At 39.7% G+C, this 1,153,433-nt stretch overlaps 9 protein-coding genes, 2 long non-coding RNA genes and 2 pseudogenes across 42 annotated transcripts in view; 6 read left to right on the top strand and 7 right to left on the bottom strand.

Annotated features, from left to right (window-relative positions):
- The window catches only part of SPIRE1 (spire type actin nucleation factor 1), a 200,823-nt gene extending 155,809 nt beyond the window's left edge, over positions 1–45,014 (bottom strand). For all 5 annotated transcript variants that reach the window (XM_019433832.2, XM_019433836.2, XM_019433833.2 and 2 more), the window contains exons 1-2: positions 44,525–45,014; positions 22,159–22,193 (exon numbers count right to left, since the gene is read on the bottom strand). In XM_019433832.2, the coding sequence (XP_019289377.1) occupies positions 22,159–22,193; positions 44,525–44,846 (357 nt within the window). In that variant the 5' untranslated portion in view covers positions 44,847–45,014. The remainder of the gene's footprint in view (positions 1–22,158; positions 22,194–44,524) is intronic.
- A 13,739-nt stretch (positions 45,015–58,753) lies between these two features.
- CEP76 (centrosomal protein 76) lies at positions 58,754–81,682 on the bottom strand. Of its 3 annotated transcripts, none has more exons than XM_053902358.1 (12): positions 81,222–81,682; positions 80,001–80,156; positions 78,747–78,828; positions 77,909–78,133; positions 76,468–76,653; positions 74,975–75,072; positions 74,022–74,150; positions 69,236–69,424; positions 65,836–66,002; positions 64,346–64,679; positions 61,350–61,567; positions 58,754–60,943 (listed from the first exon to the last, which is right to left on the bottom strand). In XM_053902358.1, exons 1-12 carry the CDS (start codon positions 81,282–81,284, stop codon positions 60,805–60,807), a joined length of 1,986 nt encoding a protein of 661 aa, XP_053758333.1. In that variant the 5' UTR covers positions 81,285–81,682; the 3' UTR covers positions 58,754–60,804. The 3 variants fall into 3 exon arrangements, with proteins under 3 accessions (XP_053758333.1, XP_053758334.1, XP_053758335.1); XM_053902359.1 differs by lacking the exon at positions 81,222–81,682 and adding an exon at positions 80,727–81,130; XM_053902360.1 differs by lacking the exon at positions 69,236–69,424.
- Positions 81,683–81,730: 48 nt separating this feature from the next.
- Positions 81,731–102,024, top strand: PSMG2 (proteasome assembly chaperone 2). Of its 2 annotated transcripts, none has more exons than XM_019433855.2 (7): positions 81,731–81,928; positions 85,469–85,640; positions 89,228–89,286; positions 92,143–92,261; positions 93,117–93,290; positions 100,762–100,882; positions 101,723–102,024. In XM_019433855.2, exons 1-7 carry the CDS (start codon positions 81,872–81,874, stop codon positions 101,813–101,815), a joined length of 795 nt encoding a protein of 264 aa, XP_019289400.1. In that variant the 5' UTR covers positions 81,731–81,871; the 3' UTR covers positions 101,816–102,024. The 2 variants fall into 2 exon arrangements, with proteins under 2 accessions (XP_019289400.1, XP_019289399.1); XM_019433854.2 differs by having other exon boundaries at positions 81,734–81,928; positions 101,717–102,024.
- A 56,225-nt stretch (positions 102,025–158,249) lies between these two features.
- PTPN2 (protein tyrosine phosphatase non-receptor type 2) lies at positions 158,250–243,223 on the bottom strand. Of its 4 annotated transcripts, XM_019433879.2 has the most exons (11): positions 243,005–243,223; positions 220,187–220,277; positions 196,738–196,838; positions 191,210–191,308; positions 186,996–187,133; positions 179,168–179,377; positions 177,442–177,594; positions 170,657–170,838; positions 166,184–166,285; positions 165,296–165,388; positions 158,250–158,619 (listed from the first exon to the last, which is right to left on the bottom strand). In XM_019433879.2, the coding sequence occupies exons 1-10, from the start codon at positions 243,071–243,073 to the stop codon at positions 165,337–165,339; spliced, it is 1,197 nt and encodes a 398-aa protein (XP_019289424.1). In that variant the 5' UTR covers positions 243,074–243,223; the 3' UTR covers positions 158,250–158,619; positions 165,296–165,336. The 4 variants fall into 4 exon arrangements, with proteins under 4 accessions (XP_019289424.1, XP_019289425.1, XP_019289427.1 ...); XM_019433880.2 differs by lacking the exon at positions 165,296–165,388 and having other exon boundaries at positions 243,005–243,219; XM_019433882.2 differs by lacking the exons at positions 158,250–158,619; positions 165,296–165,388 and having other exon boundaries at positions 165,853–166,285.
- Positions 243,224–324,897: 81,674 nt separating this feature from the next.
- LOC109257613 (uncharacterized) lies at positions 324,898–326,080 on the bottom strand (annotated as a pseudogene).
- Positions 326,081–336,249: 10,169 nt separating this feature from the next.
- Positions 336,250–369,372, top strand: SEH1L (SEH1 like nucleoporin). 2 transcript variants are annotated; one of them, XM_019433892.2, is made up of 9 exons: positions 336,250–336,477; positions 341,801–341,851; positions 344,197–344,343; positions 351,246–351,457; positions 358,989–359,087; positions 363,486–363,626; positions 364,355–364,512; positions 365,831–365,981; positions 368,699–369,372. In XM_019433892.2, the coding sequence occupies exons 1-9, from the start codon at positions 336,367–336,369 to the stop codon at positions 368,892–368,894; spliced, it is 1,266 nt and encodes a 421-aa protein (XP_019289437.1). In that variant the 5' UTR covers positions 336,250–336,366; the 3' UTR covers positions 368,895–369,372. The 2 variants fall into 2 exon arrangements, with proteins under 2 accessions (XP_019289437.1, XP_019289438.1); XM_019433893.2 differs by lacking the exon at positions 368,699–369,372 and adding an exon at positions 367,055–367,537 and having other exon boundaries at positions 336,251–336,477.
- A 4,153-nt stretch (positions 369,373–373,525) lies between these two features.
- On the top strand, positions 373,526–504,873 carry CEP192 (centrosomal protein 192). 2 transcript variants are annotated; one of them, XM_019433885.2, is made up of 46 exons: positions 373,526–374,148; positions 374,806–374,977; positions 380,669–380,836; positions 381,556–381,681; positions 389,351–389,526; positions 392,699–392,751; positions 395,941–396,061; positions 404,407–404,555; positions 405,698–405,842; positions 407,084–407,217; positions 420,772–421,132; positions 421,587–421,730; positions 428,602–428,666; positions 429,319–429,528; positions 431,523–431,649; positions 433,283–433,401; positions 439,367–440,189; positions 440,284–440,410; positions 448,709–448,877; positions 450,994–451,915; positions 453,113–453,261; positions 455,093–455,323; positions 459,215–459,340; positions 459,533–459,676; positions 459,798–459,861; positions 460,486–460,625; positions 460,724–460,816; positions 461,324–461,442; positions 462,354–462,530; positions 467,304–467,394; positions 467,542–467,718; positions 473,636–473,896; positions 474,143–474,258; positions 476,025–476,134; positions 478,774–478,924; positions 483,859–484,037; positions 484,649–484,772; positions 486,536–486,641; positions 487,075–487,282; positions 489,960–490,039; positions 490,980–491,075; positions 495,436–495,555; positions 496,003–496,124; positions 498,712–498,838; positions 499,290–499,348; positions 504,426–504,873. In XM_019433885.2, exons 3-46 carry the CDS (start codon positions 380,673–380,675, stop codon positions 504,565–504,567), a joined length of 7,647 nt encoding a protein of 2,548 aa, XP_019289430.2. In that variant the 5' UTR covers positions 373,526–374,148; positions 374,806–374,977; positions 380,669–380,672; the 3' UTR covers positions 504,568–504,873. The 2 variants fall into 2 exon arrangements, with proteins under 2 accessions (XP_019289430.2, XP_019289428.2); XM_019433883.2 differs by having other exon boundaries at positions 373,528–374,148; positions 498,709–498,838.
- A 36,131-nt stretch (positions 504,874–541,004) lies between these two features.
- On the top strand, positions 541,005–541,599 carry LOC109257623 (transcription elongation factor A protein-like 3; annotated as a pseudogene).
- A 57,704-nt stretch (positions 541,600–599,303) lies between these two features.
- On the bottom strand, positions 599,304–618,499 carry LOC109257616 (uncharacterized). Of its 2 annotated transcripts, none has more exons than XR_008422204.1 (4): positions 618,416–618,499; positions 606,590–606,666; positions 601,995–602,167; positions 599,304–601,710 (listed from the first exon to the last, which is right to left on the bottom strand). It is a non-coding gene; the product is annotated as an uncharacterized LOC109257616 (long non-coding RNA). The 2 variants fall into 2 exon arrangements; XR_002076056.2 differs by having other exon boundaries at positions 602,089–602,167.
- LDLRAD4 (low density lipoprotein receptor class A domain containing 4) lies at positions 617,030–1,064,606 on the top strand. 16 transcript variants are annotated; one of them, XM_053902349.1, is made up of 7 exons: positions 617,030–617,049; positions 673,571–673,660; positions 801,645–802,116; positions 859,282–859,422; positions 1,035,661–1,035,815; positions 1,055,688–1,055,741; positions 1,057,267–1,064,606. In XM_053902349.1, the coding sequence occupies exons 3-7, from the start codon at positions 802,077–802,079 to the stop codon at positions 1,057,795–1,057,797; spliced, it is 921 nt and encodes a 306-aa protein (XP_053758324.1). In that variant the 5' UTR covers positions 617,030–617,049; positions 673,571–673,660; positions 801,645–802,076; the 3' UTR covers positions 1,057,798–1,064,606. The 16 variants fall into 16 exon arrangements, with proteins under 16 accessions (XP_053758324.1, XP_053758328.1, XP_053758322.1 ...); XM_053902347.1 differs by lacking the exon at positions 617,030–617,049 and adding an exon at positions 617,104–617,706 and having other exon boundaries at positions 673,574–673,660; XM_053902354.1 differs by lacking the exon at positions 617,030–617,049 and adding an exon at positions 617,104–617,706 and having other exon boundaries at positions 801,645–801,762.
- Positions 913,030–918,611, bottom strand: LOC128777059 (uncharacterized). Its single transcript, XR_008422205.1, has 3 exons — positions 918,508–918,611; positions 916,574–916,759; positions 913,030–915,166 (listed from the first exon to the last, which is right to left on the bottom strand). It is a non-coding gene; the product is annotated as an uncharacterized LOC128777059 (long non-coding RNA).
- An 11,748-nt stretch (positions 1,064,607–1,076,354) lies between the features above and the next one.
- FAM210A (family with sequence similarity 210 member A) lies at positions 1,076,355–1,105,341 on the bottom strand. Of its 4 annotated transcripts, XM_053902342.1 has the most exons (6): positions 1,105,093–1,105,341; positions 1,102,873–1,103,032; positions 1,101,110–1,101,185; positions 1,088,083–1,088,569; positions 1,082,619–1,082,730; positions 1,076,355–1,078,575 (listed from the first exon to the last, which is right to left on the bottom strand). In XM_053902342.1, the coding sequence occupies exons 4-6, from the start codon at positions 1,088,535–1,088,537 to the stop codon at positions 1,078,342–1,078,344; spliced, it is 801 nt and encodes a 266-aa protein (XP_053758317.1). In that variant the 5' UTR covers positions 1,088,538–1,088,569; positions 1,101,110–1,101,185; positions 1,102,873–1,103,032; positions 1,105,093–1,105,341; the 3' UTR covers positions 1,076,355–1,078,341. The 4 variants fall into 4 exon arrangements, with proteins under 4 accessions (XP_053758317.1, XP_019289422.2, XP_053758316.1 ...); XM_019433877.2 differs by lacking the exon at positions 1,102,873–1,103,032; XM_053902341.1 differs by lacking the exon at positions 1,101,110–1,101,185 and having other exon boundaries at positions 1,105,093–1,105,340.
- A 74-nt stretch (positions 1,105,342–1,105,415) lies between these two features.
- On the top strand, positions 1,105,416–1,140,960 carry RNMT (RNA guanine-7 methyltransferase). The gene is made up of 11 exons (XM_019433873.2): positions 1,105,416–1,105,506; positions 1,108,078–1,108,532; positions 1,110,166–1,110,301; positions 1,113,308–1,113,433; positions 1,115,939–1,116,054; positions 1,117,752–1,117,933; positions 1,118,488–1,118,652; positions 1,122,383–1,122,500; positions 1,131,235–1,131,336; positions 1,132,705–1,132,738; positions 1,136,353–1,140,960. Exons 2-11 carry the CDS (start codon positions 1,108,116–1,108,118, stop codon positions 1,136,388–1,136,390), a joined length of 1,434 nt encoding a protein of 477 aa, XP_019289418.1. The 5' UTR covers positions 1,105,416–1,105,506; positions 1,108,078–1,108,115; the 3' UTR covers positions 1,136,391–1,140,960.
- Positions 1,140,961–1,153,433: the final 12,473 nt, after the last annotated feature.

Here is a 1,153,433-nt window from a genome sequence, read left to right as displayed (position 1 = left end):
AAATATTCATAAGGAATTAAGTGAAAAGGACATGTAATATATTTTACACAAACACACATCACTGGAATAGTATACACCATAATTCCATATCCATTATCAGGGATTGGTCCAAAAACAGGCAAGTTATAGTATTTGAGTCAATTAGAGACAAAAAAAGATTTGCTTGGAAGACTTCTGGAAGTGATGGTCTTGAATGGATAAATCTGAGTAAAGGATATACAGGACTTCTTTAAACTGTTCTTGAGACTTTATTGTATGTTTAAAAGTATGTCAAAATGAAACCTTCTAAAAAGTTTAAAGTGACTTAAATAGCAAGGGTATTTATGGGCTCAATGAGAAAGCATGCCGCCCTGATCGTTATAGGCAAGCACCTACAACCTCAGGAGGAACCAGCATTAGGATGAAGCTCACACTGTGGGCTGTAGAGCAGAAAGACAGACAGAACCTAGGCATTTCATAAGATTGCTGAGCTGCTACATAAAGCCCATCCTAAAAAGCCCACCCCTCTGGACTTCTAGCTTTGGAGTCAATAAACATCCTTAAAATTTAAGTCAGCTTAAATTTTCTGGAACTTTTCATTTCAATATAATTAACATTCCACCTCATTTGTTTTACATCCCCCCCTCGCATGCTAGCGCTCTCTTGTGCGCTCGCTCTCTCTCTCTCTCTCTCTCTCTGTGTCACACACACACACACACACACACACATACACACACACACAATCTTTGGAAACCACCTGAGAGAAAATTACATACATCACGCTCATCTCTTCTCCAAATATTAGTGTTTTTTTTTTAAAAAATAAGGACATGGCTTAGGTGACCATAGTACAATTATCAAAATCAGAAAATTTAACATTGATCAATCTAATCCACAGTCTATAGTCAAATTTCACAAACTGTCCCCAAAATATGTCCTTTGTGGCTATTTTTCCTAACCCAGGGTCACTCACTGCATGTGTTGTCGTATCTCTTTAGTCTCCTTTAATCTAGTAAGTTCCTTGGCCTTTGTCTTCCATGACACTGACACTTTTGAAGAGTACAGGCCAGGTTTTTGGACTGCTTCATGCTTCCCTGGGTTCTACATACTTGGCAGGAATATCTGCATATTCCTTCTGAGTCCTGAATTGTGAATTCCTTCTGAATTGTATCAGAAGTGATACTGTGTCCCTTTCAGTGCAATAGGAGGCACATGATGTTGGTTTGTCCTAATACTAGTGATGTTAACTTTGATCATCATAGCAGACAGATTCTAAGGTGCCCCTGTGATTGCCCCCTCCTGATGTTCATGCCCTGTGTGACCCCTCCCTGAGTGGGGACAGAACCTGTGACTTGCTTCTAACCACCAGAATACAGTAAAGGTGACAGGGTGTTTTACAAGTATGGGGTTATGTTACCTAAGATGTAGATTCTGCCCTGCTGGAGCTTCCTCTCCCTTGCTGACTATGAGGATGCCAGTGGCCATGCTGGGGAACCCACATGGCAAGGAACCGCAGACAGCCTCAAGGAATTGAGGGCATCCTCTAGCCAACAGCCAGCAGGAAAATTAGGCTGTCAGTCCTACAATGGCAAGGACCTAAATGAGGCCAACAAGCACATGAGTAGGAAGTAGGCCTTCTGCCAAGTGGAGCCTCCAGGTAACCCGGTCCTCACTGACACCTGGATTAAAGTCTTACTGGACCCTGAGCAGAGGACCAGCAAAGCTATGCCCAAACTTCTGACTCACAGAAACTGATATAATCAATGTGTGACTGTTTTAAGTGGCTAAACTTAAGAAGGTTCTGCCAGATTAGTCCAGTGTATTATTTTTCCCTTTGAAATCAATATCTAAGTTCTGGGGAGCTCCTCTGAAACTATGTCAACATCATAGTCCTCATCAAATTTTCATCAGCTAGTCTTAATAACCACTGATGATTTTTGCCTAAACGAATTATTACTATGATATTTAGAAAACGATGCCTTCTACCCATCATTTCTTCCACATTTATTAGTTAGCAATCTAGTATAAAGAAGAATTTTCCCACCTCCATTTTTTAAACTCATGAATTATTTTATTCTGTACAGAATTAATCCATTGTCAATATTTATTCTTATGTTCAAGTATTCCTAGATTTGGCCAGTGGTAGCTTCTTCAAACTAACTCCTGAGTCCTTGTGACAAATCCTGTGTTGTTGTGTTTTTTTTTTTTTAACATATTGAGGTATAATTTACTTACCATAAAATTCACCTAATTAAAGTGTACAATTTAGTCATTTTTTTTTTGTAAATTTACAAAACTGCACAAACATCACCACAAACTTTCAAATGCTGATTTTGTTACCACTCCAAAAACAAACTTCATGTCCATTTGCAGTCATTCCCCTTCCAACTCCCAGCTCCAAGAAACCACCCATCTATTTTCTGTTTCTATAGATTTCCTTTTCTGGACATTTCCTGCAGATAAAATCACATAAAATGTGGTCTTTGCGGTCTGGATCTTGTTCAAGTAGCATGTTTTTAAGGCTCATCCATGTTGTGGCATATGTTAAGTACTTTGTTCCTTTTTACTGGCAAATAGTTGCCCACTGTATGAATGAGAATGTGTACTCAATGTTCTGTGTACTTCCTTGGTTCCTGGCCTACCAAGATGCCCTGGGCTCATCCTGTACTTCCTGCCCCAGTCCTAGAATCAGCCATTTCTCCAAGGAACATGGCTACTTGTACTGGGGAAGTCTATTTAGAAACCAAGATCTGGATAGCTAGGTGTGCTTGATGCTACAGGGGTGGGTGGCCCTGCTGCCTCCAGACCCTTGAGCAACGTGTACGTATGTTTCTATAAACACACACACGGATATACATACATATAGACAAGAAAAGTTGAGCTACTTTTTGCTGCTTGCAGTTGAAAACATCCTAAATGATACAGACAGCAACATCAAAGATGAGATAATAATCCCTTCCTTTCTCTGGTTAGGAAGGAAACAGCAGTGAAAAACAGATTAGACGTTTAGTTTCATTCTGTTTCATAACTCTTGATACATATCCCTGAAAAGGCTTTCTTGAGCCTTTTGGCAGAGAAATCTTTTCCAAGCAATGATCCCAAATGCTTGATGTTAAATTTTTATTTTTTTACTTCTCTCTCTAGAATTTTGCATACTAGGTACAAAACTGTTTCTATTAAGATACCCCATATCCCACCCTAACTCCTATCAATTCATATAATCCCTATCAATTCATTCTTAGTGAATAGTTAGTAAAGGGTAACTTCTCAGTCATGTTTTACTGTGACTTCACTCTTTGAGACTGTCATTCCACAAATACACTCCAAGTAAATGGAAAATTTTTAAATATTTTTGAGACACAGCCATGCTCAAAAGAAGATGAGCATTTCCATGGACCTGGAACAGAACAGAAAACAATAAAAGTCTGCATCTATGGTCTCCTGATTTCTGTATCCAGAAGCAGCCAGGAGTTAGGGACTTGTGCACAGCTGGAGACACAGAATCAGGTAAGGCTGGGGGAAATCTGTCCTGCCATGAAATAAGGCTGATGAAAACGGCAAGTACCATGTAGCCTACAATTTGTAGTAAGGGCACTGCTCAGCGACTGAATCTATGATATCTCAAACATCGCTGTAGGATAAGCGCTCCAAGCCACCAGTATAAGCCAGGAATAGAAGAACATCAATGCCCTAGTTATGCATAAAGTCTTTCCATGGGCATCGGGAGTTCAAAAACCCATTGACATTGTAGGTAAACATGTTACTATATTTGCGTGTTTTCTTTTGGGGAATATTCCATACTCTTCATCAGATTTTCTTTTTCTGTTTTTGTTTTTCATCATAGACCCCTATACAGTAAAGGACCACTGCGCAGTACACGTGTGAGGTAACACATTGTAAACCACATGATAGCCTCCAGAGTCTGCAGGATAGTATGTTTAGTTCCGTCAGTTACTTCTTCAAATGTTTGACTGTCAAACAGTTTGTGAGCATTTAGGAACACAGTAGAAACTAAGTCTCTGCTCACCTATCAGCGGGGAAAGGGCTGAGCCAGAGTAAAGTATTTTCTGAACAAAGCCAGAGCAGATCACGTCACTGCTCAAGTCTCCCGTAGCTGCACACCCATGTTCATAGCAGTACTATGCACAAGAGCCAAAGGGGGGAAGTAACTCATGTGACTACTAACACATGAATGGATAAACAAAATATAGTATACACGCGCAGTGTAATATTATTCAACCTTAACAAGGAAGGAAATTCTGACACACACTGTAAATTAGTCTGAAGGTCATTATGCTAAGTGGAACAAGCCAGTCACAAAAAGATAAATAGGATCCCACTTATATGTGGGATCTAGAGTAGTCAAATTCACAGAGACAGAAAACAGAATGGTGGATGCCAGGAGCTGGGGGATGGTGGGTGGGGAGTTGTTTAACGGGAATAGAGCTCAGTTTTGCAAGATGAAAAGGTTCTAGAGATCTGCTGTACAACAACATGAATAGTAGTATTTAACACTACTGAGCTGTACACTTGAAAATGGTTAAGATGATAAATTTTATGTTTAGGGAGGGGGTAGGGGAAAAGAAAGGGGCATTTATATGCCTACCTAGCTCAGGGCTACTCTCCTGGTCTAGCTTGTTTCCAGGGCTGCTCGCCTTACTAAAACAAGAAAATTATTTTCTCCCTTTAATTACCTGATTTTTATAATTAACAATCTAATGTTCCCTTTTATTAGTACTATATACATAATTAAAAGGCTGACTTACCCTCACACCTGCTGAACAATAGAATAAAACATGATTTTGTTAGGACATGCAACTTGCTTTTTACTTAGCTCAAGGTAAACAAATTTCAGAAACTAGTTCAATTATCTTAGCAGTCACCTGATATAAGAACAGCACTGGATCTGACAGCTCCACTACCATACTGTAACTGTGACTCATGAAGTGGCTTCCACAAGAGTAAATTTCCGAGTTTCTAATTGCCTGAGTAACTTGTGACAATCACAAGGTCCTGTTTCTTGAAAATGGATTGTGCTAATTCAACAATATTCATGGAAAGGCTTTAAAAGCAATAGCAGTTCATCTTTTTAGAACAGGCTGTAACAGCTAACTTGCCCTTACATCCTATATTTCTTTCAAGTCACCTTCAATAGATGTTTCCCAGCTCAACCTGATTTCACTTTTCTCTCCTAGCTGAAAACTGAGATCCCTAAAGAGACTAAATGTTATGAGAATCAGCTACCTGTGGTTCTTGAATTGTGGCCAGGCCCTAAGGCAATGAGCACAGCTCTGGCTCCCCCACCCCTCATCTAGCTCAGTCATGAGACTGGACTTGGGTCTGGATGGCCGAATGGAACAGACTGCTACAGAGTCACTCGTGACCAGTAACAAAGCAAAATGTGTGTTTCCCGTTTTTGAGTTTTTCACCTCACTGCACCCTCCACCCCCCACCCCCCGACAAATACGCCCATGATGTCTCTTTTATTGTTTTCATATTACAAAAGCAAAACATACTCATTATAAATCCTAGAAAATACAAGCAATGTAAAAGAACATAAATCCCAGGGACAGTCACTGTTAACAGTTTACTGTATTCGTCCTGTGCGTATTTTTTAATAAATATTGGAGCATTTGGTACCTCCTGAATCCATTCCATTGTGCCCTCCAAATATGGTCCCCTGTATCTTCATCTTCTCTGAATGATCCCTTCACCTTCTTGCTCTCACCTAAATCTAAGTCTCCCCAGAGGGCAACATTGGTCCTGGCTGTTCTTTCTTTGATAATTCTCAACCCTGGGACTGAAATTGGGGAAGATGTTCTTGCTTCCCCCAGATGTTTCCTCACACATTCTCCCTCTCTCCCTCCCTCCTCCTCAAAGCTCTCCAGGTTTGCCGCTTATATCACCAGTCCATATACATATACCTACTCTCCCTCCCTGTTGCTGTCATTTATAAAGCCTCCAGTTATCCCATCATAGCTCGATTTTAGCTTCCAGTTTCCTGTCAGTCTCTTCTCTTAATTCTTGGGTGATGTTAAATGACCCTCCCGACACCAGAGCCTCTCACTTCTGTGAACTCCACTCCTGTAATGTTTCCTCCACCTGACCTTAGGCGCTCCCTATCACAGTAATATCCCACACTCCCTCACCAGCAGTAACCGAAACGTTTCCATCACTTCAATTTCAAGGGTCCCTCTCTTTGACAACCTCCCCTAGCTTTCTGACTCAATCCTTCTAGTATCTGACTCTAATACTCTTTCAACCCCACCAGGACCTACAATCCATTGATCCTATGTTCTTTCTACTCTCCCTCACCATTACCCTCATATTCCAACTTCTCCTTAAGAAGGTTAAATTCCAAGGTCCATCATTATAATGATAAATCTTTCTGTTCCTTGCCTTCCTAGAATCTATGCAGTATACTTGAGAATATACATCTATTCTTTACTGTCAGCTAGCTAAGACCCTCACCATGATGTCCTTACTCCCCACTAAGCCTCCTGGATTTTTGTTAAAGATAATTCAAGACCAACACTTCTTTGATCCCTTCAAGTTTCTCATTTTTCAAACATGTCTTTTCCTTCTTCTCCCTACTCCTTTTACTTAAGTGTGACTGGGAGCACTTCAAGAGTGACTAGCCCAGAGAAGTGAAGTAAAATACACACCAGAAAGACTTCAGCATGAACTAAAATAAAACAGTTCATTAAGAATTTTCATTTTTTTTAAGTTTATTTATTTTGAGAGAGATAGAGTGCAGGGGAGGGGCAGAGACAGACAGAGGGAGAGAATCCTAAGCAGGCTCCATGCTGTCAGCACAAAGCCCATCACAGGGCTGGATCCCATGACCATGATCCCAGGATCATGACCTGAGCCAAAATCAAGAATCTGATGCTCAACCAACAGAGCGACCCAGGCGCCCCAATAATTTATACACTGATCACATGTTGATATAATGTTTTAGATATACTAGTTTAAATAAAATATATTGTCAAAATTAATTCCTTTCTCCCTGAAAGAATTTCTTTCCTTGGTTTTTGTTTTAATAACAGGAGGCTGGGAAAGAAGATGGGGGGATACTACATGCAATTAAAAGCAGAAACTAAACAAAATTTCTGTAATGCTTTGAAATTACTACTTTGATCTTCACATGAAATTGAAATTTTTAAGATGACATTTTTCAAAGACATATATATAATAATAAAATACACTTAAGTGGCATTAAAACACAACATTATCAGGGCACTTGGGTGGTTCAGTTGGTTAAGTGTCTGACTCTTGATTTCGGCTCAGGTCATGATCTCACAGTTCATGAGTTCAAGCTCTGTGTTGGGCTCTGTGCTCTCAGCTTGGGATTCTGTCTCTCCCTCTCTCTCTGCCCTTCCTGAGTGGGCATTCTCTCTCATTCTCTCAAAATAAATAAACTTAAAAAAAATACAACTTTACCACAATCTGTAAAAGTTCAGCAAGCTGTAACTTAATGATTCGTGCCTTTTCTCAGTGCCCTATACTTCAATAAAGTATTTACACCCATAATGTTAACATATGCACACCAAATGATATATGTTTAAGTAATCTTGCTTTGTTTGCTTCCTAAAATGTTACCGGAGTGAAATAAAGTACCCTCTTCCTTTCATCTCCTGCTTAAGAAGTCAGAGTTCAGTAACAGATCATTTAAATACTGCTCCTTCCCAAAGGAATCTCCTTAGCAACATTTTACAGCTTGTCATGGGTTACAGAACTCTCTCCATCTCCCATTCTTTTTTTTTTTTTCCCCTCCATCTCCCATTCTTAACCAGACCTGTCTCCCTTCCAGAACAAAGAAATTTAAAACAGGAAACATAACTAGCTCTTTGAGTAGATATTTTAAAGTTTCGCAATCTCCTTCAATTCTTTTGCCAGCTCCTTCTCCCTAAGCATTCTGTTCTCCTCCTATCCCTTCCCTGCCCAAAGTCAAGTCAAGTCTGGTAAGATGGCCTCTCCTCTAATGCTACCTGGTAGTCCTTATTCAAGGCCATACATACTGGCCCAAACCATGAAATCCCAAGCCCATGTCACAAATACAGATTGTTGATCTGTTTTTAATTATTCCATTTCATTCTTTAACTTTTCTTTTAATTTAAAAAAAATTTTTTTTAACATTTATTTATTTTTGAGACAGAGAGAGAGACAGAGGATGAACGGGGGAGGGGCAGAGAGAGAGGGAGACACAGAATCAGAAGCAGGCTCCAGGCTCTGAGCCGTCAGCCCAGAGCCCGATGCAGGGCTCGAACTCACGGACCGCGAGATCGTGACCTGAGCTAAAGTCGGACGCTTAACTGACTGAGCCACCCAGGTGCCCCACTTTTCTTTTAATTTTAGAGAGAGATTGTGTGAGCAGGGGAGAGGGACAAAGTAAGAGAAAGAAAATCTTAAGTAGGCTTCACACTTAGCGCACAGCCCAATGACCCTGGAATCACGACCTGAGCCAAAATCAAGGTCGGATGCTCAGCCAACTCAGCCACTCAGGTATCCCTTCAATTTCTTTCTTGTGTAAGCTACAGAGCAGTAATAGATCAGTATATTTGAAAATAGTAAGAAAAGCATCAAATCATATAAATGATTATCTTGCTCTTTTTTATTAGCTTGGTATTATCACCTAATTTTATTACCTATGCATAAGGAAAAAATAAAATTCCAAGTTTAATAAACCAAAATGTATATAAATAACAGTTTAAGGAAATTGGTATTATTGCCTCTAGAGTAAAAAGGGAATATTTGTGTCCAAAACATATGCCAAATTAGAGCCAGTGCCCAGAGTCTTTCGTTTTATGCCCTACTCAAAAAGGTATCTTTTTCTCCTATCTCTTCTTCCTGGGATAGACAGTGAAAAACGGAGGCAGCCATGGAAGTAAAAGGAAGGAGCTCATCTCACATCAAAAAAAAAAAAAAAAAAAAAAAAAAAAAAAAAGAATTGAGATTCACATTCATATAATCAACATGATCACCAATGCAAAATGAAGAGGCTGTACATCATGATCTTTCTAATATGACTTCAATTACTTATAAGATATAATGAAGGGAGACACATTATCCTATTCCCAATCATCTACTCTCACCCACTACCAGCTTCTGTCCCATACCCACTCACTACCCAAGGAGAGTTTTACTTTTGCCAGCCCAGATTCTAAGCTGTCCACAGTATAGAATGGAGACTAGCAAGAAGACACAGGATCAATGTCAAGGAAAAGAAGACAGGAATGGGGCAAGGAAAAGGACATCCCCTCTGTGATTCTGGACTCTTCATTTGGAGTGGAGAATCTTGGTATTAGCTGATGTGGAAAGAACAAAAGGCAGAGAGAAGAGAAAATGACAGAACTCCAGGAAAAGTGGGGTGGGTTGGGTGGCTTTGTTTGAGGGTAGGAGTAAGAGGAGAGTTCCAAAGTAGCTACATGGGATGAGGAAATTAAAACAAAAAATTTTTTTAATGTTTATTTATTTTAAGAGAGAGAGAGCACATGCATGCAAGTGGGAAAGGGCAGAGAGAGAATCCCAAGGAGGCTCAACACTGTCAGCACAGAGCACGACAAGGGGCTTGATCTCATGTATAGTGAGATCATGACCTGAACCAAAATCAAGAGTTGGACGCTTCACTGACTGAGCCACCCAGGCCCCCTGGAAAAAAAAAAAAGAAATTTAAGGAAATTTTGATAATTTTGTGGTGTTGTAACCTATAAGATAAATCCACTACAATATCCTTTGAGAGATACGTTTTAAATACTTCTGATTGCTACAACTGTGTTTCTTTGCTACTCTGTTGTAGTTAGTGGGCAAATGTTTGAATTCAAAAACTATGGGAAGAAGCGAGTGAAACTGGCAAGAAGCGAGTGAAACTATGGCTTGATCAAACAAGCTCACGTTCTGATCTCTTATTCTGTTATGTTGTATCATGTGCTACTTTTTGTTAAGATTACTAATAAATCAACAATTCTTTTTAAAAAAATATTTTATAAAAGCAGTACTCTAGCAACATATCAATTCTTGAGGACAGCACTGCATTCCCTACGCTTAGCACGGAGTCTAAATGGTAAGTGCTTGACAAATGATGTCCGAATTAAGTCAAGTTTTACTATTTGTACCCATAATTCCTCCTCCCTTTCACAACTCTTTTCATTTACCTAAGATCTCTATTTATCCATGAGAATTTCCCCCCAGATAATAAATTCAAATGAAAGAGCAAGGGGCTTATTAATTACCCACAAGTGCAACAGCCACAATCTGCAAAACTGTCAAAGAACTTTTCTGTTGAAGAAAAATAAGCAGTCATGTCAGATAAAACCTCTATGACTAAAAACATGAGCGTTCAACAAGTAAAGTCAGTCACAACTCCTAGTTTGAAAGCCATCTATGCCTTTTAACTTTATATTCTAGAAAGTACTCTTGCAATAAAGTTGATATTCTACAAATAAAATGATCCTCAGGGGAAACCAAACACAGGCCCAATTTCAGTTACAATGGACCAAACTGAAGTCTGTTTCAACACACATAAAATTTACATATCTACTTGAAATATAAATTATATAAATATTGTCCCAAAAGTCTCTGATTTAACATTCAAACATTTAAGTATTCTCTCATAAAATTGATTTGAAATAAATTTTTAAATACCCTCCAACACTGAGTTCCATAAAAACAATTTTTAAAAAGGAAAGAGCAAAAAAGATGAAGTGAAAGGTATCCAAATTAGAAATGAAGAAAAAAAGCGATCTCTAGTCACAAGATGACATGATCTTACACATAGAAAATCCAAGGGCATATACTAAAAAACTACTAAAACTAATGAATGAGTTCAGCAAGGTTGTAGACACAAGCTCATTATACAAAAATCAACTGTACTTTTATTTTTAAAGTTTATTCATTTATATTGAGAGAGAGAGAGGGAAGGAGGACAGGGGAAGGAACAGAGAGAGAGAGGGGGAAAGAGAGAGAGAATCCCAAGCAGGCTCCACTTTGTCAGCACAGAGCTCCAATACGGGGCTCAAACTTGTGAACCATGAGATCATGACCTGAGCTGAAAACAAAAGCCAGATGCTCAACTGACTGAGCCACCCAGGCACCCCTCTACTTTACTTCTAAATACTTGCAATGAACAATCCAAAAATGAAATTAAGATAACAATTCCATTTATATTAGCATCAAAAAGAATAAAATACTTATGAATATATTTAACAGTGTAAACGTAAAACTTATGCTCTGAAAACTACAAAATATCATTGAAAAAAACTGAAGAACATCTAAATAAATGGGAAGACACCCTGTATTCATGGATTGGAAGGTTTAGCACCATTAAGAGGCAGTACTACCCAAAGCCATCTAAAGATACAACACTATCCATATGAGAATCCCAGCTAGCTTCCTTGTAGAATTTACAAGCTGATTCTAAAGCTCATATAAAAATGCAAGGCACCCAGAAGAATCAAAATAATCTTGAAAAAGAACAAGTCTGGGGGACTCACACTTCTGGATCTCAAATCTTACTACCAAGAAGTGGAAATCGATTAAGACAGCATGGTGCTGGCAGGACAATATAGAACTGAGAATCCAGAAATAAACCCACAGATCTATGGTCAACTGATTTTTGACAAGGGTGCCAAGACTATTCAATGAGGAAAAGAATAGTCTCTTCAAGAAATGGTGTCAGGACAACTGCATATCGACACGTAAAAGAATGATGTTGGTCCCTTATTCACTTCATATTAAAAAAATAATTGGAAAATGGATCAAAGACCGTCAAAGTATAAGAGGCAAAACTATGAAACTCTTAGAAGAAAACATAGAGGTAAATGCTCATGATCTTGCTTTTGGCAACAGACTCCTAAGATACCAAAACAACAAGCAACAAAAGAAAAAACAGACACATTAAAACTGCATCAAAATTAAAAACTTTTGGGGCGCCTGGGTGGCTCAGTCGGTTGAGCGTCCGACTTCGGCTCAGGTCATGATCTTGCGGTCTGTGAGTTCAAGCCCCGCATCAGGCTCGGTCTGTGAGTTCAAGCCCCGCATCAGGCTCGTGCTGACAGTTCAGAGCCTGGAGCCTGTTTCAGATTCTGTGTCTCCCTCTCTCTCTCTGACCCTCCCCCGTTCATGCTGTCTCTCCCTGTCTCAGAAATAAATAAACGTTAAAAAAAAATTTTTTTTTAAAAATTAAAAACTTTTGTGCTTTAAAGTATACCATCAAGAAATGAAAAGAAAGCCCAAAGAATGGGGGAAAATATTTGTAAATCATGTATCTGATAAGGGACTTGTATGTAGAATATATAAGAACTACCACAACTCAACAATAAAGAGCCCAATTTAAAAAGGCAAAGATGAACAGAAAAATGTACAAATAGCCAATAACCATGAAAACATGCTCAACATCATTAATCATCAGGAAAACACGCAAATCAGAACCAAAACAGATGCCATTTTACACCTACCAGGATGGCTAGAATCAAAAAGGCAGATAACAACAGGTACCAGTGAGGATGTGGAGAAACCCAAACCCTCAGATACTGCTGGTAGGAAAGTCAAATGATGGAGCTACTTTGGTAAACAGTTTGGCAATTCCTCAAAGGTTTAAAACATGGAGCTACCAGTTGACCCAACAATTCTACCCGTAGGTATACAACCAAGAGAAATAAAAACTTACATCCACACAAAACCTTACACAGGAACCTTTATAGGAGCATTATTCATAATGGCCAAAAGGTGGAAGTGATTCAAATGTCCATCCACTAATGAATGGGTAAACAAAATATGGCACATCCATATAGTTGAATATTTAGCAGTAAAAAGGAATGAAGTACTGATATACACTATAACACAGATAAATCTTGAAAACATTGTGCTAAGTGAAAGTCAGGCACAAAAGACCACATATCACATAATTCACTTATATGGAATATCCAGAATAGGCAAATCCATAGACATGGGAAGTAAATTAGTTGTTGTTTGGGGTAGTGTAAGGGTACTAGGGAATGGTGGATGATAGCTAAAGGTACTGGATTTTCAGAGGTGACACAAATGTTTTAAAAGTGAGTGTTGTGATGGTTGCATACCTCCGTGAATATACCAAAAACCAATGAATACACACTATAAACGGGTGACTTATATCTGTGAATGATATCTTGATAAAGCTCTCACTTGATAAAGCCCATCATCAAAAGACATTAGGGAACTGTCACAACACCAAGTAAAGTACCTAATTTTACTGATAATGGGTTTTTTTACACTGTTTTTTTTTAACATTTTTATTTATGAGACAGAGAGAGAGAGCATGAACAGGGGAGGGTCAGAGAAAGAGGGAGACACAGAATCTGAAACAGCCCTCAGGCTCTGAGCTGTCAGCACAGAGCCCGATGCAGGGCTTGAACCCACAGACCGCGAGATCATGACCTGAGCCGAAGTCGGAAGCTTAACCGACTGAGCCACCCAGGCACCCCTTTACACTGTGTTTTATAGTATCTGCCAAATACAGTAAAAATCTCTACCAAATGGAGGGATGATGTCAAGAGACACCATCTTGAACAATGGAAGCTCTCCTAGTCAGCCTCTCTCTGACTATCCATCTCACATTCCCCAGTCATTCTAGATTACACTGACTGGGCTCCATGACTACTACTAGCCATGAATGGACAAGCTACTCTTTAGGTCATCAGTGCATTTTTGCCCCCTACCAGGTGAGCCATATGTTTACCTTAAACACGCTTATGCTTAAATTTTGTCTGCAAGGTTTGTTCCCAAACCCATGTATGCAACAGCTCTTATGTGATTACAGTAACAATTTAATGAAATGATACATAAACTGATGAAATATGAATATATAAATATGCAAAAAATATAAGCAAACAGCAAATAAAGAATACACATCAAAAGAATAACCCTAAAAATTAGAAGAAAATTTCAGACAAAAATGTTTCTTCTCTTGAAGAGAAACTGAACCTATGTCTAATCTTCAATATGGTCTATAAGATCCAACACCACATTGTCTTCCCTACATTTCCTACAACTCTCCCTAACATTCTCTATGCTTCAGACAGCCTGGTGTTCTGTCAGTTTTAAAAACAGTTTGATCTCTTAAGAGTTCTCACTGTGATTCCCTTCCGCGTGGAAAGTTCTACCCACATATCTAAAACTTTCCCTCTGTCTGGCTAACTCCTTAAAGCCAAGTTTGTCTTTTATGCAAAGATACATGTATCTCTGAAAGCAGTACACAATAGATGCTCAATGATTAAGTCAACTTTGTTATATAAATATGGGAAGATGTCTAAAAGAATAAACAGCCATTACCAGTAGATGGTAGGGTATGAAGTGTTTATTACTTTCGTCTTCATATCTTTCTGCAATGTTCTAATTTTTAAAGTGAATATATAACATTTCTACAAAGAATAAAGGTACTTTGAAAAAGGCAATAAAGGGGAGCCTGTGTGGCTCAGTCAGTTGAGCATCTGACTTTGGCTTAGGTCATGATCTCGCAGTTCGTGGGTTCGAGCCCTGCATCAGGCTCTGTGCTAACAGCTCAGAGCCTAGAGCCTGCTTTGGACTCTGTCTCCTTCTCTCTCTGCCCCTCCCCTGCTCATTCATATTCTCTCTCTCACTCTCTCACTCTCTCTCTCTCTCTCTCTCTCAAAAAAGCAAACATTAAATAAAAGAAAAAAAAAAGCAATAAAAAAATCTAGCCCCTTCCCACCTTGATCTATCAGCATTGTAGTCTCTGTGCTGAAAAATACTGTTTTATTTTATTAAAAATTTAAACTTTTCATTAAGGCAGATTGATATGGCTCCCTGATAAGGCAAATTATAATGAAAACCTTCTACTCTATTATCAAAGTACTTACAGGTGCTTCAGATTCCTATAGTGTAAACTTTCTACTCAGTCAAGAATACTATGTTTACTCTCGATAATCTGAGCTATTCTGAAATCCTCTGCCAGACATACATATATAATTGTTATTGGTCTTCAAATATAGTAAAAACTATACAAAGGAATACTACCTGTACAAATTTTGTATCCTATGGTCAAACCACGTATTTAAGACATCTATGACTACAACACAGAAAGACATTTTGGTAATAAATGTTATGAGAAGAGGGAGGGTAGAGGGGAAAGAGAGGCAGGAAGAAAGAAAGGCAAGGAAGGTGGGTGAAATGAATTTCAAATATAACAAGTAACTAACATAACATGCCAGTCTCTATCTGATGACACATGTAATCCAAATGAGATTATCTATTTATCACACCATTAAACCTCACTACTAACCTCTACTAATATTCATACTCAGAAGCAACAACTCAAAGGTAGACACAATTTACTCTGCAGACACACAAGCCAATTTCCAAACCATTTAAGTTGAAGTCAGCCAAAAGGCCATGTAAATTCAGGCATGTTTGGGGTTTTTAATCCAAAAGCACAGCAAGTAGAGTGTGAGCAGCCTTCCCATTTCTTTTGGTCTACTGACCAAGGAGAAAATGCTATTGTTACCTGCAGTTAATGGAGCTTATTCTTCCAATCCTTTTATAGAACATATATCATTATTTTAACTTCTTGTCATGCAATTCCATTTATAAAACCTTAAAGTAAGGTTTAAAATCCACTGAAAGAACAGATCTGACAGTAATTGTCTTTTTGTTTCTGCTTTAAGATTTAATTAGTTTGGTATCAAATACTAACCTCACAATCATTTAAACAAGCTCATTATGCAGCTGTAGTTATGCACAAATGCAAATATTTTCATAAAAATATTACAGCTGATCCTTGAATAACATGGGTTTGAACTGCATGGGTCCACTTATACTGTGATTTTTCAGTTAAATACAGTACAATACTGTAAATGTATTTCTCCTCCTTATGATTTTCTTAATAACATTTTATGTAACTTACTTTATTGGAATAAGAGCATACAACATAAAAAGGATCTGTTGGTAAGGTTATTAGTAGTTAACTTTTTGGGGAGTCAAAGTTGCTCAAGGGTTAACTGAACATACTTCTTCAACTTACATTTTTAAGTTACTTTTGAAGTTAACTAAGGGCTATCAAATGTCAATTAAAAGAGGTATTACTCATCCCACGGTCACCATGGGTCTGCATGAACCAGAGATGAAATCAAAGGGCAGTGGGCTGATTTAGCTAAACACAAAATGGGCAACTCTTTTTTTTTTTTAATTTTTTTTTTTAACGTTTATTTATTTTTGAGACAGAGACAGAGCATGAACGAGGGAGGGTCAGAGAGAGGGAGACACAGAATCAGAAACAGGCTCCAGGCTCTGAGCTGTCAGCACAGAGCCCAATGCGGGGCTCGAACCCACAGACCACGAGATCGTGACCTGAGCTGAAGTCGGACGCTTAACCGACTGAGCCACCCAGGCGCCCCAACAAAATGGGCAACTTTTAAATGTTATACTCTGTGTTAAAGCAGCAAACTCCCACATACTACCTTTGGCAGTTTATTTTAGGCTGCTCAGGAAACATAAAAAATTTTCATATAATCCTGTTTGTGTCAAAAACTGTATGTAATCAAAATGGAGTAAGTCCAAGGCACTAACTCTGATATATTTGGGCTCCCCCACAAAGCAGACTAATTCTAGTTAGTCTGGTTTCCCAGGAGGTTCAAATATAGAGAACAATTCTTGAGTCATTCTGAGTAAGTTAGAATCAGACTACTTCACAAATTACTACACTACAGAACTCTATGTTCGTCTAACCAACAGGGTTGAAGGTTCAGGGACTGCAACCATTCCTTTGCCCAGTTTACATCGAGCAAGAACACAGTCCCAGTTTACGTGGGGCAGGAACACAGTCCCTGGCTACACAACACCAGGAATTGTAGTCACAGGTAAAAGACACATACAGAATAAGGAGACACAGCCATTTCACTGTCCCGAATGGGGCACTAAACTAATTGCCAGCATTATGTAGATGCCTTACACTGCAGATAAATAAAGGCTGGATAAAGACAAACAAATTTAAGGCAAAGGGAAGTGGTTCTGCAACACACTGGCTCTATGGCCTTGGGCAAGTTACTTAACCTCTTTATACCTCAGCTCTCATTTCTAAAATTTGTTTTTAAGTTAGTTAAGAGGATAAAATTAATGTCTACAGCAGTACTTAGCATACAGTTAGCTCTAAAGTATTTTTTTTTAAGATTCAATGTGGGAATGAGACAGAATAAGTATTTATGTACAGTATATATCAACTCTATTCCTAAGATGTGAACATGAATCTTTTATAGTTTCCCACAGTAAAGATTACATTTTCCTGCTACACTACGATTTTTATAAACTAGCTTTATCAAGATTAAAGTACTGGCAAAACTTTATATAATGTTTTAACCTATTCCACTTAAAGCAGCTAATCTACCAAGGGAACAAGAGGATTGTTCTAGTTATTCATTTAACCTTCTTCCCTGCTAAAGGGAAAGGGCCTCAGTGCTTCATAGTTAGTGGTGGTTAATAGCAAACAGGGATGTGATAAAATTTGGAAAGCTGAAAACAACAATAAAAATGCCTCAATTAAAATACTTGAAAAATTCAAATCCTTTATGTTTTAGCATTAAGTGCTTAGCAATTTTCTTCAAATATAAAAGTACAACCCACAAAATTATTTAAATAATGGCAGTAGGAAAAACTTGTAAAATGGGTAAAAGCTCCCTCAAACTGTGGAACATAACTGCCTCTTAGTACCCACAGGAACAGGTCAGTCATCAAGAGTTTATAAATGACCAGGCTGAGCTGTGAGCACTTCTAGAGAGGGAGAAGCAGGGGTAATGTACTGTTGAAATTATATGCCCTTCTCAAAATGAAAGGACAAAATACAGATCAGTGGTTGACAGAGGCAGGGAGTGGGGGAGGTGAGGGAATGACCACCAAGAGCCACTGGAGGAGTTTGGGGAATGACAGAACTTGATCGTGGAGTTGGTTAGCACAACTTAATGTTTCTCAAAACTCAAAGAACTATAACTGAAAAGGGTAAGTTTTACTGTATGCAAATTATACCTTCAAAAAATGGAAAAGAGTTACAGGAAAAAATTAAATTGCCTATTAAAGTAAAAAACTTTGCAATGTCTTTTAAAACAAACTATATGAAGGCATTTGGGTGGCTCAGTTGGTTAAGTGTCTGACTTCAGCTCAGATCATGATCTCATGGTTTGTAAGTTTGAGCCTCACATTGGGCTCTCTGCTGTCAGTACAGAGCCTGTTTCAGATCCCCTGTCCCCTTCTCTCTGCCCCCTCCCCCACTCGTGCACACACTCTCTCTCTCTCAAAAATAAATAAAACATTAAAAAAAATAAAACAAACTATATGAAAGATTTCCCTTAATGAGTTCAAATACTGGAAAACACTAGTATAATCAAGTACACTCAAGAAATTTTCCAAACAGTGAGAAATAAGGTACAATACTTGATCTTTTAGAAACATTAAGCTATACTGAGGTACAAGATCACATGAAAGTTGACTGAACGCCTACTTATGGCCTCCTTGCTTTCTCTAACTCACACTTTTGTTTGGTTTTTCTGAATACAGGAAAAGTATTAAAAAGAGAATTGTAAGTAAAACTAGAAAACAATTCATAATATGATTTCCATATACTACAAAACCTACTAAAATAATATAGTTGAACACTTCGAGTTATACGTCCTGATGATGTAAAGGGATTCTGCTTTCCCTAGCAGTCACTGGAGGGTCCTAGTAGTCCATGAGCCTTGCTCAGGAAGATGACTTTCTCTGTCCCAGGAAACTATACACCTCCCAAGCTACATTCATTAAGCCAGGCTTTATGCTAAACTCTGTATTCACCCATCTCTCAGATGAGGAATCTTGAGGCCGAGAAGTGAAGGGAAAGGGTGGAGCCAGAGCTGGGCCCAAGCACAAACACCCAACATATGGGCTCCTGGGGCGTGAACCTGCACTGCAATGTGGAGCAAGCAACGTGCTACTCCACCTTATCCAGGGCCCTTCACAGTTCCACTCGCCTACAACTTGTTAGCAGCCCTTACTTTGGTCTGCACTTAATGCCAGAGCGTGATGAGCATTTCCTCTCAACAGAAGACCAATGAAAGGGCAAAAGAGGCTCTAGCAATCACCGTTCTGATCCAGGATAACCTCATTCTCAGAAATGACCCTGTCATCTCACGGACAGAAAAGACTGGCCAAAATCCTTATTATCAAGGATTCCCTCAATTTCCCATGGTCTTCCTCAAGACTGTGGTTTTACTGCTCTCAGCCTTCAATTCTATTTCTCAGGAAAAAATACCCACTATAACCACACCGCAGAGCCCGGCAGCTCTCAGACTGTGACCCTTTTACACTCTAAAAACTACTGAGGAATCCAAGGAGCTTTTGTGTATGTGAGCCATAATCTACCAATATCTCCTGTATCAGAAATTAAAACTGAGAAATTTTTTAATCACTTAAATCACTGAAAAATATTAAATATGTTAATATAAGTAACATTTTATGGGGGAAAAACTCTATTTTCAAAAAAAAATAATGAGATACTGTTTTACATTTTTATAAAACTATTGAAGGTCATGCTTAATAAAAGCTGGCTAGATCTTGCCTCTGCTTCTGAGGTGTGGTATGTCATAGGTGGCCAAGGAAAATACCACTGTATCCTCGAGAGAATCAAAGTAAATAAAAGGGCTGGTAATGTCTTAGTATTACTTCAAAAATAGCTGGATCTTGAAAGGGTGTCAGGAACACACACCCCCACCCCCAAGTCCTCCCACCACACTTGGAGAACCATCAGTCTAGTCAAGCCAAATGTAGTCCTACATCTAGTTACAGCATATATCCACTCTCTAACTTGGATTCCAGCCTATTCCCTCCTGCTTCCTTACCACCACGACCCCCCACCTCCTCAAGTACCATCATTCCTAAAAAACAAAACTTCCTACTTAAGCTGTACCCTCTTTCTTTCAAGCCACCAAACTTCTTGAAACAGTTCCCATTGCCTCTACTGTTCCTTCATTTTATTATTTTAATAAATAAAGTAATACGTTAAGACATTCTCATTTTAAAAAATTCAAACAATATAGATAAATCCCCACCCACAATTCCAGTCTCTTTGCCAGAGGAAGCAACCACTGTTACCCCTAGAAAATACCCCAAGTCTATTTTGTAAACTAAATAAATCAGATTGATCTTATTTTCTTGTTATTTTTCCCTCTTTATTTTTATTTATTTATTTATTTATTTTTTATTTATTTTTGGGACAGAGAGAGACAGAGCATGAACGGGGGAGGGTCAGAGAGAGAGGGAGACACAGAATCGGAAACAGGCTCCAGGCTCCGAGCCATCAGCCCAGAGCCTGACGCGGGGCTCGAACTCACGGACCGCGAGATCGTCGCGGGGCTCGAACTCACGGACCGCGAGATCGTGACCTGGCTGAAGTCGGACGCTTAACCGACTGCGCCACCCAGGCGCCCCTTTCCCTCTTTAAATGATTATTAAAAATCCTGAATGAGAGTTCTGTTTAGATTCCAGTGTTTCTGGTTACCCAAGGTGTAGGTCAAAGAATAAGTGCTACTAATTAGGAGACAACGGAGATAAAATGAGTGATGTTCCTATACAAAACGAGTACTAAACAAAATGCTACAACCATTCAGATTTTATGGCAATACAACATAGTAAGACAGAATAATGAGACTTTGACATCTTGACATATATAGTGTCTTCAGGGTTTATATAACATTTTCACATATATTTGCTCTTTAAAATTTCACAACCCATGAAGTTAATAGGAATTATGATTAACATTTTACAGATAAGATAGCCAAAGTTCTGGGAGAAAAAAATTACTGCTCAAAATTACATACCTAGAAAGACGCACACCAGAAACCACAGAGAGAAATTTTATCTTCTGACTCCAATCAAGCCCCACTTCTTTGTATTACTCAAAAATTCTCACAATAAAAAAAAATTTTTTATTACATTCTTGCCTATTTTTTGAGCTAATTTGGAAAAAAATGATCTCTACTCCCAAAGCTGAAGACACAAAAATAAACCATACGGGCATCTGAGTCAGTCAGTTAAGCATCTGACTCTTGATTTAAGCTCAGGTCATGATCTCACAGTTGGTGAGTTTGAGCCCCGAACTGGGCTCTCTACTCATGGCACAGAGCCTGCTTGGGATTCTGTCTCTCCCTCTTTCTCTGCCCCTCCTCCGCTCACACTTTCTCTCAAAATAAACATTTTAAAAAATAGTAACTTCTGAATGCAAAAAAAAATTATTTTTGCTTCTTTATTATACAATACAATCCCTTAGAAAGCTTGCATTTTACTTAAAATAACAGTTGAAATTTACTAAAACCTACAACAGTAGACAGGTTATCAAATTAAAAAAAAATAACTTCCTAAATCCTTTATTTAGTCATTGCCATTAATAAATACCCAAGATTCCTAATGTAAAGATGTACAGTTCCTAAAAAGAACACCACATATACATACTTCATGGATGCTACCCTTATATTTCAGTGTTACCCTTGAAATTCCTGCAAGGAACACAGGGAATCACATGGAAATTCCTTAAAATTCACAGTCAGAATTTTGAACTAAATTATTAAAAAGTACTAAATCTGTTTATACAAATAACAAAGCATTTAATTCATTATTAATCTTACTAGAATACTGTTTCCAAGCCCCTGTTTTTTTCCTACACCAAGACAGGTCCAGAGGATTCCAACACATTTAAATGATTATGACACATCAGATTGGATTATGAAAAAAAGTGAACTTAAACTATTTCTTATTAAGGGCTCTGAATCTTAGTATCTCAATTTTGCAAATAATAACATGGGAAAATTTTAAAACCATGATTAAGCTAATCTTTTTAACACACCCTAGACTTTTAAAAATATGGGCAAGGAGGGGGCGCCTGGCTGGCTTAGTCAGTGGAGCATGCAACTCTTGATCTCGGGGTTGTGAGTTTTAGCCCCACATTGAGTGTGGAGATTACTTAAAAATAAAATCTTTTAAAAATATATAAATAAACAATATAACTGATTTTTCTCCACATTTTACTCTTCTTAAATGTAAAAGATATACACCTGCTGTCAACATATCCTTGTTAGAAGGCCAAAAATCCATAATGATAGTTCAATACTTAAGTTAGTCTAAAGAACTGCAAACCTGCTTTACTAGCAAATTTTTGAACATTTCTCTTACCTCTGTCTCTGTACAATGTGAGTATCCCAATTTACCTGTAATAAAAATACAAAAAGTTACTTTCAAAGGATTTTAGCTTTTTCATACTGATAAAAATATCTCAGTTACTCTGGCATGGCTTCATTATATCTATGAAAAGCTATGCAAATAAAAGATGCTAGAATGACCAAACATTGTAGAAAGTCCTGCTTAGGGATTTGTTTAAATAGGACCAAAACAAAATAATAGAAAGATGGGAAGAATATATTCAATTATAATAAGATCTAAAACACACACACATATTTAATATGCATATATACAAGTTAATGAAAGTAAAATAAAAATATTTTTATCAAAATCTTAATTTATTTTAAAGATATCTTAAAATACATTAAAGGTATTTAAAAGGTACCTTTTAAAATCCTCTAAAATACCTTCAAAAAATCTTTAAAGACTCTTGGGCTTCTTTCCAAACATATATTCCAGTTTACAGGCACACTGATCATTTCAATAAAAGCATAAATGTCTTAAACTAATAGTTTCTTTAATACATGATGGTTGTTTTTCTTTGATTAATGATTAGACAAAACCACATAATTAACTTAGTAATTTTTCCAATAGAGGATCACCTAATCAATAACTAGAATTGAACAATATTTGGCTGCAGCAACATTTTCTCTTCATCACTGAGACTGAACACCAAGAAACATGTAAAATTGTATATTTATTTCAATTTGGATGAATAAAACATACTTTTTCAATAAAAAACACCTATCTTAAAGATCACTTATTAAGTAGTTTTAACAAAAAGAACAGGTTACACATTTATATTGGGTACTAAAAAATGTAATTTCCCCAGTCCACACATCTTAAATTTCACTGTCCTCACTTCAAACATACATTAATCTCTACCTCCTTTCCTCCAATAACATTATCCTTCCCCCTAACTGCTTCCTCTCTCCAGGCTATGACCCCCACACCTAGCCCTAACCCACAGTGGTTGTTCCTTCAGTCTGTGTTTTTTCTTCAATGCTTAATGAGAATTTATACACCTTAGAGTTTATGATATCACACACACACACACACACACACACACACAAAACATAATGTTTTTTATGTGCCTCCTGACTCTTAAAATGAAAAAACTGAAACCCACAATTTCTGATGACCTAATAATCCTAATGTGAAATACTGGCTGAAATTGAGACCAGAAGATAAGTGACCACAGGTTCTGTGAATTAAAAATGATTTACGAGCAATAAATAAAGATTACATGAACATACAGATCAAATGGGTTTGATATATAAAGGTTTTACCAATTTGACAATAAACTTCATATATTGAAAAAAAAAATATATATATATAAAGGTTTTATATACTATGGTTTGATAAATACATAACTGTTATTTATATATTCATGTATTGTTACATGAAACTGTATAATATAGAATTTTACATATATTATACAGTTTTACGTATGTGTATATGACTGCTCAGAACATCAGTGCTTTTGGTAGATTAATTATCCTTGACTCCTACAGAAAGGGTGATTAACTTAACCTAGCAAAGTATTGTGAACAGGAGCAGCTCAAAGAAAGGCACAGACTACCTCTCAACAAACATTTAGAGTGTCTATTCCATAGAAGGAATAGGGGAGGGAAGGGGAGGGGAGGGGAGGGGAGGGAAGGGGAGGGAAGGGAAGGAGGGGGAAATACAGTGTTAAGACAACTATAACAGAGAACAAACTCTTTGAAAGTACATGGAAGTACATCTTCAGTATGACAGATTCTTAAGGTAAAGAGAATTGCAAAGAAATCTACAATTTTACGTAGAAGGTTTGTTGTTGGTAGTATAGTTGGTAAAAATTTTTGAAACTATTTTGTATGTGTTGTAGCACTGAGCAAATAAATACAGTGATACTGCTGGGAATTATGAACTGAGGGAGAAGGAGCATACACTCCTAACGTGTGGGAAGGAGAGGAAGAGCCTGTGGTGGTAAACTGGCATTAGAGGTATTATCTAACTTCAAAAAAAACATACTCCTTAGCTTCTCTTCCAAAAGAGGGAGAAGCAATAGTACCCCATTTTGCAAGAGCACACCTAGCCCATTCTCCCTCAAAGGAACCAGGACTTGGGATTGGCTGACTCCACAGATGGGACAGAGAAATTACAAGATAAACTGGAACATCTTTTTGCACCAGAAAGTAATGAAGTACTCAAAGAATGACAGAGTGATGTCACAAGGACTTGTGAGTCCTATGAAATAAGATTTTTTTCAATGACCTCTATTATAAAACTGAAAATTATTTCCTATTTTTGTGAGAGTGCACAACCACTTCTGTTTATTCAATATGACCCAGTGACTAAATCATGCAACTACAGAAATGTGGTTAACTACGAAATGCTTGACCACCTACACTATTCTGCCATCCAAATCCCTACCCAGACTCTGACCCAGGAATCAGAAAAATCCTAATTACATGACAGCAGAGCTAAAAGGAACCTTGGAAATGATCTTGCCCAATCCATTCATTTTACCAATGAGTAATCTGAGCCTGAGGAGTCAAATGACTTGCACAAAATGACAGAGCTAAGAGTAGACTCTAAGGCTCCTGAACTTTGTCATGACCTGTCCTCCATTCCCACTTGCAGTGGCCACTGGGGTTAGGATAGGGGATTGCAGAGCTGCTATCCCAGCTACCTACCAATTATAATACTGTATCTGGGGAAATGGGAAAATGTATTCCTCAATTTAACAGTTGGAAACTGCTAGAGTAGCAACTAAGAAATTTTCATTTGACAACTTTTGAGTCCTCTGTCAAAGGTCAACCACCTGTTTTCCAAAACTAAACCTAAGGAATCCCTCTAAAACCTAGAATCATATAACTTCACTTTCTACAAGTACAGTAAACTAAGCTGATGGTAGGCCTAACCAAGGTTTCAGATTATTAAATGCAGTGAATTCTTTCTTTCAACAATTAAAGTTCTAACAACTTTATTATTATTAGGTTAATTAAAAGGCTAGATTAACTATCTGATGATGTAAAATAAAAGGAAATATCTGAAATGATACTTAAACATTAAGTTTCAAAATATTCCAACATTATCATCGTACTTATACTCTAAGAAGAGGGATGATATGCATAGCAAGCCAAAACTTCAGCTCACTGTTTTCCAAAAGGAATGAGCATTTTAATAATGCTGGAAGAATCAAGGCTGAATTTTTTTAGGTCCTTCTTTTTAACTGATTCTGAAATATCCGATCTGCTCTTAAGATTTACTAGACAAGTTCCTTCATGTCCTAGGAAATGGAAAAATCAATCTTCCTATAAACTGACATAAAATGGCTTTAAGAAACAAACGAGCCCTAATGTAAAATGCCTGTCATAAAGAAATCCTCAACTAATACAATGCAAACATTTTAAATCCTAAATGTTAGTAATCAGACGCTTCCATTCAACAAGTCTACTCAATGTTACCAGAAAGAGCATTTTGGTGAACAAACCTTAGAAGACCACTCTGGTCTTAGAAGACCACGCCTGGGTGGCTCAGTTGGTTAAGCATCCTACTCATAATTTCAGCTCAGGTCACTATTTCATGATTTGGGAGATCAAGCCCAGCATCGGGCCCTGTGCTGACAGCTTGGAGCCTGCTTGGGATTCTTTCTCTTCCTCTCTCTCTCTCTGCCTGTCCCCCGCCCCCACACACATGCATACCCTATCAAAATAAATAACTAAACATTAGAAAAAAAAAAAAGACCACTCATAGTCTTGGCTGTTCAGATTTAGGCCTAACATAGCACACTCTCTGAAATGTCCTCACCTCAGTGGAATCACAAAATTTGATGAACCACACAACTACACGGTGGAAATTAAGGTACAGTTTCAGAAAAAATTCAAGATGTTCATGTAGATGAATAATACTTGTAAGCTAGTAGAAACCTCAGTGTGCAGCTGAATTGTCTGTCACACAGCCATGTTATGAATATGATTCAAATTAGCTGAATAAGAAGAAGGCACACAATGCCCACCAAAAAGACACAGGGCCCCTATAATCTTTATGATAAATAAATAGCTCTCAGAATTATTCTCCAAATTTTCCCATGGGACCAAATGTGGGCAATGTTTGGGTCCATCTGTGAAAGTATGTTCTTTTTTTCATGCTGAAACTGAGCATCAGTATCAATAGATAAACATTGATACTCCTGTCAGCTTGCCTCTGCCCCCTCATTCATTGAATAAATATTTGCTAACACCTACTAAGTACTAAAATACTGATGATATAGCAGCAAACAAGCCACACATAGTCCTTGCTCCCTTTTTGAAAGACAGGGAATGCATGAGGAAGGGATAGGGCTTACGTTCAGTGAACACAGACCCAAAGAAACAAAATAACTACAACTGGTAATAAATGCTATTAAGGACAGAAAAGGGAGAGAGAGAAAATAACAGAAATGATCCAATTTGCAGTGGTCAGACAAGATATTTAAATAGAGATCATGATGTTGGGTAGCGTCTAACTACAGGGTTGACAGAAAAACCTGTTCTAGATCCAAGAGCCAGCCTGTGGTACAGCCCTGGAAGTGTTTGGGGGGGGGGGGGGGGGGGAGCATAAAATGCATTTAGAAAGACAGGCAGGGGTAGATCACACAGGCCTTTCAGGACAGTGTAAGGAGTTTAGATTTGATTTTAAGGACAATGGGAAGCTACTGGAGGAGATTAAGCAAGGGCATGAGCTGATTCAAGGTGGGTTTCCCGGTTGGTCCTGCTCTGTGGAGGGTCAAGGTGAAAGCATGAAGGAGGAGGGGTGGCAAACAGGGGTGGAGCTGGGGGAAAGCAATGAGCCCAGGTGGTGGCAGTGACCAGGAAGCAGAGAATTAAGATATAATTTAGAAGCAGAATTAACAGGATTTGCTAATGGATTGTACTGGGAATGGAGCAGGGTGAGAAGGGAAGAATGATACCCTGGACAAGCCATATTTTCAGGAACAGCATTCTCAAAGACTTGATTCAAACCAATCAACATCAAGCTTAAGTTCTCAATACCCTCAAATACCCTGAGGGCACCTAGCTGGTTCAGTCAGAAGAGCATGCAACTTTTGGTCTCGGAGTCATGAGTTTCAGCCCCATGTTGGGTGTAGAAATTACTTCAATAAATAAAAATAAACTTAAAAAAAAACCAGAACTCATACTCTGTAAGAGACAAGTATATTAGGTACACTTTTGGGACAATTTTTATATGAAAACTAGAGAAAAAGTACAACTTTGAACAGTTAGACCAAAATTTAATAATAAAATAATCCCTACAGCCTAACCACACCTGAGTTTCTTAAACATCATGGCCGTTAAAGGCTCAGAATCCACGACCAGATGTTTCAGTGTCAAAAGTTATGACACTGAAACTGTACAATCATTAGCTTATACCTATGTCCCCCAACAAAAATTTTTTGCCAAGTTACATTTATAGTGAAAAAAGATCTATACACTTGACACAAGAAACAGTCATATAAAGGATCTTTTATTTGTTAAATGATCAAATCATTATCCACTATGCCATACAATCTCACTAGTATAGCTACTGAAAGATTAACAGGAATTTAGAATTTAGATATGGGAGAAAATTGGTATACTTGCTAACCAAACAAAGATTGTGTGTTCATCAAGCTCCTCTTCTTGGCCTGGCTGTCAGGAAGAATGAAATAAAATCTGATGTTCCACTACCACAAAAGCCCTGTGCTACAGCCTTTTCTTCTTCACACCTGTTGATAATTACCCTTTCTCTTAGCTGCCTTGGGAAGGCAGTGTGGCAGAATAACAAGAGCAAGCCTTTACACTTGGACAGTCCTAAGTTCAAATCTCACTTCCATACTTACTAATAGTGTGATGTAATTTTAAAATGTTTGTGTATTTATTTTTGAAAGAGAGAGAGGGAATGCATGGGGGAAGGACAGAGAGAGAGGGAAACAAAAAGAAGCCCAAGCAGGCTTCACACTGTCAACATAGAGCCTGACACAGGGCTCAGACCCATAAACCTTGAGTTCATGACCTGACCCAAAATCAAGAGTTGGATGCTTAACCAACTGAGCCACCCAGGTGCCCCTGTGATGTAACTTTAAAGTAAAATATTTGCAGGGTTTTCCACCTTCTCATCTATTAAAAAAAAAAAAAAAAAAAAAAAGGAATAGTATCTACCTCACGGGCTTACATGAAAATTAAATGGAAAAAAAATGTTTTGAGGGGCTCTGCACAATGCCTACTGCAGGAGCTCAGCAACTGGTAGCTAAGCTTACCACTATTAACCCTGTGGAAAGATGAGAAATGTAAATACATTAAAATAGAGTCCTAAGAAAAACAGAGCAAAATGCTTACTAGGATTACAACCATGTAAAAGAGGTTATCGATTTTGAAATAAAAAAGTAGCTAAATCACATGAAAAAATACTATAAAATTCAACTCATTTTTATACTTCTTGTATAGATCTTTAAAAGCTACTACCTTTCACTCCATACCTCTCCGCAGAGGTTCCTAACACATAGCTTCCCCCCAATTCCTTATGTGGTGGTGTCCAGGATGATGACACTCAAATGGTCAACAACAGCTGGAGCTCAGCAATGGCTCAGGAGGAGGTGGTGGGGAGTGAATTGTCATTAGGTATTACTCAAAACTGGGGGCGCCTGGGTGGCTCAGTTGGTTAAGCATCTGATTTCGGCTCAGGTCATAATCTCACGGTCTGTGGGTTCAAGCCCCGTGTCAAGCTCTGTGCTGACAGCTCAGAGCCTGGAGCCTGCTTCAGATTCTGTGTCTCCCTCTCTCAGATCTGACCCTCCCCCGGTCACGCCCTGTCTCCCTCTCTCTCTCTTTCAAAAATAAATAAACATTAAAAAAAAACCAAAAACCTGAAAATAAGAAAGCCTGAAATGGCAATCTCTATAATCAACCCATAAATAAAAATACCGTAAAGTCCCCAGAACTTACTACTTTACATGGCAAGGTGATTCTGAAGCTATGACTAAGTTAAGGCTCTAGAGATGGCGAGATTATGCTGGACCATCCAGGCAGGACCAATGTAACAAAGAGCTTTATGAGAGACAGGAGAGTCCAAGAAGGAGCTGTGATGACAGAAGCAAAGACTGAAACCATGTGAATGCAGGAAGGGGGACACAGGCAAAGGAATATGGAAAGTCTCTAGAAGTTGGAAGAGGCAAGGACCAGATTCTCCGCTGCAGCCTCCAGAAGAAATATAGCCCTGAAAATACCTTGATTTTAGCACACAAGACCATTTTCAGACTTCTGACCTCCAGAACTGTAAGCTAATTTTGTGTTGTTTTAAGCTACGAAATTAGCGATGACTTCTTACAGGAAATGAATACACAGACCATGAAAAAGTCAAAGCAATATTACATGCTCTCACCATCTCAAACCCGATCCCAGGCTACCCTGTGTACAGGAGAATCCCATGCAGAATGTTCCAGAGTCAGAACTCGCCCACTGAGCACAAGGTAATGGAGTACAGTGGTTAAGAGCAAGGGCTCCAGGCCAGACTCTTGGGGCTTGAATCCCAGGTGGGCTGCTGGCTAAGTTTAAGGCCTCTATACTTTAGTCTCCCATTTAGAAGGCAGAGGCTAAGACGAGTACCTATCTCCTGGAGTTGTTGTCAAGATCAAAAGTAATAATCCAACTAAACTGCTTAGCCGACTGAAGGTCTCATAGTAAACACTTAATATGAGCTTAATATGAGCCATTTAAGTCTTTGACCTTCTCTCCAAGGAGGAAATAAGCTGAAAGACTCGTCTTCCAAACCCAAAAAACTGTAAGTCAACAGACCACTGGGTCCCTCAGATCCCTAGGTATAATTTAACGGGCCCTCTCCTGTGCCTTGGCCTGTAAGTTCGAGGGGTCTCCCGTGTGTCTACACACTGTGTCGGCCCAAAGAGAACGCAGCTGAGCTTTCATAAATGTATTAAACTTTTCTGAAATGTGACTCACAGGAAGGAGTTCAGTCCTCGCCCTCTCACCAACTCTCTCCTCCCTGTCTCCTCAGGGTAGCGTAAGCGGTTGCCTTTTACTGCCAGTGCATGCCCTTGGCAGTCTTATCTTGCCTCTCAAGTGCTCCTTCCAAGACTGGCAGCACTCTATGAATGATTCTAGTTACTATAATTTTTCATCTCCCTACACTGAACATCTCTGGTTGAAAACTTCACTTAGATATTCTACTTTTATAAGACATCAACCTCAAGGGAAATGCTATGACCAGTGGAACTACTCTGAACACCTCTGCCAGAAATGCATTAAAGCCAAAGGCATCCATCCAAACTATCCGGAACATTTCTAGAAATACATGCCATTCAAACCAACCCCTGCAATGCTCTTTTAAACTCTAAGAAAATAAATTATTGTTAATGAAATATCTCATTAATACTTAAAATTAATCCAAAGCATTCGCTTTATGTAGTTGAAACACATTGTAAATGCCAGTGTAAAACCTTCATTTTTACAGCTGAGGAGGCTCAAGCTCTAGAGATAAATGATTCATTGAAGGTCAAGGAACTGTGACCAGTTACTCAGGCTGCTGGCCCACTAGTCGTCCTACAGTCTCCCCTGGCTCAGTAAGGGAGAGCCTGGGAAGCAATGGATGCCTAAAGGTGAAGCACAGAGTCCACACTAGTGGAGAATACTAAAAACAAACTTTCTAAGTATCACTTTGGTTTATTTGTTCACTGATCATGACTAATAAATGCAGATAGAGAAAAAAATATGCTGTTAATGTGAGCTGTTAATGTGAGCCTTATGCCCTCTTAATAGGACAAAGAATCCCTTGACTAATCAATATGAACAATACATTTAATCACACTTTGTAGAACTTAAAGCATAATCTTACTATTTTAAAGAAGTGTAGAAGCATAAAGGCATCACATGTTTGCTTCTGTAACACGATGTTGCTCTTAGAGATAACTGACTTTGATCCTGGTCAGGAATAAAACCTCTAATCTTAATACCACTTATGGAAAAAATGTCACCCATCTCTTCATTCATAGACAGTGTCTATGTCTATGACAGTGACAGGCCCTTCCAGAACCTGACTCTCCTTTCTTGAGAACTTCTAACTCCTATCTGTAGACTCTGCCCTAAGCCAGGCTCTGTGACCTTTCATGTCAGTCATCTTTGCCATAAATCTCAACTTTATCTTAATTCTGAAATATGGGCTTCTGCTTTATTTTTGAGGCCCACTCTTTACTTTGTATCCTAGATCCCATAATAAAACCCCTTATCTTTAAAAAAACAAAAACAAAAACAAAAACAAAAAACCTTGGCTTATTATTGCCAGTCACTTTCCTAGGGATTATACTCTAGCCCTTGGACCTCACATCAGTGACTAAAACCAACTACCAGACTTTCCCAGCATAGGCCACTTACTGGCTCTTATCTGTATCACTGTCTACCTTTTCTGGCTCTGCTTGCTCATGAGATGAGCAAGTCCTGCAAATGGATTTCGTGGGGCCTGGCTGGTGGAACGAACACCCCTGATTGTCGTCCATCCATGAAGGTAGGCCTCACCATCATCATGGCCACCCTCCAATCTAGGAGTAAGTTTGGTCCAGACCCCACACCCTCCCAACCTGTTCTAGAGTGACCAAAATTGATCTTGTTCTAAAAAGAAAGTTTTAAAAATGTTTTAATTATTAGAGTGTGATTTTTCTTTCTATTCAGCAACCTTAATTAACTAAACTTTATTTCATCTCATTGAACAAAAATCATTAAAGGTCAAGTATTTTCCACTAAAAAATAATTTCAGCATGTTTCCACCAAAACTCAAGTATTATCTTTGTGTATTTTACGTATACAAAATTTATATAGCAAAAAGGTTTAATCTTTTGTGCCAACTCAAACTGGATGGTAATGACAGTCTTACCATCTTCAGAAGAGTTGTGAGGGCAAGTACAGGGTGGAAGGTGTCCATAGCCATTAGCAAGGTTTGCCATGGGAACAGACAGGAGTGACAATACAGAAGCCACATTCCTGACACTCCTGTGTTAGAGGACGGGATGATGGAAGTTGTGTTTCTTTTTGTAAACAGTGTGGATTTGGATTAAAATTTTCCCTGCCGATATTAATTCAAGCATTAGGGGTGCCTGAGTGGCTCACTCAGTTGGTTAAGTGTCCAACTCTCGATCTCAGGTCAGGTCATGATCTCATGGTTCACTGACAAGGTGGGACCTGCTTGGAATTCTCTTCCTCTCTCCCTTTCCCTCTGCCCATCCCCAACTCAAGTGCGTGCCCTCTCTCTCTCTCTCAAAATAAACTTTTAAAAAAATAAAGTATGTTTTAAAAAAAAAGTTAATTGCTTAAATTTCATGAGGCTTCAGAAGAAATCCACTGAGATCACAGCATACTATCACCTTATTCAAGAATAAAGAAGACTTGGAGGGGAACCTCCCCAAGCTAAATTATAAAAAAAGGACTACTACCAAGTGCCAGTTCCAAACATTCCTGTATTTCCTGTCAACTAAAGAATTCTGGTTTTCATGCATTTCATAAGCATTTCATAAGTGCATTCCACTTAGAATCTCCTCTCCCACCCTGGCATCATGTATGAGACCATACTAGCCAACAGAAACCTTGTCAAAGAGGTATCTTCAGGTACTTCTATTCGCAAACGCAAGCTCCTGTAGTTATACTGCCATAACTACCACCCATGTTCACTTACCCAAACATGTTATGATATAAGCTTCAGAGCTGAGAATTAAAACCACACCTTCTACTGCCTACTCCTGTATCTTCCGTGTTACCATGCAACATTAAAGAGTTGATCTGCAGAGGAACTTCGTAGGAATAAATATGACTCCACAGGAAAAATATTTTTTCCAGGCCAATTTAGTTTCTAACAAGTCATTATCTTCCCACCCTATGCTGCCTCTCCTGCTTTCCCAGCAGCCAAGTACCCAGGTGGGAAGTCTGAGAGCATTCCAAGATTCCTTCCTCTTTCTCACCCCCACATCAAACACTAAAGGGCCTGCCGGGGTGCCTGGGTAGCTCAGTTGGTTAAGCCTCCCACTCTTGATTTGGGCTCAGGTCATGATCTCTCAGTTGGTGAGTCCCACATGGGGCTCTGCGTTGACTGCATGGAGTCTGCTTGGGATTCTTGGTCTCCCTCTCTCTCTGGCCCTCCCCTGCTTGTACACTCTCTCAAAAATAAATAAACTTAAAAAAAACAAAAACAAAAACAAAAAATACTAAAGGGCCACGTCCTGTACTATTTCCTAGATTGCTCTCAATCAGACTCTTTCTCCCCGAGGTCTGCCCTTGTTCAGACCTCCATCATACCATAAATACTCCCAACTGGTTAGGCAACTTAAAGGTTACTAGGATCTAATGATAGTATGAAATGCCTGCTGGTGTCTCTGCCCTTGTTTTTAGCCAATTCAATCCATCTTCTACAAAACTCCCATCGTTACCTATCCAAAAAGAGTAATCTGCTTACATCATTTTCCTGCTTAAAATCCTTATATGGCTCTCTATTGCCTATACAGGCTAACATACAAACTCAACAGTGCAGCACAAAAACGTCCTTCATAACCTGATCCCAGCCAACATACCTTTCTAGTCTGTCTCATTCTCCACCACACCCCCACACATCCCATGCTCCAGGCACAGTGGACGCCCACTGCAAGGAAGACAAACAGGTTCAACTTCACGTGCCAACTCCAAATAAGTGGTAGTGTCTGCCTGAAGCAAAGCTGAGAACTCCGAAGCTGCTTATAAATTTAGCAGCAAAAATGCAATGACTGATTAAACAGTGTCTGCTTTTGGTATGGGGAAGTGGGTGTCAGCACAAATGCCATTCTACAATTTACGTACTACTGTTCTTTGAATAGTTCTTCCACATTTCTAAACCTTGTACTTGCTGTTGCTTCTGCCTAAGTGTCCTCCCTTTATCCCACTGCTCATCCTTCAAGGCCTCCAGAAAATTGGTCTCCTCTATGAAGTCTGCCTTACATCACACCAGCACAGTCACCCTCTCCCTTAAGCTCACACAGTTTTCTGTACATGTCTCTATCACTTTAGAATTACTGTAACTGTACTGTGTTAGTTTATGCACCTGTGATCTTCTTGAAGGTATGGGTGCACTTCATTCTTCTTTGTATCTTTAAACCTGGTACAGTACACTTAGAAGGCACTCAAACACTGGTGAAATGAATAAATGAAATCGTGGGATGGGCGATTCTTCTAACATGATATTATCGCTAAAATCCAGGAAGATATGGCCAAGCCCAGAACCAGACAACCTGTGGTGACTGACAGTGGCATTCTACCACTATTCATCACCTATCTTTCTATATATCTTTATCTCTGAAAAATATAAGATATGAGAGAAGTATACTGGGTAGAAACTTGGCTTCCAATTAGACTGGGCCATGAATGGAAAATATGAGGAAAAAAGACAACAGACCCAAATTTTTAAAAATACATTAGCCCAAGTAGCATAAAAAGATCTGAGAGTCAGTTTTCAGAAGTTACATATGGACCAGCAAATCCTGCTATTATTAGTGATATAGCCTTTCCGTAAACATGACACTCATCAAATCCTGATGAAATTCATACTAATGTCCCAGATTGGTTTTAATTCTTAAAATTTGGGAGTGGCATCAGGGAAATGTAAATCAAAACTACGATGAGGTGTCACCTCATAGAAAATGATTAAAATCAACAACACAAGAAACAACAAGTGTTGGTGAAGATGTAGAGAAAAAGGGACAATTGTGCACTGTTGGTGGGAATGCAAACTGGTACAGCCACTATGGAAAACACCTCAAAAAGGTAAATATAGAACTACCCTACTACTACAAAAACACTAATTGAAAAGGATACACGTACCCCCTATGTTTATAGCAGCATTATTTACGATAGACAAGATATGGAAGCAGCCCAGTGTCCCATCAATTGATGAATAAGGAAAAAGTGTTACAAACACACAATGAAATATTATTCAGCCATAAAAAAGAATGAAATCTTGCCATCTGCAATGACATGGATGGAGAGAGAGTATTATGCTAAGTGAAATAAGCCAATCAGAGAAAGACAAATACCATATGACTTTACTCATGTGTGGAACTTAAGAAACAAAGCAAATGAGGAAAGGGGGGAAAAAAGAGAGAGAAACAGAGACACATAAACAAAGAAACAAACTTAATTACAGAGAACAAATGGATAGTTCCAGAGGGCAGGTGCTTGGGGGTATGCATTAAATAGGTGATAGGAATTAAGGAGTACACTTGTGATGAGCACTGGGTAATATATGGAATTGCTGAATCACTATATTGTACACCTGAAACTAATATAACACTATGTTAACTAACTGGAATTAAAACAAGAACTTTTTAAAAAATTAAAATTAGGGATGCCTGGGTGGCTCAGTCAGTTAAGCATCCAACTTTGGTTGCTCAGGTCATGATCTCATGGTTCATGGGTTCGAGCCCCGTGTTGGGCTCTGTGCTGACAGCTCAGAGCCTGGAGCCTGCTTCAGATTCTGTGTCTCCCTCTATCTGACCCTCTCCCGTTTGTGTTCTGTCTCTCTTTCTCAAAAATAAGTAAACATTAAATTTTTTAAATAAAAAATTAAAATTAAAGGTGCATGTGGGCGGCTTGGTCGATTAAGTGTCCAACTTTGGCTCTCAGGTCATGATCTCACAATTCATGAGCTCAAGCCCCGCATCGGGTTCTCTGAAGTAGCACAGAGCCCGCTTCAGATCCTCTGTCCCCCTCTCTCTCTGCCCCTACCCCACTTGTGCTCTCTCTTTCTCTCTCTCAAAAATAAATAAGAACATTAAGACAATCTTTTAATAAAATTAAAAAACAAAATGTTTGTGAGATGCAATCATTTTGGAAAAAAACTTTTGGCAGTACCTATTAACACTGAAAATACCCAACTACTATGAACTAGCAATTCTACCTTTAGGTATATACTCAACACAAATGCTATATTCGTTCACCCAAAGATCTGCTTAATAATGTCCACAACAGCATTTTCCATAATTTCCAATAGCTCAATATCCAAATGTAGGATCCAAAAAATCAAACAACCATGGATAAATTATAGTATATTAATACAAGGGGGTATGATACTAAAATGTGAATGAACTACAACTATATGCAACAATACAGATCAATCTCAGAAAGCTCAGAGAAAAAAACTCACGCATTAGGCTGTATAATACTAGCTGATTCTGTACACATAGGTTCAAATATATGCAAAACTTATGGTGTTATAATTCATGACAGTGGTGACTCTTGGGGTGGTTGCTGACTCAAAGGGTATACAGACAGGTCTGCTGGGATGTTAATAACGTCCTGTTCCTTGACCTGTATTCTGATTACACAGTGTATTCACATTGTGAAAATTCATCATTTATAATTTATGCACTTTTCTGTGAGTTATACCTTAATGAAAATTCGCTTTTAAAATAAAGACAAAATAGAGATATTTACAAATAGCAAAAACTGAGTGAATTTAATAGTAACAGACTTGCACTAAAGTAAATACTAAAGGAATTCTTCAAACAGAAGGGAAATGATCCCAGAAGAAAGTATAGTAATGCAGGAAGAACTACAGAGCATGGGAATGGCAAATACGTGAAAAAATCTAAATGAATATTAAATTGCACAAAAATGATGTCATATTTTAAATCTATGATAAACTAAAATACATGTCAACAATCATAAAACAACAAAAAGAGATCAACGAAGTTAGGATGTTCTAAGATCTCTGCACTGTCTGGAGAATAATACAGCAAGTAGTTTATATGACATTTTAATAAAAATTCAATAATGCATGTTTGGTTAAGATATTTTATGAGCATATCACAAGAATATATTTTATCCACACCCTATACTCCAGAGCAGTAATGCAAATGCATGTTTACAAAATGGACAACTATTTCAAATGTGATCAATCACCAACATTCTGCATGGTTCTACTGCAGCCTCAGGGACAGCTAGCCCTGAGTATCCATAACTACTTGTAACAGGAAGGCCAATGATGACAAGATTTGTCCCAAACCAGTTCTTGACCACCCACATACTCCAGTCACTCCATACTGGACCCCAGGCCACATTTCACTGACCTCCCCTCAGCTCCAGTATATCCAAGTTGATATCCCAATCAGGCTCCCCTGGCTTTAGTCCCCAGGTATCTTTCCCTTCGGGTAAACAGCGTGTACAGACTGCTCTCTCTCAACCTCTGTATTCAACTTGGCTCTGTGGTATTCATTACATAACTGCGGAAAAGATGTGGTAGGCATGCCAGTAAAAGCGAGATACCAGAAAGAGATACCTCACAAATCTAACAAAGTTTGAACACCAAAAAGAACTATGCCTTATGCTATTTGAATTCTTCTATATTTAAAACAAAACAACACCAGCATCAGCAATCATACCCCGTGCTGAGCTCCTTAGAGGTATGTCTGATTGTAGGGCCAGGACAAAATACATACACATCATAAACCTTAAAGTATCTTGTAGCACCAGAAAGTAAAGATGTGCTCAAAAACACAAAAGGATGGCTGCATGTCAAAGGGACACAGGAGCCAACATGAAGGAGCTTCCAATGGCTACAGCTGGAACAATTTGAGCAACAAAATAACATGGTAATGAATAACGAAGTATAAAATATACATGATTCCAGAATGATATAAATACATAAATGGGGGGGAAAGGGACAAATCTTCCTTACAGAAGAAGTCCAAATAATATTAAGTAGTAACAAAATATAAAATTATATTAAAATTAAGTAATATAAAATTAAGTAGTAATAACAATATTAATTCACCCCTCCAGGAAGAGGCCCCCTTCTCGAATGCAGGCTAGACTTAGTGACTCCTTTCCAAAGAACAGATTGTAGAAAAGGTAACTCTTTAGTGGAGAAACCCAGCAAGTAAGTGCATATCCCCAGTGGTGTCGTGTCAATATTGTATGCCTCCATCCTACGTGATGAGAGGAGCCCCTTTCCCTATGTGGTAATAATTCTTTGCCCAAACACATAACCCCAGTCTAGTCAGGAAAACATTAGGCAAACGTAAATGGAAGGATAGCCTGCAAAACCCCTGACCAGTACTCCTCAAGACTGTCAACTCAGGGGAAACCAGGAAAGTCTAAGAAACCACAACAGACCAGAAGTATTCCATACTGTATTATGGAATAATACAGTATTCCATATTATACAGGAAAAAGGCCATTAACAGAAAAACTAGGGAAATCCAAGTGAAGTATGGAGTTTAATTAAAGCAATGTGCCAGCGCTGGCTTCTTAGTTTTGACAAACAGCACAGTAGAAGATGGTAACATTAAGAGAACTGGGTAAGAAGTACACAGGAATTCTCTGTGCTATCTTTCAAACTTTTCTGTATATCTAAAATTATCTCAAAATAAAAAGCTTATTGGGACACCTGGGTGGCTCAGTCAGTTAAGCCTCCGACTTCGGCTCGGGTCACGATCTTGCAGTTTACAAGTTCAAGCCCCGCATCGGGCTCAGTGTTGACAGCTCAGAGCCTAGAGCCTGCTTCAGATTCTGTGTCTCCTTCTCTCTCTGCCCCTCTCTCTCTCTCAAAAATAAATAAACATTTTAAAAAATGTTTATAAAAAACCCACTATTTTTGGTAATAGGCAATGTTTTCCTCAGAGTTTTAAACAAATATCTAGAAGATTGTTTCTCTTTTTTCTACTTAGCCAACAGGAAGCAAGCGGGAAACATAATATGGCTCAGATGACACTATCATGAAAGCAGGATGGGAACTGTTGCTATTTTACAGAATTTGTGATGCGGGAAAGTGATTCTGACCTTAGAAATAAAACAGGCAGAGCGTGACTCGTCATCTCTCACCAACATATAGTCCTTGGTAGATCAATGGTTGTTTTCTTCTAAAGATGAGTCATAATTCTTGGTGAGGCTAATGGCTTTCCAAAAGAACCTTAACTTACTTAAGTACCCATATCTGTATATAACCAAACTCTTTCCACTGTTTTCCTCTGCAGAAGGCAGAAACACAGATACAAACCACAAACGCACTATTGCACAATTTCTGCCAAAAATGTCCGTGGCTACTCTCACATAATGCAACACAACTAGAAGTATGTTGGAGGGTAAACTGGAGTCAAAAGTGACAGCAATGTTACTGATTATGGCTAAAATATCTTAATTTTGTAAATGACTACCTGAACATATCACTGAAGCCCCACCCAGGGGCCTAGAAGAGGCTTGTGTAAATAAGTGGGCTCAGGGTTGAAGCTGCACTAGCTTCGTGGTAAACTTTCCACTGTGTTTATGTTTTATCTTCTCTTCTTCAATGTCTAAAACAATTTATTTTTATATCGCTCACTGCTTACACAATAGCAGGAACTCAATTCATGTTTTTAAAATTTAATTACCCAACATATTTGGACATACTGTTCAAATGGAATAATCCTTACCTATTACTGTGCCTGATAAGACATTTCACCAACCCCTAATACCATCATTCACCCCCAAACTCTACCCTGGACACATGCACATAAATCTCAAAAGTTCCTTCCATTTAATGATCAGGATGTGAACACTCAAGAATTATACCAAGAATGAACAAGAATTAATCTTTTAAAATATGGTTTCACTATTTTAACCTTCTCCACAACTATTCGGTCTCTCTTTAAAATCAAATAGTATATTATTCCAAGACCAATTCTCCCACCAAATTAGCATGAAACTTGCTGAGAAGTTGACGGATCATGTCCTCTTTTCAAAGTCCAAACAAAGCCTGAATGTTTCCTATACCAAGGGATGCCGTTATTAGTATGCACGCAGGTTTTCATTGTTCCTCAAAGGAAAACCTATTACCAATCTAAGATTATTTTAAATCAAGATGTGGTCATTTTAAATGTTCTTTATACATCTACCATTATAGATACATCAAAGATTTTGAAACCAAAATCTGAAATGTTTTTTTTTGTCAGATGAGTATTTAAGGACTAAGAGGCTGCTGAGAGATCATGCAATGGATCTAAGCTCTAATACTGCTGTTATTAATAATTCTTTGTGGCATCCCAGGAAAAAAAAAAGTTTCAATCTTTCAAAGATCTGAAATATAACCTAAATTCCATCAATGACTCTTACTAAATATGTACAGTAAAATGTGTTCGAAATGCCAGTTAGGTACACTGGTGACAAAGAGCAGGCTCTATATGTAGACCCTAAGTGTCTTTAACTCATTTGACAGAGGTGTGAAAGCAAAAACTTCATCAAACTGTTACCAGACAATAAGGTCTTACTATGGCTACAAGTACATAAACATTGGGTAAAATAAAAATGTTAAGTTATCCACCTAAGAAGAATCATAAGCCCTCTTGATTCTAAGCAAGTTTCCTTCTATCATCACAGAAATAACTTCATAAAATATACTAATTCATGATTTAATCATTTTCACTCTTAAGACATCCTTTAAAGAACTAATATTTTCTTCTTCTTTAATTTATCTCCTTCAGTCCTTTATCACACTGCTTTCATGGCCATGTTAGTATATGGCACTAGATTATATCTGAATGCTAAATAAAATTGCCTATTCCTTTTTTTTTTTTCCGTATTGGTCTCATTTCCGTGTCTCCCACATCTTTCATCATTTTCCTATTTCTTTTATAAAGTATTTCTAATTTAATTCAAACTGATTGTGAACATTCTGGATGTATCAACACTGTTAAAAGTAAAAAAGAACTAAAATCAATTACTACTATATTCAACCCCAAAACAAGTTCAGAAAGCATGTGAGCAACATGCATCCCACGCATCTATGGGATTAAGAGGAGCAATACTACTGATAGGGAACCAATACCACTTGTTCATTCATTCAACAGCAGAGGGAACAGTGGCCAGCTGAAAGACTCACTCACTGGAGGATAACCGCGAGAATCCGATTCTCCACTCTGAACACAACCCTGCGTACCACTCATCATCTGCTAGACCAATAGTTCTCAACAGATCACTTTGCCCTCCCAGGGGACATTTAGACATGTCCAGAGACATTTTTCATTGTTATGACTTGGGGGAGGGGATGGATAGTTAGTGGCATCCAGTGGGTAGAGATCACGGATGCTGCTGTACATCCTATACAGGCACAGGGAAGCCCCATACCGAACTATTCATCCAAAAATGTCAATGGTGCTGAGACTGAGAAACCCTGACCCAAACATTTGTCCCAATTCTGAGTAAAAATGCAGAATTGCAGGACCAGAGGCACCATGGTGGTGTGAAAGGACACAGAATTAGGGGAAAAAGGAAACTAAAACTTACTGAGTATCTGCTACATACTAAGCCTTGCTGTTGTCATTTTACACGCGTCATCTCACTTAAACACTCTCTCGTGAAAAAGTCATCTATTCTCATTTTACAGATGACAAGGCTGGACTCAGGGTGACTATATATGCAGAACTTGAGTGTCTTTAACTCATTAATTAAGGGAGGTTAAGGAAGTTACTCAAGGTTACTCAGCTAGGAAGGGGAGGAATCATGACCCAAATTCAAACCAAATCTGTTTCTAAGCCTAGAGGTTGAAAGACCTGGATTTTATTCAAAGTTACCAGTATGAATTTAAGCAAGTCCCTTAATTTCCCTAAACCTCCATTTGGAAATAAATCAATGGGTAAATGTATGAAAATATAAATGCTGTTGATTGCCAACAACATACATGGTAAATGCCCTACAATGAAAAAGTACTTCTTAGAATTGAAGTGTCATGATTACCATTTTTCCTTAAAAACAATTTATACATGTGCACAGTATAAGTTATCATTAATTTTTAAGAATCAAGATTAAGTGCTCAGTTGTACCTTCTGTAGCCATGCAACTACTCTTAAATCCTAGGAGTAAATAAATATAAACAACATTTTGGTATGAACTTCCTAAAGATTTTTAATCAGTCAACCCTAAAATGCTCAAGATTGTATCAACAACTTTGGTTGGGCTCTCTCCACAACTGGTAGCAGAAATCATGAGCAGAACTAAGGAAGAAGATGGGGTGCCTGTGTAGTGCAGTTAAGCATCTGACTATTGACTGATCTCAGTTCAAGTCATGATTTGCTGTTTGTGGGTTCAAGCCCTGCATCAGGTTCTGCGCTGATGGCTTGGAGCCTGCTTGGGATTGGGATTCTCTCTCTCTCTCTCTCTCTCTCCATGTCCCTCCCCCCCTCATTCCCTCTCTCTCTCTCAAAATAAACTTTAAAAATTAAAAAAAAAAAAAAAAAAGAACTAAGGAACAACACAAAATGTTTATAAATCCATTGCCGCTACTGCAGGGAAACTACTATTCTCTCCGTGAAAAGAGTATTACATTGAGGTCAAGATGTTATCACTCATAGGAATGATGCAAAATAATAACGATAATTCATTTTAACTACCACCAGAATACACCCTTGTCTTTGACAAGTAAACTACTGTAGGTCCATAAACATAACATAAACCACACTCTTCTGGGATCAAGTTCAAGAGAAAGATAATGTAAACTGCTGTTTGTTCCTTCCAGAAGACACCAGTACCAAATGCTACTTCTAAAAGGGGGTTGCAGGGCACCTGGGTGGCTCAGTTAAGGGTGTGATGTCTGACTCCAGCTCAAAGGTCATGATCTACTGGCTTATGGGTTCGAGCCCCTTGTCAGGCTCTGTGGTGACAGCTCAGAGCCTGGAGCCTGCTTCAGATTCTGTCTCCCTCTCTCTCTGCCCCTTCCCTGCTTGCGCTCTCTCTCAAAAATAAATAAACATTAAAAAAATAATAATAAAATAAAACGGGGTCGCACCCAACATTATTTTCCTTAGAAATGCCAGATTCCAAGGCATGGCTTTGCTGTATTTTATAATAAATTTATCTTTTAATATATTAATACACTGTAAGTAAATTATAATCCCGAGTATTTTCCACTAATGTTAAGTCAAAACTTAAAAACAATAAACACATCAAATAAACTAAAAACTATTTGAAATAAAATAATTTCTAAAGAATTATAAAGACTCAATTTAAATAAATAAAAGTTCTAAAATGTGTTTACCACACACACACACAACACACACACACACACACACACAAATTAATGTATTAATGTTCTGGTGGAATTGAAAGAATTGTTATCTATAACCTTGAACGTTTTTTATTTTAAATAAGGATTTGCATTAAATGTCATTTTACTAACTACTTATGAATTACATCTTTCACCGTTAGCATTTTGATACTTTCATCAACTTTCTAAAAGTGAGGGCAGATTATTTCTCTATGTTCTTAACATACTTGCCTCTCAAAAGACTGAATTACATTAAAACTGACATGAAAAACCTATTATCAATCCCTTCATCACCATCACCAAATCTGAGTAAGCCCTAGCTACATATTAACGTGTAGGTGATAATCTTGAAGAATTTACACCAGACAATGACCTAACCAAAATCCATTTTCTGTTTATCTGAAATCCTGTCAACGTTTGACTCGACAAACCTGTTTTTTCATCACAAGAAATTCTAATACGCAGGTAAATAGCAGTTGTTTTATAATTTTCAGGAGCTAGATAGAAATCATTATTTAATCTCCTTCCATCTCTCCCAATATAACAAAATTCTCCTCGGGGCTTTTTATATTTCCTAACCAAAGGAATTTGTTGCCAAATTAAAAAAATACTATTAGCTGACTATTCATTCTGAAAGGTGTAATTTTCCTGACAGCAGAATTAAGTATCCTTGGTGAGATCTCACGTGAACCTTTCATAGCACCTATCACACCATAAATGCAACCCCAGTAAATAGCCCTGGCATGTAAGTATGTATACATAGCTTATCACGAAAAGGACCCAACCCATTCCATTTCCCAAACAAGACGCGGGCAGCTGTCCTATGACAGTGTGTACAATTACCAGCACCCTGGGCAGGTCGGATGGCCCAGCCGGAGTGGGGAGGGCGGCGCAGGCCCGCCCAGACACCCTCTTCACAGCCCCTCTTTGTGCCGCTACCCGCCCCCCACCCCCTGCTCTGACCTACGTGGGGCGCCGCTCCACCACAGCGCCAGCACCACCCTCCCCCGCCGGCCCCAGGCCCGGCTCCTCCCGGTCTCCCTTGGGAGGTGGGGGGTCGCGGGGCGGAAGAGCCGGGCCCAGGAACTGCGAGGGAAAAGGGGGGGGGGCACAGCGGGGATCCTCCTGTGGGAGGTAAGGGTCGCGGAGAGGGGGCAGGGCCCAGGGACTGCGAGGGAAAAGAGGGGCCGAGGAGGGGTCCTCTCGTTGCCGGGGGGGGGGGGGGGGGGGGGGGGTCGCGGGGCGGAAGGACCAGGCCGGGGACTGCGAGGGAAAGAGGGTCGCGGCGGGGATTCTCCGCGGGGGCGCAGGTCGGCGGCCTCACCCGCAGCGGGGGGCGGCTCTCCCGCGTCGCCGGGCGCCAGGGTGACGGCGCCGTCCCTCCAGACACGGATCTGCGCGGCTGAGCGCACGCGGTGGCGGGGCTGGCGGCGGCCGGCGTCCGCGGCACGCAGGGAGCCGCAGCACTGGTAGCACACGGCCCACGCCTGCTCCTCGTTGATGGGCTGGTTGTAGAGCCTCAGTATCTCCTCCAAGCTCAGCGCGTCCGGCGGGCCGCCCGCCGCCTCGGGGTCCGGCGGCCCCTCGCCACCCGCCGGCTCCGCCCGGGGCTCCCCGCCGCCCGCCGGGCCCGCCGGCTGAGCCATCCCGCGGGTCGGCGCTGCGCTCGGCCGCCGCGCCTTGTGCCGGCGTCTCTTCAGGTCCGGAGCATCGTCTCGGCGCGCCGCCGCCTCCTCATCCCCGGAACCGCCCCGCCCAACCTGGCCGCGCGCGCCGCCGCGGGGGACCAGGCAGGGAACGGGGCTAGGGCCCGGCGGCCGTGGGCGAGCGGAGCGCGGCGAGGACGCCGCGGCCGTCCTGACCAGGCCGCCGCCGCCGCCGCCGCCGGCAGCCCGTAGCGACGCGATGGCGTCCGCCGGCCCCGCCCCGCGCCCGTCGCGCGCTCAGTGCCCGGGCTGCGGAGCCGCCCCTCTAGGGGTCCGCACGACTGGGAGCTGCGGCGCGCGCTCCGCCGCCGCGCTCCGCCGCCGCGCTGATCATTCCGACCGCAGCCAGCCCCGCCAAGCGGACAGGCCGCTGGCGCTGGATCCCCCTGAAATTGGCTCGCCGGAAGTCTAATTAGGAACTCGAACCCAGACTGGAGCGAATTCCTAATGAAGGTCTGTTGAACTGCTGCGGCACCGGCTCCCAGGCCGCCTCGCCTGCCCCCATCCACCGCAGGACCCCTCCCGCAGGGCGCTGATCCCGCGCCTCCTTCAAGCCTGCACGCGGTTTCTCTTGACCAGCCGACTTCGTACTGCGCCCGGCCTCACCCCTTCGTCATGTCCCGGACCCGCCCTTGCTCTTTCTGGAGTAGCTGTCGCCATCAATATACCGTATAATTTATTTAGATGTATTGTTTATTGACTAGGTCCTCCCATGTTCATTGTTAAGTCCCATGAGGATGGAGGCCTTTTATGGGTTTTGCTCACTGACTTCCCCCAAGCGCGTAGATCAGGGCCTGGGGTATAAACATTTTGTAAATAATTTGTAGACATTAATTTCGGCATCCTTCCGGATTCATTTTGTAACATTTCTAAAACTCCTCACTAAGTCTCCAATGATCACACCCATCATAGTGCAATTAACCCAGTAGATTCAGGCGATGTGGAATTGATATCACAGTGGCAAAATTGAACTGAGGGCAATTAGCCATAGAATTAAAGAAAGAAATACTGTACTCCCGAGGGCCTTGCTGAATTCATTAAGTTATGCAATAAAACATAAGTCTTAGATAAAACAATCACTCATTGGTAAATGAGTTTACTTGGTAACATTCCACTCTGAGGCTAGTCCTGTGTCAGAACTTGACAGAGTTGAAAGCATCAACCAGGTAAGAAATGTATACTAACTACCAATAAAACTTTTAAGGCAGTTTGTGATATTAGATCTCACACTCTTAACAACTGCATCTTGCAGTAGAAATTACAGAGGTCTATTATTTATGCTTAAGATACCACATAGAGTAGTAGTGGGGAGAAGAGAGAAAATCAAAAGGATATTTTAAAAAAGAGTAAGGAATTAAAAGAGAGGGGAGAAAAAAGCTTCACCCTAGTCACCTTATTATAATTTCACTACAACAGATAACAAAACCCCCCTTAAGTAACATCACTTAATCATAGGTTCATAATTCCATTTGCAAAAATGTGCTATGTGTGCCAATGCCCTGAGAAGAAAGGTCTAATTCCTTATATAGATGTGGAAACAAAACCCCTTGATTTAAAAATGGGAGAACATTCCCAAAATTTGACATTTAAAATGTTTAGATCCTGTGTGAATTTTGAAAATAGAGGGCTTTAAAACAGTCCCGACAATGCAGAAAACTAAATGGTCTACTTTTATGGACACCACCACCATCTCCTGGCTGTATAAGATATTGCTGTCCTGTTTCACTCTGATAGCTACAGCCAACCAAGATCAATTACATTTTTGTTATCTTTACTCCCCCCACAAAAGACAATTTAAGTGAATTAATGAATTGAATCCATGAGCCAGTCACTTACTACTCCTGGCATAGGGCAATAAATAAATCTCCAAGTAAAGGTTAACAGTGAAGGGAAGAAGGGACTGGAAGTGAGAGAAAAATCCAAATTTTACCTCAAATGTTAATATTAAAAGATGTGTTCTTTAAAATGACTCCACAACAGGATTTTTTATCCTTTCCTAAGTGATAATTTTTAAGCATACAAATACATTTTGGTCACAGGAAGATTACATAAAATAGGTGTTGTGTGTGTGTTTTCTTTTTCCAGATACAAAATCATGACTGATATACTGTATTTCAAGTAACTTTCTGGCCTTTGTGAGTTTATATGGAATTAAGTTGAGGCAAGATGACAAGTAGAATGTTGTTTGATGTATGCAGGAAAAAAGGATAAATCTCCAAAATCTTAGCGATCTTCTATTATAAATCTCTTCATTATATAACCTGAACACTTGACACATTTTTGTACAAAGACAGTATACTTCTACTTTTTATATGATTTTCAGAACCCTTTGAATTTTGATAAGCCCCACGTCCATCATCACATTCTGAGAAGGTGACAGCTGACAACTCAAAGACTATCAGAGGTCCATATATTCTCAGGGCTGAGGCAGTACTGTGGAATGATTTGGCACCTTCCCATTTTCTCATTTTCAATTCAAATTCAAAGATTCAGGTACCTTCTTGTAGAGTATATTTTGTTCCAATTTCTGTCACTGATTTTATTTTTTTATTCTTGGCTTCACCACTTTAAAAAAATTGCTCTATGTAGTTAAAATGTCTGAACAATTCAAATCAACACGTAAATGGCTCTTTCAAAGTGCTGTGAGATCTGTGAAAAATAGTGGCATGTATTACTCTGAATATGATTTTAGTTTTCATTGATTTTGTTGCTGCATTTACTAAAAATCGAATTCTTGAAATTTTTAATCTTATATTTACTTATCATTTTTGCAGGATAAATGTACTTCATGCTTCACACTCTGGACATGCTGGGTGAGCTGCTATGAGTCTTTCAGGGAGCACAATCTGCCTGTGCAGCCCAAGCTTAATCCAGTCACTCCCAGACAACTGCTCCTAAGAGGCACATTCACCTGGAAAAGTGCACCAAAAAGGAAAAAATAGAACAGCATATTTTTTTCAGTGTTTATAACCTAAATTTTCATTGCCCACAATTATACTACTTTATAATCTTAAAAGTGAACATTTTATACTTTCAAAGTGCTTTCTTCAGTTACACAACTTGAAGGTCAGATATTATTATCCTTATCTTACAGAAGATAAAATATAGGACTAGTAAATGAAAGAGATGGGACTGGAATCCAGGCCTCCTGACCAGCTCAGCTCTTTCTGCTACTTACATTGTCTCTCTACATTGGCACAGAGCAAGAAAAAAGTCCTCACACTTCATTCCTCACTCCACCAAGCATGAGTAGTAAATAAAAAGCAGATGTTTTGAATTTGTACATCCCACTATGATCAACTAAACTTTTGCTATTTCAAACACTTTCAAAGAATAATGTGATACCCCATCTCCCTCCATTTGTTCTGGCATTAAGTTTCACCATAGCGGTCATCTCCCGATAGTAATTATCTTCAAGGTGATCTATAATGACTCCATCCCCATCAGAGAATTGCAGATTATCACTCCTCTAAGGAGGCTAATTCCATCAACAATCCTAAGTGCAGTTTGAAATGTGCGTCTTGTAATTTTGGTAATTAAACTGAATATCAACCCAAAATCTTTAAAATTAGTCATGAAAACTAGCATGTGACCTTATACAGAGAACCAAAAGTATATAGACCAGATAAGAATACAACAAAATTGGTTTCTTCTGGTCTGTACTTGTAAAAGAATTAACTTTTTTCCCCAATGCCAAAGATAAATGTTCATTGAGAAACATTTAGAAAATTCCCATGAATACCCTTTTCCTAAGTTGTATTCTAAACCAGTTGTTTGCCACAACATATTCATTCCATAGCATCTAATTTATTCATAAATTTACCTATCCTACTTTGATGAGATCAAGTTACATACCCACTGATAAAAACTGAGGAGAAGTAGAGGAATGAGGTAAAATATCTCAACAGTAGCATATCAGTATGTTCATGAAGGATTTGGGGAAATACTCGGTCAAACAATAGTCATGTTTCACCTTATTAATGTGATTCTCCTTTGAAACAATTACTTTTAAACCAACAAGGAAAGATGGTCTTCTGATTCTGATAGTTAAGTGGAATCATTAGCTTCAATTAGTAAAGAAGATTTGATTTGGAAAAGACCTCATAGATCTAAATCTTAGCACAACCCATTATTTTACTTATAAAAATTTGAGTCTGCAGAGGTTAAGTGACTTACCGCAAATTACTGACAGTTGCCAAAAGTAAATATACTTCAAATATACTTCCTTTAACATAAGGTTTTTAGATCCTGTTTTTTACCCATATTACCTTACCTCTCATCAGAGTTCAAGTTAGGATAAGCAGTAGCTTATTTCTCAATTCCAATGGAAAATTGAAAAGAACACAAGGCACAAAAATATCTTTATTTGATAGCAAAATTTTAATGTTCGACAACACTTGCTTGAAAATAGTAGAGTTCTCAATAAAACTTTTAAGAAACCAGAGTTTTAGGTTGTGTAAGTTAAAGAGAAATAATCCATTTTCAGACTGAAGTCATACTCTGTTGTTGTTTTTTTCATTGTGAAAATGAAGTCATACTGATGAGGTAAAGCTAAAATATTTTTTCAAACCTCTACATTTAATTTTTGCTGAACATTATACAAAAAAAAAAAAAAAGTCCCTTTCTTATTGTTCAAAAGATTGTCTTTTTTCCCTAGTGTGCAGGTAGAAGTCTGGAGCTGCTCTTGGCCCTAGCATATTCTATATGACTCTGTGAAAGGCTCATTTCTCTTCCAAGCTTAATATGTAACTAGCACAAAATATGGCTTACCTTTAATTCAATTAAATAAGCAATGAATTAAGCCTTGCTTTGGTAATTTTTGTGGACAGGTATAGGTAGGGCAGGACTCCTTATATTTTAGCAGTGCTTTTCCCCAAACTATTTTCTTAACCTGAATTCTTGTGTCCTCTTGATCCTTTCTTAATAGCCATTAATGGAGTACAATGTCTTTCTTTCTCTTATTTGCTATGCATGTTCATTCCTCATGAGAACTGGAAGTATAAACCTGGTTCCTACTTTTTGTCTAGTAATCATAATCCTTTCTAAGAGATGTTAGAAAAACATCATTGACATTAAAATTCATAAAGATATGACTCCTAGATCTCAACCTAAAACTATGACAATATTTTAAACAAACTTCCTAACACTTTGCTAAGTAATTATCATTTTTCAAGTGCAATACTGTCATGATGCCATTTGCCATTTTCAGTTTTAACTAAATTATATAGTATTCATTTTTTTCTTTGTAGCAGAAGCAATTTTTATGTTGTAGGATTATAAATATTGGGCCAACTTTCCTCAGCTAAAACAGAGCACTAGAGCAAGCACCAAGATAATTTAGGCCAACTGTTCACAACTTTTATTCTGACCTAACACATAAGATAGAGGACATTCGTTTATACAACATTTCTACAAGCATATCCAGGAATATTTCACATTCTCAGCCACCTATCTATATACCTCCACTTATTTCTCTCCCACAGAGGAAAGCTTATCATTATGCGAAAATGAACATGACATCATTAAAAGCCCAATGGTGTAGCGTTAACCCCTTGAATTTGTCTTGTAAAGTAAATTAATACATTAATACTTAAAACTCTTTCAAAGCACCTAAAAATGTGTAAAATAACTAAGAGTTTATGAAGTAACATATAGAAGTCTATTAAAAGATCACAAGAGATTATCTAATGCAAAGCCGTAAGTAACCTTGCCATTAAGTTTACCTGTGCAGTTTACGACACAAAAAGTAGCATTTTTCAGTGATTGACCAAATGACAAGAACCTCTTTTACATATATTTAAGAAAAAATATACTATATAAAGACATATTTCAAAAAGACTTCGGGTAATTCTGAAAATGTCTTTGAAAAAGAACCTAATATTGCCATAGAAATTTGCAAAGAAGTAACCTTTGAATTAATTTCTTCTACTATATTTAAAACAACTGCTACTGGTAATGTATAAGCTATTTAACCGATTCTTACTATCAGGTTTATTAAGAACTGAAGATTCCAACCTAACATCTTTGAACTAATCCAAAGACACTAGTTTTAGTAATATATTGCCAGAAAAAATTAATCAAGTTTCATTCAAAACATTATTTATAACTTTAGTTTAAAAAATTCCATATATCACTGGAATTAAGGTAGTATAAAACTAAAGTTGATTCTCATAAGTTAAGATGTATATGAGAAACCCTAGAGCAACTATCAAAAAATAAATAAAAATATAATGACAAAACGGTTAAAGACATTTAAATGCTGCATTAGAAAATATTCACTTAATGCAAAAGCAAGCAGTAAAGGGGAAATAAAGGAATAAAAAAGGCATGAAACACAAAACAAAAAGTTAAATGGCAGACATTAAACCCAGCTATACCAATAAGAACATTAAATGTGAATGGATTTAACAATCCAGACAAAAGGCAGAGACTGTCAGATTGGGGAAAAAAATAAGATTTGACTATACACCATATACAAGGGATACACTTTAAACTGCAAGATATGAATTGATTAAAAGTTAAAGGATAGAAGAAGATATAATCATGTAAACAGCAACCACAAGAAAGTTATACTAATATCAGAAAAAGTAGACTTTAAAACAAAAATATTATTAGAGACAAAAAGGGACATTTTAAAAAGGACATATGCACATGACAATTACAATCATATATATCAAAGCACCAAAATATATCAAACAAAACCTGAAAGGAATGTAGGGAGAAATAAACAACTCAGCAGCAATAGTTGGAGGACTTTAGGGACACTTGGGTGGCTCAGTTGGTTAAGCATCCAACTCTTAATTTCACCACAAGTCATGATCTCATGGTTTGTGAGTTCGAGCGCCACATCAAACTGTTAGTGCTGAGCCTGCTTGGGATTCTCTCTCTCCCTCTCTCTCAAAATAAATAAATTAAAAAAAAAATAGTTGGAAGATTTCAGTACTCTTCTTTCATTAATGACTGAACAACTAGAATAAACCATTAATGGATACATAAACAAGGATATATTTGAACACTATAAACAACCAGACCTAACAGACATCTCTAGAACACTCCACCCAGCAACAGAATATACTTTTTTTCTTAATGCACATGTGAACATTCTCCAGGATAAATATGTTAAGCCACAAAACAAACCTCAATAAATGTAAGAGGATAGAAATAATACAAAGTATGTCCCCTGGCCACAATAGAATGAAATTAGAAATCAATAGCAGGAGAAAAAAAATTGGTTAACTCACAAACATATGGAAATTAACACACTCCTAAACAGCCAATGGGTCAAAGAAGAAATCGAAAGAGATATCAGAAAATACTTTGATATGGATGAAAATGGAAAAAAAAAAAAAAACATACCAAAATTAATGAGATGCATATGAAGGAGTGCTTACAGGAAAATTTATAGCTGTAAATGACTATATTAAGAAGAACTCAAATCAATAACTTAACCTTCTACATTAAGATACCAGAAAAAGAAGTACAACTAAACCTAAAGCAAGAAGGACAGAAATAATAAAGATCAGGGTAGAAATGAATGAAAAAGGAATAGAAAAACAACAAAGAAAAATCAGTGACACCAAACCCTAGTTCTTTGTTATGATCAACAAAATTGGAAAAAAAAAGAGAGAAGACTCCCATTAGTAGGATCAGAAATGAAAGAGGGGGCCGCCTGGGTGTCTCAGTAGGTTGGGCATCCGACTTCAGCTCAGGTCATGATCTCACTGTCCATAGGTTCAAGCCCCGCATCAGACTCTGTGCTGACAGCTCGGAGCCTGGAGCCTGCTTCGGATTCTGGGTCTCCCTCTCTCTCTGCCCCTCCCCCGCTCAAGCTCTGTCTCTGTCTCTCTCAAAAATAAATAAACATTAAAAAAAAATTTTTTTTAAAGAAATGAAAGAGAATCATCACCACTAGCCTTATAAATATAAAAAGGATTATGAAGAAATACCATGAACACCAAAATTAGATAACTTAGATGAAATGGATAAATTCCTATAAAGACACACAAACTATCAAAACTGCCTCAAGAAGAAACAGACAATCTGGATAGACCTATAACAAGTGAAGCAATTGAGTTTGCAATCAAAAAACTACTCACAAAGCCCAGGACCAGATGGTTTCTGAATTCTACCAATTAAAGTGAAAACTGAATCAACTTTGCACAAACTCTTCCAAAAAACAGAAGTGAGGAACACTTCCCAATTCATTTTATGAGACCAGGATTATCCTGATATCAAAATCAGACAAAAGATATTACAAGAAAAGTAAATTACAAACCAGTATCTCTTATGAATACAGATCAAAAAAATCCTCATCAAAATACTAGCAAACTGAACACACAGCAGCATTTAAAAAGAATTATACACCATGACCAAGTACAATTTATCCTAGAATTTCAAAGTTGGTTTAACATTTGAAAATCAAGTCATGTACTACATTATATCAATAAATAAGAAACAAAAATCACATGATCATCTCATTAGATGTAGAAAGAGCATCTGACAAAAATCCAACACCCTTTCATAATAAAAATAAAAACAACTAGGAGTTAGATGGGAACTTCCTCAACCTGATGAAGGGTATCTATGAAAAGTTAACATCATAGTTAATGGTGAGTTATTTCTCCCTAACATCATGAACGAGACAAGAATATCTCCTCTCATCACGTCTCTTCAACACTGTGTTGGAGGTACTAGCCAGAGCAATTAGGTAAATGAATGAATGAACGAATCAATGAATAAATGTCATCTAGGTTGGAAATGTAGAAGTAAAACTACTTCTATTTGCAGGTGTCATAATCGTGTATAAAGAAAATCCTAGGGAATCCACTAAAAAACTATTGGAATTACTAAATGAGGTCAGCAAGCTTGCACGATACAAGATGAATCTACAAAAATCAATTATATTTTTAATCACTTGCAATGAACAATCAAACATGAAACTAAGAAAACATTTACAATAGCCATCAAAAAGATAAAATGGGAATAAATTTAACAAAAGTACAAAACTTATACTCTGAAAACTACAAAACATTGTTGAGAAAAATTAAAGATTTAAAATAAATGGGAAAACAAGCCATGCTCATAAATCAAAAGACTTAACATTGTTAAGATGGCTATACTCCTCAAGGGGCACCTGGCTGGCTCACTTCGTAAAACATGCAACTCTTGATCTCAGGATTGTGAGTTAAAGTCCCATGTTGGGGCTTTTAGGGAGAAAAAAATACCAATACTGCCCAAAGCGATCCACAAATTCAAGGCAATCCCTCTTATAATTCTGGTGTCTGATCTTGCCATTTTCAATGATGTAGATGGAGCTAGAATATATTATGCTAAGTGAAATAAGTCAGTCAGAGAAAGACAAATACCATGATTTCATTCATATGTGGAATTTAAGAATCAAAACAGATTAACATATGGGAAGAGGGTGGGAAGAGAAGAGAGGGAAACAAGCCACAAAAGACTTAATGACAGAGAACAAACTAAGGGGTTGACAGAGGGAGGGAGGTAGGGAGATGGGCTAGATGAGTGATGAGCACTAAGGAGGGCACTTATGATAAGCATTGGGTGTTGTATGTAAGTGATGGATGAATCACTGAATTCTACTCCTGAAACAAACAAACTTCTGGTTGTTTTATAGAAACTGACAAGCTGATTCCAAAATTCATATGGAATTGCAAGGGACTCAGAATAGCCAAAACAATCTTGAAAAAGAACAAAGTGGAGGACTCTCACACTTTCCAAATTCATTTTCTTTAAAAAAAATTTTTTTTTATGTTTTTATTTTTGAGAGAGAGACAGAGTGTGAGTGGGAGAGGGGCAAGAGAGAGAGAGGGAGACACAGAATCTGAAGCAGGATCCAGGCTCTGAGCTGTCAACACAGAGCTCGACACAGGGCTCAAACACATGAACCGTCAGATCATGCCCTGAGCCGAAGTCGGACGCTTAACCAACTAAGCCACCCATGCACTCATTTTCTTTTGAATTAAGCGCTACACCCAACATGGGGCTTGAAGTCACAACCCCAAGATCAAGAGTCACATGCTCCACCAACTGAGCCAGCCAGGCACCCCTCATACTTCCCAATTTCAAAACATACAACAAAGCAATGATAGATGATCAAAATGTGTTAGAGGAACAATAAAAAGAGTGGCACAATAACAATAGAGAATCATGACTCTCTATTCCTACATCTTTTGTCAACTAACAAGGTTGTCAAGATCATTCAATGGGGATACAATAGTCTTTTCAACAAACGGTGATGAAATACCTCAATATTTATATGCAAAAGAATGAAGAATGTTACCTGACAACATACACAAAACTTCACTGAAAAGGGATCAAAGACCTAAGAGCTAACACCATAAAACTCTTAGAAGAAAACGGGTAAATCTTCATCATCTTAGATTTGGCAATGGATTCTTAGATATGACAATAAAAGCAAGAGCAACAACAACAAAACAGACAAATTGGCCTTTGTCAAATTAATAACTTTAGTACTTCAAAGATACAATCAAGAAGACAACCCATAGAATGGAAGAAAACATAGATCATACTATCTGATAGGAGACTTGTATTTAAAATATATAAAAGACGCTTACAACTCAATAATAAAAAGACAACCCTACTTAAAAATGGGCAATGGATCTAAATAGACATTTCTTCAGGGAAGATATACAAATGGCCAACAAACACGTGAAAAAAAAAATGCTCAGCATCATTAGAGATCAGGGAAACGTAAATAAAAACCACAGGGAGATACCACTTCACACACCCTAGGATGACTAGAATCAGAAAGTCAGGTAATAACAAGGTGTTGGCAAGAATGTGAAGAAATCAGAACCTTCATCCACTGCTGGTGGGATTGGAAAGTGGTGCAGTTGCTTTGGAAATCTATTTGGCATTTCACTAAAATGTTAATTATTATATTAACCCAGCAATTCCTCTCATAGGTATATATATATACTCAAAAGAAATGAAGACACATGCCCACACAAAACCCTGGACATGAATGTTTATAGCAGCATTATTTAGCCAAAAGATGGAAACCACCAAAATGTCTATTGATTGACAAATAGATACACAAATATGATGTAACTATGCAAGGGAAAATTTGCCCAAAAAAGGAATGACATAATGATACATGCTACAACATGGATAAATCTTATACATTATGCTAAGTGAAAGAAGCCAGTCACAAAAGACCATATATGATTCCATTCATAAGAAAATCCAGAATAGGGAAATCTACATAGAAAGTAGATTACTGGTTGTTTATGGCTAGGAGGCAAAGAGGGGAGATAGAGTAATAGTTAAAGGGTACAGTGTTTCTTTTTGAGGTGGTAAAATGTTCTAAAATTGATTGATGATGGTTGCACATCTCTCTGACTGTATGCAAACCCTGAACTATATACTTTTTTTGAATTACATACTTTAAAATGGTTAATTGTATAGTAGGCAAATTATATTAATAAAGCTGTTAAAAATTAGTGATAAAATCTGTTTGCTTATGTTCAAACCAAATAGATTTAACTTCTGACAATCATCTTACAGTTTTGTACTACCATTGCTCCCATTCCCTCACTGGACACTTTGTACAAGGAAAAGATTTTGTAAAAGTTCAGTAACAAGTAGCCAGTTAAGCAACTAATTTGTAAATAAATGGATTTCAGAATTAAAACAGACTGAATAGGACTGAAATATTTTCTAGATGCATGTTAGTGGGCACTACTCTTATATATCAGTTTACTGAATCTCTTAAGTATACAAATAGTTGAATTCTACACCACAAGGAATCTCAAGCAGCTCACTGCCCCTCTAAGGGCTTCAGCTTCCCTAGGCCAGACTCCCTGAAGGGCAATTCTGGCCTCATCTGTCACTGACCTGATACCCCAAATATCACCGCAATTTTTTATAGGTTATGTGATAAGTATCATAAAGACTGGTGCCTTCCATGTCCCTGTCTTGGGTAGAACCACTAAAATGAAAATTTTCCATACTATGTGGGTTACTTGGTCATATCCAGAAATGCCATCCCCAGAGGAAAAAAAAACTCACATTGTACAGAGATATAGCAAAAAGAAGCAAACTCAAAGTCAGAACTTGGCTCTAGAACTGATCTATTAGAAATATTATCTTTAGACAGGGAACTTCACTTCTCTAGATCTCCATTTCATTACTATATAAATTAAGTGGACTAGAAGACCTAAGATTCTGTTCAAGTCCAAAATCCTGTAATTCAAAACCGTGAAATATTAAATCACATGTAAAAATAGCATAAGTATAATGGTAGTTAAAACTGTATAGATGCAAAACCAAAAAAAAAAAAAAAAAAATAGCTACCTTCAAAAACACTAGGAAACATCTGTTTTTGGAGTATTAGTACAAGTCTAAATTCCATAGAATCAGAGAAAGAAATCTTTCCTGAGAGTATATGTGAACTAACAACCAGCTAATAACCTCCTCTACCTTCCCTTCTAGTATCCATGACTATTTCAACACTGGTGTCATGTAGTGAATTCACAAACCAAATAAAGGTCCAATGTAATTACAAGGACTATGCCAACCAAATCTCAGAAGAAAATATTAAACATTTAATACCCACACTTAAATGCATTGATGACTGTAAGTGAACTTGTGTTTTAAATGTAGAATATGCTACAAACAATATAGAATATGCTATAAACAATAAACAATAGGTTCTTCAAAATTAGATGGCTTCCAGTTTATATGTTTGACTATTTTGTTTTTAATATTTTATAAAGGCTTTGGCTAATCTCAAATTATTTTTCAACTGCCAACAGCTTGAAAACAATGCTACTTTTTCATTGGCTTAAAAGTTAAGAGCACGTTAAAAAAGGGGCGCCTGGGTGGCTCAGTCAGTTAAGCGTCTGACTTCAGCTCAGGCCATGATCTCACTGCTTGAGTTCGAGCCCTGCATCAGGCTCTGTGCTGACAGCTCGGAGCCTGGAGCCTGCTTCAGATTCTGTGGCTCCCTCTCTCTCTCTCTCTCTCTCTCTCTCTCTCTGCCCCTCCCCCACTCACACTCTGTGTCCCTCAAAAAATAAATATTAAAAAAAAAAAAAGCATGTTAAAAAAACAGATCATCTAATTCCTGTACTTATCTCCATTAAATAGAAAGTATGAAATTATTATCTGAACTGTAGTCTAACCTTAACTATGTTCCTGTTTAGTACAGCATGAAATCAGAAGTATAAATGGGTTAGTTTAAACAATCGATGGTTTGTAACTAATGTATTCTGATGGTCAGCTATATGGTATAGAATAGTACTTTAATAGCAACAGTCTTTTCAAATATAAAGGCTACTTTTTTTGGTTCAAACCTTGTCTTTGTTAAAAAGTAGAAAACTGGGTTTCAAATACGTGTACTTTCCAGAACTGCCAGGTTGTCAATGTGTTTTTGCAGATATCAAAAAATGTATACCTCAATACAAGAAAAAATTTAACAGCACTTGGAGTGTTCACTTGGTTGGAACTAAATTTAATAACTTTTATTCAACAGGTTCATGCTAGAGTAATGAACTTTCTAGGTTTCTGAAAATCTTCTACTAAATAAATACACCTATGTATTATACACACACACACATATATATGTATAGGGAACTGTACTAGCATACATATTGTCTAAAAGAACATATTAAAGACATTATATAAAAAATGTTACATTTTTAATAGGAAAACAACCTTTATGACAGCTAAATAGACAAGATATATTTAATTTTTAAAAAGAAAAATTGTTAGTAATAAGAGTAGAATTCTAGTGATAAATGCACTGAAATAATCTTTTGAAATAAACCACCTTTACAGAAAATTATTAATGCCAGCCTCTATTAAAGTGCATAAAAAGGAAATTTATTTCAGAATTTATACCAAAGGTGCATTATGGATACATGTGTTACTCTGGTACAGTAAGGCAGGAAGCCCAGCCTCAATGATAATATAGCCTTCATCCTAACATAGTCTGCCTCTTAGTATGTGCCTCATAAATAGTTTGTTCCAAAAGGTGAAAATTACAAGCGATTTTCTCTATTGATAGCTTTATGAGTAATTTTGACAACAGAATAAAAAAGTCTTAATTCTTATTTTTCTAATTCTCTAAAGTCATGTCAGTCTCACAAGAAATATCTGATTATTGTTTTCAAAGAAAATTGAGAAGAGGGATATTTTCAGACTTTTTAAGCAAGCTAAATCATAAATACCATATATAAAAATAAAAGGTAAATTTTAGGCTATCTCTAGATTTTAATTTTTTTAAAAAACATTAAATCATTTTATTTGCAATGGTGAGGTAAAGTGATGAAAAGAAAAACTTGCACAGGTGCTTTCTTAAGAAGACCAATGGATAAAGCAACTGAATCAAGAACTGTGCACAGAGGTGCTGAATGGACAGTCATAGCTACCACATCATGCAGTTTATTACAAAAAGTGAAACTGCTATAGCTTTTTTAATGTTCACTGTTGCTCTCTTAAAACGTTGCTCAATTTTAGGGGCACCTGGGTGGCTCAGTTAAGCATCTAACTTCGGTTCAGATCATGATCTTGCAGTTGATGAGTTCAAGCCCCACGTTGGGCTCTGTGCTGACAGCTCAGAGCCTAGAGCCTGCTTTGGATCCTGTGTCTCCCTCTCTCTCTGCCCCTCCCCTGCTTGCACTGTCTCTATCTCTCAAAAATAAATAAACATTAAAAAAAACTTATATATAAAAAAAGGCTTGCTCGATTTTAAAACAAGTATCAGAAGGAAGTCCCTTACATATGCTTATTTTTCAGTGGCCTCACATAATGATTCTTCCATTTAGAGTAGTTACATATACACTGATGTTTTTATCACAATGAAAAAAGGGAAGAAAGAAAAACAAATGTAGGTTCATAAGATGGAATCCATGAAGAGGCTAATAATGGATCCTTTGACTACAGAAAATCAGCAACAGACTGCAAATATTAATTATAGAAAACAAGGGCACCTGGGTGGCTCAGTTGGTTAAGTGTCCGACTTTGGCTCAGGTCATGATCTCAGAGATCATGAGTTTGAGCCCTGCGTCGGGCTCTGTGCTAACAACTCAGAGCCTGGAGCCTGCTTGTTCTCTGCCCTCCCTCTCTCTGCCCCTCCCCTGCTTGCACTCTGTCTCTTAAAAAAATAAATTAAAAAAAATTAATTATAGAAAATACTTTATCAGTATCATAAAAAAAGAGTATGATAAATTTTTTCTAAAATACTCAATTCATTTTTATGATGATTCAATCAAATACTTATAAATTATTCATGTACTTTTCTGTGAGTTTTTTTTATTATTAATATTTATGTTTTCGGGTATTAGTTTTTCCTGCTCTTGCATCAAAGTCCTCCCATAAATCCCTGGAAAGTCACAAATATCCCTATAGCCATGGGTAAACCACTGAAGTGATAATTCATCAAGATGTATTTTCACCTAATAAATAAATCTGTTGTGAGGTTAATTTCTATTTATATAAAATAATCCCATTTAAGCTATGAAAAATAATGTTCCATATTGACTTTACTATGGCTCAAACCCTCAGACAAATAAATATCTCTCTGATTGCCTGTTAATGCAAAGAAAACTGGGTAAATTTTATATTCATATTTAAACTACTGAATACCTGTAAACAAAGTAGCATTTATTAAAATAAAATAAACACTTAATTTATACTAAATTCCACTCAGATTTATACAAGTTTTTCATTCTTAATTTTTAAATACATACATGATTTTTTTCAAACATTTTCAGTCAGGTATATACAATAGTAAAATATGACATCCAAGCCAGAATGTGATTTTTAAAATAATGAACCTCTAAACAGCTAGTAATGTACAATGTGTAAAATTCCAATAAAACACAGGTATATTCTTACAGAAATGTTAGTCCTATAATACTGAGCGATATTTACAAGCAAACATGATCCAAACAGCACATGCAGATTCAGGGTAAGTAAACACTCGGACACGAACTGCCAGTCGCACCTGGTCTCCACGGCAACAGATTATTTCTTCACAGAAAGGAGACCTACAGAAGAAAGAAGATTTATTCAATTAAGAAGTGAACATAGGTTTTACTTTTTTCCAAGTAAGTCAGCATTTAAAATAATTTTTAAAAATCCTGTCTCTGCTACCAACAGCCCTGTAATTTTGGTTAAGCTATCCGAATTATAGAACATTTCCTCACAGTGTATAAATTTAAAAAATTACACTAGAAAAGATCAGAAATCTTCAACTAATATTGCACCAAAATCAATGGGAAAATTATCCAACTACCTAGAGCTACATTTCAGACTCACAATCTGTGGCAAGGAAAAGAAATCATTATAGAATTTCATTATGTGATTCTAAAATCATTCCTAAAAAACCAGACTAACAGATTGCTGAAACTGCTAAGCCAATAATAACATTTATGAATTCGAAAATTCATTCACCGAAGACATGTGGCAAATGCACGCCTTGCATTTCTATATACAAAATGTATTGGGAACCCTTTAAATGTGTGACCATCAGGTACAGCCCTCCTTATGGCATCTTGAAATTCTTCATTGCCCGCAGATATACTTGTTGTACGCTCAAATTCATAAGAAGCCAAAGCTGGTGATAAGAGATAGGAAAGCTGGTCTTCCCAAACAGTGGTGAGACCAAGATCCTATAGCAATCAAAAGACAAAAGAAAAAAAGAAAAGGTGAAATACACTATTTTAGAAACCAATTGTTAATTGTTGACTATTTTAACATATGCCAAGAGAAAATTCTTAAAACCTGTCATAATTTTTTAAACTTTCTAGTAACTATTATAAAGACACATGCAAATAAAAAATAAAAGGAACTATAGGCATCTGGTTTTACTTCTTAGAGGAAAAAAATGTTTTTTAAGTTTATTTATTTTGAGAGAGAGAGAGAGAGACAGAGAGAGAGAGACAGAGAGAGAGAGAGAGAGAGAGAGACAGGGCAGAGAGAGAATCTCAAGCAGGATCCATGCTGTCAGCGCAGAGCCTGACAAGGGGCTCAATCTCACAACCACGAGATCATGACCTGAGGTGAAATCAAGAGTCAGATACGCTTAACTGACTGAGCTCCCCAGGTACCCCCAACAAAAAATTTTCAATACAATAGTCTTAGTAAAGGCTCCAAAATCCTATACTTCCTTAATATCCACTAGAAAAGACCATGTGGAATAGTCCTACTATGAAAAACATGGTATCACTGAATTTTGAGATCACATTTTATTTGACTTTAAATAATACGATTGAATCTGCTTAATTTGAGAGCTCCAACATAAATTTAACTGTAGTAGGGGAGAAAAATCAACAAATGAATTGCACGTATAAACTCAAGTATTAATTGAGCATTAACTCTTAAAAAAAACACTAACTTTTATACTGTAAAGAAATAAAAAGATGAAAAAGACATGCTATAGGCCCTCAGGGAGTTTAAAACATGTTTCTATGGAATGTTGAAGGCAATTATGATTTCATTTATATACATCAGAGAAACTACAGATATTCAGACACATGACATTTTAAAAACACTGTTATAAACATAAAAAACTTCTCAAAATTCTAAATATTTTGATATAATAAATCTCTAGCATTTCTTGATTTTGCATTCAAGGTTTTTACTGGTTCCAAGTGACTTCAAAGGTCCAGTATCATCCATCTATTTCCAGCAGCAAAAGCAAATCTCACTTGCTGATTTACAGGCACTACTAACTTAGTGATCAACACTGGTATCTAGCTCAGTTTTTTGTTTTTTTTTTTTAATTTTTTAAACTTTTTGGAGGGGGTGCCTGGATGGCTCAGTTGGCTAAGTGTCTGATTCTTGGTTTCGGCTCAGGTCGTGATCCCAAAGTTGTGGGATCGAGCCCTGGGTCAGGGCTGTCTGTGCAGAGACTGCTTGGGATTCTCTTTACCTCTCTCTGCCTCTCCCCTGCTCACGTGCATGCGCTCTCTCTCAAAATAAATCAAATAAACTTAAAGAAAATAATAACAAAGAATAATTTTTTTAAGCTTACTTATTTTGAGACAGAGACCATGCAAGCAGGGAAGGGACTGAGAGAGGAACAGACAGAATCCCAAGCAGGCTCTGCACTGTCAGTACAGAGCCCGAGGTGGGTGGTGAACTGTGAGATCGTGACCTGAGCTGAGATCAAGAGTCAGACGCTTAACCAACCAAGCCACTCAGGCACCCCTGTTTTCTTTCTCTATTCAAATTCTTATAATGTAATAAAATACTGGTTTTGTTTGTAAACAAAACCTAAGAAAATTAAAAGGCAGTATGAGTGATGGAGGGAAAGGGGCAGTAATGAGGGGCTCTCATTCCCAGCGGTATAGTGAACTAGATCCTTGAGCAACCTATTGCTGAGAACTACAAATGCCAGACTAAATATTTTCCAAAATACTTTTAAATGCTTTGATGAATTAGCAAGTAAGTATGGCAGATTTTAGAGGCCAAAGCTAATAGTAACTGGAGCCCAGAACACATATCTATCAGTTTGTCTTTGATGGCCTCAAGAAACACAGAAAACAGGATTCATCAAAAGGTGAATTAGAAATAAATTTTCTGAGATTCTAGTCCTTTATCAGTTATATGTGTTGCAAATAACTTTTCCTATTCCAGTACTGCTCTTTTCAGCCTCTGACTGGTTTATTTTAATGAACAAAAATTCTTAAAATACACTAATCTTTTATGATTAATGCTTTTTATGTCTTCTTTAATGTACTTTACAAAAGAAATCAAAATGGCTAATAAAGAGGTTTGACCTCATAAGTAATCAGGAAAATGCAAATTAAAGCTAGAAGGATGTAATTTTACATCTACCTAAGTTAGTGTAATAGGAAGAAAAAAAACAAACAAAACTAACCTGGAAAAAATGAAAATAAAAAATTATAACCCAATATTTTCAATAGAGAATAATACGAATAAGTACTTCACAAAAAAGAAATAAAAACAGTAGTATTTAACAAAATCTGAACTAGTTCTCCACTCTTTATTTCTAGAAGGAAATAATAAATTTTAAAAGTATTGGTGGAGTGCTAGGTGGCTCAGTCGGTTAAGTGACTTGATTTCAGCTCAGGTCAAGAACTCTCGGTCTCACGGTTCCTGAGATAAAGTCCAGCATCAGGGCTGTGCACTGACAGCATGGAGCCTGCTTGGGATTCCATCTCTCTCAAAATAAACTTAAAAAGAAAAAACAGTACAAGTATTGGTATATTTGGAAATTTCTGAGTCTCAGAACTTAACTCTCTTGACTCTCAAAACTATAAGCTTCTTAAGGGCAGGAACTCTGCTGCCCTTTGCTTTGTTAAATTTGCTTTGTTCAGGTATAAAAGTGACTGTACTATCCCACCTGCACCCCTCCCAAAATTGTTAAATACATAAACAACTGACAAAAAATGCATGAAACTACTAAGTTCAGTATTAATTACCTTTCTGTGTTCTGACACTAGTAGCCTTAGCTGCATTTCTATTTCATTACTTGTTACGGAAGCATCAATTGTAGATGCACATAGAGGGGGAAAGGGAGGAAGGGATGTTGTAGCTCCTGGGGCACACACAGATTTGATTGCTTCTTCACTCATGGGTTTCCATTTGGATTCATCATTCAAATCAAACACACATATTTCTACTGAGTCAGAGGGCTGACAATTTCCCAGGAACATCTGATGATTGAAAACACAACCAATTGTTCGATATGGGTACAATGGCTTGGGCTGTTCAGCAACTGGAGATTCATCAGGATTGACAGGTTTGTGGATATACCTAAAAGAAGTAAATCATAATTTTATATAATAAGAACTTAAAAATTAAGAAGGCAGCATCTTATTGAGAAAGAAAATTATTTGAACACTTAAGGCCATAACTATTTCCCAAGACTAGAGTTTAATATTTGTTTTTCCTTCTTATATTTCTACATTTACTCTATCTACAGTAATTGTATGGCACACACTATGATATAAAAATCAACTCCACTCGGGGGGCACTTGGTGGCTCAGTTGGCTAAGCATTTGACTTTGGCTCAGGTCATGATTTCACGGTTCGTAGGTTCCAGCCTCGCATCAGGCTCTGTGCTGACAGCTCAGAGCCTGGAGCTTGCTTCAGATTCTGTGTGTCCCTCTCTCTCTGCCCCTTCCCCACTCCTGCTCTGTCTCTTTCTCTCAAAAATAAATAATAAACATTAAAAAAAATTTTTTTAATCAACTCTACTTTAACATGAGAATATATTCTATGTATAATCATTAAGATCAAAAACATTCATCTCAGATAATACAATTAAAATAATTTAGCTACATATTATTAGGCATAACTAACCAAAATGATTATCAACCAGGGAAAAATTCAGAAAAAGAAGAAGATGGCCCAGGGCTGAGCCTTTAAGAACTCCAACATTTAAAGACAAGATAAAGGAAAATTGAGAATAGCCAGACAGGAATAATGAAAACTGAAAGTACTATGGGGAAGTTAAGGAAAGAAATGATCCTAGCAAGGAGGGAGCACTGAACTCTAAAAAATATGATGACAGAAAAACTAAAAAAAAAGTATACAGTGGATTTACCAATGTGGAGTTGGTGACATCAAATTTTCAAAAGAAATCATGATTTACAACCTGAGCTTATTTTTAGGCTTGGAGAAAAACATCAGAAAAAGAGTATCCCAATTACACAATTGAAAGTAAAATGTAATTTTTTTTTTTTTTTTTAACCAAAATCATGTTGGTAAAGAATATTCTAGGTATATGAATTTTCTTCAAATTTAACAGCTTTTTAACTATAGTAATTTTTTACATAGTCATCAAAAAGGATCCAATAATAAAAATTATCGGTATAGGCCTTTGGGTACCACCAATATAAACAAAGAACTTATAATTTAAAACATATGCATCTTCATTTTAATATCCTTGTAAGCTGAGTTGACAAACCTGTGTCCCGTTAAACTCTCCCAAAAAGTGACAGTTCCATCAGTTCCACAGGTCATAACCCATGCATGAGGTATTCCTTTTGCCTTAGTCCCAACACACACAAAGGCTTCTAATCCATATCCAAGAAGAAGACTGCACAGAAGATTAGCATGATCTTCACAGTCACCCTAGAAAATGAAATGAATTTAAGTATTTATTCCTTCACATTGTTTCCTCATCAAATATTCAAATACGAAATTATAATAAAAGGGAATATTAATTTTTTCACTTTTAATCCTAAGTCTAGTGTTAAGCTGAAACAATGGTGGGGGGGACAAAATATACTAATTTTAGAAGACCCTAAATTATTTTACACAGTCAGTGCTCACAAACCTGATAGTCATAACATGTATACTTTAAGAGAGGGCTTTCAGGGGTGCCTGCCTGGGTGGCTCAGCAGGTTAAGCGTCTGACTTCAGCTCAGGTCATGATCTCATGGTTCATGGTTCAGAAGTCTGAGCCCCACATTGGGCTCTGTGCTGACAGTTCAGAGCCTGAAGCCCACTTTGGATTCTGTGTCTCCCTCTCTCTTTGTCCCTCCCCTGCTCGCCCTCTGTCTCTCTAAAATAAATAAACACTAAAAAAATTTTTTTTTTAAAAAAGAGAGCATTCATATCAAAAGTTTATAAAAACTCATAAAACATAGATAGAAATGCAGCAACATTTTAAAGATGATTAGCTAAAGGACATGAACAGACAAGATGACAAATGATACACTGAGAAATGTAAATACATGGGAAAATACTCAAAACAATGAGTTACAGTATCCATATGTAATCATCTTAAGGCAATAAATACTAGGAAAAATGAGAGAACAAAATGCCAACAGTGGCAATAATTATGGTAGATTATATATAATTTTCCCTTCTATTTTCTAAATTTTCTTTGACAATGTTTTATTACTTTCAAATCTTAAAAATGTTATGAAAACCACAAAAATAGAATATATCTTATATTCTATAAAAAAATCAAAATATTAAACAGTAAGGATGCAATTATATTAAGATATGTATTTAAGTGTAGGACTGTGGGTAATTAACATACAAAAGCAAAAATAACAAGTTCAGGGTTAGCATGGGGGATGATTTCTTTCCCCCCAAATTTTGTATTAGTGGCTCTGCACTGATTTTTTTTTTAATGTTTATTTATTTTTTGAAAGAGAGAGAGAGAGAGAGAGAGAGACAGAGTGTAAGTGGGGGAGGGGCAGAGAGAGAGAGAGGGAGACACAGAATCCAAAGCAGGCTCCAGGCTCCGAGTGTCAGCACAGAGCCTAACGTGGGGCTTGAACTCACAAGCTGTGAGATCATGACCTGAGCCGAAGTCAGCGGCTCAACCAACTGAGCCACCCAGGTGCCCGTGCACTGCTGTTTTTTTTATTAACTATACTAAAACCAATAGCATTTTAAAATCATTAATTGACTTTTGAAAAATATAATATCCAACCTTTTACACCCAATTTCTATACTGAGATTTTATAGTTTAAAAATTTCAAAGGAAAAATAATAATCCCAAAGATATTCAATGAAAAATTTACTCACAAGAACATCAAAAAATTGGAAGCAAGCCTACTGTAGCCAAGAGAAACAATTCCTACAATGGCAAAATAGTTAAGTAGATTTTGTATGTCAACTAAAGAAAACCTTATACGAACAACCATTTTAAAATGGAGATCATAAAAATTATAGCAACACATGGAAAAATGTTCATAGCATGATGTTAAATTATAAAGTAGGGCACAAAATTTTATTTATATCTCAATTATAATTATAGAAAGAATGATAAATACACAGGAAAAAAATATAAAAATACAAGAAGAAATGAAAAACCGGCAATAGAATTATATGTGAAATTGCACCTTTACTCTTGTAATGCTGCTATTTGTGCAAGAATAACTTTTTCAATAATTTTCAAGATTCTAATTTTAAGATATTCTTTCTCTTTAAACAAACTAAGGTGAACATAATAGTGAATCAAAGGGATGATTATTTGCTTTGCAAAAGCATTTTTTACATAATAATTTTAAATATGTACCATTCCTACTATATTTGAAGTTAAAAAGCTAAAATCCATAAACACAACTTTTGGAAACCACAGCTTGAGAATAAATCAAAATATTTTTTTTTATAATGTTTAAGTTTTCAATTGTTTTTAAGGTAAAATCCTTCTGACAAATCAATCTCTATTCTAAATAGGTTCTACTGGATAAGCTTTGCCTTGTGAATGAATACTCATACTATTTATACAACATCAAACTAAACAAAATTATTTCAAAACAATAAAGAAATTTCTTTTCTTCTGTTTTGGTAGAACTGGAATGCTAAAGGTGCTCTTATTTTTATATTATCAAAATTTTTAGAACACAGATTAGGAAATATCACACACAATCTATAAAATTAGTTTACTGAAATCAATTCATTTAACATCAATAAACTTACATAATTTTTTTTTTTTTTAATTTATTTATTTTTGGGACAGAGAGAGACAGAGCATGAACGGGGGAGGGGCAGAGAGAGAGGGAGACACAGAATCGGAAACAGGCTCCAGGCTCCGAGCCGTCAGCCCAGAGCCCGACGCGGGGCTCGAACTCACGGACCGCGAGATCGTGACCTGGCTGAAGTCGGAGGCTTAACCGACTGCGCCACCCAGGCGCCCCCATAATTTTTTAAAATAAAAATCAACAATGTGTCTTTTTAAAAAAAAATTGTAATGTTTACTTTTGAGAAAGAGAGAGAAAGAGAGAGACACACAGCATGAGTGGGGGAGGGGCAGAGAGAGAGGAAGACACAGAATCAGAAGCAAGCCCCAGGCTCCATGCTGTCAGAACAGAGCCCAACGTCAGATTTGAACCCATGAACTGCGAGATCATGACCTGAGATGAACTCAGACGCTCAACTGACTAAGCCACACAGAAGCCCCTACACAATTCTTAAATATATACTTATATTTGAAACTAAACACAATACCATGCAATCCAAGACTTTTTTCCATATTCACTTTGTACTGCCATTTTCTCTTTTAAAAAAATGTATCATCTAAGTAGATTTTAACACATGAATAGTACTAGAAAGACCGCTGTTCTGGTCCCAGCGCCATCTCTAATTCACTGTTTAATTTACCTCTATATCTTAATTTCTGACACTATACTACTTGTCTCTACCTCACAAAAATCATATTACACTAAATAAGAAGCTATACAAGAAAATAAAGATGCCAAGGTTTTTCTTTATGTATTGAAAACAAAAGATTCTGACTAGTTCAAACGGACAATATATCCATTTTTCTAAGTTAATTATTTTCAAATGCAATAAATTCACATAACGAAGATGTACTGGTTTTCAATTCTATTACATATGTAGGATACCTTGTTTCTACAGAGAAAGGCCAGCAGAGTGCACCACTGTTCCTGTTTACCTCCTCCTCCAATAACCGGGGCTCTTTCATAACCAAGGACATTAACAAATCTTGCTGCTTGCCTTGGAGTATCCAAAAGCCTCCCAGCTCGAAGTGGTTTAATATAGGAACAGACTGGTCTATTTATCCCATTTTCATCCTGGGGGAAGAGAGGAAAACACTGTAATGACAGATTAATCATCCCCAATTTTAACACTTTCTTAGAACATATTAATGTGGGATAAAAGAATTCTGGACACCACCACTTATTGAATGCTGTGCATGTAATTTTTCTTTTAGTCCTCTTAACATCTCTTACTGTTTTCATTTTATAAATTAAGAAACTGAAGCTACAGGTGTTATGGAATAGAGCTGGGATTTAAACCCTGAGCTGTCTGACTCCAAAGCTTGTGACAATAAGAACTTGAACTCTCGTGATTCAGCAATCTCACTACTGGATATATATCTGAAGCAACTGAAATCAGTATCTCAAAGAGATATCTGCACATCCATGTTCATTGCAGCATCACTCACAATATCCAAGGTATGGAAACAACTGAAATTTCCTTTAATGGATGAATTAGTAAAGAAAATGTGATATTACATATACAACAGAGTATCGTTCAGCTATAAAAAAGGAGATCCTGCTATTTATGACAACATGGACATATCTGAAGAGTATTATGCCAAATGAAATAAGCCAAACAGAGAAAGACAAATCTTGTATGGTGGTTGTCACTTACATGTAGAACCTTAAAACAAAACAAAACAAAACAAATCAAAGGTTCATTTCAAGAAATAGAGAATAGAATGGTTGGGAAGAGGGAGGGATAGGGGAGATGTAGGCTAAAGGGTACAAATTTTTAGTTACAAGAAGAGTAAGTTCTGACGATCTAATGTACAGCATGATGAGTAGTTAATACAGTAAACTTGAACGTTGCTGAGAATAGACCTTGAGCATCCTCACTGCACAAAAGAAGAGTTAACTATGTGAGGTGATGGATATGTTCATTATCTTAATTTTGGTAGTAATTCCACAACATATATGTATATCAAGTCATTATGTCATGCACTTTAAATATATACAATTATATGCGTCAAGTATCCTTCAATAAAACTAAAAAAAAAAAAAAAAAAAAGAACTCCTCTGAAAACAGAATAGGCAAGTGGGCAGGGGATGGAGAGGGGCTCTAAGCCAAACTATTCTTTCATATTATCATACAGAATTTAATACTATGTATTCAAGCAATAGCTTTTCTGATTTACTGACACAACAACAAATTATCATAGCTCATTTTGTTTGTTTCCATTACACTTGGAGATCCACAGGAAACAATAATTTGTTAACCATGTCAACAAAGCAGAGTTTTGAAAATCGTTTTAGAAAAACATCTTACATTTCAAATACAGAATATATCCTAGGAGTTGAGCTAAAGAGCTAGAGTGCATACAAAAGTCTCTGATGACTGTCTACCACTATGCTTTTAGAGTTAATATTATAAAAGCCCACATTTCCCTTACTTCTTGATTACTGAGATGACAAAGTCAAAGGTCTACTTTCTATTCCAAATTCAAAGACAGCACTCTCTATTATGGCAAGGCTCCTCAGAAATAAGACCTAACTCAGCCAACAGAAACATCATCTGTTCGAATTATCGGAACTATAGATGTCTTTTCTACACCACAAAAACATCACTTCTCCAATATAATCTCATACTTTAGCAATAAAAAAAAAATCCTATCATTTTAATTTAATTATAATGAGAAAGTCCATGAATTCTTATATGATACAGAGCAAAATGTTATGATTTCACTCACAAGTATGGTCCTCAACTCTAAAAGGCACTGATTTTTTTCCCTGTCCTCTCCCACCCCACTGTACCGCCTGGCTCAAACACATCCATGGTAGTCTCTAAGTCTCCATCTCCCCCATGCTATCTTAGGAATCAGAAAGAGACAGAATGAAGGGATCAGTTGAAACAAAACAAAACCTCAAATAGAATGAAGAACCAAAGACAGATAAGGAAAATAAGGAAGAGAGACAGGAAAAGGAAGGAGATTTAAGCATAGGGTATTTCAAGGTACTCATTTTTTTTTTAATGTTTATTTATTTTGAGAGAGAGAACAAGCATGCACGTGGGGGTGGGGGGGGCACAGAGAGTGGAGACAGAGAGACAGAGAATCCTAAGCAGGCTCTGTACTGTCAGCACAGAGCCCCACATGGGACTCAATCCCACAAACCCTGAGATCATGACCTGAGCCAAAACTAAGAGTCTGACTCTCAACTAAATGAGCCACCCAGGCACCCCACAAGGTACTCATTTTTAAAACAGAAAATCATGACTCTAATTTTAGAGACAAGTAGAAAACTACTTGGATTTCTTTTACGTTAACTCATTAACTCAGTATTATTGTTAATCTAGTGTAGTATGAGAATATTAAGTCCTGAAATCACAATCTCAACATTAAAAAGATAATCTCAATCCTCAAGTGATTTATAACATTTTCCTAAAATTTAATGGCCTCAAAGATCAACTTCTATAACTTTTTAAAAATTTCTTGCACTAGAAAATTTAAAAGCTATGATTAAGTGAATTACTATTGTACTGTAGCAAAACAAGCAAGGGAGGGAGAAAAAGTACAATGATTATTAAATGTAATGACTCTGAGGATTCCACAGATGTTTGGTTAGGATAAAGGTAATTAACTGAGTAAGCCATTTAGTCCTATTCTTACAACTCCACTAATAGGGAAGGCATGAGCACCTAAAAAGTGGATGCATTTGCCCTAAATCAATCATCAATAGTAGCAGCTTAGAATACAAATATATCCTATGTTTCATTACAGCAATATTTCCTATAAATGTCCCCATAAACTAAATGTCTTGAAAATTTCAATATTTCAGCTTCTAAACCTGCACTGTCCACTAAGAATTAAGAATTTCCACTAAGAATGCCACCAACCCTATGTGGCTATTTAAATTTTAATTAAAATTAAGTAAGATTTAAAATTCAGTTCTTTATTGCATCGACCACATTCTGCATGCTCAATAGCACAATGGCTACCATACTGGACAGCAGAGAACATTTCCATCACTCCAGAAGGATAGTACTGTTATAAACTATTTCTTCTTGTGTCTGAAAGCAATGGAAATTCATTTTCAGACCATGTATGATTTAATATTATATATTATGTTATATATAAATATAATTTAATTATATTATATAATAATATTCTTTTGTTTAAAACTATAGTTTTTGTGATTGGATTGACTGCCTTAAGTAACTGGTGCTCCTTAATTTCCTATCTAATCAAATATAGAAAGCAGCAGCAAAAAACACTTCTGGGGAATAGCAGTAAGATAAACAGTTTATTTACTCTCTCTATATAGAGAGAGGTGGTCCCATCAAACTAAAAAAGCACTAGGCAAAAGTGCAACTTAATAAAGTCTCCAAGACTGAGTTGCTGTTTGATCTTAGGAAAGATTCTTCATTCCTTTATCCCTTATACTGCTTATTTTTACAAAAGTGGCAATGCCTGACAAATTGACAGTCTCATATGGTTACCATGAAACTAATGACCTACGTGGTTCAAATATTCTTACAATGAATTTTAAGAGATGAGAACTTGTTTAAGTAATATTTTCTGCATGAAAATCCCCATTCCCTGATTTGCTTAACTGCATATCTCAACCTCTTCCTCCTCCTCTTTCATTTGTCATTTCTTTGATCCACTTCCTCACCCACCCAGTCTTCTGGTCCCAGATTCCACATGGCAATGAATCTCACCTCAGACTAAATAGACAGTAAAGAGCCAGTTATATTTTGACTGGTTTCTCTCCACCCCATCCTGACGTCACTGCCACCTCACCTGCCCAAACAATGTACAGACAATGCGATCAGAAAGTGAGAAACCTTTTCCCTCATTTCCACCACTCATCAACTAGGCTTTCCCATTCCTAAGCTCCTCATCTAGAAATTGAACCACTCTTAGCCCATCCCAGGGTAAAGCTAGACAAATGCACAGGATTTGAGATATGTTACTCAAAATAACACCATACTATACTCATATAAAAGCATCTATAAAACACTGAATACATATAAAACATTTGAATGGTTCCTCAGAATTACACAAATTAAGGATCTGATCATAAATTTTATGCTGATTTGTTAATGAGAGAAAATGGACATGGGATACAAGAAAAAAGAGGCAGAGATATATAATTGAAATGATGCAGTTAAATATGACTAGTCACTGGCTCAGATGTATTGGCTAAATAGAATTATTATATGTAACACTGTCTTTAAAAAAATACCCTAACAACATATATGTCTAAGCATATATGCCCAAAGCCCCAATTCTGCACATGAAAACTAATACCACAAAGTATCCTAGTAGTTAATCATTTAGTACTAAGTATCAGTCAGGGACACACTCCAAGTTAAACAAAATGGGTTTTCATCTGTTTTAAATCAAATACATTAAAAAAGGTTTTAAAAAGGAATTGAAAATGAAAACCAAATTAAAACAAAGATTATGTTATGTTATTCACCTACTTAGTAAAAGAGAGTATCACAAAATCAGCATTCTATTTTTACAAATAAACTTCCATTTGTCTGGAATAAATACATTTTACAAATTCAACTTTATACATATATGAAATTTACATACATGAAATTTACATATATATGAAATTTACATATACAACAGTAAATCTCAAATACAGATGTGAACCTTTCCCAGTGCAATTTACAAACCTGTGCAAAAATCTTAACCAGCCGGGAGTTGTGTGAGGGTCGAATCTGCAAATATTCTCTCCACCACTGCTTAGCATATACAAGAAATAATCGTTCTTTCTCTGCAGTTTTCTGACGTTCCAAAGCAAGCTTGAAATTTAAAAAATATATTTTTTCAATTTCTATTTCTTCTCCTTAATTAAATACTGTAACAATTCTACATACTGCTCCCCATCTCTACCACTACCCTAATCTAAACCACCATCATCGTCATCATTTGTAAGAGCCCCTGACTTCCCAGTTTAATTTTTCTTTGAGAGAGAGCATGTGAATGTGCACATACACACACGTGTGTGTACCAGCTGGGAGGGGTAGAGAGAGAAAGAGAGAGAATTCCAAGTCAGTGTAGAGCCGACGCGGGGCTCCATCTCAAGTATGAGATGACCTGAGCCAAAACCAAGAGTTGGCACTCAACTGAGCCACCCAGAAGCCCCTGACTTCCCTGTTTCTGCATACCCTGTCTACAATCTGGTCTACATATATTAGTCAGTGATCTTTTTTCTCCCAAGACAAACATTTTTTAATAATCATATTGTCATTCTCTTGCTTAAAACTAATAAATGGGGGCGCATGGGTGGCGCAGTTGGTTAAGCGTCCGACTTCAGCCAGGTCACGATCTCGCGGTCCGTGAGTTCGAGCCCCGCGTCAGGCTCTGGGCTGATGGCTCGGAGCCTGGAGCCTGTTTCCGATTCTGTGTCTCCCTCTCTCTCTGCCCCTCCCCCGTTCATGCTCTGTCTCTCTCTGTCCCAAAAATAAATAAAAAAAAACAAACAAACAAACAAAAAAAAACGTTGAAAAAAAAATAAATAAAACTAATAGATGATAATTTTCTAAGAAAGCACTGTCTAGGATCAACAGGTAAATATACAACTACGAAAACAAATACACAAAGAAAGAAATTCAGAATTATTTACCTGTGTGTTCACTACTTCTTGAGATAATGTTTGATTGAGTGGTGGGTACATCTCAAGTTTTATATTTAAAATTCCCACAGAAACTTTTGATTCTGTGCCTATAAATATAAATATTTAGAACTTCAGAGGTTTCAAGACTATGTATACTTAGTCAACCAAAGTCCAACCAAAATAATTTTAAGAATTTTGTGTTTCCACTTACATGAAATAGGTAATATTCAACATCACCTTTAATATTCATATTATTTGAGCCAGATCAAATTAGTTTTTATTTTTCACAAAGGCCTTTATCTAATTATAAGATTACCTATTTTCTGACCTTCCTAATCACATTTTAAGGGACTTTTGGGATCTAAGTGATTTGGGATTCTTAATTTTTAATCTCATTAAATGTATGCCAACCACATTTACATTAAAAACAAAGTCAAAACAACTGTTAAAATCTCTCTCAGAAAATATTTATACTCTTTGTCATCCAAAGTAATTCCCATTTATTTCTTCCCATTTTTCATATCACATGTGAGTACAAATTTTCAATCCTTGCTTGGATTTAAGGAATCAGAAAACAAATACACTTTATACCAGAACTATTTACTATTTCACTGGTGAATCACTTGTTTCTTGGTCATTATTATGATAATCATGTTAGGCCTATATTTGAAGACAAATAATGGGTATCTCTTTTGAAAATAAATATCCCACATAAATTTTTTTCCCCTACTTTCTATTTAAGGAAAAACACATTCTGGGTCTGACTTACCAAAATCTAAAGTACTAAAGCTATACTGTCCACAAGCCAGGTTTGATTCTGTGACTTAGTTTCAATACCAAACTAATTCCCTTACAGGTTATGCATAAAATACTGGCAGTTTCATTTTGTTTTTCACTGTTATTAGCAAATACAGTATGTATTACACATCAAGAAGTACGAAAGAGTCCAAGGAGACAATGGTAAGACAGGTACCACCTCTGTCCTCAAAGAGTACTATTCACTCACTGATCCTGTCAATGAGCAAGTTAACACCTCTTTGAGTCCCACATTCCCACATGTAATCGGATGGAAGAATATCAACTCCACATCTGAATTACTGCTGTAGGAAGACACTAGTACTAATGGGGATGCACTGAACATTGGAGTGTGCTGAACTATAAGATTTTTGCGTATGCATACATGCATGTGTGTGAAATATCTTAATTTTCTTTACAGCCTTACATATTATCAGATCGATATGGAGAGGAGAAAAAAGCTATCAAAATTTGTCTATTCATTTCCCATAAAAATTTTTTTCCTTAAGACAAGGTCAGATTGACTGTGAAGTTCTATAGTCATAGCACACTTCAAGACATTTCCTAAGACTATAATACTGGAGTCCAACTGTAATTCTAATGAAATTTTTACATGTTTCCTTCTTGGGTTATAAAGGCATTCAGAAAACATAAAGTGTATTTACAAACAAACTGGTTACAAAAAGGTAAGTGATTAGTTATCATACCTACACCCATAAGTTCCACAGTAAGACTGGTCACTCCATTTTCTGAGCCCAAAACTGATCGCCATTCAAGAAAATAGGATGCTACTAAAGTAGTCTCACCAAATATGTCTGTTTTGATTAGCACCATATGAACTGGATCGCTTATTGATAACATTGTTGTTGAATCAGCCATTCTAGTTCCATCACCTGGCAACATAAACCAAACAAATGCACCACATTACATATTCCATTATGGTCAACGTAGAACAGTTCTATTGCAAAGAATACTAATAATAAGCTTACATAAAACCAAATGAAATAATTCAGTAATGCCTCAGAAAGTATGCAACAAATTATAAAAAAAGTACTATCCCAAATTTGTCACTAACTTTTGAGAAAACTAGAATAATTGTGATGAGTCATCTAGTTACTCAATGCATATCAGAGTTTTTCATCCCTAAGAGATAAGTCTGTTCTTTAAAAGTACTTAACTAGGGACGCCTGGGTGGCTCAGTTAGTTGAGCGTCCAACTCTTGATATCAGTTTGGGTCATGATCTCTCGGTTCATGAATTTGCGGCCCACATCAAGCTCTGCATTCACAGCACAGAGCCTGCTTGGGATTCTGTCTGCCTTTCTCTCTGCCCCACCCCTGTGTGCACACACACACCCTCTCTCAAAAATAAATAAGATAAACTTAAAAAAAAATAAAAAGCACTTAACTAAAATCTACCATAATAAAAAGCCTTCAAATATGTCAACATTAACCCCTAAACTACCTTTATCCCTAAACCTCCAGAAATAATCACTGTATTATCTACACAAAACTGAAAGATTGGCACCTTGGAGCCAGCATGTGAAGCCATTAACAGCCTAATTAAGGCAACATTTTTCACGAGGGGAAAAAAATTTTTTTCGTAGTATATTAACCATCTTAGGTAATCTAAAATTCTAAAGGTATAATTCTGTAACTTTGCTAAGTTTGCTAACCAAAACATAAAATACATTTACAGAAGCTATGTAAAATAATTATAAGAATCAACTATCACAACTTTAAAATTATGAGAATTATAGATTCCCATCTAAACTTTTTTTATTTTTGAAAGTTATATAACATCATAAATCTAGCCATCTTTTATAAATGAGTAGAATCATGACTCATCCTCCAATATATCCTCAGCACTTGCCTAGTATTGTATAATGCACCGAATAGGCATTTAAGTGTTTATTACAAAAGAAGCAACCATTAAAGCAGTAAAAAAATAATCTTCAAGGAAAACTAAGTAGAAAATAAAGTAAGAAGGCAGGTGGAAGTAGATTTTATAAAAAAGAGGGGAGAAAAAAACACCTAGGGAGATTTACTCATTTTAAATCTCTCATTACAGCAAAAGTCTTATGGTTGTTCTGCAATAAAACCTAACAAAGATTTACTCAATTAAATGACAAGTTATTATTGCTTCTTACCCAAGCTTTCTCTGTGTACTTCAAGTAAAAAGCCATCATGAAAATCTGGTTCACAGGCACATGGAACAGGTTTAGAACGAAAACGTTGGTTTCGAAAATGTAAACATAAAGTAAAGGTTGAACAAACTTGTCCCGGTAAAGGCTCAGGTTCTTGTAGATGTTCCAAGAAAGCTTTTCCACCCAAAACCTGAAGGTAAAGATACCTCCGTGTTGGATCAATATTAGCTGTAAAGTGTAGCAATATATATGAGGAAACTGCCAAATAACTTAAGGAATGTGATCAAGACAATAGGAAATAATAACTTGACAGAAATAAAATCAAAGACTAAATAAAAAAAAGTAACACATTTACTGTATACCAGGACCATTTGCAACCAGGGAAGAATAGATACATAATAAAATATTTTTATCTGAGTTTATATGCTGGCTACTCTCTCCCAGCTAGAAAGGAGTCAGAGCCAATGCTTAAGAAATCTACTTTTTAGTTGCTTATCCAACACTCCTTCACCTCCACAAACTCAGACAAATATCAGCTCAGCAAGTATACTTATTAAGTAATTACCATTAAAAGACTGTACAGTGTTTATAAAATACATTATTAAAACATGAGCAACAGGTGATCCTGTTTTTGCTTCCACTCTGCTACATGTTAAATCTTCTGACATAATACACACTTCATGCAAAACAGAATCTAAGTTTTTTTGGATGATTAATCATAAAAATATTAGTATTTCATTCCAGAAAGAAAAAATGTTTTCTATCAAATACCAAACACTACAGCACATCAATATGTAGTACTATCCAAAATGAAATCAATGTTAAAAAGAAATACACATACTTTTTTTTAACAAGGTTGATTGTCTATCAGTGAAACAAACAGGTTGTTTTGGAGAGGAAGGGAGTTCTTGATCAACACTGTCCTAGAAAGGCAGAAAAAAATGAAAACAAATTAGAAAACAAAAAATATAACTAAGCAAGGGAATGGCAACAATGGAACTAAGTAAATAGTATAAAGCCCCCTCAAGGAAACTTTTCCCAGCCTAATTAAATAATTACATAATTAAAATAGTGAAAAGTCTGCAAAAAAGGTGGTGTTACTGGTCACTCCTAAAGTTTGATAAGTAATTAAACAGCCTTCAACCAATGTCCACAGAATGCTAAAAACAAATTCTTAAACAAGGGTAAACTTTTTCTAAACCTAACATTTGCCTTATGATTCCACCATGAACTAATTTTAACAAGGAAATGACATTCACATAGCAGAAGCTGTTACTGGGTCAATTTTTAAACAAATGGGTTAATAAACCTCAAAAACCAAAAAAAGAGGCTGTATTAAAAAATTATTCCCTGATGTATTATGCAGTCCATCCAATTTTTACATTATAATACCCAGATATTGAGGTCACAGTTTCTCATTATTGCCTCATTTTCAAAAGGCCTACTTACTAATTTGTGCACTGAGAGACTATCATCCCATTACTGACCTATTTGTATGAAGAGATTTGAAGGTTCTTACGCAATCATTTTTTTAAAGAAATTGATAATTTGTTAATCACAGACAATGGAGTTCCAAAAGAATGTATTAAAAAAATATGCCTAATCAAAAACGTTATAGAACAATACTAGTGAAAAAGAACTAGGTTATGGTGACCTAATTTAACTAAAATATGTATACTTAAAGTTACAGAACTAGAGAATAACAACAGAAAATTCTGTAGAGAGAGCAATATGGTATGTAACTCCAATCTCACTGATACATAATCCTACTTGCTACTTTTCAAGGGTAGAGTTAGCTTATATTTGAAGTAAAGATAGTATTAGGTAAAATGATCTTATTCATTTTTTTAACATTTTATTTCATTTATTTAATGTTTTAAAATTTAAAGATTTTACTTTTTAAGAAATCTCTATACCCAATGTGAGACTCCAAACCACAAGAGTTGCATGCTCTACCGACTGAGCCAGCCAGCCACTCCCAAATTGTCTCATTTTAAAGTGGTTTTCCTAAAAAGAGGCCCCAAATATGGACCCTATAAGTGGCATTAAGCATGAGAACATACTCTCAAAATCTTTTCCCTAAAAGATTACTCACAGTAACAAAATTAAGTTCTTTCATCACATCATCAATGATTCCCCGACGTCTAAGGGCTTTGATCAAATCTTCAGTTGATAACTGTTGTTGATCAGGTGCCAATTCTTCCCGTATTGTCTCAGCAAGGATTTCTCTTATTCTGCCATGGACATCCATCTACGTAGAAAACTTGAATTACCATTTACATTACAAAGTCATCAAACATTGCCAATCAGCTAATTTCTTTCTAAAACACCCAAAGGAAAAAAAAATGATGGGAGAGTAGATAGATAAAATTCAGGAAGGCTTCTCAAGATAATAGTAAATGTAAAATTGTTACCAGAATTCAATAAGAATAAAGGTTAAGATTTTTAAAAGGAAGAAAACCAAAAAAAAATTTAGGATGTTTTTTTTTTTTTAGTACAAATTCTAGGAATAATTTCTGCTGGTTATCTGCTACCTTTGTTATCAGTTCCCCACAAATAACACTCAACCAAAGCAGACCTTTTGAAAGAGAATTGTTGTATAATCAAAAGAATACAAACCTGGAGAAGCTCAAAGTCTGCTTATTAGACGTGACCCTGAGTTAACTTATTCACCCTTTATGAATCTGGAAAAAAATAATGCCCTGCCAAGACCATATTGTGAGGCTTAGCCAAAAAATGCTGAACACTGAGCAGAAAGCCTGGCAAGTGTACAATAAACCGTAGCTTTTATTATTTCAGATTACTGCATTCAGTTGAGCACCTCAACAATGTTCTCCTTGAGCTTCGAAACATCACAAACGCTTTTCGTTGCAAGTCCTTCAGTAACTTCCCTTTCATGACTTCTTTAAGAATTGCTAATTTAGTTCAACTTGAAAGACACAAGTTTCACCCTTAAAGTAATTCCAATTCCAGACCTCTAAATATACACATGCTCCAAACAAAACTTGTACTCGATCTGATCTCCAGAAACCGCGGGATGAATGCTTCGTTCTCACAGCTGTGCTATCACTCTCCCACGTTCCGTCACCTCAAACTCACTAGCACTTGCCGGCATTGTTGTCTTTCGGCGAGGCTAGAGAGCGGCCCCGGCTGGACACCCGGAGACGGCCCAGCCGTGCTCTGCGCCCTAGAGCCTGCGCTCGTGTCCCCGGCAAACAGGCGCCGCCGTCGGTCGGGCCTCGGGATGCCAGGTCGGGCGCTCAGGACCAAAGGCGGGCGGAGAGGCCCGGTCTCGCCCGGCGCCCGCGGCCCTCACCTTGCTCAGCTGCTGGTGGATGAGCTGCTTCAGCTCCGAGGCTTTCTCCGGAGGCAGCGACATGCTGGGGCCAGCGCCTCACCGCGCTTCTCCCCGCCTCGGGCGCTCCCCGGCCAGCCCCAGAGTGCCAGACGCGGCTGAGCAGAGCCGGCGCGACCGCCGGCCTCGCGTAGCTCCCGGGGGGCGCGACGCCGCGTCAGGCCGGGCTGGGAGGGAGCCGAGGCGGCGGCTGCGGCGGCGGCTGCGGCTGCGACTCTCAACTGTTGCTTTCAAACGGCGCGGACTACCAAGCCTCGGGCTGCCCCCAGCCCTGCCTGACCACCTCCACCTGCCGCTCCCCTCCCTCGGGGTCGCCACCCAGCAACCTCAGCGCTCCCCATCGCCCTGCCCTGCCGGGGTCTCCGCAGGCGCTGCCGACCCCCATCTCTTCCCCACTCGCGGGCCCCTTCCGCACTGCGGACCGGCAGTTAGCTGGACGGGCCCTTCAGGACCCCACGCCGAGCGACTCGACGGCCCCGCCCCGCCCCCGTCGCTAGGGGCTCTGGGGACTCCAGCGCGCGGACGCCGAGCGGCGCTCGCGGTTTCGCGCACGCGTCGCCTGCGTTTCCTCTAGGTCAGTGCTCGCCCAGTCCTTCCATTTCGGTGCGACCATGTTTGTTCCCTGCGGAGATTCTGTCCCCGACCTCGCTGGCTTCACCTTCCTAATGGTGAGTCCCCGCTTTCTCGAGGTCTGCCTGCTTGGCTTGGGGTGCTGTCTGTCGGGAGGCGCCTGCGGAGGCGCCTCGAGGTCTTTCACTCGCCCTGGGACAGAAGGCGGTGCTTGCTTAAAACGGGGAGGTTGTCGCTGGAGTCCGGGCTGCAGAAAGAATCTTTGTTGGCGCTATCACCAAACGTTTCTGAGACTAGAGTTTGTAGTCTTAACTGTAAAACGTAATGTGTTTGATTATTATTGGTAACGTTGTACATAGGTTGTGCGGGCCATCTTCTTTTCGTTGTATCCTAGAAAATCTTTTTTTCCAGCTAGTAACAGAGCCTTTCTTAAGCTGGCAGGGCTTTGTCATTAACTAGATAACTACAGAAAAGGAAACCTTGCCAGTACCTAACACACGGTTTTATTGCTCCTAAAATTGCCCATATTCAGTCACTGTTTCAATAAACAGTCTATTAGAATAAGATTATGTCCTTGTCCTCAAGGAGTGTCCAGTTTAGTTGGAAACACACGTAAATCAATAAGGGCAATAAATGCTAGGATAGCACTTTGTAAAGGGCACAGAAGAACCCTAGGATTTGTTGGGAGGGGGAGGGACACAGGGACCCGTTTAAAAAAAAAAAAAAAGCTTCATATGTGGAATCTGGAAAAAAAAACCCCAACTTTATAGATAAAGAGAACAGGTTGGTGGTTGCTAGAGGCAGATGAGAATGAGAGCTGCTTGGATGAAATAGATGAAGGTAGTCAAAAGGTACAACTCTACAGTTATAAATAAGTCCTGGGGATGTAATGTACAGCATGGTGACTGTAATTAATAGTACCCTAGTGTATATTTGAAATTTGCTAAGAGAGTAGATCTTAAAAGTTCTCATTACAAGGGGTGCCTGGGCAGCTCAGTTAACTCTGACTTCGGCTTAGGTCATGATCTCACAGTTTGTGAGTTCAAGCCCCACATCTGGCTCTGTGCTGACAGCTCAGAGCCTGGAGCCTGCTTTGGATTCTGTGTGTGTGTCTCTCTCTGTCTTAAAAATAAATAAAACATTAAAACATTCTTTCAAAAAGTTCTCATTACAAGAAAAATTTGTAACTGATTGATGTTAAGTAAACATTGTGGTAATCATTTCACAATATGTGTGTGTGTGTGTGTGTGTGTGTATATATATATATATATATATATATATATATATATATATATCAGCTGATATATGTTTATACCTGAAACTGATACACTGTTATATGTCAGTTATATCTTAATTTTTTATTTTTATTTTTTTCAACGTTTTTTATTTATTTTTGGGACAGAGAGAGACAGAGCATGAACGGGGGAGGGGCAGAGAGAGAGGGAGACACAGAATCGGAAACAGGCTCCAGGCTCCGAGCCATCAGCCCAGAGCCTGACGCAGGGCTCGAACTCACGGACCGCGAGATCGTGACCTGGCTGAAGTCGGACGCTTAACCGACTGCGCCACCCAGGCGCCCCAATTATCTTAATTTTTTAAATGATGATAATCACTTTTGGGCAATTCTCACCTTAACGCATGCAAGAAATATCAGTGAATGCTAAAATTTGTGTGTGATGATGTACTGTTGAAGGAAATTTTGTAGTATTTCATAGTATCTCTCTGAAAAATATTTGTTAATCACAAAAGAGAAAAGCATCCTTCCAGGAGATATCTGGCAGAAAAAAAAAAAAAAAAAGATTCGTGGGGGAAGTAATGTCTAAGAGATTATTGGTGGTAACCTTGACCGTTATCAGTAAAGTGGCAAAGGGAGGGAAGCCATATTGGAGTGGGCTGAATAAGTGGAAGAAGAGATAGAGAATATATGTATGTATTTGTTCATTAATTCAGAGATAAAGTGCCTGAATGCTTGTGCTTTAGTGGACAGCTGTTGGGAATTTTGGTTATGGAGAGACACCAAGAAGTGAGGTGGTAGCTAGGGGAGTATGTAGGATCAAGGGAGGGTATTTTAGAAGGAAAGATTATAGCATATATATATGTATATATACACATACTGATGAGAAGAATACAATAGTGAGGAAAGTGTAGATGATACAGGAGAGAAAGGGTCTAAACTAAGTAGCAGAATCCTTGGGAAGGGTAAGGGAATTACAGAAGATAACCAGGAGATTAGTAGATGAGAGCAATGAGAAGTGAGAGACCACTCTGAGGGACCCAGAAAAATAAGAGGAAATGGAGATGGGGGAAGCAATTGCTAGAAGAATGCAAAGGAAGGGCTATATTAAAGAGATAAGTAGAATCAATAAAAATTAGCCATGTATTATAAGTAGTTGGTAGGAGAAAAGGAAGAAGTTTTTTAGTTTAGGTAATTGAGTAATTGTTTGTCTTTTGAAATACAAAACATGAGGACACGTTTGGGCAACAGTTTAGTTTTGTACATGTTGAATGTGCATTGCCTATGAGAGAATCATGGGGAGATATCCATTAGTCTCTGGAGTTGAGATAAACGTTCTGGGCGATAGGTAGAGGTTTGGCAGTTGTACTGTTTGAAGTCATGGGGGTAAATATGTGTGTGTGTTCAACGTAAAAAGAAGCTGACTCTAACCTTTATGCACTAACAAAGCAAAGGGAAAGATGACCCAAGAAGCCTTTATACTTGCTTTCCCACTGCGTGAAGTTTTTTTTTCCCCTGGTCTTCGTATGGCTGTCTTCCTTAAGTCTCCCAGGTCTATAGTTGAATGGTCACCTAAAGTCTTTCCTTGATCACCTGTTTAAAATTGCAACCAAACACATATACGCTCTCACTTAATTTTTCTCCATAGCACTTACCTCTGTATATAGGCATATCTCAAAGATATTGTGGGTTTGGTTTCAGATCACAGCAATAAAGTGAATATCACAATAAAGCCAGTCAGATGAATTTTTTGGTTTCCCAGTGGATGTGAAAATTATGTTTATATTATAATGTATTAAGTTTGCATTATGTCTAAAAAGACAATGTACGTACCTTAATTTTAAAATATGTTATTGCTAAAGAATGCTGGCCATCATCTGAGCTTTTGGTGAGTCATAATCACCATAGATCAAATGATAACAAATATAATAATAATGAAAAAGTTTGAAATATTGAGAGAATTACCAAAATGTGACAAACACAAAGTGAACAAATGCTGTTGGAAAAATGGTGCCGAAAGACCTGCTTGAGGCTGGGTTGCCACAGACATTCAAGTGCCATAAAATAAAGTACGCCTGTATTTCACTATTTTATTATATTTACTCCCTTACTAGAATGAGAGTTCCACGAGGCAGGAATTTTTATCCGTTTGTCTTCCTGCATTCCTAGTGCTTAGAGCAATGATTGGCACATAGTCGGTTTTCAATAAGGTGTTAAACCAATAGTCTCCAAAGTAGAGGAAGCCCCTGCTGACACCTTGTTGAAGCTAATGCAAAGAGTCCATGTTTGGTTCTGATGCACCTGAGCATAACCATTCAGATGTAGTCCTGTGATTATTGTCTTCTGTCTAAGCTTTTAAAAGTGCTGCTAATTTTGATTTCTTAATGAACATTTTTTATTTCAGCCAGCAGTGTCTGTTGGAAATGTTGGCCAGCTTGCAATAGATTTGATTATTTCTACACTGAATATGTGTAAGATTGGTTACTTCTATACTGATTGTCTTGTGCCAATGGTTGGAAACAATCCATATGCAACTGCAGAAGAAAATTCAACAGAACTCAGTATAAATGCTGAAGGTATGTAAGGTTTTGCATGTTTTATTCTCTTACAAGGAAGAGTTGTTTTAAATCAGAAATAGATTCAATGGATATTGTTTTATAGCATATATTTATTTAGTGCCAGTTTTGTGCAGTATTTATGACCTGGTCATATTGTCCTGTTGTCCTATTGTACATCATGGTTTTAGTTCTTAGTCTTTTCTAAATGGCAGCTCCTAAGATGACTGTACTTATATTTTTTACTAGAATTTGAGATTTCCTTTTTTTTTTTTTTTAACATAAAGGTTTTTTGTCCTTCTTTTATCCTCAGTTTTAATTTCTGATCTTTCTGGCAAGTATAAGCACCACTAATACTAGAGAAAGGGGTAAAGAGAATTCCACCGAGCTCAGTCCTGTATGTTTAACATGTGCTACCTTACGTAGGCCTCATTGTTATCCTCTCATGTTATTATAGAATCCATAATAATATAATATTGATAAGGCTCAGAGAATTGAGTTGCCTAATACTACTAATAGGCATAGGCTTTTACCATGCCATAAATCTCCATAATTCCTCATTGCACTGTCATGTTTGTTTTAATTGGGGAACACAGTTGACATTGCCGTGACCACTGTGTTTATAATACAGAACTGCTCTGAGTGAGTGGGGGAAAGCTATTGATCATGAGGCACGGGAGCACCCACTTGCTTCATTTGATGACGGGGTGCTCTGTTGGCTTCTCACTGTTCTGTTTACCATAAGACTGAATTCAGCTATTGCCTTAAAGGATAAAGTACTAGAAATAGTAGAACTAGAATTTATATACTTCCACTAATGATAACAACTATCATTTTATATGAGCTGAGCACTGTGTGCATTTACATGTATTAATCCATTTAATCCTCACAACTACTCTATAGGTAGTCTTATAGATGAGGAAACCATTGTACAAAGAAGTTAAGGTCACATGACTAATAATTGGTGTACCTGAGTTTCTAATCAAGGCTCTGGCCCCTGAGACCTGTTTCTTAAGCACCACACCACCCTGATGGACCTTCACACTAGTGGAAGACCCACTGGCTTTTCTCTGACACAAACTCAAAACAAGTCAATTGGCTATGTCCTTTAATCTACTTTATCTATTTTTAAGATGAGGTATTTTGAAATAAATTATAGATATCATGACATTCCACCTCTAAATATGTAAGTATTTGTCTTTTTAAAGAACTTTTCTTTATAGCTAAAATACTATCACATTTAACAAAATTAGTAATTTCTTAATATCTTAACTATACCCTATCCATATTCAGACTGTTCCAGTTTACCCCAAAATGTCCTTCAAAGTTAGTTTGTCTAAACCAAGACCCACTAGGGGCACCTGGGTGGCTCTGTTGGTTAAGCACAGAGCCTGGAGCCTGTTTTGAATTCTGTGTCTCCCTACTGCCCCCCACTCACACACTCTCTTTCTCTCTTTCAAAAATAAATAAACATTAAAAATAATAATAAAAAAATAAACTAAGACCCACCATAGTACTTCTGATTGTTATGCCTCCGAAATTTTTTACTGTAGAGCAGTCTCTTTTTTTTTTTATCCCTTCATGAAACTAATTTATTGAGGAAACAACTAGATCCATTGTCCTATTGAATGTCCTATCTTCTGCATATGTCTTATAACTTCCTTTAGTGTCATTTATCTTGGTCCCCTAGTGTCTGTATTTTCTGTAACTTCGTAGATCTAAAGCCTTGATTAGATAAAAGCTACATATTTTATACCAGAAAACATGAAAGGTGATGTTGCTTTTGTATTGTATCACCTCAGAAGAGAAAAGTAATGGGAAGCAGGATCTTAAAAAAGATTTTCCTGATACACTGATGATGAATATGAGTGCTAATATTGTAGGAGGTGGTATAACATTTTGCTCACTCCCTACAGATGTATCCTCTTCCCATTAAGTCTGTTGAATTGCACTAAATGTGCACATCAGAGATAGATTACAGGCCTAAGTGGCCCATGTTTTAGTCCCTTTCCCCTAAATTTGTGCTCTTTTCCCTAATTCCTAAATTTCTGCTCTTACCTCCTTTGTCCTGAAAATACCTGGAGGTCATTAGGCTTGCTGCTGCAGCATAGCCCCTAGTCACTACCCCGGTCCAAGGAGACACTCCCCAAAAGAGCGATAGCTGGAGAGACATGATCTGCCAAAGGATTTACTGGAGTCTGGGTTATTTGTAAATTATTTTACAGTAACTAAAATTTTACTCTTTAGCACAGTGGCCTAATCATGCCTCTAAGAAACGCCATATTTTGTCCTTGGTTCTCATTCTCAGAGGTGAGGTTGGGCAGGGACATGTTAAGCGTCGGTACAGTAGGCCCCCTTGTAGAATGTGAGTGAAGGTTATGGATCCTTTTCCTTGAAGAAGAGCACACACCTTGACTCAGAAAATTTTACATATTATCTTGCATGTTATCTTTCAAAAACTTCTAAAGAACACAAATGTACCTATTCCAGGGATTTTATTATATAGGTAACATTCTCTTGCATTTTATTCCTTCTCTAAATCCCAATGAGTGTTGCTCTTCTCCAGAGAGAAGAGGGGAGAATAACTTTTTTTTTTTTAAAGAGAGAGAGAGAGCAGGGGCGCCTGGGTGGCTCAGTTGGTTAAGCGTCCGACTTAGGCTCAGGTCGTGGTCTTACGGTCCGTGAGTTTGAGCCCTGTGTCAGGCTCTGCTGATAGCTGAGAGCCTGGAGCCTGCTTCAGATTCTTTGTCTCCCTTTCTCTTTGCCTTTCCCCTGTTCTCACTCTGTCTCTCTTTCTTTTTCTCAAAAATAAATAAACATTAAAAAAAAAAAACATGTGTGAGGGATAGGGGCAGAGGGAGAGAGAGAATCCTAAGCAGGCTCCCACTCAGCACAGAGCCTGACACGGGGTTCGATCTTACAACCCTGGGATCATGACCAGAGCCAAAATCAAGAGTTGGATACTCAACCAACTAAGCCACCCAAGTGCCCCTTTTTGTTTTTTGTTTGTTTGTTTTTAGCTAAGAACATTCTTTTTTTTTTTTTATGTTTTATTTATTTTTTTGAGAGTTGTGCAGGTTGGGGGGAGGGGGGGTGGGCAGAGAGAGAGAGAAGGATAGAGGATCCGAAGCAGGCTCTGCACTGACAGGCTGACAGCAGAGAGCCCGATGTGGGGCTCGAACTCACAAACTGTGAGATCGTGACCTGAGCCAAAGTAAGACACTCAACCAGCTGAGCCACCCAGGCACCCCTTAAATAAAAACATTCTTAAGAATGATTTCATGTGTCATAACACCAGAAGTTTCCGGGGAATTCTTCCCTGATTCTACAATCACAGTCAGAAGAAATATAATTTTATATTTTCTTAACAGTTAACCTTTCAGAAATGAATCTGTTATATAGAATAAAGCCCACAGGTGCATTTTAAGGTACTTCTAAAATGTTCTATTTTAACTGAATAATATAGTTCATATGTTTTATATTTAATTATTGAAAATATTAGGTATAAAAGTTCTTACAATTCAATTTTAGTTTTTATGTTAGTAATTTCACTTGTATAACTCCATCATTTTAACTCTCATGATTTCATTTTCTTTTTGTCTTTGTAGTATATTCATTGCCTTCAAAGAAGCTAGTGGCTCTTCAGTTAAGATCCATTTTTATTAAGGTTAGTATATTTGTCTTTTTAAGTTGATTGAAGTGAAATATAATGAGAAAATACTAAGTATTAAGAATTAAGATTCAAAACTCAGTTCTGCTCTTTTTACTGTATGTACAGTTAAGAAAAGTCTGATTCTATAGAGAACCAATCTTAGAATAGGTGTTACCATCATTTACTGATTGATTATATTGAAAGGAAATGAGGCATACTGTTTGGATCTTATATATTCCCAATTTAGGTAACATGGGTGAAAACATTTAAACAAATGAATATTTTGGATTTAGTCCATTTGTATTACATTTCAACCAGTGACATCTACATATAAATTATGTACATGTCAAAATAAATTCTGAATCTAACTTCTTTCCTCTTCCACCACTACCACTCTTGTCCAAATCACTGCCTTCTCTCCTACCCCTAATTCTATTCTTGCTCTGCCCACATCCATAAATACCTAGTTGTCTGCAGATAGCACCACCAGTTATCCTTTAAACCTAAATCAAATCCATCACTTCTCTTTTCAGACCCTCTGGTGGCTTCCTGTTTTCATCCCAGTGAACTCCCAGCCCTTACTCTGACTTATTAGGCTCTACCTCTGTGCTGGTATGGTAGCCACTGTCCACATGTAGCTATTTAAATTTTGATTCATAAACTAAAATAAAATTAAAAATTCAGTTCCTCCTTCACACTAGCCACATTTGAAGTTCTCCATAGCCATGTGTGGCAAGCAGCTGCCATAAAGAGCACTTCCATTATCACAGAGAGTTCTCTTGGACAGCTGCTTTACTTAATCGAACTTAGAGCCATTCCTGTTTGCTCATTACTGGTTTCCCTCTTTCATTAACCCTGCTTTAGCCACACTGGTCTCCCTGTGTTGTTCAGACAGATTAAGCTCACTCCCATCTCAGAGTCTTTACATTATTTTCTCTGCCTGGAATACTTTTCTTCTAGATACCTAAATGGTTTACTTTCTTCAGTCCTTGCTTAAATGCTACCTCATCAGAAAGGCCTCCCCTGACTACCCTATTGTCTTATCCTGGGGTGGTTTTCTTCACAATTCATCACTACTTAGAGTATCATATATTTGTTTATTATCTACCTCTAATATAAAGTAAGTATTCTGAGAGAAGTGACAGTGTATCACTCACTGTCATATCCCCAGCTTCTAGAAAAGTATGTAGCATGTAGAGGAGCTCTTAGTAAATGTTGGTTGAGTCGATTAAGGTACCATCTGTTAAGAAGGTCAGAAAATTATCAGCTTTCTGTTGCCTCTCCCACATACTCCATCTTAGTTATATTATTATGTAAATGGAATCTCATGGCATGTACTTTATGTCTAGCTTCCTTTACTCAACATTCTGTTAGTGAGGTCCATCCATGTAGTTCGAAGGAGAGGTAGTTTGTTCATTCTCACCTCTATGTGGGATTCTGTTGTATAAATAAACCATAATTTATCCATTGTACTTTTAATGGAATGTTAGATTTTTTTTCTAGTTTGAGACAACTGTGAATAGTGCTATGATTATTTTAATATTCATATTAGATTCACTCTTTACTTTCTTTAGTTAACAATACCATACCCAAAGTTTTGCTGTGAGAGTTGCTAATATTTTTCCGTTATGCTATGTGGCTTTTTCTGTTCTCTTCCTAATACCAGTGTAAGTTCAAGAATTAAGAAAGACAAACATGTCTAAATGAAATTTTTGGTAGATGGGAATAGTGATTTCAAAATAGCTAACATTTATTGAGCATTGATTCTTCACACCAATATGGCTGTGAGTACTTTATATATATATTACTCTACATAAGCATCTCGACAGTGTGACAAAGCAGGTATTAACATTATCCTCATTTGTAAAATGAGATTTCAGAAAACTGAAACAGTTTTTTAATTTAATCAGGCTGTACCATCTCCCTAGTTGAAGAGCTAGCTATTTCTTATCTGCATTTTAAATTTTATTGAATAATTATTTAATAGCGGTCTGTGAGAAGAATTTCCATAAAGTAATTTTCCCCCCAAAATTGTATAACCCACTTCCCAGATTAACCAACTGTTAATATCTTGCCATACCTGCTTAATTCTCTCTCTCTGCATGTGCATGCAGTTTCCTTCTGCCAAATAATCCAAAAGTAGGCTGGTGATGTTATGATATTTTACCCATAAATAGTTCAGCATGTATCTCTCCTTCATGACATTCTCCTTCACAACCACAGCAGCATTATCACACCTAAGAAAATCAGCTCTTAATGAATTATTCAGTAGTATCATAAGACATATTCAAATTTCCCCAATTGTCCCCAAAATATTCTTCAGTTTTGGAACCTTCAATCAAGGTTCACATGTTACATTTGGCTATAACATCTTTTTAGTTGTTAGCCTTTGACATAGAAGTGGCCTCCTCTTTCTGCTCTTCATAGTATTCACTCTTCGAGGATTCATGCCAGATGTTCAGCATCCTAGATTCACCTAATCATTTCCTGATCAGATTCAGGTCAGAAATTTCTAGCAAGAAGATCTCATAGATGACCATGTGATAGTTTTTATAGATGACCATGTGATAGTTTTTAAGTAACGATAGATTAAGTAGAGAACTGGGAAATTTTCCTTTGTCCATCAGCATAGAATTTTTTTGAAACTAGATTTCTTGTGATTTATTTCTTAATTGTAAAGCTACAATAAACAATTCATTGCTCTTCGTCTCTCACCTTCAGTTTAAGGACAGAAAGTGGAAGTAAAAATAATTATAATTTTAATACATGAATTATCACATAAAGCTAATAAAATATTTTATATAATACTCTTATTATATGCTAAGATCTAACTTTTAGACTTTCTTTTTATTCTTTCAACGGTATACGAAGTATAAATCAAAGCCATTCTGTGAAAAACTGCTTTCCTGGGTGAAAAGTAGTAACTGTGCCAAAGTTATTGTTCTTTCAAGCAGTCATTCATATCACCGTAATGACCTACAGCTTCGCAGGTATGTTTTTGCCTTTGAAAAGTTTTGTTTTGATTTATGCAATATTATGATGGTGTCTCTATTAAAAAGCTAAAATAAATTTTAAAAGTTATGTATATTTTTATCTCCCCTCTCTGGAATTTAGAAAGATGATAAAGTCAGGAGATAGGAGGGAGTATGGTTAGTAGTGTTATGGTTGAGGCAGAAGGAAGGCTTTGGTGTAAAGATATAGATTGTTCTGGAACTGTGCTTCGGTTGTTTGGTATGGTGTGTGGTGACATTACAGAGCTGAGCTGGTAAAGAGAAAGAGGAGAGATTCATTGGATGATTTTTGGAAAATTGGATTCGTATTTCTAGTTATTCAGTCATTGCAGAAATCCAGTTGCCTCTAAGTATAAATCAGGTATGTCACACTGAATTCCTAAATATAAGGCAAAGTATCCAAGAGATAGAAATATAAACTATTTCATTATCATTTCCGCACCTATAAAATCATGATGAAAAGCATTAGCCAAGACTAACCTTTCAAAAGTGGAGCTAATTTCTAGGAATCTCAAAATAAACATACAATTCTAGGAATCTCACAAAAGTCCTCTTGGCCAGAAGGGAGCATAGCTTGTGGGAAATTGATTATCTTCATGCTGACCTTGCCTTAGTTTAAGTTGGCCTGGGTCCTTATGCTCTCTCCTAAGTGTGTAAATAGCAAGCCAGAGCAATATTTTTATATGCTATTCTTCCGTAGACTGCTGAAACTTGTGCTTTGCTTTTGCAACAAAATACACATGGAACAAATAATATTTGCTAAAAGAACTGATACTTGCCTTAATGTTCAAATTTATTATGTTTTTAAAAACTGAATTATATTATTGCTTCTAGTACTCCCTTCAGATACCTGCTTACACCTTTCTTGCAAAAAACTGTTCAAAATAAAATAAAGAGCCTGAACTGGGAAGAAATGGAAAAAAGCCCATGCATTCCTGAAATAGATGATTCTGAGTTTTGTATCCGTATTCCTGGAGGAGGTATCACAAAAACACTCTATGATGAAGGGTGAGTTTGTCTGTTTGTTCATTTGTTCCCCCACCTTATTTAAAAATGAAAGTAGGAAGGGCTGGCTCAGGCCATAGAATGTGTGACTCTTTGATCTCTGGGGTCACCAGTTCAAGGCTCACATTGGGTGTGGAGCCTACTTAAAAATAATGAAAGTAAGATAAGTGGGAGAGTGTGTTGGATTACTTATCAGAACTTTGAGAATATGTTTGTATATTTACACATCACATAATTTAAGTGTGGTAAAATATATGTAACATTAAATTTAACCATTTTTAAGTGTACAATTAAGTGGCATTAATGCATTTACGGTGTTGTATATCCATCACCATCTATCCACTTTCAGAACTTTGTCATCGTTCTAAACAGAGAGTCTGTACTCATTAAATAATAACTCCTACTTATTTCTGCAAAGCCCATACTAATATCCTCACTTTCATTTCTCATTTTAGTAATTTGAGTTTTCTTTTATTCTTAGTCAATTTTGTTGATCTTTTCAAATAACTACTTTTGGTTTTATTGATTTTCTCTATTGTTTTTCTGTTTTCTATTTATCTCCACTCTAATCTTCATTATTCCCTTTCTTCTGGTAACTCCAGGTTTAGTTTCCCTTTCTTATTATAGTTCCTAAGATGTAAACTTAGGTCATCAATCTAAGAAATTTCTTCTTTTTAAATATATGCGTTTACAGCTGAAACTTTTCCTCATACTCTACTTTAGCTGCAACTCTTAAATTCAGCACGTTGTTTTCATTTTCTTTCTCCTGTATTTTTCTGATTTCCCATGTGATTTCTTCTTTGTATTAATTTCCATATATTTGTGAATTTTCTGGTTTTCCTTCTGTTGTTGAGTCCTAGTGTCATTCTACTATGATTGAAAAAGACACTTTGTATGATTTTCATCTTTTTAATTTATCAAGTCTTATTTTGTGCCCTACCAAAGGTCTGTCCTGGAGAATGTTTCATGTGCACCCAAGAAAAATGTGTATTCTGCTTGTGTTGAGTGGGATGTTCTGTATACATCTGTTAGGTTTAATGGGTGTATGGTGTTGTGTAAGTCCCTCTATTTCATTATGAATCAGTCCGTTTGTTCTATTATTGAATGTGGGGTGTTGAAGTCTCCCAACTGTTATTGTAGCCCTGTGTCTAATTCTCCCTTCAATTCTATGTCTGCTTATATATTTTGGGGCTCTTGTTTTGTGAATATATCTTTGTATTTACCACATCTTCTTGGTGAATTGGCCCTTTTATTCAATACATAATGGCTTTCTTCATCTCTTATAACAGTTTTTGATATTTTGTCTGATATTTTTACAGCCACCCTGCTCTCTTTTGGTTACTATTTGTGTGGAATATCTTTTTCCATCTTTTCATTTTCAAACTATGTGTGTCCTTATATTCAAAGTGAGTCTCTTATAGACGGTAAATAGATCATTTTTTTAATCCATTCTGCTAGTCTATGTCGTTTGATTAGAAAGTTTAATCCATTTGCATTAAAAGTAATTACTAATGAAGGACTTGTTATTCTGTTCTTTGTTTTCTGTATGTCTTATACCTTTTTTGTTCTTCATTTACTGCTTTACTACCACCTTTTTTATAGGGACATCTTTTGATTCTCTTCATATTTCCTTTTGTGTATATTCTAGAGATACTTGCTTTATGGTTTCCATGGTGAGTGCATGTAACATTCTTAAGTTATAACAGTCTGAGTTGATACTAACTTCAGTTGCATATAAAAATTACTACTGGTCACACTATCTCCCCCCAACCCATTATAATATTGTCACAAATTACATCTTTATATATTATATGCCCAATAACAGATTTATAGTTATTTTTGTGCATTTTTCTTTTAAATTCTCTGCAGTCACTCTTGATTGATCTTTGAGAATCACTAACAGTTAGCAGGCAAGTGAAAAATAAAGGAGGAAACTAGAAAGAGATCTTTTTTTCTTTAAGCCCCTTTTTGTAAATTGACTTTTATGACTTATATGATGGCCCAATCTGCCATCAGATTTGTAGACACTTACACTATCCCCATTTTTGCTTGCCTTATCCCTTAGCTTCCTGTTTCATATGACCTAAGGCTAAGTTTAGGGCTAACCAGTAGGCCTTGCTGTATGCTTCAACTCCCTCTGACTTTTCCTCCTTGCTAGGAGTTGATGTGCCTGGTGGGTTCATGGAAAACAGAGCCAACGGTGTTTAGAAGGTGGCTTCTACTGCTAGTCTACTCTCTGCTCTCCCATGAGGAGACATGAATAAGGAGCACCACTTGTGCTGTCAGTGGTGGCTTTAGAGAAGTGGGCAGAGCTAACCTTAGAAAAAAATTATGTCCCCATTACCATTGCTGCAAGTCCACCAAAAATCTGCCTCCTTCCTTAACATAATAAATTTCAAGAGTATAATCCTAGCCTTGCAAAGTAGAATGACTGGTTTGCTTGCTCTGAAATCTGCATTGTGATTTCTGTATGACCTGAAGAAGTCATAATAGTAACATAAGTAGTAGTCATGGTGTTAGCAAATTATGTGCGTGGTACTTTCTGTGCACCTTACATGTATTAAATTATTTAATTCTCATACTGACCTTATAGATATGTGCTATTAACTACATGTTATAAACAAAAAAATTGAAGGGCTGCAAGGTTAAATAACTGCTAAAAGCCATATGAGTAACATGTGGCAGAGCCAAGATTCAAACGTAGGCATCCGGCCCCAAATTCTGCACTTTTAACCACTTCACTCTAGAGCTAGCAGTCATGGTCCAGGATCATAGTGAGCTTTATTCTTTGTCTAAAAGTTGAACCTATTCTTGTTATTTGTAATTATTTATGCCCCTGCTTCTTTCTGAAATATCTAAGACTTCTGTCAGAAAGGATACAGGCATTTCAGCTTGTTTTCCTAATACACCTTGTTTTGTCCGTCTCTGGCCATACTTGTGTACCATTCCAGCTTTCTCTTTTTCCCTTAAAACCTGCTCATTTCTTTTCACTTTTCTTTTTTTCCAGTCTGTCACCCATTCATGTTTTTACTTCTTTTCCTGTCTAGCTTATTGCTCATCATATAAAATATCACTTCAACTATTCTTTTACCACAGCCTGGAAGCCATGGCTACGTAATCATTCTCTGGCCTGCCCTGCAAACCACCAGCTTTCAGTCCTTCTTTTGCTTCATTCAGGCCATATCATTTGTAGCCTAGACTGCTGTTAGTCTGATTGGGGTGTCATAGCAAAATAAAATCAGCAGGGTGGCTTAAACCACAAAAATTAATTTGCTCACAGTTCTAGAGGCTAGACGTCTGAGATTGGGGAGCCAGCATGGTTGAGTTCTGGTGAAGGCCCTCTTCCTAGCTTGCAAATGGCTGCCTTCTGGCCGTATCTTCAGATAGCAGAGACCTCTGATTCCTTCTCTCCTTACAGAGCCACAGTGCTGTCAGATTAGGGCCCTACCCTTATGACTTGGTTTACTCTCAATTACCTGTGCAGGTCCCATCTCCAGATAGAATTGCATTGGGGGTTAGGGCTTCAGCATATGAGTTTTGGAGGGGTGTGAGTTTAGTCTGTAGCTGCTGCCATCAAGATCTCTTGATTGATTCCCCCGCCTCCTTCATTATAACTCTGTTTAATCCATCTTCAGTATTGGTAAAATCAACCTTCTGAAATTCAGAACTGGGGCACCTGGGTGGTTCAGTCAGTTAAGTCTCTAGCTTTGGCTCAGGTGATGATAACACAGTTCGTGAGTTCGAGCCCTACGTCAGGCTCTGTGCTGACAGCTCAGAGCCTGGAGACTGCTTCAGATTTTGTATCTCCCTCTCTCTCTGACCCCCCCCCCCCCCCCCCGGGTTCACACTCTGTCTCTCTCTCAAAAATAAACATTAAAAAAAACCTGAAAAATAAAATTAAATTCAGAACTGATCACAACATTCCCAGAGTAAAATCCATCAGCAGTGGGGCGCCTGGGTGGTTTAGTCGGTTAAGCATCTGACTTCAGCTCAGGTCATAATCTCACAGTTTGTGAGTTCAGGCCTCGTGTTGGGCTCTGTGCTGACAGTTCGGAGCCTGGAGCCTGCTTCAGGTTCTGTGTCTCCCTCTCTCTGACCCTCCCCCATTCATGCTCTTTCTCTGTCTCAAAAATAAACATTAAAAAAATTTTTTTTTAAATCCATCAGCAGTTTTACTTGCTTTGTGCAGAATCTGGTTCATATTTCTTAATGTGTCATATAAGGCCCTGCAGGATCTCCTTGCCTGGCTCATTCCTTGGTGCCCTGGACTCCAGCTAAACTACTAGCAGTCACGGTTTCCTAAAAGCTGTCTCATTCTTCCTTGCCTTGTCCCATGTACTTTCTCCTATTGTCTCCCTTGCAAAAACCAACCAGTTTCTAAGAGTCACCTCGTACAGCACTCCTCTGTGTCCTTACATGCTTCTCCCTTCTGCACAAGGAATTTACTACTCTCTTTGTATTCCCACAGCTCTCTGCGCCTTCACCCTGACTGCTTAGTTCTTTACAAATTAGCCTCCTCCTTTTGCTCCACTCAGTGTTAGAGTAATGATCTCAGACTTGCCATCTTGCCATAAGCAACTGGAAATTGGACAGAATTAATGAAACAACTGTTTTTCAGACTTGGACACCAGGCAGCACATAGTTGTGATCCCTGAGAGAAGGCAAATAAAGTCCTACAATTGCCCCCAACTTTCTGCTTGGAGATATTTTCTGGACTACAACACAGGGAGGGGGAGGGAACCTGAGCAGACCAGTCTTGCTGAGTTGAGGAGACAGATATCAGCATTGGGGAATGCTAGGACACTCGGAAAGTACAAGGCAGAGAACCATAGAAGGACTATTCAGAAGAGCTGTAGGGGTCTCTCTGAGTCTTTGAAGTCTAAGCCACACATGTGTAGGGTAAAATTCTGTGAGACCAAAGAATAACTTCTGGGTAGTTGTAAACTTGCCCACACAGTTAGCAACGATAGCAAAATATTATAAAAGTTAGACAAGTCATCATAGAATATTTGGAAAATATAGAATAGTCCAAAGAAACAATATTTATAATACTCAGTTCTGGGGTGCCTGGGTGGCTCAGTTGGTTAAGTGTCCAACTCTTGATTTCAGGCTCAGGTCATAATCTCACAGTTGTGATGAGATTGAACCCTGCATCAGTCTTCGTGCTGGGCATGGAGCCTGCTTAAGATTCTCTTTCTCTCTCTCTTTCTCTCTTTCTCTCTCTCTTTCTCTCTTTCTTTCTCTCTTTCTCTCTCTTTCTCCGCACCCCCCCGCCCCTCCCCCGTTGCATGCGCACATGCTCTTTCTCTCCCTGTCTCTCCCCACCCCCCCATATATGTGTATATATATATATACACGTATATATACATATATATGTGTGTGTGTGTGTGTATATATAACGTATCAGAAGTAACTACCATTACTAATTTTTCATTTGTTCTCTTCCCAACTCCTTTAAAAATATATCTGAATTAAATGTACATATCTGCAATATATACCATGTCTACCTTTATAACTTTAGAGTTCATCCTGTTTAAAAATGTTTCTCACAAAATCAATTTTCTTTTAATTTTCTAACACACATCTTTTATTCTCTTATAATCAAACCCTTGTTCAATGTTCAGTGTAATTATACATTCACTGCAATAAAGAATTTTTGAAATTGAAAAAAAACTCATCATAGAGCTTATATAATTTTGAATCCTTTTTTTCTTCCTCAGTGCACATCATGAATATTTGCTAAATTTTTTGTAACATATATATTTTGCCTTCCCATTATGAGAACAAATATATATTCTGATCTCTGGAAAAAATAATATTAGTTACTCTAATAATAAGGGGTGGCAGTGGTGTGGCTGACCTGAAATCCCATATATTTGATGGGAATAGAAGTGCATTTATAATTTAATAATGGATGTGTCTAGGTTTTTAATGTCACAAAGTAATAAAATTAGTCATTCTCCACTTTTCATTTTTAGAGAAGTCCAGAGGATGGTATTAAAACTATTATGTTACTCTTTGTGTTACAAACTAGTAGTGGAGGCACTGTAAATTCAAGACCATACTTCTTCATTTTTTAAGGTCGAGCTTTGAAAATGAAGGCACAGCCAGGGAGGCTAGCTAGCCTCCTCTAGGCAGGATCCATTTCTAAGGAATGTGTAGGATCTGGAATCTTCTGAGTCATCACAGCTCACAGTGCTTCCATACAAAGCTTGAGAGCCTCTGTGATATTTGAGAACTACATACGGAGATGATGTAATTTGCTAACAACTTCCAATTTCTAATATTTAGAGACTGAGATGCTATGTTAGCCTCTCCTAGTACATCTGAGACTTCTGAACCTCCCTATCAGAGTCTTCTCCACATCTGATATCCCCTGCTTAGGAGCTCAACTCACTTTATTTCTGAACCTCTCTATCAGTCATGTGCTCTTAAGTTTTAGCATCGTATTTTTCTCATAGTTTTTGATTTTAGTGTATTAGAAAATATCTTTGCTTTTGTTGGCAAACAGGAAGCTTTTTGCATTGATTTACCTCCATCTCATTACTAGCTTGAGACGTTTTTAGCAAATAGGAGACTGTTTTGGAGTCAGAAAGACTCAGGTTCAAGTCCCATGTCTGCCACTTCCCAGATACAGAACGTTGAGCATGTTAAATATGTTTCAAGCCCTTTAAACTTCAGTTACTTCATCATACTGGCTAACACATACATAGTATTGACTATGTATTGAGCATTGTGTTAACCACTTTCCTCTACTGCCTCCTTTACATGTCCCAACAACCTGTGAGGTAAGTTCTGCTGTGTTCCCTCTTTTACATATGAGACACACTGAAGCTCTGATTAAGTAACTTGCCTGACATGTCTGGTAAGTAGCAGAGCTAGAATTTGAATCCAGGCATTCTGTCTGTGTTCCCATTATTCCAAACTGATTCATTTATAAAATGGAAATAATTATAACTTCCTCAAGGATTGCTGAGGGATTGAATTATAAAATACGCAGACAGTCCTTAGCACATAATAAATCACACAGTAGATAGAATCTGTAAGAAATAGCAATAAGTTTTTTTCCCTTTATTCTATTCCACACTTTTCCTTCACTGCTTTAGATTATTAATAACAAGGGTATTATTTTCTTTCAGTCTCTTTGCTATGGTGCTTCTGAAAATCACGGTCTTCTACAGCAGATCTGGAGAGTAGATCAGAACATTTTTCAGTGGGGATGTTTTTTCATGCAGCCCTGTGTGATACACAAATTTACATATGCCCATGGTGGGCATTAATTACATGGCTTCCAGTTCTATCCCCACAAATACCATACATCTGGGGCAAGGGGGATAAATAAGTGATCTTATTAGGTGGCATCTTCTCCTTGCCTAAAACCTGGCAGATCGTCTTAGCTATAAAAACAGACACACTGGAATCCGGGTCTTATATCAGTAGAAGAATACTTAATTTTTCTCTGTATTTATTATAGCTGTTCTAAAGAAATTCCAATGGTGGTTCTGCTGAAATTTGTGTCAGAAGGAGACAATATCCCAGATGCTCTAGGTCTTGTTGAATATCTTAATGAATGGCTTCAGATAATCAAACCATGTGTAAGTTTTACTACATTTAAGCCTCTGATTTCTCCAGTTATGTATTTGTAAACTTGTATTTTATATTCTATATAAGTAGGCCAAATAAGTGAAAATTTGATACATCTTTATGTAAAATTTAGTTTAGCTCAGCTTTTGAAAAGATAAGAGAGCATTTAACCAACCAGTTATCTACAGTTGTTTCATTAAAGCTGATTTTCCAAAAAAGGAAAACTTTTAAGTACTTCATGGTATTAATTGGTCACATTGCATTAATCATACCAGACATAGTTTTACAAGAATAAACAAATTTCTTTCAAATTCAGGATTTTTTTTTTTCAGGAAAGCAAAAGATATTTATGTAAGCAATACTGTAACTATTAAATACATATTATAATTAAAATACTTTTCTCTGTTATAAGAGCATTACGCCCAGGGAAATCAGTTAGCCTTTAGGCATAATAGAAGCACCATAAGGCTGCTTTATATGATAGGTACTGTTTTTTAATTCATGCTTTTGCTAGGAACAAATTGATACAAATCACACAGCACTGATTTTTTTTTATTTTTTTACCTCAGTTCCCTTCAAATTTGATTTTACTGGATGGACTTCACCCATAGCCTTTCTGGCATATCTTTATGATTTGGAACTTAAGGAAATCTATCTTCAGTTAATATAGAGACATGGAAATTTATTCCTTTGTTTTTACTTACAGTGAAACACAACTAAAAGTGTCAAAGTCAAAAAGAGCAGAAACAAAAGAAACTAGAGAAGGGGTCTTATGCTACTTAAATGTGAAAAGGGGATTTGGTGGTAAAGTTGAAGGATTAAACTTTTTTTTTTTTTTTTTTCATTTACAGTGTGATGACCCCACAGCATCTGCCTTGCAGTGGAAAATGCCAAGTTCATGGAGATTACTCTTTGGCAGTGGTCTTCCTCCTGCGCTTTTTTGATCTGTTTTCAGTTTTAGAACTTATGTCTCAAGGTACTTATTACCAACACAGCTGTTAAACAAATATTATCTGAGAATGTATTAGGAAATAAATCTTTTCACAGAAAATCTCAAAAAAAAATGGATTAACAAAAAGTTGTTTTGCCATGCATTTCAGTATTTACAACAAATGTAAATTTTGTACAATAAAATATTTCCTAAGTAACTTTATTTGAAATGTGTCCTTTTATTTTTTTAAGTTTATTTTGAGAGAGAGAAAGCAAGCAAGCATGAATAGGGGAGGGGCAGAGAGAGAAGGAGAAAGAGAATCCCAAGCAGGCTCTCCTGCCAGCACAGAACCTGATGTGGGGGCTTGAACTCATGAACCCATGAGATCTCGACCTAAGCCAAAATCTGGAGCTGGACACTTAACCAACTGAGCCACCTAGGGGCCCCTCTTTTGTTTTTTATTAACTCAGACTTCTGTATTAGTTTCCCATTTCTGCTATAATAAATTACCACAAACCTAGTGGCTTAAAACAGTACAATTTATTATCTGGTAATTCTAGAAGTCAGAGGAATCCAAAATTAGTCCTCACTGGGCTAAAATCAAATCTCCAGGAACCAATACCAAGAAAATGGGAATCTATTGATTACATGACAAAGAATTGAAATTAATTGTCTTAAGGAAGCACAATGATCTACCAAAGAGCACAGACAACTAAATGAAATCAAGACAACAATGCGTGAACAAAAAGAATATCGAAGAGAAACTGAAAACAAAAAACCATATGGAGTTCTAAAAAATTTTTCACGGGAGTTCAACAGCAGATTTGATCAAGCAGAGAAAAGAATCAGCAATTCTGACCATTGAAATTATCAGATCAGAAGAATAAAAACAAAAGTGGAGCAAGCCTAAGGGACCTATAAAATAGCATAAAATGGACAAATATATGCATTATGAGAGTTCCAGAAGGAGAAAAGAGAAAGGGACAAAAATTAGAAGAAGTAAAGACTGAAAACTGCCCTGATCTGAGGAAGGAAATGGACATCCACATTTGAGAAGCTCAAAGAACTCCAGATAGAATGAACCTAAATAGCCCCACTCCCAAGACACTTTATAGGGAAAAATAAAACTGTCAAAAGTCAAAGACAAAAGAATCTTGAAAGTTGCAGGAGAAAAATGACTCATCACATGTGAGCCCCCACAAGATAATGAGTGGGTATCTCAGCAGAAAACTTAGACACCAGAAGGGAGTGGCTGAGAGATGTTAGCAACATGAAAACATACAGAAATATAAAACTCTGGTAAAAGTAAATGGCCAAATACAGAATCCTATATTGCTGTGATGGTGGTCTGTAAAGTACTTTTAGCTCTGGTATAGACTTTAGAAGACAAAAACATTAAAAATTACTATAGGGGCACCTGGGTGGCTCAGCTGAGTGTCCAACTTTGGCTCAGGTCACAACCTCCATGGTTTGTGAGTTCGAGCCCTGCGTTGGGCTCTGTGTTGACAGCTCGGAGCCTGGAGCTTGCTTTGGATTCTGTGTCTCCCTCTCTCTTCTCTGCCCCTCCCCTACTTGCACTCTGTCTCTTTCTGTCTAAATGTTAAAAAAAATTTTAAGGGGTGCCTGGGTGGCTCAGTTGGTTGAGTGTCCAACTTTGGCTCAGGTCACAATCTCCATGGTTTGTGAGTTCGAGCCCCACGTCGGGCTCTGTGCTGACAGCTTAGAGCCTGGAGCCTGCTTTGGATTCTGTGTCTCCCTCTCTGCCCCTAACCCACTCGCATTCTGTCTTTGTCTCTCTCAAAAATAAACATTAAAAAAATAACAAATTTGAAAAAAATTACTATATCTAAAACTATATTAATAGATAAATATATAAAGATATAACTTGTGAATCAAAAAGGGGGTGGAAAGATGTAAAAGAATACAGTTTTTGTATATGATTAAAGTTAGGTTACCCGCATAAAATGGATTGTTACAACTGTAAAATGTCTTATGTAAGTCCTGCAGTAACCACAAAGAAAATGTTACCAAACCCAATTTCAGCTGCCTGTTGCCTGAAAGATCACCCAACAGAGGAGTTTTTATTAGAAAGGATTTGAGCTTTATTCAGGAGGCTGGCAACCTGGGGAGAAGGTGGACTCTTATTCAAAAGCCAACTCTGGAGTTTCTGCCTGGCCCAGGGAGATTAAAAGGGGTTTAGGGTAGTTAATCAGCAGAGACCTCAGCATCCTGCAACATGTATTGATTGTATGCAGACTCAGTGCCAACTACAAACATCTCAGTGCAAGGGGGTTGTGCGAGGGGATGTTGTTTTGTGATGTGTGAGAGTGCTCTGTTCTTTTTGCAAAGGAGGGCAAAGTCTACAGATACACAAAGGGAAGTCAGTAAAATCATTTGTGTGACCTAAAAGAAAAACATCTTGCTAAAAAAAAAAAAAATGGGCGCCTGGGTGGCTCAGTCGGTTGGGCGGCCGACTTCGGCTCAGGTCATGATCTCGTGGTCCATGAGTTCGAGCCCCGTGTCGGGCTCTGTGCTGACAGCTCAGAGCCTGGAGCCTGTTTCAGATTCTGTGTCTCCCTCTCTCTGACCCTCCCCTGTTCATGCTCTGTCTCTCTCTGTCTCAAAAAAATAAATGTGTTAAAAAAAAATTAAAAAAAAAAAATGGTAGGCTAATTAGAAAGCTGAGATGGCTTCAAATAGACTTGCTGGCCTCTGTGGCCTGGAAACATACTTGTTCTTCACTCCCCAAGGCCAGTGGTCTGCAAATCTCAAAGTAAATTAGTTCTGTTACAGATCAAGGGCCTTAGGCTAGCAAGTAAGGAGTGTGTTAACTTGAAGCAAGTTAACCCTTAAGACTGGCTGGACTACTCTTACAAGAACACCCATAGAAGATACACAAAAGAAAACAGGGAGGGGCGGGAGGAATCAAAGCATGTCAACACAAAAACATAAGTGAAACACAAAGTTAAGAGGAAAAGAGGGACAAGAAGAAAAACCAAAATGGCAATAGTAAGTGCTATGGATCTTCCAAATGTTTGTGTCCCCCAAAATTCATATGTTGCAATTCTAATGGCCAAATGCGGGTCATTAAATAGGTGGCCTTTGGGAGGTACTTAGGTGATAGAGTAGAGCCCTCATGAATGGGATTAGTGCCCTTATAAAAGAGACCGCAGAGAACTAGCTAGCCCCTTACACCATGTGAAGACACAGTGAGAAGGCACAATGAGGAAGCTGAATCTCACCAGACACCAAATCTGCCAATGCCATGATCTTGGAGTTCCCACTTTCTAGAACTATGTATGAGAAATAAATATTGTTTACAAGCCACTTAGTTTATGGTGTTGTATAGCAGCCTAAACTAAGTCCTCTCCTATTAGTAATTACTTTAAACAGATTTAAGTCCCCAGCTTTTGTTTTGTTTCTATCCTTTCAGTTAGACTGGCTGAATGGATAGAAAAAGCAAAAACCCCAACATGCATTTACGTGCTGTCTATAAGACACCTTAGATGTAGAGACACATGTAGGCTAAAAATACAAAGATGGAGAAAGGTGTTCAGTGCAAAGGGTAACCAAAAGAGAGTAGCGTGGCTATACTAATACCAGACGAAATAGACTTTAAGTCAAAACTGTCACTAGAGATAAAGACTAAGATAAAAGGGTTGATACACCAGGAAGATACAATTATATATGCACCTAACGTTAAAGCATCCAAATATACGAAGCATTGACAGAATTGAAGAGAGAAATAAACAAGGATACAGTAACAATAGGCGATTTCTTTTTTTTTTTTTTAATGTTCATTTATTTTGAGAGAGCATATGAGCAGGGAGGTGCAGAAAGAGAATCCCAAACAGGCTCTGCGCTGGCAGCAAAGAAGACAGGGCTCGAATTCACGAACTGTGAGATCATGACCTGAGCCAAAACCAACAGTCAGATGCTTAACTGACTGAGCCACCAAGGGGCCCCAACAATAGGTGATTTTAAACCTTCACTTTCAATAATGAATAGAACAACCAGACAACCAGACAGAAGATAACTAAGGAAACAGGAACACACTATAGACCAGTTGGACCGAAAAGACTGAACACTCCACCCAACAGCAGCAGAATACACATTCTTCTCAAGCCAACATAGAACATTCTCCAGGACAGAGCACATGTTAGGCCACAAAAAGTCAACAAATTTAAGAATATTGAAATCATATTAAGTATTTTTTCTGACTAATACGGAATGAAACTAGAAATCAGTAACTGTAGGAAAACCAGAAAATTTATAAATAAGTGGAAATTAACACACTCTTGAACAACCAATGGGTCAAAGAATAACTCACAAGTGAAGCTAGAAAATATCTTAAGACAAATGAAAATGAAAGCACAACATACCGAAAACTTATGGGATGCAGCAAAAGCAGTACTAAGAGAGGTTTATAGCAGTAAATACATTAAAATAGAAGAAACTTTTCAAATCAACAACCTAACTTCATACATTAAGGAACTAGGAAAAGAAGAACAATTTAAATCCAAAGTTAGCAATATATATATATATTAGAGAAGAAATAAGTAAAGTAGAAAAAATAGGAAAAAAATCAGTGAAACTAAGAATTGGTCACTTTTTAAAACTTATTTACTGTTTATTTTTGACAGAGAGAGCATGAATGGGGGAGAGGCAGAGAGAGAAGGGACACAGAATCCGAAGCAGGCTCTAGGCTCTGAGCTGTCAGCACAAAGCCTGACTCGGCTCAAACTCACAAACTATGAGATCATGACCGGAGCTGAAGTCAGACACTTAACTGACTGAGCCACCCAGGTGCCCTGAATTGGTTACTTTTTTAAAGTAAACTCTGCACCCAACATGGGGTTCAAACTCATGACCCTGAGATAAAGCGTCACATGCTCTACCTACTCAGCCAGCTAGCTACTTAAAGAATTGGGTTTTTTGAAAAGACCAACAAAATTACAGACCTTTAGCTAGACAAAGAAAAAAGAGAAGACTCAACTAAAATCAGAGATGAAAGAGAAATTACAACTGATGCCACAGAAAATATGTTATAAAAGACTACTATGAACAATTATATGCCAACAGATTGGATAACCTAAAAGAAATGGATAAATTCCTAGAAACAATCTAGTAAGACTCAATCATGAAGAAAGAGAAATCCAAACAGACCTATAACTAGTAAGGTTTAATTAATGATCAGTTACTAATCAATAATCAATTACCAATTCACTCAAACCACCTCCCCCCCCCCCAACAAAGAAAAGTCCAGGACCAGATGGCTTCATTAGAGTATTTTACCAAATATTTAAAGAATTAACACCAATCCTTCTCGAACCCCACCCAAAAATTGAAGAGGAGGGAAAACTTTCTAACACATTTTATGAGTCCAACATTTACTTGGCTACCAAAACCAAAGATCCAACAAAATGCAGATCAATATTCCTGATGAATATCAATGCAAAACTCTTCAACAGAATGCTAGTAAAACAAATCAACAGCACTTTAAAAGGACTATACACCACAAACAAGTAAGATTTATCCCTGGAATGCAAGAACAATTCAACATAACAAAATAAATGTAACATTAGGGGGGCCTGGGTGGCTCAGTGGGTTGAGCATCAATCCAAGGGAAAGAAAGGAAAAGATATCCAATTGTAAAGAGGGAAGTAAAGATATTTGTTAGCAGATGACACGATTTTACATGTAGAAAACCCAAAAGATTACACACAAAAACTGTTCAATGAATTCAGCAAATTTGCAGATTATAAAACCAACTCTCAAAAATCAGCTGCACTTCTATACACTAACAATGAACAATCTGAAAAGGAAATTAGGAAAACAATCCTATTTACAATAGTATCAAAAAGAATAAAATACTAATAAACTTTTGTTGTTGTTGTTGTTAGAGAGTGTGGGAATGGGGGAGGAAGAGAATCCCAAACAAGCTCTGCACTGTCAGCACAGAGCGTAATGTGGGGCTCAAACTCACAAACCATGAGATGATGACCCAAGCTGAACTGAGTTGGGCTTTAATCAACTGAGCCACCCAGGTGCCCCTAATAAACTTTTTTTAAAGTAGGTTCCATGCCCAGCGTGCAGCCCAACATAGGTCTTGAACTCACAACCTTGAGATCAATACCTGAGCTGAGATCAAGAGTCAGACACTCAACTATCAAAATGTCCATAATATCCAAACCAATCTTCAGATTCAGTGCAATCTGTATAAAAATCCCAGTGGATTTCTTGGGGGGAAAAATCCCAAAATTTATATTGGATCTCAAGGGACCTCAAAAAACCAAAACAATCTTGAGAAAGAAGAACAAAGTAGGCAATCTCACACTTCATGATTTCAAACCATCTTACAAAGCTACGATAATCAAAACAGAATGGTACTGTCACAAAGAGCCCAGAAATAAAGACACACATTTATGACCAAATGATTGTCAGTGAGGGTGCCAGGACTACATACTGGGGAAACTATAGTCTCTCCAACAAACGGTGTTGGAAAAACTGGCTATCCACATGCAAAAGGACAAGGATGGACCCTTACCTAGTACCATATGCAAAAATTAACTTAAAATGGATGAAAGAACTAAACCTAAGACCTGAAACTATAACACTCTTAGAAAAAAAACGTTGGGGAAAACGTTTATGACATTGTAATGGGAAATGATTTCTTGGATATGACTCAAAAACACAAGCAGCAAAAGCAAAAATAGACAAATGTGACTATATCAAGCTTAAAAACTACTGTGCAACAGAGGTGCCTGTGTGGCTCAGTTAAGTGACTCTTGATTTCAGCTCAGGTCATTGTGAGATCAAGGTTTGTGACCAAAGGACTTCAATAGGCATGTTTCCAAAGAAGATATACAAATAGCTAACAAGTTTATGAAAAGATACTCAATGTCTCTAAATATCAGGGAAATGCATATCAAAAACACAATGAGATATTACCTCACATCCATTAGGATGGCCACATTAAAAAAAAAAAAAATCCTACACACCAGAAAATAACATGTTTTGGTGAGGGTGTGCACTATTGGTGGGATTCTAAATGGTGCAGCCACTATGGAAAACAGTATGGAAGTTCCTAAAAATATTAAAAATAGAATTACTATATGATTCATTAATTTCACTTCTGGGTACATATCTAAAAAAAAGTTGAAAACAGGATCTCGAAGAGATATTTGCTTACGCATGTTCACTGCAGCAATAGTCACAATATCCAAGATGTGGAAGCAACCTAAATGTCCATGGATGGAAGAATGGATGAAGAAAATGTGGTCTACACATACAATGGAATATTACTCAACCTTTAAAAAGAAGGGACTTCCATCATACGCTACAACATGGATGAATCTTGAGCACATGATGCTAAGTGAAATAAGCTAATCACACGAAGACAAATACTGCATGATTCCACTTATATGAGGTATCTAAAGTAACCAAACTCATACAAACAGAAAGCAGAATGGGGGTTTCCAGGGCCTGGGGAAAGGGAAAATCAAGGAGTTGTTCATTCGGTGTAGAGTTGCAGTCCTGCCAGATGAAAAAGTTTAAAGATCTGCTGTACAACAATGGTCATATAGGTAACAAGCCTATACTGTCTACTTAGATATTGTTAACAAGGTAAATTTGTGTTATGTGTTTTTTGCCACAATAAAGTTTATAGGAAGAAGAACAGAGTTTTTAGGGAAAATTAAAAATAATAATTACCAAAAAGGTATAGAGTATAACAAGTGTACATACACACCCAACTTTTTAAAATAAAATATTAAGACTAATCCCCCCCCAAAAAGGTGGAGAGCCACAGAAGCTTTGCAACTCTAATTAAAAATGCTTGTTTTTTTTAATAATTTTTTTTTACATTTTTATTTTATTTTTGAGAGACAGAGCACAAGTGGGGGAAGAGCAGAGAGAGAATGAGACACAGAATCAGAAGCAGGCTCCAGGCTCTGAGCTGTCAGCACAGAGCCCGATGCGGGGCTCGAACTCACAAACTGTGAGATCATGACCTGAGCCGAAGTCGGGCGGTTAACCGACTGAGCCACCCAGGCGCCCCAAAAATGCTTCTTTTTAACCTAAGGTTTTCCATTTCTAGTGTATTAATTTTCTTATCTTTCTTCTCACCTGTATCAGAGAGATATTTACATGACATCTCTGGTGATGAGTTTTTATGTGGTCTAAAGAAGTCGAGAGGCAGAGGAAAGCTCAGAAGGTGTGCTACCAGGCTTCATGGGGACCGCAAGCTGAGATCTGCACTGTCCCCTTAGACCCAGTGACAACCTGAAGCAACCCTCTGGTGTTCACCGTGGAGAGCCCACTGCATGCAAACTCAGCCTGGCAGAGCTCAGCCCGCTGGCCTCCGCTCCTCCAGCTGACTACCTGCCTTGCTGCGGGCCCTGTTTCTGCTTCACACTCCTCCAATTCCGGTGACCCACATGCTGGCTCCCCAAGAGAAGCAACGGTGACCAGGCCCCTCCTGTCCAGTCCGGCACAAGCCTGGAAGCCTCTCCCAGGCCTTTGGCCCAGGTGCCACCTCACAGGCCATCAGCTGTGTAGTGACAAGTGTACAAATGGTGACCAGGGAGGCAGGATACTGGCAGGCCCATGGGGCCTTCAGCTCCTAGGGCAATTCTCTGTGCTTATGCCAAAATTCATCTTTATTCCTTTTCAGAAGGTAAATCAGGAGAAATAAAATCCTTGAAACTCAAAACTATACTGAAAATAATGTGGTGGACATTGAGCTTTCTCCCCTCCTCCCCTTTTTGGGGAGTTATTTTCAGTTCCCTGTGGCAGGTGTAAAGGTAAAAATACGCATATATTATAGAAACAGGGAGGAGATGACCTGAAAACAGCCTGGCTGGGCTGCGCTGAGGAAGTGATGTCCAAGTTGAGTGGAAGTTAATCCTACAGACAGAGGGAAGGGGAGGCCACACCCCCAGAGAGAAGAGCTCACACAAAGGCAGTGAGGCAGGAAACAGACATCCGGGCAGCGGGTAGTGTCAGTGGCCTGAGTCTCTCACCACCTACTCTCCACTCTGTGCTTTATCTTTGTGTGCCAGCGCCTAACACCTAGTGGCCACTCAGCCAATGTTTGTTGAGTGAATAAACAATTGTATATGCAGGATTTTTTATCTGGGAGAGCTCAGTGAAAATTCGCACTAAGCAGAATGTACTGGGTGTATTGGGGACTCATTGTCATCACACATGTGTTCTCTTTCAATACTGTGGTAATCGGATTAGAAACCAAAGCAGCTAAATTGCTCTGTATGTTAGAGGAGAAACAAGAACCTGGTGGTGAAGGATGAGGAGAGGATTCTGGGAGGGACAGATGAAAAGCTTTGTGGTACTGCAGCAGAGATCAGGCTGAGACAGTGGGTACAACAGAAATATCTGAATTAGACCTTTTTTTCCAGGCTTAGTACCTTGGACACAGGTACATTCATTAACTCTTCTCTCCCCTGGCCGCTGTGTGGCTGTGCTAACAAACTTTAGTAGTCTTTGGTTTTCCAGTTCCAAATTGTAGCTTCACTTGACACAGACCTTTCGTTGTCAAACAATCCAAATACTTCTGAAACGTCTAGATTTGGTACTGATGCTACTGATGCTCCCAGGATTTTGAAAGTAAAGAGTAGATGTGTGGAGATGATGCTATTAGAAATGAATTGGGGCCCCAGCAATACCCCCCACCCCACTTCTATTCTGGGGTCACTGCTGGTCATGTAGCGACAGCACCAGTGCCGGAGGGATTTGCCCTGCTTGCCTGGAAAGCGCGGTAGGCGATGCTTTCTGGCCATGATGAAATTCCACCTGTGCCAGGCCACTGGTGCCAGATGCACACAATGGAAACACAACAGAGGAAAAATCCATTCTGAGCCTCTCCACCTCAAGAGAGAAGTCCTGTGCACACACCAAAACAGACGTGACAGAAGCAAAGTAAGGAGAACTAAATTTACGTCCTTGGTCCAGGCTTACTAAAAATACATTCATTTTGGGGCTCCTGGGTGGCTCAGTCAGTTAAGTGTCCGACTTCAGTTCAGCTCATGATCTCATAGTTTGTGACTTCAAGCCCCGCATCAGGCTCTGTGCTGACAGCTCAGAGCCTGGAGCCTGCTTCAGTTTCTGTGTCTCCCTCTCTCTCTGCCCCTCCTCCTCTCACACTCCATCTCTCTCTCTCTCTCTCGCTCAAAAATAGATAAACCTTGAAAAAATAATAAAAATAAAAATATACACTAATTTCAGTTGTCCTGAGTGTATAACCTAGAGAATAAAAGCACCTAGCTGTCCAATAGACACAAGGATTAGGTTAAAGAGGACACAGTTTCTTAGATATCACTATCACATGAAACTTCAGTTTTCTAAACCTGGATTCAAATAACCAGAATATCTACACTTCAATTTTAGGAGAAAGACAAAAGAAACAGCTATCAGAGATTTAGTTAAACAAAAACTCCCAGGATCTGTCCTGGAGTTTGTATAGGAATGGCTCAAGGTCCAGACCTTCCACATTTGCTCAGTTTCCCTGTGAAGAGAACTGAAGATTGCACAGATGGCTGTCTCCTAGGAGAGGACTGCATTCTTACAAACAAAATCTCATTACATTCAGTATATTCTATTTAATTACACAAGAAAGGTTTTAGAAATTTCTTAAAAACCAGAGAAATCTCAGGAATAAGAGTTAGGAATAAAAACACTAACCAAAATAGCTTATTCATCAAATAGATCATCTATTTGGCCTTTTATTGCACCATCAATTCCTCCATCAATTTCCTCCTACCCACCCCCCACCCCCGAAAGGGATCATCAGGGGCTCTAAACTATCTAGTCTGTCTCTTTAATTTTATAATTTACATGTCATAAAATTACCATTTAAAATATATAATTCAGTGTTTTTCAGTATATTTATTGACTTATTTTTTTCAAATTTTCAAATTTCTTTTATTAGAGAACATTTTTAGTTTTTATTTATTTTTTGTCCTGGCATAATTTTTTTTTAATTTAGTTTATTTTTTAAATTTACATCCAAGTTAGTTAGCATTTAGTGCAACAATGATTTCAGGAGTAGATTCCTTAATGCCCCTTACCCATTTGGTCCATCCTCCCTCCCACAACCCCTCTAGTAACCCTCTGTTTGTTCTCCATACTTAAGAGTCTTTTATGTTTTGTCCCCCTCCTGTTTTTATATTATTTTTGCTTCCCTTCCCTTATGTTCAACTCTTTTGTATCTTAAAGTCCTCATAGGAGTGAAGTCATATGATATTTGTCTTTCTCTCACTAATTTCGCTTCGCATAATACCCTCTAGTTCCATCCATGTTGCTGCAAATGGCATGATTTCATTCTTTCTCATTGCCATGTAGTATTCCATTGTATATATAAATCACATCTTCTTTATCCATTCATCCATCGATGGACATTTGGGCTCTTTTCATACTTTGGCTGTTGTGATAGTGCTGCTATAAACATTGGGGTGCATGTGCCCCTTCGAAACAGCATACCTGTATCCCTTGGATAAATACCTAGTAGTGCAATTGCTGGGTTGTAGGGTAGTTCTATTTTTAGGTTTTTGAGGAACCTCCATACTGTTTTCCAGAGTGGATGCAACAGTTTGCATTCCCACCAGCAGTGCAAAAGTGATACTCTTTCTCCGCATCCTCGCCAATATCTGTTGCTGCCTAAGTGGTTAATGTTAGCCATTCTTTCAGTATATTTAAAGAGTTGTTTAGCCCTCAATTTCACGACCTTTTTTTTTTTTATCCCCCAAAGAATCTCCTTACTCATGTTAATGAATTTTTTTTAGCAGTTAGAAAAGATCTCTCCCCTTCTCCAACCCCTGGCAACAACTAATCTACTCTCTGTTTCCATGGATTTGCCTCTTCTGAACATTTCATATAAATGGATTCATAGAATATGTGGCCTTTTGTGTCTGGTTTCTTTCACTTAGCATAATGTCTTCAAGGTTCATCCATGTTTTAGCACATATTAGTACATCATTCCTTTTTACTGCCAAATAATATTCTATATATGGATTATACCATGATTTCTTTATCCATTCATTAGTTGATGGACATTCAAGTTGTTCTACTTTTTGACAATTACAAATAATGCTGCTATGAACATCTGTGTACAAAATCTTACATGGACATATGCTTTCATTTGTTTTACATACTGTATTTGTCTGATTTCTCTAGAAAAACAGAATACATATGTAAATATATATGTATTAGTTTGATATGTAAATATATATGTATTAATCTGATGCATACATAAGTATATATGTATATCTGATATACTATAAGGAATTGGCAATTGACTCACATAGAGAGTCTCTAAGAAGCCCAAGATAGTCAGGTCTGAAGGCAGGAGAAGATAGATGAAGATTGATGTTCCAGCTCAAAGACAGTCTGGCAGAGTGAAGTCTCCCTTACTAAGTTTTTCTCTTCTATTCAGGCCTTCAACTGACTGGATGGAGGCCCATCCACATTGGGAAGGGCGATTTGCTTTATTCAGACTACCAATTTGAATATTAATTTCATCCAGATACTCCTTCGCAGACATACCCAGAATACTGTTGAAGCTAGTATCTGGGCACCTCATGGCCCAGTGAAATTGACACATAAAATTAACCATCACAGATATACACCTTAGGATTGGGATTGCTCCATCACAGGGTCGGAGGGTAACTCTTTGAACTTTTTTGAAAAACTGTCAAACTGTTTTCCATAGTGGCTGCACCGTTTTACGTGATCTCCAGCAAGGTATGAGGGTTCCACTTTCTTCACATCCTTTCCATGGCCACCCTGGTGGATGTGAATTGGTACCTCACTGTGGTTCATTTGCACTTCGTTAATGACCAATAATGTTGAGCATCTATGCATGTGCTTATTAGCCATTAGTATATCTTTGGAGAAATGTCTATTCAGATCCTATGCCCATTTTTTAATTCAGGTATTTATCTTTATATTAGTAAACTTTAAAATTCTGGGTAATAGACTTTTATCAGATATTTGATTTGCAAGTATTTTCTCCCATTCTATGGGTTGTCTTTTTTACTTTCTTGATAGAGTCCTTTGATGCACTAAAGTTTTTAATCTAAAATGGATCTTTAAGGGGTGCCTGGGTGGCTCATTCGATTGAGCATCTGACTTCGGCTCAGGTCATGATCTTGTGGTTTGTGAGTTCAAGCCTCGCGTCGGGCTCTAGCTTGGAGCCTGGAGTCTGCTTCGGATTCTGTGTCTCCCTCTCTGTCTCTGCCTCTCCTCTGCTTGTGCTCTGTTTCTCTCTGTCTCTCAAAAATGAATAAATGTAAAAATAAATAAATAAATACATAAATACATAAATAAATAAAATGGATCTTTAAATTGAGCAATATAAGCTCCCTCCTCCTCTCCCCTACAGAATCTTGAGTCATATCCACATTGCATTAATATGAGTACATTTTTTTTTATCTTTACACCATAAGAAAATAAGTCTCTTTGAATTCACAGAAATCTAGAGGCTTGGGCTTCCCCACACCACAGTACTGGAGTTGGAGGAAGTTTAAATCAGCTTATGGACCAAGGGCCCCAGCTCTCATTTGGGTTATACCACTATTAAGGACATCTTGGTTACTATGCTTTATTGCAATATTGGTTACTACTTTTATTGCAATTAACACACTAGGTTAGCAATACTTTGGGTAAAATAGACTTTTGTGGTTCAACTTGAGACTATATTTACAGCACTATCTATGGTGAAGTGTTTTTTTGAGTTCTAAACAACCACATGGTAGAAACACACAATCCACAAACAAGTTGGGAACTACCTGCATATGATTTCATGACTTATTTCAGTCTTACAACTTGGTAGATTTTGAGTACTAAATTTCCATCTCTTGCAATATGTATTTATTCTTAGGGAATAAACTCTTACCTAAAAGCAGAGATTGAATAACTTGGCAAAAATTGTTGAAACAAGATCTTTTTCATTGAAAGAAGACATTTTTATGTACTTAATATTTACCAGCTTTTAAAACTTCCTACTGATAAATAGAATATTTTCCTAACTTTTAGAAAATACAAGAGCATAAAGAATAAAATAGGTATCATCTATAATCCTTATAGCCAAAATGAAAAGCTGTTGACCTTCTGATGTAATTCTACCCATATATGTATATACATAAATGTATGAAATTTTAAAATGGGAGGGCGCCTGGGTAGCTCAGTCAATTGAGCATCTGACCCTTCACTTGATATTAGCCAAAAGGCTGAGAAGTGATGAGCATCTAACTCTTGATTTCGGCTCTGGTCATGATCCCAGGGTGTGAGATCAAGCCCCATGTCGGGTTCTGCACTGGACGTGGAGTCTGCTTGAGATTCTCTCTCTCTCTCTCTCTCTCTCTCTCTGCCCCTTCCCCCTCTGCTCTTTCTCCCTCTCTCAAAATAAAATACGTTTTTAAATTGAGATTGTATTGTATACAGAATTTTGTATCTTTTAAAAACAATTCTCTAATTATATAAGTGATGAATACCCTTTCACTATAAAAAATATAAAGAATACAGATGGAAGGAAAATGCTTCCTCAGTTCAACCTTCCTGTCAAGCCCCCTCCTCTCCAGAAAGACCACCATGTAGGTTTGTCCTGTATCCTCTCAGACTTCCTGTGTATTCCCATTATGCAGGAATTCAGTAGGTCTAGCTTTCTATTAAAACATCCAGTAGAGGGAACCGTTAGACTGTTTTCTCCTTTGACATGTAAATTATACCTCCTTCCGATTTACAAAAACCTAAGCATCTTGGATGTCATTTAAACAATGCAGAATGGTACATCGATTTAAAAGTATGTTATTTCTACTGACTAGTTTCTAACTTAAATAAAAAATTTAAATCTTATTTTCTCCCTTCAACTATCTTGTTGGTTTGTTTTTGCTTCCTTGGACCTTGAAATTATGTGGTTTTTTGAGGATACTTCTACTGGGTAAATTTATGAGGGAAAAAAATCCTTGCTGTTTGTAGAACTGTAGTTGTCTTTTTTTTTCCCCTCTGAGAAGAAGATAAGTCAGATACAATAAAAAAAAATAGGTGAAGATGAAACTTAATGTGACAGTAAGTAATTCCATTCAAAATCCTAAATAGATTAGAATAATTGAATAGTCTCTTCATTTAGATACTCTGAAAATGGTTTATTCCAAAATGATAAATTCTGTGTATGTATTTCAGTAATACTTTATGTAAATAATATTCATATTTTTAATTCCACAGCAGTTCTCAAGAGAACCAGATAAAACCTGTGAGTATATTCGGTCTATTGTGCTGATGCTGTGGTGGTTTTGTTCTGATAGCCTTTGTTGATTTGCATTTTAACTAAAATACCCTGAAAATGGTGGTTAGGCAATGAGGTGTCCTAGTTATGAGAACTCTCCAAGTAATGGACTCTCCTTCAAATGCCAACACTTTTCATGTTTAACCATTGGAAGGAAACGTTTCCAATGAGTATTCTATGGTTCACCCAGCTTTCTAAATAGAGGATAGTGAACCTAAGTGTTATTATTGTTGACTATGTTATATTTTTAATCCCTGTGCAATTGTCTCTGTGAACCTTGATTCGTTTTTCTCTCCTAGCCAGCTAGGCGTATCTTCCTAGTGCTGGTACATATCATATGATTAATAAATGTTTGATGGAAAGAAAAAAAGAATGATGGGAGTGTCCTTCTACTGTCATTTTGTGTGTAATTAACACTCCCTGCCTCAGCCACTCATACTGTGTCCCCTACCATGATTCTTTCACCCCTCCCTGACCCTTGCACATCTAATCTGCTGTGTACAAAAATAAAATAGGCAAGCCTATTTCTTAAAACTGTAGTACATAACAGTGAATTAACAGCCAGTGGAGCTCAGAATGAAAGCCTGAGGAACCTGGCTTTGGAGCTGTGTGTCAGCCACTACCCTCTCTAAAACACTGATTCATCCTTCTGAAATAGGTGGCCCAAGACTGAAGCATTTTGTGAAATCCATATGTAATTTATCTACAGACGTGTTATAAACAAGATGTCTTTGGAACAATGAAAACTTAAAAATAAATGAAATTGGAGATTTGTTAAACGTAAAGTTGGGACATTTATAACATCCTTAAAAATGGTCTTAGACAATAGTTCACAGTGACCAACATGTAGAAATCAATGGAAATCTGTTGGAAATGATGTATGTATGAGTGTCTATTTTATCATTTACCTTGAAATTAAAAAAAAAAATTCAATGTTTATTTTTGAGAGAGAGAGACAGAGCATGAGTGAGGGAGGGGCAGAGAGAGAAGGAGACACAGAATCCAAAACAGGCTCCAAGCTCTGAGCTGTTAGCACAGAACCCAACATGGGGCTCCAACCCACTAACCATGAGATCATGAACTGGGCTGAAGTCAAACACTTAACAGACTGAGCTACCCAGACCCTCATTTATCTTGAATTTTTAAAATTTCGTTTAACATTTTTATTCAGTTTTTGAGAGGCAGAGAGAGAGACAAAGTGTAAGCAGGGAGAGGCAGAGAGAGAGAGAGAGATGGAGACAGAGAATCTGAAGCAGGCTCTGAGCTGTCAGCACAGAGCCCAATACAGGACTCAAACCCATCAACTGCTAAATCATGACCTGAGCCGAAGGCGGCTGCTTAACCCACTGAACCACCCAGGTGCCCCTCATTTACCTTGAATTTTGATGCATCCATATATATTTCTTTAACCACAAAAACATGTTATGGAAGAATAATGACTTGAAAAAAATGTTCACTTAACCATATGGTTAAATCAAATGGATTACAAAACACTCCTTATCATATAATCTCAATTTAGGGGGAGGAAAAATATGTACACTATGGCAAAAAGTTGGGGTAGCTATTAACCAAAATGTTAGCAGCAGTTATTTAAGGCTGATGTTTCATATTTTTCTATTTGTTTACCCACAAAACTTAAACTTTCTAGGGTTAACATACTGTTTTTTGAAGTAAAGGGGAGAAATGTTACATCCCAGAATACTTTGCTTTGGAGAACTTTAGTGCCTGAGCCATAGGGGGCGCCCTCAACAGCAGACACACAAGTCCAACCACCACCCACAAAGGAACCAGGTTCTTAAAGGTAGCAGGTTGCTGAAATCAACTTGATATTCTCCTTTCAATATTGCCACTAAATGGCAGGAGTTACTTGTGCTTTCCATACTTGCTTTTGAGCCAGACTATAGTGTCCTCATATTCAGAAGAAGGCAACATTTTCCAAATTTAGTCTAAAGGAATTGATATTTCATGGGAACAAAACAGGCCAATTTCAATTAAAGTGATAATAATTTAGGAGAAAAATCTGGAGTTAATGAGGTTGCCCAGGAAACAGGTTGTGATGTAATCATAAATTTACTTACTATCTTTGGTAAAATGACTCCAAGAAGAGAGTATAAAGCCAGAGGTACAGTAACTAGAACATGCTTTGTGCGTGTTTTTACTTATGAATAAATCATGTCAGATAATTTGCATTGTGAATAGGGTTTAGAACAGCTGATGTTTATCAATATATATTTGAAATGATAGAGATTTTTTTAAACTTCAATATTTAATATCTTCAGTACCATGGCTTAAAATTCCATCATGCTGCTGGTTCTTAAATTTATATTTCCAGCTCAGCTTCTCCCCTGAACTCAAGATGTAAACATCTAACTGCCTACTTAGCATGCCAAATTCATGGGCATGTAGGAGATATCTGGACTTCACTATGTTTAAAACCAAACTGCTGCCGTCCTGGTCAAGCCAATTCCTTATTCTTTCCTACCCCCACTAAGGTTTTTCAGTTCCTTCAGTTGCTCAGGCAAAAATCCCAGGGACCCTTCCTGTCTGTTGCATTTCACAAATGCACAATCTGTCAGCAATCCCTGTAGGCTCCCCTTTCACCATATCTACAACTTACCATGTTTCACCATCTTCACCATCACCTGCTGAGAGCCACCATCATCTCTAGAAGAATTGTCTCTTTGTCTCACCTCACCAGTCTGTCCTGCAAACTCTTTTTGGGGATCCCCAAAGGCTAAACCCCTGGAAAGGAGTGGGCAATGGAGCCTGCAGATGTGGTCCTGTCAGAGTGGTCCTATGGGAGGGAGAAGGGTGGACAGAGGACCCCAGGCACTAACAGACACAGGGGGCTGGTGACTTCATACTTGAAGAGGATAACTTGACCCATCGTGTGGAATTTTCAACTTACAAAGTAGTGTAGGAGAGGAAAAACAATTTTCCCTCTACCCTTCTAGGTTCTTGGCTGAGGAATGCTCCTCCCAATAATAAAATATGGATTAACAAGACAAAAATAAACAATTTAAATTCTGTATGAACATATGTGCATACAAGAGCACCACCTTGTATACCTTTAAGACAAAGAAACAATAAATTTGTGAAGAATTGACAATCCAAAAGGGTTTGGGCTAGGAGTATTAATATGATGATGATGTCACAAGTTCTCTGTATACAGTCTTCTTTGCCTTAAACTCTCTGTCTCTGGTGATAAGGAGGGATTCTACCCTCCTGGTACAGGAAGATTATCTTTCACAAAAAAGATTTATCTTCTGCTTTCAGGGGGGCAAAGGAGGATCAGAGTATCCTTTGTGCACCAGCTGTTTCTTAAGTTTGTTTATTTCAAAATAATCCATTTGCCAAAGTTACATATACCATATGCCAATATTTTGAAATGACATTCTGAACCTGTACAGTATCATTGTTGGTCAATCTCTTATCATATTAGTTATTTCTAAAACTTAAACAGTGCTATACATTTGAGGGGTACAACATAATTTTCCATTTAAAATTATGTTGGGTAGCTAGTAACATTACTGGTCACATTTGAGGCATTTAAATATACTGTGGCACCAGGGAAAGGGGAGAGAAGTTGGTGGAGAGAGGTGGGCTCAGTACCCAGTGATGATAAGGGAATGAGTGGAGGCAGCTTTCTTACAAATTCATACTAGGGTGGCAAAGGGACCTGCCAAGGAAGGAAACATGGTTCACATTCATGACTTCCATTTCCAGGACTGGAAAAACAAATGTACATCCCATGGATGGCAATGAGCAGACTGCATCTTTGTGTAGGCAGATTGTTCTTATTTAAAATAAGTCATATCTAGGCACCTGGCTGGCTCAGTTCGTTGAGTGTCCAACTTCAGCTCAGGTCATGATCTCACAGTTCCAGAGTTTGAGCCCTGCATCAGGCTCTGTGCTGACAGCTCAGAGCCTGGAGCTGTTTCAGATTCTGTGTCTCCCTTTCTCTCTGCTCCTTCCCCGCTCAACGCTGTCTCTCTCTCTCTCTCTCTCTCTCTCTCTCTCTCTCAAAAATAAACATTTTTTTAAGTTAAAATAAGTGATGTCTTGGCACCTGAGTGGCTCAGTTGGTTGAGCATCTGACTCTTGATTTTGGCCCATGTCTTGATCCCAGGATTGTTGTGAGATCAAGCCTCACATTGGGCTCTGTGCTGAGTGTGAAGCCTGCTTAAGATTCTCCTCTGCTCCTCTCCTACTCACTCTCTAAATAAATAAATAAATAAAGTCATGTATGCTTTCATGTGAGCATGTGTGTGCACACACTTAAGATGATACACTTAACGCTTAGTATTCAGGCATGTTTTATTTTCTTTTTTAAAAAGTTTTTGTTTTAATTTCAGTTATGTATTTTAACATACAGTGTTATGTTAGTTTCAGGTGTACAATATAATGATTCAACACTTCCACACATCACCCAGTGCTCATCATGACAAAGTCCTTAATCCCCATCACCTATTTCACCCAACCCCCCCCCTTCCTTTTGGTAACCATCAGTTTGTTCTCTATAGCTAAGAGTCTGTTTCTTGGTTTCTCTCTCTCTCTCTCTCTCTTTCCCTCTGCTCATTTGTTTTGTTTCTTAAATTCCAAATAAAACTAAAATCATATGGTATTTTTCTTTCTCTGACTTATTTAGCTTAGCATAATACTCTCTAGCTCCATCCATGTCATTGCAAATGGCAAGATTTCATTCCTTTTTAGGACTGAATAACATTCTATCATATATATATATATATATATATATATATATACACACCACATCTTCTTTATCCATTCATCTATTGATGGATAGTTGGGACTTCTTCCATAATTTGACTATTGCATATAATGCTGCTATAAACATAAGTATGCATATATCACTTTGAATTAGTATTTTTGTATTTTTTGTTAAATGCCCAGTAGTGCAATTACTAGGTGGGAGGGTAGTTCTGTTTCTAACTTTTTGAGAAACCTCCATGTTGTTTTCCACAGTAGCTGCACAGTTTGCATTCCCACCAACAGTGCACAAGGATTCCTATTTCTCCACATCCTTGTTAACACCTGTTGTTTCTTGTGGTTTTGATTTTAGCCATTCTGACAGGTATGAAGTGATATCTAATTGTAGTTTTGATTTGCATTTCCCTGATGATGAATGATGTTGAGCATCTTTCCACGTGTCTGTTAGCCATCTGGATACCTTCTTTGGAGAAATGTCTGTTCAACATGTCTTCTTCTCATTTTTTAAATTGGATTATTTGTTTTGGAGGTGTTGACTTGTATCAGTTCTTTATGTATTTTGGGTAGTCACCCTTTATTAAGGATATGTCATTTGCAAATCTCTTCTCCCATTTGGTAGGTTGCTTTTTAGTTTTTATGACTGTTTCTTTTGTTGTACAGAAAATTTTAACTTTGATGTAGTCCCAATAGTTTAGTTTTGTTTTTATTTCTCTTGTCTCAGGAAACATATAAATGTTGTTATAGCTGATGTCAGAAAAATTACTGCCTGTGTACTGCCTCTTCTAGGATTTTTATGGCTTCAGGTTTCACATTTAGGTCTTTAATCCATTTTGAATTTATTTTTGTGTATGGTGAAAGAAATGGTCCAGTTTCATCCTTTTGCATGTAGCTGACCAATTTTTCCAACACCATTTGTTGAAGAGATTGTCTTTTTCCCATTGTATATTCTTTCCTCCTTTGTCAAAAAGCTTTTTAAATGTTTACTTATTTTTGAGAGGGGGGAGACAGCATGAGCAGGAGAGGGGCAGAGAGAGAGGGGCACAGAGGATCCAAAGCAGGCTCTGTGCTGATAGCAGTGAGCCAGCAAACCTGATGGCTCAAGCTCACAAACCATGAGATTATGACCTGAGCCAAAGTTGGACGCTCAACCAACTGAGTCACTCAGGCACCCTGTCAAAGATTAATTGACCATATAATCATGGGTTTATTTCTGGGTTTTCTATTCTGGTTCATTGATCTTTGTGTCTATTTTTGTGCCAGTACCATACTGTTTGATCACAATAACTTTCTAGTATAACTTGAAGTCTGGAATTGTGAGAACTCCAACTTTGAGGTTTGTTTGTTTGTTTGTTTGTTTCCAAGATTGTTTTGACTATTTGGGATCTTTTGGGATTCCATACACATTTTAGGATTGTTTGTTCCAATTCTGTGAAAAATGCTGTTGGTATTTTGATAGGGCTGTATTAAATCAGTAGATTGCTTTGGGGAGTATAGACATTTTAACAATATTTATTCTTCTAATCCATAAGCATGGAATGTCTTTCCATTTATTTGTATCTTCCTCAATTTCCTTCATCAGTGTTTTACAATGTTCAGAGTACAGTCTTTTACCTCTTTGGTTAGGTTTATTCCTAGGTATTTTATTAGTTGTTGTGCAATTGTGAATGGTATTGTTTTCTTAATTCCTTTTCTGCTGCTCCACTATTAGTGTATAGAAATGCAACAGATTTGGAACACCTGGGTGGCTCAGTCAGTTAAACATATGATTTCAGCTCAGGTCATGATCTCAACCGTTCACGAGTTCGAGCTCCATGTTGGGCTCTGCTGACAGCTCAGAGCCTGGAGCCTGCTTCACATTCTGTGTCTCCCTCCCTCTCTGCCCCTCCCTTGTTCACACTCTGTGTCTCTCTCTCAAAGATAAATAAACATTAAAAGAGAAAGAGAAAAATGCAACAGATTTCTGTATGTTGATTTTATATCCTGCCACTTTACTGAATTCATGTATCAATTCTAGTAGTTTTTTTGGTGGAATTTTTAGGGTTTTCTTTATATAATATCTTGTCATCTGCATATAGTGGAAGTTTTACTTCTTCTTTACCAATTTGGATGCGTTTTGTTTCTTTTTGTTGTCTGACTGCTGTGGCTGGGACTTCCAGAACTATGTTGAATAAAAGTAATGAGAGTGGACATCCTTGCCTTGTTCTTGACCTTAGGGGAAAAGCTCTCAGTTTTTCCCCACTGAGTGTGATGTTCACTGTGGGTTTTTCATATATGGCTTTTATTGTGTTGAGTTATGTCCCCTCTAAACCTACTTTGTTGAGGATTTTTTTTTTATCATGAATGGATGTTGTACTTTGTCAAATGTTTTTTCTGCATCTATTGAAATGATCATGTGGTTTTAATTTTTTTTTCTTGTTGATGTGATGTATCATGTCGACTGATTTGTGAATATTGCACTACACTTGCATCCCAGGGATAAATCCCACTGGATCATGGTGAATGATTTTTTAATATATTGTTGGATTCTGTTTGTTAGTGTTTTGTTGAGGATTTTTGCATCTGTGCTTATCAGAGATATTGGCCTGTAGCTCTCCTTTTTTGTGGTGTCTTTATCTGGTTTTGGTACAGAGTAATGCTGGCCTCATAGAATTAATTTGGAAGTTTTCTTTCCTCTTCTATTTTTTGGAATAGCTTAACTCTTCTTTAAATATTTGACAGAATTTTCCTGGGAAGACTACTGGTTCTGGACTTTTGTTTGTTGGGAGTTTTGGGTTTTTTTTAATGTTTATTTATTTATTTATTTATTTATTGGGTGGGGGCGGGTTTCAGAGAGAAAGGGAGAGAGAGAATTCCAAGTGGGCTCTGTGCTGATAGCACAGGGTTGGTTGCAGGGCTCAATTGCACAAAGTGTGAAATCATGACCTGAGCTGAAACCAAGAGTCAGACACTCAACCATCTGAGCCACCCAGGTGCTCCATGTTGGGAGTTTTGTTTTGTTTTTGTTTTTTTTTTTAATGATTAAATTTCATTGTTGGCAATTGGTCTGTTCAAATTTTCTATTTCTTCTTTCTTCAGTTTTGGTAGGTCATATGTTTCTCGGAATTTAGCATTTAAGCATTTTAAAAAATTTCTTTAAGAGAGACAGAGACAGCACAGGTGAGGGGCAGAGAGAGAAGGAGAGAGAGAGAATCCCAAGCAGGCTCCGTCCGTGCTATCAGTGCAGAGCCCGATGTGGGGCAGCAACCGTGAGATCATGATCTGAGCTGAGATGAATAGTTAGGCACTTAATTAACTGAGCCACCCAAGTGCCCCTAGCATTTAGGCATGTTTTAAGGCTTTTTTATACAGTGCTGAATGATCAGTTTTCCCAACTAAATTCAACATGCTGAGTGACAATTCACTGAATATTTATTTGGAGGAAGATAATTAGTGGCTTCTGAATAGAAGCCAACACTGTGATCTCTTCCAACTCCTACTCCTTCCCACCCACAGCATGGTTTCCCACTTCCCTTCCAGTGTAAAATGATTCCTCCCAACATTGCTGTGACCAGCATTTTCCCAACCAAACCACTGTTTTCTCTGTCATGGCTTTTTTTTTTTTTTTTTTTTTTTTTTTAAGTCAGACAGTTGAGTTTCATAGAGAGAAATTCATTCTTACTTTTTAATATCTCACTTTTCAGTATTTGACATTTTGAACATTTTTAGTCTTGAGACAAATTTGAAAATAGTAATTACTCAGTAAATATTTATTGAGCACCCACTATGTGCCAGGCACTGTTCTAGCCCCCCTTGGGAAACTAACATTCTAGATCGGCCATAAGTAAGAAGCATAGGAAAAATGTACCCTGCGTAACATGTTGAAAGGTAGTTAAGTGCTATGAAAAAAAGTACATTCGTCTGGGAAACAGTCACCATTGCCAGATCATTTTTTTATGTTCCTGTCTCAGAAATATCTAATGCTTCCTTCAGTGTGTCACCCAAGCCTTTCTGTCTGTTCCCAGCCTACTCTCCCACCTCATTTGGTCCTGGGCCATCTATAAAAACTCAGGCTTGGGTCCTCACTGTCTCCTACTGCCCTCCCAACTCCAAGCATTTGTTTGGATTGTCTCTTGAGTCTTGGAATGTGTATGGATGTGGTCTATAAAAAATGGTGGTCCACTCCCTAAAGTGTTTGGGACCGCTGCAGCACACATGCTTAGCCCATTGACCTTTGAACTTCCTGGTGTTTATTGTCTGTCCCTGACATTCATGCCCCTAATCAAGGGTGCTTCCTTGAATTGCTACTTAATGATTACTGAACCGTGTGTACAGATTATCTCCCTGTGTAGATTATCCACTCCTGGGGGGCAGGAATCATCCTTAGGATTTAACTCAACTGCTTTCTATGTATATAATAGGTCCTTAGAAAAATTCCTGTTGGTGAATAAATGAAGGATAAACCATGTAAGTGGAGACATTTGTATACAACTTCTGAGTTGATGGACCAGACCTCCTTCCCTACTCCCCGAGGATGAAAACAAGGAAAAACAAGTGCTGATTTTGTCATTCTGTCTGCCAAACACCAGTTTTCAGTCTTTGCGCAATTGCTTATAAAACTGATTTGACACAAGACATGGTATTTCCAAGCCACTTATATTTTCTAGGATTACTCTCTGAAAGTATTCTGTAAAGGATTTTTGGTTGCTTGCTTCTAAAATTCCAGCTAACGTATGGCCTGCTTGGTTGTTAAGTAATTAGAGTCTCATTCAGTCAAGTCCCTGTCTTGGCTGCAAACAAGTCTCACTGAATTCAGTTCACCTTGCACAGCCATACCCAGTGCCATAATAAGAAACTCTGGGGGTACCGGGGTGGCTCAGTCGGTTGAGCATTTGACTTCTGCTAAGGTCATGATCTCCCTGTTCATGGGTTCAAGCCCCCTGTCGGGCTCTGTGCTGACAGCTTAGAGCTTGGAGCTTGGAGCCTGCTTTGGATTCTGTGTGTGTGTCTCTGCCCCTTCCCGACTCATGCTCTGTCTCTCTCTCTCAAGAATAATAAATAAACATTAACAAAATTAAAAAAAAAAGAAACTCTGAATGCTGTCATTACAATTCAGAACTTGAGAAGCCTTTTTTCAAGAGGCAGTAAATGTCAACATCTTTGAGGACATTTCTTCCAGGAATTGTTTTCAGTGACTGTGCACGCAAAGGATGAAGAGGCGAGACCACAAAAGGTGGTCCGTGTCTTGGCAAAGTCAGCAGCCTGCTCCGGGAGATGTGGGGTTTGCATGAGAAAAACCCAGCCACACCATAGGTTTTATTAACAGTACCCTCTTGAAACTGCTCTGAATTTAAACACACAGGCTGAAAATAATTAAAGCACCAATTGATGAGCTTTTAAAAAAATGGTTAAAAACGATCATTTGGAAGCCCCTGGGACAAATGGTGTCAAATGTCAAAGAGGAGTACAGTGGTCAGCTCAATACTCTAAGTACAGACAAACTCAGGGCTGTTGCAAATGATGCATGGAATCTTTGAGACTTTGGATAAAACCTGCAAACAAGGCCATGTCCAGTGAAATCATGAAGAGACAGAGCTGTCCTCGGAGGCCCCTATTTCCATGTCTGATCTGTCATCCTTTTTTCCTGGAACCTCTTAACTTCTTCACCTTCTAGCTCTCAGGAAAATGCAAGATATAGACTATGGTTTTACATAGAGTTATTGGTTTTTGCAAGAGAGGTTGGAGACAGGTCTTTGGGGTAAAACATGAAACCTTGACCTTGGGAGCTCAGGGAAAGGCCTCATGAGAATGGCCTCACACTTCATGGGTGGAAGGTGAACTGTACAGCTGCACTATGTCAGCGAGTGCTTCCCTGATTGGGCTTTGGGTTTTTCTTCCCCTTTACCCTCAGAGCACTGGATTTGGGCCTCCAGCCATAAGAGATGTGTCTCACTGTCTGAACTCTTCCAAATGCTTCCTTCCAGTGGGGTGCTCCCAGTCACAGTGGGGTCTGACAGAACAGAGAACCAGAGCCCATACTCACGTATAGGTGTTTGGAAGAACAAGAGCCTAATGGAATTGACCATCAATTGCGAATTAAGACAAATATTTGAAAATGGTTAGCCAACCATGTAATAGCTTACATTTTAAAAAAGTGAAGCCCCATAATTCTGCCCTGAGTTTCACTAAAAAAAAAATGTATTTGGCCCACTGCTAGGGACATGTGGTATTCCCAGACTAAAACAAGTCCAAGATGGAGCTCTGTAAGAGGAACAATTGCCTAGTTTTGCTCACCCACCTTGTGTTCCAGAACCACAGGAAAATAGAGACCACATGTCAAATCCACACAGAGGGATTCTTTAACTTAGGAATGAATACATAGAACAAGGAGATTTGTTAAGAATGGTTGACTCAAAATTCAAGAACGACATTGCATGTAGTTTCCTGTATCTTCATTTTAGAACGTGTGTGTGTGTGTAGTGTAGCATGGTATAGTACAATAAGGTAGAGTGTAGTATAAATGTGACTTTTTGCTTGTGAATGACAAAGCCTCAAAATGGCATAAAGAGCATAAAAGGAACATTTTTTAAAACTTAGTAATAGTAGAGAGAAGCAGAGTCTGTTGCTTCAAACACACTGTCACCTGGGCTTGGTGCCTGTCCATTTCTTAACCCTGCTGTGTTGGACTCACTCTTGCAGATCCTTTCCGGGGAACGTCCCAGCAACTCCAGGCTTACACCCTCCAGTCTTAGGACCAGGGCACATGCTTCTCTTCTCCAAGGGGCCTGCTCAACCTGGGAATTCAGGCCATATCCTGCACCAGTGACCACATCTGGGATAGGCCAGGAAGTCCACTTGAGTGATAGGAAGTGGTGGCAATCAACCCCACCAAAATGCATGCACTGAGTGTGCATGAGGAAGATAAAGGAGTCATACCAGAGAGAAGTGGTAAGATGCTGAATCGGCAAAGATAGCCGGGCCCCACTAAGAGGCATTCTAGATCCGTTCCTGGGATTTCTGCCTCTCCTGGATGAGGACACATGCAGCATTGGCCACCTGGTAACCTCAGCGGGCCTTGGCCTCAGGGTGAGTCAAAGCTGCGGACAGGGACACAGGACCAATCTAGGGCCCCAGGTATTTTTTTTTTTTTTGCTTAGTTTCTTGATGCCTTTATTAGTCTTCTAGGATTTCTCATGATGCCACAGAAGATACATTAAAAATTGGGAAGTAAAAGTTCATGATGGATCATAGCAGGTAAATTCAATAGCATGTGTTCAGTCTTCACTCTTAATAAGACAAAAAAATAAGTTTTGTCTTATTTAATTTCTAGAAATGTATTCTACTGCCCTTTGTATTTCCTAGATTTTGAAAATAAATATAAATCTAGAATTAACCAACCTCTAATCTGTGGCTCTGCAATCTGGTTCTCTCATTCCTTTTTTTTTTTTTTAATATGAAATTTATTTTCAAATTGGTTTCCATACAACACCCAGTGTGCTCATCCCAACAGGTTCCCTCCTCAATGCCCATCACCCACCCTTCCCTCCCTCCAACCCCCCCCCCCCCCCATCAACGGAGAACGCTGAGGAAAGTAGGGCGCCATGTATTAAGACACGGTTATAATTAACTTGGATCCTGCCCTACTTCTGGACCCTTCTGTGAGATATAGTTCTCTTATTATTTAAGCAAGTCTGTGTCAAGTTTGTTGCTCACAGTCAAAAACATCCTAACCGACAGATTTATATTCTGAAAGATGAAAGACAAAAGGCACATTGATTTTTAAAAAACGATATCTTTTGACCCAGTTAAACATCTGGCTCTTGACTTCAGCTCAGGTCATGATCTCACGATTTGTGAGTTCAAGCCCCATGTTGGGCTCTGAGCTGGAAGTGCAGCGCCTGCTTGGGATTCTTTCTCTCTCCCTCTCTCTCTGCCCCTCCCCAGCTTATGTGCTCTGTTTCTCTCTCTCTCTCAAAATAAGTAAATAAACTTAATAAAAAAAGAAAAAGAAAAAGAAATTAAGAAGTGATATCTTTGTTATATCACAAGTTTTATGAACCTGAATACTGAGCTGTGTCTCCTACATGACAGTTTGTTTTGGTATACTTTGTAAATTCTCCTGCTTTACCTCAGCTCATTAACGGAAAACATTTAGAGCAATCTGGGACTCTGAAAACAACTTTATGAATATCTGAAATAATTCAATCAAAAGTTAAAAGCCATATTGGGGTGCCTGGGTGGCTCAGTCGGTTAAGCATATGACTTTGGCTCAGGTCATGATCTAGCAATCCGTGAGTTCGAGTCCCACGTCAGGCCTGAGCTGATAGCCTTAAGCCTGGAGCCTGCTTTGGATTCTATGTCTTCCTCTCTCTCTGCCCCACCCCACCCTTGTGCTCTCTCTCTCTCAAAAATACATAAATGTTAAAAGTCAAAAGCCATATGGACATTTTTTCAATGGGGAGATCAGTTCATACACCTGAAATGAACAATTTAGCATCATCAACTGTGGAAAAAACAGGTATCGTGTGTAGTAATTAGAATGCAATATGAAGTATACAGCATCACTCATGAAGACTTGTCAAAAGTATTTAACCTGAATTTAAGTAACCTTTTAGATCTAATATGAAATCTAATATATGGGAAACATAGGCGATAGAGGAGTAAGTTAAACACCACCATGAGGAAATAGATGAATCTAAAAGGTGGGATATTTTACAGGACAATAGTTGTATTAGTTAGGGTGCCATAACAAGATACCACAGACTGAGGGCCTTAACAGACATTTATTTTCTCCCAGCTCTGGAGGCTGGAGGTCCAAGGTCAAAGTGCCAGCAGTGTAGATTTCTGGTGAGGCCTCTCTTCCTGACTCAAAGACAGGTACCTTCTTGCTGTGCCCTCATATGGCCTTTCCTGTGTGTGTGTGTGTGAGGGGAGAGAAAGAGAGATGTTTCATGCTTCTTCCTCTTCTTATAAGAACACCAGTCCCATCAAATCAGGGCCCCACATTCATGACTTCATTTTACCTTAATTAGCCCCTAAAGCCCCTACCTACCTCCAGATATAACTAGGGAGTCAACATATGACTTTGGGGGAGACACAATTCAGTCCATTCAACATTCGTTGTTCAGTCTCTCCAACAAGTCAATAACATTAACAAACAAAAAAGGTAAGGGGGCCTTACCTAGGAAAAACACCTAGAGATATAACAGCCAAATGCAATGTGTGGTCCTTGATTGGATCCTAGATTAAACAAATCAGTTATAAAAGATACTTTGGGGACAAAATAGAAGAAATTTAAATTTTTAATTCTTTTTTTTTTTTTTTAATTTTTAAGTTTGTTTATTTGAGGGAGAGACCAAAAGCATGAGTTGGGGAGGGGACAGGGAGAGACAAGAGAGCAAGAATCCCAAGCAGGCTCTGCACTGTCAGTGGAGAGCCCAATGCAGAGCTTGAACTCACGAAATGTTGAGATCATGACCTGACCTGAGCTCAAGTCTGACACTTAACAGACTAAGCCACCTAGGTGCCTCCACTAAAGTTGAAGAAATGTTAATATGGATGGGATGTTAGATGGCATTAAGGAATTCTTAATCTTGTTAGATATTATAATCGTGTGTGGGATGTTTTCTGCATTTTTTCAGAATTGTATAATAAAGCATTTAAAAGGACATGCACGATTTATGTAATTTATTTCACAATACTTTACAAACAACAGACACAGCAAATATGGGAAAAATATTTTTTTTATTTTTTAAAACATTTAATTTTTTTTTTTATTTTTGGAGAGAGAGAGCACGTGCAAGCAGAGGAAAGGGGCAGAGGGAGAAAAAGAGAATCTTAAGCAGGCTCCACACCCAGCATGGAGTCTGGTGAGGGACTCAATCCCACGACCCTGGGACCCTGGGATCATGACCTGACCCAAAATCAAGAGTAGGACACTCAATCAACTGAGTCACCCAGGTGCCCCAGGAAACATTATTCTTAAATCTAGTTGATGGGCATATATTTATATAATTCTCTCTATTTTCTCTGTATTCAAAATTTTTATAAGTTAAAAAAATACACACAATTATTTTAAAAAATAATGTCCTTATAAAATGCTACTGTATCATTTCTATATGAAATTCTGCTAAAATTAAAAGGTGCCTTATATAGTTCTATTAATACTTTTACAATTAAAAAACAGACATTACACATTTGTTTTCTAGAGCTGCTGAAACACATTATCGCAAACTAGAGGACTTAAAATAACTGAAATGTATTCCCTCATAGCTCTGGGGGCAGAAGTTCAAAATCAAGGTGTGAGTGAGGTCATGCTCTCTCTTAAGGCTCTAGAGAAGGCTCTTCCCCTGCTTTTTCCAGTCTGTGGTTGTGGCCTGCAGTCCTTGGTGTTCCTCAGTGTCTAGAGTCATCATTCCAATCTCTGTCTCTGTCATCACATGGCCCTTACCCTGTGTGTCTGTGTCTCTGTCTTTTCTCCTCTTTTTTATAAGGACACCAGTCATACTGGATTAAGGGCCCACCTATTCCAGTATGACTTCCCCTCACTTAACTAATAACACCCCCAGTGACCCTACGTCTAATTAAGGTTCTGGCAAGAACATGATTTTGGGTGGACACTATTCAACCCCCAGTACTCATTACCTCAGAGGCTCTGCAAATCCATCTGGACATATTTGGCCAGGTTATCCCAGTAGGCTATTCCTGGATGTATTTAAAGTTCCTGAAGGAACTTTAAAGTTGCTCCCCAGAAGTATTGAAATAAGATGTAAACTGATGGCTTAATATAGGACCAGAGATAATAGGTTCCCGATTTGCATCAGGGGTACCATGAGGATAATCTCTGAATACCCTTCTTTACCTCTTCATGTCAGTATTTTATTTTGATTTGTATTTAATTTTTTTTTGTTTCCCTTTGTTTTTATTTATTTATTTAATTTTATTTTTTTAAATTTACATCCAAATTAGCATATAGTGCAACAATGATTTCAGGAGTAGATTTCTTTAGTGCCCCTTACCCATTTAGCCCATCCCCCCTCCCACAACCCCTTCCATAACCCTCAGTTTGTTCTCCATATTTATGAGTCTCTTCTGTTTTGTCCCCCTCCCTGTTTTTATATTATTTTTGTTTCCCTTCCCTTATGTTCATCTGTTTTTTCTCTTAAAGTCCTCCTATGAGTGAAGTCATATGATTTTTGTCTTTCTCTGACTGACTAATTTCACTTAGCATAATACTCTCCAGTTCCGTCCACGTAATTGCAAATGGCAAGATTTCATTCTTTTTGATTCCGAGTAATATTCCATTGTGTGTATGTATATATACATATATATGTATGTATATATACACCACATCTTCTTTATCCATTCATCCATCGATGAACATTTGGGCTCTTTCCATACTTTGGCTATTGTTGATAGAGCTGCTATAAACATGGGGGTGTATGTGTCCCTTCAAAACAGCACACCTGCATCCTGTGGATAAATGCCTAGTAGTGCAATTACTGGGTTGTAGGGTAGTTCTATTTTTAGTTTTTTGAGGAAGCTCCATGCTGTTTTCCAGAGTGGCTGCACCAGCTTGCATTCCCACCAACAATGCAAAAGAGATCCTCTTTCTCTGCATCCTCGCCAGCATCTGTTGTTGCCTGAGTTGTTTATAATGTTAGCCATTCTGACAAGTGTAAGGTGGTATCTCATTGTGGTTTTGATTTGTATTTCCCTGATGATGAGGGACGTTGAGCATTTTTTCATGTGTCACTTGGCCATCTATCTGGATATCTTCTTTGGAGAAGTGTCTATTCATGTCTTTTGCCCATTTATTCACTGGATTATTTGTTTTTTGGATGTTGAGTTTTAAGTTCTTTATAGATTTTGGATACTAACCCTTTATCTGATATGTCATTTGCAAATGTCATTCTGTCGGTTGCCTTTTAGTTTTGCTGATTGTTTCCTTCACTGTGCAGAGGCTTTTTATTTTGATGAGGTCCCAGTAGTTCATTTTTGCTTGTTTCCCTTGCCTCCGGAGACGTGTTGAGTAAGAAGTTGCTGCGGCCAAGATCAAAGAGGTTTTTGCGGGGCGCCTGGGTGGCGCAGTCGGTTAAGCGTCCGACTTCAGCCAGGTCACGATCTCGCGGTCCGTGAGTTCGAGCCCCGCGTCGGGCTCTGGGCTGATGGCTCAGAGCCTGGAGCCTGTTTCCGATTCTGTGTCTCCCTCTCTCTCTGTCCCTCCCCCGTTCATGCTCTGTCTCTCTCTGTCCCAAAAATAAATAAACGTTGAAAAAAAAAAAAAAAAAAGAGGTTTTTGCCTGCTTTCTCCTCAAGGATTTTGATGGCTTCCTGTCTTACATTTAGGTCTTTCATCCATTTTGAGTTTATTTTTGTGTATGGTGTAAGAAAGTGGTCCAGGTTCATTCTTCTGCATGTCGCTGTCCAGTTTTCCCAGCACCACTTACTGAAGAGACTGTCTTTATTCCATTGGATATTCTTTGCTACTTTGTCAAAGATTAGTTGGCCATACGTTTGTGGGTCCATTTCTGGGTTCTCAGTGTTTTATTTTTTAACAATGTTTTTAACGTTTATTTTTTTGAGAGAGAGAGAAAAAAGAGCAAGCATGAGTGGGGGAGGGGCACGGGGGGTGGGCAGGTTCAGAGGATCCAAAGCAGGCTCTGTGCTGACACCAGAGAGCCTGATATGGGGCTCAAACTCATGAGCCGTGAGATCATGACCTGAGCCCAAGTCACACACTTAACTGACTAAGCCACCCAGGCACCACATCAGTGTTTTAAAACAAGAAAGTTCTGGGGAGCCTGGGTGGTTCAGTTGGTGAAACGTCTGACTTCAGCTCAGGTCATGATCTCAGGGTTCATGACTTGGAGCCCCACATCAAGCTCTCTACTGTCAGCACAGAGTCTGCTATGGATCCTCTGTCCTTCTCTCTCTGCCCCTCCCCCATTCATGCTTTCTTGCTTTCTCCCTCTGTCTCTCAAAAATGAATTAACATTAAAAAAAAAACAAGAAAGTTTAGAGATTTTTATAACTTTTAAAATATAAAGTATTTTGGTTTTACAATTTATTTGCTTAACTGCTTGGAAAGAAGTTAATATCGTGTCACCCCCCGAACCTGGTAAGAGAGAGTACAAATTACACAGATATTTGGTTTTAGGATGAGGAAAAATGTGTCCAATTGTGAACTAAATATGAAATGGTTTGTTCTCAAATACACAAATGTACTCCGTGAAATAAGACTGCATGAGTCTATTCTTAGGTCATTATAATTAGAAGATTCTTTCCCTGGAATTTGTGTTTGTCACTGAGTTTCTCAGTTATTTATTTTATAGCAGATTTATAAGGTCCAGGAATCCTACTTAATGCAAAGGATTATCTCTGGTTCCATTTAAGTCAAACAAAATTGAATAATAACATGGATACACTATCAGAAGTGTATATATTTATTAGCAATGTTCCCACCTTTCCTCACCTCACCCTCCTGATGAGTTCCTCTCAATACAGGAAACCATTGCTAACATTTTGAGGTCTGTCCTTGAAAACCTTTAACAGGAATATATAAAATGACTTCTATGTTTCTCAGTATGAGTGAATGTGTGTGCTTCTTATTTGTTTATACAAAAATTGAATTATATCATATGAATTTTGGAACAATTTGTTATTCTTCATAACTAAGCAATATGTCATGAACACTGTCCCTTGTCAATATATAGTATTCCATTATTCATATATAACAGTTTATTTAATCCAAGCCCCTTTTGATGCACACTTGTCTCCAATTTTGGAAAGCCTCCTTTTAGTCGAGAGTTCTCAGCTGACAATGACCTTTCATTAGCAGTAGCTGTAGTTCAATCTCTTTAAAGGAATCTGGAAAAATAAGATTGGCATGGAGCAGTCAAGGACTTAGGTAAAGGAACATTTAAAACTTTGTTTTTCCCTCCTCAATTTTATCATTGACACTAAAATTAACAATATATTCAAGAGGAAAAAGCAAAAGGGACTTATGATTTCTGGCCCAGCATGTAAGGAGCTTGAAAGTTGTCACTGTGTTCTAATAAGTAAAAAGTTGAACAAACTGAAAAAGTAACTCTTCTTAGATCCATCATAGAAGTAGGGTCACACTGCAAACCTCTGCTCTCAAAAATAGGCAGATAAAGAGAATCACAAGTTAACAAAACAGAATCCCAAGTGCAGAAACCCCTGGCGGAACAAATGCCAAGGTAGGAAAACCTCAATTATAACTGAAAACCTGCTGGAGGCTCACTGTGGGCTAGTCTGAGAGTTAAACACTTCAGGGGGAGTCATAGGGAGGGGCCTTTTGTTAGCTTTACCTCCAGAAGTTCTACCAGTATCTTCTTGTTTCTAACAGAGGGAAGGGAAAAGTAATCATTTTTAAATTCACCAGAGCACTCCATTCTTCTTAACAAAATCTGTTCTCAGGAGAAACTATTTGCCAGAGCCAAAGCTGCTGGGGTTTTATCAGAGCTTAAACTACCTGGGAGAAAGGAAATATCCAATTTCAGTCCACTGTAGCCACCCAGTTCTGGGTAAAGTGGTAGAGGTGGAGGTGTAGGAATAAGAAGTACTTGGGAAGATCAGTCCAGGGACATAAGTCCATTTAAAGACTGAGACACAGGGGCGCCTGCGTGGCTCAGTCTGTTAAGCATCAGATGTCGGCTCAAGTCATGCATGATCTCGTGAGTTCGAGCCCCACATCAGGCTCTGTGCTAACAGCTCAGAGCCTGGAGCCTGCTTCTGATTTTGTGTCTCCATCTCTCCCTGCCCCTCCCCACTCATGCTCTCTTTCTCCTTCAAAACTAAACATTAAAAAAAAAAAAAGACTGAGAAACAATTATAAGTCTACAGAATGCTTTCCCTCTCCCCACACCTTACCACCACATTACTAAAGACCTACTGGTAGCAGTTATTTTTACTTGGTACACATATATTACTATAAAGAAAAAATTAGAAGACATATTGATGGCAAAAAACACAATTTGAAGTTTATAGCAGCATTATCAACAATAATCAAATTATGGAAAGAGCCCAAAGGTCTATTGACTGATGACTGGATAAAGAAGATGTGGAATACTACTCAGTGATGAAAAAGGATGAAATGTTGCCATTTGCAACAATGTGGATGGAACTGGAGGGTATTAGGCTAAATGAAATAAGTCAGTCAGAAAAATACAGATATCCTATGTTTTCACTCATATGTGGAATTTGAGAAACCTAACAGAAGACCATAGAGGAAGGGAAGGAAAAATAAGTTACAAACAGAGAGAGGCAAATCATAAGAGACTCTTAAATGCAGAGAACAAAGAGGGTTGATGGGGGTGGGGAGGCAGGGAAAAGGTGTAATAAGCACTGAGGAGGGCACTTGTTGGGATGAGCACTGGGTGCTGTATGTAAAGTGATGAATCACGGGAATCTACTCCCAAAGCCAGGACTACACTGTATACACTGTATGTTAGCTAATTTTTTAATAAATTATTTAAAACAACAATTTGAAGAGACAAAGAAAGCATTAGAAGCAGATATGGCAAGTATATTTGAATTATCAGACTAGGAATTTAAAACAACTCTAGGGGTGCCTGAGTAGCCCAGTTGGTTGAGCGTCTGGCTCTTGATTTTGGCTCAGGTCATGAAGGATCGTAGGATGGAGTCCTGTGTTGGGCTCCATTCTTAAGATTCTCTCACTCTCACTCTCCCTCTGCCCCTTCTTCCACACTCTCTAAAATAATAATTAAAAAAACCCAACTGTAATTAATATAATAAGGGCCCTAATGGAAAAAGTAGAATGCATCCAAGAACAGATGGGCAATATAAGTAGTGTTGAAAATTCTAAGAAAAACCCCAAAAGAAACTAAAGACCAACAACACTGTAAGCAAAATGAAGAATTCTTTTCATGAGCTCATTAGTAGACTAGAAACTGCTGAGGGAAGAATCTCCAAGCTCATGAATATGTCAATAGAAACCTCCCAAACTGAAAAGCAAAGAGAAAAAATGACTGGAAAAAAAAAGCCCAACAAAACAGAACAGAATTTCCAATAACTGTGGGATGACTAGAAAAGGTGTAACATAGGCATAATGGGAATACCAGAAGGAAAAAAATAGAGAATGGACCAGAAAAATACAATTTAAGCAATAATTTCCCCCAAATTAATGTTAGATACCAAACTATAGATCCAGGAATCTCAGAAAACACCAAGTATGACAAATGCCCAAACAAATAAAAAAAAAAAGAACAAAATCCCCCACTATACCTAGGCATATCATTTTCAAACTAGAGAAAATCAAAGATAAAGAGAAGATCCCTGGGGCACCTGGTTGGCTCAGTCAGTTAAGTGTCCTACTCTTGATTATGGCTCAGGTCATGATCTCACAGTTTGTGGGATCGAGCCCCACATCCGGCTGCACACTGTCAGTGCAGAGCCTGCTTGGGATTCTCTCTCTTCCTCTCTCTCTGCCCCTCCCCTACTCACTCTCTTTCTCTCTCTCTTCTTCTCTCTCTCTCTCTCTCTCTCTCAAAATAAATAAATAAACTTTAAAAAGAAAAAGAAAATCCTTAAAGAACCCAGAGGAGGAAAAACACCTTACTTATAAAGAAGCAAGTATAAGAATTACATATGATGTCGCCTTAGAAAGCACACAAACATGAAGAGGGTGGAATGAAATATTTAAAGTATTGAGAGAAAAAAGTCTACCTATTAGAATTCTGTGACCTGTTAAATTATCCTTCAAAAGTGAAGGGGAGGGGTTCCTGGGTGGCTCAGTAGGTTAAGCGTCCAATTCTTGATTTTGGCTTGGGTCATGATCTCACAATTCATCAGATTGAGCCCTGCATCAGGCTCTGCACTGATAGCAAGCAGCCTGCTTGGGATTCTCTCCCTCTCTCTCTGCCCCTCCTTTGCGCTCTCTCTCTCTCTCTCTAAATAAACATTTTTTAAGTGAAGGGGAAAAGGATTCTGGAAAGATGGTGGAGTAGGAAGCACCAGGAATCTTTCTCCCTATGCAGACAGCAATTGCACTGGTAAAACATGTCTGATGTAACTGTTCTGGAACTCTAGATCGTATTGAAGGCTTGAAACTTCCACTGGAAGACTTGAATGGTAAATTGTGTTTAATTTCAGTCAATTTCAGCTCTTAGCACAATAACAGCTACTCATGCCCCAACATGTAGCAGGCAGCCATGCACATGTTCCAGGAGCAGCTTGCAGAGTGTGTGGGAACCAAGGGGGTGAAAAAAAATCCAAATATCAATGATCTGTGCTCTGATTTATGAGTGCTCAGAGAGCCCTATGAGGGGCTTGAACTCACAAACGATGAAATCATGACCTGAACCAAAGTTAGATGCTTAATCGACTGAGCCACCCAGGTGCCCCTATGATTGCTTTTTCTGATGCACACTCAACAACATTATTGTTGTAAGTGAAACTCAGGTGATTTAATAGGCCAGTGGATTTTCCCTGCTTCAGTTTTATTCTTTTCTCACTTTTGGGAGCCAGACATTAAAGACTAGGACAATCAGAAGCAGCTTCATATTTGGGGGGAGTTGGAAAGTCACTATGTGCCAAGAGAAAATGCAGGCTCAGAATAGACCTGAAAAGACACTAATTTACACTTCAGTCTTGTCCTTGATATATAGAGAGCTGATAATAATAAACAAAGAGGAAGAAGAAGGAGGAAGAGAAGGAGGAGGAGGGGGGAAGAGGGGGAGGAGGAGAAGAAGAAGAAGAAGAAGAAGAAGAAGGGGAGGAGGAGGAAGAAGAGGAAGGAGAAAGTGAGAGAAAAAAAGAAAGAGGAGGAAGAGGGGGAAGAGGAAAGGAAAATAATGGAAAGAAAATTAAAACCCTGGGGAAAGGGGGAAAATCTGATATCCAGAATTATCATTACTAGACTCAAATGTCCAAGTGTTCAACAAAAAATGACAAGGCATATAGAAAGTATGGCCAAAACAAACAAACAAACAAACAAACAAACAAACAAATAAACAGACAAAACTGTCCCTTAGAAAGAGCTGATGGCAGATCTACTATACAAAGACTTTAAAACAATTATCTTAGGAGCATCTTGTTGGTTCAGTCAGAAAAGTGTGGAATTCTTGATCTCAGGGTTGTGGGTTCATGCCCCACATTGGGGTAGATATTACTTAAAAAAGTAAACTTAAAAAAATTATCCTAAAGAAGCCAATAAACTAGAGGAAGTTGTGGAGAAAATCAAGGAAATGACATATGGACAAAATGGAAATAATCAATGAAGAAATAGAAAGCCTAGAAAATAAACAAAAAAAAATTCTGGAGCTGAAAAGCACAGTTACTGAAATGAAGAACTCACTAGAAGGATTCAAAGACATATTTGAGCAGGCAGAAGAAACAATCAGTGAATTTGAAGATTGGAAAATTAAAATTATTGGGTCTGAGTAACAGAAAGAAAAAAATTGATGAAAAATGACTAGAGCCTAAAGGACTTGTGGGATGCCATCAAGTGGGACAGCACACACATTACAGGAGTCTCAGAAGAAGAGAGAGAAAAGGGCAGTGGGAATATTTGAAGAAATAATTGTCAAAAATTTCCTAAATTGGATGAAAGACATGAATATAAACATCCATGAAGCTCAACAAACTCCAAGTAAGATGAACTCAAAGAGATGCACAAGACACATTATAATTAAAGCGTTGAAAGGCAAAAAACAAATTTGAAAGTGGCAAGAGAGAAGCAAATTGTCACATACAAAGGGCCCTTAATAAGATTTTCAGTAGATTTTTTTATCAGAAACTTTGGATGCCAGAAGACAGTGGACTGATATACATAAGGCACTAAAAAGAAAAAAAAAAGTCAACAAGTCAACAAAGTCTTGTAATACTATCCTTGTAAATAGTCTTGTAAAACTATCCTTCAAAAGTGAGGGAGAAATGAAGACATTCCTAGATAAACCAAGCTGAGGGAATTCATTACCACCAGATATTCCTTGGAAGAAATATTGACCACAAAAAAAGCTACAGAACACACACACACACACACACACACACACACACACACACAAGAGAAGGAAATTAAAACATTCTACTACTAAAAAATCAATAAACATGAAAGAAGACAGTCATGCAGAAAATGAGCAATGAAAACCTATATGACATATAGAAAACAAATGACACGATGACAGAAGTAAGTACCTTCTTCACAAGAATTAATTTAGGCGTGCCTGGGTGGCTTAGTCAGTTGAGCATTGGACTCTTGATTTCAACTCAGGTTGTGATCTTGCAGTCATGAGATTGAACCCTGCATCAGACTCTGTGCTGAGAGCATGGAGCCTGTTTAGGACTCTCTCTCTCCCTCTCTCTCTGTCCCTCCCCTGCTCTCTCTCTCTCTCTCTCTCTCTCAATAAATAAATAAACTTAAAAAAATATTTTAAATATAAATGGGTTAAATGCTCTAATCAAAAGACACAGATTGGCAGAATGATCTAAATATAGGCTGTCTACAAGATATACTTTATTTTAATTTTTTCTTGAGTGAGAGAGAGAAGCTGCAAGTGAGCAAAGGGCAGAGAGAGGAGAGAGAATCCTACAAGAGTCAGAGAGAGAGAGAGAGAGAGACAGAGAGACAGAGAGACAGAGAGACAGAGAAAGAGAAGTGGGGTTCACCTGAAGCAGGGCTCGTGTTTACCCGAAGTGGGGCTTGTGCTCACCCAAAGCAGAGCTTGAGCTCACCTGATGTGGGACTCAAACTCACAATCAAATCATGACCTGAGGCAAAGTCAGATGCTTAACTGACTGAGCCACCCAGGTGCCCCTATAAGAGATACTTTAGATCCAAAAATACAAATAAGTTGTAGGTGAAAGAATGGAAAAAGATATTCCAAGTAAGTAATAATTAAAAGACAGCAGGGGTGGCTATACTAATATCAGACAGCATAGACTTTAAATTTTAAAAGCTTACAAGAGACAAAGGACATTATACATTGATTAAAGCTTCAATACAGCAAGAAGATAAAACAATTATAAACAATTACAGACTTAATGACAGACCATCAAAATAGGTGAAACAAAAATTAATATTTGAAGGCAAAAATACACAGTTCTAAAATAATTGTTGTAAACTTCAATATTCCATTCTCAATGGATAGAACAACCAGACATGAAATAAGAAAACAGAGGACTTAACACAGTAAAACAACTAGGTCTAACAGACATATGCAGAACACTCTATCCAACAAGAACAACAGAATACATATTCATCTCAAGGGCACATCAGACATTTTCCAGGATAGATCATTTGTTGTGTCACAAATTAAGTCTCAATGGATTTAAAAAGACAGATAATATACATAGTATCTTGTCTGATCACAGTGGGATAAAGTTAGAAATCAATTACAGGAAGGAAATTGGAAAGTTCACAAATTGTGGAATTTAAACAACACATTTTAAACAACCAATAGATCAAAGAATACATCACAAGAGAATTTAGAAAGTAAATAGAAATAAATGAAAACATAACATAACATGTCACAACTAATGGGACACAATGAAAGCAGTGCCAAGGGGGAAATTTATTGCTCTGAATGCTTGCATTAAAAAAGAAGAAAGATCTCAAATGAGCAAATGTATTCAGGTAATAGACAAAGAAAATTAAACCAAAAGCTACCAGAAGAAAGAAGGAAATAATAAAGATTCGAGCAGAGATAAACAAAGTTGAGAATAAAAACAACTGAGAAAATCAGTGAAACTGCACATTGGTTCTTCTAAAAGATCAACAAAATTGACAAACCTTTAGCTAGATGGACTAAGAAAAGAAGACTCAAATCACTAAAGTAAGAAAAGAAAGTGGGGACATTAATGCCAATTCTAAAAAATAAAAGGGATTATAAGAGAGTACTATGAACAATTGTATGCCATCAAATTGTTTAACCTAGGTGAAATGACAAAACCTGTCAGACTAAATCCGAGGAGATAGAAAATCTTAATAGAAATAGATGTGTAACTAGTAAGGAGATAGAATCAGTAATTACGAATCTCCTAATTAGAAAAAAACACACGAAACAAACAAACAAACAAACAAACAAACAAACAAAAACAAACCCTGGATTTAATGGCTTCACTGGTGAATTTTACCAAACATTAAAGAAGAACTAACTTCAGTCTTTCTCTAACTTTTACAAAAAATTAAACAGAAGGGAACAACTTCCTAATTCATTCTATGAAGTAAGCATTATCCTGCACTGAAGCCAGAAAACACACTCCAAAAAAACCTAAAGACCAATATCCCTTATGAACATTGATGAAAATGTTATGAAAATCCTCAACAAAATACAAAATAGCAAACAGAATTCAGCAACATATTAAAAGGATTATATACCATGAAAAATAGGATTTTCTTTCTTGGAACGTAAGGATGGTTCAACATAAGAAAATCAATCGATGTAATACATCATATTAGCAGAACAAAGAACAAAAACCACACGATCATCTCAATTGACGCAGTAAAAGCATTTAACAAAATTCAGCACCCTCTCATGACTAAAATACTCAACAAACTAAGAATAGAAGGAAAATACCTCAATTAATAAAAGCCATATATGAAAAACCCACAGCAAACATCATACTCAATAATAAAAGACTAAAATCTTTTTCTCTAAGAGCAGGCACAAGGCAAGCACATTAACTTTCACCACTTCTATTTAATAAAGTAGTGGACGTTCTAGCCAGAGCAATTAGTTAAGAAAAAGAAATGAGGGGCTTCTGGGTGGCTCAGTCGGTTAAGCGTCAGACTTTGGTTCAGGTCATGATCTCACTTATGATTTGTGGGTTCAAGCCCCATGTCAGGCTCTGTGCAGACAGCTCGGAGCCTGAAGCCTGCTTCAGATTCTAGGTCTTCCTCTCTCTCTTCTCCCCCACTGCTTGCATGCTCTCTCTCTCTCTCAAAAATAAATAAACATTAAAAAACATTTTTTAAATGAAAATGGTATTTGAAGTCAGGAGAAGTCAGGAGATGATATGCAGTTGATATTCATAGAAGATTAGGACTGTCATCTTTCCATCAAGGAAAACCTTTTCTTCTGTGCTTGGAAGCTCTGTAAAACTGTCTCGCAACTTCATCTAAGCTAAAAAATAGTTTATAGCTCTTTTTTGGGGGGGTATGCTAATTTCCTCCTCAAATTTAGATGGAGCTAGAGATGTTATTATTGGTCTTTTTAATAAGCTACAAAAATTATATTAAATTACAAAAGAACAGAAGATACCAGATCATTCTTCTTTCTGATAGCACTGTACTCAAGAATGTGTGTTGGTAAAACGAATTGCACATTGTCCTTTTGTGTCCCCCCAGATCCACCCTGTGCAGATGCAGCTGGTAATAGCATGTGGCTGCCCTTCTCTGTCCTCTGTGCTCTCCCTGAAGATGGAAAGAAGCATCACCTTGGTTGCAGCATATAAATCTCTAGCCCAATGTCACATCACCAAAACAATAAAAGATATCAGAAACCTATTAGTGCAGTATAGAAAGACCAGGCCTCCAAATGCACAAATATAGATTGATACCAATGAGAAAGAATAATGAAAAAATAAAACACCATGAAATGTTAAGAAACAGCCTCAGTGTCAATAATTCTGAGGCAAGGCATCAGGATAGATAATATCTTTCCTTTGAAAAATCTGCTTGACATCCTACAAAGATTTTATTAGTTTTCCTTTTAAATGCCTGTGTCTGCCACCACAGCGTATATCTGGTATAAAAATATTTCTGTGAAATGGTATTTTATCAGAGTTACCACTGCTGTCCCTTTCCTCTCATTATCTTTACACCCTAGCCAAGTCTTTAAAATAATCCGGTCTAAAACTTCTACTGCTTCAAATTTCTTGAAAATGGGTGGGGTCAGGGGGAAGGACCCTACAGACTTCCTTAAAGAAGGGAAATCTGAACTGAATTCCCAGTTTGGCTCCAGTTGCAACCTGAGTGACTACAAGGCATGTTCTCTGTGAATGCATGCTTTAGCTTTTTGGTATCACCTCCCATGCGTTACTTCCCAACTGGAGTTCCCCTCAGTGTAAAGGGTCTGAATCAGCCACTAAAATGTAGCTTAAAATTCTTCATGAAATTTCACATATTTAATAGAAAAAGGTCAAACCCAGAATTACTCCCACCAGCAAAATATTTTGGTCAGGAAGAAGTTGTCATTATAAAAGTAACACAGGCTAGCTGCAAAAATTTCAAACAGAAAAGATGTGTAGAAACAAAAGGGATAAAGCCCAATTCTATCTTAGTCCCCAGGCTTACATTTTGGAGTGATTCTTTCCAGCTGTGTGTGTGCGAGCAAGCAACATGATACTCTTACTACACCCACTGTTATTGAATTTTCTCTTTTGAATTCACAATATGTCGTGGACATCTTCCATGTCATTTTTAGCAGATCTTTTGAAGTATTATTTAATGGTGCAGATGTTACTTTTTATGCAATACATGGCCGTGGTAAAATAGAAATATAAGTATATATTTAAAATATAAATATTAATATGCTTAAAAAATATATATGTAACAGTACCAAAAGCTGTATTTCACCCCTACCTTCTCAGGCTGCTAGTTCTTCCGTCGTGCTATTTGAGTTTTTTTCTTGGTGGATCCAACCAAAGACACTGCTACTGCTATGTAGATATGAACTGACGCCCCCCCTCCCGCCCTTCCCATCCTTCTGCAAGTCACAAGGTGACCTTCTCCCCTTTCAGTCAGACATATCCAAACCCAACTTCAGTCTCAGGAAGGATTGTCCTGAGAGGAATACAACAAGAGAGGGCCCGTGCTTAATGTTGGACTTAAAATCTAGGTTATGTAGGCTCCTGAAACCCACAGAGTCATCATGAAAGCAAATGTTTTGCTAATAAGAGTTGGGCTTCTTTAAAAAAATAAAATAAAATCGAGTAGTAACCTACCGATAGTGAAGTACACAAATCTGAACTTTACAGTTTGGTTAATTTTTAAATATGTCAACTTCTGTGTAACCTTCTCCAAAGTTAAGATAGGAAATATTCCCAGACATCTAGAAAGGAGTCAGGCTTTTGAGAAAGGAATAGAGGTTTGAGTGCCAAAATGCTAAGAACCCAAAGGGATTAAAGCAGAGTTTATACATTCAAATGTCTTCAAAAAGAGATAAAATGTTCTAGGAGAAAACATTTGTCTCCCAGGAGACACCCTGCATCCCATTAGAGCCAAGAATGGGGTGTTGCGGACTGAATTGTGCCCCCCTCCCCAAATTCACATGTTGAAGCCCTAACTCCAATGTGACTGTTTTTGGATACAGGGCCTTTAAGGAGGTACTTAAGGTTAGACGAGGTCATTAGAGTGGGGCCCTAATCCAACAGGGCTGGTGTCTTTGCAAAAAGAGGGAGATTCCGGACAGCTTGCTCTATCTATGCACGGGCGCCCAAGAAAAGGTCATGTGAGGACACAAATAGAAGGCAGAAGTCTCCATGTCACCAAGAGAGTTCTAGCCAGAAAGTGAATTTGTGGGCACCTTGATCATGAGCTATCCTCCAAAACTGCGAGAAAATAAATGTCTGTTGGCTTTTCTGCCAACCATCTGTGGCTTGTTTTGCAATACTATGGGCAAGGGACAATAGAAACCCCAGAGAGAGTCTGAGAGATAAGAGGCCTGGGCCCTCTTTTCAGGGTACAGCCTGGGGGACTGCCAGCCCCCCAGATGTCCCTGGTATCACAGGACATGGCAGCAGAGCAGATGTAACAGGCAGCAGTAGGAGGTGGCCCCCTGAGCCTCCCTCCCCATCCTCAAGCTTCCTGAAAGGCTGAAAGAGGGCTGCAGGGGCCTCAGGACTGTGGTTCCAGACAATGCGCCCCAGGCTGCACAAACCGAAGCCCATGCAGGAGATGTGCCAGGACCACAGTCCCACCCTTCCCCACCCTCTGTGCCAAGATGCAGGTGAGAACTTGGATGCCTCTGCAGAGAGAAGGAGGGATAGAACCTCGGGTTTGCACCTTCACCTGCCTCCACTGACCACATTTACCTGAAAGAGAGTACTTTGCTCTTCTGCTTATCAAGCAGATCGAACACTCAAGGAAAAATTAGGTTCAGTTACAGGAAAATATTAACAGTTCTCTAAACCTAAGTTGTGACCTGTGAAATGTGTCCTAACAACAAAACCAATTATGTGGATGTGGTTTATGCATGTATATGTGCATGTGTGCGTGTGTGTGTGCATACACCTTTATATATCCCTGACCTACCTATCTGCAGTTTTTCTAGTTTACAAGTCTTTTAGATTTGGTTTCTGGGAAACCCAAGATAGGGGCCAGTTACTAGACCATTAAAAGCTGAATATCTTCTTTCCCTGCAGATTCCAGGACCATTAGGGCAAGGACTATTTAACAGGAGAGTCACTAAGACAAACTGTACCGCACACCAGAATACTATTCCTTCCCCCCAGAATTGGATTAGCTTTAATTGAAGGCAGCACGACTTGCAAATTCATAATGCCAGTGTTAGCAGTTTGGGGAAGAACTTGATGGTAAATACCATTGCAAGGAAGGATTCAGAATAAGTTCTTTCCATTCTCTCTAGAGAGTGGTCTATTTCAGCAGTTTTGCTGATCTGGTTCCAGAAATCCTTTGTGATATCTAATCCTAGTATACAAATATTAGCAATGTGGTGGCTTTGGAATATGTCCAATTTTGCTAGGCTGAACTACATTTCCCAGAATTCACCTCCCTGTACACTTCCAGTTAAGGTGGCCATAAGAGACTTACGGGAGATTTGGAGGGTAGACTTGAAGCAGTAGGCATTATGTGGCTTGTACACATTGCCACCTACTAGTGGGCTCAACTTGCGGGTATGGGAAAGCAGTGGGCTGCACTGTTCACCTTCCCTGAACCAAGCTCTGGGTCATGGTTGGATGTCAGCTTTGTGACAAATGGCACCAGCTTCTCCTGCAGGACACCCATACCACTAGAGGCTGACAGAGCTGTCACAGCTTCCAGCCCACCTTCACGGGTCCAGCTTGTGCTTCTGAGTTCCCACTTGTCCTTGCTTTCCACACTTTATAACATTTTATAACCATGGCCCACCCGTGAACCTCAGGTTTTAGCTGCAGGTGCTGAGACAACAGCTTTAAAGAGCCTGTTTAACTGGCTTCCCCAAGGTACAAGAGGCCAAATCCCTTGATAGTTTCATTTATGCCTACATATACCCATACCTCCCAGTGGTTCTGCTTCTCGAATTGATCCCTGACTGATAACAGAATCTGGTACTGGAAGTGGGGTGCTTCCAGAGGAATAGAATCTTGTTTTTAAAATTTTTAAAAATGTTTATTTACTTTTGAGAGAGAGAGACAGGGTGTGAGCAGGGGAGGGGCAGAGAGAAAGGGAGACACAGAATCTGAAGCAGGCTCCAGGCTCCGAGCTGTCAGCACAGAGCCTGACGCCAGGCTCGACTCACAAACTGAGATCATGACCTGAGCCAGTCAGTTGCTTAACCAACTGAGTCACCCAGGTGCCCCAAAGAATGGAATCTTAAAGCTGAATTCTCTCAATTGATTCTGGGCTTTCTGAATTTGGTTGTCTGGTCTAATTAGATTTAAGGATATTAATGACTCTATTTCCAGTGGTAACAGGGACACTGACAGTCTGTGGCATGCTCTGGCAAAACAGTTTACTCAAATTATCATTTGTAGATACACGAATTCAGATAGATACCTAGAAAAGGCAAGGCTCTAGATGACCAAGCACTTGCTGCCACAGATGACATTAGTAAAAATAAACACTATAATAAAGCTATTGGTTTGTTTCTAAGTGTGCTGGAGAACTTGGGAAGAAAGAGAATAAGAATCTTAAGGCTTTAAATTCCCAGCTCAAAGTCCACACAAGGAATCTGAACATTTCTATGGCTGCTCAAAACAAAACCCTAACCACAGGGAAGGCTAAGGTTTCTTTTTCTTTTCTTCTTCTACTTTTTTAATGCTTACTTATTTGAGAGAGAGAGAGAGAGAGAGAGAGAGAGAGAGAGAGAGAGAGAGAGAGAGAATCCCAAGAAGGCTCTGCGCTGATAGAGCAGATGTGGTGCTTGATATCATGAACTGTGAGATCATGACTTGAGCCGATATCGAGAGTCAGACACTTAACAAAATGAGCCACCCAGGTCCCCTAGGGAAGGCTAAGATTTCTGAAAAGCACACCCAAGTCTAACCTAAGCACGGCTGAATTACAACATGGATTGAATTGCCTCCCAGGATCTCTTGTGTTAACACGAGTTAACTGACTAGAAAGGATGCAGACAATTGGAATGGGGCCATATGGCAGGTCTACTGCATCAGACAAAGAACAACATTTCCTAGAATCTCCCTCTCTGTACAGCTCCAGTTTGGAGGTTGCCAAGGACAGAAACATCCACAAAGTTGTGAGTGTGGAAGTGAATATCCCAAACACAAGCAAATTAATATTAAGAATTGCTCAAGATACTTTAGTAACATAAAAAAATTCAGTGGGAATAATTTCTTTTGACTCATATAGCTTACAAAAATGATGTCTGGGTCCTACAAGTACCAATTCATAAAAGACACTGGCACATTTTGATAATATTATTGCATTGTTATGTTTATCATCCATTCTTCCATACATACCATACCCTGCACCCAATCCTGGCTGGAGTAGTGGTATCCTTGAAGTTTCTATTAGAGAAAGTACAGGTCATAGAAAACTCAATACAGAAACATGAAGCCTTACATGGACAAAATGGTGCCATGTCCATTCTTCCAATGTTGCATTCTAGAATTATTACTTGAGCACTACAGGTGAAATGTAAAGACACTGTGTCCTGTGCTACATGGACCCAGAAACGCACTGAGTGATTGTTCCCCAAACCAAACACATTTACCAGGCATTCAGCTTCCTGCTTGGATGTCAGCAGAAAAGGGCAATGGATTTATTTTTAATGCCTATACTAGGTTGTGTGTGGGTGGCTGAACTCCCATTTATACAGAGCAGCAATATACCCAGCTGAAATATTTAGACTTCCTTGCAACTAAGTGCGTGCATGTGGACAAATTTTGGCAAAGGAGGTGAGAGTGGAATGCCAACTTCAGGAGAGCCTGCTTAACGGAAGCTGAGCCAGGGGGGCTATTGCTCTCCTGGAATGTGAATGTGATAACTGGAGTTCCAGCAGCTATCTTGGACTTCAGATAACATTGAGAATAAGACCCATGCATGGTGGAGTAGAGAAACAGATAGCATGTGGCTCCCTGAGTTGCCCAACCAGTCCTGAACTACATGAGCTTGAATTTCTATCCTATAAAGGCCATTCTTTTATCCAATCTGTGCATACTAGCCACAATATTTAACTGGTATACTTTGTGACCCTGAGGGATTTCCATGTTCCAGGTGAACTAACTGCATTGGGGCTGTTATGGATAATGGGACAGGCCAAATCCATTCTACTGTCACCTCCACAAATGGCCACTGGCCATTTGGGGTGAGAAGGGGTGAGGTTATGAGAATTTGGTCTCCTCTCAGGGAGCAGCTGACAACTCCATCTGGAAGCTCATTATTCTGAGAAGTAACACATCCAAACCTGATTCCATTTCTCCTCACTTGGCAGCAGGGGATTGCATTATCCCCCATCTCATTTTACTTCCTGCTGTCATGGCTCTTTCAGCCCACTGTCAGTGCCTAGACAGGCACTGTAAGCTGCTTCCAAGGCTAGAAATGGCAGCATGGCTTGGCTGGGTGCTCCGGGATGATGGTCTCCCAAGGCTCAGTGAGCCTCCCTGGTCACAAGGGCTCTCTCTGCACCTGCTCCTCTCTCCTAACCTCTAAGAGGTGCCATGGCCCCTCTAGTTCCATTTCCTCCAGTGCTTTGGTTTGTTCCCTTCACCAGGTACTCGTTTTTCCTTTACCCCAACTTTACACATTCTTACCAATGAACACCAATAATTTGTCCTCCTCCAAGACAAATGATTTCCTCTTTGCTCCACAGGGTCCATAACATTCTTCCATATCTGTAATAGTCTGTATATAGCCACACTTAATATATCTTTTAAAATTTCTATCTCTCTGTAGAAAGAAGTCCAGCTCTGCATTTTAAATCTAGGTGACAGATAAAAACTTAATTGTAGAATTCACTCAGTTTGAATAGATCAATATAAATGTTTGGTAGAAAGTAGTAGAATTGGGCGGGGGGAAAGGGGAGAGGGAAGCAAACCACAAGAGACTCTTAATGACAGAGAACAAACTGAGGGTTGACAGAGGGAGGTGGGTGGGTGATGGGGTAGATGGGTGATGGGTACTAAAGAGGGCACTTGCTGTGATGAGCACTGGGTGTTGTAGTGATGAATCACTGAATTCTATTTCTGAAACAAATGTTGCACAGTATGTTAACTAAAATCTAAGTTAAAATAAAGTAGAATCTCTGGACTGCATTACAACAATGTTTTATTCATCTCTTCCTCAGATTAAAAGCCCTGGACTCAAGCAAAGTTTCCATAAAACGCAAAATATGCACCTTGCTTTCCAACCCCAACACTTCTAGTTTATTACCATCCTTTTCTATCTAACTTGTCTATGTTATGGATAAAAAGCAATCTCAAAGTATCAGTGGCTTAACATTACAGTTCATTTCTCACTCTCATTACACGTCCCCTGAAGGCAAGGAATTCCGTTTGATATTATCACTTTTAGGGACTCAGGCTTGCAGTTTCTGCCATCTTTTAACTAAACTATCAGAACACCTGGCCTCAGTTGCCTGGGCAGGGGAAGGGCTGGGAGAATTGCACGTGGGCTTTCCCCACCTCACTTCTTTTTCACATCTCACAGTCAGAACTAGTCACATGCCCAATGCAGCTGCAGGGGTGGGGCCGGGGAACGGAAATTCGAAGAGTAAACAGAATATTTGGTAAGGAGTAAAGGTCCCCATCCCTGCCATAAGTTCTACATAGAACTAGACTGAAATCAGATTTAACACTTAAATGGAATCATCTTACAGTCATTTGAATTAAGAATATTTAATTTTCAGGGACTCATGGACGGCTCAGTCAGTTAAGCATCTGACTTCAGCTCAGGTCCTAATCTCATGGTTAATGAGTTCAAGCCCCGGATCCAGCTCACTGTTGTCAGAGCTCAGCCACTTTGGATCCTCTGTTCCCCTCTCTCTCTCTGCCCCTCCCTTGCTTGTGCACTCTCTCTCTCTCTCTCAAAAATAAACATTAAAAAAATTTTTTTAAAGAATTTTTAGTTTTCTACTTAGAAGCTGTTATTTTTCAGGCATAATATTAGTTTTTATTCCTTGTTTTAATAATCTTTTTTTTTTTTTTTGGCTCGCTCTTTTAACATGCACAACTTACAGAGCTTAGGACAGATCTTTCCAATCTTACCTGTAACAACAGCAAGACTGATTCACACAGGTCAATGTAATTACTAAAGGAATCTGATTTCTTTTCCCCTCCTTGCAATTTCCTTCTGTACCCCACGGCACATTTCTCCCCACAAGACATGAAAAGTTACCACATTTCTCAGCTTCATTCTCTCCTCCACACCTAAAATGGTAGTTATTCAATTTCTGCTTGGAATGCCACTGCATGGCAGTCAGAGGGGGTGTCCCTGGGACCTCTCTGATCCCACTGACTGATCAACTTTTGGCGGTGGGACCTTAAGTATTCCTACAGCCTCGATCACGAGAAGCTTGGAATTGTGCTGTGCGCTGGGCTGCCTTGCTGTTATCTCGGTTTCCTTAAGCTGTTCACTGGGCCAGGCAATCTGAAGTACTCATCAGTGGGTGAATTTTGCTGTATGGTTTGCTCTTAATGAGTCCCTCAACCACCCACATGTCTCATGCCACATACCATCAGGTCTCCACCTGGGAAGAGTCAAGTCGCTGCTCACTTCTTGGGTTTCTGAAAATGCCATCCAAAGTACAATCGTGGTGGTGGGGTTTTCACATCAATCTCATTTTGACAGTAGCTGCAGCATTTCAAGTGGGTTAAGAACTGCTGGGCAGAGACCCCTCCAAAGACCCAGCAGGTTACATTAAATTTCCGATTCAATTAAGATAAACTTTTATCAAAAGTAAGGTGATCACCACAGGGCAGTGGCAGATATAGTTTATTTTAGAGGAGCTTCCCTTAAACGCCAGAACCCTCAGGAGTTATGTGCCTGTGAGTCTCAAAGACCACAGGGCAGTGTCTCATCAGGTCTGACAGCTTTGATTGTTGCCTTGCCACTGCTCTCTCCAAACTGGGGGCTTCTACTGCCATTCCAAAGAACAGACAGGAGCAATCTGAGCACTTTTCTTTAACCTAATGCCATCACAAATTGGTCTCTCCAGTTCTTGAGCCAAACTTCTTGTGAGGCCCTATCCTTATCCAAGGAGAGTAACAGAATGTGCCAGCATCCCTGAATAATAACTCTGCTTCTGATTTCCCAAGTCTGAAAAGCCCTCTTCTCCACATCTAAGTAGGTACCTCTGTTCATCATGGCACTTTAACACTAGTTTTAACTGCATATTTGCTTATTTACATGCTTACTGTTTAGCTCTCCCACAAGACTGTAGTCGACCACAACCATGTTCTCCCCCGATCACTGAATACGAAAGCCCTAGTACAGTGCTTACCACATAAGCGTTCAATAAATATTCATTCAACAAATGAATGAGCAAGGAATATTCCACTAATTCCAAATAGTTTGGCATAGCACCTGCTTAGGGTGCCCATTAAGAACAGGCAGGCACGCCTAAAGCATAAGCAACAAAAGCAAAAATAAACAGGTGGGACTGCATCAAACTAAAAAGCTTCTGCACAGCAAAAGAAATCATCAGCCAACTGAAAAGACCATCTACAAAGTGGGAAAAAGATTTGCAAACTATGTATCTGATAAAGGGTTAATATCCAAGCTATATAAAGAACTCACACACCTCAACAGCAAAAGAATCCAAATAATCCAATTAAAAAATGGACAAAGGACCTGAACATTTTTCCAAAGAAGATATACAAATGACCAACAGGTACATGAAGATACTCATCGCAAGTCACTAAGGAAATGCAAATTAAAACCACTGCGGTATCACCTCATGCTTGTTAGAATGGCCATGACCAAAGAGACAAGAGGATGGACGTGGAGAAAGGGAACCCTGGTGCACTCTTGGTGGGAATGTAAATTGGTGCAGCCACTATGGAAAACATTATGGAGGCTCCTCAAAAAATTAACAATAGAACTACTTGTCATCTAGCAATTTCACTGCTGGGGGGATATATCCAAAAATAAACACTAACTCAAAAAGGCATCTGCACTCCCATATTCATAGCATTATTTACAATAACTAAAACATGGAAACCTAAGTGTTCACCAATGGAAGAATGGATAAGAATGATGTGGTATGTGTGGAATATTATTCATTCATAGAAACAAAACAAAACAAAAAAAACAGTAACAGGAAATCCTACCGTTCGTGGCATGGATGGACCTTGAAGGCATTTTGCTAAGTGAGAGAAGTAGAGAAAACCCAAATACTGTACAATGTCACTTAATATGTGGAGTCCACTTACACGTGTAAACCAAACAGCAAACTCAGAGAAAAAGAGACCCAACTTGTGGTTACTAGAGGTGGATGGTGTGGGGAGGGAGAAGTGAGAAAAGGCACAAATTTCCAGTCACATGTATTAGGGATGTAATGTACAACATGATGACTAGACTTAACACTGTTGTGTGATACGTATGAAAGTTGTTGAGAGAGTAGATCCTGAGTTTTCAGCACAAGGAAAATTTATTTTGTTTATTGTATCTATATGAGAAGGTGGATATTAACTAAACCTACTTAGGGATCATTTCACAATATATGCAAATCAAACCATCATGCGGTACACCTTACACTTACAGAGTGATGCGTGTCAATTATTTTTCAGTAAAACTGGGGAAAAACAAAAAACAACAAAAAAAGGAGGATAGGAAACAGCCAAAAGATGAAGTGGTGTACGCAGCATGCTGGGGCCTTGGGATTTAAAATGAAGGCAAATTTTTCTAAGGTGCCATTAGATCATCTTAAGAAGGGTGACACTCAGATCTTTAAGTCACTCGGGGAGGCTGTGCAGACTGGATTGGCACAAACAGGCATGCCACAGGAGGCACGAGAGTCTACTGCTGTGTTCCCCATCTGTAATGAAAGTTTAAAGAAAAATTAACAGAACTTTGTGACCGACTGGATGTAGAGCCTAAGTAGAGGAACTTACAATGAATCTCCAGTTTCTGGTGGGTGGCACCAAATGAACTAGAAAATACAGGAGGAAGGTAGCATTCAGTATTGGAGTTTAAGAAATTTATGCCATTACCATTTATGGAATTGGGTACATGGTTTATAACTCAGAGCTGACATTGGAGCAGGAGTGGAAGAAGTTGCATATAATCAGCACAGAGGAATCAGATAAAGACTTGGGCAAAGATGAGATCATTCAAGGTTAAGTGTGTTAAAATTAAAATCCAAGGCCCAAAGATGGAGTCCTAGAGTCAGAAGAGAAACAGAATGAAAAGACAACCTACTAAATGAGAGAAAATATTTGCAAACCATGTACCTGATAAAGGGTAGTCTCCAAAATATATAAGGAACGCCTACAATATCAGAAAAAACTAACAAACCAGTTGAAAGGCAAAGAATAGACATTTCTCCACAGAAGACATATGCATGACCCACAGGTGTAAGAAAAAATGCTCAACTCCACTAATCATCAGGGAAATGCAAACATACACACACACACACACACGATATCACCTTATACCTGTCAGAATGGTATTATCAAAAACAAGACAAAATGTGTTGAAAATGTGGAGAAATTAGAACCCTTGTGCTCTGACAGTGAGAATGCAAAATGGTGCAGCTGCTATGGAGAATGGAGGTTCCTTCAAAAATTAAAAATCCAACTACCATGTGATCCAGCAATCCCACTCCTGGGTATCTATCCAAAAGAACTGAAATCAAGGTTTTGAGGAAATATTAGCCCTCCCATGTTCACTGCAGCACTCACTATTCATGACAGTCAAGATGTGGAAACAACCCAATAGTCCATCAACAGATGAATGGATAAAGAAAATGTGGCATATACAGGTGACTCTTGAACAACACAGGTTTGAACTGTGTGGATCCACGTATTAGTGGATATTCTTCAAAATATATTACAAATATTTTTTGGAGATTTGCAACAATTTGAAAAAACTCACAAATGGACTGTGTTGCCGAGATACATCAAATGTTAATGTTTCTAATACTGTATTATGAATATGACTCTAATGCAATATGCCATAAAAATTTTATAACAGTTCATTCATTTCTGTAATGTTAGGCTATCTTGCAACAATCATATTGATTACACCAAGCCACTGTGAAATAACTGTACTGATCACATTAGGTTACCATAACGCAATCATATTGCTGCTTGTTATCAACACATGAAATCATTATTCCTATAAAGAAACATTAATTTCTTTTCCACATTATCTTTTCATTTTTCATCTAGTGTTAGTAATATGTATCACATCTACAGTTTTTTGAATCATGTAAGACAATACTGATACAGGTTCTGACAGACAATTTCATCTTACACAGAACATAAACTCATGGTAACAATATAGTATAGTACTTGAAATGTATTTTCCTTATGATTCTAACATTTTCTTTTCTCTAGCTTACTTTATTGTATGAGTAGTACAGAACACAAGTGCGAGATATGTGTTAACTGTTTATGTTATTGGTAAACCTTCCAGTCAACAGTAGGCTTTTAGTAATTAGGTTCTGGGGGAGTCAAAAGTTATAAACAGATTTTCCTGTGGGGGTTAGCACTCCTAATCCATGTTGTTCAAGGGTGAACTGTATATATACAATGGAATACTATTCAGCCTTATAAAGGGAAATTCTGCAGTATGCAAAAACATGGATAAACCTTGAGAGCATTATGCTAAGTAAAACAAGCTAGTCACAGAAAACCAAATACTGCATGACTCCACTACATAAAGTACCTAAAATAGTCTAATTCATAGTATCAAAGAGTGGAATGGTGATTGCCAGTGGTGGGGGTTGGGGGCCAGGAGGAAGTGGGAATTATATTCAACAAGCATAAAACTTCAGTTAAGCAAAATGAAAAAGCTCTAGAGATCTATCAAACATTGTAACTACAGTCAACATAATTTACACTTAGAAATTTGTTAAGAGGGTAGATCTCATGTTAAGTGTTCTTACCACAATAAAACAAGAGTCAGGCAGAAAGACAGGTAAAGAAAGCAGAGAGGTCTCGTTGAGTCTAAGGAGAAAGTTTCAAAGAAGGAGTTCTTAATATTGCTGTCAAGAAGTCATATAAGGTAAGAATTGAAGAGTTAACTATATTTGGCTATAATACGAGCTAAGATGACTTTTCTGAGGCATTTCTGTAGTGATACAAGACAAAGACACTCTTGGGGTAAAGAGTATACGGGTAATGAGGAAATAGAAGTAGTTAGTTGAGTGTGGATGACCTTCAAGAACTTCGTTGACACAAAAGATGGATTATCCTGGGTGGCTCAGCCGGCTAAGCATCCGACTCCTCGATGTCAGTGCAGAGCCTGCTTGGGATTCTCTCTCTCCCTCTCATCCCCTCCCCAGCTCGCACACAGGCGTGCGTGCTCTCTCTCAAAATAAGTATTTTTTTAAAAAGGAGGATTATCCTCCTGCACTACTTTATGGTATAATGAATTTTTCATGCATTCTTTATGAAAGATTTACTAGGGATCAAGAATTTGCTTACTCCCAAAATAAACCAGAAACACTGGAAAGCAAGGCAAAATGAACATAAGGAGAGTCATTACATTTTTAAAAGATGAAACAGATGTATTCAATAAACAGTATTATAAAAATTTCACAGTTGGCAAAACAAAACCAATTATGAGTTTGTTATACTGTTAAGGTGATACTCACATGACACACAGGCTTGTGTGTGTCTAGACAAGAAGAATATCACCAATAACCTGACAACTGACTGCACACACAGCCCAAACACATCGCCTGGTTGGGAAATTCGATGGTAAAGAAGCCAAAAGCTTCTCACTCAAGAGGGAACCCTTGGTCTTTTTATAACAGGAAGTGTTTGAGGAACACACAACATCCAACACAAGAGTAACACAATGATTTTAAAAACTGCATTGAGTTGCTACACTTACTTAAAAATAATTTAATACCATAATCCATATTAATATTTTTTCCAAGTAACAAAAGGAGTATTATAACTTTTCTTCTGTGCTTTCATCTAACCTATTCTGACAGGAAGACTACTTGAGAGGTAACTAAAGAAAATTTTTAAAAGCAAGTGACCAACATTTTGAACCGATTTCAATTTAAACGTCGATTATGAGTTATAAAAAAGTGAGAGTAAACTCTTAAGGAAACATTCATTATCTAAAGCAGTGCTATCCTAAGATAAGGCACACAAACCAACATAGTCTATTTAATAAAAATATTTAATGCTGCCAAAAAGTATAAAAATACAGTAGGAATGGCAGTACAATACAAAGTAGTCTCTCCTAATTTATTTCTTTTACATCTTTCTACATTTCATACACACATTAAAAAAACTTAACAATACATCAAATTAGAGGGTTCTGCAAAGTCTTCTGCTGGTGGTGCTCTTCTTTCCCTGGATGTAAAGTTTACTCTGTAAACAGACAAATGTGAGGCAATCTACAGGTTTATCAAGCCTCACTTTAGTTTCCGGAGTGGGCTTCAGGTCTTGCTTTGCACATCAATGGTTCAAAATTTATAGCTGCAGAATATTCTCAAGTCATGAATATTTAGGTGTCTGTCAATCTTGGCCTAAAACATAAAATAAGAAGTCATCTATTCAATTCAGATTTACCAAACACACAGACATACATAGACACACACAAACATAAAAGGACTAACAATGAACTAAAAAAGCAACTAAAAAACATTCTAACGTATCACATTCAACCACACTAAGTGCTTCACTGTTATCTTGGTAAATCTGCTTATGTGCTCGATTTTCAAACAGAATTGGTGGTGTGAGGGAGACTCATGTTAAAGCACCGTAACTCATACGGCTTTATCAAGAATTACTAACTATGAATTTCTCAGGTCATCCTGCATTACTCAAGAAATGACCTCCATGTGAAATACTGACAGACAGACGGGTTTAAAAAAAATGTACCCACAACAGTTTAGCAAGATTATATGGTATGTGCTAGACTTACCAATACTTTGGAATTCAATGCAAAAGTCTAATCCAATTTGGACCTCCACTGTATCATACTGCTAAAAATATTATGAACGTAAGGTCTGAACATAAAGTTGGCTTATATCTTTAAGTCACGGACTGTTAGCAGCATGCTTTTTTGTCCTGAAGGATAACACTAATGATTATAGCAATACAGAACCGAAGTGACATCATTTAGGTTACTACCAATATAAAAGAAAACACAGACATAAAATAATTGACATATTGTATTTTAATGTCAAAAAGTAAAGATTAATGAGAGTTTAAACAAGCAACAGACAGATGAAATAACTATTTTAAGGGCAGTTTTTGATGGTATTTCACAATATTTGCAAGTAACTGAACTCTGGAGGTAAATGTTATTTCCATTCTTCCCCTGACTTCCTTCGCTATGACACACACAAAAAACCCCCAAATCTAAATACATACTTATTATTGTCTCCATATGTATAAATAGGAATATAAACCATACCCACACATTCTCCCATAACGTTTAGTCAAAAACTTTCAAATACTACAAACTGGGCTTTTTTCCTAATGACCGACTCTTCCTACTGAAGAATAACAATACCAAGCACCTGGTCTTCTGAATACCCCATTTCTCTTGATTGTCCAGCACAGAGAAATGTCAAGTCACCAAGAAACATTCTCATTAGGTGTCTGTGAGTCACAAAACCTACTACGGATGCTTACTGCTGGGTTCTGCTGAGCCCTCAACCAAAGCAGACATAGTAAGGAAAAGTGCTTCTTACGGACTCTGATTGCTGTAAAAAACATATTTATTTCCCATGCATTGAGAAAATCTGCCCATCAAAACAAAGCAATTTAATCCACTCAATCAAAGTGAATGAAATAATGGTTTGCTTTAGAGAATATTCTGGTGTTCCAGTATTTCTCTGGTTCAGTGGCAGTTCAACCTGTTTTCACAAAAATGTTTGGAGGGAAAAACTTCGATTTGTTTCACTCAAAAAACAAGAAGAGGGTTACTTTGTTTTTTAACAAGTGGTTGTCTAATTCTTTCCACTTAAGTATTTGAATATTCCATAAAAAACAAAGTCATAATAGAAGCAGAGTGAGGTGTGGAGCTACTGGAATTTCACAGACAGGAGTCTGAGTTTCAGCTGTCATGTACTAGCTGTGCAACTGTGGGCAAGTTACTTATTCGCCTCTGACTTACTTTTGTTATCTTAAAATAGGGTAATGTATGTAGAAGAGGTGTTAGGCAGGTTAAATTTAGATTATGCAGTTAAGCTGACTGGCAGAACTGCAGGTGTCCAATAACACATTGCCGTCTTCCCCAGCAGTGTTAAAGATTCACCTACCAATGGCAAACTATTACTTGTAACGACTAAAAGAATTTGACAGCATTTTTAAAAATTCATTTTTTTCTTTGTAAATATTATTCTGGGGGATAGGAAAAGTCAGATGGAATCATTGGCAGTGTTAACTATTTTAAAAGAATGTATTTGTTTGCAGGACTGAGAAGACGGGCTTTATTTTAGGAAAAAATATGTTCACTTGAATCACTTCTTGCTGCTTTAACAAGTCAAAGGTAAAATGGGTTCAAACAAATCAAGTGGAATTAGCCGTGCGTGCTGCAAGCTTTCTGTGGAGAAAGCGCCTGTGCACACTGTCCAGTGTCATTCTGGAACAGGGCCAGATTTACAGACTGAGCATGATCTTCCCAAGCTGGCTCCATACCTGAAGTAACAGAAAGTCAAGCTGCATCCGAAGTATTTTTTGCCACCAGATATTCACACTATTTTTTACTGAAAAGAATCACAAAACCTTTTGTAAAGGTGAGCAAAGAAAGCATTGCCTTATAGAGAAAACAAACATATCTAGTCTCCCTTTCCTGAATTCACCAAACTCAAAATAACTTCGGTTTTTTTTATAGTGGTAATTTGAAATACCGACACCATCACGTCTACAAAAATCTATGTCAAATTAGAGCAACAATAAAGAATTGATGCTTTTAAAAAATGGTCTCTATAAAGAAAAAAACCTTCCATGCAACTCTTATATACTATAAATACTATGTATATAATATATACTATATATAATACACTATGTATATAACAGGTACTATATATATATGTATATATATATATACATATATATACATATACACATACACATATATTAATACTACCTAATGAAAAACCACAGTACTAAAGTAGACTCTGTAATATCGCCACTATATCCTGTAATTCCTATATTCCGCTCTACATTATGAAACCAAAATAGAAGGAGTTCAAAAGATTGAACTTTGCAGTCTCCCAGTGGACTACCCAGAGACGGTCAGAGCTCTTTAAAATTTTTCACTGTCAGGTTGTTACTGATAAAGACGAAGCCTTTCATACCAAGTAAAAGCTTCTCATCTGAGTCACTGCTTCCACTTGGCAATGCCCTGTGATGGAATAAATGACAGTGAGGAAAACATTTTCCCCAAAGAAGTTTCCAAAATTTAATGGCTATTTCTCTGAAGAATGCTGAGGAAAAGCACTTGTGCAGAATTGCTGTTGCTGGAGCAATCTGAATGTGGTAAATATTGAGAAAATGCTTGCTGATGAGGGAAAAATGAGATGGCTAAACTCATAACCATTTTCCTAGAAGTTTGTTCTTTAGAACACTACCCATGGAAGTGAGTGGCTTAAAATTCCCAAATTAAAAGCTTAAATTCTCAGGTCTGGAGGGACAATGAAATGGCCATCTCATGGCGAGGACATGGAAGTAGCTGAAAGCATGCAGTATCTGGACTGGGGAGGCCCAGGCAGAGCAGGCACTGTGCAGCTCACACAACCCGAGTCTCTTCCCACCGAAGCAAGTCAGCACTTATGCATCACAGACCTGATGGAACAAGAGAGAGCTGAAGTTCTAACATATTCACTCTTGTAGGAGCTATGGATGACGTCATCCTGAAATAGTGCTTTGAAGATAAGTATTAAATAAATGGAATCAAATCTAAACAAATGAACTAGGGAAAGAGATGAAAGAAACAGGTCAACTCCAGAATAAATCATTCAAGGAATGACCAAGACCCACATATTAAGTCAGTAGAACTTAGTTTGGTTATATGGAAGAATATTACCTTCAAAATATTATTCGTAAGATTTTGTGCCCCTATCCTCTAAATAATTAGTCAAGGCCAAATGAAAGGTTTCTTAAAATAAGAGAGACTTTATTATTAGCTATTGATGTAGAAAGGAGAACACAGAACAGACACTTCTGCACTTAGTTTCAGACCAGATCACTGCACCAAGGTCTGACCTCAGCACCCCCCCACCATTGGAGTGCAACAGATTTCGGACATCCAAGCCCTTAATCCTTATTCCCCACTCCCCTGCCAAACCCACATGGACTGCTGGACAAAAAAAAACAAAAAAACAAAAAAACAAACAGATGTTTACAGAAGGTGTGATTCCTCAACTCCTGCCTGAACATAGGAAGAAGTGGATGACATACATAATGGCATTAGGCTTATAAGAGACTATATTAAGAAAAACCTCTGTTAGGTTTTGTGTCTGAAAGTAAAAACCAAGGCAGACCAAATTTTAAAATCTGTACAATAACCAGGCAGGCACACTGGGGATGTAGGTACTTGCTGAAATAGAATATACAAAGGTTAATGACAGTATTTCTAATATAATCAGGTTCTGGCCTGTGTCTATTTACATAGAATCTAGTCAGATATTTTTCTAAGAGGGAAATGACTTGTAGGAGGTAAGTCTTTCTTTGAGAATGATCGATTCTAATCTACAGAGCCTGATTCAATGACTGCAGCATAAAAGAACCTAGCAATGTTAAGTCTCAGGTTGATTATGGCTTAATAACAACACTTACTTCAAAAGCGTATTGTAAGGATTTAATAGGATAATCTATAAAAGTGCATATTAGCACAGTGCCTGGTACATAGTAAATGATCAATAAATGGTAGCAGTTTATTGGTACCAATCAATAAATGGTACCAATACTTTGAACTGACACTGAAAACAAAGGACTTGATATAAAAAGTGGAGGCTGCTCCATTCCATAAACTACTTTTTAAACCAATATGTATTTTTTGATTCATACCATCAATTCTAGTGTATTTAAAATGAAAGGGACAAAAGCGCAAATATACATAAAATTAACTTAAGAGTTATAATTACTTCTCGTAACATACCTGTTAAGCAGAGATATTAAAAAAATAAACAAAAAAAAAAAATCAATGCTTTTTTACTTCCTCTTTTTTGTTCATTCCTTTTGGTAGAAATATATCAATGCAGTCAGCATTAATTTGAAGACAGAAGAGGAAAAGGACAGAGCACATATATAAAATATATCCTAAACATGAAGAATGGTCTTTATATTGATCTAAAGTTCTCTATACACTTTCACATGTTACTTTTTTTTTAATCCTCTAAGGATTCAGGAAAAGGTATTATTTTTATTTTATATACAGATAAACTAAAAATGGAGAACTGCTTTTACATGTTATATATAAGCAAGCATAGATAAAAATTGCTAATAGGCCAGCATAAAATACTTAGCTACACTTGGAAACAAATACGTGACCAGTTGGTATAGCCAGAGAAGACAGCATTAAATCAAAGACAGCTGTCAGTTTATCGGCAGGGACAGATATGAACACAAATGCACTATATATTAATGTAGATATCCTTTCTTAAAAATGATAAAGCCTCTGGCTTTTTAAAAAACCTTTTTTTCGTCCTTAACCTATTCCAAAAATAATACTACCTCATTAAAGTCAAACTATACAACTGACTTTTAAAATCTGTTATAATTAGAAAATATTAGGAGACACAAATTTTGTAAAATGTAAAACCTACCGCGGATTGCTAACTTTGTCGTCTGGCTGTTACCCGAGAAGGCAGGAGCCCGGTCTGTGTCCTTCCCTCTGACTAGCACACCGCTTTCAATAAAGGGGCCAGGATGATGACCCTGGGCACCACAGCACATGTATTTTTAATAATTAGTACATGGAACCCACCAAAAATATTATTACTGGTAAAAACTCAACACACTATCCTTCAGGATCTGCTTGAGAGGAAAGATGACTAACCCCTGCAGAAGTTTATCAACAAATGTTTACTACACTGAACATGACTGTTAAGATATATGACAAAAAACACCACTCAGAAGGAAAGAAAGCAGACAAAAAGCAAAGCTAAAATCCAGAATCCAGGGAAGCACATTTACCCTGCAAAGGGGCATCATTATCAGGATTTGTTTTTTGTAAGAAGTTTTTACCTTTTTGTTTAAGGCAAGGCTACTTTCAATTGGAGACTCAGTATGATCTACCCATATTTTACTTGCAGAGTAATATACTGCATTTTAGCAAATATAAACCAAGGCAAATTAGAAAGGTTTTAAACCAATAATGACGGGTCCCGGTACCTGAACACAGGTTTAATGCAGACAGACATAAAAAAAAAAAAGTCCCTCTTACCTCCTCTCCATTTAAAGGTTACGGGGCACAGTAATACTGAATTAGGACACAGGCACAAGTTACGTAAATCTTATTTAATATGTAGTACCACCTACATCCTGCTTTCAGACTTTCAGCATAATTTAACACATTCAAAAAACTACTCAAATCAATTCAAAATACCTATCTATACCAATGGTTTTCAAACTGTTTTTAAGATTTTAACTGTCCCCTTAAAATAATTAAACCTCATGCAGCGATCTTATGTAGTATATAAAATAGATAAAGCAGAGATGCTCTGGTTGAAAGTAAAGGCTGGTAGCTTGGAGTCCTTCCAACCACCTCGGGGCGACCCTTCAAAAATCCAATAAGCGTAGTTCGAAAACCAGTGAAGTAATGTGACTTTATTATATCAGTAATTAAATTTGTAACAACTATTTAAAGTTTAAGCTAAACAAGTTAAACACTGAATGGAATGTTGGGATATGAAGAAGGCTAGCACTCAAATGAGCAGTTAAATTCACCAGACAATATGCTTTAAAGATACCCATTAAGAAGTTAAAGGGACAAGGTCAGATTTGTACATCATCATACTATTTATTGAAGTAGAAAGAACTTGAAAAAATTTTACTTCAAAACTTCAGTATAGTAAACTGAAACTGTGGATAATAAAATGCTGCTCCTTATTTTTATTTCCTAAAGCATCATTTACCCCAACTATAAATTAGGGTAATTACATTGAAATGTTCATGAAAAATAAACAGTATCCATCATGGGCTTTACAGAAACCAATTTCTTTACAAAGTCTTGAGACCAAATGTTACCTGACTATGCCAGTAAGGAGAATTTTCCTTCAAAGATATTTTTAGGGAAAATTTTTGTTTCTTTGTTTGTTTTTCTTTTTAAATTTGGGAAAACTGTAAAACATAAAAGAAATGCAAATATATAGTAAAAAGTGCTTATTTAAAGTTAGTTCTAACTGCTCATATCAAACTTCTCTTTAGGAAAATGTATCCAGTACAATTGAATCAACATACAATTTATTTTTTTATGGTAACAGATTTTGCATATTGAGCTTTTAAAAAGTACATTTAACTACAAAAGTAAGATTAAATACTTATAAAATATATTTACCCTGAAATGATTAAGAATATAAAATGTTGATGCCCATGTCAACAGTACATTATACATTACACGCATTATTTAAAGGTCATTTTCTTTCCAGTAATAATGTAGATAAAACCACAATATTTATTGCTTGTTATCAAGTGCAGGTTAAAATCCAGATAGCCTCCAAAAACAAATCTTTGTTTTGAGGATTTCTCAATCTGGTCAGGTGAAATATTACACTGAACATGTACGAATACAGTTGGAAAATGTACCAGTTTTCAACAAGCATTCAAGTCTTTATTTCAGATAGCTGTTTACAGTTTGGGGACAGTGTCCTGAGATGTTGGGCTGGGGACTGAATATATCACTTGTCTGGTTGGTGTCTATTCTACCGCACCATTTCTGGGGTGTGAGGAGTTTGCTAACAGACAAACCCTTGTGACTAACGCAACACTGTCAGCTATTAGTGCGGGAGCTTGCGGGGCAGAACTGTTATTTATAGGACATTCTGCTGAAACAACAGTGTCCAGCCAACAAAAGCGCCCACCAAAATGACTGACACAAACCCCATCTTAGTGAGAATAGGTTGCCAATATAACCACCTTTTCCTTTTTCGTTCAGTCTCATTTAGCCTCTGTTTCATCTGCTGCACCTTCTGAGCCGTGTTAGCTTTTCTGTCCTCTCGAATACGTTTCCGTAGAACGCTAGAATACATAAAAACAAATGAAAGGAAGTGCATGGTAAGACTTAATTACTCTAATGCAGAGGACCTAAGCCCAAATACCCACCTCCCAAGCCCCACATTTTTAAACTCGTTAAAACACTAGAATGAAAAAGGGGAGGATTTTCAATATTCTAAGTGGTCCAGAGATGTACTCTAATAATTCAACAATTTCTGGTACAATTTTCTATTAATAAATACTTTTGGCAGGACCTGAAAATAAGTATGGTGCTCTCTTTTGTTGAAATGTGAGCTGGAGGCTGTCAGCTTGTTTTCTTCCTAAGCAGCTGGAAGAGGTGAGGGATAAGAGTCCCTGGCATCTAAGCCACTTTTGTCTTTACGTGATTTTCCACAAAGGCCACTCATAAAAGCTATCTGCTTCATACTTCCATGAAGATGCCACCATGGGATGCCTACCTATCTGTTTGTGAGAATACATTGCTTATTTCACACTTATTTCTAGCATCCATCTTCCTATTCAATACAGAATGTCTGTTCCAATGGAAGCTCTCTGACTCCCAAGACACACAGTCCTAGGGCACTGTAAAGAAGAATGGCTAATGGCAACATGTACATTACTATATCTTGCCTTTAAAAAAATTTCACAAACTCCATCTCCTCTTTTCATTTATTTCCTATAATACAGCAAAAACCTAACCAGTTTCCTTGCCTCTGAATTAAACATTATTGCCACAGTAAGTGTTCTTAAGTCCAGCTCTCTAGTTGTGTAGCTTGATTACAAATTTTGAATGCCTTGTCAGTCTACTACATTAAGAGCCAACTTCCCCCCTCCCCCCAGCTGAAATGTTTAACCTGAATCTAATAATGAGAAACAATCAGAGGAATCAAGATTGTGGGGTGTTCTAGAAGGCAACTGGTATAGCAGCTGCAAAGATGTCAAGGTCAGGCAAGGGAAAAAAAAGTGGTGGTGAAAAGTTCCAGATTAATGGAGACTAAAGACTAACATCAATCAAATACAATCCATGATCCTTGATTAAATCTTAAATTATTTCTTTAAATAGCTACAGAGACTGGGATCATGAAAATATTCCAAAATTAGATTATAATGATGGCTTCACAACTCTATAATAAGGTGGATCTTTTAGACTACTAGAGAAATTTGAATATACACTATATATTAGATTATTTTAACAATGTTCTTTTCAATTCTGTTCTTCCATTTCTCCCTCCACTCGACCCCTAGAATCCCTCTATTCTTACCTTACAGCATTTAATTTACAGTAAATAAGTCATGTTGCTAATTTTGGATCTTGTTTTACTCCCTAAATATGTTGGCAACTTGAGGCTCTATTTTGCTTATCTCTGTGTGCCCTTTGAATTTTAATGTCTTCCTCACTTTACCTATTATACACCTGGGTATCTTTGGCAGTCTGAACTCTGCTGTAATGACTTGCAAAAATTATTACCTGAATTTAAAATTCATTATTAACAAATATGTGTGTACCTTCCAGTGAAAAGAAATTAAGTTGTATTCAAGTGCAGGTGAAACATATATAAAATATGTAAAAGATTACACGTACTTTCTCCTGCCGGAAGCATGAGGCCAAACAACCAGGGTGCAATTCAGATAGAATCTTTAATAGATTATTTCATTTAAAAATTTCATTGCAATATAGAAGATAATTATAATTTTTATCTAGTGTTGATATTTACCATATAACTCCAATATGAGTTCACTGTTACATGATTATGTAATTAGTGCTTTAAATATTATGTAAGAGTTTAAGAGGTTTTCTTTTTTTTTCTTTTTCTTTTTTTTTTTTTTTGAGAGAGAGAGAGGGAGGGAGACAGCAAGTCGGGGAGGGGCAGAGTGAGGGGGAGAGAGAGAACCCCAATAGGGTCAGAGCCCAACACAGGGCTCGAACCCACGAACCATGAGATCATGACCTGGGCTGGAAGTCGGATGCTTAACCAACTGAGCCACCCAGGCACCCCATGAGGATTTTTTAAAGAGGATTTTTATGATATTTAGAGAAACTGGTTGTGGTTTTGGTTGGGTTGAAAACAGAATTCTTTCCCATGTAGAATAATGGAATAGAGGCTCTTGCTTTCCAAAAATGTACTATATGTTTTCAGGAATGGAACGAAAACAAGTACCAAGAGATGACATTACTTAATTTAAGAATGCAATTTGAGAGAAATAAGAACTATTCTCTATTTGTGAATCTTTATTTACTTAGTTGGGCCTAAGGAAATTATGCCCATGTAATAACCTTCCCAGGTCTAAACAATTCTATGACTCAAAAGCCACAAATCGGTAGGGAACGGTTCCCGTGGGCCCTTGCCTTCGGAAGGCCACATGGAATTCCTTACAGTGGCACCCACAGCAGGCTACTACCAATACATGTCCTGACAGGCATACTTCATGCTATGCAAACACAAAGGAGAAGGGATCCAAGTAACCTGACTTTTCATTTATCCAAACTGTTCTCCACTCAGTGACCTGGGTTTATGGGTTACACTATAATTGAGAACACTGGCTTTTAAACTTTAACAGCAAGAAATATCTTACGGTCATCACATCAAAGTAGCCTCACACATAAATACACTTATACATGCACAATATATATGCCAATGTATAGAATTACTATATTATGTAAAGATGTTAAAATACTTAGCTATTATCTGTGATACTCTGATCTATTTTATCCTCTAATTTAAACTCTAATTTCTATTTTATTGTATTCTATTATTTAAAAAATGCTTTTTGTATAACTCACTAAATTATTTCATGACTATAGGAATGTGACCTTCATTATGAAAAAACTGACTTGAAGGATATTTAATAATGAAAATGAAAGAAAAAGTATCGTGTTCTATTCCCTTGAAACTGAAATTCCTTCAATAAGATCTTGATTTATTTTATTAGCCTCCCTAATGCAAAGCTATAAGATCAGTATTAAAATTTATTAGGATTGAACAATACAATTTTTCATGGCAATCTTTCTTTTATGCCCTTTCACTTTTCTACAACCTTGCTCTCAGTCTTCTCTGTTCACAATCCTTACTTTCCTACTGGGGCCCTGCCTCTGCTTTCAAGCCCGACCTGGTCTGCTCTATCCTGGGGGTGGGGGGAGCAAACAACCTATGTATGCACACACCACTTCCCCTGCCCCCAATAAAACCACCTCCGCAATCACTCTGTAACTCCTGAGTGGTTTTCCTCTTTAGGAAAGATTAAAAATCAACACTTTTGGAATACTAAGGATACCGATTCAATCATCAAGCCTGTGTTCCATTTAATTCTGCACATGGTACTAGCCAAAACAACAACATTAGGAACCTGAGAATCTTATTACCGATAAAGACAATTTAAAACAATTTTTATCTCTTGGTTTAAAAGTATTCTAATTAAAGTGAAAGAAGGAATAAATAAGCAACTTCATGCTTTAACTTTAGTTTAAAACCACTAGAGCCATAAATAAGGAGTAACACTGCTAAGTCACTAAACTCTTCAGTACAATACATAATAACACATATGTATTTATTGTCATGTTACCTGTCATAGGATTTCAGGTAATTTTTATACTGGTGAAATACAGAAGTGAAGCTACTGTAATGTATAGGAGAACAGAAGTGAAGCTACTGTAATGTATAGGAGAAATTTTCATGGTGCCCCAAAATTCCAGTGTTAACAAACAGGACTACAACATGCAATTTTCCACAAAAAGCTATTTGACAAAAAGAAGAGAGAGAACATCACTGACAGATGAAGAGAGGAAATGAATGAGCTCTTTCACTCATACCTGAGGATACCAGCTTCCTAACTGGTGAGAGATAATCAGAGCCTTAGAAATGGAAATGCTTAAAAACTGAAATCGTTTACAGATTCCTATGGCTTCAAAACTCAGAAAGTATAAAAGGGCATTTTGTGTAATTTTTTTTTTTTTAAAAGACTCTTCCCCTTCCAATAATGGAATGATGCTTAAATATTCATTTAACTATTTTATCATTTCATTAAAGGCATATTATCAATTCCATTACAACCATAAATATGAACACGAAAACTTGTACAAATGTTAGGTATTCGTACAACTTATTTTCTATATACTGTACGTTTTAGCATCTAATTATATTAACTTTATAGCACTCAAGTTAGTATTGAGTTAAGCCATTTTCCAACTGGTTTCTATCAGTACTGGCCTCATAATAGGGCAAAAGCGCTTTTGAGATCAACAATGTCATCATATACTACTCAAATACCCTTAGGTAATAAGTAAGTGAATAGCTACATTAATTCAATAAACAAAAGTCCTATATTAGTTCATATCCACTGAATTTATTAAAATAAAAAAGTCTCATCTTTTTAAGCATACTATTGCCATCAGCTTACCTCTCGCTGTTCTCCTCCATGGTATCCTGCATTTTAGAGGATAGTCCTGTGTATCTGTCACCTGTCAGTTTTTCTTCTTCTAGGCCTATCCTATTTCCATTGTATTTTTCAGTCATTATTTTGGTTGGTGAATGATCAAAAGCAGGACATAAGTCTTCCTTAGAGAGTTCTTTCCACCGTTTCTAGGTAGGGAAGAGAAATGAGAAACAAATGCAAATACTAAAATTGTGGTTTTCTTTAAATAAGAAGGATATATGAATTGAAATTCTAGATTCAACTTAAGAAAACCCTGTGATGCTGACAAACAAAAAAAAAGGCATTTTACCAAAACCTCTTGTAGATGGGTAAGTTCAAAATTAAAAAATAATATAGCATTTAATATTTATATACATCACTATATAGTTGAATCTTAATGAAATTTAGTGGACTTTAACCTATTTAAGATAAACCATACCAGGACCTCACCAAACTATGAGTCATAGGAAGATTTTAGCCAAAGCCGGATTCTGCTGGACTCCTAACCCACAGGTATGTTATCACTGGAAACAGTGACCAAGATGGCATTTGAATGTGATCTAGCATGTCCTAGTTCCTTGCCACAGTCTGGTCTGGTGGAGAAACAACAGTGAGATCTCCAGGCAGGTCTCTCTGATGCCAGAGGACTTTAATTTGGTTTTTTCCTACCACATATGCTAGCAGATTCAGGTAGCAAGCCCATCACCAGGCTAGAGAAAACTCTGCTAGCATGCTTGGACTTTATAGAGGAGGTGGGATTTAGACCAAGATGAAGAGAAATTCCATTTCCTTCATCTGTCAAACAGGCTGTCATCACCTGTTGTGATTAATGAGACATAACATGCCTAGCACCATGTCTGGCAAATGTTATGATTCCTTTGCCCTCAATGTCACCATCCCTTGTAAGAGAGGAAGAGGTACAAAGTGTACCTGAGCACCTGGAAGATGAAGGCAGTGACAAAGTGCTAGCCAGAGAGGGAGAAGACAAGCATAACCTTGGCATGGGAACACCTCAAGTCCTTCAAGGGCTGGGAACACAACAATCCATCTCTCTGACAATGACAAGACTAGAAAAGGTGGCAGCAAGAGCCAATGGTTTGGATGATCTGTGACTCTGAAACTGGTGCAAAATGACCTGGTATGGACAGGGGTGGCCCTCTTAGAAGATCCTATCACAGAAGCATGGAGTCTGGAATCTAATGAATAAGAGATTCTGTAACTTACTGCCTGAGGATTTTAATGTTCTTGAATAGAGATGTAACACTGTAATTTATACTAGTCTGGAACGTAGTGAAACAATCTTTCCCTGGAGTTGCTTTGGTTAAAAAACTGCATGGTTAAAAACAATGCTTATATATTCAGATTAAAAAAAAAAAATCCCTGGAAAATTCACTGATACACTGATAAATTAGTTTCGAACTTGTTTCACTACCCTACAACAGAGGACTTAAAAAGGAAAAAGGCATTTTACCACATTCCACCTTTCCCATATATAGCTATTTTATTGCGATGCATAATTAATGTGTCTCTTTTTAAAAGTAATTTACAAAACACTTAGAGAATGTAAAATTTTGTAATTTGCTACATTTGGAGGACAGGGTGTAATACAGTATGGTACAATCTGACTAAGCAGATGAAGAACATGTGGAGCTTGGCCCTGAGAGATGAGGCCAGAAAGACATCAATGAAAGAAGTCTCTGAACTTATGTGAGAAATAATGGAATGGAACCAACCTCTCCTAAGCAAGGACCTCATAGGATGTGATGTAAACCACATCCAGAAAGAACATTCTGCCAATATTTGAGAAACAGTTGTAATGAAACGTAAGAGTAAGATGTGTTTTTTAAAGTTTATTTATTTATTTATTTATTTTGAGACAGAAACAGCATGAGTAGGGAAGGGAGGGAGGAAGGGAGGGAGAGGGAGAGAGAGAGAGAGAGAGAGAGAGAGAGAGAGAGAGAGAGAGAATCCCAAGCAGGCTCCGTCTGCACTGCCAGTGTAGAGCCCAACTCGAGGCTCGAACCCACAAAGCCATGAGATCATGGCCTGAGCCAAAACCAAGAGTGGGATGCTTAACTGGCTGAGCCACCCAGGTGCTCCAAGAGTAAGATGTTTTCACTTCAGATGACTATGTCAGGTTTCTTTCTTCCCTGTTTTACATTTTTGTTACTCAGCCCAGACAGCATTTTGTATATTGAAGATGCATGTGGGGAAACTTCTCAAGCACTTACTATACCCACACTGACCTAAAACTTCAACTGCACCAGCTCTTAATCCTCAGAAGAACCTCAGGAGGGAGGTGCTACCTCTGCTATGATTATCCCCTTTTACAGATGAGATGGGCTGAAAGAACAGAAGTAATTTGCCCAGGTTATGCAGCTAATGAACAGCAGGCCCAGATTTTAATGCTATAATCCCTGATTAACTGTACCTGTGAAAAGCTCATCAATTTCAGATACCACATAGTTTAAGAAAGTACCCAATAAAAATGTGAAATTGTCTCCAGAATTTAGGCTGTTCAAAAAAAATTTTTTTTTTAATTTCAATTCTTCACTGGGTCCTAGTTATAACAACTTGGCCTTATACTTGGACAAAACTCAACAATGTCAATAAACAAAACAATGACAAAAATCAAGTCTTACTGGACCATTTCCCAGAATATGCAACAAATTTCAGAATCTGTCAACATGAAAAGGATTCAGCAAAAGGGATGGGAGTGGAGGAAAGGAGGTATTTAATGCTAGTGAATTTTTAAAGAAAATGTCATTTTGCCATGTCTCTGGGCAGCAAACTCACTCAACTTTGCCTTCCCTGTGACCCACAAGCAAGCAGGCAGTCCAGAATCATCTGCCTAGGCTTGTCACTGCTGACTGGTGAAGCCAAGGAATCAATACTGCCTTCAGCTACTTCATTCAAGCTCTCATCTGAAGGCCTGGAGGACAGCTTATCTGGACTGAGAGTTTCTCATCTCCCTTTCTAATTCTACACTCATACTGAACGAAACCCCACACATCACGTGCTGCCTGCACATCACCCTGCACAGTGCCTGCAACCCCACCCTACCCAACTTTCACTGAAGAAAGTCACTCGAAGGAGCAGTTAAACTTGATCTTACAAGATCTTAATCTTACAAGATTAATTCTGAATTGCCAATCTGGATATTTTACTCTGTGAAGTTTGCTGTCACCATGGATACCGGGAGTGTGCTAATATGTGGTAATACCAGTAACTACAATGTGTTTTTATGCCCAGCCATGTTCCAAGAAAGATGTACGGTAAATGATATGTTTTTAGAGACAACTAGAACTTACCTGTATTTATCTACGTAGGTCAAGGTCATTGGAAATTCCCAATGATTACAATTATGTAGCATGTATTTATTGATTTCAGAAACAATCACCTTTGATGTGTATATTAACAGCTCTCCTTTCTCCTGACAGGTTCTAAATCACTTTATATCCACATATGTCAAAAACCTTCATAGGGACACTAACATAAAATTGTATCCAATAATGAAAATACCACTCACACAATACAAATCTAAATTAAGACTGAAGGTGAAGACAGATATCCCTTTTAGGAACAAATAACAGAGACTAAGAAATATGGTTTGGGTGCTGCTGAACGGACAGTTCTCTGGGGGGACACAGGTTCAGGAAGTATCACCCTCCCACACCCCTGGCCACCATGCTCACATAGAAAGAAGCTTCCTTCTTCTTATAAATATTAACTTTCCCTAAAATTCAGAGGTAAAGAGGAGGAGGTAGGCATATGGAGAGAAAGAAGAGTCATCTTATAAATTGGCTATCATATCCTTGTATGTCAAAAGAGACAATTTCATGGGCTACAGTTATATTCATGCAGTTTGGGGTTTCTACATTAACTTTAGATCTTATAATTTAGGATTTCGGGGAACTTTCCTTTTCTTAGATTTTTATTCTAAGCTAAGGTTCTAGAACAGCACTGTCCAGTGAAATATAATATAGTGACATTTACAATTTTCAAATGTCTAGCAGCTGTGTTAAAAAAAGATGAATTTTAGCTATGTTTTATTTAACCCAATATAAAAAACACTGTCATTTGAACATACAATCAATATTTTAAAGTGTTTTTTTTTTTTTTTTTTAATTTACTTTGAGAGACAGAGAGCAAGGGAGGGACAGAGAGAGGGAGACAGAGAGAATCCCAAGCAGGCTCCACACTGTCAGTGCGGAGCCCAATACAGGGCTCAAACTCATGAACCGTGAGTTCATGACCATAGCCAAAATCTAGAGTCAGACAACAAACTGAGTCACCCAGGTGCCCTAGATATATAATCAATATTTTTTAAATTATTGAGATATTTTATACTTTTTCTCCCTGTATTTAATCTTCAAAATCTGGTATGTATTTTACACTTTAAGCAGATCTTGATTCCAACTAGCCATAATTCAAGTACTCAGTAACACATGTGGTTAATGGCTACAGTATTATAGCAAAGTTCCAGGAGGAGAAAAATATCTATGTAAGATAAACCCATACATATTTACTCATTAAAATACAGATACTCATTATAATTAAAAAAATTACAGCACATATAAATTATAGGAGCCTTAAGATCATTTCTGTGGAAACTGACCCCTCCAAATGGGTAATAGGCTTTTTTGATCCTTAGTACCTGAAAAATACAGAGACATTTCCAATGTCTTCCTGAAGAAGGGGCAGAGAATGCCTTGGGTTTGTATGAAGTGCTAATGAAGCCAAAAGGAGATTCTGATGGCTACACCGTACCATATAAATTGAGACAGAAAAAACTCTCCCACGTCACAAACTACACTGTCATAATAATAAAGTCCACAAAAAGTATGTTCATAAAATTCATCTCTGTAGTGAAAAAGATTCTCAAAGTAAGTGTGTATATTTTCTGAAACTAAAGAAACTTGAAAAAATTTTAAAGTGGAGGGAGAGATACTATCCAAAGGATGGCACACTTTCCCTGCAATTAGTGTGTTAAGAACATCCAGGAGATGAGCAGTGAAACAACTAGGGAACATACAAGTCTGTGAAAAAAGTCTGGTATAACCACTTAACTTTTTTAAACTCCAGATTTAAACTGGAGAGTTCACTGGGATATAAAAGACATTTTCCTAATGGAAGAAGGGTCTCATGCTTTGTGGGCTAAGCTAAGCTACATACTACCTTGTGGACTGATGCAATATTTCTCTTTATTAAAGAGTATTCTTTAATGCTATATAAATATTTGAAAAAAAACCTTTTAAATGAACTTTATTTTTTTCTTTCTTCATTTTAAAGTTTTTATTTTAATTCCAGTTAACATACATTGTTATATTAGTTTTATGTACACCATTTAGTAATTCAACAATTTCATACATCACTCTGTGCTCATCAACACAAGTGCACTTCCTAATCCCCATCACCTATTTAACCCACCTCCCCACCCACTTCCCTTCTGGTAACCATCAGTTTGTTCTCTACAGTTAAGTCTCTTGGTTTGCCTCTTACTTTATTTCCCTTTGCTTGTTTTGTTTCTTAAATTCCACATATGAACGAAATCATATGGTAATTATCTTTGTCTCTGATTTCGCTTAGTATTATACTCTCTAGCTCCATTCATGATGTTGCAAATGGCAAGATTTTAATAAAACTCTAAATTTTTTTTTAACGTTTATTTATTTTTGAGACAGAGAGAGACACAGCATGAACAGGGGAGGGTCAGAGAGAGAGAGGGAGGCACAGAATCTGAAACAGGCTCCAGGCTCTGAGCTGTCAGCACACAGCCTGACGTGGGGCTTGAACTCATGAACCGTGAGATCATGACCTGAGCCGAAGTCAGACACTTAACCAACTGAGCCACCCAGGCGCCCCATGATTTTAATAAAACTTTAAAATCTCACCGATAATAGTTTGTCTTGAATAGTTACAATTATACTAATGATGAGAAGAGTTAGCTGAGGAACAGAACTGCTTAAGAATATTTTAATGTCTCTGAAATCTACACGACACCTAACTTATATTTAATTCCATTATGACAGATGGCCTGATCTGAGTTATAAAAGGCGGTTTATTCAGAATATTCCTGTCTTGGCTAGTAATCACAGATATGAAAGACCCAGTATATGTGTTCATAAGAGAAACATAAAGAGATTTTATCGACTTATGTTCAATACTATGTGATCAGATCAGACAAGAAATGGGGGTCTGTTGTTATTTCTGTTTCTATTTTACATTTTATGTTAGTACATTACACAGATTTCTGATATCAGTCTTTGAACATAGTCTTTGCAAATGTGGAATAAAAATATCTTCATGAGAGTACAGCCAGCAACCCAGAGAAACATAACTTTGTACTAGAATTTCATTATGTCTGCCATAAGTACTCAAGTTGCTCACTGTTATAAAATTAAGTATTTATTACATGAATTATTCTATAATCACAGGTCAGGTTTTTAATGAGCTGAAAGTACGAACAATTTCTGGTTTATTTTAATACTTAAATGCTTATACCCTCCTTACATAAACATTTCGCTTTCTTTAATGAAATCTTATTCCCACTGGGGCTTTTGAGTAACAGGAAGGATTTAACATGAGGCTGAGGTATGTATGAGGCAATAAGCTTAAACTTTAGTTTTAAGACAGCCAGCTGGATTTACCACGTGAATGTAAATATGCTTTTTGGAAGGAAGGGAGAAAATATGTGCTTAAATGGAGTGCAGTTATTTGATGCTAATCATATATAATACACAGGTATTTTTTCCCCTAAAAAAATTTACCTGTATATTTGAATCTCCCTTTATAAATTTTGCTCCTTCTATTATAGTCATATATGAGAATCTGAGTTGGTCTGGTGTCTGAATAAGTCCCATTCGATATTTTCTCATATTCAGTAACAGTTGTTTAATGTTAATATCATCTCCTTTTTCCATCTGCAAGAAAGGTAAAAATTATTCAAGCCTTCTGTTGTTAGGGTCTAGGGAAAAGAAGCAATACAGGATAGCTGCTAAGCGCTTTACAATGAGCAGTGTGTGTCCCCCAAGAACAAGAAGTTACCACTGCAACTGTAACTCTTTCTGTACAAAACAGGCACCCCAATCCACCATCACCCCCACACCTCAACTGTTCAAGCAGTAGGTGGAAGCCTTTAGCTGATATACAATTGATTCCAAACCAATCACAGTAATCTCATTCAGTCTGGCCAGTGTTTGCCTAAGGAAGGATTTATGGCCAGTTCTGGCTTAATGTAAAGATAAACCCACGAGATTAGTGCTCTTCTTTTTTTCTTAAAGGTCTTGGCAGAAGTAATTTTTTTTGCCCAGTGCCCTTCTGCCTTCATGTCTGTGTCCAGTAGCCACCTAGAGATGGTGGAGAAGACAGAAAGAGCCTAGATGCACTATGACACTGTTGAGCCGCCCCACCAGCCCTGGACTATAGATCTGGTGTTATAACCACCGTACTCCTCACCACAAATGAAAAACAAAAAGTGGAAGTTATGTTTGGCAGGGAATAGGCACAAACACACAATCCAGTTTTTAATATTCACCATTAACTGAATAGATACCAGAGTTTTTAAACATGTCAAAGTTCACTTTAATGTAACACTCTGGCTTTTTTTTAAACATCTTTTTAAAAAAAATTTATTTTATTTTTAAATCAAGTATGCTCTATGCCCAACATGGGGCTTGAACTCATGACCCTCAAGATTAAGAGTTGCATGCTCTATTGACTGAGCTAGCCAGTAACAATTGGTTACATGTAACAATTGTTACATGAATTGCCATATAACAATTCAGTTTTTGATTGAAGTATATTACATATAGGCAGAGTGGTAAAGTAATACGGTAGGTGTATTAAGACTCAACTATTCTTATACTCTAGAGGTGCTCTGTATCCAAGTAAGGAAAAATGGACATTTAAAAAATGTCCTGTATCCAGGCTGGGGCTGGGAATGGGGTGGTGAGAAAGAATACAGCCCTTGGGGGCACATATCGGAGTCTCAGGGGAATAACAATACTAACATCTATTTGTATCTCACAAAATACCAGAGACTCTTCAGAGTACTCTAAATGTATTAATTCATTTAATTCTCACAACACCCCCGTGAGGAAAAGTGTCATTATCCTTAGTTTGTAAATAAGGAAACTCAGGCAAGAGAAATGAAGTGCTTGTCTGTGGAGGCAGGAATTCAATATTACGTATCAATTTATATTTGAGAAACAAAGAGGGAGGAGGCTTATTGTTTTTGTAATATAAAGCTACCAGGAAAAAAACAAACAAAAAAAAGTCTTCTGGGAGATCTCTAGAATCACCTTGGACACAGGACCAGCACTCTCACAAATAAGAGGCAGTTCAAAGGTATAAATGAGGTTTGTTTAGGTTTTTCTGAAAGAAGGCAGAAGTTTGAAAATCACAGTTCTGGGATAGTGGTATTAGAGCTTACTTCTGCCAGTGGAAACCGTAAAAATTAAACAAGACTAAAATTAGATCATAAGAAGCACTTACCAGAACAAGACAGGTATCTACTAGAGAAAAGGTGCCTGACCGCCCAATGCCTGCACTACAGTGGATCACTGCAGGCCCATGTTCAGGATTCAGGGAACCAGATTCTCTCACTTTAAATAAGAAATTGAGAAATGAAGCTGGTGATTCAGGGACTCCAAAATCTGGCCAGGTAGTATAATGAAAGTGAGATATTGTTCTGGTTTCACCACTCTACAAAGTGAAAATCAAGGGGGGAAAAGTTAGTTCTAATTTCTTAAAAAAACAAAAAACAACAACAAAAAAAAACTATTTCAGAGAGATTATGTATTTTGTGTAATGCTTTTAATCCTTATGGACTTTTGTACCATGATTTTTCATTTGGTTTCTGATAATCACTCACACAAGTTTGGAGTTCTTTAGGAGAATCTGGAATTTATTAATAATAGCTAACATTTCTAAAACATTATTTCGCAGGCATGTTCTAAGCTTTTTATGTATTCAACTCATACAACAATCCTATTAAAACTCATTTTCTAGATGAGAAAACCGAGGCCAAAGGTTAAGCAATTTACCCAAGGTTACAGATTTAGAAAACAGCAGACCAGAATCGGAAGCAGTAGTCTGGGTTCTTAGCCACTAACCTGAACCATACATGTTGCCAGTATTTTAATTCATATATCATGGGTTTTTTTCTTCTATTAAAAAAAAAATTCTACCAGTATAATTTTACATTCTTTAGTGGTTTCCTTTTTAAGCACTCCCAAGATTTTTCAGATATAATTTTTCTCATTATACAAGTCATCTTGTAGATTGTGCTACCCAGGCTCAGAGAAGCAACTCAAGAATTAATTTAAAGAAACAATCTTCACATTTTTTATTGAAATTGCTCTTCTAATTGCTGCTTTTCCCCATGGCAATAATTTCCAATCCTAAAACTGTTTATATGACTTTGTGATGTGCTAAAATGGTTTACCAATATGCTAAATGCTTCCTGTCTCTTAAAGCCTGCCTGGCATTCACTATCACTTCCTGGATATTCCTGATGAGCTTTATTTCTGACTAACTCATTATGAAAATGTTCCTAAGCTTCTGCCAGCTGCTTTTGCCCCAAGGAGCACTTCGGTGCCTTCTCGTCTTCATTTCTGTAAACGAAGCAGTAACCCTCAAGCATGTCTCTGCACAATTTCTCAGTTTCATTATAGGACGTTTTTGGAGGGAGAAGCCATATAAGCAACATTTTAAAAAGTTATTTTTAATGGTTAAGAGCTAAAGATTATTATTACAGCATTGTGCTTTTGGTACCAGTTTTCAAAATTAAGGTTAACTTTCATTTTTTAGAAAATAAATTTTCCTTTTTTTTTTTTTTTTTAAGTAGAGATTAAGACTCCCAAATCCCAGATTTGGTTATATGAGGTATAACACTGATAAAATACATGCAGAAACTTTTTAATTTCAAATTATATACTTTTAGCGATTGATTTTTCTTAACATTCGGCTTTCACAATTCCAAAGATACTCTGATCCATAGGTTCTCAATATACTGAAGGTACTAGATGATTTCTCTATTATTAATTAAAGTGATCATTGGGATTACTAGATTTCAAATCATTTCCTTTTAAATTCCAAAGTAAGCATGGTAAGTGAAAGAAGCCAAACTCTAAAGGCTATATACTATATAATCCTATTGATATGACAGTATGGAAAAAGCAAAATTATAGGGATAGAAACCAGCTCAGTGGTTGCCAGCAGCTGGGAGTGGGGTGAGGCTGACTGTACACAGGCAACCTGGGAAAATTTGTAAGACTCACAGGGGGAAGGTGATGGAGCTGCTCTGTACTTTGATGGGGGAGGGGTGTTATACAATTGAATGCATTGTCAAAACTCAGAACTGTACACTGAAAAGACTGTATCTTACTATATATTTAAAAAAAGGGAATTAAATTTACTTTATTAAAAATGATATTTAAAACATTCCAAATTAAGAAGGCTAAACTTCAGTTTCCTCTTACAAAGCCATAAATGGACATGTAACAACACAACACCAACAGAGGAATGGGCTAAAGTGGCTGGTCTCTGGCTGGCCCAGAGCCATAGAGAACTCAGTCACATTTTACTTTAAATGGGGTCTAAGATTTCAGTGGGAGTGTTTAACCCCTTTTCTCCCCTGACAACTGCCCTGCTGTGGTCATCTGCCACTATGCAGTGCTGACAATAACACAGCAGGGCCAGACTTGATCCATATGAGCTCCAAGCAGGTCCTGTGTGGACCTGCTGCAGCGCCCAGGTCTCGGAGGGGTGGCACCAGAACCCCGCTCTCCTGCGAGCCGTGCTCTGCAGGGTGTGACTCAGTGTTCCCAAGTGGTTGTATGCTCACTTATTGCATCACCTCCTGGCTCAAAACCTATAGTTAACCCACAATCCTGAGCAACTGCTTCCTTTTTCTCTGCTTGTATGATTTTGGCTCAAGACTAGCAGTCTCTTGATTTTTTTCAAATTCAGGTCATGCTGTCTGGGATACTCAAAGTCGGTTTCCAGAAATGTTCACGACTGTTTGTATGATGCAGTCTTCCCACTAATAGGTTTTTGAGAATCAGTCTTTTTCTTTCCCCTAACAGGACCAAATTAAAGAACTTCTTGAGAAGTTTAGTTTTATTAACGTGCCCCTACTGAAACAAGATTCAAAATCACAGTTCACAAAAATCATACAGTTCCCAACGGACCACTTCATGAAGCAGTAAGATCCATATGTTTAGTACTGAGATAAAAAAAGGAATGTTTATATGCTTGATTAGATCTCTTTTCCCTCCTCTTCATGCTGGAAAAAAAATGAGAGGAGGGAAAAAAGGGTAGCCAAAGACTAGAGAGCTAAAACAAAATTCATCTTTATTCCAAACAAGCTCTACACGTAGACTTAACAATTTTTGACAAACTCCTTATTTCAAAACTAGTGGAAGCAGCCTTTTCTTCTCCCAGGTTACCAAATCACATCAGTCCTCCTGTGCTGCCCAGGTGGCGTCTTCCATTCCCTCCCACTGTTGACCTCACACCCCACACATACCTGGTTGCAACCGCAATTAGGTGGCTGCCCCCATCTGCATCCCCATGTGCACGTGCCTGCCAAACCTTCTTTGTAAAATGCTGTGTTATGTATACCACACTGCAAAAATGCCAGTGGTTCATTGCTCTTTTTAAGACAAAATCTTATTTGCAGTTGTTGAAGGAGAAGTCTATCCTTGAAGGATATCTAATTCATTATATATGGAAGCCAGGAAGATAATCTATGAATGGAGTAGGTATAAGACAATGGGAAACAGTCAGCTATGGCAATTTAAGTGTATGCTACCTAAAGTGATTCAAATTCAAGTTTAACTATTATTTTATACAGATAAATAAAATTGTGAATTTTCCATTTATATTTCTATTATAAAGAAATCTATATAGCTCTTTGGTCCTAGGCCCAATTATTTTCACACTTCAGGTATTTACAGAAGTACCAAGATAATATTCCCAGAAGACTTTCATTAGCCCAATACTGTCATCTGTAAATGGTTACAAACAGTACTTACCTTATAAGGCTATTGTGAGGAATAAATGAAACATTAAATGTAAAGTACCCAACTTATGCCTGGACATGGTAAATGCTTAACAGATACCTTTTCTGAAATAATTATACCAATTGCTTCTATTGTAGCTCCTAAAAAGCTCCTATCAATTGTAAGCCTCTCCACATTTCCAATGTTTTGGAAATATTTACTTAATACTTCCTCTACATGAAGGGGTAGCGAAGTTTGGGAACCTTATCTCCTAAATGCAGATTTTTTTTTTCAGATTTTTTTTTTTAATCAAATCTGTATCTCACTGTAAGTGCCTTAGTTCAGTCCCTCATCAATTTTTGCCACGATCATTGTACAATCTGTATTAAAGATTTAGTTACTGCAATTCATTTTGAAAGATGAACAGAACTCACTAGATCAGGAGGAGAGTGACAGAAACAGGTAGGCATGGGACTTGCATTCTAAGCAGAGAGAAAAGCAATACACAGAGGTGCGGGCCCCCAACCAACAACCTGTTTGAGAACAAACCCTGAGTGCCTGAAGGAGATGGAGGTGGACAAGTAGGAAGGACCAGGCTGTGCTGGGCCCTGGACTTCTGCATTGTCCACAGAAGGATTTTTAAATTTTTTTTTTTTTTTAACGTTTATTCATTTCTGAGAGACAGGGTGTGAACAGGGGAGGGGCAGAGAGAGGGAGGGAGACACAGAATATGAAGCAGGCTCCAGGCTCTGAATTATCAGCACAGAGCCCAATGCGGGGCTTGAACCCACGAACTAGGAGATCCTGACCTGAGACGAAGTCAGACGCATAACTGATTAAGCCACCTAAGCGCCCCTGCAACAGAAGGATTTTTTAAGAGCAAGGTGGAAGGATCATGACTGTGTTTTAGAATACCACATACTCAGTGCAATGGCAGAGGGGAGCACAAAGTTAACAGGTAAGGACTATCCATAGGGAGCTGAGAACCTTGTTATGGAGTCAAAGTAAATACCTATACTATAAGATGTGTAGTGTAAATTATGGAGAGAAGTGTAAGAAGATCATAGCTGTCAGGAATGAATGTGTCAGAGATAAGTTGAGAAAGACCTAAGTAAGGAATGGGCCACAAGGTGGTACTGAAGGATGTGCAGGATATAAATAGGCAGAGAAGAGAAGGTAACATTCCAGGTGGGATAAATTGTTTAAACTATTCTGAATCAAATCCCAGCTGAGCATCACAATAATTAGGCACTCATCCTGTTTTGGGCAACTCTACAGGGACAGAGAAATAGAAGGCAGCCAGCATTACAATAGTATTCCTGGAACTTGATAAACATAAAGCTGGCCAAAAATATTATGGAAAATAGTGAAGGGCTACTGAAAAGAAAATCCTGAAAGACAAATAAGCACTCTAGATGACCTTATATTTTAAAAGCCCTATGGGGCGCCTGGGTGGCGCAGTCGGTTGAGCGTCCGACTTCAGCCAGGTCACGATCTCACGGTCCGTGAGTTCGAGCCCCGCGTCAGGCTCTGGGCTGATGGCTCGGAGCCTGGAGCCTGTTTCCGATTCTGTGTCTCCCTCTCTCTCTGCCCCTCCCCCGTTCGTGCTCTGTCTCTCTCTGTCCCAAAAATAAAAATAAATAAATAAATAAATAAATAAATAAATAAAAATTAAAAAAAAAAAATAAATAAATAAAAGCCCTGCAAAAGCTCCTCCGTAGCTTAAGCCACGGGGCCACTTTAAAAGCAAAGATGGAATCTCTTCATTCAGGGGCAAAAGTTCAGACTCAGCTCTGATGAAGACACTGGGAAGTGTCACTGGCGTGCAGCTTTACTGCTCTCTTAGACCAGAGGCCTCTAAAAAAGCAGGGTCTGCACAGACAATAGCCCTGGCCTCAGACCTGTTAATACATACAAGTCAGACTCCTTTAGAAGCAAACTGGTTCTCTGCAGCTCAGGGTGAGGTGGGTGACCACTCACCTACTGCACTATCACCTTTCTCTCTCTTTTGGTATTTGTCTCCCTCAACTTGTTCTGGTCAACTGCCCTTGCTCCTGCAGTCCTTCCCAACTCAATAATATTACAAAAGAAACAGATACACACAACTAAAGCTAATAATTATGACTCTTGCATGGAGTCTTAGGCCTATTAACAGCATTAATTCACTTGACCCTTACAGCAACCCTGAGGTACGTGCGTCCTTATCCTCATTCTGTAGATGAGAAACTGAGGCATAGAGGGTAAACAGTGGGACCAATCATACAGCCAGGATTGGCAGAGTTGGAATTTAAACTCAGACCATCTGGTTCCAGAACTGAAATACCTAGTTAAATGCAATTTTGCTTCTCACTGAAATGCTACTTTATTCTTCTAACATTCCTAGCTCTTACTAAAGATTGTAAAGTAGAATGTAAACATAATATTGCTATTAATTATGGTGGACTCTGAACCAGGCCAATAAGAAATCTCACAGTTGCTAGCAACTAAAACACAGTTTTGGCCAATGGTTGGCCAGTTCACATGCGGGCCTCAAATCCAGAAAGATGCTTCAAAACCAAGTGTTTTCCTTTACTTTGACAATTCATACTTTTTTCAAAAGACTTAGCCCCATATCATTACAAGTCAGGAGATTTGGATTTGAGTTCTAGAGCCTGTCACTTATTAGCTGAGTAATCTATTTATGGAAAAAAATCCTATAACCTAATGGATTTTACGTTTTTAAAAAATACATGAAATACAGAGATATTAAGAATATTTACTCTATCAAATCATAGGAAGAATATGGGTCAAGTGATATATATGTAAAAGTGCTTTGCAAAATGATAAAATACAAAAGTCATTCTATTTTATCATGTTAATCAACTCTTAATTAGGATAGGTTTCAGAAACAGGGAAAAATATCTATGACCCTCTCCATCCAAATTAATTTTAATGCCAAAGCAGATGAGGTACTTGGGATAAATACCAAGAGAAGATGATTCAGAGAACTATGAGAAGTTTATGGAAAAGCAGTTCTGTTTCTGGGAATAAGCACTGCACAAACAGTTATTGATGTATCTCAGGGCAACTTAAGACATACGTAAATGGAATAGCTGGTGCAAAATAACTACAGTAAGGGAAATTTATAAATAAATCTAAGCCTTGTAATTCCCAACCCTGAGACTTCTTAGATAACCTAAGAGATCACATGAAAAGCTTAGTTATGGATGTCATGGGCAGTTGGGAGTGGGCCCTAAGCACACTGTGTGCACCTGTGCTTAGAGTGGGCAGCAAAAAACAGAGGGGTTCCAAGAGATCAACTATACAAAGTATTTCTACATAACTAAAAGTGTGTGTATTTGTGGTGTGTGTGTGCACGCGCGTGTGTGCATGCACGTGTGCACTTTATATATCCCTTCTCTATAAAGCTTTTTTTGGACAATGATCACATATTAATCACTTAATTCAGTTAATGGTTAACTGAAACAGATGTATTCCTGAAATTATTTTTTGGCAGCATTTTCCTATTTTCTAGTTTCCCTAGCTCCTAAGAGCATCTCAGAATCACTCTCATTTCATATTTTCCAGTTATCCCAATTACAACACAAGACAGGTAGATGGTAAAAGGGGGGAGAAACGTCCTGATCCCCAGCTTAACAGCAGCAGGTTCACAATCCACCATGTACACATATCTCAACCAAAAAATAAGGAACAATTCTTATATTTCTGGAAAAGATCCAAATAAATGTTCTTGAGACCATATGCTAAACTTATTTCACCATTTCCCTCAAATTTCTCTGTGGTGAATCATTCCAATGAACAACATTCCAGTAAGTTATTTTCTTGAATAGCCTGCTACTCTTGTAAGTACCAAGTGCCATGGTGTTTACTGGGCACCTATTCTGCATCAGGTGCTTTGCATACACCGCTTCATTTGATTGCCAAAACAGCCCTGAAAGGGAGCTATTACAATCTCCACTTTACAGATGAGGGAAGTTGAGAAACAGGTCCCAAGGACATTTAAACTCAACAGCAGAGCTGGGATTTGAATCCAGGGTGGCCTCATTCTAAAGCTCTCTCCCTCTCAATCCCCAAGAAATTTTAATAAATTATCTTCAATCCTCATATATCAAGCTGAACTTTAAAATTCTTAACTTCTAGGTTTTCTCAAGAGTCCTCAGAGAGCTACCATAAATATGAAACATAACGATTATGATTATATAGTATTATAGACAATATCGAAATGTATGTGCAGCCCCAAGCTTCAAATCTAATGACAAAGAATAATTCAGAAAATCAACACATAAGGTCCAATCTTTTGGGATGAAAAGTCTTACATTGATATTTTCTAACTGCAGTAGATGTACTGTATAATATGACTTCACATCTTCTGACAAGAACTTCACACTGAATCCTGTTTCTTTAAATAGCATCTCTCGGTCATCTTTTGTTGGCCAGTACTGTGCACATTTAACCTAAATTTAAGAATATGTATATATTAGTTCATAGACATGATGAAATCATAAAAAGCTGGGAAAGGAAGACAAACCACACACATTCATGCTATATTTTTTTCAAGTACCCAAATCTATGAACAATTACACTATGTTTGATGCTTAATGTATTTTAAGAAGATTGACATTTTTATAAAAGCAGGTTTGCACAATGTTCCTGTAACTTATACTAAAAAAGCCATAAACAGGTAGGTATGTTCATAAAATAAAAATGAATCCGTCACTTCTAAAGCATGGTAATCTACAGTTTAACATCATATTGGTATTCACTTCACATTTCTAAAAGTATCAACCTCTTGTAAGAATCTTTTTTCAAACAGTATTGAAAAGGCTTTATTTTACAAGTATTTTCTAAAAATACCCATGAATCTGCTACTAAATACTACTTATTCTGGAAATAACATTGTATATTTACTTACTAAAATTAAGTCAGAGAAGCAAATCAGAAGATAAGCTCCCTCTACCTAGAGTTGTTACATTGTGGCAGAACTACTGATATGGAATTCCTATTTGTGACAATAAAAGCATCTCCCCCAAAGCCAAATTTTGAGGGCACCAGACTGAGGCAAGGTGAGATAAAGAGCCACTTCATTAGGAAGAATGCACCAGAAAAACAACCTTATAAAATAGGGCCACTTCTCCCTGTCCAGATCACAAACGACTACAAATCACAAACAGTAACAATACCTCCAAACAAATGAATACTATGAGCTGGTACTTCCAAAGGTGCTAAAAGACATTTTAAATATGATACAAGAAGTGAAAAGAGAGTAAATGAGAATGAGAACAACTCAGAAATGATGTGACAGGAGACATAAAAAAAAAATTAGGAATCAAAGAACATATCAATTCTGAAATGAAGACTAAATTGAAAGGCAAAGAGGTGTGAATAAATGCTGCAGATACTGTCTTTGGAGAAAAAGATGAGGAAAGGGGGCACCTGGGTGGCTCAGTCGGTTAAGCGTCCGACTTCAGCTCAGGTCAAGATCTCGCGGTCCATGAGTCCGTGAGTTCGAGCCCCGCGTCGGGCTCTGGGCTGATGGCTCAGAGCCTGGAGCCTGCCTCCGATTCTGTGTCTCCCTCTCTCTCTGCCCTCCCCCGTTCATGCTCTGTCTCTCTCTGTCTCAAAAATAAATAAATGTTAAAAAAAAAAAAAAAAAAAAAAAAGATGAGGAAAGGAGGACATTTCTGAAATAAAAAAGAAATGAAGAAAGAGACATAGGATTTGAGAGAAAGTGACAAATATGAAGATAAGCAAAGAAAACCTAACATGCGTAATTGGAGGACCCAAAGAAGAACATCAAAGCAAGCAAACAGAAAATACTTACAGGTATAATCAATACATTTTTCTTTAAAAATCATATACTGAAAGACCACACTACACACTTGGAAAAATCTGAACCAGAATGACCAACACAAAGACATATTTTGGTAAAATTAATGGAGTTTGAAGAAAAAAAATTACTTTGAGTAACCTAGATAAAAAAAACAAAAACAAAAAAAACCATGTGACTTATAAAGGAAATAAAATACGATGTTCAATTTACTTTGGCAGTAATTTGCTATGCCAGGAGGAAATGGAGTAATAATGTATTTAAGTTGCTCAAAGAAAAGCAAATGTGAGCCAAGATTTTATATCCTGCCAAAGTGACTTTTAAGCTTGAGACAGCAGATAAACTGTCATTGACAGGTAAGAAATCAGGAACTCTAATGCCCATGAGTCCTTCCTTAGGATCCACTAGAGAATGAGCTATCGACAGGACAACTGGAGAGACATCAACAACACTGGCAATGAATATCAAATATATATTTACACGTAGAACTAAGAGCTTAAAAGGGATATGAAAGAGACTATAGTATGTTATATACTCTGAAAACGTAGGTAAAATACAACTTAAAAATAGAAGAAGATGGAAAAAATTTTAAACTTTTTTAGTAATTACTTTGGTATTGGAGTTGATACCCTAATTATGAGTATTTTTGGTGTGTAATATGGAACAAAGGTAAAGAGTCATTATAAGATATTCTTTATCCGTAGTGTCTTTGAGGAAGAGGGTTCATAGTATGGAAAAAGGAGATAACAGATACGAGGTAGAAAGGGTTAAGCCAACCCCTACAGTTCTAAATTTGAATCAGAAGTATCAGTATGAACCCTTGAAGTATGTTATCTAACACACAAACATATTTTTTTCTAGCTCTCTTCACTGAAAAGCTCTAAAAACAATGACCAGTCCAACATCAAACATCCCTATTTTTACTGCCACCTTGAAATACCATTGCCCATTAAAAGGAAACCAAGGCTCCTTAGAGACATGGTTGACTCTATGAAGAAGAGGTTAACATAAGCTTCAACAAGTAGTCATTCCAGATATTAAGAAAATTATTAAAGATTCTTTGGTTTTGACTCTTAGGTTTCTGCCTCAGAGCCCAACTTGAAGAGATTTCTGCCAATCAGTGGAGGGATAATTAGAATACTAATAAGGATAATAACTGCAATGGAGTGAAATGAATCAAGTATGTGTGAATCTACGAGTTCATAATAATTGATCCCCTCCAGTGCCTGCCCCACACCAAAAAAAACCTACCTGGTTACCTGTTGAGGACACTAGGAAATGAACTCTATTTTGAAAACTGCTTTTCCTATATAAGAGTGGTCAACTAACAAGAATGGAAGTTTCTCTTTATAGAAGTATTCCAACAAAAATTCAAGAAGGAATGATAAAATTGAAATACCACTATTTCATAACCCCTAATTAATTAAGGAACTAAGTAAGCCCTGACCAGCAATGACCGCTAACACCATAAAAAGACATTATGGGACTCTTCACAAAGTAATACCACCCATGAAATAATCTTCCCCAAAATAATTAAATCTGAATCTTATTATCTAGATCCAAGCACTATAGATACGATTTCTAATTTCCATGGGCATTTTTCTTTTATTATTTAGTAATTATACTCCAAAAAGAGAGATGAGACTTATAAATCATCTAGTTTGCAATGCTGCTCAAACTGTTCAAACAATGTCATCATCACTTAATTTTTAAGTCACACTGAAAACCATGAAAAAGCCACCATAAAAAACTATGCTGACATTGCTGGACATTCTGGTATGTCAGTGCCATTTCAGATTAGAAAGAGAGTAGAATAATTTGTATCACCATTAAAAGCCACCAACTATGAATTTAGAAGAAAAGTAAGAATCAGGCATCTGAAGAAGTAGAACAGTCCAAGATCTTAAGGCTGGAAGAGATCTTATAGACAATACTTTCCAATTTGCTTCTTTGACAGAAAAGGAACCTAAAGCTACAAAAGTTAAAGACTTAACTAATTATTAATACTTGTTTAGACTGCACCTAAAGTTTTAATAAATTTATACACTTCCATACTGATACATGTAAATTTACATGTCTCGTGGCCTAAGAGCCAATTAAAATTTATCAAGATTAAAAAAAAACCAACCCTGTGACTTTAATCTTTAATAAAATTTTCACGATTTTGATAATACTAAATTATAAACTTTTAAAAATTTATTTATTTTGAGAAAGTGTGTGAGCAGGGGAGTGAGGGGCAGAGAGAGAAGGAGGGAGAGAGAGAGAGAGAGAAACAGAGAGAGAGAGAGAGAATATTCCAAGCAGGCTGTGGAGCCTGAACCCACAAACTGTAAGATCATGACCTGAGCTGAAATTAAGAGTCAGACACTTAACTGAATGAGCTACCCAGGAGCCCCAATAAATTATAAAAATTCTAATAAAGCCTAGGGATTCCAAAGATCTATGTATCACTACTGGTCAATATTTGTTTCATGACATTTACATCTTGGAGGGTAGTGGTGTGCAATTGCTACCTAAATGCTTACAGCAAGAAAGGAAAAGGTTATACTAGAGTTCTTCTGGTCAGAAACAGACTGACCTCTAGGCTTCAGCAATTCAAAGCCAAACTAATGAATGAATCAATATCCCAAAACAAATATGAAAACATTTATAAGCTAATGATACAGGGAGTAAGCCAAGTTGTAAATATTAAGTATTACTTACCGATTCCTTCTCCACAACTCGGTTTAGCATGACAACTGCCTTGGTCTTTTGCTGCCAAACCATGAGCCAGAAATGGCAACCTGTATTAGGAAGTGGACCCTGTAAGAACAGGCAAGAAAAAGTAGGTAAGAGAAAGGAGATGGAACAAGGCTCAAAGAAAATTCCTTCAAGTATGTTTCTGGTTTGAAACAGTTTATTGGATCATAATAAGTAAATCATAACTTTAAATCCACTTGATTTAAAAAACAGGTCTGTACTAGTTGTTTGTAAGTGATCAAAACGGACTTTTATTTACTTAGGCAGAAAAGGAATTTTTTAGGCTATCAGATGACTTTTGGTGTTGAGGGCTGGAGAGCCAGGCTTTGGTGGGAACCAACGTCCAGGCAAGATTCTGCTCAAAGCAGTCAGCTTGGTACAGTGCTCCTGACACTGGCACTCCTTATCACCTTGCTTTGCTGGCATCGCCATACTAAGGTGGCTGTAGCATTTACGCATAACCTATAAATAAACCAAAGTTAAAATCACAGGCAGGAGTATCTGACTAGTTCAGTCTAGCTGCAAAGGAAATTTCTGTCCCCTTCAGCTTTCATATTAGGAAAAGAGGCCCTGACTGTCATGGATCATGGCAGTCTTACAAAAGAAGAAATCTGTGCCATCACTAGCCAACCAACCACCCCAAGTTAACTGGCAAAAGATTTCCAGAAAAAGCAGAAATCTCAAAGTACCTGAACCACTACAAAGCTGCTAATCTACAAAAACCACAGCATGTACAACCTCAATAGCAGACTTAAAAGGGGCAATGGTTCATATTACAATATTGTCATGGGGGAAAAAAATCAAATCACTTCCAATTATCTTCACATTTTGCTTAATGGTAGCATAGGGCAGAAGAAAGGGCAAATAAGAGATGAAAAGGCCATGGCCAAATTGGAACTAATTTTAAAGGTGAAAATGAATGAGGTTCTACTGCAGCTAATAAGTCAGCATGCGTCCCTTTCACAGGGCAGAGTGACAGGCAGCATCAGGGGCTGGAGGCCAGGTGTTCTGGAACATCAGCTTCCCATGTCAAACAAGACGATTCAAGTGGTTCAAGGCTGAAAGCATCTTTTAGGCAGTTGTATTCCCTAGTATATAGCAGATGCTCTGAAATATTATTTGAATTAATAAACTCTAAGCTTCTAAATTATAAAAAGGTTGGAAATCTCAGAATACTGAGAAACTGCAACCAAATGTTCGAAGATACTGTTGTCCTCAATGTACATTATCTATTACTTGATCTACTTCTAAAACAAAGTGTAAAAATAAAAAAGAGCAATGAGAAAATCCCCACTAAAATTAATGCCCTTTCTTTCATCTAAAGAAATGGATCTATCAATTCACCAGAGAAGTCACTCCTTAGTGTATACACACACAAAAAAACAAAACACACTCCACTGGTGGCTCAAAAGGGAGGGGGGTGGGTTTATCGCTCAGTTTTCCCACCTACAAGCAATACTATCAATTTTTTTAAAGTCTTTTTTTTTTTTTAAAGTTTATTTATTTGAGAGACAGAGACAGCGTCTGCAGGGCCTGAACTCACAAAACCATGAGATCATGACCTGAGCCAAAACCAAGAGTCAGACACTTAAGAAACTGAGCCACCCAGGTGCCCCAATACTATCAATTTTTTCCTGCAAAATGGAGATTTAAACCAAGGACTGGTATGTATGTGTATGTGTGTGTGTGTGTGTGTGTATATATATATATATATATATATATATATATATATATATATATATTTTAATTGCAAAATAAATCCTTTTTCAGAGGAAAAAGATGATAAAAATAATAAGCTACAAAGGACAATCAGAACAGCTGAGGTTTTATTAAACATATAGCATCTCTAGTTTTCTCTGTCCTTTAAAATATTCCCAGCCTTCAAAGAGCTTACTAAGTAAAAAGGCAAGAAGTCCTTGTCCTACTAACTGAAAAATATCAAGTGCCATAAGAGTAAGGGGTAAACCATCAGATCTTCAGGAGTAGGAAGGATGCTACAGCAGGGCCTTAAAAATGACGAGGGCACTGATACAGGGAGGCATCATGGAAGGATGGGGAGTAAGGGTGCATTCCAAGCAGAAGGCAAGGCACATGCAAGTTCAGGGCAAATGTGGGACAGACAAAGCAATCAATGAGGATGAAGTGGAAGTATGGAAGTGTGTACGAAACCAGAGTGAATACAGGAAACAGTCACCAAAGTTTTTAAGAAGTGGTATGATCAGATTTGTATGTTACAAAAGTAATTCTGGTGGCATTGTTAAAGATGGATTAGGATGGGAGGGACTGGTGGCAAGGAAACAAGTTAAAAAGCTATTGCATTAGGATTCAGTACATGATGAGGACAGCTTTAGCCCAGGTGAGAAAAACAGGAAGAGAGATGGCTTGATTAAAAAAGAGAGGGGCACCTGGGTGGCTCAGTCAGGTGAGCATCCGACTTCGACTCAGATCATGATCTTGCTGTCTTTGAGTTTGAGCCCCACATCAGGCTCTGTGCTGACAGCTCAGAGCCTGGAGTCTGCTTCAGATTCTATGTCTTCCTCTCTCTCTGCCCCTCCCCAACTCATGCTCTGTCTCTCTCTCTCTCAAAAATAAATAAACTTAAAAAAATATCCAGTAAAGACCTAGAAAATATAGGGTGGAAATTCAGAAAAGAATAAAAAACTGAAAACAGCCTTCTGACTCTGTCAGGACATGCAGAGCAGTCCAACAGGACAGGATGCTTAAACACAATCAGGTATTTTCTTTATTGTTATGGACTTTATAATATTTTATATTTATATAAATGTTTATATTCTAATATTTTAATAAATATACTTATAATCTAATATTTTATAATTATTATCATTATTACTGCTACAAATAAAAAAGTAATAAGAAATGCCACAACAAATAATCACTGGAGGGCTTACCATAGTACCAGGCACTATAAGAATTTTGCTCAACATCGTTCCATAGATAATATAGATATATTTATATATCAATAATATAGATACATATACAAGCTTGGAGAGTTAGGTAGCTTGTCCAAGGTCACACAGCAATTTTATTATGCTAGTAGAGCTGAATGATTAAGAGCATGACCCATAGTGTCAATGGGGCTTCAAATTCTGGCTTCAGCTCACTTCCCGTATGACCTTGGTAAAGTTGTTTAATGTTCCTGGTCTCTTTAGATGATTCCTCATGCATAAAATCAGGGTGATGACAGTATTTACCAGAGACAGTTAGCCTGAGCCTTAAATCATACAAAACATAAAGTACAGAACAATGTTACAAAATTCCTAGCTCTTATTAATCTTATCTCCCACTACAATGTAAAGTTCATAATGGCATTTTTACTTAAGTCTATTTTATTTAATGCCTACCACACAGTAGGTACTCAATAAATCTTTGTTAGATGGATGAATACCCAGTGAAGCAGTGGGACCAGGATTTGGGCATAGATACTATGAATCCAGAGTCTACATTCTCTTAAGATACGAAGGTTGAACATATGGTTCCAGAGAGTCTGAAGCCTTGAGTGTAAACTGAAAAGGGGAAAAAACTCCTAAATCAGAATCCTGAGAAACACCTACAGAATTTGGACTACAATAAGAAGAACCAATAAATGAGACTGGGAAAATGGGAGAAAGGGAGAAAGGGAGAAAGGGAGAAAGAGAAAGAGAGGGTTGTGATAAGGGATCTAGAGTAATTATTCTTTTCTATTTCTGAACATTATAGCTTTTTCAAATAGAAAATAAACAAATTCTAAAAATGAGTTTATCAAAAATGTCATGAATGCGGGGTGTGCCTGGGTGGCTCAGTCGGTTGGGCATCCAACTTCGGCTCCGGTCATGATCTTGTGGTTTGTGAGTTCAAGCCCCATTTCAGGTTCTGTGCTGACAGCTCAGAGCCTGGAGCCTGCTTCAGATTCTGTGTCTCCCCCTCTTTCTGCCCCTCCCCTGCTCACGCTCTGTGTCTCTCTGTCTGTCAATAATAAATGTTAAAAAAAATTAATTAAAAATGTCACGAATGCTCATAAAAAATGCCAAATATTACAAAAAGGCAGGAAATGACAAATTAAACTCTATGTATTCCTAATTCTTAGAAATAACCAATATTAATGGTATATGTATAATTTATTTAGCCAGTCCCTCACAAATTATTTCTGTCCTATTCTTTCTGGTCCGGTACTATTAAAATTAAGTTTCAATAAACACCCTCACATGTATCTTTATGTCTATACATATGTAACCACTGAGTATTATAAACTTTTAAATCTCTGCTGTTCTGACTGGTGAAAAGTGGTTATTAAATGTATATTCCCTCATGACTAGAAAAATTGAGTATCTTTTCATATGTATATTGTCTACCTTTATATTTTTCTTTGAACTATGAATTTATGTTCTTTGCCAGTTTTTTTTTTTTTTTTTTTTAACTTAGATTGTTTCTCTTTCTCTTTTTTGACATACAGGAGCATTTTACTTTAAGTAAAATTATTTTCATTTCCTGCCAACTAGAAATAGTCTAATCTTTTTACTATATGAAACTGTTTTCTCTGTTTTGTTTTTAATGTTTATTTACTTTTAGGAGGGGTAATCAGAGGAGTGACAGAGAGAAAAGACGAGAGAATCCCAAGCAGGCTCTGCACTGTCAGGACAGAGCCCAATGCAGGGCTTGCTCTCATAAACCATGAGATCATGACCTGAGCCGAAATCAAGAGTCAGACACTTAACTGAATGAGCCACCAAGCCACCCATTTTCTCTTTCAATAATAGGTTATTCTGATCTACATTTTTAAAAACCTCAAATATTATGAACATACAGCTTATACTTAAAATTTAAAAATCAGTAACTGGGGGATATAGCAGTATTGTTCATTAAGTCTCTGTCCTTTGATAAAGGGAAGCTGGTGTAGATAAACCAAAATAATTTTTATTATCTAAGAATGGAAGAGTAGTAGTGCTAGAATATGGGTGTGGCCAATGTGCCAAGAAGCAATCAGGCAGAATGCCAAAGGGAACCGTTACGTTCTCTGGCTTCCAAGCCAGTATTCTGGGCACCTGGTCTTACCACCCTCACTCCAAACAAAGGGCAGATACCCATCAAAGGCATGTTCAAACTCTCTGAAACTGTATGTCAGAGAAGTGGGTCAAGAAGGGCTTTCAAAGGGCCTCTGGTTATGATACAAGTTATGTGAAGAGAACTTAACAAAGCATTAACAAACGCTTTGTATCAATATAAAGCAAGGAAGATAATTTGCCTGAAAAGAATTGGCCTAAATCATTTCATTAAAACATTTTCCTTCTTGGAATGTGCAACATTAAAAATTACTTTCATGTTCACATACAAACCTGCAAAACATTAAAATGTCTACACTCTACTATGTAACAACAGAAAAAACAAACAGCATCTCATTTCCAAAAGAAGTAAAGACATACTTTTAGCTATGTTTCAAAGCATACCAACCACAATAACTGCATTGCCAGGCATCTGCTCAACACCACATCACTTGCCTGTGTTAAGATGTAACTCCTTTTCGCCTCTTCTATGTCAACTAAACTGGCATTAATATAATCATTTTCAGCATTTTGCAGTTTAACACGACTGTGATCATCTGAAATAGAGAATGACAAACCATAATTGTCATTTCAAACTTCTCATTTTTATTGATATTAATGTTCTAGGTATTATTAATAAAATGATAGAAGAAACAAAGCAAAGAAAAATAACAGCACCACAAAAGAGTTGAATCAAGTCCTAAATTATTCCTCTTTTTGGAAGGAAGTATAAAAATGAAATCTTTTTGTTTGTTACTGTGGTATTGGAAATGCTTTTGTTTGTACTTGATTAGCTATTGTAACTAGAAAAACTGACCAAAGAGTAAAATATGGTGAAAGGAATAAAGCACCTACCTTCCCAAAAGTAAAAGAATCATTTAGAGTCTTGGGGTCTAAGAACTGATAGGTCTACCTACAAAACAAACAAACAAACAAACAAAAAACAACAAAAATGCCAAAAAAACCGCAACTGGCCTCAAATAGAGGAGACTTGATTTCCATGGTAACTACATTTGCTTCATTCCTCAACAGATCTGCATTCAACTATATTTACATAATTTTTAGTATTTAACTATATTTAAATTAAGTGCTAAAAATATTTAAATACAGAGAGAATATTCTAATTTTTTTTCAGTAGGCCCCATGCCCAACATGGGGCTCAGACTCATGACCCTGAGATTGAGACACATGCTGTACTGACTGAGCCAGTCAGGCGCTCCAGAATATTCTAATTCTTTACAAGACAACTAAAGACGCCTCATTACTTAGACTGTGTTATAGCACAATAAACATATCTAGTTTAGACATATTTCTAGCTTTTAAAAGTAAAAATTTCACCATCTACAACAATATGGACGACCTAGAGGGTATTACACTAATTGAAATAAGTCAGGCAAAAAAAAAAAAAAAAAAAAAGGAAGACTGTATGACATCACTTATACATGGAATCTAAAAAATTAACAAATCAAAAAAAATAGAAACAGACTCATAAATACAGAGAACAGGGGCACACAGGTGGCTCAGTTGGTTTATCATCTGACTCTTGATTTCAGCTCAAGTCATGGGATCAAGCCCTGTGTCGGGCTCCACCCTGCGTATGGAGCCTGCTTAAGATTTTCTCCTTCCCTCTCCCCCTTTTCTCCCTCCCTCTCTAAAAAAAAAAAAAAAAAATTCAAAATTCAAAAATTCAAAATAATAAAATAAATAAAATGAATAAATACTGAGAACAAACTGGTGGTTGTCAGAGAAAGGAGGGTGGGAAGATGAGTGAAACAGATGACGGGGATTAAGAGTTACAAACTTCCAGTTATAAAGTAAGTCAGTCACAGGGATGAAAGGTACAGCATAGGGAATACAGCCAATAATATTGTAAAAACTTTCTCTGGTGACAAATGGTAATTACACTGATTGTGGTGAGCATTTTATAATGCATATAAAATTTATATATAAACATATAAATGCTGAATCACTATATTGTACACCTGAAGCTAGTATAATATCGTATGTCCACTATACTTCAATTAAAAAAAGAAAAAGCAGGCCTCAAAATTAAGGAAATGTATTTACAACATATACAACCAAAGAAGGATTAAGATACGAAGAGTACTTACAAATCAATAAGAAAATGACAGAGACCCCATTTTAAAAGATGAACAAGGACAATACACAAGAGACTAATAAATATGAAAAAAAAATTAATCTCACTATTAATCAAAATATAAAAATTAAATTGAAGAGATAATTTCTTTTTTAATTAAAAATTTTTGTAAAGTTTATTTTTCCAAAACCTTTTTGAAGTGCTGTCCAGGCCATGGCTAGCCCCTTAGTAAGCACTAGATGAGACTATACAAGAACTTTCAGATGTCTGGTTTATAGGTATAAACTCTTACAAATCCAAGGTTTCTGTTTCTGTGAATGAAACCAATGGATATACCCAGAGATAAGCACAGTCTAACAGTAACACACACACACACACACACACAAAAGGGGAAATAACAAATTTCCAAAATGCCTAATAACAGGTAAATTACAGTATATATGAAAGATGCACTACTTTAATGGAGCCCTTAAAAATCATGCTTTGGTGGGGGGGGAGTAAAAATCTCACAGATTTAGAAATTATGCTGATTTAAAAATGTGGACTACAAAACTTTACCTTGTATCATTTCTTTAATGTTTATTTATTTTTGAGAGGAGGCAGAATGGGGCAGAGAGAGAGGGAGACAAAGATCCTAAGAAGGCTCTGTACTGACAGCAGAGAGCCCAAAGCGGGGCTTGAAATCACCAACAGTGAGATCATGACCTGAGCCAATGAAGTCGGACGCTTAACATTAAACGTTGGACGCTTCTTGGACAGAGCCACCCAGGCACCCCAACCTTGTAGCATTTTGATGGAAACGGAGAAGGTTTCTCAGGGACAGAAGGCATGTACATACAACAGAATTAACACTGGCTTAGTATCCTAAACATACAACTCTTAGAAGAATATAACTGAATTATAAACTGAACAGATGTTTGATGTTTAACTCTGGAGAATACATTCAATTTAAGCTGCTCCCCTGAAGGAAATCTATACTAAATGTCCTTTTTCTCCCCACTTTTAAACTAAAAAAACTGTTCACATGATCTCCATACGAAAGAAAATGTTAAATAGCTACAGTTTCACACATCAATTTATCTGAACTGTTTCTCCTGGACTGAACCCAAGACCTCTGTAAATATTACATGTCATTTGCCAACAGGAAAAAAACTAAGATCTTGTTATAGTAAATCACTTATACTAGTGTTCTCGGAAAGATGATGTCAGCAAGCACTTTTTTTTAAAAAACACTTTTTTTTAACAGCTTAATCACCCTTTAACTGTTAAATTATGTGAGATGGTAAAAAGGTCAGCTATCTAATTAGCAAAATAAAGACCATACATCTCCTGTATAACATGTATCAGGAGATGTATGCTTTTAGAATGCTACACAATCCCTAAAATTCACATTCCACTAAAATATAATACCAAAGGAATGTATTTCCTCATGTTGTAATCACAGAAAACACAAACCCTAAAGGTTAATCATATCTATTGCACAAGTGAAAAAAGCAATTTGGCCAACAGAAGCAAGAATCCATAACAACTGGGAAGATTCCTTCCCAGGAACCTCCAGGAATTCAGTTATCTTGCAGGTTGCCTTCTGGGACCCTTCCACAGTTATGGAGGAAATAAGCCCAGAGAAAGACCTCTGGCAGATTGTTTTTAAGAGTTCTGCCATCCTCCCCTCAGAACCTTGAACTAGAATTCAGTTATTTTCCCTTCAGCTTCAAAATCTATACCAGCTGTCATTCCAATACATGGAAAACACTGAATCACACAAGGGTAAAAGCACAGATACATTCCCTGGAGCCCTGGGGTCTAACCAATAGGTGTTACCTGAAGGACACCCAGTGTCCTGCACAATCTGGCCCCGAACAGTGGCCCTACTTCCCTCTAACATTTATTTATATAATCAACAAAAGCAAAAGAACACTGAATTTTCTCAGGAAAAAAAGTTTTTAATTTTTCTAGATTAAGACTAAAAAAGAAAGGTAATCCTTAAGGAAAACTCTATAGCTATTTAGAAGTGGCTACAAATGTTCCCTGAACCTATATTTTCTCCTCAGGACTAATTACAAACAAAACTCTCAAATTCACCTACATTATTAGAAATTTATTTATTTATTTACTTACTTATTTATTTATGTATATGAAGTTTATTGTCAAATTGGTTTCCATACAACACCCAGTGCTCATCCCAAAAGGTGCCCTCCTCAATACCCATCACTCACCCTCCCCTCCCTCCCAACCCCCATCAACCCTCAGTTTGTTCTCAGTTTTTAAGAGTCTCTTATGCTTTGGCTCTCTTCCACTCTAACCTCTTTTTTTTTTTTTTTTTTCTTCCCCTCCCCCATGGGTTTCTGTTAAGTTTCTCAGGATCCACATAAGAGTGAACACATATGGTATCTGTCTTTCTCTGTATGGCTTATTTCACTTAGCATCACACTCTCCAGTTCCATCCACGTTGCTACAAAGGGCCATATTTCATTCTTTCTCATTGCCACGTAGTACTCCATTGTGTATATAAACCACAATTTCTTTATCCATTCATCAGTTGATGGACATTTAGGCTCTTTCCATAATTTGGCCATTGTTGAGAGTGCTGCTATAAACATTGGGGTACAAGTGCCCCTATGCATCAGTACTCCTGTATCCCTTGGGTAAATTCCTAGCAGTGCTACTGCTGGGTCATAGGGTAGGTCTATTTTTAATTTTTTGAGGAACCTCCACACTGTTTTCCAGAGTGGATGCACCAATTTGCATTCCCACCAACAGTGCAAGAGGGTTCCCGTTTCTCCACATCCTCTCCAGCATCTATAGTCTCCTGATTTGTTCATTTTGGCCACTCTGACTGGCGTGAGGTGATATCTGAGTGTGGTTTTGATTTGTATTTCCCTGATAAGGAGCAACGTTGAGCGTCTTTTCATGTGCCTGTTGGCCATCCGGATGTCTTCTTTAGAGAAGTGTCTATTCATGTTTTCTGCCCATTTCTTCACTGGATTATTTGTTATTCGGGTGTGGAGTTTGGTGAGCTCTTTATAGATTTTGGATACTAGCCCTTTGTCCGATATGTCATTTGCAAATATCTTTTCCCATTCCGTTGGTTGCCTTTTAGTTTTGTTGGTTGTTTTCTTTGCTGTGCAGAAGCTTTTTATCTTCATAAGGTCCCAGTAGTTCATTTTTGCTTTTAATTTCCCTTGCCTTTGGGGATGTGTCAAGTAAGAGATTGCTACGGCTGAGGTCAGAGAGGTCTTTTCCTGCTTTCTCCTCTAGGGTTTTGATGGTTTCCTGTCTCACATTCAGGTCCTTTATCCATTTTGAGTTTATTTTTGTGAATGGTGTGAGAAAGTGGTCTAGTTTCAATCTTCTGCATGTTGCTGTCCAGTTCTCCCAGCACCATTTGTTAAAGAGACTGTCTTTTTTCCATTGGATGTTCTTTCCTGCTTTGTCAAAGGTTAGTTGGCCATACGTTTGTGGGTCTAGTTCTGGGGTTTCTATTCTATTCCATTGGTCTATGTGTCTGTTTTTGTGCCATAGAAATTTATTTTAATTCTTCTTTTCTATTAAGAAGATTAATAAAACTTTAAAGTGTATTTAACTTTTTGATTTCAAAGGAAACAAAAGCAAGACAGTTTCTAGTGTTAAATAAAACATCATGTTAAAACTATCTACAAAGATAGTAACTATACAGAACATTTCAGGAAGTGAAACTATCACAGCCTTTTTATGAGAAATTGTGACTTTATGATTTCTGTAACAATTATAACAGGCAATGCCTCTTCCCCAACTCAGAATCACTTCATGTATGGTTTAAAATATCTGTGAGAGTGGACACAGGTCCCCTCACAACCTGGGAGTCAAATGTCCCCTTTCTCTGCCCTGTTATTATCAGTCAGCCCCAAATCTGTCAAGTGTTCATTCCAAACCAAACTTCGGACTTCTGAATTAGTACAAAAATGCAAAAACAAAAACACCAGAAAGTTAAGTGCTTTCTCCTCTCCTAGAGTTTATTCTGCCCAGAAACCTCTGAAATGCGATTATCAAATAGACGGAGTCCTCTAACACCTGGGCTCTAAGTAATAAGCCCTAAAGCCCACAGTATTATTATCATCATTCTAGGTAAATATATGGTTATCTCCCTCTTTCTTATTTTTTAAAAAATTCAGCAAAGGGAGAAAAATGAAGACAGTTCAAAGTACATTGCAAGAGATACCAACTAGCAATCAAACCATGCTTCATAGGAAATCTTATTTCTCAACATCTAATAACACCAAAAGCTGAACTATCAAGAACATATCCTTTTTTTTTTTTTTTTTTAATGGGGGCATCATCTGCTCTTAATTCTTCTCACCAAGAGAATAAAGAAATGCAATATCCAATAGAATTGCAGCTTGTAAACTGGATAAAAATTAAGCAAACATCTGATGAAGATTCCCTTCACCTCCCACCCTCAAACAGTATGTTTTCCGAGAAATGGTTTCATCTGTCAAGAAATGACGCTCTAGCTGTGGCCTGAGCTGACAATACAGATTAGCTTCCTCTTTCACTAATGTCATAATAAGCCTTTTTTTTTTTTTTTTTTTAACACCGCTTCACTGGTTCACCTTTTATCATAATTGTAAAAAGATCTTCTTTTGGAAAGTTGGAAAGTTGGAAAGTCTTCCAGGTCAAACAAGAAAATGGATTTACATCCATCATAACTATCCTCCCTAGGTTACACCAAGGTAGAGATAAGCAATCACTATCATCAACTGGGCAAGAAGACCATGTCTCCATTAGTAAGTACAGCATTGAAAGATGTTCCCCATTGATTCTCCTGTTCTCAACCAGGAGGAAACTGTTAAGTTTTCAAATACTGATGTCTATATTCATATGTTACCTCCCTGCAAGAATGCAAAGCACTTCAGGGCACCTGGGTGGCTGAGCCGTTAAGTGTCTGACTTTGGCTCAGGTCATGATCTCGCCATCTGTATGTTCGAGTGCTGAATTGGGCTCTGTGCTGACAGTTCAGAGCCTTGAGCTTCTTTGGATTCTGTCTCCCTCTCTCTCTGTCCCTCCCCTGCTTGCACTCTCTCTCTCTCTCTCTCTCTCAAAAATTAATAAACATTTTATAGACACGTCAACCATCTTCGACTCTATAAGTTAAATACCTGAGACAAAAATATAATTTTCTCTCATGAATCAAGCAATGAGCCAAAAAAAAAGCTAGAACTAAAATCCAAGTCATCATAAGCGCTAATGAAGAAACACATACAAGAGTTTAACATTTCAATTGTTTCCTCTGAAAATAAAACTCAATTTGACGAATAGTTCCTTTACTGACAACATAACCAACTAGGACCGCTATATAGGATTTAGTGCCTATATGTGTCAGTTATTGTATGACACATCTTACCGCATTACTTCTCTCAGTCCTCACAACCCTATGAAGTTGACATTATCATGCTCATTTTACTGACACTCAGGGAGTCAAGTCATAACTACACACACTAGAGGAGCACAAGAGGAGATTCAAACTAGGTCTGTAACTTGAGGGACTACATAATTCCCACACTACATTATCTCTGAAACGTCCAAGTTGGCTCCTTTACCACCCTTTTCACACACCCTAAGTTCTTCCTCCATCGCCTTTCACTGTTCTTCACATCAGGTACAATTTCTGTCTCATCTCTGTCACACAAATCTCACTTCCATGAAGATCCAGCCTATGAATGACCTTCTCTAAATAGCCCGTTTAAGGGAACCCTCACCATGAAGTTCTGTTCTTCACATTTAATACCCTCAACAACTTTTATGCAATTTTCATTCAACAAATATATTTTAGGAGCCAGGCAACAGCGACATAAAGATAACAATAATTTGTTTAAAGCTTTTTAAAAGAAAAAAATTCTATTAAGTAGTAATTCCTACCACTATCTTAATTGCACTGTGTTGTGTGAAGAAAGCTGACCAACTGATGCCTAAGGAAGCCAAGTGAGATGAGCAGGCTTTGCTACATAGAGGAAGAAGGAGCACACACACACAAAAGGAATAAAAAGGTATGGTGTATCATGGACTGGCAAATTCAAAAAGGCTGAAGAACTGGGTAGCCAAAAGAGATCCCAAAACATGTTAAGGCCAGACTCTGAAGGGTCTTGTGTGCTGCACTCCAGGCACAGGTTACCTTAATAAAGCTCTTTAAAGGACTGACACAAGCACATTTGATTTCAAGAAAATAACGACGAGCACTCTAGAGGATAGACTGGAACAAGAAGACAAGTTAACACACTGACGCACTAACAATTTAATCAAGAGACGATGAGTACAGAGCCAAACAGCGGCAGGAGCAAAGAGAGTTACAATGAAACACATCCCAGTGCACACCACCACCAACTTGCCAACCAAGTAAATAAATACATGTTGTTCCAGTAGGTCCCATCTTTTTGAAACAATAGGGTAACTGTCTGAGACTTCCAACTCATTCAAACTATCAAGATTTCAAGTTTCTACGCTCGCTAGGGCAAGGTCATTGATTAAATTTGACTTCCACACATCTCCAAATCTAAAAACAGGTCTTTAATCTACCCCTAAACGTCTCTGCAATGGAAAGAATGCCTGAGAAGTATCCTTTAAAAATGTGTACAATACATTAATATACTCTGGAACACAGATATCCTTCCTCTTTAATAGTGTGTATAAAATAAGACATACGAAACTTTAGTTTAATATTATCAGTCAACACCTCAACCGTCTCCTTGAAACTCATAATTGCCTCTTCAAGAAGAGAGAGAGCATGGAGAGTAGAGGGAGTTGGCAGAAAGTACTTTCCTTACATCCAAAAGTCCATGGGACACCACAGAAACAATACAGACCAAATATTTAGTAAATCCTTCCGCATTCCAGGCACAGCTCTCGGCACTCAGGACCCATCCATACTCTTGTGGAGCTCACCTTCTCAGAAAAGGAAATAACAGCCAAAACAACTAAGTAAATGATATGTTATACAGCACAAATGCTATGGGGGGAAAATGCAAAGTGAAGGGGAACATCATGCTGGGGAGTAGGAGCAGGATAGGTTACAATTCTAAATAGGGGGGAAGGTTGGCCTCATTAAGACAGTGACATTTTAGCAAAGACTTGGAGGAGGTCAATCATATGGATATTTTGGTTAAGAGTGTTCCAAGCACAGAGCAGAGTTAATGCCTTAAGGTGGGTATGTGCCCAACATGTCTGAGGGACACAAATAATGGAGCTTGAGCCCAATGAACAAAGGGTAGAGAAACAGCCTGCAAGTTAGGTTCAGAAAGTTAAGAAAATCTGTACTGATTTATTAGTCACACCTCCTAAATTCAACTCAGAGAAAAAGTTTCTACTTCCATCTTCTTAGTGTCTACCCAGTACAGCGCCATAACAATTTAGGTTGGCAAGTGTTCAAGCATTGTTTATACACTGAATTCCAGAAAATTTTCATATTTAAATTGTTAAACTACGGTAGAATTTTGTTAGAATGACAAATCACTATTAAACCATTGTGAAACCTATGCGGGAGATGAGGTTATGTTAATTGACTTGGAGAGTAACCTAATTCAGTAAAAAGGTTAGAGCTCAGACACCTCCAGAACTTTTCAGCATAGGCATCTGGAACTCTGTGGCGCAGATGAAAGACCATCTACGGGGTCTAAAGATGTAGATTCTGATGTGTGTCCTGGCTCTACCAACCTACATGACCACAGACACAGCTGTGATTTCACAGTTGTGAAAAGAATAACCTGCTACTTCAGAAACATTATCAGCATCCAACTTAGTTACTACACCCTGTGATAACAGCCACATCACTAGTCTCAGTTTTCTTGTAAGATGAAATGGCTGGACTAGACAAATCCTTCTTGATTATTTTTACCGACTGACCCTAATATATTCCAAGTATCCATTACAAAACTCCTTGGAAAGTCCTATTTTTAAAACTTATAGGAACTTAAAATTTCTACTTCATTATGCATCTGTATTTTAATATATAAGCAATCACACCTTCCCTTCCCACGTTCCAAGTATAACCGATGGTCCTAGAAGATGTGCCACATTTCCCCAGGACATTAAGTTCCCTCCCTGTACATTTTTGCTCCTTCTTCCAGTCCCCAGTGTAAGTACTCTATAGGTGAACTGTCCAAGTGATGAGCCATGACTACAGTGGGGGTTCTCTCCTAGAAGGCTACCATTATGATAAGATTTTGATCCACTCAGAAATTGGGGCAGCAGCAGTGCCCAGACCTCCAGCCATCTGTGGCCTTCTGTTAGGGTTAACCTCTGTGTAGCCTGAGACCCTGTTATGTTCATTATGTATTCCCACTGCCTAGCACAGTACCCTTACCCAGTACCCAAATCAAGAAGCCATCAAATTCAGAAACCTGGAAAGATGCTGGTATAATCCAGACTGTAATCCAATTTCTCGTTTTATGGGCACAGATTTGTGTGGTGTGTACAGTTCTATGCTATTTTATCACACGTGAAGACTGTGTAACCACTACCACAATCAAGATACAGACAGTCCTGTTCCATTACCACAAAGATCCTCTGTGCAATCCCTTCACAGTCATAACTCCCCACCAACCCCATCCCTAACGCATTAGTCTGTTCTTTATAATTTTATCATTTCAAGAATGCTGTAAAAATGGAATCATATAATATGTAACCTTTGAGATTGGATTTTTTGACTCAGCATGAGTCTTCTGAGATCTATCCAACTTGTTGCATGTTATCAATAGGTCATTTCTTTTTATTGCTGAGTAGTATGCCATGGTATGAATATACTAGTTTGTTAACCACTCACCTGTTGAAGGACATTTTGGCTGTTTCCAATTTGGAGCTATTACAAATAAAATTGCTATGCACCTTCACACACACATTTCTGTATGGACATAATGTTGCAATTCTCTAGGATAAATGCCCAGGAGTGCAATGGCTGGGTTGTATAAGGTATGTTTAGTTTAAGAAACTGCCAAGCTATTTTCCAAAGTGGCTACACATTTTACATTCTCACTAGCTTTATATGAGATCCAGTTTCTCTACATTCTTAGAGTATTGTGGCTTCATTATTTTATCTGTTCAGTGGGTGTGTAGTGATCTCTCACTCTCACCACCATTGGTTTAATTTTCATTTCCGTAATGGTTAATGATGTTTTTAATATGCTTATATGCTTACCTGACATCTGTGTTCATAATCTTTTGGCCATTTCCTAATTGGACTTTTTTTGTTTTACTCGTTAGTCTTTTACTGTTGAATTTTGAGAGATCTTTTTATTTTCTAGGTCTGAGTTCTTTGTGGCTTATAAGTATTTTCTCCCAGTCTGTCCTTGTCTTTTCAACCTCAATTCCCTAACAGGGTCTTTAGCAGAGCAAAAGCTTTTAATTCTGGTTTAGTCCAATTTCCTGATTTTTTTCTTTCATGGACAGTGCTTTTGGTGTCACATTAAGAACTCTTCCTCTAGCCTTAGGTCCTGAATTCTCTCCTGTTTCTTCTAAAAGTTTTATACTTTACATTGAAGTCTATGATCCACTTTAATTTTTGTATAAGGAATATTAGGTTGAGATGGCGGGGGGCTGCTGTGGATGTCCACAATTGCTCTAGTACTGACTGTAGAAAAGATCATCCTTCTTCCATTAAATTTCTTTGCACCTCTGTCAAAAATCAATTCACTATACTTGCACGAGTCCATTTCTAGGTTCCCTGTTCTGTTTTCCAGTCTATGTTTCTATTCCTCTGCCAATATTACATCATCTTGATACCACAGTTAATACAGTAAGTCTTAAAATCAGGCAGAATGATTCTTCCTCACCTTCTTCTCCCTTTCTGAAATTGTTTTAGTTATTTTAGTTCCTTTGCCTTTTCACATACATTAAGAGTAAGCTTGTTTGTATCTACAAGAAATCTTTCTGAGACTTTGATAGGAATTGTGTCAAACCTACAGAAAAATCTGGGGACAACTGACATCTTTACTACATTGAGAGTTCCAATCCGTGAACATGGTAGGTTTCTCTATTTAGATCATCTTTGATTTCTTTTATCATGTTTTGTTGTTTTCAATAGACAGGCCCTATACATGTTTTGTTAGATTTATTCCAAAATATTTCATTTTTTAAGAGCAAATGCAAATGACCTTATATTTTTAATCCTGTTTTCCTTGTGTCCATTGTTAGTATGTAGAAAGATAATTTTAAAAAAATTTAATGTTTACTTATTTTTTAGAGAGAGACAGAGCACAAGTGGGGGAGGGGCAGAGAGACAGGGAGACACAGAATCTGAAGCAGGCTCCAGGCTCTGAGCTGTCAGCACAGAGCCCAATGCAGGGCTCGAACCCACCAACTGTAAGGGTTAGTGTAGGGCTAACCTGTAGCCTTGAGAAGTAACAGCTTTGTTTTGACACTGTAGGTTAAGAGATAACAGCCTTGTCCTATCAATCAAGGGAACAAAAAAGTTCAAGGAAAATCAACTGGATTGGTGATTGATTGGATTGGGGCAAGGGCATGTTGAGAACTTTGAAAAAGTGGTGCCAGAGACAGGGTCAAGGATGTCAACTGGTTGTGGCTTAACGGCAGAAGGTCTGAACTGTTTCCACCCCCATCTGGGAACTATTTCTTTGTTCTGTTCCCAGGTGATGATAAGACAAAGTGGTCGGCTATAAAAACTCTGTACCCCGGCTGTTCGAGGCTGCACTCTGATGAAGAGTGTCGGTGCGATGGGTCGGCCTTGCCTCTCGTTGCAATAAACTTTGCTGTGACTGTCACTGGTGCCTGTAGCATTCTGTTTCAGGAGTCGTGTGGACACAACACAACCACGAGATCATGACACGAGATCATGCGAGTCAGACGCTTAACTGACTGAGCCACCCGGGTGCCCCAGGAAGATAATTTTTATATGCTGCTCTTATACATAGCAACCTAGTTTAACTCACTTATTAGTTCTAGGAGGTTCTTGGGATTTTCTATGTAGACTATCATGTCTAGACTATCTGCAAATAGAGGCAGTTTTATTTCTTTCTTTCAAATGTGTATGCCTTTTATTTCCTTTTCTTGCCTTCACGTGTTGACTTGGATTCAGTATCCTCCCCTTTAAATAATCTTTAAAAAATTTTTCAGTTGAAATAATTTCAAAACTTACAGAAAAATGCCAAAAAAAATACAAAGAATTTTTTTCCCTAAATCATGACAGCAAGTGCAAGCATGATACCTGATTATCCCTGAACATTTCTGTGTGTATTTTCTGCAAAGGACTCAATTCTACTTAACCACAGTACAACCATCAAAATCATAAAATTAACAATGATACTTTACTAACTCAGACCCCATTCAAGTTTCACCAAATGTCCTAATATCTTTTCTTTTTTTAAACTTCTTTATTGGAATCTTTCAATAATCATGTGGTACTTAAGGGAATATACATTTTTTTTTGAGAGAGAGAGCACGTGCGTGCACGCACACATGCAAGCAGGGAAGGGGCTGAAGGGTAGGGAGGGGCGAGAATCGTAAGCAGGCTCTTCGCCCAGCACAGAGCCCAAGGCAGGGCTCAATCCCACAATCTTGAGATCATGACCTAAGCCAAAATCAAGAGTCGGACACTTAACTGACTGAGCCACCCAGGCACCGTTTCCCACTCTCCCATAATACCTGTTAAACAAAAGGATCCAATACATGATCACATGTTACATTTAGATGTCATATTTCTTTAGTCTCTAAACTGGAACCATTCCTCAGTCTTCCCTGGGAAGGGTTTTATTTTATAACCCTTTGAAGACTACAGAGTGTCAATCCATTGGAGTAGTCTGGTATTTTCCCATGGATGAGTTTAGATAATATACATTTGGCAAGTTCAGCACAGAATGATGTTCTGTACTCACTGCATTCCATAGGGGAAGTTCAGGATTTCAATGTGATGTGTACCATAATTGGTCATGATCACCTGTTTAAGGTTGGTGTCTGCCAGATTTCTCCACCGCACACTTACTATCCTCCTCCTGTATTAATAAGTATTTTGTATAAGGGCACTTTAAGACTATGTAAATATTTTGTTCCTCATCAAAGTTTTACCCACCAAGTTTAGCATTTATTTCAACATTACTTGACATCCTACACTAAGGTAGATCTTTCCTTTCTCCCCATTTATTCATATTACTGATAGAAGTACAAACTCATGGATTCCTATTTTATTCAGTAGGTTATAATCATTATTTATTTCAATGCTCCAATCACTCCCAAGTTTGGCCCATGGGCTTCAAGCTGGCTTCAATATCCGTTTGACACAGCCTCATCATTTCTTGAGCATACTTAACCTTCTGCGACTATAAGACATTCCAGGCTACTTTTTTTTTTAATGTTTATTTATTTATTTTGAGAGAACAAGAGAGTGTACGAGCATAAGTGGGGGAGAGGCAGAAAGAGAGGGAGAGAGAGAATCCCAAGCCGGCTCTGTGCCAAAAGCACAGCCTCATCACAAGGCTTGATCTCCCAAACCACGAGATCATGACCTGAGCCAACATCAAGAATCGGGAGCTTAACTGACTGAGCCACACCACTGAAACACTAATTCTAATCTAACATCATAGGGCTCACTTCACCTTCCCTCAACTCTTCAAATATGCCCCCCCAAGATGCCCTCCCTTACCTACATGCCTTCCACATGTGGGTCCCCGACCCCAAGGGCTTTTAGACTGAATTATTCACAGGAGAGAGGGGAGGCTTAATGATGTCTTTAACACCTTTTGTATCTTCCCTATTAAAGATAACAGAAACTATAATTTTTTAAATATCAATAATGCCCTAATTGAAATAAAAATAAATGCAAAGTAATTTATATGTTAATATATGTAGATAGTTGAATAGAAATACACCAGAAGAAAAAAGCCCCCACAAATTTCCATAATGTCTCCTAGGAGATGGCAAGCATCCTTGTTAAATGTCACTGCTCTACAGAGTAAACGCAATAAATAAAATTATAAGGCAGTAAGATTAGAGCCAGAATACAGAAATAAAGTGCTATAGAAGCAAACTAGTAACTTTCAGTAGGTACCTCTCAGAGGAGTGATACCTATGTCTTGAAGACTGAACAAAACTTTACTGGGGGATAGGTAGTCCAATTTAAAAAAAAAAAAAAAAAAAAAAAAGGCTGCACCTGTTAAGGAATCAACAGTGTAAGAGGAGAGAATGGCAAATGGGGGAAGAAAGTGAGGAAGGGATGAGGAATGGGGCAAAAAGTGAAGCATACAAGAGATGTTTCAAAATTATCTAACCAACCCTCTACAATTTATTCACAAATGCTCTTTAGAATGTCTCTAATGAGAAGTCCACACTCTGAATAAATACCTACAATAATGAGAGTGCACTAGTTCATATGGTTCGTTTGTATGTTTAAATAGTAGCTTTACAGGGCAAGAAAGATCCTGCATATTCTGACCTGAAATTCACTAACTGTGCTATTCACTTGTGAACCTCAGTTCTCTTGTTTGAGCTTAATACAGGATAATGAATTCCTTTTGTCATTTGAAGTTCAAGTATCTGAAGTCAGCTATCATGTTGTTCATTAAAGTTTTCTTTCCCCACCTAATCAATTCTAGCTTCTTCACCAAGAGTTCTAATTCTTATACCTTGGGTCCCCTCCAGTGCAGTGACCTGTAGAAATAAATTATTAAAAGTCCAAAATAGCTTTGATTTTGCCGTAAGATCAAAGATTAAAAACAACAACAACAACAGAACAAAATTAAAGACAGAACCAAAGGCCAAAGTCCTAACAAAGAATGAGAAAAGAATGAAGAGAAGCTGACAACAGAATGGATTTTGAGAACACGAAGTGCATTACATCTTTATTTTTGAACTTCAGATGGGATAAGGAAGAATACTGACAAATATTTACATAAGAGTTACTATAAAACTTAAGTATATCTATACTTGCTCTGATTACTATTATACAACAGTTTTTATTTAAATCTGCTAAGGAAGATGATAAGCATATCCCTGTCAGATATAAAGACCTATTTTAATAACTCAAATATCTGCTGTCTTATAATTCTGAGACTATCAAAATGGTTCCTTGTAATTCTTTGATATATCTGTGCTTCTGGATTACCAAGAAAACAGTATCATCTATAATTTTGATGGTTTTGAAACATGTCCACAATTCTTTGGTTAATTCTTCCACCTAAATGGCGGAGTTTCAGTCCTCTCCCCTTGAACCTGAATGGCCACTAATGAACACAATGTGATGGAAGTGGAGTGACTTCTAAGTCTAGGTGGCACAAGGCAATGCAGTTTCTAGCTGGCTCCCTCTGAACACTCACTCCTGAAACCTGGCTACTGTTTGCGAGGAAGTCCAGGTCATATGGACATGCCACCTGTAGGTGTGCCGGCTAACAGCCCACAACTGAGCGAGGAAGGCCTCAAGGGGACTCCAGCCCCAGCTACCATCAGCATGAAAGACCCTGAGCAAGAATCTCCTGAGTCCATATATTTGTATATATGATAACTGATTGCTATTGTTTTAAGCCACTGTTTTGGGGTGGTTTGTTATGGCATCAGATAAAATGACAGCTTTGTTTCTGTCTTAATTTTTTTTTTCCCCCAATCTGCATGCCTTTCCTTTCTTATTCTTCTTTCTGTAGTGACTAGGACTAAAGCACAATGTTAAGCAGAAGCGGTAATAGTGGGCATCCTTGTCTTGTTCTTCATTTTTTAAAAAATGTTTCTAACGTGTTATCATTTAGACTTATGTTATATTAAGTTACAGAAGTTCTCCCTCCCGGTCTAATTTGCTATGTGTTTTGTTTTTAATCATGAGCAAGAACTGACTTTAAAAAATCTTTCTGCACCTACTGAAATGTTCATATGACTTTTTCTCCCTTACCTAGTTACTGTGGTGAACCAACATTTTAAAGATTTTCTAATGTTAAGCCACCCGTATCTTCCTAAAATAAACTTACAGACTCTGCTGTATTCAGTTTGCTAATCTTTACATCTATATTCATGAGGGAGATATGCCTGTAACTTTTAGTCTTCTTACTAACTTTTCTGGTTTGGATATCAAAGTTCTATAATGAGCTCACAGAAAGAACTGGGGCACATTCTTTGCACATTAATTTTTATCCTTCTGTTGTAATACATTTAAGACAACATATTTTCTTTGTATTACTATTTTGCTGCTTTATTAAAGTTTTATATTTTATATAGTTTTATATAAACATTGTATATATTGTTCACTTTTTATTTACATATTTTACACATTATTCACTTTTAAGCATTTTAAAGTTTCCATTATGATTTCTCCTTGACACATGAATTACTTGGAAATCTTTAAATCTCCAAATTTATATGATTTTTTATCCTTTTATTAATAATCTATAATTTAATTGCATTCTGGTCAAAGAACATGGCCTGTAAGACAGCAATTTTTAAATTGTTAAGATTTACTTTACAGCCTAGTCAATGGTCCATTTTTTATAAATATTCCAAAGTCCTAGAAGAAAATGGACATAAGGTTTTACATATTTTTCTTATTAAATTAAGCTTAATTGCGTGGTTAAATCTTCTATTTCTTTACTTATATTTCATCTTATTAAGAAGCCCATGAATATGGACTTGTCAGTTTCTTCCTATAATTCTATTCTTTTTTGCTTAATCGATCTTGAGGTTATTTTATTAAGTGAATACAAATCTCATAGCTAATACTGGCATTTGCATTCAGAGTAGCTATGCCATTTGGTGAGTTGTTTTGTTTTGTTTTGTTTTGTTTTGTTTTGTTTTGGAGGTGGGGGGCACAGGAATTCTGCAAGTTTTCCTTACTTCCTCCCCACCTAGTAACTTTTTAAAAAGTAAATTTATTGAGAATCTTCTTGTTTTGTAGCAGTAAGGGACTATGGACTATCTAACCTGCCACACTATCAGAATCATAACTCTTTGTGTTACTTTCCTTTAAAAACTGACAGTTTCACATGGATGAACCTTGAGGATATTATGCTAAGTGAAATAAGCTGGTCACAAAAAGACAAATATTACATGATTCTATTTATATGAGGAATTTAAAGTAATCAAACTGTTATAAACAAAAAGTAGAATGGTGGTTGCCAGGGGCTGAAGGGAGAGAAAATTGATGTTGTTCAACGGGTACAGAGTTTCAGTCATGCAAGATGAAAAGATGGGTTGTACAATGTGCATATGGTTAACAGTACTGCAGCATACACCTAAAAATTGTTAAGAGGGTCAATTTATGTTATATGTTCTTTTTTACCACAATTAAAAAAAAAACAAAACAAAAAAAAACTGCTTCAGAGCCAGTGAAAACAGGTGACAGTTAGACCAAATACAGGATTTACAGAATTTCTACCTGTAAAGCAGAGAGTAAGAAACTTTTAAAATTTAGCAGTAGTCTCTAAAAGTATAAATATAATTCTTCAAGTGATTATTACAATCTTTTACTCTCTTCTAAACCAACCAAGCTCTTGCCTCTTTCACAACTGTCTCACAGTTAATGGAGACAATAGAGGCATCTTTTGGTTGTGGCAATTATAGGAAGATTATGGACTTCTTCAAATTCTATTTCAAAATATCCCTGTTTGAATACAGTTCTCATATTCACACCTCCAAATGTAGTTTCTATATGTCAGTCTGAGGACTGGTGCCAAGCTGGGTATATAAGAATCACATAAGGAGGAGACTGTTTAAAAACACAGATTTCCAGACCTACTGAATCAAAACCTAGAAAAATCTGGGACTCATAAAAAAATAATTTATGTTCAGTTCCCCTTTATTTAGCTGGTTACTATGTATTTTTTAAAAATTTTTTTTAATGTTTATTTTTGAGAGAGAGAGAAAGAGAAAGACAGTGCAAGTGGGGGAAGGGCAGAGAGAGAGGGAGACACAAAATCTGAAGCAGGCTCCAGGCTCTGAGCTATTAGCACAGAGCCCGATGCGGGGCTCAAACTCACAAACCATGAGATCACTGACCTGAGCTGAAGTCGGACGCTTAGCCAACTAAACCACCCAGGCACTCCACCATGTATTCTCTTAAAAGCCATCCCTAACTCCTCAGGCACAGCTCCACCAATACACAGTACTAGCTCATGATACATAAAGCACAACAGGTCTGTATCTCCCACTAGACTATGAATTATCAGAGGGCATGGTACACATATTCATGGTATTCTCAGCGCAAGCATATTGTCAGTAGCTGGTTTTCAATACATGTTTTCTGAACCAAATCAACAACTGTCAAGTATTATGTATGGAAATACATTTTTAAATGATACAGTGACTATCAATCAGGTAAGGTACATCCACATCATCTTGAGAGTGTTTAAAAAATACACATTCCTGGGCCTGTCTAGATTTAGTGAGAGTCACCACCTTCATGACCTCCTCCACTGTGTGAGAATAACATCCAGGGGGAAGTGGTTGTAGATAATTAGAAGAAGATTTTGACTGTTGTGGGTTAGAAAGAGGAGGATGTTCCAAAAAAGTAATGATACCAGAAACTGGTCACACTGGGGGATGCCTGGCTGGCTCAGTTGGTGGAGAATGTGATGCCTGATCCAGGGGTTGTGAGTTCAAGCTCCACAATGGGTATACAGATTACTTAAAAATAAAATCTAAAGGGGCGCCTGGGTGGCTCAGTCGGTTAAGCCACTAAGTCGGTCCGACTTCGGCTCAGGTCATGACCTCACGGTCCGTGAGTTCGAGCCCCGCATCGGGCTCTGTGCTGACGGCTCAGAGCCTGGAGCCTGCTTCAGATTCTGTGTCTCCCTCTCTCTCTGACCCTCCCCCATTCATGCTCTGTCTCTCTCTGTCTCAAAAATAAATAAACATTAAAAAAAAATAAATTAAAAAAAATAAAATAAAATCTAAAAAAAAAAAAAACCCAAAAACCAAAAAACCCACACATTGTGAAAATGGAATTATAATTATTTAGTTATCAAGTAGATATGGGACCTGAATGGGAAAGGAGTCTGAGTTTCTAGCTGTAGTAAATGTGCCAACAGTGGCACCATTTATGGATGGGGAAAAAAGCAGGTCTCAGGGCTGGGACCAATGGACTGTGTGGGAGGAATGCTAGCTCAGTATCTGGACATATTGAGTCTGAGGCAGCTACAGGACATCCACACAGAGATGAGTGCCTTGCATAAATGGGTTTAGGGCTGAGAGGAGAGACCTAGGCTGAAGATGAGATTTAGGGTGATAAGCAGAAAGATGGTAACAAACCCACAGAATGAGACCACTCATACATATAAGTGTTAAGAGTGAGAAGGAGGGAGAGACAGAGACAGAACCCTGAAGAAGACAAAGTCAACCGAGGAAGGTAAGCTCTGAAATGGGTGACTAGCCAGAGAAGTAACAGCAAAATTAGAAAAAATATGGTTTTAGGGAAGGAAGGCAGAGTCAACATTATCAAAAGTCACAGAGGGATAAGAAAAGAAACCATTGGAAAGTCCCTCACTGCATTTCAAAACTAGAAAGCTTGAAAATGGTACTTCAGAATAAAGGTTTCAGTGGGGAGGTTGGGGCAGAACCATGGGCCGAAGAATGCATAGGTGATGAGGATGGAGAGGCAAATAGTATGGTGTCTTCTTTTGAGACTCTGTGCACACAGGCGTGCACGTGCTTATGTCCACACAGGTAATAGGACAAGTGGGGCCGAGATGAGAGAAGAGGGTTGAAATGAGAAGAGGCTGAAGCACATTTACAGAATAAGGAAGAGGAGCTGTGAGAAAAAGGTTGAAGACACAATTAAGAGTGGTAATGACAGAGAATGAGGTCCCCGAGGAGGAATGAGGCATTGGGATACAAACCTAGGATCAGAGCAGGGAGGTTCTTCTCCTGGGACTTAAGATGAGTGCAGAGAGATGTTAACTTTCCAGGTGGTGGAAGCTGAAGAGTTATTTCCTGATTTTTAAAATGTTTCTCTGCAGGACTGAAGGCAGATCACATTCTGAGAGTAGTGGGCATGAAGGTGGGTTGAGAGCCGGCTTCCTCTGGGACAAGCCAGAGCGGAGGAGCAGTGGGAATGACAACGGTGTGTAGGAGGACAGTGAGGCACCCCAGGTCCAATCAGTGCCCAAGCTTACCCAAGTGCACACATGAACCCAACGATAGCTTACAGAAGCTGAATGACAAACTACTTGAGGCAAAGTTTCACGGGGTTAGAGAGAATTACAGACCCACAGAGATTATTTTTCCAACATATTAGAACAATAAGAAAGTCATTAAGTAATAAGTAAGGTGGGGAAGGAAGTAATGTACTACAATAGGTGAAAAAATCAAGGAACTAAAGATCCTGGTGAAGTCAAGGGCTAAGAAGACAGAAAGTAGCCGTCAAGATAGCGGCGTTTAAGATTTCAGGTTGTGAGCTGAGAGGTCCAGAACTGTAAGTCTACGGCATTACATGGTTCCTTCCCAGAGACACGACGCCATCCAGGCACAAAGAAAGAGGTACTGAGAGGAGAGGGCAAAGAGGAAGACAGTGAACGGCGTCCTCAGCATTCAAGGCTTTGGCAAACATGTGAGAGGAGGCTGCGACATGGGGACTGTGAAGTCGGGACAGATCCAAGGGCAGCAGTGTGATGTGTCTGGATGGCGTGCGTCTCAGAGCAGATCATTTTAATATGCAAGTTGGAGAGTAATGGCTTGGACTAGGAAGTTCTGTGGTTACAGGGGAAGCAAGAACAAATAGCCTCTACCTAAGAAAGACAGAAAGGTAGTTTACTCAAGGGAAAGCCAGGCTTCTACAAGGAGAAGATGCAGGGACAGGGTTCACTGAGTGGCATGCCCATAGCAGAGTGCAGCTTTGGAGACCACTATATATATAGAGAGTGGCCAGAAAGACAGCAGGGGGCATGGGGCCACACCTCCTCTGAGGAAGAAACACCTGTCCCTAATACTAGGTACCCATACAAGGCGAATGGCTCTCTTCCTGAGAAGACATACAGAAAAAAGAGCCCAAGCCAGTGAGGATGGAGGCAGGGTTACTAAGTACACTTGGTAAAAACCAAGCTCTCCTTGCAGCCTTCAACTTGACCTGTCCAACAGGTAGTTGGGTAAATAAGTCTAACATTTAAGAGACAAATCACAACCATTTCATTGACTTGTATACTCGAGAGGAATTTAAGTTACAAATGTCTTACTTTTAAGCATCTCAGTTCCAATTTTTACCAATTCCTCTATTTAGATCAATTTGATCAAACTAATCAGGGAATTCAAACATCAATTATCATATCCAGTGACTGCAATTACAACAGATTTATGTAAAAAAACAAGGGCAACTAGGGACTTGGAATAGGAGGAAGGGAGCAAGGTGGCTGGCGCCACAAAAGGGAGGGATCTTGTGGTGGGGCTGGTCCACTGGTCTGTGCCCAGACTGTGATCCCACACTCTACCGTGTAACAGAGCCACAGAGAACTGAACACAGCCACAAATAAGTGCAGGTAAAACTGGGGAGATCTGAATGGGTTGCATCCACATGGATTTCCTGGTTGTAGTTATGTAAGAGGTTACCACTGGGGAAAACCAGGCGAAGATACCCTTGTGCTATTTCTCACAACTGCATGCAAATCTACAATTATCAAAACAAGAAGTTTGGTTTTTTGTTTTTTTCTTTTTTTAAATTAAAGCAAAGTGTACACCTGGAACACAGGGTCTTCAAAGTCATGGTAAACACTGGAGATTAGTGTCTCTAGCTCAAGGATATTCAACCAGAAATTTGAAGAGGGTGAAGGAGCACCTAAATGTTACAACCACTGCCCACAACCCCATTCCCTGCACACACACCCACACCATATGGAAAGAGAAACCTAGTATTTAATAAGTAATTGATAACAGACATGAAATATTTTAACAGATTAGTCCATCTGATTTGTCCAAAATTAGCTAACATACTTTTCATGGAAATGTACTTGGTTGACAGAAGGAAAAACATTGTTCATGGAAGAAATAAAGTATGGACTTTCCCCCCAGTAATTAGATTTTCAATGGAATGTCCATACCCTTCTAACAAGGAATACAACATACATAAGGGTATATAATCTGCGACCTTGAATAGAGTGAGATTATTCAGTCTATACAGGAGGACTCAGCACACTAACACCGAACCATCATTGCATGTACATGAGTGGGTACATCAGAATCCAAATGGTCAACCACAAGGGAACCGTTACACAAAAGAATGGCACATCCAAAGCCACTATTAAAGCCACTAAAAGATTTAATATAGGAAAATGTTTATAATGTATTGCTATGTGGGAAAAGAGCTACAATCAATATGTGAAGGATTCTAATTTTAAATTTAAAAGAATGTGTATATATGTTTGTTCAGAAAAAATACAAAAAGAATATAAACCCAAAAGTTTTTATTTGTTTTTAAATTATGGGTTTTTTTCCTTTACATATTTCTGTTTTAAAAGTTTTCTGCAATGAGTACATACAACTTTTATAATTTGGGGAAAAAAGCAAACTATACGGATAAATATTTTAAGTAAAACTTATAAAGCCTATGGAATAATAGGAAAAGGAAGTATGTTTATGAATACACATACACACATATATGACTACAATTATTTTAAAGAAAGGAAATTATGCATAAGAAAAACAGATTAGTAGAAAGTACACCAAAGTAACGGTGGCTGTGTTTGAAGGATGAGTTATGAGCAGTTTTCCTTCCTTCTATTCTAGACCTTGAAATTTTTCCTTAAAGAACGTTTATTATGTTAATATGCAAAAAAAACCCACTGTATTTATCAACCCTATCCCAAACTTTTTCACCGCAACCTGCCTAAAACAAACCAACATACACGTGCACACAAAACCACAAATACTTACATGGGCTTACATCTCTGTATCTGTTTCGATTTCTGTTTTCTGGAAACTTGGCCACTCTATGAGGATAGTCATGGGACTCATTGCGAATTTCCTTAAAATAACAAAAATATATTTTAATATTCCTCTTAAATTGTATATAGCAAAACAGATACCTTCCCAGCCAGTATAAAGTAACATTTATTGAACACTTATGATATGCCAAGTACAACACAAAGCACGTTGCCTACGTTATCTATTTCAGTTCTGACAACACTGGTAGGAACAGTTATCCCTGTGAGGGATGACAGACTCTGAGAGATAAAACAATCTGTCAAAGGTCACAAAACCAGTAAGTGGCTGGACAACAAATGTCGTTCAGGCACCAAAGTCTCTGCTCTTGATGAATTTATATATTGCCATGCAATATCCAACCCCTACAAGTAACCTTAAACACGTTATGTAATACAGAACTAATGCAATGGAGGTATCTAGGCTAAACACATCACACTCAGATTTCTGACTAAACTCTCAATAATACCCATCTCTATTTTGGAGTTTCTACCTTAAAACTTTAATCTGTTTCTTCATCTTGGGCACCTGGGTGGCTCAGTTAAGCAGCTGACTTTGGCTCAGGTCATGATCTTATGGTTTGTGGGTTTGAGCCCCGTGTCAGGCTCTGCTGACAGTTCAGAGCCTGGACCCTGCTTCAGATTTTGTGTCTCCCTCTGTCTTGCCCCTCCCCTGCTCACACTCTATCTCTCAAAAATAAATAAACATTAAAAATTAAAAAAAAAACAAAAAACCTTTAATCTATTTCTTCATCCTTATGCCACTTTACTGTTGAGTCCAGAAATATCCTCAAATTTTATTTCTAGAGCCATAAGTGCTTAGCAACCACCACTAGGCCAGAAGCTCATTTTAGGACCCTTACAGTTTTCTGTGTTCTACAATGGAAGAAATTCTGTGAGGACACAGCTGCGCTAGGCACTCAGCTATTTGGTGTATCACCCAATTTGTTTTTTCACCCAAATAGAATACGTTTTTCTGAGAATTCTGGTAAAAAGTGAGGGGCAGCTGGGTGGTTCAGTCGGTTAAGTATGCTGACGGCTCAGAGCCTGGATCCTGCCTCAGATTCTGTGCCTCCCTCTCTGTCCCTCTCCCACTCACACTCTGTCTCTCTCTCTCTCTCTCTCTCTCAAAAATAAACATTAAAAAATTGTTTTAAAGTGTGCATTAACAGCAAAAATTAATTGGGTCTTTGGTCACACTATTACATGTGAGAAAAAGCATTTTAAGTTAGGCACCAGATAATTTTATAAATTAAGCATAAATAAATTATTGAAGTCACTTAGCAAATGACCTTACTGTGGGTTCCACACCCTCTTATATGCCACCAGCCTCAGAACAGGTAACTTTATAGTTCGTATTTTCACCCACTGAGCCTTCTAAGATGCAAAGAGTAGTGAAACACAGGCCACCTGTCAGTGGGAGGAAATCTCAGTCACACTGTGTGTGCAGAGAATGTATGTTGGTTTGGCTACTTTGGAAAATGCAATCTGCCACACACACACACACACACACCACAATTGCTTCTACGGACTTTTAATGCTTCTCTCTCATCCAGCAATCTTGCTGAGCTCTCTATTATTTTGTAGTGACTCTGAATTTCTCAATATAACCAAATAGTGATCATTCTGTCTCTTCCCTATATTTCATATTTCTTATTTATTCACACCTCTTATTTCCCTTACTTATCTAATTTCATTGGCTAGGACTGCCTAATCAATATCAAATAGACATACTTTTCCCCCTGATTTGTAAACAACTGCCTCTAAGGTTTAACCACTAAACATAACATTTGCTTTGGGTTTCTGATCGATATACCCTTTTCAAATTAAGATGGTTCTCTTCAACTTCTAGTCAACTAAACATTTTTTTATCATGAATGGGTGTTGAATTGTATTCAATGTGTTCCCTACATTTATGGAAGTGATCATATAGCTTTTCTCCTTTACTCTGGTAATGTGCTAAATTACAATTAACAGATTTTCACTTAGTAATATGACCTCAAGTTTCCTCTATGTCTTTTCATGGCTTGATAGCTCACTTCTCTTTAGTGCAGAATAATATTCCACTGTTATTCTGGATGTACCATCATTATTTAATTTAAAATGTAAGCACCTATGTTTTTAAGTTAAACTGACCTCTAATTTTCTATTTGCATGTTATTTATTCAGTTTTAGTACCAAAATTACACAATCTCATATAAGAAGTTGGATAGAGGTGTGCCTGGGTGGCTCAGCTGGCTGAGCATCTGACTTCAGCTCAGGTCATGATCTTGCAGTCTGTGGGTCCAGGCCCTGCATCAGGCTCTGTGCTGACAGCTTGGAGCCTGGAGCCTGCTTAGGATTCTGTGTCTCCCTCTCTATCTACCCCTCCCCACTTGCACTCTGTCTCTCTCTAAAAAATAAACATTAAAAAAAAAAAAAAGTTGGCTAGAAATACCACCTTTCAAAAAAAAAAAAAGAAATACTACCTTTCAGTTTCAAATACTTTTCCATGAACGCATTAACAAATAATTGTAATTAGCTGAAAAGATGAAAAAGTGTCAACTATTTCCACACATTAATTATAAACATTCTTAAACATTAAGTAATAAATTTTATATGTAAAATTAAACAGTCAGGTCTCAGCTTATATTTATTTGCATAATCTGAAACACTTTATAGAGTTGAAACACTACAAAGTACAAATAATTTCATATTGCAAGTTAGTAAGATAAAAAATATTAATATGAAATAATACTAAAACATATGGTTTTGTTAATAGCTCTTCTGTATCAACTGTAGAGACACAAATTGGTGAGAATAAAAAATTCCGAAACACTATGCAGATAAGAGTGAAGAAGCATTCTCATACATGACTGACAGAACGTACACAGATACAATGTTTGAGAATGATTTAATAAGATCATAAATTTGATTCACCCTCCTTACCCTCTAGGAGGGTTTTATATCACACAGCCACACAGGTATGTGTGAAGATGTACACTCAAGGATGTGCACTGTACATAACAGTGAAAAATTAGCAAGAATGTTAAGTGTCCTTCAGGAGTGAACTGGGGAGATAAATCACAATGCACCAACGCAGCAGAATACATGGGAATCAGGAAAAAGGACACCAAGTGCTACAGTGATATGACAGGATTTCAAAGATACACTGTGTAGTGAAAGAAAGTACAAAAGAATAGGCTCTCATGGGGGGAGGCAGCACTCCACTCAAACATATATATGCCTGAGAATACACTGAATACTTCTAGAAGAAGATGAGAAATTAGTAACTTCCAGGGAGGAAAAGTGAACATCTAGGGAAGGGTACAGATTTATGTAACTAAAGAGTTGTTTTAATAATGAAAGCTATCAAACAAAAATATATATCACATTCATGTTACCATCAGTGAAATTAAACATTTATTGCCACTTTTGAGTATCTCATTCAAATCTTTTTAGAAAAGGAATAAAACACATCATTGCAGCATTATTTACAATAGCCAAGATGTGGAAAGAACTTAAACGTCCATTGATAGATGAAAGGATAAAGAAGATGCGAAATATATGTAAATAAAACAATGGACTACTACTCAGCCATAAACAAGAATGAAACCTTGCCATTTGTTACAGCATAGATAGACCTTGAGGTATGCTAAATGAAATAAGTCACAGGAGAAAGACAAATACTGTATGAGTCACTCACATGCAAAATCTAAAAACAAAACAAAACAAAATAAAAACCTCACAGATAGAGAGCAAACTAGAGGTTACCTATGTGGAAGGGGGTTTAAGGGTGGGTGAAATGGATGAAGGAGGCCAACTGCATGGTGATGGATGGTAACTAGTCTTGTGGTGGTAATCACTTTGTCATGTACGCAGATGTCAAACAGTAAAGTTGTACACCTGAAACTTACATAATTAAAAAAAGAAAACCCCATAAATCAGATATAGCTAAAGGCTTTACCCCTACCCTGCCCCTCTTTCTTTCCAAAGTAACCTGTCCTTTTAACTCCTTTTTATTGGGCACTTTTTGTGCCATTTGGGTTTTAAACCATATATTTATATATTCTTGAGTTCATATATTACTTTAAAATAAACTAAAATTCTAATAAATACTAGTATAATATCAGTTCTAATGCTATATAGTTTTAAAATCAGATTGAAAAGTTGTTGCAATACACAGAATGGGAGAAAAATCATTGCAAATCATGTATCTGATAAGGGATTGCTATCCGGATTATATCAAGAACTTCTTCAATTAAGAAAAAAAAATTTTTTATTGGGCACAGAGGGTCCCTCCATTACATGAGCCCTTCTTCAATGCTTGTGTTATACATATAAACCTATTTTCCGGGGGCACCTGGGTGGCTCAGTCAGTTATGATCTTGCTCAGGTCATGATCTTTAGCTTCGTGGGCTCAAGTCCCATGTCGGGCTCTGTGATGACAGCTCAGAGCCTGAAGCCTGCTTCAGATTCTGTGTCTCGCTCTCTCTGCCCCTCCCCTACTTGCTCCCACTCGCGCTCTCTCTCAAAAATAAAACATTAAAAAAAATTTAAACCTATTTTCCACAATTAAGTTTATCTGTCAGTTTCTGATTCCAATTTTTAGCCTAAAGAAACACACTTATTTGTGTACACTGTGACAAATCATTACTGATGTTACAAAAAAAAAAACAAAAAAAAAAAAACAACTAAATAGATGGAGCCCCAAGTATAGAGGTAGGGAAGAAATTTTAATTTACAAAACACCATAAAACAGCCAAGTTCTTGGGTTAAGAAATATATTCATAACAAATACATTCTATTTTCTCAGTTAATTAAAATAAAAAACCACATAACTCTTACAGGGTCCATTCTCTCATTTCCAATGTTATTATTTGTTCTTCTTTACCTTTCTTTAATTTCAGTGCATTTAGGAAGACTAGAACCCCTAATACTTCTTTTTTTTTCACCATGCCAGACTAGAGTCGACTCAACACAGAACCTATCCAATACTTAAAAAAGCAGCTCCAGAGGTACATACTAGTCGCCTATCCCAATATCCATTCTTTTTTACTCAAAGTTCCTAATTTTACTTTCCAACTTACAGTTAGCCCAACTAAAAACCTGTATTTCCCAGTCTCCAATACAGGTAAGAATAGTCATGCGACACAGTTCCAGCCAGAGAACAAGCAGAAATTGCTGGGCTGGGTTGCAGATAAAAAGGGCTCTGCTGACCTGTGTCCTTCTCACGTCTGCCTGCCCTGGGTACTGGTTTTGCCACTAGGGGTCAGGGGTGGAAATGGGCAGGAGATATCCTGCGCCAACAAGGTAAAAAGCACATTCTTTTTTTTTCAATTCTTATAATAACTTTATTCTTTTAAGAGAAAAATCTTTAGCATAGTACTTGGGACTATTTATAGCACTAAATAACTGTTCAGCAGCTTAAATGCGAACACTACCTACTGCTCTGGTAGGATCCATTTTTTTTTCTTTAATACAATTTTTTAAATTTTACTTTTTTTTTTTTAATTTACATCCAAATTAGTTAGCATATAGTACAACAATGATTTCAGGAGTAGATTCCTTAATGCCCCTTACCCATTTAGCCCATCCCCCCACCCACAACCCCTCTAGTAACCCTCTGTTCTCCATATTTAAGAGTCTCTTATGTTTTGTCCCCCTCCCTGTTTTTGTTTCCCTTCCCTTATGTTGATCTGTTCTCTGTCTTAAAGTCCTCATATGTGTGAACTCATATGATATTTGTCTTCTCTGACCAACTTATTTCGCTTAGCATAATACCCTCCGGTTCCATCCACGCAGTTGCAAATGGCAAGATTTCATTCTTTCTGATTCTGAGTAATACTTCATTGTATATATATATCCCACATCTTCTTTATCCATTCATCCATCGATGGACATTTAGGCTCTTTCCATACTTTGGCTATTGTTGACAGTGCTACTATAAACAGGGTGCATATGTCCCTTCGAAACAGCACACCTGTATCCCTTGGATAAATACCTAGTAGTACAATTGCTGGGTCATAGGGTAGTTCTATTTTTAATCTTTTGAAGAACCTCCATAATGTTTTCCAGAGTGGCTGCACCAGTTTGCATTCCCACCAGCAGTGCAAAAGAGATCCTCTTTCTCCACATCCTTGCCAACATTTGTTGTTGCCTGAGTTGTTAATGTAAGCCATTCTGACAGGTGTAAGGTGGTGTCATTGTGGTTTTGATTTGTATTTCCCTGGTGATGAATGATGTTGAGCATTTTTTCATGTGTCGGTTGGCCATCTGGATGTCTTCTTTGGAGAAGTATCTATTCATGTCTTTTGCCCATTTCTTCACTGGATTATTTGTTTTTTGGGTGTTGAGTTTGATAAGTTCTTTACAGATTTTGGATACTAACCCTTTATCTGATATGTCATTTGCAAATATCTTCTCCCATTATGTCGGGTGCCTTTTAGTTTCACTGACTGTTTCCTTCACTGTGCAGCTTTTCATAGTTCATTTTTGCTTTTGTTTCCCTTGCCTCCAGAGATGTGTTGAGTAAGAAGTTGCTGCAGCCGAGGTCAAAGAGGTTTTTGTCTGCTTTCTCCTCAAGGATTTTGATGGCATCCTGTCTTACGTTTAGGTCTTTCATCCATTTTGAGTTTATTTTTGTGTATGGTGTAAGAAAGTGGTCCAGGTTCATTCTTCTGCATGTCGCTGTCCAGTTTTCCGAGCACCACTTGCTTAAGTGACTGTCTTTATTCCATTGGGTATTCTTTCCTGCTTTGTCAAAGATTAGTTGGCCATACGTTTGCGGGCCCATTTCTGGGTTCTCTATTCTGTTCCATTGATCTGAGTGTCTGTTTTTGTGCCAGTACCATATTATCTTGATGATTACAGTTTTGTAATATATCTTGAAGTCCGGGATTATGATGCCTCCAGCTTTGGTTTTCTTTTTCAGGATTGCTTTGGCTATTAGGGGTCTTTTCTGGTTCCATACAAATTTTAGGATTGTTTGTTCTAGCTCTGTGAAGAATGCTGGTGTTATTTTGATAGGGATTGCACTGAATACGTAGATTGCTTCAGGTAGTATTGACATTTTACCAGTGTATGTTCCTCCAATCCAAGAGCATGGAATACTTTTCTTTCTTGTGTGTGTGTCTTCTTCAATTTCTTTTATAAGCTTTCTATAGTTTTCAGTGTATAGATCTTCGCCTCTTTGGTTAGGTTTATTCCTAGGTATTTTAAGGTTTTTGGTGCAACTGTAAAACCCAACACATTTCCTAAGTATATTCTTAAGTATTCAAAAAATTTTGCTTAATTTTAACTGATCTCAATATGACTACACTTTTTTTTTGTCCTTTAATCAATGAGGATGAATTCTATAGTGTTACTATATAGTGTTACTATAGTAACACTATATAACTATGTAACACTATATAACACTATATATAGTGTTACTAATTCTTTATATCCCCAGAATAAATTTGGGAATGGTGTTTTATACTTTATCTCTACATAATATCTGTCAATGACACATTAGTTTTAGGGCTATAGTCATAGGTAAAATTGAACTATTTGGAAGGGGAGAGGAAATGCTTACTCATTCATTTCTACCTTTCCTGTGTATTCAATCTGCCCTTCTAAAGCTTTGTTTCATTTTATCATTCTTCTAGATTGAATAAAATACTTAGCTCATTAATACTTTTTTGTTTTTCTTAAAGACTGTCCAAACTTCTAAACTTCAAATCCTCTAAGTTTAGAATAGTGTCATCTCATTATTTGCTAGAGTCTTTAATGGCAGTCTTGATTTATTCTTTCACCCAGAAACGATTAGCTGTTTTCTATGTTATGCTTCCTTATTTCCTTTTCCCCGTTTTTTTCTGTATTAATCACGTTTTCTTTGTTCCTCTTTACTTCCAGTAATTTAGAAGTAAAAGCACCATTCCTATTTTACCAGGAATTAGTCTTAAAATTTTGCAAAAGCATGTTTGGACTTATATATTTCTACTAATGTGAAAATATCTATTAATAAATCCCTACTGGTAAATACATAGTACAATTACTATAGGTTTCACTTCTCTCTTCCTACAGCTCAATCCCCCAAATCTTCTTGAAATAAGCTAGAACTTTGGATCCATATTTTTTAACATGTGCAGTTATTTTCACAAATATTTATCATTTAAGTAAGGTTTACAACTATAATTATAACTATTTAGCGTTAACTCTAGATTGTATTTGGCTTCACTGCCCAAACCTACTTTCTACACCTATTCCATTTCTCTCAGCTCTTGGGTGACATTTCTCCATTATCTTCTGGCATCCAATGTCAGAGTGCATTTGTCTGATGCAAATGTCATTGGTTCTTCTCTAAAGATTACTTGTTTTTCTACCTTGCAGGGCTTTTTCTTTATCCTGAATACTTAGAAAAGTCATCAGGATGCATGCAGAAATTCATGCAGGTTTTCCTGCTTTTTAAATATATTCCTGGTGAAGACTTTCTGGTCCCCTTTGATCTTGAAATTCAAGGCTTTCTTCAGCTCAGAGGTATTCTTCCATTATTTCTTTGGTCATTGTATCACCTCAGGGTCTTTCTTTCAGAACTGCCTATCACAAAGATTTGAGACCTTTATGTGTTTTAAATGCTTTCTCAGAATATTCAGTTTAAAAATCTTTTTCCCAAATGCAGAGATTTTTGTCAAGCTAACTTGGTATTTTGCACTATTTTGCTAGTGAGTCTTAAATTTTTTAAGTCTATTAATTTATTTTGAGAAAGAGAGCTCGTGCACATAAGCAGGGGAGGGGCAGAGAGAGAGAGAGAGAGAGAGAGAGAGAGATGGAGAGAGAATTCCAAGCAGGCTTCTCAGTGCAGAGCCTGACACAGGGCTCAGTCTCACAAACTGAGATCATGACCTCTAAGAGTCCACGAACCAGTCAGGGCCACACAGGCACCCCGTTGAGTCTCTGAGGAGCTGAATTTTTCATATGCCTAACATTTGTTCATCTTCAAAGAAAACGTAGGCATCAGCTCTTACCCAAGTTTTTGTGGATGCTTACATTGTTTACTATCAAAACCCCTCAGTTTCGGAATTGGAGGAAGGTGGTCAAAAGATACAAACTTCCAGTTAACAAGATAAATAAGTACCAGGGAGGTAATACAACATGGTAACTATTGCTAACACTGCTGTGTGATACAGAGAAATGTTGACAGTAAATCCTAAAAGTTCTCATCACAAGAAAATTTTCTCCTTCCTTTCTTTTCTTTTGATTGGATTTATACAAGAAGATGGATGTTAGTTGAACCTACTGTAATCATTTTGCAATACATGTAAATCAAACCATCATGCTGTACACCTTAAATGTATAGTGATTTCTCAATAAAAATGAAAAAAAAATCGTCTGTCTCAAATATATGGGTAGGACCCTTCTCTCATGTCAAATAATAATGTAGATTTTTTTCTTATCACTGTATTTTGGTCATTTCAATGATAAATAAGAACAACAACAAAAAGCCTCTACTGAATGAGATTAAGAACCTGGAAAATTATGTCCACTTATCATTATCTATCACTATTCTTACTGTCAATGTTTACTGCTATTTGTACAACTGTATCTAATGACTTTCTCTTTTTTTATAATCAAACTTGAGAATTTTCATGAGACTATCAAGGAGCCAGTCTAATAAGTACCATAAGAAAAGTATGCTCACATTTAAAATAAACAGAGGGTTGTCTGGGTGGCTCAGTCGATTAAGCATCCAACTTCGGCTCAGGTCATGATCTCCTGGTTCATGAGTTCAAGCCCCGTGTCAGATTCTGTATCTCCCTCTCTCTCTGCCCCTCCCCTGCTTGCATTCTGTCTCTCTCAAAAATAAACTAAAAAAAGAATACACAAATAAATAAAATAAACACAGAAAGCGGATTTATTTTCACCTGGGGGAGTGAAGATCACAGTGCATGAGTAAACCTGAACAATGACCAGGAGTATGCCACGTAAACAAGTAGGGAATGACATGTCTAAGTAGAAAAAACAGCTTGTGCAAAGTCACAAAGATGTGAAGGTACATAAAACATAAATGAAAGCATGAATAACTGGTATCTTACAAGAAGTATAAGCAACACAAAACCTGTGGTGCTTAAGAGAGGAAAATACAAGAAATGGGGATGAACAAGTGCAGAGAGATCAGATTATACAGGCATTTGCTCAGGCTTCATTCACCCAATACACACATATAGGAATTTCGCAAATTACAAAGATGGCAAATGGGGGGAAGAGGAAGGAGAGAGGTATAGGATACTCAACAAACAGTATCATAAAAGCAGGCAGTTATTTAGGAGGAAAAATGGTCAGAAACAAGACACGGATTCCCACTTTTATTACTTTTTTTTTTTTAATTTATTTTTCAAATATTTTATTTTTAAGTAATCTTTGACACCCAACACGGAGCTCAAACTAATAAACCCCCAGATCAAGAGTTGCATACTCTATCAACTGAGCCAGCCAGGTGCCCTCCCACCCCACGCCCCCATTTTCACCACTTCTATTCAACACAGTACTGAAGTTCTAGCCAGAGCAACTGGGCAATAATAAAATAAAATAAATAGGCATCCAAATTGGAAAGAAAACTGTTAAACTACCTTTATTCACAAATGACATGATGTTTTATGTAGAAAATCCTAAAGAGCCCACACAAAAAAGCCTGTTAGAGCTAATAAACAAATTCAGCAAAGCTGCAAAACACAAAATCAACACACAAAAATCAGTTGTATTTCTATACAGTAGCAATGAATTCAAAGAGGAAATTAAGAAAATAATCCCATTTACAACAGAATCAAAATAAAATACTTAGCAATAAATGTAACCAGAAAGATGAAAGACTTGTATACTAAAAAATACAAAACACAGCTGAAATTAAAGGCAACCTAAATAAATACAAAAACATCCTATATTCATGGATTGGAAGATTTAAACACTAAGATGACAAAATGACCCAAAGTGATACACTAATTTAATGTAATCGCTATCAAAATACCAGCAACAATTTTTGCACAAATGAAAAACGTCATCCCAATATTCATATGGAATTTCACAGGACCCTGAAGAGTCGAAACAATCTTGAAAAAGAGTAACAAAGTTGGAGGACACACATTTCCCAATTACAAAACTTACTGCAAAGCTATAGTAATCAAATCAATGTGGTATAACACAAAGTCACAGAGATCAATGGAACAGGATATAGAATTCAGAAATAAACCCTCAGATCTTGATTTTCAACAAGCAGGCCAAAATCATTCAGTGTGGAAAGGAAAATCTCTCAACAAATGGTTCTGGGAAAAATGGATATCCACAAGCAAAACAATGAAACTGGACCATTACCATATGCAAAAGTTAACTAAAACAGATCAAAGACCTAATGTAAGAGCTAACTCTACAAAACTCTTAGAAGAAAACACAGGGATTGAAAATCTTCATAATCATGGATATGGTAATAGTTTCTTAAATCGTGATACCAAAAGCACACGGTGACAAAAAAATACATAGGACTTCATCAAAATTAAAGGCTTTTGAACATCAAGTAACAATATACACTTAAAAGGAAACACATATTGGGAGAAAATATTTGCATATCATATATCTGATAAGGGATTAATAACCACAATATACAAAGAACTCCTACCATTGAACAAGAGGACAAACAACATAAAAATAGGCAGACGCTTATTAGAATCGCCAAAATCTGGAACACTGACACCACCAAATGCTGACAAGGACATAAAACACAGTAACTCATTCACTGTTGGTGATAATACAAAATGATACAGCCATTTTTTTTTTTTCTTCTTCCAAGATTTCATTTAAATTCAAGTTAGTTAACATATAGTGCAGTATTGGCTTCAGGGACAGAATTCATTGATACATCACTTATATATAACACCCAGTGCTCATCACAACAAGCACCCTCTTTAACACCCATCACTCATCTAGCTCATCCTTCCACCCCCATCTACCTCCCCTCCAGTGACCCTCAGTTTGTTCTCTATAGTTAAGAGTCTCTTATGATTTATTTCCCTCTGTTTTTATCTTACTTTTCCTTCCTTTCCCTTATGTTCATGTTTTGTTTCTTAAATACCACATTATGAGTGAAATCATATGGTATTTTTCTCAGACTTATTTCACTTAGCATAATACACTCTAGTTCCAACCACGTCATTACAAATGGCAAAATTTCATTCTTTTGATGGCTGAGTAATATTCCATTGTGTATGTGTGTGTACACACACACACACACACACACACACACCTTCTTTATCCATTCATGAGTCAATGGACATTTGGGCTCTTTCCATAATTTGGCTATTGTTGATAGTGCTGCTATAAACACTGGGGTACATGTGCCCCTTAAAATCAGTATTTTTTTATACTTTGAATTAATACCTAGTAGTGCAATTGCTGGGCCATAGGGTAGTTCTGTTTTTAACTTTTTGAGGAACCTCCACACTGTTTTCCAGAGTGGCTACACCAGTTTGCATTCCCACCAATAGGGTACAGTCCTAAAAAAGTTTGGCTGTTTTGGCCTACAAAACTAAACAGACTCTTACCATATGATCCAGCAACTGCACTCCTTGGTATTTACCCAAAGAAGTAAAAAATTTACATATACACAAAAACCTGATGTTTATAGCAGCTTTATTCATAACTGCCAAAACTTGGAAGCAACCAAGATGCCCCTCAGCAGGTGAGGAATAAACAAACTATGGTACATCCAGACAAATGAATAGTATTCAGTGTTCAAAAGAAATGAACTATCGGGGCGCCTGGGTGGCTCAACTGGTTAAGCATCCAACTTCGGCTCAGGTCATGATCTCACAGTTTGTGAGTTCGAGCCCTGCGTCAGGCTCTGTGCTGACAGCTCAGAGCCTGGAGCCTGTTTTGGATTCTGTGTCTCCCTCTCTCTCTGTGCCTCCCCTGCTTATGCTTTCTCTCTCAAAAATAAACAAACATTTTTTAAAAATTAAAAAAAAAAAAGAAATGAACTATCAAGCCATGAAGACACATAGGAACCTTAAACGCATATTACTAAGTGAAAGAAGCCAATCTGAAAAAGCTACTTACTACAGGATTCCAACCATATGACATTTTGGAAAAGGCAAAACTATGCAGACAGTAAAAGAAATCAATGTGGTTGCTGGGGTTGGGAAAGGGAGGTAGGAATGAATAGGGAGAGCACAGGCTTTTTATGTATGATGCCATAATGCTGGATTCAAATACATTTGTTTAAACCCACAGAATGTACACCATCAAAAATGAACCCCAAGGTAAACTATGGACTTTGGATGATTATGATACATCAATGTAGGCTCATCAATTATAATAAACATACCACTCTGGCGAGGGATTTTGATAAAGGGAAGGATATACATGTGTGGGGGCAGGAAGTATGTGAGACATTTCTGTATCTTCCCCTCAATTTTCCTGTGAACCTAGAACTGCTCTTAAAAAATGAAGTCTTAGGGGGAAAAAAAAGTGAAGGACTTGAATAGACATTTTTCCAAAGTTTTACAATCAGTCAATAAACACATTTAAAAGATAGTCAACATGCTTAGTCATTACGGAAATGCAATCTAAACCATTTCATACCTACTAGCATGACTATAATTTTAAAAATGGAAAATAACAAGTGTTTGTGAGGATATGAAGAAATCAGAATCCTCAAACACTGCTAGAGGGAATGTAAAATGTTGCAGCCACTAAGGAAAACAGTTCACAGTTACTCAAAAAGCTAAGCACAGAATTACCATATTATCCAGCAACTCCACTTCTAGGTCCAAATCCAAAACAATTAAAAATAAGGACTCCAATGGATATCTGCACAGCCATGTTCACAGCAGCATTATTCACAGTCAAAAGGTGGAAACACCCTAAATGTCCATTAACAGATGAATGGAGAAACAAAATGTGGTATATACATACAAAAAGATATTAGTCAGCCATAAAAAGGAATGAAGTTGGTAACAGGATACAGCATAGTTCCACCTTGACAATATTATGCTAAGTGAAATGCCAGACACAAAGGAAAAACATTGTGTGATTTCACTTGCATGAGGTCTCTAGAATAGGCAAATTCACAGATAGAAAGTAGAGCAGAAGTTAACAGGAGGAGGGGGAAATAGGGAGTTATTGCTTAATGGGTACAGAGTTTCTATTTGGGGTGCTGAAAGGGTTTTGGAAACAGCGGTGATGGTTGCACAACAATATAAATGGAATCGATGACACTGAATTGTACACTTAAAAATGGCTAAAATGGCACATTTTATTATATATTTTCCCCCACAAAAAAAAATTTAATTGGATGGCTACCTTAGATAGACAAGGTCTTTCTAAGTCATGGCACAAAAACCTAGAAAGGCTCATAAATCTGATTTTGCAAACACGTAAGTTTTCTACATGGAAAAATACCATAAACAAAGTCAAAGGTAACTGATAGGTTGAAAAGTATTTGCAATATATGACAAAAGCTTAACTTCCTCAATGTGTAAAGATCTCCAACATATCAAAAAAAGAAAGGAAATACAAGTGGCTTAGAAAGAAAGAAAGAAAGAAAGAAAGAAAGAAAGAAAGAAAGAAAGAAAGAAAAAAGTGGGGCACCTGGGTGGCTCAGTCAGTTAAGCATCCAACTTCATTCAGCTCAACTCATGATCTGTCTCACAGCTTGTGAGTTCAAGCCCTGCATTGGGCCCTGTGCTGACAGCTCAGAGCCTGGAGCCTGCTTCAGATTCTGTGTCTCCTTCTCTTTCTGCCCCTCTGCTCACACTCTCTCAAAAATAAATAAACATTAAAAAAAATTTTTTAGGGGCGCCTGGGTGTCTCAGTTGGTGGGTTAAGCGTCTAACTTTGGCTCAGATCATGATCTCATGGTTCATGGTTTCAAGCCCCACATTGGGTTCTGTGTTGACAGCTCGGAGCCCGGAGCCTGCTTTGTGGATTCTGTCTCCCTCTCTCTCTGCCCCTCCCCTACCTGTGCTCTGTCTCTGTCTCTCAAAAACGAATAAACATTAAAATCAAAAAATTGAAAAAGAGGCAAGCTAGAAAGGCTAGTGGACAACTGTGACTGTCTGAATTTCCACAATTGCAGACAGGCATCAGTACTACAGAACATATATCAGAGGCAAACCTAGTTATAACTTCCAGTTATATATTCTCTATTGGGGCACCATTCCCAAGAGTGCTCTCCCTTAAAGCAGTGGTCCTTACCTATTGTCATAGAGATCCATGTGAGAATGTGACAAAAGCTATGGAATCACCTAGAAATGAAATACTCAGGTACACTCACACATACAGTTTCAGGGGACTTGGAAATCACTTTCCAGTCTAATCCATGGATCCTAGATACTGTGTTAAAGGCCTCCAATCCCCAAAATGACCCCACCTATTATAACACATTCCACTCCCTCCTTGCTATGAAAAATTTAAATGACTCCCTCTGTTCCATTAATCTCAAGTAGATCTTAAGGAGAAAGCAATGTAAGCAGTCACACTGACAAATTGGGGTAACACAGAAATGAGAATCATAAGGACAGGATTCAGGGTTGCCTGGGTGGCTCAGTCAGTTGAGCATCTGACTTCGGTTCAGGTCATGATCTCACGGTTTGTGGGTTCAAGCCCCACGTTGGTCTCTGTGCTGACAGCTCGGAGCCTGAAGCCTGCTTTGGATTCTGTGTCTCCTTCTCTCTGTGCCCTTCCCCCACTTATGCTCTGTCTCTTTCTATCAAAAATAAATAAATGTAAAAAAAGAAATTTTTTTAAATAAACAACAACAAAAAAAAATAAGGACAGGATTTGGATCCCATCTGTATCACCACTGGATATGGTAACCTTACATAAATCATAACCTCATGTTGGACGGGTGTCTCCTCAGCTGTGAATGAGGGAGCTGGAATAAACCAAGGTGCTGACTTTTTTTTTTTTAAGATTTTATTTTTAAGTAATCTCTACACACAATGTGGGGCTCCAACTCACAGCCCTGAGATCAAGAGTCATATGCTCCACTGACTGAGCCAGCCTAGTGCCCCAAGGTGCTGACATTTTAAAAGGAAACAGTATTATTTTGTTTAGTGACTACTGGGCATCTAACATCTCAGAACTACAGGCTAATGGTGGGGAAACAAAAACAAAGCATTCCTTAAGGAGCTAACAGACAATTCTAAAACGATGTGATTTATACTCCAATAAAAGAACATAGAGGGTTCAGGAATCAGAGAAGGAACATATAGCTTTGCCTAAAGAGACCACAGTCTAGTCTTAAAGAGGTTTCCTAGATAGATAAGGTAGGCACAGAACATATCCAACATGTGCAGACTCCAAGGTGTGAGAAAACAGGCTATTTTCAAGGAAATTCAAGGAATCTGATACAGCAAGAGCACATGCAACGATGTGAAACCCCAAACCCTAAGATTAAACAACTGCAGGGCAATGTGTAGTACACAATGCAAAGGAAAGTGTTTTAGAGTAAGCAGGCTTTGTTTTTTACCCTATGACTACCTACTATAAATACTAGAAGACTTCCCTTGATACCTTACTTCCAAAACGTAGTTGACACCCAAGTAGTAAAAAACTGCTCTTGGGGCGCCTGGGTGGTTCAGTAGACTGAGCATTAGGCTCAGGTCATGGGGTTTGAGCTCCGCATAGAGCTAGCCGCTGTCAGCGCAGAGCCTGCTTTGGATCTTCTGTTGACCCTCTCTCCGCCCCTTCCCCACTTGCTAGCGCGCACACTCTCTCTCTCTCTCTCTCAAACAATAAATACATTAAAAACAAAAACAAAAAAAACCCCACAACCTGCTCTTACTGACAATATTTGAACTACAAATTTCTTTTTTTTAATGTTTATTTATTAGGGCAGGGGTGGGGGTGGGGAGAGAGTGTATGTGCACACACGCAAGCGGGGAAGAGGCAGAAAGAGGGAGACAGAGGATCCAAAGCAGGTTGTGCGCTAAACAGCTGAAAGCCAGATGCAGGCCTCGAACTTACCAACCGTTGAGATCATGACCTGAACTGAAGTTGGACGCTTAACTGAGCCACCCAGGCATCCTGAACTACAAATTCCTAATAAAGAAAAATGACCAGTTAAGAGTTCCATGGTTCCTAAAACTCTGATTAGTCAACCAAATTCTTTCTGAGCTACCATTTACTAGAAACATTATTCCATGGCTTACATTTTTTGTTTTTTTGCTATTTCCCTACAGTTGTACTCCCTTCCCTGAAAGCTCACAAAACTCCATTCTTTCTCTGCCCCTCTCATGCCCCAGCCTGATTCAGACAGCAATCAGCAGTGACTAAAAGCAAAAAAGCAATCATGAACATTTCTCAAAAAGCGAGAGTTAACCTCAGACTACATTCATGTCATTAGTTTGTCAGACCAAATTAGATTTTTCTAGCAATCTCACTACTGCTAGTTGTGCCCTTTCAAGGCCAGTTCTTCAACCTGTGTGCTCTTACTCCCATCAGCACCTGCTTTCCAAGGTTTCTGGCTCCAACAGTAATTCCTTCTATTTTTCAACCTCCAACCTCTCTCTTTAGGCTTATCCTTCCCCCCACCCCAACATGTAAACATATCAAGTCACCCTTCTCTGGTAAGAAGTCATTATTCAACAATATTTACCATGTACCTACTAGGTGCCTGATGCTGTGCAAGGCACTGGCACTGCCTGCATGAAGCTCTGATGAGGTAGTGAAAAAGATAAATTCATAGTCTGTTTGGCTCTGACACAAAATCTCCTATTATCAAAAGCTGTGTTATAAAACCAACTTTTCAAACTGGGTGAAAAAAAGTAAGGGGCTGAAGAGTTTCAGACTCAAATAATAAATTCACTGTTCCTGCAAGACTTTCAAGAAGGTGTAGAGTAAAAATTCTCATACCACTAAGCAAGTCCAATTTCTAGTTACATCTACTTTTTGCTCAAGAGCAAAGCTTTTCTTGGGGCACCTGCATGGCTCGGTTGGTTAAGCAGCTGACTTGATCTCGACTCAGTTCATGATCTTGCAGTTCATGAGTTCAAGCTCCACACCAGGCTCTGTGCTGATGGTACAGAGCCTGCTTGGGATTCTTTCTCTCCTTCTCTCTGCCTCTCCCCTGCTTATGCTCTCCATCTCTCTCAAAACAAATAAACATTTAAAAAGTCAAAAACAAACAAACAAAAAAAAAACAGCAAAGCTTTTCTTTTCCTAATCCAGTTAGCACTGCCAAAACAAAAAACAAAAAACACCACACACACAAAAACAACAAAAAACCTAACACAAATATCACCCAGTCTTGTGATAATCAAAGCAGAGAGCCCACTTAAACACTTTTCCCTACTCAAGTTAACAGTGGTTTGCTTAATGCAAATCTGTGTGCCCTAAATAATCTGCTGCTGCATTGCATCCAACACATTGCTATGAAAGGGGAAGTCATGTGATGCTATGGAGTATGTAACAGGGGATTATATCCTGCATGGGAGGGTCAGGAAGGCACCCCCTAAGGAAGTGAGACTTCAGGGATGAGTAGGAGGCAGTTAAGCAAAAGTGCGGGGGAAAAAGGGGAGAAGTTGTGCTAAGGCAAAGACAGCTACAATTATGAAGGCCCTCAGGGGAGAATGGTCATGCACTTTTCAAGGAACAGAACCCAGGGGAAAAGAGGGAAGAGAGTCATATGGGCAGGCAGGCCACGTGGTCTTGCAAGCCACAGAAGGATCTGAATTTTACATTATGAGCAATGGGAAACCACTGAAGGTTTTCAGTAGAGAAGGGACATAAATGTGCTTCATTTTAGCTACCTTCCCCACTCCATTGGTCAAGCTGAGCTTATTTAAAAAAACAGTCTAGGGGCGCCTGGGTGGCTCAGTTGGTTAAGCGGCCGACTTCGGCTCAGGTCATGATCTCGTGGTCCGTGAGTTTGAGCCCCGCGTCGGGCTCTGTGCTGACAGCTCAGAGCCTGGAGCCTGTTTCAGATTCTGTGTCTCCCTCTCTCTGACCCTCCCCCGTTCATGCTTTGTCTCTCTCTGTCTCAAAAATAAATAAACATAAAAAAAATTTTTTTTTTTAAATAATAAAAAAAAAATTAAAAAAAAAATTAAAAAACAGTCTACACTTGCTTGGTTGTACTTCCCACCTTCTCTTCTCAATGCTCAGCATCTGACTTCTGTACTCCACTGAAATTGCTCTCTTTAAAGGTATCTGTTGGGGCTCCTGGGTGGCTCAGTCAGTTAAGCGTCCCACTTTGGCTCAGGTCATGATCTCACGGTTCATGGATTCAAGCCTCGAGCCGGGCTCTGTGCTGACAGCTCAGAGACTGGAGCCTGCTTCAGATTCTGTGTCTTCCTCTCTCTCTGTCCATCCCCTGCTCACACTCTGTCTCTCTCTAAAATATGAATAAACATTAAAAAAAAAACTTTTTTAATTAAGAAAGAAAAGGTATCTATTGATCATCCAGTCCTTAAGTCAAAAGGCCCTTTCAGTTTTGACTTTGTGCCATCTGCTGCATGTGGCCCTCCTGACCAACAACTTCCTTCACACCCACCATTGGTTGTCTCCCAACTTCCATGGCTATTCCTCTCCACTCTTTTTAGCAAGCTCCTCTTTCTTTACCTATGCCGTTAATTGTTGTTGGTGGTCAAGATTTCTGTTGTTGGCCTTCAGCATTTCCAAACTCTCCCTATTTTCCCTGGAGGATCTCATCCACATCTAGGACCTCAAAGACCACCTATGTGCTCATGATTTCCAAAATGCTATTTACAGCTCAGGCCTCTCCTGAACTCCAAATTGATATATTAAACTATTTCCTTCCATTTTGATGTCTCACAGGTATCTCAAACTGAATTGAACAATTTCAAGACCAAATACATCTATCCCCTTCCCACTTCAAATGTGTATCCCCCCTTCCTTCATTCCTCCTGCCACTGCCTTAGTTCAGGAGGTCAACATTTCTCTTCAGGTTTATTTCAAGAGACTAACTCTCTGTGCTACTTGCCTACAGTTAGCCCCATCCATCACACTAGTAGAATGATCTTACTAATTTGTTGGTAGTCCTCATGGGATTTTATGATCTGTGCCTTTGTACACATTCCTTCCTTCTCTGGAGCACTAATTCTTTTCCCCTCCTTTATTCTCTACACCTGGCCAACTTGTCCTTCAAGACTTTGGTAAGGTCATCCCTTCTCCAGGAAGCATCACCAGAATTCCCAGGTGCACCCCTCTGGGTGACTAGGCAGCAGCCTGTGCTTAACACTAGCTTTTGCATTTCTTACTTTTTTATGTTTTCATCTTCTTACCTATTTACTACTCTATGGCAGGGTGGATCCTTGAGGCTGGGACTCAGTCTAATGCTGACACATAATAGATGTGTTATGAGTAAATGAGTGAAAATGGGGAATTGCAATGAGGCCCTCAAAAGAACAAGTCCTAGAATGTGAGCTCCTCAAGAGAAGGAACTCTGCTGCATTCTCTGTTGAATCTCCAAGGCCCAAAGCTAGGGACTGGCACACAACTGATGCTCAATACATTTGTAGTGTGGCTGAATGGATATTCTAGAGTCAAAGGAAAATCTCTTCCTATACTTGCTTTCCATTACTAACTTTCTTGGTTCGTGACCTATGTTTACTGTAATAGCATGTATATTGCATGATTTCTTTTTTTTTAAATTTTTTAAAATGTTTATTTATTTTTGAGACAGAGACAGACAGAGCATGAACAGGGGGAGGGTCAGAGAGAGAGGGAGACACAGAATCCGAAGCAGGCTCCAGGCTCCGAGCTGTCAGCCCAGGAGCCTGACGCGGGGCTCGAACCCACCGACTACGAGATCACAACCTGAGTCAGAGTCAGACGCTTAACCGACTGAGCCACCCAGGCGCCCCCCCCCTTTTTTTTTTAAATTTTTTTTTAATGTTTATTTATTTCTGAGACACAGACAGACAGAGCATGAACAGGGGGAGGGTCAGAGAGAGAGGGTATATTGCATGATTTCTACTGACCAAACGAGTGCTCTTCTTCTTCCATTAGGAAAAAATAATAAAAGCAATGAACAACCCACTAAAGGATTCTTTGGCATGAGTCCATGGAAGGGTTTCCTGAACTCCTTGAAACTAAATGTGAAATTTTCAGTGGATGTAAGAAAGTACATTTTTCTGGTGAGAGGGATTACAGTTTTCATTAAATTTTCAAAGATATTAACGATACCCCCCCATCCCCCCCCCAAATCAAACTGTCTAACCAAAATGTTAAGCTGAATTAAGCTGCAGCATTCACCTTTCTCTTCTCAAAGCTGAATTCTGATATACTGCTAGCAACTTGGAAACAGGAGCTTCTATTTAAACAAATGTAACTGGAGAAGAGACAGCTGGCAGGCTCTCACATAAAGATTCCTACTAGAATTTGCATTTAAAATGTTCTATAAATGGTAAAGCCCTTACCAACATTCTTAAAAGTTAGTACTCTATTCTAACATACTCTATACTCCTGTGAATCAGGGTATTTATTACACATCCTGATAGTGTGTTCAAGAAGAAAATGTTACATTCTAATCATAATGACCAAGGAAACACTTTTTACTGTCATTTAACTAAATGAAATGGGGAAAAACCCAGGATCATCCAAACTTAACAGGAAAACTTTTTTTTTTTTTTTAATGTAAAAAGAGTGAACCGAGCAGCAGGAGCAGCAGCATTTAACTCACCAACCACTCAATTCAATCTTGGGAATAATATGCTAATAATTAAACAGTACAGAACAAGCATCCTATTTGAATTAAAGGGTTCTCTAGTTGATCTAGCTAGTCACAAAAGAATTCAACTACATGATTCCATTCAGATGAGTTTAACAACAAGCAAGATTACTGTATGGTGGTAAGAAATCAGAACAGTAGTCTTTGGGATGGAAGAAGGGCATGACAGCACCTTCGAGGTAATGGAAAAGCTCTTTATTTTGACTTGGGGCTTGCACAGGTATATACATTTAGAAAACTCGCTTAATTCCATGTATAAAATCTGTGTATTTTACTGTACGTTAACTATTCCTCAGTAAAGAAAATTTAAAAGAGAACATCCTTATTCTTTCTTTTAACTAACACAACCAAACCCTATTCTCGTGTCTGGAAGCTGTTTGTGGAGGAAGACCCACGCGCTGAAGACACTGCGCTCTCTGAAAACACGATGACTGCTGATTCGCCGGGAGCTTCCGCCACCACTACGGTTAGGCACTGCCATTTCGAGAGGCCCCGGAGTCACCCACAATAACGGGGGCAAGAGCCGGCCGCGCCTTTGGAAATGGGTGCCGCGGCCCGCCTCCGCCCGCGCGGCCACAGAACACCTGGCCAGCGAAAAAGGTGTCCATGGGCAGAGCCTGGCACCGGAGCGTGCGAGCGACCGCGAGGCTGCCGCCGGCTCCCCGCCGCCCGCCCGCGCCCCCAGCCCAAGCCTCGCCAGGCTCCTCACGGCCCCCAGCAGCTTCTCGGATCGCCCACGGGTCTCACCGGTACTCCCCAGCCTCCCGGGGTCCCCCCTCCCCCGGCCGCGGAGCCCGTCCTAGCCCGCCACCAGGTGCCGCTGTGGAGCCGCCTTCGAGAACCGACTTTGCGCTTGCGCTCACGAAGAACACCCCCCCCCCCCCCCATCTAAAGTCATTTTTTGCCAAAGGGATCAGAGACTCAGTCGGCGCACGCGCGCCCCTGACGCGGCCCGCGCTCCGCCACTTCCGCCCGGAGCAGAAGGCGGGGGAGGCGGGAGGGAACCGGCGGGCGCGAGCCTGGGTCCTCGGCGGAGGACTGCGGCTGCTGCGCGAGCCCGTGACTCACCAAGTACAGCTGCTGCCAGCGATTCTCAGCATCCAACTCCTCAAACTCCCGCTCGACGGTGGCAGACATGGCGGCGGGAGCAAGCTGGCGCGAGCAGAGCCTGCGCCGGCGGAGAGGCTCAGGCCCCGCACGATCCGGGGAGAACGCTGGCGCTGCGGCGCATGCGCGCTCGGCACCCCGCCCCGCCCCCACGCCGGGCCCGGCCGGCCGCGGGGAAAGTACCTGGAGCGTCGGACGTCAGCGCGCCGACTCGCGCCTCCCGGAATCGGACGGCGGCGGGGCGGGGCGCCCTGGGGAGGCGTGGCCCATAGGGCGCCCAGGTGGAGGGGGCGGGGCCAAGGGGACCACCCTGAGGCTGTTGTCGGGAAGTTGGGCGGAAGGTGACCCGCTCTCAGGACTTGTGCTCACCGGCCCAGGGGAGGAGAAGCAGTACCGCGAATTTCCCAGGAATGGAGCGGGCCAACAAAATCCCTTGGGAAGACCTCCTTACTTATTGCTGTCCCATTTCTCTTTTTCTCTTTCTCCTAATTTTGTTTTTAATGCGATATTGTCATTTTATTTTAAACGTCATCTAGGTCAGTTTAGCAGCCTGTGTCCAATTTTGAAACAAATTTCTCAGCTCTCACAGAGAGTATAAACCAGCCCTGATGCCAGCTCTTGTATACCTGAGGGGTTTGTGCCAAATAAGCCACTATAGCAAAAGGAGAGGCAGCCTCTCCCGGGGTTAGGAAGAATACAGGTGGTTAAGTAAACGTGACACGATTAAAAATTAATGTTACCTATAAAAAGGACAAGTCCTCTATTACAGCCCAAACATGCTGGTTATGGAAATCATCTCTTTTCAGGTTAAGGTAATTCATTGTTGGTAAATTCTAAATGCTTATAGTATCTTGTTATATCATCATAAAAAATGTGAAGGGTTAGAAAAATTTTAGCTATGCTAATATTGAAGTTTAAATTTTAATTAAAATTAAATGAAATGACAAAGACTCACACCTTGACCAAATTCTATACAGGTTCCTCTGAGTACTTTTTCAACTAGGCCTTGGCTTTTGGACTTTGTGTTTCTCTGCATTGTCTAATTTTAGCAAGAATCTTACTAAGCCGATTTATCCAGAATCCCCCATTCTGAATATCTGTTCACCCTGGACATTTAATCAGGTTCCTCATCTTCCACTATCCCCCAGGTGATGTCTGATCACCCTGGCCTGCCTTCAGCAAGAATCCTATTAAGTTAGTCAGAATGTAGATTGTTTTTTGTGTTAAAAACAAGACAACAGTCCTAAAATGGAGTTGCTTCTTAAGCCCCCTGTCACCAAACCTACCCTTAATTACTGTTTTAGCTCTCTCACAAATGGGATCTTAAATGAGTCAATTAGGAGTCACCTGATCAGCACTAGTTAGGTAATCTGCCTAATAGACCGCTGCCATCCTCTGAAGGAAAGTAACTTTGCAGTAAGCAATCTCCTTTTCTGCTTAGTAATTTGTTCCTGCCCCCTCTGCCTCTAAAAGTTTTTCGATTTGTACAGCTCCTCAGTTTATCTACTGGATTGGATGCTGTCCCATTCAAAGTTGATTTCAATCTCTCCACCACTGCATAACCCATTGCAGTAGTCCCTATACCTATTGCAATAGTCCCCCTCACTTTGAATAAAGTCTTCCTACCTCACCATTTTCAACAAATCTCATGAATATTTTTTTTTCTTTCACAGAAGTTAAGAATTCAGTTCCTCAGTTGCACTAGCCACATTTCAAATGCTCAATAGCCATAGGTACCTAGTAGCTAATGTATCACAGAGCACGAATATCATCAAAGTTCTATGAGACAGAACTGCCTGAAAGGATTAAAATACATGGGGCAAAAAAAAAAAAGAGTCCTTATATACATTGTGAAAATTTTTATCAGTAAAGACTACGCTGTGGGAAGTAGAAGAAATCATAGTAACAGAAAATTAAGCAGACAGCCAGCCTTTCTCCTTACATCGTGTAATTTACAAATAAATACATGAAACCTCCCTCCAGAAATATCCCACAATCTAATGGTCCTGGTTTCTAAGGTTCTGTCACTGAAACCGATTATTTATGTTAAAGACATGGTATCTCCCAAGATTGTTGAGAGGGAAAAAGTTTTCCTTCTACCCTTCCAGTTTCTTTGGCCGGTTCTAATAATCAATATAAAACAGATTAACAAGAGAATAACAAGTTGGTTACCTGCATATGGGAGCCCCATAAGGCCATGAAACTCAAAGACAAACCTGGCAATTGAGGCTTATATGCCATCTTAAGCTAAGGAATGGGATAGAGGTCAAGGGCTTCAGAGAGGAGAAGGGTGATTCACAGAACAATTAGAAAAGCAGAGAAGATATTTGGTAATTAGATGTTTATCCTGCCGTATGGGAAAAAAGTTATCGCTTGGTAAACTTCTCTTTCTGAGCCAAGCCCCCTATCTAAATTCTTTTAGGTAGTTTAAGGAGAGGTAAAAATTTTTCTTGAGTCTGCTGGGTTTTAAGTGCCTTCAGCCGAAAACAGTCCACGTGCCAAAGTGGCACATTTTGGGGAAACTTGTCCTTTTTTGTTTTTAAGTTTATTTATTTATTTTGAGAGAGAAAGCACAAGCAGGGGAGGGGCAGAGAGAGAAAATCCTAAGCAGGCTCTGTACTGTCAGCACAGAGCCTGACTCAGGGCTTGAATTCATGAGCCATGAGATCATGACCTAAGCCAAAATCAAGAGTTGGACACGTAACTGACTGAGCCACCCAGGTGCCCTTGGGGAGACTTGTTCTGAACCCCTTCACTCGTACCTTTGAAACTTTCCCAAGAAGTTTCACAGTCCAGAAGTTAAGCTGGTTGATTACTCCAGCTCAGTGAACCAGGCTCTTAGTCTTGAGAATAGGCCAGTTCAGTTAAACAGTTGTGTCTCATTTCAGGGGTGCCTGGGTGGCTTAGTCAGTTAAGCCTCAACTTCGCCTCAGGTTATGATCTCACAGTTCATGAGTTCAAGCCTTGTATCGGGCTCTGTGCTCACAGCTCAGAGCCTGGAGTCTGCTTTGGATTCTGTGTCTCTGTCTCTCTCTGCCCCTCCCCTGCTCATGCTCGCTCTCTCTCTCTCTCTCTCTCTCTCTCTCAAAAAAATAAACAACAACAACAACAAAACCCCAGTTGGGTATCATTTCAAAAAACAGTGATTGAGGTGGGCTCCAAATATTAGGTCTATGGTACAAGCAATCACGTATTTAATAAGAGCCATTTGGGGGGGGGGGGCAGGGGGGGGGGGGACAAAGGTTCATAATTGGAGCAGATTATAATCCCAGTTTCTGAATTCTGAAGGCAGCCAGACAAGACTTCTCGATGTCCAGCTTGAAGCATCTTTGGATGGAGTGAGGGCAGGCAGTAACAATCTGATAGATTTTTCTGATTTGCAGTTTGAATGTCTCTGGTGGTCTTTCTGAATGGCGTGCACAGCGGTGGGCATGAAGATTATCTGTACATTACTGGCTGTGGTGATTTATCTGAAGTTTATATCAAGTTGTCTAGCTTTGGCTTGCATGGGTTCAGGAATAGGACAGTTTTAATTCTCAATGATTCCAAGTCAGAAGAGTGAGAGAAAATTGGAAATGTCAGTTTGAAGAGTTCTAGGTGAATTTTGGAGTAAATTAGAAGAATTCAGTCTAGTCCAGTTTATAGGTAGAAAACAAAATCTCGAAGACAATTAACAGCACTAGAATTTATATCCACAAAAGTATATTACTGAAACATAGTTTTTCCCTGTACAATTGCTCTCATTTTGATCAAAGATAATCACAGCAAGACTAATTCATCTGCAAACCAAATCTAGTTTCAATAAAGTTGGCCTGATTATTTACATAAGTACGTCAAGGATAGTAATTGACCACTAGGCTCTTTTAAATCTACTTGGCTGGACCTTTTCATAAAGAATCTACGATTGAATTTTTAAAAGCCTCTTGAGGCTAAGAAGCCGCACCAAGGACTTGCCATAAGACTTTGCCTGCAATACTTAGAGATTTAGATAAATTCTCCTCTTGTCAAGGTCCCCAAAATATCCTGAAGTTCCTGTGCTTGCCCTGAAGCGACTTTTCTTACCTAGTAAGGCTTCTGGGAACCCTGTAAGCTGGTACCAGGCCAATTTTTACAATAGGCTTTATTGGCTCCATAAGGTCAACGTTAGCTCCTTAAAGCTTCTGGTTGCATCTAAGTCTATTTATAGCTCTCTCAAATACAATATTTAGTTAAACCCTTGGTATTTTAACCACTGTTTGCAATTGTGTCCTGTTACAAGGAGAATAGATTCTTATTGAACTTATGTCAATAACTATATTGCCATGAAAATAAGAATACTCATTAAGAGTTTCTGAATTCTGGAGGGATCCAGTAGGGAGAAAAAATAGAAAATTTTCAGCTCTACTTACAAGGAGATAATTTACCAAATTTCTTTTTTTGTTTGTTTATTTATATACTTAGAGAGAGAAAGTGAGCAGGGGAGGGCAGAGAGAGGGGGGGAAAGAAAGAATCCCAGAAGGCTCCGCACTTCCAGTGCAGAGTCTGGATGCGGGACTCGAACTCACAAATTGTGAGATCATGACCTGAGCAAAAGTCAAGAGTCTGATGCTTAATCTACTGAGCCATCCAACTTACCAAATTTCTGTAAGTCATAGTTAGCTTGACAGGAAAGATTTCTTATATCTGAACAATAAAAATTTTAAAAACAGCAAGATTTCCTTTTTTTTTCCTTAAAGTTTGTCTGTTTATTTTTAAGAAATCTCTACGTTCAACATGGGGTTCAAACTCATGACCCTGAGATCAAGAATCTCATGCTCTTCTGACTGAGCCAGACAGGCACCCCAAGAATTAGCAATATTTTAAACAAAAACTCATAAATAATTATAATTATCCTCCTTAGATCATGTAGTCCCATGTAATTAATAATTATTTTATTTGAATGCAGGTTTTTTTCTTTGCCATTAGTTCTGGAAATTCTTACCCAGTTCAGTTTTATGACCTTAAAATTACCAGAAACCTGTGTTAGTCAAAATCCTTTCCACGAATCTCTTTGAAGATGAAACACATTTGCAAAAGCATCAGAGTAAAACAACAACTGTCTATAAATACCAAAAAACTTAAAAATGCCATGGTTAAAGATATGATGAGAGTTCATTATAATGTAATTGACAAGGGAATTGGGTTGTTTTTATGACATACATCTTAAGAGAGTAACTAAACTATGACTATACTAGGACATAATAGAATTTTAAGAATTTTATACAATATCTAGAACTCTTGTATTCATAATATTTGCCCATACAATATAACTTAAGAAAGTTTATCATCATTTATTTGACAATGCTTCCCATGTAATTTAACATACCACATAAGCTTAATTAGTTTAATATCTCTCTTTTATAAAAAGAGGTAAATCCTTTGAGATGTTCCAGGGATCCTCTGGAATATCTTATATCTCAAAGTTAGTTCTAAGTCAAAAAGCCATTTTTTAAAAAATGTTTTTTATGTTTATGTATTTTGGAGAGACAGAGACAGAGTGTGAGTGGGGAAGGGGCAGGGAGAGAGGGAGACACAGAATCCAAAGCAGGCTCCAAGCTCTGAGCTGTCAGCACACAGCCTGATGCAGGGCTAGAACTCATGGACTGTGAGATCATGACCTGAGCAGAAGTGGGACGCTTAACCGACTGAGCCACCCAGGTGACTGAAAAAGCCTTTGTTTAGAATTTGTATTATGAGAAATTTGTCAAAAATATCAAAAGGTTTGAACATTTGATTAAATAGGATCATAGGCCAATATGAAATAATACTTATCTATTTAACCAAAGTGACAATAAACATTTTAAAGGCAAATACAGAAGATTACATAGTTGTTAGCAAAACCTAGCTCTTATAATATGGCGAAGATTGAGTTTTCTTAAGTAATCAGAGACCTAATTAAGACAAAACAAAGGACATTTTGATAAAACACAGAAATTTTGTTCTCTAGGTAGATTACTTTAAGAGCAAAGAAAATCCTGTTGCACCCGGGTGGCTCAGTCGGTTAGGCAGCCAACTCTTGATTTCAGTTCAGGTCATGATCTCGTGGTTGGAGAGATCAAGCCCTGTGTTAGCTCTGTGCTGACAGCATGGATCCTGCTTGGGATTCTCTCTCTCCCTCTCTCTCTCTGTCCCTCTCCTGCTCACACACTCTTTCTCAAAATAAAAGTGTTTTTTTTTTTTGTTTTTTTTTAAGAGCAAAGAAAATCCTTTCACAATCTTTTATTATCAAGAGCAGGGGCACCTAAGTGGCTCAGTCAGTCAGGCATCTGACTCTTGATTTTAGCTCAGGTCTTGATCTCACAGTTCATGAGATAAAAGCCCCAAGCTGGGCTCTGCGCGGACAGTGCAGAGCCTGCTTGGGATTCTCTCTCCTTCTCCCTCTGCCCATTTTCTGCTCCCTCTCTCTCCTCAAATAAATAAACTTAAAAAAAAAAAAAAGCAAACCAATAGTACAAGAAATGTTTGTCCTTTTAACAGAGAGAAAACCAAATTTTAATTGTGCACCAGCTTACTTTTGATATTAAAACTTGTCCACTTAATTAAATTTATTCAATCCTAGACAGTCCTGACTATACAAAACAAAACAAAAAATCCTTTCCAAAGATTCCTTTTCTACAAATCTTTTACAACACACACTTAATATTCCTTGCACACTAAGATGTTTCCCTTATTATTTCCAGCATCATTAATTAATATGGGAAACAAAGGCAAAAGAAAAAATTAAATTTCCTTACAACTTACAACCCATTGACAAGTCCTTGAAACAAGAAGAATGACATTCCTCTAGGATCTCAACTGCCTCCATGACGACACTTTGCTAAGGGCAAAAGGCAATCTTAGCCCAACCCCTTACCCCAAGATCCTGTAAGTCTACTTTAACATATAAAAATTCCTTTGAAAACTTCCTTTATCTCTACCCCCCAAATATATGTTAGCAATCATCCTCCAAGCATATGGCCCACTGATAGGCATCTGAAGGGTCTCATGCCTGAGGTTTTACTAGACAGTTATAAGTGACCTTTTCCTAACAACAGCTAGCCCCCTCAGGATCCTGCAAAATTTTGCTGCCAGAATTCCTTAGAGACTTATGCTGTCCCTAACCCCCTCCCAATTTGAAAGTATATAATCAGTCACCCTTCACAAGCCCAGTGCAGCTCTTTCTGCCCATGGGTTCTGTCCCTGTGCTTTAATAAAACCACCTTTTTGCACTAATGACATCTCAAGAATTCTTTCTTGGCTGTTGGCTCCAAACCCCAACATTTTCCACATCATTAGTCCCATATATTAATTAGAATTCTTAGCCTTTAGAAACCTTAATTCCTAGTAAAAACTAAAAAGTAAGCAATTGTGAAATGTGTCATACCACCACTCTTTACATTGGCAAATTTATTAATCCATTTCATAATTTCTAGAAGCATAGGCTTCTTCACAGTATGATCGTTCAATGTGACACATATTTACCAACAGATCCAAATATCTTTATTTTCTTTAATGGTGTTTTTAAAAACCCACAAAATTCAGGGCACCTGGGTGTATCAGTCAGGCATCTAACTCTTGATTTTGGCTCAGGTTGCGAACTCAGGGTCTGTGGGATTGAGTCGTGAGTTGGGCTCTGCACTGGCAGTGCAGAACCTGCTTGGGATTTTCTCTCTCTCTCTCTCTCTCCCTGCCCCTCCCCCATTCATTCTCTCTCTCTCTCTTTCTGTCTCTCTCTCTCTGTCTCTCTCTCTGTCAAAAATAAATAAACATTTTTTTTTTTTTAACCCCACAGGGGCGCCTGGGTGGCTCAGTCCATTAAGCATTCAACTTCAGCTCAGGTTATGATCTTAGGGCTCTCTGCTGTCATCGCTGATCCAGCTTCAGATCTTCTGCCCCCTCTCTCTCTGCCCCTCCCCCCTTGTTCTCTCTCTGTCTCTCTGTCTCTCTCAAAAATAAATACACTTAAAAAAAAAAACCCACATGGGGTGCCTCGGTGGCTCAGTGGGTTGAGCATCCAACTCTTGGTTTCGGCTCGGGTCATAATCTCACAGTTTGTGTGTTCGAGCCCTGTGTTGGGCTCTGTGACATCAGGGAGCCTTCTTGGGATTCTCTCTCTCTCTTTCTCTCTCTGCCTCTCCCCCACTTGCTCTCAATCGCTCTATCTCAGAATAAATAAACATAAAAAAATTCTAAAACCCACAAAATTCAACTGAGTAAATTTGAATATGTAATTGGCAAAATTCATGAATCAAGCAGAATCCCATCTAGCAAATGGAAAGGAGTTCTGTGGAGCTGAACAAAATGGAAGGCTTTCATAGGCAGAAGAGCTAGTAATAAATGTTCAATATTTTTTTCTTATTTGTAAATTATCTAGATATTTAATGATTATCCATCATCTAATTCAGCTTAGCAAAACTCTAAGGTTTTAAGTTACCAAAATGATTTGAGGTAAGTATTTAAGTAAACATACCTTAGAACATAAATATTGTGACAAGTTCATTCATAAATTTTTATCTTACTTACATCTTATTTAATTCACTTTTTCTTAACAACTATGTTTAGATTAGTCATAAAATTTCATGCAATGTTAAACAGCTAGCCATCATCTTAAGTTATCTTTTCTTGCTGAAAAATTCTGTAACAGAGATAATTTGAGCTTATTTGACCTTTAGTAAACTTAGGTGGAATAAAAATACTATATTTAATACTAAAGACCTGTCTGTATTAATTAAACCAACAAACTTAAACTAGCTTCTATTTTACTTAAAATTATCCTAGATCACAAAAATTAAAAAACATTTGGGTTAATTTCTATTATATTTCTGAGATTTAGAAACGCTTAATTTAGAAAGGATTAATTTTAAGCCAATTAAATAGAGCTCTTTTATAAATTAATTTTAACAATACATTCAGAGGCAGAAAAATATCACACATCTAAATATACACACATAGCAATACACAGACGTATGGATAGACACAGAGATTTTGTAGTTACTAACATTTGTGGAGAAGATTTTTCCTATGCCCAATTTCCTATACTTCCTCTCTCCTCTTTTTTTTCCCCCTTGCGATGAGAAACTTCTCCCTAAAGTTTGCATTTCGAAGAAAGGCTCTTTGGTTATAAAGAAAATGGGAGTAGAAAATCTTCACCACAGGGGCTCCTGGGTGGCTCAGTTGGTTAAGTGTCCAACTTCGGCTCAGGTCATGATCTCACAGTTTGTGAATTCAAGCCCTGCATCAGGCTCTGTGCTCACAGCTCAGAGCCTGGAGCCTGCTTTGGATTCTGTGTCTCCCTCTCTCTCTGCCCCTCCCCTGTGCTCTCTCTCTCTCAAAACTAAATAAACATTAAAAAAAATTTTTTAAAGAAAAAAAGAAAAGAAAATCTTCATCACAAAGGTACAGAGAAAGTACCCAAGATCCTCCAATAAAAATGTTGGTTTCCTGAGGACAATACTTATAAGCCTTTTGAGATAAAGAAGGGAGGTTTGGGGATTGGTAAAAGGGAAAGATTGACATTGAATTGTTTCGGGGGTCATGTTTCTAGTTTTGCAAGGATTTGTAAAATAAGGACAGCTGTTTTCAATCCCCAAGGAATTGGGTTGCAACATCAGTGACATCATAGACTGATCTACCCATCCAACTACATTATCTTGAATTTGCTACTTTCCCCCTGGGTACATACTTTTACTTTAGCTTAGGAGAGAAGGTCTTTAAAATTTTCTATCAGGCTCTGAGTAGCAGCTTCCAATCTGGCCAACTTTTGACTACAGAGCTACATTAAAAATTTTTTTTTATTTTAAATATCTTGTCAGTTTTCAGCCAGGACAAATAGCATTTTCAGGGTTTAATGCAATGTGCCTTTGTGAAGTCTGCATAAAATGTTTTAACAGAGGCCTTTCTGAGTGTGCAATTCAACCTTGAATTGATTCACCTTAGGGGAAAAGTCTATCAGTCCTTGAATATTGATCCTCAGCTAATCATTTGTAGGAAGGCCTAGAAGAAATTCTGATCATCTGTTTCCTCTGGAGGGGTATGTTCCAGAGGGTTACGTGGCTAGTCTGATAACTACAATATAATCATGGATGGGAAGACTACCCCTTAGAAGCCAAACAAGATCCTTCTGAGTGGGTTTGTAAATAGCCATTAATTCTTTTTAATTCCTTTTAAATTCAGTGGGATCCTCTAAAAGTGGGGAGAAAGGGGCTTTATAATTTAAAGAATCTGCTGCTGTCCAGGGGACATTAATTCTTTGGGGGGCGAGAGTCTAGGAAATATCTGCTAAGATCATTGCATAGGAAGACCTGAAGCTGGGAGAAGCTAATTACAGAACCCCACAAAGCAAGCATTACTGCCAGTCCCAGGTGCTTCTGCTAAATTCACTTCCTGACTTTCAGCTTGTACACAAGTAACCTGTATACCTGGACCTGGAGATCAGGCCAGAGTGCTCTCTGTAAATCTTGTAGGGAAAAGGAAGTTAAAACAGGCAGTGAGGCTGGATTGTGAGAAGACATTTATGTTGGTTTTAATTTTTGTTGTAAGTCTAACTTCTGTTCTTTCATCTTGTTAAGGGAGTCCCCAAGGCTAATCTTTATATTTTTGTGTGTCCCCTATTTAATTTGGCCCTTTTATAGGTACCAATAGGACAGTTGTGTCAGTTTAGTTTTTGTTTTTTTAATTCTTTTTAATTAATTAATTTTGAGAGAGAGAGAGAGTGAGTGAGGGGAAAGGGCAGAGAGAGAGAGTCCCAAGCGGGCTCCAAGCTGTCAGAGCAGAGCCCGATGAGGGACTCAATCCCACGAACTGTGAGATCATGACCTGATCTGAAACCAAGTATCAGACCCTTAAATGACTGAGCCACTCAAGCTCTCCAAGGCAGTTGTTTAGGATGAGAGTTCTCTAATTTTTTTTTTGTCTTTCAGATATAGCCAATTCAAAGGATCCATTGTCTGGCCACTGACAAGCAGGATCTCATTAATCTCAATAGCAACTCAAACCAATAAGCCTTTTTTGGCTTGACCAAGGATGCAAGAGGCACTACAAAAGACATAACCCTCACAAGATCTAGAAAATTCACTCCCAGACTTAGACTGAGAAAGCAAAGGACTTAATTGCACAGGTAGTAAGGATAGTGTAGTGAAAACAGTGTCTCCAGTTTTCCACAAGAATGTAAGACACCTCCAGTCACCCTGCCAATTTGTGACACCAGGCAGGTACTACTGGAATGGCACTAATGAGATAATGAAGGTTGAGACAGAAAAAAGACCACCTTACATGCTGGGACCCTTTATAACAATGTCCCCTAAGAGCTGGCATAGTCAAAGAGAGCATAGCTTGTGACTTCATGTCTGGAAAACCCAGTCTATTCAACTGGCCACCAAGATGTGGTACCCTTGTAAGTGCACCTTCCAGCTGACAGAGACCAGAGAGAATATTCTCACTGGTCAAAAAGTCAAGCTCTTAGGACATAGAATAAGACAACAAGAAAAAGCTCATCTGGTTTTTACTTAGGGGACCCACAGTAAAGTTTGTCTAGTCTAGTGAGAACCGTGAACTCACCAGTCTATGAGTCTGACTTGAACAGCAGGTTTATAGGGCATATGCCTGTGGTCTGCCCTATGGTTTTTCCTCCCTAAGACAAACAACACAATGGACAGAGACAAAGGAAAACAGCAACCATCTTTGGGTGGGAAAGGATCAGTAAAACCAGGAGTACTCATAGCAAATCTTTAGCAGGGTTGCTATACCCAAGGAAATAGTTCCACAAATATTTTCTCTTGCTAATCTAAATTTAGAAAAATAAAAAAGATTCTCACCACTCTCACTTCCACCTGACCCTGAAGGTAGAGATCCAGGAGACTAATGTGGTAGGAATTTTTATCCTCTCTGGCACTTGTCAGAGGCCCCAGGATCTCTCTGCTGTGGCAGTGAGCTGTGTCCAGCCAGCAAAATATCCTGCCAGCTGTACCAACTGTCGGGGAGGGAAAAAATTTTATTATGCCCTTATAGGTTCTTTGGCTGGTCTAATAATCAAGTTAACATGAAACAGATTGACAGGAAAAAACCAAATTTGATTACATACTTTTGGGAGATCCACAATATGAAACTCACAGACCAGCCTGGCAATTGAGGTTTATATGCCATCTTGAGCTAAAGAATGGGATAGGGGTCTGGGCTCCAAAGGGGAGGAGGTGATTCAGAGGATGATAAAAAGAGCAGACGTTTGGTAATTCAATGTTTGTCCTGCCAGACAGATAAAAAAGTTGTCTCTTGGGGATAGTTTTCTTTCTGGACCATGCCCCCTACCCAAATTATTTTAGGGAGTTTAAGGGAGAGGTAAAAGTTTTTCTTGAGTCTGCTGGGTATTGAGTGCCTTCAGCTGAAAATAGTGCATAGCCAAAATGGCACATTTTGGGGAGGCTTGTTCTGAACCTCTTCACCATTAACCAGCTCATCAGGTTGCTTTCCAATCTGAAAATATATGCTGTTCTATAAGGAAAGGAAACACATTTGCCCACTTAAATCAACTCATTTTCTTCAAGGTTGGCAATATTGGGGTATTTCTACAAAAGGAAGAGCATCTTGATCTAAAAGCAACAATTCTGTCACCAGATTTTTACCACCCTTTTGGAACTCACTTGTCAACCTCCCTAGTTGGGGAAGTAGTGCTTGCTCCTCTGATAGTCAGCCCATGTTGCCGAGAGCAGCTAATGTTCTAAGGCAGTAGATCTCACTAGCATTATCAACTGTGAGCTTGTTAGAAGTGCAAATTTCAAGCGCCAGCCCAGCCTACTGAATCAAAATATCTGGTGATGGAGTCCAGGAAGTTGTTTTAACAAGCTCTCCAGGAGACTCTTACACATGTTGAAGTTTGAAAACTATTGCTCTAGAAGAATAGGTGTACAAGGCTTTCCTAAAGCTCAGAGATGAAAAGAAAACAAGAGAGTAACTTGTTTCTAGATATTCTGTGTACAGAGTATGGCTTGTTCTCTGGCATATAATGCCCAAGTCAACCAGGTCTTACCTTGCCAATTCCAGGGACTGCACCTAGATCTTTGCCCAGTCTAAAGTTGAGATCAGAAGTTTTCAAGATTCGGGGTACCTGGATGGCTCAGTCAGTTGAGCATCTGACTCTTGATTTTGGCTCAGGTCAAGATCTCAGGATCCTGAGATTGAGCCCCAAGTCACACTCAGCTCAGAGTACAGAGCCTGCTTGATATTCTTTTTCTCTCTCTCCCCCTCGGCCCCTCCCAGCTGTTGTGCAGGTACTCTCTCTCAAAATAAATAAATAAAATGTTTTAAAAATGCCATTCTTTAAGAAAAAAAGAAGTTTCCAAGATTTTTAAGTAAGTTAACTAAGTATCCTTAGCTTCTAAATTGTTGAAGTCTCCTTGACAGTAGCTATACTTTTATGTACATAGTTTTATATATTTAAGAAAATACACAGTGAACAAAATCTGTTAACTTAAAAATTCTTTTTAAAATAAATTTCAATTGGGATACCTGGGTGGTTCAGTCGGTTGAGCGTCCAACTTTCACTCAGGTCATGATCTTGCAATTCATGAGTTCAAGCCCGGTGTCAGACTGTGGGCTGACAGCTCAGAGCCTGGAGCCTGCTTCAGAGTCTGTGTCTCCCTCTCTCTCTGCCCCTCCCCTGCTCGCGCTCTGTCTCTCTCAAAAATAAATAAACATTAAAAATTTTTTAAATAAATTTTCATTTAAAAAAGCAGCCACGTGTATTTTCAAATCTATCAATCTATTTATTCATTTTACAGATAATGTTTGACGGATTGTATACTTGAACCCATAGTAATGTCTTGCCCCCTTCAGCTTCTGCTGCCACAGATTGGGAACCACTGGCCTAGACCAAAAGAAATGAAGCATAACAAGAATTTAGAGTCCCTTCTTTTACTGGACTAAGGCCTACCTTCTGAATTTCAGTTTCCTCTCTAAGAAGTTCCTCTTCCTCCAATTAACATAAGAAATTTATACCCCCTTCAGGGCAAATGTGCCTACTACCTTTAGTAGGGACAAACATATCAAAATATAACTCAAAAATTTATTGTCTGTACAGAAGATATACATTTACAGAACTGGGCAGACATTTGTTGTGTTGCATAGTTTCCAGTGAGAATGGAACTTCAATTTAGTGTGTATATATATTCGTATATTTTTAAATGTTTAGTTATTTTTGAGAGATAAAGAGAGCGCAAGTGGGGGAGGTGCAGAGAGACAGGGGACAGAAGATCCAAAGTGGGCTCTGCACTGACAGCAGAGAGTCCAATGTGGGGCTCGAACTCACAAACTTTGAGATGAAGACCGGAGCTGAAGTCAGACACTTAACCAACTGAGCCACGCAGATGCCCCCTACATACATATTTTTACAATAAAACATTTATCAGAAAAATTTTTTAAGTCCAGAATGGAGTCACTTGTGCTAGGCTCTATGTCAGTAGACCAAGACCTCACACCTGACCTACTTACAGTTTCAGCTTCTCGCAGGAATGTAACCTCTAACCAACCAATCTGGAATCACCTGGTCAGCATTAGTGAGGTAACTCACTTGGTAGACCCCTTCCCCAATAGGGAGGTGAGCTTGTCTGAAACAATCTACTCTGTTAGAATAACTTCCTTGCCATGTCTTCTTCTGCCTATAAAAGTCTAACATTCTGTACAGCTCCTCGGAGCTCCTTTCTCCTTGCTAGATGGGATACTGCCCAATTCATGGGTTGTTGAATATAGCCAATTGGATCTTCAAATTTACTCAGTTGAATTTCATCTTTTAACAAAATATATATATGGGAGTAGACACAAGTCATAAGTGTGTAACTTGTGAGTTTTTTCACAGTGAACACAGCTGTATACCGACACTCAGGTTAGGAGCAGGAACTCTAGCTGTCCTCCAGAAACTCCCTCTCACCCCGTCCTAGATACCGCATTCACCCTGGGTAACCAGCACACTGCCCTTTAACAACGCTGGTTAGTTTTACTCTTTTTGTACTTTATTATACAGAGAATACTTTTTGGTGTCTAATTTCTTTGGCTCAACATGTTTGTGAGATTCTTCCATATTGTTGCATGTAGAAATAGTTCATTCATTCCCATTGCTAAAAAGTTTTCAATTGTTTGATTATTCCACAATGTATTTATTTATTCTAAATTTGGTTGTTTTCAGTTTGGGGTTATCATGAAGACTACTGTTATGAATATTCTTGTACTTATCTTTTGGTGGATATATACACTCATTTCTCTTGGGCATATATCTAGGAGTAGGGTGATGGATCATAGTGTATGTGCGTGTTCAAGTTTACTATATATTGTAGAACAGATTTCTGAGTGGTTTTGCTCCCCTCAGATTGGACATGGGACAATGGTGCCCACCATTATCACTTATGTTCAATGTTTTATAGCCATAACAACAACAGAGAAAAATTAAGAAATGGTACAATGAATGCAAAATATGGAACGAAGTTAATATTACTACGGCCAATATATTATACAAACAGAAAATCCAAAGTAATCTACAACCAAACTATTAGATTAATAAGTGAATTTAGCAATGTCACCGAATACAAAGTCAATATTTACAAAAATAAAATTGTAATTTTATCTGATAACAAACAAATAGAAAATAAAAATTTTTATAATATAAATCATTTGGGAGAATATTTAACAGAATAGCAAAACTTCTAGGCCGAAAACCACAAACTACTACTGAGAGAAACAAAAGAACTACATAAACGGAAGGATATATGATGCTCATGGCTTGAAAACTTTAGTGTTATAAAGTTACCAATGCTTCCCAAAGTGAGTATGGATTCAGTGTAATCTTAGTTAAAATCCTGCCAGATCTTATTTGGTGGTGTTAAAAGAAAACTTTCTACAGATGATTTACTGATCTAGTAGGCTTTTTTTCAGCAATTCATGACATGGGTAGTACCCACTCTAGAACATAGAGAGGTGCTCTGAAGAGCCATACAGGTGAAAGATTTGTATAGACAAAAGTGAGCAAAATACTTTTTTTTTTTTACACTTATTATTTTTTAAAATCTGGTGCAAAAGGAAATTATACTGGGCATTTGCTGATTGGTTAAAGTGGAGTTATTTTCCTTGTATGGAGCAAAGAGAAGTCTTGGCTCTGGATCAGACAACTTGCGCTGAGTGGGCAAGTACTAACTGCTTGACCTAGGCCTTCCTATTCTGGGAGAGCCAAGGAGAGAAACTTGGGTGAGTTCTGTGGAGCTCAGCAGGAGCAAGTCCATTTTAGGACTAGGCTGGACACTTCCATAGCATAAATTGACTAGCTGAATCTAACATTTATATAAAAATGCCAGGGGCCAAAAATAGCCAAAATAATCTTAAGGAAGAGGAAACTAGAGGTTTTTCTCTGCCAGATATTAATACATACTCTAAAACTACAATAATTAAAACAGTGCAAAGATAGACAAATAGAATGAAACAGAATAGAATCCAGAAACAAACTGTAGGTTCCAAGAGTAGACAAGAAGAAGAATGGATCTGAAGAACTTCATCCCCCCAGATATCAATATCTATTATAAAGACAGTGTGATATTAATGCAAGGGTTGACAAGCTGACCAGTAGAACTAAATACAAAGTCCAAAAACGGGCTCACGCATACACAGTTGTGTGTGTGTGTGTGTGCGCGCGCCTCATAGAGGCAGACACTGGTACAATGGGGGAAATGATGGTGTCTTCAAATGGTGCTGGTTCCAAAAAAGTATATACTATATGTTTCCATTTATATGAAGTTCAAACATAGGCAGCAGACATTTAAATAAAGATGATATAAAGTTTGAGAAGAGACAACAGAATAGTGTTTACCAATGGGGCAACAATGGTGTGATGGGGATGTTGATTGTGAAGGAGCATGAGAGTACTTTCTGGGATCTGGAAATATTCTATATATTAATCTGGGTTATACATAATATACACATATTTGTGTATCTGTGTATAAAAATTTATTGAACTTTACATTTAAGATTTTTGTACTTTATTGTATGTATGTTAACCTTAATAAAAATTTAAAATTTTAAATAAATAAAAGTAAGTGATGCTTTCATTTTCTTTGGGTAAATACCCAGTAGTGGAATTATTGGTTCATATGGTATTTCTATTTTTAACTTTTTGAGGAACTTCCTTACTGTTTTCCACAGTGGCTGTACTGATTTATTTACATACCCCCCAACAGTACATGAGGGTTCCTTTTTCTCCACATCCTCACCAGCACATGTCATTCTTGTTTTGTGTTTGTGTGTGTGTGTGTGTGTGTGTGTGTGTGTGTGTGTGTGTGTTTTGAGATGATATATACGTCTCTCTGTTTATTGCAGCATTACTTACAATAGCCAAGTTATGGAAGCAGCCAAGTGTCCCTTGATAGATGAATGGATAAAGAAAATGTAAGATATATATATAATGAAATATTACTCAGCCATAAAAAGGATGTGATCTTGGGGTGCCTGGGTGGCTCAGTTGGTTGGGCATCTGACTTTGGCTCAGGTCATGATCTCACAGTTTGTAAGTTCGAGCCCCACATTGGGCTCTTGCTGACAGCTCAGAGCCTGGATCCTGCTTTAGATTCTGTGTCTCCCTCTCTCTCTCTGCCTTTCCCCTGCTCACACACACACTCTCTCTCTCTCAAAACTAAATAAACATTTTTAAAAATTAAAAAAAAAGGATGTAATCTTGTCACTTGTGACAACATGGATGGACCTAGAAGGTTTTATGCTAAATGCAGTAAGTCAGGCAGAGAAAGACAAATACCATTTGATTCCACTTATATGTGTAATCTAATCAAACAAAACAAATGAATAAACACATAGCAGAATCAGACCTATATATACAGAGAACAAACTGATGGTTGCCAGAGGGGAGCAGGGTCAAGGAATGGGAAAAATGGGTGCAGTGGAATGGGAGATACAGGCGTTCAGTTATGGAATGAACAAGTCAGGGGAAGAAAAGGCACAGCATAGGAAATATACTGAATGGTATTATAATACCATTGTATGGTGATAGGTGGTAACTATGCTTGTGGAAACACGGCATAATTTATAGAGTTGTTGAATCACTATGTTGTATATTGAAACTAATGTAACATAGTATATCGACTATACTCAAATTTTTAAGAGTAAATGGTGCAGTTATTTAGAAATAAAAATAGCACACAGGATCTCACATGATATTTAACAGGCTTATGACATCTAGTGAATATAGCAAGAGACTATACACAGTTCCAAAGCCACACAATGCACCTAGATTTTCTCAAATTGCCAGTATCAATAAGGTATAGATATGAAGCTCAAGGGATTGAGATGAGAATTCACCCATTCCATATTCTGGAGCCATATACTATACCTGCTGCCTGAGTTTGTACCAAATACAATCAATATATCTAACAAAAATGCTAATACTTACTCAGCTTTATGTACCACCTCCAAAATGGCTTTGGTAAAAGCCCAAATAAGTTATAGCTTCAAAGAAACAACAGGTGTTGGCAAGGATGTGGAGAAAGGGGAGCCCTCTTGCACTGTTGGTGGGAATGCAAACTGGTGCAGCCACTTTGGAAAACAATAGGGAGGATCCTCAAGAAGTTAAAAATAGAACTACCCTACGTCCCAGCAATTGCACTACTAGATATTTACCCAAAGTATACAAAAATACTAACTCAAAGGATGAGTGCACCCCAATGTTTATTGCAGCATTATTTGCAATAGTTAAATTATTGAAACAGCCCGTGTCCATCGATAGATGAATAGATAAAGATGTGGCATCTATATACAATGGAATATTATTCAGCCATAAAAAGAATGAAATCTTGCCATTTGCAACGATGTGGATGGAACTAGGGAGTATCATGCTAAGTGAAGTAAGTCAGTCAGAGAAAGACAAATACCATATTTCACTCATATGTGGAATTTAAGAAACCAAACAAACAGCAAAGGGGAAAAAAGGGAGAGGCAAATCAAGAAACAGACTCTTGCCCCCTAGCTGCCATCTTGTGTCCCCATGTGTATGCAACTAATCTCAGCTGGTCCACCTAAGCCCCCTTGAGCACCAACCCTAGTCCTCTGCATGGTCTCATTTCCACTCCAACAAAATGAAAGAAACTATCATGAACCAGGAGAAACTTGCCAAACTGCAAGCACCAGTGCATATTGGTGGGAAAGGAACTGCTGGCCGAAAGAAGGTGGTTCATAGAATGGCTACACAGATGATAAAAAAAACTTTCAGTTCTCCTTAAAGAATCTGTGGACGGAAAAGCACCACCCTTCAGGGGTGCCTGGGTGGCTCAGTCAGTTGAGCATCTGAGTCCAGCTCAGATCATGATCTCCTGGCCTGTGAGTTCCAGATCCACGTTGGGCTCTGTGCTGACAGCTCAGAGCCTGGAGCCTGCTTCAGATTCTGTCTCTCTGTCTCTCTTTCTCTCTCTCTCTCAAAAATAAATAAAAACAGTTTTTTAAAAAAAGAAAAAAGCACCACTTGAGAGAGAATGATGATGATGAAGTTCCAGATCTTGTGGAGAATTTTGATGAAGCTTCCAAGAATGAAGCAAACTGAACTGAATCAACTTCTGAAGAAGATAAAACTTGGAGAGTTACTGGGAGCTGCTATTTTATATCATGATTGCTTTTTAAAATTTTGTTCATGGATCTGATACAATCTAGATCTCTAATATTTTTAAGCCCTAGCTCCTTGGACACTGTAACTCTTTTCTGTTTTTGCTTATTCACAATTCTTCTTTGCAGCTAATTAACCTGAAAAGCCTGGGGATACAGTTTAAAACAAGGTTAATGAAGTTCTTTGCCTAGAGAAAAGAGAAGGGAAGGGGAGGGGAGGGGAGGGGAGGGGAGGGGAGGGGAGGGGAGGGGAGGAGAGGAGAGGAGAGGAGAGGAGAGGAGAGGAGAGGAGAGGAGAGGAGAGGAGAGGAGAGGAGAGGAGAGGAGAGGAGAGGAGAGGAGAGGAGAGGAGAGGAGAGGAGAGGAGAGGAGAGGAGAGGAGAGAAAAGAGAAGAGAAAACAGACTTTTAATTATAGAGAACTGATGATTACCAGAGGGGAGGGAGGCAGGGGGAGGATTAAATAGGCGATGAAGATTGAGTGCACTTGTGATGAGCACCAGGGGTTGTATGGAGGTGTTGAATCACTATACTGTACACCTGAAACTAATATTACACTGTATGTTCACTAACTGGAACTTAAATAAAAACTTTAAAAATTTTTCAAAACTAACTACATAGCTGAACTACACAGCATAAGTGGTAGACTTCCAAATGAACTTTCATGATATTTGAGTATGCTGGTTATCAACTTACTGCCTTTAAGCTCCAAAGTCTCTCTTCTGGTCTTCTCTGTGAAAATAGATCTGGGCTCTTTAAACATTTTCCCTCTGCCAGCTGACACAATGTTAAATTTTATTGAGATCAGTAAAGAGACATTGCAAGAGAAAAGGATTTGCTTCCTGGCTCCCGTGTGCTTTCTCAGCAGTCTTCTACAGCTCAGGAGGCTTCTCCAGCACTAAGCCTGCAGCATCCTGTTCCTTGGGTGGTTTTGTAGCAGAGTGCCTTCCATGAGACATCTCACATGAACAGCTTTCCTGTGCATCCTAGACAGCTATTTCCAGCAGTGAAATCAGTGTAGTGGGTTGAATGGTGGCCTTCCGAAAATATGTCTCCTCCAAACCTGTGAGTGTGGCCCTGTGCAGAGAAAGGATCTTTGTGGATATACGAGTCTCGAGACGAGGTCCTTCCAGATTACCTGGATAGGGCCTAAATCCAATGACAAGTGTCCTTACAAGGGCAGAGAGATATTTGATGGGGCGCCTGGGTGGCTCAGTTGGTTAAGTGTCCAACTCTTGATTTCAGCTCAGGTCATGATCTCATGGTGCCTGAGATCAAGCCCCATGTAGGGTTCCATGCTGACAATGTGGAGCCTGCTTGGGATTCTCTGCATCCCTCTCTCTCTGCCCCTCCCCTGCTCACTCTCTCTCTCTCTCTAAATAAATAAATAAAACATTTTTTGAAAAGCAGGATAGAGAGATATTGAGACAGGAAGCAGCAATGTGAAGGTGGAGATGGAGATTGGAGCGATGGAACCACAGGAACACCTGCAGCCACCAGAAGCTGGCAGAGGCAAGGTAAGAGTCCCTCCTGGTGCCTTCAGAGGGAGCACAGCCCAGCAGAAACCTTGATTTCTGACTTCTGGCCTCCAGAACTGGAAAAGAATGAATTGCTGTTGTCTTAAGCCACCAAGGTTGTGGTGATTTATTATGGCAGCTGGCTTGTGCAGGATTTCCAGCAAGTTCCCCTGCTGCAGTGCAGCACCATAGGGACTTCTCTGCCATTCAGTATATCAGGGGCATGACTCCTCAAGGAGGTCTGGCTCTCAGCCCCAAAAGGGTGTCTGTGGTAGGAGGTGAATAGAGGCAGGTGGTGCTTTTTCTTGGACACGATCTCAGCTAGAGGAGGAGATGGCTGTTTCTTATACCTACTACTCTTATATTTAGAGTTTCATGTACTTTTTCTAGTAAATCCCTTGTTTCTCCAACATCCTGTTATAGTTAATAAATCTTTACATTAAATTTTCTTTGTTCAAATTATTGTGTGATTTCTCTCTTCTGATTAGACCCAGACTGATACTCTGAGAAATAAGAAGACTCAAAAAATTATGTTTCCTAATTTAACTTCTTGAATGAAGAAAAAGGTACACTTTCTTCTTGATAATTGGATATAACATTTAATTTCTTAATGAATGAATGAATGAATGAAGAATGATACACATATCTATGGAATTCACCTACCCTGCCTTACGTGCTGCCTACCCTAATGAATAATCATGTCAAAAAGGAGGGGAAAAAACATAAAATAAATGAGGCTAGGTCATTGAATAAGCATACGGAAAAATTAATCTTGACCTTCTACTGCAGACCATTCACAATGAGCAATTCTGATAGACTAGAGACCTAAACATGGAAGATAAAATAATAAAGCCTTGAGGAAAAAAAAGACCTATAAAAAGACACAGAAAGCGCTAAATGTAACAAAGACAAAAATATAAATTGAGCTACTTTAGATTAAGAACTTCTGTTCAGCAAAAGACAGTATTAAGAAAGGGAAATGGTGAGCCACAGACTGGAGAAGTGTTGCAATGGATAGATCTAACAGATGACTCACGTCCAGAATGCATAAAGAATGGATACAAATCAGTATGTAAAAGACAACTCAATATGAAAATGGGCAAGAGATCTGAATAGGCATTTTGTGAAAAGGATATTCAGATGGTCAATACAAATTTGAAAAGGTCACTAGAGAATGCAGTGTCAATCTGCAGACAAAATTCCTCATCCCCACCAGAATGGTGAGAGCAGGAGTGACCACAGTCCTTCTACCCTGCTGAATAAGTACATTTGGACTGGGAGGAAGTAAGGTTCTAGCAAGTCGAGCCACACTGAACCATTCCAGAGGACAAAAGGTGGCATGAAAATCTGTTAAAAGAGAAGTCGCCTGAGGGGAATAAATATGTAACTTGCCACATCATTTTGCCTTGAGCAATCTTGGAAGGAAGTATAAATAATGGGTGAGGAAGGCAAAAACTAGGTAATGGTGACCAGGATTCTAAAATGATTCACTTTTAATACTTTATTACAACCATATTCTCTTGTAAGTGTCAGATGGTTCTTTTTTCTTTTTTAAGTTTGTTTGTTTGTTTGTTTGTTTGTTTATTTATTTATTTATTTATTTATTTTGAGAGAGAGCATGCATGCAAGTGGGGAAGGGCCAGGGAGAGAGAAGAGAGGGAGAGAGAGAAACCCAAGCTGGCTCCACACCACCAGTGCAGAACCTGATGCAGGGCTCACGAACAGCAAGATATGACTTGAGCTGAAGTTGGACACTTAACTCACTGAGCCACCCAGGCACCCCTGTGCCAGATGGTTCTTAAATCTCCTCAATTCTTGAAATTTAGGACGTATCCATTGATGTCCTAGGAAGAAATAGTTGGTACACTCAAAAGGGTAATTAAAGAGTGTTGAAGAACAAGACAATTCACAAAGTTGTGACCAATATTAAAGGAAATCAGTAAAGTAGGGTGACACACTTTAGGTTAGCAATAGTGGAGAAATCTTAGCATGTATGGGTCTGAAGGTACAAAGGAAGGGAGCAGTTACCAAACCCAGACAGTGGCCAGGAGAGGGCTGCCAGATGGGCACAGTGACCTTCTTTAGAAGAACACAGCCGCCACAATCCAATGACTTCAGCAGGAAGACACACCGTATTAGTCTCCTATTGCTGCTGTAACAAGTTACCACAAACTTTGTGGATTAAAACAAATTTATTTATATTAAAGTTTTACCAGTATAAATTCAAGGTATTGGTGGAGGCTCAAGGAGAAAAATCTGCTCCTTGGCTCTTCCAGCTTCTAAAGGCTTCCCACATCATTCCAGCAATGGCAGCACTCTAACCTCAGCACACATTGTCACATTGGCTCTTGTATTCTGCCGTTTCACTAACCTCTTTCATCTTTCAAGGCTCCTTGTGTTTTCATGGGACACACCCAGGTCATCTCCCCATCTTGAGATCTTTAACTTAACCACATCTGCAAAGTCCTTTTTGCCTGGTGTTGGAGATTAGGACATGGACATTTGCAGGGGACCATCATTCTCTCTGCTACACATACCCTTTCTCTCTCCTGCCCCTGATATCCTGCTGGTGTCTCTCACTGCTGAGAAACAGGTAGCCAGAGGCAAGGAAGCCACTGATGTGCATAGAAGTCAACCTCTGGGGCACACAAGAAGGAGAGAAGGGTGGAGTACAGATCTGTAGTTGCAAATGCCAACTATCAGGCACAAAGGCAATTAAGGATTTTATACATACTGGGGGCACCTGGGTGGCTCTGTCAGTTAAACATTCAGCTTCAACTCGGGTCATGATCTCACTGTTCCTAGTTTCAACCCCCACATGAGGCTCTGCTCTCAGAGCAGAGCCTGCTTTGGATCCTCTAACTCCCTCTCCCTTTGCCCCTTCCCCACTCAAGCTCTCTCTCTCTCTCTCTCTGTCTGTCTCAAAAATAAAAATAAACATTAAAAAAAGGATTTATACATACTGACAAGTAACCTCTTTGTTCTGATTAAGAATGTAGGGGCACCTGAGTGACTCTGTAGGTTAAGCATCCAACTTTGGTCGTGATCAAGTTCAAGCCCCTCGTGGGGCTCTGCGCTGATAGCTTGGAGCCTAGAGTCTGCTTCAGATTCTGTGTCTCCCTCTCTCTCTTTGCCCCTCCCCCACTTGTGCATGTCCGCACTCTCTCTCTCTCTCATTCTCTCAAATAAATAAACAAACATTAAAAAAAAGAAACTAATATATGTGCAGCTGATCGGACCAGAGATAGATGCCAAACTCCAGCTGATCCAATTAGAACCTCTCCCAAAAATTTAGCACTGAGCCTATCAGTTTGTCTCAGTAGGTTAATGGAATGAAAATACTACACCATTATTTCACCATTAAGGCCAAAGAAGCAGAGGAAGCATGTATCTATGAAGAATGAGGGGCTCCTGGGTGGCTGAGTGGGTTAAGCATCCGACTTTCAGTTTCTCCTCAGGTCATGATCTCATGGGCTCTTGAGTTCAAGCTTGGGATTCTCTCTCTCCCTCTCTCTCTGCTCCTGCCCCGTTCACACTGTCTCTGTCTCTCTCAAAATAAATAAATAATGGGCATTGAAGAGGGCATCTTTTGGGATGAGCACTGGGTGTTGTATGGAAACTAATTTGACAATAAATTTCTTATAATAAAAAAAATTGCAAATAAATAAATAAACTTAAAAAAAAAAAAAAACGAATGGCATACCCTTGTAGAAGGGAGCAGAGATTTTGAAACTCTCAATCAGTGTTAGAGTTAGAATGTATTTTCAGACATGCCAAAATATATGCATATATGTTATATATAAAAATTAAAAATGATCCAATTATCTACAGAAAAATATTAATGTCAGAGAAAGGAAATAGCTTCTTTTCCTGCATTCTCTATCCCAGCTAATGGCTCATTCAAGTCACAAAACCGGAAGTTATCTCCAATATCTCACTGTCCTTTATCTTCTGTTTTTAATGGGTCACTTGGTTCAGTTGATTCTTGCTTTCTAAGAAATCTCCCAAATCTATCTATACTCTACTCTCTACCTTATTCTGTTACTATCTTTGTTCAGGTTTCATCATTTTCCTGTTTGTCTCCTGTCCTATCCAATTATATGACATTTCATTTGGATATCCTGAGTGCCAGCCTAGTTCCTGGAATATAATAGATGCAGAATATATGTGGTTGAGAGAATGACTGAAAGAATCTTTGTTGGACATTTAGATCGTTTCTAATTTTCCTATCATATAAAAATACCGTAGTATCTGTTTTGGATCTAACTAGTTCCTCTTTTTATAAGGACTATTTCTCTTAGATAAACACCAAGAATGAGAATTATTGGCAAAAAAAAAAAAAGTATTGCTACTATCTCCATTTAGATTTTCCCAGAAGCAAGCCCTGCAGTGGAGATTTGAGTATAAGACTGCCATGTGGGAGGGGATGCCAGGAAACACTGGCAAGAGAATGTGGAAGGGAGGCAAGGCAAGGATGGAAGCTAATAAAGGGTTTGCTAACAACCAGTTACCACCATAGGCAACTGGATCTCAGTCCCACTGGGGAACTCCGAGAGGAAGTATGGAGCATACTGTTGAATTATTCAAACTGAAGGGCAAGGAAGCTGGGGTATTATCCACTACCTACTCCCCAATTTGAAGAATGCTTCTAGAGGTTATTAGGCCTCTGGCACTTCTAGTTTGATCTGTGTGAGCTAAGTATGTTCCTGCTATAGACTGAATGTGTCCCCACTAAATTCATATGTTGAAATCTTAACCCCCAAGGTGATGGTATTAGGAGATGGCAACTTTGGGAGTGATTAGCCCATGATGTGGATCCCTCAAGAATGGGATTAGTGCCCTCATAAAAGAGATCGCCGAAAGCCCTCTTGCTCCTTTTCCACCATGTGAGGACACAACGAGAAGACAGAAGATAGCCATCTATGAACCAGAAAGCTGTCTCCTCCCAGACATTAAAGCTGCTGACACCATGATCTTGGACTTCCCAGCCTCCAGAACTGTGAGAAATAAACGTTGTTTAAACCATTCAGACTATGATATTTTTGTTAAAGCAGCCTAAATAGACTAAGACAGTGCCCATGGCTAGAATATCTTTAAGCAGAAAATAGCCTTTGAGAGTGGAGGTGAATGTTGAGAGGTTATGGGCAGGGCACCTAGAGCATCTACTAAGGTGTTTTTACAGCTTTTGAAATGCATTGCTAGGGTACCTGGGTGGCTCAGTCATTAAGTATCTGACTCTGGCTCAGGTCATGATCTCATGAGTTTGGGTTCTACATTGGGTGAACTCGAGCCCCACTTCAGGTGAGTATGAGCCTTGCTTTGGGTGAGTCCCACTTCTCTCTCTCTCTCTCTCTCCCTCTCCCCCCCTCCCTCTCTCTCTCCCTCTCTCTATTTGTCTCTCTTGTGGGATTCTCTCTTTCTCTCTCTCTCTGCCCCTTACTCACTTGCACCCTCTCTTTCTCACTCAACAAAAAAAAAAAAAAAAAAAAAAAAGAAGAAGAAGAAGAAGACAAGAAAAGAAAAAGAAACACACTGCTAAATTGCTTTATGAAAGAATAGAACCAACATATACTACAGGTAGAAATCTAAAATCATACAAGTTTACCCACATCCTTACTAACATTAGTAATCATAATTCCTTTTAGCAAACTTAGATATTTGAGTGCATTATGTTGTTTTCCTTTTGCCTTCTTTTTATCTATAATTCTCCCACTTCCTACTATTTTATGCCTGTGTATAAATTGGGCTGCTTCTTTTTTTTTTTAAATATATGAAGTTTATTGTCAAATTGGTTTCCATACAACACCCAGTGTTCATCCCAACAGGTGGCCTCCTCCATACCCATCACCCACCCTACCCTCCCTCCCACCCCCCATCAGCCCTCAGTTTGTTCTCAGTTTTTAAGAGTCTCTTATGCTTTGGCTCTCTCTAAATTGGGCTGCTTCTAAAGGGAGTTACAACTAGGGGCACCTGAGTGGCTCAGTCAGTTGTCTGTCCAATTCCTGGTTTCAGCTCAAGTCATGATCTCATGTTCTGTGATTTCAAGCCCCACATTGGGCTCTGTGCTGACAGTGCAGAGCCTGCTTGGGATTCTCACTCCCCCCTTACTCTCTGCCCTCCCCCACTCATGCTCTCTCTCACTCTCTCAAAAAAGTAAATAAACTTAAAAAAAATAAGGTGAGTTACAACTAAATTAATATAAAATCACAAAGAATTAGTGCTTGTTGCAAAAACACTTTTACTCCTAAGTGGGACAGAAACTCTAGACAGTTTTAATTAATATTTTTATTAGAAAAATTCAAGTGAAATATATTCTTGCTATCGGATATACATTCAAATGCCCGAATCTTAGTCAGTTGCACTCAGCATCATAGCAGTGTGAATTCTATCTCTGAACACGTTTTACTTCCTGATGCTGTAGCATGGCAGACCCTAAAGAACCCACTATTCATCCAAACATGCATAACTCAGAATTGCAGGGAAGTTAGCACCAGTGGGACCACCCTTGACGAATGATGATCTCTTCTTTCATCCTTCAGGCACACAATTCTGAATATGTTTCTTAAGGTTTCTTATGAGATGCAGGTAGGAAAGGGCACCATCTGTCCCTAGAGATGGCCAATATGATAGGGCGTTTTCCTCCTACTAGCTGTTTCTCCTTACCTGTTCCACTCCCCCATTCTACACCATCGCTCTTTAGAAGCACTTTTGCAGGTAATGCACCTGCACATAAGCCCTTGTCTCAGACTCTGCTTTCAGGGTATTCAGACTAACTCAGAAGTTGCTATAGATAGCAGACTCTCTGGATGGGATTTTGGAGCTGTGTTACACAGCAAGAAGGAACCCATTGCTGGAGGTAAGCGCATGCAGTAACATCACAATTGCTAAGGATCTGACCTGTGGTGGCTTGGGCTGAGGTGCAGGTGGAAGGTGAAACAGTGGATATGTGGTAGTCCTAGCATCTAAATGGTATTGAGGCAAGGGTTAATTTTAAAGATTTTGGCCTTTTCAAATGCTTTGGAAGCCTTGAACAAAGTAAAAGACAGGTTTTGGTCACCGTCTATCAAGTTGAGTCAGGTTATAGAAGCAAGGGGGCCTGATGGCAGTGTTCAAGGTGACAGCTTCTTAGTCACAGATTGTGTTGAATGAAAATCAGGCACAAAACCTTGTTATGAGGAAAACAGAGGGGCACCTGGGTGGCTCAGTCGGTTAAGCCTCCGACTTCAGTTCAGGTCATGATCTCACAGTTCGTGGGCTCGAGCCCCATGTCGGGCTCTGGGCTGACAGCTCAGAGCCTGGAGCCTGCTTCCAATTCTGTGTCTCCCACTCTGCCCCTCCCCTGCTCATGCTCTGTCTCTCAAAAATAAATAAATGTTAAAAATTAAAAAAAAAGGAAAACAGAGATGCAAAGGAGATTAAATGCATAGCCATAAAAGATCTCTTCACCAAAATCAAACCATTAGGATCATTGGATGGATAAGCCTGGGAATTTTGCAACTCTAGTGTCTTTTGGACCCTGCAGGCACCAGATGTACACCCTCATTCTTGCTAGCCTTATTAAAGACCTCACCTGAAGAGGTGTCCAAAATGATGCTTCCATGTCTCAAGATTTACCCTTGCCACCACTCATTACCTCTTGACTGATAATCAGGGTGCACTCTCAGCACAGCTTGAGTGGGGGAAAACAATTCATTCTCCAAGAAGAAAGTATATACAATCAAAAGAATTGTAAGACCTGGCCAATATGGACAAATAAGAAGAAGAAGAAAATGGGCAACTGTGAAGATGTTGCATGAAGGAGAAGGCAAATATAAAGATGTGTAGAAGAGGATTTATTGATATAGGAACACACTCCAATGATTTAGAAGCCCTAGTGAAAGCACCTGAATCCACTCTGATTCACTGCTGAGATAGCTTCTTGAAACATGGACAGGATCATGACCTACAATGAATGAGGTGAAGATGTTTGAATTTCCTGGGCAGAGTTCTAGAAAAATTCAGGGAGGTTGGATGTTAGAATGGATTCACTACGTGAAAGCCAAGAGTTCAGCATCCTGACCATGTTCCTTAGGAGAACTCAGAAGAGACACTCTTCACAAAGCACAAAGACAACACTGGTGAGGGAGGCATGGGCATCTTTGAGAAGCAGGTAGGGTGTGAGCTGACCTGGGGGAGATACTGCCAATGGGCTGCCAAGCATCAGTGTGCATGGTGGGATTCTGAACTAGTAGAGGGGAGGCACAGCACAAGGAGGATGAAATTACTGTAATGGGCAGCAAAGCCAGAATGGCAATTGGAGTGCAGAGATCAGTAGTGATGACTAATAAATCATGGAGCTCTGTCCCAATAGGTGAGCTAGAATGAATATACCAGCCAACTAAGGTGTATTTTGACATGGATAATTTTAAAAAAGAAAAAATGGAGTATTAGAAAGATGAAGTTTGAAATTAACCACAGTAATGGAAAATCACAATCCCTTAGTCAATTTCCAAATCTAAATCAATCCACAGACGTAAAACCACATTGATTGAAGGGAAGGCTGCCAGTTCTCCTTGATTAAGGACTCTGCAACACTGCTAAAAGCAGAAATGATAAATATTACCTCAATCATTCCCCCAAGGAAATCTAGAGCCATATAATAGCACAATGGTGCCTAAGGAAATGGGTAGAAAATTTGGGTTGACACAGATACCACAGGACCTGAAATACCATTATGTCCCTCCAGTTTGAGTTGGGGCTTATGAAGGGCTGATGATACATGCAGCTTGATTCAAGTACACCCTACAATGGATCCACTGGGTCCATGGACCAGCCTGGTGGTTGCTCTCCCAGTTCCTACATGTGTAATAGGAATACTTAGTAATTTGCAGAACGCTTTCAATGATTTCTTGACATGTAGAATAAGAGACAAAGAGAAAAATTACTGAAACTGCCCCAAACCAGCCAAAGTAAAAATTAGAAGCAATCCTAGGAAGAATTACAGAATTAGCACCACTATTAGCACCTCGAGAGACTTCGAGGATGTAGTGTGGTGGTCCCCATCAATTTACCTGACTGGCCCTTACAAAACTCAGGTGGATCATGGTAGACAAGGGTGGACGACTTCAAACTTAACAGTGTAGTAGCCCCAATTACAGGTGCTATACTCCATGTAGTATGGACTGAACAATCAACACAGTTTCCAGAACTTGTTATGTGGCTATTGAGCTGTTAGTATTCTTCTTCTCAATATCCGTTACAGAAAATAATCAAAAGTAATTAGCTTTTACTTGGAATGAACAACAATACACATTCACTATTGCCCTGGGACTCTACTTTCTGCTACATTGTAGTCCGCTGGGATCTTGATCTGTTTGGCATCTGTGGAATATCAGACTGGCTCACTATTACAGCTGTTCATTCCAAGTAAAAACTAACTCACTTTTTAAAGGTTTTTATTTATTTATTTATTCATTTATTTATTGAGAGAGACAGAGAGAGAGAGAGAGACAGAGAGAGAGAGAGAGAGTGCATATGCACACAGGCAGAGAGAGAGGAACAGAGAGAAAGAATCCCAAGCAGGCTCTGCACTGTGCAGAGCCCAACACAGGGCTTGAACTCACGAACCTTAAGATTATGATCTGAGCTAAAGTCAGACACTTAACCAACTGAGCCACCTAAGCACCCCAAAAGCTAGATACTTTTGATCCTCTTTACTGATGGCCTCTTTGTTTACATAGGTGGTCTTTGGAACATGAGAATCATTCGTGTATGTTTTCTTGGGGCCCCATTTGAAATTAGGGCATCAGTTTAATTTTGTAATTGGTAATATTTAATTCTTAAAATTTAGATTAAATAAAATATGACACAATGTTAATATTTGTTCATTCCAGGTGGTAGCTTTGGGGGTATCTGACTTTTTTTTCCCTTTTGGTATTTATTTTTTTTTCTATTATGGTAAAATACATAAAATTGAAAAAAATTAAATTAAAAAAACTAAATTTTAAAAAACTAGAAGCTTAAAAAAACACAAAACTTACCCCTTCAATGTGTACAATTCAGAGATGTAATTCTCAATGTTATACAACCAATACCACTATTTCCAGACTTTTTCATTGCCATGGCTGAAAAACCCATACTTAGATTATATTTAAATATTTTTTAAATTATAGGGGTGCTTCAGTAGTTCAGTCAGTTAAGCATCTGACTCTTGACTTTGGCTTAAGTCATGATCTCACAGTTCATGAGATTGAGCCCTGTGTTGGGCTCTGCACTGACAGTGCAGAGCCTGCTTGGGTTTCTCTATTTCCCTCTTTCTCTACCTCTTCCCTATCCATTCTCTCTCTCTCTCTCTCTCTCTCTCTCTCAATAAATAAATAAATAAATAAATAAATAAATAAAATTTTAAAAATTTAAAAACAATTTTAAAAACTAAAACCATAGGGGCGCCTGGGTGGCGAAGTCGGTTAAGCGTCTGACTTCAGCCAGGTCACGATCTTGTGGTCCGTGAGTTCGAGCCCCGCGTCAGGCTCTGGGCTGATGGCTCGGAGCCTGGAGCCTGTTTCCGATTCTGTGTCTCCCTCTCTCTCTGCCCCTCCCCCGTTCATGCTATGTCTCTCTCTGTCCCAAAAATAAATAAAAAAACGTTGAAAAAAAAATTAAAAAAAATAATAATAAAAATAAAAACTAAAACCAGAACAGAATTTTTCTTCAGGGGTGTTAACAGGGTGGCAATCATGATCATGCAATGCTCAGCAGAGAAGTGCAGTGGGCAAGGACACCACAGTGTGGACCTGCATGATCTTCACCATCTGACTCACAATGACTACCTGTAATCTGAGCCCTTGAATGAATTCCCTCTTCTTCCCATCCCATGGCTACTCCATCCATCCATTGTTTCCTCTGGGAGTTCTTTCCTGTTCCTTAAGACTGAACTGTATTTCCTCCTTTGTTGAGAACAGTGCAGGTGTTATCTCGTAGCATCTATCACTCTATCATAAATTCCTGCTCATTCATCTCATCTCCTAGATTGTCAGCTTCTTAAGGACAGAGACTATGTGGAATCCATCTTTACGGCTCCCGCGCAGCACAGTTCCCAGCCCTGAGGACATGCTTCATTCATTTCTGCTGCATCCCATAGATTCTTGGACAAGACGGTGTGCTGGAAAGGGAATCTATGCTGCCAGAAGGCATAGTGGAGATGCCAGTAGGAAATATTCAACACAACCACCTACTGGAAATTGTATTGCTTTATGCTGATTCTCAGGAAAGGAAAGTAAACTCACTTCTTTTTTTTCTTTTTTTTTTTTTTGAGTAGACTTCATGCCCAGCATGTAGCCCAACTCAGGGCTTGAACTCATGACTCTGAGATCAAGACCTGAGCTGAGATCAAGAGTCAGACGCTTAACTGACTAAGCCACCCAGGCACCCCAAACTCAATTTTAATTAAAAATGTAACAGTTGATCTTCAGGTGTCATTTTCATTTTAACAGTTCCATTTAAATGTCTCACTACAATTGATTTAATCAATCCTCTATTGTTGGACATTTAGATTGTTCCAACTTTTCACTATTATAAATAAGAGTAAAATAAAAAGCATTTTGACGCATGTTGCCAAATTTCCCTCTAGAGAAACTATACTAATTCGCTTCCCATCAGAAGTGTGCTCTGTGTGACTGAGGCACATTAGCCTGGAAATATGAATATATTTCCTCCAACTGTGTCTTTTCTAGATCCCTTCAGGTTGTAATAACTGTACTCCTAGCATGTGATCTCTTTCAATGATTACCCACTGTGCTTGCCACACCAGGGGGGATGAGGGCCCAACCAGAGGTGCCCATGGACTGACTGAGCAGCTCATCCTGAAGGACTTAAGACTGACCAGATAAAACAAGACATCATAACATTGATTGGGTACAAGAGAGAACATCAACTTGAAGGTCTTATTGGGGTCTGATAGCAAAGGTTACACAAGCCCTCAGAAGAGCTGACATATGGACTGGTGTCTGCAGAGGGCCCAAAGTTACAACTTTGTGTACTGGAAGGGGTGCATACGGTAAAGATACCTACTGCCAGCCCTGCTTCCCTCAGGTGCTGTTGATTGACTGCAGTCAGAATCCAATCTAGATGGGCCATGTGGGTCCACACACACAGACTAGTAGCAACTCAGAGCCCTGAACTTGCCATGTGCCAAAGGTGATTGAGAGTTACCAAAACCAATGTGTTAGCACCACGGTGGTGACCCAATCTCTCAGAATCTGTGAAAGAAACACTATACCAGTAAAAGGTTGTGATCTACTCATGATCCTTCAGGAACTTCCTTGGCCATAAGGCCTGAAACTACCCCATCAAAAGAGAGTCCTCAGTCTCACTCCCTACCTTCCACTCCTGGCTAGATCACTGTCAGGGGGAACAGAGAGTCAGGATGCACCCTAAAGGAGAGAAATGGGTTCCAAGCTTCTGAGGTATCTGGTCTGGGACCAGAGTGGCCACCCAGAGAGCCTAGCCTCAGAGGGAGACAGAAAATATTGAGAAAGGCAGTACACAGCAGACTTCTGGCCCTAAATTCCAAGAACATCACCCACAGCAATGACTGAACGATTGCTTTTGCAGTATATTCACAGAGAGTGAAGATTATTTTTGTTGTCACTGTGGGTGGTAAGTGTAATATCAGTATCAAGCAAATGTGGAAAGTCTTATGCCCTCCAGCCAGGGGCACCCCAGTGCTCGTTAGCCAGATTGTTGGCAAATGTACAGGAGTGGTTTATAGAATAAAGGAGGGAAAGTATGGGAACACATAGTTCTCATCAACTAAAAATAACTTTTCATGCTTATTTATTTATTTTTTTTTAGTAATACTCTTTCAGCTATAAATGTGCTTTGTAGGCTATTGGATCCTCTACTCTCCTTAGCTAAGCTCAGAGACTAACTTTTGTTAAAGTGTTATTGCAAGGCAGGCTAATGTTTTCATAGAGCTTGCCAAAATAGATAGGAATGACTTTAAAAAAAAAAACAGTTCCAGGAAATATGTAATGACTTTTTTTAAACAAAGAACTCAGATTCTGGTTTTGTGAAAAACTCTGTATTGATGCCCCCTATAACATTTTTGGGATCTTTAAAAGCAGAAATAATAGTTTAATTAACAAAAATGTGTGTTTTGAAGGACTGTTTGTGGAGTTGTTGAAATTTTTTAAAATGAATTTTTGGCCTTTTATAGGCTGGTAAGGTTTTTTCTATGTATTATGAGAGTGAATAATAATTGTTTCTTCATTGTACAGACCTTAAACATAATAAAAATTTTAGTCTTTAACCATCCTGTATTCTTTTTTTTTATGTTTATTTATTAATTTTGAGAGAGAGAGGTAGGGGCTGAGAGAGAGGGAGAGAGAGAATCCCAAGCAGGCTCCATCCTGACAGCACAGAATCCAACGTGGGGCTTGATCCCATGAACAGTGAGATCATAACCTGAGCTGAAATCAAGAGTCAGATGCCTCACTGACTGAGCCCTCTGGGGGGCCCCTACCATATTGTGTTCTTTATTTAGGCTCTAGCCTCAGCTCTCCCATGAAAACTTAACATAAGCAGTTCTGCCCTTTTGATTTTCTTCCATGGAAAATAGAAGAGAAGAAGGAAAAGGAAGGAGGGAGGAAAGAAAGAAGGGGGAGGGGCACCTGGGTGGCTCAGTCGGTTGAGCATCCGACTTCAGCTCAGGTCATGATCTCGCAGCTCGTGAGTTCGAGCCCCCCGTCGGGCTCTGTGCTGACAGCTCAGAGCCTGGAGCCTGTTTCAGATTCTGTGTCTCCCTCTCCCTCTCTCTCTGTCCCAACCCACTCGCATTCTGTCTCTGTCTCTCTCTCTCAAAAAAAAAAAAAAAAATTAAAAAAATTTTAAATAAAAAAAAGAAAGAAAGAAGGGGGGGAGAGAGAGAGAGAGAAGGAGAGAGAGAGAGGGAGGTACAGAGGGGGGAGGGAGGGAGGAAAGAAAGAAAGAGAGAGGCAAAATAGAACCTTCTGGATTCACAGTTAATGAACCATCAATCTAATGACACCCACGTTATGATGTGTTTGAAGGCCATTACCAGCAGATGTCCCTTCAACCTGAATTCTCAGCAATGACCCCTTAATAAGACTGCTTGTTGTATTTCTCTCTGGTCCACATGACTAGGTTGTTTGGGGGCAGGCAGGAATTGATGAGAATTATTTTGGAAAACTGACTTCTCTCAATCAGACATAGCTTTTCCGGAGCAGAGTATTTTCAGAGCATTTACTGGCAGCATAACATAGATGATATCACAGAAGTAATTCCCGCACTGCTGAGCTGCCTAATTCCCCAGTTAAACACTGCTCTGATGTCAACAGCCTCACGGCCAAGAAGACTGCCAAAGTCATGTTGCTTTTAAAAAGACTTCTTACCACCCCAGGGATGCCACTTTCCACTAATATTAATTTCAAATAATAAGTTATTCTTTTTCCTAATCAATATTTGATTTATTTTAGATATACAGATTTAGACATACTTTAGTTGGTGGTAGAGATGTGAAATTTTTAAACAAAATGTAAAAATTTCAAATGATTGAGCCTGATCCTATCACTACACCAACAACATGCAGAGTGAGGGATATGAAAAAACATGAATTTGTAGATTTGCATGTTTGCTACACCTTTGTCCCAGGTAATACATTATGTAAAAATATGGAAGAATCAAGGATATTGGCATTTTGAGGCACCTGGGTGTCTCAGTCAGTTAAGCATCTGACTTTGGCTCAGGTCATGATCTCACGGTCTGTGGGTTTGAGCCCCAAGTGGGGCTCTGTGATGACTGCTTGGAGCCTGGAGCCTGCTTCGGATTCTGTGTCTCCCTCTCTCTCTGCCCCTCCTCTGCTCGTGCTCGGTCTCTCTCTTGCTCTCTCAAAAATGAATAAACATTTAAAAAAAGAAAAGAATATTGGCATTTTGTAGGAATGCAGATTCCCTGACAACAGAAAGACATCTAACAAGATATCTAATCCTCTTAAATGTCTAGCCCCAAGTTTCAACATCTGTAAGATATAAAATGACATTTTTGTAGATAACCTCTGTGGTCCTTATTATTCTAAGAATCCATAGTTTCATCCCTTGCTTGAGCAAAGGAGATAATTTAGTGGCCAAGATAGACCCTCACTACTAATAACCGTCTTGTTCACATTATGTTGTAACTCAACCCGGAGATGGGTGAGTATCTTGTCTGAGAAGATACTCTATTACAAGGTTGAAGGGTACCAGTTCAGTTTCAGCTAATCAACTTCCAGAAAGGATCATATACATGTCTTCATCAATCATAGAACAGAAGGCTTCCATGGCTGGAATTTTAAGGAGGAGTTAATGTGGGGACTATTTTCAGAGCTGCGGGCAGGGTTCAGGGCACCCACAAGGGATATTGAGGTACCCAGGGCTAGTAATAGCAGAAGATTGTGTTACAGGAACCCAGTGAGACTTGGCCCCATCCATGGCACAGCCCACAAGGCTGGGACTGACACTTTTCACCCAGGGAGAACCAATACACCAGCTCAGCTAAAGCCAGTCAGGTATTCTTTCTCAAGAAATTGAACTCAGTAGCCAGAGATCAAGCCAGTCATATGACATAAGACCCTCCAGCTCTAAGCTCCAGTGGAACTGCAGGCAGTCAGTAAAAGCTATGTGAAAGCAGAAATTAAGAGCATCACAGAGGAGTCTGGTCTGAAGAGAGAAGGGGATAGATACAGAAGATGTAGGAATTAAAGCCCAGGTAGCCCCAGAAACATAGACAGAGAGATGGCCTCTCTAATATCTTTAAATCCCCAGTGCAGCCCAGCTAAGTTCATTTCAGTCCTTAGTCATCAATGACTCACAGCACTTAACACCATTTGGTTACCCTGGCCTGGAGCAACTCAAATTTTCCTGAGACACCATTAAGTATTCAACTAGTTTGTAACCACTGTAGCATAGTCCACTTCATGAAATAAACAAACCATAGTTTATTTATAAATCTCCCCATTTCCAGCATTTTGCATTATAAACATCCTTGTAATCTGAATACATATATCATTTTTTTTTTCTAGAGATAAATTCCAAGAAATAGAATTGCTGGGCTATCTCGATAGTTTGATGTATATTGTTTATTGCCTTTGGTTCGGCTAATTTATACTTGGCAAACAGTGCATGGCAACCCCTATTTCAACCTATCTAAATACTGTCATTTTATCTTTTCACATATGCCAATATGTTAGGTTGAAAACAAGTATTTCATTGTTAATTTTTATTTTATTGATTGAACTTTTTCTCAAATATTGATGGGCACTTATATTTGTGTGTGTGTGTGTGTGTGTGTGTGTGTGTGTATCTTGAGTTTATGACCTTTGCTTACTTTCCACTGCTGTAGTCAATTTTTCTTATTGATTTGTAAGAGACTTGAATTAACCACCCATTACCTGTTACCATGCTTAAATATTTTTCTGGTTTATTGTTTGATTTTAAAATTCTGTTTGTGGTTTTTGAACACATAGAAATCTTGCAAATTTTCTCCTGAAGAGATGGTCCCTCTTCCTCTATAGGCATTGTCATGTCTGGATTTAGTGCCTAGAAATGTAGCCATGTTGTGATTTTGAGAACATCTGAGGACGGGGCACCTGGGTGGCTCAGCCAGTTGAGCATCTGACTTTGGCTCATGTCATGATCTCACAGTTCATGAGCCCGAGACCCTCATTGGGCTCTGTGCTGACAGCTCAGAGCCTGGAGCCTGCTTCAGATTCTGTGTCTCCCTCTCTCTCTGTCCCTCCCCCACCTGTGCTTTCTCTCTCTCTCTCTCTCTCTCTCTCAAGAATAAATAAACCAACAACAACAAAAAAGAATAAATAAACCAATTTGACAATAAATTTCATATTAAAAAAAGAATAAATAAACATTAAAAAAAATTAACAGAACATCTGAAGCCATATGCTTGTCCTTTAAGGCAGACAGCATGGAAAGAAACCTCAGGCCTGGCTAACATTGCTAAGTAGCTCGATCAATCAAGGTAAAATCCAGTTACCTCTTGAGTTTTTGTAATGTGAAATAAAACATTTCATTTAATCTAAAACACCACTGATTGTAAGATACAACATTATTTTATGTGCCACTAAGAAAAGAAAATGCTGCCAATTAAACCACAACAGCCATCAGTGAGAAGAATTGTCCTGATTTCAGAGATTTTAAAATGTAAAAGCCTGGATTTTAGAGTTGATTTCACATGATCACACATTTCTTCAAGTCAAATGAGTCAAGATATTTCTGTTACTTGCAGTTGTAAGTATCATATCTAATACATCCAAAAACTTCTCTACTTCTCACAGGTGTACTAGCGTATGTACATGAAGACATATGACAAGAAAATTCACAAAACATTATTTGTAGAAGAAAAATACTGACAAAAATTAAATGTAAATCATTGGGAACAGATTACATAAATTACGGAAAAACACGTAATGAATACTGAGCATACATTTAAAAAATAAAGAAGAGGGGTGCCTGGGTGGCTCAGTGGGTTAAGTGTCCGACTTTCAGCTCAGGTCATGACCTCACAGTTTGTGAGTTTGAGCCTCGTGTCAGGCTCTGTGCTGACAGCTCAGAGCCTGGAGCCTGCTTCAGATTCTGTGTCTCCCTCTCTCTCTGACCCTCTCCCACTCACACTCTGTCTCTGTCTGTCTCTCAGAATAAACATTAAAAAAATTAAAAAATAAATAAAAAATGAAGAAGAAAAGCCAAATGTTGTGGAGAACAACTTTCTAAGATTTATTATGAAGTGAAAATATAAGCATGCTTTATGTGTTTGGAGAAGTGTGTATGGTATGCTACTATATTTTTGATATATATTTGAATATATGTGTATACTTAATACACACACATATACAGACACACATATATTTGTTAATCATATCTTTGCTTCAAATGGTACTGAAGAACTAGTAAACATAGTTGCTTCTTAGGGAAAAACCCCAGGAGCTGGGAGATTAGGAAGGGAGAACTTTTTCTTATACACACCTTTCTGCTATTTGATTTTCAAAATATAAGCATGAGTTTTTATACAAAATTACATATATTAATGACAGAAACTCTTCCTCATGCCAGGAATATATAATATTTTTATTTTGTGATATTATACTTTCCTGGTTTTCTTCCAGTTTCAATACTATTCTTTTTCAATCTATAAATCCCCTCAAGGCCAGTTTGGGGCCCTGTTTTCATCTCTGTCTATGCTTAACCCCTTAGTGATTTCATTTAAATGCATGTCTTTAAATATTATTTATACTACTAAAATACTATTTTAAAGAGATTTAATCATTTTTCTTTTTCTTTTTATTTATATTCAAATTAGTTAACATACAGTGTACTCTTGGCTTCAGGAGTAGAACCCCATGATTCATCTCTTACATATGACATCCAGTGCTCATCCCAAAAAGTGCCCTCCTTAAAGCCCATCACCCATTTAACCCATCCTTCTACCCACTCACCATCTACAGCAACCCTCAGTTTGTTCTCTGTATTTAAGAGTCTCTTATGGTTTGCCTTGCTCTGTGTTTTTATCTTATTTTTCCTTCCCTTCCCCTATGTTCATCTGTTGAGTTTCTCAAATTCCACAAATGAGTGAAATCATATATCTGCTTTTCTCTAACTGACTTATTTCACGTAGCATGATACCCTCCAGTTCCATGCACACTATTGCAAAGGGCAAGATTTCATTCTTTTTCATCACTGAGTAGTATTCCATTGTATATATATACCACATCTTCTTTATCCATTCACCAGTTGATTAACATTTGGACTCTTTTCATAATTTGGCTATTGTTGATAGCACTGCTATAAACATTGGGGTGCGTGTGCCCCTTCAAATCAACATTTTATTATCCTTTCGATAAATTCCATAGTGCAATTGCTGGGTCATGGGGTAGTTCTATTTTTAATTTTTTGAGGAATCTCCATACTGTTTTCCAGAGTGGCTGCACCAGTTTGCATTCCCATAAAGAGTGCAAAAGGGTTCCCCTTTCTCCATATCCTCACCAATATCTGTTGTTTCCCAAGTTGTTAATTTTAGTCATTCTGACCAGTGTGAGGTGGTATCTCATTGTGGTTTTGATTTGTATTTCCCTAATGATTAATGATGTTGAGCATCTTCTCATGTGTTTGTTTGCCATCTGGATGTCTTTTTTGGAAAAGTGTCTGTTCATGTCTCCTTCCCATTTCTTCACTGGATTATTTGTTTTTTGGGTGTTGAGTGTGGTGAGTTCTTTATAGTTTTTGGATACTAACTCTTTATCAGACATGTCATTTGCAAATATCTTCTCTCATTTCATTGGTTGCCTTTTAGTTTTGTTGATTGTTTCTTTGGCTGTGCAGAAGCTTTTTATTTTGATAAGGTCCCAATAGTTCATTTTTGCTTTTATTTCCCTTGCCTCCAGAGACATGTCAAGTAAGAAATTGCTGTGGCCAAGGTCAAAGAGGTTGCTGCCTGTTTTCTTCTCTAGGGTTTTGAGGTTTCCTGCCTCACATTTAGGTCTTTCATACATTTTGAATTTATTTTTGTGTATGGTGTAAGCAGTCCACTTTCATTCGTCTGCATGTTGCTGTCCAGTTCTCCCAGCACCGTTTGCTAAAGAGACTGTCTTTTTTCCATTGGATACTCCTTCCTGCTTTGTTGAAGATTAGTTGGTCATATATTTGTAGGTCCATTTCTGGTTTCTCTATTCTATTCCATTGATCTATGTGTCTATTTTTGTGCCAATACCATACTGTCTTGATGATTACAGCTTTGTAATACAGGTTAAAGTCTGGGATTGTGGTGCCTCCAGCTTTGGTTTTCTTTTTCTTTTTATTTTTTTTTAATGTTTATTTATTTTTGGGAGAGAAACAGAGGGTGAACAGGGGAGGAGCAGAGAGAGAGGGAGACACAAAACCTGAAGCAAGCTCCAGGCTCTGAGCTGTCAGCACAGAGCCTGATGCGGGGTTGGAACTCACAGACCGCGAGATCATGACCTGAGCTGTAGTTGGACACTCAACCGACTGAGCCACCCAGGTGCCCCTGGTTTTCTTTTTTGACATTACTTTGGCTGTTCGTGGTCTTTTGTGGTTCCACACAAATTTTAAGATTGTTTGTTCTAGCTCTATGAAGAATGCTGGTGTTATTTTGATAGGGATTGCCTTGAATGTGTAGATTGCTTTGTGTAGTATTGACATTTTAACAATACTTGTTCTTCCAATCCATGAGCATGGAATGTTTTTCCATTCCTTTGTGTCTTTTTCAATTTCTTTCATAAGCTTTCTATAGTTTTCAGCGTACAGATCTTTTATCTCTTTGGTTAAGTTTATTCCTAGGTGTTTTATGGTTTTTGCTGCAATTGTAAATGGGATCAATTCCTTGATATCTTTTTCTGTTGCTTCATTATTGGTGTATGGAAATGCAGCTGATTTCTGTACATTGATTTTATATCCTGCGACTTTGCTGAATTCATGTATCAGCTCTAGCAGTTTTTTGGTGGTGTCTTTCCGTTTTTCTGTGTAGAGTAACAGGGCATCTGCGAAGAGTGAAAGTTTGACTTCTTTGCCAATTTGGATGCTTTTTTTTGTTTTTCATCTGATTGCTGAAGCTGGTATTTCCAATACTATGTTGAACAACAGTGGTAAAAGTGGACATCCCTGTCGTGTTCTTGATCTCAGGGGGAGGCTCTCAGTTTTTCCCCATTGAAGCTGATATTAGCTGTGGGCCTTTCATATATGGATTTTATGATGTTAAGGTATGTTCCTTCTATCCTGACTTTCTTGAGGGTTTTTATTAAGAAACGATGCCGTATTTTGTCAAATGCTTTTTCTGCATCTATTGACAGCATCATATGGCTCTTATCCTTTCTTCTCTTAATGTGGTGTATCACATTGATTGATTTGTGAATATTGAACCATCCCTGCATCCATGTTCATCAGGGATTTTGGCCTGTAATTTTCCTTTTTAGTGGGGTCTTTGTCTGGTTTTGGAATCAAGGTAATGCTGGCTTTATAGAATGAGTTTGGAAGCTTTTCTTCCATTTCTATTTTTTTAGAACAGTTTGAGAAGAATAACTATTAGCTCTGCTTTAAGTATCTGGTAGAATTTCCTAGGGAAGCCTTCTGTCCCAGGACTCTTATTTGTTGGAAGGTTTTTGATAACCGATTCAATTTCTTTGTTGATTATGGATCTGTTCAAATTTTCTATTTCTTCATGTTTGAGTTTTGGTAGTGTGTGAGTGTCCAGGAATTTGTCCATTTCTTCCAGGTTTTCCAGTTTGTTGGCATATAATTTTTCATAGCATTCTTTTATAATTGTTTGTATTTCTGTGGTATTGGTTGTGATATCTCCTCTTTCACTCATGATTTTATCTATTTAGGTCCTCTCTCTTCTCTTTTTTAGAAGTCTGGATAGAGATTTATCAATTTTCTTTATTCTTTCAAAAAACCAGCTCTTAGTTTCATTGATCTGGTCTACTGGGTTTTTTTGGATTCTTTATTGTTTGTTTCTGCTCTAATCTGTATTATTTCCCTTCTGCTACTGGCTTTGGGCTTATTTTCTGCTCTTTTTTCCTTTAAAATTTTTTTAACATTTTATTTATTTTTGAGAGACAGAGACAGAGTGCAAGTCTGTCTTGCACTTGCAGAGGGGCAGAGAGCAAGGGAGACACAGAATCTAAAGCAGGTTCCAGGCTCTGAGCTGTCAGCACAGAGCCTGACATAGGGCTTGAACCCATGAACTGTGAGATCATGGCCTGAGCCAAAAACCAGATGCTTAACTGACTGATCCACCCAGGCACCCCTTTCTGCTCCTTTTCTAGCTCCTTAGATGTAAGGTTAGGTTGTGTATTTGGGACCTTTCTTGCTTCTTCAGATAGGCCTGAATTGTAATGTATTTTCCTCTTAGCACTGCCTTTACTGCATCCCAAAGGAATTGGATTGTTGTGTTTTCATTTTCATTTGCTTCCATGTACTTTTTAACTTCTCCTTAATTTCTTTGTTAACCCGTTCATTCTTTAGTAGGATGTTCTTTAACCTCCATGTATTTGGGGACTTTCCAAATTTTTTCTTGTGGTTGATTTCAATTTTCATAGCATTGTGATCTGAAAATATGCATGGTATGATATCAATCTTTTTGTACCTGTTGAGGGCTGTTTTGTGACCTATTTTATGTTATGTGATCTATTTTAGAGAATGTTCCATGTGCCCTCAAGAAGAATGTGTATTCTGCCGCTTTACGATAAAATGTTCTTAATATATGTTAACCCCATCTGGGCTAATGTGTCATTCAGAACCATTTTTTCCTTGTTGATTTTCTGCCTACATTATATGTCCATTGCTGTAAGTGTAGCATTAAAGTCTCCTACAATTATGGTATTATTATCCAAAAGTTTGCTTATGTTTGTGATTAATTGATTTATATATTTGGTGTCCATGTTCAGGCCATAAATAATTACAATTGTTAGCTCTTCTTGGTGGATAGACCCCTTAATCATGATATAATGCCCTCCTTCATCTCTTGTTACAGTTTTTGTTTTAAAATCTAGTTTGTCTGATATACGTATGGCAACTCCAGCTTTCTTTTGACGTCATTAGCATGATAGTTGGTTCTCCATTTGTTCACTTTCAATCTGCAGGTGTCCTTGGATCCAAAATGAGTCTCTTATAGGCAACATGTAGATGGATCTTGTTTTTCTATCCATTCTGATACCCTATGTCTTTTGATAGGGGCATTTAGTCCATTTACATTCAAAGTGATTATTGAAAGATGGAGTTAGTACCATTGTGTTATCTGTAAATTTCATGTTTATTGTGGTGTTCTCTCATTCTTTGTAGTTTTTGCTTTGAGTCTTTCCACTCACAGAGTCTCCCTTAGGATCTCTTGCAGGGCTGGTTTAGTGGTCACAAACTCCTTTAGTTTTTGTTTGTCTGGGAGTCTTTATCTCTTCTTCTATTCTGAATGACAGCCTTGCTGGATAAAGGATTCTTGGCTGCATATTTTTCTTATTGAGCACTCTGAATATTTCCTGCCACTCTCTTTTGGCCTGCCAAATTTCAGTGCACAGGTCTGCTACTAAGCTTATGTGTCTACCCTTGTAGGTTAAGGACCTTTTGTCCATGGCTGCTTTCAGAATTCTCTCTTTGTATTTTGCCAGTTTCACCATGATATTTCATGATGTTGACCTGTTTTTGTTGATTTTGAAGGGATTTCTCTTTGCCTCTTGGACTTGGATTCCTATTTCCTTCCCCAGATTAGGAAAGTTCTCAGCTATAATTTGTTCAAATAAACTTTCTGCCTCTCTCTCACTCTCTTCTTCTGAGACTCCTATAATATGGATATTGTTTCATTTCATGGAATCACTTAATTCTCTAAATCTCCCCTTATGATCTAGTAATTTCCTTTGCCTCTTTTTTTCAGCTTCATTATTTTCCATAATTTTATCTTCTATTTCTCCTCTGCTTCTTCCATCTTCACTGTCACTATATCTAGTTTATTTTGCATCTCAGTTATAGCATTTCTAAATTCATCATGACTAGTTCTTAGGTCTTTGATCTCTGCAGCAAGAGTTTCTCTGGTGTTTCTATGCTTTTTTCAAGCCCAGTTATTAGTCTTATGACAGTTATTATAGTGTTTATTTTTTTAATGTTTATTTTTTATTGAGACAGAGAGAGACAGAGACAGAGCACAAGTGGGAGAGGGACAGCGAGAGAGAGGGAGACACAGAATCCAAAGCAGGCTCCAGGCTCTGAGCTGTCAGCACAGAGCCCAACGTGGGGCTAAAACCCACAAACTGTGAGATCATGACCTAAGCTAAAGTTGGACACCCAATTGACTGAGCCACCCAGGCACCCCATTACTGTCATTCTAAATTATTGCTCAGATATATTGTTTATATCTGTTTTGAGCAATTCTCTGGCTGTGGTTTTTTCTTACCTTTCTTTTGGGGAGAATTCCTCCATTTTGTCATTTTGGCTAAGTTTCTGTCTTTTTCATGTTTTAAAAGCTTGTTACATGTCCTGCACCTGAGAGTACTACTATATAAAAAAGGGGTCATACACTGTCCAGGACCTGGCACTCTAGGAAGTGTTTTTGGTGCATGTTGCATTTTGGCTGTTCTATCCCACTGGTTAGTCTTATGCAGAGCTTCTCCTTGCTTGTAGTGGTGGAGTGTCTGGACCTTCAACCAGGTGTGCTTTGATTTGTTTGTTAAAGTAACTTTGGGGAAAAAAAAAAAAGAAAGGTGGAGAAAGCCTGATCCCATAAAAAAAAGAAAAATGAAATTGGTGAAAAGAAAACTAAAGAGAGAATCAAAAAACTATAAGGCTAATTCCAGAGAAAGAGAAAGGAAAATGAAGAAGAAGAAAGAGAAAAGATGGAAAAAGAATAGAATAAAATGCCTGATTACAAATATATATATATATGTATATATAAAATATATCGTAATTATATATTATACAATTATACAAATAATATGTATATATATAAATATATATGAATACATATATTATATAAAAATATATAATATATATAAAATAAGAATGACCAAAAACAAATCAGAAACTATGAGCCTGATTCCAAAAGAAAAAAAGAAGAGGGAGGATAGAAAAGAAAAGAGAGGAAAAAAAAGGAAACAATTGTCTCTTGGTGCCTGGGACTCATGACTGTGCTGGTCTGGAGGAGAAGCCAGCTGCCTGGGGTCAGTCAGTCTTGCTCCTGTAGGTGAGCAGTTGCCAGGCATGGAGGAGCAGGGTTTGGTGTAAGCGGGTCTCACCTCCATGGGGGCCGCTGTGCTACTCTCCGAAGTCCCACGTGTTGTTATTGGGGGGAATATGGCGACATCCCAATCTCTACTTCCTGGACTGGGTATCTCAACCCATGCTGTTCAGGCACCCCTCAAGGAATAGTGAGGGCAGTCAACTTGCCCTGCTCCACAGTTTTCCTGCACATTCTGGGAACTTGGCTGGGATTCAAAACCCTAAGTCTTAAAGGACCCAGCTCGGTGCTGCTCCTTTCCCCGTTTTCAGAGTACAGTCTTTCCACTCTGCTATAAAAGGCCTTTGGCTGGCATCAAAGTCTGTCCTTGGGGAGGGAATAAACCCTATTCTGAATGTATTCTGGTAAAGGGACCGTTCTCTTCCAGTGCGCCCCTGAGGTTGCTACACTGCGCTGTGTACTCCGGGGCCAGCTCCCTCTAACCCAGGAATGCTCGCCTTGTCTCCCAGCTCCTCTCCGGAGAAAGTCACGCACTCCTGAGACCTCGAGTTTCAGCTCCAAAGCCTGTTTGTAAAAAAGAAACTGGAACTCTCAGTATTTCTTGTTCCCCAGTCCATGGACCAGAAAGGATTTCCTCTTGTGCGATGTCAATGCCACACTAACAGCCCACTCTCCTTCTTTCCCATTGTCTCTCCACAGAAAGTGTTCTCTCTCCTCTGTGCCTATGTCATTCTCTCTCCCCCAATTCAAATACACCCACCTTGATCCTGCCAAGCTGTCTCCCTTCAACTGTAGAAATCATTCTGCCACTCTGCAGATTAATTTCCTGCATTTTCCAAGTGATCTGGCCTCAATACAATTGTGTTTGAGGGGCAAGGAAAATCCTGGTCCCCCAAATTCTCCACCATCTTAATCCTATTTTTTTCTTTAATTTTATTTATATACTTTGAAAGGGAGAGAGAGAAAGCATGAGTAGGGGAGGGGCAGAGAGAGAGGAGAGAGCAAGAATTGGGCAGCACAGAGCCCAATGCAGGTCTCAAACTCACAAACCAGTAAGATCAGGATCTGAGCCAAAGTCAGACACTTAACCAGCTGAGCCACCCAGGTGCCCCTACTAAAATACTGCTTATCACTTAAATAATATCTATACTATGCAATCAAGTTTCTATCTCCTACAACTGCCCTCTCTTTTGGACTTCAGACTCAAATATCCAACTGTCTCATTGACATTTCCATCCAGTTATCCAAAAGGCATCTCAAACTTAACATGTCTGAATCAAATGGAATGCTTTGAGCTCCGTGTAATATAACTTGGATTCCAGGATTTGTTGGAAAAGTCCTGTGGTAGATTGTAGACCAGCAGTTGTTCAACGAACAGCATGACTTCACTCTTAGCACTGCCCTCCTGTGAGGCTTCATCCTCAAGCTGGATTCAAGATGATTGCCACAGTACCAGCCTCACTTCTACCTATTATGGCATCCAGAGGAAGAAGAGACATTATTTTTTGGTGGATTGCTCTTTAAAAAGAATAATCTTTGTTCTCATAAAGCCCCATGAAATCCCTCACTTAAACCCATTCCTAAACCTTCCCTCTGGCCAATGGAATGCCTTACAATGATTGGCTTAGGCCAACTCCTTAATTAGTCAATAACCAGGAGAGATAAAATTACCTTTAGACCAAATAGGCCAACTCTGGAGAAGAAGGTGAAGCCAGCTTTTCCTAAATCTCTTGGGTATATGAAAAACTGGTAAGTAAAATGGTGCTGGGAGAACTGGACAGCAACATGCAGAAGATTGAAACTAGACCACTTTCTCACACCATTCACAAAAATAAACTCAAAATGGATAAAGGACCTGAATGCGAGACAGGAAACCATCAAAACCCTAGAGGAGAAAGCAGGAAAAGACCTCTCTGACCTCAGCCGTAGCAATTTCTTACTTGACACATCCCCAAAGGCAAGGGAATTAAAAGCAAAAATGAACTACTGGGACCTTATGAAGATAAAAGGCTTCTGCACAGCAAAGAAGACAACCAACAAAACTAAAAGGCAACCAATGGAATGGGAAAAGATATTTGCAAATGACGAAGGGCTAGTATCCAAAATCTATAAAGAGCTCACCAAACTCCACACCCGAATAACAAATAACCCAGTGAAGAAATGGGCAGAAAACATGAATAGACACTTCTCTAAAGAAGACATCCGGATGGCCAACAGGCACATGAAAAGATGCTCAACGTCGCTCCTCATCGGGGAAATGCAAATCAAAACCACACTCAGATATCACCTCACGCCAGTCAGAGTGGCCAAAATGAACAAATCAGGAGACTATAGATGCTGGAGAGGATGTGGAGAAACGGGAACCCTCTTGCACTGTTGGTGGGAAGGCAAATTGGTGCATCCACTCTGGAAAACAGTGTGGAGGTTCCTCAAAAAATTAAAAATAGACCTACCCTATGACCCAGCAGTAGCACTGCTAGGAATTTACCCAAGGGATACAGGAGTACTGATGCATAGGGGCACTTGTACCCCAATGTTTATAGCAGCACTCTCAACAATAGCCAAATTATGGAAAGAGCCTAAATGTCCATCAACTGATGAATGGATAAAGAAATTGTGGTTTATATACACAATGGAGTACTACGTGGCAATGAGAAAGAATGAAATATGGCCCTTTGTAGCAACGTGGATGGAACTGGAGAGTGTTATGCTAAGTGAAATAAGTCATACAGAGAAAGACAGATACCATATGGTTTCACTCTTAGGTGGATTCTGAGAAACTTAACAGAAACCCATGGGGGAAGGGGAAGGAAAAAAAAAAAAAAGGTTAGAGTGGGAGAGAGCCAAAGCATAAGAGACTCTTAAAAACTGAGAACGGTGGCGCCTGGGTGGCTCAGTCGGTTAAGCGGCTGACTTCGGCTCAGGTCATGATCTCACGGTCTGTGAGTTCGAGCCCCGCGTCGGGCTCTGTGCTGACAGCTCAGAGCCTGGAGCCCGTTTCAGATTCTGTGTCTCCCTCTCTCTCTGACCCTCCCCTGCTCATGCTCTGTCTCTGTCTCAAAAATAAATAAATGTAAAAAAAAAAAATTAAAAAAAAAACTGAGAACAAACTGAGGGTTGATGGGGGGTGGGAGGGAAGGGAGAGTGGGTGATGGGTATAGAGGAGGGCACCTTTTGGGATGAGCACTGGGTGTTGTATGGAAACCAATTTGACAATAAATTTCATATATTGAAAAAAAAGCTGGTAAGTACATGAAAGAAAATCAGAATATTATTAGGCAGGGTGAAATGGACACTGACCAGAAAAGTCAACAATGTCCAAATGAGATTTTTTTTTTTTAATTCCCCCCTCCCAATCAATTTCTTCTTAGTTCTCACAACCTTAATAAATGGCACTGCCATAATCACAACTATCTAGGACAAAACTCTAGGAGTCATATTTCATTCTTCCAGTTATCCACCTATTACTGACATACATTTTATTTCTATTTTATCTCATAAAAGCCATGATATATTGTTATTATTTTTCCTTAAGCAGTAAATTGATTTTTGAATAAATTAAGGAAAGAGAAAAATATATTTTATGTTTTACACATTTCTTTACTATTTTCTAGCACTCTTCATGTCTTTGTATAGATCTGGGTTTCCATCTGATATAATTTCCCTTCAGCTTTTGCTTAATTGAAAATATCTTTATTGTACCTAGGTTTTTTGAAGGATATTCTTAACTGCATATGGAATTCTAAGTTGACAGGCTTTTTTTTTTTTTCTTTCTGTACTTTAAGAATGTCATCTGAGGGAGCCTCGGTGACTCAGTTGCTCAGGTGTCTGACTCTTGATTTAGGCTCAGGTTCATGGGTTCAAGCCCTGCGTCTGGCTCTGTGCACTGACAGTGCAGAGTCTGCTTGGGATTCTCTCTCTCCCTCTCTCTCTCTCTACCCCTCCTGTGCATGTTCTCTCTCTCTCTCAAAATAAATAAACCTAAAAAATAAAAATGTCATCTCATTGTCTTTAGCTTACCTTATTTCCAATGAGAACTCAGCTATCATTTTTGTCATTGTTCTCATGTAATCTGTCTTTTTTTCTCTGGCCACTCTCAAGATTTTCTCTTTATCTTTGGCTTTCAGCAATTAGACTATGATGTGTCTAGGTGTGGTTTTATTTATATTTTTTTCTGCTGGGGTTGTTTGTGTTTTTGAATCTATGCTCAATGTTTATTACCAAAATTGAGAGATTTATAACCACTATTTATTCAAAATATTTTCTGGCCCATTCTTTTTTTCTCCCTTTCTGGGACACCAATTACATGTATGTTGGACTGATCAATATTGTCCCAGAGGTAGCTGATGATCTTTTTATTTACTTATTTTTTTCAATTGTATTCTCTCTCTTGCTTCAGCCTGAATAATTTCTAATGAATTCAAGTTCACTGAATCTTTCTTCTGTTGTATCAACCTGATGTTAAATGTACCCAGTGAATTTTAAATTTATGTATACATATCTATATCTATATCTATATAGATAGATATACATAGAATAAAATTTAAATAGAATTTCCATTTGGTTTTTTAAAGGTTTCTATTTCCCTTTTGAAACACACATCTCTTCATATATATAACATATATATATATATGTATATATATATATATATTATATGTGTGTGTCAATCTTTTAACATATTTATCATAGTTTTTTTTTAAGTTCTTGTTTGCTAATTCCAATAATGAGTTATCTGTGGATCTGCTTCTATTGACTATCCTTTCTATTGATTATGGGTCATATTTTCTTTTTTCTTCATGTGCATCCTTTTTGTTTGTTTTATTCTTTACATAGTGCAAAAAAGAACAGTGGAGACTAAAGTATAGATTTTGTGTTTGTATTTAGTTTATTTCCAAAAAAAAAAATACAAGTAATTTCCTTTGTCTGGTACTTAAGGTGGGGAACTGATCATTTATAATTCTCATAGAGCTGGATTGAGTTGGTGTTGGGCCACAACTTCAATTAGACTGAGCTTATGTGTGATTGTCTTAGCCCTAATATTCTATATAGCAGTTACCTTTTTGATATTCTCAGCCTTTCATATGGAAGGAGTTGGACTGCAACTTTAGGGTTTTTTTTTAATTTTTGTTTTGTTTTGTGTTTTAGAAAGAGAGAGAGAGAGAGAGAGAGAGAGAACACAAGTAGGGGAGAGGGGCAGAAAGGGAGAGAGAGAATCTTAAGCAGTCTCCAACTCAGCATGGAGCCCAACATGGGGCTTGATCCCACCACCCTGGGATCATGACCTGAGCTGAAATTGGATTCTCAATTGACTGAGTCACCCAATGACTTTAGGTTTTTGTTGTTGTTGTTGTTGTTTATCTATTTAGGGTTTTTTTTTATGTTTATTTATTTTTGAGAGAGAGAGAGACAGAGAGAGACAAAGCTCCAGTTGGGGAAGGGCAGAGAGAGAGGCAAACAGAATCTGAAGCAGGCTGCAGGCTCTGAGCTGTCAGCACAGACCCCAAGGCAGGGCTCAATCTCACAAACCGTGAGATCATGACCTGAGCTGAAGTTGGACACTTAACCGACTGAGCCACCCAGGTGCAACTTTAGGTATTTTTGATTCACCTTTGGATTAGATTCCATCAGGATATCAGAATCCAAAAGCTCTGAGGAATGCACGGGACTATTTGATTATTCTCTGCTTACCAGCTCCTCTTCCACTACCCCTTTTCAAAATGTGGAGGCAAGATGGGGGATTATTCAGCCAAGTGTTTTTGCATGGGCATTTGCTTTGTACTTCTAGATTCTAATCAATCCTGCTAATCCTCACTTTCATCTAAGGCTTAGCCAGTCCCTCCTCTTTAAGTCTTAATTGATTGCAGGCTTGTTACTCCTGCCCATTCGTGCTTGCCTCCAGATATGAAAGCTGGTGCAACTCTATTCACCTGTAAAGGTCTCCTGTGGGAAATAGGTTTAAGAATTCTCTAGCTTACACCAACGGGTTAATAAGGTTTAGGGCAGAAAACTACAGCAGGGTGAAAGCACCCAAGTCTAGTCATTAAGTAAAATAAATCATAGGGCAGAAAGCCGCCACAAGGCTGGGCAGAAAGCTGCCATAGGGCAGGGCGAAAGAGTCTAAGGTTAGCTAGCAAGAGTGACTATAGGTTGTTATCCTTAAAGCTGCATGCTCCATCAATCTTAAACTTTAGAGATGCAAAAAAACATTACCATCTGGCACCAGTATATCATTGTGCTTTGTTCACAACATCAGACCCCACTTCCCCCCCACACTCTTTCCTTCTTACACAAACAAGTTAATGGCTACTATCTGATCGTTTTCTTCTGCAAGTTCATCAAATATGTAAGATCTTGAGAGCTCAATAAATATGGAGAGAAACCCCTGTTCGGGGCTCTTAGCCTCTCTCATTTTCATTTTTGCATCCTCTCTCTTGCTGGACAAGAGAGAAATCCAAACTCAAGGTGCGACAGTTTCCTTTCTCTTTAAATTCATTTAATTGAAGCTTATTTCCCCCACTATTTATTAGGTCTATAGAAATGTATGATTATTATTTTATTCAGGTTTTTCTTGTTATTATGAGAGGGAAGAATTTTCATTCTCACATCCTAACGGGAATCAGACTTTAGGATATCTTAAATTTCCTTGATTCTTATCTTTACTCCTCATACCCAACTTCTCTGCAAATTCTGACAGCTACATCAGCAATATGAATTCTGAATCCATCCACTATGCTGTCTCCAGTGATTCTACTGAAGTTAGCATCACTCATGTGCGTTACTGGAGTAGCCTACTAACTCATCTCCATGCTGTATTCTTGATAACCTCTATATTCCATTCTCCAAAGAGAAACCAGAATGCTCATTTAAATGAAAAATCAGATTCTCTTTCTCAAAATCAATCAGTTGTTTTTATTTTATCTGGACTAAAATCCAAATTCCTTATCACCACCCACAGTTCTCTACAACATGTGAATATTGCTTACTTCTTGCATCTCATACCACACTTTTTCTTACTGACCAAACATCCACCCACACTGATTTCCTTACTTTCCTATCACACCCCAAGATCTGTTTTTCTTTTTGCTTCCCACTTACTGGCCTTTGCATTGTTATTACTTGCCAGGAAAGTTCTCACAACTTTTGGCTGTCAGATATGCTCTTCACTGATCCTGTCTGCATTGCATGGTACCCAAATCTGCAAACACATTTCCTGAGATCCCCTTGCCTACTAGGTTTTGGCTAGGTTCCACCAAAGAAAGGCACTACCAGAGGTTAAACAGTAGCAGGAGGGGAGTGATTATGGCATTCCCCTCACCTCTCTGTGAAGAAATATCTTCAGTAGTGATTGCATCTTCTCTGTGGTTCCAGCTCTGCCTGGCAGCTCCTGCCATGGTTATGGTAACACTACCTCCTTTGTATTACTTCCATAGTACTAGGAGTGGATTCCCTTCCTGCTCATCTCTGGGTTGTCTTACCACATCCTTTTTTTTTTTTTAAGTTTATTTATTCATTTTGAGAGAGAGAGAGAGGGAGAGAGAGAGAGAACAAGCAGGGGAAGAGCAGAGAAAGAAGGAGAGGGAGGGTCCCAAGCAGGCCTGTCAGCACGGAGCCTGACTCAGCAGCAGGGCCAATCCCAGAACTGTGAGATCATGACTTGAGTGAAAACAGTGGGATGCTTAACTGACCTAACCACTCAGATGCCCCACCACACCTTGTAGACTTAAGTCTTCCAACACCCATATTAAGTGACTTGTATTTAGCTACCTGTTGTAATTGTTTTGTTTTGGTTTTATTTCTGATGTAATTTGGCTGATGTGTTTAGCTATATGTTATCACTCAATTCTGAGCTCACATAATATCTCTTCAAAAAACTATTCCCTGACAATCCTATGTATAATAGTATCCTAGTAACTCTCATAATATCACCCTTTTTACTTCATTGCCCGTCTTCTCCCAATAGAACACAGACTTTAAGAGAGTACAGACCTCATTAGTCTTATTTAGTTCTGTCTCCCTGTGTCTAGAATGGTGTCTAAAACACAGTAGCACCTCAATAAATATTTGTGGAATAAATGAAAAACAATTTCTAGTACCTTTACAATTTTAAACTTCATGTTTACATTTTAATTCATCTTAAATTTATTTTTGTATGATGTATAGATATAATTTTTGTGTTATATAGCCATTAGCATAAACCCATTTATTAAAAAAGTATTCCTTTGGGGTGCCTGGGTGGCTCAGTCGATTAAGCACCCAACTCTTGATGTCAGCTCAGGTCTTGATCTCAGGGTCCTGATCTCAGGGTTGTGAGTTCAAGCCCTGCATTGGACTCCATGCTGAGTGTGGAGCCTACTTTAAAAAAAAAAAAAAAAGCCCCATATTGAAAAACTATACCTTCTGCCCTGTTTCATACTGTATTACCCTTTATATACTGTATCTTTATATATATTGCGCTTATATGTGTTACTAGACTTTCTAATCTGTTTCATTGTTCAACCCATGAAAGCAATACAATATTTAATATATTGTAATACATTGTAGTAACTGGTGGGCCAAAATCTCCCCTCTTTCTAAAAAAATTGTAGCAAAAATATATCATTTTTATTGATCTAGATGTACTTGAATATAAAATTTAGAGGCCCACAAACATCTTACTGGTGTTTGTTGAAACTGTTTTAAATATATGGATTATTCTGAGGGAAAAATGACTTTATAGTATTGACTCTTCCCATATAGAAAAACAGTATTTCTTGCCATTTTTTTTCAAATCACTTATGTATAGTAGAGCACTTTAGTGAAATTTTAGAATTCTTCTTATATAAATCCTGCATAATTTTTCTTCTTAATATTAACAGCAAATATTTATTGAGCTCTGACCATGTGTCAGGAACTGTTTTAACTACTTTAAATGTATTAATATAATTTAATGTGCATAATCATATAGATATTTACATCTACTACCATTATTCCTAAATAATTTATATTTTTGTTTTTATGTTGAATGGAATGATTTTCTTTTGCATTTTCTAACACTTTATCTCTGTCTGTCTGTCTATCTCTCTCTCCCTATATATATATATATATATATATATATATATATGAAAGCTATTGATTTTTATAGATATATTTTGTAACTGGGGCATGTCTGGTTCTTTAAAAAAAGAGTTAAAGAAATTACCAGTTTAACATGCACTTGAGAATGCTGCTCTATGATAGATAACATATGATTATGCACATCCACATTCACATAAAAATTTTATTATACTTTATTTAAATATTTGTCATTAATTATATTTAACAATTAGAATTACTACCATCTAAGAAGATCCCATTCTGTGACAAACACTATGCTTGACACTTTATATATATGATCTCTTTGAATCCTTGGCACAACATTCTATAGTAGGAATTATTATACCCATTTTACAGATGAGAAAACTGAGGCTCAGAGAAAATAAATAGTTTCCCCAAGTTCACATATTTTTATTTGCTGCTTTAAATAAATAAACAGTTGTTATAACAACTGTTTTCATTTTTATTTTTTATTTTTATTTACATGTTTATTTTTTAAATATTATTTTATTTTTGAGAAAGAAAGAAACAGTGTGAGTGGAGGAGAGGGGCAGAGGAAGAGAGAGAGAGAGATAAAGAGAGAGAGAGAGAGAGAGAGAGAAAGAATCCCAAACAGGCTCCACATTCAATGAGGAGCTTGGCAGTGGGGCTCAATCCATGACCTTGGAATCATGACCTGAGCAGAAATCAAGAGTTGGATGCCCAACCAACTGAGCCACTCAGGCATCCTTGTTTACATTTTAAAAAGTGAATTATATAAAAGTATAATTAGATTTTGTAGTAAAAGATGAAAATAAATGAGAAGAGTAAAAAATGGTATAAATTTCAGTAGCACTGCACTCTTAAATTTTTTATTTTGGAGTGAGGGTCTTTATCTCTTTGTGTAATTTTACTATAGTTTGAGGCATGGAGGTGTGATGTTGTCTGATTCTATACCCCTATGAATGTTTTGTTTGATTCTCAAAAAGCTTTAATTTCTCAGTGTAGTGAGAAAAAAAATTTCAAAAGAAAATTATGTATAATAAAGATACCTAGAAGTACTGAACCAAAGAGGGGAAAGACCTGTACTCTGAAACTATAAAACATTGATGAAAGAAATTGAAAATGACACAAAGAAATGGAAATATATTCCATACTCATGGATTGGAAGAACAAATATTATTAAAATGTCCATATTAGCAAGGCAATCTGCAGATTTAATAAATCCCTATCAAAATACCAACCTCATTTTTCACAGAACTAGAACAAAACATCCTGATATTTATATGGAGCCACAAAAGACCCCAAATAGCCAAAGCAACTTTGAAAAAGAAAAACAAAGCTGGAAGTATCACAACTCCAGACTTCAAGTTTTACTAGAAAGCTGTAGTAAACAAAAAAGTATGGTGCTGGCACAAAAATAGATAATAGATCAATAGAACCAAATAGGGAGCCCAGAAATAAACCCTCAATTATATGCAATTAATCTTCTACAAAGGAGGAAAGAATATCCAATGGGAAAAAGACAAGCAAATGGTGTTGGGAAAACTAGTCAGCTACATGCAAAAGAATGAAACTGGACCACTTTCTTACACCATACACAAAAATATACTCAAAATAGGTTAAAGACCAGGGTACCTGGGTGGCTCAGTTGGTTCAGCCATGGACTCTTGATTTCGGTTTAGGTCATGATCTCATGGTTTGTGAGTTCAAGCCTGCCATTAGGCTCTTTGCTGTTAGCATGGAAGCTGCTTGGGATTCTCTCTCCCTCCCTCTCTCTCTGTCCCTCCCCCATGTACGCACACTCTTTTCCTCTCTCTCTCTAAATAAATAAATGTTATCTAACTAACTAAATAAATAGGTAAAGACCTAAAACCATAAAAATCAGGAAGAGACCACAAGCAATAATTTATCTTATATGGGCCACAGAAACATTTTTCTAGGTATGTCTCCTGAGGCAAGGGAAATAGAAGCAAAAATAAATTATTGAGCCCACATCAAAATAAGAAGCTTCTGTACAGTGAAGGAATCAACAAAACTGAAAGGAATCCGGAATGGGAGAAGATATTTGCAAATGACATATCTGATAAAGGGTTAGTATCTAAAATATATAAAGAACTTATAAAACTCAAGATCCAAAAAAACCAAATAATCTAATTTAAAAGTGGGCAGAAGACATGAACAGACATTTCTCCAAAAGAGACATAAAGATGGCCAATAGACACATGAAAAGATGTTCGACATCAGGGAAATGCAAATCAAAACCATGAGATATCACCTCACACCTGTTAGAATGGCTAAAATTTAAAAAAGACAAGAAACAACAAATGTTAGTGAGGCTATTGAGGAAAAGGAACCCTCTTGTACTGTTGGTGGAAATATGAACTGATGCAGCCTCTGTGGAAAACAGTATGAAGATTCTTCAAAAAGTTAAAAATAGAACTACCCTACAATCCAGTAATCACACTACTGGGTATTTACTCAAACAATACAAAAACACTGATTCAAAAAGATATATGCACCTCTACATTTATAGCAACATTACTTACAATAGCCAAATTATGAAAGCAGCCCAAGTGTTCATTGACAGATGCACAAAGAAGATGTGTTATACATCTATAACAGAATATTACTCAACCATAAAAAAGACTGAAATCCTGCCATTTGCAACAACATGGATGGAACTACAGAGTATTATGCTAAGTGAAATAAGTCAGTCAAAGGGAGACAAATACCATATGATTTCACTCATATGTGGAATTTAAGAAAAAAACAAATGAGCAAAGGGTTAAAAGAGAGAGAGAGGCAAATCAAGAAACCCAGACTCTTAACCATAGAGAACAAACTAATGGTTACCAGAGGGGAAGTGGGGTGGGGGTGGGGGGGGGAGGGTGTTAAATAGATGATGGGGATTAAAGGGTGCACTTGTGATGAGCACCAAGTGATGTATGGAAGTGTTGAATCACTATATTTTACACCTGACACTAATATAACACTGTATGTTAACTATACTGGAATTTAAAATTAAATTTAGTTTTAAACAAGAAAGAAAATTATGTGGATCACTCCCCAGCCCCCAAAGTATTTGCCCTTACTTTTAAGGTCTACTTTAAGCTGCACAAAGGCTTTACTTCAAGCTATCTCATACACTTTACCTTTCTCCTTAATTTATTTTGCTCAATTTGAATTAACTCACTAAAACCATTATCAATGCCACCATTAAGTTCTGCTACTCTCTTGAACCTGTCAACACTCAGACTGAAATTATGACAATGCTGTGAGGTTATTCTGTTTCTGGTACACATTGCTTGGTGTTTCTCTTTCTCTCTCCATCTAATCCAACACTTGTAGAAATTTTCATTTCTTTCTTGCTTATAATGGAATATCTAACTCCCATTTTTCATTGCATGCCAGGCATGTAACTAAAAAAATGTCTTTTTCCTTCTGCTTGGAAATTATAATCTCTTATGATTTACATACCTTTATGATAGTCTCAACTCAAAATTGCCCTTATATTAGAAAAAAGCATAACACTACTAATCGCCAAGGAAATGCAGATCATAACTATAATGAGACATTATCTCAAACCATTAGGGTGGTTATTATATTAAAAAACAGAAAACAAGTATTAGCAACGATGTGGAGAAATTGGAACACTTTTGCACTGTTGGTGGCAATGTAATATGGTATAGCTACTATGGGAAACAGTATGGAGGTTTCTCCTCAGAAAATTAAAAATAATATTACCATATGACCCAGAAATTCCACTTCTGGGTATATACTTACAAGAATCAAAAGCAGGGTCTTGAATAGGTATTTGTGCACCCGTATTCATAGCAGCATTATCCCCAACACTAAAACATGGAAGCACCCCAAGTGCCCATCAACCAATGAATGGATTATCAAAATGTGGCAAACTCACACAAGTAATATTATTCAGTCTTAAGGAAGGAAATTCTGCAATATGCTATAATATGGATGAATCTGGAGGACATAACACTGAGTGAAATAAGCCAGTCACAAAGAGTCAAATACTGTATAATTCCACTTGCATGAAATACCTAAGCAGTCAAAATAAAAAAGACAGAAGGTGTAATTGTGGTTGCCAGGGTCTGGGGAGGAGGGGAGAATGGGCAGTTGTTGTTTAATGGGTATAGAGTTTCAGATTTACAAGATGAAAAGAGTATGGGGTTGGACAGTGGTGATAGCTGCAGAAGAATATGAATGTATTTAAAACCACTGAATTATTACCTTAAAAATGGTTAAGATAAGCAAGCAGAGTGTGGCAGTCGAAGCACACTGGGCCCATAACCTAGAGGTTGATGGATCAAAAAACAGTTAAGATGGTAAATGTTGTTATGTGTATTTTAAAACAATAGAAATAAAAAAAAAAAGAATTAGAGTCCATCAGTATATGACTGAGTTAAAAGTTAAAGTTATTTGACTTTATGTAGATACATAGCAAAGGTTGATTTTACTGAATTCAGGCAGGCCATTTGGTATGAATAGAAAACCTGAATCTAGTCAATGATATTTCCAATATACCTTTGTTGATGTGAGAAATAGTCCATCAATCCAATCAAAAGAGGGATGCAGAGACTCTGAGCACAGTGAAGTGAGACTTTAATCAATGTTCTTGAAAGAGTGGGTGTCTGATGGACAGGCACACTTGAGGGCAGTTACAGTGGACAATTTATCTCCTAGTGTGCAAGTCCCTCTCCTGGTTCCTTATTGGCTGGGTAGTACAGATGTTACAGCCTTACCTGGATGTCGCCTATGCCCATGTAAGGCCAAAAAGTAGTCTGATTGGAACAAATTACATTCCCTGAGGTGATGCAGAGAATTTCAGTCCCTCCTCCCTTTGTTCTTTGGCACAGGCTCATTGGAAATCCTGTGAAAATAAGCCTGCAAAATGGAGAGAGAAAGAAGAACCAGGAAGTGAAGTGTCTAAAGGTTTGGAACTCTATTGTGTGTGTGTGTGGGGGGGGGGGGGATCGTATGTATTTCCAATAGGTTGTAAACCTACTGTTAACTAGACAGCACAGCTTTTATTTGGTATTTCTGAAAATGCATCATCTCCTTTACTTCTCACAGTTGAGAAAGAGTTAATAGCCTTCAGCATGATAAATGCTTGTAAAATTTATTAGGTTCAGATAAATAACTTTTAACTCCTTGGTTTTGGAAATTCACACACACATTATTAATAGAGAGAAAGGACAATGCCTATGGTTTTGTAAAATGTTACATTAATGAATCATTATTAGAAAAAAGAATCATTATTTTATTAATTTACTGGCTTTTCATAAAAGCTCCTGAGATCACTCAGACTCCTTCATAATGAAAGAGGTGTTGTGTCCCTCATTCCCACTTGCAAGCGTTGTGCCAAACTAAATGTTAAGAAGAACCGTAAAGAAAAGTTTCACTGCCAAACCACAAACTGCGCTCTGAAAGTGCAAAACAGCAAAGAAGTAAAAAGTCAAACAAAAACAAACAAGCCTGGGGCTCTATGAAGCCAGAATAAACCGCAAACCAAAGAAAAACACTTTCCTTTCCATGGCCTCAGTATCACCATAGTGGAGGAGTGTCGTGAGCAGGGATGTTTGGGTGGAGGCAGCTGCCATCCTGAGGCCTCAACCCCATCATTTCCCCTCTCGGTGGATGCTAAATGAGGACAGAGTATATGCATGGTTTTGAGTGGTCTCTGTTGCCTCTCCTCTCCACATTGGCACCCAGAGAGTCTTCCTGTTGGCTGCAGCGATCTTTGTATTGTCGAGAAAGATCATCCAAAGTAACTAACTCCTCAAGCAACTTTGCCAAATCACATTCATGAGGCACTTGATGCATAACAAGCTTATTATTTTCCAAGTGGGTAGCATTGATTAGGAAAGGAGGAAGAGACTCCATTTGTACCATCAACTTGCCCCTTTTAGACTAATCTCTTAAACATTTTAACAGCAAAATAGGCAGGTATTTACCAAAAAGCTCCTATAAGCACGTGAAATTCCAAATTTTAGCTGCTTAAGAAAAATATATTTAACCACGGGACACTTCCATGAAAATATAAATATTTTGTTTTAATGACTAGTTTGCATCATGGAAAGGAATGAAGTTTGGCATTAAACAGCTTGGGATCATATTCAAAGATCTATAATAAATTTTCCTCTAATGAGAAACAGTTTGTCAACAGCTTAGTAAAGAAGCATTCATTGAAAAAAACACACATCTAGAAAATAAATTTTAAAAAATTCTGATTCATTATTCAGGAAATATAAACTGTTCTTTTAGCTACAGTAGGGTCTGAGTAACTCAAAAAGTAATAGGGACCTAAAATGAGATCTCAAGAAACATCACACAGTCTAGAAAACAGGTGGGATATTTCAACTGTAGTCGAGAACAAACTTCCAGGTGTTTGGTGAAATATTTATCAACTATTTAAAACATTTATCAAATATTTCAATCAAATGTTTACCAAATATTTCATACATTCATATCAAATATTTATAAAATATTTTAAACATATTTATCAAACATTTGGCATGCCTACTTGGATTAAAGCACCTTACTCAATCAAAGTTATCGTTTTACTGCCCTAATGGTCCAATGTCCATACTCATATCTTCACTCATCCCTCAAAAGTGATAGATGAGGTCATGGTGGGGCCGGGTCAATGCAAACCCATGTCCAAGCGCAGAGAAGTAACAGAAGTCGTTCCCACTGTTCAGACAAGTGGTCCATTCAATTACATTTGCATATGCACAGCAATATTGTTATTGAAAACTGCTAAATTGCTAGCATTCTATTCTCTTTTGTGGAAAGAAGATAAATAAAAGCCTTGTCTTTCTCTTAAATTGCGGATGGTCTGGCATCAAGTAAATCAAACACATATGAAACAACATGAGGAGAAACTACAGATCAATGTAGAAACAACTGGCAAATAATAGAATGGAAATTCAGGAGGATCATAAATCTTTAGAATGAGAAAATAGATGGTCCAGTTGCTTTATTTTGCAGGAAAGCCAACTGAGACCCAGAAAGGGCCAACATGTAACAGCCAGATCTCAAACTCCTAGAGATACATAAATGGATGCAACAAGGTGGAAGAACAAGTTATTTAAAAAAAAATTTTTTTCGGGGCGCCTGGGTGGCTCAGTTGGCTGAGCATCTGACATTGGCTCAGGTCATGATCTCACAGTTTGTGAGTTGGAGCCCTGTGTCAGGCTATGTGCTGTTAGCTCAGAGCCTGGAGCCTGCTTCATATTCTGTGTCTTCCTCCCTCTCTCTGCCCCTCCCCCACTCGTGCCATGTCTCTGTCTCTCAAAAATAAATAAACATTAAAAAATTAAAAAAAATTTTTTTTTAATGTTTATTTATTTTTTAGAGAGAGAAAGAGTGTGAGCAAGGGAGGGGCACAGTGAGAGGGAAACACATAATCTGAAGCCAGCCTTGGGCTCAGAGCCCTACATGGGGCTTGATCTCGCAACTGTGAGATCATGACCTCAGCTGAGGTTGGATGCTTAAATGACTGATCCACCCAGGCGCCCCACGGAGTAACAAGTTATTTTGACAGATAGTGTCACCAGCTAGACCCCAAGACCAGCCCTTTAGCGCCTGGCTGCTTATACCCACTGACCTTTGTCCCACATTTTTCCTTAAACTCTTTTTCTAGTTTATCTCTTAACTCAGGCAAAAGACCCAAAGGGCATAACTTCCGGTGGTGGAAACTGAAACTACTCCTCAAACAATAACAACTGCCCACATGAAGAGCTCTGGTGGCCCAGACCACCCAGACCAATTTGAATTCAACCCCCGACTCATGCCTGTGTGGACCATGGACTGACCAATTTATAATATTAAATTCTTCACCCAAGGAGGAACCTCAGCCTCAGTTACATAATATACTGTGTATGTATAGGCATGTTTCCTTCAGGTGCATGCGTGATCTATGCCCACCCTTACATAAGGTGACAAGGTTTCCCTATCTAAATATTCATCCTAATTCTAAATAAAAGGAACCCATTCACTCTCTCTGAGGGAGTCAGAGCTTTGGAAATCATTGCCTTTGATCTCCTTATTTGCTGCAAATAAAGTTTTCTTTATGGGACAGCTCAACGTAGTGTAATTTCTATCTGTGACTCACCAACAAGCAAACTCTTGTTAGTTTGGTTACAGTAACACCAAGAAGTCTTTGGGTAACAGTGAGACCTAAACACATGGTCTACAGGAGGGAGGAGAACAAAGTAGTTAGATGGTCTCTCTAAGAAGTGAACAGGAATTTCACAAACAAAACTTTAATTTTAGAATAGTTTTAGATTTGCAAAATAATTGGGAGGATAGTGCAAAAAGTTCCCACGTACCACATACCCAGCTTTTCCTCTATTATCAATATCCTACATTTGTATTGTGCATTTGTCACAACTAATGAGCCAATATTGACCCATTATTATTAGGGTCCATACTTTACTCAGATTTCTTCAGTTTCATTAAAAAAAAAAATTCAACTGAGTGAACTCTGAAAATCTTATTGGCTTTATTCAGTGATTTACGAATCAGGCACTGTCCCACCTCGAAGACAGAAAGGAGCTCAGAAGAGCTGAACAAAATGGAGACTACTATAGACAGAAGGGGGCAGGGGCAAGGAAGAAGATTACCTCATGTTTCTTTGGGGGTCAAAAATGGTCTGTCAGATGGGTTACCTCACTAGTACTGATCAAGTGATTCCAGATTGACTGCTTACAGGTTACATTCCTGGGAAAGGTTGAAACTGTAATTAGGTCAGATATTAAGTCTTGGTTTGCTGATGTGGGGTTTAGCACAAGCGATTCCATTTTGGGCCTATTGTATCTTTTTTTAAATAACAACTTTTATCTATTATCATTTTTCCTATCCAGGAAACTACATTCCATTTGGTCCTCATGTCTCCTTAGGTTCCTTGGCTGTGAAAATTTCTCAGAGTTTATGTGCTTTTGATGATCTTAACAGTTTTGAGGGATACTTATCAGGTATTCTGTAGAATATCCCTCTGGAGGTTTATCTGACATATTTCTCATGAGTAGACTGGGGTTATGTGTTGGGTGGGGAGGGAAGACCACAGAGACCGTCTCATCACATCATAACAAGGCAACATGCTGTCAACGTGACTTATCATTGTTGATGTTGACTTTGATCACCTGGCTGAGGCCCTGTTTGTCAGGGTTTTCTGCTATTTAATTACTCTTTTTCCTCCTGGATATACGTACTCTTTAAAGAAGTCACCATGTACAGCCCACAGTTAAGGATTGGAAAGTGATGCTCCACCTTCACCTACATACATTATGTGGAATTCTGCATGGGAGGGCTGTCTATTCTTTCTCATTTATTTTTCAATTGTTTATTTTTGTTTGTTTGTTTTGAGAGAGAGTGAGAGAGTGAGCATGAGTGGGGGAGGGGCAGAGGGAGAGAGAATCTCATTGGGCTTGATCTCATGACCATGGGATCATAATCTGAGCCATAATCAAGAGTCAGGTGCTTGGGGCACCTGGGTGGCTCTGTTGGTTAAGCATCTGACTTCCGCTCAGGTCGTAATCTCACAGTTTGTGAGTTCAAGCCCCACATCGGCTCTCTGCTGTCAGCACAGAGCCTGCTCAGGATCCTCTGTTCCCTTCTCTCTCTGCCCTTACCCCGTTTGGTGCTCTCTCTCTCAATCTCTCTCAAAAATAAATAAGCATTAAAAAAGAAATGCTTAACAGACTGAGCCACCCAGGTGCCCCCAATTGTTTATTAATATTGGTTTAGATGCATGGATTTTATACTTTGGGTTATAATCTAATACTACTTTATTTGCTTAGTTGCTCAAATTGTTCCAGTGTTGGCCATGGGAGTTCTTTCACTTAGCTATTGTGTCCTTTAAACTGATACTAGAAACCAAGCGGTGCGTACTATATGTGCTTATTGCTACTGGGCAGTTGTTGCCCCCACGTGACAGAACAAGGAAATATATGTCTGTTTGCTAATATCTAGAAATATTTCTATGTGTAACCATTTGTACCTATATTAAACTAACAAGGAGTTCATACTGGTGTCTCCAACTCTAATTCATTATCATATGGATCATTGTAGCTTTTCTCTTTTTCTTATCTGTGACCTCCTATGTCAATGGTGAGAAACCTGTTTACCCCCATATATCATGCATTTACTAAATTGTTCAATATAAGTGTAGCAGTTTCAGAATTGTTAACCCCTACCCCTTGAAAGGAATTAAAAAAAATTTTTTTTAACATTTATTCATTTTTGAGAGACAGAGAGAGACAGAGCATGAGTGGGGAAGGGGCAGGGAAGAGACGCAGAATCTGAAACAGGCTCCAGGCTCTGAGCTGTCAGAACAGAGCCTGACGTGGGGCTCGAACTCACAAACTGCGAGATCCTGACCTGAGCCAAAGTCAGACACTCAACTGACTGCTCCACCCAGGTGCCCCGAAGGAATTTTGAGGTAGAGTAGAGCAACTAGAGAAAGGAGAGAAGGTTGGGGAAGACCCAAAGAGGCCATCAGTATGGTGGAAGTTGTAAGTGGGCAGTAAGGAACCAGAAAAAAATTTCTGGTGACAGAATGCCAGATTTATAAGAGAAAAGAGTTCTTTAACAAATGTGGAGAGTTGTACAATCTCACTTACAAATAGAGATATGTAGAGTTAAGCAATAAGGCCATTGTTATTTATCCCATGGGGAAAAATAAAAAACTTGATAATATCCCAGTATTGTCTGGTGACATGAGGATGCTGTTGGGGAAGTTGTGAACTGATAATCTGTCAGTGCTATCACTTACGGTTTACATGCTCTTTGACCCAGCAATTTCACAGTAATCTACTTTGCTGCCCTGTGTGTAATAGCAACAAACTGGAACTAAATGTCCATCAATAGGAGACTGGTTAAAAAGCCTGTCACATAGTAAATGCTCACTAAATGTTTATTGAATGAATGAATGCATATGCAAATTTATAAAATGAAACCCGTATAGCAGCATATTTATATATATATATATATATATATATATATATATATACACACACACACATGCACACCTATATACATGTATATAAAGAGGGCCAAGATAAAATGATGAGTGAAAAAAACAAATCACAAAATAATCTTATTTATAATAGGAGCCAATTTTTGGAAATAATGTTTGTATATGCATAACAAATTTCTGGGAGGATACATAAAAAACAATTCTGGCTATTTCTGGAGAGTAGAAATGGTAGAGGAGAAAGTGCTAAAGAACTATTTACCTTTGCCTTCATTGTTTGAATTTTTAAATGAGGAGTGTTTATTACATTTACAACAAAAAGAACAAATGATCTCATTTCTAGGTCACTTCCTTTGTGTTTATATGGCAATTTCTGTTGCTATTTAAACTGTTCATGTGAAGGTTCGACAAAGAACAGGTCCACTATTCAATTTTAAGTGGTATTTCTATGATGTAAATGTCCTCCATAACTCCAAACCTTCGTTAAACTTTGACACTCGTTTAAATGCTTTGTGTGTATTTATTTTAGGGAAATCAAAGAAAAAGGGTTATGATTTAATCAACATAGCAAAAGGAACACACCAAAGGAGTGGGTGTAAGAGAGGTTGAGAATCCAATGGAGCAAGAAACTTGGAAATAAGGTGACTAGAAGAAATGTTTGCTTCTGGGGAACACTGAGACATGTAGGAAGCTTCCAGGTTAGATGTATCAGCCATCCTAAAAGGGGTCTTTGTTGGAGCTATATTTTATTTACATCTGAAAGAAAGAATGAGCCAAGTTGAGACTTAGGTTGCAAATTAAAAACCACATGCTGTGCTTTGGGCCACAGTAGAGATGTGCACCAAGGCTTCTGGGAGCACCCAGGAGTGTGCGGCTGGCACCTCTGTCCATATAGCTAGGAAAACTTCACAAAGGACAAGGTGTCAAGACTGAATCATATAAAGGGAATAAGGAAGTTTGGTAGAAGAAGGGGTGTTAGGGGAACACTTCAGGAATAGGAAAAATCACGTGGTGGTAGACATTAATAGTGCCCACTGACTTCTGGTGACTGTACTTCCTGGCAACCTTGTAGTTAACCAGTGGACCAATTCTGTCCAATGGGCCATGAAAGAAAGTGATGTGTGTCAGTTGCAGACTGAAGCAGTGAAAAGTCCCCGTAGGGCCCTCCAGCTTTCTCTTGTCTTGCTGAGGTTGCCTGGAAGCCGTGTATTGATGTGACAGAGCCACGGGATGTAAGTGGATGGAATTCCTGAGTCCCTACATGGGAAAGAGCTGTCCTGGAGAGCCGAGGAAGACTGAATAAGCAAAAAATATATACTGTAGTATTCATCCACGGATATTGCAGTTAAAGTGTGACTGCAGCATAACCCTGATTAATAGACATGTGCTATCTTTCCAGGCTTTGCCTCCTCATTGTATGATACACAGCCAAAGCTGCTTTGTGTGGATCAGACCACTCCTATGGTGTGATCTTTGCTACAGTTTCTGTTGCGTCCAAAGTTCTGTAGGTTCCCACCTATTTTCTAAGTCATATCCTCCAGCCTCCTGTTCATTCTGTGAGCCCCAATATCTCTCCAATAAATCTTCCCCATGTTTGAGATTGCAACAAAGAAATCTGATGGATATGTATATTAAATGTGGTAAAAACAAATTCACTGTATACCAGATTTCATTTACAGCAAGCAGTACTATTTTTCAGTTCCAGTGTAATAATAAAGGTATCGCTTTTGAATTAGTTTGGTTATTTGCTGGTATACCAAATCTCACTTCATCCCATAAGTAGTTTGGAAATAAAATGAAATCTCCTCACTTCATATGGATGTCAGAATGGAGCTCAGTAATTAGGAAGGCTTCTGGAAGATCAGAGGCTTCAACGAAGAGAGAGGTCCCAAATATTTTACAACATGAATATATGTACACCAATGACAGCAAGTACAATGCACGAGGTTGCTGGTAGACCTATTGATTTAGTTGTTAGTGGAGCAGCCAAGTAGGACAACAAACAAAGAAAGTTGCAGAGACACAGAGGTCAAAGGCAAGTGGAGGAGAATTCTTTTCCGTGTGGCTTAGGACATAAGTAAGTATGTCCTAGGAAACCCAACAGATGGTGCTATTCAAAATCGGGCCTGAAGAAGAGAAATGGCAGGGGAAATAATTACTTGCAATAGCATTACACTCCACAAAATACTGTCATCTAAGTTATCTGTATTTAATCTTCAAAGTAACCTTATGAGGTATGCATTTATCACGCCATTTTGAAAATGCAGAAGTAAGCCTCAGTCAAGGGAATGTATTCCTTTTTGTCTGGAAGGTCCAAAAAATAGACCCTAGGGCAAAGGCTAAGTCCTTTCTTTTATTAAGGACTGCACTTCTGACAAATAGTAGTATAGGCCCAGAGGAACCAAACAGGAGGAAGAGGAGTCAGTCTGAGATCATGGTTTTTGAGGTGGCACTGCTGAGTGCAGGCATGGTCTGTGGGACAGTCCTAGGAGCTACTGTACAGCTGACTGTAGGAACAGCCAGGGGAAGCAAATATTCACCAGTTCCTGTATCCTGTTGGATGGAACTTTACCTTACAGGGAGTTAACGCCCCATGCTTCCAATGCCCCATGCACTTTCTGTGCATGTGTGAGCACTCTTTCCACGCCTCCTTATCAACTGAGAGCCCTGGGCAAGATGCAAGAGGGACAGACAAGGGCAAAGTGCTATAAGGGTGCATCTGCAGGAGCTCAGCTGGAACCATGTGCAGCTGATCCCTGCAGAGGCACCTGGAACCAGAGACAAGCATGTGGAGAAGACCAGAGGTGTCTGGCAGCTATTGAACTGGAGCTGAAGTTTGTTCCTGGTCTTCTGTAATGTGCAGAGAACGGGTGAGTATGCAAAAGTAAAGGAGGTGGCAGCTCAGTTAAATCCTAGGCCATAGATAGCTCAAGAAGGCTTGTTTAGCTCATGAGAATCCCAGGATTAGCTTTGGTATGATGCAGGACTTTCCATTAGTCTTGAAGTCACTGTCCTACAGTCAGAAACTGTATAAATTGTTTACATATATGAGTGCAAAAAAAAAATTTAGCATGAAATAATATACAAAGTTGACTTTCATTCATTTATGATTTGAACAAATACACTTGCCAAATGTATTAATCATACCTTCTAGACAAAACTACAATGTAGGTACTATGAGTAATGAAAAACTTCAGCAGAAATTGCCTTCATGTTTCCCAGGGATGGGAAAATTGTTTCTAGGTGGGAGTTCCTGATTCCAAACCTCTTATCTGGAAGTAAACGTCCATGGAGGAGAAAAATATTCCTTCTCACTCCTATCTTCTACCCATAGTATAAATAGGGCTCCCACATTAAAAAACACTCTTGATGTAATGTGAGAAGTGGAATCAATATGCCAATGGATGAATCACAAAAATACATGTAGACTGAGGTTTATTTTTGAATTGAATTTCATTGCTATTGCAGATTATTCAATGGATATTGAGTTATTATTAGCAAGTTCTATCAGTTGCCTGGAAAACATCCATCACCAGGCAGAACAGCCACTAACCGGCAGAAATAGATGCTGTGCAGAAGAATCCATTACGTTCTCCCACATCACTGGAGAAAAATGACTATATGGTAATTCATTGCAAAGGCCTGCACTCTACAAGGACTTTATAAATAACAATGTCAGCATATCCATTCATCACATATAGTGGCCAATATGTATTTTTCATGCAATTTTCTAAGAATTAGAATTTACTCAGAAAAATATCTGTCATTTATTTTGGTTGGCATTCTAGTTCATAAGCATGAAAACCAATGACTTAATTTGAATTTACTTGCCCCTCTTACCATCACCTAAAGCATTATTAAATGAAACTAAATGATATGCTCCTCTTCATCTCTAAGTGGAACTTCACATTCAATTTATTTTAAAACATTTAGCAAAGCAACATCACTTTCGGAAAACACTTAATAATTGCCTGGCAAGTTATTCTCTGATGGCCCAGTATTATTCTTGTCATAGTCAGGAGCATCTTGACGCAGGAAAACCTCAGGGGACTGAATAAGCAACGGCCTCCCTGCTGTAAGGTTGGGCCTGAGGGAAAGAAGCCCAGATTCCTAACTCTCTCCACAAACTGAGACATTAAATTAGCTCAGTCTAGCCATCCTGGCTCTCCATCTGCTCCCGTCTCTCTGCTCCACACAGAGCCTGTCCCTGCAGCATAGAAACAGGCACAGGGAGGCAGATGGGGAGCAGGGCACCAGCTGCAGGTGCATCCTGGGTTTCAGTATTGCCTGCAAACCTGTGCTCAGTGCGACATCCCTGGTTCTACACAGAGGCTGCTTGCACTTCTGCATCCCCAGCCTAGAGGAGATATTAAAAACATGGAAGGGCCAGGACAGCAAGGGCACTGACAAACAGAACAGATGTGCATCACCAGGCTGAACTGGGGCTTCCCAGCTAATGGTCAACCCTGCTCGAACCTGCAACATGCCTCCTTAGCCCTCCATTTGCCTGGCCCCCAGACGACGTTTCTAGGTACAACAGAGTACCAGAACACTTCAGAGGACATAGCCTTGGGAAAGAAATATGAGAGCAGTGTTCTAATTTGGACAAATAACAAGGTTGGAAGAGCCTCAAGGAAGATGGCAGAAGAAAAAAGAAAGGACAGAGAAAGGAGACAAAAAAGAGACAAGGGGGCATCTGGATGGCTCAGTCAGTTGAGGGGCTGACTCTCGATTTCGACTCAGGTCATGATCCCAGAGCCCGATGCAGGGCTCCACACTGGGCATGGAGCCTACTCTCTCTCTCTCTCTCTCTCTCTCTCTCTCTCTCTCTCTCTCCCTCCCTCTCACTTTCTCCCCATCTGCCCCTCTCCTCTGCTCATGCTCTCTCTCTCTCTCAAATAAAATAAAATAAAATAAAATAAAATAAAATAAAATAAAATAAAATAAAAAAGACAAGGACACACACACACAGCCCACTGACACACACTGGTGGGACAGGCCCTCAGGGGGTCCCAGGATCTGGTTGAGGTCCTGCCAGGTAGCTGGGAGTTGGTCTCTGCCTCCCCTGGCCAGCAGTGACAGGCAGGAAGAGCTGGATTCTTCTGCACATCTGCAGCTGGCAGGCACAGTCTCTGGGAGTGGTCAGGAGGGGTGAAGAGGGGGTAAGACCCCCTCAGAGCATCCAAGGGTGTGCTTCCCATTCCTGACAACATTGTCTTCTGCGAGGGGGTTTTAGCTGGCAATAGCATGTCCCCAGGAGGATTCTGAGGAGAACCGTCACATCCAGCTGGGAGTACGCCACATTATTTCTTCCTCTGTGTAGACTTTTCAGTGTGGAAACGTTTCTGTGGCCTTTGCTTTTAGAGAAACCTAATGCCTTTTTACTTTGCATCTTTTTGTCAATTTTGTGTGTTGTGACACCAATACACATGTTTACACATTTGAAGGTAGATTCCAGAATAATGTAATCTACAGGCCATGACAGTACCCTACTCCATGCCAGAAAACACATTTTCTCCATCATTTCTTATTTCCTCCAGTTGGGAATCAGGCCTACTCACTGCCAGAGCTCTTGACAAAGGTTAGGATAAGATGTTTTCTGGCACTACAACCTTCTTATCACCTGCAGTTTCTTCTGCTGTTTTCCCCTACTTGATCCTGGGAAAGGAGGAGCAGTCTACAGAAAACTAATTAGTTTGGCTGATTAGTGAGGCTTACCCTTAGAGTGTGTACCTGGCAGAAAGCCAACTTCTACATGATTTTTGTTCAGAGGTCAGCAGTGCATGATGATGACTACTGAAAATGGAGCCCTGTGGCTAGTTGATTCACTAAAACAGTGTGATGTAGCCCTTGGCCATTCAGAGTGTGGCCCATGGGTCAGTATCAGTATCACCTGGATGCTCATCCATCCAAAATATAAAAACTTGGCCCCCACCAGACCTACTGAGTCAAAATCTGCATTTTAACAGACCCTCCAGGGTATGTAGATTCAAGTTTGACAAGCTCCTGTGTAGGTGTAAGGCCCTGGGCTTGGACTTGGAATTTTTTTTTTAATATTTTTTTTAATGTTTTATTTTTGAGAGAGAGACAGACAGACAGACAGACAGAGCTTGAGTGGGAAGGTGCAGAGAGAGAGGGAGACACAGAATCTGAAGCAGGCTCCGGGCTCTGAGCTGTCAGCACAGAGCCTGACCAGGGGCCTGAACCCACGAACCGCAAGATCATGACCTGAGCTGAAGTCAGATACTTAACCAACTGAGCCAACCAGGTGCCCCTAGACTTGGAAAATTTGACTTCTTGTGACAGCCCTAAGTTTTTCCAATTGTGTGGTCTCTGAGGCTAAGCTTCTTTATCCACAAACTGGGGATGATTGTCCTTTCCACTCCTTCCTCACAAGATTGTGATAAGTTTATCTAACATAAATATGTAAAAGCACTTGTAAACCGTACATCACTCTGACCAAAGCACCATGATAATAAGGTTATGCTGCTTTTAATGTGGATTCAATGTTAACTAAACTTATTGGGACCATTTCACAACATATATACCAAATCATTATGTTGTATACCTCAAACTTGTACAATGTTATATGTCAATTATATCTCAATAAAACTGGGGGAAATTAAATTGAATTTTAATTTTAAAAAATTCGTAATAAAATAACATAAAAATGAGTTACCTCAAACATGGATTCAATTCCTGTGTTGATCTATTAGCTAGATCTGTGTGTTGTCACAGGCTTAAACAGTTGCCATGCAGACACGAGCCTCAATACCCCCCCAAAACAGGTATGAGAGTGAGCTGGTTTAGTACTACTGAATAGTTGACATATCCAGTGCCAATCTCAGTCTTGAAACTGCATTTGGAAAACCTGCAATGCTAGACTCTGTGTTACTGCCAGCCAACACTGCTCTCCCTACATCTCCTTCCTCCTATTCCCTTCCCTTATTAACCGGGGACAATCTGAAGGACAAGGAGTTAACAAAACAAATACACAGTGGAGATATTATTTTTGAGGTATTCCTTATATATGTAGAATATTATAGCCATCCCCTCCTCCCACACTGGTCTTTTATACAGGGCACAGTATTTACTGGTGACTTGAAAAACTTGCCTAAAATAGAATATTGAATATAAGTATGAGAAATTTTATTTCAATTTTTTAAAGATTTTTTTTAAGTAATCTCTACAACCAGGGTGGGGCTTGAACTCACAACCCCCAGATCAGAAGTCGCAAGCTCTTCTGACTGAGCCAGCCAGGCACCCCCTGAGTATGAGAAATTTTAAAAGGAAAGCCTGATAGTGTCCTGAAGATGCCATAATCCATGCATGCGGTGTCAGTTACCATATTAATGGTTCTGCATTTGATCTCCTTTAGTTATTGTACTCTTCATGGTTCTATTAATAACTCTACTTTAGAAGTAAGAAAATGAGGTACACAAGCTATGAAGTGACTGGTAAAGTGATTAAACAAAGAGGCCATTAGACTGGGGTAACTCTAATGCCTTGGCAGCCCAAATAAAGAAACCAAAACCAAAGCCTGTGTCAATGTACTCTGATCCGAGAGAATGAAACTTCAGAAAAACCAATCACAGACAGACAACTGGCTTTCTCAAATAGGGCCACCTCTTAAGCTTCAGCCAATCAAATTGTTTCCTTGCTTTGCTTCAGTGTCTTCTCTGTAAAAACCTTTCCCTTGGCTCCTCCTGTGGAGCACTCATACCCCCATTGGCTTGGTGCTGCCACATTTAGATTCATGTACAAACTGCTGAAAATTTTAATGTGCCTCATTTTCTCTTTTAACATGACTCACCAAAGTTCATGTGGCAGGCAACTGTTTAAGCCACGTCAACACCAGGCAGTGCTGATTCCAAACCCTGCATGGTGAACCCAATTTTGCCCTCCAAAGAAAAAAAGGAAATAAGTACTAGTCAGTGGTCTCGACCTTGGTTGCATCTTAGAATCACACTAAGGTCACATAGACTAGGAAAAACTGTTCATGGTTTATTTATCTGACAAAAGCATTATATCCAGAATATACAAAGAATTCTCACAAATGAATAATAAAAAGACAAACAATCTAGTGTCTAAAAATAGTCAAAAGACTTGAACAGATGCTTTACAAAAGTAGACACATGAATGGCCAAAAAGCACATGGAAAGGTGTTCAACATCATTCGTAACAAAAGGATTGAAAATAAGATGACCATGAGATGCCCTTTCACACCCACCAGAGTGGCTACCATCAAAAAGAAAAAAAACAAATGTTGGCAAATATGTAGAGCAACTGAAACTCTCATGTGTAGCCGTTGATTGGGTGTGTAAACTAATACAACCACATCGAAGAGCTTTGGCAAAATGTGGAAATAAAGTAAAAAACACATTTACTCTTCAACCTAGCAATTCTATCTGACATAATGACAGAAATGGACAGAAATGAATGGTTTCCCAAAAAAGACTTCTCCAAGAATGCTCATTGTAGCATCATTCCAGTTATCCAGTATGACTAAAAAACCACCCCAAAGTTAATGGCATAAAACCACCATTTTTCATACTCAGAATCTACGGTCAGGACTGAGGAAGGACACAGTAGAGAAGCTTCTTTCTGCCCCACCATGGCCATTTCCAGATGGCTTGTTCACTCATATCTCACCTCTGGGCTGGGATGGTTGAAGTCTGGACTTAGCTGGGACTTTCAGCAACAGTGTCTACAATAGCCTTTTAGCATGGTGAGCTCAGGGTAGTCAGACTTCTTCCACGGCAGCTCAGGGCTCTAAGGCAGGTATTTCCAGAGAACTTCCCAGCTTTGGGGAGTTGCATGGCCTTTTATATTATAGCCTCAGAAATAATGTAAAGTTTATATTAGTCTGCTAGGGTTGCCATAACCCTAGCGTTGCCAAATACCGCAGGCTTAAACAAGAGACATTTATTTTCTCATAGTTCTGGAGGCTGGAAAGTCTAAGATTAAGGGTTGGTGTTTGGTTAGGCCTCTCTTCCTGGCTTGCAGATGGCCACCTTCTCACTGTGTCCTCACATGGCCTTTCTTCTGTGTGTATGCAGGGAGAGAGAACCCTGGCCTCTTTTCCTTTTTTTTTTTTATTTTTTTAAATGTTTATTTATATTTGAGAGAGAGGCAGAGACAGAGAGAGGCAGAGACAGAGTGAGCAGGGGAGGGGCAGAAAGAGAGGGAGACACAGAATCTGAAGCAGGTTCCAGGCTCTGAGCTGTCAGCACAGAGCCTGATGCAGGGCTCAAACTCACGTACCTGTGTGAGAACCATGTGAGATCATGACCTGAGCCACAGTGAGACACTTCACCAACTGAGCTACCCAGGTGCCTCCTCTTTTCCTGTTTTTACAGGGACACCAGCCCTATCAGGTTAGGGTCTTGGTCTTTTGACCTTATTTAACCTTAATTGCTCCCTACAGGCCCCATCTCCAAATTTAGTCATACTGGGGGGTTAGGGTTCAACATAGGACTTTTAGGGCCACAGTTCAGTCCAGAACAGTGTCTTTTACACTATTCCCTACTAGTTGAAGCAGTCACAAGCCTACACAGCTTTAGCAGCAAGAGGTAAGAAGACCATTTTCGATGAAGGAGTGGCAAAAATTTTGTTGCCATGTTTTAAAATCACTACGTAGCCTTACTCATAACAACCCACAACTGTAAACAACAGTAAAATCCAACAGCCTCCAAATGGATAAATTACAATATATTCATATAACCAAATACTAATCAGCAATAAAAAGTAATATACAAGCACATGGATGAATATCAAAAACGTTATTTTGAAGAAGCCAGACCCAGGCAAGTTCTGGCAAAAGTCACCTATAGTAATAGAAGTCACAAAGTGGTTCCCTATTGGAGGTGGAGGGTGGTCAGAATTCACTGCAAAGGGGCATGTAACTTTCTCTTGCAGTAGAAATGTCTTGTATATTATTTTGGGCAGTGGTTACATAGGTATATACAACTGTGGAAACTCTTTGAACTGAACACCTAAGATATGGACATTTATTGTCATGTGGACTATTTCTCTAATAATAATAATAATAATAATAATAATAATAATAAAAATGCTGTTTGGGTGCTACTCCCAGAGATTCTGATTCAATTATTCTGGGGTGTATCCTGGGTAAAAGGAGCTTCAAAAGGTTGCCACATGGGGCGTCTGGGTGGCCCAGTTGGTTAAGTGTCCAACTTTGGCTCAGGTCATTATCTCACAGTTCATGAGCTCAAGCCCCACATTGGGCTCTGTGCTGAGAGCTCAGAGCCTGGAGCCTGCTTTGGATTCTGTCTCCCTCTCTCTCTGCATCTCCCCCACTCACACTCTATCTCTCTCAAAAATAAGTAAACATTAAAAAAAAAAAAAGTTTTGCCATGTGATTCCAATATGAAGCATAGGTTGAGGCCCTCAGCACCAGGCCAAATTCCTTGGTGAGGGAAGAAGCCTATGTGATAATCAAGAACCCTGTGCTTGCTGTGTATATAGCAACTGCCGCTATAACAAATGACAACAAATTTAGTAGCTTAAAACAACCTGAGTTTACATCTCTTGCTGTTCTTGATGTCAGTAGGCTCAAAATGAGCCTTAAGAGGCTAAAATCTGGGCTATGCTCCTCCTGGAAGCTCCAGAAGGGACATGTCCCTTGCCCCTTGCAGCCTCTAGAGACTGTCCGCATTCTTTGGCTTGAATCCTTTTCCCATCACATCACCTTTTCCTGTGACGCTGGTCCTCCTGCATCCCACCCACGTAAGCCAGGGTCATCTCTGTCTCCTGACCCTTAACTTAATCACATATGCCCAGTTTCTTTACCATGTGAAGTAACCTATTCATGGGTCCCGGGGATTAAGATGTGGGCATATCTGGGGGGCACTGTTCAAAATGCGATTATTTAGGGGGACTTGGCTGGTTCAGCATGCAGTTCTTGATCTCGGGGTCATGAGTTTGAGTCCACATTGGGGATAGAGATTACTTAAAAATGTTTTTTTTCTTGGAGCACCTGGGTTGCTCAGTCAGTTAAGTGTCCAACTCTTAGTTTCAGCTCGGGTCATGGATCTCAGGGTTTCGTGGGTTTGAGCCCCGCGTCAGGCTCTTCCGTGATGACAGTTCAGAGCCTGCTTGGGATTCTCTGTCTCCCCCTCTCTTGCCCCTCTGCCACTCACGCTGTCTCTCTCAAAATAAATGAATAGGGGCACCTGGGTGGCTCAGTCGGTTGAGCGTCCGACTTCGACTCAGGTCACGATCTCATGGTCTGTGGGTTCGAGCCCCGCGCCCGGCTCTGTGCTGACTGCTCAGAGCCTAGAGCCTGCTTCCGACCCTGTGTCTCCCTCTCTCTCTGCCTCTCCCCCATTCTCACTTTGTCTCACTCTGTCTCTCAAAAATAAATAAATGTAAAAAATATATAAACTTAAAAAAATTTTTTTCTTTAAATGCAGTTTTTTCAGATGTCAGAGTGAGAACTAACTCCTCACCTAGAATGTTGGAACCCAAAGGGCTGAGGAACATCCCACAGCCATCACAAACTACTTTTTCAAAGTGACCTGCAAAAATTTTCCTTTATCTCTCTTTGACTATATAGCATTGCATGGCAGCTGTCCCAGATAAGCAGGCCCTGGGGTAGTGATCGCATTAGCAGAAAACTCAATTTCCTTTCTCAGGTCCCAAGACAACAAGCCCCATTAAGATGTGAGAATGGGAACAAAAGAAGAGTAACTGCCCTCTATTGTGAAGGAAGAAGAAGTGCAAACATGAGTCAAAGTGCAGTGAGGAATATTTGTAGAGGCATATATTCCCGCCTATACTGTGATGGTAGGTTTGTAGAAAGCTGATTTTGAGAACCATGTATGATAGTAGAACCAATTGTGAGACATTGTCTCTCTCTCTCTCTCTCTCTGTCTTTCTCTCTCTCTCTGTTTCCTCACAAATATTTTTGAGGGCTTGCCATGTGCCAGGTGACAAATGTTCCAAAAGAAGCTGTTCTTCCTTGCCCGCTTTCATTCTTCCAGTTTCCTCTGGAGGCATGAGCATTCCTAAGACACCACTCTTCTCTGCTGGTGGAGCACTCATAGCTCACTCCTGCCTAGAGGATGAAGACCAGGGTCTCTGTCTGGCACTTGGGGGCACTTGTCCTGCCTATGCAACATTCTCCCCAGCACTCACAAAATGAACTTTGCACTCCAGCAGAACCAACCTAAATAGAGATACTTAACTCTTTTTTTATTTTGTCACTCAAAGTCTTGACACAAAACATCATAAAGGATTCTTCCTGCATGTTTCAGTTGAGGATACTAAGGCTGCTGGATTCTGCCACAGTATCATGTGACCGTTTCCAGACACCCACAGTGCATGGTGCCTAATCCCTCATCCTGCTCAAGGCCACTACCTCCCACCTGGTCACCCCAGCCATACCAGGCACACCAGACCAATCTCTCCTTGCCCAAACTCCTGAGACCTGTCTATTCTATTTGATCCCCAGTCAAAAGACAAACATCCAGGGGGTCAAACGTGTCATGTTAGGAGAGGGTTGGAGCACTGAAACCTATACATAAAGGCTTGACGAGTCCTAGGAGCTCAGTCAAGAAACTCTTAGAGGGGCACCTGGTGGCTCCGTCGGTTGAGCTTTTGACTCTTGATTTCAGCTCAGGGTATGGTCCCAGGGTCATGGGATCGAGGGTCCTGTACTTTTACTCCTAATTTTACTCTTGTCTTTTTAATATATGATATTAACTATGGTAGGAAGTACAGATCCCAGGGAAGTGACCATGGGAAATTTGTGCTTCCATTATACCTATGATCACAGGCATCCTTGCCCTGAAACACAGACCTTTGCTGGCAGTTCAATCCAACTGCCCTGTGAACCCTTTGAAGGAAAGAGATTGAATCCTTCATCCCAGCCTCAAATTGCTTGCACACTGGGAGATAGAGGCTAGAATAGCAAGGGTTTCTCTCTAAAACCTAACCAGTGTACCAGAAACAGTCTCCATTCTCACGAAGCCTTTGTTGGACCTACATAGGAAGGTGGCCCTCCTGGGCTCTTACCATCTTCCTCTGCCTTTCTTAGTGTGGCTCCTGCCTCTATTGGAGCTGCAAATGCATCACCTTTTCTCTCTTCTTCTGCCCAAATCAGAAAGGAAAATGTGTCCCCCGGCTCTCTGCATCTGGTTTAGATCAGCTCCCCGTTCCAAATGTCAGGAGCAAAGCACCAAAGATCTCTTCTCCATAACCCATTGGAGGGAGATAAGAGGGAGAATGCCACCTTCTCCAGTCCTCAGGAGGGGAACACCACGGAAGGCCACATACCCAGGCTGGTCTCCTTCCCTTCCAAGATCACAGTCTTTTACCCCTGAGGACCGACAACAGTGCTCAGAACCCATCTTCTCATTTCTAGAGGTGCACCTCTTTCTCCATCAAATCTTCCAGTGGAAAAGGACCTCCCTCACCCTCTGCAATCCTCCTTTCACAAGATGATTCTCCATGGGTCTCTCATTTTCTGCATGTCCTTCGAGCAAGGCACTGGCTTCTCTGCCCTGGATTATCTTTTCAAGAAAGTTTGTATGGCACACCTGGGTGGTTCAGTCAGTTAAGCATCTGACTCTTGGTTTCAGCTCAGGTCATGATCTCATGGTTTGTGAATTTGAGCCCCAAGTTGGACTCTGCAGCTGGCAGAGTGGAGCCTGCTAGGGATTCTCTCTCTCTCCCTCTTTCTCTGCTCCTACCCCACTAGCACCATCTGTCTCTCTCAAAATAAATAAATAAACTAAAAAAAAAAAAAAAAAAAAAAAGAACATTTGTATAGTGAACAGACCTTCTCCAGAGCAAAGGCCAGTTTGCTTGCACCAGGAGTAGATAGAGTGTCTTCCTCAGGAACAAAAGGGTAGGTGGGTTTGCTGCCCATTACCACATATTCAGAGTCCTTACACTCAGAGGTCCTTCTGAATTGCAATCACTTTAGTGTGCTGGTGTCATCTGGGTTGGTCATGTTGGAGCTCAGGAAAATGATGCAAGAAAGTGTGTGCTGGGGTATTTCTTTTGTCATGAGTAGTCCTGCCAGCCTCCACGAGACTGGGACAGCCTCACCTGTTTGCTTGCAAGTAGGGTGAAATCTCAGACCCGTTCCAGGTGTGGACAATTCCTAGTGTTGGATTCAGGGTAAATTGCCCCTCCACCCCAAACCCAGGCCTCTAGCCTATTCTGTCAAGGCCTCTGAGTCCTCAGCACTTCACATTGATTGAGTCAATTAGCACTGAATTTAAGAATGTAAAGATTTCATTTCTAGTTTTATGATATGTTGTCTTCTCTGTTATAGATGCTGGAAAATTTTGGACATTGCAGTTACAAGGCATTCCTAAATTCTATCTACGTAAGATGTTCTAGTGCCACCTACAGGCCACTGTCTAATGAGGAATTCTAGATCACACAAGTGGCCCAATTCTGCAGTCTGTCCACAATGCCCACAATGGAGGGACCTATGCAAAGCAGAAATGAATCGCACAAATATAATGTGGAGCAAAAGAAGCTAGATAGAAGAAGGATGTATTGTGCCATTTATAGCAAGTGCAAAACCAAGTGAAACTAAGTGTGTCACAGTTTTCCAGAGAAACAGAACAAATAGAATATATATATTACTTAAATTCCTACAATCTCCCTTATACAAAATAATATATAATAATTTATATAAATTAAATCCATATATGTTCAGGGAGATGAGAGGGAGAATGCCAATATTTATATTTAGGGATTTATTTTGAGGAATTGGCTCATGTGATTGTGAGGGCTGGCAAGTCTGAAATCTGTAGGTCATGCTGGCAGGCTGGAAACTCAGGCAGGATTTCTGTGTTACAGTCTTAAGGCAGATTTTCTTCTTTTCCCCTGTGAAATCTCAGTCTTTGATGGTAAGCTTTTCAACTGAATAGATGAGACCCATCTCTATCATCAAGGGTAATTTTTACTTAAAGTCAAGTGATTATAGACATTAATCACATCTACAAAGTACCTTTATGGCAACATCTAGACTGGTATTTGACTGTACAACTAGGTACTATAGTCTGGCCACATAAAATTAACCACTACAGTCAATGCCTTGTCAACTTGGTACCTATAATCATTTCCTTAAGCCATAACTATTTTCCAAATAAAGACAGTAACAAGGTCATAATTCTATCTAGCATGATACAACTATCCTGCATGCAACTGAAAAGTGCACCAATCCTTTCCCTAGGAGAGGATGCCAAGTCCTTGAGTGACGTTTACTTTTCTCCTTAAATATTGTGATATAAAAGTCTAAATACTATAATGTAAAGTTAATACATCTTATGTTACATAATAAGGGAATAAGAGGGGAAGAAGACAAAGATATTTTACCACGCACACACACACATACACACACTCACACACATTTGTAACAAAATAAGAAAAAAATATTTATTATAATCACCATCTCCATTTCTGTAACTGATCATGTGGTCATAGTTTTTATTTATAACTACCTTCTTCCACTGCTTATTCTGTATTTCCTTTGCCTTTAGCAAGCGTCTCAGTTGGTCATTATTCTTTACCTGGTGCGGTAACCCAAACCTTCATTCCTGCCATTAGTAGTCCTGCCTGAATTGGGTTGTTGAAATTTTCCATTGATCTAATGGATCTAATGTGATAATACTAAGAGACACCCAAAGGGATCTCCAGTATTCCAGACATGTTCTTCCTTACCTCCACTATAGAAGAGTAGCAGCCCAATTTCCCCTTAGTAGTCATGACCAATCACCCCAGTCAGCATAGTAACCCCTTCTCTGCTGAGTCAGAGACAAGAGGAGCCTACAGTGGCCAGATAATAGTTTTAATTTCCAATTCAATGGAGCCATTTTTGTGTCTGTGTGTGGAAGCACTCCTCCCTTTAAAACTAAGATTTCTAGATTAGAAGGAAATAAGCATTTTGCTAATGGGTCACTAGGCAAAAGCCAGTGGTACCCCTCTCATTCCCACTTCTGGATTCCTGGTTATGGGAAAAACAGCACCATATATTAGATACTGATTCAGAGCAATACAGCCTCCTAGACAACATGCCTCAGCCCTGCAAGGTATTGCTGTCGAGCTCACCACCTAGTCATTCACTGTAACTGAGTCTTCAAAGGCCATTCTACCATTCTATCATGACTACTGCGTCTGGATATTGGATATAGTAAGATCAGCTAATCCCATGAGCATAAGCTTATTGCCACACTTCATTCACTATTAAGTGAATTCCTTGATCAGAAGCAATGCTGTGTGAAGTATCATTATGATGAAGAAGACATTCTGTAAGTTCACAGATGGTAGTTTGGGCAGAAGCACTGCATGCAGGGAAGGCAAATCCATATCCAGAGTGTCTCTTCCAGTGAGAATGAAACACTGACTCTTCCATGATGGAAGTGGTCCATTGTAATCAGTTTATCACTAGATAGTTGGCTGATCACCCAGGGGAATGGTGCCAAACTGGGGGCTCAATGTTGGCCTCAGCTGTTGGCAGATTGGGCATTCAGCAGTGGCTATAGTCAGGTCAACCTTGGTGAGTGGAAATCCACATTGATAAGCCCCTACATAACCTCCATCCTGGCCACCATAGCCATATTCATGAGTCCACTGGGCAATAACAGGTTGGTTGAGACAAGAGGCTAACTGGTGTCCACAGAACATGCCATCCTATCCATAAGAATATTAAAATCCTTCTCTGCTGAGGTCACCCTTTGGTGAACATTCACAGGGGACACAAATATCCTCATGATTTATTTTCCCACTCAGAAAGATCTATCCACACATCTCTTCCCTAAGTTTCCTTGTCACCAATTTTCCAATAATGTTCCTTCCAAATCCCTGACCATCAAGTCACAGATTATGAATTGTTATACAATTTTATTTCTGGCCATTTCTCTTTTCAAGCAAAATGAACAACCAGGTGTACTACTGAAATTTCTGCATACTGGGAGGATTTCCCTTCATCACTGCCCTTCAGGGATGTCCCAGAAAGGGGTGGTAGTGCTGTGGCAGTCTGCTTTTGGTTAGTGCCTGCATAATAGGCAAAACCTCTGTGTACATGATCCCAAGTTTTGTCTTCCTCAGTCAACTGGTTATAGGCAACTCTCCATGAGTCCATAGGTGGTAGTTGCAACAGAGAAGGTAGTATAGCAAGAGTGGGAGCCAAGGGCCCTACTCAAATGTAGTAACTTTTTGGGTCACTCAGTAAACAGGCCAGAGTAGCAGACCCAAATAAAGAATACATTGCCTCCAAAGTCCAAAAAGGCCCATTGCATGTTGTATCTCTTTTTTGGTTGTAGGAGGACATGGATGCAACAATGTATCCTTCACCTTATAAGAGAAAACTGCATATGTCTGACGCCACTGGACCCTATAAATTTCTCTAAGGTGCAAGTCCCCTGAATTTTTGTCATATTTATTTCCTATCCTCTGACACAAAATATCTTACCAATAAATCTAGAGTAGTTGCTGCTTCTCACGCACTAGGTCCAATCAACATAATGTCATCAATGTAATAGATGAATGTAGTATCTTATGGGAGAGAGAAGCAATCAAGATCCCTTGTGAACTCAAATTTTCCAAGATAAACATGTTTCCAACATCAGGAATCCTTCCTATGTAAATTTTGGCAAGACAGTTGAAACATAGTGCATATAGGAAATGTAGTTTGGTTAGGAAAATCTCAAAATAAGATATTTGGTTAGTTTTACTGCATTTTAATTGTTATAGCCAATAACTACAGATTATAATGAAGTTACTTTATTTAATTTTTTAATGTTTATTTATTTTTGAGAGAAAGAGATAGAGGGAGAGAGAGAGTGAACAGAGGAGGGGCAGAGAGAGAGGGAGTCAAAGAATCTGAAGCAGGCTCCAGGCTCTGAGCTGTCAGCACAGAACCTGACATGGCGCTTGAACTCACCAAATGCGAGATTATGACCTGAGTGGAAGTCGGAGGCTTAAACGACCGAACCACCCAGGTGCCCCATAAAGTTACTTTACTTAAAAAAATATCTGTGGGGGCGCCTAGCTGGCTCAGTTCGTTAAGCCTCGGACTTCCGTTCAGGTGATGATCTCACAGTTTGTGGGTCCGAGCCCTGTCACCTTGATGGTGGCACTAATCTCTGCAATCCCAGGAATACAATATTGCTTTTGGTGTACTATTTCCCTACGTAGAGGCAGTTCTAGTGGCTTCCACTTATACTCCCTCTACTGGTCAGAAAACCTAAGTGAAGATTCTGCCAGTTGTTGAGTATGTCTATCCCAATTATGTATTCCAGAACTGAGGAAATAACCACAGGATGGGTTGGGGGACCCCACTGGACCCACTGTGAGATGAACTTTAGCTAAAACTCCTGTGGTCTACCTGATCTTCATAAGCCCCTACTCTAAATGGTAGACCACAGTGATATTTTGGGTCTCCTGGAATTGGTGTTAGTTCAGAGCTAGTGTTTAGTAATTCCTGAAAAGTCTAATTATTTCTTTTGCCCAACACATAAACACTATGGTCAAAGGCTCTAGGTCCCTGAGCAAGGCTGAGAGAAATAGTAACTGTACATATTTTTGACAGCCTAGCATAGTCCTTCCTCAAGTGGATCTGCCCTCCCCTTTAATTCAAGGGTTTTTGGGTCTGTAAACTGGGTCAAGTCAGGAATTCATTGAAAGATTGTGCCTCTTGGTTTTATGACACAAGTTAGGATTTTTTTGTGCGTGACCTAGGACTCTTCCATTTTTAGAGAACAAGTAAGAATTTGATAGACTGCCTATCTATTTTCTTCCAGAGACACCATGATCAACTAGCCAATCCCATAGGTCTCTGTCAATAAAACTATTCTGATTACTGCTTTGAATTTGTTGTCTGTTGTGGTAACTAATTCCACTTTGTCTTTGGCAATTATTCTGATATCCTAGAATTCAATTATTACCATTGCATTTAAGGATCCCAGTTTAGAGGCAGCAGTTCCTAATCTTCCTTCCTTCCTCTCTCCCTCCCTCCCTCCCATCCTCCCTTCCTTCCTTTCTTTCTTTATTTTTTGTTTGAATTCCAGTTAGTTAATATACGTGTTATATTAGTTTCAAGTGTACAATACACTTCCATACACTTCCATACACCACCCAGTGCTCATCACAAGTCACTCCTTAATACCCATCACCTATTTAACCCAACCCTCTGCTCTCCTCCCCTCTGGTAACCATCAGGTTGTTCTCAACAGTTAGGAGTGTGTGTTTCTTGGTTTGCCTCTCTCTTTTTTCCCTTATGATCGTTTGTTTTGTTTTTTAATTTCCACATAAAAGTAAAATCTTATGGTATTTGTCTTTCTCTGACTGACTTATTTTGCTTAGCATAATGCTCTCTAACCTCATCCATGTCATTGCAAATGGCAAGATTTCATTCATTTTGAGCTCTTCCCTTAAGTTGGCTATAGTTGATAATGCTGTTATAAATGCCAGGGTGCATGTATCCCTTTGAATTAGTATTTTTGTATCCTCTGGGTAAATACCTAGTAGTGCAATTGCTGGATCCTAGGGTAGTTCTATTTTTAACTTTTTGAGGAACCTCCATACTGTTTTCCAGAGTGGCTGCACCAGTTTGCATTCCCACCAGCAGTGCAAAAGACATCCTCTTTCTCTGCATCCTCACCAACATCTGTTGTTGCCTGAGTTGTTAATTTTAGCCATTCTGACTAGTTTGAGGTGGTATCTCATTGTGGTTTTAATTTGATGAGTGATGTTGAGCATTTTTCTTCATGTAACTGTTAGCCATCTGGATGTCTTCTTTGAAGAAGTGTCTATTCATGTCTTTCGCCTATTTCTTCACTGGATTATTTGTTTTTTGGGTGTTGAGTTTGGTAAGTTCTTTACAGATTTTGGATACTAACCCTTTATCTGATATGTCGTTTGCAAATATCTTCTCCCATTATGTCGGTTGCCTTTTAGTTTTGCTGATTGTTTCCTTCGCTGTGCAGAAGCTTTTTTATTTTGATGAGGTCACAATAGTCCATTTTTGCTTTTGTTTCCCTTGCCTCTGGAGATGTGTTGAGTAAGAAATTGCTGCAGCCCAGGTCAAAGAGGTTTTTGCCTGCTTTCTCCTCTAGGATTTTGATGGCTTCCTGTCTTACATTGAGGTCCTTCATCCATTTTGAGTTTATTTTTGTGTATGGTGTAAGAAAGTGGTCCAGGTTCATTTTTCTGCATGTCGCTGTCCAATTTTTCCAGCACCATTTGCTGAAGGGACTGTCTTTATTCCATTGGATATTCTTTCCTGCTTTGTCAAAGATTAGTTGGCCATACATTTGTGGGCCCATTTCTGAGTTTTCTATTCTGTTCCATTGATCTGAGTGTCTGTTCTTGTGCCAGTACCATATTGTCTTGATGATTACAGCTTTGTAATACATCTTGAAGTCCGGGATTGTGATGCCTCCAGCTTTGGTTTTCTTTTTCAGGATTGCTTTGGCTATTCAGGGTCATTTCTGGTTCCATACAGATTTTAGGATTGTTTGTTCTAGCTCTGTGAAGAATGCTGGTGTTATTTTGATAGGGATTGCACTGAATATGTAGATTGATTTGGATAGTATCAACATTTTAACAATATATATTCTTCCAATCCAAGAGCATGGAATATTTTTCCTTTTTTTGTGTGTATCTTCTTCAATTTCTTTCATAAGCTTTCTATAGTTTTCAGTGTATAGATTTTTCACTTCTTTGGTTAGGTTTATTCCTAGGTATTTTATGGTTTTTGGTGCAGAGGGTAATTTCTTTTACTTTAATTCAAGTGATTACAGATGTTAATCACACCTACAAAATACCTTCACAGCAACATCCAGTGTTTGAACAAACAACTGGGCACCATAACTTAGGCAAGTTGACATATAAAGTTACCCATCACACTAACTTATGCCATTAGAAATGAGGATAGTGGTTACCATTGGGTCAGGGATATAATGCCCAGAAGGGTGCATAAGGAGGGCTTCTGCTGGTCTTGTACTGTTTCTTGATCCAATTATGGTTGCATGGATGTGTTCACTTTGGAAAATTCAGCAAGCTGTTCACTTACAATTATGTGTACATTTTGGAATGTATGTTTTACTTCATTAAAAAAGAGTAAAATGTTAAGAAAAAAAGAAATAAGATAAAAACAATGGAAACAAGAAAAAAAGCATTACATCAATTATGGAGCTTTTTTAATTATAAGAAATTACCAGATGTGGGACACCTGGGTGGCTCAGTCAGTCAAGTGTTGGATTCTTAATTTCGGCTCAGGTCATGATCTCCAGGTCATGAGATCAACCTCCATGTTGGGCTCCATGTGGAGCATGGAGCCTGCTTAAGATTCTTTCCCTCTCTCCTTCTACCAATCATGCTCTGTCTCTCTAAGGAAAATAAAATAAAAACTTAAAAAATTAAAAAAAATTTTTTAATTTAAAAAATTAAGAAATTACCAGATGTAATAAATATCTCAGTGAAATGATTGATTTTTAAAGAAAACTAATGATCAAAATTGACTTGGAAATGTGAAAAATCTAAAGACACCAATAGTTTTTTAAAAATTTAAGGCAATTAAAATCAACAGCTCCCTCACTACCAAAGGTATCAGGCCTGTACAATTTTGTGAGTGTCATCTATAAGACCTTTGTATAATAGTAATTCCTATGTTACTTTTTAAAAGTTTATTTATTTATATATTTTGAGAAGGGGGAGGTGTGAGCAGGGAGGGGAGGGGCAGAGAGAGAGAATTTCAAGCAGGTTCTGCACTGTCAGCATGGAGCCCAATGCGGGGCTTGAACTCATGAACTGCAAGATCATGACCTGAGCGAAACTAAGAGTCACATGCTTAACTGACTGAACCACCTAGGCATCCCAGTTCCTATGTTATTTAAACTAGTCCAGAGCAGAAAAATATGAAAGCTTCCTTATTGTTGGTTAATACAATTTAGAGACCATAAAAGGACAAGAACACCATGCATGTGTGCATGCAAAGTACACACAAACTATCTGCCTATATTCCTTTTAAATACAGAGTCAAAAATCCTAAATTAAATATTAGTGAATTACCAGCCATGCATTAGAAACATAATGGCTCGGCATTAGGAAATTTATCAATGTACTAATCAGAAAAGATGATAAAACACTAATTCCTAATGAAGATTCCTCAGAAGCTTGAAATAGAAATTCATTCTTTAAAGAAATTCTACCACATTAAGAACAGTTTCATTTACATTAGAAACAAGTTATGTATGACCATAGCTATTATTCAACAGTATGTTAGAATTAGCATTGGATTTATTATCCTATCCTTTCTTTCCATAATACAGGAAACTGAAACCTCTGTTAGTTTCCCCAGACTCTTCACCAACTCTCCCTAGTCAGGTTCTTCCTACTAGAGACACTGGTAGGAGATTGGAATGCGAGAGAAAGGAAGAAGGCTTTTTTTCCTTTTCTGTGGAGGCATCTCAGATGCTTGCAGAAAAGGTACAAGATGGTGGCAAAGGGCAAGGGTGGCTTCCTGCTTAGGAGTGGGATTTTAACGGAAATAGTAGGAGCAGCACCCTGCTCTGGCTCCTGCAGTTGGGGCAGCGGCTCCAGGAACCTCTGCTGTGCAGGGCTTGTGGCCCTCGCTCCTTTGGCTGTGGCTACCGTTCGACACCTGCAGAGTCATCTGGAGAGTTAGCTCCAGGCTTCCTGCCTGTTGTTGATGTTCCAACATCAGCAGCCTGAGGGGCAGTGATGTCAGGCTCTATTTTCTCTTTCACTCTTCCTGCCCTATGGGTGGGATTAGATTCCTGCAGTTATTAATCTCTAGGTAACCACACGTTTTTCCTTTTTGCTCTTAATTTATGCTTCCAATGTATTTATAACCAGTTTTCTGTGTTGAATTCTCTGTTTCAAATAATTTGAATGGATACTGTTTTCGTGATTAAATACTTACTGACACAAAGTATCTATAACTCAATATTTGTAGCTGGTGTGATTTTTTTTTAACCTATATACCCAAGAGATTCAATGTAGAAGCTAAATGAGCTAAGAATGCAATAAGGGATCAAATACAAAATAAACATACAAAATTTAATAGCTCTCTTATAAACAATATAGATAAAGAGTCTGCCCCCCCCCAAAGAGCCCATTCACAACAGTATAAGAAATTGTTAAAAGATTTAATAAACCTAACAAGAAATGCGTACAATTATATGAAGAAAATCTTTAGAACTATAGTGCAGCACATATAATTAAACTTATATGAATGAAGAAATAAAGCATGTCTATGGTGATCTTCACATGTTGGTACATTAGCAGGGGGATGGTTAAATAAACCACAATTCATCCATATTTTGGAATGCATAGGTTACAAGACTGAAGGAATGAACTGGGCCCATGTAGAAAGATATCCAAGACATATTGGATATTTTTTAAAAAGCAAAAATCGGTATAGTATTTGTAAATTTATTTTCAAAAACCCAAACAAACTTTCTCATGCTTGGTACTCATATATGTTTTATGTTCTGTAAATCCATAGAAAATGGGTAACACAGTAATAATCATATTCTTTGGGCAGGGAGATTAGACTGTGGGGTGAAAGGAAACTTTAACTTTTTATTCTATATATTCTTGTATTTTCAAACATTCTTACAGCAAATAGTCTTGATAATTATGTAACTTTAAGAAATGGCCAAGAGTAAGAAGATAAGTCACAAAATGGGAGAAAATATTTGCAAAAGACACATCTGATAAAGGATTGTTATCCAAACATACAAAGAACTTTAAAACTCAGAAATAAAACAAAAACCTGGTAAAAAAGAAGAGGGCAAAAGACTTGAGCAGACACCTCATCAAAGAGGATATCAAATGAACATAAGAAAAGATGCTCCATATCATATGCCATCAGGGAAATGGAAATTAAAAGAATAATGAGATACCACTACACACCTATTAAAATGATGAAATCCAAAACACAACACCAAATACTGGTGACGATGTGGAGTAACAGCAACTCTCACTCATTGCTCGTAGGAACACAAAATAGTACAGCCAGTCTGGAAGACAGTTTGGTGGTTTCTTACAAAACTAAACATACTCTTACCATATGATACCTAAATCACAGTATTTGGTGTATATATACCCAAAGAGTTGAAAATTTATGTCCACACAAAACCTGCACATGGATATTTATAGCAGCTTTATTCATAATTGCCAAAACTTGAAAGCAACCAAGATGTCCTTCAATAGGTGAATGGATTGATAAACTGTGGTACATCCAGACAATGGAATATTATTCAGTACTTCAACTATACTTCCAAAAGAAAAAAGTCATCTATACATCAATTAAAAAATATTATTCAGTGCTAAAAAAAAAAAAAAAAAAAGAGCTATCAAGCCCTGAAAAGACATGGAAGAATCTTAAATGTACATTACTAAGTGAAAAAAGCTGATCTGAAAAAGCTATATACTTAATGATTTCAACTTTATGACGTTCTGGAAAAGGCAAAAATTTGGTGACAGTTGAAAGATCAGTAGATGTCAGGGTTGTGGAGAGGGTGGGATGAATTTGCAGATCACAGAGAATCTGTAAAACAGTGAAACTCTTCTGTACAATACTATAATGGTGGGCATATGTCACTATGCATTTGTCAAAACCCATAGAATGTGTAACACCCAGAGTGAACCCCAAGGTAAACTATGGACTTTGGTTGATAGTGGTGAGTCAACATAGGCTCATCAATTCTAATAATTGTACCACTGGGGGAGGTGGTGGGGGAGACTGTGTGTGGGGAGAGGAGGCATGTATATGAGAACTCTATGTATTTTCTGCTCAATTTTACCATGAACCTAAAACTGGTCTAATAAAAGTCCTGAAAAAGAAAATCCCCTGTACTTCACTTATGCAACTCTCCACCTGGATAATCTTGGCAAATATTGATCTGTTTAAAATGTTTTTTATTTATTTTCAACTTTTATTTATTTTTATTTTTTAATGTTTATTTTTGAGAGGATGCAGGTGCACATGTGCAAGTGGGGGAGGGGCAAGAAAGAGGGGGACAGAGGATCCGAGGTGGGGCAGCAGAAAACTCAATGTGGGGCTTGAACCCATATAATCCGAGATCATGACCTGAACCAAAGTCAGATGCTTAACTGAGTCACCCAGGCGCCCCTGTTTGAAATTTTTTAATTTTAAAAATATTGTTAAAAAGTTTTAGAGCTATTGGTGGCACCTGGCTTAGTTGGAAAAGCATACAACTCTTGATCTCAGGGCTGAGTTTTGAGCCTCATGTTTGGTGTAGAGATTACTTAAACCTTAAGAAAAAAGTTTTAGAGTTTTATAAATTGATTGGACTTTTATAGATAGTAGGTAATTTTTTAAAGAAATGAGTGTTTTCGACCTTAAAGCAGTTACATTTGTTATTAGTAATCATACATGCAACTCACAGATGTGGAACCTATTAAAGTACCAGTAACATCTCAATTTGTAGTGGGGAAAAAAAGGCAAGTGAAGAAAAATCCAGAAAGGCTAAGTCATTTCTCCACCTGCCTCTGCATGTTTCTGTGCAATCCATCAGGGGACAGCTCGGATTAATTATTTTGAAAACTTTCTAGCTTTCTAATCACACCATGCCCTACATGCTTGTCAATTCTGGCCAGAATCAAAAATATAAACCCTTTCTACAGGCTCATTTAAAAACATTTTTTTTTTCTCTTTTCATTCCCCCAACCTAATATTCTGGTTTCCCATCCTAACTTTACCACTAAGCCCTCTGGAATGCCTGATAAACAAAATACCCTAAATCAGTAAACTGAACACAGGTATCCTTTGCTTTTTGAAAGTTGATGTTACACCACTTTGCTTTTACGCAAGACCTACATTAGTACCCGCTTTTGCTAACAGAAAAAAAATCTAAAGCGGTTTTTCACTTTTCAGAAAGCGGTGAAGAGCAAAACTATCAGTGTTCATTTTGCAGCTGGCTGTTTTAGAAGTGGCATTAAAGGTGAGCATCAGTGGCGCTGCCAAGCTCCTTCCCTAGGAATTACACAGCATCTGAGCGTCAAGCAGCCAGACCTGTGAACTGTGCCTGTGAGCATTTGTGCCTTATGCTGACTTGTGTATCCATTAACAAGATGTGTGGTAAGGTATCAGAAAAGCCTATGTCACTTATTGAGTCTGGGAACTCTCAAAAAAAAACCTTCCATGTACATTTATGGTAATTGGTTCTTCCCTTCATGCCATTTCAGCTTAGAAAAGGTTTCATTGGAATGCACTATTTTCAGCTAGGCAAGGGAAATTTGCATCTCTCTACTTCCTGGGTTTGACAGAATCTTTGATTTGAGGGCTCTTCTTCACTGGCCTCTTCTCAGGTTTTTTTTTTTGTTGTTGTTGTTGTTGTTGTTGTTGTTGTTTTCTCTTGTTTGACTTATTTCTTTATTGGGAACTCTGGCTGCAGGTTCCCCAGTCTTTCAGTTCATTTCGGATCCTGCCATCATTTTCCTAGATGACTTCAACTTTCTAGTTTCTTCATGAATATACATTCATGAAGAATTTTTTTTTTTTTTTTTTTTTTGAGAGAGAGAGAGAGACAGGCAGAGAAAGAGACAGAATCCTAAGCAAGCTCCAAGTCCAGCCGGAACCCAATGGCCCAACTGTGGGGATCCATCCCACAACCCTGAGATCAGGACCTGAGCCAAAAGCAAGAGTCCAATGCTTACTCCACTGAGCCACCCAGGCTCCCCTCTTTATGAAGAACTTTCTAATTTCTAGTATCTCACTGCCCACATCTTGATTCTTGACACTACCAAGCCTGTTCTACCTGTGAAATCTTTAAACATTTTGACTTCGGATCCTTCCCTTTTCTGTCCCTCACACCTGCTCTTCCACCTCCATAACCCCCCAGTTTTTCCCTGTCAATCCTATTCCCCCGGTCTTTACTTTTCGGCTGAGCCTGTACTCCTCTGGTGACTCTCCACCCTTCATTGTTCCTTAGTTGTCCCAGCAAATTTCCTTTTCTTCTCCACTTCTTCCGAGCACTCAGCCCTTGTTTAAGGGCGGTGGGGAATGACGCTGACCAATACTGACTCAGGGCCCAGGACTGTAGATGGTGTTTCTAATTTTCTTACTTTTCCCAATTATCATACTTCAACAATGAATTCCTTTAATTTTCATTACAGCTAAGGAAAGGCCACTCTCTCCTAAGCCCTTGCCGCGGTTAGACTCTTTCAGGAAACGCAGGCGCAGTCGTCCTCGCCCTGGCCTCGCGGGGCATGACGGGCAAAGGGGTGGGGCACGGCGCTGGGGCGCGGGTGGCTCGCGCTGTGCGCGCCCCGGCGGCGGCGTGGTCCTGGTGGGCTGCGGTCCGCGCGCTGCCGCGGCCGCCCTCTTCGGAGGTGGGAGGGGCAGACGGAGCAGGCGCGGGCCCGGCGGAAGCCATGTTTGTGGCGCGCAGTATTGCGGCGGACCATAAGGATCTCATCCATGATGTCTCTTTCGACTTCCACGGGCGACGAATGGCTACCTGCTCCAGTGACCAGAGCGTCAAGGTGCGCGCGGAGCTTTTGGGTGGGGCCGAGCCCAGAAGGAGGGGGAGTGGGGACTTGCATGACCCGCTGTTAGAGCGGAGGGAACGGCGCGTGGAAAGGGGACTACCGCGGATTTTGAGGCACGCCGCTGGACACGAGGTCTGGAGCCCAAGGAGTGTGGGCGGCTGGGCTGCTCCGCCGTGCTTGCCCCAGTATCGTGGGGGTCACAGACGCTCCCCCGCTCTCACTCTGCTCTGCGCTTGCGCGGGGGGGAGGGCGGGCAGGCGTCTTAGCCACGTGCGCGCTCCCGCCAGTGGGGCCCTGGGCATCACGCGGGTTCTAACTCCTGCAGGTTTGGGTCATTGTGGGCGAGAGCTAGAGATTCGGCTTAGTCTGCGAGAAGGGTTTGTCAGACTGCGCGGGTGGGGGAGTACTTGTCCTGTTACCACACCGGTTCAGCCAGAGGCCTTTGCCTCGCCACCTGTAATGCAGTCGGTTCAACGTGTTGTCTCAAGTGCTGTGATGAGCTTGTTGCTCATCTTGAGATTGTTCTCTCCTTGCGTTCATATGGGAAACAAATCCATTTATATCCAGTGAAGTTCTCTACTTGCTATTAAAGAAATGGAGTGCTTGTTTCATAAAGTTCATGTAAATGTCTGCACTACTTTGACCAGAATTTTCTGTGATAAGAGGATGGTCTTTGGGATTTAAGAACTTTAGAGATTATTATAGCGTTAACGACAATAGACTTGCAGATGAAAGCTGGAGTTCGGATTATTTGCATTTTCGACAACTCCAAAATAACTGAAAATCTGAAGGATAGTTTTTATTACTTGCCTTTCACATGAGTCAAGTTTGATACCAGTGATCCCTCAATGATGAATTACAGCTGGTGTTCCCTTTCGAAAAAGTGGTGTCACCAAATACATGGAATAACTATAGCGTTCTAATTCCTAAAAGGTTTAAAATCACTTAATTTTTTTTTTTTTTTTTTTATTGTGGTAAGCTAACCATCTTTAGATCTACATTACAGTTCAGTGGCCTTAAGCATAACATTCATGTTGTGCAGCCGTCACCACTATACATCTCTGGAACTTTTTCATCATTCTAAAGTAAAACTCTACTCAATAACTCCTTTTTCTACCCTGCCCCAGTCCCTGGTCACTTCTAATACTGTTCCTTTTTTTTTTTTTTTTTTTTGTTTAACGTTTACTTACTTATTTTGAGAGAGAGAACAAGTGGGAGAGGAGCAGAGAGAGAGAGAGAGAGAGAGAGAGAGAGAGAGAAAGAATCCCAAGCAGGCTCCATGCTCAGCATAGAACTGGACATGGGGATCGATCTCATGACCCCTGAGAGCATGACTTGGGCCGAAATTAAGAGTCAGAAGCCCAACTGCCTGAGCCACCCAGGTGCCCCCTAATACTCTTTCTTTATAAATTTGACTATGCTGGGTATCTCATATAAATGTAACCATATAATATTTGCCCTTTTGTGTTTGGTTCATTTCACTTACCATGATGTTTTCAAGGTTCATCCATATTTGTAGTATGTATTGTAATTTCATTAAGATTGAATGATAATTTTGTTGTATGTGTACACATTTTCTTTAGACATTCATCTATCCACCTGTTGTTGAATATTGCAGTAATTAATGTCTGTTAACTGAATAGGTCATAGATTTTTTTTCCTCATCCACTTGTTACTGAATCTCTAAATCTTTCCGTTTGTAGGTTTTGTTTGTTGGAAGTAGTATTGCAATGGAAATCTTCATTACTTTAAGCTTTTTGTGTTTTGAATGATTTCCTTAGCCTAATTCAAGTAGAGAAATTAGTGAATATTTTAAAAGCTTTTGTGAATAATTGGCAGATTGTCTTTTTGAAGGTTATACAATTTTACAGTTAAAGTACTGATTTGATAGGATAATTGTCCATGTCAGGAATTACTAACATTTTTTCTCTAATTTTTAAAATTGTGGTAAGATACACGTAAAATTTACTGTCATAACCATATTTAAGTGTTTATAGTTCAGTGGTATTAAGTACATTCATATCTGTGCAATCATCACCACCATCTATCTACAGAACTTTTTCATTTTGCAAAATTGAAACTTTGTACCCATTAAATTATAACTTCCCATTCTCCCTGTCCTCACACCCTAGCTACTACCCCCATTGTACTTTCTGTCTATGAATTTGACTAGGTACCTCATATAAGTGGAGTCCTACAGTATTTGTCCTTTTTGTGACTGGATTATTTCACTTAGCATAGTGTCTTTGAAGTTTGCACATGTTGGAGCATGTGCTGGAATTTTCTTCCTTTTTAAGGTTGAATATTACATTATATGTATTGTAAATAACACATTTTGCTTAACATTTATCTGTCAGTGGACTTGGGTTGCTCCTATGTTTTTTGCTGTTGTGGATAATTCTGCTATAAATATGGGTATGCACATACCTCTTGGAGAACCTGCTTTCAACTCTTTTGGGTATATACCCAGAAATGGAATTGCTGGATCATGTGGTAATTCTATTTTTAGTTTTTTGAGGAGTTTATCATTTCATTTTTTAAAAGGTTAAAATGTTGTCTTGTTATAATCTATATTTTTTGTTGATAGTAAGATTAAGTATTTTGCTTTTGTTTGTTACATAAACAGTTGGTCCTCATTATTAGCCAATTGTGTATTTGTGAGTTCACCTACTCTTTACAATTTATTTGTGACCCCAAAATCAATATTCTCAGTTATTTGCTTGACATGAGCAGAGTAGCAAAAAATTGGAGTTGCCCGGTGTGCATGTTCCCAACTGAGGTTAAACAGGGTGACACTGCTTTCTATTTTATTTTGTTTTATTTTATTTACTTATTTTAAATTTATATCCAAGTTAGCATGTAGTGTAATAATGAATAATGATTTCAGGAGTAGATTCCAGTGATTCATCCCCTATGTATAACACCCAGTGCTCATCCCAACAAGTGTCTTCCTTAATGCCCCTTACCCATTTAGCCCATCCCCCCCTCCCACAATCCCTCCAGCAACCGTGTTTGTTCCCTACATTTATTTTTTTTATTTTTTTTTTTTAAATTTTTTTTTTCAACGTTTTTATTTATTTTTGGGACAGAGAGAGACAGAGCATGAACGGGGGAGGGGCAGAGAGAGAGGGAGACACAGAATCGGAAACAGGCTCCAGGCTCCGAGCCATCAGCCCAGAGCCTGACGCGGGGCTCGAACTCACGGACCGCGAGATCGTGACCTGGCTGAAGTCAGACGCTTAACCGACTGCGCCACCCAGGCGCCCCTGTTCCCTACATTTAAGAGTCTCTTATGTTTTGATCCCCTCCCTGTTTTTATGTTATTTTTGCTTCCCTTCCCTTCTGTTCATCTTAAATACCTCATATGTGTGAAGTCATATGATAGTTGTCTTTCTCTAATTTCACTTAGCATAATACCCTCTAGCTCCATCCACATAGTTGCAAATGGCAAGACTTCATTCATTTTGATTTCCGTGTGGTACTCCATTGTGTGTGTGTGTGTGTGTGTGTGTGTGTGTGTGTTATACACCACATCTTCTTTATCCATTCATCCATTGATGGACATTTGGGCTCTTTCCATACTTTGGCTATTGTTGATAACACTGCTGTAAACATTGGGGTGCATGTGCCTCTTTGAAACGGCATACCTGTATCCCTTGGATAAATACCTAGTAGTGTTATTGCTGGGTTGTAGGGTAGTTCCATTTTTTATTTTTGAGTAACCTTCATACTGTTTTCCAGAGTGGCTGCACCAGTTTGCATTCCCACCAGCAGTGCAAAAGAGATCCTCTTTCTTTGCATCCTTGCCAACATCTGATGTTGCCAGAGTTATTCATTTTAGTTATTCTGACTGGTGTGAGGTGGTATCTCATTGTGGTTTTAATTTGTATTTCCCTGATGATGAGCGATATTGAGTTTTTCATGTGTCTGTTAGTCATCTGGATGTCTTCTTTGAAGAAGTGTCTGTTCATGTCTTTTACCCATTTCTTCACTGGATTATTTGTTTTTTGGGTGTTGAGTTTGAGAAGTTCTTTATAAATTTTGGATACTAACCCTTTATCTGATATGTCGTTTGCAAATATCTTCTCCCATTCCGTCAGTTGCCTTTTAGTTTTGCTGATTGTTTCCTTTGCTGTGCAGAAGTTTTTATTTTGATGAGGTCCCAATAGTTCATTTTTGCTTTGGTTTCCCTTGCCTCTGGAGACATGTTGAATAAGAAGTTGCTGCAGTGACACTTTTATTTGGACTCTCATACTGTAAACAAGTCTTTTGTTTTTTTGAAAGAGAGAGAGGGAGAGAGAGAATCCCAAGCAGGCTCTGCACTGTCAGCGCAGAGCCTGATGTAGCACTTGAGCTTGTGAACTATGAGATCATAACCTGAGCCAAAATCCAGAGTTAGGAGGTTAACTGACTGAGCCACCCAGGGGCCCCACAAGTGTCCTTATCATTGTCTATTTTGTGCCACATTTTTCACATTTTTGTTTTTTTGTTGGTGATTTCACTGTCTAAAATTGTCCCCAAGTATATATAGTGCTGAAGGGGTGCCTAGTGATCTTAGGTGCAAGAAGGCTGTAATATGCCCTGCAGAGAAAATATGTGTGTTAGGAAAGTTTCACTCTGCCATGAGTTGCTGCTGGCTCTGATTTCAGTGTTAATGAATCAATAATATCCACTAAAGAAGTGTCTTTAAATAGATACATACATGAAACGAGATTATGTATTGATTAGTTGACAAATATTTCCCCTGAGAGCAGTGGTTTAGTATTTACTGGTTCAGTGTTCACAGCAACATTGTAGAACACAACTACTACGATAACAAGACTTGATTGTAACTGTAGTTGTCTCTGTTACCTATGAGAGCACAGATTCCTTGACCCCCTCCTGCTCAGCCTGGTGCCTGGCACTCTGCAGGTCCTTTTATTTTAATGTTTGTTTATTTAGAGAGAGAAAAAGAGAGAGAGAGCATGAGCAGGGGAGGAACAGAGAGAGGAGAGACAGAATCCCAAGCAGGCTCCTCACAGTCAGTGAAGAGCCAGATGTGGGGCTCGATCTGATGAACCGTGAGATCATGACCTGAGCCAAAATCAAGAGTTGGATGCTTAACTGACCGAGCCACCCAGGCGCCCCCCCCCCCCCGCCCCCCCCTCAGGTTCTTAATAAACATCTGAATGAATGAATGAATGAATGAATGTTTACTTACTGGTTGTATTATTTTGTGAATTTATGTTCATTTCTTTTGCCTTAATACTGATTCACTCTTTATGTTTGTCATGTTTATAGGAATATTTTGCATAAAATATGTCTTATTTTCTTACAGGTCTGGGATAAAAGTGAAAATGGGGATTGGCATTGTACTGCTAGTTGGAAGGTTAGTATTTTTAGTGATTTTAAAAAAAAAAATTGAGATGGTTACTATTTATTTGGTAGCGTCAGTGACTTGCTATTCTTCTGGAGAGAATTATAAAATGTATACTTTTCCTAAAATATTTTGATTTTAACTGCTAAAGTATCAAAAATATACTTCAGAAAATTTGAGAGTAGGAAAACGTACAATTTCATAGCATTCTAACATAACTATTTTTAGTGTTTTAGTATTTATTACTTATCTGTTCTTTTGCATATTTTTAATAGTTGTGATATTTTGTACAATTTCTGTTTTCAGCTTTATTCAGGTAGAATTTTACATACCGCTAGAGTCATCAGTTTTAAACGTGTAGTTCAACGAATTTTAGTAAATTTCTATGTACACTTGCATGGCCCTGAAACTTCCCTTGTGGCTGTTTGGGGTCAATTCCCATTCTGTACCCAGGCCCTAGGCAACCACTGAAGTGTTTTCTGTCTCTGTAGTTTTACTTTTTCTAGACATTTCATATAAATGGAATTCTACAGTATGTAGTTATTTGTGTCTAGCTACTTTCCCTTTTCTTTGAGGTTCATTCATGTTGTGAATTCAGTAGTTTGATCCTTCATACACAATACAACGGCGTTTACTACATTCACAATTTTGGTACAACTACCGCCTTTACCCATTTCCAAAACTATCACTCTAAAAAAGAAATCTCCATTTCTTGCCTTTTAATTTAACAACATATTTCATAAATATTTTGGTATGTTTTTAAAGCTTGTTTAAAAACATAAATGTAGCAGTAAAACATGAATATACCAATAAATATACCCTGTTTTTGTTCAACTTGTGATAGCTGGTATAAGTTGTTTCCTTTTTATTGTGATGAACATCTCTTTGTAATCTTTAGTTTTTAGGTAGGTTGTGCTTTACTGGCAATCTAATATTTAACAGAGTCTCACTGGTCTTGTGTATTCTTTAACTAGTAGCTTATATAAATAATAATTAAAAGTGAAACAAAAAAGACCAGACCAAAAAAAGGATAAAAAATAAGAGTGCAAAGTTTACCTTTGAATGACATATTTACCATGTGGAAGTTACACGATTATGAAAGTGTTCTGAGATTATTAAGTGTGAAAGTGTTAGATATACAGAAGCATGAAACAAATTTTATAAACATAATTGGTGGACTGATGCTTGTTGTTATACTGTATTTTTACTGGAAAGAACAAACAAAATTCTGTCCATGTGAAATTCTTTCTTTCTTTCTTTCTTTCTTTCTTTCTTTCTTTCTTTCTTTCTTTCTTTCTTTCAGAGAGAGAGAAAGAAAGAAGTGGGGCTCACCTGGGCTCGTGTTTTACCTGAAGTGGGGCTCAAGCTCACCTGATGTGGGACTTGAACTCATGAACCATGAGATCATGACCTGAGCCAAACAAAGTCAGATGCTTAATGACTGAGCCACCCAGGCCATAGGTTTTTTTTGTTTTTTTTTTTTGTTTTTTTTTTTTTAAGTTTATTTATTTATTGTGAGAGAGAGAGAAGAGAGGAGAGGAGAGAGTGGGGGAGGGGTAGAGAGAGAATCTCAGGCAGGCTCCATGCTGTCCTCCCAGCTCGATGTGGGCTTGATCTCATGAACCTCAAGATCCTGACCTGAGCTGAAATTAAGAGTTGGACACTTAAGAGACTGAGCCACCCAGGTGCTCCGATGTGAAATGCTTTGAGACCTTTCTGTTTTTTTCCTTTTGTCAACACGAGTGTTTAAGAATAGTAATTTGACATTTTTCAAATAATAAAGGTAACGCTACCGAGCTTTAAATTATTTTTTCAGAATACAAGGATTTGGGCTTCTCTGTATTTTATCACTCGTTGCCTCACTTCCTAGAATAGTCTACTTGTCTAACCAGGTATCAGAGTCATTTAAGCATTTTACTGCTGTAGTTTCTATATATTGTTAGGCTTTTGAAGCAGACAGTTTTGGTTAGTCTTATTTATTTTATTAGATGGCTGTTTCCTGTAGAGAGAATTTGCAAGTAAAAAAAATGGTGGACTGGTAGATCTTTTTTTTAAAGCTTGATAAGGCTAAACTCTGAAGCAGGTCTCTGTTAGTACTGGAAGAGGTCAACTTTATCCAGCTGGATTTTTCTTTATTAGTAAAATGTTAGAAGGACTTGACTCCAGAAGGGCCATAATCCTAAGTAGAGAATATCTTCTAAAAGTTAAAAATTTTCAGAACTTAATTTTTTATTTAAATGTAAAATTGAATAGCATTCTGCTCTTATTGAAGACATCTGTGTTGTTTCCTCAAGTAAAACTTTGTGTGAAATATGAGTAAAGTCAATTTTTGTTTTTTTTTTTAAATAATTCCTCAGACACATAGTGGATCTGTGTGGCGTGTGACATGGGCCCATCCTGAATTTGGACAGGTTTTGGCTTCTTGTTCTTTTGACCGAACAGCTGCTGTGTGGGAAGAAATAGTAGGAGAATCAAATGATAAACTGCGAGGACAGAGTCATTGGGTGAGACATTTGTTGGTTTTGGGGGTTTTGGGGAGGAGGGTGCATGATCTCCAAGGAATATCAGTCTTTCCAAGAATACTTCAGGCACTTGATAAGATGTTATCACTCTTCTCTGTGTTCACCAGTTCTATTTTTCCTCTTCCATGTTTTTCTTCTACTTGTTTATTTAATTTTGTCTTGGGCCTGAAGTGGTACTCAGGAACACTCATGGCATTGTTTAATGATAACTTTCATGATAAATCTGCAGTATTTGCATTGTCCTAGAGTGAGTGCACTCTAAAAATCCATTAAAATATTGTTTTTTCTCCTTTGTGGTTACCTTTGCTTTCTTATAAAATATGCTCTTTATCTGGTTCTGCTATTCTCTGCTCTTCCCTGATTGGATGTTTGATTTTAAGAGTCTCATGCTCTACCGACTGAGCTAGCCGGGCATGGATGTTTGATTTTAAATAAGAGTATAATGTGTGTACTAGTCAAGTTCCATGTCTGTAAAGTGAGGGAATTGAAGTAGATTACCTTTAAGACCCATTCCAATGTTTTTTCTTTTTTTCTTTATTTCTTTAATAGATAATTAGGCACAAGGTATAAATGAATGTATACAGTGACAATTTCCTCCCCTTTAGTGACACAGTTGGCTCCCTAGAGTCAACCACTATCATGTTTTTTGTGTATTTTTCTGGATATATTCTCTGCCTTTATAAGGACATAAATAACAGTGTTTCCTTCTCTGTTTACCAGTCCTATCCACCTTCCTCTCAACATTAATGCTTGCATGTTATCAATACTACTCTTTTTTTCTGCTGCGTATTATAAATTGTGGTAGGGTATACGTAACAATATTTATCGTGGTAACTTAAGTGTACAATTCAGTGGCATTAATTGCATTCACAGTGCTGCGTACACATCACCAATATCTGTATATAAACTTAATTTTTCCCAACATAAGTCAGTACCATTGAATAGTACCTCCTCTTTCCATTCCCCAACCCCTGGTAACCTCTGTTCTACTTTCTGTCTCTAGGAATTTGACTGCTCTAGGTACCTCATATAAATGGAATCATAGAATATTTGTCCTTCTGTATCTGGCTTGATTCACTAAGCAGAAGGTCCATCCATATTGTTGCAAAGGTCAATTTCATTCCTGTTATGGCTGAATAACATTCCATTGTGTGTATATGACACATTTGGTGTATCCATTTATCTGTAGATTGATAGTTGGGTTGTTCCTACCTCTTAGCTATTGTAAAAAATGCTGTAACCAAACTCAAGGGATTTGCCACTTGGGGTGCATCAAATTCAACACAACCCAAGAAAGTGTTGAAAGCAAAAACCTGTTTATTATTTGTTACAAGGAGACAAAGAGAAAGCTCCCAAAGCACTGTCTCCTTGTGGAGTTAGGAAGGTTTTATCCAGTGTATTGGGGACAGGGGCAGGGAGCTTGCATAAACACTTGAGTTGCACATGCCTGGGATGTCAACATGCTAGTGTGTACATCAGTGTTCAAAAAATGGTGGAAAACTCCGCCCATAGGAGATCTTAATATAAGGAGCTAAAAGTAGTTTCAGGATAACTTGGGGGCTTCTCTGCTTGTCCTCAGGTCTAGTCCAGCTCACACTGGATCACGTAAGGGGCTATCAGTATCAGGTAAGACACCTAGTTGGGTGTCTCCTTGGTTAGAACTGTTGGTTCCCCAAAACAAAATATATTCCCTGCTTTTATCCCTTTCTCTCTTCCCTTCTGCTGATAGCTTTCAGCCTTCTTACTTGATTAACTTCTTGTTGCATCCTAGCTAGCATTGCTACTATGAAATTTGTTATGTAGATATTTGTCTGAAGTCTTGCCTTTAATATTTTTGAGTATGTGCCTAGGAGTAGAATTGCTGGCTCATGTGGTAGTTCTGTGTTTTAACTTTTGGAAACTGCTAAATTATTTTCAGAATGACTGTACCATTTTTCACTCCTACCAACAATGCAGGAGTGTTCCAGTTTTTCCACATCCTTGCCAATGTTTGCTATCTTTTTTATTTTTCCATTATAGCTATCCTAGTGGGTGTGAAATGGCATCTCCTTTTTTTTTTTTTTTTTTAATTTTATTTAATTCCAAGTTAGTTAAGATGTAGTCGAATAATGGTTTCAGGAGTAGAATTTAGTAATTCATCACTTACATGTAGCACCCACTGCTCATCCCCAAAAGTGCTCTCCTTAATACCCATCACCCATTTAGTCCATCCCCCCATCCACCTCTCCTCCAGCAGCCCTCAGTTTGTTCTATGTATTTAAGAGTCTCTTACATTTGCTTTCTCTGTTTTTATCTTATTTTTCTTCCCTTTCCCTATGTTCATCTGTTTTGTTTATTAAATTCCATTTTTTTTTGCATTTCCCTAATGGTTAATGATGTTGAACACATTTTTATGTGTTAATTGGTTATTTGTATATCTTCTTGCAATGTCTTGATGTATAAGAAATTTATTTTTCATGTATATTTGGTTTTTCTAACTCAGTTCCTGAGTTACAACTCCCAGAACCCTTGGAATTTCCTAAGTGTACAGAGTGATAAAGGTATCTTTTATTATGTTAATGAGGTGACTTTGGGAAAGTGCCTAAGGTTGGGGTCTGGTTGCCAGTGAAGCCAACCTTGTGATTAGAGGGCTAGAACTTTCTGTGTCACCCTCAGCCTCTGGGGAGGTAAGAGAGGCTGGAAGTTGAATCGCTTGCCATTGGCTAATGTGTTAATCAGTCATGTCCTTGTAATGAATGAAATCTCCATAAAAACCCCAGAGAACATGGTTCAGAGAGTTTTGGGGTTGGTGAACTTGTGGAAATGTGGGGAGAGTGGTTAGCCTGGAGAGGGCATAGAAGCTTCTTACCCTTTCCCCATACCTTGCTCTATGCATCTCTCCCATCAGGCTGTTCCTGAGTTCTATCCTTTGATAATAAATTGGTAATCTATTAAGGGAAATGTCTGAGGTTTGAGAGCTGCTTAGGTGTCCGAAGTGGGGGCAGTCTTGCACGATTGAACTCTTAATCTATGGAATCTGATGCTGTTTCTGGGTAGATGGAGTCAGAATTGAGTTGAATTCTTGGACAGCTTTACTGCTGAGAATTGTGTGTGTGTGTTGGGGGGGGGGTTCTCCCCCAACCCCCGAACTGGAATTGTTACCAGAATTCTTTACTTCTTTAGGGAAATGTCTTTTCAAGTCCTTTGACCATTTAAAACAATTTTTTTTTTTTTTCTGTTGAGTGGTAGTTCTTTATATTCTGGATATTAATCCCTTTTCAGATATATGATTTGCAAATATTTTCTCCCATTCTGTGAGTTGCCTTCTCTCTCTCGACAGTCACCTTGGATGTACAAAATGAAGTCCAGTTAATTTTTTTCTTTTGTTTGCTGTGTTTTTGTTTCTTGTGTCATATTCAAGAAATCATTGTCAAGTCCAATGCCATAAAGACTTTCCCCAAAGTTTTATATTAAGAGAATTATAATTTTTAGCTCTTACATTTAGTTCTTTTGTTCATTTTTACTTAAGTTTTGTATATGGTGTAAGGTAAGGGTACAACTTCATTCATTCTCTCCGCCCCCCCCCCCCCCCCGCCCTTCTTTTTTAAAGTAATCTCTACCCCCAACGTGGGGCTCAAACTCATGACCCTGAGATCAAGAGTCACATGCTATACCAACTGAGCTTTCCAGGCTCCCCCAACTTCATTCTTTTATATGTTAATATCCAGTTTTCCCAGTATCTTTTATTGGAATGACTGCCCCATTGCCCTTTGTAGTGGCCTCTTTTAGACAACAGGCTTACGCAATGGATCGTAAAAAGCAAGGCAGAAGGGCCCACAGTAACCCCCTGGGTGAATATAAACAGGCCCATTAGGCAGCCTACCTCAAAGTGTTCATAGGCCCTAACTAACCAATGGGCCACTTACAACCAGGCACAGTTACCAAAAAAGGGAAAGTTCCATATGTCCCCATACCTCCTTTACCTTCCTCCTTTAAATGCAGCCCCCACCTGCTGCCTCATAGCAGACAGCCTGTGCTTTGCTCTCCTCTCCCTAACTCCCTTGTGTTCTATTCGATAAACTTCTATCTCCTTTGTTCTGCCTCAGGTGAATCCTTTCACTGCCCTTGCCTCCAGCTTCCACCCTTTAGGGTTGCCCCACATTTAGGGGCCCCCATCTGATCAGGAGAGACACCACACCCTTTCCCATTTGAGTGGTCTTGCATCCTCATTGAAACTCAATTGACCATATATAGAGGGTTTATTTCTGGACTCTATTCTGTCCCATTGCTGTATGGGTTTCCTTAATGGCAATACCATAGTCTTCTAGTTACTCTAGATTTGTAGCTTGCATGCTATAAATTTTTTGAAAAAATTTATTTATTTAAGTAATTTCTATACCCAGTGTGGCGCTTGAACTCATGACCCCAAGATTAAGAGTCACACACTCTACCAACTGAGCCAGCCAGGTGCCCCTACAGTTTTTTTTTTTCATTAAAAAAATTTTTTTTTAATGTTTTATTTATTTTTGAGAGAGAGAGAGACAGAGCATGAGCAGGGAAGGGCAGAAAGAGAGAGAGACACAGAATCTGAAGCAGGCTCCAGGCACTGAGCTGTAAGCACAGAGCCCCATGTGGGGCTCTAAACCCATAAACTCTGAGATCATGACCTGAACCGAAGTCAGACACAAAACTGACTGAGACACTCAGGTGTCCTGTTTTAAAATTTGTTTTGAAGTTTATTTTGAGAGACAGAGAGTGGGAGTGAGGGAGGGGGAGAGAGAGTGAGAGAGAGAATCCCAAGCAGGATCCTCACTGTCAGCATGTAGCCGGATGTAGGGCTCGAACTCATGAACCGTGAGATCATGACTTGAGCTGAGAGTCTGATGCTTAACCGACTGAGCCACCCAGGCGCCCCGCCCCTACAATTTTTTTTTTAATGTTAGGAGGGGCTGGTCTTATGTTTGGCCTAGGCCCTCCCTAAGGCAAACAACTGTTTAAGGGGAGGAGAGAAGAGAAATTTATACTAGGGATTTTTCTAGCAGTCAGTCTGAGATGGGTCAGTATCTGTGGTGGGTTGGCTTGAGGAGTAAGTAGTAGCATAGGGTTTTTACTTGAACTTAGTTAAAGATATAGGTTTCCCCTGTTATATGAAAGTAGAGCATTCTTAAGAGAACTTTTCTAAGCTGAAATGGCATAAAGTGGAGAAGCAGTTACCGCTAACTTACATGGAAAAAATTTTGAGCATTCCCAGAACCAAAAAATAACTTCTCTTAGGCTTTTCTGATACCTTAGGATACACTTTGCTAATGGATGCATAACATAAATTGAGATAAAGCACAGATGCTCAAAGACAGTTCAAAGCTATGTCAGTTTGATGGTGAGATACTGTGTAGTTCCCAAGGAAGGAGCTGGTGGTGGTGCTATTGTTGAAGCTGAGGGTGCTTCAGGTAGTGGCTTGCAAAACAGATGTTGAAAGCTGTTTTCACTTTTTGCAAAAGCAAAAATGCTCTTCAGATTTCTTTTGGTTAGCGAGAAAAGGTACTAATTAGGTCTTTTGCAAAAGCAAAGTGGCATAACACAAACCTTTGAAGAGCAGGGGATATCTGTATACTCATTTGTATTTAGTTAAACAAATTGTAATACAAGTGTAAATTGTATTTAGTCATTGATCATTCACTATTTCAGCGGTTGTATTGGTATTGGTTATTCAGTGGTGTTTGTATACAAGAGTTTGCAAAGATACAATCTTTGGGGTTTATGTGATATTCTTTTAATATTGAGACTCCTTAAAATGTATTTTAGTAACCATAGACACTAAAGTGCTGATTTCTCCATTTTGTTGATATTGTCTGTCAGAAATCTAGATGTTAGAAAGTAGCTTGTACATACCATATTGGAATTCTGTAATTATCACAATGCCAGCTTTGTACCATTCCCTTGGTCTCTAATAAATGCCTTCTTTTAAAAGTGGATAGTGGTGATCCACACAGGGCTAACTGGCATTTATGCTTGAAAGATGGAAGTTGCAGGTCTTCCATCTTACTGTTAAAAAATCTTAATTCATTTAATTTACTGCTTGCAGCATACTTGGTGAGACAAAGCTACCTATGTGAAAATTTGAACATTTTCTGGTTCAGTGACTGGTCTGCTTAAGGGAGAGTACCTACTTTTAATAAAGTTAGACTTTCTAAGGTCAACTTTTTTCTACCTTAAAGGGAATAATTAAATTTTTTTTTATACATTAAAAAAATTTTGTTTTAATTTTTTTTTTTAATGTTTATTTTTGAGAGACAGAGAGAGAGGGTGTGAGTGGGGAAGGGGCAGAGAGAGAGGGAGACACAGCATCCAAGGCAGACTCCAGGCCCTGGGCTGTTAAGACAAAGCCCAGGGTAGGTCTTGAACCCATGAACCGTGAGATCATGACCTGAGCTGAAGTCAGACGCTTACTGACTGAGTCACCTAGGCATCCCCCCCCCCCCAATTTTTTTTAACGTTTATTTATTTTTGAGAGAGAGAGAGAGAGAGAGAGAGAGAGACAGAGCGTGAATGGGGGAGGGGCAGAAAGAGAGGGAAACACAGAATTTGAAGCAGGCTCCAGGCTTTGAGTTGTCACCACAGAGTCTGATGCGGGGCTCAGACTCACAAACTGTGAAATCATGACCTGAGTTGAAGTTGGATACTTAACTGGCTGAGCCACACAGGCACCCTGGCAATAATTAATTATAGGTCACTCTTACTGCTGGCTGTGTATGTGGTATTTTGCTGTGGAGGAAATTGAGGCCTAAGTGATTTTTAAATAACTTTTTCAAGGGTTACATACCTAGTAAAATAGTGTGATTTCAGAGTCTATGTTCTTTCCACTGTACGATCCTTTATTTTGTATATAAATAATTTTTTTTTTTCAGGTTAAGAGGACAACTCTAGTGGATAGCAGAACATCCGTTACCGATGTGAAATTTGCTCCTAAGCATATGGGTCTTATGTTAGCAACCTGTTCGGCAGATGGTATAGTAAGAATATATGAGGCACCAGATGTTATGAATCTCAGCCAGTGGTCTCTGCAGCATGAGATTTCATGTAAGCTAAGCTGTAGTTGTATTTCTTGGAACCCTTCAAGGTAAGCTACACAGAAAACCTGATAATGTAATCCTAGTAAAACAAATTTCATAATTTTTAAACTAAGCATTTGATGGCTTAATTTCCTTAAAATGTTTTTCTTAAGTAGTTATGTTTATTATTAAAAAAAAAATTGTGTAGAATAAAAATTCTCCCTAATCTACCCTGCACCCTTCATGTCTCTTGTCCCCTATTTTTATTCCACATAAGAAGCCAACCATTGTAAATATTTTGGTGTGTACCTTCTGGCTTTTCCCATGTAAATACACAGAAATATTTAATGTGTGTATAAACATACAAATATATGCCAGTATGCACATATCATGTAAAGGTAGATCCAAAACACACAGATACATATAGACATACATTCTGGTTACTTGAAATTTGCCTTTTTCATTTACAAATACATTGTGTCTGTTTTCCCATGTATTAGTATAATTAATCCTACCTTATTTATTTATTAATTTTTTAAATGTTTATTCACTTTTTATTTTTGAGAGAGTGAGCTAGAGAAAGACAGAGCATGAATGGGGTAGGAGCAGAGAGAGAGGGAGACATGGAATCAGAAGCACACTCCAGGCTCTGAGCTGTCAGCACAGAGCCTGATGTAGGGCTCGAACTCGTGAATTGTGAGATCATGACCTGAGCCAAAATCTGACACTTAACAGACTGAGTCGCCCAGGCACCCCAGTCCTACCTTATTTTTTTAATTGCTGTATAGAGCATGACTCTGACTAGATCATAGTTGGTTTTAATTAAACTATTTTTAAAAATTAAAAGAAAAACGAATCACTTGGTAAAGAAAAAATTTCAAATAATACAGAGGAGTATAAAATGAAAGGTAAAAAGTTCCTCTACCCTCTAAAAATGCTAATAGTTCTGATTTTATTTATTTATTTATTTATTAAGTAGGCCCCATGCTCAGCGTGGGGCTTGAACTCCCAACTCTGAGGTCAAGAGTCGGATGCCCTACTGACTGAGCTACGTGCCCCTAATAGTTCTTATTTTAGATTTTAATTCTGATAGTTGCTATTATATTTTTTTTAATTTTAAAATTTTTTAAAGGATTTTGTTTTTAAGTAATCTCTACACTCAACATGAGGCTCAAACCCCCAATCCTGAGATCAAGAGCTGCTTGCTCAACCAACTGAGCCAGCCAGGTGCCCCAGTTGCTATTATATTTTTAAATGATTTACTTATGCCTTTGATTCTGCTATGTTAGCTTTATACAGTATTTATAGTCACTGTATGAAAGATGAATTTATCATTTAGCACATTTATAAAGCTTTCCACTTCTCAAGGTATGACTAGAGAGAGATCTTTTTTTTTTTTTTTTTTAATGTTTTATTTTTGAGAGAGAGAGACAGAGTGTGAGCGGGAATGGGGCAGAGAGAGAGGGAGATACAGAATCTGAAGCAGGCTCCAGGCTCTGAGCTGTCAGCAGAGAGCCCTACTCGGGTCTCGAATTCATGAGCTGTGAGATCACGACCTGAGCTGAAGTTGGATGCTTAACTGACTGAGCCATCCAGGTGCCCCTGATAACCTTTTTGTTCTTTTAAGATTTTATTTTTCTACAGCTAGTGTGGGGCTCAAACTTAACAACCCTGAGACCAAGAGTCACATGTTCCACAGACTGAGCCAGCCGGGTGCCCCGATAGAGATCTTATTTGTGGAAATGTTGATGGTTTTTTAATTATGTTTGTAATTATCATAATTTCAAATGATATATATCCATTTTTCTACTGAGCGATTTATCAATTTTTAGATTGTATATGGACTCACATTTTTTTAAAAAGGAAATTAGCTTATTTTGTTTCTACCTCCCATTCACCTTTCTATTTTGTTACGTTGCTTATAAAACTGGTAAAATGTACATTTATATTTACATTCTGTAAAAATTTAATACATATACAAATATTTAAAAATAATTTTTTTTTAATGTTTATTTATTTTTGAGAGAGAGCGTGAGCAAGGGCGGGTGGGGGGGCATGGGGTGCAGAGACAGAGGGAGAGAACACAGAAGTGGGCTCCAGGCTCTATGCTGTTGGCACAGAGCCCTACTCAGGGCTTGAACTCACGAACTGTTGAGATCATGACCTGAGCTGAAGTTGGACGCTTAACTGACAGAGCCACCCAGGCACCCCAACATAAGTATTTGTCTTTCACCACAAGTTGATTCTAAAAGTTAAGTAACAGCCAAATTTACATTATTAGACTGTAAATATTCGTTATAGATGCAAATCTAATCTTTTTCTTGAAAATTATTGTTCATGCAGAATATCTGGTGTTAACTTTTGTTTTGTTTTTTTTTTCTGATTTTACTTTTTATTTTTAAAAATTTACATCCAAATTAGCATATAGTGCAACAGTGATCTCAGGAGTAGATTCCTTAAGTGCCCCTTACCCATTTAGCCCATCCCCCCTTCCACAAACCCTCCGGTAACCCTCAGTTTGTTCTCCATATTTATGAGTCTTTCCTGTTTTGTCCCCCTCCCTGTTTTTATATTATTTTTGTTTCCCTTTCCTTATGTTCATCTGTTTTGTCTCTTAAAGTCCTCATATGAGTGAAGTCATATGATTTTTGTCTTTCTCTAATTTCACTTAGCATAATACCCTCCAGTTCCATCCACGTAGTTGCAAATGGTAAGATTTCATTTGTTTTGATTGCCGAGTAATACTCCATTGTATATATATCCCACATCTTCTTTATCCATTCATCCATCGATGGACATTTAGGCTCTTTCCATACTTTGGCTATTGTTGATAGTGCTGCTATAAACATGGGGGTGCATATGTCCCTTCGAAACAGCTCCCCTGTGTCCTGTGGATAAATGCCTAGTAGTGCAATTGCTGGGTTGTAGGGTAGTTCTATTTTTAGTTTTTTGAGGAACCTCCATACTGTTTTCCAGAGTGGCTGCAGCAGCTTGTGGTGTTAACTTCTGATGGATGCTCTGTTTTCTTTCTTGAGTCTTCTGGGTTATACTTGGCTGTCACAATTTTCATATCACATGTTGTCTTTAGATTTTTTTTTTTATTTTGGTGACTGATACACCTCTTAAAGTATATTTTTTTTCATACGGATGGATGGCAAACCTCTTTGAATTCTGACATACCAGAAAACGTCTTAATTTTACCCCATGGTTAATTGTAGTTTGGCTAGTTTTAGAGTTCTAAGTTCAAAATGTAAGAATTTTGAAGATAGTGTCCTTGAGAATCTTTTTAATTTAAGTGTTAATGAGAAGTCTGAGGTCAGTCTAATGCTGGTTCTTTTGTAGGTAGCCTGTTCTTTCTGGAAGTTTTCAGGATTTTTGTCTTAACTACTTTGAGCTCTGTTGCATGTGTATTCTCCTAGTTTGTGGTTTGTCATTTTGACACTGTGATGACTTTTGATGGTAGGAAGTTCTGAATTTTATTGTATTATTATAAATTTTTGAGGCTTCTTTCTTTTGAGAGAGAGCGTGAATGGGAGAGAGGAGCAGAGGGAGAGAAAGAGAATCTTAATCAGGCTCTGCGCTCAGCATGTAGCCTGATGTAGTGCTTTGTCTCAATGACCATGAGATCATGACTTGAGCCGACATCAGGAGTTGAACATTTAACTGACTGAGCCACCCAGAAGCCCCTAGAGAGTTCTGAGTTTTAATGTAACCACGTGTATCAGTCTTTCCTTTATTGTTCTAGTGCTTTTTGTGTTTTACTTGAGGGATTTGTCACCACCTTAAGGTTTTCAAGTGTATTCTGAATGGATTTTGGTTTTGCTTTTCACATTTAGGTCATTATACCTCCTGGAATTGCATTGTGTGATTTGAGGTAGCAGAATTCTAAAATGTATCCAGGATGTTTCTAGGTATTTTTTTACAGTTTTTATGAGGCAAATTTTCATATCTACCAAAAATGATAATACAATGGGCAGACCCTTCACGTATTCATCACCCAGCTGCAATAACTCAAAGCTAGTCTTTTTTTCATCTGTATATGACTTCCCACTGTCCCTCTTCTCCCAATAAAAAACTGGATTATTTTGAAGTAAACCCAGACATATACTATTAGGTGTTGGTCTTTTTTGATTCATCCTGCTTGCCATTTAGTGCTGCCTTTCAAAATGAAGATTCTTGTCTAATTGGAAATTTCTTATGATTTTTAAAAAATTTCCTACGATTCTTTGATAATTTTCTTATGTTGTCTCTGTTCTGCCTTTACGGAACTCATCTTTGAATATTCTTGGATTTACTCTCCCATTTCTTTAAAATGGTTTGGAGATTTACTACTCTGTCATCAAGATCTCCTGCTAGTTCTCTGGGTATCCAGTCGGTTTTTGTTACATGGATATGATATTTCTTTGAGGGTTGTAATTAAAATTTGTGTTTCTTTCTTGAATTACAGTAGGTCTCCTTATTTGCAATAGTTATGTTCTGTAAAGCTCAGTGAACACTGAATGAACCGAACCGTTGCTCCTGTAACCAGAGCACTGTTGCATGTGTATTCTCCTAGTTTGTGGTTTGTCATTTTGACACTGTGATGACTTTTGACGGTAGGAAGTTCTGAATTTTATTTCATTATAAATAATAATAAATTTAGGGTTCTCAAATGGAACAGGTTCAGCCACTGGCTGCTAGTAAATCCAGAGGCAGAGAAATGAGTGGTGATGGAACAACAGAGTAATTTATATTAGTGAGGCCCACACCGGGAAGACAGTGGACTAGTGTCACAAAGGCTGTCTCCAAAATGCTGAAAATACTTCAGGTTTATATAAAGAAAATATGGGATAAAGGTCATTGGGTATGTTTAGCTGTTCAGTAAAGGTCAGGTTAGTCACTGTGTTGAGGTCATTCACTTTGGTCTTGCTGTAGCAGGGCAGCTGTTACTGCCTGAGGGGATAGTTTTGGTTCTCATTATACGATGCTTTTCAGGCTGGGTCTTTTGCCTGAGTTAAGAGATAAGTTGGAAAAAAAAAAATCAGAAAGTACAGACTGAGGTCCAAATGGAGGCAGTTAAGGGGACAAGTGTGTCTTTCACTCCTTTGAGAGATATAGGATTGGTTTCCCATGAGCCTTTGATCACATTTTTGTCAAGTGATAAATACTTAACCTTGTTTTATGAGTGTTTGTGTTCAAAGATACCTTTTTAAGCATATGTTGCTGGTTTGTTAACATTGAAGTCCGCCAACAGCATTAAAACTCAGGCCTTGGGGCGCCTGGGTGGCTTGGTCGGTTAAGCGTCCGACTTCGGCTCAGGTCATGATCTCGCGGCCCGTGAGTTCGAGCCCCGCATCGGGCTCTGTGCTGACCGCTCCGAGCCTGGAGCCTGTTTCAGATTCTGTGTCTCCCTCTCTCTCTCTGCCCCTCCCCTGTTCATGTTCTGTCTCTCTGTCTCAAAAATAAATAAACGTTAAAAAAAAAACTCAGGCCTTAACAAAGCTTATCTAACACAGTATTTCCTCCATGAGGCACATTGTATAGTCTTCTTGCTAAGCATAGAAACTAGACTGCACTTCAGTACTACCCATGGGGGCCATTTTAAGTAGTGAAATCACCAACACAAAGCACAAAAATATGAAAAGCATGGTGGTGAATAGAAGGCAACACTTGTTTTCAGCATGAGAGCTGAAATAAGGAGGCAGAACCTTATCTTGTTCGGTCTCAGTATGGACTGCGTGGGTCAAATGACTCAAATTTTTTGCAGAGCTGCTCTAGGCATGTTTATGGGTGACCACGAAAGTCCCAAATGTTGAATTTGGGGGGGGGGTTACAAACAAATTTTAGTAAGTAGGCCAGTTTATAAATAAAGAACCTGCAAATAATGAGAATCAGCTATATCTACTTTCTCAAAGATCCATTTGTATATCTTGGTCTTTATTTTCATGCTTTTTGTTTTCCTTGTGTGTTAGTCTTTGCTTATCTATTTGTAGTTATGAACAAGAGACTATTATGCCTAGTAGAGAAAACAGGTATTGGTATTTTTCTTCTGCTAGGTGCTCTGTTTTCTTAGTAGGTCACTCTCTTACCTAGGGGTTGGCTGAGTTTCATCTTAGGTGGAGTGTGTTGGCAGGATTTCCTTGTAGGGAGTATAGGCCAAGGGAACTGAGGAAAACAGGCTGGGGTACCCCCAATTGCCAAAGTCAGGAGGACTTGACTTTTGGGATGGAGCACCTTAATGTGTTTTGTTCCTTCTGTTCCTCTCCCTGCCAGTTTTGGAGTGCTGTTTTATTTCAGGGTCTCTTTCCTGTTAAGTTTTGATCATCTCACTTATCCTTCCTCAGACTCTCTTTAGCTAGAGCCCAGTTGGCTGCCAGCTAAGGGGTCTTCTGATTGCAGTTCTTTAAATGAATCATTTCATGATTGTCTCCTTACTCATTCCTGTTCTTTGCATGTATTGAGGAGGCTGGAGTTTGTGGAATTTCTTCCTTACTGATACTGATAGAGCTCTTTTCTTGTCCCCCTTGCATGTCTTCTTTCTTTCTGCTTCCTGTCTTCCTGGAATTCCTTTAAATTTCTTGATTTCTGATGGCACATTGATATCTAGGACTATTATGATGGTGTTATTCTTTCATCATTTCCATGGAATCTTAGGAGGGAGGGGAAGGAGATGTAGGTGATCAATCTACTTTTTTTTTAATTGCCACATTCTGTTTTCACCTTTATGAAGTTGGCAGATGACAGTGTCAAGGTCAGATGTTAAACAAGGGGTAATGTTCACAGAGATATTACTTAATTTGGGTGAGGGAGGCAAAGGAAATCAATATTGAGGTAATTAGGTATAGAAATGAAGAAAATAATGTAACCTGGAGTTTATTTCACTAGAGTTCATTATCTTATTACTTCTCTTGCCTTTTTAAAAATGAATCTAGAGAAGAGAATGACATGTGGGTAGCATGCTTTCTTGAGGTGTGGTCTTTTTCTACTTTTTCTCCTTTTATCAGGATTTCTTATTTATTTATTTATTTATTTATTTATTTATTTATTTATTTATTTATTTTTAAGTTTATTTATTTTGAGAGAAAGGGCCCGTGCGGGGCTCTATCCCACAAACCTTGAGGTCATGACTTGAGCCTACTGAGCCATCTAGGAGTCCCCAGGGTTTCTTCTTTTTGTACAAAGCACTTAAAATCTTTTTGTCATGAATTGGTCACTGTAGGGTTGCTTTTTATTCCATAGTGAATGACCAAATCTTTCAGGAAGAAAAATTCTAAGACCTCTTGGCTGTCGCCTTTTTAAAAAAATTTTTTTTGTTTGTTTTTTTGGCTTTTTTTTTTTTTTTTAATCTACTGAATTCTTGAAACCTTTTCTTTTGGGAAAAGAGCTACTTTTTCTGTCAGCAAGAGGGGCAAGAGGATGGTATTATCTGTCCCCACCTTGAGCATTCTCAAGGACACACCCTCCCAAGGTGTGACTGTGTCAGATACATGGTGGGGATCTAGTCACAGTAGTGGCATGCTTACATGTGGGTTGTAGAGCTACTTGATGCCAGGTTTTTCTAATTCTTTGAATTAGATGTATATTAACTTATGTAAAATAGTTTTTACTCTTCATTTCTAGCTCTCGTGCTCATTCCCCCATGATAGCTGTAGGAAGTGATGACAGTAGTCCAAATGCAATGGCCAAGGTTCAGATTTTTGAATATAATGAAAACACCAGGTTAGTACTATTTGGTCTTAATTATTGTTCTTAATTGCACTTTGATTTTTTAAAATGTTATTTCTTTATTCACTGAATTATGCATCATTCATTACATATTTACTAATTTCATAGGCTATGCCAAGTTCTGTGCCAGGCTACCATAATATAAAATTGAATGGTATAGAGGAAAAGGTGACTGATTTCATAATATGTACTATCTTGCAGAGAAACAAAAAGAGTAAAAAATGGTGATGAATTTTATCAACTGGGAGAATCAGGATGTTAAGGGCTTACTACACCTTGGGAGAGGGGGCCAGGAAGGTTCACTCCAGACAAAACTTACAGGATGAGTGAAAAGTAAAGTGTTAAAGAGGGGAAAACATTCCAAATGGAGAAAACTACATGTGATAAGGTACATGAACAAGAGAAAACCAGTATATTTTTATTGTAGTTGAAATGTAATAGGCAAAAGGGAGTGTGTGAGAAATATGCAAGGCTTATATCTGCACGACCTAGTGTTTTGTGTTTAGATTTTATGGGTGATATGAAGCCATTGAAAGAGTTTTAAGTTGGGGAATAATAGGGTTGGATGGTAGTTAAACTCTTCCATAGGTGTGAAAAGTATTTTAGAGGGCAACATGAGTGGATTCAGTGATTGGGTGCTGTTATAACAGTCTAGGTGGGAGATTATAGTGGCTTTGGCATAGAGTAGTGACAAATGGGGATGGAGAGAAGTGGACAGTGAGAATAATTTAAGAAATGGTATCAATAGAATCTGATGACTAGATTTAGAAGGTGAAGAAAGGGGGATCTGTTGAGATGATTTTCAAGGTTCTGGCTTAATAATTCAATGGGTGGTATGTAATTTCTTAAAATAAGGACATCTGGAAACAGGACACATTTGGGTAGAGTATAGCAGCATGTGAAGTAAAGTCTATTTTGGGTCATGTTGAGATACCTGCAGTACTTCTGAGAGCTGTAAGCTGTGTGTCAGAGGTGTTCTCAGATCTTGTAGGAGAAAAGAGCACCCATCAGTTGATCAGGTAGGCTTCACATGTGCTAGGTAACAAGCACATGGGTCTAAGAGTCAGATACTGGGTAGGGCCAGAAGTGGAAGAGAAGAAAGAACTACAGTTGTCCCCCTTATCCATAGGGGATACATTCTAAGACCCCTAGTAGCTGCCTAAAATCTCTAATAGTACCAAATTCTGTGTCATCTGTGTTTTTTTTCTATACATACATACTTACGATAAAGTTTATAAGTTAGAGTATTAGATTAACAATAGCTAATGATAAAATAGAAGAATTATAACAATACACTGTAATAAAAGTTCTGTGATTGCAGCCTCTCTCTTAAAATATCTTTTTGTGCTGTATTCACTTCCTGTGACCATGAGAGACGATAAAATGTGTATGTGATGAGATGAGATAAAATGCCTATGTGAGTGATGTAGGCATGCTGACCTTCTGACGGTAAATCAGGGGCATCATCTTCTGGATGTAAATTTGATTGTGGGTAACAAACCGTGGAAAGCGAGACTGTGGCTAGTAGGGGGACCAGTATATTTTAATTCCTGTGGGCTCTGAATTTCAGAATGTTACTAGGAGTTTTGAGGGGTTCTTACTCCAGCCCTCTACTTCCCAGATTGTTGATTTCTTCAGAGAGACTGTTTACAACAGTGCTGTCCAGTAGAACTTGCTGCACTGATGCAAATGCCCCGTACTTGTGCTAGCTAATGCAGTGGCCACCAGCCACATGCCACTGTTGAAGCTTGAATGTGGCTACTATAGCTGAAGAACTGCATTTGTTCATTTTTATTAATTTAAATTAAAATAGGCACATGTGGCTAGTGACTGGAGTATTGGCCAGCACAGTTCTAGAATATAGGAACCTTCCTTTAGAACTTTTTGAGGCTTTATAGCCTTGTAAGCTATTAAAGCTATGAACCACATCACTAGCACTTGTTAAAGAGGCTTTATGAAGAGTTAATACTGTTAAAGTGATTTCTTTCAACCTTAGCTGAACAGAATGAATTTGGAGGCATAAATCTAAAACTTTGAATGTGGGACCATTTCTAAAACGTAGGAGAATGAAACTGCTTCATAAATAATATTTGAGTAAAGGGATAAATAACTTGCAAGTTAATTCTGAAAGAATATACAGGGCAGATAGAAAGTACCTAAAACTTAAAAGAATTCAGTGATAAAGATAATCCAAAGTTGTGTATAAGTCTCTTAGCAGAATAAATCTAGATTAGGGGCTGGATTCCCTGTATTTGCCCTGTAACAAGGAGCCTGGCAGTGGAACAGTTCCGGGGTTAAGTGGCTCACTTGGTGCAGTGATGACATCAGAGGTTTTGGTATTTTCCTTAGTCATCCTTAGTGTGTTGGTGACAGCTCCCTCTTAGGATCACAAGAGCATTTCCAGGTTTCACATGCAGATACAAAGAAGGGCATTGGCTTTTATGTATCTTTTTGTATGAGGGAGAGAAGAAAAAGTTTTCTCGAAGTACCTTAGCAAGCTTTTTCATTGGGTCCCACTGACCAGAATTGGGTCGCTCACTGTGCTTTAGCTGCAAGGGAGTAGACAGCAAGTGCCAGGCATTTTCTGCATCTAGAATGGCCAGGAAGTGGCATTGGGAAGGTAACTGTGTCTGTGTGTGAGTGTATGTGGGATTGATTTAGGAAGTTACCAGACCTTTTAAGATCAGCCATTTTGGGGATGGTCCTTGTCTGTTTCTTTGAAGTAAGAGTTGTTCAAAGGTTGTTATACAGATTGAACATGTTATGTAGAGGCTATGTGATAGTGGAGTATGTAGCATCCAGTTATGAATACCTAACTGAGCTTTCTATAAGTGATAGTAGTAGTAATAGTAATAGTAGTAACAAATAGAAAACATTTGTCGAATTTACCAGTATTGGATATATTTATTTCTATTGGTGAATGAAAATATTAAGACAGACCTAGTCTAGATAATAGTACAAGTGCCAATATTTATACAGGTTATATGGAATTTTCACATACATTATAAAATTTGAATTCTAACAATCACCTTATGAGGAGGGTAGGTAGCTTTTATATTATCACCATTTTACGAATGAAGAAACAGATCAACAAAGTAAAATGACTTGTCTAGGATCCAACACAGGAGTTATGACCAGACAGTAGAAGCAGCAAGGGTGTGGATTAGATTACTCAGGATGATCATGTAGGGGAAGACGAGGTCAAGGAGCCTTGAGGCATGTGCTAGCTTGGAGACATTTGGGGAAAATGTTGGCATGAAAAGAAGGCCAAGCATAGATTTGTTGGGAACACCAGTATATTAGAGGAGGGTAGTGAAAAGGTAAGAGAGGTACCTCTCTCTGACTCCCTCTGTTACATACAGGGTTCTGTGCTTCATTTCTGTCCCTGATATTGAACTTACAATGGAGAAAAACAATAGAAAATTCTTATCTGTTGTCTCCTTCATTATCTTCTCCGTTTGCACATGTAGAAATAGAATTGTAAGGATGAAACAGATTTCAGTATAGTGCCCTTTATTACCATTAGAAGAACTCAGTTCCTCCTGTTATCAAATTCATTTTCCAATTTATACTCAAATACTTAGGAAATTCAATTACCCTTTTCTTGAAAATAGATATTAATGGCTAATAAATCAGCATCTCATTTTTTTTTTTAAGTTTATTTATTTTGAGAGAGAGAGAACGTGGGCAAGCAGGGGAGGGGCAGAGAGAGAGGAGAAATAATCCTAAGCAGGCTCCTCATTATCAGTGCAGAGCCCAATGTGGGGCTCAGTCTCACGAACTGCGAGATCATGACCTGAGCTGAGATTAAGAGTCAGCACCTTAACTGACTGAGCCACCCAGGTGCCCCAGCATCTCATTCTAATTAAAGTTTTGTTAAACTGTTCTAAGCTAAACTTACAAAATCAAAGAACAAAACCTGGGGGCTTTATATTAATTTTCCAGGGCTGCCATAACAAATCACTACAAACAAAACAATTTATTCTCACAGTTCTGGAGGCCAGAAATCTAAAGTCAAGGTGTGGTCAGCACCATGCTGCTTCCACAATTCTTCCTTGTTTCTTAAGGCTTCTAGTGGCTTCAGGAGGTCCTTGGTGTCTGGCTGCATAATTCCAATCTCTCCCTGTTTTCACATGGCTTTCTTCTCTGTATCTCCTTTTCTGTCTTTTATAAGGATGGTCCAGGATGATCTTGTCCTGAGATCCTTAGTTGTATACACAAAGACCCTTTTTCTAAATTAGGTCACATTCAGTTTCTGGGGGTTAGGCCTTGGTCATACTATATATATATACTGCAGAGGTAAACACTGTTTCATTGTGAACAATGTAAAAAACGTGGATTTTTAAAAATTTTAATTTCTGAAAATTTTAACATAAGTTGTTTTTTTATTAGGAAATATGCAAAAGCTGAAACCCTCATGACAGTCACAGATCCTGTCCATGATATTGCCTTTGCTCCAAACTTGGGAAGGTCTTTCCACATTCTAGCCATAGCAACCAAAGATGTGAGAATTTTTACATTAAAGCCTGTGAGGTGAGGTTTTGAAGCAATTACTGATTTAAAAATGGTCTTAACTCATGATTATTTTCATTTGTGGAAGAGAATGAAGAGGCAACTGTGATCTGAAGAATGGATTCTTTAATGAACATTTTATCTATAAATATATGAGTTTTGGGGATGGGGAATTGAATAAAGATAGGAGATTTATATTTTCTTAATTGCATTTTATTTAGGCTACTACGATGAATTGGATCCTCTGAATATAATTGGTACTGTGTAAATGTTTGAACAAATGCGAGGTGTCAGGTAACTTAGGGACAATTAAATTAGCTCAGAAATTCTTGTGAATAATGTATTCAGGCTTTAATTTTGGAATTGTGAATTTCAGTTCCTTTTTTTCTTCCTTCTCCCCTTCTATTCTTCCCTTCCTACTGCTTTCCTTTTAAAATTAATTGTTATGTATTTTATTCCTCAACTGTGTTTGGGTGAATAAAGCCTCTTTTGTTGTTCCTTTCTTCCATGAAATAATCACTGAATAATTTTTATGTGGTAGGATCATGCCAGGTGCTGGAGAATCAAATGAAAGTGACATGGCCCAGCTCTCAATGAGTTAAGGTGGGGGAGTATGGGAGGGAACGTGGTAGTTTTAGATATGAACATAATTATAAAATAATATGGTAAGTGTATGTATTTTTTTTATTTAGAACCATGTGTGTAAAATCTTTTCTCAGCATTTCTCAGGAAAATCTTTTTATTAATAGGAAAGAACTTACCTCCTCTGGTGGACCAACAAAATTTGAAATCCATATAGTGGCTCAGTTTGATAATCATAATTCCCAGGTCTGGCGAGTGAGTTGGAATATAACAGGAACAGTGTTAGCATCTTCAGGAGATGATGGCTGTGTAAGATTATGGAAAGGTAAGGTTTTAATGAACGGATTGTTGCTCTATGTTGCTACTTAAGAATTTTCATTTAGAAATGTAAACTCGGAAATATTTTGGAAAAAATGATCTTTCTACAGTTATTTTCAAATTAATGTCTTATATTTGTGTTATTTTGAACCTCTATCAGTCTACCTAGTTCATGGCAGTTAATGACACTTGAATTGTGTTTTAAGTTTCCATGTGGATCTCCTTTTAAAACTAAAAGTAATTGTAACAGAATATGCAGTATCTCCAAAAGGTACCGTTTGCTATGTGTGTAACTTGTGTGACTGCTCTACAAACACAGGATAGAGGTATAGACATCTCTTATTAAATAATTGCTCTAGCTAACCAGCCCTTAATAGGAGAAAATCCAGTATCATCTCCACCTCTTCTCTGCAACTCTCGAAAGTTGAAGAATCTTCTGGCCACTGATTCTGAAAGTTTCTTGTAAATGGCATGCTGAGTGAGAATTCGGTCTAGTAACTCGATGCTAGCTGTGGTTGCTGTAGCATGGTCTACATTTTTCCTTGGACGTTTATCTACTGGGTGGAGGTGTCCTTGGTCCTTGTCCCACTCTAGTCAGTGGCATCCCATATAACCTATAGCTTAGCTCATGTACCCTGAGTAGTTACTGTTTCTCAAAATGCAATTTGGCTGAGTCTCCCATGGTCAGTTTTAGGCTGTGGCAGAACCAGCCCAGACCTCCCTTTTCCTCAGTATCATTTGCTGTCAAGGGCTTTGCTTCTCTTTCTTGCCCCTGGTCTTTAGTCAGGACCATCCAGCTTCACTCCAGCAGGCTCCCTAACTTGGGTTTCCTGGGCTAAGGGTCTCCAGTGACCTATTTTGTATTAGAAGAATTAGGCCATGTTGGGTTAGCTACTCAAACCCCAAAGGGGTCCGTCTCTGAGGACATTAAGTACCCACATGACTTACACTTGCATAACCAAGAAGACAGCTCCATAACCCTACATATACAAGTAATCGAAATTCATTATCATGAAATGAAAAATTTATTTTGATATTAAAGTTAATGTGGTAGCTTAGAGAATTGTCTCTGTTAATATTTGTCTTGTAAGGAAAGGAAATGGTAGAAACTTTGTTTTTTAAATTAGTAATTTTTCTAAAACTTTAAAAAATAATTGGTAAAATTGAGATACGTATTTCATTTAAAAGATGTCTTTAACATTTATCTTGAGAGATATGTAGTCCTCTTTTGTTTTTTTCATTGTAGTTTAAGAATTTGAACACAGATTTGTGTCCTTGAACAAAGCTATTAGCCATGTTAATGTATTTGACCATTTTCCTTTCAGCTAATTATATGGACAATTGGAAGTGTACTGGTATTTTGAAAGGTAATGGGAGCCCTGTCACTGGGAATTCTCAGCAGGGAAACTCAAATCCTTCCCTAGGTTCAAATATCCCAAATCTTCAAAATTCATTAAATGGATCTTCTTCTGGCAGGTAGGCTGTTTTTGTGGGAAAACTAGAAATTATCTCCTTTTTAAAATCATTCTGATAGCCAGACTAAAGGTGTGTAATTTCATGGATTTTTAAGATTGAATAAAGAAATTCATACACAATTATAATACTAGAAAAAATTCACTTTGTTAGCTCTGTATTTAGCTTACATAGTCATAATATTTATTAGGTAGATTGTTAAGCCATTAAACAAACTAAATTATATTCTGAAATTTAGTGGTCCGTCAGAAATGTTTATAACTTAAAGATTTTACTTTGCTTCTCAAGTAAGATGAAGAGCAAATCTGGGATAATGCTGAGGATTTTAGTCCTAGATGAGCATTAGTATGTTAGTGGTAGTAGTGTAGCCTTTGAATTAGGTCAAGCTGAAATTTTCAATAAAATACATTAAGCCTTTGTAGATGAGAGTGAGTTAAATGTGTTTTGTGGGTGTTGGGTGTGTGTGTGGGTGTGTTTAAACCTTTAATGGAGATTGTAAGAGAAAATGGTAAATTGTGATTTCTTGATTTTTAGAATTTTTAATATATTTTAGATTCTTGTTTATCTTGACAAACAATGTGATCTGAAGAGTCATCCTTTGTTTTCATATTCAGATTTCAAATATGTGAATTTTTAAGATCAGCTTATTTTAATATGCCTTTGTGAATAATTTGGAATACGATTCAGGAAACTTCAAAGCATGGTCCTTATTAACAAACTGTCCTGTGGTTATTCTGTTGTCATCTTAGAATTCTATTTAAAATTTCTTCAACTATTTTTATAATGTTAAATTTTTATTTAAAAAGTCCTGTTCGATTTTGAGATTTAAGTATTTGCATGTAAACAATTTCAGGTTACCACAGAAGAGATCAGATTATAAAAATGATTTCATGAAACAAAGGATACTACTGTTAATTTAAAAAAAAAAATCTGATTTTTGGTTGCTGCCTGTACTGTGTATATTCTTTTGTAAAGAGCTTTGAAGTTTTGATCTGTATTCTTATTGTGCCAATAACCGTGTGTGTTAGATCTGTGATGCATTTTCCCTTCTCCATTTGTATTATGTCCTTTAACAGAAAGCACAGCTGAGTACCAGCTAACTGGAGTAACTTTGCTGTTTTGCTGCTTGTTGCATGCACACAGGAATGGAAAGCGAGCTCCTTTTCCCCTTCCCCAGCGCCGTTTGACCTCTCCCAAGATACACCAGCAGCCTGCTTACTACTAAACGCAATCCAAAAGGCCTTTAAAAATACCGTGTATATCATTTTTTTTTGTACTAGCCAGTTTATTGACACTATTTGAAACTTTTGAAATATAAATGGAGAGGCTTTTTGTTGAGACATTGTCACCAAAACAATTTTTTGAAATGTTCCCGAAACTAACATGGGTTTAAAATTAAAAGGATTGTTACTATCCTTGTAAGTAGTTGGGAGGAGGGAAAATACCACTTTATTCCATTTGGAGAATATAGGCTTATTTCTTTTGTTTTCTAAAACAGCGAAAATTATGAATTTTTATAATTTTAATTTGAAGATTGAATAAATATTTTTCATAAAGATTGTTTTGAGTGCTAATCTGTTTATTACCTTTTGTAGAATTGGCTTATACGTGATATTATTTAATACAACTCTGTCATTTCTTTGTAATATTTAAAAAATATTAGTAAAGGAGTGAGAGAAGTAGTAGTGAAATGAAAGTAATTTGACTGTACAGTTTGTGGCCAAATTAAACATATGGTATTGCTTCATTTATAATATGGTAGTAAAATGAAAACATCTTTGTAAGTTTTCAATTCATATTCACTAAAGAGCTAAATGTTTCTAATATGTGCTTGTATATTTTTTATGGTGTAATTCCATGGCTTAAGTTTTCCTTCAAGTCAAAATTTGGAAACATACTATAAGAGGAGCAGTTAAAAATTTGCTGAAATTGTGCATGCACATTAACCTCCACATTCCAAGCCTCAGGATTTTAATTTAGTTGGCTGCTTCATTTAGTTCATATTCTTTAGAACTTTGACCTTGATGACAAAGCTCTAAGTCTTTGTTTGCTAATGTGCTTAAGTATTACGGGTAAGTTATAAAATGGCAAAAGAATAACAATAGGACATATTCTTTGAGCTCTTTTACTTATCAAAATTTTGTACTATTTAAAGTTTTTGCAGAAAAGCAGCTAAGTGTTTTCAAAGATTGTATTTCTTCAGAAGTATATTGCAATAGCTGGCCATACTTTGTGAAAGTATATTTGGATTGGTTCTCAGTGTCCTGTATGCACTACAAAACATGTGCCTGCTGCTACTACAAACGAAGCATTGCTTAAAATAAAAAGCTTATTAGATTTGTAAATTTCCAGGATCGCATCAAATATGTTTCTGAAAGATTAGAAAATGTTTTAAATTATAAAATGTCTTTTTTTGTAACATTCATACTGATAATTTTTTTTAACATTTTAAGTTTAACAGATTGTATTTCTTTCTTTCAAGTTTCTATACTTGCTTAAGCAAGCTTGATTTGAGTAAGGGTCTTGATTTTTGCGATTATGTTCTGTTAGTTTTGGCATGAATATACTAAAGCTTTTTTTTTCCAGCATGTGTTTTCTCCTCTTTGGTTCTCTTTGTATTTACTACTTTTCTCTTTTTCTTCTGTTTTTTTTTTCTTTTTTTTTTTTTTCTGTTGTTTTTGTTTTGTTTTGGTGTTTTGTTCCTGTCTTCATTGTTTCAGGTATTTCTTTCCCCCTCTGGATTCCCCACGGGCTGGATCGAGATGGTCCAGTTATGCCCAGCTCCTTCCTCCTCCTCCTCCTCCTCTGGTAGAGCACTCTTGCGATGCTGACACTGCCAACCTCCAGTATCCTCACCCTCGCAGACGATCTCTCTCTCGGCCTCTTAATCCCTTACCTGAGAATGAAGGGGTTTAAAACACTGATTTAACACTTAAAGGCCTTATTCAAGTGCTTGTAAATGCTTTCATTCCTGGCTGCTTTTTGTTTTTCTTCATTTTCTTTCAGAAGATTTTTCTAAGTTAGGGTCCGTCTTGCATGTATTACAACCAGAACACAGTGTTTGGAACCTAAATGTGTTTGTGCTTCTGCATCAAAGGAACATTTGCCTCACTGGTTGATAACCTTTGATGAAATGCGATAAGTACAAGTAACGTGAACTATGAGATTTACAGTAGCTGATTTCACTTTCAAAGTGCCTATTCGTTTTATCTTGAACTGTTATGGTGTTAATTTTCTTATGGTTTGTCATTCTGGTTAATGTGAAAGCATATCATAGAGTTCACTTTGCCTTTGAGACATATTAAGAAATGTTTTAAAATTTACAGTCTAATGTTGGATCTGACTAGTTTGTAAAATAAATCATTCCTGTGTATAAAGCAGCAAAACATAATAATGGACTCTGGTTTTTTTTTTTTGAAAGGAAATTGCCTTTTACTACTTGGAATTACTGTTTAAAGCTTTTGTAATTATTCTCCAAGTAGATTATTTAATAAAATATATTTTAAAAGATATGAATCTGTTGCCTTATGAAAACAGAATGAACAGCTGGCCCTTGAACAACATGGGTTTGAACTGCACTCATCCACTTATACATAGATTTTTTTCAGTAAATGCAGCATGGTACTATAAATGTAGTTTCTCTTCCTTATGATTTTCTTAATAGCATTTTTTTTCTCTAGCTTACTTTACATGTATAACATACAAAATAGGTGGTAATTGACTGCTTATGTTACTGGTAAAGCTTCTAGTCAACAGTAGGCTATTAAGTAGTCCAAGGTTAGAGTCAGATTTTTGACTGTGGGCACATTGGCACCATCTAACCCCTGAGTTGTTTAAGGGTCAACTATATTCTATTTGTTAGACGGTAAAGCTTATATCTCCTTATACAATGTTGAAAAAAAAATCCAAACAATCAAAAAATTGGAGGTAAGCATGACATTTATTTAAAAAGGTAGGACGTTAGTATGTAGACTAACACCTACAACTGACGGATGTTGACTTCCAATCTAATTGCACATTATTTTATTTTTTTTATTATTTTTTTTCAATATATGAAATTTATTGTCACATTGGTTTCCATACAACACCCAGTGCTCATCCCAAAAGGTGCCCTCCTCAATAGCCATCACCCACCCTCCCCTCCCTCCCACCCCCCATCAACCCTCAGTTTGTTCTCAGTTTTTAAGAGTCTCTTATGCTTTGGCTCTCTCCCACTCTAACCTCTTTTTTTTTTTTTCCTTCCCCTCCCCCATGGGTTTCTGTTAAGTTTCTCAGGATCCACATAAGAGTGAAAACATATGGTATCTGTCTTTCTCTGTATGGCTTATTTCACCTAGCATCACACTCTCCAGTTCCATCCACATTGCTACATAGGGCCATATTTCGTTCTTTCTCATCACCATGTAGTACTCCATTGTGTATATAAACCACAATTTCTTTATCCATTCATCAGTTGATGGACATTTAGGCTCTTTCCATAATTTGGCTATTGTTGAGAGTGCTGCTATAAACATTGGGGTACAAGTGCCCCTATGCATCAGTACTCCTGTATCCCTTGGGTAAATTCCTAGCAGTGCTACTGCTGGGTCATAGGGTAGGTCTATTTTTAATTTTCTGAGGAATCTCCACACTGTTTTCCAGAGCAGCTGCACCAATTTGCATTCCCACCAATAGTGCAAGAGGGTTCCTGTTTCTCCACATCCTCTCCAGCATCTATAGTCTCCTGATTTGTTCATTTTGGCCACTCTGACTGGCGTGAGGTGATATCTGAGTGTGGTTTTGGTTTGTATTTCCCTGATGAGGAGTGGCGTTGAGCATGTTTTCATGTGCCTGTTGGCCATCCGGATGTCTTCTTTAGAGAAGTGTCTATTCATGTTTTCTGCCCATTTGTTCACTGGGTTATTTGTTATTCGGGTGTGGAGTTTGGTGAGCTTTTTATAGATTTTGGATACTAGCCCTTTGTCCGATATGTCATTTGCAAATATCTTTTCCCATTCTGTTGGTTGCCTTTTAGTTTTGTTGGTTGTTTCCTTTGCTGTAATTGCACCTTATTTTAATGCTTTTAAAATTTGAAATCAGAAAGTACTTGACAATAATTATGGTAAAATGATTAAAACTATAGAACTAGTAATGTTTCTTTTGTTCAGTTTTCTCAAGAATTACCAAGTATTTAAGTCTCTTTAGGACTTGAGAAGGTTGTAATTTGAAAAGTATTTCATATGTGTCTCAATCACATATATAATTGTTAAAATCGTATAATTTATAACCTAATTTTCAAAGGCATCTTTCCTATGAGTAGCCTCATACATTTGATGCTTCTTAACCTGCAAAGGATAAAGAACTGATAAGAGATTAATTTTAACTTAAGGAACATTTGAACTTCCTTGTGACTAATCATTAAAATCTTTTGTCTGTCAAGTTAGCATTTTAGCATTCCAACGTATGAAGAAAAGTCTTTTCCAAATCTCAGAGGTCTTCTGTTAAAGGACTTGTTTTAGACTTGTTGGCTTGTTTAGGTTCAAAGCAAGGGGTCTCACTTAAGACTGAATCTAGCTCAGAATTAATAATCGACACCTTTGAGATTTTAATCATTGTAGAGGTGCTTAGGGTTAGAATGGGATAATGAAGTGAGATTATCCAATTTAGTGAATATTGAACATCTTCTGTGTGCAAGAGACTGTGCTATAAAACACTGGGGTATGTAAAAAATAGAGAAGGTATTTACAGAATTTACAGAAGGTAGTGAGGATTCAGTTTCATTATAAATGTTGAAACACAAAGTGATTTATTTGAGCTGGCCAGGTTTGGAAACAATGTGGGATTTCAACAGATGGGGTAGTTGAAGCAGAGGAGGGTTGGATTTCCAAGGTGATGGCCCAGAGATGAAAGATGACAGGGCTGTGTTCGGGCAACAGGATATTAGTCTGATGTAAGGTTTATTTGGGGGAGCTGGTGGGAGATTAATCTAGAATCAAACTTTGTGGTAACATTGTAGGCGGCTTCAGATATCCGTGGCTGAGGTTTGCCACTTAAAGCAGTTGGTAAAGGGGATCTATGGGAGATGACTGCCTTTTCTTAACTGGGTAGATATCACGTCTCATTCCCTGGGAGGCATTCATCTCTAGCCCGGGACTTCTGCAAGCTCTACCCAATGTCTAAGAAGATTTGAAATTTACTGGGAGTTTTATGCCTCCTTTTCAGTTGGCAAGTAAGTTTGGCTAACACTAATGTTTTTTGAGTGCTTCCATGTGCCAGTGCTCTTCTAGATACTTTATGTGAATTTATTAATCCTTAGAACAAACCTCTGAGGGAAGTGCTCTAATTATCCCCATTTTACAGGTGAAGAAATAGGCAGATTAGAGCTATTTGCCCAAGGCTGCACAGCTAGGAAGTGAGAGCTAGGATTGAGATTTAGGTTATCTGGCATAAGTCTGTGTTCTCTCTCTTGCTTGCAGATACTTTGGATTATAGATCCTTGTCACTAGAGTCCCACTAGGTTGCTGGGTGTTGGGAGAGCTTGATCGCTTGATTTTTATGGAGGAAAAGGACATTTATGGAGTTGGGTACAAGGGGTGTAGGGTAAATGAATAGACATACATTCCAGCAGTTCACCTCCAGTTATGTGATCATGGTGTAGACAGTTCAGCTACTTTGTGAAACAAGGATGGCTCATTACACACTCAAGTAGCATCCTTTCAGCTCTAAAGCTAATAGGTTTATTTTTCAGGATTCAGAAAATTTCCTCCACTTATCTTTGTTCATTGAGTGTGGACAAGGGTAGAATAGGAGTAGTAATTACAGTTTGCAAATGCCAAGGCTTGAAGGTTTCAAGAAAAATGCCAGGAGAATTGCAGAGACATCAATTGAGTTTGACAGGAGGCTAGTTCTGATAAAATAAGTATGGGATAAATGACATTAAGGTGTGAAAGTGGAGGCAGTTTAAAGGTGGGAGAGACAGAATGGTCTTAAGGTGATAAAACAATCCAGCAACAGGTGAGTTGGTTTTGGTTTTGGGTGGAGAGGGGCAGATTTCTAAAGGTAGAAAAGAACCAGTAGAGAAGGTATACGGGAATGTTAGTTGAGCAGTATTTTAAAGGACGTAGAAAAGTAAAGTGATCAAAGAAACATGTCATTCCCCAACAGGCTAAAATTAGGAGTAAGGATTGTTAAACTCAATTTTGTGTTTTTCATTCTCTACTCCCAAGTGTGCCGGTGCATCTTAAACATTCAGTAACTGTTGCATGAATGAAGTTAAAGAGTTAGCTTTGGAAAAGCAGGACTCTTTCTCAGACTATGGAAGAAATTTTGAGGTAAAGGAAAGTGAAAGGCATGAAATCGAATTATCTCTATGGGTTCAGTAAAGTAGTAGTTAAAGCATTGGGCTAAGCAGAAGTCAGTGTGGCCCTAAGGAGAACAGGAAAACGTGGGAATTAGGGAGGAATTTTATCTCCCCTCTTTCCACCCCGGACCATCCTTACTCCGTCACAGAGAGGCGATTAGATGTAGCGAACTATCGTGAAGCTTGGATCCTGAGACATGATTTCGTAATGAAGCTTTATTGCAGTGTATAACATAAGGCAAATCACGACACATTTCAGCGTCTGCCAAGCAGTGATAGAAAAGATCTGCATCTGATCTTGTAAAGACCAAAAGTGACAACAGTACTGAACTCAAGATAGTATTAGCTAATTTGTTCACCAGAAATACTGCTTTGAGTGTAAGGTGATGGTGTTTTGGGGTCCCAGACTCCATACGGTAAGCTTTTTTTTCCCTCCAAGTTGGCCAAGACTTTCATCGCGTTGCTTTCGCTTCAGCTATAGCGGGAAGGACTTTCGCGGGGCGGTGAGCCTTTCGCAACACTCCACTCCTCCGGACCTGCGGCGCGCCGCATCCTCGCTTCAAATTCAGGGACTAGTTGTACTCGCCCAATCACCGGCCTCTTGCTCGCCCCGTCCCTTCTCGCCGTCCAATCCAAGGCCGGCTCTGAGTCCCCGCCCCGTGGCTCGTGCCGCGAACGGACGTAAACCTGAGGGCGCGCTGTACGGCCAGTCCGGGCGGCCTCGGGTGCGGGGGGATATGCGCAGGCGCATTTGCAGTGCCACCGGGACGTCCCCTCCCTCTGGACCTTTCCGGCCAACTCTCGGCTCCCGACCCTGGAGTCGCGGGCTTGGTGAGGAGGGGTCCACTGTGTCTTGACTGTGGTTTGGCAGGGGGCAGATGAATCCACCTTCGGCAGGCATTTTGGTTGCCGAACTGATAGGGCAGTGTCGGTTGGGCCGGGGTAGGGCGCGGGGCTCAGGCTCCGGGCCCGGGACTACGGGGCGCTGGCTGGAGCCCGGCGGTCATGTTCCGTCGGCCCCTTTGCATTCAGCCCCGCCGCCACGCCGAATTCTGCTCAGTGAGTTTAATTGGGCGCCTCCGAGAGATTTGCCTTGAAAGAAACGGGTTTTGATTTTGGGGATCACATCTTTGTGTTCCCCACCTTCCACATGGTGACTTCCAGGGACCAATGCGCTTTGCTCTGGAGTTTCTTGTTGGAAAGTGCCCTTGACTGGAGGTGTTTGCTTCGTGTGTGTCGTGACCGGCGACTCTGTTTCTCCTTTTCATCCAAGACTGACCCACGAAGTAATGTTGTTAAGTAAATGTAGAGGTGTCCGCCAGTGTCACCCGATTTTTCACATTTTGTTTTGGTTTCTGCTAGGCCGCGTTCACATTTACTCCCAGTACCTTTCCTACATTCCTTGATCTGATTTCTCTATGAAGAAAAAAAAACATGAAAGGAGACAGTGTTTAATATCCCTATACTTTTGATGTCTCTTAATTTCAGAGTCTGTTTAGTAAAACATGAGGTCCTTTTCAAGGCAGTCGTTTGGAGGACAGCTGTTTTTATGAAAGTATCTCCGTTTGCTGTTACCATTTTGAGGTCATTCGACTGGAGTTTTTACTGTTCCAAAAATCAATTTTTTCACCGAATTTCAGTTTTGTGATCAAAGTTTACGGTAAGCTTTGAAAAGTAATATATTAAATGCATACCTGATTACAGATTGTTTCTTAGAACACCAAGAAAAAATGATGAATGTTAGGGAAGCTTGACAGCATATGGTTTTGAATGTTTAAATTATACGTGTAGACTTCCAATTAATGATTTACGTAAATGAATTTTTATGTACCCAGAAATGTAATTAAAGCCATTAAATATTAGTAAACTGAAATGTGATACTCAAATGTGAAATTCCTGCTTTAAGGAAATAGCAAGAGAAATCCCAAAGATAGCTACATAGTTAAGATATAGTAAAAGGAAAAGTAATGTTATGTTGTGTTCACTTTTAGGTGATGGAAGAGGGGTGGGTAATGCAATATAGAGGGAATTTAGGGAATTTTTCCTTCTGGGAAAATTTAGGTGTGTAGTATATCCATGGATGGTTTAGAACAGGTGTAATCCTTTCTGGAAACGAGAGACTAGATATTAGATTACATCTCAAGGAATCTTCCCCTGGCTTGTATTACCACTGCTCCCATAGCAAAGCTGTATCCCAGCACTTAACACTGTCATAATTAATAGGGATCATAGTTGATCATAATTGATAGGAACTGTCAGCTCCCTGAGGGGAGCAGCTTCATTTTTGCATTCCCAGTGATAAGTAGAGGGTGTTTCATTGTTTGCATTTGATAATGATTGTTGCATGAATGATCTTTGCTTAGTATCTGAATTTTGTTGGATTTGACTCTAAATAAGGATAAATCCTCAAAGAATTTGGTATATATTTTAATGTGGTTTACATATGTGTAAATGAATGAATAACAGTGATTACAAGGTTGGATGTGGGAAGGCTACTTGGAAGTCTTGTGCAATAGTTTAGATTAAAAGATGATAGGTGGCAGATGTTGGGAATATAGAAGTGGATCTTAGCTCCAGAGATCTATTTGGAGTTAGAAATCTATTTGGAGTTAGAAGCATTGGAGTTTTATAACTAATTGAGAGAACAAGAATAGGGATAATATAGGTAAAATTAAAGATAATAGGAAGAGTGGGTGGAGGAAAGGTAATGAGTTTAGTTTTATATTTGTTAACTTTGCAGCACTTAAGAGCCAGTTAGGGGTAAAGTAGATGTCAAAGAGCTATTTGGAAATAGGAGTTTAGAGCTCAGGATAGAGAGGTCTGGGCTGAAGGTGATTTCAAAATGAGGAAGATGGCATTAGTGCAGAGGAAAAGATTACTCTGGGGCAGACTTGCCTGGCTGTGAATCCTCTGATCCTATTTGTGCTTTGTGGCCTGGAAAATTCTCATAATTCCCTTTCTTGGCTTCAGTTTTTTCAGTAGTAGGAATAATGACTATGTTGCAGATTTGATGCAGGGATTAGAGAAATGTATATAAAGTAGTTGGTGCATTATCTGGTAATAGAGTAGACACTGTATGTCAGCTAGATAGCTAGGGGTTATAGATTATTTCTTTCAACTCATTTTTTGTTCCAGTTCATATTCCTAACTCTGTATAAGTTACTGAGTATATATGGGTGAATGAGATTGACGTGTCCCTAAGAAACTGATATCCTAAAATCAAAGATGTTATCAGTCATTCATTCATAAATATGTGCTAGGCATTATTATAGGTGTTAGGTAAGAGTGATGGACGGATAGGCAAGGTTCATGCTCTCAGGGAAAAATATTTTTAGTGGGGGAAGAAAAATACAAAAATAGTGATGAGTGCTGGAAGAAGTTAAAACAGTTGTGAGAGACTGTGGGGCTACACTTGATTAATGATGAGGGATCACTTCTCTTACAATGGGACATTTAAATTAAGGTGAATGTTAGGAAGGAGCTAGCTTGTGCAAAGATCTAGTGGAGTATTCTAGGCCCCAAGGCAGGGATGAGCTTGGGTGTTATAGCAACAGAGACACCAGTATGTGGTGAGTGAGCCTCAGGACTGGAGGGTGGGGTGGCTCCCTGAAAATTTCGATAGGGGTGTGGTACCTGGTTTGTATTTAATGGTCCCTTTGGTTGCCATGTGGAGACTTAGCTGTAGGGTGGTAAGAATAGAAGTGTGGAGACTGGTTGGGAGCCTTTTCAGTAGAGGAGAGTGGTGATAGCAGACATAGAAACATGTAGAAAGATATAGACCTGTTTTGCCCTCAGGAATGGGCTCCACCAGTGGATGTGTTTTATTTGGCAGCGGTGTTTCTTACCGAATTGAAATGTGTTCAAGTGGGGTCTGTAACTTCTAGTTGACCTCCACTTGGAGTCCTATTGTCTGATAGTATTTGTGCCTAAAAGCATTTGAGTTTGAGTTCCCTACCTAAGGGTCTAAGATGTACATTGCATAACCTAAGCTCTGAGATCGGAATTCTGGGTATCCCTACCATGTAAGAAACAGAGAAAGATGTCAAGTGACATACAGAAGTTGTAATTTGGATTCTTCTAAGACACTTGGCTGTGAAGAGGAGGTGAGAAGGTGGTGGCAGAAAGTACTAATATGGGATGGTTTTGCACATGTGTATAGAAATCAAGAAAAGAAAATAGAAATACTGAAGAAAGGAGAATACTCGGGCATGATCTGTGAGAATGGTGCTTATATAATAGTTGGTGATAAATTTGCTATGAATTGACATAGTATGAAGACATTCGTTCATTCAACAACTTTATTCAGGATCTACTCTAGGCAAGGCACTGCTTTAGATAGAAATTCAGTGGTAAAGTAGGCCAAGTCCTTGCCCTCATGGAGCTTACATTCTAATATGGAGAAAAAACAGTTAAACAGGTAAATTATATAGCATGCTGGATGGTGGTCAGCACCACAGAAAAAAGAAAGGAGGGCAAGACAATTGGCATTGATGAGGAAGATTGGTGAGGAAGACCAGGTAAGGTAAGTGGACTTTTACCCAAAGACTTGAAAGAAGTAAAGGAGCAAAATGTGAGGCCATCTAGGGTTTCATTGTGCTGGGTGGAGGTTAGAGCCAGGGCACAGGCCCTGAGGCTGGAGCCCTGGTGAATTGTTGGGACAGCAGGAAGGTTAGGATGGTGAGGATGGAGTGAGCAAGGGAGAAGAGTGGTAGGAGTTGAGATAAGATTATTCAGCCCCTTGTTAGCCATTATAAATATTGATTTTTAGTCTGAATGAGTTGGGAAACCAGTGGAGGGTTTGAGTTAAGGAGTAACAGAATTTGACTTATTTTATATGGATAATTTTAGTGTGTGGGGAATAGACCAGGGGAGGAAGAGTGGAGGTGTGGAGATAGTTGGAAGGCTTTTGTATTATCTGGGCAGGAGGTGGTGGTGGCCTGACCAAGGTGGTGGCAGTGGGAGTAGTGAGAAATGATAGGTTCTGGTTAGGGATTTTTGCTTAGGGATTGCATTTAAGGTGGGGTGTGTGTGTGTGTGTGTGTGTGTGTGTGTGTGTGTGTTGGGGGCAGTGGTTAGTAATCCCTAAGATTTCTGATTTGAGCACCAGGAGAATGGAGTTGTAATTTTCTTTCTGGGGAAGCCTCAGAGCAGGCCTTCTTGAGGGGGCTGCAATGAGATGGAATCAAGATTCAGATGTAGGTGCCTTTAAGACTAGACAGTAGGTAGTTGCGTATCTGAGGTTCAGGGGAGAGGCCCGGCTGGAGATATAAATTTCATATTGTATTTAAAACTTTGAAACTGAGGGCAATCACCCAGAGAGGTTGGGTAGGTGGAAGATATCTAGGAGCAAGCCCTGGAGACTTCACTGTGTGGAAGTCCAGGAGATAAGGAGGAATCAGCCAAGGAGAAGGAAAAGCAGCTGGTTAGGTTGGAGAGCCCAGACAGCTATGTCTTGGAAGCCAGTGAAGAAAGTATTTCTATGAGGAAGGAGTACAATCCCATATTGGCAGGTCAAAGAAGACGGGACTGAAAATTGACCATGGGATTATTGGAGCTCGGTGGTGATGTTGACAAGCGTTTTGATGGGGTGAGCCAGTTTGCAGCGGGTTTAGGAAATGGCAAGGGTGAAATCGGATGCCAGTAATGATTCCTTTTGGAGGAGTATGTGGTAAAGGGAGTGCAGATGCAAGTGGTGGCAGCTGCAGGGGGACAATCAGGTATGAGGTAGGGGAAAGCTTTTTTAAAAGATGGGGAACTAACATGCTGGTGGGAACTGACAGAATATTTGATGATGTTTGGGAGGAGGTTTTTTAAAAGATGGGGATCTAACAGCATGCTGGTGGGAATCAACAGAATATTTGATGATGTTTAGGAGGCGGGCCAGTTGCTGGAGTGGTTGTCGCTGCATTGGTGATAGGGGTGGGATCAAGTGCAGGTGGTGGAGAGGTGAGCTTCCAACAGGAGCATGGATATTTCACAGATAAATTTTATACCTCTCTAATGAGTTATGAATGTTTTCTACTTTATAGAGTAGTTAAGTTAGCCCATATCACCTAAAAGCTATACTTTAATGTGTTTGTCATTGGCCCCAGCACAGTCCATCGTTATCTTCTATCTCACCAGTTGTGGTAGCTCTTTGAATATCCTTCCAGGCATTAAGCCCTCTGCCTTCCTCTGCCATAGGCTGCCAGGATCAGTCCTTCCCTGGGCTGCAGAATACATACCATACTTCCTAATACACCATTTAAGGCTTTCAGAGTCTGACTCCATGGTTTCATTCACCATGTTCTTTTGTACACCCATTCCCAAAACACATTGGAGCACTTGGCTATTGCCAACATACACTTAGAGTGGAATTTGGAGTCAGACCTGGGTTTGAATTTTACTAATTGTCCAACCTTGGGTAAATTTAGCTAATTTAGACTCATTGTGTTTTCTTCATTCATAAAATGGGATAAATGAGTTAAGGTAGTAGGTATGCAATAAATCTTAATTCTCTTTACCCATTGCTATTGTTTGTCATCTTTAAAAGCCCCCTCATCTCATACTTTGCCTATAAAAGTTCTGCTAATTCTTCAAGGTATAGGGCTAGTACTCTCGTTTATTGAGGCTTTCCTGATTTAATTTTTTACTGAATTCCTGCACCCCTTACATGATAAATACTCTGAACCATTTTTGAGATTAAATCTCCTGAGTACTGTGATCAGGGTCAAGTAGAACCAGTGGCCAATGTTGGTTGAAGGCTCTCAGTAGTACAGATTCTGTGCTAGTGTTTTCGAGTTAGTCCTTTGTAGACCACTTTCACCATTTTTGCCTTGTCCATGTGCGAGGTATACTTTATTTAACATATTTTTATTTGAATGGACTCCCTTTTTAAACTAACATTTCCTCATCCTTGATAATAATCTCTGAAATCAGGGGCTAGATTTTTCTGGTTCAATTTTTTTCTGTTCCATGTTAGAATCGATACTTAACCAGTAGACATGTAAGTACTCCTGAAATCATCTGTATGCTCCTGCAGGGTGTGTCTTCTTTGCTTCTTTACTAAATAAGTGTGGCAATTGATACTCCTTGTTATAGCAAATATGAGTAAATTAAGCTGTGTTGTATTTTGTTACTATGTTAATTATAAAAAGATAGTTTGACATTTATAGTCTCAGCTAAGAAGTAGCAAAGTACTCTGAGAATTACTTTACCTCCAAATGCTTGCTAATCATATCTCTTCGTGGTGTTCCAAACAAATGATTTTTTCCCTTAAGATTTATCAGTTTTCTAAGATTTATGAGACTTTTAGTCATTTCAAAAAGTTTTATAGTAGTATTTGATTTATAAAAATCTTTTATTATTGCAGTGAGATGGAAGATTTTCGAGGTATAGCTGAAGAGTCCTTTCCAAGCTTTTTAACCAATTCATTACTTGGTAATAGTGAGATTTTGGAAAATGTCACTCTTTCTTCAAATCTTGGCTTACCTGTTGCTGTTTCAACACTTGCTAGAAATAGATCCATGACTGATAACAGGTAAGAATTGTTTGAAAAGACGATTTTTTGTTAAGGTTTAAAACGCCTGTAATATATTGATACTTCTGTAAAAATGTCTCAGCCATGCTTGAGCTTTTGCTTTATGTATACTATATATACATAAATATATCACGTGTTTATATCTATTATATATATTCATATATATATAATTGTTATAAAAAATTTATTGTATGTTTCCCTAGACCATTGTGTTCATCACTAGTGGATGGGTGGATTTGGAACTGAGCACCAGGGACCTTTTGGTCTACTAATCCATTTTTCTGTTCATAGTGTTTTGGGTTTATATTAGTTCAGCCTTACTGGTAGCTGGTAATTTGAGTTGTATCTCCATATGTGCTGTGTACAGTTCATCCATCTTATAGGATGTGTAAAGTTTGCCCATACTTAAATATCTTAACTACTTTCCTTAAACATTTGGAAAGAAGCATTGTCTTTACCTTTGGAATGAAGGGGTTGAGTTAACTCTCTAAAAACTTTAAGCTTTAAGATTTCGGTGACTCTTTTGTTTAGTACAGACAGACCTCATTGTTGATGCACAGATATTCAGAGCTTTTTATATGAGATGATGATTTTGAACACCAGAGGCCCTATTTGTTTTCATCCCCCCTCAGTTGGTTATAGTCATATAGCCCTATGTCATGGTGAATTTTAAATGTGCATAATTTAATTATTAACAAAAACATTTTGTGTGCATATAGGTATTCTGATATCCAGGCATCTTATTTAGCAGAAAGGAGGTTTTCAGTTCCATCGGAGTCATCTCCCAGTAGCCAGAGTGAAGCTGAATCAAGAGAGAAGTTACACCTTAGCTTCCAGGATGATGAGTAAGTTCATACCTTCATTTTGTTTTTTCCGTCTTAAAAGCAGGTCTCATTCTGTGTAAAATGAAAGTGTGCTCTGTCTCTGAGTAAGTCTTTAAGAGTTTTCTTTGTATAATTTTAATCACAAACATTTTTAGTCTTTCCAAACAACTTTTCTCATTCCAAAAGTAATATATGCTCATTAAAAAAAGTAGAAAATACAGAATTATAAGGAAGACAATAAGTCTATAATCTTACTAACTAGACTGTTTTCTGTGCACCTATACATATGTATATTAAATTGTTTCACACATACAGGATTAAACTGTACATACTATTTTTAACTTTTAAAAATTAATATGCTCTTGTTTCAATTATAATTAATGTATGTATATGTCATGTTAATGGCTGCACCATGTGAGGCATTTAGATTATTGAGATTTTGCTATTATAAATTTACTGAATTTTATTTATACATTTGCACATCTAGTAGGTTATTTTATTCAGATAAATTCCTAGGATTGAAATTGCTGAGTTAATATTTAATTTAAAGACCGTTACAAATCACCACATTGCTCTTTAGAAGATTTGTACCACTTTATACTCCCACTAAAAGATGTACATGAGAATGCCTACTTCTCTGAGCCCTCTCCAACATTTGGTGGTATTATTTTTAATCCTTGATTTTAGAAGTAAAAAAATTTGTACACATGCATAAATGCATAGAAGAAAATCTGGAAGGCTATAAACCAAAATGTAAATGGTAGTTATCTCTTGATGGTGGTATTACAGGCATTCTTAAAGTTTGCTGTGTTTGAATTCATAATGGAGTATTTATGGAATTGAACATACTTTAATGTTTATTCATTACTTATATTTTTGTTGTGAATTGCCTCTTGGTAACATTTGGATATAAGTGCTTTCTATATATTAAAAATGTTAACTCTTTGTATACTTATTCATTCCATGTGTATTTTTGACCAAGTGCCTACTGTGTGTCAGGTACTTCTCTAAGTACTTAGGAAATACCAGTGAACAAAACTGACATTAAACAAAAAGACATTAAAATATACAGTTTTATAGTATATTTGAAGGGAAAAGTACTAGAAAAAAGTAGAACATGATAAGGAGTGTAATTGGGTAGGCTGAAGGGAGTGATCAGTGGCGGTCTCATTGAGGAGGTGTAAGATATGAGCAGAGACTTGAAGGGGGTAATTGGTCATGTAGACATCAGGAGGAAGAGGATTTCAGGTGGAGGCTGCATCAGTGTAAAGGCCCTAAGCTAGGAGCATACCTAGGTTCAGTCAGCAGGAAGGAAGCAGCTGTGGGGTGAGCAAGGGTTTTGAGAGAGATGGAAACCTTTAGAGGGTTTTGTTTTAAAAGGTTCACTCTGGCTACTGTGGGGTGAATACACTGTTTGGACGCAAGTCTGGAAGCAGGAAGACCACTTAGGAGGTTGGATTATCAAGGGCGTGAGGTAGATGAAGAGAAGAGCACCAGGGCCTCATGTCGGGGCACTTCAACGTTAAGGTGGAGAGAGGAGGAATAGACATGAAGACTAATAATTACTGGCCTGAGGTAGGAAGAAAGCAGTATCTCAGAAGTCACATAAAGAACATATGTGAAAGAAGCGAGAGGGGTCCAATTGTGTCCAAAAAACTGAGGACTAGGAAATGACCCTTGGAATTAGCATAGGTTAGGTCGTAGGTAGCCCTGTCAGGTGGCTTCGGTGGAAACAGGAGGAGGCACACTAGTGTCAGAGGTTAGTTTTGGAGATGGTATGTTTTGCTGCAAAAGTCAGCCAAAATGCAGGGCTGTGATAGCTGGTGAGTATAGTAGGTCAAGAGAAGTTATTTCTCTTTTTTATGGTGGGAGAAGTTATTGCAAGTTTACATGGAGATAGGAATGATCTGGAAAAGGAAAGTCTGATTATATAAAAAGAAAAGAGAATTACCAGAGCAATGCCTTTACATAAATAAGAGTGGACGGGATCTAACATGCCATGGAGGAAATGACGAGAGAGGTAGGACCGTGGATAGTTCCTCTGTATTACAGGTGGGAAAGCAGTATGTGTGGGTACATGTGGTGGTAGGAATTTGAATGTTGTCTTTTCGGTGCTTGGGGTCTCTTAGTGCAGGAGGAGGCATGGTCATCAACATAGGGTGGAGGAGGAGGAGTAGAGAGATGTAAACGGTCACGGGAGTGTGGGAGTGTGAACAGAGAGGGAAATAGTGGGATTGTCAGACAGCATCAGGAGTCCCACCAGGGTCATGGTAATGAATTTAATGTGATTGTGGTGTTTTCCCCAACCACATTCAGCTGCAGGGATGCTGGCAAAGTGTGAGGGGAGAGTTGGGTTTGACTAGGCTTGTAGTTTGATGAAAGCAGTGAAGGATAAGGAAGTTGAGGATGTGTGATGATTGGTTATGAGATTTAGGTTAAGGAAGAGGAAAGGATAGCAGAAGGGTGAGGGAGTGTGAGATGTGGTGGTATGAATGAATTGGGGGCTTGGGTTGTGTCAGAACATTATAGAGTTGAGGTCCTAAGGCAGATGACATGAGGGGTTGTAGGACTCCAGGCCTAGAGACTTCAGCAAAGGTGATCTGGAAGTTGTACCGAGAGGACATGTTGATGGAGACACACATTCCATCTCTACACCCAGTGATTCCAAGGCTGTGGGAGAGATGACAGTTCTCATTTGCCAGTGTTTAGGGCAGGCAGTGTCCTCACAGGACATCCAGGTTTTCCCTAAAGCGTGAGGTGAAAGGGGTGTTCACAGGAGGAGTTCAGGAATAACAAGATTTGGCTGATCCAGCACTGTACCTTGAAGGCACAGTAGAAGGGTTTGTTGGGGAGGATTGGTGGGGGAGAATGTGCTTGTGGATCTTTGAATGAAGTTAGCCCCACTGAACTGATGTTGGTGATGAGATAGTGGATATGAGGAGAAGGGAGGAGAGTATCAGTAGTAGCCTCTTGATTCTTTGATGTGGGCCAGGAGATCTGGGAAGTGGTCTTGTTGATCCCTGTTAATGGAAGATAGGAGACCTGGTGAGATGGAGTTCTAGGTACAGTGTACTGGCCTCATTCTAGACTTTCGATGGGTGGAGGTGAGTGCTTTGGGGCTATTCCTTGCCTCCATTGAGTAGTCTGAAGATCTGGGTTGTTGTCTGAGAGCCAGACTTCTATGTCTGCTGTGATGGTGCTCCACAGGCTGCAGAGCTATGCATTTCACCCATGTGAAGGATGGCTTCTGTGCCTCCTTCTGGGGGAGGGTGGAATTTATGTCTTAAAAATATCTTTATTCTAACTTTGGAATTAATGAATATTTTACCTGAGGATAAGATTTAAAGATGAAAATAACTTTTCAGAATATTTTGAAGGCATAGCTACATAGTATGAGAAGCCTGATGTCATTTTGATCCTTGACCTTTGGTGTCTGAACTTTTTTCTTTCTGGAAACTCCTAGAATCCTCTCTCAGTCTGTGGTGGGTGATTTTTGTACTCATCCCCCCCCTCCCCCCACCAAATTCTAATTGGCATCGTCCAGAAATTTGTGTGCTTTAGTTCTAGATAATTATTACTTTGGTAATTTTCTATGTTTCTTTCTTTTTTACTGTTTGGATTGCCTGGGTTGATCTATTTCCATTATTTTTTCCTTTGTTTGTTTTTGTTTGTCTCAGTGCAAACAATGTTCTAGATAAGTTCCCAGTTTTTTTCCAACCCTTCAATTAAATCATTTGGCAGTCATAATTTTGAGAGCTCTTTTTTCTGGTCTTCCCCCCCCACCCCCCTTTAAGTTTATTTATTTATTTTGAGAGAGAGTGAGAGAGAGAGAGCAGGAGAGGGGCAGAGAGAGATTCCCAAGCAGGCCTCGCGCTGCCAGTGAAGAGTCCAACATGGGGCTTGAACCAACAAGCCATGAGATCATGACCTGAGTGGAAATCCAGAGTCAGACGCTTTGCCCGCTGAGCCACCGAGGTGCCCTAGTCTTCCATTTTTTATAACTCCTTTTTGTGGATGTAATGGCTACTTGAACATTTTCTGAGAATACTAATTGGGATTTTTCAAAGTTCTATAAATTATTCCTTGTCTCTGAGGTTGTTTAGTTTGTTCATCTTTATTTTTATCTCTCAAGCTGCTCCTTCTCCTGAATCTGATTTATGGCTGCCTTCTTGATTGCTAGTATGGGCTAGTGGGTATCCAGGTCTCATTTCCGTTAGGTCTTCGTGCAAGCTAGGCAGTGCTCCTGGCTGGCTTCACTTTGGGGCGAGCAGGCCCCAAAGACTCAGGTGAGTCGTCCGTTTATGCCAGGTGTTTAACACTGCTGTCACCACTATAGTTTCATTCTGCACAGGCGTTTCATATGCCTTGTGTGGAGAAGTGCCATCCTAGGTGTGTGGTGTCATGTTGACACTGTTGTTTTGTTTGGTTGGGGAGCAGGAGTGGAAAACTGCCCAGCACAGGCATCTGGTAGACTTTCAGTCAACCCCTCCCTCCAGACTCCCTCCTGCCCTCCTTCCTCCTTCCTCCTGTAGTCAGGAAACATTTCTGCAGCTCTTCCTGGCAGATTTGTTTTCTGCTTCTGGGCCCTTTTGTTCTTGTTCTGGACCACAGCTTTCTTTCTCCTGCGTACCCCATCTGCTTTTCAGATTCGAGAATCTGACGTAAGCTTGGGCTAAGACTGGTGGCTCTCATTCAGATTGCTTTACTTTTATAGATGTTCTTACTGTCGTTTTCATGCACTCCTAGAAGTTACTCTTGCCACTTTTACTTGAAACTTATTTGACTTAATTTGAAGAATTTTAATGGGCAAGTGATAGCCCATTAGTTTTGAGGAAGTAGATTTGGGGGGAGGTGGGTAACTGGCTCTGTTATAAAGTTCTAACGGTCACACTACAGTTGACCCTTGAACTGCATGGGTCTACTTATATGCAGATTATTTTTTATAAATATAGTACTATACGTGTATTTTCTCTTCCTTATAATTTTCTAAATAACATTTTTTTCTCTAGCTTTATTATAAGAATACAATATATAATACATATACAAAGTATGTGTTAATTGACTGTGTATGTTTTTTCTACATCAACAATAGTAAGTAGTTAAGTTTTGGGGGAGGCAAAAGTTAGACACAGATTTTCAACTGTGCAGGAAGTTGGTGCCCCTAACCCTTATCTTGTTTAAGGGCCAAGTGTGTATGCTCTTCTTAGAGTGGGGGCCTTTAAAATATGAAATGAATCTGAATGTCATGACTTCTTTTTTATTTATTTCATGTAACCAACTTGCCTTCCCTACCACCTTTCTATTTTTAATTTTTTTTTAATTCTTGGGAAAATGAGAGCGTGAGCGAGGGAGGGGAAGAGAGATAGGGGGACAGAAGATCTGAAGTGGGCTCTATGCTGACAGCAGAGAGCCTGATGTGGGGCTTGAACTCACCAACTGTGAGATCATGACCTGAGCCGAGGTCAGATGCTTAACCAACTGAGCCTCCCAGGTGCCCCCACCTTTTTTTATTTTTAAAAAGTCACATAGAGATCTTTATTGTCTTTTTTCTCTTTCATATGCTCATTTTATTTATTTGAAATATAATTGACACATAACATTATATTAGGTGTACAATGTAATGATTAGATGTTTGTATGTGTTGTGAAACGATTACCACAATAAGTCTAGTTAATATCTATCACCTTACATAATTACAGAAAATTTTTTTCTTGTGATGAGGACTTTTAAGATTTACTCTCTTAACAATTCCAGATATGCAATATAGTATTATTACTGATAATCACCATGCTATATGTTATATCTCCGTGACTTATTTTATATCTGGAAGTTTATACCTTTTGACTCCCTTCACCCATTTCTCCTACCCCCAGTCCCCACCTCTGGGATACATTAATCTGTTCTCTGTATCTATGAGCTTAGTTTTCTGTTTTCATTTTTATTTTCTGCATATAAATGAGATTATGTGGTATTTGTCTTTCTGTGTCTTAATAACCATAACACCGTTAAAGTCCATCCATGTTGTTACAAATGGCAAGATTTCCTTTTTTATGGCTGAACAATATTCCATTATGTATATATTATCACTTTTTCTTTATTCACCCATGTGTTGATGTACACTTAGGTTGTTTCCATCTTGGCTGTTGTATATAATGCTGCATTGAACATGGGGATGCCATATATCTTTTTGAGTTAGTGTTTTAGTTTTCTTTGGATAAATACCCTGAAAGTGGGATTGCTGAATCATACGGTAGATCTATTTGTAATTTTTGAAGAACCTCTGTACTGTTTTCCATATTGGGTGCACCAACTTACATTCCCAGTTTACATTCCTACTACCACTGTACATCTGCACCAATGCCTGTTATTTCTTGTTTTTGTTTTTTTTTTTAATAATAGTTACTATAACAAGTGTTAGGTGATACCTCATTGTGGTTCTGATTTGCATTTCCCTGATGATTAGTTGATGTTAAACATCTTTTCATGTACCTGTTGGTCATCTGTGTGTCTTCTTTGGAAAATACTTTTTCAGATATGACCATTTTTTAATTGTATTGTTTGGGTTTTTGTTTTTTGTTTTTTGTGTTTTGTGGTTTTTTTTCTGTTGTTTGTTTTTTGTTATTGAGTTGTATGAGTTCTTTATACATTTTGGATATTAACCACTTATCAGATATGATTTGCAGATATTTTCTTCCATTCAGTAGATTGCCTTTTCATTCTGTTGGATTCCTTTGCTCTGCACCCCCACCTCTTTTTCTCTCTTCTATATCTTACAACTTTGTATCCATTTATAGTCTTTTCACCTACCCCTATCCTCTCTTTTACTCAGCTCCTGTTTGGGGTAAAACTTTCCTTTATCTACTTATGAATGCACTTTTGGATTGAACTAATGGTAATGGCTTTCTGTGTATTACAGCCTCAATAAAGAGATGGAACACCTGGGAGGTGAATTAGAGTTGGGAGTTGCGTCAGGCACAGGGGGTTAGCACTTGGAATAGAGAAGAACTATCTTCATTTCATCCATCCTGGCCAGATTATAGCCTGACCCTAAGATATCAGTTTGTCAGATGATGAATTTATTGCATTTAGAGGCCTTTTTCTAAAAAGTTCATTGCTACCCTTCCTCTTGCTGGTGGAAGGCTGTGGTGAATTGCATCGGACCCAAGAAGTTTTGTAGGAGATTGGGAGGAAAAAATTGCCTTTAAGGAAAAATACTGTCATCCATATATAAAACAATAGAAATACAAAGATGGGGACCAAGCCAGTGGCAGGGGCTAAAAGTAATGTAAAGCATTTAGTAATTCAGAGAATCAGTTTTTTGGCAAATATATCAGTATTGTTTAAGTCTGTCTTGTTTTTAGAAAGCTGAGTTTTTCTCTAGATGTGATAGATTCAGAGATATTTGAGAAAGAAAACACCCCCATTTTATAACGTGCAAGGCAGAATAGCAATAAGATGCTATATTTGATTTTGGTAGATTGTGTATCTCTGGACCCCAAATGGTGGTGCAGTCCCCAGGGCACCTACAGTGGAACCAGTAATAGTTTCTGGCTGGTCCTAGAAATTTTTCTTTTCACTGTATCCATTTTTTCATTTTGGGAGATTAAATACATAACTGATTAATGACTGTTTTATTGATTTACCCAAGGTAACTAACATTTCATCATCATTCTGTTCCCTAATGAAAAAGTTGTATCTCTAAGAAAAAGAACCATATAGAAAGTCAGCATTTGTCAGATGCTGTTCTCGAAGAGTCTGATTTGCAGAGAAATATAGCAAGAACAGAAGAGGAGCAGGCTAAAACTGCAGAATCCTTTCAGAGCCAAAATCATTTTGATAGGATTTCACCACTGGAACAAGTGCAAGGTACTGAACATTTAGAAATTACTTCTTAACGTATGTATTTCAATTTCCTTTCTCATTTGTCTTATCTTTGGTATTTATCTTAAGCTGTGATACGGAAACTGAAAACACTTATGGCTTGGCGTTGACCTATTAATATTTTTATAGGAAAAGGTCTTTTAATCTCTTAATTATTGTTGCTGATTAAGCTGAAAGCTCCTTTCCTTAGGAAGTCATGCTGTCAGATGGTTGCAGCACCCTTTGTGCAAGACACACTTTTCACATTTCCTGCTCCAATTAATTAAAAAAAAATTTTTTTAACATTTATTTATTATTGAGAGACAGAGAGAGACAGACTGTGAGCAGGGGAGGGGCAGAGAGAGAGGGACACAGAATCTGAAGCAGGCTCTAGGCTCTGAGCTGTCAGCACAGAGCCCGACGTGGGGCTCGAACTCACGAACTCACGAATCATGACCTGAGCCAAAGTCGGACGCTTAACCGACTGAGCTACCCAGGCGCCCCTGCTCCAATTAATTTATATTTTTACCAGTAGTCATTTTTGTTCCTAAACTTATTTTTATATACATTGGTGAATTATAAATTCTAAAAGATTATTATTTCTTTTTTTTTTTTTAATTTTTTTAAATGTTTTTATTTATTTTTGAGACAGAGAGAGGCAGAGCATGAGCAGGGAAGGGGCAGAGAGAGAGGGAGACACAGAATCTGAAGCAGGGTCCAGGCTCTGCGCTGTCAGCACAGAGCCCGATGCGGGGCTCGAACCCACGGACTGTGAGATCATGACCTGAGCCAAAGCCGGACGCTTAACTGACTGAGCCACCCAGGGGCCCCGAAAAGATTATTATTTCTAAGAAAACCAAGTTTAACACTTTGGAGTCATTTGAACAATTGTTTTCAAATTGAATCTGGGAAAGAAACTACAAAAATGTGGGGAAGATTGTAAAATAAATAACTTACAGACTGCTGCTTTCAGATTGCTTTTAAGTACTCTTTGTTCTCTTTCATCAGAGAAATTAAAGCTAGATATTTTAAACTATGTATTGTAGGCTTATGTAGTTAAGATAGCATGTAACTCCAAATGGTTCAGTACGTCAAAGGCCTTGCTTGAGCCTATATTTTACAATTGATGAATGAATGCATTTTTATGTTTGTGTTAAATTCTTTTTTTTTAATGTTTATTTTGTTATTTTTGAGAGGGTAGGGAAGAGGGGCAAAGAGAGGAAGACAGAGGATCCAAAGTGGGCTCTATGCTGGCATCAGAGAGCCTGGTACAGGGCTTGAACTCATGAGATCATGACCTGAGTCGAAGTCAGATGTTTAACCAGTTGAGCCTCCCAGATGCCCCTGTTTATGTTAAAAATCTTGAGATGTTTGTATTTCCCTTGATGAAAAGTGTCAAATATTTATGAATGTAGTGAGAATGATATTAACTCCTCATACTCATACTCATAAGCAATAAAAGAGAAAATTAATAAATTGGACTTCATTGAAATTGAAACCTTTTGTGTCTCAAAAGACTTATTAAGACTGTGAAAAGGCAACACAAGGATGGAAGACAATGTTTGCAAATCATATATATGATAAGGGATATATAAATAAGTCTTACAATTCAATAAAAAAATAAACAACCCATACTGTAAAATGGGCAAAGGATTTCGATAGACATTTGTCTAAAGAAGTTGTACAAATGGCCAATAAACACATGAAAAGATGCATAACATCTTAGTCATCAGGTAAATGCAAATCAAAACCACAAGATAATTACTATGCACCTACTAGAATAGCTATAATCAAAAAGTTGGAAACAGCAAGTGTTGGTGAGGATATGGAGAAATTGAAACTCTCCTCCTTTGCTGGTAGGTATGTAAAATGGTGCAGTTGCTGTGAAAGTAGTTTGACAGTTCTTTAAAACATTAAACATAGCACTACCGTATAAGCCAGCAGTTCCAGTCCTAGGTGTATACCTGAGAGAAATGAAAACATGTCCACGCAAAAGCTTGTACATGAATGTTCATAGCAGCATTAATGACAGTAGCCAAAAAGTAGAAACACCTCAAATCTCCATCAACTGCTGAATGGATAGACAAAATGTAGTGTGTCCATATAGTGAAGGGTTATTGAGCCATAAAAAGCAGTGAAGTATTGATATGTACTGTAACATGGATGAACTTTGAAAACATTAGGCTAAGTGAAGGAAGACAGATACAAAAGGCCACATGTTATAAGAGATTCTGTTCATCCACAGGTACATCTGTAGATACCAAATAGACAAATCAATAGAGACAGAAAGTTGATTAGTGGTTGCCAGGGCCAGGGAAGGGGAGAATGGGGAGTGAGTGCTACTGGTACAGTATTTGTTTCTGGAATGGTAAAAATATTATGGCATTAGAGAGTGCTAATGGTTGCACAGCCTTGTGAATATACTAAAAACTGCTGAATTGTACACTTTAGAAAGGTGATTTCATGGTGTGCAAATTTTATTTCTGTTAAAAAAATCTCCTATACTTATCCCACAATCTAGTATAAGATTTATTCATACTTGCTTTATTTCTTCTGTTTTTTTATTACCTTTTTTCCTGATATTTTAACATTCCAAATGTCATTTTTTTCCTACATATTTTAGTGTGCATCTCTCAAAATACAGATACTTTCTTATATAACCACAATGCTATTAACACTGCTAACAGACTTGACAGTTCTTTTATTATATAGTACTCTAGTCTATATTCATTTGCTAATTTTCCAGGTTGGTTTGCTTGAATTGGTGTCCAAGGAAGATTACCTTATGTTGTGGTATATTTGTTGTTGTGTCTCTTTAGTCAGTGCCTGTTGACTAGATCAGTCACCCTGTAGATTTTCCATATGCTTAGTCATGCTGTCATTTTTCTTGTTTCTCTGTTCCTGTATCCTCTGTAAAGCAAAAGTTTGCTTAAAAGGCTTGATTAGATTCATGCTCAAGTTTTTTTTTGGCATATGTATAATTTTTTATACTTCCCCACCCTGACAGTGTTTTAATTTAACTGATCAAATGATAAGTTCCTATACCATCATTTAAAAGTGCTCTATTCTCCTTAAAGGGAAAAAAATGTTTAGTTCATTAATTTGCTATGTTTAGGAATTGTTGGGTATTTAGTTGATAAAATAATTTGGTCTCAGTTATTTTTGTTTTCTCCAACAGACTCGCCTGTTGATTTTTGTTTACAATCATGGACGAATAATAAGGAGAACAAGGTAATCGTTTACCATGTTATCAATTTTTGGAGTGTTACTGGGAGAGTAAAAGTTCCTATTTCACATGTGTAAGTGCTAAATAGTAGTGATATTAGAGGTCTCTTACTTGTAAGTAGTAGAAAGCCATGTTACTCCTTCAAGTAACTAGGAACTGAGTATTGCTGGTCCAGAGCCTCATGTGTTATCAGGATTTCACCTCTGCTCTGCTTCACTCCTTGCTGGCTCTCTCTGCAATGATGGCTCTGGGAAGGTAAGGGTTTCTCTCTCTCTCTCTCTCTCAAGTTTATTCATTTAAATTTTGTTTTATTTTTGAGGCAGGAGGGTGGGAGGGATGGGCAGAGAGAGGGAGACAGAGGATCCGAAGCGGGTTCCACACTGCCAGCAGTGAGTCCAATGTGGGGCTCAAACTCACGAAGCATGAGATTATGACCTGAGCTGAAGTTGGACAGTCAACCAACTGAGCCACCCAAGCACCCCTCACTTTTTTTAAAATGAGCAAGAGCACAGGAGGGGCAGAGAGAGACAGGGACAGAGGATCCAAAGCAGGCTCTGCACTGATAGCAGCAAGTCTAGTGCAGGGCTCAAACTCATGAACCACGAGATCATGACCTGAGCTGAAGTTGGATGCTCAACCAACTGAGCCACACAGGCGCCCCAAGTTTATTTTTGAGAGACAGAGAGAGAGAGCGAGAGAGCGCACACACATGCACAAGCAGGGGAGAGACAGAGAGAGGGAGAGAGAATCCCAAGCAGGCTCTGCACTGTCAGCACAGAGCCTGATGTAGGGCTCAAACTCATGAACTGTGAGATCTTGACTTGAGCCAAAATCAAGAGTTGGACGCTTAGGATCCGTAACCAACTGAGCCACCCAGATTCCACCCCCCCCCCCACCCCCCTGCTTCATTCTTAACATTCATGATCAAAAAAGACCATGATCTTTCTTTAAGGGTGAGTTAAAAAAGAAAAAGACGAGTTCTAATGAGATCAATTGGGTCATATGTTCTCCTTTTTGTAAATCACTGTGCCAAGGGGTTAGATTGGAATAAAACACTCTGTTGAGCCTGGACTTATGTCCACTTCTGTGTGTGTGTGTATGTGTGTGTGTGTGTGTGTGTGTGTGTGTGCATGTGCATGCACACACACATATGTATGTACATATGCCTCAGTGTCTATATATATGCACAGAGTGGAGTGTGGCTGACTACCCCACCAGGTCCATGTGATGTAGAAAGAGATGCGCTCCTCAAAGGAAGGGGCACTAAGCAGAGAAACAGTTCCAAGTCCAACATAAATGGTTAGCAGGGATTTCGGGTTTGGAGTCTCATATTTATGAGTTTTTTTTTTTTTAATATATAATATAAACAAAAAGTTCTAAAGAGTTACTTCTCTGTGCTATGTACGGGTTGGCAATCTGTGGCTTATTGTCCAAATCCAATCTGCCTGTTTCTGTAGTTTGTTGGAACACAGCCATGCCCATTTGTTTCTGTATTATTTAGGGCTGCTTTGTGCTACAACAGCTGAGTTGAGAAGTTGTGATAGAGACTGTAAGGCTGATAAAACCTGAAATACTTTGCTAGCCGACTCTTTACGGAAAATGTTTGTCAAACCCTGCTCTATATATTTGCTCCTTATATATAAATAACTACTAATAACTTTCAAATTTGAGAGATGCTTTTTTGAGGAAGTTCAGGTGTAGTCAAATTGAAATTAAGTCAGAAAGCATGATTTCCTGAACATTTAGAAGACATGGTTTCTAAAGGGAGAGACCATAACTTTTCTTTTCTTTCTTTCTTTTTTTTTTTTTTTTAATGTTTCTTTCTTTATTTTTTGAGAGAGAGAGATCGAGAGACACAGAATCTGAAGCAGGCTCCAGGCTCTGGGCTGTCTCAGCACAGAGCCCGACATGGGGCTTGAACTCATGAACTGTGAGATCATGAGCTGAGCCAAAATTGGACACTTAACTGACTGAGCCACTCAGGTGCCCCTATAACTTTTCTTTATGATAGGAAATTTATTATTTTTAGGATTGTTGAAGAATTGACTTCCTAAAAGTATTAGAAATCATTGATGGTAAGAGAAGGACCATAAAACTGGAAAGCAGCAAAACAAGTATAGAAACATAAGATACTTGCTAAAAAGGAGATGATGAAGTGAGAGCAGGAGGAAAATAAATATATTAGAAAATGTAGACCAGAGGGAACTACTAATACATTTGATTTGTGTGTGCGGGGGAGGGAGTGGTGAGAATAAGCTCCTTTTTATTTTTAATTGAAGTGTGGTTGATATACAGTGTTATATTAGTTTCAGGTATACAGCGTAGCAGTTCAACAATTCTGTGCCTATAAATGCTCCCCACCAGAAGTGTAGTTATCCTCTGTCACCATCCAAAGTTATAACAATATTATTGACTGTATTCTCTCTGTGGTACTCGTCATCTCTGTGACATATTTGTTTTATAAGTGGAATTTTGGACTGCTTACTCAACTGTTTCACTCATCCTTCTACTCTCTCCCCTCCAGGAACCACCAGTTTGTTCCTGTGTTTGAGTCTGTTTTTTGTTTGTTCATTTGTGTTTTTTTTAGATTCCACATCTTTAGATTTATATGAGCATAATTCAGCACTGTTCTCTGCAAGTATGCAATTGCACAGAGAGGCCAAGTTTTTATCTTAAAAATTGCTATGCATTTTGCAATCTAATTTTAAAGATGGTATTGTCTGATACATATTTAATATGATTGTGAAATAAAATTGATACTTAGAAGGCAACATCAACTTTTATTCTGGACTTTGAATGCCCTTAGCAAACTGCTGTGTGCCCTTAGGGTTATGTGGTTCTTGGGTTGAGGAACAGAAAAATCTGTGGTTCCAATGTAAGCTGTGGAATCCAAAGCAAGCCTTGTGTTCAAATTCATCTGGGTATTTGTATACTGACTAGAATATTAGGTCCTCGAGCATCGTTCACACAATTTAAGACGTTAAATTTTAACAGTGTCTCATTGGGTGGACCAGGGAAGGAAGATGGCATGGGGGCAGGAAGAAAGTTATTGATTCATAATAAAACAGCTAGCCCTTATTACCTAAATTGTGAATTACACAGAGTGAGCACATTGGCGGTCTTTTTTGTAACCTTGTGCTGTGGTCTTCAAAGAAATGAGTTTGCTTCTCTTACTTGCATTTTATTTCTTACAGATTGTTGTTCCTCATGCTGGAAAGAAATTTGAAGACAAGAATCCAAACAATGACTTAAGCTACACTAGTTTATTAGAAAATGAGAAACTTATGTCACTGGCAAGCTTGGATGATTCTTCTGGTACTGTAAAGTGACTTGTGTTTTCCTAGTCCTTACCTTGCTGCTCCATGTCTTTCTACTTCTTTGTTTCAGTAGTCATTGCCAGCTTTTTGTTTCTTTGCCTTCTTCTTTATCTCCTCCATACCTATACTCAAATGGTCACTTCTGTTGAGTGATGGGATTTTTCAAAACTTATTTATTATGAATCCTGGTATGATTTACCTCATTCCTCAGTTTACTATCATTAGAGACCAGAGTATAAAGCACTATGTTAAGAAACTGGGGGAACAATGAAATATTTAGCCTCTGCTCTCTGAAAGTTTTGCCAAGTGAGAACAGATGCACAGCCAACCTCTGACTACATCAGATGTGTGTTAACAGTACAAATTGTACGGGAATTGTAGGAGGGTAACAAATTAGTTCTGATATTGAGGAAGGTAGCTGTGAAGCCTTATTAAAAGGGGATGTAGGTGGGGTGCCTGGGTGGCTCAGTCGGTTGAGCATCTGACTTTGGCTTAGGTCATGATCTCACAGTTCGTGAGTTTGAGCCCTGCTTTGGGCTCTGTGCTCACAGAGCTGAGCCTGGAGCCTGCTTTGGATTCTGTCTCCCTCTCTCTCTGCTGCACCCCTGTTCACACTCACTCTTTCTCCCTCTCAAAAATAAATAAATATTAAAAAATCAAAAAAAAGAAAAAAAAGAAAAGGATGCAGGGCGCTTGGGTGGCTCAGTCAGTTGAACGTCTGACTTGCACAGAGCCTGCATTGGATTTTCTGTCTCCCTCTCTTGCTGTCCCTTCCTTGTGCACGTGCATGCATACTCATTCTCTGTCTCAAAATAAAGAAACATTAAAAAAAGTTTTTTAAAAAGGGTGATGCAGTTTTTCCTCTTTCTTGAAAAGACCTGTGATAGGCCTAACATGGATCTGGGAAGAGAAGTATATTTCAGGAAGCTGGAATAGCTTCTTGTAAAGGCCCTAAGGTAGGGGCATTTTAGACCATGTTTGGAGACTAGCCAAACTCTTGTGATTTTGTGTGGCAGGTTTACAGCACTTGTAGGAGGCTAAATTGGGGAACAAACTCAGACAGGTAGGAAGGGACCAAATTATTCATGGCTTTGAAGGTCAGGCTGATGAACTAACTGATTGGGATAAATACAAATTATAAATTAAGGACAGGTTTTGCTGCCACAATTTTTAGATATTTTGGATTATGGAATTGTGAATAAGGAATCATAGATTGAATTTATATAGATCTTTGTTTTAGTAGGCTAGATTTTTATGTATGTATTTATTTATTTTTGATTTTTTCTTTTTCTTCTGTTTCAAGTTTTTATTTAAATTCTAGTTAGTTATCCTATAGTGTAATATTGGTTTCAGGAATAGAATTTAGTGGTTCATCACTAACACCCAGTGCTCATCCCAACAAGTACCCTCCTTAATGCCCATCACCCTAGCCCTTCTCCTCTCCCTCCATCAACGCTTAGTTCTCTATGGGTAAGAGTCTCTTATGGTTTGCTCCCCACTCTTTTTTCCCCCCTCTTCCCCTATGTTCATCTGTTCTGTTTTTTAAATTCCACATATGAATGAAATCATTTAGTATTTGTCTTTCTCTGATAGACTTGTTTCACTTAATATGATAGACTCTAGTTCCATCCACATCATTGTGAATGGCAAGATTTCATTCTTCTTAATGGCTGTGTAATATTCCTGTGTGTGTGAACTGCATCTTCTTTATCCATTCACCTATCCGTAGACACTTTGGCTGCTTCCATAATTTGGTTGTTGCAAATAATGAGGCAATAAACAGGGATGCATGTCTCCCTTTGGATTAGTGTTTTTGTATTTTTTGGGTAAATACCCAGTAGTGTGATTATTGGATCAAAGGGTAGTTCTGTTTTTAATTTTTTGAGGAACCTGCATACTGTTTTCCACAGTGGCTGCAGTGCAGTTTGCACTGGGTTCTTTTCTCTCTATATCCTTGCCGACACTTGTTGTCTCTTGTGTGTTTGATTTTAGCCATTCTGACAAGTATGAGGTCATATATCTCATTGTGGTTTTGATTTGCATTTACCTGATGATGAATGATGTTGAGCATCTTTTCATGTGTCTGTTGACCATCTGTATGTCTTCTTTATAGAAATGTGTGTTCATGTCTTCTGCCCATTTTTAAAAATTGGATTGTTTTTTTGGTTGTGTATTACTTCTATATATATTTTGGATACCAACCCTTTTTCAGATATTTTGTTGATTGTTTCCTTTGCTGTTCAGAAGCCTTTTATGCTGATGTAGTCTCAATAGTTTATTTTTTATTTTATTTTCCTTGCCTGAGGAGACCACATCTAATAAGTTGTTATGGTCAGTGTCAGAGACATAACCCACCGTGCTCTCTTCTAGGATTTTTATGGTTTCAGGTCTCACATTTAGGACCCTGGTGTAAGAAAGTGGTCCAGTTTCATTGTTTTGCATGTTGCTGTCTAGTTTTCTTAACACCATTTATTGAAGAGACTTGTCTTTTTCCCATTGCATATTCTTGCCGCCTTTGTCGAAGATTAATTGACCATATAATTGTGGGTTTACTTCTGGGCTGTCTGTTCTTTTTCGTTTGCTTGTTTTTTAAGTTCATTTATTTTGAGAGAGAGAGAGCGAGCGAGCACATGAGCAGGGGAGAGGCAGAGAGAGAGAGAGGGAGAGAGTGAATCCTAAGCAGGCTCCATGCTGTCAGCACAGAGCCCTACATGCTCTAACCCATGAACTGTGAGATCATGAAGAGCCGAAATCAGGAGTTGGACATTTAACTGACTGAGCCACCCAGGTGCCCTCTGCGCTTTCTATTCTGTTCTCTTGATCTATGTGTTTGTTTTTGTGCCAGTACCATACTGTTTTGATTACTATAGCTTTGTTGTGAATCTTGAAACCTGGGATTGTGATACATCCAGTTTTATTGTATTTTTTAAGTAGGCTCCACACCCACTGTGGCCCTTGAACTTATTAGGACTCTGAGATAAAGAGTCATATGCTCTACCAACTAAGACAACCAGGTGCCCCCAGTTTTGTTATTCTTTTTCAAGATTGCTTTTGCTATTGAGGGGCTTTTGTGGTTCCATACAAATTTTAGGACTATTTTTTCTTGTTCTGTGAACAATAACTATTGGTATTTTGATAGGGATTACATTAAATCTGTAGATTGCTTTTGGTAGTATGCACATAGTATTTGTTCTTCTAGTCCATGAGTTTAGAAGATCTTTCCATTTGTGTCTTTAGTTTCTTTCACCAGTGTTTTACAGTTTTGAGAGTGCAAATCTTTCACCTCTTTGGCTAAGTTTATTCCCAGGTATTTTATTATTTTTGGTGCAGTTGTAAATGGGGTTATTAATTTCTCTTTTCGCTACTTCTTTATTAGCGTATAGAAATGCAATTGATTTCTGTATATCAGTGTTGTATTCTGTAGCCTTACTAAATTCATTTATCAGTTCTGATAGTTTTTTGGTGGGGTCTTTAGGGTATTCTACATATGATATCATGTCATCTGCAAATAGTGAAAGTTTTACTTCTTCCTTACCAATTTGGATTCCTTTTATTTCTTTTTGTTGTCCGATTGGTGTGGTTAGGACATCCAGTCATATGTTGAATAAAAGTGGTGAGAGTGGACATTTTGTCTTGTTCCTGACCTTAGAAGCTTTCATTAGTTTTCCCCCACTGAGTATGATGGTTGCTATGAGCTTCTCATATATGGCCTTCATTATGTTGAGGTATGTTCCCTGTAAACCTACATTGTGGAGGGTTTTTATCGTAAATGGATACTGTACTTTATCAAATGCTTTTTCTGCATCTATTGAAATGATCATGTGGTTTTTATCCTTTCTTGTTAGTGTGATGTATCATGTTGATTGATTTATGAATATCAAACATCCTTGCATTCCAGGAATAAATTCCACTTGATTGTGGTGAAATATTGTTCTAAATATATTATTGGACCCAGTTTGCTAATATGAGGATTTTTGTGTCTCTGTTCATCAGAGATATTGGCCTGTAGTTCTCTTTTTTTTTTTTTTTTTTTTTTTTATAGTGTCTTTATCTGATTTTGGTATCAGGGTAATGATAGAATGAATTTGGAAACTTTCTTTTTTCTTTTATTTTTTGGAGTAATTTGAGAAGAATAGATACTAACTATTATTTAAATGTTTGATAGAATTCATAGCTGTCTGGTCCTAGACTTTGGTTGGGAGTTTTTTGATTACTGATTCAATTTCATTGCTGGTAATTGGTATGTTCAGTATTTTTATTTTTTCCTCATTTACTTTTGGGAGGTTATATGTTTCTATGAGTTTATCCATTTCTTCTAGGTTGTCCAGTTTGTTGGCATATGACTTTTCATAATACTCTTTTATAATCCCTTATATTTCTGTGGTGTTGGTTGTTATTTTTCCTCTTTCATTCCTGATTTGTTTGAGTCCATTCTCTCTTTTTTTATGAGTCCTGCTAAAGATTTATCAATTTTGTTGATCTTTTCAAAGAACCAGCTCCTGGTTTCATCCATCTGTTCTATTTTTTTAGTTTCTCTTTTATTTATTCCTGCTCTAATCTTTATTACTTCCTTCCTTTTACCTTCTTCAGATAGGTCTGTATTGTTATAAACTTCCTTCTTAGAACAGCTTTTGCTGCATCCCAAAGATTTTGGAGTGTTGTATTCCCATTTTCATTTGTTAGTGTATTTTTGGATTTCTTCTTTGATATCTTTATTGAACCATTCATTGCTTAGTAGCATGTTATTTTTGTTATACATGTTATACATGTTATACATGTTATACATGTTAACATGTTATACATGTTATAACCTCCATGTATTTTTGTTCTTTCCAGATATTTTCTTATGTTTGATTTCTAGTTTCATAGCATGTGGTTAGAAAAGATGCATGGTATAACTTCAGTCTTTTTGAATTTGTTGAGACTTGTTTTGTGGTCTAATATGTAATCTGTTTTGGAGAATGTGTGCTTGCAAAGAATGTGTATTCTGCTGTTTTAGGGTGGAATGTTCCGAATATATCTATTAGATCATCTGGTCCAGTGTATCTTTTAGAGTCACTGTTTCTTTGGTGATTTTCTGTTGGATGATGTGCCCATTGCTGTAAGTGGTGTGTTAAAGTCCCCTACTATTATTGTGTTACTGTTGCTTGCTTCCTGTATGTTTATTTTCAGCTGCTTAATGTATTTGGGTCCTCCCATGGTAGATGCATATATATTTCTAATTGTTATATCTTCTTGTTGGGTTGTCCCCTTTATGTTTACATAGTGTCCTTCTTTTTCTCTTTTTACAGTCTTTGTTTTGTCCCAGGTAAGTATTGCCACCCTGGCTTTCTTTTCACTTCCATTTGCTTAAGAATTGCTTCTTCCCTTCACTTTCAATCTGCATGTTTCTTTAAGTCTGAAATGAGTCTCTTAAAGGCAGCATATAGATGGGTCTTACATTTTTTATCTACTCCATCACTTTTTGTGTCTTTTGGAATGTTTAGTCCATCTACATTCAAAGTAATTATTGATAGGTATGTACTTATTGCCATTTTGTTACTTGTTTTATGTCTGTTTATGTAGTTCTTCTCTGTTCTTTCTCTTGCTGTCTCCTCTCATGGTTTGCTGTCTTTCTTTAGTGATGTATTTGGATTCCTTTCTTTTCATTATTTCAGTATCTATTATTGATTTTTGATTTGTGGTTACTATTAGGTTTGTATATAATATTTTCTGCATATAGCAATCTATTATTTTAATAGCCACTTAAGTTTTAACCCATTCTTTACTCCTTTTCCCTCCACATTTTAGGTATATGGTGTCCTGCTTTGCATCCTTTTGTTTTGTGAGTCACTTGACAAATTCTTATAGATACACTTATTTTTACTGCTTTTGTGCTACGTGCTTTTCTTACTCCTATATATAACTCTTTCCACTCAGAGTTACCTTTAACATTTCTCGTAGGGCTGGTTTACTGGTCTTGAGTTCCTTTAAGTTTTGTTTGGGAAACTGTATCTCTCTCTCTCTATTCTAAATGATAGCCTTGTTGGATAGAGTATTCTTGGCTGCACGTGTTTTCCTTTCAGCACACTGAATATATCATGCCAGTCCCTCTGGCCTGCAAAATCCTGCTGAAAAATCTGCTGATAGTTTTATAGGGTTTCTCTTGTATGGAACTGTATGGAACTTGTATGGAACTGTTTTCTTATCTCCTGCTGCTTTTAGAATTGTCTCTTTATCACTGCTTTTTGCCATTTTAGTTGCTATGTGTCTTGGTGTGGACTTCCTTGAGTTGATTTTGTTGGGGGCTCTCTGTGCCTTCTGGATTTGGATTTCTGTTTTCTTCCCCAGATTCAGGATGTGTTGAGCCATTATGTCTTCAAATAAATTTTCTTCCCCCCTTTCTCTCTCTTTTCCTTCTCTCTCTTCTTTCTCTTCTCCTTCCCTATAATGCAAATGTCATTATGTTTGATGGTGTTCCTGAGTTCTATAAGTCTATTTTCACTTTATTATTATTATTTTTTCTCTCTTAACGTTCAGCTTGTTTTCCATCCCTTTGCCTTCCAGGTTGCTAATTTGTTCCTCTGCTTCACCTAGTCTATTTATTCCATCTAGTGTATTTTAAATTTTAGTTATTGAGTTGTTCATCTCTGAATGGTTCTTTTTTATGTTTTCTGTTTCCTTGTTAAGTGTCTCACTGATGTCCTCCACTCTTTTCCCTAGTCCTTTGTGTATCTTCTTTTTTTAAAGTTTCATTTATTTATTTTGCGAGAGGACAAGAGAAAACACGAGTGTGGGAGGGGCAGAGAGAGAGAATCCCAAGCAGGCTCCATGCTGTTAGTGCAGAGCCTGATGCAGGGCTCAAGCTCACAAACTGTGAGATATATGACCTGAGCTGAAATCAAGAGTCGGTCATTAAACCAACTGAGCCACCCAGATGCCCCTAGTGCATATATTTATGACCATTACTTTAAATTCTCAGTAGGAATATTACTTATCTCCCTTTTGCTTGGGTCTTTGCTGTGATTTCGTCCTGTTCTTTCACTTAGGACATATTACTCTGTCTTGTCATTTCATTTAACTCTCTGTGTCTGTTTCTATGTGGTTCAACAGTCAGCTACATCTCTTGCTCTTGAAAGTAGTGGCCTTATGAAGAAGAGGTCATTAGTGTGTTACAGTGCAGTGTCCCCTGTTCACCAGAACCTGCCACTTAGGGGCATCTCCTGTGTGTGTTGTGTGTATCCTGCTGTTGTGGTCAAGCCACTTTTGCCTTCAGTGCAGTCATCTGCAGAGTTTCTCTTTGTCTGTTTTGGGCGGGGTTTATTCCCCATATTGTAATGGGCCACTCTGCACTGCCTTGGGCTTGAGTTGAGTCAGAATAGGCATTTGCCAGAGCTGTGGTAGCATCAAACTGCAAGGTGCTTTCCCTGTATTGTCCTCTGAGAAGCTTTTGTTGGTGGGTAGGTCTGCAGTCAGATCAGCTGTCTGCCCTCAGCCCACTGTCAGGACCACAATCTGACTGGTGTGTGTGGTTTTCTTTCTCCTTTCCTGGGGCAGGAGTCACTTTGGAGTGGTGCTGGCCCCTATCAGGGCTGCTTGCATACTGCCAGACTTGTGGCACTACTTTGGGTGGGCTCTGGCAAAAGTGTATTGGAAGAGGTGTGTCCACAGGAGAATGCGGGGCGCACTGTTAGCATCTTCACCCCACTGGTCCCCACAGGTGTTTGTGTATTTAAGCTGTGGAGCAGGGAAGGGAAATGGCACCTGTCAGCTCCTTTTTTTTCTGGAGAAGTGTCCCGATGATCCCTGCCTGCCTAGCAAATGCACCGGAATTAGTTCCCACATTTCCCTCCACATACCGTTTCAAACTGCTGCTTCTGTGTTGTGTCTCTGCAGGGCTGTTTGTTGTGCTGTCACTTAAAAGGCAGGGACTCCGTTTCCTCTTGCCCTCCTGACTCTGCTAGAGCAGAGCCTGCTGATTTTTAAAGTTCCAGGTGTTATGCCCTAGTGATTGTTAAGAACCTGTGAAATCCCTCTGCACCCTTGGAGTCCCTCCCTTTTGCAGACTATCCCATGGGTTCATTTAGCTCCTGACCATGTCTCTGCCCTTCCTACCCTCTTTGATGTGGCTTCTTCTCCACATTTAGCTGTGGAGTGTTTGTTACGCCAGTCTTCGGATCCTTTTCTGGGTTATTCACACTGATGTGGGTGTTATCTAGTTGTATCCATGTAACTAGTTGAACTTAGGGTCCTCCTACTCTGCCTTCTTCCTCAGAAGTCTTTATCAACCTTTTTGATTAAATATTATTTATAGTTCAGTCAGTACCTTAAAAAATTTCCTATTTTTTTCCATTTTACCGATAGATGACGATATTGATGATGAAGAGTTTTATGATGAACATTTGGAGGCTTATTTTGAGCAACTGGCTATTCCAGGAATGATATATGAAGACCTAGAAGGACAAGAACGTCCAGAAAAAGATTTTAAATTACCTGCAAATGATCCATTTCAGGTATGTTCCAGTCTTACGGTTTTTCAGAAATTTGACTTTAGGAAACTGTTACGGGTCTCTTTAGATATTACTATAAAACACAAAATTTGGTTTTCTTTGGTTTCTGTTTTTCTGGATAGAAAGTTATGAGAAATACCTTGCCCATCCTTTCCTGCTTCTTACTTTTTCTTCATCTACAGAAAAATGGAAGAATATTACAATGAACATGTATGTGTATTCCCCTTATCCAGATCAACCAGTTGTTAACATTTGGCCATCTTTACATTTTCTTTATCCCTCCATGAATACTTTTTTCCTGTATCATTTGAGAGGCATGTACAGATATTTTGACATGGCACCCCAATACTTTGACATTTATCTCCTGCAAATAAAGATATTTTCCTGCATAATCTCAATTCTGTTATCTAATTTTGATACAGTAATACAAATGGATATATCATCCGTATTCATTTACATTTACCCAGTTGCCTCTAAAATGCCCTTTACTTTTATTGTTTTTGAATCAGGATTTAATCAACGATTACAGTTGCTTTTGGTTGTCATGTTTCTTTAGTATTTTGATTTGTAGTTCTTCCATGTCATTAAAGTTATGTAAAATCTAGGCCTTTTTTGTAAAATGACTCGTAAACTAGGTATGTCTGATTGCTTTTCCTCCTACTGATTAAACATTTTGACAATTCAAATTAAGCATGTTCATGTGAACAGGTTAAGATTAAACATAAGGATATTGTGTGCTTCTCCTTGTATTACATCAGGAGACATGGGAGTCTCTTTGTCCAACTCTTAGTGATGTTGTGTTTGATAATCTTGGTTAATGTGGTGTTGGCTAGCTGTCTCTTTGTGTAAGTGCCTTTCTTTGCTCCTTTGTTATCAAGAAATAATCTGGGGATGACACATTGAGGCCCTGTGAGCTTTCTATTCCCCAAGAACCTTTTGCCAACTGGATTTAGTATTATTGCTGAGGCCTCCTAGAAACAATTATTCCTGTGGTGGTTATACTGGTGACGTTTCCAGTTCCTTCTATGTTATTAATTACCTGGCATCCTTTTGTCAAGAAGTCATTCTCTGCTTCTCATCTTTTTCCCCTAAAAAAGTTTTTTTTTCATTAAAAAAATAATACAACTAAGTTATTTTTTAAACAGGCAAATGAAAATGGTAGCTTGAACTATAAATCTCAATCAGAAAATAACAGCTCTCTGACTTCCCATGGCTCACACTCTTCAGGAAATTCTGAAACAATCCACAAAGAGTCTGAAGAAGGCCATGTTGTTTGTGTGCCTGGGATCAGTAAGTATTAAAATACAACTCCATTGTTCTTAAATTGTGTTTGACTTTGCCTTTTTTCCAAGGAATTCATTTCTTTGGTATAGTGTAACCTGTATTAATCATTGCATTCCTTCAGATTTTTAAATAGTCTAAAACTTTCAAAAGAGTTTTTAATAATACCTAAGTACATTAGTATTATTAGGAATACTGCAATATGAATTATGGAAAGAGCCTAAATTTCCATCAACTGATGAATGGATAAAGAAGATGTGATTTATATATTCAATGGAATACTACTTGGCAATGAGAAAGAATGAAATCCTGCCATTTGAAGCAATGTGGATAGAACTAGAGAGTATTATGCTAAGTGAAATAAGTCAGTCAGAGAAAGATACCATATGTTTTCATTCATATGTGGAACTTGAGAAACTTAACAGAACACCATGGGGGAAGGGAAGGGGAAAAAATAGTTACAAACAGAGAGGGAGGGAGGGAAACCATAAGAGACTTTTAAATACAGAGAACAAACAGGTGGGGGGCGGGGCAGAGGTGGGGGACAGGGGAAAATGAGTGATGGGCATTGAGGAGGGCACTTGGGGTGAGCACTGGGTGTTGTATGTGAGCAATGAATCACGGGAATCTACCCCCAAAACCGAGAGCTATATACACTGTATACACTGAATGCTAGCTAACTTGACAATAAATTATATTAAAAAAAAAAAAAGGAAATACTGCAGTATGAAGGGCACCTGGGTGGCTCAGTTGGTTAAGTCTTTGACTCTTAATCTTGGCTCAGGTCATGATCTCATGGTTTGTGAGTTCGAGCCCCGTGTGAGACTCCATGCTGTTCGCGTGGAGCCTGCTTGGGATTCTCTCTCTCTCCCTCTCTCACTGCCCTTCCCCACTCGCATTCACACACGCTCCCTCACTCTCTCAAAATAAATAAATTTAAAAAGGTACTGTAGTGTATATTGCTTGCATTGGTTCCTACAAATGAGTGTGTTTTATTCAAACATTTGAGAATTAGAAATGAATTCTCTGTGTGGTAGCAGTTTGTCATTTACTGTTGCCTTCTATTGATGGTTACCTTCTCTTATATGCAAATTTCTATATTTATCATATGATTTCTAAGTCCTGTGATTTGTCATATGGTTGCTAAGTGTTAGGTTTACATGAAATAATTTAAATAGCAAGAAGCAGTTATTATATTAGATTACTGAAACTTTGACCTTGCTCCATTAATTTCTTTTCTTGTTTTTCAGGTAAATTTATAGATACTGGAGATAGTAGAAGGCATGTAGATGGTGTGTTATCATTTTCTTCTAGTACTCAGAGAACTGAGCAAGAGAAAGAAAGGGCAGACAGTTTGAAGGGTATTATGTCACATCATGGCAGAGTAAGTTTATATGCATTTTCTTTAAGTTTTCTACGAAAGGGATAAAAAATCTTTTGTATGGTATCAATTTTTTTCAAAGCAACAACTGTTGACTTCTGGAAAATGTAGAAACAAGTATTAAAAAATTTCCCTGCTTGGGGCACCTGGGTGGCTCAGTTGGTTAAACGCCTGACTTTGGCTCAGATCATGATCTTGTAGTATGTGGGTTTGAGCCCTGCGTCGGGCTCTGTGCTGACAGCTACAGCTCAGAGCCTGGAGCCTGCTTTCCGATTCTGTGTCTCCCTTTCTCTCTGACCCTTCCCTGCTAATGCGCGCGCTCTCTCTCTCTCTCTCAAAAGTAAACAATAAAGAAATTTAAAAAAATTTCCCTACTGATAATGTTTCTGTGTGTGTGTTTGTATGTATCTTTGAGATCACTAAGATTATGTTAAATGTACAATTACATACATTTTCTTAAATTTAAGTATTCATTGACTTGCATTTAGATCACTCATTTGAAAAGTTCTTTAGCTTGGTGTCAAAACAAAAAAGCAAACCATTCATCTTGCTCAAACATATTTGTTTTTCATTTTATTGTTTTCTGTTTGTTAATGGTAACCCATTACTCCTACACTTGAAATTTGGTAGTCATTTCTGGCTCTTAGCAATTCTTTGTCCCCTTTTTAATGTATGCCTCAGGATTGTTTGATGATTTTTAATTTGGAGGGAGTGTGTGTATTGATATATGTAGAGACAGTTATTTATCCTCATAGTAATCCTTTGATTAAGGTGGTAAGTGATAATGGGATTGTTGTTTTTAAAGCTCAGAAAACCTAATTTCTGTCAGTGTGTTCTAAGGACTGTGTCTTAAGGTTTATTGTTTCTTATTTATTCTCTTTACCACTATTCAAATTCAAGATGCTTACTACCTCATGTCTGATTTATTGTGCCATCTATAGTATTTTTACTTTCTTTTATTAAATTAAAAAAATGTTCTTTTATGTTTATTTTGAGAGAGCGAGTGAGTGCACAAGTGGGGGAGGGGCAGAGAATGGGGGAAGAGAGAGAATCCTAAGCAGGCTCCACGCTGTCAGTGCAGGGCCTGAAGTGGGGCTTGATCTCATGACTGTGAGATCGTGACCTGAACTGAAATCAAGAGTTGGATGCTTAACCAATTTAGCCACCCAGGCGCCCTGCCATCTACAGTATTTTTCCCATTCCGTTACATTTGTCAATACCAGGTTAATCTTGTTACAAAGGTTTTTAATGTGTATGATTGTATGCATGTGTACATATGTACATATGTATATGTATATATACTACATAAAATATTCTTTGTGTCTCAGTGTTTCAAATTAATAATCCTTAAAATGCTTTATAATCTGGCCCCATGTTAATCTTCTTTTCTCATGTATGTTTCTTCTATACATCTGTTCCTATTTTGTTTTCTCCCTTTCTTCCCTAATCCAGATAATGATCATCTTTCCAGTCTTTTAAGTTTTATTTTTTAAATATTTTTTTAATGTTTGAGAGAGAGAGAGCATGCGTGAGTGAGAGGTGAAGGGGCAGAAAGAGAGGGAGACAGAGAATCTGAAGCAGACTCTGCACACCCAGTGCAGAACCCAACGCAGGGCTCAAACCCATGAACCATGAGATCGTGACTGAGCCAAAGATGGAAGCTTAACAGACTGAGCCACCCAGGAGCCCCAGTCTTTCCAACCTTTTATGAAGTCCTTGGTTACTTTTCAGTAACTCTGGACTACATTTATTTTTCTGAATTCTCATTACAGTGATTGTATTGTACAATGTAGTGCTTTATTGTGTATAGGAACATTTTACTTATGCAGAATTTGCCTCTTCAGCAGCTTCAAGAATTTCTTACTCATCCAAGGAGTTAAGAACAGTTAACTGTACAGTTAAGTACAAACATGATAGAAAGCCCCTTGCCTCAGGTAACCCAGAACAAGTGTTCAGAATCAGTGGGTTTTCCTGCTATGGATGCTTTGTCATATGTATAGTCATCTGACAGTATGGAGTTATGATTCTAATATATCTGGTTAACAGTCCAGCTCTCATCTGATTAGAGGTAGCCAATGAAAAAAGGGAGAGAGCATCTATTCATCTTGATTTTGTCAAAAAGTGATATTTGATAAATTTTACGAGTATGTCTATCCATGCCATTTAATTGTAGGCTAAGGAACTTGTCCTGTTATAGTAAGTATTTCTCTTATTAGCAATTATTTGTCATTAAAAACAATATTTTTAGTTTTAATATTGTTGAATATTCACAAATTTCTTGGCAACAGGTATGGTGCTTGATGTTGTAGGTCATATAAAGATAATCTCCTTTCCTGAAACATAGTAGGAAAGTAAAGGAAATCCATGGATAACTATAAAATAAAGCAAAATCCTGGTTGTTGAATCTCATCATACCTTTGAAGAAAGTCCCCAAGTTCTCATTGAATTACATTCTAAAAGTTTTAAGTTTCAGAGTTTTTCTAAGTAAAAACATAGTTTCTGATACTCTATTTCCAATCTTTCTAAAAAGATTTAATCACTCTTGGTATATAGAACTGCAACTGATTTCTGTATATTGATTTTATATCCTGTGACTTTGCTGAATTCATGTATCAGTTCTAGTAGTTTTTTGGTGGAGTCTTTCCGGTTTTCCATGTAGAATATCAGGTCATCTGCAAAAAGTGAGTTTGACCTCTTTGCCAATTTGGATGCCTTTTATTCCTTTTTTGTCTGATTGCTGAGACTAGGACTTCCAACACTATGTTAAACAACAGTGGTGAGAGTGGACATCCCTGTCGTGTTTCTTTTTTTTTTTATTTTTATTTTTTTTAATTTTTTTTTTTTTAATTTTTTTTTCAACGTTTTTATTTATTTTTGGGACAGAGAGAGACAGAGCATGAACGGGGGAGGGGCAGAGAGAGAGGGAGACACAGAATCGGAAACAGGCTCCAGGCTCCGAGCCATCAGCCCAGAGCCCAACGCGGGGCTCGAACTCACGGACCGCGAGATCGTGACCTGGCTGAAGTCGGACACCCAACCGACTGCGGCACCCAGGCGCCCCCCCTGTCGTGTTTCTGATCTCAGGGGGAAGGCTCTCAGTTTTTTCCCATTGAGGCTGATATTAGCTGTGGGCCTTTCATATATGGATTTTATGATGTTAAGGTATGTTCCTTCTATCCCGACTTTCTTGAGGGTTTTTATTAAGAAAGGATGCTGTATTTTCTGCTTTTTCTGTATCTATTGATAGGATCATAGGATCATATGGTTCTTATCCTTCTACTGATGTTAGCTAACTTGGCAATAAATTATATTAAAAAAATAAATATTAAAAAAATATTAAAAAATAAAGGATTTAATCACAAGATAGCCAGATTCTGGTGGAGCATTCAGGTACTATGAATGTGAAGCCCTGAAGTCTTCAGTAGTGGTTTAAGGAGGGTGTTGAATGTAGAGAGATGGTGAGGGCTGGCCTCTGGTCACAGAGAATCCACTGTGGAATGAGCACTTCCATTAAAGCTTTGTTGCTTGGGAGCGCCTGGGTGGCTCACTTGGTGAAGCATCTGGCTTCAGTTAAGCGTCTGGCTTTGGCTCAGGTTACGATCTCGTGGTTTGTGAGTCCGAGCCCTGCATCCGACTCTGTGCTGACAGCTTGGAGCTTGGAACCTGCTTCTGATTCTGTCTCCCTCTCTCTCTGTCCCTACCCCGCTCACGCTTGCTCTCTCTCTCTCTCTCAAAAATAAATAAACATTAAAAAAAAAAACCTTTGTTGCTTGGATGGGGGGAGGGGGAATTCCTGCTTGTGGGTCAGTCATAAAGTGTGTTACATTATTTCATGAGATGTCTTCTTTTTCCCATGTCTTAAGGTCATGCAGTTTGTGTTACCATGAGGTGACCATTTTCTGTCCTTTTGAGGGCAAGATTAGCAGCCCATTTTCCTTAAAGGCATTTAAAGAGCTCATAAATACAAGCTACTATCTTAAGTAAATTTTTTCCCTTTTTGTTGTAATATTGCTGTATATAAGGAATAGACTTTGCCCCCCACTAAAGTATAGCTTGCCCTTGAACAATGTGGGGTTTTAAGGGCACCAACTCCCTGCACAGTAAAAAATACACATGATAACTTTTAAGGTCCCAAAATTTAAGTACTAATAGCTTACTATTGACTGGAAGCCTTACTGATAACATAAAGAGTGATAAACATATTTTGTATGTTACATATGTTATATACTGTATTTTTACAATAAAGGTAGAGAAAAAGTTATTAAGGAAATCATAAGAGAAAATACATTTACAGTTCTGTACTGTTTCAAAAAATCCACATGTAAGTGGTAAAAAAAACTTCTTCAGCTTTTGTTTATCTGGGAATGTCTTAAATTTTTCCTCATTTTTAAAGGACAGTTTTACCAAATGTAAGATTCTTGGTTGACAAGTTTTTTTTCCCCTCCCAGTACTTTGAATGTATCAGCCTATTGCCTTTTGGCCTGAAGGTTTTCTGATGGGAAATTTGCTGGTTATCTTACTGAAGAATCCTTGCATGTGACAAGTAGCTTCTCTTGCAGTTTTCCAGATTCTCTTTTTGACAGTTTGATTATAATGTCTTGGTATGGGTTTCTTCAGATTTATCCTACTTGGAGTTTGTTGAACTTTTTTCAGTGTTTATAATCCTGTCTTTAATCAAATGTCGGAAGTTTTCAGCTATAGTTTCCTGTTTTTCTCTTTCCTGTGCTTTTTTCAGAAAGTGCTGTTGGTCCCCAATGTGTTGATGGTATCCCATGGGTCCCTCAGACTCTGTTTACTTTTTCTGAAGCTTAGTAATTTCAGTTGTCCTATCTTCAGTTGTCCTCTCTACACATCTGCACAACCTCTCTAGTGAATTTTTCACTTTAGTTATTGTACCTTCCAGTTCCAGAATTTCTTTTTGGCTCCTCTGTATTATTATCTTTTTATTGATGTGCATTTTGTGTATAGATCATTTTCTTGTTTGTCCACATCTTCTTTAGCTCTTTGAGCATCTTCAAGACAGTTGTTTCAGTCTAGTCTGACATACAGGTTTTCTCATGCAAGTTCTCTGTTGATTTATTTTTCTCCTCTGAATGAACCATACTTTCCTGTTTATTTGTATGCTGTGTGATCTTTTTTTTGTTTGAAACTGTACATTTGAATCTTATGTGATAATGCTGGAAATCACATTCTCTCTTTTCTCTATGGTTTGTTCTTTATTTAATTTTTATACAGTGTGTCTGTACTGGGATCAGTATATAGTGAAAGCTAGAGGTTTTACAGGTCTTTTCTGAGCCTGTATTTTTTCCTGGGCATGTGCAGCAGCTCTCTTAATTTTCTCCATATATGGTTGTTTTTGATAGTCAAAGAAATAGGTAGGACTCCTATAAATATGCTGGTGTTCACTTTAGCTGGTGGGGGTTTAATCACTGGTGAGCGGGCTCTGTGCCTGCAGCTCTGCAGTGAGAAGCAGCAGTCTGCCATCAGAACACAGAAACCTGATAATTGGAGACAAAATCCTTATTGTTTCTCTGGCTCCAGCAAACCATACTAAAAACAGGGGTTGCACTTCCCACAGTTGTCTGCCTTGGGGTTCAGGGTGGGTAGCCACAATCATTCTAAAGTCTGAAGTTACTGACATTATTTGCAGTTTACCAGCCAAGCTTTTCTCTGGTAGCTGTAATTGTTCAAATAGATTCCAGAATTCCACAATAGTTACTTCATTTTTTTTTCTTCAAAATAGTTACTTCTGAGGTTTTTGCCAGTCCAGTCCAGTCCTTGTCTAGGTGGAAAGACAGATTCCTGGTGCTTTCTCTTCTGCCATCTTTTTTGATGTTACTCTTCGTTCTTTCCTTTCCTTCCTTCCTTCCTTCCTTCCTTCCTTCCTTCCTTCCTTCCTTTCTTCTTTCTTTCTTTCAGAGCGTGTGCACATGTGCATGCAGGGAAGGTGCAGAGGGAGAGAGAATCTTAAGCAGGCTCCACACATAGTGTGGAGCCTGATGCAGGGCTTGATCTCACGACCTTGAGATCATGACCTGAGCTGGAATCAAGAGACAGATGCTTAACCAACTGAGCCACCTAGTTGCCCCTTTATTTTTTATTTCTAACTTTATGGGCTTTTATAATCAGTATTTGGTCTGAAAAATCTAACCTTTCTAAATGTTTTGGATAAAGGTATATTTATATGTGTATTTCATGGACATAAGAAAAATGAAAACTAAAAGCTCTTTTTTGAGGAATGTTTAGTTTTAAAAAGCTATTAGGCTATTTAGTGTATTAATCAGTTTCTCTATGATCACTTTTATTTTTATGTAGTAGATGTATCAATTCCAGAAAAGATAAATCAAAGTCTCCAATTTTAATTGAATTTTTTCCTTTATGTACTTCTCTCCAATATTTATTGCATATAAGATTATAGATTTTATAACCTATTATAACCTATTTGATAAGAGTGTACCTTTTTTAGTAATTCTGTCCTTTTATCCTGTTACTGCTTCTAATCTTAAATTGTCCTTTGTATATTAGTATTGATACCTTTGCTTTTTCTATATTTTGTGTATGCTTGTTATCTTTTCCATCCCTTTTACATTTTTCTTTATCGTTTGTTTAGAGAGCTTTTTATATATAGCATGTAGCTAGGTTTACTTTTTTAATGTACTCTGGCGGTCTTTTTTTTTTTTTAAATTTTTTTTTTTAAGTTTATTTATTTTTGACAGAGACAGAGTGCCAGCATGAGCTGGGGAAGGGCAGAGAGAGAGGGAGACACAGAATCCGAAGCAGGTTCCAGGCTCTGAGCTGTCAGCACAGAGCCCAATGCAGGGCTTGAACTCATGAACCGTGAGATCATGACCTGGGCCGAAGTCGGATGCTTAACCAACTGAGCTACCCAGGTGCCCCAAAACTCTGGTAGTCTATTTTTTAATGAGCTAGTTAATCCTTTAACACTTACTGTAATTATTGATATTCTTGATTTTATTCTTACATTTACTTCATTTAATATTTATTTTATCATTTTCAAAAATTTTATTGCATTATTTATCTCTGCTCTCCCCTTCACTTCTTCCCATCTTTCCTCTTTATACATTTGGCCTTTCTTTGCATTTTCATTGATTCTCAGATCCACATTTTTCATATTTTAACACTTCTGAAATCAATATGTTTCTTACACTTACTAGTATGTCATAGCTTAGTGTTCTCTTTCTTAGTGGCACATACAGTAATGGTAAATCTTTAAATCAATGGTTAGATTCTATGAGGGATGCTGTTTTTCCCTTATTTGGAGGGCATTCATATATTTTTCAGCCATTATTTGAGATGGTATCACCACCAGAGTGCTTTGTTGCCTGTTTGTTTCCCTTGGATGCCAATAAGGTAGGACTTTGAAATACTTTAATTACCTCCTTTCAAAACCCCACCTCCTAAGAGAACTTTGGATTGCTTTTACTTTTTCTTTTCTTGTCACATTTCCTAACTCTTAAGTTTTGCTGAGAGAGTTACGCTGTCAAAATATTAACAAAAACCAATTTTGTGTTTAGGTTTGAAAACTGTCAAAGCAGCTGCATTTGTGCTTGTATTGTTTATTATCAGATCACAGCAAGGGAGCTGTTCTGCTGCATAGGGAACTCTGACTTGGAAACAAGTCATTATGAAATAGTGTAGTACCAGGCATGTATGTGAGTTGACAGGGTGGCTGTCTGAGACCCCATGCCGCTGCCCTATTGAGCCCAGGCAGGATTCTGACATAGAGGCTGCCAGTCAAAATCCCACAGCCCAAGAAGCTACCTGGTCCCTGACTCCGACCCCGTACTTTGGTCAGACTGCCTCTCTTCCCATCCAACCCTCTCTCCCCCCACCCCAACCTCTCCTCAGAGCCCCACACCCTAGGTGAGTCCTAGGTCCCTTCTCACTTCACACACAATGCCTAGCTGCCACCTTTGCCCTGTTGGCTCCTCAGCCAAGCACAAAAAGGGTTCAGGTGCATTTCATCAGATGGTGCAGTGATTCTGGAGACTATCATTTGGCTGCGTTCCTACTTCAAGACTGTTTTAAGTAGCTTTCCTGAGGGGATAGGTAGTTTCCAACATTCTGACATTTCTTTTTTTTTTTCTTTTTTTAAAATTGAAGTAGAAATACAAGATTATATTGATTTCAGGTGTACAACATAGTGATTTGACAATTATATGTGTCGTGAAATGCTCACCTTATAAGTGTAGTTACCATCTGTCACCATACAAAGTTTTTACAATATTATTGACTGTATTTCCTATGTAGTACTTTTATCCCTGTGACTTATTTAATTACTGGAAGTCTGTATCTCTTATTTAAAAAAAAAAATTTTTTTTTTTGACGTTTTATTTATTTTTGAGACAGGGAGAGACAGAGCATGAACAGGGGAGGGTCAGAGAGAGGGAGACACAGAATCTGAAACAGGCTCCAGGCTCTGAGCTGTCAGCACAGAGCCCGATGTGGGGCTCAAACTTCCAGAACACGAGATCATGACCTGAGCCGAAGTCGGCCGTTCAACCGACTGAGCCACCCAGGCGCCCCAAGGAAGTCTGTATCTCTTAAACCCCTTCACCTTTTTTACCCATCATCCCTCTACCCCTCTGGCAATTACCTGTTTTTTTTCTCTGTATTTATGAGTCTGTTTCTGTTTTGTTTATTCATTTGTTTTGTTTTTTAGACTCCACAAAGAAGTGAAATCATACAGTATTTGTTTTTTTCTGACTTATTTTACTTAGCATAGTGCTCTCTAGGTCCATTCATGTTGTCACAAATGGCAAAATCTTTTCTATAGCTGAGTGATATTCCTGTGTGTGTGTGTGTGTGTGTGTGTGTGTGTGTACTACATGTTCATTATCCATTTATCTATTGATGCACACCTAAGTTGCTTCTGTATCTTGGCTATTGTAAATAATGCTGCAGTAAACATGGAGGGTGCATGTATCTTTTTGAATTAGTATTTTCATTTTCTTTGAATAAATGCCCAACAGTGGGATTACCAGATCATATGGTATTTCTATTTTTAATTTTTTGAGGAACTTCCATACTATTTTCCATAGGGGCTATACCAATTTACATTCGCACCAACAGTGCACAACATCCACATCCTTGCCAACACTTGCTTCTTGTGTTTTATATTTTAGCCATTCTGACAGGTGTGAGGTGATATCTCCTCATGGTTTTGATCTGCATTTCCCTGATAATGAATCATGTTAAGCATCTTTTCATGTGTCTGTGGGCCATTTGTATGTCTTCTTTGTAGAAATATCTGTTCATGTCTTCTTCCCATTTTTCCATTGGATTGTTTGAGATTTTTTGAGTGTTGAGTTTTAGGAGTTCTTATATATTTTGGATATTAACCCCTAATTGGATATATGACTTATTTATATCTTCACCCATTCAGTAGGTTCCCTTTTCATTTTGTTGATTGTTTCCTTCACTGTGCAAAAGCTGTTTAGTGTCATGTAGTTCTAATTGCTTACTTTTCTTTTGATTCCTTTGCCTGAGGAAACAGATCCAGAAGAATATTGTGAAGGCTGATATCTAAGAGATTATTGCTTATGTTTTCCTCTAGAAATTTTATGGTTTCAGGTACATTTAGGTCTTCAATTCATTTTGAGTTTATTTTTGTATATAGTGAAAGAAAGTGGTCCAGTTTCATTCTTTTGCATGTAGCTGTCCAGTTTTTTCAACACTGTTTATTGAAGAGATTGTTGTTCTCCAATGTATATTCTTTCCTCTTTTGTCATAGATTAATTGACCATATAAGCATGGGCTTATTTGTAGACTCTGTTCTGTTCCACTGATCTCTGTGTCTGTTTTTGTGCCTGTACCATAACTTTTTTTTTTTTTTTTTAGAGAACATGTGCATGTGAGCATGAGCAGGGAGGGAGGGGCAGAGGGAGAGAGAGAATCTTAAGCAAGCTCCACACCCAGCACAGAGCCCGAAATGGGGTCAGTCTCATGACTGTGAGATCATGACATGAGCCAAAATCAAGCATCAGATGCTTAACTGACTGAGCTGCCCCTTGTAACTATTTTTTTTTTTTTTTAGCATTAACTGTTTTGATTACTATAGCTTTGTAGTATAGTTTGAAATCTGGGATGGTGATACCTCCAGCTTTGTTCTTCTGTCTCAACATTGCTTTGGTTATTTGGGGACTTTTATGTTCCATACAAATTTTAGGATTATTTTTTCTAGTTCTGTAAAAAATATTATTGGTATTTTGATAGGTATTGCATTAAATGTGTAAATTGCTTTGAGTAGTATGGACATTTTAACAATATTCTTCCAGTCCATGAATATAGTTTACCTTCTATTTATTTATTTGGATCATCTTTCTTTTCTTTCTTTTTTCTTTTTTTTTTTATTTTAGAGAGAAAGTGTGAGTGGGGGAGAAGGGCAGAGGGAAAGAGAGAGAGAGAGAGACTGAGAGCAAGAGAGAGAGAGAGAGGGAGGGAGAAAATCTTAAGCAGGCTTCATACCGAGCATGGAGCCTGATGCAGGACTTGATCCCATGACTCTGGGATCACGACCCGAACCAAAATCAAGAATTGGACATTCAGCTTACTGAGCTACCTGGCACCCCTCTTTCATTGGTATCTTATAAGTTTTCAAAGTATAGATCTTTCACTTCCTTGCTTAAATTTATTCCTAGATATTTTATTCTTTCTGATGATATTGTAAATAGGATTTTAAAAACTTTCTCTTTCTGCTACTTATCATTATTAGTACTGAAACAGAACCAATTTCTGTATATTAATTTTGTATCCTGCAACTTCACTAAATTTATTAGTTTTAATAGTTTTTGGTGGAATCCTTAGAGCTTTCTATCCATAGTATTATGTCATGTGAAAATAGTGACAGTTTTGTTTCCTTTTCAATCTGGATGCCTTTTGTTCCATTTCTTGTCTGATTACTGGGCTAGGACTTCTAATACTGTGTTGAATAAAAGTGGTAAGAGTGGACATCCTTGTCTTTTTCCTGATCTTTGAGGAAAAGCTTTTAAGCTTTTCACTACTGAGTATGATTTAGTTGGGGGTTTATTATATATCATGTTCGAGTATGTTCCCTCTAAACCCACTTTGTTGAGAGTTTTTATCATGAGTAGATATTGAATTATGTCAAATACTTTTTCTGCATCTGTTGAGATAATTGTATGATTTTTATCCTTCATTCTGTTAATGTGGTGTATCATGTTGATTGATTTATGAATATTCAGCCATCCTTGCATACCTGGAATAAATTACATCTGATTGTAATAAATGTGTTGTTGAATTTGGCTTGCTAATATTTTGTTAAGGATTTTTGTATCTATGTTTATCAGGGATATGAGTCTACAGTTTTGGTGTCAGGTTAATGCTGGTTTTGTGGAATGAACTTGGAAGCATTCCTTCTTCTAGTTTTTGAAAGAGTTTGGGAAGAATGGGTGTTAACTCTTCTTTAAGAGAATTTATCAGTGAAGCTATCTAGTCCTAGATATTTGCTTGTGGGGAATTTTTTGATTACTGACTAATTTGTTGCTAGTAATCAGTCTGTTTAGATTTTCTATTTCTTCCTGATTCAGTTGGAAGATGTTTCTAGAAATTAATTCATTTCTTCCAGGTTGTCCAGTTTGTTGGATTATAATTTTTCATAGTATTCTCTTATAATCCTTTGTATTTCTGTGGTGTCAGTTGTAACTGCTTTCATTTCTGATTTTATTTATTTGAGTTCTTTCTCTTTTATCTTGATAAGCCTGGCTAAAGGTTTATCAGTTTTCTTTATCTTTTGAGAACCAACTCAGTTTCATTGATACTATCTATTGTTTTTTTTAATTTCTGTTTCATTCTGGTTCTTTTTTACTCTTTGCTAGTATTCTATATGAAAAATAGTTATGTCTTTAAATGGCATTTCTTTGTCTCGTCTTTTTTTTCTGTTGTAATATTCATATTTTAAGTATTGTTTTTATAAGCTTTCTATGTTAAAGAGATATTTTGATCCTTATGCATTTTATGTATTTATTTACTCATTTGCCAAACAATAGAAATTTATTTTCTCACATTTCTAGAGAATTCAGAGATTAAGGTTTCAGTGGGGTTGGTTTCTCCTTGTGCTTCTCTCCTTGCCTTATAGATGTACTTTTTCTCCCTGTGTCTTCAAGATGGTCTTCCCTCTCCCAGTCCTTATGCATTTTTAGACTTTTATGTTTGTATTAGTTTCCTAGGGCTGCTGGAACCTTAGCCTGCAACAAGAGAAATGTAGTCTCACATTCTAGAGGCCCAAAATTGGAAATCAGGGTATTGGAAGGGATAAGCTCCCTCCAAAGGCTCCTCTTCTTGCCTCTTCCAGCAGCTAATGGCTCCTGGTTTTCTTTGCTTGTGGCAGCATCACTTGAATATTTGCCTTCCTCTTTACATGGCCTTTCTCTCAGTGTCTCTGTATCCTGCTAAAATCTTTTTTCTCTTATAAGGACACCGCTCACTGGGTTAAAGGCCCATTCTAACTCCAGGATGGTCTTATTTCAAGATCCTTAATTTAACTTAATCTGCAAAGACCCAGATTCCAAATAAGGTTACAATTTATGGGACCTGGGGTTAAGGCTGGGAAATTTTTAACCCAGGAGAGTGTTATACTTAGATGTTATCCACTAAAGACTTTAAAACTATTCATCTCTATTTTCTCCTAGCACTTTTGCATCTAAATGTTTAAGCCGTCTGGAATTTATTTTGATATAAGGTAGGATGTAAGTTTATTTTTTGTAAGACATTTTTGGAAGATCACCCAGTTAGTAAGTGCTGGCAGTAGGATTTAAACCTATGACTTTATTTCAAAGTCAGCATCTTTTCTTTTATGTAGAACTACCTGCTTTTAGTATTTTAACTTCAAAAAACTTGTGAGGTTGTTTTTGTCATCATACATCTCATGACAGAAAAGACTGCTCTTACAGGTTTTATTGGCACTTGAAATTACAGTGGTAGCTGGATTTCTAAAAGTATTGTAGGCATTTGGGCTCTTTTTCAGCAGTTGTTATTCTAGGAAAGAATAAGAAATGCCATTTGGGAAAGTATGTCAGAGAGCATGGTTTTGAGGCGCTGGCTTAATTTGCCTTGTCTGATGCAGTTGTTATTTGGCACCTCATGGGCATCTGTAGTATATGCTATTTTACTCCTGTTAAAAGATATTAGTACACCTGTTTTCAAGGGATGTTACTCATATTAATTTTATGAGTCTGGTCACATTAATGGGCTTGCCATGCTTTTAGAGAGTTTTAGTGGTAATTATAAGAGTTGAAACTGATATTTCTAATGTCCTGTAATATAATGAACATGTTGAGCTCACTTTTGGTATCTGAATCTGTTGATAGACGTTTGCAATGACCACGGCATGAATTTTGGTTTTGGTATATTGCTTAAAATTGGTTCATACGTAGTCTAATAGAATACAGTGAACACTATATAGTCTGATGCTTTACATAATAACCATTTACATCTACTACGTAATTTTTTCCCATAAAGTTTGGAATGAGTCATGAAAAACAAAACTTATGGCTGCTTTGTTATTCATTTTTAAAGGAGAGCGTAAGAGAAGAAGTTCCTGTGAAGACTATCGGGGCTACTAATGCGAAATTTAACCCTGTTTATTTTCATGACACAAATGCCAGTGAAGGTGATTTTGATGTAATGGACCCTTTAAAGCTGGAGGCCAGGTCTCTTCATCAAAATAAGCACTTGGCATCTGGTTCAAAAACAGTTTTACCTATGGATAGATGTTTAGACACGGAGACTCCTAAAGTGTCCATTCAAAAATATACGGACAGAGCATCTTTGAAGCCTGTTAGTGACAATGAAATTAATTCCACTGATACTCTTCAGTCACCAACAAGTGAAAGAAGGACATGTGAATGTTACAAGTCCACTGAAAAGAGTAAAGAGCGTAAGTAGGTTTTATTTTTCTTCAAATTTTTATTTAAATTCTAGTTAGTTAACGTATAGTGTAGTAAGAAGGCTTAAAAAAATAAAGATGTATAAAATGTTTATACAATAGAGTATATTTTCAAGGGGAACTTGCCTAATCTTTCATATTAAAATATTTAAGTGTTTTATGGATTAAAAATTATATCTTTACTTACAGATCTGGTAGACATACACTATTTTAAGTCTTAGTTTTCTTTTTCTTTTTCCCTCATTCTCCATTATAGATTTCTCCTGGGGTTAAGGTCAGCTTTTCCACCATTGGAGGACTTTTGTGGGAATGGATTCTTTTTTTAAACTAGTTTTGGGTAGATTTCAATACTGTTGATACCTAAGATAAGTCAACTAAGTAAAATTATTTCAGAATATTGTATCATTTTGTTGCATATGTCATTGTATATTTTTGGATTTTTTAGAAATAGATCTGCCACAGAGTGTGGTCTATCAAAATGAAGAGGGCAGATGGGTCACTGACCTTGCATATTATACATCTTTTAATAAGGAACAAGTTTTAAATATGGCTCTAACTGATGAGATGAATGAAGACTTCAGATCTGGTTGTAAGTGTATTGATAACCACCTTATTATCCCATTTTCATTGTTTTTAATGGTGTTCTGAGATTACTCTGTATATATTGGTTGGCCACATCAAATCATTTTTGGACTATACATTTGAACCCTGAACAATGTGAGGAATAAGGGGTGCCAGCTCCTTGCGTCATTGAAAATCTGTGTATAACTTTTGACTTTCCAAAATCTTAACTACCAGCAGCCTACTGGTTACCAAAAGCCTTAAGTGATAACATTGTCTATTAACATATATTTTGTGTGTTACATGTATTATATACTGTTTTCTTATAATAAGATAAGCTAGAGAAAAGAAAATGTTAATAAGAAAATCATAAGAGGGCACCTGGGTGGCTCAGTCAGTTGAGCGTCCGACTTCCACTCAGGTCACGATCTCACGGTTCATGAGTTCGAGCCCCACAGTGGGCTAGCTGCTGTTAGCCTGTTAGTGTATAGCCCACTTTGGATCCTCCTTTCCCCTCTCTCTGTCCCTCCCCCACTTGCACGCTCTCAAAAATAAATAAACATTTTCAAAAGATATTTAAAAAAAAGAAAAAAAATCATAAGGAAAACACATTTATAGCACTGTACTTTCTATATTGAAAAAAAAAATCTGTGTGTAAGTGGACCTGTGCAGTTCAAACCTATGTTGTGCAATGGTCAACTGTAATACTGAGCTTTTCAGCTGTTTTTATAGGAACAAAGGCTTGAGTTAGTGCTAACCATTGCAGAATGAGCTGAGCCTTTTCTTTAAGCAAGGACAGTGAGTCAGACTATCATTCTTTTACATCAGTTTAGAACCTTCATATGACAGAGTTGGAAGGGACCTTAGGGTTACATTCTCACTTTTTTTTTTCCTTAAAGATTTTTTTAAGTAATCTCTACACTCAACATGGGGCTTGAACTTTTAACTCCCAGATCAAGAGTCATATGGTCTACCAAGTGAGTCAGCTGGGTGCCCCAGTTTACATTCTCACTTTTTTAATTTTTATTTTTAACGTTATTTGAGAGAGGGAGGGAGAGAGAGAGAGAAAGAGAGAATCCCAAGCAGGCTCCATGCTGTCAGCACAGAGCTTGACTTGGGGTTTGAATTCATAAACCATGAGATCATGACCTAAACTGAAATTGAGAGTCAGATGCTTAACTGACTGAGCCACCCAGGCACCCCTACATTCTCACTTTTAAAATCCTGTCTTGAACAAAAGAAATATTTTGATAAGTGAACAGTTGCAAAATCCATTTTAGAGTAAAACGTAAGAAATGTAGAAATGATGGGAGAAAGGTGACAGAAAAGATAAATCTCAAAGGATGAGAGCATTAGGAATATCAGCTAGGTTTCTTGATTAGCAGAATCTCTGACCATGCAAGGAAAAACCGAGTTAGGTCTGTAGTACATATGACACATGGCATTTTGAGCCTTAGGTTATGGAGATGCTCTGCCACTGAGGCCTCCAGTGCCTGAGCACCTCTAAACCTGCCATGAGGAAAGGCATTCAGTGGCCTGTCAAGCCTGTTCTTATATATTTATTTATCTATCTATCTATCCATCCATCCATCCATCCATACATACATAATACATACTTTAGAGTGTGCATGCATGAGCCCAGGAGAGAGGCAGAGGGAGAGTGAGAGAGAATCCCAAGCAGGCTCCACGCTCAGCACAGAGCCTGACGTAGTGACTTGATCCATGACCCTGGGATCATGACCTGAGCCAAAATCAAGAGTCAGATGCTCAACCAAATGAGTCACCTAGGCTCCCCAAGCCTAGTCTTATTTTTTATAGCCTCAGAACATGCCACAGGAAGAAGTTATTCTAACTGGTGCTTGTACTAAGCTCCTCTTAAACTTCTAATGATGGGAATGGTGGAGATAAATAAGGCATTTTTCCAGCCTTTAAGCAATTGTTCATCAGTCAAGAGGGATAAGACAAGAATGTAAAACAACAGTCAGTATCATAAGAAACACAAACTAAATGGTTTTGGAGTTTAGAGCAGAAAAAACTTTTGTGTGTGAGTGGGTGAGAGGGATTTCATATAGGAGGTGGCTTTTGAGGTAAGAGTTTGAAGAGGTAGATGTTTGAGGGCATGAGATATTCCAAATGGATAGAAAACCTAATGAAAGACAATGAAATGAGGAAGTCTGGGTATGTTTTGAGACTGGCAGATAGTCTAATGTAGCTAGCATTTATGACAAGATATAGGAAGGGGAGAGTAATAAAAGGTGAAGAGGTGAAGCTAGAAAGGTATAAAGCAGGGCCAGGGAGTGGGTTGAGCTTTGACTACCATGTTGGAGTTGAGGCTTGTGTGGTAAGCAGTAGGTAGCCACTGAAGACTTGATTATCCAACTACCTTTGTGAGTCATCTTCTGGTACTGATGGACAGTTGAGTGGGAGATTCCTTAGGATGTTGTAGAAATCTAGGTGTCACAGAATGAAAAGCAAACAGCTGGTGAAAGACCTGGCAATAAAATGGTTAGGATTTGGTGACTGGATTTCAGGACATAGTAGGAAGGCAAGAAAAGATTGAAGTTTGTGGTCTGAGTTATTTGGGAAAATGGCAATACCATGAACTGAGATGGGAAAATCAGAAGAGATTGTAGAATTTTGGATAATTGTGGTTTGTGGTGGAGATATTCGGTAGTTGGAAGTATAAACCAGGAATTGGAAGTTAAGTTACAGCTAAAGCTTGCTCAATGACATCTTGATTTAGGAAGAACAAGGGGGTACAGACTGGATAGTGGATAGTTGTACAGCATGGAGCCCAGTGTGGGGCTAGAACTCACGAACTATGAGATCATGACCTGAGCCGAAATCAAGAGTTGGAGGCTTCACTGACTGAGCCACCCAGGCGCCCCTAAAATAAATTCTTTAATTCCAAGACATAGAAAAGCATATAAAATATTCTGACATTTGCATCACTTAGAAAGTGAGTGGTCATGGAATTCTCATGTGCAACTGGTGGGAATGTAAAGTGATAGAACCATTTCGGAAACTTGTCTAGCAGGAGCTTTTGGAGGTGAACTTTATGAACTTCATACTTGAGGATCCAGTAATTCTGCACCAGAGTTATATATCCAGTGTACAGGTATATGGTTAACCAAAAGATCTACACTGAAATATTCATAGCAGCATTATATGTTTATCTCCAAATTAGAAACTCCCTAATTCTCATTAATGATAGAATGGATTGTGTTTATTCATACATTGGAGTGCTATGTAGCAATGGGAATAAGTGATGTGTAGCTACTTGCAGCAACATGCATGAATTTCATACGTATGTAGGATGAAATAAGGCAGACTAAGGATACCTGCTATGTAGATCTATTTGTATATATTTTAAATGTACCCTGCCCTGTGGAGTAAGGATAGTAGTTACCCTTGGATGGGCATGTAGTGATGAGAAGGAAGCTCGAGGGGCCTTTTGGGGTGCTAGTAGAGTTCTCTTTCTTCGTCTGGGGTACTGATCTGGCTATACAGTTGTGTTTATTGAGTTGTACACTTATATATACTTTTCATATGTATATTGTGCTTTGGTGAATAGTTTTTAAAAATTAGTGATCAAACTGAGAAAAAATATTTGCTATTCATGTTACAGATTAAGGCCCATTTTCCTAGTAGTAAATAGTTCTAACAAACAATAAGAAAAAGACTAGCTACTCAATGTAGAATTGGGCAAAGGTTGTAAACAAAATTTATGGAAAATGAAATGAAAATGGTTGTTAAATATTCCAAAAAAGTTCACGGAACTTACTCATGGAAAGAAATGCAGAGTAAAACCACTCCATGATACTATTTTTCAGTTATTTCATTGACAGTGATCTAAAAATTTGGTACTATAACTATGTTGGCAACAGTGTGAAGAAAACAGGTATTATAGTACTTTAATAGGCACAGCATGTAGGTAGAGCAGTATTACAGCATCTAACAAAGTTACAAATGTACATACCAAACAGTTCTTTTGGGAACTTATTCTTCAATTATACTTGCAGAAATGGTATGTGATGTATGTGCAAGGTTATTACTTATACATTGTTTATAATCACAAAAGGTTGGAAGCAATGTGGATGTACAAAACAGGACTAACTAAATAAGGTACATCCATATAAGGAAATACATTGTGGTCATTAAAAAAATGGAAAAGGGCTCTTTAGGTGCTAGTATGGAGTAATCACTAAAATAAATTCTTTTTTTTTTTAAGTTTATTTATTTTTGAGGGAGCGAGCACGCACGGGGGTACAGAGACAGAGCGGGAGGTGGAATCCCAAGCAGGCTTTATCTACACTGTCAGCACGGAGCCCAGTGTGGGGCTAGAACTCTTGAACTATGAGATCATGACCTGAGCTGAAATCAAGAGTTAGTGCTTAACTGACTGGTGCCCCTAAAATAAATTCTTTAATTCCCAGACATAGAAAAGCACATAAAATATTCTGAAATTTGTGTAAAAAGGTGGAAGAAGGGAGGACACACATATTTGTAAATACATAAAATGGAAAGATTTTTTAAAAAGAAAGAAATGGATTGCAAGAATCCCTAGCTACTTGAACTCAAAAAGCAAATAGAGGGGCGTCTGGGTGGCTCAGTCGGTTAAGCGTCTGACTTCGGCTCAGGTCATGATCTCACGGTTCGTGAGTTCGAGCCCCACATCGGGCTCTGTGCTGACAGCTCAGAGCCTGGAGCCTGTTTTGGATTCTGTGTCTCCCTCTGTCTCTGCCCTTCCCCTGTTAATGCTCTGTCTCTCTCTGTCTCAAAAATAAATAAACGTTAAAAAAAAAAAAAAGCAAATAGATTCAAATCAGGATATCAGGAGCATTTTATCTATTGATTGCTTCTGGAGGTGTGGGATATGGGGTCAGGGATGAGGGGGAGACTTTTCAGTGTTGTATTCCCTTTTATGTCTTTGGTTAACTTCTGAAAACTCTTGTACACATGTGTACCTTTGCATTTTGAACTGTGTGGGTACGTTACTATTAAAGGAAAACTAAAATAAAAGAGATGTTTAACGAAGCCATCCTTGTGGTTCGGGAATAAACAATAATGAGCAGGTTGGAAAGGATAAGTAGCATGGATGGTAAAGAAATGGAGAAAATGATTATGGAAAACTATGGAAAAAAGTTTGATGGAAGGGAAGAAAGGATGAACTGGGTCAGGAAATCAGGGTCAGGGGAGCTGAATGCAGTGGAAGCATTTTTATAAGAAAGAGGAAGGGAATTTTGAAAATGTAAGAGGAGATATAATTCAGAAGAGGAAGGTGGGACCAAGGCGTAATTTCATAATGTCAGAATCATTTGAAACGAAAATTTATCTACTTAACAAACTTTATTCAGGAAGTTTACTTAAGAGATACGACTCCCTCTGCCCCATTTCTGTCTTACCCCTCTCTGACAGCTCCATGCATCTGATTCACTACATCACTTCAGCTTATGGCCTAGGATTTAAACATGGCCTGAGGCCTGTGATATATGTGCTGCTTCAAATTTTAGCAACTAACGTATTCAGGAGATATTTGAAAGGACTGGTTGAGATTTGGCAAAGAATTGGGCATAGAGTCTTATAAAAAATGAAGTTTTTTCATAATTGCTGACTGATTTGTGATGAGCATTCAAGGTAATGGTACTGTAGATTTTTCTTTAATTGAAGAATCTCTTAAAGTACAGGGAAAAAGTACTTAGGGATATGATAAACAGCTTTTGGAACTGTTTACTTAATGATTTAAAGAACATTCAGTATTTACCTCATTGAAGTAAATTGTTTTTCTGGGTTACCTTCATTAGGCCTGATTTCCTACTTTCCCTTCTTTGGCTGTTACATTTGGTTGACTGATACTTTTATGTTTTAAGGCAATGGTTTTTAACTTATTTGGAGTCATGGGCCCTACAGAGAATCTTCATAGAAAAACTTTTATGTGAAAGATTATATTTTTCATGTGATTTTGAGAGTTTCATGGTTGTCTTCATACCCATTCATAGACTGATAAGTTAAGGATGTGTTTTATAAAAAATGATGGGCTCACAAGGTAAAGGATGAACACTGTCCTAACAAGTAAGGATCTGAGCTATCTCTCATGTTCTTCTTTTCCTGATTGGAAATATTCTCCTGTTTCTATTTTCATTTGGTCTCTCAAGGTATTAATGTTGAACTGTCGGGTTTCCAAAAGGGCAGTTTGGATCTGATTAGCCCCTGATAGATAATGAGAGAGGGGGACATCTCTGTTGTTTGGGCCATGGTGGACACTTCTGGATTGCATGCACCCTTCCCATTTCAGCCATTCTCCTGAAGTACCAGGCAGAGGCCCAGCCTGGGCAGCAGGCAGGCAGAGAGCTTTGAGGGCAGATGTTGGGTGACCACTTGTTTCCAACTGTTCAGGCTGTGGGGTTTGCTGGGATGCGGAACTTTCCAGTCTAAAACTGAGACAGTCCTGGGCAAACAGGTGGTTGGGCACCCCAGCCCACCTCTTCACAATAAATTTAGAGAGTGGCTTGACGTCGTGATGGTTCAGATAAAATTTCACAGGTATTCATGGGCAGGTACCTTAAATCAGGTGTGCCAAAATCTTCAAAGGCTAAAGTTAATGTGAATCTTCTACAAATAAAAAGCTTACATTGTAAAGCCCCTTTGGTTAATTAAGTTAGGGCAAGTTAGTAACTGATAAAAACACTAACGGTAGAATGTTCATTACCAAAACTTAGAGAATCACAGACTTACATACTTAATACAGATGCATCAGTTGCCTGATGAAAGCTTTCATATACTTTTTTTTCAAATTTATTTCTGTATTTCATCTTCCTAACTAGATAAGTTTTATTTATCTGTTGGTATTTAATTAGGCATTAGTATAATTTAATTATATAAACTGATTCTCTTTTAAGCTGAAGCATTGGATTTGATTGCACAAGATGAAGAGGAATTTAATAAAGAGCATCAATTTATGCAGGTTTGTATTTTATTGGCATTAACCAAAGTTTAAAATATACCTGTATTCTTTCTGGATAGATACATAGTTTTATAGAATTGTATCTTATTTGCTCATGTTTAGACAATTTCTGCTCTTTCCTTCATACCCTCAATTATTAATTGAAAAAGAACTGACATACTAAGTGTTTAATTCACTTAAAATCACCCTAATAGGCTTCAAAGATCTCTCTATAGTTTTTAACCATGTTTTTTTTAAAAAAATTTTTTTTTACATTTGTTTATTTTTGAGAGACAGAGACAGAACACAAGTGGGGGAGGGGCAGAGATAGAAGGAGACACAGAATCCGAAGCAGGCTCCAGGCTCTGAGCTGTCAGCACAGAGCACGATGTGGGGCTCGAACTCATGAACCGTGAGCTCATGACCTGAGCTGAAGCTGGATGCTCAACCAACTGAGCCACCCAGGCGCCCCTTAACCATGTTTCAAAATGAAGTAATGCTATGTAAAGAAATTAAGCTGCTTTATTTATTAGCTGCTTGAGCTTGAGGTTTGTCCAAATTTTTAAAAAATTAAAATGCTTAAATTTTCTTAGTTAAATTTTTTTATTTTTGCATGTTAGAAAAACAGAAACCTTGCTGGGGAAATAAAATGAAACAATAACTTTCTCCCTAGGAAGAAAATATAGATGCCCAAAACACTTCAGCTGCACTAGGGGATACGTCTTGGGGAACTTCAATTAATTACAGTTTGTTGAGAAAATCACTTAGCACATCAGATTTGGACAAAGATGATGCCAGTTATTTACGCCTGTCTTTAGGAGAGTTCTTTGCTCAAAGATCTGAAGCTCTTGGTTGCCTTGGTGGTGGTTACAATGTGAAAAGAGTAAGTATGATACGTGCTACAAGTGGTTGAATTCACCAGACCTTATACTTGGAATGGTATGATGGTATTAGCTACAGCATAGTATCTTTACAGCAGGGATAGAATAGGGACATGTTAGGACTGTGGTAGATAGGTTAGGTTTTATAGTCGGTCAGACCCTGACTCCGGTCCTAGTTCTACCTTTTAACTAATTCTGTGACACGGAACAATTTATTTAACTCCTCTATGTCTTACTTTTCTAGTTTTTAAAATCCAGTGCTATTTTATAGGGTTTCATAAGAATTAAGTGTGATGGGACACACAAGGCAGTTAGCACCAAGATTAACTTGGAGTAAGTATTCAATACCTGGTAGTTGATGCTGCTGTTGTTACATCATTAGTTGATGGGAAGAAATCGAGGATTGATATTTTCTTTAACCTCTTATCTGAAAACATGTTTTGAAATATAGGAATGTTTTTGTTTAATAAGTGGCAATACATGTAAAAATTTGAAAATGCAACAGTGGTAATTTCTATGAAGGATGCTAAGGAGAAGGAGTTGCTATAGCTGTGGTGGTCAGGGGTGGCCCCTGAGGAGATGTTACTGAGCTGGGACCTAAATGATGGGAAGGAGGCAGCTGCCAAAAGATATGGAGGCAGAGTGTTCCAAGCAAGGGGAGACCCTCTATGTGAAGGCTTGGAAGTAGGAACTAGAAGTGGCCTGTGGAGGATCAGAAAGCACAACAGTGGAGCTAATGTGAATGGGGGAGGGGGGTGGGGTGATTGAATGGTAGAAATTGGGCCAGATCATGTGGGATCCTTGTAGGACTTGGGTGCATCTGAAATGAACTGGGAAGAAGTGCTTAGAAGCAGGGAGCAACTTTGTCATGGTGCCAGCCTCATCTCCATGTGTGAAATGATGCTATTATATATGGAGCCTGGGTGGAGAGGGTCAGTGAACCAAAAAGGAGGAAGAGGCTTAGCACGTGGGAAGAGATACGGTGAAGGCCGGGGTCTAGAATGATAATAGGGACACAAAAAAATCAAGGATTCAAGATTTCTTTTGGAGGTAGAGTCAAAAGGCTTGATAAATTCCGTATAGGGAGTTGGGTTATTGGAAGGAGTGGTTATTAAAACTGGATTTCACTAACAGTATAATTTGAAATAATAGCCATGGTATTAGAACTCAAAGTTGAATTACAGAACTTAAATTTGAAACTGAACTGTGGGTCCTGTCTGTGTAGTGAATTAAAAAATGAAAATAAATGCTTTAGAGAGACAGGATTAACATCCTGCCTGGATCGATTTTTTACATTAGGGGAGAAGTTGAAGAGTTAATGAATTCCTTCTTACTAAATAAAGCACCAGGTCATGGAAAAATAGATCTATCATTTGGAGTTTCTGTTTTCATTTTAGTTATGAAATGTTACTTGCATTCAGGTTGTTGGATCAAGGGAAGAAATTCCCAGGTAAAGATCAGTGGAAAATTGAGTGCATTTAATGAATTTACATTTCAGTTCTATCACGTGAAAGTTCTATAATAAAGACAAGTGGGAATTCCCGGCTCATTAACTGCTAAGAACATACCTAATCTTAACAAAGATTTTCAAGGACGTAGTGTATAAAATAAATATCCTTATACTGTAAGTTCCAGGAAGGCAGGAAATTTTGTCTTTTTTTCTCATTGACATGTCACCCTATGATTAATAGTGCTTGACACAGTAGGTGCTCAATAATAATTACTGAAGGAACGAAATGTCATTTCTAGGTTGTTTGAAGTTGGATTTCTTAATAAGAGCGACTTATTTGACATATTAGTTTTGATGATTGAAGATGGCACTAAGGAAATAAAACTAGACTTTTAAATTTTATCTCTAGTAATTTAAGTTTAAATGAAAAGAACAGAATTATTTTGTTGAATTCATTTAGTTAGGTTACCCATAATAAAATAAAATAGTCTAGAATTTCTCAAAGTAGTTGAAATTAAGGAAATAATTCACATGTTTATTTTGTAGCCATCATTTGGTTATTTTATTAGATCACCAGAGAAGAGAGAACCTGTTGCTCTCTTAAGAAAATCTGATGTATCAAGAAGTAATTTGGAAAAAGAAACGGCTCATGTTAACCATGATGTATTTTCAGGTAATGGATTAAATGAAGGAGTTTTTAGTGACCTTTTTTTTTTAACCTATAAATTAGTGGTTGTGTGATCATATTCTTTATGAGTGAAAATGTATACATCACCTTGGATTTTGTCACTATTAGTCACAGATTTTATCCTTCTATCACCCCACATTGCCTTTTTTATTTATTTTATTTATTTTGTTTAATGTGTGTTTATTTTTGAGAGACAGAGGCTGGAGAAGAGTAGAGTGAGGGAGACAGAGGATCTGAAGCAGGCTCTGCATTGACAGCAGAGAGCCTGATGCAGGACTCGACCCTACGAACTGCGAGATCATGACCTGAGCCAAAGTCAGACTCTCGATTGACTAAGCCACCCAGGTGCCCCCCCCCCGCCCCGCCACATTGCCATTTTAATCAAAAGTGAAAACAAGTCAGCCAAAACCCACCTAAACCCTTTTGTAAAAAACCCAAAGTAAATAAAATATAATCTGTTCAAATGGGCTAGTTAAATTGGCCTATTAAACTACTGAGTTAAAAAAAAAAAATGGGGGCGCCTGGGTGGCGCAGTCGGTTAAGCGTCCGACTTCAGCCAGGTCACGATCTCACGGTCCGTGAGTTCGAGCCCCGCGTCAGGCTCTGAGCTGATGGCTCGGAGCCTGGAGCCTGTTTCCGATTCTGTGTCTCCCTCTCTCTCTGCCCCTCCCCCGTTCATGCTCTGTCTCTCTCTGTCCCAAAAATAAAAAAACGTTGGAAAAAAAAAAAAAAAGAAAGAAAAAAAAATGAACTACTTAGTTAATGAACTGTAGCTATCATATTCAGGTAGACTTTTGGTTAAAAAGCTGTTTGAGATTTGGGGGTGCTTGGATGGCTCTGTCAGTTAAGTGTCTGACTTCAGCTCAGGTCATGATCTCACGGTTCCTGGGTTCTGGCCACATGTCGGGCTCTGTACCAACAGCTCAGAGCTTGGAGCCTGCTTTGGATTCTGTGTCTCCCTCTCTGCCCCTACCCCACTCACACTCTGTCTCTATCTCCCTCTCTCTCTCTCAAAAATAAATAAACATTAAAAAATTTTTTTTAAAAAGCTATTTGAGATTTGGACTATGATAGTCTCTAAGTATGATTAATATCCATGATATATATTTAAAATCAGACTTTCTTGGTTAACATACAATTATCAAACAGCTACTTTTTGCTAGGGTGGTGCCTGGTGCTAACATCATATAAAATTGTACAAAATACGCTCCAGTCCTTAAAGAGCCTGTCTTCCAATAGAGGAGTTGGGATAAAGAGGCTGTATATATAATTAGTTGATTTTCTATTATTGTAAGGAATACGCATTTTTAAATTCAGCTTATTATATATTTGTGAAATATTTAATTAATTGAAATATTAATTGAGTTTGTCAGTATTTGCAAAGGAGAGATTGAAATCCACGATCTTCAAAGTTTAAAGTTGGCAGAAGCAAATTAACAATGCCCTGGTCCTTTGTCTTAGCGACTATACATTTAAACAGTTTTTGTGAAGATGACTGATGTTGAGGTACAAAGACTTCTTCCTTGGCGGTTAATCATGTTGAGTGGTCCTTATCCCACAGATTATTTTTGTGAGATAGTATATAGATGTAAGTTGAATTATTGTGTATTTTCTACAGGAGACCTAAAAGCACAGCTAAGTGAAGAATCAGTTACACTTCAGGCTGAAGAACTGGAGAGTATTTCACAAGTGGATGAAAGTGATGTGACATTAATGGCCAGTAACAGCAAAATAGAGGTATCTTAAGCATTCCATGGAGGAAAACTAAAACCACATTGTCATAGTTCTTGTGTAAGATCAACATAAGGTCACATGAGAAAAATACATGCAGTACAACATGGTTGGGGTTTTTTGGATTCAGTTTTATTATAAATGTCCTTTGATGTTTAATAGCATTTTAATCAATGTATAATAAATATACATGCTACATACCTACATACCTACTAAACATAATAAACATACATAAATTTGTTTATAAAGCAAACTGAGAGTCAATGAGTTATCACAATTTACACACCTTTGTACATTCCAGATCAAAAAAAAGAACATTGCTAGTAGCCCAGAAACCATTTTTATGCCCCTTCTGAATGCTACTCCTCTTATCTTGACTCTAACACTGTATTAATTTTGCCTGTTTTTGAACTTTATGTACAAGAAATCATATAGCATGTATTCTTTTTCTTTGATTTTTTTTTTCACTTGTGTTTGCTAGATGCAACTATGTTGTTAAGTATTAATAGAAGCTTATTTTCATTACTATATAGTATTCAGTTGTTATGTTCATTAGACATGTCAGACATTTGGGGTCTATCTTATGTCAATATGATACTGTTAAAATACTGTGGCTTTATAAGTTTTGGATAAGTCCTCTCTTCTCTTACTTTTCTTTTAAAAGTATTTTGGCTGTTGGCCCTTTGCATTTCCATATATATTTTAAAATCAGATTGTCACCTTCAGTAGACCAACCAACCAGCAACACTATTGGACTTTTAATTATGGTTGTGTTTTATCTTAGAACAGTCCAATTTACATCTTTATAATACTAAATCTTCTAATTCATGAAAATTATATATTGTTCCACTTAGGTTTTAATTTTTCTCTGTATTTTATGACTTGTATGTGTGTGTGTGCGCAGAGATTTTTGCACATCTTTTGTTAAATTTCTTGCTAACTTATTGAAATAATACTTTTTTTGAAACAAACAATATTTTAATATTATCTTTCTTTTTTTTTTTTAATATATGAAATTTATTGTCAAATTGGTTTCCATACAACACCCAGTGCTCATCCCAAAAGGTGCCCTCCTCAATACCCATCCCCCACCCTCCCCTCCCTCCCACCCCCCATCAACCCTCAGTTTGTTCTCAGTTTTTAACAGTCTCTTATGCTTTGGCTCTCTTCCACTCTAACCTCTTTTTTTTTTTTTTTTTCCTTCCCCTCCCCCATGGGTTTCTGTTAAGTTTCTCAGGATCCACATAAGAGTGAAACCATATGGTATCTGTCTTTCTCTGTATGGCTTATTTTAATATTATCTTTCTTAACTCCATTCTTCCTTTTTGTAGCTAAACAGAAATACATGTTATGTATATATATATATAATTTTTTTTCTATGTATGCAGTTTTATCATCTAAGAATAACAACAATTTTGTTCCTTTCTGGTTTTGATACCTTCATTTCTTTGACTAGCTAACCTGACTACACCTCAAAATTGTGTTGAAGAGAAGTGCTGATGTTGGGGTTTCCTGACAGGGTGGGAAAGCTCTTCAGTATTTTATTTGTAAATTGGAAATGTGCTGTAGGGTCTTTTTTTTTTTTTTTTATCATTGATTTTTAAAGTTCCCTTCTAATATTTGTCTCCTAGTTTGTTTTTAACTTGTAAAGAGGTTGAATCTTGTCAAATGCTTTTTTGTATCTATCAAGGTAAACATAAGCTTTTTTTTTTTCTGGTAATGTGGTGAATTACATTAAATAGTTTTTTAATATTATACCGTTCTTCTACACTTGGAATAAACTTTACTTGGGTTATGATCCACTGTCTTTTATAGATCACTTGGATTTGGTTGGCTAATGGTCTATTTAGAATTTTGCATCTGTGAGAGAATGCCTTTTTGGTTTTGGTATCAAGGTTTTGATGGTCTCATTTTTTCTCTTTTTCCAGAAGAGTGTAAGATTGATGCTATTAGATTTTGGTAGAATACATTGGTGAGATCCTCTGAGTCTGGAGTTTTCATTAATACTTTTTAATTGCTGATTCAATTTCTTTAATAGTTATAAGACTATTCTGATGTTTAAAACTTGTGTCCATTTCTGGGTGCATGGGTGGCTCGAGTTGGTTAAACGTCCAATTCTTTGTTTCAGCTCAGGTCATGATCTCACAGTTTGTGGGTTTGAGCCCTGCTTCGGGCTCCACTATGACAGCTGCTTGGGATTTTTCTCTCCCTCTCTCTGCTCCTCCCTGTTCTCATTCTCTCTCTCTCTCAAAATAAATAAACCTAAGAAAATTGTGTCCATTTTAATAAAATTTAGTTTCCTAGGAGTTTTAACCTTTCATCTAAACTTGAGAGGCACCTGGGTGGCTCAGTCAGTTAAGCGTCCGACTATTGGTTTCAGCTCAGGTCACGATCTCACATTTCTTGAGTTCGAGCCCCACATTGGGCTCCATGCTGATAGTGCTGAATCTGCTTGGGATTCTCTCTCTGTCTCTCTCTCTGCCCCTCCCCTGCTGTCTCTCTCTGTGTCTCTCTCAAAATGAATAAATTAAAAAAAAATTTTTTTAATTAAATAAATAAACTTGAAAATATATCACTCCATAATATCCTCTTGTGATTGTTTAATACGTTAGGTTCTTAAGTGATGTCTTCTTTGTTATATATTGGTTCTTTTGCCTCTCTCTTTTTTCCCTTAGTAATTCTTACCAGATATTTCTTGATTTTATTAACTCACTAATTTTATTCTCTTTCTGTTCATAGTTTTTGGTCTTTGTTTCCTTCCTCATATTCTCTGTGGATTTAATTTGTTGTTTTTTTAACTTCTGGAAATGAATACTTAGCCTAATTTTTCTGCTTTTCCTACATAAACATCTGATGATCTAAATTTCCCTGAGAGCTGGGATTTTGTTGCATCCCATTCTATTTTTTTTATCACGTTTTGATATGTCATACTGTCTTTATTAGTCCGTTTAATGTATTTTCTAATTTCTCTGGTCCATTGGTTTTTTCAAGTGTATCGCTTAGTTTCCAAACATTTGAGGATTTTCCTAATTTTAAAATATTGATTATAGGCCTGGTTGTACAGTAGTCAGAGAAATTTGGGTTTTAGTCCTTTGAAATTTATTGAGACATGTTCAATTTTTGAAAATACTTTCTATGCACATGACAGGAATGCCTGTGGTGTGATCTTTGGTTGCTCTCTTCTGTATATTTTATTTAGGTGAAATTTACAAAATCATGGTGATCAAATGTATCCTTAAAATTATTGTGCTTGTTCTTTCAGTTACTTAGATATTATAAAATTTCACCCTATTATTATGGATTTGTCTGTTATTCATTATGACTCTGGCAGTATTTGCTTGACAAATTTCGAGGCTATGTTTTTAGGTATGTACAAATTAGAATTGTTTCTGGTGAATCGAACCTTCTGTCATTGTGCATGACTGCCTTTGTCTTTAGTTATGCATTATGCTTTAAGCCTAATCTGATATTAATATAGGTAATACCAGCTTTCTTTCTTTAGTGTTTAATTATTTAGTGTTTGCATATTATATCTTTTTTATTTTGCTTTTTAACCTTCTATATCTTCATATTTTAGATGTGTCTCTTAAAAGTACATAGAATTGGGTTTTATTTTTCAACCAGTTTCACAGTCATTCTTTCTTTCTTACATTTAATGGAATTACCAATATATAGGCATTTAATTCTGGTCTTTTTATTCACTTTCATTCTTTTTTTTGGTATATTCTTGTGGATTTTTTAGAAGTATTTTTTTATATTACTCCAGTTTCCTCCCTTTATTAAGTTGGTGATTGTATATTCTTTTCCTGTTATTTTAGTAATTACCTAAGAAATTATAACCTGTTTTCTTTGATTACTAATGTTTAATAAAAATTGAAATTTGTTCTTTTTCTTACCTCTTAGTTAACAGGACCAAAAAACACTGTTTATTCCACTTCAGTCTTACAAGTTACTATTGTTTTATATTTTAAATCTCTATATAAACCCTATAAGCCATTTGATGAAGGTTGTGGTGACTGCTATTATATATAAAACCAATATGCATCTCTGACTTTCCATCTGAGATTTTATTTTGCTTGAAGAATATCCTTATAATTTCTTTTAATAAGGGTCTACTGGTAATGGATTCTGTTTTTATCTCTAAAAAATATCTTTATTTCACCTTTATTCTTAAAGCATATTTTTGTTTAGTATAGACTTCTATGTTAAAAGCAACTTTTAGCAATTTGAATATATTATTTCACATTTCATTCTTATTGCTAACTTTATTAAAGATAATATATCTTACCTCTGCCTTCTTTAAACATTTTTATCTTTGGTTTTTAATCTGTTTTGCTGGGATGTGCTTAGATACCTTTTGTTTTATCCTGTTTGGGGTTTGTAGGCCTTCTTGAATCTTGGGTTGTTGACTTTCATAAGTTTTAGAAAATTTGCAGCCGGTTTATCTTCAAATAAACTTTTTGTTCTATTTCTCTCCTTTTTCTTTTGAGAGTTCAGGTACAGGTATGTTAGACTTTCTCAGAGTATCCCTTTTTCCTGTTCTCTCTGTTCTATTGTGTATTTTCTGTTACTTTCTCTTTTATGGTTCATTCTGAATATTTTTTCAGACTTCTAAGTCTCATTCTTTTTTCACTTAAGTCCAAGTTGTTGTTAAATCTATCTACTGGGTTCTTAATTTGTTATTGTATTTTTCAACTATATAATCTAATGTGTATTTAGTTCTTTATAATTTCTAGTCCTCTGTGTTCTCAGTATTGTCTTTTATTTCCTTAAGTATAATTTTAGATCTTATGTTTTAGATTTAGATGTGTTTTAGATTCTGATAACTCCATTTTCTGTATATCCCCCATGGGTCTGTGTCTCTGGGATTTGGGTCACTTTATCTTGGAACATCATGTGTCATTCATTGATGGAGGGGTGTATTTTTACAGGAAAAGTTATTGAAATAATTTGAGGCCATGGGAGTTATAATCTTCTAGACAGGGTTTATGTTTGCTTCTGACATGAATGAGGAATGCTAGCAATCTCAGATCATTTTAGTCTAGTTACTGAGTTTGAACTGATTGGAGCCTGGCCCTCAGTCCTTATGAGAACCAGTCTAATTTTGGTTTCCCTTTTCTCTAGGGTGTAGTCATTTGTGGTCTCATACTAAAGCATGGATGTTTTACAGGGCTACACCCTCCCCCTCATTATTGGTCGACAGTGAACTCTTTTTATACCCTCACCACCATAAGAACAGCTTTGCTGAGCTGCTTCTTAAAGTCGTGTCCACAGCCTTTTCTTGAAACAGTAGATCCCCATAGGGAAGAGCATCCTCATTACTGGCTTCACCTCTCTGGGATTGTTGCTTCTTTTGGATTCTGACCCCATCGTTTTTGTTTCTTTTTTAGCTCTCCAGTGCCTTCTAAGAGAAGCTTCTGGATATGCTCTCCAGTTCTAATTGTTCTCAGCCAGAGTTGGTTTCCATCATTTAGTCTGCTATTATTGGAGATAGAAGTCTTAACTTGCATTTTTGTATTAAATACATCTGTGTTTTTTGCTGTTAGTTCCATTTCCATTGTTTGCCCATGGTTCCTATTTGTGTCTTCTTAATAAGTAATTCCAATGGTTGAATGAAATTGCCAAGAATTATGCTTGGAATCACAATGGCTCAGTGATTTCTCAATCTCAGTATCTTAATTTTTTTGTTTTAAATTACTGTCTGGTTCAGTTTTAACATCTTTTTAGCATCTCTTTAACTCCTGAAGATTTTTTTTTTTTTTTGGACAATTGATAATCTAATTTTGTGGGTAAACCAGGACTCCGTAAGTAAAGTTGATAGTAGCTGTCTTTTTAAGTTATGGTATTAATTGGTATTACCATTAATTTCTTGTTGCTATTAAATCTTATGTAATGTCTAAAGATTAAATTAATATGTACATGTTCATGGAAAGGAGGTAAATTTATCTGATGTGAATTTTCTCATTTCTAGGACACTTCCTTCATGAGTAGCAAACCCCAAAGATACAAAAGCAAGCCACCTACTGGTGGTGATTCTGTACTTAGGATAAGCACCATTGCTTCAGCCATTGCAGATGCATCAGTGAGTACTGATCCTTCCCAACTTGCTGCCATGATCAAGGCACTTTCAAATAAAACCAGAGAGAAGACTTTACAGGAAGACGATAAACAAAAGGACTATTCCATTGTGTCTCAGTTTGTGCCTAATGATACAGAAAAAAGTAATGGATCCAGCATGTTTGATATGGAGAAATACCTTAAAAAAACAGAAGTTAGTAGGTGTGAAGGTGGGCTGGAAAACTTTTCAAGAGCTGGTGTGTCTGATATTTGGGATTTATCTTTACCAAAAGAACAGACTACACAAGATATCCATACAGTGGACTTAGATGCTGCTAATATAAGGGAACCAGAAAAAAATACAGCATGTACTTTTTATGGTGAAAATGGAGAGCACAAGAATCAAGAATCATTTAGAGCAAGCTCTCCAAATTCAATTCTTACAAATAGAAAAGAGAGTGAAAGTGCAATAGTTGATGTGAAGACATACCCTATTGATAACAAATTACCAGATATTGGCAATCACAAAACAGCCACCTCAGTATGCACTCCAATACCTAATAATTATTCCTTAGTAAAGAACCCCAGAGTAGCATCCGTTTGGATGTCAGAAGAGTGTGAAGAAATACAAAATAATAGAGAAAATCAGAGCCAAAATGAGTATCTTAGTGAAGGAAGCAACAGTGAAAAACATGTGACTTTTGGAAAACATTCCATAATTGCGCCTAAAAATGTTGGTAAGTGTCGAAGTAATTGGTCACATTTCCAAAATTGCACACAAGTGGTGTATTTTGTTGTTGTTCTCATTGGAAAATAACACCTTTCTGGTAGATTTGAAAAATCACTCTCCTGAGCATGGTGAACACAGCTCAGAGGACGACCAGGAAAGCTTCAGACCTTCCTCCTCTCCACTGAGTCATTCTTCTCCTAGTGAAATATCTGGAACAAGTTTATCAGGGTAGGTGCTTACCTTTTGTTTTTCTTTTTCTTTAATAAAAATATATGTTCAGTATAAGAAAATTAGAAAAAGTGTGAAGAAGAAAAATAATCATTTATAGGTTCATTTCTCAGAGGTAAGTATTGTAAATACTTGTGAATTTGTTTCAAGCCATTTTTCTGTGTAAATTCTTATTCACTTATTATGATGATTCTTTGTATATTTAAGAGGAAATTAGTATGGATTGGATTAGGAATGGATTATTTGATGGCTCTGGTGGATAGTGGTAGATACTACAATATTTTACTGTGTTTTGCCAGTTAATTGTATTGTTTGTTTGCCATTTTAATGATACAGAGATGAACAACCTTGCCCTTGATTTTTTTTTTTTTCTGTGTTTTGACTGATTTCTTAAGGATAGATCTCTAGAAGAGAAATTACCAGGTCAGGAAATTATTAGTGAATTATTTTCTGAATAGGTCTTAAAGACTTGCATTCTCACCATCAGTCATGGTAAGAGTATCCATTTCACTGTTTTCTTATCAGCATTAAAATTTTTTTTTTTTTTAGTGTTTATTCATTTTTTGATAGACAGAGCGCGAGTGGGGGAGGGGTAGAGAGAGAGGGAGACACAGAATCCAAAGCAAGCTCCAGGCTCTGAACTGTCAGCACAGAACCTGAGTGGGGCTCGAACTCACAGACCGTGAGATCATGACCTCAGCTGAAGTCAGACGCGCAACCAACTGAGCCACCCAGGTGCCCCTTATTATCAGCATTAAATAGCTTAAAGTTTTGGATATTTTTTTTTTATCTTGTAGTGTTAATTTGATTTTTTAATACTAATGAGATTGGCAAATAATTTTTCAAGGGTTAGAAGAAGAATCATAGTATTTCATAGGTTTTAACTCAAGCCAATTTAACCATCAAGTTTTAAGAACATTTTGAAATGTAATTTTTTTAGGGGTGCCTGGGTAGCTCAGTTGGGTAAGCATCCAACTTTGGCTCAGGTCACGATCTCACAATTCATGGGTTCGAGCCCTGCATCTAGGCTCTGTACTGACAGGTCAGAGCCTGGAACCTGCTTCGGATTTTGTGTCTCCTTCTCTCTTTGCCCTCCCCTCTGCCGCCCCCACTTGTGCTCTGTCTGTCTGTCTGTCTGTCTCTCTCTCTCAAAACAAATAAACATTTAAAAAAATTTTTTTTAATAAATAAAATGCAATTTTTTTAAAGTGCCATAATTTGCATTATATACATATATAAGTATATGTGTATGTATAATTTTTGAAGAATGTAAATTTACTGCTTTGTGAAATGTATGTATATGTAGTTATGTGTAGATGCACTCCTGCGCCTCTGTATATTTCCCTTCATTACTGTGTTCCTTGTCTGCCTAGTTCCCCAATGCCTTCACCAGGGAGCTGCTGTTTTTAGTTTCTTAGGTATCTAGAGTTTCTTTATGCATTCATAACCAAATATGAATATATATTCTTGTTGGCATCACTTTTTATACTCAATATAGGGTCCTTTACACACTCCTCAATGTTTTGCTATACAAGGTTACTTTTGTTATACAAGCCTCGTCTGTATTATAGTCATTTTGTTCATGTGAAATAGATACATGTGAAATAGATATATGTAGGATACATGCCCATAAATGAGATTATTGAATCAAAGAGTATTTGCATTCATGTTCATATTTAAATTAGTACAACCACTCCATAGAGATTGTATTGCTTTAATTTTCCCACCAACAGTTTGAGAGCCTGTTTTCCCACAGCCTCATCAGCAGAATGTTTATAAAACTTTTTGATGGTTGATATTTTGATAGGTGAAAAAAACAGTGTTTCAACATGACTTTAATTCATATGTTTTAGGAGTGATGGTGAGCATCTTTTCCTCTACATATGTGTTTCCATGAATAGATACTTTGTAGATACAAAGTATCTGATAGATACTGTAGATACAAAGTATCTCTTCATGTTTGTTGCTCATTTTTCTGATGATTTTTAGTCTTTTTTGTCTCCAATTGTAGGGGCCTTTGATGGTCCCTCCAATTAGGGGCCCTGTATTAGGGAGATGAATAGCCCTTTGTGATATTAGTTATAGTTCCTAGTCTTAAGAAGTTTTTTATTTCAGGGTGCTTGGGTGGCTCAGGTGGTTAAGCCTCTGACTCTTGGTTTCGGTTCAGGTCATGATCTCACAGTTCATGGGTTCGAGCCCCACATCAGGCTCTGTGCTGACAGCAAGGAGCCTGCTTGGGATTCTCTCTCTCCCTCTCTTTCTGGCCCTCCCACACTCATGCTAAAAAAAAAAAAAAAAAATACTTTTTTTAAAAAAGAAGGTTTTTTTTGTTTTGTTTTGTTTTTTTTTTACTTTGCTTGCATTTTCTGCCATATAGTAAGTTTACTATTAAATTTATACATTTTGCCTTTTATGGCTTTATGAAAGATCTTTTATATGTTTCTCTATGGAAAGATGTTAATAAACAGCAATTGAAAGATGTTAATAAACAGAAAAACTTGCCTAAACAGTAAAATTATAAAAATTTTCAATATTTAAAAAAATTTTTTTGAGTGTTTATTTACTTAGAGAGAGAGCAAGTAGGGCAGGAACAGAGAGAGGGAGACACAGAATCCGAAGCAGGCTCTGAGCTGTCAGCACAGAGACTGACATGGAGCTCGAACTCACGAGCCCTGAGATCATGACCTGAACCAAAGTTGGACACTCAGCTGACTGAGCCTCCCAGGCACCCCAGAAATTTTCAATATTTTGGAACAGGTTGAAATTGTATCTAATTTCAAAGTTAACTATTAAGTGTTTCTCTAACTGCCATTGAAGTTTTGCATACTCATCTGTAACGGTATGGGTAAGCTAGAGCTTAATATCAGTGGAGGGCTTAATGATTTCCAGTTTCAGTTATTCATATATAAGTTCATCTTGCAATACTTTTTCATATACACAGCCACCTCTTATTTAATGGTTCACGTTTACAAAACATTAGAAGTCTCCAGCCCAACCATATTTGAAGGTCATCTGGCCCTGACTTGTCATGATTGATGTCATCCACCGATTTTTCTCCTACATCTCCTCCCTGATATTTGTAAAGTTATCGAGTATTTATCTTTGTATCATTAAATACGCTCTGCTTCTGACACTTGTTTTAACGGCTTTTAAATGATGTTCTTTGAGTTCCAGCTGTGTTAGTTTCCCATAGCTGCCATAACAGTGTCACCAACTGGGTGGTTTAACACAACACAAAGGTATTGTCTCATACTCTGTAGATGGGAATTTCAGGGCCATGTTGTCTCTGAAGCTTTTGGGGGAGGGGGGTGCTTGGCTGGCTCAGCTGGTATAGCGTACAACTCTTCTTATTTTTAGTTTTATTTTTAAAAAAATTTTTTTAATGTTTATTTATTGTTGACACAATGTGAGAGACAGGGAGGGGGGTGCTTGGCTGGCTCAGCTGGTGTAGTGTGCAACTCTTTATTTTGTTTTATTAAAAAAAATTTTTTTTAATGTTTATTTTTGAGACCATGTGAGAGAGTGCAAGCAGCAGAGGGGCAGACAGAGGGAGAAACAGAATCTGAAGTGGGTTCCAGGCTCTGAGCTGTCAGCCCAGAGCCTGATGTGGGGCTTGAACTCACAAACCGTGAGATCATGACCTGAGCCGAAGACGGACACTTAACCAGCTGAGCCACTCAGGCGCTCCATATAGTGTGCAACTCTTGATCTCGGGCTTGTGAATTCCAGCCCCACATTGGGTGTAGAGATTACTTAAAAATAAAGAAGTCCTTAAACTGAGGCTTTTAGGGGAGGATCCTTCCTTACCTCTTCCAGCTTAGGGTAGTCCTGGGTGTCCACTGGCTTGTAGATGAATTACTCTAATCTCTGCCTCTGTATTCACATGGCTGTCTTGTGTCTTTTTGTCCAGAGTTCTCTCTTACAAGGACACCATTCACATTGGATTGAGGGCCCAGCCTACTCCACTATAACCTTATTTTAATTACTTACATCTGTAGTGCCCCCATTTCCAACCAAGGTCACATTCTGAAGTACTGGGTGTTAAGACTTTAACATACATTTTTTGGGGAAACAGCTCAACCCATAATAGTGTTTGTGACCAATGAGACAATTAGAGAATTTATTCTCATGTTCTTTCCCTTTCCACTTTTTTCTTTTTAGGTACGTAGTTTCTCTGTTGGCATTTCATTTACATTTTGATTCATCACTGTATCCTACACTTGTTTAGTTTTTATTCTGTATTTAAATATATTCATTTTTAGCCATTAGGTGTTTCCTCTCTTGACTGAAGTATGTTCTGTGGTAATTTGCTCAGAGGACGGAGGGAACAATACTCCCTAGGCTCTTTTATGTTCCATAGTTAAACCTGTGTCTTTTGTAATGGAAGCATGGTGTGGCTCTGTTTAAAATCTTTGGCTTATGCTTTCCTCCTTAAGATTTTTGTAGGGATTGCTTTACTGTCGCTGTAGAATGTAGGAGGGAAATCTGAGTCATCCCAATTCTTTCTGTCTCAGAATTGACTTGATCTTTTTGTAAGCTTATGCCAAAGATGCCTTATCTTTCAAGTCTAGTTTAATTTTAGTAGGCTCTATCTCTATGTTGACTCTTCGTGGTTACTTTGTCCCATCACACGGTATACCATTCAGTATGTGGATTCAAGCATTTAAGGAAGGGAAAATTTTTTTGAATTACTTGTTAAAGTACGATCCTGCTCCATCACCTTACTGCCCCCAGGGCTCTAGAGATTCCTGTGTGGGATCTATTTTGCTTGACATCTGCATTTATTTTCTCTTTAATCATTTGTTTAAGAACTTACTATTTTGGAAAAATTATAGATCCACAGGAGGTTACAAAGATACTGTAGAAGGATTCCCATGTCCCCTTCACCAAGTTTCCCCTAGTGGTTACATTTCTTATAATTATAGCATGGTGTCACCACCAGTGAATGTATGGGTAGAATTCAATGTCATTTTATCACAGGTATGAATTCATGTAACAACCACCACCACAATGAAAGGTACAGAACTTCACCACCACCACCATGATCTGCCTGTTTCTTAATTTCTGTTTCATCTTGTTTGCATTTCACATGTTTGATCTCTGCATTCCTTACAATGTTTTCTGCAATGTCTCTTCCCTCTGTGTACTTTTCCAATTTCATCTTGTTTTCTGTGGTTTTGATATTTTTAAATTGTATGTGAAGGCATTTAATGAAAGCTATCAGTATAAAGACTTACATTTTTTCCTTCAGAGTACCCTTGGTCAGACACAAAATGCTGGCTGGACCCACCCAATTTTTCTTGTGCTCCTAAAAAAATATACTTCTCTATTATGTGTAGGAAATATATTTAGGGAGATACTAAAGTTTTTCATGAAGTTGGTATATGTTCAGATATTTTGAATGAGGGTATCATGTTTACCTTTCTAAAGTGATCATGGAATTGGTAAGCTTACGCCACATGGGTAAGCTAGCCAGTTACCTGCACCCTCACCTGTTAGCCTGGGACAAAACAACAGGCCTTAATGAGAAAAGGCCAATTTAGAAGTGGGTGAATGCTCTGAATTAACATTGCTGGAGAAAATGCAAGGAGAGTGATGGTGTGTTGCTGAGTTGCTCAGCATACGTGTTTTGCTGCCATCGCCACCAAAGTAAATACTGGTTGAGATCTCTCGATCAGTCTGTGACATGAAATTAATCCATGAATCATTTTGGGTGCGGTTTAGCCTACTAACAAGCTTATTGTCCAAGTTTTGGCCCACTCCTAACCCAATTTTAGGATTTAACAGTATGCGTTGTTGTATTATATTTTTACTGATATATAATTAACATGTAGTAAAATACACAGATCATAAAGATTTCGGTCAGTGGATTTCTGACACTTACGTACACTTATTTAAATACCCCCTGCCCGCCGGAGTGCCTGAGTGGCTTAGTCGGTTGAGCGTCCAACTCTTGATTTCTGCTCTGGCCATGATCCCAGCGTTGTGGGATCAAGCCCTGTGTCAGATTCCGCGCTGAGCATGGTGCCTGTGTGGGATTCTCTCTCTCTCCCTCTGCCCCTCTCTCTTACTTGTGTGCTCGCTCTAATAAAAATTAAAAAAAAAATAAATACCACCTTCTAAAAGAGATAGCACATTTACATCCCCACCCCCCGCCCCCGCCCCATTAACAATCCTTTACCTTTTTCAAGTCAATTCTCCTCCTCCTTCCCTGGCCCCACCCTAGCATTCACTTTCTGTTCCATATTACCATAGTTTAGTTTTGTCTGTTCTTGCATTTTATTTCAGTGGAATCATACATTTTTCTGTGTCTAGCTTCCTCCGCTTAACATGTTTTTGAGATTGATCCTGTGGTTGCCTGTACCAGTAGCTCCTTGTGCTCATGGCTGCATAGCACTCCATCACATTACTATGACCGTGCCGTGTATCTGTTCCCCTGTTGCACAACATGTGTTTTTGTTCCAGCCTTGTTCCTAGCTCTGTTTTAGGTTCCTACTACAGCCTTCTTCTCTCTTTTTTCCCTCCTCAACTTCAAATGCCTATATCAGTCTCAGTTGATTTTCCTGGGTTATCCTAACCTCTGCATACATAATTCTTTCTTTCTTCGAGTTCTATTTTCTGTTACCTTTGATTGTTGATTGTGTTCCATCTATTCTCCTTCCTTTTGAGAACCCTGGTTTCCCATTAGTGGACACTGTCTTCTCTGGTCATCTATGACTGTTTTCTTTTTCCTAATTTTCATTTTTTTATACATTCACTCTGTATGATGGTGTAGCTGCTCAAGTGTTTACACTCTGCATCGTTGATTTTCTCTAGTATCAATTATGCTTTTTGTTCCTACATAGACTAATTTTGTGTACATTTACTTTTATTGAAGTCATCCTTTTCTATTATGATAAAATGAGTGTGATTTTTTTTTTGAGTGGGATATTGTTATTCTTTTTCTCTAGTTTCTGCCATCTTGTATTCCTCTAAGTGTTTTTTTTTTTTAAACTCATGGTTTACTATTGGTCAAAATTTTCATCTGTCCAGTGGCAACATTTTTTTGGTGAGTGTACTTTTTCTGATAAGTTTTGCTATTCATTAGCATTCCTGTTAGCTGATCTTCCACCTACTTTCCAGCAGGTTCATAGGACTGATTTAGACCTTCTAATTCCAGAACCACCTTTGTGTCTCCATATGGCTAGCTCCTTGGCAGTTTTGGGATTCCTTTGAAGTTTGACATCTCAACTGAAATTTCTCTCTTTATTTCCATGCATTCTTACAGTTCACTTGTCATTACTTGAAGTAATACACCCAAAGTACATTTGTTCCTTTCCTTTTTTTAATAAGTTTTTAAAAATTTATTTATTTATTTTGAGAGAGAGCACACATGAACAAGTGCGTGAGCAGAGGGGAGACACAGAGAGAGAGAGGGAATCCAAGAAGGCTCCACAATGTCAGCACAGAGCCCCATGCAGGGCTCGAGCTCACAAACCATGATATCATGACGTGAGCTGAAATAAAGAGTTGGACACTTATCTGACTGAGCCACCCAAGCATCCCTCTAATCTTTTTTTTTTTTTAATGTAATGAACATCTTTCTGAGTCAAAGGATAGTACTCAACAGCATGATTTAAAATGGCTGCACAGTGTTTTATTGTGTGTTTGTGCCGTAATTTCTATAGCCTAATTTCTCCTATATGATTAGGATTTCTTGCTTTATTAAAGGATGACATACCCTTTTGACAAAGTCTTTATAAATAGCATTGATTTTTTTTCCTTAGGATTAATTCCTAGGTGTAGAATGTCTGAGTCAAAATGATATGCATTGCTTTTTTTTTGATATGCATTGCTTAATTGCTCAGCCAAAGGTTGTTTCACTTCATATTCCGCTCAGCGGTGGATACCATTTCTTTGCACTTATATATGTGATTCTTTTTTTCATCTGTACTCTTTGAGGGCAGGAATTTTTGAACACTCTGCTCCTTGCTTTATATCAGGTATTCAATAAATGTTTATCAAATAAATGACTAGCATTGTTCTGTGACTGTATATGAAGTTTGTTAATGAAAATGCCACAACCCTTTTTCTTACAATAGTTTACCAAGTACTTTATTCAATAGGGATATGATTTATAATTTTAGATAGTTAAGGTAAAAAAAAAAAGAATCCATGATTGAGTTATTATATATGGCAGCTAGAGCAGAGACTATAGATTAACAAACTTGTAGGCAAGCAGAAATGACTTTTTGTCAGTCTAGATAATGTTAAATAAGGGAATGGAAAACTCTAATCATGAGATATTCTCCCTTTTAGGTGTGCTTCAGAGTCTTCTGGTTCAGCAGCTCATCAGAAGCTTCCCTGTGAGAGTGAGTTGTCTCAGTTGGTGTGTCCACAAGCTAGTGTGAGTAGGCTGACTTATGTGTCTGAACAAGAGAGCACCCGTCCCACTCTAGCCTCAGATCATTGCCTTGAGGACTGCAAGGTGGGCAGCATTTCTGTTATTTCTTCATTAAAGCTTATGCTTTAAAGTATTACTGATTTGGGAGTCAGACTGAAATTTAGGCCTATGTAATTTCTGTTGCTGTTTTACCTTTAGGGTGTGTGTGTGTGTGTGTGTGTGTGTGTGTGTGTGTGTGTGTGTTTTGATCAAACAGCTACTCATGTTGAGTAGGCACTAGATGTACACAAGTATTTTAGTATCTGCCCTCTAAAAGCTTCTAGTCTGTTGGGGGACACTTACCAGGTATACTGTAATGAAGTACACTGTGATCCACCTAGGTATGCTGTGGGATTCAGAAGGAGGTAACTACAAATCTGACTGGACTTGGTGATGGTTCAACAAAGGTTTATGGGAGGGATAAATAATGTATTGAAACCATATTTTGCAGAATTACTTGGCAGGGAGGAAGCAGACGAATGAGGGAAGATATGGAGTTGTACAATAGAAGGCTGCAGTGAGTCATTCATGGGGATGGGGAGAGGCCAAACCATGAAGAGTCTTGGATGTAAAATTTGGGAGTTTGAAGGCTCTTAAGCAGGACACTGACATGACCTGTATTAATTTTTTAAAAGCTCATTAGAACCAGGAGGATTTGACACCAGACTGCTGTAGTCAGTCAGGCAAGAGACGCTGTGGGCTTGGATTAAGCTAGTGGCAGTGACGATAGGAGAGAAGCAGGTAGATCTGAGGGATTTATGTGGGAGAAACTAGATTTTATTATCTGTGTGTGTGTGTGTGTGTGTGTGTGTGTGTGTTGTGAATATGATAGTATTCAGTTTTTTAATGAGCTGAATGAATATAACTATTGCTTGCAATACAGTCCTCCTCCACTAACCCATTACTAAATATATCCACTAAAGTTACTATATATATGATGTCATGTTGGGCAAATCCTTGAAAGCTGTCATTTTGATGGTGCTGTTAAATGTTGGGTCTTTATGTACTTAGTATAATACAGGCTGAATTATGGAGTTAGATGGGCTCTCCTCTGCTACTTTCTGAGATAGACTGTAGCTTCCTCTTTCTTCATCTGTAAGGAGAGACAGTGATGTGAAAACAGGGCTTGGCACCAAGAAGTCACCACTGAATACATACTGGCTGTTATTTATTTTTATTGATTTGATTGGTTGATGATATCTGGCAAATAACCTGGTCTTTGTTTATTAATGTCTCTATCTGTTTGGTGTAAGAAAAATTTCCAAACCGAGTGCCAAGAATAGTCAGTGAGGGTTAAGTGCATCTTAACTTGTACGTAAATTCCAGTTGGTTGACCCTGCAGAGATGTAGATGTCACTCCTATGGTGATGCATTATCATGAAATGAATATATGAACATTAACTGCGGCTGTTACTTCTTATTTAAGAAAACAGAACCACATAATCTTAGACATCAGAAAAGAGTGCTCATAGAAATCAGCATGGAGGTGCCTCGGTGGTTCAGTCTGTTCAGAGTCTGACTCTTGATTTCAGCTCAGGGTGTGATCTTGCAGTTCATGGGATTGAGCCCTGTGTTGGGCTCTGCACTGACAGTGCTGAACTGAATATGCTTGGGGATTCTCTCTTCCTCTCTCTCTGCCCCTCCCCAGCTTGTGCATGCACACGCTCTCTCTCTGTCTTTCTCAATAAATAAAAAAGAGATTAGCATCTTCAAGCATAACAGCAGTATAGACAAACAATGGGGTGGGAGAGCCTGTGAGTTACATTGATTATTTCTGAACTCATGTCGATATCACTTGAAAGCTTGGTCACCCCCAACTCCTGTGTTATTAATTTACTTAGATTTTAATTGTACTTTTTATTGTAGTTCCAGGAAAACAATCCCTTAAATTTAACGAAAGTACTTGTCTCTGGTCCTTTATCTGTGTAAATTTGTCAGAGATGTAATTGGTATATATCTCTTTAGTCTCCTCATAATGATTTCTGTGAAACAACTGTACACTTTTCTAACTTTTAATCTTGCATTTCACAGCTGTAAAAAGTTGGCCTTTTTTTTTTCAGAGTTAATGTCATGTAGGTCTTTTTTTATTTGAGATTATATCAGCATGGTTTGAATTTGTAACAGTTTGTGGATTATTTAACATTTTATTTGTCACACACAGAGTGATGTCACCAGTGAATTGAGTACCACAATTATTCAAGCCAGTCCAGTTCCATCAGAGGAACAGGCTGTGGAAAAACTGACAGAAAAAGGTTCATTTCAAAGTAGAAGTAAAGGAGCACTATCGTATATTATCCAAAAAGACTCCGATACAGGCAATGTGGCAGAAATGACTTCTCTGAGTAGCAAACCTGAAGATGCAAAACCTTACTTTAGGTTGAGTAAAGATCTTTCCTCCAAGAGTGGAGATCTATCGGAAGCCAGTGCAGTCGGGTTGACCTCTCACCCCACTGAATTGGACCAGATGGGCCTGGCTCTACTGAGCAAGACAGGTCTCGCCCGCCCAGCCATGTCAGCGATGCCACACCTCCCTGTGTCACGTCAGGCTTCTGTGAACGAAAGTGAAAGAGTATCCTCAGAAGATCCGCTAACTGCCAGCAATGCAGTAGGTGGCCAGATTCCTCATCGGATGGCCCCTGGAAACGAGGGCGCCCCTATTCCCAGCACCATGGCTCGTGGCTCTGCTCCTGAGATGCAGAACGTGCCCACTGCACTTCCTACACTCTTGACTCAACATTCTTTTACCACGGCTCCCTTTGCCCAGCACTATTTAGGAACACTGTCTTCAGCTGGAAATGTTGTTTTGCCTCAGTGCCATGCTGGCAGCGCCACTGTCTGTGGATTTTCGGGAAGCTGTCCTTATTCTGCTGTTGCAGGAGAGCATGTTCAGAACTCTGTGGCCATGGGAATTTGTCTAGGGCAAAATACCAGCTCTGGATTGATGGGTACCTCTTCCCTTTATAACCCATATTCTAATGCCTTAAATCAGAATCTTCTAAGTACGGCAAAACCTTTTCCCGTGCAGTCCGTTGGTACAAACTGTGGAATTGAACCATGGGATTCAGGAATGCTGTCAGGATTTGGTAAGATGTTTTTCCTCTGTTACTGCTAATTGTCGCTTGCTGTTATTGAAAAATTGTGTTTTCTCAAACGAGGCCACAAAACTAGTTTGTTTCAGGGAGATACTGGTTGGCCTGAATTTCTCTTAAGTTTTATTCTTTGTTCTCAATTGAAATCACAGACCATGATATATTTCTGTGCAAGGGTCTCCAACATGGCTTTAGAAAAGCATGAACACTTAATGCAGGTGAAACTCCTGATGTCTTTGTCTTCCTGTCTTTCTTGTGCTCTGCACTTGGATTTCTGTAATTGCTTCAACAAGGAACTGTCCAGTTCAGGATTGGCTCTCTGGAGGAGTGAGTCTCCTTCCACTTAAAAAAATTTTTTTTAATGTTTATTTATTTTTGACAGAGAGGGAGACAGAGTGTGAGTGGGGAGGGGCAGAGAGAGAGGGAGACACAGAATCCGAAGAAGGCTTCAGGCTCTGAACTGTCAGCACAGAGCCCCACGTGGGGTTTGAACTCACAAACCACGAGATCATGACCTGAGCCAAAGTCAGACACCCAACTGACTGAGCTACCCAGGTGCCCCTCCTTCCACTTTTTAAAGTCTTTTGGGGGATAACAGTTGTGGTGAGAGACAGTATCCTTCCACTTTTGTCTGCAGTGGCTGAACTGCTCCTGGATTCTTTTGCTAGAGATGGTCACTCTAAGCAGAGTTGGGTGTTGTGTGTTCCCTGACATCATACACACGGCCACTGGAGTGCTGTCTTTTCTACCCCCCTGTTCTTCTCAAGGAAATTCCAAAGTTACTACATAAGGATAGTGAAAAGATTTGGTCTTATTAAAACTGAGAAGATGTATAAATCTTGAAAGTTCGAGCCCTGTGTTGTTTCTTACTAGGTTAGGTAGTGGCTTATATTTGTGGCAGAAAAAAGGAAGAGATTACTAATAGGCAGTACATTGAAGAGTTGATTCGCTGTAAATTGTGGGTTTGATCAGTTGTACTTGTTCTTCCTGAGCTGGATACAGCAAGCAAAAATTGTTGGCCTGGGCTGAGGCTTATACAATGTCAAGGACTCCTAAAGACCCAGTGCACTTCATCCTGTAGCTCTTAGGTGTAAATAGGTAGTCTTACATAAAAATTTCCATTTAACTAATTGTTCTTTTAATCAGATGTTTGATATCACTTGCATTTGACTACCCTCTATCTTTACCCAGGGAAAGTCAGAGTACCTGAGGAGTTGAAGTTTCCTCATGCTTGCTGTGTTGGCATTGCTTCCCAGACCCACCTTAGTGTACTTAACCCAACTGACCGCTGGCTACAGGTCAGCATTGGGGTTCTCACTGTTAGTGTTAATGGTGAAAAGGTAAGCTTTCTGTGTCTTTCTCCTGTCACTTAGCAATTGCATTTTGATTAATGTTAGATTTCTCCTTTCTCTAGTATTTCCTTTTATACTTGGGAGTCTGTCCTCCCCCACCTTGTATGCCTTCACAGAATCATTGAAATGGTATGTGAAAGAATAACATTGTGTCTTTTTCTTAGCACCTCCTTTTCTTGTAGTACTGCATTGAGAAGTGAAATGTGATTGTGGTTCTCTGTTTCTATCAGTTATTTATTTATCATTATATTTCATTGTTATTTATTCATAAAACCATGCGAATATGCTTTAAGTGCTATTTAAACCACCAAAAACTTGGATTTCTGCTATTTGTTGGTTTTGTTAAATGTGATTGAATATAAGTTACTATCATTTATCAAAAAACAAGTTATTCTTGGGACCTATATCTTCATTCAATAAGTGGAATCTTTTTGACTAATTTATCTGATCATTTTTTTTTTTTTTAGAAACATTTTTACTGTTTATTTATTTATTTACTTTTTTGAGAGAGACAGAGTGTGAGTGGGAGAGGGCAGAGAGAGGCAGACACAGAATCTGGAGCAGGCTCTAGGCTCTGAGCTGTCTGCCCAGAGCCCGACATGGGGCTCGAACCCGCGAACTGCGAGATCACGACCTGAGCCGAAGTCAGATGCTTAACCGACTGAGCCGCCCAGGCGCCCCTATCTGATCATGTTTTTACATGATCTTTTGAAATACCTGGAAATACAATTTTAACATTAACTCTTAACAGCAAGGGTCTCTCACATGATCAGTTAGAGGTGGTAAAGTACAATACTCTAAATCTCCTTTCATGATTACAATGATGTAGACATGATTGAGCAGGAAAGGTGGGAAATGTGGTCAGCAGCTCCTATTTTGGAATGCCCTGGTTTTGCGACTGACACTTGCAGATGAGCATTGGTGGATGAGTTTACTTTCTCTCTTACCTCCTGGTAAGATTTACCTGGCAAAATAAGATTGTGTCTAGGGGCGCCTGGGTGGCTCAGTCAGTTAAGTGTCTGACTTTGGCTCAGGTCATGATCTCATGATTCGTGGGTTTGAGCCCTGCGTTGGACTCTGTGCTGACAGCTCAGAGCCTGTAGCCTGCTTCTGATTCTGTGTTTCGCTCTCTCTCTGCCCCTCCCCTGCTCATGTGCGCGCGCTCTCTCTCTCTCTCTCTCTCTCTCTCTCAAAAATAAATACACATTGAAAAAAAAAAAAAGATTGTCTCTAGTCTCCCTCTTCCCTTTTCCTAGCCTTTCCTCTCTGATCCTGAGGTTGGATGGAAAGCATGTGATAGCAGGAAAGTGTTAAGGGTGGGAGGTAAGCTTGGAGGCCCTTTTAGGGGCATGTAGGAAGTAGTGTTGCCTCTGGATGCGGGAATAGAAAAGAATGCCCTCATGTATAGTGAGGAGGGAGGGTTTGGAATGAGTCATAATCATGGACTGAGTAGCCTGATCAGGACCTTGGAAGTCAGTCTAATGTCCCTGATCACACAAAAACCAGTCCTGGGTGATGTGCAGGGCACCAGAGTGCTGCCTTTTCCAGGGGCTCTTTCATTGGAAATGAGGGTATAGATAAGCTGTGTTTGCTTTAAAACAGACTAGGGGACACACAGTCAACTTATCTTCATAAGTCTTCATAATTTTGACTAATTGTACTTTATCGATAATGGGTTATAAGGCTTAGATATTTTGAAAGGTAAATTTCTAGATTTGGTAGTTTGAGAAGAAAAGGATCTTAAACTAGTTGATTTCTGATTCTTGATTTTCAATGTGAAACCATTTCTTAACGAACTGTGTGGCACTTTTTTTTAAAGGTGGATCTTTCAGCATATCCTTGTTTAGTTTTCAAGAATAAAGTCATCATGAGACCTCATGCCACAGAAGAGATAAAAGTACTTTTCATACCATCTGATCCTGGGATTTTCAGATGTATATTCAGTGTTGCTTGTTGGCCATTTTCAGCAGATGCTGAGACCATAGCACAAGCAGAAGCCTTGGCAAGCAGAGTCGTTCTCACAGCTGTTGCTGAGATGCCTGTGATTGAGGTAACTACTTGTAAGCAAGTCTTTGTCATGCCTGGCATTTGAATGAAGCCTGTTTAACCCTTAAGAGGTAATATTTGGGAGAAATGAATATGTGGGTAAATATGCCACAAAGTTACTTTCAAGCTACCATTAGTTCTTAATTAGCTTCTTACTTTAGAATTTAAAATTATTTCTGTTGGGGCTCCTGGGTGACTCAGTTGGTTGGGTGTCCAACTTTGGTTCAGGTCATGATCACACAGTTCGTGAGTTCAAGCCCTGTGTTGGGCTCTCTGCTGTCAGCATCTGCTTCAGATCCTCTCTCTCCCTCTCTCTCTGCCCCTCCCCTGCTTTCTTTCCTCTCTCTCACTCTCTCTCTCTCTCTCAAAAATAAACATTAATGGAGCATCTGGGTGGCTCAGTCGGTGAAGCGTTTGACTCTTGGTTTCGGCTCAGGTTATGAGTTCATGGCTTCGTGGGTTGTAACACTGCATCAGGCTCTGCACTGGCAGTGGGGAGCCTGCTTGGGATTCTATCTTCCCGTCTCTCTGCCCCTCCCCATTTGTGCTGTCTCTGTCTCTCAATATAAATAAATAACTTAAAAAAAAGTAAACATTAAAAAAAATTACTGGGGCACCCGGGTGGCTCAGTCGATTAAGTGTCCAACTTCTGCTTAGATCATGATCTCACGGTTCACGAGTTTGAGCCCTGCGTCAGGCTCTGTGCTGACAGCTCAGAGCCTGGAGCCTGCTTCAGATTCTGTGTCTCCCTCTCTCTCTGTCCCTCCCCTGCTTACATTCTGTCTCTCTTTCCTAAAAATAAACATTTAAAAAAATAAAAAAAAATAATTTCTATTGTTTTATGGAAATTCAGCTCTACTTGCTGGATGTGGGTGTTAGTTTGGGACGTTCTGAAAAGTCACCAGACATATTGGGTTGTTTGTTTTAAAAGCGACTAAGAAATGTAATGAGATCAGTGATTTTCCCTGGTGGTATGTAAACGTTGGATGTTATATATTAACCTTTTAAATACCACTTTAAGAAAGAATACAGGAAGTGGTTACGTAGGGGACATCTTGAATATATGTGTATAGGGAAAATAACTGCCTTATGTTACATGAATGAGTGTTTCAGCTTGGAATAACTTTCAGTAACCACATCACATACGGATTTAAAAAGTGTTTCAATATCAGTTTGGATGCACATGAAGACTAAGCTTCATGGATGCTGGAAGACAGCTTAGACAGTGTCTCTAGTGATGAAGAAGCCACCAGTGTTGACGATCTTGCCAGTGTTTGAGTACAGTTGTTTTCTGCCTAGAATACTTCTCCCACACACCGCATACTCTCTCACTGTTGGTGGAATGGCAGTCCCCACCTATTCCCTCATCCCTGCATGCCCACCTCCCTTTGCCCACTTTACTTTTCTGCTTAGCATTTTTAGCATTGTCATACTAAATATTTACCTGTTTATTGTCTGATCCTCTTTGCTCCCACTAGAGTGTGAGCTCTGTGGGGGCCAGGACATGTGTCTCTTTTGTTCACTTCCAAAATAGTGCTTGGCATATAGTAAGGGCTCAAGTAATAGTTGTTTGAACTATCAATTCAAATAGAAAGTGGAAATAGCAATATTTCTAAATATATGTGGTTTCTGAAACATTGTATTACATTCGTGTCGACCAAAACCAATGACTATAGTCAGTTAGCTATTTCATCCATATCATTAAAGATTTATGTAGTAAGTCTGGCCAAGGAAGACTTTTTGATCTTGGAGAAATTGGATTGTTACGCATTTTAAAGTACATTTATAGTTTCCAAATGTTTTGGGAATGTTCCAGCAGCCTCTCCCCATTGCATGCCCCATGTTGGAGTCAGAATATGGGTTGGCGAGGGGAAGAAGGAAAGAGATTCTGTAGTTTAGCATGAGTTCAATCTATGTTAATGTTTCTTGTGTGCTTGAAAAGAATGACTCTAATTTCTCTTAGGTGCAGAATTCTTTTACATGTCCTTTAGCTCTACTTTGTTACTGTCTTCTGTATCGTTATTAACATTTCTGTGTGTTTAGTCTTTTTGTCTTTAAGAGAAGTTTTGTGGATTTGTCTGTTTCTCCTTATAATTCTATTGATTTTTGTCTTGGGTATTCTGAGCTCTGTTATGTGTGTTTAGACTCAAGATAATTTTATCTTCTAAGTGAAATTGTTCCTTTTTGAAGTTACAATTCTCTTGCATCTGCATTAGTTTGGAAGTTACACATTTCTGTTCCCTTCTTATTCAAATTGGTTACTGAAGTCTAAAATTAATCAGGAGCCCAAACAACACAAAAAGCTATAGTCATTTTAATGTTGATCTTTTCCTTCCGTCATATCTTTGACTACTATTTTAATCCCAAATGGTTTTAAAACCGTAACATTAAATGTTTTTTAACAGATTGCTCATGCTATTTTACTTTTTATTTTTATTTTTTTTGCTCACCATTATTTCTTGAATCTTTTGTTTTTACCTTTTTCATGGACTCTATTATCTGTATTTAAAGTGTACTTATTTTATAGTTAATTTCAGATTATTTCTAGTTCTTCAGGTGCTAATTTTTCTGCTAGCTTTGCTAGGTCTCCCTGATTACTTTCTTCATGAGGTTTCTAATTTTTTTTTAATGTTTATATTTATTTTTGAGACAGAGTGAGACAGATGAGTGGGGGAGGGCAGAGAGAGAGGGAGACACAGAATCTGAAGCAGGCTCCAGGCCCTGAGCTGTCAGCACAGAGCCCGATGGAGGGCTCAAACTCATGACTCGGGAGATCATGACCTGACTCAAAGTTGGACGCTCAACCGATTGAGCCACCCAGGCTCCCCAAGGTTTTTAATTTTTTAATTGACTTAAAAAATTCTTTCAATGTGAGCTCACATCATTAAGGCTGCTCTTCGCTGTAGTAATTCCATGTGTCCTGGTTTTTGAGTGTCCATAGAGAGCACTTTGTACAACTGCTTGGGGCATGAAGGGTTGTACTGATTTTCAGCTTGGAGCTTTCATATCTAGTGTGGCATAGGCCTAGAGTTTTACTTTCTTGCAAATGGTCTTCTGACACCCACCCATTGCTGGACAAGCTTCCCAGTTACCTCCTCAGACATATAAACAGGTTTTCTAGTTTCCTTTTCATAAAAGGCACTTCTTTCAATTTCTGCACTTGATGCGGGGAGCTCAGATTCCATTCTAGCCTTGCCCTGCCCACAGCAAGCTCAGGGTCATACTTTCTGTGGTTAGGAGGGTGGTGAAGCTCAACCACCTTGGAAGTGGCTCGATCCCAGACCTTCATGGGCTACCATGGAAGTCAGTTCCCATTTGCCAGTCTGTTTTTGATTTCCCATTATATTTGGCCAGGCTGAAGAAATTTATGTGTGTGTTAAATATTATCCAGCATTTCTACATGTGTGTGTGTGAGAGGTCTGTGTTAAGTTGTTCCTAGGCACACATTTTAAACTTTTGATATGCCTATTTTGGTATCATTTTAAACATTTTTAGTTTTGCCCGAAATTGGACTAAATCTGAAAATTCCAACATATATTTTGAAGGGAATTGAGAAGTTAAAATTATAATAATAGAGTTCATAGTAACTCATTGAAGGGAGGCTTGTATCTTTTATAAAATTGTCAGTTTGTCTTAAGATCTAACAGTCTTTTCAAAGTAGCAACAGCAAACATATTACTTTATTCTGTAGTACATTTGCATACATAGACTACCTCAGAAAATGAATTTAACATTTATTTTTGTAGAAAATAGCAATTGTAAAATGGCCTGGGGATATTTAGGTAGGTTTACATTTAATGCTGACTATTTGTAACTGGAAAAAGCAGTGATATGAATGTAAGCTGTGATATTAATATATGACTTTTTATAAATTAGTCTTTTCTTTCATAATTAGGTAGAAACAGAAAAAAAAGATGTTCTTGATTTTGGTGACTTGACTTATGGAGGCTGGAAAGCTTTGCCATTAAAATTGATAAACAAGACTCATGCCACTGTGCCAATCAGACTTGTTATTAATGCTGTAAGTATTAATGTACAGTAAGAAACTTTACAGAACACATTGATTTGGAATTCTAGGTACCGCTAATATCATTCTTGGTTCATTTTTCTTATGGAAGTAAATTTTTTGGTAACGATTCGGTCAACAAATTTAACATCACATGAACATTGCACTGTTGGCTTTACTGAGACTGATTCTTCTATTTCTGAACAGAATGCCATAGCCTGGCGCTGCTTCACATTTTCCAAGGCACCCATCCATGCTTCTTTGAAAGCAGCTCCGTATGCTGACATGATTGCTCAGCTGGCAGCTCCTTCTGTGGTCAACCACATGATGCCTGCCAGTTATGACGGACAGGTAAGCTGGGTGGATTGAAGGAACTGGCTTCAAATTAAAGAGGGAGTTAAGTTTCCAAACCAATTATCTTTCATTAAGATTTACATCTTAATGCTAAATTAAATTTTATTTTATTTTACAGGATCCAGAATTTCTGATAATTTGGGTTCTTTTCCATAGTCCAAAGAAACGGATCACTTCTTCAGGTATTCATGTTTATGTTTTTGGGGGAATTGCTCTTCTCTGTAGCAAAATAAACTACAAAGTTGAGGCATGTTTCTTCTATCAGTGAATGTGAATACTTTGAGGAATTTGTGAAATATGTTATGTTGTTTTAAAAATGGGGCAGAGAGTGTGCTGTTTTGGCTCAAATCCATGTAATTGTGGTTAACCCCAGCAAGTACCACTGAAAACCTTTTGGGATCTTTTTTGTACACTGATTTTATCACATCTACCAGTTGGATGTTTTCTTTCTTTTTCTCTTTTCTCCTCCACTAATTTCTATTCCTCTTCAAAGAGGAATTCTTCAAAAAATCATTTTGCTGGGGCTCCTGGGTGGTTCAGTTGGTTAAGCATCTGACTCTTGGTTGCAGCTTAGGTCATGATCTCATGGTTTGTGAGTTTAGGCCCCACATCGGGCTCTGCACTGACTGCTTGGGATTCTCTGTCTCTGTCTCTGTCTCTCTCTCTCTCTCAAAATAAATAAACTTAAAAAAAATCATTTTGCTTAGGATTTCTTGGGATCCCTGAGGGCATAGTGTTGGACCACATACAACATTTAGACTTAAATAATTCTCTGGTGTCTGAACTAAAAGAATGAGCTTTTGTAGAGATTTTAGGCTCAGCAGAAGAGTTCTTGGCAAGAGTCGATATAGAAGTTGATAGCCCAAACCCTACCCCAGTCATTAAAAGTATTGGTCTTCAAGCAAGAACAGGAATAGCTAGGATACATGCTCCAAAAGACTTACAGGTACCCTAAATTCTTTTCTTTGCCATGATTTTATGTTCAGGTTGATTTCATTCTAATTGTGACATTATTTAAGATGTTGGTTTTACTCCATTCTCTAGACTATGCACCTGTTTGCCAGTTTGGCTTCCTCAGCAAAGCAGCACTTACCTTTGAAAAATGCAGGGAATATTGATGTTTACTTAGATATCAAGGTAAGAATTTGTGTAAGAGCACTATGACATAGTATTTCCTTAGTCTGTGAGACTCTGAGTATCTTCTGACATTGTGAACATGGCTGAGCTGCCCCAGAGATCAAACAGAGTGCTTAAAATCTGAGGATTATACCAGTAGGAAATAGATGATAGGACACTTTAACATCTGATGTTTTATATGTAAGAACCAAGTTCTAGATTAATTCCTGAAAAATGTGTATGTTATCCTGTGGATAGGTGGAATTGGAGGAGAGTGATCATATATGTAGACATTTCTGAGAGGTGTGGATGGGTAAGAGGGTGTTAGTGATAGGAAATAGGAATGGGAGTTTAACTTCTTTGTGGAAAGAGAAAGTGCCCTTTCCAAGAGAATAAGACAAAGTGGGATAGTGACAGACAAGGCAGAAGGGAAAAATAACCTGTCAGAGTAAATGAAAAATGAGAGTAACTGAGTAAAAGCCACATTTGCATAAGTCAGTATTTAGTTATAATTGTATAAATATTTAGATCCCAGACCAAGGAAGTCACTTTTCAGTGGATCCAGAGAATCTATTCCTTAAACCTGGAGAAGAACATGAAGTTATAGTTACATTTACTCCAAAGGATCCCAAAGCCTGTGAGGAAAGGTAATATAAAATTATTTATAATGACCAGTTTGTACTCTTTTCTGAAAATAGCCACTTATTTAGATGTGCTTCGTTCCACAGTCTGAATGATCTAGGACATGTTTCATCTCATCTAATAGATAGTATAGCTCTGTTTAACTTCTGTTAGCCTCAGATTTTCTTCTTTTTGTGTACTAAAACTCTCCTTTTAAACCAATTGACTAGAAATTAAGAAATGACTATTTTTAAATATATTCTGACAAAAGTAAATAATAAAATGTCAATCTTGATGTTTCTCATTAACTTTCTCTCTCTCTCCAAGGAAACCATCACCAGTTGTTGGTAGTTTAAGATGCTTCCCCCTGCTCCCACACCCCCTCCCCCATTTCTCCAGGCTTATGACTTTTTGGCACCTAAATCATAAGTGAATATTACCTGATAGTGGTCGGAGCATCATTGTCATTAGTATTTGAATTTGCTTGGTAAACAGAGCTTAGAAGCACACACTGCTGAGACACATGTGCCCTGTCCCCTGCCTGGGTTATGGAATGCCTTAGTGTGCTCAGTCTGCTACTGTGACCTTTCAGAGGAGAGCTGGCCTGCACAAATGTGAACACTTGTGCCTGGAACAGCTGCCCCCAACTTCATTGAGTTACCTCTTTCATCTGAGAAGCTTTCCTCAACTGTTCCCAAACTCCTCATAAATAGTAGTCGGTAGTATTCCCGTGACCCCATGAACTTCCCTTGTCCCATTGTGTAGATGGTATTGTGACAGTCTTTCCTTGTCGATATTCCTCTGGAATATAAGCTGTAAGTGTGGGAATGTCATTGTATCCTCAGCACCCAGTTCAGTCTCTTGGACAAAGGAAGCCTGTGGGAAATAGTTGCCAATAGAATTGTGGACATTCAACTTAGATGGTTTTCTTTGTTAGGATCTTGAAAATATTCGTGCAGCCATTTGGACCACAGTATGAAGTGATGTTAAAAGGTGAAGTAGTTTCTTCAGGAAATAAACCTCTAATACCTGGATCTTGCTGCTCAGATGTTCCATCAATTTTGTCCAACAAGCAGTTTCTGGCCTGGGGGGGTGTCCCTCTTGGTAGAATACAGTAAGTATGCATGTAGCAGCTCCTGAGCACAAAGATTCTGCTGTCATCACCTAGCATTGTTTTCCACTCTGATAATTATGACCATGTTAATATTTTTAGAGTTGAATAAAGTTATCCTATGTTCTGTAATCTTCCTATTATGAATTCCGATGTTTTAATTAAAATTTTCACCTCTGGGGCACCTGGGTGGCTTGGTCAGTTGGGCGTCTGACTTCGGCCTTGCGGTTTGTAGGTTTGAACCTTGTGTCGGGCTCTGGGCTAACAGCTCAGAGCCTGGAGCCTGCTTCGGATTCTGTGTCTCCTCCTCTCTCTGCTCATGCTCATGCTCTGTCTGTCTGTGTCTTTCAATAATAAATAAACGTTAAAAAAAAAAAAAAGTGGTTTTTTTTTTAAATTTCACCTCTGCAATCCAAAAAAAATAGGTTTCAATTTTCTTAAGCTCTTTGGTGGATTCTCTGCTGATTATCAGATTTAGGCACTTAAGAGTTTGTTTGTTCCTTCTCTGGAAAGCCCTATGGAAAGGTAGGAAGAAAAAATAATCAGAGACCTTGCATTCTTCAGGAGTTTACAAAGTAGTAGAATATGAATACTTTGTACCATAAAGAGTAAAAGGGGTCTCTAATAGACCAGATCTGTTCTGTCATGGTTTAATGTGAATTATATCTTGAATCTTATTTTTATGTGCACTTTGATTATACACTATGAATATGAACTTTGAGTTAATTGGCATATAATATATAGTATAGTAATATTTTTCCTTTCATAAGCTTAGCAACATAGCTAAATACTTCTAATTAATAACCTAGGCAATTATTAAAGCTCAGTGTTTCTTCTTCCATATTTTGCATTTTTGTGTTTGACCTAAATGTTTTACCCACACATTTCTATGGTACCTGAGAGATAAGAAACTTCTGGCTGAATCTGTACTATAGGTGTGAAGAATTACTTTTTAAAATTATAGTTTTGTTAGTGCAAAAAAGATCTAATTGAACTTCCTTACTTTATAGAGTTCATACATCTGCTTAACCATCCAAGTAGTCAGTCATATGTACCTTGTCTTGTTGCAAAGGCAGCTTTCAAAAAGATATAGTAAGGTAAAAACTTGAGGGCCGACTGCTGTGGGATGATGAGATATGGTAATCATAAAGGTCATGCCCGAAGGCTCACCTGCAGAAGGCTCACGCTTTGCACTCGCCTTGATGTGGGTCTTATGCTTGGTTCTGACTCTAACCCCATCATCCTGAGATAAGTCACAGTGTTCCGAGGTTAAGAACAAACCAGTTACTGTGTGAGAGAGGATAGCTGTTCCTGCTGTAGACTTTAGACAGATGTTTCTTGCAGGGGTCCTTTCAAAGAGAAATCCATACAGCATGCCAAGTCTCAAAGTAAAACTACTTCATAGTAAATGCTCCCATCAGGATGCTCCCTCTTTGAGGTGCTTCATTCAGGTCTGGATGTGTCACACCTGAAGACCCAGCTGAAGATGTTTTCTGGGTGCTGAGGCAGGTGGTGGCTTGAATGAGACAGCTTAGGCACTTAGAAGAATGGTGGGCTGCATGTTCTTTAGGGAGCTCTCAGTAAAGATTCTCTCAGCTAGACTTTTGAAAAGTCCTGATTGGCAGGGAGTGTGAGGTATTGTGCCCTTTTCAGTAGCTCCTGTGTTGTTGGTTATGTCATCTGGTTTTTGCAGACAGCCGAGATGGAATACACGTTGAAAGGAAGGGCGGAACAAGGGCATGTGCCTGTATGGAAGAATTTTCTGGTTCTATACAGTTGAATCTGAACAGTGTATACCAGACTTTTCCTCAAAACATTAGTGGTCTGCTCCACTACACATACAAATAGTGATTTGAGATTTTGAAGTTCTGTGCCATGGAATGTGGTCAAAATAACATAGCTGTTCAGCTCAGCCATCAATGTCTAAGGTAAAAGGAAGATCACTTTCCAATATGCCCTAGCAATCATAGTCATTATTACAGTGCAGACTCTGGCAAGCGTCAGCTACTGAGTGTTCCTGTTGATACACCGCTTATTCTATAACTGCTCTTTCCTTTAAGACAAAGGCAGAAGAGAGCTCATTAAGGGCCATCAGCATCCTTGTATTGTTCCTGACAGAATTCCCTGTCTTGTGATAAAATTTGCAACAGATGATTAATAGAGTAGAGATGGCTGCTCTTAAAATCTAGCTGTTCCAGATGCCATAACATCTTGAAATCTTAGAGCTCATCTGAAACAAAATTAATGTGTGTTAAACTTTTTTTTTAATCAGAAATTAGTTAAGTTGAAAATGGGGGTACTATCTTGTGCGTGCTTCAGTGGCATTTTTCCCTGGCCCTCGCCTAAGTGAAAGGCATTCAGGCCGTCCTCCTTTATTTCTTGCTTCACTTCTTCATGGAGATTCATGGAGTGCCTTCTGATCCAACAGATCTAAGTGTAAGCCCCATGCCAGTACAGGGAAGTGACCTGAAAACTGTTCTATCCCTGTTTATGGTTGGTTAGATACCTTAACTCAGCCTGGAGGAGCTCGCCACTTCTGTGAGAAGGACCTTAGTCTGTGGATGCTGTGACACATGATGTCTCGAAGTGGACTTGTTGAAAGCAATAGATCCGTAGGTACCATGCTAATGTATGTACAGTATTTAGCGCAGCGCCTGCCTAGGGAAACGATGGACTTCTGTTTCTGTAGTGCCCTTACTTCCATTGTAGTGTCCTACATAGATGATTTTTCCCACCCCAAATATCTCCTGCTACTCTTTTATAAGGATGTTGCAGCATGGTTAATGATACAGAGGTGTATTGTCTGCTTAGAAAGAGATCATCCTATTTTCTCTCCCTAAGAAATGTCCTAGGAGGCATTCAGAGGCTGTGACCCAGTGGGTGCTAGGAGAGGACCCAGAAACAGAGGGCAAGGGGATCCTGGTGTTCTTTTGATGTGGTACTTGCCTGCTGCCTGCCTTTGTGGAAGAAGGTGCTTGTTGCAAAAGGGAGATTTGAAGTGAGCTCTTCTTCCAGAGGAAAGAGGAAATAATTCATATATAATTTCAGGGAGAGTGTTCTCATTGAGTCATTGATTTTGCCTCAGTTACAGATAGAAATGATAGTTAATAAATTATATTTTCTAAGGGTAAAGTGGTCCAAAGTGGTATTTCATTCCAGATTGATGTTTTTTAATTTTTGAAGTTCTGCATTTTTCCATATATTCATTCATTTATTCTGATTTCTCTCTCATAAGTCTGCACATGTACTTTGGCTATTTGTTTGTTAGGATTTAGTATTTCTTAATTATTATTTTGTGTGGACTGTATATAATAAAGGTGTTAACCCTTTTTACTTTGTATAGTTCTTTTTTGAAACTAGAAACTGAGCCCCCCTCCCTCTACTTGATTACTACTTGCAAATGATAGCTACATTTCCTTAAAAATAGATAAAAATAAAAGGTTTTAAAGATTTTTGTTGTTGTTGTTAGGTTTTCCCAGTGTTCTTTGAATGCTTTCCTCAGGTCTTAGATTTAAATTTTTAAAATATATATTTATTTTGAGAGAGAGAGCGCGTGCACGTGCATGAGCAGGGGAGGGGCAGAAAGAGAGAGAATCCCAAGCAGGCTCCACACTGTCAGCACAGAGCCTAATGCAGAGCTTGAATTCATGAACCATAACATCATGACCTGAACTGAAATCAGGAGTTGGCTGCTTAACCGCCTGAGCCACCCAGGCATCCCTAAAAATTGTTTTAATGTTTACTTATTTATTTTTAGAGAGATATTGAGCACGCAAGCAGTGGAGGGGCAGAGAGAGAGGGAAAGAGAGAATCCCCCGTAGCACGGGGCTCCATCTCACGAATCATGAGGTCATGACCTGAGCCGAAACCAAGGGTCAGATGCTTAACCAACTGAGCCACCCAAGCGCCCCTGTAGGTCTTGGATTTTATTCTGAGGTTGAGCTCAGCAGCCTTTCCCCTTCATCCCAAGGTGGACAAGACATAGGCCACAGTTTAAATAATTTAACTGCCAATCTTCAAAATTTGAGTAAAATGGAGATGTACTCATGTGTTCACTGTTCTCCAATGAAGAGAAGATTTGTATATTTTCACAGATTAAAGGATTTTTTTTTAACCACCAGCTAGCTAGTATTCTTAAGTCTCTTCTACTTGCATATTGTAACTTTTTATTTATTTTTATTTTTTTGCATATTGTAACTTTTTAAAAATATGGTTAATTCAATATAGTGTTTAAATAACTAGTTTGTGCAAATGAGGTTCTTAGAGTGAAAAATCCAAGCAATGTGCCTGAGAGTGGTATTGACTTAGAAACTTAATTTGTTATCTGGCTTTTTGTTGTTTTATAAGACAGGTAAGACTTTATATGTATATGCATATGCGTATGTATATATACATATACATATATGTATATGCATATGCATATATATGTGTATGTATATATACATATGCATATGTATATATATATACACACACACATACACACATACTATATGTATAAATATAGTATAAATAATGAAGTTGGCTAGGCAGCTATAATAGGAGAGCATTTAAACCAAAAACTTGCTCTGACACGGTGAGTCTTGAATGTATGTTTTCAGAAATGGAGGAATGTGTGTTTTCAGGACTGTGGAGACACCTTTGCAGGCTACTAATAAAGTGGCATATGCAATCCAGTCCATCTCTAAACATTGCAGTTAGTTTTAATTGATTTTGTTTTCATGGTTGTAGCAACATCCATGGAGTAAAACCACATTTATAATGTGTTCTTGTTTCTAGGCTTCAGAAGCTAGCTTTAAGAAATAATTGTACATCTACAACCCAGCATCTGCGACTGCTCATTAGAGGACAAGACCAGGACTGCTTTCAGGTTTGTAGTGTGCATGATGCTATTTCATGTTCTTTCAAAGCACTTACATGTGCAGACCATTATGTGTGCTTCATCTTTGAAGCTTTGGTTTGGTGGTAGTTTTGTCTTCTTGCTTTTTTGTATGTAGTGATTGTTTTTAAATTGTAGCTTCAGCACACTTTTGGTTCAGAAGAGCGACTGACCAGTAACTGTGAGATTAGAATGCGTCCAAAGGAAGACATTTACATCTCTGTGTTATTTGCTCCTACTCGATTATCTTGTATGTTGGCTAAACTAGAAATTAAACAACTGGGAATTCGATCACAACCAGGCATTAAGTTCACGGTAAGATGATTTTATTGCTTTTTGTCCTCCCATGGAGTTTCTGACATGTTGTAAATATTTGTTTAATATTGGTAATTATATATCCTCTGCTTTTTATAAGTCAAAATAGGGGATTGCCTTGCTTTACAAACAAGTTAGGGAGTAATTATGTACTTTGTACAAGTGTCATGTGATAAAAATAGCTTCCATAGTATTCTATAGGAAACATTCTCTTCTCACACCTTTAAGTTTCATTTCAGTTTGAGAATTTTGAAATGTACCCAGTTTTACAGGAACACATTTTTTTGGTAAATCTGGATCAAACTGTTTAAGATACTGACTTTCCAAGTAAATTGTATTCTTTCAATTCAGCAAAATACCTATTGATACCATTTACTAGATTCTGTTCCAGAACTAGGGCTAAAGACAAGAGCTTCTATTTTATTTATTTGTTTAATTTTCAGTTAGTTTACAGTGCAATATTGATTTTAGGAGTAGAATTCAGTGATTCATCACTTACATACAACACCCAGTGCTCGTCACACCCATTTTGCCCGTTTCCCACCCACCTCCCTCCATCAACCCATAGTTTTTTCTCTATCATTAAGAGTCTCTCGTGTTTTGTTTCCTTCTCTTCTGACAAGAGCTTTTACAGTTTTGTTTCTTCCCAACGTAATTTTTAAAAAGGATTTCAACTCATTTCTTTAGATATATTTAAAGCAGTAAGAGATAAAGGTCGTAAATCATTGAAAAAAGGAGAGGACAGGGTCGTCAGATGAACCCCAAGCTCCATAAAAGTGCACACCTTAAATCTTCACAGTTTTGGCTGTAATCCCACAGTTTGGGGACTAAAACTTTGGTCCATTTTCTATAATCAGAGGGAATGTGATGAGTTGCAAGATTAAAAATACCTAAACGTGTTTTTTTAAACAATAGATATTTATGGCAAATTTAGCTTTTTTTTGATGCTGAAACTTGACATATTCTCTGTGGAGCTCTTTACTTGCCCACCACAATTTTGTGGTGGACAAAATTGTTTAAACATGTAAGTGATCGGGCGCCTGGCTGGCTCAGTCAGTAGAGCATGCAACTCCAGATCTCAGGGTTATGAGTTTTAGCCCCATGTTTTCAGGGTAGATTTTATTTAATTAAAAAAAAAAAAAAAGAGATATAAGTGGTCATCTTTAGGAAAGAACATCCTTATATGTGAGCCCAGGACACAATGCCAAAGTACCACATATCCTGATGATCTGGCTTCAAGTTAGAATCAAATGGTTTGTGGAGAAGACTAAATGGGCTATATCTTTCAGACTATCCTGAACCTATTTCTTTTTTTTTCTTTTTTTTCTTTTTTGAGAGAGTGTACGCACTTGCACATGAGTGGGGGAGGGGCAGAATCCCAAGCAGGCTCTGCACTGCCAGTGGGGCTTGAACCCATAAACTGCAAGATCAAGAATTGGACGCTTAACCAATGCGCCACCCAGGTGTCACCTTTTTTTAAAAAAAAAAAAGTGTTTATTTATTTTGAGATAGATGGGCAGAAAGAGAGGGAGAGAGAATCCAAAGCGGGCTCTGTGATGCCAGAGCAGAGCCTGCCTTGGGGCTCAAACCCACAAACCATGAGGTCCTGACCTGAGCTGAAATCAAGAGGTGGACACTTAACTGACTAAACCACCCAGGCACCCCTATCCTGAATATATTTCTATTAGTTTCAGGTTTACTAGCCAAGATGGTAAGGTTATTTTTAAGTAAGAATTTCTGGAGAGCTAGTAATTCCCTGGTGGTTTAGGGCAAGACCATTTGATTTGATAGTCACCAGCAGAAGTTCAAGCTGACCTTCTTAAGACAAAGTAGGATCCTAGTGGGAGTCCTGCCTATGTAGATGCCACTTGTCCTCTCAGAGGTGGGCTGAACAGGGACCAGAAGTGCACAGATATGACCTTTATCTCACAGGAAGACTTTGCCTACTAGCACTGGTGTACATTTGTGGAGATAAGGAGCCTAGCACAGTGGTGGAAGAGCACTTAACTCTAGTGATGAGAGACTGGGAACAGCCACTGTTCTTCACACTCACCCTGGATCAGTCTCTACTCAACTTGTGCTTCACTCACTTACTGTCCTGGTTTGGTTCTGAGGAGCAAGTGAAATTATGCTTTGTGTACTATATAGCACAGTGGGACTGCAATAAAAATATATTTATTGCATTCTGAGTATATGCCAGGCATTTCTCTCTCTCTCTCTCTCTCTCTCTCTCTCTCTCTCTCTTTTTTTAACATTTATTTATTTTTGAAATAGAGAGGGAGACATAGCACGAGCAGGGGGAAGGGCAGAGAGAGAGGGAGACACAGAATCCAAAGCAGGCTCCAGGCTCCAAGCTCTCAGCACAAAGCCTGAGGTGGGGCTCAAACTCCTGGACCACAAGATCATGACCTGAACTGAAGTCGACCACTTAACAGACTGAGCTACCCAGGTGCCCCTGCCAAGCACTACTCTTAATCATCACCACACGAATTACCATACTTTATCTTCAAAACGACTGTCTGTCATACCATTCTTCATTTTACACATACGGAAACAGACCTAGAGAGATACTTGCCATGGTCATATTTCTTACATGGCAGTAAATCATCCAGGATGGGTTCAGATTCAGACTACTGGACTACAAAGCCCATTTTTATCTATTGTGCAGGCTCTAGGTGTGCATACTGCCTCTGTTTTCCAGTCCTGTAGAGCAGCAGTTCTCAACCAGAGGCTGTTTTACCCTCCAGGGGACTCTTGGCAATACTAGACACATTTTTGGTTGTCATTACTGGGGGTGGGAAAAGGGTGCTACTGGCATCTAGTGGGTGGAAGCCAGGGATGCAGCTGAACTCCCTGCAAGGCAAAGGACAGCCCCCACCACAAGGTATGATGTAGTTCAAGACATTGTAGTGCTGAGGTTAAGAAACCCTGCTCTAGAACAGTAGTTTTTCCTCTTGAATCTTTGGATCTGTTAGCATTGGTCAGATATAATTTTATTTCATCATTCTTTTTCTTTACCTTTTACTCAGCAGTTCTTTGTGATTCTTTAGGCTTGGAAAATACAGGAAGAATATTTATATTGAGTGTGTTCAAAAGCTAACTTTTTCCCTGTTTTCTAGTTTTGTATATAAAGTTTACTTGCAAATTTCTGTGGGAAGAGAAATTAGAAACACTTTTGGCTTTTGAAACTACCAAGAGATCACTCTGAGTGAGAAGGGATTTATTTTGAAACTACCAGGAGTTCACTCTAAATGAGGAGGAATTTGTAGGAGCTTCACATCTGAAGCACTAATCCAGGGGCACCTGGGTGGTTCAGTTGGTTGAGCATCTGATTTTGGCTCAGGTCTTGATCTCACCCTTCATGAGTTTGAGCCCCGCATCAGGCTGTGTGCTGACAGCTCAGAGCCTGGAGCCTGCTTTGGATTCTGTGTCTCCCCCTCTCTCTGCCCCTGCCCCACTCTATCTCTCAAAAAAAAAACAACAACAAAAAACAAAAAACAAAACATTGACAATGCAAGCTGGTGCAGTCAGTCTGGAAAACAGTATGGAGGTTCCTCAGAAAGCTAAAAATAGAACTACCATACGACCCAGCAATTGCACTAGTAGGCATTTATCCATGGAATACAGGTGTGCTGTTTCGAAGGGACACATGCATCCCCATGTTTATAGCAGCACTCTCAACAATAGCCAAAGTATGGAAAGAGCCCAAATGTCCATTGATGGATGAACGGATAAAGATGTGGTATATATATATACAATGGAGTATTACTTGGCAATCAAAAAGAATGAAATCTTGCCATTTGCAACTACGTGGATGGAACTGGAGGATATTATGCTAAGTGAAATTAGTCAGAGAAAGACAAAAATCATATGACTTCACTCATATGAGGACTTTAAGAGACAAAACAGATGAACATAAGGGAAGGGAAACAAAAATAATATAAAAACAGGGAGGGGGGACAAAACAGAAGAGACTCATAAATATGGAGAACAAACTGAGGGTTACTGGAGGGGTTGTGGGAGGGGGGATGGGCTAAATGGGTAAGGGGCATTAAGGAATCTACTCCTGAAATCATTGTTTCACTATATGCTAACTAATTTGGATGTAAATGTTTTAAAAAATTAAAATGTGAGCTAAAAAAACATTAAAAATTAAAAAAATTAAACACTACTAATCTGTACTCATTTTGGCAAGCCAGTACCAATTGATGAGGTCCCTAAATTTAATTTTTCAAAACGTTATTTTAAGTGCATAATACAACTCAAAATAAGCTATTGATGTTTTCAAGTTTGCAAGGTATTCTTTGGAACGTATTTTATTTTGTTTATTTTCTTATGTTTTTCGAGAGAGAGAGAGAGGAGGGCACAACTGAGCAAGGGGCAGAGAGAGAGAGAGAGAGAGAATGAGAATCCCAGGATGGGGGGGGGGGAGAGAGAGAGAGAGAGAGAGAGAGAGAGAGAGAGAGAGAAAGAAAGAAAGAAAGAAAGAGAAAGAGAGAGAAAGAGAGAGAGAAAAGCGGGACTCACTCGAAGCAGGGCTTATGCTTACCCGAAGTGGGACTCGAACTCTCGAATTGTGAGATCATGACCTCAGCCGAAGTCAGATGCTTAATGACTGAGCGATCCAGGTGCCCTAGAACTATTTTAATAATTGGAAATGATAGGTCATTTTTAAAGGAGTGCATTTTTATAAGGTATGGGAAGTTTGTTTTCTAGCAGCATACCTGTTTTCCTACATTTTTATTTATAGACTTTATTCTGTGAATCCTTATTTCCTGGTAGTGCTAAGCCCTGTGGAAGCAGCCTGGCTTAGAGACAGCACCAGTTGGCACCTAAAGCCTGCCTCCATTCTGCACCCCAGCTACCAGGGGGGTCTGTCCTCTTGAGAATTGTTTGAGTTCTTGGCTTGTTTGGTCCCTTTGGCACACTTCTTTCTCACTCTGGTAGACCAAAGGCTAACAGGATTATAGAACAATAGATTTTTTTCACCAACACATTTCATTTTCAAAATTGAGAATTACTGGGAAGTTGGAAGAATTATATGGTGAGCTTTCACCCTACCACTTAGATTCCACAATTAAATGTTTTGCTATATTTATGTTATCACGTATCTAACCATCCATCAATTCATCTCTTTTTGTAATGCATTTCAAAGTAAATTATAAACATTATGTTCCACCCTAAACACTTGTTTTTTTGTTTTTTGTTTTTTTTTTTTAATGTTACTTTTGACAGAGAGACAGGGTGAGCAGGGGAGGGACAGAGAGAGAGAGAGAGAAAGGGAGACACAGAATCCAAAGAAGGGTCCAGACTGTCAGCACAAAGCCTGACATGGGGCTCTAACCCACAAACTGTGAGATCATAACCTGAGCTGAAGTTGGATGCTTAGCCAACTGAGCCACTCAGGTGCTCCCACCCTAGACACTTCTTAAACAAGTTTATTTATACTTATCTTTTATTCCTTTATTATCTAAGCTTGGCTTTTATAACAATGAAATAATTTAGCATATTGGAAGGTAAATAATTTTGCAACTCTTTGTTTTTCTCCTAAGAGAAGTTCTTCAGTATAGTGCGGGGCTGGAAGTGGGGTAACTACCAACCAAAGTACACAAAGAGTAATAATTTTTTTTTAATGTTTATTTATTTATTTTTGAGAGAGAGCATGATCAGGGGAGGGGCAGAGAGAGAGAGGGAGACAGAGAATTTTCACACTGTCAGCACAGAGCCCAACTCAGGGCTTGAACTCCTGAACTATGAGAAATCAAGAGTTGGACACTTAACCGACTGAGCCACCCAGGTGCCCCAAGAATAATAATTTTAATTGTATTCAATTGGTATGGGTTTTCTTTTCTGGCTTTAATTTAATCTTTTTACTTACATAAAAATAATTTTGGATTTATATATTTTCTCCTTTTAGATACCTTTGTCTGGATATGGAGGAACAAGTAATCTTATTTTGGAAGATGTTAAAAAGTTATCTGACAGTTACATGGTAACAGTGAATGACTTAATACCTGGAAAAGAAAGTAGAATTGTTTTTTCTGTTCATAACACTGGCTCTCGGGCAGCTTTTGTTAAAGCAGTAGGTTTTAAGGATTCTCAGAAAAAAATTTTGCTGGATCCTAAAGTATTAAGGATTTTTCCAGATAAATTTGTGCTCAAGGAAAAAACACAAGAAGTAAGTATGAGTCTGTGCACGAAAAATAGGAATTCATTTTTAGGTTAAGTTAATAATTAATGTATTTTATGAAGAAAAATTAATAGTTGAAAGTAATAACGAATGGAAGTACTTACCTTTTCAGAAATGCTATCATATACATCCATGTCTGTTGACTGTTTAGGTTCATATGATAGTTAATTCAGAATGAAATGACTTAAGAAAAATATTTAATATTTACTCCTGATTTGTTTTTCTTGGCATCAGGATGTTACTATAATATATAATCCTTCAGACAGAGAGAACAGTTCTACAACTATAACAGAAATGTCAACTGTATACTTCTTTGGTGGTGATGAAATCTCAAGGCAGCAGTATCGAAGGTAAGTTACTTATCATGTTGGGAACTATTCAGTAGAAATAATGAAGGCTTAAAAATGGTTTGGGACTTGAAATTTATAGAACATGCTCAGCTACTTCTTAGTGAACCGGTAGATGAAAAATCTTTGTAAAATTTGTGTGGCTGACAGTCCACCACATTGTGAGGAAAGAAATGCCTGTATGAAACCCATCTGCTGTGTTTGCAGTGTGCGTTCTTTACTAGGCATACCTATTGTGCCCCTTCTCTTTTATGCAAATAGGCACCTTAGTCTTCGTAACAGGATGCTCTTCCTAATGATGGTACGTCAAGTTTAGAAAAGATTTAAGAACTACTGAAAAAATATATTGTATATAAACACACCTGACTTATTTGTAGTATTTCTAGGAATGTTGTGAATTATTGGAAAGGATCAAGTTGTGTTTAGAAGGGTGTAGGATGTTAAAACACATGCTAGCTTAAAACATGTGCTTCTAGAAAATTTGGTACCTCTAAATATAGTTTAATATACAGAAATGTCAAATTTAGACATTTAGATTTAGATGTGATTTAAACATAGGTAACATTCTTGTATGTTGAATTCAGAATTCTTGTGTTATAAAAATCTGCTTCCTAGCCTAGAGGACTGAATATAAAATAAACGAAGCTCACGATATTTCATCTGTCAGTAGGAAATCATTAGCTCTCAGTGGGGGAGGGGTATATGCATATACCAATATTTCCTTCTTCCAACCCTTTGTGCTCTGCTATGTTCTATTTTGGTATGTAATTTAGGAAATTGTTTTATTATTTTTAATCTGTTGAGGATTATTGGAATGTTAAAAAAGAGATTTGAGGGGCTCCTGGGTGGCTCAATCGGGCGTCCGACTTCGGCTCAGGTCATGACCTTGCAGTCCGTGAGTTAGAGCCCCGCGTCCGGCTCTGTGCTGACAGCTCAGAGCCTGGAGCCTGTTTCAGATTCTGTGTTTCTCTCTCTCTCTGACCCTTCCCCGTTCATGCTCTGTCTCTCTCTGTCTCAAAAATAAATAAATGTTAAAAAAATTAAAAAAAAAAAGATTTGAGTAATATGTTGCTACATGATGTTAGAATAGACTCAAGATCTCAACTTTGAACCTGGTTTTGTTTGTCAAGTAAGTATTTTAGATACAGAAACTGACATTTGGAGAAATTAGATTACTGGGTATTGGTTTTTATTTTTCCCTTTTCTCTACTGGGATATAACAATCAGCATATTGTTTTAGAGCCCCTCTTTGCTGCATGTGTACAGCATATAATTTCTTTTGTTTGTGAACATCACAGTATTACAGAGAAATTTACATTTCAATTCTCTCACCTCAGAGATTCTCTAGAAGAGGCCAGGTAAATATAGTTACATGGTAATTTAAATGTCCCTCTCTCATGTACTTAAATCATGTTCTTGGCCTATTCTTTTGGTTTTTTCTGAGACAGATTTCTAACTATGATCAAATTCTTACAAATAATGAAAATGTAAGACCTGAAGATAATCTAATTTTACTCTTTCTACTGTTACAGTTGGGAGTTCTCATTTTGATGTTAATATTTAACTGAAATTGATGACTACACTTCCATGTATAACTTTTAAGGGAACGTCCAAAACAGATTTTCTTTTAAAAATTACTTATATTAGGATTTAAGATATGAGATCTATATACTAATGAATCATTCATGCTGTTTGTGAGATTTGCCAAATACACTAATGAAAATTGAATTTATGTAAAATAGTTTTTGAGTAAAAATCTCTGTTGGCAGAGCCCTATTGCACAAACCAGGGATTATAGAACAAATACTTCCAGAACATAGTGTGCTGCAGAACATTGATTTTGCTGAAACGTTTCAGGATGAGTTACAAGTAACTGAAGGTAAGAATTTCATCATGACCCAAAAGATTTATCTAGGTCCAGTGATGTAATATAAGGAGAAAGAGTATTAGTTTAGATTGTGGAGTTAGGCTGAGTTTGAGCCACAATTCTGCTGTATGGCTTTCGATGTTACGTAGATTCAGTTTCCTTATTTGTAAAATGAGAGTAATAATATCTATCTTCTCATGCATACAGAATTGTGAAGATGAAATGAGAGAGCTTTGCTATATAAATGTTAGATGTTATGAATAATCTTATGACACCTACTTTATGGGTAGACTTGTAAACAGGAGAATGAATGGTCATTATTAAATCCAGAGTAATTACTATTTAAGATTTAATCATTGGCAAAACTTGAACTCATTTTGAGATTTGTGCCAGCTATGCAGTTTATGGAGGATGTGATGGTGGCAAAATCAATCAATCAATCAATCAATCAATCCAAAATAGACAGCGGTGGAATAGCTCCAACCTAGATATTTAGCTCTATTTGAGCTGAACCATTCAAGCATCTAATAGAGTTTATTACTGATACAAAAAAACATGTCTTGACACATACAAATTATGTGAAAATGGACAGATTTTTACCACAGTGTTGTTTATAATAGCAAGAAGTAACCTAAATGTCCAAGAATAAGGCATCGATTATGTAATAGAAAATGTTGATGCTATTAAAATAATGATATGATTTTATATTAAAGACATGAGAATGTCTTATTATTTTATTTTAAAATAACTTAATTATTTTAAAGTTGCATAATAAGGTCTTATTATGGTAAAAATAATTTAATGTGTCTATATACAGCTTCACAGGTAAAATCGCAGGATTTAGACACCAGATATTACCAGTGTTATGTTCTGGTAGTAGAATTTCAGGTGGTCATGTTTTTTTCCTTTATTTTTGTTTTCTAGGTTTTATTTTTTTTTAAAGTTTATTTTGAGAGACAGAGAAAGGAAAAGAGAAGGTGGATGAGGGGCAAAGAGAGGGAGCCCCATGTTGAGCCCCAACATGGGTCTCAAACTCACAAACTGTGAGATAATGACCTGAGCCGAAATCAAGAATTGGACACTTAACTGACTGAGCCAACCAGGCACTCCTGTTTTCTAGGGTTTTTTTAATGGTAAAGTATATATTGCTTCTAAATTATGAAATGGTAAAAGGATATTTATGCCTATGTAGAGGTGATGCAGAATACTCATCTTTCCAGTAGTTAGGAGTCTAAGTCATCTGCTCAAAGGGAAGGTTGGGATGGATAGTTAAAAATAGTGAAAAGAGGGGCGCCTGGGTGGCTCAGCCAGTTAAGCGCCCAACTTTGGCTCAGGTCATGATCTCACGGTTCGTGAGTTCAATCCCCGCATTGGGCTCTGTGCGGACAGCTCAGGGCCTGGAGCCCGCTTTGGACTCTGTGTCTCCCTCTCTCTCTGCCTCTCCACCGCTCACACTCTGTCTCTCAAAAATAAATAAACATTAAAAAAATTTTTAAAAATAATGAAAAGATTTGAAATGAATCTTGTCAGCAGTGCGTTAAGGGTGCAGAGTATAGAACGAACCTTGGATTTGGAGCTGAAGCAATTCAAGACCATCTCTGCAACTTCATCTCCTCTGAGTTTTACCTTCCTTATCTCTTCATCATAAGAAAGATCCTAAACAGAGAGTTAAACTGAACTGTGCTTTGTAGATGGAAACACTTAGAATGGGGAGGAGTTGATAAGATGGAGAAGATGAGGACCAGAATGGGGAAGGATAGTCCAAGGAGAGGGAGTTGTGTGTACAGAAATTCAAGAAATGTGTTATATTAAGGGTCATGTTGACAAACCCAACCAAGAGCCCATGTAATCTGTCAAGACCACTCATCTAAGATGGGGAAGAGGTAGGACTTCAGGTAGGTGTTTGGGACACCAGAATACTGGGTTCCTTGAGGTGGTGTATTTATTGTCCAGAGGAAGGGAGGAAACAATCCCACTTTGTTTTGTGTTGGTTAGTTTTAGTAGATCACCTATGGGAGTGTTGCAGTTGAACTTTTTATGTGGTTATTTTGAATAACGTTTGTTTGAGTATATTACTATTATAGGTATTTATAATCTTGTTTTGTAAAATGTGTGATTTATGGCAAATATTTTCACACTTGATATAAACTTTTGTAGTCCGATATCTTTGGTTATTACAAATTTCAACTTACACTTACTGTGTTCTTTTAAACACTTTTCATTTAAAAAGTGTCATTCTTAATGTCTAATTTAAATGTAGAATCCAGAATACATAATTCCTACTTCAAAGAGTTGCTGTGAAAGCTAACTAGAATAATATGTATGAAGGGATTAAAACGTTACCTGGCCCACAGTCAGCTTGATGCCATATGTAGCTTTAAACACATTCATACTTTAATGCTCACGACAACCCCTGAGATGGATCATAATTTTTTATATTATCCTTGAGGAGACGAAAGCTTGGAGAGGTTAGGTCACCAAATCCAAGGCCAGAGCCTGAGCTGCCTATAATTTCATCCTCGTCAATAGTTGTAAACGTCAAATGTCACCCACCCCAACCTGTTGCTGTAAATGTATAAATTTATCTGTTATATTTTTGTGGTGTGATTATGTGAAGATTCATATATTTCAAATATTATTTTCTATTTCAGTGTATGATCTTCCCCAACGGCCTAATGATATTCAGCTCTTTTATGGAAACATGCGTAAAATTATACTTTCAGTAATTGGAGAATTCAGAGATTCCGTGTCTAGCAGTGAATTCCTTCAGCCTTCTTCCAAAGCTAGCATAGAATCTAAAAGGTAAAACAGAGAAACAAAACATCTCTCATCATATTTCAAGAGAAGTTAATTCACAGTAGAGCTGATCTTTTCTCCATACTTTTTTGCCTCAAAATGTTTATTACATCTTTATATTTTGGTTTAAGTTGAAATAATTTTAAATTTACAGAAAAGTTTAAAAATAGTACATGTTAAACCTGCATTGAGATTCCCTGGTTGCTAACATTTTGCCACATTTACCTTATTATTGTTTATGTGTGTATAGCTTTTTTCTGTACCTTTTAAGAGTAAATTGCAGGCATAATGACCAGTTCATCCGGTTTCCTAAAAACGCAGACCCTCTCCTATATTGCTGTAGTAAACCCATCCAGATTAGGACCTTAGTGTTGTTACAGTACTAACATCTAATCCACAGATTTCATGCAGATTCCCCAGTTCCCCAGTAAAGTTCTTTATAGTTAAATCAAAGAAATAAGCAAAAACCTCCTCTTTTCTTTTTTCCTCTTTGGTCCAGAATCTAATCTGAGATCACATGTTACATTTAGCCTGTCTCTTTACCTCTTTGAATATAGAATACTTTTTCAGTCTGTCCTTCTCTTTCACGACGGAGCGCAGAAGGTTGGATCATCAAATCAGAGCCACAGAATCAAAGATACTACCCAGAACTAAGCTTTAGTAACAATTTTAGATGAGACATGAGGAAATCAGGATTGCTAATTGTGTTTCCTAGGTCCTTCTTGCAACATGAATACTCCACTCTAGTTCACATTTAACATGAGGTCTCTAAGCTGTGCACGTGATACATTACTAACACGAAGGGGTGGCTGTTTCCATCATGGAAGCTCTCTTATTCTTGTGTAATTACATACCTTATGTGATAATTTTTTTCAAACAACTATGTTGAAAAAATTCATAAATTTTTATTTTCTTTACCTTAACCAATTCTAGACAGACCAGGAACATTCTTCATAAGTATTCTATAGAAAAGTAAATTAGTATGATTGCTGGGAGATGTCGTTAGGAAGATTACAAGGGGATTTGACTGAGTCATCTTTCTTTTTTTTTTCCTGGGCTTTTCCTGCCTGGTAAAAAGGGGAAAATGGCACAGGCCAGCTGCTAACCCTTTTCTTACCAGTGAGTGACCTTGATGTTTTTGTAGAGCACAGACTAGTTACTTTGTAAAATGTCCCTCACATCACAGATACGATGCTGTTTGTTTCCTCAGCGCATCTCAGGTGCTAAACAATGCTGATTTGTCCCATTACTTGAAATATTTTTATCACTTAGTTAAAATGGTGCCTTCCAGGTTTCTTCATGGTAGTTAGTTAATAAATGTCTTAAAGGAGGATCCTTAGAGATGATGAGTTATCTTACTCCTTTTCAAACTTGTAGTACCCACTGATGATTATTGCTTGAATCATCTTAGTATTGTCTTATTTACCAAATGGTGATTTTCTAATTCTATCTTTTTACATTTACTAATTGTCTTTCCACTATGAGGAAGAGATTTACTTCACCCTCTTTTGTGTACTTACTTATATTTGGGCAGACTGGTGAATTCAGTATAAATTCTTTACTGTCCTCATTCGGTTGCTTAATCTGACTTTTTATTCACCAGCATGATGGTTATTTTAGATTTGTCTTATGCATTTCCTGTCCCAGCCCTGGGATAGGGGTCCTGGTTCATTTTAGTAGAAAATGGTATTAGAAACTAGGATATGAGTAGTAAGTGTGCTATTGCTTTTCAGGTGTTAGTACTTCTAGGCTCCCTCCATGGACAGAGCTAGGAAATATATGCATTTTATATAAATCCACATGTATCCACATCTGTTTATAAATATGTTGAAATCATGAGTTTACACTGATAACTCCAATACTGAGAATCTGCCTTCATTATCCTCAGTATATTTGAATTTTACTCTATCCTCCTATTTTTAACCAATCTTCTCATCTTCTCCTTGGCACATCATTGCCAACTCATGTTGGCTGAGGGTTCTCTACAAGTCACAGCCACCAACTAATAGCTGACTCAGACCCACCCACCTGGAGCCTCCAGCTCATTTAACCTTGCCCTCTTTTCCCATACTTTTTAAAAGTTTTTATTAGAGTATAATTAACATACAATAATCCTATTCATTTGAGATGTACATCATAGTGATTTGATTTTTTTATACATTGTGAAATGAAATGATCCCACAATAAGTCTAGTTATCATCTGTCACCAAACTTATAATATTATTGACTGTATTTCCTATGCTATATATTCCATCCCCATAATTTATTTTATAAGTGAAAGTTTGTACCTCTTAATCTCCTTCACCTATTTCACTCACCCCTAACCCCTCTCCCTGCCTCCTGTAACCAGCAGTTTGTTTCCTGTGTCTAAGAGTCTGGTTTTTTTGGTCTGTTCATTCATTTTGTTTTTTAGATTCTACATATAGGTGAAGTCATTTAGTATTTGTTTTTCTCTGACTTATTTCACTTAGCATAATACCCTCTAGGTTCATGTTGTCACAAGTGGTTAGATTTCATTCTTTTTTTATGACTAATATTCCACTGGGTATATAAACCACATCTTTATCCATTCATCTGTCATGGACACAGGTTGCTTCTGTATCTTGGCTGTTTTAAATAATGATGCAGTGAACATAAGGATGCATATGTCTCTTCCAGTTGGATTTTCATTTTCTTTGGATGAATATTCAGAGTAGAATTGTTAGATCATATGGTAGCTTTATTTTTAATTTTTTGAGGAACCTCCATACTATTTTCCATTAGGGGCCACACCAGTTTACATTCCCACCAGGAGTGCACATGGGATTCCTTTGCTCTCCATCTTCACTAACATTTATTTGTTGTCTTTGATAATAGTCAGTTTGACAGGTGTGAGGTGATTTCTCATTATGGTTTTGGTTACATTTCCCTGATGCTTAGTGATGTGGAGCATCTTTTCCTGTGCCTGTTGGTCATCTGTATGTCTTCTTTCGGAAAATGTCTATTCAGGTCCTCTGCCCATTTTTTTGATCAGGCTAGTTATTTTTTTGATACTGAGTTGTGTAAGTTCTTTATATAATTTGGATGGTAACCTCTTATCAGATAAATGATTTGCAAGTATCCTCTCCCTTTCAGTAGGTTGCCTTTTCATTTTGTTTTGATGACTTCCTGTTCAAAAAGCTAGTATCTATCCTTCTCAAATTATTCCAGAAAGCCGAAGAGGAAGGAAGTCTTCTAAACTCTCTTAATGTGACCAGCATTACCCTGATAATGAAACTAGGCAAAAACACCACAGAAAAAGAAAATTACAGGTCATTATCCTTGATGAATACAGATGTAAAAATCCTCAACAAAATAATAGCAAACTGAATTCAACAATATATTAAAAGGGTCCCTATACTTTTAATGATAATTTTTTCTAAAATACGTAATCAAATAATTAAAGATAGTAGTTACATTAAAAATTATTTTGAAATTCACTTAAATTGTGAGAAACAGGTTCTTAGGAAACTAAAAAGCCAAGGATCAGCTTTATAATTTTTAAAAAAATTGTTTCTGACTTATTGGCTGGTGCCTCCATTATTTCTCTGGGCAGTAGAGGTCTGATTTCAAAAGGAGCAGGTGAGAGGGCAATGGGTAAGAGGCGAGGAGAGGATTCCCTCTGTCTGCTGAGTGTCTGCTTAAAATAAAGGTGTAGCTCTGCTGTATGGTAAAAGAATTTGGGCACTGCCCCGTTGAACTTCAGGTAAATCATGTGCTACTGTGATTACAAAATTTATTCAAGTTACAATTTTTTGTAATCTAAGGCTTATTAGAAAACACTTTTAACACTTAAAAATCTTAAGCCTCATCAGCATTTCTCACCATAGTATTTTGCCTGGAAGACTATGTTTGGTGTTAGCATCATGAAAATAGTTATCACTGTACAGTTATAGATACATTAAGAGTTTTGTTGTTTTGGGGGGCGCCTGGGTGGCTCAGTTGGTTGAGCATTCGACTTCAGCTCAGGTCATAATCTCGCAGTTTGTGGATTTGAGCCCCGCGCTGGACTCTGTGCTGACAGCTCAGAGCCTGAAGTCTGCTTTGGATTCTGTGTCTTCCTCTCTCTCTGCCCCTACCCTGCTCGCATTCTGTCTCTCTCTCTCTCAAAAATAAACATTAAAAAAAAATTTGTTTTTAATGAAAAAAGTTTTGTTGTTTTTAAAAAATTCTTAATATTGGGTAGTTTTCTGGTAAACCTTTTAAGAGACTTCAGACAGCATGCTGAGGTCAAGACAGTAAAGAAATCATTGAGTATTCTAATTAAAGATTAGTATAATAATATTAGACCTATACTGTATTTTTTAAACATTAAGAATACACAGTGAAGAATTTTTATTCCATGAAAGATACACAATATATTACATAATGCACCTTTAGTTTTATCTAAATGGTTTTATTTTTTTTTAATTTTTTTTTAACATTTAATCATTTTTGAGAGACAGTGTGAGCAGGAGAGGAGCAGAGAGAGAGGGAAACACAGAATCCAAAGCAGGCTCCAGCCTCTGAGCTGTCAGCACAGAACCTGACATGGGGCTTGAATTCACAGACTGCAAGATCATGACCTGAGCTGAAGTCAGACACTTAACTGATTGAACCACCCAGGCACCTCTAAATGTTTTTAGACTTAGGAAGAATTCGTATAAAAAGGTGACACAGTCTGGTTTTTTATCTTTTTTTTTTTTTTTTTTAAAGCAGAACATTATTAGATTTCTTTTTTTTTTTTTTTTGAGAACATTATTATATTTCAATACACAACTTCTATTCAACCAAAAAGTAAAACATCACAGTAAAAATGTTGGTGAGAAAACATGGTATTTCATTTGCAGTGCATGGCAAATGGTTAACATTCTTAGTCATAAGCTTTTATTCATATTTTATTTTTTTCCTCTCCCCCTCTCTGTTTCTTTCTCTCTCTGTAGTGAATCTGACAGTTCTGGGAAACATGGTGGCAATGTTTCTTTGGATGTTTTGCCAGTTAAAGGTCCTCAAGGTTCTCCACTTCTTTCAGAAGCTGTTCGCCCACCTCAAGATAAATCATTCTCAAAGGAAATGTGGGCTGTCCAGCCTGAACACTTGATTTTGATAGCTCCTTCTCCTTGTGAGTATGTCAACAACAACACAACAGCAGTGAGCTCTGGAAACCAGGCCTATACTCATTCTGAGTCTGTGGCTCATCTAGTAATGTTCATGGACTGTATGCAAAGGTGACCAGTGGCTTACACACGTCCTCTTCTACGTAGGTCTCTTTGAGACCTACCTCACGCTCAACCAGAACATTGTCCGGCACAAGGCCATGGTCCTCATTCCAAGCTCCCAATTCCCCATATGGTAGGGCCACTCACCCATGGGCCCTTCATCCTACCACATCCCTTGCCCCAAGGTACTTGGCCTATTTTACTAAGTCTTAACATCGATATAGTTGGTTCAGAGTAGGAAAAAATATGGTACCAATGTATGTGCCCAAGATAAGACCAGGGGGTAACAATTCCAGATGTCCTTTTTTCTCTTTGTTCAGGGTGTTGAACTTTGTTCAGTATCTTTATAGTTTCCAAGAGTAAACAAATGGTCTTCTTTTACCAGGGATTTGAAATTCCTGTAAAGCAAAATAAGATGGTAGACTAATGTATTTAGGATTCATTTTTACCATTTATTAATTTTTTTTTCACTAATGCTAAATGTAAGTTATATCTTACTTATCTGATATAATAGGTGACCTGGCAAAAACTGCATGTTTCCAGATTTTAAATAATTCCATTAGGTTACTGAAATTTGAGTTGTACTGGCCAGCACATTGCCTTACAGTAACACCACAACATGGATTTATCCCACCAGAGTAAGTATGACTTCCTTTTCCTCCAGATTTTATTCAGGTATTAACATGGTGACTTTTTAAGGATCAAATAATACGCCATTTTAACTTATTCATTAGAATTTTGCCATATGCTCCCCGTACTGAGCTCCATTTGGTTTTGTGGGACCACAGTGAACTTCAGGATTCATGCTCTTTAGCAGAATAGAGACCATGTCCATAGCCAGTTATGGTGTACATAGCCTAAAAGGGTCAAGAGGTATGAGTGAGGTGGGAAGGATTTCCTGGAGTGGAAAACATCAGAATGTGTAGATGTGTTACTCTGCCTACCAAATTACAAAGCAAGGGATGCAGTTGGGCATACGATGAGAGGTGGTAGTCCCTAAAGCCCAGAGAGTTCTATCCTTGGTTATCTTAGGTCTGGCTCAATTTATTCTGCTGGTTTTGTCCAAAGGACATTTTACAGACAAAGCTTCCTGATATTTAATATGTCTGAGCCATAACCTAGCTTGCTGTTTTGCACAAAGACTAGTCTAAGACAGAAGGAAGTATTTGGGACCAAATGCTGATGAACAGCTGTCCACTGTGTGCAGCTTAGTTACTGATAGGAGGTAAAGCTGCAGTTCTACAGCTTTTCAGGAACGTTGTCTGGGTCAGCACAGAACATTCACGTCTGAAAGTCACTACCTGTTTGGGGATAGCAACTTTGCAGAAGAGCAGCATGAATTTATTAACTTTTGCAAAGTGATGGAGTATGCATTTTAGGAGAGTTTAGTGACTAGTATTGAGGTATGGTTAGGCATACTCCAGAGAAATATTCCTAGGACCAAAGCAATCAATTAAACATTTACTGATTAATGGTTGGAAAGTTAGGGAAATGAATTGTTCATGAATCACTTTTTCTGTCACCCTGTGTATTTAGCCATTAGGAATGGAAAATAATCTTGCTCTGCCATTTTTGATATGTATGCCAACGTATCCTTTGTAACTGGTCGTTTCTTCTAAGTCACAAATATGATTACATTGTCCACATTTAAAAGTCTTCTTTGACATTCCATAGCTCTTGAAGAGAACAGTGAGCACAAAATTTTAGCAACTGGGTAAATAGCAATATTGTTGGGGCACCTAGGTGGCTCAGTCGGTTAAGCGTCCGACTTCGGCTCAGGTCATGATCTCACGGTTCCTGGGTTCAAGCCCCGCATCAGGCCCTGTGCTGACAGCTCAGAGCCTGGAGCCTACTAAGGATTCTGTGTCTCCCTCTCTCTCTGCCCCCTGCCTGCACTCATGTTCTGTCTCTCTCTCTTTCTTAAAAATAAATAAAACATTTTTAAAAAATTAAAAAAAAAACCAATATTTCATTTATTTCCCATCCCCCCTTTTTCTTCCAGTTTCTTTCCCAGTTATTTAATTCCCTTTATACTGTGACTGTATCATTCTTTATTATGATAAGTTTTATGATAAAGTGCCTCAGAGCTTCTGTATTTTAGTCTTTTGCTCCAGAAGTTTTAATTTTGAATTGCTTTTTAAATGGTATTTCTATGGCCTGGTCTCTTTTCACATGAGTTTTGCCCTTCGGTTCATAGGTTTATGTCACTCAACTTTTTGTGAGCCACGGAGGTGGGGCTGATATAAAATCACATGTGGATGGGATCTTGCCTCTTCTCAGCTCCTTCTTGAGCAACAAGGAAAGAGTTGGTCATTGATGGAACAGTATTGATAACTCTGTGGTTATTGCTATTAAAGTATAGGATGTTCTTGCTTTTCATTATTAAATTCTTTCTTTTTAGGAGTAAGCTACAAATTCTTGTGAGTCCTAATTCCTCCTTATCCACAAAACAGTCAATGTTCCCATGGAGTGGTTTGATTTATATACACTGTGACAGTGGACAGAAGGTACTTTTAGTGTTTTTTAAGCAAATTTTTCCTGTTTTGCAGCTTAAGTGTCATGAGGCTTATTAGCTCTAACATCTCAGAAATGAAATGAAGGGGGCTATTCTTTCAGCTGAACTAGACTTATTCAGACAGAGCACTTAGCACATAGTTTTTCCATTAGCGATCTGAACAGTTCTCCTGAGTGGGGGCAGGAATGGAGAGTGGGGCCTAGAAACCATTACTAATTTGCAAAATCTACTTTGAAAAAGAAGGGAGTTGGGGAAGAGAGGGAGGAGTCAAAGATTCACATCGAGATCTGAATAAACTTTCTCATCCATCAGTGTTTTCCATTTGTTTGGCATTACTTTTCTCTACCGTGATTTAAAAATAGGAATTGTTTCTTTAAAATGATAGCTCCATTTGTGTCTTATCTCCTTTATTTGGCTCATTTCAGAAAATTGTGAAAGTTCAAATTCAAGAAGACTTGACCCAAAAAGAACTCCTCACTCGTTTGGCTTCCAGCCCATTTGGAATCCTTTCCCCAGGAACTGAGCCTTCGGTTTGTCATCTGGTAAAACCAATGACAAAACCACCTTCCACAAAAGTTGAGATAAGAAACAAGACTGTTACTTTTCCTGCAACAGAACCTGGTGAAACTTCAGGTGTGGTTCACAAGTTATGTAATTCAAATGGTCACTGATCTGTTGAGTCTAACACTGTTCTTAGTGAGCCATATTGTAATAACAGGGATAAAATTGTCCTCTATTTCAGGAGAGAGGTGGTCACTGGTAGTCATTTCAATGATGGGCAGGATTTGGGGGAGCTTTAAAATCCTAAAATGTTAAATCTAGGTGTTTAAGAACTATTTATATTCTGGGAGTCTCAGATTCTACCTGGTCAGAACCATCCCTTCTCAGTTCTCACTAGGTCTTTTACTAGACTGCTAATAAGTTAGCAGCTGAAGAAGAGAGGAAAGTGGGTAAAACCTGGTTCTGTCACTCACTAATGTGACTTTGAAGCACTACAGAGGTTAAATAGACTCAGTTTCCCCATATGTAAAATGACCATCATAATTAACTCCTCTCACAGAGGGCTTTGAGTAGTAAATGAAATAATATATGTAAAGCACTTGGCACAATGTTTGTCACCTAGTGGACACTTAATACTGCTAATATTCTTCAAATGTCCTGAGAACACTGCTTTTGCTCTCCCCTCTCCCCTGCCCGTGATGGCTCAGTCTCAGTGAATGGGATTACATGTGGGACCTGTTGGAAAGGGTTTGGACCTTCTGTCACATGACCCTCCACTCCTTGCCTTTCTAACTGGCTTTGTCTCCTACTCATGCTCAGATTCTACTGCCCATCAAGACTGTCCCCCTCCGACCATCACCCATTGCTTCGCCCGTCTTCCCCACTCGTGTCCTCTGGGAGTTCCAGCAGCTCTGTGGCTTCATTCAGATGTTCAGGCCATTGGCCCTACTACCTTCTCACTCTCCACCACCCCAGCCTCGTCCACTTCTGCTTGAATTCTGTGGTCTGTCACTGCAGTTACTGCCTTAGGAATGTTTTTAACTGCCGTGTGTCCCTCCTTCTGCATTCCTGTCTGGCAAGATCCCAACCCTTGTTAGAGCCAGACTTCTCCCAGCCCTGTGTCTCTACTGTACTAGGCAGCACTTCTGGAGAAACCTGGGGCTGTGTCCACAGATTCATGGTCTCAGCTCTCAGATGCTCCTCAGTACCAGGCTTTCCTACCAGCCCTCCTTGGTGTGTGTCCTTTCCCATTTCTGGCCATCGTTTGACAGTTTCATCTCTTCTCAGCATCCATCTGCTGCTCCTGCTCTCACTCTTTCTAGCTCTTGACTTTGCCTCACTCTTCACTGCCAATATAAAAGCCATTAGACTAAATGCAAGACTTCTGCTTCCATCCCAGATAAACTCTTCTGCTTGGAAGCCAGGCTCTTCTCAAGGCCTTACTCCACCTCTTCTTTCTCCTGTGTCATCAGTTTCTCCCTTTGTTGATGCCTTTCTGTTGGCACACAGGGCACCCTGCCGTCACATGTTTAAGGAATACCTTCTTTGGCCTCGTCTCCTTGCTGCTCTCCCTGCTTCCTCGGCATCCCTCCCTCATGGTGGGATTGTGCTGTCTGCCTTCCTTTTGTTAGTCTGTAGCAGAGCTGGTGCTGCCATCTTGCCCTGACCCCACTGCTATAGAGGTAGGTCACTGAAAAGGGAGCATCTCTTCTACGGGTCTTTTTTTTCAATTAGCAGTAATTGCACTTCTGATAAACTTCATTGGCTATGATACTGCCACTGTGCAAAGCTTATGGGTCTTTGTTAATTTGACCTCTCGACACTGGCGACCACTCCTTCCTTCTTGGACTACATACTTCTTGTGCCTCTCCTGGTCTTCCCTGCCTCACTTGCTCCTTCTCAGGTTCCACTGAGGGCTCTTCTTCCTGGGCCTGCTTATGTTCCCTTCTTTCTCTCTGCTCTCCCTGCACCCTGCTCAGCTTCTATGGGTGGGCATCTCACAAACAGAACTCTTATTTTACCCATGAAACCAGCTTCTCCAGCCTTAACCTGTGTCAGTGAGTGGCACCACTGTCTGCCCATTAAGCCAATTCCCTGGAAGTTGATTGCTTTTCCTCTCTCTCTCTCTCTCTCCTCATCCAGTCCACTAGCAAGTCCTTTGCAGTCTGTCTTCAGAATGGATCCCCTGTCTGCCCACTGCTTTTCCTCCCACTGCTGTGACTCAGGCCTGATACACACCACCCCATGCATCCTCACTCAACTGCTGCTGTGGCGCCTTACCAGGACTCCTCATCTACTCTGACTCCCTAGCGGTCTCTCTTTCCCACAGCAGCCAGTAATTCTTTACACATGTAAATCATCTTATTGCTCTCTTGCTTAAGCCCTTCATTATACTTTGATTAAAAACCAGAACAAGACAGGGGCACCTGGGTGGCTCAGTTGGTGAAGCATCTGGCTTCGGCTCAGGTCATGATCTCACAGCTCATGGGTTTGAGCCTCGCGTCAGGCTCTGTGCTAACAGCTCCCAGTCTGGAGCCTGCTTCGGATTCTGTGTCTCCTCTCTCTGCCCCTCCCCTGCTCATGCTCTGTCTCTCTCAAAAATAAATAAACATTAAAAAAAATAAGGTACTTGTAAATCTTGATTTTGTTAGAAAATACCATAAATTCCTGTTGGGTTCCTCTGGGGATCTAATGATTGTATTTTTCCCCCTATGATGAGGTAATTAGTCATTGTTACACATTGTCACAGTAATCTGCTTGTTTACTTACCTCTGCAAGAATTGAGTTGTGATATGTGTGTTCCTTGTAGAAAATTTTCTGGAACTTGAGAATCATGGTAACACAGAAGTGAAGTGGCATCTGTCATCTTTAGCTCCACCTTATGTCAAGGTCAGTAGTAATGGCCTTAAATATATTCATTTTAATGTTTACACTTTATGCAGGGTGTTTTAAAACTGAGTTATGAGCATAGGTTGAGATTATTGTCTTTTTTAGTTCCACTAATTCACTTACTTGATTTTCTCTATAGATGTGGTTAATATATGCCCCATCTTTTTCACAAGGTGGTTTTGAGAGTCAAATTACAGAATGGATGTGAAAATATGGGCTTGCTCATTTAATGAACTACCTTCTACAGTCCTGATTTTTATCTGAAATAACTATTTTAAAAAATATATAAAAGTGTTATTATGGAACATTGTGTGTATGCGCGTGCACATGTGCGTTTTTCTCTCCCTTGTTCTGAGTGCTGTTTTGTGTTTTCAGCGGGTAGGAGCTAGTGCAGGAGACAGAAGTGAATGTTCTGTGTCAGTGTGTGCTAGCTACTGTATACTGCAAATAGTCTCTGCCAGTAGGTTCTGTCTGAATTAAGCATATTGTCATGTGTGTTGTTTACAACACTGTGGCCTTTTTGCCATGTGTTTTGTGTGACAGAAGCAGTTTTGAGCCACAATACCCACAACATACGTGCAAAAGATAGTGCTGGACCTACTGAAAAGAAATAAACAACTAGTTTTGCAGAGGTTATTAAAATGCACATTCAACAGGGTCTTCAGGGTTTTCGAGAAGGCAAATCCTTTGATATTATGCGTGTCATCCTACAGATGACTGTAGCCAGGAAGGAATGGTTGCTGATGGAGGGAGGAGAGGCAGCATGAGGTCTTGTGTGAGCTGAGTTTAGTAGCACTCCTGCTTCTAGGCAGGCTTTGAGCTCTCCTGTGCCCTACAAAACCGGTTTGTGTGTCCTTGGTAACCATAAAGATAACGGTCTCACTCTGAATTGATCTACTGACTTTTATATTTTTTCATTTGATTGCTTAAATGATTGTAGGGAGTCAATGACAGTGGAGATGTCTTTAGAGCTACCTATGCAGCATTCAGATGTTCTCCTATTTCTGGTATACTGGAAAGCCATGGAATTCAAAAGGTGAGTGTTGACATTTTTTTTTACAGCTTTTGGTAAGAAACTGGTGTTGATTGACCAGGAGTGCTTTTGTTTCCACCCAGAGTAGTTCCTTCATCTAGACTAGTGCTGCTAACAGCCAGGTTGCCATAGGAGAAGAGGTCTGCCTCAGTACAAGTCAGTGGAGTGCTTCCTGCAGCAGAGGTCTTGCTTTGTACATAGCTAAACAAAATGCCATACTTAGTGGTAGGATTGATTTACGTTTTGGTATAAGCACTTCATGTGCCTGCAGGCTGCCAGTACTTAGAACACACTTCGAGTAGCTCTAATCTAGGCGATAGTTTTGTCCACTAACCCTATGAGAAACATCTACCACTACTTAAAAACAAGTCAGTGTTCATATCATAGTCAACAATATATCTTCGTGGGTAAATGGTGATGGATCGTTTTAGTACCAAGACCCTCTTTTTATTTTTTTAATGTTTGTGTATTTATTTTTTAGAGAGAGCACAAGCAGGTGAGGGGCAGAGAGAATGGGAGAGAGAGAATCCCAAGCAGGCTCTGTGCTGTCAACACACATGGGGCTCAATCCCACAAACCATGAAAGCATGACCTGAGCCAAAATCAAGAGTCAGATGCTCAACTGACTGAGCCACCCAGGCGCCCCATAGTATCATGACCCTCTTAAGTTCTTTTTTTTTTTCTAAACTTTATTTATTTTTTAGAGAGAGAGAGACAGAGCGCAAGCAGGGGAGGAACAGAGAGAGGAGACCAGAATCCAAAGCAGGCTTCAGGCTCTGAGCTGTCAGCACAGAGCCTGACGTGGGGCTTGAAACCATGAACTGCAAGATCATGACCTGAGCTGAAGTCGGACGCTCAACCAACTGAGCCACCCAGGTGCCCTCATGACCCTCTTAAGCTCTAATTTGTTTGTAGACCTGACATAGTTTCTTCAGATATCTTAGTGACACTAGTCATTCACTTGGCCTCAGTAATACATTTTTTCATGCCAACAGCTGAAACTCAATTAAACTGTACCATTTATATGACATTGGTCCATTTATTCAGGGAATTAGACTTGTAATCAGTTCTATGCTACAGTTGTAAACTCATTACTGACTATAAAAGAATCTTTGAGCAATGATCATCACAAACTGTGTACTTTAGTAGGTCTGTATAACAGGCTTCTAGAGCCTGGCTTTTTGGGAAGGATCTGCTATTCTACAAGCATAGTTTATTTTACTTCCCAGCCCACGATAGAGGCAAAGCAGCATAATAGGGTACAGACACATTGTTCAACAAAAGTTTAACATTTGGGGCAAAGGTGGTGGGAGGAGGGTTGGAAAGAAGAAAAAAAAAAAGCCAGCAGGAAAGGCATCCCATGTTCATGGATCAGAAGATCTAACATTACTAAAATTGCAGTACTTCCTAAATTGATCTCTAGATTCATTATAATCCAAATTGAAAATCCCAGTTGGTGTTTGGTTTTTTTGTTTGTTTTTTAAAGAAATTGACATGCTAGTCCTAAAATTCATATAGACATGCAAGGGAACCAGCATAATCAAAACAATCTTTTTTTTTTTTTTTAATATAATTTATTGTCAAATTGACTTGCATACAACACCCAGAACAAAGTTGGAGGATTCACACTTTCTACTTTCAAAACCTACAGTAATCAAAACTGTATTGTTGACATAAGGGTAGACATTTAGAATATGTGGAATAGAGTTGAGAGTCCCCAAATATACCCTAATATTTATAGTCAGTTGATTTTTTTCAATAAGGGTACTGAGACAATTCAATAGGGAAAGAGTATTTTCAACAAATGGTGCCCAGACAACAGATACCCACATGCAAATTAAGTTTGACCCTTACTTCACACTGTATCCAGAAAGTAACTTGAAGTACACCATAGACCTAAATGTTAAGAGCTAAAACTATAAAATTCTTGGAAGATAACATAGTAAATATCTATGACCTTGAGTTAAGCCTTGGTTTTTTAGATATGACACCAATAAAGCACAAGTGATAAAAGAAAAAATAGATGAATTATCAAAATGTAAAACTTGAGTACATCAAAGGATACCATTAAGAAAGTGAAAAGGCAGGGCTCCTGGGTGGCTCAGTTGGTTGGGCAACCGACTTCGGCTCAGTTCTTGATCTCACAGTTTGTGAGTTCAAGCCCCGCATTGGGCTCTGTGCTGACAGCTCAGAGCCTGGAGCCTGCTTCAGATTCTGTGTCTCCCCCTCTCTCTACCCCTCCCCTGCTCACGCTCTGTGTCTTTCTGTCTCTCAACAATAAACATTTTAAAAAATTTTTTAAAAAGCAAAAAGGCATCCCAGATTATGGGAGAAAAATATTTAGAAGTCCTATGTTAACTAAGGGCTTGTATCCAAAATGAGTAAAAAGACTCTTACAACTAGATAATACAAAGACAAATTACCTGTTTAAAAAATGAGTACAAGAACTGAATAGACATTTCTCCAAAAACAGATATGAAAGTGGCCAGTAAATACATGAAAAAATATTTAGAATTACTGTTCATCAGGGAAATGCAAAAACAAAACCACAATGAGATATCACTTCATGCCCCAGGATGACTGATTTCAAAAACCAGACAGTAATAAGTGTTGGCAAAGATACGGAGAAATTAAGACCTTCGTACATTGCTGGTGGGAATGGAAAATGGTTACAGCTGCAATGAAAAATAGTTTGACGGTTCCTCAGTAAAGTAAATGTAGACTTACCCTATGAGCCAGCAACTCCACTTCTGGACATATATCCCAAAACATTGAAAACCAGCATTCAAACAAAGATTTATACACAAATATTCACAGCCAAAAAGGATAGAGGGTGGCTAGAGCCTGGGTGACTCAGTCGGTTAAGCATCCAACTTCGACCCAAGTCATGAGTTCAAGCTGAGTTCTCACAGTCTATGAGTTCGAGCTCTGCGTCAGGCTCTGTGCTGACAGCTCAGAGCCTGGAGCCTGGTAAGGATTCTGTGTCTCCCTCTCTCTCTGCCCCTCCCTGCTCACACTCTGTCTCTCAAAAATAAACATTAAAAAAAAATTAAAAATGAAAAAAAGGATAGAAATGACCCAAATGTCCATCTACTGATAGGTGGATAAACAAAATGTATGTCCATGCAATGAAATATTACTTGGCAATAAAAGGGAATGAAGCACTGATAATATGCTACCACATGAACCTTGAAAAAACATGCTAAGTGAAACAGTCCAGACACAAAAGGCCACATAGTATATGATTCAGTGCGTGTGGAGTGTGTAAAATAGGTAAATCTGTAGAGACGGAAGGTAAATATGTCCTTGCTGGACATGGGAGTGAGAGAGGGGAGTGGGAAATGACTGCTGACGGTATGGGGATTCTTTTTGGATTGTTGAAAATATTTTAAAATCAGATTGTGGTGGTGGGTGCCCAGTTCTGAAACTATACTAAAAACCCTGACCACACTTGAAGTGGGTGAACTGTATGGTATATGAATTCTGTCTCAATGAAGCTTTGAGAAAGGAAAAACAAGGATGCAGGACTAGATTGTCTCTTGGGAATTTCTCCTTTCACATAGTACCAGACATAGAAATGAAACCTCCACGAAGTCTTTGTTTTTTGCTTACCATACTGCCAGATCACATTTGTTAACTGAATTCCAGGTCTGGGTACTTAATTTATGTTATGGGAGATCTTCTAACATCTCCTGCCTAAGTAAGGCACATCATTCTGGGACCATTTAAGGAAATACTACCAAAAAGCACAACTATTGATGTGTATAATTAGTGATCAAATTAGGGTCACTTAAGAGTTTTAATGTTAAGTTCAGATCCGAAGATACTGATTAGTGATTAACCTAACTAATAGTATTTTTAACACTAAATTCTTTGATAAAGGAAGCACTTAACACTGGTAAACTTTGTAAGATACTACTTTTAAACATTACAGCTTTCTCATCCTGAGCTTTTTATAGGTTGTACTCCTACAGTTCATATGTATAACTTTGAGGTGTGTGGTCAGGGTAACTGGTTCTGGGCATTAGGCCTTTACTGCATGGCCAGCAGAGGGTTCCATAAGCATTGTAATGAAAGACTGGATTGTGTTTCTGGGGTGACCTTCCTCATTTAGGTCTTGTACATGACAGCTCTAGAATTTTTTGATAATGTAAATAACATTTACATTTTGAGGAATATGTTACATAGAACTCTAAATAAAAATGTATTTTGGATGTGGTATATAGTAACAAGACCACCAAAAGTAGAATTGTTCAAATTCTTTTTCAGTTAGCGGCAAAACTAGCCAGTGCAAAACCGTATACCAATTACAGGTACATGAGATTTACGTCTAAATTTCTTCCCTGGATGTGTTGTTTTGTAGGTCTCCATCATGTTTTTGCCCAGAGATAGAGGAGATTATGCTCAGTTTTGGGATGTTGAGTGTCACCCCCTTAAAGAGCCTCACATGAAACATACCTTGAGGTTTCAACTCTCTGGACAAGTGAGTGTTACACTGAATTTAAGTAAATTATTGTGTGTATATATTAAAAACATTAAGTGAAATTGACATGGAAAACTGTCCTGAAAGTGCAGACTATTTTCCTGGTATTCTAATTTCATTAATTCTGTTGTCTGGCCCTGTAATCTTAATTTTCTTATTTGCCTTGATTGATTGGCATGTTTGAAGTCTGGGTTTGGCTCTATGAAATCTGTGTTTGACTTGATTAAGAGCGTGTGTGTGTGTGTGTGTGTGTGTGTGTGTGTGTGTGTGTGTAAAAGAAACTGAACAGTATAAGGTATAGTGTTTGCAACTTAGGGAATTTAAAAATCTTAAGTTTTCTTTGAAAAATTAAGAAGGAAATAGTAGAATTCAAATGGGTAAATTTCCAGATATTTTCCTAGTATTGATTTCTCATCCCCCACCCTGTGATTTTTTTTTTTTATACAGAGTGTCAAAACAGAAAATGAGCCTGAAAATTCAGAAATTTCCACAAACTCTCTCATTAAACTAGATAATTTAGTTAAACCCCGGAGACCAGCTGTATCAGAGGCTTCTGCTCTCGTACCTGGGTATGTTGTTTTTGTCATTCTTATGACATATTTTCCAGTACTTTACTGAGATATAATTATATACAGTAAAATGCTCAGTGACCTTACCTATGAGTTTCCATGCATTGCTACCACTCCAGTCAAGACAGAGCATTTCTCTCACCCAGAAAGATCTTACACATCCCTTTGCAGTCAGCCCTGCCCTCACCCCAATATTTGTTCTGTTCTCATTTTTTGGCATAGGTTGGTTTTGTTGAATTTCATACACATACACACCCCTTGAGTCTGGCTTCTTTCACCACACATAATTTTTGGGGATTCATTTGTGTTGTCGAGTATGTCTGTAGTTTGTCCCTTTTCATTGTTGAGTATTGCTTTATGTGAACATATCACAATTTATTCATTTTCATGATGACACTTGGGTAGCTTCTCATTTGGAGCCATTATAAAGGAAGGTGCTATGAACACTATTGTGTGTATTTTTGTGGAGATATTTTTTTAATTTCTTTTGGGTAAAAATACCTGAAAAGTAGAATTGCTGAGTCACATGGTAAGCATGTGTTTAACTTTATTTATATTTTTTAATTTTTTAAATGTTTATTTATTTATTTTTGAGAGAGAGAAAGAGAGTGTGAGCAGGGCAGGGGAGAGACAGGGGGAGAGAGAGAATACCAAGCAGGCTCTGTGCTGACAGCACAGAGCCTGACATGGGGCTCGAACATGTCTGAGCAGAAATCAGGAGCTGGCCACTTAACTGACTGAGCCACCCAGGCACGCTGTTTAAAAGTATGTGTTTAACTTTAAAACAAACTGCCAAATTGTTTTCCTGAAGTGGCCATACCATTTTATGTTCCCAAAAACATTGTACAAAAGCCGATTCTTAAAAACTTTTTAAAATGTGTATTTTATACCAGTAGCTTACACAGTTGTGATGAAAATATTTAAGTTATTTTACCTAATACACATGTTTTTTACAATCCTTAAGTAACTAATATTTAGATCTAACTTTGTTCTGGAGGAAGATGCTTATAAGAAAAATATATGTTGAATACCTACTAAATTTAATATAAATGTGGTCATTTATTTTCTAATAGTAAATAATGTATTTTGTAAGAAATTAGGCTCCTTTGAAGAGTATGTGTTCTTACCACACTCTTTTGATGCTGTTTACTCATCTGCTCATCTCGTAATTACTGAGCACACACCATGTGCCAAGTAGTGGAAGCAAAACTGCCCTTGTCCTTGCCTCCATGGACTTCACTTCCTGGAGGAGGAGGCAGCACATCAACAAATTATCTCACTAACAGGCTTGATTACAACTCGTGGAAAGGACTGGAAGGAAATAAATGGGAAACATGGGAAACATGACACAGGGAGCTTGATGTGTGATACCTGGGAAGAGCCTCCCTGAAATGGGACCTTTAAGTTGAGGAGGATGAATGGAAATGATGGAGGTAAAGAGCATAGGAAAAGTTCCCAGCATTGTGAGGACTGGCTTGTGGGGATCGTTGGCCCTCGAGGAACCAAAGGCAGCACATAGGCCTAGAGCCCAGAGGGAGGGAGAGTATGTGAGGGGAGGCCAGAGGGTGGGTGGGCAGAGGCAGACCACACAGAGCCTTGCATGTCAGATGTTAACTTGGGGGTTTATTTGGGAAGCTGTTGGAAACCACTGAGTGACATGATCAGATTTCAGTATTTATAGAAAAATCCTCTGTCTGTGGTACAGGCTGATTAGGAGGAGGCCAGGGTAGATATGGTAAAACAAGTCAGAAGCTATTATTAACCAGACCAGGATTAAAGTAGTGTCAAGGAAAATGATGAGAAATGGATAGATCTGAGAGGTATATAGGAAGAAAATTTGAAGGACTCAGTGGATGGGTTGAGTAAGGGGGCTTGAGAGAGAAAGAGGGTCAAGGTTGGCTCTCAGAAAAACAAGTGGAGGGTCAGGTTTGAGGAGAAAGATCCCGGGTTTAGTCTGTATTTATGGTGACATATCATTGTGTGGTGATAGGCATGTTGCCCAGAGGCTCAGATCTGGAAGTAATGGGGTCGGGTCGATGGATCACTGAGATGGTATTGCCTACGGAGACTGCAGGAAGAACAGTTAGGGATGTTGAGGGCTAGGCCAACGGGACAGCTGCATTGGCAGTGAGGGAGTGGGCATTAGCCTGCCCAGACTGAGTATGGCATCTAGGTCACTGCCATCAAATGCTGCCAAGAGGCCAGAGCTTGTGTTCCACTCTCAGGGTAGTCTGTCCTGAAAAATGGGGATCATCCCATGGACTGCACTGGGAGTGGTCCAGCTGAAATGGACTAAGGTGAAGGGAACACCTGTGGATGCATTGAGTGTGAGCTGAGCGGGGAGCTAGAGCCCCACCCCCCCTGAGGAGAAAGGGGTACTGTCCTGTCCCACTTAGTGGCTGATCCCGCACCTTATCTGAGTGCTCTGGTGGGCATTTTCTCTTCACACAGACTAGTGAAGTTGCTGTTACAGAACTATTTTCTGAGTTGTGAGAGAAAACACAAATCAACACTTTCAAGATTAATGTATATAGCCTAACTTACTGTGGAATTTATAGGTTAACTTTTCAACATGTTTCCAAAGCAGGCAGCTTGACTTGACTCACCGTGGGGTTTATGCCCCAGAAGATGTATATCAGTTTCTGCCGACTAGGGTCGGGGAATCAAGGACGCTGAAAGTCAACTTGCGAAATAATTCTTTCATTACGCACTCTGTAAGTTGGAAATAGTACTGTGGGCTTTGGGAAAGTGGATATATTCAACTATTTTATAAATATTTTCCTAATAATTTAGAAGCTTGTTTTATAGATTATACTTAAGTTATAATAATGAGTTAATTTTTTAAATGACTCATACTGCATTTGGAAAGATACTCATGGGAAGAATTGAAAATATTTAGCATTTGTTTTCATATTTTCATTTTTAAAGTTTTCTCTCATTTTCTCTTTCTTCTGTACCAATATACCAACATATTTCTGGATAGCATTTACTCTAGTCAGAACTAGGATAAATTCATATTGAAATTCTTTTAAATTTGTTTTCATGTGCAATTACCTAATTTTGTGACTACACTTAAATTTACTAAATATCTTCAAAGAAATGTTTTAAGTATGCTCAAATATCTAACTTGCATAATTTCATAAAGTGTTTCATATTAAATTCCAGCTGAAGTTTTTAAGTCCCAGAGAGCCTTTCTACGTCAAACATTCAAAATATTCTTTGAGGTGAGTTTATTATAAATCAAAATGTTCTCATCCTAGTGCAGGACTTTGTTTTCAGGACTAAAAAGAGCTGAGGAGCCTGCAGGGAAATCATTTCACGACTGCCCATAAGTGTGCTCTACTGTCTAACAACCCAAACTTTGTGCAATGGTTTGGACTTAACATATGATTCCTGTTATCTGGTATTTTGCCAGCCGCATAAATACATAGAAGCTTAATCATCTTGTGATTAACTTTACAATAATTCCTGCTTTAAATGTTATTTTCACTGTGCTAAGAATCAAGGAGTTAAATTCTCAATAATTGGGACAAAAACCTTCCCAGATTAACTGGGGAAACTTTTATTATGATATTTTCTAGTTGTCATTCTTCAAATACCCTATATTGTTCTTAAATCCGGGCCTCATTTTCTTGTAATCCTTGCTACTCTTCATTTTCCATATGATATACATTTAGATTGATATCTCAAACCGGTTTAATAGTAGGGTTCTATTGGACTTAACACTGAAGAATAATTTTCTTTTCATCTTTGAATCTTTAAGCTACTTAATCGTAGGTATTTCATTTTAGCATTAGATGATTCCGAAAACACGTTGCATGAAAACTTGGACCACTGTGCCTAGGACTAGTCTAGGACTGCCTCTTCCTGAGGTACTAAGGCCAGCAGTGCCATACTCTGGAAAGTTACACGTATCTCTAGATCCTGAAAAGATAAGACACTGTGTGGGGGAGGCCCTTCTCTCGTCTCCTTCTCTTTCTTTTCCCTCCAAACCTGCTATTCCTGTACTTGAGGTTCTGGCACTCCCTTTGCCTCCCAGGGGACTGACTTAAGGACACAAACTGCAAATTAAACAATGAATGTATCTAGAAAGTTATCATAGGCTTCACGTCTCTAAGCCTAGGTTTCCTGATTTGTGAAATGCAGTGCTCCTGGCAACCTGGGCTCCTTAGGAGGCTGACGTAAGCCATCTGTGGGTGTCAGCACCTGGCCCTATGGGAGATGCTCAGCAGGTGGTGACATCTTCAGCAGTACTGACAATGCCCTAATTTCAGCCAGCCTACTGGGGGTGGGGGGGGCGGTCTGTGAAGACCAGCCCCACAGATTTTGATGGAACACCACAGTTGCCTGCATGTCCATGCTTTTCCATTAATCCCTTCAACAGCCACATGGAGGAGAAAGACCTAACTTCATTTATTTGGTTTTTTTTTTAATGTTTATTTATTTTTGAGAGAGGGAGAGACAGACATACAGAACACAAGCAGGAGAGGGGCAGAGAGGGAGACACAGAATCCGAAGCAGGCTCCAGGCTCTGAGCTGTCGGCACAGAGCCCAATGCGGGGCTCAAGCCCACAGACTGTGAGATCATGACCTGAGCAGAAGTCAGACCCTTAACCGACTGAGCCACCCAGGCGCCCCAGAAAGGCCTAACTTTAAAAAACAAAAAACAAAAAACACTAACAACATTTTCCAGCTTCTCTACTCTTGAGTCCTTGACTCCCAGCAGCCTGTGGACCTCCAGTCAGTGAGGCTTTGCCCTACTGGTTTAAGACAGGTGGTGCTAGACTGTTAACAGTAGATGGACGCTGCTTAAATACATGAGTGAGAAGACCAAGTGAAGTACACCCCAGGTCACAGAAAAACTTCTCTCCTGACTCCTCCACAGGCTAAAATTTTACATAAAGTAAAGCAGAAAAGCTGGTTTCTTTATACATAAGAATGACTTCTTTCAACTTTGCAGAAGCAAAAATTTGCTACAGTAGCTCACTTGAAAATTTTTACACAAAACTGAAATAATGGTGCTTCTTCTTGTAAGTGTTGAGTGCTTTTGTATTTATCCCAAATATTAGACACTTTGACTTTGAACAGGGGCTCATGAAATACAAGTGCTGGGGGAGAGCAGTGATTAGCTTGCTTTGGCAGGTGGAACAGAATCTCTTCTGAGAATCTGAAAAGCAGTTCCCAGCTTTCTTTTAGTGGCGTTTTTGTTCATTAGATGGTTCTTTGTTCTATGATACCATTAGCTCCACCCTTCCAGAGTAATAATGTGACTTTACTCATCTCTAGGGTACATGAGGTAATCAGTGCCTTACTACAAGTATGCACCTCCCCGGGGCAGTTGTGAGGCATGATGGGGCTGCTTTTACACATGAAAGTGCCCCGAGGCCTTTGGGATATGAACTGCAACATAAATAGGCCAGAAGAGCTTCACCCAGAGGTTCCGGGGGTTTTGTCTAATGCAGAGGCGGGGAACATGGATGGGTGTTGGGGATATACCCCCCTTTTTTTATTTTATTATTTAAAAAAAATTTTTTTGTGTTTATTTTTGAGATGGGGGGAGACAGAGCATGAGTGGGGGTGGTGGGCAGAGAGAGAGGGAGACACAGAATCCAAAGCAGGCTCCAGTCTCCGAGCTGTCAGCACAGAGCCCAATGCGGGGCTCGAACCCACGAACCGTGAGATATGACCTGAGCTGAAGTCAGACGCTTAACCGACTGAGCCACCCAGGCGCCCCAGGGATATACCCCCTTAAAGCAATAGATTATAAGGAAGGTAATAGGGACAAGGAAACCCTGATTATCAGTTTTTTTGTAAAGGTCGTTTTGGGGGCTCTAGGTGACCATCTCTATCATATCTCCATAAAAAGAATTCATTCATGTTCCCACTTAGCCCTGAAAAGCGTTCTTCTGTTAACCTATTGTTTTATTCTAGTTTAATCTCTGCTGTGGCATTTTAGTGACATGTTTCCCCTCTCCTGTGCCCACGTCTGCATGCACCCAGCGTCCTGGCAGTCTCCTGCTGCTGACCTGCCAGACCCTGCTGTCTCATTCCCGAGGGTTTTCTCACAGAAGTCACAGCCAGGGACAGTGCTGTCACTGAGCTGTTGTTACTTCTCACCAGCACACACAGGAACCAAGCAGTTTGTTACTTCGTGATGGTACCTCGGCTGTGCTAATGAGCTGCTTTTTCCTATACAGAGTATTCCTTTTAAATTAAAAGAAAGAAAAGAAAAATGATGGTTTATAGAATTTTCAGGTTCTGTAGATGGGGGCAGGCAGTGGAGGAGGCAGTTTGAGTGCATGTTCACAGCTACTGTGTCCCTCTCTTAAAGCATCTTTACTCTTTGTGTGCCTGTGCCGTAACAGTAGCCCTTGCCTGGTACCTGGTAAGGGATTTTGAGCTAGACCTGTCCCCTGGGTTCAGCATACTTTACTGTTACCTTTAACGTTTAAAGTTGTGTGTGTGTGTGTGTGTGTGTGTGTGTGTGTGTGTGTAGACAGAGATTAAAAGCAGTTTTTAATAATAGTACAAGGTACTATGGTAAATATATCCATGTTACTTGAAGTGTTCTAGAACTATGTTAAATTTTATAGTTCTTTCTAAATTGCATTCAAGTTTATTCAGAGTATCTGTAAGTCTAAAACAGATGATATATGTTTATCATAATACATTTTTAAAACACTTTCTCAGTTGAATATAGAACAGTTCTGTGTTCTATATTAAAATTTGTTAATGATGGGATCTGTCAGATTTATTTCAGGATATTTTATTACTTTTAGCAATTCATAAGTTATAAAGCCTCTTAAGTTGGCAAATTGTACTACATTATTCTGGGTACTGAAATGCTAACATGAAAGAGAAAATGGTAGTTTGTCAGTGCCGGGCACTAGGTACTGTGTTTTTAAATTTGGACATGGGAAATTAGGGTATAATGCATTAGGGGAAAATAACCCAGACTTAAAAATTTTGTGTGTGTGTGTGTGTACGTATGCATGTATTTTTAAAATTCTGCATTATCAGTTATATCCAGGAAAAGGGCTTTGAAATACTAAAACTGTTTTCTAAATTTTTAGCCCACTGCAATTATATACCCAAAAGCTAACACTGTACACAGGAAATGTGTTGGAAACAAAAGCATATATCAGTTCCGATTGCTGAACTTTAAGACATGTAGTTTGGAAATGAGACTCAAGGATGAACTACCTTCCCTCTGAGGGAAGTCTGAAAGCTATTAATTTTCACTCAAAACAAGACTAAAAGTCAGTGACATCACATAGGCTTTGATGAACTTTATGTAGTTTCATTCACCATGAGGATAAAGGTGTATTTTAAGCTCTTGGGACCTGGTTTTGTGAACAGAAACCTCCCAACATAATACTTTTAAACACAGGGTACTCATTACCTGCCTCTATACAGCTGACCCTTGAACAGAGCAAGATTAGGGGTGTCAACCCCCATGTGGTAGAAAATCTGTGTATAACTTTTGACTCCCCCCAAAACTAAATTTATAATAGCCCACTGTTGACCAGAAGCCTTACCAATAACATAGTCAATTAACATAACTTTTGTATATTAAATGTATTATGTACTATATTCTTACAATAAAGTAAGCTAGAGAAAAGAAAGTGTTATCAAGAAAATGATAGTACATCAAGCTCTGGCCTCTTGGCAGCATTTGATGGCAGTGACCTAGATGCCATACTCAGTCTGAGCAGGCTCATGCCCACTGCCTCACTGCCAATGCTGCTGTCCCGTGTGTACATCAGTTCAAACCCGTGTTGTTCAATGGTCAAACGTAATCTAAAAATAAATTTTCAAGACAGTTTTTTAATAAAAGTTCACACGAATGCTGGTGGAGCAGAACCTGCACAGCCCTGTTAATGACCGGCACGAGTGGCATGGGTTCATACTCTCCCCAGTTGAGCATGCTGCTGAAGGAGGGTCGGGGGTCCCCTGTTCCTCTGCCCTTTCTTGGGCAGATGGCTACCTGCCTGCGGACAGAACACTTTCACATGCAATAGAACAGACCTCTTGTTTCCCTTTTCCTATTTTTTTGGATGGCCAGGAATATATATGCAATACTATTTGAATCAGGTTTTAGATTTTCCCCTTCTCTGTGCCAGTTTCTTGTTAAATAATAGCATTAAAGAAATGAGAACCAAATTTAAACCAGACATAACTCTGCTGAGTTCTTCCATCAAAATCCGACCGCACCCTGCCATGCACGGAGCTGGTTACAGTGGTGGGTGATGCACGTGCTGCTGTAGCACCAGGCCGACGACCTTTCCTTTCTCTTTCCAGAGCCCAGCATTATATCAACATGCCTGTGCAGTTCAGACCAAAGTCGGCAGGCAGATTTGAAGCTTTGCTGGTTATTCAAACAGATGAAGGCAAGAGTGTTGCTATTCGACTCATGGGTGAAGCTCTTGAAAAAATTAACTAGATACATTTGATGCAAAGTAAACTACATAAGTTATATTTTGGTAACTTCATTTTGTTTTTACACTGCAATATTCTTTTGTATATATTTTGTAAGATTGTTTTGATAACTAGATTTTTGTTTGTTTTGAGAAGCTAATACTGAATGAAGACCTGACTAAAATATCATGTATATAGCCCACAGCATTGTACTTAACTTTTTTATAGGGGACAAGAGAGTTCTATTTTTGCATTGATTATGATACTCTGAATAAATATGGTGTATATTTTAATGTGGTATAACCAGAAATAAACTTCCATTTCCATTGAACCTGTCTTTTTTATATCATGTAATACAGAAATCAGAATATTGCTTTATTCTAATTATTTTCAAGCTACTGGGTCTGTTTTGTGATCCCCCCCCCCCCCCCCCCCCCAATTACACAGTTTCCTTTCCTCTAAGAAATCCCTTCTTTGGTCCTTCTTTCTTTTAGCTAATTGCCCAGATTAGAACAGAAGTGTACTTTTAAAGAAATTATTTTTCTCCAGAGTAGCAGAATTCATATTCTGTGCAAATACATTGGAGAGGTTGATGTATTTTAAGATAGCATTTATTGTAATTAAAGCCAGATGGGACAGCTGCTCCAGAACACCGCATAGAAGGTATGCTCCACAAGCAGGTGCCTGTGGGAAGGCAGTGAGTCGCTGAGGGGGCAAAAGAGTCCTCCCTTATGTCATCTTGAGCTGTGAGGTAGAAAAGGTGACACAGATACCTGGTTTTACCCAGGAGGAACATGATTATTAATTGCCTCTCAACCATTACTGTTAAGTCCCTGAGCCCCAGCTAATAGCCTTGATCTTTGGAGCAACAAAATTCCAGATTGTGAGCAATTGTGTAATGGGTAAGGGTGATCACAGTTGGATATTACTGATGGAGTAGAAAGACCGTGGAATGTGCAGGAAGCTGCCTGGATGGCTTAAATCTACAGCAGTTTGGAAGCAGCGATGGTGAGCTGGAGACAGGAAAACATTTCTTCTTTTCTCTTCTACCTTATTTCTCTGGCTTAGACATTTATAAAAACATTTTTCACAAGTTAAACAGTTGTTGCTGTTACTGATATTGTCCTACTCCAGTTTTAGAATTCATACATCCAATGTCGGTGACTTCGTGATTGAACATGTATTTATTTGACAACATTCAGCCTCAAAAATTTTGAAATGGTGGTACTGCTTTTTAAAAATATTTGCCCTGGTCTTTCAGTTCCTAAGAATTGTTACATTTCTGTGTAACCATCACTTTGGCTTTTACATTCCACTCAGGAGGTTAAAAAAAAAAAAAAAAGGTTTAGGCAAACAAAAACTTTAAAAGTGACTCTCCTTCCACAGACCATATGTTTTTATGGGTATGCATTTCTTCCTGTTCCTTCCGTGTGTTGGAAACCTGATGCTTGGAATTTGGGGAACAGTTGGATGTGAACCAGTGGTTGACTGCAGCCAGTCATCACTGTAAAGCAACTCCAGTCACTGGCTCCCTTCACTGTGATCTGCAGTGTGGAAGAACATCTAATGGGCAAAGTTACATCTAGAAGCTGGTTCCCCTTCTTTCCCATCCCTTCCCAGATTGATATCTTGAGTCTTAAACTCTTCAGTAAGCTTCAGGCTCAGCTGGACATGTCCACCTGGTTATCATATAGGCATCTCAAACTTGGATCCACTCCCTGCCTTACATATGTTTCTCTCTAGCTTTCCTCATCTCCATAAATTTCCCCACTTTTCATCCAGTTATTTAGCTAAAACCCTAGGTTTGGATGTTCTACCCTCATCCCCATTGACTCTACCGAACCTGTCTCACAGAAGTCCTTCAGTCTGTGTCCAGAGGTGGCCACTGTGGCCCGGGCCACCATCCTTTCAAACCGCTGTCCTTGCCCCCTCCCCACACTGCTGCTGGTGCTCCTGCCTCAGGAAGCCCTTCTACACCAGCAGGCAGAGTTACAGTTTGTAAAAAGGTAGACCAGAGCCAAGGCTCCTCTGCTTATACCATAAAACCTTGGTTTGTGAGCAAAATGTGTTTCAGAAACATGCTTGTATTCCAAAGTACTTGTATATCAAAGAGAATTTCCCCATAAGAAAGAATGGAAACTCAGATGATTCATTCCACAACCCAAAAATATTCATATAAAAGTGATTACAATACTGTAATATGATACAAAATAAGAAAATACAAAATGTAAAGAAAAATAAATTAACCTGCATTTACCTTTTTGAAAACCTTTGTGGCTGGTGTGAGGGAGACAAGAGAGGAGGGTTATTGTGTGGGGTGACTTTCACTATCACTAACGGAATCACTGCTATCTATTGGCTCATTGGAATCTTTTTCTTTTCGTGCAACTTTAATAACCTATCCAATGACACTTGCTTTTGTCTCCTTTTGAGGATTTCACAGAAATGTGACATTGCATTGTCATTAAGCAGATTCATTGCTCGCACTGCTACAGCCTTATTTGGGTGGTGCTTTTGTACAAAATTTTGCTCCATTTCCCACATTTTACACATCTCCTGATCTCATTTGCAGTGAGGGATTCCTCCACACTTTTCTCCTCCTTCTCTGCAGATGAGATACAGATGTAGACTTCTTATAAGATCTTGCAATTTTGGCCACTTTGTACTTCTCAATGATTTCCTTCTTTCACCATAATCATCTTCTTCTTATCACCCTTCTTTTCAATATTTTTCTGAATGAGGCCATTGTATACACTTGCATGGATGTTGACTACAGTACAGTATTAATAAACTCATCATACACTGTATTTAATGTAAGTGGCAATAAGGCAGCTGAGGAAAGGGTCTATATCTGCAGGCAACCTGACTTAGAATGAAGCAAAGCATTCCTAGGCGTACTCTTGTATGGAAAAGCAAAGGACTGTCCATAGGTGCTTTGAAGTGACAAAAAATACACTAGTGCCAGTTATGGGCACCTTCCAACGTTCTGAAAAATCACTGATTTCTGCCAACTGCTGTAGGTTGAGACCGAGCATCTGAGCATGAAAGATCATCACCCACAATCCCACAGCAAGAGAGAGAGAGAAGGACCATTGGCTCAGTTGTGATCATGTGACATTTGGCATCACGTACTACTCGTACTGCAAAACCTCGCTTGTTTTATCAAGTTAAGACTTATTAGAAAGGATTGCTATTTTTGCGGAACACTTGCAGAACAAGTTACTCGCAATCCAAGGTTTCACTGTATGTATAATTACATTACACGCAGTCTGAGCCCACACTCACTCTCCTGTTGGCCTGGGCGGCTGTTGGTCATTTGGCTTCTGCCTTCTTCTGTGGCCTCAACTGCTGCTCCTCCAACCACTTGCACCAGCTCTGTGGCTGTTGTTTTCTGGCTCAATCACTAGGGCCTTCTCAGTTGCTGGGCCCTTGCCGTGTCAAGCTCTCCCCCAGATCTTGGTATGGCTATTTCCTCCCCTCCCTTGGGGAGCCTTTCCTGACCACTGTGTCCAAAGGAACCCTGACTATCTCACATCACACTGCTTACTTCCCATTACAACCCTCTCTCTACCTGACCCTTTCTTTCATACTTATTGACTAATTATCTCCCTCTAAAATGTAAGCTCTGTGTGACCACACACCTAGCTGCCCTTCTGACCACTGCATCCCCAGACCTGGTCAGCCCATGTATGTATGATGATCACATTCATTGTTCTGGAAGTTTCTCTGCACATCGTCCTGATCCAAAGGCCCAGCCATGCTTCTCACCAACCCCAGTACACAGCATCCCAGGTTTCCCCAAGATTTCTTACCTAGTTTCTCACCAGTCTCCTGTTGACTGTTCCTCACCATAATAGGTAAATGTTTATTGAGTGCTTCCTATGTGGCAGGTAGTGTCTCAGTGCCTTACATGACTGTCACCCTAAATTCATATCAACTTCATAGCGATGGACCCTTTCTTGGCAGCGAGGCCTGGGGGAGAGAGGATCAGAGGCCTCCCTCCTGCTGCAACCTCCAGGTACCTGTGACCATGTCTGGGGACAGACCAGCAGATCAGTAGCAGGCTCTGGGCTCAGGAGGGCAGGATGGCCTGGTGTGGATGAGCAGGCCAGGGCTGGGATCCGAACCTTGGTGTTTCTGACTTGGGTACCCAGTTGCAGATAATAGGAACTGTTCTGGAAATAGAGAAAATGTAACATTGGTATATGTCTTCTTTTAAAAATTTGATTCCCTTTGTAAAGTGACCCTGAGATCACAGATGAGTGTGTCCCACCTGGGTCACACATCTGACACATGATCCTGCTTCTCAGCCAGCCAAGATATTTAGCAGGCAAGACCCAAAGTTCCGTAGAATTCAGGGATGATTAATGTGCATCATTACTGATTTAATTAGTCCAGAAATGAGACCGGGTAAGAGGGCATTTGTTTTTAGTCTCCAATTAAACTCAGGGATGATTTTATACATAGGATACATATATTTTATGGGACATGGATCTCTGGGTAGAATTAAATTGGGCTATGTCTCACAAATATGAACTTGTTCTCTTTGTTTATTGAGTGGCTTTCCTCCCTTTTCGATTCAGTATTCATTTTCTAAAATTTTATATTTAACACGGGGATTCTTGTTATTCTATAGAGGTTTGATGAAAACCTTGTTCTGAAGTGAAAAGTCTATTTCCCAACATCTTCCACTTAGTGAGAATTAATGCATCATTCCTCTCAAAGACACATCCCCTGGCTGCTGCTCATGCTGGATGCCCAGCCTGGCTCAGATCTACGGGTGTCATGTTGCTGGCCCTCGGATTCCAGCCACTGGCTCATTGGCCAGCGAGTTTGACAAAGTTTACTTTTCAAATTGTGTGCGAGTTGTATCTTTTTAGGTGGCTAACCAGCTCTTATTAAATTTCAAAATGCCATTGTGATTCCCATAACCACACATGTCCAGCATCCTGCCAGCTCCCCTGTGTGCTGTCATGCTGCTTTACAAACAGTGCTCCTTGTCCCAGACCTTCCTAAATCCTTGAACCCTACAGGACCTTGGTTATGGAAATTATTTGATATTGCTACTTACTCTGTCATTTTAAACAGGCCAATGACATATTAAAGCAGTGAAACTAAACCATTCAAATACTTATTTTAAAGAAATAGCTCACTTGTTTTTGTGTTTTTATACCATTTCCTATAGCTTGGATAAGAGAATGAGCAGATAAAAATGTTCAGAGCTGTAATATTCTAAAAACAGTTGCTTTGTAAATAAGGATTACTTGAGTGATGGGTGTGGTGGGCATTATGGGCAGTTTCTGAGATGGCCCAAAATGATTCCTGTCTCCTTGTGTTCACGGCCTGTGTAATCGTTCCACCTGAGCAATGTGCTTCTAACCTCAACATTGGTGGACGTGTCATTTCTATGATTAGATTACAAAGAGATGTCCGTCTTGCCGATAGACTCCCGCTGGCTTTAATGGAACGAGATGCCATCTGGGGAGGTCTTTGTGGCAAAGCACTGAGGACAGCTCCCAACCAACAACTGGCTAGGAACTGAGGGGCTCAGTCTAGCAGGTCAAAAGGCAGTGAATACTGTGGACCACCATGTAATTGAGCTTGAAAGTGGGTCCTTCCCCAGTTGAGCCTTCAGACAAAACCCTAGTCTCGTCCAACCCTGGGTTGCCAAGCCAGGCCCCCCACTCCCAACCCATAGAAACTGATATCATACATGCTTATTGTTTAAGTCACTAAGTTCCTGGTAATTTGTTACGCAGCAGTAGATAACAAAGTGATGCTTAATGAAAAACTGCTGCCAGTGTAACAAGCTCATATAATCATCCACATTGGTAAATAATTACATGTAATGAATGGAAACAGTCCAACAACTATTGATCTTTCTGTGATTAGAAAGCTCTTTTTTTTTTTTTTTGAGTTTATTTATTTTGAGAGTGTGTGTTTGTGAGCGGGGGAGAGGCAGAGAGAGCGGGGGGGAGAGGCAGAGAGAGGAGAGGGAGAGGGAGAAACCCAAGCAAGCTCTGTGCTGTCAGTGCAGAGCCCGATGCGGGGCTCAGTCTGACAAACTGTGAGATCATGACCTGAGCCAAAATTAAGAGTTGGGATGCTTAACTGACTGAACCACCCAGGCGCCCTAGAAAACTCTCTTTTAGTTTCAAATGGACACTCCCCTTTATGCCCAAGCAAAGATCTTGGCATACTGGAACCAAGAATCCTATAAGTTTTCAAATGCACACCAAATGATTATAAGCAGTTAGAGCTTATTGAGCATTTAGGGAAACAGAATGAGAGCCTATGTTAACTTACCTCCAGTTGCCAGAGCGCTGGACTTGTTTGGACAGGAAGGCATGTGGGGTGGGTGGCCCTATGCCTAATGGAGCTGAGCAGCACTGGCTTTGAGAGCGTGGCATTGAGGTATAGGAGGAGCTAGGCGGATGAAAGCACAATTGGACGTTTGGTCCTCCTTGGCATTGTTATAAATTTTATTCTTACAGCCAGTGCCTAACCTGAAAAATACGTATAAGCACATGGAAGCGATTGTATTTAATTCTACAAACAGGGTTAGCATACACAGCCTATGGCAACTTTCTTACTATGACTTCAGGTGGGACAGGACACTGCTTGGTTCAAGCAGATTCTCCTTATGTTGTGGCTGATCCATAAAACTGCCCTTGTGTAGGAATCAGTGTGAGGAAATGCAGTATTTTATGCTTTGCCACATGTAAGGCTTGGGCCCTGAGAAGCTTTGAGGCAGGGCCAGAAACACCCTCGTCATCTGAATGGACTCAGCAGGCATCCTCCACATCCGTGCTGTGAGGGGGCAGGACTGCTGGGGAGAGGGGGCAGGCACCAGCGCCACTTGACTGTGGTATAGTTTTGCAGAGGGCACTTCTGTGGACGGAGCACTATGTCCTCAGTCTTGGAAGGTGATGCTCCAGCAGCTTCTTTGGCAACTGTCTTTATTAAAACATCCAGAGGCCAGTTTGTTCTGCTGCTGGGGCCAGGTGTACCTAATCCCTCTGGTCCAGCCTGCTTCCCCCTCACTTGCTTTCCACAGGCAAGGCCACCGGGGGGTGGGCCTCCCAACACCTTCTCTTTCACAGGGACACTTTCTCCACAGGGGGACCTTTCTTACCTGCCTTTCAGGTCCTCAGGGAAGATGGCCCATTGACTAATGGGTAACTGTGTTGAATGATGCTCTGTTGAGTGTCTGTTCCATACATTCAATTGGAAGTGCTATGAGGGCAGGGACCAGGGCTGGTTGGTTTACCTCTGAAGTCTCTGCCTAAAGTAGTGCTGGCTTATGATAGGTTTTTGTATGTTTTGAATGAATGAATGCATCATCACTGAAGTTTCCATGTCTTAATATTTCAAAGGAAATACCAAGAGTATATAAATAATAACATAGGAATGGATGGACCCCTGTTTAATACAATGATTTTTTTTTTTTTTAAGTGGGCTCCACACCCAACGTGGGGCTTGAACTCACAAGCCTGAGATCAGGAGTTGCATGCTTACCAACTGAGCCAGCGAGGCGCCCCTAATAGAATGATGTATTCCTATCTCAAGCCACAAGCAAATGTTGCTAATGTAAAAGCACTAGAATCAGGAGCAGGCTACCCTGTTTACACCATAGCTGTCTCATGGTGTGGTCCTGATGGCCTACCTGCTGGCACCTGTGCAGGTGAACAAGGGGAAGAGATGAGATGGATCAGACAGGTGATTAAATTGTTGATGTGTGTTTCCAAGAGATTCCTTTAAAAATTATGAACAATAGGGGCGCATGAGTGGCTCAGTTGGTTAAGCGTCCGACTTCGGCTCAGGTCATGATCTCACAGTTTGTAGGTTCAAGCCCTGCGTCAGGCTCTGTGTTGACAGCTCAGAGCCTGGAGCCTGCTTGGGATTCTGTGTCTCCCTCTCTCTGCCCCTCCCCTGTTCACACTCTGTCTCTGTCTCTGTCTCTGTCTCTCTCTCTCAAAAATAAATAAACATTAAAAAAATTAAAATAAATAAAATAAAAATTATGAACAATAAGCATTCAGTCATGTGACTGGTACAAAATTGATATACAAAAATCCATAGCCTTTCTGTATATAAGAAAATAATAACGGACAGTCAGAATATAATGGAAGGCAAGATGAAATACCTAGGAATAAAAGTATAAAGAAATGTGTAAAATGTACAGGAAGGAGACTTTAAAGTCTCCCTGGAGGACACAGAAGGAAGCTTGAATAGGAGGAGGACATGTGCTCACCACGCCACTGAACAGGAAGCTGTACCATGAATCACACAGGCGGGCCTGGTGGTGACCCCCCAAGACTAATGCTTTGCAACCGCTGTTGGTTGGGGGTTTTCCACAGAGACAGTGAAGGGTCTCAACCCTCCAGCTGCGCTTGGAGCTGGGCCTGCAGCTAACTGTCCAGCTGCCACGTCTTTGCTTTTGCCCCACCCCCTCCTTAGCACACCTCCATCAACCTAGCACCTCCTTTATTTAAAGGGTAAAATCCTACACTTAACATATATCTTTATTAGAATTTTACATGTCCTTTTAATTGTGCTAGAGTTTTGTGAATGTTGCACAATTATTACCGCTTTTGTTACAAAGTTGATTTTAAGTAGTCACCCCCAATTTTAGCGTGTGAATGGAGGCAGGTTAGGAATACGTATTTTGCATTACAGCGGAAAGACGTTTTGAAGAAAAAGTTCCAGTAGTTAAATCTGTCAATTCTCCCTAAACTGATCTCATTATTTAATGGCTTTCAGTAACAATACCTACAAAGTATTTTTTAGGTGGAAAATTGACTCTAATGTTGATATGGAACAATGTCATGCATAAGTCACCAGGACAGTGCTGAGAAAAGGTAATGAGGGAGGCTGGTCCTGCCAGGTGTCAAAAACAAGGCTCCAACTGTTGGCCTCCTGGCACCGTAGAGAGGTGAGGACACCCCAGCCCTCAGAGACAGCAGAGCAACCTCACCTTCAGCCTCACCCCCAACCCCTGGGCAGGGAAGTCAACTCTGGGCCTTCTCCCCTCCGTACCAGGGCCATGGGCTACTTGTGGTCTGGCTACAGTCTTAATTCAGGACAGGAAGTACTAGGAAGCAACATAGCAACATATGAAGCTCATATTTGATCTCCCATCTGTCAGTGGAAACCTGTGGAAAGAAATTGGTGGTGTGATTCATTGGCCACTTCAAACTATAACAACCTCAATGAAGATAGCCTGGATGAGACTGGTTTATGAAAAAGTAATGAAACAAAATGGATTCTGGAAAGACCCAAATACGTATTTAGTATATGGCAAATGTGGCATTTTAGTGGAGAAAACATGGGTTATCCCAAGATATTTTCCAGATGAGTTGTATGTTAAAAATGAAATTATAAAAGTCCCAGAAGAAAATATAGGACAATTTCAGTTCATCTCTTTATTTATTTATTTATTTATTTACTTATTTATTTAGAGACAGCAAGCGAGCAAGGGAGGGGCAGAGAGAGCAAATCCCAAGCAGGCCCTCGCTGTCATCGCAAAGCCCGATGGGGGGCTGGATCTCATGAACTGTGAGATCATGACCTGATCCAAAACCAAGAGTCAGATGGTCAACCAACTGAGCCACCCAAGCACCCCTCAGTTAATTTCAAATTACAAAACAAAAACTCCTATAGGAAGTCCTGTAAGGAAGACTGAGAAATTCAACCACGTACAAATACACACAAATTAAAATTTTCTGGGTGGAAAAAGCATAACCACAGTCAAAAGACAAATGACAAGCTGGGGAGAAATTTACAACACTGTAAAGGGGCTTTAGATGTTAATAAAAAAAAGCAACAATCCATAAGAAAATAGGCAAAAGACATGGGCAGACAGTTAATAGAATGGGAAAACAAATAACTAAAACTTTTTTAAATAAGTGCTTTTAAATGACCTCGGTCTCAGTGGTCTAAACTGACGCATTTGTCTTTCTCACTCATGGGGCAGGGAGACCTGTTCAAATTCCACCTTCTTATTTAACTAGTTGTGTGACCTTGGGCAAATATGACCTGTGCTTCATTTTCCTCACTAGTTCAATTACCATACTAGTATCTATTTCCTAGATTTTTTGTGAAAATGAGTATTTGTAAAGTGCTTAGAATGGTGTCTGACACATAAATGATATAAAGTTGTCTATTTAATTGTAGTATTATATAATTATATATATAATTTTTATTAAAAAAATTTAAGTTTACTTATTTATTATGAGAGGGGGATTGGAGAGAGGCAGAGAGAGGGAGAGAAAGAGAATCCCAAGCAGGCTCTGCACTGTCAGTGTGGAGCCTAATGCGGGGCTTGAACCCATGAACTGTGAGATTATGACCTGAGCCAAAACCAAGAGTTGGATGCTTAACCAACTTAGCCACCCAAGCACCCCTAATTATATATGTATATATATGTGTGTGTGTGTGTGTGTGTGTGTATAATATTTATTTTTGGGAGAGAGACAAAGTATGAGTGGGGGAGGGGCAGAGAGAGAGGAAGACACAGAATCTGAAGCAGCCTCCAGACTCTGAGCTGTCAGCACAGAGCCCGACGCAGGGCTTGAACCCATGAACTGTGAGATCATGACCTGAGCCGAAGTCGGATGCTTAACCAATTGAGCCACCCAGGGACCCCTATATATATAATTTTTGAAACACCAGTGAATATTCTATATTTGCTCTTTTTTCCCCCGTTTTACTTAAAAGTATACCTTGGAAATCATTCTGTATCAGCACATATAAAACTGCCTCATTCTCATTAATGGCTGCCTGGCATCTTTGTATGGCTGTGCCATTATTTATTTGACAATCTTTATTTGATAGACGTTTTGGCTATTCTAATATTTTTCTATCATGAACAGTGCTACTAAGACTGTCTACATACAGATGTCATTTCCCATATGTTCAAGGATATCTGTAGGATAAAATACTAGGAGTGGGGAATTGCTGGGTCAAAGGGTATGAGCAGTTTTAATTTGGATAGATAGTGCCAAATTGCTCTCCATGGTGGTTGTACAAGCTTTTACTCCTGCCAGAAATGTATGAAGAGCGACTGTTTCTCTACATCCTTGCCAAGACAGTGTGTTGGCCAACTTTTAGCTTTCCCACTCTAATAGGTGAAAAATGGTGTCTGGTTTAATGAGCACAATGGCTTTGAACACTGGGAGCAGAGCCCACCATGGCAGGTACTGTGGCTGCCCCGCCAGTAGCTATCCCTCACCCACTTCCCACCAGGGCTGACTCCAGCAAAGAAGGCCAAATATGCCAGATTGGCTTGCTCTGCACGCCCTGCAGCTGAGCTCAAAAGCGAGAACCCTGGGGACAGGACCCCTGTCCTTCCTTTTGGGCTCTAGATGCTGTCACATGTGACCTGGAGCAATGGCAGCCATATGTGACCGAATATTGACAAATATATGGATAAGAAGACACTTCTGGGAATGGGCGGGGCAGAGGATGATGCCCTGGGCCACCTAGGCCGCTATGGAGCTGCCAGCCCAGACATCCCATTGTCTTACAACAGTAACAGCCAACACTGAGCTAGGATCCTGCATGGATTACCCTGCTGGTGTGCCGGGAACCCTCCAATGGCAGCACCCTGTAACAGCAGTTGCCTCCAGGCAGAACCACAGAACCTTTGGATAGATAGGGGGAGGGCTTGCCTTTAACCGGACTATTCTAAATTTTCTACCATGTTCAAGTATTAGCAATTTTTGTAATGACGTTTTTAAGGTAAACGTAACAAATGAATTGTTTTAGTAAGAGATTTTTTTTTCCCACCAACATTCAGGAAACTTGACGGAAGGTATCACTTATTAGTTAAGGTGATTAATGCCCAATGAATTGGGCAGCCAAATGTTAACTATCTATAGTAGCCCTTTTCAGAAGGCTTTTGAAGTGACACCTCCCAGTAAAATTCCAGATGGATTCTTTCCCTCTGAAGAACCTGCACTCCAGATCCCCACTATTCTCCTGCGGAGGCTGGAGTCCCTCTCTCGCCCACAGGAGGAGCCAGGGAGCCAGATGCTCCACATCGCCTCTGCTTACGAAATGCTTCAGTTTGGTGTTTACGGCAAGACACTGAGGCTTGCAGAGCTGGGTGGCTTGGTTTCCTCTAGTGGTCACCCTGGAGAGCCTTTGGTGACCTAGACTCCAGGTCTGAGAGATCTGGAAAAGTTTTCTCAGTCATTCTCAACTGCAGGGCTGCTCCCTGACACCTGGCCTGTCTGTGGGAAGTGAAATTTTAACCATGCCTGATACCTTTGTTGACAGTGATTCTGTGTTGCATTCCAAGTTTGGCTGCCTGGTGTTTTTCTGTTCATAAGTTTTACTTATTTGAGAGAGAGAGAGAGAGAGAGAGAGAGAGGAGAGAGAGAGAGAGAGAGAGAATGAACATGCACACAAGCGAGGGAAGGGCAGAGAGAAGGAGAGACAGAATCCCAAGCAGGTTCTGCACCATTAGCACAGCAGCCCGATGTGGGGCTCAAACTGTGAGAGCATAACCTGAGCCAAGATAAGAGTTGGACACTTAACTGACTGTGCCACCCAGGTGCCTCTGTTTGTTTGTTTGTTTTTTTTTATTTAAGTACAGTTGATAAGGTTTTCTGTTATTTTAATGTTCATCCTAGATTTAATATCCAGCAGGTTTTACGTGTTTCTGGCTGTTTAAATCTTTGGACATGAGGCACACCTCTATTTTCACAGTGCTGAGGGCAAGAGTGACGGGCAGCTCCCCCAGAGGAATGGCTCTGGCCAGGGTGGTCTCTGGCCAGCGAGGTGAGCCTTGATTTTTAGGGTTGCTGACTCCTTCCCAAGCTGAGCTACCCCTAAAACTGATCAAAGATCAGTTACTAAGAATGTCAGTCATGCAAAGATGGCCAAGATAGAATAAAGCTGTAAGACAGTGTGCATAGTGCAATCCTTTTCTAAGACAAATTACTACTGATAGTGTGGACGTTAATAAATGTACAGAGAGCAGGGGCACCTGGGTGGCTCAGTCGGATAAGCTTCCAACTCTTGATCTCAGCTCAGGTCATGATCTCATGGTTTGTGAGTTTGAGCCCCTCATCAGGCTCTGTGCTGGCAGTGCAGAGCCTGCTTGGGATTCTCTCTGTCCCTCCCCTACTTGCGCTGTCTCTCTCTCTCTCTCTCTCTCTCTCTCTCAAAAATAAACATTAAAAAATATTTTAATAAATGTAAAGAGAACATTTTGGAGAGCATGCTCTGCACTCATGGGAAGGTGGATAATGTTTTAATAATAAATATATATATTAGTTCTGTAGTCCAAAAAGGGAAGTGAGGAAAAAAGACCCAAATTCAGAGACTACCAACTCAATGCACCCGACACTAGCTAAGCCATCTAAGGGACGAATCCCAGGGTCACTTCCTGCACTAAGGAGTGGAGCTGGGGGGTCAGACTGAGAGCGTTGCAGCTTCTTTGAGGGGGCTCTGTGCCAGTTCAGTTTTGGTGTGTCTGCTTCCTTCCTACACAGGATGGCTGCACTGGGGACCCTGCACATGGAGTCCCCGTGCAAGGTGCGCAGCTAGGTGCCTGGCTGCAGCGATGTGTGCTGTCCCTCAGCCTGGCGAGGGCCCGACTCTTGACTCTGGAGGCCCCGGGAAGGCGGATTAGGCCCCATCCCCATGGGAGCCTGCCTTCCTCATTATGTGCGAGGGCAGTGGAGAGCCTTGTGTGAGACAATGGACGAATTCTGTAGGTGTGCTCAGGAGTCCTCACTCTTCAGTGCCACCAGGCTATCAAGTTAAAAGCAAGGGACCCCGCGGGTGAGGAAGGGCTTGTGGTGCTCAATGCCCTCCCTCCCTGTTTGTACCTTCCCGCCTCGCATTCCTCAGAGCCTGGCCGTCAGTGGGACTCATCCCACAAAGGGCTGTCCCTCTTTGTGACTGCTCTGTCACCAGCCAGAGCTGTCAGGTACGTCAGTCATGATGCTTTGTGGTCGTGTCACTGGCATAATCGGCAAGATTAGGTGGCCACAAAGAGCCGTGAATGAGGTGGTAATTGTGTTCAAGGGAAAAGAGAGTTAAAGAAAGAGAGACTTTCCTTTCTCACAAGACCCTTGAAAGAAGTGACAGCTGATATTTTAAAGCTGGAACAAGATAATTGCAGTAAGAGATCTTTGTATGTTCTCTGACAAACGCCGCGCACTCACAATAAATATTCAAACGCTCAGTGTGTGTTGTGAGCACCAGATAACCATTTGCAGTGAAACCATTTACATTTGCCATTTTGGAAGTTCAGACTCAGCCCTGCGGTGCCTGAATCAGCGGACCACACAGCCTCCAGGACCTGGGATCGGCTGAGCCACACTGCGGGAGCCGCTCTGCAGAGCACACATGTCCCCCCATTCGTATGAGAGGCAGCTGTGCAAATCCAGGTCAAATCCTTTGGTCAAAAAGGAAAACCCAGCCACGTGGGAGTGGATAGGAAAAGGGAAAAGGTAATACAAAAAACAAAACAAAACAAAAAACCCAAACCTGCAGTCAGCCCACCTTGGCGGGGGGCGGGGGGGGGGGGGTGGCGGTGGTGGAAGAAAAAAACAAAACAACCTCTTTTCTAGCACAAAATTAGTAAAGTTGGTCACGGAAAGATGCCAAAACTTCCCAATACACAGCTCTTCCTGAAAGCGTTTCATACGGTCTGGAATTGTGTATCCTGCCAGGTGACTGGACTATTGCAGGGCAGGGCCAGGAGCTCCTGATGGAGGGGACAGGAGCGAGGGCAGGACCTCGCATGGCCCCAAGGTCCCTGTGCAGTTGGATTTGTTGTCCAGTTTGGGCCTCAGGCCCAGGAAGAGGCATTTGACACAGATGAATTCCCTTCCCAAAGCTGTTCGGTGTGATGCAGGCAGAAGAAAACCCAACCACAAACAGAGCCATGCTGAAGACCATTCAGGAAACAGTGCTTGCTTGCTTTTTTCAAATGTCCTAAATTGAACCTTTGGACACATTGAAGGCTGACAAATTCCATGTCTCACACATTCATCGCATCCTTTATCAGTCCGTCAAAGTTTCTTTCCTTCTTTCTTTCTCCTTTCTTCCTTTCTTCCATCCTTCCTTCCTCCCTCCCTCCCTCTCTCTCTCTCTTTCTTTCTTTGAGTTGGCATCTCTTAAGTTCCTGGTGAGTAGACCCCCATGAGCTCAGAACCACACACAGACTCAGTCCCCACCCCCACCCCCCCAGCGGCCCACAGAAACCTCTGTGCTCTCTCTGCAAGCTTTTGTGTCCCACAGGTCTCCCAGACAAAAAGCTACAGGGGTCCCATTTAGACTCTTCTAGCAGCACTCCATTTGGAGGGGGCAGTTTTTCTCACTGAAGTACTCTCTTCTGAGCACATTCAAGCAATCCTGTTTGCTTTCACGTTTGGTGCTAGAAAATGCGCAGAGGGACCCAGAGACCAGCCCCCAGGAACCTCTTACCACAGGGGAGGGGGTGCTCCTTTCCATTTAGGGTGCCCTGAATTTCTGTCTTGAAATATCTTGAGTCTTGACCGAGAATTAAGTGATGTTCCTACATCCTCGGCCTATCCATCCTTCTGTGGATTCCAAAACTCATGAGACCATATAAAGGCGTAAAGAAAATGCAGGAGCTCACTTAGCTTTTGGCAAGGACTCGTGCCTCCAGACCCATCCCAAGTCACCATTTCCCAGCCTCAGGAGGCCTGACCCCTGTGGGGAGCCCGTTTTCATGCAGGTTCTCCTGTACTGATAAAAAAGAATGAACTCGAACACAGCCAGGTGCTTCAGGAACCCTAAAAGCAGAGGGGCAGAAGCACCTTCCTAGGACCACTCCCCAGGAGCAAGGGAGGAAAGGCAAGCTGGAGCTGGAATACTGAATAGGACAACTAAAAGGGGCCAAAACGGCTTCCGCATGTGGAGAGAGATGGGAGATTGCACCTGCAAGCGGAAAGAGCCAGGGAAAACCTGCTTTCACCTCCCAGAATGACACACCGAAGGCAGGCACCTCCCCCCACACGTACATGCGCACCTTGAATTTCGAAAGGAATAAAAGGGTACACATCTAATTTGCTTCCTATTTGAGCCCAAAGCGTAAAATTCAGTCTTATTGCAGTTGTGCAGGCTAAAGTGTTAGGATAAAAATGTTTTGCTAGGTCCAGGTTCTGGTGAGGTTGGCGGGCCGGCTGGGGTGGTGGTTTCGGGTGCAGTCTATATTCTGGACGTGAGGGAAGGAGCTCGGCCACCTCTCTCTTTCTTGGACTGGTCCGGGGTGGAGGGTTGGCCTGGAGCTCATTCCTGGGCCAAAGAGGGTTGACGCCCTTTCCCTCTGTCCACACCGCCTCCAGCCTCACCGGTCTGATACGCCTCTTTCTGGTCTGCTCCCCTCTTCTTCCCTCCCTGTCTCTCTCTGCCGTTTATTCTTTTCTCCTTCTCTCTTCTCAAAATCCGTCTCCAGCCTCAGTTTCTCCCCTAAGTCCCTCCAGGTGGCTAGACTACGCGCTAGCCCACCTGCCCTGGGGTAGGGGTGCAATGTGACGCAGAGGACAGGAGGGGGCGCTGCAGCAGGCCCCTGGGCTCAAGTACTTGGCGACTAGACCTCGGAGCCTTTCTGCTCTGTGCCTCTTTTCCTCCTCCGCAAAGTACGGCTTCTAATATTTCTTCCCCTGCAGGCGGTGAGCATGTAATGGAAGGGCGTAGAACAGAGGGCGGCTGTCGCTGGCTGCCACTCTTCACGAATCTCCTGCTTTTGGACAGCTGTCTCAAGGGGGCAAGTTTTTGGTGACCTCAGCTAGGCTCTGCCCCTTTGGAAGGGTAGTGTTCTGTTTTGGTTTTGCCCATTTGTTTGTGGGGTGGCTGGGGGAGGGGCTCCTGGAGAGTCTGCCTAATGCGCACCTGCATGGTCAGGCCTGTGATCACTGGTCCGCCCCGCTGTGCGCTGGCTGCAGGTGCACCTGCTGAGGAGTGTCCTTGAGCCTTGCTTTGTGTCAGCCTGTCTGCCGTGCACACACACACACACACACACACACAGTGCCTACCCTTCCAGGGCGAATGAAGTCTTGCCCACTTCCGAGACAGCGTGATTATACTCTGCGCCCAGTGGGGCCACAGGAAACGGTGGCAATTTCTTGCCCAATTCCTGGCTCTATGCAGGTGTCACCTCAGGTGTCCCCTAAAGAAGGTGAAGGGAGGTGTTCAGTGCTCAAGTTTCACAGGTGGAAATGCCAGCACAGGCAGGCGGGCACCACCAACAGCATGGAAGAGTCAACCCACTTCAAGAGCCCAGAACATCAGATGGTAACTAGACTTCTACTGGGGATCATTTCATAATATACACAAATATCAAATCGCTATTGTGTGCACCCGAAACTAACAGGATATTTTATGTCCCTTATACTTCAATTAAAAAAAAAAAACGTCGCAGAGGCAAAGAGAGAGAGAGAGAGACCAACCACAGCAGTCCGAGGCACCTTGTTTGGATCTCGATTCAAACAAACCACGTATAAAAAGACACTTGGAGACAAGTGAAATTGGAAAGTGGACAAGGGATTGGATATGAAAATATTGTTAACTTAATTGGGAGTGATGATAATTTTTAAAAATGTCCTTATGTCAGTGGTATATACTGAAACATTTATGGATACAATGATACGCTGTCTTGAATTTACTTTAGATTCTTTGGCAAAGCAATGGACAAAAGCTGGGAGGGGGAGAAAAATATGAAGGAAAACCTGAAGAATGTTGATAATCATAGAAGGTGGGTAATGGGTTTGTAGGGCTTCATATTCTCTATTCTTTCTACCTTTGTGTTTAAAAATGTCTACAATAAACAATGTTAAGGTTGAAGAGTAAATCACAAAATAATATTTGAATGTAACCATTTTTTCTCATATTAAGTAATGCAGAGGCCAGGGTAGTGCTGACAGCCGTTCCCATTCTGGCCTCAGGCCTTATACCTCTGTTCCCGCTACCTGGAATGTTCTCCCACAGACTGTCATGGATGACTCTCACCCCCACATCACTCTCTCTGCCAGCTCTTCCCTGCCGTCCCCAAGAAAAATGTCTCTCGCCCCTTGCTTCCTTTCCTCTCCCCCTTTAATTTTTCATGACAGCATCTTTTACCCACTAATATTCTGGGCAACAGAATGAAACACGGAGAGAGCAGGTTCTGTTTGGGATTACTGATGTGCGTGCAATGCTAAGGCGCGTGCAGGGCACATAAGAGGCTCACCCCCATCCCTCACCGAGCGTTGGTTGAGAGATGAATTGTGTTGTGGGTTTCCGGTCAGCTGCGCCTACTTTCCAGACACTTGAGGTCTCTTTTCTTGAGACACACCTACCCCCTGGCCTGCCTCCACATTTCCCTGGACACCCAGGAGAAGCTCTCAGGGGCCGGTGTGCCCTCGAGGGCAGTGGGAAGGGGAGGCTCCACCTCCACCATCCTGACTGCCCTTTGACCGCTAACGGTTCCACCTGTTCATGCCTTTGACCGATCCCCTCGCACCGGTACTGAGCGAGACTCTTGCTTATTTAATGTTATGGAACTCCATCTTTTCAGGGAAGGAAATGAACCTGTGTAATGTCCTCAGTGGAGCAATTTGACACAGAGAAGCTTTAGAAACATTTTGGAAGCTTTAACCAACTTGGGCAACCGCTCCGTGAGGAAAGCTGAGGCCTCTCTAACCACAAGCTCCTCCCGCGGGGGTCCAAGATCAACACCTGTTCTCCTCCACCTGGAAAGGCAGGACTACATCTCTTATCTCCCTCCTTGGAGTGACAAGTTTTCCCTTTTTCCCCACAGACTCTCAGTAGGTGGAGAAGTTGCACTGGAGCCTGCTTGTGGAAGACCTCTCAGCCAGAGTGGAAGCAGGAGATTGGCTTTCACAGGACTTCTGTGTAGACACCTGCCCAAGTGCACAGGGACACATGCACAGGGGTCTCTGTTGTAGCATAGTAGGTGGTGAGCCAGCATCAGCCTGGATGATGCCAGGGGACCCGCTAAGTCCCCCTCGTACAACAGAATGCCATGCAATCAGGAAAGAAAAGGAGGTGGGTCTGTATTTTGATATAAAGGTCTAAACTATAACATTGAGTGAGAAAAAAAGTTGCCTACCAAAAGGTACAGCACATTTCCCTTTAATAAAGGATAGATGGAAGGACATATGTATGTAACAGTTATGTATATGTAAATTCAGGGGAAATCAGAGACTTTCTTGGAGTCTTGGACACTTCTTGTTTGGCACTGGAATTATGGGTGATTTATAATTTCATCCTGTCTTTCAAATTTTCTAACATCTAAAAACCATGTAAAGAATATCAGAGCTGATGAGGACAGTGAAACCTGTCAGATTCCACCATGAAGGCTGAGAGAGGATGCCAGCAAAAGGAGGCATCCAGCTAGGTGCCTGGGCATAGGCTCAGGACACTGTGGTGGCATCAGGGTCACACCTGACTCCTCTATCAGGCTCTGTAGAAAGACTGCTGTGTGACGGCCAGCCTCAGAGTGGCTCCATGACTCCAGAGCTGCTGGAAGGCAGAGTGTGTATCATTGGGACCCAGATCGAGCACAGCCTTGCCTGGGCCCTGTGGTGGAAAGAGACCCAGAACCAGCGGGGGCTCTGGATGTGGGTGCTGCCCTCCCAAGGAAGCAAGGCCCTGTCTCCAATCACTGGGTTTCTTCTTTTGTAAAACAGCATACTAACCCTGTCCTTATTACCAGATGAGTACTTGGAACACCGCAGGCAAAACAGTAAGGCACTGTTGTTTCCCTGCTCTTTGTCATTGCAATGGGCAGTGCTGAGACCTTACACTGGCAAACAGGCAAACAGATTGCTACTTCTCAGCCCCCAAAACAGTGTGGGTTCAGAATGCTTACTCTCGCTCTCTCTCTCCCTCATAGGTGACTACAATGACATAGTGATGGAATCATGTATATTAATATTTTAAAAAGTAATTTTGGTTTTCATTCTGTTTTATCACTTACATAAAATTAGTTCTTTTTAGCAGATTATATTTAGGAGTAATTTTTATTTTTATTTATTTTTTTTAAAGCTTACTTGTTTATTTTGAGAGAGACAGAGACAGTGTGAGTGGGGGATGGGCAGAGAGAGAGGGAGACACAGAATCCCAAGCAGACTCCATGCTGTCAGCACAGAGCCCCAAAAGGGGCTTGGACTCACAAAACCACAAGATCATGACCTGAGCTGAAACCAAGAGTCAGATGCCTAACCAACTGAGACACCCAGGCACCCCTAGGAGTAACTTTTAAAAATAGGTAAGATAAAAATAATAGCCAACCTGAAATGGAATAGAAGCAGTATGGTAATTAGTGACTCTTTCCATTCATTATGTTTCTCCAGGGCTGTAGAGTCCACACTGAGCTCATTATTTGTCACTGCTGAAACTGATCTTCAGAAAAGGATACAGTTCAAAACAACAATAAACCTTCCACTGCTTTTTTATTTTTTATTTTATTTTTTGCAGAAAGCTGAGTGTCCTGACTTATTTTACCTAAAACTCAGCTATATTCACTGAATTAAAATATTGATTATAACTTAAATCTGGAGATGACTGTAAGTTTCTCTCCTTCAAAATTCATAAGATTCTTATTTAGGTAATTCTCAATGTATATCAATCCATAGATTTTTCCAAAATGTATTCTTCAGGGAGATAGTAGCTTTTTAACATTCTATAAATCATGTGCATGCATTCTCTAAGAATGCATAGGAATGCTTTTTGAAAAAGTTTAGGTAAATGTGCCCTAATTGCTTGCTTGGGTGATTATCAACCAAATGTTTAATTTCTGAAAAAAAAATTGTCAGATTTATTACACAAATAGTAGGCAGTGGTCAGAGTTTCCCTGGAAAGTCATAGTTAACTTATTTCTAAAGGTGAAATTTGCTTAATTAGAAAGCTTTGCAATTCATTATTTTGTGTGAGTAAAAATTAGTAAAATTCCAATTCTTTTGTTAGAGCACTATTTTAAGTTCATGTTTATAACTTGACCCTTTCAAGACTCATTCAAGTCAGCCAGATTACTCCAGCATGAAATAGTACATGTACTTGCTTAGACCTCTTCATCTCAAAGGCAAAGCAAACTTGTTCATTTCATGCATAGCTCTTAATGGAATTTACAATCTGTACTAATTAAGAGTTTCTTTAAGCAGAGAGGTGGCTTTGTTCTGAATACCCATGGAGACTAAACAACATGACTATGTCTATTTCCAGGGATTCCTCATGATAACTCCTTACAATTCTGTTCACCAAGACACCTGGGCATGCTTAGTCTGATATAGATTATGGTACAGAGATGACTGATTAATATCTTCGTTTATTTAGTTAAAGTCTTCAAAATTAGTTATTGAGATAACATTTCAATGCGGGAGTATTTAGGTTTAAATCTAGAAAAATATGTGCAGGATCTCTGTGCAGACAACTACATACTCTTATAAGAGAAATCAGAGACCTAAATAAATCAAAGGATGTACCATGTTCATGGATTGGAAGACTTAAATTGTTAAAATGATGATTCTCCCCAAACTGAGTTTAAGATTTAATGCAATCCTAATCAAAATCCTATCAGAATTTTGTATAGATATTGACAAAAGTAATTCAGAAATTATGTGGAAAAGCAAAAGGAATAGAAGAGCCAAACAATTTTGAAAAAGAACAAAATAGAAGGAATTACACTACCTGATTTCAAGATTTATTATAAAGCTACAAGAACCAAGAGTAGAGGCAAAATGATAGACATATATAGATCAATGGAACATAATGGGAATCCAAGAAATAGACCCACACAAATATATTCAACTGATTTTAACTGCAAAAGTAATTAATGGAGAAATGACAATCTGTTTAACAAATGGTGCTGGAATAATTGGATGTCCATATGGAAAAAAAAGAACCTAGACATATACCTCACACTTGGTATAAAACTAAATGAAAATGTATCATGGACCTACACATACATAGTCAATTAATTTTTGACAAGGGTGCAAAGGCAATTCAGTGAAGAAAATATAATCTTTTCAACACATTGTGCTGGAACAACAGGACATCCATATGAAAAAAAAAATTAACTTTTAGGAGCTTGGGAAGATGGCAGAGTAGGAGGGCTCTAAACTTACCCTGTCCCACATTTTCAACTAGATACCATTCACATCCATATAAATAAACTGAAGAGTGATCTGAAGACTGGCAGAACAAGCTCCATAACTGAATGCAGAGAAGCAGCAGCATCTGAGAGGTTAGAAAGGGCAAAAATGATGGTCTGAAGCTGCCCATAAGAGGGAGAGAGCTGCAGCGGTGGTGAGGGGAAAGCACCAGGGAACTCACAAAGGGAAGACAAATCTCTATACCACTTAGCTTTGAAAACCAGAGAGGCTGAATTCCCTGAATTTGTATAACCAACAGGACTCAGAGCCTGGAGGTTTAAAAATCAGCTGACTCAGCAATGGGTCAGCCAGGAGGGCCAGAGATAGCTGGGTCCCTGCCCTTAAAGAGACAGCAGCCCATGGAAACACAACGCTTTGCACAATGCCTGGGTCAAACAGGAGAAGGATCTGTTTATTCTGATTTTGGAGTCTGTTGGGGGACTTCTCTGGAAACAAAGGAGAAGGCAAGCTCCATTTTCCTACCCTATCCCCTGGCATAAACACAGGCCCTGTGGGAGGCGGTCAGCACAGACACTTGCTACCTACCAGCTAGTGGTGGGCCCTACCCATGTGTTCTCCAGAGGACTCGCCCACTCCTAATCTGCTGGCCTGGGCCCTGGGCTCAGGACAAATTCTGTTAACTCCTGAGACTGCTACATGCAGATGTTCTATATAAACCAAATGATAACCACAAATAAAAACAGTAATATATATGTAAAAAATAAAGAGTAGAGAATTCAGGTATATCAATAAAGAAAACCAGCAAACCATGACAAAGAGAAAAAGAAGAAAGGATCTGAGAAAAACTACAAAAACAAGCACAAAACAAGTAACAAAAGGGCCATAAATACATATCTATCAATAATTAGTATGAATGTAAATGGACTAAATGCTTTAATAAAAAGACATAGGGTGGGGGCGCCTGGGTGGCTCAGTCGGTTAAGCGGCCGACTTCGGCTCAGGTCATGATCTCGCGGTCCGTGAGTTCGAGCCCCGCGTTGGGCTCTGTGCTGCCAGTTCAGAGCCTGGAGCCTGTTTCAGATTCTGTGTCTCCCTCTCTCTGACCCTCCCCCGTTCACGCTCTGTCTCTCTCTGTCTCAAAAATAAATAAACGTTAAAAAAAAAAAATTAAAAAAAAAAAAGACATAGGGTGACAGAGTGGTTTAAAGAAACAAGACTTACTTATATACTGCCTACAAGAGACTCATTTAAGACAAAGACACCTGCAGGTTGAAAGTGAGGGGATGGAGAAACATTTATCACACAAATGGATGTCAAAAGAAAGCCGGAGTAGCAATACTTATATCAGACAAACTAGACTTTGAAACAAAGACTGTAAAAAGAGACAAAGAAGGATACTATATAATAATAAAGGGGGCAATCCAACAAGAAGATATAACAATTGTAAATATTTATGCACCCAACATGAAAGCACCCAAATACATGAAACAGTTAATAACAAACATAAAGGAACTAATTGATAGTAATACAATAATAGTAGGGGACTTTAATACCTCACTTACATCGATGGACAGATCATCCAAACAGAAAATCAACAAGGAAACGGTGGCTTTGAATGACACACTGGACCAGATGGATTTAACAGATATATTCAGAATGTTCCATCCTAAAACAGCAGAATACATATTCATTTCAAGTGCACATGGAACATTCTCCAGAATAGATCACATGTTAGGCCACAAAGTAAGCTTCAACAAATTCAAAAAGATCGAAGTCATACCACGCATCTTTTATGACTGCAATAGTATGAAACTAGAAATCAACCACAAGAAAAAAAATCTGGAAAGAGTACAAATGCATGGAGGCTAAATGTTACTAAATAATGACTAGGTCAACCAAGAAATCAAAAAAGAAATCAGTAGATACTTGGAAACAAGTGAAAATGAAAACACAATGGTCCAAAACTTTTGAGATGCAGCAAAAGTAGTTCTAAGAGGGAATTTTATAGCAGGAATTTTATAGCAATACAGGTCTACCTCAAGAAGCAAGAAGAATCTCATATAAACCACCTAAACTCACACCTAAAAGATCTAGAAAAAGAACAAATAAAACCCAAAACCAGCAGAAGTAAGGAAATAATAAAGATCAGAGAAGAAATAAATGATATAAATTAAAAAAATATAACAGATCAATGAAATCAGAAGCTGGTTCTTTGAAAAGATCAACAAAATTGATAAACCTCTAGCTAGACTCATCAAGAAAAAAAAGAAAGAACTCAAACAAAATCACAAATGAAAGATGAGAAAAAGCAACCAACACTGCATAAATACAAACAATTATAACAGAATATTATAAAAAACTATATGTCAGTGAAACGGACAACCTAGAAGAAATAGAACAATTTCTAGAAATATATAAACTGCCAAAACTGAAGCGGGAAGAAGTAGAACATTTGGGAAGACTGGTAACCTGCAAAGAAATTGAATCACTAATCAAAAACTCCCAAAAAATAAAGTCCAGGACTAGACAGCTTCACAGGGGAATTCTACCAAACATTTAAAGAAGAGTTAATGCATATTCTTTTCAAACTATTCCAAAAAATAGAAGAAGGAAAATTTCCAAATTCATTCTATGAGGCCAGTATTACCCTGATACCCAAACCAGACACCACACACACACACACACACACATACACAAACCAAACAAACAAAAAACAACAACAACAACAACAACAAAACCCAAAACACTACAGGCCAATATTTCTGCAATTTTTTCTGTAAAAATCCTCAACAAATACTAGCAAACCAAATCCGACAATACATTAAAAAAATCATTCACCACAATCAAGTAGGATTTAGTCTCAGGATGCAGGAGTGGTTCAGTATTTGCAAATCAATGTGATACATCACATCAATAAGAGAAAGGATAAAAACCATATGATCATTTCAATAGATACAGAAAAGGTATTTTACAAAGTACAACATCCATTCATGATAAAAACCCTCAACAAAGTAGGTTTATTTTATTTTTTATTTTTTTTATTTTTATTTTTTTTAGCATTTATTTATTTTTGAGACAGAGAGAGACAAAGCATGAACGGGGGAGGGTCAGAGAGAGGGAGACACAGAATCTGAAACAGGCTCCAGGCTCTGAGCTGTCAGCACAGAGCCCGACGCGGGGCTCGAACTCACAGACCACGAGATCATGACCTGGGCCGAAGTCGGCCGCTTAACCGACTGAGCCACCCAGGCGCCCCTTAACAAAGTAGGTTTAGAGGGAACATACTTCTAGATAATAAAGGCCATATATTAAAAGCCCACAAGTGAACATCATACTCAGTAGGGAAGAACTGAGAGCTTTCCCCCTAAGGTCAGGAACAAGGCAAGGATATTCACTCTCACTACTTTTATTCAACACAGTACTGGAAGTCCTAACCACAGTCAGAACAACAACAACAACAATAACAACAACATCAAAAATAAAAGGCATCCAAATTGGTAAAGAAGAAATAAAGCTCACTGTTTGCAGATGACATGATACTATACATAGAAAACCCTAAAGACTCCATCAAAAAACTACTAAAACTGATAAGCGAATTTAGTACATTGCAGGATACAAAATTAGTGTGCAGAAATCTGTTGCATTTGAATACACTAATAATGAAGCATCAGAAAGTGAAATAAAAAAAAATCCCATTTACAACTGCACCAGAAATAATAAGATACCTAGGAATAAACCTAACCAAAGACGTAAAAGACCTATACTCTGAAAACTATAAAACATTGATGAAAGAAATCAAAGAGGACACAATGAGATGGAAAGACATTCCATGCTCATGGATTGGAAGAACTAATATTGTTAAAGTGTCCATACTTCCCAAAGCAGTCTACAGATTTAATTCAATCAGCATTTTTCACAGAGCTAGAACAAATAATCCTAAAATTTATATGGAACCACAAAGGACCTCGAATAGCCAAAGCAATTTTGAAAAAGCAAAGTAAAGCTGGAGGTATCACAATCCCAGACTTCAAGTTATATTGCAAAGCTGTAGTGATCAAAACAGTATGATATTGGCACAAAAATAGACACATAGATCAATGAACAGAATAGAAAGCCCAGAAATAAACCCTCAATTATATGCTCAATTAATCTTTGATAAAACAGGGAAAAATATCCAATGGGAAAAAGACAGTCTCTTTAACAAATGGTGTTGGGAAAACTAGTCAGCTATATGCAAAACAAACAAACAAAAACAAAGAAAAATAAAAATAAATTGGACCACTTTCTTACACCATACACAAAAAGAAATTCAAAATGGATTAAAGACTTAAATGTGAGACCTGGAACCATAAAAATCCTAGAAGAGAACACAGAGAAATGTCTCTGACATTGGGCATAGCAACTTCTTACTAGATATTCCCTTGTAAGGGAATACTAGATATTCCCTTGCCCTTCCTGAGGCAAGGGAAATAAAAGCAAAAATAAACTATTGGGACTACACCAAAATGAAAGTTTTCTATACAGCAAAGTAAACAGTCAAACTAAAGGCAACCAACAGAATGGGAGAATATATTTGCAAATAACATATCCAATAAAGGGTTGGTATCCAAGATATATAAAGAACTCATACAAACCCAATACCCCCCAAACAAATAATCCAATTAAAAAAATGACCAGAAGACATGAACAGACATTTCTCCAAAGAAGGCATCCAGATGGCCAACAGACACACGAAAAGATGCTCAACATCACTTATCATCAGGGAAATGCAAATCAAAACTAAAATGAGATATTGGAGCACCTGTGTGGCTCAGTCAGTTAAGTGTTTGACTTCCACTCAGGTCATGATCTCACAGTTAGTTCGTGGGTTCGAGCCCTGCATCAGGCTCTGTGCTAACAGCTCAAACCTGAAGCCTGCTTCAGATTCTGTGTCTCCCTCTCTCTCTGCCCCTTCCCTACTCATGCTCTGTCTCTCAAAAATGAATAAATGTTAAAAAATTTTTTTAAATAAATAAAATGATATATCACCTCACATCTGTCAGAATGGCTAAAATTAAAAAAAAAATACACAAGAAATAAGTGTTGGTGAGTATGTGGAGAAAAAGGAAACTTGTGCACCATTGGTAGAAAAACTGATGCAGCCATTCTGGGAAACAGGATGGAATTTCTCAAAAAGTTAAAGAGAATTACCCTATGATCCAGTAATTGCACTACTGGGTATTTACCCCCGAAATAAAAAGCACTATATCAAATGGATAATTTATAGCAGCATTATTTACAAGAGCCAAATTATGGAAGCAGCCCAAGTGTTTATCGATACATGAATGGATAAAGACAATGTGGTATAGATATAGTGAATATTATTCAGCCATAAAAAAGAATCAAATCTTGCCATTTGCAATAACATGGATGGAGCTAGAAAGTATAATGCTCAGCAAAATAAATCAGTCAGAGAAGGACAAATGCGATATGATTTCACTCATATGTAAAATTTAAGAAACAAAACAAACAAGCAAAGGAAAAAAGAGAGACAAACCAAGAATCAGACTCTTAACTATAGAAAACAAACTGATGGTGGGGCGCCTCAGTGGTTCAATTGATAAGCGGCCAACTCTTTATTTTGGCTCAGATCATGATCTCACACTTCCTGAGCTCAAGCCCCACGTGGAGCTGCACACTGACAGTATGGAGCCTGCTTGAGATGCTCTCTCTCCCTCTTTATCTGCCCCTCTCCTGCTTGCACGCATACACGTGCTCTCTAAATAAGTAAGTAAGTAAATAAATAAATAAAAACAAACTGATGCTTACCAGAGGGGAAGTGGGTGGGAGGATGGGTGATATAGGTGATGGAGATTAAGGACTGCGCTTGTCACGATGAGCACTGGGTGACGTATGGAATTGTTGAATCACTGTATTGTACATTGGAAACTAATGTAACACTGTATGTTGACTATACTAGAATTAAAATGAAAATTTAATAAAAATTTAACTGAGATGTCAGGTTTATAGATATTTTCCACTTTAATATTCCAAATAATCTGGAGGTTAGCATTTAATGAATACATTTTAAAGCAAATAGGAAAAAAATAAAAAAATTAACTTTAATGTGTCCTTGCATCTTATACCAAAATTTTTATATTAAGAATGGACCTTAGACTTAAATGTAAAATTGAAAATCATAAAACTTTTAGAAAAAAGCACAGGAGAAAATCTTTGGGACATTGAGAAAGGCAAAGAGTTTTTAAATACAATATAAAAATTAAGATGCATAAATGAAGAAGTTGATAAATTGGACTCTATCAAATTTAAAAATCCTGTTCTACAATAGGTAATATTAAGAGAATGAAAAAAGGAGACACAGACTGGGAGAAAATATTTGATATCACATACATGATAAGGGACTTGTACTCATCACATGTAAAGAATTCTCAAAACTAAACATAAGAAAAATTTTAAGTGAGCAAAAGATTTGAACAGACTCTTCATTAAAGATGTACAGATGGCAACTAAACCCAGCAAAAGATACTCAGTATCATTATTCATTAGAGACACACATATTAAAACCCCAATGAGATACCGGTGTACATCTATTAGAACAGCACAAAAAAATTAAAAAAACAAACAGTTGACAATACCAAGTGCTGATGAAGATGTGGAGGAACTGGAATTCTCATTCATTGGTGGGAATGAAGAATGGTATAGTCACTTTGGAGTCAGTTTGTCAATCTCTTATTAAATTAAACATATAGATACCATATAACCAGCAACCCTAATCCTAAGTATTAACTGAAGAGAAATGAAAACGTGTTTATGGGAAAATCCTTACATGAATGTTAATAACAGTTTTATTCTTAATAGCCAAAAAGCTGGAAACAACCCAAATGTCTTTCAACTGGTGAATGGATAAACACCATAATGAAATACTACTCAGCAATAAAAAGGAATAAACTGCTGATAGGTGCAATAACATGAATAAATGTCAAATGCAGTTTGCTAAGTGAAAAAAAAAGAAAGCCAAACTCACAAGCTGTATACTGTCTGATTCTGTTTATAGGACATTCTGGAAAAAACAAAATTATTGGTACAGAAAACAGATCAGTGTTTTCTAGGAATTACAAGTGGAGTGAGGGGTTGATTACGAAAAGACAGCTTGGGGAAGTTTGGGGGGTGATAAAACTGTTTTGTATCTTGATTGTGATGGTGATACATCACTGAATACATTTATTTATGCTTTTAGAACTATACACCAAAAAGAGTAAATTTCCTGCATGTGAAGTTTTAAGATAATAAAATGGAAGTGAAACCACAGCAACAACAAAGGGGATGAAGGAATGTATCTATATCCTTATTTAGGATGAGTTGTAGGAAACATTAAGTGGAAACAGGAAGTTCAGAACGGTGTAAATTATATGCTACCTTTTATCTAAGAAAGGGGAGATAGCTGGCCAGATCCTAAGGTGGTCCCCATGATTACTACCCCCTGCGTACACACCCTGTATGCTCCCCTTGAGTGTGGGTGGCCCTCTAAATAGAATCAGATCACAGCTGGGATTATCTTATGTTACCTGGCAAAAGAGAGAGCATCTGGGGTGGATGGGACCTAATCAGATGAACCCTTTAAAAGGCAGGTTTTCTCCCTGGAGTTGCAGAAGGAGACTAAAGATGAGCTCCTGCTGGCCTGGAAGAAGCAAACAGCTGTGGTATGACCTGCCCAAGAAGCTGAGAGAGGCCTCCAGGAGGTGGCAGTGACTAGAAGTCGACAGCCAGCGGCAAACTGAATGCTACCAAAGGAATGAGCTTAGAAGGGGCACTCCAAGCTCCAGAGGAGAGCACAGGGCAACCGACATGTTGATTTTAGCCTCATGAGATCCTGAGCAGAGAATCCAGCCATGCCGCGCTGGACTTCCAAACTACAGAACTGCGAGCTAGTCAGTGGGTGTTGTGTTAAACCTCTTAAGTTTGTGAGGATTTGTTACGCAGCCACAGAAAACTAGTACAGGGGCCTACAAATACAAATGTGTATTTGTTCATACTTTTTTAAAATGAAAGAATAAATAAAAAGCTAATAAAAATCATTATATTAGTGTGAGGGAGGAAACACAGGGTGAAAGTTACACTAACTTGGATGTACTTGGCTTTGTAGATTTGACTTTAAAACCATGTAAACACGTTACATAATTATAAATCAATATTAAATTAAAGTTAAAAAATCAATCTGTAAAAATAAAAAATTAAAATAAAACAAATGAAACTAATTCACACCACACAAAGAGAATTACTTCAAATGACTTTAGATTTCAATAATTTAATTGTGCATCCCTAGTGGAATGTATCCTAAGGGCAAAAAGTATTACAAATGCATCTTCAACTCTATTGTGAAGAATTGTATATGAGCAATTAATCATATGATTACTACTAATAATATTATGGGTATTGTTACTCAAAAGCTATGAAGTTTGGTAGGCTAAAGCAAATATTTAATTGTATTATGTCATTAGAAGCCAAAATTTTCAATAGAAGAGAAGAGAAAGAAGTATGAAATTAAACAAATTAAGTAAAAACTCTTTAATACTAAGTTTGAATTGTGAATAGTAGAATAACCTCATGGTATGTTTCTTTTGAAAAAATTTATTTCCTGGCTCGGTCTGTTGAAAAATTCTACAATCAATGTTAACTGAGGAGCAAAGGGCACCCCTGCCTTCCAGGAAAAAGAACCAGACATCCCCTGGAGAAACACTGCTTCCAGGCGTGAGGAATAATATGTCCAGAATCCGGAACACCCTGTCTCACCAGAAAGCAAGGAATCCATCACAGACAGCCAGGGTCACATCAAAAAGACTCAGATGCCAACTTGTAGGGGTTTTCTTAGGCCACAAATGTGACCATTTCAACATTAAAAAGGATAGTAACTACAAAGGGTTGAAACACATTTAATACGTCTAAATCCAGGACTTCATACTGAGACAAGTAAAAATCACAGCTCATCACTTACCTTTGGAGGATTGGCTAAGAAACCAATACTTTGTTTCTGAAAACTTGCAAATAAAAGAAAACAATCATGTACTTATCCTGCAGTTGTGTTAAAACTATAACTCACAGTAATCAAATAGTTGATGAGGGGAAATCCTTTTTCTTATAGACAAATTCCAGCTTATTGTCCAGGATAAAGAAGGAAAAATAGAACATTACCATTATGCCACCTTTAATGAAAGAATAGACCAAGGCCTATTCCTGCCATCCAGGGTTGCTCAGACAATCTGGGCACTGCTGATGTGGAATGGGTACATCAGGCTGATGACAGCCACACCCACTGGTTAATCTCAGCCTCACAAAATGAGAGACATTGTACTTCCTCCTTTGGTGCATTGTGAAGTCCACACTATAACATAGTCTTGCCAAAGAAATCAAGCCTGAGTATGTTCAGATCTCTAGATTTAACTACAGTTTACAGCAAATACAGGTGTACAAAGAAATTTCAGTGACAGTGTGGTAAGCAGAATAATGCCCCCCCTCCCAAAGAAGTGCACTCCCTTGTGATGTCCCCTGACCCTTACTTGGCAAAAAAGGGATTTGCAGATGTGATTAACATTGTGGACTTTGAGTCCTTAGAGCAGAGAACCCTTCCCAGTGTGACCAGAGAGAGATGGCCCCATACGACATGGTCAAAGGCAAGCAACAAAAGGACCCGCTCTGCAGTACAGGCTTTGAGGATGGAGCCACGGACTGTGGGTGGCCTCTAGAAGTGGGGAATGGCCTTCAGCTGACAGCCAGCAGAGAAACAGGGACCTCTGGCAACAACCACAAGGCACTGAATTCTGCCAACCACCAAATCAACAGGGGAACAAGCTTTGAGGAAGACAGGCAGCAAACCAACACCAACTTTAGCTTGGTGAAACCAAATGGGACTTCTGACTTTCAGAACTACAGAAGAAGACATTTGTTTTGATTAAGGTGCTAAGCCTGTGGTGATGTGTTTTCCAGGCAAATAATTTTATTTAGTGTAAGTAAGTACTTAAAACATTTCTATACAATAATTTCTACAGAAATCCTCCTATAAAGTTGTTTTGTGACCATGAAAAAATTACAGAACTGCTTTGAATTACAGTTTCTTTTTCCACTAAATGAACAGACCAGACAAGATAATTCCAAATCTTCAAAATAAGATGGCCATTACCACTTTAGAAAGAGAACATCAGAATAATTAAAAGCATTGGATTTAAATTCATGAATTCATTAATTTATTCAGCAAATATTTATTGAACAGCTACTATGTGCCAGCACTGTGTTAGACCTGGAGACAAGGGCTTTATCATCATAGAATTTATCTTCCATTTCTTTTTAATGTGATAAAAAACACAAAACATAAAAGTTACCATCTTAACCATTTTGAAGTGTTGTACAGTATTGTATTAACTATCAGCACTTTGTGGTACAATAGATGTCTAGAACTTTTTCATCTTGCAAAACTGCACTGTGGTTTTGTACTACGTTTTGAATTCAGGAAATGTGAGGCCTCCAGCTTTGTTTTTCTTTCTCAGGATTATTTTGCTTATTCATCATTCTCTTAAATTCCATATGAATTTTAGGATGGTTTTCTCTATTTCTGAAAAAATGCCACTGAGATTTTGGTAGGTATTGTGTTGAATCTCTAGGTCACTTTGGGTAGTATGGACATTTTAACAATGCTAAGCTTACCAATCCATAAACATGGTTTCTTTCCATTTGTTCGTATATTCTTGAGTTTCAGCATTTTGTAGTTTTCAGTGTGCCAACTGAAAGTCTTTTGCCTGCTTGGTTAAATTTATTCCTAAGTACTTTATTCTTTTTCGTGCTATTGTAAAAAGTATTTTCTTAATTTCCTTTTCAGACTGTTCATTGTCACTGCATCAAAATACAACAGCTTTTTATGTGTTGACTTTGTGTTCTGCAACTTTGTTGAATTCATTTATGACTTCTAACCTGTGTGTGTGTGTATGTGTGTGTGTGTGTGTGTATGTGTATGTGTAATCTTTAAGGTTTTCTACATATAGCATCATGTCGTCTGCAAACAGAGATAACTTTACTTCTTCCTTTCTGATGTGGATGCCCTACACTTCTTTTTCTTGCCTAATTTCTCTGGCTAGTACTTTTATTTACTACTATGTTGAATAGAAGTGGCAAGAGTGGACATCCTTGCCTTGTTCCTGATCTTATAGGAAAAGCTTTCCATCTTTCACCATTGAGTGTGATGTCCACTGTGGGCTTTTCATATCTGGCCTTTCTTATGTTGAGGTAGTTTCCCCATATTCCAAATTTGTTGAGTTTTTTTTTATCATGAAAGGATGCTGAATTTTGTCAAATGAATTTATTGCATCAATTGACAAAGTTATGTGGTTTTTAAATTTTTTTTTATGTTTATTTTTGAGAGAGAGACAGAGAATGAGCAGGGGAAGGGCAGTGAGGGATGGAGACACAGAATCAGAAGCAGGTTCCAGGCTTTGAGCTGTCAGCACAGAGCCCAACGTGGGGCTCAAACTCATGTACCTTGAGATCATGACCTGAGCCAAAGTTGGATGCTTAACCAACTGAGCCACCCAGGCACCATGAAAGTTATGTGTGTTTTTTGTTCATTCTGTTTATTCTGTTAACATGGTGTATTACATTAATTGATTTTTTTTTCTACATTGAGCCATCCTTTCACTCCAGGAAAAAAATCCCACATGATCATGGTGCATAATCCTTTTAATGTGTTGTTGAATTTGGTGGCTAGAATTTTGTTAAGGATTTTTGCATCAATGTTCATAAGGGATATTGGTCTATAGTTTTCATTTCTTGTACTGTCTTTGTCTGGCAGGTTAATTCTAGATTTTTAGAATGAGTTAGGATGTATTCCTTCCTCTTCCAACTTTTTGAAACATTTGAGAAATATAGGTGTTACTTGTCCTTTAAATGTTTGGAAGAATTCATCAATGAAACCATAGGGTCCACGGCTTTTCTTTGTTGGGAGATTTTTATTACTGATTCAATCTCCTTACTAGTTATAGATCTATTCATATTTTCTGCATCTTTGTGATTTTGCCTTGGAAGGTTTTTAGTTCTAGACATGTGTCCATTTCATCTAGGTTATCCCATTTGTTGGTATATGGCTGTTCATAACATTTTCCTATGATCTTCTTTATTTCCATCAAATCAGTGGTAATATGCCCATTTTCATTTCTAATTTTAGTTACTTGAGTCTTCTCTTTCTTTCATAGTCCATCTAGCTAAGGTTTGTCAGTTTGAAAGAATTTTTGGTTTCATTAATTTTTTTTATTGTTTTTCTATTTCTGCTCTAATTTTTATTATTCTCTTCCTTCTGCTAGCTTTGGGTTTAGATTGTTCTTCTCTTTCTAGTTCTATAAGTTGTAAAGTTAGGTTGTTGATTTGAGATCTTTCCTGTTTTTATTTTTTAAATTTATTTTTAAAATGTTCATTTATTTATTTTGAGAGGGGGGATGTATATGAGTGAGGCAGAAGCAGAGAGAGAGAGACAGAGGGGGGGTAGGGAGAGAAGCCCAAGCAGGCTCTGTGCTATCAGTGCAGAGCCCGACACAGGACTCGAATCCATGAGCCATGAGATCATGACCTGAGCTGAAATCAAGACTAGGATGCTTAACTGACTGAGTCACCCAGGTGCCCCTCTTTCCTGTTTTTTTTTTAATATATGAAATTTATTGTCAAATTGGTTTCCATACAACATCCAGTGCTCATCCCAAAAGATGCCCTTTTCAATACCCATCACCTACCCTCCCCTCCCTCCCACCCCCCCATCAGCCCTCAGTTTGTTCTTAGTTTTTAAGAGTCTCTTATGCTTTGGCTTTCTTCCACTCTAACCTCTTTTTTTTTTCCTTCCCCTCCCCCATGGGTTTCTGTTAAGTTTCTCAAGATCCACATAAGAGTGAAACCATATGGTATCTGTCTTTCTCTGTATGGCTTATTTCACTTAGCATCACACTCTCCAGTTCCATCCATGTTGCTACAAAGGGCCATATTTCCTGTTTTTTTTTTTAAGTTTATTTATTTATTTAGAGAGGAGAAAGGGCAGAGAGAGAGAATCCCAAGCAGGCTCTAGGCCTAATGTGGGGTTCAAACCCATGAACCATGAGATCTGACCTGAGCTGAAATCAAGAGTTGGATGCTTAACCAACTGAGCCACCCAGGCACCCCTCCTCTTTTCTGTTTGTAATGTAAGTGCTTATAGCTATAAACTTCTCACTTAACACTTCTTTTGCTGACTCCCAAAAGTCTTGGTATGCTGTGTTTTCATTTTTATTCATCTCTAAGTATTTTGCAGTTTCCCTTGTGATTTATTTTTTGATCTGCCAGTTGTTTAATTGTGTATTGTTTAATTTCTACAAGTTAATGAATTTTCAAATTTTATGTCTGTTGTTGATTTTTAACCTCATCTCATCGTGGTTAGAAAAGATACTTTGCCAGATACTTTGTTTATATTTAACATTATAATATAATATATTATATATATAATTATATATAATACATAATTATATATATAATATATAAGATTTTATGTATATATATATATATATATATACATATATCTATATATATCTATATATATATATATATCTACTGAAACTTAATTTGTGGCCTAATCTATACTGATCTATACTGGAAAGTGTCTCATGTGCACTTCAGAAGACTGTGCATGCTGTTGTTGTTGAGCAGAATGTTCTGTATATGTCTGTTCTGGTTGGTCTACTGTATTGTTTAAGTCCTCTATTCCCTAACTTATCTTCCGTCTGGTTGTTCTATCCAAATTGAGAGTAGGATATTGAAGTTTCCAACCATTGTTTTATAACTGTGTATTTCTCCCTTCAATTCTAATATATTTTTGATTCACATATTTTGATGGCTTGATATTAGGTGCATAACTGTTTAAACTGTTATATCTTCTTACTCTATTAAATATTTTATTAATGTATAATGTCTTTTTTTGTCTCTTGTAAACTTTTTTGATTTAACATCTATTCTGTCTTAGTATAGCCTCTCCTGCTCTCTTTTGGTTACTATTTACATGGAATCTTTTTTTCATCCTTTCACTTTTAATCCATTTGTGTCTTTGAATCTCAGGTGAGTCTGTTGTAGCACACTCACCTTCCCTGTGGTCCTGTCCTTGCACTATTCACTACCATTGCCTGTGAAGAACTAGCTCTCTGAGCTGCCTGGCAGTGGGTGAGGGGGCTTTGGTGAGACCAAGAAAGTACAGGCCTGCCCCAGGGCCCCCAGGTCTGTGTGTCTGTCCCCAGCACTCAGCAAGGCTAGAAAAGGAGGAGGAACCTGTCCAGAATCCCTGAGAGACAGGAAAAAAAGGGGAAATCTCAACATGAAAAAACTCTGAAATGAAAATGAAGCAAAGCTGGAAATTGAGGGCAAGCCAGAAGATGAAGCAGAGTCTGACAATGAAGGAAAATCAGATGAGGAAGAAAACCTAGAAGTGGAGGAGAATCCAGGGCACGAAAGAAATATCCAGAATGAGGGACAACCAGATGATGAGAAACAACCAGAAGATGAGAGAAAGCAAGAAAAGCAGGGCATGTCCAAAAATGAGAGAAAACCACATGGTGAGGGCAAGCCAGAATCCCTGGGAAAAACTCCCTGGGAGTAAGCCGTGGGCCATCAAAAATCCCGCAGCTGAAGATTATGTGCCCAGGAAAGCAAAAAGAAAAATGGACAGGGGGATGGAAAATTCCCCCAAGGACTATCATGAGGAATTACAGGAAAGACACTTGGGCAATGAGGAGATGATAAGAGAATGTGGAGATAAGGGCTCAGGAAGAGCTAAGAAAAAAAAGAAAGAAAATGGGTTGTTTTCATTGAGTGCAAAGAGATGTACAGGATCCATTCACCCTAAAAGTGTCAGGAGAGTGAGGGGTATAGGTAGGGGCCAAAGGGGATTACATGATATACCACATCTTTAGTGTCTTTGGCCTTCAATTCTAATTTCTCTGATGAGAATATTGCTGACCCCACTTTTCCTGACAGGAATTTGCTAGGTTATGTGCTTTAACCTTAAGCTGATACTTTGCTTTAGGTGTCTCTCTTGTTGCCAGCAGCCTTTCGATCCAACTACAGTATTCTCTGTCTTTCAGTAGGAGATTTTCACCCATGTGCATTAAAAAGCTGTTCATGGTACATTGTAAAATAACAATAAAGAAAAACAGTTTCAGAACCACACACATAAAAAATAAAGTGAAGTCTGTTGTAGGCAGAATATAGTTGGGTCATGTGGTTTTTGTACATTCTGTCAACCTCTGTCTTTTGACATTCTCTTTACATTTCAACTAACTACTGATAAGGAGGGACTTACCTCTGTCATTTTGCTATTTGTTATAGCTGTTTGCTATTTGCCTTATAGCTTTTTTTTTGTCCCTTATGTCCTGTATTACTATTCTATCATGTTTGATTTTTTTATAGTGAAGTATTTAAATTCTTTTTTCATTTCCTTTTGTGTATATTCTGTAGCTATTTTTCTCTTTGGTTACCATGGGGATTACATTTAACATCCTAAAGTTATAACACTATAATTTGAATTTATACCAGCTTAACTTCAGTAATTACATACGAAAACTCTGCTTCTCTACAGCTCTGTCTTCACCCCTTTTGGTTGTTGATATCATCAAATAACATCTTTATACATTGTGTGTCCCCAAACATAAATTAATAATTCTTTGGGGCGCCTGGGTGGCGCAGTCGGTTAAGCGTCCGACTTCAGCCAGGTCACGATCTCGCGGTCCGTGAGTTCGAGCCCCGCGTCAGGCTCTGGGCTGATGGCTCGGAGCCTGGAGCCTGTTTCCGATTCTGTGTCTCCCTCTCTCTCTGACCCTCCCCCGTTCATGCTCTGTCTCTCTCTGTCCCAAAAATAAAAATAAAAATAAAAATAAATTAATAATTCTTTAAATGCATTAATGTCTTAAATTATGTAGAAACAAAATTTGGAATTACAAACCAAAGTGACAATAGTACTAGCCTGAAGAACATTAGCTGTTGTTGTTGATTTTTAAATGTATTAGGTTTTAAAAATCAGGTACAAAACAAAAAACAGAATCAGGGGCTCCTGGGTGGCTCAGCTGGTTAAGCATCTGACTCTTGATCTCGGCTCAGGTCATGATCTCACAGTTTGTGAGTTGGAGCCCCACGTTGTTCTCTGAGCTGACAGCATGAAGCCTGCTTGGGATTCAATCTCTTCCTCTCTCTCTCTGCCCCTCCTCCCTCAAATAAACATTTTTTTAAAAGGTAAAATTATGAACCACTGTTACAATACTACTAGCTTTGATAATTACCATTGAATTTACCTTTATTTAGATCTTTATTTCTTCTTATGGCTTTAGGTTACTGTATAGTGTCCTTTCATTATACCTTGCTCACTTGAGTATTTCTTGAAGGGCAGGTCTAGTGGTCACATACATCTTCAACTTCTGTTTATTTGGGAATGTCTTAATTTCTTCCTCACTTTTGAAGGACAGTTTTGCCAGGTAGGATTCTTGGTTGACAATTTTTTTCTTTTAACACCTTGAATATATCAACCCTCTGCTTTCTGACCTCCACAAAGTTTCTGATGAGAAATCTGTTGAAAATCTTATTGAGGATCCCCTGTATGTGATAATTATTTTCTTTCTTGCTACTTTCAGGATTCTCTCTTTGTTTTTTGAAAGTTTTATTATAATGTATCTCAGTGTCAGTCTCTTTGAGTTTGAGTTCACTGGGCTTCTTAGATGTTTACGTTTGTGTCTTCCATCACATTTGGGAAGTTCTCAGCCATTATTTCTTCAAATATTCTCTCTGCCTCTTTCTCTCTCTTTCTTCCTCCTGGGGATTCTCACAATCTGTATGTTAGTCCAGTTGATGGTATCACATGAGTCCTCAGCTTCTGGTCACATTTCTTTAATCTTTGTTCTTTCAGTTCCTCAGATTCAATCATTTGCATTATCCTATGTTCAAGCTCACTGATTCTTTCTTCTGCCTGCTCAGTTCTGCCTATGATTCCCTCTAGAGAAATTTTGATTTCAGTTATTGAATTTTTTAGCTCCAGACTTTCTTTTCAGTTTCTGTTTAGGTTTTCTATCTCTTTATCAATGTTTTTATTTTGCTCACACATCATTTTCTTGACTTTATCTACATCTTCCTTTAGTTCTTTGAGCATTGTTAAGATAGCTGTTTTAGTCTTTGTCTAGTATACCTGCCACCAGGTCTAGTATACCTGTTGCTGTTTGATTTATTTTTCTCTGTTGATTTCTTTTTTTTCCTCTGAATGGACCAGGCCATAATTTCCTGTTTTCTTTGTGTGCCTTATGATTTTTTGTTCAACACTAGATATTTGAATGTTCTAAGAATGTGGTAACTGTGGAAATCAATTCTCCCCTTTCCCCAGTATTTGCTGGGTTTTGTCATTGTTATCGTTTTTTGGTTCTTGTTGGTTTTCTCTGTGGCAAGGGTCATTCTCAGGTGTGAATTTAAGGTCTTTTCAGGTATCTTCTGAGCTTTTCTTTGGGCATGTATGGTTACTTTCTAATATTCCTCCTATATACAGTTGTTTTTGAATGTCCTAGTCTTTATGCCTGGCTCCCCAGAGGGAAAAAAATAGAAAGATGAAATATGAGGTGGACATTTGTTCTTTAAATCCCCAAGAAGTCACTCCAGCTAGAGAGAGGAGAGGCTTGCTACAATTGGGCAGTACAAGAATGGCTGCTCACTTCTGTGTCTTCTCTTCTGTGATCAGAAGCAACAATCAGCACTCAGGGAATATTATCTCCAAGGTTTAGAAGACAAAGTCCTTTCTGCCCACCTTGGATCCTGCAAGTTGCAAGCAAGCTACTCCAGGAACACATGCCCAGCTGCCTGTCACATGGCTAAGGGTTGGGGGATGGTAGCTGTTACTGTGGTAAGAGCTAAAATTGACTTAAATTAACTAAAATTTTTCATCTAAGCCTTCCCCTGGAAGTTGCAAGCTTCAATAGACTCCAGAGTTCCAAAATAATTATAGCAGAAGATTCTGCCAGTGCAATTATTGTCTAGATGGGGAGACAGATTCCTAGTGCTTCCTATGCTGCCATCTTCCCAGATTCTGTTTGGTTCTTTTTTACATTTTTATGTCCTTGTTTATATTTTCATTTTTTTCATGCATTTTTTTCCTGATTTTCCTTGATTGTCTATTTGTAGTCTCTTGTAGTGCATTGAGCTTCTTAAAGATGATTATTCTGAGTTCTTTGTGAGGCAATTAATATATTATCTCTTTAGGATCAGTCTCTGGAGATGTGTTTTTCCCCTTTGATTGGGCCATGTTTCCTTGTTTCTTCTTGTGTTCTTTTTTTAAAAAAAAAATTGTGCTCTTCGACTGGCTTCATACAGGAAAAGACCTCACCAATCAGCATAGTTAGAGATGCTGGGAGACTCTCAAACCTTTTCTGGGGATATGTCCTCTCTGGGCTTGTATGGCCATTTCCCAACCAGAGAGATTTGCTTTTTCTTTTCTTTCTTTCTTTTTTTTCATTTTTTAAATGTTTATTTATTTTTGAGAGACAGAGAGAGACAGCATGAGCAGGGAAGGGACAGAGAGAGAGAGTGAGACATAGAACATGAAGCAGGCTCCGGGCTCTGAGCTGTCAGCACAGAGTCTGATGCAGGTCTTGAACTCACGAGCCATGAGATCATGACCTGAGCCGAAGTCAGACGCTTAACCAACTGAGCCACCCAGGTGCCCTGCTTTTTCTTTTTTAGAAACTCATAATGTCTCACTTCCTCTGGTGTCTGTCTATGGTACTGCAAGTCCTCTGGTGCTGCAACAAGCCTTTGCGCTTTCTTTTGCTTTCCACAGCCCCACGTATCCAAAGTATGTTGTTTCCATCAACCTTCTGAGGCAGGTAAGACCAAAGCCAGTCCCTCAGGAAGTCTCTTGAAAAGTTGGAATGTTGGACATAAAATTCACACTTCTTTTTTCCCTCCTGAGGAAGAAGCTACATGCAGGATGCTTTCTCCCTATTGCATCAAGCTTTCCAGCTTGGGGGAAAGGCTATTGGGTTGAAATTAAACAGCTCTTCTTACCTGTTTCAATTTGTCTCTTCTTGGCTTTGAGTTTGCCTGGGGTAATACGACTTATTTCTTGGTTCCTAGAGTTCTCATAAAGCTGTTTTGGACCATACATTGTTGTTCAGTTGTGTATCTCTGTGGGGAACTGAGATCTGGGGCTTCCTATTCTGCCATATGGCTGATATAACTCCCTTCTAGTACTTATTATGACAGCAATAGAAATTAATGTGGACATCAAAAGGATGCAGGGAGCAAAATTCTTGAGGAACTAAAGAACACCCTACTAAGGAGTCACGTCCCTGAAATGCCTGAACTTCACCTCCCTCCCTTCACTGTGGATGGGGAAATCAGCTGAATAACAAACAAATATTAAGTGTCCCTCCTGCATAAGGTGTTGGCCAATATGATGGTAGTCTTGGTCTCTTGCTGGCCATCAGCCTTCTGATTGTTGTGGCCAGTTTTTGTGGCCAGTGGGTGACAGGTGCCCTGATGAGAAGGAAAGGAAGGAGGCACTTTGTGGACTGGTTCAGAGCAGGGGAGGCACTATGAGAGGGTGGAGCTTGAGTTGGCCACCTGAGGGATGATGACAGGTATGTAGGAGTGACAGGAACATTCCAGGTTGAGATGGATAGTAGGGAGTGCTTTTTATGTGCATGTAGAAAAATTAAAATAGAATAAAATTTACCATTTTAACCATTTTTACATATCCAGTTCAGTAGCAGTGAGTAGGGAGTGTTTTTGTGCAAGAAGTAAGTTTATTTGGGAAAGGGTAATCTGGTGCTGTCTTTTTCAATGGCTAAAAGACTAAAATACTTTTAGAGAAAAAAAGTAAAAGGACTACTTAGGAAGTAATAAGTCAACGAACAATTGAGCATTGTTTGTAGTATTGGCTAAGGAAATGATTATATGGTTCGAGTAATCTTGCAAAAAAGAAAGAATAGTAATCCCCATTCCTCAGATAAGGAAACTGAAGCACTCATTAAGTGACCTGCGCCAACTGCACAGTATAAAGGGGCATATCCAAGACTAGAACCCAAGTCTTCGCATTCTGACTCCAGGCCTCTTTGCACCACCCCTTGAAGGGCAGTCCACCTTCCTGAAGCTGACACTTCCTTGGTCTCTGTACAAAATTATCTCCCAGGGAAGACACAGGATGCCAGAGCTGGTTAGCAGCAGGTGACAGCAGTGTTGGACTCAGGGCCACTTGAGCTGGACACTGTGTCCTCAAGAAATCACCACTTTCATTCTAGCAGGCAAGAACATCATTTGGCAGGTCACAAAGTGGGGTTTGGGGCACCTGGCTAAGTCAGTAGGAAGAGCATGAGATTCTTGATCTCGGGTGGTGAGTTGGAGCCCCATGTTGAGTGTAGAGATTACTTGAAACAAACAAGAATGGTTTGAATTTTATGTTTATGTGAATGCCATTTGTTGAGAGACACTGTCCCTTCAGTTTTGCGGTCTGTGGTGAGGCCATCTGCGTGGTGCTGATTGCCAGGGCAAGCTGGGGTCCTGGAATCAGAGCATTAGGGTTGGCATAACGTGCATGGCGACGACAGAGTGTGCTGCTTGCTGGCCAAAGTGTACTCAGCCAGAACAAAGTCCCAAGAATAGATTTTGGAAGCCTAGGAGAAGTGCAGTTGTTCTGGAGGAGGAAAGAACAATAATAAAGCCTGCAGTATGAGCACCTTGGGATCCCTTTGTGGAGGCCACCAGCCAGGAATGAAGACAGCTTGGCCTTGGGGCCAGATTCTCTCCTCTTTGAGCAGCCTCACCGCAGGCAGTGTGACTCCGTCTGTCTGCCTGACAGGAGAGTTGAATCCTAGCTTAAAGGGGTCTAAGTCCATGTGGCCCAGATCTCCCCCCAGGGACAAGACCCCTCTCCCCCAACCCCACTGACAGATGCTCTCCAGCTTCTGGGCAAATAGTCCCAGCGGTGAGAGACCCACCATGGGAGGACAAACATTTTCACGTTGGGATAATAGTTACTGTCATCACTTTCCTCTCGGCCTCTGCTTCCCCTTACCTTCCAGAGAGTGAGCTTGGTGACTTGCCCAGCAGTATGGAAAGGGCTCTATGTCTCCGCCTCCCCCATGGAAGAGGCAGAAAGGAGGGCCTGTGGGTGGGGCCTGAGCATCCCCACTCCAGTCAGTATTCACCCCCAGGGTCATCCTTGGTATTCACCCCAGAATTCTCCAGCACAAGGAGCCCAGTGCGTCCACCTGCCCCCACCCCAGATTCCAAGTGTTAGAGTGGGGCCCCAGCAGACGTGGGATTTGGTCCCAGTTCTGACGCTAATTGGCCACAGGACCTTGGGCAAGTTGGCTACTTGTTTACACCTCCCTTTCCGTGCTGCATGAGAGACTTAAACCAGATTTGACTTGTTTGTTTATTCAGCACATTTGGAGCACTTCCCACAGATCAGGCTTTGTGTCGGAAGCCGGGTATGCCAAGGTGAGCAAGGCCCAGATTGGTGGGGGACATTCCTCCACATGTGGGTGGTAATGCAGAATGTGGTAAAGTCCAGCAGGAGAGGCCCGCGGGGACAGTGAGCCAGACAGCCCTCCCGGGCAGGGGTGGCTGAGCCAGGCAGCCCTGGGAGCAGCAGGCAGTCACTGCGAGGCTCGGGTCTACAGCACAGGGACCACTAGTGGCCTGATCTGAGCACCCCCTGCTCCCCCGCCCCAAAGCAGGCACTGCTGGAGTCTGGACAGGGATGACTTCAGATAGCGGGCTGAGGGAGGGGAACAAAGCAAAGGAACAGAAGACAGGAGAGATCAGAAGTGCTGGGAAACTGTGTGGGGGGGGGAGGGTCGGGAAGGGAGTCACTCAGGGCGTGGCCCAGGCATAAGGACAGAGAATTGGGAAAGGGCCCTCCCAGCTGTGTCACCTTAGACGACAGACGACTTGAGGACGTCAGGGAGTCCACCCACATACTCTGGGTGGCTAAGAGCACGCGACTTTGGTTCCCTGGGTGCATGTCGGGGAAGCACCCCGCGCGCCCCCTGCACCCACCTCTCTGTCTGCAAGTGGTGCATCTTCTCCCTCAATGAAGGGCAACGACTTAACTGGAGCTGTAAATGGTCTACAGAAAGAATTTTATCATAATGATGGGATTTGTGCAGCTTCTAGACTCGCTTGAGCCATTATCAGAAAAGTACCAGCCCCCAAAGGTAAGCGTAAGTGCTGTGCTGGGATGTGTCAGGAGACTACTTGTTCCTTGGTCTTGCTGTCTGACCACCATGCCCAGGTGACCCCAGCCTGGAGTAGATGCTGAAGTGGGAATTATGAGGTCGAGGTCAGGAGAAGAGCCTCTGCTCCAAGTACCCCGAAAGCTGGCTTTCTGGAAGCCCGAGACCTGTGTAGCATTGTGCTGGAACTAGGCTTCAGGAACACCTGCCAGTATCCACAGGAGGATTGGCTGGTGAGGGTGGCAGCTCTGTGAGAACCCAGGCACTCTGAATGTGAAGCCCTGGAGAGAGGAGAAGCCTGTGTTTTCGTGAGCAATAGCACCCTATGTTGTTCTTTTTTTTTTTTTTTTTTTAAGGAATGAACACATGCCAAGGACTTATTTAACTCAATGAAGGGACAAGTAGGGTGACAGAACCAGTTTAAAAAGTATCTTAGTCACTGAAAGATTGTAGGAATGAAATTGTTAAATTCTATGCAAAACTGGTCAATGCAGGGGCTCCTGGGTGGCTCAGTAGGTAAAGCGACCGACTTCAGCTCAGGTCATGATCTCACAGCTTATGGGTTCCAGCCGCGCATCCGGCTCTGTGCTGACAGCTCAGAGCCTGGAGCCTACTTCCAATTCTGTGTCCCTCTCTCACTCTGCTCGTCCCCTGCTCGTGCTCTCTCTCTCTCTCTCAAGAATAAATAAAACATTAAAAAAACAACTAATCAGTGCAATAAAACTATAACCTGTGGATTGTAATCTTTCCCAGTGGACAGTGACCATTCATATGTCTACAGGACAAAATTCACTCTTTGCTATTGATATTTTGCATTGTTATCAGTTTCCTACAAGTTACCATCAACCTTATCACGTTTATAAATTACCTTCGTCAATAGAGCATATTAAGTGAAGGGGAGCCTGGGTGGCTGAGTTGATGAAGCATCCGATTTCGATTCAGGTCACAATCTCCCAGTTGGTGAGTTTGAGCCCGCACTGGGCTCTTTGCTGACAGCTCAGAACCTGGAGCCTGCATCAGATTCTGTATCTCTCTCTCTTTCTCTCTCTCTCTCACTCTACCCCTCCCCTGCTCATGCTCTGTCTCTCCCTGTATCTCAAAAATAAACGTTACAAAAAAGGTAAAAAACAAAAACAAAAACTGAAAGTAAGGTTCACACTGCTGGGGAATTAGACTCCCTCCCAGTGGCTGGCTAGAGCAACATTGAAAGAACAGGCCGTCAGCTGTTTTCCTATTTACAAGTTTGGTATAGTTCTTTTCTTAATAGTTCCTTGTAATCATAAATAATCTCCCAATATTATCCTTAACACAGGAAGGCCGGTCTCACTGTGTCTTGGCTGATTTATTGACACAGGTACGACCAGAGGCGTTAGGCCAGGTAAGTCTCCTTATAGTTTGTCCACAGAACTAGAACCCAAAGTCCTGAGTAACAAATGAGACCAGAACATTAACTTAACTTTGGAGATTGCATGAGGATACAAGGACTGCATTTTCAATAGCTTTTACCCTTCCAGAGATTTAAAAATTCTCTTACATGTTCTACCCTGAGGCTGGGACACTAAACGCACAGAATGAATCTCCACTCAGTATTGCCTGCAGAACCTATAAAAGAGGGTGAATTCCACTCTCCTTGAGGTCTGAAAATCTGCTAAGATTCCCAGCCTGCCAGAAAATGCCCTCCTTACTCTTGTAAACAGCAGCAAACCTTTTCCTCAGGAGGGCTTTCGAGGTATGATTACCACATATGAAGTCCAGGCCGTGTTCCTCAATGATCAGTTTGTCACATCTGATCAAATGGAATTATTGTCAAATAAAACACCACAGAAAATGCAAACAAAGTTGCATTTTTTCCGGTTTTATCCAGATAAAAATGGGGACAGATTCTTACTGAAAGTATGAAAATAATGCCATTCGAGGCAAATAAACTCAGTAAAACTATTTGTTTCTGATTCCTGAGATAGAATTAAGAATAAAATATTAAAGAGTATTTCATATCAACTGGCAAAAGAATAGTCTATTAAATGAAAGGTTAGAGAAAGATGGAGAAGAAAGAGAAAGGGCTTCATCATATTCTAATCAGAAAATAAAACATAGGTTTCCTTCACTCATCCATTTGGCTGTCCTTAATTAATTCTTATTCCAAGGGATCTTGTACCTAAAATTCACTGCTTTTGAACTACAGAGAATCCTGGAAATCCTAACACAGTTCCCTGGGATAAGCTGACAGTATCTAAGCAATGTCAACTCTAAATGTATAAATGACTGTCCCTTGGAGTCCTTCCGCGACACTTGATGACTCTTCTTTCTGTTAGGATGTAAATTTTCCCCTGGCTTGGTTTAGCTAGCAGTGTGTCTCCAGAATCCCCCCTCTGCATGGTGCTGGATGAGAGGGAGCCCAAAGAGAAATCCTCCTGAAGTTGGGAAGGCAGGGCGGAATGGTAGCTGTCATCCTCTGCAGGTCTCACAGAGGGGCCAACTGGTACTCTTCCTCATGAGTACCTGGTGACAGTGCCCAAGCCCATGCCAGACCAGAGGCAATAGCTTCACACACCTGTCCACCACTACCTGCAGGGGCCTGGCATCCTTGGAGCCCCACTACTTCCAATATGGAAGCCTGAGTGTCACCAGAGATGTGGCCATTAGCTTAGCTCTGTCTCCATACCAGAAACTTCCTGCCCCAAAGACTAACTCTTCTCCTGAGTGCCAGGGTACTCACACCTTTGCCTTTCTGTGGTTTTAAATCCAGGTTCCTGAACACACACACACATACACATTCACTCACACATCACATATCTGTTCAGTTTTCTATGGCTTTGAACTCATGAGTGGAATACTCCTAATTTTTCTGACATTTAAGTTTTTGACATCTTTGTTATCCAAGTTGATGTAGGATCATCTTAGTAACATAATCATTTTTATTTTGTTTTTTATTTTTACTTATTTTTTATTAAATTTTTTTTAACGTTTATTTATTTTTGAGAGACACACACACACACACACACACACACACACACCATGAGTGGGGGAGGGGCAGAGAGAGAGGCAGACACAGAATCCCAAGCAGGCTCCACGCTCTGAGCTGTTGGCACAGAGCCTGATGTGGGGCTTGAACCCACTGACTACGAGATCATGACCTGAGCTCAAGTCGGCTGTTTAATCTACTGAGCCACCCAAGTGCCCGATCATTTTTTTAAATACCAAATTAAATACCCCAATGCTGAGAAACCCAAATTCCAGTTTTGCATTAATATAATATTTGGCAGTGAAGAATTCATACACTTGTATACTTTCTTATGAACAAATCCATTAAGTATGAACAAATTTTACAAAAGTTTAACACAATTCATATTTCTTTTCAGATCATTATTTGCAACATTTCAAACCAAGGAAAATAAAGTTCACTGTCTTCAAACCTTCTATAACTTACTATCTTCATTCAAGTTGTATCTTTCACAGCCCTTTTTCCCAATCTGGAGTAAATAAAAACTTTAGACAAACAAATCTCTTTTTCCTTGATAAACAAAAGCACATCCTGAGTGCATTGTCATATTTCTTTACCACTGTTGCTCCTAGTATGGTCTCAATCGCCACACGTGGGGGTCTCTGGAGCAATTGCTGGGATGCAGATGGTTTCTAGGGTCCAACACTTGGGAGGAGAGGGAGGAAGCAGAATTGGGCAGAGGGAGGAGTCAGGGCCTATAGGACTAGAAGTGACAGAGAAAGGGGTCCTGCAATGGCTCAATAGTTGGGGCTGTGAACGCCCTCCTTGCTCAGTGGTCACTTCCAGGCAGTGCACATCTCAGGTGAGGTGGCTCTGCTAAGGAGGAGGAGACTGTCAGTGTGTCCCTCTTCAATGGGGCTCCCTGGCTGTGTGCTCCCACATCCACCACAGCTGTGAGGTTCACAAACATAGAAGACCCCTATAGCACACCTGTCAAAGTGGTAAAAATGGACACATTTGTAACATCTCCCAAAGGCATCACCACTCTGTGACATATAAAAATAAGAAGAAATAAGTATTTAAAGATTATCTGTTGACTACCTTAATATTAATGCAAAGTCTTAAACTTAATTAAGGACTTTGGAAATGACATGTAAAAATAACATTTTCCAGAACATAATTACTGTTCGTATAACAAAGTTTGTTGATTTATGATTCAATACAGTTTAACACAATTTTACATTTTTTAAATCTGTTTTATATGGAAATATTAGCTTATTTGATCAATATAAGAAGAGTAGGAAGTTCAGATTATCTAATCTATCCAGGATAAAACAAACTCAAATTTATAAAAAATAAAATGTATGCTTGCATTACACTTCACATAGGTAAAAATCAAGGAAAAAAGCATATTAGATGTTTTTAAACCAAATTTATTAACCTAGTGTGATTTGTTTAATCGCTTTGATTATATTAACTTAGTTTCTTATAGAAAAATGCTATCAGTGATAGAAGTTTGGGGAGAAGAATTTTCTCTTAAAAGGTTAGAATATTAAATACAGTATTAGAAGTTCAGTTTCTATATTTTCTGGGAATTCTGGGAAAATTAAATTTATATAAGCATTATTAGTGGCTATAGACCAATCAGAACATTTATCTATTGTGATAGACTTTATAATCTAATTTATTAATACACTCTTCACATGAGAAAATATTTCAGGGATACCTGGGTGGCTCAGTTGCCTAAGTGTATGACTTGATTTTGGCTCAGGTCATGATCGCATGGTTCATGGGATCAAGCTCTGCTTGGGGCTCTGTGCTGACAGTACAGAGCCTGCTTGGAATTCTCTTTCCCTCTCTCTCTCTGCCCCTCCCCTGCTCTCTCTCTCTCTCTCTCAAAATAAATAAATAAACATCAAAAAAGAGATAATTGGTAAATTGTTTGGACTTTAAAAAGGCATTTTCAAGCAGCCGTAAATCACTGCACTAAGGTGTGATCAAATCTCTGCCTGGTATCAGTGACATGTTACATGAAGACACAGTTGTAAATGAGTAAAAAAGGGAGAGTTTCCAGAGCTTATAACTGTGTTTGACATTTGAGCAGTTTAAGTGGATTTACACATAGAATCGTTGAATTGAAGGTGTTACTGTAGCTCGGGGATGTTTGGGGCAGGACTTTAGAAACAAACCACCAACGTGGGGAATCATTTCAGGATTACATGAGAAGTTTGAGGGAGAGTTGCCTGAGCTACTCCACACTGGGTAGTCTGCAGAGGAAGGGCCCGCTGCCAACCCTGGGATGTGCCTTCATGTCATCAGAAACATGCACAGAAACATTTGCTTCTCTATGCTGCACATTTAGTGTCACAAACTTCATCTCACAGGGATGTATTACTTATCGAAATGTATAGGTTTTACTTTCTGGTCCGTATTAAAATGGCTTTTTCACTTACATGTGTTATAACTTCTATTAATATAAAGTTTCCACATACATATTTAATACATATGTGGTTAGTACATATATTTACTTATGGTTTAATTTTCTCAATAGCAGAATCCATACGTTCACATTTTACTTGGTCTTCATGGATGTTTATGCAATCTATAATGCATGCCTATCTTTCACTGCTTATGTTGATTTGCATACTCAGGATGTAATTCATCATTAGAGACCAGATCACTGTGTTTTTGTTTTTTCATGTTGTTATGGGGTCCTAATTCATCTTTCAAGAATATGATATTGTAAATTTTATTGTGATTTTTAAATTTTCTTCTTTAATGAATTTAATGGAAAGTACAAGAGAATTGAGTTTACATGAGCTATTTTCTGTATTCTTTCTTTAGAGTTTAATTATTAATTATCTCCTTGATTGTAATTATTAAGTGATACTGACTTTATCATCATCTTATGATTATTTAGTGTTCTTAAGAATTAGCATTTGTTGGGGCGCCTGGGTGGCTCAGTCGGTTGAGCGTCCGACTTCAGCTCAGGTCACGATCTCACGGTCTGTGAGTTCGAGCCCTGCATCGGGTTCTGGGCTGACAGCTCAGAGCCTGGAGCCTGCTTCCGATTCTGTGTCTCCCTCTCTCTCTGCCCCTCCCCCGTTCATGCTCTGTCTCTCTCTGTCTCAAAAATAAATAAATGTTAAAAACAAAAATTAAAAAAAAAAACAGAATTAGCATTTGTTAGTGCCTTCCGTGTGTGAAACTATCAGTCAAGACACATAGACATATAAATGATATTACTAAAACTCCCACTTGTTTATAAATAGAGATTTGTTTCCAGGTTAAGATCATTTGTTGTCTGTGCCTGAGAGTATGGGGTTGATTTGAATGTAAAGAGCTTAGACCTGGAGCTGCTCCAGGGGCCCTGGGTTGTTGGTGCATCATGTAGGAACACTGAGCCATCGCCTGAGCTTTCCCTTGTCAGAGGGTGCCAGAGAGCCTGTATATTAGCCACTTCTCACCTGTCCCCTCCAGCATGCTTCCTCCCCTGAGTGTCCCCCAGAGGGCCCCTCACCCTTTCAGAAGCTCATAGACCATTCTGCTCTCATATCAGGCCTATTGCCCAAGGCATTTTGAAACACATTACAATATTAACACAAATAGGCAAAAGGGCTCTCAGACAAAAATAGAGTCCAGAAACCTTGTAGAAAGAGGTGATACAATTGTTCAGGCAGCTGGCATGGACCATCATCACTTTTGGGGTTGCGGTGGTTATTTGGGTTTTTAGTTGTTTTATTTCTATGCTCCCTTTTTTTCCCCTTAAAGTAATCTCTATACCCAACATGACGCTCAAACTTACGACCCAGAAATCAAGTCAGATTCTCTACCAACTGAGCCAGCCAGATGCACCGGGGGTTGTTTTGACAGCTTTATTAAGATATACATTATATACAACTGGCCAAACATACTTAGAAGTATACAATTGGGTAAGTTCTGACATGTGCACACCACGTGAAGCCATCATCACAGTCAAAGTAATGAGCACATCTATTCACCACAGTTTATTCACAGACATTAGCATTCAACAGCTCTTGAGGGCATAAAGAAAAGGTGTTTCAGAAGAAACACCTGAGCAAAGTATGGACCATGATGATAGGAAACACTACTAATATTAGCCACAAGGGAAATTCACATCAAAGTTACAATGAGGTACTACTTCACATGTGCTAGGATGACTATGATGAAAAAGGCAGATAAAAAGAGTTGGAAGGGTGCCTGTGTGGCTCATTCAGTTAAGTGTCTGACTCTTGATTTCAGCTTAGATCATGACCCTACCAGTTCATGGGATTAAGCCCCGAGTCAGAGTCCATACTTACAGCATGGCTTAAGATTTTCTTTCTCCCTCTCCCTCTCATGCTGTCACTCTCAAAATAAATAATAGAAATTAAAAAAAAAGACATACACTTGAGAGACAAGACACTAAAACATCTAATTGTGAAAGACAACAGGGCTTATTATGTCCCAAGACCCACAAGACTCTAGTGACCTGAGAAACAGCTCTAAAAGGGCTCACTCCCTCATACTCACCTGCTCCAGGACCCAATTCACCTGGGCCCCAGGTGCCCAGACTTAAAGTGAGGGAGCTTCACCTGCTTACATTAAAGCATTGCCCTGAGGGGCAGGCATATAATTTAATACAGACATTAAGGAGCCTGCTGGAACACTCCATGGGGACCCTAACTGGTGGGTGCCATCTCTGAGCTCTCCCTTTCATGTGCCCCAGAACACCAGCATCTCCTTGAAGGGAGCTTTTACACATGTCTGGTGCCCTGATTTTTGCAGCTGCCACCTATGGGATGTCTCTTGATCACCTGGCTCTGGAGGCCAAGGGAGCTTGTGCTCCTGGTCCTATGGGACTGTAATAATTGGTGTCACCCAGAGGGGAGCTCATACAATTGTCTGACACCCTGATTTTTGCTACAGCTGCCAGGGACACCTGTATATTACCTGGCTCTGGTGGCCAGTGGGACTTACAATGTGGGTCCCACAGGACTACAACAAACAGAAAAAGAGTTCTTAGATAGCTACCACCCCCAGGGCACAGCAAGAAGCAGCAGACCCAGAGCTCATTCTTTCTGTGAAGGAGGTCTATTAGCCAATCATCATGACTGTGACCTGAGGGGAAGGCTTCTTTTTTTTTTTTTTTAAGTTTACTTATTTATTTTGAGAGAAAAAGAGAGTGTGTGCATGTAGGGAAAGGGCAGAGAGGGAGGGAGAGAGAATCCCAAGAAGGCTCCACACTGACAGCACAGAGCCTGATGCAGAGCTCAAACCCACGAACAGTGAGATTATGACCTGAGCTGAAATCAAGAATGGGACACGTAACTGACTGAGCCACCCAGGTGCCCTAAGCCTTCTTTTTTTAAATGCTTATTTATTTATTTATTTATTTATTTTAAGAGAGAGAGAGCTTGAGTGTGTGCACGAGCTGGGTAGGGGCAGAGAGAGAGAGGGAGTGAGGATCCCAAGAAGGCTCCATGATCAGTGCTTAGAGCCCCATGTGGGGCTTGATCCCATGACAGAGGGATCATGAGTTGATATCAGGAGTCAGACGTTTCACCCAGGTGCCCCAGGGGCAGGCTTCTAATTAAATATGCATCTTGTACCTACAGTCATTCTTTCCAGAGACCTCAGAGGGTGGGCACTATCTTCATACTCACTCTCTGCCATACTCCAGAGTGCCAGTGTCTCATGGAGGGGAGCTTTACACACATCTGGTGCTCTGTTTTTTTGTGAGAATGCCCCTTGATCACCTGGCTCTAGTGGCTGTGAAGGAGTTTGCATTCTTTGGTACCACAGGAGTGTGGCAATTGGAGAGATGATTCTTGGTAGACTATCACTCCCGGGACATTGCACAGAGAGTGGACTGAGGCACACTGCCTAGTCTTTCTGTGAAAGAGAAAGAGGCCTCTTTGCTTGTCCTGGATCTTTGTCCTGAGGGGCAGACTTAATTTAATGGCTTACAGAACTGCTCTCCAGGAACATAAGCTGTGGATGCCATTTTGGTGCTATCCCTCTGCCTTGCTCCTCTTCACTGGGATCAGCCAGAAAAGGGCTTATACACTCACCTGCAGTCCCAATCTCTATGACTGCTGCCCAGGGAACGCCTCCAGACTACCTGGCTCTAATGGCCATCAGGGCTTACACTTGTGGTTCCACAGGATTGTATATATTTCCATACTTTAAAAAGCTGGTGCCTGGAGGTCTGGCATCCAGTCAGCCTGAATCTAGGTGCTGAGATCCTCCCTTTTGGTACACAGACAAGAGTTGGCACATCCTCAAGCACTGGGAGCTATTAAAATATATAATAGGCTGCTTGGACAAGCACAAAGGTTTGAGAGACAACCAAGACCTGATGCAGGGTTGAATGATAAATTTAATTTCCTACATGAGGCCATTCCTCTAATATGGGAGAGGAGGTTGTTTTGTCTACTGTATAGAACCCAACACAGACCAACAAACAAAATGAAGAAATAGAAGAATGCATTTTGAATGAAATAAGATAAAATGTCAGGGGAGAGGAAAAAAAAACTTAGGTAACTTAACCTGAAAAGAGTTGAAAGTAATGGTTATAAAAAGAGCACCAAGGGGTGCTTAGTGGCTCAGTCAGTTAAGCCTCTGACTTCAGCTGAGGTCATGATCTCATGGCCTGTGACTTTAAGCCCTGCATTGGACTCTGTGCTGACAGCTCAGAGCCTGGAGCCTGGAGCCTGCTTCAGATTCTCTGTCTCTGCCCCTCCCCACCTCTCAAAAATAAATAAACATGAAAACATTTTTAAAAAGATAAACAAACTGGAAAAAAGAATGGATGAACACAATGAGAACCTCAACAAAGAGATTGAAAATATAAGAAAATATCAAATAGAAATCACACAGCTGAAGAATATAATAATTGAACTGAAAAATATGCTAGAGGGGTTCAACAGCAGACTAGATGAAGCATAGGAAAGGATCAGTCAGCTAGAAGACAAAACAGCAGGGCACTTGGGTGGCTCAGTCGGTTAAGTATCCTACTCTTGATTTTGGCTCAGGTCATGATTTCATGGTTCATGCATTTGAGCTGCATGTTGGGCTCTGTGCTATCTGCACAGATTCTCTCTGTGCCTCCCCTATACATGCACACACTCTCTCTCCCTCTCTCTCTGTGCCTCCCCTATACATGCACACATTTGCTCTCTCACAAAATAAATAAACTTAAAAAAAAGAAGCAGTGGAACTCAATCAGAGCAGCAAAAAGAAAATAAGAATAAAAAAAGGGTAACTTAAAGGAGTTATGGGACAACATCAAACAGATTAACATTTGCAATATTGGGCTCCTAAAGGAGAAGAGATAGAGAAAGGGGTGGATAGCTTACCTGAAGAAATAATGGCTGAAAACTTCCCTAACCTAAAGAAGGAAGCCCAGAGGGTCCAAATAAGAGGAACCCTAAGAGGCATACATAAAGACAATTATAATTAAAGTGTCAAAAGTTAAAGACAAGGAGAAAATATTAAAATCACCAAGAGAAAACTTGTTCTGTACAAGGGAACCCTCATAAAACTATAAGTGGATTTTTCAGCAGAAATTTTGCAGGCCAGAAGGGATTGTCACAATATATTCAAAGTGCTGAAAGAAAAAACTGCCATTCAAGAATACTCTATCCATCAAAGTTATCATTCAGAATTGAAGGAGAAATAGAGTTTTCCAGGCAAGCTAAAGGAGTTCATCACCATCAAACAATGCTTACAAGACAAGTTAAAGGGACTTCTTTAAGCTGAAAAGAAAAGGTGTTAATTAGTAACAAGAACACACAGGAAAGAATAAATCTCATTGGAAATGTGAATATGTTGTAAAGGTATTCACTAATCACTTATAACGCTAGTATAAAAGTTTAATATATAGTAAATAACTATGATTACAATAATTAGTTAAGTCATACACACGTGAAATCAAAAACATAAAACATTGAGGGGGAAAGTAATAACGTTGAGCTTTACAATGAGATCAAAGTTAAGTTGTTATCAACTTAAAATAGATTGTTATAGATATAAGTAGTTACGTAAGCCTCATGGTAACTACAAAGCAAAAACCTATGGTAAACACACAAAAAGAAAAGAGAAAAGAATATCACTAAAGTCATCAAATCATAAAGCAAGAGAGCAAGAGAAGAAGGAACAAGGAAAACAATGAACAAATTGGCAATAAGCACATATGTATCAATAATTAATTTCAATGTAAATAGACTAAATTCTCCAATCAAAAGGCATAGAAGGACTGAATGAATTTCAACAACAACAAAAAAGACTCACCTACAAGACACTCACTTTAGATGTAAAGACACATACAAACTGAAAGTGAAGGAATGGAAAAGATATTCCATGCAACAGAAACCAGGAGAAAGCTTGAGTACCTATACTTATATCAGACAAAACAGACTTTAAAACAAAGACTGAAATGAGACAAAGAAGGGCATTTCCTAACGACAAAAGTGTCAATCCAACAAGAAGATATACAACATTTGTAAATATTTACGCACCCAACATCAGAGCACCTAACTATATAAAACAAATATTAGCAAACCTAAAGGGAGGGACAGACAGCAATATAATAATAATAAGGAACTTAAATGACTTGCTTATATCAATGGAGAGAGAGATCATCCAGGCAGAAAATCAGTAAGGAAACAACAGCCTTAAACAACATTCTAGACCAGGTGGGCTTAACAGACATTTACAGAACATTCTAAGACAGATCACATGTTAGGTCACAAAACAAGTCTTAATAGGGGCGCCTGGGTGGCTAAGTCGGTTGGGCGTCCGACTTCGGCTCAGGTCATGATCTCACAGTCTGTGAGTTCGAGTCCCGCATCAGGCTCTGTGCTGACAGCTCAGGGCCTGGAGCCTGCTTCTGATTCTGTGTCTCCCTCTCTCTCTCTGCTCCTCCCCTGCTCATGCTCTGTCTCTCTCTGTCTCAAAAATAAATAAAAACGTTTCAAAAAATTAAAAAAAAACAAGTCTTAATAATTTAAAAGGATTGAAATCATATCAAACACTTTTTCTAAACATAATGATATGAGACTTGAAATTAATTACATGAAGAAAACTGGAAAATTCACAAATATGTAGAGATTAAACAATATGCTACTGAAGAACCAACGGGTCATTGAAGAAATCAAAAGAGAAATAAAAAGAGAAAACCAAAATTTGTGGGATGTAGCAAAAGAAGTTCTGAAAGAAAAATTCATAATAATCAATGCCTACCTCAAGAAACAAGAAAAATCTCAAATAAACAACCTAACTATACCTCAAGGAACTAGACAAAAAATAACAAAGCCTAAAATTAGCAGAAGAAAGGAAATGACAAAGATTAGAGCAGAAATAAATGAAATAATGATTAAAAAGACCATGATTAATGAAACTAAAAATAGGATCTTTGAAAAGTTAAAAGCTTGAGAAATCTTTAGCTAGACCCATCAAGAAAAATAGAGGTCTCAAACAAAGTCAGAAATGAAATAGGAGATGTTACAACTGATGCCACAGAAATACAAAGAATCATAAGAGGTAATTATGAACAATTATATGCCAACAAATTGGACAATCTAGAAAAAATGGATAAATTCCTAGAAACATACAGTGTACCAAGGCAGAATCATGATGAAATAGAAATTCTGAGGGTGCCTGGATGTCTCAGTTGGTTAAGTGCCTGACTCTTGATTTTGGCTCAGGTCATGATCACAGGGTTGTGAGTTGGAGATCTGCATCAGGCTCCATGCTAGATGTGGAGCCTGCTTAAGATTCTCTCTCCCTCTCCCTCTCTCTCCCTCTCCCTCTGCCCTCCCCACTCAAAAAAAGAAATAGAAAATCTGAATTTTTTTCAATTTAGATTGAAAATTACTAGTACTACTCCTTTCAATTGAATCAGCAATCAAAAACTTACCAACAAACAAAAGTATAGGACCAGACAGCTTCACTGGTGAATTCTACCAATCTTTCTTAAACACTTCCAAAAAATAGAAGAGGAGGGAACTTTTCAGAACTCATTTTATGAGGCCAGCATTAATTACCCTAATACAAGGATACCACAAAAACTGGAAATTACAGGTCAATATCCCTGAAGAAAATAGATGTAAAAATCCTCATGAAATATTAGCTAACTGAATTCAACAATACATTGAAAGGATCTTACACCCTGGATTTGTTCCAGGGATGCAAGTATGGTTCAACATCCACAAATCATTCTATGTGATACGACACATTAATGAAACTAAAGAATAAAATTCATATGATCATTCATGATCTATTGAGATCAATAGATGCAGAAAAAGCATTTGACAAAATTCAGCATCCATTTGTGCTAAAAAAAAAACTCAAGAAAGCAGGTATAGAGGGAACATACTTCAGTATAATGAAGGCCACACATGACAAGCCCACAGCTAACATCATACTCAAAAGTGAAAAGCTAAAAGCTTTTCCTCAAAGACCAGGAACAAGACAAGGATGTCCATTCTCACCACTTTTATTCAACATAGTATTGAATAGTCTATGTCTTTAACATAGACTAACATAAGTTTAACATGGTAAGTCTTAGGAAACCATCAAAATCCTTGAGGAGAAAGCAGGCAAAAACCTCTTTGATCTTGGCCGCAGCAACTTCTTACTCAACGTCTTCTTACTCAACGTCTCTGGAGGCAAGGGAAACAAGAGCAAAAATGAACTACTGGGACCTCATCAAAATAAAAACCTTCTGCACAGCAAAGGAAACAATCAGCAGAACTAAAAGGTAACTGAAAGAATGGAAGGAGATATTTGCAAATGACATATCAGATATCAAATTTTAGTATCCAAAATTTGTAAAGAACTTGTCAAACTCAACACCCAAAAAACAATCCAGTGAAGAAATGGGAAAAAGACATGAATAGACACTTCCCCAAAGAAGACATCCAGATGCCCAACCGACACATGAAAAAATGCTCCACATCCCTCATCATCAGGGAAATACAAATCAAAACCACAATGAGATACCACCTTACACCTGTCAGAATGGCTAACATTAACAACTCAGACAACAACAGATGTTGGCGATGATGTGGAGAAAGAGGATCTCTTTTGCATTGCTAGTGGGAATGCAAGCTGGTGCAGCCACTCTGGAAAACAGAATGGAAGTTCCTCAAAAGGCTAAAAATAGAACTACCCTATGACCCATCAATTGCACTACTAGGCATTTATCCATGGGATACAGGTGTGCTGTTTCGAAGGGACACATGCACCCCCATGTTTATAGCGGCACTATAAACAATAGCCAAAGTATGGAAAGAGCCCAAATGTCCATCGATAGATGAATGGATAAAGAAGATGTGGTATATATATACAATGGAGTATTACTCGGCAATCAAAAAGAATGAAATCTTGCCATTTGCAACTATGTGGATGGAACTGGAGGGTATTATGCTAAGTGCAATTAGTCAGAGAAAAACAAAAACCATATGACTTCACTCATATGAGAACTTTAAGAGACAAAAGAGATGAACATAAGGGAAGGGAAACAAACATAATATAAAAACAGGGAGGGGGACAAAACAGAAGAGACTCATAAATATGGAGAACAAACTGAGGGTTACTGGAGGGGTTGTGGAGGGGAGATGGGATAAATGGATAAGGGGCACTAAGGAATCTACTCCTGAAATCGTTGTTGCACTATACGCTAACTAATTTGGATGTAAATTTTAAAAAATTAAAATTAAAATTGAAAAAACAAACAAACATAGTTGTTTTAGCCACAGAAATAAGGCAAGAAAAAGAAACAAAAGATATCCAAATTAAAAGGAAGAAGTAAGGGGTGCCTGGGTGGCTCAGTTGGTAAGCGTTCAACTTCAGTTCAGGTCATGATCTCACAGTTCATGTGTTTGAGTCCTGCATCGGGCTCTGTGCTGACAGCTCAGAGCCTGGAGCCTGCTTCAGATTCTGTGTCTCCCTCTCTCTCTGCCCCTCCCTCACTCACACGATGTCTCTCTCAAAAATAAATAAACATTAAAAAATTTTTAAAAAAAGGAAGAAGTAAAACTTTCACTATTTTCAAATGACATGATATTATATATAGAAAACCCAAAAGACTTCATCAGAAAATTGTTTGAACTAATAAACAAGTTTGGTAAAGTTTCAGTATATGAAATCAATACACAAAAATCTGTTGCATTTCTATACATTAATACAGAACTATAATAAAGATAAATTAAGAAAACAATCCCATTTATAATGATATCAAAAATAATAAACTATCTAGGAATAAATTTAACCAAGGTCGTGAAAGCCCTGTATATTAAAACTACAAGACATTCATGAAAGAAATCCAAGCAGACACACAAAAATGGAAAGATATTCCATGCTCATGAGTTAGAAGAATTAATAATGTTAAAACTTCCATAGTATCCAAAGCAATATTCAGTTTCAATGCAATTCTTGTCGAAATTCCCATGGCATTTTTCACAGAAATAGAATGAAGAGTTCTAAAATTTGTATAAAACCATGAAAGACCCCAAAGAGCCAAAGCAATCATGAGAAAAAATAATAAAGAGAAAAAATAACAAAGCTGGAGTCAGCATACACCTTGATTTCAAGCTATATCATAAAGCTATAATAATTAAAACAATGAAGTATTGTCATAACAACAGACATACAGATAAATCAAACAGAATAGGGAGTCCAGAAACACCCATGCATATATGGTCAATAAATCTACAACAAAGGAGCCAAGAATGTTTGATAGGGAAAGAACATTCTCTTCAATAAATGGTGTTGGGGAAATTAGACAGCCACATACAAAAGAACAAAACTAGGACACTATCTTCTATCATACACAAAAATTACCTCAAAATGGATTTAAGACTTGAAACCATAAAATTCCTAGAAAAAAACCCCCCATAGATGGTAAATTTTTGACATAGGTCTTGGCAATGAGTTTTTGAATCTCACCCTAAATACAACAAAAGCAAAAATAGGGGCATCTGGGTGGCTTGGTCAGTTGAGCGTCAACTTTTGTTTTCTGTTCAGGTCATCATCTTGTGGTTTGTGGGTTTGAACCCTGCATTGGGCTCCTCACTGACAGTGCTTGAGATTCCCCCCCCCCCTTCTCTTTCTGCAATTCACTCTCTCTCTCTCTCTCAAATAAATAAATAAAACTTAAAAAAAAGCAAAAATAAACAAGTGGCATTGCATAAACTAAAAAATTTCTGTGCAACAAAGGAAACTAACAACAAAATGAAAAGGCAACCTACTGAATGAAAGAAAATATTTGCAAATCATTTATCTGATAAAGGGCTAATTTATTTTGGATAAAATAAAGAACTCCTGCAACTCAATAGTAAACAAATATCCTGATTTAAAAAAATGGGCAGAAGATCTGAATATTTTCCAAAGAAGCATGCAGATGGCCAACAGACACATGAAAAGATGCTCTACATCACTAATCATCAGGTAAATGCAAATCAAAACCACAATGAGATATCACTTCACATCTGTCAGAATTGCTAATATCAAAAAGACTTAAAATAACAAGTATCAGTGAGGATGTGAAGAAGAGAGAACCTTTGTGTAGTGTTTGTGGGAAGGTAAATTGGGACTACCACTATGGAAAAAATTATGGTAGTTCCTCAAAAAATTAAAATTAGAACTACCATAGGAGCCAGCATTCCACTTCTAGGTATTTATCCAAAGAAAATGAAAACACTAATTCAAAAAGATATATGCACCACCATGTTCATTGCAGTATTATTTACAATAGCCATAATGTGGAAACAACTTAAGTGTCCATAGATAAAGAAATTGTGCTACAAATATATGCAATGAAATATTATTTGGCAATAAGAAAGAAGGAGATCTTTCCATTTGCCACAATGCAGTTGGACCTTGAGGACTTTATGCTAAGTGAAATAAATCAGACAGATAAAGACAAAAACTGCATAATTTCTCTTATATGTGGAATATATATATATATATATATACACCAAGTTCATAGATACAGAAAATTGGTGGTACCACAAGCAGGGGTTGGGAGGTGGGAAAAATGAGTGAATTATCTATGGTTTTGGGGGGGAGTTGTAGTTGAAATAAATCAACTTTTACAAAAAGATAATAACAACAACTAGTCTCCATTGGTTGCTCACAGTAGTCCAAGATGACAGGCACTATTGTTTCTGGATGAAAAACTAAGGCTTAGAGAGTCTGATGTGTTTTCCACATCACCAAGCATCACCCTATTCTCAGCAGACCTTGATTAGTAGTCTCATAAATTTTTTTAAAGATTTTGTTTTATTATTTTTTTAAATGTTCATTCATTTCTGAGAGAGAGCACAAATTTCAGAGGGACAGAGAGAAAGAAAGGGAGACAGAGAATCTCAAGTGGGCTCCAGGTTTTGAGTTGTCATTGCAGAGCCCAATGAGGGGCTCAAATCCACAAACTGTGAGATCATGACTTGAGTTGAAGTCAGACACTTAATTTCCTGAGCCACACAGATGCCCCTAAAGATTTTATTTGTAAGTAGTCTTTACACCCAATGTGGGGCTTGAACTTACAACCCCAAGATCAAGAGTTGCATGCTCTACCAACTGAGCCAGTCAGGTACCCTGGCAGTCCCACAAATTTAATTCCATTCTGATGCTATCTACCTGAAGATCACATCAGATCTCACAGGCTAATAACTAAGTCCCACCTAGACTGCTCTCACTTCAAATGCCAGTCATAAGTTCAGATGGTCACCTGTGCTTCTGACCAACAAGCTGTAAATCAGAGGCTCCCATGATTTCCTCCTTGGGTTAAATTAATTTGCTTAGAGAAACATTTATGGGCATACCTTGGAGATATTGCAGGTTAGGTTACAGACCATCACAATAAAGTGAGTATTGCAATAATGTCAGTCAAATGAATTTTTTGGTTTCACAGTGCATATAAAAGTTATGTTTATACTATGGTCTATTGAATGTGCAATAGCATTATGTCTTAAAATGTACATAAAAATACTTGATTGCCAAAGAATGCTAACCATCATCTGAGCTTTCAGTGAGCTGTAATCACTGATCACAGATCACCGTAGCAAATATAATAATAATGAAAAAGTTTGAAATATTCTAAGAAATACCAAAATGTGACAGAGTCATGAAATGAGCAAATGCTGTTGGAAAAAAGGTGCTGATAGACTTGCTTGACACAGGGTTGTCACAAACCTTCAATTTGTAAAAAAACCACAATATCTGTGAAGCACAATGAAGTGTGCCTATACTTACTTACATTTGCCAGTTTATTATAAAGGGTGTGATAAAGGATGTGGGTGAATGGCCAGATGTAGAGGTACACAGGACAAGGTCTGAAAGTGTCCTGACTGCAGTCACTTCTGTCTCTGTGAAACTGGGGTGCATCACCTTCCAGGATGTTGACCAACCCAGAAGCTCATCAAATCTCATTAAGAGTTTTCAGAGAGCTGGAGGTGCCTGGGCAGCGCAGTGGTTAAACATCTGACTTAGGCTTAAGTCGTGATATCATGGTTGTGAATTCAAGTCCCATATCCAACTCTGCACTGACAGTGTGGAGCCTGCTTGGGATTCTCTCTCCCTCTCTCTTTCTGCCCCTCCCCTGCTCTCTCTCTCTCAAAATAAATAAGTAAACTTTAAAAAAAAAGAGTTTTCATAGAGCTAAATCTCCAGTCCACCTCCCCTCTCTCATCTTTCCAGAGGTTGGTGGCTGGAGCTGTAAGTTCCAACTATCTAATCACTCTGTCCAGGTTCAGATCTGGCCTCTGTACTTACTAGCTGTGTAACTTTGGCCAGAGTACTTGACATCTCTGTGCCTCCATTTCTCATCTATAGAAAGGAAGGAATAAAGCATCTATCTCATAGTTTGGGGCAGTTTACATGAGACAATACATGAAAAGAGCTTAGAATGGCAGGCAGTACACAGCAAGCATTTAGCAAACGTTATTTCATTATCATAATCACATAGAATATTCTTAATACATGTTAGTTAGGTGTATGGATGAAAGTGAGACCCTAGTGGGAGTTAGTTGTGGGGTGGGGAGTGAGTTTAGTATTTCGTTTGGGGCTAAGTGTGAACTACAAGTAGCCCAAACAGGGGAAGACAGGTAGCAGGAGTTTGGGTATGTAGGTTAGGAGCTCAGGAAAGAGGCTGTGGCTGGAGGTTGAGTTCTGCTGAGTTATTGTGGGGGGGAAGTGGTATGAACTCTGGGAGTAATGTTAGGTGAGAAGAGAACACAAGATGGGGCAGAGTCTCTGGTTTCAGAGAGGATTCAGGAGAAGGTCCAGAAGCAGCTTTCCAGCAGCATGGGTGGGTTCTCCAGAAAGCAGGCTCAAAGTGGGGTTTGATGTGAAGGAGGAGAAGGAAGCAGAACTGGGAAAAGGCTGAGATGCCACAGAGCCTTACTGGAGCCTCAGCCAGTCCTGTGCAGTGTACTGGGGCTTTCCTGACCCTCAGAGTTGTCCTGGGCATGAGCACAAGACCAGGCCTTTATACTGCCAAGTGAGCAGGTCATTGGATGGGGCTGTGAGGAAGGATGTCACTTGGCTGTGACCAAGGCCAAGTCCAAAGTGGCCTCTGGATGACTATGGCTGACAGCTGCCTTTTGGCAGCACTCCCGGGAGCCTTGGCCCCTGAGGGTGGATCTGGGTGGGCACACAGTGTCCTTTACATGCCGAACTAGGACTGGAGAGCTGGGCATTCTTGAAGAGTGGTCAAAGCAGAAAGGCCAGGGATGGCAGTGAGGAGCACATAGACCTAGAGGCAAATAGCCATGGGATCCAGGGACCAAAAAGTCATCAGTAAGGCCCCAGAGGTGGGAGGAAATTTCTTCTTTTGGTAATGAGGTGAGGAGGGTGGAAGTGGACCCATAGCATAAAATTAAGGGGCCCAAGGAGACACTGACCAATGGGGTAACCATTGATGAGGAGGAAGATTTGTTGTGACTCAAACATAAGGCTAATCAGGGATTAGATTTTTGTCCCAAATCTTCATGCAGCCAGAAGATTCAGTGAGGCCTGCTCGAAATGGACAGTTTCATCTCTCTGGTTAGGTACTCTGGCCCCCTTGTCATATTGGTTTCATCCTTGTCACTTAGGAGTATGGTCTGCTGTGAGAGCTGGGCTGCTGAGAGTCAGATTCCAAGCCTAATAAGCCTCCTGTTCATTTCCAGAGTCTTCCAAGGGCTGAGTGTCAGGCCCATCAGGCATCCAGGGAAAGAAAACACTTCTGCAGAAGGTACAGCACACGCTGCCATTACAGGAGTGCCAGGGAGGGCCTTCAACACTCAAATGGAGAGACAGATATGAACCTATTTTCTACTCTGAGGAGATCCAAAAAATTTTCCCTCACAACAGAGGCCTGGAGGGTCCGTCAGAGCTCTGGTGTCATATCTGAAGTCTGACCGCTTCTTACTGCCTCCACAGGCCTCAGTTTCCTCCTCTGTACCTGGGGGTTGATAATAATAGAGTTGTCATCTCTCTACAGATGCTGGGTGGTTAGCTGAGATAATGGGAATAAAACAATAGCCACAGTGTACCTGGACCCCAGAGCATCTGTACACATTTGCCATCATTGCTGCTGTGGTTTTAGGTGGCTCTGCTGGCATGCAGTTCAGCTGGAATTGATCAGCAAGCCTTCCCCTCCTTGGGCAGTGAGGGCTGCCAAGGGACTGGGAGGACCTGGGGAGGTCAGCGGAACAAAAGGCTCAGGGGACAACCCTGGCCTACATCCAAATGACAAATCACCTGGAGGGGTGGCCCTGGCCTGGGGTTCTGGGGGTAGCAGCTCACGCTGTCTTCTTGGGCTCAGGTGTGTTTCCTTACCACTGCAACATGAGGACCAGCTCTGGCCACATACATGCCTTCACTGGCTGTGAGCCGACAGCTGGCCAGGGCCAGGATGTGTGCCCAGCTGTGTCTCCGGTGACAGCCAGTGCAGAGGAGGCCAGGATAGCCAGAGGGGTCGCCGCTCTTCATCTCACCAGCCAAGGAGCACAGGACCATGCAGTGCAGGGCAAGGCTGAAGACAGCTTGGGCCTGGACTTCCCTGGCACCCCTGGGGGGCGCCGGCCTTGGGGGAGCCTCTTTCTTTGAAGCTGGTTGGTAAATCCAGCACCTACAGAGACTTAGGGCCAAGAGAGACCTTCTGTCCCTGGGACACTTGGGGTACCATTCTCACCTGTCTGCCTGTACAGGCCTTGTCACACTCCCTCACAGCTCAAGTTCCAAGGTTTTCTTCCCTCCTACAGGGCAGCTCCTCAGGGTAGGGCTGTTGTTAGCTATTTCTGTGCCACCATGCTTGGCACAGGTAGGTGGTTAATGAATCTGTGTTTAATGAAGGAGTGCAGGTCTTCTCACAGGCGAGGAAACCCAGGCCTGCAGACAGAGAGATCCAGCCTAAGCAGGGAACACACAGCACAGCCAGGGCTGGAACCAACCGCAGGGGAAATTCCTGTTGGGGGTTAGGTCTTAGTCTTAAAACTCCCCTTCGTGCACAATTGCCTAACATACCCAGCTACTCTCCAGCCATCTCGGAGGAAGTATGGCAAACAAAGAACAAATACCCTTGCCTGAGACCTCAGCGCTTTCTCAGGGACTCACAGCCCAATGAACACATTTGAGATTCTGCCATGTTCCCAGCAGGCTCAAGACACAGACTGATGAGACCAACGTCTGTCCTCAAAGCTCAAAATCCAGGCGAAGGTGTAAGGCAAATACACCTTACATTTTCATGGTGCTTTCATTTAAAAGAACATGCTCACATAAACTTTTTCACATTAAAAGTCCAGTGTTTCTGTGAGAACAATCCTTTTTTTTTTTTTAAGCTTATTTTATTTATTTTGAGAGAGAGAGCACACGTGAGCAGGGAAGGGGCAGAAAGACAGGGAGAGACGGAATTGCAAACAGGCTTTGCACTGTCAGGGCAGAAGAGCCCAATAGGGGGCCAGATCCCATGAACAGCGAGATCATGATCTGAGCTGAAATCAAGAGTCAGACGCTTAACTGACTGAGCTACCCAGGCCCTCCAATAACAGTCCTTCTTAACTTCCACTCTGCTAACGAAGAACCTAAAACTGAGGGGTGAACGCGTCTCCAGGTCAGACAGCAAATGAGGCTCAGAAGCCACACATTTATTCTCTGGCTGCACTTCTCTGTCCTCCCCCAAACATTACAAGTGAAGGACAGAGGGCCCCGAAAATCTGCTTGCTTCAAAGCTCTACTACCTGATGCACTTAATACACCTACCAAAAGGCTCACCTTACTCCCCAAGAAAGAAGGAAGATCATGAGCCAGGTACACTCTGACAGGAAAATAATCAATTAATAAATAACTCCTGTGCTCTTTTTTTCTTGATCAAACTGTCATGTATCCCTAATAGTTTTTTTATGAAAAAATTCCATTGTAAAAATCTATTGCATATTTATTGATCAGTACTTTTCTGGCATTTTGCAGGGAGCTATGGCTCACTGTAGAGTTAACTAGAGTTAATAATTCTTATATGTGTTTTAAACAAAAGCCCATGCCATACTCTACAGGTATAACTTCATCAAAGAAAGGGGAAAAAAAGAGATTTAATGAAATAAAGGAGCCATGCTATGTTTATACATATGCATCATTCTGTGAATTATAGATTATCTGCTTTCTTCTTTGTATTTATATTGCTTCAATAATTGTTACCTAACTTAAGGATATAAATTACATAAAAGTTGGAACCTAATTTCTAAATCTTTTCCACTCACTTCTTGTATTTAGGAGAAATGTTTGTGTGTTTTGTCACCTGGCATCATGCTGAAGTTAGCCATCTCTGCCTCGTCTGTGCTTAGAGGAGACGGTGTCCCCAGTAACCAGATCACCAACACTGTGAGCCTCACGTGCAAGGGCCCTGGATCCAAAGCCCAGCCAGGACCTGGGAAACTGCACATGCCATCCAGCAGGATTGGAGTGGAAAGGGCTGAGAAAATGTTTCAGGATCATTTTAGTTTCAAAATTAAGTTTCCCAATTCTTTAGCTGTCAGACATTTCCCCTAAATCTGATGTCAATAGAATAATATTTTAGGTATCTATTCTAAAGGTACACAGGTGAAAATCCAAAGTAACTGAGGCATAAGGTTATTCATCATGATATCATTTGGAACTGCAAAAAGTCCATCATGGGCCCAGCTCAGGACACTGGGGTCCACCCACACATTGGAGAGGCCAGGGAATGTGATGTATAGATACAGAGGGATCCCTGGAGGCACATTGTGAAGTGAAGTGTGAAGACTGAGATGCAGAACAGTATATGCAGTATGCTCACTTTTGGTGAGAAAGGTAGAGAAACATGAATACATACATACGAACTTGCTCATATTTGTAAGAAAGAGGAAGATAACCCAAACACTGCAGGGGAGGGAAGGAACAGAATGAGGAGGCCAATGATGGGGAATTGAGGCTTCTCAGAATAGAATGTGCCATATAGTTTTGACTTCAGGGTCATGTAAATACATTATATATCAACTAATGAATGGATAAAGAAGATGTATATCTTATATATGTGTTATATATCAACTAATGAATGTAGAGAGAAGATGTATGTATATATACAATTGAATATTACTCAGCCATCAAAAAGAATGGAATCTTGCCATTTGCAACAACATGGATGGATCTAGAGTGTATTATGTTAAGCAAAATAAGTCCGTCAGAGAAAGACAAATACCATGTTTCATTCATTATGCAGAATTTAAGAAACAAAACATATGAGCATATGGGAGGGGGAAATAAAAAAAATGAGGGAAACAAACCATAATGACTCTTAATGACAGAGAACAAACTGAAGGTTGATGGTGGGGGGGTGGGGGATGGGTTAGATGAATGATGGGTATTAGGAGCACACTTATGAACACTGGGTGTTGTATGAAAGTGATGAATCACTGAATTCTATTCCTGAAACCAATATTGCACTGTATGTTAACTAACTAGAATTTAAGCAAAAATTTGAAAAGACAAAAAATATGTTATATATTGTAAAAAATCAAAAAGCAAAAATCAATCCCTGAAAATTGAAGATAAACTTAAATGAATGACCCTGTTTAGTTGGTGACATACCAATGCAGAGAAAAGTAATTATTTTAAGAGACTTTAGAACACAGTATTTACACTACACAACCTTAGTGGAAAATCTCCTAAACAGTAGTATAGCTGCAAAGACATCTTCAACCTCATTCAGTACTCCTAGGATTGCTACTTTGAAAAACATTTTATCTATATTTATTTTATACATATATAAAATATATAACATAAATGGATATTTATGTATTTCATATGTTTATTAAAATTATCTTGGGTGCCTAGGTAGCTCAGTTGGTTAAGCATCTGACTCGGCTTTGGTTTGGGTCATGGTCTCATGGTTTGTGGTTTAAACCCTGTGTCAGGCTACATTCTGACAGCACAGGGCCTGCTTGGGATTCTCTCTCCCTCTTTCCCTCTCTCAAAATAAGTAAATAAAGTTTAAAAAAATCTTAAAATGTCCAGAAATGTACATATCAAGATAGAGCAAATGAGTAGTTGGATTAAGGTTATTAGCAACCAGAGTTTTTAGTATAAGATAAAAGTAGTATTATAATTCAAAGATAAATTAAGGTATTAAGTAAAGTCCCTTTGAAGTTAAATTTAAATCAGCAATATTTGCTTGCACTCATGCTTTTTTAAAAAATCCATACTTCCATTTCTGTCCACTGAAAATGCCCACAAGCAATTATAGCTCATTAGCAATAACATTCCTAGAAAAAATAGATATGGGACGTAGCTATGGCTGCATAGTACTTACAATTTGAAGTATTATTTTAATTTTAATCTTGTTATATTAAACAATGTAATGAAAATAAAAACAGAAACTAATATTCAAGAATGATTATGTCATGTCTACATATAATAATTGAACTGGATAACTGTAACTGCTGTAGATTAGTCAAAGTGAATAATTCAAGCCTCAACATGCATTTTGTTTTATCATTCATATTGATTAATTCAATTAATTGCCAAATTTCAACTTCCTTTTGGTTACATGAGTACAATCTTTTAGAAAAATACTCTCCATTGCATATTTAGAAGAGTGCAAGACAGAATAACTCCATTTGGGATGATTTAATTTATACATGTATTTGTTTATTTCTTTCCTTGAGAGTGAATAGAAATCCTATCAATTATACAAATCCCATAGTCTGCTCACAAAAAATAATAACTTATCGACTTCTGTAGAAAAACATGCAGCAGCAATTTCTAATTATTAAATAAAAATAAAGCCAGAAAATAGGTTTATTAATTGAAATAAAAGAGAAAAATCATGATGGTATAATTGACTAAATAACTGGAAAACCAATACTTTATGTCTGTCATATTCACAAGTAAATTCCAGATGGATTGAAGTTTTTAATGTAAAAAACAAAACTAGGAGAGGTAGGGAAGATGGAGGCTTAGGAGGACAGTGGGCTCACCACTCATCCTGCTGATCACTTAGATTCCACCTACACCTGCCTAACTAACCCAGAAAACCACCAGAAGACTAGCAGAACGGAGTCTCCAGAGCCAAGCGCAGATGAGAGGCCCACGGAAGAGGGTAGGAAGGGCGGCGAGGCGGTGTGCGCTCCACGGACTGGCGGGAGGGAGCTGGGGCAGTGGAGGGGCAACCTGCCGGCCAAGCAGAGCCCCCGAGTCTGGCTTGCAAAAGCGGAGGGGCTGGACGGAGTGTGTTCCGACAGCAAGTGTGACTTAGCATCTGGGAGGTCATAAGTTAACAGCTCTGCTCAGAAAGCGGGAAGGCTGGAGGACAACTGGAGGGACAGTGGCTGAGCCCCCGGACGACAGAGCTCAGTTTGGCGAGGAACAAAGGCGCTCACCAGCACCATCTCCCTCGCCCATCCCCCAGCCAAAATCCCAAAAGGAACCAGTCCCTGCCAGGGAACTTGCTTGCTCCCCGCAAACACCCAACGCTGTGCTTCTGCGGAGCCACCCCTCCGGCAGCGGGTCTGACTCCCTCCCGCTGCCACAGGGCCCCTCCTGAAGCGGATCACCTAAGGAGAAGCGAACTAAGCCTGCCCCTCCTGCCCCCGTGCACCTTGCCTACCCACCCCAGCTAATACGCCAGATCCCCAGCACCACAAGCCTGGCAGTGTGCAAGTAGCCCAGACGGGCCACGCCACCCCACAGTGAATCCCGCCCCTAGGAGGGGGAAGAGAAGACACACACCAGTCTGACTGTGGCCCCAGCAGTGGGCTGGGGGCAGACGTCAGGTCTGACTGCGATTCTGCCCACCAACTCCAGTTATACACCACAGCACAGGGGAAGTGCCCTGCAGGTCCGCACCACTCCAGGGACTATCCAAAATGACCAAACGGAAGAATTCCCCTCAAAAGAATCTCCAGGAAATAACAACAGCCAATGAACTGATCAAAAAGGATTTAAATAATATAACAGAAAGTGAATTTAGAATAATAGTCATAAAATTAATCGCTGGGCTTGAAAACAGTATAGAGGACAGCAGAGAATCTCTTGCTACAGAGATCAAGGGACTAAGGAACAGTCAGGAGGAGCTGAAAAACGCTTTAAACGAAATGCAAAATAAAATGGAAATGACGACGGCTCCGATTGAAGAGGCAGAGGAGAGAATAGATGAACTAGAAGATAAAGTTATGGAAAAAGAGGAAGCTGAGAAAAAGAGAGATAAAAAAATCCAGGAGTATGAGGGGAAAATTAGAGAACTAAGTGATACACTAAAAAGAAATAATATACGCATAATTGGTATCCCAGAGGAGGAAGAGAGAGGGAAAGGTGCTGAAGGTGTACTTGAAGAAATAATAGCTGAGAACTTCCCTGATCTGGGGAAGGAAAAAGGCATTGAAATCCAAGAGGCACAGAGAACTCCCTTCAGACATAACTTGAATCGATCTTCTGCACAACATATCATAGTCAAACTGGCAAAATACAAGGATAAAGAGAAAATTCTGAAAGCAGCAAGGGATAAACGTGCCCTAACTTATAAAGGGAGACCTATAAGACTCGTGACTGATCTCTCTTTTGAAACTTGGCAGGCCAGAAAGGATTGGCACGAGATCTTCAATGTATTGAACAGAAAAAATATGCAGCCGAGAATCCTTTATCCAGCAAGTCTGTCATTTAGAATAGAAGGAGAGATAAAGGTCTTCCCAAACAAACAAAAACTGAAGGAATTTGTCACCACTAAACCAGCCCTACAAGAAATCCTAAGGGGGATCCTGTGAGACAAAGTACCAGAGACATCGCTACAAGCATAAAACATACAGACATCACAATGACTCTAAACCCGTATCTTTCTATAATAACACTGAATGTAAATGGATTAAATGCACCAACCAAAAGACATAGGGTATCAGAATGGTAAAAAACAAAACTATAATATTAGAAGAGAATTTAAATTTAAATGGGAGAGAGCTTTCTAAGCAAGAAAGAAAACCCAGAAGCTATAAGGAAAGGTCAGATGTATATCTTTTTATTGTAAAATATACACAAGGTAAAATTTATCATTTTACCATTTAAAAAAATATTTTTAAAAAATTTTATTTATATTTGAGAGAGGGAGGGAGACAGAACGCGAGAGGGGGAGGGGCAGGGTGAGAGGGAAACAGAATTGGAAGCAGGCTCCAGGCTCTGAACTGTCAGCACAGAGCCCGATGGGGGCTCAAACCCATGAACTGTGAGCCGAAGGGGGACAAACGACTGAGCCACCCCAGGCGCCCCACATTTTACCATTTTTAAGTGTATAGTTCAGTGGCATTAAGCATATTCGCACTGTTGTGTAACCACACCACCATTTATCTCCAGAAGTTTTCTATCTTCCCAGTGGATGTATTGTAATACATAAATTTTACATACTGAACACTGAGAAGATATAAGCAAAGAGAAGAGATGGATAGTATGTTGGGTAAAAACATTTACAATACTTGCTGTATCTAGCACACCGAGTTCTCCTATAAATTGATAAGGAAAGACAATTACTAGAAAAGTAGATAAAAGAGCCTAGACATTTCACAGAATGAAAAACTTAGCTAGCTAGTAGACATCTGAAGATTGGTTGAGAAAATGTAAATGAAAGCAATCATGAAATAGGAGTTTTAAAAACCCATTGGAGGGGCGCCTGGGTGGCTCAGTTGGTTGGGCGTCCGACTTCGGCTCAGGTCATGATCTCGCGGTCAGTGAGTTCGAGCCTGGCATCGGGCTCTGTGGTGACAGCTCAGAGCCTGGAGCCTGTTTCAGATTCTGTGTCTCCCTCTCTCTCTGACCCTCCCCCGTTCATGCTCTGTCTCTCTCTGTCTCAAAAATAAATAAAAATGTTAAAAAAATAAATAAATAAAAAATAAAAACCATTGGATTGAAAAATTAAAAAGCATCATGCATCCCTACATTACTGGTGAGTGTGAACTGCTGGAATTTGGTGTGGTAAATGCAAATTCAAGCAATAATAAGATATCTTCTTTTTTCTTTTTTTGTTCCTCAAATCAACAAAAATTAAAAAATTAAAGTGAATGAGAACCATCTTTTCTTTGCTGGTAGGAGTGTGACCTGGTAAAACTTTTGAGGAATGTTACCTAAAAATATCTATTACGACTTAAAATCCTTTGACCCAACAATCAACTTTTGGGTGTCTATTCTATAAAAAATGAAATCACCAGGGAGTGTATGAGAAAGTTTATCCCAGCATTGTTTGTAGTGGTAAAAAACCCCAGACAATCTAATGTGCACCAACAGGGCTGTACACATTAGATAGTTGATCCAACAGAAATAAACAACAAATAAATTTATCCAATAGAGATAAGCATACAAAAAAAAAAGCATAACAAACATCAACATAAACTAATTTGGCTCAAAAAATCAATGACTTAAAACAAGAAAAGTATATTTCTTGCTCATAATGCACACCTGAGCAGGACAGTGGACATCTTTGCTTACACTGACTTCTCAGGAGCCAGGCTGAGCAACCCTCTTGGGATGTGCATATACACTTGTCACAGTGGAAGAGCAGGCCACAGGACTCACAAAGGCCATGCAGTGCTTTAGCCTGGAAGTGAGGCCATTGGTGGTGCCAAACATCAAGGTATGTGTGCCCAGAAGGGTAGCAGGATATTGATGGACTCTAAAAATCTCTGCTACAAAGGAAATCGTTGAGTAAATTACAGTTACATCCAACATGGAGTATTATGTAATTTTAATAAAATTAATTTAGTTCATGCCTGGAGGGATGCCCGTGATCTTGTAAGAGACTAGCAAGTTGTAGGGCAAGATGCATACTATTACCCCAGTTTTCTAAAACCAACCACCAACCAGTATCTGCACTTATGAGTGTTTATGTTTGTGTATGTGTGTATGGGCAGGCAGAAATACATGGAAGGGCACATTGGTTCCATCAGGGAAGGGGAAATCCAATGAGTGAGGAGAAATTTTATTATCTTCAAAATATATATCATTGGGTAGTTTCGCTTGTGATTTTACTAATTTCAAAATTATATAAAGAAACAAAGTTAAAATTAAAACAGAAAAAAACCTTGGTATTTCTAATTGAGGATCTTTTTTTTTTGATCCTAAGACATTGCAAGTTAACAAAGAGCAAACATTATTTCCAGTGTGGCTTAATTAGATTTTCTAAAGTTGGCTGCAACCATATCTTTTATTTCCCATGCTCTTCTGTGATGTGAGCTTCCACTCCCTCACCAAGAGTGAGATCTATTCCTTCACCCTGTTGACTGCTTGTATGATTGCATTGACTGATAGAACATGGCAGAAGTGATATTGGCCAGATCTGGGCACAGCCCTTGACTAAACTGATGGCTTCTGTTTTGTTCTTCTTGAAGTTGGCATCATGTAAGAAATGGAAAAAATCCTGAAAACGCCTTGCTTTGAGAGGCCTTAGATAAGGATAAGACACCATAGAGGGAGAGAAGTCAAGGGGTCTCAGGTGCCAACAGATGAGCAAAATAACCATCTTGGAACCAGCTCCTTTCTGGCTGTCATCCTGGCTGATGCCCCTCAGGTTAGAGACCACCTGCCCACCAGCTCAGCTGCCCAAATTCCTGACACACACAGATGTGCACAAAATAAAGTGGTTACTTTAAACCACCAAGTTTTAGGGTACCTTGTTGTATAGCAATCAAGAGTAATATTGATACTTATAATACTAAATTGATAGTTATAATAATAAATGATAAGCATACAACAACAATCTTGGTTTCTATAAGGAAAAAAAGTCTCATTCTGCTATTTCCTTACATAATTGATTTCCTTTTTATATAACACATTAATGTACTTTTTTACCTTTTCTTTTAAACTTTATTTATTTATTTTGACAGAGAGAAGAGAAAGCAGAGCAGAGAGAGAATCCCAACTCGGCTGCATGCTGTCAGCACAGAGCCCAACGTGGAGCTCAATCTCACGAACCGTGAAATCATGACCTGAGCTGAAATCAAGAGTCAGAAGCCTAACTGCGGAACTGATTGAGACACCCATGCGCCCCCCTTTTGTTTTTTTTGTTTTTTTTTTTTTTTACCAAAGATCTATCTCCATTCACTAATTGAGTCATAGAACTAAGGGAAAAGAGTTATTAAGCTTTATGTAAAAGGTATTATAGTATTAATATAGCAGTCCTTCCTTATCTGTGGTTTTGCTTTCTATCAGAAAAGCTGGTCAGAAGGTCAGCAGCAGCCTAACACTACATCACAACACCTACATCATTCATCTAACTTCATGTCATCACGTAGGCATTTTATCATCTCACATCACCACAAGAAGGGCAAGTACAGTAAGATATTTCAAGGAAGACCACATTCACAGAACTTTTATCACAATATATTGTTCTATTTTATTATTAGTCATTTTTGTTAATCTGTTACTGTGCCTAATTTGTAAGTTAAACTTCATAGGTATATATGTACAGGAAAAAGCATAGTATTTATGGAGATCAGTACAATCTGCAGTTACAGGCATCCCTGGGGGTCTTGGAACATATTCCCAGCAGACAAGGAGAGGGGGACAACTGTATTTGTTTGAAAAAACTCTCCATAACTAGAGCAGCAATCTTCTTTTTGCAAAATATGCTTCATTGCCTTTTAATTTTTGTAGGCAGTATGTCACAATTGCTTTGTTGTTATTATCTTTTTACATGTTTTAAAACTTAGCCAGCAAACCTTACTAATACTGCTAAAGAGACATTTTTCCTGCTTATTTGGCAAAGTTTCTCTTTGAAAATTTTTTTTAAAGTGAAAGTTGTGTTCATTCTCTTTCTCCTTCCTCCTTTCTCTTTATCCCTATTCCTCCTTCTTTCTCTTTTCCTTCTACCCTCTTCTGCTTTTTTTTTTTCTCAAGTAAGCAATATGCCCAATGTGGGCTTAAACTTATGACCTGGAGGTCAATAGTCACATGCTCTACTGCCTGAGTTAGCCAGGTGGCCCTCTTCTGCTTTTTCCTATAATATATCAATCTTATTTACCCACAACAGGATTTGACTGTATCTCTCTTAGCACAAAGTAAACGTACTTGCACATGTTCTCAATGGCAGAATAAGAAGTAGGCTTGAACACCGAGGACCAGCGCTGAGAGCTTCTGGAGTTGTGAGCACAGGGAGACTTAGCTGGGGACACACAGCAGGCCTAACCTGGTTTGGGCATCCCTTTTGTGATGAATTTGGCTTCCAGTAGCTCCCAATTCCTTAAAAAAACCACTCACTTAAGCCCTTGAGAGCACCTAATTGACCTTGTCTAGGCTACATGTTGCCCCCATGTTAAATGGGGTCAGAGAGGAAGATCTCCAGCAGGAGGCATGCATGCTGTAAGATTATCCAAAAAGGAGATGGGATTGCTGGTAGGAGGGATTTGATTGCTGCACACAAATGGCCGCTAAAATTTAACTTCAGCAAGACTCTACTTAGAAAAGAAGGAACTGAAAATTGAAGATGAACATACTTTATCATAGTATACATATGACCTTTTCTCACTTGTTGCATTATTTAAATTTATTCAAGTTGATACATGTAGTTTTAGTTCATTTATTTTAACCAGTAATGGTATTTCACTATGTGATTATATCACAATGTACTTATCCATTTTCCTGTTGATGACATTAAAGAGTTTCCAGGGTTGCCTGATGGGTTCAGTCAGTAGGCATCAGACTTTGGCTCAGGTCATGATCTCACATTGGGCTCTGTGCTGACAACTCAGAGCCTGGAGCCTGCTTTGGATTCTCTGTCTCCCTCTCTCTGCTCCTCCACCACTTGTGCTCTCTCTCTCTCTCTCTGTCTCTTAAGGATAAATAAACGTCAAAAAAAATTTTTTTTTAAGTTTCCAATTTTTCCACTCTTACTCCATTATTGCAATGAATATCCTTGTACATGTCTCTTTGCACACAGCTGTGAGAGTTTTTTCTTACTGTCATTTTTTTTTAAATGTTTATTTATTTTTGAAGGAGAGAGAGACAGAGTGTGACTGGGGTTGGGGGCAGAGAGAGAGGGAGACACAGAATCTGAAGCAGGCTACAGGCTCTGAACTGTCAGCACAAAGCCAGAGGCGGGGCTGGAACCCACAAATTGCGAGATCATGACTTGAGCCGAAGTCAGACGCTCAACTGACTGAGCCACCCAGGTGCCCCTTCTTACTGTCATGTTTAAAGTAAAAAACAAACAAACAGACAAACAAAAAACCTATGTTCTTTCTTTCCGTATCTTTCTCCGTCGATCTCCTTTTCTCTCTCATTTTTGTTTCCTTTATGAATTCCTTCCCATGTTGTCTGTCTCCTTTAGCCATAATAAGGAACTGAAGATATTACTTTATCTGTTACTCTTAGGGATTTATATTCATTTTATTGATTAAAACAAATAAATGAATGGATTCTTTTACTTTTAATATTAAGTAAACGTGGAAAAAAATAACCCAATAAGTGTGCTATTGGCCCTTGGTTGATTTTTTTTTTCTTTCTGTTAATATGTGGCTTGAAGTCAGTGGAAAACTGTGAACCTTACCTGAGGAATAAAAAAGTTAAACACTGCTCTGGGATGTTTCACTTTTTTATTGTACATTTAACTTTTAAAATTTAAGATATTTCAGACATACCAAGAAATATAGAAGAATATAATAAACACCCATACAAGAATGTTGTTATATTTGTTCAGAGCTTTTTCTTGAGAAATTAAATGTTACAGCCCTCTTTTGACCCTTCTCTTATTCTATTTTCATTCCTACCTTCCTGGACATAACCCTGAAGGTATCTGTCAAGAACTATGAAGAAACTGAAATTACCCCACTTGTGAACTAATAAATTAGCCTGTAAGAGGAAAAACTTAGTTCTCCACCTCCCGTGTAGGGTAAAGTCCAGATCTTCCTTATGTTGTGTTTCTTCCCTGTGAGTCTAACTTTAGTACGCAAAACACTTCACTTCTGACACTTAATGGTCACCAAATGTGTGGAGCTTTTTCCCCCACACCAAGCAATTCTCTGTAATATCTGCTGGCTATCCTACAATTTAACTCACTCTAACACTGTCTACCTGGAGATAGAATCAGCTCTCACAGGTTAAGGGCTCAGTCCCATAAGACTGCCTCCACCCCAGTTTAGATGCCAGTCCCAGGTTACCCACACAGCTTCTGTCCAATCAGCTACAAATTGGAGATACGCATGACCTTCTCTTCAGGTTAAATTAGTTTGCTAGTGTGGCTCAAAGACCTCAGGGAAACACTTACTTATGTTTACCAGTTTATTAAAGGAAATGATAAAGGATACAGGTGAGCAGCCAGATGAAGAGATACTTATTGTAAGGTCTGGGAGGGTGCTGAGTCCAGGAGCTTCTGTCCCCATGGAGATGGGATCACCCTGCTTATGTGGATGTGTTTGCCAACCTGGAAGTTCTCCAAACCCCATACTATTGGGATTTTTATTATGGCTCCATCACACTGGCATGATCTATCATTAACTCCATTTTCAGCCCTCCTCCCTTCTCAAGAGAATGGGGGTCAGGGATGAAATGTTTCGAGTTTCTAATTATGGTTTGGTCTTTCTGGTGATCAGAAAAGGAGCCATCCAAGAGCCATCCAGAAGCCTACCCAGAGTCACCTCACTGGGACAATGACACTCCTATCACCCAGGAAATTATAAGGTTTCAGAAGCCCTGTGTCAGGAACCAGGGTCAAAGACCAAGTATTAGAACAAAAGATGCTTCTGGTGCATGTCACCCAGAAAATTACAAAGATTTCAAGAACCCTATGTCAGGAACTGGTAGCAGAGACTGATATATATTTTTCTGTTATCTCTTAGCTATTACTGTCTCTTGGGGGTTGGCAGAAGACATGAGACTCCAAGGTCAGAGACAAAGAACAATTTATTACGACAATAGCAGTATCAGCCTATTTGCACTAATATTCTGAGCCCCAGTTCTCACAGAGCAATGCAAAGAGGGACAGATGACAATTACATAGACAGTGGATTGCATTACAGGAAAGAAGCCTTGAGTTTAGGGACTTGAGTCTTTTATACTGGCCAATAAACATGGCTGGCTTTGCCCTCAAAGGAGACACTATCTCTGTCTTCCAAGTTTTTTGACTGTGCAAACATCCTTCAAAAGACAGTCTAGAACAAAAGTCAGTCAGTGACTCACTTGCATGAGTGACATATTAACATATAAAAGACCAGAATTAATATGTTCCTACTACCTGTGTTGTTATACTAATGCATATATCATATTCCTTAACCATATATATGTGTTTCTAAACTTTATATAAATGATATCATAGTGTAGCTAGACTTTTCATTGCCTTTTTAAAAATTAAGCTTTTTATTTTAAATTCGACAGTTAACATACAGTGTTATATTAGTTTCGGGTGTACAATATAATGATTCAACAATTCTATACATTATTCAGTGCTCATCGTAATAAGTGTACTCTTAATCCCCATGTTGTTGAAAACCAACCTCTGTGCTTCAGAGCCAAAATATAACTAAAAGACAGAGTTTGGATAAAGAGAAACAATAACTTTATTGCTTTGCTGGATAAAGGAGTCTATAGCAGGGGATGCCTGGGTGGCTCAGTCAGTTGGGCATCCAACTTCAGCTCAGGTCATGATCTTATGGCTTATGGGTTCAAGCCCCGTGTTGGGGTCTGTGCTGACAGCTCAGAGCCTGGAGCCTGCTTCGGAGTCTGTCTCCCTCTCTCTCTGCTCCTCCCCTATTTGAGCTCTGTCTCTCTCAAAAATGAATAAATACTAAAAAAAATTTTTTTAAAAAGGAGGCTACAGCAGGCTATTGCCTTCAAATAAACTGTAAGCCTGCCTAGAGGAAGCGGCCGGGGAGTTTTTGAGGGAAATACAGGATCTAGCTGGTTTTGACAGAAATTATGTACCTGTTGCTGGCCTCCTTTGTCATATTATGTCTTTAGGGTGGTAGGGGTTCCTGAAACAAAAGACTAAGAAGGGAGGAGTGGGGGGTTGAGAAAGAGAGGAAAAAGGCTACTCTAAAATTGAGCTTCCCTAGGACAAGAACCACATGATCTTCTCAATAGATTCAGAGAAACATTTGACAAAATACAACATCTTTTCTTGAAAAAAACCCTCAAGAAAGTAAGGATAGAAGGATCATACCTTGAGATCATAAAAGCCATATATGAAAGACCCAACACTAATATCATCCTCAATGGGGAAAAACTGAGAGATTTCCCCCTAAGGTCCGGAACAAGACAGGGATGTCCACTCTCACTACTGTTATTCAACATAGTATTGGAAGTCTTAGCCTCAGCAATCAGACAACACAAAGAAATAAAAGGCATCCAAATAGGCCAGGAGGAGGTCAAACTTTCACTCTTCACAGATGACATGATACTCTATATGGAAAACTCAAAAGATTCCACCAAAAAACTGCTAGAACTGATCCATGAGTTCAGCAAAGTTGCAGGATATAAAATCAATGCACAGAAATCGGTTGCATTCATATACACCAACAATGAAGCAACAGAAAGAGAAATCAAGGAATTGATACCATTTAAAATTGCACCAAAAACCATAAAATACCTAGGGATAAATCTAACCAAAGAGGTTAAAAATCTATACACTGAAAACTATAGGAAGTTTATGAAAGAAATGGAAGAAGACACAAAAAAATGGAAAAAATATTTCATGCTCCTGGATAGGAAGAACAAATATTGTTAAAATGTCAGTACTACCCAAAGCAATCTACATATTCAATGCAATCCCTATCAAAATAACACCAGCATTCTTCACAGAGCTAGAACAAACAAGCCTAAAATTTGTATGGGACCAGAAAAGACCCCAAATAGCCAAAGCAACCTTGAAAAAGAAAACCAAGGGAGGAGGCATCATAATCCTGGACTTCAAGCTGTATTACAAAGCTTCAATCATCAAGACAATATGGTACTGGCACAAAAACAGACACTCAGATCAATGGAACAGAATAGAGAACCCAGAAATAGACCCACAAACGTTTGGCCAACTAATCTTTGACAAAGAAGGAAAGAACATCCAATGGAAAAAAGACAGTCTCTTCAGCAAGTGGTGCTGGGAAAACTGGACAGGAACATGTAGAAAAGTGAACCTGGACCACTTTCTTATGCCATACACAAAAACAAACTCAAGATGGATGAAATACCTAAATGTAAGACAGGAAGCCATCAAAATCCTCAAGGAGAAAGCAGGTAAAAACCTCTTTGACCTTGGCCACAGCAGCTTCTTACTCAATACGTCTTTAGACGCAAGAGAAACAAAAGCAGAAATGAACTATTGGGACCTGATCAAAATAAAAAGCTTCTGCACAATGAAGGAAACAATTAGCAAAACTAAAAGGCAACTGATGGGATGGGAGAAGATATTTGCAAATGACGTATCAGATAAAGGGTTAATACCCAAAATCTATAAAGAACTTATCAAACTCAATGCCCAAAAAAACAAATAATCCAGTGAAGAAATGGGCAAAAGACATGAATTGACACTTCTCCAAAGAAGACATCCAGATGGTGGACAGACACATGAACAAATGCTCAACATCACTCATCATCAGAGAAATACAAATCAAAATCACAATGAGGTATCACCTCACACGTGTCAGAATGGCTAACATTAACAACTCAGGCAACAACAGATGTTGGCAAGGATGTGGAGAAAGAGGATCTCTTTTGCACTGCTGGTGGGAATGCAAACTGGTGCAGCCGCTCTGGAAAACAGTATGGAGGTTCCTCAAAAAATTAAAAATAGAACTACCCTATGATCCAGCAATTGCACTACTAGGTATTTATCCAAGGGATACAGGTGTGCTGTTTCAAAGGGACACATGCACCCCAATGTTTATAGCAGCACTATCAACAATAGCCAAAGTATGGAAAGAGCCCAAATGTCCATCGATGGATGAATGGATAAAGAAGATGTGGTATATATATACAATGGAGTATTACTCAGAATCAAAAAGAATGAAATCTTGCCATTTGCAACTATGTGGATGGAACTGGAGGGTATTATGCTAAGTGCAATTAGTCAGAGAAAGACAAAAATCTCACGACTTCACTCATATGAGGACTTAAAGAGACAAAACAGATGAACATAAGGGAAGGGAAACAAAAATAATATAAAAACAGGGAGGAGGACAAAACAGAAGAGACTCATAAATATGGAGAACAAACTGAGGGTTACTGGAGGGGTTTTGGGAGGGGGGATGGGCTAAATGGGTAAGGGGCATTAAGGAATCTACTCCTGAAATAATTGTTTCACTAAATGCTAACTAACTTGGATGTAAATTTAAAAAATAAATAAAAAATAAATAAATAAAATTGAGCTTCCCTGAAGCATTAGTACAGCCATTTTGATTTGTGTTCAACTTACGCTTTTAAGTGATTTCACTCATCACTTATTTAACCCATCCCCCCCACCCTCCTCTCCTCTGGTAACCATTAGTTTGTTTTCTATAGTTAAGAGTCTGGTTCTTGGTTTGTGTCTCTCTCCCTCTTTTTTTTTTTTTTCCTGTGCTCATGTGTTTTGTTTCTTAAATTCCACATATGAATGAAATCGAATGGTATTTGTCTTTCTCTGACTAACTTATTTTGCTTAACATTATACTCTTTAGCTTTATCCATGTTCTTGAAAATGGCAAGATTTCATTCTTTCTTATGGCTGAATAATACCTCGTATATATATTCCACATCTTCTTTATCCATTCATCAGTCGATAAACATAGTTTGGCTATTATGAATAATGCTGCAATAAACATAGGGGTGCCTGTATCCCTTTGAATTCGTGTTTTTGTACTTTTTGGGTAAATACCCAGTCATGTGATGACTGGATTGTAGGATGGCTCTAACAACATAGGTATTTTTAAAGAGATAAAAGGAAAATATATGCTGACCTGAAAGCTACACAACATTCAGATACTCAGAGAATCACACTTGTTTCCTGATACCTCTTTCTCTGGTCTTTGGAGTACAGCAGTGCCTGAGTTTTCTGCTTCTCTTTCTGCTCTTTCCTAGGTCTTGCCAGATCCTCCTTCTCTAGTTGACCTTTACAGTTTAAGTGCCTCAGGGATTTTGGTAGGGGAGCCCCTATCTTATTTTCCCCCAAATATCAATATGAATATTTTTCCTTTGTGTGTTTTTTCCTTACATTAAATGATTTTTAAATTATGGTGAAATATACATAACACAAAAACTACCGTCTTAACTATTTTTAAGTGTATAGTTCTATAGCATTAACTATATTCACACTATTGCTATTGTGCAACCATTACTACCTTCCATCCCCAGAACTATTATCATCTTGAAAAACTCAAGCTCTGTACCCATTAAACACTAACTCCTCATTCCTCACACCCCCAACTGTTGGCAGCTACCATTCTACTGTCTACTGCTAGGGACCTCGTATGAATGAGATCACACAGTATTTTTTGTGTGTGTGATTAACTTATTTCATGTAGCATAATGTCCTCCATGTTCATCCATGTTGTAGCATGTCAGAATTTCCTTCCTTTTAAAGGCTGAATAATATTCTGCATATACTACATTTTGTTTATCCATCCGTTGATGGGCACTTGGGTTGCTTTTACCTTTTGGCTATTGTAAATAATGCCGCTATGACCATAGGTGTACCAATGTCTCTTCGAGACTTTGCTTTCAGTTCTTTTGGTTATATACCCAGAAATGGAATTGCTGGATCATAAGGTAATTATATGTTTAAATATGTTTTACTATTTTCCACAACAGCCACACAATTTTAAATCCCCACCAACAGTGCACAAGGTTCCAATTTATCTTCTCTAATATTTATTTCCCTTTTTTTTTTAATAGTAGCCATCCAAATGGGTGTGAGATACTCTCGTTGTTGCTTTGCATTTCTCTAGTGATTAGTGATAGTAAGCATCTTTTCATGTGCTTATTGGTCGTTAGCATATCTTCTTTACAGAAATGTCTATTCAAATCCTATGCCCATTTTTAAAACTAGGTTGTTTTGTTGTCACTGTTGTCATTGAATTGTAGTTATCTGTAAATTCTGGATATGAATCCCTTGTCAGATATATGATTGCACATATTTTCTTCCATTCTGTAGGTTGCCTTTTCACTCTGTTGATTATGTTCTTTGATGTCCAGAAGATTTTAATTTTGATATAGTCCAGTTTATCTATTTTTTCTTTTTTTGCCTATGCTTTTAGTGTCCTATTCAAAAAATCATTGCCAAAGTTAGTGCTATAAAGTTTACCCCTATGTTTTCTTCTAATAATTTTTATACTTTTACCTCTTACATTTAGGTCTTTGATCCATTTTGAGTTAACTTTTTTATATGGTGTTAGGTAAGAGTCCAACTTCATTCTTTTGCATGTGGATATCCAGTTTCCCCAAAACCATTTGCTGAAAAGGCTATCTTTTTGATATTGAATGGTCTTGGCACCCTGGTCAAAAATCAACTGACCATATATGTAGGACTTATTTCTGGTCTTTGTATTCTATTCCAGTGGTCTATATGCTTGACTTTATGCCAGTACTATACTGTTTTGATTACTATAGCTTTGTAGTAGGTTTTGATGTTACTTATATTGATGTGTTTATGCTAATACAATTTGAGATGAGGATTAAATTTTTTTTTTTGGTCAAATGATATTGATAGCTGGGAATAGTCATAATGCTAGAACCTACCTTCAGAAATCACTATAAATCAGGGCTTTTCTTTGCACCCCAGACCTTGTTGTTAAATATTTACCAATGCACCACTGTTTCAGTATCCACATTTTTAATTGCTTTTGAACTTTACTAACAATAACTTATACTACATATTTCTTCTTGAGTATTTGGCTTTCCAGTGTAGTGCATATTCATAATACACATGTATATAGTACATATTATATATTCCAATAATTCAAGAAATATTTTTGAGAAATATATTTTCTGAGACCTTGTATGATATATGGATGACTATTTGGCTGGATAAAAATTTGGCTCTTCAAATTTCTGTACCTACTATGCTATTTCTCCTGAAACTTAATGCTATGGAGAAGTCTACTTTGACTCTTACTCCTTTGTAGGTAACTCATGTTTTTCTGATTGGATTCCTGTAGAATTTCTCACTTTATCCTTAAATATAAAAATGTTATCATTTAAGTATGGATCTTTTTTTCTATTAATTTTATCTGAAATATGCTAAGTACTCTTAATCCATGAACCAAGTCTTGTTTCAACTCTGGAAAGCTTTATACTTTTTTTAAATTGGATTTTTCTTATCGGGCCTGATAATGCCTATGTTTTATTCTTTCTTGATTACTATTTGCTGTTGTTGTTGTTGTTGACTTTTATTTATTTTTGAGAGAGAGAGAGCAGGGGAGGGGCAGAGAGAGAGAGGGAAAGAGAGAGAATCCCAAGCAGGTTCCACACTGTCATTGCAGAGCCTGATGTGGGGCTTGAACTCATGAACCATGAGACCATGACCTGGGCCAAAATCAAAAGTCAGAAACTTAACTGACTGAGCCACCCAAGCGCCCCTTTCTTGAGTACTCTTGAGGAAACCTGTAATATATAGATTGGATCTCCTTTCTTTCTCCCTCTATATTATTATTATTATTATTATTATTATTATTATTACTATTATTATTTAGTAATCTCTACAACCAATGTGGAGCTTGAGCTCATGACCTCAAGCTTAAGAGTCATATGCTTTTCCAGCTGAGCCAGCCAGGTGCCCCCCCATATTATTTTTCATTTCTTCATGTTCATTTCTTTGTATTTTTCTCTAGTTTCTTTTTAAAATTTTTGATTCAAATTTTTTTATTGAGATGAAATTTGCACAACATAAAACCATTTTAATGTTTGTTTGTTTGTTTGGGTTTTTTAAGAGAGCACAAGCAGGAGAGGGGCAGAGAGAGAGGGAGACAGAAGATCCAAAGCAGGCTCTGTCCTGACATGCTTATAGCAGCAAGCCTGATGTGGGGCTCAAACTCACAAACCGCGAGACCATGACCTGAGCTGAAGTTGGATATTCAGGGGACCGAGCCACCCAGGTGCCACAAAAGTAGCCATTTTAAAGTGAATGATTTAGTGGCATTTAGTACATATGCAATGTTGTGCAACTACCTCCTCTAATTCCAAAACATTTTCATCATTCCAAAAGAAAACCCTGTACTCGCTAAGCAGTTACCCACCATTTTCCCCTTCCCCCCAGCTCCTAGCAACCAACAATATGCTTTCTGTTTCTATAGATTTACTGGCTCTGGATATGTCATACAAATGTCATCATATAGACTTCTTTCACTTAATGTAATATTTTTGAGGTTCATCCACATTGTGGATTTGAATTACTGTTTGGGGTCCTTTGTTTTTAGTCTGAATTTTTTTCTTTATTATTTCTTAGAAAGTAAGTTAGCTAGCAATAAATTCTCTCAGTTTTTGTTTATCTGGGAATGTCTTTATTTCATCTTCACTTTTGAAAGACAGCTTTGCTGTCTACAAGATACTTGGCTGACAGTTTTTTTCCTTTGAGCACGTTGACTGTTACTTCACTGCCTCCTGGACTCCACTGTTTCTGCTGGTTAAGTCAGCTGATGTTCTCACTGGGGCTCCCTTGTAAGTGATGAGTTGTGTTCCTCTTGGTGCTTTCAAGATTTCCCCCTTGGGGAGCCTGGGTGGCTCAGTTGGTTAAGCGTCTTTCTCTTGATTTTGTCTCAAGTCATTATCTCACGGTTTTTGAATTTGAGTCCTGAGTTGGGCTCTGCACTGATGGTGAGAAGCCTGCTTGGGATTCTCTCACTCCCTCTCTCTCTGCCCCTCCCCTTCTCTCTCTCTCTCTCTCTCTCTCTCTCTCTCTCAAAATAAATAAATAAACTTAAAAAATTTTCCTCCTTGTCTTTGACTTTCATCATTTTTACCACAAAGTGTTTGTGGATCTCGTTGAGCTTATCCTACTTGGAGTCTAGGAATGTCAATAAATTTGGAAGTTTCCAGCCATTATTACTTTAAATATTTTTCTGCTCCTTTCTCTTTCTCCTCTCCTGATACTTCCATTATGCATATGTGTTGTGCTTGATGGTGTCCCACTCTTCTCTGAGGTTCTGTTCATTTTTTCTCATAAGTTTTCTCCCAGTTCTTCAAATTACATAATCTGTAATCTCTATCAACCTATCTTCTAGAGTGTTAATTCTTTCTTCTGTCAGCTCAAGCATACTTCTGAGCCCCCTCAAAGAAACTTCACTTCACTTCTTGTATTTGTGACTTCCAGAATTTCTGTTTGGTTATTTTTAATATTTCTCTTTATTGATGGTCTCTATGTGATATGACAATGGCATCATACTCTTCTTTACTTCTTTAAGCATGGTTTCCTTAGTTTTTTTTTTTAAAGAGAAGTTTATGCTCCCTGCTTGTTTGTGGTGTGTGTGCATGCGTGTGTGTGTGTGTGTGTGTGTGTGTGTGTGTGTTTGTGTGTGTGTGTGTGTGAATACAGTTCATGCTTTCTTGTTTTTTGGCACATTTCATAACTTTAGAAACGGGACATTTTATTTTATTTTATTTTATTTTATTTTATTTTTTATTTTTAGAGGGAGAGAGAGTGTGTGCATGTGTGATTGAGAGAGAGAGAGAGAGAGAGTGAGAGAGAGAGAGAATGTCTTAAGCAGGCTCCGTGCTTAACACAGAACCTGATGTGGGGCTCAATCCCATGACCCTGGGATCATGACCTGAGTCAAAATCAAGAGCTGGTTGCTCAATCTTCTGAGCTACCCAGGCACCCCAGAAACTGGAGACTTTAGATAAAATATTTTAGCACCTCTGGGTAGTGGTCCCCCACCTCCACCCTGGGGTTTGCTGTTATTTGTTTGTGTCTGTGTTCAGCAACTGGCTGGATTAATTTAGTGAACTTATTCCCTCTGTGGTGTTAAGCCTCTGATGTTGGCTCCTCAGGGAGGCACAGATTTGGATATGCTCATGGTCACCCTTCTTCCTCTCTTACCCACAACCCTCTTTATTCTACTTAGCAGCTGAAATAATTCATTAGAGGTAAGTTAAATAATTTTACTCCTCTATGCTATACCCTTGGGTGTTCCCTGCATCACTCAGAATAAAAGCCACTGTCCTGACTAGAGCCTAGAAGGGCCTGACCCATCTGGCTCCCATTGCTTCTGTAACTCCATCTCATCATCCTATACTCTTACCTTCACACTTCCACATCAACCATACCATCTAGCTTTCTACACTCCAGGTGTGCTAGTTAACTGTTGTGGCTGTAACAAGTTACCTCAAATTTGGTGGCTTAAAACAACACAGATCTACTCTCTTATAGTTTTGGAGGTCAGAAGTCCAAAATGCATCAGCAGGGCTCATTCTTTCTGGACTCTGGGCAGAATCTGTTTCCTTGCCCTTTCCAGCTTCAAGAAGCTGCTTGTGTGCCATGGCTCATGACCCTTCCTCCATATTCATAGCCAGCAGTGTAGCATCTTTAAATCTCTCTCTCTCTCTCTCTCTCTCTCTCTCTCTCTCTCTCTCTCTCTCCACTTCTTCTTCTCTATTTCCCTCTCTTAGGTGTCTTCCCATTATCACATCTCCTTCTCTGACTCTGACCCTCCTACTTCCCTCTGATAAGGATCCTTGTGATCCTTATCTGGGGTCACCCAGATAATCCAGGATAATCTTCTCATCTCAAAGCCCTTAACTTAATTGTATCTGCAAATCCCTTTGCCACATAACATGTCCACAGGTTCCAGGGATTAAGACGTAAACATCTTTGGGGGCCAATACTCATGATACACACCAAGCATGCACATATCCTATGATTTACTTATAGTTGTCTGCTTTAGAGAGACTCTCCCATATTTACACAAGATTATATGGATAAGAATGTTTAGTGTAGCAACCTGCATAATAGTGAAACATTGGAAATAATTTCTTTTTTCCAGAACGGTGGTTAAGAAGATAAGTCCAAAGCCAAACTGCTTTGATTCAAATTTCAGCTCAGCCATTTACTAGCTGAGTGACCTTGAGCCATTTTCTTAATTTCTCTATAGCTGTTTTTCTCATCTCTAAAAGGGTTGTCACAATAGTTATTGTATTTTAGGGTCATTTTGTGGACTAAGCCACTTAATACAAATAAAGTGCTTAGTGCCTGGAAAATTTCAAGTGCTGGATGAGTGGTTGGTATAGTGGTGGTTTGTTCATTTAATACCACTCTCTCCAACAGTTAAAATGAATAAGCTATTTCTCATATCAGTGGAAAAATCTCAAATATATTCACATTGAGTGAATAAATCAAGTTACAAAAGATATATACTGTATGATATCATGTAATTTTAAAAACACAAAGCAATAGTTCAGATTGTTACAGATATAATAATAATAAAAGTGCAAAAGGGTATAATGCCCATTAACTTCACAGTAATGTTTATCTGTAGGAAGGAAAGAGAACTTCACCTATATTTATAATATTTTTCTTTTTTATTAGTTCATTCATTTTTCAAAATAGAAAGATATGAAACAAGTAAAGCAATGTGTCAGTTTCTATCTTGCCAGTGATGTTAGGTGTCATTATTATTCTTGTATTTATACATTTGAATTATTTTATAATTGAAAATTTGGGGCGCCTGTGTGGCTCAGTTGGTTAAGCATCCGACTCTTGAATTCGCTCAGGTCATGATCTCCCAGTTCGTGGGTTTGAGCCCCACATCGGGTTCTGTGCTGACAATGAGGAGCCTGCTTGGGATTCTCTCCTTCTTTCTCTCTGCCAGCCTCTCCTCCTCTCTCTCTCTGTCTCAAAATAAACACGTAATTTAAAAAAAAAATTAGAAAAATTAAGAAAAAATGGGAACTGGAAGCTCTGTGTATACATGTGGGGGGATCTTTTTGTCCAGTGTCCTGGGGGACAGCTTTGGGGTATGACCAGGACTCTAGCACCTTTCAACATCAGACCCGGTGCTGGTAGGTAGAGTTTTTCTCGGAGGCTATTTGTTGGCACCAAAAGAGATCTTCTTCCCTCCTACTGGTATGCTAGTGGTAATGGGAATCTGGTATTGGTGCTCTGTGATAGCCCCCGATAGGTCTGGCCACCTCCACCATCTTCCCTTCATCTGTTTTCCACACAGCATCTAGAGTTATTTAAAATGGACTGCAGATATGTTCAGATTCTTCTAGTGATTTCTCAGTCTCTCTTAGGATCCATCTTATATTCTCATCATCTTGAACCTCTATAGGATCTCTCCCACCTCATCCACTGCATGTCAGGCACCCACTGGCCTCCTTAGTGTACACGGAGCAAGCCATGCATGCGTCTGTCTCATGGCCTTTGTACTTGGTGCCTGGAACTCTTATCTCAACTCTCTGGTGGGGCCTTCATTGCATTCAAGTCTCTGCTTCTGTGTCACATCCTCTGACATCCTCTTCTGACTACCCTTCAAAAGCAGAGTCCTGCCACTCTGTCCCATTATTCTATTACAGTTTTCATCAAGTATTACTTGTACTTTTAATATACATTTCTTTCCATAATTTGGCTATTGTTGAAAGTACTGCTATAAACACTGGGGTACATGTGCCCCTATGAATCAGCATTTCTGTATCCTTTGGATAAATTCCTAATAGTGCTATTGCTGGGTCGTAGGGTAATTCTATTTTCAATTTTTTGAGGAACCTCCACACTGTTTTCCAGAGTGGCTACACCAGTTTGTATTCCCACTAACAGTGCAAGAGGGTTCTTGTTTCTCCACATCCTCGTCAGCATCTGTAGTTTCCTGAGTTGTTCATTTTAGCCACTCTGACTGGTATGAGGTGGTTATCTCAGTGTGGTTTTTATTTGTATTTCCCTGATGATGAGTGATGTTGAGCATCTTATCATGTGTCTGTTGGCCATCTGGATGTCTTCTTTGGAAAAATGTCTATTCATGTGTTCTGCTCATTTCTTCACTTGATTATTTGTTTTCTGGGTGTTGAGTTTGGTAAGTTCTTTATGGATTTTGGATACTAACCCTTTATCCGATATGTCATTTGAAAATATCTTCTCCCATTCTGTCAGCTGCCTTTCACTTTTGGTTCAGTTTTTAGAGCCCAAATGTCCATCAACTGATGAATGGATAAAGAAGATGTGGTTTATATATACAATGGAATACTACTTGGCAATGAGAAAAAATGAAATCCTGCCATTTGCAACAACATGGATGGAACTGGAGGGTATTATGCTAAGTGAAATAAGTCAGTCAGAGAAAGACAGCTATCATATGTTTTCACTCATATGTGGAACTTGAGAAACTTAACAGAAGACCATGGGGGAAGGAAGGGGGAAAATAGTTTCGAACAGAAACAAAGGCAAACCATAACAGACTCTTAAATTCAGAGAACAAACTGAGGGTTGATGGGGGGTGGGGGGCAAAGGAGAGGGGAAAATGGATGATGGGCATTGAGGAGAGCACTCATTGGGATAGGCACTGTGTATTGTATGCAAGTGATGAATCATGGGAATCTACCCCCAAAGCCAAGAGCACACTGTATATGCTGTATGTTAGCTAACTTGACAATAAATTGTATTAAAAATAATAATAATAGGGGCATCTGGGTGGCTTAGTTGGTTAAGCATACAACTTCGACTCAGGTCATGATCTCACGATTTGTGAGTTTGAGCCCCGTGTTGGGCTCTGTGCTGTCAGCTTGGAGCCTAGAGCCCGCTTTGGATTCTATGTCTCCCTCTCTCTCTGCCCCTCCCCCACTCATGCTTTCCCTCTCTCTCTCTCTCAAAAATGAATAAAAACATTAAAAAATTTTTAAAAATAAAAATATATACATTTTTTGATATATTTTTTATTGCCTGTCTGACCTATCAGAATGCCAGCTCCATGGGATCAGGAACTTGCCTGTTTGGTTCACTGTTGAATCCCCTAAAACAGTATCTGGCACAAAGTTGCACTGAATAAATATTTGTTGAATCAATGATTGAGAACAGGTCAGAAAGAAGTGTCAGGGGCCACACAGTTGGGCACTTCATCTCTCTACTTTTATCATCATGCTTCCTTGTTTCACTTATTGCCTCTAGTTTAGTGCCCACACATGGGGTATGACGTCTCTGGAGAATAACGCTTGGCCTCTAAGGAGGGAGTTGAAGGAGGAAGGTCTCTTGGCTACTCAGGGTGGGAAAGGGGACTCAGTAGTTAAATCACTCTCTACACATGCTCCTGTTCCCAGTCTCACACCTACCCATTCACTGTCCCCTGCCATTCCTCACAGGTTTTTGCAACAAATTGACTCACTGAATGATCTACCCATCTCTGCGGTGTTTTTCTAAGCTTCATCTCCTTTCTATTCTCCAAAAATCCACTGAGATGCACTGAGCTGGTCTCTTTGTTTCACACCTTGTAGGTTTGCACTTTTTCTAATCTTTTATTATCACTTCAGCAGGACTTTCGAAGGGGGAGCAATAAAAGCACAAGGCTAATCTACTATGCTTAACTGGAAGCCCAAATCCCTTGTCCTACAAACTAGTTTTTAAAGTATATGTACTACTAACTTTGTAACAGGTTGAATTTGATAATTGAAGCAACAAATATGGCAATATCATTAATGAGCCAAACATAAAATAACTATTAAGAATGTTGATTTTGTTGGACACGTACCTGGGTTTAGCTTAGAGATTGCTTTGATGACCATCTTTTGAGTCTATTGCACCTGTGATGCATAGATAAACCTTTGTTGTTGAACCAATCTTAATTTCTAGCTGTGTGTGGTAATAAAGATATTGGCTTATTCTCCTATTGGAGACTCCATTTTATGAAGTGGGTAGGCAAGAAACTAGCAGTTTTATTTTGACTAATAAACTTCAGTTTTGAGCAGTTTTGGATTTACAGAAAAACTGAGTGGAAAGTATAGTGGATTCTCATATATTTTCTCACCTTCTTTCCTCCATTTATTTTATTATTGACATTTTGTGTTATTATGATACAGTATTGTTTCTTTCTTTGAAGCTTTTTAAAAAATGTTGGGGCACTTGGGTGGCTCAGTCGGTTAAGTGTCTGACTTCAGCTCAGGTCATGATCTCGCAGTTCGTGAGTGTGAGCCCTGTGTCAGGCTCTGTGCTGACAGCTCAGAGCCTGGAGCCTGCTTTAGATTCTGTGTCTCCTTCTCTCTCTGCCCCTTGCCTGCTCCTTGTGCTCAGTCTCTCTCTCTCTCTCAAAAATAAATAAACATTTAAAAAAACCTTTAAAAATGCTTATTTATTTTTGAGAGAGAGAGAGAAAGAGAAAGAGAGAGAGAGAGAGAGAGAATGAGTGGGGGAGGGGCAGAAAGAGAGAAGGAGAGAATGAATCCTAAGCAGGCTCCACGCTCTCAGGGCAGAGCCCAACTCGGGGCTTGATGTCATGGCTCGTGAGATCATGACCTGACCTGAAATCAAGTCAGATGCCCAACTGACTGAGCCACCCACGTGCCCTGATACAATATTGGTGAGTCAATACTGATACTTTCTTATTAACTAAAGTCCATAATTTACATTAAGGTTCACTCTTGGTGTGAAAATGCAGGCCTACGCCAGCCAACTCCATCTTGTTCTGTGTCCTTCACCTTGACCATGCCTCCTCCCCTTGAGTAACCTCCCGCTCACCTGTTCAGACTTCCCGATCAAAACACGCCCCGGCCACCTGCGTAACAGGACTCCGACCCTTCCCCAGCCAATCGGCTGAGGCCATGGCCATTACCTCACCAACTGCCCCTAGACCCCAATAAAACCTTTGTGCTTTTGATAGTCGCTCTCTCTCCCCGGTATCTCACCACTGTGTTGGTGTAGGTAGGGGATTGAGCTCGAGCTAGCTCAAATAAAGGCTCTTTGCTTTTGCATCAGACTTGGCTCCCTGGTGGTCTTTGGGGATCACGAATTCTGGGCATAACAGGTGTTGTACATTCTGTGGGCTTTTACAAATGTATAATGACATGTATCAACCATTACAATGTCTATTCACATAGAATAGTTTCACTGCCCTAAAAATCCCCCATACTCTATCTATTCATCCCTCTCTCCCCAGAGCACTGACTTTTTTACTTTTTTTGCTTTTTCCAGAATGTCAGATAGTTGGAATCATATCGTATGTAGCCTTTTCAGATTTGCTTCTTTTAGTTAACAATATGCATTTGGGGTTCTTCCATGTCTTTTCAAGACTTGGTAGGTCTTTTTATTAATTATTAAATAATGTTCCATTGTTTGGATGTACCATAGTTCATTTATTTATTCACCTACTGAGGGACATCTTGGTTTCTTCCAAGTTTGGGCACTTATAAATAAAGCTGCTATAAATATGTATGTGTACTGGGTAAATACCAAAGAGCATAATTACTAGAGTTCAGTTTTCAAAATTGTTTATAAAAGTTTCATTTAGATACCATTTTGTACACTTGTGCTTGCCTTCGTTTTTGGATAACTGCATCCCTACATTGCCAACATGTAATTAATTCAGTTTACCTTAAGATTAAGAAAGGACATAAACAATGGTTATTTTTTAAGGTTACTGTAATCATACCTTTATATTCTTTAAACTATTTTTTAAGCTTATTTATTTACTTTGAGAGAGAGAGAGAGAGTGATCAAGGGAGGGGCAGAGAGAAAGAGGGAGAGAGAGAATTGCAAGCAGGCTCCACAACAGCATGAAGCCCAAGGTGGGGCTCAAACTCATGAACTGCAAGATCATGACCTGAGCTGAAACCAAGAATCAGATCCTTAACCAACTGAGCCACCCAGGCACCCTATATTCTTTCTTAAAAAAGGAATCTCTACCCCCAACATGGGGCTTGAATCCATGACCCTGAGATCAAGGGTTGCATGCTCTATGGACTGAGCTGCCCAGGTGCCCCTATATTCTTGAATATGATTTAAGATTGTCAACTTAGGTGATCAGAATTTGAGTATATGTCTCACACAAATCTCATGGCTTTTCACAGCCTTAACATGCTTCAGTTAACTATAATGGGTACTTTCTTTTTGAAAAAGCAATGCAGTATGGTTAGTGTGGGTTCTTTGTTTTATTTAGCAATATCTCAAAACAGTTTAGAAAACATTCTCTGGCAAGTGTCTTGGGCCCATCTTGATTTTTGCCACCCTTAACACAAATTTAATGATCTTTCAAGGATTTTTGAGCTTTATTTGTGGGGAAGGTAATACAGACAAAGATGTAGGCCTTGGGGCTTATAGGCTGTAAACTGCGATTACGCCCTGGGGGGTGGGGCTGCCCAGTTACACTGTTAGTGATAGAATTAGAATCCCTTTAAAATACATGAGTTCATGCTGATGTTTCTCATTCAACTCTAACTTTCCCAAGCCAGTCTTTATTTTGTTCTAATGTTAAGATATTTTTAAATTAAATTTTGTCTTTTTCAAACATACACAGATTTTTTTTAATTGCCTCCACCAAAATAAATTTAGAGGAGCTTCGTGTTAGTTAAATATCTTTTATCACCTCTTAGAAGGTGACTTTTTCCAAGCTAGCATCCATTTCCAAGACCTTCACCCCTCAAAGTCAATTTTTAAAGCTCAATTAATTACAACACATTTACACAAATCACACAGCTTTAAGTCACAGCTCATTGGCAGAAAGTACTCTTGTCTGAAAAAGCAGAGGTTTTAACTCACACATACTAAAACAGAATTACTCATAGTCAATAGTGATAATATTCAAACAGAGTGCCCATTAAAACAAAATTTTCCTGTAATTGGTCTCCCTTTTGTGGTCTATGGGAAGGATTTAATCTCTGAAAATATGAAGCTTTTTTCTTCTTCTCTTTCTCTCTCCTCCTCCTTAATTGAGGAGGACTCTCTCAGTTATTTTATACTGTAAACAAGTCCCTAGTTACCAGAATCCTGGCTTCACCGGTGGTGGTGGGGCGGGGGGGAGGTAATTTACCTGTACCTGTGGCGCCTTCTGTGTTTAATCTTTCATGGTAGCCATGTGTCTGGACTCTAGCCGTTTACTTCACTCCCAAGCCAGCTTTGTGAGCCAATGCTTTACCTTCATTTTTAATCTCTTTCTACATCTAGGGCAACAAATCCTCAGGACTGTGTGAAAGAATATCCTTCTAGTTCCACTGTGCTAAATTTTCTAGAAGGCCCTAGAATTCCCATGCAGCCAGATATCAATGTCTCCATTAGGCTGTCCTGACAGCTGGGAGGCTTCATTCTCCCTGCTTTTATACCACTTTCCAAATCCCATAATGCTGCCCCTGCCATTAAGCTGCAGTGGTCATATAAAGGTTTTGAACTGATTTCTGTCAAAAAAAGTGATGCCCTCAGATTTTAAAGAAAGCCAGCCTTCACTTTATTAAAGGACACAGTTGTATCGATGAGTCAGTCAGTTGCTTCTTGGAGCCCTCTTGTCCTACCCTGAGTTCAACAGCCTGTAGGTAGTAGGGTTACTAGGTGTGGAGAGTCCCTTTGGTTAGTGTTCCTCATCTTTTGCTGCCAGGTGCTGCTTGATACAGAAAAAAGAGGCTACCAGCCCAAATCCAGAGCATCTAACTCCTCTGTTAGCAATGGATTCTCATGTCCTTTGTACTAAACAGATAGATCTCAGAGCAACTATAGAAAGTCCATCTTCTGGCATCTTTATATCTTGTACTTCCCACACAATGTCTGATGTCTAAATGCAAATTCACAGCCTTCCCTCCAGCCTGATAGCTCCTGGTGACTCTTCTGGATGAATGCAACCGTCTTCCATGTGGCTGTCCAAATCAGAGGACTGGAGGGCATTCTGAGGCCCATTACCACTGTTGTCCTGGAGAGCTTCCAGATAGTGCTTCTTGTTCCATGTCCACCACACTACCTTGGCCACATCCCCATGATCTTGCCTTTAGCCTCACAAGACAGCCCTGCTGTGAACCATTTCTCAGCCACTCTCTCCACAGTAGTTGCCGTGCACACCCATGTGCTGTGTCTGTGTTGGGTTCTGTGGCACAGCAGTAGACTCTTAGTGCAGATTTTGCCAATGGCAGAGACTGATATCAAACAGACATTCTGTTAGTAATGTGTGAAGAATGAAACAGAACAGAGAGGTGGAGCAATGGTGAAGGACAGGAGTGATATGGGATCCTGTTCAATCTCAGTTGGCAGGGGAATGAAGCAACAGAAGCAGACAGCCAGGGTTGGGAAGTTGTCGGGCAGCTGAACTCTAGGACAAGAAGATAGCAAGACTGGAACAGTGCATGCAAAGGTGAATGGTAGGAGGAGAGCATTTGGCTTGCTGGAAAGCTACAGGGAGGCCAGAATGTGCCAGGAGCACAGGAGAAGGTGAGAGGAGAGGCCAGAGAGGTGAGCAGAGGCTATGTAGACTCTGGGAAAGACTTTGGGTTGGATTCCAAGTTAGATGGGAGCCATTGGAGGTTTTGAGTACATTCTCATCAGGTACCATTCAGGTTGCCTGTGAGAAGAGACCACAGAACAGGGAAGTTAAGGGGCTGTTATAATTGTCTAGGTGGGAGAGATTGGTGGCTTATACTAAGAAGGTGGTGGGGTGCCGAGAAGCAATCAGATTCTGGGTGCATCCACCTGAGTGTCTATCCAAACTAAGTCCATCATCCAGCCAGGGTAAACTTTTTAAAATTGAATCATGCCATATCACTCCCCCTTCAAATCTGAGCAGGAGAGTGAGTGAGGACGCCTGCCCACACCACCCACAAGATACTGCTGTCAACTCCAGGTTACCTGGTGGGGATGCAGGGCTGAAGAGCTAGGCCTTCTCATTTTCCAGGAGAGGCAGAAATGTAAATTTTTTTGTGTGAAATCTTCCAAATCATACCTTTTAAAGTAATGAAGTTCAAATGAGACCTGTCATTGAAGTTTTGACTTCAATTCATAGGAGGTAGTTGCCAAGTTTGCTGGATGGAAAAAGTGATAGAATGAGTGGGCATTAAAAATATGAAACATTTATACAGTTTAGGCACTTTTTAAAAATGTTTATTTATTTTCGAGGCGGTGGGGGGGGGGCAGAGAGAAGGGGACAGAGGATCCGAAGCAGGCTCTGTGCTGACAGTAGTGAGTCAGGTGTGGGGCTTGAATTCATGAACCGTGAGATCATGACCTGAGCCAAAGTCAGACCTTAACCAACTGAGCCACCCAAGTGCCCCAAGTTTAGGCATTTTTTTTTATTTAAAAAAAACATTTTAAAAAAATCTTTACCCATTTTTGAGAGAGAGACAGTGTGAGCAGGGGAGGAGCAGAGAGAGAGGGAGACACAGAATCCAAAGCAGGCTCCAGGCCCCAAGCTGTCAGCACAGAGCCCGATGCAGGGCCCGAACTCAATGACTATGAGATCATGACCTGAGCCGAAGTCGGGCGCTCAACCGACTGAGCCACCCAGGCGCCCCCAAGTGTAGGTACTTTTTTTTAAAATTTTTTTTAACATTTATTTATTTTTGAGACAGAGAGAGACAGAGCATGAAGAGGGGAGGGTCAGAGAGAGGGAGACACAGAATCTGAAACAGGCTCCAGGCTCTGAGCTGTCAGCACAGAGCCCGACGCAGGGCTCGAACTCACGGACCGTGAGATCATGACGTGAGCCGAAGTCGGACGCTTAACCGACCGAGCCACCCAGGCGCCCCAAGTGTAGGTATTTTTAATATTACTGTTAGTCTTCAAACTTTTCCCCTGACACAGCTGAGGAAAAGTGTGAAACAGTGGTAGTGATTGTGACAGGAGGGGGGTAAGGGGAAGAAGGTGGAGGGCAAGCTTCCAGGGAAAGTAGGATATGTCAGGCTTTCTGAAAGGGGTGGGATTGAAGGAAGCCTAATGACAGCAACGTCCTCACATGGTTATGATCACCAGGCACTGTCTATGTCCACCACTAGGTATAAGGACAAAGACAGGGAGGGCAAATAACTCTAAAAGAGGACTGGATTTGCAGCCTTAACTTCACATGATGTTGTTCAGAGGAAGATGCTCTTGTTGCCATCAATGATCAAGAGTTAGACACTTTACTCATTATGAATGACCAATATTAAAGCATCTATAGTGGTTTCATTATAATTTCACTATAGTGGTTTCATTAATTTAAAGCAATTTTATTAGCTTCAACTATTTTTTTCATTTAATAACGTTATACTACATTAGTAGGAGGACATGTGTGTCCTTATGTGATATTTTAATGTTAGAGAGGCCAGGACAGGTAACCACTGTGGGCAGCCAATTTCAAGATGTGGAGATGTGGCAGGAAGATGTGGGCCTGGGATTCAGATGCCGGATGCAGTGGTTGTATGATGTGCGCACATCATTTAATATACGTGAGACCGAAGGTTTACTTTTAAGGATGAAATAAATATGTAACTTCTTAGCATGGTGCCTGTGTGCTCATATGTGCTCAATAAACAGTAACTGGCACAGAATTATTTTAACATAATTGGTCTATTTCTTCCTCTGGTACAACAAAGATTATTATCAGAATTTCTAATGCTTAATGTCCTGTCGATACTTTGATATACTATACATAATACACTGTTGGGCATTGACACATCACCCACTCAGCCTACAATTCACTGGGTCCTTGAGCATATATAAGACTAAGATGAGTTTTTTTTTTTTTAATTTTTTCTTAACATTTATTTGCTATTGAGAGACAGAGAGAGATAGAGCATGAGCAGGGGAGAGGCAGAGAGAGGAGGAGACACAGAATCCGAAGCAGGCTTCAGACTCTGAGCTGTCAGCACAGAGCCCAATGCGGGGCTCGAACTCACAAACCGCGAGATCATGACCTTAGCCTAAGTCAGACGCCCAAACGACTGAGCCACCCAGGCACCCCCAGGACTAAGATGAGTTTTAAGACTGGTTTGGAAAGGCAGCTGCTTACTCTGTGTGATTACAGGGACATAAGGAGGTTTATCCAAGAATATTTCCAATCAGCTTACTGATGTCTGAAAGGTCATAATGAGGAATTAATTTATTTAACTTCATTTCATGTTAATTAGTCTCCCTGGATTAAACCTTACAGCCATTTAGTGTGAATGATGTTGTTAGTGCTTTTTCTAGAAAGGGCATGGATGGGGGAATGGGTGAGGCATGTAGGGAGAGTGACACAGGGGACAAGACTGTGATGCTGGGGTGGCTGATGCAAACTTTGCCAACTACAAGAAATCCCCGAGAAATTCAAGAAATCCCCAGCTCACGGTCCCCCAGATTTAATCTGGACATGGCTAGCCACTTTCTTCAGGCATATAATTTACAGAAAGTTTCAGTCTCTGAGCTAACCAAGACCTTATTTATACATTGTGGTTTGTTTTCAGGTTAAAGTTACCACTTACTACTGTCCCCATACGTATATAAATTGGTATAATCTTTCTGGAAAACGATTTGGTAATATGCATCAAGAATAACTTTGAAATACTCTTTGACACATTTATTCAACTTCTAAGAACACCTTCTAGAGAAATAATCAGGAATTATGAAAAAAGGTGTAAAAAATGTTCATATTGGTATATTATTTATAGGCACACACACACAAAGAAAGAAAGAAACATGATTCTCTAACAATAGAGGAATAGTTAGACAAATTATGGTACATCCATGAAATAGTAACCAGTGTCTTAAAATATGTCATAAAGAAGTCTTAATAACTTGAGGAAATGCTTACACTATAATGTTAAGTGAAACAAAGAAGGTTACAAAGCAGCATACAGTATCACCTATGTTGAGAGGGCTGTTACTGCTCTGCACAGGCACTGAGCTTGGTGCTGATTCCATGCCTGGGACAGGTGCGGGGTGGGGGGCAAGGTTTGAATATGGCTGACATGGCTAGAGTGAATGTTTACTGGCTTTTTTTGAGAGAGAGAGAGAGAGACAGAGTGCATGAGCAAGTGGGGAAGGGGCAGAGAGAGAGGGAGAGAGAATCCTAAGCAGGCTCCACGCCCAGCGCAGAGCCAAACTTGGGGCTTGATCTCACAGACAGTGAGAACATGACCTGAGCCAATAACAAGAGTCAGACGCTTAACCTACTGAGCCACCCAGGCTATTTATTGTTCTTGACTAAGCAGTGCTCCTTCTGTCTTCATTTGGTCTTAGAAACACTCTTTTCTCTGTGGAGCCCATTACACAAGGGTGAATACAAAACTTAGCCCTGACCAATTAGTGCACCCCATTTTCCTGCTTTGGTAATTTGATCTTGGGTGAACATGTGGTCAGCCAGGCTAGAGTTCTCCTAGGACCTTGGGATAGATGTAGTTTTTCACTGGGGCTGTGAAACTGCTGACAGGATGGTATGCTGCAGCAACTGGGGGCCACTGCTACACTATGGGGAGGCTTTAACTGAGAATCAGACCCAACTGAAGCAGTAGAGAGGGAGTGTGGCATGGAGAGAGACAGACGGAACCATGACATTTTCCTTGAAGACCTGGCTTCAGACCTGCCTAAAACTTCATCTGACACTTGAAATTCACAGATAAAGTGAGCCCAAAATTCCATTTTCAGTGTCACTTTCCTTTTTCAAATGTCTTATCATTTGCCATCAAAAAGAACCCTGTTGAAAAAGAACTTTGAGGTTTTAGATGCTTAGTCGTAGGCTATTTGCAATTGGTGGCTAAAATGAATTCACAGATATCAGTTTGCACTAACCAGACTACCATATCCAAGAAGGTGACCAACCTGACCTAACTGGTGAAAGCCAGACATGACATTGGGCTGGGTTTTGGGCACCAGACTGCAGGAGGGAGCTGATCAGCCAGGAATGTCTGGAGAAGAGTGGCCAGGGTGATGAGGAAACCCAAGGCCACAGCACACAAGAGATGATTGGAAGAACCACTGCTGCCTGGAGAAGGAAAGCATGGCAGGCAGGAAAGAGAGGATGTCCTCTTGCTTGGGCACAAAGAGCCAGGGAAATGGGAAGAAGCCTGCTTGGACCCTGGTCTCAGCTCAATGCAAGACCCAGCTTTCCAAAGCTCAGCATGGGCCACAGGGTTGCCCAAGAAAGCAGTGAGTTTGAGGACAGTTTGAAAACCACTTGGCAAGAATGTAGTTGAGAGATTTCTGAGACTGGTTTACCTTCAGGGCACTTCCCCAGGGATTTTAACATTTTATAAAAATGTCAAGCTATTGGCTCCTTCTTTAATTGAGATTAGTTGGCAGCTAGCTGAGAACAAGTTGCCTGCTTAACATTTTTGGCCTAATCAAGGGTTGGCCTTGATTCTAAATGTTTTTTAATCACTCCTTCAGTGGCCAAGTGAACTGAAGGGAGGTTCTTGCCCAAAACAGCTGAAACAGAATGAGTTGAGTTTCTACCATTCCTCACAGTCCTTGCTCTTCCAAATCACACTTACCCATTTTGGCTTTCCAGTGTTTTTGGTGGATGAAGCCACCATGGCCGTGGTGGGGTGGGCCTGGCCTGAGATTTCACCTGGAAAAGACAGGATGAAGATAGTGAGAGCTGGAGCAGCCTAAAACACCCAGGTTTTTTTTGTTTGTTTGTTTGTTTTGATTTTTAAATAGGAGCCCTCTTTTTCCTGAGCTGTCAAATACTCCTATGGGAAATTTGAGTCCAGTGAATAGACTTCGATTCATAGCTACAGTCCCAGTGCCTGGCTCAGGGCCTGGCACATAGGAGGACCTCAACCAATATTTGTTGAATGAAAGCGTGAAAGGTCTTAAGGGACCTCTGAGATCATCTAGTCTGAGTCTCTCATTTTCTAAAAGAAGCATTGTAGCTTAGAGAGGTAAAGTAACTTGCTCACATCTGCACAGCTAGCCAATGGCAGAGCTGGGTTTCCTGATGATGTTTTCTCCTTTTTATAAGGGTCTTAAATGGAATGATGAGATTTTTTTTTTCTTTTTTAAATTTACATCCAGTTAGCATATAGTGCAACAATGATTTCAGGAGTAGATTCCTTAATGCCTCTTACCCATTTGGCTCATCCCCCCTCCCACAACCCCTCCAGTAACCCTCTGTTTGTTCTTCGTATTTAAGAGTCTCTTATGTTTTGTCCCCCTCCCTGTTTTTATATTATTTTTGCTTCCCTTCCTTTATGTTCTCTGTTTTGTCTCTTAAAGTCCTCATATGAGTGAAGTCATATGATACTTGTCTTTCTCTGACTGACTAATTTCACTTAGCATAATACCCTCCAGTTCCATCCACGTAGTTGCAAATGGCAAGATTTCATTCTTTTTGATTCTGAGTAATACTCCATTGTATATATATACCACATCTTTTCCATTCATCCATTGATGGACATTTGGGCTCTTTCCATACTTTGGCTATAGTTGATAGTGCTGCTATAAACGTTGGGGTGCATGTGTCCCTTTAAAACAGCATACCTGTATCCCTTGGATAAATACCTAGTAGTGCAATTGCTGGGTCAGAGGGTAGTTCTATTTTTAGTTTTTTGAGGAACCTCCATACTGTTTCCCAGAGTGGCTGCACCAGTTTGCATGGAATGATGATATTTTTATTTATTTTTCATTTCTTCTAACATTTTAAAAATAATGTTTATTTAATTATTTCGGGGGGGGGTGAGGGGCAGAGAGCAAAGGAGAGAGAGAGAATTCCAAGCAGGCTCTGCTGCACTGTCAGTGCAGAGCCCAACTTGGTGCTCGATCTCATGAACCACAAGATCATGACCTGAGCCGAAATCAAAAGTCGGTCACTTAACTGACTAAACCACCACTGTGCCCCCATTTTTGCTTTATTTAAGTAAGCTCTATGCCCAATGTAGGGCTTGAACTTATGACCCTGAGATCAAGAGTCCAATGCTCTACCAACAGAGCCAGCCAGGTACCCCTGAAATGGTGAGATTTTATTTTATTCATATATTTATTATTAAAATTTTTTTCTGTTTATTTATTTTTGAGAGAGAGCAAGAGACAGAGCATGAGTGGGGAGGGGCAGAGAGAGAGGGAGACACAGAATCCGAAGCAGGCTCCAGGCTCCAAGCTGTTGGCACAGAGCCCGATGTGGGACTCAAACTCCCGAACTGTGAGTTCATTACGTGAGCCGAAGTCGGACACTTAACTGACTGAGCTATCCAGGTGCCCTGAAATGGTGAGATTTTAAAATATTGCTTTCTGCATCAGTCCTCGGCTTGTCCTTACATCTGAATCTGGCTCTGATTTCTGACCCAGAAATGTATTGGGTCTTTGGGAGTTAGCCAGAGCTGTTCCAGAAGCTCGTTTAGTGTCCATAAGAGCTTGGTGTCTGGTAGCTACATACTCAGCCCCTTCAACCATCCTTCTTTTCCGTTTGAGAAATGATTGTTAACAGGGGGTAGGACCACGCAGGACAAAACACATTTGATTGGACAATGTTTTTGTATTTTAACTTACTATATTAGTTTTAAGTTGCCAAGTAACAAATTAACCACAAATTTAGTGACTTAAAACAATACCCACTGATAAGCTTGCGGGTCAGAATTCCAGACCCGGTGCAGCTGGTTTTCCACTCAGGGTCTCATATGAGGCAATTAAAGTATTAGCTGGGTGGGGTTCTTATCTGAGACTTGAGAACCTCTTCCACGCTCACAAGATTAAGGCAGAATTCCCTTCCTGTGGCTGTAGGATCCATATCTTGGCTGGCTATCAGCAGGGGCTTCACTCAGTTCCCAGAGGTCTCCCACACCCCTTACCATGTGGCCCCCTCCATCTTCAAAGGTGGCACTGGAGATGCTTCTCACTTGGAATAGCTCGCAATGCTTTTTTTTTTTTAATGTTTATTTATTTTGAGAGAGAGAGAGAGAGAGAGAGAGAGAGAGAGAGTACGCACACATGAATGGGCGAGAGGCAGAGGGAGAGGGAGAGAGAGAATCCCAAGCAGGCTCTGTGCTGTGAGCGCAGAGTTTGATGTGGGGCTCCATCCCATGAATACTGAGATCATGACTGGAGCCCAAGTCAAGAGTTGGCTGCTTAACCACTTGAGCCATCCAGGCGAGCCATGGAATAGCTCTCAATGCTTTGAATCTCTGCCTTCCTTTTCTGCCTCCAGCCAGAGGAAGCTGTTTTTCAAGGGCTCATGTGATTAGGTTGGGTACCCCTGGACAACTTCCCTATCTGAAAGTATAAAGTAACCCAATACCAAAGGCATCACATCTTTCTATTCAAAGGTTCCACCAAGGCACAGAGGAACATTGTGTGTGTGGGGGGGAGGGTTGTTCTGTCCCCCACACCTTTAATAAACATGTTCCCCTATTTTCTTCTTTCCTTTCTCCTCCATTCAAGCAAGTAACTTGCCTTGTACTTCAATGGATTAGCAAGACAGGTGGTAGGTTGAAAACGGAATAGCCTGGGTTTTCCTGGCTTCTGATTTTCAAAAATCCTAGGCTTCTAGTAGAGCTCAGGGGATGCCTAGGGAGGTAAAAAGGAGAAGGATTTGTGGATGAAGACAAAGTGCTTCTAGGATCAAATCAAAGAACTTCTAGAAGCAAATGGAATTGTAGGCAGGAGCAAGAAAGATGTCTGTGTCCAAGGGACAGGAGTGGTAAGCTGCTGCATCTCAGGTGGCCACACAAATGGCAACAATGGATGGCACAATGGAAATATTTGTGCCCCCCGCCCCCAGTCCCACCATTCCCAAATACCCAAGCGTGGTGCCAAAATTCGGAGAGAGGGTGGCTCCAAGGACTGGGGTTAAGTTTCCCACCAGCTCTGTAGAATGGACTCTTAGGGTCAGAAATTATATGGAGTAGTAGAAAATAAAATTACATTGTTGCACATCTGGGTTTGTGGACTGGGATTCGTACTTCATACATAAGAAAAAAGATGGGATGGCACTTCAGGAAAAATGTGCTAAAGAGAGTATATAGACGTGTAGATTCAGAATGTGTGTATGTATGTGTGTTATGGATATGGATGCAATAATAGCAATATTTATATACACATGCACATATATCAGAATGTAAATGCACATATATACCAGCTGTGTTGACATATATCCACATATATATTTTTTTATGTAGCACTTTATTTTTTTTACTTTTAATATTTCATGAAATCATTGCTATGTAACGGACAGCCAATTTATGATTTAAGCTGAAATTAAACGGAATGCCTAGTTCTTGAATCTGATGGATTGAATTGGTTGGAGCAGAGAACCCCCTGAGAATGGGGTCCATAATCCAGACCTCAAGTCCCGTGATATGTTCCCAACTCTCCAGGTAGAACAGGTTATAAAAGAACATTATAGAAGCTTCCATGGGGCATTGCCTTATTGATGGAAACATGCTATCAGATACAGGTTCTTGCTTTCATGCCCATGTTAACATGTCTTATGGGTGAATGAGCCTCATGTTTTCTTCATCACCAGCTAGACATTCAGTCAGGAGAAATGAGTCGAGACCTTCTGTATGGCAGGGGGAAGGTCTGTGAGGTGTTTGTGGGGATAGTAGAGTGGGTATAGTTCCTCTCTGATGCTCCCCCGTCTGAGAAAGGTGGTCTTGCTACTGAGTCACCCACCTGACAAAAGGCCTCCTACATCCAATAAATCCCCCCTTTTCAAAACTTTCCATTATAGTGCATAACACATATATAAAATACACTGATTTTAACTGCACAGCTAATGAATTTTTATACATGCATACACCCTTGCAACCATACCCAGATCTACCCCTTACCCTCCAGAAGGTTCTATTTTGGATCTTCCCACTTAATACCACCCACAGGTAACCACTATCCTAACTTCTATCACTGTCATTTAGCTTCTCCTGTTTTGGAGCTTCACATAAATAAAATCATACATTAGCATTCTTTTGTACTTACCTTCTGTCACTCAAATAAGTTTCTGTGACACTCATCCATGTTGTGTGCCAGCAGGTTAAAATTTTTGAAACTGCTGTGTGATCTCCCATTATATGAGCGTACCACAATTCATTTATTCTTTATACACTGATGGACATTTGGATTGTTTCGAGTTCTTTTCTTTTTAATATTAATGAATAAACTGGTATGAATATTCTTGTACTTACCTTTTGGTGGACATCCACACACATTTTTGCTGTGCTCTTCAGGGAGTGGAATTGTGGGCTATGTAAGCAAGTTCTACTTGTGCTATGTCCTTGCGAACTTTTAAAATTGTCAATCTTTTTAATTTTTGCCATTCCAGTGGGTGTGCTATTTCATTATGGTTTTAATTAATATTTCCCTAATGAGTTGAGTACATCGTTACAGGTTTATTGGTTATTTAGTATCTTTTTTGATAAAATATCTTCTCAAGTGGTTTGCCTGTTGGGGGGGGAACATCTTTCCTTAAAAAAAGCTAGATAGAGGAGGTTATGTTCTTTGCAAACAACCGAATACTAGCTAAGATAGGGAGATACATAGGTGTCTGATTCTTAGTCAGGTTAGATCATAAGACTCTTTGTAAGTGATACAGAATCAGGGCTTCCATGAGAAGCACATGGAAGGCCATTGAATCTGGGGCTGGCAGGCCTGGCAGGTAAGCAGGAAAGCCGACCATGAAGTGGGCAAGAGGAACTGACTGGCACATACAGGGACAACCTGAAGCCCATGAAGGCGAACAAATCATGTCTGTCTTTTGTCCCTTCAACTTCAACATCACAGGCAACCTGTAGAAGAGGCTACCAAAGGGCTATGCACACTGCCATCTGACACAGGACCAGGGTAAGGGGACAAAGAGAGAGCAGGTCAGGGATATGAATGGGCTTCACAGTGCGTTATGCCCCATGCTACCCTGTTGCGTGGGTGCAAGGGTGTATGCATGTATAAAAATTCATTAGCTGTGCAGCTGGGCAGGGGTACCAGCCACTGCTTCACTTCCTCTGACAGCATCCCTAACCTGTATTTTAAAAAAAGATAAAAGAAGACAATCTAGATGGTACAAATAAACTTCAACATTTCATGAAATGGACAGTTTCCTTTTGAAGAACTGCAAAATGGGGCAAAGGCAAGAAGCTTTTATAGGATTAAGTATAAAGAAAAAAGAAGAGACAAATGGGAAATATTTGATGGGCTTGTTTGGGATGAGAAGGCCCAGTGTTGGCTTGGCATTTGGGGACTGGCTGACTGGACATACTGCATTTTGGATCAAATGCTGCATTTACAGGGACATGAAAGTTATTTAAGCTTTTCGTTTGCTGATGAGGCACCCAAAGCAGGAGTGGCTCCATCTTGGGCCTGGAAATTTATTTCAACACCTAGAACCCCATAGGAGGGGAATTCTGGGAAGTATGGTTCCAGCATGGCTAAATTGTCAGGGTATAAAGTCACCAGAGAGCCTGTCTTTGCTGGCAAGAAAAAGGACTAAAGGGAGCTAATATTTATGGAGTACATTTTGGGCCAGGTACTGTGCTAAGCGTTGAACTTGACAATGAAGACCCTAGTAGAGAGCTGCCTGGACCATATGTCAGGAAAGCAATGGAATAGGGTGGGGCCACAGTGGCCACTTTACACCCAGCTTTTGATCATACATCACATCCTGAAGGCTGTTGAGATGCCCTGCCCTGGTGTGGGTTACTTGAGACAACCTGGGCACCAGAAGAGGCAGAAGCTGTGAACTGCTATAGCCTTTTCATACTAAGGAGATTTTACTATACTTTAATCATTGTAAGTGGTTTGAAAATACACATGTCATTGCCCAGGAATTGTTCCATCATTTTTTAAAAAAGATTTTATTTTATTTTTTTAAGTACTCTCTACATGCAGTGTTGGGCTCGAATTTAACAACTCCAAGATCAAGAGTCACATACTCCACTGACTGAGCCAACCAGATGCCCCATTTTCCCATTATTTTTGTTAACTGATGTATAGATACCATACATGAACATGTCTGGATGGAGCATCTGTGAAGTAATCATTTACATTTTTTTCCCTTGCTGTATTTTTCCTTTTCCTCTACCTACCCCCCTCTCTTCAAGGAGAAAGGACAGATACTGTTTTTGTTTTTCCCAGGAAGAGTATTGCAGCAAGGCTGAAAGCAGAAGTTGTCTGCAAAACGTTTTCCTTTCTGTCTTTTGTGATTTTAAACAGAAGGGGAGTAGAATATACTACCCCAAGATATGCTTCTTTGGCATAAAGAATTATTTTAGACTGATTATTTTTTTAAGGCAACAGACAAGAGAGAGGCTCTGAAAACCAGGCAGTTACCCTTTTGTAAGAGACATTTACATGTATAAGGCAAATCTCTATTTGTTAGGGTGTCTCCTCTCTGTACTAGGAAGAGAAGGGTGACTCTAAATCTCTAGAAACTGTTCTCAATGGAGATGGCAAGGACTTAAATATACATAACAATCCTACATTTGTTTACTCTGCTTTTCCAAGTCTCATCCCATAACTGGTCTCCCCCTACCAACATCTTTTGTCTTTAGCTGGAGATGTTATTTAAGGTCAGGGCTTGGGCTTTTAGAGAGTTACTCAGTTTTCCTGGGTCTCTCCCATGTATGGGGTCGGGGCAGGGGGTTTGGTACATTACTAAATTTTTTTTTTCCTCCGGTTAATCGGTCTTTTTATTACAGAAGTATCTTAGCCAAGAGCCTAGAAGGGTAGAGGGAAAATAATTTTTCCTCCTCCATAAAACCTCCACCCATAGAAGAGTAATATTTGTAGGTCCGGAAGCAGTGGGGACAGCAGGATCCCAAAGAGAATAATATGTATGTACATAGGGATGTAGCCAACCTCACAACAGACCCTGTGAGGTAGGACTTACTATCTCTGGTTTACAGACTGAACTCTGACACAGTTTGATGGTGCAGAGTAGTAACATGATGAAACGTGCCTATGCCATCATTGAGAAGTATGAGACTAATCCTTGTCTCCTGGAGCTGAGCTCATCCACAGATTTTGGGTCTAAGTATTTAGCTAGACTGGGACTCTCACTTCCCTAGAAGAACCTACAATGCAAGCTTCTCTTTCTCACTTCCTCCTCTCCATTTCTTATTTAAATTAAAAAGTACAAAGAGAAGGAAGGATCATTTTGAATAGTTTAAGTTTCATCTAAATGTTATGCATGAGATCCAAATAACAAAATTATATTCTCTGATTCATATGTATTTTGTGGTCAGTTGGGGCCCTCAGAATCTCTTTTTTCAACATTTGCTCATTGTGGTGTCTAAATGTGGTGTCTCTCCTGATCCGATGGGGTCCCCGATTGGGTGGAAAGAATTCACCTGAGGCAAAACAAAGCAGATAGAAATTTACTGAATACACTGCAAGGGAAGGAGTGTGGGGGAACTGGACTGCAGAGGAGAGGCTGTATGCAAGGAGGCAGTGGGTGGAGGGTTGTTTTAAAAGGGGGAAGATGAGGAGGTATGGCGATGTATGGAATTTTCCCTTTTTTGGTAACTGTGCCTGGTTGTATGTACCCCATTGGTTAGTTAGGGCTTATGAATATTTTGCGGTGGGTCCCTGATGGACCTGTCTGTATGCAGTCAGGGGTCGGTGTGGGCCCTTTCTATATCCCATGGCTCTTTGCCTAAAAGTGGCCTCTACACTCATGTTTGCCCTTTCTATCTTTGTCTCCTTAGATAATTGACCTTCTATGGAATAAATATTGTTGGTATATAATCGACACCAGGTAAACTGTAATGGATTTATACTGAGAAAGAATTTTTCTCACATCCCATTACTTGAAACCAATTTCAGTTGATTTCTGCCCAAGTAAAAAGTGATATTTTACTTCAATATTATTTACTTTTTTATCCCAATACTAGGCTCCATTCATTCCCCAAATAGCTCTTGAATCCTTAGTGAGGGTCAGGCATAGTTCTGTGTGTTGGGAATACACAAAATCCACTATTTTGAGCAAAACAAAGTCCTGGTATCCTGTGCTTCAGTCTGGGTCCTTGGAGGGAATGTGATGGATTATTAATGGGCAGGGTAAAGCTAACATAATTGTGTTGAATTTTACAGAGAGCAAACATATATCTAAAGGCCTCTAACTCTCTCATTGCCATAATGTGTGTGTGTGTGTGTGCGTATGTGTGTATGTGTGTAGGGGTATGAGAAGGAACAGCTGAAATGGAAAACAAATACAGGGAGGACTGAGTGGAAAATGCAGGGACAGTTTCCTGTCATGGCTATTTTCTAGAAATAGAAATAGAGCCCTGCAGTTTCTAGTTATAAATTAAAGAAGACAAGAAAAGGCAATGCAAGATGAGCTAAGATTCATCATAAATGATAAAACTGAGGTTAAGATTTTAAAACTCAGCTCTCAATTTAAAAAGGTTAAATTATACACAAGGAAATCATGCACAAGTGAAATAGAAGAACAAATTGTTCATGGTCTTAGAAAAAAACATTTTCTTCTTCATTGTCCCTGGGCAGTTTCTCATTTAGAAGGAAAAAGTTATTTTTCTTTCTACTCCAGGAGGGCAAGAATAGTTTCTCCAACACCACAGCTTCTGAGCTGCTATGAGTGTGGTATGCATTCATGTACATGAAATATAAACTAATAAGTATATACTTGCCAGATTTGGATAACCTGTATTAAATATTTAGTTCACTGCTCATTTAATGAAAGTTTACCCTAGCAGCCAGATTTAAAGTTGTCCTTGTAGTCTAAATGCTCCTCTGTCAGCCTAGGACCTGGGCATTCTCTACAGGCGCCAGCACAGTTCCTGGCCTAGAATAGATCCTGTCCCTTGTGGCTGGGCTGAGCTTAACTGAACTGGATGTCAAAGCTACTGTAGGTAGGTGGCAGTATGGTTCAACTCCCGGCTTTTTGTGTAACCAGCCAGTTAGGAATTTTAAACCCATCTCTTTGTGGTCCAGGAACAAGTAACCGAAATCTTTTATAGCCTCAACTTTCTTGTCTGCAAAATGGGAAAGTATTGGCTGTCTCAGTTATTGTGAATACTAAATAAGACAATCTACTTAGTGTGGGACTTGGTACAATTAATGGTAGCTACTATATTACATATGAGGAATGACCAAATTCTACATAGCAATTACTGTTAGTTGAGGAGAGCAGAGGGCTCTTTAAAGAAAGCTGAATTAAGCTCCTGCTTCACTAACCAAAATATTACTGACAAATTATTCATAGTTTTCAAAAGATTCTCTTCTCTGACATTACAGGAAATTGAAAATTAATTTAATTAGCTGCACCTCTATTAGATCCTGCCTGAAATCCCAGGTTAGTATATTTTGGTATGTCTGCAGGGGTTTAATTTGGGCAGAGGGGAATTATCTAATTTTGGCGACTCTAATAAAATTGGGTTAAAATGCCCTATGCTAAGGCAGTACCCAAACTGCTTGGCTGTCAATTCTACTACTGCTGGAGGACAAAATACATTTTGTATGCACTCAGGTAGAGTTCAAGTCCTGAACGGCTTTCAGAGGAGGAGAGCTGTAGGTCCTTTAAGGAGAAAGGGTCGTAGCAGGAAGAATCCGGATGACCTTCCATTTTGGAGCCATTGCCCTTTATAAAGGGTGGAGAATCCTTAAGAGGGTGACTACGTGGGGTCAGGAGGAGCCCGGGCCGGGCTGGCTCAGCTAGGATTCATCGGTTTCACTACGTGTCCTGCAGCCCTACTGTATGTCTCGGGACTGGTGTCCAAAGACCCGCTGCCTATTGGGCACTGATAGCCCGCGAGGTAACTGGCGCAGGGAACAAGTCGGCCTGCTCTCCCCAGACCGTCCTTAGCCCGCCCCGGCGAGCCGGCTCCTCCTGGTGCGCCAGCCAGCCTTCTCTCTGCACTTGGAGTTCCCCGTCCGGCCGGCGGTGGGCGCGCGCCCCACGAGGCCCAAGCCCGCTGCCGTGTGTTCTGCCTGCCCGCCCGGCTGAGCCTTGGGGTCCCGCGGCCTCGGCGCCCACACGCCCCCAGCTCCTTGCACGCAGCCTGCAGAGGTTGGTGCGGCCCGTGAGCGCGGGGTCGAGGCCGGCCCACCAGCCGCCAGCACCGCGGCCCCCGCCACCCCCGCGGCCTGGCCGCACGCCGGGTCCCCGCCGCGGAGGGGGATGGGGAGGGAGGAGAGACTGGAGGAGTTGGAGACAGACACAGCCTCGGCGAGCACAGTTACGGCTGGAGACAGACGGCGGCGGGAGGCGGAACACTTCCCTCCCTCCGGCGACGGGAAGCGGGACACCTCCCTCGGCGGCCGCAGCACGGTCTCCCTCTCCTCCCCCCTCCCAGAGGCTGCGGGCCAGGCCCGGCGGGACAGGCAGGCGAGTGCGGCTGGCCCTGCCTGCCCCGCGCGCCGCCGCAGCCGGCCGGGGATCCCCTGCGAGTCGGGGAGGAGCCGCCGCCGCAGCCGCCGCCAGACAGGCTGCGAGTCCCTGGGAAAGTGAAAGGGGGGCGGGGAGCGCGGGGGAGGCCCGGGGGTAAGGTCCCTGGCTCTTAAAGAGACCTGGCGCACCGCGCCGCGCTCCCCGCCGGCCGGCTGCGCGTCCCCCGCCGCGGCGGCCCCGCATCCCGCGCCCCTCCCCCGCGGCCCGCAGGGCCGGTGGCCGGGCGAGCCGCACTGCAGGCGGTCCCCCGCCACGGCTCCGGAGGGGCGGCCGCAGGTGAGTGCAGACCCGAGGTGGCTGCTGTGGTCTCGGCGTCTGGCCCAAGTTCAGCGCGGCGCGGAGGCGGGGTGGTGGTAGTGTTGGTTGGGGAGGGCAGGGGGCGGAGGACGCGGGGACAGGACGCTCAGGGAACGGGACGTCCGCGAGCCTGCGCCGTCGGCGGGGGCCAGAGGGAGCTGCCCAGCCCCGCGGGTCCTCCCCACCCGGACGAGTCCCACAGAGACGAGTGCGCGAGGTCTGAGGCAGTGTAGCCGGTGGGCACAGCGGCGTCCCGGCGCGCTCGCCCGGGCCGGGTGTGGGGAGGGCAACCTCGCACTCCCGAACGGAGGCCGGGCCGCCTCTGCTTGTGTGCTCCGTTGGAGGAACGTTGCCGACCTAAATCTCAGTGCCCGGCGCGGGGTGTCCTGCGGTCGCAGGATTTAATTCTGCACCCCCGGGAGGCTGGGGTCAGCGCCGAGGTAACTGCCCAAACTAGGGTCTCGGTTCCCTTGGGCCTGTCAGCGAACCACTGCAGGCGGGGGGACTGGAGGTCGGCGGGAAGCAGGAAGATTGTGCAGGACCTTCCTGGGGAGTTTGCGGGAAGAAAAAGGGGCGGGAGCGGGCCTTACCCTGAACCCTGCATCCCGCTGCCGGACACCCCGCAGCCCGCGGCTCGGAGCCCCAGCACCCCGCATCTCGCGCCCCGCGCCCCGGGGGCCCGCCTCACCCGGCGTCTGCTCGGGTCCCCCCGCGCACGTTGACGTCGGTCGCGGGGCCGCCCGGAGCTCCCGGCATTGGCTAGGAAGTCGATTGTCTGGGGCGGCTGCTATTACACTTAGGCTGGGTCTCCGAGCCCCGGAGGAAGCAGGCGTGTGTTGAATTTCTCTTTGACCCTCACGGTGGAATAAACAGGAAGCGACGAGCACCCAGCCCGGGCTCGGCACTTGCCTTTGTTGTGGGGTCCGCTTTGCTCAGTCGCCAGGAGGCTTCCCCGCGACCCCTACCGGGTGCGCCGCCCGGGGTGGCGTTGGGGGCGCGCCCCGTAAGTACGCGACTGGAAGACAGTGGGTTCTGTTCAGGTTAATTCAGTGTGGTGACGGAGAGGGCATTTGCTTGTTTCAAAACTTTTTTTTTTTTTTTTAACTGGAGAAGGAAGAGGCTTCCCTTTGAGGCAGAGATTTTCGGGAGGAAGACGTGGACGCGTGGTGGGTGGGTGGCACCTGGAGAAGGCGCGCCAGTGCCCTGGTTCTGGGTTTAGCTGGCGGGGCACTGTGTCGCCGGTCAGAACAGCGAGGAACTCTTTAAAGTAAGCAGGGCTTCCTTGCTCCTAACCGGGCATAGGAATGATTGCTGAGTGGCATTGGCCACGTAAGCTAGCTTAATTTTTGTTTTCCCCAAAGAGTCTTTTAATTAGCTAGAACTGGATAATTTTGATTTGCTTCTTTTCTCTTTCTCTATGTCCCAACTATTCTCTTGCCTTTCTCGCTTTGCAATTACTTTGGCAACTTATCCCCAGACCCCACTTATGATTCAGTGCTGCTTTCTAAATGTTAATTAAGATTGTGGTGGGTATTCATTGATGACCTACTATGTGCTAGGCATTGTGGGCTGTGAGGTGAGATGAGCTGTTACAGAATGTTGATTCCGAGAGCTACTATTAGTAAGTTTCTTGCAGTGGAGGTGGGTAGAGATGATGAGCAGCCTTGGTCCTTAAAAATATGTGGGTCCTGTGGCTGATGTGGAGGTTGGTGCCTTCCCTCATGGCTAGTACTAGGAAACTTCCCTTTAAAATAGCCCTTTCCACTTGTTTGGCTAGCCAAGAAAGCTTTTCTTCCATTTGTATCTCTCCTAGAGCTTCTGGATTGAGCTCGGAATTAACAGGGAAGGTTCTGTAGAGTCTGCTCTGAGAAACTGCCATTGCATCAAGATATGTTCTGCATTTTGTATAAAACTATTTAGTCCTTTCTAATATTTATATTGAGTTTATGGTCATCTGTACGTCTGCCTTTGTACTCTACACAGTTTTCTCTTGCAACATATTCTTTATGTTCAGTGAAGAATCATAATGTCAAACTTGAGTCATTACGGAGACAAATGAGATCTGAATATTACCCATGCACATATATTCAGTTATAATATTTGGTTTCCTATCGACCTTGGAATGCCATTTGATGGCCCTTGCAAAGCAGTGCTTTTTAAAACATAGGGGTAAATTCCTCATGATCTTTGGAAGCTTAATTCTTTTAAGAGCTTCATTTTGCTGTTGACATTGAACACACTGTTAGGAATTAGGGCCAAGACTGTAAATGCTGGTAAGGATTTGCTGTAATGGAGTTAGTTGTAGCTACCTTCCTCCCTTGTTTTGAAAGACCCTTCTAATTTCTTAATGTTCTTTTATTGCCCCGGGAAGAGTTTGTTGTCACTGGCCATGGTTCTAGTTCATGTAGGTTTGTATTTACTATGGAGAAGACTTTTCCCAGCAGGGTTTTAGGGCTGTCTCTTGGATCCTTCTGGTTTGCATGACCACGGTCCTGCAGAGGAACCCAGCCAGTGCCACCTGCTTATTAAGGGATTTTGTGCCAATTTGTTGGCACATAATTTGAGAATCAAAGTCCCTCCCCCGCCTTGTCCCCCGCCAGAGTATATACATACATAGACAGATATTTCCCCCTAACTGCTGACGGTGTTCTAAGAATAGTTTTCTTGCCTGGCGCTCTGAGAGCAAGGACCCATCTGCAGAGGTGTTTACAATTTGGGACTGTGCTGTAGTCTTGGTTGACTTAGCAGCCTGGCAGAACAGCCTTGTAGCTCATGGGACACTGCCTGTTTTTCATCTGGGCTGCTGGAGGGGCAATTCCCAGCTGGACAGGGGAACATAGGTGAGAATGACTTTTGCTCTATGAGGGTAGTTTCTGTCCTGATGTCAAGTGGAGACCCCTAGACTCTGTCTAGATCCCTTCACTGTAGCCTAGCTAGCAGTCACCCTGTGGTCTAGGCTTGAGATGACTGCTCTATGTCATCATGTAAAACCCAAGTACTCTCAGGGCTGGGGCAGTGACACGTGCTGTTGTGGCTGGTCAGATCTTTCTGGTAGTCCTTGCCATATTTCTTTTCACCTTTCATCATCTAGGCTTGTGGAGTTTCTATGATGTGTCTGTCCTTTTGGGTAAGAGTTAGTAGAGAAGAAAGAAAACTCAAGGAGCAATAGCTGTAAGAAAGATCATTCCATATTAACCTGGAAAGTTTTTAGAAACATTAAACATACTTGATGTAGACACATGGGTATTAAATGTAAACAGAAGCAAAATCTCTATGTAGTTCCATCTTGCCCTTTTCTCCCTTCTTCCTTCTCCCCTTCTTCCTCATTCTATCCTTGCTCCCTTCTTCCCTTCCTGCCTTCCTGTCTCAGAAAACTCTTCTGGAAGCCATTATTTTTTGGTGTCAAAGTGACTTTCTGCCTACATGGGATTTGTTAGTCTAGAATTACACCTTGACCTATATTATGGGTGTGCATGGAACGTAAATCTTAAGTTTTAAAATAGGAATGTAAGGCTTCTTCCTACTATTTGGAAATTTAGGCCACAAGACCTGCCTACATTTTAGGGAGATTTTTTTGTGTGTGGCATTATTCACTTTACTGTTATGCAACTAAAGCAAACAGTCCCAAGCACCTGTGCTATTAATTGCTACAGAAATATTGGATTCATATTCCCAGTGACTATTGTTTTTTTCCCTCTATCATAGGAGGAATTGAAAATAGTGTTTGTGTTGTCTCTTATCCATGTGATTTAAGTATGGATTGTTTTTCTCTGAATTTCCACTAAAAATGGCACTTTGGCCTTTTAAGCTGTTTTTGTGAGGACTTTTCTTTCCACCAGGCTTGTTTTCCAGATAGGTCTTGGAAATTACGAAGAACATAGCTATAATTTCTCTCTTGATTGGCAGCTGAGAGCTTTCCCGGACAAAAATAAGGCTACACTGTGCCAAATGGTTGACTTTTCTAGAATAAAAACTCTAAAGGGTATGCAAAAAGTCCTCTGGTTAATATATTGGCATTCCCAGAACCCACTAAAACTCCGGCAGCCTTCCAGACACCACTTAATGAGGATGCAGAATGTCTGGCTCAAATCCCCATGAGCAGAAGGGGGTGGGGAGCTGATGTCCACACCCTTTATTAATTTTTAATGACTGTACTTTTGTTTTGCAGATTTTGCTCCGTACCCCCCTCATGACTGACCCCCACCATGCCACCCCCCTCCCCCATCCATTTATTTACTCATTTACTTGGCATTGGAAAAATGTTGAGACTTTCAAGGTTAAGAATCCTGCTGAGGGATCATTTCTGTTTGCATAGGTTCTTTTGTTGTTGCTTTTCTTTTTCTCCCCTCCTCCCTCTTTTTTAGAAGAGGAAGAGAGAAAAGGAACAGAAAAAGAGATGACAACTTTTTTTTTTTATGATGCTTTATTGTCTGCTGGAGGAGAACCATTTACGAAACTTTAAGTTTGTCAGACAGTTTATATGACAGTGCAAGTTGGTGCTTGCCAAGCTCCAGACAGATTGCTAATGTTACATGACAGGGATAAATAAATTACCGCTGTCTGCAACACGCTTGCACTGCAAACGCACTCTGCAGCCGGCGGTCGGGCGCTGCGCACCCAGGGAGCCTGTTGGATGTGCAGCTGGGAGGAAGGCCTCTGCCTATTGCCTAGAATTCTGTGACTTGGTTCGGAAATGAAAAGGGTGTGTCTCTCGCTTTTATTTTTGGCAGTGCTGCAGGGCAGCAGAATGCACGTAGCAGCTGTGTGTCCTTCGTTTTGCTAGGCAGCTCTGCCCCCTCGCCTTGCCCTTCCCCTTCCTCCTCTCACCCCAGCACATTCTTGCATGTGCACCATGGGGCATGGCACCTAGTCTTCCTCCCAGGGACCTGCTGTGGAAGTAACTAAACTTTGTTCTCAGCTGCTTAGGCCCTATGTTTTCTCAAAGCCAAGTTTCAAGCTGTTTACGGTTGCGTTCTTTCTGCAGGTGCAGACACTGAGAACAAATTGTCTGAGATAAGTGTATGTGTGCTGCCCTGGGAGGGGGCTGGGTGGCACTCCTTGGGCATAATGTACTTTCATCTCTGGCAATTTGGATAGTCAGCTGGCAGAGTGACAGGTGTAATGAACTTAATGGTCTTGCTCTAGTTGTTAGCGGACACACTGCTCATATTACAAAGCCACCTCCTAAGTTGGGCCCCTGCCAAATGACTTACTCTTCCCTTTGCAGACAAGATTCAGGGCTTGGACTACTCCAGTGACGTTAAGGTCAGGAATTGGGTAGGTGTGAGCAACATCTGTGTGTCCTCATCCACATGGTCCCTTTCTCTGCAAAGTAGAGCCATTGCATCCATTTTGCAAAAAGAATCCATCCCATCTGCCCCTGGCTAGTCATCTCTCCTTGAGAGGTGTGGCAAGCATCCTCTGTGTAGGTGTGTGGACTTCTTGCCCCTGGCATTCACAGAATGGCAGGTTTCCTGCTGTGCCTAGTCAGTTCCTGTGCACAGCCACCATTCTGCAGAAGTGGGCTTGGGCCTATGGCTGGTGGAGGCTCAACCAGGCATTGTTTTCATTGTCTGTGGCCCCACAGGCCTGCAACGTCTGCATAGAGTTGGGGAGGGGATTTCCATAGTAAAATCTCACTGCTTCCGGAAGGAAGGCAAGAGTGGAGAGCCCACGGCAGGAGGCCAGGCTGCTTTTGGAAGGGCTCCTGGACCTCTGGCGGGCCCTCCTCCACCAGGGTACTTGGTCACAGAATAGTAGCAACAGTTCCAAACACTTGCATAGCACTGACTATGTGCCAGGCTGCTCTTAGTGTTGCACACATATGAACTAATTTAGTCCTTAGTGCAGCCCTCCTGTGACATCTGTACTGCTACCATCCCCAGCTTTCAGGAAGGTAATAGGAAGCCCGGAAATTGCCCAGTCACACCTCTTGTAAATAAAGGGTGGAGTCAGTAGGAGGAAGCCCTTGCATTCTCTCTTTTGGGGTCTGGGCTTTGACTCCAGGCTGCCTGAGGCTGGGCCCAAGTCAGAAGTTCATCAGACATCATTCATTTACCAGCTGGGAGGGGGAGGATAGTACCCTTTCTGTCCCTTTCTTCTTCCTTCCTGCCTTCATCTGTAACTGATTATACACCCCCTCACCTCCAGTCCCCATTCTTATTTCTAGCTTCTGCTTTCTGTGCCTGTCTTGCTCGTGACAAGAGCCTGAGTTTTGAGAATTAGGCCATTGGTGGCTTTGTTTTGTCCACATTGAACCTTGAGTCCCTTGAAAGACAGATGAAGTAAAATCAGCAGCAGTTTTATTGCCTGAGGTATTCTGTGCCATTCCTTAAAAACCTCTTCTGTTTGTCTTGTCTGGGTATAGATTGTGGGAGCATTAGGACCTATTTTCTGGAGGGTGAACTGAGGCCATTGGAGGCCCTCTGTCTGCTGTGAGTCTGGGGATGAGGCTGGATGAGGTCCTACTTAGTTGTTTGTTCACTCAGAAGGATCCAGCTCACCCCAGTTTGTGGAATGCTACGGTTTTAGTTTTGTTCCCCAAATGTGCTTCCCACATTTGGGGGAAAAATGAAAAAATAATCATATCTTTAAGATTTTCTGTTTTGCTCCATGAGGGCATAGATTAATCATCCATGCACATCACTGTGTACTTTTCATGAAATATAGTCCGTCTTGGACAAACCTAACTGAGATTATGGAACCTAAAGTGAGTTCAGTTTGCAGGAGATCCAGATTTACTTGGGTCTGACAGGATAGTTCTTCAGCTCTTTGCAAATCTTCCCATGGCAGTGGGGCAGGGAATGGAACCCATCACAGCCCCTGAATTAAGCCAGGTGACTGGGGTGGTGCTGTCCCCTATATGATATATTATGGTGCCCACACAATGTGAGGTACTTGATCCCAGCAGTCACCTGGATGGGGTTGGACAAGTGCTGTTCTCCTGGGGGTTGAGGCAGTGCAGGCCTCTGGAAGCTCATGTTCTGGTCTGTGCTCTGTCCCCCCCATCTCGACAGCGTTGAGCAGCCATGTTTTCATGTGGCGTGTCCCAGAGTGCATCATAGTCATCAACCCCCAGGATGCGCCCGTCACTGCCTGTGTGGCAGGTGTGAGCATCACCTGTCAAGGACAGACGTGGAGGCCTGGGTACACTGGCCACCAGTCCAGCTCTGCCCACTCTAGTTGAACCTAGACTTTTTATTCTACAGAGTCTTTTAGGCTTGCTGAACACATCGTCATAGATCTAGGCTCTGAAATTCTTTTTTTCCTGATTATATTCTCACTGAAGATAGTTTGGAAAATGAAATGAAGAAAAAAGAAACAAAGAAGAAAATAAAAATGACTAAAATTACCTTTGATTCTACTACCTTTAGAAGACCATTGTTAATAGTTTAGTAGATTCTTTCTAGGCTTATTTACTGATTAAGTATAAAATCATGTATAGAATTTGTATATGTTTTCAGACTTAGCATTTAATCCTGAACGTTTTTTCATGTAATTTAAATATTCTCCAAGAGTACCACTGCTGGTAACTATAACATTCTACTCTATGGTCATATTATTATTTTTTAAAAATTTGTTTTGGGACGCTATTACCAGTTTTCTCTATTATAAATGATACCGCGTTGAACATTTTGATTACATCCTTTGGATAGATTCCTAAAAGGGAAGTTCATGGGTACAAGAACTTTTAGAGGGTCCTCCAAAAGTTATCACCAGCTTGCTTTTCAGAAAGCATGAGGCATTTTGCATTCTCACAGATATGAGGGTGGCTCACCCTTGCCAGTATCAAATATTATTACAAAACTGTGCAAATTTGGCAGTAAATGTTATGATGTTTAAATTTTCCTTTCCATTTTTTGTTACAAGAATCTAGATCTATATCATCTGGATCACAAGTGAAGAGAGTTCTGCTGTTTGCCAGAGTTTTGTTATGGGCAAGTACGGTGATGTTTGTGGATGATCTCCTCAGGGACGGAGAAGACCTTTGTGCTAGTTTACTTTTATTTTTTATTTTTTTTAAGTTTATTTATTTATTTTGAGAGAGAGTGTGTGTGTCAACACACATAGACACACTTATGCACAAGTGGGGGAGGGGCAGAGAGAGGGAGAGAGAAAGAATATTAGCAGGGTCCACGCCCAGTTCAGAGCCCGAGGTGGGGCTCAATCCCAAGAACCGTGAGATCATGACCTGAGCAGAAACCAAGAGTTGGCTGCTCAACCAGCTGAGCTGCCCGGGCGCCCCAGCCTTTGTGCTATTTTAAATTGGAGATCCATTCTACTTAGGTAGGTTAAGGACACTAAACAATCTACTATATTTTAAAATAAAATTAGAGGATTTTATGGCCAAGAATTGCACCTGGTTTTCCCACCATCTGCACCCTACCCGCTGAGGGTAACTTGGACTCACAGGGAAGAAGTGGGGACCAGGAGAGAAAGTGGATTCAGTAGCCAGCTGCTGGAAGATGGTGTGCCATCTTGTTCAGTCACTTCTCTCTGTTTGAATGACTACTTTCTGAGACCACACTCTTCCCTAGCTTTGTCCCCTAGGATGCTGACATAAAATTCTCTTAGGTTTTACCTGATGGCTGATGCTCAACACTTGACGTGGGTGCCTCTGCAGAGGGCACTCACTTCCTCCGTTCCATAGATCTGGCAGAGTCTTCTGCTTCCAGCAGAGGTCTGTGCCCTTTCAGAGTCACATGCTACTATTAACAGTGTCTGGCCTCCTAAGCTGATTGCTCCTGAAGCTTGAGAGAAAAGAAAAATCATTTTAGGAGGTTTTTGATTAACTAAAGGCAAATCAGTTTTGTATTCTTTGAAGGGCAGCCTTTTCAGCTGAGAGGCTGGGACGGGCTGGCTGGAGGGGAGCCCATTCACAGGGCTGGTTGGAGGAAGCAAGATGTAATACCCGCATCTTGGGGGCTAGTCCCATTTTGCTTGTTATGTTCACATGCACCTTCATGCATCCATTTGTTCAGCAGCTGTGAGTGCTTACTGTGCTCTGGGGTGCATGCTGGGAGTGTGCCTCATCTGTGGCATGGCCTAGTGAGCAGTGTGCGAGATCCATGGGGCCCAGGTGGGCACTGTCCTCTCCTCTGTGCCGAGGTGAGTTGATCCCTGGCACCACAGGCATGGATGGTGCCAGGCTCTGCGTGGGCATTTGTCTCTTGGCCTGCATCACTCCCTTGCTGGCCATGCCGTCAACCCCATGCTGCATTCTAGGTACAAACCCACTCTTGCCATGGCTGGCAGTGTGGACGGTGCCAAGACCTTGGAGATGGAGTATGCAGAAAACTGCCAGTGGGTGGCAGGGCTGGTTGGTGGCCACACAGGTGGTTTGACCATAAGGGGTCAGGCAGTATCTTTAGGGGAGCAGCTTGTGCTGGTCCCTTTCTGCAATTGGGAGGGAGGCTCCCAGACAGTTGCGTGCTAGTGATGTTATTGAATAGTTTGCTGGAACATTTACTCAGGGCATTTTGGGTGACTGAAAAATACACCTTGTGTACTTTCCCCCTGTTTGCTGTTGGCTGGTGTGTGCGGGTCTGACAGACTTTTGTTTAATTTGACCTTCCTGCATTTGGCTTGTTCCTTCAGCAGAATGAGAAAATGCCAGACTGTTTTTTCTAGGAGGGATAGAGGGCCTTTTTGGACGTAATGCATGCGTTATTTTAAAGGTAGAGGTAACGTTTACAGTTGGATGGCTTGGGTGAATGTTTTTCTGCTACTTCAGCTATTAAGATAAATATTGTACCCTTACAGAACTTAGCTTTCATCCTATTCATATTTAAATGTGAGATTCAGAATCTGTATTTCTAAACTAGAGGTAGGTCCTGGGACTTAATTTTTTTTTTATCTGAAGAGTAATGTAAAAATAATAAATATTATATATATACACACATATATATACAGTCATAACTACATAATTATTAGTAAATTTAATCCAGAAAAATCATATTTGTTTTCTGGTAAATACAGTGGGACATTAAATGGAGTTGGAATTATTTAATGGAACTCTTAGTGCATTACTTCGCAATGTGAATGCATCCTTTTTTTTAAATTTTTTTTTTTTAACATTTATTTATTTTTGAGACAGAGAGAGACCATGAACGGGGGAGGGTCAGAGAGAGGGAGACACAGAATCTGAAACAGACTCCAGGCTCTGAGCTGTCAGCACAGAGCCCGACGCGGGGCTCGAACTCACAGACTGAGAGATCATGACCTGAGCCGAAGTCGGACGCTTAATCGACTGAGCCACCCAGGCGCCCCTGTGAATGCATCCTTTTATTGTTATAACATGGTTTATATATTGGGTTTTAAAAATTGGGGCACATTTGTGTGCCTAAGGGGATGGCTCCCACTCTGGCATCTGCCATGTAGCAGGCCTTCCACTTGGCCCACCTGAGGAAGCAATGTCAGGGCAAAAACGTGGGCCTGAGCATACTGTCTGCAGCACTCTGCTGTCCACACTCTGCTGTCCAGTGTGTGTGGAAGTATCTGAGTAGATGTGTTATGAGGGGGGTGCTATATCTTCTGAGGTCTCGTCTGACTGAACCCTTGGGAGGCTGCATGACCTTGGGAAGATCAGTTTGCTCTTCTCTAAAACAACTATTTGCCCACCTCTTAGGTTTTGAAGAGGATTAAGTAAGATAATGCTTATGCAAACCAGTTGGGAGAGGCTCAGTGAACTACCATGGTGAGTGCCCAGTAAATGGCAGCTGTCTTTAAGTCAGATAAGGATTTGTGAGGCATCTGCCCAGCCTGGTATGGAGACCCAGCTCCTGCCTCTGTAGACTATGTGTACAGGAAGCAGCCAGCAAATAAGAGCAGGCAGTTTATAATCAGGCCTCAAGTTAAGAGTTGGGAAGCCCCAGGGGTGCTTGGGTAACTCAGTTGGTTAAGTGTCCGCCTTCTGCTCAGGTTGTGATCTCACAGTTCATGGGCTCAAGTCCTGCATTGGGCTCTGTGCTGACAGCTCAGAGCCTGGAGCTTACTTCAGATTCTGTGTCTCCATCGCTCTCTGCCCTTATCCCACTTGCGATCTGTCTCTCTCTGTCTCTCAAAAATGAATAAACATTAAAAAAAAAAAAAAGAATTGGGAAACCCCATTTAAGCCCCAAGTCAGGAAAATCTTTGTACATGGAGAGAGTGAGATGGCTGGGTATGAAGGGCAGTAAGCTCTGCCAGCTTGCTTCTGTTACCCCTTGCTCTGCTCTACATTCTTGTGGAGCACTGTGATGCCCAGGCACTGGCTCTATCCCCATACTGCTGGAAGGCAGGTACCCAAATGGTTACTGCACTGGGTGGTGGCCTCGCCAGGGTACTGGCAGCACGAGGAAGTATAAAGATCCCAGAGGAGCAAGGAGGACATCTAGGTCTACTCTGGTCAGTCAAGGAGGACTTCAGGAAGAAGCTGACTTTGGGCTGAGACTTGGTGAAAGAACACAGTTTTGCCAGGTGGACAAGCAGGAAGAGAGTGTTCACTGTCAGTGGCTTCGAGAAAGCTATGTGCACTGGGGTCTGGAAGGCAAATACCAGAGCTTCAAACTTCGGTGTATAAGTATGTGTGTCAATTTATAGATAAATATACATGACCCATGTGTGTGCTTGTACATTTTTGCTCATAGGAGTATGTTCTTAAAATTGGGGGACTGGGACACCTGGATGGCTTAGTCGGTGGAACATGTGACTCTTGATCTTGGGGTTGTAAGTTCAAGCCCCATGTTGGGTGTAGAGCTTACTTAAAAATAAAAAATCTTTTAAGAAAATTGGGGGACCACTGGTGAGCAGTGGGAACAAGTGTGCAGAACAGGGATGAGAGAGAGTAGCTGTAAGGGTAAGCAAGGGGCTGGTTATTTCACAGGTTAATAGTGATGCATATAGTTCTTGAAATTTAGAACTCTAACTGCACTTACCCCATGAAGGGGTGAGCCTGGTGAAGAAAATCCTAAATTATTTGTTAGTGTTTAAGTGCCACCAGCTTAAAATCCATGTGCCATATTTTGCCACTTTGCTGCCCTCACTTTTGCAGGCACCTTTTCCTGAGTTTATGACTATTGGAGTATGGCGAGGGGTGGGGGTTTGGTGCTCCGGTTTAGGTAATATGAAATGCTAATATAAATGCTTTGTTGACCCAGAGAAATAATTGTCAAGAAATTGAGATTGTTTATTCATGCTCTGAGTGGGGGTAACAGTTTTAGAGGCCATGTGCATCTATGAAAATGGTCAAGTTCAATTAATATGTCAAGGGGGTTGTGGGGGCTGCAAGGGATAAGTAAAGACTGGTTCTTTTCCTGCCTGCCTTCAGAGACTGTACATCATGGCCAGAGTTTTGTGTGTCAGACACACGTTGGTGTTAGTCGGTGAGGCAGCATGCAGGTAGGAGGGAACTCCATGCTGATGGTGTTGGTGGAAGAGGCTCTCGTCGGGGACGGGTGGAAGGGCAAAAGGGCTCAGGACAGATTTTGTGGGGAAAAAAATGGCAGTTGATATGTGCCTCTGAGATGGGCAATGACAGGAAGAAAACAGCTTGCTGGAAGGGTGTGGATCAACGCAGGGGAACACAGAGGGTATTTGGTGAACACCAGTTTGTTGGAAGCTCTGTCCTTATTGGAGCTGATAAACGTTAGCTGTTGTCATCATCATTTTTGTTCTTGTTGTGTCAAGGCGCTGGATTAAGGTAGGCAAGACCAGTTCTGCTGTGGAGTGTTTCATCCCATCTTTGCTGAACACTGAGTCAACAGCCAGTAACGGTGAAGAAAAAACAAGCCTGTTGGGAGACCTACTTTCTATTTATTTCCTTAATCTGTTTGTTTGCACTGGATACTCTGTCTTGACTGTAGTTCTGTAATACTCAATATTTGTTCACATTTCACAGAATGCTTACATTTCATCCTCCATGCAGTTCACACCAGGAAGCCAGGTTTATTCCTTTCATATGGTAATTACAATGCCTTCTATTTGCAAAACATTTGTAACTTTTTAAAGCTTTTCATAGACAATATCTAATTTCAGGTTCCTTGGCTTTAAGGAACATAATTAATGAAATGTACATAGAAGTGTAATTAATGGATTCGTTCCTTACTCTTCTCTAATGTGGCCGTTAGCTGAATGTGGAATTCAGATTGGAGTTTATTTTAATGTGCAAAACGTAACGGGAAAGAGATGTCCTGTCGTTGTCCAAGCCACATAATGAGGTATTTCTGAAGTTGCTGGGACCAAGGCTTTTGCCCCTTGCTTCCTGGGCAGGCACTCAGTCGACATAATTTTAAGAGGTTGGGGTAAAGCACTCAAGATCCAATTCAAAAGTACAGCCGGACACCCATGCAATCCTTCCTCAGGTGGACTGTGCAGACCGGAGACCTCACTGAATTGAAGTGTATGGGCAGCCTGGGTGGATGTGGAAGCCTCCTCTCATTTCTTGTCCTTTGTTAAAGGGAGGCTTACCGGTGAGCTTCTTGTGGCACTTAAAAAGCTATAGAAGGTTCTGGCAAATCTAAGTGTCCAGCCATTGTTAACAGCAGAACAGGTGCACACCCTCTTGTGTGCTGTGGGTCCAGGGCACTTGGGATCTCTGTCCTCAGCCTGCGCTCCTTTTTTTTCAAGGTGGTTTTGGCTTCTGCCATGGTATCAGTTTGTTCAGCTGTGCAGGCAAGTCGCTGTCAGTTCTGTCTCTCTCCTTTTAGCAAAATAGTTTTCATTCCGAGTTGGGGCCCTTTGTCCGGGTTACATAAGACTGTTCTGTGGCCTCAGCCCTTGGCCAGCACCTGGCCACCTCCGCCCAGCTCTTGCCTCTCTCTACCTCTAGCGGCCCCTTTTCTCCGCTCAGCTATTTACTGTTGTGTGTGGCTCTGCTTCTTCCTCTGTGGTTGCCAAGTATTCTGATCCCCTTCTTGTATTCCAAGTGGAAGTCATTCACACCGCCGTTCACACTTGCTTTGCAGTTTTCTGCTCTCTCTCCTCCACAGACCTCAGAAGTGCTGTGTCTAACTCTCGCTCCCTGAGGCCGTGTGTGGAGACTGCCTACCTAGTCCAAGCACTCAAAGCCTGCTTCAGCAGTCCTAGGCCTGTAATAGAGACACAGGCTGGAGTGTCTGCTGGCTTTTCCCAGTTTGGACACCCCCTGACAGTGGTGTAGATATGGTTCAATGGTTTTGGTGGCAAATGAAGTGCTTTCTGGTCTCCTTGGGTATTTAGTTTGTGTGATCAATAAGGACTGAGGCTCAGTTGGTAGCTGCACATGGTGAGTTATGTGGACAGGTTGTAATGAAATAGCCCTACCTCTGCAGAAAATGGGTGCCCTGAAGGGTGGTACTGATGGGATATGCTCTTTCCGTTGCTTAGAAAGTGAACTTGTCTCCTATACCATTTGAATATATTCTCTGCTGTTGGAAAATAGAGTGGTTACGTGATTCATTGGCTTGTTCACTGATTGAGAGAGGATGGCAAGATGTCAGTGGGCTCTCCTGGCTTGCTCTCAGAGTTGACAGGGGTATGGTAGGCAGAACCCAGCAAAGAATAGAAGAGCTGCTCTTGCAAGCTGGCCGAAGAACCGAGTGCCCTCTTGTTTGATATACACCTTTCTGTCACTTATTTGCCACTGTCTCTGGTGCTGTTTTATTGACAGCCTTCTCCAAATGTGTCTGAGCGCCTGGTCACCCTACCTCTATGATGAGGCCTGCCAAGCAAAGCTGCTGAGGACGGTCGTTCTCAGAGGTGTTCATTGGTGTCTCTCCCTCATCTGTCAGTGGAGGTTTCCAAACCTAGAACCTTATACCCACATCTGGGAAGCTTAGAGGCAGAATTCTTTTGCCTGTATTGAAATTCATTATGCAGTTTGAACAACATGGGCTTGAACTGCACAGGTCCACTTACACGTGTTTATTTATTTATTTTTATAAATACCATACAGTACTATAAATTAAATATATTTTCTTTGTGATGTTCTTTTTTTTAAAAAAACATATTTGTTTATTTAAGTAATCTCTGCACCCAATGTGAGACTCAAACTCATGACCCCAAGATTGAGAGTCCCACGTTCTACTGACTGAGCCAGCCAGGCGCCCCCTTGTGATTTTCTTTCTTTCTTTTTCTTTAAAGTTTATTTATTTATTTGGAGAGAGAGAGAGAGAGAAAGAGAGAGAGAGAGTGTGCACGTGCATGCAAGGGAGGGGCAGAGAGAGAGAAAATCCCAAGCAGACTCTGCACTGTCAGCACAGAGCTTGATGAGGGGCTTGAACTCATGAACTGTGAGATCATGACCTGATCCAAAATCAAGAGTCAGATGCCAACTGACTGAGCCACCCAGGTGCCCCCCCATTGTGATTTTCTTAATAACATTTTCTTTTCTCTAGCTTAAGTTATTTTAGTAATACAGTGTATTGTACATATGACATACAGAATATGTGTTAATCAGTGGTTTATGTTGGTCAGGCTTCTGGTCACCAGTAGGCTTCTGGTGAACAGTAGTTAAGTTTTGAGGAGTCAACTTACAGGTGGATTTTTGACTGTGCAGGGTTAAGTACCCCTCCCCACTGCCTTGTTCAAGGGTCAACTATATATAGAGGATCTCACCCCTAAACTCTGAAGTGCAAACTCATATCTGTCAGATGTCTCTATTGTCCGATGGGCATCTCTAAAGCCCATGTCTAACAATGATGTCCTGATTCCCAGCACACCCATCCATCTTGTCCCTTTGGTTTCCCCCATCTGCCCTTCACTGTCCCATCTCAGTGACAGTATATTCCAGTCTGCCTAGTGATTCAGGTCACACATCTTGGAGTCCTCCTTGACTTTTTTTTTTTTTTCCATAGCTCACCTCAATCCATCAATAGATCGTGTTTGTTCTGTCTTCTAATTCTGCCTCAAACCTGCTCACTTGTCAGCAGCATGGCTGCTAGCAGCTCAGTGTGTCCCTTCCCCACTCAGGTTAGAGTCTCCTGACTGCAACCCCTCCAACTTTGGAGTCTAGTCTCAGCCCAGCAGACTGTGAGCCAGGGCCCAGCAGTTGAGTAGCTCCTCTGCTGGGGGCTCTGGGGTCTGGCAGCCTTCCCTCTGCGGTGCCTCCTCACAGGCCTTTGTGGTTGCTCTGCTGAAACTCCCCCTTGGTGGCCATACATCTGTCCCTCGCTTCATTCAGGCCTCAGTCTGGTGACCCTCGTCAGGAGGCTGTGCCTTACCTTGGGCCCTGCCCGGACGCTGTTCCAGTTTTCTCTGTCTGTTCACTGGTGCTGGTTGTTACCCCCCACACGGGAAAGTAAGTGTGGGAGGGTGGGTGTGTTGCCTTGCTCCTTGTTCTGGGAGGTGCCCAGCAGCAGCCCCGGGACTGCAGTGCATGACCGCAGGTGAACTCAGGCAGGGCACAGGCCAGCAGGGGGACACAGTGCCGCCGGGTGAGTTGTCCACTCCCTCCTGGGTGGGGCAACTTGTGGGTGCTGGGTGTCTCCCCTCGGTTACCATGGGTCAGGTCAGACCTCAGTGCAAACAGAAAGTTCTGCCAGAAGGGCTGAAGTACAGCTGCAGGAGTGAAAGGGGTGCACATGAGGGTGGTACATCCCAGGTGACATCATTGTGGTCACCCCTTCCACCCCTTGTCTCCTATGGTTTTCTACTCACCTGCATTAACACTTTGTTTTGCTATTTCTCCCTGAAGTCAACTACCTGCTGGAGGCAGGAGAAGCAATTGTTTTCTAGGCAGGCTCTTGCCTTCCTTCTCTCCTTCTCCATTTGACTTGCTAGCTGTATAAATTATGTATGAAGTAGATACTATTTATATGTTTCAAGACAATTGATAAACCTGTAAAAGATCATCAGATTTATTAATTTTAGTAAAATCATCGTAGGTACACATTTTCTCTTCAGACAATGTGTCTCTATTATAAGCTTGGTTCCCCTCAGCTTGGTTCCTTGGTTTTCTTCTGTTCTTGGGATCATGAAGAGTTCAAAATAGAGAAAATTGTGGTCTGTGAATCTTTTTTCCATCTTTTCACAGAAGACTAAGTGGTTGACAGGTACCTGGAAGTCTGACTCATCTTCCAGACATCTGACTGTGCTTTTATTCTGGTATTAGATATGTGTTCTTGAGTTTTATTTTCTTGCTTGGATTCAAAATCAACAAGGATGTGAAAACTAAGTACCTAGTGGAACAAGGCAAAAAACCCAAATAAGACAAATTCCCAATAGTGGTGAGTAGTATAGCATTTTATTTTTGTGTGATATATGGTCACATGCTAGCCTGGCCTGCAGATGAGAAGGGCAGCCATGGACAGGTCAGTCTTTCCTTTGCAGGTTCTCCCATCCCATCCAGACCACACATCTACAGTCCTGCCTGAGCAGTGATGGCACATGTCCGGCCCAAGGTTGGGTGGCTTTTCTTGAGGTCAAGCTTCAGTCTTACCTCCATCAGAAATCTGATTTGAATGACATAGGCACCTCCATCCAGAAAACCAACCAGAAGGAAATGTACCAGAACATTAAAAATAGATACCTTCCAGCATAGTGCTATGGATGATTTTAAAAATTCTGTCTTTTTACCTTTTCCATATTTCCTACAATGAGCATTTATATAACAAGAAAATTCCCAGTGAACTTGATTTACTCAGGGCGTGGAATAAAAAGTCAGTTTCTGAAAAATTGCGGAAAACAATTTGATGTGTGTCTTTTTAAGCATTTTGGAAGCACGGGTGGAGTTGCTATGGGGATGGTAAGGTTTACTCTCTACAGAGAGTGGTTCCATCTGGCACCACATGCTCCCTGAGCCAAGCTGGGCAGTCCTACGCACAGCAGAGTTTCTCATTAGATGTGGAAACAATTACACATAGAATCACGATTCCATCTTCTCTGCACCCCCCCCCCCCAATCACCATTTAGCTTTGATCTAATAGCAGGACACAATGCTAAACTGCTTTCCACAGCCTCTGACCTCTGTGCCTGTCGTCACCTCTGAGATGGGTGCATTGCTGACAGTCTGAAGGGGTTCTGTCTTTGCTGGTGGAGCAGGGATGTTTCCTGAACAGGGTATACATCATCATACCTTTATCACAGTTGGAATTAATTTTCTTTTGCATAAATGCTGACATCTCTTTGAGAGGCATTGTTTTCATTTCCCTTTGCTGTGCCCCTTGAAACCATGGCCTCCTTTCCCTTCCTGCACTTGCTTAGAACCAATATGGTCGCATCTCAGTTAGAGATGAGGTTTTAACATTCTGCACTGGGTCATGGTGGGGACATGATGCATGCAAATAAAGTTCAGTTTTACATTTTATGGAGGATGAAACAAAGTGATTAAGAGAAGTAGTAGGTTTTCTCTCTGTCTTTGGGTCTTCAGTTATCACCGGAGGACTCATGGAGCTAACATAGTGGTGGAGACGCTGGCTTAGGGATGGTTGGCAGCCAGCGGTTGGAATTGGTGGTGTTCTCAGAACTCTGGTAGGGGCCCTGGACTAGATGTCTGGGGACCCCATGTTGTTGCTGCTCTTGGTCTCCTTATAGGGGTGTGCTCTTCGGCCAGTCTAAGTTTTGGTTCCTTCATCTGGAAAATGGCATTGGCGATGCTTATTTTCTCATAAGGTTATTATGATGATCAGATAAGACGGTGCAAGGGTCTGCTTTGAAAAGCAGAGAACTGAATTCTTCAAAGGTGCGTTGCCCCCACAGCCTGACCACTGGCTGAGTCACTGCATGTCCTGTTGTGTCCTGTCCACTTCCTTTGATGATATGATAGGACATGGCTCTATGATGCCATCATGGATGGCCTGTAAGCACCTCAGCTTCTAGCTTAGATGCTTGTGATGATGGACCTGTAGACAATGGCTGGCTAGTGTGCTATTTCATTCTTGCCTTGGAGACAAAGGTGATAATTTCACTCAGCCCCAGGACCAAATGGAACTAGGGTGGTTCTACTTAATGGAAAAAGCAGTTGGAAGACATTCAGGAAACATGGATTCTTGTTCCCAGTTCTGCCCCCAAGCAGCATTGTCTGTGAGCAACTCAGGATCTAGTCTTTCAGTGGTAGGATTGCTTGACTGCCTTGGGTCAGGTACTATGGACACTCAAGACCTGTGGCCTCAGTGCCCCCATTGAGAACCCCCTTCATGTCAGCATGGCTGTCTAGCACTTCCTGTGCGTTAATTCATTTGACCCATTTAATTCATTTGTGGGGTTGGGTGGTATTCCAATCATACATGCTCTTAAGATCTTGTCTCCAAATGGTGGCTGGTATGGAGCCTGGTGGCTCTCTGGGCCCCTCGTGGCTCAAGAGTCCAAGGACTCTACTTCCTCAGGAGTCACAACTCTTGGGCTGATTGTGGAGGACATGGACAGTGGCATGGGGCTGTTCCCATTCTGTCCTTACCCATTGAACATGAGCTCTGAAAACCCACCTAAAACCCCAGGAACTACTGGCACACAGATACTTAAAATAACAACACCCAGAATATCTGCCTTTCTTGAGCTGTAGGGGTATTTGCCACCCAAGCACCAAACCAGATCTAGGATTTTTCTTTGTTAGTTTCCAGGGTAGGAACTGGAGGTGGAATTCTAAGGACTGGCCATGATTGATGGTAGAATGAGGTGGAAGCACCTTGTCTTTGCTCTCAAAAACACACTCCTGTCTGTCGTGTGCCCTTCAGGTGTCAACTCCTGTTGGAATTCCTTTGCTCACCTGGAAGGATATTGGAATTGCCTATGCTGTGCAATCTTTTATTATTTTTAAATGTTCTCAAAGCCCTTTGGATGGAACTGAAGCTTTCTTTATTTGGGTTGCTAATTTTCACACCAAAGGAAGACTTCTATATCTTACACTGTATGCTGAGTTTCTGTGATAAGTTGGATTATTTCAGAGAGTTCCTGGTTAGTTGAGGAAAGGAGGAGCAAGAGAGATGTGCCAATCAGGGAATTTACATACACAAATCCAAGAGGCAGCCTGGTGCAGGGTGGGGGATGTGGGCTGTGGAGTCCCACCAATGTGGGTTCCAATCTCTGCTGAAATATGTACCAGTCAATGGTGTGTTACTTTTGAGAATCCTGGAGAGACTAAACGAGATGCCTGGGGTGGGGCTTGCACACGGCAGGTGCTACGGAAGTGGTGGCTGCCTGTGTTTAGAGTGTGGAAATACACATTTAGAGAGCCTGGATTCAGGCTGCTTGCGAAGGCCAGTCTTGCCCACAACCCACTGGCCCCAGCCCCTTCTCCAGCAGATCCACATGAGTGGCAGTTTCTGCACAGAGTGTAGAAAGTTGCTGTTTGCTTGTAACCGTGGGTTTGATAGAGTATTTGTGTCCTCGGACCCAGCTTGCTGGTGGGGGTGCCTAGTGGAAGGGGAGAGGGTACTGGAAATGTTAATGCAGCTAATCCAATGAGATTAGCCTCCTGAGCTGAGGGATTTGAGGGAACAAAGGGTATTGAAGGGACCACTTAGAAGTTTAAACAGACTCCGTTCTCCCTTTTCACCTACGTCTTGTATAAGGATTTCAATAGCTCCTAAATGAGCTGGCCTGAATGGCAATAGCGCCCTTTTAAATTCTAATTAGCTGGTGAATTAACTAGTATGAATTTTGATTAGTTAGGATGAATTACAGGTATTAATGATTGTACAGTCTTAGAGCAAATGAAAGTAGCGGTTATCCAAAGGGGGCTTTGGCCAGCCATCCGGCCGGAGGACTTTAAATAGTCTCAGAAAGGCTGTGCTCTCTCTCTTTTTTTTTTTTTTTTTTTACACTGCATTCTTCACCCTTTAAAGCCCAGACTGGAGCAGCGTGGAGTGGGGACAAGATGCAGGTCCTCCCTCTCTCCTTGGTGGCCCTGGAAGGAGTGGAGCCCGCATCCATAGCTGGCGGGCCTCCAGACGCCCTTTGCAGTGTGCCCCGCCACGCGGCTGCACCAGCTTCTTTACTGGAAAGCCCGTGGCTGTAGCTGTTCCCTCCCAGGGCCGGCCTTGACCTGTTCTGGACAGCAGTGTTTATATTTGCTTCGGCTGGCGCTGCAAGCCCTCCTTGTGCCAGTGTGGGGTGGGGGGCTGCTCCTGTTTGGCCAAGGAAGGGAATTCGCAAGCGTATTGATCTTTCTTTGGCTTTGCTGTGTTTCAGACAGCCTTGCACATGGAGACTCATTGCTCAGTAGTTAAATAGGCGAGTGTTTAAAAATATCCAACTCAGACCCATTTCAGTGATGGAGACATGTCACATGCATGGTCAATGTGCTCTGGAAAGAGTCACGGGCTCATGTACAAAAGGCCTCGCGTACAAAAGGCATCGCATAGTCTAGATTGCCGAATGACCAGTTCCTGGTCGGCAGGTGCTGTGAGCTGGAGGTTGAGCACCCTCACCCCTGCCCTTCTCCAGGCTCGCACTCCCTGCCCTCTGTCCTTCCTCTGGGTCTTCTGACTGGGAGGCCTGGGAGGCGCTGCTTCACCTTCCCTCTTCCCCTGAGGCACTCTAAGGCCACGTCTGCACCCTGGGCTGGCAGTTCCCTTCCCTCCCCTGTGCTCCCTCAGACTTTGGTCATAGTTGTGTGCGCCTATGTTAGTGTGCATATGTGTTTATGCATGTGTATACATTGTGTGTGCGTGGATGTCCATGTGTGCTCACACCATTGTTTCCTAATATACTGTGCTCATGCCTGCCTTCCCCATGGACCATAAACTCTGAGTCTGTACTGTGTGCTCTTACATTTAAAGGCCCAGCATAGGGCCTAGTGCATGTAGGTCTTCAGTGATCAATGGGAGAATGCGTACATGAGACACTTGGGGCAGCTTTGGGGGCTGATGGCAGATTGTGGCCTACTCTCACACTTTTTGTCTAAGAGAGAATTGGCTTTTTTTAAAGCAGACTTGGTGCCCTACTCCTTTGTTTTGTGTCCTGTTGGGCACCTCATATGACACAGTGCTAGTTTATGAGGACCCAAAGACATGTGAAGTTCAACGCTGGACGTAGTGTGATTTCCCATCACTGTTGATTCACGAGTTCGGCCAGAATGTTCTTCAGCGGTGACCCACACACTCTTCAGCAATTCTTACATGCATCATCGCTATGAAAAGCAAAGTTTTGATACTTTGAGAATTGAGATGGTGGAGGTCCCACCTGAAAAGAGTGAGAAAAACCTTGGCTAAATCGATTTTACCATGGTTGGTCTTTGGACATATCTGAGGGACAAACATTTGTGCAGAGGGAGTAGCAGGTGAATTCAGGCCCAAGGTTTTCTTGCCAAAAAGCTGCTGTCTGTGGGCCTTGATGGTCAGCCAGCCTCACAGCTTCTTAACCCTCACTGACCAGCTGGCTGTTGCAGGCATGACACTCCAAACTTTGGTGTTTCCCCGCTGAAGTTGGTGCTGTGCAGTGCTCTTCTTCAAAAGCAAAATATCCATTACTCTCCCTCCGCCCCAGCCCTCCCCCCACCCCAGTTCATCTCATGATGAGGCCTTCTGGAGGTTGGTTTTTGGGACATTCCTAGGCACATCCTACATCATAACCACTCCTGCTGGAGGCCAAGGTTGTAAAGATGACTACCCCACTGTCTGCTGTATCTCCATATTTTACTGTAATAAATAAATGACTGAGAGACTCTCATGTACCACAGAGTAGGCTAGATTTCCAGAGAATGGATGAATTACATCCATAACTTCTGCCACCTGCATGAGACAGGATGACCTTGTTAGGCTGTCTGGAATGGTTTGTGTTTCCTATGCTGGCCACCCTCTGCTGTGGGGAGAAGGCTCAGGCCCCAGAGTCTAGTTTTGTCATGATTGAGAGTAACTCAGACTGAGGTCTCCATCAGAGAATAGATCCCGTAGGAGGGTTTGGTATGTGTTCCTCTGCCTGTATTGCTTGCATTCTGTTTATTTCTTTCTGCATGCTCAGCTTTCTTCCAGAACTGATTTAAAGACAGCTTATAAAATACATATAATGTTAAAATAATAATAAAAGATTGAGGGTTTTAGGAAAAAGAAAATGCATGTTTAACAGTTTTATTAAACAAAGAAGTGCTTCAGACATGTTGACTTACTAGAATCCTTTATTTAAAAGTGTCCAGGAAATTCCATCAAAATAATTTTGTTTAGAATTCTGGTATTTCAAGTTGTACCAAAGAGAAGGAAATTTCAAGTGGCCCCAATACCAGTTCACATTTCTTTTACAGATAAGGGGTTAAGGTTTTTAGGACTCGCTCTCTAAATAGGCTGTTTAATTCCTACTGGTGTTTTGGTTTCAGGCCTGGAGCTGTGTTTGGGTGATTAGTGACATCTAATTACGTATGGGAGGGCAGGCAAAAGCTTTATAGCCTTGAGTCAGATATAGAGAACTACCTTCAAGCACTTACTAATGGTTTTTGTCAAGAAATGGATTTTTCAGAACAATAATACAGAGATTGATAATATTTTATGTTGTAAGATATGGTAATCATGGAATATTATGCAGTCTTTGAAGTATGTAGAATAAGAAATAAGAATTAAGTGCTAAAGGTGTATTGTTTTATTCACTCTACTAAAAGTAATTTCCAAGTAGTTTATTTTAATATCATCTAACAGTTTTGTGTGCCCTTGCTCTCAGCTCTGACCCCACTTGTCCCAACTTAATTTCAGCTGTTAAACACTTAGAACCCCCGTTAGGTCCAAATTAGCACTGTCATCTGACTTATCTGGAGCAGCAGTGCTGGCTGCTGGTTTGCCTGCTCTCCATTTTGCTGGGAGCATCTAGTCTGCTTGTCTGTAGAGGCTCAGCAATCCTGGTACTTGCTCCGCCTTTGTGCCTTTGTTCCCGTATTCCTCAGTTCTGCATCCCCTATTTGAGTGTCTCTGAGCTCTTTTATGCTGGAAACACTTGGAGCCTTTGTGTCTGATCCCAGCTGATCTTAATTTCCCAACCAGGACTTGATTTCTTTGAGAGCCACCTTGCCCTGGGCCAGTCTGCTGGAACTGTGCCTCGCCCCTGCCACTTCCGGCTCTTAACCTTGGGCATGTTATGAACTTAAGTGAGTGAGCATAACACCTCTCATACTGTGAGGAAGAAAAGTGAGACAAAATATGGGGACAGCACTCAAACTTTACATCAGCACCCCGTCCCTCCATCCGCCTAACTCCACTTACCTATCATTTAGTAAACTTAATTGCCAAACATAAATTAAATTAATATTATAGTAAGGGCTCCCAATTTTCTCTATTACCTACCTGTGCCTCTCTTTTTGCTATTAACCTTTGAAATCTTTACAAATTATTTATTGATCTATATCGAGTGTATTGTGGTTAATATAATCATTTAAATCTACGCTTGCAAATGTTGCCATCAAAAGTTTATTTTTATTTTTTAATTTTTTAATTTTATTTATTTATTTATTTATTTATTTTTAAATATATGAAATTTACTGCCAACTTACTGTTGGTTTCCATACAACACCCAGTGCTCATCCCAACAGGTGTCCTCCTCAATACCCATCACCCATCCTCCCCTCCCTCCCACCCCCCATCAGCCCTCAGTTTGTTCTCAGTTTTTAAGAGTCTCTTATGCTTTGGCTCTCTCCTACTCTAACCTCTTTTTTTTTTTTCCTTCCCCTCCCGCATGGGTTCCTGTTAAGTTTCTCAGGATCCACATAAGAGTGAACACATATGGTATCTGTCTTTCTCTGTATGGCTTATTTCACTTAGCATCACACTCTCCAGTTCCATCCACGTTGCTACAAAGGGCCAGATTTCATTCTTTCTCATTGCCACATAGTACTCCATTGTGTATATCAACCACAATTTCTTTATCCATTCATCAGTTGATGGACATTTAGGCTCTTTCCATAATTTGGCTATTGTTGAGAGTGCTGCTATAAACATTGGGGTACAAGTGCCCCTATGCATCAGTACTCCTGTATCCCTTGGGTAAATTCCTAGCAGTGCTATTGCTGGGTCATAGGGTAGGTCTATTTTTAATTTTTTGAGGAACCTCCACACTGTTTTCCAGATCGGCTGCACCAGTTTGCATTCCCACCAACAGTGCAAGAGGGTTCCTGTTTCTCCACATCCTCTCCAGCATCTATAGTCTCCTGATTTGTTCATTCTGGCCACTCGGACTGGCGTGAGGTGATATCTGAGTGTGGTTTTGATTTGTATTTCCCTGGCCATCAAAAGTTTAGATCCCTCTTCCTACCTTCCCCTGAAAGACACACATACATAGACTGATGTACACTCATATATGTTCAGATACACACAAAGGTACAGGCACATATATAGACATACATACAGTCTTCTGTACTTTCAGACACACACAAACTCGCTGATACACATTCAGACACATGCATGCATATGCACACACACTGCACACAACTTACATTTGACTGTTCCTGTGTGCAGTTTGAGCTTCTAGCAGAGCTTATGGATTGACCCTGTGGTTGAGATTTTCTGTGTTTAGGGATAGGTGGGAATACTCATTTTAAAATTAAATTTAATAAATATTTAGAAAGCATGTATTATATGCCTCATTAGCAATTTTGTTAGATGCTCTGGAAGAAACAAAAGCACATGTATTATCTGTGTCCCATGGACACAGAGTTTTTGGGGTTGTTACTTTTTTAATCTTCACTTATTTTTGAGAGAGAGAGGGAGAGAGAGAGAGAGAGAATGAGAGAGAGAGAAAGAGAGAGAGGACAGAGAGAGAGGGAGATACACAATCCGAGGCAGGCTCCAGGCTCTGAGGTGTCAGCGCAGAGCCCAATGCAGGGCTCGAACTCACGAACTGTGAGATCATGACCTGAGCCGAGTCAGATGTTTAACCCACCCAGATGCCTCACAGTGGGGTCATTACTTTTTATGCACATGAGATGCTTGGCGAATATTATCATTTGTCTCATTTCGCTGGACCTGCACACACTCCATTTAGTGGAGGTGATGGGTTCCCGAAAGTCGAGCTGTGCCATAGTCAGTGCCATAAGGGGAAATGTCAAAAAATGCTTTCAAGGGTTGAGCGGTTTGCATGAAGTGTATACACAGGAATAACCCTGACTTTTAGGGACCACGTGTCCCTGGATTTGGAAGAACACCATGTGTGTCACCCAGCAGGTTCTGAACCTTGTGGAGGGCTGACTATGGGAGGCATGCTTAATTCCACCCTGGCCCCACTGTTAGTGAGTTCTCATTTAGTACCAGAGATAGTGGGGCAGGTGAGACAGGCAAGTGAGGGGAGACTTTTTTATTCATGCATTGGGTTTAAGCAATATCAGTTTGGGGAGCTGCCTAAAGTTTTTGCTGAGTTTATTCTAGCAGGAAATGCTACTACTCCTAATTAATATTCACATAAGCCTTTGCCAAATGCTTACTGTACAGATATTATTGTTATCCTCACTTTCCAAATGTGGAAACTGAGAGGTTGAGTGATGTGCCCAAGTTAATCTGGGTAGGAAGGTGTGGGCTGTGTCCCTTAAACCCACATCTTGGGCCCTGGCTCTCTACTTGTTCCTAAGGACCATGGATAGCAGAGTTTTGCCATGTGGGATGAAAGCAAGCAGCATGATTGTTTCTGCTTCAAGAGGAGCAAGAGAAGTGATATGGTCTCCCAGATCACCTGCACAGACTGCAGCTCCTGGCTCTCAAATGTGAGCATGAGTCTGCTCTTTCCCTCTCTTCTCCTGGGCTTCCACATTTACTTGTCTGCAGCGCAGTAGGATTACTAAGGGAACAAGGCTTGCAGAGGGCGGAGGGTGTGTCTATCATGTAGTGGGGTTCAGGGGCTCAGAACACTGTAGCTGCCATTACTCTTTTCTGCAGAGTGGGTCTCTGCTTGGAATTACAAGGCAGGCACTGACAGATGTATAAGTAGATGCTCAAGAGCAAATTAAAAATGCATTGTTAAAAATGGATTCAATGTGTGAACAAAGATTGGCATGAAGGTTGGGTCCCTGTATTTTTAGAGGCTAATTAAAGTGCATGAACAATGATAAATTCAGATAACCCATATCGTGTAAAATCACCATAAAGCATTCACTAAAGAGCTAATTGCATAGGATGCTGTGCTGGCAGGCTGAGAGGTCCAAGTGCTCTGCGGCCTGCACTGCCATCAAGTTCTGTCTGCTTTGTCTGTATAGAGATCAAACTGTGCCTATCGGTCCTGGCCCTGAGGACCTCAGCTGTCTGGCACCTGGTGATGTGCATTCACTATGTTTCTGCAGCCCTGAGTTTGGGACACGTGTGGAATTTTCCCGGGCCACTTGTCTAAATCACTCACAGAAATCTGTGGTCAGGTTTCTGTAAAGTGCTTCATTGGTGATGGGGAGAGGAGGAGAGAGATTTATTATTGATGCATGTTCACACACCAAGGCTATGTGCAGTTTGCTTCCCTTTGTGTGGCCCCTGCCATAATGTAAAATGTAGATACTGCAGCCCCCTCCCCCACCCCCCGGGTGCCTGGACTGCAGTTTATTGGCTTGAGTGGGCAGGGTTCTGCATGATCCACGGTGATAGAATTCCCCATGTTTATCTGTCTTGGAAAACTGGCCTCCAGAGATGAACTGTAGAGTGAGCTGTGTCAGAGCCTGTCTGCTGCCATTGCAACATTTACCTGGTTTACTTGGAGGACTTGGTGGTCTGTACTCCTGATGTTCTGTTAGTCACATGTAGAAATAAGAGAACATGTGCACTTAGTAATCTCAGGGTTAAATAGTCTTGCAGGTAGATCACAAGATCTATAACTCAAGATTTTAAAAAATTAGGTTGATTTTGTTCCCAAAAGTCTGTGATACCTTTTTATCTACAAGCACTTTAAAAAATGTTTCCTAATTTTTATAAGCAGATGTATATTTATCCTACACAGATACAGTAATGGCATGCTAAGGACAAAAAGACCAGTGTAAACTCAAGACCTTTAAACATCATAATTTGGAACACATCCGTTCTCACCAGGCAGTCTGTTAAATTCCAACCTGGCTAGCTTTTAAATGCCAGGAAGTAGTTGGTATTATGGGTTACATTTTCAGGGTGGCTGCAGGATTTTAACATGCATATCCCTCCCCTTTCTATCACTAAGCCATTGCTTTTTTTTTTTTTTTTAACTTTCCATCAATTACTTTGCAATAATTGTTGATTTATGGAAGAGTTGCAAAGAAGGTGCAGAGAGTTCCTATATACTCTTCACCTAGCTTCCCCTAATATTTACATTTTGCATAACCACTGCATACTTATCACATTAACATTGTGATAATTTGATCATGTATCAAATTAACATTGGTACAGAACTGCTAACTAATACCACAGACTTGATATGGATTTCACTAGCTTTTCTACTAAAGTCCTTTTTCTGTTCTTGGATCCAATCCAATATGCCACATTACATTTAGCCACTGCTCTTTTTTATTCTTTAAACAATTTTTATTTTTAACTTTTTATTATGATAAAATTTCAAACTCTCTAAAAGTAGAGAACAAGAAAGTGTGTCTGAGTTGGTCATTACCCATTCTCAGCCATGATCAGCATATGGCTAATCACACTCTGTCACCACCAAATCTTATTTCCTGTTAAGTAAGTTGGCCTTAAATGGGTTATTGTGATCCCTGGCAGTGCCCTTCCCACGTGTGTACCCATGACCTGTAGAGTCTTGCCTGGCATGGTCATGTGGTCTCTTCTTAATGTTCTAGAATTGCTACTGCATGCACCTTTAAATGCAGACTTGGCTTGATCTTTTTCCTGCTTTTTCCCACAATTTCCAAGAAGAATGCTTCACATGCAAGGAACATGGGGAAAGAATTGTTGGAAAAGTCTCTCTGGAGCCTTTATTTGTCACTTCCAGTTTGTGCTTGTTATTCGTTGTGACCCAGCATGACCTCAAGAAAAGGTCCATTTTTCTTGAGATGTGTGACTAAGAGCCAGGCTAAAGGGCAAGCTCTCACAGGAGAACAATGGCCTTACTTCCATATTACACCTTCCCCAGATGCCCTGGATCCTTACGTCACCCTCTTGGATGCTGATGGGTTGAAGGGTTACATGCTGCAGATGTACTCCTCCTTTCTGCTGGCAGAGCTGTCTTTCTTGTGCTTTCCCCCAGTTATTGGCTGGTCCTGGGCACAGTCATTATCCTCATTAGGTGTTATCTGGTAATTGTTTGTTGAATGAATGAGTGACCACCAGATTACTAATAAATAGGTTTATGGGTTTCACTGCTAAACTACTTCACACCAAGGTGTTAATAGCTGTTAGTGTTTTCAGAATTGACCCTTTGGGATTATTTACATTTTAAGGAGATGATGTCTTGAGGAACAATTGCTTAATCCAAATGTGGCATTCCTGAACTTTGGCCTTCAATGGAGGAGGCTAGGGTGCCTTTCTTAACTGGTCTTTAAAACAAGTGTATGGCTTCTATGAAAACTCAACTCTGGTGACTAACTGATGCAAATTGAAAAGAATGTTATGTTTGTGGTTGCATAGAAACAATTATTCCAAGGGAACTTGGGTCTTCCAGTGAGAGACAGTATGTTTTGGAAGTCTCCTCGTATTGGAGACTGTAAATGAAGTTTTAATGAAAGGTGGACATTATTGCTGAAGCTCAAATGCAAATATACGTTCATTCCTTCAACAGTTGTTTACTGTGTGCGTTCTGCCCCATGCAGCCAGATACTGGCGACCCAAGGGGGCCACAGCCCCGATCTGACCTGGTGACTGACCTCAGGTTGTCTTTGATGCACATGAGGCATACTTCCAGTAGTCATTGCTAAGATTATTACAGTTATGAATAGAAAACCAAGACCGATGACGGGGTTGTCACTGTAGTTACTCGATTGGGAGTTGGTGGGTGTCCCGGGCAGTGTTAAGCACTGAGACTGCTGTAGATGTGGGTGACAGGGTCCAGCTTCTGTACTTAGTCATCTCAAGAATTAGGAATTCATTACACGTAGAGAGTGAAGCATTTTTCATGTACCTGTGACATAAAACTGTGATATTGTGTCTGTGGTGTCACAGTGTCCTCACGTGAATTAGTCCACACTTACCAGAGTGCCATCTCAGAGATGACGTGTGTGGCAGATATCTGAATATATGTGTAAAGGCTGTTGAAAAATGTGGAGAAGCCAGTGTGAGAAACTAGATGCCATTGGCTGATATTACAAGTAAGGCTTACATGAAACATTTAGAAGCAGCCTCGTTTGCCCTTTCCTTTCACATCCACAGTCATGTCTACAGAGGAATATTGGAACCTGGGCCCTGTTCTAGTTTAGTATCCGTATAGCCTTGTTAGGTTTATCTTCTATTTTGTATCTGGGTGTTCTGCTTGTTTTCCAAACCACTGCCTGCACCACAGGGCCTCAGAGAACAGATGGCACGAGACAAACATGTGCTCATGTAGAAATTGGGGCAGCCAGAGGGTCCAGGGTCCATGCCTGCCTACTCCTGGCACACCACCACTCCCACCCCCACTCCCAAGTCTGAGTGATTTCTGGCTGGCCTGGCTCCTGATACAGGATCAGACTGCTGGCTGTCCCAGGGGAGGCCTGAGTGGCCAGTGTTGGTTGCCTTCAGTCTTGATGCATTGTCAGTGCAGAGAGGCGCCACAGGAGAAAAGTGGAGGGAGCTGCTGAGGACATGGGAAATGCGCAGCAGGAGACAGAGCCTCTAGGTGACCAGAGACAGTTGTTGTGAGTGGGGCCCGATGCTTTTTTGTATGCTGCCATTCTTAGCATGAATATGCTGAGGCAGTTTACTGAAGTGTGTTATTTGTTCCGTTTTTTTTTTTTTTTTAGAGAGATGTGAGAATCCAGGAAGAGTAATATTTTGAAAATCCTTTTTTTCTTCTCTTCTCCCCCTGCTATTTGATGACATTTCTAAGCCTGCAGGTAAACTAGCGTTAGATTGGCTAATAAGTCTTTCTAATGACTGATTTAATACCAGCAGGCAAGGTTCCTTTTGGGATTGATTATGGCACATGATGCTAATGGGGGTTAATTTGTAAAGGGAGGTACAGTGTGTGTTACCTTGTGAATTGTGCACATAAGAGAGGGAAAGAAAGAATGAAGGAAGGAATGTATTCAATGGAGACAGAAAAAGCTGGAATTCAGAATAGTCTTTTTTAAGTTCTAATGATCAGGGTCTATGATATTTCATTTCTTCTCTGTGAAAATGGACACAGGCTCTCTTGATTGAGCACAGAGCATGTGACCCTTTACACTCAGGTGTCGCTGATCGTGAGACCTTTGCGTGAATTTCTGACAACTTTTTCACGGACTCAGCGAGTTCAGCCTGATCTCACAGATCTGCTGGTAAAGTGGGAAGAATGCAGGGATCAAGCAGTCTTGTGGATAGATGTAGACTTGCCTCTGGGAGAGCTAACGAGGGCAAACATAAACACGAGAGTGAAAGAGAGAGAGAGGTTCCCTGGTTTCCAGGGGTGGATGAGGATTTCTGGAGGTGAGAGAAGAGCCAGCCCAGAACATGTGCTTACACCAGAGGCCGGGGAACAGACTCAGCAACTGGGAATGGAAAGTAGCATGGACAGGGAGTGAGTCAGGCCAGGATAGGGGTTCCCACAGGAGGCCTGAGGGTTTCCTCTACTGAGACTGTGGGATGTTGTAGGCTTTGCGAAGTCAGTGGAGTGCTTGAAGCTGAAGGATGACAGGCTCTAGGTAAACAGGTTGCAGTGTGGAGAGTGGACAGGGGTATGGAGGGTCTCCCCTTGCACTGTCTGGGAAGACTGGGTGCAGACAGAGCAAGGGCTGCTTTGAGGCCGCTCAGCTGATCTGGAGGTATAGCTGGGCCTAAAAATATAAATAAAGTGCTTGCCCTTACACATACATCCAATATTGTATTCCTGTAAAACTCCGCTGTTTACAAAAGTGGGGTTCTGAGTATAGGGGTCCGGGAAGGCTTTAGCAGTTAGGTGACATTTGAGGAGGGACCCAAGGGAGTGGCCCATGTGGGTATTTAGAATGATTTCCAGGCAGAGAGAACTCTGTACAAAGGCCTTGAGCAAGGCCTCAATGTAACTGAAGAGGAGCAAGGGGGGCAGGGGGGAGAGTGAGAGGAGGGAGGCCAGATGTGCATGTGTGTGCATGGTCCTGGAGGGCCCTGGAGGGTTATGGTGAAAGGGTGCCATTCCAGGCGTGGAGCAGAGTAGTTTCTTGGCTTAGGTTCATGAGGATCTCTTCGGAGTGAAGTGGGTGATGGAACAGGAGGCTGTTGCAGTATCAGGTCTCTGGAGATGATGGTTTCCCAGGCCAGGGTGGTCCAGGTGAGAGGATGAATCAGGACTTGGAAGGGTGGAGTTTTGAGGATTTGCTGAGGGCTGAGAAAGACAAGCGTTCATTAGAGCTTTTGGTTGAGCAACTGGAGTTGTATTTTATCAGAACGGGGAAGATTAGGGAAGGAGCTACTTTGTTGTTTTTTATAAGAAGACAATTTTTTTTTATAATGAAAAGTGATAATAATTACTAGTAGTGGTATTTTGACTTTTATTGCTATGGTTTGTTTTCTTTTTGTTTCTGCTTAATCTTTGTTCTCAACAACCTTTTATTTATTTTTATTTTTTAAACTATTTTATTTTTTTTACAGAGAGTGTGTGCGTGTGCACATGAGTGGAGGAGGGGCAGAGAGAGGGAGAGAGAAAATCTTTAAAAAAATTTTTTTTTGAATCTTCATTTATTTTTGAGAAAGAGAGAGATATAGAGCGTGAGCAGGAGAGGAACAGAGAGAGAGAGAAGGAGACACAGAATCCCAAGCAGGCTTCAGGCTCCGAGCTGTCAGCACAGAGCCCAATGTGGGGCTTGAACCCACGAACTGCGAGATCATGACCTGAGCTGGATGCTCAACCGACTGAGCCACCCAGGGGCCCCAGAGAGAAAAAATCTTATGCCCAGATATGTGCTCGATGTCACAACCCTGAGATCATGACTTGAGCCAGAATCACGAGTCAGATGCTGAATTGACTGAGCCACCCAGGTGTTCTTCAATAACCTTTTAGAAAACAGTGTGCTGCTTATTTAGGACATTATGAGTGTTAATCGTTGTCCAGAAATCAAATGGAATTTCTTTGCAAGATTCAATTTAAGGCACTTGGATTCCTCAGGGAAGGGGTGCTGTACACACACAAGGTTTTAATGCTCTATCAATAATCAGAACAGTGATTGTATATGCTGACAGGACTGAGATCCATGAACTGCCCTGAATCAGTTGGTGGGAACTTTGGGTGAATATAAATCAGTTTGCTTCCTTTAAAAACATCCTCCTGTATCTGAGATAGGTCCTAGCTATGTTGGGAGTAGATATCACTCATCTTTTAAGTTAGAGTCACTTTCCTGGCCCTGTTATCTGAGTTACCTCCTGTGATCTTGGTTAGAAATGCAGGCTCTCAGCCCCACCCCTGACCTGCAAATCAGAACCCACCTTTTTACAAGGTCTCTGGGGGGATTCGGGCACCTTACAGTTTGAGAAGCACTGAGTGAGAACAATTGTATGTGTTTCTGAATCCTCCTGGCTTTCGGGGTCAGCATTTCATCCGGTCTGCTGGGTTTCAATCCAGAGCTGGTATGAACAGGGTCGAGTTACAGAACACCCCCAACAGCATTTCCAGCAGTCTGGCGCCCTGTGGATGCTTTCTTAGACTTTTGCAAATGAGCCCCCTGGTAAGCTGGTGTGCGTTCTAGCATGCAATAGAGAGCCTTCTCTTTTCTAGGGAGAGGGTCAAAGTTGGTGGGGTTGAGTGAGTGGAAGGGGGAAGTCCAGGTGTCTGGGCATCCAGTGCTGCAGGTGCACTTGGTGGGGTGAAAGGAAATTCATATTGCTGAAATGAAATAGCTGTTTGCTGCACTTATTTGGAAAACATTGCCCATAGATCTCAGAACTGTTTGTTGCATTTTCCTTAAACATTTCTCTTGTCAGAATGATGAGAAAATTGCCTGTGTGGGAACTCTGAGAAGTGCAAATTTGTTAATACATCCTTTGACAATGGTTTGTATTCAGAGCTGTTTATGAGCTGTCACAAATAATTTCCAGTTAAAAATGTGCTGCCTCGAAATCAAGTAGCGGTGGAAGAGTCTGGGAGGATATATGCACGGCCTCATGGCCCCAGCTCAAGAAGGGCCCAAGCATGTATACTGTGAGTCTGGTTTTTAAATTGGTGAATTGGATTGTAGAGAGTGAAAATGGCCTGGTTCCTGTGGAAAAGCTGTATTTTGAAAATTGTCTCTGTTTTAATGATCTTCAGAAGCCTAATATTAAGGCATGAGTTTGAGATATAGCCATTGTCTCAATGGGGAGGATACAGAGGTATCCAGTGCCTCAGCTTTTGTTCCTGTATGATAGTGTTTGTCAGACTCAGGGGTGGTGCTGTGCTCCGTGTTCTCATCACTGTTAGGATATGGCATGCAGATGCTTTCCCCCGATTACGGTGCATTTGTCCTGACCTATCTGTCCTACCCCATCCACCTTGTGCTCATGGCAGACATTTGCAAGATGGTTGTCTGGGGTTCAGAGTGTAGCCTGTGGGCTCAAATTGTGAGAAACTAAATGATCTGGTGGGGTATTTTATTGTGGGTCTGGATGCTTTACAGCAGTTGTTCTCAACTGGAGGCAATTTTGTCCAGGGGACATTTGAAACTGTCTGGATACATTTGGTCATCATAACTGGGAGGCAGGAGGTGCTACTGGCATCCAGTGTGTAGAGACAAGAGATCCTGGAAATGTCCTACAATGCACCCAACAGCTCCCCCAACAAAGAATCATCCATCCCCAGTTGTCAATGGTGCTGAGGTTGAGAAACCCTGCTTTAGAGCGAGTGTTAGTTTTGACAGGTAGAAAATGGTGGGTAAAGATTAGAACATATCTGTTGGCCAGATAGTGGTTGAAAAGATGTCAGATGTCTTATGTCAGCTTCTAATCCTTTTTCATTTGTTTACTTAATATTCAGAAAAGAAATTTCATTGTCATTGTCCCAAATCTATTTTTTCTAACAAGGACAGATAGTTGCAAAATGCTGAGGTCTAGATGGCAGACCCCTTTATCAGAAGTGGCCCTACTTCTCTTCTGTGCTTCCAGAACATTTTGCTTGACAATGAAGAGGCACGTCTCTAAAGACATAGGAAGGGTTTTCTTTTTTAAACTCTGTTTTAATCAGTGAATTCTATGAAATTCTTTCTTGTTAGCATTAAAATGGAATCTGCTAGTAAGATAGCCATTGGGACAATAGTGAAAACACTAGAAATGTGATACATTTTCTTGAAGACTTTATGGTCACTGAATTTGGATATGTACTTAACATTTTGCTTTCATGACTTCACAATTCAAGACTCTTTAAACAAGTGTGTACAGATGACTAGAGGAAAGTCCAGGGGATGGAATAACCTGTCACCTGTGCACTGAAGGTCTAGTCTCTTTTCATAATTGCCCTTCCTTCTTTTACCAGGTCCCTTAAAAGCTTTTGTGATCTGATTACATCTTATAGAAATTTGCAATTAATAAATATGTTGTTTATTAATTCAGTATTCAGGCCAATAGTATTTCTTTCTAGCTTGTTACTAAGGCCGTGGTTCAGTCTCTCATGGTACAGATTTCCTCTTTCCCTGGCTAGATTACCAGTAATGGTCAAGCGAGGCAGAGAAAGGTTTACGCCCTAACAAGTGGACTTTTAACCTCTTTAAAACGAAGTCTTCCCTGAAAATTCTCTCTACTGGGGACTCATAATTTTAATCCAGAATTGACTGGGCTGCTGCCATACATAACTGGATCCAATGCCATGGCACACCAGTGAGTCCTGGGGCAGGTTATAGCTTATCATCTTATGCTCATATCAGGATGACAGCATATTCCTGAAACAAACTCTGTTGTTAGAGACTGCTGTTTTCTTGTAGCACTTATGCAACTTCACGTGTTTGAAATGAAAGGTTAATTTGCATAGTTTGTGGCTACTTCCTAATTTCTAACTGACTTTTGGGTAGAGTGAGTTTTAAATGCTAAAACATCCCACAGTCGTGGCTCTTGGAGAGGTACTAAAATACTAAATAAACGACAAGCCTAGAATGTTCTGTTATATAGATTGTTAGATGATTTTGATTCATTTTTTTCCAATTGTTTCTTTAGCTTGTTTTCTGAGTTTATCTGACTTTTTGTATTTCTATCATCTATCCCTATATATTTCTATCATCTTTATCAACTGTATCTGTCCACCTACCTGCCTTGTCTATCATATTATTTATCTTTATTATCTGTCTATCCATCCATTTGTCTGTATATCTGTCTGCCTATCTATCATCTACATCTATTTCTACCTATCATCCCTATATATCAACCATCAATCTATCATCTATATTATTTATCTATCATATCTATCTATCTATCTATCTATCTATCTATGTATCCATGCATGCATGCATGCATCCATCCATCCATCCATCCTGCTAACAAAATTCAAGGAGCATGCATTCTACCTTCCTCTTAAAGAGAAAAGGCTATACTTTATTTTCAAATAATTTCCTAAGAGCACATACTGCCTTTTATCGAAGGTCATTGCTTTGACCTACTGATTTTCATGTACAAGCTCTTGTGCTGCGGCTTTAGAAATACACACTTTGCTGCCTTGAGCTTCTTTCTGGCCAAGACTGCAAACATTCTCTCATAACAGATAGCTCCCTTGACATAGAACCTTCTCTGGCTTTCCAGCAACCCTTTTGGGAGTTCTGAAGCCTTTCTTTGCCTTAGGAACCTAACTGGAGAAGATTGTCTTTTATATAGTGTCATGAACAATTAAAATGTAAGAGGGCATTTTGCAAATCTTTCTCTAATCTGTTTTGACAACAGCTGAGTAGTATTGGTTTTACATGAACTTGGCCAAATTTGTTAATGTTTGGTGTGTGAATGGGGGCATAATACAATTAGTGGGGAATGGTGAGATTCTAAAGTATAGCATTTCTGTGACTCAACCACTTATTTCCTTTTTCATATTGTGTTATTTGTTGTTGCTATTCTTTCTCCCACTATTTCCTTGCCTCCTTGCAGATGTCTTTTTTTTCTAGGACTTTTTTCTAGGACTTGTCTTTTTTGACTTTCTGTCTCATAGACATTATAGTCACCTACACCCATCCAACTTTGAATTCCCTCTGCTATGTTGCTTGGTTAAAGGAGCCATCCTTGGTTTGAACCTTTCTGGGGACAGGAAGTTCATCACCACTGAATGCAGCCCATTTTGAGGATGGTACAGCAGCTGGAACACTGCTAGACTGGATTGAAATGTGTCTCCTCCTGGCCTCCTCTGTCCTATGATTCAGAGCAGAGTTTGCCTTTCATCCATGTTGGCAGATATTTGAAGACACTTCTGATGCCGTCTCTGATCTCCCTCTCTTCCAGGTTGGATGGCTTCACTTGCTTTCACCATTCCTTCTCTGGCATACTGACCATCCCTCTGTGTTCTTCCTCTAGGCAAGGGCATGCTCACCAAATGGTGGTAGGGATGCTTTCCAGAGTCCAGCTACAATGCACTGTGTCCTAGTGTGGTAGGCTTGGCGAGGTGAGCAGAGCACTGGCCAGGAGGAGATGCTGGGGGCATCTAGTCCTGGCACCAGTGAATAGCAAAACTCTGTCCCAACATTCCATTTACTGGTAGAAAAACAGACCAGTGGGTTCTTGCTGTTCTGCTTACTAGATGATAGATTTTTCTTTATATTGTTTATCAAGAAAGAATGTGGTTTTGCAGCCAAGGACTTGGATTCCTGGTTCCTGGTGAATGATTGTTAGAGCACTCTGAGTCTCTTCATTTATAGAAAGATAATTTCAAGAAAATGCTCTGCCTGCGACAGGGTAGATTTTAGCAAGTATTTGTAAAAATCCCAGTTCATTTCAAGCTGTGGGCTAAGAATCCTTGCTGTTGGTTTCAACCTCTGACTTTTGGAACTTTTGGGGGTTGTTTTGGCAGCTGTTTCCCAAAGACAATCCTGATAAGGTCCACAGAGCTAGTGAGAAGCCCACCTGGGAAATGAAACTGCGGGTAAGAACTTAGGCAGTGTTGTTAGAAAGTACAGTATTTCTGTCCTACTTTTGAATTTCGGAAACGAGCTTCAAGATATTTAAAGACCTCATTGGTACTGAAGGCTGACAAGACTTATGGCTTAGTAGGCTAGTGGGATCATTCCAGGCCTAAATGCACAGCCTGTGCTGTCCGTTAGGAAGGGAATGATGGCGGGGGCTGTGGAGGCAGGAGTGCATGTAAAGCCAGGCCTGGGAGTGAGTAAAGCAGAAGTAAGGAAATGGGGGTGACGCCACGGGGATGGTGTGGTTCCCAGTGAATTTTGTACACGGGAACTGAAGTTTGAACAGTGCCCGTGCTGTGTACTCCTGAGCCCCATGAGCCAGCCTTCCATCTCTGATCTCACGGATCTTACAGCAGCCTGGCAAGGCCAGCAAGGGCACCAGGCGAAGGACTCGGCTCATGGAGGCAGGAGCTGGCCAGGAGACAGGTGGTGACACATGGTGATACCTCACCCCACTTGCCGGTTCAAATCCCAGCTCTGCCCAGTCCTAACTGTGTGATCTTGCATGAGTCAGTCAAACTGCCAGTGCCTCATTTTCCTGTCTATAAGAGGAGGATGTTGGTAATAGCATTACCCACCTCATAGAGTTCTTATAAAGATTTCAAGAGTTAATAATGTAAAGTGCTTAAAACATGCCTGGCCTATCCTAAGTGTTAATGGTTATAAGTGAGGACACAGGTCCACCTGACTGCATTAGCTCTTTTTCTGTCTGAAGGTCATTACTGAGTTGTAGCTAAACTTTAGCTTCTCCAACTCTGGAGTAAGTCTGTAAGGCGGTTGTTGCATGCAGGATACCCCAGCGAGCAGTCTGTAGGGTGCTATGATGGCGTCAGGGAAGGGCATGTGACCTTGTCTCTCCTGCGATAGATCAGACCCTGTTCCTCCCTTTCCAGACTCGCTGCTGTTGCTTGGTTGGATGCCATTTCAAAGAGCAGTGGTGGGAGGCGGACAAATGTGGCTGTCAGTGGCCCTGTACAACCAAGGACGTAGGACCTGACAGTCGTGTCAGATGACTGCTTTGTGTTAAGTGGCCAAAGGAAGGCCAGGACCTAGAGATGTAGACTTTGGATAGCTTCCCAGCTCCCTGGAGTCACATCTTCAGAGTGGGCCTTGTTGCTGTTTTAAAAGGAAATATCCAGAACATGAGACACACCCGTATTTAACGATGAGTGTAAAAACATTTTATAAAGCCAAAAGTTATTTTTGAAGCATTTGCCATTGTTCAATTACACAGCATCCCTTATGAGTATGGCTAATTAAGAATGGACTTTTTTTCCTCCATAAATATCTTGAGCCTAATAACTTAAGGTAAATAGCATTCTTGGGCAGAGAAGCCTTTACCATGTGTTTTGTATTAGACAATGTTCTGTGTTTTCTTTCTGTTCAAAATCATGAGCATTAAGCAGTGTTTCATACTTTTCTCTGCAAATGGCTATACTTTGGATTGTGTGAAGTAATTTCTCTATAGCCTTCCCCTTCTTCCAAGACTTTGAATCTGGATTGAGCTTTGTTTATAAAGCTTTCCAAGATGCATTACTGAAAAATATAGTTGAAGAATGTATCTGAAGAAAGCACATGGGTGCATTTCACAACTGTGCTGTTTTATAAAAGCATTTAAATACAATCTTCCTGAATCTGGAAGACTCCAAGCTGGCTTATAAACAGAGTTGAGTGTTTCAAGGTTGAGGCAGATATTGGCACATATATCTGTACAATGATATAAAAGATCTCTTTCACCTGATTTAAAGCTGGTTACCCAGGCCAGAAACCTGGACTTGTTCTGGCTCCCCACATTTCTCTCTGCACATCCAACCTCTGTATCACCAAGTCCTGTGATTTTACTTCTATGTATTTTTTCACATGGCTTTTCCCCTTCCTACATGTAGTTACTGCCTTAGATCCTTCGTGCTTCCTGTGTAGACTTCTGCAGCAGCCTCTGGACAGATTGCTCCACCTTTGACTACTGGTTTTCTCTCCCCTCTTCCTGTGTTCTTCCCTGCGCTTTAGAACAAGGGTCTCAGACGAGGGCTCCTTAAAATGCAGTTTCTGATTGGTAGGAGTGGAGCCTGAGACTTTGCATTTCTCACATGTTCCCAGGGGATGCAGATGCTCCTGATCTGGCACCCCCTCTGAGAATCACCACTGTAGTTAACCTGGCCTGCACAACTGACAAGTGTCACTGCCTTGCTTCCAAGGGCAAAGTGGCCACTGGGTCACAGTGACCTGATCTGGTCTCTGACTCCAGGCCCCTCTCCCACTGCTGCCTGTTTCATCCCATTTCTCTAGACACCTCATAGACCTTCTTCCTGTCTCCTTTGCCTGGAATGCCGCCTCCTCTGTTATGCAGCATGGATGTCAGCGGGAGAGGTGAACACTTTTTTTGGGCTCCTTTTAATTTGTTAAGATGCAGAACAGGACTGAATTGTTCTGTGACACTCAGAATCAAGGCATGCTACATCTCTATTTTTCTAGAGCAATTAGATCTCATTTGAGCCCTGACTCCCCAAGAAAGGTAAGATGGCTTCTGTCAGTCATTTGGTGGTGGGGTGTGCACCCCAGGACTTGTCACTTAACCACCCCCCCCCACCCCCCCGCCACCTGCTCCGTTGGTGGTGGGTCCTGTTTGCCTGCCATTCAGGCACATTGAGCCACCCCAGGTAGGGGGTGCCCTGGAGCTGGGCCTGGCAGGCCTGCTCCTCCTGTCTCCATCCCTTCCACCTCTGGTCCCTTAGCGTCTTCTCCTACACACATCAGTTTAATTTGGGTTTAGACCTGTTTTTCAAATGTCGGTATGTTTGAGAATTTGGTGGGGGGTGGGGGGAAACGCATTAAAAATACAGATTCCCGTGGCTCTGTCCCAAGAAATTATGACTCAGAAAGAGAGGTGGTGCCCAGGATTGTGTGTTGTAATAAGAATGTCAGGCCCTTTTGTAGTTGTTCTGAGTAGCAATTGCCCTGGTCCCTCCTGCCTTCCTCCGTTAGATCCAGAAACACAGAAGGCCATTTTACTGCAAATTGTTGGATCAGTTGGCCACCCAGCTTGAGACTCAGTACTGGACTATGGACTCCTTGAGGTCAGGGCAGATGCTGTACTCCTCCTGCACGAAGCCCCCTGCCTCAGACTCCAGGTTGATGTAGACAGGCATAGTCTTGGAGACAAGTACACACCACAGACGGAGGGAGGCACCAAACTCAGGGGTTTGCTTTCTGCTTTTTTTTTTTTTTTTTCCTGGTATGATGCTCCCATGTCCAGAGGCGGGAAGGATTCTGAGGGTCTCCAGTGGTTGTCTTCTCCAGTTCTGGGCATGGCTGAGAATGAGTTGCTTTTTAATTGGCAAAATGATCATCTCAGATCAAAGGAAAGCAGCTGAAGTGGCGTTCGTGTTGAGATGGCAGCAGGTGAAAGCTTTTAGTGGAAGGAAGGGAGCTGCTTTAAAGGAAGCCCAGCTCTGAAGTCCTGGCTGGCCTCCTGCTCACATCCCTGGAGCCTTGTCCCCACCCCACCCCTCGGAGTTGCCTTCAGGGTGTTAGCTACAGTTTTCATCACAACCTCAGAGGGTGGTGAGTCACTGATTTGGTGTAGAACTGAAATGAACAACAGAATTCTGAGTAAGAGCAATTCTAAAAGTTGCAATTTTTACGTTCCAGAGAGTTTGAAAATCTGTGTTAACTGAACGATAGATCTGTGTTCACATGGAATCTCTTCCCATAATAACATCATTGTCTGAGTTCTGCTCTAGCTCTTGGTTAGATTCAACAGGGGATCTTTGGCAAGGCCTGGGTGAGGAGAGGCTGGTAAAAATATTGTCAGACGGCAATTCTGCATTATGAAGATGTCTGAAGTCACTGTGTACCAGTCTTCAGTTATATGTGTATTTGAAAAATGTACTTTTACTTGGAAGGCCCAAATAATTAACTGAATTAGAAACATTCGCTGCATGTGATAGTGTAGAGTCATGCACTTTTATTTATTTTTTATTTTAATTTTTGTGTAATGTTTATTTTTGAGAGAGAGAGAGAGAGAGAGAGACAGAGTGTGAGCCGGGTAGGGGCAGAGAGGGGGAGGGAGACACAGAATGTGAAGCAGGCTCCAGGCTCTGAACTGTCAGCACAGAGCCTGTTGGCTGGGCTCAAACTCACGAACTGTGAGATCATGAACCGAACTGGCGTCGGATGCTCAACTGACTGAGCCACCCAGGAGCCCCTAGAGTCATGCACTTGAAAATTATCAGAGAAATGTTTGGTACTTTTGAAGACTCATACTTGAAGTGACTGTGTGTGTGTGTGTGTGTGTGTGTGTGTGTGTGTGTGTGTGTGTGTGTGTTTTGTTTTTGGTGCGTGTACACAGGCCTGCAACATTAAAAATTACCAGAAGAATGGTCTGTCTTACTTATTTTGAAATCAGCAGCACCAGTTCCACCTGTCACATGTCGTAGTGGGGATCTGAGAAGAATGAGGACAGGACCATGAAGTTTTGCAGGGGAATAGCCTGTGCATGATCATTCACTTTCTAAAGTAACCTGTTCAGAGACCGCATGCTTGAGACGAGCCGTTTTCACTCAGATCCAGCTCCTACACCACACAGCTTGAGATGAATTAGACTCGCTTCAGATGCATTGTGCAGCTCGGCCACTTGTTCATCCTCCCGTTTGCTTCCTTGGGAGTTTGAAGCAGAGGTAGTGGAACCTCACTCAGGTTGGTGGAGGCCAGTGGTGGCCCCCACCCCCGCCCCTGGTAAGCACTGCCCAGCCTTGTCTGGAGGCTTCCCTGGGGCCTGTGGTAGCAGGGAACAGGTTGCCTTGCCAGGAGGACTAATGCAGACTGTGAGTCCTTAACTGTCCTTCCTGAGCTTTGATTTAAGTAGTGTGCAGACCAGTGCATTCCTTCATCAAACTTTAATTCTTATACTTCTCAAGAGGTGCGTGCAGAGAGATTTTTCTAAGGCTAAGACCACAGTGTTGTACTGGCTTCTTTTGTTTTCATACCACATGGCAGAATATTTTGTTATTTCTGTTGATGGGTTGCAGACAGTGCTGACCCTGCCTTTTCTCTGAGTCCCTTCTCTTTCCGGTGCCTCAGTTTCCTCCGTCACCCTCCTCTCCCATTTGGGCCTTTTACTCTAGCTTTCTCCTCTTGACCCTGACCCTTCACCTTTTCCCTCTGCCTCCTGTCTGGCAAGCCATTGTAATTGGGAAGTTGGCCAGTCGCATTGTGTGTTAAGTTCTTGTGGTTGTAATTATTTTCCTTTTCACAAAAATTCCAGTTTTGGATTTCCCAGCTGTTTCGATTCTGGCTAAGTGGGACTTACTTCACCTAAGGATCTGAAAACATGGTGCCAATTGGTCTTTACATGCATACCTGAGTTTGCTGTTCAAGACACCAAGGAAGGGGGAGATATTTTCATAAGTCAGCAGATGCAAAATGGGATGCTTTTGAAATCCGTCTTCTGTCTAGTACTTAGCAGCTAGAGCCTACGGCATGCATTGCATCCTGCCTTTGGCTTGATTTTCCCGTCGTACAACGTTGCTACACCAAAGTTACTTCATGCTTTTTCCTTTTAAGTGTCCCTTTGTCTTTCCTATATCACCAATTTTAGATTATACTGCTTTCTTAAAGGCGGAAGTAGTGCACAGAGTAAAACCCTAACATTTTTAGAAGCTATACAGCATTATATTGTAAACGTGTAAAAATTCTTAACAAAGTTAGTGGTTTGGAAGGATTTCCATGAGAACTCGTTCGGCTAAAAGGTAGTAAATTCCTTAAAATAACTGAACTTTGGCTTATAACAAGGTCATTGTTTGGCAATGTCCACATTTGAAAAACTTTCCAGAGCTAAGAGGAGGAAACGATTCTGAGACAATGTACCGATTTAAAAAATAAAGACATGAAGTTAACGTTTGCATTATTTGCCAATTACTGCTTTCCTTTCTTCCAACTTTTTACCTCAATTCTGAATAAATTGGACCATGTGAAGAATTAGGTTAACTTTCCCCCCCTTTTTTTTTTTTTTTTTTGATTGAAATTGGTTTTGCAGAAGTGGAAATTTGGCAGCAGGTATGGAAAGTAGCAAATCAGTTTACAGTGTTCTGTGCTTCTTAGTTTAATGAAACCCACAAGAATGAGGAAAGGCTGCATGGCTTCAAATAAGAGAAGGCTCTAGGTAAAAAGTGTAGGTTTTGCCTTTTCTGGAATTTTATTTTTACCCTTATTAGTTCAGTAACATGTAGAACAGCATGTCCAGACTTTAGTTGGGTAATAGTGACCTCCAAATGGGTGGAATTTCAATTCCCAATAGTTATTTTTTGATGATTTGATGGAGAAAAGGCTGGGAAATATTTTCTAAGAATTGTGTAAAATGAAGAGGAATATGGTAATTTAAAAACAACAGCAGGGGTGCCTGGCTGGTTTAGTCAGTAGAGCATATGATCCTTGATCTTAGGGTTGTGAATTTGAGCCCCACACTGGGTGTAGAAATTACTTAAAAATAAAATCTTAAAAAACAAAATAAAAACAACAACTGTGACCTACTGGAATATAAGCAATTGGCTGATGTTCTAAACTTGACCTCTAATGATGTAGTAGAACCATGTATCTAATTTCAGTTAAAAGGACCAATTAACTTGGGAATATCTGAAACATCTGTGTTCCTTTCAAATAAAATATGGTAGGTGGACATTTTTTTTTGAATGATGGTTTTCATCATCAATATATGTTTTTCAGCCAGCTGGAGCTCTAGCAAGCCTGTTAGACATAGCATGGCTAACCTTTAGTGTACCCAAGTTGGTATTATATGGGTTACTTCCAAATAGATGTTATCTTTTCATCTGTGAATCGTCATAGGTTTCTGTAGGTGGCCCGGTCCTGCTTTCCAAGCCGATTTCCTCTCTGTGTTTCTTTAACTCCCTCACTTCATTCTTCCCTGTGGCCCTTTCTATTACCACCATTGATGGGTTGCCATCACCTGAAGCCCACATTAAAATGCTTGCGGATATCACCTAAACATCCACCTTCGCAGCAGGTGCTGTCTGCTGGGGGGGTTTGCTGTGTATTTGATGTATTTTTAAAAGTATTTTTATTTATTTATTTACTTTTAATGTTTATTATTCATCTTTGAGAGAGAGAGAGAGAGAGCGAGCGCGAGCGCACACAAGCGGGAGAGGGACAGACAGGGAGACACAGAATCTGAAGCAGGCTCCAGGCTTTGAGCTGTCAGCTCAGAGCCCAACATGGGGCTTGAACTTACAAATCTTGAGATCATGATCTGAGCCAAAGTCAGATGCTTAACTGACTGAGCCACCCAGGCACCTCTGATGTATTTGTTTATTTATCTATTCAGAGAGAGAGAGAGTGAGAGCAGGGAGGGGCAGAGAGAGAGGGAGAGAGAATTCCAAACAGGCTGTGCACTGTAAGTGCAGAGCCTGATGCAGGGCTCCGTCTCATGAGCCATGAGGTAATGACCTGAACCAAAATCAAGAGTCAAATGCTTAACCGTCGAGCCACCCAAGAGCCCTGTGCTATGTGTTTGAACATATATTATTAAGGGGGCTAAGGAGGGCTACCTAGATCTGTAAATGACCCAGTGCTTTTCAGTGGTATGTTACTGGACCACCGTATTGGCATCCCCTGGGAGCTTGTTGGAAATGAAGAATCTTGAGGCTCACTACAGACCTTCTGAGTCTGAATCTGTCCTACACTGGAATGCAGAGTGGTGCTTATACTGGTCCCATTTGATTTATTAAAAAAAATTTTTAATGTTCATTCATTTTTGAGATACAGAGTGTGAGTGGGAGAGGGGCAGAGAGAGAGGGAGACACAGAATCTGAAGCAGGATTCAGGCTCTGAGCTGTCAGCACAGAGCCCCATGTGGGGCTCGAATTCACTGACTGTGAAATCATGACCTGAGCTGAAGTCAGACGCTTAACCGCCTGAACCACTTAGGCAACCTTATACTGGTCCTATTTTTTTTTTAATTTTTTTTTTTTTTGAGTTTATTTATTTTTGACAGAGACAGAGTGCCAGCATGAGCTGGGGAAGGGCAGAGAGAGAGGGAGACACAGAATCCGAAGCAGACTCTAGGCTCCAGGCTGTCAGCACAGAGCCTGGCGCGGGGCTCAAACTCACGAACTGTGAGATCATGACCTGGGCTGAAGTTGGACGCTCAACCAACTGAGCCACCCAGGCGCCCCAATACTGGTCCTATTTTAATGACCATTTACAAGTTTATCAAAGCACTGGAAGCCAAAGAAAAAAATCCTTTAGCAATAGAATGTGTTTTCATTAAGTTATTTCAGAATACTGGAGACTTTATTTGATAAGTTCATGCACATATAGTGCAGATACATTTTCTATTTGCCTCCAGCAGAGAACAGTTAGCTCCTTTCTGCTTTCTGGTTAGTCATGAGTCTTGCAGGACTGTGCTGTGAAGGATCATCCTTTAGGACACTCTAAAGTTTTACTAGTAGACTAGAGTTTGGTCTTCTCTGCAGGTTCTGAGGGTAGGTGGACAAAATAGGGGACAGGTGATGTGACAAATGTGAGGTAATTAATTAATTAATAGTTTTTAATCAGTTCAGTGCCTTAACTACTTAAGTGCTTAGACTAGTGTTTTAGCACCGCAACTCATTGGCAGGTCATGAAATCCTTTCAGTAGGTCACACCAGCATTTGAAAAGTGATGTGCAAAAGAAGAGAAGATAGAATGTAGTTCATGTAATAAGTCTAAGTAGTGGTTTTAGAAACTTAAAAAAAAGTTATACATGTGTTTATATACATTTGTATATAAAGATATTTAATATCACAACTCAGTGTATGTATATACATATATGCATTTTCATATATATGTATGTGTATAGATGTATGTATATATACACAAATAAATGTATTAAAGTGTTTGAAAGTACAAAATGACTAGTATCACAGGTGAGTTACAGAGGAAGTATTAAGAAGATGTAATCTATATAGTTTAATAGAGGAGAAAGACCAAACAGAGGTTTATCATTGGCCTACTTTACCAAAATTACAAATAAATATCTAGCTATCAATGAAGAGTAAACATTCTGCCATTTAGAAATATTGGGAAATATAGGGTGTTATGTTGTTTAAACCATTGTAGATACAGAGCTATCATAATACTACCAATAGATTTAAGTATTTAGAATCTAATGAGGTAAAGTCAAGACTAAAATGATTTTGGACTTCATTTGATCTTCACTGCTGATTTATACAACTTTCAGATCTTCTGTATTTTTGGTGTTCTCATGGTAAATGCTCAGGACCTGTATACGTGTAAAGGATGGAGAGGCATCCTTTGAGCCCACTGAATGCTCATTTCCAGGTTCCAGGCATGTACTCTTGGTTACTTAGTGTACTGAAGAAGACCTTAGCTACCACTGAAGGTTGAGGAGTCTAGTTTTTGCCTCTTCTCAACCTTCTTTCTGTTCCTATGTCTTTAGCATCTGGCACAGGGCTTGGCATGTTTAACATCTGGTAAGTCCTTGTTGAATGAATACATGACTCACTAGATGTTCATTTTTCTTGAGTAAATGCCAAGTCCTTACAATTGCCTGCAAGCTCTTGTGACCCCCCACTGCCTCTCTGACCTCATCTCCTGATGCTTTTGCCCTCATTCACTCCATCCAGCCACGCTGCTTCTTTGTTCCTGGACCCCTTTCTGAAATGTTGTTTCTCAAACATCCATGTGCCAGACCCCCTTACCCCTTTCTAGCCTTGCTCAGATATCACCTTCTCAGGGAGCATTCTCTGGCACTGTTTCCTTCTGGCTGTACTGGCTGTCCTCTGTTCTGCTCTGCCCTTGCCTTTCTACATGGCCCTTACCATTTCTGAGCAAGTTGCTTAATTTACCTGTTGAGTAGGTTTATCATTCAACTCTCCACCCTTGTTTTGCTCACTGATATGCCCAAGTGCCTGGAATCGTGTCTGGCACTTGGTGGGTGCTCATACAGCCTGCCAGTGGAGTGCGTGGTTAATGAGTTTGAGTGTGGAGTTTGACATACTTGGGTCTCTTCTTTCCACCTCACATGACATGGTGACTTCTCTGGTCTCTTCCTGGAATTTAGCATTGCTCCCTCATAGTACTAGGGATTTAGTGCATAAAACAGCTTTCTACAGAGAATTAGGTCTATATTTAATGTTAAATATTAATAGAGGTCAGTAAAATATTGAGAACAATTTTTATCTTTGGCATATGAAACCAGTCTTGACATTTTATGATAACAGCACAGACTTATTTATGTTTGTCCTGTTTTCCATACTAAATTTTAGAATTTCAGAGAAATAACAATGTGGGTCCTTTTTATTTTTTGATGGTATGTGGTAGAAAAGTTGAGACATAATGGGTCTCCAAAAATATTGCTGCCTCACCAGGCTGGGACTGAGTCTGTTGTGGCTCCTGAGAAGTCCTCGCTGTGCCCTCCCATTGTGCCAGTCTTTGGGGGTCAGGACTCTCATCTGCCAGTGTGGTTCCACAGTATTCACATTTGTTTCTGCCTGTGGAGTGTTCACAGGAAGTGACCAAAAGGGTCTGAAAGAAGTGTGCTTATTGGTGAATGACTTGTTGCTGTTTCCAAACAGAATCATAAAGTCTGAGTTTGAAGAGAATATTACAACAAAAATACACCTTAGTTTTCAAAGGAATTCCCAAGAACAAAGCATATTCTTTTTTTGATACCTCATTGTGCTTTATTTCTTACTATAACCATTTGTTTTGATTTCTCTGTGGATCTGCTAGTAGGATGGAATAGGGCTCAACTCCTGGCTTTGCCTCTTGATAGCTGAATGACCCTGGACAAATCACCTAATTCTCTAGACTCTGGTTGTCTCATCTGTCAACTGGAGATACTAATAACATCCATACAGGGTTGCTGTGAGGATTAAATGAGATAACATACATAGCGTGCCACACGGTGGGAGGCACTGAGCAACGGTTAAATGAATGTTAGCTTTATGGTTATTGTTACTATTATTACCTAGAAATGAATGACCGAGATGCCTGAGTATCTTTATCTGTTTAATTTTTTCTTGTTATAACTAATTAAGTATCCAAACAGGAGGTCAAAAAGGGCAGAGAACAGAACACTTGGGCCAGAACTCAGAATCCTGAGTATGCAGAGCTGTTTCTTGAAGCAGGCCTGCCTTGCTGTCAGGCATGTTGAAGTCTCAGGGCCCAGTGCTGTGTGGTAGGATATGTGGGTCATTTGGACATTTATCTTTATAATGTCAGTGGCAATTTTTCTTTCTTATGAGGTAGGCTCTGTAATAAGCAGATGCCAATGGCATGGTGGGAGAAGCAAGAGGCCCAGGTCTTTGCCCCTGGGACTTGACTGATCTGTGTGACTTGGTCAGCATGCTTCACCTCCTCTGCTCCTTGGTTTCTTTCTCACTCACACAAAGGGACAGGGCTTGAGACATCAAGTGTGAGAGCTTGTAAGATGTGAAAGGTGGGAGTTTACCTCAAGTCTTCCTCTGAGGCTGCTATTCTGGGGAATGCCAGCTATGGAGATACACGTATGGGTCTTTTTCGTGTCTGGTCGTGCTGTCGCTCGGTGATTGGTTGACCTTCAATTCATTCTGACACGCTGCTAGGGGGCTTTTCATTGAGTTGCTCTGGCAAGATGGCCGTCCCCTCTACTGTGGTTCCAAGGACATCCTAACAATTATCAAGTTTTTCATTACTTTAAAGTATTTTGTGATCTTTTGTGGAGGTGTCAGCCTTTGTCTTTTCCCCCTCCAGTTTGGAAATATCTAGGAAACTTCATTGTTGGATTTGAATGTCACTTAAAAGAAATCATCCCCTTTGTTATAGTTTCTTGAAGGGGCTCATGCTAGCGTTGTTGAAAACTTTTTTCACCTTTTGTGCTTTGGAACATTTAGTTCTGCCTTTACGGGTCCTGAAGCATTCCATCTTAAGATTTTCCAAGCGTACTCAGCGCGTGCCTGCGCGCGTGCCTACTACTGTGCGTGCGCGCTCATGTGCATCTGTGCGTGCGTGAATGCGTCGGTCACCTTACCCGGCAGGAGCCTGGGATGCCATGTTGGCTTTGATGCTGTCTTGCTGTGCAGGGTTGCCCAAGGGTGGCTTTGTCCTAGTTTCCTCGTAGGTAGTTCAGGCCTTTATAAAGCTTAGCTGTGGGAGCTTCAGAACTTTTGCAGCCTGAAGAGCTCAAGCCAAAACAGCAGGGAAGATAGGAAAACCTACCTGTTTAGCCATAGGCAGATGGACTGTTTTTGCTTTGATTGAAAGATTTTCCTTGGTTGAAGGGTGAGGCGGGGCAGGGAAGCCTGTGAAGGTCCGTTGGCCACTCCACTGCCCTGTGAGTGCAGCCCTCGAAGTTGTTCCTGTCCTTCGCTGGCTGGGAGGAAGTGTGAGTGTGGGAGCCCCCCTGCACTGCCTTACTCCAGTGTTCGCACCCCGTGAGGGTCTTTGGGGGGCAGGTCTTTGAGAAGGCTAGCCACTTCAGCTATACCCCAGGAAAGGTCCCCTTGTACGGTCCTCTGTGCTCCAAAAGATGACTTTTGGGTGTGGCTATCGCCGTGCTTTATTTCTTCCTGGCAAGCAAAGTGGGACTGTTTCTTTGTTGCATCTGCTTTAAAGAGGTCCTTCGTTTCTATTTTGGGAACAGAATCTCTGTTAGAAGTAAGCTAGACAGCCGACAGAAGGCGGCTGGCTTTGGGATCCCTCTCGATAGTCCTGGTCCTGGCTGGCTTCGTTGTTGGCTGGGAGTTGCCCAAAGCCGCCCTCTTCAAGTGCATTCCTGGATTTTGAAAGGCAGGGATGAAATGGTCGGTGATGCTTTGTTAAGATGCAATTTGTCAAACTCTTAGTTCTGGCCCTGAGGCTGGAGCCTGTATTCATTAGCTTTGCATTTCACCCTGGGCTCTGCCGGGAGGCTGCTGGCGGTGCTCCCTGACTGCCTGACCCTTCCCCAGGGCAGAGTCAGCTAGTGAGAGATCCTTGTGCTTGGTACTTGGGCTGCAAAAACATACCTCTGGCCCAGTACTTCTTGGCATCAGTTTACTCTGAACTCAGTCCCCCAGAGAAAGACACCAACTGTATGGCAGTTATGGGTTGAATAAATGCACACGTGCCTTTTATGCCCTCAAGACATGCCTGATAAAAATTTTTATGCATCTGTGGTAGAAGTGTAGTTCCATCCTTAAGGAACGTCTCAACATTTCTGAAAACTGATGTAGAGCAAGTACAGTTTTGGGAAGGAGACCTCTGTTTTCTGTTTTTCTTGATCTGTTTCCGTAGCACCAAATAAGTATATTAACTACTACTTTGTGTTTTTTCCTCTCCCAACTTATAATTTACACAGAATGGCTCTCTCGTCTCCAGGCATCATTGTGTTTTAAGTGACTCAAGTTCCTAGCTGGAGCCAGACCTGTTTTAGAGAAAGAAAGCATGCAACTAGATTTCTCTCTTAACCTTTGTCTGCAACAAATGTCTTCCTTTATTTTAAAGCGAGTGAGAATGCTGTGAAGGTTAAGAAGAAATGCGCCTCTCTTCCCTTATGATTTTTCAGTCTACTGCCACTTATGTATCTCCTTGGGGCAAGGGAGGTGACCTCCTTGCTTCATATTACTTTCCAGGAATATCTGCAACTCTGCCTCTTGCGCTGCCTCTCACTAGCTCATGGTTTTCAAACTGTGGCCACTCAACCTACAGTACTAGGTAAACTTCTGGAAATGTGTCAGGAACATGGCACTCAGAAGAAGATGGTTTGAGGCTAGTGAGATCATCATCCCCACAGGACCATACTTTATCACTTAGGAATATCACTTAATATTCCTCAAATATTTAGAGCAGCATGGTATGGTACATGTGTGAAGAACTCTTCCAGCATCTTCTCTGAGGGTCTATGTTCATTAATTCTTTTTAGGGTCTTTCTCTTGGGTGAACCATTCTTCTGAATGCTTAATTTCCTTTGTGGGGGCATAATATTAACGCCCAGTCTTCTTATTTTGAAGCACTGGAGTTTGTGTTGAGCTGTATTTGTGAGATTATGGAAAAGGCATGCACTTATTAGAGCTGAGGGTGGAGGGAACAGGGTGGGGACTATAAACTGGGTCTGTTTCTTTCTTTGCACGGGGAGGGGTCAGCTCAGTGACCCCTTCAGTTCCCTGTAGTGGGTCATTGATTATTTTCACACAGAAGAGTTGGGCCCAAGAGAGTTAAAATTATGCTGAGAAGAAGAGGTGAATTTATTGAAATTCTCTGCCTCCTATGTCATGGAACTGGTGTTTTTCATTTTTCTTGGCTTGAGTGAGAGAAATCTGCTGCCTGAGAGGCTCAGCACCAGGGAGTAAACCCTGGAGATAATGTTAAGGTTTACTGAGTGATTTATGGGGGAGTTGGAATATATAATACAATCATGCATATAGATTTCAGGAGAGTAGTGAATGAAGTTTTTATTTTGTGGTCTTTTAAGTAATTTAACTGATTTGAATGTTTTAAAAATCACTCTTTTATTAAACTAGTCCTTTCAAAATCTAAAATAAAGCTTTAGTCACAGTCTTCTTTATAATAAAAAAACAGTAATTTATCTCTTAAGGAGAGCAGAAACAATAGATTTACATATGCAACTTTTATTTTAAACAGGGCTTAAGGGGTACATGGGTGGCTCAATCAGTTAAGTGTCCGACTCTTGGTTTCAGCTTAGGTCATGATCTCAAAGTTCGGTGAGTTCGAGCCCTGCATCAGCCCTGCTCCTGCACTGACAGTGCAGAGCCTGCTTGAGATTCTCTGTCTCCCTGTCTCTGTCCCTCTCCTGCTCACACACTTGCTCTCAAAACAAACAAACAAACACAAACCAAAAAATACCCACTAAAAAAATAAATTGGGCTTAAGTAAAATCTTGCTTAAAAGAATTAAAAAGCATCAGTTTAAAAAAAATTGTGGGGTGCCTGGGTGGCTTAGTTGGTTAAGTGTCCAACTTTGGCTCAGGTTATGATATTGGGGTTCACAGGTTCGAGCCCCGTGTTGGGTTCTGTGCTGACAACGCAGAGCCTGGAGCCTGCTTCAGATTCCGTGTCGCCCTCTCTCTCTGCTCCTCTCCAGCTCACACTCTGTCTATCTCTCAAAACTAATAAAAAAAAACATTAAAAAATTAAAAATAAAAAAATGTTAAAGCCCTTTTGTCAGGAAGTTGGATTAGCATTTTGTTTCATAATTAGAGTTGGGTTTTTTGACTTACACAGGTTTTTCCATTTTGGTTGGGAGTGAATGATTGATATGAATGGAAAACTAAGAGTGAGTCACAAATTCTTACTTTGGAAAATTTCTTAGGGATTTGTTGTTGTGGTTGTTGTTTTTAACCTTTAGCTAAATGCCAGAAAAATGGCAGCGGTATTTGGCAAAAGTAGTGACTACTGAGAAACATTTGTAAGCATTGACTCAGGTTCACAGGTACAGTGAATTAACCTGTACTGGAGTAATTGTGGATTCATCATTTGGGGATAGAGCATGAGGCTGTGTCTTCCACCTATTTTGTAATTAATTTAGGGGCACCTAGGTGGCTCAGTCGGTTGAGCGTCCGACTTTGGCTCAGGTCATGATCTTGAGGTTTGTGAGTTCAAGCCCTGTGTCGGGCTCTGTGCTGACAGCTCAGAGCCTGGAGTCTGTTTCAGATTCTGTGTTTCCCTCTCTCTCTGCCCCTCCCCAACTTGCGCTCTCTCTCTCTCTCTCTCTCTCTCTCTCTTTCTCTTCCTCTCAAAAATAAATAAAAACATAAAAAAATTAATTTAGAGGCTCTGAGCTCTGCTTTGAAGGATTGTATAAATTCTATTGCTTTGGCTTTATTGCAGTAAACCCAGAGATCGACAAATCATAACTCTTTTAATTTGGTTTATTTAAAAAAAATGTTAAGGCCCTCCCAGGTGTCACATACTCTAAGGGGATGCCAGGATGATGATGATGTGGTTCTTGTCCACCAGGAGCTCATTGTCAAGAAGGAGAAATAAATTTTCACTTATGGCTGGATGAGGCAGGTAGGAAGCGTTGTTCAGTTGTACCAGTTACGGATGCATGCAATATATATGTATTTAAGTATATCCCTATACTTAATTATGAAGTTAAATTCATTTTCTATTGCTGCATAACAAATTGCCATAAAAATGTCTTAAACCAGCACCCATAAATTATCTCATAGTTTCCATGGGTCAGGAGTTTGGGCATGGCTTAAATGGTTCTTTGCTCAGGATCTCAGAAGTCTGCAGTCAAGGTGTGGGCCTCGAGGTATGAGTGGGAAGAATCCACTTCTAAGATCATTTAAATTGTTGACAGAATTCATTTCCTTGTAGCTATCGGACTGATGCTCCTTTTTCTTTGCTGGATATCTCTCTCTCAGCTCCTGGAGGTCTCTGCAGTTCCTTGCCATGTGGCCTTTTCACAGGCCCTGTCACGATATAGCAGCTTCTTCAGAGCTAGAAAGGGAGTCTGTCACTCTTTAGTCTGCTGAGATGGAGTCTTATATAGCATTGCCTGATCAAGGGAATGACATGTCATTACTTTTGCCATATTTTGTTGGTTAGAAGCAAGTCACAGGTTTGCCTGCACTCAAGAGTAATTTTGCCCACCAAGGTACATTTCTGGTTATTTGACCAACTTCTTTTCCCAATTAATCTGAACATTTGAATCCTAGGAAGACTGATGATAGCAGTCCCAGTTGGGGAATAAAAACTACTGTTTGGAAAACCAGAAGTGGATTGTTTCTTCTCTTAGCAGATAGAAAACAGGAGGAGAAAGTAATGTCTGTGGGTTCACAGTATTGATAGTAAGGGGTTACATAAAAACAGCGACCTGTTTGGCTCATGTGTTCAGGGTGGACCTCCATAGGAATCTCTCAGGATCCTCTGGCTAGACGTAGTTATTTTTTGTCCGGATGTCTTAGCATTGGCTGATCACCCAGGAGTGACATATGGCAGGAACACACTTTGAGGGACAAGTCTCCTGGAGGGTACACTATAGCACACAAACTAGACAGATGGTAGCTTATTCAACCTTGGACAGGAGTGTAATCCTACACATTGGCAGGCTGGGTGCTGAGAGGTGCTTGTGGTATCTGAGGCAGAGCTGACTGAGTTTACCTGAAACTGCTTTGTAAGGCACAAGGCAGTCACCTTATATGACCTGGAGTGTGTGATGCACACAGAGCATACTCATCGAGTTGGGGTGAGGATGATCGTGATAGATTGTGTGAACTGGAACTGGACAAAGTCTAGAGCTCCAGACTGGAGGATGTTCTACCTGCAAGGTGAAGGGCAGGTGGAAAGACAAGTCTTTCAGACAGAACCATGGATGTTCACCCTAGGGTCTTCACTAAGCAGGGGTCAGTGTTGCTTCCGCAAAATTAAACATATTGCATGGGAGGAAAAAGGTGCCACTGGTCCTGCCTCTCTTTACAGTTAAGGATTGTGTGGATCCATGTGCTTACAAGATGATTTGGACTGTTAAGAAAGAAAGTGGGCTTTACAGAGCCATACTTAGTACGTCTATGATTAGAACCCCCCCCCCCCCTCCAAATCCAATAAGGACATTGTTCATAATTTGTTCTTGGTCCTTCATTGAAGAAAAGGTCTGTGTGTTTGGAGAATGAATCATATCTCTTTTGTTTGGAAGATAAGAACAGGGGCCCCTTGTGGATGCTAGAGAACTGATAGGGGGATTTTGTCCCTAGCTCAGTCATGTCCCTTATCTGAGATTTTTTTGCTGTAATTCTCTCTTCATTATTTGATGCTTATCTTTGTGTTCTTCTTTTATTCATTTTAGTAATTGTGGCTCAACTGTTTTTTGGAACTTGGGGAAAGGGGTAGTCTGTTAAGAGAAACCATGAAATGGCTCACTGAAATTCTTTATTTTTCCTTTTAGCAGTTCAAGCTCTATATTTGTAACATCACACTGCTATCTCCTGATTGGACCATTTTCAAGAACTCACATCTTTTTCATACAGCTTAAAAGGTGAGTAGAACTTAAGACTCTTCTCTTTGATGTTTGTGAAGCAAAGCTTGTCACAGTGCTAACCTCTTAAGAAAGTCGTGTAATTTCTAGGCACAAAAACTATTTACTAATTTAGTTTTTTCTGGTACGAGGAAAGTTGCATGATATCAGATTGAATGTGGCTTTTCTTTTTTGTTTATAATTCACTTTGGGCTGTGAATGTATATAAAATATGTATTTCTAGATTTACTGAAAAAATAGTCTTACTGTTCAACTTGTATTTGTTGCTGAGCCTGAACATTTAAAGCCCAGATACTTAAAAACATTTAAGGTCAGTGGGAAATGGGATTCTTTCTTTCTCATTCTAAATTCTTTGTTTTGTTTGATTTCCTACTTCATAAAATGAGGATAACAGTGGGATTGCCATGAGAAATAAATGAGCCATCATACTTAATACAGCATCTGGCATATAGCATACACTAAATAAATACTAGTTCCTTTCTCTTTCTTAGCTATTGTGACATCAGGTGCGTAGGTTTTTCTTTCCCTGTATTGATAGCCTGTATGGTTTATACTGTGAAGTGGGGGGGGGGGGGGGGGGGGGGGGGGGGTGACCTAATTTGCTGCATTTGGTCTTACATTTGTGTGCCTGTGTGTTTCTGTTGGAGAGTGGATGAGCATTGGGTTATCTGGAAGCTTAGGTGATCCCTATGTATTTTCGTCATCTCTGGACATCCTCAGATCCAAAGATCAATTCAAAGGCTGCCCTTGTTGGGGGACAGTCAGTGAAGGTGCTGGGAGGGTGCCAGGAGCATCCTACCCTGCCTCAGCTTGCCTGCCCTGAGCTTTTTACTTTAGGTGTACCTCTTTAGCTCTTGGTGCCTCTGTTTTGTCAACTCTTAATTGATTTTAGTGATTCTTGTTCTGCCTAATTGCTAGGCTGTAGGGAACATTAAATGAAAAAATACATGAGGGTCTTCAGGAAAGTAAGAAACTCTGTAAAATATAAGGTGCAACTTTTTCCTAAAATGTAATATGCCAGGTATGACTCATTGTTTATTCCAAGTTTCTTACTAGAATGTAAGCTTTAAAAGGGCAAGAATCTCCCTCCTTCCCTTCTACTGCCTAAAGCAGTGCCTGGTACAAAGGAGCTCAGTAGAACTTTTGTCAAATGAAATGAATTGATAAAGACACTCCCCTCCCCCACTGGAGCATATCCAAGCTTTTTTATTTGTGGTTGCATTTGGAAATAGATGAGGCAATCTATTAATGTGCTCCCTCACTGAGGCACACAGACCCTTGAATTTAAATGGACTTTTCATAGTGTGGACCCTTCCTAAAACTAAGTGCTATGAAGCCCGCGGTATGTAACAACCCACACTCTCTGAGTCCATGTTGGGTGCATTTCCTTTCTGTTGTTGAGTGGGTGCAATTTGTATGTGTTTCTTTCCTGAGTGGATTTTACTATTAAGTATCTGAAATATACTTTACTTTCAGATATTTTATTCAGATCCTTTATTTTCAGATATTCTACTATCAGGTATTTCAAGCCCATTTGATGTGCTATTCCAGGGTAGGTGGTAAGCTTTCATGGGGAGTATTCCAGCTATGTGCCTTAAAGATATATTCGGTGACTGACGAAATATTTCTTATTCATGTGATTCTTTATTGCCTCATAGGGCAGCATTTTGAGAATCCCTTACCTTCCCTTACTTGGTGAGTGTTGATGAATTGTGCTATTTTTCTTCCATAATTTGGCATACCCACCACTACCTTAAGGTGGGAGGCAGCAACTCATCTCTACCAGGGCCGAAGAGAGTGCAGGCATAACTTAGTTTCTTTTCCATCATCTCAGATACAGTTCTCTTTAACTTTACTTACCGAAAACTAAAACCATCTTCACTTAGAATTTTACTGGGTAACCAGAGCTACCACTGGACTATGCTCCTAAGGACAGTGCAGCTTTATTTATAAAATTTTGACAAATGTAGACATATACTTGCAAATTACATAAAAACCCGATTTCCCCCCATATATGGAGTTACCTCATTCTGTCAGCTATTTTAAGCAACTTTCAAAATTGGTAATGGAAAACTTTTTCTTGACTACATTCCTCTATATGGATTTTAAATGAAATACAAAGCTTTGTTGCTCCTTATGAACATTAGAATAGTTGAAGAACAGACCCCTGTCTGCAGAACTGCATGTTGCTTTGTGTATCTCGGGTCACTTTCAAGCACATACTTGGATTCTGAGGTGTTGCAAGAACTTTCACACCTCTAAAATAGGTTCTTACAGCTGACTGTCCTGGAATTTATATTTGCTTTGTTACTTGTAAAATTCTGTCTCTCAAAGCTCACAGCTGGACCGTGAGACATTCCTAAGTGCTGATAAGATGGACAGGTGGCATTACCACTGTGCTTCAATTACTTGGCTGGATTTTTGCATTAACTGCAGAATGTGCTTGTCTTACTGAACAGTGGATTTTTTGGACTTGGTTCTAAAATGGAGTTGGGTCCCCATGTTTAGGTTGTTATTAAATGTATTTCAGAATTTTAACCTCTCCGATAAATTTGAAGACAGATGCCTCTTCGGTGTGTCACATTTGTAAAGTGTAGTTGGAAACACGGCCTTTGGCTCAAATTCTGTCCTTGCCACTTTCATTCACGTTTTTACTCTGACAAGTCCTAAGCCTCTCTGAGTCTGAGCTTTTCTCATCTTTAAATGGAATAATATTTATCTTGTGGGATTTTTGTGAAGATGCCTCATTCGGCATTCATGCATAGTGGGAGTTCAATAAAATGCCAGTTATTTGCCATCCAAATACTAGCTCTTACTCAAGCACCATGTGCTGGCAGGATCAGAGGAGGAGAAGGAGCAGAGGCGCAGACCTCTCTGTCCTCTCTCAGGGTGAAGGAGGTTTGCTGAGGAATTTCCTGAGGCATCTTCTTGCTGGAGCCAGGTGTGGTGGATTGCTGGTGCTGGTGACTTGACTGAGCACAGTGCCTCTGGGATATAGGTGAAGAAATCCCTAATTCAAGCTTTTTGCACCATTTCCTGTCTTTGTCATGAAAGAAGAAATCTCAGACTTAGATCTGGTTGGCTCTCAGCACAGATGAAAAAGGTTCAGATGGGGAAAATCCCACCTCTCTTTTGGTTTCCTTTAAGGTCCTTAAAGGACCTGAAGTAGCTGGTGAGGAATTGGGAGCCTTGTGAAAGTCTTCCTGCATAAGACCTGTGGTCCCAGTGGGGAGATACTCCAGCATTAAAACATCACCTCAGATACCAGCCTGGCATTCCTGACTTCTTGGCTTTGTGTTAAATTTAAACTTTTAAAGTTTAAAAACCAAAGAGGATCAATAGTGCTGGGAGAAGCAACACCTTTGAGTGTAGGTCCCTGCTTTCTACACTGGTAAATAAAGCAATGCCTATTTTCTCCAGATGTTTCCTTGGCATGTACAGTAAAATAGATTAAACTGTGAAAATGTGATCAAACAAAAACATTTGGAGCTGTGGTATAAATGACCATATTGTGCTGGAGGTTCCCTAACTTGAAGGAAAATTTAAACTCTGCTTTACAATTAGGTTAGGATCATTCAAAGGCTGTACTGAAACTTCCTGTCTGTGTGAGAAGCCAGACAGTGGTGGACCGGTGCCTCTCTGGCCTTCTAGTTTGTCATTAGAGAAGTGACACCAAAGTTCCCAGTGGGAGGGGTCCTGGGAGGGATCCCAGGTTGACTAGTTCCGGGTTGCCCCTGGGCTTCCGAAAGAGTTTTTGGGTTCTCGAGGCCTCATTCAGGCCCTCCTGCTTCCCACTTCCTTTCCCTTCTCTCTCCTCTGTGTCAGGGACCTCAGGTCTGAAGTCCATCTCACTGCTTTCCCCTCATTCTTTAGATTTAAGTTTAAGAGTGGCAAAAGAAAAATCGAAACTCAGCAAGAGCATCAGGGATGCTTTGTGCCATGTTTGAATTAGGAAAAACCAGCAATGTGAAGAGGAAGTCCAACAAGCAGGACCACCACTTTTAGAGACAGGGAAGAGAAACTTGTTATCTCGGTCATTTTTGTCTGTGGTCTGGGAACTTGGGAAATTTTCTTTTCCTAATTTGTTGGATTCTGTCCTCCTATTATTGGACTATATTATTTTCTTAAAGTAGACTCATTCAGGGCTGGATCAGAAAAATACCTTTTCATTTTGCTTTAAAATCAAAAAGAGTGTGCTAACAGCTTCGTCAGCCCATGCCTAGCACAGTTGTGTCAAACTGCTAAAAAGCTAGCAAATTTTCCACCTAAAATTTTTGTGGGGGAGGTAAGAGTAGGGGGCGTGGGGAAGAGTATAAAAATAAACCTTTCAGAGATTCTGGGTTGCTTGGTGGCATGTGTATTTTTCCATGGTGAGGGAGGTTAGAAATAGCATTGCTTTTTATGGGAGTCTCAGCAGCAGCTCAGAAGTTTGGCTTTGTGGGCTCAGTCTCTCTGTGTGGGTGAGGCAGCTTCTGCAGCCTGTGGGGTGGGGGGCCATGCCTGGCAGCATGCTCTGGCACTGTCACTGTCACTGTGTGTCTTCCTGCCTCCCCAACCCCCGCTTGGTGTCACCCGGATGAACAGCACTCAAGTGTAAAATGTGCTTACCAAGGTCAGGTTCTTGTGATGACTTGCCTGTGGCAACTGATGCCAATTGTAACAGACTGAGTCTCAGCGGTCCCCACAAAGTCACATTGGTACCTGTGTGAGGGCAGTCACAGGGAGCAGGTATCATAATCTGGGAGGGAGTCATCCTTCAGGGCTGCTGTGTGTCAGACTGGCTGAACCTCTTGAGCTTATGTGATCTCCCTTAGAGTCTTGATATCAGTGGGGTGGATGGGCCACCCTATCAAAAGGAGTCCTTATGGATTTTTGAAATTTGTTAGTTACATAATTCTCACAAATGGAGGTAGGTTGCCAAATGTTTCTCAAACTCAACATAGAATGGAAATGGAAGGAAGCAGCCACTGGGACAGAGGTTTTTAACCTCCAGGGGACCCAGGACATATGTGAATTCCTTGAAATTGTGCCTGTTCCTGCAGAGAAAGCCAAGGCTTTGATGGGATTCTCAGTAAGATTTTGACCTCCAAAAAGGTTAAGAGCATTCGCAGTAGAGCATGAGACGTGAAGTTCATTTAACTCGGAAAAATCATTTTGGAAATGTAACGAGTGTGGGCAGAGAGAGATGTCGACAGGCAGAGGGAGGAGAGGGATCCAGTTATAAATTGTGTAACCTAACAAAAAAGGGGACTATTGGAGGTTTCCACTGGGGTTTTGTTTTGTAGGCTTTCTTCTTGAACTTCATGTAATATTTGTTTTTGTGTTGGAGATGGTTCCTGCTGAAGGCTGCTCGGTTAACTTTGCCAGCTCAAGAAGAGAGGTGTCTGCTGCTTTTAGGATGTCTGGGGTCTGTGTGGATTCAGCCTGACATCTGGGATCTATTGGGATCTTCCTGGGATCTACTTTTCATGGTTCTCCACATTTTCCTACACCTGGAGATTACAGTAGGGAAGTTGGGGGACATACTTGTCTGGAGATGGTGGAGGAAACATCAGGCAAGAAGAGTGCTTCATCTTGGCTTCTACAACTTGCTGTGGGTGTTGGGGATGCTCAGCAGTGCTCTGCTTCAGAACCTTCAGTCTAACTGGGACCATCGTATTTGGGGGACAAGACTGCTGAATAAGGGTACAGATAATTTACAAATACAAAGCATGACAGCGGCTAAATGATCATGTAGGAGAGAGTGCCTAGGACAGGTCAGCAGTGGTACTTACACCCCCTGGGCTGCATGTTCCACTGAGGAACAGAAGTTGTTCTATTGAGTTCACAGAGCTACAGGATCAGGGGGACCATGGTATTGTTGGGCTTGTGAGTTACAACGGTCACTTCTCTGTCTTCCACAGCAACGCTTTGGAAATGGGGCATTTGGGCAGGGAGTACTCATCCTAAGCACTCTCTGACCTGAGTCTGCATTAATTTTTTAAAAGTTTCTAAGTTGCTACCTGTTATGTAGGTTCTGTTCTGTTCTAAAATTTTTCCTGTGCTGTTACATTCCAAGAATATAATGCTTTGGCTTTTTTACTTCTAGACTTGGGTTGAGCTGCATTTACCCAGTACAGTGACTGGGCAGGGAGTTCTACTTCCTCTGGTGTTTAGTCTGGCAACTGCCGCGTGTCCCATTACCACACTCATCGCCGTGTACCCCCAGTGATCTCATAAAAATAAGAAGATGCCATCATTTGAGAAAGAGTTGTTTCTTGGGTCCAAGTAGGTTTGTGAAGTGTTTTTTATTGCTTTGCAAGACATAATGGTACTTTTGAGTTATTATTAAAAGAAATTATTACTATTTAGGTTAGTTACCTGATTTTTGATCTTTAATTAGTTCCTAAATCTTCTATTCCTCCACATTGTAGCATGTGTCAGCATTTTCTTCCCCTCTTAAGGCTGTTAATATTACATTGTATGGATATACTACATTTTGTTTATCCATTCGTTCATTGTTGGACACTTGGCTTGCTTCTAACTTTTGACTATTGTGAATAATGCTGCTATGAACATGGGTGTCCATATATCTCTTTGAATCCCTGCTTTCAGTTTTTTTGGGTATCCTCATTTAAAAAAAATTAAAACTCCCAAAACTTATTTTTTAAAGCACACTCCCAAGTAGATTCTGTTAGGAATTCAAAAGAAAGGTATATTGAAGTGTGGAGGGAATCTACTTGAAACTACAAGATTTATAAATATAAACTAATTAAGGGGAAATAAAAGAGTAAAGTTGAGAACTGTATTATAGAGGTAATAAATATTATCAGCGGCCAATAAGCCTCTAACACATGTTTCTGAGTGAGGCATTATTCTTTTTTTTAATGTTTATTTATTTTTGAGAGAGAGAGACAGAGTGTGAGCAGGGGAGGGGCAGAGAGAGACAGAGACACGGAATCTGAAGCAGGCTCCAGGCTCTGAGCTGTCAGCACAGAGCCCAACTTGGGGCTAGAATTCACAAACCGTGAGATCATGACCTGAGCTGAAGTCAGATGCTCAACCGACTGAGCCACCCAGGTGCTCTGAGGCATTATTCTTTAGACAGGACTCCAAATAGAGCCAGATGCCAACTTCCAGGAACAACCCACTTAGCCTACAAGTGGCTTTTGTTTTGTCAGGGCTGCTAATAAGGGGCATCGTCAGGAAATGTGAAGAAATACAGAAATGGGAAAATTTCTGGTCAGATTCTTGTATTTCCTGAATATTGGAAAAATAATAAATTGTGACCTTTTCAGGATAATAATACATGATTTTGTAATAAGAATTCCTCATAAGTTTTTACTAGAGCGACTTCTAACAATCATGTAGTAGGAAGGTTTTCATGTTAAGTTTACAGTATCAGTTCATTGCAGTGCCTTCTGTGTGGTACGGCAGCTTGTAAGGCTAGACTCACCCTTAGGAGCCTGCCTACTTACTATGCTTCCATTCTCTGTAGTGTGTGAAATGCCTCCATCAAATTGAGAAATAAAACTAATATGTGAGAAGATAGAGAATCTCGTCTTAATCTGGGCAGACTTTGGCTTTCAAAAGTACATGAAGATGTTTGTAATCACCAAGAAAAGAAGTTGTTGGAAGAAGAGCCATGGGAAAATAAGGATCACAAACAGCTGTTTGGATATACTTTATCTTTAACACACATTTATAGAGCTGGTCACTCTGAAAAGAACAAGGGCACAAAGATGAATGGGAAGCAGTTCCTGCCTTACAGTGGGATGCATGATATGATGGAGGAGACCCACAATATGTCCTTAGGTCTAGTCCCTGGTGACGTGTGCTCAGCACGGTGTCCAAGGGGACCCCGGGCAGAGATATATGTGTAGATCTGTCTAGGAAGCTTTGTTGGTTCACTCAAGAGGTGGTGACATTTAAAGTGGGTCTTAAACTTTAAAACTGTAGTTTTCCAGGTGGACAAAAGTAAGGAGAGAGCATTCTGAACACTGGGAAAGTCTCATACAAATGTGTGGGTGTGGGAAAACTAACAGTGTGTTAGAATAGAAATGGGTGGGGTGCTTGAGAAGGAAGACAAGAGATAGAGATAAGGTTGGAAAAGAAAGCTGGGACCAGACCATAAAGTATTTGAATGCTCTGCATAGATTATCCTGTAGTGTGGGGAACACCATTTTGCATTTTTCAGGGAAAATGACATTAGATATGTGTTTAGGGAAGGCGAGTCTGGTGGCCATGGGTAGGAGTACATGGAGGGGAGAGACAGAAGCTAAGCAGACCAACCAGAAAGAATAACATAGCATGGAGGCTCTTCCAGGGAAGCGGTGAGAAGGCCTGAACTGGGTAGTAGTGACAGAGAAGAGGGCCTGAAACCGAGAGGCTTTGGGTGTGCCCACTAAGCAAATGTGGATTCCAAAATAACTTTTAGGCGTCATCCTTGGGAAAATGAGAAGATGGTATGAGTAGAGACAGGCAACTTAGGAGGTGGAGCTCACCCAGGATGAGATTTCTTGACTGGCATGCCTGTAGGATATCATGGGGAGATGGCTAGAGGTTAAACAGCTTGCGGTCTGAGGCTAGGAGAGATCATGATGACAAGATGGAGATTTGGGGGTCATCAGCATGATCATCACAAAAGTGTAAAACAAATAAGAGAGCGGGACTTCTGAAAAGGCCATGTAGGCCACAAATATATAACTTGTCTTATACATGATGATCATCCATTCTGTTAAGTTTTTGTCTGTCTCTTGAGTTGTCAGAAAACAGTTGTTAAACTTTAACATTTAGTACTGTGTATCCTTTTACCTCATTAGTACAGCCATAGAGATTTTCCTCTTGGTCTACCCATTATCCAAAGCATTTCTTGTCTATGCCTGGATGCCCTGAGGCCTGTTGCAACTCACACTCACTCTTGTTTATATCATCTGAAAAAAAGTAACCCTAAAGCATGCATTATTATAGTTAACCTTCAATTTGGGTGATTTTGTTCAGTGAACTCCTGGTTTCAAAATCCCCTAACCTAATATCTTATCTTCTTCCTATAACTACCTAGAAGTACTTTTAAGAATTTTACCCCTTTTGTCAGTTATACCTCAATAAAACTGGAAAAAAAGAATTTCACCCCATCTCTAAATGCGATTGGAAAATTTCCTTGTTGATATTCTGCCATTAGAATTGGGAACACTCAAGAGCTTTGTAATCAGTCTTCTTTCACAAATGCATTTTAATGAATATTAGGTAACCAAAAGTAAGGATAAAATGGATTTTGTGTTCTGTATCTCCTGGGTTGGATCTGAAATAGGGATGTGAGAAATGAGCTCTTGCTTTACTTTGGAAGATGGGTGAGGGGGTGGTGACATCTTTTGGATAAATAATCTATTCTTGGCCTGTACATACTCATTTACATTCTTGTCTCACGCCCTGGCTGTGATGATTTGACTCTGTTGAGTGGGCTTATACATTTTCTCCACCATCTGTTCTCACATTATGGAGGGGGTGCCCAAATTCTTATTACTATTACTATTCTGATTTCATGTGGAACTTAGTATGGGTGAGTGGAGAGAGAAACACTTATTATGAGGAATGGACTTAGTCTAAATTAAAATCAGATAATTAAATATTTCAGAGAAAATGGTAGTAACTAATATAAAATTCCGAAAATTATTAATATAAGATCAATTAAAGAATCACTGATGACATTGGTTCAATACAGAGAAAAATGTTAAAAACTTTATATCAAAGGAGGCAAAGAGATTAAAGCAAAATGTACCTGTAAAGCTAGTTTTAGTATAATTATCTAAGTTTCTAGAGTTTTTAGAAAATCTAATAGAGACCTAGAAACTATCAGATAAATGACCAGAAACTATTATCATTATATCCAAAATGATTACTGTATTCCATGAAGAAGGTGGGATGGGAATAATTTATCAATTTATATTCCTCTCACATTTGGAAGAAAAGAGTTACTTATGTAACAATTTTAATGTGTTCTGTGGGTTTGTTTTTAATTGATAAAACATAGTGGTTTTATTATTCCTTAACTAAATGTAAGTAGACTATAACCCAGAATTATACAACTTTGGCTATTTCATACTAAAATATTGTTAACATAATGCAATTTTAACAAAATAATATTTTATTTAACATAATTTTATTTAATAATTAACAATTAATAAACAGTTAATATTTAATTTAATATTAATTTTATTTTAATTAATTAAATCAATCAGTTTATTAAAATTAATTAATTTAATGTTAATAAATAATTAATGCTTATTTAACATAACAATTTAAACAAAAGGATCCATAAAGTAATTTGCACAATATTGTGACTACAAATGAAAAATGCTTTTGAAACCACTGCTATAAAGTGAATCAAGGGCCATAATAAACAGTTCTTACCAACTTCGGCAATAGACCATACCTCCTGTATTTTGGTGACACTAACAAAGCACTTAAGACTTGCCGATACAATAGCCTACTCAGAATCATTTAAAACACTACCCAGAGGGGCGCCTGGGTGGCTCTGTCGGTTGGGTGTCTGATGCTTGATATCAGCTTGGGTTGGGTCTTATGGTTTGTGGGATCGAGCTCTTTGTGGGCTCTGCACTGATAGTGCAAAGCCTGTTGGGGATTCTCTCTCTCTCCCTCTCTCTCTGCTCCTCCCCAGAATGCACACATGCTTTCTGTCTCTCAGTCTCAAAATAAATAAACTTAAAAAACAAAACAAAACACTACCTAGAAAAAAATAAGTATGGAGCTTTGACAAAAGAACTAAAACACTGTGGAAGCAGCATTATGCGGGCCTTTGGGCATTTTGGCAGTTGAGGGCTGTTATAAGCACCAGTTGACCTCATAAGGAACTTAGGCTGTGTTCTGCTTTGCAGAAATTGAGAATGCCCCACTGGTATTTTCCACATAACTGTAAGGATCCCAACACTACACCTGTTGTTTTGAATATGCTCTGAGCTTGTATTGTATTATTCTGTTGAGTTCTAATGGATTACTTCTTAGGGACTTAAATCACATTATGTTTTTTTTCTCAGTTGTACCTATCACATAGATGAATAAACTGAGGGAATGAGAAATTACAGGAGGCATATAATAGGATTTCTGATGACTGTTACAATGTCAGAAGGAATTAATAGAGTATTGTAGATTGCAGTACATTGACTGGTTTAAGGATTTATAAATGTGTAAATGTGAGACTTAATACTATTAGATGACTAATTGTCTAATCACTTCAAACCTTCTTGAGAAGTGTCATCTGTCTTTAATGTAAAATTGAATAAAAAACATTGACTCCATCTTTTGGGAACTTTTTAAAAAAATTTATTTATTTTATCTTATTTTTTTAAAGTTTATTTTTGAGAGAGGGAGGGAAAGAGAGATAGTGCATGCATGTGGTAGTGGTGGGGGTGTGCAGAGAGAGAGAGAGAGAGAGAGAGAGAGAGAGAGAGACAGACAGACAGAGAATCCCACTGTCAGCACAGAGCCTGATACAGGGCTCAAACTCAGGAACACTGAGATCATGACCTGAGCCAAGATCATGACCTGAGCCGAAATCAAGAGTTGGATGCTTAACTGACTCAGCCACCCAGGTGCCCTTATTTTATTTCTTCAAGTAGACTCCATGCCCACTGTGGGGCTTGAACTCATGACTCTGAGATCAAGAGTTGGACGCTCTACCGACTGAGCTAGCCAGGCACCTTGGGAACTTTAATTTTTAGTGGAGAAAGCATAAATAGGGACTGTGATTAAGAATTGCTAGTTGTCCATTGTAGTACTTTGCAAAGTAAAGATAGATTGGTAAAATCATCTGGGGTCCATCTGTCTCTGTTCTAGAGGGCTCTGCTCACCTGCAGACCCAGCTGTGTCCAGTCCTGAGCTGTGGGGACTGCCATGGAGAGAGAGTTATGAAGAGAAGAGCTGTACTGCAGACCAACAGATGTAAACTCTTATTTGTTGAAGTTTGGTACTTGAACTTGCAGTTTTGGGGGTGAAGAATCAATCATGCTAAAATATAGGCTTCCTCCTACCTAAGGAAGAACCATATTCCATCTTAGTCTTTCATATGAACATTGGGGGATCATATGAGAGGTGCAACAACTTCTGGGGAAATTACTGGAACATTCTGTATTTTTAGTTTGGGACAAGAAGACTGATTCTCAGCCCTGGGTATATAACTTTCCCATATCCAGTGTGTGGTTTTTATGCATTGGTAGATGTGGTGGGTTCAGAAACTGGGTGGGGTGATAATCCTGTAGAAGACTTCAGTACTCCTGAGTGTGCTGAACAGTTGATGCCTCCTGTTTGTTGACGGGAGCATCCATTCCTTCCTCTTTATCATTAGACTGGATGACTTTGTTTCTCCATGATTCTCAGGGATCTCAGTTCCATAATTCTTGAAGAGAAATTGGAGCTGGGGATTCCTTTCTGTTCATGGTTCTTCACAGAAAGGTGTTAGTACTTTGGGTGTCTTAAATGTTTATCTTGTAGTCAGTATGATGGTTAATTCTGTGTGTCAACTTGATTGGGTCAGGGGTGCCTAGATTAAACATTTCTGGGTGTGTCTGTGAGGGTGTTGCCAGATGAGGTTAGCATCTGAGTTGGTGGACACAGTAGATTGCCCTCCCCATTGTGGGTAGACACCATCCAATCTGTTGAAGGCCTGCATAGAACAGAAGGTGAAGGAAGGATGAATTTTCCCCTTTTGCTTCCTGCCTGCCTTCTTCAGCTGCAACATTGGTCTTCCCTACCCTTTGACTGGGATTTACACTGTTGGCTTTCTGGTTCTTGGGCTTTTAGACTCAGGCTGGAATTATGTTACTGGCTTACGTGTATATGCAATTTGCAGACAGCAGATCCTGGGACTTCTCAGCCTCTCTAATTGTGCGACCTGTTCTTCATAATCAGTTTCCTTTCTTTTTCTCTCTCTCTCTCTTATGTGCGCATGCACGTGTATTATCCTATTGCTTTTGTTTCTCTGGAGAACCTGTGACTAATACAGTCAGTTTAAGAGTTTGTAGAGCTGCCTCTTCACTGATCTGATTTTGTTTATGTCCTAAGCATTCTCCTACTATTTCAACATATACCTTTTTGCATATCTAACTTACTTAGATGAAACAATCCTGAAGTCATGAGAACACTATACAAGTTTTGCTTGGCCAGCTATTAAAGATTCCATTTTTTCAGTTTTCTCTTTTTCTTTATTCATTCCTCAGACATATATTCTTAAAAAAAAAGATTTGAGTTTGTTTTTGGCATCTTTTTGGGCCTTATTCCTGTACTAATATGTGCATAATTTCCTTCTTGATAAGAAGCAGATCAGGGTATCCTGAAAGTTTTGTCATCCATCATCAGTTGTGTGACCTACTCCTTATTGGTGGGTAGCAGTGAAACACTTAGTGAAATATGAAACTAATTAGAGATCAAGCTCTGGGTATATTCTAAGAAGTTAGAGTATACCAGAAAAATGAAAAAGTCTTATTTCTAATTTTAAACCATAGCTGATTTATACCAAACCTTTGCCTCTAGGGTAGGCCTATAAAAATATAAGAGGATACAGTCTATATAAGGACTGTCATTGCCAGCACCAGGGCACATATCTGGAGACCTTGCTCTGTACCACAGCTTTCTGAGAGAAAGTTAGCCCATGCAGAGGCCAGATCTGGATCTGTTATGACACACGCAGATTTTAATTTCTGGAGGCTAACTAAACTCTAAGTATTTTCTTAGTTTATAGGCAGTAAAAACCTAAATAAAACTAAAATGGACTGTCAAGATTGGGTGGAGTTTGGGCCTCTGAATCACAGCAAAATAGCCCCTGAAGAGAGTCTGAGTAGTGGCATATATATCCACTGCTCCTCCTCTTGTCCTGTCAGTCTGTGTTCACTAACATCTTTACATCTTTCTGGCTGAGGCCCAGTCTGTAGTGCTCCAGAAAACAAAATGATAAATGATAATAATGAACATCAAAGCCTTCTTTGCCACATAGAGGGGCATCTGAAAGCAAAATAAGTTGTTAGTTTTTGCATTCATTTTATATATTCACTCATTTAGTAAATAATTACTGAATACTTGTTGATTGAAACCATAAAATATTTGTCCTGTTAAAAACCTTTTCCCAGTTGAATTGTGTAGTTGGAGAAATTAAGGCTCGGACAGCTATAATGATTTGCATGTGGTTACAGAGCATGTAAATGGAGCAGCAAGGTCCTGGCTCAGGTCTCCAGGTCCCTCATGCAACTTTTACCTCCTCACAGGCTCAGCCCTTCTTACTCTCACAGCAAACTCTGCAGACTGGCCTGGTCTGAATTGCAACTGATTTATTGGCAACTAAGATCTTAAGATTCTTTGGAACAGTAGGGTCACATTCAATATAAGTGTGATTTATCTTTAAGAATTCCTGAATTTTAACAAAGCAGTGTTTCTGAGGGAAAAAAATGTGCCATCTCACAACCAATGTAGTTTTCTCCTGCATTCTTAAGCTTACAATTCTTTCTTCTTTTTTTTTCCTAAATAGCCAGTGAACCAGACTATCTGCTTGCTTGCTTTTTTTTTTTTTTTTTTTTTAGTTTTTATTTATTTATTTTGAGAGAGAGAGAGAGGGGAAGGGGCAGAGAGAGAAGGAGAGAGAGAGAGAGAGAGAGAGAGAGAGAGAGAGAGAGAATATCCTATGAAGGCTCCACACTGACATGGGCCTTGAACTCATGAATGGTAAGATCATGACCCAAGCCAAAATCACTAAGATGCTTAACTGACTGAGCCACCCAGGTACCCCTACAATTCTTTTTTTGAAAATTGTGCTTTTTATACTTAAGATTAGAACTGAGTCGCAAGCAGTGGCAATAGCATAGGAGTTTTGTGTTTACCAGAGGAGTATTGCCCCCAAATATGTTGGGCTAGCTGATTATTAGGTTACTTTTGACCAATCAGGTGAAATTTTGGAAAATGTCCCAGTGAAACAAGATTCTCCCTTCTAGGCTACCAATAAGAAGTGTTAGATGTTGGGTACTTTTAGTATAGTGAGTCTTCATGCCTTTGTTGTGTGTCATCCAGGGGCTCAGCAGTGACAAGGAAGCGCTATGGGATTCAGAAGTTTCATGTCCTCAAGGAGCTATTTGCTGTTTGGATGGTTGAGTGGATGGAGGTAATGATAAAGCATTTCTGAAGGCCTAATGTTTTTCTGGATTCATTGTCTTAGGTGCTTCAAAAGCATATGGCAAACAGTAACAACAGTGTTGAGTGCCTCTTCATGTGAACATAGATTATCTGTAGGTTGGCTTACTGATATCATTCTTAGATGTGTTCAGTGCATATTTGTGATTCTGTGAGCCATGCTCTACTGTGTTGTTTCTCCAGCTAATTCATATGACTGTGTGACTTGAGATGACTAAAGGTCAGGGAAACCTGAATTATAAAATCTCTTTAGCATCTAGAAATATCTCAATATTCTTCACTCTTTACCTTCGCAATATCACATGAAATAAAATATTCTAGTACATTTTGAGAAAGGAGAGAGGCTCTTGGAGTAGGTTTTCTCATATCCAGTTCTCCAAATTTTATAATGGAAATGTTAAAACTTTTAAAAATCATGCCTCGAGGTGAAGAAAATGAAGCAGAAGAGAGCCACATGATTGGTTGAATATCCTGGAGCATGGAGGGTAGAGAGTTCTTGGTTTCTGCTTTCTCCACCTGATTTAGCATCACATTATTTTCTGGTTATTATATGGAGGATTTATTTTACAGTAAATGAGGCAGCAATAAGCTGCCTTATACTTTGTGAGAGATCAACAGTCCTGATATAAGTTTTTTTTATTTGCTATCCTTTTTTTGTTCCTTGATAATTCTGGAGAACAAAGGCCACTGGAGAGAGATCTGGGATCTTTCCAATCCAGGAGATACTTGGAAATGGGATGATGACCAAGGCAGTGGTTACTCCAGGAGATCAATTCTGGGTGTTGGTAAGGATGCTCCTGAAGCAGGGGAGCTTTGTTTCTGGGGCGTGGCTACCCTGTCAAATGAATACTGTGAGACTGTATTGTTGACCTTTTAACTTTTAAGGTAGACATATGAAATAAATAAACCTGAAGTCAATAGTTTAGGTCTTGACAGGGTTACACATAGTTTGATGACCTTTGAAGCATTGAGCATGGGTTGGCATTCCTTATAATTCAATTTTATATCCTTTCTGTGGCCTCTGTGGAATTAAATCACTTTTCTTTTTTTGGAAAACTGATCTTTCTGTGGACATATTAATTTAGTGGAGGAGACCTTATTTTTAGGTTGCTGCTGCGAAGCTTTTGCCATATAGACTAACTGTAGCTAATCTCATGTGTTGGTGTGTGTAGAGAAAGTCAGCAGTAGCTGGACTATGGTTATTTTTTGGCTTCTGTTTCCCCTCTACCATCTCTGAACAGATACTGAAATTATTTAATTAAATTTAGATGCATGAAGAGAACACCTACTTGTGTAGAAGTTATGCAAAGGTATGCAAATCATGCACAAATGAGTTGGCTTGGCTGGACTGGAATATTCATTGCCATCACAGAAGAGGAAATACAGGAAGACAGTTGTCTTATTGTTCACTTTTGGATTGAATCATAACTTCAAGATGCTTTTTTTAAAAAAAGTTTGACTGCCTCATTAAATAGAAGTCTTGGATGAATGTCACCTTCCTTCTTCGTTTTTTTCACAGTGCATGTGAATTTTTAGGTGTCAGTATTAACTCATTAGTCATTGTCACCTCTTCTGATCACCCTCTGAAGGTACTTTTAAAGTTTACCTTTAAACTTTTTTTTTTTAATATTGCATTGTACCTTGCTTTAAGTTACAGAAAATCGTATGTTAATGGCACTGTCTGAAGCTAGTCCTATCCTCCTTAGGGATCTTTCAGGAGTCAGGCTCACAGACTTGTGGGGGCTGGAGGAGTTCTTTAGTACAAGTTTAGTGGTAGCTATCTCTAAATTTATGGTAAATTATTGGTGAGGTTGGAATGACAGATTTGTCCTAGTGGTTCTCCTATTAACCTCTAGCTATTTAAGTTTAATTCTATAAAGTAAGCTGAGAAATGTACATGTTAAATGCTAGTTACTGCCCATGATGAAAGGGCTGATGATGGTCAAGGTGACTGTCACTTTGAGGCTGTAGGCTGGGAGCATATCAGAAGGACCTGACTAGAAATGGCTTAAATAAGAGATAATTATGATAAATGGCCTTTTCTTAAAAAGGCGTAATCATTCAATCTGAATATATAGCAAGAGATTTTTGTCATCAAAAGGATGAGGTCTGTGGTAGTTCAAAGCTGTTGAACTACAAAGCTGTTGAACAAAAGAACAAGTTATATCTTTTTCTTCAGAATTGAAAGGGACCAAAGCTATCAGAGATATTCAAAAACCTCAACTACAAGCTAGGAAATACAAGTCAGAGAGGTTAAATGACATGCCCAAGGTCAGACCCTGAGTAAATGGTGGATTGAGCCTTTACGTGAAAGCCTATGCCCCTTTCAGACCTCATTCTACACTGCAGGGTGTGGATGGAGGGCATTGTAAGCTGAGTTGAAAATGATAATTTTAATGGTTGCTAGGAAAATTCTGGTTGCACACTTTTTACATAGAAATTGATGTTAGTGAAGCTTGCCTACTTGTTTGAATACCAGCCTGTTGTGTAGACTAGTAAAAAATGTTTATCTTTTTCATTTGGTCTTATATGGAATAGCTGAGAGATTGTTAGAAGAGGTGAGAAATTGTGAGTATTCTCAATGGATATAAAAGTGAATTCTCTCAGAATTGTTCACCAGAATTTGTTCATTGGTTATTAGAAAATGCTCAGCAATGAAGAACATTTTGGGGAATGGCTAGTCAGATTTTAGGGACATATGTAAAAAAATTTGTAGTAGTCAAGTACAATGGAAATTAAGCATTTGATTTGTAGATAAACCCTTCTTGCCCTGGAAGAAGTAAATAAGTTGTGGAGTCTTTGTTTGCAACTGAGGAATTAAACCAACAGCTTTTCTAAGAAAAGTTCCTTAAACAAAGATATCAACAGTAGTGAGGGCCCTTGTTGACATCTGGACTTTGTAGAAACTCGAGATATTTACTCTACTCTTTTGCTTGGAATTTCCTGTCATACAATGGCTTGTTCTTGCCATACCAAGATGAATAACCTTGTGTAATGTGCCCAACATTTGGAAAGCTATGATGGACCTGTCATAGGGAAAACCTTGGAAGTTGATTCTTCTGTAGAGTACCTATTACAGAATCATTACCCTATCAAGCCATGCATGTGGAGATCACACAGTGCCTGAACCTGAAGGGAAAACCAGTGGCTCCTACATTTGGAAGCCCAGTGTGGGTACAGGGCTCCCTCAGCATCTCCCCACATGTCAGCCTATGGTTGTGCTGCCACCCAGGACTATTTGGAACATTAAACATAACTTTACATATCCAAATGTCTTGTATACAAGCTTAAACCTGTGGAAGAAGTAGAATGAGTTTTAAAGGGTCATCTGGCACCTTGAAATGTTTAGCATTATTATACTCAGGAGTTACAATGGTCGTGGTCTGGTGACTTCCAAGTGGGAAGAGAACCTTTATGATGTTATTTCAGCTAATACATGCTCTTGAATACCTGGAGCAAATGGCATAGCCACTGTTAGTTAAATATGCATATCCTATCAGATGTTAAGACCTTCCCAATAAAGTATCATGTGTATTTTCATGTGTGTGCTTTTAATGATTATATGATTTTTTTATTGTTTGTGTGTGAAAGTTAACACTGTGCATGAACAAAGGCAGAAATCATAAAGTCAGTTTTAGAACTCCAAGTAACTGTAGAGCTCACTGATTCCATTTTTTGTATTATACAAAGAGGAAAACCTGAAGCCTAGACAGGTGAAGTGGCTTGTGTGGGACCGTGTAGTCAGCCTGCTGTAGACACAGGAGCAAAGCCAGTGCGGCTGCCTACCAGTCTAGAGCTCCTTGTGTTCTGTTAGGCTGTCCCTGCTGCTGTCCCTTCAGTTCAGTCCCACAAGGTGATCTGTGGCATTATGCCAAGGAAAGGAGGCGTGACCTCCTGTATTCCTGTATCGTAGCAGGAATAGAATGTAGTAGATTACATCTACTTAGCAAGAGGCCATTTCAAATGGAAACTTTTGGAATTCTTAAATATAAGCTAGCATAAAGTAGGGAAAGGGAACTCTGGAAAGTCTTGTTGCAGCAGTTTCAGGATCTAGCCCAGAAATGATCAAGACCAATCACATAGCCCCCCTCTGACCATGCAAGGACAGGGGTCCTTGCCTTTCATGTGCCCTTCAGTGAATAGCACTTGATAACTGACAGGCCCCATTTTGTTTTCTTAAGAAATTGTAGTAGAACTAATGGAAAGTACTTGTTCACTGATATACATGCATTTTTGATTTATAACTAGCATTTTATTACTTAATTTAAAACATTTTTAAATAAGGGGCACCTGGATGGCTCAGTTGGTTAAGCGTCTGACTTTGGCTCAGGTCATGATCTCGCTGTTCGTGAGTTTGAGCCCTGCATCAGGCTCTGTGCTGACAGCTCGGAGCCTGAAGCCTGCTTCAGATTCTGTGTACCCCTCTCTGCCCCTGCCCTGTTTGTTCTCTCTCTCTCAAAAATAAATAAAAAACATTAAAAAAAAATTAAAAATTTTTAAACAATAAAAGCAAGAAAATTTAGAAACAAAGAAAAAGGCAAAAGTCACCCATGGTTTCATGATTTTCGTACAACTATTTTTCTTCCTGTGTATTTGTCTTTTAATATTTAAAAAAATATTTCTATTATTTTTTTTTTGAATTTAGAGAGAGAAAGCATGGGGGAGAGGGGCAGAGAAAGAGAGAGCATTTCAAGCAGGCTCCACGCTCAGCACAGGGCCTGACGTGGGGTTCAATCCCATGATCCTGAGATCATGACCTGAGTCGAAATCAAAAGTCGGACACTCAACCAGCTGAGCCACCCAGGCACCCATGTCTTTTAATATTTACAAAATTTAAAACATTTAAAAAATATGTGCTTTCTACAAGGTGATAGTCATGTGGCTGTGTGAAAAGTTCATGATCTTTGGAGGCAGACAGACCTGGGTTTGATTTCTGGGCCTACCAATTACTAGTTATGTGACCTTGGGCAAGTTCGTCACTTCTGTGCATTTCAGAAACTTAAGTTCAGTTTCTTAAGAGTTCTTAGTTCAGCTCATTTCTGTAAAATGAGCTAATGCCTTAAACTCACATAGCTTTCTTTTTTTTTTTTTTTTCTTTTTAACGTTTATTTATTTTTGAGACAGAGAGAGACAGAGTGTGAACAGGGGAGGGGCAGAGAGAGGGGGAGACACAGAATCTGAAACAGGCTCCAGGCTCTGAGCTGCCAGCACAGAGCCTGACGCGGGGCTCGAACTCACAGACCGTGAGATCATGACCTGAGCCGAAGTCGGAGGCTTAACCAACTGAGCCACCCAGGCGCCCCGCACATAGCTTTCTTATAGGGTTGAGGGAGATACTGTACATGAAGTACCTGGCCTTTTGTGGTACACCATTCACTGCTTAATGTTCTCTCCCTGGCATTTGTTTTCATTTTGCTGCATGGTCTGAAAGGAAATTATTGCATTCTTTGATAAGAGAAGTCCCCAGATCCCCATGACTGGCTATGGGAGAATGTTCATAGGAGAGGGCGTTGAGACTGAGTGACTTTGGGGCCCTGAGGATCTCTGCATCTTGGAGGGTACTTTGCTTTGCTGACCTGAGGGTGGAGGGGAAGGGAGAGGAATGGCACTGTGCTCTTTGGTGTTTTCTGGCCCAGTAGAGGTCACACAGCCCTTTTCCTAGTATCCTATAGAGGGCTAAGACAATTCAACCCTCTTTACTGGAGCCTGGTAACATAGGGACCAGACTGAAGGCAAGTACCACTTCTAGTTATTAAAACATCATTTTTTGAATGCCAGAGCCATGATATTGGTGTACAGATTTCAAGTCTAACTTAGAGTCTCTACCAGGCCTGTCTGTTATATCTAAGACAATGGGTAGGGCTTTCTTTGATTGTTTAGACAAGAAGGCATATGGAGTTGGGCTAGGATTTGGACTAAACCTGGAACTAGAGTGGAACCTCTCCTATTTGCAGGAACCGACTAAGAGGGCCCCCTGGAACAGGTGTGTAGGGGGCCATTCAGGGGCACTGCAGTAAGAGAGGCACAGCATAGCCATGGGGGAGCCAGGTGACTATGGAGGAGCAGACTCCCTGCCCCTGTTCAGGGGCAGAGCTCTGGTCCCAAGATGAGATAGTACATGAGTGAGGGGGTGGTTAGCTTTTATTGATTTTAAAGATTTTATTTTTAAGTAGTCTCTACACCCAACGTGGGGCTTGAACTCACAACCCTGAGATCAAGCATTGCATGCTCAACCTACTGAGCCAGCCAGGTGCTCCAGTGGTTAGTTTTTAAAGACAGAAGAGCCACCCAGCATTTATCAACAGGAAACTGGAATTCTGTAGAATCCGGTAGAAATTCACTGGCCTGTGGGGCCTGGGGCCAAGGGGTTTGGATAAAAAATGCACTTTCATCAGAACACCTCTAGGGCACAGCTCTTGGGGTTAGGTTGTATCTGGGGTGCAGTATTCTAGTGCTGCTTCAACTTGGGATTGTTCTGAGGTCTGGATAAGTAGGAATATCAGTGGACCTTGTTGTCACATTCTGGGAGAGGAAAAGTCAGTAAGTCATGTGTAGTGTGTAGTTTGAGCATGTAGACTTGTTCAAAATTACTCCCATTTTTGAAATTTTGGGGGCAACATCCGTGGGATGCCTTTCTTCATCAATCCCTCTGAAGTTCAAGGATGGAATGCTTAGAGTGAGGCTTTTATGTAGCATGTAGGTAGCCTTCTTATATGACATTTGTAGTTAATAAAAGAGGGTGTTGATTTCCTTTGAAAAATGAAGGCCATTTACAATGCCCAAGTTAGTATACGAACATTAGAGCAACCTTCACAATCAGCTGTACCTGCTGCTATGGACAGTGCATATGTGTGAGTGGCTATGGAAGATTAATGCTGGGCCAGGCTCTTTCTGGACATTAACAAATTTTAATAGCTGTGGTAGACCTTTTAAAGTTTATGGTGTGCCTATTTGAGATCTCAAAGTAAAAATCTTTCTTTAGAGTTTTGTTTTAGGAAGACCTGCCTCTTCCTCACAAAGTCAAGTGGGTAACACACTCCAACCCCTTCAACCTCCCTCCTTCAGTGGAAGAGAAAAGCCCAAGTAATTGATGACATGGGCCAGAACTGTGTGGAACCAGGACTATAGCACTATTGAGTCAGTCCTGGATTCAAGATTAAAGCCTTCTGTGATGCAACTTAGTTTTTAGTGGGGAGACATGAAAATTACAGGTGAATTTCAGGATGGCGGTTGGTGATGTCTGCATTGGTGGTGAGGTTTTAGGGTCCTCTTGTACGGGGAATGAAACAAGGGGGAGTCCATTGCACCTGGGCTCCTAGAGGATAAATGAAGATGTTGTTCCCCTGAAAATAGGGGGTGGATTGAAAGGTTGCCTATCTGTGTTCACTTGATGCCTGCACAGATCGGTAAAGTTGCTGGCTCTGTCTGGAGAGAAAATGCCTGCATTCAGGAGAATCTACTGGAGATAGGAACAGCTGGTCACAGCCCATCTGGCTCTACCCAGTGCCTGAAAAGTTTTGGCTCCTGAGGAATTCCACCCTCCCCAGCTGCAGCTTCTGGTCCTTGCTTGTCTCTGGAGAGGCATGGTTATAAAGCCCAGCCAGTGCTTTCTTACAGGTGGGGCTTGTCCAGGGCACAGAGAAGATTGTGGCTTCTCTTCCCATGTCCAACTCACCCCCTTGTCTGTCCAACCTCTCAAGGCAGAATGAATGGTTGTGGTGGGAACCCAAACCTTTGTTGGGGGGCTCTGGGAGCAAGAGGGGCACCCTCTGCTCTGATGGTGTTCTGTCCTAAGGACATGGCCAAGGGAGGGCCGTATGCAGGGACCAGTGCCTGTACTTGCGCAGTGTGCTGTCTCCAATGGGCAGCTTTACTTCTAAGCATGTCGTTAAGTGGAGATGCCTAGAACCATGTCAGCTTATTTTTTTGGATGGGTATGTGAAAATTGGCCATGAGATGAAAGCTTGAGTACTCAACAGCAGGATGAGGGTATTTGGTATGTTTATTTCATCTTTATATTATCAGCCACCGTACTCAAGAATTCCTTGGGTATATTAACACTAAACAGTATGAAGTGGGCAAAGGGGATGCATAATGTTCTATTTTAATGAAGGATTTAGACTTCTCTATGGAGATCTTCATCTGCTCTTATGTTTCTAAAGCTGAACACCTCTTATGATCAGAGATGGGGTGTGGTAAGGAAGGAAGTGTGGTGAACAGGGAGCTGGCAACTAGTTCAAGTTCTGAAACCGGTTGCTAACTAGCTGCATGACTTTGAGCAGTTCACCTTGCAGAGTTTCCAAATCCTCAGCCATGAGTGCCTGGAGGAGTATGTGTCTTTTCCATGTTTATATCCCTGACATCCAGCATGTGCCTGGCAGGAGTAGGTGCTCAGCAAATGTTTGCCTATCAGTTGGAAGGAGAAGGTGGGCCAGAGGCTAGCCCAGCATGTGTTCAGGGTAGCTTTAGGAGGTGGGCAAAAGAAAAGATCTTCTAGTCAACTGAATTTATAAATGCTGCCTATTAAATCCCTTTCTTGGAGATTCTTAATGTACCATTGGCTTATTAGACACTGTGAGAAGTCCTGCAATAAAGAAAACCTCAGTGATGTTTAACCCAGCATTTCCTAAACTTATTTGACCCAAGAACACCCTTTGCCTACAGCGTCATGAAGCCTGGAGGAACTTTTGCTGGACCAGATTACCTTGCTGGAACATTCTGGAATTTGAGAGTAGGGGTGGGAGGATGGGACATATTTAGCAGGGTAATAAGGTGATACAAGGTTGAGGGTTGGGGTGGGGGATAGGGTGGGCTCAGTCTTTCAATAGGGCTCAGACTCCAGATTCTGAAAGTAAACATTGTACGGCATGAATAGGATCCTTGGACGAGCTATTTATCTCTTAAGATGGTCTCACACAGGCATGGAGAGATGCTCATCTTGTCCTTATCCCTAAGGATAAGTGAACAAAATGACCATGTTTCTCTCATATTCATGTACTTTTTCTTGTTTTTCTTTTTAGCAGATTGTATCTTGAAACCAGGAGGATTCTAATAAAAACTCTGTAAAACTCTCCTGGGCACTGTTGCTGGTCATTCACGTACCGTGGAAAACAAGAGGAAAGTGCTAAAAGACACCGTGTAGACACTTGGTTTCCTCTGTCCCCTTCCTTTCTCTGTAGGGTCTGAGATGGGTGCCACTTAACAAACAGGGCAAGCAAGAAGGTGTTGTGTTTTCCCCTTTTCCTTTGTGTCAGCTACACTGGGTGGGTTTGGTGATGCCGGTGACATGCCCAGTAGCACTGCTGTCTCTGGGGACCCATGCCCCAGCCCCCAGAGTTTCTCTCCATCCACTCCCCCTGCTAGAGAAGTACATATAAATGTGATTATGTTTAGAAGCTGAAGCATTTGAATAAATCAGATGCTTTTGCCCAACCCTAGAATAAAGGCTGTAGTTATTTTAACAACAACAACAACAACAACAAAAATCCTGCAGTCTTCAGCTATTTCTGGATGTAGACTGGTAATTAGCATGCCATTTGTAATTCATTGCTGTCTCCGGCTGTTTGTTTCCTTGTTCCAATGCAGTCCAGTTTGGGAGACTGGGGTTTATTTCATTTGGAAATGTGATTTTGTGGAGACCTCTAAAATGCCATCATAAGATTAATGGTTTTCTGTAGCCAAAGTTTGCCAAAGCTGGTGTTTGCAGCTCAATTATTAGTTTTAAGCAGCTCTGTAGAGGGGAGGAACAGCTTGCTATAGTATTTAGTTTCCAAGAAAACTGTTAAAAAGCAACTGCTTCAAGAAGGATTTGATGCTACCTAAGGTAAGTGATACTTAAGGAGAACAGGTAGTTTTGGGATAGGTTAAGGAGGCTTGCATTGTTTTACCTGTTTCAGTGTTACTCATGGGAGATAGTTCACATTTTTAGTTTATGTATTAACTGATGTGCATGAAGGCCAAATGCAGAGGAGTGCCCTTTGGGAATTCATACTGCTGGAATGAAAGGAAAATGTTTGCAATTGTTCCTGTAACTGGGCCGCTGGTGAGAAAGCTCCTGGAGACCCCTGTGGTCTCTCCCTCAGGACTTCATGCTTACTCCCCAGCTGCAGAGGGAAAAGAGGAAAATATGTAGTTACTGTTTCTGTTTTGGAATGCTGGGACCTGCTGCTGGTTGTAAAATGAGAACTTGGCCATGGTCCAAAAGGAAAGCTTTTGGTTCCTTCTTTTTAGAAAGATTTATTGGGGGGTAGTCTTTAATGAATAGACTGATTCTCTAGATTTCTCCAGCAGTGTAAGGCTGTTTGACTCTGGCTGATCAGTTGACCCTATAGTTGCCAACAATAAAGGCAGGAGGTGGGCAGGAGTGTAGCATAAGGAGAGTATGTGTTAGACTGTACACCGTACGTGGTCTCGATGCCTGGCTGGCCATCTTGGGGTTACCCATGTATCTTCTCATATCCACTAAAGGGGAAATAGATTAACTTTGCCCTCTGATGAATGAAAAAAGGAGTTATTTTATATGTGAGCTAAATCTTTCAAAACTAACTTTCTTGCCCCTCACTGTCCAAGATGATACAAAAAAGGAAGGAAGCTAAAACAAAACAAAACAAAACAAAACAAAACAAAATAAAGCACTCTTGTGAATTAAAGCACAAGTATTGTTCTATGGATTTCTTGATAAAAGGTTTAGATAGAGGAGCACTGGGTTCTAATAGAAAAGAATTAATGTGGTCCTAATTGCTCTGTAAGATACAATGATAAGAAAGAACTAGTTTAATTGTACAGAGGCCAAGGAGTCATGCAAAAACTGGCCTAAAGTTTTAGAGAATGCAGTTTGTCACCAGGGAAAATCATTTCTGGAAATTTTTAGGATGTAAAGGTAAACAGCTAGAAAAATTTGAGTATAATTCTGGATCCAGGTACCTCCATCCAAGTGGGTTATCTTGGACTCCAGCACAGTCTTTCATGGCAGGAGCTGTGGGTGGCTTGGAGGCTTCCAGGCTCAGATCCAGTTTTGTTTGATGTTGTCGAAGGCATCAAACCTTAGATACATCTGGAGGTGTGGCACAGGGCAGGGTGTGGGTCAGAACACCTGGAAAAGTACTGGGGGAGAGACTAGAGAAGGTGGTTGTCTTTCAGACTCATCCCTGTGCAACAGTATCAGCCAGCTGTCCTCAAACCAAGAGGTTTCAGCTCTTTCAGGTTTGCCGCGTGCAGGTTTAGGAAAATGGATTCCATGTGTTTGGTTTCAAACTATGAGATTTAAGAATAATTTCTTTTTTTCTGAAACTCCTTGTGTAGAAACAGGTTTGAAGATAGAGGATTGGTAAACTAAGTACTGTGAGTGAATATTAAGGATCCCCTGAGGATGGGGAGGGGTAAACGATGTTGGAGACAAAAGGATCATCTGAGCAAAGTGGATTCATAATCTTCTTACACCTTAGCTTGCTGAGACGGAATCTAGTATGAAAGACAACTGTAATGTCATGTTTAAAAAGCTATTATTATTATTATTTTATTTTTTTTAATTAGGTAGTATCATTACATGGTTCAAAAATAAAATAAATTATTAAAAGGTATTCATTGAGAAGTCTACTTCTGTTCACTCTGTCCCTGTCCCTGTTTCTATAGCCACTGTTATTAGTTTCTTATGTATCTTTCTAGGATTTACTTATACATTTATAACTAAATTTGAAAATATATTAATCATCACCACCCTCTGTCTATCCAAAAGGTCTCCTACCCATTTTCCTGCACCTCGCTTTTTATGCTTAACATGTCTTGGAGATCCTTCCACATCAGCATGTAGGAAAAGCTTCCTTCCTCACCTGTCCTCTCCCCCTTCCTCCCCTCCCCTCCAGATGTCTGGTGTCCCATTTATATTTTATTTTATTTTATTTTATTTTATTTATTTTCTTAAGAGAGAGCAGGGGAAGGGAGAGAGAGAGAGAGAGAGAGAGAGAGAGAGAGAGACTCGCAAGCAGGTTCCATGCTATCAGCACCAGAACCCAGTGAGGGGCTTGATCTCATGAATTGTGAGATCATGACCTGAGCTGAAATCAGGAGTCGGTCTCTTAACCAACTGAGCCACCCAGGCACTCCCTAAATGTAGTTTTAATGTACCTTTCTATTACTATGAGTGAGGTTGTACATCTTTGATGTGATTATAAGAGCCTTTTCTATTTGTGGATTGTGATACTTTTTTTTTCTCATGCCTTTCTAGAAGCATTTTATATATTAGGGAATTAGATTTTGTGATAAAACTTGCAAATATTGTTTCCAAGTTTTTGTCATTTGTATTTTAACTGATTTTTGCCAGACTGGAATTTTTGATGTTTATGTATTTATCATTCTTTTGTGGCTTCTGGATTTTGAGTCATAGTTAGGAAGCAATTTCCAACTTGGCTGTAGAACCACAGGGTTGTTTAAGATCAACTGGTTTTAGAAATTCTGTTGGTTTCTCTTTCTAAAACCTAAAAATAACACAGATTATTCAAATTATGTTTGCTTTTTGTTTACATAATTTGCTTTTGTCCTTTCTTCTTGACTTTATTTTACTAAATTTTTTTTTCATTTTATTTATTTTATAGAGAGAGAATGAGTGGGGGAGGAGGTAGAGAGGTAGAGGAGAAGAAAGAAAGAAAGAAAGAAAGAAAGAAAGAAAGAAAGAAAGAAAGAAAGAAAGAAAGAACGAATCTCAAGCAGGCTCCACACTCAGTGCACAGTCCAACATGAGGCTCGATCCCACAACCCTAGGATCATGACCTGAGCTGAAATCAAGAGTTGGACACCCAGGCGCCCCTATTCTTGATCTACTTAGTACATTTTTCCATTTCCCATAACTGGAAATAGATTATAATTGCCACCCAAAATGGAAAATGAAGGACATATTCTCAGTGGAGCAGATTAGATTTATAGAGGGCTATATGTGGCCCTGGGGCCTGTGAGTGATTCTGCCTGGTGGGACCATGCGTTGTCACGGAAGGGAACATTCAGCTTTGCTGGTAAGTAGGGTGTGGCTCTGGATGTCAGTCTAGAGTGCCTTAGAATGCTGGTGTAACAAACACCCATCAAGTTGCCTTGGGAATTCTTGAGTTGGACGAGGGTGATTTGGCCAATGAAAAAATAACTACAAATGTGTCATTTTCTATTCATTCTGGTTCCAGTTTCTTTTGCAAGCAATTATTAGATGTGCCAGGCCTGTTACATTTATTACCTACAATTCTATTTTTCTTTGTGTGAATTTACTGAGGATTTGGGGGTTGGTTAATGGGGAGGATTTTGATAAGATACAGAACCCCATTTCCTATAGGCTTGATAGTACTCTTAATAATCATGTGGTAAAGACGTTAAAGACATTAAAAAAACAAATTAGGGTCAGTGGGATAACTTAGACCTTTGTGGTGCGATTTATAAGAAATATATTTTTGGTTATTCAGGTGACCAAAATGTATTTCTTATATATATTTGGTCCTTGTTCATAGTTACTGGTTTATAGCTTCTAAAACTCTTGGAATTTTCTAAGCATTGAGAGTGATAAAAGGTGTCATTTGTTATATAGATGAGGAAACTTTTTTTTTTAAGTTTATCTTTTATTTATTTTGAGAGAGAGAGAGAGCAAGCAAGCAGGGGAGGGACAGAGAGAGAGAGAGAGACAGAATCCCAAGCAGGCTCTGCACTGTCAGTGTAGAGCCCACTGTGGGGCTTGGACTCATGGACCGTGAGATTATGACCTTAGCTGAAGTCAAGAGTTGGATGCTTAACCCATCAGCCACCCAGGTGCCCACGAGGAAACTTTTGAAAAGCACTGAAGGATGGGGGTGCCGGTTGGCAATGGAGCCAACCCTGTGATTAGAGGGTTGGAACTTTTAGTCCTAAGGGAGGGAGGAGGGCCTGGAAGTTGACACAGTTGCCAATGGTCAATGAATTAATCAATGTGATGTATGTAATGAAGACTCTGTAAAAACTCTGAAGGACAGTGTTTGGAAAGCTTCCAGGTTAGTGAATACCCAGGGATTGGGGAGAGCATAGCACCTGGAGAGAGATTGAAAGCTCTGAGCCGTCTCCACACCTTGCCCCATGCATCTCTTCCATCTGGCTGTTTCTGAGTTACATCCTTTTGTAATGAAACAGTTATCTGATCTGTGAGCCACTGTAGCAAATTAATTGTACCTGAGGAGGAGGTCCTGGAAATCTCTGATTTTATAGTTAGTTGGTCAGAAATAACAGGTAACAACCTGGATTTGTGACCAGCATCTGAAGTCCAAGGAGGAGGTTGTGTGAACCTCTCATGTGTAGCAGGTCAGGAGGACAGGTGACAACCTGGGCCTGCAATTGACCCGTGAAGGAATTGACCTTCCTGCTAAGGAAGAACAGTGTTACAGGACTGAGCCCTTAAACTATGGGATCTTTGTTATCTGTGGGTATATAGTGTCAGAACTGAGTTGAATTCTCCTTAGACACCCTGTTGGTGTCTGAGAATTGCTTGGTTGTTTGTGTGGGGCCCCAACACTGCACCCACACATTGGAATTGGTCTCAGAACACCAATTTGACCTTGATCACTTAGGATAAGATCTTATATATAATCCATCGTTGTGGAGTAAGCATTTTCTGCGACCTGGAAGATGGGCTGAGAGTGGGATCTGAGGGACACTGGGTGTGATAACAGGAGAGATTGGAGAGAGACTTTGGGATGACTATATTTAAGACTGAAAAATACCAGCTAGTCTGGTGCCTACCTCTCTGAAAAATGATTTGTTGAGGATTCTGCCTGTCCTTGCTGGAGCTGTTATCAGCTTATACTGGGTATTATATTTGTCAACTGTGGTAAGTCTGTCTTGCTGTACTTGTCTGTTAACAGGCAGCTGTTTTAACTGTATGTCATTTTAAGCAAATGAAGGTGACTTTTCAGCATTAGGCCTTGAATTCCTGCCATTGGACAGCCTCAACTAAATTGTATATACAGTTGAGTCTTGGCTGTGTGGTTGCCAGTTTTATAGGTGTAGTTGAGCAAGCCTGTGGTTTATCCTTGTCTCCTTCCTCCTCTCACTCCCTTCTTCCTATTGTCCTTCATTTAGTATTTCTCCACTGGTAAGCAAATTTAGGTAAAGTCAGTAGGATTCAGGATGGATGATTTTCTGAGGACAGCATGCTGGGCAGTAGCAAATTTTCAGGGCTCAGTGTAGGAAGAGATGCCTGCAAGGGTGTCAGAGATGATCGATGGTCAGAGAGAGACTAGGACATTGGTGTCCTAATAACTGTGGAGGGGAACAGGCAGGTGCTGTCAGAGCATTGGATGCTACTGAGAGGTCATATAAGACGGGGACTGAATGATGCTCATTGAATTTGGAAATTATGAGAACATTGGGAAGTTTTGTCAGAGCACTTTCAGAAGCCTAGCTATGTGATGAAAAGTGAACATCCTGCTTGGTTTCATGAGTTCCTTCCTCACAGACACTCTTGAACAAAAAGGCTGGCCCATGGGAGACCATTGTTCATCAAAGAGCATCTATGCTATATGAACTATTTCATAAATTGTCACAAAATTGGCATTGTTAGAGCTGCTGGTGTGATATAAAATTCCCATGTGACTTAACTTCCAAATTATTGCCAAACATCAAGTTTTTTAAAAAAAGTTTTTATTTAAATTCCAGTTTTTTAACAGTGTAATATTAGTTTCAGGTGTATAATACAGTGATTCAACACTTGTATACATCACCAGGTGCTCATCACAACAAGTGCACTCCTTAATTCCCATCACTTATTTAACCCATCTCCCCAACCCACCTCCCCTCTGGCAACCATCAGTTTGTTCTACATAGTTAAGAGTCTGATTTCTTGGTTTGCTTCTCCCTGCCCTGGCCTTTGCTTGTTTGCTTTGTTTCTTAAATTCCACATATGAGTGGACTCACGGTATTTGTCTTTCTCTGACTTATTTCACTTAGCATAATACTCTCTAGTTCCATTCCTCTTGTCATTGCAAATGGCAAGATTTCATTCTTTTTTGATGGCCAAGTAATATTCCATTGTATTCCATTGTGTGTATATATAACATCTTCTTTATCTATTCACCAGTCGATGGATACGTGGGCTGTATCCATAATGTGGCTATTGCAGATAATGCCGTTATAAACATTGGAGTACAGTCATTCCTTTGAATTAGTATTTTTGTATTCTTTGGGTAAATACCTACTAGTGTGATTGCTGGATCATAGAGTAGTTTTATTTTTAACTTATTGAGGAATCTCCATAGTGTTTTCCACAGAGGCTGCAGGAGTTGGTATATCCACCAGCAGTGCAAGAGGGTCCCCCTATCTCCACATCCTTGCCAACACTCATTGTTTCTTGTGTTGTTGATTTTAGCCGTTCTGACAGGTATGAGGTGATATCACACTGTAGTTTTAACTTGCATTTTCCTGATGATAAGTGATACTGAGAATCTTTTATGGTAGCCATCTGTATGTCTTCTTTGGAAAAATATCTGTTCATGTCTTCTGCCCATTCTTTAACTGGATTATTTATTTTTTGAGTGCCGAGTTTTAGAAATTCTTTATATATTTGCATACTAACCCTTTATCAGATATGGCATTTTCAAATATCTTCTCCCATTCTTTAGGCTGCCTTTTAATTTTGTCGATTGTTTCCTTCACTGTGCAGAAGCTTTTTATTTTGATGTAGTCCAATAGTTTATTTTGCTTTTGTTTCCCTTGTCTCAGGAGACATATTTAGAAAGAAGTTGCTACAGCCGATTTAAAAGAAATTATTGTCCTATGTTCTCTTTTGGCATTTTTGTAGTTTCAGTTCTCACATTTAGGTCTTTAATGCATTATGTATTTATTTTGTGTGTGATGTAAGAAAATGATCCAATTTCATTCTTTTGTGTGTTGCCGTCCAGTTTTCCCAATACCATTTGTTGAAGAGATAGTCTTTTTCCCATTGGATATTCTTTCTTGCTTTGTTGAAGATTAATTGACCATATAATTGTGGGTTCATTTTTGGGTTTTCTATTCTGTTCCATTTATTTATGTCTCTGTTTTTGTGCCAGTACCATACTGGCCAAATATGAAATTAAAAAAATAGTTTCTATTTATGATTTATCAGGATACCCAGAAGTGAATTTGGTGTGTGAGGGGGGAAATTATTGCCTTTCTTTGTGACTTGAATCCACATGGCCTTCAATCCACAGGGTCCACCTTCTCCAAAGAATCCTTTCAGTGAACTTAAACTATTGATAGAATGACAGTGTGATCACTTAACATCACATCAGGACAAATATAGAGCTAGATAAATGGTCAAGATGGTAGTGCTTGTGATTGGCAGATGGCATTACCCACTTCTTTCAAATCAAGACTAAGAGAGGAGATACTGGTAGGTCTGCTCAGGCTTGCAGTCAGAGGAAAGAAAAGAACAGGACTGTGTTTGCTCTAATAACCAAAAGAAAGCCTTACCCTTTCCATTGCCAGGGAGCATTTCAGGTTTTTTGTTTTTTATTGTCATTATATTTGATTTGCTTACAGAGTTTGCCATTCATTTGTTCATTCATTAATTCAACATTAATCCAACTAACATTTTTGAATCTTTGTGATATGTGCAGTGTGGTGAGAGATGTCAATGGTAGAAAAAAAATATATAGGTGGAAGTCACAGTCCTTGCTGTCAGAGATTTTATAGTCTAATGTGATCAGAGAGGCCATCAGCCCTGGAGTGGAATGGCCAGTAAATTCCCTCTGAGGGAGGGTTGGAGGAGGCAGCCTCAGCTGGCCTTGAGCCTTTCTGTCACCTAGACTCCTCTTCTATATGTGGTCCTGGCTTGAGTTCCTCTCTCTGGGTCTGAGGTTTGCAGGTTTCTTTTGCTGTTTCCATCTGGAATAACACCTTCCAGATGGGTTTTGATCTTCAGTTGTGTGTTTTGGCATGTTTTGGTTTATGTTATTTACAGTAGACAGTTTGAGAAATACTATTTTTTTAATCCTGAAAATAACATATTTACTTTTGCTTATTGTTTTATTTTACTTGGGAAACTTTGCAGAGTTAAACTTTCCTTAAGAAGGTGATTTGATGTGTTGGAAAGGTACAGGTTTTGCAACCAGAGAGATAGAAGTTCAAATTCCTGTTCTGCCCTTAGCATTAATTACTATGGTCTTAAACTGTTTAACTCACTGAAGCTCTGTTCCCTGTTCTACAAAATGAAGAGAACACTGTCTACCTGGAGGGCTGTTATAAAGATAACAACATATTAAAAGCTTTGACTGTTAAGTGTGGAAGGGAGAAGATCCATATGACTTTCCTATCTTATATTTCAAATTCATTCATTCATTCATTCATTCATTCATTCATCCATCCATCTGCCCATTTTACTGTTGAGTCACTTTATTGGGTGCTTCCTATATGCCAGGACTTGTGGTAGGTGGGACACAAATACAAATGAGATTCCATCCCACCCTTAAATAGCTACTCAGGGGGCTGACTTTCAGTCTTTTTGGGGGGGGGCAGCAGAGGCCACTCAGGGCCTTCTGATATTATGCCTACAGATCCATCCTTATGTGAGAGAGTGCTCATTTTCCTGAGAGCAGTGCTGGGCGGTTATTGCTGATGGTGGTGGTGTAAACAAGAAGCTCTGATGTCCATCAAGTCTCTTTGATGCCAGCAGCTATCTTCCATCAGACTCTCAGGGACTATTATTCTTCCTGGCCATTGGTAGCACCACTTGCATTGGCCAGCAGAGGTGACTTTTACTCCAGTGTCATCCTCAGGGATGCAAACCACAGTGAATGATGTTTTCAGTGGGTTATTACTGTGCACAGGGGAGACTAAAAAATAACCTTTATGGAGGTCTTCAGAAACTGAATATGTTAGGGGTGGTGACAACTGGCAATGTCTTCTGGTTTCCTTGTCATCCTGCTTAGGAAAGATGGTAGATTAGCCTGGAGGTAGAGGAAATGCTCCCAGGTCTGACCAGAAGGAGTCCTACAATTTCAGGTTGCTTTGGAAAAAATCTTCTGAGTCATCCAGGCTGCCCTTGGCTAATTTGGAAAATAAAAATCCAGGGGAAGCTATATACTTAAAGGAACTATAGGAAAGCACTGTTAAAAAAAATGAGTTCACAGTTAAACTACTGCATAATTTTCCTCTTAAGGTTATATGAATGAGATACCTTAAATAATTACAATGATAAAACCAGTGGGGAAAACTTCCTAAGCCTCAAGTGCATTATATGTCTTATGTTTTTTGGCTGTTTAAGCCTATAGCTTAAAAGAGATGGTAATAAAATAATGTAAAAGGAACACAAGGTTCTATTTGTATGTGGGATTTTCCATTTTTTTTTCTTTACCTTTGAGCTTTTTACTGATTGTTAACAATAGGAGGGGTTGGTCTGCTTTGTGTTCACCTGTGGGGCTTGATCTACATACGTAAGGATTTTTGTTGATGAAATGCTAAAGAGATTCTAGTGCTTCATAGAATTAGGGGTTACTAGAGAGGCTCTGTTATTTTGTCCACCCATCCTCCCACCTGGCCCCATCTCTGTTCTTTGGAAGACAGAACAAGCTTGCAAACCTTTTTGTGCCCTTAATTTCACAGAGACCTGTGTTGATCAGCAGATGATGTATGGCCAACCTGTTTGGGTAAGGATGCTAGCCTCATCCAGCCTCACATTGGAGGCTGGAGTCAGTTATACCCCAGCTGTGTGCCACAAACAGTTAGTTAGTGGGCAGCCCCTTGCCTTAGCAATGTGGTAATAAGGGAGTGGTTATAGGCTGCAAGTACCATTCACATGTGCCCTTGAACATTTTCTTCGCATGGCAAAAGTGCAAATTCGGGTTGTTTTTATTCTGTGGTGAACCTGACTTCCTCATGGTAAACAGTTGTTTAAAGGACTGTTCCCCGTCCCCCCCCCCCCCCCCCCCAGTCTACCCTGCAATGGGAACACAAAGTTAGTCTCCTTGGCACTCATGTGTGCATTTCATTTGAACAAGAACATTTTGCACCTGTTGATGTACTGCTTTTTAATTGTTCACAGCTGTTTTCTTTCTTTCTTTTTTTTTTTCTCTTCTAAATTGTAAGGATTTTCAGGACAATGATGGTTTCTGCCTATTTTTGCCTTTGCTATCTTTACCTCATGTTAGTCTGCATGGCCATGTTCTTAAACCAACCCTGTGCAGGGGTGGCCTGATCTTCTCCTCCCCTGACTGATATTTTAGTGCTTGGGTTGAGGATAATAATTTCTTTTTGTAGTTTTTTATGTTTTGGAAGTCAGAAACAGAGGGAAGCAGGAGAAATCATTATTATTTTATTGTGAATTTAGGTGCATCCAAAAAATGTCTTTTCACTGATTTGAGCCCACGATTTAGTAATATCTTCTGAAGAAATTTAGCACAAAGTCCATGTTTTCAAATTGTCAGTATCAGGTGAAGAAGCAATACCTTCATGTCATCCTGGTAATGAATTTGAGAATCAGTGGGGCTCAAGGGGAAATATCTTGGTACGATCTATAGTGGTTTTGGCATATTTCCTAGCAGACTGGGATTTCTCAGTCATCAAGTAGTAGATGAGAAAGGACACTTTAAAAGACTATTTAAAAAAATTTTAAAACGCCAGTATAATTAACATACAGTGTTATTAGTTTTAGGTGTACAATGTAGTGATTTAGCAATTCTATACATCACTCGGTGCTCATCATGATAAGTGTACTCTTAATTCCCTTCACCTGTTTCATCCATCCCCTCAGCCATCTCCTCTCAGACAACCACTAGTTTGTTCTTTGTATTCAAGAGTATGGTTTTTTGTTTGTAAAAGACACTATTTTTCACCTGACTCAGTGTAATATTTTATGAATTAGAGGTAGCAAGGGGTTATGAGCTAAGGGCTCTGGGAAAAAATGGTAATTGTTTTTATATTTTTAAACTATGTCAGATAATTTATTTAGAAAGTGTTCTCTTATTATTTTTTTATTTATGAAATTTATTGTCAAACTGGTTTTTTTTTAAATGAAATTTATTGTCAAATTGGTTTCCATACAATGCCCAGTGCTCATCCCCCAAAATGCCCTCTTCAATACCCATCACCCACCCTCCCCTCCCTCCCACCCCTCATCAACCCTCAGTTTGTTCTGTTTTTAAGAGTCTCTTATGCTTTGGCTCTCTCCCACTCTAACCTCTTTTTTTTTTTTTTTCCTTCCCCTCCCCCATGGGTTTCTGTTAAGTTTCTCAGGATCCACCTAAGAGTGAACACATATGGTATCTGTCTTTCTCTGTATGGCTTATTTCACTTAGCATCACACTCTCCAGTTCCATCCACGTTGCTACAAAGGGCCAGATTTCATTCTTTCTCATTGCCACGTAGTACTCCATTGTGTATATAAACCACAATTTCTTTATCCATTCATCAGTTGATGGACATTTAGGCTCTTTCCATAATTTGGCTATTGTTGAGAGTGCTGCTATAAACATTGGGGTACAAGTGCCCCTATGCATCAGTACTCCTGTATCCCTTGGGTAAATTCCTAGCAGTGCTACTGCTGGGTCATAGGGTAGGTCTATTTTTAATTTTTTGAGGAACCTCCACACTGTTTCCCAGAGTGGCTGCACCAGTTTGCATTTCCACCAACAGTGCAAGAGGGTTCCCGTTTCTCCACATCCTCTCCAGCATCTCTAGTCTCCTGATTTGTTCATTTTGGCCATTCTGACTGGCGTGAGGTGATATCTGAGTGTGTTTTGATTTGTATTTCCCTGATGAGGGGTGACGTTGAGCATCTTTTCATGTACCTCTTGGCCATGTGGATGTCTTCTTTAGAAAGGTATCTATTCATGTCTTCTGCCCATTTCTTCACTGGATTATTTGTTTTTTGGGTGTGGGGTTTGGTAAGTTCTTTATAGATTTTGGATACTAGCCCTTTGTCTGATGTGTCATTTGCAAATATCTTTTCCCATTCAGTCGGTTGCCTTTTATTTAGTTTTGTTGATTGTTTCCTTTGCAGTGTAGAAGCTTTTTATCTTGATGTGGTCCCAATAGTTCATTTTTGCTTTTAATTCCCTTGCCTTTGGAGATGTGTCAAGTAAGAAATTGCTGTGGCTGAGGTCAGAGAGGTTTTTTTTCCCCTGCTATCTCCTCTAGGGTTTTGATGGTTTCCTGTCTCACATTCAGGTCCTTTATCCATTTTGAGTTTATTTTTGTGTATGGTGTAAGAAAGTGGTCTAGTTTCATTCTTCTGCATGTTGCTGTCCAGTTCTCCCAGCACCATTTGTTAAAGAGACTGTCTTTTTTCCATTGGATACTCTTTACTGCTTTGTCAAAGATTAGTTGGTCATACATTTGTGGGTCCAATTCTGGGGTTTTCTATTCCAATCAATTGGTCTATGTGTCTGTTTTTGTGACAATACCATGATGTCTTGATGATTACAGCTTTGTAGTAGAGGCTAAAGTCTGGGATGGTGATGCCTCCCACTTTGGTTTTCTTCTGGAATATTACTTTGGTTCTTCGGGGTCATTTCTGGTTCCATACAAATTTTAGGATTGCTTGTTCCAGCTTTGAGAAGAGTGCTGGTGCAATTTTGATTGGGATTGCATTGAATGTGTAGATTGCTTTGGGTACTATTGACATTTTAATAGTATTTATTCTTCCAATCCATGAGCACGGAATGCTTTACCATTTCTTTGTATCTTCTTCAATTTCCTTCATAAGCTTTCTATAGTTTTCAGGATACAGATCTTTTACATCTATGGTTATGTTTATTCCTAGGTATTTTATGATTCTTGGTACAATTGTGAATGGGATCAGTTTCTTTATTTGTCTTTCTGTTGCTTCATTATTAGTGTATAAAAATGCAACTGATTTCTGTACATTGATTTTGTATCCTGAGACTTTGCTGAATTCATGTGTCATTTCTAGCAGCCTTTTGTTGGAGTCTGTCGGGTTTTCCATGTATAGTATCATGTCATCTGCAAAAAGTGAAAGCTTGACTTCATCTTTGCCAATTTTGATGCCTTTGATTTCCTTTTGTTCTCTGATTGCTGATGCTAGCACTTCCAACACTATGTTAAACAACAGTGGTGAGAGTGGACATCCCTGTCGTGTTCCTGATCTCAAGGGGAAAACTCTCAGTTTTTCCCCATTGAGGATGATACTAGCTGTAGGCTTTTCATAAATGGCTTTTATCATGTTTAAGTATGTTCCTTCTATCCCAACTTTCGCAGGGTTTGTTTTTTTTTTTAACAAAGGATGCTGAATTTTGTCAAATGCTTTTTCTGCATTGATTGACAGGATCATATAGTTCTTATCTTTTCTTTTATTAATGTGATGTATCACATTGATTGATTTGCGAATATTGAACCAGCCCTGCAGCTCAGGAATGAATCACTTGATCATGGTGAATAATTCTTTTTGTATGCTGTTGAATTTGATTTGCTAGTATCTTGTTGAGAATTTTTGCATCCATATTCATCAGGGATATTGGCCTGGAGTTCTCTTTTTTTGCTGGGTCTATGTCTGGTTTGGGAATCAAAGTAATGCTGGCTTCATAGAATGAGTCTGGAAGTTTTCCTTCCCTTTCTATTTTTTGGAACAGCTTGAGAAGGATAGGTATTATCTCTGCTTTAAATGTCTGGTAGAATTCCCCAGGGAAGCCATCTGGTCCTGGACTCTTATTTGTTGGGAGATTTTTGATAACTGATTCAATTCCTTCACTGGGTATGGGTCTTTTCAAGTTTTCTATTTTTTCCTGTTTGTTTTTGGAAGTGTGTGGGTGTTTAGGAATTTGTCCATTTCTTCCAGGTTGTCCAGTTTCTTGGCATATTATTTTTCATAGTATTCCCTAATAATTGCTTGTATTTCTGAGAGATTGGTTGTAATACTTCCATTTTCATTCATGATTTTATCTATTTGGGTCATCTCCCTTTTCTTTTTGAGCAGCCTGGCTAGAGGTTTATCAATTTTGTTTATTTTTTGAAAAAACCAAGTCTTGGTTTCATTGATCTGCTCTACTGTTTTTTTAGATTCTATGTTGTTTATTTCTGCTCTGATCTTTATTATTTCTCTTCTTCTGCTGGGTTTGGGGTTCTGCTTCTATTTCCTTTCGGTGTGCTGTTAGATTTTGTATTTGGGATTTTTCTTGTTTCTTGAGATAGGCCTGGATTGCAATGTATTTTCCTCTCAGGACTGCCTTCGCTGTATCCCACAGCGTTTGGATTGTTGTATTTTCATTTTCGTTTGTTTCCATATTTTTTTACTTTTTTTTCTAATTGCCTGGTTGACCCACTCATTCTTTAGTAGGGCGTTCTTTAACCTCTATGCTTTTGGAAGTTTTCCAGACTTTTTCCTGTGGTTGATTTCAAGTTTCATAGCATTGTGGTCTGAAAGTGTGCATGGTATGATCTCAGTTCTTTTACACTTATGAAGGGCTGTTTTGTGACCCAGTATGTGATCTATCTTGGTGAATGTTCCACGTGCTCTTGAGAAGAACATATATTCTCTTGCTTTGGGATGCAGAGTTCTAAACATATCTTTCAAGTCCATCTGATCCAATATATCATTCAGGGCCCTTGTTTCTTTATTTAGTCTCTCTCTAGATGTTCTATACATTGCTGTGAATGGAGTATTAAAGTCTCCTGCAATTACCATATTCTTATCAATAAGGTTGCTTATGTTTGTGATTCTTTTATATATTTCGGGACTTCCGAATTTGATGCATAGACATATATAATTGTTAGCTCTTCCTGATGGATAGAGCTTGTAATTATTATATAATGCCCTTCTCCCTCTCATGTTACAGCTTTTAATTTAAAGTCTTTTGTGTGATATGAGTATGGCTACTTCAGCTTTCTTTTGACTTCCAATAGCATGATAGATAGTTCTCCATCCCCTCACTTTCAATCTGAAGGTGTCCTCAAGTCTAAAATGAGTCTCTTGTAGACAGCAAATAGATGGGTCTTATTTTTTATCCATTCTGACACCCTATGTCTTTTGATTGTAGCATTTAATCCATTTACATTCGGTGTTATTATTGAAAGATATGGGTGTAGAGTCATTGTGATGTCTGTAGGTTTCATGTTGTAGTGGTGTCTCTGGTACTTTGTGGTCCTTGCAACATTTCACTCACAGAGTCCCCCTTAGGATCTCTTGTAGGGCTGGTTTATTGGTAATTAATTCCTTCAGTTTTTGTTTGTTTGGGAAAACCTTTATCTCTCCTTCTATTCTGAATGACAGACTTGCTGGATAAAGGATTCTTGGCTGCATATTTTTTCTGTTCATCACATTGAAGATTTCATGTCATTCCTTTCTGGCCTGCCAAGTTTCAGTAGATAGGTCTGCTACTACTCATATGGGTCTATCTTTGTATGTTAAGGCCCGTTTATCCCTAGCTGCTTTCAGAATTCTCTCTTTATCCTTGTATTTTGCTAGTTTCACTATGATATGTCCTGCAGAAGATTGATTCAAGTTATGTCTGAAGGGAGTTCTCTGTGCCTTTTGGATTTTAATGCCTGTTTCCTTCCCAGATCAGGGCAGTTCTCAGCTATGATTTGTTCTAGTACACCTTCAGCCCCTTTCTCTCTCTCTTCTTCTGGAATTCCTGTGATACGGATATTGTTCCATTTGATTGCATCACTTAGTTCTCTAATTCTCCCCTCATACTCCTGGATTTTTTTCATGTCTCTTTTTCTCAGCTTCCTCGTTTTCCATAATTTTATCTTCTAATTCACTTATTCTCTCTTCTGCCTCTTCAATCTGTGCTATGGCCCCCTCCAGTTTATTTTGCACCTCATTTATAGCATTTTTTAACTCATCATGAGTATTTTTTAGTCCCTTGATCTCTGTAGCAATAGATTCTCTGCTGTCTTGTATGCTCTTTTCAAGCCCCACGATTAATTTTATGACTATTATTCTAAATTCTTGTTCCGTTTTATTGCTTAAATCGGTTTTGGTCTATTCATTAGGTGCCGCTACTTCCTGGAATTTCTTTTGAGGAGAATTCTTCCGTTTCATCATTTTGGCTAGTTTTCTGTCCCTTGTGTGTTTTAAAAGCTTGTTGTGTGCTCTCCACCTGCGAGCACTGCTATATTAAAGGAGGGTCATACACTGTCCAGGGCCTGGCCCTTCAGGAGGTGTTTTTTCAGGGATTGTTACTTGTGTCTGTTGTTGTGACTTTGGTTAGTTTGTTACCCTACTCATAGTGATAATTTGGACCCTCCACCAGGTGTGCTTTGATTTGTTCCTTGCAGTAGCCCTGTAAAGGAAAACAGACAAACAGGAGACAAAAACATGCAAACACACAAACAAATAAACAAAAACAAAAACCTAAGGACCCAAAACAAAAAACCCTAAAACACCTACTACAAGTAAAAAAGAGGGTTGAGGCGGTGCTGTTGGAAGAGCACATACAAAGAGAGAAATGACCAGAGTGGGGGTGGGGGAGGAAAAATAAACATTGATTAGGCAGAAAGACTAAAAGGCTTAATCCAGAGAGAGAGAAAGGAAAATAAAGAAGCAGTTGGGGAAAACAAAACGAAAATAAAGTTACCCAGACAGAGAAACTACATGGCTTGATTATTCCAGAGAGAGAGAGAGAAAGAGAAAGGAGTGTAAAGAAGCAAGTGTAAAACATGTATCAAGACAATGGATTAAGTATGTCTGTTTAGACAGACCAATAACCAGAGTAACCAGCCTAGGGGAGGGAAGAGATAAGGAGGAGAAATGGTGTGTGTGTGGGGGAGTATATCTAAATATCCAGAATTGACCTAGAGTTAATCCAGGCAGTGCTGCATCACTTGTCGGGAGTAGGTGTAGGTGTCTGCAGAGTCCGTGCCACTCAGGTGGATATGCAGTTACCCAGTGCTGAGGGGCGTGGCTTGGCATAATCTGGACCCACCTCCACTATGGACCCCAGGACTGGTCCCTGAGGCAGGCTTGGTGGTGGTGGTGGTGGTGGTGGTGGTAGTGGTGGGGGAATGGTGATTCCCCCAGTCTCTTTGCCACGGAGCCGGACCTGGTGGACTCAGTTTGAGTCGTCCTCACTGTGCCACGGGTGCAGACGGGGTGGTCCTTCTCTCACCGCCAACTCCCCTGACCCTGCCCTTGGTTAGGATTCAAAGTCCCGCTCCGTGCACTCTGGCACTGGGGAAGCACCTCTCAGTGAGGGGATATGTGGTCCCGGCTGGCTTTGTCTGTGTCCCTGCACTTCAGGGAGGCCCGCCTTCTCCTGCGGACTGAGCCACTGCCCTCGCCGCCGCCAGCCCCCGGGGTGGTGGATGCAGGCAGCGTTTGTCTTTTCCCACAGCACACCAGGGAAACGGCGGCCTTTTTCCTCCTGCAGACTGTGCCCTCGGCCCAACCAGTGCACCCGGGGGTGGCAGATGCAGGCAGGTTCTGTACTATTGTGCAGCCCTCTAGGGAGGGAACCACTTTCTCCAACTGTGGACTGAGACCCTGACCTACCACCGCACCCAGGTCTGGCTCCCCTCCCCAGGTGCACCAACAGGGAGTCGACTCCAGTCTGAAGAAAGCCCTGCAGTTAGAGATCGGATCCCCCTCAGTCTCAGTCCGAGGTCTTTCTCTTATCCAGATATGGTCGTGCACTTCCCTAGCGGCGCTTTCTCTTCCTTTTGTCTCTCAGCAGAAGGGGGTCCCTCCCCTCTATGCCCACGTGGCCCTTTTTTATCTCCCCCAGTTCGCAGTTACCCACCTATCTTTTTAACAGCTTTCCCATTTTCTTCGTAGTAGATTCAGTCTCCTTTCCTCCCAGGCTCTGGTGTTCAAAGTCCTTTGGCTTGTATACTTCTTTGTTTGAGGGACACGGGAAGTATGGATTTCCCCTACTTCTCAACCATGTTAGCCCCTCTCCTGAAAGTGTTCTCTTAATGTTAACACTTTTTGTGATGTGGCTGTTACTATTTTAATAATATGTACCTGTGTGAGGAATAAAAATAACTTATGTGTATTTTGGATGGCAGCATTAAAAAGCACACATTTGTTGAAAAAGTGTCATCAACTAGAATTAAATAGTGGTCCCTATTGACCCAGTGCATTTTAAAACTTTCTAGTGATAGTTAAGCATGACACGTGAGTGTTACATGTTTTAGAGGTAACCATGAAACCAGTTGTTTAACTTCCTGTCAGAAGGTTGACCTGTGTATCTAAGCAGGTGTCCGTTTCCTGGGTGGTGTATGTAGACTGACTTTGTGTAAACCATCAGAGCTGCTCCCCCTCCCAGGTGTGCTCAGAGGGTCTCAGGTCATTGGCTTAAAGGAAGAAAGCTCTACCTATTTTTTCTTGGGTAGTTCCATCAGGCCATAAGAGTTCTTTAAAAAAATTTTTTTTAATGTTTATTTTTGAGAGAGAGAGAGAGAGACAGAGCGTGAGCAAGGGAGGGAGGCAGAGAGAGAGAGAGGGAGACATAGAATCTGAAACAGGCTCCAGGCTCTGCGCTGTCAGCACAGAGCCCAACGTGAGGCTCGAACTCAAAAACTGTGAGACCATGACCCAAACTGAAGTTGGATGTGAAACTGATTGAGCCACCCACGTGCCCCTGGCCATAAGAGTTCTTAATGAGGCTTCAAGGCTTCCAAACCCCAGATTGCAGACTCTGCGAATAATGGATGATGGGGTTCTGTGCCCTGAAGTCCATGGGAAGGAAGCTTTGCTTGAAAGGGTGTAAACCAGAAAACCCCACCTCCTTCACCATTTCATATATATGAACCAGGTTGCCTCCATCCGTGAAGTTCTTCTTGGAAAGCCCTGGGTAACCTGGATAACTGACCACTTCAGTGCCCCACTTCTTCCTTCCTGTTCCCTAATTCAGACAGTTATGTCTTATATTTACCAGTAAAGAGTGAGCCCATGAAACCCTAACCCCCACCCTCAGACCCTGATAAAGGCAGAGCCCCAGATCTGTGGGCCCTCCATCTCTCTCTACCTTTGACTTTGCTCTATGGCCCTCAGGCCTGCCATGTACCCTCCAGGTCCTTTGAGTAATAAATCTCATTTCTCAGGGTTCCCAGGACCTTTGAGTAATAAATCTCATTTTTCAGGGTTCCCTGATTGTTTTTTTGCTAAGGTGCATCTTGCAGTCATAATAAGAACCACAAAGCTTTCTTGGCCACATTGACTTTGGGTAAATGTCTGGGTGGGGAGGCTTGCCACAAGTAGTATGTGGTCCAGGTGAGTGTCTCAGGCATTCCTACCCACAGCATTTCTTTTAAGTTTCCTACAGTCATTTCCAAACTGTATGTGTGTGTGTGTGTGTGTGTGTGTGTGTGTGTGTGTGTGTGTGTGAGAGAGAGAGAGAGAGAGAGAGAGAGAGAGAGAGAGAGAGAGATTGAGAGAGTATGTACTTATGTATGTGTAGTTGTCGCTAGCAGCAGGGTGTCTGAGAATTCAGCTCAATTTTGACACTATCTACCTGGAGATAGCATCAGATTCCACAGGCTAAGGGTTCAGTCCTACAAGACTGCATCCTTGTCCCCCTTCAGATGCCAGGCTTTTTGTTACCTGTGCTTCTGACCAGCTGGCTACAGATTGGAGGATCCAAGGACCTCCTCCTTAGGTTCAAATAATTTGCTAGGTGGCTTATAGAAAGAACTCAGGGAAACACTTCTGTTTACTAGTTTGTTAAAGGATATAATAAAGGATATAATCAATAGCCAGAAAAAGTGATACAAGGGCAAGGTCCCAAAGAAAAGGAGTTTCTGTTCTTGGGGAGCTTGAGACTGCTTCAGTGGCATGTGGAAGTGTTCTGGTTTCCCATCCATGGAAGGTCTGTGAAAAAATGACAAAAAGGCTGTCCTCTTGAGTTTTTATGGAAGCTTCATTACATACTCATGATTGACTGAATCATGGCCACTGGCTGACTCAATCTTCAGCCCCTCTCTCTCCCTGGAAGGGAGTCCCTGCCCTTGGGTGGGTTTCAGAAGTCACCTTTATTAATAATAAGACATCTTTTTCACCTTCATGACTCTGAAGCATTTTTGGGAACTATGGGTGAAGACCAAATATATCTGAGAAATATATTTTGGTTATGTGAATGATCAAATATTGCTTATAAATCAATGTATTGCATATCACTTCAATAGGCTAAGACCAACACAACAGAGCTTAAATACCTGGTCTTTCTCCCCTGAAAGTGAAGACCTGCTTAATGTCAGAGTTCATAGCTCGGACTTGAGAAAAGGGAGGTGGGTCTCAAACTTGGAATATAAACATTGGATGGTGCTTGACTTGGGTTGAGAGTATGGGCAGATTTGTTGAGAAAGGTAGAGTTGAGTCTTATGTTTGGGTCTCATTATGTGGTGTAGTGACTAGGAATATGGAGCTTGTGGGTCCAAAAGGAAGACTCTCCCATAAGATAAAATGGGTTGAACCAGATGTAAGTATGTTGGATCATATGTAGAGGAGAACCCAGCAGTGAGAGTTGGCAAATGCAAGTTTGTCAACCCCCAGGAAATGGTCAGAGTTGTAACCAGAGCAAGGCAGTGTATGTAGTAGGCCTGGGTAGAGTTCTGATGGATATTTGAAATAATTGGATGCTGCTTATCTAGACTTTTTTTTTTTTTTTAATCAGCAGCGATTTAACTATGGGGCTTTTAGAGCAGCTTCAAAAAGAAGAAAGAAGCATATCTGGATAGGACAGAGCTCCAAAAATTAAAGCAGTAGTTCATTTCTGCTTTTAGTGAAAGTGAAGTAGCTTATAGGTCAACTTTACTACAAAGCTATCTAGAAAAGCTGGAGAAAGTACAAAAAAAGTGGGCAGGACTTGAGAGACTAAGGTCCTGAAGAAAAGGGAGGCATACTGATCAAGCTAACATTCTGTGATGCTTTTCTACTTGAGGTATTTGCTGATTCTTAAGGGCCGTGGGGATAGACAAGCAAAGAAATCAAACAGAAAGTGGTTTCCAAGAAGCTGGGAGCATTAATGGATCTGTTAGCAGTCTTATGGTGCTGGGGAGACAAAACTTGGAGTTGAAGCCATGAAGGCTGTGCACACTTAAGAGGTTAGGAGCTAGGGGAGAAGAGAAGAATGTTAAGATGAGCCCAAGAATTTGCACTGCTCTTCTTTTCAAGGCATTTGCAGATGTGTTAACAGCTCACAGGCTAGATAGTGAAGAGAAAGTTATTCTTAAAGGCTGGGAGTCTTAACAGGCAGTGTTAGGGATCTGGGAAAACAAAAATTGGAGTTTAGGACTTGCCAAGGAAAAAGAGACCTGTTAAGTACCCTAGCCTTCCTGCTTGGGCCTGGCCTCATCCAGGAATAAGAGTAAACCTGAGAATAGGACATCCTTCACAAAAGAGTGAAATGTAGCTTTGAACCAGTTTAACTCAGAGTGGGTTACAGTGATCTGTCCCCATTCTAACTGCCTGCCAGAAAGCAAAAATAAATCCTCCCTGAAGGATAACATTAGCCAGAATCTCATATTATTAGTTTTAGATACACAGTGTCTGGCATTCAATGAAAAAGCAACAGGCATGCTGGGATATAGGGCTAAATGATTAAAAGAAAAAAAAAGTAAAAACTGATGATGAAAAGAACAACAGGTGATCCAGCTATTAAAATAATTAGATACAGATTTTAAAAGAGCTGTCATTAATATGTTCAAGAAAGTAGATGAGAATTTCACAAATAAAAGGAACGTATATAAAAAAGGGCTTAAATAGAAATGCCTGGAATGAAAAATACAGTAAAAAATGAGGAATTAAATAGATAAATTTGCTAGCAGATTGGACATAGGAAATTAGTGAACTCTGCGATATAGGTCAATAGAAAATACCCAGACTGAAGCATAGAGAGAAAAAAGAGTAGAAAAATAGACCATAAGAACATATGAAATATGGTGAAATGATCCAGCATGTGTGTATGTAAAGCGAAATGCTGAGAGAAGAGACAGATTGGGGTAGAAGCAATGTTTGAAGTGATACTGGCTGAGAATTAATCCAAAACTGTCTAAACATGTTAAGTCAGAGAGTCAAGAAGTTCTATAAGCTCCAAACATGATAGATACAAAGAAAACCACACCTGACATCATAATAAAACCAAAACACAAAAAGAAAGTGTGAAAAACGCAGCCAGAGGGCTTTCTAACCAGGGCCCTGCAGAATGGCTCCCACAAAGAAGGGTGACAAGAAGAAAGGGCTGTTCTGCCATCGATGACGTAGTGACCAGAGAATACACCATCTGCATTCACAAGTGCATCCATGGAGTGGGGTTCAAAAAGCTTGTCCCTTGGGTACTCAAAGATTCTGGAAATTTGCCATGAAGGATATGGGAACTCTAGATGTGTGCATTGACAACAGGTTCAACAAAGCTGTCTGGGCCAAAGGAATAAGGAATGTACCATAGTGTATCCATGTGCAGTTGTCTAGAAAACATAACGAAGATGGAAGAGTCACCAAACAAGCTCTATACATTGGTTACCTATGTATCTGTTGCCACTTTCAAAAATCTACAGTTAATGTGGATGAGAACTAACTGCTGATTATCAAATAAAAGTACAAAACTGAAAAAAAAAAAGCAGTCAGAGGGGAAAAACACATTATTTTAAAGGGGCTATTGTAGGACTGGGAGCAGGCTTTTCACAAAAATAATTGAAATGAGAAGACAATGAAATAATCTTTTTTTTTTTAAGTTTATTCTCATTTATTTTGAGAGAGAGAGAGAGAGAGAGAGAGCAAACAGGGAAGTGCAGAGAGAGGGGGAGAGAGAGAATCCCAAGCAGGCTCTGCACTGTCAGCCCAGAGCCCGACATGGGGCTCGAACCCACAAACTGTGAGATCATGACCTGAGCTGAAATCAAGAGTCGGACGCTTAACTGAGCCACCCAGGCACCCAACAATGAAATTATCTTTAAATTGATGAGGAAAGTAACTGTCAATCTAATTCACTTCCCAGCGAAAATATCTTTCAAAAATGAAGGCAACCAAAGGACATTTTCAGACAAAAGCAGAGAGAATTTGTCACCAGAAGACCCATAGTAATAGAAATATTAAAGAAAATTCTTCAGGCAGAAGGAGAAATGATTCCTGATGGAAGCATGGAAGTATAGGAAGAAATGAAGAGTAACAAAAACAATAACATGTAGATAATTTTACATGAATATGGACTATAGAGTGTCAACAAAATAGTATCTTGCATATACCTCAATTAAAAGTATCTTATTAAAATGCTAACCATTATTTGAGCTTTCAGCTACTCTAAACTTTTTGCTGGTATAGGGTCTTGCTTCGATATTGATGGCTGCTGACTTATCAGGGTGGTGGTTGCTGAAAGTTGGGGTGGCTGTGGCAATTTCTTAAATAACACAGCAATGAAGACTGCCTCACCAATTGACTCTTCCTGTTATGAATGATTTCTCTGCAGCATGGGATTGTGCTTGATAGAATTTTACCCACAATAGAACTTCTTTAAAAATTAGAGTCAGTCTGGGGAACCTGGGTGTCTCAGTTGGTTAAGTGTCTGACTCTTGATTTCAGCTTAGGTCTTAATCTCAGGGTTGTGAGTTTAAGTCCCATGTTGGGCTCTGCACTGCGTGTGAAGCCTACTAAAAAAAAAAAAAAATTAGAGTCAGTCCTCCCAAACCTTGCCACTGCTTTATCAACTAAGTTTATGTACTATTCTAAATCCTTTATGTACTATTCTAAATCATTTCAACAGTCTTCACCAGGAGTAGATTCCATCTTAGGAAACCACTTTCTTTGCTTGTCCATAAGAAGCAACTCCCCATGTGTTCAAGTTTTGTGAGGTTGTAGCAATTCAGTCACCTCTTTAGGCTCCACTTCTAATTCTAGTTTTCTTGTTATTTCTATCATGGCTACAGTTACTTTCTGTACTGAAGTCTTGAACCCCTCAAGGTCATCTGTGAGATTTGGGATCAACTTCTTCCAAACTTGTGTTTATGTTGATATTTTGACCTCTTTTCATGAATCATGAATGTTCTTCATGACATCTAGAATGTTGAAGCCTTTCCAGAAGGTTTCAATTTACTTTGTCCAGGTCTGTCAGAGTAATCACTATTTATGGCAGCTATAGCGTTATGAAATGTATTTCTTAAATAATAAGATTTGAAAGTTGGATTACTCCTTATTCCTTGAGCTGCAGAATGGATTTTACGTTACAGGAATGAAAACAACATTAATCTCGTTGTGTGTCTCCATTAGAGCTCTTGGGTGACCAGGTGCATTGTCTATGAACAGTCATATTTTGAAAGGAATCTTTTTTTTTTTTTCTGAGCAGTGGGTTTCAGCAGAGGGTTTAAAATATTCAGTCAACCATGTTATAAACAGATGTGCTATCATTCTGGCTTTGTTGTTCGATTTATAGAGCCCTGGCGAGTAGATTTAGCATAATGCTGAAGGGCCTTGGGATTTTCAGAATGGTAAGTGAGCATTAGCTTCAACTGACAATCACCAGCTGTATCAGTCCCTAACAGGAGAGTCAGCCTCAACTTTGGAGCTTTGAAGTCAGGCATTGATTTCTCCTCTCTAGCTATGAAGGTTCAAGATAGCTTCTTCTTCTGATACAACGCTGTTTCACCTGCATTGAAAATCTGTTGTTTTGTGTAGCCTCCTTGATGAATTGCCTTAACAAGATCTGGATAACTTGCTGCAGCTTCTACATCAGCCCTTGGTGCTGCACCTTGCCCTTTTATGTTATGGAGATGGTTTCCTTAAACTCATGAACTAACCTCTGCTTGTTTCAAACTTTTCTTCTGCAGCTTTGTCACCTCTATCAGTCTTCATAGAATTGGAGAGTTAGGGCCTTGTTCTGAGTTAGGCTTTGGCTTGAGGGAATCTTGTGGCTGCTTTGATCTTTCTAGATCCTTAAAACTTTCTCCGTATCAGCAATAAGGCTGTTCTGCTTTCTTATCTGTGTGTCCACTGGAGTTCCACTTTTAATTTCCTTCAAGAGCTTTTCCTTTGTATTCACAACTTGACTGTGTTTTGTGCAACAGGCCTCGTTTTTGGCCTGTCTTGGCTTTTGACATGTCTTCCTCAGTAAGCCACATCATTTTCACTTTTGATTTACAGTGAGAGACCTGCAACTCTTCCTTTCTCCTGAACACCTAGAGGTCCTTGTAGGGTTATTGATTGGCCTAGATTCAATACTGTTGTGTCCCAGGAAATAAAGAGGCCCAAGGAGGGGGAGAAAATGGGGGGACAGTCAGTCAGAACAGTAAGAAAACACATTTATTAAGTTCACTTTCTTTTTTTTTTAATTTTTTTAATTTTTTTAATTTTTCAATTTTAATTTTTATTTTTTTCAATATATGAAATTTATTGTCAAATTGGTTTCCATACAACACCCAGTGCTCATCCCAAAAGGTGCCCTTCTCAATACCCATCACCCACCCTCCCCTCCCTCCCACCCCTCATCAACCCTCAGTTTGTTCTCAGTTTTTAAGAGTCTCTTATGCTTTGGCTCTCTCCCACTCTAACCTCTTTTTTTTTTCCCCCTCCCCCATGGGTTTCTGTTAAGTTTCTCAGGATCCACATAAGAGTGAACACATATGGTATCTGTCTTTGTCTGTATGGCTTATTTCACTTAGCATCACACTCTCCAGTTCCATCCACGTTGCTACAAAGGGCCAGATTACATTCTTTCTCATTGCCACATAGTACTCCATTGTGTATATCAACCACAATTTCTTCATCCATTCATCAGTTGATGGACATTTAGGCTCTTTCCATAATTTGGCTATTGTTAAGAGTGCTTCTATAAACATTGGGGTACAAATGCCCCTATGCATCAGTACTCCTGTATCCCTTGGGTAAATTCCTAGCAGTGCTACTGCTGGGTCATAGGGTAGATCTATTTTTAATTTTTTGAGGAACCTCCACACTGTTTCCCAGAGTGGCTGCACCAGTTTGCATTCCCACCAACAGTGCAAGAGGGTTCCCGTTTCTCCACATCCTCTCCAGCATCTATAGTCTCCTGATTTGTTCTTTTTGGCCATTCTGACTGGCGAGAGGTGATATCTGAATCTGGTTTTGAATTGTATTTCCCTGATGAGGGGCGACGTTGAGCATCTTTTCATGTGCCTGTTGGCCATCCGGATGTCTTCTTTAGAGAAGTGTCTATTCATGTTTTCTGCCCATTTCTTCACTGGGTTATTTGTTTTTCGGGTGCAGAGTTTGGTGAGCTCTTTATAGATTTTGGATACTAGCCCTTTGTCCGATATGTCATTTGCAAATATCTTTTCCCATTCCGTTGGTTGTCTTTTAGTTTTGTTGGTTGTTTCCCTTGCTGTGCAGAAGCTTTTTATCTTCATAAGGTCCCAGTAGTTCATTTTTGCTTTTAATTCCCTTGTCTTTGGGGATGTGTCAAGTAAGAAATTGCTACGGCTGAGGTCAGAGAGGTCTTTTCCTGCTTTCTCCTCTAGGGTTTTGATGGTTTCCTGTCTCACATTCAGGTCCTTTATCCATTTTGAGTTTGTTTTTGTGAATGGTGTGAGAAAGTGGTCTAGTTTCAACCTTCTGCATGTTGCTGTCCAGTTCTCCCAGCACCATTTGTTAAAGAGACTGTCTTTTTTCCATTGGATGTTCTTTCCTGCTTTGTCAAAGATTAGTTGGCCATACGTTTGTGGGTCTAGTTCTGGGGTTTCTATTCTATTCCATTGGTCTATGTGTCTGTTTTTGTGCCAATACTATGCTGTCTTGATGATGACAACTTTGTAGTAGAGGCTAAAGTCTGGGATTGTGATGCCTCCTGCTTTGGTCTTCTTCTTCAAAATGACTTTGGCTATTCGGGGCCTGTTGTGGTTCCATGTGAATTTTAGGATTGCTTGTCCTAGTTTCGAGAAGAATGCTGGTGCGATTTTGATTGGGATTGCATTGAATGTGTAGATAGCTTTGGGTAGTATTGACATTTTGACAATATTTATTCTTCCAATCCATGAGCACGGAATGTTTTTCCATTTCTTTATATCTTCTTCAATTTCCTTCATAAGCTTTCTATAGTTTTCAGCATACAGATCTTTTACATCTTTGGTTAGATTTATTCCTAGGTATTTTATGCTTCTTGGTGCAATTGTGAATGGGATCAGTTTCTTTATTTGTCTTTCTGTTGCTTCATTATTAGTGTATAAGAATGCAACTGATTTCTGTACATTGATTTTGTATCCTGCAACTTTGCTAAATTCATGTATCAGTTCTAGCAGACTTTTGGTGGAGTCTATCGGATTTTCCATGTATAATGTCATGTCATCTGCAAAAAGTGAAAGCTTGACTTCATCTTTGCCAATTTTGATGCCTTTGATTTTCTTTTGTTGTCTGATTGCTGATGCTAGCACTTCCAACACTATGTTAAACAACAGCGGTGAGAGTGGACATCCCTGTCGTGTTACTGATCTCAGGGAAAAAAGTCTGAGTTTTTCCCCGTTGAGGATGATGTTAGCTGTGGGCTTTTCATAAAGGCTTTTATGATGTTTAAGTATGTTCCTTCTATCCCGACTTTCTTGAGGGTTTTTATTGAGAAAGGATGCTGAACTTTGTCAAAGGCCTTTTGTGCATCGATTGAATATTGAATCCCACTTGATCATGGTGAATAATTCTTTTTATATGCTGTTGAATTTGATTTGCTAGTATCTTATTGAGAATTTTTGCATCCATATTCATCAGGGATATTGGCCTGGAGTTCTCTTTTTTTAATGGGTCTCTTTCTGGTTTGGGAATCAAAGTAATACTGGCTTCATAGAACGAGTCTGGAAGTTTTCCTTCCCTTTCTATTTTTTGGAATAGCTTGAGAAGGATAGGTATTATGTCTGCTTTAAACGTCTGGTAGAACTCCCCTGGGAAGCCATCTGGTCCTGGACTGTTATTTGTTGGGAGATTTTTGATGACTGATTCAATTTCTTCGCTGGTTATGGGTCTGTTCAAGCTCTGTATTTCCTCCTGATTGAGTTTTGGAAGGGTGTGGGTGTTTAGGAATTTGTCCGTTTCTTCCAGGTTGTCCAGTTTGTTGGCATATAATTTTTCATAGTATTCCCTGATAATTGCTTGTATCTCTGAGGGATTGGTTGTAATAATTCCATTTTCATTCATGATTTTATCTATTTGGGTCATCTCCCTTTTCTTTTTGAGCAGCCTGGCTAGAGGTTTGTCAATTTTGTTTATTTTTTCAAAAAACCAACTCTTGGTTTCGTTGATCTGCTCTACAGTTTTTTTTAGATTCTATATTGTTTATTTCTACTCAGATCTTTATTATTTCTCTTCTTCTGCTGGGTTTAGGCTGTCTTTGCTGTTCTGCTTCTATTTCCTTTCGGTGTGCTGTTAGATTTTGTATTTGGGATTTTTCTTGTTTCTTGAGATAGGCCTGGATTGCAATGTGTTTTCCTCTCAGGACTGCCTTCGCTGCATCCCAAAGCATTTGGATTGTTGTATTTTCATTTTCGTTTGTTTCCATATATTTTTTAATGTCTTCTCTAATTGCCTGGTTGACCCACTCATTCGTTAGTAGGGTGTTCTTTAACCTCCATGCTTTTGGAGGTTGTCCAGACTTTTTCCTGTGGTTGATTTCAAGCTTCATAGCATTGTGGTCTGAAAGTATGCATGGTATGATTTCAATTCTTGTATACTTATGAAGGGCTGTTTTGTGACCCAGTATGTGATCTATCTTGGAGAATGTTACGTGTGCACTCGAGAAGAACGCATATTCTGTTGCTTTGGGATGCAGAGTTCTAAATATATCTGTCAAGTCCATCTGATCCAATGTATCATTCAGGGCCCTTGTTTCTTTATTGACCATGTGTCTAGATGATCTATCCATTTCTGTAAGTGGAGTGTTAAAGTCTCCTGCAATTACCATATTCTTATCAATAAGGTTGCTTATGTTTGTGAGTAATTGTTTTATATATTTAGGGGCTCCTGTATTCGGCACATAGACATTTATAATTGTTAGCTCTTTCTGATGGATAGACCTTGTGCATTATTATATAATGCCCTTCTTCATCTCTTGTTACAACCTTTAATTTAATGTCTAGTTTGTCTGATATAAGTATCCCTACTCCAGCTTTCTTTTGACTTCCAATAGCATGATAGATAGTTCTCCATCCCCTCACTGTCAATCTGAAGGTGTCCTGAGGTCTAAAATGAGTCTCTTTTAGACAGCAAATAGATGGGTCTTGTTTTTTAATCCATTTTGATACCCTATGTCTTTTGGTTGGAGCATTTAGTCCATTTACATTCAGAGTTATTATAGAAAGATATGGGTTTAGAGTCATTGTGATGTCCGTAGGTTTCATGCTTGTATCAATGTCTCTGGGACTGTCTCACAGGATCCCCCTTAGGATCTCTTGTAGGGCTGGTTTAGTGGTGATGAATTCCTTCAGTTGTTTGTTTGGGAAGACCTTTATCTCTCCTTCTATTCTAAATGACAGACTTGCTGAATAAAGGATTCTCGGCTGCATATTTTTTTCTGTTCATCATATTGAAGATCTCCTGCCATTCCTTTCTGGCCTGCCAAGTTTTAGTAGAGAGATCGGTCACGAGTCTTATAGGTCTCCCTTTATATGGTAGAGCACGTTTATCCCTCGCTGCTTTCAGAATTTTCTCTTTATCCTTGTATTTTGCCAGTTTCACTATGATATGTTGTGCAGAAAATCGATTCAAGTTACGTCTGAAGGGAGTTCTCTGTGCCTCTTGGATTTCAATGCCTTTTTCCTTCCCCAGATCAGGGAAGTTCTCAGCTATTATTTCTTCAAGTACACCTTCAGCACCTTTCCCTCTCTCTTCCTCCTCTGGAATCCCAATTTTGCATAGATTATTTTTCTTTAGTGCATCACTTAGTTCTCTAATTTTCCCCTCATACTGCTGGATTTTTTTATCACTCTTTTTCTCAGCTTCTTCTTTTTCCATAAGTTTATCTTCTAGTTCACTTATTCTTTCCTCTGCCTCTTCAATCTGAACTGTGGTTGTCTCCATTTTATTTTGCAGATCATTAATAGCATTTTTTAGCTCCTCCTGGCTGTTCCTTAGTCCCTTGATCTCTGTAGCAAGAGATTCTCTGCTGTCGTTTATACTGTTTTCAAGCCCAGCGATTGATTTTATGACTATTATTCTAAATTCACTTTCTGTTATATTGTTTAAATCATTTTTGATCAGTTCATTAGCTGTCATTATTTCCGGGACGTTTTTTTGAGGGGAATTCTTCCATTTCGTCATTTTGGATAGTCCCTGTAGTGGTGCGGGAATGTGGGGCACTTCCCCTGTGCTGTCTTGAATAACTTGTGTTGGTGGGCGGGGGCGCAGTCAGACCTGATGTGTGCCCCCAGCCCACGGCTGGGGCCACAGTCAGACTGGTGTGTGCCTTTTCTTTCCCTCTTCTAGGGGCGGGATTCACTGTGGGGTGGCGTGGCCCCTCTGGGCTACTTGCACACTGCCAGGCTTGTGGTGCTGGGGATCTGGCGTATTATCTAGGGTGGATCGGCAAGGTGCACAGGGGTGGGAGGGGCATGCTCAGCTCGCTTTTCCTTCGGAGATCCGCTTCGGGAGGGAGTCAGACCTGCCGGAGGGATGGATCCGCAGAAGCACACCATTCAGTGTTTGGGTGGTGCAAGCAAGTTCCCAGGCAGGAACTGGTTCCCTTTGGGAGTTTGGCTGGGGGATGGGCGAGGGAGATGGCGCTGGCGAGTGCCTTTGTTCCCCGACAAGCTGTGCCCTGTCGTCCGGGGCTCAACAATTCTCCCTCCCATTGTCCTCCAGCCCTCCCGTTCTCCGAGCAGAGCTGTTAACTTATAACCTGCCAGATGTTAAGTCCCGCTCACTGTCTGAACACACTCTGTCCGGCCCCTCCGCTTTTGCCAGCCAGACTTGGGGGCTCTGCTTTTCTGGCGGCCTGCCCCTCTGCCCCGGCTCCCTCCCGCCAGTCCGTGTAGCGCGTACCACCTCTCCTCCCTTCCCACCCTCTTCCGTGGACCTCTGGTCTATGCTTGCCTCAGGAGAATCCATTCTGGTAGTCTTCTGGCGATTTTCTGGGTTATTTAGGCAGGTGTGGGTGGAATCTAAGGGATCCGCAGGATGCAGTGAGCTCAGCGTCCTCCTACACTGCCATCTTCCCAGAAGTCCTGGTATGTTGAATTTCTAATGGTTGGTACCTCAGAATGTGACCTTGTTTGAAAATAGAGTCTTTGCAGATGTAATTAGTTAAGATGAGGTCATAGTGAAGGATGATTGGTCCTTAATCCAGTATGACTGGTGTCTTTAGAAGAAGTGGAGAACAGACACAAAGACAGAAACACATGGGTGAGGGGCAGCGGGGGAGGTGAGGAGAATAATCCTATAGTGACAGAAGCAGAGATCCAAGTCAAGTTCACTTTCTTATACAGTAATTCAATTACAGTAATAACATCAAAGATTACTGATCATAGGGGTATCTAGATGGCTCAGTTGAGTGTCCAACTCTTGATTTTAGCTCAAGTCATAATTCCAGCGTTGTGGGATCCCGCCTTGCATCGGGCTCTGTGCTGAGCATGGAATCTGCTTAAGATTCTCTCTCTCCCTCCTCTTCCCCTCTCACTCCTCCTTCCTCCCCCTCCTCCTCTCCCTCCCATTCCTTCTCCCACTCCCCTCCCCCTCCTCCTCTCCCTGCCTTTCCCCCTCCCCCTCCCCATCTCCCTCTCCTCCCTCTGCCCTTCTCCCCGACTCGCATGCTTTCTAAAAAAAAGATCACTTTAAAAAATATAATAATGATGAAAAAGTTTGAAATATTGTGAGAATTGCCAAAATGTGACTTCATGAGACTTGAAGTGAGCAAATGCTGTTGGAAAAATAGCACCCATAAATTTGCTTTATGTAAGATTGCCACAAACTTTCAACTTGAAAAAATTTCACAGCGCCATAAAATGAGGTATCTCTAAATTTAGAGTGTATGTTATAAACTCTAAAGTGATCATTAAAATAATAATAATGTATAAGTTGTAGGGGATTTAAAAGGGAAATTGAAATGATGAAAAGTATTTGAGTAGTCAAAAAAAAAGTAAGAAAGGGGTGAGAGAAAACAGGCGGGACAAACAGAAAATAAACAGTAACATGGTCAGTTTCTACCTATATATATTATCACATGAAATGCAACTGGGTTAGGTACTTTATTTAACTGACAACAATTACTGCTCAGAGTATTAAAAAAAACCAATTGTGTCTTACAGTAGACATAACTTAAATAAAGGGATAGAGAAAGGTTGAAAGTAAAAGGATGGAAAAAGGTAGATCATGCTAACACACCAACTAAGAAAAGTTGTGTAGCTATATATAATATTAGATGAGGTAGGCTTAGGCAAGGAGCATTGCTAAAAGTAGAGACATTTCATAATGATAAAGTCAATTCCTAAGGAAGATAATTTATTATAAAAGCAGAATCTGTAACCATAAAGGGATAGTCCTTCAATTACCCCCGAGTGTACCCAAAGGTCTCAGGGACCATTTCAGTCAATGAAGAGTGAAGACTCCCAACATCAACTCTACACATCCCCAAGAGCAACTTGGATGGAAGATGCTTGCCTGCTTGGTTACTGAGATTTTTTTTTTTTTAAGAAGAAAGAGTGTTTCATGTTTGTCTGGATTCATTTTGGTGGATTTGCAAATATTTTTCACTAGGAGGCATCCCTCATTTAAAAAAAATTAACATTTGAAATTGGTCATTCTCCCATCTTTTTGTCAATTCATAGCAGTGAGGGGCCGGTTGAGTAATTTGTGGTACACCTGTGTATTTTCTGTGATGCCACTAGAAGACCTTACAATACTGTTGAATTGTAGTCATTGAACATGGGATCTGTTAAAGAAAGCAAGTTACAAAACAGTATGTACACTATGATTCTGGTTCACTTAAAAATGTGAATGTTTATATTCATACAGGAAAAATCTGAGAGAATACAACAAAATAGAAATAATATTTCTGTCAATAAAAGGATTATGGGTGATTTTATTTTGTCTGTTTATCTGTACTTTTGTATTTTCTCCAGTGAATACTTATTATTTATATGGTAAAAATAAAAGTTATTTGAAGAAAAAAATTCATCATATGACACCAGCTTACTTGGCCTTTTAAAGCTTGTCCATTAGTAAGTTGATTGTTCCTGTAATGTGTCAATGTTAGGAGTATTCACTGACATAGGAGTTGGACTTCTTAGAGGTGAGGCCATGCCTTACCATTAGTCCCCACTTTATAGCACCACATGATGCTTCCCCTTCTGATTGGCATGGAGCTTGCATTAATGGTGGATCTTTAGTGTGTCCTCAGAAATTACAATAAATGCCTAACAATAGTCTAACATTTCCTGTTTTTTTTCCCCCTTCATCTGAGTTTAAAATGACACTGGATGACAATGAGAACTTTAATGCTATAGCTGGTCTGTAGCTGTGGCAAAAACAGAAGAGGGCACTCAAGTGACTGAAGTTTTGGTAACTTTGAATGAAGTGACTTATAAATGTGTGCATTTTAGGATATTGATTGGCTTCTGGCTCTAAAACTTGTAAGTTTAATGCTCAAGTTAGGAGGCATTACTCAGGATCACTATGGTGAATTTTTATTATTTTTTTAAAATAATAATTTTATAATGAAAGAGTTCTTGACTTATATTCCCAAATGTAAGAAGGGGTGAAAAACAAAACCAAACCCAGTGGCTGATTCACATACCATAAAAACATTTTTGTATTGACTTAGGAACAATGTTGTCTACATTGCTGCAGAACCATACTTACTTCTTATGGTATCCTGAGACACCAACTTTCTGATGAGATAATGAACTTTATTGCATATTGCATTAGAAACTCTTCAGTAGCTTTCATTTTCAAGTCTCTTAGCTACATTTCTGAGTCTGCTCATTTTGCTTTCAAGATTGTGGTAATCTAATTAGGCAGAATATGCTATGACTTTTGTTTTTTAATTTTTAAAACTTTTTTATTTGAGAGAGAGAGAGAGAGAGAGAGAGAGAGCATGAGCAGAGGAGAGGGGCAGGGAGAGAGAGGGAAAGAGAGAATCCTAAGCAGGCTCCATGCCCAGTATGAAGCCCGACAAGGTTCAATCTCAGGCTTGATCTCATGGCTGTGAGATCATGACCTGAGCTGAAATCAAGAGTGAAATCAACTGACTCAGCCACCCAGGTACCCCATAGGAAGTCTTGTGTTGACATAATCCTGTTGCCTCTTCTTTATTTTATTTTGATATTTCATATTTTATTATAATTTATTGTCAAGTTAGCTATACAGTGTATATACAGTGTACTCTTGGTTTTTGGGGTAGATTCCCGTGATTCATCACTACATACAACACCCAGTCCTCATCCCAACGAGTGCCCTCCTCAGTGCCCATCACCCATTTCTCCCCCCCCTCCCCCCGCCACCTATCAACCCTCAGTTCTCTGTATTTAAGAGTCTCTTATGGTTAAGACTGTTCTGTCTCTCAAAAATAAACATTAAAAAAATAAAACAAATAGCCTCTTCTTTATTTTTACTTTTATGCTATATCTATCCTAGGAGGGAACCATTTATTTATTTATTTATTTATTTATTTATTTATTTATTTATTTATAGATTTTGTTTTTAGATTTTTTTAAATGTTTATTTAGTTATTTACTTATTTTTTTTTTTTTTGAGAGAAAGAGAGAGAGAGGGAGAGCAAGCAGGAGCAGAAGAGGGGCAGAGAGAGAGGGAGACACAAGATCCAAAGCAGGTTCCAGGCTCTGAGCTCGAACTCAGGAACAGAACTTGACATCTGAACCTTGACATCATGAGCTTAACTGACTGAGCCACCCAGGCACCCAGGAAGGAACCTTTTAAATTAAAATATTTAAAATGCATCCTCTAGTTTAGGGAAAAGATCTTTTGTTGTTGCTCTTGTTTTTTAAATACATCATGTGAATGTTTCTTTCCTCCTAGAATTGTAGCAGGAACTGTTCGCAGGAACAGTATTGAATCTCTTGGTATAGTTAGTTTTCTGCAGTTGAACTCTGACGAGTGGTTACCCTTGACTGTGCTTGAACTCTTTTAGTATCAGAGAATTCACCACCTAAGTAGGGAGCATAATCCTATTTCTGGACAGTTCTAATTTTGGAAACCTCTTCTTTTTATGGAGGTGAAAAATCTGTTTTTGTAATTCTCATCTGATGAACAGTCAAGGCTTGAGGAATACTGCTGCCAGGTGGTAACATGGCAGGAAGGGGTAAACTAGGGTGAGAAGTAGGGTAATTCTGAGTTTGAGATGTTTCTTGACTTCAGTGTTTCCTTTGACATAGTGTGAATGCCCACAGCATCAGGTGGACTGTATTCAAATGTAAAGCTCAGCATTATATAGCTCAGTAGGAATGGTTTTGGGTCCTGTCCTGTATTGAATCCTTTAGGACTTGACCCTTCTCTGTTACTGGACCTGTGAAGCCTTGCCTGTGTCTGTGGATAAAATGATTTCTGATAAATTAGTGGGAGCAGGGAAAAGTAAATTGGAGGCAGGAGTAAACACAGTATTTTAGTGAGCCAAAATGAGCTCTGTAAGGAGAGCATAATTTGAGATACTTGATTTCGCAGCTTCTTTTCGAAGCAATCTTTTGTCCCCCTTTCTCCCTGCATGTTTATAAAGTCAGCAAGCAGAAGGTAGTTAATTTTCATCCTGAGCTTCCTTTAGGGTTATGAGAGATTTAGCTCCCCATTTGTTACCTGGCCTAACAGGTAGTTCATTGAAGAGCAGGTTTATTTTCTACCCCTGAATCTCTGAGTCTGCGTGCTTAGGAACTGCTTTTCACCACAGAAATCTGTTTATTATTTGGTTCCCTCTTTAGCTTCCTTCTTTGAAAGTTACTACTTGGTGATCTCAGATGTAGTAGCAGACATTTTCAAAACCTGTTTCTATGACTGCATGATTCATAAAAGCCATAGTTTGTCTGGCTTTTAGTGGCTATTTAATTATTCTCTTTTGTACTCTATTAATTGCCCTCAAATTTTAAGTGGTTGTTTATAGCTCTGAATTAGTTTCTTTGTGTCTTCTCTTTTCTAGTCTTTTCCATACAATTTTACAGCTGTTGGCTTTGGATAATTATAACAGTGACTTTATTTCCAAAAATACTCTGCGAAAAATTGCATTTTTGTATTTGAATTCTTGTTTTTTAATAAAAGGAATTTATTTCAAACCTGCTTTTGAAAAATGGCTCTTGCTTTTTGTATTTAACATTATACCTTCCAGATTGTTTTTGGATAATGTAAATGTGTGTCATGTAAAAAACAGACATATAGACCAGTGGAATAGAGAACCCAGAATTAGATGGCCAACTAATCTTTGACAAAGCAGGAAAGAACATCCAATGGAAAAAAGACAGTCTCTTTAACAAATGGTGCTGGGAGAACTGGACAGCAGCATGCAGAAGAATGAAATTAGACCACTTTCTTACACCATTCCCAAAAATAAGCTCAAAATGGATAAAGGACCCGAATGTGAGACAGGAAACCATCAAAACCCTAGAGGAGAAAGCAGGAAAAAACCTCTCTGACCTCAGCCGTAGCAATTTCTTACTTGACACATCCCCAAAGGCAAGGGAATTAAAAGCAAAAATGAACTATTGGGACCTCATCAAGATAAAAAGTTTCTGCACTGCAAAGGAGACAATCAACAAAACTAAAAGGCAGCCGACGGAATGGGAAAAGATATTTGCAAATGACATATCAGACAAAGGGCTAGTATCCAAAATCTATAAAGAACTCACCAAACCCCACACCTGAAAAACAAATAATCCAGTGAAGAAATGGGCAGAAGACATGAATAGACACTTTTCTAAAGAAGATATCCACATGGCCAAGAAGTACATGAAAAGATGCTCAATGTCACTCCTCATCAGGGAAATACAAATCAAAACCACACTGAGATATCACCTCACGCCAGAGTGGCTAAAATGAACAAATCAGGACACTATAGATACTTGAGAGGATGTGGAGAAACAGGAACCCTCTTTCACTGTTGGTGGGACTGTAAATTGGTGCAGCCACTCTGGAAAACAGTGTGGAGGTTCCTCAAATAATTAAAAATAGATCTATCTTATGACCCAGCAATAGCACTGCTAGGAATTTACCCCAGGGATACAGGAGTGCTGATGCATGGGGGCTCTTGTACCCCAATGTTTATAGTAGCACTTTCAACAATAGCCAAATTATGGAAAGAGCATAAATGCCCATCAACTGATGAATGGATAAAGAAACTATGGTTTATATACACAATGGAATACTACGTGGTAATGAGAAAGAATGAAATCTGGCCTTTTGTAGCAATGTGGATGGAACTGGAGAGTGTTATGCTAAGTGAAATAAGTCATACTGAGAAAGATAGATACCATATATTTTCACTCTTATGTGGATCCTGAGAAACTTAACAGAAGACCAGGGGGGAGGGGAAGGAAAAAGAAGTTAGAGAGGGAGGGAGCCAAAGCATAAGAGACTCTTAAAAACTGAGAACAAACTGAATGTTGATGGGGGGTGGGAGGGAGGAGAAAGTGGATGATGGGCATTGAGGAGGGTACCTGTTGGGATGAGCACTGGGTATTGCATGGAAACCAATTTTACAATAAATTTCATATTAAAAAAAAGAGAGAATGTTTTTTTAAGACATATATCTCTGTGCATTTTTGTTTTTCTGACTACATGTTCTTTGTGTGTTTGCTTCTACTAGTGATGTTCCTTTTTTATTATAAGCTCCTAGAAGTGAGAACTTGTACTGTGTAAAATGGCAGGACCAGCAATTAGGAGAGGGATGGATGTCTTTAAATGGCAATTTAATGCAAAGGTACAAGGGCTATATAAGTAGATCATTTTTGTATCCTAAGCAGGAAATACAATATGTTAGTGCTCTTTGCTCTTTTTTTTCACCCCCTTAAATCATGTATCAACAGCCAGGACTAGAGTCAGGTACCAACTTTAAGAAGGTACCAAAAGTTTATTATTAGTGGTCAAGATAAAGAATATTTTAAAAAATCAAAATTATGACCAAAGCCCATGATGAACAAAATATTAAAATTTTAAATAGACACAAGGTTAGTATTGCTGTTATCCTTTTGCTTCAGGCTCCAATATGGCTTAATACTGAAACAACTTGGGGCCCCTGGGTGGCTCAGTTGGTTAAGCTTCTGACTCTGGATTTCAGTTTAGGTCATGATCTCATGGTTCATGAGATCAAGCCCTGTGTCAGGCTCTGTGCTGACAGCAGGGAACCTGCTTGGGATTCTTTCTCTCCCTCTCTTTCTGCCCCTTCCCTGTTCATGTTCTCGCCCTGTTTCTCAAAATAAGTAAACTTAAAAAACTGCTGAAACACCTTGTTTGTTGTACCAGTTTTGTTAAGCTACCTTAATCTCAATTTTTTTTGTTATTATTTTTTGGTGGATGATTTGTATGTGGATTTTAAAGGATCTGAATTGTATGCCTTTCTTTATATTTAGTTAGGAGAAATAAAAAATTGTGAGGTGCTTTTACCATGTAAGCTTTCTTGGGGTGTTTAAATACATTTCATGAAAATATCTTAATATATCACCATAAACAGAAACTTCTGGTAATGTATTATATTGTTATAAATTGTAGCATTTATACTTTCATGGATATACTGAGATGAATATTTGATTCTACTTTAGTTGTATGATTGGAATTGTTTCTTAATTGTGTATCAGCAAAAAAGAGGATTCCATTTCTGATAAGATGTAAAATATTTAGCATATGGGGTCAGATTTCTTGGGAATGATGTTAAATGTATATGGGACATAGGGTTTCCAGTGACTACTTTTGAATATTTTATTAACCTCTTTGTATTGATATTGTTCCTTAGTGTCCATTTATAATAAAGAAGGAAAGACTTAGGTTCAGGTAATGATGTAATCTTTTAAAAGTTGTCAGAGCTCACATGCCATATCTTGAAAAAGAATTGTATACCTTTAGCTCCACTAACCACATTGGGCGCAGTGTATTTTTGAGGGAACAAGGTTTAGAAATGATTTACTTAGTATTTGTTGAGCACCTACAATATATAAAGAACAGTGACAGAAATTGGGGAAGATGGAAAAGGAACAGACTCGTGGGTTTCAGTGCTGGCTTCAGGTTTGAGCATTTTGATTTTGAGGTGAAGGTGGGACAACCAGGCGCATGTTACTAGGCCACTTGGAAGGGCTAGCCTGGAACCCAGCCAATGGTCTCAAACCTTGAGTCCCTATCATGCAAAGTGAGACTTGAAATAACAGGTATGGATATCTGTGGGAGGTTGATGTTAGGTCTTTGAACCAGCAAAGAGGACTGAGAGAAGACCGAGATGGAAGATCTGGAGAGTGCAGTAAGCCTACAGAATACTCTAATCAAAACACCACCCTGAGGCCCCTGGTGGTTCATTAGGTTAAGTGGGTTAAGTTTATGATTATTGATCTCTTCTCAGGTGTTGATCTCAGGGTCATTAGTTCAGGCTCTGCATTGGCCTTTGCACTGGGCATAAAGCCTACTTAAAAACAAACAAACAAGCAAACACCCCTCCCCCCAAAAAAACCCCAACTCCACCAAACCCAGCTCAACCCAGTGGCACCCCAGATCCCAAACCAATAACTGACACAACCCCTAGCCCCCCACCCTGTAGGCCAATTTGTCCTTCTGTTTGTAGTTCACCTCCTTAAAGGATGGTTAGGGCTGTCTTTATTTCCCGCATCTTGTTCACTTTTTAGTGGCTTGCAATTTAGCATCTTCCTGTGCACTTCACTGAAATCGCTTTCATGGTGACCTTCATGTTGGCAGATCATGTTGTATACTTTTTAGGCCTGTTCAGCTGGACTTACTTGTTGCATTCAACTCTGCTGAGTACTCAGTCATCTTGAAATTTCCATGTGCTTTGGAGTAAATCTCAATATCCTCATCTGTATAATGGGGATAGCAATACATACCTCAGGGGGTTATATGTGGTTAAATGAGACAATATATTAAAAAAAGCTTATCATACCTAGCAAGTGCTTCAATAATAATAGTACAGTAGACACTGTATTATCATCATCATTGTCATCATCATTATTACTGTCATTAGTGAACTACTTCTTTGATATGTGATTCTCCCTTTTACCTTAAAAGTTAGCATTTTATTATGGGCCCATTGCTTTTCTGTTTGACTCTCATCTGTGGGCTGAGGACTTAGGTGTAGATCTTCATATCCCTGAGTCTGATTGGTTATCCTCTTGTCTTCTAAATAAATGATGCTATAAGTATGCTGATAGTAACAATGATGATGGTGATTGAACCACTTTTCTAAACATTTGTGAGTATCAACCCATGAATTGTCACCCTGCTGTATGAGGTTATTGGAACACAGTGTCTAACCCTTAATTGATAACAAGTACTTGTATCAGTGAAGAATATGGTATTGCTGAAATTAAGGAAGGAACTTTTAAGAAGTGGACTGGCAACAGCATCACCATGTAGAAAGATTAAAATTGGATAAGGACTGGCTGAGAACAGGTTGTCCTCATGGCAAGAGGGGAATCATGAAGAGCAAGTTTAGTCAAGTCTTCAAAATGAAAGCCAAATTTTAAGGAAGTTGGAAGAGGAAGATGGAGAAAAAGGAGGTTTCCTGTCCTGTGGTGCTTGCATTTGTTTTTGTTTTGTTTTGTTTTGTTTTGTTTTGTTTTTTGAGAGAGAGAGAAAGAGCATGAGCAAGAGTGGAGGGAGGGGCAGAGAGAGAGAGAGTGAGGGAGAGAGAGAGAGAGAGAGAGAGAGAGAGAGAGAGAGAACCCCAAGCAGGTTCCACGTTCAGTGTGGAGCCTGATGCGGGTTTGATGTCACGACCAAGAGTCAGATGCTTAACTGATTGAGCCACCCAGGCATCCTGCATTTCTTTTTTCAATTAAAGATTTTGGTGTCAAATGGAAATAGTACTAGATGGCCTAGTAGGATGAAGGAAAGTTTTTTTTTTTTTTTTAATAACAGTGACTAACATTGACTGCATGCTTCTTTTTTATTTAAAAAAAATTTTTTTTTTTTTTTTTGAGAGAGAGTGAGCAAGCGTGAGTGGGGGAGAGGCAGAGAGAGATGCAAGAGTTACAGAATCTGAAGCGTGCTCTAGCTCCAACCCGGGACTCGAACTCATGAGCTGTGAGATCGTGACCTGAGCCAAAGTTGGATGCTTAACTGACTGAGTCACCCAGGCACCCCCAGGAAAGTTTGTTTCTAAATATAGGGGGACATGAGCTCATTTTATTTATTTACTTTTTATTAAAAAGATCTTTTTTAATGTTTACTTTTGAGGAAGAAAGAGAGAGAGACACAGAGTGTGAGTGGGGGTAGGGCAGAGAGAGAGGGAGACACAGAATCCCAAAGCAGGCTCCAGGCTCTGAGCTGTTAGCACAGAGCCCAACGTGGGGCTTGAACTCTTGGACCACGAGATCATGACCTGAGCTGAAGTCAGATGTTTAACTGACTGAGACACCCAGGCACCCTGTCACTTTAATGAGAAGGAAGTGGCTAATGAATTATGAGAAACTGAAGGTGCTGGAAACTGGATCTCTGAAATGGCCCAGAGAGCCGAGGAACACAGGGTTGGAAAAAAAGAAGTGTTTTCCAACTCCTAGGCCTCACTGGGTTTCCATATGGGATGTCCAGAGTCCAACATCATTTCATGGCCCTCTTGCTTTGGTTTTGGGCTTGTCATTACTATGCTTTGTAGTATTATCCTTATCCTGCTAACAGCAGGAGAACTTAACATTTATTGAGCATCTTCTTTGTGTTAGGGACTCGTCTTTCTAATATTGTCACAGCTCTGTGGAATATATTGTGTTCACTTTTAACTTTAATTTTTTGAATATGCCTTGTAGTCAGATGGCTCAGAAGCATACAAAAACATATTTATTGAATAATTTCCTTCCCATCCTTATTCTCCATCCATCAAATTCTCCCACTTCTCAGTATTTAACCATTTTATTTTCTTGTATACACATCCTAAAATTTTTAAGCATATAAATCAAATATACAATATGCTATTATTCACCTTTTATGCCAAATTGTGGATTCTATGCACACCTTGCTTTATTTCACTTAACAGTTTATCTTGAAAATCCTCATATATCAGTTCACAGAGAATGGCCTCATTCTTTTTTTTTTTTTTTAATTAAAAAAAAGTTTTTATTTAAGTAATTTCTACATCCAGCTTGGGGCTTGAACTTAGGACCCTGACACCCAAAGATCAAGAGTTGCATGTTCTTCCAACAGAGCCAGCCACATGCCCCGGCCTCATTCTTTTTTAACAGCTTCATAGTATTGACTGGATACACCAGAATTTATTTACTCAATGCCATATAAATAGATAAGTGTCTATTTGCATGTCGTCATTTAGTATTATTACAAATGATGCTAAAATGAATAATCTTTTTTTTTTTTAAATTTTTAACGTTTATTTATTTTTGAGACAGAGAGAGACAGAGCATGAACGGGGGAGGGTCAGAGAGAGAGGGAGACACAGAATCTGAAACAGGCTCCAGGCTCTGAGCGGTCAGCACAGAGCCCGATGCGGGGCTCAAACTTACGGACCACGAGATCATGACCTGAGCCGAAGTCGGACACTCAACCGACTGAGCCACCCAGGTGCCCCATGAATAATCTTATATATACATATTTTCCTACATGTAAATGTACATCTCTAGGGTGTGTTCCCAGAGTGGAACTGGTTAAGATTATATGCACTTATTTTATTTTTAAAAATTTTTTTATTTGGGAGAGACAGAGAAAGAAAGAGAATCCTAAGCAGACTCCGTACTGCCACTGCAGAGCCTGATGTGGGGCTCAAACTCACAAACCATGAGATGATGACCTGAGCCAAAGTCAGACACCTAAATGATTGAGCCACCCAGGTTCCCTGAGTGTATGCATTTTAAATATTGAGTAGTTAGTACTAGTGCTTTTCCTTAGGGTTGTACCAATTTACATCATAATTAGCAATATACTAGAGTCCTGGTCATCTTTCTTAATTGATTTCTAGGGGCTCTTCATATAATAAAAGGGTTAACCTTTTTGCTGTGATATGCATTACAAATTTCCTTCCATTTTTTCATTTGTATTTTACTTTACTTACGTTTTTTTCCCCCTTCCATGTGTAAATTTTTGATTTCCTGTGGTCAGATCTGTCCATCAAATCTTTCTTTTGTGACTATTGGCTTTAGAACCATAGTTAGGAGGGTCTTCTGAAGTTACAAAGGAATTTTCTCATGCATTCTTTTAATTTTAAGGCTTAAAAAAATTTATTCTTTCATCCATTTGGATATATCCTGCTGTGGTATAAATTACTGATCCATTTTTTTCCTCCAGATAGTTACCCAATTCTAATACCATTTATTGCACAGTCTGCTTGTTACTGATTTGAAATTCTACCTTTATCATATGGTAAATTACCATTTGTATTTGGATCTAGTTTTGGACTTTTTATATAAATTCATTGGTCTATCTCTGTTCATTGTTCTTCATTTAATTAATCTATTAATTATTATGTCTTTATTCGTGTGTTAATATCTGATAGTTTCCTACTCCCCTCCCCAATTTCCTTGGTTGTATTTTTTTGTTTTTCCATCTTAACTTAAAGTTTTTTTAATGCTTATTTTTGAGAGAGAAAGAGCACAAGCAGGGGAGGGGCAGAGAGAGACACACACACACACAGAATCCGAAATAGGCTCCAGGCTCTGAGCTGTCAGCACAGAGCCTGATGTGGGGCTCGAACCCACAAACCATGAGATTACGACCCAAGCCAAAGTCGTACGCTCAACCAACTGAGCCACCTGGGTGCCCCTTCCATCTTAGCTTTAGAATCAAACTTGTGTAGTTGAAAAAAAAGTGGGTATTTTTTATTGGGATCATTATAAAAGTATACATTTTTGAGAACTGACATCTTTATGGTGTTGAGTCTTTTCTAGATCATAGTATATCTTTCCATTTGTTCAGGTCTTATTTTTTGTCCATCAGTTACATTTTAAAGTTTTCTATATATAAATCTTACTGGTATTTAATTTGGATACATATTTTTTTTTATTGCTACTGATTAAGTAAGATCTGATTATTTGTAGCAGTATTTCCCACCATTTTCTTGAATTTCCAGGTATACAGTCATTTTACTTGCAAATAGCCATTATTTACCTTCTGTTTTCCATTTTTTAACAGGGTCTTCAGTTTCTTTTCTGACAATTATTAGATCACTTTGGCTAGTACCTCCAGTACAGTGTTAACTAAATGTATTGGTGGTAGGAGGTATCTTTGTGTTATTCCTAGCCTTGTATCTTGTGTTTCTTTATTAAGTGTGACCAATATAATTAATTATAATAATAAATGTATGATATTAAAATATGTTTTTGTTTCCTAAATAAATGACACTTGATCATATTACACTTTTTAGTTGATATTGGATAATGATTTATGATTTTTAAATTGAATGTAGTAAGTGAATAGTATACTTGTTTTGGTATCAAATGTTATATTTGCTTCTTATAAAAAATAGTTTCTATTTTCTGTCTTCTGGAGCAAATAATTGACTACTGTAGTGGAACTGGTTTGGCACTATTTAAGCAGGTAGCTTTTTGACATCTTTCTTTCTCTTTTTTTTTTTTTTTTATGTGGCAGTCAGTCAATTAATACATCTTTGGTATGAATTTGGTAAATGGTTATATTTTCCTAGAAACTTATTTCATTCAAAATTTCAAATATTTTCAAGTTGAGCAAAACAACCCTTTATGGGTTGAATTTTTTTTTAAGTAGATTAAAAAATTTTTTTTTACATTTATTCATTTTTGAGAGACACAGAGAGAGCACAAGCGGGGGAGGGGCAGAGAGAGAGGGAGACACAGAATCTGAAGCAGGCTCCAGGCTCTGAGCTGTCAGCACAGAGCCTGACGCGGGGCTCGAACTCACAAACTGCGAGATCATGACCTGAGCCGAAGTCGGACGCACAACAGACTGAGCCACCCAGGTGCCCCTTAAATAGATTTTTTTAGAGCAGTTTTAAGTACACAGAAAATTGAGTGAATGTTAGAGATTTCCCATATACTTCCTGTCTCCATATAGCACAGCTCCATTATCAGGATCCCATAGTGGAGTGGAATATTCATTACAATTGATGAACCTACATCGGTGTGTGATTTTCAACAGAACTCCATGGTTTACATTATGGTCCATTTTTGGTTTTATACATTCTATGTGTTTTGACAAATGTGTAATAAAGTGTATCTACCATTATAGTATACATTTTTACTGCCCTAAAAATCCTCTGTGCTCTACCTATTCTTTCCTCCCTTCTTCAACCCTTGGTAAGCACTGATTCTGTTATTGTCTTCATAGTTTTACCTTTTCCAGAATGTCATAAAGTTGGAATCTTATAGTAAGTACCCTCTTCAAGTTGGCTTTTTTTTTTCCATTTAGTAATATGCATTGATAGTTCTTCATGTCTTTTCATGGCTTTAAGAAAATCACATTTTCTTTTAGTGATGACTAATAATCCATTATGTGGATGCACCATAGTTCATTTATATATTCATCTATTGAAGGACATCTTGGTTGCTTCCAAATTTTGGCGATGTTGGATAAAGCTGCTGTAAATATTCATGTGCTGATTTTTGTGTGAATGTAAGATTTCAATTCATTTGGGTTTATACTGAGGAGTGCAGTTGCTGGATTGTAAAGTAAGAGTATGTTTAATTTTGTAAGGACATACTAGACTGTCTTTCAAAGTGGTTATATCATTTTGCATTCATTCCAGGAATAAATGAAAATTCCTATTATTCCATATCTCTACCAATATTTGGTGTTGTCAGTGTTTGGGGCTTTGGCTATTCCAATCATGTGTAGTGATACCTGATTTTAATTTGACTTAAGATATGGAGCATTCTTTGCATAGGCTTATTTGCCATCTGTGAATCTTCTTTGGTGAAGTGTCTGCTCAGGTCTTTTGCCCATTTTTTAGTCAGGTTGGTTTGTTTCTTACTGTCAAGTTTTAAGAGTTCTTTGTATATTTTGGATAACAATCCTTTATCAGACATGTCTTTCACAATATTTTCTTCCAGTGTATGACTTGTTTTCTCATCCCTTTGACATTGTCTTTCATAGAGCAGAAGTTTTAAATTTTAACGAAGTCTAGCTTATCAATTATTTCTTTGGTGGATTGTGACTTTGGTGTTATATTCAAAAGTCATCACCATACTCAAGGTCAACTAGATTTTCTCTAAATGTTACCTTCTATGAGTTTTGTAGTTTGGCATTTTACATTAGGTTTATGGTCCAATTTGAGTTAACTTTTGTGGAAAGTATAAGGTCTATGTCTAGATTTTTTTTTTTCAAAGTTGATTTTCAGTTTTTCCAGCATCATTTCTTGAAAATACTACTTTTTTGCCAGTGTATTGCCTTTGTTCTTCTGTCAAAGATTAGTTGACTATATTTAAATGGTCTGTCTGGGCTCTTTATTCTGTTCCTTTGATCTGTCTATCCATGCTTTCATCAGTATCATGCTAAGTCTTAAAGTCAGATAGTGTCTGTCCTCTGATTTTGTTCATCTCCTTCAGTATTGTGTTGGCTATTCTGGTTCTTTGGCCTCTCCATGTAAACTTTAGAATCAGTTTTTTGATTTTCACAAACTAGCTTGTGATTTTAATTGAGATTTCATTGAATCCATAGATCATGTTAGGAGGAACTGACATCTTAAAACATTGAGTATGCCTATCAATGAGCATGGAATATTTCTTGATTTACCTACTTCTTTAATTTCATTCACCAGAGTTTTTCTGTTATAGATCTTGTACATATTTTGTTAAATTTATACCTAATTTCATTTTTGGAGGTGTTAGTTTAAATGATACTGTTTTAAATTTCAAATTCCACTTGTTTATTATTGGTAGTAGGGTGGTGATTGACTTTTTTGTATTAACCTTGTATCTTGCAACCTTACTTTAAAGGTTTTTGGGTTTTTTTTTTAATGTTTATTTATTTATTTTTTTTTGAGAGAGAGAGAGACAGACAGACAGACGTAGTGCAAGCTGAGGAGGAGCAGAGAGACAGGGAGACACAGAATCCCAAGCAGGCTCCAGGCCCTGAGCTGTCATCACAGAGCCCAATGAGGGGCTCAAACTCATGAACTGTGAGATTATGACCTGAGCCGAAGTTGGATGCTCAACCGACTGAGCCACACAGGCCCCCCCTTACTTTAATCATTTGGTTTAAGAGTTTTTTTTTTTGTTTGTTTGTTTATATTTGTTTGGATTTGCTGTAAGGCAATCATGTTATCTGTTAAAAAAAAAGACAGTTTTACGTCTTCTTTCCCAATCATATACCTTCTATTTTATTTTCTTGTCTTACTGCATTATCTAGGACTTCAGTACGATGTTGATGAGAGGGGACATTATTGCCATGTTTCTGATCTTAATAGGAAATTTAGTTTCTCACCATTAAGTAGGATATTAGCTGTAGGTTTCTTGTAGATGTTCTGTGTCAAGTTTAAGAAGTTCCCCTCTATTTCTGTTTTGCTGAGGATGAATTGATTTTTACTTTATGACCTCATCTGAATAAGTTTTATTTGGTGAGTTAATCTTATTTAGTTTGGAGTTTAGCTTGTTGTTGACATGATAGATATGTTTGATATAAATTCTGTTACATTGTATGTTTTCTGTTTTTATAGTTTACTTTAAGTCTTCTTCATTATGTGACCTACTGTTTATGCTTACATGTTTTGTTTGAGTTCTTTCATATTATTTTATGGTTTCTGTTTTCAGAGTTTTGTAAGTCTTATTATGGGGTCTTTTTATACTTTATGTTTTATTTTTGTTATTTATAATTGTTTTTTTCTAGTAGTAATTTTTTTTATTACAGCTTTATGAAATACCTTTACTCCTCTCTTTTGTTTGAGAGAAACTTCTAAAGTGAGCAGTGCTGTTTAGCCTATATCTTTCTTCCTCTTTGACCCCTCTTTCCCTTCTGGTACTTGATATTAGTCAATCATATTGTCTAATAGTGTTTCCCTTTGTATTGTTAGATAAGCTTATACATATTACTTTTTTCATTACACTTGAATGATATCTTTTGAGTTTCAGCCACTAGGCAAACAGTGACATTACATTATATCCACCATCTTTTACTGCTTCTTCTTTACTGCCCCAATTTTTGCTGGTTGTATCATTTTTATACTGTCATACATTATAAAATTTACTTTTGGCTTATCCCTTTAATCTTTATATTTGTTTTAATCTCAGTTCTACAGTTAAATGAATTTGACAGCTCTTTTGCCCAGTTGTCTCTTGGATTCAGTGGGACAATAGTTCCTGAGTTCTGAGGTATACAAAACTATTAGTTTGTGGGCTTTGTACTTGAAGGAATACCTAGCTGGATATGAAATCCTTGGTTCATACTTTATTTGCTTATGCATTTTAAGTATTTGGAAGATTTACTCTCCTGGTTTATGAGATTGGCTATTATTGTAAAGAACTATCAGGCAAGATTAATGCGTTTACATCTGATAGGTGACTTGGCTTTTTTCTTTTTGTCTAGCTGCCATAAAGATTTTTTTCTTATTTTGGAAGTCCAAATTTGTTATGTCCAGTTTTACTAAGTTATGCCTGATGGTTGACAATTCTGGGTCAGTTTCCTTGTGACATAGGTTGCCTTGTGTGTCCTTTCATTATATCCATTTAAGTATCTTTGTATTCAGGAAAATTTTCTTGAATCATGTCTTTAAGTATTTGTTTCATTCTATTATCTTTTAAAAATATTTTAGAGACATATGTTGAATCTCATTTGCCATTTTTCAGAATCTGCCATTTTTTCTCCCCAATTCTTCTTAAGTCTTTCTTCAGTTCAGTTTTTTTTTTTCTTTTTTAAATCCCTACCCTCTGCCCCTTCCTTTATTTTCTGAGGTATCTTTTCTGTTTTGTGCTCATTTCAAATTTATTTTCATTTCTGTGATTTTTTTCTTCCCCTAAAATTTCTTTTCTGATTTCTGCCAGCCATATTTTATTTCCTTCCTCTTGATTCTTACCATATCTATCTTAAATTTTTCCGTTTGTACTTTGTAGTCTTTTTCCTTCCCCTTGGTTTTCATAGAGATGATTTCCTTGTTAAGTTTTAAAAAAATTTTGGAAAATATTTGGATACTATTTTGATCTGTGGCAACATTCTAGGGAGTATTCCTTGTCTGTTGATAAGTTTTATGGTTTTACATTTTTTCTGTAGAATACCTTTTTTATTGCTTCTCCAGTTCTTTTTTTTTTACTACTCATCACTGAGTACACTGGACTTTCTGAATCCAGGTTTTTTCAAGATGTATTGTGGTATGGGGAAACTTTCAGTATAGCTTTCCAGGCTTCACAACCCAGAGCCTCCCTCCATCTCTGCTGCAACAGAGATAGGGCTATTTCCAATAAATATGGCTCATTCATGAGATTTTTTTTTTTTCCAGCTGTGAAATGTTTTGAATAGTCTCATCTCTTCTGATTCTTTGAACCTTTGTAAGTCCTGGAGAGCTTCTGCTACCACCTGGCTCCTACCATTTCTTGCACCCATTGTTGCAAATGTAGGATATAGCTTTTGTTCTTCAGGATGTGCTCTTCACCTTTTCAAGTATGTTTTCACTTATGATGCTTGGAATCTTCTAACACTGAGTCCTTTGTAATTCTCTGTGCTTCTTTTCTTCACTTCCCCCTGTTTCTTTCTGGCCAGTCTCACCTGCTTGTGGTAGTTATTACAGATATTTTGAAGTCTGTAGATTGCACCTATCTCCTAGTTGCAAGGAAAATAATGTTTGAAAATTCCATGTAACCTTTTTTTTCATTGTCTTTTGTGTTTGTTTAATATCCAGAGGAGGAGAAAGTTCTGTTGTTTCCATTATTATGGATAAGGATATGGATAATAGTTTCTTGAAAGTTAAGGAACTTGAAAATTGCCACCCAGCAAAAGGCAGAGTGAGGATTCAAAATTAAGTTTAAAATTTAGCTTATGTTCTGTCACTACAACCTTATGTGTCCTCAGGTTTGGAAGTATACTCACAACAGAGAGTAGTTATATGGTCAAAGAAATCTTACTCTCATTGGATATTTGTCACAGAGGTAGGTGCCTTTAAGTAGCAAGTAATGGTCCTGGAAAATTTTTGAAGCTTAATTTACTGGAACATTAAGAACTTCATGATCTTCTACAGCTTCAAGTTTCCTCCCTCCCTTCCATTCCTCCCCCCCCCCATCTTTCTGTGGCCCCAAAAGGAGACTATAGATAGATAAGGCTGTCTATTTCTTCTGCTGTCTTTCTTGCAACTTCTTTGAACACGATGATGTTTTATATTACCCATCATTCTTCCTTTCTATTCTACCTTGATTATTCCTTTTTAGAAGTAGACTCACTAATATAATATGTGCTCTCCCTTTGTTTTGTTTAAGGCGACCTCCAGTCAGACATCCTTTGGAGAGAAGGGATGAGTGGGTAAAATATGATTTCTTTTTTAATCTTTCCTAGTTTCACAAGTTTAAGGTGGTTGTACTTTTTGAAACAGATCTAAAAACAGTAATTGCTGCTGTTGACTCTGACAGGATCCTCAGCCCTGAACACTGCTGTGCCCTTCTTGAATATAGCATTTGTGGATTTGTTTGTGAATGCTTCTGAGAGTGTAAAGGTTACTCTCACACATGTGTTTACTTTGTCAAGATAAGGTTCTGGTAAAAATAGAATTGAATTGCCATGTTCTCCATCTTTATATTTCTGTGAAGAACAGTTTAGTTTTCAGAGGTTATTAATGGTTGTTTCTCTCTCTCTCTCCCTCCCCTCTCTATATATGTAGGTAGATATCTATCTATCTATCTATCTATCTATCTATCTATCTATCTATCTATCTATAGATACAGACGATATATATGTCTGTATCTAGATATCTATCTGTAGATATATCTATATATAGATATATGTCTGTATCTATAGATAGATAGATAGATAGATAGATAGATAGATATGCGTGTGTGTGTGTGTGTGTGTGTGTGTGTGTGTGTGTGTGTGTGTGTGTGTATTTGTGTATTTAAATGCTTAATTGCTAACTCTTAAGACATCTTAGGATCAGACTTAGTTGTTTGTGCATATGGGCCCTATACACAATTTCTGGCTTATGTGCTTTTTTTTTTTGTTTTTAGCTGGGTAGATTTGTGGGAGATTGAGGGTGGAAAGTAGACAAGGAAGATTAATTTTTTAAAATATAAGTGTTTATAGCTATAAATTTCTGTCTTAACATTGCTGCATTTCATGTTTTAGTATGTTGTGTTTTCAAATGATACTTTCCATTGACTTTGTTTCTTCTGAAGAGGACATTGGTGAGTCTAGGGGATTTTTTTTTTTTTTTTTTTTTTTTTTTTTGGTCTGCTTTGGGGTTGGATAAGCAAAAGATATTCTTTCTGAAGAATTCATAAGATAGTTAAAACTTTTGTTTATGCTTAATTTATAATACCTGTGACATAGCAGCATAGTTTGGTAGGAAAGACAGAGGCATTTGATAGTTTTATTTTCCCTATTTCAGGGCCTCCTTTGCATTGCAGCTTAGGAGTATTCTGTATTCTTTTTGATGCTATTGTAAATGGGATTGTTTTGTTAATTTCCTTTTTGTATTGTTCATTCTTAGTGTATAAATTTTTACATGTTGATTTTGTATCCTGCAACTTAACCATATTCACTTATCAGTTCTAACAGGCTTTTTTTATTTGTGTTTGTGAAAAATCTTCAGGATTTTCTACATATAAGATCATTTCATTTGTGAACAGAGATCATTTTATTTTATTTTTTCCAATTTGGATGCCTTGTATTTCTTTTTCCTGCCAAATTGCTCTGGCTAGGACTTACAGTACTATACTGAATAGAAATAGTGACAGTAGGCATCCTTGTCTTGATCCCAGTATTAGAGGAAAAGCTTTCCGTCTTTCACCATTGAGTATGATATTAGCGGTTTTTCATAAATGGATCTCAATAATGTTACAGGGTTTTCTTTCGGTTCCTAGTTTGTTGAGTGTTTTTATCATGAGCAGTGTTGAATTTTGTCATTCTTTTTTTCTCTATCAATTGAGATGATCATGTGTTTTTCATCCTTCATTTTGTTAACATAGTATATTACCTTGATATCATTTTTGATTATGCAAATAATTCTAACATTCAAGGAATAAATCCTACTGCATTATGTTGTATAATCCTTTTAATATGCTGTTGAACTTGGTTTGCTGGTAATTTGCATCAGTGTTTATAAGGGATATTGGTCTATAGTTTCCTTATAGTGTTTTTGTCTGGTGTTGGTATTAGAGTAATTCTGATCTCATAGAATGAATTAAGAAGTGTTTGCTCATATTCATTATTTTAAAAGAGTTTGAGAGGGATCAGTGTTAATTCTTTAAATGTTTGGTAGAATTCACCAGTGAAGACATCTGGTTCTGGTCTTTATGAGAGGTTTTTTTTTGATTACTAATTCAGTTGCCCTACTTGTTATAGGTCTTTTCATATTTTTTACATTTTCATGACTCAGTCTTTGTGGGTTATGTATTTCTAGGAATCCATTTAGGTATCCAATTGGATACCATCTAGGTGTCTATTATGTGGCATGTAATTTTATTTCTGTAAAACGAGTAGTGTTTCCACATTCACTTTTGATTTTAGTATCAATCTTTTCTTTTTTTTCTTGGGTAAAGGTGTGAAAATTTGGTTGATCTTTTCAATGAATCCATTCTTGGTTTTGTTAACTTTTCTTTAATGTTTTTCTATTCTCTATTTCATTTATCTCTAATCTTTATTATTTTTTGTTCTCCTAGTTATGAGTTTAATTTGTTCTGTTTTTTAGTACCTTAAGGTGTAAAGTTATATTGATGATTTTAGATCTTTCTAAAGTTTATTATTTATTTTGAGAGAGACAGAGACAGCGTGAGTAGGGGAGGGGCAGAGATAGAGGGCTAGAGAGAGAATTCTAAGCAGTCTCTGTGCTGCCAGCACAGCTGCAGGGCTTGATCTCATGAAGCTGTGAGATCATGACCTGAGATGAAACCAAGAGTCAGACACTTAACTGGCTGAGCCACCCAGGTGCTCCTAGATCTTAAAAAAAAAAAAAAAAAATTAAGTTTCTATATTTGAGAGAGAGAGAGAGAGAGAGAGCGAGCGCAAGTGGGGGAGGGGAAGAGAGAGAGAGAGAGAGACAGACAGACAGACACAGAATCCAAAGCAGGCTGCAGGCTCCAAGCTGTCAGCACAGAGTCCAACATGGGGCTTGAACTCATGAACCATGAGATCATGACCCAAGCTGAAATCAGATGCTTAACCAACTGAGCCACCCAGGTACCCTGCCCCTAAATTTTTTAAAATATAAGTGTTTATAGCTATAAATTTCTGTCTTAACATTGCTGCATTTCATGTTTTAGTATGTTGTGTTTTATTTTCATTTGTCTGAAGAACTTTTCTAATTTCTCTTACGATTTTTTCTTTGACCCAAACAAGAGCATATTATTTAGGTTCCTCAAGTTTGTGAATCTAACTTTTCCTTCTGGTATTGATTTCTATTTTTTTTTCCATTGTGGTTGAAAAGATACTTTATATGATTTCAGTCTTTAAAAATTCATTGACTTCTTCTGTGTTCTAACAAATGTTGTGTAATGAAGAATATTCCATGTGCATTTGTAAAAAGTGTATTCTGCTATTGTTGGGTGGAGTGTTTTGTGTATGTCTGCTAAGGGTGCTGTTGGTTGTAATGTTGAGTTTCTTTATTGGTCTTCTTTGTATCCATTATTGAAGGTGGGGTAGTGAAATCTATTATTTTAGACCTGTCTAATTTCTCTCTTTAATTCTGTTAATATAGCTTCATGTACTTTTGAGCTTTGATGTTGTTCCATATATGTTTATAATTGTTACATCCTTTTGGTTTTTTTATCTTCTCTATTTATTGTAACAATTTTTGACTTAGTGTCTTTTTTTGTCTCATTTGTATACCCACTCTTGCTTTCTTTTCATTAGTATTTACATGGAATATTTTTCAGCTGTGTATGTCCTTAGATCCAAAGTGAGTTTCCTATGGGGGTGCCTGGGTGGCTCAGTTAATTAAGCATCTAACTCTTGATTTCTGCTCAGGTCATGGATCTGACTTTGAGCCCCACATGGGGCTCTGTGCTTACAGTGCAGAGCCTACTTGGGATTCTCTCTCTTCCTCTCTTTCTGTCCCTCCCACATGCACTCTTTTTCTTTCTCTCTCAAAGTAAATAAATAAACTTAAAAACAAACACACACCCACACACACCCACACACACACACACACAAAAGTGAGTCTCTTATGGACAGAATATAGTTTGATCTCTTTTTTTTTTTTTGAAATTCCAAACGCTGACAGTCTATGTCTTTTAATTGAAAAGCTTAATCCATTTGTGATAGGGAAGAACTTTTTATTCTGTTTTGTGTTTGTCTTATAGCATTTTTGCCTATTATTTCCTCCATTACTGTTGTTGGTTGATATTTTTGTAGTGATGTGTTTTACTTTCCTTCTCATTTACTTTTGTAAATAGTCTGTAGATTTTTTGTTGTTGTTGGTACAATGAAGATTACATATAATATCCTAAAGTTATAACAATCTGTTTTAGGTTAGTACCAATTTAAACTCCATTGTGTATAAATATTCTACTTAAAAAAAACAAACCTCTGTTCCTAGTCTATGTTATTGATGTCATAAATGATACCTTTGTTATGTTGTGTACCTATTAACATAGATTTGTACTTATTCTTTAGACATTTTTTTAAGTCCTGTTGATAAATAAAAAGGTTATAAGCCAAAATTACAATATTACTGGTTTTTATTTTTGTCCATGTGTTTACCAGAAAACTGTATATTTTTGTATGGCCATGAGTTATCTGTTGTCCTTTCATTTCTGCTTGATGTACTCCCATTAGTATTTCTTGGGAGTGGGAGGTCTAGTGGTAATGAACTCTATTATCTATTATATTAGCTTTTGTTTATCTAGGAATGTCTTAATTTCCCTTTCATTTTTAAATAACGCAGTTTGCCAGATACTGAATTCTTAATTGACACTTTTTCGCCCCTTTCAGCATTTTAAATTTATCATTGCACGGTGTTCTGGCTGGCTAGATTTCTGCTGAGAAATCCACTGATAATCTTATTGAGGATCTGTTTTATGTAATAGGTTGTTTTCTTCTTGCTGCTTTCATGATTCTCTCTCTGGTTTTCTGTGGTTTGATTATAATGTGTCTTGGCGTGAGTGTCTTTGTATTTATTCTGTTTGGAGTTTGTTGAGTTACTTAGAGTTATAGGCCTATGTTTTTTTTTCCCTCAAATTTAGGAAATTTTTGGCCATTTTTCTTCAAATAATGTCTGCCTTTTCTCTCCTTACCTTCTGGGACTCCCATAGTACATATTTTGGTCCATTTGATGGTGTCATTAAGTTCTTTAGGCTCTGTTCACTTTTCTTCAATTTTTTTCTCCTTCTCTGGCTCGATAATTTCAAATGACCTATTTTTGTGTTATCTAATTCTTTCTTCTACCTGTTGGAGTTCACTATTAAATCTCTCTAGGGAATTTTTCAATTCAGTTATTGTGTTTTTCAACTTAAGAATTTCTTTTTGGTTCCATTTTATAGTATCTGTTTTTTTTTTTTTTTTTCATGTACTGTTTTCTTGATTCTCTTTAGATCTTTGTTCATGGTTTCCTTTGGCTCTTTGAACATATTTAAGGCACTTGTGTTAAATTCTTTATGTAGTATGTGTACTTCTTTTGTTTCTTCAGGAAAGTTTTTACCATTTAATTTTATTCCTTCAAATGAACCATGTTTTCCTGGCTTTTCCCTCTCCAGTTTTATTGAGATATAATTGACAGACATCACTGTGTAAGTTATGCTTTTTTTGCATGCCTTATTTTTATTGCATGCAATAAAATAAGTAAAATAGTAAAATAAAATAAATATATATTTATATATATTTATATATATTATATTAATATATATAAATATATATTTAAATAAAATAGTAAAATTAAACTATGCATTTGGAAAAAAAAATCCCAGCCACTTCCCCTTGTCTTTTTATAGTGGCTTAATTCCTAGGGAAGACCTTCATTGATTAGTTGGACATGTTATGAATTTGGGATTACTAAATTGTGAAGGCTTAATGCTTTTTGGCCTTTTTCTGGATATGTGTCTTGCCTGGGCCTGTGTGTATGCTTTCTTGATTTTTCCATATATACTGCTTGTAAATGTCTTAATTCTCTAAGATTCTCACTTTGATTTTTTTCTCTTGACCTTTCATTTTCTATTATATGCCTCTCTATAAATTTCTTGCCACATGCATCTATGCATCTTATAGTCTCCCTGCAGCCTTTACTGCTGCTTTCTATTTCCTAGCAATTTTCCTAGCCTTAGATCCAAGCTGTGTTGGTTTTGTGCTGTCTGAGCTTTGAGTTAGGTGACACAGAGACTAATTCATTATTCAGTGCCCAGACAGGTTAGAACTTTGCAAAATAGGTCTCATCTGCTCCTTCTGTTTCAAGAGAGGAAATTGGGAACTGGGTTGCCACCTCTTCCAGATTAAGGCCATGCCAAGCTAGAAGGTTTTGGGACAAGGGTGAATAAAAGTGCCAGGAAATTTCTTACTTTGAATGTGGCTTCTTGATCAGTCTTTTGCTGCTTGATTGCTGTAGACTTTTGTTTTCTACAGCTTCTGTAAAATTAATGTAGCCAGTCTGAAGTTGTGTGTTTTTTGTTTCTGTGGATGAATGAGGGCCTGGAGTCTCTTAGTTTGCTGTGTTGCTGACATCACTTCTCCAGATGTTTGCCCAAGTAATACATCAATGATTTTGCTCAAATGACTATAGACATTTAGAGTTTATTTAACTACTTTTAAAAATGCAATATGAAGTTGTCAAAGTTTTACAATAAAATTTCTCATATCAAAGTTTTCATTTTGCTGATATAAGTGCAATGCCACTTCTTTTTATTCACAAAAATGAAATTTGCTCTTAGTGGTGATATGAATTTTTGTCTGATTTTGGGCAATCAGCCATAATATGGGAATCTTTTCCAACTGCTATTGGGTTTCCAGTCTTTAGTTTTCACATAGGGTACTGTCAATTAGAAATTGCATTTATTTTTGTGATGGAAAGATGTAGAGAACTAGAGGCAGTCTGAACTGATGTATACATAACCTGTTAAAGTGCAAATGGAACTGGGCCTGTGATGACTTAGATACTGTGCTTCTTGAAGGAAGGAGAATCGGTAAATGACCATTTGAGCCTTCTGATTGTGTGATTCGGAGACTATTCATCTGGTGTTCTGAACCCAGAATCTGTTAATAGATCTAAAGCAAACTTTCTTGTAAAATATACTCCAAAATCATTTTGCCGAGGATTTGCTGAAGTCTTCCTCAGTGTACAATTTGCCTCTCAATACTGATCGAAAGGCAAGGGTGCATGTTGTTAGATACTGATAGATGTACTATAGGCCTTTAGTGAGTTCTTGGCAGTTTAGGGTGTACCTTGTTTCCAGAGGCCATCTCCAATGTCACCAATATCCACTTTTTTTTTTAATTTTTGTTTATTTTTGAGAGAGAAAGAGAGAGAGGCAAAACTTGAGCAGGGGAGGGGCAGAGAGAGGGAGACACAGAATCCAAAGCAGGCTCCAGGCTCTGAGCTGTCAGCACAGAGCCCGACGCGGGGCTTGAACTCACAGACAGTGAGATCATGACCTGAGCTGAAGTCGGACGCTCAACTGACTGAGCCACCCAGGCGCCCCACCAATATCCATCTTTATGGTTGTCTAGTCTGGAACCTGGTGTCAACACAGAGTGACTGAATTGGACCCCTGAAACTAAAATGAATGACAAGAGGTGGCTGTTTCCACCTCACTTCCATGCCTTTTTGACACATTGATAGTAATATGTTCAATATACAGATTAAAGTTGTCATACTGTCACACTGTGGCAAAGAATGTTTGGCACAGGGAAACTTTTAGAGGCTGTGAGTGCTCCTCCAATTAGGTCTATGTTGTCAAGTTTTGTTTGTTTGTTTCATTTAATCAGACGTTACCTATTCATTTTATCTAAAATTGGATACTCCTAACAGTGCTTAAAACTTAGGAGCACTTGGAGACTTGATGAATCTGGAGATCTAGTGAGAAGCTGACTTGATCTTTCCATGTGGATAACCTGGATGGTTCTCAGATGCTGTTTAACAGAAGGCTCTGGTAATCAACTCACAAGAGAAATTAAGACCCTTTGCTCTTTGTCTTTCTTAAGGAGTTGATATTAGATGCCAGTTATTAGGGAGTCTTATGAGAGAGTTACTTAATCATCCACATTAAGTAGTGAAAAATGTTGAGACATGCTGATGGCATTTAGTGTTTCTAGAATGACAAAATGCTTACTCATTATGATTTGCTGAGACTTCTCATACCTATCAGTAGTTTACTTCTTTTATGCCAAAGTCACTTTGGTCATTGCATAAGTGGACTTTTCATTTTCAAGTCTTAAGCTGGTTTTCTAGAAGCAGATCCTGAGACAGCAATACAGTTGCAAATGATTTATTGAGAACATATGCTCAGAAACAGGGGGTTAGGGAGAGCAGGATTGGACAATAGGGTGAGGAGCTAAACACATAAGTAGTTTCAGCCAGAATCTACTTCGGCACCATCCTCTGGGGTCTCCTCAGCATGAAGTGCTCTTATTTTGAGGAAGGTGGTAGGGCTTTTGTACTCATTACAGTCACTCTTTGGCTACTGGCTGCCTGAGGGCTGGAAGTGCTGAGGTATGGGGGTGGACCATTGGGCACAACTTCTGAGGGTGGTGGCTCCCATTCAGCCAAGATATCTGTAAACTTTTGGGGTATCTGTAAACTGTTGGGAGACAGCGCCCACAGCCTCAGGATGGGTGCAACGCCAATAAACCAAGCATGCAACGGACTCTGATAATGTAAATGCATTGTTTCAGGCAGTTTAGCATATTTAATTGAGGAAAAAATCCTCTAATTGTCCACTTTTATTATCTGTTTTATCATAAGTCAAGTGGAGAACATGTAGGGTTATAGAAGGAAAAAAGAAGTAAGACAGGCATTTTATTTAAAATGAAAAATAATAGTTCTTTTTTTTAATGTTTATTTTTGGGAGAGAGAGGGAGAGCATGCTTGTGAGTTGGGGAGGGGCAGAGAGAGAGGGAGACATAGAATCTGAAGCAGGCTCTGGTCTCTGAGCTGTCAGCACAGAACCCGATGCAGGGCTTGAACTCATGAACAGTGAGATCACGACCTGCGTCAAAGTTGGACGCTTAACTGACTGAGCCACCCAGGTGCACCTAAAAATACTAAAAATAATACTTCTAATTACTAATTTACTGTAAGATAAAACACAGATAAGAGAAACATATGGAACAAATTTTAGATAAGTAAATTATACTATGGTGAATATACCTGTAACTGTCACTGACAACAAGAATAGAGCTTTGCCACCCACCCAAGAAGTCCCCATATGCACCCCTTTCCTATCTCATTTTATTTCTCCCTTCTTCCTTCCGAAAGTAACTGCTATCTTGTCTTTTATAATAATGGCTTATTGGCATTTCTTTATGATTTTATCATACAAATTTATAATTAAATCTTTAATACTTAAAAAGAACTGGATAAGTCTTTTAAGTTTCTTTTAATTTATAAGTTCTCCCTTTATACCTTTATTTTCCTTTAAGTTTATTTGTTAAAGACCTGGGCCCTATTGACCTATAGTTTCCTTCACTCTGGATTTTGGTACTTGCATAGTCATCATGCAATTCAGCACGTTTCTCTGTCCTTTATAATTCCTGTAAATTGGTAGCTATATCCGGAAGATTCAGAATTTGGTCTAGAAGATGATTTGTGTTCTTTTATCAGGAGGCATGTAATGTCTGCTTGTCTACTCTTCTAAGTTTTTTTAAAAATGTATATTTATTTTTGAGAGAGGGAGAGACAGAGGATGAGTCGGGGAGGGGAAGAGAGAGAGGGAGACAACAGAATCTGAAGCAGGCTCCAGGCTCTGAGCTGTTAGCACAGAGCCTGCGGCGGAGCTCGAACTCACAAACTGTGAGATCATGACCTGAACCCAAGTCGGACGCCCAACTGACTGAACCACCCAGGTGCACCGGAAAGTTGCATTTTAAGAGCATAGTCTGAATACTAGGGATGCTCACTGATACTACGTTCTTGTTTTTAGGCCTTTTCAATGAATAGAGCTAGGCATATATACACAGCATAAGATTAAAAAGGCCTTGTGAATTTATCTTAATATGTTCAATTCAAATTTAGAATTTCAGGATTACTGGGTTTTTACCTAACCTTTTCTGTATTACATTATCTCCTTTCTTCTATACTAAAAATCCTGGTTTTCAAGGATATGAGGAATGATGGAATTAGAATATCTCATGCTTACTCCTTTGATTTATCTCATTTTATGTGTACAGCAGAGCTAGAGGAAAAATACTAACACTATAACCACCAATTATGATTACTAAAAATAGTTGTTTTCGGAGGAAGGGATATTCTTGCCCTGTCCCATTTAGAGTTTTTCAGCAATTAAAGTTTTGAACGATGGTGCTAAGGTCTGAATGTGTCCCCAAACTTCATATGCTGAAATCCTAGCCTCCAAGGTTATAGTGTTAAAAGGTGGGGCCCCTGGGAGGTGATTAGGTATGAGGGCCAAGCCTTCTGAATGGAATTATTGCTCTTAAAATGGAGACACCAGAGAGTTCGCTTGTGCCTTCTGTGTGAGGTTACAGTGAGAACATGGCTGTTTGTGAGGAAGTTCGCTCTCAGCAGACACAACACACTGAATCTGCCAGCACTGTGTTCTTGGACTTCTCAGCCTCCAGAACTGTGAGAAATACATGTTGCTTATAAGTCATCCAATTAATAGGGTTTTTGTTATAGCAGCCTAAGTAGACTAAGACAGATATTTTATATATTTTTTAAATTTTTAAAATTTTTAAAATTTACATCCAAATTAGTTAGCATATAGTGCAACAATGATTTCAGGAGTAGATTGCTTAATGCCCCTTACCCGTTTAGCCCATCCTCCCTCCCACAACCCCTCCAGTAACCCTCTGTTCTCCGTATTTGAGAGTCTCTTATGTTTTGTCCGCCTCCCTGTTTTTATATTATTTTTGCTTTCTATCTGGAAACAGTAAATATATTATAAAAGGGTCATAATTCAGAATGGCATTGATAGGCTAGAAACATTAATTAACACAAATATGATGAAATTTAATGTGGGTGAAAATGCAGGTTTGAATTGTATTTTGGTTCAGAAACTGAGTTACATAATTTTAGGATGGGAAAATGAAAAGGACTAGATGGAGAAGGGGTTAGTAGTAAAACAGAACACAGCAAAACTAAAAACTATGATATATATCAAGAATATGAGGCAGCTGAAAATAAACAAAACCCCATGGATTTTCATGCTGCATTCATAGAAGACTAGTGTCTAATCAGTGCCTGTCATTTCCCCATGGAAACCCACATTGGTTAGGCCACATTTGTTTTCAGTTTTAGGTTTCATACTAAAGTATGGATGATGATACACTAAAAAATTTGGACATGATGTCACACGAGAAGTAAACTGAGGAGCCCAAGGATGGAGAGGACTCCATATTTGTAAGACAGAGGCCTTACATAAATGGAGTGGCTCTTTGGTGAAAGAAGTGGGGTTTTAGCATTGGAATTATCATTCTAGGGCCTGTGAGTACAAGGTATAGGGAAGCAAAATTCTGCTCCATCGTTGGAAGGTTGTTTCTTTGACAGTTGAAGTTGTCCAACAGTGGGATGGACTTGTCAAGTAATGAACTTCCCTGTCTTTTTAATTTTTTTTTAAGATTTTATTTTTAGGTAATCTCTACACCCAATGTGGGGCTCGAACTCACAACCCTGAGATCAAGAGCTGCATGTTCTACTGACTGAGCCAGCCAGGTGTCCTGAGTGTACCTGTCTTTACAACTGTTTAAGTTAGTTTACAAGCAAAGTCATATTGTTACCTGTGAACTTTAATACTCTGCTTTCCATTTACTATGTAATAATAGCAGGGAAGGCATTTTTTATGGCAGATAAACATTGTGAGCTCATTTTTGAGAATTTAATTATCAGAGAGTTGTCTCTCGTGGACAGATACCTAATAAGGAGACACTGCCAGTTGAGTTTGATGTTATAATCACATAGATGATGAATGATAGGAACGTTGGTACTTCCATCAGAAATATTATCCCGAGGAAGGAAACTTTCTGGTGACAGCTACATTAAACACATCTTGGTGAAAACGAGACACAACAGCTGCAAAGGGTACACATTCCTCCAACCTGTTCAACCCTCACATGACACTATTCTTGAGATCGGCATGTGTGTTTCAAAGATTTCCTTTCAACCAACAGGCATATAGCTAAGACACAGTTGGAAATTGATTAATTTTTTTCTGACTGTTGTTAGCCTTTGAAATCAATGAGACTAAGGTGTTTGCACTTTCTGATGGAGCATAGAGAATGTGAGCTGTGGGTGGGCCATGGAATCAAAAGACTTAAACTTCACACTGTAGCCAGTTTTGGAGAATGGTATCTCTCTGGAGTGATGAACAAGGTGTGGCCTCCCAAGCTCTCAGCCAGGTTCTCTTTATCCAAGACCCAGGCTTTCCACTTTCTTGATTTCTCTTGTTATCAGTGGAGAAAAAAATTGCATCTCTGAGCCACTGTGGAAGCAGGTTTATTTTAAGGTCAGACCAAGAATAAATAACCTGTAGAATTTCTCTTTCCAGAAAAGTGTGTTCTCTGCTCTCAGGAAGGTTGTAATTTAATTGAGTAGGTAGCTAGATAAATACAAGTGAAGAGATAAGCAGCATTACAGTGTACCTTGCAAGGACAGTTATCAATATTTCTCAGTGATAATTCTCTGTAGTTTTTGGTCTCCGTGTTATCATGTGTTTTGTCCTGTTGACTTTGGGCCTCTGTTATAGATATCAGTACTAAAATAAGTAAGTATGACAAAAGATGCCTGCAGTTTTAACTCATGGAATTTTCAAGTCATACTTACAAAAATGACCATGCCTAGCCATGAAAAGAACATAAGTAAATATAATGTGGATTTTCCAATTTCTGTCTTTAAATATACTGGCCATTTAAATTTATTTACAAAGATAATTTGGCTCAAAAAATTCTCTAGTATTATTACTTGAAGGTGAAAAGGCCACTGAAAGGGTAGATGGACACCTTCTCATACAGGGCCTCTCAGGAGTGGAAACGGAGTAAAAATAGAAAGACTGACATGCACTGCTTTTCTCATAATGCAAGTAAGAGGGGATATGAAAGTGTCCGCTCATGGCCCCAGTGAGAATTTCTGATATATATACATATACATATGTATTTTTTTAAGTTTATATATTTTGAGGGAGAGAGAGAGAATGAGAACGCAAGTGGGAGAGGGGCAGAGAGAGAGGGAGAAAGAGAGAATACCAAGCAGGCTCTGTGCTGCCAGTGTGGAGCCAGATGCCAGCTTGAAGGCAAGAATTGCAAGATCATGATCTGAGCTGAAATCAAGAGTCGGTTGCTTAACCGACTGAGCCACCCAGACACCCCTCTGATATTTTTTGTCCCATCTTTTTTCTCCTTTTCTCCCCACTGAATTTGGTCTCTTTTACCCCATGAGGAGAAGGCAGATGGATGGGACATGAATATAACAACTTCACCAAATTTTGTGTTAAGAAATGCCTTTCGTGCCTCGTGACTCAGTCAGTTAAGCATCCAACTTTTGGTTTTGGCTCAGGTCATGACTTCACAGTTTGTGAGTTCGAGCTCCCCATCAGGCCCTGTGCTGACAGCGTGGAATCTGCTTGGGATTCTCTTTCTCTCCCCCTCCCAGCTTGTTCTCTCTTTCTCAAAGCAAATAAGTAAACTTAAAAAAAAAAAAAAAAAAAAAAAAAAAAAGAATTGCCTTTCAGAAGAAGGAAAAAAAAGGAATTGCGTTTTAGGTTTGCAAAAAATATTTGAATGTTCAGCTTGGGTGCATTGTAGTTATTGGCTTATAGAGAGAGGGAGTAGAGATAGTAGTACATGTTTCAAGTTTTGAGTACCAAGCAACCCCTGTGAAAGGAGCCTAATTGTTCATCAAGGAGATAGTAGATGTGGCCTCAGGACTTCCCTTTTGTTGTTCACTAAACATGGTGGCTCAGTCAGTTAAGGTTAAGCATCAGACTTCTTGATTTCAGCTTGGGTCATGATCTCAAGGTTTGTGAGTTCGAGCCACACATCAGGCTCTGTGCTGACAGTGCAGAGCCTGGTTGGGATTCTCTGGTCCCTCATCCATGCACGCACAATCTCTCGCTCTCCAAAATAAATAAATTAACATTTAATGGGGCTCCTGGATGGCTCAGTCAGTTAAGCATTTGACTTCGGCTCAGGTCATGATCTCATGGCTCGTGAGTTCGAGCCCCATGTTGGTCTCTGTGCTGACAGCTCAGAGCCTGGAGCCTGCTTCGGATTCTGTGTCTCCCTCTCTCTCCGCACCTCCCCTGCTTATGTGTGCTCTCTCTCTCTCTCAAAAATAAATAAAAACATTTAAAAAGTTAAAAAAATATGCCTCTGAATCTAAGTTCTTATTCTTCTGTCGTTTTAGTACACACAGCATGCCAACTCTTCTAGTGATGAATTCTAGTAGGGAAGAGATAGTGGGTTTGAGGAAGAGTGAATACTTCTTTCCTTAAATTCTAAGTGCTTCTTTTTTGCACTTTGCTTAGGGGGGTGATTCCATGGGCTCTAAGCACAATCCCTCAGACAGGAGAGCCAACATCACTATGGCCCTGAGCCAGATTTGTATTGCTTTGTATCACCTTTCTGGGCCTTTCCATGTGGGTTCTTTCATCGGTTCACATGCATGTCATCTCATGGGTTGTCTGGATGACATCATTGTTACCCTCATCCATGTCAGGTATTATCCCTATAGTGAAGACTACACTGACAGAGCTGAGAAGGGCCTGTTACAACAGTTTGATGGATGAGAAATAATGAGTTGCATGTTTCTCATTAAGGGCATCTCTCTTCTAGCATGATGTCAGCTACACACTGTGTTGTCCCTCGTGAGGGTTTTGCCCCTGGTCAATGAGCACAGGGTCATGGCAGAGCCAGGCATGCCTGATCTTATTCCTGTCAGCACCAGGCTTTGACACAGTTGGCACATGTTGACTATACAGTAATGGGTAAGGGGAACATAAACTTGTGATTGTTACCCACAGAGAAGGTGGATGGGCAAAGACATGTACTTGGAATACGGTGTTAGCAGAGGTGTTAAGAGAAAAAAGGCCATTCTTGGAATTTGCATACTTGCTTTGCCTTGTACACTGACATTTCTGTTGAGGCTAGTTGTGTGCCGTACTAGCTTATGTAGGACTGTCTGGCAGCAGTTGTGATATTCTCACAGCTTGTACTAGAACATTTCTTGTTTTTTCTGCATGTGAGTCACCATTTTACTTTCATGTATTTATGCCAGTATAGTGTTCTGGTGACCTTATCGTTCGGAGTCTTTTGCAGTCCAAATAAACCTTCCACGTGGAACTCTGAAATATACCAATAAAGTCTGTAGGTAGGGGGAGCGGCTGTTTAGGAATACCACAGAGTCCACCTGGTTTTGATGTCTGATTCTGAAATACCGCTGTGGCAGGACAGCCCAGGTGACCTTAAGATCTCAATCTACTTGCTTCAGGTATGCACCTGCATGTTTCCAGCTGGACCTGAGTAGAAATATAAATGCCTTTTAGAAGACAAACTGAATAAACCAAGTAGAAAATTCAAAAGGTAAAAGTAGCAGAAAATAGCTTGCTAGATCTAACAGTGTGGAGACCAATTTAATAGAAATGAAAAGGGGAATACAAAGATGATAAACATCATAAATTATTCTTGAGTGAGATTTAGTATTTATTTGTGTTAAGGGCAGGAAGGTTTCTTCCTTCTCCTTACATGAGAAGTCTGTGGATCACTGGATATGAGCTTGTTGAATACTTCTATGCCTTCAGAGAAGAGCTTAATTGGAAAACTACGATTTTTTTCTTTCTTTGCTTGAGATAGAGAGCTTGACTTATCTTTTGGGAAAAAACTAATCATGTTTCTAACCAGTTCTGTGTGTGTAGTTACCAGGTTAATCGCAAAGACGTCACCCAGCAGAAAGGCTTGAGAATAAGAAGAATGGAGAATGGGGGTGGATGGGCAGGCTGTGAGTTGCTTCCCTTAATGAAAGTCTTTAGGATTGACTGCACCAAAGGAAAATGATAGTAGAAATTAAAATGCAGATTTCTCAAGTGTGCCTGTGTGGTTTAATTATTCCAGCACCAAAAAGAGCTTTGTCTAAACAGAACAAAACCTGTTAGGCATTATGTCAGAGAGGCCTAGGAGTCAGCTCTGAGGACAGTTTTGCATTTTTAACTATCATGTTGTCTTTGAGTTAGTGTTGGCTTATGACCTAGGCTTTTAGGAAGTGTTTTGACAGCTGACAATGATAATAGTAGTTCTCATTTCCACGATAAAATATGTAGTGTCAGGAACAGTACTGTAATAAAAATAAAATAAATATTGGTTGGGATCTCATAGATACCTTAAGTCTTTATAATTATAATTGAGTCTCATTTTAAAAAATGTGCAACATTTTAATTGCCAGATTAACAGCACTAGAGTGCTCTTTTAGGTGGAATAGTAATATGACTTGACACTTTACTTTTTGTGATGCCTGTCAGCATTAAAAGCCTCTAAATAATTTCATGCACTGTGCATGTTCTTTGCTGCCTCTCTTTTATTTATTTTATTTTAATTTTTTTTAATATTTATTTTTGAGAGGGGAGGGTAGGGGCAGAGAGAGATGGAGACACAGATTCTAAAGCAGGCTTCAGGCTCTGAGCTGTCAGCACAAAGCCCGATGCATGGCTCGAATTCACGAACCTCAAGATTGTGAACTAAGCCTAAGTCGGCGCTCAACTGACTGACCCACCCAGGTGCCCCTGTTGCCCCTCTTTTAGACCTAATCTTGTTATCAGCAAGGAGTGACAATGAGTTTTATTCTGAACTTTAGAAGATTGTCTTCAAATATACCGAAGTCATATAAATGTTCTGTTCCAAAGAATAATTAACATAGAATGAGTTTTAACATATATTAAATGAAAACTTTATATAATAATCTGTGGTATGACACTGTTTTTGTTAAAAAACATATATGCATATTTAACTGATATGAAGGATATACCAAGATATTAATACTGGTTAGCTTTGATGATGGGAGGTTAAGTATTAATTTTTTAAATTACTTACCTGTATTTTCCATTCTTTCCCACAGTGAACATTATTGTTTTTTGTTTTTTAGAAATGTTCTTAATGACAGGTATTGTTTGATTTTTTTTTGTGTAGAGGCATATGTTATACAAATAGCACGTCAATTTAAAAATCTTCAGTGGAGGCACTTTTTTCTCCTTTTCCTGAGTACCTAAAGACAGCGATGCTTTGAATAGTGTCATGTGTGCAAGAGTCTCTCAGTAATTCCTCACTGAATACGGGAAGGAAGGGGGCAAGTAACCCCAAAGGCAGGTAGTATTAAACTGTGTATTTGATAGAGTACCTGCTATATTTGAAGTGTGTGAAATGTTCAGAGGGACTAGATGGGAGGAATGTAGGGCAATGTCCTTGTACCTTCAGCAGTGTGTAGTCTGATTAGGGAGACAAGGCATACCCTCAAAGCAGTCAGTGGAGGATATAGTATGTGCTGTGCTGCTAAGTTCTACAGTACAAGTAGTTAGAGAAGCTGCTCATGGTGTGTTGCAGACAGTGGGAGTGAAGCACATAGGAAGGGAAAGGTAAATGTAGATAGGAGCCACTGAGGAAACTTTGTCGTATTGTTTTGTGTGTTCTTCCCCCTGGAAGACAGGTGTCTATCCTTGGAAAGGTCTCCTGCATAGTGGTGCCCTCGGTGCGTCAGCATCTGTCCTTTGCTCTTCACCTTGAGTGTTGGCTCTACAAGAGTTACTAAAATAGAAAGCTCTCTTAACTAAATCTGGGTGCTGTCTTCTTCTACATACATGGACAATTTTGTTTCCCTCACATGTCTTCATTCATGCCACCTGAGAATGGAAGCCGGGCTGTGGGAAACAAGATAGATAATTCTAGCACAGTCAGGCTGCTTTTTTAATTCTGTAGTCACTGTTACAGAAATGATAATTTTCAATATTTGTAGTACTCTGTAGAGAGTGGCAAAATTCATTAAAACCTTCTCCACTTTTTTTTTTTTTGCTCATAAGAAAAATTCAGCCGTGTTCCTTAGAAGACAGTCTGTGCATTTGAATACTCTTCACTGGCAGTTTCCTTTTCTGATAACACTCAGTTTGTATCTAGACATGGGGAAATGTCATAAGAATAAATTGATTTGATTCTGAAATATACTTCCTGTAAAAACCCATTAGACTGAAGTCATTTCACTCAAAACGGCTGTCTGTCTCAAATCACAAAGATTCCCTGCAGGTTTTATTTATTTATTTATTTTGACTGTAAGGAAACACTGATTATTTGAAATTCAAAGTAAATATCTGTTCCTATAAGTTCTTTTTTTAAAATTTTTTTGAATGTTTATTTTTTAGAGAGAGACAGAATGCAAGCAGAGGAAGGGCAGAGAGAGAGGGAGACACAGAATCTGAAGCAGGCTCCAGGCTCTGAGTTGTCAGCACAGAGCCCAATGCAGGGCTTGAACTCATGAACCATGAGATCATGACCTGAGCTGAAGTCAGACGCTTTGAGTGTTTATCTCAAAGTCTATGAGTGTTCTTCAAGAGACCCTGCTTACTTTTAAATGAAAGGAGAGAATAATTTGGAGCATAGTTTCTTTCTCACACTGTCTCCCTAAAGACACTTAATGGAATGATTCACAGATTCTTCTGTGGAGAAATCATGCTTGTTGAATGTTCAGCTAAAATTAAATACTTGATTTTTGAACACTGGTATTTCTTTATCCTTGGATTTACCATTTTTATAAGCTCTTAGAGAGCAGGCTCTGTAATATATTTATTTGATATCATAAACTTCAACATGAGAAAAAATCCATCTGAATAAATATGAGGGTTTGATCTTTAGCATGTAAATTCTATCTTTGAAAGAAAAATAAAAAAAAAATTTTATCTTTGGTTTAATCCCTCCTAAAACAAATAAACAAATAAAAAAATAAACAATAAACCTTCCTAGCTCATTGCATCTAGTAGCAAGAATGCTTGAGATTCAAGTCCCATTTTTAAGGCAGAGCTGATGAATACAGGCCTTGACTCCTGAAACTTTGTCTATAAATGGCTCCTCTGGGAGTCTGGGTAATGACTGGTCTTTATGGTAGGTATCTGAGAGAATCATTTGTTCTTTTAGGGTATGTCCTTAAGGTCGCTGTTAACAACAGGTCTGTGAGCGAAATTCAACAAGGGTTAACCCATACACAATTACTGTTTTATAAAATCATTCAGAAGTGGAAGGGCATTTCCTGGCTCTCTGATGCAATCCTATCTGATGGATGAATTCCTCTTCAACACCCTTGACATGTGGTCATTCAGCCTTTCTCCAACAGCTGCAGTGATGGGGAGCCTACTGCCTCATAAAGCAGTCCACTTCAGTTTTGCATGGTTCTAAATTACTTAAATTTATTCCCTGTCAATGAGTAGAAGCCAGTTTTTTCACTCAGTGGTCCTAGTTCTGACTATGAGAGTCATGTACAGTAATCCTATTTGCTGTCCATATGAAAGTCCTTTGGATATGTGAGGGGATGCACATTATAACCCACTCGAGCCCCACTGAACCACAGCCTGTGATAGAACTTGGAATCCTAGTTTTAAATAAACTCCCCAGATGGTTTTGATCCATGCAGAGTCTGAGAATCGCTGTGTGGGTGGGAGAGACCAGTGGCCTGTGACAGCGTGAGAAGGCTGTGTGTCAGGTGGTGTGGACAGCTGGTGGGATGTAGTAGGTCTGGCAGAGGAGGGCACATGAAGTTTAAGAAGGACTCCCCCACATACACAGGGACTGGCAGGCAGGGAAGGAATGAAAGAGGTCACAGGCTCAGACTTGGGTGTGTCATTCCTTGGGACAAGAAGGAGCCTGGTGAGTTTAGGGACAGGCAACAGACCCAGTGTGGCTGATTGTAGGACCTGGGTAGAGGACAGGCCAATAGTCTGGAGAGGTCAGACTGTAAAGGACTCTGTCAGTCACACTCAGGAATTACACATCATACCATAAGTATTGGGGAACTGCAGTCAGCTTCCATCTAGGAAAGCCCTGGAGAGAGGGATATAGAAACATAGCCATGCAGTGTGAACAGAGTGGACTGAAGGGGGTTGGTAGGCACATGGGTGGCTGAGAGTGTAAGTCAGGAACATAAAGTTTCTAGGATTACCATACCTTTTGTTTTAAGTCAGGGTGTATAAAACTAGAAGGGACAGGTTTGCTTTGGAGGAAAGGTTTGTTTTTGATGTCTTAAAATTGGGTATGTTTTGGAGATGAGCAAGTGAGACTATCTAGGGAGTGGATTGGATCTCAGGAAAAGTTTTATGAGCTGAAGTTACAGATTTGGGGTTATCAGTGATGGCTATGAAGATAAGTCTCTAGGGGGAGATGAGGGGCCTGACAATGGGACTTTGGGAACACCAACACTTAGGAGATGAGCCGAGGAGTGAGAAGCACCAAAAGAAAGAGAGGAAAAACAGACACACAAAGAGGGACCAGGAGAGGGTGAAGACCTGGATGTCCGGTGCTACAGTGGGATGGGGAGAGTGCCCATGGCAGTTCTGGCCATCAGAAGTGGGAGTGTTATGGAACCTGGTCTGGATCACCTGACGGAAGAACCAAGTGGCACTCGGAGATCTTAGAAGGCAGGAGGTTTATTTCACACTGATGGGCTCAGAGGAGATCACTCTCCAGAGATCTTGAGTCTGAGCATAAGCAGAGGGAACAATTGATAGTCTGTTACGTCGCATTCTGCATTAGTAGTAATTTGGTGTGCACATGGCAAGCGGGGTAGGAAGAAGAACCCAGAAGGGGAGTCTTCGGCTGGGGACAGGAATTTCCCTGTCAGTCCTGTAGGCCATCTTGTAACAGACTTTTCCCTATCAAGAGCTTCCCAGTTGTGGCTACTTTATGTTTAGGGAGCTACAGTTACTAATTGCCTGGCCTACTTCAGAACTTTACAAATCATATCTAAATTGGGCAAATATTAAAAACATAGATATGAAGCAGTTTTTTTCTCATAAAAAACTATGGTTTTTTTCACCTGTCATCTATCTGTTGTCCCTCTGTCCTGTTCATCTGTCTAGGTAGATGAGAGCCTGCTGTGTGCCAGGTGCTCTTCTAGATGCTTCCATGGCACTTACCTGCTTTATTTAATTTATATTATTTCTCTAGATACTTTGTATTTAGGAATGCCCTAAGTTTTAGAAGGTGTTCCTAGCCTAGGACCTGTTTGAACCTTGTAGAAAATATTGGTAAGTGGTTTAATTTGTGCTCTTCACAGATTTCTTCTTTCATACATTTTGGGGTGGAAAGGGACTCTGCTAGAGTTCTAGTTCAATCTTTCCCTTTACTTGTGAGGAACTTGAGATTAGAGACGTTATCCAAGGTCACAGGGAGGGTGGTGGGACCCCAGGCCTCAGTGAACTAAGTCATCTTTACTCCTTACCAACCAAGCCCTATTTCCTTCCTTCCTCCTTCCTTCCTCCCTCCCTCCCTCCCTCCGTCCTATCCCTTCTTTCCTCCCTCCTATCTATCTATCTATCTATCTACCACCATTTCCCTTTTAAAACCCGAGTTTATTCATTTAACCAAGTGCTAGGGTTTTCTTTTATGGTTCTTTTCTTTCCCATTTATGTTTTTGCCCTATCTGAACTATTTTAATTGGGAAGGGTGGACTAAAAATTGATTGGCTTTCTTTGTTTTATATTATTTCTTGTTTATTATTTATTATTATAGGTGCTGGATCCAGCTGCCCAGCTTCTGGGTACACATGGTTTCATGGAGCATCTCCTAAGGGCAGGAGAGCCCCCCAACCCCCAGGCAGGGGAGGGGGCATTTTACTCTTATTCTTTTGTGGTAGGGATGTCTGAGATTGCTGTGGCCCTGGCACAAAGATGCTGGCTTTCCACTGGGAAGAGCTCCTATTAGCCAGATTTTGTTACAGTCTAACCTTGCAACCTTCAGCAAAGCCTTTGGCCTTTCTGATATTTGTCTTACCTGTCTATAAAGGAGGAATGAGTAGAATTACTTGACTGTGGGGGAAAGACCAGCCTTATAATAGATATGAAACAATATTATAGTATAAATAAATATGTACACATATCAATTTTTATTTTGAAGTATTTGAAATACCCATCAGGATTAAAAGGTGACCCCAGGGTCGTCTGTGAGATGAACTGTTTGATAGCCTGAGGGTCTGTGACTCAGGGAGTCCATGGTGAGGAGTGTTTGGAGGTAGCTGCCTGGAGCTAATCACCATGGAGGAAAGATTGGAAAGGAGTAGAGCTTCTTCCTCGCAAAGAGTGGGAAGTGTTCTTTCTTTTTTTTTTCTTTTTTACTTTTTTTTTCTTTCTTTTTTACTTTTCTTTTTTCTTTTCTTTATTTTTTATTTTTAACGTAATTTATTGTCAACTGGCTAACATACAGTGTGTAAAGTATGCTCTTGGTTTTGGGGTAGATTCCCGTGGTTCATCACTTACATACAACAGCCAGTCCTCATCCCAATAAGTGCCCTTTTCGATGCCCATCACCCACTTTTCCCTCTCCCCCACCCCCATCAGCCTTCAGTTTGTTCTCTGTATTTAAGAGTCTCTTAGGTTTGCTTCCCTCCCTCTCTGTTTGTAACTAATTTTTCTCCTTCGCTTCCCCCATGGTTTCTCAAGATCCTCATATGAGTGAAAACATGATATCTGTCTTTATCTGACTGACTTACTAACTTACCATAATACCTTCCAGTTCCATCCATGTTGCTGCAAATGACATGATTTCATTCTTTCTCATTGCCACGTAGTATTCCATTGTATATGTAAACCACATCTTTATCCATTCATCAGTTGATGGACATTTAGGTTCTTGCCATAATTTGGCTATTGTTGATAGTGCTGCTATAAACATTGGGTACATGTGCCCCTATGAATCACCACTCTTGTATATTCGGATAAATTCCTAGTAGTACTGTTGATGGGTCGTAGGGCAGTTCTATTTTTAATTTTTTGAGGAACCTCCACACTGGAGTGGCTGCATCAGTTTGCATTCTCACCAACAGTGCAAGAGGGTTCCCATTTCTCCACATACTCACCAGCCAGTATCTGTTGTTTCCTGGGTTGTTAATTTTAGCCACTCTGACCAGTGTGAGGTGGTATCTCAGTGTGGTTTTGATTTGTATTTCCCTGGTGATAAGTGACATTGAGCATGTTTTCATGTGTCTGTTGGCCATCTGGATGTCTTCTTTGGAAAAGTGTCTATTCATGTCTTCTGCCCATTTATTCACTGGATTAGTTTTTTGGGTGTGGATTTTGGTAAGTTCTTTATAGATTTTGGATACTAACCCTTTATCTGATATGTCATTTGCAAATATCTTTTCCCATTCTGTCAGTTGCCTTTCAGTTTTGTTGATTTTTTCCTTTGCAGTGCAGAAGCTTTTTATCTTGATGAGGTCCCAATAGTTCATTTTTGCTTTTAATTCCCTTGCCTTTGTGGAGATGTGTTGAGCAAGAAATTGCTGCAGCTGAGGTCAAAGAAGTTGTTGCCTGCTTTCTCCTCTAGGGTTTTGATGGTTTTCTGTCTCACATTTAGGTCTTTCATCCATTTTGAGTTTATTTTTATGTATGGTGTAACAAAGTGTTCTAATTTCATTCTTCTGCATGTTGCTGTCCAGTTCTCCCAGCACCATTTGTTAAAAAGACTGTCTTTTTTCCATTGGATACTCTTTCCTGCTTTGTCAAAGATTAGTTGGCCATACATTTGTGGGTCCAATTCTGGGTTCTCTATTCTATTCCGTTGGTCTGTGTGTCTGTTTTTGTGTCAATACCATACTGTCTTGATGATTACAGCTTTGTAGTAGAGGCTAAAGTCTGGGATTGTGATGCCTCCCACTTTGGTTTTCTTCTGCAATATTACTTTGACTATTTGGGGTCTTTTGTGGTTCTATACAAATTTTAGGATTGTTTGTTCTAGCTTTGAGTAGAATGCTGGTGCAATTTTGATTGGGATTGCATTGAATGTGTAGATTGCTTTGGGTAGTATTGACATTTTGACAATATTTATTCTTCCAATCCATGAGCACGGAATGTTTTTCCATTTCTTTGTGTCTTCTTCGATTTCCTTCATAAGCTTTCTATAGTTTTCAGCATACAGATCTTTTACATCTTTGGTTAGGCTTATTCCTAGGTATTTCATGGTTCTTGGTGCACTTGTAAATGGGATCAGTTCCTTGATTTCTCTTTCTGTTGCTTCATTATTGGTATATAAAAATGGAACTGATTTCTATAGATTGATTTTGTACCCTGTGACTTTGCTGAATTCGTGTATCAGTTCTAGCAGACTTTTGGTGGAGTCTTTTGGGTTTTCCATGTATAGTATCATGTCATCTGCAAAAAGTGAAAGCTTGACTTCATCTATGTCAATCTTGATGCCTTTGATTTCATTTTGTTGTCTGATTGCTAATGCTAGCACTTCCAACACTATGTTAAACAACAGTGGTGAGAGTGGACATCCCTGTCGTGTTCCTGATCTCAGGGGGATAGCTCTCAGTTTTTCGCTATTGAGGATGATATTAGCTGTGGGCTTTTCATATAAGCTTTTATGATAGTTAGGTATGTTCCTTCTATCCCGACTTTCTTGAGAGTTTTTATTAAGAAAGGATACTGTATTTTGTCAAATGCTTTTTCTGCATCTATTGGCAGAATCACATGGTTCTTATCCTTTGTTTTCTTAATGTGCTGTATCACATTGATTGATTTGCAAATATTGAACCAGCCTTGCAGCCCAGGAATGAATCCCACTTGATCATGGTGAGTAATTTTTTTTGTATGCTGTTGAATTCGATTTGCTAGTATCTTGTTGAGAATGTTTACATCCATGTTCATTAGGGATATTGTCCTGTAATTCTCCTTTTTTTTTGTGGGGTCTCTGTCTGGTTTGGGAATCAAGGTAATGCTGGCTTCATAGAATGAGTCCGGAAGTTTTCCTTCCATTTCCATTTTTTGGAACAGCTTGAGAAGGATAGGTATTAACTCTGCTTTAAATGTCTGGTAGAATTCCCTTAGGAAGCTGCCTGGCCCAGGATTTATTTGTTGGGAGATTTTTGATAACTGATTCAATTTCTTCACTAGTTATGGGTCTGTTCAAATTTTCTATTTCTTCCCGTTTGAGTTTTGGTAGTATGTGGGTGCTTAGAAATTTGTCCATTTCTTCCAGGTTGTCCAGTTTGTTGGCATATAATTTTTCATAGTATTTTCTGATCATTGTATTCCTGAGGGATTAGTTGTGTTAAGTCCATTTTTATTCGTGATTTTATCTATTTGGGTCCTCTCTCTTTTCTTTTTGAGAAATCTGACTAGGGGCTTATCAGGTTTGTTTATTTTTTCAAAAACCCAGCTCTTAGTTTCCTTGATCTGTTCTACTGTTTTTTTTGATTTTATATTGTTTATTTCTGCTGTGATCTTTATTATTTCTCTATTTCTACTGGGTTTGGGGTCTTTGCTCTAGTTCCTTTAGGTGTGCTGTTAGATTTTGTGTTTGGGGTTTTTCTTGTTTCTTAGATAGGCCCAGGTTGCAATGTATTTTCCTCTTAGGACTGCTTTTGCTGCATCCCAAATGGTTTGGAGAGTCATGTTTTCATTTTCATTTGTTTCCATATATTTTTTAATTTCTTCTTTAATTGCCTGGTTGACCCATTCATACTTTAGTAGGATGTTCTTTAACCTCCATGTTTTTGGAGGTTTTCCAAACTTCTTCCTGTGGTTGATTTCAAGTTTCATAGCACTGTATCTGAAAGTGTGCATGGTATGATCTCATTTCTTTTATATTTATTAAGAGCTGTTTTGTGACCCAGTATGTGATCTATCTTGGAAAATGTTCCATGTGCATTCAAGAAGAATGTGTATTCTGCTGCTTTAGGATGAAAAGCTCTGAATATATCTGTCAAGTCCATCTGGTCCAGTGTATCATTCAGGGCCATTGCTTCTTTACTGATTTCCTGCCTAGGTGATCTGTCCATTGTTGTAAGTGGAGTATTAAATGCCCTGCAATTACCACATTCTTACCATTAAGATTGCTTATGTTGTGATTGTCTTATATATTTAGGTTCTACTGAATTGGGTGCGTAAACATTTATAATTGTTAGCTCTTCTTGATGGATAGACCCTGAAATTATGATATAATGCCCTTCTTCATCTCTTGTTACAACCTTTAGTTTAAAATCTAGTTTGTTTGATATAAGTATGGCTACTCCAGCTTTCTTTTGACATCCAGTAGCATGATAGATGGTTGTCCATCCACTCACTTTCTTTCTTTTTTTTAACTTGTGAATTGACCCTATTTATTTATTTATTTTTGTTTATTTTTTTATTTTTGTTTATTTTTTATTTTCTTCAATATATGAAATTTATTGTCAAATTGGTTTCCATACAACACCCAGTGCTCATTCCAAAAGGTGCCCTCCTCAATACCCATCACCCACCCTCCCCGCCCTCCCAGCCCCCATCAACCCTCAGTTTGTTCTCAGTTTTTAAGAGTCTCTTATGCTTTGGCTCTCTCCCACTCTAACCTCTTTTTTTTTTTTTTCCTTCCCCTCCCCCATGGGTTTCTGTTAAGTTTCTCAGGATCCACATAAGAGTCAAACCATATGGTATCTGTCTTTCTCTGTATGGCTTATTTCACTTAGCATCACACTCTCCAGTTCCATCCACGTTGCTACAAAGGGCCATATTTCATTCTTTCTCATTGCCACGTAGTACTCCATTGTGTATATAAACCACAATTTCTTTATCCATTCATCAGTTGATGGACATTTAGGCTCTTTCCATAATTTGGCTATTGTTGAGAGTGCTTCTATAAACATTGGGGTACAAGTGCCCTTATGCATCAGTACTCCTGTATCCCTTGGGTAAATTCCTAGCAGTGCTATTGCTGGGTCATAGGGTAGATCTATTTTTAATTTTTTGAGGAACCTCCACACTGTTTTCCAGAGTGGCTGCACCAATTTGCATTCCCACCAACAGTGCAAGAGGGTTCCCGTTTCTCCACATCCTCTCCAGCATCTATAGTCTCCTGATTTGTTCATTTTGGCCACTCTGACTGGCGTGAGGTGATATCTGAGTGTGGTTTTGATTTGTATTTCCCTGATGAGGAGTGACGTTGAGCATCTTTTCGTGTGCGTGTTGGCCATCTGGATGTCTTCTTTAGAGAAGTGTCTATCCATGTTTTCTGCCCATTTCTTCACTGGGTTATTTGTTTTTCGGGTGTGGAGTTTGGTGAGCTCTTTATAGATTTTGGATACTAGCCCTTTGTCCGATATGTCATTTGCAAATATCTTTTCCCATTCCGTCGGTTGCCTTTTAGTTTTGTTGGTTGTTTCCTTTGCTGTGCAGAAGCTTTTTATCTTCATAAGGTCTCAGTAGTTCATTTTTGCTTTTAATTCCCTTGCCTTTGCGGATGTGTCAAGTAAGAAATTGCTACGACTGAGGCCAGAGAGGTCTTTTCCTGCTTTCTCCTCTAGGGTTTTGATGGTTTCCTGTCTCACATTCAGGTCCTTTATCCATTTTGAGTTTGTTTTTGTGAATGGTGTGAGAAAGTGGTCTAGCTTCAATCTTCTGCATTTGGCTGTCCAGTTCTCCCAGCACCATTTGTTGAAGACTGTCTTTTTTCCATTGGATGTTCTTTCCTGCTTTGTCAAAGATTAGTTGGCCATATGTTTGTGGGTCTAGTTCTGAAGTTTCTATTCTATTCCATTGGTCTATGTGTCTGTTTTTGTACCAATACTATGCTGTCTTGATGATTACAGCTTTGTAGTGGAGGCTAAAGTCTGGGATTGTGATGCCTCCTGCTTTGGTCTTCTTCTTCAAAATGACTTTGGCTATTCGGGGCCTGTTGTGGTTCCATGTGAATTTTAGGATTGCTTGTCCTAGTTTCGAGAAGAATGCTGGTGCGATTTTGATTGGGATTGCATTGAATGTGTAGATAGCTTTGGGTAGTAGTGACATTTTGACAATATTTATTCTTCCAATCCATGAGCACGGAATGTTTTTCCATTTCTTTATATCTTCTTCAATTTCCTTCATAAGTTTTCTATAGTTTTCAGCATACAGATCTTTTACATCTTTGGTTAGATTTATTCTAGGTATTTTATGCTACTTGGTGCAATTGTGAATGGGATCAGTTTCTTTATTTGTCTTTCTGTTGCTTCATTGTTAGTGATAAGAATGCAACTGATTTCATGTACATTGTACATCAATGTACATTGATTTTGTATCCTGCAACTTTGCTGAATTCATGTATCAGTTCTAGCATACTTTTGGTGGAGTCTGTCAGATTTCCCATGTATAATATCATGTCATCTGCAAAAAGTGAAAGCTTGACTTCATCTTTGCCAATTTTGATGCCTTTGATATTCTTTTGTTGTCTGATTGCTGATGCTAGAACTTCCAACACTATGTTAAACAACAGCGATGAGAGTGGACATCCCTGTCGTGTTCCTGATCTCAGGGAAAAAGCTCTCAGTTTTTCATCATTGAGGATGATGTTAGCTGTGGGCTTTTCATAAATGGCTTTTATGATGTTTAAGTATGTTCCTTCTATCCCGACTTCGAAGGTTTTTATTAAGAAAGGTTGCTGAATTTTGTCAAAGGCCTTTTGTGCATCGATTGACAGGATCATATGGTTCTTATCTTTTCTTTTATTAATGTGATGTATCACGTTGATTGATTTGCGAATGTTGAACCAGCCCTGCAGCCCAGGAATGAATCCCACTTGATCAGGGCGAATAATTCTTTTTATATGCTGTCGAATTCGATTTGCTAGTATCTTATTGAGAATTTTTGCATCCATATTCATCAGGGATATTGGCCTGGAGTTCTCTTTTTTTAATGGGTCTCTGTCTGGTTTAGGAATCAAAGTAATACTGGCTTCATAGAACGAGTCTGGAAGTTTTCCTTCCCTTTCTATTTTTTGGAATAGCTTGAGAAGGATAGGTATTGTGTCTGCTTTAAACGTCTGGTAGAACTCCCCTGGGAAGCCATCTGGTCTTGGACTCTTATTTGTTGGGAGATTTTTGATGACTGATTCAATTTCTTCGCTGGTTATGGGTCTGTTCAAGCTTTCTATTTCCTCCTGATTGAGTTTTGGAAGGGTGTGGCTGTTTAGGAATTTGTCCATTTCTTCCAGGTTGTCCAGTTTGTTGGCATATAATTTTTCATAGTATTCCCTGATAATTGCTTGTATCTCTGAGGGATTGGTTGTAATAATTCCATTTTCATTCATGATTTTATCTATTTGGGTCATCTCCCTTTTCTTTTTGAGCAGCCTGGCTAGAGGTTTGTCAATTTTGTTTATTTTTTCAAAAAACCAACTCTTGGTTTCGTTGATCTGCTCTACAGTTTTTTTTAGATTCTATATTGTTTATTTCTACTCAGATCTTTATTATTTCTCTTCTTCTGCTGGGTTTAGGCTGTCTTTGCTGTTCTGCTTCTATTTCCTTTCGGTGTGCTGTTAGATTTTGTATTTGGGATTTTTCTTGTTTCTTGAGATAGGCCTGGATTGCAGTGTATTTTCCTGTCAGGACTGCCTTCGCTGCATCCCAAAGCGTTTGGATTGTTGTATTTTCATTTTCGTTTGTTTCCATATATTTTTTAATTTCTTCTCTATTTGCCTGGTTGACCCACTCATTCTTTAGTAGGGTGTTCTTTAACCTCCATGCTTTTGGAGGTTGTCCAGACTTTTTCCTGTGGTTGATTTCAAGCTTCATAGCATTGTGGTCTGAAAGTATGCATGGTATGATTTCAATTCTTGTAAACTTATGAAGGGCTGTTTTGTGACCCAGTATGTGATCTATCTTGGAGAATGTTCCTTCTCGTGTGCACTCGAGAAGAACGCATATTCTGTTGCTTTGGGATGCAGAGTTCTAAATATATCTGTCAAGTCCATCTGATCCAATGTATCATTCAGGGCCCTTGTTTATTGGCCGTGTGTCTAGATGATCTATCCATTTCTGTAAGTGGAGTGTTAAAGTCCCTGCAGTTACTACATTCTTATCAATAAGGTTGCTTATGTTTGTGAGTAATTGTTTTATATATTTGGGGGCTCTCATATTCGGCGCATAGACATTTATAATTGTTAGCTCTTTCTGATGGATAGACCCTGTAATTATTATATAATGCCCTTCTTCATCTCTCGTTACAGTCTTTAATTTAAAGTCTAATTTGTTTTTGTAAGTATGGCTACTCTAGCTTTCTTTTGACTTCCAGTAGCATGATAAATAGTTCTCCATCACCTCACTGTCAATCTGAAGGTGTCCTCAGGTCTAAAATGAGTCTCTTGTAGACAGCAAATAGATGGTCTTGTTCTTTTATGCATTCTGATACCCTATGTCTTTTGGTTGGTGCATTTAGTCCATTTACATTCAGTGTTATTATAGAAAGATATGGGTTTAGAGTCATTGTGATGTCTGTATGTTTCATGCTTGTAGCGATGTCTCTGGTACTTTGTCTCACAGGATCCCCCTTAGGGTCTCTTGTAGGGCCGGTTTAGTGGTGACGAATTCCTTCAGTTGTTGTTTGTTTGGGAAGACCTTTATCTCTCCTTCTATTCTAAATGACAGACTTGCTGGATAAAGGATTCTCGGCTGCATATTTTTTTTCTGTTCATCACATTGAAGATCTCCTGCCATTCCTTTCTGGCCTACCAAGTTTCAGAAGAGAGAATGGTCACGAGTCTTATAGGTCTCCCTTTATATGGTAGAGCACATTTATCCCTCGCTGCTTTCAGAATTTTCTCTTTAGCCTTGTATTTTGCCAGTTTCACTGTGATATGTCATGCAGAAGATCGATTCAAGTTATGTCTGAAGGGAATTCTCTGTGCCTCTTGGATTTCAATGCCTTTTTCTTTCCCCAGATCAGGGAAGTTCTCAGCTATTATTTCTTCAAGTACACCTTCAGCACCTTTCCCTCTCTCTTCCTCCTCTGGAATCCCAATTATGCGTAGATTATTTTTCTTTAGTGCATCACTTAGTTCTCTAATTTTTCCCTCATTCTCCTGGATTTTTTTATCTCTCTTTTTCTCAGCTTCTTCTTTTTCCATAATTTTATCTTCTAGTTCACCTATTCTCTCCTCTGCCTCTTCAATCCGAGCCATGGACATTTCCATTTTATTAGCAGCTCGTTTATCGCATTTTTTAGCTCCTCCTGACTATTCCTTAGTCCCTTGATCTCTGTAGCAATAGATTCTCTGCTATCCTCTATACTGTTTTCAAGCCCAGCGGTTAATTTTATGACTATTATTCTAAATTCACTTTCTGTTATATTGTTTAAATCCTTTTTGATCAGTTTGTTAGCTGGTGTTATTTCCTGGAGATTCTTTTGAGGGGAATTCTTCCGTTTGGTCATTTTGGATAGTTCCTGGAGTGGTGTGGAACTGCAGGGCACTTTCCCTGTGCTGTCTTGAATAACTTGCGTTGGTGGGTGGGGCCGCAGTCAGACCTGATTTCTGCCCCCATCCCACTGCTGGGGCCACAGTCAGAGTGGTGTGTGTCTTCTCTTTCCCTCTCCTAGGGGCGGGATTCACTGTGGGGTGGTGTGGCCCATCTGGGCTACTTGCACACTGCTAGGCTTGTGGTGCTGGGGATCTGGCGTATTATCTGGCGTGGATAGGCAAGGTGCACGGGGGCGGGAGGGGCAGGCTCAGCTTACTTCTCCTAAGGTGATCCTCTTAGGGAGGAGCCTTGCAGCACCGGAAGGGAGTGAGACCTGCTGTGGGAGGTGTGGATCCGCAGAAGCACAGCATTAGGTATTTGCGCAGTGCAAGCAAGTTCTCTGGCAGGAACTGTTTCCCTTTGGGATTTTGGCTGGGGGATGGGCGAGGGAGATGGCACTGGCAAGCGCCTTTGTTCCCCGCCAAACTGAGCTCTTTCGTCCGGGGGCTCAGCAACTTTCCCTCCCATTGTCCTCCAGCCTTCCCGCTCTCTGAGCATAGCCGTTAACTTATAACCTTCCAGATGTTAGGTCCCGTTCACTGTCTGAACACACTCCATCTGGCCCCTCTGCTTTTGCAAGCCAGACTCAGGGTCTCTGCTTGGCCGGTGGGCTGTCCCTCTGCCCCGGCTCCCTCCCACCAGCCCTGTAGCGTGCACTGCCTTGCCGCCCTTCCTACCCTCTTCCGTGGGCCTCTTGTCTGTGCTTGGCTCCGGAGACTCTGTTCTGCTAGTCTTCTGGTGGTTTTCTGTGTTATTTAGGCAGGTGTGGGTGGAATCTAAGTGATCAGCAGGACGTGGTGAGCCCAGCGTCCTCCTACGCTGCCATCTTCTCTCCTCTCAATCCATCCCCTCACTTTCAGTCTGAAGGTGTCCTCAGGTCTGAAATGGGTCTCTTGTAGATAGCAAAAAGAGGAATCTTGTTTTTTTTTTTTATCCATTCTGATACCCTATGTCTTTTGATTGAAGGATTTAGTCCATTTACATTCTTGTCATTATTAAAAGATATGTATTTAGAGTCATTGTGTTTTCTGTAGGTTTCATGCTTGTGATGTCTCTGGTTCTTTGTGGTCTTTGCAAGATTCCACTCACAGAATCCCCCTTTGGACTCTTATAGGGTTGGTTTAGTGGTGATGAACTCCTTCATTTTTTGTTTGTGTGGGAAAACCTTTATAACCCCTTCTATTCTTAATGACAGGCTTGCTGGATAAAGGATTCCTGGCTGCATATTTTTCCTATTCAGTACATTGAATATGTCCTGTCACTGCCTTCTGGCCTGCCAAGTTTCAGTAGATAGGTCTGCTACTACTCTTATGTGTCTACGCTTGTAGGTGAGGCCCGTTTGTCTCTACCTGCTCTCAGAATTCTCTCTTTATCTTTGTCTTTTGCCAGTTTTACTATGCTATGTTGTGCAGAAGATTGATTCAAGTTATGTCTGAAGGGAGTTCTCTGTGCCTCTTAGATTTCAATGTCTGTTTCCTCCACCATATTAGGGAAGTTCTTAGCTATGATTTGTTCAAGTATACCTTCCACCCCTTTCTCTCCCTTCTTCTTCTGGAACAAATATGATACCGATATTATTATGTTTCATTGAGTCATTTAGTTTTCTAATTCTTCCCTGGTGGTCTAGAATTTTTTTTTTATCTCTTTTTCTCAGCATCATCTTTGTCCATAATTTTATCTTCTATTTCACTTATTCTCCCCTCTGCCTCTTCAGTCCTTGCTGTCACTGCCTCCAGTTTATTTTGCCCTTCATTTACACCATTTTAAAATTCATCATGACTAGTTTTTATTTCCTTGATCTCTGCAGCAATAGATTCTCTGCTGTCTTCTATGCTTCTTTCAAGCACAGCAATTAATCTTATGACTCTTATCCTAAATTCTTGTTCAGTTATATTGTTTATATCTGTTTTGATCAATTATTTAGCTGTCATTTCTTCCTGGAATTTCTTTTGAGGAGAATTCTTCTGTTTCATCATTTGGCTACTTCTCTGTCCCTTATGTGTTTTAAAAGCTTGTTATGTGCCCTGCACCTGTGAGCACTACTATGTTAAAGAGGGTCATATACTGCCCAGGGCCTGGCCTTTCAAGAGGTATTTTTTGGTGTATGTTACTTGCTCTCTGTTGTTGTGACTTTGTTTGCTTTATTGCCCTACTTGTAGTGATGGTTTTGACCCTCCATTAGGTGTGCTTTGATTTGTTCATTGAAGTAGCCTACTACTGCTCTCTGTAAGTTTTCCCCTCAGTGAAATTCTCCTCTCAGCTTCTGTTTGTGTTTTTGGCTCATTCACTCATGATTACTTGATATTAGGTGATTTTGGACAAGTTAATTCTCTGCGAATTTCAGTATTCTTTTTATCAAATATGGATAATGATAGTAAACACTTCATTTGGGTTCTGCTAGTATCTGTTTATTGTGGTTTGAAGTATGATTCAGAACCAATGGCTAAGAAAGAATTCTTGACACATCTTTCATGCAAAAAGACCAGTGTTACCCTTCTCTCCTCACACCTCACTTGGAGGTACAGGGGTATGTAGATAGCAAATATGGCAGGAAGCCAAGGGTGCCATGAACAGGAGTGGGTTTGGGGACGGGCATTAAGGTTCAGGTTTGGGGCAGGGTGGAGGCTCTGAGATGCCCTTAGCCCCACTGATCATATTGCTAGTGCTGTGCAAAATGAATAGCCATGTGCCATCTTTGACGGTTCCCTCTTTTCATCTGAAACACTTAGATATTTGAAGCTGGGAGGGTTAATACAGAAAGAAGGAGATAGAATCTCCAAGGACAAATCCACTGTAGCAGTGAGCATTGTTTCCAGGTCCTAACAAGTTTACACTATTGGATTAAAAACACTAATGACTCTTTACCTGTGCCAGGGTTTTGTCAGTAGCAGCAACTAGGGCAACTCCTCTTCCTTCTTGTCTCCTTGGGTAGTAATATCCCCTTTGTACATAAGAAGAAACAGATAGGACTTCCCCTGTGGTTGTGGCCTGAGCTAAAAGGGTGGGCTTGCCCCATATGAGAAGATGAGATTTACTCTTGCTCAAAAGTGGTCCAGTTTGGAAGGCAAGGACAAGGATCCAGGCTTTCCTGTCTTTTCATCACACCCAATCCCTTCTGAAGCAGGCCCACCTTACCTACCTGCCAGTGGCTCATGCAGGTGAGTGACCTGGATTACTCATGAAGTGATGAGTTTCTGTTACCCCAGGTGGGTAGGCTTGAGCAGGCTCAGCAGTGGAGAGAATGCTTTGGGTGCTCAAGCACTGGGTGGAGTCACATTGCATTGTTACAGAGAGCTTACCAGATGCAAATGTTTTGTTTTTGTTTTTGTTTTTTCCCAGTAATGGCTTTGTCATTTGTAGTTGCTGCTGTTTCTAGTGTTTATTATAACTTTACAAGCACAGTCATCTGTTGGGTTTTGGGAGTGAACTTGTCATCTTGTTGAGATGAACCTATTATGTGTGCCTTCCCCCCACCCTGCCCAGTGCCATGTGTTAATCCATCCTAATTGATAGATGTGTTCTGTCTCTCTCCTTATCTCTGTTTCTATGTCTGTCTCCACACACATATCCTCATGTATGTACTGTGTGTAATACATAATGCACAACATATAACATGTATATAATGTGTATATAACTATATAGTTTTCATATATCATGAAGGTATGTTTACCTGTTACTTGTAACAGTCCTTATCAGCTCAGAGTATTTACCTTGGAAGCAGTCTGTCAGCATTAAGTGTTATCTGTTCCCTTTTGTGGTCAACCTGCTGGTTAGTGTTTTGACTTTATGTCCAGGTGGGGTGGAGGGTCAGTGGAGAAGGAGGAAAATGTTATATGCCATAGTTCTTTCTGCCAGAGGAAGCTGTCAGTTGTGTGTGTCCAGCAGTAAATTGGACATCAAAATCACGAATGGAAAGGCCAAGGCTGGCTATAGGACGGTGTACTTTATCCAGATGTTGATGCCAGGCTCATAAAAGTAGGGCATAGGCAAACTGAAGAGCAATGACCACTCACCATCCCTCTAAGAGTAGTTTTGTCTTTTTCCATTCAGTTAAGTATTTATGGAGCACTTCTTACCCCTGGATCCCTGTGTTTGGAGGCAAAGTGATAGGCATTTATTGCCCTCAAGAAGCCATTCAGCCTGAAAGAGACAGAAAACTGAAAAATATGCTGGGATGACAGTTCCTTTTAGAAAGGGCTGCATGTGGCAGGAGCCCCCAGAGGCAAGAAAGAGGCTCAGGTTGGTTGTATGTGTTTATGGGGGAGGTGCTGGTGAGGGCACTGCAGGCACTGGGCTGGCCGTGGCATCTTGTGGAGTTGCTCAGGATGACTGGAACGTGGGATTTGCACAGGAATTGGAGGGAGATGAATTGGGGAAAAGGAGACAGCATCTGGACCACAAAAGGCTCCAGATGCTTCAGAATTTGAACTACATCCTGCAGGCAGTGGGGAGCCACTGAAGAATAATAAGCAGGGAAGCAACCTGATCAGATTGGCATTTCAGAGAGCTACTTCAGGGTTCCCAGATCTTTGGTAAATGCTCTTACTACCTCTTAGTAAATATTGAAAAGGAACTTCATGTTCTATAGATAAATATGCTGTCCTTGAGTGTCTTTTCCTCTGATGACAGGTTTCTTAAAATTTTTTTTAATGTTTATTTACTTTTTTGAGAGAGAGAGAGAGACAGAGCTTGAGAGGGGAAGGGTCAGAGAGAGAGGGAGACACAGAATCTGAAGCAGGCTCCAGGCTCCGAGCTGTCGGAGCTCAGCTCATCAGGCACAGAGCCCAATGCGGGGCTCAAAGTCATGAACTGCAAGATCATGACCTGAGCCGAAGTTGGATGCTTAACCGACTGAGCCACCCAGGCGCCCCTCTGATGACAGGTTTCTTTTAAATAAAGAGTGGGATTACACAGACCGCCTCTCTCATGTCTTCTGTCTCATCTTCAAATCAGGGATAATTGTGAAGATCATCACTTTCAGACCAGCCATGCTGGCTACCCAGAAGCAGGGCTCAGGCTTGGAACTGTGGGGGGTTCTGGGGAGATTTTGAGTTCTTGAGATTTTTTCACTAGAATATGTCTCCATTAGTATGGAGTAGTTAGTGCATGGACATTTTTAGTATTCAGCCAACACAATAATTAAATTCCTGATTACAAGTGGCCTTTCACACAGGGAGCTGTGTTGATGATCTGTGTTAGTAGCATAGTATTCCTCAGTAGGAAGTGAATGTTCCTTGAGGCCTTGTGGCCTCTGCTCATGTAACAGTGGGCACAGAGGGGAAGAGGTGAAGGGTGGATATGGAGAACTAGAATCACTGAGAATCTAGGCTGGGATTGAACATGGTCACCACTGAGCCCCATGTGAACACATTATTTGAAAACTAGTTTTATTGCTTTTATTTACTTGAGTTGACTGTGTTGACTGTCCTTAATGATTCCCATTATGATGGTGCTCAGTATAATAGTAATACTAGTAAGTGCCTGCTCTATGTCAGGCATTTTACATGGACCCTACATAGTTTAGTATTTGTATCACTCCTATAAAGCACAATAGTAAAAATGCAAAAGATGATGCTCTTTCCATTTCCTGTACTGCCAGAGTGGCTGAAAGAAACAGCTGGGGGGTGGGGGGGGGAGCGCCTGGGTGGCTCAGTTGGTTGAGCATCAGACTTTGGCTTAGGTCATGATCTCATGGTTCATGGGTTCAAGGCCCGTGTTGGGCTCTGTGCTGACAGCTCAGAGCCTGGAGCCTGCTTCAGGTTCTTTGTCTTCCCCTGTCTCTGCCCCTCACACTCTGTACATTCTCTCTCAAAAATAAATAAACATTAAGGAAGGAAGGAAGGAAGGAAGGAAGGAAGGAAGGAAGGAAGAAAAACAGCTTGGAATGGTCCAGGGAGCTGGCCATTTTCTGTGACATCAGACCGTACTTTGTTTTTAGATGTAGGTCATGTCTCCTTCATGGTTTTTGATCCTTCTACCTTTTCTTATCAGATTATGTTAACAAGATTTTCAATTGAGCTAGTGTTGTTCTTGAGACAGCAGTGGGAGGTAGAGACGGCTGCAGAAAAGACTCTCCCCTTTGGGATTAAGTGGCCATGGAAATTGCTGCCTGTGTTCATCTTTTTTTTGTTTTGTTTTGTTTTAAATCATCATCTATTTTTGAGAGAGAGACAGAGTGCAAGCCGGGGAGGAACAGAGAGAGAGGGAGACACAGAATCCGAAGTGGGCTCCAGGCTCTGAGCTGTCAGCACAGAGCCTGTCGCAGGGCTCGAACCATGAGATCATGACCTGAGCCGAAGTCGGACGCTCAAGTGACTGAGCCACCCAGGCGCCCCTGCCTGTGTTCATCTTAATTTGATGCTTCATGGGAACAGCATACGGAGAAACTGAGATTGAGGACCCAGGTCTGTGAAACGTTGCTGAGACACGAGATGGTGTCTACTGTGCTCTAAGATTGGGGCTGTCTCCAGAGGCATGGTGTTCCATACCCTGCTCCTCCTGGATCCCAAGCCACAAATGTATATCCTCTCTGCTGTGTCACTTCCGACTGTCATAGTTTCCTGTATGAACACTGTAAGTAGTGACTGGTATGCCTTCCACTAGGCAGATTGAGTCTGTGAGAACCCAGATTCAAGGAACTGCTCAGTTAGGGAATAAACATCTTTTTACTAATGCATATGCTTTTATTTATGAGGAAGATTTGTTATAGGATCCCCTAAAACATCAGGAGTTTCTCTATTGTATCTAAAAGAGCCTGGGATCTAGGCTCTATTGTATCTAAAAGAGCCTGGGATCAATTTTATGCTCTGTTCTAGGCCCAGCTCTGCATAACTTTTGGTGATATGAGCCATAATTTCTGTTTATGTGGGACGAGTTGAACTGGATGATATCTAAAAGCATTTCCTATTCCCATATTCCACAGTTTTGTTCAAGTGTAAGAAATTAGCCTGGTTCACCATACAGTTCATCATACTATTGAATTTAGTAGATATTTCCATGTGCAGTGTCTGAGGACACAATTGGGTAAGGCCAGCCCTAGCCCTCAGGAAGTTCTAATGAATATGTTCACTATGTACTTGGTCTTCATAGGGTAGACCTGAAGATCGTCCTCTCTACCAGTCATATTGGTGGTAAACATAAAAGATGGTAGTGTCTTTTTCCCCCTGTTTAGCCATTTTTTACCTCCCCTTGAGAGGTGGGGAGGATTTGTTTGTCAGCAGTATCTTTTGCTGAACATTAAACTAAATTCTGAGGGAAAGTGCAAATTACAAAGTCTTGCCCTTGGGACTATTAGAATCTAGTGAAGGAAACAAGATAAATGCAATAAAGCACAAGACAAGATGCAGAGAACACAGCCACAACAAGTAATTATTGTATGTTAATTACTAGCAGCTGTACAGGGCTAAAATATAAGTGCTGGGAAATGCTAGAACATTTAGGAAGAGTCCAAGGAATTCCTTAGGGGTGACTGAAAAATGGATACAAGACAGATCCTGCAGCCTTTTTTTCTCTTCCCTTACCTAAAGCTATGGAGAGGGTGTTGAATAAGACATTTCCTTCAAACTACGGAGTTTATAGTCTAGTCCGGTGGTTTGTAAATTGTAGCTCAGGGCCACATCCTGGCTAGCACTTGTTTGTGTAAATAAAGTTTTATTGGAACATATCACACTTATTTGTTTATGTGTTTGTGGTGGCTGTTTTCATGCTGTGATGATAGAGGTGAGGAACAGGGACAGAGACTGTATGCCTCGCAAAGTCATTTACCATCTGGCCTTTTGGTGGAAGTTTGTTGGCCCAGCTCCAGTTTCTTCTTCATGTAAACACAAAGTAAACAAACACATGTACACACTAAATACCTACAACTGATTCTCTGGCTAGGGTCTCACAGACTAACAGATTTCAGTGGAGCTGTATTAGCACAACTCTGCATTTATTCCCAATTATTTTTATATTTTTTAATGGAGCATTTAACAGCTCACACCCTTTTGGCATCCTCCACTGCAGCTGTTTAATTTGTTATTTTGTGTGTGTGTGTTTGTTATCTTTGAAGCAAATGCAGAAATCCCTCATTATGACTTTATTTTCTTATCATAGCAGTTATAGCACTCTGGCTTCATGTGCTTTGGGAACCTAAAAAGCAACTGAGTCTCAAACTAACTCATGGCTTTTTTTAAAGTTTGTGTGTGACATTATATATGCATGTATAAATAAATATATGTATATTTTTGCCTCATTGGAATGAAAATGTGTCACAGACTGTATGTGCGAAGTTTTCTTTGGCTGCCTGCAGGACTTACAGGACTCTGCAAAACGCTGAGCTCTCTTTGTTACGTGTGTGCTGACTAATCAAAGAATTGATCTTTTTTCCCCATTTATATTTTTAGAATCAGAAGATTGTTTTTCAAGTAAGCTTGTAACATAATTCAATGATTTATAGTTGAATTCTTTGTTCATATTTTAATTTCCAAAGATTAATGTATGTTATGCTTTTTGAAGAAGGAGATTCAAAATGTATTTAATGAAACAAACTGAAATAGCTCCCTTTTTATACATAGGCAAAATGGAGATTTCTTAAAATAGAAAATCAGTGACTTGCTTTTGAATAACACACTGGCATTTTATGTGGTTTAAAGCTATTTTGTGGTTCAGTATAGAAATCAACATTACTTTTGTATTACTCTTCATACTTTTAGCTGAAATGTGGAGCCTACTTTTACTCTGTACATTTTCTACTAGAATAGGGATTTTAAGGCTAGCTGAATTATTTCCTTATAATTATAGAGTTTTTCAAAATTATCTCTTATTTCTTTTAAAATAACATGTGGAGTTTCATTCTTCTTTGATAATATATTCTAAGTATTTCATACATTTTTCACCACAAATTGATCCTCAGCTATGTAGAATTTGCTTTTTACCTTTAGAGAAATCTGATTTGGAGGAGACAAGCATGGTTCCCCTGAGGACTATACCTAAAATTTGACTATTTTGTTACCATTTTATCCATGTAGGATTGTCCCTGGAGGTAGTGGAAACAGAGGGATGGTAATATAAAGCATGACTCAATTCCTGTTTAGCCCCCAACACCAAGCTGTCTGTCTTAGAGGCCTTGCCTGGGTGTGGACTGATGGCTGAAGATGGGAATAAGGTGCTCCTGTGGGAATGGCTGCAGTCTCTGTCTTTGGTCAGTTGAGAAGTTTCTAGAGCCAAACTCACTAGAATCTGGATTCTCACTACTCAGATGTGGTTGAAGTAGTAGAATCATCAGTATCCTCTGGGAGCTAGTTAGAAATGCAGAATCTCAGACCCTTCCCCAGACCTGCTGAATTGGAATCTGCATTTCACCATGGTCCCCACAAGATCCATGAGCACCTTAAACTTTGGGAAGTTCTGGTCTAGGTCATTGGTTTCCCAGAATGGCCAACTATTAGAATCACCTCTGGAGCTGATTAAAAACTACATAATCCTGGTCCCAGCTCCTGAGATATTATTTCATTAGGTCTGGGATGATCCCGCTGCCTAGCCAGACATGGAAACCACTAGTCTGAAATGTATTGCCTCTGGTTGGTGAAGGAATGTTTGAGAAGGTGAATCACCTGCTGAGTGGGTGTCTGGAGGTTTGCAGCTGCTATTGGTGTGAGGTTCCCTTTCTCTAGACTCCATCCCTGAGTGGAAATATCATTCTTGACGAGACCATGGAAGCCTGCAGGCCGTTGGACCAGTGTGCCAACACTGTCTGCATCTCCATCTGATGGGAATGGAGATTTGCAGGCAGTCTAGCTACCCAGCCTCCATTCTCTTCTCTTCCAGTTCCCATGGAAACAGATTGCAAGAAAACTGGGCATGGTGCTATCTTTACCCTGTTTTTGGCGATCTGAGGTCTGTTTCCATGGGAACCAGTAAGGAAAGGATGGTAGTAGAGTAGCTAGACTGCTTTTAAATTTCAATGGCAGCCTTCGTCCTCACTATAAAACCCTCTTTTGCCCAAGTTTACCTCTAGGCCAGGGGCCCGTGTGTCTCTGAATGTTGCTGTGACTCATCTGTGGGGGGAGGTGGGTGGAGAAGGAGGAGAAAAGATGGAGCTCTTAAAATATCCTTGAAAATGCCTATCATTTCCTTTTCTTCCAAGAAGCCATTTTTAGGTGTTGGTATAAGTTATTTAAATGTCATCTTTAGCTATTATTTCTTGTATGGTTTTATTGAACATAATAACATGTTTTTATCCAAAGGAAGTGAAGAGATGAGTCACTTCAATAGGAGTGATTTCTATGATGTGGGGAATCCCTATGGTTAGTGGGTGTGCAGTAAATATTGACTAGTTCTACATGTTGGGGTAGGAATGAGGGTGTAGTAGGGTGAAGTGGGGCAGATTAATAGGGGTCATGTGAATGTTTGGGTTAGATGGGGGACTTTTCGCCTGTGGTCAGGACAAAGTGAAATGTCCCTGATGTTGACCTATTTAAGTATTCGGAAATGAGAATATTGATTTCTAATCTAACAGGCCCTAGATTTTAACTCTTTGAGAATTCAGCCACGGAGTGGAGCTGAATGGGTCCCACTGAGGCTCTCTATTTTTCTTATCCCCTACCCTGTCCTTTTTTTTTTTTTTAAACTCTCTTACAGTCTTGTCAACTGACCTCAACTTCGATGCATTTTCTAAGGGTCAGACAACCACAGGTAGTGTCATTCCTGCCCTTCTTCGCTGCTTCCTATTATTGCCTTAACCTTTTTTTTTGAGAGCCTGTTAGATTTTCTGGTGCCATGTACATACATTTCCTATATTTTCTCACTTAGTCATTGCCATTGCCTTACTGTTATATTAATGCCCCATTTGACAGATGAATACACTGAGTCTTACAGAGATTGTATAACCGGCCCAAGTAGTGTGTAGCAGGCTACTCAGCAGAATTGTCATTCTAAGCTCCTTCTGTTAGACCCCAAAGCTGTGCTTACTTCTCTGAGCACAGCACGCCCACAGAGTGAGTGGCTGTGTCAGTGCCAAGGGGTATTGTAGAGCTCCTGACTGTAGTAGTTCATCACTTAATGGGAACCTGTCTTAGCACTCAGCCCCACCCTCTCTATCATTTCTTCCAACCAACCAGCCCAGATAAACAGGCAGCTTCATGCTTTTTGATATTAGCCTTGTGTGTTTACATTTGGGTGTTTCCTATTTTAAATTTATTTGTCAATATATTTAGCTTTTAGGTCAAAATGGACAAAATTTAGTTTTGATGATTACATGCCTCCTTTTGAATATTTGGGGGAACAGTGGTCTAGAGAGAATATTTTGGTGAGAAGCAGCAATAGGAGGAACAAAATTAAATCCTCATTCTTGCTGTTTAAAGGAACTCATTTACTCACTAGACCATGGGAAGGTGGGAGTGGGGTGATGTTGTTGTACACTGTGGAAAAGTCTCTTCCTTCCCTCCCATCTTATGTTCTCTTCCTACCTGTGCCTCCCTCCTACCCTCCTGGGGATGTGGAAGCAGGAGGTCCGGGCTTCTGTCTGAAGAAGCTTGCTGAGGGCTCCCAACTGCAGATTAGAGATTAGAATGTGCCCAGAAGGGAAGGGAATAAATAAGGGCTAGATTTCGAGAAGGCACATGGAAGAACTGAAAGAAGATGCTATTTTAAATGCGGAGAAAGTCGCCTGTCAGGCTGGCGAGGTCCATGGTGTACTTAGATCATGAAAAGCCTCACAGACACTGTGTAGCTAACTTTGGCAAGTGATGGGAACATGAATAGTGATTTCAGGTTTTGAATTTGGTAGTTAGAATTTCCTCTTTCTGCCAGAGTTCTGCAGTTTTCTTTGGTGGCAGAATTCTCTTGTCCAGATCTGATGGTGTACATATAAGACAGACAGACTGACTCAGCATCGAGGATGCTGGGTTGAGTACACTATTCAGAATGAGATAGTTTCTGTAGCTGCCAGGAAGTGCTTCTGAAGCTGAGCAAACTCAGCAAACTTGCAAGCACCTGGCCTCAGGTGCTATGGGAGACTGCTTCCTGTCACACTGGGCTTGTGGAGGGACCAGTTCTACACTGCAAGAGGGCAGGTTTCTACTGCCCTCTGGGCTGCTGGGTGGGACACGCAGTACCTGTCTGTAGTGCTTTCCCCCATGAATAACACTCGTTTGCTTTTACTGTGTAAGAGCACACGCATAGGCCTTTGTTACCAAGGCAGCGGAAATTGGTCTAATGAACTCTTTCTGCTTGGCTGGAGGCCTCCAGACACACAGGGACAGGGTTTGTGTAGTCCCATTAGTTAAATACCAGGCAGCCTTTCCCCTGAATTCTCTGTCCCCTTCAACAGCTGCTCTTCAGGACAGATGCACTTTCATGGCTCTGCCTCATCCAGCCTTCCAGGAAGACGTGAAACTCTATCAGTGTTTCCCTAATATATGTGGAGTCAGGCACTGCTTGTCAAATGGCTTGGTGTGCTGGGGCCTCTCACAGATGTAGCGTTCATTATTGTGTGTAACTGTATCACCGAGAGCTCGTTTGTCACACTCTCAGACTGGTTGCTGCTGGTGACATCAGCTCCGGGGCCAACCTCAGACAGTACCATTTTGTGTTATGTCCTTCAGACATCTGCTGAAATGTTCATCTCCTTGAATTTCTGTGATCAGATTAAGTTGTTCCACCAACGCTAACTGACTGGGCTAAATGAGTTCTGTTTCCAGAATTTGGTATGTCTCAAATGACAGCTTTCCAGTTGAATTCCAAGTCATTCTTGAAAGGTTGCTCTCGAGATTATCTTTTCACTCTCATATGACAACATGTGTTTTCTCTAAGGTACTCAGGGAATCTATGATCTTAGTAGGATGGTGTGTGATCCAACACATATCATTTTTCTGGTTTCCTTAAATGATAGAAACAGTACTGTGTTGAGTGGAAGTTTAAGTTCTAAAAGGATATGGGATGGGTCTGTGTCTATGTCTGCTGTGCTGACAATAGGAAGGAACTGTCTTCTCTTTCTGGAGGTAAGTGGGATTCCCCTAAATTTTACTGTAATGGGCATATTTAGGCCATAAGGAGTCTTTCTGCCAGGGCACAAATTGCTCAACAGTTGTATGTATGTGTGTGTGTGTGTGTGTGTGTGTGTGTGTGTGTGTGTCCATCCCACAGTTGCAACTACATTAAATTGAGCAGTGGAGTCTGCTGGCCACTAGTCAGAGTGTCGCAGTCCCCAGGTGTTGGGGAGATGCCTGTCAGGTGTTCACTATACATCCCTCTTCTCTCCTATCTGTCCCAGATGATATAGACTTTTCTTTGGAAATATCTTAAGAAAAGTATTGTCAAAGTATTTCTATCCAACACAACCCACCTCAAACTGGATATTGAGTTGTAAAAAATTATAAAGCAGAGGGGTGCCTGGCTGGCTCAGTCAGTAAAGAATGTGACTCTTGATCTTGGGGTTGTAAGTTTGAGCCCCATGCTGGGTGTAGAGATTACTTTAAAAAGATAAAATCTTTACAAAAATGATAAAACAGAAAGTTTTCTTTTTTCTAAAGGAATATATTTTTCAGAAAATGAATACAAGCAAATAAGACAAAACTATATAATGAAAGTTTCAGCATTCCCTATGTGTTTTGATTAAAGATGCAAATGTGGAGCTGGCTTGGAGCTTTGTAAACAAGGGATGTTTAGGAAACCTTTGCTAATGCAAGTGACTGAAATTATATAGATCTTTCATTTCTATAGGGAGCATTGGCTCTATTATTGATCAATTTTTATTAGCTTTTAAAGTGTTGGTGTTTCTGTTCCAAAACCTGCTGTTTCATAGAAGAGAGCTGGATTTATCAAGCTGTTGGGAGGGGTTGGTAGGATATCCTCGTGCAGAGTTTAATTCTTGGGCCTTTGGGAAGCTTAAGAAATGAACATTAAGGGCTTAAGAAGTTAGCACTTTACAAAGGGAACAAACCAAATGGGGAAAACGATGGAATAAAGTCAAATTGGAAGATTGGACCCTGCATGATTATTTTCTGGCAAAGAGATGTAAAATGTTGGTTAAGTTCATTTATTATTGTCTATTGCTGTTTTTTAAATTTGATGTTCAATATGAAACATGAAAAAAATTGAGTATCAAGAGGCTCTTTTTCCTTTTAAAGGCAAGTTTCTTTTTTGTCATTTTTTTCTTCTACTATTCTACCACATTTCATACCAAATATCTCACCCACACATTTTGTCTAATTTTGTATCCTTTCCCCTGATTCTTTCTGTTATTAATTTTAGCTCATATAAAATGATTTTAAGCTTAGATTTTTATCTATTGAGAACTTTAAAAAAATAAATCAAGACAAATCAATTGAGGAACTATGAGATAAAATCCATTTTTTGTCTCATTAGGTCAATTAGAAACTGGAAAAGTGGGGGGGGAATACTCTTTAAAGACATAATTTATCAATCTGCTGAGGGGAGTTATAATCACTGTAGCCACTATTACTTCTTTACCATTTATTAGAGACCAGTATTCTGTGTATGTTTCCTCATTAAATGTACAAGAATTCTATGAGGTAGGTTCCACTGTTACTTTCATTTTACAAATGAGGAAACTGAGGCTCAAAGGGGTTAAGTAACTACTGAAATCACACATAGCCTAGAATGAGGTGAACCCAAGGCAGTCTGACTCAACCTGGACTTTTGTCCTCTGGCCTGTTGGTGTATAAAGCTCTCATTTGAGTGTCTTTTACATAGTGGAGGGGTTAGCACTGTCTGGGCTCCAGACTTCTAGTTGGAACTTCTCTCACAGAATGCCCTCTAGGCTTTGAGTGCCCTGTGGCTAGCAGCCTCTTTGTGTACCATGCGTCAGGACTTTGTGCAGCCGATACAGAGCAGAGGTAGTAAGAGTGACAAGGGGTGATCAAGCTGAAGCTCATATGTGATTCAGTGCAGTATAACCTGTATTTATTGGACACCTGCTGTGTCCTAGGCCTCATGGTCAATGCTGAAGATACAAACATTAGCAAGAAAAAGTTTCCATTAGGAAACAGCTCCATAAACAGCATAGACACCATGGGGACAGGAACTTGGTTTGTTTTGTTCACTCCTGTTTCCCCATCATCTAAAATAATACCTTGCTAGAGTAATATCCACAAAGAGCTATTGAAATACTGAATGAAAGGATGCAGCTTGTACAGTATTCTGTAGGACAGAGAGCAGGGCTTGTCTTAGGCAAGGCCTAGGTGTTGTATGGAAGGCTGCTGTTAGCTGGGGCAGGGAGTGGCTTGGTGTGGGGAGTGCATATGGGCAGGACAAACACTGTTTCATACAGATAGCTCCTCAGTCCTCACTCTCTCCTACTCTTACCAAAGAACCAGAGGACAGCTCCTCCTCCTTACTGCTCACACTTGTTAGCTCCCTGTGGGAGCCCATTTTTCTTTGCCTGTCATGCCCATTGCAAGCTAATTTTATCTGAAGACAATTGGAATGGGGGAGACTGCTAAGTGTGGAGCATCTCAAGCCCAACTCCCTGGTGTGGCCAGTCTGTACCCCTTGTACCAGGCATGGAGGGGTAACCATTTCTCATGCAGCCACCTTCTGCTTGCCTGGCGTTCACAGCTGAGGTGACCATGATGTGCTCAGACTGTGTCAGGTGACCTTCAGTGCACATTCTGATTCTGTACCAAGCTCCCGACCCTTCCTTGACTTTTCTTTTTAGCACATTGGTGTTGTGGTGTGGGCCTGGGAAAGTGGAAAACTTCTCAGGATTCCCTGGTCCCCATTGGTAGTGGTATAGGTGTGTACCACATCCCTTTTTCAGCTTCTTCCTTTTGGCCAGTTTGTGTGAACGGGAGAACTTGGGAGCTTGGGCCTAGACTGATACCTGGTTTCATTCCCAGCTCTGCCTTTATCATCACAGTCACTTTCAACACATTCCCTCTCCTCCATGAACCTCAGTCTCCTCCATAAAATGAAGGGGTGGGATAGACGACCTCTTGCTTCCTTTGCTCCTAGATAGCATGAGGAGATAGTTACAGACTTCCTGATTCACTAGGGACACTATTTGCTTATTTGGGGGGAGGGGGACTTTCTCCCACCTGGTTTGAGTAGAACCTCAGACTATAGTCCTTTGGATTTATCAGGTGTCGTATTTGTCAAAGTGACATTTTAAAGGATGTTCTAATATAATTACTGCGTTTTCCAGTTTGCAGCTTGTGTATATATTTGATTTTGCACTTGTTTCCTAAAATGCTGACCTAATTATCTGGAGCCCATCAAGCTTCCCAGAGCTAGGATGTTTTTTTGTTTGTTTGTTTGTTTTTAATTTTTAAGTTTACTTATTTAGAGAGAGAGAGCATGTGTGCACACACACGAGCAGGGGAGGGTGAGAGAGAAGGAGAGACAGAATCCCAAGCAGGCTTCACACCGTCAGCACAGAGTTCGATGTGGGGCTCGAACCCATGAGCTGTGAGATCATGACCTGAGCTGAGATCAAGAGTCGGAGGCTCAACCAACTGCGCCACCCAGGTGCCCCTTTATAGCTTTTATAATACAACTTCAAATTGTTTTATAGCCCCGAATCATAGAAATTAAAAGTAGCATGAAGGATCTATAATACCCAACCCGGCCTTCCCTGGTTGCAAGCAGCTCATTTCTCTGACTTATTCTCAGACTTGGGTTTATGTGCAGATTTTCTGTATTTGGTCACTATGTTCTTTTCATACACATTTGTCCTGTCTCCCTTGACCAGAGACAGGGCCATAGCGGAATATTCAAGGGGGACTTATTCAGAAGGGACTTCAAGTTTCATGTCTTCACTTCACAAATGAGAAAGTGTGAGTTTGACAGGCTGAGGGACTTGACCAAGTTCTGTAAGTGGGCCCAGAACCAGGGGAAGGATGTCCTATCTGGTGTTGTCTGCCCCATGGCTGCCTTGAGGGCAGGGGCTGTGTTTTTTCCAAGGACATCCTTTTATGCTATTAGGAAATGTTGAGACATGGAAACTTGCCAAGGTCCAGATTATCTGTTCATGAGGTTGAGGAGCTCATGTGGGTAAGTGTGACATCTCTTTCCCAGGGTGACACCTGATTCAGACTCTGGTTAGAAACAGATCCTCAGGTTTCTTCTGTCTACTTTTTGTCACATCTGTCTCCCTGAAAGTCCATTACCCCTTTAAACTTAAGTGAACCAGCCAGTAGTTGAGATTTTTTTCCCATAAGCAGTGACTCTTCATGTATTAATTTTCATGGGGGGTGTGTGTGTGTGTGTGTGTGTGTGTGTGTGTGTGTGTGTGTTGTCAAGGTTAGAGCTGTCTCTTCATTTCTCAGTGGACTTTCTTCCTAGGACTTATTTGGTGATTAGAACAGTGACAGATCATCAGACATAGGCACAGAGCCTCAACTCTCAGAGTCTTTTCGGCCTGGAGCCCATTGGGCTGCTCAGTCTAGCCATCACCTAGGTAACCGACTCTAGGCCAGTGAAGCAGTCTGTCCACAGTGAGAGGAAATAAAAAATGAAGCTGCAGTGTTTATTTCTTATGCACTACAAATTTTTTGAATGTTGCCAGATTTTTAAAAAAGTTTGTTTCGCTTTCTCTTCTGGGTTTTGGCCTTTGTGCCTAGTGTATAACCCTAATGTTTCCTGAATTGCATATGCCTATTTTTGTAGTGTAGTTTTGTGAGAGCTGTGAGCTGTTGAATGCAGTTAAGTTTTCATTCCCCAGCGATTTCTAGGAGGACTGCATTTCATGTAAGTTTTTAGGAATAAGTGGTAAGGCAAAAACATTCTACAACTTATTTGGTTAGGTTTTGTGGGTGTTCATGTTTTAAAAAAATGTCCCTTCCTGTAGGGATGTTTTTCCATTTGGTGTGCTCTATTTCCTTAGTAACTGTTGCTCTGTTGTGGGAGGGACTTAATGACATTTTTCAAGTGCAGTATTGAATTAATTTACTTCCTGGTTAGGCCTGTCCATCTTTCCAGTATAAATAGAATGTGTGTGTGTGTGTGTGTGTGTGTGTGTGTGTGTGTGTGTGTGTATAAAAGACAGGATGATGGTAGCCTGCTTTCTGTAGCAAGGGATCTTGAATGTGTGACTCAGGATGACTCTGTGATCTTGCTAGCTGAGTAAGTTGCCTCTCTCTCTTTACTCTTTCTTTCTTTCCTTCTTTCTTTTCTTTTCTTTTCTTTTCTTTTCTTTTCTTTTCTTTTCTTTTCTTTTCTTTCTTTCTTTCTCTCTCTCTCTCTCTCTCTCTCTCTCTCTCTCTCTTTCTTTTCTTTCTTTTCTTTCTTTTCTTTCTTTCTACTTATTTATTTCCAGTATCCTATCCTCTACTTGATAGGACAGGACGTTCTGTGAAGTGAGTAGGAATGATCACTGGTAGTCACTGCCTCATCTTGACCGGTGGGTGGTAGGAAAACCATTTCAGAGAACCCTCCCAGTTCAGAGGCTCTGAGCCAGCCGTGCAGAGTAGTCTCTCAGGAAATGCTGCCTCTGTTCACTGCTTGGGGTGGGTTTGTTTTGTAAGTGTTTGCTGAGCTCTTCTGTGTGTACCCCTCCGAACACCAATGGCCTTCATCCACTCTTCCATTCATTCAGCAGAACAGGCATCAGGCAGTATCTTAGCTGCTGAAGGGAGGTGGAAAGTCAGTCAGTCACTGTCCTTGTCCTCAATGCACTTAGAGTCCAGCAGGAGAGATGGGTGCTAAGTGATCAGGACCCCTGCATGCAGCTGTGACTATGGCAAGTGCTGGGAAGCTGGGTAGATAAGCTGGGAATTTATCCTGGGGGATGATCATGGAGGCCTCTCTGGCCAGGGTCATTTGAGCTGTGATTGGAAGGTGAGAAGGATCATGAGCAAGAGCCATAGGAGAGGGTTAGATGGGGAAAATGGGTGAGACCACCATTTGTTCTGTTTCTCTGCCTTTTTTGCTGATTCTTGGTTGGTTGTTAAGCCGTGAAAGCAGATGTGCTTTGCTTCTCCTAATTCTGGGTTCTAGTCATCCACCTCTGTTCCCCAGCCTGTTGGGTCATCTGACACTTTCTTACTGAGCGTGATTGGGTTCCTTGCCCTGTCCTGGATGCATGGGTCCCTCACTGAACAGAACAGAGTCTTCAGGTCCTGGGCACCATTGCTACTTTCTTGTATATTTCTACAAAAGGAATATGTGTTAGTGGTTAGGAAGAAAACATTTTATGGAAGTTACAGTTTCATTTTAACTTAAAAATTGTATTTATGGACACTGAGCATATGCAGGAATTTGAAAGTTACTCATTAACGGTATAATACTGTGTTCCTCTGGTCTTTATTAGTTTACACATTGCCCTAAAAGTTCTGACCAATACCATTCCTGAGACCCCAATTTGAGCTGTTAGACACCTGTCACCATACTTCTCTTTTAGAAGTAAAGTTAAGAATTGGTGAGCGTGGGGGTGCCTGGGTGACTCAGTTGGTTAAGCATCCAACTTCGGTTCAGGTCATGATCTCACAGCTCATGGGTTCAAGCCCCACAGCGGGCTCTGTGCTGACAGCTCAGAGCCTGGAGCCTGCTTCAGATTCTGTGTCTCCTCCTGTCTCTGCCCCTTCCTCGCTTGTACTCTCTCTCAAAAATAAATAGACATTATAAGAATTGGTGAGTATGATGAAGATGGTAAAAGGAAGAAAAGAAAAAAAATTGTTGTTTGTTCCATTTTGGTCCACATCTGCCTCAGTCTTTTCCATAGCCATTTGAAATGTGATATAGGATAGCTTGATTTTGTTTTTAAAAAGTGAGGTAGCATACCTTTTGCAATGAAACAAAATAAAATAAACAGAAAGCCCACGATAAAGTAACAACAAAAACCTCATCACGCTTCGTTTGTCTCTGAGTTTAAAGAAAAAGAACAAATAAAGTCTACTGTTTCTGTGCATTGAAAGCACCATAGCAAAGGGCAAAGAAAATAGAGGTTTTATAGGGGCAGGTGGTTTTGTTTTTTTCTGGCACTTCCATTTCCTCAAATTGATAGGTATAGTGCATGTGGTTAGTTTACTTTAGAAGTTAGTGTAGGCCGTTAGGATGCTCACACTGTGTGTGTTGGTCATTTTACATGGAATGTTTGAATTCAGAGAAAAATGTTTTGTCACATTTTCAAGCACTTCAGAACTACCATTTGCATAAATTATTTTAATTGGAATAATTTTTTCCACCTATTCATTAAATTTAAGGACTTGTGGTACACTACACCTTATTAACTGTGATTGTTACTGCAGGTACATGAAGGCAATACAATTGAATTTATTAACATAATTACAGCACTTCATTAATACCTAAGGTCTTCCTTATAGCTAGTCTGCATTAGTGATGTTTCCTTTACTACTTTATATCTATATTTACAACAAGAGGGCTTAACAGAGTGTTCTTTTCTGTTATGTGCCATTTTCTTAAATTATTTTTCTTTCCTCTAGTTTGATGGTGAAAAAGAGGAATAAGGTTATATTTTTGAAAGATCGATATGAATTGATTAGAGTGAAGTGCTGATAATGGAAAAAAGATTTTTCTCTAATACTGGAGAGTCCTATTTGGATTCTATTTTAAAAAGTCTCATCTTTGGGCTTCTAATGTTCTTGTTATTAGTGTTGCTTCTTGTATGCTATAACAACACTAAAGTATCTGAGAAATATTTTGTAAAATGCTTTTATATTATATAATGGTATGTAATAGGTAATGTAAAATTTCAGATTACAGTTGCTTTTCCTTCTCACTCTTTAAAATATTGTTATAGGCCTTTGTTTTCCCCCTTGAGAGTCATTTTTTAAAACTCCTCAACACAAGTCATTCTAGGAGTACTGACAGCAGTGGATAGGAACCTCAGACCTCACTTCCAAGACCTCAGGAACAAGCTTGGGAAATGGGTTTCTTCTTCAGGGTACCTGTGAACTACAAGTAACTGAGGGGAAGACATTTGAATATTGTATGGCCTTTGTAGCCATTCTTAGAGAGGCTCGGAGCAGTGAATACTGTCTTCTTTTGTCTTTTTTTCTGGGGTGCAAGTAAAAGGTACCTCTGCTCCCTGCCCCTTCACAGGCACTCAGGAAAAGGTGGTGCACCTACCGCCTCCCCAGAGCTCCTCCAGTGCCCATAGCGTAACCATGAACACTGCTCTGGGTAGTTTTTTCTTTTTCTCCTTTTTTTGGCCTCAATGGGTCTACTAAATTTCATGTTCCTACAGGTCATCAGGAAAGTGATCTCTTTCTTTTTAATTTCAGCAAGGGGAGAGGCGAAGCACAGAGAGCAGCAGATCAGACCATACTGAGCTCCCTTAGAGCGGCTGAGACCCGTGGAGGATGCTGGCTGCCAAGTGGCTGAGGAGGGCCTCACTCTAAGGTGGGAAAGCAGGTCTCAGCGGGACAGCTTCCTCTGCTCCTGGGCTCACCATGGCCTTCACTCTCTGGCTGGACGGCTGACGTGACTGTGTGCCCCAAGTGTGCACGCTGCTGGACTGGGTGCCGTCCCAGGTACCACCTGCTCTCAGGGTCTGGGAGCAGGACAGGTGGGCATCAGATGCTACCAAAAGCCGGACGGGGCAGAGCCATGGACTCCGACAAGCTAAGATGGAAGTGACCTGAGGCCTCGCCCAGGCAGTTTTCTCTTGACAGGATAGCTTAAGAGTTGGAGCACAGGCTTGTCTGGGGAGCAGTATGCAGGAAGCTGGTTTTCAGGCCACAAATGCTTTCACAGGTGAGAATTCTCCACGCTTAAAACTTTATTTGAACTTAGTTGGTAGGTAGTAAAGTAACAAACAATTCTATAAAATGAGTATGCATTTATGTTTATGAACTGAAGACAATTCAGAATCAAGGGGCTCAGGCTGCCATGGTGACTGATTTTGACAAAATAATAGTATGTTTTTCTTCTCTCTAAATAGAAATTTGAAAAAGCATTTGACATTATATGATTCTACTTTTGTCGAGTAATATGGCACACACAATATTCTGCAAGTCATTGTTCTCTAAAGGAAATATGTCACTTGCAGAGCTATGCATAGAGGATATGTTTTTCTTTACAGAGGTGGGAAGACTCTCTGAGGGAATAAAGTTATTGATGATGAGTGACTTCTCCCTCCCCATCTTTAGTTTTCCTTCTCAGATTTATTTGTGTGCAAATGGTGGTGGGGGTGGGAATTCTGCTGAACTAACCACTCAGTTGAGATTCTTCTCATGTAAGTGAGCTTATGGAGAAGCCCCACATCACTATTTGACATTGCTTTGCCCACTGGCTGCCAGTTTGAACATTTTGCAGGGAACCACTCAGTCTGGCTGACGCCCCAGACCCATGGCCTGAAACACAGGGCCTTTTGAATTTGGGTCCTTGTTCCTTGTCAGATTCACTTAACATCCCAGGCTTCTGCCTCCTTATTTATAAAACGGGGGCGGTGAAGTTAAAGAAACTGATGGAATCAAGGAGAAACATTTTTATATAAGAAGATAGTTTTTTGGGCTTTTTTTTTTTTTTAAGGAAAGATGGTAGTATAATCACAACAAATGACCACATTCTCTGGTCCTATGAGTCTTAAAAGTTTGCAGCATTTCAAATTCTGTGGAGAGAGCAGGTCAGGTTGTTGTGTGCCTGGAGAGGTTGTGGCTCAGCCTGAGGGCCACACAGAGTTGGATTGGGGCTCTGCCCTCTCCCCTGATGCGAGCTCTGCTCTTGGACAGTCATTGAGCTTTTTTCTGTTTCCCTTTGCTCATTTCTAAATGAAGATGGACACGGACTCAACTGTCCTGCTCTGGGGAAGAAATGAGACTACATATGTGAGTGCTGAGTATGGAGTTCGATCCTTTCCAGACCTTGGCTCTTTCCTGACGTGGAGTTACAGGGTTGAGCCTGGCTGCCCAGTCCAGTCCTTGCGCTCTGTGCTCACACTTTGAGTGAGCTCCTTAGACTGTCACCATCTGCGTCTATAACATGGGAGCCTTCATCTTGGGGGCTCTGCTGGGGAAGGTCCTCTTGGGGTGGTAACAGCCCTTTGAAAATGAATGAAACTGTATTTAAGTGTAGATTCAGAAAAGCATACAAAGTTGAGTGCTTTAGACCATCTCAGACTTCCAGTCTGGCTGATTGGAAACCCTGCCCTCCTGTCCTCCCTTAATGGGTCCACTTCAGCTGTTTCAGTCACATGAGCTGCTCCTTCATGGAATGTCACTTTCTCTATTCTGTGTGAAGGGTAGCATACAGGGCATACCTCTGTGAAGTGGCCAGACCCTTCAAACTCTTCTTCCCCACTCCCTGGAAGACATCTGGGGAGGAGAGGCAACCAGGAGGTGTAAGGAAAGAAGCTCCTAAAGCGATTCTGAGAGGAAGAGGTAACAAAAAGAACTGGAGGAAGAGCAGCACATGGTTCAAAATGCAGACTAGCCTCGTCTTCACGCTCCTCAGCTGTTTCAATGCCTGCCCAGGAGGTGAAAAGCTCCTGTAGTTGTTGCCTCCCCCTGCATGGCTCTTGAGACTCCTACTTTACTGCCATTGCCTTCTTGGGCAGTCAGCCTTTTAGAGGGGCCTGACCAGGGAGTGGAGGTGAGGGGGGCACCCCATTGGATTCTACACACAGTCTCTTCTGAGCCTGACATTAGTCTGCCATGGTTCACAGTTAACAGAGTTGTGTCCAGTCCTCACCAGTTTCCTCATTTTCTGAGGAAAAATGAAGACATCCCCCATCCTTGTCACGATCCCAGGCCATCTTGAGCCTGGGGCCTTGAGACAGTTGGTTCTGAATAACGGAAACCACTGGGTTCTGCCTGGAAAATTCACAGTAGTTAGGACAGTGCCTGAAACATGAAGGCCCGAGAAAATGGCAGCTGTAATTATGACTGTTACTGCCCTGGTTATGGGCACAGGACCATGGTCACCTCCTCCTACATTTGTTTTTAGCCACCCTCTCAAGGCTCCTCCCCAGTTCATATTTTCTGAACTTCTTTTAAATTATAATTTACCGAAGAACTCTATTTCCTTACAGATTTGACCTCTTCCTAGTTGCATCAGCCTACCTGAATAACAATCATATTGGTAGTAGTATTAAAATAATATCCATGGCCAATATCTTAGAGAGCTTACCTGTGTGTCTGTGCTGGTATTGTTGATGCAGGGGCACACTCAGAGCCAGCAATTAGACCAGGCTGGTGGCCTTTTGAAATCTCTTAGCCCTGTATGCAAACTTGGCTGCACATGCGGGTCACCTGGAGAGCCTTACCACTGCCTGGGTCTCCCCCTCAGAGAGTGGGGTTTAATTGCATCAACTAGCCCTGCTAAACCAGGACCTATAGTCTAACAAGATCCCCAGGTGCTCGGTGCATTTGAAAGTCTGGGCTGTGAGAGCCAACACTGTACAAAGAGTGGTGGTTAGAGTTTAGAGGAGAAGGTGGGTTGGGAGAGTCAGTACTTGAAAAAAGGAACTGACTTGTCCCATTTCCTCAACACAGGTGATTGAATAATCTGCACATTCTCAAGGAAGCTGTTGATTGTTGGATATTAGTTATAAGAGCCAGGCGCACGAGTACCTGTAGGACAATGGTTTTAGTGCCCCACTTTTCTCTAGGGAAATAACCAGTGATGGAATAAAGGAGATAGAAGTACCCAGCCTTCTCTGGAGTGGTCCCTGTGGAGTGGGCTCATCATTTTTATTTTTTGCCTGCTCTTCTCATCTTTCTTTCCCCACCTGGTTGGTAATAGTTACTTATGATGTAGGATGAAAGGGCCGATCCTCTGTCCCTGCCCAAGCAATGCAGTAAGCTGTAGTCTTAGAGGTGAGTCGGAGGCTGGTGCCCACCCACTTAGTTGGTTTGCCGTTCTTATGTTTCTTGACTTTAGACTTTTCTTATCCCAGGACAACTAAAGGTGCTGATGTCTTAGTTTCTGGAATTGAAGATGCACTGATTTTGTGGATTTTCTAGGCCAGTGGAAAAAAGTCTTGCCTTCGATATTTGAAATGGTGAAGGGGTTAAAGCACTTGTCCTTGGCTTTAAATCTTGTCTTAGAGTGTGACAAAGTCATTATACAGTTAACCATATCTCCACTTAAAAAAATTTGTTAGTTTATATTTTAGGTTTCAATTCCCTTGGTGATGGGAGTCTGGAGGGCTCAGGATTCCTATTAAAGAAGTACTTAGGGGCCGCAGTCTGGCCAGGAGGGAAGCCTGGTAGACCAGTATGAAGCTGTGTTTGCATGGCAAGCCCACTGCTTGTTTTGCAGTGAGTGCAATTACTGTGACGGCTGGTGGGAGCTTGGAAGCCCCTTCGTCCCCATGCCATTGCTGGTTTGCCTGTGTCTTTCAAATCCCCTCTTACATTTTGCTTCCTGTGTGAATATAGGTGTACACACATGGATACATATTGCAAATTCATCCTCCTAATTATGATTTCCTATTCTTGCATATAAGAATTTACACATTATTGTAAGTTTTCTCAGCACATGTAATTTGGAAATGATTTTAATCAGTTAGGTACTATTTTATAACAAAAAAGACTTAATTTTCTCTTTTACAAGTAATACCTATTCATTGTAAGCAAATTTGGAAAGCTCAGACAAATTGCAAGAAAAAAATAATTACTCATCCTATAGCCTTGCCATATGAAGCTTTCCACTGTTAACATCTGACTTACATCTTTTCCATCTTTTTTTCCTGTGTACATTTCTTCCTATAAACTGTTTTTATAACAAGTGTTCACTTTTATAACCTGATCATTCCCCTTTAACATTATGAGCATTTTCTTTAGAAATATGCCTTAAAATTGCTACATCATATTCTTTATGTATGTGTACTTGAATTTTTAAATTGTGCTTTTATTATTGGATATTGAAGATTTTGACAGCTTTTGCCCTTATAGATAATGCTTTGATGAACACTGTTGTGCAAAAAGCTTTTCTATGTGTTGGGCTATTTTCTTAGGTTAAGGTCCCAGAATTAGAATTATGGAGTTCAAAGATGTGAACTTTATTAAGGTTTATGACTGAATTTTTAAAAGATTTTATTGTTTTTAAATAATCTCTACACTCAACGTGGAGCTCGAACCCACAGCCCCGAGATTGAGTCACATGCTCCTCTGACTGAGCCAGCCAGGCACCCCTATGACTGAATTTTCAAAGGGATTGGTTGGTCCTAGCTTCTGAGACTGTGCTGAGCTCCATTTCTTCCAGGTGCCTGTTCCCAGTTACTGTGGCCTGTCCCTGCCATTCAGCTGTGAGATGGAGCAGCCCTGCTTGCACTGCAGGGTGTCATGAGATTAATGCATGTTTATGGAGCTCTTTGCAACATGATGCTGTAGAGCCTACCTGAGTGCCATCATTACGACAGTGATGCTAATGTTTCATTTTGGCAGTGAAAACTCAAGCATCCTAAGTTCATTGTTTTTGCTCTTTCAGATAGTCTCTGTCTGGCTTTAGTTCATGGAAGCAATAATGTAGATGAATAGATGCCAGCAAGATAAGACTCTTCTAAGAACACCCTCCCCCCCCCCCCCCCCCCCCCCCCCCCCCCCCCCGCCCAACCCCGGTGCCTCTGGGCATAGAGAAATGGGAATCCTTTCAGGCTGGGTCAGTCAGCTCTCTGTTGAAGTGTCCTAATAGTGATGGAGATTTCATCTGAGGTTTGCTGTACTTTCTCCTGACTTGGAAAGCATCCTGCCTGGGTTATCACCATTATATCCTAAAGAAGATGCCAGTGTTAGGATTCTGTTCCCTCCCCACCACTAATGACACCTTAAATACTGTTTTGCATAATTAAATTTCTTGGGCTTCTGGAATCATTTTGTTCAGTGTTAGAAGAAACATATATCCTTGGATGACTAAATAAATGAACCAAATTCCTATAGAATTTACAAGTCTTTCTTGTGAAAAGGATGGTCAGACCTAGTAAATTAAGGTTATTTCACTCATAAAGGAGAAGAATGAGAGTTGATTTAATAGTCTTCAGATATCCGAAACAGAACTATTTTATGAATTTAGGTGATTGTGTTTTCTTAGCCACTAAGAACCAAAAAATGGAAAGAATCACTTAAATGGAGTTGCTGGGATGCTTATTTTTCCATGGAAATCTTTCACACTAGCTCGAGTGCTGGGACCCTGTGTGGGATGGACGTGGCCTTACTTGGAGGCTTGACCAGCGCTACACTATTCAAAGGGCTCTGAACAGCCCCGAAGGATCTTGAGCCACCTAGACTTTGAGCTTATTACTCACCCCTTTGAGGCTGTGCCTGTGTGCTGACCATGGATGACCTTAGCCAACACGTTCCATATCTGCCTGAAGGATGCTTGTTTAGTTGATAGTGAGAGCTGTTTACCAATTAAAGGGAGGTGGGGCTGGGGGGGGGGGGGGGTAGCGATTCATGGCCAAATTTTGGAGGAAGAAATTTAATTGGTTTCTTTACTGTAGAACTTTTCAAAGTGTTTAATATGAAACTTGGAATATGAAGGTCCCTAATGGGCGATAAGGGGCAGCATTTCCCAAATGACAAGACATTGAAGGCTTTTTAGAAAGCAAAACACAGAGGGACAACACATGCTGCCAGTCTGTGATGTTGCTTTCCTTCTAGCTGAGGTTTGGGTGTCACTGTCCCACGGCACTAGTGAAGCAGAGCTCTTGCCAGACGTGTGTAATGTGCTGCAGATGAAAAGAAGGTAAGGAGGCAATCTTTCTTCTGCCTCCATTCTCCCCCTTGGCTCATTCTGCCAGCATTCTTTAAAATGCAGCTTTAATTATACCTTCTCTTGTCCTCAAACTTTTCATGGTTTCTTGTTTCCTAAAAAGAGTCTAGACTCCTCAGCCTGGAGTTCAAAGTTCCCTTGTGTTTTCTTCCATCATTCTCTTTCTGTGACTGAAGTTCCAGACAAACTGGACTACTTGCTCATCCTCAAATAGTTTTTACATTTTTAAATACCTCAATGCCTTTACCCCCCCTAACCACTTCTTCATCTCCCTTAGACTTTATCCTTCTACAGTTTTTCTGACTTCAGGGTCTGTCTCAGTTCCATGACATCTTTTGTGATGTGCGTGAGAGAAGCCCAGACGATCTTCCTACTTGTAATTTAACAGATATAGAAATGATTGATAATAATAGCTTTTTGTAAAATCTTGCATGCTCTGGCTTGAGGGAAGTTAGATTTACTAAGAGAGCTATCAGAACACACTGTGGTGTGTGTGCTTGTTTTTTACATTGCCCTATTTAGCCTGGCATCTGGTCCTCAGTTCCAAACGTAACCCTTATTTAATAACATTGTTTCTATGTGTAAATTGTTTTCTAATAAGCTCCTAAAGCATCTGCATTTTCTTTCCTGTAAACTATTCTGCACTGTTTCCAGAGTTTTCCTACTGTGACAAAGATGATCATCTTTTTTAGAGGCATTATGGTAGCCTGATGCCTGAGGAGTATATATACCCATTTTAAATAAGGATAAGAAGTAATCTCAGTATTGCTTGAAACTGTATTTATTTTAAGGTTACTTAAATATGTACAACATAAATATAGTTATAAAATCCTTATGTTTATAGCTTTTAAATAGCTATAACATCAAAACAAATATAGGAATTATAAAGTTGAAATCATTCAAATTGCTGCTTAATCTGACATACTTTTATTTCGCTGAACCTTTCCATTTCCCAGCCTTTTAAATTCTGAGCAGAGCATCCTAAAGGGTGACTCAAAGTGATGATGGGCACTCATTGCTGGATTTTAGGATATACACACAAAAGTCAACAAGGCTGGTTTGAATGATGGTTTTAAGCAATCAGCACTGGTTTAAGATGAATTCCTTGTCCTTGAATATCCAGGGTCAAAAACTACCTACAAATCTCATTAGGGTTCTTCAAAAAATGTTGGCTTTTGACCATCATACTTCTGAAACTTGGATGTTTAAGTTACCCCTGTAAAGAATGGTTTAGTTCTGGAGAAATCAAAGACTTGTACAGAAACCAGGTTACTGCTTCAACATGCGACCCCTTGAATTTCTTTCTCAGGTCCTAGATTCTTGCTGTATTGGTGTGCAGAGGGTTTGGAATCCTTTGTTTGGACTATCTTGTGCTTACCACTGCAGGATGAGCCCAGAGGCCAGAAAAGGCCTGGCTTCCAGTAGAAGTAGCCATTCCCGTGTTGAACTTCCCCCAAATTTCTACTCAGTATTGTTGACAAGTTAGCTGACTATTCTGAAGCACACCTTTTACAACACTAAAGTGGAGATAATAATAACTAGTCAGTAGGATTTTAGTAAGGATTAAATGAAGTAACATATGTAAAGTATCAACTGTAGAGCCTAGCAGATAGATGGTGCTCAGTAAGTGGTTTTCTTCTATCACCATCTTCAAGAGGTTAGCTACATGTAAAGGCCTCAAAAAGCAGGGGTTCATTTAGCAAATGTTTGATGGGAGCTCATGCCATGCCTGTGAGGGGTTCAGAGCAGATCGATATGATCCTTCCCCCTGGACATAGATGTTTGGTGCAGAGCAGATGCATCACTGCTATTGTGGACCTGGGAGCATGGTCTAGAGAGGCTGTCTTTTGCTGAGACCCCCTGGCCTCTCTGCTTATGGAAATCTTCAGCATATGGTTTCCTCTCTCCCTCATTTATATTCCACCCAATATGATTTCTGTCTCTGCACTCAAGTCACTCTACCTGCCTTACTCAGAGATGGCTCTGGATGATGGTTTGTGGGGCAGCGACCCTGTGCAGTCATCACAGGTCGTGAGTGTGTGCCCTGATGGGTCTAAGTTGGAGTTACAGGTCTGCATGTGTTTATTTCAGGACATTATGTTCAAATGTGAAAACTCTGAAAGGGATGCAGAAATAAACATGTTTGGCATCTGTGTAGATGTTTTATGGTTCTATTTAAAAAATTTTAACCAGCAATAGTGAATATGGTAACATGGACATTTTTTTCCTCTCAGCTGACTTGGGTATTTTAGAGCATTTCCAGAGCAGTGTGAGGAAGACACCTCTTGGTTACAGATGCAGGATGACAGTGCATGGCCCTGCATACCTATAGGTAGCGTCTGGGCTCAGGGCTCCTCTGTATCGGTAGTAAGATGGGGAAACTATGCTGTCTTACTATTTAAATTTATTTTCTTTTGTGATAAAATTTCAGAAAATTAAGGATGTTTTCCTTGCCCTTTGGAATTGCTTATCCATGATCTCAGATACGGTATTTCACAGAGCTGACATAAGGAGTGAAGATTAATTGTCTGCTCTGCCAGGTGCTTTCACATATACAGTCTCATTCACTCCTTGGAACAGCCCTAGCAGGTATAAGTATTATGCCAGGTCTATTTGTAAGGGAACAATACAGGCCCAGAGTAAGCCTGCTTGAGGCCACATTGTCTAGCAAGCCTCAGTGCCAGAGTTGAAACACAGGTCTGTCTGTGCTGGAGCTGGATCCCAAGCATGCAGAGAGAAATAGTCCTTCTCCTTTATAAATCAATGCAAAGCAAGAGGGACATATATAGAGAGAAAGAGAGAGATGGGCATTTGAAGCTTGAAACTGAACTCACATAGTAAGTGTTTGTCAGATAGTGTTGTGTGTTTTCTAACTTAGAAAATCTTTTACATGTCTACCTCTTAACCTCACCAGTTTTTATGTCATTCTGCTTTTGGAATATTTAGGAGTGAAAGAAGAATGAACCATGGTGGTGATGGTTGTAAAACAATGTGAATGTACAGAATGCCATAGGACTGTACACCTAAAAATGGTTAAAATGGCAAATTTTATATATATTTTTACCACAATAAAAATAAACACTTAAGAAAAAAACAAACCCGTTACACGTTCACTGATGGCTTTCTGCTGTCATCCAGGTTTGAGTAAGTATGCCATGAATGTAAGCATTCCTTATCCTTGCTTTGTTGGGGTGAGGGTTATGGAGACTGAGTAAATGATAGTAATTATTACTATGTGCCAGGTAATATTCTAAGCACTTTATACTCTTATTCGAGCCTCAAAACAATTCTACAAAATAGTTGCTGTTGTGAAGCGCTTTTGACAGATGAGGAAAAACAGGCACAGGTTAAGCGAAGGTAACACCTCTGATAAGATGAGTAGCTAAGATTAGAACCTACAACCGCCATAATCAACACAAATGACTGGACTGTGCCATGACTGGACTATGGCCAAGGTCAGCCTTTGTCAGGAAGTGTTTCCCTTCCAGCTTATCAATGTCCACAGAGATCTATGATCCAAATGCTTCTCTTGGAGAGGTGGTTTAGTTTATGGAGAGATGCATATTATAGTTGTATATTTAAGAAAACTTGGCCTATAAGGACATTTTTTTTTTTTTTTACATAGTATGATAGAATCATAGCCTGTGTATAAACTGTGGCTTCTAGTATATGGGCTTATAGCCTTGTTTACCTTCTGTAATTCTAGACTCAGACCACACAGGAGTAGGTCTTGTCACTGTGATAGTCTTTTAGGGTGTCTGCAAGTAAGCACGTGCAGAAGCCCTGGAACACCTGTGTTTCCTCTGTGTTTGCAGCCAGTGCAGTACATTTAGCGTTCAACTGTCTAGCTGGTATGTTTTCAATACAAACCTCATTTCTCACAAAGTCTTTTTCTACTTATGAAAACATTAAATGAACAATAAGAAAAATTCCATTTATTTGGAGATATTGGCTAATATTCTAGAATGGAAGAAAAATCTGCCTGCCTCATGCTTCTGGTTTGCTCCTGCCCCGTGGTGTTCCATTCAATGCTTAGACATTGGATAACAGTTCAGAGTGTTTGGACCCAGAGCATGGAGAGTCTGGTGAACACCTCTTGTGAGCATATAGCACATCATCCTTCACACACAGGATGGGAGAGAGTATGGGCTTAGGCTCATAAGCTCTGAGGTTTGTTTTTAATGTTTATTTATTTTTGAGAAAGAGAGACACAGAGAGAGGGAGACATAAACTCTGAAGCAAGGCTCTGAGCTGTCAGCACAGAGCCTGATGTGGGGCTTGAACCCACAAACCGCAAGATCATGACCTGAGCCAAAGTCGGATGCTTAATCAACTGAGCTACCCAGGTGCCCCCATCATAAGATCTGAGTTTTGATGTAAGTCCTACCATTTGTTGGGGTGAGATCTGGGTAAGTTACTTAATCTGGAGCCCAGCTTTTTTCCCTCTAAATTAGTAGTTATGATCTCAGCCCATACAACTGATAGCTAAAGAGAGAACCTAAGTGACAGTGCTGGACCAGGCTGCCTGTTTCCTTCCATGGTGTCTATGCCATGATGTAAAGCTCTCCTAGCTGTGCTCTGACATCCTCTGGAGTCTGCTGAGGCCTTGATGTGGAGATAGGTCTGGCCTGCCTCAGAGACAGGTTGTTCGGGATGAGGCTTCTCCAGCTAGACCTAGGTCTCCTCTGTGCCTGCCTGTAATCTTTATTTCATATGTCGGGCACATTCACAGAGGGTGGACGTGAGCAGGGGGGCAAATTACAACTTAAACCTAGCCATGTGGTCTCATGTGAGTAGTGTGGACACCATTTAGGTGGTTGAGGTGCTGGGCCCTATAGGCCAAAATGGGGCGAGGGGATTATGGATGGATTTGGCAGTTAATTTTGTCCCTATCCTGCCCTTCTGTGGGTTTGTGATGCATGAAGGGACAGTACAGGACCTAATGTGCAGTTGTTATACCTCTATTGTTTCTTCATCTAGTTTTGAGCAACTTTCCTGTTTTGGAGGTGGGGCAGTTATTTGGCCCAAACTATTTTGTAAAAAATTGTTTTAATGTTTGTTTATTTTTGAGAGAGAGAGAGACAGAGCACAAGCAGGGGAAGGGCAGAGAAAGAGGGAGACACAGAATCCGAAGCAGGCTTCAGGCTCTGAGCTGTCAGCACAGAGCCTGATGGCTCGAACTCAAGAACTGGGAGATCATGACCTGAGCTGAAGTCGGACGCTTAATCAACTGAGCCACGCAGGCGCTCCTGGCCCCAAATTTTTTCTAATGGTAAATATTAATATATTGGCCTATGACATTAGACTTAGTCAAGTAAAAACCAACACTGGGAAAACTCACCCTTGTCGTTTGTTCCCTCCCTTGTGGTCCCACAGAGGTGCCCTGATGGAAACCTCTTGTTTGTCTTGCAATGGTGCCCTCTCCCTTTCCTGTCACTTGCCAGTGCTGTTGTCTTTTACCTCCAGAAGATGGCCTCTTGGAAAGTGAGCTGAGTGGTGAGAGCACATCAGGACACACAGGAATGGTAGACATGCAAGCACTGGGTCTGGCTGGCTCTTCCACCTGGCAGCTATGCACCTTCACAGATGTTTTATTTCTCTGAACCCATCCTCATCTGTAGGATGGAAAATGTTTAAAGGCCCACATTCCTAGGTGGGGATACAGGGCCAGATTTTAAAAAGCATATGGAAAGTGCTGTGTAAGTTTTAAAATGTTGCACAAGAGTGAATAATTCGGATAATTATGTTTAGATAACTGAGAGCTCTTCTCATCAGAGGTTTGCTCTAGGTAGGGTAGCCAGGTGTCCCCATGTATGCCTGTTGTGGTGGTGCTTCCTTTCACTCTCAGAAATGTCCTGGTTTGAACGATTAATTATATATATGATCACCTTACTTATGGCTGATGCCCTGACTAAAAGAGTGACTTTTCTGGCTCTGAATAGTGATGGGAAACCTTACTTGGATGGTCTTCACTCTCTGTACCATCGCTGCAACAGCTGCGTATGGCTTTTGTAGCAGTGGAGGTTTTCTATTGCATGAAATGTTTATAATTGGAAGATAAACTCTGCAGCAGTATGGCACGGTGGAAGTGGTGTTAACCCCACAGTTGGATCAGCCCTGTCTCCCCACTGGGGAGCTATGTGGCAATGAGTATGGATGTTTACTTATGTCTCTAAGGGCATGCTACCTCCCTCACGGGGCTGTTGTGAGGGCTTGATGAGGTCTGTTGAAGTTGCCAGCAAACCACATTGCACCAACTCATGTACATGCAAGTAAATGTTTTTTGAAAGTAAAGTTTGTTGTGTTTTATTTTATTTTGTCAAAAGTAACTTTTATTATTTTTTATTACTACAAAACTGTACATGTTTACACTTGTTTGAGGTTGTGGAGTTTGTTCTCCCTTTAGTTGTGGAGTTTGCTCTATCAGTCTTCAAGTTGATTTCTGGGGTATTTAGGATGATTTGAAAGTAATCTAGTTGTGTTCAGGGGATGAGATGAATCTAGGGTCCTCCTGTTCCACTGCCATCTTCTCTTCTCACCTGTTGTTTGTTTATTATTTATTATTACTATTTAAAATATTCATTTATTTTTGCGAGAGAGAGAGAGAGAGAGAGAGCAAGTGCAGGAGACGGGCAGAGAGAGAGGGAGACAGAGAATCCCAAGCAGGCTCTATGCTGTCAGCGCAGAGCCCAATGCAGGGCTCTAATTCACAAACCGTGAGATCATGACCTGAGCTGAAATCAAGAGTTTGGTGGACCCTTAACTGACTGAGCTACTCAAGAGCTCCTCGCCTGTTGTTTTTTTAATTTAAGATGTATAAACAAAAAGAAGTATGATGTTCCTACTGTTGACTGAACTGCTGAATTGGGTGCCCGGCCATGGAGTATAGGGGAGACATGAGGGAAGGGGACACTTCAGAAGTTTTTGTTGATGCATAATAGAAACTCATCAGAGCTTGCTTTTGCTTTTTGTTTATAAATCAGCATAGCGGCCTTGGTCTTCAGTTGCACCACGGATGAATACCTTGTCTTTCTGGCTTCACTGAAGCACCCTTAGTAAGTGTTGCTTGTTTATTTGTTGTCCATCTGTTGTTGCTCACCTACTCTTGGCCTGGAATGGAGGAGCAATGTCAATTAATTTGGTGTCTCTCCCAACCTTGGTGTCCTGTTTTATTTGGAGAGATATGTAGCACATGTGGACAGGACAGCTACCATGTGAAGCAGAAGGTTCAATGCTGAGGAAGGCACCAGTGAAACTCTCTGAGAGTTCAGAAGATGCAGGCTCCTGGGGTAGCTTAGGGAATATGAGCTGAGCCTAGAGCCCAGGTAGGGAGATTTCAAGCAGAGGAAGAGGGAAATCGAGGTGGAAGCAGTGCAGACACAAGTGGCTCATGACCAGGAGTGTGAGGAAACACGGAGTCAGAATGAAGATTTGGAGTTTATTTGGTACTGGGTGAAGAGCCTTTGAAGGTTCCCAGCTGGGGAGTGACTGTATCAGAGCTTCTCTGACAGCAGAGTACAGTGTCCCAGAGAGGGTGGACACAAAGGAGGCCGGCAGAAGGAAGTTGGTGCTTGGTCATAAATAATGCTGAGCTGGGGCAGGGTGTGGGGGATGTTTTTAAATTCCCTTTCACCTTCTCCCTTGATGGACTAGACAAGGCTCACTAGCTTTTTTGTCTGTTTATCTCAAAGGCACACACTCTCCTTTTGAACACAAAGAACCTATTCCTTATTGTTCAAAGTCAGAAGTACGGTCGAGAGATTTGTGAACACCTGCCAGCCTTCGAGAGTGGTTAAGACAAAAAAATAAGAAGTTAAGATATGTACATCATAAATGTAGTTTTTACCAAGAGGTAGAATAATCTGCAGACAGCAAGTTGCATAAGTTTAGCTTATGGAATGCTATTTCTTCTTCAAGATTGCATTGTTTTAAAAGCCATTATGTGCTTTTTTTCTGGCTGTAGAGTTCAGGTGGCTGTACGACCATGGACAACCTTGTGGGATTTGCTCAACTCAGTGTTTTGGAAAAGGTGAACGGAGTGACCAAAACCAAGTTGTGATCGATGGTCACATCTTCCCATCCTCTTCCCTTTCCCCTCTCATTTAAAATTTTTTTTAATGTTTATTTATTTTTGAGAGAGAGCGAGAGAGAGAGAGAGAGAGAGAGAGAGAGAATATGAGTGGGGTAGGGGAAGAGAGAAAGGGAGACACAGAATCTGAAGCAGGCTCCAGGCTCTGAGCTGTCAGCACAGAGCCCAATGCGGGGCTTGAACTCAACAAGCCATGAGATCATGATCTGAGTTGAAGTCAAACACCTAACCGACTGAGCCACCCAGGCGCCCCTTCCCTTTCCCTTTCTTTTCCTTCTTGGCAGACCTTGTGTCTGTTCCTTATAAAGGAAATGTTTGCCAAATGAAGTTATCAAAATACTACAGCTTCTTAGCTGAAGTAGGGATTATATATTGAAGAATTAAGTGGTGTCACCTTGTTTCATCCATGTTAAATACTGCACCTAAAAATGATGGCTATATAGACCTCTGCTGATGAGACTGAGCCACTAAGTGGAAACCAAAGTCATCCATCCCATCTGCAGTAGTTGTTGAGTTTCTAGTGTGTTCTGGGCATGGTAGGAGCTGATCCCCAAGGAGCATAAAGCCTGAGAGAGGACCTGGACAAGGGGCTGAACCATTGTCATCAAGACCCATTTCCATGGCCTACGTAGTATCGTTACCTGCACTACATTATGGTATCAGAGAAAGGCTTTCAATAAGAAATGATTTAGAAACAGAGATCAGAAGTAGGACTTGGCCAAATGAGGGAGTAGAATGGAGTAGGAGGGAGTCCTAGGAAGACTTGGCAGTAGGAGCAACAGCAGCAACAGCCCAGAGATGAGTGGGAAGAGCCTGGGTGGTAGTTTCATCCAGCCAAAGTTAGAGTTTACATGGTGGTAGAGACCGCATGATGGGTGAGCAGGCCCCAGACAGTGGCAGTGTGAAGTGAGAGACAATTCAGAGGTAAGTTCTGTTGAACAGTGATTGGCTGGGAGTAGGGTATGAGGGAGAGGAAGAGTCAAAACTGATGCTAAGATGTCTTGCTGAACATCTTGCTGGAAAATGGGTGGGTGATCTCAGGCAGGTCATGTAGGAGGAGGAGTTGTGGGGAAGCCCTCAAGTGTAGTCTTGGGTGTATTGAATTTGAAGTGCTTCGGGACACCATGGTGGAAAAGACAGGCAGACAGTTGGATATGAACCTGCATATCCAACCATATCAAGGATGGATGCAGGGATTTGGGAATCATTTGTAGCTTAGAGCACTATGTGCCCTGCAGATACCTGCATCCCTTCCTTGCAGCCGACCTCTGCAGAAAGGAACACATTTCACAACCCTTCCTTCTCTGTGTGCACCGACACTGCCCCTCTGCCACAGCACCTCCCTTTTTGTCCTGCTCCACTCTGAGCCTCCCACCCCGTCTGTCTGCCATAGTGAGAACCACACTGCTGCCCTCCCCTAAAACATTGTGGCGGAGCTGTTCTTGCAGGGACTGAAGCCAGCTCTCCATTGCCATCTGAACCCTGCAATAATACTAACATAAGACTGTGGGTGGCCTGCTTTACCAAAGGCTGCAGATAGCCAGTAGGAGCTACAGTTTAGGGAAAAAACATTTAAAATCAAGTAAGACAATTACATAATTTGAGAGAAAAGCAAAGTTCTTCACAGATGATTTTCTCATGGGGCAGCCTACTCCTACCCTTTCTTTTCTATGGGTCTGCCCCCTCTCTTATCTCTTCAGAATGAGAGCTCCTTCCTCCTTCATGAAGCCCTTCCCTGTAAATCTCCATTTTCCTGTCTTTTAGGGAAACCCCACTTCCTACCCACATGTGTTGCCCTAGGATTTACCCTCTTCCCTCACAGAGCAGGCCGCAGGACCCATGAACCCTGTATATAACATTGTTGCCTAGTCCATGGTGGATGATGCACCAGAGCATACTTCCTTTGAGGTCTCTGGGCCAGTGTGAGCTGAAGCTGTATTCCCTGTGTTCTCCCTGAGTCTTCACTTCTCTTGGTGACTGCTGTACAACTGTGCTCAGACACAGACATCTCCCAAGGAGCCCACGTTTTATGTCCTGGAGGCAGTAAAGCCTGTCCAGAGACTTGAGTTCTATTGCTGCACTTTATTATATGCTTCCTCTTGTGTTCTGCTTCCAGACCAACCCAGAACCCACTAACATACAAGAGGCAGAGTCCATCACTAGGCCTTTCTGAAAAGGGGCCATCTACTCCATGGATACAGAGGCCTGCAGGAGCTTCAGGATTAGAAGTTGTTCTTCTTTTATCTTGGGTCTCACACAGCTTCACCGTATTTCTAGTGGAAATACAGTGGAATACATGGAAGCTCCTGGGTCTACTTTTCATCATTATAACTGGGGATGGGGGGGGGGGTAAAAATTGAGGCCAAGAGACGGAAGGAACACAGTTATGGAGAGATGGTATATAGCTTGAGAAGAGAGGATCAGGGTAGGACTTTGTGGAATTCAGTATTCAAGGACACTGCAAATGTGGAGGGCACAGCCAGAGTGAGGAGGAAGCCAATCAGGGCAGGGTGTCAGGATGTGGCCTGAGGGGTCAGGGGTGGATGTATGAATGGACAGTGAGGAAGCAGAGACAAGGAGTATAAACAACTTTGTATGAAGAAGTTTAGAGAAAGGAGAAAAGGGCTAAAGGGAGAGGTGGGTCAAGGAGGGTATAAGGAGCAAGCTGACAGAAAAGTATGTGTTAGATTAGAAAAGGTAGAGTAGTGGGAAAATGGATCCCAACTCAGTGAGATGGCTGGGCCAGTGCCACTGCTGTCTTCATGACAGAGCGAGGGGAGGCAGTGAGGCCAATGCTGTGGTCCTGATGCCCAGGAGAGTATTTGGGATCAGATAGTGTCCTCTTCCTTTCCTCCTGGGCCCAGAGGAGGATCCGCAGGGGAGCAAGAGTGACTGTGGAATGGAAATGAAGCCCGTTTCTGGGTCAGAGGGAGAGGAAAGACATGATTTAGACTTGAGAGCAGATTCTGGGAGTAACTAAAGATTCTAGAAATCTAACTGATATTATCCAACATCCAGCTGAAAATCTGGGAGCTCTTTTGGCAGACCGTAGTCAGGGCTAGAACAGAAGGAATTTGGTATGGGTGCCTTATGTATTTTGCCAGCCCAGGCTATCCTTGGCTAGACTTTAGAGTTAGCATAAGGTTGCCTCGGCAAACTCACAAGTACATGCCTTGTTTCTGGGTCCTCCGTTTAACCTCCACACTTACTGCCTGCTTCCTTGGAGGATTACTCAGGTTCTTTTGGAAAAAGTCCAATATTACCTGGATTTGAGCTCTGAGGACCCCCAAATTCCACTCCTTGGTTTAGAACAGATAAGGAGGTTGCATGTGGCCATGCTTGCTGGAAACAGTCCATCAGCCCATCCAGGTCCAGAGAGAGGAACTGGGCTAGCTCTGCTGCTTTGCTTCTGCCCTCCTCACTGGTTCCCACTCCTCTCAGCTCCCATGGATTCCAGCTTGAAGTTGAAAGGGCCTTGCTAGGGGTGATTGTAGTTTAATAGAAGATTTTGTGCTAATTGTCACTAGTGGGAATTCACTACATGGACAACATGGGGTAGGAAGTTCAGGAAGTGTGGGGGTGAGGGGAGTAGTTTTTTATTTGGTGATGTTTCCCAAAATGTTTGCATAATATTTGAAATATTTTCAAATGGTGTTTATAGAAATAAAGGCATGTGTGCATGTTGTACAGCCAGTAATTAGAAGGCAGAGACTTCTCTTGTTTCTGCTTCCTTCCCAGCATCCATGCCTTTGTGGGAGCTGTCCTGCCACTCTACTTGATTCTAGTGATCTGTCAATCATAGGATTCCAGAGATAAGCTAAGCCAAAATGATCAGGCTCTCTCTTCTAGGAGCTTTAATTGTGAGCAGGGACACACAGGACTAGGAGGTAGATAGAATGGACTCATCTGATGGCAGCTCCTAACATAGAGAACGCAGGAGTTCCCCAATATATATCACTTTAGTGCTCAAGTCCCTGGCTTTCCTAGACCTGGTTATTCAGCATGCTGTTCATCAGCCTTACAATAAATTTACCCAGCTTGCATGCTTGCTTTTATGCTTTACTTAGCAAGAGTTTGTTAAAATACTGGTGTATGTATCATCAACTTCTCATGATACATTTTTTTCTCCTAATACTTTGAAGTATGTATATAGATCATTTAGTTACAAAGAGGATAATGAACTTGGAGGATGAAAAGGTCTGTGATGAAAAACATTATTGTGTTTTCAAGTATAGAAATGATGGCAAGAGAATGTGGCACAGGGTGGAGTTGTTGTTGTACCAGAAATTGTCTCTGACTTTTCCGGCACCGTCCCCAACTTGAACCTGGTCTTGGTAAAATCTCTCCATCAGTGCAGCATTGTAGATTGTGAAATAAAGGGAATTTAAGGAAGGACAAAAATAGATAAACAGTGAAAAGAATAGTTATAGGAAGAAGGAAGAGAGTAAGAAAGTCAAGGAAAATATGAGTCAGTAATGTCAAGGGTAGACTGTACCCACCTAGAAGTCAAAGTCTATACATAGGGCCAAATTATGACAGTCATAAGGGGACAGCCTCATCTGTTTCTCTTCATCACAAGCCCTTAGTGGGAAATGATATTACACACACACACACACACACACACACACACACACACACACACACAATCATGTATTTTAAATCCCCCTCATCTCTTCCCCCCCCATATGTAAAATACCTAGGAAGTCAGTTAACATCTCTGAACAATTTATTTATTGTTAAAATGAAGAAGTTGAACTAGGTGGTTTTTTTTTCTTTTTATTTAAGCTAAAGAAACCGACCAACAACCAGTTCACCATTTTTCCCACCCCCGCCCCACCGCTGACAACCACCAGTTTGTTCCTTGCATCTGTGAACTTGGTGGGGTTTTTGTCTGTTTTTGTTTTAAGATTCCACATATAAGAGAGATCATGTAGTATTTGTCTTTGTCTGACTTATTTCACTTAGCATAATGCCCTTGAGGTCCATTCATGTTGTTGCAAATGGCAGGATTTTACTCTTTTTTTATGGTTAATATCCCTATGTGTGTGTTACAATTTATTTATTGATTCATCCATCAGTGGACACTTACATTGTTTCCATGATCTTGCCTTATAAATAATGCTGCTTTGAACCTGATGGGGAGGGGGGTGGGGGAAATCTTTTCAAATTTGAAACACTTTTCAAAACAAGTGTTTTTGTTTTCTTCACATAAGTACCCAGGACTGGAATTGCTGGGTCATAATGGTAGTTCTATTTTTAATTTTTTGAGGGACCTTCATACAATTTCCCGTAGTGACCACACCAGTTTACATTCCCGCCAACAATACATAAGGGTCCCCTTTCTTCACATCTTTGCCAACAATTGTTACTTTTTATATTTTTGATAATAGATAGCTATTCTAACAAGTGTGAGGTGATATCTCATTGGGGCTTTTATTTGCATCTCTTTGGTGATTGATGATGTAGAACATCTTTTTATGTGTGTGTTGGCCATCTGTATGTCTCTGGAGAAATGGTTTTCAGATCTTCTGCCCATTTTTAAAGTGTATTGTTTGTTCTTTTGCTGTTGAGTTGTATGAATTCTTTACATTTTTTTTGATATTAGTCCCTTAGCAGATACATGGTTTACAAATATATTTTGTCATTCAAAATGTTTATCATGTCAAGGAGTTTTCTGCCTGTGTTTTCTTCTAGTTTTATGGTTTTATGTCATACATTCAAGTCTTTAATCCATTAATTGTAATTAATTTTTGTCTATGGTGTAAGATAGTGGTCCAGGTTCATTCTTTTGCATGCGGATGTCCATTTTCTCAACACCATTTATTATAGAGATTATCTTTGCCCCCATTGCATTTTCTTGGCTCCTTTGTTGTATATTAATTGACCATATATGCTTGGGTTTATTTCTGGACTCCCTTTTCTGTCCCATTGATCTATGTGTCTGTTTTTATGCCAATACCATGCTGTATTAATTACTAAGACTTTATAATATAGTTTGAAATCAGGGTGCGTAATGCCTCTAGCTTTGTTCTTTCTCCAGTTTGCTTTCGCTGTTTAGCATTTCATAACTACTTATTAGATTGGTCCTATGAACTCTCATAAGACTAGGATGTAAAGCCCACCAATGGAGATGGCGCTAGATTCGTGACCTCTTTCCAAAGGTTCTCATACCTAGAACTTACTGTCCTCCTATGAAGGAAAGAGCTCTTTTCACTGAATTTCCAATCATAACATATACATATCCCATACATTGACACTTCCCAGAGGTGTCTAAAGCTTTTTTATCCAAATAAGTGATATTCTAAATAGCAGTCATCTTAAGACGCTATATATATTTTGTGGTGGAGATAGATAGAATTGCAGTATGCTTAAGCACATGTGGTCTGTGGTCCAGACTACCTGGGTTCAGATCCTGGCTCTGTTATAGCAGCCTTTATGGCACTGGGTGAGTAACTTAACCACTCTGTGATTCACTTTCCTCATCTATAACATGAGAATAATGGTAATAGAATATACTTAAGAGAGTTGTTGGGAAAATACATGAGTTTATGCAGGTACTACTTTATGGCAACAAGCAATTGTTAGGCATAGATTCACCTCATTTATACAACTTGGTCCCCAGAAGAATTTTTCCTGCCTCTGCAAACCTCAGCCCACCATCAGCAGGTTTATATGAGGCATCATATTTGCCCATGGGTTCTGAGGACATTTCCAGAAGAGCCATTCCAAAGGGTTTTGAATGACTGCAACAGTATTGGAATTAATGGGTTAAACTCATGTCAATATGTGCTTTTCTAGTTCATTTGTCAAACAACAATAAGAAAACAGGCTTCTGAATCTTGGATACCCCTTGTAATTTGAATTTAATATTACCATGTGACTAAGTGTTCCCCATGCATTCACTGAAGATTAATTTCCTACTAGAGTGTGAATCTTTATTACATATTTGTCATTTAAATACAATTTTTTTGCTATATGTTATAATAAGGCAGAAATGTAATTTAAACATACGTGTTGCTAAACAGTTTGAATTCTGTATCTTTTTGTTAATCTTCCTCTTGTTGTCTTGCTAGATATAAAGAACACTCTTGGGGCTGGAGACAATCAGCACTGATTGTCTTATTCACTTTTATTGAATTTTATGCTAGACTCTGGGCTAGGTGCTGGGAATATAAGGATGAAAGGACTTAGCAAACAAAAGAATGGGGTGCCTGGGTAGCTTATTTGGTTAAGCATCTGACTCTTGATTTCAGCTCAGGCTGTGATCTCACAGTTGTGAGATTGAGCCCCATGTTGGGCTTTGTGCTGACAGTGTGGAGCCTGCTTGATATTCTCTCACCATCTCTCTCCACTCCTCCCCTGCTCACATGCACTGTCTTAAAATAAATAAATAAACTTAAAAAAAAAAGAAACAAAAGAGCATTTCATTTAATAAAAGCATGACATAGTTTACTTAGATGGCAGTCTTCGTTAGGGCAGTGTGCTCATGTCATATTTGTTTGTAGTTAATATTTAGTGTGGAAAAAAAGGGAAGCAGGCAAGATTTTGAGATTTTATTTTTGCATATCAAAAAAGTACCGTAAGGGTGTTTTACATGTCTCCCTGTATCCCTTTAAGATCCTGGGGGCCTTAAGGGATTTCTGTTTCTAGCAGAAATTTGGAGTTGGGTCAAAGTCCAGAGGGGTGAGGGTAGGGCTGCACCCCTTAGGAAGCTCGGGCTTGGTACTTGGTACTCCGTGTGGAGCCCAGACTTGCTGGCACCAGGCTTGTCCCTCTATTTGTGTAGCCCAATTCACAGGTGAGCAGGCAAGACTCTTAAATATGGCAACAGAGAAGGAGACCCTCTAAGATGGTGAAAAGAGTATTTATGATGGGAGTCCATGGTTGGAAATGAACCAGGATAGTAACAAACCCGGCTCTGTTCACATGTATTTTTTATAAGTTGATCAGGATTGAGAGCATGTGTGGGAACAAATCTCTCTTCTCTCTTACATCCTCTAAAAACAGTGACCAGGAGGAGGTCTTACTTTTGCCTTAAGGATGATTGAGGAATGGATGTGGTTTATTTATGAGTCCATGACCTGAGGTCCACTTTTAGATTTATTCACTTAGCACATATTTATTGAGCACTTGCTATATAATAGGAGCCATAGTAGGTACTGGGATTACAGGGGTGAGTAAGACAGAGCCCCTGCGTTCCAGGAATTTACAAGTTGGCTGGGAGACAGATAATTAGAAGTAAACAAACACATCATGTGATTTCAGATAGCTGTGAAGTCCTATAGAAAATAAAGGGGGGGGGGCAAAGATAAGAGAGTGACAGGGAATGCTGTTGCTGATAGGATGATCTGGGAAGGCCTCTCTAAGGAAAAGGAAGGGAGAAAGCATGTGGAGATGGAAAGAGAGTTCTGGGCAGAGGGCCCAGCAAGGACAGAGGCCTTGGGTTCACAACAAAGTTGGTGTTTGAATGGCAAGATGGTTGTTTGGATGGTCACATGCCCTGGAATGGACTGGGCAGATGGGTGATCCTTGGGCTTTTGTTTTAATTTGTTTTGATTCTCATGTTCTCTCCAAAGGGGGAGAGAATCTGGGTAAGTATCTATAAATTTTAGGTAGCACTGTTTGCTATATATTTAGCACATTATGTTTTATTTTGAATCACTGCTTTTTAAAAAATTGTCTATCTTCCAAACACTGAGTCCACTAGGACAGTCCTATATTCAAGGTCAGTTCTTAGACTTCAGGTTTTTTATTTCTTGGCACTTTATAAGCACGTTGCTCAGACATTTTGATACAGTGTGAGAGAAACAACTGCAGGTGGTGGTGGAGCAAATTCTCATTGTTAGTGGCTGAGAAATGTGAAACAGAACAGCCAGTCTAGTTGGAGAGAAGATGCTCCACGTAATGAGCTTCTCAAGCCTGGGGAGAGCCTGAGAGCCTGTGCTCTCTCGTGGAGGTCGAGGAACATGAAAGACATGACAGACATTTGCATCTTAGTGCTCACAGTTTTGTCCCTCAGATGCAGGCTATAGTCATTTGGGGCCAGACATGTAGAGAATGTCTTCAGCCCTTGTTCTTTTCTTCCGTACTGGGTTCGCTTCAGCCAAGACGAAGGCTATTTCTCATTATCCATCCTTTCAGAATGCCACCCTCTAGCAGGTAATATCATCACCAGTTCATGTTGGAATTTATTTTTCTTAGATTTCTGGATTTACTTAACAGGCACAATTTCTAAGGTTCGTCCTTAAGCGGGGCAAGTATATAATAAAATAGCAATGGGAATCAGTACCAATGGCACTTTGCCAAATCACTTTTTAATCTTGCCATACTTTGTCTCTTCTCACTTAAAATGAGAACATCTGATGCACTTTTCATGATATTTTCAGCATTAAATACCGCCTTTTAAAAAGATATGCACCAAAAATATCCTTTGTCCTTCTCTTCCAACTCTTCTTTTGAGGCTTTCAGCTCTTGGTTCCTCTTTGCTTGTAACTACATGAGTTTCCTTGTTTGTTTGAAGAAGTCAGGTACAGCCTATTGTCCTTTCTTCAAAACCAAAGCTGCTGCTCTTGTTACAGGACTGTGCTACTGTGACCTGAATTCATACTTTCATTATAAACATCCCATTTTCAGAAACTCATTGCTTAGCAATGATGATAGTTGCCCAATAGCTAAATCTTGAAGTGTGAGATTTTTTTTTTTACCTCCAGTAACTTGAATAATTTTTTATAGTCCAGATAAGTTTCAAAAACATGTTTTTTGTATTGCAGTGATTTTTTTATTAAAAAGAAACTTACAAAAAAATTTAAAGTCTCTTAGATTTAAAAAAAGTGAACAACACTCTAACTTTTGGGATGCCAAATCTAGGTGTATTTTTGTCAAGAAGAGTTATAAAAGTTCTAATTTATATAAGTATTCCTAACACTTTGCAGACATTTTTAGAGCTTCTAGGTCAGTGCTGTTTATAGACAGAAGTAGGTAAACATATATTGAATGAATGAAACACCAAATATTTGTGATGATTGGGGGCTCTCCCATAATTTGAATTCCTTTTTTTTTTTCTAATTTGAATTCCTAATTGGTGATCCTAAAGAATGTTTATAAATGAATAAGTGTCAACCAGGTGGGAACTGTCTAATGGTTGTATCTCAAGGATTTTGTCAAGGCGATAAAAAGCATGCTTATTAAATTTGGAAATGACAGGGAGCTAGAAGGAATTGCTCAGTCCTTGGCTGACACAGTCAAAATTTAGAAAGATAGCAATATTAAAATATGATGAGGGGTGCCTGAGTGGCTTAGTTGGTTAAAATTCACTGACTTCAGCTCAGGTCAAGCAAGGTATGTGGGAAGGGGTGGAGCACCCATGCTGTCTGGGGGGCGCCACTCTCCCAGAACCTTCTTGTGTTCACCAGCCTGGAAGCTCTCTGAATCCTGTACTTTTGGGTTTTTATGGAGGCTTCATTGCATAGACATGATTGATTAAATCATTGGTCTTTGGTGATTGAATCAATCTTAACCCCCCTCTTCTCCCCAAATATTGAGAGGTAGGGCTGAAAGTTCTACCTCCTTAATCACACAGTTAGTTCCCCTGGCAATCAGTCCCCATTTTTAGGGGTTTCCAAAAGTCACCTCATTAACTTATACTCAGGTGTGGTTGAAAGGGGCTTGTTATTAATAACAAAAGACATCTTTATGGCTCTCTTATCACTTAGGAAGTTCCAAGATTTTTAGGAGCTCTGTGTCAAAAACAGGGACTAAGATCATATAATGTATTTCTTATTATAAATCACAGTATCATGATTCCCATGCCCTACCCTAATGGTAGGAAATGGACTGGGAAATGACTTTTACATCTTCTTTAAAATATATTTTACTAAGAGGCCAAATAATGTCATATTCTGCTATTTCTTGATTCACATCTTTTAGGGTTTACAGGTGCCTTGGAGACTGGAATTCTTTCTTGAGCATCTCTGATATGTGGTTTTACATCCTGAACTTGACCCCTCCATTCAGGTGTGTGTGTGCTGTGTCACAAGCCACCCTTTTCTGTGGTGGCTTTGCTGTCACATTGCTCTCTTTTCTCACTGTTTCTAGTGCCCTCTAAGCTGGTGTCCATGTGTGCACATTATACTCCCAAGTCCAGATGTCTGAAGGCAGAAAGTGCAGTGATATGTGACCTGGGCTCTAGGCTTTACCACACAGCCTGAGATTATATTAATCTTTTTGGCAACGTTCCCTCCCTGGCATGATCTACTTCCTGTGAGTATCCTCTGTGCCAGCCATTGTGCTTGTCACAGTGTGAGTTGAGAGACATGCTGAGTTACTGAACATGAAAACTCCTAATTCTTTTCATGGGGAACTGTTGCTAAGCAAGATTTTCTCCCAAAATAATATTTTTTGTTGTTATTTTAAATTTGTTTTAGATTTTTAAAAAGTAATTATGCAAACTCAGGACCCATTTTAACATCCATTTCAGTTGTCTGTGATATTTCAGAGATGCATGCAAAGAACAGAAATCAGAAATCTAATATGTAGCTTATATAAGTAATGGAAAAAAATGTAGTGCGAGAGAAACCTAATGAAGATATATTGGTACAGAAGTGGATGTGCCATAGCAGCCTGAAGTGCCCCTCTTTCATGAGGACTATGCCGCTATTCCCTGATGCAGTGAGACCCCCTGGGAAATGGCTTGGTTGTCTTAACTGTAGCTTCACATTTGTTTCTTGATGAACAGATGATAATAATGACTAATGATAATATGAAATACAATATTATTAGCTGCCATTTTATTATATGTGAATCATGGATCAAACACTGTGGTAAGCACTTCATGTGTAGCATCTTGTGTAATCTTCATAGCACCTTAAGAAGTAGGTATTAAACCTGTTTTATGCGTGAAAAACTGAGGCTTGAAGAGACAATGCAACACAGCTTATTGATGGCACAGTTGGAATTTGTACCCAGGCCCATTGCCTTAACTAGTATATGTGATCTTTTTAAAGTACCATGTTGAGAATGGAGGCTATAAACTACCAAAGTTCGTCACCACCTCCTCAAAGACAACACTATCACAATAATTTGATCTCCACCACAGGTCTTTTTTCCTCATATGTCAGAACCATGGGCATTCATTTTTTAAATGGAAAAAAATGTTGAAATGTTGATATGTGGATGTGTGAGCATTTTCGCCATTCAGAGTTTCTACTGTTGACTTGTTTGGGCCTGCGTGGTGCTCTGCCCCTCACTGAGTGGGAGCGTGTGTGATGGTGCTGGGAGTGTGAGCGAGCACTGAGGGGCTCCTGGACCCTTTCCTCTAAAGCAGGTGGTTCCTCTCTGATTTCTTTTCTTTAGACTGAGCAAAGTTTTTGTGAAGATTCTTACTATATACCTTTCAAAACATCAATTTCACAGTCTTTATGGTGACTGATACAGTCATCTCTAGTTTTGCAGCATATTTCATTCTGTGGTCTAACAGAGCTGTACGCCATGACAGCTGCCCCTCATGACAGTGGTATGCTCAGGACTTCTAGACAGATCTGCCCTGGATTCTTACTAACCAACCCTCCTGACTGATGACACCTGGCCAATCTCCAAGCCCAAGTGACCTTGGCAACTTCCAGCTGGTAAGACTCACATGTCTCAATTGGGAAAGTGATGCTGAGGTACTAAGGGCTGGATTTTGTAAGTTAGTTGGCTTCTTGAAAATGACAGTAACCTGTAAACAAGAAGCGGGGATCCATCTTTATTAAGAAGTGACATGAATGATGCTACCTAGGCATTTTTTGTTGTTGTTACAGAGAAGATGAAGGATTTGAGATCATGTAGGACTAAGAGAGGATGATATATTAAGGAGGACACTTTGTTCTCTTTGTCCCATCCACGTCATGGAGCACATGATGACTATGCTTACTGGGGAACATGCTTCCCTGTCATGCTAAACTGGTCTGCTCCAGAATTTCCATCCACGCTTAGCCATTCTTTTTTTTTGAGATAGAATATTTTTTTAAACATTTATTTATTTATTTTGAGAAAGAGGGAGAGAGCATGGTGGTGGGGCAGAGGGAGAGAGAGAGAGAGAGAGAGAGAGAGAGAGAGAAAGAGAGAGGGAGGGAGAGAATCTTAAGCAGGCTTCACCCTCAGTGTGGAGCCTGACTCAGGGCTCCATCCCACCACCCTGGGATCATGACCTGAGCCAAAATCAAGAGTCAGACACTCAACCCACTGAGCTACCCAGATTCCCCTCATGCTTAATCATTTTGCTTGCCTCTGCAAGGGGAAATTGGAGTGGAGCTAGGGCAGACCCCAGGACCTGATGGAATGTAACACAGAGCCAGCTGTGTAGCGCACTATTTCTTGTGGCACTGGGGCTGACTCACACATAGCACATTGCCCCTGATTGCTTGTGGGACCTCACTATAGCAGTCCTGGCACGTGCTGGGTGAGAGGACACAGAGGGAAATAGATGGCTAGGGGTCTCCGCATGGACACATGGTGAAGTGTATGTCCTCCAGAGGCCTGCTGTCTGTGAGATGAAATACGATTGTCAGAGTGCTAAAGATTGGGTGGTGTGGCAATTGAAGGTGGATTTGAGTCCTTGACCTTTGGAGCCCAGACACTGATTCAGCAATAAAATAAAATGACTGTTTATTAATGGCAATTTAAGTCCAGGACTGTTGGCCTCTGTCCTTTCATATGTCCCATAAATTTAACATGGTCTGACATACTGTGGAACAGAATAATAAACAAGGCACATGGTGGTATGGATTTTAAGATTTTTTTCTGATTGTTTTTTTCTTTGCAGAGTGTTTTGGATAATCTGAGAATAAGTGTGTGAGAGAGAAGAACTTGGTAGATTCTTATGATTAATTTAAATGTATATTATATTGTTCTTTACTCTTTGACATCACCTGCTTAACTTGGGGTGCTTCACTCATAAAGGCAAATCTGTGATTGCACAGCTTCTCAAATTTCATTTCTTATTAGAGACATACAAATAATCTAGCTTATAGGAAAATGCCATTTCCCCCTCATTATAACAGTGCATTAATTGAGAGTGGTGTAATTATCTTGAATAATTTTTGCCCTGTATTTATAGAACTACAGTGGTGAGGCATTGCATTAACACTGTGATTAGGTGTGAAGAGGAACAAGAGAAGATGTCTCCCATCCAGTTATTTTTACACATTACCTGACTCTTCCCATCTATCCCCAGATTGCCCGAGGCAGTAACTGTGCCAGTGCTCTGTGTCCAAAAGGTTTTGACCTTTGTTAGTGGAGATGGCTGTTCGGAGCTCAGAGAACTACCCCTGGGCCGAATGATAGGAATGCAGCTGGTCACTGTCCAAAAGGGTACCCTGGGTATTGGCAGGAGTAGGCTGCCTGTCTATGAGGCACACACCCCTTACCATAATTTCTAATGATATATTTATGTGATTGTTTTTACTAGTGTCTGTCTCCCCAAGTCCCTGACGCTTCTAATATACTAATTAGTCTACTTCCAGCACTTAGCACAAAGTAGGTGCTCAATAAATATTGAGTAAATAAGTGAATGGGTGAACTTTCTTGGAGGTAATTTGGCAGTGTATATATATATATCAATATATAGCCATTAAAATGATGGGGAAAGGCATTTTTAATAACATGAGAAGTATTTAAGAAACCCCAAGTAGATAGTCTAGTTGAAGCATGTTACCCCCCCCCCCCCCATTGTGATATCTTCCAAACTGGGATACAGTCACATCTGAAAATTGCTTGTGTTTTCTTTTTCTTTCTTATTGACACACAAAATAGGGTCTTACAGTTAATATCCCCTTTGATTCAATTAAATGTAGTGTATTAGACATAAAGTAGGTAAACTGTGAGTCCATTTTTGTAAAAAAGAAAATACCTGCATATTAAAAAATTGTCAATAGAAGGGACACAGCAAGCTTGTTAATAGTGCTTTCTTCTGGTTTGTGAGGTTGGGATGCATTTTTTTTCTTTCTTCCTTTTTTTTTCTTTTCCTTTTTCTTTTTCCTCTTTCTCTTCCTTGTTCTTTTGTTTCTAATTTGTCTAAGTTTTCTAAATTTTGTACTATGAATATGAATTACCTTTTTGAGCAATGGAAATTAGCTTAAAATCACTTTACAGAAAGTGATGATTATTTTTGTTTTAGTGTGCAGAAAGCAAAGATGTGTGAGCACACTGAGTTCAGAGGAGTTGTGAGATTGTGTCTGTGTGTCATAGCCCCACCCTAACCCCCCAAATACGTTTGCCCTTGATGAACTCCATTCTGCTTGTTTCCAGCTTTACGTATGTTACGTGAAATAATTACATCATTTTCTCTCACCAGGGAAGTAACTGGGCCACCTTCATAATGTAGACACGACATGCCTCCTGGTAGTGAGTGATTGAGTAGAGCCCAGGAAGGGGAAAGTTGTGTGGGGTCCCCTTGGCGATACTGTGTAAAATGCTTTTAATTGCCCTCTAGGGGATCTGTCCTTGGCTATAAGTAATTCTTTTTTTTTTTTAATTTTTTTAATGTTTATTTATTTTTGAGAGAGAGACAGTGCATGAGCAGGGGAGGGTCAGAGAGAGAGGGAGACACAGACTCTGAAGAAGGCTCCAGGCTGTCAGCACAGGGCCTGAGGCGGGGCTTGAACCCACAGACTGCGAGATCATGATCTGAGCTGAAGTCAGACACTTAACCAACTGAGCCATCTAGGCTCCCCAACTATAGGTAATTCTACACTGTACCACTTGTGGTTACCTTGGCTATGGATTATTAAATAACCTTGCATCTTACTTACTACTGGTACACATAGGAAGTTGGTAGGTGAAACTATTAACCTATTATATCTTACGTGGGACTTATATTCTTAGAACTCTGTCTGCAACCTATATTTCATCCTTTAGTTCTAGAACATATGGAAGTTTTGCATTACATATTGCAATATGAGTGTCCCCTCGCTTAATTCTTGCATTAGGTACAGTTCACAAGTATAAAAAGCATTATGCAATGGAAGGGAAGGAACAACTCTCCCTTACAGAAGAATTCCAGTTAATACATGTAGACGAAATGAGGAAAAGAGAAATTCATCATTAGCATACCATAATAATAATTGCTGTACATGAAATTGAAGGAGAAACAGCATATTTGAATAGTCTGAAAGTATCTCCCATAAGGTAAACATTTATTAATTACAAAGAGAAAAATAATAACTCTATGGTTAGAGAAAACAGGCAGACATCAAGTGCTCAAGGTCAGCATCAGCAGTAATAAACATACTCACATTTTATATCCTTGGATAGGATGCTATGAGAGGGGAAGATCACCTCTCACCTGTGGTATTCTTCCCTATATGCATAATCTTAGTCTAATCATGATAGGACACCACACAAGCCCAAATCAAAGACATTTTACTGAATTGCCTGACCAATACTTTTTAAAAGTGTGAAGGCTCTGAAGGCAAGGAAAGATTGAGGACATGCCACAGATGGAGGAGACTAAAGAGATGGGACAAGTAAATGAAACCTGGGCTCCTATATTAGGTCCTGGAACATAGAAAGGACATTATTGAGAAAAATTAGTGAAATCTGGAAAATATCTTTAGTTAATGTATTATACCAATGCTAATTTCTTAGTTTTGATAAATGTCCTATAGTTGTCAGATTATAACACTAAAGGAAGTGGGGTTAAAGGTATGCAGGAACTCTGAAATACTTTTGCATCTTTTCTGTAAGTCTAAAACTATGTCCAAGTAACAAGTTTAAGAAATTCATCATGGATATTTATACCCCTTAAATGAACATATAGCTTTGGTAATGTCGATTAGTCTTGCTTGATCATCTGCACTAAAGGATAGAAGCATAGGCTATAGGAAGTCCAAAATTACAGCTATTGGTTTACATTGGACTTTAAAATACAATGTATATAAATTTTTCCCTTCTTCAGATTTGCCTTGTGATTAACCTAACAGAATTTGAGGTGAGATCAAACAGGTTGGATGCCTAGAAAAATTCATAAAACTGATAAGCCCTTTTATGGGTAACTGAAAGTTCTTTTTCTAAAAGGATAGCTTGGTTTTAGTGATGATTTTTTTGCAAGTGGGAAGCAGAGATTCAGGACAAACAAGAGGATGAATTTTGAGCACAGCAGCAGCCCTTTGCAGTTGGAGGTCTGTGAGGCACATGGCTGCCGTAGAAAGTGGCAGTTAGTTTTAAGCAAATCTACATAGATTGCTAATGAGGAGAATCATCTTTTTTAGTCCCTATATTTCATAATTTTGCCACAGTAGGTGCTCAATAAATGTTTGAACAAAATGTTTGCTACAAACTGATATGTAACTACTTTAGTAGTAACCTCCTGTAGATACAATGGCTTCATATAAAAGAATGGGTATTTCAGTTACTGTTTTAGGCCTGTGAGGAATTTTGTTGTTGTTGAAATTGCCATTATAAGACTTAACCCGGTAGTCTACACTGAGTTGGTGTTCACTCAGGGTAGCTCCCTAAGTCCTTCACAGCAATCAGCTCGGTGACACGACTTTGCCTTAGTTACTGCATTGTCTGCCTCTTCCCCGTGCACATCCTTCTGTAGAGCATGGCATGTCCTTTACCACCAGCCTCTGTTTGTTGTTTCCTGACCTTAGAGCGTACTCACCTTTCTTCTCTGTCTGAGAAATTTGTATTCATCTTTGGAACTTAGGTCAGCAAGTGTTTCTTCTGTGAACTCTACCCTGTTTGCAGAAACCCATAGTTCTCTAGTATAACGTTTACTATGGGGTTTCTATTTAAATGAATTAAATTCATTCATTCATTTACCCATTCATGAATCTGATGTTGATTTTCTGTTACAGGCTGGATACTTGAGGAACTAGAGAGATGGCAGTAAAGGGACAGACAGGATTCCTGACTTTATATACTGTTTTAGCAGGGCAGGCAGACTAAGCTAATTATGTTATTTTGGATGTGAGAAGATGATCTAAGTACCAATTTCCACGTGTAGATTATGAGTTCTTTGAGGGCATGGATTTTGTCTCCCTTATATTTATAGGCCTAGTATATAGAATAGCAGTCTGGCAGCTCGTAGGTGCTCAATAAATGTACAAATGAACTGAGCACTTAATGTGCCTATTGGTACATGATTATATGCCTGATCACTTTACTCTCAGCTGCCTTCCAAATTTTTATTTATCATCTATGAAGTGAGCTAACTGATTCCTCTGACTTACTGGAAGTGCTGCTGCCTTCTTCTGGCATATGGTGAGAGTGGCATATGTGATAGTGCACGATGTAAGATAGAGACCAGCAGGATGGGCTCTTCTGGACCTTTCTATCTTGTACCACTAACTCCAGGTCAAGCCCAGGAGGGTGCATTGAATTCTTGAAACCAAGGTCACATGGCTGCACCCTAGCTACAGGTGAGGCTGGAACCGAAGGCTGTATTTGTTTTTGCACTTTCTGTTGTGATAGACCTGCACTTCCCATAAGACATAAAGTAAGGAATTCCCTTAAAAATTGTTTCAGTGCTGTGTAAGAAAAGAGAATTGTAAATGTATACTAGCCACTGAAATGCAGCTGCTTGATTGTTCATAAATTCCAGCTATTTTTTGTTGCTTCTGCAGGAGTTGTATCACAGTATACTGTATCACAGTATATTTTAATATTATAAACTGCATTTTTCCTTTTAACCCTGTCTCTAGTATAATCAAGTCTGTGACCAGGCGTTTGTAATTTTCCCAGAACAGTGTCTTTTACAGAAATCAGCACGGTGGAATGTGACTTGGGGGAAAGAGATAAAGTCTTTGCTTGAGTACAGAAATTACATCTTTAAAAATCAGGGAATTCTAGTCCATCAATTCTAGTCAGTCAAAAAAATTTACTGGATGTCCAGCGTCCACTGAGGTTGCTGCATAATAATTTGCATTACTTAGTAAGTTTTTCTGAGAAATTTCGTATCTTCTTTCTATGACAGAATAAAGTTGGCACATGGAAGTTCATTGGGGAAAAGAATAGTTATATGGGTTAGCATTTCTAGCCAAAAACAAGGTTTCTTTGTTTGTGGTAATTAAATAAATGGGTGATGTTTTATCTGGTGGTATTCTGGACATACTTTCTCAAGTCGTAGATGAACTATATGATCAGCTACATTTTGTTCTACAAATACTTATTTGAGGCCTACCTGGTACCTAGTTTCGTGCTTGGCTAAAAAGAAATACAAAGATGAACAAGTTGGAGTGCCTGCCCTTACAAAGCAGTTCTCCTGATTGAAGGGACAAACAGGTGGGCTTTGGAGCTAAGCAGACTTAAGAAACCGTCATTCCTGCCATTTCTTGGAGTCTGTTTCATCCTTTCAGTATGGGGTTATTTATACCTGCCTCATTGGATTCAGCAGAGCAGTGCATGTACAGTGCCTGGCCTAGTTCAGTTCCTTGTACAGTCAACATCGCTATTGTCATTATCACTTAGAGGTCAGAGGGCAGGCAGGAATTTGGGTTTTACAGAGGGAAATCATTTTTCAACTTCATAATTATAGGACTAATTGGAGAATATGATAACGTCCCCCATTGACACAATGAACCATTTTTTACTTACTTTTGCATTTCTAGTTGCTGCAGCCTAGCAGGAGGTCCATTAAACCAAAAGACCTCATTATCTTCTTAGGCCAGGGACAGTAAATGGGGAGGCTGGTTTTCAGATGGCCACCTTCTCTCTATTCAGCTTGAAGTGTTGGGGAGCTCAGAGTAGGAGGAAGCCCACACGACCCTAAGCCCTTTGACAGTGTAGCCCTTCTGAGGGGGGCTTCACTATTCACCATGAAGTAAAATCCCCATACACCAGGCTCAGCTTTATGCAAAAAGAGGGTACAAAAATTCTTTGTGAAGCCTGTGTAAGCAGTTCTTTGGGGATCATCCTTACTACTCTTCACCCGTAATCATGGATAATTGAAATTCACCTACAGTTGAAACTGTTGGTAAGATATTTGATGGCACCCTTGCATGGAGGTCTCTGTACAGTGTAGGGTCCTTAGTCCCAGAAATGCTGATTTACTCCTCAGCTAAGAGGTTGTTCACATTTCTAGAACATATACAATGTCTGATGACCTGAAACACCCTATCATTTTTATTTGTTCATTAAGATGGGTAATAGCCTAGGGGAACGACCTTTCTCCAGATGATTATCCTCCCCCCAGAAGTGGGGTTTGTGTAAGTTCATCCAGCATGTGGTGTGCTTGGGTTGTTGGTAAGAGTGTGACAAAGAGCAGCAGGGGAGGTCCTGATGCTGTTCCACTGAGGATGGGGTATGGGTGCTTTCTTCATTGAGGGAGGTCTGGTTGCATGGCAGATGCCTCTCCTTCATGGTCAAGAGTATCTGAAGGAGCTGGCCATGGTCTCAGGGCTGTGAGGCATATTGTGCCTTGTGAGGAAAGGCGACTTGTTTTTGAACAGCTCCTGGAGTTGATATATGAAGTGGGCAACACCCTCAGCTTACGAGAGGGGCAAACCTCACCCTGTAGGACAAGTCTTAGCAACCCGTTGGAATCCATTGTATCATCTTTCCCATGGGATTCCTGTTCTCCAAGGCTGTTGTCTGGAGAGAAGGACAGCTAGTTGCCTCATCTGCTGCCCCATCAATCAGCAGGGTGGATAGGCAGGCTGGTCTGCCTAGACCCTAAGTGGGTCCTTCCTGAAGCTGCATTTTAGTTCCAGCAGAAAGCCTTCCAGGATGGAAGGTTGGGTGGCTAGGATTGTGTTTGGCTGCTGGCCTCATCTCCACAGTGCTTTGCGCACTGTGGGGATCTTTTGTTTTGGACTCTACATCAGCTGTTAGCTGACTTGTAGGTCAGGGGATCAAAGGGGGGATGGTCAATCAGATCTTCAGTAATGACATGGGACTGGTGGGGGGTTTTGAATCTTTGTGATAATAGAAGCTGCTGGGTTGAATGAAAGATAAAAGGATTCAGAGCAGGTGGGCAGCAGCCTGAAAAGCAGGGCCATGAACTAAGACAAGGAATACCATGGTTGTCCAGTAGGACATAATTAGGAATTGATGCTGAGGGTAGTTTAAAGTTAAGTTTAAGGTTAGAAAAGTCATCAAAAATCTTCTTTTTAGGTTCCTCATTTTTTTTCAGGTATGAAAAACTAAGGCCCAGAGTTCAAAATCATACAATCACCTTTTAGCAGACCTGATATTAGAAACTGGAGTCCTAATCCCTGAGTGTAAGTCTCTACTCTGCCACACACTGGTTGTTCTGAACTGTGGCAAATCATCATCCTTGGTTTACCCTTGGGAAAGTGGGCCCAGTTATACCCAGTAATACCTCTTGTGGGTTTGTTGTGAAACTTACATGGGATAATGCCCAGGAAGCCCCTTCCCTAGTTATAAATATGAATGATCTTGAATGATTGCTGTGTTCATCAGCCAGAACATGAGGCAGCCCTGGGCCTCTTCAGGTTCTTGCGTTTTTTCAAGTTATGTGAATGGGATCATACCAGCACCATCACCTTTTGAAATTCTGGTTTTGTTCCCACTTTTCTTTCCAATAATAACAGTGACTTTGTCTTTAGTCGTTTGCAGTTCCACCTTCATTTATGGGTCCATTATCTTACATGATGTCTTAGGTCAGCATGGTTCATTATCACACCCTGCTGTAGAGATAAATAATGAAAACAGCCCTTATCCAAGGGCCACTGTGTCAATTATATAACAGCTGTGTGAAGTCAGTTTGTACCTCAGATGTCTGTGTTTCTTGGTATGATACTGGTGCCTGTATCTAGTGAAATAGGAATTCATTCATTCACTCACTTATTCAACAAAACTTTATTTTCTATGTGCAAAAAAATATAATTGATATAGCAAAAATAGTTATAGTACATGTTATTGGTGAAAAAATGTAAACTGCACAAGATTTATAATAAAGGGTAAAGACCAAATTCATATAATAGAAGGTATCGTTAATAATCATAGCACGCACTTACATGGTGCTCTCTATGCCACACACTATTCTTGGTGCTTTCTATGTATATTACTAGAATTCTCATAGCAACCTTATGAGACAGATACTATTTCTGATTCCTTTTTATAGCTAAGTGAACTGCAGCACAGAGAGATTAAGTGACTTGTCCAAAGTTGCACAGCCAGAAAGTAGTAGAGCCATGCATCAAATCCAGGTACTCTGGCAGCAGTGTCCACTGTTAACCACTTTGCCACACTGACTCTGAAATCAACTGCTACATTAGAAAAACCAAGGTACATAATTGTGAATGAGAAATGGCTCATAGCTTGAGTTTCCATAGTTCACAGCCCAGTGTGGTAGGGAGAGGCCAGGCCAAGATCTGATCAAGATCTGGAGATCAGAAAAGTATTTTCAAGAAATGTATTTGTGAGGTGCCTGGCCGGCTCATTCAGAAGAGTGTGCGACTTTTGATCTCCAGGTTGTGAGCTTGAGCCCCACGTTGGGTGTAGAGATTACTTGAATAAGTAAATAAAAGCTTAAAAAAATAAATGCATTTGCACATAAATTGATTCCTTCTCTCTCAAGTTGACCTGCCATAATTCACAAGCTTTGTACAAAATTTCAGTGCAAAAGTAAGGGGCTAAAGACTACCAATTATTTCTACCTTGGTGTGGTGGCCTGAACACATCTCTATTTGCAAATAGTAATTTGATGGTTTGATATATTTCAAACCACATGAACTCATGCTCCTGTCACAGTGGCCTAGAGTGTGGCCTACAGATGTCAGGATTCCTTTTTGTTCAATTTATTATAGGTAATTTTTTGTGTGTTTCCTTTTATCTACCTCTTTTACTATAGGTTTTACAATATGGCACATCCCAACACCATCGGGCATCTACTGAGGAAGAGAGGCCCTGGGAAATAAAAGCTTTCCCAATTCTGTGGCTCACCTCGTGTTTTAGCATTGACATTGATAGTCTTGGAGGCTTGGCTTCTCAGATGTTCAGGAGTCTTGAGCCTGCACTGAGCCCTTGATCACCTGCTCGTTACCTGAGACCTTCAAGGGCTTGTCCTGTCCTCCCTCTGTAGCCTTTTCCTCAGTTAGTCTCTTTTCTACCTCCCAGCCCAGCCCTGGCCATGGTGGGCATTCACAGTGCTGGGGATAGGCTCCTTCATGCTCCCCCACTCTAGGCACTGAGTCTATGCTGGGACCTCCATGCCTGCTTGGACACTCATCTGGGACCTCCATGCCTACTTGGATACTCACCTTTAGGAGACAGCTTGATGCCATTTTTATTGGGAATTTCACCTGGTTCTATCAACTCAGTGTCCCTGTGCTCCTGTCTAACTCGCCACCTGGGACAGGGAAGCTCATGCTATTGGACCTTACCTCTGCCAGGCCTCTTTTAGATCATTCTTCCTGCCTGAGGGGATTTTAAAACCGCATCTCATATTGATGCCCTGAATCATTATATTTTCTTTGTCGTTCATCTCTTAGGGGTTCTGGGTCTTTATGATTCCATTGTGGGCACTTGTGACTATGGACAGCCCACAGGTCTAATATGGTCAGCTCTTGAATAACCTTTACTTTTGTATGTTGAGATACCTAAACTACCTTTGGTATACCAAGTTCAAAGGTTTGAGCAGCAGCTAGTGAACAAACACTTTGAGCTATGGTTGGCTGGCACTATATGCCAGGCAGTAGTTTGGTTCCAGAAACACATATTCGTGGGCCAGGCATTGTGCCAGAGAATGCTGGCTGGTCACTTGTAGCTCCCATCCTTAAGGGATTTCAGCCCAGTCCTGCCACCTTTAGACCCTGATCAGTTGGGTTTCAAAACCAGACAATAGAAATTCTGTATAAATAAAAGCAAAGATTTTTTAATTCTATGGTGGCTTGATTGTATGACATAGAAAAATGCTTTATGTACTTTTGTCACCAACAATAAAAACTTGCAGTAAATGCTTCAGTTGGAATGTATTTTATTAGCTTTATAAATTACCTTAGGGTTATATTTATAGAATCATTAAAAGTCTAAAGGGGTCCCTTAAATTTTTCAGTTATACTTTGCTGCATTTTATTGGGGGAAATTATGTGCCATAACAGTATTTGGAAATTCACATAAGTTTTGGGACAAGGGCCTCTGTGTGTATACATATATAACAGAGATTCATGTTTTTGATGTTCATTCAGTCTTTTTGTCCTTTTACAACATGTTGTACACTCCTAAGTGATGATCCATGTTGGAAAGCAGTTAGCTTGGAAATCATTAAGCCAAAGTTTTGGATCATGGTTTGGTTCAAACTTAGTTTTAGGTACAATATTATCTATCTGGGAGTCTTTTAAGTTCCTTACATGAATTACACAATTTCATCCTTAAAATATTCCCATGAGGTAGATTTGGTGGTTGTCTGTGTTTTACAAGTATGCAAACTGTGACCCAGAGAAGAGGAGTAACTTGCCCGAGATCAGCTAGGTAGTCAATGCTCACATCAGGATTTGAACTCAGGGGGTCTGATTCTAGTTCCACCATGTTATAGCTCCTCCTTTCTTTGGGACTGAAATTTCTCATCTCTAAAATAAGGGATTTGGATTTCACAATTTCTAGTATTCCTTCCAGCTTTAACGTTCTTTGTTCTCAGCTGGTAGAAGACCGGACACACACTCCTGTGAACATGTTCACATACGTGCCACATACAGAGATGTCAGCTGAATGGTCTTGTTGAAATGCCTGCATAAATATTGTGTCTGAGTGCCACGGATGAAGACAGAATCTCTGTGCCAATCTGCATGCACCTTCAGAGGAGGAAAAATTGTTGGTCTCTTGCTAATTGGCTATCACACTTGTGATTTATAATGAAAACAGTGCCACAATATTGAGAACTTTTTTTAAAGAGGGAGGTTCTTAGGACACAGCAGAGCACAAAATGTCTTTTCAATATCTTAATTCTTTACAAAAATAAAGAACACGGGTCTTTGTTGAAGATAAATTTCACAAAAGCATACCTGAGCTCTGATATTTATTTTGCTGGGGATATCTGGTGAAATGTTGCTCAGGTTTCAGAGCCCAAGTGTAGAGCTTACTTGCATGGCTTATAGGACATAACAGTCCACATTCACCCTTGATTTAACACTTCCTGAACTTTGCAGAGGGTAATGGCTAACTATGGAATACTCCCTTTAGAATGATCTGTTGACATCCTAGAAAATATTAGTTACATTCACTCATGTTGGAAGGCACCTCAATCCTCTGTGTCCCAAATGTACAAGGAACTCAGTGCATGCAGCCTAGCAGATGCTTAATTTGGCAGGATGTTCTCATCTGAGCAAGCCGCTGAGTATGGTGATGGCATAGAGAACCTCCTTTAACTAGCCTTCCTCCACATTATACAGAGAAAAACATACCACGGCCACTGAACAAAGTAATCATTGAATATTAAAAGGAGCAGGGATTATCTTTCTGCATTTAGTACCAGAGACTAACTTTTTAAAGTCTCTGTAGGAGGGGATAGCTGTGCAGGATGGAATAGTCAAGTTGCCTTTCAGGTTACTGCTGTGTGTGTGTGTGTGTGTGTGTGTGTGTGTGTGTGTGTGTGTGTTGTGGGGAGGTGTTTGTAGGCATGAATCCATGTATGAGGATATGTTTGTATGTCTTGATCATTTCTAGATCAAGGACTGGGAAAGATGGGCGGGGAAGTTATGTGGAATTTAGGAAGCCAGCCTGGGCTCTGCACCCCTCTCCTCCAGTCTGTAGATGCTGCAGCACTGCCCCCATCACTGCAGGAGATCCTCTGCCTGCTCCTCCACCTCTGACCTACGTAGACACCATAGCTCCGTGTGGGTCCCAGGGGCCCAGTGCCCAGAGCAGGAGAAAGTGAACATGCGAAGAATTGTTTTCTGGCTCTTCCCCAGGTGACCATCTACTCAGAGAAGCTTTCTGAGCATCAGCTTCCTCATCTATGATGTGCAAAAGCCCTCTAATATAGGACCTGGCATTCAGTAGTTGCTGACTAAATGCTAAGTGATTGAATAAATAACAGTGGGATGAAGAAAGTAAAAGTTAAGGGCATCTGATATTTGGTGATGGTAAGGTTGGAAAGGCAACTGCTTTAATTGTGGTTAGTCTGAGGCACTCAGGCAGAAGGTGAAGAATAAGGGAAGCTGAAACTTGTCCAAGGCTGTGGAGAAACCAGTAGAGGCCTTCATGTTCAGGGGATGAGTGCTGCCCATTTGGGAAAGCTGAGGTGTCCGTTCCACCCAGTACAAGCCTCCTACCAATATAGAAGTCTTTAGAGTTCTGTGAGTCTCTGTTAGGCCTCTCGTCACTGAGGGCAGAGCTCTGTCCTTCGTGGAAGAAGGCATGGTACCGGCTGCTGGATGCCCCTCATCTCTGCCTCTGTGTTTTTGTAGATCTTCTGAGAGGCTGTCCCCATTCACCCCAGTCTTGCCCTGATTGCTGCTTATAGAATTAAAAGATACATTGGGCACTCTAGGGAAAGCAGAAATGTAGATCTTCACATGAGCTGGGGCAGCTGCAGGGGAAAGCACATTTTACAGAGCACAGTACAGTAGGTGTGCTCATGGGCGGGGCTGGAGGCTGTGGGCCTGACCAAGCCTGCATGGTACCTGCAGTCTCAGGTTTGTGACACTACCCCATGTTGGTGTCCTCCACACTTGGGAATGGCTTGATCTAGGGCCCAGGCAATAAGGTAACCAAATGGTTCCAACAGAATGGCTTACTTGTAGTTTCAATGCTCATTGTAGACTGAATACGTTTTAATTTCTGGTGTGATGAACAAATTATTCATCTCTAAGTATTACTGAATTAATGGCAACTTTTTGCATATGTGCATTTATATAACCCATTTGATTTTTTTATCATTCCTTTCTTCATCAAACATCCATTATTGCTGAGGAATACTTCTGTGAACTGGTCCCATAAGGCTCACACTATGGAAGATGAGGGGAGAAGAACCACAGTTAGGAAAAGGGCTTCAGCCCTTCAAGTTCCAAGATCCAAAGAAATATTGTCTCTAGCCCTATAGGGCCATATTAATTGCCACTTGCAAATAAAGCGAGACACTGCATACTGCTACAAATGTTTGTTTGTTAAAAACAACAACAACAAAGATAAAACTATGCTTACTGGTTTGCCTCTAGCAACATGTCTCATTTTTCCTCTTCTCCTGTCTCCTTCATAAACCACGTACCAGAAGAGTATGTTGTTAGATACAACTGTTCAGATATAACACGCCCAAATTTCCCTTTTGATTTGCTTGTGCAAGACTGCAGGCTGTAGTTGCAGCTTAATCTTGGTAACGTGAGTTTCGCTGACCAGAATTGAAAGGTGATTCTGGGAAAGGAGTGTGTCTCTGGAGTTAGTAGCAGCATCTGGGGTTGCTGAGTGAGCCCCATGGTTAATCCCAGCAGTTTTCACGGGCTGGGCATAATTTAACCTCCTATTGACGATTGACAAGCAAAGGTCTGTAATATTACTGATGCACAGGGCCTTAGTTTTATTTCATTAATATTGGTGTAATCATAGTGAGTTACCACTTTTCTTGAACTCTGATAATTTTGGGCCTTTAGGGAAGAAAGTTTCTGATTTTAAGGATACTTAGGAAAAACCCTGTTTACTACCTTTCCCATTGAGCTGTGACTTCAGCTGATTTTGAAACTGGGAGGGCTGAGTCCATGGGTGCTCACATGCATTGTTTCTGCATTTCTCACAACTAACCCCGTTTTCTTTTATCTGCAGAATTCCTTGGGATTATTCCCCGTGTGTGCCCCTGAAGAATTGTAGAAAGTCCTTTTCATGTGGTTCCTTCTCACATGTCCTTTATCTCAAAGGAAACCTGTGATCATTGATATTTTATAATTTTGGTCTAGAATTTGTGTATAATTTTCTCTGTGTGAAAAACATATATACTTACATTATCCTTTAGCATTTATTGGCTCTAATTTGGACATGTAGTAGAGGAGGTGAGTACAATAGTTTATATGGTTTACACGGCTTTAATAGCTTAAATTAGCAAAGACAAATGGGCTTTTCTGATTCAGTATGAAACCAATGGAGTGAAGTGTCTTCTGCTTCTTTTATGTCTTTCTCTTTAGCTTGTATGTCTGTGTGGATAGTCTGTGGGGAAAGCATAGATTTTAGGTGCAAGTGAAAGAAACAAAACTGAACCCCAAAGTGTACTTCTCTTCACCTCTCCCAGTACTTTGGATTCAATTTAAGTCCAAACAGTTACTACACTTGCTCTGCTAGATGCTGGGGATGTAAAGATGTGATGTTTTGTGGGCTGGAGAGGTCTCACCATTGGGTGAGGCAGACAAATAGACAAATAATGACAGCAACATGGGAAGCACTGTACTAGAAGGATGTGCTGGTTGCCATGGGAACATAGAGACAGAAATATTTTATTGTAGCAGGAATGTAGAGGTTGGGGAAAGCATCATAGACATGGTGCTTTTCTTTTTTCTCCTGAAAGGTCAGTAAGCATTTGTCAGGTAAGGTGTGGGAAGAACAAGTCATTCTAGGCAGAAGAGATCATGTGCACCAAGGCAAAATGATGGGAAGCCATGGTGTGCTTGAGAACATCTTTGTGTTTTGGTGGGGCTGGCTTCCAGGGTGATGTGTAGGGGAGTTGGGAAGTAAGTTCATAAAAGTGGTCAGGAGCACTTTAGGAGGAAGAGTCTTACACACCTAATTGGTATGGACTAATATTGAAGGTGATGGTATTCTTCTGAAGAATTTAAAATAGAGGAGACACATGATATTTATCATTTAGAAATAACAATTTACTTGATAGAATAAACTTTATTTCTTTCAACAAAAAATTATTTTTGAGAACCTATTACATGCCAGATATTTTTCTAAGCCTCAGGGAAATAACATTAAACATTACCTTAAGGGGCATCTGTTTGGCTCTGTTGGTTGAGTGTCTGGTCTCTGTGCTGACAGCATAGAGCCCATTTCAGATCCTCTGTCCCTCTCTCTCTCTCTGCCCCACCCCTGCTTATGCACTCTCTCTCTCTCTCTCTCTCTCAAAAATAAACATTAAAAAAACTTTAATAGAGAAAAAAACATTACCTTAAAAATTTCCTACATTCAGGCAAACTTAAATTCTAGTGATCAGAGGCCATAAACAAAACCAAAAGTTAATTGTAGGGCTTATTAAAGTGTTAAATGCTTTAGAAAATATAAAGCAAGGAACACAGATAGGCAATTTTGGACATGGGTCAGGAGGGTTACATTTTTAAATGGGTGCTTTGTTTTACTTGAATATAAAGAAAAATTACTTTGGTTTGTATTTTTTTATGAATTTATTTTTGGTGTAGGCTTGAGGTCTCCAGTTCTGTCACATATTTTATTTCTGTCAATTATTATTGATATTTTATAAATTTGTGTACAGAAATAGTATTGAGAGGGGTGCCTGTGTGGCTCAGTCAGTTAAGCATCTGACTCTTGATTTTGGCTCAGGTCATGATCTCATGGGTTTGTGAGATCGAGCTCCATTTCAGGCTCTGTGCTGACAGTGCAAAGTCTGCTTGGGATTCTCTCTCTCTCTTCTTTCTCTCTGTCTCTCTTCCCCTGCCAAAATAAACAAACAAACAAACAAACAAACAAACAAACATTAAAAAAATTACTATTGAGAAAAATCTCCTATATTGGCTGTGAAATAGCATTAAAACTCCACTCCATGTCCATTTAGTGTATGTCCTCCTCCGGTAATGTGGATAAATATGACAAATTGGGTATTTGGAGATGAGAAAGCCAAAGAGTAACCTCAGAACCCTATTGGAGTGTGTGAATGGTTATTTAAGTGAGAGCATTTACTTCTATCTCCATTAAGGACAGAACAAGATAGAATGGGGGTTAGCTTTAGCAGGAACATTAGAGCTGAAGTGATGACATGTGAGTTTTCCATATTGAAGTGGCTGGCCTAAGGAGCTGGATGAATTGTTCTAATCATGTGCTTCCATACTTATGGAATCATTGATAGTACTGTGGTTATCAGTTCCAACTGATCTGGGCTTCGCAGCAACAACAGTAAACAAATCCATGGAGTAGGTCATGGATGGTGTTTGAGGCCCATTCTGTTTGAGGGGGTGTAGAAGGGTAGCCAGACAAAGGTTGACGGTGATTCTAGCCTATGAAGGGAGACAATTCCACGAAGGTTAGTGTGTGGAGCAGAGCAATCAGTGGGAGGACATTTGAGGACAGTTGACCAAGAGCAGCAGGATGCTCAGAGCTCCTGTGTGTTAGGTCATCAGGCATACCACACAAATGCAGTAAGCTTCCAACTGGGTGTACCTTCAGGGAAGAATTGAGCAGAATGATAGGTTAATTGCTAATTGCAAAAGGTAAGTATTTTATCAACCAGTGTTCCATTGAGGAGGATGGATTTTAAGACCTTGGTCCAGGTTATTATTTTTTTTCTTTAATATTTATTTATTTAGTTTGAGAGAGAGAAAAAGAGGGAGGGAGAGAGGGCAGAGGGGCAGAGAGAGGGGGAGAGAATCCCAAGCAGGCTCCCTGCTGGTAGCCCCGATTCGGGGCTCTATCTCATACAGCATGAGATCATGACTTGTGCTGAAATCAAGAGTCAGTCACTTAACTTACTGAACTACTCAGGTGCCCCAGTCCAGGCTATTAATCAAATTGTTTTGAAGTCTCTTAAGTCTACCAGAAATAGTCTCTTTTTGGTTATTGGGGAGATAGGCAAAGGAATCCAGGAAGTCTTATTTTGCCTATGGTACTATAAAGAAATTCTCTTTCAAAGACATGAAATGAACATGTTCAGGACAAAAATTTCTTGTCTTTGAGGAACTTAGGATTCTCACTGGCCTCAGTTGTCAGAAGAAGGTCATTTTCTCCAATTAAGCAGTCACCATGGATGCAAGTAGAGTACAGGGCTACAGGCTTCTACATCTCTGCTGTCCAAGGCAGGATTGGCCCTGGATCAGTGGGAGCCTCCTGCTGAGAGCAAAGAGGGACTCACCCGCCCTGGTTTTTCTCCTTCTAAAGTATGGCATTTGAGGGAGGACCAGGCAATCAATGGCTGTTCACCCACATTGATCCCTGCTTTGAATCTGATTAGTTGTGGAAACCAAAGGCCCTTTTTTTAAGTGTCTCAAAGATCTTCCTCTAGACATGAAAAGATAGCTCTGTCTACTGACACTGAGCATCTCTAGGACTGTATGTATTGTGAGGGAGCTTTGAGAGTTGGCTGGATATAGCACCATCATGGATAGGAGGCCATCAGTTTATCCTGGAAGACAAGCAGGGCTGAATAAGGCCTACAGTGGGAAGTTTGCTTGAGGGGACAGAGAAGAGCTTCTAAGAAACCAGTAGGGGAAATAAGACAAAACAAAATGTAGCAAACCTTGTTTGATTAGGGCAAGGTACATTCTCCTTACAGTGGAACATCCTGTTATCCATTAAAGAAAGTATAAAGATACCATCTCAAAATTCCAGTTGGTTTGGCTAAAGGAGGCAGGGAAAGCAGGAGTTTATATGGCTGTCTCCCAGCTGCTCCTTGAGGTCAGCGAGGTTGGATTTTGTGGAGGTCTCAGAAGATATAAGTTTTCGGAAGGGAAATTTCATAAAGGGTATGTGACAGTTGGAGGACTCCAGGCAGACACCCTTGTCAGGCTCAAGACAGGAAAGTAAGGCAGTTTTTACCCAAATAGGAAAAAATAACTAGCTGTGATCAACTTGAGGACAAGACTGGGTCAGTAGTACCATGAATACCTGCCTTATTCTCTGGCTCCTATGAGCCTGTTTGTAAATATTAAAAAATAAAACAGGTGGAGAGCTCAGTATCCACACCCAGTTCTCAGGGTGCTGGAAGCTGTCAGGGAAGGAGCTAGCTGTTTCCTGAACAAACAGTCCAGTGCTTTAGTCAGACAATGGGCTTTCTCTCCAAAACACACAGGGCTGCACTGAGAGAGAATATTGTGATTTAGGAATTAGGCCAGATGACTGGGAAGGGACAGATGGAAAAAGCCTAAATATTTATGACATTGAAGACTAGAGAGAGAATAATTCCATAAATGAAGGCCACAGGTAATTAAAAACTATTGTGGCTAATCATTTTAATTCTTTGCCTTAAAATATCTTATATAATTTGCTAGTAATATATTTGAGTTTTATCTCCTCTTTGTCTCTTTTCTACCTCATTTTCTGTATATGTATCCCTAGTGAAGATATTTGCTCAGTTAGAGAAAACTTTCTTCACTCGAATGGATACCAATTGTGTTAATTGTGTTTCCTATAAGAACCTCTGGATGAGCTTTTACTTCTGTTCTTTGATTTATTTAACAAGTATTTATTGAATGCTGATGATATACTGCTCTGTTTCAGACCCAGGGAATTCCTTAGTAAAACCAGGCAGACAGAAATCCCTACTGCCTTCATGCAGTTTATGTTCTAGTGGAGGGAAAAGATTATGCATATATATAAGTATTACATTAGACGGAAATGAATAGTGGAGAAAAAGGAAATAGGAAAGGAGGATGGGAAGGGCCAGAAGTATGGGGAGAGTGTAATGGATAAGAGGTTCTGATCTTAAACAGAGTAGTCAGAGCATACCCCACAGAGATGTTGACATTTGGGCGAAGGCCTAATGAAAATGAGAGAGTTAGCCAAGCAGATATCCCAGGAAAGTATGTTACAGGCAAAGGAATAGCAAGTGTAGGTGAGTCTTGTGTGTTCAGGAGACAGTGAGGAGGCCACTGTCCCAGAGACAACTAAGGGATGGAGAGGGGAGGTTGGAGTTGGTGGGGGTCCAATTATGGAGGGTTGTGTAGAGTTTCTTATAAGGACTTTGGATTCCCTCTGAGTGAAATAGAAGGTATTTGAGAGTTTTGAGCAGAGGAGAGAGCTGATCTGGCTCCCATTTCAGCAGGAACATTCTGGCTGCTCTCTTGGGACTAGAATATGATGGGAAGGACAGAGAGAAGATAGGATACTAGTCAGGACACTGTTGAAGTAATCTGGTTGAGAGATGTTGGCACCTTAGACCAGGGTGACTATAGTCAGATGGTGAGAAGGGACCAGTTTCCAGATGTGTTTTGAAGTTGAAGCTAATAGAATTTTTTAATTGATTGGAGAAAAAGAAAGAGTCAAAGAGGACTCCAGTGTTTTTGCCTGAGCAATTTGAAGGATGAAGTTTTGAGATGTAGAAGGCTGTGAATGGAGCCAATTTGCATGGGAAAACGAGGCATCCGGTTTTGGCCCTGGTAAGTTCAGATGTCTGTTACATTCTGCATGGAGATGTTGAGCACGTGATTGGAGGAATTGAGAGTCTAGGGAGAGGTGGGAAGGCCCAGTATAATTGTGGATGTTATTAGTATGGAAATACTAGACTGCTTGAGATATCAAGAGAATGAGCTGAGGGTGAGTCTGGGCACTCCAAAGTGCCCTCCAAATGAGGAGGTTTTGAGAAGGAGTGGTCCTTAAAGTAGGAGGACATGTCCCTGGATCCTTGAAGCAGTTGGTTCCAGGTGGTTGGGATTGATCAGATCTGTCAAAGGCAGTCTGGTAAGATGAGGCCTGAGGTGACCACATTGGAGCAAACAACATGGAGGTCATTGGGGATGTGGACAAGCAGTTTTGGTGCAATGATGGGAGCCAAAGCCTGACTGGAATTTTTTTAGGGGAGAATTTCAGATTAGAGGCATTAAGTTGTGGGAGCAGAGGAGTGGAGAATGGGGACAAAACCATTTTTATTTTAAAGATGGGGAAAGTTCTATCATGTTGGTATAGCTGATGTGAAGAATCCCAAAGAGGTAGTGTTGATAATCAGTATGTACCAAAATTTCCAAAATTCAGAAATTTTAAAGATCACCTGTCATTTGGATAATCAAGAGCAGGCAACAAAAGCAACAAAGGGCTAAAGTGGAATTTCATTCTTTAAAATTTCTTTCTTAAAATTTTACAGAATCATGATTGTAAGAATTGAAAGAACTTTGAGGATCTAAGACATTGGGTGGCTTTCAGAATTTTTAGCTGGGGACCTTTTTCCAGTGAAATCTCAGAGAAAAGTCTAACTGTATGCATATCTTAGTGGAACTTCCAGGATTTCTTTACTAACCCTACTCCCAACCTCATCTCTTGCAGATGATCCTGAGGACTCAAAGGGAAAACGTAGGTTGTTTAGAGGAAAAATTCAAAAGTACTGGTTTAATCCAGGCATCCCATTTACCAGTAAGGAATCTAGAGGTTAAGATTCTTGCCTCTGCGGAAACATAATATTCACTTTAAGAACTGGAGGAGAAGCCAGTTTTCTGAGTTTCAGGCCAGTGGACTGTTTACATTTATCCTTGGTGCCTGTGGCAAACAGTGCTCCTTGCCCCAAACAGTGCAGGACTCTTGAATGAATGAATGAAGTATTGAAGAGGGAGAAAGGACTTAGAGAGAAAGAGCCTGAGGCCCAGAAGTCGCAATATCCAAGGATAAATGCCTCCCTTTCACCTGTTTGGGTCCCCCGTTTGGGGCCTAGGTTTGTGCTGTAAAACACTTGTACATTCATTTATGTTAGTCTTACCAGTTGAGTGTGGTCCTCATAGTCTGTGTACCTCAAATGCATATGGAAAAATCTGTTAGTGGACAACTTAAAACTCTTGTTGAGTTTTATGGTTTATGCTGCTTATATGCGGTTTATTTGCTCAGTGGAGCAAAGTAATAAGAGAACCACTATGCAAGGTTAGTCTTGATGAGTATATATTAAATGCTCTGTACTATCCAGTTACCATTACATTCAAATACATTTATTTAAAACCTATAGATTGAGAGCCATTAATAGTCCTCAGCAAGGCGTACAAGGTTCTTCATGACTGGATACCTGCTCCCTACCTCCCCTGCCTTATTTTCACATACAGTGACATTCTGTCAAAATGAAAGTTAGAACACCCCAAGGAATCACATTCCCAACCACCCCTTGCTTTTTCTGTTTCTTGATCAGTGCGCTGGTTATATGGATGTTCTTTTTTTCTTTCTCTTTGTATAAACCCATTGACCTGGATCTCTCTCTGTCTCTCTCTGTCTCTGTCTCTGTCTCTCTCTCTCTCTCTATCACCCACACACACTTATACATACTGTACTGCAAGGAAATATTTTTTATAGTGTCAGAGTGTATCAGTCCTTATGCTTGATATTCTTTAATGCCTCAGATCTCATAGTAAAGCAGCTTTCTGTTCAGTGGCTCACAAGCCTCCACAGGCTTGGCTCCACCTCATGCAGACCTGTTTCATTTGCCACTCCCCTCAGGCAGTTACTCAAGCAGGTACTACCAACTGTATCCCTTCTGCTACTACTGTTCCACCCATGGAAGTGGTCAGCATGTACTTCATGAAATGAAATGTAACTGAAGTAGTGTTTATCCTTATGGGGTTGGAGCTGTCTCGATTTCTGTTTGGATGATGCCATGGCCAATTAGGTATTTTATTAGCGCCTTTAAAATTAGGATTGTGTGGCACCTGGGCAGCTCAGTTGGTTGAGCCTCCAACTCTTGATTTTAGCTCAGGTCATGATCTCAGGGTGGTGAGATCGAGTCCCACATTGGGCTCCGCGCTGAGTGTGGAAGCTGCTTGGGACCCTCTCTCTCTCTCTCTCTCTCTCTCTCTCTCATTCCCCCTCTGCCCCTCCTCTGCTCGCGCTCATGCTCTCTTGCTTTCTTAAAAAAATAAATAAAATTAGGATTGTGATACATTTAGAATTCTACAAACATTTGGTTCTCACAGAGATTTTCTGCCTTAAAATAGGACTTTATATTTTTCTTGGTTATAAAATAATACTTAAAATTATCAAGGAACTTATAAATTACTAGTGACCCCAGCACCCAGAAGTAGCCACTATTTATATTTTGATCGCATACTTTCAAACTATTTTCTCATGTGCATTGCATATATTGATATGCCTTTTTTGTTCCTCAAAGTATTTTAAGGTAGTTTTTACCTGCTTGCTTTTAGTACTGTGCTAAGAAGTAAGAATACCTCCTCATATTTTATATACAGAAAAACACAGAAACAAATTCACTCATTAATTGGTTTTAAACACAAAAATGTAATAGCGCTGTTTGCCAATTCAAGTCCTAAAGGACTTTTGCTGACTTTTAAAATGCCTTATGGTGTTTTGATGCAAGTTGGGCAGTGTTTAAAGCTGCTCCAAAAGGTGATTGTAGGACTAGAAGTCTAAGGCCTGAAAGTACCTTGGAGTTTTAAGAGCACATTTTTCACTTATGGTTTTCAGATAATTTCAGACACATTAAAGTTATCTTTTCAGCACCATATTGGGAGTGATAAGCCATACCATAAACTGGATTGAGTTAAAAAACCTTTATTACTATCTTTGATGGGAAGCTCTTCTATGTTAATCTTATTATATGGGCAGATATCCTTTTATCATGCCATATTCATCTTTTTGAAGGACAACTATGGTTTTAGTAGCACCATTTAAGATATGACTTTTATTAAATGCTTGGGGTAACTTAATTCATTATACAGAATATAAACCTTCTAATTAAATTCCCCTTTGTTCCAAATTTATAACCAGGAGAGTCAGCTCTGTCTTTGAGGGAGGGGGGAGAGCATCATTAGTGATACAGTGGTCTTTACATTTGACTTTCGGCATGCTGTATAAATCACTATATGATATTAGGTGAGGCACATGCAACTTCTGCAGACCTCTTCCCTCAGATTTTGAGAGAGATCAGTGTGCTAATATGTAGATATTAAGTCTCTTACAGGTTACTCAAAATGTATTCTTTGCATTGAAAAATTTTGTAGGAGAATATGCATATTATCAATCATCCTTATGCCATTCATATACTGTCAAAACCTGACATTTGAGAAGAATAGCCCTAAGGATTAGTTTTTCATTTCTGAAGATTCTCAAAGCCTTATTTTCATAATTTGCTAAATCACTACTTTATGGTGCTGTCATTCTGGCTCCAGTAGTCTAACTTCACTGAAGGCTGATAAAAGAAATAACCATACAGGGAGCTCTTTTCTCTTTGTGACAAAACTGGTGTGTAAGATAGCTTCCATACTGTTGTACGGAATTCATACGACAGTATGTTGTAGTATTCCATACTGTTTAATAAAAACAGTTATGGACGTTTTTAAGTCTTAGAAGCAGGAGAAAGTCTGTTTCTGATTAATTGGAATGCCTACCACTATCAGCTATCGACGGCTTGCCACCATGCCTCTGGTTTCCTTGTCTCTGTGGCAGCTCATTTGCTTGGACTTCATTTTAATGGCTGGTTAGTAAAGCTTTCTTAAGTCACAGAGTTGTTCTCTTTTCCCTTGCATTTTTTCATTTTTTTGGTTTGTTTTTTACTCATTGATTTTCATTTTTATTGGACTTTACCTTGTGGGGGGGTAGGCAATGTGTATACATTAATAAAAATATTGTTGTCATCTCTATACTAGGAAATGTAAACTCACATAGGTTGTGGTAAAATTGTTTATACTGATTTTAGAAGCCTATTAATTCTTCACCTATAGGTTACTGACAGCTAAGTTTAATCTCTGTTATTCACAGTGTAAGTACATAGAGAAGGCCCCTATTATTGAGAGCAAATTCTAGATTTTAATGTCAGAAATGTTGCAGCCAGAATCACTCTCAGTTTTCAGGTTTGTGAATGATAGAAGTGTGAACTGAATGAGCCGATGTTGCTGTATGAATTTTAACTGAAATAGCTACCATAGACTACTTTGCCAGTTCACAAAAAAGGCTGATTTTACAGCTGTGATGTAATACTGTATATAGGTCCTTATTTTGTGACTGAGATTATATCCGTGAAAACTAAGGCTTTACAAAGAGTGTAGGAAAAATTGAAACCAATGTTTTGTTCCCTGTCCCCCCAGATTTATTGATAATTGACGTATAACATCACATAAGTCTAGGATACAGCGTGTTGATTTGATACACTTATATATTGCAAAATGATGATTGCTATAGCATGAGCTAACACCTAGGTTAGGTCACCTAATTACTATTTCCTTTGTTGTGGTGAGAACATTTAAGATCTACCCTCTTAGCAACTTTCAAGTACTTTTTATTGTCTTAACTAATAGAATGTTAACTCTACCAAGTCTATTAACTTTGGTCTCTGAGATGCAAGTTTGTTCTCTAGGAAGTAAGGATGGAGCATTTACCTTTGAATCCTGTTCAAGTTTGGGTGTAGAATATAAAGTTGTTAAGCTACTGGGAGGAGGCTCCAGGCCCAATGTGGGGCTCAAACTCATGACCCCAAGATTAAGAGGCACATGCTGTACCAACTGAACCAGCCAGGCACCTCCCCAATTTTTTTTAATACAGTGTTTTTTTTGTGTGTGTGTATAAGTTTGGAATTCACAGAATAATTCTTTTCCGTTTTCCTCTCTAACATAGTATACTCCAACTGGCTGATAGTAATTTATACATAATTGGAATGACATTTAGGACAAAAAAGTTTTTCCTTCAATTTGATAGAAATTTTGGGTTTTATGTTCCATTACAGGGAATTCATTTTTTGACTTTGGGTAAGTCAGGAATTCTCTCTAGACTATTTCCTCATCTGTGACATGAGAGGTTGGACCACTGTGTCTCTAGGGCGCTCTTAACATTAGAATTTTATGAATCTATGACAATTCAAAGTCACAGAAGCTCATCAGAAGCTTTATGTAGGAACGTAGAAAAACTAAAGAAGACCCTAAATCTGGATGAAATTCTCTATTACTAAGAGTATATAAAGTGATTATCTAAAATCTGTTGCTGATTCTGGAGTTGTGGTTTTTTTTTTTTTTTCATAAGAAGTAGAGAGTTATGGCAGAAAGGGATGCCATTTTCTTCATTTAAAAAGTCCCAACTTTAGGGGTGCTTCAGTCGGTTGAGTGTCTGACTTCGGCTCAGGTCATGATCTCACGGTACGTGAGTTCGAGCCCCACATTGGGCTTTGTGCTGACGGCTCAGAGCTTGGAGCCTGCTTCAGATCTGTGTCTCCCTCTCTCTCTGCTCCTTCCCTGCTCACGCTCTGTCTCTGTCTCTCAAAAATAAGTAAATGTTGGGGCGCCTGGGTGGCGCAGTCGGTTAAGCGTCCGACTTCAGCCAGGTCACGATCTCGCGGTCCGTGAGTTCGAGCCCCGCGTCGGGCTCTGGGCTGATGGCTCGGAGCCTGGAGCCTGTTTCCGATTCTGTGTCTCCCTCTCTCTCTGCCCCTCCCCGTTCATGCTCTGTCTCTCTCTGTCCCAAAAATAAATAAAAAAAAAACGTTGAAAAAAAAAATAAGTAAATGTTAAAAAAATTTAAAAAGTCCCAACTTTAAAGAAGAGAAATTATTGAAGTATTACAGATTTTTAAATCATATCTATAGGTCCCAAAGGAAAAACTAAGTTACGTAGTTAGTTGTTCTTTCAGTATTACACGTCTGAAATCACCACAAATTTGGTAGCCAAAATATTTCCAATGTTTAAACAATCTTTGATACCCTTCAACTTCTGGCTTGGCAGAAATACTCAAGTTCCACAAAGAATGGATGAAATATAGTAAGAAAACATTTTTTTATTCTTCTATCTTCTTTCTCTCACTTGAGTTTTACTTCATTGAGGACATTTTCTGTCGTTAGTGGGTCAAAATGGAGTTTGGGGTCACAACTGTGGTCACAAAGCTTCTGAAATACCCTATTGGCAGTACAGAGTTGTAGCAACTGGGCCTTATGTCCTGGAGTCATCAAAATACCTGCCTCTTTTAAGAGATACTTTTTTAGTAAATTAGCAAATACCAACTAAACATTCCAATAAAATATTATTAGCTAAAAAAAGGGGGGCTTATTAGGGCTTAATATAAGTAAGTTACCTAATTCTCACTAGGCAGTGGTTCTTCATCCTGGCTGTGCATCTGAATCATTTTAAGGATCTCTAGAAACAACCACTGCCCAGGCTGGACCTTGGGCCATTGAAAGCAGTTAGACTGGGACTCAGGCATCAGAAATGTTGAAAGATGCCCCGGTGATTTCAGTACACAGCTGAGGTTAGAGTCTCTCATCTAGGGTTCTTAGTTTGTTTCACATACCACAATAACCTATTAGAGGACCACTGAACACTGGGATTTTGGATAGCAAAGTGTGGTGGAGATGGCCTTGCAAGGTGAGTCGGGATCAAGTTGAAAGCCTGACTCTGTTGTCACCAGTTGTGTTACCTTAGACAGATGTTTTACTCTGCAATTTCATTCCAGCTTTAGCATTAATCTTTAACACTTAATAGCATTATAGTAATTTTCTATATCCCATCAAGAAGTCGATAGATTCAAAATTTCATTCCAGTTGTTTTGATTCACATGGCCATGTAATGGAAAGACCTTTAGTTTGATATTTAGCTAATGACTCATCATTGAGGAGATTTAGATTTTATGAATTTGAAATTCTATGGATTGCTGTTGATGTTTGCACTAAGAACTAAGAACTTTCTAAGCACATTACTAGCAAAAGCCTTATTAATGCATCCTGAGTTATGTTAAGCCTACTTAAGAAAAGAAACTGTTTTGGGCTCCTGTGTGGCTCAGGGGGTTAAGCATCCGACTTAGGCTCAGGTCATGAGCTCATAGCTTGTGAGTTCAATCCCTGTGTTGGGCTCTGTGCTGACAGCTCAGAGCCTGGGGCCTGCTTCAGATTCTGTGTCTCCCTCTCTCTCTGTTCCTCCCCCACTTGCACTTTGTCTCTCTCTCTCTCAAAAATAAATAAAGATTAAAAAAAAAAAGAAACTGTTTTGAGAACCTTGTTACATATGTGGACATCCTCATTACAAATGAACCTTACACATTTGTGAAAGCACACTTGGAAACTGAGAGGCAGTTCTGGAGAGAGCCTGCGACCAGAGGTAATGGATTTGGACACACATCTGAATGTTGCCATTTATTAGGAGTTTAATTATGGGCAAACCACTTAATCTCTGAGTCTTAATTTCCTCATCTATGAAATGGGAATAATATCTAACTTAATTATTTCACAGGGTTTCTATGAGGCTCAGATTAGATCATTCATTTATTCAACAAATATGTGATTCATTGAGTTGCATTCACTTGTTGGGCAGCACTCTAGATATGAAGGAGATAAAGAAGGAAAATATGTCATTGGAAAGAGTTAGCAAATATATTGGTCACTTCTCATATGATTAAAAAAATTCATGTTGTGAGCCCTTTGAAGAGGGCTTGCTCTTTCATCTCTGTGTTTCCACGTCTCAATACCTGGCACATAGCAGGGAAGGGGCTAAAGTATTGATTACATAAATGCATGAATCACATAATTCATTTCCTTGAAAACATTTTTTTCTCTGGACTGGGTCTCCCTTGAACAAGTTGAAATAAGTAAAGTGTGGGTGTGGTTTCATGTTCCTGCTGGTTTAAAGTTCCACACAAACTGGGATGTGGTAGTCTAACCTGATATCCTTTCAATCCATAGCAATGGTTAATCTTTTAGATGGAGTTTGATTCAGTTTAGGTTAGTATTCCCTTTATTCCAGTTACCATTTCAACAACATCAGCCTGTTTTTGGCTAATGTCCTTTTCATGTTTGGTATTAATCTCAACTGTAGTATTTCTTTTGGAAAGTAAGATAAATTCTTTTCTTGACATCCCTTTTTTCCATTAAGTAAAAAAAAGTCACTTCATAAATGTTATTTCAAACAGCTGGATTTTAATATTTCTACCTTATGGGAAGAGCATTTGGCATCAGCAATGTTCCTACCACATGGCTTGGATCACACTCTGTGCACAAATTTTTTAACCCAGACCCTGTGGCCGGCAATGAACTTGTAGATGTGCATTTGGGCTGTGTTCACATGCTGTTCTAAATTAGGTCAGGGGGTGGGCTAGTGTCTTCTATACTCTTTGAGAAAAATGTGAACAAATGGAGAATTGTAATATCCTTTTCATACTGGGCCACAGAAATATTTTGAGGATTTAAGTTCTGTCTCTTTGCAACAGGTAAAAGGGTTATTCTCTTTGCAGCCCCGTTTATTGTTAGCATAACGGGAGGAGGCCTTGGTGTGTTGATGCCCAGTCTTTTATCTGAATAATGGAATTTTAGAGTTGAAAGGACCTAGGAATTGATGCAGACCTGCCAGCAATATTCTAGACAGACAAAATTGAGGAGAAATGAAGAGGCTGTGATAGTCAGCATCAGTAGTGATCTGAGACGCTTTTCCTGAAGTTTTTTTTGTACCCAGTGATGTGGACATACTGTGCAAGTTCTGCCAGCTTTTGTGGGTGCTCCTGGGAGAAACCTCACTGTCAGAATGCAAGGTGATATTCAATGTAAGATATACATAGATGTTTATGTGCTCATGTATATATAATTGTGTAATTTCCATTATTCTTAAATGCTTACTTTGATAGTAACGGGTTAAGTTTGCAAATTTATTTTAAAGTCTTGTAAAAGTAAATTCCATTTTCACATACTGATTTGTAGAGATTTCAGGGATCCCGTGTTCAGTGTGGCCTATAGGGATTTGGGCTGGGCTCTATCATATCCCGTAAGTTACTCACATGGCCCTTGGCATTGATGTTTCTTAGCTAGCAGAGAGCACATGTTATTTTCCTATGCTTTATATTATAAAGTCAGTGCTCCCCTTGCTTGCTATTAAAATAGGTTTTACTGAGGCACAAGATAAATGAATACCAGAGAGGTTAAATATTTTGCCCAGAGCTTCACAACATCCAGTGATGAGTTGGAAATAAAATATCTGAGTCTCCTTTTGTTATGCCTGAGCTCCCAAGTTCTTCTGGACTTGTGCTGCTTCTTCTCAGGGTCCGCACATCCTTGGAGGCTTGGGAAACTGCCACAGATGTTTTCAAGCAAAATAAGAGCCTCATATCTATGACTTTTTTTTTTTTTTTTTTTTTTTTTGCTAGGCAGGTCATGGAAAGAAAGCACCTGTATTACTTATTTTGTGGGTTAGAGACATGGGTGAGTAATGTACAGCAGGCTCCAGAGTGCCCCTGGGACACAGTCTTGTGTATTTCATAAGATCCTTACCAAGATAGCCCTTTCTGAGTTCAGTTTCTTGGGATCTACAGATAGACTGATTTCCCAAACTGTCATGGTGCACAAATGCACAAATGCGGAAAAAAAAAATTCAAGTATTGAATTCACTACTTGTATTGACTACTTTATGCTTTATATTGTACTTTTTCAGAGTGCAAATTCACCTGCACCAGCGGTAAATGCTTGTATCTTGGTTCACTGGTCTGTAATCAACAGAACGACTGTGGGGACAACAGTGATGAAGAAAATTGTCTCCTGGTGACCGAGCATCCACCTCCCGGCATCTTCAACTGTAAGTCCCTCCTACTTACTTTGGTATCATTAAATTGGATGTGTTTTTGAAGTAATTAGGAGATGAGGTCATAGGGAAATAGAAAGGATGTTGATTTTTGGTTAAGAAAAGAAATTTTATATTTTCACAAAGGGAGTGTTTTTTTCTTTCAGGATAGAAGGATGGTGTGTCTAAACTGGGAAATTCATCCTACTTTCAGAAATGGCCAGTGGCATTGTGTTTTAGAATAGGCTTTGGCTACTTACCTTAGAAACACTAACAGGATTGTAAGAAATAATATATTGATTTAATATTCATGCCAGTTTTGTAAAAAGTTTTAGAGTAATTTAAAATAATAATTTGAAAATAATTTAAAATAAGCAAAGAAAGATGTGGAGAGTTCATAATTAACCATGTAATTAAAATAATAGAATAGAAAAATTTATATGGGATGTGAAAAAAAGTTCTGATCATGTATTTTTCTGCTTGGTACTAGATAGAAAACAAATTAAGTGAGGTGTTTACGTGTCTACATCCCAAGGCTGAGGCTTTGACCATTTCTTATACTTGAAAAGGTGAAATCAGAGTTTGAAGTTCTTTCATTTTTTGATCTCATGGTTTTTATGAAGAGGAAGGAGTAAGAAGGCAGCTTTGACACACTGCTGAACTTCTCTTAAGAAATTTGCCTTACCTTTTCCTGTGTTTTCTTGAGCTGAGTGAAGCGGGTTGATGATGAGCATGTCTTTGCAATAGCACATCCAAGGGGGATGTTTGCTCCTCTTCATGGGGTCCTACTGAGATCATTTTATGAAATTCAGCTTCTCTCCCCAGTTTTACTGACATTATCTTGAGAAGTTATATTTGTTTTTATTTACAGATTTAAAATTTCTATTATGGCTATCATACTGCATAAATATTGATACTGTAATGTGAAATGGGAGGAGATTTTTTAAAAGAAATGGTTTTCTGTATTCCTGCTGTATTTTTATATTGAAGGCAAGCTCAGAAAATGGCCATGCCTAGTGAGTTTTAAGACCTATTCTTATTTATGCTTGCTAAATTCAGGAGTCTAGTAGTGTAATAATTCTCTTCATGTCAGTTTGCATTTTCTTATACTGAGTGTTCTTAGAGTCCTATCTCTATACTATAAGAAGACAATTTAAGGTTAGGAGGAATGCTTTCCTGATATTTGGTCCTTGTGTCTCCTGTGGAGATTTTTTCAAAGCTTGTGCCACATCTTGGTTGGGGAGAGCAGAGTTCCTTTGACTTACCAGAAGCAATAATTGAGTAGCCCTTGTGGCCATAAGTACTGTAATTTTCATAATGCAGCTTGTTTGGACACAGGGAAGGGATCCCCATAGTGAACTGTCCTGCCTGCTCCGAGTTTGACTTTTGGGTTGGGATCCTGGCCATGGCACTCACCTAACAGTGGGGCAGCTCTTTGACTTTATCTGCACAGTGGGGCATGAGGATGGGTATTGTGAGGATTAAGCAGGATGGTCCACAGAAAGCACTTAGAATCTTGCTAGTCCTAAGCACTTGATGTAGGTCAACTAGACTCAAGCCAGGGGGTCTTAGAAGGAGAAGAACAATGTAAAGGCAATTTCTTATTTTGTTTTCTCTAGACTTGAGTAACAGCAAACATATTACATGATAGACTATGGAGAGAATATTACAACTGTGTGGTATTTTGACTGGTTTAGAGAGTTCTGTGTGAAAAGCAAGCCAACCGAAACTTTGTCCCTCTAAGCTTGGGCACTTCGCAGACTGTTTCTCTGTATCTTGAAGGTGCTTCTCCTTCTCTTTAGGATAATTCAACTGCAGTCCTCTTATTGTATTGAACCCTCTTCCCTCCACTCCCCCCTTCTCCTCCCTTTCCCTTCCCTTCTTCTTTTCCCTTCCCTTCCTCCCACCTCTCTCCCCTTCTTGTTAGCATTCTTTTCTGTTTTTTAAAATGTACTTTTCTTAAAGTTTATTATTTTTGAGAGAGAGAGAGTGAGAGCACAAGCAGGGGAGGGGCAGAGAGAGAAGGAGAGAGAGAATCCCAAGCAATCTCTGTGCTGTCACAATGGAGCCCAAGGATGTGGGACTCTGCTCATAAACTGTGAGATCATCTCCTGAGCCAAAACCAAGTGTCAGATGCTTAATTGACTGACACCCAGGTACCCCTCTTTTCTGTTTTTGAAAGCCTATTTCCAGGTAACTTATTCATTCATTCATTCATTTTATTATTTATTTATTTATTTATTTATTTATTTATTTATTTATTTAGAGAAGGAGAGCATGAGCAGAGGAGGGGCAGAGAAGGAGGGAGGGAGGGAGAGAGAGAGAGAGAGAGAGAGAGAGAGAGAGAGAGAGAGAGAGAGAGAGAATCCCAAGCAGGCTCCATGCTATTAGTGTGGAATCTGACATAGAGCTTGAACTCACAAACTCTGAGACCATGACCTGTGGCCATTTCTTGGAGAGGTGGACCACCATGGCTTTGTATCTTTTGTCTCTAATGTCAGGTTCACTCTTCATATGTTACAAAATTTTTCATGTGTCCAAAGGTTAGTTCATCTTCACAAATTCTAGATGTTTCCTACCTACTTTGTCCCCTCCTCAGCTGAGAGCAGCTTACTCTGATGTGGCCAGCAGCCCTTCTGCACTCTTTTGCCCCAGTTCTTCACAGCCACCAGAGGGAACTCAGCCCACTTGTCACATCAGGACACTTGCTCTGAGTTTGTTGTAGCTGGTGTGTTCTTTGTAGTCAGGAGTCTTTGGGAAAGGTTGTAGCTTCCCTGCTCTTTGTTGATGCTAGAAGAGGATCTAGTATTGAATCAATATATTTTCTTCCCCATACCCTATTGGGCAAGAATATAAACAAAGGGTATGTTTCTTTCTGTTAATAGCTGTGTAACGAGGCTTAGAAGCTCTCCGTTTGAAAGTGGGTTTTAATAGATCTCCCAATACATTTCCTATAGCAGATGGACAGTATGCCCTTCACCGAGTACTAACTCTGATGTTGAGGCTCCCCTTCCTCTCTACCTTGAGAACTTGAAGTTTTACGGGAATTCCTGCATATAAAATATCACATTCCAGAAAAACACATAGTGCTTCCTCCTTGTTCCTGTTTAAGAACAAGATCCATTTACTTGATTTGCTTTGTTTCCACCTGTAGGAAACATTTGGTGTTCTGCTATTTGATTGTGCTTATGGTAAAGCAAATTGGAATCTTCTGGATTTCCAGATGAGCTAGAATCAGTTTTATGCCTAGGTTATTGGCTGTGGGTGTGCACCATGGCTCAGATGTCTTGGTAATCTCTGTCTCTCACTTGATATTTGCTAAAATTTACCATGAATTAAGGGTAGTAAGAAAATGTTACTGTCATTTATGAAGTTGGTAATACTGATAATCATGGAGGCCCTTATAAGAGCTGTAAGTAGTTTTTCCTGTCAAAAAATGTTGTTGGAACTTAAACTGAGTGGTTTCACCTGCTTGTCTACTTTGCTAACTATGGTTAGGCTCTCCATTGACTGAGGCTAGTTTATTTTCCTGTTAGCCTCAAAGGATTTTGCACAGATGTGGATGACTGGGCTGGTGTTGATGGCCTTGCGGAAAGAATTTTGTTGGATGCATCTTTTTATAGAGGAGGAAAAATGCTATCAGCCTAAATTGCCAGTTTTTCTTATGTCTTTTCCCTTGGCTGTTACATCAATATATTGTACTCATGGGCACTAAAAATACAAATTATATAAATAAAATGATTTATTGTATGAAAGAATTATTTTTGTACATATTATTATATTTACAAATAAAATTATTAAGTGCCTTGTTTGATCATTGTACCAGGAATTGTGTGGGATGAAGGAAAACATAGATCCTGTTATCAAGGTGCTGATATTCAAGGAACTGAAAGATAAATAAATATGAACACAGGATAGTGAGAGCTAAGCAATTCTAATATCTTGTGGTTCAATAGTTTAGAGAGAATTATTTTTATTGGACTGGTAGTCATGGTGACTTTGTAGAGGAGACATGCTGGGTGGCATAGGACAGCGTGTCAGAGCCAAGAACAGCATGAACATGGGGAGAATCAGGGGTAGCGGGTAGCCTGAGACAGGGTTGGAAAGGTGAGTTGGGCCCCTAGAGAAAAGCCAGTAAGTCATGCTATACTTTCTGCCCATCTCTAAAAGATGGACTGCCTATGCATCTGCTGTGCATGTGCAGGGGGGAGCTGCACAGCTCACCTGTTGCCCTGAGTGATGTTGGCATTGCAACTCCCAGACATTCAGTGAACTCTTCTCTCCGTACCAGGCTGAGTGTTTCCTGTTACACTACATTTTCAAAGCCACTGTGCTTCATCTTGGTTGGGGAGAGGCAGAGTTCCTTTGACTTCCAAGAAGCAATAATTGAGTAGCCTTGGAAAGAGCTGTGTGCTTTGGAAGTGTTGGCAAGAACAGACCTTCCTTAAGCAATCGCTGCTAAGGAATTCATGCCACTAGACCTTAAGAGTAAGCCCAAATTTGAAACGAAGCCAGCAGTTTAATCAGAACAACTTTCACTTTCAGCTTCAGTGGAATTTCCAATTAACTGAGGGGATCTGATTCAGGGAAAGTGGGGAGTGTAGGAGCTCCTGTCCCTATTGGAGGGGGAAGTTGCTTCTTTCTCCATAGGTGGTCTCATAAAACTGAATCTCAAAATCAAATGAACTAAAGCTAATAAAGCATACCCAATTAAGCCAGGATTTTAACTACAGGACTTTGTAAGGAGGAAATTTTTTTTGGCCCAAGACCATTTAGGGTAATAACAAGCAAATAAGATGAAATTCAACATATTAAAATCTGAGCTGGGTATCTTTCTTCCCAACCAGCTCTTCTCACAGTCCTCTCCCCTCCCCGCCTCCCACCCCCCATCCTGCCAAAGGGACTGGCACCTAGGCTCAAGTCATGTTTAGGCACTGAACTATACTACCATGTACTTCACCTTTGACTGTTAACTTCCTACTTTCCAAGTATGCTTGTTTGTTTGTTTGTTTGTTTGTTCATTCGTTCATTCATTCATTCATTCATTCAGTTTTAAGACATAATTGACATACAGCACTGTGTAAGTTTAAGGTATATAGCATAATACTTGACCTTATGTGTATTGTGAAATGATTACTGCAATAAGTTTAGTTAACACCAAGTATTTTATATTTGGGACCAGACTTATAACCAGGTGGAGAACTTACCACGATCAGTCTTCACAAAGACCAGGCCTTTAATTTTTTCTGTAATTATTTCAGTAAATGTTAACCCTCACTACTGTCATCACATATCCTGTCAGAGTTCATATTTCTTCAATTGTCTTATAAATGTGTATGTTGTTTTGTTTTAAAGTCTGTTTTTAAAAAAAATATTTATTTTAAGTTCTAAGGCCCAACATGGGGCTTAAACTCATGATCCCAAGATCAAGAATCTCATGGTCTACCAACTAAGCCAGCCAGGCACCCTTGTTTTGTTCTTTTATAGTTTGTTTGAACCAGGATCCAAAGAGGCTCCAAAAATTGCTCCAAGATGGATTGATATGACCCTGAAGAATTTTTTACTTTCTTACGTCATGTAACTTTTTGGTAGAAGGGTCTGGATTGTTTGTTCTATAGGGTTTCCATACTCAGAATTTTGCTGACTGCTTTCCCATGAAGTCACTAAATGTGCTCTTCTGTGCCTTCTAATTCCTGTAATTTGATAGTTACATCTAGAGTTTGGGGAGATTTAGGTTTGAATGTTGTGTAGGTGAAGTGGCTTCATAGGTGCCATTGTCTTCCATTCTGAGGCCCACCCTGTCTTGTTGTCCCTCTGTTGTATGATTATTGTTAGTCATGAGGGGTTGCAAGATAGTCATAACCTAATACTACCCTTTTTTCTTCATTTATTAGTGGGGATACTTGTATAAAGAGAAACTTCTCATCAACTATGTGATTACCATGAAGTAGATATCATGTAGGATCAGTTTTCTTAATAATGAGAAAGTTCCCTATCACCCTTCAGAGGTAACCAATGAGATTTTCTTTATGTGTCATTATGAACTGATATATTAAAACACATCTGATGTATATATGGCACCTTTTGGGAAACCCCCTCTGGTGTACTTGGGTGATCCACTTCCTAGGTCTTATCCAGAATTCTGGATCCCAGTGGCCTGTTTAAACAGGTGAAACTCCAGGAGTGGAGGGTCTGTCCAGTTCCCCAATGCCCAGGAGCCTCATGAACTCATTTCCTCATGCCTGTTCTTTCACCTCACCCAGTTGACCCTTCCTTTCCCTCCCTTGCCCTCTGAACTCCCTACAGCCCTGTGCCTCTGAGCCCACCACTCTGTGTTGCATGTACTTTGTAGACCCTGGGATGTAATCTGCTCTCCAGCTCTTCCTTAGAAGGCTTCAGCTGCCAATAGGCACCACACCTTGACTGGACATGGCCTCCACTTGGACAGGGCCCTCAGCATCTGTGAGAATCCTTGCAGTTCCTTAGTTGGAGCCCTCTACAGCTTTTCTCCACACTTGTGCAGAACTTTGCTGCTTGCTTCTACCCTCCATCCATTCCCTGGCTCACCTTAAAGTGCATTTGGAAAACAGCTTGACAGCCCCTGACTGCTTCCTCTGTAACCCCTTTGTACTAACCACCACTCTCTCCTAGCTACTTTTGCTGGCTCACTTACTCATTGCCAAGTCCAGTGAACTTTTTTCCATTTCTGATTTTACTAGTCTTTTCTCTGCAGTTGACAAGGCTGATCATCTATCTCCTTTCTGAAATTCCGTTCCCTTGGGGTCACAGGATCTGCAGCTGACTGGTCTCTGGACACCTCCAGCTGTTCCTTCTCTTTGGCAGCAACTCTGTCCCCCAGGTGCTAGCCTTGGCTTATAGTTCTCATTCCTAGCCCTTGTCTGGGTAATACCAGACAGCACATGGGCATCAAAACCGTGCCCATATTCTTATCTCCAGCCCAGACCAATGTATCCAACTGCTTATTGGGCCTCTTCCAAGCCTCTTAAGCCCTGAGCATCCAAAGCTGAAGCAATGCTTTTTCCCTCCACCCTAGACCAGTTTCTCATTTGGTGGTTTTTTTAGTGTTTTGACCATCTGCCAGTTATATTGAGGTGGTGGTCACCCCTTCTAATCCCCTCCCCAAAGCCAGAGACAATTTCTCCTACTTGGAACTCTACAGCACATTGTGCCCTTCGTAAGGTGCTGTCTGTTCTGCTTGATCATTATATGTGTACAAATATAGTCCCCACTAGATGTTGAGCTCTTTGAAGGCAGGGGCTATGCTTACATCTTTGGGAGCACTGATGCTCCTAACATAGCATAGACTGTACATATATGGACACTTGAAAAGTATTTATTGAATTAAACTGAAAACCATTTATTCTTCCTCTGCTACTTTTCAGCATCCTATAAGTATGACCTTCAGTGAACAGGGCCTATACGGGTTTCTGCTATAGCCCCTATGCCCACCAGAGTCCATGGCATATATAGCATATGGTGCATGGCATATATTTAGCATATGGTGAGTGGTATATATAGTGTATGGTGCATGGCATATATAGCATACGGTATGTGACATATATAACATATGGTAATATGGCATATATAGCATATAATACGTGGAATATATAGCATGTGGTTCACGGCCCTGTATGTGTTTGCTGAATGAATGGATGAACGTGATTATTTTTGAAAACTCAAGTCTGACCAGAGGATGCAAAAAAATTTCTGTTGGCATGGCCTAGTGCCCTGCTAGTGGAACTGAAGAGTTAAAAATATCTATACAATCCTGGCAGCCCACATGACAACACACAGAAAGAGATGAAGATAAGGTCTGCCCTCCCAAATTGTCTGTCATTACAGTATATATTGGGTTACCATAAACACCCAAACTAACCAGAGTATAAGCCTGCTCTAGTGTAGTGTTTATTCTGTGATCAACAGTATGATAGACTTTTACTATGATGTATATGAAAGTATGTAAAAGTAATAGACTTTTAGTGTGATGTGCTTTACTGAGATCAAGGTTTCCCAATACAGCAACACTTGGGAGATAAATCTTTGGCTTCTGGATACCCACATGCTTTATATGAAGGGCTGGTTCATGCCGAGCCCCGAAGAAATGTAAAACGCTTCCTTCCGGCCCTAAAGAAGTGTGAGTGTGTGTTCCAGAGTGTGTGCTGTGTGTGTGTGTGTGTGTGTGTGTGTGTGTGTGTGTGTAAGTATGGGAGTGCGTCTCAGTGTGGACATGTTGTGTAGCTTTAGTTACCTGATTAGTCCTATCCGGTCAGGTCCCCGTTTTATGCCAGTGTATCTTTAGCATCCCAGGTTTCTTATTGCTCCTGGAGAACATATTCTCCTGTAGTCCCATAAACTGTGATTGGGCTCCCAGACTAGCCCTACAATTTGCTTAAAATACAAAGTATAGGAGTGCCTGGGTGGCTGAGTCCAACAGCTCAGAGCCTAGAGTGTGCTTCACATTCTCTGTCTTCCTCTCTCTCTGCTCCTCCCCTGTTCCCACTCTCTCTCTCTCTTTCTCTCTCACAGAAATAAATAAACATTAAAAAAAATTAAAATACAAAGTATAGTATTAGGTCCTGAGTTCCAATCCTGTAGTCACCACTCACTCACTGTAGCTTTAGGCAAGTTGCTTAACCTCTTCCTATCTTGATTTTCTCATTTATAGATGAAGATGATAATATTGGTATTTCCTTCAAAGGGTTCTTCTGAAGATTTAATAAGATAGTTTAGGTAAAGCAATTACAATAATGCTTTGTACATAGTAAATGCTCAGTAAATATTATTACATTTATACCCTGTTTATTTGCTGTCTTTTAAAATTCACTTTGAAATAATCATTAAACTTAGAATAAAGTTACAAAACTAATTCTTTTTATCATTCTGTCACTCTATATTAACATCTTAATTTTTCTTTTTTTTTTTTTTTTTTTAATTTTTTTTTCAACGTTTATTTTATTTTTGGGACAGAGAGAGACAGAGCATGAACGGGGGAGGGACAGAGAGAGAGGGAGACACAGAATCGGAAACAGGCTCCAGGCTCCGAGCCATCAGCCCAGAGCCCGATGCGGGGCTCGAACTCACGGACCGTGAGATCGTGACCTGGCTGAAGTCGGACGCTTAACCGACTGCGCCACCCAGGCGCCCAACATCTTAATTTTTCTGACCCAGTTTAGAGTAAGTTGCAGACATCATGTCTCTTTACCTCAAAATATTTCAATGTGTATTTCCTAAGAAAAAGAGACGCTTTCATAACCATAACATAGTTACCCAGACCCTGAAAATGTAATGTTGACACAGTTCTGTTTCCAATATACAGTTCACATTAAACTCGTGCCAGTTGCCTCATTTGGGTCCTTCATAGAATATTGTTTGTGTTTCTCAGCAAAGGCTCAGCAGGAGAACTGCTTGTGGGAGGCTGCGCTAGGACACCTGTCAGATCCCTCCCACTCTTAATCTGTTGATCATCTTGAATGTTGAAAAACAGGAGTGCACACCGGGTGCTCACTGACCCTGGTTTTTTACCCATTTCTGGTTCCCGTGTGTTTTGTCACTCTTTATTTAAAGAGGATGTATGGAAACACTGTTCCCTTTCTCTGATGACCATTGGGTACAAAGAGTTTATCTGAAGGCCTGCAGCTTCAGGGGTAGAGATGAGGTAGGCACAGAGCTGCCATTACTGAGTGTCAGCTGTTTACATGCATCATCTCATTCACCTCAAAACCATCCTAGAAAGTTTTCATACGAAACAGTACTCCGAGAGTTTGGGTAATTTATTCAGGCTCACAGAGCTAGAACATGCTGCATTTAGGTATTGAACTTAGGCTATGGTTTTGTTTTTGCTTCTAGGTGTTTGAGGTTTTTATAATGATTTTTTTTTGAGCAAAGTTAAGGATCTACTCAGCAGTTTTTAGAGGTTTGTAGGGTTTGGGGCTAAAGATCAGACAGACTGTTATTATGAGCACCCATAGAAGTGCGTGCTCCAAGAGAAGTTGTTTCTATGATAATTTTTAATCAATACATAGATGCTGATAATCTTGGTTTCACCCTGGATTTTAAAATAGATTACAAAAAATTAACCCTGTAGTCCTAGTGTGTCAAGGACTATTGGGTTTCCTCTACTAATTAATTAATTAATTAATTAATCCCTTCTTTAGTTCTGCCCAGGTTGTGTACTATTTAGTGACCCGGGGGAAGTCAGTTCCCCTCTCTGTCTGACTTTCCCCATCAGGAGGGTGAGTGTGATGACAGCTGCCCTGTACACATGAGAGATTGTGTGGCTCACGCTTGGTGGGATCCAGTGAGCAAAGCAAATTTCTGCCATTACCCTCCCCCTTTTACCTGCTGTGAGCACCAAGAGCCCTCCTTGGCCAGATGTGGGCTTGTGGCCCTACACCCCTAATTTCCCTTCAAATCTTGTGTGTGCACTGTAGTCCCTTCAGACCCCTTTCAGCTGTCCCAGTGGAGGGAGGGCACTGCCTATTTCCTGGGTCCTTAAGCAACCCAGTGGATTAGACCTTTGATATTGCTGACTGCAGGGAGGGTGGAACAAGGGTCTTCCAGTGTGTTGTGTTGTCCTAGAGCATGGGGGGTGGGGATCGCTTGTGCTTTGAAGGCTCCACTTGCTGAATTCTGGCTTACCTTGGTCAGGGCCAGCAGTAGAGGCTGCTTGTAGTAAATCAAGCTGTTCTACAGAGCAGTGTGTATGTATTCTTTGACAGGGCTCCCCACCCCTGTTTCAATGTTAAAAAAAAAAGAAAAAAAAAGAATCCATGACAAAAACCATTATTGACTTGTATGAAAATGATCCAAGATGGTATTTAAAACAAGGTGAGGAGAAGGATGTGCATCTGTTTGGCTGAGCCGGATCAGATTGCGGGTTATCACTGGCAGCATTCCACCTGGATGTGTTTTGTGGGGTGAGCCACAGAGGAGGCACTAGCAGCGTGCTCACCCTCCTTCTTCACTGCCAAAGAGGGGCCTCCTTCCCCTGCCCCCCCCCTTTGGTTTTCTGCCTTTGTTTCTCCAAGACAGTTTTCCGATCAATTAAAATCTTGTAGGGTCTTGAAAGGCAATTCTGCCTTTTCAGATAAACAAAGGCAGAGAACAAATGGGAGGGAAAGTTTCAATAAACCTGAGGCATCATTTCCTCCTGCTGTGACACTAAATTTACGTGGATAAAAACAACCTCTTAGATTTACATTTTGATTCTGTTCCTGCTTTCATGTGTGCAGGGCTGTCCCACTTCAGATGAAATTTATCCACTTCTTTAAATATTTAGTAGTCTAGCGTGGATGTTAATGAAAGTCTGGCGGTGCTATTTTGAGAATTGCAACAATGATAGTAATTTTCAGTGTCAGATTCCTGCTTTGCAAAGGGAGAGAGGGATGGGAGGAGGAGGAGGGAAAAATGGTTTCAGTTCTAATAGAGTTTGCCATCCGCTGGGCCGTGCCAGACAGATGGGTCATGAATACTGTCTAGACGCTCTCTGCCTGAGCGAAGCCCTGGTCTCTAAGGACACGCAATGAGACGCCGGCTTAAGTAACCGGGGAAAGTCAGGGCAAGCTCTCCTGTAATCAGATAGAAATCAATGTGGATCCTGCTTCCTGGGGGAGGCCAATGGGTGGAAGGGGAGGTTAGATGTGGCAGGGGTGTTAAGAGAAACTGCCCTCTGTTACTGATCAATTTTAGTGCAAACTTGACTAACACTAGGCATTAGGGAGAACGTGAAAGGAGGGTTGTAGTATGATAACACTATTGATTTCAACTGTACTCTGCCACAGAATGCAGAATGATTTAATTCAGACATGGTCTTTGGAAGGCCAGAGAGCAGAAAAGGAGGATGTCTTCTTGTGTCATTAAAATAAGAACACAGACTGTTGGGTGACCTGCATTAATTGTGTATATTGATGAGCCAGGTACCCCACCAGTCAAGGCTGTCCATTCTAACTGTTCATTTTCTAGGGGTTAGCCTCTTAATTAAGAAGGGTTTTAGAAACTCACCTGGCTTGATTTCTTTTCTGATGAATCTCTTGAGAACTTTCCAAAGCTGGATCTAATCACAGGCAGCTCTGCTAATGGGGCTATGGGAAATGAGATAAAAATCTCACAAGTACCCTGCCAGGCTGTGCTCTAGTACATGGCTACTTTTTGATGGTTATTTTACTCTATGTTTCCTCAGTGCCAGGAATGGTGTTTACATGATATAAGTAGTGAGTTTCTGTTTATGAAAATTCACAATCTAAATGTGGCGGTGGTGGGGAAGGGGCTGTTTGCTATCAGGATGAAATTATGGGGGAAGGCAAGGGACCACCAATGAGGAGCATGACTCAACTCAACTGGAAAGGGCTTCATTATTGGGCTTGATGTGAGTAGTCATATATTTGCCTTAGAAAACTTACTCAAGGGGAGCCTGGGTGGCTCAGTCAGTTAAGCGTCCAACTTCGGCTCAGGTCGTGATCTCACAGTTTGTGGGTCCAAGCCCCGCGCTGGGCTCTGTGCTGACAGTTCGGAGACTGGAGTTTGCTTTGGATTCTGTGTCATCCTTTCTCTCTGAACCTTCTCTGCTTGTGCTCTGTCTCTTTCTCTCTTTCAAAAATAAATAGTAAAAAAATTTTTTTTAATTTAAATTAAAAAAAAAAGAAAACATTCAAAAGCATCTGTGGTAAAGCTTGAAAGGAACCATCTTTGAGTAATTGTAAAAATGCAGCTAAAATACAACCACGATGTGACATGTCCTCTACTGCAGAGCTGGAGTTGACCCCCCTATTCCCCTCCACCCCAAGTGTAAGGCCCCTGAATTCACTATCTGGGCTCATAGCTTTTTTGATCATGTCTCAACAGAGAGGTGAACATAAACTTTTAATTTGGAAAAAAAATCTCCAACAACATAAATTTAGCAATAATAATTTTTTTACTCCTTTATCCATTCTTGTTATGCTCTAAGAGCAGAGGGAAAAGTAGACAGTTTTTGCTTCTTCCTTCCCAGAAAGAAAAGGAAAAACAAAGATGAAAAGTATTCTTAAAGTATATAATTCCTGGAGAGGAAAGAAAGAAATCCTGTGTTCAAGAGCTGCAGCCATAAGCAAGGAACAAGTCAGTCCTTGTTCCAAAATGTCTCTTCCCAGAAATACCGCCGAGGTAGCCTGGAAGGTGTGTTGGTATTTCAGAAAGGCATCTTTCCTCCCCCAAATTTTTGTCTGTTGTCCCCATCAGACTCTCACACTTACGGCATAAACTTGCCCGCCCTTTAGATAACCTATAGAGAGTGTCCATTTGTGGCAACAAGGCATGATGTTGCGGGAGTGATGTCAGCTCATACCAGCGGCCTTGGGTGTCTGGAGGGTGAACCACAACACTTGGCAGAACCCCAACACTTTTTGGTTCTGTTCACTTACAGTCAGAGAAACAAAGCATGCATCTGCGTGTTTTAGAGACTCCAGAGATTTTGTGGGGTGACTTGTGGGCTCATGAATGTGCCTTGGCTAGGAGAATATAGTATTGTTCCCCTTCTTTGAGAAAAGGTACCTGCCCTCACGTTGGCACACACCTGTAATGGAAAGGGTGCCTAGGTGTGTTGCCTCCTTATCTTTTCTCTTTATTGGGGGTTTGGGGCTTCTGTTACTTCATTTGATTCTAAAAAAGGGAAGAACAAGGAACATGAGCTAAATTTCTGATCCCTTTCTCCTTAGATCTTGGGGGGAAGGCCTAGCTGTTGTTCCTGTAAGGTACACCGGTGGGGTTTGCTCATACTCACAGCCTCTCCCAACCAGTCTGGGTTTGAAGCAGGCAGCTGGTTGAAGTTTGACGGCAACTCTCTCTGTCATGGAGGGAGTGGCTGGGCCAGGCAAGGACAATTATTTACCTTCTGTGACTTGATTTAAATCTGTGTCTATTATTTGATGTAGTTTTCCACAGAAGGGCGACCAAGGAAAATGCACTCCTCAGAGACACCCTCCTCTTTCTGTTAGGTATACTTAGAAGATAGAAATGTCAAGTGTCGTCTGTTCCATGGGGAGAGAGCTTGTCATGACACCAAATTTTTAAATGCTAATCTGATCTTAGGAGATGGAAAGGGTCTTCACTTCCTCAGACCTATCAGTGCATCCTGTTAACCCCCACAAGGCTGTCAGGAGCCAGTAACCACTGCCTCCTCATGCTCTTGTAGTTCCATGTTTGTTCTCATGTTGAGACATTTAATCTGGAAATGATAAGAACTGATGGCCAGGGTAGTTAGCTTCTCCCAAAAAAACCCAGCATACCAGGACTGATTAATTTTTAAAAGTTGAAAGAGAATTAGTTGCTGAAAGATAGTATCTGAACAGGAGGTTGGAGAGTGCTCTAGATATATTTAGGGTACTTGCAGAAAATGATATACTAAATAGAAGCAATGTACCCTTTTTTTGGAGGCATGTTTCATGGAGAATATTTTTGGGGGTTGAGTATGTAAGAGGCACAGGGCTGAGTAATAGGGTGGGTGCAGGATATATGGAGGATGGGATGGGTGCAGGGTATGCAGAATATGATCTCTGTTTTCCAGATGTTTCCATCCAGTGCTAAAAATGATGCACTTGTCGGGGCACCTGGGTGGCTCAGTCGGTTAAGCGTTGACTTTGGCTCAGGTCATGATCTCATGGTTCGTGAGTTCGAGCCCTGCGTTGGGCTCTGTGCTGTCAGCTCAGAGCCTGGAACCTGCTTCAGATTCTGTGTCTCCCTCTGTTTCTGCCCTTCCCCCACTTGCACTCTGTCTTTCTCTCTCTCTCTCAAAAATAAATAAAACATTAAAAATTTTTTAAAAAATAATGCACGTGAGAAGATCCATAAAAGCTTGGGGCAGTTTCTCTAGTGCTAGTGTGTGGGACAGCAGGGAAAATCTCTTTGAGCTTGGGTGCTCAGGGCAGACCTCATCATGGGGCTGGAGAACTCTCATTTTCTTATGCAGCAGGAGGGGCTGGAAGCACGGGGGTGGGGGGGGGGCAGGGAATGGGTTCCCAGAGATGTCATGTAGGAATTGTCATGATAAACCAGCTTGCTTGGAGGTAAGGGCTGATTTTGAGAAACAATACTACAAAAGGCAGGTTGAGGCCAGATTCTGAAAAGCCTGGGATATCAGTCCAAACAGTTTTTATTCTCTATCTTGAAGGAAGTCATTGAAGGTTTTTGAGTAAGCGAATGAAGCTACGCTATAAAGCAATTATGTACAGGAAGGTCCCGAGAGATCACCTAGTTTAGTGATCCTCTTTATAGACCTGGGAACTTTAAACCCAGGGAGTGTAAATAACTCTCTCAAGGTCACAAAAATAGTCAGTGGCAGATACCCTGATATGAATGCTTTCTATCTCTTAGGCCAGTTCTCTTTCCACTGTATAATGTCAACATACTAATTTTTCCAGTTAGACAGTGACAGGGAAAGACAAAGAATAAAGAGGAAGTTGCAGGGAAAGACAAAGAATAAAGAGGAAGTTGCCTGGGAGAACCCTTCTCCACAGAATAAGTGGACTTCAGGTGATATTGGTATGCACCCCATAAGGGCAGAGGCACAGAGACATAACTCAGAAGGTTATTAGAGGCAGTAGGCACCCCCCTGCCCACCCGCACATTGGCCACAAGTGGCACCTTTTCAACAGTTTTTGAGGATAGTCCTATTGCTATGATAGTTGTTAAGATCATGTAGAAAAAAGCATTTGGAGGAATCAGTGTGCAAGCCACATCAGGAACTAGATAGATAGGTAGAGTGTGCTCCAGCTTGCAGGTGTCTTAGTTTGGGTGGCCCTAGTGTGGGTCCTGCCTGTGCCTCTGCAGCCTCCCTCATGCTGTAATGTCCACTGTAATGTCTGTCCAGTACCCTCCTAGAGGCTCTGGGAAGGAAGGGGAAGGAGATGGAGAAAGGAAAAAGTCTTTGAGGGAGACAGGATCCAACCTAGTGAAGGGGAGAAGCCACGAGGTGCTGAGGTGGAGCAGCACACTGAGATGCAAATGAGGAAGAAAGATGACCTCATAGGGCAGATTTTCACAGTAATGGGGCCAGTCAGCTGGGGCTCCAGAGTCATAACTGTCAACATCTTGGTTGTGCTTAGCAACTTTCTTTAATTTTTTTTTAATTTCAGCTTTATTGAAGTATAGTTCACAAAAAAAGATTATAAAATATTTAAAGTGTACATCATGGTAATTTGATATATGTATACACTGTGAAAGGATCCCCCCATCTAGTTAATTATGTATCTATCTCACCTCACATTTTATCTTTTTTTTTTGGTGAAAATATTTAAGTTCTCTCTCAGAAAATTTCATTTACACAGTGCAATATTTTCAACTAAAGCCACCTTGCTTTACATTAGATCCTCAGATCTTACTCATATTATAGTTGAAAGTTTCTTCCCCTTTACCAACTTCTCCGTTTTCCCTACTCTCTGGGGTGCATGTGAGTGAGATGTATGTGGGATTTTATTGTGTGCAAATATAACATTTGAATAAGAGCAAGAATTGTGGGGCGCCTGGGTGGCTCAGTCAGCTAAGCGGCCGACTTTGGCTCAGGTCATGATCTCACGGTCCGTGAGTTTGAGCCCTTCGTCGGGCTCTGTGCTGACAGCTCAGAGCCTGGAGCCTGTTTCAGATTCTGTGTCTCCCTCTCTCTGACCCTCCCCCGTTCATGCTCTGTCTCTCTCCGTCTCAAAAATAAATAAATGTTAAAAAAAATTTTTTTTTTTAAAAAGAGCAAGAATTGTATTTGAAGGAATACAGGTTCGAGCTCTTTTTCCCTTTGAAAGCAGAGGATGATGGACCGTGTTTTGCTTTGCTGCTGATGGGTTTGGTGTATGTTCATGTGTGTGCATTGTGGAGATCAGGAAATCTGTGAATTGTGATAGTGGTAGGTAGAAACTTTGGGTGTAATGTTCTCTGAAGGGCCAGGACCTTTAATGATATTTTTCTTGGAGGACCAGTGCTGAAACTTGTTTTTATCATGGATGGCGGTGGATTTGTGTTTACTTGTGTCACAGGAATGAGTTAGAATATGGAAGCAGCAGCTCTGCTACTCTCTGTAAGGACCTTGTTTCATCAGCACTTTAGGCCTGGGGTTTCTTGGTCTGCTCGCAAGTAAGGTGGTTTTATCCTAGAGTCCCATGTCATTCAAAACAGCATGTGAATCGGTGACTTTACTTCTGTTATTAACTTGAATGAGATGTCGGATACAGCATTTATTCAAGGGAGGTGTTTATTTGTACATAATGTAATTATTTTCAGGTTTTTGAGAGAGGTGCTCATCAGGCCAGAATATGTCTACCAGTGCCCGCTCAAATTAGAACCTCCCTCTGTGTGATCAGCACATTCGTTCATTACAAAGTGCCAGGTTCTCCGTCTGCTTTTCCCACTGTTACCCCTTCTCATTACCTTTCAACCTCCATCCCCAATATTGCTGTGTAATCTGTTCACTGGGGACAGTAATGACGCAATGTGTGAATCCAGTGTCTGGCACCTAGTAGCACCTTGACAGAAATAGAAAGCTGTGATCTCAGCATTAAAATATGCTAACAAGCTGCAGGAACTAATGGGCACTGCTTTTATGCTGCAGATGTTCTTTCAAGTGCGGGTGACTCTGCTGAGTGCGGGGACAGAACAGGAGGGTGTGCTGCTCATAGCCCAGCATTTGGTGGTGGTTTTTGTTTATTGCAGTGTCATTCTCCAAAAGGGACCTCCTGTCTCCTTTGTAAAGTATGCTGCCTTTCTGGGGCTGTGATGATGGAAGAACCCCCCTTTAGTGAGGACTGTTAGAGAGAGAGCACAAAACAGCAGAGATTATGTGGAAGAGAAATGTTAACAATAATGATAGAATGCAGTAGTTTGATTAAAATAAATTAGATTTTATCCTCTTCGTGGTTGATTGTTTATCTAGACAGAGATTGAGCCCTAGAAAGAGGTTCTAAATGTATTATATAAATGCGTAAAGAATTCTAGCATACCAGATTTAAAGGGATGATTTGAGTGCATTACATTAAAATTTAGCTATATAGAATTTTGAATTTGTCCTGTATTTGCTTCCTGACTCATATTAACAAATGACTCCATTCTGTTCATAATCTTTGCTCTTATTACATCTGAGACACACCCTCAGCTCCCCTCACCCTTTATTTGTTTGCTCTCACTTTGCAGAAGTCAACTGGGTGAAAAAATGTAGTCAGACTGAGTGGACAAGATAGCCAGATGCTATCCCTGCTGTACAGGGTTGGTGGTATTTGTCCAGACTGAAGGATGACTCTCTCTGTAGGAAGGGTGCCAGGAGGAAATGCTTAGCCCACAATGGGAGTTTACCTAAGCTGCAGATCCAGGCAGAGTTGAGGTGGACAGGGTGTCAGGATACTCAGGTCTTGGGCATACACACAGCAGGCCTCATCTGGAAGGTGCTGGGGAGCAGAGAAGCACTGCATTCCTATGACAGATGCTGTTATGTTGGATGTTTTGTGTTGCCTTGGATTATACACTCTGAGTCCATAGATACAGGTCATAATCATTGATATATATTCATCCTTTCATCAAGTGTCCCACTCGGATGTACATTTAGCTGTACATCCTCCAAAGCAGGAACAAGGCATAGAACCTAGTAGGTATTCAATCAGTATTTCTTGAGTGGATTCATACACACCAGCCATTGTACTGGGTAATCCAAATCATGTAAGGCTTGATGGTCCTCACTTGCAAAGGACAAAGAAGACTGATGCTGGGATACCTGTATACACATATGAGCTGGGGGTCAGAAAGGAGTGAGAACTGCCAAGAAAGGGCCAGGAGAAGCCTGGCAGGGGAGCATGCATGCTGAAGCACATCCTGGCACTGGGACTGGGATTTCCCCAGTCATTCTACCCAGTGGGCAGGAGCCCAGGGTCTCCAAGCCTTTTGAGGGCCTACACAAATAATGGAAACCTGGAAAAAAAGTGTACTGCCTCCGAGATAGGAAAAGAAGACTGCAAATTGAAATGAATGCATGTAATTAAATGTCAACATAATGTAATAGCACACCAACTAGTCAATTGTGGTTTATTGTTTCATGTGGGATGTGGGTGCACTTTAGTTTAGGTTTAGGGTGCATAGGTGAGTCCCTTGCAGATGCTGATGTGACCCTGGGAAGCCTATGGTGAGAAGAGCCTGGAGCCTGCAGTGATTCCTGCTCCTGATTGGGAAGGTACAGAAATACCAGGAGCTAACTTCTCAGCATTATTCCATAGCCCAGACATCTCATTGAGGGCATGTCTTCCTCACTGTCCCATGTATCCCCACTCTTCATGGAGGAGTTGGGCTTGGTCACTTTGTGTGTGTGCTTAAGTCAGGAGCCAAAGGGCAAGTACAGAGATGTAATCCCCCTGCACCTGGGCAGAACATGTGTTCCTTCCTTTCCCCCTTCTGCATAGCTCCCAGGTAAGCTGCCCAGGAACTTTCCTGACTACCTCCCCTTCACCTGTGTTCGGCCCCACAGCAGGCAGCAGTTGAGGAAGATTGTGAGCACAGGGCACCCCTGAAAATATTAATTGAACAGTAAAAATTTATCAAGAGGGGAGCCTACTATGTGATAGCAGAATGAATAAAGCCAGAGTCCCTGCTCTTCTGGAATTTACAGTTGGGCTTAGGTGGTAAGATGCATCTTAACTGTTAAAGGACAATAGCAAAGGGAGGGTATGGTCACTGCCCATACCCTTACAGACTGCCCCAGCCCCTTAGTTGGGTGATCCCATGCTTCCCCCTCAGTTCCATCTGCACAGGAACGTTTGCTCTTGTCCTAGAATCCAGCCTGTCGGCCTAGCCCAGACACATGCCAAGATTCTCCTCTTGAGGCAGGACCCTCTTCCCACAAGAGAGGGGAGAGGGCACCCCTTCACCTGAAGAACAGAACAGTAGGGGAATTGCCAAGGGGGAGTTTCAAAGAGAAATGGCTCCCAATAGTCTGGTGGATGGCACTCTGTATGTGTGTGTGTGTGTATGTATATATATATATATATATATATACATACACACACACCAGGAGCATATTCTTTTGCAATCTCTCTCTCTCTAGTACGGTTCATTGCTAATATGTCCCACCTGCAGTCCGGGTCACTAACATACAGTTGAGGAGACTATATATAAACTGCTTTGCTGTATAGTAGGAAACTCATCATAGATTCTAATTAAAACCACAGTCACCCCTTCTGCAAGCTTTTCTTAATACATTAATATAATAATTTTAGAAGGATATTTTGCTATACCATTTTTTTTCTGCTTCCCACACAGGAGCTAAGCTTTGAAACATACGTGTTCTCTTCTCTCCCCTCATCTCTTTCCCCTTCCCTCGCTGCACCCTCACCATCTGATTCCCTCCTTCACTTCTCTTACTTTCTTCTTCTTTTTCTTTTTTTCTTAGACTGGATAATGATATCTGCTGTCTGTACTTAGGGCTGTTTCAAATGAAATGTGGAAGGAAGGTTTCAGCACAGGCGTTATGGCTCAGGGAATGAGAATGTATTTCACGGGGAGGCAGAGCTCTCCAGAGAGTGCACAGCTCTATAATGGTAGCTCCTTCACACACTCGAAGTCCACACTGGGAGTCCACCTGCCTGCAGATGTGGCCTCTCTCTTTTTGGGATCTTTTCAGACACTGTAGGCACTTGCTTGCCACACAAGTTTTTGAAGACTTTGAAGTGTACTACTGAAATGAACATGGGCACAAAGTGCAGAGTGACAAAGTATCTCTGTGACATGTGTGTGGAGGGAGGGAGGCTGTACATTTCTGTAGTTTACACTTTTTATTATTTAAAAATGGTCTCCTGCCTTTCTAAATTGCAATATTGCAAGATCTCATAGGATCCTGAGATGGCTTTTTCAGGAACCAAGCCTCATTTATAACATTCCAAGCAACCATCTCTTTCTTCTGGATGCAGCCCTGCATCATTTTGAGCAGAAGTCCCATCTTGAGTAATTCTTCTTGGATACCACTTACCAGACAGCAATGACAGGGAACCAATAGGGTCTTTCCCTCCTTTCTTAAAGACTCAACTCCACTAACCTTATATAAAATGCGCAGTCATTATCCTTGCCGTCAGTAAGAACAGGAGAATGAAATTGCCCTTTCCTACAATGGGAAATACTACCTATTAGAGGAGATGCATTGTCAACTCATTCCCACAGAGTGTAACAGGTGCAAGAAAGAGATCAAAGTAATGAATGACAAGAATTTCATCTCAACATCTCTTTGTTTGTTTGTTTCTTTTCTTCAGTCCTCTGCCTCCTCTGTGGCATAGATTTTCTGCTTGGCAATTCTGTCTTAACAAATTCTTTGTACATAATTCTTGCATATTAATAAACTGCAGGTTTGCTATCTGTTCTAAGAATGGATATGTTGGATATGGCAAGGTCAGGTTAATGTGGCCATAGAGGAGAAGAGAACAAGGTTTGGAAGGAAGTTTATTATGTTCACAGGTCCCAGAGAGGGAGTCAGTGCATGTCATTCAGAGCCACAGGGGAGAACATCAGAGTGGAGGCAGACGGTGGAAGTGAGGAGAGTGTGGGCCACAGCCTTTATTGGGGTTTCTGTGGGAAAGACAAGGTAGGGCAGGGTAAATGGTTTGGTTAGTCTGAATAATTTTGGCAGGCTTTGGGCTACAAGGGTGGTCCCTAGCTGCCTGGTACCTGGCCCTGGGTATGATTGAGACACAGGAATATTGCCTCCTGGGGTATACAGGCCAGAGAGAGTAGGTCTGACTCTGGATAGGTCAATTCGCATATCAAAGGCATGCTCTAGGCTGAACCCTTTGCTAGGTCCAAAAATTGGCTAGTCCTGGGAGGGTCAGTCTCTTCCCAGCTAAAAAGGTTTTTTAAGATGTCAGGGCATCTTTTGGGATGAGCACTGGGTGTTGTATGGAAACTAATTTGACAATAAATTTCATATATTAAAGATGTCAAAACATCATAATATACAGAAAATAAATATATATAATACATTATCACTCTATGTAGACACACAAGTGCTGTATCAAACAAGTCACAGCTTTAAAAATATTATTTAGTGTATGGGGCGCCTGGGTGGCGCAGTCGGTTAAGCGTCCGACTTCAGCCAGGTCACGATCTCGCGGTCCGTGAGTTCGAGCCCCGCGTCAGGCTCTGGGCTGATGGCTCGGAGCCTGGAGCCTGTTTCTGATTCTGTGTCTCCTTCTCTCTCTGCCCCTCCCCCGTTCATGCTCTGTCTCTCTCTGTCCCAAAAATAAATAAAAAACGTTGAAAAAAAAAAATTAAAAAAAAAATAAAAATATTATTTAGTGTATAAATTTGGGGCAAAATAAGCATATTTGTTAACACAAAGGTATTGATTTATCTGCATTTAAAAAAATTTTTTTAAGTTTATTTATTTTTGAGAGAGACAGAGAGTGCAAATGGGGGAAGGGCAAAGAGAGAGGGAGAGAGAGAGAATCCCATGTAGGCTCCAAGCTGCCACTGCTAGAGCCTGATGTGGGGCTCAAACTCACAAAACCACAAGATCATGACCTGAGCCGAAACCAAGAGTCAGATGCTTAACTGATTGAGCCACCTAGACACTTCGATTTATCAGCATTTAATAAAATGCTCTTATTGCATTGATATTGGACATTTACTAATAAAGGACTAGAAAAACCAAAATCCTAATACATACAAGGATGTGTTTTGAAAAATAATTTTATTGTATCTATATAGTAAAAAGTCATTCTCAATTTCTCAAAATGCAGTTACTGGTCCTCTTGTGAAAACTGCAATGCTTTTGGTGTCATTTTTGGTGACTTAATGTGCAGTTGACAAATATTGGTGTTGCTAAGATGAATGGATGATAATGTTATATATTTTTAAGATTATGAAGAAAGCAAAAATATTTGTGAAATAAGCCTGTTCATTAGTGTACCTTTTGTTCTGATTCCCATCAGGTGACTGTTCCATTATATGCTTCTTTTTATTTCCATGTGTATGTCTGACAGGTCTCCTCACAGGAGAACCAGTTGTCTCACAAGTGCTTTCTGTTGTTAGGAGAAACATGTTCTTGTTTGGCTCCCAGCATATGGGGGAAGAATCACATATTTCACTGATGTGGTAAGAAAACATCTTCTAAGCACCAAGTGGCATCTTCTCATGGACTTCTAGGCAGGAGATGGGTCAAAAGTCCAGTATACCCTGTTATCTGGGTTGGGGTCTGAATCAGTAATTACCAAAATGACCAACCATGGTGGGGAAGTGAGAGGCTAGCCTGAGTTTTGCTTGAAAAGGGGAGACTAGATTTTGAAGATGGTAAAAACTTTTATTTCTCTCTGAATATCTTTCTCTGAGCATGCCTTTCCTGTGAGAGATTGCTGCTTCCTTAGCCGGGGTGCACTGCCTGCTTCCTTCACCACTTCCTGTACACCTCAGTCACTCTTTTGGTTAAGGTGTTCCCAGGAAGGGCAATGAAGCAGCTGTCATGGTATCTGAGCCATTTTACATTCTCAGTGAGTTGATGTCCCTTACTTTCTCTTTCTGTTGTGCTCTTTGATCACCCCGAGGAGCCCTCTAAGCCATATCGCTTTGGGTTTTAATTATTGTTTAAATATCCCTCTCTACTAGATTATGAGTAATCCCTCCAGGATACGGTCTATATTTTATGCATTTTTAGATCCTTAGTGCCCAGCACAAAGTCTACCACACTCAGTGCATGTTGATTTTGACATAACACAGACTTTTGCATATAAATGATTATGTATGCATATATTTATTATAATTTTATTTTATTTTTAAATTTTATTTTATTTTATTTTTTGAGGAGGTGGGCAGAAGGCAAGGGAGAGAGAGAATCTTAAGCAGGCTCCAAACCCAGTGCAGAGCCTGACGTGGGGCTTGATCTCACACTGTGAGATCATGACCTGAGCCAAAATCAAGAGTTGGACATTTAACTGAGCCACCCAGGCACCCCTATAACTTTATTTATTAAACCATTTGTATAAACAGAGATAAGAAAACAATATTATATTTGCAAACATAAACCAATTTGTACTATTAATGTAGGTTTGGACCCCAATCTCAAGCTAAAGAATCTTAATTGTAGTTCAATAGGACTATGCCATGTGCTTTTCCTTAAACACACATAGTTTATTCTGAATTCTGTGGTTTACAGTGTTATCTAAAATTACTTCTGTCACTTCTTTGCCTTTTCTCTCATTTCTAAAAATTCACATCTCACCCTCCTTCATGGTCCCGCGCTATTGCCTCACCCTCCAAGCTGCCTCAGTGCTCTCTGCTGTGAGGAATTGCTCTGTCAGCTCCATTCTGTTAGCACATGAGGCCCTGACTTCTCTTTTGCAGTTTACTTACTTCAGTGCTTACCCTACCAGTCTTCCTGGTCAAAAGTTCCCTAAAGAGGGAACCATACCTTAGAGATCTTTCTGTCCCCTGTAGTACCATGAACATGACTAGTACTTAATAAATGTTAAGTGAACAAAGCCATAAATGTTTGTAGAAAACAATGTGTTATAGCACCATAATGTTGGTCACTGGTACATGTTCCGATGATTTCTTTGCTTTTTCCTAATGGTGAGAGTTGTAAATTCATTCATTTCTTGTTGACAAGTGTAGTTATAGTAAAGACTCCCAAATGGATCAAGAACACAGCATAAAAGTCCTGGGTGGAGGGAGGGGAAAGGAAATGCTTGGTGGCTGATTCTAAGGCAGGAGCAGTGGAACAAATCTACATAGTTTTATCAACTCTACATGACAAGGGATTCAAAATACCATTCAGGCAAAAAAAAAAAAAACAAATTAGCAACTAAGAAGGAAAGCTGCACATTACTTTGAAAGTGCTATTTGTCAGCATGTGCAATGTAAGACTTAACTCTTCTTCTTTGGCTGGGGAAGGAAAATGAGTCTTTTTTTTTAAATGTTAATTTTTGGGAAAGAGGACACAGCATGTGTGTGCATGCATGCGAGTTGGGAAGGGTCAGAGAGAGGGGGACAGAGAATCTGAAGCGGGCTCTTTTCTGACAGCAGAGAGCCTGATGTGGAGCTTGAACTCCCGAACTGTGAAATGACCTGAGCTGAAGTTGGACACTTAACTGACTGAGCCACCTAGGCACCCCAAGAATGAGTCTTTCTTATGCACATATCATTTATACAAATATCATCCTGGACTTTCTACATGAGCAGATTTGTGGCCATGCTGGATTGTGCATGCCAGGTGAAAATTAGACCTGTCTCCATGACAGCAGTTATGCACATATGCTGAGACATTCACTGCATTATTTTGTCTTTCTGTTTAATTACAAAGGTGCAGTATATTACATAGGTAGAATCATGTCCCCCCAAAGTTGTCCACGTCTTAATCCCCAGAACATGTGAATATATTACCTTCAGTGGCAAAGGGACTTTGAGTCCCTAAGGATCTTGAGTTGCAGGAGTTATCATGGACTATCCAGACAGGCCCAAATACATAGGCCTGAAAAAGGAGAGAGCCTTTCCTAACTGTGGTCAGAGGGAGATGTGACAGTGGAAGAAGGGTCAGAGAGATGTGATTTGGAAAGGAAACGGCCTGCCATCACTCACTTTGAAGATGGAGAAAGAGGCTTTGGGCCAAGGAAGGTGGGCAACTTCTAAAAAATGGAAAAAGCAAGGAAACATTGCTTCTGTGACCCTCTGGGAAAGAACGTGGGCCGGCTGACATTGTGATTTTAGCTCAGTGAGATTCAGTTTAGACTTTTGGCCTCCAGACCTGCAGGATAATAAATTTGTGTTTCAAGTCACTAAGTTTGTGGTAATTTGTTACAGCAGCAATAGGGAACCTAATATACATGGTCCTGCATACATCAAGATACTGTCTAAATAAAAAGAAGAAAAAATATTCCACTTCTACATTTTCTCAGTGTTAATACCCTGTGAGCAATATGGACATTTACATTCACTGCAAGTCAACAAATTTTAGCCCAGCCACTTCATTTTAGTAAGCATTTCCTAAGTTTCTGTCTCAGGTCACTTACACTAGCAGTGACACTAACTTTACTGAAGGACAGTGGAAGGTTCTTATAGGAAAGGAAATTATGCTGAAGAAGGAGTTTGGGGTCAACTGTTCAGTTAGTTAATGTAGTTGAGATTCATTCTACAGAAACTACAGAAAATTTTTGAGCAGTAGGCTGACATAAACCATGAAAACAACAACAGCTACAGCAATAGAACACAACTAATGCTTATGTAATCCTTCACCATCCACAAAGTAGACAGATTGTCAACAGTGAACAGATAGGAAATAAGTGTGCCAAGTGTGAGATAGGTCTGAATGGGATAGTGGCAGTAAGACTAGGAAGCAATCAGTCAATGTGAATACTCTTAAAACTTAAGGGAAGGATAATCAAAGGACTATGGAGCTGGTGGGAGAGAAGCCCAGGGGAAGCTTTCAGGCGTCAAGGGAATGAAGGTGTGATTCATCAAACCATGCAGTCAGGGAGGAGGGTGCTTCTCAGGAAAAGATGCCAAGTTTGGTGTAAGATGAGCTGAATTTTAGATAGGACTGTGAGACGTTCAGTGTCCTATAACTAGTCAGATCTTGGAACTGATTTTAATGATTATAAAAAAAGAAATCCGGAAGGTATGTAATTGGAATTTGTTTTCTTAATTGATGCAAAAGTCTACTATGCTCAAGCCTTGAAAAGCTCTCCAAGGAAGGGGTGTGTCAGTGCAGCAGGGAGATGGTCCAGAAGAACAGGGCAGGCTCAGTTGTGGTGGCTGTAAGGGGTAGAGCATGGACAGTAAGGACATTGCCCAGAAATGTAAAGACCCCAAGCAAAGCCTGATCCAGGAACTTTTCTATAATGTAGGAGCCAGATGGATCCAACCTTTCGGTGAACAACTTGCTGCCTAGACTGAAAAGGAGGATAATAGTTCTTGTGAAGAAGTGTTCATGTGAGATCTGGACACTTTGGGTGGGGTTGCCATGGGAGTCTTCCCTGGGCTCTTTAGGGACAGCTGATAGGCAAGTCCAGCCCTTCAGCCACAGTAACTAAGATTGGCTTGAAGGGTAGTAGAGTGTTTTTCCTACTTGCTCTTCTTACAGGCCCATGGCTGTAGAATCTTTGTGAAACAATTGGTGGTTCCCACACAGAATGTCTAGATTCTGGCATGATGTGTGTGTGTATGCAGGGGAAGGGCTGCTGTGTGGATGCTGACTTCTTCCTGGATGTGGCCACATCATTGGGCTTTGACAGGTGAGGACAGACTCTCAGGCTCCCTCCTTTTCCCCAACCTTATTTGTGTCTGAAGAGAGCTCCTTGCTCCTCCTCCTTCTTTTTTTTTTTGTTTTTGTTTTTGTTTTTGTTTTTTGTTTTTTGGAAAGGAATCCTTTCTCCTCCTTTGAAAGGGTACACTGCTTGTCAGGCTCCACCTGCCAGTTGTTGTGCACCCTGTACACCCTAGCCAGGGGGTTGGAAGAGCATAGCCAGTGAGCTACCTGTGGACACATGATTGATGAAGAACAGGACACACTGCCTTTGTTGCCTGTTAGTGTTGTAGCTCTGTTCTGTTATTTTAATATTTAAACAGGCTTAAAAACAGTTTCTAACACATAGTCTCATCTCTTAAATTGTCATTTTTTTGAGATAGTGACTGGACCAACGTACATTGTGCCTTCTGGAGGCTCTATTTTGCATCATATAGTACACACTCCACCCACACAATTCTGATACTTAGTCCTAATTCTGAGAAATTAATTTCAGGTTACATTTCAGGCATCCCCAAATACTCTCATGGGCACTCTTGTGCGTAGGAAAGATGGCGCTGGCATGGAGACCAGTTGCAGAGCACTGCATTTTCAGACCATCTTGACAACCACCCTTCCATCTTTGGAGGAAATATAGCAGCTAAGAAATCTGTGCTGCAGAGTAAGAGAAGAGGGCCCAAGATTTCTTTTTAAAAATGTGTTTCTTGTTTTCTGGCATAATTTTTACATTTATGGATAGTACTTCTCAGCCTTTCATGAAATTTCTGCCTCTTATATGTGGAAAAAACAGAGGCTATTTTAAATTATAAAGACAGGCTTTAATCTAGTCCAAGAAACTGGGGGAAATAGACTTCTTTTCTCGCTTTCAGCCCCATTTCCTTACCTAATGTTAAATATGGCTATTTCTCTCAATTTAGAGGGTTTTCTTTGTAGAATATGAATGAGCTATTTACTGGGTAACAAAAAGACAAGCCTTTTAAGTACAAATGGAGCTTTGGAGATCTCTCAATTTGAAAGACTAATCTCTGCATAAACACAACTGTTTCTCCATATTGCTGGAACACTCCATCTAGCTGTTTGGCCACATTTTCTATTATGGTTTTTATAAAATGAAACTATGGCTAATAGCTCAGCAGAGAAATATTTGGGCACAGTAGCAATAGGGATGTGTTTACATTGCCTTAAACTATGCTGATGAACAAAGAATAGTAATTTTCTATAGAAGTTGATCTAATCTGGTAAATAAAATTAAACATTGCATATTTTCATCCCCCTACATTTTTCTGAGATCATGGCAACCAGCAATCTCATTTCAGTGTTTTAGGGGTTTTTATGAAATGTCTGATTATACGTGTTACCTCTCAGGCTCAAAATTTTACGGCAAGCCTTCCTTCTTTATGTAAGAGAATGACATAACATCAAGACTGTCTACCATAGAGAATAATTTGGAGGTCACTCTATATCTAGCACCTTCCACCAGGAAGTGCATCTGGGTATGGAAAGATAGAACCATTGCATTCAGAAATACCTTTTGGGGCTGACAGAACCTGACTGTTTCAAGTTTCACATCCCTGTAGATGGGGCTTGGGAAACCCTTCTTCCCTTCTGCCCCACCCCCAGGGTTCTAGGATAAAACTGGATTAGTGAATTCATGGCTTGATAGACTAAAGAGAAAAATGAGGCTCTGTGCTCCATATTCATGTGCATCTGCCCCTCTTGGTGACATGCTAATTGGTTGGCCTGGGCACAAGACTAGGAAGCACAGGTTTCCTGTTGCTCACACAGTGCATCCTCTCTGCTGTGATGGGAGAAAGGCGAGTGAGGTGAACACCCTTAAAGACATCGCTCATCCAACAATTGGCAGTCTCTTGGATATAAAGTCAAATGATTGTTTTCTTGAGGAAGCTCCTTATGAAATCTACATAGCTATTAATAAGTATATTGCTATTTTGTAATTGAAATTAGGTTGTTTTTAACCTGCATAATAACTGGTTTTAAAAACCTGGATATGTTTTATTTCTGTGATTTAGTTAAGTGGCATTCAGTTGTTGCTTCCATGTACACAGTCAGTTTATCAAATAGCATGCCTGCTCTTCATTCTCATGCTGCATTTTTCATTATTTTGAAGGTAGATGAATATGTTCAAGTTATTTTTTTTAATGTTTGTATATGTTGACAGAGAGAGAGAGCAACAGCAGGGGAGAGGCAGAGAGAGAATCCCAAGCAGGCTCCATGCTGTCAGCACAGAACCCAATGCAGGGCTCGATCTCACCAACCGTGAGATCATGACCTGAGCCGAAATCAAGAATCGGCTGCTTAACTGACTGAGCCACCCAGGAGCTCCTAGTTCAAGTTCTATAGCACATTGGAGTAAGCAATGAAAAGACAATGTAATATTTTATAACTTCTTAAAGAATCATACAGTATCGAGAAATTAGCCTACAGGAGTTACAGACAAATGCACAGTCATGAATATTTTCAGCTGTCAAAAATGAATAAAAGAGATGAAAACTGGAAAGGGTGGGTATATTGAACTATTTGATTTTGGACTATTACTCGTTTATCAGTCGATGAATTCTACAACCTTGTTCTGGTTGAAGAGGCCAATATTTGCTACCATTTATGCCCTCATTGGCTCATAACACCTAAAAAACCATGTTACATTTGGCCACATGGTCAGTAGAGGACATGGAGCCAAAAGGAAATGGTATTTCCTAGTAGGGATTGTGGCTTGGCAGAGGATTTTTGTGGGAGACATTAAGTCTATTTAAACAATTTCTTCCTCTTCATTAAAAGTGTTTTTCTTTATTTCTAAAGCAATGCTATTATGGACATGTGTGTAAACTGTAATGCTGCAAGTTAGATAGGCCTCTACGTAAAAGAGCTCTTCATATTCTCTGCCCCCTTTGTTGTTTTATTATTTTTTCTTATCACTTGCCACTAATTAACATACTGTATATGTTACTTATTGTCTGTCTGCCATCCCAGAATGTTATTCCAGGAGAGTAGATATGTCTGCTAAGTTCACCGGTGTGATATACCCTCAGTACTTAGAATAATGCCTGGGAGTGCAGTTAATATAAGTTGAAGGAAATAATGAACTAATCTTTAAAATGATGCTCAGAGTGTAGTTTTTATATAGTAATACATATTTGTGATTAATTATCTTTTAAAAAATATTGGAATTGTAGTTCAGCATAAGAAAGCCAACCAAAGTAATATACTACATTAATAGAATAAAGGGAAAAAAACTGTGATCACTCAGTAGACACAACTATGGCATTTGACAAAATTCAACATTCTTTCACAATAAAAACACTCACAAAAACAGGAATAGAAGGGACCTTCCTTACCAAAACAAAGGACATTTATGAAAAGCTCACAGCTAACACCTACTCAGTGGTAGGAGACCAAAAGTTTTCCCTGTAAGATCAGGAACAAGACACAAAGCCCTCTTTGACCACTGCTACTCAATATTGTACTGGAAATTCTAGTCAGAGCAATTAGACAAGAAAAAGAAATACTAGGTGTCCATATTGCAAAGAAAGAAATAAAACTGTCTCTATTTGCAGATGACATTATCTTATGTATAGAAAATCCCAAAGAATCTACAAACAAGCTACTAGAGATAATTTTTAAAATTCAGCAAAATTGCAGGGAAGATTAACACAGAGAAATCCATTGTGTTTCTATACATGTGCAATGAACAATCTGAAAAGGAAATTAAGAAAGTAGTAACATGTTGGTATCTAAAAGAATAAACTACCTAGAAATTTAACCAAGTAGAAAAGACTTGTACACTGAAAACTATAAAATGTTGCCGAAAGAAATTTAAAGAAGCCCTAGTTAAATGGAAAGATACCATATATTCATGGGTAGGAGGACTTAATATTGCTAAGGTGGCAATACTACCCAAAATGATCTGCAGATTCAATGCAGTCCCTATCAAAATGCCAAGAGCCTTTTTTTTTTTTTTTTTTTTTTTTTACACAAAAATGCAAAAGCCAATCCTCAAATCACATGGAATTGTAAGGGATCATACATGGCCAAAATAATCTTGAAAAACAACAGTGTTGGAGAATTCATACTTCCCAATTTTAAAACTTAAAAAGCTACAGTAATCAAAACAGTGTAGGATTGGCATAGGAATAGACATATAGACCGATAGAATAAAATTGAGAGTCTAGAAATATACACAGATTAGGAGTTGCCAGCTGCCTGGAGGGAAGAAAGGGAGCTTAGTACTTGTTCATTACAGAGTTTTTGTTTGGAGTGATGCAAAAGATGGAGACACACAGTGATGGTTGTTGCACAACACTGTGAAAGTAATTAATACCACTGAATTGTATATTTAAAATGACAAAATTTGTTATATATTTTATCACACAAAATTAAGATGGAGTTATTGAGAATAAAATTAATGTTGAGTTTTATTTTTCCTTCTCCAGAATTAGTCTTATAGTTCTGGAGATCAGAAGATATTGAATAATAGGCTTTCTGTATAATGACTGTTTACGACAAGAAAGTAATATTCAGCAGATCCTTTCCATTCAGAAGGATGCACCTGAAGACTTTTGTAATATGTCTTAACTATGAGGCTGCAGAAATGTTTTAGGGCCTCCTAGCTTTCTCCAGAATCATGTTTTCATAGTGGAATAAGTACTTTCTATATATTTCTTCACCCTGAAGTTTAATGGTCATGCTTCATGAAAAAATGAAGTTTTCTGCATTTAACTGGCTCCCTCACTAGCCTAGTGGTTGGATACAGCTTCACAATCCATGACTCAAATTTGTACAAATTGCAACACAGCAAATGTCCTGGACCACTGGAGCATAAGCTTCATGAGATGTATATGAAATCATCTTGCATCCTACCTAGCATATAGTGTAAACTCTAGAAATATTTGTTGAATCAGTGGATCCATAGGTCACTTTCAAGTAGTTGAAATCACAGACGTAAATCTGTCAGTGGATATGGCTATTCTGTACAGTATTGTTTTTAAAGAATATGTTTTGAAATTTGGGATACTTTCTGAGAAATGGAATGTTTGATCTACAATAATGACACTTCCTCTTTCTCATTCTGAAGTGGGGCTTGCAGCTTGGTTCTCTCATCCTGTGGGCAGGGTTCAGGAAGACTGGGGTGCAAGGAGGTTGTTTTCTCCTTCCCTAGATTGACACCTTCCCTGTTGGCTGCACAAGCACTTAGTGGTGCTCCCTTGTGCCCTGCCCTCAACTTCCATCTCTCCCCGGTATGCTGGGTAACTAGAGCACCCCCACTGAGAGCACTCTGATGACATATGTGGACCATCAGATTTTCTCCCTTCCTCTTGCTTCTGACTGTACAACCACACTCACTTCTCTATGCCCGGACTGACCTAGTTAAAGAAGCGTGTTTGCAGACAGTGTGTTGGAATGCCATTGCTGTGGGTGACATCACACACTTGGAGATATTTTGTGAAGTCCTGTAGGTATCATTAATGATGTCATAATTAGTATGCGACACTTTTCACTATGTCCCAGTGACTGATGGCTGTTCCCTCAATTGCTCTCCATGGACTTTCTTACTGGTTTGTTCCAATGGGCCATATACTTCCCTATTAGGACTGATGTCTGTCTCAGACTGTGGACTTCCTTTTGTAGCCTCAGAGTGGCCCAGCATAAATAGGCATCTGTAAGAATCAGACTCATAACCTTGATCTGATTAAGGAAATTTGCAAATAATAATAGTGAACACCGATCAGGTTCTTTGCTCTAGTAGCCTGTCACTGTCTGCAACATAGGGACAGTGATGGTGGTGAAGAAGTGAAACACTTAGCATATGTCTCAATCATAGTAGGCATCACCATCACCATCAGAAAGGAACAAAGCACTATTTTTCTTTTTTAATAGGGAGGAGGGAGAAAAATGTTCAGGCAGTGATTGTCCAATTTTCTGTGCATCAGATCACTCTGTCCTCTGAGATTCAGAATTCCTGGGGTGTTCTGAGAGTTTGTGTTTCCTACAAGTTTTCAGATAATGCTGCTGCTGCAGCAGCATTAAAGGGACTGCATTTTGAGAACTACCAGCCTAAGAGCACTAGAGAATGTGGTGGAGTCAGGTCTTGAAGGCAGCTGGAGGAAGAAAGGAAGGCTCAAGGTAGACTCACATACCTCATAGCTGTGCCTGAGACAGCCTCCAGATCCAGAAAAACTGGGTGCCCCCCAATTTCTTGCTAATCACTCGATGATGCTACATTGTTCTTGAACAACAGGCTTGTTGTTTCAGGCTTTTATGGAGCTTTTGGCACTACAGAAGACATTTACTAAATAATTTATACCTTATTGTTCTAAGCGTTCTCATAAGGGAAAGTCATGAAGAGAAGGAAACTCAGATCATAAAAATATTGATATTGACTTTCTACTCAGAGAAACGGGATTTGTGGTTTTAGGCAGAGGATTCAGTGGAATGAATTTGTCATGGGCCACTGAAATTAAAGCCTCCCACCTACCACCACCCACTAGGACAGAGGGAGAAAAAGGCATGCCTATTGGATGAGGCCTCACTCTGTTTCATCCAGCCAGCACCACAGCATGGCCAGTCCACAGGCAGTGCTTTTTCCTGCACCCTGCCATCTTGTGAAGAATGGCCTTCCAAAGGCCTACTAACCAAATCAGTTCTTTGCCCTCTGAGATGCTGTGGAGTTCATTGAAACCTGGAAATGTGACAGCACTGGCCTTCCTTGTTTTCATTCAGGCACTTGAAGGGAATGGCCAGCAAGCTGGGCAGATAAAAGGAGTCATTTAGGCTTCAGTTTCAGATAAAAGACTTGAGGTTCATGAAATGTTCCGACATAACAGTGTAGCTTCTGTTCTGTGCCGTGAAGCACATTAGAATAAGAACAAAGGAGCAGTACCGTGGAGTCGGCAGGATCTCGACCTTGCCAAGGCTGAGAGCCAAGTCTGAGGATTTGGGCGTCCTCTGAGCTAATGAAAAATCCACCTGACAGGCTCCTTCACCCTATTCATTCTCCTACCCCCATCCTTTCTGTCTCGTTACCTTAACTTGCACCTGCCTGGCTTTAATGTTAGCAGGAAGGTCATGGAGACAAAGTTTAAGGTCAAGTGCAATAAAATGATTTTATTTATGAATCACATAGGTTCCTGGTTAGTGCACTACAGAATTTTGTATTATCTCATGAATAATCTTGCTCCACAAATCTATTCCATAATTTTAGTGGATGAAAAGGAGCAGGTTTCCTAATTCGCAGTGGGCATTTATGAACAAAAATGGATCTCTCTCCTTGGGTAATATGTAGAGAAGATTTTGTGGGTGCTTACATGTCTTTTACAAATTTCCAAAGATCTTGTTAATTTTTAATTTACTCATAGTCTCTGTATGTCACTATCATTCTCTGAACAGCATTTGTTTGTAGTCAACATTAATTAAGCTTCTCAATTGAAATAAAAATACTTTATTGGTATAGAGTGAATGCCACCAGTGCCCCCCTACCTCCAGCACATCAGATGGGCTTAAACACTTGATGGCAGAATGTAGTTCACAGAAGAACTAAACCTAATTATAGCCTAATGATCATATGCCAGGTGAGTTGTGTTTTATTCAAAATGGAGATGTTAAAATTTGTTTTCATCTTCCTCAGACAGCAGTCCTAGACAGGAAAGGAAGAGCGCGCTGCCTGTACCTCTCCTGCCATCTCTAGCTTCTCTAGTTGTTGCAGGCATTTGTCCACAGTCAAGATGTTTCTGAGTGAATACAATATCCCAGTCAGACACATTCAAACACTTGGTGGGTGTTGGAGTCCTGAGGTCAGGCTGGATATGTTTGGCCCAAAGTTTGCTGGTGGCAGTTATAGAGGACTCAGGACAATGCCTAGGAAATGCCTAGGAATGACCTAGGAAAATGCATAGCCCTAAGATTCCAGGTAATGGGGTTGGTTCAAGATTGCTCCTAGAGTCATTTCACTGACAAGAGTATAGGTCCTATTTGGTCTGGGGTTAAAGTGACTCATGGAACAGAGACCAGATGCTATGGTCTCCTAGGAATTACAGTTTGGGACCTGAGTTTGCCCTGGGTCTGGTATGACTCTTTCCAGTTTCCAGAAAGCCTCCAAGTAAGGTTTAGCAACTGAGTACTGATTTGACTCTAAAGGGAAATAGAGTAGACTGGTGAATTCAATGATGTGAGCATTGGTTTACTGTTTTCAGTTCTGTGCTTTACACTGTTTCTTTTTTTTTTTTAATTTTATTTTTTATTTTTTAATGTTTATTTTTGAGAGAGAGAGAGAGAGAGAGAGAGAGAGAGAGAGAGAGAAATTATAAGCAGGGGAGGGGCAGAGAGAGAAAGAGAGGGGAGATACAGAATCCAAAACAGGCTCCAAGCTGTCCACACAGAGCCCGGTGTGGGGCTTGAACCCATGAAACATGAGATCATGGCCTGAGCCAAAGTTGGTCGCTTAACCAGCTGAGCCACTCAGGCACCCTGCTTTACACTGCTTCTTAACTAGACCTTTTTCATTTAGGCTGGGTAGCTCTTCTCCCTCCCACTGAAGAAATGCCAAGCTAGGAGTGACTGTTCTGTTTTATTTTAATTAATGTAGTGTGTTTCGTGACTGATGTCCCACATGCCTTTATATCTTATGATATGTGTGAGCTCCTGTGACCCTGCTTAAAACATGTGGAATCTTATGAATAGTCAAAAAGACCTTGCTCCTCCTCCCCCACCCCAGCCTAAAATAATGAATACATAGGTGACAGTTGGCTCACAATAACAGCAGTGTATGACTACATGCTAAACTGTAGTGCTGATAATAAAAGATACATTCACCAGAGGCATAGAGGAACATGGTGTGGAGAGGTAGGCTGTGATTGTACAAGATGAGTGGAAGGGAGAAGAGGGGCTATTATAGGGAAATAACATAAAATAACCTAAGCAAAGGGACAGAGATGGAGATGAAAATGATATGTTCATGGAGATGCAGGAGATTTTTTCATTAGAAAGGAATGTTTGTAGGGAATATGCAATATAAATTGGATTGATCTGGGGAACCAGACAATGAAGCATCTTTAAAGCTGTAAGAGCATTAGCACTTGATATGGAAGCAAGTGGGAGTCTTGATTGTCAACCCATGGACTGTAAGTTCCTTAGGGATAGGAGGTTGCTTTGTATGTGAGAGGTTGTAAATTGGCAGTCCTGGGTCACATCTGGTCCAGACATGTGTTTGATTTGGCATATACACTGTTGTCTTTTAGTGTCTTAGAAATTATGAATAAACTGCTAACATTCAAAAAATGAGGGGACTTCACATTAATCTGGTCAAATTTCTCTTCAAAAAAATGGGAAGGGATAGTAGCAGTTGAGACTGCATTGCTGGTGGTCCTTGGTGGGGATTGAGTAGTAGTTGGTTCCCCATGGCGCTTGCTGTCCTTCACACAGAGGCAGAGAGTCTTTTGCGGTGTTTAACTATTGTCCTCTTCTTTTCCCTCCAGCCCATTTCACTCACTGACATCACCTGCTCAGCAGCTGGCAGTGAGTGCATCTGGCCATATGTTATCATCCCCTGCAAATGTTTGCCTGGCCTAATATCTTTAAACAAGAGAATGAAGTGATGTAGAGAACATTTAAATTAAATCAGGTTATGTCTTATATCAGAAAAAGTTCTCTACTAATATTTTTTTTGTCTTATCCTTTTTGATGTATCGAGAAAAGTTATTTATACAAAATGGTTCCAGTTGGTCAAAATAAAATAAGTCCTGGAGATGTACCATGCAGCATGGTGACTGTAGTTAATAATATTCTATGTATATTTGAAAATTGCTAAGAGATTAGATGTTGGAAGATCTCACCACAAGAAAAAATATTTGTAACTATGTGTGGTGATGGATATTAGCTAGACTTATTATGGTGATCATTCACCATACATACAAAGATTGAGTCATTATGTTGTACACCTGAAACTAATATGTATTATGCCAACTGTATGTTGATTTTTAAAAAATGGTTACTTAAATCAGTTCTTACAAACATGTTTGAGTTTGGCCCCACAATGGACTAGGCCTTTTAAGGGACCAAAGTTACATTAATGAATATTTTAATAATTTGGTGGAATTTTTCTGAGGTAAAGAATAAAGGAATGAACAACAGGAGTAAGAAATCCTGATTGTGCCCTGATTTTCCTGAAGTGGGGAACTTCTTTTATATTTTATTTTCCCTCTGGCAAAATGGCTATGGTATTAGATAGACTTCTTTGGTCAGTCTGAATGACCAGAAGAGGTATTTGTTGCTAGGACTCATGGTCAGAGGAACAAGCTGAAAAAGATATCCACTTGCTGGGAAACTCAAACTTGCCTGAGAGAGTAGCCAACTGCAATTCCTCCATGCGCACCCATCAATCTTTATAACCAATGAAGGAAACAGAAACAATGGTGGGAACGTTTCTAGAAAAGTGCTCCCCAATCTGCTTTTATTTTGTGAACTACTTGTATCTTCTTTAAGTAGCTGCTGGAGGCCAAAAGTTGGGGTAAAGCCCAACTCTGTGCAGGTAGAGAGGCTTGGACATAAATCTTTGGGAAGAATGACGAGAGCTATAGAAGGCTGAGGACGGAGCTCAGGTTATAGGATTATTGGAAGAGGATGATGGGCATTTTTTAGTCCAGTCCCTTCTTTTCATAGCCGAATAAAACCATGACCTAGAAAGTAAGGTGACAGACCCAAGGGATATTCACGTGTGTATGTGACCCCCAATTCATTGCTCCTTTTGATAAGCTATGTTCACATTGAGGAAGGAGAAAGAAGGTGCAGGAGAGACACATACCCATGCTGATGGGCAGTCAAGAAAAACCTTCAAATTAGGGTAGTGGAGGACCAGCACTGTAGTATAAATCCAACAAGCACATCCCATTGGCCAGGAAAAAGGTGGAAGGTTTTCCTTGGTCCCTGGCTCTGATGACCCATCTCAGGTCAACTGTAAGTGCCAAAGATACATGGTCTTCATTCATCTGTCCACTGACCCCTTTATCTCCTTCCCTCCCTGCTCTGGGCCTACTTCTGATAATTAGGTGCAGAGAAACAACAAGAATGACAAGAAAAATGCACTTGCCTCTGGAATCTGTCCTATCCTCCCTGACTCTCCCTGAGCCACATTCTCTCTCTCCAAGACCCTGGTGACTCAGAGTCTGAGAACCCACAGCATTTGTATCACCTGGGGCCTTGTTATAAATTCAGAATCCTGGACTCTATCCAGACCTACTGGATTATAGTCTGCACAATTGCTAGGTTATGATTATGCACATCCAAGTTGAGATATACTGCCCTAGACACCCCCTTCCCCCCATCCAAGCATCTGTTCTCCTTCAATCCATTCTGAACATCAGACAGAGTCCTGATGTAAAACAAAATCTAGCTAGCTGTGTTGGTTCCTTCCCTAAAATCTTTGCTTGGCTCCCCAGTGCTTAATGGACACAACACCCTTTGCATGCTAGCTCCCACTTGACCACCTGACAACCCTGGTCCCCTCTGTAATACCTTCTCAGTTCTTTGCCTTGAACCTCACTTCTTGAGTGGTCTTCTCCACCTCCTCAGGTGGCTCAACACCCATGCTTGCTTTAAGGCTTTGCTCAGACTTCCTTCTGTGAAGCATCTTGTCATCTCCAGGCTCATGTGCCCAGTGCTCTGATGGTCCATCTGATGCCTGCTCTCCATGTGGTCATTAGGACATGCTGTGATCCTTACTAGTGTGGTGTTGGGCATAAGTAGGTTCTCAGTGTGTATATGCTGGATGTGAACAGTGGTAGAAGAGGGCACCAGGAGGCCTCAGCTCAATAAGAATCTTATTCTGCAGGTTAACAGGCTGCTTTGATGGTGTAATGATAGTTCTCATACATTAAGTGAGCCATTTAAAAAAGAGCCACAATTGTGGTTCCCTCTTAGATCTGGAGTTGAACATTAAGTTTTCAAGCAAGAAAAGCTTGAGAGTCACTGATGTTATATATCCCTTTGCCTGGAAGCTGCCTGTGCCTTTAAAACACTTCTGGAGAAGGATCTTCTACAACAATGCTTGGTGATATGGGCCTGTGTTTTGTAAATACTAGTCTCAGTGGCTGACCAAGATAGGCAAAGTCCTGGCCCTCTGACATCTGAAACCGCTGCTACATCTCTAAGATTCTGGGAGGTTTTTCATAAATGTCTTAACTACTGTGATCTAAACCTCTTCCCTCTAACTTTGCCCTTTTATTTAGGAGTAGAAACTTGGACTCACAGGTCTCTGGGGGAAGGAAGAGAACTCTACTCTCTACTCCCAAAGCTTTGGAGGCTACGGTTACAGTATGGTCAGACTTAGTTCTCTGGGATTCAGGGTCAGCCAGGGCATGAGGGAAGGAAAGAGACAGTGAAGGAAGAACTCTGAGTGTGCAGAGGCCTTACTGGAGCATTTCCCTGTTGATATCAGACATGTTTGAGAGAGTACAGATGCAGGGTATGAAAGGGATGGAAACATACAGAAGCATTATGTACTCACAGGAGATGTGAGCCAGCTCAGTAGGTATGAGAGTGAATTACTTTCTTAAAGAGTGGAGTTCCTCATGTAATAGTTTTCAGGATTTATAAACAGAACAGTTCTTCAAAAACTAAAGGTTTGTTCTAACAAGCATGATAAGGTGCTTTTGGCTTCTTCATCTTGTGGGAAAATAATCTCTTCTAATGAGATTATATTGCTATCGTGCCTTTAAAATAACTCGGTGAAACGTTGTTAAACCACACAAGCGCTAACTTTACTATTGTCACTGTGTCTTATAGGTTCAGTTGTCTTTAGTACAAGAGTGTCATCCTCACACAGGGTGTTCTCTGGCAAGTGGCTACACCCGTGCTAGAGTGCCATGTTCCATGTTCTTGCTATGACTATTCATTTCTATCTTAAATGAGTCTGACATAGAACTATGTAATTATAATTTGTGAAGTCAAATTAGGCTTTCTTTTTCTTCTTAGGGAATTATTTGATTACTTTGGCAAAGGAAGGAATCATATAGTAACTTATAGGAAATAAGATAAAATTACTAAAAATATTTGAACTATACTATTGTGTAAAAGTTTAGTGTTTTCAGATTTTTCCTCTTAAAAACATCTTGAAGAGAGCTTCGTAATGTGGAAGAATGCTCTGAAAGTTAGATTTGGGCCAAGATCACATGTGTTAGAAACAAATGGCCTGAAACAGAACATAGAAAAGTCACTCCAGCCACACCTCCACCACATCCCCCGCATTCAGGCTGTCCCCAATGTAAGCTGGAGAGGCACGGCCAACACAGTATCTAAGAAAGAACATGTAAGGATCACCTAAGCAAAAAAGTTAGCATTCTGGGAAAGCCCAGTCAGTCTTCCCAGCAGATCTTACCTGGAAGCTGTGAATGTGTGAGTCTTTGGACCACAGACAGACACACCAGTATAAGCTGGAGAGTGGCTTCAGTCCTCGCTGACAGCACATGTAGCCCTCCTGCTGCCTCATGCAGTCATCTGAAGATGGCAGATTCTCTGCTCTTGAGAGTGAACACACCTGCCAGGAGAGGTAGCCTGGCTGAGGAAGTGCCAACGAGGAGAGTATCTTGTTGTAGAGAGTCACCAAGGAGATGCTTCCCTCCCTCCATCCCCTGGAAGCCCTTAATTCCACGACCGCTTTCTGGGCAGACAGGGCGATTCAGGCTCAAACCTGAGGAGGCAAGGTTTCTGCAGATGGCAGCTGATGGTTTGACATTAACCATGCTATAGTAGTGGCTTGATTTCTTAGGGGACATAATATGACAAAGTTGTGCCTGTGTCCCCATCTGCTGGGAAGAGCTCCAGTGGCCCATGAGCTGTCAATTCTATCTAAGGCTTGGCTCCTATTGTCACAGTTCTATCCCACCCCCGCCCCCCCCAACCCCAGTCCTGTGCACTTACCCCCACCACTCATACTTCTTCCAGGTACAGTCTTGTTCTATCCCTGGACACCATCACTTATTTATTGGTTCCCTAAATATATATATATGTATATATATATATATATATATAAATATATATATATAAATATATATATACTTATATATATATATATATAAATACATATATATATAAATATATATATACGTATATATATATTTATATATATAAATACATATATATATACTTATATTTATATTTATATATAAATATTTATATATATATATATTTATTTAAGTACCTGACCTATGTTGGATCCTGTGCTGGATGTGTAGATTCTGCAGGGCTCAGGATAGACAAAGTTTCATCTGTCCTGTACAGCCTGCAATCTGTTGGAAGAGGTAGGCAACTAGATAAATAATTATAGGAGGGTCCTGAATAGGGGGCTTCAACTAGAGTGTCAGGAAAGTATCCCTGAGGAAATGACATTTAAGCTGGGATGTGAAAGGTAAGCAGAGTTTGTGGGCAGGAGAATGGCATGTGGAATCCTACAGGGGAGGAGAAGGAGAGAGAGTAGGCAGAGTCTGGAGGAGGGAGGAACAGAGTGACAGAGGCTAGGCCAAGAAGGCCTGATTCTGAGGGACAAAAAGGAGAGTGAGAGGTGTCTGGGGCTGCAGGTGGAGAAGGGGTGGACGTGAGCAAGCTGAGAGCAAGAGGTGGGGAGCAGAACCACAGTGAGAGCTGGGGGCCTGCAGAGAAGGGCCAAAGTGGGGCATTTCTGGGAAGAGCCTGTGATGGATGGGTCCAGGCAGCTCTAATGCACCACATTATTGTCTTGTAGGGACACCAGTCTTCCACCATCCCCAAAACAGATTCCTGTTAGGAATGTGATTATAAGTAAGTTCTTTTGCTTGGCACAAATTGCCACTCTTACTGAGCAACTAGATGAGAAACTATTATAAGTACTTAAATATCTTAGCCCTCCCACCTCCCTTCAAAAATAAAAATAGAACTTGAGTAAAAAGTTACACAAAGGGGAAGGAGCACAGGGAGACTGAGTGTGGTGCTAGGCCAGTGGTGTTCTGTAGGATCTGGGGCCTGGGGTCACTGCAAGGCAGTGACACTCTGAGGCCGGCTGATGAGCACATTGTGGGACACAAAGTGAGTGAGTTCGTGGCTCCTGAAGGTGATTGGCAAAGAGGTCACCACCGGGAGTTGCTCAGCATCTTGCTGGGCAGTTTGAGATGATGAAGCGCGGAGGCAGTGATAATTAGCCTGGGTCAGGGATGCTTGTATCGACCCTCGGCTCCCGGTGGAAGTGTCCATCTGTGCCCAGTAAGCCCTAAGGGATGGGTTGCAACTCCAATTCTCAGTGGGATAGAGAGCTGAGCCCAGAAGCCGTGAGGAGTAAATACGTAGCCTAATGAGCTGGGCAATCAATTATGGAAAGAAAGGAAGGAGAGAAAGCTGGAAGACACTGAAGCAGAAATGGAAGAAGTCTCTTGGTCAGTACTTTTAAGGTTATACCAGTCTGAGGTAGTAAGCAGGGATAGAGGGTAAGCGGATATCTTTCTGTCTTCCGGAGGACCTCTAGGCACTGAGATGTTTAAAAGACAGATAACTGGAATGATGGTGAATCGAGGGAAGGAAGAATTGCTTTTTATTTTAGAGGTGTTTGATTCAGAGTTATATTTCAGAAATTTATCTATCCACAAAATGCCAAATCACTTTCCCCAAGTTCTGAAACCATTTAGAACCCTTCAAAACAATCACAACTGTTATTTCCAGTTTCAGATAAACAAACAGCCCCTCAAATAGTAAGCTTTCTGCCTTTGAAATCACTAACTGGAAATTGGTAGCAAAGTCTGCAGGTCTTCTAGGTTCTTTCTGATGGTTCAGATTTTAGTTTCTTTTCATATCAGAAGAATCAGGACACTTGGCATTCCTAATAAACAATGAGTTTTGGATGCCCTTAAGTGATTTTGCATAGTTGGACCAAGCCTCTCTCATATATATTTTTTAAATTAATACATCTTTTTAAAGACTCATAGTAAAGATTAATAGTTCTTTAGTACTACTTCAAAGCTTCTTGTCTGCTTTCTGAAATAGTTGTAGGTATATCCGTGTATCACAGAAGATAGTATTTGTCTTGAAAGGGCTCGCGTATTAAAGAGATGCCTCATGAAATGGGTTGATAGAGAGGTTTGGGAATGGAAAGGACCAGAGAGAGGGATGTGAGTTGTCTTTTCCATGGAGAAAGAGCTATAAACAGACTGGTGAAAAGAAAATCAATTAAATATCGGTTTTGTGGTGATGAAAAATTTTGGACTCTAGATTTTCCCCTTGAGTTGAAAGGTGGGACTGCAGAGATATCTGAAAGTTGACGCTTAATAAAATAATATGTGAGCCCTATATGGCAACTTAAGGTGAAAATGTCGTTCATTCATTCGTCCATTCAATAAACATTGAGCACCTGCTATGTGCCAGGCACCGTGAACAAAACAGACAGTACCTGCCTTCATGGAGCTTACATTTTGGTGCAAGGAAAGAACCAATAAACTAAATCAATTAATTAAATGTATAGTAGGTGATGATTGCTTTGGAGAAAAGTAAAGGAAACAATGGCGATCAGAAAAGTCAGGGGGTTCCAATTTTAAATAGGTGGTCAGGGAAGGTCTCACTGAGGATGTGACATTTGCATGATGACCCAAAAGAGTGGAGGCAGTAAACTATGCAGACCTAGAAGGAAAAGATCGTCCAGTGTCAAGGCCCTGAGGCAGAGCATGTCTGATATAGTGTCTTGAGGGACATCAAGGAAGCAGCTTCATCATGGCTGAGTGAGGGGCCAGATCATATTGGGCTTCATGAACCATTGAAAGAAGGAGTTTCTTACTCTGAAATGAAGAGGCACTAGAGGGTTCTGAACAAAGATGCAGGATGATGTCACCTGTGTTTTAAAAGTTTCATCTGAGAATAGACTGTGTGAGGGCAAGAGTGGGAGAGGGAGATTGAAATAATATAAACGAGAAACAGTGATGGTGGTGTGGACCTACAGGGTGCTACCTGTGAAGGGGTAAAAAGTAGTGGGTATATTTTGAATACTGAGTTCACAGGATTTTCTGTGGACCAGATGGATCGTGTATGGGATATGGGAGTGATGGAAGAGATAGGAGGGCTCCAGGTTTGTTGGCCTGAGCTCATGGAAAGATGCAGTCACCATTGACTGAGATGGGGGGTGGTCTGGATTTGGACATGTTAAGTTTGTGATACCTGATGAACACCAGATAGTGACTGAGATGGACCATTGGATGGAGCACTATGTGTGTCTGGTTCCCAGTGCCTGAAAGGTGAAAGGAAGTGAAGAAAGTGGGTATGAGGCTGAGGGAAAGCTGGTGAAATTTTCTGCCCAACTCTGGAGTTGTTGATGATTTCTCTTGTAATAACATAAGGAGTTTTAAAGTTGTTCACAGTTTTTATCCAGAATATTCTGATTTTCTTTCATAAACCTCCCATTTGTCTTTATTTCTAGTAATACCCTTGCTTAGTGTAGTCTGGATGGAAAAGCATTTTTCCAGGACCCTAATTCATCTCTGTTCTGGGTTGTTTCCTACCCCTGCCACCCCCAATTGGAGAAGCACATAAGAAATGTCTTCCAGAAGAGAAAGGATAACCTTTTTACTTGCAAAACAGCCTTGCAGCTCTGCTAATGATTTAGCATTTGATTTGCCTATGGCATGCCTTAAACCCTTGTCCTGGGGATAGAGTAAGTCCAGAAAATGCCAGAGGTATGCTGCCTAGCATACCTAAGGAGGGCACAGGCAGAAATTGCATGAGTTACCAAAAGTCAAAATTGATTTGACTTTCTTAGATATCAGTGTTTTAGTCTGTATGTTTAATGACCCACACCCCCATCCCCTCTTTCCCCTTTCCCACCTCCACACAACTTACGCTTTTATCACGTCTGTAGCTGCTCTGCTGGAGAAACTGATCTGGTTGATAAACCTGGGAAGGCTGTTGAGCCCAGGTGGTGATCAAGTGGTTGACTAGAAAGAAATAGTAGAAAGCGAGGTAAGGAAGAGTTTAGATCGGTAACAAATCAGTCCATATCCTGGACAGTTTTTTCCTCTGTAATGTGATAACATAGGGAAGAAGTGGTCTTGGAGGGAACGTGGCCAGTTCCCTCAGTTTAAGTGAGTTTTAAGCTACTTGACCAAGTCCACACAGCTTGTCAGTAGCCCAACCTTGCTGCGATTCTGTTAGCATCTTTCCTCTGCTGCTGTCACAGTAGGTGAAAGCATAAAAGAAGAGGTATGCTGGTAGGGGAGGGAAAGAATTCTTTACATTTAAGTCACAAAGATCTGAGAACTTGGACTGGAAATTTCACCCCTCCCACAGGAGAATAAGCTGCATTTCTTCAGGGCCCATGACCTGAGACTCTCACACCTTGGAAATGCCCAACGGTGCATCAGAGTGGGGGTCTCCTCCTCCCCCTCCCTTTCTAGCTGAGGGCTCTTAAACATTTGCCCATGTTTCCACGTGGGTTCCATCCCTGAACCCAAACCTGGAGGGAATATGTTGAGCCCCAGGCTCCTGGGCTCAGTATCTATCTAACAAGAGCTGCTGTGACTCAGGGCTATAGTGTCTGAGTATCTCATGTTATTTTGAAGTTCAGAGCTTTGCCTGGTGTATCAAGAATTGCATTTTCTACCCTTGAAGCTCCTTGTCCTCAAGTCCAGGCTTCCATATTTGCTGCTGAAACCTTTGAAAACACTTATCCTGCTCCTGCCTAGATGGACCCTGGACCTGTCATCACTAAACCATGTGGCTGCCAACTCCTGTGTTGAGAAGGATTCTGAATCTGCATCCACTGGAGTGGAAAGAAGTGCTGATATTGAGTGCACCTGCTATAGTGGGGGCAGAGGGCATGGACCCTGTGCCTCAAGGCCACTTTCCTGGCCCAGTAGTCTTGAAGAGGTAGATGAGGCCTGTTTGTTGACCATTTGCAAAATGCCAGGCACTGTGTCTATTGTGTCATTTAATTTTCCCAGTCTCTGTGAGGGTGGATGTTTTTATCTCCATTTTACTGATAAGGAAATGGGCTGAGACAGGAAGCTAACAGGACTGGTCATTACCTAGGTCTTGCTCTGCCAGTTCTGAGGCCCTTCCCCCCAGGTTCTGGGAGGGTCTCTCTGTTCTCACCAGGGGTCTGCCCTATGTAAGGGACCCCAGGCTCAGCATGTTTGCTTTGTGTCCTATTGGTTCCACTCTCACCCACAACCTGATCTGATGGGCTTAGATCTGGCCCACTCTGACCAAGCCTGCAGGATCTCCATCTAGGAAAGGAATTCTCAGCAAAAACTCTAAACTGCAGGGGCAGTGGAGTAACACAGGTCTTTGTTTTGATAGCCAAACAGTTTCTTGTTAAATTTTATATTGATTACCGCCCCCCACCCCAAGGGAAAGGGATCTACAGAGGTGTGTATGTGCTCAGCCTGGTCACATCTTTTACTCCCAGCTCAGCAGGCATTTTTTGAGTGGTCCTTCTGTGCCAGGATATCATCCAGGCTGCCCAGGCCCCCACCCAGCCTGGTTAGGGAGAGAAGGACCAGGTTCTAGTCAAATAGGAAAACATTTTGTCTGACAACAATTACAATGTGTCCAGGAGGGGAATCTGACATGTGGTGCCCTTGCCTAGCTTCTCCTTCCCCCTCCTAGTGGGTGTGAGTGGGAGATGCCAGATTCTGCAGTCATCTGAGGGGAACCGGAGATCCAGCAGTTAGGGGGATGAAAGATCAGAGTGGGCAAGATACGTATTTTTGGAGTAGTTTTAATAAGTCTTTTTTTAATGTTCATTTTTTATTTTCAAAGAGAGAGCGTGCGCACATGTGAGTGGGGAAGGGGCAGAGAGAGAGACCGAGAGAGAGAGAATCCCAAGCAGGCTCCACGCTCAGCATGGAGCCTGATGTGGGGGCTCAATCTCATGGCCCTGAGATTATGACCTGAACCAAAATCAAGAGTTGGACGCTTAACTGACTGAGCCATCCAGGTTCCCCTGGAGTAGTTTTAGAAAACAGGTTTTAATAAAGCTATGATTTTTATGTTACCTTTAGAAGATACTAAAAACAAAAGATATGTTTATTTCAGGGGTGCCTGACTGGCTTAGTCTGTAGAGCATGTGACTTTTGATCTCAGGGTCATGAGTTCAAACCCCATATTGGATGTGGAGCCTAGTTAAAACAAAGCAAAACAAAAACAAAAACAAACAACGTTCTATTTCACTGATGAGAATTCTCCAGAAAATAATTCTCCTTTATCAGACTTAAAAAGATATAAATCTCCCCCCCCCTTCACCCCCAGAAGGACAGTCCCCAGTACACATACCCAACATAGGTGCCTATACTTATTTGGTTTTTCAAATGAGTATCAGCTAATATGGTACTGATTTGGATGCTTTGGGGGTGGATTTAAATATCCTTGGTAGTTGCTTCAGCCTTGGATATAGCAGTATTACTCAGCATTTTAAGGCTTATGGTAGAGATTTATTCTAAAAAATTAGAATATAACTTTATTTCTGCAGCTCCTCTGAGAACTTTAGAAAGGCATATTACCTAATGGAAGTGATCTATCATGATCTATGGTGACAGCTTCATATATGGAGGAATATTCTACAGCACATATCTAGACACTATTTACTGAACACCTATTATTTGCTAGGTATTGGGCATCTAAAGATGAAAAGACAAGCCACCATTGAAGGTCATAGGCTGGTAGGAAAAGACATGAGAACAGATAGGAAGTATCACTACAGTGGTGACATGTGCCAGCACAATGAGGCCTCAGATATTGGGATATCTGAATCTGCTTGGGAGATCAAGAGGGCTTCATGGAGGAGTACCACCTGACTGGCCTAGAAGACATCCCTCACCTCCTCCTGAATGGTCAGAACTTGGGCTCTTGTAAGAGCTTTCAGAGCTCATGTGTGTAGATCAAATGACAGACCAGGGTGGCACCTTGGGTTGGGTTTCTACTCTGGGCTTACACAGTGTCCTTTGTCTAGGAACCCCAGGGATTTGATCACTTCTTGTTTTTCTGGCTGTGAGCACCTGCTCCTTCAGTGTCTCTGGGATCAGGGGAAACACTTTCCCATGTATTGAGAGTGGCTATCAGTGTGCCTACCCTCTCACAGCTGACTAAAACCTCCTGGGTGAGTACTTGCTTTGCTCATCCATGCTGTTGTTCTCTGGGCATCTTGTCTTGGTGTGAGGCAGTGTAGCTCCACAGTAAAAGTATGGATTTGGAAGTCAGGAAGGCCCAAATTTGAATCTTGTCCCAGCAGTCCTGGCCAAAAAAGCTTGGCCACACAACTGACCTAGTTGTGCTTAGAGTACAGACGTGTGTGATAATGGTGGCTGCTCGTATCTGGGTGTTAACCTGGCCCAGCGCATGGCCCCAGCGTTACCTGCCCATGCTCTGGAGTCTCACTGCTGATGTGCTCAGGTGCTTCAGTTTTAATAATTCAATAATTATCCCCATTTGTCAGATAGTACTGAATCCTGCATTATATAATTTTTATATTAAGGCACCAGGATAAATAAGTAATATCACCACAAAAAATAAGAACAGAAAACACCAACTGTGGCTGAAAATACAAAATGATAAAGCCTTATTAGTTGCTTTAAAAGGGGCCTTTTCTCTTTTTTTCTCCTGGTTTATTTAGTAGTAATCTGGAAGCTGCCTCTGCTAAAGAAGTGATGGATTATTGACAGTTACCCATGGTTCTGTGATGCATCAAGCACTTGGAAATACCAAGAACTAAGAAACAATCCTGGAAACTGAATTTTAGCTCCATTATCTACTCTCTAAACAGTAATCGGATGGGGCTTCAGAAATCATCTAGGGGTGCCTGGATGGCTCAATAGGTTAAGTGTCTGACTCTTGGTTTCAGCTCAGGTCACGATCTCAACTGTTTGTGAGTTTCAGCCCTGCATTGGGTTCTGCGCTGACAACACAGAGCCTGCTTTGGATTCTCTCTCTCCCTTTCTCTCTGCCCCTCCTCTGCTCATGCTCCCTCTCCCTCTCCCTGCCTCTCTCCTCTCTCTCTTTCTCTCTCTCTCTCTCAAAATAAATAAACTTAAAAAAAAAAAGAAACCATCTAATGAGGAAATAGTTACTAAATACACACCATCATTTCTCCAAGGGCCTTGAGTGCTGTTAGCATGGTGAATGCCAAGTATGAAAGTACTTGCATGCTTTAGCCAAAGTTCCCTGGGATATGTGACACTGTACATGATTTTCACAAGCATAATAATTTTGCTACACATTTATTTTTTGGTTATTATTACTTCTTTATGACTTTTCCCCTTACTGAAGAAAACAGTTTCCTTTCTCCAAAGAGCTGGAAATGTATTGGCTTGGCTAATTGTGGAAACAAATAGCAAGGTACAATTTAAAGCCATTTGAAAAGGTTAGTGATGGGTTTTGTCACATGCATAGAAAGCCCATACACCATCCAAGAGAAGGGATCTGATGATATGTAACCAGACTGACCAAAGCTCCTTCTACCAGGTAGAAAGAAGAAACAACAAAGAGATAAAAGATAGCTAAAGAGAAAATGCTGCACACACCTTTCCTCTGTTTACTAAATACATGTTCTTTTAAGAAGTGGAAGGGAGAAAAGAGATCTCACTTTTATTTTGTCATCCATTTTTAAAATATGTATTGAATTAGTATATACATTAGGAAAGGGCATATATCAAAAACTCACTGATCCCATTAGCAATTGCACCAAGAACCAAAAAACACCTAGGAATAAACCTAACCAAAGATGTAAAAAATCTGTATGCTGAAACCTATAGAAAGCTTACAAAAGAAATTGAAGAAGACACAAAGAAATGGATAAACATTCCATGCTCATGGATTGGAAGAATAAATATTGTTAAAATGTCAATACTACCCAAAGCAATCTATACATTCAGTGCAATCCCAATAAAAATTGCACCAGCATTCTTCTCAAAGCTGGAACAAGCAATCCTAAAATTTGTATGTATTTTTTACACAGTAAACACACTGGTGCTAAATGCCACTGAATTGTTCACTTTAAAATGGTTAATTCTACATTAATATGAATTTCATTAAAAAAAGCAGCAGCAGGAGAATTCAACAAGCCACCTACAGAGCTCCCTTGATCTGCCTTTTTATTAGAAAAATCTGAATGAAATTGCTGGGGCCATGTCTACTCTGACCAGTGACCAGCGGAGTTATGAGAGTTCAGCTTGCTCCATGTACCTCCGCAATACTCGCTATTGTACAGCTTTTTCATTCAGTCGTTTTTGGTGGGTGGGTAGTAGTATTTTATTGAAGCTTTAATTTTCATTTCCTAGATGACTAAGTGACCTTTTCATATGTTTATCAGTCATTTTGAATTTTTATAATTATGTGTTAGAGATCCTTTTTTTTTTTTCGTTAGTAGAATTTCTGTGAGGGTGATCATTTCTCTTTCATTCCCCAAACATACCCCAGTTCCAGAAACAAGGAATTTGTCTTCCTCCTTTTTCTCCCCTCCCCACTATAGCAAAAGGCACACTGCCCTCAGTAGTGGCCAAGAGCCCTGTATGTCTAGGTTTACCCTTTTCTCCTCTTGTGGGATGTCTGCAGGTTGCATTTGAGCTGAAGGACTTCTCAGGCCCTTGCTGTTTGGTTGGGGATATGCTTAGAAAGAAGTACAAAGACTGGCTGGTTCAGGGAGCCTTCATGACTTCTTGACAGTGCCACATGGCAAGGACAGGGAGAGGGAGGTGGTGGAGGAAGACGGCTGGCTCCCCTGACCTGTGGAGGTGCAGTGCTGCCTGACTTGTACAGAAATGCCAAAACCTGGGCACAGAGGTAATCACAACGTGAATGTCATTACTTGCTGCTGCTGTTGTTCTGTCTCACTGGCAGGGTTTTTAATGCCCATAAGCTGCCTGCATACATTAATTAATTAATTTGTTAATTTCTTCTTTATTTCACCCAGTAAGTATCATTGACCTCTTGCTACATCTTCAACCTTGGAGATAAAACACCAATAAAGAGATTTAAAAAAACAGTAAAAATATAATGCAATATCATGAAATTAGAGATACCCTGGAGAAGAATGAAGTGGGGAGCAGGGAAAGAAGGGACAGGATAGAGAATGGTGGCAGCAGATGGTGGGGGAGGTCTTTGTGAACACAACATTTGAGCAAAGAGCTGAACCAAGTGAGGGAGTATCCATGTGTCCATTTCATGGAAGAGTATCCGGGTACAAGGAACAACAATTCAGAAGCCTGAGCCAGGAATGTGCTTTCCTTGGAGGGACAGCACAGAGGCCAGTGTGGCTGGAGCATCATATGCAAGGGTCACAGAGATCAGAGGCCTGGTTAGGTCCTCATGGTCCTTGGTAAGGAATTTGGATTTTGCTTAAGTGAAAGAGGAAGGCAGTATAGGGCTTTGGGCCAGGAAAAACATGAGCTGATTAGGGTTTTTAAAGGATAATCCTACTTGCATCATGGAAAAGAAGCCATCAGACTCCTTGGCTCTGGCCACACCTGCCCCACTCCAAGCTGACCTTTTCCCCAGACCATCAGGGACTTCAAGAGACAGCTTTGCCCCCTTTGCCCCACTTAACTTCTACATCTGCCAGCTTGGCCTTGTGTGTCATTGCTCCTGCTTCAACTTTCTGCTTTTGAGTCTTTGTCCTCTATATCCACGCCCTGGTGGTGGGAGTATCCCAGGGAAGAGCTAGGGGCAGGACCCACTAAAGGAGAGCTGACAACTCCTTCAGCACCCCTCTGTGCCCTCTACATCCTGCTGTCTTGGAGGGAAGAGGAGCAAGATTGAAATATGCGCTCAATGTTGTGGGGGCTTAAAATCCACCTGGTCCTTCTCCCTGCCGCCATTCCAGGTGCATTTCTGAGGTATGTTGTAGGCTGCGTGAAAGCTGCACTAATGGTGTTTTCTGTTAACCAGCCCAGGACACTCATTGTTGAGCACCTCCTATGGACACACGAGGGGTGTGAGGCCTCTGGAGACACTGGTTTGATGTTTGTTTCTCGGCACCTTTAATTATAACAGAATCCTCCTTATTTTTCAGAACTCGTTGCTATGCTCTTGATCTGGTGTCCTGTGTCTCCTGCTCTATAGATGCACACAGCATACACACACACTCACATGTGAGCACTGACACCCTGTTACATTGATAGCAGATACACAGATTGGAAATATTGGTCAGCATTCATAAGTCAAAGTACTTCAGTTCCAAGAGCAGCAGGGTGGGGATGGAGGCTACCCCCCCCCACCAGCCTAGCATTCCTGACACAAACAGCTGTAATTGTGTCATAGCAACAGCCTTTCCAACATGTGGGTCAGAGTCACATCTATGCTGCATTAAAATAACCCTGTGGTCTGTCCGCTTCTTTCAACATGAGTGACTTATGGATTGAAGAGGAAGGTAGGGAAATGTGTGCCAGGCATGAAGGAAAATGGCTAAAAAAATGATTAAAATTATGTATATCTCTTTGCCTTCTATAAATAACTCAGATAAACCTGAATAAAATCCAGCTTCTCCACTTAGAAGAGATATGGCCAAATGAAGTGAATGCTTATCCCAAACCTCCATAAACACTTAGAAAATTGTGATTAGTTCTTCAGAGACCACAAGCCTCCTGTCTTGGATGTGCCGTCTTCCCCTAGCTCACCATTATGGGACATAAAGCTAAGGTACCCAAAGTGACCTGTGACCTGATGTGGTCTAGTGGTTATATTCCCTTCAGCTTTGTTTATAACCTTGTTACCATCCGCTATGAAATGATACCAAGTGGGTTTCATTGAAACCAAACATTTTTTCACTTCATGTATCCTTCTGTCAGATTTTTATTTCAAAATATTACAGTCTAAGTTAAAACATTTGCATGGGTGTGTTCAGTTGCTGAAAATGTAACTTGTGATATGTGTGCTTTACATTATACCTCAATAAAAAAAATTTAAAATTACAGCCCAAATCCCTTTTTTTCTTTATTTTAAAGCCCCTTACCCATTTAGTCCATACCCCCTCCCACAACCCCTCCAGCAACCCTCTGTTTGTTCTCTATATTTAAGAGTCTCTTATGTTTTGTCCCCCTCCCTGTTTTTATATTATTTTTGCTTCCCTTCCCTTATTCATCTGTTTTGTATCTTAAAGTCCTCATATGAGTGAAGTCATATGATATTTGTCTTTCTCTGACTAATTTCTGTCAGCATAATACCCTCTAGTTCCATCCACGTAGTTGCAAATGGCAAGATTTCATTCTTTTTTGATTGCCGAATAATACTCCATTGTATGTATACCACATCTTCTTTATCCATTCATCCATCGATGGACATTTGCAGCCCAAATCCCTTTTAAGCTTTATTTCATCTTATGGTTTACAAACTTCACGGGAAGTTTTTAAAATATTTTTTCAAAGTTTATTCTGAGAGAGAGAGAAAGAGCAGGAGAGCATGCATGTATGTGCACAAGCTTGAGGAGGGTCAGAGAGAGAGGGGAGAGAATTCTAAGCAGGCTCCATGCTGTCAGCCCAGAGCTGGAGCTCAGTCTCACAAATCATGAAATCATAACCTGAGCTGAAATTGAGTCAGATGCTTAATCAACTGAGCCACCCAGGCACCCCCAGGGGAAGTTTTTTTTAATGTTTTCCAGAAAGGAAAGAAAGAAATATTAAAAGCAAAAAATGACCTTTTCTCCATCCCCCTGACAAGTGTGACTTTGGTCGTGGAGGGCGTTTTGCCATCTGGGCCGGCCAGAGCAGTCAGAGCAGTGAGTGTGGGCAGTGAAGGGACTGCTCCATGCGAGGACCAGTGGGCTGCATGAAACAAGACAGGGACATGAGGTGGGACTGAGGCAGCCTTTTGAGAATTTCTTTTCTGTGATGTCGTGAATGGGAAGTGCTTCCCCTCTTTAGAACTGAAATAGACTCATCTGGCAGCGCTTTTCTCCTCAGAGGATGTGACGTAGTGGGTTTTGGTTCATTATACAACCAAGGAGTTTACAAGAAGTTGGCTGTGCCAGAGATTGCAGTCTCTTGGCACAGGGCAGGGAGGTGCAGGCTGTAGGCTCCTATACTACCTCTCTCTTCAGATATTCTGCCTCCTCCCTCTAGTGACAGTGTTTTTGTGACTCCGTTGTGAAGCTTTCAGAAAATTGGCAACAGAGTGGATCCCTGGGCTGCAAGAGGGGTTTAGTTGGACATATTGGGTGGCCAGCCAGTCTCTATTCCCTTTCATGAGAAAAAGGCTCACTCTGGGGCCATCTAGACCCATTATGAAAAAGGCATATAGATGTTTGACCTGCTACATACCATGCAGGGTCCTTTGTAGTTAATGAGGAGGGGTTGAGATGTGCTATATTTCTATGGTACCGTTTTGTACATAATTTATTATAAACGTCTACGTGTAAGGCAACTGGGATAATGAAAACATCCCGAGAATTATCTTTTCTGTATGTAGCACATAACCTCTGGGACCTAAGTCTAGTGGCTGGTGGTCACTGGCTCTGTCACTGAGTATATCTACTTGTGTATGTGTGTCCAGCTTAACAGAGACTTTTGGAGAGACGCCCTGAGACAGACACATGTAAAGTTGAATGACAGTAAATTTGACCTACTGCTTTTTAAGATACTTTATATGTTTCAAGTAATTAATAGCTGGTACCATTGAATCCAACTTGTGTCTCTTTCCTTTAAAGATAGGTAGTGTTGGTAAGTGTAATTTAGTAGCCCATAGTCAACAATGCTAACATTTGATTTATAGCAAAAGAAGCACCTGAGTGTAGTAAGGATATTTGTATATAAGCAATAATAAGGTTAATGTCAGGTGGCCCATCACTGGGTTTTATACATACTTTACAGACAAAGCATAAGATCTAGAACTAGAGGCCCAGAAAATAGATCTCTTCTTTTTCCACCTATTACTTTTCCCACTAAGCCACAGTGTGAAAGTCTGTACCTTGTCATGCCCAAGTTTTGCACATGGGTGCTGTCAGATCACTGAATTTGTAGAACTCCACAGAGGCTTGCATTGATCACTAAAGGAGAAGTAAAGGTGTTTCCATCATCAGCTTATGAATGGAGATTAAACTTGCTTCATTATATCTAACACTGTAATGCTGTATTTTATAAATATAATTAACACAGATATAGATTATTTGTGTTGTTTTTATATAGTTTTTGTGCCCCTCCCAACCCAGATTCACTGCTGATCCAGAACAGAGTTGGTATAGGTAGATAGGCATCTAGGCAGGAGTTGAAAATGCTCTAAGACCCATGCCACCATTGGCCAGTCTGGCCAGAAACAGGTCATGTTTATCCCTTGAATGGTTGGGAAGGGCTTGAGACTATGAGGTGATACTCCGAGGGCTTAGAAATACAGAGGTGCACATGCGAGTGACCTGCTTGCTGTCAGGCTTCTCCACAGTCCAATCATTCAGGAAGGTGAACCTTGGTATTTCTCCTCCATGTTCTGGACTCTTCATGGAATCATTCCTTTCTGAGAGACTTCCCTTTAGTTCCAAGTTGCCTTTGCCTGAGGTGACATCCTTTGGCTGCCTAGGATTTTGCTTATTTCTTTGACTTGCTATAAAGGTAAAAATCATGTGAAATGATTATTTTATTTAGTATAACAAAAGTAGTTATCCCTTCCCTCTGTGTCCTAGTCCCAATTTGCTCTTGTTCATTCACTCTTGTCATCTGTCAAGAAGGAGTTCCTTAGCAAATGCCTCTCTTTAGGCCCAACAGGACAGTCCACCTCCCTGAAGAGGACACAGTCTGGCTAAGGGACATTGTCTGGCCTTACCTAGCAGTGGGGTCTCCACAGACTGGGGCAGCCTTGGGGAAGGTGTCCCATGCCCTAGATCTTTTCCAGAGAGATCTTGAGTGTGATACACTGAACCTGTTCTGAGCCCCTGTGCACAGAGCCCACCAGAGCTGGGTGTATACCCAGAATCCTCATGCTGAACATGCCCTACAGGGGTCTCACTGCTCCCCCAGAAGACTGAGACTCCCTGGCTGATGCTGATGTACCTGGGCTGTCTGGGTGCCCTGTGGGAGCACCAGGTCAGGCCATAGCCCCACCCAATGCCCCCCGCCCCTGCTGCTGTTTCTGAATGTCTTTTCCCTAGCAAAATGGTATGATAGAGGAGAATCTAAGACATGACCCCTGTCTTCTAAATAGCTTGCCATGTTGCTCACAATCGATACATTCAACTGTTTCCAATAATTTTAGAGCCATTTTCTACAAGCCTACCAATGCTGGAATGTGCATGCCCTTCATTTGGAGGCTCATCCTGACAGTCTGGTCTTTTTAATTATTTGAGTCTTCCTTGTTTTGTTTTGCACAAAAGCGTAGTTCTATGTAAAATATCGTAAGTTCCTTTTTACATTTTTGTTAGACCACAGAATCAGCTTTTAGAGCTAGAAAAAATTTAAAAATTATGAGAGAAATCTGGATCTTGGAAGTATTAGTCATTAAAGATAATTTATGTAAAAACAAATAATATCGTTTTTCCTCCTTTTGCACTGTATGCCCCCTACTGCTTCTGGCTATGGTATCCCTAATGTTCTGAGAAAAAGAGGTATTATTAGTTGCGAATTGCTTTGAATACTTTGGAAATATTTTCCAATATTTGAACAGTATCCTTTCATTAAATCATAGAACACTCTGCCTGGCTCATAATATAAGAGCTTTTCTTCTTTCAGCAAGAAACAGAGGGAGGCCAAGATTCAATGTTTTTCTCTTTGCTGCACCAGGAAATCCCAGCGTAGTGCTCAGAGCAGAATGTAGTTTCTTTACTTTGTCCATCGGTGGGCCCCTCTATTTTAGACAAAAAGAATACACAGAGTAGGCCGAGGGTGGCAGAAGTAAAAGCCTCAGTCGTGCCTACCTATGCCCCTGGCCCCTGCCCCCTGTGGTCCTTAGGAAGAAGAATGCTTGTTAGCTTGGGCCTCTCCTTCAACCCCTGTTGGGCCCTTGCTTCCTCCTTACCCATGTGCTGGAGAATGCGAGAGGTCCCTGCTTCCCGAGAATGTGCTGGCAGTGCCCTGCTGTACAGAGGCAGACACGCTGATGACCCTAGACATAGTAGCTGCCATGCTATTGTCTTCAGATGTGGAGTGGCTACCTGGAGGCCATCTTCCCTGTGTTTGGAGGACAGTTGACTGCAAACTTTACCTAGCAACAAAAAGAGCTGGAGTCAGGCAGGGAGAAGAAGTGAGATGGTTGTTATTAATCATGCTGAGATGATGCATTGTGGTTTAAAAATGGAAAAGGAAGGGACAGATTAAATATTGACATTTACTGTATTCCCACTGTGGTCACTTTTGGTTTGTCTGACACGAAAACATATATTCACTGAAAGGGGAAATAAAATCTTTAACTTCTGCTCCAAGAGGCTTCAGTTAAAAAAAAGAGAAAGAGCTTAATATGATTAATTTCCAGCCTGGCCTCAGTTGAAGAGTTTGGTTATTAAAGTCTGTAAAAAGCTTTTTCTTAGTGTGTCCACTGAAACAAATTCTATCTTAAGACTTCTCTCAAGTCGATGTCCGAGTTTTATAAAGCAAGTAAAATAAATCTTCTCTTATACTGCATGTTGACAGTATGCCTATACTATAGAAATATACATTAAATAAATGACATTTATAGTGGAAACTTGAAGAAAATATGTAACCTGTAAGAAGTTTGGGTGTCCCCCTACCACTGCCTCCCAGGATATAGGTCTTATCAGTGAATTATTAAGTGATTGTTAAACAAGTCTTGTAAAATGTTAATTTGTAATTCAGTTGTTTTCTCTCTGTACATATTGTCCTTCAAGGCCACTTTTTCCTGTTGTTACAATAGTGAGAATGAACCTAATGGACTAATATTCACTTGGCCCTAGTATCCTTGGCCTCCTGGCACAGTGGTTAGGTGGCTTTTAAGGTCTTATTTGGCATCCATTTTCAAGTTTGCCAAGGTTTCAGTGAGTAAATCATTGTCTGACAAAATGACCTTTGAATGCAAATGTATGGGACTTTTCAGAAGGACTCAAGTGGTGGGATTCTGAGGAAAGACTATTAAATTTCCAATCTACTTCCATAAATACAGAGTTTTGTCATAGAACAGAAATTACAAATTAGAAATCTCATGGCCTCATTCTGTAAATTGGGAAACAGTTCAATTCCAGTGTCAAAATGGTGGGCATAGATGGGGGAAAGGAAATATGGAATTGAGAAAGGAGTTGAACCCAAATCTCTTTTGTTCTTAGTTGACAAATCTCAGAGTCTAAAATTCTACTGACGAATGAAATTGTAAATGTGTCTCATCTGTTTCTCTAAGCCTGCCTTCAGTCAACAAATGTTTTCTATTCATCAGCCTAAGAAACAGCTTTGGTGCTGTCACTCTTAGTGAGTCCATTTATTTATCTTTTAGAGAAAATACAAGGGCATATTTTTTTCTCCTTTCCTGAAATATGGGATGGTGTTTTTGAAAGGGGGTTGTAATGTGGCTTAGTAGAAAGGAAAGAAATACATCAAAGATTCTTAAATCTTCCCTTAGCTGCCTCTCAGAATTGGGCCAATAACCTTTAGAGTGGCTGAGATAGGTCAAGAATAGGTTAATAAAATTACAAAATCTAGAACAAGAAAAGACCTCCAAGGTCATCTGGCCTAGCCTCTGTCTTTAGGTAATTAAGGTGTTAATTTTGTACTGAGATGACAGCTGAAACTCAAAGGGATTATATGCTCCACCTAGGTCACATAGTAAAATCATAAGCACTGTTGTTTTATTAAATTAAGTGAGCTCAAAGATCTCCACTCATCTTCTAGCTTAGTGAGCTTGCCTTTACCTTCACTGCCAGCCTCTTTGTGGAATTATTTTTCCTATTGATTCCCCCCACCCCCACCCCTGCCTTTTAAGGTCCCTCTTTTAATTCTGTAACAAACCTCAGGTTCTCCCAGCTCTTCTGGCCCCTCTGGACTCCCCTGCTTGGCTTGGAGGAGATCGGCTGTGTCTGGAGGGACAGGAAGAGTTATTATGCAGACGACAGGCACCAGCTGTTCTGCATCGGTACCAGTGAGAACACGAGAGGAAATGAGCACCAGTGGCAGCTTGGAAGATTTAGGTTAAACATAAGGAAATGAATCCTGAGTCCTGAAGACTGTCAGGAACTAGAGTAGATTGTTAAGGAAGATTGTGGAATCTGCTTCTCTGGAAAAACAACAAACACACCTTAAAAATAAGGCAGGCTTGCTGCCCAGAATTATGTTAGAGGGGTCTGCTTGAAGTTAGGGGGTAAACCGGATGACCTCCCATCCTCTCTCTTGATTCTATTAAAAGATTTGCAGGGGATGAGGTTTCCACAGTCAGTAGCACAGTCTAATGCTTAACAAGTCTTTTGTTGAAGATATTAATACCATCTTTTCATCTGACCTAAATCTTTCCTGTGGAAGTTAAGCCAAGCTCCCAGTGGGGATGAAGAGCAGAGGAGATCAGAATTCAACCTTGAAAGTATCCAGTTAAATTTAGAGTGTTTAGAGTTAGGGAGACTCAAGAATCGGCACTGAACTGGGTCTCATCATTCAGTGGTTTCAGAGACGGTTATCACAGAACCTTGACTCTTGGTTTTGGTATTAGAGTCAAAGGCTCCCATAGTTGAGATTAATAAAAGGATTGGGAGGTGGGAGGAAAGGAGTGTGATTTCAAGGTTTGTGGCAATTACCACCAAACCACTGCATTAATGTAAGCCAAAATTAAAACCACATAGTATAAAATGTCATGCTCACACATTTATTTGCTGTAGCAAATCTGAAAGCGGTCAGCTCTACAACCAGCACCTCAGCGAACTTGAAGATAGACAACCAAGTAGCACAAGGATCAGAACCTCTTCATTAATCTTTCAAAATTGTGTTTTTATTAGCTTAACAAAACATTAAAAATGTGCATGTATTCAGGAAATGCAGTAAGATGAATTAATGAGTTTTAAAGCTATAATGTTCAATTAATTAGTAATTTCCATTCAGCCTGTTGCCCGACTCATAATGAACATTCTCCAGTCTAAATAAAATTTAGACTGATTCGCTTTTGGGAATTTATTTGGCTTCTTTTTATTACAGCTTTAAAAAGGGCCTTTTAGCATTTCTAAAAGGGTGACTACTGCACATTTTCAGCCTTTCTTAATTATTACCATTTTTCAAAAGCAGTTCACTAAGCCCTGTAAGAAGATACAAGTGACTTTCATGTCATAATATCAGGTCAAAGTACATTTGGGGAGCCTTAATTTTCTTGAATGTGACAAAAGTCCCCCCTTTTTGAAGACAGAAGGATGACTTCTGAAAACCAAAGCTACAGTGAGAAGAAATATTTTGTTTAGGGGAGGGAGAACAGGAAACGTCCTTTCAGCTGTCACCGTGGGAAGATGCCCAGGTGAGAATGACATTGAAGAAATCCTTCTGAGCACACACCTTCCCCAGCTGTGGAAAACCTCCATGATCCCCTTTCGTTTTCACCCCCAGTTCTCCTTTCAGTATTACTCTTGGGGCAGGCAGCTCGATGCCCACTCCCATAACAATAGAATACCTTACCACTGTCTCCACTTCCATCTCATCTTCCTGATTAATAGGGAATCTTGGTTTCCCATTTAGAAGCATATATATGTTGTACAAGACTTTGAAATTTGGAAATGTTTAGAATACCTTGAAACTCTTTGCTTATAGAGAGTTGTTTGATCTTTTTTTATAAGTTTATTTATTTTGAGAGAGAGAGAGTGTGCAAGCAGGAGAGGGGCAGAGAGAGGGGAAGAGAGAGAATCCCAATCAGGTTCTGCACTGGTAGTGCAAAGCCTGATGTAGGGCTCCAGCTCATGAACCATGAGATCATGACCTGAGCTGAAACCGACTGAGCCACCCAGGTGCCCTGGGTTGTATGATCTTTAAATAAAAACCATATCATGGGGCACCTGGGTGGCTCAGTTGGTTGGGCGTCTGACTTCAGCTCAGGTCATGATCTCACAGTCCGTGAGTTCAAGTCCCATGTCAGGGTCTGTGCTGTCAGTTCAGAGCCTGGAGCTTGCTTCGGATTCTGTGTCTCCCTCTCTCTCTGCCCCACCCCCACTCACACTCTGTCTCTATCAAAAAATGAATAAACGTTAAAAAAAATAAAAATAAATTAAAAAAAAATCCACATTCAACTAACCTCATGGAGTCACTGTGTGTAGATGTTAGCAGTTAACTGGGTTGGGCTGGCTCTAACCAAGCACGGGAATAGCATCCTTCTGTTTATTTTCTCATCTTTGGTACATTTGAGGAGGTGTCTCCTGATTCCATTCTTCAGAGCTCCTCCTTCCCTATAAGACGATGTAGATGATGTCAGAGTGCAGAGGCGCATCTCTCTTTCCTTGCAGGATGATGTTGGGTTTCAGATGTTGTTTTTTGTTATTCACACAAAATACTGCCTTTATGGTGCCTTTTGCAGAAAGACTTTGCCTTGGCATCATGCTTTCTTGCCCCTTATGGGAATAATACCTGGGAGAGGGAAGCATTATTTTCAACTCTTTGATGAGAGGAGATAAGATTGGTGAAAGTTTGACCATCCCTCGTAGGTGGTCCTTCATGAACCCATGTAAAGTTTGACATTCAGTTGCTGACTAACAGAACACAAGTCCTGTCCTTTCAACTGAATCAAGACTGACGTCAGAGGCCTCATCCAGTAACAACAGGGAAAATTTAAATTAAAGAATCCCTGAGCATTTCAGTAAATCCTTCTATAAGATCATATGCTGTGACATAAATGTGTATTGTTGACAGTAACCACTTAGACAGATCATCAAGGGAACAAGTCATGGGACCTGTTCAGTATCAGCACCAGGGTGCCCATAATTTGTGAGGCCATAAGCAGGTCATCAAAATATAGATGGTGTAGCAAATTTGGATTTTTTTATAAGAAAGAAGAAACCATTAGCAATCTACTACATTTCCAAACATTACAATTATTCGGGTAGCTTGAAGTGGGCTTCAAGCTCCACCTACATACCACCCCCACCCTTCTCACAGACAGGATGAAATGGGGGGAAACCTGAGTACGGTTCCAGATTTACAGCCACTGGGAGAGAGAGTTTGTGCAGTCAGAGTGTGTGAAAGGGATTGCAGATCAGTGCTGTGACCATCATTGTTAGGGGAGCGGAGGTGGGGGGTGCTTACTTTATTTCCTCCTATATCTGCCAATGTGATTTCAGCAAAAAACCCTGATTTTCTATCTTCAATCTTAAACAGGTATGATGGCTAAGTATTAATATTAATGAACATAATAACAATAATAAAACTGGCAGCAGCATCAAATGAATGTGGTCTCCTGCAGTAGAAATATTTACCCGATGTGTCCTGCCAGTTAGAGAGATTTTGGCATTAAACCTAGACATTACCTCATCCTCCTGGGCAGACAGCCGATTTCGATGCTAAGCAAGTCTGCCGAAGTGAAGAGCTGAGTACCTGCCTGATTAGCTGAGTAGCCTCAGACCCTGGTTGGGAGTGATTTTCTTGAACAGGTCTGTCTGTCTGTCTTGTGTCTTTCTTTCTCTCTGCATAGCTCCATAGGATTGTCATTGTTTTCAAACTGTGCTGATGTATATTTTTTTAATCTTGAAGGGCACACTGTGAAAAGGTCTGCCAGCCAGGTAGGGAGATACACATAGAAATCTGAAAGGTCAGAATTTGGGGGAAAAGTGAAGTGCCTGTGTATGTGTGTATGTGCACATGTGTGCACACGTGCCCACACACACACACACACACACACACACACACACACACACACATACACCCTTACACTTGCTAGCACTCGTGCTCCTCTGTAACATTCAGTCAGGGACCAGGGGACGAAACCCAGTTTTTTTGTTTGTTTTAATTCATGATAAATTCAAGGGACATTCCACAATGATGAAGTTTTTATTTCAGGATCTTTCACAACTAAAATAATATTTTGAAACATTGACATTGTACTAAAAATGTGTTTTTGCTACTTTCAACCTTAGAGAACATAACACTTAAAATTCTTTTATTCTATTGGCGTTAAACCACTTTAATTAGTGGTTTGACCACTAGTGGAAATTAGTGGTCCAGGACAGAGGTTCAGGGTGAGCAAAACAGACAAATATGGGGTTAGAAAGTAAAATCTTTGGGTAATATTGAAAATATTGACAAGGCTTTGAATTGTCACGAAAGTACCAAATGTTCGCTCTGTAAGTTTTCCAAATAGGATATGGGAAACCACTCCACCTTCTCCCCAGATCAGCTTGCCTTATGTTTGCTTTAGCTCTTAACTCAAAGTTTCATACCATACAGGTTTGGGGTTATTACTACTAAGTGAATTAATTTTATCAATTGGTGTCACATCTTCTAAAATTCCTTCCCAGAGCTAAACAGTTTTTGTGTTGGCCCTAATTTTTAACCAGAACTTAGGACTATATTGAGGTACATTTTGTGATAAGTTTTTTCCTAAAATGCTCTTATTTAAGTTGTACTAATTCCTTTATACACTCACAATTGAATACTAATTATTGGCCTATGCATTACCAATTTTTTTAAGTGTGAACTTCATTCTAGCCACCAAGTCATTTAAAAAATGTAATTCTGTAAGTGCTAAGCTCATATGTATACTGTTTTGCTACCTAGTAAATTCTTAGGTATTTGTCAACTCTTTACAGAAAAAATAATGTGTTGAGAAAAAGATAAAGTAGCTTCCTCCTGGTGCAGAATGAGCCAAACTCTGTAACTCTGTTTCCCATGTACTCTCAGCCAGCTTGGGCTATGAATGTCCAGAATCCATAGGGACACTGGAACAGGGACTGCCCACTGGGAAAATTGTTTGGGCCAAGCCCAGGAAGGTGATCTGCCTATGAAACAGGCTTTCTGAGTGCTTCTGCCTGGATTTTGACTTTTCCCCAGTGTCCTCAGAGAGTGCAGCCATCTGGGAATCATCAATGGACCAAGCAGCCCTATGTTTGTAGGCTGAGATCCATTCTCATCAGACAATTCACGATGGGCTATTTGGGGAAGGGATTTATTTCCATGTTATAGGTGCTTTGTGTCCAGACAGTTGTAGGTCAGTGGATGCAGCAAATATCTGTGGTAATGGAAGGAATTGGGGGTAAGAAACTTTGGAGAATGAAGGGTGACAGCAGGGTTTGTTGTAGAAATCAAGATTATATATTTGTATTAATATGAACATAAGGTACTGATGGCATTACATGGAGTTTTAAGTTTTGACTGTGCATGAGTGGTATCTCTTACGGTTTATTTATGGCCACAATCAACTGATGATATGTGATAAAAATGTTTATAATTTATATCCTGAAAGTGGAGATTGATACTAAGAGTATTTTTTAAAAGTTCTGAAGCTTTGAAATTTTTTTAAGTTTTTATTTTAATTCCAGTTAGTTAACTTAGAATGTTGTGTTAGTTTCACGTGTACAATAAAGTGATTCAACACTTCTATACATCACCTTGTGTTCATCAACACAAGGGTAATTTTTTCAATGTTTTTATTTTTGAGGGCGAGAGAGAGGCAAATTACAAGCAGGGGAGGGGCAGAGGGAGAGGGGGACACGGAATCTGAAGCAGGATCTAGGCTCTGAGCTGTCAGCACAGAGCCCAACACGGGGCTCAAACCTATGAACCGCGAGATCCATGACCTGAGCTGAACGAAGTCAGACGCTTATCCAACTGAGCCACCTAGGTGCCCCAAAGGGTATTTTTTTTAAAGCTTATTTTACTCTATGCCTTTTTTCCTTCAGTTACATGGAAGATGGCCCTAAATACTATTATCAATGGTATCATTGAAAAATGCAGCTTTTTGTGCTCAAGTAACATTTCTATTCTGTGCAGCCTTTGAAAATCCTTTCCACAGATAGTTGGCAGTCTGCCATCGTTTCCAACAGACAACACGTTTCCTCACCACCAGGTACCAGAACAAGTACTGTGACATGTATGGGGTTCCCTGTCTTAAGTAAAAGTACCCTACATACTTTAAATGGGAATTGGAATTTTTAAAAAATCTTCTTTTGCTACTTTAATATCAGATAAGGGAAACAGATAAGAAAAGGAAAGAGGAAAAAGGATCAGAAGGGAACTTCCTCACTATAAAAGAGGTCTGTATATTTTAGCAGCTCAATATAAAATAACCACAGGTATGGGAAGTGCAAGCATAGATGTGCTACAGAAGACCCAGACAAGCAAAGCATGTGTGCATTATGAACAAGGCATGTTCTGAAGTGAATTTTGTTTTATTCTGGAAGGCTGTTGTAAGCTGTACATCAGGCAGAAGTGAGAAAGGAAAGACCAAGACTATGGTTTTAAAGAAGAGTATCTATTGTCTTTAAATGAACAATTGCACACTCAAGGATAAATAAGTAATAAAGAATACAACTTTTCTCCTCTGCAAAAGGCAAGAGTGTGAGTTAAGATTGATCTGGTCATTGGTTAATAGTCCTGTGCCAACCTTCCCACAAAGATAGCCCTGTTACTTGCCATTGCTGTTTATGATGGATTCTGATGTGGGACTATCCCTCCTTTGTAAGAGATACCACCCTTCCCACCAGAGGACCTAGATGGGTTGTGGAGGGGTGGGCAGAGAAGGTGGCTTGGAGTCAGAAGAACTGGCTTGGTTCTGCCATGTGGCTTGGAGAAGTCACTTGATTCCTGTCTCACAGGGTTATCATGATGGCTTATAGTATAATCCCTGGCACACTCTGAGGACTCCCAAGATATGATGGTTGCTTCTGAATATAGAGATGTAATAATGTCTTTCACTTCCCTTAGGTTTTAGGAGCTGGTCACCCATATGCTAAGTCTCAGCTTCTACCAACATTTAAAAGGAGATTTTTTTTTTAGGTTAGCTGTACTAATAATCATGGGGAAAATTACAGTGACTTCTTGACCTTTAAGCATTTTTGGTCAAAACATTAAACATTCTCTTATTATCAATTATAAATGTATAAGGAAATGACAAATGGTAGTAAAACTAATATTTATCATATTATAATTTAAAACATTAGAAACATTGAGAATTAAACTGTTCTTTTTTAAAAAAAAAATTTTTTTAATGTTTATATTTGAGAGAGAGAGAGAGAGAGCAGAGAGATTGGGGTCACAGAATCCAAAGCAGGTTCCAGGCTCTGAGCTGTCAGCACAGAGCACGATGCAGGGCTCGAACTCATGGAGTCACGAGATCATGACCTGAGCCAAAGTCAGATGCTTAACCGACTGAGCCACCCAGGTGCCCCTAAACTATTCTGTTTCTTTGTAAAATGTATTAAGAGTAGTTTGAACAGAGTCTGCTGTCTCCTTTCTGTCCTATAACTTATGATAGGAAACAAGCATTTTTCCTGTGCCCTGATGGATTGTCATACTCCTTTCTTAGTTTGGACCAGCTTCCAACATTTTACCCTTTGTGTTTTCAATGTTGTGAAATATATCTGAGGGTTCTTTTAGTGTAAAATTTTTTGGGTCCCATCATCTCTCCTGGGTCAGCTTTCTCCTTTTTGTCACAACTACTTTCCTCCTTTATGTCGATAGGCTTGCCTTCACTGAGTTTTTCTAGCTGCATATCATAAGTCTAGAGCAGCATTGGAGGATCACTCTTCCCACATCAGCTATTTCTTCTATACCTCCAGTTATGATAGATTCAAATTTCTCAGCAGTATCACTTTGCATTTCTTTTTATCTTTGTTGGCTGCTTCTCTCTTCTGATTACCCATTTTTGTAAAATGGCATGTATGTACCCCTGGGACACAGGATACAACATAACTACAGTCTTTGCTGTTTATGTGTAAATAACAGCTGTGTGGTGACCAATCACTAGCAGATTTTGAAGGAAGTGATGTGATTGGTTACTGATCATGATGCTCACGCTGTTATTTACATAGTGATTTGTGGACTAAAGAGCTAGCTGTAGAGTTGTACTCTATGCAATTACTCATAGTCCGTATACTCTGATAATTGAAATTTGAACTGTGTTGCTTAGGGATGGTGTTATTTAAAGTATGGTAATTGACTTTTTTTTTCACATCTGAACTGTGTATAAAGCAAGGATAGCCTGTACTCACATCTTGAACAGACCTGGTAATATGTTTCATAGGAATAGGAATCGTGACTTATAGTTAAAACTAGAACAGTAAAATCTAGTAATCAGCTGGAAGACTTTTTGCATGGGTCTCAGTTTTCCCTGCTGTAAAAGCCTGGATGACTTTACAATGTCTCTTCCAGCTCTAAAATAATTTGATTGTATAGTATAGGGGCACTTTAGAAAGACTTCAAAACAAAATGATATAAAGATGGTTCAAGGTTGGAAGAGGAGACCTCTGAGGAAAGGTTATGACAACTGGGTTAGCTTTCCTGACATATAGTGACAGGTTGCAGCATCTTGTGAGATTCACACCCAGAGCCTGGTGAGTACCTCTCCATCTCCATAACTGAGAGTGGGAGCTGCAGCCTAAAGGATGAGGGAAATACAGCTTGAAGCGATCATAGGATTAATGTGGTCTGTATGAGGAATAAGAGGGAAAAAAACAGGGAAAATGTATAGATGTAGTGCTGAAGGGGTCATTTCATATACTTGGGAAACAAGATTGAAGTTAGGTCCTCCAAATAAGAGCTAACACACTGAGATTAGGGAAATGGAAATAATTTCTGAGAGGAAAGGTCCTTTGAGCCTGGAATGGGTTACCCATGGAAACTGTCAGTCTTGTGTCGCTTGTGTCTTTACAAAAAGGATCTGTGAGGAATGGCCTGAGTGTAGCCCAAGGAACAAAGAGGAAAAAACTGGATAGGTTCAGAAGGCCTCTTCTCCACTGTGCTTTTTAATCCTGTTCCTGAAAAGAGAAAGCAGAATATTCTCAAAAATAATCACACAGCTAGCAGTTCACTCCAAAATGGGCATGCTTTTCAAAAATTATAGATTAGGAAAATATGTATCATGAATGCTGTGACCTCCTGAGGGGGAAGATTTTCCTAGAGAACTGACTTGGAAATTTTGGGATGGGAAAGTGGGTGACTGGTTTTGACCTGCTGATATGAAAGACTTAGAGCATCAGTATAGTTGCCATAACACCATCCAACAGTATTTCTCTCTTTTTAAACATGCTGTATTAGGAAGTGTTGGCTCTCAAGAGTAAAAACACCTAACCTAAAACAAAGAAAAGACCTTAGCCTCCCTTTTATTTGCTTGACTTGACTCCCCCAAATCAGAGTATATTAGGAACTGCCCCAAATAATCTGTTTTTACTGTCATTGGCACTGGGAAAGATGTTCCAGAGACTTCATGATATAAAACATCTGGAGTATACATTATTGTGACTGCTTATGCATTTAGTTGAAGACATTTCTTGGGTGTTGAAGTTAAATTTATAACAAGGAGTACTTTCACTGCTTCTCACTAAAGTTCTTTGGATTCTCTTCTACCAGTCATTGTGTTTATCTAAGATGGTTTGGAAGGCAAACTGTAGTGTTTTGTTTTTAAATGTGATTTGCTTCTGTTTCTTTTGATGATTGTCTCTTAGATTGGACTTCTAGGATGAATATAGACTTAATAAAGAAATGTGTCTATATTTTAGCTATACCACTTTTTAAAAGTTTATTTATTTTTGAGAGAGAGAGAGTGCAAGCAAGTGTCTGAGTGGGGGAGGGGCAGAGAGAGAGAGGGAGAGAGAGAATCCCAAGCAGGCTCTGCACAGTCAGCATGGGGCTTGGTCTCACAAACCATGAGATCATGACTTGACCCTAAATGGAAAGTCAGATGCTTAACTGACTGAGCCACCCAAGTATCTCTAACTATATCATTTTTTAACCCCTCAGCTGTACATCTTTTGTGGCATGAACTACCTGACTAAAATAAGGACTGTCCTCTAGAGTCACAATATAGGATTGATCTTTTTAGATCCCTGTGTACTTAATAGTTGCCTAATCACCCATGGCCTTGTTTCCTATGAATAACTTTGTAAGAAAATATTCTGAAACAGGAATGTTCTACACAGGTTTTGTAAGGCACTTACCATGAGCTTCTGGAGTAGGAAAGGTAGGGTGCTCACAATTTTGATGCTGGGTTCCTTTCAAATGTTGATGCTTTTGAATGTGTGTTATGTCCCTAATAGGATTGCTGCTTTTGTCGTTTACATGCTGGATTCATACTTCTTTAGATTCACTGACTAATTTTATGTAGTTCATAGTTACGGTGTTAAAGTGCCTTGATTAATTCTTGCTTGAACAGTCTTAGAAAACTAATGACTACGGCATTTAACTTGAGAAAATTGGAGATTGATTTTTCCTAGTATTCTGCCTCCTTCCACTTCTAGTTAGCCATAACTTCATCTTTAATTTAATTTTAAATTTTCCATCTATTTTTTGAGGGTTAATTAGGTTCAAATACTGTCCTGGGTATTATAAGTCAAATTCTCATTGACTATAATATTTTGGAGTGTCAAATTTTGCTTGAAGATAACTTTGACAACATAGAGTACTTGCCACAAATACTGAAAAATAAAATTCTTTTGACCTACATATTACCCTTGGGAAAATATCCTATCTTCTCTCACTGCATTTGGACCTCAGAGATTGTGTTCTGAGTTATCAGGTGATGAGAGAAGTGGCTCCTATTTGACTATAGACACTAGTTGCCCAGCAGCAATTCTTTAAACTAATGAGGACCTAAACTGCCCAGAGGGTCTCCTTAGCACCAGAAAAGAATCTTGTAGGGTTTGTAGGCTTGATAAATGTTTATGGTTTGATTAACAAATTATCCCAGTCTGCCCTACATTTTGTGGTTTTTCCATATAGTCTTGCCTTGTGGTCACAGAGGTGGTCCTGAAGGGACTATGATCTCTGTGCCATTCCTGCTACCATGGTTCTATTCAGCCTGGTACTAGTTTCTGGAATGTAATTTGTAATGCTTCAGAAAGCATGTAGACAGCAGAAGAGTCATATTTTCCACATTATTACTATGAGCTAAACACAAGATCTTTTTGTGGGTGGGCAACTTTTTCCTTCATGAACTTTTTTGCAGTACAGAAATAGTTAAGAAATAAATTACATGCCTCTTTCCCTTTTTTCATTACAGAAAATTGAAACTTCAGGAGCTTCAGATGTTCCTTAGGGGCTGTGGGGGCATTGGGCCCACATTAGCTGATAGATAGCTCAGACTTTCACCTCTCAGCTTTCTGACTATCAGTTCATGACATCTCAGTTTTCTGTCAGCTTGAAGAACTTTTGCGGAGTTTGTTTTTTTGTTTTTTTGTTTTTTTTTTTTTGCTGAGTTTTCTTAAGGTCAAGGCCTTAAGCCTTGTTAAGCTTTGATTTTGCTAGAGTAGGTTAAAGGATATTTATAGAATACCTGTCAGACCAAGGTAACAGTGAAGGTGTATCCTAACCTGGCACACAATTAGCTTATCCTTTTAAGTTTGCAACATGTAAGAGAGTTTAGAAGTCCAGTTGATGAAGACTCTCAAAGTCAGAACTTGGAGAAATTGTAGACACATTGGGAATTCACACCAGAAAGTAATGAAGGTTTCTTCAGCTATAAGGCTCACAAGGTGTCATTATGGATAAATGCAGGCAGCTGGGTGCTGAAAAGAGGATGATTCACACAGTGTCAGAGTTATGTCTCTTACCTGCATTGGTTTCACGATTTTCTAAATGGGAAGATTGAGAGATTGTAAATTGCTATTGTATTTCATTTATACCATGTTGCATGTATTAACTTTTACATTTACTTCTAGTAAACCGTATGTAGTTATCATTCCATAATATGGACCCACCTGTTTTCAAAGAGTCCATAATATCTTTGGAGTGCTGAAATCCTGGGTTGAATCCTGATCCATCCATGACCAAGTATGTGACCTATAAAGAGTTAACTTACTTTCTTTTAACCTCAGTGTCTGTATCTATACAATAAGCTAATAAATGGATTTCATTGAATTATGTGGGTATTAAATGAATGCAAATAAGTCACTGAGCTCAGTTTCTCATATATAGTAGTCAACAAATATTAATTCCATTTCCTTTCTCCTTCCCTCCCTTTATGAAGTTCAGACTTAAATATCCCATTCTTGTTTAATTAAACAGATATCTCAGTTAAGTGGGCCTAGCTTCCAGAATAACCCAGATTCTGGGGTACAAAATAGAAATGGAACAGGGCCAGTATGGCCGTGGTATCCCTAATCAAGGATACATAGAATCTTGACTCCACTTTGAGTTAGTGTGTGTGTCATTATGTAAATTCATTTGAAGAAGCTATGGGTCCACTTAGTACTTTAAATTCTACTTTGAGCAGCAGTGACTCTGAGCCCATTCCAGAATCAAATTTAACCATTGCAGCTTGATGCTCTCAGTGCATGCATCAGCCCAGAGATGAAACCCAGGCCTATGTTGCTGTCACAACCTCTTCCAGTTTCCCAGTGAGCAGGTTAGTTCCAGGTTCAATCTCCCTGTTCGAATCTGCCTCATCTTGCTGTTTATAGAGGAGCGGGATAAAAAGGCTCTTCCAAGCAGCAAAATATAACATTGCTGTGTGCTGTAATTGGAAGGCATGTTAGCCAAAACCTCGTTTTTTTCTCCCGTTACTACTATGGGCGCAGCACTGACGATGTTTTAGTGGGTGGGCAACTTTTCTTTTCATGGACATTTTTTGTGATGTTTGAATAGTTAGGAAGTGGGGCGCCTGGGTAGTTCAGTCGGTTAAGCATCAGACTTCTGCTCAGATCAGCTCATGAGTTCAAGTCCCACATCCGGCTCTGTGCTGACAGCTCAGAGCCTGGAGCCTGCTTCAGATTCTGTCTCTTGCTCCTCTCTCTGCCCCTCCCCTGCTCACACTCTCTCTCTCTCTCTCTCTCTCTCTCTCTCTCTCTCAAAAATAAATAAACGTTAAAAAAAATTTTAAGGGGCGCCTGGGTGGCTCAGTTGGTTAAGGGTCCGACTTCGGCTCAAGTCATGATCTCGCGGTCCGTGAGTTCGAGCCCCGCGTCGGGCTCTGTGCTGACAGCTCAGAGCCTGGAGCCTGTTTCAGATTCTGTGTCTCCCTCTCTCTGACCCTCCCCCGTTCATGCTCTGTCTCTCTCTGTCTCAAAAATAAATAAACGTTAAAAAAAATTTAAAAAATAGGAAGTTATTAAGTTACATGAGTGTTAAAAGGTTGACTGTTAGAGACAGAATGCAAATGGTGGAGCACAGTGTAAATAGCCTTCCCTTATGGAGATGGCTCAGAGAGCATACCTGCTTCTTGCACAACATTGGTATGTACACTTCTATTTCACCAGAGCCTGTTTCAAATAAACCCAAATCCATGGTGAGCTGCCTGTGGGTGTGAGGGAAAGCAAGATGAATAGTTCTGACTTTGCTTTTTGTAAAGCTTCCAAATATATAGCAAGGGACCAGAGACAAACAGGGTTCTGGTCCTAGAAGTGGAGGATTGCTCTAGCATTTCCATTTGAATGTAACTATAAAAGCTAACTTTGTCTTAGAAGCCTTGCAGTTATAGGACAGTAGTCTTAAAAAAAAAAAAACAACAACAACAACATGAAAGTATGTAAAATCCAAGATAAAGAAATAAACTTAAAATTGTCAGATAAAGCAAGCCATTGATGAGACATTTAGGCAGATTTTCTGGAAAGTACAGAAGCCTGTATTGCTAATATACAACACTGATGAAGGTCCTCTCATGTTTTACCAATCTCTTGAAGAAATCTCAGTAGATTTGCAAATTCAAATGTTTAATTCCTCTCACTTAACAATGGTTTCTGTTTTACTTTTCTTAGGACCTAAAAAAAAAAATCAGACAATGATACAAGATCTGTAGGGCCAAAAAACATTTCTAAATTATATTTAGATCACTACTGCTTGAGGTATTTATTTGCATTTTATGGTGAATGTTTCTTAAGCAAGCTGAAATATTTTGATTCTTAAAAGTCTCCATATGTGAGAAAAAAGAATTGTGGGTCTTTGGACCTATATCAAGATTTATTTAGATCTCTTCCTTTTTCCCTGCCCCCCAAACTGAAGGTAGAAATACCGAGGGTGTTGCAAATACATGTTACCATAACAATATTCTATTAAGATTGAATCTTTATAGCAGCCCCTTTAGCAGTAAAATCATGAATGATCTCTTTTAATTGTGTTCTGAAGATCTCATCTTTTACGGAAAGCTGTAGATCTCAGTGCCACCCTGGGCATTCCCATCTTTGTTCACTCATCACTTCAGTCTCATAAGCTAAAGAGCTACAATGCTGATCCAGTGAGTATGTCTTCTTCCTGTGAAGCTGCAGTTGAGGGTATGATTTGTGTAGCTGTCGAGGGTGTAGACAGAACTCTGTCTCTCTGTGACAGCAAGACTCTTTGCAGACACATGCTCATAAAGTTGGGCTTTTTATTGTTCAGGTAGCATTGTAAATTTCAGTTGTTCCTAAACCAACAAAGCAGTATTTCAAGTTGACACTATTTTTGATTCAGAGATCAGTGTATTTTGATCCTAAAAAATTTTCTAAACTCCGGATGAATTTATGTAAAATGGACTTAGATTTGGTTATTCTGGAATTTGGCAACTCACTGTGAATAAAAGGCCTTGGTGATGCTTCCTGAATGCTGAATGGTGGATTTTTTTGTTTTTGTTTTTGTTTGTTTGTTTGTTTGTTTTTGAAGGAAAGCAGCTTGGCATCAGCCTGTGCTCCTCAGGCAGTTGGCATCCCTTTTTTAAAAATAGCTTCTTACAAGCACATATTTGTGCTTGTAAGCACAAGCACAAACATCACAGTGAGTGGACACTCATGTTCCCACCACTTGATGTTGAGAAACATCACAGTGGAGTGGACACTCATGTTCCCACCACTTGGTTCAAGCAGAAGAGTGTCACCTGCCTTCCCTATCTTGTGTGTGCCTACTCTGGGCTCACCCATTTCTCTCTCTTCTCAGAAGTCACCACTACTCAGAATTTGTGGTTATCATTTATTTGTTTTTCTTTATAGATCTCCTCATATACATGTGTTCCTAAACAATTTGATTTTTTAAATATGCTTTTAAACTTTATATGATGAATCATAATAGCTGTATTCTTTTCAACTTTATTTTTCAGTATGTTTCTGACATCAGTCCATATTGCTCCATGTGTGGTATTCTCCCATATAAATATGCCACAGAGTGACTATGTACATCCTCCCAGTGGTAGATATGTGATTTGCTTTAAATGTTTTGTTATTGCAAACAATGCTGGTGTAAATTTTCTCGTTCTGGTTTAATGGTGCATGTGTGCAAGGGATTCAGTATATCACTTTTGAATGAAATTGCTAGGTCATGGGATTTGTACACCTTCAATTGTACTGAAAAGCCAAATTGTTTTCCAGAGTTATGAACCAAGGTATATTCTTCCACCAGCAGTGTCTAAGTGTTGAGTTTCTTCCTGTCTTCACCAACATTTGATATTGTGAGACTCTTCAATTTTTGTTAGGTTTTTCATTGTGTAATAATATCTCATTGGAGCTGTAGTTTTCATCTACTTGGTATGTTTATTGGCTATCCTGATTTTTCTGAGAATTACATCTTCAAGTTTTTTGTCCATTTTCTTTTAGGCTGTTTAAGTCAAGATCTGTGAAGTGTCTGAGGTTCTACCCTAGTTGCGAGCTAACAATTTAGCCTGCCAGTTTTATGGATGCCGGCAGAAGATATGAGACTCCTGGATTAGCAACAAAGGACTCTATTACTTCCAGAATAACAAGCAGCATGAGCATCAGCATATTTGCATCATTTCTCCTTGCCCCACGTCCCACTGGGGTGCCAATGGGCCCAGATGGATGCATATGCAATGGGTTGAATTAGTCCCTGAGTTTAGGGAATGCAAATCTTTTATAATGATGCATTATAAAGGAGGCATGCCCTTCCTTTAGTTTGGAGGGAAATACTCTCTTTTATTTTACTGAAGTAAACAGACTTGCCCTTGGCTCTAGAGGGAGACACTGTCTTTATCTTGCAAGGTTGATTCCTATACAGACATTCTTAAAATGATAATCCAGAACAGAGGACAGTTAGTGCCTCCGCTCACCAGATGTACAGAACCACCAGACCCATGGAGAAGTATTTCCCAATAATATCCACCTGTTGTTTCTACACCTACTTGGCTTCTGGGTTTCCCCTGAGTACATCATTCTATTGATCATGACAAAGGCTGGGAACCAAATCCAGTCAATTTGTTTTGTACAGCATTTGATTAAGGTTGTTATCAACAGAACAAGACCAACATGCAGTAATGACCTCAGCTTTGACCCTCAGGATCCCAGTCCCAACAAGCTTGAAGAAATCCCATTAAACCATCAAAGTCTACCTAAGAAAGTCAGGTGACTTTTCCTTACATATCTCTGTTGACCTTTCCATGTGGCCTGAGGCATTTATCTGGGAATGACAGGGTGGATCAGTTCTTGCACAGATTGCTTTGGCCCAAGAAGCCAGGGCAAGTCTGTCAACCATTCCAATCATGCCCAGTGAGTTGAGACTGACCTGAGTGCCTTCCAGAGCCAAGAAACCATTGATCACTAAGTTCAAGGACAGATTTTATTCCACTTTTTCTAATCAGATGACTCCCTTTGTAGGATCCTCATTACCTGCAGGATGCACATAAATAATGAATCAGTTAATCCTCCAAGAGCCCCTCTTTGTAACCAAGGGTAGCTTCATTTTGGAGAGAGATCCACAGTTGCCTGAGGGCTACATGATCTACTGGTAGTATTTCCTTAAACCTTCAAATGATCTCTTATGACCACCACTGAGGTTCAAATCACTGTGTTTTGGGGAAGCTGGTGGGTGAATACCTGTCTTGCTCAGTGTGAAGCCCAACATGGGGCTCCACCCAAGACCCTGGGATCATGACCTGAGCTAAAATCAAGAGTCAGATGCTTAACTGACTGAGCCACCCAGGCACCCCCAGAGTCCTTTTTGTTTTTAGAAAAAGACCTGTTAGCAACTTGTGGAACTTGCATGTTCTGTGATCCCAGTTTGAGGGGAGACATTGTTCTAACTGATGCTCTTGTTTTCCATTTCTCATGCTGCCTGGTATTACAAATTATGAGGATATTCAAGCTTTTAGTTTTTTGGAACATGAGTACTGCAGATGAATTCTAGTGTGGGAAGAAACCTAGAGTGTGGAAGACAGTGTGCCCATCCTGCCTAGGAGCTTTCAGAGGTGCCCACACTTAAGCCAAACTTGAGATAACCACTCTCTGTTCTCCTCTGTCCTCCCCTCCAAGTATCTTTTCTTACCTGACTTCATCTGCTCTTTATAGATCCGTGCTCTCCACGCAGAGCTCGGATTCTTTTCCCCATGCTCTGCATTTTAGATCCCAGTGTGTCTGTCTGCTTTACATAGCAAGTGTGTTTTCTCTGAACTTCCTAAATGGAATTGTTCTGTGTCTTAGCTATGAATACCTGTTTAGAAAATTTGGTTGGGAAGATTAATTATCTTCTTGTTAAACAAATTTACATGATTAGACTATTTTGTAATTTGCTACAGGTGTGAAAATCAGCTTGTTGTGGAAAGTATACTGTAGTCATTAAGAGCCCTTGGCTGTTCCTGTCATTAGAGATGGGACACAATAAAACAAACCAGGAGATTTCAAATTGACAGAGTGTCTTTGGTAATATCCTCTGTGAGTACCTGTGTCAGATATACTGCCAATGGCAGGAATTGGGAGGTGGCACAGACACCACAAGATCACACCCTTTGTCACTGCTCTGTTTCATGATGAGTGGTGTGTGGAGGAGCTTTGATTTGGAAATCACCCTTGTACTGGGGTCCATTCTAGTGAATACACCACTGGGAGTCATCTGAGTTTACTTCAGCCCTATTGCTTAATTGCTTTGCGTTTTGTATAAAAATATCATAAATGTGAGAGGTGCCTTAGGACAAGAATGAGAAATATGGAAAAAATTTTATTATAAAATAGTAAGAGTCATTACTGGAAATGCAATTTGAAACTTAATAGCCATCCATGTTTTCTCTAAGGCTGGTGAATAATCAGCTCCAATGGTTGGTTTTGTTTCTGTAGGCAAGTTATTGAATTTGTGTTGTCTACGTCTCCTGTCTTCAGTCTAGATAACAATATTAGTTTTTACTTTCCAGGGTTATGGTGAAGTAACTCACCTAAACTCTTACTTAATTCCTGGCTCCTAAAATGCCCCTCACAAATGTTACTTGTGATTATGTTTGCTTATATCATTTTTCCCCTAAAGGCAGTGTACTGAAACGGGAAAAAATTTCTGATCGGTTCTTTTGTATAAATGCCTCAATATTCCTGTCTAATTTACTTTTCAGCTTTGGCTGCACCAGGCTGAGTTCTTACTCCCTGGATAAGCTGTATAATTCTCTGACCAGATTGTTTAAAGGCCTTGCTGGTATGTAGAACAAAAGAGCCTTTGATCCCACTAGCCAGGCAGCCCCTTGAAATAGAACATTCTCCATAAATGACTTTAGAAAGTCTTCTACAAAGACCGATTTTTTACATTTGTGTAGAATTATGCTGTATCCTAATCATGTAAATATGCTTAACAACATGACTTTTATATGCTTAGATAGGCCATGTCTGCAGTGGGTGGTCCTGAGGGTTTAATTCTATGTAAAAAATTACTGTGCAAACAAGATGTGTTTTCTGAAATGTGACTGACTTACTAAGCTTCATGTCATGGAACATGGCACCTACCCAAAATATCAGTCTTGATCCACATCATTCAAGTAGAAGCTTGCACACTGAAGAAAGGGACCAAAATGATGTAACATCAGCCACAAAAGTGTATCCTGAATGTTTAGATTTGTCTTCTTTATCTGGGCCGGAGGACTTTTTTATTCCTTTAAATGAGCCCAAATTCTTAAAAACCCAGCAGTGAATCCTAGAGTGATTTTGTATTGTCATTGTTTTTGGAATTTCAGTTAAGAAACTCATGATATGATCAACTTTTTTGTAAATAATATTTTATAGTGTTATCTTAATATGGATACTATATAAAAATGTGTTTAATGTATTTATTAGGTGTTTAAAGTTCAGAAAGCATAAGGAAAAAAACCAGGTGGCCTCTTGGTAAGGTATATGGTATATTTACCTTGGTATAAGGTAAATTCCTTATACAGTTATAAGTCAAGCAAGAGTCAAGGGTTAATTTAAAAACATTTTCATTATTTGTCTCCCACAGGGGTTCTTCACCCTTCCTGGTTAAGTTCAGGCATTTCCCCGACTCTTCACTTTTAGGCAATAAAAAGTACCTTGGTCAACATCACAAATGAGTAGTTAAAGCTGTAACATCCCCTACCACCACCACCTCCACCCAAGCCGGGCCCGTATCTGTAGGTAGGAGTCTGGAGAGCAGATGTGGCCATCTGTCCTTCTCCTGTCACACTTCCACCCTTCCTCCAGCATTCTAACCAAGATAAATCATAGAAGGAGAGAGGGTAAGGGAAGTAGGAGTGCTGGCAAGGCCACAGGGTAGTTTGTGTTCTTTGGGTCTCCACACATGTATAGCTATCTGTTTAGAACTTTCATGGTATGTGAGGCAGAATTCTGATATGGTCCCCAATATCCCTGTCTCCAGATATACATGCCCTAGATAATTCCTTCCCCTGAGTGTGGGTGGCAGCTGTGACTGTGATTAGGTAGTCGTTCTCAGGATTATATGGCAAAGGTGAAGGGATTTGGCAGATGTAATTAAGGTCCCCAACCAGTTCATGAAAAGGGAGATTATCCAGCATGGGCCTGATCAAATCAGGTGAATCCTTAAAAGAGATGACAAATAGCAGCAGATGACTTCCTGCTGGCCTTGATGAAGGGAGCTGCCTGGTTTTCAGAGGAGTGGGCTATGCTGAAGGAAATGGGACCCCAGCCCTACAAGAGTAAGGAACTGAATTCTGCCCCCAACTTGGGTGGATGTAGAAGAGGATCCCAAGCTCCACTTGAGAGCACAGCCTCATGAGAACCTGAGCAGAGAACCCAGCCATGCCATGCTGACTTCCAACTGATAGAATTGTGAGCTAATCAGTGGTTGTTTTAAGTCACTGAGTTTGTGATTATTGGTTATGCAGCCATGGAAAACTAGTCCATGTGGGTTCTTTAGAATCACCCACTGGGAACTTTCTCTTGCACTTTCCTTGGTGTGGGTGATGCATTTTCCTCCACTAGCCACTTCCCTTGCTATTTGGATGACGCCCTGTACACAGACCCTTTCTGTTAGGATCGCTTCTTTTTTCCAGTTGGACTGTTTGTGGAAGATTTGAACTGACTTTAGTAGGCTCTCCCTCATGATCCACTTTGTTTTTGGAAGACTCTGGCAAACCCTCAGCCCCCATTCCATGCAGCAGGTGTAGCTGCTTTCCTTTACTGCCATCAGAGCAGGCAGTCTGCATCAGAGCAGGACCATCTTGTTGGTCCCTGGATTTCTTGGGTGAGAGTCAGGCAGCAATGCACTGAGCCTCTCTGACTTGTTTGAAGCTTTTTGAATGGCCCCATGACCCTCTGTCTTCCCAGACCTGGACGAAGGGGAAAGCACCATTCACCCTGTTGTGGCCCTTTTATCTTTGACTGCGAGTAAGCATTGAAGGGTCTTATAAATATCTGGTGCCAATTATTTATTTTTGCTAGGTGCTTTCATATGAAAATACACACTTTGTCCATACCCTTGCTTTGACATATTATATTTATTGCATCTTGACACTTCATTCAAAACTACCAATTTCATATCCTGTCATACCCATTTTTTTCCTAAAGAAAACTAACACATAGTTTCTTTGTGTTTAAAAAAATGAAGTTTGTTAGATAGAGGCATATCTTTTAACTTGGGGTTTTTAGGGAAAAAAATTAAGCAGAGTGGTTACTTTATTGTCTGGCAATAGATTTTGAGGCAGTCTTATCACTAGAAAGGAAAGTTACTGTCTGTATCAGTTAGCTAGTACCTCAGTTATACTGTGTAACAAACTACTCCAAAAACTCTATGGCTAATAACAGTAACCATTTATTATTAATTGCTCACTAATGAGCTCCCACCTGTCTTTACTCTAAAACCTGCTCATTCTAGCAAAAGTCAGGGCAATCAGATCATGTGGAATGAACTGTATATATTCCAACTCCCACCAAAGCAGATGTTGCTTATTAATGCATGGTCTCTGTGGTTGAAGCTCTGCATTTTTTTCCCCAGGTCAGAACTAAGCCTATGATTTTATTCTCAGCTTCTAAAGCTTTAAGTGTGACTTGATCTTCTTGATCTTAAAAAGAATTAAGATGCCAATTAAGTTGGCTTGTGTCACTATCTATCTCACCCTATTTCTAAATTAAGACTGCCCTAGTTTAAAGGTACTTATCCTCATAGTGCCTAGTGTTAGAAGAGCTTAATTACAATCCCTGTGCTTGATTTGTGAGTATGTATGCCCTTGCATGGATGCATGCTTAGAAACAGGCTAGATACACTTGTATTCAGGTACTCTGGTACACTGAACTAGATTATTTTGGAAAATAGTGTTTGATGATAGAGTAGATTGGGAGTTGGCAGACCTGCATTTTATAAGTCCTGACTTAGTATTTTTGTGACTTTCAGCAGATGACTTAATATCCAAGAGTTTTAGTGTTCACATCTGTAAAATAGAGATACTGATATCAACTTCTTATTTTGCTGGAAGAATGAAGACTGAACAGCATCTGGCATATTCAGTGAGCATTAGTTCCCATGTGATTTGAATCTCTCATTCAGATATTATATTTAAACATTTTAAAGTGTGCCTTTCAGGACATAGAGCCACCTGTAGATCCTGGTAATTCTGGATAGCTGGGGGTACTAACCAGTCAGGATCCCCAGGAAAACATGAATATCCCTGTAAACTTGATTGATTGTACATAAATTGTACCAACACCATTGAGAGTTAACAGGCATGCTTCAGGGGGCAGAGATTCCATCTTGAGTCTACATTGTATCTGGGAAGGTCTTAAAGTCTGGTGGGATGGCCTGCTTACAAGAGACCCATCCTCATTCACCTTGAGGAGCCTCTGAAAGACAAACTTGAGTAGGGGCATTGCAGGTTCGAGGTCATCCTCAGAGAAGGACATCAGGCATTGGGAACTGGGCCCAGCCATACCACCTGAGCCATTGGAGACCTGAGCACAGGTTGCATACCCAAACTCTACTTTAACAGGGACTGGTTCCCAGGAAGAATGATGCCCTATACATGAAAAACTGAGGGCCTTTTTTACTGAACTATGTAAAATGCTGCTGTGACAATTCTAAAGGAGTGTAACAAAAAGGAGAAACTGCCATTCTCCCTCCCTGCACTTGGGCCACTAGGAGTTTAGGCACTAGGACAGGTTTAGGGCACTGGTGACAGGATAGCAGGGCCCACGTGGCCACCAGGGTTTGGCAGAAATTCTTAAGCAAAGAGTGACTTTGTAGGGACAGGAGGTCCTATATCAGCAAGAAGGGACACAGATCCCTGGAAGTTTCTGTTAATGTGATTTCACTTGACTACTTGGTGCTCTCAGATATTTTGCAGTTCTTCCTGGGGATATTCTCCTTGTGTCCACAAATAAGTTCATTCTGTGCTGCCACTACCCCTTGCTGGGATACCCTGGGTCCTGGCCCCTAAGCTCCACAGCCTTCTACTAGCAGTACCCCCTGCCATGTGCCTGACCCAGAGCCCCACCTGAGGGCCCTCTCCACTCTGGCACTGGGCTACCTCCTATCACTTCCACCTTAATGTGGCTCAGCAAGGGAAGACCAAGATTCTGAGGCAAGATTATAACAACAGTGGTGTTTACTACAGGATCCTATATTAAATGGTGGCTGCCACATCTCACCTGTTCTTTCTCCTTATAGCACTGGTTTTCTAACTGACAACTTGACTCTCGTGTGTGTGTGTGTGTGTGTGTGTGTGTGTGTGTGTGTGTTTTCTTGGTGCCTGCAAATTTTGAGCAGCTCTTTACATTTCAGAACATTTTTAAGTATTAAACATGCTTGAAACCTCATGAACTTAATTTCAATCTGGGAATCTTATTTTATTGGGGGGGTGCTCATTTCCTGTGGGATTTTTTTTTTATGATACTATTATAAGCAAACACTCCCATTGGAAATGTATAAAGAATGTTCTCTGTGCATGTTCATTTCCCTTCCCAATTTAGATGAACAGTATCTCTGGAGCCTTCAGGATTTCTGTAGGAGCCTGTTAGGCCTCTTCTTGCCAATGAGCCTATAGTGACTCCTTGATCTGCGCGTGGCGGGAAAAGCATTCCCAGATAAGCTGTGGCAGATCATAAAGTGTGTGGAAGGGATTTTCATAATATTGGAAAACCTATCATGCACCCTGAATAGGTTTACTTGTGTGAGAAGAGAAAAAGAAATATTCTAATAGGGAAAATGATGTTAGCTGTAACAAAAGCTGAAAGTATGGAAGAAAAAAATAATCTGGTACATATTTTCTGTATCCTGAGGTCACTTGTACTTGAGCCATACATTTAAAATAACAGAACAAAAGTTTCTCCATTGTCTTGAGCATTAATCACTATATCTTAACTCTTTTGTGTGTGTGTGTGTGTGTTATTTCATCTTGGAGCAAAAATAAAATGTCAATTCTACGATGATATATAATGTACAAGTACTTTCCATATATGATTATTTCATCTTTACCAAAGATTTGGAGGTGTTTTCTCCATTTGCATATGAGTGAACTGAGACTCCAGGGAAGAGACTTGCTCAGGGACCTAAGGATAAGAGACACAGCTGGAACTGAACTCCTGAGTCCTGGTCCCAGGTCCCCTCCCTCCCCCTTCTCTTTCCTTCCTTCTTTCCTTCCTTCCTTCCTTCTTTCCTTCCTTCCCTTTCTCCCTTCTCATGGTCTCTTTCTTTTTTATATTACATTTCACAAGTGTGAAAGATAATCTGGATGAGTGTTTACAGTGCATGTTATTGTTAAGTTTGTGTTGTATAATGAAAGCATCTCTGCTATTTGTAGTGACCATTGGCAAAGAGAGGCAAGTCTGAAGGTGATGCTGATTGGGGTTGGAGTCTTCTATAGAACGCAGAAAATACTAGCCCTTATGACCTGATATGTTCCCTTTGTAAGACACTATTAAGTTTCATGGTGTTGACTTTACTCAGCTCAATGGAGAAAGCTCTGAGGCAGAGAAGCTAATAAATGAATGTAATGGTGCTCAAAAAGTGACAGTTCTACAGACACTTCATGACATCCTTTACAGATCAGCCTTAGAAAGCAGTGCATGGGAGATGTCTTCATATTGGTGACAGGGCTGTCATTTGGCATATGAATTTGTCCTTGAATGAGGCATATACTGTGCCTTTTATAGGCAGGCAGGCCCCCAGGCTGAAGCATGGGTTCATGTGGCCTTTCAAGCTTGCCTTCGGAAAGTTGGGCTGCTCATAGAACTGGGCTATGTGTTGAGAGAGTCTGCTGCTTTGAGAAAGCCCTCTTCTTCTCCCACCTTCTCCCAACCCCATCCAGAAACCTACTTCCAGGTTGACCAAATGTTAGCCACTCTCCAGCCTGAAGTCTCACTCCCAGTGGTCTTTCTGGCTTTTGACCTTATTCTGTCCACTACCCCTCCTAAGGAATTTGTGGTGACCTGACTGCCTGGTTGGCTACAGTGGAAGAAACAGAAGAAAGGGCACAGATGGAGAGAGAAAGAGAGGCAGAGTCACAAGAACACAAAGGACAAGTAGAATAGTGAGCAGCTCTGCTTGGTTTAGACTGGCAGGTCTAATGAGCAAGATAGGCCTCATGGGACCTGACTGAGTCCAGGACAGCACCTGTGATCTTAGAAAGGCACAGTTGGGTCTAGGGCTGGAGCATCCAGTTTCCCACACTCCTTCAGCACAGCCCGTCCCTCCTCTGTGGGCACCAGTGCCCTACAGCTTGCCTTCTGCTTTATTTTGGTTTGACATCTTCAACCAGCTGCCTCTACCCTCTGCTAGCTCGTGAGGCACAGTAGGCTGTGACCATCCCTCCCAGCTTCCTTGACTGTCTCTTTTTACTCAAAGGTACAACTTCTGCATCTGGCCTTTTCACTTCATTGCCTAATATGCTGCCTTGGACAACTTACCTGTAGTAACCTGGTAGCAGATGCCTGAGATTGCTCTTTTCCACCCTGTGTCTAAAAGTACATATGGGAAAATACAAATTCATAATAGTAAATGTTTATTGGCTATTATCCACATGCCAGGTGCTGAGCTCGCTACTCTTTACCTATATTACCCAGTTTAATCCTCACAGTACCAGTATGAGTCAGGTACTATTATTAATATCTTTTAAAAAAATCAAAGAGGTTAACATAACTCAACCAAGGTCACATAGCTAGTTTATTCCATATTTAAAAGAATAGTTTGCTCAGAACTGGCTTTTGTTAGTGAATCAGATTGTGCAGTAATACATGAGGCTCCCATTGGATACCCAGCCAGCCCTTGTGTAACAGTGTTTCCCCACCTTCAGTGTACACAAATCTCCAGGGGGGTTTGTGAAGATGCAGATTCTGATTTTGAGGTCAAGGTGAAGCCTGGGATCCTGCCTTTCTAAACAAACTTCCAGGTGGATGTGCCTATTGCTAGTCTATGGACCACATTTTGAGTAGTGAGATTTAGATCCTTGCCTGTAGCTCTAGCTTTGCAGTGCTCTGGATTACAGGAGAGCCAAAGAGACATAGGACCCACCTGAGGTCAACTGATGGGAAATCAACATAGCATTGGCTACTTGAAACCTTTGCTTGGAAAATAGATTAAAGATGTATAGAGAAAACTGGATCAAAGACTGTACTGTCAAATTCTGAGCATACCAGGACTTGCCCAGCCTCTCCCCTTGGTAAGCAACACTGGCCCTCCAGGTGCCTGGCATGGGCCAAAGGTCTAGCAAACAGCAGTGGTGGCCTTTCAGGAATAACTAGGTGCTGGGGGAGACTTCAAGGCATTTTCTGATTTATTTCTCTCATGTTCCAAATAGTATGGTACCTCAGAAAAGCATTCTGAGGATGACCTTTGATAATACAAATGGGTGGTGATTACTGTAAGCTACCTGAAACATGGCTCCCTTAAAAAGGAAGTCATCCAGGAACTGGAGAGTGTTATGCTAAGTGAAATAAGCCACACAGAGAAAGACAGATACCATATGGTTTCACTCTTATGTGGATCCTGAGAAACCTAACAGAAACCCATGGGGGAGGAGAAGGAAAAAAAAAAAGAGGTTAGAGTGGGAGAGAGCCAAAGCATAAGAGACTCTTAAAAACTGAGAACAAACTGAGGGTTGATGGGGGGAGGGGGGGAGGGGAGGGGAGGTGATGGGTATTGAAGAGGGCATCTTTTGGGATGAGCACTGGGTGTTGTATGGAAACCAATTTGACAATAAATTTCATATATTGAGAAAAAATAAAGTAATACATATAATTAAATGATTAAAATTATTAAACTTAAGCATATATAAAGAAAAAGGAAGTCATCCAGATGATGATAACATGCATATGGAGACTTTGGCGGCCTTCAAAGACTGTAGCAATGTAAGACTTTTAGAAAGCCCTGTAGGGAGCTGGGATACTGCAGAGTTCAGAGCATGAGGCACAAGTAAATAATACATGCTTTTATGATGATACCTATCAAGTTGCTTTGTGAGGTGTCTTTTTCGTATTCAGAGTGGACATGCCAAGAAACAGGAAGTGAGCTGCCAGCCCTTCCAGTGGGAAAAACATTAAGAAAGAAAGATTAAGCTTCACATCAACAGAGAGCCTTTCTCTGTATATTGGGCAGGGCATTTGAATATACGTGTGCACAAAAGACAGCTTGGTGTTGTGACTAACTTGTATTTTGTCCATAAATATTGTCCACCCAAATTGCATCCTGTTGCATTATGTTGTTATTGTTTGTTAGAGACACACTGTGGCATCATCCCACTGAGATGGAAGAGATTCCAATTTGAAGCTCTGTAATTCTTGGATAGTATTTTCTCTCATGAAAATGATCTGCTTATCACTTTAGTGGGAAGCTTTCTATTTTGAAATATCTCAAGTAATTCAGGGTCACTAAATTTTATTTTAGGGTGAACCTCATCCTCAAATGTGTGCTCTTAGCATCCAAGTTATAGAGAAAAACAATTACCTGATCATAAATTTCACATTTGAGTCAAAAGAATGAAATTTTCCCCTACCTGTGATTCTAGCCATGTATCTCGAGATTCTTTGAAGGATAATTTGTGAAGTCACCAAATTGCTGAAATAATAAAAAAAAAACCAACATAAAAATCAATATAACTATGTTAAAATGTAGTGTGTAGCTACTGACTATAAAAGTAACAAGAGGAAGAAACACATCTCTGTTTTTCTCCCAGAAGAAAAACAATCTTTGAATCTAAAATATATACTTAAAATTTTTCAACTGTATTCCATAGCCATTTAATGAACAATCTTAAATTATGAAATACCCAGTATGTTTCTAGTTAGGGAAGAACATCGTTCTAGCGGTGTTTGATATTCTTGGGCAGTGTCCTTCTAGCATAATTCCAAAAATGTCCTGGCCAAAATGAATGAAATATCTAGCAACATCTACAGTATAAGCAGACTGACCCAAGAATAATTTAAACATGGTCCAGAGGAGAGAGGCAACCAGACTAAGTCTATTGGCTCATGTTTCAGGAAGTACCATAGGCTCTTGAGTTCTGGCTTGAGTCAGAACCCTTATTCCCTTGGTGTGAAAAATATAGGTTCTTAATTACAGTTTGGTAATATGTGTAATGTGCAGGGACTATGCAGAGCTCTGAGTGGATCCCCAGAGAAAATTGTAAATCCTGCCCTCTGGAAGCTTATCGTTGAGTTGGGAGGAAGAAGTCAGGGTGTAAGAAATGTTAGCTGGGCACAGTATTTGGTGAGTGGCACAGATTTATAGTCCTGTGGCCTGCGGTGCTCCCAGGCAGTGAATCTTCATTCTGAAGGAACTTTATTGAAAATGCTTCCATACTCAGAGTTGGATTTAAAATAGAATTTGGCTAAAAAAAGAAAAAGAAAAAAAAAAGGAATAGAATTAGGCTGCCTCTTAACACAGTAGTTCTGATTAACTTCATCTGCTGATCACACTGTGCTGCCTTCAGGTCTGGTCCACCAGTTCACTGCTCCTGCACTGTACAGAGCCACATGTTGCTGTTTCTTAACTGCGAGGTCTGCCTTGGGCTCAAGATCAGCCCAATCCTGGAGGCAGCAAAGTGTCTAGGAAGGGATGACACCGGTTATGAGTCGGGATCTGGCCTCATGTTTGATGTTCCTTCAACACAAAGACCATAAGTACGGAGACAGATGTGTGAGTATCCTACTTGTGGAATCTGTCTTATGGCTTAAGAATCACACTTCATGATAACAAGAGAGTGGAGAAACGTCGTATAGTGGGAAGAAAGAGTTACTCTGGCCGGCTATTGTCTGAATTAGAAGGAGGAAGAATGCCTAGTAAAACAGGTCTGCAGTTTGGGTTAGAACCTTGATGCCTCTTTTAGTATGAAAGGTGAAAGGTTTTACTCCCTCTGACCCCGGGTCATAGTCTGAAAATACAGATTGCTCTTGAGAGCAGTCTGGAGTTGTGCTGACAATCAGACAGTGTGAGGGGTTCAGAATAGGTGGAGAAAATGGAGAAACAGTACTTGTGGGGAGGCAGAAGTCATATGCAGAGGTTGGCACTGAGGAGGAAGTGTGGCTGATCAAGTCTCTGCTATTGGGGTTGCTTGGAGGACTTTCATATGCTGAGCAGTGATGGTATTACTGACCCCCTCTGTTGCCTCCAATTTAGCTATAGTGCAGTAGTGTATTTTCCAGTGGTGTTGTTTTGGAGAATAAAGAATGAGGACCATGTGTCATACAGGGTGATGGTACTAGAAGGGATCAGGGCAGGGGCTGACTGGTGGAGAGCTCAGTGGAAGCGGTAAATAAGATCTGAGGACATAAATGCCTGGAGATTGTTAAATCTTGAGGAGGATATGAACTTCCCACACCATATGGGATGGGAGGGCTCACATTTTTTAATTGAGATATTAAAGAGTGATTTGAGTAGTGGTGGGCACCACAGCTGCAGACTTTCTGGTTATATTATTCCTCCCTCTTTGAGATATTGTAACTTCAAATTTGAGACTGAGGCTTCTGCTGTAGTGTTCTGTCTGGGCTAGATGTGGCATTAAATTGATGACTATAAAATACATCTGTCAGTTACTATGATTTGGTGATCTGAGTTTATTTCCAAATAGGTTGGGCCAAAGTACTACTCCATGAACTGTAGTTAGGAAAAAGGAAATATTGATACAATTAGAGTTCCTGTTTTCTATATTTCTTTAAAAAAAAATGAAAGGGTATGGGTGGAATGGCATTGGAATAAGGTCATTTGTCTAAGGAATTATAACAATCCAGGCAACCAGTTGACCTTGGTAACTAGTCTAATCTCACCCCTAATCTTTTGATATTTATCGCCTTGTCTGTGGTTTTATACACATGATGAAGACTCAGCCATCATCAGACTTGGCAGAACAGAGGCATGTTCATCTATGTAATAATGTTAATAGCAGTAGTGCTTGTAAAATACTTGGATTCCTAGCCCCTAGGGCAGAAGCCCTCTTTGCTCCTTGTGCTCCTGCTACATAATGGCACACTCAGCTCTGTGCTCCAGAGGGGCTCTGGGGAACAGGGACCTCATCCTGGGCAGAGGCAGTAGTAGGAGCCCTTGGCCAGGAGTTCAGAAACTCAATGTCAAGTCTGCTATCTGAAAGCAAAACAAAATTCACCAAAATAAAAGTGAGCCTTAGTTTTGGTTAATAACAGCTATTCATTCATTGTTTTCCATTAATCCATTCATCATATTTCTGAGCACCTACTGTGTGTGAAGGGTAAGGGATATATATGCCTGTGAATAAAATAGTGTCCTTGCCTCTCATAGCACTCATTGTTATATTTATAGGCTCAAGTTTAATAGCAAGAGAGGACTCTATCAAAATAAACTTGAGCACATTAATCTGCATAGAGAGCTATTTTTCTTGCTGTATTGATTTTTCAGACTCATAATCCATTCACTTTGATATACTTCTGGTCCCCAACTGTTGTCAAACAATTGACTGTTTAACTCTCCAAACTTGCTTTGAAAGAGTGAGAAAGGGTTGATAAAGAAACTAACATTGAAATTAGTAGATCTTGTGATTGGAGAGTATCTTAAGGAGAAAAGGCTTCATGGTGAAGGAAGTAGAAACAAAATTAAAGATTTACTATTAGCCTCTGATCTCAATTTTTCATATTTTTTTGCACAAAGCAGAGCATTTTCCACTTTGCCTAGCAAGAATTTGATTTTAAATATCTAGGTTTAATTTAAATATTAATTCTATTTATGAATGGTACCCCAGTTGCCCACCATTGATGTTTTGGAAATGATTATGCTGTGACCCTTACCATAGAGTAGTATTTTATACATCTGATTTTATATAATAAAAGTTTTTTTTTTTAGTATCTATGTCTATAGCTGTAAAGATGAATGGATGGATGGGTAGGCTTTCTTGAATTGAGTTTAATGACTCAACTCAATAGGTGAATAATGTTCTACTTTGGGAAATAAAGGGACTTCTAAGTTTCTCACTTGAATATAATCTGCCTTTCACTGAACTGTAAAGGTCTACAGAAAAGAAACCTGCACGGCTCCTTTGACAAAAGGCAAAATGGAATGATGCTGTGAAAACTGTATGAAATGCACTAATTTAAAATACAATTTTAAAGTGCATTTAATTTGAATGAGCCATGAAGCTGTTGCCTCCCTATTTGTATTTCTGTTAAATTCCCTGGAATAACTTCAGGTGTGTCTCTTGGCTCTTCAAGCTGCCTTCCCTCTTGTGCTTCCTGTGGATTTTTAGAACCAGCCACCTCCTTCTCATTTCTATCACTGAAACTCCTGGTGGGTTTATATTTTGCTGCCTTCTTTAGATTTATAGATTATTATTTCAAGGCAGTTCTTGTCTACACTTTCCTGTAACTCTCTTTTTCTTTGGTGTAATATCCACATGAATATATCAACACTTTAAAATTAGAGGGTAATTAGCTCACTGCACAGTCTGGGTATGTTTGGTATTTGGACTTCTTGGTGATGGTTCACATGTATCATATTTGATTTTCGAAAGCTAGTTAAACTTTTAATGTGTCCCAGAGTTAAATCTTCTTTCTTTCCTTCCTTCCTTCCTTCCTTCCTTCCTTCCTTCCTTCCTTCTTCACTGCCTCCCTCCCCTGCTTTCTTTCTTTTTCATAAAGAGGAATGTTTACATTTTTAACCCAAATAAATAAGGTTTGCTTGTATTCCTTTGTAGTTTGTAGGAACATAACTTGGAACTGGAAAAATTTCAAGAAAGAGGACTAGAAAGCTTTATAATTTCTCTTAAACAATAGCAAAAATAGTCTAGCAGCATCCTCAGATGGTTTAGCCTAGAATCTGATCCCTAGCTCTGCCCAGCTTTACACAGGTCAAAGGAGGAAACAGCCAGGCCCAGGTGTGGCCCCTTGGGATTTTATTTATTTATTTGTTTATTTATTAATAAATATATATTTTTTTTTATTTTGAGAGAGTATGTGTGAGCAGGGGCTGGGGGGGGTGGTGGTGAGGGGGGAGAGGGCAGAGAGAGAGAGGAGAGAATCCAAAACAGGCCAATGGAACCCAACACAGGGCTCTATCTTAGGAACCTTGAGATCATGACCTGAGCCAAAATCAAGAGTCGTATGCTTAACAGACCAAGCCACCCAGGTGTCTACGCTTTGGGAATGTTTTTTTTAAAGATATTAGAATTTACTGTCTACTTATTTTTGAGAGAGAGAGACAGAGCTTGAGCGAGGGAGGGGCAGAGAGAGAGGGAGACACAGAATCGGAAGCAGGATCGAGGCTGTCAGCACAGAGCCCGGAAGCGGCACTCAGACTCATGAACCTTGAGATCATGACCTGAGCTGAAGTCGGACGCTTAACTGACTGAGCCATCCAGGTGCTGCAGGGCATTTTAATTTTGAATGTGCTCTCTTAGTGGAGGGGATGTCAGGCCTGCTGGGTTCTCATTACTTTTAGTTATATGTATGTTGACTCTTTATCAGAGAGAATAAGGTAGGTAGAGAGACAGACATAAAGTGAGTGGTGAGTATTCAAGAAGCTAACCTATCCATTGGAACACTCTGGAAGACTACCACAGAGGGTATTTATTTCCTTTGCCATTGGCCATAGAGACTGTATGTAACTGAGCAGACTAGTTTTTAACCACAGCTATCAGTGGGCCAGTCAGAACACACATATTTATGTTTGCCATCTGCCTTTGTATTTAGTTCACTCCCCTGACCTCAGGCCCTAGGCCCAGGGCACTTCTGATCTGCTTTCTGTAATTCTATTTTCCCCTTTTATAGAATATAATATAAATAGAAACATATATAGTTCTTTTTCTTTTGCTTTTTTAATTTAGTATAACATTTTTGAGGTTCATCCATGTAGGTAGTATGTATGTCTCTCTCTCTCTCTCCCTTTCTCTCTCTCTCTCTCTCTCTTTTAGAGAGAGAGAGAATGCCCAGCATGGAGCCTGATGTGGGCTAGATCTCACAACCCTGAGATTGTGACCTGAGCCAAAATTAATAGTCGGACACTGAACTGTCTGAGCCACCCAGGTGCCCCAAATATTTGTGTTTCTTTAATTCCTGAGTAATGTTGCATGGTGTGACTATACTATAATTTGTTTCAGTGTTCATCACTTAATAGATATTTGAATTGTTTCCAGTTTGGGAACAATGCTGCTGTAAATATTCACATAGAAGTTTTGTGTGGACATATATTTTCATTTCTTTTTTGTAAATACCCAAGAGTTGACTGGCCAGGTCATATGGTAAGTATATATTTAATTTAAGAGATAAGGGGGGGTTCCGGAAGATGGCGGCGTAGGAGGACGCGGGGCTAACAGCGCGTCCTGCCGATCACTTAGATTCCACCTACACCTGCCTAAAGAACCCAGAAAACCGCCAGAGGATTAGCAGAAGGGAGTCTCGGAGTCAAGCGCAGACTAGAGGCCCACGGAAGAGGGTAGGAAGGGCGGCGAGGCGGTGCGCGCTCCACGGACTGGCGGGAGGGAGCCGGGGCGGAGGGGCGGCTCGCCGGCCAAGCAGAGCCCCCGAGTCTGGCTGGCAAAAGCGGAGGGGCCGGACGGACTGTGTTCCGACAGCAAGCGCGACTTAGCGTCTGGGAGGTCATAAGTTAACAGCTCTGCTCGGAAAGCGGGAAGGCTGGAGGACAAAGGGAGGGAGAGCTGCTGAGCCCCCGGATGGCAGAGCTCAGCTTGGCGGGGAACAAAGGCGCCAGCGCCATCTCCCCCGCCCATCCCCCAGCCAAAATCCCAAAGGGAACCAGTTCCTGCCAGGGAACTTGCTCGCTCCGCGCAAACACCCAACTCTGTGCTTCTGCGGAGCCAAACCTCCGGCAGCGGATCTGACTCCCTCCCGCTGCCACAGGGCTCCTCCTGAAGTGGATCACCTAAGGAGAAGCGAGCTAAGCCTGCCCCTCCAGCCCCCGTGCACCTTGCCTACCCACCCCAGCTAATACGCCAGATCCCCAGCAACACAAGCCTGGCAGTGTGCAAGTAGCCCAGACGGGACACGCCACCCCACAGTGAATCCCGCCCCTAGGAGAGGGGAAGAGAAGGCACACACCAGTCTGACTGTGGCCCCAGCAGTGGGCTGGGGGCAGACATTGGGTCGGACTGCGGCCCCGCCCACTAACTCCAGTTATACACCACAGCACAGGGGAAGTGCACTGCAGGTCCTCACCATGCCAGGGACTCTCCAAAATGACCAAACGGAAGAATTCCCCTCAGAAGAATCTCCAGGAAATAACAACAGCTAATGAACTGATCAAAAAGGATTTAAATAATATAACAGAAAGTGAATTTAGAATAATAGTCATAAAATTAATCGCTGGGCTTGAAAACAGTATACAGGACAGCAGAGAATCTCTTGCCACAAAGATCGAGGGACTAAGGAACAGTCACGAGGAGCTGAAAAACGCTTTAAACGAAATGCAAAACAAAATGGAAACCACGATGGCTCGGCTTGAAGAGGCAGAGGAGAGAATAGGTGAACTAGAAGATAAAGTTATGGAGAAAGAGGAAGCTGAAAGAAAGAGAGATAAAAAAATCCAGGAGTATGAGGGGAAAATTAGAGAACTAAGTGATACACTAAAAAAAAATAATATACGCATAATTGGTATCCCAGAGGAGGAAGAGAGAGGGAAAGGTGCTGAAGGGGTACTTGAACAAATTATAGCTGAGAACTTCCCTGATCTGGGGAAAGAAAAAGGCATTGAAATCCAAGAGGCACAGAGAACTCCCTTCAGACGTAACTTGAATCGATCTTCTGCACGACATATCATAGTGAAACTGGCAAAATACAAGGATAAAGAGAAAATTCTGAAAGCAGCAAGGGATAAACGTGCCCTCACATATAAAGGGAGACCTATAAGACTCGTGACTGATCTCTCCTTTGAAACTTGGCAGGCCAGAAAGGCTTGGCACGATATCTACAGTGTGCTAAACAGAAAAAATATGCAGCCGAGAATCCTTTATCCAGCAAGTCTGTCATTTAGAATAGAAGGAGAGATAAAGGTCTTCCCAAACAAACAAAAACTGAAGGAATTTGTCACCACGAAACCAGCCCTACAAGAGATCCTAAGGGGGATCCTGTGAGACAAAGTACCAGAGACATCACTACAAGCATAAAACATACAGACATCACAATGACTCTAAACCCATATCTTTCTATAATAACACTGAATGTAAATGGATTAAACGCGCCAACTAAAAGACATAGGGTATCAGAATGGATAAAAAAACAAGACCCATCTATTTGCTGTCTACAAGAGACTCATTTTAGATCTGAGGACACCTTTAGATTGAGAGTGAGGGGATGGAGAACTATTTATCATGCTCCTGGAAGCCAAAAGAAAGCTGGAGTAGCCATACTTATATCAGACAAACTAGACTTTAAATTAAAGGCTGTAACAAGAGATGAAGAAGGGCATTATATAATAATCACAGGGTCTATCCACCAGGAAGAGCTAACTATTATAAATGTCTATGCGCCAAATACCCGAGCCCCCAGATGTATAAAACAATTACTCATAAACATAAGCAACCTTATTGATAAGAATGTGGTCATTGCAGGGGACTTTAACACCCCACTTACAGAAATGGATAGATCATCTAGACACACAGTCAATAAAGAAACAAGGGCCCTGAATGATACATTGGATCAGATGGACTTGACAGATATATTTAGAACTCTGCATCCCAAAGCAACAGAATATACTTTCTTCTCGAGTGCACATGGAACATTCTCCAAGATAGATCATATACTGGGTCACAAAACAGCCCTTCATAAGTTTACAAGAATTGAAATTATACCATGCATACTTTCAGACCACAATGCTATGAAGCTTGAAATCAACCACAGGAAAAAGTCTGGAAAACCTCCAAAAGCATGGAGGTTAAAGAACACCCTACTAACGAATGAGTGGGTCAACCAGGCAATTAGAGAAGAAATTAAAACATATATGGAAACAAACAAAAATGAAAAGACAACAATCCAAACGCTTTGGGACGCAGCGAAGGCAGTCCTGAGAGGAAAATACATTGCAATCCAGGCCTATCTCAAGAAACAAGAAAAATCCCAAATACAAAATCTAACAGCACACCTAAAGGAAATAGAAGCAGAACAGCAAAGGCAGCCTAAACCCAGCAGAAGAAGAGAAATCATAAAGATCAGAGCAGAAATAAACAATATAGAATCTAAAAAAACTGTAGAGCAGATCAACGAAACCAAGAGTTGGTTTTTTGAAAAAATAAACAAAATTGACAAACCTCTAGCCAGGCTTCTCAAAAAGAAAAGGGAGATGACCCAAATAGATAAAATCATGAATGAAAATGGAATGATTACAACCAATCCCTCAGAGATACAAACAATTATCAGGGAATACTATGAAAAATTATATGCCAGCAAATTGGACAACCTGGAAGAAATGGACAAATTTCTAAACACCCACACTCTTCCAAAACTCAATCAGGAGGAAATAGAAAGCTTGAACAGACCCATAACCAGCGAAGAAATTGAATCGGTTATCAAAAATCTCCCAACAAATAAGAGTCCAGGACCAGATGGCTTCCCAGGGGAGTTCTACCAGACATTTAAAGCAGAGATAATACCTATCCTTCTCAAGCTATTCCAAGAAATAGAAAGGGAAGGAAAACTTCCAGACTCATTCTATGAAGCCAGTATTACTTTGATTCCTAAACCAGACAGAGACCCAGTAAAAAAAGAGAACTACAGGCCAATATCCCTGATGAATATGGATGCAAAAATTCTTAATAAGATACTAGCAAATCGAATTCAACAGCATATAAAAAGAATTATTCACCATGATCAAGTGGGATTCATTCCTGGGATGCAGGGCTGGTTCAACATTCGCAAATCGATCAACGTGATACATCACATTAACAAAAAAAAAGAGAAGAACCATATGATCCTGTCAATCGATGCAGAAAAGGCCTTTGACAAAATCCAGCACCCTTTCTTAATAAAAACCCTTGAGAAAGTCGGGATAGAAGGAACATACTTAAAGATCATAAAGGCCATTTATGAAAAGCCCACAGCTAACATCATCCTCAACGGGGAAAAACTGAGAGCTTTTTCCCTGAGATCAGGAACACGACAGGGATGCCCACTGTCACCGCTGTTGTTTAATATAGTGCTGGAAGTTCTAGCATCAGCAATCAGACAACAAAAGGAAATCAAAGGCATCCAAATTGGCAAAGATGAAGTCAAGCTTTCGCTTTTTGCAGATGACATGATATTATACATGGAAAATCCGATAGACTCCACCAAAAGTCTGCTAGAACTGATACATGAATTCAGCAAAGTTGCAGGATACAAAATCAATGTGCAGATATCAGTTGCATTCTTATACACTAACAATGAAGCAACAGAAAGACAAATGAAGAAACTGATCCCATTCACAATTGCACCAAGAAGCATAAAATACCTAGGAATAAATCTAACCAAAGATGTAAAAGATCTGTATGCTGAAAACTATAGAAAGCTTATGCAGGTAATTGAAGAAGATATAAAGAAATGGAAAGACATTCCCTGCTCATGGATTGGAAGAATAAATATTGTCAAAATGTCAATACTACCCAAAGCTATCTACACATTCAATGCAATCCCAATCAAAATTGCACCAGCATTCTTCTCGAAACTAGAACAAGCCATCCTAAAATTCATATGGAACCACAAAAGGCCCCGAATAGCCAAAGTCATTTTGAAGAAGAAGACCAAAGCAGGAGGCATCACAATCCCAGACTTTAGCCTCTACTACAAAGCTGTCATCATCAAGACAGCATGGTATTGGCATAAAAACAGACACATAGACCAATGGAATAGAATAGAAACCCCAGAACTAGACCCACAAACGTATGGCCAACTCATCTTTGACAAAGCAGGAAAGAACATCCAATGGAAAAAAGACAGTCTCTTTAACAAATGGTGCTGGGAGAACTGGACAGCAACATGCAGAAGGTTGAAACTAGACCACTTTCTCACACCATTCACAAAAATAAACTCAAAATGGATAAAGGACCTGAATGTGAGACAGGAAACCATCAAAACCTTAGAGGAGAAAGCAGGAAAAGACCTCTCTGACCTCAGCCGTAGCAATCTCTTACTCGGCACATCCCCAAAGGCAAGGGAATTAAAAGCAAAAGTGAATTACTGGGACCTTATGAAGATAAAAAGCTTCTGCACAGCAAAGGAAACAACCAACAAAACTAAAAGGCAACCAATGGAATGGGAAAAGATATTTGCAAATGACACATCGGACAAAGGGCTAGTATCCAAAATCTATAAAGAGCTCATCAAACTCCACACCCGAAAAACAAATAACCCAGTGAAGAAATGGGCAGAAAACATGAATAAACACTTCTCTAAAGAAGACATCCGGATGGCCAACAGGCACATGAAAAGATGTTCAACGTCGCTCCTTATCAGGGAAATACAAATCAAAACCACACTCAGATACCACCTCACGCCAGTCAGAGTGGCCAAAATGAAGAAATCAGGAGACTATAGATGCTGGAGAGGATGTGGAGAAACAGGAACCCTCTTGCACTGTTGGTGGGAATGCAAATTGGTGCAGCCGCTCTGGAAAGCAGTGTGGAGGTTCCTCAGAAAATTAAAAATAGACCTACCCTATGACCCAGCAATAGCACTGCTAGGAATTTATCCAAGGGATACAGGAGTACTGATGCATAGGGGCACCTGTACCCCAATGTTTATAGCGGCACTCTCAACAATAGCCAAATTATGGAAAGAGCCTAAATGTCCATCAACTGATGAATGGATAAAGAAATTGTGGTTTATATACACAATGGAATACTACGTGGCAATGAGAAAAAATGAAATATGGCCTTTTGTAGCAACATGGATGGAACTGGAGAGTGTGATGCTAAGTGAAATAAGCCATACAGAGAAAGACAGATACCATATGGTTTCACTCTTATGTGGATCCTGAGAAACATAACAGAAACCCATGGGGGAGGGGAAGGAAAAAAAAAAAAAAAAAGAGGTTAGAGTGGGAGAGAGCCAAAGCATAAGAGACTGTTAAAAACTGAGAACAAACTGAGGGTTGATGGGGGGTGGGAGGGAGGGCAGGGTGGGTGATGGGTATTGAGGAGGGCACCTTTTGGGATGAGCACTGGGTGTTGTATGGAAACCAATTTGACAGTAAATTTCATATATTAAAAAATAAAAAAAAATAAAAATAAAAAAAATAATAATAATAATTTAAGAGATAATGCCATACTGTTTTTCAGAGTGACTATACAGTTTTGCATTACATCAAGCAGTGAATGAGAGTTCCAGTTGCTCCACATTCTCACTCACACTTGATATTGTTAGTCTTTTTACCATTAGTCATTTGGGAAGTTATGTCATACATCTTATTGTTGTTTTAATATGCATTTCCTTGATGACTAGGCATCTGATGTTAAGCAACTCTTTATGTATGTGTTTATCGGTTATCTTTGTATTTACTTTTGTGAAGTGTCTATTAAAATCTTTTGCCCATTTTTTAATTGGATTGTCCTCTTTTTGCTTTATAAGAAACATGTATATATTCTGCATATGAACTTTTGTCAGATATTTCTCCAAGTGTGGCTTGCTTTATGTTTTCTTAGCTGTGTTTTGAAGGGCAAAATTTAATTTTTATGAAAGCCATTTTATAATATTTTCTTACACAGATTATGGTTTGTGCCCCAACGTCACAAAGATTTTCTTCTGTTTTCTTTTATAAGTTTATAAAGGTAATTTTACCTCTTATGTTTTAGTTCTATGATCCCTATCAAGTTAATTTTTGTGTATTGTGTAAGATAAAATTCAAGTTCACTTGAATCTTTAATTTTTGTTTCTACTTCCTTCACCATGAAGCCTTTTCTCCTTAAGATGCTCTCCAATCACAAGATCTACTAATTTCAATGTTAGTTTCTTTATCTACCCTTTCTCACTCTTTCAAAGCACATTTGAAGAGTTAAACAGTCAATTGTTTGACAACATTTGGGGACCAGAGGTATCTCAAAGGGAATGGATTATGAGTTTGAAAAATCTCACAGTTTCGTGTATCTTTCAAGAAATTTGTTCATTTTTGTCTGAGTTGGCACAAAATTGTTCATAACATTCTTTTTATTGAGAAGGGGGAGGGACAGAGAGAGAGAGAGAATCTTAAGCAGGCTCCATGCTCAGCATGGAGCCTGATGTGGAGATTGATCTCATGACCCTGGAATCATGACCTGAGCCAAAATCAGGAGTGGGATGCTTAACCAACTGAGCCACCCAGGCGCCCTGTCCATAACATTCTTTATTATCTTTTTAATATTTATAGGATTTTTAGTGGTATTTTCTCTTTTACTCCTGATATTGGTAATTTGTGTCTTCTCTCTTTTTTTTCTTGACTAGTCTAGCTAGAGGTTTATCAGTTTTATTGATCTTGTCAAATAACCAGATTTTCTCTTTGTGATTTTCTTCAATTTAATTTCTTGGGATTGAGTTTGTCCTTTTTCTGACCTGTCAAGTCCATCTGGTCCAGTGTATCATTCAGGGCCATTGTTTCTTTACTGATTTTCTGTCTAGATGATCTGTCTGTTTTGTAAGTGGAGTATTAAAGTCCCCTGCAATTACCACATTCTTACCAATAAGATTGCTTATGTTTGTGATTAATTGTTTTATATATTTGGATGGTTCTGAATTTGGTGCATAGACATTTATAATTGTTAGCTCTTCTTGATGGATAGACCCCACAATTATGATATAATGCCCTTCTTCCTCTCTTGTTACAGCCTTTAATTTAAAGTCTAGTTTGTCTGATATAAGTATGGCTGCTTCAGCTTTCTTTTGACTTCCAGTAGCATGATAGATAGTTCTCCATCCCCTCACTTTCAATCTGAAGGTGTCCTCAGGTCTAAAATGGGTCTCTTATAGGTAGCAAATAGATGGGTCTTGTTTTTTTTTTCTATTCTAATACCCTATGCCTTTTCATTGGCGCATTTAGTCCATTTACATTCAGCATTATTATTGAAAGATATAGGTTTAGAGTCATTGTGATATCTGTAGGTTTCATGGCTATAGTGATGTCTCTGATACTTTGTGGTCCTTGCAACATTTCACTCACAGGATCTCCCTTAGGTTCTCTTGTAGGGCTGGTTTAGTGGTGATGAGTTCCTTCAGTTTTTGTTTGTTTGGGAAAGTCTTTGTCTCTCCTTCTATTCTGAATGACAGACTTGCTGGATAAATATTCTTGGCTACATATTTCCCTGTTCAGCACTTTGAAGATTTCCTGCCATTCCTTTCTGGCCAACTTTCAGTAGATAGGTCTGCAACTACCTTTATGGGTCTATCTTTGTATGTTAAGGCCCTTTTATCCCTAGCTGCTTTCAGAATTCTCTTTTTTCTTGTATTTTTCCAGTTTCACTATATGTCCTGCAGAAGATTGATTCAAGTTATGTCTGAAGGAAGTTCTCTGTGCCTCTTGGATTTCAATGCCTGTTTCCTTCCCCAGATCAGGGAAGTTCTCAGTTATGATTTGTTCAAGTACACCTTCAGCCCCTTTCTCTCTCTTCTTCTTCTTCTGGAATTCCTATGATACAGATATTGTTCCGTTTGATTGCATCACTTAGTTCTCTAATTCTCCCCTCGTACTCCTGGATTTTTTTTATCTCTCTTTTTCTCAGCTTCCTCTTTTTCCATAATTTTATCTTCTAATTCACCTATTTTCTCTTATGCCTCTTCAATCCGCACTGTAGCCACCTCCATTTTATTTTGCACCTTATTTATAACATTTTTAAATTCATGATGACTATTTTTTAGTCCCTTGATCTCTGTAGCAATAGATTCTCTGCTGTCTTCTGTGCTTTTTTCAAGCCCAGTGATTAATTTTATGACTATTATTCTAAATTCTTGTTCAGTTATGTTGCTTATATCTGTTTTGATCAATTCTTTAGCTGTCACTTCTTCCTGGAATTCCCTTTGAGGGGAATTCTTCCATTTCATCATTTTGCCTAGTTTTCTGTCTCTTATGAGTCTTAAAAGCTTGTTATGTGCTCTGCACCTGCAAGCACTGCTACATTAAAGGGGGGTTCATACACTGTCCAGGGCCGGGCCCTTCAGGAGGTGTTTTTTGGAGAGTGTTACTTGCTCTCTGTTGTTGTGACTTTGGTTATTTTTGGTGTTTTGGGCCCTCCACCAGGTGTGCTTTGATTTGTTCCTTGAAGTAGCCCTGGAAAGGAAAACAAACAAACAAACAGGAAACAAAAATACACAAACACACAACAAATAAAACAAACAACAACAACAAAAACAATCCAAAAGCAAAAAACCAGAAATACCAGCTACAAGTGAAGAACAGAATGGAGGTCGTGCTGATGGAAGAGCACATACAAAGAGAAATGACAGGAGCAGGGGAAAAAAAAATAAACATTGACCAGGCAGAGAGGCAAAATGGCTTAATCCAGAGAGAGAGAAAGGAAAATAAAGAAGGAGGTGGGGGCAAAGAAACAAAGATAAAGTTACCCAGACAGAGATATGGCTTGATTATTCCAGAGAGAGAGAAAGGAAAGTAAAGAAGGACATGTAGAACATGTGTCAAGAGAATGGATTAAATATGTCTGCTTAAACAAACCAACAACCAGAGTAACCAGCCTAGAGGAGGGAAGAGATAAGAAGGAGAAAGGGAAGGAAGAATATATCTAAATAACAAGAATTATCTGGGGTGCCTGGGTGGCTCAGTCTGTTGAGCGTCCGACTTCGGCTCAGGTCATGATCTCACGTTAGTGATCTCGAGGCCTGCGTCGGGCTCTGTGCTGACAGCTCAGGGCCTGGAGCCTGCTTCGGATTCTGTGCCTCCCTCTCTCTCTGCTCCTCCCCTGTTCACATTCTGTCTCTCTCTCAAAAATAAATAAAGATTAAAAAATTTTTTTAAATAACAAGAATTATCCTAGAACTAATCCAGGCAATGCAGCAGTGCTGGTCTGGAGGAGGGGGCCGTCTGGTTCCTCAGTGTCTATCCCACTCCAGTAGTTACACAATTACTGTGCACAGAGGGGCATGATTTGGTGTAGGCAGGTCTGCCCCCACCCTGGGCCCTGAGGACCGATCCCTGAGGCCCTGCCTTGGTTGTGGTAGGGAGAAAAGTGGTGACTACCCCCAGTCTCTTCTCCACGGACCTGGTGTCCCAAATCACTCCGTTCGAGCTGTCCTCACTGTGCCGTGGCACAGATGGGGCAGTCTTATCTCGCTCCGCGGACTCCTGCGCCCCAGCGCTTGGCTGGGATTTAAACTCCCACTCCGTGCACCCTGGCACTGGGGAAGCGCCTCTCTATGTCGCCGGATATGTGGTCCTGGCTGATTTTGCCCTGTGCTGCAGCACTTCAGGGAGGTGACCACTTTCTCCAACTATGGACTGCGCCTGTGACCTACCACGAAACCTGGGGGTGGCTCCCCTCCTCCCCAGGTACACAAACATGGCAGCTGGCCCCAGTCAGAAGAAAGCCCTGCAGTTAGAGACGGGATCACTCTCTGTCCCCATTCAAGGTTTTTTTCTTGTCCAGATAAAGTCCTACACTTCCCCAGATGCTCTCTCTCTTCCCTTTGTCTCTCCACAGAAGGGGATCCCTCCCCTCCATGCCTACGCGGTCTGTTTTATCTCCCCTGGTTTGCAATCACCCATTAGGTGGTCCTGGTGTCTCCCTGTAGACTCAGTCTCTTTTCCTTCCAGACCTTTGGGGTTAAAATTCCCTTGGCTTCAGCCCTTCTTTGAGAGACACGGGAAGTATGGATCCCCCTACTTCTCCACCATGTTGGCCCCTCTGTCCTCTGATATGTTAAAATAGAAACTCAAATCATTGATTTTATATCTTTCTTCTTTTCTAATACAAACATTTAAAGCTATACACATCACTCTAATCACCGCTTTACCTTTATCTCACAAATTTAAAAAAAATTTATTTTTACTCTTTTTTTTTCTTTTTTACTCTTCGCTCATGTTCTCTTCTCTGACCTATGTATTATTTAGAAATGGCTGGTTTCATTTCTAAATATTGGGACTTTCTTAGTTATTTTAACATTGTTAATTTCTAATTTAATTCCATTGTGATCAGTATAATGTGTATGATGATTTCATGATTTAAAATTGATTGGCACTTGTTTTAAGGTCTAGACTTGAAAAGAATGTCTGCTATGGTTAGATGTGATACCTTTTATAAGTCTTGGTACTTGATAGTATTTTTCAGGTCTTTCATGTCTTTGTCAGTTTTTAAATAATGTCATTAGTTTAGGGGTCAGCAAACTTCAGTTTGTGGGCTAAATCTATTCTGCCTATTTTTATAAATAAAGTTTTATTGAAACAGAGCTATATTCATTTTTAACATATCATCGCTGACTGCTTTTGTGCTACCAGTTAGAATTCAATAGTTTTAACAGAGACTGTATGCCCCAGAAAGCCTACAATATGTGCTATCTGGCCCTTTATAGAAAAAGTGTTGATCCCCACCCCCACCCCATCACCACGACTATGTTGTTCTAACAATGACTGGGCAGAGGGGATTAAAATATTTATTTGTGATGGTTGGAATTGTCTATTTCTCCCTTTGATTCTATTTTTGCTTTATGTGTTTTGATTCTATTTTCAGGCATATACACATTTGTGATTGTTATGTCCTCCTGATGAGTTGACCCTTCATCATAGTGAAATATCCCTTTTTATCTGTGGTGATACTTTTTGTCATGAAGTCTATTGTATTTAATATTAATGTTGTCATTCTAGACTTCTTATGCTTATTATTTGTATTATGCAGTTGATCCATGAACAACATGGGTTTGAACTGTGGGAATCCACTCATACTCAGATTTTTTTCAACAATTACAGTACAGTTCTATAAATGTGTTTTATTAATAATGTTTTCTTTAACTTTATTGTAAGAATGCAGTATATAATACATATAACAAAAATGTGTTAATCTATTGTTTATGTTATCTGTAAGGTTTCTGGATGAAAGTAGGCTAATTAAGTTTGGGGGAAGTCAAAAGTTATAAGTAGGGTTGACTGCATGGAGGGTTGGTGCCCCTGATCCCTGTTTTGTTGAAGAGCCAACTATAAATTTTTCAGGCAGTTTACCTGAAGCTATTTATTTATTTCTGAAAGTTGGCTAATGCACTGGGTAGGGTATAGAGGAAAGTCAAAGTCTGTAATGGAGCCTGAGAAAGTGCCTGGAAACTGAGGAAAGTCCAGGCTGGCAGTTTGGTTGGTTTGCACTTTGTACAAAGTTCATCACTGTGCCTGCTGTACCTGAGTTGCAGCAGGAAACCAGGTCTCTTGATTATTGTAATCCAGGCATGGATGAGTTTAGTTTGCATAACCCTGAGTATGGTATCAAGGATTGATTTCCTCATCAGTAAAATGGGGGTAAGAATACATTTGTATTTATCTCATACCAAATTAATGTATGTGGATAGTTCTGCATATGATGAAGCACCATTAAAGAATCATTTTAAAGACTGGGATAGTATGGTGTAAATGAGAGCAAAAATCAGCTTTCCAGGGCAGCTGGATGGACTAAGTCAGCTGAGTGTCTGACTTCGGCTCAGGTCATGATCTCACGGTTCATGACTTCAAGCCCCTCATCTGGCTCTGTGCTGACAGCTCAGAGCCTGGAGCCTGCTTCAGATTCTGTGTCTCCCTGTCTCTCTGCCCGTTCCCCACTCACACTGTCTCTCTCTCCCTCAAAATAAATAAACATTAAAAAATTTAAAAATCAGCTTTCCATTCATAGATTTTCTTTTTTTTTTTTGGATGTGAAAGGTATCATTTAAACTTTTATTTCTTCTTATGACTCTTTTACTATCACTGTGAAAAGCCTTCTTTAGGGAAGTTTGGCTCTGGTTTATGTTCAAGGGTCTGGGGCTTAGCCACCTAATGAAGGCTTTGAAGGAATGATGACTAATCTTTTTCTTACTTGTCCTTAGGAGGGAAATTGAGGCTAGTATTTTTGGGCCTCTTTGGTTCTAAATGAGAAATTCACTTTCCTTTGTTGTAACTTTTGATTTTGTCTTGAATTCTCCTCTCCTCATTACAAAAAAGGGATAGGGGGAAACACCACAAGTGGTTCCTGTCAGTTCTCTTTTTCTCAGAGTGGAGTGATTGCTCTCACAGGCTTTGTTAAGTAGTGAACGCCTGTTGGGGAACCATCTTTATGCCTTACCATCGACACTGTATTCTGAGGCCTCTGGAGAGACTTGGGGTCCAGAAGTGGGTGTGGAACATCTGAGGGATGTGCAGCAGTGACCCATCCTGTGAAGCAGGGTGTGCCTGTTTAAAGACTGACTAGCTGAAGGGAGAATTTTGTAGTGTAATTTTTCAGTCACTAAATGTAGTTCAATTTCATTTTGTCTTATTGGCATAGAAATAGAGCTATTCAAGGGAAGATCCAGAACTTGAGGAAGCTTAAGTTTTGCCAATAGGAAAAACAGATACAAGCTTTTTTTTTTTTTTTACTGTGTCCTTCACTATAGAACCTCTTGTGTTTGTGCATTGCAGATAAACAACATAGATTATTTCCACCCATATATGATCTATGCTACCCTACTCCATTTCAGCCTATTTCAGTATTCATCACTGTTATAATGTTTACGTTTTCTTCTTTGCCCAAATGGGAATAACAAATGGATTAGGTATGCATCATGATGGCTGCTTCTTGTCTAGAGGAGTTACATCAGAAATTTATGGGAATAGCATAAGGATTACTTTATGCATATTTGCTCAGTTGCATCCTGGATTAAGTACATGCAACATGTAAAGAATATACTGTCTAAATATAATTCTTATTTCAAAGAGAAAATCTCCAGTGCATAAAAGGGAAGTATTACTAGTATCATAGTGGAGGAGAGGAATAGGTGCTTAGCTGGCAGACAAAAGTCTTGATATGGAGCCAGGTGGCTGTGCCCTGGGCTAGCTGTAGCCAGCCACTGGGCCCTTGAAAACCTTGGCTAGGCCTACTGGGACAGCTCTAGTGGCCCTGACATCCCTGGGGGGTATGGACAGACTAAATGGTAGACACCAGTATGCTGAAGCTCCTTTTGGTCCAAGAACAAGAAAAGAAGTAAAACATACAGTTGAAAATCACATGACCAGCTTCCAGTGGAGGTTAGGTAGAACAGGGTTGGTTTTTTGGTTTTGTTTTATTTTTTAGTTTTTGCATCAAATTTTCCCAATCTATCTGTATTTGTCTTTTGACAAAAAGACAAATTAAAAAAAAAAAAAACTGGTAAGAGACATGTGCAAACAAGTTGAGAACTCCCTAATTCTTTGTTTAGTCTCTAAGGCACAATAGATTTGTATCTAAAATTAAATGGACATTAAATAAAGTGATGTTTGCAGATGTCTGCATTTGTTAAAAGTAGAGGTAATGGAAACAGGAGGTTCTGGGACTTGTATTTTTTTTCTGGAAGGAATAGGCATTTCAGATGTGTCCTATAGAGTCCTTTTTTTTTTTTCTTCAGATACATTCATAACTAACAGAGTTTCTGAAAGGTATTCAATCCTGGTTGGGAGCTGGAGATGTGTTTATGCTGTGGGTTGTTAAATATATTTACAACCTTTTCAGAGAGTTCAGTGGGGGTTCTACAGTGGTTATTTATTAGTCTGCTTCAACAGCTGCTGGCTGGAATTAAAGAAAATAATCTATCCAGTGTGATTCGTAGAAATGTTATAAATCACTTCAGATTATAATGAGCAGTAGGAAAGGTAATTTGAAGGAAACTCCACACATGCTGTTAGTTACAGCGTGTCAGGAGAAAGATCTGGTGTGAAATACATAGATAATCAGTGTCTGCTGAGAGCAGTTTTTAAGATGGAAGACTCTCTTGGTGTCTCAACAGCATTTTTTTCGCTACTCTTACTTTTGGGGTTGCCAGGAGTTTTGCCCACTCAGGTCCCATCAAGTCTGTTGACACCTCCACGTGGCCACTAAGAGCCAGTGCCTCACCCCCTTTCTGTGGGCACCGCCAACTCTCTGTGCTGGGAGTTTCATGTGGCCGACATGGCCCGTGTGGTCCCTTCAGAGGGCAAGGAGCTGAGACCTCTTCCCTCAACTTCAAAACCAGCCTGACCCAACAAGGCATTTTTCTACCAGGGTATAAATTGGGCTGCCATTGTTGATGGATTGAAGGAAAATGTAACAAAATATAAAATGTGCATACCTCTCTTTACTCAGCAGTTTAGACCAATGCACAAGATAGATATTGAAGGATGCCTATTGTAACAGCTAAAAATGATTCACTTTAAATTGCTCATTATAATACCAAGAACTCAAATTCACATAAGCAGTGCCAACAATGGGAACTTGGTTTAAGAAATTACAGAAAGAGAATCACCACAAACTACTGATTTGAAAAATAAAGCAGCAAGAGCCTTTTGATCTCTTAGGTAAAAGTGTAAGTGCACACTTGTGTGTGGGTGTGTTTCAGTAGGGTAACTACCGAAACATGAACCGTGACTTTCTTGGGTGGTAGGGCAACAAGGTTCCCTTTTGAGACATGAGTTTGTTGACGCTAGAAGTGGTGTTTCTTACCAAAAGATCGTACAGTGTTCAACAGTCTGTGTATGTCTAGTTAATGCTGAACATTATTAGCAATTAAGATGCCCTAGGACACTATTCCATGGTCACAATGCTTGGAAATGTTCTCCAAATCTGTGAAGTGTAGATTACCTTTGGACTTTGTCTGGTGTGAGAAATTTAGCTCACTGAATAAAATATATGAAAATAATAATTTTGAACTCAAATTCAACTTCTAATGGTAGTTAAAGCTCTATTCACGGAACTAGTGTTGTGTAATTTACATTGGAGATTCAGTTAGTGGTTTAAAAAGTTGTGTCAATTCAGAATATAAGCCAGTATATTTTGTGGAGAAGTTATTTAATATCCACTTTTGGACTAGGCCTTGCCGAGTCAGTAAATATTTGGCAATTGCATAATCCTGAAGCACGCGATCACCATCTGGCATCATTTCTCTTCCTACCTCATGTCTGATAGCTTCCTGCACACTATTTCCCAGGACTACTGGCTCTTTCATATCTGCACACCTGTTCTCACACTGTTTCTTCTACCCTGATGTATCTTTTCTATCCAAATCAGATTGGCGTTCCTGCCTTGATGAAGCAAGACCCCCTGACCCCCCAGACAGAATCTGCTAGTTGCTCCTTGCATCTCTGCACTGGCTCTGTGACAATCCTGCACACACTGTGTCACCCTTCTTGTTTAAGTGTCAATCTCCCCAGCCCTTCTGTTGGCTCTTGGAGGGAGGGTGGGCTTGCAGTCCTCTTCGTAGCAGCCCTTGGGAATAGTGGGACGGGAAGGGAGGTGCTGTTTCAGAAACACGGAACTCCCCCCTTCTTTTTATGTTGCTTTTTTAAGTCCCTGGTGTTTTAAAACAAATCCTCTCCCAGCCTCAGAGGCTAATTTGAGCACAGATCTGCTGACTCTCCGGGTTTATAAGGAAAAAGGCCTCTTGTGTGTCCAAGCTCCAGGGAACAGAAGGTGCTTCCCATTTGTATCTCCTCGGAGTCCTTCCTGATGTTTTCCTTTTCCATCTCCTTTTTGCCTGGTTGCCCAGGTGTTAAGGAAGAATACGATCTCTGGATAAACAAGGAAGGTGTGGTCTGCAGTTGCTGCCTTTTACAGGCAGTTCCTGGGTGTGGTTGGGCAGTGAAAGAACGGCCCTCTTCCATTCGAGGAGTGCCCCTGCTGTGTTAGCTGGATGCTTCCGGAAAGGCAATTTAGGGGTCACCCATTTCCATTTCTTAAGGATTTATTGAACATGGTTTTGCTGATTCAGTCGTGCCATTAAATCAAATCCCCACCCTCCCTTGGAAGCTTGCTTGTCAGGTGTGAGTAACAAGTTCACATGAGTCGTCAGCTTCTCATGTCCTTGTGCCTTCCTTCCTCGGATGAGCACAGTCTCTGAGATGGGCCGGCTGAAGGTCTTAAGCTTCTGCTCCTAAATTTATCTCCATCCCATCTCTGCAGCCTTCTCCTGCCAGAATGCTCCCAGCAGCTGTGAGCCTCTTGGGTGTGGAGTGTGGAGCCATTTGAATTTTGAGACCATCTGGCTCTTTCTTGTACAGCTTTGTCCATTGTGCTCCTGAGCCCATGGAATGTTTGCGGCAGTGCTTTTGTTTACTGAATGGTGTGCTGGTGGGGGACAAGGGACATGGATTGTGTAGTTTAGGGGTCTGAAAGGTCTAAGATTCCCTGAAGGAGGTTTAACAAACTGAATTGAAGAAGACTTTTTTCAATTGGAGAAAATTCACACTGTTGCATTATTGTTAAAATTAGCATCCCATTGCTTGATAAGCATGTACAAATTATCTTTGTATGTTGACCCTCTTGGTCTGTCATACATGAGGTCTCAGAGCTAAATTGGTGGAGTCACCTGGAGTTTGTTAGTGAGTGAAAGGCAGCCTATGGGGTCAGCCAGGCCTTGGTTAAAATCCAAATTCTGCCCTTTATCTGCTTTGTGCCTTTGGGGAAGTCCATTAACCTTTCTGAATCACAGTTTCTTCAGTAAGGACCTAATATTTACCCCGAACAGGGTTGCTGGGAGGGTGAATTAAGGAGATGTACATGAGGGGAACCAGCACAGGCACTAATATGGAGTGGGTGTCCAGGGACACCTGGACAAGGCCCACCCTGAACATGCACACCACACATGTGCACACGCACACGCAGTGTGAGTCACTCACGGAACTGCACCTAGCATTTGCCAACACTTAGTCCTGACACTGTTGTCTAAATTGCTGGGCCTGCTAGGGAACCATGCTGCTTTTCAAAAATAACATTCAGGAGAGGATTGAGAAACGTTAGTGAAAATGAGATTATTGCCCTAGGCACTGCTCTGCCTCAGGGCTGTTTTCCTGGAGTGTGATTTCCTAATCAGGGTGCTGCAGTGGGCCAGGACATTTTTAGGGTGCCATGGAGTCACAACTGTTGATTTTGTTAATAGGGTAAACAAACCTTCTTGGTCACCATAAATAGTAGAAGCTATGCTTTCCTTCCCACCTCCTAAGCAGGGAAGGTATTTGAAGCTGGAAAGAATTGAGCCCTGAGCTTAATACAGTTACAGATCTGAAAAGAAAACTATGTATAAAGATGTGTTTTCAGGAGACAGAAAATTATGAAATCAGCCCAGCAGTAGGCCCAGAAATTGATTTACCTTGAGTGGCTTCTGGAAATAATTGATTGTTGGTGATGGCAGCCTGCATGAAAATGGAGTTTGTGTTTATTTGCAAAGCACCTACTGGAATCATATTGTTTTCCCATAAGGAGACAAGAAGGGATGGCAGTTAGCTTACAAGTAGACCTAACCAGGGACTTTCTGATATTTAAAATAAAGTCTGAGCACACCAGCAAATTTTCAGAGGACAGAGAGAAGCCACCTTTATAATAATGATTTTTCATAGGCCAAGAGAGGTTTAGTTCACATTCCAGATGCCATCTAGGACAAAGGGTTCAACTCCCTGAAACATGTCAGAGTGTCGGAAGTAATGGGGGTGACATTTCATGTGTCTCTTCTTTACATGCTTGTCTGTATATTTCAAATTTTCTAAAATGAGCAGGTATTACTTTAGTAATTGAGGGTATTATTAGATAAAGCATAAATTAAACTTTCTTAGAATGTAAACATCCATTGTATGAAGTTAACCCTGAGTTTTTGATGGTCAGAGCATTCAGGCTTATCCATCAGTGTTCCTTGGAAGGTTCTGATCTGGGAGAAGAGGGCAGAGTTAGCATTTTCTTCTTGATGGTCCTAATTATCTAGGCAGCATGGATCTTGTGGACATTGCAGACAGAGTATAGGGAAGATGGTTCTAGAACTCCAGTAGTCTGTGTGTTTCTCACCGTGCTCCTAACACTCATTGCCTATTGAGCTACCCACTGGTCCTGTATATTTAGATCAGAGGCCTGGAATCCAAGACCTCTAGTTTATAAACAGGGAAGAGAAGGGGACTCTTTGGGGCTTTGCTCCATAATATCCAAATTATATATAAGCGAATCCTTTTGGCAGAACGAAAATTCAGGCTGAACCTTTAGTTGCGGTATGGGAAAATATAAATTTAATCAAGTGTAAACTTATGCAGATTAAGACCTATTCAGGGATGCTGTCACATCCCAGTGCCCAAAAAGAGTGGTTCTGTATAATGTCACCTTGTTCCTGTTGGGATTCAGTAATGGCTTTCTCTTTTATAGAGTGATGTGTTTAGTACCAGAAGTAACCTTGGTTGTTCCTTGATGTGGTTTCCAGCAGAAGTCCACCATAAGTAATTGTATTTTTCAGCAGCAAATGTGTCACAGGGGCAGGGGGGTGGGGGCTGATAAAACTGAAAGCGCAGGAAAGAGATGGGAGATGTTATGGAGGGAAGAAAGCTAATTTATTACACCAAAGCATTTAGTTAGTTGCCTGCTGTGTTCAGGTCATCGTGGGGTTGAATCATTAAGAGATGATACCCGTTAATGTTTCTTGAAAGGGGGGGAAGCCAAACCGAACAAGACTGGGATTATGAAGAACCCAGTTGGTGACAGAGCCATTTGCTTCATTTGGGGTCATAGTACAAGAATTACTTTAAGCCCAAAGCTGAGATGGAATTATTTAGTAGCAGTATGGGAGGATGGGGTTCTGGTACAGTCACTGTAACTGTGGGATCACAAGCCCATCGCTTCCACTTTCTGGGCCTCAGTTCTCCCACCTGAGTAATAAGCAACTGTGTCAGTGCCAAGAGGCCTTTTGGGATTAGGGCTCATCGGTTGGCCTCTTCCATTCTGTGGCGGGGCCAGCTAGGAGTGGGCTTGAAAGCCAACAGCAATTGTGACAGAGAAACAGATTTACCTACACAAATGGAGAGGGGGGTCCAGTCTTTATCTGATGATGTTCGTAGCTTTTCAGGTGGAAAACTGTGGGTTGAGGGAAAGGAAGTCCGCAAGGAAAGCTCTGCAGAGGAATATTACAGACTTTTCTCCTGCCGCTTAATTACCATGTGCTGCCTGAGAGTGATTTGTCTAACGGTAAAACAGCCCAGGAGTAAATGGCTGAAGGTGGTGTGTGTTTTTTAATACCACAAACCCCACTGCAGTTGGATGTAACTAAATAATATAAGTGGGTTTACTCAGCATCCTGGAGGAAAAGTGACAAACTGTTGTCACACCTGAAGAGGCGTTTGTTCACAGTGGTTTGTAGGTCACTTAATATGAACTAATTAGGCATGATGCTGTGGAAGGGCACCCGGTCCCCACCACACTGCTCACCTGGCTTAGCAAAAGTGCAGATGAGAGAGTGTGGCTCCTGCCTGCAGGTGGGCTCACCTCAAGGGTTATGAATCAGCAGGAAATGTTATGAAATCTCTAGAGAACAGTGAGCTCACTTAGAGGGATGGCATTACTACATTCTCTTGGTGGAGGCATCCCATTCTCTTGAATTTTTTCCAGTTAAAGAGATAACATTTAAAGTTCTGGTGGGTGAGGTAAAGCTGTGAGCTGTTGTAAATTTTTTTTTTTTTGCCATCTTGAAATTTATGGATGCTAGATAAGATTACGACAGGCCCAGATGTTGGCATTTACATTCTCATGCCTGTGAGAATTATGCCTCTCCCTTTGTTACTCTCCTTTCTGTTACTGACTTTATTTCAGTTAAATTGTCTTGAGATAAAAAGGAAGGAAATATGTAGCATTTCCTCATTTACTGGAGTAGCATCCATTCAGAGTGCATGGTTCTTTATACTAGAAGTTGGGATTGCAGATTCTGGGCTTCTTTGAAAGCTAGAAGTATTTGAAAAATTAACTTCCCTGCACAAGCTGCTTAAGAGTAAGAACAAGGTCTTAAACTTATTGGAAAAAATTGATAATGTCTAACAATGTGGGTCCACTTTATTAAGTATTTAATAAGTATTAGATGGCATAATATAATGAATACTGATTGCTTCCATTTTACCTTCTTAAGGTGGGACTCTTAATTATTTCATGAGTTCTAGGGCAACTTCTTGAATTTCCAGCTCCCCAAAAGCAAGCAGCTATTTAACTGAATTTCACTTTTGTCATGAAATAATGCTGGTATGCACCTTACAAGCACACAATCAAATGGGGCAGAGAGGTGGGGGTGCCTGGTTGGATGTCACTATGATGTTTCAGAAAAGCTGTATAAAGATGAGAAATATTTGCATCTAGGCACAGAGGGAGGTACCATGCAAGCATCTAATTTGCTAAGCTCCCTGCTGGTAGTTTTTAACGCCCTGTTGATTTTATTAAACATTCTTAATAAGAAGTTGGAGTTTTGTTTAGGCTAAAACTATAATGAAAACAGCTGTCTTCATTTCTCAGAAACCATGACAGTCACACGGTTGAGGAATCAACACTGAGCGGGGGCACTGGTCCAGGTCACAGGCTGAGGTGCGGCTTCTAAAAGGTGCTGGGGGTACATCTGGTCAGGGAGCTCAAGGCCATGGTATTTTTATGTGTAAGGTTCAAAAAGACCAAATGGTTCTGTTAAATGTATTTTACTTACAGAGGCATTTACAATGAAGAACAGATACATAATTGTGTTTTTACATGTCTAAAGAAAGGGAACTGAACCTAAATATTTGAGCATGGGAGTGAAACATTTAAAAGGCTGTGGCTACTGAAAGAAGAGGATTTGGAGCTCTGGTAGAAGACCTAAAAGAAGAAACTCCATAAGAATAAAGAGTTTTAAAAAAAGAAGAGAGAGTTAAAATTCATCCCTGATCCTATTGTGCTCCAGACAAACAAGGCCTGGGGGCAGATAGGACTCTTGTTGAATTTAACAGCTTCCAGCTTTTGTAGCTGCAGCTTTCGTAGCTTTTCTCCTGAAGTGGACAGTAGAGTGGTCAAGAGGACAATTTTACTTTTTTAAGCAAAACTTGAAAGTTCAGACTTAGACATTATCACTTTAGTAACCCAGGGAACTTGTTTGGTCCCTGGGGAACTGAAGTTGCTTTATTTTTCTGAACTGCATTTGTTCTATAAAATGGAGATGATATTACCTGCCTCATGGGTCATTCTGAACTACTGCTGTCATCCAACTAGCATATTTTTATTCAGCAGGACTTTTTTTTTTTTTTTTTTTTAATGTTGGCCATGTCCGCAAAGAGACATCAGCCACAGCTGCTGTCTTTCGGTGGGCTTATTATCTACTTAAGACTTGAAAACAGATTATTATAAATTAGAACAGGAGAAGTACCATAAAAAAGGTTCCAACAAAATGTTGTAGTAGCTCTGAAGAGAGAATAAGGAATGGCTTCAAGAGGAATATAAAAAATGCAGAACCCTGAGCAGAAACTCACTTCAAATATAACAGGAAAATGGTTTCATTCATGGCATTATTTAATTTCTGAAATTAAGAGAAAGCTAACATAAGAAAAATCTTTACCTGATTGGTGTTAGGCACATTGTGATTGATGAAAACAAAATTCTAGAACCCATAGTGAATTTGTGGAGAGACTTCATACTGGGAACTGCAAAGGGCTTAGAGTAAACTAAAGCTCACTGGTGTAGAACATGGCTGGGTTCAGTTGTGTTATGAAAGCACACTATGGTCACATGAAAGGGTATGTCCCTGATAACAGTGATAAGGAAGGTGCTGGTTGTGGTGGATTAGACTGGCTATATTGAGGCACTTGTAAAGATGGAGTACTACTGTAATAGACTAAAACCTTAGTTTGGGAACATCATTCGTTCCGGAAACATGCTTGTCAACCAAACCACTTGTATATCAAAGCAGATTTCCCCATAAGAAATAATGGAAACTCAGGTGATTCATTCTACAACCCAAATCTAGGGATGTTCCAGAGAATCTCATGAAGGGCAAGAACCTGAGTCACATTGAAAGTGGTGTCCAGAGTCTGTCTCCTGACCCTTGTGTCAAGTATGAGCCCTTTCCTCAGTGTCCAGCCATTGCTGATTTCCTTTTAGGCATGTCCCATTCTTTGCCTCCTTTGAGCCCTCTCTGATATGCACAGATCCTGCCACCCTGGTTTGGGACCCTCTGGCACACTACCACCATCCACACCTTCCCTGCAGCAGTGTGCTGTATGAATACTTGTTCCTCATCCACTCCCAGAGACTTGACTCTAAATCACCAAGTAACAGAGCAGTCAGTGCTTCTTATCTTCTGGGTGCCCTGCCAGTTGATTTCTGTGTATCTCTGAATGTCACAACGACCACCAATACTACTTTCGAAAATTCTTAGGAGTACCCAATTTTCGACTTCACTTCTAGTGGTCATGAACAAAGCAGGGTCTTTCATCACCCTGTAAGCAGTGGTGGAGCCTGTCTGATGGAATAACAGTAGGCATCCCACATAGTCCTGGGACATAGGCACAGACCTTTCCTTCAGGGTCATCTTATAAAGATGAAGTGTTCCTGTTGGATTTCTTTCTACAAAGAAGCCATTTTATGTTCTGTCTGTGTACAGACTCATTTGTGTTATGCTTCTGGACCAGAATTACATATTCTGGGAAACAGTGAGTCCGTCAAGGTGGCTGAAGCCTCAGCTGTCATAGAGCATATGTGATAGAGCTGAGAGCAAGGAGGTGACCCCAATACTCTGTTTGCAGGGGCAGTCCGAGTGAACCATGAAAGACAGAAGAAAGTATCTGAAACTTGGTACAGTTGGGGGAAGTGATGTTAGATGAGTGGGCAGGATAATATCACAGAGCACCTGAGAAGGGAGGGGACAGTCAAGGGCCCCTAGCCAAAGGGGAAAGCAGGGAGAATGGGAAAGAGACCACTTGCAGAATTAGGCTAAGAAGCCCCTAACCTGCAATGCATTTGGACTTGTGAAGTGGGCAGATCAACCAAGGGAGGCACAGAGACGAAGCGAGCATCCCAGTCCTGCAGCACCCAGTGATGAGATAGGGCAAGAACCCATATCTCTTCAGTTGTCTACTAGCTTTTTTCCATGACACCTCTGCTTCTTCCTTGCTGTTGGAGTGCTGGTGGATAGCTGCTGATGTAATGGAATCCCAGTGCTCTGGGGAAGGCATGTGGAAAGATGTTGCTCACATTTTGTGCACTCACTCTACACCTTGTTTTTCGCACCTTTGAAAATATCTTCAAGATTCTTTTAGTTCCTGGTTCCTTTAGGCCCTGACAAATCATGATGCTGCCCAGCCTCAGCATGTTTCCTTGATTCTGCCTCTCTCCCCATGGTTCTTTGCACAGTTTGGTTTGGGCCTTTGATGGGTGGCCAGGTACTCTTTTTTCTCCCACTATTTCCTAATGATTGGGGGCTAATTTTCCCCATGGCTTCTAGGGGAGTTTTTCTCTCTACTCCCTTTCCCTATTATGTCCCAATTTTGGAAAGTGATACTCTCCTGGAAGGTATGGGGAAGGTGACAAAACCTACATTTGGCCAGTTTCCCTCTTCATTGGCTATCCTAGTAGAGAATGTGCGTGCAGTTATTTACTAAGTTTCAGTTTGGGATTACCTATAGATTTTCTTTACCTGGCTTTATTTCTCTCTTGTTAAGAAAAATTGAGGGTTTGCTGTGCAAAAAGGGACCTAGAATTTAGGTTGAAACTAACTATAATCATTTTATTTGATTTGGATTTATTTATTTTCTTTATTATTTGATTAGTTAAGACTTCACCCATCCTTGATATATTCTTTTTTTTTTTTAACGTTTATTTATTTTTGAGACAGAGAGAGACAGAGCATGAACGGGGAGGGGCAGAGAGAGAGGGAGACACAGAACCGGAAGCAGGCTCCAGGCTCCGAGCCATCAGCCCAGAGCCCGATGCGGGGCTCGAACTCACAGACCGCAAGATCGTGACCTGAGCTGAAGTCGGCGCTTAACCGACTGAGCCACCCAGGCGCCCCCATCCTTGATATATTCTTAAGGAAGCATTTGAAAAATGATAATTCGTTAGTATTTAGTTATTATATATTTTTAGTAAATGTGACATTCTAGTAGAGTCTAAATATATGTAGACCTGGCACAACGTTAAAGTTGTTTATGAGTGGGAAATGGATGGAAATAAATAAAAAAGACTTATAGTTGGTGATTTGTTCAGTATCACTTAGCAACATCAATATTTTTATCCACAAATAAAGGTCTCCTGTTTGGTGCATGTTGAAAATATTTGTACACTTACGTGTTTGTGACCTTGTGTACACATTATCTAAGGCACAAGGATCGTTTTGGATGTTGCTGGGTTTACAGTACTTAATTTGGGTGTCTAGACACTGGTTATAATGACAGAAAAGCATCTGAAGATGTGAGACAAGATTTTAAAGAATGGTGCTCTCAAAGTATGTCTGAAAACTGTCTCTTAACACAGAAATAAATTACAGAGTTAGCAAAATCCTAAATTAAAAAGATTTGTTTCCTCAAAAATAATTATTTGCATGATTTGAACATCAGTTTTTCCTTTTTAGAAGTTGAAACATTATGTTCCCTGAGCTGTGCCAAGAACAGGGGGTGATTCCCATTAATAACCATGGAACTTAATTAATCTTTAGTTTTTTGATACCTTTTTTATTTAAATGTTAACAACTCAGATACATCAGCAAATCTCCATTTCTACTGTTGATAATAGTGTCTGTCCTTTATATAAAAACAATAGCATTGGCCCACCACCATGTGTTGTGGTGTGTGTTTCAGTGTGTTTCCTCCTTTGGTGTTAATACAGGATGAGGAGACCAATCCTGATGGGTTTCATGAGTGTAGTTTCTGACCTGGGAGCAAGTCAGGTTGCCATTTGTACAGTGAATTATTTTTTTTTAATGTTTATTTATTTTTGTGAGAGAGAGAGAGAGAGAGAGAGTGAGCAGGGGAGAGGCAAAGAGAGAGGGAGACAAAGAATGTGAAGCAGGCTCCAGGCTCTGAGCTGTCAGCACAGTGCCCAACACGGGGTGTGAACTCACGAACTGCAAGATCATGACCTGAGCTGAAGTCAGACGCTTAACCAACTGAGCCACCCAAGCACGCCTGTACAGTGAATTATTAAGTCTCATGATCCAAGGCTCTGTCTATCTAGGTGTCCACTTTAACTCTTAGTATCTTTTATTTCTTCTAATCATTCTAGTCATATAGCTTGGATTTAATCCCATTATCCCATTTGTCGTCTTTCTTGTGCCTGAAATACATAATATAATTATCTTATTTTTTTCTGCTTCCCTGATACCTGGCACACAGTAGGCATTCTACACATAAATGGCATTGAAACAATAGACTAATGAGTCATACGCAGTGCAAGCATTATTATAAATGTTTTATATTTCAGTTGTTTGAACAAAAAAACATAATTCCCCTATAAAAATATTGCAAATTATGGCCAAAATCCAAATTTAGCCGAGAGCAGTATATATAACTGAGAATGTAAAAGATAAGTTGTTTTTCAATTTTTTCCTAAGTCAGCAAGTCCATATATGTTAGGTGAAATTGTTGTATATTTTGGTAGTACTATTTTAAGCATTTAATATAACTTATGGCTTTAGAAAGGATCTTTTCTGTTAATATTTCACCTTTATATGATCAAGTCTAACGTAGGAAGGGTAACATATAGGTAGAGTGTGTAGACACCAAATCTGCACATGAATGTCTAGACTAAACTAGACAACTAAAGACTCAGGGTCCAAAGTTACTTTCAAATAGGTCTACTTAATATTTTGCTACAATGAACTATTGCCCTTTAATATTATTATTTCCTTTAGGGAAAACTGATGTTTAGGATCATAATAACAGAATTTAAATTTTAGTACCTTGACCATTAAAAATAATATTTTAGGGGTGCCTGGGTTAAATGTCTGACTCTTGATATCAGCTCAGGTCATGATTGAGCCCTTTGTTGGGCTCTGCACTGAGCATGGAGCCTGCTCCTTCTCTCTCTCTGCCCCCCGCCCCTCCACACACTCTCTCAAAATAAATAAATAGAAACTTTAAAAATAATTTTGGGTTAGTAATTTCCACTTGTGCATATTTTCAAAAGGTAATCAGTAGTTATATACATATGTCACCCCCATAGAGGGGGAGCATAACTCCTTATTCCTGAGGTGTGGGCTGTGCATCATGACTGCCTTCGAATATATAATATAAAAAGGAGTGGAGAAAGAGTAACTTCACAGTAGAGAAACCTGATAAACACTACCAGAGCCAGGTGGTCAAGGTTAACATCCACAGTCGAGTCACATTGATAGTATGTACTCTAGTGATATGATGTAACAAAAATGACACTTTGCCTTTATGGTTTTTCTCCCTCAAATCCATAACTTTAATCATGAGGGGGAAAAAATCAGACAAATCCCGTTAAGGGACATTCTATAAAATATCTGACCAGTATTCCTCAGAACTGTCATGGTCATCAAAAACAAGTGAAGTATGAGAAATAGTCACAGCTAAGAGGAGCCTAAGGAATCATAGTGACTACATGTAATGTGGTATCCTGGATGGGGTCCTGGTCAGAAAAAGGACGTTAGGTTAAAATAAATAAGGAAATATTAATAAACTATGAACTTAAGTTAATTTTTCTTTTAATTGTAACCCATAAAAGGAAAGAATAACATAGAGTCCTGTTACTTGAATGCTTCCTTTCTCAGTTAATTTGGTGTACAAAATTTTAAGTTCAACTGTAGGAAGACAGCAGTAAAATTGGTCACAACTTGCCTTCTCCCTCTTTCTCATCTATCTCTTCTCTTTCTGTTTTTAGAAATTAGCTAGATTACTTCTGATGAAACCTCTTGATGTTCTCTTACTGAAAATAATCTGCATTTGAAATGGGCTAGAAGATAGCAAACTCTAAGTATCTAAATTTTGTTTTGTAGCTCTATCACATATACAGCAGATGTTACCTTAGGGTACAAAGAAAAGTAGATCAGTTGGTTTTAGAGAAGAGTTACATGGTCTATCCTAATATGTAAGCCAGGTGTGCCTCAAAGAGACTCACTGTAATTAGAGAAAGACACAGAATTATAAGTTGAAAGAAGTTTATACTGTATATAATCAAATTATTTTGTAAATGGAGTGAAACTGGGGCTTAGATGATTACTTAAAGCTTGGAAATTGTTTGGGATTTGTATTATTTTCTAAAAAGGTGGTAGGTAGTTTTGTGTGTGTGTGAATCTTTCTCTCCCATTCTGTTTTAATAGCTTTGTCAGTGTCTTCCTTGTGACTTCATGGTTATAGAGAGAATTGCAAGTCCATGTTAATCTAGGTAGATTAGATTTATTATCTACCTAGCATGAAGCAAATGATAGTTTTGGAATGCATTTCTGCCCTATCTAGCCAGTTGCTGAGATCTATAATTTGCATATTCATAAATTGAGTAAATAAAACTCATCTTCTTTAGCATTAGTGATATTGTTTTGTAGAATTCATCATGTCTGGAAACTTGATTGAAGTGTAAGTTATTTATCATCACTTTGAATTTCTGAGACTATTGTTTATTATATACAGGCAATCAGAGAACATTTTCAGTGAACAGAGCTTACCTTCTTGTGATAGGTCATGTCATTTCTACATGTTATTAGGAGGCCACAGGGCCTCACTGGAATGAGTAAGCTTGAGTTGACAGAAATTAGATAGGTATAGACTCTGCTTTTAAGAATCTTAAAATCCAATGAAGACACATGATTACCTGCAATGTATATGCCTCTTTAATCATATGAAATACACAGGTGAGGGTTGAAGTAGATGCATGGTGCTTGGCACTACCTGAACCCAGAAAGCCTTTTTATAAAAAGAGGAATTATGAGTCTAGATCAAATAGCCACACAGACAAATTTGAAAGTAATCACTTCTGACTTAGAGAGCAAGGACAACTTCATGGAATAGGTAGCACATAAGCCCAGTCTTATTTGTTTTATTTTGTTATTTTTTTAAATGTTTATTTATTTTTGATAGAGAGAGGGTGTGTGTGAGTGGAGTAGGAGCAGAGAGAGAGGGGGACAGAGGATCCAAAGGAGCTCTTTGCTGACAGCAGAGAGCCCAGTGTGGGGCTTGAACTCACAACTGAGAGATCATGACCTGAGCCAAAGTTGGACGCTTAACCAACCGAGCCACCCAAGTGCCCCAAGACTAGTTTTATTTCAAGTGTAGGTTTCCAGAGGTAGGGGATGGATTTGAGGAAAAAGGACTTTTACCTGGTAAAGAAAGACATGCCAATGGGAGAAGTTGGAATATATTGGGAAAATTCCATGATAAGCGATTGGTTGTTGCTGATTACCTCCTAGTCTTTGTACATCTGATCTAGGGTACATATGGCCAAGACAATTTATGACTGCTGATTGGCCTTGATCACTTGGCTGAGGTAGTGTTTGTCAGGTGTCTCACTGTAAAGTGATCCTTTCCCCCCTTGTCTAAAGGGAACTCCTCTTGGAACTGAGTGGCTCAGTCAGTTGAGCGTCCAGCTTCAGCTGACGTCATGATTTCATGGTTCATGAGTTCGAGCCCCGCATTGGGCTCTGTACTGACAGCTCAGAGCCTAGAGCCTGCTTTGGATTCTGTGTCTCCATCTCTCTCTACCCCTCCCTCACTCATGCTCTGTCTCTGTCTCTCAAAAAAGAAACATTAAAAATTTAAAAAAAGATTAAGGGAACCACCCTTTAAAAGGTGGTTAATGCTGTATAAATATAGATAATTATCAGTGTATTGTTTTGTTTTGAAAATCAACCCATGAAAATCATGGATGTTCCAGACCATTCATCAGGTTTAAGAAAATAATAAGCAAATGTTAGACTTTGTCTATACTTTGAAAAAGATCCTAATCTAAATTTGATCTTCTCAAAAACTAGTACCTAAAGGTGGTTTCCTTTAGACAAAGTTTTTTATAAAAAGATCAGAAGCTGGTAAGAAATGAGTTAAGAAATGACTACCTTAGCATCTGGCATATAGAAACCACTATATAAGTTGTATATATAAGTGTTAGCCATCATTTTTGACGATGACAACATCATCATCATCATCAATCACTTTCATTGAATAGCTGAGGCACCCCGATACTAGATGCCAGTATACCCAAATTCTTAATAACCAGTCTCATTATTTTTGCTTTGAATTTGAATTAGAAATTTTTTAAAACAAAATCAAAATCTGATCATTTTCCATGGCATAAGGAAATTTTACATATTGAAATATAATGAATGGTTTTTGCAGATTTGATTGGCACTTCAAAAGGTGTTGGAGTAGGGTGCTCTGGGAAACTGCCTATTGATTGTACTGTTGTCAGTTCCTAAGCAACCATTGCCAAATTTATCTTCACATCACACAACTTGTGTGTTTACCCAAGCTGGTTGAAATTCTTACCCTTGTACAAAAATAGACCAGGGAGAATGTTGAGTAGGACTAGAACACTGGAATGGACTGCATTTCTACATACTTTCCAGTAGGTGTCACTCTGGCAGAAGAAAATGAAATCGTGAGTTCAGAAGAGTAGGAAGACACTATTGAGAGACCAGCCCAGGGAGGGATGGGGTGGGGTATACAAAGGCCCCTGTTCTGGCCTTAGTTCTTTCATTTTCACATGAGTTTTTCTGACCAGCAGGGGCAGGTTGTCAAGGGAATGTGAAGAGGAACAATTGTGGAAGACATTTCTGAACCCAACACTTTGGCCACAGCTAACTCAGCCTACTCATAAAGCATTAAAGCAGCAATATAAAGAAAAGCTATAATTTTTGTAGGCAAAACCTGGATTATGTGCAGCACTTGATGTAGCATGGGGAGCAAATTTTTATTCCTAGTAGGGTACATACATACAGGGCCTCCATAGTAAATGCTTATTGGCTAACCAAAAGACCCATAGGGATTTCGTATGTTTCTGGGTAATCTTTCATATTAGTGTTTGCTCAGAAATGCAAAATAATTTTGGGGCATCTGGGTGGCTCAGTCAGTTAAGTGTCTGACTCTTAATTTCAGCTCAGGTCATGATCTCCAGGTTCATGAGATAGAGCTCTGCCTCAGGCTCTGCACTGACAGTGTGGAGCCTGCTTGGGATTCTCTTTCTCCCTCTCTCACTGTCTGTCTGTCTGTCTATCTGTCTCTCTCTCTGAATAACTAATCTTAAAAGAAGAAATGCAAAATAATTTTGATAGGAGTTAAATACATTATAACTATGAAAAATATATAATAGCATCATACACGAATTACTAAAGAATATTTATGCCAGTGTTACTTTCTGTTAACAGGTATAGTTAAGAATAAATGTTATGGTGTAATTTGACTTAATGTAATAAATGTATACCTCTAATTCTTCCAAGAGTAACTCCTCCCATCCCTAACATGCTCGAGAGAAATCATCAATTAACCATCTCATGAGCTTGAGCAATCATGGGATTGTGAAGCACATCAGCTACCCAGTTGATACCTTTGATACCTTTCTTCTCAGAAATGCCTTGCCAATTTTCAGGAACTTATATGTTATATGGCACCCAGTGCTCATCCCAACAGGTGTCCTCCTCAGTGCCCATCACCTACTCAGTGCGTATTTGTTCTCAGTATTTAAGAGTCTCTTATGCTTTGCCTCCTTCCCTCTCTGTAACTTTCCCCCCCCCGGTCTTCTGTTGAGTTTCTCAGGATCCACATATGAGTGAAAACATGCGGTGTCTGTCTTTCTCTGCCTGACTTATTTCACTTAGCATAACACTCTCCAGTCCCATCCATGTTGCTACAAATGACCAGATTTCATTCTTTTTCATTGCCAGGTAGTATTCCATTGTGTATATAAACCACATCTTCTTTATCCATTTGTCAGTTGATGGACATTTAGGCTCTTTCCATAATTTGGCTATTGTTGAAAGTGCTGCTATAAACATTGGGGTACAAGTGCCCCTATGCATCAGCACTCCTGTATCCCTTGGGTAAATTCCTGGCAGTGCTATTGCTGTGTCATAGGGTAGATCTATTTTTAATTTTTTGAGGAACTTCCACATTGTTTTCCAGAGTGGCTGCATCAGTTTGTATTCCCACCAACAGTGCAAGAGGGTTCCCATGTAAACATCTCTTTAAGGAAAGAGAAAATCCCTACTTCCATTTTTCCTTAGTAAATAATTATTGACTAATAGCTAAGGAGTGCTTAAGTACTTAGCAGGTGATTAGAACAACATCTACATTGCTGCTTCATCACTGGGGTCTCTGAAGTGCTACAACTACTTCTATTACTCATTCCTTAGCAAATGAATGGCAGAGACCTGGAAAGGTGGTACCTACCCTGAAATAGCATTCATGGAAAATGTCTAGATACGTAAGCCAAGTTGATTTTATAATTTGCTAATTACATTTACAGGCCAATCAGCTAAAAAATTACAACAGATTATTAGCCTCTATTTGTCTAGAATTAGAATTAATAAATGTATGTGTTTGTGGATATATATGTGAATATGTATGTGTACATATAATGTATTTATTATTTCCTCAAAGACTGGAGACCAAGATCACACTTCTTGAGAGTCAAGAAACTGGGTTTTGATAGCACCTCCATGAATTACTTTTTCATTGACCTTGGCTAAGTCATTTCTCTTCTCCTGGCCCCAACTTACCCATCACAGGAGTTGGCTAGAGATCTGTGAGACCTCTTCTACCTCAAATATTGTGTGGTTTACAAGATTGCTACAAGTGTCTGGGAAGTGCCTTAACACCCTCTAACCAGCAGACATGAGTCTTCTGTCTGTGAATTGCTGTCTGCCATTTCACAGTCTACCAGGCGGAGTGTTGAAACCCAGCAATAAAGAATCTCCTAGTTCAGTCCTTTGGTTTGATAGTTTTCAAGTATACTGGGGACTTTTTAGCTTTTAGGTTAACTATTAGCAGAAAAAGTGGAACTCCTCAGTTCCTGTTTTGCTTTTATATTTTCTTTCTAAATTTATGGGTTCAAAACAAATAGGGGAACCAGGGAATTACTTTTAGGGAGTTGAAGCCATCAGTAGTAGGTGAAGTGATTATAAGAGTGTCCCTTTGCTTTTGTGTCTATTGGCATGAGCTAGCTATACCCTGAAAATATTATAGGTGAGACTACTGAAGGAAGTTGTATGAAAACCCAAGTCACTAAGCATCTGTCTGATTGCTGAGTTTTTCTCTGTGGCTCTGAACAAATGTTGGAAAGTGATAGGTAACTTGGCACAATCTCAGAACTCTAAGGAATTCTGGTTTCCTACTTCCCAGGCTGGGACTACTGACTTTGGCCAGCTTTAGAAGAGATCTGCATCTGAAGTATCAGTCTCCATGTTTCTGGAAAGAAGTGGGGCTGACACATCATCCAAAAGGTCCCAGGGGACTTGGATTTCAGCTATGACTCAGTAGGATTCTGAGGGACTCCCTTAAAGATCTCTGGGTTACTTAGTGACAAGATTTTGAAAAACAGAAAAATTCTCCTTATCCCTATTTTTGAATTTAATTTTTTCCCACAAGAAATCAGAGTTTATCTTGTTGGTTTGTCTGTGAAAGGGTCCTAATGAGATTAAGCTTCCTCTTTAAACCTCAACCTTTTATGTTGAGAATAGTAATTAAAGAAGACTCCAATTTCAAGCGTTTTGAGTGTTCAAGAAGCAGTAGCTCTTGTTGGTGTGGCTGATAAGAATATAGGAAATAGGATGCAGAGCTATGGGGTGCCTGGGTGGCTCAATTGGTTAAGCATCTGACTCTTGGTTTTGTCTCAGGTCATGATCTCCCTGTTGGTGGGTTCGAACCCTGAGTTAGGCTCTGCACCATCAGTGCAGCTTGGGGTTTCTCTCTCTCTCTGCCCCTCCCCTGCTTACATTTTCTCTCTCTCTCTCAAAATAAGTAAAACTTTAAAAGTAAAAAACAATGCAGAGCTGTGGTTGAAATTACCCATTGAAGATTCTGCAGGTGATCTGTGAGCCAGTTGGTACGCACGACTATGGCTCTCTCAACAAAAACACTTCAAGTCTGTGTGAAATAAAGGAAAACAGTGAGCCTAGTCCTGAGTTTTCTACATACACCTGTGGGACCTTGTGAAAGCATCCTAAGAGTTTTGATTTTGTCTTCTCACTTCTACAATGGCTATGATTATGTCATATAAGGGGGATATAAAACTTCTCAGTTTCCAGACCTTACTGTCTCTGGGAATATCCCAAGTATATATTAGGGACCTTCCACTGTAGCTATTCTTCAGGTTCTGTGTTTAAAACGTTTTCAGATTTTTTATCTGAAATGAACAGGTAAAATTATTTTGGGAGACAACGTGTTAATGATTAGTTTTGTTTGACCCTTTTTAAGATGGGCTTCTGTTAATGTATCATATTGTCCTTTACCCTTTTCTTTTGAGCATTACCCAGTAATTTTTCCTCAGGTCATACAATTTAGGATTTTGAATATTTCTAAATAATAAATAGATGCATGCTTTACAATTCCTTAAGATTTTGTACTTGTAATTAAATTTTTGAGTACCATTTTTACATTGGAGTAAATGAGATAATTAAGAGATTTTTCAAGAAGGAGAAATATATGAGAAAATAAATGGTTTCTGCCATGTGATTAAACACTGCAGCTGAGATACTTGATGAGCAGAGGAGTCATTTCATTTGTTGGAAGTATACTTCATCATCATGAGTGGTGTCCTGATTATAGTTCAAGAAACATGTTCAAAAAATCAGGAATGTGGGGACACCCATTCGCAAACACATACACTGCAACTTGCCTTTATTTGATGAGGGACTTACGCTGATGTTTCTTGGAACTTGAGAGGGATCAGGCATTAAAATATACATTTGTTTACCTTAGTGATATGGCACAAGGAGGATGCACTATGAATCTGAAATTAATTTTGGAAAAGCTGAACCTAAAAGCTTTTCTGATTATCAAATCCCCCTATAATCATAAATAATTGTTGTACTATTATGCTAGAGAAAACTTAAAAATCCAAAGATATTTATCTTCACCTAAGAAAGGAAAAAGGGAAAGTCCAAAATATCCAATAGGAAATATAAAGCTCCTCAGTTTTACTTACCCATCTGGCATCAAAGACTTTCTTTATCTCTGGGATTGTAGAGTGATTGAGAACTTTGGGGTTAAGTGGATTCAGGCCCCCAAATCATGGTTTCGTCACTTTTAAAGAGATGTGTCCTTGGGGAAGTTGCTAATGTCTCTAAACTTCCATTTCTGCATCTGTAAAAAAGGTGATAATCATACCTACTTTATAGGTGGATATAGGCTGTTAGGAGAGTAAATGACAACATACACTGTATTTGGTAGAGGGATTATCAGGGACATCATCATCCTTGACCCCCAAGACCCAGATTGACCACCTTGAAAATTTGTAACTCTCAGCCAGCTCTGCTGACCTAAATCAGTTAAACCTGATCTTGTGCCATTTTTCCACCCACTTAACAGGATCCATTTTTTTTTTTCAGATTCATTTTCAGTGAATTTCAATTTAGAAAAATCAGGAAAGGCTATTGATAGGATATTGATGAACTTATGACACATAGGAGTTCTGAGTTGTCACCAGCCTTCCTCCCACCCCAGGAATCTCTGTACTTTTCAGACTGTGCCCTCATATGTGATCTGAAGTAGGGAAGTGACATGCTAACTTTTGGAAACATTCAGCTGCCAAGTTTCCTCTGCTGCAGACTTAAAATAGATCAGACTGAGAAAGGAAGGTAGAACTTGAACCAACTGTTACCCTCTATATTGAGACTGTTTTGCTTGATCTAGTGTATCTAATACAGTTCTTTGTTAGGAAAGGAAGAAACTTAACCCTCCATTTCCCATTTATGACTATTTGGGGACAGACCCTATGGTTTACCATCGGTATACCCCAGGTTTACGATTTCCCGTCACTTTATTTTTTTTAATAAAACAATACTTTTATCATTGAGGATGACAGATATCTTTCAAAGGTTTTAGGGATAACTAATGATATCTTTTTTTTGATAACATGAGCATGTTCACAGCACCTAATTAATCTGTAAACCAAAATCCACAAAGCATTTTTTAGGTTGATAATTATATCCAGTTTAATTTTGAATGGGTGGCGGAATTAAAGAGATGCCTTCCGGCACCCCAGATGAAAATCTTTCCAGCCATGCTCGTGGATGCCAGCAGGAAGAGGGGTTTGGGTTCTGGATGGTTGGACTATATCCCAACTTAAAGAGTTGCTGGTGAGTGAATATTGAGTGTCCTGACTCCCAAAATCTGTTCACAAAAGAATGGTTTTCTAGATATATGGCATAAGGGAAGAAGTAAAAGGGGATAGCTATTTCTCATTTAAGAATAGGTAAGTCTATACAAAGGACATTTTCTGTGGCTTTTCCATGTTACTCCTTTCAGCTCAACCAAAGAAATATAGGGGACAGAGCTTCCTTATAGAAGGCCTCGACAGTATTGACATGAGCAGGTCAACAGGAATAGATGGTTATAGCTTCTGGGGCTGATAAACAGAAGAACCCATAGTTCTCATACATCAAGAAGTACTTAAGTGTTTATCAAATGCCATGGGAAATAGAAAAGCCACAAAACAGATCCCTGTTCTCAAGGATCTTTAAACAGATGGCCTTTCAAGACCCCTCAATAATTGTCTGAGCTGTGGTTTAAATCCTCATAGCCAGGTCATAGATAGACTGTTTTCAAACCACCATATTTCTCCCCTTACTATGCTTTTTGTTGGTAGTTATTAGGAATTTTATTTTCGTTTTTCCCCCTAAATGGAATAGTGTTCTAGATCAGAAAATGGCTGTTATTTCAAGAAGTCCTCTTTTGAAACAAGTGTAAGTTGTTATGTCTGAGGGTAAATCGCACATCTCTGGCTATTTTCCCTCCTGTTTGTAAACCAAGGCCAGCACCGGTGCTGCCCACCTCTGCTGAGTAAGCCAGTCCCTGAGGGTTGGGGTTGCTTGTCTGGTAAGACCTGCATGATCAGTGCTCTAAGAACCTTTTCCTCACCTATTCTCCCTGGTTTTTGTGTTTCTGAGAATGTAAACAGTTTATTCATGTGTTCCCATTTTCTTCAAAAAACACATACTAAAAACCCAAACCTAAAACCTTCATGGGAACTAAGTCAGTATTTACCCATAGCAAGTAAAGGACACTGAGGAACCCCAGCGACCTTTCTTCTGCTCCTGCTATCTCTTCCCTCTCCTCACCACCTCCCATTTCTCCTGATTTGGCAGTTTGCCTGAAACCATTTTTCTTTCATTACTGTGGCAGCCATCCAGTCTTCCCTTGTTAACTTCCCTGTAGCTTGTGGGGTCATTAAAAAGTCCAGGTGTATATTATTCTTTAGGCTTGGCACAACTTAGGTTTAAATCTCCTCAATTATCTGAAGAAACCTTGTTTTCTGTGCCTCTGCCAACACTGTTCCCCTTTCCCCAACAAAAAGAAAAAGAAAAAGGAAAAAAAAAAGAAGAAAGGAAATGGAGACACATTAAAAGTGATGCTAAGCCAGTGGGAATTTGTAGTGAAACTTGCTCCTTGCATGTTAGTTATGCCTACAGTACTGCTTTGGAACTCTGAGTATTTCATCCAGTATACACTTGTCTGAAAAGCAAAGACAATTAAATCTCATGATTTGAACTCAAAGTATTAATGTATCTTATCATGATTTGAACTCAAAGTATTAACATAAAACAAAGCCATAGCACCAAAGAAATAGGCTTCCTGTGACTGCAGTTCCCCATAAAGTATCCCTAACTCCCAGTTAGTTATGTCCTGGAGGGCTTTTGTAATGCATTGTCTTTTAGGCCTACCAGTTGTCTATGAGAAAGAGGAAGGCAAGGGATGTCCAGGGGTTGGGCCAGAGCTGCCTTAGCTGAAGAAGTGTCTTCCGTGGTCTCTGATGGCTGCCTCTGCTGTGGCAGGGGGCCTGAGGAGCAGAAGGGAACAGAGCTATCTCCAACAACAAGCTGGAGTCAGGGCTCGCCAGTGCCATTCTGAGAACAGCTGGGCAGCCCTCCAGGGTGCTGGACAGAGGGGGACTACAGATCCCCAGCCACACAGCCAGGGCCTGCTGTCTCCCAGCAGTGGGAAATAACAGTCTCTTGTAGTAATGGGGTCGTGACATTGGCATGAGCTGCCCCTCACAGCTGGGCTGTCCTGGCACCTGGTCTTGGGCCTATGGAGGGAGCCAGCCCAGCTGTACTGAAATACTCATTCTTTGCTCCCCTCTCACACTCCTACATCAACAGGAAAACAAACACAAGGGATGATATTGTGGTTCATGCAGTGAAGAGAACCTTTCTCAGCCCAGGGAAAGAAATGGTTGCACTCACTGATGGCAGAATCCAGTACCTATACCTTATTTTTGGGTGAGGAGAGGAAAATTCAGTATTTTCTATTTTCATAGCTTCTAGGACAGAGCTCATCTTTACTTGTTGGGTCACACATTTCAAGTGGAGCCTTAAAGGATTTGTGTTTGTAGCAGCGGGAAAAATTCCATCAGTGTTGATTGGATGTGGCCCTGAAAAATAGGATGACGTTATATGTAGCATTTAAAAAGCAGCCCTGGGTCTGCACTCCGACCTGTCAGTTGTCATTTCATTCATTCAGCAGATCTGACTTGTGAATATTCTCTATACAGGCACTGTCTGACCATAGGGATACAGAAATATACCTCTACGATCCCTGCTCCCAGGAGTGTGGCATCTGTAGGAAGGAGCAGGTGTCCTAGACGTGGAGCTTTAATAGTCACACCCATTTGGGGAATAAGACTGAAGAACCTCAGGCAGGGACCTCCAGTCAGTGTAGAAGCAATCATAGGGAATGCCATTGAGAAAGGTGAAAAAAGGTGTTCTGTGGCTACTTTCTTCCCTGTCTCTTGGAGGGAAATGCAGTACTAGAGTGGAACCCAACATTTGTCTCCTGCTTGGCATGATGGGCTTGAGTTGTCTTTTATTTTCGATAGTATAGTGTGCCTGGTCTGGCATGCTTGTTAGGTGTTAAATGACAACAGGTGTGTCTTGGCCCTGTGAAAATAACTGATGTAGTTTTATACTATGGTTTTATATATACTATCCTTGACACATGAGTCTCTCCCACCAAAAAAAGAAGGGAGGATTTAAAAAAAAAAAAAAAAAAAAAATATATATATATATATATATATATACACACACATATAGTTTGTTTTGCTTTGTTTTATTTATAATCATCTGCCCAAAAGGTATGAAAGTGTCATGGAAAGTGAAAAGTACTTAGATTTACTGAACATTTGCTGTGTGCTAAGTACTGTGCTGGGAATTTAAACAATTCAGTATCCCTCTGAAGAATGTTACTGTATTCACTGAACTGAAGAGAGCACTGAAGCCCAGCATGGTTAAGTACCTTGCCCAAAGTCCCATGGCTAATGTGAAGGAAGTAGGCAAAATCCAAGCCCAAGCCTGGTCCATATTCCATGAGGGAAGGAACACTGCTAACACTTCTTAGGATTATTCCTAATTTGGATTCACTGACCTTTTCTTCATCTTATTGTTGTTATGGTTTTTTTTGGTCAATAGTAAGCATTTTCCTCCATCATGCAGCCTCACTGTTTTAGCTGTGACATGCACTTTTGTGAGTATAGTAAGCCTTCATGGGTGCAGCTGAGATGAATACACTTAAGGAAGAAAAGTATATATCTCGTATATTCCTAATTCAGAGGTATCTGAATTGCTTGAAATTCCTGGAGATAGACTAAAAGTGGAAATGAGGCCTTTTAACCTGTGGGGGCTTATTGGCTTAGAAGCCCTGATAGCTAATTTTGCTCAACTTCCTAGTTACTCAGGAGTGGAAGAACCACATGTGTGGCTGGCCCTACAGGGCCTGCTTGCAGAGACACTGTCTTCATCTGGCATCACAGGAGCCCTAAGGAATTTAAGCTTTTGCAAAAGATCCAACTGCGTACATAAAAATAAAAAAACTCTTGAATTGTTTACAGATTTTAAAAACCTTTTTCTCAGCATTGAAATTCTCTGAATATTTGAGACTATTAACACCAAACCAACAGTTTTCTCTGGGCTCCTTTTTTCTCTTTCTCCTCAATGCAGATCAATTTTCTCTGTTGGTTTTTATTCATCTTACTGGTCATAATTGTTATGTTGGTAGAATAAAGAAAGTTCTCCCTTTAAAATAGAACTATGAGAACTTTTTTGGCCAAAAATATTAGAATATTGCTTATTTTAAAATGAGATTAACAAAATGGTAACTGCTACTTTTGAACTCTAGCTTGAAAATGTCTTGGTTTCTTGAAGATATGTAGCTATTTAATACAATTATAACACTATGGATTTGCTATTATATTGTATATAGCTATCAGGAATTGTGAGTAACAGACTGTAGTGCCTTAAAACCACAAGCATTTTTTCCCTCACATTAAAAACAATTCTGGATGAAGGTAGTAGCATGGGGCCGGTAGAGTGGTAGAGTAGCTCCACTAAGTCCTTCAGGACCCAGGATCTTTCTTTTGGCTCCACCCCCTCTGCACTTAGCTTCCAACTTTAAGATTGCTTCATGGTCTAGGGTTGCTGCTGAAACACCACCCATGACATCCACATTGTGGGCTGGACAACGGAGGAAGAGCAGAAGTCTAAAATGATACCTCTTTCCTTTAAAGATCCTTTCTAGAAGCCCTATAAAACACATCTGCAAATATCTCATGACGAGGAGGTCATCATATAACCCTGACCAGAGAGGCTAGGCAGTGTACCCATCTTGCCAAAGAAGGAAGAGGAGGGAGGAATTAAAGCCAGAGAAGTTCATGCCACATCAGGACCTATGACCTTAATTACAATTATGGGTTCACAGGTTGTAGTAGACAGAGCATGTGTTTGGAGGCCAGTGAGGTCTGATTTATCTTAGTCAAGTTATTTAAATTTATGGCTTGGGTAACTTATCTATCCAATGAGCATAAGCATCCCTAGTCTGCACAGTTGTCATGAAAGGACACATGGAAAGGCTCTTGTACCCCACCTTGGTAAGTACCTCAGTCTTAAGAGATGTTAGCTCCACTCACCCTACACCCTCTGCTCAATTCTCTTCATGGGCGCTCAGTTCATAAACATTTTATGAATGGATTGATTTCAGCAGATTAACAGGAGCAAATGCATAATTTGAAAAAAAATGATCATAGGAAAGTAAGAGAAGTTGTGACAGTAATTCATTGTTAGAGGCTTTATTCCCTTGAGATGCTCATGTTAGGTAAGGTCTTTCACTTAAGAAGCCTGGCACGTCATAGAAGCCAAAGTATCCTCTTCCCTCCTCCTTGCCACTGAAATGTTCAGCTCATGCTCCTCAGCCCCAGAAGCTTCTTTCCCTGACCTCTGCCCTCTATTGGCCACCCTCTCCTCCTACAGGCACAGGGTCTCAGACTTGTGACTGAAATATTAGCTTAGCAACAGAACTAACCTTTTAAAGGAATAATTCATTGTACTCTTGTTGCCACAGAAAAAAAAATGCTTATCAGTTGCAGGATAAGTCAATTATAATTGAGTTTTGGGAACCAATCTAATCCATAAGTTGGACCCTGCTTATGTTCACCTTGTTTTAAAAGGAATCTTTTATGTCTTTCGAGGAAGAAATATTTTTTTAAATGATTAGCAACACTTTGAGTTAATTTCTCTTTTGATGATAACTGATAATTGTGCCAAAATTTGGTTGAATTGTATTAAATTCTCCTGGAAGAATAATGTAGTATTTATTTTTATTTATTTGTTTTCTTTGTTATGCATAAATGAGTCAAGAGAGCTGATCTCCATCACAGTTAAGCTGCAGGGCTTCAGAGATGCATGTTGATGGAAGTGGTGGTTGGTATTTTATTTTGCAGGTGTTTTTTTTTCTTCTTTTCTAAAAGATCATTAGGCCCTTGAAGGGCATTTTCAGTCTAACTGAAGCAAAGATAAAAGGCTGTGATAGAAGATGACATTTTAGTTTGCTCAGCAAACTGACCCTCATAATACTTTATGTCGTACAACAAAGAATTACAGACACATGACCAAGAGGGTCTGAACAATAGGAAGTGGAAATTTGGCTCTGTGTGTGTTTGTGTCAGCCCTACCCTAAGCATTGGGTCTTGTAAAAATGCCGCTACATGGTCTAGGATATAATGACCTTGTCCTGCAGCTCATTGCTTAGACTGCTGCCAGATGGGAACCCAGACGTCAGCTATCGTGGGAGCCAGGGAGAGGCAAAGACTCCAGTGAGGATGGGAGAGCTCACAGCACCCTCAGGGCTCTGCCAGGTGCCTTCCTGCCTACTGAGTGGTGGAGAATGGCAGGAATCTGGCAGCAAGGAAGTGGCGTGGCTTTGGCCAAGCAACTTCTTAACTGGGAACTTAATGAGTGAAGACATGCCATTGATCAGCATAGCTCTAGGTACATTTAAAGGGCATTTTCCTGATTTTGTACTTGGAGAGGTAAACGGGGTCTGGCAGGTCTCCTGTGCCCAGGACTGCTTTGAGGTGGGCACTACCCTGGTGACCATAAGGTACAGTCTTGGGCTGCCTTTTTGAAGTGTGGAGTTAGTAAGCATGTCTTCTCTTTCCTTCAGAAAGCTGTCAAAAGCCGAGAAGCACTAAATTGAAACAGAGCTTCCATTTCCCTGAAGCTCACAGCACTGCCAAGGACCCTATATAAAGCACATGAAGCTGAACATGACCCCATAAAGCAAGTATTATTTCTGCCACCTTCACCCGCAGTTCCCTGTGTGGGGGGATTACCAAGAAGCCATGCCTCTTCCATGCCCACTCTATGCCTACTGCTGTCTCTGGTAGCCAATGAGATGAGCACCTGAGCATAATCTTCACCAGAGTCAGAGAAAATGTGTTCTTCTAAAATGATAGGTGATCATTTTGGGTAGTTCAAGGTTGCCTGACACTGCTCACATGTCAGTGTTGCTCAGAATTCTGAAAAGAGTTGAACAATGATTCATAAACTAGAATGAATTCATTAATCATTGTTAAGATGGGTGAAGAATATACAGGATTCATTCTTTAGGCTCAGCCATCATTTTAACTGTTTGGGAGTATAGTGAAATAGGCTTAAAGTTACAGTTTTTTATGATGGATTTCAAATATCAGAAGATATCAGTCCCCCATCACATCCTCCCTCTGGCTACCATCTATGCCAGCTGTCATTCTGTGGTTGTTGAAGGTTAGTTGTGAATTCCCTCAGCTCCTGCACTCTGAATGGTGATCTGAATGTAGATGACAGTGCTTGCAGACCTGGGCTTGGAACAGAAGGAGATTCTGAGAACCCTTCAGCCTTTATACTCATTTTGTGTTTGCCTTAGAAGATTTAGGTATCCTTCAGTCTTTGTCAAGAGGCTCTCTAAATCTTTTGTTGTGTTTCAGTGCACATAGAGTAAGAGACCCCAGAGGAAGGCAGAGAAGGGAACAGTCAGTGGGAGCAAAGTTGATGTGCTTGGAGTTGTTTTATGATTTCTAAGTCATGCCTCTTGCTAATGTTTCTCAATGCCCAGAGTTTACTATCTTTTACCTAAATTAGGGCCACTGAATCCTGGTAATCGGCAGGTGGTGTTTTGGGGTAGCTTGTTATTCATCCAGAAGTGATCATTTTTACATGAACTCTCATAATGGGGAGTTTTTCACTAATACCAGCTGTGAGTGTTCTATCTGAAGGCCTTGCATTTCCCTGTCCTAACAGTAGGAGAACAGAGGGTGCAACATAGCCCAAATAAAATTTGCAAATTCCCAGTGAAGTCTGGGATGCTTGTGTGATAGCTCTATGGATGGAGCTCTTCCTTCCTGTACAGGGTGCTTGTTACAGGACACTGGGAAGGGCACTGTTCAATTGTGAAGGAATTGTTGTTTGCAAATTTTGCTCCACAGTGCTTCTCCTATAAAGTTTTTCTCAGTTTTTTCTTGGAAATCTTAGGAATATGCTGGGCTACAGTGAGAGGTCACAAGAGTGGATGTATGTTGCTTACATACACTGTAAGCAAATGAACATTGGATTGGAATTCATTTTTTTGTTAGATTGGGGAGGAATAGTTTTTGGTGGAAGGAATACAGTCAGAGAAGCCAACTCATGGTGGAAAGACTGATGGCAGATTCAATTTCACGTGTTTAGAACTTTCTCAGGTAATGAAGGTGAGACCGCAGGTTTAGATTTCCTGGAGGGAAGAGAAGCCAGATATGTTATAGTTGACATGCTCCATGTCATATCCTCATCTCATTATTTTCTGGTCAGGAACTTCATGAAAGAGAAGCTGCATCTTTTCCAGGCTAACATCTATAACCACTTTGAGGTCTGTGGGCTTCATGTGTAGTCTGGGATGGAGACTCTTTGGCCTGTTGATGAAGACATCGAAGTAAGCTTAATTTCTTGATCACCTAGTAGAAGTCTGTATCTTTCAGTCATTTGTAATGCTCACTTCTTGGACAATTGAGAAGGCTTTAATATGACCAGATTTGCAAAAGTCCAACTATTATCAAGTTTAATAATGGCTATTCTATCATCTTTTATGTTTACCTGTTACATGATTATTTTTGTATTATTAATAAGTATTGTAGGAAAAAAGCAGAATGTGGCTGGACTACAGCTCTTGGGTGGAGCCAGCCAAGGCAGCACTTCTCCCGTGTTGTCTCCAACCCCAGGTAGAGTGGCTCCTCTCCCCACTGTCCACAGTGTGCTGTTTAGAGTCTTGTCACATTGCAACCCATCCACCTGGACATCTTCCTTACCACAGCACTAGCTCCTTTGGGGAAGGAGTGACATTCTGTTCATCTTTGTTCCCCAACCCACACCTGATATCTAAGCCCTCCATAAATGTTTCCTGTACAAGGTGTTGCAGAGCTGCAGAGTATTGTGGCTCTCACTCACACTTTGCCATCTCAGGGTTCACTGTCCTTACTGCCTGAGAGTCCTGGGCATTGATGCTGATGGAGCTCTGGTACTAGGTGCAAGCACTTCCCAGATCACTGCTCTGGGTTGGCCCTCTGAAATGCCAGAACTTAGAAGGGGGTCCCAGTGTGGCAAGTGTTCTCAGAACCTCCTCACAGATTATTGTGAAGTTTTAGAAACAAAGACCTTCCCGCTTCTTTTGAATCAGATTCTACTGGATTCTGACAGTAGCTGAAAGGTAAGAATCCAGAGCTTGTGTCTTTGTTGGGAATATTTGTGTTAGAGACCTCTCCCTTTTTGTTTCTTGTCCCCATACAACATCTCCTTAGAGCACAGAGCTTTTTCAGAAGAAACAGATATGATATATCATCCCATTTGTCTCTTTCCCCAGCTGAGTCACTGATTATACTTTAAAATGAGAAAAACTCCCAGAAATACAAAGGAAACATTTAAAGGGAGGGTTACTATGAAGAAAGTCTCTGGAGAGGATATTTTGTCTCCTAGAAGTTATTGCAGGTGTCAAGAGAGTAGATTCCTTGCCCAATTTCTTGCCCTAGTTTATAAGCCCATCATTTAATGTTTGCCATGTCACATGTCACATTTTAATATTCTGATGTTAAACCTTTCTGATTGAAATTAAAAATTGTTTTAACTAAGCTTATAAGTTGGATGACAAATGCTGTCTAGGGTTAGGCAAATCAAATCCTCATCCTCTTTTCACTAAACAGACTAGATTATCTGCTGTATCTGTGGCACTCTCCTCGGCCCTTTGTCAGAGCTCTACAGTTTGTTGGGTGAGAGAACAAACACACATGATGAGTTAAATCATTATCCAAGGCAGAAGCAGGGGAAAATCTGGTGGCAGTGAAAGGTGGAGTGTTAAGTGAGCGATATCCACAGTGTGGTGTTGGGGTCTCAGGAGGGAGGCCTAGAGGAAGGCCATGAGCACTGCTTAGGGACACCTGCCTCCTTGCTTTCAGCGAGGACATGGTTTTGGAGGAAGAATTGACAACACTAAGCAAAACAATATGTTGTTTCCTGTGGAAAGGAATCCTTAGTATACATTTTTAAAATACTATTGGATGTCTTGACCTGACATTTAACAAATCCTGGTGGCATTTTTGTTTTGCTTTGTGGTTTAGCCTTCTTTTAAGTGTCTGAATTTACATGAGACTGGATTCCTATTTCTGCAAGTTTCAACCCGTGCAATTTGAGGCAGATGTGATAGTAAACACAAACAGGATTCTTAACAGGAAAGTAAACTCTTGGGCATGCTGTTCCATGCCTGCATTGACTGGAAAGAAATTTGATTACTTTGGGAAATGAGACTAATATTTCAGTGGTTGTGTAATGGACAAAGAAAGGCATGATCACCAGCCTTTGAGAATTGAGAGTTAGCTACTCTGCAGTTGCAGTACTGAGTCTCGGAGTGGCTTGCATTGAAATTGGTTTGCTCGCTGTGGGGGAACACCTAGAGATGTCAGTGACAAGGCTTTGCTCAGCTGAGTCCAGTCTTTTTAATGTGGTAAGTTAGAAATATGAACAGAGTGAGTTATGATTCTGTTGACTGTAATTTTAAAAAAGCAATTTTTGAGAAGAATCCTAAGAGAAAACATAAGAAATGAAGATGTTCTTATTCTCTAAAATCTAAAATATGAATTCATTCTTAATGATAGTGAAGGAAAGAGAAAAAGTGAAGGAAGAAGAAAGCTTTCGTATATAATATCTCTAGCATTATACAAATTCTCTTTAATGAGAAAATGGACCTTTAATACAGAAAACTACCGGCTGCATTATCAGTTGCAAATTGATTTGCTGTAGGCTAATTCTAATATAGTTTGACTATGTGAGGCATACCTCTTAAGGGAACAAAATCAGGTTACCTGAAAATGGACTCTTACTTTCTAGGTGAAAAAACCAGTAATGACATAGCATAGTTTTATCCTGAGATTTCTACTTACTCCTAAATCATGGATGGGCTCTTCTATTGTTATCTCTAAAGTTGAGCTACCATTTTTATCTTTAAGTAGATACTCTGCATACCTTCCACACCCAAATGAGGCTGGAATGAGAATGAGGAGGGGAAGGTCAGTGCTTTTCTGCTCCTTATTGGTGGGGCAGGAGATTGAGTGGAGGGAATCCATCTCTGATATCCAGTGGTTCTTAACCTTTGAGAATGTGACACAGGCCAACCACTCTCAACGCAGAAAAATGCAAATATACCAAGTTTCATATATAGTTATGAGGTCTGCATACTTCTAAAGCCCATCCATGGATTCTCAGTTTAAAGCACCTGCTGTATACTCAATTAGGTGCCATTTTTTAAATAAAGCAATTGGTTGTATCATCTTTTTGAGAAATGATTACCTTGCTATTATTATATTTTCTAATTTTCATACCTGTTTCTATTCCTATGGAACACCTTGAAAATGTGCCCCAAAGTAGGTAACCTAATCTGAGACCCTGCTTTTCCCAGGAGATGAGAATGACTTCCTACTCTTATCTTGTGACCTTCCAGACAGCGTATCAACACCTCCACCACCACCACCATCACCACTACCTTCTTCTTCACTGCCCTTCTCCAGATAGTGTTTTGTGTGTGTGGGTCTAGATACCAGAGAATGAACTGGAGCGGGGATGGAGGGGGTTGCTATATAGGAAAGAAGAAACATACATAAGTATTAACCTTCAAAGGAAGAGGATACAGTCCCCCCTTGGGAGAAGTGATAGCGATACATAGTGTTTATGGATATGTATTACAGACCATGAAAGCAGCTGAATAAGATGCAGATGCTGGCTTATTAACTAACTGTAATCTATTTAGCTTGGAGCAATTTTTGGTTTCTAATGGGATGAAACACAAGCTGAAATTCAGTGAGGATAAATACAAGAGATCAAAATAAAACTCATGAAAATACAATGACCAGTTTAAAAGTTGTCCAAGCCTTTTTTTGAGCCGAGGATCACAGTGGACCATAAGTTGCTGTGAGTTGGTGATGTAATACTGTGTGCTTAAAATGATAGTGGTGAGTTATGAATGTGAGAAATATACAGAAAATGCATACAAAAGAAGGAATTATTAAGTTATAGTCATTTGATTTTATGTATAGTCTTCTGATTGTGTATGGAAAGTGTTTAAGTGGGCCAGTTCCTTTTTAACAGGAAATCACTTCTTCCCCACTCACTAAGCCCAGAGTGTTCCAGTCTCTCCCAGCCTGGGGGGACCTCTTGCTTCATGAATGACTGGCATGGCTGAAAGGAAGAGAATTCCTTATCTCCACATGGTGGCTGAAGGGCATTCTCTTGGCTGGTGATTGCTGTGGCTGGCAGATGCCAATATAGTTCAGCTATTCCTGGGGCATCCTGAATTTGAAGTTTAAGCTGATGGAGACATGATAACATTAGATTTGGCTTCACAGGCAAAGTCATCGAAAATTCTATGTATAATAGCGCTGAAATGACACCTTTGCCTTTAGCATGTATTTCAGTTACATATGGATCATAGAGACTTTTGTGACATATCCTGGACACCACTCCACTGTTTGTGATATATTTTTTTCTACAGAGAAATTAGTTCCCATTTCCACATAACTTTTGTGTGTATTTTTGAATTGCAGTCTGTCTGTACATCATCTGGGGGCCATATGTACTTGGCAAGAGTTAGACTTTCCTCTCTGTGCAGAGCTGGTGCTGGACACTGTGAGCTGCAAAGTCCCATCAAGTGTTCCTTCTTAAAGCCTCTTATGACTCTCCCTTCCCTTCCTCTGGTTCACCACATGTTAGCTATAAATGAATCTAGGTTATTAATGCTGTGCCTTTCACATATTCTTTGCTTATAAATTTCTTGTTTCTACTGACACCTTTCCTCAGGATGACTTCAGGGGCCTCCTGACCAGCCTCCTTTTTCTAGCCTCTGCTGCATATGCCCCAGCCCCTGCTCCAAAACTGTCAGCATCTTTTCACTGCTGATAGGATAGAGTTCCAACTCCTGGTCCTGAGGTGCTCCACACCAGACCCCAGGCCCCTGAGCTCCCTGCTATTCCAGGAAGGCAGCCTGGCCCCCAGCATGGCTGTGTGCATAACCGCCTCCATTCCTTTGCTCAGTCTCCTTCAACTTTCCCACCCTTTCCAGCCTCTGCAGTCATCCCCGGTCCCTTAGGCTGTCCATGCCTGGGGGTGTAATAGGACCATCTCTCCAGCTGGTTGGTGGGTGAGTCCTCCAGCTCAGAGATGTGTCTCCATCTGCCGAATTCTCCAGCATCCCCCCCACACACAACATAAGAGGGTGCTCAGTGAGTGTTGGCTGCTGCTGACAAAGATGCTCTTGGAATAAGCTTAAACGATGACAGGAACATTACTTCAGCTATTGGGAGGACTCTTCTGGAACCTGCAGATGATTAGTGCTGGAGCGGCTGCTTAACAGAGGCACAAGATGACTTTCCCCTCCCTTGATCTCTCCTGGGACTGACCACCCTTCATCTCTTCTCCTGGTTGACTGGATCATGGCCTTGTAGAGAGTCAGGGCTCTGGACCTAATAATGGTCACCAAGGATTTTATATTTTCCTGGCTTATGAAACCATTAAAATGTCTTTAACTATAGTTCTGTTTTTAAGGGAACCCTTGGCAAAGAGAAAAGCAGCATCACTCAATTATTACAAGTTCACCGTTGTTGTGTTTTTTTTTTAATATAGCACATAACTTTTAGTTCTGAAATTGGTTAACTACAGGGTTACCAAGTGGTTAATACCTGGATTTGTGCTCTGTGTAATATGTTTCTGCTGATCTGTTTTTCTTGTAGTGCAGTTTTTACAGGGGCTTGTCTCTCATTTTCTGTCTCCCTAGTAAACTGTCTGGAGACAGTCTAGCATATTTCAAACAGCTGAGCTACTTGCATTCTGTCTTCTCTGGATAGACTCTTCTAAATTCTTTGGAGCCTTCTCTCTGGGAACATGAAAAAGGGACTCGTGCAGTTATAAAAAGAAACTAGAGATCATCCAGCTATAAAATTGCATCTTAGCATTAGCTTCTGTTTTGTCTACCATTCATTTTCTATTCATCCTTTTCTAAAGTTTGTCCAGCAATTTGAACCTGGTAGTTTTAGTTCTGTGGTTTCTATTGGCTCCCAAACACTTAACCGGTGTTTAAAAATAAAAATTGCAAAGCCATACTGGTGAGTGTGTGAGTAGGCAGAGGCTGAGGACTCACTGCACTACTGGCATCTGAGCACTCTGAGCCTGGCTGCCATGCTTACTAGGTCTGGTGTGCACGGGTGTGTGTGTATGCTTGTGTGCGTGTGTGTGCAAGCATATGCATGTGTGTGAGTATGTGTGTAAAGGGCAGGTCACACCATTTGACAGTTTAGAGCTTTTCTTAAAATGCATGTATCTTTTCATGATTTACTCCACACTGAAATGATCATGGCCTTTGAGGGTTGGAGTCACTGAGTCACTGGCACTTGCTAGTTATGCATCTTTAGTCAGGTAACATACTGCTCAGCCTCAATATCTTCCTCTCTCGAAGTGTGCATAGTGAATCCTGGCAAAAGTAAGAGAAAAGAAAAACCAAAAAGGCATAAAGTGGTTGGCACAGTGTGTGGCACAGAAGCATCTAGCAACCAGCAACCACCCTTTACCTTCGAGCTGCCTGAAGGGCGTGAAGCTACTGGGGAGAGAAGGAGAAGGGATGAGTATGTGTCCCTATCTCTTCTGTGCTGGGTACTGTGTTGAGCCCTGTGTGGGTGTTCTGAGCAGCATACTGGTAGTTGCACAATCAAAGAATTACATCTAAACCTCCCTTTGAATGTGAATTAACTCAAGAGGAGCATGCTATTTCAGAGCGAATGTAATTCTTTCTCAGGTGTCCGTCCTAAGACCAGCAGTCAGGCCTAGAGGAGAGTAGCTTATATGCAGCTCTTCTACTTTGTCCACTTGGTTCCTGTGAGTGGGTGTGATGAGGCATTTGACAACATGTGGGTTTCAATACCCTGTACCCCCTGGGCTGAATGCCTGAGACAACATGGTGGGCAACAGCCATCAGCCTGGGCCCATGTTCTCACCAGCTCACCCCTGGGCTCTATCCCTAAATGGCCCACCTCTCATGTGGCCTCACTTCATTTCAACATGTGTCTAAATCAAACCTTGATACACTTCCTGCTTAGGAGCTCTCTTATTTGTATTGTTATTTTTAATTACTTTACCTATACTGTAAGACTGTGAGTTGTAGTGTAGTTCATATTCTAAGGTTTAATACTACTCAGAGTGGGCTATTTGCTATCCCAAAACTAGTTTCTCTAGCTGTAATATCATCGAATCCTATAAATCCTATAAATATATATAACTTAAGATTTCAAAGTACTTCCTTTGTATGATCTCATTTTTTCTAAAACAGCTCTGAAATAGGTAGAGGAAATGTCGTTTGCCTACATTTGCTGAGGACAATGTTAGGTACAGAAAGGATGGCAAACTCACCGAAGGACTCCCAGTTCCTGGGGCCATGGCAAGAACTGCTCTCCTGATTCCCATGTGTTTGGTGAGTGCCCTTGGATGCTGAACTGTCTGAGAAGGATGTGGCTCAGGCACTGCCTTTCAGATGCTTAGAATCTAGTTAATAGTCGTAGAAAACTGGCTTAGGAACCTAAGTAAGTTGGGAAAATGGTAAGTTTTATTAGAGTTCTAAAAAAAGAAAGCAGCTTGGCCCCTAAGGTATTTGGGGGGACATTTTATCTTTACCACCTTCAACTGAGAAATGAGATTTTAAGAGACATTGTTATTTATCCAAAGACACACAGAGTAAGAGACTAGGTGGCTTGACCACTGATGTGGTTTCTCACTCATTGACTCTCTTAACAAGTAGTTGTATGTGCCCCCCATGTGCCAGGGGTGCTTGAGTCATTGTGGGTGGGCCATCTCTGCCATCACAGATGTCTGCCAGGGGTCATGCCCCGGTACAGGGTTCTGCTGCCCTGTACCAAGGCCATGGCCTTGCTGCCAAAGTTTCATCATGGTTTTCTGGCTTTGCCTGTGGTTTTCTTTGGGGCTCCTCTCAGTTCCACAGTTTTGGTGTGTCCCTGGGTTTAATAAATATTATGCTGAGAGAGAAGAGAATTGAATTGGTAACCACTTTATGCCACACTCTGACAACCAGGAGTCCTTTTTGACACCTGCTTCTTCCTCTCCCGCCAAGTCCTATCTTCATACTTCTGTGTATTTCCATGACCACCTGCCCTCTCTTCCCACTCTACCATGGCTCATGGCTTCATCTCCTCTTCCCTGGAGTACCACTAGGCTTGTTAACCCATCACCCTGTCCTCCTCTCATCCACTTCCCACACAGCACATTCTCCATAGAACTCAGTTGACCTGAAGCCCAAACTGGATCACATAACCCCACCCTCTTCAGTAGCTCCCCCACCTATAGGATCTGGAGTCTGCATCCACCTTGTTTAGCCTCTTGGTCGTAATGCCCTGGCCATGTCACATTGCTTAGAGTTGCCCCAGAAAGATCGTGCTCTTTGCCATCTCAAAGCCTTTGTTTCACGGTAGTCATTCTCTGTTGGAATCTGGTCCTTTTCTCCCCTCCCTCTTTCATCTGACTAATTGTTTCTTATTTCTTAATACTCAGATTAATGGCCACCTCCTCCAGGAATCCTCCCAGCTCTCTCTTCCTCCTACCGGCTAGGTACTTCCTATCTGTTCGTACTCTGGGCTGTAATATCTGCATACACCTAGATTCTAACAATCATTTTATGCCCCCCCTGTCCCCAGCAACTCCAGGCTTCTCTAAGAACAGGAACTTGTCCATCTTATGCTCATCAGTGACTAACATCGTGCCTGGTACTCATGAGGCTTTAAGAAACGGATGGACCATTGGGTGGCTAGGAGGAGGGATGCCTGCAAAAGTGATCTCTCCTCATACCTGTTCTTTGTTAACTCTGGACCAGTGGTTACATATCTCTACTTCTTTTAGTTATGTTTAATTTAGGATAAATTGAATTTAAAAGCATGTAGTGGGGAACAAAGTGAAGAATATATCTGAGAATCATGTTGCAGCAAGTGCCTTAAAATCTGTCTCCTGATTCATTATATAACCAGGATAAATCATAATTGTCCAAATCCCTCAGAGCTTTCCTTCCAAATGAAATGATTAACTTCTGCTATAAACTTCCTCTGGTCCGGGCTTCAGGCTTTGTGCTGGGCTTGACAGCACTCAAGCTTTCCTGCATACGTGGGCATTTAGATTGTCCTTACCCTTTGGTTCTACCGCTTGGTGAAATATTCGATAACTAGGACAGAGCTTATCTTACACACGGCTGAGCTGACAAATATGGCAGTCTTTCAGGGAAAAGGCGAATGCAGACGAGACCCCTTCCCTGGCTGGAATAAGAATGAGCCTCATGCTTGTCTGGCCCCATTGCCGATGGTCAAATGCACTCGACACGATTTCCATAGCATCCAGACAGCCTGAGTACCTAATATCTACCTGTCTAGTCGATACATCAGCTTTGCTGGAGAGAGAGCAGGAGTTTGTCACAGGGTCTCATTTCTAATGCATCAGGAACAAATCTGTTACCAGCTTTCTTTATTCTGGCATAAATGCTGTAAGCTGCATTAATTTATTATCTTCGGTGGTAAATAACAGTGCCTTCTGGGTTTTGTTTTAAAGGGGGTCTTTTTAAAGCTTTTAATGTCAAGGTGAAGAGAAGGGAGAAGAAACGGATTGTGTCTGACCACAGGGATTAGCAGCTCACTCCAGGTGAAGGGTGTCCACACGTATTAATGCACTAATGAGCAAGAAGGTTCATTTTGATGATTAGTAATTTTGGCAACATAACTTCTGTCCCAGATTTGATTAAGCCTCTGTACAGACTTCCTCTTCCAGGAGATTATCTTTCAAATGCACATTTGGTTTCCCTCCCCCTTTAAAGCCCATTAGGAAAATTAAAACATTTAATTTTGGTGATGAATTTTACTGATGCAGACAACTGCTCTTCCAGATTCTCTCCAAATGTAAGCACAATTGCTACATCAACTAAAATATCTGTTACTTAACACAGACTGGTGTTAAATTGTGTGGAGATTGCAGATTCCTGGTAATATATTACAGAATAATAAACCCTGTGTTAGAAGAAAATATCTCAACATTGAACCAAGCCATTGCGACAGATCAACTAGAGGAGCTAAAAGTTAGCTAATACCTGTAAACTTACTTTCTGCTAAATGGAGGTTTGGTTTGATTTACCTCAGATTTACCCTGCTTCTTCCCTTAAAAAAACTTATCATAAATACTTCATACTGCACAAAATAGCTAATACCTGAATAACTGATGAATTAAAGTGAATGAACAAACTGAAAGTGTGGCAAAATCCTTGAGGCTAAAGTTGCTGTCATTTAGGCGTTGAAAAAAGTACCTAGTAAAGAATAGAAGCCAAGAAAGGTTCTGAGTCACAGTATTTTGTCTTTTCTCTACTAGCCAAGTGAGTCAGATCATGATAGCAGTTGTCCCATTGTAAGGAAAGCCTCAGAGCCCTGAAATACACACACACACAATCTCTCCTCCCCTCCCCTCTCCGCTTCCCTCTCCTTTTCTCCTTCCCTACCTAAATATTAAGTAGTATCTTATTCCTTGTGTTTGTTTGATTTCTTTCGTTCTTTCTTTTTTTTAAAGAGAATCACTTGAGCTCAGACAAAACAGCCAATGCAAAGTAAAAAGAAAGGAAATAATATCATCTAAGGATAATTATTTTTCAAATTTACAATGTAGAGAAAATGCTTCTGTGTTTGATTTGAATGTTCTAAACCTAAAGATTTCAAGTAGGAAGTTTGCAGAAATGACTTCTAATAAGAAAAGTTTAATTTTTCAGAATGTTCTCAGTTGCATATTATGTATTTGTTTGCATGAGGTGGAAGCAGGGCAGGGAGTTTGTGTTATTTATCTGCTAGGGCTTAATAGATGGATGCTTTTTATATCCTTCAGATGTGACAGAATAAAGAACTATGTAACAGACACAGTCTCATGAAAATATTATGAAATGTATTAGAATAATTACTAAAGATGAACTGGCAAGTTGCTTTAACTAAAATGCAAGTAGGAGAATTAAAGTAGAAAGCTACTTCTGTACTTCCAATGCATTATTTATCATTACCTCCTCTAGCACCTAAATGCCCTCCTGACCTTAGTTTTTCTGTGACATTTATTGTGGTTTTGAAATGATGGAAGGAACTACTTGATTCTCTTAGCCAGAGTAACATAGAGTGGGGGAGTGTGGGGGAGGGATGCAGTATGATCATAAGTAGAGTTTTCTTTTGATCATTAAGATATATTGACTCAATAGCCTCTTTGTAAATTCATTTTAATGAACATGGCTGTTAGTACTATATTCTCCATTGCAGATGAAAATGAATGCTGAGTCAAAATGGAAATTAAAGAAACTCAAAATATAGAATGGTCCACAAGTTTATCTTTGTCTCTGGAATTCTTTTTTTTTATGTTTAATTTAATTTTATTTATTTATTTATTTTTTTTATTTTTTTTTCAACGTTTTTTATTTATTTTTGGGACAGAAAGAGACAGAGCATGAACGGGGGAGGGGCAGAGAGAGAGGGAGACACAGAATCGGAAACAGGCTCCAGGCTCCGAGCCATCAGCCCAGAGCCTGACGCAGGGCTCGAACTCACGGACCGCGAGATCGTGACCTGGCTGAAGTCGGACGCTTAACCGACTGCGCCACCCAGGCGCCCCAATTTTATTTTATTTAAAGAGGGGGAAAGGCAGAGGTGGGGGAGAGAGAGAATCCCAAGCAGGCTGTACCCTCAGCATGAGGCCTGATGCAGGGCTCAATCTCGTGACTGTGAGATCATGTCCTGAGCCGAAATCAAGAGTCTGATGCTTAACCGACTGAGCCACCCAGGTACCCCATCTCTGGAATTCTTGAAAAAATTAGACCTTCATATGAAATGAGCAGGAATTAGAAATGTTAGAGAGAGAACCAATTGATTCAGTCACAGTATTAATTTAAAATAGTGGATTGCTAAAAAACATTAAGTAAAACTACATAAAAAGAGGCCCTACTTAGGAAAATAGGGGAAGGCTGTCTTATGTAGGCAAGGGCTTCCCTGAGGCTGTCTGTTGCCAGACAGCAATAATTTTCTCTGTAGTCTCATTGGAAGTCAGAGAGCACATGACGAGATTGTTAATTTTACAAGAGTTCCTTTCAGGAAATTGTTTCTCATCATACAGTTTTTCAGAATAGGTCAGTTGAAGATACTGTACACTTTCTGATTCTATATTTATTTACAACACATCGATACACTCATACACACACGTCTGCTCACAAACACACTAAAATACTCAAGGATCTAACTTTCAAACAGTTCAATCTGAAACAGTCTGGGTGCCTAAAAAATTAGGGTGGATCTGTACGTGTATGTGTCCCTGAAACATTACACTATATTTAATCAAAAAGACAAAAGGGGTTGCCAGTTGAGTTATAGTAAATGAAAGACTTAGGGAAATCTAACTGCCTAGGAAGGTGGCAATATTAAAACATTGTATCTGTTTTCATTTTCTTAGAGATTTTCTGTCTTGAAATGTCATGCCTCCCCTAGGTCAGTAGCTCCCGAACTCTAGCATGCATTACAGTCTCCTGGAGGGGTCCATAAAACTCAGATTGCTGGCCCCATGCCCAGAAATTCTGATTCAGTAAATTTGAGGTGGGCCTGAAAATTTGCATTTCTAACAAGTTCCCAGTGATGCTAATGCTAATGCTGCTGGTCCAGGAACCACACTTTTGAGAACCACTGTCCTAGGTATCCCATTCCAGAATTCTGTCTGTGGTGTCATGCTTATATATTTTGCATATATTTATTGAGCACTCACCAGGTTCCAGGCACTGTGCTAGATGCATGGAATATGAGAAACACACTGTCCTGGCCTTTGTTGAGAGCAGACAACTGTTCATCATCCTTCACAGGAAAACCCACATTCAATTACCTCAGCCCACCCTTCAATTACCAAGTTGAAGACCTGGTAATTCCTGGGTCCACACTTAGGTTAAGGTGGTGGAATGGTTCAAGACACAGAAGGGTAAACAATTCCAATTACTATTTCCTTTCCTTATAAAACCCTCCTTCCCATCTCCAGTAGACATGTGATGTTAGGTTTTGCAGAGTAACTTCTCTCAGATAGCTGGATCTTTGTATAGATTTGTAGGTCCTTGGATTTTTTTCTAGGGCCACTGCCCATGTCAGGTACATAGTGGGGTTCCAATACTCAAGAACCGTTGTTTATGGTCAAGCCTTTACCATTCATAATCCTGCTTACTCATATCAAATCCTTTGTCTGTTTTTTTTTTTTTTTTTGTTTTGTTTTTAGCTTATATAGTGTCTACAAAAAAAGAACAAGGTCACTTTCAGCCTTAAACATTTAGCCCCCAGATAACTTTTGAATAATTATAGCTGACCTTGGATCTGTTTCATGTAAATTGGATGGCTGTCCTTTAAGTTACCAGTAATTTCTTTATTTTAGATTCAAGGAACACCTCATATCTGGAATTGAGAAAGCTTTTTTTGTAAGTTGCATCATTTTCTGGGTTCCTGAGGAGGACACAGTCCAACATCATTCGTCTATGAAATAATATTTTCACAAGAATAATTTACTTGTCCTCTTATCTCACTGACACTTTGAGGAACTTTATGAAAATACTGTGAAAAGACAGACTCACTCCTGCCTGAGGTTGAAACCCCTGTGACATTTACACTAGAGGTGGTGTCACTATGTTTGGGATTGCACCTGTGCCTTCTCTCTCATCCCTGGCAGATGCTTCCTTTTTATTACCCATTTGAATATCATTTTGAGTTTCTTTGAGTGAACCAGTTCGAGCTGAACATTTTTACACAGGGATTCTATAGATAAAATAATAATTTATGGGGGCTAGGAAACAAATCTGTATATTGATTATTTTCTGAAGATTTTTGGATTATTATCACTTTTTTAAGCAGAGTATTAAATTCACAAATGGGGTTTCAATAAGGGATATATTTTCAAATATATCATCAAAATTATGCAGTATTTTTAAAATTTCAGTTACATCCCTTGCTTTAGAAGTTTTTTTAGAAAAGTATAATATATCTGGTTGTTTTACCATATCAGGTAAGGAAACAAAAGGCACGTTGTATCCCCATGGTTTAGTTTGCAACAGACTCACCTGGTGTTTTCCATAAGCAGCTCCAGTTTTAGAAGACATATTTTAGGCCTACTTCCTCTGTACTCTTAGGACTGAATTGTTCTTGTGCTATCAACATAATCCCCTCACAAAGAATCATATGATCACCACTGGTTCCTTGGAAATATCCTGACCCTATTTCAGAGGAACTGCTACCTTAATCCCAGAGTCCAGCAACATTGATTTTATGTATTATGGTGCCCTCATTCAGCTGTTTGTGCACTCAGGAAGCTCAGCTAAATCATCCATCCCTCTGTCTTTTTTTCTTTTTTTCTTTTATTGTTAGTACCTGCCTCCAGAATGTTTTCATCTTTTTAAAATAACCTGTGGTAGGAGAAAGACAGTGAAATGATAGTTTGATGCCACCGCAGGTTGCCTTCCTCAGCTTGGGTTTTTGTCTGTGTGTGGTGGCTCATGAGATGTAGAAAAGGAGCTCAGGCCTCCGCAACACACTCAGCTTCATCCAGAGAGACTGAAGGTATTTGTTTTTGTTGGCACATTCTTGGTGGAGACCCAGAGAGAGTTTGCAGGAACTATATTTCTTCTATTTGAATCAAAGTTTTTGCTGCTCTTCCCACGGACTCTTCTGACAGCCTAGCTTGTTTTGATGTTTTTTTGGGGGATGGATTATGGCAGCACAGCTGTGCTCACTCACATATACCCCAGAAGTCAAGAAAGAGTTGAGTCAAGGTAGCTGCAGAGGGAAGATGTCTGTCTCTGACTGCATCTCTAACAGAACAGTTATGTTCCTGAGACTCTTTCATCTGCTCTAGCACTCCTTGGTCTATCTTTCCCCTGGGGTGGGGGTGGGGGGATCATTACATCCAGGGTTGCCGTGACCATAAGCATCTAGTACTCCTTGGTCTATCTTTTCCCCGGGAGGGCGGGGGGCGGGGGGGAGGTCATTACATCCAGGGTTGCCATGAGCATAACAGGACTTAGATTGCAGGGATTGATCAGACTTCACATAGTGAAAGTTAGAAAGAAATAAAAAGTCAAAAGGGAGAGTGAAATCTAAGCGATCAGCAGGACGAGGTGAGCCCAGCATCCTCCTACGCCAAAGCATAAGAGACTCTTAAAAACTGAGAATAAACTGAGGGTTGATGGGGGGTGGGAGGGAGGGGAGGGTGGGTGATGGGCATTGAGGAGGGCACCTGTTGGGATGAGCACTGGGTGTTGTATGGAAACCTATTTGACAATAAATTTCAAATTAAAAAAATAATAAAATGAAAAAAAGTCAAAAGGGAGAGAAGAAGCTCAGAGGAGAAAGAGGGGTTTTGGAGAAAAGGAAAGGTGCCTTAAGAATTAAGGCCATCTCAGGTGAGGTAAATGAGGTAAAGGTGTGGTGGAAGGGAGTAAACTTAGCAAAAGGAGTGAAATCAAGTCTTGTCCACTGTTTACTCACTGTAGAATTCCATTTCTTTTCTCTTGTAACAATTTTAAAATAATGCCATATAAATAAGAAAAAACTCTTTGGAGATTTCCTTGAGAATGTCCAAGTCAATAATTTGTCTAGATTAAAGATTTTATTATATAAATTGGTTTGGTGTCAAAGATTTTGAGTTTCACCTTTAACATTACTAGGTAAATTAGAATAGGAATGAAGAGGTTTAAGTAAATCAGCCTTAGTTTTTTGTTTCTTTCTGAAGTCAGCTGCAATATGAAGGAATGATTCCAAAAGGATGTGTGTGTGTGTGTGTGTACATGAGTGCCTGCCAGCCTGAATATATAGAGAGAGGAAGACAGCAGACTGAATTTTTAAAATAAGGAAAATATAGCAGTAATCCAGTCTAGGACAGTATTTCTTAACCCTGGCTGCTAAAATCACCTGGGGGGCCTTAAAAATTACAGATGCCTAAGCCCACCTCTGGGGCTTCGATTTAGTCAGTTTGAGATGAGGCTTAGGTATTGGTATTTGTAAAATACCGAGGTGATAAAATCTGTAGCCAGTTGAGAGCAACTACTCTACAGAGTCTGTGCAGAGTTGAATTCAAGGATAGTGAACAATGGAGCCAATATTGAACTCAGCTATCACTTGTAAATGAGGCCAATGAGAACTCATGTGTGCTTTATATGCCACTTACATACTGCTTTATTTTTATCACACTCTTAGGGCATTTAGGGGTGAGGATGACCATTTTATAGATAAGGAAACTGAGGCTAAGGAAGGTTATGTGACTAATCCAGAATTACACACAATTTGCAGGTAGTGGGTCAGATTCTAGCCCAGTGTGCACGTGTTAGTCTTCTGAATTACAACCACAAACCTCAAAAAGACCTTCAATAGTGTTTTGTTAGTATGTTCTTGATGAAGAATGGAATTTTGAGAGAGATGATTTACCCTGTTTAATTGGGGAGAAATGAAATATTTGAATAGTCAGTTACTTTTCACCCAGTGCCTTTCAAAGTTTTCAACCCTGACCTACAGTGAGAAATACATCTTCTATCAAAACCCAATGCAAACACAGGTACATACATTCAGAGCCCAAACACAGCTTCTCATCATGCTTATCCTTATTATAGATAAACAAACCGTCTCACAGTGCTTACTTACCCTTGCTATGTGCACTCCGATATTTTCCATTCTATTCTATTTCTTTAAATGCTGGTTGCAGTCTACCACCCTGACTGCCCTAATGGACTGTGACCCATGGCCTGAAAAACAGTAAATCTTCCCTTCTCTCTGATGCCAGAAAAAGGGTAACACCATTATTAGAAAAGTGAATGACCTGTCTTATACAGCTTTTATGGAAAGATCTGCTGTAGGCCAAAGAATGAATATTATTTGGTAGAGTGTATAGGAAATATTGTTACTTGCAAGCTTGGTCTCTTGATGCTATGTGGTCAACCAGGCTTTTAACCCTTTTAAGGAAATATCTTACACAATGAAGAGTGTAGGTATGATTTTTCCAAGGCAGAATTATGAGTGTTGTTATCCCTTCAGTTTTTAATGTTGCCTTTAACTCTTGGAAGTCTGAGATGAGAAATGGGGGTGTAAAAAAGTAAAACATATAATCTACAAGTATTTTAGAAGGAATTTGTAGTTTCTTGTAGAAGTCATGGTTCCTAGTTGGGGTGTAGAAGGAAGCAAAATCTTGGTGAAGTGATTCAGGTTCTAGCAATTTCTTATGAATTTGTTATCTGACTCACATTTGAAAACCTTATTAAGTGACAGTCTGCATGTAGAAGTCTTTTTAAATATATGAAATACTATTTGCAAAATAATAGTATTTAAAATTTTCTAATTGCCTTTCTGTTGTTGCTGTTGTTATTGTTGTTTTCCAGTCTTGTGTTCCCAGCAAGATTGTGAGGTTTTTGCGAGCTGACCTAGGCATGGATTTCTCTTCTTCCTCACAGGGCTTTTGCCAGAGATGGTTACATATGAGACGCTCTGTGATCATTTGCCACAGGAAGGCTCAGCCTGCATCTAGGTGTCTGGCCTGTGGCCTAAGAATAGAGGAGTATGGGGATGGGAACATTGGGCAGCCTTTTAAAATGTTTCTTTTCTTCCCAAACATTCTTATATCCTGATTTCCCATCAACATCCTCATTTAGCATTTGCATATATTCATATGTGCACACCTGTATCTCCCCTCTTCACACAAGGCTATATGCCCATGAGCTCTCCTGGTGGGAATAGAACTTAAAGGAGGTGGCTCCTGGCTGAGTCCCTCTAGAGGCCCGTCTGCCACTCAGCTAACACTGCCAGCCACCATGGTGATTCCAGTTGATACTTATTCCAGGTAATACTGTTTAACTTCTACCCACCATGAACCACTGGCTAACAAAGAAAACACTAATGTTGAAATACTAGTGAGGAGATTAAAAAATTATATTTACTCTGAAAATTTATCTCAATGTCTTGCTTAGATCTATATGGCTCATTATCCTGATAGATGTTTCTGGTTTTTTCAAAATTTAATGTTAAAGAAGAAAAATATACTGATAATTATATTTTGGTTAGGTTTATATTCATTGAGAATAAGCATCATTCACACCTAGAAAGGTGCTTACAAACAATGACACAATACAAAAATTGCAAAAGCAAGCTCATTGATTATTAAAGCTGAAAATACAAAAATCATAAACTTTAGGTAGTTACATTAATGATAAAACAATTTCATTTCATAGTTTTTTTATTATTGAGATATAATTCACATACCATGTAATCCCCCCCACACACTTAAAGTGACATTTAAGTATTTTTTAGTATATTCATAGAGTTGTGCAGTCATCACTACAATCAATGCATTTTTGTCACTCCAGAAAGAAACCTCATACCCATCAATGGTCATCCCCATTTTCTCCCAAGCACCCAGCTCTAGACCACCGCTAATCTACTTTTTGTCTCCATACATTTGCCAATTTTAGACATTTCATATAAATGGAATGATATAATATGTGGTCTTTTGTGGCAGGCTTATTTCACTTAGCATTATGCTTTCAAGGTTCATCCATGTGGTATAGCATGTATCAGGGCTTCATTTCTTTGTATAGTTAAATATCTGTGCTGACAGCTCAGAGCCTGGAGCCTGCTTCGGATTCTGTGCCTCCCTCTCTCTCTGCCCCTCCCCTGCTCATGCTCTGTCTCTCTCTGTCCCAAAAATAAATAAAACATTAAAAAACATTTTTTTAAATATCCACACTTTGTTTAGCCATTCATTTGTTGATGAACATTTGAGTTGTTTCTACTTTTTGGCTATTACGAGTGTTACTGCTGTGAACATTTGTATAGAAGTTTTTGTGTGGACATATATTTTCATTTCTCTTGTTTATGTACCTAGAGTAGAATTGCTGGGTCATATAGTAAATGCATGATTAATGTTGAGGAACTGCCTGACTCTTGCCCACAGCAGCTACACCTTTTAACTTTCTCATCAACAATGTTTAAGGGTTTCCATTTCTCCATGTTCTCACCAATACTTGTTATTATCAATCTTTTGATTAGAGTCATCCTAGTGGGTGGGAAGTAGAATCTCACTGTGGTATTGATTTGCATTTCCCTGATGGCTAATGATGCTGAACATCTTTTTATGTGCTTGTTAGTCATTGTATATCTTTTTGGAAAATTGTCTGTATAGATCCTTTGTTCATTTTTTAATCAGATTGTCTTTTTATTATTGAGTTACAAAAATTCTTTATATACTTTAGATATATAACCAGACACATGATTTGTAAACATTTTCTCTCATTTTGTGGATTGTCTTTTCACTTTTTCTTAATGCACAAATTTTTAATTTTGTTAAAATACTTACTAGGTATCTACTTTTATTGTTTCTGCTTTTGGTGAGATAACTAAGAAGGCTTTGCCTAATTAAAGATCACAAAGATTTACTCCTATGGTTTTTTCTAAGAATTTTTTAATAGTTTTAGCTCTTAGATTTAGATCTTTCCAGGTGTATGATTACCATTTGTTGGAAAGACTCTTCTTCCCCAGCGATTGGTCATGGCACTTTTGTCAAAAATGAACTGACTATAAATGTGAGGGTTTATTTCTGGACTCTCTATTCCATTGGTAATACTTAGCCTTATGCCAGTACCACATTGTTTGATTACCACATTGTTTGCATCTTTTGAGATGATCATATGGTTTTGTCCTTTATTTCATTGATATGGTGTATTACTTTAATTGATTTTTGGATGTTAAAATAACCCTGCAGTCCTGGAATAAATCCCAGTTCAGCATATATATTGCTGGAGTTTGGTTTGATGATATCTTGTTGAGGATTTTTGCATCTGATTTTATAAGAGAAGTTTCTGTTTTTGTAATGTCTTTGTGTGATTTTGTTATCAGGGTAATATTTACCTCTTGGGATGAGTTGGGAAGGGTTCTCTGTCTTTCTGTTCTTTAGAAGAACTTGTGAAGAGTATTAATTCTTTAAATGTCTGGTAAAATTCAACAATAATGTCATTTGGGCCTGGGCTTTTCTTTGTGAGAATTTATAAAATTACTAATTCAATGTCTTTACTTGTTATAAGTACATTCAGACTTTCTATTTCTTGTTGAATCAATTTTGGCAGTAGGGGCCTTTCTAGGAATTCTTCCATTATATCTAAGTTATCTAATTTGTTGACATACAGTTGTTCATGTTATTTCAATATAATACTTTTTATGTTTGCAAGATGGGTACACTGACATTGCCTCTTTTGTTCCTAATATTAGTAATTTGAGTCTTTTTTCCCCCTTTTTTTCTTTGTCAGTCTATTAAAGGTTTGTCAATTTTGTTGATCTTTTCAATGAACCAAATTTTGGTTTTGTTGATTTTCTCTATTCTTTTTATATTTCATTATTTTCTGCTCTAATCTTTCTTATTCCCCTCCTTCTTCTTGCTTTAGGCTTAATTTGCTCCTAAATATTTCTTAATTTGTTGTATGCCCTTTGGATAGTTTTCAGAGACTTTAAATAGTTAATTTTAAATAATCTTTGTTAGTTGCTTTCCTGGGGAGTGAGAACATGGATCTCCTTACTCCCCTATTTTAGAAGTGGCTTTTCCATAGTATGTTTTAAATATGTTCAGTTTCAAACACATTATAATATATATGTGGATAAATCATGTTTTCCTTATGTAATTGACTAAAACTAAATTTTACGGCAAACATTTCTTTTTATTTTTTATTTTTTTATTTTTTAATTTTTTAAATATTTATTTATTTTTGGGAGACAGAGCGCAAGCAGGGGAGGGGCAGAGAGAGAGGGAGACACAGAATCCAAAGCAGGCTCCAGGCTCCGAGCTGTCAGCACAGAGTCTGATGCAGGGCTTGAACCGACGAAACGTGGGATCATAACCTGGGCTGAAGTTGGATGCCTAACTGACTGAGCCACTCAGGCACCCCTACAAACATTTCTTTCAAAAAAAATTTTTTTTAACGTTTATTTATTGTTGAGAGACAGAGAGAAACAGAGCATGAGCATGGGAGGGGCAGAGAGAGAGGGAGACATAGAATCTGAAGCAGGCAGCAGTCTCTCAGCTGTCAGCACAGAGCCTGATGCGGGGCTCAAACTCACAAACAGCGAGATCATGACCTTAGCCAAAGTCAGACGCTTAACCCACTGAGCTACCCAGGTGTTCCAAAACATTTCTTTTTAAATGGGCAATAGTAAGAAATTTTTCTTTATATTTTATAAATACTATTAAAAGATTTTATTCAAATATATGTTTACTGTAAATTTTTAATAATATACTTCACAAAAAAATCCCTAGCATATCATACGAGTGATTTCATAAGTGTTATTACTTAGAAGAGCTTAAGATTTTTTCAAATGAATTAAAGTCCAGTTAAAAGTTGCTATTAAGTAAATTATAGTACAGGTGAAATGCAGATATTTTAAGAACCCTAAAGGTGGGCCTTGAAGGACTGAAGTGTGCAGAACACTGGAATTTGATCCCAGCAGTGAAGTGAGAGAACATCTGAGGACTGAGCCTTGATATGACTTACTAATGGCAGTCTCAGGCAACAGTAGAGGTAGCACTAGAAACTGGTCTCCTGACCAGCATTAGACCCTACCAGGAGGAGCTAAGGCTGAAGTGTTCTGAGGGCAGAATGACAGCAGAGATAACCTACAGCCTAAGAGTTAGGAGCCATTTATCTGAAATCTGATCAAGGTTCTCTATATGCTATTTGTTTGAACTAAGACTCCCCAACAAGAGTATGTGTGACCAGATTGTACCCTGCAGCCAGCCTTGGCCAGGATTTCTGCCTTTAAGAGGAATAAATGGTAAATAGACAGTTTGGAAAGTTTTTCTGTTAGGCACATTACAGGGAAAAAATTGTAAAGGCATCTGCAATATTACCATTTCTGGCCCTTTAAATTGAAAAAAAATTCTATTTTATTTGTATAACCAAGATTGAGTCTCTGCCAGAAAACCATTCATCCTGTTTGAAAATTCCAAACATTTTTATTATTGCTACTCTATTTTATTGTATTCTATTGGTTTACTAATTTTGAGTGTTTATTATTGGGAATAACAGATTTGGTTAAGGTCACTTTTTGTAAAAACAGGACCACATTTCCCCTTATCCACATAAAAGGCACTCTTGAGTGCCTACTCTCCTGACGATTTGGGTTTCTGTTTGTTTCATGGTGGTAAGATGTCCTCAAAGCCTAGTTGATCTTCATTATCTCTAGCTAATCAGAGGCCTCAAGCCCATTTCCTTGTGGTGATTTCATTGCCTTTGGAGAAAGATCCCTCATTTAAAAAAAATTTTTTTAATGTTTATTTATTTTTGAGAGAGACAGAGACAGAATGCGAGTGGGTTAGGGTCAGAGAGAGAGAGGGAGACACAGGATCGGAAGCAGGCTCCAGGCTCCAAGCTGTCAGCACAGAGCCCGACACCGGGCTCAAACTCAAGAGCCGTCAGATCATGACCTGAGCTGAAGTCAGACGCTCAACTAACTGAGCCACCCAGGCACCCCAACATCCCTCATTTTAAACAAAGAAATTTGACTGACATTATAGTGGGCTTAAAAATTGTCTTTTAGTTTCAGTAATTTTCAATTCACAAATGAATAAGATATTAAGCTGAACAATTCCTTCAGGCACATTACTATTTTCAGTATTAGAATGGGTTCCAATATGAATCTCTAAATGAAGACGACATTTTAAATTAGAAGAGAAAGGGTTATGGACATAATAAACTAGAGATAGAAAAAAAAAAGGATGGGATGCTTTTTTTCCTGGAAAACTCTGATTTTTATCAATACTTACATTTATTTTTATTTACCTTTTTATACTACCAGTATAGAACCAGCCACTTCATCATTTCAGAGCCCAAGAAAAGGAAAGGGATAAAAGACAATAACCTTAACTTACCAGAGAACTGGTTTAGTTTAACCTAAAGGAATTGCACCCAAGGGTGCAATTAAGTTTGCTTCCAACAGTGTCTTCCTTGAGATGTGAAGACTTCCTTCTCAAATGGTAGAGTTAAATGGTCTCTGTGTTCTGTCAGCCCTTCCAAGAGCCTTGGTCTCAGAGAATTAATTCATTCCTCGAATCATTTAAATGGGGCTTATTGATCAAGTTCCTTCTAAAAAATAGGATTTGGCTGAGGAGTCTTCCTTGAACCAGTCACAGTTTGGGTTCTGATTAGTAGATAAAAGTAGATTCTGGAGTGAGACTTTCTGATCTAAGTCCTGGCACTGCCACTTATTAGCTGTGTGACGTTGGGCACAATGTTGGGCATGACCTCTCTGTGACTCAGTTCTCTCATCTGTAAAACTGGGATAAAAATCAGTACTCATTTCATATGGCACCTGTAAGGATTAAATGGCTTAATTAAACGAGTAAAATACTTTGGAATACTTCCTGGCACATAGTAAGTGCTATGTAAGTAGTAACTATTGTTATTACTTAGGTTAAAAACTCTTCCTTTTATAGGACCCTCATTTGTTTGTTCATTCATTCATTCATTCATTCATTCACCTGCTCCTTGCTGAGCACTCTGCCAGTCTCAGCACTTCACTAGCTTTTGCTCAGGATGAACTAGGGATGTCATGGACAGGACAGTTCCTGGCTTCCTTTGTATCCTGTCTCTTCACAGTGACTGGTATATAATGAGTGCTCTGCTCTGACAGAAATGAGGATTGACCTCATGTTTTCAAAGTTGATCTGATACCAGAGAGCAGTGGTTCTTGTTTTTAAAGCATATGTGTGCTAGGCTTGTCTTAAAGTGCCAAGGATGAGAACTGAGTATAGTTATATAGATCTGATGTGATTTTGGATTAACTTGGATTTTAGCCTGTGATTTTTCTAGTGTTTGCCTTAGCATATGCTTTAAAACAGTAACTAAAACCCCGAAATGTGCTTTGACTTTTTCCCAACCTTTGGATAAATTAATGCTTTCACAAAAGCCAGGAACCTAAAGGTCTCAGAACTACCCAAACACATCCTAGAACTTATAAGCAAGACAAAGAGAAGCACCAGAGACGACAACGTGCACCTCACCTCCACATTCAGATTGTCTAAGAAATGCTTGTGATTGCACAGGGACTTCTGCCTTCGAATCTTCAAGAATAATGATCATAGCATTGTTCAGTAATTTAGCAATGACACACAGCAAGTATAGATGCCATGTACTATGCCATATACTGTATAAGAATGCACAATGTTTGCCTGGAGTAGAGTGCTAATGAAAGTGGTATTTCCATCTCCAAGGGGCAATTAAAGTTTTTATGGGGTTAAGAACTGGGAATAGAATCGTAGTATCTAGGATCTGAGTTGTAAACATCTTGAGCTTTTTTTTTTATGGTCTTCTCAGAAATAGGATGCGTTGTGAAGGTTATTCAGCCTTCTAGCTTTTGGAAGAAATTGAGAAAAATATTTGAAAAGCAAAATTAAATATTTTTCTAAATAACCATATTGAATATTTTAAATTTTAAAATATTTGGTGTGTTTGTATATAGAATATATGCATATTTTTTGAAATGTGAAGAGGCTAGAGTAGATCATTTCTACCACACCTTTAATGGGTAACCCCCCTTGATGATGATGTGGCAGTTTTATGAAGGCACCATCAACAGGTCTTGTTGATAGGAACAGTTTGGGAGGTGTCAGCAGGTGACCGCTGAAAGAATGCATGCAACACAGGTGGAAAGCCGGTGGGGTATGTAGGTGGCTCAGGTAGTTAAGTGTCTGACTCTTGATTTTGGCTCAGATCATATCTCACTGTTTCTTGGGTTCGAGGCCTATGTCAGGCTTTGCACTGACAATGTGGAGCTTGCTTGGGATTCTCTCTCTCCCACTCTCTGTACCCCTCCCCAACTCAGGCTCGCTTGCTCTCTCTGCCCACCCCCCTTCTCTCAAAATAATAAACTTTTAAAAAATCACTAAAAAAAAAGTGGAAAGCTGTTTCTGGAACCCAAGTGCCAGGACTCTACTTTCCTGGTATCTGGCTCTCTCAGGGAACAGAGAGGCCCAGGAGGACATGAGAGTCAGGCCAAGTTCATAGGAGTGGACTGACAGCATCTTCATAATTCTGCCTTTAAGAAGAGTCTGCTCATGGCACTTGAGTTTTCCCAGAAAGCAAAATCACAATTCTTTCTTAATATATATCCAGAAGTCCTCGGGGACTGCTGAAGTTTTTATGAGGCATGCCAAATATCCTAGAAATTGTATTCCAACACCAGAGACTGTTACCATAAGCTATTTGGCTTCACCATTATTGTGACCCCTGACAACACAGTCCACCTCTCCTGCTTTTTTCTAAGAGGTGTGGGTGGATCAGTAACAGCCCATTAGTACAGTGGGGAAGACAGCAACAAACACCTGCCCTGTGGTGCTGGGCCTTGCCTTTAGCCCAGGAGGGCAGCATCATGATTTTACACAGATGTGCATACAAATCCATGCATGTTGAGTACCATTGTTTAAAATCATTGTTGAGTAGCAATCGCTTGGGCTCTAAACGGGAGACCTAGATTCTACTCTCATTTCCTTTATGTGGTGTGCACAAGTTATATATTCTTCAAGCCCCTGTTTGCTCATTTAATCTGAATGAGGAGTTTGAATTTGACCAAAGTTTCAGAAGAAACTTTGATGTGCAGATGAATCACCTAGGGATATGGTTCAAATGCAGACTCTGGTTCAGTAAAGTCCAGGGCAGGATCCAAGATGCTGTATTTGTAACCAGCTCCCAGGTGATGCCGATGCTGCTGTTCCTTGGATGAATTTGGGGGTAAGGGTTTAGATATGTCTTCTTATTCTGTCCGCCTTCTACCCTATGATACAGGTATTCTTGGCCTCACTTTACAGATGAGGAAACAGGGGCTTAGCTCAAGCTGACATGGTCAGATGGCAGGACTGGATCCCAAACTTGGGTCTAACTGGTCCCAGAAGTTAGCCACCATGAAAACTTTATATTGCCTTCCTTATTTTTTTTTCCTGGGGCTTGGACGAGTAACTGCAATTTTCAAAGGTATGTAACCTACTTGGTAGGGAGTAGTTTAGCCATTATGAAAGTCTATATCACCATAAACACAAAATAATATATAATTCTTTTTTTCATTAGAAGAAAAAATATTATGGTGGCATAGATAAACTCCAAAGTCTTTTAATATAGGGAGTATTGTTGCATATTAGGAAGCTATTTTAAGGCTATTTAATTTAGACTAACTTATTTAATAAGCTTTTAATCCACCTTGTCAGCTTGCTAGCTCTATTATCATGTTGCATATTTTTATATTTGCTGACATTTCTACCAGATGATGGGGGTATCAAGCACTGTGGTTGGAACATATGCAGAGCATTCATATTTCTACATAAAAACCTATGTGTTGCAATTTTTTAAACACTAAGAATACATTAGTAAATTATTCCATGCTATAGGCTAATGTCCACAAATATCAAACTATTACTATGTTTTGAGTCTATAGGAGTCAGCGTTATTTTAAAATCCTCATTCATGACTTTAAGTGTAGCAAACTTACTTAAAATGAACTGTTTTGTTTTCTAAAGGCCAAATTCCAGGGCTTAATTTTTATGTGGAAAACTTCACCTCAGAGCAGAATTTTACAGCATAGTCATAAACCTCAAAGAATAGGAATTTGTAATGGACAGAACCATTGATTCTTAACAGGAGTCACATTAACAGATATACAAGTCACATAAAATGGTTCCAAGAGCCTCTGGCAACATTGAGATACAGAATCTTTAACATGGATTTGCAAGTTAGTGCCTTAAAGGAATCAAGCAGTCAGGCTTTAAAAATCCGAGTATTGATCTGCTTGACATACTTTGGTTAGTTCAGGGGACTTTAGTTTGGATAATTCTAGGTTCACTGCCCATTAAGCAGAATGATAGATAGAGTGGGTAGGAGCTTCTGAGTCAAGCTTCCCAGGGTTCCGACCTGCAGCTTGCCTCTTAGCAGCCATTTGACCTTGCACAAAGTATTCACCCTCTCTGAACCTCAGCTTCTTCCCCTATAAAGTGGGAATAAGAAAACATGACATGAAGGTAAAAGATATACGGTGCCTGAAAGTGCCCAGAACATAACAGTAGATCTTTAGAATGTTTATAAATTCTAATTTTCTGCTATATAATCATTATAAAATATTCCTAACTCTCCAAATGATATTTATCTGTGAAAATTTCTGTTGTGAGTGGGATACCCTTTGAGGGTGGGAATATGGCGACAAGAGACAGCAGGGCATGACCAAGAAGCCCATGGTGATTAAATGCAAGGATTGGACCAGGCAAGATGCTAACCCAAGTTATATGTGATAGAGAAAGATTCTGGTATAGCAGAGCACCCCTTTACCACCTAGAGGTATTTTGTGAAGCTAATGACCCCCTAGTAGCCCCTGAGCTAAAACCCCTGCCCTGTGCTGCCTCTTTTGGCCACTGAGGTTGCAGATGCTCCTAGTCGCTTCAGCTTGTCACATTCGGACCTGGCTGGAAGCCAGTCCTTAGAGCTTGGTTGTTCAATTTCTTAAATAAGTAACTACCTACATACACATAGCACCTAAGACAAGTTCAGCCCTACAGTAAATGCTTGTCTGTCAGATTGCATTGAAGGTCCAGTATATTTCCTCCTAGGGTCTGTAATCACTTAGTAAATATTTGTCAGATGAATTAATGAAATGAAGAGCTTTATAGAGGAAACCTGAAGATGTTGATAGAGTGGGCTTGTGGAGACAACAGCTCTTCAAGTCCTTGTTGCTATCAACAGACCCTGTGAAAATGTCTATCTTAGGCAAGACTTCCAAGGTCTCTGCTGTACTCAGGGAAACCACATACAGCTTTGGGACATTTTTTTTAACTGCTAGTAAAAGCAGTTAGCCCATCAGAGTACTCATTTTAGAGATCCATATTTAAAGACCAGGAGGGAAGAAAGAATCCCTGAATGCAAATGGCTTTTACACTTTCCTACTTACGTGTTTTTATTCAGCAGACTAGTCTCTTCCTACACCCTTCTGCTGTGTGTACTGCCATTTTCTCTGAATTAAGGGAAGAGAAATATTGGCACTCATCAGTTAAAAGGCCCCAGCACAGCGATCCACATCCCATCAGCTAGAATTAGGTGTTTATCAGGACATAAACCCGTGGCTTCTGGGAACCCCTGGTCTGACCTCTGTGTTTTCTTCCTGAAGCACCCTCCCAGGCCAGTGCTTAAAAGAAAATAGAACAAAATCAAGACCACCACCTGGTGATTTAGCCTTGACAACCCTGTAGTGCATGCTGACGGGTGGTGACACACTGGTGTTAATCAGGCAGCATGGCCAGCACACGTCAAACACAGCCCAGAGCGACTCTGGTAAACACCCACCTCAGCCAGCAGTGTGCCTGCTGTGCGGTTTGGGCACTGTTTTGAAAACAAACTCATCCATAAAGTCAAAAGCTTTTAAAGTGATTTTTAAATAGATTAAACATTGGGAACAATTGAACAGAATGAACAAGGAGCTTAATTAAGATTGACTCCCATGGCTCAAATGCCCAGTGATAAGGAAGCCAGCCAAACAAAGTAAGTGTGTTAAGGCTGAGTGGAATACAATACAGCCATTAAAGGTGAAAAATATGCTGGGTTTTGGGTTTGTTTGTTTTTTTTTTTTTTTTTTTTTTTGATACATGAAATACGCATCTCAACTAATGTTAAACCCCAAAGTGGACTATTCACAGTCATTTCAAAATGTAGGTATGTCCATTAACAAACGACAGAGCCAACTTTTATAACGTTGACCAATATTTTCATAATATTGACTAACTCCTTGATTTTCAAAAACAGACTCGCATGACAGTCATATGCAATCTTATGAATATTCCCTTTTAAGGACTTGATTTCGAGTGATCACTCGTACCGAACTGACTAGAAAGTGCCATCCCCAGATGGCAAGGACCTGAGGTTGTAGTGACAAGGGAATGTCAAAGACCAGCAGAGCCAGTCTGAAGCCATAGTGTCTAAAGCTTGATGCTTTCTGATGCTGACTCTTCTCTGAGGAGGGTCCCCTGCCCTGGTGACCACACCCCAGCCCAGTTTCCTGAGCCTCACCCTCTTCATTCACCCAGCCACGTGACTCTGAAAAGAAATTAGGGAAAAGCAGAACAAGAAAGGAGAGTTATGTTTTAAATTTGGAAATTGCTCGAGAAAAATCAGGCTGTCTTGATTGGCACATGCAAATGTACGCAACTGTTAATTTTCCTGCTGAAATTCCCATTTCTTTTATCCACAAGAAATCTCTGAAAAATCTTCTTGATGGTTCTTTTGTTCCTTTCCTGCCTCCACCACCAGTAATTAAAACATGAAATAGTGGTGTCTTCTGGCCAACCTAAGGACGTGGTGGTGACATCAAGCCCAGAACACTGCTGTTAGCCCCAGGTGACATGCTGGGGCCGACAGCAGGGACAGGCTGCTGACGTAACCGTCTTCGTTTCTAATGCTGGTAGTAACCAACAGCATTTAGTTTTGCTTTGACAACTCCTCCTACAGCCAAAACTATTGTTATGGTCCACATGTCATTGCTATTTATCCTAAATAAGGAAAAACAAAGGCTATTCTGGGCGCAGAGCAGTGCTTGTGGCTGGGGTTATTTGCAGTATTACTATGGCACTCTGCCCTTTTCACTGTGGCCACACTGATTTTTTATGAAAAGTGCTACAGCAGACACAGGGCCTTCCCTTAAGTCTCTTCACACAGCCCCAGGGCATCAGAATGCACCGGAGATGTCTTAATGCACATATGAAAAACCGTGTAGACCTCAGGGGAGACAGAGACCGTGCTTGCACAAAATGAACCAGGAAAACGCTCCCTCCGGAGAGATGTCTCTGCTTTACCATTTGGACTCTTTAATTTCTGAACGTTGTAAACTCAAACTGCCTAGTAGTTAAGAATGAGAGTCCTGACTTTACAGCATTCTCTGTGGTATATTTTTGCTACCATGCATTGAGAAATAGAGGGGAGAGAAGTGAAGGGCTGACAGGGAAGCGAGAGTGGGAGGGGGAGAAACTGAGTGTTTCCTGCTGTGGTTATGACTTTGCCAGTTGCTAGTGCACAGCTTAGCTGCAAGAGCCATGCGGACTGCTCCCATCAGTTAGAGAGAGACTCTGGGGAGAGAGGGACCCCAAGGATGGCCTGCAGCCTAGCTCCTGGCATGAGGGACGCTGTGGGCACTTCAAGCCAGGACGTGCTCTTAAAGCCGGATCCAGAGCAGAGAAGCTTGAGTGGGTAAGAGTCCGTGCCTGTTTGCACGCGCTGCCTCGGTAAGCTCTCTCTCCATTTCTTCAACCTTGAAAGCTTCTAGCTGAGACCAAGGGAAGAAATATTGTGTTGAGATTTGTAGATCTCCCCCTTTCTGCCTTGTCTGGTTTGATATTTGCCTGTTAAAAAGATTATTGAATGCAGTGGAACAAGATGATCTGTTTAGCTGCATTCTGCCCGTCCATATGTGTAACATGTCCCATGTGAGGCCAAACATGAGAAATGCAGACTAATCATTGATGTATGTTGCTGAATACAACACTGGGTGTTCAGCTGCTGTCAGGATTTGAGACCCTGGACTTGTTATCTGCTCTGTGACACCACCAGCTTCCTACCACAGAGCTTCTGATTTCTGTGGATGGCAGTTGATAATTGGTAGCCACAGTCTGCGGTCAGAGCCACAGCATTTGAGTCTAGCACCTGGGCTGGGCCCTGCTGATACAGTAGAGAGAGAGAGACAGACAGAAGCGCGCACACACGCACACACACACACACACACACACACACACACACACACTCACACCCCGCGCTGGCTATAACTGCAGCTCTGAGCTGCCTAAAGAGGAGATTGCCTGAAGCTGAAGGGATGCTTTGAACTGGGGGCGGGGAGGGGGGGACTGCGTCACGGTTGGACTCCCCCTGGCAGAGGACTCGAGTATGTCCAGTGACCACCTGAACAACAGCACACTGAAGGAGGCCCCGTTTAAAGACCTGTTTTTGAAAAAAGGTACACTTTCAGAGGCCAGCTGTGGATGATGCCTGCTCTCTGGGGTTTGTGGTGGTTGTTCCTGAAGTTTGGTCTGAGGACAGAGTTGAGAAGAGTAGAAACTCTTTCTCAAGAAGTTTGTATCTCCTTAAGAAGGGTCTCTCAGCTCTGAGAACGCTTCAGGGCTTGACTCTGTAGGAAGATGTGTTTTAGGCTTTTTCATCTTCTTTCTCTTCTGTGATCAGTTTGTTCCTGTTGGAGATGCTATACATAAATACACAGGTTTGTTGCTTTGGAGTTTTATTTTTTAAAATGTTCTGTACATGAGACTAACTCCCCCCCACCCCACCCCCAGAAATGCTATTACTTATCACTAGACTCATGGGTACTTTTTTTCACCCTGAGTCATTGAAAACAGCATTTGACAGAAAAGATGTATTTCTCAAGATGTGGGTGGTTTACTGGGTTGTTTCTCGGGTCACCAGTCTACTAACAGTAGACCTTAGGAAAGCAAACTGTGACTCTGAGAGGGAGACTGTGAGAGACAGACAGACTGCTAGCTAGGGAGCATTCAGGAGTCACTGCTCTAAAATGTGAAGAAATGGTTACTTGTGCAGCTGTATATTTTTTCTGATACATTTTCCTAAATTAATAATGTGGCGATGGGGTGGGGGTGGATTTTAAATGAATCCTATAGAGAGAATTATGGGTTTATGTATGTATTTTTTTCCATTTATAACATAGCAGAGGGATAGACTTCTAAAGGGTTTGTAATTGCTCTTACTCCTCTGCTATGTTTTCAGAAAATCCTGTCAATCATCTTTGATTGGAACATAGTTAGCTAGATTTCTTTCTGAAGAGATCGTGAGACTCTAGATTCTAAAATGCATGATGAAAAGTTGTATCGGATGAATGCTTGGACCTTAGTGGATTAAAAAGATGTTATTCTAGCAGCTGGATGGGCTCACAGTGTCTGCATTCTAGGGATTTGGTAGTCAGTCTAATGATTGCTCACTGATACTTGCCTGCCAGTGTCATCAAAGGCACCTGGCTGCGGACTAGAGTCAGGCAGATGTGGGCCACACCTTGCCCTCAGAGCGCCCCATGCCATTTGACTATACTGTGCTTTCACCTCTCCTCCTACAGAACATAGGTATCATTTCCTACATTTATATCCTGCAAAACATTTTATGTAAATATATTAATATAAATAGGATTCTGTAAACAGGTAACTTAATAGCAACCATGAGGTTCTTTTTCCGGTGACTGTTTACACTGCCTAGAATCGTTATAATTGGATAATTTTTATGAGATATGAAAACCTTTGGTAAAACTTCATCACTGAAGTCATTAGTGTTTGGTGGAATTCTGTGCTAGACATTGTTAAAAGCAGAGTAGCCAATTGGGACCCTTCCTTCCAGGGATTTCTTTAGCATTTTATCTAAAATGAACACTGACTTTGTGCCAGTCATGTGATGTGCTACCTACTAAAGATACTAGAAAAGATCAAGATACTATCTCAGAGCTTACTCGAGAAAATGGGCTCTGTAAGTGATAAGTGCTATGACAGAGTGCAGCTGCATGCTAGGGAGCCCCCCCAAGGGTAGTAAGCCTGTCATCAAGTGGTCAGGAAAGAGCTTCGTAAGGAAGATAAAGCTGGGGGGGGGTGGTGACAGACACCAATTTGGGGTATTTCTATGGGGTCGTTCGTCTCCCTTTCTTTTGTTCGACTTGTTATGGGATAGACTGGAGTAGCCAACCCACCCAGGGAAAAGAAAATTCAAAATATATAAGATAATAATCATTACGATTATAGCTCTTACTGTTTTACCTTCTGAACTTCAAGCTGTGAAGTTATTCATATAACACAGGCTGAATTTCCCCCCCTTCGACCATGGTGTTTAATGAGTGTGAATTTTCATTCAGCCATTAAAGTCTCCAAGAGTATTTTTAAACTAACAGTTCACAAACTTGAGGCAATTATGGTCCATGTAGATTCCAATTCCTGCCCCCACCTGTCTTCCTGCCCCCACGTCCCTGTCTCTCTAGGATTGGGGAAAGAATTTACCAGCCTTTAGGAACATTCAGCACTTTAAAAGTGTCACAGAGCCGTAAATAAAGAGCAAGGCACCCCCCACCGGGGCTGTCATCTCACCACACCCACTCTGCCCCGGAAAAGCAGATACTTGGTCGCTGTGCCTGAGCCATGGTGGGGACCTAGGAAAGCTCACTGGGAGAGAGGGGCTGCCCGGACTAAGTCTCTGTGGCAGCTAGCCAGGGTCTCAGTGCTGCCAATAGGTTGTAGCACTTGGGGGAACGAAGTGGAGTGCTGCCATTGGTTAGGTGGCAGAGGAGCCATTTGTGGTGGCGTGCAGGGATTTGTGGAAAGCATTCAGCCCTTACAGTGATGTCACAATATTCTGCATGGCACCCAAGGTATTTCCTTAGTGGGGTGAAAGGAGGGGGTTGATGAGAGGCACAGACTTTGCCCCCAACCCCCCATTTATAGGGTCTGTAAGGCATAAATCACACATCTGGAGCTTTAAACATTTAGAAAATAGGACTTCTGTGAAGTTGATATATTAATCAAGGAAAGACTACATGGAAGATGGTGTTAGCCATCCCACAAATAGAAATAAGTGTTATATTAGGAACCTAAGGTGGTAGAACCACGCTTTCCCAGAGTTCTTTAAAAATAGTACAGACGCTCATGCTTCTAGTATGAGTCAGTTCAGCTCCTCGTTGAACCAGAGAATAGACCCACAGGCCTCACACAATTTTCTCTGTTCCTATAATTCTCCACTGCAGAGCTTGGAGTTTCTTAGGGATAGTTCTATAAAAGTAGAGAGATGTAATCATCACCATCATCACTGTCGCTGTTATAGTAATAAAGTAAGGTGCTGTGATGCCTTCCTGTAAGTTGTAGGCTGAATGTATTATAACATTTCTTGTGTTTGGATTGCAATGACTCATCCATTATAACCTTATGAACTAGAACCCCCATGAAAGGAGGGGGGAGTGTAAAAATTTGACTTTGGCCTAAAATTCTTTCCTTGCATGTATTGCTTTTTGGCATTGCTCTGTTGATGTCAGTATCTATTGGAATCAAGAAAAACTGACCAAGTGGGCTGTGTTCAGAGTCCATATTGGGCACATGAAATTTTAGAAACCCTAAAGTATCCTATTATTTTCTCAGGACTCTACAATTTCTATAGTTGTTTTTTTTTTTTTAATCTTTCTGTTTTTAATAGTTCTTCCAGATTTCATTCTCTCCTTAGCCTCTCCTTCCCACCCTATTCCCAAAACCAAAATCACAAGCATTTTTCCTTTCTTTGTACCCCAAGTTCTGTGCACCAATGCACATTGCCTCTCCCCCACCACAAGAAAACAGACAACATCTTGTAAGGCCAGATGTGGGCAGACCAGGGTGAGGGAGGGTGAGGCAGCAAGGCCCCAGTGTAGTATAAGGTCTCAGCTGGCCTCTGCCTCACTTCTATGCACAGACTGTTGTTCCTAGGCACAGGGCTGGATGCCACCTTGATTCAGAAAGCAGTAATGTGCATGCATCTGTCTGAAGAATATGCCTCTCAGGGCCTGTTTAAATTGTCTCCTATGGGGTGGGTAGTAGGCCTCACCATACCTTCTGCTGCTCTGTATCTATACCCTTTGCACCCTGGGTCTCCCAAGCTTGGAGCATGTTGAGGAGGAATCAGTGATGTGTAAGGCAGGAGGGTGTGTGTGTGCACTTGTGTATGTGCGCATGCATGTGTGGGAACACATGTGGCCAGGAACTGCTACCTTGAAGGGATGGTGGTTTCAGCAGGAAGTGAAGAGTGCTCACCCTGCCTGAGCCCTGACTGTGCAGTACAGGAAATTGCTGGGTAAGGTCCCCAGAAGTCCCAAAAAGGTCTGTGGTTGAGATCTGGAGTGCAGATATCTTGAAAATCGACACCTTGAAGAACAGGTGTGCTGAATTTCACCCGATACTTGCATTCAGAAGTGAGAGGTTTTGTTTTGTTTTATTTTGTTAATATAAAGCTTCTTTTACTTGTCCTGTGAGTTATTTTCTTGAGGAGGTGTAATATCAGGCCCTTGGCAACAGAGCCACATCCGGGTACTGCAAAATACTGTGCGGGCCCAGCTGCCTCTGAGCAATCTCCATGCAGGAGTGAAGGGTTCAGGAGTGGCAAAGGAAGAGACAGGAATCACCTATCACTGTTATTACACAATGTATGCAGAGAGAGGAGGGGGACTGGGTTTCCCATCTACCGTCCAAGCTGTGATATCCTATAGTGGTGTGATCTTTACTTAATTTGCCTTTTATGATGCATTTTTAGTAGAATTTTTCCTGTTTAAAGTAGAAGAGGGTGTGGGAGGACAAGTATCAGGCAAAGGTGCTCACATACCCCCTTGTGAGCTTGAAGGGGGAGTCTTGAAGGGAGAAGTTATCAGTAGCAGAGATCTCTGGAATCTGGATGTCATCATCATACTTGTCCCCAAGAACACTCTCTCTGTTCACTCTAATTTTCATTCTGAGAATTCTCTGGACCCTTTTAGCCCTTTATACTTTCTAGTTGTTAGTGTTTGAGAAAGCAGTCTTTTTTCATTGATGCATTTTGCCCAGCGTTCAAAGTGAAGGTCAGCTGCACATTTGACTGGGGCTGTGCCACTCTGCTGAGGCTCCATCCCCAGGAGCTCCACATGCCTCTCTGACTTCAGGGTTTCAAGAAACATGACAGGTGACCCTGGACTGCAAGCAGGGCCAAATCGCTGCTGCTGTGCTTACTATTGCTCCTGTGTCTGATTAGGACTTGGTTGTTAGGATGGTGGCCTTTGGGACCTGGGCCAGTCTCTGCAGGAAGAGCTGCCTCTCATGCTGGCCCAGGTCCTATAGTAGCTGAAGCTCTGATTGGGCTTCTGTCACCCAGATTGGCCACTGGGCTACACTGCTGGGCTGCTTGCCTTAGTGAGTGGCACCCAGGGTGTGCCAGCCTGTGCTCTTGCCCCAGGTGAGTTCTGAATTATTCGGATGCCTGTGAACCCCTAGGGTCTCTGTGTGTACTTTGCTCCATAGATGCACCTGCTGTGGCTGTACTTGTGCATGAAAACTCAGGAGAGTGGCCCAGGAGCTGTTCTGACCACATCTCAAATCCTAGCATCAGGAGTATCTCCAAGAAATCCAGGCCGTTAGTGTTTGTACTAGAGTGCCTGCTGTCAAATCAGTCTAGACCGCCAGTTCTCCACGTGTGGCTCAAGAATCTCTGGGGATCCCTGAGACCCCAGTCCCTAGTGGTCAGTAAGACCACATCTCCTTCATATACCTCAACCAGAACCAACATATCCCAACAGATTGAAGGTGAAGCAGGGAGAAGAATCCAGCTATCTTCTATTAAGACATATAAGAGGGGAGTCTAAGTAGCTTAGTCGGTTAAGTGTCCAACTTCAGCTCAGGTCATGATCCCACGGTTCATGGGTTTGAGCCCCACATCGGACTCTGTGCTAACAGCCCAGAGCCTGGAGCCTGCTTCAGATTCTGTGTCTCCCTCCTTCTCTCTGCCTCTCCCCAGCTTGTGCTTGTGCTTGTGCTTACTCGCTCACTCTCTCTCTCTCTCTCTCTCTCTCCCTCCTTCTCTCTAAAATAAATAAACATTAAAAGAAATTTGAAAAAGTCATATAAGAGATGTGCAGAAGTGTAAAGAAATGCCACCCTTATGAATAAATTTGTTTTGAAAATAGCATATATAGTTGTTATATATTTTAATATATAATTTTTCTTTTTTAATAAATAAATATTTAAAATTTTCAGTATTGAATGTAAATATGGCAAACATCAATAGATGTCATCCATACAAATAAAGCTCTTTGGGGTGTAACCAGTAGCTTTTAAGAGTGTAGAGGGGTCCTGAGATGAAAGCACTGGAGAACTGTTGGTATTAAGCAAAGCAGGAGCATGGGAGGAAGTGCAGCAAGTTTGGACATTTGGTGGGGCAGGAGAAGGGGGGCGGTGCTTTCCAGCTGTTGGCACCTTAGCAGGGCCAGGGGAGGGCCCACTATACATAGCATGTTGACAAGAAAGCTGATGAAACACAACCTTAGAGCAGGTAGTCCCCTTTAAAAGAAAGATTCCATACACTTTCCACAACTAAGATCTTTCTTATTCATGCTTACGATGAACTCTTTAATGTGCTGTTAGATCAGAAGATCCATGTCCTTCAGAAGATATAAAATGTTCCATGTGCTGTCTCAGACCAAAAGAAATCAAGTCCAGAGCGAACACACATCTAAACATAAAAATGCAATCTATAAAAATCTTAGAAAAAAATATTTTTAGAATACTGGAGAAGGCCTTCTTAATCAAACAGGAAGCTTGGAAGCCATAAAAGAAAAAGTATTTCATGACATAAACATTTATATCTTTTATAGAGAAGCTCACAGCAAAGTTAGTGACAGACTAGGAGAAAATACTTGCAGCACATGTAACAAAGATTTGTAGTCATAATATGTAAAGACTGCTTACCAGTAAACAAGAAAATTACAAATAAACTGATATGAACTAACATGATTATGAAAAAGAAATTGCCAATCAGGGAAAGACCTAAAATTACTAGTAAAACAGATTAAAACAAGATATATGTTTTTGTCTATCAGATTCATGCAGATGAGAAGGGTGAGTATTCAGTGTTGATGAGCATGTGGGGCAAGAGCCTTCTCATAAGGCAGGGTCTCAGTAGCTATCAGCATTTAAAAGGATATGTCCTTGACCCAGAAATTTCAGTTTTAGGAATCTTTCCTGTATGGATACTTAAAATGTGGGTCAACACTCACATTCACACACATACATACACATGCACATACAATCTTTTGGTCACAATAGAAAAAAAGGGGTGGGGGGGGAACACCTAAATATCTATCACTTGGAAAATATAAATTCCAGTATATCAGTGTTCTGGAATAGATAGCCACCATAAAGAATGAGGTTGGCTTTTATATATTCTTGTTTTAAAATGCCATGATACATTGGGTGGAAAAAAGCCAGCAATGTATTTGTACAATGATTCCACTCATTAAAAGAAGAAAGCCCTTATTTATTAAGCAAATGCACAGATATACACAATGGGTGAACTGTGTGAACCCCAGGATGGCATGGGGTTCGGTGGGGTCAGGGAATCCTGCAGGCCTACAAAGGACTGTTACATTGTACACTATTTCCTTCTATATTGTTTAAATAATTTAAATTGTTTAAATAAGTCTTCATTATTTTTATAATAAAAATCCTTTTAAGAATCATAGATACACCCCAAATGCCCATAGAATTATGGAAAATATAATTTGATTGCATTGCTACAGATGGTTATCTACATAGCTTTCTATATTCAGGAAAACATAACCTAGAAAGACGTCCTTCAGGTGAAGAATTAACCCATGAAGACTTTGTACAGGACCCCTCACTGTAATCATCACTTTTCCTATTTTTCCATGTCCATAAAGCAATGAAGCTTTTTTGAGAAAAGAAAACATTTGTCAATTTCAGGGCATGATTTAACCTGATGATCAGCCATTAGGCCTTGGGGTGTGTCCAGAACAATGACAGCAATGCAAGATGGGGGTGAGGTGGAGAGCGCAGCACCTGGGCCTCACCGACAGCCAGGCTTCTCTGTCAGCCATGCCCATGAGATCCACCCTTTCACTGCCCACTAGGGCTGTACTCAGCAAGCCCACCCGGCCACAGCCACTTAGCACACTGGCATGGCAGTTCGGTTCCCCCATACTCAGCTCTCCATTCTCCAGGGTGCATATTTGGGCCAACCCCACGATAGGTGCAGGTGTAGTCCAGCCAGGTCCAGCAAGCATGTATGTACATCTTTGTCCCTCGGGTATGTAGAGGCCGAAGGCAGGAGTGGAGGGGTAGTGTCACAGGACAGGACATGGTGGGATCCAGGAACACCCTCCATTTACTCCCATGCCAGTTCCAGCCCTTCTGTTTCCAGAGTATGGATGGTGGGGGCACATAGGTGAGATTTGGGGGGGAGGGTGTTACCCCAGTCCTTTCCTGCATCATCCCAAATGTGAGCCCATACAGTGAGAGATAACACCTCCCCACTGGCTATCAGCCTGGGTCCTGCAGCAAGAGCGTGTGTGTGTGTGTGTGTGTGTATGCATATGCACGCATGTGCATATGCATGCTCTGTATGTATGTATATCCACATCTGTGTGTATTCAAACACATGCATACATGTGTGTATATGTGTACATGAATGCAACATGCCCGTGTGTGTACATGTGTGTTGCTGTGCTCATGTGTATACATGCATGTGTGTATGTGTAGGGTGTATGCATGTGTGTGTTACTGGTTCCAGGCAGTAACACAATTGACAGAGCTCTCCCCTTTTTCTTGCTCTTCATTAAACCCCACATCTCCCCACCTCACAGCAAAGTTGTGTGCTGTCTTCCTCACGATCTTCAGAGCCTCTCACTCTTTAAGTTGACACCCCTACACAATCACTTCCTTTGATTGTGTGGGGAGACTCAGGAAGACAGGTGGGCAACACGCAGCAAGGCAGTGCTAGAAAGCAGGAAATGTGTGTTCTAGGGTTGACCTTGAGCAATGGGACTCTGCTTCCTCCCTGCAAAACTGAAGGACTTGAATTGCCCATCTTGAATTGCCAACTCAGTGCGCTGTTTTGCTAGAAGTAATTCCATGGCACTGTACTAGAATGTGAAGCGTGTGCTAATGGCAGTTAGAAAAGCCTTTGTAATGGCAGTGTCAGGAACCTGGTTTCCGACTGCTCATAAAATATGGTGTCTGCAGGATTAGAGACAGTGGAGATGTGTTTTCTAAATTACCTCCAAAGGCAAAGTAAAGGAGGCAAAGGAGTAAAGGAGGTTGGAGCTTTTTATCAATATATTATCCCTTCAGTATAATGTGTAGATTCTGTGTGGATGTGCTTTGGGAAATGTGACTCAACCATAAAGATGGGGTTAACTTTCCTGGAGAGATTACACTGGGAGGAGCAGCTTCAGTTTTGTGAGACTTTCTTACCTCCCCTGGGTGGCAGGGCCATCTGGCAGGACCGGCAATCAGATGTTGGAGAGGTGACTGCACTCCTGGACCCGCCTGCCCAGGGCAAAGGGGCAGCGTGCAGCGGCCAGCTGGTGGTCTGCACACTGGGCTAGATATTCGAGTTCCATGTGTGAATGGGGTCAGTTACAACATAGCCCCTCTAGAGGTCTTGTAGAGCCAACAGAATACGTTTTCCTAAGGCCCTACTCATTATAAAATTTGCAAAGACAAGGTTTGTCTGAGCACCATGCTTGGGCTGAACACCAGAGGCCTACTGGAAGGTGCCTCATGCCTGGGTCTCTCTTTCTTCAAATGTTATTCAACTGTTTGTGCTTGTGTGTGTGTGTGTGTGTCTGACAATGGTCTTGGGCAGCAGGCCTGGGGAAAAATAGTTTGTCTCTGGGAGGACCAGGTGCTTGCAAGAAGCGCTTGGTGACTGGTGGGTGTGTTGTTTAGAGAACTGGGTGACTGCACAGGGGATATGTCGCTAATATGCCTTCCCTTTCCATCGCAGCGGAGCTGGAGTTTGCCCAGATCATCATCATCGTCGTGGTGGTCACGGTGATGGTTGTGGTCATTGTCTGCCTACTGAATCACTACAAAGTCTCCACACGGTCCTTCATCAACCGCCCACATCCAAGCAGGAGGCAGGAGGACGGGTCACAACCGGTAAGTGTGGCCTGAGCCTCTCGGTGCTGCCTAGGCCTCTGTTTCGGGCTCCAAATAGGCTGGGTGCCAGTAAGAGCCCCAAAGCGGGACAGCCTCTTGAACCCACCTGCTATGGTCCAAAGCATTGAAAACTCTATGGAAGGTTCTGATACTTCAAGAAAAGCATGTGCGTCATGAGAATTCTGCTCAGTGAGTCCTCACAAACTAAAGACACCTGTGTAACCACTAAGAAAAGAGATAGGACCAGCCCCCAGGAACACACTCTGGCCGTACTCCTAGGCCTGCTCCCCACAAGGTCACAACTACCTGCACAGCTGTCTGCACAGATTAGTTTTACCTGCTTCTAAACAATATGTTTAACAATAGAATCATACAGTAGGTGTTCTTTTGTGTTTGGCTTCTTTCACTAAATCACCCATGCTGTTACATGGAGACCTGTTTTGAAAACTGGCCCTGGAGGTGTCCAGTGATCCTTAATGCATTTGTGCAGCACTACCTGCATCTGTAAGACGTCACTTGTCTGAGATCAGCAGCATGGCAGGTGTGGGCAAGCTAGAAGTGGCAGGACAGCAGGGGCTCAGGGCCTCCTCAAGTGGATCAGGCTGGGCCGGGCTATGTAAGGGACTCACAGAACAGCCCACAGTAAGGCTCTACAGGTTGTTCTTTTTACAGTTTCTGGCTACTTCTTGCCCTGAGTCACTCCTCTGGAAAATAAAATACATATTCAGTTAAACCGATCTGTGATCTGCGCTTAGGAGGCAAAAGGCCACTGGCACTTTTTATTCTGAGCTGCTTTTACAATCTGTGATTTTCGTGGCCTCCAGTGAAAGGCTTGGGAATGTGAGTTTAGACAATTACAAGTTCTTGGTTTTCTGGTGGGCAAAAATGATACTGGATACTCAGCCCCTCAGGGCATGTGTCAGGACCAGGGAGGTCTGGTAACTGGCCTAGGGAGGCCATCATGGGTTCTGGCAGGTATAGGAGAGTGGCTACTGGGCTCAGGGCCCCTGGACCCCTCAGGAGGGCAGGGTCACAGTTCATCAGGGCTGCAGAGTTGCTCAGTGACCCATCTGCTCTGCTGTCCTCATGGGAGGAACTGAGGTTTGCTGGGCATTCTGTGTCTGTGGCAGGCAGAGAGAGAGGGAAGGGATGGGACTGCTGTGCACCACCCGTCAGACTCGCAGAGATGAGACAGGATGCCATGGGGCTATGGGTCCTGAGAAAGAACCCCTTTCTCTCTCTTGCTTTCCCTTGTCCTCTGCTGTCCCCTTCCTTTGTCTCTCTGGGTCCCCAGTTGGGCCCACTAGCCTCCTCTGGCCCTATTAACATGGCTTTCCTCACAGCATGACAGTTTCCCTGTGGTCCCGGGCCCTTTGTCATCCCAGCAGTCTGGTAACTGAGGGGTCCAGACTCACTGAACGCTGGTGTCCTGATGCCTATAGATTCCCCACTGTTGTATAAGGACAGTTCAGTTACCTAAAGGAGAGAACTAACTCTTCTGAAGTTCTGAGCACAGAATATACACAACTCCCCTGAGTTTAAAGGGAGAGGACAGAGAGAAAATCATACTCACAGCAACAGTTTCAGAACTGCAAAAGGATGAGCCATCACTGCTTTGCCTAAGCCTTAATGCAAAGACTGGAAATGCTGACTCCAGCCTTGGGGGAAAGAGGAAAACTATCCGTATTCATTGTCATCAATAGATAGCTCTCAAGTTTCTATGAAGTACCTGCCATGAATTTACCCAAGTTCCCTGCCTTAGGCTTTCTATTCCAATGCCTGAGGTATTTGGAGTCACTGCACACAGGGAACTCAGAATGCTTTTCTTATGCCTATCCTGGGTCCCCACCCACCTCTGTCTTCCCCACATATTTGCTTTGGGGATCATCTTGCTTCTACCTGATTCACCTTGCTTGGTGAAGTGGCTCCTTCTTCCACTCCTCAGTACATATATGGCCATTCCTGCTGTCACTGCCCCCATCCATGTATCCTCAAATTGTCCATGGGTCTGCTCCTCAGACTGGGAGCTCCATGACCCAGTCAGGTGATGGGACAGGTACACACACAATTATACCCTTACCAGCAAAGAGGTTGCAGCAGGATGACAATTTTACAAAGGCAGAAAAGTGAAATTTTAAGTTTGTTTTAATCAGAACATGTCTTCTGTTTCATTTGGGAATGGCTTTGAGTGAGGCGCCTGGGTGGCTCAGTTGGGCATCCAACCCTTGATTTCGGCTCACATCATGATCGTCATGGTTCATGGGATCAAGCCTTGCATTGGGGTCTATGCTGGCAGCATGGAGCCTGCTTGGGATTCTTTCTGTCTCTCCTTCTCTCTGCCTCTCTTCCACACTCATGTGCGTGTGCACTCTCTCTTTCAAAATAAATAAACTTTTTTTTTTTTTAAAAAAGGGAATGGGTTTGTGTCAAGTCCTCTTCCTGGGGCAGTGGCTTACCTGTGTCCACCCTGTTCCAGGACTTCTTGGGCAACAGTGCCTCCATTTCTTGACATTGAAAAGATAATTAAGTGATTTTTAGATGCCCCTTCAGGGCTATACAGCAAGTGAAGATAATCAGTATCTAGTGATTGTGTCTGCAGAGGTCTTTATCACGCTCTGTGCCTAATTTTGTTAATAACGTCTGAAAGTTTTACCCCTGAGAGCTGGACCCTAGTTCTGAAATGCAGGCTGCACACAGCTTAGGGTTCAATTTCTTGTTACTACTATACTATTTTTTCTTTTCTTTGAGTGGCCCAGCACTGACTGGCTGCTGTTGCTTCTCAAAGCTTGGATTTTCCTCAATAAAATGAGAATATGGATATTGCAAAACTTAGCAATGCACTGTGTTCACCATTTCAAAAAAAAATTTTTTAACGTTTATTTATTTTTGAGACAGAGAGAGACAGAGCATGAATGTGTTCACCATTTCAAACTCAAGATGTATTTTAACACAGTGACCAGAGACCATTCAGGCCCAGTCTGTAGCTCCATATCATGACTAGGACTATTGGCCTAATGTATAGTCCAAAGAGAGAGGAGAGAGAGTGAGAAAAAAAACCTTACTTTTCTTCTGAACACAAATACAAATGTAGACAGCACTGTGGGCCACTTACACTCTTTCTCTCTACCCAGGAATGTGCCCCCAACCAGGCTTCTTGCCTCCTACTTGTCTACCTCTCCTCCCTAATGCCTTTATAAGGCATAAGGAAGAAATGCTGCTTCCCTTAGTACAGTACTGGGAGAGCAGTTGATTAATATACACTCATGGTTCCCAATTGGAGTGATTATGCCCCCTAGGGGACATTTGACAACATTGAGAGCCATTTTTGGTTGTCATAATTAGGGGATGCTACAGGGATGCTCTAAACATCCTGGAATGCACAGGGTAGCCCCCGCAACAAGGAACTATCTGACCCTAAATGTCAGTAGTGCCGAAGTAGAGAACCTCTAATCTCACTAGTGTTGAATGCCATCCTTCCTAGAGGTGCTTTGCTGTTCAAAGAGGTTGCCTATTAACATAAGTGGATCTCTCATGGCTGGCTCTGAGGTTTCAACAGAGAGAAGAGTACACTTCCCAGAGGCTTGGCAGAAAGTGTTGGGGGTCCCTTGCATGATCAGAGGGTCCTGGTTGGAGACTCTGCCTTGGGAATAGTTTCCCCTACCCATTTCTACTTTCCTTTGTTCATTCAGTCATTCACTGGACATGAACCAGACATTGAGCAAAATAATGAAGGAACAATGTGAGGTTTCCTTGCCCCTGACCCTCCCTGCTACCATCAGCAGCATCCAGATGGCTAATTCTACTTGGCATTTTCTCAATCTTAATTGGGAGAGGCTAGGGATCTCCAGTGGCCATTTGTATATATCAAGTGGCTGTTGGCTATAGGAGGAGTCTGGGATGGGGCGTGAGGACTCAGCATGAGAAAGGAAAGCTCTGCTCTTACTGACAGAGCTCATCACTGACAGCCTCCTGGGTTCCCAGTGGCATTGTGCATATTTGTACTCCTTGGGGGAAAGGTGACTGGTGAAGATGGATGCCTTTGTGGTTACTGCTGTCTGTGTGGTTTCATGCCTGTCACTAGAACACCTGAGGGCTACTGAAACACCTTTCCCGATGTCAGCATCTAAATCCCACCTTCCCTGGAGCCTGAATGGTGGGGCTGCAGTACCCTCTAGTTGGCAGCTTGTGGCTGTGGAATGCCCCTTCCAGCCTCACCTGGGTGAGCATCTCATGGTCTGAGCCTGTCATTGCTGACATCCCCTCACTTCTGGGAGCCTTTTAGCCCCATTTGTTCTAAAACCATGTGAGGTCTCCATGAGCATGTTAGTAAAAGGTATATTTATTTATTTATTTATTTATTTATTTATTTATTTTTAAATATTTATTTATTTTTGGGAGAGAGAGACAGAGAGAGAGAGCAAGCTTGTGCAGGCGAGAGCAGGGAGAGACAAAGAGAGAGGAGAGAGAGAATCCCAAGCAGGTTCTGCGACATCAGCACAGAGCCCTGCGACATCAGCACAGAGCCCAACGTGGGGCTTGATCTCACAAATTGCAAGATCATGACCTGAGCCGAAATCAAGAGTCAGATGCTTAACTGACTGAATCACCCAGGTGCCCAAAAGGTATATTTATTTTAAACTTGTGAGAAGGGCTGTGCATCTAATTTATCAACTTCTATGTGATTTGGTTTAACACTTTGTTAAGTTTATTTTTATATATTTCTTCCAGAAGACTTGCTAGTCAAGATTAAAAAATAAAGGACAATAGTTGGATTTTGTTTTCAAGGAAGAGGTTGTACATGTAGATGTTCTGATTTGACTGAGGAAATTTCACTGCCAAGATGTGTGCTGCCCCTCTGCTCACTGATGATTTGCACTTCAACCAAAGGGAAAAGCAGAACTGAGGTTAATAAGATAGAATCTTAGCTGTGAATATTCCTAGTTCTCAGGGAGATTCTTCTGGAAAATGGTTGGTTGGAACAGTTGCCCCCTTGGGCCAAATGCCAGGCTCACCCTGATTCTGGGAGGTTTGCTTTGTAAAGTCAAAGACACTTTCATCCCTGACTCCACCACACACACCTTCTTCCTCATGCGACACCCCCTCTCAGGGTCTCCCCTGCCAGTTCCAAGTGTCTTTTGGAAGCACACACTTTCTGTACCAGGTCCCTCTGGCCAAGGAAGGAATGGATGGGAATCTGTATTGGCCCAGGCCAATCAGCCTTCATCACCATGGTGTCTCTGACACACCGTGCCAGGGGAGCCCAGGGACAGGACAATACTGGCCATGAATTTGTTGGTAACAGTCATTTCTGGATAAAATTGAAAAATAGCAACCTAGGCTTAAATCAAGAAAAGTAAATGTTTATCTAATGGCAAAGAGCAGTGAATGGCTTTGTGACATAAATCTCTATGTATTCTTTCTGAGGTAGCCTCAGCTTATTTTTTAGAGCCTGGGTTTATGTGATTTCAGAGCTTTGATACTGTCTAGATCTCTTTTCATTACTTTAGACTGCCAAGTAATAGGAAGACAATAAGGGGGCATAAATATTCCAGACACAGCCCTGAAAGGTATTTGCTTACATCACTGGAGCCTCTCTTACCAGAGCTGGGTGGGCGTGGGGGCATGAGCAGCCTTTTCTGACAGCCTGTAGCCCCACCCAGCAGGGCCACCTGAACCCACCTGGACAGCCCAGGGTGCAGTGGGAAGTGGGCGAGGTCAGAGTGGCCAGCCACTTACTGAGGAGCAGCAGAGGGACAGAACCTTTTTACTTACCTGTATGAACTGTATGAAATTGTAGCGCTTCAGCCATTGGACCTATAAAAGCAGCAATTTCAATTAAAAAATTCATGGAAGGAGTCATGTCAAGCATTTCTTCCTTAGGAACCGCTGCAGGGATTAAATCAGGAAAATACAGGTGCCTCAGCCTCCCTGTGGAGACAGAGCAGCGCCAAGCCAGCGCTCAGCACAGTCTGTGCTGCACCAGCTCCAGGGGGAGATGCAGGTGGGATGCTGGGAAGGAGGCCGCTTGTTTTGTCCCCTGGTGTTTGGAAGGAGGACATGACTGCAGTGACCAGTACAGAAGCTGGAGTTCTTCTGATCCGAAGTGTCCCAGTATAGGGGAAGTCCACACCCAGAGACTCTCCTTACAGCTGTTGCAGACTCGGCTTAAGATGTGGCCAGTGTGTATGGTTTGCCCCACAGGGTGTTTTGACAAAACTTGATTGACAGTAACTATTGGGAGATTTCACATAAAAACTGGAGTTTACATTTTCTCTTGAAAAGTCTGCATATCAGGCCTCTATTCCTGCCTTTGGCACTCTCTAAGATGGGACCACGAAGCAGTTGCCAGGCTGAACGGGTTGGTGCTCACCTTTTGACTACGGTTCCATCTCTCTTGGGGGAACCCCCAGTTGTGGGTGCGGTGCCATTGCTACCTATTGCTTTGCACAGTGGTGGTTGTTTTTTAGAGAAAATATATCCTGCACTTATGTCTTTATCAAAGGGTGAAAACAAAGATAGACTAAGAGGCCCACTGGTTTCCAGAGAAATGGGAGGGAACTTCTTTGTGGAAGTAAAGATCATTCCTGAAAGATTAGACATTCAACCAAGTATGTCTGGGCCAGCAGAGTCCAGTGTCTCCTTTGCCAGATGGATGTGTTTGTTCTGGACCCTGCAGTTCAGTCCAGGCCCCAGAGCAAGGCAGTCTTCTCTGTGGCTGGTGTCTGTGGCCAAGAGAGTAGAGGTGACTGTGGGCTCCTCTTGTTGGCCTTGGGAGCAGGGGTGGCTTGAGAATGGGCAGTTCTGGACACCCCTAGAAGCAGCTCAGGAATCCACTGCAGTGGCTCAGAAGTCACCATGCTTGAAAAGCCCACAGGCTGTGTCCTGGGCCCAATGAAGGGTGCAGGGAGTCAGGGGAGTCACCACACACACAGTTCATTCCCACAGTGACTAAAGAGCTAGACTGCTGTGTACCTGCCTTTTCTCATTTCTACTTAGGTTTAGAAAAGCATTTAGAAAAACATTTCTAAAATGATAGAAATGAACTATTTTCAGTAAGGTGCGAAAAAAAAAAGAACTAAAGGGCTTGATGAGGCAGTTATAATAGACATGTCTCTGACACTCCAGACTACAGAAAAGAGAGCCCCTCTGGCTTTATTTAGCATCAGATTGAGATGAAAGATGGCAGGGGATAGTTTCTCTGTGGGTGAGGGAGATTCTTGCTGCACTGTGAGACCGGGGGTATTTGTTGTCAACTTTGTCCCATAACAATTCTCCATTATTTCATGAGCCACTGAAACTACATTTCCTGATGTCACAGGGACTGCAAGAGGTAGGTGAGCACCTACTGTAAACTCCAAGCACAGATTTCCTCTTGGCAGTCAAGCCGTTTTCTCCCTGAATAAGTGAGGATGCAGTCAAGCCACCAGACTGGCCATTTAAAACGCTTTACCCTTTGGTGTATCTGATTGAAGCATTGGAAGATAGATAATTTTAACAGCTTCAGAGTGAGAATGTCTCCCTTCAAGTAAGAGAAACAGGAGGCCAAGTTGCTAGCAAAAATTGGATCAGGTTGCTGGGCCACAGCTGTTAATATAGCAGATTCTCATCTGAACAAAAGTAGAAAGACCTTTTCAGTGGCCAAGATTTGTCTTTGCAGCAATGCGAGTAGCACAGATTGTCCCTCCACTGTTGTTGCCAGTGCTCGGAACAGTTTTGGAATTACCCTCAGAGCTTGCAGGTCATTTTTGGAAATTTTTCAAAGGAAAAATATTTTTTAGTGTCTTGATGGCAAATCTTCCTTTTTCTTATTTGTTCACTGAGGATGGATTTGATTTTTGGTATCAGCCAAACTCCATTTGGAGTTAAGTCTTACAAATGATGAGACTGATCAGACTAACTGATACAATTTTGGTGCAAAACCAAGTGTGGCTCAATTAGTAAGACTGATGTTTTCTGAGCTACAAACTGATGCTGTAGAGAAAGGTCAGGAAGGACCCACAGAAAACGAATGGCTTCCTCTGGAGAGGATCTGGGATTGCAGGAGGTGGGCAAAGAGAGCCTGGTTTGTGTGTTAAAAGTTTTGTGGTTAGGGGCTCCTGGGTGGCTCAGTTGGTTAAGCTTCTGACTTTGGCTCAGGTCATGATTTCGTAATTTGTCAGTTCGAGCCCTGCTTCGGGCTCTGTGCTGATAGCTGGGAGCCTGCTTCTGTGTCTCCCTCTGTCTATGCCCCTCCCCCGTTCATGTTCTGTCTCTCTCTTTAAAAAAAATAAAATAAAATAAAAACTTTTATGGTAAGGATGTATTTGTGTATTACATTTGGAATTAAAAAAACATTCTCTGCTCACATAAACTGATGCTGAAGACAACTGCAATAATGTTCTGAGCATCTATAGACTATTAAGGTAACTGATTTGAGCTGGTTTGTGCTGTGACAAAAAGCATGCTAAAATCAGATTTTTAAGTAAAATTGATGAAAATTTTAAGAGACAAATTTTAGTCATGTTTTAGATAGACAATATAGCTTAATAATCTAATGATAAAGGTTATTTGTTTATACTTAGTCCTTAGAAATTGGTGCAAATTGTTCTGGGGAAAGAAGAGTTCTCTAAATCATTCTAATTCTGTGGCCTTTGTTGAGGATGCTCCCCGGAGCTGTCAAAAGACACCAAGGGAAGTAGCTGGGTTCTGGCTCTGTATCAATCCCCTACCAGCTCTATGACCTTGGGAAAAGCATTTGCCCTGTTTCTAGTCTTACTCTCACAAAAGAGGAGGTGATTCAGCCGATGCTGAATAGCATGTAGTTCCACATTTCTCTGTTGCCCTGAGTTTTCTAATTCCCAGGCTGGTTTCTCTCCAGGTCTAATTGCTCATTCTCCCCCAGCACCAAGCCCAGGACAGGGACCTGTGTGGCTCCTTTTCTGCTTGCTCAGGACTATAGATCTCCCTGATCCATTGTATTGTTCTGGAAATATAAAGGATTCCCTTTTCTTCCCAACAGATCTTCCTGGATGAATTGTGTTTCTCTTAAGGGATGTGCCCTAGATTGAGCAGTTGGGAAGGACATTTTAAGTCTTGAAAATAAGTCTGATGGTGGATTCCCAAGGAGGAATAGTGGGGGAAGTCCTGGGGAAAATAGTTATTGATACCCAGAGGTATCACCTTTGCATCTAAGTTGTTACTGCCATCTAGAGTGGAAAGACAGTAATACTAAAGTATTTGGATGGTGGAGAGGCTGTGTGAGGAAAAGGAAGAAATGAGAGAAAATGTATTTTTCCAGATGGTAAAGGTGTTGCTGAATATCCAAAGATGAGTTTTACCTATGCTTTGAAGTTCTCACCCTGGGACAAGGAGAAAATATATTTCCAAATATTTGAGGGCATACAATACTTTTCATTCACTGAGCCCTTTGGTACAAGACAATATCCAGCAATGGCCTTGCTTTACCACAAACTGGCTGTCACCTCCAGTGAACAGTATAAATCTAAATCATATCTAAAATGAGGGATGACTGGCTTAGATCAGAGGCCTTCAGATGGTTTGTAACCCTGAAGAACAATAAGAAACACATTTTATATCATAATCCACGATACACAACTAAGGCAGAAATTTTGCAAAACAATACTTACAATGTACTCAGGCATTATCTATTCTGTTTCAGTTTTTTGGAATACTGGTTGTGACCCACTTAAATTGATTTTCCAGTTCTCTAAGAGGCTGCAACTCACGGTTTGAAAAACACTTTTTAAAAGGTATTTCCAGTTTCACAGAGAGCTTATTGTTTCCAGTCCCTAAATCTGATTCCTGTTGTCCTCTGTATGTGGTAAGGAAAGTTTAGCTGAAAGCATAAAACTAAGAAGGTTCATAAGGTCATAGGAGTGGCCTTACACATGGATGCAAGGCAGCAGGCTTTAGCTGCAGCTCACAGCAGAAGCCCCAGTAAGTCATGGTCACATCTGTCTCTTTTAATGCTATAAATGTTGTATCTTTTGGATGGAAAAAGATCCAAAAGATAAAGAAATGAAAAAGATTATAAAAGAGTACTATGAATAAGTTGAAATGGACAGATTCCTAGAAACATACCCTACTAAGATTGACTCATGAAGAAATAGAAAATCTGAATAGATCTGTAACTAGTAAGGAGGTTGAATCAATATTCAAAACCTCACAACAAAGAAAATAACCTGGAACAGATGCCTTCATTGTTAATTCTACCACACATTTAAAGAAGAATTAATCCAATCTTTCTCAAACTCTTCCAAAAAATTTGAATAGGAGAGAACGCTTTCTCACTGACTCTGTGAAGCCAGCATTTCCCTCAAGCCAAAGACCCAACAGTAAGAGAAAACCATAAACCTATATCCTTTATGAATATTGATACAAAAATCTTCAACAAAATACTAACAAACTGAATTCGGTAGAATACTAAAAGGATTATACACTATGACCAAATGGGGTTTATTTCTCTAATGCGAGGATGGTTCCACATATGAAAATCAATCAATCTACTGTTCATTAATAGAATGAAGGGGAAAAACTACATGATCATCCCATTGATGCAGAGAAAGTCTTTAAAAGTATTCAACACTTTTTCATGATTACAAACACTCAACAAACTAGAACACAAGGAAACTATTTCAACATAATAAATGCCATTTTTTTGAAAAGCCCACAGCTAACATACTTAATGGTAAAGGAACAAAAACTTTTCCTCTAAGATCAGTAACAAGACAAAATGCATGCTCTCACCGTTTCTATTTCAATATTGTATTTATTGGAAGTTTTAGCCAGAGAAACTCAACAGAAGAAGAGATAAAAGACACTCCAGTTAGAAAGGAAAAATTAAAATTGTCTCTGTTCAGAGATATCATGATTTTATATATAGAAAAACATAAAGATTCCAACAAACAAAAACCTGCTAGAACTAATAAACAAATTGAGCAAAGTTGCAGGATACAAAAATCAATATGGGAAAATCAGTTGCTACTTGACACTAACAATGAACAATCTGGAAAGGAAATTAAGAAATCAATTCCATTAAAAGTAGCATCAAAAAGAATAACATACTTAGGAATAAACCTAACTAAGTAGGAGGTGAAAGATTTGTACACTGAAAACTATACAACGTTGCTGAAAGAATTTAGACACAAATGGAAGACATCTTGTGTTCATGGATTGGAAGACTTGATATTTTTTAAATGTCAGTACTACCCAAAGCAATCTACAGATTCAGTGCAGTTCCTATCAATAATGTTTTTTTGCAGAAAAAAAAAGTCCATCCTAAAATTCATATTCTATCTCAGGGGAGGTAGCTACACCACCCCCCCAACCATAGCCAAAATGATATTGAGAAAGAATAACAAAGTTGGAAGTCTCACACTTCTTGGTTTCAAAACTTATTACACAGCTAGAGTAAAAAAACAAAAACAAAAACAAACAAAAAAAAAACAATGTGGTACTGGCATAAAGACAGATTTATAGACCAATGGAATAGAATAGGGAGCCCAGAAATAAACTCTCCCATATATGGTCAAATGATTTTTGACAAGGGTGCCAAGACCATATTCAAGGAAAAAGGACAGTCTTTTAAAAAATGGTGTTGGAATGGGCACCTGAGTGGCTCAGTTGGTTGAGCGTCTGACTTCGGCTCAGGTGATCTTGCAGTCAGTGAGTTTGAGCCCCACATCGGGCTCTGTGCTGACAGCTCAGAGCCTGGAGCCTGCTTTGAATTCTGTGTCTCCCTCTCTCTCTGCCCCTCCCCCATTTGTGCTCTGTCTCTCTCTGTCTCTCAAAAATAAATAATTGTAAAAAAAAATTTTTTTTAATGGTGCTGGAAAAACTGGGTGTCCACATTCAAAATAATGACATTGAATACTTACCATCTTATACCATATACAAAAAATCATCTCAGAATGTTCCAAAAACCTAAATGTAAGAGCTAAAGCCATGAAACTCTTAAAGAAAACAAGAGAAGGGGTTCCTGGGTGGCTCAGTCGGTTAAGCATCCGACTTCAGCTCAGGTCATGATCTCACAGCTTGTGGGTTTGAGCACTGCGTTGGGCTTTATGCTGACAGCTCAGAGCCTGGAGCCTGCTTTGGATTGTGTCTCCCTTTCTCTCTCTGCCCCTCCCCTGTTCACTTGCTCTCTCTCTCTCTCTCTCTCTCTCTCAAAAATAACAAATAAACTGGGGCGCCCGGGTGGCTCAGTCGGTTAAGCGTCCGACTTCAGCTCAGGTCACGATCTCACGGTCCGTGAGTTCGAGCCCCGCGTCAGGCTCTGGGCTGATGGCTCAGAGCCTGGAGCCTGTTTCGGATTCTGTGTCTCCCTCTCTCTCTGCCCTTCCCCCGTTCATGCTCTGTCTCTCTCTGTCTCAAAAATAAATAAACGTTAAAAAAAATTAAAAAAAAAATAACAAATAAACATTTAAAAAAAGTTTAAAAAAAAGAAAACAAGGGAAAATTTTCATAAAACTGGGCTTGGCAATGATTTCTTGGATATGACACCAAAAACACAGGCAACAACAAAAAAAATAGATAAATTAGAATTCAAAAATTCAGAAGTTGTTCATCAAAGGAAGTTGTTCACTGCCCAGAGAGGGAAAGGCAAGTCACAGAATGAGAAAAAATATTTGCAAATCATATAGTATCAAGAATATATAGGGGCACCTGGGTGGCTCAGTCAGTTGAGTGTCTGACTTCGGCTCAGGTCATGACCTCACAGTTTGTGAGTTCAAGCCCCGGATCAGGCCCTGTGCTGACAGCTCAAAGCCTGGAGCCTGCTTCCAATTCTGTGTCTGCCCCTCCTCTGCTCATGCTCTGAAAAATAAATAAACATTAAAAAAATTTTAAAAAAAAGAATATATAAAGAACTCCTACAATTCAACAACAAAATAATAGACAACCCAATTTAAAAATAGGCAAAGGACTTGAATAGACATTTCTTCAGCGAAGATATCCAACAAGCACACTGAGAAGAGCTCAATATCACTAATTGTGATGATAATTTTATGTGTCGACTTGACTGGGCTAAGCAATGCCAAAATAACTAATAGAACATTACGTTTGGATGTGTCTGTGAGAGTAATTCTGGAAGAGATGAACATTTGACTCAGTTGACTGAGAAAAGAAAATCTGTCCTCCCCAGTGTGAGCAGGCATCATCCAATGCCTGGTGGGCTCGAATAGAACAAAAAGGTGGAGGAAGGGTAATTTTTCTCTCTTATTGAGCTGGGGGTTACATCTTCTGCCCTTAGACATCAAAGCTCCTGGTTCTTGGGCCTTTGGACTCTAAAACTTAACACTTGTGGCCCCCTGGCTTCTCAGAGCACCAGACTCAGACCAAACTATACTACCAGCTTTCCTTGTTCTCCATCTTGCACATGGAAGATTGTGGGGCTTCTCTGTCTCTAAAACCACATAAACCAATTCCTATAATAAATATCCTCCTTTATGTGCATATATTTATAATGATGTTTCCTACTGGTTTTGTTTCTCTGGAAAGCCTCAAGTTAATACAATAATTATACACAAATCAAAACCAAAAGAAGGCACTACATCACACCCATTGGGAAGGCTGTTATCAAAAACAACCCAGAAAATAACAAGTGTTGGTGAAGATGTGAAGAAATCGGAATGCTGTACATTGCTGCTGAGAAAGTAAAATGGTACTGCTGCTAGTAAAACAGTATGGTGGTTCTTCAAAAAATTAACCTTAGAATTACCATGTGATCCAGCAATTCCACTTGTGGTTAAATACCCAAAATAATTAAAAGCAAAGATTCAAAGAGATATTTGTACACCCCTGTTTATAGCAGCATTATTGACAATAGTCAAAAGGTAGAAACAGCCAAAATATCCATCAGTGGATGAATGGAGAAACAAAATATGACACATATCAACAATGGAAATTAGTTAGGTTTAAAAAGGAATGAAATGTGGACACATGCTACTACATAGATGAACCTTAAAGATATTATGCTAAGTGAAAATATTGTATCTGTCCACAAAAGAACAAAAGCAGGATTCCAGTTATGTGAGGTACTGAGAATAGTCAACTTCATAGAGACAGAGAGTAGAATGGTGGTTGCCAGGGGGTCAGGGAGAAAGGAATGGGAAGCTGGTGTTTAATGAGGACAGCATTTCAGTTTGAGAAGATGAATAATTTCTGGAGCTGGATGGTTGTGATAGTTGCACAACAATGAGAATGTACTTCATGCCATAGAACTGCACACTTTTAAATTATGAAGGAAGTAAATTTTATGTTATATATAAAAGAAGACAAGTTGGTCTTGATTTCTGACTCACCACCCATCCCCTAAAATATATCAAATGGTCAGATTTAAAGGGAAAAAATACAGTCGTTGTGTTCCAGATCTGCAAATAACACATCTTGATCTTTTGCATCATAAAGACAATCTTTGGAAGATAGGTGATTATTTTTTATCTTTAACGCAGATGTTTTAGTGTCAAGCAGATTCAACTTAACAGGAAATTTTTCTGTCAGTATGGCTATTCATTCACCAGTGGGAAGGAGGAAAACACAAAGCAAACTTCTCAAGTATAAAGGAGTCTAAGGGGTGCCTGGGTGACTCAGTTGGTTGAGAGTCTGCCTCTTGATCTCAGCTCAGGTCTTGATCTCAGTGTCATGAGTTCAAGCCCTGCATTGAGCTCCATACTGAGCATGGAACCTACTTACAGAAAATAATAATAAAATAAAAGGGTCTGAAAATACATGTCTTCAAGCCTGCAAGATTTAGGGCTGTCCTATGTCCCTTTTCCATACAGTGTATATTCAGAAGCCCCCCCACTAATGACCAGCTAGTCACCCAGGGTGGTCCAGGGGGTTCAGGTTACTTTTTGTGGATCTAGGCTGAGGGGCACTGTCATGAGTGGAAGCCTCTCCCTTGGCATGTTTCTGCCATCCAAGCTCTGCCCACAGCCTTGCAGATGCAGAACAAAAATGTCACCCTACTCAAAGATGATCAAACATGAGTGAGTGCAACAAAGAGCAATGTACTCATTCACAGTAAAGATTCATTATAGCAAATAAAAGAAGATCCAAGAGAGAATAAGAGCTTATGACCAGCTCTCATTCTTTATGTGTACTGCCTCCCTGCCTTCACCTCATGACACCAGAAGGAGCAGTGTGCAGCAGAGGCAGCCTCTGCTGACGGCTGTACTCATGGTGGTTCCCTCAGAGGGCAGCAGATGCCAGCTGACCTAACGATTGAAGAGCACAGAGAGTCATCGTGCAGCTGTGGGCCTTTGTTCTGTGCAGCGCCTGGGGTTTTGCTGAAACCCAGTGGTGGGAAGTTGTGAGGAAGAACCTTCTGTGAGGGGTCTCATGGGTGATGCTGCTTTTAGGAATCAGCTTCTGACCTTATGAGAAATGTTCTGAAGAAATGTGAGATAAATGCAATTTTGCCTAAGCCTGTCTCATGTGTCCAGCCTTTCCATTCCAAATGCCACCTTTGGTGACAGAGGGTAGCTACGCCTGTGGTGAGCAGAGCCTAATGTACAGAGATGTTGATGTACACGAGATGTACATACCCCTATGCTGTATACCTGAAACTAATGTGACATTGTGTGACAGCTATGCTCAAAAAATTATTTTTGAAAAATACAAAATGCCACCTTTGGAATAGTCTTGTTAATAAACAAATATGGAAATTTCAATGAACTCATTATTTTAAAAGAGATAACTGAAAATTATCCTCACTTCAGTTGTATATAACAGCAAGTAGCCAATACCTGTGATGTTAAGAGCTACCATTTACTGAAAACTTACATGCAAGGCATAGAACTAAAGAATTTACATATATTGTTATATTTGAGCCTCACAACAACCTCCTTTTACAAATTGGAGACACTAAATAAGCTTACCTGAAGTCACATATTGAAGAGGGGCAGGGCCAGGATTCTGGCCTAGGGCTTTCCCAGCTCAGAGTTCACTTGCCCTTACAGGTCCACATCTCTGTTGATAGCTATGTCATCCATCTGGGTAATATTAAGTTGTCATCAGATGATCGGTCATTACCTTTCTTGTTACAGTGCCTTTGTTCTAGGAAGATAACTAGATGTAACATACATGCAACACACCACACACACACACACACACACAGAGGGACCCAAGGCTCACTTCCTTCACCCCCAAGACTGGATGCCCTTCTTGTAAGCTTCCTGGAGCAAGTGTGACAGTCTCCCATGTGTTGTCCTGCTCAGTTTTAATGTGTGTTACAACTGGTACTGATAATAGATGCAACATGAGTGATTTGAGGGTAATATACCTTAAAAAAAATTAACTAGAATTGATTCAAAGTGATCCTTGAATATCACATTAGGTCACATTCCAGAATGCTTTCTTGAGTGGAACAAAGGGGTGAGAGTGACAGCTTAACCTCGGGTATTGTACAGACAAAACAGGTTGGGGAAACAATCCCCAACCTCCATACCATGGGGAAGTGTGGCATAGTGCCTGTTGAGTTATGCACATCATCTCATGTGTTGGGAACAAGACCCCTTGTCAGGAAGTATTTGGTAAATGTATGATGAAGTAATGAATAAATACTTCCCTTCCTTTTGGTGGGTATTCTAACAAGGAAACAGCTGTAATGGAAGGAATGTGTTTAAGCCTGTATAAAAATATTAGCAAAATTTTATTCCTATTGCTCAAATTTCTATGAACTATTTTAAGAATTATCTTATTTGACAGCTTATTCCAAGTATAGCACCATGTAAAGATACAAGCATTGGCCAAGAACATTAGAGCCTTCATTGTTGAGATAAACATTGGTTCCATAATGAAGATCCAGAAATACTGCCATTTGAGGAGATGCCAACTGTATGATGAGCCCCTTCTCCCTGAAAATGTCACCACTAGTGTTTTGGAGATGAAGAAACAGAGCAGTCTAGGCAAGAGGGCCCACATCTTTGAGTTCAATTGGCCATAGCTATCTGAAAAGATAGTACAGGGCCCTTGGAAGACACTGGTCTGGGATCAGATCATAGTCCAAGAACTTCACCTCACCCTCGGGGCAAGAATCAGCAAGGCCAACAGTGTGAGAGTTAGTGCTACTGAGGACAGTCTGGCAATGGCCAGCATGAGACAGCCCGAGGGGAGTGGCCAGAGCAACTTATGGCATGAGGCCCGAGTGAGGCAAGTTGCTAACCATCAGGTCGGCTGAGATCCAGTGGGATCCAGTCTTTCTAGAATCCTGGACATCTTCTGGGTCTGGATTCTCCAGGTACCAGCACAGAACTGGAATGACAGCTTTCTGGGCTGTTGATCCTAACCATTTCTACCATAATAGCATCTTGTAGATCTCATAGTTTTAGTGATCTCCTGTATACCATGTGGGTCAAAGGCCTGAAAAATATGTGTCCCGTAAAAGTGAATAATCGTGGGGGCAGGGAATTGTTAGTGAATAGTTAAAGTCGTGTCATTATTAAAATATTAATGATGGCAACGAGGGGGGTGGACTGGGGGCCAGGGGCACGGTAAGTGCTGATAACCTCCTCAGCAGAGGAATGTGAGGTTTGGGGAGGAGCTTATGAACTCCACTTCAGACAGATCAGTGCTGGCATTCTGTGGGTATCCAGGAGACGCCCACAGTGGGGCTGGGGAGGGAGGGAGTGGCCCAGAGAGACTGCTAGAGGAGAGGGGCCCCAGACGGGGCTCTGAGGAACTCCCAACATTTTACCAAATGCAGAACTGGAGGCACCCCCAGGGATCAAGCAGTGTGGCCATAGAGGTCAGGTGCCGCAGGAAGGGAGGATGTCCCTGAAGTTAGCAAGAAAGGCCCCAGTGCTGCTAGGAGGCCCGGGGACAGGAAACCACAAAGCGCCAAGTCAAATTGATGACAAGGAGGTAGGTGTGAATTTGGTGAACAGAAGTTTGAGTGTGCACAAGGTTTGGTCTCTTCTGGACAGTTTCCCAGTTTTGCTCATTTTTAGGCAAATGAAGCCATTGAGGGTGGTTATTTCCATTTTCAGAAAATGTTCAAGCCCCTACTTCTGGATCATGTATGTGCCTCCCGTTTCACATGGTGCCGTGGTTCTGGCCCTTATGCTGCGCACTGTGCTCTAATCTGCTGCTTTCGCTGTCGCGTGGTGCCAGTTCTCAGGATCGGGGCGGGGACCAGTGCACAGGAGCAGGACTGGCACTGAGCTCATCTAAAGGACAGGAAGAGGAGCTAGGGCAGAATTACGAGTTGTAGAAATTATCTCCAAGGATTACTTTTTATGCTGGTTTCAATATGAGAGTGACCACAACCACCCAAAGCCATACTGATTGTTTTGCTTTGATCCAGAGGAACCTGTGCTCTGAAGTGCAGTGCAAGCTGCCTGCGCCTGGTGCAGGGCCGCCTCTGGGTGTGGCTCAGCTACGTTATTAGATTCGACTTGGGGTTGTCACCTGTCGTCATGCCAGAGCCATAATGGTCCATTACATAATTTTATCGTCAGACCCTAAGCCCCAACTTCCTCTAAACACAGCTGGGCCTGATCATATTTTTGCCACTGATTCCATGATGTCCTGCGGGTATCTTAGGAACAGGTTGTATGTACTGGACAAACACACATTTAGCTGCGAAGGGAGTGTTTGAATTAGAATTCAGGCCTACAAAAGGGAGTTAGAGAGGGTTGGCCTTTGCATCTGAAGACTTAGAGATGTTTTACCTCACAGGTCTACATGTGGGCATTTTTAAGACTTCAGGAGGCTCAGTGATGGCATAGGGTCTTAAATGCATATTCCTAGGAATCCAGAAGTATAGGCATCTCCCTCCTCCACCCTCACTGCAAGCCAAGTGTTCTTATTCTCTTTATTACAGTAATAGGCCTTAAGCTAATAAATAGCCCAGGAGACACTTGCTAATAGCCAACAATTTGGGTTCAAAAGGGATAATATATCAAAATGCCTTCTAAACAAGTCTGTGGTGTTAGAAATAACCCTTAATAATATCTGTTTGCTTGTCACCTTGTCAGTCTGATCAAACATTTTTGAAAAAGATACTAAACAACTAGATGTCAAGTTAAATCTGCCTGTGTGAACATATGGGCTACAGAATAAATTCACCAGAAGACACTTGAAGGGCATTTGGGCTTTGGAAACTCAGTTTTCAGTGTGAAAGCCAACCCGGTGTGTGGCTGGGTAGTGCTTTTCTTCTACCCCTGCTGCTGCTTAGGTCAAAGCTAGTTGCAGTTTTGCAACCACATGCCTTGCAGTTTCACAAGGGCATGGTCTGGTGCTTGGACCAAAGCAGTTAGTGCACATCTGCATGGGGGGTTGGTCTCCAAATAAGAGCTTAGATTCACCCAGACCCTACACAGATCCAAGTGGTGATTGAATGTGACCGTGAGGACATTTTGAATGTATTGCAAAAATACAGCTGTATAGTTTGGCACATATTTGACTTCAGAACTATTTTATTATTATTATTTGAATTTTTTGTTAATGTTTATTTATTTTTGAGAGAGAAAGAGCATGAGCAGGGGAGTGGCAGAGGGAGAGGGAGACACAGAATCCAAGCAGATTCCAGGCTCTGAGCTGTCAGCACAGACCCACAAACTGTGGGCATCATGACTTGGGCCGAAGTTGGACACTTAACCAACTGAGCCACCCAGGCACCCTGACTTCAGATCTGTTTTAAAATCTATTGTGGCTAAGACCAAACCTTCTAACTTTTCCTTGTGGTCACAATTCTCTGTTTTAGATGTTAGGTGTGAAAAAGGACCAGTTCTTTAAGGGTCATTCCATATTCTAAACAGGTGTGCTGCTATCAAAAGAGGAATGTGATCCCTTGATTTTGAGTGCTGTTGTATGAAACTAATGATTTTCTTGTGATGTTTCTTGCCCACCCCCCCCCCCCACCCCTGCCAGGAAGGGCGCCTGTGGCCTTCAGACAGCTCCGGGCCTCGGCCAGGGGCATCAGAGGTAAGGATTTGGGGAAGGGTTGGGGGCAGGCAACAGGAGGTGGCTGCTGCACCCGTGTGTGCAGAGGGGAGGGGAGGGGAGGACAGGAATTAACCATTGTAACAAAATTGGTGGAAGGGCTAAGTGTATTACAGCACAGATTAAGAAAGAACACATTTCACTGAAGGCATATGCTGGAACCTTGGTTAAAAAGGTGGGGAGGAGTTTTTCCCTAGAATGTCCTAGGGATTATCTTTGCTCCTTATAGAAACCAAGTTGAGAATCACTGATCTTTACATGATCCCATAAGCTGCTAATTATGAGGCTTGGCAGATGTGGGTATAGTTTATAAATACATCTCCCAATTTAATAATACGACTTTTAGAGGTACCTGGCTGGCTCAGTCAGTTAAGCGTCCCGACTTCAGCCCAGGTCATGATCTCGCGGTTTGTGAGTTTGAGCTCCGGGTCGGGCTTGCTACTGTCAGCACAGAGCCTGCTTTGGATCCTCTGTCCTCCCCGTCTCTGCCCTTCTCCTGCTTGCACACTCTCTCTCTCTCTCTCTCTCTCTCTCTCTCTCTCTCAAAAAAAATAAATAAATAAATACACATTAGAAAACCGAATATGATTTTTAAAATAACATATTTTTTTGCCTATAAGTTAAAAATATGGTGTGAGAGAAATCAGTGGAGACATATATCTGTGTCTTTCCTCTAGAAGAAATTTGGATGGTGGAAGAAGCGTGAGGATTATGAAAGAAGTCTAGTACCTGGCTTCATTTTGGGAAAACAAATCTGTAATCATATTTACTTTGGAGTACAGAATATTTTTCATGTCAATTACTAAAAATATCAGGAAACTTTTATTCGGAATGAAACAACTAGAAAAGCCTAGAAATCAGAAAGAAAAAGAAGTCATGTGTTCTGTATTTTCTTAAGTAATTGATAGAGTAACATGCTCTATAGTATTTCATACATAGACCCAATGCCTTATACCTGCTGCAAGTACCATTGTGTGCAATTGAACTTATGCCCCACTCTTCTGAGCCACAGGTGAGAGCACGGGCGGCCCAGTCCCCTCACTCCAGGTGAAGGGGAAGGGCCTGGACCCAGTCACCTGGTGGGCAGTCCTGGAGCGCCTCCCCCCCCTCCCGCCCCCAACAGCGCTTTCCACTCTGTTACTGTTTACTGCACTCTGGAAATTGCTGTCATATTCTAAAGGAACCATCATAAAATGTATACACAGCATACACAGCAACTCCCATTAAACCCAAATTCTCAGTTAACCACAGTTCTCCACAGTGAAACCATGCTAGATAAACCATAGTTTGCCCAGGTGATGTTGTAGGTCACGAGGAATAAGAAAATTACTTTTTTTTTTTCCTGAAATAGTCTTTTCCTGTTGTTTCCTGTTTTGAGGACTGTTTGGAAAGTCTTCAAACTGCTGAGAACATACATCAAGATCAAGCATGACTTTCCTTGATACCATCCCATTCGTGATCACTATTGTGTCACGAATGTCTTCAACCCTTTCCTCTTCCCTTGCAGATCATGTATGCCCCGCGGTCCAGGGACAGGTTTACTGCCCCATCCTTCATCCAGAGGGACCGGTTCAGCCGCTTCCAGCCCACCTACCCCTACGTGCAGCACGAGATCGACCTTCCTCCCACCATCTCCCTATCCGATGGGGAGGAGCCGCCTCCTTACCAGGGGCCCTGCGCCCTGCAGCTCAGGGACCCTGAACAGCAGAGGGAACTCAACCGAGAATCTGTGAGGGCCCCGCCCAACCGAACCATATTCGACAGCGATTTGATAGACATTTCTGTGTACAGTGGGGGCCCGTGTCCGCCGAGTAGCAACTCGGGCATAAGTGCCAGCACCTGCAGCAGTAACGGGAGGATGGAGGGGCCGCCCCCGACCTACAGTGAGGTGATGGGCCACTACCCTGGCGCCTCTTTCTTCCATCACCAGCACAGCAGCGCACACAGGGGGAGCAGACTGCCATTTCAGCAGGACAGCTCAGGGGGCACGGTGCTGCCCATCCAGGGCAAGGACAGGAAGCCTGGGAACCTCGTCTGACCCTCTGACGTGCACTGGAGGAGGCAGAAGCCAAGGAGGGATGAGGGCCTCATTGCCTCCGCTCCCAGGCACAGTGTTGTTCTGTTTCACGTGCTACAACGAAGTAAAACCAAATGTGCAAACGTGGTCTTTGTTTCTGATTCCTTTCAGGGGAATTGCATGCAGACTAGACTGAAATAATACAAACTTCCATCCGGTCTGACCGCAAACAGTGTTTATTTGGGGACAGGCATCAGGACGGGGGCTGGTTTTGGCAAAGGGCGGGCATGGGAACACAGAGAAAGGGATGCTTTGAAGATATCATGAAATAAAACCCACAGAGGTATTTGATTTATTTAATTATGAAAGGAGACTTTGCAGAGAAAGAGGCCAGAATGGCCTGGTTTATAATCAATTGATAAAGAAGGATGCATTATTATATATTACGGGGAAGTATTGGCCAGTTTGCTTTTTCTCCCAAGGTGTGGAACTTTTATTTTGTTTTAAAAATATGATTCAGAATTCCCGTTTTGTGTGCCAAGGTATAACGTGAAGAAGTTAGATGAGTGCAAGGAGCTAATTTGTGTTGTGATGATGTGTTTTTGAAAGTTGCACTATCTAAATGTTTATATACGAGGGAACTGTTCTGTGTGGAGTTCTGTATGTTGTCTTCTCGCCTGTGGATTCTTATTAGGCCCAAGGAGCACCTGGAGTGTTCCCCATACTCACGTGAGAAAAGATGTTTGGGGTTGTAGCCTAACACATGCCAGCTTACAGAAACCAAGGCAGTGTGACAAGAGTCTGCATCATGTAGCAGTGCGTCACCGAAGCGTTTGGAGACTTTTGGATGGAATAGAGGAAATACTAAATCCCAGCATTTCTGACGTGTTGTGTTACTCTGCTAGTCTTAGGCTGCATATTTTATTACATTTGAACCTGACACTTGCATTTATGTACCCAGTATCATGCAGTGCTGCCCCTGTCCTCCAGCAGTGCAGTTTCTTCAGTAATTTAGAGGGTTTTTTTCACTGTAGCATGAAATATACTCAGACACATACATTATTTTATGCAATAAATTGTTTAAAGTGCAAGGTGGTTATTCTTAATACTGTCGAAATACGTGACTTCTCAGTGTACTCCCGTTGTCTCTCTCCTTTTCTAGATAGCAGATAGTTCAGTTCAAGCCCAGACAGCTGGTCAGTGCTCGAGAGGCAGTGGTCCCCGCGTGGCCTGCCCAGCCTCGGTGTGCCAGGGATGCCACCAGTGGCTTCTCCGTGCGCAGGAAGCCCCTGGAGAGTGAATGAGAGAACACCATGGTGCAGAGCACAATAACAAGCTGTTGCATGTCACTCTCGAAGGAGCGCGGTGTTCAGGACCCACCCCAGCTCCCAGGGGAGTTTCCTTTCCCTGGGCGGTGGTGGCCAGAACTGGACAGTTACCAGATAGTGCAGGGCGGGGTCGGGGGGAGGCATGACCATAAGAGCACAGGATAAAAAGCACAACATGCAGTTAAAATGCAACTAGAAAGCTAATTTTAAATATTGTTAGTCTTAGCTTTAAAATCCTTGATATTTACAAACATTCGCTCTCATGTGGAATGGATAACTTCCTTCTGTGGAAGCTGTCATCTGGCCTGTCAGCCATAGCCTGAGAGTTGGGCCGCGCCATGCCTCAGGAGGGCTTGTCCACCGCTGCTGACCCTGGGCTGGCCAGGCCCCTTTGGCCTATGCATGTAGAACAATGAATGGACTGGAATGATGGCTTGGTGACTCTGATCTCTGCAGTTTTAATGCTGAGTCGGCACACGTGTGTTTGTGTCTGTGTCTCCAAGGTGGTTTCTCAGGGAGGTGACTTTGTGCTGTGGGCTGGGGGCTGGAGAATGTTCTGAACTAAAAGTCCTGTCAGCTGCTCCTTTCTGTTGCTTCTCTTGGTCAGTAAGTGGCTGGTTTTTGTTTTGTTTTCAGGATTGGAATCTCTATTAGATTCCTCCATTTCCCACAGTTAAGATCCACAGAACTAGTCAAACTCTTAAAAGGAGAGTGAGAGAAAATGTGAGCAGCAGTTGCAACTCAGGCATCAGACCTTATTTGAAAGTGTGCGTGCCGGGCGTTGCTGCAGGGATTCTGAGATCGGGCAGATCGCTGGGAGCCCGGACTTGGACCTGAAGGCTGCCTCTCCCATGCTGCATGTGCTCCCGCAGTTCAGCTCACTGCCTGGGTCACAGGCCTGCACTTAAGGCAGCTGGGCATCCCCTTGGCATGAAGCCTTGACTCACCCTGTAGAGGGATGGCAGCACCTATGGGGGCTCAGGGTAAATTATGGATCAGGTGTCCTGTCAGATGCAAGAGGAGGTTGGTCACCATTCTAAGCCTCACCTGCAATTTTGATAAAGGGTGAACCCCCCACCCCTATAGCTCTAGCTCAAAATGGTTTCACAATCCTTATTGTTCTACCTGCTACAAGAAATGAACTATGGTCAGAAACCGGTAAATTCCTTAGTCACTTTGCAAGTATATGAATGTTTTGCAGATGTCCACAGTATTGGCGAAGCAATTATTTAATTCAAATAACTTTAATCATCTTTCAGAAGAGGTTCTTCCCATTCTTCCACCCTGGAGAATTGCCCTTTGAGTTAAAGACACAGCCCTATCAAACCATGACTTAATGGTCCTTGAGGCTGGACCTCTGTAATGAATTAATTTAAAAGCCAAGGTCGTGAATTGAATTAATAGTCAATTTCCTTTGCCACGGGGAGAAGGTGATCCATAGCTTCTTGGAAAGTGACCGCCCTGTTTGCACAGCATTGCCCCTCACTGGCTCTGTGCAGGTGAAGGGGTGCCGTGCGGAGGCAGCTTGTACGGGGGTTAGGTTCAAGAAGATCACGTGCTTGGGGGACACACGGGTCTGGCTTGGGAACCAGATTTAGGCAATCTGTGGTAGGTTTATTATTTCAGTAGGGTGTTAAAAATAAAGAATTGTATCGTTCAAAGGAGCAGTGGGTGGGAAGGGGTGCTCCCGGGCATCCTGCTGTGACGTTCCCATCCATTGTCTTGGGACTTCCAGGAGCATGAAACCCAAGGCATGTTGAATCCCATTTCTAGGAACACAGTTTTCAGGAGGATATTTGCTTTTGCAGAAAGTCTACTGTTCTTGAGTCACCAAAGCAGTCCTTAGTACAAGAGATTGTGCTAAATTATGTACTTAAGTAAAAGTTGCTCCATTCTTTGTGTACCTGACGAAAATTTAGTGTTAAAGGAGCTTGGCAAGCATGCCCTCTGATCTTCACCACCATATATGCATATGGACACCCAGCCCACAAGAAATTTCAAGATAGCCGAAGAGCATAGCTAATGAAACTTTACGAAGACTTGTCATGAGGACTACATTTGTATCCACTGATTGTAGCTCAAACTCTTGGGAGAGCACAGGGGCAGATGGCAGGCCTTCAGAAGCACCCACATAGGAATGTGGCACACAGATGACGGTGTCCGTCTTGGGCTTCTGAATATCTTCATTGATCTTCTTTGCCTGTACTTTGTAAGAATGGGACAGGCTCACATGCATGCGCTGCTAGAGAGCTGTTCTGACCTACAATCCGGTCAAATGGCAGCCTTCCCCTTGGAAGCAGAGTTGCCCCTGGACAAGGCTCACTTTCCATCCAGTTGCTTTTCTGAGGATTGCCTGTAGGAGGTTCCTGGGGTCGGGGGCTTGGAGGCAGGGCTGGGGCTGTTCCCCAGCACGCTCCAGCTGTGTTTGCTGGGCTGGGGCCCCTGCTTGAGGCTTGCTGCTTAGAGCGGCAACATTAACTGCATGTCGTTTGGTATCCCTTTCATTTTTCTTCAGATTCCCAAAGCTCAGCAGTGTGCAAAGGAAAAAAAAAAAAAACAACTGGGAAGGACACTTGGTTTTTGTTAACTTTTTGATTTTTGTCTGTGTGACTAAAGCAAGACATATGCCCATGCTTGGCACCAGGCAACCCCCCCCCCAAGCCCACCTCCTCGCTCTGCCAGCGCCCCCAATCATCGCTGAATGGCCGTGACACAGGCTTTGTTCTGCTGACATTCACCCAGATCACCTTGGCCTTGGTGAACCTAAATAAAATGACACGACTGGGGGACGGGCTGGTGGGTGTCCCCTCCTTAGTGTGAGCAACACTGTAGGTACCAGTTGCCCATCCAAGTCACAGATGAAGAAAGTGCTTTCACCCCAGATCACAAAAGTTAGTCTCAGCAGCTTTGCTGCTCCCCTGATGCCAGCTGCCAGAGCCTGGCCAGAGGTCAGTGACGGACTGTGCGAAATACCTGCCTCACCATAGCCTACAGTTTTCAGGAACCAAGATTTCAGCTGAGGTTAGTTTACTACCCAAAGTACTGCATCTTTTGCATAGTTTAAGTTTGTAATTTACTGCCAGGGTTAGACAGTTGTTTGCTGCTGTTGCTGCTGCTGCTTCCCAGGCCGGCTGCGTCAGGAAGCTGGTGTGTGTGAGCCGAATGCCTTGCCAAGAAAGCGCTGCCTTCCTCTCATCCTCTTTCCTTCCTCTGCGTGTGCTTGTCTGTGTGCAGTGTGGTGGGGGTCCCAACGCACTACTCGCATGTCATGTCGCCCATGGTGTTCCAAAGAGCTCTGCATGCCAGTCGCTTTGAAGCCCCCACGGGGTCTTGTGCTGACATCAGCAGACCCAGGAACTGAACCCCCACTGCCGCACTCTGCTCCCACCTTTGTTGTGCCTCACTTACAATGGTGCTTTTTCAGTTGTCTGTCTTCTGTTTTTATTTGTAAGGTGCTGTATATAACTTGAATATATTATGCATATATCCTACCCAATGGGTAGAACAAAAAAATTGTTAATACTGTAATATAATGTATAGATACCGATTTTAACAGAAATGGCATAGAATTTGTGAATGCCTATGTGCTTTGTCCTCTTTTGTAAGGAAATTTGCAAATGGATGCATACAGATAAAAGTCTATGTAGTTTATTTTCCTATTAAATATCAATATTATAACACAAGGGAAAGAAGTCTGAACAAGCAAGCCACTGTTTATGACCAGCATATGTATAGCAATTGAGAGTTGCACCTTTGCTGTGAAAACCCTTAAAAAAAAAATCCTACAGCTTTTTGGTTGCCATTAGATGCTTCTCATTTTAATCTCTTCAGTGATGCTCAGTTGGACCAGTGTAACAGAAAAATTTTTGCAACTTGTTTTATGAAAAGATACTATGTTGTAGAATAACGAAGATGTCAAACCCCAGAGAAAAGTGCACATGTCGTTAAAATTGCAAAACTTATGTCCCGGTTAAGTAAATCAGGCTGCAGAAGAGGACTTTGTTCAGTACAGAGGCCTTGGCCATCTGTGTCCCTAGTCTCTCTGTGCCTTTTTCTTTGACAAACCGAAGCTATGGAGCCAATGAACCAATGGGTTTGTAGGGAAAAAGTATCTCAGGAAAAACAAAAACACTTAGAAGACCCCACTGTTAGAAAAACTTGTTTTCTTTTGGGTTATCATTAGCAGAGAATTAGCTATCAGCCAGCCAAGTGAAGAATCTTCTATCCATTCCTGTTGGCATCTCGTGGTGATCTTGACAAACTAGGTTTTGCCAGCGGTTAGGGATTATGTTTTCAGTTGCATGTTCTGTCACACCTCTTACGCAGCATCTATCCTTCCAGCTCAGTGTTAGCCTCTGTTAGGACCTCTGCATTTATTTTCAAATATCCTGATACTAAAGAAAGAAAAAGAAAAGCCTAGCACATTTTTGCTAAAACCACTGAACCATGGGTGTGCACATCCTTTCTGGTGTTGTCCGTAAAGGCAGTCAGTGAAGTTTTGCCCATCTGATCCACAGTTCCACTCTATTCTGTCACCATAATAAATTTCATGTTTTTTATTTGCTCTGTGGTGTATGTTCTGATTTTGAAAACACAAGAGAATCATGCCCTTATCCTCCAGAAAGCAAATTATTACCGATTATCCTTAAACTGAAAACACCTCTACAATGCAACTCTTGATGCTGAAGGACTAAAGACCAGCCCTTCTCTCACTGTTCTGAAAGGGCATGACAAGATAGTTAACCTCGTGGGTGCTCTGTCCTGTCCAGCCCCCACCATCTGCGCCCCTTGTGTGTCCTGCAGGGGCCCCTCGTGCTTCTGGTTCAGCATCAGGAGACAAGGCTCACTGCTGTCAGGAGCAACACTTCCACCCTTCCAGGTTCCATCTCTTGGGAGAACTGTTGAGCATGAGTGTCATCAGAGAATGTTCTAGACTCAGAGGTACTAGAGTGTGTTACCGCACCATTGCTTCCTTTCTACAGAACTGAGGCTTAAACTTTACTGTTAATGATACTGGTTTATTTTAATGTGTTTGTTAGTATATTGCTATTTTTCATTTCATGGCTTTCAAAAATCACATTTTCTAATTGTATTTGTCTAGTTTAAAGCTATTTTAAAACGTGTACAACACTATTCACAGCATTTAGTTCATTTAATTTCTATTATAAAGCAGCCTACTAAAAAAGTACAAACTGTATATGAACTTTTCAGTAGTTCATGTGAGCTCTGATAATCAGAAGTCATTAAAGTGTTTAACAGCTATTTGTGCTTACTTTTCAGAATAATTTCCAGTTATACACAGAGAAATATTTCCAACTGTTGTGTATCTGCCTCTTTTAACTGAGCAATGGTGATGTAGTTCTTAGACCTAAGGTCTGTAATTGCAATACTTTTAAAGATGTTGCTCTAAGTGCTGTTAGTTATGAAATCAGCTTTTTCTGCTTGTTCTTAGTGCTGTGGTCAAACCATAGCATAAAATCATTAAAAATAATCAGTGATATACATGTGTCTCCTATTTTTCTTTCTTGTAATCTTTCAAAAACAAAGCATATTATGTGGGGGGAGAAAACACATGTTTTAAAACCCGGTCTCAGAGAAACATTCAGGGATTGTCCTCAAGTCTCATCATGGGAGAAGCCATTGAGAACTGCTTCACTGGAGCCCAGGTGCCTGAGGAGGGGACAGATGCCTCAGAGGTTTAGGTTCTTGGCATTGGAAGTTTTCAGTCTGTGATCATGTAGCAAAAGGACTCTAAAATTTCCTTCATTGAGAGATTATAAACTTTCCTCACGGACAAATTTCTGCACAGGAAGGAGGGGGTTGGGAGCTTGAGATGCCTACTTGATCCTGTTCACTAAACCCTGGAGTGTGCCTGTCACAGCAGAGAAACAGCTCCCTCCAACTCTCCCTCTGCCACAAGGAGTCTATACCAAGAGTCAAGTGGTAGCTGTCTCTGTGTAGGGTTCCCTGAAAGCAAAAGCTGAGCTGAGGATCTCCGTGAGGGTAACTTGAAGGGTACCCTTGTCTGGGAGCTGTTCCCAGAGGATGAAGCAGGTAATGAGAGACAAGGGAGACAAAGTGTTCATGCTCATTTCCACTGTAGGCAATTGGGGCTCAGGATGGTGCCAAGAAGCAGGGGAGGTAGGGAGACGGACCATTCTCCACTATTGAGGGTTGCCCTTTGGGGTTATCTTCCCAGCCAGTCGCCCTGGGTGAGAACAAACTGAAGACTTCTGAAGAAGCCCTAAGGCAGAAAAATCCAGACACCTGTGGTCTGGAAGCTGCCAGCAAGCACAGAAGCTGTCCCTCCTGGCTGGAGCTGAAATGACAATGGCCACAGAGCACTAGAGTGGAGTTCTCATGCCTCTGCCACAGTCACACCACATTCAAGTGGGTCCTTGGAAGAGCCAGGCACTGCTGGCTGGGGAGAGAAACACCCAGTTCTGGACCCACAGTTTTCCCAGCTAGGCCTATACTTAGCACAGGACATGAACAGAACCTAACACCTCCTCTCCATGATGATGTCTCCTTCTGCCTCAACTTCCTTGTGTCCCACCCTGGGGACCTGGGGAGTTATCTGCTGTTCTTCAGTGCTGCCAGCACGTGCCTGCCTTGGACCCCAAACCTCTCCAATCTCCCGCTTCCTTTGACCAACTTAATTCTGTACATCAGCTTGTTTGTGAAACAGTAGAGCTGCTGGCTGCTAAGCAGAGCACTGGATAATCACACTCCTCAGGCTGCCCTCTCCCTGCCCCCTTAAGGGAACATTTGGAAACACAGGGTATCCTCTTCCAGATATCCACTCATAGTGAGCCCTGGAATAAAACACCGCATTTCTGACTCTCCATGATGATACTTGCACATAACAGTCTATAATGAGTCTGTTACTTAGAACATCATAATTAGATTGCTCATTATGCTGTTTTGCTTTGAATGGATTCTAATTTAAATGTTCATTTTAAAATAGCAGCCAAAAAGTAAAAATTTAGCATTTGCGAAGTTCTTTGTTTTAACATCATGTTTCTGTTCAGACTGTAGCTTTTACAAACCTCATTCGCCCTATTTCACATACTCTTCTAAAAAATCAGAAGTGTCAATGCTACGGCTGTAGTCACTTGAACACAGCACAGTGTGACTGAAGTGCAGACTTTCAAAATGCCTTACCAGGATGTATGTATATATATTTATAGACAATTGTATACAGGAGCTCCTGTATAACTTACCTGTTTACAAAGCCATTTGCATTTAGAGTTGTGCTGTGGCTACTGTTACCATGCATCTGTAAGCATGCTTTGAAGCCGGAATACAAAGGTCAGTCTCTAGGCTGTGGTGGGCCGGGTGACCCCAACCCCTCCTCGTCTGCTCTCTGCCCTGAGCTGCTGCAGAGTGAGGGCACTATTTGTCACTCCCATCTTTGGCATGGGCTCTATGACGATTTGGCATCTGTCCCTCCTCTGAGATTTCCTACTTACAATTAAAGGGAAGCACAGGTTTTGGAGCCTACAGACGTGTAGGTTCAAATATTAGCCTTATCTCAAATTAATGTCCCTGATGGGCAGTTGCTTTTAAATGTTACCTGTCCAACAGGAATGCCCATGGGAAGCTGGGAGGATGGAGTGTGCTTGCCACGCGGGGCTCTCGATGAAAGGAGCTGCTATTATTACAACATCCATATTCTAGATTTAACTTAAAAACATTTTGCCCAATTACTATAGACCTGTAGACAGCACTTTGCCTTGGAATGCTGTCTACACCAACCACTGCAGCTTAAAATGCCAGTGAAAGAAACAAGCACCAGAGGAAATTAAAGGAGAAATTTAAAATTTTTTTGAGGGATGCCTGGGTGGCTCAGTCAAGCATCCAACTCTTGGTTTCAGCTCAGGTCATGATCTCATGGTTTGTGAGTTCAAGCCATGTGTCAGGCTCCATGCTGCTCGTGTGAGGCCTGCTTGAGATTCTCTCCCTCCCTCTCTCTCTGCCCCTCCCCTTTCTCTTGCTTTGCATTCTCTCTCTCTCTCTCTCTCAAAGTACACTTTTTTTTTTTAAATAAAAGTTTCTTGAGACAATCAAAAATGGAGACAAAAAATATCAGAATCTATAGGATGCTGCAAAAGCAGTTCTAAGGACATTCATAGCAATAAACACCTACCTTAACAAGCAAGAAAGATACCAAATAAACAACCTATACCTCTAGTCTTAAGGAACTAGAAAAAGAACAAAGTGAGCCCAAAGTTAGCTGAAAGAAGGAAATAAAAATCAGAGCAGAAATAGTGAAACAGAGAATAGAAAAACAACAGAAAAGCTTAACCAAACTAAGAGTTGGCTCTTAGAAGAGATAAACAAAATTGACAAACCAAGAAAAAAAAGAACAAATCAACAAAGTTACAAAATTATAAGTGAAAAGGGAAACTGATACCACAGAAATTCAATCATAAGAGGCTACTCTGAGCAACCATATGCCAACAACTTAGACCACCTAGAAGAAAGGAAAAATTCTTAGAAACATACAACCCACTAAGACTGAATCAGGAAGAAACAGAAAATCTGAACAGACTACTAGTAAGGAGATTGAATCAGTAATAAAAAAATGTCCCAACAAAGAAAAGCCCAGGGCCAGATGGCTTCACTGGTAAATTTTACCGAACATTGAAAGAAGTAACCCCATTCTTCTCAAACTCTTCCAAAAAACTGAAGAGGAGAGAATACTCCCAAACTCATTTTATAAGGCCAACATTACCCTGATACCAAAGCCAGATAAGGACACTAGTAGAAAATAAAACTATAAGCCAATATCCCTGATGAAGAGAGATGCAAAAATGCTCAACAAGATATTAGCAAACCAATTCAGCAGCACTAAAAGGATCATTCACCGTAATCAAGTGGGATTCATCCCTGTGATGTAAGGATAACTCAACAGTGGCAAATTAACCAATGTGACACATCACATTAATAGAAGGAAAGAAAATAGTATCATCTCAGGAGATGCAGAAAAGGGATTTGACAAAATTCAAAATCTGTTCATGGGGTGCCTGGGTGGCTCAGTTGGTTAAGCATCCAACTTCGGCTCAGGTCATAATCTTGCAGTTCGTGAGTTCCAGCCCCGTGTCCGGCTCTGTGCTGACAGCTCAGCTTCGGATTCTGTGTCTCCCTCTCTCTCTGCCCCTCCCCCACTCACGCTCTGTCTCTCCCTCTCTCAAAAATAAACATCAAAAACATGTATTTAAAACAAATCTGTTCATGATAAAAACACTTAAATTAGGCACAGAAGGAACACACCTTATAATAAAGGGCATATGTGACAAGCACACAGCTAACATCATACTCAATGGTAAAAGGTTGAAAGCTTTTTGTCTAAGATTGGGAATAAGACAAAGTTGCCACTCTCACCACTCCTATTCAACACAGTACTGGGAAGTCCTAGTTAGAGCAGTCAGGCAAGAAAAAGAAAAGTTATCAGAATTGAAAAGGAAGAAATAAAATTGTCTCTATTTGCAGATGCCCTGATTTTATATACAGAAAATCCTAAAGTCACAACCAAAAAATTGTTAGAAGCAATCAACAAATTCAGTGAAGTTACAGGATATAAAATTAACACACAAAATCAGTAACATTTCTATATACTAACAATGATTTTTTTTTCTTTTAGTTTATTTATTTTGAGAGAGAGAGACAGAGTGAGCAGGGGAGGGGCAGAGAAAGACTTTGAGGGACAAAGAGAATCCCAAGTAGGCTCCATGCTGTCAGTGCAGAGCTGGATGCAGGGCTTGAACTCAAAAACTGTGAGATCATGACCTGAGCTAAAACCAAGAGTCAGATGCTTAACCAACTGAGCCACCCAGGTGCCCCTAACGATGAACTTTCTGCTACCAATAATGAACTTTCTGAAAAAACAATGAAGAAACTGATACCATTTATAATAGCACCAAAAACAATAAAATACTTAGGAATAAATTTAACCAAGTAGGTAAAAGATCTCTACTCTGAAAACTACAAGACACTGGTAAATTTAAGAAGACACAAATAAATGGAATAGCATCCCATGTTCATGGACTGGAAGAATTATTATTAGTAAAATGTCAATACTACCAAAAGCCATCTATAGATTTAATGCAACCTTTATAAAATTTCCAATGGCATTTTTTATAGAAATAGAAAAAAACCCTCCTAAAATCTAGATGGAACCACAAAAACAAAAACAAAAACCCAAATACCCAAAAGAAATCCTGGGAAAGAAAGAACAAAGCAGGAGGCACCACATCTCCTGATTTCAAGCCACACCATAAAGTTATAGCCATTAAAACAGTATGGTGCTGACATAAAAACAGACCAATACACCAATGGAAAAGAATCAAGAGCCCAGAAATAAACCCAAGCATATATGGTCAACTAATATTTGACAAGGGAGTCAAAGACACACAATGGAGAAAAGATAGTCTTTTCAGTAAATGGTGCTGGGAAAACTGGATATTCACATGTGAAAGGATAAAACTTGACCTCTATCTTATACCACTCACAAAAATTAATTCTAAATAGATTAAAGACTTACAATCTAAAACCATGAAATTCTTAGAAGACACAAGATAAAAGCTCATTGGCAGAGGACTTTGTAATGATTTTTTGGAAGTCACACCTAAAATGTAAGCAACAACATAAGATACAAACAAGTGAAACTAAATCAAACTAAAAAGCTTCTGCACAGCAAAAGAAAACCATCAACAAAATGAAAAGCCAACCTACTGAATGGGAGAAAATATTTACAAACCATATAGCCGGTAAGAGGTTAATATCCAAAATATATAAAGAACTCCTACAACTCCATAACAAAACAACCCAATTAGAAAATGGGCAAAGAACTCCAACATTTCTCCAAAGAAGATATATGAAAGCTCAACAGGTACATGAAAAAATGCTCAATATCACTAGTCATTAGGGAAATGCAAATTAAAATCACAATGAGATATCATGTCACACCTGTTAGAATGGCCATCATCAAAAGGATAAGAGACAATTAGTACTGGCAAGGATGTGGAGAAAAGGGAACCCTCATGCACTGCTGGTGGAACTGTGAATTGGAACAAGCCACTATGGAAAACTGTATGGAGGATCCTCAAAAAATTTTTATTTAAAAAAAATTTTTTTAACATTTATTCATTATTGAGAGATAGAGAGAGACTGAGCATGAGCAGGGGAGAGGCACAGAGAGGGGGAGACACAGAATCCGAAGTAGGCTCCAGGCTCCAGGCTCCGAGCTGTTAGCACAGAGCCCGATGCGGGGCTCGAACTCAAACCGTGAGATCATGACCTGAGCTGAAGTCAGACGCCCAACCGACTGAGCCACCCAGGCACCCCTGGATCCTCAAAAAATTAAAAATAGAACTAGCATATGATCTAGTAATCCCACTTCTGGGAATATATCCAAAGGAATATATGAAAACACTAACTCAAAGATATATGCACCCCTATGATCCCAGCAGAATTATTTACAATAGGCAAGACATGGAAACGACCTAAGTGTCCATCAATGGATGAATGAATAAAGATGGTGGGGTGGCGGTGGTGCTAATGTATGCATGCACACACAGTGAATATTATTCAGCCATTAAAAAAAAAAAAAAGGAAATCCTATCACATGCAACAACATGGATGGATCTTGAAGGTATTTTGTTAATTGAAATAGGTCATAGAAAAACAAACTATATGATCTTACTTATATGTGGAACGTTAAAAAGCAACCAACCAAAAAAACCCTACCAAAGTGATAGAAAAAGAGATCAGGTTTATAGGTTACTGGTGGAGGGGGGGAGGGTAGAGTATAGGGAGGGGAATTAGAAGAAGCTCGTTCAAAAGGTACAAACTTACAGTTATTAGATAAATTAGGCACTAGGATGTACTACACAACCTGATGACTGCAGCTAACCCCGCCCTATGATAAGTTTTTAAGAGTGTTGTCTCTCATCACTTTGTTTTTTCTTTTTATTCTGTCCATATGAGATGATGAATGTTAACTAAACCTATTGTGGGGAGCATTTCACAATATATACAAATCAAACCATCATGCAGTACACCTTATAGAGTGATGCATATCAATTATTTCTCAATAAAACTGGAGAAAAATAGTCACTGATTTTAATGCTCTGGCAACTAGTACAATGTAGGTTTGAAGTATCCAATGTCAAGATAAAAACTAAATCACCAGCCCTAAAATTTCCTTCCCATAGGTTTTATGTAAAACACATGTTTCTCCCTACATTATTATAGACATATACAGATTTTCTGGTTAATGAACCACATTGCAGGGCAGGGAACAGGGTGTGTGTGTCTCTTATAGTCTTAGAAACAAAATGTGGAAACCCCAGGAGAGAATAGTTTGGTGCTCTCCATTTCTCACTCTGATGTTTCTTTCTCCATGGGCTAGTCTCTGCCTGCCAGTGTTTCAGCCAAACACAGCAACAGAGGCAGTGAGGCCAGATGTGGCAACCTGCCCAGTGCTCTGCATTCTGACAGAGGGGCTGCTGCCCATGAACAAGAGCATATCTGGTTCTCACCACCTTTGCTGTTCAGCTGTGAAGGATGCATGTGTGCTATGTGAGTGACGGAAGGACACAAGGCAAATATAGCACAGCAAGTTTTAGACTATCAGGTCCACTAATGTCTGAACACGTCTCTCTGCACAGAAAGTATATAACAAGACAACACTATGAAGAATACAGCTTTTCTCTGCAACACCATTTGCATAACCGCTCACTGGTGTATGATGTGCCAGGGTTTATATTTGGTCATTTTCCTGGGACTCAGTAAAGCCAACCTCTGTCCTTTGGTGAAACCTGTTCTTAATGAGGGATATACTGAACTTATCAGTGCTAAAAATTTCCACAAATGCCAGCTTATGATCGCTTCAGATATTCCAGTGATAGGCCCCCAAGTAAATGGAAAATTCCAATCTGAGCTGGCTCTAAGTATGCAACAGATACAGGCTCAGACATCATGACCACTAATGCAACCCTCCACACAGGAACAAAAGGAAAAAGCAAACTCCCTTTTACCAAGGGGATAATGTGGGATTTCCTAAGGTCAAATCCTCTTTGGATATATGAAATATTAAATGTGCAGATGTATAAAGACTAGATCTAATTACCGAAGTTTTGATTACTTGCTCTCCAGTATGGATTTAGGTGTTTGAAATTAGCTACTAACTGCTTTGCCAAAGTCAACCTGGATAGCAATAAGATGCCAGCATTGCCTGGCCCTGGGCAAATCTTCCTGTGTCACATGCTGAGGGAAATGAAACTGGAGCACAAGAAAAGAAGCAATGTTTCTTTTCTGTAACCAAATATGAAATAATGGAATAGCTACTCTTTCCCCTTACTGCTACTTTAAAGAGAGAAGGATGAAAATAGTAGACTGAAAGAATTAAAGAAAAATTATAAAGTTAAAAGCCAAAAGAAGATGGAAGGCATCAGCAGAAGAGAGGGTAAAGAATGTTAATAAATGAGCTTTAGCTTCAAAAATACAAAAAATTTCAAAAGACCCAAAGCATGGACTTGCTTTATTTTCATGCCTGGCACAAAACTAAATAAACTGAAAGTTGGGATCTGAATTCCAGACCCAGCTCTCCTGTGCCTTTCTTCAATTAAAAAATACTGGTTTCAGGGTGCCTGGGTGGCTCAGTTGGTTGGGCGGCTAACTTTGGCTCAGGTCATGATCTGACGGTCCGTGAGTCCATGGGTTTGAGCCCTGCATCGGGCTCTGTGCTGACAGCTGAGAGCCTGGAGCCTGCTTTGAGTCCTGTGTCTCCGTCTCTCTCTGCACCTCCCCCACTCGCTCTCTCTCTCTCTCTCTCTCTCAAAAATAAACATTAAAAAACTAAAAAAATACTGTTTTCAGTTCTAAAATGACCCACTAAAAGCAAAATTCTAATAAACTTCGCTGCAAGCCTTGGTTACATGACTCGAAAAACTCCTATTAATCTAAAATGCTTCCAAAATAGTGCAGTTACTTAATGATCTAGATTTCTCAATGAAAGCTGCATTAGGTTTTGTGGACAAAAGTGTTTGATGATATTTCAACTTTTTTGGGACACTATTAAACTTGTCCCTTATTTCTGAACCAAAAGAAGTAATAACTTTAATTATGACACACCATATCCTGCATCCTCTTTAACGGCCGAATAAAAAGTGCGTGTTGATGGAACACCATGGCAACCAAGCCCTGTAATTCTATCTCCAGAGGTAACTGAAGGGCAGTCAGAGCCACGGGTATTTGAAGACTTCACAGACCTCGCTTTTAGCACCCTTTGCATAAGGGAGAACAAAAGCAGCCACTATTCTTAGAAAAGTAAAAGCAATGATGACAATTAAGTCACCACATTAAGCATCCAAAGAAAATACTGACTCATATTCAATAAAACGCAAACTAATTAAAACATGCTTCAATCAATCATTATAGAATTTCAAATCTACTACTTAGAGGTTCATAAAAAGTAATAGCTAAAATATTTGTGTACATTGAGAAAATGCTATATGATTCTTTAAAAAATGTAATTTAAGGAGCTAAAACATCTAATTGGCAAAAGGGAAGATAGAGATTTGCCATAATTTCCTATGTCACATGCTTAGAGTAACATTTAAGGAATTATCAAAATAGAGTAAAAGGCTTTCACCATGTATTTGATTAAAAAGTCAGGGAACTGGAAGTTTACTGTCCCACTCTTCCTGAAACCTGGGCCATGTGGACCTGCCCACTAGAGACAGACAGGGAAAACTGGCCTTCACCACATGGAAAATCAGGCAAGGTCATGTGCACACTCGCTGTTTCCTTTTTCACTTCAAAGAGAGTTTTCTAACATTTAAACTGATCAAAACTCAAAACATAAAAAGCTGGACAGAGGGAGAGGGAAGGAAAGAAGAAAGCAAGCTCTACGCAATCCGCACTTTCAGGAAGAATGAAGATACATTCTGGCAGCATGTGGAACATCTTTTAACAGTCCTGTAACTTCTGCTCTCATAGACCATGCTGTTCCAGAGAAAACACAATGTGAAAAGCGCTCTTTTGTCTTATTCTCCATGAGTACTCCCATCTGTGAAGAGAAACTACATGCTCTGAGAATGACTCTTTGGCTGCCTGTGCACTTCCCCATCATGGCTGTCCAATCAAGCCATCAGAATAAAGATCAGGCTCAACATTATATTCTGCCCTGAAGGTTTCTGAAATCAAGATGCATTCTTTCTACTAAGAAAATCATACTTATCAAAATAGCCAGATAATTGCCACAAGATAATTATGATCTGTAATTATTATTGTTGGTGATTGTCAATGATGCATAGGGAAGAATACAGCTTGATTTTCAAAGCCTAACCCCGAAGAAGCATGACAATCAAAAACTTGTTTTGACTAGTTAAAATGAACCAATGTGACACAGAAGTCACAAAAGAAAAATCTCACAGAGGGAAAAATATATCCAATTGGCCTGACTCAGCTTTTCTCAAATATAAGTTACAAGTTCAAACTGTAGGAGGAGCTTTCAAGAATCAAAAGGCTAGGCCAAAACTCATGGCTGAAGATAGGTTCTGGAAAGGAGTGGGACCCCTAGGCCATTCAAGTCTCTAAGGGAGAAGGATGAAGTCTGGACTCTGCTGTACCTTTAGGTACATGCGGCAAAATCTTGTGGAATCTCATTGAATGCCATCTTGATACTACATGACATACAGATGGACAACAGAGACTGGACAAAGGTCATATTTGCAGTGAATAATTAAAAGTACCCACCTCCAGTTCTATAGATTTCTGGTTCAAGTTGTTCAATTCCAAGGCAGCAGAGAGGCTCATACTCTATTTGAAAGCTCCCGTGCTACTTCAGCGCTAGGCCAATATGATTTGATGCATTTTGACTGTGACATGGATAAAGTCAATGTAGTAAGCTTTTAATACAGCAAAATATTTCAAACTAACTTTGGTAACATTTGATTAAATGTTTTACCTTAGGCCCTATAGAGACCCAATTTTGAAAATCTCAAATAAATGAAGATTCCCATTTCAAAAGATGAACTGTAGCCAACAGAAGAAATGTGTCTACCATGAAAAAAAAGTATTTTTCAGAAATGTATATCTCACAAATACATTTTACAAAAATGAGATTTCAAAAATATCAGGAAAGATGCACTCGCTTTTTCTGCCTTATTTGTTAAAATCACTTCCTGTCCATTTCATCATCATCCCCATATTCTACCATACAGTGGCCTTGTTTATAATGCCTGAATGGATTAAGAAATCTTGAACCCACTGGCCTGAACCCAGTGGGAAGAAGACAGGATAAAGCTAGATGTGTCTAATACTTGCTTCTTTCCTCCCAAGACACCTTCAGCCCAAACTATTAAGATCTTTCAAATTCCTGCAATTACCTTCTAAGATCACTGAAGTAGGACAGCCTATAGTTCCATTTCATCCTGGAGCATAAAGACTACAGTGGGGTCTTTTATTTGTAAATAAATGGGGGTATATTCTGTAACAAAAAAATAAACCAAAGATTACATTTGAAGGCATAATTTTATTACATTCACTACTGGGAGAAAGGTAATCTCAATGTATGCATTCTTTCTCTACTTCGTTGAAATCTAAATAGTACACTGTTGTATGCAAAAGGTTGTTTCAGTAAAAGATAGTTTTGGTACTTTAAAAGGCTGGTTTTGCTATTATTCTTGAAAAAACTAAGTCTCTTGCCTGACCTATTTTTCATGTCCTTTGTTAATTTGCTGAGCAAACCCTTTTCATCCACTTTATATATAAAGTATGTAAGTTAAATCTCAGTCATAGCTCCCTCTTTATCCTGTCAACATATCTTAAAGACAGATATGCATATCAGACTTGGGGTGCTGCTCTGCCTCACTGCTCACAGAAAGTAGGGGCAAATTAATCCAAAGTACAAAGTTGACTGTAAATGAAATGGAGTTTACTATATATAGCAAACTGTATACATTTACTGCGTATGTACACACACACATACACATATATATGTGTGTGTGTATGTGTGTGTATATATATATATATATATATATATATATATATATATCGGTAATTTATTTAACTTGATGCACATTACTATATTCTGTTAGCGTGCTATTAATATTCAAAACATTTACAAGTATCTCCTTTTAAGCTATTTGTAGCTTCCCTTAAAGACTAGGTTAGCAATATGGTAGCAACAGCATTTGATAGGATACAAATATTCCTGATGATAAATAATGACAAAAAAACTCATATTTCATATAATATTTTACTAAACAATTTCAAAGTACTCATCAGTATCTCACTTTCTATAACTGGATAAACACAATAATGAAACTGGAGGGCAACAAAATTCAAATGGATTGAACAAAAAGTGGATAGTCAGGAAAAGCAAATCTTAGTCTCAGGATTATTGACTTCTAAGAATCCCAAATTTACCCCTATTGGAAAATATGCCCTGTGCAATGTGAAAAATAAAAGTAATTTGTTTTAGAAAAGTTTCATATTAGATTTTAAAACAAGGCATAGTCTCAAGTGGTTAAAAAAAAATAAGAAATTTGTTAATAGCATTTAATATCTTCAAAATATGATTAATTAGCAAGCTAAAACATGTAAACTGTGTTTAGATTTGAATATGTGCTGTCAATCTGAAATCATGGGTTCCATTGTGTATCAGGAGACCAAACTGTTCTGCCTGAATAAAAGTGTGTGTGGTAACGCAACAGTGGCCCCCTCGCTGCTCCACCCTGCCTCCCCCACAAAAAAGGAAAGATTCTAAACACAGCATATTAACTTACAAAATGTTCCAATACAATGATTAGATGTATCATATGTAAGCCTTTTTTCCTTTAACTTATTCTCCAAATTTGGCCAAACTAAATATTTAATACATAAATCCTGCCCCATAGCAGTGATCCGCACAGGATTGTTTCTTGTAATCCCTTTGATATTCTCTTGCCTTATCATATCACTCAAAACAATGATGGTCTAGAAAGAGGTTCTGAATATCAACTCAAGGGTTAGAGTTTAAGTAAAAGCAGTTAGAGCAAAAGGAAACAGACACACACATCCTCAAACGCACTCAATCAGGGCAACTCTCCTGACAATGGCTGAATTTCATTCCAAACAGATTAATTTAATGATAGCTTTGCTATTAAAACAATTTTCAAGTAAAATGCTCAAGCATATTTCAATATAAGGAAAAAAGGATATTTCACTAAAAGGGAAAAAGCAGTTTAAAAGCAATTTAAAAATTTACTCCACAATGAAATGAACATGAACTCTGAAACAAAGACACAGAGAGAGTGTTGGCCTGTGGAGACAAAGGCCTGCCACGTGGCAGGGGGAGTGACTCAGCTCTGGGACAACCTAATGGCACTTTCCTTCCTCCCACACCTGTATCTGCTTGAGAACCACAAACTTGAGTCATGGCTTAAGAATATTTGATTTCAACAATAAACTTAAGGTAGTATTATTTTCACTTTTCCTCTGAAAGATTAGTTGAGAGAGAACACAAATGACTCACAGTAGAGATTTATGCTCTAGGTATGTATATGGCCATATATATTTGTTTTAAAAATTTTGATTATGACAAGCTTCAGGTAAAAATCATTTTCAAAGGTTCAATTTTTCATTTACATATAACCAATACATCCTATTTACACATGTATGACTCCATTTTTATTCAACTTCCTTCATATAAAGTGTACATTTTAACTGGTGTGTAACTGTTATATACTGTTTTTACAGAAACACTAAACATCCTCTTATTCACTAGCAGTTTTGATAATAGTTTTGTCTCCACATTGAGAAATGAATATAGTTAAAAGCTCAATGTATAACATAAAGATGAAAACCCAGTGTTAACATCCTGTCTAGGGCCACATCAGGTATTCAAGGAGTCAACTGCCCCAATTGCATATATTATAGTTGCAACAAAACACAAAGCAAATATGATTCTTAAGACCCTGAAAAAGAGATCTGACTTATGAGATATTAACCACTGCTTAATGGTATTGATGTTCATTCTAACCTGGGTTCATTTTTTTTTTTCCCCAAAAGAACACTGATTTTTCTAGTAATATTTAACCTTAAAAAGGTATCTTAGGTCTTTAACCCTCAGAGAACTGGTATATTTTGGTAGCTAATCAAAAAAATAATCAGGAACATGTATCTTTGCGCAGTCTCCAAAGGGTTAAAGTGCAGAAATTGTCTGTCACTTGTTATATAAGGCACCCTATTCCACTTTTTTCTTAAAAGAAACTTTTTCTTTGGTTTCCTGTAATTTTTCAGTGAGTCTATCCTTTGTTTCTTCCATTTTCTCTGTGAGAAGCTCCTTGGTCTCTTCCATCCTGTCCTGCAGATACTCCTTAACAGGAGGTGGTGTTGACATGTAGCCCCGACTACGCAAATACTTCACAGTAAAGGAGGTTCCTCCCAAAGTCACGGTATATCGGGCAGGTGTTGCGATCTGAGGAGAAAACACAGGCAGATCAACAGCCAATCATGATTATCGTCTTAAGCAAAAACAATTTGAAATTAAAATTCTTACTAATAGCCAAACAGCATAAATTACTTTATTGCTTGATCAGGCCAACATAGTTACAGCACACATGGTTTACCCTCCTAACAAGGGATGCTTCTTCTGTAAATGCATTTCACAAATATCTGTCACTTAGGCACTGACCCAAAGATTACAGAATATTTTTTTTAATGTTTATTTTTTTAATTTTTGATAGAGTATGAGCAGGTAAGGGGCAGAGAGGGAGGGAAACACAGAATCTGAAGCAGGCTCCAGGCTCTGAGCTGTCAGCACAGAGCCTGACAGAAGGCTCAAGCGAACGAACCACAAGACCATGACCTGAGTCAAAGTCAGACACTTAACCAACTGAGCCACCCAGGCGCCCCAAGGACTACAGAGTATTTACAATAGAAGCACTGGGGCCTATAACCATGTGCTAGTGAACATGGGGACATGCTCATTGGGATATGAGGAAGATGGCTCAGGATCACTACGAACAACAAACATGCAAATGCTTCTGTTCCTTAAAAACCCTGCCAATCTATAGACTGTGTATCTAGAACTAAACCAGAACCAAACTACTTCAAATGGGCGAGAGGCAAACATGAGCCAAATGTTTATTCTTTACTGAATTTAGTTTAGTTTCACTTCCAAATCCCTTTGACTTTTCCAGGCCTTATGCTACTTTCTCATTACAACCCACCCTGGGTCTGGAATCCTAACTGGGAACTTCCAGGAAGCCAAAAAAAGTAGTTGGTACATATGTTGCAGACACACACAGGTTTAACTCTGACCAGAGATTTAAGGACTAAAGCTAAAAAGCAGACAAACTGGTCAAAGAGCAACACAAAAGTGGAGAGAGTCTATATCACATTCTGAGGCTTCCGTGTCAAAATTCAGTACCAAAACTCTTTGAAGGAGCCACCTCTGTTCTCTACCTCCAACTTCCCTCTTCATTCTCTCTTGAACTTACTCTAACCGAGCGTTCACCCTCCACCTCTCATCATAGTCACTGTAGAGGCCTGTGAACCATTAGAGGCAATGGAGATAGCCCCCTGCCCCCATCTACTCCTTGGAGCATGCCCTCACCTGGCTGCCACGCCCTCACTTCCCTGGTTTCCTTCAGCTTCAGAGGCTGCCACTTTCCAGTCCTACCTGTCCATTCCTCCTCCCGTTGCCTACCTCTGAGCACTATGGGGCAGCATTCAGTCCCTGCACTCCTTTTCTCTGCCTCGCTCACTCCCTTGGCAGTCTTTTCCAGTTTCATGTCTGTAGTGCCATCTATACATTAATGATTCTTAGATTTCCAGACCGAGCCTTTTCCCTAAATTCCAGTATATACAACCTCCTACTCATTTCTGCCTGCACATCTAATAGGATCTCAAAATATCATTTATTCAAAACTGATCTCATGATGTTCAATGGTCCCACCCCAAACCTGCTCCTCTTAAAGCTGTCTGCATCTCAGGAAATGGCAACTCTATTCTTAAGTTGCTCAAGCCAAACATCTATAAGACAGTTTCGACTCCTTTCTCTTGCATAATTTACATTCAACCATTAAAAAATTCCATCAGCTCCACCTTCAAAACATATCTAGAATCCACCTACTACTTAGTGCCTCTCCTGCTACCACCTGGGTCCTAGCCTCTATCAGCTCTTACACACACCACTGCAATAAACCCTCCTTTGCTAGGTCTCTGGGCTTCTGCACTTGCCCTGCTATATATACAGACAATACAGCAGCCAAAATGATTTTGTTAAAACACAAGTCAGATGCTCAAAATTGCCCAGTGACTTTCCATCTCCTCTGAGTAAAAGCCAGAGTGGCCTGTAAGGCCTCTGTTGCCTCTCTACTGTTCACTCATCCCAGCCACACTGGCTTCCTCCCTGTTCCCTCAAATACGCAAGGTATCCTGCAGCCTCAGGACTTTGCACTTGGCTTTCTCCTCCTTGAATGCTCTTCTCCCATACAGCTGCCTGATTACTCCCTCACCTTCTGGCAACCATCCCTCTGAAAAAAACAAAAACAAAACCAAAAACCAGAAACAAACCCCAAAAACAAACACATCCTCTCTTGCTGGTTTGTTCTCTCTTCTGAGCATTTACCATCATCTAAACACTGTGTGTGTGTGTGTGTGTGTGTGTGTGTGTGTGTGTGTGTGTGTGTGAACTTTACTTTCTTTGCTTAACTGCCTCCCACTATTAGAATGTAAGTTCCATGAAGGCATGTACTTTGTGCCATTTTATCGAATTAGTTATTCCCAGTACCTAGAATGGCACTTGGCACACAGTAGGGGCTCAAAAAATTTTTGTCAATTCAAACAAAGGTGCATTTTCAGGACAGTGCTAGCGGGCTGACAAGTGTGTCACAGTCAGTACCAGAAGGTCACACACAGGTTGTTTTTCTCCTCTTTGCCACACCTCTTTTTGGGGCTTTGCTTTATTGAAGCAATAAATCTCAGTCTTTGTTACTCCACCTGAGAAACTGTGGGTTACAGAAAATACCCAGGAGAATCCCCTGCACATTTCCCACCTCAGAGGGACAGTGAGAGGGAAGAAACACTGCTGATACTAACCTAACTACACGTACAAGTTCATGTTTCAAATCCCAACCTACAAACATGTACTGAGCACTAATGTGCCGACAAAGCACAATACCAGGCATAGCAAAAACAAAGAGAAAGAAGAAATGACTCTGAATTCCCATTCTAGGCTCTTAAAATCAAATAGAGAAACCAAACATTAAAAAAACAAAAACAAAAAAACCCTAACACTAGACCAGGATATGAACACACATAATATGGGAGCACAGGATAAGGAGCTATTATAATTAAGGAAATGATAATCATACCCATTATAACTAGAAACTTGATAATTTATGAATTTAATAAATTTCAATGTTGAAAAACTCAGCAATTAAATGTTAAACCTCTGGTCAAAATTACAATAAAAAAGGAAATCTCCCAAGATTTCAGAGGATTTTAATGAAGATGACAGAACAAAACAATGATACTTATACTACTATAAAACCATAATTCTAAGCATTTTTATACAACAGAATTAAAGTAACATCTAGCTTCCAAATGTTTTCTACTTGTTTTCTTTCTTAGAATGAAGACATACAGAACTTCTTAACTGTCAACTGAGAAAAATTAGATTAATATGGCTAATTTCCACAATTCACAATGAATCTCCTTTTCTAAAATAAAGACCAATAGATATAGAAACTCTGTTTATAAAGATGTCATTGTCTCAAATCCAGAGAACAGGTATTAAAAACTGTAAACTTCTAAAATTAAATATATGTAATGCTACTAAGTCTAAGGTTTATCCCATAAAACAATTTGAACTAAAAACTATTATTTTACTTATTAAGAAGAACTATTATAAACTGTAAAAATAAATGCTAAATATCACTAAAAGTCAGGTGGCATGTGGATCTCTGAATAAGGAAAATTAATATACTGTAAGTGGGAGAAATGTCAAAAAGATGACTTCTGGAAATTTGTTTCACATTTGTGTGATCACAACAGGTTAGGAATGATCTACCTATTTTCAAGGCACTTCTTCCTAAACCATCATTTTATTTATACTTAAAATTTTTATTTTTAATTAAAAAAAATTTTTTTTAATCTTTATTTATTTTTGAGAGAGACAGACAGCATGTGAGCAGGAGAAGAGCAGAGAGAGAGGTAGACACAGAATCGGAAGCAGACTCCAGACTCTGAGCTGTCAGCACAGAGCCTGACGCAGGGCTTGAACTCGCGAACTGTGAGATCATGACCTGAGCCGGTCAGACACTCAACTGACTGAGCCACCCAGGCGCCCCATACTTAAAAATTTGAAACTTAAAAAACATTTTAAACTGTAGCCATTAGACATACATGAAATTTGGTATTTTAAGTTACAAAAGAACTAATATGGAGTTTTATGAGGAACTGAGCAGGTCATTGGTTAAGTGTAAAGAGCAACTGATTTACAACTGTACTTACCTTAAACAAGGCATATGCTGTTAGGGCATTTCCACTCTGGGAATTTTTCAGAATGTTTACTACACTGTCAGGTAACCCAATGAGTTCTAGAAAAGGAACGACATTCACTCCTCTAAGAAAGAAACAAAGTAATTTAGATATATGTACACACAAACTTAACGGGATAAATATTTTCAAAAAATTTTCTGAAAACACCAAAACCAAATTTTGTTTAAAAGTCACCTCTGCATTATCGAGCACTGTGATTTCACTCTATAAGAACATGTACAGAACATTGGTATTGTACCGTATCTGTTTGCGGCTTCTGCTTTGCTTCTGCACATGGTCATCCCTAATTACCACATTAAAAAAAATAGAAGGATCTAGCTGAGTTAAATTAATTGCTTTATGTGATCTAAAAGGAAATAAAGGACCAGAATTATTTACCTGGTCTTAGTTTCCTCAATCAAATACCACTTTCTCAGAAAGCTCCAATTCAAACTTCAAGACCTAAGCTTTTCACCTCTAAAATTTTATGTCAGGTTATACTATTATTGTAAAAGCAATACTACAGTATCACTTGTGTTATTATGCAAAGAAGAAATAATTCTATGGGTATTCTAAAAGGATGCCTCTATTCTATTAGCAGGCTTAAAAGGCAGGTGAAGAAGCAATTACCATAAATTACAACACATTTTTGGAGGGAGGGACAGAAGGCAAAGTCTCTAATATGAACTGTTAAGCTCTAATTTATTTTTAGTTTCCCTGATTATCAACATTTCGCATACTGGTGTGTGCTCTTTCACACTCTTGCTCTATCACTGTGTGTTGTTTTACAGACATTGTGACCCTTGACTCCTAAATCAGAACAAGGTTCTTGTTCTGTGCTTTCCTACATGCACATAATTATCACATTCAGGAAATGTAACATATAACATGAGTATATAATGACACACAATATATTATTTAATATTAAAATTTCCTGAATTGTCCCAGCATATCCTTTAAATCACTATCTTGTCATTTCTCTCTGGTCTCCTTTTCTCTAGAAGTACTCCCCAGAACTTTTTGTTGAAGAGGGCAGGATAGTTTTTGACACGGAGATTTTTGAAGCATCCAGGCCTGTTGCATGGGAGAATATCCCTCAATTTGGATTTGTCTGATTTTTTCCTCTTGATCAGGTTCAGGTTAAACATTTTTCAACAGGAAAACTGCACAGTTAATTCTGTCTGTCTCAGTGCATCATAACAGAAGCCACATGATGTCACTTTGTCCCATCGCTGGTATTGTGACTCTTGGTTAAGGTAGGCTCCACAGTGTGTTCCACTGTATAGATATTCTTTCTTTTTGTAATTAAGAAAGGGAATTGCCTAGATCCATTATTATCATGGATAGCTATATCCTGTATAATATATAATAGCTAGCAAAATCCTAATTTATTCTTAATATTAAAAAAATAATTTGGGGGCACCTGGATGGCTCAGTTGGTTAAGTGTCCAACTTCAGCTCAGGTCATGATCTCATGGTTTGTGGGTTTGAGCCCCGCATCGGGCTCTGTGCTGACAGCTCAGAGCCTGGAGCCTGCTTTGGATTCTGTGTCTTCCTCTCTCTCTCTCTGCTCCTCCCCTGCTCGCATTCTGTCTCTCTGGCTCTCAAAAATGAATAAACGTTAAAACAAATTTTTTTTAAATAATAATAATTTGGGGCGTCTGGGTGGTTCAGTTGGTTAAGCATCCAACTTTGGCTCAGGTCATGATCTCGAAGTTCATGAGTTTGAGGCCTACATCAGGCTGTCTGCTATCCACACAGAGCCCGCTTCAGATCTTCTGTCTCCCATTTTCTCTGCCCCTTTGTTTGCACTCTCTCTCAAAAATAAATATTTAAAAAGATTAATTAATTGGGGGAAAGTTGTTATCCCTCTATGACTTCACTATAATACTACAAAATCAGGGACTACTCTCAAGAACATATGGCTGACCATCAAGGAAAATTACCTATCATGTATAAGAGGAAAGCAGATAACTGAAGGAATCTTTAAAAAGTTTTATGAAGTCGACTCTAAGTCCAATCTGGTTTCTTCTTTCTCCACCATCAGTTCCTTTTCAAATCTCTTTCTTAGATAATGACAGATCCCATTTAAAGCAAGACTTAGTACTACAAGGACTTAGCTATTCTGTGGATCGAATCAAGTCACAATGCACCAGAATATGCTAATTATATATTCTAGAACCAATACAATTATAAAATTATTTAATCATTTCCTAGCCCAGTATGTAAAATCTCCCTATTTAATAGCAACCATGAAGGGGGAAAAAAGACAAACATTTGGCCAAAAATCAGACAAAATTGAGTGATGGAAAAAAAAAACCTATCATAAAGATCAAACAATAATTACCTCAGACACCTTGCACAAGTATCTTTTATAAAATTAAGAAGTAAATACTTGGTTCTATTTAATTCTAAAATATTGATTTGACGGTTTCATTATTTTAAGAATAAAAATAACCCTTTCTTTGGAACTGCTGTATACGAAATACTAATGAGGGACTGATTTAAACAGTAATATCTACTTGTCACTTTTTACTTGGAAGTTTCCATGGTCTGACAGAAATCTGTGCTTCACAAACTGCCAGCTTTATGGATGTTTCAATTGATGAAGAAATACGCAAGAGCATAAACACATTCACAGTACAGATAAAATGCAGTAAAAATTAGGCAGGATTTTGCCTCAGAATGGATCTGTAACTTTAGAGACTTAAGGCCTAAAACACGAGGCATCTCACTATGATGCCCTATGGACAAAACCATCCTCACAAAGCTACATTTGATCAGAGAGCATTTCTGGTTGGAAGATGTAAGATCTCTGCAAGGTTTGCCAGATAGAACAGACAACAAAGCTTAAAGTAAAATCTATTAACATATACAATTTAGATCTCCCTGAAATAAAATGTTTCAGAAGTCTAAGATCTTTATCACTGAGTTAACTAAATACAGAATGGCATTTCGTTCTCTGATGTCTAGAAAAGTGGTAATAATTCTAGTTGTCAGAGTGACTAAAACAAACACTGGTCAGTAACACAGTGTGATGTCAAATGCCCATCTTCCAAGTTACAAACTATTTTTTCCCTTTCTTTTACTAGTTAAGTAGGTAATAAGCAAGTAACAGAGAATTTGCCCAGCTACAACAACAAAAAAAAATAAAGCCAATCTCTTGTCAGTTGAATTGAAAACCTATATTTAATACAATCAACTTCAATCTAGCAATAAAACCACATCGCAGTGAAAGATGCACTGCCATTAGAACATATTCTCAATCCTTATTTTGTAAGTATTACCTGTGATAAGATCGTTACTTAGAAGAAATCAACTTTCTGAAGGCATAGGATTTAATAAAAACATTAGGAACTGTTCTGGGAAGCAACACATCCTACAAAATTGAAATTAACTGTGTGATGGTAGAACAGAACTGGACCAGTGCAGTGGTGTTGGGTCTGGCAACCACAGTCCCATGCTGACAAAGAGCCAAAAGGCAAATTGTGATGGATAAAGGGACATGACTTTAAAGTGGATGTTCTTACCACCATGTTTATATACAAACCATTCTGCAGAAAAAGAGGGAGAAGGATAATGCACACACAGGGAACAACAGAATGTTACCACAACCACCTGAGTGCCAGACAACATTGAAAAAGTCTTAAGCATAATTATTCATATCACTAGGTTACTTGGGGTCTGCTTTTTCATTTATAGAACTCTTTTACTTAAGAAGGTAAGGAAAAGTAAAAGGAACAAAAGTGCTCCTTTTAACAGTCCAAATGAGACCTCATATTCAATTAATTAAAAACATAAATTGCTCCCTCCAAGGCCACCTGGCCAAATGCTTATAAAGGGCAACCTAAGGTGGACAGAACTATCACTCATATCATTTTCCAGAGCACTGCATCAGGAAACCCTCAATGGTTCAAAAAAGAACATTTGATATGTACACGTTAATTAAATACAGCTAAATCCTATAATAATTTTTATTCAAAATGGTACATGATTTAAACCAAGGGCAGTTTTGAAGACTTCCATAAATATTACACATGTTCATAAAAATGTCATTAATGAGAAAGATAATTCCATTAAGTGTACATATAAGTATCTTCTATAAAGGATAATAATACATGATAAAGAAGGATATAATTGAATATTAGGAAGATAATGGAGAGAAAGATGTAAAGAGAATCAGAACAGCATCAACTACACAAGGTAAAAAACCCTTTTAGAACTTTTGTAAAGAAACACCTCTAATCCTGTGTTTTCCAAAAGTAGTCATTATCTTTTAGCTTGTAAAAAATAACTTTGTCCCCAAAATGACATATTTTATTAATACCTTAATATCAAACCATTAAATAAAACCAAATATTGAATATCAGTGGACTTTTAGAAAGAATAAAATAATTCTAGAGCCATAGGAGATTTTACTAAAATGTCAAAGTAGTGTACAACATCGGGCCATTTCATTGCCCTCAGGATGGTGAGCTCCTTCAGCTCTTATAGCCCAGGCCACTACAAGAAAAGCCCACACAGTACGTTCAAAGAACAGGCACACATGCATCAAAACACTTTGGTTACTAGTGTTAAAAACAAACTGGAAATCATTGAGATCTGTTTCAATGTGTGCTCCTGCTCCTAAAACACCATAAATAACTTACCTTAAAAGAAAGGAAGAATATTTATATTTAACAAGAAAAGCACATTTAGAAATTTTGTGTTTTACAATACCTACAGGCTAGGCCCACCAAATTAACTATTTTTAAAAGTTTATTTTAGTGGTGGTAAGAACACCTAACACAAGATCTACACTCTTAGTTTTAAGTATACAACAAATTAACTTCTGATTAAAACAAAAGACCTTACCTTGACATTTATCAGATGTGGGTAACACTAAAACATAAGTCTGCAATTTGTTTATTTTTGTATCTGCAACAGGTATTAGCCAGGTTTTGGCAAAAATATCATATTAACTTCCCACCAAAATCATACATAAGGCAAAATAATAGGTAATTTTTTATATTCATGAAAACTTCAAGAAATACAGAAGTATAGAACTTATGGTGCTGCCAAATTTCTGAACTCTCTTACATTGACAGATGAGCATAAGAGCACGGGCTCTGAAATAAGCCACCAAAATATTTTGGGAAAACCTAAGTTATTTTGACTTATTATTGCTTAATTTCATTAATAAAATGGGAATAATTACACTACCTGCTTCATATAGTTATGAGAATTAAATGAGATGATACCATTTAAAATGTTAGTATAATGCCTGTTATACACACAAAGCCAATTTAGCTAAGAAAATATCAAAAACAGCTATGACAAACAGTCATCAGTTAAAGACATTAAAGCATTAAAACTATTTAAGGCTTTCATTAGTACAATTAAGAAGATTAACATTCTGATAAAACAGGGAAAGGTGCTCAACCAAGCAAAAACTTACTTTATGGCTGCATAATAAAATGTTCCAAACCAAACACCAGAAGTTATTAGATGTACTGGAATCAAAACTTTTCCATATTGTCTAAATGTTTTCTTAAATCGCTGATAAAGACTAATAGATTTGTCTTGTAAAGGATCAGGCTCTTCCTTTCTTTCCGAAGGAGTTCCTGGGGATGTGGCATTGGATGATATAACCCTCTTGGATAAAATATCTTGCTCCCACTGTCTATGGTGAAGGACCCCCGGTTGGGGTGGATGAGCAGTAAATGACTTCTTTTCCTTTGCAACACATTGGACAGCTGATAAGTGCAGCCATTGTTTTTGAGGGCCCTGTACCAAAACTACTCTGGATTCAGCTTTATACAAAAGTAATTGTCCCTTTATGTTTTGACAGTGTGGTTCCATGCATGTCCTATGTGCCAGTCGGAATATAGACCTTGATACATTCCATTGCATTTTGAAGAACGGTGATTAGTGGATTTCGGCTTCTACAGAGACCAGATAAAAAAAAAAAATTAGGACTATACATAGATTTCCATTTTAAACTAATCCACTTAAAAACAAATTAACTATTAGGAAATAAAGGACAGACACTGCTACCAAATCCACAGAAATTAATGTTAAGGTATGTAGTTCTAACATATCACAATTTTAAAACATTACTAAAATACATCTTTTAAATAGGATATAGTAAACTAGTCTAGCAGACATCACAGAGGATAATGTTTTGAGGTTATCTTATTGTTACAAAAGGGATGTTTGTAGGACTTCTGTTTTTCTACAAAGAAGCTGTGTAGTATAATGGAAAAATCATAAGATCTAGAAACAAAAATCTGGGCCCTCATGTTGTGGGGACATAATTCTATACGATCGCCTTTGACATTTTAAGTCTAAATTCACTAGTAAAATGAGGATTACTTCACAGGGTTGTTATAGAAATTACATGAAATTTCTGATGTAAAACTGCTTTTGTAAGTGAACAAGCATCATGTAAGTTATTACAACTGTTAAGGTCTGATAAATAGTTGATACAAGTACCATTTATTCTATAATCCCTTTGGACTAAATTAATTGCTTTCGCCGGTAAGGAGATAGTTTCCAGATATCTAAAACTTTTTGTCAGAAAGACAGTATAATGTAATTTTAGAAGAATATAGACTTTGGAATACGATAGACACAACTGAGTTAACAGTGTTATTATTTTGAGCAAATTACTTAGCTTCTCTAGACATAGGTTCTCCCACTGGTTAAACAGAATTACAATATGCATTACTATATAGCAAATTAGTTCCCTTCCCTTAATATCAGGGAGTGTCACCTGACCACTAATCTCCACCCTGACCCCACACCAGCAATCTTACTACTTCTACTACATTGTGAATAACTGATCTTATTTTTTAAACTGTACACTAAATAAGTCAACAGTATTTGAGTTAGCACTCCAATAAATACAGATACTCCATTTCACATGAGTATCTGTTATCTGGGGTACAAAGCTGTCTATCATTATATAAAAATATCCACTAATGAATTGTCCCCATATGATCTCCTAACTCATCCCTAATTAAAAATTAACATCAGCTTCTATTAGGCTCTCGCTGATAATACAACAACACAATGTAAATAAATTATGAAATGAAACTGCATATCTGAAAATAGGCTCCCAGGAAACCTTTAAAGGGGATACTGAAGATTACTGCAATGAAAAGCAAAGTCAATGACAAGTAACAATCTGAAGAATCAGACCAGTTAACAAAAAACTACAGGGATGATAATAGGTGCTTCAAATAATGACTTAAATATTAAATGACTAAGAAAGACCATAGAGAAAAATGATTAAGTCCTTAATTACTTTTATGAAATTGACTTGTTATTTGTTGTGAAAGTCAAGCATTAAGTAAAGGATGTCTTATTGTGCTTTCTTACAGTCCATGTCCTAAGTTGTTTTGTTTTCTATAAATCTATGCTATGCCTATTCCAAAGGTGAAAAGCATCAACTGATCATTTAGTCTAAGAATTAGCTCAGGTGGAATTATAACCTAAAATTTGTCAAGTATATATATGGCTTCATTTTTCACACACAAAAAAATTCCTTTTGAATATTTTACTATGTTTTTTTGGTCTTTATTTTTGTTGGATTTGAGGATTTTCTCCAGCACCATTATCTTTGAATTATTCCTGTCTGTGGCTTTAGTGGTGTTTTCTGAATCAAAGACTTTCTGTTTTGCTTTTAAATCTACTTCCTTTACAAGGCTGTTTTCCAGGAGTTCAAGTTCCCAGACTAACTTTCAGATAATCAGATTATTGTGTGTTTGTGAATAAAAGAAAAAAAAGATTAAAAAAAATTTTTTTATAAAGTAGTTTTATTTTGTAAGTTTTATTTTATTTTATTTGAGAGAGACAGAGACAGAGTGGAGGAAGAGCAGAGAATCTCAAGCAGGCTCCATGCTGCCAGCACAGAGCCCAGTGCAGGTCTTGAACTCACGAAACCATGAGATCATGACCTGAGCCGAAACCAAGAGCCAGATGCTTAACCGACTGAGCCACTCAGGTACCCCTAATTTTTTTTTAGTGTTTATTTATTTTTGAAAGAGAGAGAGAGAGAGAGAGAGAGAGAGAGAGAGAGAGAGGCACAAGTGGGGGAGGAGCAGAGAGAGAGGGAGACACAGAATTCGACAGGCTCCAGGCTCTGGGCTGATGGCATGGGCTGTCAGCACAGAGCCCAACGCAGGACTGGACCTACAAACTGCAAGATCATGACCTGAGACAAACTCAATGCTTAACCGACTGAGCCACCCAGGAGCCCCAAAGAAAAAAAAGATTTTTAAAAAGCCTCTTTCCAAGCTTCCAGTTTGTACCCTTTTCCCTGGTTTCCCCAACTACTCCCTCCTAAAGAAAATATTTTTTTCCCATCCCACTTCTTATTGCCCATTAAAAAAAAACACACACATCTTTATTGAGATACAATTCTCATGCTCATTTAAGGTGTAGAATTCAAGAAATTTTAGTATATTCACAATTGTGAAACCATCCTCACAATCTCAGTTTAGAACATTTTCATCACCCCAAAAAGAAACCCCATACCCACGAACAGTCACTCACCATTTCCTCCCCATCCCAGCCCCTGCAACTATTAATCTATTTTCTCTCTATATTTGTGTATTCTGGAAATTTCATATAAATGGAATTATATTATGTGGTCTCTTGTGACTGGCTTCTTTCACTTAGCATCACATTTTTAAGAGTCACCCCTGTATTATTTGTTCCCTTAGAAGCCAACCTTTGGGCTAGTGGTTTCTAAAACTGGCTACATATTAGAATCATGGCAGGGTGGGGATACTGAAGGAAAGGAGAGGTAATCTGAAAAAACCAGATTCCTGGTCTCCATCTAGACCTAACAAATCAGAATCTCCTACTGCCAGGTCACACCTGACAGTATGAATTTGGGGATCATTTCTCTAGGCCCAGCAAATGGCTTCAGTGACAGAGGCAACATGGTGGCAAAGGTATCATCCATTATTGTTGCCGTCATCATCATCATCATCATCATCATCATCAAGATATTTTTGAGCCCCTAATATGTGGTAGGAGTTTTATAAACACTTTACATGTATTAACTCAGATTATCCTCATAACAATCCTATGAAGGAGGGACTATTGTCATCTTTTCATATTTGAGGACACTAAAGCACAGAAGAAATATCATTCAACTGGTGAGTGGAGGAGCTGGGATTCAAACTTAATCACTAAGCTATATGGCCACTTCCAGAAGAAAGAAACAGTGCCAATTTTCAGTAAACTAAGACATGTAAGACACATGATAAAAGTGCCCTAAGGAAATATAGGGCCCAAGAAATTAACCTTTTTTAAAAAGTTTACTTATTTTTGAGAGAGAGCAGGGGAGGGGCAGAGAGACAAGGGAAGAGGGAGAGAATCCCAAGTAGGGTCCTCACTGCCAGTGCAGAGCCCAAAGTGGGGCTCAAAACCACAAACTGCAAGACTAGGATCTGAACCTAAATCAAGAGTCAGACACCTAACTGACTAGGCCACCCAGGTGCCCCCCAAGAAGTTAACTTTTACCTTAAAATTAACTTTTAAATTAAAAACAAAAATTAAAATTAATTTAAATTAAATGGCAACATATGGGTAATAGCTACCATATTTGACAGTACAGCTCTATACTTCCAAAGTGATCACAATACTGACGACATACACAGTAAGACTCATTAGATTTCAAGGAACAAACCTACTTCAGATGAATGCAAGTAAAAGTAGAGGGCAAGTACAGACTGAGTAGTATCATACATATCCTGGAATGAACAGGCTTCAGGAACAATAAAACCAAAGCAAGGTAGGAGTTATCTTGTCTCACAGCAAGCACCTGTGTATAATGGCCTCAGCCCACTGGCAGTTTCCATTTCTGGATTTTATTAGTCTGTTCATCTTTTCAATTAAAGATAAAAGTTTTTGGTTATCGGTCAATGATGGAAGTGCTACTCCTCATAAACACTACTCAGATCAAATCAGTTATATCTGGACAAGTGGATGAGTGGCCTGAAGAAGCTGTGAACTAACAGGACTCTATTTCAGATACAAATGCAGAACCTGGAGTGATGAACAACTTAAATTTGAATTTCTTCCAATGAAATACAGTAATTTCAGTAATATATTTTTTAAATCATGAGACTTAGCATATAACAAAAGCTGCCTGTTATTTCCTACCCCTAGATATGAAATTCTCATATCTATAGATGAGGAAGTGTTCTAAACTGCTTATGCTTCAGTTATAGAAATAAATGATGAAATGTATTACAGGACCCAAGAAAAGTGACATGATTACACTGCTTGTTATGACTATCCTTTTCCACTTTAGAATTATGTCATAAAAGCTGTTAACACTACAAGTGAATGGCATATGATTACTGGTGCCTAATTCTCAGTATACAATCCTACCCTGTATGGTAGGGATACTGATTCTGTCATGACTTAATTTTCGTGAGCAGGCAGTAGAGTTTAACAACTGAGAGTATCCAAGAGGTCAGACTGCCCAAGTTCACATCCTGAAAACACTATAACTATAAACTATCTACTAATAAACAAGTTAATTTAGCCCCCTTGTGCCCTGGTTTCCAATTTGTAACATGGGGTTAATAATAGCATCTTCTTCATAAGGTTACCAGATGAAAATAAATGTAAAAATGTTCAGAAAATGACTAGCATGTAGCAAGTGCTCATAAAATGTTACAAGTTATTATTGTAAGTAAACAAGATAGTCTGTTGCCCTTATTCACAGTGAAAACAGCCTAAGGATCAGTGCCTGAGCTGAACAGGGATTATACAGGATAAACGAAAACAGTTGCCTAGGATGGCTCTGGCACAAAACTTGAAAAACTATATGAAACTGTACTAATCAAACCAATAATATCCAGTCTCTTAGGCATAGGCCCAAGACCAGGCATGAAGCAGCAGTAATATACATGTCTGAAAGTCCGGTCTCTCATGTAGCAATTCTGAGGCAAAGAGAAGATGAAGACATAGTGGTAAAGAGTAAAGGTATAAAGCTTCCAGTTTCAGGATGAATAAATCATGGGAATAAAAGACACAGCATAAGGAATACAGTCAATGATACATTAATAGTGTTGTACGGTGACAGATGGTAGCTACACTTACGGGAGCCTAGCATAAAGTATAGAATTGTCAAATCACTACCTTGTATACCTGAAACTAATGTGACATTGTATGTCAACCATACGAAAGAAAGAAAGAAAGAAAGAAAGAAAGAAAGAAAGAAAGAAAAAGAAAGGAGTAAAAGTATAAGGAAGCAGTGGGAACCAAAAAAAGAGAAGCCAAGTTAAAGGAATAATAGAGAAGAAAGAATGGATTGGAACAAATGCCTTTGAGAAAGCACAAATGTTAGAATGCTGTTGAAATTCTAGAGAAGCTATATCCTCAAATTCCAGTTCCATGAGGCAAATGAATTAGTTCATGAGATTCCTTTACTCCCTCTGTATCCTAACCAAACCCACACTGCTTAAGATTATATGAACATGTTTCTGTTCCTCACAACCTGGAACACTAAAACATTCAAACAGCACTAGAAATACAACTGAGTGCAAAAGGAATTAAGTAATTTATATTTCATTTTTATATACCAAATAACACGCTAACTAAAAAGACAGTTGAAAAAAATTCCAATAGCAAGATTTAGTTTTCTATTGTGTGAATTCAAAAAACTCTTGTCAAACAAAATCTTACTTGGAAGTTCAATAAAAATAAATAAATCAAAGCAAAGTTGCTCAGGTTAAAGCAGGAGTGGGAGGAATAGTCTTCTGGCTTGTTTCAAGTCCTCCAGCCCACAGGGCACTGTCACAGATGCCTTATGCAAACAAAATCACAAAGTAGACAAATCCTCTATAAAGAATGGTTCTACTTTGGGGCACGTGGGTGGCTCAGTCAGTTAGGCATCCAACTTCAGCTCAGGTCATGATCTCATGGTTCAATGGTTCGAGCCCCGTATCGGGCTCTGTGCTGACAGCTGAGCCTGGATCCTGCTTTGGATTCTGTGTGTCTCTCTCTCTGCCCCTCCCCTGCTCACACTCTGTCTCTCTCTCAAAAATAAATAAATATTAAAAAAATGGTTTACTTCTTCTAACTACCATTTTCCTGCAAGTCACAGCACAGCACTAATTCCTTCTGAAGTCCCTGAACCCCACAAACTACACAGAAAATTGCACTGAAAATGTAGATACTGGAATCTTCTTTTTCTCTGTGGACTTTAAGTTCCTGGAGACTGAGGAGTTTGTCTTGATTCCCAGTAGTGACAGGGACTAGTGCAAAACCTGGCATCCAGTGGGTGTTCAACTAATTCAATTCCATGAATGTCAACAATCTGTCAGTTTTTAAAAGACTTGATTTATCTCTAATAAATGACTTCTAAATTCAGTGTAGCATCTTCAATTTGGACAGTTTTGAGCAGTTAATAACTATAATATGTTAAGAGCTTGAATGGGAAAAGTAAACAACATATAATGTAAGCAAAGTGGAAATTCAAAGCATCAAAAGGAAATGTTACAAAACAAATACACTGTAACAGAAATGAAGAATGCCTTTAATGAATTCCTGGTGGATTTATAATCCACATACCCAAGGAAAGAATCAGTGAACCTGAAGGGATGTCAATAGAAACTTGCTAAACTGAAATGCAAAGAGGAAAAAAAAAAAAAAATGCACCCTTTCCCCATACCAAGACACATACAAAAATACCAGAACAAAACATCCAAGCATATGGGACAACTTCAGAAGTTGTAACATACACATGGTAGGAATGCCAGAAGAACAAAGAAAGAAGTAAAAGAAATATCTGAAGTAATAATACATGAGAATTGTCCAAAATTACTAACAAACACCAAACCACAGGTCCAGGAAGCTCTGAGAATCAAGTAGGATAAATATCTAAAATCCCTATCTGGGCATATCATATTCCAGTTGCAGAAAATCAAAGACAAAGAGAAAATCTTGAAAGAATCGGGGGTGGGGGGTGGACCTTACCTAGAGGGGAGCAGGAATAAAGTTAGAGCCAACGTCTCATCAGAAACCAGGCACAAAAGAAAGTGAATATTTAAAGTGCATTCAGAAAAATTATCAAAGTAGAATTCTGTATGCAGCAAAATTATCCATCAAAATGGAAAAGAAATAAATTATTTTATCAAATAAAAAAACCGGAGGGAATTCATCGCCAATACACTTGACCTTCAAAAAGGAAACAACATGGAAATTTGGATCTACATAAAAAAAAGAAAGATTGACAGAGAAGGAATCAACAAAGGCAAAATCTTTTTTATTATTAATTGATGTAGAAGATAACTGTTTAAAGTCATACTAGTAATACGTTAGGTGATTAATAGCACATAAGTGAAATGAAAGATAGTGTTGTCACAAGGAATTGAGAATACCCTATGATAACACTCCACAGTAAGGCACATGTAACTACACATGAAGTATTATAGTATCATTTGAATATGGACTTAGATGAGATAAAAATGTATTATGAACTCTAGAGGAAGAAAAATACTATGTGATCTCACTTATGTGTAGAATCTTAAAAGAAAAAAGAAGAGGAAATCTGAACTCATATAGAGAACAAATTAGTGGTTGCCAGAGCCTGGGAAGGAAGACATATATGGCAATGGATGTTAAACAGACTTACTGTGGTGTTCATTTTGCAATATATACAAATATTGAGTCATTATGTTGTACAACTGAAATTAATATCTTATATGCCAATTGTATGCCAATTAAAAAATAGATGTTCAACATCATTTGTCACTAGGAAGTTGCAAATTAAAACAGTAATGAGATACTACTACACACCTATTAGAATAACTAGTATTCAAAACACTAACAAACACCAAATGTTTGTGAGAATGTGGAGGGAATGTGCTGGTGGGAATGCAAAATGGCATAGGCAATTTGGAAAACAGTTTGGCAGCTTCAAAGAAAGCTAAACATAGGCTTACTGTATGATCCAGCAATAGCACTCCTAGGTACTTACCCAAATAAGTTGAGAAGTTATGTCTACAGAAAAACCTCCCACACAAACATTAATAGCAGCTTTATCAGTAATTGCCCCAAACTGGAAACAACCAAGAAGTCTTTGATTAGGTGAATGGATAAGCATGCTGAGTACCTCCAAACAACAGACTAGTATTTACTGATAAAAAGAAATGAGCTATGAAGCTGTGAAGCCATTAAACGACACGGAGGAATCATGTTGCCTAGTGAAAGAAGTCAGTCTGAAAGGCTATATACTATATGATTCCAACTCTAACACATTCTGGAAAAGACAAAACTACAGAGACAGTAAGAACAGCAGTGGTTTCAGGGGCACCTGGGTGGCTCAGTTGGTTGAGTCCGACTCTTGGTTTCGGCTCAGGTCGAAACCCGTGTTTCGGTGCTGACAGCACAGAGCTTGCTTGGGATTCTCTCTCTCCCTCTCTCTGCCCCTCCCCCAATCACTCTCTCTGTCTCTCTCTCTCAAAAATAAATAAATAAAACTTAAAAAAAAATTAAACAAAAAAAGAACAGCAGTGGTTTCAGAGGCTGCACAGTGAGAGAGGGAAAAGATATTTAGGTGGAGCACAGGGCCCTTTTAGGCAGCAAAATATTCTATATGATCCCGTAGTGGTGGATAAATGTCATTATACATTTGTCAAAACTTACATAAATAATTGTACAAGACAAAGAATGAACCCTAACACAAACCGTGGACTTCAGTTAGTACTTCAATTCTAACAAATGTGCCACACTACTACAAGATATAGGGGAAACTGTGGGGGTAGGGTTAGATAATATGGGAATTCTCTGTTATTATCTGTGTTCCATGTTTCTATAAACCTACACTTGTCTAAAAAATAAAACCCATTAACTTTTTTTTTTTTTAAGTACACTATGTGGCCTTGCCAGATACAACTCATATTTAGTACAGCTTTAACCTGAAGAATAGGTATGAGGAAGGGATCAATTGTAGAACTCATCAAGCTGAAACATAACAAAAGGGATAGGAAAAGAATTGCCTCTAGTTATACAAACCCTCTCAATTACTATCAAACAGGAGGACACTCAAATTTGCTTCTTTCAATAGATTAATATTCTAATTTGTTCATTTCAATCTCTTGTCTTAATCACACCTTGACTGATGCTTAGAAAAAGTAAAAGCATGCAAGTTTATTTGTAGTATTTTCTGGGCTGTTACTCTCCTCCTCCTTAATGCATTTGATGCCTTCAATTTAATTTATATTATAAAATCCACCTCCTTCAACCTATTCTGCTTTTGAACTTTCTAATACAAGAACTGAGCGACATATACAAGCTGTGGTAATGATGGAGCCATTGTTAAATTCTTAACCTTCAAGAAAAGTTAAATCATGCTGCCTAGTGAATTCCTAAAGAATTTCATTAATAATTGATTTCCAGAGCAGTCTTAAATGTGAAATGTATCATTTGTATAGAAAATCAGTGATTTTTTCCAAAATTACCATGTAAATATATTCATTTACATAAAATGTTTATATCTTTATGTCTTTACAGAGGGTCTAAATTTCACAAGGCAAACCATGGTGATCTGTAATCCTAACACTGGTCCAGAATCCACATGGTTCCACTTCTACTCCCTTCTTTTCTGGGCTGGCAGGTGTTATCCCATTGCAATGGGAAAAAAGTAGGCTTTGCAATCAGAAAGATCTGAGTTCCAACTTTTCTGGCATTACTTTACTTAGTTTTTTTCCTTATCCCTAAAATGGGGTTAATTACACTTTTATCATATGGTATTTATGACAATGAAATGAGATACAGTGTTAAGCATCTAGCATTTAGCATGCTGTAACAATAATTAGTTCTAGTTTTCCTTCTTTACCTTCTCATGTGTCAACCCAGCCAAATCAAGTTTGTATTCTTCCTTCATCTAAACTTTTACCATTACTCCATTTGGATGACCCATGCAAAATCCCAGCTTCTTTAGCAATGCATTCCACCTTGAAATTATCTGATATTGCCCCACAACTGAAATCCTGAAACTACACTATCCCACTCTCTGCAGCCTCTACTTTGAGCCTTCACTCCCTTACCTTCTGGATTCTAGTTCCAAGGCCTTACCCCACCCTACCTCCTTTTTTCTTTCAAATGTAACAGCTCCTCCAGGTTTCACTCAGAAGTCTTTATCCAGCTTCAATTCTATAGTGCATTACTTGAATTACTACTCTGTCAATCTGTAATACCAGCCCACAAAATCTAATCTGGAACTAGTCCAACTATCTGTTCTTCCTACAACTACATCTCAATAGCTGAGCACTAACATAAATCACACAACTGAGTAGATTAGTACCAGCATACACTGAGGGTAAATTACCTGATCTCAGAGAAAGGCTCTGAATGTTATGTGACAATCCACAATGGTTCTTGATCCAATCAGCTTCCCTTTCCCTTTCCTCTCAGTGACCATTCCACACCTTTCCCAATTTCTTCAAGCCTCTTATACTTTATTTTCAGCCTCATAACATAGAAAAGATACAATCATCTCTCCTATTAAATTAAATTAAAATTCTACAATTTCTCTTACAATAAGGGCATAAGTACTTTTGCCTCACATAATCTCCTTCCTTTCCCTCTCTGAATGCATCACCCACTCTGTCTTCTCACTCTGCTCCAGCCACGATGGCCACCCTTACAGCTCTTCCAACAAGTTAAAGAGTATTGTAGGAATTTTGCATTAGCTGTTCTTTCTGCTTGGAATAGTCTTTCTCCAGATGTCTGCATGGCTAATTCCTTCACTTCCTACAAGTCATTCTTTCTTTTTTTAACGTTTACTTATTTTTGAGAGACAAAACCTGCTTGCACACAAGCAGGGAGGGGCAAAGGGGGAGAGAGAGAGAGAGAGAGAGAGAGAGAGAGAGAGAGAGAGAGAATATCCCAAGCAGGATCCACACTGTCAGTGCAGAGCCAGGTGCTTAAATTCACAAACTGTGAGATGATGACCTGAGTCAGATGCTTAACCAACTGGGCCACCCAGGCGCGCCAGTACAAGACTCTCTTCAAATGGTATCCACTTAATGAAGTCTAACCATCCTATTTAAAATTGCAACACCACTTCCAATCTTCCCCTCCTCCCCAACGTCCCAATCTTCCTTATCTTGCTCTGTTTCTTTTCTCACAGCACTTACCTTCTAACATCCTATATAATTTACTTATTTATTGTATTTACTACCTAATGGTCCCACAATAAAGACAAAACTATCCCACCTTCCCTTTAAAAACAAGCCAAAGTTATTAGGAATGAATTTTCTCAACTTCAGCCTTGCCCCTTTTAAAGTTAACTACATCAACACCCAACTCAGAATCCATTAACTTCCTCAGAAAAGGAACTATCTCAGCTCTCCACCATGTTCCAAATCTAACCTCTTCCTGTCTTTTCCAGGACTCCACTCAACCACATTTTCTTTATATTTTTTTACTGCTATTCTCCTTCCTATGTACTTCAACCGCCCTCTCCTCTGGCTTCTTTCCTTCAACATATAGATATGCCATTAAGAAAATAGGTCTCTCAGGGCACCTGGGTGGCTCAGTCAGTTGAGCATCCGACTTCGGCTCAGGTCATGATCTCACGGTGAGTTCGAGCCCCACGTCCGGCTCGTGCTGACAGCTCGGAGCCTGGAGCCTGGAGCCTGCTTTGGATTCTGGTCTCCCTCTCTCTCTGCCCCCCCCCCCCCCCCCCCCCCCGTTCGCACATGCGTTCTCGCTCTCTCTCAAAAATAAACATTAAAAAAAAATTTAAAAGAAAGAAAATAGGTCTCTCTGTAATATCTGCCCAATTTCCAATTATCCTCACTGTATTTAAGGATCCCTAGTTCATTGGCAGCAGTTTCTGCTAGAACTCTTGACCCACAGAGAAGAGCAATCCCATAGTTCTTCATGGATGCTGGGGTTCTCCTCACCAATTTATTTCTCACTTTCATGGTGAAAGGTATCTCCTCTAGACCCTCCCAGAGCGGGTGAGTTGTTCTTACATGATTAAGACACCTTACCATTCCAATCTCCCTAGGTCTCTGGATCCATTTCTCTGTAACATAGCAAGGCAGGTCTGGTATTTTAACTTCATTGGGGGGGGGGGGGGGGTCACCTTTTGTCCATGCTTCAGCCAACCAACCAAACCCCTAAGGCTACAACAGTGAATCCAGAATCTTTGCTTAGTGGTCCCTATTATCAATAAATTTGGCCTTGTCCAACTTTATGTTCCTTCCACCATTATCCCCCACCTTTAATATCCATTCCCACAAAAAATCCCCCAGATTTCTACATGTATAAGTCAAAATAAATCATGTGGTTTTTAGAGTGCAGTACACCTCGTTCTGGAACACACTTTGTAGCTTCCCCTTGAGGGCCTGCGGGGACTTGGGAGTCTACTTATAGGTCTAGAAACAAAGAAGGGTGGTAGGGGTAGTTCCTGAGGAGAATCAGTTGTCTTGCAAGGCAATTACCTCAGGGAAGGTACCATTACAGGGACTTCCCACAAAGCAAGGTTAAATTCTTCAAAGAGGAGTGGAAGGACTGCTTCTACGGGCAAAGACAATGGATTAAAATTTAGGCGTTCAGTACCCCATTCCAAATTTAAGGATTACATTCCTTCTCAATCAATGCCCTCATTTTAATAGCAGATACTCTGCTATACATTGTAATTCAGCCACTTTGCAGGATGAGACTTTGGGTTTGGTTTTCAGCAATCTCAGCTCTGCAATTACAGGAGATAAGTTTCTTTAAGGCAGATATAAAAAAATTTCAGGTTATTTATGTAGAGTTTGAGCTGGGAATCTGAAGACCTGAGTTCATCCTTTTCTTTTCCCTTTCCCCAGCACAGTTAGTAGCCAGCAGTCAGCAACCAGTCTCATTATACTTGTTAATTTGACAAAAATGTTTTAAGTCATCAAATATGTGATCATCCCATCCTTATCTTGTATAAATACTTGCAAAGGATGGTGATGTTCTGGGTTTTGCATATTTCTGTTGTCACATCACACTATGGGCTATCAGTGCCCTTTTCACTTATTAGTGCCTTTAAATCTAATTAGATTAGAAAGGTAATTCCAGGGACATCATAACCAATTCAGAAAACTCATCTTCAAGAATCTGCTTCTCTAGAACCACTCTCAGCACCAAAATTTGAATCAGGCAAGTTTCTCCAGAGATACAGAACCAAGAGAAAAAATTTATACATACATCTCTAGCTATCTATCTTTAGATTTATCTGTATTTAGATAGACATTTCTATTAGAAATCTATTATTATTTATCTAAATACATAAATATTTAAGATTGGCTCACAAAATTGTGGGGGCTAGCAACTCTAAAATGTGTTGGGTAGATGGGCAGGTTGGAAATTGGCAGAAATCAATGCTGTAGTCTTGAGGAAGAATTTTTTCTTCTTGAGACACTTCAGTTTAAAATTCAGGTCTTCGGGGCGCCTCGGTGGCTCAGTCAGTTAAGTGTCCGACTTCAGCTCAGGTCATGATCTCATGGTTTGTGGGTTCAGGCACCGCGTCAGGCTCTGTGCTGATAGCTTAGAGCCTGCAGCCTGCTTCAGATTCTGTGTCTCCCTCTCTCTCTGCCCCTCCCCCACTCATTTTCCCTCTCTCTCTCGCTCTCTTTCTTCTCTCAAAAATAAATAAACGTTAAAAAAAAAAAGTCAGGTCTTCAATTGATTGGATGAGGCCCATCCACATTATTGAGGGTAATCTCCTTTAAAGTAAATTGATTGCAGATGTTAACCAGATCTTTAAAATGCCATCATAATAACACACAGATTAGTGCTTGATTAAATAACTAGGTGGTATAGCCTAGTTAAGTTGACATATAAAATTAACATCACACATAATAAACTTACATTTTTCAACCAAATCTTACTTTCAACTATACCAAAAATCTTTTGAACAAGAATATCTTATGTGCTCCAAAAATGCAGTAAAATTTCAGCAGGAACACTTTGGCAAGTGTACTGGAGGAACAGTCCTTCCTCCAAGACTGGAGAAACAAAACTTCCATAAACAATTCTCTCCCACCTCAAAGAATACCATCATCTTTAGGAAGCTATAAGATTGTATCAACATTTACAATTTTTTTATGTTTCAAAAATGTGATCTTCAACTACACAACAGAAATCACACTTTAAAATTATACTTCTGAGAGCTATCATTTTGGAAACTAATGACTTAAAAAGAGGGATGGTATCTACTGAATCTGTTGCTTACCTTTACTTTGACCAAAAAACTTGCAAGTTACTAGTCCATTTCCTTTCACTGACAAAAGTATAATCCAAACCAGGAAGCAGGCTGGATGACTAATGAGCCAAATAATCAAAACAGTGCATAAAGAAATCTTATAAATGAATTGAAATAAATCTTGTATGTCCTTTAAAAAAAAAAGGATTTTTACAAAACTTTTCTTGGTAATTCACTCATTCAATCATCACCCAAGTATGCCAGGCACTGTTCAAGGCACTTAGGTTAAATCACTGAACAAAATGATGATCCTTGCCTTGTTGGGAGCTCACATTTTAGCAAGTAATGTCTTTATCGAGTTATTTTCTCTCTGAATATAATAACCCAAGCACTGGGAAGAATCAAGAAATTTTCTGAAAATCCATTATGTGCCAGCCAACTTCTAGTTCTGAGCCTGGCCTTCTAGCAGGCAGGGTTTCATTGTTAGCACAGCTTCTGGTCTCTGGAACCAGCTTGCCTGGGTCCAAATCCTAGTTTATTACTTCCTAGCTTCATGACCTTGGCCAAGTTACTTAACCCTCATCTATAAAAAAAATAAATAAATAAATAAATCACAGCAACTACCCCACTGGATTATGTAAGAATTAAATGAGTTCAAATATGTAATGCACTTACTCTGGCACACAGAAAATACCAAAATATTTGCTATTATTAATTCAAATTTCAGAAAATCAGACATTACTCAGGCAATAATGGGGGAAAATAACAACAATAGTAACTTTTAAAACATTTTTGTCTGGGCCATTCACTCCTTCCACTACAACTACATTCAAGCGTTCTTCCTCTATTCTCAATTTACTGACTTTCAGTTAAGTTTTATAAAATTTACAAAATGTGATCTCTATATATCTCATGCATGACATCAATTCATGGTGGAGTTTGCATGCACACATATTTAAGAGGTTTTTAATCTAATGAAAAAATTTCTTAAAAAGTCAAAATTAGATTCATTTTCCCTAAAATTACAACAGCAATTATCTCAAGAAATTTTAGCATCAGAACCAGTAAATATGGCCATATGATAGCCTAGTTTTAATGCATGGATATGTACATAGTACATTCAATCCCTAGGACCTATACCTTTGCAGTTCTCAACATTCAGGAACTGAAGTTAATTCTCAAAACAGCTCACTCCATACAATTAAAAACACAAGCACAGTCATCTGAAATTGAAGGTTCATTCTCATTTGTTAAAAATAGGCCTCATTCTTGGTCCAAAGTTTATAGAGGGTCAACAACCTCAAAAAAGGTTAATGCCCACAATTTAGAAGTGACTGGATTGGAAAGTACATGCTGCAAATGTTGCCACCCCCACTGCAAAGTCTCAATGTAACTACCTACTGACAAGGCAGGCCACTAAAATACGTTTTCAAAGTTGCTTTTAAAGGGATCAATTTTGGTAAAGAATTCAAGATGAACTGTAAATCTAATCACGTTTTTATACCCCTAAGATGGGGGTGCTGAGGCACAACAACGTTAAAATATGCACGCCATCAGTAACTTTAGTTCACAGATACAGTTTTGACCCTAAGTCCCTGGTTGAAAGACCTGAACTATGGAAATCCCAAGTTTCAGTACAGTGGGTGCCATGGGCTCTCCAGTGGAAGCGTGAGGGGATGGCCAAAGTGAGTTTTCCCCCCCAACTATCCCATACCAAAGTCCAACCAACACAGAATAATACCACAATGTTTCTCAAGAATAGGGATGGGCTGCCCCCACTCCAGAATCTGACAGATGAGAATGGCCTCCTCAGCGGGAGGTATGGCAGGTCTTCCCAAATACAGCGGTAGGGAACGACCTACTAGTCCCTAAGACGTTGCTCATTTTTAAAGTAACTCCAAGAGCGGCGGCTCCCAGGCCCCTCCCTCAGCCGTCTTCTGACGAAGGGAAGAACAGAGGGCAAAGGGTTAACAAAGCACAAAGCTGAAAAACTATCCCCAAACCGGATTTGCCGAGCCAGGGGCCTTACAGAGAAGGGCGGGGGTGATCTCTTTCGGCCGCCAGGGCTTGTGGGCCGGATAGTGTGCAGGACCCCGGCCCTGCAGGCGGTTTCCCGGCACGGCCCGAGGAGCGGTGGTCGCCGGGCTGGTGTTGGGGTCACGCCCCAGGTATTTTCCCTAACATGCACCGAATTGAAGGTGCCCTCTCGACCCCTCCCTCAGTTCCTTTCAGGTCTTGGGCCCGGGCTACCTCTTAGGACGTTGAGGCCACCGCGTTTCCCGCCGCACAGGCCGAAAGACAGCTCCTCTGACGCCACGGCGGTGTCACTCAGGAGAGTGACCTGACCAAACGTGGGTCAAGATGCCGGAACCCACCCGGGTCAGGCAGACTCTCGCCGCTCCCGCCCCGCCGCGCCCCCCCGGGGCCCGCCAGCCGCGCCCACTAGCAACGTGCTCGCCACTGCCCGAGCCGCTCCGCGCGTCCCACAGCTGACCCCCGCGCGCTGCACGACGGGACTCGTAGTTCCGGCGCAAAGGTCGTACGACGCTCCACTCTCCGCGGAAAGCGACGTCACGTGATCCGTCCACTCCCCGGAAATGGCGTAACAACAACGCGTGGCGCCGACGGTCGCTTCCGCAAACAGAATCGTGGATGGATGTGTAGGTGAGTGTGGCGGCTGGGACGTTGGCTCTTCTTTGAGTTTAGGCCCTCTGCTGCCTTCGCTATTGAAGGAGGACTCCAACTCTTGACACGCGCTCGCTTCGCGTTAGCCCTGTTCCTTCAGTACCAGTAGCGAGGGATTTATTGTGCACTCAGCCAGGAGCTAAGTGGGCAGTACTTGTAGGAGTTGGCGGGCTCTGTTGTTTCTCCAGACCGAGCGAGCCGGGATCTGGAGAAGCCAGAATTGGAGCCTCAGGCCGCACCGCAGTGGTGCCGAGAAGGCGGGTTGGGGAGGGGTTGTCAGATCCTAAGAAGCGTCTGTAATGAGCGGCGGTTTGGAAATATGGACCCGAGGTTTAGTAAGAGCTAGGCCGCGCCAATGACGGAAGAGGGTGAACTTGTCTGAAGATTTCCCTTCTCGCCTCTGTTGCGTCTTCCTAGGCCCCCGAGTTGACCCCCATCTAGCAGGCGGGTCGGGGCGGAACACTTACCTGCTTGAGGTTAAGCCGGGTGGCCCTGGCGCCCTACTCGGTCGTTCTTTGGAAAACTGAAATGACGAAGACATGGCCTGCCTCAGAGGTGTGACTGGAAAGCCAGGTCGAAATGCCTATTTAGATATTTAATAAACTTCCATCTCTATGTCAGTTTACTCAGTACCTTAAGCTCCTTCCTTGAGGATTCTGAGGGGCAGCTTTCTTTAGTTTGGAGTTTATTCATGATTGCACTTTGATGCTCAGTTTCTACTCTTGCCCACCTCTGCGGTTCTTTGAAATTTTATGTTGTTTATTCTGACCTATTCGATTTTTTTTTTTTTTGACATCCCTTTCGTGGTAATAGAGTTGCCTATAAAATACAATCCACTCTTACTCCTAATACTAATTTTAGGCGCTGATTGCAGCCAGCGATGTTAAATCACATTGGTTTATTGGAATTTAAACCAATTTTTGTTTCCTTAATAGGAAATAAGTGGCAGGGTGGAAAAGATAGGCATTTGATAATTTTGTGGCCAGTATTGCTACATAATGATTTTAAGTGGTTATTCTGAAAATTACATTTCTGGGTGATTTTTTTTTTTCTTTGATTCAGTTCTTCCTAGTTTGGCACGTCTTGGTATTTTGTTACCTACCCCTTGGTTATTGAAAGCTAATATCCCTTGAAACTTTTCCTGGTTTATAGTGACTTGTTTTTACTTATTCCCTTAAGCAACCTCATTTCTTACTCTATTTCTTTACTCAAAAGACCTTTTCCCCCTTCTTCATAATTTTCAGGTTCTGAATTTGCTGAATTTCATGGATTTTTTGACTGTTGCTCTCCCTTATCCATTTGGTTTGAATAATACAGCCTGACATTTTAAAAGTGGTATTTAGGCTGTAAGCTTCTTGAAGACTAACCAAATAGTGCCTTATTGAGATCCTTGTAGTAGGAGTATAGTGAAATTGTCAAATGACTTAATAAATTTCTGTTCCAGGGCGCCTGGGTGGCTCAGTCGTTAAGTGTCTGACTTTGGCTCAGGTCATGATCTCACTGCTCATGGGTTTCAGCCCCGAGTGTGGCTCTGTGCTAACAACTCAGAGCCTGGAGCCTGCTTTAGATTCTGTGTCTCTGTCTCTCTCTGCCCCTCCCCTGCTCACACTCTGTCTCTCTCTCAAAAATAAATAAACATTAAAAAAACCCTCAAAAAAAATATTTCTGTCCTATAGTTCACTTATTTCTGTCCCCCTTCCATTTTACACATAGGTCTGTGAACATTTGAAACGGACTTAATAGTCATTAAGTTGCAGGCTGGGTCATGAAACTTCTTGTCCAAAGCTATTTATACTGTCTTTCCTTTCCAATTCTGACACCGATTATGAAATAAGGATTTCAGAAGTTAACTGTAGGTTCCCAGACTTTTCCTGTTCTTGGTGCCCTTAATATCTCTTGATTATTTTTCTTAGTTAACCATGAAGGATTACTAATGGGATGTATACACCTGTCAGGTACTCTCAAGCTTTGAAGTCAGATTTGACATTGCCAACTTCATTTCCTGATTCACATTGATTTCCTGTGGTACCACCACAACCTCAGCTTCACAAAGTTCTGATGTCATTGAAAGGAATGTAGTGCAGTCTATTCATTTGAAACCTCTATTTGAAGCTGTATTTGTGATATCTTCCAGATGTCAGATATCATGGTTTCCCTTAAAATTTTAAAATACCCTGCTGTACCTGTACAAGTTTGCTATAGTGTCCAGCTCACAATTTGGGAACCAAGGCTATAAAGTAAAGATCAGAGTAGAAATGAAACTAGTGCTTGTATAATACCCCCACTTCATCTGTCAGTTTCAATGGCAGTAATGACTTTTATGGATAAGATTGTATAAAGTGTTTGGGGATTATAGTTAGTACTTGCATATTAGCATATTCAGAGATTCATTTGTAATATATACTAGTTAATATTTTCAATATTCTCTCTATAATGAGATTTTTTAACTCGTAGTTGATAACTGAGATTAAATGGCTAGCTTCTGGTTAAAATTGTTTTAAAGTTTCAGCCTTGATGTTTACAAGTAATATCAAACTTTTGCCATTCCAGTGTTAGTTCATGAAGTTTTACCATCTAAGTAATCAAAAATGGAAAATTCTGTAAAAGCAGAGTGTGAAAAGATCTCTCTTGAAGAGGCAAAAGCATCAACAGATTCGGAAACAGAGTCTTCATTCAGTATTAATGAAAACACAACCACTCCTGGGACTGGGCCCTCTGAAAAGTCTCCTATCTGTGGACACGTAGACACACCAAAAAAGAGAAAAATGGAATTTGAAGATGATATTGTAAAGGAAAGTTCTAGTTGTGGGGAAGACACTCCAACCAAGAAAAGAAAACTTGATGCTGAAATTGTTCCAGAGGAAAAAGGTTCTGGTGATGATGAAGGCATTTCAAGGAAAAGAAGAATGGAAACTGATGATTTTCCAAAAGATGAACCTTCTACTGGAGATGGCACACAGAAAAAGAGAAAAATAGAACTTGAGGATGTTCCTGAAAAGCAAAAAGTATGTTGAATGTGTTTTCTTTTACTCATAATGGAATATGTCACATTGGAATGTGGAGCAGCTGTGAGAGAATACTGTTTTTTACATAATCTTAAACCTTAAGAATATAAGTTTGTAATTATTTTTTATCTATTTGTAATAGATAATGTCTTAAAAGATAGAGTAGGTTTTTAACTCTGTAATTTAGTTGCTTTTATTTAGATGAAACTTCTAATTGAGATAATTTTTGTTATTTAAGAACTCTTATTTGACTAGAAACTTGAAAACCAGTTTTTATAGTTTGCTTTTTCTCGGTGTTTTAAAAAACCAGTTGATACATTTTTTTTCCTTTTTTGTTAGGTATTCATCACTTTCTTGTGTCCTAAATAGTAGAGATTATGACTTAAGATGATAAATTTCAGTATTACACCCAGCTTTACATTCCTTTCTTTAAAAACATTTCTTTTTAATGTTTTTATTTATTTTTGAGATAGAGAGAGACAGAGCATGAGCAGGGGAGGGGGCAGAGAGAGAGGGAGACACAGAATCCGAGCAGGCTCCAGGCTCTGAGCTGTCAGCACAGAGCCCAACGTGGGGCTTGAACCCACGGATTGTGAGATCATGACCTGAGCTGAAGTCGGACGCTCAACCGACTGAGCCACCCAGGCACCCCTACATTCCTTTCTTAATGTGATTCTTTAAATGATATTGTTTCTAACTTCTCATTGGTGTAGTACATGCAATTTTAATGCTGATATTTAGCATGGATATTCTAGAACAAGGAACAGCAAGTTATTTTCATCTGGGAATACCATATTATGAAGGAATCTGAGGCAGAATCTAGATTTGAATAGAAAGAGTACTTCAGTGAATGAGTAAAAATTCTGCCATCAGTCTTGAAAAGTAAGGTGTCAGATAGGCCAGGCATTTGTCGTTGGTGGAGTGTGAATTCTTGTTAACAGAGGGGAGCTTGTATTATAACCACAGTTTTCAAACTTTATTAGCAGCAGAACCTTTTTTTCAAGTGGAAATCTTAAACCTGATATGTAAGATAGGTAAAAGATGAAGCACTTAGGTTGAACGGGGAGATGTGGGAATTTGAAGCCCTTTACCTACCATAGCATTTTTACAAAATGCTTAGTATCAGGTAAGGAGCACAAACTGAAACTTTGGAGTTAGATGAAGAGAAAAAAAAAAAAAAAAGCCACAAAAACAGAACCATTGACATGAATACAGCTTATTGAGTTCTAATTCCTTTATTATTTAATGCTTATGTGAGTTTTAGGATAATATAACTTACTCCTATTTTATTCTCTTATAGGAACCCCATCCACTGATGGACATTTATTGAATTGAAAAAATCAGAACTCTGGAAGAGTACTGGTTTTATTAAGACATTGACATTGACACCAAAATTATACAGATGAAAGATCAAGATGAAAATTTTAAACCAAGAGATGTTTTTAAATACAGGAAACGGGGGAGAACAAATCTTACATATGATTATAATTAGTAGGATTATGTGGTCAATGTCACTGCTTTTTGAAGTTTACCAATTTTATTAGTATTTTATCCTTATGTAGGTCAGATGCTCTTTTAAGGCTTATTTTGCTATGTTCTGATCCTTAATTTTATTCCATTCTCTTATTTTCAGAACTTAGAAGAGGGACACAGTTCAGCAGTGGCTGCCCACTACAATGAACTTCAGGAAGTTGGTTTGGAGAAGCGTAGCCAAAGTCGTATTTTTTACCTCAGAAACTTTAATAATTGGATGAAAAGCGTCCTCATTGGTATATATGATTGATTTTTTATTTATAGTTTGGAATTTTTTATTTTAGCTTATGTCTCTTTTTTTTTTTTTTTTTTTTTTTCTTTCCAAATGGTTATACATTAAACTACTTGGTCTTTCATTCCTATTCATTTAATTATCCAACCTTGACTTGGTAAAATTGGAGCAAAAATGAAAACTAGGCCTTTAAGATACATTTTTTTCATATTTACTTTTGGAGTAAATAAGATATTGCTGAGTGTTTAATTGATATTAAGTTCATAAGTTAACCAGGCTTTCAAAAGGCAGTATGCTCCTTTTATACTAAGAATTAAGGTTACCTAGTGCTATTAAGTAATTATTCTATGTTACTCTAATAGTTTTGGACCAATGACTCATTGTTGGATTAAGCATTTAGCTTCTATTAAGTCAAGAAAATGGGCATTGTCATGATTTTTCATCTCTAGGCCTTTAATGAGTTGGTAAAGACGGTGGTATCACCACATATGTGGTAATTTTTTATTGAACTTGTACAGTGTTTGGAGAAAAGTAAAGTTTACTTTGAGGCTTGATAAAGACATCCAACTTTTTGGAGCCAGCCAGCATTTTATTTATGGAAACTCATCTTTAAAATTAAAATGTGGGGTGCTTGGGTGGCTCAGTCGGTTAAGTGTCCGACTCTTGATTTTGGCTGAGGTCGTAATCTCGAAGTTCATGGGATCCAGCTCTACACCTGCTTGGGATTCTCTCTCTCTGTCTTTCTGCCCCTCCCCTGCTCACGTGCATGCTCTCTCAAAATAAAAAAAAACATTAAAAAAAATTAAAATGCAAATCAGTGGAGAAATATGATTCAGAACATATTTATTACTCTATATATTTAACATATTAAGTAGATTCTTAGGTGAGTTTAGAGAATTTTTAAAAGCCAGTGTGTTTTGAAGTTTTTCACAGTAAGATTTTGGTTTTTTTTTTTTTAATTTATTTAAAAGCCAGCCTCAGGAAAAGTGAGAATGCTTTTGTGATGACACTGGAAAGAATGAAGTGCTAATTATGGAGACTTTTTAGTAGTTTTGATGATAATTTACTAATTTTTATTTTACTTATTTTAAAGATTTTATTGTTTTAGTAATCTCTAAATCCAATGTGGGGCTTGAACTCACACCCTTAGGTCAAAAGTCACATGCTTTACTGACCGAGTCAGCAAGGCTTCCTAGTAATTTACTGATTTTTAAAGATACCTTATTCATTCTGAATAGTTATTAGGAGTGGGAACTAGGCTCATTATTTCGAACACATATTAATATTTTCTATCTCACTTTTGTTTTTCATACTCATTTTATTACAGAAATATGACTTATTTGTCTCTGCTAGTTTTCAGCTAGGGTAATTAAATGTTGCCTCCCAATTCCTACCCGCCCCACCCCCCTTTTTAAGGTTAGTATTATGGCATTTTTAGTCTATACTTTTAAGGTAATCTTTGAACCCTAATTCTCATTTCTTTTCAGTTTTTCTTTTCCATTCCTCATCATCATCAGTAACATAGATAACTTCTTCGGTATTTTTTCTGATGTGTCATTTGTTCTTGTATTTATTCATTGAATAAATATTTTTAAGTTCATCTGTATTTTTTACATCGTTGTATTATTTTTATAATCAGGGAAACAGGTCATTTTCAAAAAGTCATAAGTCAGATTTAACAAATTTTTTCTCCCTGCATATTCATGCTATTCTTTCTTCCTTCAGCAACTCTCTCATTGGGTGCTTTGCTGTCTGCACCTGTCTTTCTGATTCTTTTGCCACAGTGTGGTCTGTGCCAAGTTCTGTCTTTGGCTTTTTCCTTTCTCTTTTTAAACATCCATTCTTTGTCATTCATTTATTATGCTATTTAAGTTTTCTAGGGGAAAATTAAATATAGAACACTGTGCTTCTGTCAAAGTTACTTTAACATCCTATGGACAGTGAAAGGCAGAAATATTTACACAGAGTATTTTAGCAGTCACAGTAGTACACACATGAAATAGGAACTGTTAAACTCAGAATAATAAGGACAAGAAGAGTAGATCTAGGATTCAGCATTGTATCAGGTTTTTGAATTGCTGAATACTTCAGTTTTTTAAGAATATTAATAGGCCTTTAACTGATATTTGAACCATTTGGCTATTGATACATTGGACCATACTGATACTATTTGTTGGTTATTAATGTGATTTGGTAGATTGGGATGAAAGATTTTTTAGAGTGGTTTAAGAATTCTGATGATACTGGGGCACTGGGGTGGCTCAGTTGGTTAAGTGTCCGACTTCAGCTCAGGTCATCACCTCACAGTTCGTGAGTTCGAGCCCTGTGTTGGGCTCTGTGCTGACAGCTTGAAGCCTGGAGCCTGCTTCAGATTCTGTGTCTCCCTCTGTCTCTCCTCCGCTTGCACCCTGTCTCTCTCTTTCTCTCTCAAAAGTAAATTAAAACGTTTAAAAAAAATTAAAAAAAAAGAACTCTGATAGTAAAGTTAAGAGGTATGTATAGTTTTGGGACTTATATTTGTTTCTTATATTTGTTTTGGTGGTAAGCCTGACACCTTTTTTGAAAATCAAGCACTCTATGACCCCATAATTACTTTGATTTACGTAGGCATATTATAAGCTAAACATTTAGCTTTCGGAAAGAGAAAACTATAAAAATTACGAGTAGGTTTTTTCCTTATCATGAGCAAGTGTTGGATTTTCTTGTATTAATTAGAATTTAAAATGTCTGCTATTCAGTGTTGAATCAAATTCTAAGAGTAACCTTCAAAAACCTGTCTTAACTTTCTAAAATACCAGGCACATACTCTTTTATCTTTAATGCTAGAGGATGAACTTAACTAACTCTTAGTCATATTTTGAAATGTTTACCAAAAGTTATAAATTACATAAATGAATGTTTAATAGTTTATAGTAAATGTCAGGCAGAAGTTAGTAGGTTTTTAGGGGTTGCAGTTGATGCTGTAGTAAAAATGGAGGAAAGATCATTTCTTATGACTTATTTCTTTTAGGGGAATTTTTAGAAAAGGTACGACAGAAAAAAAAACGTGATATCACTGTTTTGGACCTGGGATGTGGCAAAGGTGGAGATTTGCTCAAGTGGAAAAAGGGAAGAATTAATAAGCTAGTTTGTACAGGTAAGGTAAATAATGGTGTGGGGAAGAATAATTCGTGATCAGTCAGGTAAATGGAAAATAAGCAGGATCTCATTATCACATGATACTAAAAGATCTTATAAGAAGATATCTGAGGCTGTGTGTGAGATGGGTATTTTTTAAAAATGAATTATGAGACTTTACTGATGGTATTATGCAGTATAGTTAATGAGCCTGGTATAACTTGTCCTCCCTAAAAGGAAGGAAGTAATCAAAGATAGAGTCATGTCTAAAACACAAACATGAAAAGACTTCCACTGGCCAAAGATAGGACAATTTCATCATCAAAAAGAATAGTGATTACAGTAGATTGAAACATCAAATAAAGGGGAAACCCCCCCCCAAACCCTCAGTATTCACCCTTCGAGGTTGCTATAGGAAACTTACTCATCATTCTGAAATCCATAAATTAAGGGGTGGGGGCTGAGTATGTATCTTCCTTACCTTACGTGAACTGTATTTCAAAGTAACCAAATGGTTGACAAAGAAAATTCCTCTTAACTAAAAACTCCTAATGAATAAATGCAGGAGGAATGATGAAAATCACTATTTTCCACCCTCAATGAAATAATAGATCTAAGCAACAATCATAGAAGTTGCTAAATCTATTAGGTGAAAAGTTGATAGGAATTTAATAACTGAATGAATCAAGCTCCTGAACCCACTGGTCAGTCTTAACACTGAAGTAGGACAAGCAGATGTTATGTTCTTCCAGTGCAATGAAGTGTACAGCACCATCTATATAAAGTTACCTATTTTGACACTTCCCAAATTTTTGGTTTTACGAGTGCCATACACCTTTATTTTTAAGATTGAGGATGAGAAAACTTTTGTGTATGTGCCTATATCTATTGATTATAGAAATTAAAACTGAGAATTTAAAGAATATTTTTCATCAATAAAAAATAAAGTTTAGTGACAAGACTAAAAATATTTTAGTCTTTAAAAATATTTTTCCAAATCCCTTTAGAGTATAGAAAAATAGACAACTAGATTTTCATACCTGTTTCTGCATTCAGTGTGTTTTGATGTGTTATTTTATTTGATGAATAGTTGTAGTGAAGGAGTATTTTAACACTTTTCAGATAATTGAGCATATTCATCTTTGATATTATATCAAAACTCAACAGATAGGGGCGCCTGGGTGGCTCAGCCGGTTAAGCGTCCGACTTCAGCTCAGGTCATGATCTCGCAGTCCGTGAGTTCGAGCCCTGCGTCGGGCTCTGTGCTGACAGCTCAGAGCCTGGAGCCTGTTTCAGATTCTGTGTCTCCCTCTCTCTGACCCTCCCCTGTTCATGCTCTGTCTCTCTCTGTCTCAAAAGTAAATAAAAACGTTAAAAAAAAAAAAACTCGAGATAGTAGTTCCTTACAGATAGTTATAATGTGGCATCTGAATCTGTATCAATGAACTTTTTATATTCTGTTACATTTAAATCCATTGGTCTGTCTTGCACTTTGAATGGATCTTTTCCCTGTAAGATTTTGTAATATTTGGAAAATAATGTTCACTGAAGTTATGCAGACCTTCTAAATGTTGACATCAAGAAATCACTTTTTTTTTTAATGTTACCATCAATCAGAAAAGTTTAAGTGTTGGGAAGATGCCCAGCCTGTGGTGGTAGATAGAAGTGTTTCAGATTGTAATTTTTCACTTGAAATCTCAAGTTTTATCATGGGTAACAAATACTGTCCTTTGTTTTCCTTGAAGTGGAGGTTCACTTTGTTCATTTTCAAAAAAGTGTCTGCCAAATCACCAAGTCTAAATAACCGGTTTATCTGTCACTGGTTCTTTCAAGTGAAAACAATTTTCTATGAAAAAAGTGTCCAGTACAGCTCACAACACAGTCACACTGGTCCTGTTCAAACTTTGTTAGGTAGCACAGATACTCTGTTACTTTCCATTTCATCACACAGAATATTGAAAAAGAGCTGAGCTTTATCAAGAGCATTCTTAAATGAAATTAGTTTTTGGGGTTTTTTTGTCCATGCTAGTTTGTAGTGGTGAAGAAGATATTAAGTATTACGTGTACCATTTGGTGCTGCTACCTTGTATTCATGATAAGGTGCCAGCATTTTACTTTTCATTGCTTTTGCACCATCAGTGCAAATCTCAACATGGAAAAAGCAAATAACATTCTATTAAAAAAAAGCAAACTTGATATTTTCTGAGCTGGGCACGTAGTTTACGTTTTATAATTCAAATTGGAGTCTAAATTTTCTACTTTTAACTTGTAATAAGCATTTAAAAATAATGACGGGACGTTTCTGTTGTCAGTATCTATTGAGAAAGCTTTTAATCCTTTTAAAAAGTAATAGGATATTTGCATTTGAACAGAGACTTTCTTTTGTTTTGAAGAAAATAGAACCTCCTTGCTTTTACTAAGGATCAGTTTGGATTAATGTGTAGATTTGTTCCATCTTTGCATTTACATTTTATTTCTGTAGGTCTTTGCCAGTTACTAATGTCTGTCCCTTTCTGCCTTGCAGATATCGCTGATGTTTCTGTCAAACAGTGTCAGCAGCGGTATGAGGACATGAAAAATCGTTGTCGTGACAATGAATATATTTTCAACGCAGAATTTATAACTGCTGATTGTTCAAAGGTACAGAATTTTTTAAATTTGTCTATTTATGTATTTAATTAATTTATTTATTTTTAGAGGTGGGGGTAGTGGCAGAGGTGGAGAGAGAGAAAGAAAGAAAGGGAAAGGAAGGAAAGAAAGAGAGAGAAGGAAAGAAAGAGAGAAAGAAAAAAAGAAAGAAAGAAAGAAAGTCAGTCCCAAGCAGGCTGCATGCTGTCAGCACAAGGCCCAGTGCAGGGCTCCATCCCGCGACCTTGTGATTATGACCTGAGCCAAAATCAAGAGTCAGATGCTCAACTAGGTACCCTTGTCAATTTATGTTTTATATTTTTCCTTTGGATAAATGATGTGTTTTAAAAATCAGTTCATTCTTTTAAAATGTGCTTTGAAACATTAAAAATCTCAAGACATGCATTTTCAGTTTCAACTGGAAATTCTATTAATGATAAATTTTCTTAAATGACCCACTGAGTATTTCTGGGAACTTTTTGCTTTTAATAATTTGAACTCTTGAAATCACTTATTGCTTTTCCATTCAGGCAAGATTTATTTTCCGGTATTTTGAAAAAGAACTGAACTTATGTTTTGTTTACAGTATAATTTATTAGGGTAGTTTCCCAGCATATCAGAGTTTGGTGCTTTCCACCTTCCACCTGTTTCTGAATTTCTTAACAACTATGAAGTTTAAGAACTACAGTGGCACTTGAATAGTGAAAGTCTCACCTTGACCTTTAATGCTTTGTCTGACTCATTTGCTCATTAAACTATTATAGCTATCTTTAATCCTATACATTTTGTTTGCAGTTGTGAAAGTGAAATGGAAAAGTGGTAGTATACTGCTAGAATGTCAGAAACCTTTAAAAACACTTCTGCATGTTTATAAAGTATCCCAAAGGCCAGCTTTATGTTTTTTAAACATACTGTTAAAGTTACTGTTCAACATCATTTTACTTTAGCTTTTAAGTAAACCAGATAAAAGCATCAACTCTTAAATGTCATACTTGGTTGATAAGTTTTTAAACATGATTTCAGAATCCCTAGTTTTTAATTACTTTATTGAAGGAAAAGATCATTTTATTGTGGGCCTTATTATACATAATGAGAGAAAAGATAGGTGGTTGGGAGGGGCATGTCTACTTTTGTTTTAAGGACCCTAATTCTGGGATGCCTGGGTGGCTCAGTCGTTAAGCGACCAACTTCACCTCGGGTCATGATCTCATGGTTGGTGAGTTCGAGCCCCCCATTGGGCTCTGGGCTGGCAGCTCAGAGCCTGGAGCCTGTTTCGGATTCTGTGTCTCCCTTCTCTCTCTGCCCCTCCCCTGCTCATGCTCTGTTTCTGTCTCAAAAATAAAAAATAAACATTAAAAAAATTAAAAAAAAAAGGACCCCAATTCTACAAATTATGTTACTAAAAATTTTTTATGTTGCAGTTAGCTTCAAAATCTTGACCCATTGTATTTTATTTTTTAATATATTTTTTTTAATGTTTATTCACTTTTTGAGAGACAGAAACAGAGTGTGAGCAGGGTAGGGGCAGGGAGAGAGAGGGAGACATAGAATCCAAAGCAGGCTCTAGGCTCTGAGCTGTCAGCACAGAGCCCAACACGGGGCTTGAACTCATGAACCGTAAGATCATGACCTGAGACGAAGTCAGATGCTTAGCCAATTGAGCCACCCAGGTGCCCTGTTGACCCGTTTTAATTTTTAATTTGTTTCAGGAACTTCTAATTGACAAATTTCGTGACCCAGAAATGTGCTTTGATATCTGCAGTTGTCAGTTTGTCTGTCACTACTCATTTGAGTCCTATGAGCAGGCTGACATGATGCTCAGAAATGCTTGTGAGAGACTGAACCCTGGAGGCTATTTTATTGGTACCACTCCCAATAGCTTTGAACTGATGTAAGTACTTTTGATACATGGCTTATAAGCTACTCAGAGTTAAGTTTTTTTTTTTCCTTAAGTTTATTTTGAGAGAGGGGGAGAGAGAGAGAGAGAGAGAATGTGTGCACAAACGGGGAGGGGCAGAGAGAGAGAAGGAGAGCCCTACCAGGGGTCAATCTCATGAACTGTGATAAGGGCTGAGCACTTTGGTAATGTATTTGAGTAGATACTCAACATTTAAGGTCAAAAAATAGATATACAGATGGATCTTTAAAACATTTTTATGTATAAATTGGAGACCGATGCTATATCCAGCCAGAGGTTATAGTGCTAGACAAACTCCGGATCAGATACACAAAGACTTACCCAGGAGTCATGAGTGGTGAAACCAATTTCTAGCCTAATTTTATGAGTGTAATTGTTCATTATCTTTTACTTTATTGCTTCTTAAAAGTAGCTGAAATCCAATTAAAAATCCGGTAGTTTTTTCATATGCATAATCTGATCAAAATAAGTCTAAGCTAATAACAACTTTAATCTTTTTATTTTGTTTTGGGGATAACCTTTAACAGAAGACGCCTTGAAGTTTCAGAAACAGAATCATTTGGAAATGAGATATATACTGTGAAATTTCAGAAGAAAGGAGATTATCCTTTATTTGGCTGCAAATATGACTTCAACTTGGAAGGTGTTGTGGATGTCCCTGAATTCTTGGTCTATTTTCCATTGCTAAATGAGTAAGAATGTCATTAATCTGTTATTCTTCTCTTTTTGCCTTAAGAGTGAAAAAAAGGGGGAAAAATCAGTCTTTCCATTCATTCCTTATTTTACATAGAACCCAAAGAAAAAGTATAGCCTTGTAAAGAAAAAGAAAAAAAAAAAATAACGTCATATCCAGTTTTGTGCCATAGGTCTCTAATAGCCTTGCTTATTTAGTTTTCTTTCATCCTTAGAATTACTTTATCCTGTAGGTAAGAAAGGAACCTGTTGCCTTCAACTTGTGGCAGAAAATACCTTACATTGCAAATAGAGAAAGATTTTTTAAAAAAACTATTAGTAACTTTGGTAATATAAAATGATCCTCTTTTGACAAGGATAGGTATTAAAAGTTGTTTTACATTTCACTATAACTTTGAAATTGCCTGTGTCTCACAGGCAGTGTTAATAATAATATCCTGATTCAGGAATGTATTCACTCGTGCACCTGGACCTAAGAGTCTTGGCAAACTACAGACATAGGGAAATTTGGGCTATCCAGGCTTCAAGGACTTATGAGACCCCTGGGCCTTGGAGGTTTCCCTGAGACGGAAAGTGGAAAAGTCAAATCTAAGGCCGTGTCACAGTTGACCAAACCTAAGTTGATTTCGTACTTTTAAAGACAAAAGTCTTTTATTGAAGAAAAAGCTTTATTTGCTACTTATTTTGAGTTGGTGATTAATTGAGTTGTGCCTCAGTCAGCTTATAAAACTATAGATACAAGATTTTTAGGATTCTACAATATATAAAAGTTTTATACAATAGTATGAGAAAATCAAATAGCATGGGACTGAACATGAGAAAAATGTTATGTACAATTTATATAAGCTGTAAAATTTAAAACTTTAAATCACTTTTTCCCCCCTTAACATTAGTAAACTCTTGTGAAATGTTTCTGCTCTTTCTAAAAGAAGAAATTAAATTTTTTTAGTATGTCATTTCGTATGTTTAGTATGTTAGCTTGGTGTTTTTGGTTAACAAAGTTGGTGATTTGAGTAGAACCAAAAAGATAAAGGCTATAATGAAACTTTTTTTAAATGCTAAGGAAGCACTAGCAGTCTTTTGTACTTAAATTGCTTAATGGTGATGCATGTGTAAAGTGTCAAGTCATCTCTATAATATCTAAAGTTTTAAAAAATTAATTACTAAAACAGCTATACATTCAGTGGGACAATCTGAAAATGCACAGGATTTTGAGATGCCCTTTTGCCATTTTGTTAAGAAACTGATCAAAAATATAATTAGCTTTTTATATGGCAAACCCATTCAAATTGGTCAAACTGAGTCTCAGTTCTTTGTAATTATGGTATTTCTCAGGCATTAAGCTTGGTTTTATTTCTAAAGCCTTATTTTGTAGATTTATGAGTTTCATGAACTGCCAAAAATAGAAGAGACTCTTTTCTTTGCTCATGTTGTCTTTCCAAGGAAGGCTAATTCAAATTATGGGGAGGCCTTACAGATGCCTCTTACATACAAATCCAGTGGCTCTCAAATGTTTCCATTCTCTCTGTTCCCTCAACTGTCATCTCGCAAGTCTTCTCGTGGACTCTTTCAGAATTATTTTCCCTTCATCTCCTCCTTTATCTGCTGCCTGAGATCATATATGAATTTTGATATATATATATATATATATATATATATATATATAAAAATTATATGTATGTGTGTGTGTATGTATATATATATATATATAAATTTTAACAAATGCAGTGAGGAAAAAAACGAGTATAACAGGGAGACCTAATGTAATTGAGGATTTTGGAGTCCACCTAGGAAGAAGTGATGTTTAAGTCAACATCTAAAGGATGAATAGAAGTTGGCCAGTTGAAGACTGGAAGGGAGAATGTTCCAGGTATAAGTGACAATATGTATGAAGGCCCTGAAATGGGAAAGGGCTTGGCTCTTTCAAGGAGCTAAAGGAAGGCCATTGTGTGGTCATAAGGAATGAGGGCCCAAGTGGCTCAAGATAAGGAGCATTTTCCTTTTTTTTTAAAGTAAGCTCTACACTCAGTATGGGGCTCGAGCTCACAACACCAAGATCAAGAGTTGTATGCTGTACCAACTGGGCCAGCCAGATGCCCTAAAGCAACATTCCTTTATAGATGAGTGCCTTAAAGGCCATGCTGAAGCCTTTTGAATTGTGTGCTGGAGATCCAGTGAAGGGCGTAAAGGGGGAAAGTGACATGTGTGTATTTTTGAAAGCTCAATCTGGTTGCAGTTGAAATATTCATTGAGGGAGAGTAAGAATAGAAGCATGGAACCTAGCGAAGTAGTACAGCTGAGTGGTGGTGGTGGTGGTGGTTAAAGCAAGATGGTGAGAGGCCTGAGAAAATTAAAACTTAAAAGCTTAAGTTATGGGAAACTGAAACCTAACCAAGCTTAACCAGCTTGTTCCGCTTCTGTACAATTGCTTGGCGTGCCCATGTATTCCTGATCAATCATTGTTGCCTGGCACATCCGTATATTCCTGGTCAACCATTGTTACTTGGCACATCCGTGTACTCCTGATCAATCATTGTTGCCTGGCACATCCGTGTATTCCTGATCAATCATTGTGATACCCATACCCCCGGTTGTGGTCTGACCTAAAGGCAGGAACCAATCGAATACTGTTAAGTGTCCAACTTTAAACACCAACCAATCGCAGCTCTGTAACTGTGGAAAATTCCTGATTTCCCCATGACTTGTTTGTACCTGTCTATAAAAGGGGTGTAAAAACCTCCCTCAGGACCTATCGGCGTCACCGGCAACGAGGGCGCAGAGGTCCAGGTTCGAACCTGCAATAAATGACCCTTGCTGCTTAGCTTTGACTCTGGACTCTGGTGGTTCATTTTTGGGGGTCTCTTAGACTCTGGGCATTTCAATGGTGGCCAATGAAGGGGTAAGAAGACCTATTTGAAGTATATTTTATAGGTAAACAGAGGATGTGTGTGTTGAACACAGCGGGCATTGGAGAGAAGAGGCATGGAGAACTCTGAAGTTTCTGGCATGAATCATTAGATGGATTTACTGAAATAAAGATTGGCAGAATGGTCTAGTGGGATTCAGCCTTGGATTTGGAAAGTTAGAGAATTCCTGTGACACATCCTGGATGTCTCAGTGGAGATTTCTAGGAAGCAGTGGAATAAATGAGTGACGAGAGAGCTGAACTACAGATAGCTGTTGGCATGCTGTGTAAAGTCAGGAAAGAGAAAATGAGTAAGGCTCTGGGCCAAACTCTTCAGAACATTAAAATTTACAAGTTGGGTAAAAGGCATTTGTAAAACAAACTGTGAAGAAGCAGCTACAGGTGTATTATAAAAATTAATAGTGTCTTTTGCTAGAGAATCCAAGAGATGAAAGAATATTTTAAAAAGGAATGGCAGCTGTTTTCAATGCCACTGTAAGGGATTAAGTTAAATAAATGAAATTTATAGAAAAATGTTCCTTACAGCTTTCATCCCTGTCTCACAGCCTTTCCTTTTACTTTCATGACCCATTTATTACAGTAATAGAGTCACCTGTGGCCCATTGAGATTGAGAATACATGTTTTCTTATAGATGTAATTATTGGTATGTTGCTCTTCACTCATTTTGTATCATCCTATTGTGAATTTATAATGATAGTTTTTTTAGTGATGCCCAGAAGTTGTCACTGTTGTGTGAAAGTAAACTATTGAGGAATTATAAATAATGTGGAAGTGTTTTAATTAAGTAATCTATTTTGGACAGAATGGCAAAGAAGTACAATATGAAACTAGTCTACAAAAAAACATTTCTGGAATTCTATGAAGAAAAGGTTAAGAACAGTGAAAATAAAATGCTGTTAAAACGAATGCAGGCCCTGGAGGTAAGTATTTAGAAATTCTAGGTCATGATAAACTTGTTTGACTGTTTCTGAGATTCCTTTCAAGACCACATAGATGCTCAATATTTATATAAATCACACAGATTATTCTTAACTGCTCTAGACCCTTCAGCACCCAGGACAGAGCTCATTACAGGAACTTTCCTTCATGGCTGCTAAGGAAATACTGGAATGAATAAATGAATGGCACTGTCATCAAATTCTGTTTTCTACATAGACTGTTTTAAGATAGGATTTCTTAACCTCAGGATTGTTGGCATTTTGGACTGGGTAATTTCTTTGTTGTGAAGGGCTGTTCTAGTCACAGGATATTGAACATCATCTCTGGCATCTATGCACTAGATGTCAGTAGTACCCCTGCCCCCAGTTGTGAGCCAAAAATGACTCCAGATGTTACCAAATATCCCCTGGGGTGCAAGATTACATTACTTCTTCACAATAATGCCCTTTGGTTACATTAGTAATTTAAAATCTTCCTGACCAGGATCTGAGATGAGCTAATACCATGCCTAGTTTTGTTCTTTGGTGACTATCTAGCAAGATTCTGGTCTTTTAGACTATATTGTTGCTGAGACCTGTTTTAACTCCTGGATTCTTCTCTGCTTTCCCAAATTGCAGCAATGGCAGCTTCTATACAAGCGTTAAATACAGTGTATAGCCATTGACTAGTTTTCATTATGTCCTTTTTCAGTATTTAATGAGATCTGAAATAGTGAACATTTTTGTTATTATCAACAGGGTCATATTAATCAAATGGTTATTAAACTTCTTTAGAGAGTTTGTTCAATTTAGAATATTTTTTAAAGTACTGCAAGCATACTCACTTATTTTGCTAATTACCCCCATGAAGTAGGCAAAACAGTCCCCTTCCACAGTTTAAAATGGGCCATCTTTGGTTCAGAGAGGATACATGAGTTTTTCAAGGCCACAAAGTTGTAAACCTAAGATATTCTTTAGTTTTTATAGGTGGTTTTCAAACAAATCTCCTGCTGCAATTGCATCCATACAGCTTTCCCAATTTTGAGTGGAAAGATCCTCTTTAAATCCTGTTATCTTTTGAAACTACTAACCACTAAAATGTTACATTCTTCATTGGTTATATTTTCTGTATTTTAGAATTAAGAATATTTGTATTTGCTTTATGTTAGCAGGAGAGGTTTGTTTTTGTTTTGAGAGAGAAAAGAAAACTAGAAAAAGTGTGTGTACACAAATCATACACACATGCCTGTAGTTTGTCGTCCTTAACTTGGTGGTGCTTTGCATGTACGATGATCAGTTATTTATATTTTTCTCTTAGCACGTATGTAATGACTTGATATGTGTAATTTTTTCGAAATTGTATGTGGAGAGTGGGATATGGGATAGCAGGGTCCCCTTTCTTCAAGGATCTTATGGTATGTTGAAGAGATAAACATTCAAGCCAGTTATTCAGTACAATATGAGAATTGCAGTAATGAAATACTCAAAGTGCAGTGCTTATCCGAAAGGGTCTTTTGTGAAAGTAGTAAACTAAGAGTGAAGGCAGAGAAGCATGAAAGAGTAGGGGATGTTTGAAGAAGTATGAAAAACTTTTCTTTAGCAAAGTGGTTCTCCAGTCTTCCTTTTCCCCCAGTGTTGCCTTTGAGGATATGACTTATCCCTCTGGGAACATACATGAATGTAATAGCATGTAATTTGAAAAAGTTCTTTGGTTTTTCCTATTTCTTCACCAAGTTACTTCTGCAAGTCTATAAAGGACTTTGAGCAGGAGACAACATGTCCCACGAGTGGGAACATGACTCAGATGGTAGTATAGAGGATGGTTTGGAGGGGTGTGAAGACCAGAGACACAGTCAGAATGCTAATTGTTTTAGTCTCTGTTAGAGTTTTAAATGGATCTGTTTTCTGATGTTTGCTATTAAAAAAAAAAATCTTTTCCTAAAGCCGCCAGCCTTGAGCTGACCCAGAGGTTCAGCAATAGAACCAATAACTTTGCTCTCCTAGAGCACTGTAGCAGAGGGAAGGAAGAATGAAAAGACTCAAGGCACTATGGTTATAAAATCCTGACACCTGTTTTCTTTTCTTTCACCTGCTTTCAAAAGAATAATCAGTTTTGCAGCTTTATAGTCATATGTTGTTTGGTCTTTTAAAGTGATTGAGAGGGGAGAGAGATGTCTAGTGAGAGGCAGATAATCACATGGAGGAATCTTATACTGATACTTTGAAGAGCATATTTACAACAGAATAGTTTGCAGTCATTCACATTAAAGTTTTGAAGCTTTATAATAGGATGAAACCACAAGATGTGGGATTAAAGTTTCAAAAACACTTAAAAGTGGTGTTTCTTATATCCCTTGTATTAAGATACCATAAAAGGTAAAGTGGCTGATTATAGCAATATGGGACTCCAAAAAGCTAAGTACTTTTTAAATAGTAAACAACCAAATTTCTAATGTCTGAGCTTACTGTGGGATACATTTAAAGAAGGGAAAAAGGAAGATAGCAAAGTAGACATTCCTGGATCGATCTTTCTTTCTTTCTTTCTTTCTTTCTTTCTTTCTTTCTTTCTTTCTTTCTTTCTTTCTTTTTTAGTGTTTATTTAGTTTTGAGAGGGAGAGAGAGCTCATGCGTGCCTTAACTGGGGAGGGGCAGAGAGAGAGAGACAGAGGATCTGAAGCAGGCTCTGTGCTGACGGCAGAGAGCCAGATGTGGCATTCGAATTCATGAACCTTGAGATCATGACCTGAGCCAAAGTCAGATGCTTAACTGACTGAGCCATCCAGGTGCCCCTGAAACATTTTCTTAAAAATTTACTAGGAAGATCTAGGTCTGAAGTGATTCTTTGCTGGCTGGTTTGTTGTAAAAAGACAAAGAAATTAGAATATATAACCTTTGTAGAGTAGATGGTTGTTAAATATTAAGTATTCTATGTAGTTCATTATGGTTTCATTTACATATATTACAAAGCAGTACACTTCATAGTATAAAGGGATGTTACTTGAGATGGATTAAAAATAGCACTTGAAGTAATTTGAATAAACATTTGGCCAGCATAGCCTTAAAACAGCATTTTTGTGTATGTGTAGCCCTTCAAATTCTTAGAGAAATATGGAGACTGCCTGTATTTTGGAAGCTGGATTATTTTCCTTACCTTCTTGAACTCACAGGGTTCTCTGTTGATTCATTTTTCATATGTATTTTTAATTTTTTATTTTAATTACCTGGTGCTCATCAGGACAAGTGGACTCCTTAATCCCCATACCCTATTTCACCCATCTCACCCCCCTCCCCCACTACCAACTGCCCTCTGATAACCATCAGTTTGTTCCCTGTATTCAGTCTTTTTCTTGTTTTACTTCTTCCTTACCAATTTGGATGCCTTTTATTTCTTTCTGTTGTCTGATTGCTGTGGGTAGGACTTCTAGTACTATGCTGAATAAAAATGATGAGAGTGGACATCCTATCTTGTTCCTTGGTTTTTAAGGGAAAGGCTTTCAGTTTTCCCCATTAAGAATGATGTTAACTGGGTTTTTCATATATGGCTTTTACTATGTTGAGGTATGTTCCCTCTAAACCTACTTTGTTGAGGGTTTTTATCATGCATGGGTGTTATACTTTGTCAAATACTTTTCTGTGTCTGTTGAAATGATCATATGGTTTTTCTCCTTTCTCTTATTGATGTGGTATATCACAATTGATTCATGAATATTGAACCACCCTTGCAACCCATTAATAAATCCTACTTGATTCTGGTGAATGATATTTTTATATGTACTGTTGGACTTGGTTTACTAGTTATTTTGTTGAGGATTTTTGCATCTATGTTCATCAGAGATATTGGCCTATAGTTCTCTTCTTTTGTGATGTCTTTATCTGATGTTGGTATCAGGGCAGTGTTGGCCTCACAGAATGAATTTCGAAGTTTTCTTTTCCATTTTTTTTTTTTTTTTGGAATAGTTTGAAAAGAATAGATTTTAACTCTTCTTTAAATGTCCTGCACTTTGGTTTTTTGGGAGTTTTTTGATTACTGATTCAATGTCTGTTCACATATTCTGTTTCTTCCTGTTTCAGTTTTTGTAATTTATATGTTTCTGGAAATTTATCCATTTCTTCTAGGTTGTCACAATTTGTTTGCCTATAGTTTTCCATAAGATTCTCTTATATTTTATGTTTGTACTTCTGTGGTGTTGGTTGTTATTTCTCCTCTCTCATTTGTGTTTCTATTTATTTGGGTCCTTTCCCTTTTTTTCTTGTTGAGTCTGGCTAGAGATTTATCAATTTCAATTATCAATTTTTTTCAAAGAACCAGCTCCTGGTTTAATTGATGTATTGTTTATTTTTTGTTTTTTGGATTTTTTTAGTTTCTATATCATTTATTTCTGCTCTAATCTTTATTATTTCCTTCCTTCTGTTGATTTTAGGTTTCATTTGTTGTTCTTTTCCTAGGTCCTTTAGATGTAAGGTTAAGTTGTGTATTTGAGATTTTTCTTCCTTCTTGAGGTAGGCCTGTATTGCTATAAACTTCCCTGTTAGAACTGCCTTATTGCATCCCAGAAGTTTTGGATTGTTGTGTGTTAATTTTCATTTGTTTCCATGTACTGTTTAAATTTATTCTTTTATTTACTGGTTGACCCATTCATTGTTTAGTAGCATATTGTTTAACCTCCGTGTATTCATGGTCTTTCCAGATTTTTTCTTGTGTTTGACTTCTGGTTTCATAGTGTTGTGTTCAGAAAAGGTACATGGTGTGATTTCTATCTTTTTGAATTTGTTAAGCTTTGTTTTGTGGCCTAATTATGATCTATTTTAAAAGAATATTCCATGTGTACCTGAAAAGAATGTGCATTCTGCTGTTTTAGGATGGAATGTCCTGAATATATCTGTTAAATCCATCTGGTCCAGTGTGTCATTCAAAGCCATTGTTTTCTTGTTGATTTTCTGTTTAGATTATCTGTCCATTGATGTAGGTGGGATGTTAAAGTCCCCGACTATTATTGTATTATCATCAGTTCCTTTATATTTCTTATTGTTTTATATTATTGTTTATATTTCTTACTGCTTATATTTCTTATATTTCTTATTAATATTCTTAATATTCTTATTGTTTCTTATTGTTTATATATTCTTATTGTTTTACCCAAGTACTTGGGTGCTTTCATATTGGGGCCATAAATATTTACAATCATTCTGTCTTCTTGATGGATTGTCCCTTTTATGATCTAGTGTCCTTCTTGGCCTTTTGTCACAGTTTTTGTTTTAAAGTATATTTTGTGTGTTGTAAGTATTGCTACCCAGCAGTCTTTTGACATCTATTTGCATGATGAATGTTTCTCCATCCCCTCGCTCTCAATCTTAGGTCTAAAATGAGTCTCTTGTTGTTGTTTATTTTAGAGAGCACGAGCAGGGTAGGGGCAAAGGGTGAGAGAGAATCTCAAGCAGGCTCTCCACTCAGCATGGAGCCTGATGGTGAGGCTCAATCCCGTGACTTTGGGATCATGACTTGAAACAAAATCAGGAGTTGGACACTCAACTGCCTGAGCCACCCAGGCGCTCTGGGTCTTGTTTTTTATCCATTCTCTCACCCTGTGTCTTTTGATTAGAGTGTTTAGTCCATTTACAAATGGAGTGTTTAGTCCATTTACATTCAAAGTAATTATTGATAGGTATATATTTATTACCATTTTATTATTTGTTTTGTGGTTGTTTCTGGAGATTTTCCCTGATCTTTTCTTGTCTTTCTCTCTTTCATGGTTTACTGGTTTCCTTTAGTGATATATTTGGATTTCTTTGTCTTTATTCTTTGCTTATTTATTAGTGGTTTTGGATTTGTGGTTACCATTAGGTTTTTATAGAACATCTTCTGTATACAGCAGTCTGTATTAACTTGATGGTCATTTGAGTTTGAACCCATTCTTTATTCTTCTCCTCTCCACGTTTTAGGTATATAGCTTTACATCTTTTTATTTTGTGAATTCTTTGAGTTTTTATAGAAATACTCATTTTTACTGCTTTTGTGTTTCCTACCTTCATACTGTCATTTTTGGCCTTTCCACTTAGGACAATCCTCTTCAATATCTCTTGCATAGCCAGTTTAGTGGTCACAGACTCCTTTAGTTTTTGTTTGTCTGGGACACTTTTTATCTCTCCTTCTATTCTGAATGATAGCTTTGCTGGATAGAGTATTCTTGGCTGCGTATTTTTCCCATTCAGCACTTTCACTATGTCATTCTACTCCCTTCTGGCTTGCACAGTTTCTTTTGAAAAATCGCTTGCTAGCCTTATGGGTTTTCCCTTGTAAGTTAATGACTTCTTTTGCCTTGCTGCCTTTAGTGTTTTTTCTTTATCACTATATTTTGCCATTTTAATAACAGCATGTTTTGATGTGGATCTGCTTTTGTTGATTTTCATGGGGGTCCTCTGCTTCCTGGATCTGGATATTCACTTTCTTCCTCAGAGTAGGGAAGCTTTCAGCTAATATTTCTTCAAATAAATTATCTGCCCCTTTTTCTCTTTCTTCTTCTGGGACTCCTGTAATATGAATGTTACTGCATTTGATGGAGTCACTGAGTTCCCTAAGTTTATTCTCATTTTGCATAATTCTTTTTTCTCTCTTTTGTTCAGCTTGATTACTTTCCATTACTCTGTTTTCCAGGTCATTAATTTGTTCCTCTGCTTCTTCCACCCTGCCGCTGTTCATTCCATTGGGTGTGTTTCTCATTTCATTTATTGAGCCCTTTATCTCTGCTGTGTTATTCCTTATCTGCATTAATGGCCTCACTGATGATGTCCTTCATTTTTTCCTCAAGTCCAGTGAGTATCTGTATGATCATTGCTCTAAATTCTCCATCAGGCATATACTTCTATGTATTTCACTTAGGTCTCTGATCGTGGCCTTGTAGTGTTCTTCATTTGGGACAAATTCCTCTGTCTTCTCATTTTGTCTAAGTCTCTGTGTATTAGGAAAGTCAACTATATTTCCTGTTCTTGAGCATAATGGCTTTATGAAGAACAAGTCCCATAGTACTGCGCTGTGTAGTGTTCCCTGGCCCCCAGGGCCTGGCACTTCCAGGTGTATCTCCGTTGTGTGCTGTGTATGCTCTACTAATGTGTCCTGGTCTTTTTATCCTTCACGCCAGTTGTTTGTAGAGGTTTTTTTGTTTTTTTTTTTGCCTGTTGTGAGCAGGGTTTGTTCCCTAACCTGAATGTGGGACATTTTACCTAGGTGTGCTGTGGTCTGCTTGTGAAATGGGACCTCTTGCCACTGCCCCTGGAACCAAGGCCCTGCAAAACACCGGCTAGGGAGATGAATTGTGGGCAGGGGGTTGGGCTGGTCTTCTGCTAAAGGGGGCCCATCTCGTTGGGACTAAGGCAAGCATGACTGGGAAGGGCGGTTCCACTAGAGTATAGGCAGGGCAAGGCTTGGTGTAAGAAGTTAGGTAGTGAGTGTTGGAGTGCATTCGTTCCTGCACATGGCTCTATGTTTATGCTGAGGGGTGGGGGAAGGAAATGGTGCCAGCCAGTTCCCTTGTTCCCTTAGGGGTCTCTTTGTGAACATAGTCTCTCTGGGACACATTTAACCTCCCTGCTGTGTGTGGTCCAGGCAATTTTCAGATGACTGTTTCCACACTGTATGTCTGCAGGCTGTTTGCCCTGCCTTTTCTTCAATAGTAGGTTCAGTGCCCTCTGAGCTCTCCCAGAGCCAAGCATGCTGACCTTTAAAACTCCAGGCTTCAAGCCCCACTGGTTGCAGGAACTCATAAAATTCAGGCCTTCTCTATTTCCAGGCCAATGGCTATGGGGATTTGTTCTCCCTGTGCATTCCCTTATGTGTTGGTCTGTCTCTTGCCCTTTTCTGTGACTGCAGCTTTCTCCCCACCAGAGTGGCCACTATTGGTTTCTGTCCCAAACCATGTCTCTGCTCTTCTTACCTTCACTGTGACCCTTTCTCTACTTTTAAGTTGTGGAGTTTGTTTTGCCAGTCTTCAGATCAATTTCTGGAGTATTTAGGATGATTTGATACTTGGTTGTATTCATGGGACAAGGCAAGCCTAGGGGCCTATCTCCCCACCAGCATATTCCTCTCGGCATTTCAAGTTTTTCATCTGTATTCTAATTTCTGTTCATGCTTCTGATGGCTACTATATCACCATAATGTTTAAATTAATATTTAGCTCTTTTTTTTTTTTTAATTTTTTTAATGTTTTTATTTATCTTTGAGACAGAGAGATAGAGCATGAGCAGGGGAGGGGCAGAGAGAGAGGGAGACACAGAATCTGAAGCAGGCTCCAGGCTCTGAGCTGGCAGCACAGAGCCTGACGCGGGGCTCGAACTCATGGACCTTGAGATCATGACCCGAGCTGAAGTTGGACTATTAACCGACTGAGCCACCCAGGTGCCCCAATATTTAGCTCTTTTGATAATAACTTCCTTCAGTTTTGTGTTATAACAGAAAAACTTTCACTGGGAGTCAGGGAGATGCAAATGTTTGCTGCTAAGTGGACCAGTTTTGTCCAACTGTAAATATCCTATGATTATCATCAAAGTTGACCATAACAACTGCTTTGTTAGGATTCTCTTCACCCATTTTTTTCACATTTCAAAAGTATGTGTAGTTTGTATTCCTGAAATAATACTTAAGGATTTTCTTAAGTATTTTATTTTTGTGATTTAGTATTTTTAATTCCGAATTGTAAGTTTCATTTAATTGCCTAACTAGGAATTTCCCTGGTTTCCCTAGCCATATCCTGCAAACGAGAATTCCAAACTTGCTTCTGAGAAGGTGGATGACTATGAACATGCAGCAGATTACATGAAAAACAGTCAAGTAAGGTTACCTTTGGTAAGTTTTCATTTGTAGCATGTTTTATAGAAAATGAAAAAAAAAAAGCATATAGTATATGGAGACTTATGAAATTATTTCACTAGTTTACAAATCAGATACCTGTTAGTCTGTTTCCCCTTTTTATAGGCATAGAATATAAAATAAAATGTATTTCAGTACTGAGAACTGAGTCCTATTTCTGAGGCAGTAAGGATGGGGAGAAAGTTGTAAGCTTGGTTGGAGAGTTCCTTGCTATATCATTATATCTTAACCTGGGCACTGCTGACTCACTGTGTTCCGGAGGTAAAATTCAGGGGCTCATGAACTTTGATGGAGAAAAATTACATCTCCATTTTCAATGACTTCTGCATGCAAGCTCACATTTCTTTAATTAAGAATGTGACAGTACCACAGTGGTATTAGATATAGCTGTGATTGTCATCAATAGAAATTACAGATATTTTCATAACACATTTCTGCTGAAATCTTAGACTATTGTTTACATTTATCACTTCTTCAAAATCACATTAATTACTGGAATGGCTATTCTATCTTGTTAGTCTAAGGACATGGACAAAGTAGCACATATATTACTATATCAATGTGTTTTTTAGTATTTTAGTAACTTTAAAATATAATTTATTTCTTTTGTATGATATGTATGTTGTGATTCCTTTGTAAAAACACAAAAATCTTATTTCTTCCTACAATGCTATTGGATGTTCAAGAGAGGCTTTTTAATGTTTTCATTTTCCACGTTAAAAATATAAAATTGATGCTTTTTCCAATTATACACACACACGAATACCCTCTTTACACATATTCACCCTTTGGTTGAGAATCGGTAGTTTAGAGAATTAGGCAGGAGAGCACAATTGAGAGGATGACATTAAAGTCTCATTGACTTTTTTGATATATTTAGATCACAGTAATATTAAAAGTAAATTATGTATACAGTTGACCCTTGAACAATGTGAGGGTTGGGTTGCTGACTCCCCATGCAGTCAGAAGTAAGCCTATAACTTTTGATTCCCCAAAATGTAACTAACAATAGCCAACTGTTGACCATAAGCCTTACCAGTAACATGATCAGTTAATACGTATTTTGTATATGTATTGTATACTATATTCTTATAGTAATGTAAGCTAGAGAAAAAATGTTATTTAAAAATCATAAGGAAAACATGTTTACAGTATGGCATTTATTGAAAAAGTCCGCATATAAGTATATCTGCACAGTTCAAGCTTGTGTCGTTCAAGGGTCAACTTATATTTATAGCGAACTAGGGTTGTTTGGGCACTTCTGTCCATTGTTGAAAAATACATGTTTATGTACTTCCATATTCAATCTAAAATGTTCTTTCTTTTTTTTTTTTTTAATTTTAGGGAACCTTAAGTAAGTCAGAGTGGGAAGCCACAAGTGAGTATATCATCAGTGTAGATTTACAAAGATTGTTTCAGAGTGATTGTTAAAATTTGAAAACTTTGGAATTTTTTGATATACGTTAGTATGTGTGTGTGTTTTATGTTTACACAGAATCCCTGTATGTGTCTAACTCACTTTTTCTTGCACAGCTATTTAGTGCCAAGAGAAAATATATGCAGGGCATTCCTTAACATAAACTTTCATGAGCATTCTTTTTTTTTTTTAAAGTTTATTTTATTTATTATGAGAGAGACAGCATGAGTGAGGAAGGGGCAGAGAAAGAGGAGAGAGAGAATCCCAATCAGGCTGTGTGCTGAAAGCCTGGTGCAGGGCTCCAACCTGCAAAGCCATGAGATCATGACCTGAGCTAAAACCAAGAGTCAGTCGCTTAACCGACTGACCACCCAGGCACCCTTAACATTCTTAAACATTTTCATTACCTAATTGTTACTACATAGGCATCTGTATTTGCTATTTTTACCTCAGATTTCTTTGGAAATTTTGGCTTATGGAACACTTCCATGTATTTTGTTTCTAGCCACTCTGATGTTGACTACAAAGGCATAATTAATAAGTACTAGAACATTTAGTGAAGTAGCAATGAGCAGGATATTTTAGAGGGATGTGTGATTGGGAAGGGCCTGGTACAAAGACATTCTGAAGTGAGATACCTGTATTTGGAAGAGAAGTTAGAGGCCTGGCAAATCTGTGAAGTCCGTGGTTCTTCACCAAATGGATGCTGAGAAAGCATCACCCAGGGCCTCCGTGTTAAGATGATAATACCCTAATGTAGCTGTCCTAAGGACATAAAAGGTAGTTCCCACTGTTCATTTAAGTATTTGTTGATTATGTTGAAGGCATAAGTGGTAATCAGAGACAATCTATTTGATAAATGTTGAGTATTAACTTACATAAAGTTCTGTGAAAGGGCTTTGGGGGATAAACAAAGTAAACAGTTGCAGTCTCTACTTCCCAGATGTTTACAATCTAATGAAAGAAACAGACACAAATAAATGCAGTGCTAGGCAAACTGTTTTAAGTGCTGAAGTTTCTATAATAGGGAAAATAGCTGTAGGAGAGCCTAAGGAAAAGTAGTAAAATCTGGGAAGTAATAATAGTTGGTATAATTGAATATTTAACATGTGCTCAAGCATGACTGGAGCCTTTTCATATGTTGTAACTTATTTAATCCTCACAACTTTAAGGGTAAACTAGTCTCACTAATATCTCCTTTTCACAGATAAGAAAGCACTTAAATAACTTACCTGAGGTCACAGAGCTAACCCAACTGATTCATACTTGTACTCATGGCCTCATGGAAGCCTTTGTGAAGGGATTTTTCTTAGGACTTGCTGAATTGGAGAGAGAGGAAAAGGAAGAAATACAAATAGAGCCAACATGTTGAGCCTGTTTGTCTCAGAATATTGGTGCCCTTAGTGGAAATGGGATTATAGGACCATCAGACTGAGAAATGTGTGCCTAAACCTGTACATTTCATTACTTTTCCCAAAGTGGAGACTTAGGTATCTTAGACATCCTGCCAGTCCTAAAGTATGATGTAAGGAAAACTTTGGTCAAATGCGATGGTGGTACTAGGTATAGTTTAGAACTGTGTTTCTGTACCTCAGTGTGGACTTTAGTGATAGCTTGCAGATGAAGAATTAGATGCCCCCAGACAGTGGAGGGAGAGATAGGTTAGAGATGTGAAAAGCAGTAGGAAAGGAGCAGTGGCCACATTGCAGCCAAACTCTAGCATGTCAGGATCAGTGTGGTCTTTCATGAATTACACTATTCTAAACTGGAGGATTTGTGGGCTGGAGTCACAGTCTAATAAGTAGAAGCTGTACTTCAAACTCCTCCTCATCTAATTAAACTCCTATTACAAGAACCTGTTGCTCCTCTAGAAGATTCTTTAAATGTGAAAATAAAGTAGAGAATTGTTGCTTAATTGCTTTTATAAGTGGTTCAGGATTTATTTCTTTAAATTCCAAGTGAAATGCCTACACAGAAGGCATTTTAGAGAGGAAAGAAAGTTATTAATTGTCGATCTGAAGTCAGACACTGCATCTGAGTGATTTTAAATGACCTTAGATTTAGGGAAGGTCAGGATTGCTGGATTGTCTGCCGTAGGTACCAGTGTGTTTGGGGTGGGTAGGACTGGAGACAGATCACTTGGAGTGTGGGACAAGCTAAATAACACTGCCTGCTCCTAAGTCCTGTGATACACTTACAGATATCTTAGACTGCTTTGCTTCCTTGTCTTCTGGAGGAATCTGATGTGTTGCTATGACCCTGACTATTCTCCGTCTATCTTTATACTGTGTTGCCAGCAGTATTTAATTTCTTTCTAAGTTTATTTATTTTGAAAGAGAGAATGAGCAGAGGAGGGGCAGAGGGCGGGAGACAGAGGATCCAAAGTGGGCTCTGTGTTGATAGCCGATGTGGGGCTTGAATTCATAAGCCGTGAGATGATGACCTGCGCTGAAGTCAGATGCTTAACTGACTGAGCCACCCAGGTGCCCCAATATTTCATTTCTCCTAAAAGAAATTAGGAACTAGTAGATAAGAAACAGAGAATAGTATTGCCAAAGTAGCACTTGGAAGGACTGGTGTGGTACTCCTGGACAGCTTGAGAAAAAGCTAGAGGATCAGGAGGTTTTTACATGGTCTGTAGTCATTCATCTGTACCCTGTTCAGAAGTTAACTCATGAAGGGAGGACACCAAGGTACATGGCCTACTATCTTGACTTGCTGGCTGAGTGTCCTAGTGTATGCCCTGAGCATCCTTGTGATGTTTTGAGGATTTTTCTTTTTTTAGATGTTTGCTCTCCATAAAATCTACTGGTATCTTAGAAGATATAACAGATTTGAACTTCACTGTGATCCAGAATGAGGAACCGTAGATGCACTTAGGTGTCTTTGAGTAAACACGTGCCAAAGCAGGAAACCATATTTAGAGGAGAGTATTCTTGGGGCTGGAATATCACTGTTGGGCCAGATAAATATCTCTAAGCATCAGTTATCAATATCTTAATTATCAGTTATGTAGCAAAAGCTACATAGCTGTTGGCTCACTTTCCTTATCAGGCCCTACAACACAATAATTGGGTAGGTGGATGAATTTTAACATGCACGCCATGTATGTTCCTTATAGTATGTTCCTTATAATTCTTACTAGTGTTTTTTTGAATAGAAAACCTAGAGAGTCACTGCCAGAAGTCCTCGAGGTAGTGCAGCTATCCTACCCATCTCGTTCCAGATAGAAAGAATTAAGTTATAAGATTTTTTAATTTTAATTTTCTTGGTTTTATACTTTTAATTTTTCTTATCTCAAACTGTTTTTAGAGGTGTTTAGAACTGTTGAATTGGTTTTCTCAAGAGCTGTAATGTCACTATTATAGTAAGTGGATATATGTTTTCAGGTAGACAGATGTAATCCCATAGCTACTTACATATGACTCAAAATAATTGAGGACCCTTAGAAATAATGGGATTTTTCCCTTCAGAAGCTTGAGAATTTTCCCCAAATTATGAACAGGACTAAAATTGTACTGTTTAGCATGACGATATGAGAAACCAAACTCAAATTTCTATTACTTTCTTTTTAGGTATTTACTTGGTCTTTGCATTTGAGAAGCAGCAGTGAGCACATATACAGTAGCCCCAGGACAGCTGTGGCCTGTCTTGTACAGATTTGCGTGATCCATCCTAGATTTGACAACTTCCTGTTTGCTTGTTTGTTTTAATTAGTCTAAATGTGCAGAATGCTGCCGGAAACTCCAGTGTATAAATTCAACATTTGCTGTCTGTGACAGATGAACTTTTGTGTGTGTATATAAGAATGAGTTGGGACCTTTGTCTTTAAAAGTCTATTTTTAAGTAATGTTCTAAGAATTCCATTTGCCTCTCTACTCTATTAGCGCATAAAAATTATAATATGACTTGTTAAAGCTGCTGGACCCTTTCCACAGTGCTCTGATTTGTTTAATGTTTGTTTATAGTATTAAATTTATTGTAGTTGTAGAATTGATGAGGGAGCATACTGGTTTGCCGGGAGTGTGTGCTCATTTCTGTTCTGATATATAGTGTTTTTCAAGATTAAATGGATTGTGTTCTGTACAACTGAATATGTTCAGTATACATCGCTAAAGTTACAAGTTTAAAACAAAATTGTAGATGGTCATAAAGTTATTTACCTAGAATTGTAGCCAGTTATTACATTTCACTGTAAATACTAACTGTTTGCTAATACGATCTAATTCTGGAACTGGTTGGAACGTTTTAGATGCCAGCATAAAATTGTTTTGGACTTTAGGGGCTTTATCTTAAGAATTTCCTTCCATAACAATTAATGCTTCTTGTTATCAAGAATGTATTTAGACACATTTCCCTTTCTTCATTTAACAAAAATGCCGTAGCTGTTTTTCTCAAAATTTAATGAACCTGTCCCATGTGAACCTGTTGCACATTTTCCTCAGACTTACGTATGAAACTGCAATAGGAGGATGTGACTAAAGGGAACGGACAAGCAGACTTCAGGTTAATTCTCCCTGATGTCAGAGAGGATACTGGCACTGTGTGCTGTATAGATTTGTTACTCCCCTTCAGCCCAGAGAGAAGCAGTACCGGTTCTTCTATTACAACGTTGTACTTTGCACAGTAGGGTCCAGCATCTCATCATCATTCAGAATTTGCATTTGCCGTTTCAGAACTGTTACTATTTTCAGCCCTGGCTTCTTGCTTGACTCCTCTTCCAACAGACACCTAGGTGAACTGTTGTCTTTACTTTACATCACTGTTTAAAAAACTTGCCAGTGTTTAGATGTAGTGAAAAACTTACAGAGAACAAAGCAGAGCAATTATTGCGTATTCTTTTAAAAATCATTTGTTTAATGCATAGGTCTAAAGACATTACTTTCTATAACTATCCAGAGTACTTGTTTAAAAGGTAAAGTTTCTTAATTTGTTTATATATGTAGATTATTCATGGTGTTGGAGTAACAGACCTTTTAACAAGAGAACACGGGTTACCTAATTTCTGTTCCTTGTGCAATCTGTCAACCTCCAAACTGTTACCGGTTTACAAAAATGAAGTCTTTTTGCCTTATGTGGTGGTTTGCCATAAGTTATTTGGAGAAATAAATAATAGTACTTCTGACTGTGGTGGCTGCCATTAACTAACAAAGTTTTTGTAATGGTGCTGGGGAGGTAGGGATGGTGAGCTCTTAGTGTACATATCCAGGTTCATTTTAATTCTGGGGCAGGTACCAGAAAATGTTTTGATAGTTCGATAGAGGATGTAAAGCTTCTTTATCATTTCCTATCATCATTTTCATTTAATGGTCTTAGTTAATTCTAAGCAAGTAATAAGACGTTTTTAGCCTCCTGCTCTTTAGGATCCCACTGAAGGATGGAGTGTTTGGTGGTGATACAAAGCAGGAAAGGAAGGTGGAGTCCCTGGAGCCTTCACTGAAGGGGTAGAAAGGAGCAAAGAAAACACGAGTGTATTGAGCAGATCTCTTCAGTCTGAGCAAGTAAGCTGTTGTGTGTGCAGGAGGCTTGCAGAGCCATACCAGGAGGATGCAGAGTTCTAGTGTTTCCCTTGCCCCTGAGCTTTGTTGGTCTCATGGCTGCCTCTGCTCTTCCCCCCATTCCCTGATGCGTTCCTGCTGCAGCTAAGTGTCTGGGCAGTGACTCAGGGATAACTGTTAAGAAAAGGTGGATCCTGCCCATCATCTCCCATCACCAAGGTAAAAGCTGGGAGGACTTAGCACCGCCCCCCCCCTCCCCCCCACCCCCACATACCCACAGTCTGAAAGTTTGGGGATTTTCCATTCAAGACTTGTAACTTATGAAGAGGACATGGCTCTTCACTGTCAGGTCAGTGATGTGTGAGTAGTTGTGGGAGTGACTACAGGCACTCCAATTTGTCCTCCAAGGATGAAAGAAATGATCAAACCAGCCATTTGTGAGAGGACACAACCTAAGGATTGGGAGGATTGGTCAGGGAACATGGCTGGATTTTGGCATAACAAGAATATTCAGGTTGAAGTCTTTGGGCCTAGAATACACTAAAGGAGAGCTACTGTGTAGCCACAGTGTTCAGGGAGACAAACTGACCATTTCCAGCTGCATCCAACGCGAAGGGGTCCTAACCTGTACACTATAGCCATCTGCGGGTAATGATTGCTCTTCCAGTTCCCACCAAGCCTCTGGTTCCAGTGTTACTCCCCAAAGAAATTTGACTTCTGTTAAGTAGTATGCATGATGAGTCTGAAAGGTAGATTACCAGTACAGAGTTTCCTAGCCTCCCTGGTCCCCAAACTTGGAAATTGAGGAAATGTGATTGCTATTTAAATTATGATAGCACTGATAGGCATCAGAGCAGAGGTATATCAAGTGACGGGCTATGAGACAGGGTGCAATGTTGGTCAGCAGTGGAGATGCAGAAAAAGCATTGTCCACTATTGGAGGTCCAGATTTCCAGTCTCATTAGTTCTTCTGGGGATGTGTTCTTTGGCCTGTTTATTGCAACTAAGTTATTTTTTGGTAGATCTTCAAGTATCCTACTGAAGATTTGGCTTCTTCTGTAGGTCTGCCTAAGAGGAAATGCCAGTGTGAATATTCTACCTACTGATTATTATTTTGCATTGTGATAAACTGACTTTTTGTTGTCTACCTCAGGCTTTGTATGTATTGTGAGCCAGTCACTGCCAACGCTTCTGCATCTTCAAAGTAAAGGCCAGATCCAGAACCCAGGGCCCTAAATAAAAGTTGTACTAAAATGCCTGTGGTGTTTACTGGCCCTTTAGTCAAATAGGAAGCATAGGTATATGGAATCACCACCTCCCTAGATGCTGTTATGTCAGAACTACACACCTCATTTCTCACCCTCTGACAGAGCAACATTCCTGATTCCTTGAAGGCAGTCAGTGCAGAAGCTCCTACACTTATTTATTTATAGATATATGTGACTAGCCTGGGGGGACAGCCAGCTCTTCACATTCTCAATTTCTCCTCTGCTCCCATGTAGCCCTGAAGCATGGGTACCTGCTCCTCACTGCAGTACTAAGCAAGTGTGGGATGCCCAAGGAATGCCCTCCTCAGTTTGGGGAGATTTTTGGGTTAACCCCAAAGCCCTCAGCTCTAGATTCATCCCAAGCCATGCTTGGGGACAGCATACCTTGGCTAAAGCCAAGTTGACAACTAACATTTATTGGGTCAGTTATTTTTCTAAATCTTTTATATGTGTTAATTCATTTTGATTCTAATAATGATTTGAAGTAAGCACTAATCCCTATTTTAATAATGAAACTGAGGCACAGAGAAGGTACAAATTTGCCCAAGGCAGAGCCAAGATTTGAACACCCATATTCCTCAAGTCCAGCCTGCACCCCAATCTCCAGGGGTGTTACAAAGACCCAGATGACTTCTCACCCGTGCACTACCCACAACTTGAAATGTTAACTGGTTGGTGCTCCAACCTTTTGGTTCAAACCTTTGATATTTAAATGTTCCCTGAGAGGAGCATTTATCCTGAGTAAGAGGATTTGGGGCAGAGAGAGCAGAAGAGCATTTGAGTGTCCTAGGGGAGGAGGGTAAAAAGTGAATAATCAACAGGCAGGAGGGCAAAGATCAACTTGGACTTCATATTTTGGTAGACTTGCTCCTTTAACAACCAGCCCTGTAGCAAATCTAGTTTAGTCTGCATGTTAGGGAATGGGGGATGGTTCTTTTCCCACCCTCATCATTTGGAAGTGGCAGGAGGTGGTAGCATAAGTGTGAGAGTGTAGCCAAAGGGAGAGGTCAAGAGAAGGAATCACTTCTTCAGTCTGAGTTGATTAAGCAGAGGCAAATCATTTTGTTTTAAAATTTTTAAATGAAATGTAACATATACTAGTCGATTTTTCACAAATGGAACACAAATACAGTCATCACTTAAATCAACAAACTGTTACCACCAACCCAGATGGCCCCTCATGTTCCCTTCCAGGTACTACCTCCCCAAGCATAACCACTATCTGACTTCTAAGAACATAGAGTAGATTCGTCTGTTTTTGGACATCATATAAATGGAATCAAATAGTATGTATTCTCTTATATCTGGCTTATTTGCTCTACATTATGTTTGTAAGATTTCTGTTGCATGTATTTATATGTGGTTCCTTCTGTCTGTATAGTACTCCATTGTGTAAATAAACCACATATTTATCCAATGGATGTTTGGTTCATTCCCAGGTTCGGAACTATTATTGATAGTACTGCCTCAAATATTCTAGTACATGAATTTTGGTACACATAGGTACTCATTTCTGCCTAGCATTGTAATTACAGGGTCCCATTATGTACATTATATTCAGTTTACTGGATACTGCCAAACAGTTTTCAAAAGTTCCAATTGCCCCACACTTGGTAGTGTCAATCTTTGTCATTTTATTCTGACAGGCATGTGGTGGTATCTCACTGTGGCTTTAGTTTTCACTGATTATTAATCAGATTTCATTTCACTTTTCATATAATTCTTGCCTTTTGATTATCCTCTTTTTAAATATCTGTTCAGGTTCTTGCCCACTTTTCTGTTCGATGGACTATCTTTTGTATTGTCTTGTGGTTTTCAAAAATATATCAATTTCGGATACATGTCATTTGTTGAATGTATTATGTTGTGAGACTATATGAAATATACATATAATACATATGAAAATAAGCTGTTAATTTTAATACAGTGTTCTCTTTCATAGTTGGCATATTTTGCTTAAGAAATATTTGTCTATTCTGAGATCATGAATGTGTCCTATGTTTTCTTCAAAATCTTTTTTGTTTTACCTTTTACTTTTAAATCTGAATCATACTGATTTTTTTGTTAATGTGAGCTAGGGTTTAAGGTAGAAGTTTTCCTTTATGGATTTTTAGCTCTCCCAGCACCACTTCTTGATAAAAACCATCTTGTTTCCCCTATACCACTGTTTTTTTACCTTTTTGATGTATAAGGTGATCATACATGTGTGGGTTTGTTTCTGAACTCTGTTCTGTTCCATAGGTCAGCTTATTTATCCATGCACCAATACCACACTATCTTAATTATGTCTTTGTAATAGGTCTTGATATCAATAAAAGGATACAAAGGTAGTTTTAGCTTGTTAATTAAGTTGAGCAAAGTGAAGAGTGTTACATGATGAATGCATAGAGATAGGCAAGGGTGGAAAGAAACCTAGATATTCTAAAATCAGTGGAAAGCCACAAGAGGATTATATCAGCGTGACAATCTTTTAAAAGATAGCCCTGATCAATAAAGATAGAAAAGATTTAAACAACATTATCAATGTCATCTATATTATTATATATTATATTAATATAAATTAATATATATTAATATAAATGTCATATATTATATAAATGTCATCTATAGAACACTTAATAACACAATAGACATTATTTTTAGGCATAAATGAAATATTATTCAGGGTAGACCATGGAACAAATGTCCATAAAATTAAAAGGATTAAAATCATACAAAACATTTTTCCTACCACAATAGAATTAGAAATCAAAGGCAGAAGGAAATTTGAGAAATCTACAAATACTTGGAATTAAACCAAAGGACTTTCTAAATAGCCCATGGGTCAAAAAAGAAATGACAAGGGAAATCAAAATATTTTGAGCTAAATGAAAATAAAAACACATCAGGATGTGTGGGATGAAGCGAAAGCAGTACTTAGAGGGAAATGTATAGCTATAAAAACCTATATTGGGAAAGAAAAAATAAAAAGGAGATCTCTAGTCAATAACCTAAGATTCCACTTAAGAAACTAGAGGGGCATAGGCACTGGGGAAGAATAAGCATATTAAACCCAAAGCAAAAAGAAAGAAGGAAATAAGAATGAAAAAGAAATAGAAGACAGAAACAATAGAGAAAATCAAAATAAAAAATTGATTCTTTGAAAAGATCAACAAAATTGACAAACTGTTAGCTAGATGATGAAAAAAAGATAACTTAGCAAAATGAAGAATGAAAGACGAACTCACTATCCAAAAAAAAAAAAAAAGGATTGTAAAGGAATAATACGAACAATTTTATGTTAAGGAACAATTTGTATTCAGACAAAAAGGACCCAAAATACTGAAACTGACTTAAAAAAATAGGGAATCTGAATAGTAAAAAAAAAAATCGAATAAGTACTTAAAAATCTGTCCACAAAGAGAAACTCAGGCCCAGATGGCTTTACTGGTGATTTCTGTGAAAAATATTTAAGGAAGAAACAATACCAATCCTTCATAAACTCTTCTACAAAGTAGAGAAGGAGGGAGTATTTCCCATCTCCTTCTATGAGGCTCTGATACCAAAGCCAGGAAAAGACATCACAAGTAAAGAAAACCAGTATCTCATGAATATAATTCCAAAAATCTCCAACAAAACACTAGCCAACGGAATCCAGCAGCGTATAAAAAAGATTATATACCACAATTAGGTAGGATTTATTCCAGTAATGCAAAGGTGGTTTAACATCTGAAAATAAAATTAATATCACTCACCATATTAATAAAAGGAAGAACCACATGATCACTGCAATAGACAAAGTGTTTTATAAAAATCTGACATCTCTCATGATAAAATTCAACAAACCTGGAATAGAAGGGAACCTCTTCAGCCTGATCAAAGGCATCTGCAAAAACCAACAGCTAACATCATACTTAATGAAGACAGATAAAATAAGGTATAAGACAAAGATATTCACTCTCACCACTTCTATTTAATGTTATACTGGAGGTTGTAACCAGTGTAATCAAGCAAGAAAAAGAAGTGAAAGACACCCACATTGAAAAAGAATGAGTGAAACAGTCTTATTTGCGGACAACTATATATAGAAAATTCTAAAATATTCACACCCATAAAAAATTGTAAGTTCAGCAGTTACATGATACAAGATCAATATACAAAAAGTAGGTTGTCTTCCTATGTACTATCAATGAACAATTCAAAAATGGGATTAAGAAAAAATTCAGTTCACAAATAAAATACTTAGGAATAAGTTTAGCAAACAAAAACCCTAAGGTTTGTACATTAAAAACTTCAAGATATTGCTGAGAAAAATTAAAGACCTAAGGAAAGAGGCATTTCAAGTTCATATATTGAGATACTCAATATTGTTAGGATCACAACTTACCCCCAAATGGTCTATAGATTCAATGCAATCCCCATAGAAATTTCAGTAAGCTTTCTTCGCAGAAATTGACAAACTGATCCTAAAATTTATATATTACTGCAAAGGACCCAGCAGCAAATTTTTAAAAGAACAGAGTGAGAGGACTTAACACTTCTTGATTTCAAAATTTGCTATAAATATATAGTAATTAAGACAGTGTGGCATGAGCATAGACATACAGATCAACGGGAGAGAATGTAGAGTACAAAAATAAACTCATATTTAAGTCCATTGATTTTCAAGAGATGCCACAATATATAGGGAAAGGATAGTCTTGACAAATGGTGATGGTGCAATTTTGACCCTTATCTTACACCATATGCAAAAATTAACTCAAAATGGATTCAAGACCTAATTTAAGAACTGAAACTATAACACTTTTAGAAGAAAACATAGGGAAAAGTCCTCATGACCCTGGGTTAGTCAAAGATTTCTTAGATATGATACCAAACTCATTCATCCATTAAAATATGATTGATAAATTGGACTTTATCAAAATTTAAAATTTTGTGCATTAAAAGACACTGGTTAAAGAAATTAATAGCCTATAGAATGGGAAAAATATTTGCAAATCATATTTGTGGCAAATGACTTGTATCCAGAATATACAAAGAACTCTTAAAACTCAATGAGGCAAAAAATCCAGTTTACAAATCGGCAAAATATTTGAACAGAGGTTTACAAAAGAAGACATACAAATGGCTAAAAAGCACAGGAAAAAAATCATCATCATTAGTCATTTGGAAATCCAGTTTAAAACCATAACACAGTACCACTTTCCATCCACTAGAATGGCATAACCAAAATGAACAGACAAGTGTTGGGGAGGACATGGTGAAGAGGGAGCCCTCATATGTTGCTCCTGAGAATGCAAAACAGCATAGCCACCGTGGAAAGCAGCTTGACATTTTCTTAAAATGTTAGACATAAATTTACCATATGACCCATAAAGTCTACTCCTAGGGGTCTACCCAAGAGAAATGAAAACATATGTCCACACGTAAGACTTGTATGTCAGTGTTCACAGCATTATTCATAGCAGCTCAAATGTGGAAGCAATCCACATATCTATCAACTGTGAACAGATAAACGAAATGTGGTGTATCCTTACAATGGAATATTCAGCAATAAAAAGGAATGAACTTCTTATACATGATACAATATAAATGAACCTCAAAAACTGTATGCTGAATAAAAGAGGTCAGATTCAGAAGAGTATATATTGTGTGATTCCATGCATATGAAATGGCCTTTGAAAAGGCAAGTGCATGGACAGAGGTCAGCAAAAATTTTCTGTAAAGGGCAATGCAGTAAATATTTTAGGCTTTGTCAGCCATACAGTCTCTCTTTTAACGAAGCTCTGCAGTTGTTGGGAGAAAGCTGTGGTATACTGTAATGTAAATGAATGGGCACGGTTTGTGTTTCCAAGAAACTATTTACAAAAACAGGCCACAGGCTAGATCTGGCCCATGATAGTAGTTTGTAGACCCCTACTATGGAGGCAGGAAGTAGATTAATGTTTGTTTGGGACTGGGAGATGAAATCTGTGAGTAACTGAAAAGGGGCAAGAGGGGTATTTGGGATAAGATAGGGATCTGCAAACTACTGTTAAAAATTTTTAAAGGAATATGCAGCACAGACCATATGGGCCCATAAAACCTAAAATATTTACAACAGCCTGGACAATGTGAGTGATTGGTTGTATGACTAGATTACTCTGGAAGTAAAAGACTTGGTTCCTGTTAATAAGAAGTTTATTATGTGTACTAGAAAATGTAAAAAAAAAATATGAAGGTAAAATTTCCGGAAATCTAGAAGTATACCTCTAACCACAGAGATTTGAGTGGATAAGGTTGTATATTGTTCTGACATCAAACCTAGAAGATGACCAACAAAGTCATTTTTGTGAGAGTTCTTTGCAAACACTGCTAGAACAGAAAGCACTCCTATTCTTCTCTGCCTCACCTTTACTCCAACTGCTCTATGAAAACAACCAATCCACACAAAACTGAAGTTGCTCTTCCTGCTTGTGAGATTGAGGAAAATAAAAGTACATTTTAATGACTTTTAACAGTTATTTCCTACCACAGATTGTTGCAATTTATTTAATTATCCAGGGCTAAACTGGCATGCTAACAGGAGATATTTCCTATAACATTTACCTTTGTGTTATTAATGCAACAAATGGTCTTCGTTAGCAATTGTCTGAAGCTTTAAATTTCCTTATATTTCATCCATAAACGTTGGCAGTGAATCCCCACACTTAAAATGAACAGAAGCATTAGCAAGAGACGGAAACCCCTGCTCTTTGGGTTTCTAGTGGCTGAGGTTCCTTAGCTGGGAATTCCTTCCAATTCTCCAGCAGGGTATAATCCAGACTTCTCTACACCCTATGGGTGCCCAGTAAGTAATGTAGACATGTAAACTTATTGTATCCTGTGTCAGCCTTTTCCTGCGCTTCCTCCTCATCCTGCACTCCATTTACTTGTCTTCCTTCCAACAAAAAACTACTTTTGGGACATCCCTTTCAAGGAGATACAGAGAAAAATTTTGTGGTTCAGCGGATAACTATGCATTGTCTATATAGCACACTCTTCTAGGTTATTAGATCCTAACTCCATTCATTGTAACTCTATAAATGATGGTAACTGAAGGATATGCACATTATGCCTTGTTTGGTGAAGACCACCTTTCTGCCCCTTTTCCCCCCACCTCACACATACAGTGTAAAAACCATTTTTGGTCCCTACCTGCAGATTGGATTGGATCCTGTCACCTTGTCCAAATTGTTAATCATTATCCAGTTTTTAATTCTTCCAGTTTCTGTCAGTATCTGGCTACAACCCTCCAAACAAATCATTGGTTCCAATTTTCCTCCTTCCCTCCTGACTCTGACTGCCCAGCTCCTAGGCCACCTCACAATCCTTATGCCAGGATCTGGGGGCTCCTGTGAGTTTAAGGAATGCAAAATTCTGTGACAATAGGCAGCTGAGATGAGAGGCAACAGTGAGAAGTAAACCCTGAAAGGCTGAACATACAATGGACAGCAGACCATAGATGACCACAGAACTCTGACCCACACCCTCTGCAGTAGCCAGCCCTTTAAGCCATGACCTCTACAGCCATGGCTCAGAACAGCCAGGACTTGGTCAGTGACTCTCAGCTTCCCTATCTTTGTTCCCACCTCCATTTATGACCAACCAGAGAAAGCCAAATATGCTCCCCCAACAAATCATGATTGGCCTGCTTCCAACAGGCTGCTCCAGCTTCCCAACACCACCAACTTCCAAACTGGATTATCCTTTTTTTTTAAACTTTCTCCTTCCTCTGGCTGCTCATGAGTGTGTCCAAGGCCCGTAGTGGTGCCGACTCCCTTGCTCCAGCAAGTTCTGAGTAGATAGCTTCTACTTATTCTTGTGACGGGGGCTTTCATTTATTTCCATAGATCCCAGAGAACAACTATGAACTGGAAGGGAAGTTACTAACTTCACACGTTATTTGAGATGTCTCTTGAACCATACTTGTTCAAAGGCTGAAGAACAGATTTCAGCTCCAACGTGTGAAGAGCGTGGACCCTCCTGCTTTCCTCTTTAAGAACTTTTGTGATTATATAGAGCCCACTGGATAATAAGGATAACCTTCCCACCTCCAGATCCTTAATCACATCTGCCAAGCACCTTGCCACAGGTTCTGGAGATGAGGATGTAGACATCTTTGGGGGCAGGTGGCATTAGTTATTCTGTCCACCAGAGACATGTGACCCAATGCTGGTTGATGAAATACAGGGGAGTCTATTTAGGGGTTTCTGAGAAAGGTTTAGTCCCTGATAAAAAGTCATAAGACTGTCCCTTGTCTCTGACATTTTGGAACAAACTGATGTGATACCCATCTTGCAACCATAAGGGAACAAGCCTAAGCACAAAAACAGAAGACAAAAGGAGCCTGGATCCATGAAAACAATTTTGAGTAGCTCAGTTAACCTTGACTAGAACCAGCTACCACAGGACATCTTGTTTTATGAGTTTTCTTATGGGATGGAGACAAGATTGAAATTTTATATAGGAGTAGACACTATTAATATATATTGAGTCTTAATATACATGGAGTCAAGATATATCCCTCTTTAAATATAAAAAAGGGCAGTGAGAAAGTTTTTAAATTTGGTGTGAGGTATGAGTCAGTGAAAGAGCCTAAAATTAAGAGAGATTAAGACCCAGGGCAAGATAGAGAGGTCCATTTGCCAGACTGGATTTACAAAGGAGTTGTTCAAGAAGACCAGTATGTCTCCTAATTTAACTCATGATCTGGGACCTATTAGGAACATGAAAGTTCTAGTGAAGGCTTTTTCAAAGAGCACAGCATTGTTTTTGAGAAGTGAAATGTGTGTCTTGGTTACTATTAGTAATGTCTGTAACTGAAAGGAATAAGGAGTGTCCTGGCAAAGCTTAGTATTGTGGCCTTAGTACATGTAAAGACATATGCCATTTTGATTTATAATTTTGTGTATCTGTGAGGTAAGAGATTCCCAGGGTTCTTTACCCTGAAGGGGACAACTCTTAGGTAATGATCCAGCAGTTTATAATAAATGTGAAGATGGGGACACTTGTTGGCTGGGGCATCTGGTACTAAGATGACTGCCTGAAGTTTGGTCTAGTGTGTTGTTTTGGAGTCCTGTCCTTATTATGGACATCCTGGCTGAGGGGAACGTAGCACATTCTGCTGGTGGTTAGCACTGTCACTTGTATGGTTCATGAACTCCCATTGTTGTTCACTCAGTTAATCCCAAGGGATGCCCTAGGTAGCTGAGGAGTCTGGGGAATGGGTGACTCCTCTAGAAAGACACTGAGGACAGGGAAGATCACCCCCTCCTGCACATGGAATATGCCAGAGGGCCCATGTTTAGCTCCATCCTATCTTAAGGAGACCTCAGTTGCTGTGCTGTTTCCATGACCCAAAGCACAATGGGCAACAGAAAATGGAGAGTCACAGGCTCAGGGTCTATGAGAGTCCCTATTTTCAGGAAAGTCCAGTATGTAGATATTTGTAGTTTTAAGGGTAGAACATGAGGTCAAGAGGGGCAGTTTCTTGAATTAAATGCCCTTGGACAATTTTGGCCATTATAAGTGAACTTGAGACTCCAGGAGACTGGAAAAGAAGTTGCCAGAGCCTCAAGAGTGAAGGGTTTTGAGGGCACTAATAGGAGTGTCTGTTGATTTTAATTTGAAGTAAAATTTGTAAATGAGGAAGTGTTGCCACCAGAACCCCAAAGAATGAATGAATATTAGAGTTGTGCAACTGTAATGAGTGTGTCAAATGGTCTTGGAGGAGGAAGTCCTCAATGTAATGTCATACCTGTGCTCCTGGAGAAAGGCGCATGCAATGAATACCTTGTCTGCGAAGGTTGTGTGCAGTGGTGGAGACACTAAGGTGTCCCATGGGTAGAGAAAGGTGTATTGTATCCCTTCAGAGACAAAGACAAATTGCAGCTAAGAGGCTGTTGAAACAGGTATTGAACACAATATATTAACCAAATCCATAAGAGCAAAATATTGATAGGTTGTTGATTGGACAGAATCAGTAATTTTAATAATATTGGCTATTGGGAATGGGGCTTTAAGAACTGGGAACCACAGCATTCAGGTTGTAGTTGTCCCATGAAACACAATTTATTTTTTCTGTGTTTAACAATAGGCACAGGGTGCCTGGGTGGCTCAGTCAGTTAAGCCTTCAACTTTTGATTTCCACACAGGTCACGATCTCACATGATTGTGAGAGAGAGCCCTCATTGGGCTTTGTGCTGACAGCTCAGAGACTGCTTGGGTTCTCTTCCTGTCTCTATGCCCCTCCCCTTCTCATGCTTTCTCTCTCAAAATGAATAAATGAACATTTAAAACAAACCAAAAGGAAAAAAAAAACAACAGGCACAATTGGGCTGTCACACAGAGAAGTGGTGGAGATGATCACCCCTTTATTAATGATTAAGGATCAAGGATTAAATGTTAATATTTGAAGGCCTTGTTTTCTCAAACAATTCCTTTATGTTGGGTCATATTAACTATTTTAACTTAAGGGGAGCAGTAATCCATTCTATAAATGTGGGAAATTTAGGCAAGGCTGTTAAGTGAGGTATACCTATTTTTTCTCTATTTTGCATTGGCTACTTTCCTAAGATTATATGTGATACAAAATTTAAATTTTGTGGGATTCACAGGTGTAATTTGAGCCCCAGGATTGACTGAGTTTGTGAGGTTACGTCAACTGGTGCGCTGTAGCAAATGCTAAATTTAATTTAGAACTTATGTTGTAGAGGCACAATCAGTGCCTTTTAATCTTTTGTGTAAATTATTTTAGTATACAAATTCTAGATTTCAGTTGAGTCAAATTATACATCTTTGTTTTAATCATTTTATTGTATTTGTATTTATATATAATTTATTTAATTCGCTCTTCCCTGCCATATTTAGGATTTGTGTGTGTGTGCGTGTGTGTGTGTTTTAGGATGTTAGCCACCTGAAGCCTCAGGTTCTGTCTGTCTCTGGCTGTCTCTAGCTGATAGGAAGAAAAGGGGTTGTCTCTAGGCAGCAGGCTCTCCCCAGGAGAGAGAGGTCCCTGTCTTAGAATAATTATTTCATTCTCTTTAGCCCTTCTCCTTCCTTCTAATCAAATCTTTTAGAATGGTTTATTCTAAGTGGTAAAAATTTTCCTTTTCTTCCCTTTATTTTTTGCCTCCTGTCTGTCCCTAAACATTTCATCTCCTTTTCTTCCTTTTTGGTGTTTATAGGATGAGCTCCTGGTGGTCCCGAGTGACCTCTTTTGTGAGCAGCAACTTCCATTTTTAGGGCATCTCACTCAACCTGGGCTTTATCCAAGACAGCAGTGGTGGTGTAAGCTTTAGCATTCAAATATTTTGTTTTGAACATGAGACCATTTGCTATTGATAAGCAGCAGCTCTCAAGAGAGCCCATTACACTGATTGAGGTGTTTTGCAATCTTTTATTAATTGGACCACCTCTCCGGGGGCTTTTTGGAGAGCTGGATCCTGATACTCTTTTCCCTTCCCCTTTCTCATTAAACATTGAGCCACTGGTCTTCACAGGTGAGACCTCTTGTATCCCACTGGATCAGGGAAGAAATCTCCATGGCAGCAGGCAAACAATAGCAGAGAAGTTTGTGACCTGAACGAACATTTGTAGGGCGTCATGAGGAGGCCTCACACTGACCCCATGGGTGTCTAAGACACATGAATGAGCATTCAGGTGAGGACTCTCCCACTATTCTGCAAATAGGTCAAATTTATGGCTCAGCAAACTCAGAGGGAAAGATGGAAGTGGTTTATTGAGTGCCCCTAGATATGTCAACATAAAATGTCTTGGATACTAGAGAGTCTCATCTGAATGACTCAGATGCCTCACTGCTCATCAGTGCCCTGTCAGCAGATCAGACTTGTCCCGTGGCACTAGGGGAGTAGTTACTCTTCATCCCCTTTAGACAAACCTATTTCAGAAATGGATGTTGCCAATTACCTTATACACACCAGATGGACCCTGAGTGCTCTACCAACATGGAGAAAAATGGAGAAATGTGTTGAGTGACCCCTCAGTACTCAGTCCCAGATACCTGACACTCCAGCTTGTGTGACAGCTAGAGGAGGATTCAACTTTTGGAACTCCTCAATTTAGGATCAGGAATTTATGGCAAATCTGAAAATAAACCCCAGTACAATGCAGTGGGTGTTTTTTCAGGTACATGAATGTTTATGAGTGTTTGTGCATGTTCTTTAACACTGGTTTTAACAAATTTGTGACGTTTTCTTGTTTCTTGTTCTTGGAGTTCATTGAGCCTCTTGTGTTTGTGAGTTTATTATCTTACCAAATTTAGAAAGCTTTCATCTATTATTTCTTCGAAAGGTTTTTCAGTCTCCCCAGTCTCATCCCCTTTGGAGGCTCAAAATATACATATGACCTGATATTGTCCTATATTTCACTGAAGTTCTGTTCATTGATTTTCACTCTTTTCTTTTTCTGCATTCCACTTTGGATAGTTTCTATAGCTATATCTTCAAGTTTACTAATTTCTATTCTGTAATGTCTAATTTGCCATTAATTTCATCTAGTACATACTTCAGCGATTCTGTGGGTTCAGATCCAGACTACTGCAATAAATAAATAAATAAATAAATAAATAAATAGTGAATATCACAATGAAATGAGTCAAATGAATTATTTGGTTTCCCTGTATTTAAAAAATTATACATACATTGTACACTATAGTATAGTATAGTAAGTGTACGGTAGCATTATGTCTAGAAAAACAATATACATACCCCAATTAAAAAATACTTTATTGATAAAAGTGCTAACCATCATGTGAGCTTTCAGCAAGCCTAACCCTTTTGCTGCTGGAGGGTCTTGCCTCAATGTTGATGGTGGCTGACTTATCAGGGTGATGGTTGCTGAAGGTCAGGGTTGCTGTGGCAATTTCTTAAGACAACCAAGAAGATTGCCTCGTTGAGCAACTCCTTTCACAGCTGATTTCTCTGTAGCATGTAATGCTGTATGATAGCATTTTACCCACAGTAGAACTTTTTTCCAAATTGAAGTCAGTTTTCTCAAATCCCATCTATACCTTATCAACTAAGCTTATGGAATATTCTAAATCCTTTGCTGTTGTTCCAACAATCTTCACCAGGAATAGATTCCATCTCAAAAAACCACTTTCTTTGCTCATCCATAAGAAGCAACTCCTCATCTGTTCAAGTTTGATCATGGGATCACAGCAATTCAGTCATATCTTAGTCTACTTTCCTTTCCATATAAATCTGGGACCTCTTTTTCACATACTGCTATGCCACATCTCTGAGGCCTGGCCAGAATACTGATAGATAAAATATTGTGACTGGGTTTTTCCCTTCCACCTGTCTCATGATGGGGTCCTGACCCACTTACCCATGGAGCTGCACATGGTTCAGAGATTTTTTTGAGAACCAAGCTGCTAGCTATTTCAGACTCATGTCTTACAAACTGATGAAATACCGTTAATACACATTTTCAAAACATGTCTTCTATTTGCTTTTCCTACAATCTAGTCTTTGGTCTTCTAGCAAAGAGCTCATGGCTCCCTCCCTCCCTCACTGGATACTCTAGCCTGAACCTGAAATGTCTTTCTTTCTTTTTTATTTTTTTTAAAGTTTGATGCTATTATACTTTAAGTTTATTTATTTATTTAGAGAGAGAGATGCCGAGAGAGGGGGAAAAGAGAGAATCTCAAGAAGGCTCTGCACCATCAGTGCAGAGCCCAATGTGGGGCTTGAACTCAACTGAGTCGTGAGATCAATACCTAAGCTGAAACCAAGAGTCAGACGCTTAATGGACTGAGCAACCCAGGAGCCCCTGAAAAGTATTTCTTAAGTGGGAAGACTTGAAAGTCAAAATTACTCCTTGATCCATGAGCTGCAGAATGGATGTGTGTTTGCAGGCATAGAAATG

The sequence above is a fragment of the Panthera pardus genome, unplaced genomic scaffold (assembly GCF_024362965.1).
Source record: "Panthera pardus isolate Hobbes unplaced genomic scaffold, ASM2436296v1 HiC_scaffold_15, whole genome shotgun sequence".
Taxonomy (NCBI): Eukaryota; Metazoa; Chordata; class Mammalia; order Carnivora; family Felidae; genus Panthera; species Panthera pardus.
Note: the sequence above shows the minus strand (reverse complement) of the source record. Positions and strands in the feature narration are given on the sequence as shown.

Coding starts and splice junctions, on each gene's coding strand:
- CEP76 (XM_053902358.1), bottom strand. CDS start 81,284: ATGTCGCTGCCTCCGGAGAAAGCCTCGGAGCTGAAGCAGCTCATCCAC. Junction 66,003..69,235: donor CCTTTCTCTGTAGAAACAAG/GTATCCTACATA, acceptor TTCATTTTCTAG/GGTGACTGTGAAGATCATGC. Junction 64,680..65,835: donor GAGAGTTTAACGGGACACAG/GTTTGTCAACTC, acceptor TACTTCTTTTAG/GTATATCCACAAACCTGTCA.
- PSMG2 (XM_019433854.2), top strand. CDS start 81,872: ATGTTTGTTCCCTGCGGAGATTCTGTCCCCGACCTCGCTGGCTTCACC. Junction 85,641..89,227: donor ACTCAGTATAAATGCTGAAG/GTATGTAAGGTT, acceptor TTGTCTTTGTAG/TATATTCATTGCCTTCAAAG. Junction 100,883..101,716: donor TTCAGATAATCAAACCATGT/GTAAGTTTTACT, acceptor TTTTTTTTTCAT/TTACAGTGTGATGACCCCAC.
- PTPN2 (XM_019433882.2), bottom strand. CDS start 243,073: ATGTCTGCCACCGTCGAGCGGGAGTTTGAGGAGTTGGATGCTGAGAAT. Junction 170,839..177,441: donor AGGGAGATTCAAATATACAG/GTAAATTTTTTT, acceptor TTCCCTACCTAG/AAACGGTGGAAAGAACTCTC. Junction 166,286..170,656: donor ATGGAGGAGAACAGCGAGAG/GTAAGCTGATGG, acceptor TATGTATTCTAG/CGTTCTACGGAAACGTATTC.
- SEH1L (XM_019433892.2), top strand. CDS start 336,367: ATGTTTGTGGCGCGCAGTATTGCGGCGGACCATAAGGATCTCATCCAT. Junction 336,478..341,800: donor CCAGTGACCAGAGCGTCAAG/GTGCGCGCGGAG, acceptor ATTTTCTTACAG/GTCTGGGATAAAAGTGAAAA. Junction 363,627..364,354: donor TTTACATTAAAGCCTGTGAG/GTGAGGTTTTGA, acceptor TTTTATTAATAG/GAAAGAACTTACCTCCTCTG.
- CEP192 (XM_019433883.2), top strand. CDS start 380,673: ATGGAAGATTTTCGAGGTATAGCTGAAGAGTCCTTTCCAAGCTTTTTA. Junction 404,556..405,697: donor CTGCAAATGATCCATTTCAG/GTATGTTCCAGT, acceptor TTTTTTAAACAG/GCAAATGAAAATGGTAGCTT. Junction 459,862..460,485: donor GAAACGGATCACTTCTTCAG/GTATTCATGTTT, acceptor GAGCTTTTGTAG/AGATTTTAGGCTCAGCAGAA.
- LDLRAD4 (XM_053902349.1), top strand. CDS start 802,077: ATGCAGGAAGCTGGTTTTCAGGCCACAAATGCTTTCACAG. Junction 802,117..859,281: donor GGCCACAAATGCTTTCACAG/GTGAGAATTCTC, acceptor GTACTTTTTCAG/AGTGCAAATTCACCTGCACC. Junction 1,055,742..1,057,266: donor CTCGGCCAGGGGCATCAGAG/GTAAGGATTTGG, acceptor CTTCCCTTGCAG/ATCATGTATGCCCCGCGGTC.
- FAM210A (XM_053902342.1), bottom strand. CDS start 1,088,537: ATGCAATGGAATGTATCAAGGTCTATATTCCGACTGGCACATAGGACA. Junction 1,082,731..1,088,082: donor TTTTATTATGCAGCCATAAA/GTAAGTTTTTGC, acceptor TTTCTTTCTTAG/AGGAGTGAATGTCGTTCCTT. Junction 1,078,576..1,082,618: donor CAGCATATGCCTTGTTTAAG/GTAAGTACAGTT, acceptor TTTTCTCCTCAG/ATCGCAACACCTGCCCGATA.
- RNMT (XM_019433873.2), top strand. CDS start 1,108,116: ATGGAAAATTCTGTAAAAGCAGAGTGTGAAAAGATCTCTCTTGAAGAG. Junction 1,122,501..1,131,234: donor AACGAATGCAGGCCCTGGAG/GTAAGTATTTAG, acceptor TGGTTTCCCTAG/CCATATCCTGCAAACGAGAA. Junction 1,132,739..1,136,352: donor GTCAGAGTGGGAAGCCACAA/GTGAGTATATCA, acceptor CTTTCTTTTTAG/GTATTTACTTGGTCTTTGCA.